This window comes from Apostichopus japonicus, chromosome 16 (assembly GCF_037975245.1).
Source record: "Apostichopus japonicus isolate 1M-3 chromosome 16, ASM3797524v1, whole genome shotgun sequence".
NCBI lineage: Eukaryota > Metazoa > Echinodermata > Holothuroidea > Aspidochirotida > Stichopodidae > Apostichopus > Apostichopus japonicus.
The window spans coordinates 21,734,101-22,709,150 of NC_092576.1; the positions used below are offsets into that span (position 1 = coordinate 21,734,101).

Consider the following 975,050-nt stretch of genomic DNA (forward strand, 5'->3'; position numbering starts at 1 on the left):
TCAGTGGTATGTAATACAGTTCTCGCTGAGAGCAGTACGGAAGCCAATATATTCTGACGTTTGTTACAATCAATGAGTTATATAAAAATATTTCATATAGGTTAAGCGGGTTGGCATGCATCCATCATATTTTTGATGGTCATTTCATTTCTAGTTTTATTTGGCATGAATTATGCTTTCTGTTACAAGTTTTCCGAGGGTGAAGACCAATTTACTCTTAATTCCCAATTGCTCAATCATTCCTGTATGGCTTTGATTGTGTCAAGTAAAGTGGACACTTGATTGAAATTAGATTACTCCACCCCTGCTTCTCTGACTCTATCTTAGACTATATATTCCTATATAGAACCCATTGGCTATTTTATTCATTACTTGATACACACTGTATTAAATGTGTATATAGAAGCTCCAAAAAGACATCTTTCACTACTGATACTCAGGGCGATGAGCGCTTGGCAATGTTTCATGTCGTGGTCCAGATTTCCTTTTTAATTGGCTGCTCAGTGTATATAGGAGGTGAAAGTTTTATTGAGACATATTTGGGTTGGTGGTTGATTGACGTGTAAAACATTCTGAACGGGGTAACACATGCAAGCTATCGATCACTGTGTTGTAATTTCATCGGCATGTGCTCTCCATTGATAAATGAAGCAAAATGTTCATCTCTGATACAAATGAACACAGTGACCTACCATGCATGGAAGCACACAGCATACTCTCCCCACTGGTGGTGGTTATGTGTGGGGGAATTTCTCTGCTCTGCGGACTGAAGCGACATTATATGAATGGTGTTGGAGGTATGGGTAGATGAGAGGGTGGGGGTGTTGAGAAAGAGGGAAAAGCAAGTCCCTCTTGAGGTTATAAAATGCAGTGCGGCGTGCTGTAAAGATGGAGAGGACTTTGGAATGTCCTAGTGATGATGTTATAGTTGTTGGACGCTTCCAGCTCAATGGATGGCTGACGACATTTTTGCTTAACGGTATTGCGGTTTTGAACAATTTTAAAAGACCCATCAAAGATTACTCAATATGAGATAGCTATCGTTCGAAGTAGGACACACTTTAAAAAAACAATCATCATACATGCAGGTCAGCAAGGAGAATAATAAAGGAAAATTGATTCGATTCTCAAGTCCATTCGGTCGCCCGATAACTTCCTAAAACACCAGTTAGGCCCGTAAAGAACCAATTCGGACCTGTGTGCGATTATGTCAAATGTCCTCCTTTATGACGTTATCAGTCCCTTGGCTGTGTTAGAGTTCCTTCAGTATAAAGGATCTCTAGGCTGTATTCCCCTGACCCGCCCACACACGCACCCATCCGCTTACATGACTACATAGGTTACTATTATCATCGAAACCAAAAACCTCTTTAAGACAAAGCCTTATGATAGCAAGGTCTGAAGTTTCGTATGGCTGTTTCATCGCAGTGTAAAATGGAGACGTTATAAGGGACATTCCGTTAACACACATGACAAAACACATGACAAAACGAACATGACAAAACGTTAACATTTAAATATGATTGATCTGAGCAAACTATTTTGTACTGTACGTGAGACATGCAGGATTTGTAAGTTTAGATTCATATGTGTTTAGGTCTTGAGTATACACATTTGAAGGTTAATCAATGTCAAGGATATGATACTCTTCTCACGAGACTTTAGATAGACTTACATTTGACAATTAATAAATTGCTAAAAATATATAGTATATGACAGGGTTGTTTACTCTCAACGTACACTGTTTGCATTCAGCCGGGAAGAATGGGCCACTACTACAGGTTTCTTTCAGCCAACAACACATTATTTATGAGAAACAACTTCGATTTAAGGTGACTTATATATTCCCATAGAAATTGAACTAGGAAGAAAGCTGACACAGTGTATCGCCGTGTGTTAAAGCAGCGTAGCCTTGAAAAAAGTGAGGGCGCTTTGCATTGTACATATTTGTGCATGCATGTTTTCAGTTTAAAGTTGCAAAGTAGGTAGTAACCTATTTTTCTAGTATTAAATTGTTAGTGATAAGCCCAGGACATTATAACCGTCATCCCGTATTATTCTGACATGTCCATATCATTAGGCAGGGGCGGATGCAGGATTTGTGACGGAGGGGGGGGGGTCTGACTGGTCCAGCCGCGCCTGAAAGTAAGACTATCTGAGCGGAGCGCCAACATCGGTTGGCCCGGAGCACACCAGAAAATCTTTGGCTTTACAAACTCCCCCCCCCCCCGATGGCCGGAAACTGTACTTCCCGAGTTTTCTATGCTGCATGTACCTAGCCTGAAAATATGGATCTCATGTCTGCAATTTCTCAATTGATAAGAAAAAACCAATCTATGAAATAAGGTAATTCATATCAGATGAGTTGATATGATACAAAAATCATAATGCCTATAGCCCCCAATCCCCCTCCCGTTCCGTCACCACTGTTTGATGCAGGGCCGGATCCAGGATTCTGGAAGGGTGAGAGGTTTGGCCTCCAGTGATCCTAGGGTCTAAGGGGAGTGGGTTTCCCTCTATCCATTGTGAAATTCTTGGATATTTAAGTACAACAGGAAACCCCCTTCAATTTAGCCATGCAAAGCACCTACAAAAACTCACTCGAATGTATCTGCATCAGTACGAGTTAGCTAGTTTTAGGAGTGTTATAATACGTGTTCATGAGAACAAGAGCTGTGAGACGTTCCTCGCCCATTGTTGATCGGAGAACAGTTTTATGCCTTCTCGCCGCAGAAAACGATCTCTCATGAAGAATTCGTTGGCCCATCCTATGCAGTCTACCGCTCTGCCACCTCACCTCCCAAAAAATTCAAACACCTCAATTTTGAAACTTTTCGGTCTGATTTTTAGGCATTTTTGGCACGTGTGCACACTATATAGTTCATTTGACGGAAAAGACACACCTGGCTGAATTGTAAGGATAACTGCCCTTCTGACGTCCTTCATGTTTAAAATTGGCGTTTAATTTAAATTATTTTTTTCTCTCTTTTTTTGTTTGTTTTTTGGCCAAGAGCAGGGGGAGGGGGGGTCCGGACCCCCCTCTGGATCCGCTCCTGTTAGGGTTACAGTTTTAAGTAAAATGAGGTGGTAATAATTTTTGTCATTAGGCTTTAGATGATTACACACCGGTACTGTCTTTGCCATACAAGCAGAACGCCACCAGTAGAATGGGTAATTTCAGTATATGTCGCATGACGTCATTCTTCCTACTTCAATGTCTATGTATAATTGTATATACCTAATCTATAGTCTAAGTATGCCATAGACTGCACCATTTGAAGTCTATTTCTTTTAATTCAGGGGAGACATTTTTGAATTTAATATTTTTATTGACACAACCTTCCGTTTAGAGCTACTTATAACGACCTAAACAAAAGTCTAAATATATCTCAGAATGCACCATTAGATGTCTTTATTTTGGGGGATGGGGGATCCCTAGCCCCCTTCACACGGGATCGGTTTCAATGACCCCATGGGAACACCCGTCCTTTATAAAATCCTTCATGCAATTCTGTCGGGGAGAATTTGGAAATCCTCTCCCCACCTTTGAAATTCTAAGCTCGCCACTGGCTCAGTATAACAAGTTCGTTTCTAGAACTTGAAACAGAGTTCATTATGTTAGACATAGATAACAAAGATAATACTGTTGACAACATAACATTGGTTAGTTTTCTTTTAATTTTCTTCCCATGACATTATACATGACCAATACATGTAAAATGCTACATATTTCATGATATTAGGTAGTTATCATATATCATAGCATTACTTGAAGAGAGTGATGAACAAGCTACACTGATCTGTCAATAAAGGTAAGGGATGCCTTAGGACTAGTTGTTTCTTTAGTTGACGAAATGATATACACTTATGCGCAATCAGAGAAAAGTCCTAACCAAACCGCAAACAAATTGATTATTCACTTCCTTGAAAGTAAATGTTATACTTTAAAGAGATCTTGTAGCTCAGTGATTTAATGCCGTTATCTTTGTGGTAATTATTTCCAGTAAATATTGTCAGCTTTTATGTTATATTCATTTAGCGTGGAGGCTGCGTGTGAGGGGTGCAACATACATAAACAACACTGTATAATTATACCAGATTAACTTAAGGAAGGAAAGAAAAGCTGAATTACAATAAACAGATCAAGAATGAGTTATTATTCATTTAAAAAAATATAAAGATATAAAATGAAAAGTATAACAAACCAAAAGAGATCGTTGAAATTGAGGTTAAATAAACGCATATAATATACCTGCCTTCATTATTAGCATATTATAATCATATTGATTACGTAATAGCCACGTCATGTGATTGTCTTCATAGCGGGTATAAATGGAATTAATAGAACTTAACTCCATTAAGCAGTACGATAGTCAAACAACTATAGAATCATGTACAACACGTAATAAAACAATAATGAAAATAATGAAAATATACAGAGCTTTGAAATTGAAGCTTACTTAATTTTATGAACAGGATATTACCTTCATTATTGTACATCTTATCATCATATACATTAAGTAACATCCACCACCATATGATTTATCATCATAGAAGGTGTACTAGGAACGATCATAATGGAATTAATATTACAAGAATTAAAAGTGCATGAATTGAACCCATGTAGAATCGTTTATAACACAAAACAGTAATAAAATGATGAAATGAAGAAAACAATAGTAAAAGAAGCAAAACGTTGAAATGAAATGAAACACAAACCAAACTATTATCTTTGGCTCATATGACAGAAATATGAGTGAAGAAAAAGTATCTCTCAAAATGGAATGATATAATTTACAGAAATTAAAAGAATAATTCTGGTAAAAAAAAAAAGTGTTTGGATGATGAAAGAGAAACATTTTCTGATCATCGTGCTGAAATTTCAATGCATTTCCTTAGCAAAGTATTTCTCTTCATCTACGCAAATAACATAATCTTTGTTACATATTAATATTAAATATAAAAACTACTGCACATTGAGATTAATTCCCATTCTACAAATTAGAGTTCTAGTGGTGGTGCAAATGTGTAATATAACATATACTTGGTCACCATTGTGCTGGGTAAGTCATCTATTTCCTTCAACATCACCTCCCCTCCCCACACCACACCTCCCCTCTCCACACCCCGCCCCTCCAATTACACACGAAGAGTACGATCGGGATTGTGTTCTCATTCTTCCCTCTCTCAATAGTTGACATCCAATTAACAGACAAAATAGACTCATATACTGATGACGTATTGGATGATGGATGACATCATTAGAAGATTGATTGGCTCTTTGCAAGTTGGAAACGAATTTAGAGTTAGTAAAGAAAGTATATGTGGACAGTAATGTTACTAATAAAACGTAAGAAGTTATTTCGTGTACACTCTACAATAAAATATAAAGTAACCTATATAAACATGTAACATAACCAGAAAAGCTAAAGAACCATTAATAACAATCCTTTTTTTTGGACTTTAACATCTGAAGACTAAAATTCCACCTAAGGTCATCCTTTAACACAAAATGTAACTTGAACAGTCATCTTTCAAATTTCACTTCTATGTATTATATGGAGTTATTAGTATTATTGCACAACCTGATCACTCTACAATATCCTTTCAAAGTGAATGTGTTGATCAAGTCATCATGTCATTGTCTTGAGAATATAGGCATTTGATGACTTCACAATCATACTAGACTAGTTGCATGTGTATTATACTGGAGGTCTATCTAGCAATGTTTGTAGTATTTGGGAGATATTAACAGTTTACAACCTAATCTCTTAAGTAGATCCTTTCCCAATGAAATTAGCGGCATCATTTGAGAATAGATTGAATGACGTTACAGTCCTGCTGGTGATTGGTCAAGCCAGATTAACATGCATTTTGCATTGCTGTAATAGAAAGATAAAATGATATATATTTGGTGAAATTGTTGTTAGAATAATGGGTCGAGAAAAATACTCATTTGTAGAACAATGGGAAGGTAACACCAATACAACCCCCATTCTAACCCAACCCGCCCCCTGGAAAAACTTCAACGAGAGATTTAATTTGCTCTTAAAGCATACTTTACTCTCGTAATTATTGGTTTTATGCAAAAGAGATTATTTGTTACAGAAGACGAATTTTAAGGAAACAGAAATTGAACAAGATGATGTTCTTTAACATGTTTGTGTTTAGAAACAGTATCGTAACCTGCTGACCTTGACATCCCTATGTTAATTCATAAATCTGTATTCATTTCTCCTCTTCCTGATCTCACCTCACTTCATTTAAAAATGAAATTGTATGTCCCTAATTAGGTCACATATGACAAAGAGCTGACGAGCCATTACCATGCTCAGATATAACTTGCTTATATTTAACTCTCTTCTTTTCCACATGTTATATTATTTCCTGTGTGTCGTCTAATTGAGTGACGTCACCATATCGCACATTGTCGTTTCCTTATTAATCTTCAAATGTTTACTGACAGTTTTTGACCTGTTAGTATTAAGGGAAGACTCGTGATAATCTCTCATTTTTGCCGATAAATTAATAATATGATGAGGAAAGGTGGAATTTTACTAACCGTTATCATATCCGTTTTAGTGATAACACACATGTTAGCAAATAAAAAAATTTATCACTTTTTAAGCAATGCCTTTCTTATGCTAGGATAGTCGTGGATCCAACATTATTTTAATAATAAACAGATACCTTTGTTTCTGTCAAAGAAATGAACTTATCACTAATTTTGAGACATTTAATCAGGGATCAGCTTTGCTAATATAACATATAAAAAAATCAATTGAAGTTGAAGCAGTTGCAAAAGTGACCACATAAGAGTAGAAAATCTCAGATATAGGGATAACAAATCGGGTTAATATGGAGATTTTTGTAATATATTGAGATTTTACAATTATAAATAACATGCATAATGAATTTCAACAAATTATAAATGCTAAAGAAGAGTGTAATCAGCTGTATTGACTTACAGTTAATGGAACCTTGTCAGGCTTCTCTAGTAACTAATCTCATCGAATCCCTAAACAAGAGGGAAAAGAATCAGTTAAAGATATGTATAAGATAACACAACCAGAATGCAAAATGCATTGAGGTTTCGATGACTTCAATGCACTAGACTTCTGCTTGTTAGTATAACCAGAACTAGCTGTTACAATAACACTATGGCATGCTAATACAGGTCAGTCTATACGTGGTTATACACACCTCCATCAAAAACAGTAGGGTTATTGTACTCAATGTTATGAATCTGCACACCAAGTATTACAAACCAAACCAAATCTCTAATAACTTCACACATCAAGGTTGCAGAGGAGTCCACTTATGGACAATTTAGATTGGAATATGCCCACGAAACTTGAATCAACTTGAAAGAAGCTAATACAGGTCTGGAGGTCAACCTGAGGTCAAAGGTCACCCAAATGCAGGTCTACTATTGTATTACAATAGTGTAACTCCCAACCTTGATGGACATTTGGTTCTAAAGTTATTGCAAAAATACTAGTTTTTGACCCCTGATTGACCTTTGTTGACATTGGATCACATGACTGTCATGTTTTGAAACAATCCCTTACCCCATTATTCACAACTAGTCCCAAAATATCAAACTTGTCAGACCCTGTCAATGGTAGTTTCACAAATTATTGAGAAAAACTAGGCCAACATTACAGCCAACTCCATGAAGTGAAAGCAAATCTCAAGTTCACAGGTGCTTGACCTAGTTTCTCTTTGGCAGCTGGCCAAAAAATGTTTTGAAATTCGTGGTACCTGTGCAACTTACATCCAACCAGAACTACCAATGATCTACAAATATTTTCTAGAGAAGGCATGCTTCGCCATTCAAGTGCACTATTCCATCGAAATCACACCAACTCTTTAGCAAAATATCCATACGGATGCGTGACAAGTGTTGCAGAAGCTCTAGCACTTTTATATATCTATGGTCTGCAAGCAAGCCTTGGAAGACACTGTAACACACACACACATGTATGTAGCTATGTACATAGCAATTCAGGACTTCTAGCGACACAGTTAAGTCAATGGGGTTATTGTCGCGAGTTCAGATTCAAATCTACGGATGCCCGTAAGATCATTTTCAATTGTCAATAGGCTCTCCTATTCTTATCAGGCGAATCGCCCATGTCATCTACTTATAGGCTGGACGATGGGAGATACCGTATATTATGAAAAGGTTTTTACAAGTTGACCCCAGGTGACCCTAAATGACCTTCGACATCCACAAAAAATGATAGGCTTTTTGTACTTTATGTGGTCAACTACATACCATTGCATTGAAATCAATCCAAGCTTTGTTTCTTGAGATATCATGTTTACAAGCTTTTCACTATTTGACCCCTGGTGACCTTAAATGACCTCTGACCTACACCAAAAACAATAGGCTTCTTGTACTCAATAAGGTACTCCTATGTACCAAATATGAGAACTGTCCAAGCTTCCCTTCTTGAGATATCGTGTTTACAAGCTGGGCGTCACAAACGCACACACACACACATACACACACGCATGATTACAAAGGTTACGATTATCATCGAAACCAAAAACAAAGACAATGAAGTTTATTTAAATGTTGTAAATATTTATCATATGCAGCCACATAAGAAGTGTTATCTCAGAGAGAATCGATTTAGGTTACAACGAAATTCATTTTCACTTCTTTTTAATTTATAGACCTTTGTTTCAGTTTTACATTTTAGCAACCAATGCAAGGGTTACCCCACCGGTACATCCTGTGGTAGGTATTGAACATGACATACACATGAAGGCTAAATCCATGAATCCATGGTCACTAATGCTGTGGTCCCTTTGATATCATGGAATTGGAAGGACACATTTGTGGAGGTTGGATTTTGGTTAAAGCTTAATTTTTTATTATTGTCATCTTTAATGAGGGTAGTCCTTCTCAGTGCAGCACTGTTTTCCAGAGGAGCCCTCAGTTATATTTGAAATTTGAAAATTTGTATAAATATAACAGCACCGAATAATATGTGTGAACAATTATTTATCAGTCACAATATTGATTCATAGCCATTTTACCTTTTTATGTTGATGTGCACAGCACAATGATATAATCCTCTCCCTATCTATCAAAGTGACTTGTGTGTAAAACAGGATTACTGTACAAGAATCAGTTCACTAATCTCTACACTCCATCGTCTTCCCTGCCGGTAACCATCAAATGACCTATCCAGGGAATTTCCCCGGCATTTCACTATGAACCAATATAACCCAATGCGCTATCACATTGGGACCATGCAGTTCGTGGAATGTTCCGACCTGTTTTAACACTGAAGCGATTCACACAGAGTTAACAGTAAAACAATGTAAATCTTTAAGCTTTGTCCCTGAGTGAAAGCTGAATCATGCTGATAAATCGGTAGCATGTACTCTCAGGATTGTAATCCTCCCCAAAATAAGCTGGATTTGTTGGGATTAAACATATCTTCAGTTCTCACTGACATCCTAATAGTACATGCTACTGATTTATAGCACGATCCAGTTATTACTGTGGTACAAAAGATTTACAGTAGTTACTGTGTTGTCTGTTAATGTAGAGTGTAACACTGGTCTCGTCAACTGGAGTCGCCATTTTTAATTGAGCTGCAAGGTTTAACATTCTAATCATTATAATAAGTCATCATTCGTGACATATAATGGGATAGTTATTTTAGTTGGTTCTCTTGACCATGCTAGACCGGGTTTGACCCTTGTGTTTTGTTATGTCGGAACATGTGTTATCATTAGCTAGCTGTAAGTGTAAGGTAGCTAACATTTAAGAGCGCTGCAGTAATTTAGATATAACATGCCTTAAAACAGCTCCTGTGTTTATTCTGGAAAACTTAGACATTATTCAATACTAACACATACTGACTCTAGGGATATTGCTTATTAGCTTGACTAGTCCGGTGTCATTACATATGATGACACAAATAAAAAAATATGTTGTTAATATTTTAGGCAAAATATTGAAGCATAACGTTTACACTGAATATTTCAATTGTTATTTTTTAAATATGACTACCTTATTGAATAAAATCGGTCATCGATTGCACGGTTAAATTCTAACAGTATCAGATTTTTTCTACAACATTCTTCTCTATTGTGTTTCTATTTCTCTCGATCTGGCCGGACACATCAAAACTGAGGGAAGCATTTGCCCAATTACAGTGTTTTATTTTCTTTTCTCTTTTTGTTGGATATGTTGAGGAGTCACCTCACATCCCCGTAGGTTCATCTTCATTTAATACCTACACCGTTGTAATCATGTCAGTTTTGTCTAAAGGGACCCTCATTGTAACTTAACTGGTGCATGTGATCCCTTAGATTCTAACACATTTACTGTTTATATTGTTTCTATACTTTTCTTATAACCAAGGGCGTAGGAACCGGGGGGGCGGAAGTATCATTCCGCCCCCCCCGCTCAGCAAGTCAGAAAACCCCTTTTTCATTTCCAAATCAGAAAAAAATCTCATTTGGAGCACCAAATTGCATCTAAGGCCAGGTGAAAATGCAAAATTATTTACAAAATGGAGTGGGTGTTGAAGTGTGCTATATTGCACCAAATTGCATCTGAGGCCACCTGGAAATGCAAAAAAATCCAAAGGGGAGGGGGACACCCCCTCCCCCAGGCCGGCCATCAGTCTTCAGCCCCCCCACTCAAAAGTACCTTCCTATGCCACTGCTTATAACAACAGCTTGGTATGCTCACATTACGAAGTGAATGGCTTCTACTCCAAGTTAGTCATGTTATGACAATAGTGGACGCTCTCACTATGAATAATAATGATGCTATAACTCAACGGATATCCTCACAACAAAGTACATCATATTGTTCCTATATATCCACTCATACTCACATTACCAACAGAGCGGACCAGTTTATCTCTTCAATTTCAATAATTAATATCTCCCATAATTACCGGTTATGTGTGTCCCCAACCTCATGCAGAGAATGATTTTAATAATTAAATATCGAAAATACCGGTGATGAGAGGGGGGAGGGGTGTTGAAGCCTGATATTTTTTTAAACAATATTCCAATTTTCTGTGAGTGAGTGTGTTGGCTTGTAATTTTTCATAACATCTGACTAAACCTTGTTGTAATTAAATATATATCTGTTTCTTTGATTAGCATTTCTGTGACTCTGTTTACGGAAGAAAGATTATATAAGCCGTATCTTAAATTAATATTGAAACAGTGATATCATTACGAGATATAACTTGTTACTGGTTTGTCTTTATTCCCTGTTCTTTTCATGTCGGTTATCAATCTTTCCTCCCTGATGAGAAACAAGGTATCATAATCTTTTGTCTTATTTCTTTGTTCCGCAGTAATAAACACCTCCTTGCCTGCCACTAAATTACTGTTACTAATTAACAGGAACATGAATCTGTGTCTCTCTTACCTCTTCTCCTGGTAGTATACCGTAATAGTCACAGGCCTGAAAGGAAGAAAAATAATATTTTCATGATAAGTTGAAACTGTGTTCAGGAAAATATAATAGGGCGAGGCAAAAAATACATAAGTTATAATTTTATGTCTTCACAAATATCAAAGTAACCTATTCCTGACAAGTAAACGCACATCTGCATTGAGCACACTAAAGTCAATAAAGGAGACGGACTCGTCAAGTACTGTTAGATGAACGAACTTGATAGCATGAATACCTGATATAATATATCAGATTTATAGAGAAGACAACATTAGTTTTAGACTCGTCATCTAACACTGAGCGACGTCATTAAACAATGAGTGACGTCATAATGGTGAACTTCTCACTGAGATGATTGGATGGATACCAAGGACGACAGAGAAGATGACGAGAAGGGTATAAAAGAGGGCAGTATTCAAAGATAGAATTATTTATACAATCCTCGTGGTTGAATCGATGGAATGTACAAACAATGGAAACTTCAAATATCCCATGAACAGTAAATTGGTTACTCCCGCCCATACCCCCTTCCCCCAACTCCATCTTATATGATATGTTGATATCGTTTAGCTAACCCTTAACGATATCCATGAAAGTTTGGGTGATATACAGTTGAAATATAAAATCTCAAAATGGAGTAACAAGGAAAGAAAACGAAAATTCAAGTTAACAAGTGTAGATATATTATTGTTGACAAATTTCATGAAATATCATTAAATTGTATTATGCCTTCAATAGTGTATTTCTTCTAAATTTACCGTGTCACGCGCGTATTTGTATTTGAAATTTGTAGAAAATTATGTTATTTTTAGTTACCCTGGGCATTTGTCGGTTGCGACCTCAACTGGAAGGTTTGTAGTAAGTTATATTCCCTTACTTTGGAAAGACTTGTCTTGAGACCTCCGCAACGTGTGAAGCTTTACTCACAGCTTGCATTCACTGTTTAAGTCATTAGCTATTCTAGTACATTTGTACCGCATAGAACTTCGGCGGTTTTATCTTTATTATCGGGCATTGCCCTGCGTGCATGTTGACTACTGCTCTGCGAGCTCTTTTAGTAGACTCGGTTGTTTAATCTTTCACCATCGGTCCATGCAGCTTCGCAGGTTATTCAGTTGATTATATTAATGTAGCCTAGCACAGCAGCTGTTTTTTAAGTAAGCCAGGCGTCCTACCAATACCAACACAGTATACTACTACTACTGATATATTGTTTTACACTATACTGATCTGAACTTTCCACTACGGCTTGGCGTAATTTTCTAATGCCACTGATCAGAACTGAGATTGGTCTGCAGTGTTATCATTACATTTTCGTATTGGAGGACAGCTTACTATTTCTTATTGCAGGATTCTTTACTGCTAGTACTAATACTATTATGATTACCAACTTAATGCTGACCTGTAGTGTAACACAAGACGAACATATCAAGAATGCAAGATCAGAGGTGAGTGTATTGATTTCGTAACACTATCTCTGATTGATTACTGATTACTGATTACTGATTGATTACTCTGTGATTCCGCAACACAGAGGGGGGTACTTTGCCTATCCAACTATGGTTTTTTTATTATAGTATTACCTCGTGTTCAGATAGTATTGCGTTTCATCCAGGGGTAACCTAATGGTCCCAATTTAGAACGTGTGGTTTTTGGGCATATTGTTCGTATATTTATGGACCTTAATTTGGCAACGCGTTAATGCACGTTGTGGAACCGGAAGCTAATCCAGGCATTATCCCGTATTGTTGAGGTGTTATTATTTACATTGCATTAGCCCAATAATTTACATGATTTTAATTCATGGAAGTTATTTATGCATATAAATTTTGAATATCTAGCCATAATGAGGGTGTTATAAAGTGTAAACGGTCATTTTTAATGTACATTAAGATGGTGACGTAAAAAGCATTATATGCTAAGTACATCTCCTTAAGTGAAGACAATTTGATAAAGATATTTGTTAATCTCATTGATTTCATTATTCCTTTTCTAAAAGACTTACAGCTTAGTTTCTTTTCAGAAGAATGACACAATTGTTTTAGTAATATGTAATGTTATGTTTGAGACGTTAAGCAACGTTGCGGATATGTCAATTATGTTGTCTCAAAGTCATACTCGTTAAGTTTGTAGTAAATGTAAAGTACGTTATGCTCGGTTTTGATATATCATACCGATACTCTTGAATTATTAACAGACTTTTATCTAGTGCATGTCATTTTAGTAAAAAGATATATATTTTTGTTTACATACTGGTGTATTTTTTAAAGTTTCTACGTTTGTAATAAACGTGGGTACACTAAAAATTAATATTTTGTCTTTGTTTCTTTATTATTTTGTGCACTCAGATCTTAACATCTGCGACAATAACAATAAGGAATGATGAAGATGGAAGGCCCAAACGTTGCAATATATTATCCTCTAACTTATTATATAATCACATAATTATCAATAAATAATACATATGACAATTAGCGGATGATCAATTAACAATAAAATGCATTACCAGTTACCGACTGTACCGTAGTCAGTAAAACCCCACCCCATCCCAGGCGGCAATTTTTTTTCCCAAACAGGTTTGCAGTTATGGAGTTTTCAGCCAATCAGTTTGCTTGTGACGTCAGCATCAATAATAACCATCGCTTGGAAGTTCGAAGACATATACTGAGTTTCACATTGACACTTGATTAGGTCTAGTTAAGGGTTTCCCTTCAAATGCCCTTACTTTACTTTTAATGCTTGGATTACATGTTGACCTCACTTATGATACATACGCTACATTCTATTTGGTTCGTGTTTACGTTATCCACAATTCGTGAGCCGTTCTATTGAAATCAGAATTCATTTCGTGGAATGGGTAGGCCTACATTAAAAGCAACTTCACGACGCGAGTTCACGAGTCTGGAGTGAATATACGCAAAACAGTGTAGTGTATAGTATGATATGTGTACAGAGTTATAATACATATAGGCCTACAGCGCATGTGTGATTTACCCAGTACGAAACTTTCACTGTGCGATGATATTGATTAATGCCTTCACAGAAAGCTTCGATCAAAGTAGATCATACAATACTTGTGTGCTAAATATGTCTAAACCAATTCCAAACATATCTAAATATGTACGAAAAGCTACGGGTAATTTTGAACGGGTATATCTTCGTTGCAACAAATGGGTGTAGAACCTCGAAATGAAGGTTTCTATGGTGATGACGTAACTTTTCCGACCAATCATGAACAACTATTTACGCACACTTGCAAACCTGTTTGGGTAAAAAAATCGCCCCCCGGGCACAAATATATTTTCTAAAACTGAACTGACACTGAAATTATTTCCTCGATTCCGATTGGCTAGCAGCCAATAAGTTTCCGTATAGGTTTCACAGACACAGAAATATAGTCAAAAGCAATACTTCAGTCCACCAAAATCCCACAAGGGAAGATTACAGTAATTTTTTTTTAACAAAAGAAATAATACTAAATTCGTGGTACACAAATTGTTTTAATTTGATTAAAAGACAAATAATTCACTAATCAGGGTTGTCATGTGATTGTAACAACAAATTTAGATCTCTTAGCTTGTTGCAAGAAATCAAATAATTCTGGGAATATTACACGATTTGGTCAAATTAAAAAAATATTACGTAATAGGCAGTTTTATTTCATTTCAATAAAAACGTTCAACCAGTGACTCAATTGTCACCTTTATTTGTTTAATCATAACCCAACTTATTTACTTATAATAAGGGCAGCTATACGGGGCAGCTATACAGGGACAGCAATACGAGCAGCAATACGGTGGCAGCTGAACAGGGCAGCTATACAGTGCACCCATATATGGGGGAGCTATACGGGTAGCTATACGGGGACAGTAATACGGGGCAACTCGACGGGGCAACAACACCAGTGAAAATATGCGGGGCAGCTATACAGAAGACAGCTATACAGGGGCAGCTATAGGGTTAGCTATCCGAAGCCATCTGCAGTAATTTATGTTGTATGTGCTATGGTTAATAAATTAAATGAACATAAAAACACCTGACATTGTTCATGACATTCTATGCGGTCATTGAAATCCATACTGGAAGCTCATTTGATGTACATTTACAACCCACATTACTAGAAACATGGCATTTATATCAAAATATTACAAAATATGTAACAAACTTGCAGTCTAAAGGAATTCCTTTCATCAATATAAGCCTATCCTTACAATTCTTGTTATACCAACGGTGTCACTGGTATGGAAGTGATACGGGTGTGTCAGTATACAGCTAAGTGTTGTTAGCACTGAATGATACTCACTCAGGGAAACAATGCTCTCAATACCCAACCCCCTGGGTGCTCTTTTACAGCTCCCACCCTCACATTTCTCATCCTTTCAGGCACAATGATTTGAATCTTGCGAAAGACATCGTTGCATCATTACAAGTTGAAACTACTAGAATCGAGTATCATTAACTCATAACTGTGTCTTTGCATGCAGTGCAGCTGCCACGAAATAAGTTGAAGAGTTTGATTTTTTTTAGAAATCATCAACAATATAACAGTTTTAATGTGACGTTATGGAGGAGTAAAGCTAAATACACGATTATATTGATTGTGTTTCTTATAATTTAATCTTAACTCAATATTTTACATTTTTATTAGATGCACTTGGGGAGAATTGTTTGAATTATAAAGTAGTTGTTTGAGTTATGAGAGAAACACGGGGCTACTCTCAGGGTCAAAAAGGAAGGAAATTAGACCGAAGTTCTGCAGTAGAAGCAAGAGGAAGTGATGTGGAAGTCATGTTGTGTTAAACATTTTTGATTTTATACAGAATACAACCCCAGGCCCCCACCCACCCATTATAATACTACAGCAATCAAATACATTTAACCAAAAAATGTTATCACTATAGTGATATTAATAATTAATTTGTATGAAAATTAGATGGCGGACATTATCAGCAGTAGCTGCCATAAAAGTAAAGTATCTCTTACCTGCCATAGACCGGTCTGCAAATTCAGACGACGATCAGGGATTCTAAAATTCCAAACTGTATGAATAAAATGAAAGAGACTAATGTAAAGTATCAGTGCATAGTTAAGTTTTATTGGTCTGGATTGAAATTGTAAACATTATATTGTACGGCTCTATATTAGCTCTCGATGATAACTTCACATCAGCTGAGTAATCAATCTAGTTGATTACTTAAATTTGATCTTATCATTTTACTATCATTATCATCTCAGTTATATAGCTGATCAGTTTACAATCCTTATATCTCAGTAAGATTACCGATCGGTTTACCATCATTATCATCTCAGTAATATAGCTGATCAGTTTATAATCCTTATATCTCAGTAAGATTACCGATCAGTTTAAGATTATAAGCATCATCAAAGATCATGAAATCTACTATGATAATAGAAAAGAAAACTAGAAGTATTTGTCATTACTTTAATATAGAGTAAAATTATGGAGCTACAAGACTAGACAAAACATGTCATAATCACGTGATCACATTTACGATGTCCTATGAGTATGTCAGTTTCATAAACTAAGGTGCATATGTTTTTTCCAGCCACTTTCTTAGGTATGTATAATCTAACATCGTGTGATTATGACTTAACATGCACAATTATAACATTCAACGATGACACATTCAACATTTCTAAGAAATTTCAAGTCAAGAAACCTACGTTAAATGGTGGTACCTCCCCCTCCTTTGTATGTCTGTGAAATCGCAATCTCAATTGATCATAAGGTAATTCTATTTTCCTGTTTACAAATACAGCTTAAGTGTAAGCAAAGATCTCTTTCAGTATCATATTAGTCTCACTATGCGTTCACGCTTAACTTAACGATTTCCAAAATAATTTCAAATATATAATTAAATTTCTGTGATAATTTAATTCAGTTTCTGCTTTGTTTCCATGACAACTATGTGGACAAAGAAAAAGATGCCCGTTGTGGAACAGTTAAAGAGTGACACATGACACACCCCTTATAAAGTTCGTGTTTGATTTCCTCTATAGAAGTGTAAAAATAAATAAAATATGGTTGTTAGATTCACATGTATTTGTTATGCTTTCCCTAATATCATTACCCACTTTTTATTTATACTAATATTTTTGCAAGGCAAATCATTCATGGATGTTAATGTTTGCCAATACATTCAGATTGCACTCTTTTCAAGCGACGACCAAGGAAGTAATGGGGTTCCGCCCCTTCAACCCCCCCCCCCCTTACCAACACCACACATTTCAAACAAACCCATAGTTATAGCACAACGTTGCGTTTAGCCTAATAATTAAGATATCAGACATAATATATATCAAACTATCCCTCAGAAAGTATCATTGAAGTCTAAAGTATATATTTTTCTAAGGAAGGACCACCTACACTACCCCCCTCCCTACACATGCACACATATCATGTTGGTTTTACTGACCCCATGTACAAAATAGAATGAGTGTCTTATCATTACGTTGATAAAGTCTTTGGTGTTATAATACTAAGCTAATGTTACAAGTCAACAGTCATTCACATAGTTGGTAAAGCCTTTAAATAAATGTACGAAATTAAAGCGTGTCCATTATGACGTCATTATGACAATACCTTTCACGTCTCTTGACTTCAAGGATGATGGAATGAATCCAACCGGAATAGTGTCTGGCAGATTGTACCAACTAACCCTATGGAGAGAAGCAGAGTAATCATTGTGTAAGATGTAGAAGAGGTAGAGGAATGTCCTCCTAGTAAGGTTTAATGTTTACCAAAACAATAAAAATAAGCAAAAAACAACAAATAACAAGGAAATAATCACACTTGATTGATCTTTCTGAGTCTTGTGTTTCAACGATTGCACAAAAAATATATTAGAATGGGTATATTAATGTAGATAATAAATGGTGATAGTTGGAACTGCTGTATGTAAATTGTGATTGATAGTAATTGTGACATGTATAGTTGTTCACATTATCAGAATTAGCTAATTGTGCGTATCGTTGCGTTCCGAGGGGTCCTTAACACGGCCAAGAATACTGCCAAAAGATCTGTATGGAGAAATCATTGCTAACCTGAGTATCGGTTAACCACCACAGGAGAGCAACTAGAGACTAGGCCAGGTTTCAAACACACAACAAAAATGACTCTGCGCACAAGACTTTAGAGTGTGTGAGTGCCAGTTCTTCAGAAAAGAACAATTTAGCACGCATTTTTGAGACAGTCTCACTCTGGTCCATATACCACGCAATATAACAGTACAACATGTCAAGTACAATCCCTTTAACTATTTAATTAACAACAATAACATTATGCCCCCAAACATGTGCAGACATGTCGTAGACATTTAACTTAATGATAATGTTGGTTCACTAAATCAATAACTCTCTTAATTAGTCTATAAAACACAGCAATTAACATTTAACCCCCTAAAATTACATCCTAATAGATTATGAATATTCATGACATGGCTGGCTATGAAGCTAAGTACAGTTTACTACAGATGAGTATAAAGGCCATTCACGTTACAATATGTTTTACTTTACAATTAATTTAAAGTTGTTTAGACATGTGGAATACAACAGTGTACACAACAAATGGAGTAATACAGATTCCTTGTAACAACTGCATGCCCTTTCCCGAACGGATCACGTGATTTACATCGTGTGTTATTTTTGGTATATTTATTGACTATATTGTTCATCTTTGTGACTCCATCTTACTTTAAATGAGAACTAAATTGTTTGAGATTGGTCGAGTTTACTGGTAAAATTTGAAATCTAGAAATACTGAATATAAAAGCTGAAATATTGTTTCTTAATCTTAAAGTAGTTTAAGATGCAACAAAGTTTTTCAACGCTATAGCGGGATGGCAAACCTGCAAAAACTTGCACTAAAACGGAAGAGGAATGGAAGGGAGAGGAGTAGGTCGAGGACATAGCAACATTCTTTACTGGGAGCAACAACTGATCCTCTCGGGTTATTTCAAGAAAAGTATAAACAAAAAATGTAAAATTACATACAAACAAGCAGAAATATTAATGTTACTTAATATTTAAGTATTTATTCAATATCAACCTTTTTATCACACTGTATTCGTTGTTATTTCATTATTGATTCATATCCAATTTAACAATAGTATAACTAATTTAATAACTCAGTTAATTTTCTGTCCCCATTTTCAGGAGGGGGTATAAGGCGATGTCCACCTCCCATTTTGAAAATTGTTGTTTTTCGAAAAAGGCTTAGATGCAAAATGGTGCTATCATTTCCATTTTATTAAGTACATTCTTAAATTTTCCCTTTTTTTGGTACAAAAACTTTAGCAATTTTGGGTGAAAACACGAAAAAATAATGTGCACGCTTGCGAAAACCATCCGGCCATATCACATATGAAAAAACAGAAACAATGTGAATACAAATATATGGCCACTCAGAGAAACACTGCAACCGCGCGCGTAGCGCATTCATTTTTGAGGTGACTGTTCATTACATCCTTTTTCGTGGTTGACCCCCTTCCCTCCGCAAGTTGCCCACATGTTCTTGAGGTGGCTTTTCATTACTTTCTCTTTAGTAGTTGATCCCCCCAGCCCTCCCCCATAATCCATGTTGCAGGAACAAGGGCGGCGGAACTGGGGGGCACGCGCCCCCCCCACACTGAATCCTCGGGTTAAAAATGTGCCCTTTTTTTACATAAAAATTGAGGTGTCTCAAGTTAGCAAGAGGCCAGGGAACCAGAATGAACACTCGGGAAGGGCCGTTTCCGGCTATCTGAGTGGTTTGTAAAACCAAAAATTTTCTTGTACGCTCCGCGCCAACCGATGGTGGCGCTCCGCTCAGATAGTCGTGCATACAACTTTGCAAATCCTGGCTACGCCCCTGACTTTTAATGAATTTCTGCGGGTCAAACTCAGAGCTATTTCGAATGGAAAAAATTTGTTAAGATAAAACAAGAAATAAACTCTTAATTTGGAAGATTCCTACATTAGCAACTAGCATGATTTCACCTCATTTTGTCTCAAAAGAAAACTTGTTCATTGTTTCCCAATTTGCACATTGGATATTGCAGTGCTAGTATGCATATTTTCCTTGGGGGGGGGGGTGTTGATGGAGTGATGTGTATACGCAAATAAGATAATACAATAAGAGTTATAAAGGGTACTAAATATAAGGCTGCATCAGTCCAATCGAATTTTTGCAAAGTGCCCTTTGATGTCGGTGCCCCCCAGATTAAAAGTGCTTCCGCCGCCCTTGTGCAGGAAACATAAAGAGAAATAGGAATGAAATGACAAGAAATGCAACGGCGTTGTCCCTTGGCTTGGAATATACTCATCCATTGACGTAGGCCTGATGCTGAAATAATATGGTTGCAGTTTTTTAGATTCAGATCTGTGTAGAGAACCTTGCGAATTGGCGTATATCCATTTACAAAAGTGTGGGGTCCGAACCAGCCAAGACTGTACTGTGTGAAAATGTTAAAGTCAATGGGAACATGCATCTTAAATAGTGTAGGGGAATGACCACCCCCCCCCCCCCTCATGGGTTCTATGCCCATGCTTTGACCTAATTGATTGGTTGGTATCACTTTATAAATAATAATAATATACAAAATATACGATTAATCCATATGGTACTGTAATAATAGTATCATTTGTTTTCTGTATCTTTGTGATGACTGGGGGAAATAGGCGCTTTTTGAATATTTCATTTATCTTTTTATACAATGTAACGGTTACAGTGGACATTCATTCATTTTTTTTTTCATTTCATTATTCCAGTATAAATTTACAGAGAAATTTATAAATAGAATAAAAATATAACAATATACAAAACATCAAAATACAGGTTAAGACATATAAAAGTTTATGAGACTAAGTTAATAGTGAGACATAAAAAGCGTTACAAAAGTTATCAAAATTATCAAGACGCTACAACAAAGGATCTAAGAAGCTGTCTTTACCAGTTTACAAGAAGGGGCTGCTCTGTAAATAAAACAAGTTCTTAAAGAGAAAAAAATTCTAAAACATTTTCAAAAAGCTACAATAAAGGATCTAAGGAGCCGTTTTGTACAAATAGGGCTGCTCTGTAAATAAACAAGTTCTTAAAGAGTATACTTCTAAAAGATGGCGTGATATTTGGATTTCTCAAATTATAATTTGTTTTATTGTACAGAGAGTTGAGCTTGGAATGTAGAGGATGTTCGTTAGAAGTTTGAATATTTTTGACAAGTCGTATAAATTCATTCATAGCAGATTCATTGACTCTATGTACAAGATTCTCATAATTAAACCTGAACATTTTTGAACAAAATTTAAGAAAACTTTTTATTCTTCTCTTATCTTTAACGTGTACAAAATGATACCACACTGGAACCGCATATACTAGGATCGGCAAGACAGACGCCGCGATCACCCTTTCTACTTTATCACTGGAAAAGTATGGGACAGTGAATGCTAATGTTGAAACAATATAATAAACTTTAGCTAACAATTTCGAGATATGATTTGTAAAAGTTTAACTTATCGTCAATGAACACTCCTAGATATACAGTGCAAGAGGTATGTTCAACGCACGAGCCCTGAATTATAGTTCTCTGTTCTTTAACATTCATTAAACCTTTGTGCTTAACATTTATATTTTCAAACAAGATTTCTTTTGATTTCTTTGGATTCAAAATGAGATTTTTCTGCTCACACAAGCTAACAATTCTAGAAATAAAGTTCTGATATTCATCTTGATCTTTACTGTGTGTGCTTTTACTGATTTTGCAGGAAACAGCAGTATCATCTGCATATTTAATAACATTGCAGTTGGAACCTGAGCGTAGCTCATCCGTGTAAATGGTGAAAAGTAGAGCCGATAAAGGACCCCCTTGAGGAACGCCAATTTTAATATTCGATTTAGAAGAAAATCCCTTCTGTAATTTCACTTGCTTAGACCAGCCTTGTACAAAGTTTGCAAGCCAATGAATAAGCCATGGTTCTTCAATAAAGCTACATAGATCTTGAGATCTTCTATTAAAAATAAATGCAAAAATACTTGACAGTTCGTCAGAACAATATTTGAAAACCAACCACGAGATGTTGTCGAAACCTGAGGCAATTCCACTTTTAACCAGGCTAAAATATTTTTTAACTTCATTCTTTACGAATACTACAGGTATATCATTAGTTCTTTCTGGAAAGATCAAATTTACATCCTTAATAACAGCACTGTTAAAACGTCCAAAATGTTTATTTTAATTCAACTCCAAGTTCACTAGATATCAAGTTTTTGTGATGGTCACCCAAGGGCGGCGGAACCGGGGGGCACAGCGGGCACGTGCCCCCCACTTTTCCTCAGGTTAAAAATGTGCCCTTTTTCTACATAAAAATTTCTAAATAAAAAAAGAGTTTTCAAAGCGAAACCACGTCGAATGAAATATTTCGGGAAGTTTTAAATGTTTACTACCATAGGCGTAGGCAATTTGATTGGGGGGGGGGGGCTGTAACGACTTGCCCGAAAAGTATAACCAAAATTGTTTGCGCGCTCCGCGCGCATTCAACATATTAAGGTGCATATTCTATAGCCATGCATCCGTTATTACATTGCATGCCAATAACATACAATCATTTGCCGTGTTATTACCCTTCCATATTGGTTAGAATTATTGGGAAAGTCGTTACAATAATAATGATCATAATAATATCAGTTTAACCATTGAAAAACACATAGCAAATTATTTTTCTTTCAGTAGGTGCCCGAAAAATTCTCAGCATATTTCCTGAATTTTCACCAAAAAAATTGGTTGCCCCCCCCCCCGGCCTCCTACGCTTATGTTTACTACCACAAGGCTTCTAACATTCTGGTGAGTGCCATTATGCATATTCAATTTGCTAAAAAAATCCTAATGCATTTCCAAAAATGCATTGCTATATTACATTGACTTTATAATAAGCAGAAGCCATTTATAGCCTACTATGAATAATGAGTATAGTTTTAATATCCCATAACCTACCCCATCCTTTCGTACTTTGACATATTTCATTTGCTTTCATGCATGTATCGATCGCGTACGTATGCAGGGACTTAGACTTTATAATGATTTCATCTCATTTTGTCTCGAAAGAAAACTTGTTTCCCAATTTGCACATTAGATATTGCAGTGCTAGTATGCATTGTTTCCTTGAGGGGGGGGGGGGGTGTTGATGGAGTTATGTGGAAATGCAAATAAGATAATACAATAAGAGTTATAAAGGGTACTAAATATCAGGCTGCATCAGTCCAATCGAATTTCTGCAAAGTGCCCTTCGACGTTGGTGCCCCACCAGAATAAAAATGCTTCCGCCACCCTTGTGGTCACCGGGTTTGCTTACAGATTTTAGCAGGCTCCACAGAGAATTAGAATTTGATGTCACTTTCTCAAAATAAAAAGATCTATTTTTGTGTACGTGCTTATTGATTTTTCTTTGTAAGCTGTTTCTCTTTGTAGTATCACCAGTTTCGATTGCTTTCATCTTCTCCTTTTCTAATTTCTTTATTGTCTCATCCGCTGGTAATCTCTTCATCATCTCCGAGGCAGGTATAATCTTATGTAGGATGCATATATCACTAGTGAAGTTAATGTAACATGAAACCACTTCAGTTAGCTCATGCAAGGTATTGCAGTTTTCTGTAAAAATACTCCAGTCAGGTGAGTCCAACATTTCTCTTAAGTTTTCGATATTGTTCATACTAATGTCCCTCTCCCTTCTTCTAGTCTTCTTTTGGAACAGGCGATGTTTCTCTGTGTACTTTGGTATGACGCATATGCTGATATGGTCAGATGTGGCTATGGAATGTAGTTTCCTAGCATGGTAATTATCGTCTTTAACATACATAGCATTCAGAGTAGCCTGTGATCTCGGACGTGTGATGAAGTTGACAAGGATTTTGTAGCCCATAGTCTCAAGGAGAGGAACTCTGTTTCTGTTGATGTCCCCTAAAATGAGGACGTTAGATCGTGGGTTGTTTTTCAAAATTTTTGTTAGTGGCTTCTTCATCTCTGCATCAGCAACTGGAAAATTTGATGTAGGAGGGGTATAAATGTTGACAATGATGATACTGATTGTACCACTCGGCAAAAAACGGGGACACGCACTCACAGCCAGTAGCTCAATGTCAGGCGTTGATAAGGTTATAGATACTTTGGGGCGGCAAATAGCCCATTCTTTAGAAACATTTAAATTTTGGACCTCCACCATTTGCCGAGAACTCCCTGTCATAGCGAAACATATAGAAATTCTCCAGTTGTAAGGCCTCATCGGTGACCAAGTGTTGTGGGATCTCGTGGTTCCATGACTGACATCCGTATTTTTGAATCTTTGTTTCCTGTAGGGCTATGAAACAAAAGTTTGGCATATTTACGATAGTCTGTTCTAAGTGTGTAAACTTGCCCTGAATACTGTTTATGTTGGAGGAGAATCCATAAGGAAAACTGAAGTTAGCAGGCTTCGTTTGTCTTATTCTCTTCTGTATACCAGCTCGTTTGCCTCTCCTTCGACGAACAATAGATAGTTCTTTCAATTTGTTCAGCACCCGTGGCTCCAACAAAAACTCTGTCATGTGGGCTTTAATGCTGTATAACGTACATGCTCCATACTGTACAAGGTTTGGATTAGATCCATTCTCCATGGACTTGTAAAGGTATAGTCTGTGCATAGGCCTAACAGTTAGGTTTATAGCAAAGTTGAGATAGAGTTAACACAATGAGTAGATGTTAAGATACAGCTTCATCCTCGAAAAAATACGTTCAAACAGACTGATTAGTTAGTTGTTAGTTCTTTAAACAGCAAATCCCTCCACAATTAAATACGTAAAACAGGCAAGACAGCAGCTAAAAAAAATGAGAAAATTCAGCTAGTGAAGAAACTATGCAGGCAGCTCAGTAGGAAGCGCCCTCATAACATGCTGTCACCAAGAACCGTGTTTGTCATGTTTCCTTATTTATTTCTTAGCATATGAGTAAAGAGGAAGGAAGGTAAGCGATTCGGACTGGTTTATTTTATTAATTTTGTTCTATCATTCTTACGTCAAGAGGTGTACCAGCCTAATCTTGGTTCTGATTTGATACTGTGTTGGTATCGACCACTGATTTTAACTGTCAATTAAAGTGTTTATTCTGATTGTTAACTTGTAGGGTCATTTTCATTGTACACCGGGGTCAGAAATGTGTACTACAGTATGTTAGCGTGTGTTATTACTATGATGTAAACTATGTGGAAGAAAGTCTGAAAGGGATGATGACAGCCTTCTCAGTCTTTCTAATTTCGTTACCTACAATTAAGTTGTAAATTTGAAAGCGATTTCTAATTGTCGTTGTCCATTACCAGTTTTAAACTTCGATGGAAAATTTAATCCACTTTCACCTGTTCTGTGCAGCTAAAAATAGTACAGTATAAAATTCAATGTTTAAAGATTGAAGAGATATAAGATTTCATTAAACAAATCTTACAGGATCTCCTATGCTTGGCTTTCTTGTTCGTGTTGTTGTTTCTTTGTTTATGTCAGAGAAATGTTGCAAAATATATCAAATTCATATATTTCTTGGTTAGTAGAACAATATGTCATATTTCCCAAATCGGCATGAACCTTTGTGTTATTTGTTTTACCAATATTACATTTCAATTCTCCCAAAGTGTATTATTTCGAGTGATATTTTTTCTCCGTGGTTACAGTTATTCCTGGAATGGCGGTACTGCACATATAACATAGGTTACGTAGCTATCGTTTCTGAGGTATACTTTCAATACGATTTAACTATAGTATTATTCGTTGTAATGGCAAAACCTTAAAACAACCGATATCGATTACAAAATTGACACTATAAAACACCGGGTGCTCACACTTTTCATCGTAGGTGTCAAAGAAGCTTAAGAGTAACTTGATATTACGTTTTCAAGAACAAAACAATCGACAGGGCTGGCTAACGTTATTAGAAATCACAACATTCTGTTCTCATATTAAATGGTTTATCAGTTGAAGGGTAACCCTTTTCCTTTTAAGGACCGACAAATGATAGCACAATTTGTTAGCTTTATACACCAAAAGGGAATTATAAAAAAAATATTGAATAAACTTCAAAGATTTTTAAAGTGAAATTCATTCTACTTTATTGAACAGAAATGTTCTTCATAGAACTAGGCAATTAAGAACCCGCACTATTTGTAGTTACATGTAAGTAACACTGAGGGATATTTAAATATGAGTTAATTAGGCAAACTTCCTTATACCAACTAGAAGTACATTAGGGGGAAAAACAAAGAAAGGGAAATAAAAAACATTCCTCCTATCAAATTGGGAGAGGAGCAAGTGAGGGAACTATCAAGGAAATCAAGTTTGCTCATGTAAAATATATGAACAGATAAATAACCAAATTATGAGAATACGTTGTAATATCATTGCATATGACATATCACTGAATGGCTATTAGATATGTCCAGCTGGTATAAAATAAAATAATGCATTATTTCCAGCCACTGCTAGACACAAACTGACCTTCTTAACATCGGTTTCCATGGTCACTTTATATGACAATTTTAGTTAGAACATTCCAGGTGTACAATAGACCTGTGGCTCGTTTATATTTCTATATTCATTAGCTTTAACTGGCTCGTGTCATCTATTATTATGCTAAGTAGGTATTTATGGGAGTTCCAGGCGTGTCATCTTTTCTGTTAACTAATTTACTTTCGATAACTATTGTTTGAGTCAATCATCTGTATAGTGTAAGCTCTGACTGTATTTGTACAGAAAGCAACTGTAGAAGCAGAGTAGGCCTACTCTGTGTACTAAAACGGTTATGATGTTATCGGGTAGAATCATGGAATGAATTTGACAGACTCTCTGAAAACTATCAAAGTACAAAGGGGGATGGCGAAGGGAGGGGTGATGGTACGTAAATTTAAGGTGTCTGAAGGGGAGTGGATCAGAGGTGGCTTGACTAACTTACTTCAGACTGAGATTGGGGTAAAATATTAGTCCAGATAGGGAATAAACACTCTGTGTTACATTTAGTTTTATAGTAAGACCAACAAAACTCCCAAAGTGTATTATTTCCAGTGATATTGTTCTCCGTGGTTACAGTTATTCCTGGAATGGCGATACTGCACATATAATATATGTTAAGTAGCTTTCATTTCTGAGGTATAATACTACACATTATTCTTAGTAGGCCTATGTAAAGGAAACAATGGACATGAAGAAACAAAGAAAACACGATTAATTGATAATGGAGCTAGAGATAAAACAAACCACTGGGTTACAGGAACAAAGGGGTGATGATAGGGTTAGGATGGGAGGAGGGTAAATGTGAATCGAAAAGGGAAAGGCGAAGAACCAAGATGGTATTGAGGATTTGTTGAAGGGGGAAAGTATGGTAACAATGGATTGCTAGAAAGGAGGTGTTGTGAATGTATTGAGTGAAACCTGTATAAGAATGACTTATGAGTGAATGTTGGGTTGGGTGTAATTAGGGTGTAATGAGGAGGGTTGGGTGTAATTAAACAACATTATTTATTTTAGGACAATGCAGGGATTTTATGATGGATTCAAGTATGAAGTAATATTAAGTACGATTATAAATATTAAACAATGGGAATATTTTAATCAAGTCTTTTTGTATGAATTTAAATGTCCCAGCTTTGTTTTCTTATTCTTTAAAATATTGAGTGAAATAAATTATAAATTCAATTGATTTGGTAAGACATATATTTCAAAATATACAGCAGACGTTAATGTGTTTCTGAGTGGATTACATTTTTACCGCTGGAATTTAGAAGATGCAGATTAGCCTTAAATTATTTTTAAATAATTAAAAGCAATACAATTATTTTTTATAAATAAATTAGTTACAATTACTCTATTTATCTTTTCGCTTTGATATTGATTTATTTACTTATATTTATTAACTATTTTTGAAACTGCAACAACTAAAACTGTTATATTGGTTGTTTGTTTGGTATACATTTTTAGTTTTGTTAGAGTAGTATAATTTAATTGGTGGGTTTTGAACAATACATTTATATGTTTTTGCTATTTTTTATTGCCATCATTCACTATTTTACTATTAACAATGTTAAACATATTTTGTAAATAAAATTTACATGATTAGACACATTTTTTGGAGGTTTTAATTTCAAAGGTAATATCTATCACTTATAAAACTCAAAATTTCTATTTTAAAATATTGATTATACTCACTAGAATTATTAAAATCCAAATACCTTGTTTATATAACTCTTGTTTGATCTTAATAAACATTACTATCATTCTAAAATCCATGTCTGAGTTAAACTGTAACAACAATCCAAACAAAGAACGTTTTAAACAACCCCCACCCACCCCTTCAACCCTCTCTACCAACCCCTCTCTAAAATAATTGCCTATTATACTCTCACACTCAAACCACAGTTCATAAACTGTTCTTTGAAATCGCTGAAATAAAATTCACGGATCAAATTAACAGTTAAAGGAAACTTGAAAGTATTCGAAACACCGAAAGATGAAACATGGCGGAAACGATGTCACAGCAGAATGTAGCACCGAGAAGCTTAGGCTTCGCAGAACTGTCTGATTGTAAACGTTAGAGTAGCCTATATGCGAACATTCTTCGCGCTGGAGCTGGATAGCGCGATGTATAAACAACGAAGAGTCTGCTGTTAAAACTTATCTTGTGTTACACATAGACAACCACATCTACTACATATATGGCGGATTAAGGAGTTTTTGAAATAATATCTAATTTATAAGTAGTTTCACCGAAAATTAAGGAAGAAATTAATCTGTATGCAAACAAGGTTTTGTTGTGATTACTGTAGGTACTGTATGGAGCGTGGGTTATGACGCAATCTTCTATAGCATAGTTGATGTCACGTTATGTACTGTTCAAATCATATTGGAAGTGTCCATCCTTAACGATTAAAAAATCATACTTTGACAACATGTTTTGAAAATTAATTTTTAAGGTAACTACTTTGGGCCACCAGACAATCCTTTTAATCATAGGCGTACGAGGCAGGGGGGGGGGGCAGACTGCCCCCCCAAATTTCCAGAGGACAAGAAATTCGGGCAAAACTCCTGAAAAATTCGGGCAGCCTAAAGAGGAAAATAAAATATATATATATATATATATATATAGGTATAAATAATGTACACTCGTACAAAGTTTGTGCTATTACTCGAGTTTCATGCTTCTTCGCAATCGTCAGATAGCTAATGATCATTAGTGTACATTATTTATACCTATCCAGCTCTATACCCAGGTATACTGAGCACTCTTCACCTGGAATTAATGCCATCTATCATATATATATATATATATATATATATATATATATATATATAACACCACCGTAAGCGCAGCTCATCTGGGCTACCACGCTTTTTGCACTATCAACATTTTTTCGAACTAGTCAACTGTATACCTGGACATCCCCGACATGAGTGTACATAAGAAACGCTTTCTTGTTCATGGATGGGGGGGGGGGGGATAGTGCCTACAAGCCTAGAAGTACAGGTTTATCATATTCTTTGTTACATTTTATACTGTTTTGTGAGACAAATTGCAGTCTCACCCGACACAGCGACATTATCCCGCCTACGTGTCGTTGAACAATGTATGTTTTTCTGGAGGTAGCTGAGTACTGTGTTAAAATAATAAATACGGTAACTAAATAGGAGCTTAAAAAATATACTGTCCTATTTTTCCCCTTCAAAGTGATGTTACCATTTTTCTTCTTCTAATTTACCAAATAGTGTAAAGTGTAAATTTCTAAAATGTGAGATTATAAAATAAAGAATGTTTAGATGCAACTTGCAAGGCCTCAGAAGTGCCATTTCCAGCAATCTGAGAGGCATTTTTGCCCAAAAAAAATTCTTGTACGATACGCGCCAACCGATGGTGGCGCTCCGCTTAGATAGTGTCACGTGAACTTTCGGGCACAAAAAGTTCTGCCCCCCCAAACTGAAATGGTCCCGTACGCCTATGCTTTTAATCCATTATATTTTGTTTTCTTTATCTTAAACCCTACAGAATTCCTATCACGATGGCCTACTTTATTAAAATAAATCCACATAAACTAGTTAAATCCAATCTTTGACATAAAAATACAGCAGAGTTTACATTCTCTGTTGTTAGTTTAATATTGATAACTATTATAAATTACATTAATTCTCTGTTTAACTTAATTATGATTCTAACATCTACACCGGAATACTTACTTCAGCTCCTTCAAGCTTGTACACTGTGAGGAGTAAGACAAGATGGCCGCCAAATCTTCATTAGTTAGTGTCCTGTGGTCGTCAAAGATCACCAGCTTCTGGAGAGAACTCAGGATAGGGAGAGAGAGACCAGACTTAAGGATAAGGTTCAGACCAGACTCATCAACTCTAGGAGAGCAGCTTCCTAGATACACACAGGAGATAGGAATCTAGAATGAAAGAATAGAGTTACTGATAATAGAGTAGATAGAGATAAATATATTGGATTTGGTAAGGATTAGAGTACTTATTATATCATAAATAATAAAAAATAACAACATAAAAATAAAGGAAAGTAAAGCGATAAACAAGGACAATTAGGTTATGTTTATTTGTAAAAAGGAATACATTGTTGGAACGGAAATAAGGGGTTGATTTTAGGGGGAATTGAATACAGACAGAAATAAATGGTTTAGATTGGAGAAAATAGATTGGTTATGTAGGATTATAGGATTATTTGTTATTGTTTAACGATAAATGATTAATTAAAGGATTATTGCTTGTAAGGTTTAATAAAATAAGAATGCAAGGATACAAATGAACAGACTCAGAGTAAAGCAATTTTAAGTTATTAATTAATAGGAAACACATCTCAAAGACGGGATGAGAAGGTTACAAAATTGGGTAATCAAGAATTGAGATTATTCTATCTTTTGAAGAAATATATTGATCACATTTATTTAATTGTGTTTTTAATTTTGAACTTTCAGAAGTAAAATGTAATTTAAAATGTAAATTGTAGTCACTTATGTAATTGGAATCATGAAAAGGAAACCTCAACTTTAACCAATGCAACGGTTTTATAAGGTTGAAATATTTTTGGAAGAATTAATGGTTAAATTACTTAATCATTGAACCAAATCCCTCGATTCAACGTGAGTTGTAATCATTTCCAGTTTTTTTTCTTCATTTGGAACGGGAATCCTGACAAAGTTAAGAGACTTACTATGTATAACCTAGTTGAAAAGGGAGGTTTAAAAATAATAATAAATGTTCATAGCTTTGTGGAAGCTCTTAAAACCTCATGGGTCAAGCGTTATTGTAATAATGCCAACACTGGGTATTGGAAGCTCTTTTTTCATTCCTCTCTTTCACCGTTCGATAAAGAGTTGCTTTTCAAAAATAATTTTCATGTGGAGGATATTTCCTGATATCAAAAATATCTTTATTAAGCAAATTTGCATGACTTGGAGTAAAGTCACCTTTAAGAATCCTTCAGATCACTTTGGTGATCAAATCCTTTGTAATAATCATTTTATTAGACTTGATAATACCATTGTATATGACAAAAAACTTCACGTTGCCGGTTTACTGTTTATTAAAGATATATTTTTGCCAGATAGGAAGCCATTGTCCTTCAATGTCCTTCAAATTAGCTGTTACTGATAATTAAGATATAATAGAGAAGCAGATGTAGATCAACTTCATGCTTCAAAAGAGAACGGTTGATAAGGCTCGAACTAGTATTTTAATTAACAAATTATTTAATTATTTGACCAAATCCTACGATTCAACGTGAATTTTAATTATTTCCAGTTAATAAGATTTGTTTAAATGATGACGTCTATCTCTGTTTAGTTCTTCAGCTATTAGAAGCTAATTAATTTTATTTAATTACCATCACATGGAATTTACCGATTGTCCTGACTTCATTCCTAGGTTTGAGTGTGACTTAACTTCTAGTGAATTTTTCGAAATGTAACATATGCTTTCTTCCTTTGTGTTTGTAGACATTCCTAATGGCGGTAATGCCTATGATCTTAACTTTCTAAAAGGTATCGTTTCTTCCAATTAAATAACACCAACCGCTTTTTAAATCTATTTCATTGAACGTAATGTTATGATAACATAATGTTATCATCTAGAAATGCATGTATCTTATCCCTGAGCGCTTAATTAATTACTACTTTTCAGTTTAATCGGGTTGATCAGGTCTTCATTGTAATATCTTCTGTTACAATGTGAACATTTAGCGGACAAATGTAAATTAACAAACAAGAGATAAATCGGTTAATTACAAGTTAAATGTGAGGATGTCGCCCTTTTAAAGCAAACATCTGTTTTCGATTGATACAAGTTGAAATTAGTGGCGCACTTTCAATTTTAAAAACGTTTTTGCGTTTTAAACTGGGATGATGTACATGGACATATCTCTGGTTGCTTGAAAATGACGTACGACTTTTAAAATGACTAAGACCAAAACAAGATGTAACTGAAGGCGGAATACAACGTTCGAATAACTACCAGAAAGACTTAAACGACAGTTTTGCTTTTAAATAATTATCTTTTTATAATCATTTTGTAATATAATTTGACTTAAATTAATATATTGGTGTACAGGTTTTAAAGCTCTCTATTAAACAAACTATATTTCACATTTAGTGTCAGGTATATCGGCAGGAGTTCGGTCATTCAACTTATAATTATTTAATAAATAACATTATTTCAGACAGTCTGCTTTGTAAAATGAAACTGTGGGCTTTTTATATAACTTGCTGTAACTTCAGACCACGAAGATTGAATAATTTAGGTCCTTACAATGATCATTGTGGATTGCTATATATTGACTTGTAGGAAGGCCTAGACGACAGAGTTATGTAAGAACGAGTTGGACCAATTTTTGTGATTTACTTTTTTTTAAAGAAAACAAGGTTTCTACAGTTTGTTTATGTATATTTTTTTAGCTAGAATAAGTAATTGTTCGCGAAATAAAAGTCGATTTACATCTGTCAGTCGAGAATTTTAATGACTAGTTTTAGATTCACTTAAGTTATAAGCTTTAAAGCAAACTCAGTGATCCAACTGTATTTTATTGCAAATTGTCAATTCCTTGTTAGGTTAGATATGCTTTAACTGGGCCTTTTGTGATAATCAGTCAAGAACTCCGGGTAATATTTTTTATTTATTCATGATTTAGAATTTCCAAGAAAACTGTCTTCTTTCTAAAGGTATGCCTGCTATGGTGATATTTTACTGAATGTTTAAGACTTCTAAGGTAACCATAGCCTATATTAGTTTTGTTCATTGCTAATTAGGCTGTGGCCTGGTCAATATAACAATTCTAGCCTAGGCCTCTATACCATACCGTCAAATTATGTCACTGATCAATATTACTGTTTTAGCTATTACTATTAGCAGCAGTTTCCTCTCCAAAAAATAATCCAACCTTAAAATCCAGTCGACAGGTCAATTGTAACAAACAACTGAATGAAACAAGCAACATCTGCAACCTCCACCAATATAACACTAAACCATTCATTGTCAGTGATAGATGTACACAGGTATTCAATAGCATGAGTCACCGATTTCAAATACAGGTGTTTCTTACATCGGTCTAGACATTTTGGCGCCAATAAAGAAAATCAGCATTGTTGGAGAGACTCAACGTTGTACATGCCCGGTGAAAACAGACAGTTTAAAGAAATGATGTCAATTGGGTATATAGTAAGAAAAGAGTCGAGGCTCTGATGAAATTGATTAACCCGATGATTGAAGACTAATTTCCGTAGTTGTTTCTTGTGAACCTTTTTCTGATTTTCATGTTGATGCCAAGTAAGAAATTAATTAAATGATTTCCCATGTCCCATCTGGGTCACGGTAACATAAAGTGGATGTTTGCCCCTACAACTCTTAATTTTCTCTCCTGTAGGTTATTACAGTGTTCTTCTCGCTTAGACAATGAAGATTGTATCATATTTAACTTCATTACATTAGGGCGAAACCCTTTCAATTCGAGAGGCATTGAAGACTCGCCCCAAACCGCGTGTGGCCATCTGAAAAAGTTAACTTTCCGTGGCTTGCAAGTGATGTTTGTTTGTGTCGCTACAAAATGCAGACAGTACAGTAATGAAACGTGATACCTTGTTATCTTTAGCTGGACCTGAGATGTCCATCGCTGTATTGTTTGTACACTGTGCTGTGGGTATTGACCGCAGCTGTATGTACTGACTGTACACTAGTGTCTAATTACCGATGGTAGCAAGCTGTGTGTGTATTTTCTGGGATCGATGGTGGTGTTTAACACTTCTGTTACACCTCATTCGAAACTAGGTCAAATTACCGGCATTAGACGTTTCTTTGTACGCGGGTCTTCACACCCTTTAACAGTGTACGTACACCAAGAAATCACAAGGAAAACAGTCATATGTTACGATACGGTAAGTTGCAAAACATTGGTAACATAGTGTAATTTGGTTGTTTAGTCAGTTTCCTTTGGGTTCACCCTATTCTTAATATTATTATATCAAGCTTTATAGCCGGTCTACCACTGTGTGGAGATTGTTTTAGCAAATCGTTGTTATCTTGAGATTCTTATCTATTTATTTTTTCTATCTTTAAATTTTTTCTTCTCTTTCAGTCTCGTTTGATTATAAAATAAAACAGAAAGAGGTTAGTTGTATGATAGTCTAAATTTACTTCATGTTGGTCTGTTTATTTGTTTAGAATGTTTCATCTCCATATCTTTCAGTCTATCTGTAATGCACTATATTCTTATTATTGTTCCTTTACATATTTTTCTTATCTGTTTGTCTCTTGTTTCATCGTTGTATTTTTTGCCCAAATGGCCGCCCATACAGGCGTGGACTGGGATGTAACTACAGAAGGAAGCACATTATTTGGCCAATTTGTGTATATTTCTTGTGAAGTATGAATTCATGGAGGAGTTTGTCGGTAAGCTTGCCCCTCCATTCCTAAAAACGGATCGATTTCACGAGATTTATCAATTGACCAATATATGAGAGGGGATTTTTCTGTTGGCAGATGGAAACGACTTTGAGAAGTCTCAAGTCAATTACGCAATCGAAAACAAAACAGCCAAGTATTTGAATCTGCTTTTGAAGAACTGCTGTAACTTCCCTGTCTGTTTGGTGATTACCCGTCCATATATATAATAGTTGGTTGAATAAATCAAATTACTTTAGGTTGATTGTTTATTAAAAAGACCGAATTTGTGGATTTTGCAAGACTAGGTACAGTAGTGTGAAAGTAAAGGAAATATACATTGCATATAGGCCTACAGTGCACCCACAATAATGTGCTCTTTCCGCCATACAAAATGCCTTTCCCCCATGGTGGTAACATTGTGGAATGACACTTTTTCTATGGCAGAATGAACCGATGGCAGCATGACACGGTCCCCGGTGTACTCTAGTCTTATCTATAGAGAGCAATGTAACTCTGGCCTAGTCCAAGGACTTCAATAGCAATACTCAATGATCCAACGCCAGCAGGAAGAAAAAACATGACATCAGGGACAGCGATTTGTTTCAAATATTGAGGGGGGGGGGACATTTGCTGCGATGCAGGTGCGTAGCAACTTTCATCCCCAAATTGTTTGTGCGCTTCGTGATTTATGTATATGTATATATATATATATATTTATATATATAAATATATATACTTATATATATATATAAATATATATGAGAACCAAGTTTTTCCCAATAGTTTTTTTTTCATCCATAACCTTTATCAAGATTGTCACCAGTCACACGTCATGTTCGACTTCATTGCATCTCCTGTGGATCGATGCTTTTGTAGGTAATACTACGTAAGGGCCCACGATACCTGTCAGCCCCACTTTTCAAGGATTTAAGCCCATTATTTGTTCAGAATTTGAACAATAAAGTCACTTCAAAACATACCCATAATGCACAAAATTCATCTATGGATAACCAATAAAGAAAAACCCCCTTCAACCCCTAACAGACCGGTCAAAATTGCATGAGTAGAGGAAAGTATGATGAGGAATGTTGGTCAGGGAATTTTTGAAAATTCACACACAGTTAATTTATTGGTGTACAAATATTAAAACCTCTTATAGCGGCTACTATAAAACTTCGATATCATAAAAAACTAGAGCAATGGTGCAGAAGCTCATACCTTTATGGCCCACCAAATTTCAGGCCATTTTTCAGATTCCAACAATTTTGGGCCAAGGAGGCCAAACATTTTAGGTTCAAAGACAAATTTATACCCCTAGTTCAAAACTGCAATAACCCCCCCCCCCCCTACTCCGTTAGCAGAATCCTGGCCACACCACTGGCTATAATTCCTATTTTCCCCCTTTAAATCCTATTTTACCCACTCTCTCAAACAATACCACTGACTTACCCTATTACACTTTCTCCCCTCTACCTGAGCAGACATAACTTGTTCACAAGCACACCTTCCCAAAATGTTGGCTGGCTGCCTACATACCTCAGGCTCAAAGACTTCTAAGAATCGGCAAGTGCTGATTGGCTATAGGGCTCTCACGCTTACAGTTCAACAGTTAATAACAACTTCCAGTCCTGCTTTAATTCCACTAACAGCCTCTGCAGAGCTTAACCACAAATGTAAACAAACACTGCAGAGACTGGGAGACAAATTAAAGGAGCCTTGGCAAAAAGGTGAAGGCTCAGATTTTTTTAAACAATGGGGATTAATTGTAATTAATTAACTTTTGACCAAAAATTATTAGGCAACACCTTATTCATACACAATCCAACTATCATCAGTTCAACTTTGAATATGATCCATCAAAATCTTGAGGAGATTGAGATATTTGAAAATATTACAAAGAATGACCCCCAGTGACCCCCTAAATGACATTTGACCTCAATTTTCCAAACACCCCTCGTAACCCTCATCCCGAGGAACTTGTGACCAAGTTTCATTATAACTGGCTAAACACTGTACGAACGGAAGCAATTTGAAAATATAGGGCCGGGGCCCAGGCCACTAAACACCCCTAGTTGATCTTTGATCTCAAATTCATGAACACCCTGAAGGTAAAACTTCCATAGTACTATCGTGACAAACCCTCAACATTGTACCATGGAATCTGTAGGAGAAGAAGCATTTTGCATATTTCCACAAAATGGCCCATTACGGCCCACACGTGACCTTTGACCCCAAATTTTGGACCATCTCTGATGGCCCTATACCCAATGGTCCTTGTGTCCAAGTTTCATTAAATTCCATTACACACTGTTCGAGTGGGAGCGGTTTTACCAATTGTTGACGGATAGAGTGATAGAGTGATAGACGCCGCACTGCAACAATAGCTCACACCAGCATGCTGGTATGAGCTAAAAATATGCTCCAGTGGGGGCGGTCGCCCCCTTCGTTCCCCCCACCCTTGGCTACGCGCATCGATAGAAATCTTGCAGGAAACAGGCCAAATGGAAACCCAGTGAACCCATATCGATGTGGATCATATATATGATTGTACATACTTACACTCATACACAAGAGATGTACAGACATTATTTTAATAATCATGAGTGACAACATGCTATACGGTCACAGAAAGGACCACGAGGAGAAATACACCTCATGCAGCATATGTAAGTTGAAGTTTTAGCCACCGTCAAATTTGATTTGAATAAATAATCTCACGCATTATTTTCAATTTATAGCCACAAAAAAAAAAATATGCAACCAAATATTGGGGGGATATTACATACTATATCCCCCCAACCTAAAACATGGGGGGGACATGTTCACCCTGTCCCCCCATGATCCAATTTAAATTGGAATCCTAGTACTCTTCAAGTACTCTGGAGTTATATCCTGTTCTGGAATATTGTGGATAAATTCCAACTTGAGAATAGCAAAGGTTAAATGAAATTCATAGTTTCCCAGCTCTAGAATGAGATTCAACATGTGAGTGTGTTGGCGACATGTGTTAGCAACATGTGATTGTTAGCAACAGGGAGTGTTAGCTCAGTGGTTAATGCCGGTGCCTTTCAATCATAAGGTCCAGAGTTTGAGTCACTTCAAGATTAATTTATGTTGTCCAGTTACAGAGTTGTTGACAATTGACAATCCATAATCATGGACATTAAAATATGAATGTAAGAGACTGACTTCCGTCAGCTTGATGGCTTCTTCGCGATTTCCTGCTTGCAGGAGGACCTAAAATACAACATACAACATTCCATCATAGATGTGTTATATTGTACAGTAGTTGTGTCACCCAAGCTACTGCAGCATTATACAACACCCTTTCTTGTTCAAGGCATCCAATGCAACAAATCCATAATTTCCAGGGTAACGCTCAATAACCTGCAAATGCACCTTTAGCTTAAATATCACAATTTGTATATGCACATTTTAAGTATTTTACGGACAATAAGCACAGGGTTTTTGAGATGGCAACTATTAACATGTTAAGAGGATCACTCACAATGACCCCTGTAGTGCTATTTTGCTATCTTGATACAAAAGATCCATAGAAATGTTTTTCTAGAGTCATTTGCCAGTGAATATATCTGAATAATTAATTTGATTATGTTATTGTTTCACTTTTGTTTTAAAAGTCACTGAGGCTCTAACGGCTCCATGATGTAATAATTCAACCATATTAAGAAACCCTCTAGTGAAGATGAAGACAGAGACTGTACTGGATAGAAGAGGTCAGGACCTACGAACCTATCAAGCTTCTTTCAGTATCCTTTACTTCTTGACGCACAGAATGACATAGGAATGGTAAGGAAGTTTGCTTGTTTGTTGTGACTGGATTTACCAAACTGCCTTAATAGTGGGTATTGATTTGATTCATTGCAGGAATCTGAAAGTCAACTTTAAAGTACCATTCCAAATATTTGTCTCAAATACTGCACTTTCTTCCTCCCCCGGCCCCCCCATCCCTTCCAAACCAGTATTGGTATTGGATCCTCCCTGCCAATAAGACAAAAAGTGGCCCTCTACATGAAGTAACTTTTGTCTCGTAGCCCTACGAATAAAGAATGCTATTATGGAACGTGGAAAGGGTCAACGTGAGGCGCCGTCCACGCAGGAATGGTCGTTGGCTCAGAAACCGTCCACTTAGAGATCGCCGCTGAAATACGGCAGCCATCCATTTTGAAATCACCGTTTAACGTGAGGTGCCGTCCATTCGGAAATGGACGTTGACTTAGAAACCGTCGCGACTGAGAAATGGTCGTGATTCAGAAATCGTCCATTCAGAGATCGTTCACTCAGAGATCGTCGTCTCAGAGATTGTCCATTTGAGTGACAGTCAAACTTGCATATTAATATCGTGGGCGGGGCGTGAACTTTTCAATCACAGAGTCCCACTCATACTGTACTCTTTCATTGAATTTTAAATCAAAACTTAAAATAGATCAAAAAGATGATATACAACTTGAGGAATTTGTGAAAATCGGTTTCAACAACAGAAGAACAGCAGATTTGTTTCATTGCAGTGAATCAACTGTTATAAAAGGAGGCGTGCTTCTAGGTTTCTGGAAAAAAGATGGATCTTTCGCAATACAAACCTAAGGTTAGTATGATGAGTGTATGAGTACGGTGCTGGTATTCCTCAGCTTGCGGCCAATCACTAATACTATAGACTTGACCCCCATACTCGGTTGTTTTGATCCATTTCATTCAGTATCAGTTCGTATACTCAATCTTCGGGAGTTTGTGCATGTTGGGACGACATACAATTAAGCCCATTAGATTTTTTAATTAATAATTCGTGATTACCAGTGGTAATTTTCCCCAAAAATTATTGATTTGTTAGTATGAATTATAATTTTGCTGTAATGAAATACTTGTATGTTTTAATGAAACATAACTTGTTAAAAATGAGTTATTACTTCATAATGATGAATAATTAATTTGTAACAATTAATGTCGTATTAAGAAGTACCACACATGAAGAATTTTTAACATGCAATTATATACAAATTTTAATTTCATTCAAATTTTAATTTCTTTAAATGATTATTGATTTGTTAATACAATTTATTTATTTTAATGATATACTATCAAATTTGTCATGAAACGTTACTTGGTAACACTGAATTGACTAATTCATACTAAGGTATCATTAAGTGTTTACGATGTTTTGTAAATTTGTAACAGCTAGTGGAATTACTTTGTGTAATGCCCATAGTATTTCATAGTAACAATTTATTAATTCATTATTGTAAATTAGAATTAAATGTTAACATTTGTAGTTACCAGGGTGAACAGCTATGATCATCTATGGTCATCGTGATACACATCACATTTGATGCTCAGTTTTATACCGAAGCATACATGTTCAGTCATCACTTCCTATTATTTTGACAAATGCTGAGCACATGGAAGGTCAAATCTCAGTCAAATTGTTTAGACCAATGAAAAAAATCTGGGCCTAGCGACGGATGTTACTACTTTCCAAATTAGTTATCCCTGTTTGTCTATGAGTTGCCAGTTCCCTTTTGAAGTTACGGGAAACTTCTTCGGCATTTTCGACCCCCAACGTGTGGATTATTTCTTCCATCTTAATTATTTTGGATTCTGGAAACCTTCATTGCATGTGGTCTTGGGTGTACCGAGACTAAATTACTCTCCTGAAAAAGGGAGGGGCGCCGTAGGGACGACTTGAATGAGGCGGGAACAAGAGCGTTCTACTGTAACAGCTCGGTGTACGTTACTGGGCGGGAGCACAGTTGGTACATAGCCATTGTGAAGGGAGGACGAATTCTAATAGGTGCGGCTCAGCATCGACCGGCGATTTGTAAGTGGACGATTCCTGAGTCAACAGCCATTTCTGTACTTCAACGGCGATTTCAAAATGGGCGGCTGTTTCATTTGAGCAATGATCTCTGAGTGGACGGTCTCTGAGTGAACGGCCATCTCTGAGTGGACGGCGCCTCACAATGACCCTTTCCTCGTTCCATATGCTATAATTGTTCCCTTTCTTTGAATTGATTTAACATTCATAATCTGATTATTGCCTTACATAATGCTCTATGGGGTGCCAATTGGTTGAACCCATATAAAGTAAGTGAGGGTAATATGCAAACAATATGTCCAGAAGATTACAACTACAGCAATCAATTTAAGACAGAAAGTTAAAGAAATTAATCTTAATGCTTTCTTGTGTGCCTTAGGTGTGTGTGCTTTGCTATACCGTTGCTGAATGAAGAGAGGTAGGCAGCTGGGAGTGAAGGGGGCAAGCATGGTTGAGGAGGTTAAATTACCTGTCTCGCTTTATCCATAAGAGTCGAGGGTAGTGAGCAGCACTTGCCTCCACCCCCCTCAATGGAAAATTAAAATAGGAAGAAAAAACAACTCCCGCTGAGGTTCTTAATTCCAGTGAAATGTTATTCCTTTTAGTCCTTGGTAAAGACATTAAAATGATTGGATTCTTGCTGGATTTATCCAGTACTTGGTATACCAAGTACTAGATAAATTTAGAACAGTGAAAAAACTTCCAACTAGGCTATGTTCGAAACCGTTAAGGAAGGTCGTAATACCACTGTAGGCGTTTGTCACCTGTATCGAACAATACTAGTTCTGTTTTTGGTGACATATTTGCCTTACTCTAGAGATCAAACATGATTCTAACCAATTTGAAGTCATTTGTGATTCCTAAAGCCGGATCTCGAAAGAGATACTTTCAACAGACTTTTGTTAATGAAACGGGGGTAAACAACAAAGGCAAATTAATATATATATAAACATAATGATACATACGAATCACATAATGTGATTCAAAGAAAGTGAATACGCACAATCAACCCACATTCATATTCAGATAGAAGAAAATGGTGTCATACAAGAATAAAAGTAATACATTTAAGGACGTGGATTGACTTACGTCATGATATGATGCGGTCTGTACGGATATGATGGTTAAACATTGTTTGAAATAGTGATCATTTTCTTCGATAACGACCTTTCCGGAACAAAGCTGACGCAGCGATTCCTTGTCTTTAAGCTGGTAACGTAATGAATCAATACATTTATAAGTACTGTAATGTCAGTGTTGAAATAAAGAAAAAGGGTTAATGAGAAATAGGGTCATCATGTAGAAATGAATGCTTAAATTGTTTACTACAATTATAAATACCACAGACAATACATACCATGAACTTTTAATTTCTATTAAAATTTTAATGTTAAGTTTAAATACTATCAGCTACTAACTCCCATAGATGGAAGCTACAGTAGCATAGGAAAAGAAATAAATACAAGCCAGAAAAAGAAGTATTGCCAATAACCAACTGTTTATCAAGAATAACAATGATAGTATTTATAAATATGACAACTGGTTTCTGCGTACACTTACCTCCCACTGGCCAGATTGAACATTTAGTAGAACTTCACTGTCTAATAGACTCCAACAGACTACATTGAAAAGAATGTACATATCCATCAGTACTCATAGACATAATATTAATGTGAGATGAGTTCTTTGGGTAACATATTAACTTAGAAGTATTTACAGTATTTCACATTCACCTTAGTGAATATTTAATCTATGAGTTATTTCCACATAATGCTCTTTTTTGAGTTAATCAGCTTACCACTTCCATCAACCGATACACAATGCCTTTAGAATGTTAAAGACGTTTATATGTTGACAACTCTACTTTAATAATTTCAATAACTGCTTGCAATCTGCAACATTTTAGTATGTGTTTATGACGGTAAGTTTAATAGTATTTTACTTAATAATATGACTTTATTGCAAACATGGACAATTAATTTTAGAATCTACCAAACACATTACCTTGATACATTTAGGAAAAAAATGATAATTTTCTTTCATTTAAATTATCACACATATTTAGAAGTCCACATGATTTCAAAGGTCAAACCACAGTCGTATGGATCTTTGGCAATGGAAGTCAAAATACTCAACACTGTTACATGGAAATCCATGTTAGTCTATTGTTACTAACTCGAGATATGCCTATATATGTCATTAAATGTAACCTATGTTGACTGGACGAGTCTTCATGTATTATATGTATGTGCTCAATTGAGTGCTCTAGAAAGTGGTCTTCGCAAGCTAACTAAGGGAAGCCTCGCAAATCTAACCGCCATGTCCGGGCCGGTGGATTTTTCCGCGGCTATAATGAGCACAGCCACAAGCAGATAATGAGTCACACTTGAGTGCACACTCTCTCCAAACCACCCTCCACGCTATACAGTTACATTCACAGCCGCGGTCAAGTTTTTACTAAGCCGATTTGAACACAATAGTGAGTTGAACAAAACATCATAGCTAAGTCTCAAGGTATTCAAACGTTTCAAAAAGATAGTAGGCCTATGTTTATACGCCGTATTTTATCCTACTGCAGAAGCAAAACTTCTGTGAAAAATAAGTAAGGAAATGTGAATTTACACTGCAGGAATCTAAAATGCTATCTTTCTTATTTTCCCAGTCGGCCAAGTAGGAACAAAAAGTTTCGTTGCCTTTTTGCAAGGACATTAAGTTTCCTGAATTTTTAAGATTTAAAAATCTAAAACTCTAAAAAACTGAAATCACAATCTCACTTCTTGTACACGTGCACATAAGCGTGAACCAGAGCCTAACATACGGGATGACTTTAGAATAATCCTACTAAGTTGTATAGAACAGGACCTAAACTACCTAGCTAGGTGGAAAAAAAATCGGTTTACTGTAGGGAATTTTTCGCACTAGAGCGAAGCTGTACTTTTTTTATTAGCCAGCTAGATCGTAGAAATGAGGATTGAACAAATGACGATAATTTCTTGTGAAAGAAATTTGAATTAAATGTGGAAAAATGCGATTATCCTTTCTCCGTTTTAAGTGTAAATGTTATTCTAGCATTCCATGGTTAAGAAAGTTGAAAGAAATAAAGTTTATCAACTTATTTTACTGACTTTTGAACTTCGTAAAAAAAAACCGTCCTTTACTACTCTAAAAATCAGTACAGAAATTAGCAATTGTGTACGAACAGTAAGTTGGTACACCTTTCAAATTTTACGAGAGATCGAGCAAAATACTTTCGAAAAATTCATGCGAAACTGGCATATCGTGCTAAATGCAACTAATGTCATGTAGACAAGGCTCTAGTACACCCATTTATGAATAAACTATACGACCACATCTGGCGGGGGGAAAAGAAAGTATTTTCTAGAATTTCCACAAAAAAAATGGAAAAATAATATCCTACCATAGTTAAGTGTATAGTAAATAGCCTAACCACTTCGCCGGTTACGGATCTCACGTAACAACAAAAACACAACTAATTGTATTTTGCGAAGTTGACGTTTTCTACAAGGACATGGAAACAATATTTAGCATTCAGTTAATCATGCCAAGTGGCCTAAAACATGGGATTAAAAGGTTTACTTTCATAAAGATAGCCATACTGTAGCTATTGGGGCCTTGATATCGTGATATCCGGACGGAATTCATCCACGTATTCTGTATGAGCTACGCGAGGAGGTTGCACCAGCGCTTGCTAAAATTTTTAAGATGTCATTGAGTAATCATTCCTTACCCAGTGACTGGAAGGTTGCATATGTTGCACCGCTGTTCAAGAAAGGCAGTAGGTCATCACCAGCTAACTATCGCCCTGTAAGTCTTACGTCAGTTGTTTGCAAAGTTTGTGAGTCGTTGTTGAGGGACAGTGTTGTGGCACATATGAACAGGAATAATTTGTTTTCTACGGGGCAATATGGTTTTATATCTGGCAAATCATGTGTCACACAACTCATTGATGTTTTGGATGATTGGACCAAATCCCTGGATGATGGCAGCGGTATTGATGTTGTTTACACAGACTTTATGAAAGCATTCGACAAGGTCCCACATGAGCGATTGCTGGCGAAGGTGAGGTCATATGGAATTACAGGTGATTTGCTACAGTGGATTAGACAATTTTTATATAGGCGTAAACAAAGAGTGTGCGTTGAAGGGAGTCTTTCCGACTGGGCTGACATTACAAGTGGAATCCCTCAGGGTAGTGTACTTGGCCCTATCCTGTTCCTTCTGTATATTAATGATCTGCCATCAAGCATAGCTGGGTGTAGTGTGAAAATTTTTGCAGATGATACCAAACTATATAAAGCTGTGCACTCGTTAAGGGACTGTGATGTTCTGCAAAATAACATTGATAATATGTACAACTGGTCGGTGACTTGGCAACTTCACTTTCACCCGGATAAATGTCATGTTCTTCGAGTCGGTTGTTCTTATCTGGAATATCATTACACTATGCCAAAGTATGATGGAGGAAGCCAAAGTTTAGAAGTCGTGAATTCAGAGCGGGCCCTTGGTGTGGTTGTTGACAATGGCCTTAATTTTAGGGAGCATGTTGCGTCAATTGTTTCCAAAGCCAACAGCATTCTAGGAATAATCAGACGGACCTTTAGGTATTTAGATAGAGACACCGTGTTGCTTCTTTATAAGGCCTTAGTGAGACCAGTTTTGGAGTATGGTCAGCCAGCTTGGTCACCTATTTATCGTCGGGAATCAGAGGCTATAGAATCTGTGCAACGCAGAGCAACTACATTAGTGCCAGGATTATGTAGTCTACCCTATGAACAGAGACTCCGAGAACTGAACCTTTTTTCCTTGTCACATAGACGTCTGAGAGGTGATATGGTGTTTGTATATAAGTATCTGAATGGATTGATAATTTCTACCCATGACCTGTTTATAAGATCACATGGATCAGTTACGAGGGGTCACTCCTACAAGTTAGTTAAACCTAGAGTGAACACTTCGCTTCGTCAAAAGAACTTTACGCAGAGATCTATTAGTTATTGGAATTCTTTGCCAGAACATGTTGTTAATTCTCCCTCTTTGAACTGTTTTAAATCGAGGCTTGATTCATTCTGGAAGGATAAACCTGAAGTGTTTGATTTTCAACAGTACCTTCTGGAGTTTAATTTATGGAGTTTTTTTTTTTTTCTGTGGAGCGATGAAATGGCCTTTGGCCAACAGCATCGAATTTGATGATGATGATGATGATGATGATATGTCTGTATGGTATAGACTGTGCCTCGAGTGTATCATGGGGAATAGAATGTTTTGTTCATGCGGAGGAGTCGGTTGGCTTGAGGTGTGTTTTACTTACCTTAATGTTACGGGGATATATACTTTTCTTGAACGTCTAAGATAATATTTCGCATAACTTTACCGATCCTTTACTGACTTACCTAATTAATTCTAGAGTGGAGCCAAAATAGTTTACTCCATGAAAAGTTTTTTTGAAACGTGCCAAAAATGTTAACAAACAAGTGTTAGACAGGTGTTCGCAGCCCATGTACAGTATGCCTACGATGATATTTAAGTAGGGGTAAACACTGCAGTTGTAAACTGATGTACGTATAGTAAAATTTTCACCGAATAGTAACTTATATCTCTAACCACATGGCAGCCTAACACACTAAGTCAATGGGAAAATCAAGTCTAAACCATCTGTTTATTCGTTGAATTTGTGTCGCAGTTAGCTTCAGAGATCAACGTTACGGTCGATGTTCTCTCTTTAACATACATAGGTGGCATAGCTTAACCATTGTTTTGTTTAAATTCTGGTTTGTCAATATGGGTTTTCTGAAGTTCTTGGGGGGCATATATTTAATGCAATGGCTGATTCATTTTTTAATTCATAGTTACGTACCACTCGTTGAACAAGGCTCATAATGTATAGGCCCAGGTAAAGGCTGCTTTTATTGAACTTTCGAGTAGCGGAGTTTCACAATTGTTCATAAGAGACCCAAGAAATTTTATTTGTGAGGTTTGATAACGTGGAAGATTTGCAAGAATTATATAAAGTACTGAATCTCGGACATTTGGTAGTGGCGGATTTTAGTGTATAAGTCACTTTGCAACATAAACTACTGCTCTATTGACTGTCAAAACCGCAAAAGTTAATCCGGTCACTTGGCCAAGTTTGCTCATTGTTTGTGAAGAATAACCAGCCTTATGTTGCCAGGACGCTGTGCTCATTACTCCGGCTGGCAACCAGCGTGTGTGCATTCAACCATGGGACCAATATGCACATGCATAATGAGCAAGGGGTGCGAGATTTCCGCCGGCCCGGAACCGGCGGTTAGATTTGCGAGGCTTCCCTAAGGCGATCATAATCTTCTTGATAATTAGTCCTTAAAATCTGATACACATGATTAGCTTGAAATTAGAAATAAAGTCATTCACTACATTATTGTCAGATTTACAAAGTATCACCGAATGAAATAAAAAGAAAAGGAACACATGCATTTACTATACGGAATGCTATAATGACGTATTTGGAACATATACAACAGTTTGAACAATTTTGGAAATTTAACAACTCTAGCCACCAGAAAGATATATTGGTATTTGATTGTAAAATAGTGCAAATATTCTGAAGCAAGTTTGTAATTAAACGTTACGTTGAATTAAACTGAAAGGAAAATTGTTCTTTTGGGGGAAGAAATCTATTTCAAATGCTTATTATGGTAAAATCAAATCATTAGAGGCAGATGGATAAGTGTACTTGTTTAATATTCATCACTGAATGGAAAAGGATAACTAAATATTATGATTCACTTCCTTATCAACTGCATTACAATCAATGCTGATTTACCTTTAATGTCCCTTGACCTCATGTCTATAGGAAGTAACTCCGATGAGAAGGAGAGAGGCAACAAGCAACCTGCGAACCTTTTGAGTAGAAGTGAAGATATAAGTTTAGCTATCGAACAGAAAGAACAATAAGTGTTTCAATTTTATAAAGACACCATTAACCTTACAACTACTTGCGAATGCCCGGAGACTCTGTTTGGTAAGACACAGGGTTTACACTAGCCTAATAGAATAGAATATGCGTCACTTGACTGTTATGAAGAAAGATGTATGTTATAAGGGCATTATAAAATGCGCCATGAAGCAAGGATTACACACGCGTTCAGGTAGAATTATATATTTATCTCAACCCTATACTGCTGACAGGTGCCCTTACATGTTATTGTTACTATTTTTACTTTATCTGCCTATATCGTAAGTCCCATGCACTTTCACCAAGGGAAAAACCACGATAAACTTCCAACAAGGGAAAAATAAAACTATAACTGTTGTTCATGTGATAATATACTAGACATCTATGATAATAAAAGGTATAACTAATAAAAAAGCATACTGCGATGATCCTTTGCATCTATGTAGCTGCATCATTTCCTTTTAGAAAAATGCATGTTTAAATACTTAACCGAAAGATTCTATATATATAGAGATATGCGTGTGTGTGTGTATGTATATTCAGCGACTAGTTGAACACGCTGATTGTTATTGACCAGCATCAGTTTGAAAAGAAGTAATATTCTTCGAAACTAGTCTCGCAAGGATCGAAACTCTTCTCAAGGCTCTACATTAATTATTTGTATACTTTTTCCATTGCTATTCCGTAACACGTATAACATACATATACAATGTTTAGAGTTCTAAGACGTTGCGTTAATAAATCAAACGAACATTCTAACGTTAACCAAAGTCACGTTAACCAAAGTTATACTCACGAAAGCTCCTTTAAATGTTCTGAACGTAGCCCATAACTTAACATCTCCATAACGTCTTCCTCTGTAAGTATCCTAGGCTCCCCATTTACTTGATCTGTCTCTATGTGTATCTTCTCTGCTGTCAACCATCGATGCAATCTGAGTCCAGAGTGAAGTACAATAACATCTTTCTCACACTCCTTGAAAGATATTAAATATAGGAGAACATGTTGGCAATTGGAAAGTATTGCTCAAGGGCATACGTAAATATTAATCAAGGAATCTCGAACAAATCTTCATTGACTTAAGTGTGTCGCTAATACATTGTTTCTCCAGACAGTTCTTGAAGATAAACCGTACTATTGTAATATAGTCGTGTTACATACTTTATTAAATTTTACTTTCAAAGAGTGTTTGTCATTAAAGCATTAACAGGAAGGATATAAGTGATGTTTGAATGTTTGATAATGTAAATTCAAAGGATTATACCAAATGATTAGTTAGAACAATCAGTATGGTTCATAGCCTCACAGTACTGTAGCTTGTAACTCCATGTCGGGGACAGGGTGGAGTGAAGACGTCAAATGTAAAATACCTCCACAGTGAATCGACCATGAATATCTTCAAACGATGGTAGTATTCGGTGGACTGGGATTGTTGGTTACTTATTAATTGTCGGTCACATTACACTCTTGTCACTGTGTTTCATGTAATACATACCAATGTAACAGCTACAATTATTAAAAACTACCTTATTGGTGAGTAATGGTTAATACCGATCTAGGTGTAATGCTTTAGAAATACTTTTCTCCACTAGCATGTCACTGCAAACAGGTTTCGTGTGTTTATTGAATTTGCCCTATCACTGCGTATATACTGCATTAAAATTAAAATTATATTTGGTTCTTGTATCAGCATGAGTACATATGTGCTGCTAAAATCAACAGCAGATTGAACTTAAAGAAAATGTTAGAGCTGGCTGGCGAGAGTCAGTTTAAAATGTAATAGAGTAGAAAAACACAATATTATAAGTATGATTTAAGTCGGGTTAAGAAGCTGAACGGGATTGCCATTGACCAAGATCTGTATGAATAAAATGAAAGAGCCTAATGACATTATCAGTGTAGATTTAATCTTTATTGGTCTGGATTGAAATCGTAAACATTATATTCCCTCTATGATAACTTCACATCAGCTGAGTAATCAATCTAGTTGATTCTTAAAATTGGTCTTATCAGTTTACTATCATAATAATCTTTGTAATATAGCTGATCAGTTTACAATCCTTATATCTCAGTAAGATTACTGACCAGTTTACTATCATTATTATCTCGGTTTAAACCTAATCAGTTAACAACCATTATCCTCTAAATTATATAACCAATCAGTTTAGCATTGTCAGTGGCGGAGCGTCCATACAGTCAGGGGAGCAGATGCCCCCCTCAAATGGACTGCTGGCGCCCTTTTCAGCTTTTCACCGCTTTTTAATTATTCGCGATTATTGACTTTTTGGCGAAGACACCTATTTATTCTTTGTTTATCTGCAAATTAGCAAGGCCCGGTAAGGGTCATTTCCGGCAACCTAGGGAGTATCTTTTCTCAAAATATTTCTGTACCATCGCGCCAACCTGTGGTGGCATCCGTTTAGATAGTGTCGAAAGCGCCCCGCTACATACCATTCTGCCCCTCTGACCAATACCTCTAGCTCCGCCACTGAGCATTGTTATCATCTCATTAATATAACAGATCAGTTGTACCTTCATCCTACATACAACATGTGAAACAACTCAAATAGGAACGAATGGTGGACTACGTTAAGAAACCAAATATTGATAGTCGAGTATTCCATGCTCAGATAATAATCCATGAGACGATGAACTGATCAGAGAACACTCAACATCAGTGACATCATCAAAGATCATGAAATCTACGATGATAATAGAAAAGAAAACTAGAAGTATTTGTAATTACTGTAATATAGAGTAAAATTATGGAGCTACAAGACTAGACAAATCATCGTCATAATCACGTGATCACATTTATGATGTCGTAATAGTATGTCAGTTTCATAAATTAAGGTTTATATGTGTTGTTTCCAGCCTCTATCTTAGGAATGTTATTGTTTTCAACTATATGAAGACTAAAGACATCAATCTCTCTACTTGTACATTATGGAGGAGGAAGGTACAGTATGTAAATTGTAACACCGTTTTATTATGACTAGACATACACAATTAAACATTTAACAATAACTTTGTCCAAGTTTCTAATGAATTTCAAGAAACCTACGTTTAAGTCTGTGACACCCGACACCCGATTTTGCATGCCTATGAAATCGAGTTCTCACTTGATAATCGATGTTAATGTTTGCCAATACATTCAGGTGGGTGATGGGGTCCCCCCCCCAACCACCATCACCATGCATTTTAAACTAACACAGCATTGTAAAGAAGTTATAACTCAATGTTGTGTTAAGACTCAAATATTAGACATAACATAAGTCAACTATGCTTCAGAAGGTATCATTGAAGTCTTAAAAGTGAACCCTTTTCTGGAGAAGGCCCACAGACCCCCTCCCCGCCCCAAAAGCATGTTGGTTTTACCAATTCCCTGTAAAAAAAAGAAAATGTGTCTTATCTTTGCGTTGATAACGTCTTTGATGTTATCATACTGAGCTAATATTACCCATTAGGATATTTCAGGTACGGTACATCTAGTCCCTACGGTTCTTTTACATATTTGGTCTCTGTTTAGTGTTAGCTTATTTTTCAGTTTAATCAACTTAAGCCCGCCCACTAATCAATATGCATAATCTCAACTCGAAAATATATCACCATGTAACCTCTTTGTACCAACATATCAAAGTATAAATTAGTTCTGGGTTTTGGTTGCGGAGTTATTAGCATTTGAAGATGTTTACGTTGCCCCCGTGACCTCATCATTATTCATAAAATGAGCACCAAAATCATTCGGGTTCATATACTTTGTATGGCGCATCTATGTACCAAGTATGACTTAATTCCAGGTTGCCTTTGTTGAGTTATTGTGTTTACGAGCCAAGGGCGTCACACACACACACACACATACATACATACACACACACACACGCCAACCTGACTGCATAGGTTCCTTTTGCTAAAGCAAGGAACCAAAAATGGCTGCCGTATATGAAAATATTTTAACATTTTGACAGTTTAATGACGTTTTATAAAAGTCCATGGGAGAGGTGTGGGGATATACCTCTTCAGTTAATTTTGGATCACATATATTATATTTAAATACCTTATTCAAACCTCCCTCCCTCGGCCTTCAAATGATGTAACTACAAGCCGGTAGTTTTCTGCCTTGTATTGTGACCAAGCATACCGAGTTTCGTTATTACCACTACGTCTTAATGATCCTAGCTGTACGTGTGAGCTAACTATACTTTAAAAAGGCCTCAGTAATTTAGATATAACATGCTTTGAAACAGCTCTTGTGTTAATTCTGGAAAAAAGAAGACACCATTTGATACTAACACATACATACACTAAGAATGTTGTTTGTTATCTAGACTAGTCAGGTGTCATTACATATGATGACACAAATTTAAAAAGAAAGAAAAAAACCCCTTCTGATTGGCGTAACATGCGCCGTCTGTTTGTAAATGTTTTAGGCAAAGTTGTTTGAGGTTAATATTTACACTAAATATTTCTAAACATTAAATTTCATTTATTAGAAAATGAAATATAATGATGTCCTATATCTCTAATTGACAAGTTTTTTATTAGTTTGGTATTTTTTATTGTTATTAAATGGCTACCTCATTAATAACTGGTCATTGATTGCACGGTTGAATACTAACAGTATCAGGTTTTGCTCAAAATTTTTCTACAACATTCTTCTCTAAAGTGTTTCTATTTCTCTCCGCTCTTGCCTGACACATCAAAACTGAGGGAAGCCTATTGCTTAATCACTGTGTTTATCATTTTGACTTTTGTTGGAAATGTTGAGGAGTCACCTCACATCCACGTAGGTCATCTTCATTTAATACATACACTGTTGTTATCATGTAAGTTTTGTCTAAAGGGACCCTCATTGTAACTTACCTGAAGAATGTGATCCCTCAGGTACTAAAACATTTACTGTTTATATTGTATCCATAGTTTCCTTATATTTGGTAATTCAACAGCTTGGTATGCTCACATTCAACAGTGAATGGTTTCTACTTTAGCATAGTCATGTTATGTTACAGTAGACGCTTGTATCACAATTAATAATATTTACGCTATAACCCAACAGAAATAAAATACTCATTAAGCATAATGTCGAGATGGGAAGTTGGGGGGGGGGGGGGTGAGGGGGTTGAAGGCTGATATTTGTAATGCAATATTCAAATTTTTGTGTGAGTGAGTGTGTTGGCTTGTAATGCTCCATAACATCTGACTCTACATTGTAGTATTTAAATATATATTAGTTCTTTGATTAGCATTTTGTGACTGCGTGGCAGGAAGGAATATTATTAAAGCCGTATCTTAACTTGACATTGAGAACAGTGATATTATCATTATCACAAGATATAACTTGTTACTGGTTTGTCTCTGTTCCGTGTTCTTTTCACCGATTATCAATCTTTCCTCCCTGATGAGAAACAAGGTATAATACTCTTTTGTCTTATTTCTTTGTTCCGCAGTAATAAACACCTCCTTGCCTGCCACTAAATTACCGTTACTAATTAACAGGAACATGAATCTGTGTCTCTCTTACCTCTTCTCCTGGTAGATTACCGTAATAATCACAGGTCTGAAAGGAAAAAAATATTAATTATTATGATATGTTGAAACTGTGTTCAGGAAAATATAATAGGGCGAGGCAAAAAATACATAAGTTATAATTATATATCTTCACAAATATCGTAGTATCCTATTCCTGACAGGTAAACCCACATCTGCATTGAGCACACTAAAGTCAATATAGGAGACAGACTCGTCATTCCCTGTTAGATGAACAGACTTGATAATATGAATACCTGATATAATATATCAGCTTTATAGGAAGACAACATTAGGTTTAGACTCGTCATCTAACACTGAGTGACGTCATTAAACAATGAGTGACGTCATTAAACAATGAGTGATGTCATCTAACACTGAGTGACGTCATAATGGTGAACTTCTCACTGAGATGATTGGATGGATACCATTGACGACAGAGAAGATGACGAGAAGGGTAAAGAGGGCAGTATTCAAAGATAGAACTGTTTATACAATCCTCGTGGTTGCATCGATGGAATGTACAAACAATGTAAACTTTTCAAATATCCCATGAAGCAGTAAATTGGTTACTCCCTCCCATACCCCCTTCGCCCAATTCCATCTTATATGATATGTTGATATTGTTTAGCTAACCCTTAATCGTTAATAACGATATCCATGAAAGTTTGGGAGAAACAGTTGAAAAAAAATCTCAAAAGGGAGTAACAAGGAAAGAAAACGATAATTAAAGTAAACAAGTGTAGATCTTTTATTGTTCACAAATTTCATGAAATATCATAAAATATTATTATCCTATCAATGGTGTATTTCTTCAACAGTTGCCGTGTTATGTGCGTATTTATATTTGAAATTTGTAGAAAACTATTTCATTAATAAAATATTTCTATCCTTGCTTTGATCCTATAGTCATTTGAAACATTGCAGTACAAACACAGTACGCATTGCAATTATTTTATTCAATAAAAAATATGTACGTTATTTTCCCAATACATTGCCTTATATTAAACTGAGTTTGTTAAAATACAATACATTTACACTACACAAAACTATTATATGTAGTTTGCATGTCACTAGACATTCTTAAACAGATGCATTTTTAAGTTGTATCGTTTCCCTATTTTTTGTTACCCTTGGCATTTGTCGGTTGCAACCTCAGCTCGAGGTTTGTAGCAAGTTATATTCACTTGCACCAAAAGTCTGAAGTTTTTTTGTAGTGGGTTGCCAGATAGCTGAATCGTTTCAATACCTCTAACTTACTTTGTGAGGACTTGTCTTGAGACCTCAACGTGTGAAACTTTACTCACAGCTTACATTCACTGTACAAGTCATTTAGCTATTCTAGTACATTTGTACTGCGTAGAACTTCAGCGCTTTTATCTTTATTTGTTCGGGCATTGCCCCGCATGCGTTGACTACTGCACTGTGAGTTTTTTACTAGACTCGGTTCTTTAATCTTTCACCTTCGGTCCATGCAGCTCTGTGGGTTATTCAGTTGATTATATTAATGTAGCCTAGCGCAGCAGCTGTTTGTAAGTTAGTAAGCCTAGGCGTCCTACCAATACCAACACAGTACTACTACTACTACTGACATTTTATTCGACACTACTGATCGGAACTTTCCACTACGGCTTGGCGTAATATTCGAACGCCACCGATCGGAACTGAGATTGGTCAGCAGTGTTTTTATTACCTTTTCGTATTGGACAGCTTACTTTTTCTTATTGGAGGACTCTTTACTGCTAGTACTAATGTAAGGTGGTCAGCTCTTACATAAAGTTTCTTTTGTACCATAGTTTTACTTGTTTATTAGTACACTGTACAGTGCTCACTGTACAGAGGGCTATAAATTTGTACAGTATATTTGCATGTTGTCTTGTGGCAGTAAAAGGGGAAATTAAGACGACTCTCTTCTGGGTTGCTATCTTGTTCTTCCTGGAAATTAGCCCTCAAAAAGAGTACACCATCATTCTGATAAAGTGAAGGTGAGAGGGGCACTCTGACTGCATCGATAGTCTCCATCTGGAAGGGGGCATCCAAGATGAAATGGCCTGGAGTAGCATGGTAAAAAGTAGTTTGCATCACCACCTACTCCCCAAAGACGTAAATCCCAGCTCATTGCTCAAAATTGCAAATATATGCCCGGCAAACCATGAATACATGATTTATTAGAAATAAATTTTACTCCAAACTTTCACGAAAAGTAGCACCAGATTGCACCGAGGACCTCCGTATTTTGTGAAATTTTCCAAAGGGGAGGGGGCACCCACTCCCCTTAGACCCCTCCCCCAGGACAACGATTAGGCATTTCCCATCTGGGCCCCCCCTTCGGCGAAATCCTGGATCCGCCACTGCTGTCAACAGTATGGTGGACGTGCACAGGAAAACAGGATCCAAGAGTAAGTATAGAATACATTATTTTTGTTGTATACCTTTATTCATTGCTCTGACCTGCTGTTGAAAGATGTAACGATACAGAGGGTGTATTCATAGTTTAGTTTTGTTTCGTTGTGAAAGGAATAACATTAAGATATAGATTTGATCAAGAAAATTTGTGCACCATGTTCAAAACCTGCTTCTGATTAGGTCATTTTGTCCAAAAACTGGTGTAATGCCCTTGAGGTTAACCCTTATCATGCTGACTGACATAGTCATTAACACTGAGCCATGGAACCAAATGCCACACAAAAAATGTCCACCATGCTTGTGCACGATCCATTTACAAATTTTATTCCCCGAGATACAATGATCAGTTTGTATAAATGGCATAGCTAGGCTTACTTTAGGGGAGGCAGATTTAGGGGCCAAGCAAATTCTGGAAATCATATAGAAATTTATTTTAAAACTGACGTCCCCAGATGGCTACCAAGCTTTTGTGTGTCTTCATCTTTTATAGCTGGTTTTCATATGATTATTTTACAGGAAATACAGACACACAGCATACAGACAACTTGCACGGATGAGCTAGCAGTTTTTAGGGAAGGAGATTTGTGTTGTTCTCCCATCCTATGCAGTAAGGAGGATTAGAGAAGCTTTACCATCTGAACAGTATGAAGGATTTAAATTATCAAGACTGTGAGAATGTGGACTGTTTATGCCAAGTCATAGTATCATTTCTGCAAAGTTTTATAGAAACAGGGTTCAGTCCTGTCTGTTTTGTGGCTGAATGGTGAACATTTTGGAATTCCAGCTTACATTTTTCTGGTTCATGGTATTAACTACAATCTTGGATGAAATTTTACATTTTCAGGTTTGGGAAGTACATAACAGTAATAAATAATAAAAATTCAAGTTAATTTTTTGTATGTATTCTCTCTTGTAAGCAAAGCTGTCACTTCTAGTAGCCTGCCAACAAAATCTGGATGATTGAAATCTCAAATATACTAGGTTAACATAGAAGAATAGTTTGAATAAAGTACCCTAAACCACTATGTCAATGGGATCTGGAGAGCTTAGGCTTTCATTTTAATAAAAGTGTAATGAGAATCAATCTGAAATTGTTCATTAATCCATGGAATATCAAGGTTACTTGATCATAAATAAGATAAAAAAATCACATTTTATCCCATGCGGGGAACAAACAGCAAATTTCTGTCAATTCTTTTCGAGAAAAACAAAAATTGGCAACATGTTTGGAACACCAAAGTTGCATACAAATAGTAAGTCAGCATGAAATTTATATTTATGAAGTCTAAGCTCTCTAGAAAGGAATACTTGTCATTGGAACTTTTTTTAATATGTTATCATTACTAATAGTTAGTTACAATGGAAACCAGATGTAAGTAAAACTTGAATGTAAAACTTAAGCAACTTCCCTAAAGGCTGGTAGCGACCTGTTAACACTGCTCTGCAGCTGTGCCATACACCATGTGAACAGACGATTCACAGAGTCGATTGCTCCCCACTACAATGAAACAAAATTAGAACTTGGGAGGCCATCAACTACAGTACTTCAGCAAAGCTTTTGAAATCTGCTTCGGTGTTGTTTTATGGCATCCTCATTGTTCGGATGAACATAGGAGCTTGCAAGGGGTGGGGGCTCTTTTCTGACAGGAACAGGACACTCCTCTCCCAGAGTTCCACTTCTGCAGAAGTTGTTGCAAGCAGTCAAGAAGTTCCCATACATAATCTGTAGAATAGTAAAGATATGAAGAATAATATCATAATAGTTCATAAAAACATACCATTTAGATAGACGCATTCCAATCACTCCATTTCGGTCAATAGGCATGGCACAGTTGTCGGTCAAGTCTTTGGATGCCCAACTAAGGCGACAGCTGAGTACACCTCAATTGGTGTGGATACATGGGTCAGGTTTTACCTGACAACTTGTGCCTGAACAATTCCAATATATTTTTACTGATTACAACAAAAACCCTACACCTGTTTGTGCACCTAATATTATGGATTATGTAATCTTCAACAGGATGTGTGGTCATTGTCTCAGTAGCTTAACCACCGTTTATGTAGTAAAGTAAACATGTGGACAGAGTAACATCCTGTCCCATCCCCTTGTAATCCATGGTAAAAGAGTGTATAAGATGCAACTTTCACCATTTGTATTCAGTAGCAGATATCCAGCCAAGTGAAGATATAATATACTCTGTTAAATCCAACTACTTGTTTGTGCCTTTATTTCCTTGTTCACATACCGCTGTGACAACTCTACGAGATACAGTATGTATGCGCTAATTGAAGTAAAGACTGATGGCCTCACCACACATTCCAGACTGCCCCACAGTGTTGGTGTCAAAATTAATAATGATCCTCTTTCCAGAAAGTTATGGCACCAATTGATTTTCCAGACTAATCTACTATCAATCTTGAAAATTACCTTGAAGGGTCATCTTTGTCATGTTCAGATGAGTTAACTGATGGAGTGTAGTCCGGACTACCTGGCGGTGTTTCGGTGTATCCCGATGTGGATGCCACAGCAGCAGACGGACCATCATCGCCACTGTGAGATGGCCCTGGTTGCTTTGTTGGTGTTCTTGTCTCTGTTGGTCCAGTCAGCAACTTCAATGGTGGTAGGGGGACCAGTGAACACTGGACTTCTACATGTGTTAAATTCACTGAAAATTAGAATAAACGCTTATTATACCACGCACATACAGTAGGCTGCTCTTGGACAGGGGTCAGCTGCCTAGATGGTTCACTTATCTTTTCTGAAGGAGAGCATATCCTCCTGCTTTACGTGGCTGCAAAAATATGGGCCGCTCACACCATGAGCATTGCAAATGACTTCAGCTTGGTTTCATATAGTATAACTACAATGTAATCTCCCTTCTCTCAGTAACTATAGCTGTAGCCTTTATATTTTCCTGTGAAGCCATCAGGTATAGCCTCCTCAACCACTCTCGTTAGCAGGCGCGTAGCAGGGGGGGGGGGGCAAAGGGGGCAGCCGCCCCCCCTTGAGCATATTTTTTACATACATACATACATATTAATTTTTTTAAGGTTTTTATGATATCGCTAGTATTTTCGAAAGAGAAAATGCTAAGATGCAACTAACAAGGCATGGGAAGTGCCATTTCCGGCGATCTGGGAGGCATTTACAGCCAAAATTTTCTTGTACGCTTCGCGCCAACCATGGTGGCGCTACGCTTAGATAGTTTGCAATGCCGAATCTACAGTTTCGCCCCTCCCTTGGCAAATTCCTGGCTACGCGCCTGCTTGTCAGGCAGGCGTATATGATGGATAAAATACAATGTATATTATCCCCTAGTCAGCCTACCCGATGTGCAGTTTTAATTTCTATTTTGCTTTCAACGAGTACTGTTTCTAAAATTTTGGCCCCTGTACTCACTTCTGCTATAGAATACTCTATAGATGTATGAAAGTTTTCCATTCTTCCTTGTATTACCCTACCTTACACTTCTCTACCACAATTTCTCCCCCCAACCCCCCTGCCTCCTTTTTGTCTGGTAGCTTGCCCCCCAATATACATGCCTCAATGTTTTACTGGTGGAGATTCCTTGTATCCCGTTCAAAACTGACTACTTAAATCTTTAATGCCTGTCACCACCCTCCCCTCCCACATTTCCCAACTGTTTTTCGGTAATATCAAGCACATGTCTATGTAAGATGGTCAGCTCTTACATAAAGTTTTCTTTTGTATCATAGTTTTACTTGTTTTTTTTGTACACTGTACAGTGCTCACTGTACAGAGGGCTATGCATTTGTACAGTGTGTGTATTTATATGTTGCTTGTGGTGGTAAAAGGAGGGGGATTAAGATTTCTCCTTCTGGGTTGCTAAGCAACTATCTTTGTTCTTCCTGGAAATTAGCCCTCACAGGAAATGGGGTCTGAGTATACTGTATATATTATAGGAACAAAGGAGTTTTGTGAGGGTATAGGGAGTCAGGCAGTTGGCCATAAGTATTAGAGCAAGACAGTTGTAAAAGAGAAGATATATATAGTTTTAATGCTGGATAGTTTGTTTTAAATCTTAATTTACAAATCAAGTTACTGTAGTCCTTATTATTTTATGGAAGGAGTCATATTCACCTGACAGTCTGGGACACTATTTACTATAAGGAATATTATTTACTTAGAGGATATAATTTTACCATAAAGGATAGGCCGGGACACCATTTGTTATAACTGACATTATTTTACCACAAAGGATATACACATTATTTTACTGGAGGATAGCCTGGGACTCTATCGCTTATTAATTAAAGGATACTATTTCGTTGGGATCAGACATTAAACCATTTATCTGTTCAACTCTATCTGATGTCGTGGAAGACCTGTACCTGATGTCACCAGCACGCAAACTCACCAGAACAGCTTTATAAATTAAGTGTATTTACTTTACTTTTGGGTGCGCACCTCACTACTGTAAGTTGTTTTATTTAATTCTTTGACTGGGCCCAGATCAGCTGTACTGTATATTGCTTGTTATTCATAATTATAATTTCTTTTGATCCAATCCAGTTGAGTTTTCTATTTTTTTTTATGTGTCTTGCTCTGTGTTTGGTCTTCACACCAAACCCAGAGTTCTCTGATCAAGAAAAACATTTATTTTCAGTGGCAAACACCCTTACATATATAAGATCATGCTACCTTTAGATGGAGATGTACATTCTGCAGAATCCTGCCTTTATTTTCACTGCAGTTGGTTGGGGAACAGCTTCTAGATTAATCTAAGTATTGAAAATTGGGATAGAAAATAACAAGGAAGTTATGAAAGTTCATTTAAGAAAGCAGTTTGATATGTTTGAAAGTACCTGTCACAAGCGTTTTTTCTTGCAACAAAAATTGCAGCCCTACCAACAAAAATGGCAAAATATAAGGATGTCATTTACTGTGAAACATATGAGCTATGACTCTGAGTATATAGATAGGTGGGAGCACATTATAATATTGGGCAAAATGACATGTAAACATCTTATGCTTGTTATTCTGGATTTTTCATGATGTACCACAAATGAAAGTTAATATAGCCCTAGCCTACGCCTAACTTTATCGTCGCCGTACCTAATTAAGGGCCTAACTAACTGAACGAAATTATAAGAATTAGCCTACTGTAAGATAGTAATAATACCAAGTTAGTCATTGTTGTAGTAGGCCTAGGCCAGAAAATACACTTACTCTTTTCCGATCCAGCTTCGCAACTACTGGTCTACTTGTTTCTATATCTCCTCGAGATTTGAAGATACTTTCTCCAAATAGAGAAGGAACGGCATTGTCTTGTAGACGGCGAGCTGTTGGTGTTCCAAGTCCATGTTGCGCGGATAGGCAATAGTAATCGAAACTTTAACTGGTGAAGGGCGCACTGCACACATAAGATTCGCTCGAAGGTCCAAGCCAATCTTTACTTATAGGCAGCTAGGCGGGTACCGTTGTTTTCCGCACACGTTACTTTCCGCTGAAACAAAACGGTGTTTTCCGCAAACAAATTTGTCAGCGGAAAACAACGTTTTTTTCAGCGGAAAGTAACGTTTTCTTTTTGGAGGAACAGAATAACTTACTGAATTGATTAGGCACATGGAATGATTTAGGAAGGTGGAGAAGATAGGATTTAACTGTAACAGGATAAATCGGCCATGATTTTAGATTTAACTCGTAAGAAAGGTGGTGCAAAATGCGTGTTCGGCTATTAAAACAGCTCCCTTACTTATACAGCCATTTCCAGCGAAAATCAAAGATACCGCCTTTTACAACTTTTTTTTTAAACTATCATTACGCGGACCGCACTTTTAATACTTTATTAGATAGTCAATCCTTCATAACGCGGGTGTCCCTTTGCCCTTTTATCGGCCGACCACCACATACTTCTTTAATAATCCCTAATTACACACCCCCAAGCCTCCTCTGTATTATATGCAGCTTAACTTTTCTGACATGAACTCAGTCTAACCATCCTTTATCGACGTTCTTTGATACTTTCTCATGTTATTTTAATCATCCTGCCTGAACTTGGTATCCTAAAATTGCGGAAAATATAGTATACAGGAAGGTGAAAAAAAAGGTGTTTTCCGCAGAAGAATTTTTTCAGCGGAAAGTAATCAGCGGAAAGTAACGTATGCGGAAAACAACTGAAACCCAGCTAGGCTGGCTGAGTGCACTGGTACTAAGCTATCGCTGTATACAGTGTTTGACGAACACGAAACTTTCTTGTACTGTTGTGCACCCATTCTCAACTGATATTTTGTTTACTGTTCGTAACGTATTGTTTACGGCTTTGATCTCGGTTAGCATATTAGGCATACTTAGTTTTGGTAACATTGGCGGTTCCCCCCGTGACGTCATTATCTTTCGGAATTAGCTTGGTTATTAACTTAATTAAAACAGCAAAGAAACAATTGTGGAACTCCAAATTTGGAGTATGGGGTTTTGATATGTAGTTTCTCAATTTGTGTAAGTTTGAAGGAAATCTGTTACGTGTCACGTGACCTTTAAGTTAGTCTTGTCATCCAACCATTGCTTGAAACGGATCATCCAGCTTTTCCAAAGGAAAGTTAACTGCACATCTAAGATGATTTTAACAAAATGCACAAAACAGTAAACGGCAAAGGCTTAGAACTTTATATCCGTGACGCAGAATCTTGAAAAATTCAGATTCATGTGCGGGATTTTTCATTAACATTGTGTTGTATAAAGCGTCACAAAATACGTGTCTAGTTCTTTGGTTACCATGTTTCATATACAACAGAACTGCAGAAGGATAATCGCCTGGCCTCCCACAGACTGACTGGTATTATGGTATGTTGTGTAAATGTGCGTAGAAAGTGATTTAATCACAGCCCCACCGAATCATCGGTAATGCTTTACTCCACAGAGTGAATCTGGTGCCACTAAAAAATGCTTGCACTATCTTCTAAAGTTTATTCCAAATAACCAATATAACAAATATACAAATTTCGAAATAGTATTCATTTTGTTTTCAATATATCAATAAACGCAGCAACTCTTCCTTCATTTATATCAATCGCCAAAAATGTCCAGCATAAAGACTCTAGAAACGGTGAATCTGATGTTTACAAGCAATATCGTTGATCTATACACTCCACACACAATTGATGAGGCAATGAGAACCAGTTTCTGATATGATATTAAAACCATACAAAGGAAACCTTGTTGAATCGCCCTACTTTGCATAGGTCACCAGGTCATCCTCATTTCTAACCTTGAAAGTCTATGTTGTTAATGTCATATGTGCAGTAGTGTAGCTGGAACCGTCGCTAAAACATTTACCTTGATAAATAAATGTTTAAACAATAAGTATCCTTCAAATCCCTTGAAGCTATTAGAAAGAACAGTGTTATATTATGAGCAAAATTTAATTCAGTTGTACGTCAGTCATGTTTATACTAATCTGGATAATAGCTGATAACTATAGTTATCATTCAAACCCCTTAACACTTTTAGAGATAACCGAGTTCATATTTGAGTTAGATTGAACTTAAAGGGAAGAGAAGCAATAATTGATTTTTTCAAGTTCTGTATTTTGTGCTGTTTGTTACAGTCTGCTGGTAGCTTACTTGACTGTTAACGGAAAGAGTAGAAAACATAATTTTACTTCAGTCCAAAAAAGTCCCACCAGGAAAGATTATAGTAATTTTTTTAACACACGAATATCCCTGACACTTAGACTGTATCTGTGCAAGCAGTGCAGCTGTCATGAAATGAGTTTTAGAGTGTGCACACAAATTATAAATCATCAACAAAATAACAGTTTTAATGTGACGTTATGGAAGAGTGGAGCTAAACACACGATTAGATTGATTTTGTTCCTTATACTTCAATCTTACTCAATATAATTCAATGTTATTGATAAGTACTTGAGGAGAATTGTTAATATTTAAAAGTAGGTATATGAGTAATGAGAGCAACACAGGGCTACATTCAGGGTCAGAAGAAAGTAAATTGGACGGAAGTTCTGCAGTAGAATCAAGAGGAAGAGATCTGAAAGTCATGTTGTATTAAAGATTTTAGATTTTATACAGACTGCATCCCCTCCCCTATCTCCCCCTGTACTACTAAGTAATTAAGTACATTCAACCGACGATATTAATAATGGTGCACGTGCCCCCCACTTTTCCTCAGGTTAAAAATGTGCCCTTTTTCTCCATAAAAAATTGAGGTGTCTCAAGTTAGCAAGAGGCCAGGGAACCAGAATGAACACTAGGGAAGGGCCGTTTCCGGCCATCTGAGGGGTTTGTAAAACCAAAAATGTTCTTGTACGCTCCGCGCCAACCGATGGTGGCGCTCCGCTCAGATAGTCATGAAAACAAATTTGCAAATCCTGGCTATGTCCTTGAATTTTAATGAATTTCTGTGGGTCAAACTAGTAGCTAGTATGCATCTTTTCCTTGAGGGGGGGGGGGGCTGGGGGGAAGAGGCGTTGATGGAGTGATGTGTATACGCAAGTAGGATAATACACAATAAGAGTTAGAAAGGGTGCTAAATATAAGGCTGCTTCAGTCTAATCGAATTTCTGCAAAGTGCCCTTTGATCTCGGTGCCCCCCCCCCCCAAATTAAAAGTGCTTCCGCCACCCTTGAGAATGAATGTAAATGAAATAACAGAGGTCGGACTTGTATTATCAGCAGTAGCTGCCATAAATAAAGGTGAATTATCTCTTACCTGCCATCGACCGGTCTGTAAATTCAGATGATGAGAAGAAGAGAACCACTTCCAAACTGTAAGAATAAAACCAAAAAGAGCTATGTTAGCATCAGTGCATACTTTATATTTATTGGTCTGGAAAGAAATTGTAAACATTATGATAACTGGATTAATATTGTCTCTTGATGATAATTTTCACATCAGCTGACTAATCAATCTAGTTGATTCCTGAAAGTTAATCTTATCAGTCTACTATCATTATAATCTCAGTAATATAGCTGATCAGTTTATAATCCTTATATCTCAGTAAGATTACCGATCAGTTTACTATCATTATCATCTCGGTTTTATACCTGATCAGTTTAAAAACATTATCCTCTAGTTATATAACCAATCAGTTTAGCATTGTTATCATCTCATTAATATAACAGACCAGTTGTACACTCATCCCACATACAACATGTGAAACAACTCAAATAGGAACGAATGGTGGACTCTGTTAAGAAATTAAATCATGATAGTCGAGTATTCGATGCTCAGATCAAGATGTAATAATCCATGAGACGATGAACTGATCAGAGAACACTCAACATCAGTGACGTCATCAAAGATCATGAAATCTACTATGATAATAGAATAAAAACTAAAAAGTATTTGTCATTACTCTAATATGGAGTGAAATTATGGAGCTACAAGACAATCCAGTGATCACATTTATGATGTCGTAAGAGTACGTCAGTTTTGTAAACTAAGGTTTATATGTGTTGTTTTCAGCCACTTTCTAAGGTATGTTTGTTTTCAACTGTATGAAGACTACTTTTCCTTTGTGAAAGAGGAAAGTATTTATGTTCTAACATATTGTTTATATGACTTGACATACACAATTATTATATTGAATAATAACACTGTCCAAATTTATAAGAAATTTCAAGGAGCCTATGTTAAAGTGTGGTACATCCCCCACCCCCCCCCCCCCCCCCCCGTTAGTATGCCTGTGAAATCGCAATCACAATTGATCATAAGGAAATTCTATTTTCCTATTTACAAACACAGCTTAAGTGTAAGCAAAGATCTCTTTCAGTATCATATTAGTCTCACTACGCATTCACTCTTAACTTAACGATTTCCAAAATAATTTCATACACGATAAGGAAAATATATAATTAAATTTCTGTTGATAATTTAATTCAATTTCTACTTAGTTGTCATGGAAACTATGTGAACAAAGAAATAGATGCCCATTGTGGAACAGCTAATGAGTGACACACCCCTTACATACCTCTGTGACTTATTTCCTCTATAGAAGTGTTCAAAGAAATAAAATATGGTTGTAAAAAGAAAACATCTCCAATTAGCTGTATCTAAAATGGAGTCATGCATTCAGGAAGTCAGGATATATGGATGTCCAATAACTATCTTAAGTTAAACGATGAAAACAACGGAGGTAATTGTTTTCCGAAGTAGGTATTATGATGTATGGGATCAAATCAGGTCCCTTTAAGAATTGGTGACAAGGTCATAACCTCTGTTCCGGTAGTCCGCAATCTCGGTGTGTATATGAACACTTACCTTGCTATGGATCAGCAAATTAACTACATATGTAAGCCTACAATGTTTCATGTTAGGCGGGTCGGGCAACTAAGATAATATCTCGATAGGCCTGCTACTGAAAAACTTATTCATGCTGTTAACTCAAGAAGGCTGGATTATGGCAATACTCTTCTATTGGTGTAGCAACATCCCAACTATCAAGATTGCAAAGGATCCAAAACACGGCTGCTCGAATAATCCATAGGGCGAACAGGTTTACCCCCATCCCTCCTTATACTGGAAGAACTACACTTGTTACCAATAAGACTCTGTATTGACTACAACATGCTCATTCTATTTTTCGCGCCATTTAAACTGGTATCCTAACCACCTTAATGTTCTTTAACATCAGCAAGCTAAATGTAGACCAATACGTTCGCAATATCAATTACAACTTCAGGTTCTAATGTCACGTACAAGATCTTTCGGTGACCGTAGCTTTCTTAATGCTGCACCACTTTTATGGAACTCTCTAGGTAGAAATAAAGTCTTTAGATTCTATTATTCTATGCAAGCGCTGTCTTAAAACTTTTCTGTTCTCTCAACTCTATTAGCGTTTGTACTGTCAGCACTCGTAAAGCACATCGAACAACTTTTGTTGGAATCTGCGCTATATAAGACTAGTTAATATTATTATTATTAAAGCACATATATTTCTAATGCTTTCCCTAATATCATTAACCACTTTTTATTCATACTATTATTTTTTCAAGGCAAATCATTCATGGAAGTTAATGTTTGCAAATACATTCAGATTGTACTCTTTTCAAGCACCGACCAAGAGGGTGGTGGGGTGTCCTCCTACCACCACTATCACGCATTTCAAACTTACATAGCATTTCAAAGTAGTTATATCACAATGTTGCGTTTAGCCTTACATATTAGACATAATATAAGTCAACTATGCCTCAGAAGGTAATATTTGGTGTATAAAGTTTCCCTTTTTCTGGGAAAGGACCACAGACCACCCAGCCCCACATATCATATCGGTTTTACCGACCTGTAAAATCAGAACGAGTATCTATTCTTTGCGTTGATAACGTCTTTGATGTTATCATACTGAGCTAATATTACCAATTAGGATATTTCAAGTACTGTACATCTAGTCCCTACGGTTCTGTTACATATTTGGTTTCTGTCTAGTTTTCGCTTATTTTTCTTCGTCGCTATACACGGCCAGTAATATCCGCTGATACAGATGTTGCTTTATTTTTAATGTTTTCAGAGACTGCTGTTTACAAAGGGATCACGGAAGAGAACTAGAATAATACAGTAGGCCTATACCTTTCTCCGAGATTTTATATATCACTTATCCTGAGTTATACCAGTCCCCTTGCTGTAGTACGCATAATTTACATCAATACCGCTGTGTAAGTAAATATATTTAGGAATGTGTCAAGTATTGTGTTGATCTCACAACATTCAACTTAGAAATGCGTCTCACAAATTTCAGATAATCAAAAACTTTGATGCTAAGTTATATTTCGCTGCTTTATTCTGTAATTCAGATTGATAGAATAGTTTAAAGGGTGTGAAGACTCGCGCAAAAAGAAATGTCAAATGCCGGTAATCTGACCTAGTTTCGAATGAGGTGTAACAGAAGTGTTAATCACCACCATCGATCCCAGAAAATACACACACAGCTTGTTACCGTCGGTAATTAGACACTAATGCACAGTCAGTACATACAGCTGCGGTCAATACCCACAGCACAGTATACAAACTATACAGCGATGGACATCTCAGGTCCAGCTAAAGATAACAAGGTATCACGTTTCATTACTGTCTGCATTTTGTAGCAACACAAACAAAACGTCACTTGCAAGCAACAGAAAGTTAACTTTTTCAGATGGCCGCATGCGGTTTGGGGCGAGTCTTCAATGCCTTTAAGCGTATATTTTGATATGTTTTATATGTAGGTGGGTGTGTGTGTTGGGGGGGGGGGGGAACGATTTGGCAGACTCTTATTGGTATTGGAAGGGGGAAGCACAACAAAACCTTCCAAAACCCTAAACAATCATTGTCGCAGTGTAATTAAGTTGCCCAATGTGTATGATAACATTACATTTGGGAAAGCGATTTAATGCATCAATTGATGTGATCGCCACTCATAGAAACATATTATAGGGCAGTGATCGAGAAAGAGCGAAATCAAAGGAATAAATTGTTGAGTGTTAAGTGTTGTTAAATATATATTATTCGGTTTGTTGTTTTAGAAGACCCTGTTTTGGGTGTCTCCTACTTACAAATGGGCAGAAATGTGTTGCTGATTCATTACTCTCTTGTATGTGAATCAACAACAATCAACAAGTCAGCAGACTTGCACATAGTTGGTTTTAAGCCTTTTAATAAATGAACGAAATTTGAAATATGTCCATTATGACGTCATTATGACAATACCTTTCACATTTCTTGACTTCAAGGATGATGGAATGGATTCAACCGGAATAGTGTCTGGCAGATCGTACCAACTAAACCTATGGAGAGAAGCAGAGTAATCATCGTGTAAGATGTAGAACACGTAGAGGAATGTCCTCCTAGTAACGTTTAATGTTTACCAAATCAATGAAGATAAATAAAGTAAACAACAAATAACAAGGAAATAACCACACCTGATTGATCATTATCAGCCTTGTGTTTCAACGTTTGCACGAATATTAAACCAGAATGGGTATAGTAATGTAGATAATAAAGATGATGTATGTAAATTGTATGTGATTGATAGTAATTCCAGCCGTCCAAATTATCAGAATTGGCTAAATTGTGCATATGTTTAACTTTACAATTAATTTTAAAGTTGTTCAGCCATGTAGAACAGGCGCGTATCCAGGATTTTCTAACCCGGGGGCGCAAATTACTATCTAAGCGGAGCGCCACCATCGGTTGGCGCGCAGCGTACAAGAAAATTTCTGGTTTTGATACCCCCCAGATCACCGGAAATGGCACTTCTCGGGCTTGAAAATGACCAACCAGATGTACACTTTTACCTGGGAACCAAGTATTTCCCAATAGTTTTCTTTCCATCCATAACCTTTTTGAAGATTTTCATCAGTCACACATCATGTTCGACCTCATCGCATCTCCTGTGGATCATTGCTTTTGTAGGTGATTCTACGTCGCGGTCCACAATACCCGACAGCCCCACTTTTCAAGGTTTTCAGCCCATTATTTGTTCAAAATTTGAAAATTCACATTTCTCGTGAATAAACTCACTTCAAAACATACCCATAATGTTGCCAAAAAATGTCATCTATGGACAACCAATATAGAAAAACCTCCTTGAACCCGTAACAGACCGGTCAAAATTACACGAGTAGAGGGAAGTATGATGAAGAATGTTGGTCAGGAAATTTTCGAAAATTCAGACACACTAATTTATTGGTGTAGAAATATTAAAACCTCTTATAACGGCTATTATAAAACTTGGTTGAAGGAAATGAAAAAATACCAGATATTTCCTTCAACCGAACACTACACACATAGGCGTAGGAGGCAAGGGCTCCTACGGAAAGAAAAATAAATTGCAATGATGTAGCTAAAGGAAATGACCAGTTTAAAAAATATCTCCTTGATAATTTAAAGAAAGTTGTAAGCTTGGCCGACTAATTCGACATTACTAATGTAAAAGAGAATTTGACATAATTGGACCTCCATGCTTTTTCTCCATCTACATAAGACATTTCGTTATTTACAGCATCCCGCGGTATACTGCGCAATTTCCATGAACCGTACTATACACGATGGCATGCGATGTAATAACTGATGCTTACTTATATATTGATATCAACGTGTTAAACGCGCGCGGAGCGCGCGAAAAATTTAGGTTATATTTTTTGGGTAAAGTCGTTAGAGTCCCCAAAATCAAATGGGTTACTATGACTACACACATCGACAGTTTTGAGGCTGTTCATCCTGGAACCTCGATTTTCATGCTCACTGATATATGATGTGATATCTGCTGTGTGGTTTACAAATTCGAACAGGCGCGTAGCGAATACTTTGCCAAGGGAGGGGCGAAGCCTGTAGGCAAACTATCTAAGCGTAGCGCCACCACAGATTGGCGCGAACGTACAAGAAAATTTTGGCCGAAAATGCCTCCCAGATCGCTGGATATGACACTTCCACTGCCTTGTAAGTTGCATCTAAGCATTTTCTATTTTGAATTTACTAGCGATATCATAAAAAAAATATGCTCGGGGGCGGTCGCCCCCTTCCCGAAATGCGTCATGTTCTCCGACGACTCCGACCAGCCACAATTGGTTTCATAGCACAATGGTTTAAGGCGTCCATACACACACACACACACGCGTAATGGTAGACCATATGTAGTATATATATAGATACATTAGTGAGAGAGGAAAAATGGAAACGTCAAAAATGGAGTTGTCGGTGATAGGGGAAGGGTGATGCGCCCGCCCCTTCCGACATCCTAGATCCGTCACTGGCTACCCTGTGTATATATTAGCGATCAGTGCTGTAATGATGTCACTGTTCTTCTTTCTCTTCCAGGTGTCTTGGCATATTTATTCTACTCCCTCCTCTTTTTTCACTCCTTCTTTTTCCCTTCCTTCCTCCTCCTCTTTTTACCCTCTTTTTTCCTTTTGTTCTTCTCTTTTTTTCCTCTCCTCTTTTTCTTACCCGGGGGGCGCGCGCCCCCAACACCCCCCCCTGGATACGCACCTGTAGAATACAACAGTATACACAACAAACGGATTAATACTGACTCCTTGTAACAACTGCATGTACTTTCCCCTCGGATCACATGATTTGCATCGTGTGCTATTTTGGGTAGATTTATTGATTCTTTAGTTCATCTTCGTGACTCCATCTCACTTTAAATGAGAACTAAAATGTCTGAGATTGGCTGAGTTCACTGCATGGTAAAATATGAAATCTAGAAATAATGATTCTTAAAGCTGAAAAATTGTTTCTTAATCTTAAAAAGTAAGTTTTTCAACGCTATAGGGGGGATGGCAAACCTGCAAAAACTTGCACTAAAGAGGAGGATGGGGGAAGGGAGAGGGGTAGGAGGGTCAAGGACATAGCAACATTCTTTACTGGGCGAAACAACTGGTCCTCTAGGGTTATTTCAGGAAAAGGATAAACACAAAATGTAAAATTGCATACACAAAAAGCAGATACACCAATGTTCCTTATTATTTAAGTATTTAGTAAATATCAACCTTTTAGAATTGTATCACATTGCAACTCGTTGTTATTCCGTCATTGATCTATATCCAATTTTACAAAATTATAACATATATATTTGTGCAGTTAATATGAGTTTCCTTATCCATGGTACATTGAAGAGGGTCGGTATGGTAACGGTGGATTGGTAAATGGAATAACGTGGATTGGTGTCGGGAATGTATTGAGTGAAACCGGTTTTCGAATGACCTATGAGTGAAGGGGCGTGGGAGTGGGGTGTGAGGGGGTGGTCAACAACATTAAATTGTTTAGGGCAAAGCATGGATTTCATAGTCAATACTGAAGAATGAAGAAATATTAAACGCGAGTATTACAATTTTAAACAACAGAATGTTTTAATGACATTTTTGTATGAAGTTATCATCTTTAAAAAAATGAAGCTCACTATGTCCCAGCTTTTTTTCTTATTCTTTAAGATAATGAGTGAAATAAAATATTATTTTAACTGATTTGACATGAAATTGTATTCCACAATATACAGAAGGCGTTGATGCAATTCTGAGTGGATTACATATCACAGTATTTATGAGATTTGCCTTACATGATTTTTATTTTAATAAAAAGAAAATACTTCAAAAACTTAGTTACAATTACTTTATTTTTATTTTCGTTTTTATATGTATTTATTAACATATTTTGATTAACTAGTTTTGAAACTGCGACAACTAAAACTGTTTTATTTGTTGCTTTTTTGGTATACATTTCATGTTTTGCTAGAGTAGTATAATTTATTTCTTGGGTTTTGAACAATAAATTTATATGTTTTTGCTATTTTTTATTGCCATCATTCACTAATTTATATAATATTATTAAACATATTTTTAAAATAAAATTTACATAATTCATCACATTTTTTGAAGTTTTCAATTTCAAAAGTAACATTTCTTACTTATAAAACTCAGAAACTCTATTTTAGAATATTCATTATATTCAATTAGAATTATTAAAATCCAATACCTTGTGTGTATTAACTCTTTGTTTTGTCCTAATTAACATTACTGCCATTCTTAAACACATTTCTGAGTTAAACTGTAACAATATTCCAATCAAAGAACATCTTAAACAACCCACAACCCACCCCTTCAACCCTCTCTACCAACCCCATTCTTAAAATATTACAAATGCAACCATTATATTTCGTTTTATTTATCTTAACATCCTACAGAATTCCTTTCACGATGGCCAAATTTATTCAAATAAATCCACTTAAACTAATTAAATCCAATCCTTGACATTAAAATACAGCAGAGTTTACATTAAATATTGTTAGTTTAATATTGATAACTATTATTAATTACATTAATTCTCTATTTAGCTGTTATGATGATTCTAACATCTACACCGGAATACTTACCTCAGCTCCTTCAAGCTTGTACACTGTGAGGAGTAAGACAAGATGGCCGCCAACTTTTTGTTAGTTAGTTTCCTGCAGTCGTCATAGATCTCCAGCTTCTGAAGAGAACTCAAGATAGAGAGAGAGAGACCAGACTGAAGGATAAGGTTCAGACCAGACTCATCAACTCTAGGAGAACAGAGGCATAGATACACACCGGAGATAGGAATCTAGAATGAAAGAATAGAGTTACTGATAATCGAGTAGATAAAAATAAAGGAAAGTAAAGCGATAAACAAGGACAATTAGGTTGTATTAGCTGTAAAATGGAATAAATTTATGAAACGGAAATAAGGGGTTGATGTAAGAGGAATCAAATACAAACAGAAATAAATGGTTTATATTGGAGGAAATGGATCGGTTATGTAGGATTAAAGGATTATTTTGTATAGTTTAACGATAAAATGATTAATTAAAGGATTATTGCTGGTAAGGTTTAATAAAATAAGAATGCAATTAAGGATACAAATGCACAGAGTAAAGCAATTTTAAGTTATTAATTAAGAGGAAACACATCTCAAAGATGGGATGAGAAGGTTACAAAGATTGGGTAATCAAGAATTGAAATTATTCTATCTTTTGAAGAAAAATATTGATCACATGAATTTAATTGTGTATCTAATTTTGAACTTTCAGAATTAAAATGTAATTGAAAATGTAAATTGCTGTCACTACAGGTAGTGTAATTGGAATCATGAAAAGAAAACCTCAACTTCACCCAATGCAACGGTTTTATAAAGTTTAAAGATGCTTGGAAGAATATTTAGTTAAATAAATCAGTTGTTACTGATAATTAAGATGTATTTTAGAGAAGCAGATGTAGATCAATTTCATGCTTCAAGAGAAAACGGTTGATGAGGCTTGAAAATAATCATAAATATAATATAATAATAATTTAATTAACAAATTACTTAATTGTTGAACCAAATCCGTACGATTCAACATGAGTTTTAATTATTTCCGTTTAATAAGATTTGTTTAAATGATGACGTCTATCTCTGTTTAGTTCTTCAACTATTAAAAGCTAATTAATTTTATTTAATTACCATCACATGGAATTTACCGATAGCCCTGACTTCATTCCTAGGTTTGAGTGTGATTTAACTTCTAGTGAATTTTTCGAAATGTAACATTTGCTTTCTTCCTTTGTGTTTGTAGACATTCCTAATAGGGGTAATGCCTATGATCTTAACTTTCTAAAAGTTATCGTTTCTTCCAATTAAATGGCACCATCCGCTTTTTAAAATTTACTTCATTAAGCATAATGTTATGTCATGATCTTGAAATACATCATATCCTTGAGTGTTAAATTAAATAAATTCATTACTGCTTTTCAGTTTAATCAGGTTGATTGGGTCTTCATTGTAATATCTTCTGTTACTATGTTAACAGTTAGCGGACAAACGTAAATTAACAAACACGAGATGAATCAGTTTATTACAAGTTGAATGGGAGGATGGCGCCCTTTTCAAGCAAACATATGATATTGATTGATACAAGTTGAAATTAGTGGCGCACTTTCAATTTTAAAAACGTTTTACGTTTTAAATTTGGATGATGTGGACATTGTTATAATATGGACTACCGCCCTCAAGCACGGGGAGTTGGTCAGAACATAAAGACAGATCGCAACCAATAACTCACAGTCAAATCAATCTTCGTCTATGCGTGCCATTATTACAGACATATCTCTGGTAGCTTGGAAATGACGTACGACTAAAATTAATTAGACAAAATAGAGAGAAAAAGAAGTGTAACTGTAGGCGGAACAGAACGTTCGAATTACTGCCAGAAAGACATTAAAAAAGTTTTGCGGTTTAATAATTTTTTGACATGAGGGAAGTAAATAACATAAAGTAACTGGGTGGACAACTGTGCCATCACCAAGCAAATTAGTTTGCCCACCCAGTAATTATAAGCATGCATTATCATCATTCCTATGAATTTTGTCAAGTTACCATAACATGCAATTAATATTAATGTTAACCAACTGTTGCTAATGTGTCAGGGGCGTCGACCCTATGCGGAAGAGGGATTTGTGTCCCCTCGCCAACGGTTAAACTCAGGGCAAAAGTATGACCCCGTCCCCCTCCATGCCTAGTAATTAGTAGAAGCTGAATTGAACTAACAATCAGGAATGTTTGAATCTGTTGAAAATGATTTAAAGAAGTACGTGTTTAATGATACTAAAACACCTGCATGGAATAGACACCCTTGTTTACAAGTCATAGGCTACACATCATGCTGACAAGCGGTGCTGTGACAAGTTACATTGTTTTTTACAAATAAATATTTGATCATATTCATAAAATCATTGCAAAAGTGCAATGACACGAGTAATCCCCCCCCCCCCCCGACTCAAACACGTTTTAACTAATACCACTCCATTTCAGTGCTGGATCATTCATCTGGATCTTTGCATCATCGAACAGAGAGCCAGGCAAGCAAACGTTAATGGTATTTTTTTCTTCACATAGGCCTATCTCATAGGTCCTAGTTTCGATATCAAAATGTTGCCGCAAAGCAACTAAAATGTTTTTGCGTCAAGTCCTTTCTTTTCCCAAAGTTTTACTTCATATATACTACCATTCTAATCAAGAAGGTTAATATTTTTTGATAAAATAGTTATTATGAGATGAAAAGGTAGGAATTTATGTATATATATATATGATGGCAGTTTCAATAGAATGTTGAAGAAGAAAATAGTTTCAGTTTTAGGGTAAAAAGGTAGAAATTCACAGAACTTTGGGAATAAAAGCGAACTGTTTAGATAGAGTACTCAATATTTGAGATGAAAAGGTTGAAATTTCCTATTTCCCATCTGAGTCATGGTAACATGTACAAAGTAGATGATTTGCACCCCCCCCCCCCACCACAACTCTTCATTTTCTCTCCTCAATTCGAGGGCGCTCTTCGCAATCACTTTCAGAGCCGTATATCTGTGTACGTCTCTGATCATTTTGATACACTACAGTATTATGGACGGCCGTTTGGGCAAAAATACAACGATGAAATAAATAAACAAGAATACAAATGAAAAAGAACAAATTCGCAGACAAACATGTTTAATACCAATTAAGAAATTGTAAAAGGCACACTTTAAAAGATAAATAAATTATTGAAGGGAATCAATTGCAACAAATTGAATAGAAGGAATCTGAAAACTTAACAGTGTACGTACACCAAGAAATCACAAGGGAAACAGTCATATGTTACGATACGGTAAGTTGCAAAACATTGGTAACATAGTGTAATTTGGTTGTTTAGTCAGTTTCCTTTGGGTTCACCTTATTCTTATTATTATTATATCGAGCTTTATAGCCGGTCTATCACTGTGTGGAGATTGTTTTAGCAAATCATTGTTATCTTGAGATTCTTATCTATTTGTTTTTTCCATCTTGACATTTTGTCTTCTCTTTGAGTTTTGTTTAAATACAAAAAGAAATCAGGCTAGTGTATAGTAATGTTAATTTCCTTCATTTTCATCTGTTTATTTCTCCTTTTCTTGTTTAGAATGTTTCATCTCTATATCTTTCAATCTATCTGTAATGCACTATATTCTTATTATTGTTCCTTTACAATTTTTTCCTTATCTGTTTGTTCTTGTTCCATCGTTGTATTTTTTGCCCAAATGGCTGCCCATACAGTAAATTGGAAGTAAATTGTTTGGCCAATTTTTGTATATTTCTTGTTAAGTATGAATTCATGGAGGAGCTGTATCGGTAAGTTTGCCCCTCCATTCCTGAAAACGGATCGACCCTGACGAGATTTATCAATTGACCAATATATCAGAGGGGATTTTTCTGTTGGCGATTGGAAACGACTCAAGTCAATTACGCAATCGAAAACAAAACAGCAAAGCGTTTGAATCCGCTTTCGAAGAAATGCTGTACTTCCCTGTTTGTTTGGCGTGATTCCCCACAGCTTACAGTTCTGACTTACGAGATAAGAAGACAATGCAGCCTTTGCCAGATGTTGAACATGATACAGAAAGAAACTCGTGTCTATCGCAAGTCTAACTCTAAATCGTCTAAATCTAAGTCTAACCCTAACTCTAAATCGAAACTCGAGTCTATCTCGAGTCTATCGCAACTGTCAATGCAAAAAATCCTTGTATCGCATCGGCCTATGTTCCTTTCACAGGCTTAACGAAACGTTAGGTTATGCACAGACAATGGCAGGGGTTATCATAACTTTGAAGTTGAGGCTTGTGGCATGCTCCTATTATAGTCTATATCCATCCGCTGGATTGTTCTCCTTCAGGAAAAGTGCCCAAAAGCAGCAGGAGAACATCTTTTGACCAGTTATCAATCATGATCTAGTTTTTATGTGGCTTGCGTGTTGAAGAGCATGAATGGAAGTACATGTGGCAAGAAAATTGGGTCAATTGAGGCAATTTAGACCCCTTTAGGCCTCCCAGGAACACCATAGGAAAATTGTTCACCACTGAGTGAAGAGGTTTGTTTACAACTGACGAAAACTTCCGGCTCGGATAGCAAAAAATCATGGTCATGATACGGAAAAGTGATAGTGCCATGAAAGGCCAACTTGTCAGCAATCGAGAGGGGGTTATAGCGCTCACGAGGGTTAAATCTCTGCAAATATAAATTAAGTCTGAGATCTGTGTAGTGCATTAGTATCATTGCAAATTCAAATTGACTTTGTGTTAGAAAACTAGAGCACCAATGGTGCAGAAGCTCATACCTTTTCAAGCTTAAAAATGTAGGGCCCACAAAACTTTATGGCCCACCAAATTTCAGGCCATTCTTCAGATTCCACCAATTTTGGGCCCATGAGGGATTACCCCCCCCCCCCCTCTGTTAGCAGACACTGGCTATAATTGCTATTTTCCCCCTTTAAATCCTATATTACCCACTCTCTCAAACAATACCACTGACCTACCCTATTAAACTTTCTCCCCTCTACCAGAGCAGACCTGAAGCACTCCTTGCCAAAATTTTGGCTGGCTGCCTACATACCTCAGGCTCAAAGACTAAGAATCGGCAAGTGCTGATTGGCTATAGGGCTCTCATGCTTACAGTTCAACAGTTAATAACAACTCCCAGTCCTGCTTTAATTCCACTAACAGCCTCTGCAGAGCTTAACCACAAATGTAAACAAACACTGCAGAGACTGGGAGACAAATTAAAGGAGCTTTGGCAAACGGTGAAGGCTCAGATTTTTTTAAACAATGGGAATTAATAGTAATTAATTAACTTTTGACCAAAAATTATTAGGCATCACCTTATTCATACACAATCCAACAATCATCAGTTCAACTTTGAATATGATCCATCAAAATCTTGAGGAGATTGAGATATTTGAAAATATTACAAAGAATGACCCCCCGATGACCCCCTAAATGACATTTGACCTCAATTTTCCGAACACCCCTCGTAACTCTCATCCCGAGGAACATTGTGACCAAGTTTCATTATAACTGGCCATACACTGTACGAACAGGAGCAATTTGAAAATATAGGGCCGCGGCCCGAGCCACAAAAGACCCCTAGTTGATTTTTTATCTCAAATTCATGAACACCCTGAAGGTAAAACTTCCATAGTACTATTGTGACAAGCCTCAACATTGTACCATGGAATCTGTAGGAGAAGAAGCATTTTGCGTATTTCCACAAAATGGCCCATTACGGCCCACAAGTGACCTTTGACCCCAAATTTCGGACCATCTCTGATGGCCCTATACCCAATGGTCCTCGTGTCCAAGTTTCATGAAATTCCATCAAGTGGGAGCGAGTGGGAGCGGTTTTACCAATTGTTGACGGATAGAGTGATAGACGCTGCACTGTAACAATAGCTCACACCAGCATGCTGGTATGAGCTAAAAATGAAACAGCTCTCATTGACTTAGCTCCGTGGGGTGTTGCAAATGTTCAAAGCCCCCAGTCCCAAGCCCCCCATGGTATGGTACTCAAACTTATGAACACCTAGCTGGTACATACGAATTTCGGGTCAGGACTTAGTTTGGGTCATATTTTTCTTTTCCATGGCGGATAATCTAATTCTATAACAACATTTTTAACAACTCCTGAATCTTACGCCAACTATTTTTACTTGATTATTTCTGTATCGTACGGAAGCGTAGAAAGGACATTGCATTGACTTGCACACTTAATAAAATATGTCAATACACAAACTTTTGAAAACCGCGTTTTGCACACTTCGTACAACTTGTCAAAACTAAGAGGCTGGATGACAAAATATACAAGAGACAAATACAAGCACAGAGTACACACAGTTCAAACATAATTTTCCACTGTGAGATTACATAACACATGTATCTGCCAAAGTTCTGTCCTAGTTTGTTCACAGAAAGTATTGATGTTACAGTCATGGAAAGAAATCGGATGGTGATCGCATCGAAAAAGCCTTTCCAACTATTTCGTAATTACGAACAGCAAAACAGTGTTAATATAGTGATATTGGTAATATGTTAAGTACATTTCTTCGTTCTATCCTTCAAATCCTCTTTCACCTTACTCTTTTGTGTTCTCCCTACTCATTAACCTGTCTGTACTCTGTGCTTGGATTTGTCCCTTATTTTGTCCTTCAGCCTCTGAAGAAGATCCTGGTAGGATCGAAATGTCGGGCCCTTAACTTTTACTCATTGTACTTAACATAGGCGCGTATCCAGGGGGGCGTTGGAGGCGCACGCCCACCAGTTGGAGAAGAGGAGGGAAAAAAAGAGAGAAGAAAAAATGGGAAAAAAGAGGGAGAAAAAAAAGAAAAGGAAGGAAGGGAAAACAAAAACAAGAAAGAGAAAAGGAGTGAACAGAAGTAAAACACAAAGACACCACGAAGGGAAAGAGGAACAGTGACATAATTACAGCGCTGATCCCTATGATATACATAGGGTAGCCAGTGACTGATCGAGGATTTCGGAAGGGGCATGCCCCTCAGCCTACCCCTTACACCGACAACTCCATTTTTGACGTTTCCATTTTCCTCTCTCACTAATGTCTGTCTGTCTGTCTGTCTATCTATCTATATATGAGTGAAAACGTAATGAGAAGGAAAATCCACAGTGAAAAAACGTCCAGCCTCCACCAGGATTCGAACCCAAGCCTTCCGCTTTGTACGCGGACATCCTAACCAACTAGGCTATGGATGCTGATTGTATGTCCAGAGGTTCGAAACCGGTAAGGAAGGTTGTGTTCTCACTGTAGGCGTTTGACACCTGTATCGAACAATACTAGTTCTGTTTTTGGTGACATATTTTGCCTTACTATAGAGATCAAACATGATGCTAACCAACTCGAAAATCATTTGTGATTCCTAAATCCGGATCTCAAAAGAGATACTTTGAACAGACTTTATGTTAATGGCATGGAGGTAAACAACAAAGGCAAATGAATATATATCAATGAAAACGTAATGAGAAGGAAAATCCAGAAGAGTGAAAAAACTTCCAGCCTCCACCGGGATTCGAACCCGGGCCTTCTGCTCTGTACTCGGACACCCTAACCAACTAGGCCATGGACGCTGATTGTATGTCCAGAGGTTCGAAACCGGTAAGGAAGGTCGTAATTTCACTGTAGGCGTTTAATATATATATATATATAGTATATCATGACGCGTGTGTGAGTATGGACGCCTTAAACAATTGTAAAATCGTGCTATGAAACCAACTGTGGTTGGTCTTGAACTCGACAGAGTCATCGGGGAACATGACGCATTTCGGAATTAGACCAGGATCTATATGCGAACATCACTAGACATATGTACTTCGGTGCAACACTGCCATCCAGAGATAAAATGTTATACAACGCAAACTGAATGCTAATTGTTACCCCACCCCTAGTACCGTAACTCATACAATGAATCTAAAAATAAATTCCGCATGTGATTTGAGAATTGAGCACATTTCCTGTGAATATAATGTAGTGGATCCAAAGGCGTATCATTGCCGAGGGGGGGGGCGGACGTGCCCATCCCTTCTTAAGATTATTCTCATTTGCATGAAAACGCTCGCCCCACAACCCTACGCCCACCCGTCTAATCGCTTCCTGATGAGTTACGAGACCTTCGCCCGTTGTACCAAGACCTTGGTAAAATCCGGCAACACACCACTTCATCGATAAACAAGTGATCGGGGTTGTGTATTAGTGATGACTAGAGGTCGTGTGCTGACCTACATGGAGTGTGACCACTCCCGATTTGCAATTTCCCAAGATCAGGCCCCGAAAAATCCCAAAGACGCTGTACTGGTATGGATATCTAGCAAAATTTAGCGATATATACTGTATATATAGGTATGTAAATCCCAAGATCTTCCCTAAATCGAAGGCAAATAGAGAATCGAAGCCTTCAGTGTGTAATGAAATTGAAACTGTGCGTCTTTCAACATGAAAAGAATGTGGGGTATTGCCTATAAACATATATATATATATATATATATACATATATATATATATATATATATATATATACATATATAATATATATATATATATATATATATATATACATATATAATATATGTATATATATATATATATATATATATATATATATATATTTTTTTTTTATCTCCTTTCACTTATTTGAATTTGTAAATCAAACAGCAGATATCACACCATATCAGTGAACATGAAAAAGGCATTCCAGGATGATCAGCCTCCAAACTGTCTTTGTGTGTAGTGTTCGGTTTCGGAAATATCTGGTATTTTTGCATTTTCTTCAACAAAGTTTTATAGTAGTAAGAAGTTTTAATATTTGTACACCAATACATGGGCGCAGATCATTGCGGGGACAGCGGGACGCGTCCCAACCAACTTTTTCAGTGGTAGGGACATGATATACCGCGTCCCCACCAATTTGTCCCCCATTTGCAGCAGTCTATAATTATTTTCCGGGATAGGACCCCAGACCCATCGTATACAAACGTCTACTTGGATTATGTTCTGCATTTTTTTCTGATTTTTTTCTGCAGAAACCCATGCATTTCCCAAAAATAAATTTCTAAGCCATGAGATTTAAAACTAAAGGAGGTTTGTGAGCATCACTGGGTCTGGGAAGTGTTATTTCCGGGGATCAGTGAGGTATATTTGCCAACAATTTCTTGTGCGCTTGTGTGAACCCATGGTCGCGCTCCGCTTAGATAGTATCAGAGAACAGATACCCATCCCCACCATTATCCAAGACTGATCCGCGCCCATGCACCAATAAATTAACTGTGTCTACATTTTCAAAATTTCCGTGACCAACATTCCTAAACATACTTCCCTCTACTCGTGCAATTTTGACCCGTCTGTTAGGGGTTGAAGGAGGGTTCTCTGTATCATTTGGTTGTCTATAGATTAAATTTTGTGCAACATTATGGGTATGCTTTGAAGTGAATTTATTTTCAAATTCCGAACAAATAATGGGCTTAAATCCTTGAAAAGTGGGGCTGACGGGTAATGTAGGCTGCGACGTAGAATCATATAAATGACATTGACGGAGATATTTTGTGTACAGCTAAGAAGTTTGCTAATGACACCAAATGGTATTCTGAGGTCTCTTCCAAAAGCAATTCTGAGAAGTTTCAAACGGACTTTGATGAGGGTTTCTCCTGGTCTTAGGGATGGCAAATGCTTTTCAATATTGATAAATGCAAGGTAATGCACATCGGTAGTAGTAACCAAAAGTATACCTACAATCTTAATGGTGTGGAGTTACAGGAGGTCTCTGTTGAAAGAGACCTAGGTATCTACATTGACTCATCTCTGAAACCTTCTAAACATTGTCTTGAAGCTGCTATAAGAGGTAATAGGGTTTTAGGTATGATCAAGAGGAACTTCAGTTTTCTGAAAGAGGACATCGTAGTTAGGCTTTATAAGCAGTTGGTTAGGCCTCATCTGGAGTATGCTGTGCAAACTTGGAACCCATTTTTTGCTAAGGATGAGGAAGTACTTGGAAAGATCCAGAGGAGGGCTACTAGGATGATTAGTTCCTTAAAGACTGTTCCTTATCATAGGCGGTTTAATACAACTGTTGAATCTCACCACACTGGAGCTTAGGAGGTTACGTGGGGACTTGATTCAGGTATTCAAGATTGTGTATGGTTTTGAACATTTATCCTTATCGACTTTTTCATGTCCAGAGGTCATTTTTTTAAACTCCAAAAGTCACAAAGTAGGATTAATATCCGGCATAACTTTTTTTTTTCTAATAGGGTTGTGAATGAGTGGAATGGTTTGCTGAGAAAGTTGTACTTGCAGGTAGTGTCAATGGGTTTAAGAATGCCTTGGACAAGCACTTTAAGCATTGTAATTGATAAGGGAATCAGGTCTGAGTGTTTGTGCCTTCAGTTTTTTTTCTCTCTCCTATAGGGTCCTTGATGGGGACTTGAGTGTCCCTCCTGATCCTTTTTGTCTACTTAACTAAACTATCACATACAAAAGCAATGATCTACCGGAGATGCAATGAGGTCCAAGATGATGTGTGACTGGTGACAATCTTCAAAGGTTATGGATGAAAAAAAAATATTGGGAAAATACTTGGTTCTCAGGCAAAGTGAACATCTAGTTGGTCATTTGCAAGCCCGAGATCTGCCATTTCCGGTGATCTGGGGTGGGGGGTGTCAAAACCAGAAATTTTCTTGTACGCTGCGCGCCAACCGATGGTGGCTCTCTGCTTATAGAGTAATTCGTGCCCCCGGGTTAGAAAATCCTGGATACGCCCCTTGTTACATATTACCAATATCACTTCAATAACACTGTTCTGCTGTTCGTAATTACGAAATAGTTTGAAAGGCTTTTTCGATGCGATCACCGTCCGATTTCTTTCCATGACTGTAACATCAATATTTTCTGTGAACAAACTAGGACAGAACTTTGGCAGATCTATACATGTGTTATGTAATCTCACATTGGAAAATTATGTTTCTGTGCAGCATGATATTTAAATTTCATTTACACCACAACTAAGTGATTAACAAAGCCGTAAAACATGTCGCAGAATCACAAATAGGCAAAATATTTAATGAAAATTATTAGAATAATAATTTGTAAAGTAAAACGAAGACAAATGCAGCTTGGCCATCTTTGTGCAATTGCAATTTCCCCCCTCATTTAAGCTATATAATTCCTTCCCACCTTAATACATGGCCAGACCCTCACCCCTCCCCAGGTTCGAGCTAGCCGCAGGTTTCCCACAATTTGATTTCAAATCCTGCATGTCAAAATTTATCAAGACGGGATTTCCCGCAATAAATTTCAGCGTTCAAGTTCAATGAAACAGATATTTGGAATGTGTAGCGATTAATGGCTAAACGATTGTATTTGGAAAGAATGTATAGGAAAAGCCACTTGCTTTTATTCTTATTTAGTTATTCTGTTTATTATCCATCTTATCATCATCATGCACGTAAATTTCCTTGTGAGTATTTCCTTCTATGAAATAAACGAATGAGAAAGAATACTTGTGCGAATTCTTTCAATGTTTACGTTCATTCGTCATACATATGTTTTTAGAGAAACACCTTATTGTCAAGGGCCATAGTGCCAGAAGGGTGCATGAAGCCATTCAGAGAGTCTGCTCCCTATCCAGACCATCTACATCAATTGGCAGTGAAGGTCAATAAAGGAGGAGACTGCGACGATAAGTTCCCCCTGGTTGTGACTTTCCACCAAAATCTTCCTCCTCTTAAACAAATCAGCTCAAACAACCACTACATTCTCCTCACTTCAGACAGGCTCCAAGGAGCATTTCCTAAAGAACCCAGTGTTGCCTACAGACGTCCACGCAACATACAGGACCTTCATGTGCGTGCTGCTGTTCCATCCCTTACTTCTAACCCTACACCCATTCAGCAAGTCAATGCAATGTCCTTTCTACGCTTCCGTACGATACAAAAATAATGAAGTAAAAATAGTTAGCGTAAGATTCAGGAGTTGTTAAAAATGTTGTTATAGAATTAGATTATCTGCCATGGGAAAGAAGAATTTGATCCAAACTAAGTCCTGACCCGAAATTCGTATGTACCAGCTAGGTGTTCATAAGTTTGAGTACCATACCATGGGGGGCTTGGGACTGGGGGCTTTGAACATTTGCAACCCCTCACTGAGCTTGTTGACTGAATATGGTGGTGTATCAATATCACAAACTTTATTTTATTTGAGATCTCATTCCTGTGCAAAACCAATTGGCACGGAGAACTCAGAGAATATTTCTGTGTGTGTGCATCGTGTTGCAAACTTGTGATTTTGGACTAGTCAGGATTTAGCCACCTTGGTCAGAGATTTAATCCGTGTAAGCGCTATAACCTCTTCTGCAGAAATCCGGTCATGGTAGCGTTTAGCTAGTGAAAGCTTCTATCTAGACTTAGAGACCACATTACTTTTGTGATTTAGTGTGTACGTCAATGGGGCTTTTAATGGGCGTATGCTACCTTGTATTGTAGGTCTCCTCGGTTCCAGTGCCATTCCGCCAAAGCTGAAACCTATGGCGGAAAGGTATAATTTAGGAATGGATTTTTTTTTTCAGGAAAGTATCGATGAAACTTTCTTTGGTTCGCGTGGAAGGATATGTACACAGTCTTCAAACGTGACGGTTCGCTGAATAGACTGAATTGTAGTTAAGACAATATTGGAGATTAGATACAGTCTTCGATAGACGTGTTGAATAGTCTTAATTGGAAGTCCTGAGTGTCAATACACTGTATTCAAATATATAAGAGTTGATTGAATAAATCAAATAACTTTAGGTTGATTGTTTATTAAAAAGATCGAATTTGTGGATTTTGCAGTCCTAGTTACAGTAGTGTGAAGCGAAGTAATATACATTGCATATAGGCCTACAGTGCACCCACAATAATGTGCTCTTTCTGCCATACAAAATGCCTTTCCCCCATGGTGGTAACATTGTGGAATGACACTTTTTCTATGGCAGAATGAACCGATGGCAGCATGACATGGTCCCGGTGTACTCTAGTCCTATCTATAGAGAGCAATGTAACTCTGGCCTAGTCCAAGGACTTCAATAGCAATACTCAATGATCCAACGCCAGCAGGAAGTAAAAACATTTCATACTGTATGCTCAACCTAAGCATGTTAGGTCTAGGCCTATAGTAGCTGAAGTGTGGCATTAGGCCTAGCCAATGACTTTCAAATATACTTTGATCAAATATAGTAATTGAAATCCTAGTACTCTTTAAGTACTCTGGAGTTATATCCTGTTCTGGAATATTGTGGATACATTCCCTCATACAAATTAAAGCATGCAAATTGCATGTAAATTGTATGTATCTTGTATGAAAAGGCTAAAACATGCAATTTGCATGCATGTACATGCTCTACACATGCAAGCAGGACACTTCGCCCAACAACCATTTCGCCCAACTGCCATTTCGCCCAACCTTACCATTTCGCCCAACCAGCCTGGTCATTTCGCCCAACCATCATGGTCATTTCGCCCAACCAGCATGGTCATTTCGCCCAACCTTATTTTTTACTAATATTCAGTTAGAATAATATTACTTTTTTCTATTCCACTAGTTCAATTTGATTTATTTTGGGTTAGGTTACTTCGTAATAGGTAAATAAAAAAGTCAGGTCCGCTCGATATCGATCGGAGTAGCTGAGCAGTTATTTCGGGTATATATGGGAGGATTACACTACTTTAGGCGAAGTTACGCATACAATGGAAGTTATATTATTATACAAACACAGGGGAATCGGTCTTCATAAAAACCTATCAAACCTAACCCCTAAAACACTGATCCATTCTACTGACTAACAATTCCCGAACGTTTCCTTATTAAATTGAAACAAAAATAAAACCCGTCCGTAATATTGAATTACTATATTTAATCAATGTAATCACTTTATCAATGTAACCACATATGTAATCACATATGTTATCAATTTAACCACGACTTCAAGTTTCCTTAATACTCGGTTTGTATCCCGTAACGTTAACATTTCCCGAACGTTTACTATATCAAACCTATCAAACCTAACCCCTAAAACACTGATCCATCCTCAAGATTCCTTAATATTCGGTTCGTATCCTGTAACGTTAACAATTCACGAACGTTTCCTTTTGAAATATCATATTTAATCAAGGTTGGGAAATGACCATGATGGTTGGGCGAAATGACCATGCTGGTTGGGCGAAATGACCAGGCTGGTTGGGCGAAATGACCAGGCTGGTTGGGCGAAATGACCAGGCTGGTTGGGCGAAATGACCAGGCTGGTTGGGCGAAATGGCAGTTGGGCGAAATGGTTGTTGGGCGAAGTGACTAGAAAGCCTACACATGCTGTTTTCATACAATTTACATGCATGCATCCAGGAAGCATGTATTTATGCCTGCATGTATTCGAATACATGCGTGTAATCCTTACACTAAGCATGTATCGCAGCAATATAAGTGTCTATTGGGCATGTAACTTGGTGTATGCATGCATTTAACCAAACTGTCAAACATGTATTTGGACTTAGTTGTTTTATGAATGCTTGTGAAGCATGTATTTTGGACTTTGTCATATTCATAGTGCATGTATTCAAATTTACAGTGCATGTATTTTGGACTTTGATCAATTTACAATTGCACACATGCAATTAGTCAATTTGGATGTAATTTTATGGTATACTGTATATAGGATGATTATATCATATTTTATCACAATAAGTTTTGGTAGGAATGAAGAGTTTGATTATTTTTCTTTTCCAGATGAGCTCTTGACATCTTAAGATGCAAACAAGCATTTTTTCGAATTTCAGCTAGCTGGTTGTAACCTCATGCATTGGTGATATATGTTATTAAATGAAGCACCCTGAAATATAAAGCATTGATTTGGTAATCTCCCATGAGTTATAAGGAAATGCCATTGTGTATTTAGCTACTGTACATGCTTCATAATGTGCCTTGATTCCAACTTTACATACTGTGATGACAGAAATTTAAAAACTTTAAAAATATACAGGATGATGCGGTATGACTTTTTGAAGTTTATATTTGGTATTGCCTGCACTCTCAAAATAATTATTTTACCTCTTATACATTCACTAATGTTCACTAATGCATTACTACAATAAGTTGGTGAAAGTAAAGTGGACTAGTACTCTATGTTACACCCCTGGTAGTCAAATTGGGGTCACAACCCTTGTTATGGTCACCAAATGTTTTTTGGGTGGCCAAATGTAAACAGTCAATTGGAAAAATGTCAGCCAGTGTTTTTAGTTTACTAGGATTTCAAAACGCGCGTTCCAGGGACGCATCTGCCCGAAAAAGTTTCCATTCCGCAGATAAAAACTTATGTCCCCCAAGACAAACCTGTGTTAAAAGCACAAGCCAAGCTATGACCTTTACGTTCTTTTGAAGTCAAGTATAAACATCCCTAGATCACAATTGCTTGCACTTTGAGACTAAATAGTATGGTTGAGGCCTATATATACACATAAACGAATTAAAAAAGATAAAGTTAGTTACAGTACATTTCAAGAAAATGTACAAATTTGAATGTTCACCAAAGCTTGATGTTTTTCCTGTTCTGGTAGACTTAGCCTAAGCTAAGTTTAACATGCACAGTATGACTTCCTTGAGTACTGTAGACAAAAAAAAAAACTATATTTGGCATTACTTTACATCGTGACTAACAGCAAAAAAGTCTTTGGATTGTTCTTTGCAAAATAACTTCTGTCATCCACCTCTACCCCCCCCCCCCCCCCAAGAAAAAAAAATAGAACGGCAACGTAAGTGTAATTGTTCTTCCTTCTGAGCACTGAACACGAGCCCTTCAATCTAATTATTCAGGTAACTCTTGCGCCGTAGAATAAAGCGGTAAAGGTTTGACAAATTTCCAAAGAGATACGCAATGCCCTCTTGAGTCAAAAGTGAACGACAGCCATTAAGACAGAAAGAAAGATGAGAGGCTTACCACAGCAAGTTACAACAAATACTTTTCAAATTGATTTAACCTACTGTACAATGAAGAATAACATTCAGATTACTATGAAATTCCTTACATATAGGAAATGCTTGTTGAAATTATTGTTTCACAACAAAAAGGTCATAACATGACCTAACCTTATGGATTTTGTGTACAAACATATTGCAGCTTATAAATAGAATATATATAAACGATTGGTGTCTTCACACAGTAAAAAACAAAAACCACAAACAGCTCATTCACTTGAGCCTAAAATGACTGACTCTTCTAACTCATTGGGGTTAATTACATTCAAAATTTTGCAATTTTATGATAGGCAAATATTAAAAAGGTGGTACATGTAAACAAAAGTCTAGTATACCCATAGATATTGTTTTACATAGCCAGTGGTATTTTGAGAGAGTTGTCAGAGCTGGTAAATATTGGGTCTCCATGCAAGCAAAAAACCTTTGACTACCATACCATTTACTGTACTCATGTTTATACAGTACTTATATTATGCATCTCTTCGACTGGTATGTACCGTTCAATGAACACAATTAGTATATATAAAAATTAAATAACTATCAATAGAGTTTGAAAATCAATTTTTCTGCATTGTACTGAATTCACAATTTTATTCATATAGTCATTTATATCTACAGTGTTCCTGTTGTGTTAATTTCTTTCTTTCTCCAAACAATACTGATCAGAATCAGCTATCCAATAAAAAGATTATGTTATACGTAACTTAAACAGGGCCCCCTGTTTCAATCACTTTTAATCAGATTGGGAACCTCAGCAATGTAACTAATATTCTTTGCATCAGTGAAATCCATGCACACACAAACAGCAACCAAAATCATACACAGAAATAAAATATCTTTGGTTAGGTGGTGCAACGTCAAGATTAATATGTGTTAATTTATTGTTGGATACATCATCCTTCGTCAGAGAAATTGGCAGTTTTTCCACGTTACACACAAGCGCTACATACTGTACCTGCTACTGCATAAACAAAACTTCTGCTTTACAATGTGACTCACAGCAAAGAAGTCTTTAGCTTGTTCTTTGCCAAACAACTTGTTTTCCACCCCTACTCCTCCCCTCCCCCCAAGAAAAAAATAATAGAATGGCAACTTAAGTGTAATTGTTCTTCCTTCTGAGCACTGAACACGAGCCCTTCAATCTAAGTATTCAGGTAACTCTTGCGGAGAGTGAAGTTAAGAACAGGTTCACTGTCTTACGAGAAATACGTGGAAAGTCCATTGTGATTGCGGTACACTCCGCACAATGACGTCACAGAGTGACCTGTACGTTCATGTGCTTTTTGCACCACGTTTCTGGTCAGTTCGAATCTGTAACTTTGATATCAAATAATGTCTCTTTGGACTAAACGGGAACCACGGTATTGTTTGTGTACTATTTTCTACTAAAATACTTTAGACTAGTATGATCTAGCCCCCCAATTTTTTTTTTTCCGCCTCCAGCTATGCATTTTAAGGGCAGTTCCATGCTCCTAACTTTAAAGAAGCTTAATTGTATACCCTGCACATGTAATTTTGGTGGACTAGGCTACAGGGCTAAGATAAGGTATGGACCAAGACAGTAATAGTAATACAAATAAGATATACTGTAGCCTAGGCCTATTCAAAATATTACCCTACTAATAAAAAGTACTAGGTTTTCTGTAGGCAGCCTATAGCATTACCAATACCACAGGCTGTATACCTTTTTGTTCATGGTGGGAAAAAGTTCCATCATAACTGAATTAAAAAAGTCATTTTAACAACCTTTCAGCTCCATTTCCTTCATTGATTCCTTCTGTTGGGAGTTGAGTGGTACCAACGTTAGTAGTATTCAGACTAGTCGTATAACTAGTACTAGCTGGGCTAACGGCAGCACTAACATGAGTAGTGTCACTAATATTGGGCCTAACGTAAGGCATCTCATCACCATTGTCTAAATCATCTCACTGAGATGAGCTTAGTCGCCACCATGTGGTTCGTGGCACACATTTAAACGGGTTGCTTGTCCTGAAATAGTCTCTATATTTAGAAGGCATTGTAGGCCTCAATATTGATCAACAAAAGTTCCGGAATTTTCTTAGAGCATATATAGAAGTAACGTCGTCCGTACTTACTCTAAAAGTCTAAGGACAAGGTCTATACATATCGCACAATATGCACACAGTAGCCTACAGTAGTAGGCCTAGTAGTAAGTTGAGTCTCGTGTATCCGACATGCTCAGTGATTAACCTCCGCCATGTATCATGATCTTGCGCAAGGTTTATTGCTTCTTCGAAATTGTTAATATTAACGTCCTTAAATTGCGACTTTATTTTTCCAAGCAAGGTAGTCACAGGCCTTCCTACTGGTTTAGTACAGTACAATATACTATTTTACGTTGGTCGAAGTTAAGTTAACATTGCTGTCGACAACATGAATATGCATAATGACCGACCGTACCGCAGACGGCATGCACGGTACGTTTATTCATTATTTTTTAATTTTGTCTGGTCTTCTAAAGCGGAGAAAAAGGATACCAAAAAAAAGGAACCCACAATTTCTACATAAATTTATTTTAATTAATTACACCTGTCCTGTTTCACCCACGAAACACGAACCAAATAGATTCGTTTCGTGTTAAATGTATTACAGTTCACATTTACAAGGAACATTACTCGGGACTCTATCAATTTCGGCGGTAAAACTTATACACTTTCAAAGATAGTTACAGTATATATAGATATCGGAAGACATCAGTGGCGTGTTGTCGGTATCATCTTTCTTCTGAAATTTGCTTGTTTTTTACTCACTTTAGTGAACACCTCCTGTCGCGTTCACTCTAGTATCAAGGTTTATTGTTTCTGTCAACGGATCTAGTGTTTAAAGCAGTTTGGATTCATTATTTCCAGTGATTTAGTTGAGTGCATTTTTCGAATTTCAACTTTTCGGTCATGTTGTAGTAGCCTATACTATAGCCTACCACTTGCATTATACCACTTGCATTGTACGTGGTTCAGTACGTTAGTCGTTTACCAGCAAGAGAAGAAGTGCAAATATGTTGGAAGCTTGCTGGGAACCGAAGAAGATGAGCTCAGGAGAGAGTTACAACGGTATCAACGTATGCCCCAACCAAAATTACCATGTAAGTAATGTTTTTGCATGCTCTCATAATGTTTAAATTTTTTTCTTTATTTTAATTAGGCCTAGGCCTACTTTGGTTTTTTTTGTACTTATCCTGAAAAACTAAAAGACGTGCAATGTAAGATTAGAAGCTACATCATTCATTGGAAGGATCATGCATCACGGAAGGTCAAATTGATAATATATTGTTTCTGAAATTGTTTGGTCCAAATATGAACTGCAAATGCTCCATTGATAATTGTGATGCATTAAGATAAACCTTCAATTTTGTTGTTCTGGTTACACGCATCATTTCAGCTGTGTCACCTCTTCTGTCTTACAATTGTTTTCTTTGATATATGGACATATTTTGACAGAATAAAGCTAGTTTTAACAAACATTTTCAATTTATGTCAAGAAGATTTCACAGAACCTTTGCTCTTTCCTTACAGCAGTCACTTGTGAGGAACTGCATTTCTTGAAATGCTTGACAGGTGCATTGGAATGCCAACAAGCCTTCCTTGGCAACAAGAAACAGGTTAGATTTTTGTAGTATTTTATAAATATGCATCCTGCAAAGATTTCCAAAAAACTGCCTCATCAGTAGCAATTTCAACCAGAAATTTCTTTAATCAGCAAAAAGAAACGGTTTGTGTTTGAAAGTCAATGTCCAAGTTTAAAGGAAATTCAAATATAAACCACTGTACAGAGAGTAATGTAAAATGTCATTATTGTTCATATTTAAACTTAAAGTAGTAGAGGTGTTGGGGAAGTGATGTTGATATACCATGTAAATTGTACCATCTTTGCTTTGTTTCTCTTTTTGCTTTTGTTTTTATATGCTGCAAGGGCTTGAATCAGAACAATTGATAGAACTCTTTGAATAATACTCCCTCATTTAAAGGGAAGAATGACACTCCACAGCCATGTATCCATCATCTTTCCTCTAGGCCTGAGGTTGCTTATAACTTTAATAAAAGTTGTTCATACTTTTTCTTACAGACAAGTTTTTCAGACCCAGAATTTTCATTTTTGGATGGCATTGCATTTGCACCATCAGAGACATCGGTTGAAGAAGACAGTTTTGTCCAAGAATGCGAGAGTAGTGAAACTTTTGAGGTATGTCACATATAGTCATCCAATTATGCTGGCATTTTTTGCCATTTGAAAAGGATTGTCCAGCCAAAAGTTATATCAAAGAGTACTATAATCTGAACATTCTGGTGAAACTTACATTCAAATCTACTGCTACGTTCTCGAATATTGACATTTGAAGTTTTCAAATTTTGTACCAAGAATAGACTTGAAGCATACAGGTGTGATATCATAGCCTAGGTGCACACTCAGGAATAAGTTTTTTGTTCACTTCACAAACAAATTTCTATGCCAAAATTTGAATCATTCATAATGTAAATGCATCACATGTATGCATTGGCATTTAATTCCCATCTCCATTGGGCAAACAATCAAGTTTGCTTCGATTTCAATTTGGTAGGCCCAATTCGACCAGGGTAGGATACATGACTAAGCTTCAGCTGAACTTACTCGTTTTAATATCCAAAGTACATACACAGGAAAAAATATCCTAGCATATATATATATATATATGTAAAATATTATTAGACAAAACCAGAGAACTACAATATGATTCATAATTGACAAATAGGGAGTAATGTTTTAGAAAATACTATTTCCTAAAACACTACTTATTTGTCAGTTATGAGTCATATCTTATTTCTCTGGTTTTCTCTAATAATATTTTTCTTTGGAGTATAAACGTGAATTTTCTCTATAATAAATATCTATAGCATATATGTTTGTTTCTGTTCTTTTCAGATTTCTGTCATGGAATTGCCCCACGCCTTGATGCCTACAACAGTAGAATACCGGCTGCAAACAGCATAATTCATACTGTAGGGTCTGCAAGCAGCATGGGGTCACGTTTGTCAAGTGGTGTAGCGGGCGCATTTTCAGTGCAGACGGTACAATGCACCGAGAAATGTTTGCCATGTATGTACAAACTTTACAAAAAGTGTCAACTCTGATAACTGAGAAATACTGTAGCTTATAAACATAATATCTGACATATACTGCATGTGGGGCTTGGGGAAATGTATGATCCCTATTGTTTTGGGTCATATGAATATTTACAAAATATGCCTTAATCTTGATATGCCAATATCTTTGCAAGTGTAAATGTAGAGTTTAATTAATATGAACTTTGTTTGTATGTGAGTTATGTGAAGCAGATATTCCCTATTTGCCCTGGGAGAAGTTCACAGAAATTGATGAGTTGCATGTGCTGTAAAAATCTTGAAAAGCTAGTGTTTGGCTTATAGGTACCTGCTAGAAAGTTTTCTACTCTGTTCTTAATTTGCTATTCGGCTCCACAATTTACCAAGCCTATAGGAATAGAAGTCAGCAATGGACCAAGTTAGTAATTTGTTTTATGTTTTACACCAAATTTAATGCTTTTAGAATGTTCACATATTTTTGATGAAGCTTAACTATATTAATGTTGCTCATGTTTTCTTTTTGCCTCAATTTTATGACAAATATATATTCTATATATGTGCCTTATAGCATACAGAGTGGCCATTCTGTGATGCAACATTCTGTAAGCTTCCAATGCATTCTTTAATTGGATAAACATTGCCAAATTTTATGACTTGATCAGTGTTTTGAGTATCCAGATCTTATCTTTCAACATGATTCATTCATTACTACCTTTACAACAGTATACTTGTATACTATACTATAATACTATAACACTACACATCTATAGTGAGGAAAATGTAGTCACAATTAAGGATGCCCCATGGGCATATGTAACGTTTTGATATACCATTTTTATTACACTTGTATAATTGCATTTAAGGTGCTTTCTCTCTTAGCTCATCTGCATTATATTTTTTATCAGCTATATTCCAGTTCATAATTATATCTACCGTTCATTATCTACATGTGACCAACTCCTTATTTTTCAGTTTTGCATATACTTTTTTAGCTTGCCAGGATAACTCTAATTTGCCTTTCTCTCTACACTTCAACATAAATAAAACTTTGATTTCCATGTTCGGTGCTTTCAGTCCAGATTTTGCATTTCATCATTTGTTTCTTAAGAAGTCTATTCTTCACATTTCTTGTAAGTAGTCTATTCTTAACCAGTATTTTATTTAATGTTACCTTATTTCTAAGCATTGCCTCATTTGCAAATACTTTCATGCATGTATTTCCATGGAATACATGCATGTATATTTCCTTTGCATTAGTGCATGCAATGGATTTAAAAACATGCTTAAAGCATGAATTGTTTCAAATCCGATGCAAAAAACATGCTTTAAGCATGTACATGTATGAAACATTGAGTAATACCTGCTTTAAACATGTATTTGCTGGAGCATGTAATGTAGCTCATTTACATGCATGTAATTTTTTCAAATACATGCTTCACGCATGCCATAGTGCATGTAAGGAGGGCATTTTCATACATGTATTGTTTCAAACCCCGCGCAAAAAACATGCTCAAGAAATACGCATGCATGTAAAGGGTACTAGAAATTTGTGTAAGGGTTCTAACTTGAGAATAGCAAATGTCAAATGAAATTCATGGTTTCCCAGCTCTAGAATGAGATTCAACATGTGAGTGTTAGCGACATGTGTTAGCGACATGTGAGTGTTAGCAACAGGGAGTGTGAGCTCAGTGGTTAACGCCGGTGCCTTTCAATCATGAGGTCCCAAGTTTGAGTCACTCCAAGATTAATGTATGTCGTCCAATGACAGAGTTGTTGACAATTGACAATTCATAATCATGGACGTTAAAATATGAATGTAAGAGACTGACTTCCGTCAGCTTGATGGCTTCTTCGCGATTTCCTGCTTGCAGGAGGACCTAAAATACAAACATACAACATTCCATCATAGATGTGTTATTGTACAGTAGTTGTGTCACCCAAACTACTGCAGCATTATACAACACTCTTTCTAAAGACTAGTTCAAGACATCCTGTTATTGTAACAAATCCATAATTTCCAGGGTAACGCTCATTAACCTGCAATGTACCTTCAGCTTTTTGCACATTTTATGTAATTTATGGACAATATGCACAGGGTTTTTAAGATGGCCACTAATAACATGTTAAGAAGATCATTCACAATGACCCCTGTAGTGCTTTCTTGTTATCTGAATACAGAAGTTCCATAGAACTTTCAAAATTGCTGCCATGGGTATCTTTGCTGTTTTTAACTTTTTTTTTCTAGAGTCATTTGCCAGTGAATATATCTGAATAATTAATTTGATATTGTTATTGTTTCACTTTTGTTTTAGAAGTCACTGAGGCTCGAACGGCTCCATGATGTAATAATTCAACCATAGGAGGAACCATCTAGTAAAGATGAAGACAGAGACTGTACTGGATAGATGAGATCAGGACCTACGAACCTATCAAGCTTCTTTCAGTATCCTACACTTATTGACGCACATAATGACACAGGAATGGTAGGAGGTTTGCTTGTTTGTTGTGACTGGATTTACCAAACTGCCTTATAGTGGGTATTTATTTGATTCATTGCAAAAATCTGAGAGTGAACTTGAATTACCATTCTAAATATTTGTCTCAAATACTGCACTTTCTTCCTCCCCGCCCCCCCCACATCCCTTCCAAACCATTATTCGTATCGGATCCTCCCTGCAAATAAGAAAAAAGTGGCCTCTACAGGAAGTAACTTTTGTCTCGTAGCCCTACCAATAACGTATGACAGATAACAAATTTCCTGCTATAGTTGTTCCCTTTGTTTGAATTGAATTAACATTCATAACCTGATCGTTTATTGCCTTACATAATGATGAACTCTAGGGATGCACCGGATCCAAATTTTTGGATCTGGCCGGAAGCGGATTTTGCCGGATAGTACATGAAATCCAGCCGGACCGGATTTTTTCATTACACAAAAGAAAATCATTAATAAGAAGTAGAAGTATGAAACAAGGACCAAATTTAGGTGAGGTATACACATATTATAAAGAAGGGGAAATTAAGACCCCATTTAGTGGGTCAGACCATTGAGAAAATTAAATTAAACATGTTAAACCTAATTTTTCCTTACTTTGAATGTTTTTATTAATTTTTGGAAATAGTTTACATTGATTTAAGTTAATACCAACACCTTTTTAAGGAATAATTCAGGCCAGATTTTGAAAAAGATCCGGCCGTATTTTGAAAAATATCCGGCCGGAACCAGAACATTGCTCCCTATCCGGCCGGATAGTCCGGTGCATCCGTAATGAACTCTGTATTGTTTAATGCTCTATGTGGTGCCAATTGGTTGAACCCATATACAGTAAGTGAGGATAAAATGCAAACAATAGGTCCAGAATATTAGTATAGTACAGCAATCAATGTAAGACAGAAATTTAAGAAATTAATCTTAATACTTTCTCGTGTGCCTTAGGTGTGTGTTCTTTTATACCGTGGGTGGGCAGCTGGGAGTGAAGGGGGCAAGCATGGTTGAGGAGGTTAAATTTCCTCGCTTTATCCATAAGGGTAGGGGGGTATTGAGCAGCACTTGCCTCCACCCCCTCAATGGAAAAATAAAATAGGAAGAAAAAACAACTCCCGTTGAGGTTTTTACTTCCAGTGAAATGTTATTCCTTTGAGATGTATTTTGTGCAGCAAAATCACTATCAGAGAACATTAAATATCTGAAAGGTGAAAATGTGTCAGTTGAAGTCCACAGGACTCCAACCAGGGATTAGAAAATACTTTTTAAATATTTAATTTCTCCATCTGACATGTATTACATGCTTAAACTTAGTACAAGAGGACAAGAATCCCCCTGGACCCCGCTAGGGCTCAGATATATATTCCACAGAGTAAAATAAGAGTATTTCTATTACTGACATGTCCTGGTGTGCTCAAAATGGGTGTTACTAAAACCAATGACAATTGCGTTACACATAACGAATGACAATATGTTGTACACACTAAAAAAATTGCGTTGACCAAAACGAATGACAGTGAATGACAGCACAGGGCGCCCACTGGCGGAAATTTTCCCCAAAAATATATATCAGTTTCAAACATACCAATTAGCCAGCACCTAACCATTACTTCAGTTATCTTTCTATATAAATCTACAGAGGTAAATGTCAAAAGCACAGCACTCAAGCGCATTCTCACACAAAAACTTTCCCTGTGGTTTAGGCTATCCGTAAATTACACCAAAACCTTGCAACCACGTAACATGCGATTTTCCTCAAATCATTTTTGCGCAGAAAACCAATAAACGCATTTACTTCACTCCATTAATCATTCTATCTCCACTCACCACCGTCCTTCGTTGTCATTCGCTGTCATTCGCTGTCATTCGCTGTCATTCGCGAATGATAATTAACCCTGTACAAAGTCAATTGTCATTCGGTCATTCGCTGTCATTCGTTTTAGTTTGTCCCCTCAAAATGGCTAGCAGGTATCAAACACTATGTGAAAGTACTAAAGCTTTGGAGATATTGGCAGTACCTGTGTAGGCCAGCCAATACAAACAGAGAACACAATTGGAAGTACTTCCTACTTATCTCAGTATAAAGTACAGAGCTGAATAACAAATAAATTGTCACTTGTGCTTGTTTAATTTAAAACATTGCTCAGCCAGTCACTGGGGTTGGTCTCCAAAAAGCTATTCGGTCTCAAAATTGATCTAATGTTCACCGAACTGACAGCAGTGGCGGAGCTAGGGGTATTGGTCAGAGGGGGCGAGAATGGTCTGTAGGGGCGCTTTCGACAATATCCAAGCAGAGCGCCACCATGGGTTGGCGCGGAGCATACAGAATTTTTTTGAGTAAAAATACTCCCTATATAGATCGCCTGAAATGACCCTTTCCGGGCCTTGATAATTTGCAGATAACGTGACAAATGTCAATAGGAAGATGGGAGCACAATAAAAAAGGCAATAATCGCGAATAAGCAAAAATGGTAAAAAGCTGAAAAGGGCGCCAGCAGTCCATGTGAGTCCGTCAGGGGGGGGCATCCCCCCCTGACTGTATAGACGCTCCGCCACTGCCTGACAGGCGATCTGCAAAGGTTTAAACTGGTTTCATCTGTCAAAATTTGTGAAAAGTACATTCCATATTGCTCTATTGATCAGCTGGACACAGTACTCTGTAAACCTTTGGTGATCTAAAATCTGGAGAGATACCCCTAGAGAGTGGTTTAACTAGGTCAATGTAGCCAATGCGGTCTCCAGTGGCCTGGTGTCAATAAACACAGAAAAATAATTTAAAAAGACCCATCCACCAAAGCTGACCCATTAAAATAGATAAAATTATCAAAAGCAATCCTGTCCTCAACAGTGAAAGAGAGGTGCAACTTCTAAAATATCAAGCCCAAACCATCGCTGTGTAAAGCTGAACACTCCTTTGGGAGCTCATTTATGTTGTTGTATCACATCTTTCTATGCCAATTCCCCAGACACTAGACAATCTTGTTTATCTTTGATGGTTTACTGGAAAATTTATTTGACACTTACCTGGTTATTGAAATTTGAAGTGTACAGTACTTTCAAGGATGTCCATGTATACAGTGTATTTATCCAGAGACATGCTGTACACATACTGTAACTATTTACGAATGACATTCTCAATACTTACAATCATAACAACCTAATTCTCATCCACATCACTTTCTTTCTCTTCATTAGGTTAATTGCATTATCTTGAAGCCAGCTTTTAGGGTATCACCTACTCAACCTGTAGTTACCATTTTGGACGGAAGTGTTCAATGTGTGCTGACAAAAACAATGATTGTTCAACATCTGATATTTCCTCAATGTGATGGTAATCACATTAATGGTTAGTGTAGAACACTGATGGTAATGTTTCAACAACATGTGGTAAATTTTTAGGATAGCATTGCAGATGAGGGAATTCTCTTTTATCACCATCTTTTTCACTAAGAGAATTCTGTAAAAAGTTTCAACTCATCCGCTCTAACTATACCTGACAGAATTAGTCCTTGGTAAAGACATTAAAATGATTGGATACTTTAAACAGACTTTTTTTAATTAAATGGGGTTAAATGACAAAGGCAAATGAATATATATAAACGTAATGAGTTGGAAAATTTAGAACAGTGAAAAAACTTCCAGCCTCCACCGGTATTCGAACCCGGGCCTCCCCCTTTATATGCGGACACCCTAATCAACTAGGCTATGGACGCGATTGTATATCCAGAGGTTCGAAACCGTTAAGTAAGGTCGTATTTCCACTGTAGGCTTTTGTCACCTGTATCGAATAATACTAGTTCTGTTTTTGGTGACATATTTGGCTTACTCTAGGAGATCAAACATGATTCTAACCAACTCCAAGTCATTTGTGATTCCTAAGGCCGGATCTCGAAAGAGATACTTTAAACAGTCTTTTGTTAATGAAATGGGGGTAAACGTCAATGGCAAAATGAATATATATAAATGTAATGAGTTGGAATATTTAGAACGGTGAAAAAACTTCCAGCCTCCACCGGGATTCGAACCACCGGGATTCGAACCCGGGCCTCCTGCTTTATATGCGGACACCCTAACCAACTAGGCTATGGACGCTGATTGTTTGCCCAGAGGTTCGAAACTGTTAAGGAAGGTCGTAATTCCACTGTAGGCTGTGAATGTGTGAATTCGAGTTACATACGAATCACATAATGTTATTCAAAGAAAGAGAATACGCACAATCAACCCACATAAATATTCAGATAGAAGGAAATGGTGTCAAACAAGAATAAAAGTAATACATTTAAGGACGTTGATCGACTTACGTTATGATATGATGCGGTCTGTATGGATATGATGGTTAAACATTGTTGTAAATAGTGATCCCTGTCTTCGATAACGACTTTTCCGGAACAAAGTTGACACAGCGATTCCTTGTCTTTAACCTGGTAACGTAATGAATCAATAAATTTATAAGTACTGTAATGTCAGTGTTGAAATAAAGGAAAAAGGTTAATGAGAAATAGGGTCATCCTGTAGAAATGAACGCTAAAATTGTTTACTACAATTATAAATGCCACGGACAATACATAACATGAACTTTAAATTTCTATTAAAATTTTAATAGTAAGTTTAAATACTATCAGCTACTAACTCCCATAGATGGAAGCTACGGTAGCATAGGATAAGAAATAAATACAAACCAGAAAAAGAAGTATTGATACAATTTTGCCAATAACCAACTCTTTATCAAGAATAACGATGATAGTATTTATAAATTATGACAACCAGTTCCTGAGTACACTTACCTCCCACTGGCCAGATTGAACATTTAGTAGAACTTCACTGTCTAATAGACTCCAACAGACTACATGGAAAAGAATGTACATGTCCATCAGTACTCATAGACATAATATTAATGTGAAATGAGTTCTTTGGGTAACATATTAACTTTGAAGTATTTACAGTTTTTCACATTCACCTTAGTGAATATTTAATCTATGGGTTACTTCCGCATAATGCTCTTTTTTGAGTTAATCAGCTTACCACTTCCATCAACCGATACACAATGCCTTTAGAATGCCTAAGACTTTTATATGTTTACAACTCTACTTTAATAATTTCAATAACTGCTGCAATCTGCAACATTTTAGTATGTGTTTATGACGATAAGTTTAATAGTATTTTACTTAATAATATGACTTTATTGCAAACATGGACAATTAATATTAGAATCTACCAAACACATTACCTTGATACATTCAGGGAAAAAATGATAATTTTCTTTCATTTAAATTATCACACATATTTAGAAGTCCACATGATTTCAAAGGTCAAACCACAGTCGAATGGATTTTTGTGTGATAGGCAATGGAAGTCAAAATACTCAACACTGTTACATTGAAATCCATGTTAGTCTATTGTTACTAACTCGAGAGATATGCCTATACATTTCATTAAATGTAACATGTATTGACTGGATGAGTCTTCATGCATTATATTAAAGTATGGACTGAAGGGAGTGCTCTGGAAATGGTCTTCGAAAGCTTACTAAGGCTATCATAATCTTCTTGATAATTAGTCCTTAAAGCAGCATTTTGCGTTTGGTCGCCGTTTTCTACTTTTTTGACATGTCCATCGATATTGTTACATATGTCAATTACAAAACAGCAAACTAAGATATTAGCCAAGTTTTTCCCTGTAAAACAACGTTAATTGGCGAGTAATTAAGGATATTTACAGATAATGAGAAGGGTGTCCTCAACAAATTCCACAGTTAAAATTAATCGCATACAGTTCCGCCAAACCCACTAGTTTGAATTCAACCAATCAGAGATGCAGGTTTAGTTATGAGCCGTTGCTAAAAGTAGATTCAAGATTTTGCGTTGGTTTAACCGGAGCTATAAACAGTTTATAGCTCCATGGTACAACCAGGGAGATGTAATGGAACTCCCTGGTAACAACTGCCATATAGACTGTACACAAATCAAGCTTGGTGTTGGATTATGTATTGGTCAATGACGTTCGTAGTGTTTAAATATTCATATTATGGGCGAGGTTTATTGGGTTCTAACGGTAAATATCTTGGAGAAAAACAAAGTTGATAGTTGCAAATTTTTCGACTTTTATGCAACCATTTTGTAGTGAGTTGAAAATAGGTCCTTAGTACAGTAATGTTATTATTCTACTGTATTTGGCTGGCTCATGAATTATTCATGGCTTGGTCAACATGGGCAGCATGTGGTCAACAGCATCTCTTTGTCTATAACCTCACTTTCCCTTATGTTAATGTAGATACATCTTTTAGCTAAAGTAGCGCGCTGCTTAAATTTCATCCTGTAAGTCTGTTTTACTATTGATTCTTACTTTTCTTATGTAAACATGTTTAAAATTACTTATAATTTGGTGCTATAGTCAATTCTCTGAAGTAATACGGGGTTTGGATGTAATTATTAAGAATATCCATGCGCTTCTTATCCTGAGTTTATGCTAATGCACCCTGCTGGCTTGGCATGGGTAAGAGTTGCATGTGGGAATTTCAAGGAGCATGGTCTTTATTAGAATCAGAGAAGAAAAATTTGTCCGTTTCCAGTATTAAACGATGATAAAGAGTTAATTTTGGTTCTGTTTGGTGAGTAAAGTTTACTATTGTCACAACTGGTTCTTTAGTTGTTATTTTGGTTTAGAATGAGGCTATTAGATATAGATTAAATTTATGTATAATCACGATATTGTTTAAGTGCAAATTGGTCACTTAAATAGTGTGTGGGTATCAGTTCCACGAAATTTATCGTTACTAAGTTCGGTGATAAGAGTTTCTATTTGTATAGAATTTTGATGTGATTTATTCAGCTTCATATTACAGCATGTGAGCATTCAATTTATATCTTATGTAAGCTTAATTTTATATTTTAATCATCCATATTCCATGTTACAAATTCAGTATGTGTAATTGATAATTTCACCAATTCTTGGAGGGCCTAGGTTACACTTTTTGGCAAGAATCAGAGGGTTAAGCCTAGACTGTTCACATTGTGGTTATTTAGGCATGGTAGGGAATAATTGTACTGATCATTCAGCAGTGTTTCTTTCTGTGTTATTAATATTTTACTGTTAATATGTTGAACCTCAGTAAAAGAATAATGTAAGATTAAGATGATTGTCACAATATGTATTAAAGGATCAGTGCATATTACAATTCTGTTTAGCGACATAACACTGGTTATAAGGATTTTGCAGTGGTTTATATCTTTTTAGTTAAATGTTCTCTTGTTCATTGTTTGTTGTTTATATGATTAAAGTGATAAGGTTTACAATGGTCAGTAACTCATTGTTCACCATTTTTTTAATTGTGTTTTATGAACAATATATCATTTTCTGTATGTTGATTTTATTAATTCAGGCTACTCGGTTGTGCGATGGTGAAGGTCTGTCTATGAGGACACAACTTGAAATTGACATATTTGGCTCGGTGAGTAGGTATAGAGAGTCAAGCAGTTTGTACCGTTAAAGGAGTTGTTGTTATTTTGTTCCATTTTAATGTTGATATTTTGTTTTCTGATTTGATTTGGTTGTCTTATTCCACCTAGAGCTGGTTTTAACGAGAGAGATTATCATTCCATAATTCACCTTCTGTATTAAAGAGTATCTGTTGGGAATGTACTTCAGCTTTTAATAGTAGCTTGTTATCCTTTATTAGTTGGTGTTGTTGAGATATTAGATTTCTGAGATTATGCGAGGTTGGTAAAATGTCATTTAGACTACGAGTTTCAGTTCACTACGAATGTGTTCCTGTTTTATATTTATCTCTGTAACACTAAGATGGTCGTTGTGTTGTCATAGTTGATTACATTGATTACTTTTCTTTTTGATTTTATAAGCAAACATCACCGTAGGGTTGTGTGAATTGTGCTGTTTTCTGAGGATATGTATGCGTTATTTAATCGAGTTATATCTCATACCATTGTATTATAGTGTTTTCAACTTATGGTAACTGCCAGTGTTCCATATTGTATTGTATGTCGTAACTTTTATTGTTCAGTTATTTTGTATTTTGTCACTTTGATATTGCAGGGGCTGCTTTCTATGCTTTCCTGTTCTCTACGTTTTCTGTTTTCTACACTGAATAAATTGGTGAAATCGTATACTGCTGTCTCTGAATCTGGTCTTAACGAGCAGGCTGACCCTTCCTTCGACTTCCCCTCCGCGTCCCTTCAATATGAAGTAAGATTTAAATGGATAAGCTAGTTATGTATGTCGTTATGGCATAGTGGAGTCAGTGAGGTTGAGAAAAATCATAGAAAAGGACGCAAAATGCTGCTTTAAAACCTGATACACGTGATTAGCTTGAAATTAGAAATAAAGTCATTCACTACGTTATTGTCAGATTTACAAAGTATCACCGAATTAAACAAAAAGAAAAGGAACACATGCATTTACTATAGGGAATGCTATAATGACGTATTTTGAACATGTACAACAGTTTGAACAATTTTGGAAAACTAACAACTCTAGCCACCAGAAAGATATATTGGTATTTGATTGTAAAATAGCGCAAACAATCTGAAGCAAGTTTGTTATTAAACGTTACGTCAAATTAAACTGGTAGGAAAATTGTTCTTTTGGGGGAAGAAATCTCCTTCATATGCCTATTATGGTAAAATCAAATCATTAGAGGCAGATGGATAAGTGAACTTGTTTAATATTCATCACTGAATGTGAAGAATAACTAAATATTATGATTCACTTCCTTATAAACTGCATTACACACAATGCTGATTTACCTTTAATGTCCCTTGACCTCATGTCTCTAGGAAGTGACTCCGATGAGAAGGAGAAAGGCAACCTGCATCCTGCAAACCTTTTGAGTAGAAGTGAAGATATGAGTTTAGCTATCGAACAGAAGAAACATAAGTGTTTCAATTTTATAAAGACACCATTAACCTTCCAACTACTTGGGAATCCCCGGTGATTCTGTTTGGTAAGACACAAGTTTTGCACTAGCCTATTAGAATAGAATATGCGTTACTTGACTGTTATGAAGAATGATGTATGTTATATATCGTAGAATTATATATTTATCTCAACCCTATACTGCTGACAGGTGCCCTTACATGTTATTGTTAATATTTTCCTGTGTAACCCACACGCAGAAACATCTTTATCTGCCTATATCGTAAGTCCCATGCATGTTGACCTAGATAATAACGACGATAAACTTCCAACAAGGGAAAATTAAAACTATAACTGTTGTTCATGTGATAATATACTAGGCACCTATGATAATAAAAGGTATAACTAATAAAAAAGCATACTGCGATGATTCTTTGCATCTATGCAGCTGCATCATTTCATTTTAATAAAATGCATGTTTAAATACTAAACCGAACGATGCTACAATATTTAATGGAAAGCTGATGTGATTATGTCGGTTGAGTCGTGTGCGAAAGTTATCAACGACTTCCTTTCAAACTTGTAGTAGATTCCAGTGAGGATGCTGTTGTTGGAGTATTATTTCAAGAGAGTGACAAAGCTAATAAAAACCTTGTTTGTTTATTGTTCAAAGAAATTCAAAAACATTAAACAATAAGTTGGAGTTTAAGTCTGCAAAAGTATAGCAAGGAGATAAAGCATAATTCGAAATGTTATTGTTGATACCATTTAACGAGTTGCTTACGTTTCATTAATGTCAGTTATTCTATACAACTATGTTGATGCACTAAGTTAAAACAGTACAATGAATGTAAAATAGGAAAGGAAGTTCTCATTACACCCAAACTTTCTTCTTTTAAGGAGGGTGAGTGTTAGAATACATTAAAATGTGTATTTTTCAAACTTCACGTTTCCTGAAAATTCCCAGAATGATCCCGCATTCCAATAACAGTCCAGAAAGAATCCAAATTTTCTACAACTTTCACCGCACTGTATATTAGTGAATAACTACTGCGAAGATGCAAGAAACATGCAGAATGTGTGTTTTCATTTTTATAAATCGTTAAACGAGAATATGCCAGAAACATCCAGACCAGGCAGAACTGGTATTAATGCTTTGATCTTCTGGGCAAGCAAATAGAGATTAATATCACCGCCAGAAAACCGTCTCGTTGCTTTCCTGTGTTCAGAAACCTACATTGTAGTTCAGATAAGCCTCATATATAGGGTTGTCCATTGTTAATAGATATACACATCAGACCTCGACAAATACGGTCGCCACCTCGCCAATGGCGAGTAGAATTTTGCGACTGGTGAGCAAAAAATGCACTACACTCTACATTTTGGCGAGTGGCTCATTCGTTCACTGACTTTATAAGATAGGCGTACTATATTAACTTGTGAGCCAATCAAGAAAGGTCTATTGCCTAATGTTACAAATCACATTAGTATTATATTATATATTAGCACCAAGTGCATTGTTACAAGTAGGTCCTAAGGAACAGCTCTGTTCACCAGCTCGAAACTAACTTCATACTAATCGCTCAAATTAAAGATGCACGATAGGTGTAACCAAAATGGAAAACAACAAACTTAATTATTTGCGTTACGACAACTCAAACAGGAGAACCATGTGTGTACGATCGGTACAAACAAAAACAGTGTTGTCAGTAGGTTAACCGCAATCGCGCGATAAGGCCTACCTGACATGTCAATAAGTTAAACATTGCATCCCAATTCAAAAGTCATAGGCATAGCTTCGGCTTTTGTCGACAAAATTTTAATTCTGTTTCAAATTGTTGACCCTTATTATGGCCAGCAAGAAAAGACGAAGCTTTGAATTCATCAGGTGTTGAAGAACTTGGGAGGGTGGCTGATCATTGTAGTACTTTGCTGCTACATGATCAGAACAACCCAGATGGCTTGAAGAAATAAAGGAGGAAATTCAAAAAGAGTGGGCTCAACTAAAGTCTCAAGTCAGTGGCAAGAATATTCCATTTGGTTCTCTACCCCAGCTTGTAATCCAGGAAGGTGCAACTATCCTCTGAATTATTTAAAGTAATGGTGGTTCTGCCAGTGAGTTCTGCAGCTTGTGAAAGGAGATTCTCAACTGTCAATAGAATCAAACCTTCCCACAGAACTTCTCTTGCCCCAGACTCTAAAGGATTTAACGCAAATTTCTGAGGATGGCCCGTCTGTAACATTTCAACCCTACCACATCAAATGACAGGAGGTGATTTACCAGCAAAGGGCGACGTCACACCGACGGATAACGATCCCCAAACACAACACCAAAACGCAAATCACCACCAACAAGCAACTCATCATATGAAGAACTAGTTTGCCAACCACCCCCCCATCCGTATCTTCGAATGATTCAACTTCATTCAGCACCATCATTTATTCATTTTTCCAAGATAAGTAAGCAGTATTCACGGGAAGTTTAGCAGAAACAGAATGTGTTCCCCCCCCAAAAAATGAAAAAAAAAAACCCTCATATTTTCACAAAAAGTTTTTCAAGTAACTGCTATCTAAGCTTTGTGGTTTCTTCCTTCATCAACAACAGTAAATGTATATATTCCTATGAGAAAGTTTATTGCAGTGAACTTGAAGCAAGTCCAAATCGCATTTTTGTTCAACGACCAATGTAAATGGAAGATAACTGTGTGAAATCGCTTACTATTGTTTACGTACATTATGTATGGAGATTTTTCAGGTGCAGTGACTTTTTACGAAGTGTAGTGATACAAACTGAACTTTCAAGGGAACAAACGTAAAATAACAATTTTGCCGAAATAACATTACATATCTCGAAATGAACAATAGGAAGTTTATTGCATTAATTTTTAGTCAAAAAAAATTGATAATTCACAAGACCTGACCAATGAAAGCTGTAAGTCCAACACTCAGTAATACATCTATCATAATAAAAATTGTCAGTGCCAATACCTAAACTTATTTACGATATTAACACATGTATACATTGATACAGGAGTCTGATGTCATGTCAAGTGAAGTTAGAGATTGTCAGCCGTGCCATTGCTAATTTTTGTGAGTGCAAGGAGTGGAAGCTAGTGTTTACCTCTATATTTATTTAGTGTTATCAGATATCGCACTTATGTTTGTAAGGTTTAAATCTGGTGTAAAGAACCAAAATTAAGCAATTGATATAGGAGGCAGCTCCAAATGTGCTTCTATATGGCAGTGGTGGGTGGAGCGGGTGGGGGGGGGGGTTGGGAGTAAGGGTGTTGGCTGGACACCAAGGGAAAGTGTAGTGGAGTGTTGAAACAGTACAGTATATAAAGGCAAAGCTATTGTAGTGAAATTTCCTGGAATACTAACTTTGATGCAATGCAGGACACCATGTCCCATTAACTGCGTGCAAAACAAAGGTAAATTATTCAGTCCTTACAAATGGGGTGTATGTTAAGCTATATATATAAATGCTCATTACGATTTTCATTTATATATATATATATATGTATATATATATGTATATAAATATATATATATAAATATATTTATATATGTAAATATATATTAATATATTTAAATATATATATATATATATGTAAATATATATATTAATATATTTAAATATATATATATATATATAAATATATATATATATATATACATATATATATATATATATATATATATATACATATATATATATATATATATACATATATTTAAATATATATATTTAAGAATATATATATATATATATATATATATATATATATATATATATATATATATATATATAGGAATAATGGAAAAACTGTTAAACAACTATGCTGCATTTAGAGAAAGGCTAGATCTCGAGTGAGATACAATAATTGAATTAGGTAAGTGATTGGAAGTAAAACAGCCAATGTTTGATTTTTGCAGAGCTTTCGAGCAAAACTAGCTCTTCTTCAGTGCATGATCACCGAAAGTGACAAGGAGTAGCAGGAATTGAAACTATTTTGTAGAGAAGATGTCGGCATGGTTGTAAAGGCAAAGCGACTTACTGATTTCTGCTGAATTGAGCAGAAGTTTTAGAAATTCGGACTATTTTAATCCGCGTCGGATTATTTTAATCCGATTCCGTTGTAATTGTAAAGGAATTGTTTTGGTTTATCTGGGACGGCAAATCGTATATATATATATATATATATATGTTCGATACAGGTGACAAACGCCTACAGTGGAATTACGACCTTCCTTACCGGTTTCGAACCTCTGGACATACAATCAGCGTCTATAGCCTAGTGGTTAGGGTGTCCGCGTACAGAGCGGAAGGCCCGTGGTTCGAATCCCGGTGGAGACTGAAAGTTTTTTCATTGTTCTTGATTTTCCAACTCATTACGATTTTCATTTATATATACAGTACCGCTTTTAAGTGAATTGGAAAACCGCGCTCTTAATTGCGCTCTGTGCATTTTAACCGCGCTCTATCTTTTGTTAAACCCGCATTAAAATGCAGTTAATTGCGGGGAACTGTTTATCAGAGCGCAAATTCCGTCGGAAGGCTTCCCTAATTCTATTCATGCCAGCTAAAAGTGTGAAGTTCATTGTTACCGTCAGACGGTCAATGGCTGTAATCCTACTTAATTCCTTCCAATCCGGTAACAAAAGAATATCGATCGTCGCCGGTAGAAAGAAGACCGAAGGTTTATACTCGGTCAAGGGAAGGGATAGTGTATAAGCACGTATCTTACACTGTTTAAATTCAACGTACAATACAAATGTTCAAGTGGGAGCAAAACAGTTGGTTTGATGAGTGAAACGTTAGCAAACAAAATTCCCGCGATTGCTGCGAACAATAAAAATTGCCGTTTAATATTCAAACAGTTCTCAACGTCCGTTCGGAAATAACAATATTCCTGAAAATTATTCAGGAATCATGATTTTTCCTACCACAGATTAAGTGAGAAAGCCGAATTGATCATTTCCCGGGGCTAGAACAGTACAGTATACTGTTCTTGCAAGTAATACGGGCTATTCGCGCACATGTTACATTACGGAACTGAGTTGGTACTCAGTTGTATACTGCACTGAGACATTGCACGTTGTCACTGCCCTTGGAATTCTCAAAGTATACAGCTTCACGGGCACTGTTCAAAACAACACTTGAAACGTTTTTGCATGTTCTCATTTAGTATGCATGGGCCGATCCTACCTCTAAGCCTACATCGAAAGTTACGCCGTATACACCTCGCAAGAAAACCACGATAACCTTAAATGAAAAAACAATATTTTGCACTTGAAGATCTCACTTCCCTCAAAATGCAATGATAAGGTCTACCCCCAGTACTTCTTGATACATTGAGTTTCCAATTACTAGTCAAAAATATTTTCTGAAAAAAGTACGATATTTTTCACAAAAATTGATGATTAGATAAGTGCTTCCTCACAATCAACGAGCCGCCCCGACTTCGCTCCGCTTACGTAAAACTTCTATATTTATTGCACGTGGAAAACCCGAGTTTTTACACACATAATTCCCATTGACATTGGTCACGGAACATAAGTAGGTCATGGACATTCGAACTTGGCAACTTGCCAAAGTTCATGCATCATGGGAACGACACAACAAATTGTACATGATTGTACATTTTCTGAAAACGTACGATATTTTTCACAAAAATTGATGATTAGATAAGTGCTTCCTCACAATCAACGAGCCGCCCTGAATTCGTTCCGCTTACGTAAAACTTCTATATATATTGCACGTGGAAAACCCGAGTTTTTACACACAGAATTCCCATTGACATTGGTCACGGAACATAAGTAGGTCATCGACATTCGAACTTGGCAACTTGCCCAAGTTCATTGCACCATGGCAACGACACAACAAATTGTACATGATTGTACATTTTCCCGCCATCTGGACGCCAAGTTATAACTTTTGGTGTAATATGCAAATTATGAATGGTAGTGTACTGCGCGGTTAAAACTTAAACTATTGCGACACACACAAATTCTGTGTTTTGTAACTTTAGTAACTTTTGTATCAAATGTAAAGTACTGTATGGTAGGCCTACTATAATTTATAAAACACGGTTTTCCTCAGGCGATAGGGAAAAGGGGTGTTTCGGTGAACTCGATCTCTTTGTATAGTACTTGGATACTTAAAATGACCATGTACATGCAGTTTCTATTTCTCTTTAGTAAGCTCTGATCATCATTTTTATCCTTTGCGGATCTTTATTGGAATAAATTCGAAATGTATTGTTTGACGCCAGTATTTAACGGTAAGCATTTCTTAAATTGTTGACTGAGCTTCAAAATCCATTTTCAAACAAGTCTGTTAATTTTCATGAAGGTTTTATAAAAAATCCACATACAGCTAGGGAAAGAAAGCTGTTCTATAGTATCCAAATAAAATACATGTTTCTGGTACTGAGATCTGAAAAAAACGGGCGGCCATTTTTCTTCTTTTCATGCGCTGCTACTAGTTTGGAATATGTTCCAACCTTTACAAAATAATTTTTAAGGATAGTTTAGATTTCTTGTAACCCTAAAAGAAACTCGGGAATCAGGAAAAAGGAGGCCCATCAATTGCGCGGACGAGAAACATGTTTTGAATTTAACCGGCCCTGCTTCAAATTTGTTGGGTGGAAGTTCTTTTTTTCTTTTCATTCTGCTGGAACCAATGGTAATTTATATAAAAAATTCACACAAGAAACGCTTAGTAACACTTTATTATTTCTTCAAAATGTTGCCAACTATTTAAAGTAAACTTATCCTCCGTCATAACAGAAATAAGACCTGAAGTTGTGCTGTCGTCTCTTTCTGAACAGGGAGATCCATGTGGTCTTGCCAGATATTTAATGCGTAAAATATTTACACCATATGAGCTTTTAAATTGTAATGTTAATGGGATTAAGAAAAATGCACTTGATAAGGATAGGGTATTTGCAATTAGGAAATGTATTATGGAGCAGTTTCATGTACCACTTCACATTCAGAAAAGAGTTTGGGGACAGTGCATTAAAAAGATGGACACAGCCAACAGAAATGCTAAGAGATACTTAGCAATGGCAGTCAAATCTTGAAGTACAGTATTTTTTGGTATATTCCATTTTCCTCTATTTTTTGTCATCATATATTTAACTTATTCTTGATGTGAAACCTTTGAAGACTGTAGTCAAAAAGAACTACATGTTTATTTTGATCCCGTGCATGGTAATTTTAATATTTTACTTATTGTATTTTTCAATGTTGTTGCCTTTGTAAGTGCAATGTTTCCTAGTCTAATAGACAGTGTGTTGCTTTTAGTTTGCTTTTCTAAGCGTGACACTGTTGTACTGTTTTCTTTTATATTATTAATTTATTTGCTTTGTGAGTGCAAAGCTTCCTAGCCTAATGTGTGCCTAACTTTTCTTTTAGAATTTTTAAAAGATTTACATTATGTTTGTTTCTTTTTAGTTTGCATTTCTAAGCTTTAACACTGTTGCACGATTATTCTTATTTTATAATAATTTGCTTTTTTTTTAAAACAAGCATTTGTGCTTAGAATTCTTTTTCATTTTGGTTTCCAGGATATAACTACAATTATTCTCTTTACAACTCCTTTCAGTTAGTGACAACCTTCGTATTCGTAAGCCTATGAACAGAACTCTATAAAAAATAAAATAAAATCAGTGCAACGTTTCCTGGCCTAATGTGCCTAAAGTTCACACAAAACGCGGGGCCTAATGTTACTACTAAAAATGATATGTTACCCCAAAAGGATAAGGCACGAAGTTTCCTTCTTGCTTTTTATTACTTCTGGTAACCATAACATATCGGGGAATAAAATAAAAACGTATAAAAAAGGTTTTGCCCTTCAATACGAAACTATTCTCGTTTAAAACTTTCAGTCGAAGTCGTGAACTTCGTACTCGTACACTGGCCTAATGTGCCTAAACTCAACACAAAACGCGAGGCCTAATGTTACTACAAAAAATGGTCCGTTAATGTTACGGCGAAAGGATAAGACACAAAGTTTCCTTCTTGCTTTTTATTACTTCTGGTTACCAGAACATATCGGGGAATAAAATAAACACGTATAAAAAGGTTTAGCCCTTCAACACACAACTATTCTCGATTAAAACTTTCTTTCAGTCAAAGTTGGTAAACTTCGTTTACAATTGTGATGTTTATTACGGGTGTTGGTTTACAAGCGATAGGTTTACACTACCTCCACGCTATGAATAGCGTTGTATCGATCGGTTCACTCCCATTGTGTCGGTGGTGAATAGCGAGCGAGGGGAATTCGCGTTCCTTTTTTTGGAACGCGGGGAAAGTCGCGTTCCTTTATTTGGAGCGCGGTTAAGTACAGTTAAGCTGCGTTTTGTGCTGAATCGCGCTTATCCTTTCCAATTTACTTATAAGCGGTACTGTATTCATTTGCCTTTGTCGTTTACCTCCATTGCATTAACATAAAGTCTGTTAAAAGTATCTCTTTTGAGATCCGGCTTTAGGAATCACAAATGATTTCGAGTTGGTTAGCATCTTGTTTGATCTCTAGAGTAAGGCAAAATATGTCACCAAAAACAGAACTAGTATTGTTCGATACAGGTGACAAACACCTACAGTGGAATTACGACCTTCCTTACCGGTTTTGAACCTCTGGACATACAATCAGCGTCAATAGCCCAGTGGTTAGGGTGTTCGCATACAGAGCTGAAGGCCTGTGGTTTGAATCCCGGTGGAGGCTGAAAGTTTTTTCACTGTTCTTGATTTTCCAACTCATTACGATTTTCATTTATATATATATATATATATATATATATATATATTTATGCGTGTTTGTGGGTGTATGTATGTATATATTCAGTGACTAGTTGGACACAGTGATTTTTATTGACCAGCATCAGTTTGAAAGAAGTAATATTCGTGGAAACTCATCTCGCGAGGATCTCAACTCTTCTCAAGGCTCTATATTAATTATTTGTATACTTTTTCTGTTGCTATTCCGTAACACTTAAAACATAGTATACCACATTTACACATTTAGAGTTCTAAGACGTTGCGTATATAAATCAAACAAACATTCTAACCTTAACCAAAGTCACGTTAACCAAAGTCACGTTAACCAAAGTTATACTCACGACAGCTCATTGAAATGTTCAGAACGTAGCCCATAACTTAACATCTTTGTAACGTCTTCCTCTGTTATTATCCTAGGCTCCCCATTTACTTGCTCTGTCTCTATGTGTATCTTCTCTGCCGTCAATAATTGGTTCAATCTGAGTCCAGAGTGAAGTACAATAACATCTTCCTCACACTCCTTGAAAGATATTAAATATAGGAGAACATGTTGGCAATTGGAAAGTATTGCTCAAGGGCATACGTAAATATTAATCAAGGAATCTCGAACAAATCTTCATTGACTTAAGTGTGTCGCTAATACATTGTTTCTCCAGACAGTTCTTGAAGATAAACCGTACTATTGTAATATAGTCGTGTTACATACTTTATTAAATTATACTTTCAAAGAGTGTTTGTCATTAAAGCATTAACAGGAAGGATATAAGTGATGTTCTAATGTTTGATAACGTAAATTCAAAGGATTATACCAAATGATTAGTTAGAACAATCAGTATGGTTCATAGCCTCACAGTACTGTAGCTTGTAACTCCATGTCGGGGACAGGGTGGAGTGAAGACGTCAAATGTAAAATACCTCCACCGTGAATCGACCATGAATATCTTCAAACGATGGTAGTATTTGGTGGACTGGGATTGTTGGTTACTTATTAATTGTCGGTCATATTACACTTTTGTCACTGTGTTTCATGTAATACATACCAATGTAACAGCTACAATTATTAAAACTACCTTATGGTGAGTAATGGTTAATTACGATCTAGGTGTAATGCTTTTGAAATACCTTTCTCCACTGCAAACAGGTTTCGTGTGTTTATTGAATTTGCCCTATCACTGCGTATATACTGCATTAAAATTAAAATTATATTTGGTTCTTGTATCAGCATGAGTACATATGTGCTGCTAAAATCAACAGCAGATTGAACTTAAAGAAAATGTTGCTGGCTGGCGAGAGTCAGTTTAAAATGTAATAGAGTAGAATAACACAATATTATAAGAATGATTTAAGTAGGGTTAAGAAGCTGAACGGGATTGCCATTTACCATGATCTGTATGAATAAAGTGAAAGAGACTAATGACATTATCAGTGTAGATTTAATCTTTATTATTATTATTATTCATTGAATTTCATATAGCGCAACCCCAACAAAGTTTTCGGTTGCGCTTTACAACAAAATACTAAGAAAGAATAAACCATTCAAAAGAAAATAAGATCTCAAATGGCGTAGAAAAATACTGTATACTAGATGAATGTACAAAAATAAACAATTTCTAAGAAAAACAAAGAGAAAAATAGAAAATGCAAAATGTTATAAAAAATCTAAAAGAAAATTAAAAAAATATGAAATAGAATGAATACAAATATTAAAAAATTGAAAAATTGAGTATAAAAGTTATTAGCTAGGAAATAAATATGTTTTGAGTTTTCTTTTAGAAATTGCAAGATTCTCAGATTGTTTGACATGGTTAGGTAATTTATTCCATTGCTCGGCGCCAAATACACTTATTGCTCTTGAAGCAAAAGTGACCCTCTATGTTCGTGGAATGATCAGTTTATAAAGAATATTATTTGAACGTAGAGACCTACTTGATTGTGGAGCTAAAGTGAATCTAGATATAAGATATTGAGGAGCAGATTTATCAACAACGCATTTAAAGACCAGTGTTAATATTTTGTGCAGAATTATTGGTCTGGATTGAAATCGTAAACATATATTCCCTCGATGATAACTTCACATCAGCAGAGTAATCAATCTAGTTGATTATTTAAAGTTGGTCTTATCAGTTTACTATCATTATTATCTCAGTAATATAGCTGATCAGTTTATAATCCTTACATCTCAGTAAAATTACCGATCGGTTTACCATCATTATCATCTCAGTAATATAGCTGATTAGTTTATAATCCTTATATCTCAGTAAGATTACCGATCGGTTTACTATCATTATCATCTCAGTAATATAGCTGATCAGTTTATAATCCTTATATCTCAGTAAAATTACCGATCAGTTTACTATCATTATCATCTCAGTAATATAGCTAATCAGTTTATAATCCTTATATCTGAGTAAGATTACCGATCGGTTTACCATCATTATCATCTCAGTAATATAGCTGATTAGTTTATAATCCTTATATCTCAGTAAGATTACCGATCAGTTTACTATCATCATTATCTCAGTAATATAGCTGATCAGTTTATAATCCTTATATCTGAGAAAGATTACCAATATAATATAACAGGTCTGTTGTACACTCATCCTACATACAACATGTGAAACAACTCATATAGGAAGGAATGGTGGACTACGTTAGGAAACCAAATCATGATAGTCGAGTATTCGATGCTCAGATAATAATTCATGAGACGATGAACTGATCAGAGAACACTCAACATCAGTAACATCATCAAAGATCATGAAATCTACTATGATAATAGAAAAGAAAACGAAGTATTTGTCATTACTTTAATACAGAGTAAAATTATGGAGCTACAAGACTAGACAAATCATCGTCATAATCATGTGATCACATTTCCGATGTCGTAAGAGTATGTTAGTTTTATTTATATGTGTTGTTTCCAGCCACTTTCTTAGGAATGTTATTGTTTTCAACTATATGAAGACTAAAGACATCAATTTCTCTACTTGTACATTATGGAGGAGGAAGGTACAGTATGTATATTCTAACACCGTTTTATTATGACTAGACATACACAATTATAACATTGGACAATAACTCTGTCCAAGTTTCTAAGAAATTTCAAGAAACCTCTGCGCCTATGAAATCGAGTTCTAACTTGATAATCAATGTTAATGTATGCCAATACATTCAGGTGGGGTGATGGTGTCCCCCCCCCAAACCACCACCACCACGCATTTTAAACTAACACAGCATTGTAAAGAAATTATAGCTCAATGTTGTGTTAAGGCTCAGACATTAGACATAACATAAGTCAAACTATGCTTCAGAAGGTATCATTGAAGTCTAAAGTGAACCCTTTTCTGGAGAAGGCCCACAGACCCCCTCCCTGCCCCTGAAAGCATGTTGGTTTTACAGTACCGCCCAGATTAAATCGGCCGTGGCATCGTGTATCGTGATGCCCTTATCTTTTTCTATCGTTTTCTATCGTGAAGCCTGACTACTGTAAATTTTTTGTACACACTACAACGATATAACGATATACCACGATCACACGCTATATCGTGATACCAAGCCTTCACGATAGCAAACATGACTGCTACATTCACGCTAACACGTTATATCGTGAGATCGTGATTTCAAGCCGAGTGCGTCATGATTCGTAACTTCGTTTGGGCTTTGGATTTTTATTATTCACGCTATTTCGTTAGGTCGTAATATCGTGTATCAGGAAGTTCCTACTCTACTGTGCGAAAATTGATCTTTACAGGAGTTCCGCCTTGAAAACTTTTTGAAGTCAGCTCACAACTTTACATGTTTAACTTTTTATTTAACAACAGTAACGTTACGTACGCGCCTTTTCTGTTACTAGTGTTAGTTGTAGATTTTATGTTCCATGTTACTTTGAATAGTTGGCAACATTTTGAAGAATAATAAAGTACTACTAAGCCTTTCTTGTGTTAAGTTTTTGTATAATTTATCGTTGGTTCCAACAGAATGAAAAGGAAAAAAAATCCACCCAACAACTTTGAAGCAGTGCCGGTTAAAAACAAAACATGTTTATCTTCCGTGCAAGGCGGGCCTCCCTTTTCCTGATTCCCGAGTCTCTATTCGGATTCAAGAAATCTAACTAAACTTAAAAATTATTTTGTTAAGGTTGCCACATATTCCAAACTAGTATTAGCGCATGAAAAGAAGAAAAACGTCAGCCTGTTTTTTTTTTTTTCAGATCTCAGTACGAGAAACATGTATTTTATTTGGATAATAGAAAAACTTTCTTTAATGTGGTTAATTAATATTTTCCTACCCTAGCTATATTTTATAAAACCTTCATGAAATCCGACTTTTTAGAAAATGGATTTTGAAGCTCAGTCAACAATTTAAAAAATGCTTACCGTTAAATACTGGCGTCAAAAAAATACATTTCGTATTTATTCCAATAAAGATCCACAAAGGATAAAAATGCGAAGTACAGCTTAAAAATAGAATTGAAACTGCATGTACAGTACATGGTCATTTTAAGTATCCAAATACTATACAAAGAGATCGAGTTCACCGAAACACCCCTTTTCCTACCACCTGAGGAAAAGCGTCTTTTATAAATTATAGTACCATACAGTACTTTACATTTGATACAAAAGTAACATCTACAACAACTTCCCAAAATTTGTATGTGTCGCAATAGGTTAAGTTTTAACTGCACAGTACCATTAATAATTTGCATATTACATCAAAAGTTACATTCGGGCGTCCAGATGGCGGGAAAATGTACAATCATGTACAATTTGTTGTGTCGTTCCCACGGTGCAATGAACTTGGGCAAGTTGCCAAGTTCGAATGTCGTTGACCTACTTATGTTCCGTAAACAATGTCAATGGGAATTATGTGTGTAAAAACTCATTTTTTTCCACGTGTTATATATATAGAAGTTTTACGTAAGCGGAGTGAATTTCAGGGCGGCTCGTTGATTGTGAGGAAGCACTTATCTAAGCATCAATATTTGTGAAATATATTGTATGGTTTTTCTTCAGAAAATTTTTTTGACTAGTAATTTCTCAATGTATTAAGAAGGGTGACATACCCTATGTTCCGACGTCTCTATGTTCCGACGTCTCTATGTTCCGACGTCTCTTTAAGTTCCGACAATTTTTTGGACTCTAATTTTTTGAACCCATTTTTTTTCTGGGGGGGGGGGGCTCAATTTTGTTAGATCCAAATTCTGTCTGACTAATTTTTTGGGGGAATTCAATTTTTTCGGACCGAATTTTTTTGGGGGACTCATTTTTTTTGAACCAATTTTGTCTGGCTTAAGTTATTTTTGGGGTGGGGACTCAATTTTTTTGGACCCAAATTTTCTTTGTGGAATCAATTTTGTTAGACCCAAATTTTGTCTCACTAACTATTTATTAGGAGGGACTCAATTTTTTTCGGACCCAAATTTTTTCTGGCCTAATTTTTTTGGGGGGGACTCAATTTTATTTGGACCCAATTTTTTTTTTTGTGGAATCAACTTTTTTGGACCCACAATTTTTCTGACCTGATTTGTTTGGGGGACTCTTTTTTTTTGGACGCGCCGATTTTTTTTTTACGAAACAAAAAGTAAAAGGGCCCAAAGTTTTTTAGGACCCAAATAGTGCTTGTCCGAAACAAATATGGTCATAAAATTTTTAGAGTAAAAAAAATTTGTGTCATCAAAATATTTGTCCAAAAAAATATGGGTCTTAAAAAAATTTGGTCCGAAAACATATTGGTATAAAATATTGGTCAAAAGAACTTCAGAGTCAAAAACAATTGTCCCAACGTAGACACGCCGGAAACCATAAAATATACTGGGTCTACCCCTAATCATTGAATTTTGGGCGAATGTGTATTTAACTACGTTACATGATGCTTAAACACATGTTTGAACAAAATGAAAAATTCAAGTATTACCAAATAAATATTCAAAAAATATACTTTTCTTGCATGGTATGGAGGATTTGGTGAAACCAAACATGTCTGGACTGGTTTGAAAATTCTACGAGGTTCGTGATCAACTTGACCGTATCTAGTATTTTCAGAAAATAAGGTTGCCACCATACAAAACTGTCCGGCCAAAAGCAATTAAATGACTTTATGACATTTAAATAAAAAAAAGCTTCTAACAGAAGTTATGACCTATTTTGTATAATTTTTAATGTGCGCGTCAATACGGGTTGCCATCAGGATCATATCGATTACCGATGCTATGCAAAAGAAACTGCTTATTTGAGCATATTATATGGTGCGGAAAAACATTCTTCAAGCAAACAATTTTCTCGAAAATCTTGCAAAATTCGACCGTGAAAACAATGTTCAAACATACTAAAGTATGCCACCCTATGCATCCCGGACGGTGAAAAAGCTACTGTAGGCCTATATTCAGCGTTACAATGCTTATTAACCCTATCGTAACATTTGGGACGAATTGCTAGTGCAATTAGAGCCTAGGCTGATATTCTTGCATACAAGAAGTTCAGAACGAATGTTTTGTTCGAATAGAAAATATTTTGCGACCGCTGTTTTTTTTTAAAAGAAGGGGTTTGTATGAAGGAGTTTGGATGAGTAGGCCTACAGTGTGTTCATTAGGCCTATCGTACTAGTTTTGCGATTATGAAACTTGTATGTCGATTGACACTTAATTTTGGTGACAAACCGAACTTTTTGATCAGAATTTGCAATAAATCTAATGCACATTGCGTTGAATTGATGATTTCATCTACTGCGGGAAGAAGCCTACCCCAATTCTTTCAAATCACGATGAAACGATCGATCGTTCTGCAACGTGATTCACGCTATAACGATAACATTACAATAGTATAAAGTGCCAGTGAAATGATGAACACACTATCAGGATATTACGACCACGATGCGACGCACGATATCACGTTAGGTACTTGCTATAGGCGTAATGGAAACGATATCACGATAGACTCCTCGAGTCTCCTCATATTTTGTCACGATACACGATGCCACGGCCGATTTAATCTGGGCGGTACTGTACCAATTCCCTGTACAAAAGAATGAGTGTTTTATCTTTGCGTTGATAACTCTTTGATGCTATCATGCTGAGCTAATATTACCATTAGCATATTTGGATATTTTGTTATATAGCATGTTATCATATTTCAAGTACGGTACATCTAGTCCCTACGATTCTGTTACATTTTTGATCTCTGTCCAGTGTTCCCTTTTTTCTTCATCGTGATAATACACAGCCAGTGATATCTGCTGATACAGATGATGCTTTATTTTTAATGTATTCAGAGACTGCGGACGAGAACTAAAAAACAGCCTGGTCTTTTCGCCCAACCAGCCTGGTCATTTCATAACTATATATATATATATATATATATATATATATATATATAACCTATGTTAAGTTCATTAAAGTGTATTGTACCATTGCATGATATTGAGAGATAGTGTTTCATCTATGACATTTAAGCTCGAGGTTATAGTCTTATTGTTATATGAGGTGGAATATGTAATTTGGATTTATGTTGTGACTTTACCATAATACTATCATCCATGTTTAAAGATACTTTCAGTTGTGACATGAGAATGTGATTTTGATGTTCTTGTTGATGTTCCTATTTGATACTATTCATTTTGCGGGTATTCATTCTTAAACTGTATTTGTGTTACTTTTATTGATATTTCATAGATCAATGGTTATTGTCTAATAGGATGCTGTGTCAGATTGAGTATTTATGTCAAGTATTAATATCATATTACATTATAGTACCTGTTCTTTAGCCTATTCTCATGTATATTTATTTCACCTATTTCAGAAGCTGTTTTTCCTCCCTTACTAGATACAAAGAAGACGTTAACGTTAATACCAGAGTGTCGCCTTTATTATGGTAAATTATTATGGTTTATTCTGGTAAACCTAAGACATAATTTGATACTAACACATACTGACTCTAGGGATATTGTGTTTTAGCTGGACTGCATATGATGACACAAATTTAAAAAAAAAATATGTTTGTTAATATTTCAGGCAAAATGTTGAAGAATAACGTTTACACTGAATATTTCAAAATATTTTTTTTTAAATATGACTACCTTATTAATAAATCGGTTATCGACTGCACGGTTAAATACAAACAGTATCAGGTTTTGCTCAAAATCAATCAATTTTTCTACGACATTCTTTTCTAAAGTGTTTCTATTTCTCTCCGATCTGTCCTGACACATCAAAACTGAGGGAAGCATATTGCCCAAGAACTGTGTTTATTATTTTTACTATTTGTTGGAAATGTTGAGGAGTCACCTCACATCATCGTAGGTTCATCTTCATTTAATACCTACACCGTTGTTATCATGTCAGTTTTGTCTAAAGAGGCCCTCCTTGTAACTTGTGATGAGAGGGGGGGGGGGGGGATGGGGTGTTGAAGCCTGATATTTCTTTAAACAATATTCCAATTTTGTGTGAGTGAGTGTGTTGGCTTGTAATGCTCCATTACATCAGTCTAAGCCTGGTAATATTAAAATATATATTAGTTCTTTGATTAGCATTTTGTGACTGTGTGCTAGGAAGAAAGATTATTTACACCGTATCTTAACTTGACATTGAGAACAGTGATATTATCATTATCACAAGATATAACTTGTTACTGGTTTGTCTGTTCCCTGTTCTTTTCAAGTCGGTTATCAATCTTTCCTCCCAGATGAGAAACAAGGTATAATACTCTTTTGCCTTATTTCTTTGTTCCGCAGTAATAAACACCTCCTTGCCTGCCACTAAATTACCGTTACTAATTAACAGGAACATGAATCTGTGTCTCTCTTACCTCTTCTCCTGGTAGATAACCGTAATAGTCACAGGCCTGAAAGGAAGAAAAATAATATTTTCATGATAAGTTGAAACTGTGTTCAGGAAAATATAATAGGGCGAGGCAAAATATACATCAGTTTCAATTATATATCTTCACAAATATCAAAGTAACCTATTCCTGACAGGTAAACGCACATGTGCATTAAGCACACTAAAGTCAATATAGGAGACAGACTCGTCATTCCCTGTTAGATGAACAGACTTGATAATATGAATACCTGATATAATATATCAGCTTTATAGGAAGACAACATTAGGTTTAGACTCGTCATCTAACACTGAGTGACGTCATTAAACAATGAGTGACGTCATAATGGTGAACTTCTCACTGAGATGATTGGATGGATGCCAAGGACGACAGAAAAGATGACGAGAAGGAAAAGAGGGCAGTATTCAAAGATAGAACTGTTTATACAATCCTTGTGGATGAATCGATGGAATGTACAAACAATGGAAACTTTTCAAATATCCCATGAATAGTAAATTGGTTACTCCCACCCATACCCCCTTACCCCAACGCCCAACTCCATCTTATATGATATGTTGATATCGTTTAGCTAACCCTTAACGATATCCATGAAGCTTGGGAGATGCAGTTGGTAGAAAAAATCTCAAAATGGAGTAACAAGGAAAGAAAACGAAAATTAAAGTAAACAAGTGCAGATATATTATTGTTGACAAATTTCATGAAATATCATAAAATTGTATTATCTCCTCAATAGTGTATTTCTTCTAAATTTACCATGTCAGGCGCGTATATGTATTAGAAGTCTACACAATTATTTCATGAATAAATATTTCTATCCTTGCTTTGATCCTATAGTCAATTGAAACATTGTGTCACGAGCGACTGTATTCAGAGTACGTGTATTCAGTATATGCTGGTCAGGGTGATAAGTAGGTCACTCGTCGTGACTGACAACTTGTGCGTTTTTTCTGGAAGCGACGAGAAATGATGGCGCTATTCGGTATTAGCGAGTACAAAATTCCAGAACATACGGGAATTAATTTTTAGCAGGTGACCGGATATCGTCGACCAACGAACAATGCACTATCAGTCGTATCTTCAAGACATGGATGATTCTCGATGTTTTTCCGTCAGGATTCCTGGAAAAGAACTTTCGGGAGATTAAACCCGGCTATAGAAGAAGAGATATTTTTGGTGAGGAGGAGTTTAGTTTTCCGATCTGTTGTGAGAAGAAATTCATCTGAGATAAAAGATTAATTATCGAGGGGACGGACGGAGGAACCGGTGGACTGTTTGTTTATTAGATTGGTGCGTCGTTTAACCGGGACAGGCATGACTTCGGCAGAGTTTTTCGGAGTTCACCCAGGAGGAAGCCATCCTTGGGATACAAACGTTGAGTCGAATTGGACCAGCGGGGAACGGTTTTGCTCCTGACCAAGTCACGGGATACCAGCCTACGAGGGAGAATCCTGATATCGTTGTTTGTGACGCAAGGAGGTCAGAACAGCTACGAAAGGAACTGAGAGCCGGCACGCGCCGCGTAAGATAAGTTAAGTAATCTTTTAAAAATTTAACGGCCGTATAATATTGTAAAATCTGTGTGTAATATTCCAAATTTCTAGTACCAATAATCCTTGTACAAATCAGTAGAGATCGTATCATTGTAAATATATCGTTTTTGTTAACTTTCAGAAACCTCTCAGTCTTTTGGTCCTTTGAGTTTACTTCCCTGAATCTATCTAAAATTTTATTTTTATCGGCTTTGAAGGCCAAAGGAAAAACCCGGGGTCGCAACAGAGGGGGCGCTAGAAGGTGCCATTTTGTTTTATCCCACGGAAGTTGTGACACATTGCAATATGAACACAGTACGCATTGCAAGTATTTCTTCAATACAAAATACGTACGATATTTTCCCAATACATGGCCTTAAATTGAAATGAGTTTGTTAAAATACAATACATTATACACTACATGAGACTATTATATGTAGTTTGCATGTCACTAGACATTCTTAAACAGATGCATTTTTAAGTTGTATCGTTTCCCTATTTTTTGTTACCCTGGGCATTTGTCGGTTGCGACCTCAGCTCGAGGTTTGTAGCAAGCTAATTCACTTGCACCAAAAGTCTGGAAGTTTCTTTGTAACGGGTTGCCAGTTAGCTAAATAGTTTCAGGGACTCTAACTTACTTTAGAAGGACTTGTCCTGGGATCTCCGCAACGTGTGAAACTTTACTCGCAGCTCACATTAAATGTTTTAGTCATTTAGCTATTCTAGTACATGTTTACCGCATAGAACTTTGGCGCTTTTATCTTTATTTGTTCGGGCATTGCCCTGCGTGCGTTGACTACTGCTCTGCGAAATCTTTTTACTAGACTCGGTTATTTAATCTTTCACCTTCGGTCCATGCAGCTCTGTGGGTTATTCAGTTGATTATATTAATGTAGCCTACCTAGCACAACAGCTGTTCGTAAGTTAATAAGCCTAGGCGTCCTACCAATACCAACCAGTACTACTACTACTGACATTTTATTCAACACTACTGATCGGAACTTTCCACTACGGCTTGGCGTAATATTCTAACGCCACCGATCGGAACTGAAATTGGTCAGCAGTGTTTTCATTACCTTTTCGTATTGGACAGCTTACTTTTTCTTATTGGAGGACTCTTTACTGCTAGTACTAATACTAAATGAAATAAAACTGTTAGCAAACTGCTTATCCACTAGAGAGCCTGTGTAATAGAATGTGTAAAAGTAAGTTGGCCTGACGTTTCGATCCTAGCAGGATCTTCTTCAGAGGCTAAATGACAAGTTACAGTTCTTGGACAAGCATTACCTTCAAAGACACGGGACTGCCATGGGAACCAGGATGGCTCCTTCCTTTGCATGTCTGTTTATGTCTAGCCTTGAAGAATGCATGCTCAGTACGGCTCCCTGCCGTCCCCTTATCTGGTGGCGCTACATTGATGACATCTTCTTCATTTGGACCAGTGATGAGGATAGCCTGCTCACCTTCATCAATCACATCAATTCTTTCCACAGCACCATCAAATTCACCTCTGATTACTCTCACCAACAGGTTAACTTTCTCGATGTGACTGTTCGCAAGGAACACGGTTCTCTCTCTACAGACTTATACACCAAGCCCACAGACACACACCAGTATCTCCATTCTTCAAGCTGCCATCCCCGTCACTGCAAGTCTGGAATTGCCTACAGTCAAGCACTTCGTCTTCGTCGCATTTGCTCTAACAATTCCTCTTTCATTCGCCATACAGATGCTTTGGAAAAACACCTTATTGCCAGGGGCCATAGTGCCAGAAGGGTGCGTGAAGCCATTCAGAGAGTCCGCTCCCTTTCCAGATCATCTACTTTGGCAGTGAAGGACAAAAAGGGACGAGATTGCGACAACAAGCTGCCCCTGGTTGTTACTTTCCACCCAAATCTTCCTCCCCTTCAGAAAATCACCTCTAACAACCACAACATTCTCCTCACTTCAGATAGACTCCAACGAGCCGTCCCTGAAAAACCCATCATCGCCTACAGACGACCACGCAACCTACGAGACCTTCTTGTACGTGCTGCTGTCCCACCTCTAACTTCTAACCCCACACCCATTCAGCATGGTACCTTCAAATGTGATCGCACTTCGAGATGCATCGTCTGCAGCCACCACATTGTTGAATCCAATTCCATCACCAGCCACAGCATGCAACTCACACACAAGACTAAGGGTCACATCACTTGCACTACCACCAATGTCATCTATCTGATCTCTTGTAGAGTTTGCGGCATCCAGTATGTTGGCGAAACCAAAACCGCCCTCAAGAAGCGATTCTATGGTCACAGATCCACAGTCAACACCATGAAGACTGAGACCCCAGTGGGAGAACATTTTAACCTTCCCAACCATACCATTAACGACATGTCCCTACAGGGGATTGAATCCTTAGGTAGCCGTCCTGACCTAGTACGAATCAGCAGAGAGAGGCTCTGGATGCAACGCCTTCGTACCATTCAACCTTATGGGCTGAACATTCAGGAAGGACATGACTAACTTTCCTCTGTCCCCTACTCCTTCTCCCCTTTCTCCCTCCCGCCCCCCTTTCACTCTTCCTCTCACAGCTCTCTTCCCCTCCATTTTTCTTCACACCTTTCTGTCTTTGTCCCTCTCTAGTTTATTCCTTACCCTGTGCCTTTAATCCTCTCTTTGTCCCTCCACAGTTTATCTCCTTCCTCTCCTCTTCTCCTGTTGCTTTCTACTTATAATCCCCTTTCATCCATCTCATTGTGTTCACCGTGCTCATTAACCTGTCTGTATTCTGTGGTGTTTTTGTCCCCTCTGTAACTTGTCATTTAGCCACAGTACTAATACTATTATGATTACCGACCTGTAGTGTAACACAAGGCGAACATATCAAGAATGCAAGATCAGAGGTGAGTGTATTGATTTCGTAATACTACCTCTGATTGAGAAAACATCAGCTCTAAAGGTCAATATATAACCTGAGATGCAAATTAGGGGAGTGGCCAATACATGTCGTATATTTACAGAGTAAAGTCATATTACTCCTTGTTCCTGCAACACAGAAGGGGGTACTTTGCCTATCCAAATATCAGTTTTGTAAAGTATTACATCGTGTTCAGATAGTATAGCGTTTCATCCAGGGGTTACTTTATGGTCCCAATTTAGAATGTGTGGTGTTTTGGCATATTGGTCGTATATTTATGGACGTTTAATTTGGCAACGTGTTAATGCACGTTGCGGAACCGGGAGCTAATCCAGGCATTATCCTGTATTGTTGAGGTCTTATTATGAGCCCAATAATTACATAATTTTAATTCCCGGAAGTGATTTATGCATATAAGTTTTGAATATCTAGCCATAATGAGATGTTATGGCTAGATATATGTAAATTGGCATACTTAATGTACATCGAGATGGTGACGTAAAAAGTGTAATATGCTAAGTACATCTCCTTAAGTGAAGACAATTTGATTAAGATATTTGTTAATCTCATTGATTTCATTATTCCTTTTCTAAAAGACTTACAGCTTATTTTCTTTTCAGAAGAATACTACAATTTTTTTAGTTATATGTAATGTTATGTTTGAGACGTTAAATTAAGCAATGTCACAGTTATGGTAATTATGTTGTCTCAAAGTCATAGATGTTATGTTTGTAGTAAATGTAAAACAACTTTGTGCTCAGTTTTGATTTATCATACCGATGCTCTTGAATTATTAACAGACTTTTATCCAGTGCATGTCATGTTAGTAAAAATATATATATTTATGTTTACATACTGGTGTATATTTTAAAGTTTCTACGTTTGTAATAAACGTGGGTACACCAAAAATTAAGATTTTATCTTTGTTTCTGTATTATTTGGCACACTCAGATCTCCAAAACATCTGCGACAATAACAATAAGGAATGATGAGGATGGAAGGCCCGAACGTTGCAATTCTAAATGACGTTCCATGTGAGGTTATCAATTTCAACTACGATAGCCCGCATCAACTTTCTTTTACGATCATTTGTCATCTTGGGTGTTCTGCGAGCTCTTAATTTAACAACACTTCCAAGATAGACATGAAACTTGAAACATGTGTGATGATTAAAGAATCTTGAAGGAACCTTTTATGAATTTCAACGCTCTTCGTTATCATTTACAGCAATACGGAAGTAGCTATAAAGGTGCAGAATACGGGGGCAGTAGACAGGGCAGCTATACGTGGGCAGAAATACTGTAACGTGGGCAGAAATACTGTACGTGGGCAGAAATACTGTACGTGGGCAGATATACGGGAGGGCTATACAGGGGCAGCTACACAGGGCAGATATAAAGGGGCATTAATTCGGGGGTAGCTATTCGGGGCATATATACAGAAGGCAGCTATACAGGGGCAGCTGTAGGGTTAGCTATACCAAGGCAGCTACAACAATGTACAGGGTCGGTTAAGAATATTGTTTTACGTCTGTTACATCTGTTGTATGTGTGATATGGCTAATATTTCACTGAAATTAAATGAACATAATAACACCTGATATGTTCATGACACTCTATACGGTCTTTGGAAACCAAACTTGAAGATCAATATATGTACATTCACAACCCACAAAAATAGAAACACAGCATATACATCAAAATATTGCACAATATGTAACAAACCTGCAGTTTAAAGGTATGTATGCTAACTATATAGGCCTATATTTACAATAGGGATTCGGGTGTATCAGTATAAGATTAGTGTTGTTAGCGCTGGATGATATTCAGGAAAACAACGCTCCCGCCCATAACTCTATATTTTGTATTGTTATAATATGCACTTGGGGAGAATTGTTTGAATTTTAAGTAGTTGTTTGAGTTATGAGAGAAACACTGGGCTACTCTCAGGGTCAAAAAGGAAGGAAATTGGACCGACGTTCTGCAGTAGAAGTAAGAGGAAGGGATCTGGAAGTCATGTTGTATTAAACATTTTATATTTTATGCAGGCTACACCCCCTATCTTGATATTAATAATGAATGTGAATGAACAAAACAGAGGGCGTACTTTGATATCAGCAGTAGCTGCCATAAAGGTGAATTATCTCTTACCTGCCATCGACCGGTCTGTAAATTCAGACGACGAGAAGATGATGAATAGATACCCTCATTCCAAACTGTAAGAATAAAATGAAAGAGACTAATGACAGTATCAGTGCTTACTTAATTTTTATTGGTCTGTATTGAAACCGTAAACATTGTATTCACCGGTTTATGTTTTCCCTCGATGATAACTTCACATCAGCTGAGTAATCAATCTAGTTGATTCCTTAAAAATGATCTTATCAGTTTACCATCATTATCATCTCAGTAATATAGCTGATTAGTTTATAATCCTTATATCTCAGTAAGATTACCGATCGGTTTACCATCATTATCATCTCAGTAATATAGCTGATTAGTTTATAATCCTTATATCTCAGTAAGATTACCGATCGGTTTACCATCATTATCATCTCAGTAATATAGCTGATCAGTTTATAATCCTTATATCTCAGTAAGATTACCGATCGGTTTACCATCATTATCATCTCAGTAATATAGCTGATTAGTTTATAATCCTTATATCTGAGAAAGATTACCGATCGGTTTACTATCATTATCATCTCAGTAATATAGCTGATCAGTTTATAATCCTTATATCTCAGTAAAATTACCGATCAGTTTACTATCATTATTATCTCAGTAATATAGCTAATCAGTTTATAATCCTTATATCTGAGTAAGATTACCCATCGGTTTACCATCATTATCATCTCAGTAATATAGCTGATCAGTTTATAATCCTTATATCTGAGTAAGATTACCGACCGGTTTACCATCATTATCATCTCAGTAATATAGCTGATCAGTTTATAATTCTTATATCTGAGTAAGTTTACCGATCGGTTTACCATCATTATCATCTCAGTAATATAGCTGATCAGTTTATAATCCTTATATCTGAGAAAGATTACCGATCAGTTTACCATCATTATCATCTCAGTAATATAGCTGATCAGTTTATAATTCTTATATCTCAGTAAGATTACCGATCAGTTTACCATCATTATCATCTCAGTAATATAGCTGATCAGTTTATAATCCTTATATCTGAGAAAGATTACCAATATAATATAACAGGTCTGTTGTACACTCATCCTACATACAACATGTGAAACAACTCAAATAGGAAGGAATGGTGGACTACGTTAGGAAACCAAATCATGATAGTCGAGTATTCGATGCTCAGATAATAATTCATGAGACGATGAACTGATCAGAGAACACTCAACATCAGTGACGTCATCAAAGATCATGAAATCTACGATGATAATAGAAAAGAAAACTAGAAGTATTTGTCATTACTTTAATATAGAGTAAAATTATGGAGCTACAAGACTAGACAAATCATCGTCATAATCATGTGATCACATTTCCGATGTCGTAAGAGTATGTCAGTATTTATATGTGTTGTTTCCAGCCACTTTCTTAGGTATGTTTGTTTTTAACTGTATGAAGACTAAAGACATCAATCTCTTTACAAAAATATTGTGGAGGAGGAAGGTATCTATATTCTATTCAAACATGGTGTTATTATTACTCGACAAACACAATGATAACATTTCCTAAGAAATTTTAAGAAACCTACGTTAAATAAAGGTAAAATATAGGTTGTTAAATTCACATATATTTCTTATGCTTTCCCTAATATTATTTCCCAATTTTTATTTATACTAATATTTTTTGCAAGGCAAATCATTCATGGAAGTTAATGTTTGCCAATACCTTCATATTGTACTTTTTTCAAGCGTCGACCAAGAGGGTGGTGGGGATCCCCCTACCACCACCATCACGCATTTCAAACTTACATAGCAGTTCAAAGTTGTTATATCACAATGTTGCGTTTAGCCTTACATATTAGACATAATATAAGTCAACTATGCCTCAGAAGGTATCATTTGAAGTCTTAAGTTTCCTTTTTTCTGGAAAAGGACTACAGACCCACTCCCCCCCCCCCACCCCCTACACTTTTCATGCTGGTTTTACCAACCTTCTGTACCAAACATAACGAATGTTTATTCTTTGCGTTGATAACATCTTTGATGTGGTAAAGTCTTTGATGTTATCATACTGAGCTAATATTACCCATAGGGTACTTGAAGTACTGTACATGTAGTCCCTACGGTTCTGTTACATTTTTGGTCTCTGTATAGTGTTCGCTTATTTTTTTTTTCCGTCATTATACACGGCCAGTGATATCCGCTGATACAGATGTTGCTTTTATTTTCAATGTATTCAGAGACTGCAGTTTATAAAGGGATCACAGACGAGAACTAAAATAATACAGTAGGCCTATACCTTTCTCCGAGATTTATATATCACTAATCCTGAGTTATACCAGTCTCCTTGCTGTAGTACTCATAATTTACATCACTATCGTTGTGTAAGTAAATATAATTAGGAATGTGTCAGGTATTGTGTTGATCTCACAACATTCAACTTAGAAATGCGTCTCACAAATTTCAGATAAACAAAGTACAAAATACTTTAGGACATTTAATGTAATATATAGCATGCTTAACGTGGGAGCCAATACGCCTTCACTCACCCAATGACTTCGATAAACATTAAGTTCATTGCTATGTTAGATTTTGCGGCTTTATTCTGTAATTCAGATTGATAGAATAGTTTAAGCGTAGATGTGGATATGTTTTATGTGTGGGTGGGTGTTTGTGTTGGGGGGGGGGTTGGCAGACTCCCAGGGGTATTAAAACTTTCATTGGAAGGGGAAAGCACAACAAAACCTTACACGATCATTGTCGCAGTGTAATTTAGTTGCCCAAAGTGTATGATACAATTACATTTGGGAAAGAGAGTTAAAGCATAGATTGATGTGATGGCTACTCACAAAACTTTATGATAGGGCAGTGATTGTGAAAGAGCGAAATCAAAGGAATATGTTGTTAAGTGTACAGTGTTGTTAGGTATATATTATTCGGTTCGTTGTTACCATCACAAGATTCTGTTTGGGTGTCTTCTACCTACAAATGGGCAGAAATGTGCTGTTGATTCATTACTCTCTTGTATGTGAATCAACAACAAACAACAAGTCAACAGACCTTCACATAGTTGGTTAAGCCTTTAAATAAATGTGCGAAATTTGAAATGTGTCCATTATGACGCCATCGTGACAATACCTTTCACATTTCTTGACTTCAAGGATGATGGAATGGATCCAACCGGAATAGTGTCTGGCAGATCGTGAAACCAAAACCTATGGAGAGAAGTAGAATAATCATCGTGTAAGACGTAGAAGAATGTCCTCCTAGTAAGGTTTAATGTTTACCAAATCAATAAAAATAAGCAAAGTTAACAACAAATAACAAGGAAATAATCACACCTGATTGATCATTATGAGCCTTGTGTTTCAACGTTTGCACAAAAAATAAATTAGAATGGGTATATTAATGTAGATAATAATGATGGTAGTTGGAACTGCTGTATGCAAATATATGTGGTTGATAGTAGTTGTGAAATGTATAGCCGTCCACATTATCAGAATTAGCTAATTGTGCGTATGTTTTACGCTAAGTTGTTCAGACATGTATAAATACAACAGTGTACACAACAAACGGAGTAATACAGGTTCCTTGTAACAACCGCATGCCCTTTCCGCTAGGATCACATGATCGTGTGCTATTTTCGATAAATGTATTGATTTTATATGTTCGTCTTCGTGACTCCTTCTCACTTTAAATGAGATTGGTCAAGTTCACTGTTAAAATATGAAATTTAGAAATAATGAATCTTAAAGCTGAAATATTGTTTCTTAAACTTAAAACTTAACAAGAGCCCAAGGGCACTGTGGTTCCTTGCATAGGGGTATATAACAACAGACATAATATTATCATAGTAAGATTGGGCTCAAATAGTCCAAGTAATTGTGGTCCTACATGTACTAATAAAGTAACCAACACTATAGCCAACACTTTTGTGATCACAAATTGTGATCAGATTTTTGAAGGCACTTTTGAGATCTGAATATGGCGTAGAAAATGTAAGAAATATAAGGTCACCTACAAGCAGGTCAACAGATATTGGCGACCTCAGATCACCAGATCCCAATATATAAACGGTGTCACACTTTGGCACTGGGAGTTATTACATTAAATGTCTGAAAATTAACTTTGATATTGTATAACTTCACACACAAAGGTCACCTGGGGTCAACCCATTGACATTTTTGATCGGAAGGTACCTTTGATATCCAAATCTAGCATCAAAACGAAACATTTTCTTGTTTGCCCGTTTTCTCCCAAAATAAGCACATTTTTTCTAATGTGACCTTTGACCTTTTGACCTTGGTTTTAGATGTAGTTTAATCTCCTGATTCCAAAAATCAACACTACAAGTCTGTACAGCCATCCTAACTCCGACCGAAAACTTTGACCCCATATAACTTCACACACAAAGGTCACACGGGGTCAACCTATTGACATTTATGATCAGAAGGAACCTTTGACATTTGAAAATAGCATCAAAACTGTAAAAATTCCCAAAACACTTAAAGGTCACCAGAGGTAAAATTGAGGTCAAGGGTAACCCAGATGCGGGTCGACAATTGGATTACATTGAAGCAATTCCCAACCCTAACAGACATTTCGTTCTCAAGTTATCGCAAAAATACTTGTTTTTTAGCATTAATTGACCTTAATTATGTTGGATAACATGAACATTAAGTTTCAAAATGTTCCCCTAACCAGTTCACAACTTGTCCCAAAATATCTACCTTGTCGCACATTGGCACTGGGAGTTATTGCAATTTTAATATTTTGGGTGTTTGGACTCTAACTGACCTTTGGTGACCTTCACATACACCAAAAACAATAGGGCACACGTTCATACTATGGCAAATCTATATACCAAGTTTCAGTTAAGTCCAACTTTCCCTTGTTGAGTTACGGCGTACCCAAGCAAGTGTCACAGACGCACACACACACACGCATACACGCACACACACGCCAACCTGAATACATAGGTTCCTTTGCTTTTAGCAAGGAACCAAAAACAGGGAAACGTCGGCAAAAGTTCCCTACAAACAAGTTTTGGAGCATGTGCAAAAAAGGCTTGCACAACTGTGTTTCAGCCTGATTTGGACATAAATCGGTGAAAAAGTCATAGAATGAGATACAATTCTGGAATAAAAAATAGTAACTATTGTTGGCCTATATGATATATGCTTGCTCTGGAAGTTCCAGAGAAAAAGAATTTTGTATGAAGACGCTGAAACTTTTTTAAGAGAAGAGAGAGTCCCACTTACTGTTACAATATCTCTATACATGTAATGTATTGAGATAACATGGAGGTGTATAAGTTAATGGGCGGGTTGGGTGTAATTAAACAACATTATTTATTTAGAACAATGCAGGGATTTTATGATGGACTCAAGTATGAAGTAATATTAAGTAAGATTATAAACATTAAACAACAGGATTTTTTAATAAAGTTTTTTGGTATGAATTTATAATTTTATAAAAAAGATGATATTCATGATGTCCCAGCTTTGTTTTCTTATTCTTTAAAATATTGAGTGAAATAATTTATAAATTTAACTGATATGGTATTACGTTACATTTCAAAATATACAGAAGATGTTGATGTATTTCTGAGTTGATTAAATTCAAGGGATGCAGATTTGCCTTAAATTATTTTTATTGTAAATAAAAAACAATACAATTATTCTTAATAAATAAGTTACAATTACTTTATTTTATTTACGTTTTAATATTAATTTATTAACTTAATTTGATTGAGTATTTTTGAAACTGCGACAACTAAAACCATTTACTTGGTTGCTTGTTTGGTATACGTTTTAGTTTTCTTAGAGTAGTATAATTTATTTGTTGGGTTTTGAACAATAAATTTATATGTTTTTGCTATTTTTTATATTCATTATTAAACACATATTTTGGAGGTTTTAATTTCAAAGGTAACATTTAGTACGTATTAAACTCAATACACTCTATTTTAGAATATTCATTATACTCACTAGAATTTAAAAATCCAAGTACCTTGTTTATATAACTCTTATTTTATCTTAATAAACATTACTGTCATTATAAAGCAATTTCTGATTTAAACTGTAACAACAATCCAAACAAAGAACAATTAAACAACCCACAACCCACCCCTTCAACCCTCTCTACCAACCCCTCTCTAAAATAATAACCTATTAATCCATTATATTTTGTTTTATTTATATTAACACCCAACAGAATTCTTTTAATGATGGCCTAATTTATTCAAATAAATCCAGTTAAACTAATTAAATCCAATCCTTGACATTAAAATACAGCAGAGCTTACATTAAATATTGTTAGTTTAATATTGATAACTATTATTAATTACATTAATTCTCTATTTAGCTGTTATGATGATTCTAACATCTACACCGGAATACTTACCTCAGCTCCTTCAAGCTTGTACACTGTGAGGAGTAAGACAAGATGGCCGCCAAATTTTTGTTAGTTAGTTTCCTGTAGTAGTCATAGATCTCCAGCTTCTGAAGAGAACTCAAGATAGAGAGAGAGAGACCAGACTGAAGGATAAGGTTCAGACCAGACTCATCAACTCTAGGAGAGCATCGGTCTAAATACACACAGGAGATAGGAATCTAGAATGAAAGAATAGAGTTACTGATAGTAGAGCAGATAGAGATAAATATATTGAATTCGGTTAGTATGAGAATAATTATTATGATATTATAAATAATAAAATATAACGACATAAAAATAAAGGAAAGTAAAGCGATAAACAAGGACAATTATGTTGTGTTAGCTGTAAAAAGTAATATATTTATGGAATGGAAATAAGGTTTTTTTTTTAGGGGGAATCAAATAGACAGAAATAAATGGTTTAGATTGGAGAAAATAGATCGGTTATGTAGGATTCAAGGAATATTTGTTATTGTTTAACGATAAAATGATTAATTAAAGGCTAGTAGCTTGTAAGGTTTAATAAAATAAGAATGCAATTAAGGATACAAATGAATAGAGTGAAGCAATTTTAATTAATTAATTAATTAATTAATTAATAGGAAACACAGCTCAAAGATGGGATGAGAAGGTTACAAAGATCGGGTAAACAAGAATTGAAATTATTGTATTTATTGAAGAAAAATATTAATCACATTTATTTCATTGTGTTTTTAATTACTCAAATCGGCTTGTTCAAGCATTTTCATACATATGAACTACGTGATTTTCGCAATTTTTGAGTCGTAAATTTGAGTAGAGAACACAAAATTCACAACCTTTTTGACTTGAGTTTTTACAAAAAGGGTCAATACACTCCTGAAAAATGGTATTTAAAGAAAAATTGAAATTTACCCACAGGCCCAAATTGGACCCCCAATTAGGGCCAGAAGTGTGATTACTTAAGTTTGAGGGCGCTGTTCGTAAAACATACGACCCGCATGACTTTTTTTTCACACTTTTCCCGTACAACTACCACTGGAAAAGGATCCTATGCAAATTAAAACTCAAACATGCCTCTGCTTGTGAATTTAGAGCACACTCAAAGTAGGGCCAGAATAGGCCCCTATCTCATTTTCTGCCATTTTAATTACTTGTTACGAAAAATTGAGACCGTAAATTTTCCTCAAAATTAGCTAAATTCGAAGACTGGTCACGTCTTCCACAATATCTGCAATATCAGACATAAAATACTTTACATTTATGCAAAAGATGCCTCCAAACTTGACACAAATTTAGGGCTCTGCAATTGGTTGCTAGGCGTGGCCGTATCCTAGCAACCAAAAAGTTTTCAGAAGTTTTTTTGCCCAATTTCATCCTTTAAGACATATAGCAAGACACTATATCAATTTCAGGAGATTCTGAGAGGGTTGACGTGGATGCTACTGTTGATTTGGCATGTATTGACCCATAAGCTTTGAAGCAAACTCAGTGATCTGACTGTATTTTATTGTAACTTAAATTCCTTGTTATGTTAGATATGCTTTAACTGGAGCATTTGTGATAATCAGTCAAGAACTCGATCAGGCTAATATTTTTTTTTTATTAATGATTTAGAATTTCCAAGAATGTCTCCTTTTAGACCGGGAGCCCAGAGGGTTTGGTTAGCGGGGAAGGTAACCAATTGCCTTGTACATCACAACGTTCACAGTGCATTCCTGTATATGAAACCAGACGACTGGCAAACCGACTGTGGTGGGTGTGGCTGGGAGAGCAATTTTAAAGTCACCTAAAAGCTAACCTAGATCAGCTTTCATGGTAACCACATCAAAGTAAGTACAATGTGTCAGGTATGGCCCCAAGAGCAACAAATGGCCATTGCCAGTAATTATTGGTGGTGGGGTACCCCTGTCAGTCATCAATAATTGACCCCTCACGGCTGACCTAGGTCAGCTCATGAGGTAACCACTTGAAACCTACTGGAAAATGATGGTTAGGACTTCAGATAAAAGGGATGGGCATTGCCAGTTATTTATATTGGTGGTGGGGTACCCCTGCCAGTAGACCCCCGAAATGCCTATCTCCCTCCTTGACCTAGGTGAGCTCATGATGTAATCAGTTGAAACCTACTTGAAAATTATAGGTATCACTTCATATGTAAGGAATGGCCATTTCCAGTAATTTATATTAGTGGGGTACCCCTGCCAGTAGACCCCCAAAATGCCTTAAAATCCAGTCAACAGGTCAATTGTAACAAACAACTGAATGAAACAAGCAACATCTGCAACCTCCACCAATATAACACTAAACCATTCATTGTCAGTGATAGATGTACACAGGTATTCAATAGCATGAGTCACCGATATCAAATACAGGTGTTTCTTACATCGGTCTACACATTTTGGCGCCAATAAAAGAAAATCATCATTGTTGGAGAGACTCAATGTTGTGCATACCCGGTGAAAACAGACAGTTTAAAAGATGATTTGGGTACATGGTAAGAAAAGAGTCGAAGCTCCCAAGAAATTTATTAACCCGATGTTTGAAAACTAATTTCCGTGGTTGTTTCTTGTGAACCTTTTTCTGAATTTCATGTTGATGCCAAGTGAGAAATAAATGATGAGATTATACATTTTTGCTATCTTGCAAGCCTGAAACTAAAACTGAATTAGAACACATGCGGTGCAGAAAATAGAAACTTCAATTAAATTACTAGTTTGCAGCAAGAACAAGTACAGTAAATACAATCGATTACTAAAAGAAAATGAATAATAGGAATAATAACAAGAATCATAATAATTCTCTATTTTAGCCTTGAGCAGCTGGGATGGTGTTTGTAGCTGTATTTCTTACACATGGGTCATTCCATATCAAATCACCAAATTTTGGGGAATGTTGTAGTTCAACATCTTTGAAAAATTCCCAAATTTATTGTATGATTAGACCACCATAAAATAAGCATATTCTGAAAATGTCAGTTGCATTGCTTTACAATTGGCCGATTTATCACACTTTGAAATTCCGCAATTTGTCGCCACCATGGCATTTTGGCATTTTCTTGACATTTGAGGTCTCATTTCTCAGCAATTAAACATCCCTTTTTATTACAGATGCCTATAGAGTCTATGCCATAGAACAGGAAAATAAAAAATTAGGCTACAAAAATATTGTCTAGTGGAGTTAGGTCAGCTTAAAAGTGTCAAAATATTCGATTTTTGTACTCTTCACTAAAAAATATGCTATTTTTAGTGATGAATTGCTCCTAAACCATTGCTTCAGGGTACTCGATTCTTTCAGAGGTTATTATGTCTAGTATAAACATTACAAAATCATGATTACAATGCTTTCCTATAATATGTTTGCAAGTTGTGCAACTCTAAAGTTGCTATTTCATGCTGCTATTCAGTATGAGGTAGGGGTTTTGATGCCATTTTTTACCAAAGTCACCATGTTAGAGCTGTCAGGGTTTTATACTTTAATTATTAGTATAAAGTTCTTACACCTTAACATATTTCAGGGTTCTAGCTGTTTTCAATATTAATTTATGAAGATGTTAAGATTTTTTTCAACATGCCGCGTTTTGAGTTATTGGCTGTCAAGGACGACCTCTTTTGTACATCAGAGCAACTGATAATTTTTTCTGGAAGAGATATAGTATCACCCTGTTTGTACAAAAAATTTCAGGAGGGTGTTTTGCCTTATTTTGAAATGAAAAGTCCTCAAAGTTTGGGATTTTTACAAAAAACGTTTTAGCCTGTTTTGATGTTCCATGTGTTTCGAGTCTGGGTATTGTACTGTACTTCAAGGTCATTCAATTCAATATGGTGCAGTTTTTAATTTCATATAAAAAAAATACTCTTTAATTATAATTCATTTATTTGTTTGCCACAAAGTACAAAGTGGAGGAAGTCTTCCATAAAGCTTAAAAGCTTAACAATGTGGAAGACTCCCTGAAGAAAAGAAAAGACAAGACAAGACAAAACAAAATATATATATGTGTATGAATACATACATAGATATAAGTACAAATTAAATGTTCAATATATATATATAGTAATTACATACAGGTATAATTTAGTTTTAGTCAGTAACTAGCTATTATTTCCTTACAAAACCACTTCTTAAAGGATGTGACTGACTTTTTACTCTTTAAATCGTTCATTAGAAGATTCCATGTTTTTGTTGCACGGTTTTGTAGGCTTAAAGTTCCAAGTTTGGTATTGTAGAGATTATAGTGGGCATGATTAGCATGCCTCGTGTTATGATTATGTACATCTCTGTTACTGGTTAAAAAATTGTCAAAGGCAGCTGGTAGTAATCCATTCCAGGTCTTGTAGGCAAATAATGCAAGCTTAACTTTAATGAGATCGTGCAATTTTAGTAAGTTGAGTTTCTTAAATATGGGACTGGTGTGCTCACGTGGGGCTGAGTGTGTTATGTGGCGAATGGCTGCCTTTTGGAGTATTATAAGATTGTTAAGGTTGGTGTTGTATGTACCAGACCAAATAATGGAACAATAAGTGAGATGCGGGACAACCAGGGTCTGGTATAGTGTTCTGAGTATGTTTTCCGATAGATAATATTTCAACTTAGATAATATGCCAACATTCCGTGCAATTATACTACAAATAGTTGAAATATGGTTGCGCCAGCTAAGTTTACAATCAATATTTACACCTAAAAACTTAGTAGTATAAACTTGCTTAATTATTTTACCATCCATACATATATCTTTATTCCAAATAAGTGTATTACGAGTATTAAAGACAATGTAATTACTTTTTTGTACATTTAGTGATAATTTGTTGGCTGAAAACCAATTACAGAATTTATTTAATTCATTTGACACGTTGGAAGATAATGTGATTATGTCGTCGCTCTCGAAGAAAATACTGGTGTCATCAGCAAAGAGAATGATTTTGGCTAGTTTGGAGACATGACAAATATCGTTAATATATAGAATAAATAACAAAGGACCTAAGACTGAACCCTGTGGAACGCCACAACGAATTTTAGCAAGATCGGATCTAGAGTTTTTATACAAGGTATACTGATATCTGTTCGAAATATAGCTTTCAAGCCAGTTGAGAGTAGTTCCTCTAATGCCGTATGAAAATAATTTATTGATAAGGATAGTATGATGGATCGTGTCAAACGCCTTCGAAAGGTCGAGGAATACACCAATGCAATTTTTGCCATTATTAAGACTAGTATGTAAACTGTTAAGTGCATCTGCCAAAGCCAGTTCAGTAGAATGTTCGGGTCGAAAGCCGTACTGTTCTTTACAGAGAATATTATATTGGTTAAGAAAATTAAATATGCGATTGAACATAAGTCGTTCTATGATTTTAGAAAAACAGGAAAGCAATGAAATCGGTCGATAATTCTCATATACATTTGAATCTCCCTTTTTATAGATTGGTATAACCTTTGCCATTTTAAGTTTATCTGGGAATACGCCAGTGTTAAATGATAAATTACATATATGGGTCAAAGGCTTAGCAATAAAAGGAATAACATTTTTTATAATACCAGGTTTGAAATCATCATATCCTGCTGCTTTATTGGGTTTTAAGTTGGAAGTTGCAATTTTAATTAGTTCTTCTTCAGTGACTGGGAATGTGAATATTGAATGACTATTGTTATCACAGATGGTTTCATGTGATTTACCTTTTTTTATTTTACTAGCAAGCGATGGTCCAAGATTTACATAGAAATTGTTGAAGTTATTCGCAATGATATTTTGTTTATTTTCATCACTGGTTTCTTGGTCACCATCTTTGAAAACAGCAGGATATGATGATTCGTTACGGTTATTGTGCAACATTTCATTAATAGTACGCCATGTATGATTTGTGTTATTTCTGCTCTCATTAAATTTATTGTCAAAATAGAGCTTTTTCGAAAGTCTGATTACTTGATTAAGCTTATTACGATACGTTGTATACATAGACTTGTACATAACTGTAGGAGAGTTTAACTGACGTCTGTAAAGTTTGTGCTTCCTTTTAATGGAAGTCAAAATACCATTCGTAATCCATGGGGGTTTCTTTCTACGACGCTGTTTATGATTGATTTGGCGAATAGGAAAACAATTATTATAAGTTTTAGGAAAACAATTATTATAAGAATTGCAATGTACTTGTCTGCTCCTGGTTGAATTCATTTAATTAGAAGACTTTAAAAATGAATTTCAACCAGTACATACATGTATGTACAGTGTGTACAGTACATACACTGCACTGGGTGTATATGTACGGAGTGCCATGAGTGCCAGAAGACTATGTTAAAACCTAACACTAATATACACACTGTACATATGCAAATGGTTGAATTAGAACACTTTACTATAAAATGAATTTCAACCAGTACATACATCTATGTACAGTGTGTACAGTACATACACTGTACTGGGTGTATATATGCAGATCAGGGAATTCTCTTTTATCTCCATCTTTTTCACATTTTTACAATTTAAAACAGTGAAAAAACATCAACAAGGCTATGGGTGCGATTGTATGTCCAGACATTTGAAACCGTTAAGGAAGGTCGTAATACCACTGTAGGCGTTTGTCACCTGTATCGAATAATTATACTAGTTCTGTTTTTGGTGACATATTTGGCTTACTCTAGGAGATCAAACATGATTGTAACCAACTCGAAGTCATTTGTGATTCCTAAAGCCAGATCTCGAAAGAGATACTTTAAACAGACTTTTGTTAATGAAATGGAGGTAAACGACAAAGGCAAATGAATATATATTAATGTAATGAGTTGGAAAATTTAGAACAGTGAAAAAACTTCCAGCCTCCACCAGGATTCGAACCACCGGGATTTCAACCCGGGCCTCCTGCTTTATATGCAGACACCCTAACCAACTAGGCTATGGACGCTGATTGTTTGCCCAGAGGTTTGAAACTGTTAAGGAAGGTCGTAATTCCACTTTAGGCTGTGAATGTGTGAATTCGAGTTACATACGAATAACATAATGTGATTCAAAGAAAGTGAATACGCACAATCAACCCACATTTATATTCAGATACAAGGAAATGGTGTGAAACAAGAATAAAAGTAATAAATTTAAGGACGTGGATTGACTTACGTTATGATATGATGCGGTCTGTATGGATATGATGGTTAAACATTGTTTGAAATAGTGATACCTGTCTTCGATAACGACCTTCTCTGAACAAAGTTGACACAGCGATTCCTTGTCTTTAAGCTGGTAACGTAATGAATCAATACATTTATAAGTACTGTAATGTCAGTGTTGAAATAAAGGAAAAAAGGTTAACGAGAAATAGGGTCATCATGTAGAAATGAACGCTTAAATTGTTTACTACAACTATAAGTACATGGACAATACATAACATGAACTTTTAATTTCTATTAAAATTTTAATATTTAGTTTAAATACTATCAGCTACCAACTCGCATAGATGGAAGCTACGGTAGCATAGGATAAGAAATAAATACAAACCAGAAAAAGAAGTATTGATACAATTTTGCCAATAACCAACTCTTTATCAAGAATAATGATCATAGTATTTATAAATTATGACAACCAGTTCCTGAGTACACTTACCTCCCACTGGCCAGATTGAACATTTAGTAGAACTTCACTGTCTAATAGACTCCAACAGACTACATGGAAAAGAATGTACATGTCCATCAGTACTCATAGACATAATATTAATGTGAAATGAGTTCTTTGGGTAACATATTAACTTTGAAGTATTTACAGTTTTTCACATTCACCTTAGTGAATATTTAATCTATGGGTTACTTCCGCATAATGCTCTTTTTTGAGTTAATCAGCTTACCACTTCCATCAACCGATACACAATGCCTTTAGAATGTTTAAGACGTTTATATGTTTACAACTCTACTTTAATAATTTCAATAATTGCTTGCAATCTGCAACATTTTAGTATGTGTTTATGACAGTAAGTTTAATAGTATTTTAATAGTTGATGGAAGTGGTAAGCTGATTAATAATATGACTTTATTGCAAGCATGGACAATTAATTTTAGAATCTACCAAACACATTACCTTGATACATTCAGGGAAAAAATGTAATTTTCTTTCATTTAAATTATCACACATATTTAGAAGTCCACATGATTTCAAAGGTCAAACCACAGTCGTATGGATTTTTGTGTGATAGGCAATGGAAGTCAAAATACTCAACACTGTTACATTGAAATCCATGTTAGTCTATTGTTACTAACTCGAGATCATAGGCGTAGGAGGCGGGGGGCTGCAGCCCTCCCAACCGTATTTTTTGGTGAAAATTCGGGCAATATGCTGAGAATTTTTCGGACACCTACCAGTGGCGGAGCGTCCATACAGTCAGAGGAGGCGGATGCCCCCTGACGGACTCAAATGGACTGCTGGCGCCCTTTTCAGCTTTTTACAACTCTTTACTTATTCGCGATTATTGACTTTTTTATTGCGCTCTCAAATACCTATTGACATTTGTCACATTTTGTTGGTGTAATTTTCTGACAAATGGCGATGACACCATCTGCAAATTAGCAAGGCCAAGAAAGGGTCTTTCCGGCGATCTAGGGAGTATCTTTACTCAAAAAATTTCTGTACACTCCGCGCCAACCTGTGGTGGCGCTCCGCTTAGATAGTGTCAAAAGTGCCCCTACAGACCATTCTCTCCCCCCCTGACCAATACCCCTATAGCTCTGCCACTGGCACCTACTGAAAGAAGAAGAATTTGTTATGTGTTTTTCAATGGTTAAACTTATATTATTATCATTCTTGTTGTAACGACTTCCCCAATAATTATAACCAATATGGAAGGGTAAAAACACGGAAAATGATTGTATGTTATTGGCATGTGATGTAATAACCCAAGAATGCCTATATGATAAGCACATTAACATGTGGAACGCGCGCGGAGCACGCGAAAAACTTTGGTTATATTTTTCGGGCAAGTCGTTACAGCCCCCCCAGATCAAATGAGGCTCCTACGCCTTTGCTCGAGATATGACTATATATACAAACATATATTTCATTAAATGTAACCTATGTTGACTGAATGAGTCTTCATGCATTATATTAAAGTACGTGCTCAAATGAGTGCTCTGGAAATGGTCTTCGAAAGCTTACTAAGGTTATCATAATGTTCTTGATAATTAGTCTTTAAAATCTGACACATGATTAGCTTGAAATTAGAAATAAAGTCATTCACTACGTTATTGTCAAATTTACAAAGTATCACCGAATTATATAAAAAGAAAAGGAACACATGCATTTACTATAGGGAATGCTATAATGACGTATTTGGAACATGTACAACAGTTTGAACAATTTTGGAAAACTAACAACTCTAGCCACCAGAAAGATATATTGGTATTTGATTGTAAAATAGCGCAAACAATCTGAAGCAAGTTTGTTATTAAACGTTACGTCAAATTAAACTGGTAGGAAAATTGTTCTTTTGGGAGAAGAAATCTCCTTCATATGCCTATTATGGTAAAATCAAATCATTAGAGGCAGATGGATAAGTGCACTTGTTTAATGTCCATCACTGAATGTGAAGAATAACTAAATATTATGATTCACTTCCTTATAAACTGCATTACACACAATGCTGATTTACCTTTAATGTCCCATGACCTCATTTCTCTAGGAAGTAACTCCAATGAGAAGGAGAGAGGCAACGTGCAACCGGCGAACCTTTTGAGTAGAAATGAAGATATGAGTTAAGCTATCGAACAGAAGAACAATAAGTGTTTCAATTTTATAAAGACACCATTAACCTTCCAACTACTTGGGAATCCCCGGAGACTCCGTTTGGTAAGACACAATGTTTACACTAGCCTACTAGAATAGAATATGCGTCACTTGACTGTTATGATGAATGATATATGTTAAAAGGGCATTATAAATCCAGAGCGATGAAGCAGGGATTACACACACGTTCAGGTAGAATTATATACTTATCACAACCTTATACTGCTGACAAGTGCCCTTACATGTTATTGTTAATATTTTTCCTGTGTAACCAATGGCCAATGGCGATTAGAATTTTGCAACTGGTGGGCAAAAAATGCATTACACTCTATATTTTGGCGAGTGGCTCATTCGTTCACTGACTTTATACGATAGGCTTACTATTAACTTGTGAGCCAATCAAGAAAGGCCTATTGCCTAATGTTACACATCACATCACATTAGTATTATATTATATATTAGCACCAAGTGCATTGTTACAAGTAGGTCCTAAGGAACAGCTCTGTTCAACAGCTTGAAACTAATTTGATACTAATCCCTCAAACTAAAGATGCACGATACGTGTAACCAAAATGGAAAACAACAAACTTAAATATTTGCGTTACGACAACTCAAACAGGAGAACCATGTGTGTACGATCGGTACAAATAAAAACAGTGTTGTCAGTAGGTTAACCGAAATCGCGCGATAAGGCCTACCTGACATGTCAATAAGTTAAACATTGCATCCCAATTCAAAAGTCATAGGCATAGCTTCGGCTTTTGTCGACAAAATTTTAATTCTGTTCCAAATTGTTGACCCTTATTATGGCCAGCAAGAAAAGACGAAGCTTTGAATTCATCAGGTGTTGAAGAACTTGGGAGGGTGGCTGATCATTGTAGTACTTTGCTGCTAAATGATCAGAACAACCCAGATGGCTTGAAGAAATAAAGGAGGAAATTCAAAAAGAGTGGGCTCAACTAAAGTCTCAAGTCAGTCGCAAGAATATTCCATTTGGTTCTCTACCCCAGCTTGTAATCCAGGAAGGTGCAACTATCCTCTGTTGTCTGAATTATTTAAAGTAATGGTGGTTCTGCCAGTGAGTTCTGCAGCTTGTGAAAGGAGATTCTCAACTTTCAATAGAATCAAACCTTCCCACAGAACTTCTCTTGCCCCAGACTCTAAAGGATTTAACGCAAATTTCTGAGAATGGCCCGTCCGTAACATTTCAACCCTACCACATCAAATGACCGGAGGTGATTTACCAGCAAAGGGCGACGTCACACCGACGGATAACGATCCCCAAACACAACATCAAAACGAAAATCACCACCAACAAGCAACTCATCATATGAAGAACTAGTTTGCCAACCACCCCCCCATCCGTATCTTCGAACGATTCAACTTAGTTCATCACCATCATTTATTCATTTTCCCAAAGACAAGTATTCGCGGGAAGTTTAGCAGAAACAGAATGTGTGCCCCCCCCAAAAAAAGAAAAAAAAAAGCCCTCATATTTTCACAAAAAGTTTTTCAAGTACCAAAATGTACCTGCTATCTAAACTTTGTGGTTTCTTCTTTCATCAACAACAGTAAATGTATAAATTTCTATAAGGAAGTTTATTGCAGTGAACTTGAAGCAAGTCCAAATCGCATTTTTGTTCAACGACCAATGTCAATGGGAGATAACTGTATGAAATCGCTTACTATTTTTACATAGATTATGTACGGAGATTTTTCAGGTGCGGTGACTTTTTACGAAGTGTAGTGATACAAACTGAACTTTCAAGGGAACAAACGTAAAATAACAAATTTGCCGAAATAACATTACATATCTCGAAATGAACAACAGGAAGTTTATTGGATTAATTTTTAGTAAAAAAAAATGATAATTCACAAGACCTGACCAATGAAAGTTGTAAATGCGACACTCAGTAATACATCGATAATAATAAAAATTGTCAGTGCCAATACCTAAACTTATTTACGATATTAACACATGTATACATTGATACAGGAGTCTGATGTCATGTCAAGTGAAGTTAGAGATTGTCAGCCATGCCATTGCTAATTTTTGTGTCCTAAACAATGAATATGTTTGACCGTTTTATATTTTGATATTCGACAACTCAAAGAGATGTGCGTGTGAAGCAGTGGAAGGTGATTGGGGGGAGGTGAGTGCAAGGAGTGGAAGTGTTAACCTCTATATTTATTTAGTGTTATCAGATATCGCACTTATGTTTGTAAGGTTTAAATCTGGTGTAATGAAACAAAATTATGTAATCGATATAGGAGGCAGCTCCAAATGTGCTTCTACATGGCAGTGGTGGGTGGAGTGGGGGGGGGTTGGGGGGGGTTGGGAGTAGGGGTGTTGACTGGACACAAAGGGAACGTGTAGTGGAGTGTTGAAACAGTACAGTATATAAAGGCAAAGCTATTGTAGTGAAATTTCCTGGAATACTAACTTTGATGCAATGCAGGACACCATGTCCCATTAAATGCGTGCAAAACAAAGGTAAATTATTCAGTCCTTACAAATGGGGTGTATGTTAAGCTATATATACATATATAAATGCTCATTACGATTTTCATTATATATATATGTATATATATATATATATATATATATATATATATATATATATATATGTATGTATATATGTATATATATATATATATATATATATAGGTATGTATATATGTATATATATATATATATATAAATATATATATATATATATATATATATATATATGTTAATATATTTAAATAAATATATATATATATATTTACATTTACATATATATATATATATACATATATATATATATATATATATATATATATATAGGAATAATGGAAAAACTCTTAAACAATTATGCTGCATTTAGAGAAAGGCTGGATCTCGAGTGAGATACAATAATTGAATTAGGTAAGTGATTGGAAGTAAAACAGCCAATGTTTGGTTTTTCAGCGCTTTCTAGCAAAACTAGCTCTTCTTCAGTTGCATGATCACCGAAAGTGACAAGGAGTAGCAGGAATTGAAACTATTTTATAGAGAAGATGTCGGCATGGTTGTAAAGGCAAAGCGACTTACTGATTTCTGCTGAATTGAGCAGAAGTTTTAGAAATTCAGATTATTTTAATCCGCGTCGGATTATTTTAATCCGATTCCGTCGAAATTGTAAAGGAATTGTTTTGGTTTATCTGGGATGGCAAATCGTATGTATACATATATATATATATATATATATATATATATATATCAGGTGCGTATCCAGGGGGGGGCGTTGGGGGCGCGTGTGCCCCGGGTAAGAAAAAGAGGAGAGAAAAAAAGAGAAGAAAAAAGGGAAAAGGAGGGGGAAAAAAGAAAAAGAGGAGAGAAAGGAAGGGAAAAGAAGAAGAAAAAAGAGAGAAAAAGGAGAAAGGGAGGGAGTAGAAGATAGCCAAGACTTCGGGAAGAGAAAGAGGAACAGTCATAGTTAAAGCGCTGATCCCTATTATATACACAGGGTAGCCAGTGACAGATCAAGGATTACGGAGGGGGTGTGCGCCTCACCCTACCCCTTACACCAACAACTCCATTTTTGACGTTTTTTCCCTCTCTCACTAATGTATCTATATAAATACTATATATGGTCTATCATAACGCGTGTGTGTGTATGGACGCCTTAAGCAATTGTACAATTGTGCTATATGGAACCAACTGTGGCTGGTCTTGAACTCGACGGGGTCGTCGGGAACATGACGCATTTCGGGAAGGGGGCGACCGCCCCCCACGAGCAAATTTTCTTTATGACATCGCTGGTAATTTCAAAATAGACAATGCTTAGGTGCAACTTACAAGGCCTGGGAAGTGTCATTTCCAGCAATCTGGGAGGCATTTTCGGCCAAAATTTTGCTTGTACGCTTCGCGCCAACTCATGGTGGCGCTTCGCTTAGATAGTTTGCATATAGGCTTCGCCCCTCCCTTGGCAATTACTCGCTACACGCCTGTTCGAATTTGTAAAGCAAAGAGCAGATATAACATCATATCAGTGAGCACTGAAATGCCTGTTCCACGATGAACAGCCTCAAAAACTGTCTATGTGTGTAGTCGAAGGCGTAGCCCAATTGGATTGGGGCTGTAACGACTTGCCCGAAAAAAAGCCAAAATTTTTCGCGCGCTTAGCGCGCGTTCAACATATCGATGCCAATATCATATAAGCAAGCATCGGTCATTACATTGCATGGCATCGTGTACCGCACGGTCCGTCAAAGTAGCACAGTATACCGCCGGATGCTAATGTAAACAACCAAATGTCTTATGTAGATGGAGAAAAAGCATACAGATCCATTTATGTCAAACTCTCTTTTACAGTAGTAATGTCGGCCAATCTTAGAACTTTATTTTAATTACCAAGGAGATAATTTTTAAGCTATTCATTGCTATTTATTTTTCTCTCAGTAGGTGCCCGAAAAAAATGGGAGAAAAATTGGTTGCCGGGCGGGGGGTGGGGGCTGCAGCCCCGCCTCCTACGGGACCTACGCCTATGTGTGTAGTGTTCGGTTTCGATATACCTGATATCGGAAATATCTGCTATTTTCATTTCCTTCAACGAAGTTTTATAATAGCCATAGAGGTTTTAATATTTGTACACCAATAAATTAACTGTGTCTGAATTTTTGAAAATTTCCTGACCAACATTCTTCATCATACTTTCCTCTACTCGTGCAATTTGTACCTGTCTATTAGGGGTTGAAGGAGGTTTATCCCTATTGGTTGTCCATAGATTGAATTTTGTGCAACATTATGGGTATGTTTTGAAGTGATTTTTATTCACGAGAAATGTGAATTTTCAAATTCTCAACAAATAATCGGCTTAAAACCTTGAAAAGTGGGGCTTTCGGATATTGTGGGCCGTGACGTAGAATTGCCTACAAAAGCAATGATCCATAGGACATGCAATGAGGTCGAACATGATGTGTGACTGGTGACAATTTTCAAAAAGGTTATGGATGGAAAAAAAATTGAGAAATACTTGGTTCTCAGGCAAAAGTGTACATTTGGTTGGTCATTTTCAAGCCCGGGAAGTGTCATTTCCGGTGATCTGGGGGGTATCAAAACCAGAATTTTTTTTGTACGCTCCGCGCCAACCGATGGTGGCGCTCCGCTTAGATAGTAATTCGCGCACCCCGGGTTAGAAAATCCTGGATACGCGCCTGTATATATATTTATGCGTGTGTGTGGGTGTATGTATGTATGTATATATTCAATGACTAGTTGAACACGCTGATTTTTATTGATCAGCATCAGTTTGAAAAGAAGTAATATTCGTCAAAACTCGTCTCGCGAGGATCTCACCTCTTCTCAAGGCTCTACATTAAATTATTTGTATACTTTTTCTGTTGCTATTCTGTAACACTTATTACATAGTATACCTCGTTCAGAGTTCTAAGATGTTGCATTAATAAATCAAACGAACATTCTAACCTTAACCAAAGTCTTGTTAACCAAAGGTATACTCACGACAGCTTTAAGTGTTCAGAACGTAGCCCATAACTTATCATCTCCATAACGTCTTCCTCTGTTAGTATCCTAGGCTCCCCATTTACTTGTCTCTCTGTCTCTATGTGTATCTTCTCTGCCGTCAACCATCGATGCAATCTGAGTCCAGAGTGAAGTACAATAACATCTTCTTCACACTCCTTGAAAGATATTAAATATAGGAGAACATGTTGGCAATTGGAAAGTATTGCTCAAGGGCATACGTAAATATGAATAAAGGAGTCTCAAACAAAACTCTATTGACTTAAGTGTATCGCTAATACATTGTTTCTCCAGACAGTTCTTGAAGATAAACCGTACTATTGTAATATAGTCGTGTTACATACTTTATTAAATTATACTTTCAAAGAGTGTTTGTCATTAAAGCATTAACAGGAAGGATATAAGTGATGTTTGAATGTTTGATAATGTAAATTCAAAGGATTATACCAAATGATTAGTTAGAACAATCAGTATGGTTCATAGCCTCAAAGTACTGTAGCTTGTAACTCCATGTCAGGGACAGGGTGGATTGAAGACATCAAATGTTAAATACCTCCACCGTGAATCGACCATGAATATCATCAAATGATGGTAGTATTCGGTGGACTGGGATTGTTGGTTACTTACTGGTCAGTTATATTACCCTCTTGTCGCTGTGCTTCATGTAATACATGCCAATATAACAGCTAGAATTATTAAAAACTACGTTATGGTGAGTAATGGTTAATACCGATCTAGGTGTAATGCTTTTGAAACACCTTTCTCCACTAGCGTGTCACTGCAAAACAGTTGCGTGTGTTTATTGAATTTGCCTTATCACTGTGTATATACTGCATTAAAATTAAAATTATATTTGGTTCTTGTATCAGCATGAGTACATATGGGCTGCTTAAATCAACAGCAGATTGAACTTAAAGAAAATGTTAGAGCTGGCTGGCAAGAGTCAGTTTAAAATGTAATAGAGTAGAATAACACAATATTATAAGAATGATTTAAGAGAGTAGAATAACACAATATTATAAGAATGATTTAAGTAGGGTTAAGAAGCTGAACGGGATTGCCATTGACCAAGATCTGTATGAATAAAATGAAAGAGCCTAATGACATTATCAGTGTAGATTTAATCTTTATTGATCTGGATTGAAACCGTAAACATTATATTCACCGGATTATGTTTCCCTTGATGATAACTTCACATCAGCCAAGTAATTAATCTGGTTGATTCCTTAAAGTTGGTCTTATCAGTTTACTATCATTATCATCTCAGTAATATAGCTGATACTTTATAATCCTTATATCTCAGTAAGACTGACCAGTTTACTATCTTATCATCTCGGTTTTAAACCTAATCAGTTAACAACCATTATCCTCTAAGTTATATAACCAATCAGTTTAGACTTGTTATCATCTCATTAATATAACAGGTCAGTTGTACACTCATCCTACATACAACATGTGAAACAACTCATATAGGAACGAATGATGGACTCTGTTAAGAATTCAAATCATGATAGTCGAGTATTCGATGCTCAGATCAAGATGTAATAATCCATGAGACGATGAACTGATCAGAGAACACTCAACATCAGTGACGTCATCAAAGATCATGAAATCTACGGTGATAATAGAAAAGAAAACTAGAAGTATTTGTCATTACTTTAATATGGAGTAAAATTATGGAGCTACAAGACTAGATTGTCATAATCAAGTGATCACATTTATGATGTCGTAAGAGTATGTCAGTTTCATAAACTAAGGTTTATATGTGTTGTTTCCAGCCTCTATCTTAGGAATGTTATTGTTTTCAACTATATGAAGACTAAAGACATCAATCTCTCTACTTGTACATTATGGAGGAAGAAGGTACAGTATGTAAATTGTAACACCGTTTTATTATGACTAGACATACACAATTAAACATTTAACAATAACTCTGTCCAAGTTACTAATAAATTTCAAGAAACCTACGTTTAAGTCTGTGACACCCGACACCCGCTTTTGCATGCCTATGAAATCGAGTTCTCACTTGATAATCGATGTTAATGTTTGCCAATACATTCAGGTGGGGTGATGGGGTCACCCCCAACAACACCACCACCATGCATTTTAAACTAACACAGCATTGTAAAGAAGTTATAGCTCAATGTTGTGTTAAGACTCAGATATTAGACATAACATAAGTCAAACTATGCTTCCAGGGGCGTAGCCAGTATGTAGCACTGTAGGCCCGGGCCTACAGGGCGTAGCCAGTATGTAGCACTGTAGGCCCGGGCCTACATTTTTTTTGGCCAAGTTATCTTTTTTTTTTAAAACACCAATAATTCAAATCCATAAGCTTGCTGGACGAGTTTAAGAGTCAAGACAAGAAAAACTATTGAAATGAACGTAGCAAGAATATGGCTAAATTAGGTGACCTATTCTTCTGTCATCTAGGCTGTAATTTCTATCGCGTGCCGTTTCATTCAACACTCTACCCGCCGAAAAAGACTAGGATCCGATCTTGTCAGGTCTTTAACATCTACTGTAACTAAGACTAACCATGATTAACCATGCCAATAGCTTCGGCAACTGCTGAAAGGTCTTTCAGCGCAATGCGCAGAATAAAAAACTACATGCGTTCTATAATGAATGAAGAGAGACTCAGCGGCTTGGCACTCATGCAAATCCACCAGTGGCGTAGCCAAGGGGGAGTGGTGTGGGGAGACAGCCCCCATGAAAGCTTGTCGCCCCCAGTCGCCCTCCCACTGGGATTTTGGGTGTTGAAAAAAAATTACATGTGCGAAAAATATATCATTGGTCTGAATGGTCTCGAATCTCCATGATGACCACTCATGAACGACTCTTCGACCGCAGTCGCACATGCAGTCGCAGGGATAGCTTCCTTCGCCTGTAGTATGTCCGGGGACTTTTTGTGGCATCGTTCCTATAGGCCTATATCTGAGGCACTAGGGGTCATTCCTTGACCGACTTGGTGCAATATAATGTGCTCATTTCGAAGTAAATTTATTCACAGATTGCTAGTTGTCATGGGTTTGAACAAATGAGGGGTATTCTATCCAAACATAGGGCAAAATGGGGCTGGGGTTTCCAGTTCTCCGCATCATTTGTCAACTTGTACTGGGTTCTAATGTTGATGTCAATTGGAATCGCTAATAACAGAAATAATCCACCAAAAAATAAGGCTGCATGAACTTTATTGCAGATTTCTTGAGTGACGAATTTGAAATTTTCTCCCGAAATCACGCAAATAGATGGCTGCTATCCAGCCTGGCAAGTGCCATCTCCAGCGATCTGGCAGATATTGAAATCTGAAATTTTCTTGGTACGCTGCGCGCCAACCGATGGTGGCGCTCCGCTTAGATAGTAACAAGACGCCCTCCCAGGAAATGGTCAAGCCCCCTAGCGCTCCCCCCCCTGAAAAAATCCTGGCTACTCCACTGACATCCACAGAGACTTTGCAATGATGCTGTGCTGAAGAAATTTGCATCAGATGGCAATCGTCTGATAGCTCTCGCCTTCTCTTATTAGGCTAACTTACACATTTACTAGTTACAGTTGTATCAAAGACATTTACTAGCTACAGTTGTATCAAAGAAAATTACTGGTTATATAGTTGTATCAAAGACAATTCTGGCCTTTCTTTGTATCTACAAGTATCAGAATTTGAAAAGTAAGACTACTCTGTACATGTACCTTGCTAATTTTAAATACATTATGTAGTATACAAATAATGAATGGTTTCCATTCGTGCAATAGTGCAAATATTTCATTAGTTGAAAGATGTAATGTTCCATTCAACTCGGCTGCGCCTCGTTGAATGGAACAAATTACATCTTTCAACTCATGAAATATTTGCACGATTGCACGAATGGAAACCATTCAATATTTGTTTCATACAACATATTATATTAAGATGGGTAAAATGCACTCATGCAACAGATTGTTTTGAACAGACAGGTTTCTCTGATCTTACAATTGAAAAAAGTGCTACCAAAAAAGTATAAACCATGGTTCTATTTCATAGAGTGGAATAGAGCGGATTTTGCATGCAATCAACGAGCAATTGACCAATCAAATGACCAGAATACAATTAGGTGTTGTATAATATTGCATTACGTACTATTTTAACTCGTTTGTTTTTGGGTTTAAAAGAGATATTGAAAGAGGTGTCTCAAGTTAGCATGAGGCCAGGGAACCAGAATGAACACTCGGGAAGGGCCGTTTCCGGCCATCTGGGGGGTTTGTAAAACCAAAAAATTTCTTGTGCGCTCCGCGCCAACCGATGGTGGCGCTCCGCTCAGATAGTGGTGCCTACAACTTTGAAAATCCTGGCTACGCCCCTGGCTTCTGAAGGTTTCATTGAAGTCTAAAGTGAACCCTTTTCTGGAGAAGGCCCACAGACCCCCTCCCTGCCCCCGAAAGCATGTTGGTTTTACCAATTCCCTGTACAAAAAAGAAAATGTGTCTTATCTTTGCGTTGATAACGTCTTTGATGTTATCATACTGAGCTAATATTACCCATTAGGATATTTCAGGTACGGTACATCTAGTCCCTACGGTTCTGTTTCATATTTGGTCTCTGTTAAGTGTTAGCTTATTTTTCAGTTAAATCAACTTAAGCCCGCCCACTAATCAATATGCATAATATCAACTCGAAAATATATCACCATGTAACCTCTTTCTACCAACATATCAATACTAAGTATAAATTAGTTCTGGGCTTTGGTTGCGGAGTTATTAGCATTTGAAGATGTTTACGTTTGACCCCGTGACCTCATCATTATTCATAAAATGAGCACCAAAATCATTCGGGTTCATCTACTTTGTATGGCGCATCTATGTACCAAGTATGACTTCAATCCAGGTTGCCTTTGTTGAGTTATTGTGTTTACGAGCCAAGGGCGTCACACACACACACGCACACGCAATCACCATCGCATAGAATACTTGAGCCTTCGGGCAAGGAATCAAAAAGTGACTTCTGTGTAAAACAGGATTACTGTACAATTGAAGAATTGTTCACTTATTTCCGTACCCCATCGTCTTCCCTGCTGGTTACCATCAAATGTTCAAACCCAGGGGATTTCATCTTCATATCATTATGACTGAACCAATATACCACAATGCACTATCACATCGGTACCATGCAGTAAAATGTTCCAACATGTTTTAACATTGCACCGATTCACACAGAGTTTACAGTAACCAATGTAAATCTTTAAGCTTTGTCCCAGAGTGAAATCTGAATCATGCTGATAAATCGGTAGCATATACTCTTAGGATTGTAATCCCCCAAAAATAAGCTGGATTTGTTGGGATTACACATATTGTCAGTTCTCAATGTAATGTTAATAGCACATGCTACTGATTTATAGCACGATCCAGTTATTACTGTGGTACAAATGATTTACAGTAGTTACTGTGTTATCTGTTTATGTAGAGTGTAACACTGGTCTTGTCAACTGGAGTCGCCATTCAATTGAGCTGCAAGGTTTAACATTATAATCATTATAATTAGTCATCAGTTCGTGACATCTAATGGGATAGTTATTTTAGTTGATTCTCTTTTGCATGCTAGACAGGGTTCTACCCTTGTGTTTTCTTATGGCGGAACCTTTGTTATTATTAGCAGCTTTTATATTCGGTGGAGGAGTATTAACTGTTTAGGCGTTAATTATAAATGCATATCATAATACGAGGGACAGAGTTTTTTTTGCTAGCGTTACCGGACGCTGAAGGGTAAAAATGGCTGCCGTATATGAAAATATTTTAACATTTTGACAGTTTAATGACGTTTTATAAACGTCCATGGAAGAGGTGTAGGGATATACCTCTTCAGTTAATTTTGAATAACATATATTATATTTAAATACCTTATTCAAACCTCCCTCCCTCGGCCTTCAAACGATGGAACTACAAGCCGGTGGTTTTCTGCCTTGTATTGTGACCAAGCATACCGAGTTTCGTTATTACCACTACGTCTTAATGATCCTAGCTGTACGTGTGAGCTAACTATACTTTAAAAGGGCCTCAGTAATTAAGATATAACATGCTTTGAAACAGCTCTTGTGTTAATTCTGGAAAAAAGAAGACACCATTTGATACTAACACATACTTACACTAAGAATGTTGTTTGTTATCTAGACTAGTCAGGTGTCATTACATATGATGACACAAATTTAAAAAGAAAGAAACAAACCCCTTCTGATTGGCGTAACATACGCTGTCTGTTTGTAAATGTTTTAGGCAAAGTTGTTTGAGGTTAATATTTACACTAAATATTTCTAAACATTAAATTTCATTTATTAGAAAATGAAATATAATGATGTCCTATATCTCTAATTGACAAGTTTTATATTGGTTTGGTATTTTTTATTGTTATTAAATGGCTACCTCATTAATAATTGGTCATCGATTGCACGGTCAAATACAAACAGTATCAGGTTTTGCTCAAAATCCATCAATTTTTCTACAACATTCTTCTCTAAAGTGTTTCTATTTCTCTCCGATCTGGCCTGACACATCAAAACTGAGGGAAGCATATTGCCCAATAACTGTGTTTATCATTTTGACTTTTGTTGGAAATGTTGAGCAGTCACCTCACATCCTCGTAGGTTCATCTTCATTTAATACCTACACCGTTGTAATCATGTCAGTTGTGTCTAAATGGATCCTCATTGTAACTTAACTGGTGCATGTGATCCCTCAGGTACTAAAACATTTACTGTTTATATTGTATCCATAGTTTCCTAATATATTTGGTATTGCAACAGCTTGGTATGCTCACATTCAACAGTGAATGGTTTCTACTTTAGCATAGTCATGTTATGTTACAGTCGACGCTTGTATCACAATTAATAATATTGATGCTATAACCCAACGGAAATCAAATACCCATTAAGCATAATGTCGAGAGGGGAAGGGGGGGGGTGAGGGGGTTCAAGGCTGATATTTGTAATGCAATATTCAAATTTTTGTGTGAGTGAGTGTGTTGGCTTGTAATGCTCCATAACATCTGACTAAACATTGTAGTATTTAAATATATATTAGTTCTTTGATTAGCATTTTGTGACTGCGTGGCAGGAAGGAAGATTATTAAAACCATATCTTAACTTGACATTGAGAACGGTGATATAATCATCACAAGATATAACTTATTACTGGTTATCAATCTTTCCTCCCTGATGAGAAACAAGGTATAATACTCTTTTGTCTTATTTCTTTGTTCCGCAGTAATTAACACCTCCTTGCCTGCTACTAAATTACCGTTACTAATAAACAGGAACATGAATCTGTGTCTCTTTTACCTCTTCTCCTGGTAGATTACCATCATAAAACAAGGTTAAATAATCTTTTGTCTTATTTCTTTGTTCCGCAGTAATAAACACCTCCTTGCCTGCCACTAAATTACTGTTACTAATTAACAGGAACATGAATCTGTGTCTCTCTTACCTCTTCTTCTGGTAGATTACCATCATCGTCACAGGCCTGAAAGGAAGAGAAATATTAATTATTATGATATGTTGAAACTGTGTTCAGGAAAATGTAGTAGGGCGAGGCAAAAATTATATAAGTTATGATTATATATCTTCACAAATATCGAAGTAACCTATTCCTGACAGGTGAACGCACATCTGCATTGAGCACACTAAAGTCAATATAGGAGACAGACTCGTCATTCACTGTTAGATGCACAGACTTAATAACATGAATACATATATCAGCTATATAGGGAAGACAACATTAGTTTTAAAACACGTCATATAACACTGAGTGATGTCATTAAACAATGAGTGACGTCATAATGGTGAACTTCTCTATGAGATGATTGGATGGATACCAAGGACGACAGAGAAGATGACGAGAAGGGTATAAAAGAGGGCAGTATTCAAAGATAGAACTGTTTATACAATCCTCGTGGTTGAATCGATGGAATGTACAAACAATGGAAACTTTTCAAATATCCCATGAAGCAGTAAATTGGTTACTCCCGCCCATACCCCCTTCCCCCACCGCCCCAACTCCATCTTATATGATATGTTGATATCGTTTAGCTAACCCTTAACGGTATCCATGAAAGTTTGGGAGATGCAATTGGTAGTAAAAATCTCAAAATGGAGTAACAAGGAAAGAAAACGAAAATTAAAGTAAACAAGTGTAGATCTTTTAATGTTGACAAATTTCATGAAATATCATAACATTGTCTTATCCCCTCAATAGAGTATTTCTTCTAAATTTGCCGTGTCACTTGCGTATTTGTATTTAAAGTCTGTAGAAAATTATGTTATGAATAAATATTTCTATCCTTGTTTTGATTCATAGTCAATTGAAACATTGCAATATGAACACAGTACGCATTGCAAGTATTTCTTCAATACAAAATCCGTACGCCTTTTTCCCAATACTTTGCCTTAAATTGAAATGAGTTTGTTGAAATACTATACATTATACACTACACAAAACTATTATATGTAGTTTGCATATCACTAGACAAACTTAAACAGATGCATTTTAAGTTGTATTGTTTCCCTATTTTTAGTTACCCTAGGTATTTGTCAGTTGTGACCTCAACTGGGAGGTTTGTAGTAAGTTATATTCGCTTACTTTGGAAAGACTTGTCTTGAGACCTCCGCAACGTGTGAAGCTTTACTCACAGCTTACATTCACTGTTTAAGTCAGTTAGCTATTCTAGTACATTTGTACCGCATAGAACTTCGGCGGTTTTAACTTTATATTTCGGGCATTGCCCTGCGTGCGTTGACTACTGCTCTGCGAGCTCTTTTAGTAGACTCGGTTGTTTAATCTTTCACCTTCGGTCCATGCAGCTTTGCGGGTTATTCAGTTGATTATTTTAATGTAGCCTACCTAGCGCAGCAGCTGTTGTAAGTTAATAAGCCTAGACGTCCTACCAATACCAATACAGTATACTACTACTACTGATATATTGTTCGACACTATACTGTTGGGAACTTTCCACTATGGCTTGGCGTAATATTCTAATGCCACCGATAATATATTATCCTCTAACTTATTATATAATCACATAATTATCAATAAATATTAAATATGACAATTAGCCGATGATCAATTAACACGCATAAAACGCATTACCAGTTACCGACTATACCATAGTCAGTAAATCCCCTCCACACCCCACCCCGGGCCCTGAATACTTCGAGATCCTCTAATGCTTTCAAAACACGCTGGGAGTAACACAAATCTTTTGAAACCTTTTTTTTTAGTTCAGACAGCTTCAGTATTTTACCTTTTTGAATATTTCTCATAATACTGCCCTCTATTCATAGTGCTGAGAGTACAAACAGTGTTACCCAAAGGTTTCTTGAAACTTCAATGAAAACCTCAAATGTGACCCTTAAGTTGAGCTTTGACTTTATAAATAATTTTAAGGTTACTTTTCCTAACATGTTAAAGTGCACACATCGATAGAAATAACCTCAATATACAAAATAAGGCATAGTCATATTTGTCTAGTGATTGCATACGTTTGGTTGCTATGGTATCCATACAACAGAACAACGAAGGGGTTATTAGAGCTACACATACTACTACAGTGCTTCTTTCTATTTTATAATGTATTTCCATTTAACACTAATACAATAACCGTCCCCCACACCAGCCACCCCCCAATGAAAAACAATTGGTCAGAACCCTTGAAATGGAGTAATAAAAACAGCGCCTCTTTCTTTCATATGTGCAAATGACCAAAATCATGACCAGCATTACCACCCCCTTTTCATTCCCCAGTGAATGAGGTTGCCAGGAGGAAAATCCTGTGGCGACTAGATCTTTATTTTTCCCAAATTCTGGTCGCCCAGAAAGAAAATGTGATCGCCACTTTGATATGCTAAATATTAGTACAAAAAACACTAGGTCTAGGCTCATCATCGAGTAGCACTACTGTCAGTACTGACTACACTAACGTTAAACTTTAAAGCTAGTAGTTAGTACTGATAACAGTGGCTAGTAGTACATTTTTATTTTAAAATAATGACATAGGATAACGTATATTATTTTCTAACAAAATGAGTACGGTGAAAAATATCTTTATGTTATCATGTTCAAATACGTAGGTGTAATATAAGGTATAAATATCCTCAATAATTTCTATTTGCTTTTGTACCTTTCATTAACTTGTTAATAACTTCATATAATTAACATTACTTCATACATAACACTGCCGCCGTTGATTATGCTTGCTCTCCACGTAGTATTGGATCAGACCATATAAATATCCAAATTAGCTCTTGAACAGTTATTACTACTTCCTTCTTTGAAATAAACGAATGAATAAATAATAACGTCTTCCACATGGTAGCCTAACACCACACTAAGTCCATGGAAATCTAGCTAAGCCTCACCATCTGTTTATTTGCTGAAATTGTGAAGCAGTTATAAGATATCCATGGAATACTTTCATTATTGCTGTTACGTTCGACCACATGGTTGCCTAGCATCACACTAAGTCAATGGGGTAACCTAGCCTAGCCGTCTGTTTATTAGCTGAAATTGTGATGCAGTTATAAGATATCCATGGAATACTTTTGTTATTGCTGTTATCTTCGACCACACGGTAGCCTAACACCACACTAAGTCCATGGGAAATCTGCCTTACCATCGGTTTGCAAAACCGCATCGGGAGGGTACCTTCATTATTATTGTAAAGCATTGGTGGAAATTTCAGCTGCAAAAACTGACCGCCACAGTATTATAGGGCGGCGACTAGCATTAATTTTTCCAGAAAGTTTTATCGCCAGCCAAGAATGGTCATCGCCAATGCGACCGTAATGAAAAAGGGTTGAGCATTACCATGCTGAAGAATAAAACAGTTTTGTGGTTTCACCTAAAAACAAGATCTGTCTTTTCATTATATAAGCCTGCTTCTTAACCTTTTCCTTTCTTATCTTTATGTTCATATTGATGCACATATTTGTATATTTCTTAGTCTTTGATTCTCCTGTTTATAAATATTTTATACTTGTACTGGTAATAACGGAAGTGTATGAACAATATATGCAACTTTTTAATAGATTCGAGCTAGATATTTCTTACGGAAGAAAGTGTAATTGTATTTGTTCAACGATGTAGCAATATTGTAGTACGAACTATGAATTTGACCGCTTGTAATTAGCATCAGCAGGCGATGAGAATAGAAACAACTCCAGCCCCAATTATTACATGTATAAGAAGGTGAACTTACAATATGCACATATGTTATGAACTATGTGATAGGTCTGATTTAAGTTCCGATGCTGGTTAAAAAGCGACAGATTTCTCATGAGTTCAAGCATCTAGATGCGAGTTTAACTTTTGAGTGCTATTGGATGGCGATCAAGTTGATACCGTAAGCGAAACCAGCTATGTTAATGCTACATTCGTTAAGTTAGTCTTGTCATCCAACCATTGCTTTAAACGAATCATCCAGCTTCTCCAAAGGAGAGTTTACTGTACATCAAAATGCAGAAAGCAATATACTGTACGGTAAAGGCTTAGAATCAATAAATCCGTGATGCAGTATCTTGAAAAAAAAATCAGATACATGTGCGTGATATTTTTTAACATTGTGTTCGTATACAGCGTCACAAAATATGTGTCTAGTTCTCAATGTTTAAACAGTAGATATCCTTCAAATCTCATGAAGCTTTTAGTAAGAACACTGTTAATTTATTAGCAAAATGTAATTCAATTGTACCTCACTCATGTTTACACTCATCTGGATAAATAATAACTTAAATTATAGTTACCATTCAAACCCCTTGAAACTATAAGAGACAACCGAGTTCATAATTGAGTAAGATTGAACTTAGAAGAAAGGGTAGCAATAATGGATTTTTACAAGTTATGTATTCTGTGCTGTTTCTGTTATAATCTGCTGGTAACAAATTTGACCGTTAACGAAAGGAGGAAACATAATGCTACTTCAGTCCACATAAATCCCACCAGGGAAAATTAAAGTAATTGTTTTAACAAACGAATATCCGTGACACTAAATTCGTGGTACACAAATTGTTTAAATTAGGTTAACAACGAATTTACATAGCTGGTAACAACGAATCTAGATCACTTAGCTTGTTGCGGGTATCAAATAATCCTGTGAATATTACATGGTTTGGTCAATTTGTACAAAATATTACGTAATCGGTAGTTTTATTTTATTTTAATAAAAAAGTGAAACTAGTGACTCAATTGTCACCTTTATTTGTCTTAATCATAACCCAACTTATTTACTTATGCAAAAAGGGCAGCTACACGAGGGCATCTATACGGGGCAGCTATACAGGGCAGCAATACGGAAGTAGCTATAAAGGGGCAGTAATACGGGGGCATGGCTACACAGGGCAGCTATACGTGGGCAGATAATGGGGCAGATATACGGGAGGACTATATGGGGTCATGAATATGGGGGCAGCTATACAGGGCAGATATAAAGGGGCATTAATACGGGGGTAGCTATACAGGGCAGATATACAGGGGCAACTATACAGGGACAGCTATATAGGGGCAGCTACACGGGGCAGCTATACCTGGACAGAAATACGGGACATATTTACAGAAGGCAGCTATACAGGAGCAGCTATAGGGTTAGCTATACAAAGGCAGCTACAATAATGTACAGGGTCGGTTAAGAATAATGTTTTACGATTGTTGTATGTAGGCTTGCACGGTAAACCGGTTTTAGTATCGAAACCGGTTTTTTCGGACCGAATTTCGGTACTATATTTTATTTTAAGAAAACCGAAAAAACCGAAATGTGAATTGCAAATACTGGAAAAAACAAAGTTTATTGACTTTGGTTTCTCCTATTTACTGTTCTTTTTGCATTATGAAAGTAAATTGCAACAAGAGAAAGCTTTCTGCTAGATGACATTGTCAGCTACGATCGGCACACGCCATAACCAGTGCTTGAGGGTGGATAGCTAGGCCTAACATTAGGCTATGCAGCCCTTATATGCGTGCATCAGTTAGGTACCTTGTAGTATTGAACTGACCTTGGTGGCCAACGTTAGTAGTTGTGAGAAGTACACACTCAAATGACGGGATGCAGTTCAAAATAAATTGTTATATCCAACATGTTTGTCCTCTTTGTGTTGTTCTTATTATTTAACTTCAATTTAATAGTAGAGGAGGAGAAAATCTTTTCAAACACATTGATCACAGTTTGTGTTCAAAAAATGAACGTTAAAACTTGAAAGGTACATTGCGCAATCCACAATACCATACGACATGTACAGTCACAGGGGGGGGGGGCTCTGTGAGTTTAACAACTAAGATGCAACAAGTAACAATAGGACAATCACGGGGGGGTCTCTGAGTTTAACAACTAAGATGCAACAAGTAACATTAGAACAATCACAGTCCATTATTCACAAGAGACACCTGGCGTCAGGCTTGAATCAAGGAATATTAAAGGAGTAAAAATGTTGCATACATGGCTGGAAATTACAGATATTGCTGTTGGGACAATTCTCCTTTGTACGCTAATAGATTTTATTTTCTTTGTAAGTTTCCTTTAAACATTTCTTCTTATCAGTTATCAGACAAGGCGTCTCTCAGTTGGTTTTTCGTTTACGTTGAAGAACACGTTTCCAACTTAAACGTTAACAATTTATATTTTTTGCCGACCTAATCCCCGCTTTTGCCAGCGATATTTTTCAACTTGTACTTGAAAGTGTAGACAGTAAATTCTCTTCACTCCTTGTAGAGAAATTTATTTTACCGCCAAGATACCACCCGGGAACATGGCTAGAGCCTCGTGCAATTTGGTACTGTACCTTCATTGGACCAATCATATTGTAAGGCATTTTTTTTACGATCTCAAATTGGTCATAATGGGGTGTACGCTCGGCCCTCATCTCCGAAAATAAAATATGTAATTTAACATGACCGTTAAATTTTTTTCTGAACACGAATTTGAACTTTGTGAAGTACAGTAAACACAAGACAAACGATAGTGTACGTAATGTTAAAACTTTAAGAAAATATTTCACAAACACATTTCTTTTCGACATATTTACTTCAGTTTAGTTAACGTGGGTTATAAAATGAGAGTCATGAAAGCAGTAACATTTCTTGAATTTATTCTTCTTATTTTCAAACAATTTACTGCTAACGAACAGACTTGAACTCGCTGTTGGTAAAGCTTCAAAAATACGCATCTTAGCGATCGAGATTTGGATATTTTCAATGTAATTTGGGAGGGGGAAAAAAACCGGTTTTTGAGCCAGATTCGGTTTTTTGCTAGAGAAAAACCGGTTTTAAGTTTTTACGAAACCGTGCAAGCTTAGTTGTATGTGATATGGCTAATATTTCACTGAAATTAAATGAACATAAAAACACCTGATATGTTCATAACACTCTATACGGTCTTTGAAGATCAATATATGTACATTCACAACCCACACAAATAGAAACACGGACAATACATACAAATATTGCACAATTTGTAGCAAACCTGCAGTTTAAACGTATGCATTTTAACTATATAGGTCTATATTTTCAATACTTGTAATATCAACAGCGTCACTGATATGGAAGTGATACAGGTGTATCAGTATAAAATTAGTGTTGTTAGCGCTGAATGATATTCAGGGAAACAGTGCTCCCGCCCATAACTCTATATTTTGTATTGTTATAATATGCACTTGGGAAGAACTGTTTGAATTTGAAGTAGTTGTTTGAGTTATGAGAGAAACACGGGGCTACTCCCAGGGTCAAAAAGGAAGGTTATTGGACCGACGTTCTGCATTAGAAGTAGGAGGAAGGGGTCTGGAAGTCATGTTGTGTTAAACATTTCATATTTTATGAAGGCTTCACCCCCCTCCTATGTTTATATTAATAATGAATGTGAATGTAGTGAAGTGAAATTTTGTTGTTCGCACCTTTTGAATATTTATGTGTGTTACGTAATAGTCAGTTTTTAGCGTTAGTTGTGTTCATAGCTTTTGCACGTGGGTTTTGGTTAGTTCTGTACACGCTGTTATCATGGCCAGCAGCGTCTCTGCAGAGCTCCGGGGTTCGCCTCGTCAACCCCTTAGTATTTCATAATTTTATTAATCTCGGGTCGTTAATTGCACAGAGTTATTTATATCTGGAGTCAGTGAGGAGATGTCCCCTTCTTAGAGGCAGGATGCCTCAGTATTTTTTGGTTTTCGACTTCAGGCTCGAAGCCACTGGTATCCAAGATGGCGGTCCTACCACATGCAGCGAGCTGGCGAGAGATGGAGTCTCGATGTCCGCGTTCTCGATGTCCGCGAGCGTAGAGAGTTATTCTTTTCCGCGAGCGAGCTGTACTCATTTAAGTAAGAGATTAAGTCATAAATATTGTTCGTAAATGCTGTACGTACCCTATCGTTAATTAATTAAATTTTAGTTTTAAGTGTTTGGCTAGGCTGTGCTTTACTGTACAAAGTACATATGTTAGGTTGTGTTTTTGGACCTTGGTCCTACGGGTTCGTAGCGTGTCTTTATCGTTAAGCACGTGGGTGTTAGTATTGCGTATTATTATACTGTAATTGACAGTGAAGTGTATTGATTATTGTACCTGTTGAGTATTGTACTGCTCGTTGTTTAATGAGTGTATTCGTATTTTGTATTCTGAACAGTATTTGTTTACCGTTGTTTATTAAAGTTATTGTCTCAGAGATTGTCCTTGAATCTTAGCCATTGTGGACAGCTATAGAGTGACAAGACTCTTGAGATTTTGTGGGTTCAGGAGGTGAAAATTCCTACTGTCTAGGAACAGTTAGGTGGAAATTCCTACAATGGTTGCAGCTGGCATGGGTTGCCCTGACCATTATTGAGGTGCTCAAAGTCCTCGCCTGTTGGCAAACGTGTATTGTATTATCTTCAAGTGCAGATCATTTCATTATGTTCATTATACATTTCGTACAGTATTGCGGGTATTGATTCTTTAATTATATTTGTTGTTGAATTTAGTTTCACTGAATATCCTTGGTGAGTTATTGTGACATGGATATTTCATAGATTGAGTATAGTTTTTCCCCGAGTTAGAACAGTTTTAATTAGGTTAAAGAGTTTATTAAGCCATTTATATTGTCATGTATCATTTTTTTTTTTCATATGGATTATATCATTTTGTAGAGTTTGTAATAAATCGTCAGCCGTTGTTTCAACGCAAGAACACTCTTGCATCCTCATTCATCACTTCTGAGTTCGAAGCGAAGGACCCTAAATTCGGTAATTCCCCCGCCATCTCGGGTTCGCTTCATGAATGAAAAAACAGAAAGCCGACTTTTATATCAGCAGTAGCTGCCGTAAAGGTGAATTATCTCTTACCTGCCTTCGACCGGTCTGTAAATTCAGACGGCAAGAAGTTGATGAATAGAAGCCCTCATTCCAAACTGTAAGAATAAAATGAAAGAGAGTTCTGTAAAGTATCAGTGCTTACTTAATTTTTATTGGTCTGTATTGAAATTGTAAACATTATGATAACCGGATTAGCTGAGTAATCAATCTAGTTGATTCCTTAAATATGATCTTATCAGTTCACTATCATTATCATCTCAGTAATATAGCTTATTAGTTTATAATCATAATATCTCAGTAAGATTACCGATCGGTTTACCATCATTATCATCTCAGTAATATAGCTGATCAGTTTATAATCCTTATATCTCAGTAAGAATACCGATCGGTTTACTATCATCATCATCTCGGTTTTGCCCTTGTAGTTAAATAACCTTTCAGTTTAGACTAGTTATCATCACTTTAATATAACTGAACAACTGTAGACTTATCCTAAATAACACATGTAAAACTTCACTACGACAAGAAATCGAACATTGATAGTCAAGTATTCGATGCTCAGATGAAGAATAATAATCCATGAGACGATGAACTGATCAGAGAACACTCAACATCAGTGATGTTATCACAGATCATGAAATCTACTATGATAATAGAAAATAAAACTAAAAGTATTTGTTATTACTTTAATATGGAGTAAAATTATGGAGCTACAAGACTAGACAAATTATAGTCATAATCATATGATCACATTTACGATGTCCTGAGAGTATGTCAGTTTTGTAAACTAAGTTGTATCTGTGTTGTTTCCAGCCACTTTCTTAGGTATGTTTGTTTTTAACTGCATGAAGACTAAAGACATCACTCTCTATACAAAAACATTATGGAGGAGGAAGGTATCTATATTCTAACATCGTGTTATTATGACTCGACATACACAATGATAACATTTTCTAAGAAATTTTAAGAAACCTACGTTAAATAAAGGTAAACTAAAATATGGTTGTTAAATTCACATATTTCCAATGCTTTCCCTAATATCATTCCCACCTTTTATTTATACTTATATTTTTGCAAGGCAAATCATTCATGGAAGTTAATATTTGCCAATACATTCATATTGTACTCTTTTCAAGCGCCGACCAAGAGGGTGGTGGGGTGCCCCTACCACCACCACCATCACGCATTTCAAACTTACACAGCATTTCAAAGTAGTTATATCACAATGTTGCGTTTAGCCTTACATTTTAGACATAATATAAGTCAACTATGCCTCAGAAGGAATCATTTGGTGTATAAAGTTCCCTTTTTTCTGGAAAAGGACAACAGATCCACCCCTCCTCCACACTTTTCATTTGGGTTTTACCGACCTTCTGTACAAAACATAACGATTGTCTATTCTTTGCGTTGATAACGTCTTTGATGCGATAACGTCTTTCATGATATCATACTGAGCTAATATTACCCATTAGGATATTTCAAGTACGGTACATCTAGTCCCTACGGTTCTGTTACATATTTGGTCTCCGTCTAGTGTTCGCTTATTTTTCTTCGTCGTTATACTTGACCAGTGATTTCTTCTGATACAGATGTTGCTTTATTTTTAATGTGTTCAGAGACTGCGAACGAGAACTAAATAATACAGTAAGCCTATACCTTTATCCAAGATTTCATATATCACTAATCCTGGGTTATACCAGTCCCCTTGCTGTAGTACGCATAATTTACATCACTATCGTTGTGTTAGTAAATATAATTAGGAATGTGTCAAGTATTGTGTTGATCTCATATCATTCAACCTAGAAATGCGTCTCACAAATTTCAGATAAACAATAAGTTTGTTGCTATGTTAGATTTTGCGGCTTTATTCTGTAATTCAGATTGATAGAATAGTTTAAGCGTAGATGTGGATATGTTTTATGTGTGGGTGGGTGTTTGTGTAGGGGGGGGGTTGGCAGACTCCCAGGGGTATTAAAACTTTCATTGGAAGGGGAAAGCACAACAAAACCTTACACGATCATTGTCGCAGTGTAATTTAGTTGCCCAAAGTGCATGATACCATTACATATGGGAAAGAGATTTAAAGCATAGATTGATATGATGGCTACTCACAAAACTTTATGATAGGGCAGTGATCGTGAAAGAGCGAAATCAAAGGAATATGTTGTTAAGTGTTCAGTGTTGTTAAATATATATTATTCGGTTCGTTGTTACCATCACAAGATTCTGTTTTGGGTGTCTCCATCATACAAATTCATTACTCTCTTGTATGTGAATCAACAAGTCAACAGACTTTCACATAGTTGGTTAAGCCTTTAAATAAATGTACGAAATTTGAAATGTGTCCATTATGACGTCAGACAATACCCTTCACATTTCTTGTTTCCAAGGATGATGGAATGATTCCAACCGGAATAGTGTCTGGCAGAACGTATACGCCAAACCTATGGATAGAAGCAGAGTAATCATCGTGTAAGGTGTAGAAGACGTAGAGGAATATCCTCTTAGTATGGTTTAATGTTTACCAAATCAATTAAAATAAGCAAAGTTAACAACAATAACAAGGAAATAATCACACTTGATTGATCATTCTGAGTCTTGTGTTTCAACGATTGCACAAAAAATAAATTAGAATGGGTATATTAATGTAGATAACAATGATGATAGTTGGAACTGCTGTATGTACATTGTATGTGATTGATAGTAATTGTGAAATGTATCGCCGTCCACATTATCAGAATTAGCTAAATTGTGCATATGTTTAACTGAACAAGTAATATAAAGTTGTTCAGACATGTATAAATACAACAGTGTACACAACAAACAGAGAAACACAGGTTCCTTGTAACAACCGCATGCCCTTCCGCTCGGATCACATGATTTGCCTCGTGTGTTAGTTTGGGTAAATTTATTGAATCTTTAGTTCATATTCGTGACTCCTTCTCACTTTAAATGAGAACTAATATGTCTGAGATTGGTTGAGTTCACTGGTAAAATATGAAATCTAGAAATAATGAATCTTAAAGCTGAAATATTGTTTCTTAATCTTAAAAAGTAAATTTTTCAACGCTATAGGGGGGATGGCAAACCTGCAAAAACTTGCACTAAAGAGGAGGATGGAGGGAAGGGAGAGGGATAGGAGGGTCAAGGACATAGCAACATTCTTTACTGGGCGAAACAACTGGTCCTCTAGGGTTATTCCAGGAAAAGGATCAACACAAAATGTAAAATTACATACAAAAGAGCAGATATACCAATGTTTCTTATTATTTAAGTTAATAGTAAATATCAACCTTTAATAATTTTATCACATTGCACTCGTTGTTATTTCATCATTGATTCATATCCAACTTTACAGAATTATAACATATTTTTGGAGTTGATATGAGTTTTCTTATCCATTACACAATCAATTTTTCGTATCCAACTATGTTCTCAATGAATAGCTGCATCTGTCCTAAATATACGACTTCGTCCATACCAAGGAGTTGTTACAACTTCCTGTTCATACGCAATTGCGATCTTCGTTGATTTGTAAAACGAAAGTCTTATTGAAAGCTGGAGGCGTACACACTGAGGTAGAGTGGAGCATGTGACTTTGATTTTACGCAAGAAACCATTTAACTGCCAAATTATCTGAAACCTCTCAAAATAAATACTCTGCAGGGGCGTAGCCAGGTTTTTGGTTTGAGGGAGCGGGAGGGGGCGGGGCAAACTTAATTTTTTGTCCCCATTTTCAGGCAGATAGCTGTGGATCCTATGGGAGGGATATAATGAGAGGAGATGTCCCCCTCCTATTTTGAAAATGTTTCCTTTCGAAAAGGGCTTAGATGCAAAATGGTGCTATCATTTCCATATTAGAAACTACATTCTTAAATTTTCCTTTTTTTTTGGTACAAAAACTTTAGCAATTTTGGCTGAAAAAACAAGAAACAAATGTGGGGGTCTGCGCGCTCGAAAACCATCCAGTTATTACACAAATTATGAAAAACAAACCATGTGAATACAAATATATGGCCACTCGGAGAGACACTGCAACCGCGCACATATTATTTAGGTGACCGCTCATTACATTATATTTCATGTAGCGAACATATTCTTGAGATGACTTCTCATTACATTTTCCTTAGTCCCCCAAGCCCATGCCCATGATACGTGCTGCAGGAAACCTATAGAGAATTAGGAATGAAATGACAAGAAAGTCAACGGCATTGTTCCTTGGCTTAGAATATACTTATCCACTGCCATAGGTCTGCAGCTGAAATAACATGGTCGCAGTTTTTAAAGATTCAGATCTGTGTAGACAACATAGCGCATGGGCGTAGATCCGTTTTCAAAAGTTATATATTGGACTCTCTTTGATTTTTCACTGTCGCCCATCGCGTCCACAACAATTTCTGTGAGGGGAAATCTTTTTACGGCTCCGTCGCCCCTGACATGGTCAATGGACGGTTACATCGCAAACATGTGTGGGGTCTGCCCGATATTCATAAGGTCCGCTATTTATAAGGGTCATTGTTCATAAGGTTCGGTATTCATAACATGCTTTTTTTGTACAAAAAGGTTCGATATTCATAATGGGCAAAACTGTTCCTTATCCATAATGGACAAAAAGGTTCGTTATTCATAATAGGAAAAAAGATTCAATATTCATAATGGAGCGAAGGGTCTGTTATTTATAATGGGAAAAAGGTTTTTTTTTTATAAAAGGAGAAAGGGTCCAATATTTATAATCGATCAAAGGGTTCGTATTCCATAATGTGAAAAAAGGTTCGTTATTCATAATAGGAGAGAAGTGCGTCATACAAGTGCAAAAGACGTCCTCCATTTTCGCAGATGTTACAGTGTTCAACCAGTGGCCTCAACAGACATTTTATTCGGGGGGGGCACAACAGTCCTACGGAGGGGGGCACCACCAGATGGCGGGCCGATGCATAATTTTGCAGAGAATATGAACCACACAATATCAAGACCATGCTTCATCCTACCCCCTGCAGAAAAAAACCTACATTTTCGACATATTAACGGTATAAACTTGTACGTTTCCTAAAGGGGGTCCTTTTCCTCATTGTGAATGATACACGAACCGTTTTGGCTAGGCCTATTAGGAATAACGGACCCTTTGTTCCATTATGAATATCGAACCTTTCCTCCTATTATGAATAACAAACCTTTTTGTCAATATATTATGGATTACAAACCCTTTGCTCTATTATGAATATCGAATCCTTCGTCCTATTATGAATAACGAGCCTTTTTCACCATTATGAATATCAAACCCTTTTACCAATTATGAACAACGAACCTTTTACACCATTATGAATATCGAACCTTTTTCCAATTATGAACAACGAACCCATTTTTCATTATGAATAATGAACCTTATGAACAATGAACCTTATGGATCATGAACCTTATAGTCAATGAACCTTATGAATATAATATATATCCAACATTTATAGTGTTAATATACCAAATATATATATATGGAGCTTGACGTGACATGTGGGGAGTTTACAACACTCGTCTCTACTACTTTATAAGCAATACACTTTTTTCATACAAGCATACATATTACTATTTACAGGCAAAAGCCATTAAAGATCGACCACACACAAATCTTACATTGGGCCCATATGAATTAACCGTAGCATATGATTATTCATTATGATTGCTATGATTTTGGTGAAATTCGTTATAACACTATGCTCCAATTCCAATATGGGGATTCATCAAGGCAAGCAGTATTTCCGTCTGTATCAACAAACCCAAATGGAGACCTTAGTAATAAAACCAGGATGTATTCTTTGAAAAGAATATTTGGCAGCCCTGCTTATATGTTGTTCACTTCAAAATCTAAGGGAAGGATAATGTGCACATATAAACCTATTGTCTGTGAGATTCCTTATTACAACAGGTTGAGTTTTTTGATATATGTTCGAGTCTAGCACAGTATCATCCTAAATTATACCTGCATTGCCCAGCTCTATGAAAAGCATCACTCTGCGCAATGGAAAGAAAATATAGGTCACGTACCTCGTATCTAATTAGCATAATAAACGTATATTTACTGAACTGTTGCAATTTATGTTTTCATGTAAACAGTTTTTCTTTACCATCGTTTGTTTCCTGTATCTATTTGTTGACAGGTGAAAAGAGGCGCTGTGGAATCTTTTATATAATGTAACAATTACAGTGCACATGACAATTCAAAGTACACATGTATATATAATGGAAATAGTCTTGCACGTTTTTTTTTTTTTTCATAAGATGGGCCTTCCCTCAATAATTAAATTACATGAGTTACTGAGTGTTCTATGATATTTTGTATGTTTGATAGGTTCCGAGTTACACATATTTGGTACTATTTCCTTGAGTTTGATTCGGACTCGGACGTCAAATAAAGGAGATAAATCGAGGGTGCCTTATTATAATTTCAATGACTATATTTAATGTTGCAGATTATATTGGAGGCTATTCAGCACTCTCTTTTTTTAAGGGTTTTCTCCTGAGCTCCCACAATGTTTTAACCAAAAAAATTAAAACGATTTTAAACCGTCCTATTATTATTGTTTAGCTCTTTGTACGACACGCATAATATTTCTTCTCAATACATACTTAATGACACATTAGATAAAATTCAACTGTGAAACTATTAGTGTTCGACCGATAATCGGTTAGATCATCGGCATAGGGCCGATTATCAGACAATCGGTAAATAACCGGCATCGGCAAAATCCATAGCGCTACCGATTATGCGGAACCGATTATTACGTTCCACATAAAGGATTGTAATTTTCCGCGCTTTTGATTCACCACAACCACACCGGGAGAAGAATGTAGATTATTCGATGCAACGCTATTGAAAGCCGGGAAGGAAACGGTATCGCAAGTCCCTCACGCGAAAGTGTACTAATGCTCTTCGATGTACTACAGTAGCCAGTTTTGGCAGTTAACATCAAACATTATGCCCGCAATAAGCTTAGGAGGACGACCTTATTATTATTTTTATTACTTAGATTCTTCATCTAACAAAACCTCTTGTTATCCATCTTTAACAATTGATAAGAAAGATATATTGTCTTGACTAAATATAAAAACAAAACAATATACTTTTTAACCACTTTGGCCGTTTCACCGTACGTGAAAACTGGAAAGTGAAAACAATAACATTAGGCTTTGCTCATTGTGAACTATATGTACATTAGGCTAGTCTGAAGAAAACAGTTGAGCTTCATAACTGTTCAAATTGCAAATGCTCCCAAGTATTTACAAATGCGATAAAATGATGAAATCAAGGCGCCAAATATATCCTTTAAAAGCTGGATCGGAAAAGAGTAAGTGTATTTTCTGGCCTAGGCCTACTACAAGGACTAACTTAGTATTATTACTAACTTCCAGTAGCCTAATTCTTATAATTTCGTTCAGTTAGTTAGGCCCTAAATTAGGTATGGCAACGATAAAGTTAGGCGTAGGCTAGGGCTAACTAAACTTTTATCAGTGGTACATCATGAAAAATCCTGAATAACATGCATCAGATGTTTACATGTCATTTTGTCCAATAATGTGCTCCCACCTATCTTCATATTCAGAGTCATAGCTCATATGTTGCACAGTCAATGACATCCTTACATTTTGCCATTTTTGGTGGTAGGGCTGCAATTTTTGTTACAAGAGAAAATGCTTGTGACAGGTGCTTTCAAACAAACAAACTGCTTTCTTAAATGAACTTTCATAACTTCCTTGTTATTTTCTTTCCCAATTTTCAATACTTAGATTAATCTAGAAGCTGTTCTCTAACCAACTGCAGTGAAAATAAAGGCAAGATTCTGCAGAATGTACATCTCCATCTAAAGGTAGCATGATCTTATAGACATGTGCTTGATATTACCGAAAAACAGTTGGGAAATGGGGGAGGGGAGGGTGGTGACAGGCATTACAGATTTAAGTAGTCAGTTTTGAACGGGATACAAGGAATCTCCACCAGTAGGAACATCGAGGTATGTAAATGGGGGGCAAGCTACCAGACAAAAAGGAGGCAGCAGTATTACAGCCGAAAGGTCCCCATAAATAGGCATAAATAGAGTGATGGATTGGGGGGGGTGGGGCGGAAATGCGGTGGACAAGTGTAAGCTAGGATACTACAGGAAGAATGGAAAACTTTCATACATCTATAGAGTATTGTATAGCAGAAGTGAGTACAGGGGCCAAAATTTTAGAAAGAGTTCTCGTTGAAAGCAAAACAGCAATTAAAATTGCACATCGGGGCAGGCTGACTAGGGGATAACATACATTGTATTTTATCCATCATATCCGCCTGCCTGACGAGAGTGGTTAAGGAGGCTATACCTGATGGCTTCAGAGGAAAATATATAGGCTACATCTATAGTTACTGAGAGAAGGGAGATTACTATAGTTATACTATATGAAACCAAGCTGAAGTCATTTGCAATGCTCATGGTGTGAGTGGCCAATATTTTTGCAGCCACATAAAGTAGGAGGATATGCTCTCTTTGAGCAAAGATAAGTGAACCATCTAGGCAGCTGACCCTTGTCCAAGAGTAGCCTACTGTATGTGTGTGGTATAATAAGCATTTCTAATTTTCAGTGAATGTAACACATGTAGAAGTCCAGTGTTCACTGGTCCCCCTACCACCATTGAAGTTGCTGACTGGACCAATAGAGACAAGAATACCATCAAAGCAACCAGGGCCATCTCACAGTGGCGATGATGGTCTGTCTGCTGTTGTGGCATCCTCATAGGGATACACCGAAAAACCGCCAGGTAGTCCGGAATACACTCCATCAGTTCACTCATCTGATGAATCTGAACATGACAAAGATGACGCTTCAAGGTAATTTTCAAGATTGATAGTAGATTATTCTGGAAAATCAATTGGTGCTATCACTTTCTGGAAAGAGGATCATTATTAATTTGACACCAACACTGTGGGGCAGTCTGGAATGTGTGGTGAGGCCATCAGTCTTTACTTCAATTAGCGCATACATACTGTATCTCGTAGAGTTGTCACAGCGGTATGTGAACAAGAAATAAAGGCACAAACAAGTAGTTGGATTTAACAGAGTATATTATATCTTCACTTGGCTGGATATCTGCTACTGAATACAAATGGTGAAAGTTGCATCTTATACACTCTTTTACCATGGATTACAAGGGGATGGGACAGGATGTTACTCTGTCCACATGTTTACTTTACTACATAAACAGTGGTTAAGCTACTGAGACAATGACCACACATCCTGCTGAAGATTACATAATCCATAATATTAGGTGCACAAACAGGTGTAGGGTTTTTGTTGTAATCAGTAAAAAATATATTGGAATTGTTCAGGCACAAGTTGTCAGGTAAAACATGACCCATGTATCCACACCAATCGAGGTGTATCAGCTGTTGCCTTAGTTGGGCATCCAAAGACTCGACTGACAACTGTGCATTGTGCCAGGACTATTGACTGAAATGGAGTGATTAGTATGTCTCTATCTAAATGGTATGTTTTCATGAACTGTTATTATATTATTCTTCATATCTTTACTATTCTACAGATTATGTATGGGAACTGTTTGACTGCTTGCACCACTTCTGCAGAAGTGGAACTCTGGGAGAGGAGTGTCCTGTTCCTGTCAGAAAAGAGCCACCACCACTTGCAAGCTCCTATGTTCATCCGAACAATGATGCCATAAAACAACACCGAAGCAGATTTCAAAAGCTTTGCTGAAGTGGTTGATGGCCTCCCACATTCTAACTTTGTTTCATTGTAGTGGAGAGCAATCGACTCTGTGAATCGTCTGTTCACATGGTGTATGGCACAGCTGCAGAGCAGTGTTAATTAACAGGTTGCTACCAGCCTTTAGGGAAGTTGCTTAAGTTTTACATTAAAGTTTTACTTATATCTGGTTTCCATTGTAACTAACTAAATGATAACATTATATTTAAACAAAAGTCCCAATGACAAGAATTCCTCTCTAGAGAGCTTAGACTTCATAAATATCAATTTCATGATGACTTAATATTTGTATGCAAATTTGGTGTTCCAAACATGTTGCCAACTTTTTGTTTTTCTTGTAATGAATTGACAGAAAGTTGCTAATTGTTCCCGCATGGGATAAAATGTGATTTTATTATCCCATTTATGATCAAGTAACCTTGATATTCCATGGATTAATGAACAATTTCAGATTGATTTTCATTACACTTTTATTAAAATGAAAGCCTAAGCTCTCCAGATCCCATTGACATAGTGGTTTAGGCTACTTTATTCAAACTGATCTTCTATTTTAACCTAGAATATTTGAGATTTCAATCATCCAGATTTTGTTGGCAGGCTACTAGAAGTGACAGCTTTGCTTACAAGAGATAATACATACAAAAAATTAACTTGAGTTTTTATTATTTATTACTGTTATGTACTTCCCAAACTTGAAAATGTAAAATTTCATCCAAGATTGTAGTTAATACCATGAACCAGAAAAATGTAGGCTGGAATTCCAAAATGTTCACCATTCAGCCACAAAACAGACAGGACTGAAATGATACTATATGACTTGGCATAAACAGTCCACATTCTCACAGTCTTGATAATTTAAATCCTTCATACTGTTCAGATGGTAAAGCTTCTCTAATCCTCCTTACTGCATAGGATGGGAGAACAACACAAACCTCCTTCCCTAAAAACTGTCAGCTCATCCTTACAAGTTGAACCATATGCTGTGTGTCTGTATTTCCTGTAAAATAATCATGAAAACCAGCTAAGAAAGATGAAGACACACAAAAGCTTGGTAGCCATCTGGGGACCTCAATTTTAAAATAAATCTCTACATGATTTCCAGAATTTGCTTGGCCCCTAAATCTGCCTCCCCTAAAGTTAGCCTAACTATGCCATTTATACAAACTGATCATTGTATCTCAGGGACTAAAATTTGTAAATGGATCATGCCCAAGCATGGTGGACATTTTTTGTGTGGCATTTGGTTTCATGGCTTAGTGTAAATGACTACTATGTCAGTCAGCATGATAAGGGTTAACCTCAAGGACATTACACCAGTTTTTGGACAAAATGACCTAATCAGAAGCAGGTTTTGAATATGGTCCACAAATTTTCTTGATTGAATCTATATCTTAATGTTATTCCTTTGACAACGAAACAAAACTATGAATACACCCTCTGTATTAATACATCTTTCAACAGCAGGTCAGAGCAATGAATAAAGGTATACAACAAAAATAATGTATTCTATACTTACTCTTGGATGCTGTTTTCCTGTGCACGTCCACCATACTGTTGACGGTACACGTAGTAGGATGTCTGTAGCACCGATGGGTTCAGGCACACAGCTTCAAAACCTGGGTGTAAGGTGATGCATGCAGCACCTTCTTCATCCATCACAGTCCTTACTTTATCTATTTCGCTGCAGTATCTACAGTACACTCCCTTGCTGTAGGCATCACAGCACACTGGCCACAATGACACCTGTAAACAAAACAATCCAGCTCAAATTATAAAGAGCCAATTTTCAATCAATTCATACCGGCCTCAATTATTGGGGCATACTTACATGTCAAAATAGAAAAGGGGCACCTCTGAAAGGCAATATACCATTGAAGCACCTTACAAGTGACATAACTAGCAAGGAGGGGGTAGCCTCTTCTTAGAATTCTTGCCTCTGTTGGGACAATGCTGCAAAGGAAAATAAAACAGGCCTATGTTGCCTTGTTTCCAACTCCTTTTTCCACTTCTGAATCCATTCCCTAGATTCAGAAAATCTTTTTATGCCACTAGCTTAAGCGGAAATGACGAAAAGCTGGTGTAAGGTACCACCTTCTCCCCCCCCCCCCTATCTTATATGTGGTATCTTTACTAATTTGCCACTACTGCTAGGAAGATTAATAACAGACCACCTCTGAATTTGTTGTGCAATCTTCCAATTGGCTCTTTCATTAACAAATTTAGGAAACATTTATCGGTTCTAGGCCTAACTAGTGACACAACTACCCTATACTAAGTAGTAGGCTAGGTTTAACGTTACGTACCATTGTGTTCCGTCAAGACGATCAATTTGGACATCGCTGTCCAATCCCGCTTCAATCTTCGCTGTTCTCTGGTTCGAACATGTAGGGAAAAACTTCCCCACGATCGTCCACCATGTCCTCCATTTCCCTTACTTCTTCGCCTTTGCTATCTAAATACTGTGTGTCAATGCCATTGGCAGCCATTTCGCGATATGTATAAGCTATGCTATGCTGTGCTGTGTATATATGCGTACTACAGTGCGTGTATAGAAACTGTATGTGGTACTGGTAGCAATAAGCAGTTCCAAGCGATGATATCATGCACTTTCGACTTGGTAAACAAATGACGTCAGTTGTTTTCGGCTTTCCCTGAACGAGTCAATCTAGCCGATTTTTGCGGAGTTATATATCGTAATTTCCAAGTCTGGAGATAAACAATGGGAATAATAACACATACATATTTTTTATTTAAATATACTTCCACTGCCTTCTACCTATAGTTAAATTGTGGAGTACACACTAAATTGTTATCTAGTCAGATTCCTACCAACGAGAAGTCCAACTTGAATTCAAGAAGAGAAACTGAACATAACAAGAATCATTCCTTCTTTTAAACTGTATTCATAACTGTGTGTTGTCTTTAAACCCTCTTCTATTCAAGTTTTCTCCGATCAGTTTGCATGGGAGCTTGTAGGGATACATTAAACAACAAGGAAAGCAATTTGCAAAACTAAAAAATAATAACCAACAATAAAAGGTGCAACGTATCCATTAACAAGGCGAATAACCTCGTAATAGTATGTTGTTCGGAAGAATTCCACAATGGATGATTCGTAGTCACTGATGTACACCCACTGACCTACTTAATGTATGTTTCCATGGTTACTTTGACACGTTCACTGACATTATTTGAGGGTTACAATGGACACGTGGCTCGTTGACCTGTTTCTATTAATTGCTTTAACTGGCTCCAGTCACATATTATAATGCTAATGTAGTACGTACGGGAGTTACAGGTGTGTCTTTCTTACTATTGACTTGCTTTAGATAATAATTGATTAAATCAATCGTCTGTATAGTGTAAGCTATGTGTGTATTTGTACAGAAAACTATTGTAGAAGCAGGTAGGCCTACTGTGTGTATTAAAACGGTTATGATGTTATCGGGTAGAAACGTGAAATGAATTTGATGGGCTCTCTATTAACATACAGATGCATCTCTCTGAAGGAGATGGAGAAGGGTGGGTCGGTGGTGGGAATAGTCAGGGCATCTGGAGGGTGGATGAGGTTAGACTAACATTAATAAAGAGCAACTGAACACATGGATTGGGATAGAGCATGGAAAGGGTAGAAAGAGAATAATCATAGATCTGTATCACCTTTTTATGTAATATCCGTCCAAGCAATACTGCCAATGTATATGTAGTACATCGCACAGGGAGCCATGTGTTGGTTGTTCATTTGTCCTTTTCGGCGTTCGTTGTTGTACCCATTACACATTATCATTACTACGAACACCAGACAAATTAATGCTCTGTAGAAATGTAGAGTTTATTGCCGAAGATGTCGTTTTTTAAGACGTAATTGAGGAAAGTTACCTGAAGGTGCTGCACCGTCCTTTTTGTTTATGTAGTCCTTTAAAATTATCTCGAACATGCTATGTGAGAGAAGAAGTAATAAACCCATTGGCCACCAGAGCAAGTGGTGGTAGAAATCAGCACTCTCTCCTGACTATTTATTACCTGTGTGTCCTCACAAATGGTGTCAGAAGTGGAATACATGCAGAACAAATAAGGCATCAACAAGATACAGGACAGTGGCAGTATGTCGTCCAGGGGGCACAGATCCTTGTGCCCCAAACCTGAAACTGCCATCAACGGATTGATAGATGGAGTGCTGCGACGGGAATTGAAGAGGCTCATGAAAGAAGATCCAGGCAAATCCTTTATTAAGTGACTGGGCGCTGGATTTGGCTGAAGAGGAATGCGATTTCGTCCCGAGGCGTACTCAACGAGCAGCTGTTAACAGTTTGGAAGCTGCTACTCACCAACTTTCTGTTGTAGTGGAGAAACTTGCCAGCACTGTCCAGACCCAGGCAGATATCATGGAAGCCGTAAGGGTGCAGCAAGGAGAGATCGTTTCACAGCTAGAAAGATTGGAGAGAGAGGGTCAACGATTTAAAGGTAGGGGGCGGCCCAGACCTGATAAGAAAGAAATAGAATGTAGACGTTGTCACCAGATAGGGCATTATGCATCATATTGCTCAGCCCAACTCCCATTAATGTGCAATCGGGAAACTAAGCTCGCCCAGTTCCGTGAGCCATGTACTGGGTGGTCCAGTTCAAGAGCAACAGGGCTCACAGGGTGTGGAGATTGTAAGTGCATGCCAAACCACGACAGTGTTTGTAAATGGAAAGACGGTCAAAGCAGTTCTGGATACAGGCTCTGAGGTAACCATCCTATTAAAGAAGTGTTTTTACAATCTGTTTGACCAGACGTCATTAGAACACATCAATTTGCTCAAGATCAGTGCTGCCGATGACATTGAAATGCCCTACTTAAGCTATTTTGAAGCTGACATTCAGCTTGGGAAAGAAATCATAGTTGGCAGGGGAATTCTGGTTCTGGCAGCGGACAGAGACCCGCCCATGCTGGTTGGCCTACAGTAAATGTCATTAAGGATATGGACCCAGCTTATCTTGTTCAGGAGTTAGGTCTCTCGGCAGATTCACCAAAAGCCAAACCCCAACCAAATATTCAAGGACTGGTGAGAGTCTGCGGGACTAGAGTTATCGTGCCACCTGAGTCCGTTAAAGTGATCTCAGTCTCCTGTCCTGTTGTGCAGGGTTCTGATGAGGTTGAGTTGGAACCACTAACCTAATTGCCTAGGGGTATATTTGTTGGATCAACGTTAAACCGGACTGGTAGGAAATTGAATCTGCAGGTACTGAACCTCACTAAAGAGAATGTTGTTTTACAGCCCCGAACGCCTCTGGGAAAGCTGGAAGTCCCATCTGTTATTCATGATGACTCACAATCTGTCAAAAAAGTAAAGTCGAGTGTGCAGCATGTACATGTTTCAGTCGATACTGCACAGAGAGAGCCCTGCTGGAAAGTTCCTCTCCCTGATAGCCTGACAGAAGATCAAAGAAACAAAGCTGTTGACCTTCTATGGAGAAATGCTGAGATATTTGCTACATCAGATGATGACCTTGGCAGTGCAGAAGGTGTCTCCCACAAGATACCTCTCAGCCATGAAAAACCTGTCAAACAACCATTCCGTCACATTCCGCCGTCCCAATGGGAAGAAGTAAGGGAACACATCCGGAAATTAGACTAAGCCCTTATGCTTCTCTGATTGTTATGGTACGGAAAACAGATGGCAGCCTTCGAATGTGTGTTGACTACCGGAAACTCAATCAGAAAACAATTAAAGACGCCTATTCCATCCCAAGGATAGAGGATTCAATCGACGCACTGCATGGGTCTCAGTGGTTTTCTGCGATTGACCTCCTTTCCGGGTACCATCAGATTGCCATGGCAGAGACAGACAGACATAAGACAGGTTTCATTACGCCGTTCAGCTTATACGAATTCAACCGCATGCCGTTTGGATTGTCAAATGCCCCAGGTACGTTTCACCGCCTCATGCAGACTTGCCTTCATGACCAGTTTTTCCAATCTGTATTATGTTATCTGGATGACATATTAGTGTATTCCAAGACCTTTGAAGATCACTTGACCAATCTGCAGAGGGTGTTTGATAGATGGGAACAACAAGGTCTGAGATCAAGCCCTCCAAATGTACATTTTTCCAGAGTGAAGTGACCTATCTTGGTCACAAAGTAACCCGTGCTGGGGTGATGCCAAGTCCAGACAAGATCCAGGCAGTTAAAGACTGGCCTGCACCGCGGAATGTAAAGAGCTTCGGCCTTTTTTAGGATTCTGTTCTTTCTACAGGAAGTTTGTGTATAATTTCTCACAAATGGCAAAACCGCTTCACACTTTGATCTCTACCTGCCTGCATCAACAGAGAGTACTAAGACTGTTCCTTTTATGTGGTCCGTCGAACACCGAGAGGCTTTCAAAATTCTGAAGCAGAGCAGAAATTATGTGAGAATGTTGTTGAGGAGAGGAGCAAGTTAACCCCAGAGCAGAAATTAATGTTTCCATGGTTACGTTGTATGACAATTTTAGTTAGAATATTCCATGTGTATAATAGACGCGTGGCTCATTTATACTTCTATGCATTAGCTTTAACTGGCTCGTGTCATCTATTAATATGCTAATTAGGTATTTATGGGAGTTCCAGGTGTGTCATCTTTTCTGTTTACTGAATTTACTTTCGATAATTATTGTTTGAGTCAATCATCTGTATAGTGTAAGCTCTGACTGTATTTGTACAGAAAACAATTTAAAAAGCAGAGTAGGCCTACTGTGTGTACTAAAACGGTGATGTTGTTATCGGGTAGAATCATGGAATGGATTTGATGGGCTCTCTAAAAACTATTAGTGCAAAAGGGGACCGGGAAGGGTAGGGTGATGGTGGGTAAATTTAAGGTATCTGAAGTATCTGTATGGAATGGATTTGATGGGCTCTCTAAAAACTATTAGTGCAAAAGGGGATCGAGAAGGGTAGGGTGATGGTGGGTAAATTTAAGCTATCTGAAAGGGAATGGATCAGAGCGGACTAGACTGACTTACTGCAGGGCAGACTGAGATTGGGGTAAAATATTAGTCTAGATAGGAAATAAACACTCTATGTTACATTTGTTTTTATAGTCAGACCAACAAAACTCCCAAAGTGTATTATTTCCTGTGATATTATTCTCCGTGTTTACAGTTATTCCTGGAATGGCGGTATTGCACATATAACATAGGTTAGTAGCTTTCATTTCTGAGGTATACTACTACACATTATTCTTAGTACATCTATGTAAAGGAAACAATGGACATGAAGAAACAAAGAAAACACAAGTAATTGATAATGGAGCTAGATATAATAATAACAAACCACTCTGTGACGGGAACAAAGGGGGTGATGATAGGGTTAGGATGGAAGGAGGGTAAATATGAATTGAAAAGGGAAAGTGCAAAGAACCAAGATGGTATTGATGGTTAGTTGAAGGGGGTAAGTATGGTAACAATGTATTCCTAAAAGGAGGTGTTGTGAATGTATTGAGTGAAATCGGTGTCAGAATGATATATCAGTCAAGGGGCGGGTTGGGTGTAAACAACATTATTTTTGTTTAAGACAATGCAGAGATTTTATGATCGATTCAAGTTTGAACTTATATTACGTACGATTATAAACATTACACAATGGAAAATTTACAATAAATTTTTTTTGTTTGTATGAATTTATAATTTTATTAAAAAGATGAAAACCACGATGTCCAAGCTTTGTTTTCTTATTCTTTAAAATATTGAGTGAAGTATATGATAAATTCAACTGATGTGGCATGACATTATATTTCAAAATATACAAGAGACGGTGATGTATTTCTGAGAAGATTACATTTTTACTGCTGGAATTTAGGAGACACAGATTTGCCTTAAATTATTTTTATTGTAATAAAAAACAATACAATTAAACTTTATAAGATACTTGTTTACAATTACTTTAATTTTCTTTTCTTTTTAATATTTATTTATTAACTTATGTTGATTAACTATTTTTGAAACTGCGACAACTATAACTGTTTTATTTGTCGCTTGTTTTGTAAACATTTCAGTTTAGTTTGTAAAGTATAATTTATTTGTATGTTTTCGCTTATTTTTTATTGCCATCATTTACTACTTTAATATGCACAATGTTAAAGATATTTGTTAAATACAATTTAAATAAAATAAAATTTAATCAAAATAAAATTTAATCACATTTGTTGTGGAGGTTTCAATATCAAATGTAGCATTTAGTACTTATAAAGCTCAAAAACTATATTTATGAAAATACATTATACTCACTAGAATTATTAGAATCAAAATACCTTGTGTATATAACTCTTGTTTTATCCTAATAAACATTACTGTTATTCTAAAATCCATTTCTGAGTTAAATTGTAACAATAATCCAAACAAAGAATATTAAACAACCCCACCTACCCCCTCAACTCTCTACCAACCCATCTCTAAAAATATTACCTATTGATCCATTATATTTCGTTTTATTCATCTTAAAACCCTAAAGAATTCCTTTCACGATGGCCTAATTTATTCAAATAAATCCACTTAAACTAATTAAATCCAATCCTTGTCATTAAAATACAACAGACTTTACATTCTCTATTGTTAGTTTAGTATTGATAACTATTATTAATTACATTAATTCTCTGTTTAACTGTTATGATGATTCTAACATCTACACCGGAATACTTACCTCAGCTCCTTCAAAATTGTACACTGTGAAGAGTAAGACAAGATGGCCGCCAACTCTTCATTAGTTAGTCTCCTGTCGTAGTCATAGATCTCCAGCTTCTGGAGAGAACTCAGGATAGAGAGAGAGAGACCAGACTGAAGGATAAGGTTCAGACCAGTCTCATCAACTCTAGGAGAGCAGTCTAATAGATGCACACAGGAGATAGGAATCTAGAATGAAAGAATAGAGTTACTGATAATAGAGTAGATAGATATAAAGATATTGGATTTTGATACGACTTGAATAATCGTTATGGTATTACAAATATTAAAAATAACGACATAAAAATTAAGGAAAGTAAAGCAATAAACTAGGACAGTTAAGTTGTGTTTATTTGAAAAAAAAGGAATAAATTAATGGAATGAAAAAAAGGATTGATTTTAACGAAAAGCAAAAACAAACAGAAATAAATGGATAAGATTAGAGGAAATAGATCGGTAATGTAGGATTATAGGATAATTTTTATTGTTTAATGATAAATAATTAAAGGTTTACAGTTTGTAAGGTTTAATCAAATAAAATTGCAAGGATACAAATGAACAGAGTAAAGCAATTTTAATTTTTTATTTGATCAGAAACACATCTTTAAGACGGGATGAGAAGGTTACAAAGATCGGGTAAAAAATTAAGATTATTCTATCTTTTGAAGAAAAAAAAAACAATGATCAAATATATTTAATTATGTTCTTGGTTTAAACTTTCAGAAGGAAAATATAATTTAAAATGTAAATTGTAGTCACTAATGTAATTGAAATCATGAAAAGGAAACCTCAACGTAAACCAATGAAACTGTTTAATGAAGTGTAAAGATATTTGGAAGAATTTATGGTTAAATAAATAAGTTGTTACTGATAGTTAAGATATATTTTAGAGAAGCAGATGTAGATCAACTTCATGCTTCAAGAGAAGACGGTTGATGAGGCTTGAATATCATAATATATATAAGTAGAATATAATAATATTTCAATTAACAAATTATTTAATTATTGAACCAATTTTAATTATTTCCAGTTAATAAGATTTGTTTAAATCATGATATCTATCTCTGTTTAGTTCTTCAACCACTACAAGCTAATTAATTTTATTTACATACCAATTTATGGAATTAACCGATAGTCCTGAAATATCAACTTAATTCCTAAGTTACAGTACCGGTTTGAGTGTGACTTATAACTTCTAGTGAATTTCTTCGAAATGTAACATTTGTCTTTCTTCCTTTGTGGTTTTAGATGTTCCTAATGGGGGTAATGCTTATGATCTTAACTTTCTAAACGTTATCGTTTCTTCCAATTAAAAAACACCATCCGCTTTTTAAAATATATTTCATTAAACATAATGTTATGTTATGAAATACCTCATATCCTTGAGTGCTTCATTAAATTAATTAATTACTACTTTTCAGTTTAATCAGGTTGATCGGGTCTTCATTGGGTAGTGTATAGACCCAATATAGGACGTCAAGTGGGACCCAATATAGGACGTATTGTCATGTGGGACCCAATATAGGACGTATTGTCATGTGGGACCTATAATAGGACGTTTGTCATGTGGGACCCGATATAGGACGTGGGTGGGATCTACTATAGGACGTTTGTCATGTGGGACCCCATATAGGATACTTTAGCATTTGTGACATATGATCGGACAAACGTTGACCATTAGACAAGTGTGTAAAACAAAAGGTCAAAATGAGAACAAAAGCAATGTGTGCACAGTTTTTTTTCTATTCGAGAGCAACACAGCATCACATCAACCAAGAAACTACAGGTGAATAACAATGATACGTTGAATGCATCACTACTTTGGTTATCGTTTTACCATAACGGTGAGGAGACGGTCGGTAAACCCGTTCCGACGAAATTCATTTCGGATACTAGCACTTCATCCTATCATTATTGAACAACAAAACCAAAAAATTGGTAAACACATAAAATCATGCATGATTATGTTTAGAACAACAACTTGGTAAACACATGAAATAGTGAACATTGAAATGATCAATCGTTAAAGATATGGATTGATGAAATAATATACATCTTGGTCATTACGGTGAACGTCATCGATAAACCTTTCAACGATATCCGCCATACGTTGTCCACGGCACCGATGTAATAGATAATACAAACAGTTATGTCCACACACATGAGAGCTCAGCAATTATAACTGGCGTGTGTTGAAACGAACAACTTCGTTTCGAAGAAACCGTGCACTGCCTGGTACCGTTGTGGGTTGTCGGCCAAATGAATCAAAATATTCCACGACGGTGCAGCCTTGTTGCACAAACCAGCACGCCTAGGTGTTTTGTGATGCTATACGATACAAAGACTTTGTTATTTCTTTCTTCAGATCGATTGTATGAGTCACCCACGTCTCTTTGACAACTTACACCTCGTTGTCATCGTCCTCCTCATCATCACTTTCGTATTTGTTCTTCAGGCCATGGCGTAAAACCTTCGTTATGGCCTTATTGAGTTGGATCAAAGTCATCCAAGTTTCTACCGCATCGTACACATTATCACTTTCCTTCTCCTTGTCACTTTCGTCTTTGTTCTTCAGTCCATGATGTAATATCTTAGACATTGCCTTATTGAGTTCGAGCAAGTGCATCCAAGTCTCCACAGCATCATAGGTGCGTTCACCATCCTCGTCATCTTGATCGTCACCACCAGCATTCTCACTACCACTACTGCCAGTACCGTCTGATGTTTCCATCGGCTCATCCGAACTATTACGTTCATTACTTCCCTCAGTATCCACCAGGTCATCGTCCTCTTCACTGAGGTCGTCAATCGAATCACTTTCAGGATGTTTGTATTTCACGCTGACACGACGCGTATTCACATAACGCTCTTTACCATTCACACTGTCAGTGTCATCCTCGCTTTTAGTTACCATCGCCGCCTTTTGAATACTAGCTTGAATGATGGATTCGTGTCGACAAACATTGAAATGACGGTTAAATGCATATTTTACAACAAAATCTAATCTTGAGAGGGTGTACTTGTTTGTGTCATTCGACGCAATGAGAAGTATTAAGCAAAAATGTGAATGATACACTTTTTGAATATATCAATATGAGCACATGCTCAATTGCTCATTTAAATGACTCTCTTTTGCTCACGATGTGCTCTTTTGCTCTTTGAGTCACTCATTTTGTACCCGCGTGCTCATCACATGAACCACATCATGCGTTTTTGTTTTGTTGCTAATTCTAATATGAGCACATGTTCAATTGCTCATCTAAACGACTCTCTTTTGCTCACGATGTGCTCTTTTGCTCTTTGAGTCACTCATTTTGTACTCGCGTGCTCATCACATGAACCACATCATGCATTTTTGTTTTGTTGCTAATTCTAATATGAGCACATGCTCAATTGCTCATCTAAAGGACTCTCTTTGCTCACGATGTGCTCTTTTGCTCTTTGAGTCACTCATTTTGTGCTCATATTTTAAAAATGATATAATCCACAGTAAAGGTTCCAGTGAAAAAACTATCGTATGAATCAGAGGAACTTGCTCCGGAGGTCCGACAAAGGGAAGAGAGAAAGTATCCCGGTAAATGAATTCGATTGGTCTATGTGTATTAAGTTTTATGTCATGTATATGGCACAGGCGAAAGATCCTTAGGTATATGGGACCAATCAAGCCTGCTCGTGCAATGTATCAGCCAAAAACGCAATCGACTTGGTTACTTTTCAGCCATGACGCACTTTTCCCGCAATGCAGAGGATATCATGGCGTTAGAAAACAGTAGTCGAAGGTTTTCAAAGCCACCATTACCATTGTGCTGGAGAGAAAGGTGTGAACACGATCGAAAGTTGGCATAAAGTGAGACTGTCCTACCAAAACCATTGTTTGAATACCCCCAATACTTTATCAAGTTCTATTGGAGCGCACCACCTCCCTGAAGACTTTTTGACCTTCTGCCCCCTTTCCCCCTCTTTGAAAACGATGGATCAGGACCATTGTCTGCCACCAGCCTAAGACTCCAACACACAATATGTCCTATAATAGGTCGACAATACGTCCTATATCGGGTCCCACTTGACGTCCTATATCGGGTCCCACATGACAATACGTCCTATAATAGGTCCCACATGACAATACATCCTATAATTGGTCCCACATGACAATACGTCCTATATCGGGTCCCACATGACAAACGTCCTATAATAGGTCCCAATTGACAATGCGTCCTATAATAGGTCCCACATGACAATGCGTCCTATAATAGGTCCAACTTGACAATACGTCCTATATTGGGTCCCACTTGACGTCCTATATTGGGTCTATACACTACTTCACTGTAATATCTTCTGTTACTATGTGAACAGTTAGCGGACAAACATTAATTAATAAACACAAGATAAATCAGTTAATTACAAGATCAATCGATAATAAAAGTTTGCTTTTATAGCAAACTTTTATTATCGATTGATGCAAGTTTAAATCAGTGGCGCACTTTCAATTTTAAAACGTTTTGCTTTTTAGACTGAGATGTACATGGACATATCTCTGGTAGCTAGAAAATGACTTAACACTTTTAAAATTAATTAGACAAAAAAAAAGAGAAAACGAGATGTAACTGTAGGTGGAACACAATGTTCGAATTACTGCCAGAAAGACTTAAACGACAGTTTTGCTTTAAATAAATATATTATGTTTTAGTCATTTTGTAATTTAATTTGACTTAATTAGAATATTGTTGTACAGAGGGTGAAAGCATTATATTCACATATACATTCACATTTTCACATAGTATCAGGTATATTGGCAGGAGTTAGTTCTCTCAATTTATAATCAGACAGCCTGCTTGGTAAAATGAAACTGTGGGCTTTTTATATAACTTGCAGTAACTTCAGAATCACGAAGATTGAATAATTTAGGTCCTTACAATGATCATTGTGGATTGCTATATATTGACTTGTATGAAGGCCTTGACGACAGAGTTATGTAAGAACGAGTTGGACCAATTTTCGTTATTGTAGATTTTTTTTAAAGAAAACAAGGTTTCTACAGTACTGTGTTTATGTATATTTTCTTAGCTAGAATAAATAATTGTTCCCGAAATAAAACTCCTTTTACTTCTGCCAGTCGAGAATTTTAATGACTAGTTTTAGATTCACTTAAGTATATAAGCTTTAATGCAATCTCAGTGATCCAACTGTATTTGATTGTAAATTGTCAATTCCTTGTTAGGTTAGATATGCTTTAACTGGGACATATGTGATACTCAGTCAACAACTCGGTCTAATATATATTTTTTTAATGATTTAGAATTTCCAAGAATGTCTTCTTTCTAAAGGTATGCCTACTATGGTGATGTTTGACTGAATGTTTAAGACTTCTAAGGTAACCATAGCCTATATTAGTTTTGTTCATTGCTAATTAGGCTATGGCTTGGTCAATATAACAATTATAGCCTAGGCCACTATACCGTACCGTCAAATTATGTCACTGATCAATATTACTGTTTAAGCTATTACTATTAGCAGTAGTTTCCTCTCCAAAAAATAATCCAACCTTAAAATCCAGTCAACAGGTCAATTGTAACAAACAACTGAATGAAACAAGCAACATCTGCAACCTCCACCAATATAACACTAAGCCATTCATTGTCAGTGATAGATGTACACAGGTATTCAACAGCATGAGTCACCGATATCAAATACAGGTGTTTCTTACATCGGCCTACACATTTTGGCGCCAATAAAGAAAATCATCATTGTTGGAGAGACTCAACATTGTGCATGCCCGGTGAAAACAGACAGTTTAAGAAAGATGTTAATTGGGTATTTGGTAAGAAAAGAGTCAAGGCTCCCATGAAATTTATTAACCCGATGTTTGAAGACTAATTTGCATGGTTGTTTCTTGCGAACCTTTTTCTGAATTTCATGTTGATGCCAAGTAAGAAATTAATTATGAGATTAAACAGTTAAGCTATCTTTGCAAGCCTGAAACTAAAAATGCATTAGAACACATGCGGTAAGGAAATAGAAACTTCAATTAAATTACTAGTTTTCAGCAAGAACAAGTACAGTAAATACAATCGAATACTAACAAAATGAATAAAGGAATAATAACAAGAATCATAATAATTCTCTATTTTAGCCTCGAGCAGCTGGGACGGTGTTTGTAGCTTTATTTCTTACACATATATACACTGTTGAACTGAAACTACTTGAAATTTCCCATGTCCCATCTGGGTCACGGTAACATAAAGTGGATGTTTGCCCCTACAACTCTTCTTTTTCTCCCCTGTAGGTTATTACAGTGTTCTTCTCGCTTAGACAATGAAGATTGTATCATATTTAACTTCATTACATTAGGGCACAATCCTTTCAATTCGAGAGGCATTGAAGACTCGCCCCAAACTGCGTGTGGCCATCTGAAAAAGTTAACTTTCCGTGGCTTGCAAGTGACGTTTTGTTTGTGTCGCTACAAAATGCAGACAGTACAGTAATGAAACATGATACCTTGTTATCTTTAGCTGGACCTGAGATGTCCATCGCTGTATTGTTTGTATACTGTGCTGTGGGTATTGACTACAGCTGTATGTACTGACTGTACATTAGTGTCTAATTACCGATGGTAGCAAGCTGTATGTGTATTTTCTGGGGTCGATGGTGGTGTTTAACACTTATGTTACACCTCATTGGAAACTAGGTCAACTTACCAGCATTAGACGTTTCTTTTTGCGCGAGTCTTCACACCCTTTAACAGTGCACGTACACCAAGAAATCACAAGGAAAACAGTCATATGTTACGATACGGTCAGTTGCAAAACATTGGTAACATAGTGTAATTTGGTTTTTTAGTCAGTTTCCATTGGGTTCACCTTATTCGTATTATTATGATATCGAGCTTTATAGCCGGTCTACCACTGTGTGGAGATTGTTTTAGCAAATCGTTGTTATCTTGAGATTCTTATCTATTTTTATTTGACATCTTTACTTTTTTTCTTCTCTTTGAGTCTTGTTTAAATACAAAAAGAAATCAGGCTAGTGTATAGTAATGTTAATTTACATCATGTCGGTCTGTTTATTTGTTCTTTTCTTGTTTAGAATGTTTCTACATCCTTTCAGTCTTTCTGTAATGCACTATATTCTTATTATTGTTCCTTTTTATCATTTTTCTTATCTGTTTGTCTCTTGTTTCATTGTTGTATTTTTTGCCCAAATGGCCGCCCATACAGGCGTGGACTGGGATGTAACTACAGAAGGAAGCACATTATTTGGCCAATTTGTGTATATTTCTTGTGAAGTATGAATTCATGGAGGAGTTTGTCGGTAAGCTTGCCCCTCCATTCCTAAAAACGGATCGAGTTCACGAGATTTATCAATTGACCAATATATGAGAGGGGATTTTTCTGTTGGCATATGGAAACGACTTTGAGAAGTCTCAAGTCAATTACGCAATCGAAAACAAAACAGCCAAGTATTTGAATCTGCTTTTGAAGAACTGCTGTAACTTCCCTGTCTGTTTGGTGATTACCCGCCCATATATATATAATAGTTGGTTGAATAAATCAAATTACTTTAGGTTGATTGTTTATTAAAAAGACCGAATTTGTGGATTTTGCAAGACTAGGTACAGTAGTGTGAAAGTAAAGGAAATATACATTGCATATAGGCCTACAGTGCACCCACAATAATGTGCTCTTTCCGCCATACAAAATGCCTTTCCCCCATGGTGGTAACATTGTGGAATGGCACTTTTTCTAGGGCAGAATGAACCGATGGCAGCATGACACGGTCCCCGGTGTACTCTAGTCCTATCTATAGAGAGCAATGTAACTCTGGCCTAGTCCAAGGACTTCAATAGCAATACTCAATGATCCAATGCCAGCAGGAAGAAAAAACATGACATCAGGGACAGCGATTTGTTTCAAATATTGAGGGGGGGGGGGACATTTGCTGCGATGCAGGTGCGTAGCAACTTTCATCCCCAAATTGTTTGTGCGCTTCGTGATTTATGTATATGTATATATATATATATATTTATATATATAAATATATATACTTATATATATATATAAATATATATGAGAACCAAGTTTTTCCCAATAGTTTTTTTTTCATCCATAACCTTTATCAAGATTGTCACCAGTCACACGTCATGTTCGACTTCATTGCATCTCCTGTGGATCGATGCTTTTGTAGGTAATACTACGTAAGGGCCCACGATACCTGTCAGCCCCACTTTTCAAGGATTTAAGCCCATTATTTGTTCAGAATTTGAACAATAAAGTCACTTCAAAACATACCCATAATGCACAAAATTCATCTATGGATAACCAATAAAGAAAAACCCCCTTCAACCCCTAACAGACCGGTCAAAATTGCATGAGTAGAGGAAAGTATGATGAGGAATGTTGGTCAGGGAATTTTTGAAAATTCACACACAGTTAATTTATTGGTGTACAAATATTAAAACCTCTTATAGCGGCTACTATAAAACTTCGATATCATAAAAAACTAGAGCAATGGTGCAGAAGCTCATACCTTTATGGCCCACCAAATTTCAGGCCATTTTTCAGATTCCAACAATTTTGGGCCAAGGAGGCCAAACATTTTAGGTTCAAAGACAAATTTATACCCCTAGTTCAAAACTGCAATAACCCCTCCCCCCCTACTCCGTTAGCAGAATCCTGGCCACACCACTGGCTATAATTCCTATTTTTCCCCTTTAAATCCTATTTTACCCACTCTCTCAAACAATACCACTGACTTACCCTATTACACTTTCTCCCCTCTACCTGAGCAGACATAACTTGTTCACAAGCACACCTTCCCAAAATGTTGGCTGGCTGCCTACATACCTCAGGCTCAAAGACTTCTAAGAATCGGCAAGTGCTGATTGGCTATAGGGCTCTCACGCTTACAGTTCAACAGTTAATAACAACTTCCAGTCCTGCTTTAATTCCACTAACAGCCTCTGCAGAGCTTAACCACAAATGTAAACAAACACTGCAGAGACTGGGAGACAAATTAAAGGAGCCTTGGCAAAAAGGTGAAGGCTCAGATTTTTTTAAACAATGGGGATTAATTGTAATTAATTAACTTTTGACCAAAAATTATTAGGCAACACCTTATTCATACACAATCCAACTATCATCAGTTCAACTTTGAATATGATCCATCAAAATCTTGAGGAGATTGAGATATTTGAAAATATTACAAAGAATGACCCCCAGTGACCCCCTAAATGACATTTGACCTCAATTTTCCAAACACCCCTCGTAACCCTCATCCCGAGGAACTTGTGACCAAGTTTCATTATAACTGGCTAAACACTGTACGAACGGAAGCAATTTGAAAATATAGGGCCGGGGCCCAGGCCACTAAACACCCCTAGTTGATCTTTGATCTCAAATTCATGAACACCCTGAAGGTAAAACTTCCATAGTACTATCGTGACAAACCCTCAACATTGTACCATGGAATCTGTAGGAGAAGAAGCATTTTGCATATTTCCACAAAATGGCCCATTACGGCCCACACGTGACCTTTGACCCCAAATTTTGGACCATCTCTGATGGCCCTATACCCAATGGTCCTTGTGTCCAAGTTTCATTAAATTCCATTACACACTGTTCGAGTGGGAGCGGTTTTACCAATTGTTGACGGATAGAGTGATAGAGTGATAGACGCCGCACTGCAACAATAGCTCACACCAGCATGCTGGTATGAGCTAAAAATATGCTCCAGTGGGGGCGGTCGCCCCCTTCGTTCCCCCCACCCTTGGCTACGCGCATCGATAGAAATCTTGCAGGAAACAGGCCAAATGGAAACCCAGTGAACCCATATCGATGTGGATCATATATATGATTGTACATACTTACACTCATACACAAGAGATGTAGAGACATTATTTTAATAATCATGAGTGACAACATGCTATACGGTCACAGAAAGGACCACGAGGAGAAATACACCTCATGCAGCATATGTAAGTTGAAGTTTTAGCCACCGTCAAATTTGATTTGAATAAATAATCTCACGCATTATTTTCAATTTATAGCCACAAAAAAAAAAATATGCAACCAAATATTGGGGGGATATTACATACTATATCCCCCCAACCTAAAACATGGGGGGGACATGTTCACCCTGTCCCCCCATGATCCAATTTAAATTGGAATCCTAGTACTCTTCAAGTACTCTGGAGTTATATCCTGTTCTGGAATATTGTGGATAAATTCCAACTTGAGAATAGCAAAGGTTAAATGAAATTCATAGTTTCCCAGCTCTAGAATGAGATTCAACATGTGAGTGTGTTGGCGACATGTGTTAGCAACATGTGATTGTTAGCAACAGGGAGTGTTAGCTCAGTGGTTAATGCCAGTGCCTTTCAATCATAAGGTCCAGAGTTTGAGTCACTTCAAGATTAATTTATGTTGTCCAGTTACAGAGTTGTTGACAATTGACAATCCATAATCATGGACATTAAAATATGAATGTAAGAGACTGACTTCCGTCAGCTTGATGGCTTCTTCGCGATTTCCTGCTTGCAGGAGGACCTAAAATACAACATACAACATTCCATCATAGATGTGTTATATTGTACAGTAGTTGTGTCACCCAAGCTACTGCAGCATTATACAACACCCTTTCTTGTTCAAGGCATCCAATGCAACAAATCCATAATTTCCAGGGTAACGCTCATTAACCTGCAAATGCACCTTTAGCTTAAATATCACAATTTGTATATGCACATTTTAAGTATTTTACGGACAATAAGCACAGGGTTTTTGAGATGGCAACTATTAACATGTTAAGAGGATCACTCACAATGACCCCTGTAGTGCTATTTTGCTATCTTGATACAAAAGATCCATAGAAATGTTTTTCTAGAGTCATTTGCCAGTGAATATATCTGAATAATTAATTTGATTATGTTATTGTTTCACTTTTGTTTTAAAAGTCACTGAGGCTCTAACGGCTCCATGATGTAATAATTCAACCATATTAAGAAACCCTCTAGTGAAGATGAAGACAGAGACTGTACTGGATAGAAGAGGTCAGGACCTACGAACCTATCAAGCTTCTTTCAGTATCCTTTACTTCTTGACGCACAGAATGACATAGGAATGGTAAGGAAGTTTGCTTGTTTGTTGTGACTGGATTTACCAAACTGCCTTAATAGTGGGTATTGATTTGATTCATTGCAGGAATCTGAAAGTCAACTTTAAAGTACCATTCCAAATATTTGTCTCAAATACTGCACTTTCTTCCTCCCCCGGCCCCCCCATCCCTTCCAAACCAGTATTGGTATTGGATCCTCCCTGCCAATAAGACAAAAAGTGGCCCTCTACATGAAGTAACTTTTGTCTCGTAGCCCTACGAATAAAGAATGCTATTATGGAACGTGGAAAGGGTCAACGTGAGGCGCCGTCCACGCAGGAATGGTCGTTGGCTCAGAAACCGTCCACTTAGAGATCGCCGCTGAAATACGGCAGCCATCCATTTTGAAATCACCGTTTAACGTGAGGTGCCGTCCATTCGGAAATGGACGTTGACTTAGAAACCGTCGCGACTGAGAAATGGTCGTGATTCAGAAATCGTCCATTCAGAGATCGTTCACTCAGAGATCGTCGTCTCAGAGATTGTCCATTTGAGTGACAGTCAAACTTGCATATTAATATCGTGGGCGGGGCGTGAACTTTTCAATCACAGAGTCCCACTCATACTGTACTCTTTCATTGAATTTTAAATCAAAAATTAAAATAGATCAAAAAGATGATATACAACTTGAGGAATTTGTGAAAATCGGTTTCAACAACAGAAGAACAGCAGATTTGTTTCATTGCAGTGAATCAACTGTTATAAAAGGAGGCGTGCTTCTAGGTTTCTGGAAAAAGATGGATCTTTCGCAATACAAACCTAAGGTTAGTATGATGAGTGTATGAGTACGGTGCTGGTATTCCTCAGCTTGCGGCCAATCACTAATACTATAGACTTGACCCCCATACTCGGTTGTTTTGATCCATTTCATTCAGTATCAGTTCGTATACTCAATCTTCGGGAGTTTGTGCATGTTGGGACGACATACAATTAAGCCCATTAGATTTTTTAATTAATAATTCGTGATTACCAGTGGTAATTTTCCCCAAAAATTATTGATTTGTTAGTATGAATTATAATTTTGCTGTAATGAAATACTTGTATGTTTTAATGAAACATAACTTGTTAAAAATGAGTTATTACTTCATAATGATGAATAATTAATTTGTAACAATTAATGTCGTATTAAGAAGTACCACACATGAAGAATTTTTAACATGCAATTATATACAAATTTTAATTTCATTCAAATTTTAATTTCTTTAAATGATTATTGATTTGTTAATACAATTTATTTATTTTAATGATATACTATCAAATTTGTCATGAAACGTTACTTGGTAACACTGAATTGACTAATTCATACTACGGTATCATTAAGTGTTTACAATGTTTTGTAAATTTGTAACAGCTAGTGGAATTACTTTGTGTAATGCCTATAGTATTTCATAGTAACAATTTATTAATTCATTATTGTAAATTAGAATTAAATGTTAACATTTGTAGTTACCAGGGTGAACAGCTATGATCATCTATGGTCATCGTGATACACATCACATTTGACGCTCAGTTTTATACCGAAGCATACATGTTCAGTCATCACTTCCTATTATTTTGACAAATGCTGAGCACATGGAAGGTCAAATCTCAGTCAAATTGTTTAGACCAATGAAAAAAATCTGGGCCTAGCGACGGATGTTACTACTTTCCAAATTAGTTATCCCTGTTTGTCTATGAGTTGCCAGTTCCCTTTTGAAGTTACGGGAAACTTCTTCGGCATTTTCGACCCCCAACGTGTGGATTATTTCTTCCATCTTAATTATTTTGGATTCTGGAAACCTTCATTGCATGTGGTCTTGGGTGTACCGAGACTAAATTACTCTCCTGAAAAAGGGAGGGGCGCCGTAGGGACGACTTGAATGAGGCGGGAACAAGAGCGTTCTACTGTAACAGCTCGGTGTACGTTACTGGGCGGGAGCACAGTTGGTACATAGCCATTGTGAAGGGAGGACGAATTCTAATAGGTGCGGCTCAGCATCGACCGGCGATTTGTAAGTGGACGATTCCTGAGTCAACAGCCATTTCTGTACTTCAACGGCGATTTCAAAATGGGCGGCTGTTTCATTTGAGCAATGATCTCTGAGTGGACGGTCTCTGAGTGAACGGCCATCTCTGAGTGGACGGCGCCTCACAATGACCCTTTCCTCGTTCCATATGCTATAATTGTTCCCTTTCTTTGAATTGATTTAACATTCATAATCTGATTATTGCCTTACATAATGCTCTATGGGGTGCCAATTGGTTGAACCCATATAAAGTAAGTGAGGGTAATATGCAAACAATATGTTCAGAAGATTACAACTACAGCAATCAATTTAAGACAGAAAGTTAAAGAAATTAATCTTAATGCTTTCTTGTGGGCCTTAGGTGTGTGTGCTTTGCTATACCGTTGCTGATTGAAGAGGGGTAGGCAGCTGGGAGTGAAGGGGGCAAGCATGGTTGAGGAGGTTAAATTACCTGTCTCGCTTTATCCATAAGGGTGGGGGTAGTGAGCAGCACTTGCCTCCACCCCCCTCAATGGAAAATTAAAATAGGAAGAAAAAAACAACTCCCGCTGAGGTTTTTAATTCCAGTGAAATGTTATTCCTTTTAGTCCTTGGTAAAGACATTAAAATGATTGGATTCTTGCTGGATTTATCCAGTACTTGGTATACCAAGTACTAGATAAATTTAGAACAGTGAAAAAACTTCCAACTAGGCTATGTTCGAAACCGTTAAGGAAGGTCGTAATACCACTGTAGGCGTTTGTCACCTGTATCGAACAATACTAGTTCTGTTTTTGGTGACATATTTGCCTTACTCTAGAGATCAAACATGATTCTAACCAATTTGAAGTCATTTGTGATTCCTAAAGCCGGATCTCGAAAGAGATACTTTCAACAGACTTTTGTTAATGAAACGGGGGTAAACAACAAAGGCAAATTAATATATATATAAACATAATGATACATACGAATCACATAATGTGATTCAAAGAAAGTGAATACGCACAATCAACCCACATTCATATTCAGATAGAAGAAAATGGTGTCATACAAGAATAAAAGTAATACATTTAAGGACGTGGATTGACTTACGTCATGATATGATGCGGTCTGTACGGATATGATGGTTAAACATTGTTTGAAATAGTGATCATTTTCTTCGATAACGACCTTTCCGGAACAAAGCTGACGCAGCGATTCCTTGTCTTTAAGCTGGTAACGTAATGAATCAATACATTTATAAGTACTGTAATATCAGTGTTGAAATAAAGAAAAAGGGTTAATGAGAAATAGGGTCATCATGTAGAAATGAATGCTTAAATTGTTTACTACAATTATAAATACCACGGACAATACATACCATGAACTTTTAATTTCTATTAAAATTTTAATGTTAAGTTTAAATACTATCAGCTACTAACTCCCATAGATGGAAGCTACCGTAGCATAGGAAAAGAAATAAATACAAGCCAGAAAAAGAAGTATTGCCAATAACCAACTGTTTATCAAGAATAACAATGATAGTATTTATAAATATGACAACTGGTTTCTGCGTACACTTACCTCCCACTGGCCAGATTGAACATTTAGTAGAACTTCACTGTCTAATAGACTCCAACAGACTACATTGAAAAGAATGTACATATCCATCAGTACTCATAGACATAATATTAATGTGAGATGAGTTCTTTGGGTAACATATTAACTTAGAAGTATTTACAGTATTTCACATTCACCTTAGTGAATATTTAATCTATGAGTTATTTCCACATAATGCTCTTTTTTGAGTTAATCAGCTTACCACTTCCATCAACCGATACACAATGCCTTTAGAATGTTAAAGACGTTTATATGTTGACAACTCTACTTTAATAATTTCAATAACTGCTTGCAATCTGCAACATTTTAGTATGTGTTTATGACGGTAAGTTTAATTAGTATTTTACTTAATAATATGACTTTATTGCAAACATGGACAATTAATTTTAGAATCTACCAAACACATTACCTTGATACATTTAGGAAAAAAATGATAATTTTCTTTCATTTAAATTATCACACATATTTAGAAGTCCACATGATTTCAAAGGTCAAACCACAGTCGTATGGATCTTTGGCAATGGAAGTCAAAATACTCAACACTGTTACATGGAAATCCATGTTAGTCTATTGTTACTAACTCGAGATATGCCTATATATGTCATTAAATGTAACCTATGTTGACTGGACGAGTCTTCATGTATTATATGTATGTGCTCAATTGAGTGCTCTAGAAAGTGGTCTTCGCAAGCTAACTAAGGGAAGCCTCGCAAATCTAACCGCCATGTCCGGGCCGGTGGATTTTTCCGCGGCTATAATGAGCACAGCCACAAGCAGATAATGAGTCACACTTGAGTGCACACTCTCTCCAAACCACCCTCCACGCTATACAGTTACATTCACAGCCGCGGTCAAGTTTTTACTAAGCCGATTTGAACACAATAGTGAGTTGAACAAAACATCATAGCTAAGTCTCAAGGTATTCAAACGTTTCAAAAAGATAGTAGGCCTATGTTTATACGCCATATTTTATCCTACTGCAGAAGCAAAACTTCTGTGAAAAATAAGTAAGGAAATGTGAATTTACACTGCAGGAATCTAAAATGCTATCTTTCTTATTTTCCCAGTCGGCCAAGTAGGAACAAAAAGTTTCGTTGCCTTTTTGCAAGGACATTAAGTTTCCTGAATTTTTAAGATTTAAAAATCTAAAACTCTAAAAAACTGAAATCACAATCTCACTTCTTGTACACGTGCACATAAGCGTGAACCAGAGCCTAACATACGGGATGACTTTAGAATAATCCTACTAAGTTGTATAGAACAGGACCTAAACTACCTAGCTAGGTGGAAAAAAAATCGGTTTACTGTAGGGAATTTTTCGCACTAGAGCGAAGCTGTACTTTTTTTATTAGCCAGCTAGATCGTAGAAATGAGGATTGAACAAATGACGATAATTTCTTGTGAAAGAAATTTGAATTAAATGTGGAAAAATGCGATTATCCTTTCTCCGTTTTAAGTGTAAATGTTATTCTAGCATTCCATGGTTAAGAAAGTTGAAAGAAATAAAGTTTATCAACTTATTTTACTGACTTTTGAACTTCGTAAAAAAAAACCGTCCTTTACTACTCTAAAAATCAGTACAGAAATTAGCAATTGTGTACGAACAGTAAGTTGGTACACCTTTCAAATTTTACGAGAGATCGAGCAAAATACTTTCGAAAAATTCATGCGAAACTGGCATATCGTGCTAAATGCAACTAATGTCATGTAGACAAGGCTCTAGTACACCCATTTATGAATAAACTATACGACCACATCTGGCGGGGGGAAAAGAAAGTATTTTCTAGAATTTCCACAAAAAAAATGGAAAAATAATATCCTACCATAGTTAAGTGTATAGTAAATAGCCTAACCACTTCGCCGGTTACGGATCTCACGTAACAACAAAAACACAACTAATTGTATTTTGCGAAGTTGACGTTTTCTACAAGGACATGGAAACAATATTTAGCATTCAGTTAATCATGCCAAGTGGCCTAAAACATGGGATTAAAAGGTTTACTTTCATAAAGATAGCCATACTGTAGCTATTGGGGCCTTGATATCGTGATATCCGGACGGAATTCATCCACGTATTCTGTATGAGCTACGCGAGGAGGTTGCACCAGCGCTTGCTAAAATTTTTAAGATGTCATTGAGTAATCATTCCTTACCCAGTGACTGGAAGGTTGCATATGTTGCACCGCTGTTCAAGAAAGGCAGTAGGTCATCACCAGCTAACTATCGCCCTGTAAGTCTTACGTCAGTTGTTTGCAAAGTTTGTGAGTCGTTGTTGAGGGACAGTGTTGTGGCACATATGAACAGGAATAATTTGTTTTCTACGGGGCAATATGGTTTTATATCTGGCAAATCATGTGTCACACAACTCATTGATGTTTTGGATGATTGGACCAAATCCCTGGATGATGGCAGCGGTATTGATGTTGTTTACACAGACTTTATGAAAGCATTCGACAAGGTCCCACATGAGCGATTGCTGGCGAAGGTGAGGTCATATGGAATTACAGGTGATTTGCTACAGTGGATTAGACAATTTTTATATAGGCGTAAACAAAGAGTGTGCGTTGAAGGGAGTCTTTCCGACTGGGCTGACATTACAAGTGGAATCCCTCAGGGTAGTGTACTTGGCCCTATCCTGTTCCTTCTGTATATTAATGATCTGCCATCAAGCATAGCTGGGTGTAGTGTGAAAATTTTTGCAGATGATACCAAACTATATAAAGCTGTGCACTCGTTAAGGGACTGTGATGTTCTGCAAAATAACATTGATAATATGTACAACTGGTCGGTGACTTGGCAACTTCACTTTCACCCGGATAAATGTCATGTTCTTCGAGTCGGTTGTTCTTATCTGGAATATCATTACACTATGCCAAAGTATGATGGAGGAAGCCAAAGTTTAGAAGTCGTGAATTCAGAGCGGGCCCTTGGTGTGGTTGTTGACAATGGCCTTAATTTTAGGGAGCATGTTGCGTCAATTGTTTCCAAAGCCAACAGCATTCTAGGAATAATCAGACGGACCTTTAGGTATTTAGATAGAGACACCGTGTTGCTTCTTTATAAGGCCTTAGTGAGACCAGTTTTGGAGTATGGTCAGCCAGCTTGGTCACCTATTTATCGTCGGGAATCAGAGGCTATAGAATCTGTGCAACGCAGAGCAACTAAATTAATGCCAGGATTATGTAGTCTACCCTATGAACAGAGACTCCGAGAACTGAACCTTTTTTCCTTGTCACATAGACGTCTGAGAGGTGATATGGTGTTTGTATATAAGTATCTGAATGGATTGATAATTTCTACCCATGACCTGTTTATAAGATCACATGGATCAGTTACGAGGGGTCACTCCTACAAGTTAGTTAAACCTAGAGTGAACACTTCGCTTCGTCAAAAGAACTTTACGCAGAGATCTATTAGTTATTGGAATTCTTTGCCAGAACATGTTGTTAATTCTCCCTCTTTGAACTGTTTTAAATCGAGGCTTGATTCATTCTGGAAGGATAAACCTGAAGTGTTTGATTTTCAACAGTAACTTCTGGAGTTTAATTTATGGAGTTTTTTTTTTTTTCTGTGGAGCGATGAAATGGCCTTTGGCCAACAGCATCGAATTTGATGATGATGATGATGATGATGATATGTCTGTATGGTATAGACTGTGCCTCGAGTGTATCATGGGGAATAGAATGTTTTGTTCATGCGGAGGAGTCGGTTGGCTTGAGGTGTGTTTTACTTACCTTAATGTTACGGGGATATATACTTTTCTTGAACGTCTAAGATAATATTTCGCATAACTTTACCGATCCTTTACTGACTTACCTAATTAATTCTAGAGTGGAGCCAAAATAGTTTACTCCATGAAAAGTTTTTTTGAAACGTGCCAAAAATGTTAACAAACAAGTGTTAGACAGGTGTTCGCAGCCCATGTACAGTATGCCTACGATGATATTTAAGTAGGGGTAAACACTGCAGTTGTAAACTGATGTACGTATAGTAAAATTTTCACCGAATAGTAACTTATATCTCTAACCACATGGCAGCCTAACACACTAAGTCAATGGGAAAATCAAGTCTAAACCATCTGTTTATTCGTTGAATTTGTGTCGCAGTTAGCTTCAGAGATCAACGTTACGGTCGATGTTCTCTCTTTAACATACATAGGTGGCATAGCTTAACCATTGTTTTGTTTAAATTCTGGTTTGTCAATATGGGTTTTCTGAAGTTCTTGGGGGGCATATATTTAATGCAATGGCTGATTCATTTTTTAATTCATAGTTACGTACCACTCGTTGAACAAGGCTCATAATGTATAGGCCCAGGTAAAGGCTGCTTTTATTGAACTTTCGAGTAGCGGAGTTTCACAATTGTTCATAAGAGACCCAAGAAATTTTATTTGTGAGGTTTGATAACGTGGAAGATTTGCAAGAATTATATAAAGTACTGAATCTCGGACATTTGGTAGTGGCGGATTTTAGTGTATAAGTCACTTTGCAACATAAACTACTGCTCTATTGACTGTCAAAACCGCAAAAGTTAATCCGGTCACTTGGCCAAGTTTGCTCATTGTTTGTGAAGAATAACCAGCCTTATGTTGCCAGGACGCTGTGCTCATTACTCCGGCTGGCAACCAGCGTGTGTGCATTCAACCATGGGACCAATATGCACATGCATAATGAGCAAGGGGTGCGAGATTTCCGCCGGCCCGGAACCGGCGGTTAGATTTGCGAGGCTTCCCTAAGGCGATCATAATCTTCTTGATAATTAGTCCTTAAAATCTGATACACTTGATTAGCTTGAAATTAGAAATAAAGTCATTCACTACATTATTGTCAGATTTACAAAGTATCACCGAATGAAATAAAAAGAAAAGGAACACATGCATTTACTATAGGGAATGCTATAATGACGTATTTGGAACATATACAACAGTTTGAACAATTTTGGAAATTTAACAACTCTAGCCACCAGAAAGATATATTGGTATTTGATTGTAAAATAGTGCAAATATTCTGAAGCAAGTTTGTAATTAAACGTTACGTTGAATTAAACTGAAAGGAAAATTGTTCTTTTGGGGGAAGAAATCTATTTCAAATGCTTATTATGGTAAAATCAAATCATTAGAGGCAGATAGATAAGTGTACTTGTTTAATATTCATCACTGAATGGAAAAGGATAACTAAATATTATGATTCACTTCCTTATCAACTGCGTTACAATCAATGCTGATTTACCTTTAATGTCCCTTGACCTCATGTCTATAGGAAGTAACTCCGATGAGAAGGAGAGAGGCAACAAGCAACCTGCGAACCTTTTGAGTAGAAATGAAGATATGAGTTAAGCTATCGAACAGAAAGAACAATAAGTGTTTCAATTTTATCAAGACACCATTAACCTTACAACTATTTGCGAATGCCCGGAGACTCTGTTTGGTAAGACACAGGGTTTACACTAGCCTATTAGAATAGAATATGCGTCACTTGACTGCTATGAAGAATGATATATGTTATATCAGGGCATTATAAATTGCGCCATGAAGCAAGGATTACACACACGTTCAGGTAGAATTATATATTTATCTCAACCCTATACTGCTGACAGGTGCCCTTACATGTTATTGTTACTATTTTTACTTTATCTGCCTATATCGTAAGTCCCATGCACTTTCACCAAGGGAAAAACGACGATAAACTTCTAACAAGGGAAAATTAAAACTATAACTGTTGTTCATATGATAATATACTAGGCACCTATGATAATAAAAGGTATAACTAATAAAAAAGCATACTGCGATGATCCTTTGCATCTATGTAGCTGCATCATTTCCTTTTAGAAAAATGCATGTTTAAATACTTAACCGAAAGATTCTATATATATAGAGATATGCGTGTGTGTGTGTATGTATATATTTAGCGACTAGTTGAACACGCTGATTTTTATTGGCCAGCATCAGTTTGAAAAGAAGTAATATTCGTCGAAACTAGTCTCGCAAGGATCGAAACTCTTCTCAAGGCTCTACATTAATTATTTGTATACTTTTTCCATTGCTATTCCGTAACACGTATAACATACATATACAATGTTTAGAGTTCTAAGACGTTGCGTTAATAAATCAAACGAACATTCTAACGTTAACCAAAGTCACGTTAACCAAAGTTATACTCACGACAGCTCCTTTAAGTGTTCTGAACGTAGCCCATAACTTAACATCTCCATAACGTCTTCCTCTGTAAGTATCCTAGGCTCCCCATTTACTTGCTCTGTCTCTATGTGTATCTTCTCTGCCGTCAACCATCGATGCAATCTGAGTCCAGAGTGAAGTACAATAACATCTTTCTCACACTCCTTGAAAGATATTAAATATAGGAGAACATGTTGGCAATTGGAAAGTATTGCTGAAGGGCATACGTAAATATTTATCAAGGAATCTCAAACAAATCTCTATTGACTTAAGTGTGTCGCTAATACATTGTTTCTCCAGACAGTTCTTGAAGATAAACCGTACTATTGTAATATAGTCGTGTTACATACTTTATTAAATTATACTTTCAAAGAGTGTTTGCGCATGTCATTAAAGCATTAACAGGAAGGATATAAGTGATGTTCTAATGTTTGATAACGTAAATTCAAAGGATTATACCAAATGATTAGTTAGAACAATCAGTATGGTTCATAGCCTCACAGTACTGTAGCTTGTAACTCCATGTCGGGGGTGGGGTGGAGTGAAGACGTCAAATGTTAAATACCTCCACCGTGAATCGACCATGAATATCATCAAATGATGGTAGTATTCGGTGGACTGGGATTGTTGGTTACTTACTGGTCAGTTATATTACACTCTTGTCGCTGTGTTTCATGTAATACATACCAATATAACAGCTAGAATTATTAAAAACTACGTTATGGTGAGTAATGGTTAATACCGATCTAGGTGCAATGCTTTTGAAATACCTTTCTCCACTAGCGTGTCACTGCAAAACAGTTGCGTGTGTTTATTGAATTTGCCCTATCACTGCGTATATACTGCATTAAAATTAAAATTATATTTGGTTCTTGTATCAGCATGAGTACATATGGGCTGCTTAAATCAACAGCAGATTGAACTTAAAGAAAATGTTAGAGCTGGCTGGCAAGAGTCAGTTTAAAATGTAATAGAGTAGAATAACACAATATTATAAGAATGATTTAAGTAGGGTTAAGAAGCTGAACGGGATTGCCATTGACCAAGATCTGTATGAATAAAATGAAAGAGCCTAATGACATTATCAGTGTAGATTTAATCTTTATTGATCTGGATTGAAACCGTAAACATTATATTCACCGGATTATGTTTCCCTTGATGATAACTTCACATCAGCAGAGTAATCAATCTAGTTGATTATTTAAAGTTGGTCTTATCAGTTTACTATCATTATTATCTCAGTAATATAGCTGATCAGTTTATAATCCTTACATCTCAGTAAAATTACCGATCGGTTTACCATCATTATCATCTCAGTAATATAGCTGATTAGTTTATAATCCTTATATCTCAGTAAGATTACCGATCGGTTTACCATCATTATCATCTCAGTAATATAGCTGATCAGTTTATAATCCTTATATCTGAGTAAGATTACCGATCGGTTTACCATCATTATCATCTCAGTAATATAGCTGATACTTTATAATCCTTATATCTGAGTAAGATTACCGATCGGTTTACCATCATTATCATCTCAGTAATATAGCTGATCAGTTTATAATCCTTATATCTCAGTAAGATTACCGATCGGTTTACCATCATTATCATCTCAGTAATATAGCTGATCAGTTTATAATCCTTATATCTCAGTAAGATTACCGATCGGTTTACCATCATTATCATCTCAGTAATATAGCTGATCAGTTTATAATCCTTATATCTCAGTAAGACTGACCAGTTTACTATCTTATCATCTCGGTTTAAAACCTAATCAGTTAACAACCATTATCCTCTAAATTATATAACCAATCAGTTTAGCATTGTTATCATCTCATTAATATAACAGGTCAGTTGTACACTCATCCTACATTCAACATGTGAAACAACTCAAATAGGAGCAAATGGTGGACTACGTTAAGAAACCAAATCATGTTAGTCGAGTATTCGATGCTCAGATCAAGTTGTAATAATTCATGAGACGATGAACTGATCAGAGAACACTCAACATCAGTGACGTCATCAAAGATCATGAAATCTACTATGATAATAAAAAAGAAAACTAGAAGTATTTGTCATTACTTTAATATAGAGTAAAATTATGGAGCTACAAGACTAGATTGTCATAATCAAGTGATCACATTTCCGATGTCGTAAGAGTATGTCAGTTTGTAAACTAAGGTTTTATATGTCTGTTTTCAGCCACTTTCTTAGGTATGTTTGTTTAAAACTGTATTAAACATTACATTACTTTAAAATGGAGTAAAATTATGGAGCTACAAGACTAGACAAATTATCGTCATAATCACGTGATCACATTTCCGATGTCGTAAGAGTATGTCAGTTTGTAAACTAAGGTTTTATATGTCTGTTTTCAGCCACTTTCTTAGGTATGTTAGTTTTTAACTGTATGAAGACTAAAGACATCACTCTCTACACAAAAACATTGTGGAGGAGGAAGGTACAGTATGTATATTCCTAACACTGTTTTATTATGACTAGACATACACAATTATAACATTTAACAATAAATCTGTCCAAGTTTCTAAGCAATTTCAAGAAACCTACGTTTAAGTCTGTGACACCCGACACCCGCTTTTGCATGCCTATGAAATCGAGTTCTCACTTGATAATCGATGTTAATGTTTGCCAATACATTCAGGTGGGGTGATGGGGTCACCCCCCCCAACCACCACCATTTAGCATTTCAAACTAACACAGCATTGTAAAGAAGTTAAAGCTCAATGTTGTGTTAAGACTCAGATATTAGACATAACATAAGTCAAACTACAGTATGCTTCTGAAGGTATCATTGAAGTCTAAAGTGAACCCTTTTCTGGAGAAGGCCCACAGACCCCCTCCCTGCCCCCGAAAGCATGTAGTTTTTACCAACCCCCTGTACAAAAAGAACGAGTGTCTTATCTTTGCGTTGATAACGTCTTTGATGTGATAACTTCTTTGATGTTATCATATTGAGCTAATATTACCAATTAGGATATTTCAAGTACGGTACATCTAGTCCCTATGGTTCTTTTACATTTTTGGTCTCTGTCTAGTGTTCGCTTATTTTTCTTCGTTGTTAGACACGACCAGTGATATCCGCTGATACAGATGTTGCTTTATTTTTAATGTATTCAGAGACTGCGGACGAGAACTAAATAATACAGTAAACCTATACCTTTATCAGAGATTTCATATATCACTAATCCTGGGTTATACCAGTCCCCTTGCTGTAGTACGCATAATTTACATCAATACCATTGTTTAAATAAATATTAATCACTACGGCCCATGTATGTACCATGTATGACTTCAATCCAATTTGTCGTTGTTCAGTTACCGTGTTTACAAGCTACAGTATTTTAGTTAAATCAACTTAAGCCCGCCCACTAATTAATATGCATAATATCATGTCGAAATATATCACCATGTACCCGCTTTCTATCAACATATGAATACCAAGTATAAATTAATTCTGAGTTTTGGTTGCGGAGTTCTTAGCATTTGAAGATGTTTACGTTTGACCCCGTGACCTCCTCATTATTCATGAAATGAGCACCAAAATCATTAGGGTTCATCTACAGTGTATGGCGCATCTATGTACCAAGTATGACTTCAATCCAGGTTGCCTTTGTTGAGTTATCGTGTTTACGAGCCAAGGGCATCACACACACACACGCAATCACCATCGCATAGATTCCTTGAGCCTTCGGGCAAGGACTCAAAAAGTGATTTCTGTGTAAAACAGGATTACTGAAAATTGAAGAATTGTTCACTTATCTCCGTACCCCATCGTCTTCCCTGCTGGTAACCATCAAATGTTCAATCCCAGGGGATTTCATCTTCATATCATTATGACTGAACCAATATACCACAATGCACTATCACATTGGTACCATGCAGTAAAATGTTCCAACATGTTTTAACACTGCACGGATTCACACAGAGTTTACAGTAAAACAATGTAAATCTTTAAGCTTTGTTCCAGAGTGAAAGCTGAATCATGCTGATAAATCGGTAGCATGTACTCTTAGGATTGTAATCCCAAAAAATAAGCTGGATTTGTTGGGATTAAACATATCTTCAGTTCTCACTGACATCCTAATAGTACATGCTACTGATTTATAGCACGATCTACTTGTTACTGTGGTACAAATGATTTACAGTAGTTACTGTGTTGTCTGTTAATGTAGAGTGTAACACTGGTCTCGTCAACTGGAGTCGCCATTTTCAATTGAGCTGCAAGGTTTCACATTCTAATCATTATAATAAGTCATCATTCTTGACATCTATGGGATAGTTATTTTAGTTGGTTCTCTTGACCATGCTAGACCGGGTTCGACCCTTGTGTATTGTTATGGCAGAACTTGTGTTTTCATTAGCTAGCTGTAAGTGTAAGGTAGCTAACATTTAAGAGCGCTGCAGTAATTTAGATAAAACATGCCTTAAAACAGCTCCTGTGTTTATTCTGGAAAACTAAGACATTATTCAATACTGACACATACTGACTCTAGGGATATTGTTTGTTAATAGCTAGACTAGTCAGGTGTCATGACATATGATGACACAAATTTAAATAAAAAGAAAGAAAAAACCCCTTCTGATTGGGGTAACATGTGCCATCTGTTTGTAAATATTTTAGGCAAAGTTGTTTGAGGTTAATATTTACACTAAATATTTCTAAAAATTAAATTTCATTTATTAGAAAATGAAATATAATGATGTCCTATATCTCTAATTGACAAGTTTTATATTAGTTTGGTATTTTTATTGTTATTAAATGGCTACGATTGCACGGTTAAATACTAACAGTATCAGATTTTGCTCAAAATCAATCAATTTTTCTAAACATTCTTCTATAAATTGTTTCTTATATCTCTCCGATCTGGCCTGACACATCAAAACTGGGGTAAGCATTTTGCCCAATTACAGTGTTTGTTTTTTTTTCACTTTTGTTGGAAATGTTGAGGAGTCACCTCACATCCTCGTAGGTTCATCTTCATTTAATACCTACACCTTTGCTATCATGTCAGTTTTGTCTAAAGTGATCCTCATTGTAACTTAACTGGTGCATGTGATCCCTCAGGTACTAAAACATTTACTGTTTATATTGTATCCATAGTTTCCTAATATATTTGGTATTGCAACAGCTTGGTATGCTCACATTCAACAGTGAATGGTTTCTACTTTAGCATAGTCATGTTATGTTACAGTCCACGCTCGTATCACAATTAATAATATTGATGCTATAACCCAACAGAAATCAAATACTCGTTAAGCATAATGTCGAGAGGGGAAGTGGGGGGAGGGGGCTGAGGGGGTTGAAGGTTGATATTTGTAATGCAATATTCAAATTTTTGTGTGAGTGAGTGTGTTGGCTTGTAATGCTCCATAACATCTGACTAAACATTGTAGTATTTAAATATATATTAGTTCTTTGATTAGCATTTTGTGACTGTGTGCCAGGAAGGAAGATTATTAAAACCCTATCTTAACTTGACATTGAGAACAGTGATATAATCATCACAAGATATAACTTATTACTGGTTATCAATCTTTCCTCCCTGATGAGAAACAAGGTATAATACTCTTTTGTCTTATTTCTTTGTTCCGTAGTAATAAACACCTCCTTGCCTGCTACTAAATTACCGTTACAAATTAACAGGAACATGAATCTGTGTCTCTCTTACCTCTTCTTCTGGTAGATTACCATCATCGTCACACTGCTGAAAGGAAGAAAAATATTAATTATTATGATATGTTGAAACTGTGTTCAGGAAAATATAGTAGGGCGAGGCAAAAATTATATAAGTTATGATTATATATCTTCACAAATATCGAAGTAACCTATTCCTGACAGGTGAACGCACATCTGCATTGAGCACACTAAAGTCAATATAGGAGACAGACTTGTCCTGCACTGTTAGATGCACTGACTTAATAATATGAATACATATAATATATCAGCTTTATAGGGAAGACAACATTAGTTTTAAAACCCGTCATATAACACTGAGTGACGTCATTAAACAATGAGTGACGTCAAAATGGTGAACTTCTCACTGAGATGATTGGATGGATACCATTGATGACAGAGAAGATGACGAGAAGTGTAAAGAGGGCAGTATTCAAAGATAGAACTGTTTATACAATCCTCGTGGTTGAATCGATGGAATGTACAAACAATGGAAACTTTTCAAATATCCCATGAAGCAGTAAATTGGTTACTCCCGCCCATACCCCCTTCCCCCACCGCCCCAACTCCATCTTATATGATATGTTGTTATCGTTTAGCTAACCCTTAACGGTATCCATGAAAGTTTGGGAGGTGCAATTGGTAGAAAAAATCTCAAAATGGAATAACAAGGAAAGAAAACGAAAATTAAAGTAAACAAGTGTAGATCTTTTAATGTTGACAAATTTCATGAAATATCATAACATTGTCTTATCCCCTCAATAGAGTATTTCTTCTAAATTTGCCGTGTCACGTGCGTATTTGTATTTAAAGTCTGTAGAAAATTATGTTATGAATAAATATTTCTATCCTTGTTTTGATTCATAGTCAATTGAAACATTGCAATATGAACACAGTACGCATTGCAAGTATTTCTTCAATACAAAATCCGTACGCCTTTTTCCCAATACTTTGCCTTAAATTTAAATGAGTTTGTTGAAATACTATACATTATACACTACATGAGACTATTATATGTAGTTTGCATATCACTAGACAAACTTAAACAGATGCATTTTAAGTTGTATCGTTTCCCTATTTTTAGTTACCCTGGGCATTTGTCAGTTGTGACCTCAACTGGGAGGTTTGTAGTAAGTTATATTCCCTTACTTTGGAAAGACTTGTCTTGAGACCTCCGCAACGTGTGAAGCTTTACTCACAGCTTTCATTCACTGTTTAAGTCATTAGCTATTCTAGTACATTTGTACCGCATAGAACTTCGGCGCTTTTATCTTGATATTTCGGGCATTGCCCTGCGTGCATGTTGACTACTGCTCTGCGAGCTCTTTTAGTAGACTCGGTTGTTTAATCTTTCACCATCGGTCCATGCAGCTTTGCGGGTTATTCAGTTGATTATATTAATGTAGCCTACCTAGCGCAGCAGCTGTTGTAAGTTAATAAGCCTAGACGTCCTACCAATACCAATACAGTATACTACTACTAGTGATATATTGTTCGACACTATACTGTTGGGAACTTTCCACTATGGCTTGGCGTAATATTCTAATGCCACCGATAATATATTATCCTCTAACTTATTATATAATCACATAATTATCAATAAATATTGAATATGACAATTAGCTGATGATCAATTAACAATAAAACGCATTACCAGTTACCGACTATACCATAGTCAGTAAACCCCCTCCACACCCCACCCCGGGCCCTGAATACTTCGAGATCCTCTAATGCATTCAAAACACGCTGGGAGTAACACAAATCTTTTGAAACCTTTTTTTTTTAGTTCAGACAGCTTCAGTATTTTGCCTTTTTGAATATTTCTCATAATACTGCCCTCTATTCATAGTGCTGAGAGTACAAACAGTGTTACCCAAAGGTTTCTTGAAACTTCAATGAAAACCTCAAATGTGACCCTTAAGTTGAGCTTTGACTTTATAAATAATTTTAAGGTTACTTTTCCTAACATGTTAAAGTGCATCACATCGATAGAAATAACCTCAATATACAAAAATACGGTATAGTCATATTTGTCTAGTGATTGCATACGTTTGGTTGCTATGGTATCCGTACAACAGAACAACGAAGCGGGTTAGTAGAGCAACACATACTACTACAGTGCTTCTTTCTATTTTATAATGTATTCCCATTTAACACTAATACAATAACCGTCCCCCACACCACCCCCCTCCCCCAAAGAAAAAAAATATGATCGGAACCCTTGAAATGGAGTAATAAAAACAGTGTCTCTTTCTTTCATATGTGCAAATGACCAAAATCATGACCAGCATTACCACCCCCTTTTCATTCCCAAGTAAATGAGGTCGCCAGGAGGAAAATCCTTTGGCGACTAGATCTTTATTTTTCCCAAATTCTGGTTGCCCAGAGAGAAAATGTGATCGCCACTTTGATATGCTAAATATTAGTACAAACAAGAGCCCAAGGGCACTGTGGTTCCTTGCTTGGGGTATATGACAATACACATAATATTATCAAGCAAGATTGGGCTCAAATAGTCCAAGTAATAGTGGTGCTACATGTACCCATAAAGTAACCAACACTATAGCCAACACTTTTGTGATCACAATATGTGATCGGATTTTTGATCAAAAGGCACTTTTGAGATGTAAATGTGGCGTCGAAAATGTAAGAATAAGGTCACCTACAAGCAGGTCAACAGATATGATAACACTGGTGACCTCAAATGACATGAACTTTAAGTTTGAAAATGTTCCACCACCCTATTCACAACTTGTCCCAAAATATCAACCGTGTCACACCTTGGTATTGGGATTTAATTGCATTAAATGTCTAAAAATTAACTTTGAACTTGCATACGTAACTTCAGACACAAAGGTCACACGTAGGTCAACCCATTGACATTTTTGATCGGTGAGACCTAAATAGAGCATCAAATCTGTAAAAATTGACACATTTTTTCTTTGACCAATTTCTCCCCACAAAATACTAGTTTTTTTTTAGCATTAGCTGACCTTTGATGACCTTGGATCACATGACCGCTAAGTTTGAAAATATTCCCCTACACCATTCACAACTTGTCCAAAAAAATCAACCTTGTCACACCTTGGCATTGGGAGTTATTGCATTAAATGTCTGAAAATTAACTTTGACCTCGTATAACTTCACACACAAAGCTCACCCGGGGGTCAACGTATTGACATTTATAATCAGAAGGTACCTTTAACATCTGAAAATAGCATCGAAACTGTAAAAATCCACAAAACACGAAAAGGTCACCAGAGGTCAAATTGAGGTCAAGGGTCACCCAGATGCGGGTCGACAATTGGATTACATTGAAGCAACCCCCTACCCAAACTGACAATTCGTCCTCAAGTTATCGCAAAAATACTAGTTTTTTATCATTAATTGACCTTTGGTGACCTCAGATCACATGACCATTAAGTTTGAAAATATTCCCCTGTACCATTTGCAACTTGTTCAAAAAAATCAACCGTGTCACACCTTGCAACTGGGAGTTATTGCATTAAATGTCTGAAAATTAACTTTGACCTCGTATAACTTCGCACATGAAGGTCACACGGGGATCAAACCATTGACATTTATGATCAGAAGGTACCTTTGACATCTGAAAATAGCATCCAAACTGTAAAAATCCACAAAACACGAAAAGGTCACCAGAGGTCAAATTGAGGTCAAGGGTCACCCAGATGCAGGTCGACAATTGGATTACATTGAAGCAACTCCCAACCCTAACGGACAATTTGTTCTCAAGTTATCGCAAAAATACTTGTTTTTTATCATTTATTGACCTTTGGTGACCTCGGATCACATGACCGTTAAGTTTGGAAATATTTCCCTATACCATTTGCAATGAGTTCCAAAATATCAACTGTGTAACACCTTGGCACTGGGAGTTATTACACTAAATGTCTGAAAATTAACTTTGACCTCATATAATTAACATACAAAGGTCACCTTGGGTCAACTTATTGACATTTTTGATCGGTGAGACCTAAATAGAGCATCAAACTATACAAATTCAAACATTTTTTTCTTTGCCCATTTTCTCCTCCCAAAATACTAGTTTTTTAACATTTATTGACCTTTGGTGACCTCGGATCACATGACCGTTAAGTTTGAAAATATTCCCCTATACCATTTGCAAACTTGTCCAAAAATATCAACCATGTCACACCTTGGAACTGGGAGTTATTGCATTAAATGTCTGAAAATTAACTTTGATCTCATATAACTTCGCACACGAAGGTCACACGGGTGTCAACCATTGACATTTTTGATCGGAAGGTACCTTTGGTATCCAAATCTAGCATCAAAACCAAACGCTTTCTTTTTTGCTTGTTTCCTCCCAAAATAAGCACAATTTTTTCTAATGTGACCTTTTAACTTTGGTTTCAGATGTAGTTTAATCTCATGATTCCAAAAAACAAAACGATAAGTCTGTACAACCGTCCTAACTCAGACCGAAAAACTTTGACCCCATATAACTTCGCACATAAAGGTCACCTGGTGTCAACCTATTGATATTTATGATCAGAAGGTACCTTTGACATCTGAAAATAGCATCAAAACTGTAAAAATCCCCCAAAACTTGTACAGGTCACCAGAGGTCAAATTGAGGTCAAGGGTCACCCAGATGCGGGTTAACAATTGGATTACATTGAAGCAACTCCCAACCCTAACGGACAATTTGTTCTCAAGTTATCGCCAAAATACTTGTTTTTTAACATTAATTGACCTTTGGTGACCTCAGATCACATGACAGTTAATTTCAAAATGTTCCCCTAACCAGTTCACAACTTGTCCCAAAATATAAACCATCTCGCACATTGGCAACGGGAGTTATTGCTGTTTTTAATATATTGGTTTTTGGCATCTAACTGACCTTTGGTGACCTTTGTGGGCACCAAAAACAATAGGGATCTTCCTCTCACTAAGGGCTATCCACCCACCAAGTTTCATCATGATACATCTTTTCCTTATTGAGATATCGTGTACACAAGCCAAGCGTCACATACACACACACACCCATACATACACACACACGCCAAGTTGAATGCATAGGTTCCTTGCTTTGCAAAAAGCAAGAAACCAAAAACACTAGGCCTAGGCTCATCATCGAGTAGCACTACTGTCAGTACTGACTACACTAACGTTAAACTTTAAAGCTAGTAGTTAGTACTGATAACAGTGGCTAGTAGTACATTTTTATTTTAAAATAATGACATAGGATAACGTATATTATTTTCTAACAAAATGAGTACGGTGAAAAATATCTTTATGTTATCATGTTCAAATACGTAGGTGTAATATAAGGTATAAATATCCTCAATAATTTCTATTTGCTTTTGTTCCTTTCATTAACTTGTTAATAACTTCATATAATTAACATTACTTCTTTCATAACACTGCCGCCGCTGATTATGCTTGCTCTCCACGTAGTATTGGATCAGATCATATAAATATCCAAATTAGCTCTTAAACAGTTATTACTACTTCCTTCTTTGAAATAAAGGAATGAATAAATAATAACGTCTTCCACATGGTAGCCTAACACCACACTAAGTCCATGGAAATCTAGCTAAGCCTCACCATCTGTTTATTTGCTGAAATTGTGAAGCAGTTATAAGATATCCATGGAATACTTTCATTATTGCTGCTACGTTCGACCACATGGTTGCCTAGCATCACACTTAGTCAATGGGGTAACCTAGCCTATCCATCTGTTAATTAGCTGAAATTGTGACGCAGTTATTTAAGATATCCATGGAATACTTTTGTTATTGCTGTTATCTTCGACCACACGGTAGCCTGACACCACACTAAGTTCATGGGAAATCCGCCTAACCATCGGTTTGCAAAAACCGCATCGGGAGGGTACCTTCGTTATTATTGTAAAGCATTGGTGGAAATTTCAGCTGCAAAAACTGATCGCCACAGTATTATAGGGCTGGCGACTAGCATTAATTTTTCCAGAAAGTTTTATCGCCAGCCAAGAATGGTCATCGCCAATGCGACTGTAATGTCAGTCACGTATACACTAATATATAATCCCCTGAAGCTTTTCAAGGAACAATGTTAAATTATTAGCAAGATTTCAAAATCAAATGTGATGTTTCAGTTAACTTAGCATTGCTTGTACCATTTTGCTCGCGAGGGATAATTCGATCATCAAAAGCGGTGCATCAAAAAGATAAATACAGATTAATAGTTCTCTTCTAGGCTAGAGCCTCGTGCAATTTGGTACTGTACCTTCATTGGACCAATCATATTGTAAGGCATTTTTTTTACGATCTCAAATTGGTCATAATGGGGTGTACGCTCGGCCCTCATCTCCGAAAATAAAATATGTAATTTAACATGACCGTTAAATTTTTTTCTGAACACGAATTTGAACTTTGTGAAGTACAGTAAACACAAGACAAACGATAGTGTACGTAATGTTAAAACTTTAAGAAAATATTTCACAAACACATTTCTTTTCGACATATTTACTTCAGTTTAGTTAATGTGGGTTATAAAATGAGAGTCATGAAAGCAGTAACATTTCTTGAATTTATTCTTCTTATTTTCAAACAATTTACTGCTAACGAACAGACTTGAACTCGCTGTTGGTAAAGCTTCAAAAATACGCATCTTAGCGATCGAGATTTGGATATTTTCAATGTAATTTGTTTATATTAATAATGAATGTGAATGTAGTGAAGTGAAATTTTGTTGTTCGCACCTTTTGAATATTTATGTGTGTTACGTAATAGTCAGTTTTTAGCGTTAGTTGTGTTCATAGCTTTTGCACGTGGGTTTTGGTTAGTTCTGTACACGCTGTTATCATGGCCAGCAGCGTCTCTGCAGAGCTCCGGGGTTCGCCTCGTCAACCCCTTAGTATTTCATAATTTTATTAATCTCGGGTCGTTAATTGCACAGAGTTATTTATATCTGGAGTCAGTGAGGAGATGTCCCCTTCTTAGAGGCAGGATGCCTCAGTTTTTTTTGGTTTTCGACTTCAGGCTCGAAGCCACTGGTATCCAAGATGGCGGTCCTACCACATGCAGCGAGCTGGCGAGAGATGGAGTCTCGATGTCCGCGTTCTCGATGTCCGCGAGCGTAGAGAGTTATTCTTTTCCGCGAGCGAGCTGTACTCATTTAAGTAAGAGATTAAGTCATAAATATTGTTCGTAAATGCTGTACGTACCCTATCGTTAATTAATTAAATTTTAGTTTTAAGTGTTTGGCTAGGCTGTGCTTTACTGTACAAAGTACATATGTTAGGTTGTGTTTTTGGACCTTGGTCCTACGGGTTCGTAGCGTGTCTTTATCGTTAAGCACGTGGGTGTTAGTATTGCGTATTATTATACTGTAATTGACAGTGAAGTGTATTGATTATTGTACCTGTTGAGTATTGTACTGCTCGTTGTTTAATGAGTGTATTCGTATTTTGTATTCTGAACAGTATTTGTTTACCGTTGTTTATTAAAGTTATTGTCTCAGAGATTGTCCTTGAATCTTAGCCATTGTGGACAGCTATAGAGTGACAAGACTCTTGAGATTTTGTGGGTTCAGGAGGTGAAAATTCCTACTGTCTAGGAACAGTTAGGTGGAAATTCCTACAATGGTTGCAGCTGGCATGGGTTGCCCTGACCATTATTGAGGTGCTCAAAGTCCTCGCCTGTTGGCAAACGTGTATTGTATTATCTTCAAGTGCAGATCATTTCATTATGTTCATTATACATTTCGTACAGTATTGCGGGTATTGATTCTTTAATTATATTTGTTGTTGAATTTAGTTTCACTGAATATCCTTGGTAAGTTATTGTGACATGGATATTTCATAGATTGAGTATAGTTTTTCCCCGAGTTAGAACAGTTTTAATTAGGTTAAAGAGTTTATTAAGCCATTTATATTGTCATGTATCATTTTTTTTTTTCATATGGATTATATCATTTTGTAGAGTTTGTAATAAATCGTCAGCCGTTGTTTCAACGCAAGAACACTCTTGCATCCTCATTCATCACTTCTGAGTTCGAAGCGAAGGACCCTAAGTTCGGTAATTCCCCCGCCATCTCGGGTTCGCTTCATGAATGAAAAAACAGAAAGCCGACTTTTATATCAGCAGTAGCTGCCGTAAAGGTGAATTATCTCTTACCTGCCATCGACCGGTCTGTAAATTCAGACGGCGAGAAGATGATGAATAGATGCCCTCATACCAAACTGTAAGAATAAAATGAAAGAGAGTTCTGTAAAGTATCAGTGCTTACTTAATTTTTATTGGTCTGTATTGAAATTGTAATTATGATAACCGGATTAGCTGAGTAATCAATCTAGTTGATTCCTTAAATATGATCTTATCAGTTCACTATCATTATCATCTCAGTAATATAGCTTATTAGTTTATAATCATAATATCTCAGTAAGATTACCGATCGGTTTACCATCATTATCATCTCAGTAATATAGCTGATCAGTTTATAATCCTTATATCTCAGTAAGAATACCGATCGGTTTACTATCATCATCATCTCGGTTTTGCCCTTGTAGTTAAATAACCTTTCAGTTTAGACTGGTTATCATCACTTTAATATAACTGAACAACTGTAGACTTATCCTAAATAACACATGTAAAACTTCACTACGACAAGAAATCCAACATTGATAGTCAAGTATTCGATGCTCAGATGAAGAATAATAATCCATGAGACGATGAACTGATCAGAGAACACTCAACATCAGTGATGTTATCACAGATCATGAAATCTACTATGATAATAGAAAATAAAACTAAAAGTATTTGTTATTACTTTAATATGGAGTAAAATTACGGAGCTACAAGACTAGACAAATTATCGTCATAATCACATGATCGCATTTACGATGTCCTGAGAGTATGTCAGTTTTGTAAACTAAGTTGTATTTGTGTTGTTTCCAGCCACTTTCTTAGGTATGTTTGTTTTTAACTGCATGAAGACTAAAGACATCACTCTCTATACAAAAACATTATGGAGGAGGAAGGTAGCTATATTCTAACATAGTGTTATTATGACTCGACATACACAATGATAACATTTTCTAAGAAATTTTAAGAAACCTACGTTAAATAAAGGTAAACTAAAATATGGTTGTTAAATTCACATATTTCCAATGCTTTCCCTAATATCATTCCCACCTTTTATTTATACTTATATTTTTGCAAGGCAAATCATTCATGGAAGTTAATATTTGCCAATACATTCATATTGTACTCTTTTCAAGCGCCGACCAAGAGGGTGGTGGGGTGCCCCTACCACCACCACCATCACGCATTTCAAACTTACACAGCATTTCAAAGTAGTTATATCACAATGTTGCGTTTAGCCTTACATTTTAGACATAATATAAGTCAACTATGCCTCAGAAGGAATCATTTGGTGTATAGTTCCCTTTTTTCTGGAAAAGGAAAACAGATCCACCCCTCCTCCACACTTTTCATTTGGGTTTTACCGACCTTTTGTACAAAACATAACGATTGTCTATTCTTTGCGTTGATAACGTCTTTGATGCGATAACGTCTTTCATGATATCATACTGAGCTAATATTACCCATTAGGATATTTCAAGTACGGTCCATCTAGTCCCTACGGTTCTGTTACATATTTGGTCTCCGTCTAGTGTTCGCTTATTTTTCTTCGTCGTTATACTTGACCAGTGATTTCTTCTGATACAGATGTTGCTTTATTTTTAATGTGTTCAGAGACTGCGAACGAGAACTAAATAATACAGTAAGCCTATACCTTTATCCGAGATTTCATCTATCACTAATCCTGGGTTATACCAGTCCCCTTGCTGTAGTACGCATAATTAACATCACTATCGTTGTGTAAGTAAATATAATTAGGAATGTGTCAAGTATTGTGTTGATCTCATATCATTCAACCTAGAAATGCGTCTCACAAATTTCAGATAAACAATAAGTTTGTTGCTATGTTAGATTTTGCGGCTTTATTCTGTAATTCAGATTGATAGAATAGTTTAAGCGTAGATGTGGATATGTTTTATGTGTGGGTGGGTGTTTGTGTAGGGGGGGGTTGGCAGACTCCCAGGGGTATTAAAACTTTCATTGGAAGGGGAAAGCACAACAAAACCTTACACGATCATTGTCGCAGTGTAATTTAGTTGCCCAAAGTGCATGATACCATTACATATGGGAAAGAGATTTAAAGCATAGATTGATATGATGGCTACTCACAAAACTTTATGATAGGGCAGTGATCGTGAAAGAGCGAAATCAAAGGAATATGTTGTTAAGTGTTCAGTGTTGTTAAATATATATTATTCGGTTCGTTGTTACCATCACAAGATTCTGTTTTGGGTGTCTCCATCATACAAATTCATTACTCTCTTGTATGTGAATCAACAAGTCAACAGACTTTCACATAGTTGGTTAAGCCTTTAAATAAATGTACGAAATTTGAAATGTGTCCATTATGACGTCAGACAATACCCTTCACATTTCTTGTTTCCAAGGATGATGGAATGATTCCAACCGGAATAGTGTCTGGCAGAACGTACCAACTAAACCTATGGAGAGAAGTAGAATAATCATCGTGTAAGATGTAGAAGAATGTCCTCCCAGTATGGTTTATTGTTTACCAAATCAATAAAAATAAGCAAAGTTAACAACAATAACAAGGAAATAATCACACCTGATTGATCATTATGACCCTTGTGTTTCAACTAAAAATAAATTAGAATGGGTATATTAATGTAGATAACAATGATGATAGTTGGAACTGCTGTATGTACATTGTATGTGATTGATAGTAATTCCAGCCGTCCACATTATCAGAATTAGCTATATTGTGCTTATGTTTTACTTTACAATTAATTTAAAGTTGTTCAGACATGTAGAATACAACAGTGAACACAGCAATCGGAGTAATACAGGTTCCTTATAACAACTACATGCACTTTCCCGATCGGATCACATGATTTACATCGTGTGTTACTTTCGGTAAATTTATTGATTTTATATTCGTCTTCCTGACTCCTCACTTTAAATGAGATCTAAATTGTCTGAGATTGGTCAAGTTTACTGGTAAAATATGAAATCTAGGAATAATGAATCTTAAAGCTGAGATATTGTTTCTTAATCTTAAAGTAGATTAAGATGCTACAAAGTTTTTCAACGCTATGTTAGGATGACAAACCTGCACTGAAACGTAGGAAGAATGGAAGGGAGAGGGGTAGGAGATCAAGAACATAGCAACATTCTTTACTGGGCGCAACAACTGATCCTCTCGGGTTATTTCAGGAAAAGTATAAACACAAAATGTTACAATTACATACAAAAAAGCAGATATATCAATGTTCCTTAATATTGAAGTATTTATTCAATATCAACCTTTTTATCACACTGCATTAGTTGTTATTTCGTTATTGATTCATAACCAATTTTACAATAGTAAAACTAATTTAATAACTAAGTTAATTTTCTGTCCCCATTTTCAGGAAGATAGCGGTGGATTGCCATCCTGGGGGAGGGGGTATAAGGGGATGTCCTCCTCCCATTTTGAAAATTGTTGATTTTCGAAAAGGGCTTAGATGAAAAATGGTGCTATCATTTCCATTTTATAAAGTATATACATTCTTAAATTTACCCGTTTTTTGGTACAAAAACTTTAGCAATTACGGTCATTACATTCATTTTCGTGGTTGACCCCCACCCCCCTTCCCTCCGCAAGTTGCGCACATGTTCTGGAGGTGGCTTTTCTTTACTTTCTCTTTAGTAGTTGACCCCCCAGCCCCTCCCCCATAATCCATGCTGCAGGAAAACTATAGAAAATCAGGAATGAAATAACAAGGAAGTCAATGGCATTGTTCCCTGGCTTAGAATATACGTATCCACTGACGTAGATCTGATGCTGAAATAATATGGTTGCAGTTTAACAGTGTTAGTTCTTTGTAGAGAACATTGCGCATGGGCGTAGATCCGTTTTCAAAGTGTGGGGTCACCACTTTACTAGCAAAACTGTGCTGTGTGAACATTTTAAAATCAATGGGAGCATGCTTTTTCTAAAGGTTAGGGGAAAACGATGTCCCCACCCCCTCCCCATGGGTTCTATGCCCATGATTTGACCTAATTGATAGGTATCACCGTGTAAATATCAGTAATATATAAAACATAAGATTAACCATTTGGTACTGCTGAGATAATGTAGTTTCGAGGTTTCTACATGGTGCCATGTTGACCTCAAATAACTTTCAAACTTCCCAAATCATAATAATCTACTCAGTATTGACAGTATTCTGCCACGTATGAAATTAATCCACTCCTATTAAATATAGGCGATGACGAATCGGGAAAATTCGAACCTGATACCGTTAGGTCGCAACACAATCATTTCCTCTTTATTTTTTATCACTCTCTCCAAATACTGCCACCCTCCCCATCATCGGCCCCATCCCCAGGTTCTAGTATATATATATATATATATATATATATATATATTAATATATATATTTGGCTCCCTTTCATTTTTCACCCTCGCCCATTGCGTCCCCAACAATTTCTGTGAGGGGGACTCTTCCATTAAAAAACGGAAGCCAATTTTCAGGGTAATCAGAAGAGTAAAGAAGTATGTGCCCAACCCCCCCCCCCAACCTCACCCACCATTTGTATACGGCTCCGTCGCCCCTGACACAGTAAATGGACGGTTACATCGCAAACATTTATAGTGTCTTTATACTAGTAACTACAAGTAAATAGACCAAATATATATTGATCTTGATGTGACATGTGGGGAATTTACAACACTCGTCTCTACCTCTTTTTAAGAAATCTGCTTCTTTCATACCTGCATACATATTACTATTTACAGGCAAAAGCCATTAAAGATCGACCAAACAACTATCTTGCATTGGGCCGGTATGAATTGACCGAACCGGTGGTAGGGGTAGAGGGGGGGGGGTGTAAAACCTTGAACATCTGTGGTGGCATATGATTATGATTGCTATGATTTTGATGAAATGCGTTATAATACCACGCTCGCCTTCCAATATGGGGACTCATCAAGCCAAGCAGTATTTCAGTCTGTATCAACAACCCAAATGCCGAGACCTTCATAATAAAACCAGGATGTATTCTTTGAAAAGAATATTTGACAGCTCTGCTTATATGTTGTTCCCTTCAAAATCTATGAGAAGGATGATGTGCATATGTAAACCTATTGTCTGAGAGCTTCCTCATTACAGCAAGTTGAGTTACCTAGCATGGAATGAAATTATCTGGATTAATCAGTAACAGATAGTGCATCATATCCAATTAAAATATTCAAGTCTAGCTCAGTATCGTCCTACATTATACCTGCATTGCCCAGCTCTATGAAAAGCACCAATCCGCTCAATGAAAAGAAAATATGTAGGTTACGTACCTCGTATCTAATTAGCATCATAAACGTATATTTACCGATCTGTTGCAAATTTTGTTTCATGTGAAAGCTTTTTATTTACAATTGTTTCTTTTCTGTATCTATGTAATGACTTGGAAAAGAGGCGCTTTTGAATATTTCATGTATCTTTTATACAATGTGACGGCTACAGTGGACATAACAACGTATGTACACATGTAGGCTATATAATGTCAATATTGTTGAACTTTCAATAGTTTATATTGTATCAAACAAACCGTTCTTTGGTCAACCTCTCCGTTGCTACAGTATTGAAAATTATTAATTTAAGTTGTGTTCATAAAAGGGGTCTCCCCGCTTAAGACCCCCTCTCAACGGACTCAAGCCATATTTTCACCCCCCCCCCTCCTCCAATTTTCAGAGTAGACACTTTATGGACTAGTGAAAAGTCATGTCAATGTAAGCCTTAACCAATTCATTTCTCTGACTCTTAAGACGAGGACAAAAGATGAGGCTTACCCCTCACACTAATGAGGTTGGTCACGTCCCTGGTTGAATATCAATAAATTCAAACCTAAATGATGTCAATGCTTTATACAGTAAATGCGTAAGTATAAAACTTGGGAGAAACAACCAATATCGGTAAGAAATATTGGGAATTTGTTTAATCTTTGTATCAATGTTGAGAGAACTCTAGACATTTTACAAAAGATTACTATTTTTGCATAGTTCTCATTCAGTTTCTTTTCTGTTTCTGTTTTATTTTCTGTTTCTTTGTTTTTACTTGGCGACCACGTGGCTACCGCATTATACTGATATGAACGTTTTAATCATGAGTAATGTAACACAAACGCAATGAACTCAGTGCTTAAACAGGTGAATAACTGTCTTGTTTTGATCTCAGCAACAAACAATTTATGAGCAGGCGTTCATGAACTGCATCGACTTTATTTTTGAGAGGATGGGGATTAAAGAAGGAGGGGGTGGGGATTGGAGGGGGGTATTAAAGATTTCAATATCTAGTAGCTTTGCTGAGACGGATATTGTATTGTCATTGTAAGCAGAGCATGTGGTAATGTTATTATAACTTCATCAACTGTACATTCAAAGGTACATTGGAAGGTATTCCTGGTTACTGTTATTTGATGGGTCATGCGGTCACCAAGAACCGCGTGTGTCATGTCTCCTTATTTATTTCTTAGCATGTTAGTAGAGAGGAAGGGATGTGAGCGATGGGTAGGTTCATAGGTGAACCAGCTAATCTTGGTCCTGATTTGGTATTGACTTCTGATTTTAACTGTCAGTGGCCATACTTACGACCTGGATATGACGCTGGCAGTTGTTAAAGTGTTTATTCTGATTGTTAACTTGTAGGGTCATTTTCATTGTAAACCGGGGATGTAAATGTGAACTTCATTATGTTAGCGTGTGTTATTACTATAATGTAAACTATGTGGAAGAAAGTCTGAAGGGGATGATGACAGCCTTCTCAGCCTTTCTAAATTCGCTACCTACGGTTAAAATGTAAATTTGAAGGCAATTTCTAATTGTCGTTGTCCATTATCAGTTTTAAACTTCGATGGAAAAATTTAATCCACTTTCACCTGAGATGCAGATTTGCCTTAAATTATTTATATCGTAATTAAAAACAATACAATTATTCTTTATAAATAAATAAGTTACAATTACTTTATTTTTTTTCCGCTTTAATATTTATTTATTTATTAACTTAATTTGATTGAGTATTTTTGAAACTGCGACAACTAAAACTGTTTTATTGGTTGTTTGTTTGGTATACATTTCAGTTTTGTTAGAGTAGTATAATTTATTTGTTGGGTTTTGAACAATAAATTTATGTTTTTGCTATTTTGTATTGCCATCATTCACTACTTTAATATTAACAATGTTAAACATATTTGTTAAATTAAAGTTACATAATTAAACACATATTTTGGAGGTTTTAATTTCAAAGGTAACAATTTAGTATGTATTAAACTCAATACACTCTATTTTAGAATATTCATTATACTCACTAGAATTTAAAAATCCAAGTACCTTGTGTATATAACTCTTATTTTATCCTAATAAACACTACTGTCATTCTAAAATCCATTTCTGAGTTAAACTGTAACAATCATCCAAACAAAGAACATTTTTACAACCTCTACCCACCCCTCAGACCCTCTCTCACCAATAAACTCTAAAAATATTACCTATTAATCCATTATATTTCGTTACATTTATATTAACACCCTACAGAATTCCTTTAACGATGGCCTAATTTATTCAAATAAATCCACTTAAACTAATTATTGACATTAAAATACAGCAGACTTTACATTCTCTAATGTTAGTTTAATATTGATAACTTTTAACAATTACATTAAGTCTCTGTTTAACTGTTATGACGATTCTAACATCTACACCAGAATACTTACTTCAGCTCCTTCAAGCTTTTACACTTTGAGCAGTAAGACAAGATGGCCGCCAACTCTTCATTTGTTAGTTTCCTGTAGTCGTCATAGATATCCAGCTTCTGGAGAGAACTCAGGATAGAGAGCGATAGACCAGACTGAAGGATAAGGTTCAGACCAGACTCATCAACTCTAGGAGAGCAGTTATCTAGAACCACACAAGAGATAGGAATCTAGAATGAAAGAATAGAGTTACTGATAATAGAGATAAATATATTGGATTTGGTTAGGATTAAAATATTTATTATGATATTATGAATAGGAAAAAAAACGACTTCAACATAAAGGAAAGTAAAGCGATAAACAAGGACAATTAGGTTGTGTTAGTTGTAAAAAGGAATACATTGTTGGAACGGAAATAAGGGGTTGATTTTAGGGGGAATCGAATACAAATAGGAATAAATGGTTTAGATTGGAGAAAATAGATTAGGTTATGTAGGATTCAAGGATTATTTGTTATTGTTTAACGATAAAGTGATTAATTAAAGGCTAATATCTTGTAAGGTTTAATAAAATAGGAATGCAAGGATACAAATGAACAGAGTAAAGAAATGATAAGTTATTAATTAATAGGAATCGAATCTCAAAGACGGGATGAGAAGGTTACAAAGATTGGGTAATCAAGAATTGAAATTATTCTATCTTTTGAAGAAAAATATTGATCACATTTATTTAATTGTGTTTTTAATTCTGAACTTTCAGAAGTAAAATGTAATTTCAAATTTAAATTGTAGTCACTAATGTAATTGGAATCATGAAAAGGAAACCTCAACTTTAACCAATGCAACGGTTTTATAAAGTTTAAAGATTTTTGGAAGAATTTATATTTAAATAAATTAGCTGTTACTTATAATTAAGATTCAATTTAGGGAAGCAGCTGTAGATCAACTTCATGCTTCAAGAGAGAACGGTTGATAAGGCTTGAACTAATATTTCAATTAACAAATTATTTAATTATTGGACCAAATCCTACGATTCAACGTGAATTTTCATTATTTCTAGTTAATAAGATTTGTTTAAATGATGACGTCTATCTCTGTTAAGTTCTTCAACTATTAAAAGCTAATTAATTTTATTTAATTACCATCAAATGGAATTTACCGATAGTCCTGACTTCATTCCTAGGTTTGAGTGTGACTTAACTTCTAGTGAATTTTTCGAAATGTTACATATGCTTTCTTCCTTTGTGTTTGTAGACATTCCTAATGGGGGTAATGCCTATGATCTTAACTTTCTAAAAGTTATCGTTTCTTCCAATTAAATAACACCAACCGCTTTTTAAATCTATTTCACTGAACATAATGTTATGATAACATAATGTTATGATCTAGTAATGCATGTATCTTATCCCTGAGCGCTTAATTAAATTAATTAATTACTACTTTTCAGTTTAATCGGGTTGACCGGGTCTTCATTGTAATAACTTCTGTTACTATGTGAACATTTAGCGGACAAACGTAAATTAACAAACAAGAGATAAATCAGGTAATTACAAGTTAAATGTGAGGATGGCGCCCTTTTAAAGCAAACATCTGTTTTCGATTGATACAATTTGAAATTAGTAGCGCACTTTCAATTTTAAAAACGTTTTAGCATTTTAAACTGGGATGATGTACATGGACATATCTCTGGTTGCTTGAAAATGACGTACGACTTTTAAAATGACTAAGACCAAAACAAGAAAACAAGATGTAACTGTAGGCGGAACACAACGTTCGAATAACTGTCAGAAAGACTTAAACGACAGTTTTGCTTTTAAATAATTATCTTTTTATAATCATTTTGTAATATAATTTGACTTAAATTAATATATTGGTGTACAGAGTTTTGAAAGCTCTCTATTAAACAGATTATATTTCACATTTAGTGTCAGGTATATCAATTGGCAGGAGTTAGGTCATTCAACTTATAATTATTTAATAAATAACATTATTTCAGACAGTCTGCTTGGTAAAATGAAACTGCAGGCTTTTTATATGTAAGATGGTCAGCTCTTACATAAAGTTTTCTTTTGTACCATAGTTTTACTTGTTTACCTGTGCAGTGCTCACTGTACAGAGGTCTATACATTTGTACAGTATATTTGTATGTTGTCTTGTGGTAGTGAAAAGGGGGATTAAGATTTCTCCTTCTGGGTTGCTAAGTAACTATCTTTGTTCTTCCTGGAAATTAGCCCTCACAGGAAATGGGGTCTGTGTATACTGTATATATTATAGGAACAAAGGAGTTTTGTGAGGGTATAGGGAGTCAGGGAGTTGGCCATAAGTATTAGAGCAAGACAGTTGCACAAGAGGAGATATATATAGTTTTAATGCTGGATAGTTTGTTTTAAACCTTAATTTACAAGTTCAATTTACTGTAGTCCTTATTATTTTATGGAAGGAGTCATATTCACCTGACAGTCTGGGACACTATTTACTATAAAGAATATTATTTACTTAGATATAATTTTACCATAAAGGATAGGCCGGGACACCATTTGTTATAACTGACATTATTTTACCACAAAGGATATACACATTATTTTACTGGAGGATAGCCTGGGACTCTATCGCTTATTAATTAAAGGATACTATTTCGTTGGGATCAGACATTAAACCATTTATCTGTTCAACTCTATCTGATGTCGTGGAAGACCTGTACCTGATGTCACCAGCATGCAAACTCACCAGAACAGCTTTATAAATTAAGTGTATTTACTTTACTTTTGGGTGCGCACCTCACTACTGAAAGTTGTTTTATTTAATTCTTTGACTGGGCCCAGATCAGCTGTACTGTATATTGCTTGTTATTCATAATTATAATTTCTTTTGATCCAATCCAGTTGAGTTTTCTATTTTTTTTTATGTGTCTTGCTCTGTGTTTGGTCTTCACACCAAACCCAGAGTTCTCTGATCAAGAAAAACATTTATTTTCAGTGGCAAACACCCTTACATATATAACTTGCTGTAACTTCAGATCACGAAGATTGAATAATTTAGGTCCTTACTATGATCAGTGTGGATTGCTATATATTGACTTGTGTGAAGGCCTAGACGACAAAGTTATGTAAGAACGAGTTGGACCAATTTTTGAGATTTAGGATTTTTTTTAAAGAAAACAAGGTTTCTACAGTACTGTGTTTATGTATATTTTCTTAGCTAGAATAAACAATTGTTCGCGAAATAAAACTCATTTTACATCTGCCAGTCGAGAATTTTAATGACTAGTTTTAGATTCACTTTAGTTGTAAGCTTTAATGCAAACTCAGTGATCCGACTGTATTTTATTGCAAATTGTCAAATCCTTGTTAAGTTAGATATGCTTTAACTGGGCCTTTTGTGATACTCCGTCAACAACTCGGTCTAATATATTTTTTTTTTAATGATTTAGAATTTCCAAGAATGTCTTCTTTCTAAAGGTATGCCTACTATGGTGATGTTTGACTGAATGTTTAAGACTTCTAAGGTAACCATAGCCTATGTTAGTTTTGTTCATTGCTAATTAGGCTATGGCTTGGTCAATATAACAATTCTAGCCTAGGCCTCTATACCATACCGTCAAATTATGTCACTGATCAATGTTACAGTTTTAGCTATTACTATTAGCAGCGGTTTCCTCTCCAAAAAATAATCCAACCTTAAAATCCAGTCAACAGGTCAATTGTAACAAACAACTGAATGAAACAAGCAACATCTGCAACCTCCACCCAATATAACACTAAACCATTCATTGCTAGTGATAGATGAACACAGGTATTCAATAGCATGAGTCACCGATATCAAATACAGGTGTTTCTTACATCGGTCTACACATTTTGGCGCCAATAAAGAAAATCATCATTGTTGGAGATACTCAACGTTGTGCATGCCTGGTGAAAACAGACAGTTTAAGAAAGATGTTAATTGGGTATTTGGTAAGAAAAGAGTCGAGGCTCCCATGAAATTTATTAACCCGATGTTTGAAGACTAATTTGCGTGGTTGTTTCTTGTGAACCTTTTTCTGAATTTCATGTTGATGCCAAGTAAGAAATTATGAGATTAAACAGTTAAGCTATCTTTGCAAGCCTGAAACTAAAAATGCATTAGAACACATGCGGTAAGGAAAATAGAAACTTCAATTAAATTACTAGTTTTCAGCAAGAACAAGTACAGTAAATACAATCGAATACTAACAAAATGAATAAAGGAATAATAACAAGAATCATAATAATTCTCTATTTTAGCCTTGAGCAACTGGGACGGTGTTTGTAGCTTTATTTCTTACACATATATGCACTGTTGAACTGAAACTACTTGAAATTTCCCATGTCCCATCTGGGTCACGGTAACATATACAAAAGTGGATGTTTGCCCCTACAACTCTTCATTTTCTCTCCTGTAGGTAATTACAGTGTTCTTCTCGCTTAGACAATGAAGATTGTATCATATTTAACTTCATTACATTAGGGCGAAACCCTTTCAATTCGAGAGGCATTGAAGACTCGCCCCAAACTGCGTGCGGCCATCTGAAAAAGTTAACTTTCCGTGGCTTGCAAGTGACGTTTTGTTTGTGTCGCTACAAAATGCAGACAGTACAGTAATGAAACGTGATACCTTGTTATCTTTAGCTGGACCTGAGATGTCCATCGCTGTATGGTTTGTATACTGTGCTGTGGGTATTGACTACAGCTGTATGTACTGACTGTACATTAGTGTCTAATTACCGATGGTAGCAAGCTGTATGTGTATTTTCTGGGGTCGATGGTGGTGTTTAACACTTATGTTACACCTCATTGGAAACTAGGTCAACTTACCAGCATTAGACGTTTCTTTTTGCGCGAGTCTTCACACCCTTTAACAGTGCACGTACACCAAGAAATCACAAGGAAAACAGTCATATGTTACGATACGGTAAGTTGCAAAACATTGGTAACATAGTGTAATTTGGTTGTTTAGTCAGTTTCCTTTGGGTTCACCCTATTCTTAATATTATTATATCAAGCTTTATAGCCGGTCTATCACAGTGTGGAGATTGTTTTAGCAAATCGTTGTTATCTCGAGATTCTTATCTATTTGTATTTTACATCTTTACTTTTTTTCTTCTCTTTGAGTCTTGTTTAAATACAAAAAGGAATCAGGCTAGTGTATAGTAATGTTAATTTACATCATGCTGGTCTGTTTATTTGTTCTTTTCTTGTTTAGAATGTTTCTACATCCTTTCAGTCTTTCTGTAATGCACTATATTCTTATTATTGTTCCTTTTTATCATTTTTCTTATCTGTTTGTCTCTTGTTTCATTGTTGTATTTTTTGCCCAAATGGCCGCCCATACAGGCGTGGACTGGGATGTAACTACAGAAGGAAGCACATTATTTGGCCAATTTGTGTATATTTCTTGTGAAGTATGAATTCATGGAGGAGTTTGTCGGTAAGCTTGCCCCTCCATTCCTAAAAACGGATCGAGTTCACGAGATTTATCAATTGACCAATATATGAGAGGGGATTTTTCTGTTGGCATATGGAAACGACTTTGAGAAGTCTCAAGTCAATTACGCAATCGAAAACAAAACAGCCAAGTATTTGAATCTGCTTTTGAAGAACTGCTGTAACTTCCCTGTCTGTTTGGTGATTACCCGCCCATATATATAATAGTTGGTTGAATAAATCAAATTACTTTAGGTTGATTGTTTATTAAAAAGACCGAATTTGTGGATTTTGCAAGACTAGGTACAGTAGTGTGAAGTAAAGTAATAAACATTGCATATAGGCCTACAGTGCGCCCTCAATAATGTGCTCTTTCCGCCATGGTGGTAACATTGTGGAATGACACTTTTTCTATGGCAGAATGAACCGATGGCAGCATGACACGGTCCCCGGTGTACTCTAGTCTTATCTATAGAGAGCAATGTAACTCTGGCCTAGTCCAAGGACTTCAATAGCAATACTCAATGATCCAACGCCAGCAGGAAGAAAAAACATGACATCAGGGACAGCGATTTGTTTCAAATATTGAGGGGGGGGGGGGGACATTTGCTGCGATGCAGGTGCGTAGCAACTTTCATCCCCAAATTGTTTGTGCGCTTCGTGATTTATGTATATGTATATATATATATATATTTATATATATAAATATATATACTTATATATATATATAAATATATATGAGAACCAAGTTTTTCCCAATAGTTTTTTTTTCATCCATAACCTTTATCAAGATTGTCACCAGTCACACGTCATGTTCGACTTCATTGCATCTCCTGTGGATCGATGCTTTTGTAGGTAATACTACGTAAGGGCCCACGATACCTGTCAGCCCCACTTTTCAAGGATTTAAGCCCATTATTTGTTCAGAATTTGAACAATAAAGTCACTTCAAAACATACCCATAATGCACAAAATTCATCTATGGATAACCAATAAAGAAAAACCCCCTTCAACCCCTAACAGACCGGTCAAAATTGCATGAGTAGAGGAAAGTATGATGAGGAATGTTGGTCAGGGAATTTTTGAAAATTCACACACAGTTAATTTATTGGTGTACAAATATTAAAACCTCTTATAGCGGCTACTATAAAACTTCGATATCATAAAAAACTAGAGCAATGGTGCAGAAGCTCATACCTTTATGGCCCACCAAATTTCAGGCCATTTTTCAGATTCCAACAATTTTGGGCCAAGGAGGCCAAACATTTTAGGTTCAAAGACAAATTTATACCCCTAGTTCAAAACTGCAATAACCCCCCCCCCCTACTCCGTTAGCAGAATCCTGGCCACACCACTGGCTATAATTCCTATTTTCCCCCTTTAAATCCTATTTTACCCACTCTCTCAAACAATACCACTGACTTACCCTATTACACTTTCTCCCCTCTACCTGAGCAGACATAACTTGTTCACAAGCACACCTTCCCAAAATGTTGGCTGGCTGCCTACATACCTCAGGCTCAAAGACTTCTAAGAATCGGCAAGTGCTGATTGGCTATAGGGCTCTCACGCTTACAGTTCAACAGTTAATAACAACTTCCAGTCCTGCTTTAATTCCACTAACAGCCTCTGCAGAGCTTAACCACAAATGTAAACAAACACTGCAGAGACTGGGAGACAAATTAAAGGAGCCTTGGCAAAAAGGTGAAGGCTCAGATTTTTTTAAACAATGGGGATTAATTGTAATTAATTAACTTTTGACCAAAAATTATTAGGCAACACCTTATTCATACACAATCCAACTATCATCAGTTCAACTTTGAATATGATCCATCAAAATCTTGAGGAGATTGAGATATTTGAAAATATTACAAAGAATGACCCCCAATGACCCCCTAAATGACATTTGACCTCAATTTTCCAAACACCCCTCGTAACCCTCATCCCGAGGAACTTGTGACCAAGTTTCATTATAACTGGCTAAACACTGTACGAACGGAAGCAATTTGAAAATATAGGGCCGGGGCCCAGGCCACTAAAGACCCCTAGTTGATCTTTGATCTCAAATTCATGAACACCCTGAAGGTAAAACTTCCATAGTACTATCGTGACAAACCCTCAACATTGTACCATGGAATCTGTAGGAGAAGAAGCATTTTGCATATTTCCACAAAATGGCCCATTACGGCCCACAGGTGACCTTTGACCCCAAATTTTGGACCATCTCTGATGGCCCTATACCCAATGGTCCTTGTGTCCAAGTTTCATTAAATTCCATTACACACTGTTCGAGTGGGAGCGGTTTTACCAATTGTTGACGGATAGAGTGATAGAGTGATAGACGCCGCACTGCAACAATAGCTCACACCAGCATGCTGGTATGAGCTAAAAATATGCTCCAGTGGGGGCGGTCGCCCCCTTCGCTCCCCCCACCCTTGGCTACGCGCATCGATAGAAATCTTGCAGGAAACAGGCCAAATGGAAACCCAGTGAACCCATATCGATGTGGATCATATATATGATTGTACATACTTACACTCATACACAAGAGATGTACAGACATTATGATAATAATCATGAGTGACAACATGCTATAGGGTCACAGAAAGGACCACGAGGAGAAATACACCTCATGCAGCATATGTAAGTTGAAGTTTTTGCCACCGTCAAATTTGATTTGAATAAATAATCTCACGCATTATTTTCAATTTATAGCCACAAAAAAAAAAATATGCCACCAAATATTGGGGGGATATTACATACTATATCCCCCCAACCTAAAACATGGGGGGGGGGACATGTTCACCCTGTCCCCCCATGATCCAATTTAAATTGGAATCCTAGTACTCTTCAAGTACTCTGGAGTTATATCCTGTTCTGGAATATTGTGGATAAATTCCAACTTGAGAATAGCAAAGGTTAAATGAAATTCATAGTTTCCCAGCTCTAGAATGAGATTCAACATGTGAGTGTGTTGGCGACATGTGTTAGCAACATGTGATTGTTAGCAACAGGGAGTGTTAGCTCAGTGGTTAATGCCGGTGCCTTTCAATCATAAGGTCCAGAGTTTGAGTCACTTCAAGATTAATTTATGTTGTCCAGTTACAGAGTTGTTGACAATTGACAATCCATAATCATGGACATTAAAATATGAATGTAAGAGACTGACTTCCGTCAGCTTGATGGCTTCTTCGCGATTTCCTGCTTGCAGGAGGACCTAAAATACAACATACAACATTCCATCATAGATGTGTTATATTGTACAGTAGTTGTGTCACCCAAGCTACTGCAGCATTATACAACACCCTTTCTTGTTCAAGGCATCCAATGCAACAAATCCATAATTTCCAGGGTAACGCTCATTAACCTGCAAATGCACCTTTAGCTTAAATATCACAATTTGTATATGCACATTTTAAGTATTTTACGGACAATAAGCACAGGGTTTTTGAGATGGCAACTATTGACATGTTAAGAGGATCACTCACAATGACCCCTGTAGTGCTATTTTGCTATCTTGATACAAAAGATCCATAGAAATGTTTTTCTAGAGTCATTTGCCAGTGAATATATCTGAATAATTAATTTGATTATGTTATTGTTTCACTTTTGTTTTAAAAGTCACTGAGGCTCTAACGGCTCCATGATGTAATAATTCAACCATATTAAGAAACCCTCTAGTGAAGATGAAGACAGAGACTGTACTGGATAGAAGAGGTCAGGACCTACGAACCTATCAAGCTTCTTTCAGTATCCTTTACTTCTTGACGCACAGAATGACATAGGAATGGTAAGGAAGTTTGCTTGTTTGTTGTGACTGGATTTACCAAACTGCCTTAATAGTGGGTATTGATTTGATTCATTGCAGGAATCTGAAAGTCAACTTTAAAGTACCATTCCAAATATTTGTCTCAAATACTGCACTTTCTTCCTCCCCCGGCCCCCCCATCCCTTCCAAACCAGTATTGGTATTGGATCCTCCCTGCCAATAAGACAAAAAGTGGCCCTCTACATGAAGTAACTTTTGTCTCGTAGCCCTACGAATAAAGAATGCTATTATGGAACGTGGAAAGGGTCAACGTGAGGCGCCGTCCACGCAGGAATGGTCGTTGGCTCAGAAACCGTCCACTTAGAGATCGCCGCTGAAATACAGCAGCCATCCATTTTGAAATCACCGTTTAACGTGAGGTGCCGTCCATTCAGAAATGGACGTTGACTTAGAAACCGTCGCGACTGAGAAATGGTCGTGATTCAGAAATCGTCCATTCAGAGATCGTTCACTCAGAGATCGTCGTCTCAGAGATTGTCCATTTGAGTGACAGTCAAACTTGCATATTAATATCGTGGGCGGGGCGTGAACTTTTCAATCACAGAGTCCCACTCATACTGTACTCTTTCATTGAATTTTAAATCAAAAATTAAAATAGATCAAAAAGATGATATACAACTTGAGGAATTTGTGAAAATCGGTTTCAACAACAGAAGAACAGCAGATTTGTTTCATTGCAGTGAATCAACTGTTATAAAAGGAGGCGTGCTTCTAGGTTTCTGGAAAAAGATGGATCTTTCGCAATACAAACCTAAGGTTAGTATGATGAGTGTATGAGTACGGTGCTGGTATTCCTCAGCTTGCGGCCAATCACTAATACTATAGACTTGACCCCCATACTCGGTTGTTTTGATCCATTTCATTCAGTATCAGTTCGTATACTCAATCTTCGGGAGTTTGTGCATGTTGGGACGACATACAATTAAGCCCATTAGATTTTTTAATTAATAATTCGTGATTACCAGTGGTAATTTTCCCAAAAAATTATTGATTTGTTAGTATGAATTATAATTTTGCTGTAATGAAATACTTGTATGTTTTAATGAAACATAACTTGTTAAAAATGAGTTATTACTTCATAATGATGAATAATTAATTTGTAACAATTAATGTCGTATTAAGAAGTACCACACATGAAGAATTTTTAACATGCAATTATATACAAATTTTAATTTCATTCAAATTTTAATTTCTTTAAATGATTATTGATTTGTTAATACAATTTATTTATTTTAATGATATACTATTAAATTTGTCATGAAACGTTACTTGGTAACACTGAATTGACTAATTCATACTAAGGTATCATTAAGTGTTTACGATGTTTTGTAAATTTGTAACAGCTAGTGGAATTACTTTGTGTAATGCCTATAGTATTTCATAGTAACAATTTATTAATTCATTATTGTAAATTAGAATTAAATGTTAACATTTGTAGTTACCAGGGTGAACAGCTATGATCATCTATGGTCATCGTGATACACATCACATTTGACGCTCAGTTTTATACCGAAGCATACATGTTCAGTCATCACTTCCTATTATTTTGACAAATGCTGAGCACATGGAAGGTCAAATCTCGGTCAAATTGTTTAGACCAATGAAAAAAATCTGGGCCTAGCGACGGATGTTACTACTTTCCAAATTAGTTATCCCTGTTTGTCTATGAGTTGCCAGTTCCCTTTTGAAGTTACGGGAAACTTCTTCGGCATTTTCGACCCCCAACGTGTGGATTATTTCTTCCATCTTAATTATTTTGGATTCTGGAAACCTTCATTGCATGTGGTCTTGGGTGTACCGAGACTTGAATGAGGCGGGAACAAGAGCGTTCTACTGTAACAGCTCGGTGTACGTTACTGGGCGGGAGCACAGTTGGTACATAGCCATTGTGAAGGGAGGACGAATTCTAGTAGGCGCGGCTCAGCATCGACCGGCGATTTGTAAGTGGACGATTTCTGAGTCAACAGCCATTTCTGTACTTCAACGGCGATTTCAAAATGTGCGGCTGTTTCATTTGAGCAATGATCTCTGAGTGGACGGTCTCTGAGTGAACGGCCATCTCTGAGTGGACGGTGCCTCATGTTGACCTTTTCCGCATTCCATATGCTATAATTGTTCCCTTTCTTTGAATTGATTTAAAATTCATAATCTGATTACTGCCTTACATAATGCTCTATGGGGTGCCAATTGGTTGAACCCATATAAAGTAAGTGAGGGTAATATGCAACAATATGTCCAGAAGATTACAACTACAGCAATCAATTTAAGACAGAAAGTTAAAGAAATTAATCTTAATGCTTTCTTGTGGGCCTTAGGTGTGTGTGCTTTGCTATACCGTTGCTGATTGAAGAGGGGTAGGCAGCTGGGAGTGAAGGGGGCAAGCATGGTTGAGGAGGTTAAATTACCTGTCTCGCTTTATCCATCAGGGATGTAAGTGCAGCCCCCAAAAAAAACCGGAAAACTATTTGGAGACCCCAGGTGAATGCCATCCTAACACATCCTACTCCTAGCTCTGACTACTTACACACTATCATTACTGTATGTTAGGCTAGCTTAGAAGTATTAGCGCTAACACATCCTACCCCTAGTTCTTACTACTTACACACTATCATTATGTTAGGCTACCTCAAAGTTACGAATACGTCGCAGTGAACTACGGAATAAAAAACAGTCTCACATTCGAATGCGATCACAAATATCGACTTTCATATGCGTATCCCGTAGATTTCCGCCGCTCACAAATATCACAAGCGTTAATTCCAAAACTTATGTCGAGCACCAGCAGTTACGAAGATATTAATTAGCAGTCCAATCAACATGAATTAGGCAAGGTTTTTCAACGACAGAAATGAGCTATAGCGATTTGAAGTTCGCACGTACGCAACGATATTCACATGGCACAATGTTGTACAGTGCAATGCGATGATGCGAAACTGGAAATGGTATTTTGAGTGATCGATCAATGAAAATTAAAGTTAGCTTGCTGCAACGGGCCAGGCATTTTTGCCGCGTTGTGTCTTTGATATTCGAACAATTTTGTGGAACTTTATTGGAATTAAAAAAAAAAACGGATTTCTGTAAAAATACGGAAGACTTATTGGAATTAAAAAAAAAACGGATTTCCTTAAAAATACGGAAGACTTACATCCCTGATCCATAAGAGTGGGGGGTAGTGAGCAGCACTTGCCTCCACCCCCCTCAATGGAAAATTAAATCAGGAAGAAAAAACAACTCCCGCTGAGGTTTTTAATTCCAGTGAAATGTTATTCCTTTGAGATGTATTTTGTTCTGTAAAAAGTTTCAACTCATCCACTCTAACTATACCTGACAGAATTAGTCCTTGGTAAAGACACTAAAATGATTGGATTCTTGCTGGATTTATCCATTGCTTGGTATACCAAATACTAGATAAATTTAAAACAGTGAAAAAACATCAACAAGGCTGTGGGCGCGATTGTATGTCCAGACGTTCGAAACCATTAAGGAAGGTCGTAATACCACTGTAGGCGTTTGTCACCTGTATCGAACAATACTAGTTCTGTTTTTGGTGACATATTTGCCTTACTCTAGAGATCAAACATGATTCTAACCAATTTGAAGTCATTTGTGATTCCTAAAGCCGAATCTCGAAAGAGATACTTTAAACAGACTTTTGTTAATGAAATGGGGGTAAACGACAAAGGCAAATGAATATATATAAACATAATGAGTTGGAAAATTTAGAAAAATGAAAAAACTTCCAGCTTCCACCGGGATTCGAACCAGGGCCACCTGCTTTATATGCAGACATCCTAACCAACTAGGCTATGAACGCTGATTGTATGTCCAGAGGTTTAAACCATTAAGGAAGGTCGTAATTCCACTGTAAGCTGTGAATGTGTGAATTCGAGTTACATACGAATCACATAATGTGATTCAAAGAAAGTGAATATGCACAATCAAACCAAATTTATATTCAGATAGAAAAAAATGGTGTCAAACAAGAATAAAAGTAATACATTTAAGGACGTGGATCGACTTACGTTATGATATGATGCGGTCTGTACGGATATGATGGTTAAACATTGTTGTAAACAGTAATCCCTGTCTTCAATAACGACCATTACGGAACAAAGTTGATGCAGCGATTCCTTGTCTTCAAGCTGGAAATGTAATGAATCAATAAAGTTATAAGAACTGCAATGTCAGTGTTGAAAAAAAAGGAAAAAGGGTTAATGAGAAATAGGGTCATCATGTAGAAATGAATGCTTAAATTGTTTACTACAATTATAAATACCACAGACAATACATACCATGAACTTTTAATTTCTATTAAAATTTTAATATTAAGTTTAAATACTATCAGCTACTAACTCCCATAGATGGAAGCTACAGTAGCATAGGAAAAGAAATAAATACAAGCCAGAAAAAGAAGTATTGCCAATAACCAACTGTTTATCAAGAATAACAATGATAGTATTTATAAATATGACAACTGGTTTCTGCGTACACTTACCTCCCACTGGCCAGATTGAACATTTAGTAGAACTTCACTGTCTAATAGACTCCAACAGACTACATTGAAAAGAATGTACATATCCATCAGTACTCATAGACATAATATTAATGTGAGATGAGTTCTTTGGGTAACATATTAACTTAGAAGTATTTACAGTATTTCACATTCACCTTAGTGAATATTTAATCTATGAGTTATTTCCACATAATGCTCTTTTTTGAGTTAATCAGCTTACCACTTCCATCAACCGATACACAATGCCTTTAGAATGTTAAAGACGTTTATATGTTGACAACTCTACTTTAATAATTTCAATAACTGCTTGCAATCTGCAACATTTTAGTATGTGTTTATGACGGTAAGTTTAATTAGTATTTTACTTAATAATATGACTTTATTGCAAACATGGACAATTAATTTTAGAATCTACCAAACACATTACCTTGATACATTTAGGAAAAAAATGATAATTTTCTTTCATTTAAATTATCACACATATTTAGAAGTCCACATGATTTCAAAGGTCAAACCACAGTCGTATGGATCTTTGGCAATGGAAGTCAAAATACTCAACACTGTTACATGGAAATCCATGTTAGTCTACATTACTAACTCGAGATATGCCTATATATGTCATTAAATGTAACCTATGTTGACTGGACGAGTCTTCATGTATTATATGTATGTGCTCAATTGAGTGCTCTAGAAAGTGGTCTTCGCAAGCTAACTAAGGGAAGCCTCGCAAATCTAACCGCCATGTCCGGGCCGGTGGATTTTTCCGCGGCTATAATGAGCACAGCCACAAGCAGATAATGAGTCACACTTGAGTGCACACTCTCTCCAAACCACCCTCCACGCTATACAGTTACATTCACAGCCGCGGTCAAGTTTTTACTAAGCCGATTTGAACACAATAGTGAGTTGAACAAAACATCATAGCTAAGTCTCAAGGTATTCAAACGTTTCAAAAAGATAGTAGGCCTATGTTTATACGCCGTATTTTATCCTACTGCAGAAGGAAAACTTCTGTGAAAAATAAGTAAGGAAATGTGAATTTACACTGCAGGAATCTAAAATGCTATCTTTCTTATTTTCCCAGTCGGCCAAGTAGGAACAAAAAGTTTCGTTGCCTTTTTGCAAGGACATTAAGTTTCCTGAATTTTTAAGATTTAAAAATCTAAAACTCTAAAAAACTGAAATCACAATCTCACTTCTTGTACACGTGCACATAAGCGTGAACCAGAGCCTAACATACGGGATGACTTTAGAATAATCCTACTAAGTTGTATAGAACAGGACCTAAACTACCTAGCTAGGTGGAAAAAAAATCGGTTTACTGTAGGGAATTTTTCGCACTAGAGCGAAGCTGTACTTTTTTTATTAGCCAGCTAGATCGTAGAAATGAGGATTGAACAAATGACGATAATTTCTTGTGAAAGAAATTTGAATTAAATGTGGAAAAATGCGATTATCCTTTCTCCGTTTTAAGTGTAAATGTTATTCTAGCATTCCATGGTTAAGAAAGTTGAAAGAAATAAAGTTTATCAACTTTTTTTACTGACTTTTGAACTTCGTAAAAAAAAACCGTCCTTTACTACTCTAAAAATCAGTACAGAAATTAGCAATTGTGTACGAACAGTAAGTTGGTACACCTTTCAAATTTTACGAGAGATCGAGCAAAATACTTTCGAAAAATTCATGCGAAACTGGCATATCGTGCTAAATGCAACTAATGTCATGTAGACAAGGCTCTAGTACACCCATTTATGAATAAACCATACGACCACATCTGGCGGGGGGAAAAGAAAGTATTTTCTAGAATTTCCACAAAAAAAATGGAAAAATAATATCCTACCATAGTTAAGTGTATAGTAAATAGCCTAACCACTCCGCCGGTTACGGATCTCACGTAACAACAAAAACACAACTAATTGTATTTTGCGAAGTTGACGTTTTCTACAAGGACATGGAAACAATATTTAGCATTCAGTTAATCATGCCAAGTGGCCTAAAACATGGGATTAAAAGGTTTACTTTCATAAAGATAGCCATACTGTAGCTATTGGGGCCTTGATATCGTGATATCCGGACGGAATTCATCCACGTATTCTGTATGAGCTACGCGAGGTTGCACCAGCGCTTGCTAAAATTTTTAAGATGTCATTGAGTAATCATTCCTTACCCAGTGACTGGAAGGTTGCATATGTTGCACCGCTGTTCAAGAAAGGCAGTAGGTCATCACCAGCTAACTATCGCCCTGTAAGTCTTACGTCAGTTGTTTGCAAAGTTTGTGAGTCGTTGTTGAGGGACAGTGTTGTGGCACATATGAACAGGAATAATTTGTTTTCTACTGGGCAATATGGTTTTATATCTGGCAAATCATGTGTCACACAACTCATTGATGTTTTGGATGATTGGACCAAATCCCTGGATGATGGCAGCGGTATTGATGTTGTTTACACAGACTTTATGAAAGCATTCGACAAGGTCCCACATGAGCGATTGCTGGCGAAGGTGAGGTCATATGGAATTACAGGTGATTTGCTACAGTGGATTAGACAATTTTTATATAGGCGTAAACAAAGAGTGTGCGTTGAAGGGAGTCTTTCCGACTGGGCTGACATTACAAGTGGAATCCCTCAGGGTAGTGTACTTGGCCCTATCCTGTTCCTTCTGTATATTAATGATCTGCCATCAAGCATAGCTGGGTGTAGTGTGAAAATTTTTGCAGATGATACCAAACTATATAAAGCTGTGCACTCGTTAAGGGACTGTGATGTTCTGCAAAATAACATTGATAATATGTACAACTGGTCGGTGACTTGGCAACTTCACTTTCACCCGGATAAATGTCATGTTCTTCGAGTCGGTTGTTCTTATCTGGAATATCATTACACTATGCCAAAGTATGATGGAGGAAGCCAAAGTTTAGAAGTCGTGAATTCAGAGCGGGCCCTTGGTGTGGTTGTTGACAATGGCCTTAATTTTAGGGAGCATGTTGCGTCAATTGTTTCCAAAGCCAACAGCATTCTAGGAATAATCAGACGGACCTTTAGGTATTTAGATAGAGACACCGTGTTGCTTCTTTATAAGGCCTTAGTGAGACCAGTTTTGGAGTATGGTCAGCCAGCTTGGTCACCTATTTATCGTCGGGAATCAGAGGCTATAGAATCTGTGCAACGCAGAGCAACTAAATTAGTGCCAGGATTATGTAGTCTACCCTATGAACAGAGACTCCGAGAACTGAACCTTTTTTCCTTGTCACATAGACGTCTGAGAGGTGATATGGTGTTTGTATATAAGTATCTGAATGGATTGATAATTTCTACCCATGACCTGTTTATAAGATCACATGGATCAGTTACGAGGGGTCACTCCTACAAGTTAGTTAAACCTAGAGTGAACACTTCGCTTCGTCAAAAGAACTTTACGCAGAGATCTATTAGTTATTGGAATTCTTTGCCAGAACATGTTGTTAATTCTCCCTCTTTGAACTGTTTTAAATCGAGGCTTGATTCATTCTGGAAGGATAAACCTGAAGTGTTTGATTTTCAACAGTAACTTCTGGAGTTTAATTTATGGAGTTTTTTTTTTTCTGTGGAGCGATGAAATGGCCTTTGGCCAACAGCATCGAATTTGATGATGATGATGATGATGATATGTCTGTATGGTATAGACTCGTGTATCATGGGGAATAGAATGTTTTGTTCATGCGGAGGAGTCGGTTGGCTTGAGGTGTGTTTTACTTACCTTAATGTTACGGGGATATATACTTTTCTTGAACGTCTAAGATAATATTTCGCATAACTTTACCGATCCTTTACTGACTTACCTAATTAATTCTAGAGTGGAGCCAAAATAGTTTACTCCATGAAAAGTTTTTTTGAAACGTGCCAAAAATGTTAACAAACAAGTGTTAGACAGGTGTTCGCAGCCCATGTACAGTATGCCTACGATGATATTTAAGTAGGGGTAAACACTGCAGTTGTAAACTGATGTACGTATAGTAAAATTTTCACCGAATAGTAACTTATATCTCTAACCACATGGCAGCCTAACACACTAAGTCAATGGGAAAATCAAGTCTAAACCATCTGTTTATTCGTTGAATTTGTGTCGCAGTTAGCTTCAGAGATCAACGTTACGGTCGATGTTCTCTCTTTAACATACATAGGTGGCATAGCTTAACCATTGTTTTGTTTAAATTCTGGTTTGTCAATATGGGTTTTCTGAAGTTCTTGGGGGGCATATATTTAATGCAATGGCTGATTCATTTTTTAATTCATAGTTACGTACCACTCGTTGAACAAGGCTCATAATGTATAGGCCCAGGTAAAGGCTGCTTTTATTGAACTTTCGAGTAGCGGAGTTTCACAATTGTTCATAAGAGACCCAAGAAATTTTATTTGTGAGGTTTGATAACGTGGAAGATTTGCAAGAATTATATAAAGTACTGAATCTCGGACATTTGGTAGTGGCGGATTTTAGTGTATAAGTCACTTTGCAACATAAACTACTGCTCTATTGACTGTCAAAACCGCAAAAGTTAATCCGGTCACTTGGCCAAGTTTGCTCATTGTTTGTGAAGAATAACCAGCCTTATGTTGTCAGGACGCTGTGCTCATTACTCCGGCTGGCAACCAGCGTGTGTGCATTCAACCATGGGACCAATATGCACATGCATAATGAGCAAGGGGTGCGAGATTTCCGCCGGCCCGGAACCGGCGGTTAGATTTGCGAGGCTTCCCTAAGGCGATCATAATCTTCTTGATAATTAGTCCTTAAAATCTGATACACTTGATTAGCTTGAAATTAGAAATAAAGTCATTCACTACATTATTGTCAGATTTACAAAGTATCACCGAATGAAATAAAAAGAAAAGGAACACATGCATTTACTATACGGAATGCTATAATGACTTGTTTTGAACATGTACAACTGTTTGAACAAGTTTGGAAAACTAGCAACTCTAGCCACCAGAAAGATATATTGGTATTTGATTGTAAAATAGTGCAAACAATCTGAAGCAAGTTTGTAATTAAACGTTACATTGAATTAACTGAAAGGAAAATTGTTCTTTTGGGGGAAGAAATCTATTTCAAATGCTTATTATGGTAAAATCAAATCATTAGAGGCAGATGGATAGGTGTACTTGTTTAATATTCATCACTGAATGGAAAAGGATAACTAAATATTATGATTCACTTCCTTATAAACTGCATTACACACAATGCTGATTTACCTTTAATGTCCCTTGACCTCATGTCTATCGGAAGTGACTCCGATGAGAAGGAGAGAGGCAACGTGCAACCGGCAAACCTTTTGAGTAGAATTGAAGATATGAGTTTAACTATCGAACAGAAGAAACGTAAGTGTTTCAATTTTATCAAGACACCATTAACCTTACAACTACTTGCCAATCTCCGGAGACTCCGTTATGGTAAGACACACGTTTTGCACTAGCCTATTAGAATAGAATATGCGTCACTTGACTGTTATGAAGAAAGATGTATGTTATTAAGATTAAGATTATTAAGATTCTATATATATATATATATATATGGATATGCGTGTGTGTGTATGTATATATTCAGCGACTAGTTGAACACGCTGATTTTTATTGACCAGCATCAGTTTGAATAGATGTAATATTCATCGAAACTAGTCTCGCAAGGATCGCAACTCTTCTCAAGGCTCTACATTAATTATTTGTATACTTTTTCCATTGCTATTCGGTAACACGTATAACATACATATACCACGTTTAGAGTTCTAAGACGTTGCGTTAATAAATCAAACGAACTTTCTAACGTTAACCAAAGTCACGTTAACCGAAGTTATACTCACGACAGCTCCTTTAAGTGTTCTGAACGTAGCCCATAACTTAACATCTTTGTAACGTCTTCCTCTGTAAGTATCCTAGGCTCCCCATTTACTTGCTGTGTCTCTATGTGTATCTTCTCTGCCGTCAACCATCGATGCAATCTGAGTCCAGAGTGAAGTACAATAACATCTTTCTCACACTCCTTGAAAGATATTAAATATAGGAGAACATGTTGGCAATTGGAAAGTATTGCTCAAGGGCATACGTAAATATTAATCATGGAATCTCGAACAAATCTTCATTGACTTAAGTGTGTCGCTAATACATTGTTTCTCCAGACAGTTCTTGAAGATAAACCGTACTATTGTATTATAGTCGTGTTACATACTTTATTAAATTATACTTTCAAAGAGTGTTTGTCATTAAAGCATTAACAGGAAGGATATAAGTGATGTTCTAATGTTTGATAATGTAAATTCAAAGGATTATACCAAATGATTAGTTAGAACAATCAGTATGGTTCATAGCCTCACAGTACTGTAGCTTGTAACTCCATGTCGAGGACAGGGTGGATTGAAGACGTCAAATGTTAAATACCTCCACCGTGAATCGACCATGAATATCATCAAACGATGGTAGTATTCGGTGGACTGGGATTGTTGGTTACTTACTGGTCAGCTATATTACACTCTTGTCGCTGTGTTTCATGTAATGCATGCCAATATAACAGCTAGAATTATTAAAAACTACGTTATGGTGAGTAATGGTTAATACCGATCTAGGTGTAATGCTTTTGAAATACCTTTCTCCACTAGCGTGTCACTGCAAAACAGTTGCGTGTGTTTATTGAATTTGCCTTATCACTGCGTATATACTGCATTAAAATTAAAATTATATTTGGTTCTTGTAACAGCGTGAGTACATATGTGCTGCTAAAATCAACAGCAGATCGAACTTAAAGAAAATGTATGAGCTTGCTGGCGGAACAAACAACAATATACACAAAAGTCAGTTTAAAATGTAATAGAGTAGAATAATACAATATTATAAGAATGACTTAGGGTTAAGAAGCTGTACGGGATTGCCATTGACCAAGATCTGTTTGAATAAAATGAAAGAGACTAATGACATTATCAGTGCAGATTTAATTGGTCTGGATTGAAATTGTAAACATTATATTCCCTCGATGATAACTTCACATCAGCCGAGTAATCAATCTAGTCGATTCCTTAAAGTTGGTCTTATCAGTTTACCATCATTATCATCTCAGTAATATAGCTGATACTTTATAATCCTTATATCTCAGTAAGACTGACCAGTTTACTATCTTATCATCTCGGTTTTATACCTGATCAGTTAACAACCACTATCCTCTAAGTTATATAACCAATCAGTTTAGACTTGTTATCATCTCATTAATATAACAGATCAGTTGTACACTCATCCTACATACAACATGTGAAACGACTCATATAGGAAGGAATGGTGGACTCTGTTAAGAAACCAAATATTGATAGTCAAGTATTCGATGCTCAGATCAAGATGTATTAATCCATGAGACAATGAACTGATCAGAGAACACTCAACATCAGTGACGTCATCAAAGATCATGAAATCTACGGTGATAATAGAAAAGAAAATTAGAAGTATTTGTCATTACTTTAATATAGAGTCCCTTACCGAAATGACAGATCTGGCTTTACATCTGGTTTAATCTGGCCAGATCAAGTTTTATCTGGCCATATAAAGCCAGATATAACTGGATATAGAGTCAATCCATATATGCAGATAAAGTTTTATCTGTCAATATAAAGTCAGGTAATACTGGATAAACATCATGTTTATCCAGTTATACCTGACTTTATATTGACAGATAAAACTTTAAGACTGTATGCTCTTACATAGTGTATTTTCATAGAGATTTACATTGCACTATATTGTGGTACTGCACTATGCATATATATTTCAATAGTAAATCACTTACAGTTTACACTAAGTCAAAGGGGGGAATTACTATCTCTATCTGGGTTGCTAGGCAACCACAGGGTCTTAGCTTGAAACAGGATGACTCAGAAGTTGATTAAGTGTGAAGGCCGCTTTTGAACAATGGACATATGTGTTTTGATACTCTAGGAGTGAGATAGGAAAGGGAGCTAATTGCACACTAGTGTCCACATGGTAGGAGTAAAGAGCAGAAGGAAGTTTAACAGAAAGGATTGGTACATTAAGAAAAGGTGATGGAGATTCATAAATAATATCCTATTGATGTCAGGACATTGGCAAAGGTTTCTATAGTGAACTGAACAGTCAGAAGTAAGGAAGAAGTTTTTGGAACGGATGGCAACAAGGAATATATTTTGGACTGAACTTCGATACTGAATGGAACATATATCGCCCTCCTGGAACTTATTTATTAAAGCAAATATATTAAATAAAAGAATAGCACAACGCAATTTAGAATCAACATCTACAGGACCACAGAAGAATAAAGAACTCAACCTTCAAGTATTATTTTTAAGTGTACTAGTGGTACGTACTGCGCAATGCCAGTTTTTTAAAGTAAGTAATATGATTTACCTGGGCGAAAAATTTGAATGTACATGTATTAATATCAGTTTGCAAATGTTTGGTAAGGTATAGTAAAAATGTGTAATGTGCATGCACATTACATATTTCCACTCTGTTCCAATCCAGTTGAGTTCTAGAACACAGCTGTGTTTATATTTTGTGTGTGTCTTGCTCTTTGGGCACGTGCCCCCCACTTGCCTCAGGATAAAAATGTGCCCTTTCTCTATGAAAATTGTACTCTTGATTACCTTATTAGGTCAGCGATATTTCAGTAAGAGATCTAATCCTAATTTAGAAGTATTAATGAATTTCTGTGGGTCAAACTCAAATGTTTACTACCACAAGGCTTCCAACATTCTGGTGAGTGCTTTTAGGCATATTCAATGTGTCAAAAAAATAATCCTAATACATTTCCAAAAATACATTGCTATATATTACATTGTGACTTTGTAATCAGCAGAAGCCATTTATAGCCTACTGTGAAAAATGAGTTTAGTATTTATATCCCTTAACCTATACCCCATCCTTCCTTATTTTGACATGTTTCATGCATGTATCGATCGCGTGTGTATGGACTTGGACTTTATAATGTTTTCACCTCATTTTGTCTCATCGAAAGAAAACTTGTTCCTTGTTTCCAATGTGCACATTGGATATTGCAGGCCTAGTATGCATTTTTTCCTTTGAGGGGTGGGGCGGTGGCGGAGCGCCCATACAGTCAGAGGGGGTGGATGCCCCCCCCCTGACGGACTCAAATTGACTGCTGGTGCCCTTTTCAGCTTTTTACCACTTTTTACTTATTTGCGATTATTGACTATTTTATTGCGGTCTCAAATACCTATTGAAATTGTCACATTTTGTTGGTGTAATTTTCTGAGAAAATGGCGATGACACCTATTTATTCTTCGTTTATCTGCAATAAGCAAGGCCCGGAAAGGGTCATTACCGCCAATCTAGGGAGTAGCCTATCTTTACTCAAAAAAATTATGTACGCTCCGCGCCAACCTGTGGTGGCGCTTCGCTTAGATAAACCTGGCCTACAAACCATTCTCGCCCCCTGACCATTAAGCCAAGCTCCGCCACTGAGGGGGGGGGGTCGTTGATGGAGTGATGTGTATACGCAAATAAGATAATCAATAAGAGTTATAAAGGGTACTTAATATCAGGCTGCATCAGTCCAATCGAATTTCTGCAAGGTGCCCTTCGATGTCGGTGCCCCCCCCCATCCCCAGATTAAAAGTGCTTCCGCCGCCCTTGAACAAAGGTGGAGTGTTCTAGACCTACAAAGCCTAGTCGATGAGGCGAATGTTCGTAAAAGCACACCAAAACCAATACGTTCACTTCGAATACTGCGAACTCTGTATAGGAAAGTAATAACATGAAATGTGCCACCGTAAAGCATTTAGTCTACACGCCATTACTTCTTTGATGCAATACTTGCAAAGTACACTGCAGTGGAATTTCTTGTTGGCAACTTGCCAAGAAAGGTTTTTACATCTATGTCAAGTTCAACGGTACAGTATAAACAGGTGCGGACATCGAGCCCAGCCCAACCATTTTGTGTTAGGGGTTACATATTTCTTTTGGGTAAAGTGTGCAAACAGATTTTTTCCCAGAATTGTTGGAACAATTGTACACACACAAAGTCGGCATATCTGCTAAATATAATTGATATGATTATATTTAGGTTTTCCATTTTATTTTATTTTCATTTGGAATCTATGAGAGATTTGTTTTACTTAACCCCCGCGAAAAGTCGTACCACTCAAAATATTGCGCTTCAGATAGGAACAATGATTTCCCTGCCCAGTGCACATTGACTTTTTCAAAGATAGTAAACGTTGGCCGTATCGGGAAAGCCCCGGTAGAAAATAGCGTGTGTGCGCTGCTTGGATGATATATACCCCTCGCGAAAAGACTCACTGCATAGCTGTCGATCGCTGCTCATATTCTCTATTGTAATAACCAGGTTCGGACGTTTTCCAAGGTTTTCCAAGCCTGCCGCTATGCCCAGAGTTAACTCGTTGAAATGCGGGTTCAAATTGCAGGGCTTATCTGCGGTTACAGTTTTTGCTCCACCTATCCTTGCTTGAAGCAAGACCGCGTTCGTGGGAACGGGGTATTAGGTTACTCCAAGGTTACGCTAAGCTAGTGATAATTTATCTGTCATTCCCTACATTAACAGACCAGGCCTTGTTTTATTCCCCCTTAAGTGTAGTTAGTGTTTTCACGCTCTCTGTAATCTCTGGTGGAGTAAGTTAAAGATGTGGGAAGACAGTTTATCTACTTCCTGGAGTATTGGTAGCCAGTCTAAGTAATATCTTGTCTGGTAGGGTGGGACAACAACCTTCCCTTTGTTCAAAGAATGGCTTAAAACAGCTAAGTTTGCAAGCAACTCTACCATTCACCAAGACACCCCAAGCTGCCATGCACCTGGCTGTGCTAAACTGTTCCAGTCTTCATTAGAAATTAATTTCATTAATTTCTACACAAATAAGAGTTCATCTTTTGACTTTGCCCCAGACCCTTCAGTAGCTTGTTCATTTTCATTGTGCATACATAGTGTATTTTACTTGCAAATGTATTCATGTTAGTTCTGTGCTTGCAATGTGCACACAGAATATTTAGCAGCCCTCATTGAGTGTAATCGTGTTGTATTTACTATTTACTATATTTTACCCTGTGATTGCTAAATACTCACAGACTGTGTTTATTATTTTGATCCTGTGATGGCTACATGCACACAGACTGTAATTATTAGTTGTACTTAGTTTCCGCTATTCGAGCTATGTTTAGATCCCATGATGCAATGCTACACTTTTACTAATTGCCATGATGATAGGGGTAGCCGAACTTCTGTAACCTTTATATTGGAAAGAGTTGTATCAGTATGTTAGTAGGCATATTGACTATTTCGTGAACCGAGACACTTTTGTTGTTGTTTATTAGAATATTAGCATGTATTTAGCCCTGTGAGTCACCCTTCACTGGTACAGACTCCATCTGACCAGATATTTACAGCAGATAAGCTAGGTGACATAGTCTCCATTTTATAGCCTGCTCTTAGTCCCAAGTGACGCTTAGGTACCTGCAGCCCAACAAAAGGTGTCAGTTGCCATGGCAACCTGTGGTCTAAGTTAGTAGAGGTGCATGGGTTGAATCACATAGTTAGTATGCTACTGTTAGTAGCTGAGGGATTTCCCCAGTAGTACATATTTTATACTTGTAGACTTCACGTAAGTCATAGAGGTTATATTGATTTTACAGTTAATAACTCGCCTCTATTTGGATATGTTCGTAAGTGGAATTAGAGCAACCAGCTTCTAGTTATATATTAACCTACGACATTCCAAGATTATACTGCTATACCGGATAGGGATAGACAGTTTCACTTATTTATGGAGCACTGTGTTATTGCTGTATGAGTAACATAGGCAAGTAGTCGTACGTTTAGCATCCAGTTGCGTATTAGTGTCTACATCTCGTAAGGTTCACTTTATTTTAATACTTTATAGTTTACTTGTTGTCATGCCGACCATTTCACTTTTTATTAGGTGATCAGATTGACATTTGCTTATACTATTTCATTATGGTTGTGTCACCCTTACTGATTATCTTTGTGGTACATTATCGCATATTTTCATACTTATTTTAGTTGCTTAGTAATTGTTTGTTTACTGTGGGAGATTGTTAATCCCCTTGCCCTTTAGAGTGTTATTTTAGTTGCTTAGTAATTGTTTGTTTACTGTGGGAGATTGTTAATCCCCTTGCCCTTTGTTTAGTTTATTTTTATTGTGTTGGCAATGCATGGTGACCATTCACCAAGACGCCCCAAGCTGCCATGCACCTGGCTGTGCCAAACTGTACCAGTTTTCATTAGAAATTAATTTATATTAATTTCTACACAGCTTTTATACATGTAGTTGATGTAGTTTTCACCTATCGAGGGACCGTATTTATAGATGTCTTTGTAGACGGCTATCTTAGACGCCGGAACCCCCACTCCTGGTCTGGGTAACCAAGGACGCATGATGCACCCCCACTAATAGACGTTATTCGTGGACTGAGGGGCCAACAATTATACTATAATATACTAGACGAGATGGGCTACTCCAGAGTTATTAGTTTAGTAGGCCATTAGAGTGTTATTTTAGTTGCTTAGTAATTGTTTGTTTACTGTGGGAGATTGTTAATCCCCTTGCCCTTTGTTTAGTTTATTTTTATTGTGTTGGCAATGCATGGTGACCATTCACCAAGACGCCCCAAGCTGCCATGCACCTGGCTGTGCCAAACTGTACCAGTTTTCATTAGAAATTAATTTATATTAATTTCTACACAGCTTTTATACATGTAGTTGATGTAGTTTTCACCTATCGAGGGACCGTATTTATAGATGTCTTTGTAGACGGCTATCTTAGACGCCGGAACCCCCACTCCTGGTCTGGGTAACCAAGGACGCATGATGCACCCCCACTAATAGACGTTATTCGTGGACTGAGGGGCCAACAATTATACTATAATATACTAGACGAGATGGGCGACTCCAGAGTTATTAGTTTAGTAGGCCATTAGAGTGTTAGGCCATGATGAATGTCATGTTTTAATTATGTTTTAACTTCATTTGTATTTTATATATTTTCATTTTGCATATCGTAATTCTCTTTTACCGTATGGTGAATATATATTTACCCTGCGGATTACGATAGAACATTGCGTTTATCCTCATTTTAATATACTGTGTTATAATATCTTCTCAAAGGCAGGCGACTCATCACAGATTTGAACCCCGCTTCCCTTGATCTTATGTATCTCGTGGTTGCGTAACCAGCACATATTTAGTCTTAAAGCTAAGTGCTACAGGCTCATCTCACACATGGTTATGAGAACAACTAATCAAAGTTCTGTAATCATAAAAAAAAATTACGATAATTTGCATAACGATGGAATGCGGTCATTCCAAAATACAGGTAGCACACTCCTAATGTGGTGGGACAGAATTTTAGAAAAATGAAGGAACAAAGTTGAAGTTTTCTGTTTTTGACATTATAAATGGCCATTAATGAGGATACTTTATGCACTATAAAATGTATCAATAGCAGTTCTTGAATGAAGAATAAAATAAATGAAAGTGTTCAATTCCATCCCACCACATTTCTGAACATATTTTTTTAATTTCCAAGGGGGAAAAAAAATGATATTTTTTTTAAACTCTCCAAACTATCAACTATGTATGCAACTAACACCTCTGAGTGGAGAAAAAAAAAAATTTCATTCTGAATAGACAGGGGGGTACTCCAACATTTTAGTGGTGGGACGGAAACAAGTTGTGGTGGGACGGAATTTTAAATGGAGGGCATCTTCAAACAGCATGTCCGGTCCAAAATTTTTCTCTGTCACTCAAGATTACAAACTTATTCAGACTCCTTAAACACCCGACCTAATAACAATGTAATCAATTGATTATACTTCAAAATGTTACGTATCTGGATATTCCATACATACTGTACACATCACATCAGTTTTGAACCTCATGTGTCAAAACAATACATATTTTGGAAAATTGAGATTGGGTTTTTTATCATGCATAAAAAATCCCATCACTATAGAAATAGTCCTAGTTGTTCACCCCAGGTTTCTTTTTGGCCCTCTTGGCTTTCCTAAACTATCCATTCTAGAACATGTGCTTTTGAATTGATATTATCTGCTGATGAGCAACAATCCACGTGCACAAGAAAAGTCAAGTTATTACTGTATAATGGTACTCACGTGAATCATACAAGATAGAAGAGCTAGATTGCAAGAATTAAGGTAAGAATTCATTCTGCTTCTCAATAGTAATAATTAATTTACCTCCAGTTTATTGTTATAGGCAATTCAGACAATTTGGTAGTGATAATTATGATTTAGCCTAAGCTGTTGCCTAACAGACTGTGTTATGCAGTAAAGGTTTAAAACAAAACTTATACTATACTCAGGCCAGGAAAAAAGAGGTAACACGGGAAACTGGTTCCCGGGAAATTTTAGTCACTCGCGGGAAGTTTTGGAGCAGAGATAAAAAAAAAAAAAATTTTCGTCACTTGCGGGAAATTTTGGAGCAGAGATAAAAAAAATTTAAAAAACAAACAGCAAAAACATGAAGAGGGAGGAACAAAGAAAGATGGAAAGGGAAAAATGAAAAGAAATAAGATGTGTCCGACAATAAAACATCATATATGAACCATTAAATTAGCACATTAAACTCTGTTATTACCGATTTACCGTCAGTCACTATCTGCTGGTCAATATAGGCCTACGTGCACTACGTGACCTAGGCTACACCAAATATCGAACGTTACTTGGGCTCAGCATGTTACGGGACTTCAAAGTTATTCTTAAATTTTCGTTATTTATTTTTCCTTCAAACGATGATTGTGAAGGTTCCCATGTACAAAATCTTACCCTTATGCATTTCACCTCATTTTGTTGTAATGTAGTAAAGTGGACTTTCTAGAGTATGCTCTTGTTTTGGTCCCCCATGTCGCTTTAACTTAAACAGATCTCACCAAGGTTATCCAGGGTAGACATGACTTGTTCCCTGTCAGTTGTTCACTCTGATATTAGTGGGCATCATACAATTTAGTGCCTGTATATTTTCTCTTAATGGGTTGAGGATCTTAGTATTTCTATAAATTTAACTTTCATTTATATCTAAATGATTGTTTCCTACCTTATATTAAATGTTTTCCCCGTAAATTTTCTTGTTACTGGTAAAAATTGATAGTTACGCCATGTGATACGTCTAGATGCTCACATGCGGTGCTTGTGAGTTAATTGCTCTTTGTTCTTGCGCTTGTCACTCACCGATCACTGAAGCGAGACGTCCGATATCCGTGCAGTATATTGTTAGCCAAGAAGTGACTGTTTATCAAGTGATTTTTCTTGTAGTCCTGAATAAGTGGGTGAGTTTAATAAGTATTTTTGTACATGCGTGCAAGTATAGATGAAGACTTAATGTCTATTTGAGACCAAAATGATCTTTATTTTGTTGAAGTTAAGTTCCATTACGAAGTATTTTAAGTAGCGTGTATCGTAACCTGTTATACTAGTTTTGCGGATGTATTAGTTACGAACATTCCTTCACCTCGATTGTCAACTTTGGATCTTGTGATTTGAAGATGATAATTTTTAATATGAATAACTATGTTAAGCTCATCTCTACTTGTGACTAGCGGTCATTATCGATGTTGATTATTTCATATTTTTAGAAGTAACGATTATGAAATGTATTGTACTTTTCAAGCTAAGGTACCACAGTGAGTGTACATATATGTGAGAGATGGACACACTCGAGGATTTTACGGAAAGAGGGAAACATTCTGATATGTATTATGAATGTTGATAATATGACATACTATGAGAAAATAAGGTTATTTGGTGATGAAGTATGATATTATTCCAATGTGAAAGTGGATTTCGTTATTTAGTGTTTTCTATTGTCGTATGTTGGTTGGTTATCACATCGTTTCAACTCCTAATTCTTTATTGATTATTTGATGTCAAAGTACATTTAGTTGCCAGGGTAACGAAGAGTCTTAGTAAAGAGTGAATTCAGCAATGAAGGTAGTTGAATTTATTAAATGTTTACAAAAGAACTAATATTTTATTAGGATGGGTTCAGATTTATAAGGTATGGGTATGATGGGATATACATTCCATTGTGGATGCATATCTTTGGTCTTTTGATTGTATTCTTGTTACATAATGTACATACAGTAGTGTCATTAGATAAAAAAGGGTCAAGATTGTTGTGTTGAGACAGTGTCACCTGAGCTCTATTGATATTGGGAGAATTAACCTGATAGTATCGCTGGAATGTGTGATTATGACAGCATTGAGTGTTCGTAACATGAGTTGATTTCATTCTTTGGTATTTCCAGACATAACACTGTAGCAGGGTTCATATCAACATTTCAATGGTTGAACTATGGGAATGGGGTGTCTTGATTATTTTATGTTGTAGTGACCAATGTTATATGATTTTTGGTTGGCACATCTCTATTACCTGTTATATTTATTTTTTTAGGTAACTGTCCTTGAAGGTGTAAAACTATCTTTGTGAGGGTATATTTCTACTGGGTATCTGGATGGTGAGTCATGGTGTTTGGTAGTGATGATTATCTTATTTTTCAGCACAGTTCTGCTAAATTACTGCAAGGATATGTATTGGTATCATCTGAACACAATTTTATTGTTTTTCTGGAAACTGAATGTTTTAGAAACAGTTTTGTTTATAACTTTATATTTGGACAACACCCTCTACAGAATTTATGCTTCATTTTTTATGGCGTGCACTTACGGAGAGAATTTAGTAAACAATTTCAGTAGAAGAGGTGACTATGGTAAAGATGATCAAGTACCTAAAATTGGCAACATGGGCTGTGACTTGCTTTAATTTAAGTTTTCTCTAATCAACTATCTCGATTATTAAGGTTATGTTCCAGGTTGGAGATTTTCTATGCTTGATAAAATTTGTTTAACTTGCATGAGTTTTATACAGAAATCCAATGTTGATTGTTTATGATGAAGCATGGAGCATAATTATATTTTTTCCTTTATTTATCCAAGTCATTTGAAACATGCTGTTGTGTGAATGCAAACTTTATTTTATCGTTTATTTACTTTGGTTTGTAACTTGTGAATTCCATGTTTCAGGAGCTGTTTATCCAGTATTGACAATATTTACCGACAGACCATATACTTCCTGGTTGTGTGATTCTTTCCCGAGGCTTACTACCTCAAATTTGCGTTTTTCTTCAGTAATATTTATAACGATTTAATACATTTTGAGCCAAAACCGCAGGGTGTATATCCAGTTTATATCCATCTTCGCACGGGACTGTATATTATTATAGCCTAGGGTACGGTACTGGCACACACTGCTGTGCGGTACTTGAGAGTTGATGCTGTAATGAAATGGATTCGTTTATTATCTCAATACATTACATGTATAGAGATATTGTAACAGTAAGTGGGACTCTCTCTTCTCTTAAAATTTTTTCAGCGTCTTCATATAAAGTTCTTTTCCTCTGGAATTTTCAGAGCAAGCATATATCATATAGGCCAACAAAAGTTACTATTTTTTATTCGAGAATTTCATCTCATTCTATGACTTTTTCACCGATTTATGTCCAAATCGGGCCAATTTGGACTGAAATACAGTTGAAACAACCTCATTTTGCACACGCTCCGAAACTTGTGTTATTGCGCAATCGTTAAACACTTCGCAAAAGCGGTGAAATGCATTGTGGGAGCTAAGCCCATCACTATATTTTAGTACACTGCGGCTTGGATATCGTCTGAAAATCCGTTTTAATACATATTCATAAAGCAGCAATCGAATTGCTTCAAGCAAAACTTTGAACAAAAGAAGTTGAATATTCATTAAATATCTGTTTGCGACGATGTCGGACTCACAATGTGGATGAAATTCGGATTTTTTTTTTGCCTCGGCATGAAAAATAAAAACGAAACGTAAGTAAAATCCTTTCATCTTTCAAATTGCATATTTTCCATTTTAAAGAAAGTACCACCTCCAACATCCGGCCGCGATCCGGTCGATTGTTTAAAACAAGTTAAACAATGATTTGAGGCTAAATTCGGAGTTTTTCCAGCATTCTGGGTTGAATTATAGTGACATTTTTAAGGTTGCACTTGTGAACGGGCATCAACGTATCCTATCGTGGTTAATTGCATATGTACATGTATATGCACGTTACCATAGTGTGTAGCCTAGGGTTGTAGTTTTAAGTATTCTATAGTGCAGTGTATTCATATTACGGGACCGTGTGTTTATGAATTATGAATATGATGTTTGCCATCAAGACATTGTTTACGAATACAATGTCGTTGCCTTTAATTTTGGAGGACTTAAGCACTTAGTAGTAGGGTAGTGATAGTACAACTACACAATACTAAGCCTATGCTGGTATTATTAGTTTACTACTGACTAGAACTGTCACTGGTGGTTTTCAGCACTGGCAATACCTTCATGCCCAGTACATATAATAGTACTTGAAAATTAAATAAGCTTATATTAAAAAAAGTACTGCCTTGGTCGGCTCTGGTTAGTACTAAGTATAGTTTTACCCTTGTGTGATTTTATCCGGTGTACCCAGATACATAGGCCCACCTGCTAATTTTGGATGAAGTCACTGTAGGCTACATTACAGGTTGGTTGAGTCAGTGACAAGTTAACATTGGTTCTCTACTTTGCCCAATGGATAAGTGTGCACTGAATTTTTGAACACTGTTTTATTCTTTTGTTTGTGAATTCATATAGCAGTTAATTTTTTTTAGTTTTTGGTTGTGCATGTGCCTATTTCACTTTGTTTCGAAGTTCTTCACCCTGTAATGCTGTATGTTTCTGTCATTTTCAGAGAGAAAATGCATTTACAAGTTCCACTACAACGTGTTATGTAGTGTTTACACGGGTCCAAAAATCGGGAACAGGGTACCCGAGAGCCGTTACCCATCGGGTATCTGGGTACCCGGAAAAAAAATTGTTTACCCTCGTGTATCACGATTTTCAAGAAATTACATATTGGATGCTATAATAAATGAATTATATTCTCTACTGACAATGTTTTCATGTTCAAAAACGTATGTGTAAGGTAAGGTATAAAACCTTCCTCAATAATTTCTATTTGCTTTTTTTCTGTCATAAAACTTGTTAATTACTTAATATAATTAATATTACTCTGTTTTACCTCCATGCTAACATCGCACTGCCGCCGCTGCTTATGCTTGCTCTCCACGTCTATTGGATCAGACCATAAAATATCCCTTTAGCTCAGTTGTTACTACTACTATCTATTATGCAGGCCCAGGGTTCGCATTAGCCGCGAGATAACGCGATTCGCGCAATTTGATCGCATTTGGAATACACGATTAGTAAAAAGCCACTTTCAATTATTACTTTTTAGTTATCCCGTCTATAATCCATAAACATGTCGTAAAATTCCTTGTCAGCCTTTCCTTCTATGAAATAAACGAATGAATAAATAATAATTTCTTCCACATGGTAGCCTAACACCACACTAAGTCAATGCATGAGAAATCTAGCTACAGTAAGCATAGCCATTTCTTATTAGCTGAAATTGTGACGCAGAACTAAGATATCCATGGAATACTTTCGTTATTGCTGTTATCTTCAACCACATGGTAGCCTAACACCACACTTATTCAATGGGAAATCTGCCTAACCATCGGTTTGCATTTTTTTTTTACATCACACTTTGCGTAGGATTCGAGTTATAAATTAGGAACCGGGTGGTATCGCGTTGGGCGGGTCACTTCGTTATTGCTGTTATCTTCGACCATATATATTAGCCTAACACCACACCAAGTCAATGGGAAATTTGCCTAACTGTAGGTTTGCAATTTTTTTTTTTTTAAATCATACTTTGCGTAGGATTCGGGTAATAAATTAGGAACCGGATAGTATTGCGTCGGGCGGGTACCCGGATAACCCGTGCAAACACTAGTTGGGCTTGTTGCATTTAAAAGCAATGTGAAGTCATTCGTCATGTGACTTTACATATTGTCTCCTATTATCCAACGTTCTGTGTTTATTTTTGTTTTCTTTCATTTTCAGGACTCTTTCTGCATCTGCAGGTTGGATTCTCCTATGTGGGCACTTGGGATATTGTAACTTTTTGGACTTCTTAATTTAATTCAGTACTTTTCACGCCATTTCATTCATTGCCTTGATTCAATAAACTTTGATTAACCTTGAAAAAACACATTCCTGTTATATTTTTTTGCACTAAATCGTACATTCATATTCACCAGTGTGAAGAAAAATTAACGAGAAGTTACTACATAAGATGAACATTTCACGTATCCAAAAATACTTTTCAATTCATCATGAAGATGAGCTGATTGATGTCTAGGAACCTGATACATCATAAACTATATGACCAAAAAGTCCAACAGAGACTGACCCAAGATGAAGGATATCACATAAAAAACAAGTTCTTAAATATTCTATGACATTAATAAACCTTGCAACGCCGTTCTCTCGACAAACAGGCAATGGGCGCTAAAGGCAACACTCGCAGGATGAAGTGTAACCTGCAGAGACTTTTCGTTGCAAAGTAGCATAAATGCAAGTTCTGTATTTGTTGTACCATGATTGATATTGGTAACTGTAGAGACAGAGCAAAGATATGAAACTAGGAATCGAAATTAGAACTTCCAGTATTGAGATACTGCGTCATTGATGCTCTTGTTAATTTATACAAACACGTGGTGACTTGTTGATAGTTTATAGAAACTTTTCATTGTGAACTTTTGAACTTGAAGGGGTTGCCCTATTCCAATATCATGGAATAGTGGGGAACTCCCAATTTCTTTTTGTGTACGGATTAGTGTTCAAACGATTAACTGAATCGGAATCGGTACGATTATTGCATAATCGGAACATAATCGGAATCGGTAAAAATTACGTGGAATACCAGTTATGTCATACCAATTATTCAAGTAAATATGGAAGTTGAAAATATCAACTGATGTATTAGGTTTGTTCTTTTACTACAAAATATTAAAATAATGACACCCTCTATACGTCTTTCACAATGTAATTTCATCAAATTAAGCTGCCAGGGTCGCCGATTTTGCTTCCCTCGTGGTTAGTGACTTCATATTTCTCGGCATAGTAAGCATGCTTGGTAACAATACCAATTTCGTGAATTAACGAAAGTGCTGGACAGGGTCGGAAATAAGCGGGGTCGACAGGCAATTCGCCCTCGCAAGTGCTAAGAAAGCCCTCCTAAAGCACAATTACGAGTGAGAAAAAGAAAAGAGAACTACAGTATAAGAAAATCGCCCTCGTTATATCAGGTGTCTGTGTAAAATTAATTGTGACATGCGTTTGCTTTAGCAGCGCGATTAGTTCTCACAATCCCGCATCAAATTTGAAGCAGTGCGGGGAGGGTCGCGCACAATCACCGAGAACTTCCTGCAAAGTCACTGGCAAATTACAGCTTCCACGAAGCAATTTCAGTACCAGCGACAATTACCTAAAATCCACACAAATCTCCGAACACATGGTAGCCTTACTTCACACTAAGTCAACATGGAAATCTAACCTAGCCATCTGTTTATTCGCTCTAGTTGTGTCGCAAATAAAAAATAAAAATATCCATGGAAACTGCAATCTTCGACCACATGTTAGCCTAACAACCACACTAAGTCAATGGGAAATGTAGCCCAACCATCGTTTTGCAAAAAAAATAAAATAAAAAAAATACTTTGCTTAGCTTGCTGCTATCGTCGCGCATGGTACCCGAACACCACACTAAGTCAAAGGGAAAATCTAGCCTTAGCATCTCTTGATTCGCTGAAATTGTGACGCAGTTAGCTAGAACTAAAATATCCATTAAATACTGCAACCTTCGACCACATGTTAGCCTAACAACCACACTAAGTCAATGGGAAATGTAGCCTAACCATCGGTTTGCAAAAAAAAAAAAAAAATGCGTAGCTTAGTTTACAACTTTCAATTTGCTGGAAATTGGCATTTGTTTGGAAGGTATGTGCTATGTCTTAAAGAGGGAATATTGTATTTAATATTGGAGTAGCTTCTAGTTGTTATTATTTCTTTACATCAATCTGGTAACATTCTAGAATAATTTTAAACAAGTTACGATGGTACAATTTGCTTTTCAGTTTGATTGGCTTGAGCATACATTTTCTAATTGAACTTGAATGGAGTTAAATAGGTAACGAATAGGTATGTTTAACTTCAAGTTCGTAACATTTCTATTTGTTCATAAACGGTATACTACTGAAAATAAATACAAAATAATGTCGGAATGTAGGCAATATGTAATTAAAATTCACACTTTGGTAAAGACTGAAGATGGATGGTTTGTCTGAGATGCTTCTTGAGATGGATATTTTGAGTAACTATTCTTAGCCCATATCAAGCCATTAACAGGTGACGTACACGTCGAGGTGGTTAGGCCATTCGCTTAGCACAGTGCTGACTAGGTAGGATGTCATATTTTCGTATTTGGAAATTTGTAAAAAAAAAAAAAATTCTTCTCGAGAAACTCCAGAGGTAATTTGGTACAAACAAAAGGATACCTACATAATCGTTTGAACCAGCTAGTACGGATTACTAGTTTAATCCATGTGCGAACATGATAATCTAATATCGTACGTCGAGTATGAATGAAGGATGGTGTAGGTTCCTTTTTTCCAAGGTTTGTGCTTTTCTTTTGGAAGTGTATGTTAAAAAACAAAGGCCCTAATATAGCATGTTATTTTTTATATTTTTTATAACCGTGCGTGTAAGAGTATGTACATACTGTAGGCTATGCATATTGAATGTACGACATTGACAGTCTCGGAACTAAGTGCTTTGAACCATAGATGAAAGTTGAGGAAAATACCGGTTGTAGTTACGATACCGGGATTCATGTTGCAACAAAACGTCTCATGTGCTACTGTAACATGGTTTAACACATGTGTAGTACACTGGCAATCACTGTAAAAATGGGCCACCAAATCGCGCCAATTGGGTCTTCAATTTTCAAAAAGCTTCAGCTTCTGAGGGGGGAACAGCCCCCTCAGACACCCTCTACACTGTGTTCCGCGGCGGGAAATCCGACTTAGTCGGATTTATGTTCCAGGGAACAAAACATTTTTTCTGACCGCGTGACTATACTGAGAGGTAGAAATGTGTAGCCTACAGTAGTAATGCAAGGAAGCAAATCTGTTAGATGAATATTACATATTTTGCATGAGTTGTCTAGCCTAGCAAATTTATGTTTTAGCCTAAGCTGTTGCCTAACACAATATGGGATGATGCCTAAGCTGTTGCCGGCTAACATTACTGTAAGTTGGATTTTGAAACATGAGCCTACGATGCAGAAAAAGTGAACCGAAACACCATGTAGGCTAGTTGAAATATATTGTGCAGGAAATGTATAAATACTGTCTATGCCAGCAATTATTCAGCCTGTTCGTAACTGCACATTATTAGGCAACTCTCATGACATATTGCATTTGTAATACACAATTCACAGGATGGTGAAGCCAACTTATTCTTTCTTTCTATTCACATGTCGGCATATGGGGAAACACCATGATTGCTTCCTGGTTCCCCAACTTCTGAATAATTAAGCCAGAGATGTGTGTGGCTATACCCCCAACCCCCAGTCCCCTTTTCATGCATCCCGCTGGTAAGAATGACCTTTTATCTCTCTTTGCAAAACAGATCAATATGGAGAATCCTGAGCCTCAAAATGTGTCTGCTAGCAGATACATACTTATAAGAAGAAAAAGGAGAGAATGAGTGCTGAGGCATTTCGAGAATGGGAGCGCAGTAGGAAGAAAAGGCAAAGGGCCAACCAGAATGCAAATAATTCAGCAGCGTACAAAGCATCCATAACAAATGTTCGAAATAACTTCCTGACTGAATTAGTCCAAGATATCATCGAGCATATTAAAAAATCATTTCACTTCAGGATAAATTTCATTGTTGCTTATGAACTTCTTGTGAGAGAAACATAATTGTTTAATGTTTTCGTACCTAATCAACAGCCTTTACATTGGAAAAAATTCCATCCCACCACATTCCGTCCCACCACATTGACACACTTTCGGTAAAATTAATGCAATTCTTATGCGTGAAGTATAATTTCTGCCATTGTTTCTCTAATGGTAGAAGAATAGTTCACCTCCATTTCAGTGTTAATAATTACTATTATATTGTACTACTTTTGATAATAATTACATAAAGGTTACATGTTCATGATTTCATGAGATTTATCATTCCGTCCCACCACGTCAATATGTTTGTGTTACCATGGCAACATCTTCAAATTTGTGTCTGTTTTTTAGCTCAGACCAGCATGCTGGTGTGAGCTATTGTTACAGTGCGGCGTATATCACTCTATCCGTCAACAATTGGTAAAACCGCTCCCACTCGCACAGTGTTTGGTGGAATTTCATGAAACTTGGACACAAGGACCATTGGGTATAGGGCCATCAGAGATGGTCCGAAATTTGGGGTCAAAGGTCACCTGTGGGCCGTAATGGGCCATTTTGTGGAAATACGCAAAATGCTTCTCCTCCTACAGATTACATGGTACAATGTTGAGGGTTTGTCACGATAGTACTATGGAAGTTTTACCTTCAGGGTGTTTATGAATTTGAGATCAAAGATCAACTAGGGGTCTTTTGTGGCCCGGGCCGCGGCCCTATATTTTCAAATTGCTTCTGTTCGTACAGTGTATGGCCAGTTATAATGACACTTGGTCACAACGTTTCTCGGGAGGAGGGTTACGAGGGGTGTTCGGAAAATTGAGGTCAAATGTCATTTAGGGGGTCATCGGGGGTCATTCTTTGTAATATTTTCAAATATCTCTATCTCCTCAAGATTTTGATGGATCATATTCAAAGTTGAACTGATGATTGTTGGATTGTGTATGAATAAGGTGATGCCTAATAATTTTTGGTCAAAAGTTAATTAATTACAATTAATCCCCATTGTTTAAAAAAATCTGAGCCTTCACCTTTTGCCAAAGCTCCTTTAATTTGTCTCCCAGTCTCTGCAGTGTTTGTTTACATTTGTGGTTAAGCTCTGCAGAGGCTGTTAGTGGAATTAAAGCAGGATTGGGAGTTGTTATTAACTGTTGAACTGTAAGCATGAGAGCCCTATAGCCAATCAGCACTTGCCGATTCTTAGAAGTCTTTGAGCCTGAGGTATGTAGGCAGCCAGCCAAACTTTTGGGAAGGAGTGCTTGTGAAGTTATGTCTGCTCAGGTAGAGGGGAGAAAGTTTAATAGGGAAGGTCAGTGGTATTGTTTGAGAGAGTGGATAAAATAGGATTTAAAGGGGGAAAATAGGAATTTGGTGGGCCATAAAGTTTTGTGAGCCCTACATTTTTAAGCTTGAAAAGGTATGAGCTTCTGCACCATTGGTGCTCTAGTTTTTGTGTCTGGTTGCAGTCTGTGATTGACATGTTGATGTGGATATCCTGATTCCTTCATATATGCTACATATAAAGAGGTATCATTCAAAAGGTCTATCAATTTCCATCCCACCACAATACAGTAATTTTGACTTTGGCCCTTTGTTAAAATACTATACATTATACACTACACAAAACTATGATATGTAGTTTGCATATCACTAGACAATTTTAAACATGAATTTTGAAGTTGTATCGTTTCCCTATTTTTAGTTACCCTGGGCATTTGTCGGTTGCGACCTCAACTGGAAGGTTTGTAGCAAGTTATATTCAATTGCACCAAAAGTCTGGAAGTTTCTTTGTAACAGGTTGCCAGTTAGCCAAATAGTTTCAGGGACTCTAATTTACTTTAGGTCTTGTGCTGAGACCTCCGCAATGTGTGAAACTTTAATCGCAGCTTACATTCACTTTTTTTCTAGACTCGGTTGTTTAATCTTTCACCTTCGGTCCATGCAGCTCTGTGGGTTATTCAGTTGATTATATTAATGTAGCCTAGCGCAGCAGCTGTTGTAAGTTAATAAGCCTAGACGTCCTACCAATACCAATACAGTACTACTACTACTACTGACATTTTATTCGACACTATACTGATGCACTATACTGATCGGAACTTTCCACTACGGCTTGGCGTACTATTCTAACGCCACCGATCGGAACTGAGATTGGTCTGCAGTGTTATTATTATATTTTCGTATTGGAGGACAGCTTACTTTTTCAGCTTACTATTTCGTATTGCAGGACTCTTTACTGCTAGTACTAATACTATTATGATTACCAACTTAATGCTGACCTGTAGTGTAACACAAGACGAACATATCAAGAATGCAAGATCAGAGGTGAGTGTATTGATTTCGTAACACTACCTCTGATTGAGAAAACATCAGCTCTAAAGGTCAATATATAACCTGAGATGCAAATTAGGGGAGTGGCCAATATACGTGATATATTTACATAGTAAAGTCATATTACTCTGTGTTCCCGCAACACAGAAGGGGGTACTTTGCCTATCCAAATAACGGTTTTGTAAAGTATTACCTCGTGTTCGGATAGTATAGCGTTTCATCCAGGGGTTATTTCATGGTCCCAATTTAGAATGTGTGGAGTTTTGGCATAATGGTTGTATATTCAAGGATGTTAATTTGGCAACGCGTTAATGCACGTTGTGGAACAGGGAGCTAATCCGGGCATTATCCCGTATTGTTGAGGTCTTATTATTTACATTGTATGAGCCCAATAATTTACATGATTTTAAATCCCGGAAGTTATTTATGCATATAAGTTTTGAATATCTAGCCATAATGAGTTGTTATAATGTGTAAATGGTCATACTTAATGTACATCGAGATGGTGACGTTAAAAGCATAATATGCTAAGTACATCTCTTTAAGGGAAGACAATTTGATTAAGATATTTGTTAATCTCATTGACTTCATTATTCCTTTTCTAAAGACCTACAGCTTATTTTCTTTTCAGAAGAATGACACAATTGTTTTAGTAATATGTAATGTTATGTTTGCGACGTTAAGCAACGTTGCGGATATGTCAATTATGTTGTCTCAAAGTCATACATGTTGTATAGTAAATGTTAAAACGTTATGCTCGGTTTTGATTTATCATACCGATACTCTTTAGTTATTAACAGACTTTTATCTAGTGCATGTCATTTTAGTAAAAATATATATATTTCTGTTTACATACTGGTGTATTTTTTAAAGTTTCTACGTTTGTAATAAACGTGGGTACACCAAAAATTAGGATTTTGTCTTTGTTTCTGTATTATTTGGCACACTCAGATCTCCACGACATCTGCGACAATAACAATAAGGAATGATCAGGATGGAAGGCCCGAACGTTGCAATATATTATCCTCTAGCTTATTATATAATCACATATTTATCAATATATAACACATATGACAATTAGTCGATGATCAATTAACAATAAAACGCATTACCAGTTACCGACTATAACCGCAGTCAGTAAGCCCCCTCCACACCCCACCCGGGCCCTGAATACTTTGAGATCATCTAATGCATGCACATTGGTGTCTATTTAAAACAAGTGGGAAGTAACACGAATATCTTGAAACCCTTTTTTTTTAGTTCAGACAGCTTCAGTATTTTGCCTTTTTGAATATTGATCATAATACTGCCCTCTATTAATGGTGCTGAGAGTACAGACAGTGTTACCCAAAGGTTTCTTGAAACTTCAATGAAAACATTAAACATGACCCTTAAGTTGACCTTTGACTTTAAACATCATTTTTATGGTTACTTTTCTTAACATGTTAAAGTGCATCACATTGATAGAAATAATCTCAATATACAAAATACTGCATAGTCATATTTTGTCTAGTGATTGCATACGTTTTGGTTGCCATGGTATCCGTACAACAGAACAACGAAGCGTTTAGCAGAGCAACACATGCTTATACAATTGTTTCTTTCTATTTTATAATGTATTCCCATTTAACACTTATACAATAACCCACCCCACACCACCGCAACCCACCCCCCCCAAAAGAAAAAGATGATTTTAACCCTTGAAATGGAGTAATAAGAGCAGCTCCTCTTTCTTTCATGTGTGCAAATGACTAAATCATAGCCAGCATTACCACGCTGAAGAACAGCTGAAGAATAAACCAGTTTCATGTTTTAACCATAAAACAAGATCTGTCCTTTCATAATATATAAGCCTGCTTAGTTTTGGTTACCATGGTATCCGTACAACAGAACAACAAAGCGGGTTAGTAGAGCTACACATACTACTACAGATTTTCTTTCTATTTTATATTTTATTCCCATTTACCACTAAAACAATAACCCCCACCCCCCCCCCCCAAGAAACAAATTAGATCGGTTCCCTTAAAATGGAGTAATAAAAGCAGCTCCGCTTGTTTCAATATGTGCAAATGACCAAAATCATGCAACATTATTGCGCTGAAAAACAGCTGAACAATAAACCAGTTTCATGGTTTCACCTAAAAACAAGATCTGTCCTTACATTATATCTAAGCCTGCTTAGACTCACACACTTATGTTAGTCACGTATACACTATTAAAGATACATAAAAATGTATGCAAGTGATCCTTCAACACCCCTGAAGTATTTTCAGGAACAATGGTAATTTATTAGCAAGATTTAATTCAAATGGAGGTTACCACAATTGAAATGTCTAGTTTCAGATTTAAAATCAAGGTGATGTTTCAGTCATAGCGTTGCTTGGACCATTTTGATCGCGAGGGATAATTCTAACTTCAATAACGGTGTATCAAAAAGAAAAAATCCGATTAAAAATTCTCAAAATTGTATTCTGCAACATATTTACAGCTCTTTCGTTAACTAATTATTCCTTTAAGCGTTTTCATTGGACAATTCCTAGAGTATAAAGAAGACATGACTATTCGTATGGAGCACCTACTGTAGCCCGTAATTATTGATATTTAAGTTAAATCCAACAGAAATTCCCATAATCCTCATATCTTGCCAAAAAAAGAATGGAAAAAAGCCATTTATAAATTATTTTCTTTGCATTGCTGTAAAGTTTATTAAAAAACAATCACGTGAACCCTTTTCGGATTATTTTCAGTAACTTTAGCTTTCAATTATTTATTAATCTTTTCCTCTCTTATATTTATGTTCGTATTGATGTACATAGTTTTATATTCTCAGTCTTTGGTTCTCCTATTTATAAATATTTTTATATTTTAACTGGTGATAACGGAAATGAATGAACAATATATGCGACTTTTTTTTACAAATTCGAGTTAGATATTTCTTACAGAAGAAAGTGTACATGTAATTTGTGCAACGGTATGGCAATATTGTAGTATGAAATATGAATCTGAACACTTTTAATTAGCATCAGCAGGCGATGAGAATAGAAACAACTTCAGCCCCAAGTATCACATGTATAAGAAGGTGAAGCTAGTATATGTACGTATGTTATGAACTATGTCATAGGTCTGATTTAGTTCCGATGCTGGGTAAAAAGCAACAGATTTCTCATGAGTTCAAGCATCTATCCGAGTTTAACTTTTGAGTGCTATTGGATGGCGAATAAGTTGATACTGTAAGCGGAACCAGCTATTGTTAATGCTACATTCGTTAAGTTAGTCTTGTCATCCAACCATTGCTTGAAACGAATCATCCAGCTTCTCCAAAGGAGAGTTTACTGTACATCTATAAGATGCTTTTTAACAAAATGCAGAAAGCGATATACGGCAAAGGCTTAGAATCATTAACTCTGTGATGCAGTATCTTGAAAAAAAAATCAGATTCATGTGCGTGATATTTTTGAACATTGGGTTCGTATACAGCGACACAAAATACGTGTCTAGTTCTTTGGTTACCATGGTATCTATACAACGGAACTGCAGAAGGAAAAGTGACCCCACATACTGGATGGCGGAGAACGGTGAGTCTGATGTTTACAAGAATTTATTTTACATATGCACTCCACACACAGATGATAGGTAATGAAAACCAATTTCTGATATGATATTAAAACCATACAAAGGAAACCATGGTTGAATCACCCTGCTTCGCATAGGTCAGGTCCTCCTCATTTTAACCTTGAAACTCTTTGTTGTTAATGTCATATATACAGTAGTGTACCTGGAACCGTTGCAAAAACATTTACCTTGATAAATAAATGTTTAAACAACAAATATCATTTAAATCTCATGAAGCTATTAGTAAGAACACTTTTAATTTATTAGCAAAATGTAATTCAATTGTACCTCACTCATGTTTACACTCATCTGGGTAAATAATAACTTAAATTATAGTTACCATTCAAACCCCTTGAAACTATAAGAGACAACCGAGTTCATAATTGAGTAAGATAGAACATAGAAGAAAGGGTAGCAATAATGGATTTTTACAAGTTATGTATTCTGTGCTGTTTCTGTTATAATCTGCTGGTAACAAATTTGACCCTTAACGAAAGGAGAAGGAAACATAATGCTACTTCAGTCCACAAAAATCCCACCAGGGCAAATTAAAGTAATTTTTTTAACAAACAAATATCTGTGACACTAAATTCGTGGTACACAAATTGTTTAAATTTGGTTAAACAACAAATAATTCCCTAATCAGGGTAATCACGTGATTGTAACAACGAATGTAGATCGCTTAGCTTGTTGCGGGTATCAAATAATCCTGTGAATATTACATGGTTTCGTCAAATTGTACAAAATATTACGTAATCGGTAGTTCTTATTTTATTTTAGTAAAAAAGTTCATCTAGGGACTCAATTGTCACCTTTATTGTTTTTAATCATAACCCAACTTATTTACTTATAATAAGGGCAGCTATACGGGGGCATCTGTACGGGGCAGCTATATTGGGGCTGCTATACAGGGCAGCAATACGGAAGTAGCTATAAAGGGGCAGTAATACGAGGGCAGATAGACAGGGCAGCTATACATGGGCAGATATAAAGGGGCATTAATTCAGGGGCAGCTATACAGAGACAGCTATATAGGTGCAGCTCGACGCGGCAACTACACCGATGCAAATATACGGGGCAGCTATACAAGGGTAGCTATACGGTGGCAGCAATACGGAGGAAGCTATATGGGGCAGCTACACGGGGCAGCTATACCTGGACAGAAATACGGGACATATTTACAGAAGGCAGCTATACAGGGGCAGCTATAGGGTTAGCTATACAAAGAAAGCTACAATAATGTACAGGGTCGGTTAAGAATATTGTTTTACAACTGTTGTATGGGATATGGCTAATATGTCACTGAAATTAAATTAACGTAAAATCAGCTGACATGTTCATGACACTCTATACGGTCATTGGAAACCAAACTTGAAGATCAATATATGTACATTCACAACCCACACAAATAGAAACACAACATAAACATCAAAATATTGCACAATATGTAACAAACCTGCAGTTTAAAGGTATGTATTTTAACTATATAGGCCTATATTTACAATACTTGTAATATCAACAGCGTCACTGATATGGAAGTGATACAGGTGTCCCAGTATAAGATTAGTGTTGTTAGCGCTGAATGATATTCAGGAAAACAAGGCTCCCGCCCATCACTCTATATTTTATGCAGGCTACACCCAGCCCCTCCCCACCATCTTGATATTAATAATGAATGTGAATGAAAAAAATAAGAGGGTGGACTTTTATATCAGCAGTAGCTGACATAAAGGTGAATTATCTCTTACCTGCCATCGACCGGTCTGTAAATTCAGATGGCTAGAAGAATTAGAATAGATGTCCTCATTCCAAACTGTAGGAATAAAATGAAAGAGAGTTCTGTAAAGTATCAGTGCTTACTTAATTTTTATTGGTCTGTTTTGAAATCGTAAACATTATGATAACCGGATTAGCTGAGTAATCAATCTAGTTGATTCCTTAAATATGATCTTATCAGTTTCCTACCATTATCATCTCAGTAATATATCTGATCAACTTATCATCCTTATATCTCAGTAAGATTACCGATCGGTTTACTATCATTATCATCTCAGTAATATAGCTAATCAGTTTATAATCCTTATATCTCAGTAAGATTACCGATCGGTTTACTATCATTATCATCTCAGTAATATAGCTGATCAGTTTATAATCCTTATATCTGAGTAAGATTACCGATCTGTTTACCATCATTATCATCTCAGTAATATAGCTGATCAGTTTATAATCCTTATATCTCAATAAGATTACCGATCGATTTACTGTCAATATCATCTCAGTAATATAGCTGATCAGTTTATAATCCGTATATCTGAGTAAGATTACCGATCGGTTTACTATCATTATAATCTCAGTAATATAGCTGATCAGTTTATAATACTTATATCTCAGTAAGATCACCGATCGGTTACCATCATTATCATCTCAGTAATATAGCTAATCAGTTTATAATCCTTATATCTGAGTAAGATTACCGATCGGTTTACTATCATTATCATCTCAGTAATATAGCTGATCAGTTTATAATCCTTATATCTCAGTAAGATTACCGATCGGTTTACCATCATTATCATCTCAATAACATAGCTGATCAGTTTATAATCCTTATATCTGAGTAAGATTACCGATCAGTTTACTATCATTATAATCTCAGTAATATAGCTGATCAGTTTATAATCCTTATATCTCAGTAAGATTGCCGATCGGTTACCATCATTATCATCTCAGTAATATAGCTGATCAGTTTATAATCCTTATATCTCAGTAAGATTGCCGATCGGTTACCATCATTATCATCTCAGTAATATAGCTGATCAGTTTATAATCCTTATATCTTAGTAAGATTACCGATCAGTTTACCATCATTATCATCTCAGTAATATAGCTGATCATTTTATAACCCTCATATCTCAGTAAGATTACCGATCGGTTTACCATCATTATCATCTCAGTAATATAGCTGATCAGTTTATAATCCTTATATCTCAGTAAGATTACCGATCTGTTTACCATCATTATCATCTCAGTAATATAGCTAATCAGTTTATAATCCTTATATCTGAGTAAGATTACCGATCAGTTTACCATCATTATCATCTCAGTAATATAGCTGATCAGTTTATAATCCTTATATCTCAGTAAGATTACCGATCTGTTTACCATCATTATCATCTCGGTAATATAGCTGATCAGTTTATAATCCTTATATCTCAGTAAGATTACCGATCGGTTTACTATCATTATCATCTCAGTAATATAGCTAATCAGTTTATAATCCTTATATCTGAGTAAGATTACCGATCGGTTTACTATCATTATAATCTCAGTAATATAGCTGATCAGTTTGTAATCCTTATATCTCAGTAAGATTACCGATCGGTTTACCATCATTATCATCTCAGTAATATAGCTAATCAGTTTATAATCCTTATATCTCAGTAAGATTACCGATCGGTTTACTATCATTATCATCTCGGTTTTCTACTTGATTACTTTACAACCATTGTCCTCTTAGTTATATAACATATCAGTTTAGACTGGTTATCATCACTTTAAAACAACTGATCAACTGTAGACTTATCCTAATTAACACATGTAAATCTTCACTACGACAAGAAATCGAATATTGATAGTCGAGTATTCGATGCTCAGATCAAAATGTAAGAATCCAAGAGATGATGAACTGATCAAAGAACACTCAACATCAGTGATGTCATCAAAGATCATGAAATCTACTATGATAATAAAAAAGAAAACTAGAAGTATTTGTAATTACTGTAATATGGAGTAAAATTATGGAGCTACAAGACTAGACATTCATCGTCATAATCACATTTCCGATGTCCTATGAGTATGTCAGTTGTATAAACTCATGTGTGTATATCTTGTTTCCAGCCACTTTCTTAGGTATGTTTGTTTTTAACTGTATGAAGCCTAAAGACATCACTCTCTATACACAAACATTGTGGAGGAGGAATATATCTATATTCTAACATCGTGTTATTATGACTCGACATACACAATGATATTCCAAAACTTACTGGTTTGGATATTTACGAGTGACGAGCTTACCTGTCTCCTCACAACCTTAGCACCTCATTCTACCGTGCCTATAAAGTCCTGGTAAATAAATAACACTGTGCGCCCTCTATGACCGGACCCCCCTTCCGGTCCCTCCTCCTTTCTCATGAGACCATTCCTAAAGAGTGGCCTCACGGACACGGGAGTGGGGGTGGCAAGGTCTGGCCACCCCCAACGACCCCCGTCGAGTTAACTTCCCAAAGTGAACCCCTAACAAAAAATTCACTGACGCCTTCTTAGCAGGGGGGAGTGTAACCCTCCCCGGCGCAGCGGGAAGGGGGGACACTCTCCTGAACCCTGCAGGCGGAACTACCCCTTACACTAACAAGGAGCCTAAAGATTTACGGTCCGCCACTTGTTACCCTTAGATCAACTTAGGTGAGAACGTAAGTGGAAGACTATGTACGCAAACGCATACGGAAACACATAGGTACACTCACCGATAGACATAGTCGATGGCTCTCTGGTGGATGGTGGTTCTGTCTATCTGGTGTGAAGCAAGGAGTCATGAGTCAAGTCGAGCGACCGCTCCTCCGTCCGGCTGTGTCCCACCACCCTCTCGGGGGAGGGAGGCGGGAATGGAGACAGGTAAGCTCGTCACTCGTAAATATCCAAACCAGTAAGTTTTGGAATATTTACTTCGCTCCTCGCTTACCTGTCTCCTCACAACCTTAGCACCGAGTGGCACTGCCCGATGGTGGGAGGCCCGAGGGGTGGGACCTGTTACCCACCGGACCTCGCATCACCGCGCTACCAAATGCCGCTTCGGCATGTAAAGGGTCGGTCAAGTAGCAGGCGACGAACGTAGTTGGAGTTTTCCACGCTGCTGCTTTGAGTATGTCCTCTACCGGGATTCCGGCGAATAGGGCTGTAGAGGCCGCGACCCCTCTGACGTCGTGAGCCCTTGGTCGGGAGGTCCCTGATGTGAACGGGCGTATGATCTCTACTAGCCACCTGGATAGAGTGTCTTTGGAGGCCGCTGCGTAGGGTGGTCGTGGTATGATGAAGAGAGAAGTTGATTGTCTTAACTTCTCTGTCTTGTTCAGGTACCACTTCAGTGCCCTGACTGGACACCATCGTTTGTCCTCGGCTACTGATGACATGGTCTTAATTTCCGGGATGAAAATGTCTCCTGGCAAGAAGGTCAAGGTCTGGTTCTTTGCAATAAATGACGGGTCTGGAACCATCCTCACCCCGTGGCCCTCAAATCTGATGTGATTCTGCTTGGTGGATAGGGCGTGGAGGCAACTCCTCCTTCTTGCTGACGCAACTGCGACGAGGAAGAGTGTCTTTTTTGTGAGGGCAGCCAGGGAGGCGTTAGCCATTGGTTCGTATGGTGGTCCTGCCAGGGCATGTAACACTGCTGAGAGTCCCCAGGAGGGGGCCAGCCGTCTGATCTGTGGGCGACGATTCGCCATGCCTTTGATGAGTTGTGCAATGTACGGGTTATTGCTCAGTGTGGAGCCATCTGGGAAGCCCTGGTGGATGGCAGCGATGGCCGACCTGTAATTCCTGATAGTGGAGACTTGTTTCCCTTCTCCGAAGAGTGAGAGGAGGAACTCGGCTATCTGTGTCACAGAGGCAGCAGGCAGCAGTATCTGTCTCGGTCGGCACCATTGGTCGAACTTCCGCAGACGGGAATCGTAAGTCGCTGCGGTCGTTCCCCTTCTAGCGTCGGCTGCCATCGCGGCAGCTGCTTCTGAAAAGCCTCTCTGTCGTAGGGAAGACCGGACAGCCTCCAGGCAACTAATTGTAACCCCTTGATGTCTGGGTGGGAGAGAGTTCCCTGTCTCTGGGACAGTAGGTGGGGCTTGTCCGGTAGACTCACTGGGGCGTCCATGAGGAGTTGGGGGATCTCGGCGAACCAGGGTCTGCGAGGCCAGAACGGGGCTATTAGTGTGAACCTGCCCTTGGAGTTCCGAATTTTCCTGAGGACTTGTCCGATCATACATAGCGGCGGGAAGATGTACGCATCCATGTGGTCCCAGGAGAGGGACATTGCGTCCGTGTGGTAGGCCAGGGGGTGGAATCGTCTGGAACAGAAGGTCTGGAGTTTGTTGTTCTTGTGTGTTGCGAACAGGTCTATCGTGGGCCTGCCGAAGATCGAAAAGATTCTGTCGCAAGTCTCCTGTTCCAGAGACCATTCGTTGGGGTCTATATGCCCCCTGGATAGGGCGTCCGCCATCACGTTGAGCTTGCCTGCGATGTGGGAAGCCCTTAGGATCGTGCCGGAGTCCTCGGCCGCTGTTATCACCTCCCACGCGAGTCGGCACAGTCTCTCTGAGCGGGTGCCCCCCTGCCGATTGATGTAGGCCACCACTGTCGTGTTGTCGGTGAAGATTGTGGTTATCGTTCCCTGTACGTGGTCGTTGAAAGCTTCCAGGGCTCTTTTGACCGCCATCATCTCCAGGATGTTGATGTGGAGAGATGTTTCTGTTTGGGACCACGTCCCCCATGCTGTGCGATTGCTCCAGTGAGCTCCCCATCCGGACAGTGACGCGTCCGTCGTTATCGATGTCATTGGTAGCTGTATCGCAAAGGGTACCCCTGAACTCCAGTTGTTTGGGTCGAGCCACCATCGAAAGTGTTGTGTGACCTCCTCTGACCTGTAGATGAGCGTTGTTTTGTCTGGGTCTGTAGGGTCTGCGGACCTCAGCAGGTGCAGTTGCAGAGGTCGCATGTGTAGCCTGCACAGTCTCACTATATCGACGAGGCTGGCCATGAGTCCCAGGGCCCGGAGCCATGTCCCCGTTGGTGACCCCCGGTGTGCCAAGATCTGTTGTGTGGTCGCCTTGACTGCCGCGACTCTTTCTTCTGAGGGTCGGGCTACCCCGGTGGTGAAGTCCAGTATGGCCCCGAGGAACTGGATCGTCTGGGAGGGTGATAGCCGTGATTTCTTCTGGTTCACGATCCAGCCCAGTTCTTGAAGGGTCTGGAGCGTTTTGTGGACGTTGTTGGTTGCTTCCGATAGACTGTTCCCTACTACCAACCAGTCGTCTAGATATACGTAGAGGGTGACCCCTCTTTTTCTGAGGTAGGCGACTACTGCTCCCGCGACTCTCGTGAAGGTTCTGGGAGCCGTGGCTAGGCCGAATGGGAGCGCCCGGAACTGGTAGTCTTGTTCTGCGTACCGGAACGCTAGGAATCGTCGGTGTTCTTTGTGTATCAAGATGTGCAGGTAGGCGTCCCGTAAGTCTACGGTCGCCGCCCACATGCCCTTTCTGAGTAGGGGTAATATTAAGTTTAAGGTCTCCATGCGGAAGTGTTTTGGTCTGATGTGTTTTGTGTTCAGGGGTTTTAGGTTTAGAATGGGACGCCAGGTGCCGTCCCGTTTTTTGGTCAGAAAAAAGGAGGACCGGAAGAGTGGTCCCGTCTCTTCCGGAACTCTTGTAATTGCCTGCTTGGCCAGCAGGGCCAGAATTTCCCCTTCTAGGGCTAAGCGTTTGACGGGGTCCGTGGGTGTGAGTGTCTGCCTTCCTCCGCCCCCGAAAGGTGGGCTGGAGGAGAATTCTATTTTGTACCCATGTTTGACTGTGTCCAACACCCACTTGTCCCCGCCAATAAATTCCCATTGCTGGGAGAAGTTTGTTAGTCTCCCCCCCACCGGCGGAATGGCCGCGGTGAGGTGGGCACCCCTAGGGCTGGGCGGCGAACGCTGGTCGATTGGAGGAGCGGTCACTGTCCCGTCTGGTCGACGTGGAGCCTCTGCCTCCTCTGGGGGCCCAGGGGCGGGTTGGACGGAAGGCTGCCCCCCGGCTTCGGCCTCTGAGAGCTCCTCTGCTCATAGATTTGGCGGGTGCTGCTCTCGTTCCCCTAGGTGCTCTGCTCTCCCTCGGGCGGAAGGGTCTGGTTCTCTGGGTAGGTGGGGGTCGGAATTCTGATTTGGCCAGAGTCTCCCTTCGGGCTACCTCTTCCTGGAGTTTCTTTTGGAAGCAGCCCGCAAAAAGGTCTTCCCCGAGGATTGGTAGTTCCAGCATACTGTCCTTCGCCTCCGTCGAAGGCCAATGGATGGCGGAGACGATGTTTTGTCTACGGGCCTTAACGGACCTGGTAGCGACCCTTGCAAATTGATCGTACGCGAGTCTGACGAGGGGGCCCAGCAGCAGGAGGAGCTGGCCCGCTTCGTCCCTGGATACTTGGCTGCTGTCCTCAGGGAGCTGTTGGTGGTGTCGCATAAGGACTTCGGCTGATAGCATTAGTACCGATGCGAACTTCATGCCCGAACGGGCTGCCATGTCCACCTCTACCAAAAGCTCTTCTAGCTTCCTCTGGTCCGGGGTCTTGAACACGTGTGTGGATGAGGCCCCTTGTTCGGCTTTTAATCTCTCCTTGGCCTCCTGGGGAATGGTTGGGCATCTGAATAGATCCTTCCATGCCTCGTCAGGTACCCTGACCGCTCTATCTGCCCTGGCCGGGAAGGCCGTCCACTTGGTCTTGTTGGCAATGGCCTCAAATCTGTCATAACAGGTTGCGTCTACTGGTATGGTAGTTTTGGGCTTATATGACGCTTCGCCGGTCGCCGTCAATTTTGATACCCGGCCCGCCTTCTGCGGTTGCGTCTCGGGTTCCTCGAACCCCAGGTGTCGTCTGAATATGTCTGCCGCCCGTGTTATTAGCTCCTGTGGGAGGGCTCCTCCTGTCACGGGTGCTTCCTCCGGTTCGTAATTGTGACCAAAGCTGTCCTCCATAGGATCGTAGTCGAGAGGATCTGGATCTATGGGCTCCCCTTCGTCCTCCAAGCCGGAAAGATTCACCGACGCTCTGCAATCCAGAGCGTCCGGGTCCGGGGCCGGTTGCGGGGCCATGGTCGATACGGGGCTGGTAGGGCCCGGTGCCACGTCGGCTACCGTGGGCGTCCTTTGCTCCAGCAGGGGCCGTAGCAGGCCGGTGAGTTTGGAAAGCCAAGCTGGTTCCTCTTCCTGACGCCGTCTCGGGGACCGGCGCCTCCTCTTGGATCTTCTGTATCCATCGTCGGAAGAGTCCGAGGACTCGTCGGAGATTGGAGAGTATCTCTTCCTCTCTCTACGTCTTGGGGATCTTGTATGCGACCCCGATCTCTCCCTTCTGGGTCGGCGGGAGGACTCTCTCTCCCTACTTTCTCGGGCCGGGATCTCCGTCGGAACCCGCCTCTCCGGCTCCCTGTCCGGCTCCCTGGATCGGGACCGGCTCCGTCTCCGCGTCCCCTCGGTTGCTCTCTCTTTAGGACCCGAGCCTCCCACGGCCGGGGGGCCGCGCTCTGTGGGTCTGTTTAGCTGCGGCCCGGACTGAGACGGAGTCTCCAGCTCGGCCGAGCTGTGCCTCTGCTTTGGAGGTCTTTTCCTGGCAGGAGCCTTGCCTTTGCTCCTGCCCTTCCCTCTGGCCGTAACTGATCCGGACGTAGCCGGGGCCGTTAGGGGAATTCTTTCTCTTTCTCTTTCCTCTCTCTCTACCTCTTTCTCTCCTTCGGCCCTCTCCTGGCCACTCTCCTCCACCTCTCTCTCTACTACTCCCTCCTCCTCTCTATCTCCCGTTATTCCTGGAACCTCCGGCGCCCCGATTGCGCTCGGGATCGAGTCCAGCCTTCCCTGGAGCTTGCTACGTAAGCCCTCAAGCCACAGGTCGATGTCCTGCCACTGAGCTGGTGTAAACTTAATACACACCAGGCAGGGGTCTCGTCGAGTGCAGGATCTGCATTTTGGACAAAGGTCGTGTTCGTCCCAGGCTCTGCCTGGGCGAAACATAGAGCAGTTGATGCACTTCAATGGATTGCGTGACATGCTGAATAACCGGATTAAGGAAGATTACTTCTTAGTGATAAATGAACAACAATAGAAGCTTAACGTAAGAGGGGAGAACTAGGGAGGGAATTAGGCTTAGGTGGAGCGTAGCGTAACCTAGCAACGGTAAACAAGGTAACGCTACGGGGTGGCCTAACATGAAAATGCAAGCTGAAACAAAAATGAGAGAGCGAGAAATACATACGAAAAAGAGTGAATATAAGTGAGCAATATGAATCCCCAAAAGGGGGACGAGAGAAACTAATTGGGGGAAGAAGCTAGTAAACAAGCTAAGAAAACACAATAACAACAACACGCTTTAGCGTGGGGAGGAATAGGGCGGGAACCTAGGCAGTTTCGCGGAACTGCTAACCCCGCCGCAAACCAACCCGAGGAGGAAACGCACTACGAAAACAGTCCCCAAAACCCTCCCTTTTTGATAAAAAGGATACTTATCGGTCAGGAAAGGACTGTCAAACTTCTAAAGATCCGAAGCTAAAAAACTTCCGGCGATCGTCGAAGAAAACCAAGACAATTTTCCAAGGAAACTATCCACAAGAAAAATATGCGTGTAGGCACTTGGAATGGTAGAATGAAAAAGGAGGAGGGACCGGAAGGGGGGTCCGGTCATAGAGGGCGCACAGTGTTATTTATTTACCAGGACTTTATAGGCACGGTAGAATGAGGTGCTAAGGTTGTGAGGAGACAGGTAAGCGAGGAGCGAAGTAAATAATAGTTTCTAAGAAATTTTAAGAAACCTACGTTAAATAAAGGTTGTTAAATTCACATATTTTTCTTATGCTTTCCCTAATATCATTTCCCACTTTTTATTATACTAATATTTTTGCAAGGCAAATCATTCATGGAAGTTAATGTTTGCCAATACATTCAGATTGTACTCTTTTCAAGCGCCGACCAAGAGGGTGGTGGCGGTCCCCTTACCCCCACCATCACGCATTTTAAACTTACATAGCATTTCAAAGTTGTTATATCACAATGTTGCGTTAAGCCTTACAATGACATAATATAAGTCAACTATGCCTCAGAAGTTATCATTTGAAGTCTTAAGTTTCCTTTTTTCTGGAAAAGGACTATAGACCCACCCCCCCCACACTTTTCATGCTGGTTTTACTGACCTTCTGTACAAAACATAACGATTGTCTATTCTTTGCGTTGATAATGTCTTTGATGTGATAACGTCTTTGATGTCATCATACTGAGCTAATATTACCCATAGGATATTTCAAGTACGGTACATCTAGTCCCTACGATTCTGTTACACTTTTGGTCTGTCTAGTGTTCGCTTATCATCTCGCCGTTATACACGGCCAGTGATATCCGCTGATACAGATGTTGCTTTTATTTTCAATGTATTCAGAGACTGCATGTGGACGAGAACTAAATAATACAGTAGGCCTATACCTTTCTCCAAGATTTCATATATCACTAATCCTGAGTTATACTAGTCCCCTTGCTGTAGTACGCATAATTTACATCACTATCGTTGTGTAAGTAAATATAATTAGGAATGTGTCAAGTATTGTGTTGATCTCATAACATTCAACCTAGAAATGCGTCTCACAAATTCCAGATAAACAATAAGTTTGTTGCTATGTTAGATTTTGCGGCGTTATTCTGTAATTCAGATTGATAGAATAGTTTAAGCGTAGATGTGGTTATGTTTTATATGTGGGTAGGTGTTTGTGTGGGGGGGGGGCTTTGACAGACTCCCAGGGGTATTAAAACTTTCATTGGAAGGGGAAAGCACAACAAAACCTTACACGATCATTGTCGCAGTGTAATTTAGTTGCCCAAAGTGTATGATACAATTACATTTGGGAAAGAGATTTAAAGCATAGATTGATGTGATGGCTACTCACAAAACTTTATGATAGGGCAGTGATTGCAAAAGAGCTAAATGAAAGGAATATGTTGTTAAGTGTTCAGTGTTGTTAGGTATATATTATTTGGTTCGTTGTTACCATCCCAAGACTCTGTTTTGGGTGTCTCCATCATACAAATTCATTACTCTCTTGTATGTGAATCAACAAGTCAACAGACTTTCACATAGTTGGTTAAGCCTTTAAATAAATGTACGAAATTTGAAATGTGTCCATTATGACGTCAGACAATACCCTTCACATTTCTTGTTTCCAAGGATGATGGAATGATTCCAACCGGAATAGTGTCTGGCAGAACGTATACGCCAAACCTATGGATAGAAGCAGAGTAATCATCGTGTAAGATGTAGAAGACGTAGAGGAATGTCCTCTTAGTATGGTTTAATGTTTACCAAATCAATTAAAATAAGCAAAGTTAACAACAATAACAAGGAAATAATCACACCTGATTGATCATTATGACCCTTGTGTTTTAACCATTGCACGAAAAATATATTAGAATGGGTATATTACTGTAGATAATAACGATTAAAGTTGGAACTGCTGTATGTAAATGTATGTGATTGATAGTACTTCCAGATCACGTGATTTATATCGTATGTTATTTTCCGTAAATTTATTTAAATGAGAACTAAAATGTCTGAGATTGGTCACTGTTAAAATATGAAATTTAGAAATCATGAATCTTAAAGCTGAAAAATTGTTTCTTAAACTTAAAAAGTAAGTTTTTTTCAACGCTATGGCGGATGGCAAACCTGCAAAAACTTGCACTAAAACGGAGGATGAATGGAAGGGAGAGGGGTAGGAGGGTCGAGGACATAGCAACATTCTTTACTGGGCGCAACAACTGGTCCTCTCGGGTTATTCAAGAACAAGATAAACACAAAATGTCATATTACATACAAACAAGCAGATACACTGATGTTCCTAATCATTTAAGTGTTTATTAAATATCAACCTTTACAATTTTATCACATTGCACTCATTAGTTCGTCATTGATTCATATACAATTTAAAAAAATTTTAAAACATTTTTGTGGAGTTGGTATGAGTTTCCTTAACCATAACAAAATCAATTTCGTATCTAACTATGTTCTCAATAAAGAGATGCATGTGTCCAAAATATCCGACTTCATTCATACCAAGGAGTTGTTACAACTTCCTGTTTATACTTTATTAAGAGCCACACTAATGCGACCTTCGTTGATTCGCGAAGGAAAGTCTTATTGGAAAGTGCAGGCACAAGCAGTGAGGTACAGTGGAGTATGTGACTTCGATTTTACGCAAGAAACCATTAAACTGTCAAATTATCTGTAACCTCTCAAAATGTATACTCTGCAGGGGCATAGCCAAGTTTTTGATGTGTGGGTGGGGGCAAAGTAAATTTTCTGCCACAATTTTCAGGCAGATAGCGGTGGATTCTATGGGAGGGGTATAAGGAGAGGGGATATCCCCGTACCATTTTTAAATTTTTTGCTATGTTCTCCATAAAGAGATGCATGTGTCCAAAATATCTGACTTCATTCATACCAAGGTGTTTTTACAACTTCCTGTTTATACTTTATTAAGAGCCACACTAATCACCTTGTAAATATCAGTAATATATTAAACATAAGATTAACCATTTGGTACTGCTGAGAGTAAAGTAGTTTTGATGTCACAAAGTGCTGTGCCTCGATGGGCTCAAATTACTTTCAAACTTTCGAATTTGAAGATAAGTCACTCACTATCGACAGTATTCTACCAAGTATGAAATTAATCCACTCCTATTAAATTTAGGCAATGACGAATCGGAAAATTCAAACCTGGTAACGTTAAGTCGCAACACAATCACTTTCTCATTATTTTTAGCACTCTCTCCAAATACCCCCCCCTCACCCATCATCGGCCACATGCCCAGGTTCTAGTATATATATATATATATATATATATATGTATATATATGTTTGGCTCCCTTTCATTTTTCATTTTTGAGTTAAACTGTAACAACAATCCAAACAAAGAACGTTTTAAACAACCTCCACACAACCCTCAGACCCTCTCTCACCAATAAACTCTAAAAAATATTACCTATTAATCCATTATATTTCGTTACATTTATATTAACACCCTACAGAATTCCTTTGACGATGGCCTAATTTACTCAAATAAATCTACTTAAACTAATTAAGTCCAGTTCTAATTGACATTAAAATACAGCAGACTTTACAGTCTCTAATGTTAGTTTAATATTGATAACTTTTATTAATTTAATTAATTCCCTGTTTAACTATTATGATGATTCTAACATCTACACCAGAATACTTACCCCAGCTCCTTCAAGCTCGTACACTGTGAGGAGTAAGACAAGATGGCCGAAAACTCTTCATTAGTTAGTGTCCTGTAATTGTCCCTGATCCACAGCTTCTGGAGAGAACTCAGGATAGAGAGAGAGAGACCAGACTGAAGGATAAGGTTCAGACCAGACTCATCAACTCTAGGAGAGCAGTCTAATAGACGCACACAGGAGATAGGAATCTAGAATGAAAGAATAGAGTTACTGATAATAGAGATAAATATATTGGATTTGGTTAGGATTAAAATATTTATTATGATATTATAAATAGGAGAAAAAAAGACTTCAATATAAAGGAAAGTAAGGCGATAAACAAGGACAATTAGGTCGTGTTAGTTTAAAAAGAAATACATTGTTGGAACGGAAATAAGGGGTTGATTTTAGGGGGAATCGAATACAAATAGGAATAAATGGTTTAGATTGGAGAAAATAGATTAGGTTATGTAGGATTCAAGGATTATTTGTTATTGTTTAACGATGAAATGATTAATTAAAGGCTAGTAGCTTGTAAGGTTTAATAAAATAAGAATGCAATTAAGGATACAAATGAATAGAGTGAAGCAATTTTAATTAATTAATTAATTAATTAATAGGAAACACAGCTCAAAGACGGGGTGAGAAGGTTACAAAGATTGGGTAATCAAGAATTGAAATTATTCTATCTTTTGAAGAACAAGAGCCCAAGGGCACTGTGGTTCCTTGAATAGGGGTATATGACAATACACACATAAATATTATCAAGCAAGATTGGGCTGAAAGAGTCCAAGGAATTGTGGTCCTACATGTACCCATAAAGTAACCAACACTATAGCCAACACTTTTGTGATCACAAATTGTTATCAGATTTTTGATCGGAAGGCACTTTTGAGATCTGAATATGGCGTCGAAAATGTAAGAAATATTAGGTCACCTACAAGCGGGTCAACAGATATGATAACATTGGTGACCTTAAATCCCATGACGGTTAAGTTTTAAAAATGTTCCAGCACATTCACAACTTGTCCCAAAATATAAACCATGTCACACCTTGGCATTGGGAGTTAATTGCATTATATGTCTAAAAATTAACTGTGAACTTGTATACATACATAACTTCACACACATAGGTCACCTGGGGGTCATCTCATTGACATTTTTGATCGGTGAGACCTAACTAGAGCATCAAAACTGTAAAAATTCAAACATTTTTTATTGCCCATTTTCTCCCCCCAAAATACTATATTTTTAACATTAATTGACCTTTGGTGACCTCGGATCACATGACCATTAAGTTTGAAAATATTCCCCTTTACCATTTGCAACTTGTCCTAAAATATCAACTGTGTCACACATTGGCACTGGGAGTTATTGCACTAAATGTCTGAAAATTAAGTTTGACCTCATATAACTTCATGCACAAAGGTCACCTGGGGTCAACCAGTTGACATTTTTGATCGGTGAGACGTGAATATACCATCAAGACTATAAAAATTCAAACATTTTTTCTTTGCCCATTTTCTCACCCAAAATACTAGTTTTTTAACATTAAATGACCTTTGGTGACCTCGGATCACATGACCATTATGTTTGAAAATATACCCCTATACCATTTGCAACTTGTCCCAAAATATCAACTGTGTCACACTTTGGCACTGGGAGTTACTGCATTAAATGTCTGAAAATTAACTTTGACCTCATATAACTTCACACACAAAGCTCACCTGGGTGTCAACTCATTGACATTTTTGATCGGAAGGTACCTTTGATATCCAAATCTAGCATCAAAACCAAACATTTTCTTTTTCGCCAGTTTCCTCCCAAATTAAGCACATTTTTTCTAATGTGACCTTTCACCTTTTGATCTTGGTTTCAGATGTAGTTTGATCTCCTGATTCCAAAAAACAACAGGACAAGTCTGTACAGCCATCCTAACTCCGACCGAAAAACTTTGACCCCATATAACTTCGCACATGAAGGTCACACGGGGTCAACCTATTGACATTTATGATCAGAAGGTACCTTTGACATCTGAAAATAGCATCGAAACTGTAAAAATCTCCAAAACACTTAAAGGTCACCAGAGGTCAAATTGAGGTCAAGGGTCACCCAGATGAGGTCGACAATTGGATTACATTGAAGCAACTCCCAACCCTAACAAACAATTCGTTTCAAGTTATCGCAAAAATACTAGTTTTTTAACATTGATTGACCTTTGGTGACCTTGGATTGCATGAATGTTAAATTTCAAAATGTTCCCCTAACCAGTTCACAACTTGTCCCAAAATATCAACCTTGTCACACATTGGCAATGGGAGTTATTGCAGTTTTAATATTTTCGTTTTTTGGACCATAACTGACCTTTGTGGGCACCAAAAACAATAGGGCACACCTTCTCCATATGGGGAATCTATAGTCCAAGTTTGGCCTCAATCCAACTTTTACTTATTGAGATAGAGCGTATCCAAGCGTCACAGATGCACACACAGACATACACACACGCGCATGCACGCATACATACATACACACACGCCAAGTTGAACGCATAGGTTCCTTGCTTTGCAAAAAGCAAGGAACCAAAAACACAAAATCGCTTATAACTCGAAAACGGAAGGAGACATCGACTTTTGTCGACTGTATAGGGATTTCCTAAACCGAATTTTGATGCGCTCTATCCACCTGTGTCATTTATGAGCTTTTCTGACGTAAGCTGCAGTACGTAATTTCTCTATACCAGTTCCGCGAAATTTATTTACGCAGTAAACATCGTTCAGTAGGTTTTCTTTCACAACGAATATTCAAAGTTGTGCTCCACACGCTTCACAGATATTGTTTTATGTCGTTCATTTTCAATTCTACTTTAAAATTACATTTTCGAACGATGCATTGCATGCCTTATCAAGCATTCCTGATTAGTAAAACTAAGGAAGGATATTCAAATATATATTATTTTCATTTGACATGATTTTATGAGTTGTTCCACTTGAAAAACGATGATAAAACCGAAAAACAAAACATTTACTTCTCATGTGACGCATACCGGGAGACTCATAAAAACTCCCCCTACTCATTAAAATAAACTTATACATGCCGTCAGGCCAGTTGAAAGCCGTCAGGCCAGTTGAAAGCCCTCCCCAGTAATGTTTGATCAGCTCTTCCCAATATACAATACTCAAATAAGCAATGAAAATATATTCATTTTCCACAGAAATCTACCCAACGTGGGCCCCAAGTCACTGCTTTATTTTCTTAGTAGTCATGGAAACAATTGTTTGCAACTCTCTTGCTGGCCAGGTGTTTTCAAGTTTTATTAATAGCACGACTTTTGATTGGTTCATTCAAGATAAACTTTCTATCCCTGCTGGATTGTTCTACTTATATATATATATATGAATGAATATTTGGTTTTCAATTAACTAAGTAACAGATAACATCCATTCCATTACGAACAGTAGGGGTAAAATAATGTTTGCTTCTAGAGGCAGCCAGCCATGAAGGTTCTGCACTGCTAAACCCCCCACGAAGATAAATACTATGCTAATTAACATAAGGTAGGCGTGAATTTGACAAAGCCAAGTTTATGATTGGACTAAGCCTTTCAAAAAAGTTTGGTGGTGGAGATATCCAGGGTAGGGAATGCACATGTAAGCAGCATACTATAGGTAGCCCAGACCCAGGCTGCGACCTTACCAGGGCAGTCCATCTGCTTTCGCGGGCAACTTACAGTAACGGGTTAGGGGGAAAATAACAGTTTTTTTTTTTTTTTTTTTTTTTGCGTGCATTGAAGTCGGGGAGATTTTTTGGACGGAATGCGCTCTCTGAAAAGTTTGAAAGTGAGTGCGGTTCTGTAGTAAACGGTACTGTAGTACGTCAAGTAACACAGGAATTTATTGGAAATAAAGATCTCTTTGATATCCAGCTACGACTGTTTCATTGTTGATATTTTTTTCTTGTTTTTTTCTGACACTGCGTTCCTTGGTGAGTTAACTTATACTTATCGTAGTTTAATACTAGCCTATAACTTAAGAGTCATAGAATGTGCTTGTTACGATCAACCAAGACTAGATTTTATTATCCTAGCCAAATCATTTTTCAAACACCTAGTACAGAACTTACTCCGTCTTATATACAATCAAACTTTTGCAACGTTTGTAATATTCCTCGGCAACTTCTGGTAGAGTCTGAAAACGGCTGTAGTTACACTAAGGATTCAACGCAAGTCACAACCTTGATATGTCTAGAATTGCCTTTGCGGTTTTTGATCGCGATAACTTTCGTGGAAATTTCGTTGAAACTTCATTGACAACCGTGCCCGCAGTAGTCTAAATCTTGTCAACGAAATTAACCGATTTTCAACTTTTTTTATCGATTTTTAACTTTTGTTATCGATCGTGGATTTTTTTTCAACGGGAGTTAAGCGAAATCAGTACTGTACTTCGAGTGTGCTCTATATTCACTAACAAGCATGTTTGAAGGCATGTTTGATATTCAATTTGCATGTGATCCTTGTCCAGTGGTAGTTGTACAGGATAAGTGAAAAACCAGAATGAAAACATTTCATGATTCCTTGCTGCTGTTCATTAGTTCCATTCATAGGGAAATTTCTAAGAAAGCCCTAATTCAACAATAGCATTTCATACACACACACTTTTGTTACCAAAGCAATGCTAAGCCCTGCCCTTTCATAAATTTGTATCATATCAATTGCAACATACAGCATGTGTATAGGCTATCTGCCAATATCATCATATCAAGTTTGATGAAATTCCGACTAATACAGTACCGCCCAGATTAAATCGGCCATGGCATCGTGTATCGTGATGCCTTTATCTTTTTCTATCAATTTCTATCGTGAAACTTGACTACTGTAAATTTTTTGTACACGCTACAACGATATAACGATATACCACGATCACACGCTATATCGTGATACCAGACCTTCACGATAGCAAGCATGACTGCTACATTCACGCTAACACGTTATATCGTAGATCGTGATTTCAAGCCGAGTGCGTCACAATTCGTAACTTCGTTTGGGCTTTGGATTTCTATTATTCACGCTATTTTGTTAAGACGTAATATCGTGTATCAGGAAGTTCCTACTCTACTGTGCGAAAATGGATCTTTACAGGAGTTCCGACTTGAAAACTTTTTGAAGTCAGCTCACAACTTTACATGTTTAACTTTTTATTTAACAACAGTAACGTTACGTACGGATAGCGACTTTTCTGTTACTAGTGTTAGTTGTACATTTTATGTTCCACGTTACTTTGAATAGTTGGCAACATTTTGAAGAATAATAAAGTACTACAAAGCCTTTCTTGTGTTAAGTTTTCATATAAATTATCGTTGGTTCCAACAGAATGAAAAGGAAAAAAATCCACCCAACAACTTTGAAGCAGGGCCGGTTAAAAACAAAACATGTTTATCATCCGCGCAAGGGGCCTCCCTTTTCCTGATTCCCGAATCTCTATTCAGATTCAAGAAATCTAACTAACCTTAAAAATTATTTTGTTAAGGTTGCCACATATTCCAAACTAGTATTAGCGCATGAAAAGAAGAAAAACGTCAGCCTGTTTTTTTTTTCAGATCTCAGTACGAGAAACATGTATTTTATTTGGATAATAGAAAAACTTTCTTTAATGTGGTTAATTAATATTTTCCTACCTAGCTGTATTTAATAAAACCTTCATGAAAACAGACTTTTTAGAAAATGGATTTTGAAGCTCAGTCAACAATTTAAAAAATGCTTACCGTTAAATACTGGCGTCAAAAAATACATTTCGTATTTATTCCAATAAAGATGCACAAAGGATAAAAATGCGAAGTACAGCTTACTAAATAGAATTGAAACTGCATGTACAGTACATGGTCATTTTAAGTATCCAAATACTATACAAAGAGATCGAGTTCATCGAAACACCCCTTTTCCCTACCACCCGAGGAAAAGCGTCTTTTATAAATTATAGTACCACACAGTACTTTACATTTGATACATAAGTAACATCTATAACAACTTCCCAAAATTTGTATGTGTCGCAATAGGTTAAGTTATAACCGCACAGTACCATTAATAATTTGCATATTACATCAAATATTACACTCAGGCGTCCAGATGGCGGGAAAATGTACAATCATGTACAATTTGTTGTGTCGTTCCCACGGTGCAATGAACTTGGGCAAGTTGCCAAGTTCGAATGTCGTTGACCTACTTATGTTCCGTAAACAATGTCAATGGGAATTATGTGTGTAAAAACTTGTTGTTTTTCCACGTGTTATATACTGAATGTTGGTCACGTGAATACTTGTCTACTTTAAATCTTTTTCTCGGTTGGATGTGGTAGAAATTCAACCATCTTAGCCTTGTAAACTATAAATTTGCCAAATCATGTGACAATAGTAATACATGAATTACTTACCTTGCTTTTAGCTGCAATGTCAAGAATCTGTATTGTTGACCTTTGAAGGAGTTTACTATCAGTGGATGTGATCGTCACGCCTCCTGTTAATAAATTTTTCACAATGGCAACTACGTCATCAGCCTCACCAACTTGTTCAAAGAAACAAAGTGATGCGAAAGATTGCCCGCCTTCCATTCCTTTCAGATACTTGATGATTCTTGATGAAGCTTTCTCATTGAGTCCACAAGCAAATCTAAAGACAAACTGTAGATCAACAGGGTTTATTTTCTTGAACTTATTCCGGAGCAAAAGAGGCAACATGCTCCCTGCACACTTTGAAAGATAGTTGGCTGCGTACCATTCAGCAAATAGTTTGTGATAAAATCTGACAACAGTTGTTCGCTGGATAACAGAAACTGCCGCCATCCCTGGTTTATAATTGACCTTAATAATGTCGTCTTCAATTAGGATTCCTATTGTGATGAGTTCATTGTAACATTCATCGCCAACATTGTTCTGGAAAATGTCTTTCTGCCAAACAATCTGCTGATTCTTTCCAGTAAGAGCATCAAATAATAGTTTGTTAAGCTTTGGATAATCTGGAATGATAGAACTGTCATTTGGTTTTCTATCATGTTCCCATTTGTTCCTCATATGCTCATAAAAGCATGTTAGAATGTAATTAAAAAAACTGGTAACAGACGCGAACGATACCACGCTTTCTTCTTCGTAAGAGATATGTACAAACATCACACAGAAGAGCGGTACTTGACAAATGTCGCCTAGCACAGGACTTTTAGTGAGAAGATCATTGATTCTCCTAGCCGCTTGATTATCATTAACAGCAACAGCTCTTCGGATGTACTCATCCCTTGCATTATCATCAAAACCTGTCAAACGAACATTGACCGTCTCTACATCAAAATTATCGGGTAAATAAGCTGACCTAGTGCATGTTATTACCTTAAAGTTCGCAAACATATTACCAGCGATGATTTTCATAAATTCTGATTTACCAAAGTTATCTTTGTCCGGATACTCATCATACCCATCTAAAATCATCACTACGCCCGGGCTGTTTAACAGAATTTCCATAATTTCTTCCTCTGTTAGTTTTGATTCAACTGGCATCAGCACCAGTTTGATCGCTTGACAAACCGACGATATGCTGCCGAGGAGTCTTAGTGGAAGCAAGATAAAGATAGATACATCTTTCAATGGAGATGAATCAGCTGCAGTGCACCAGTCATAAGCAGCTTGTAATGTAAAAGTTGATTTACCATAACCAGGATCGCCCTCTAACAGTATTCGCTTTGAAGATATTTTGTCATCATTAAATACATCGCGGTATGATTTTAGTTTTACTGCTTCCATTCTTTTTCCTTCCAACGGACGTTCGCTTCCTGTATTTTGTCTTCCCTGTATTTCAATACCCCCTTCTACAAATATGTCGTTCACATGAAACACCTTTTCGCGGATGTAAGGTATTGGATGGATCTTGCTGTAAAGTTGTTTGTAAAATGTCTTGAGGTATTGTACAAACTGGCATGTCTTATCTGTTCTCAAAATGATAAAAACATATGTAGCTTTTACAACAGTATATAAGGCTTTGTTATGTTCTGTGTTACTTACTTGCAATTGGTTCATAATCATGATCATGATGACGATGACGATAATTATAATATTAAAAATAATAATAGTAAAAATTATTTAACAACTATTAAAGTGTCATATCATCTCTGAAAAGACGTTACGTACGTAAAATATGGTAAGTATACTTAATATATAGCTTACATTTAGCTGACAAACGTTTGTAATTATTATCCTAAATAAATCAAGTTAAACAATGTTTGCAAGTTATGAACTAACCTGCTGTGATATTTACGCAACCGTTTTTTTTGTGTTGTGTTTGACAATGACTTGGTAATAATGAGAAATATTTATTTGTTAACACATAACGTATTTTAATAATATAACAGACTAGCCTACAGTTTACCCTGTAAGCAGGCATTGTATTCCGTCATTTATTTGGTCGTACATGTGTCAGTCTCTAGTCAGATATATATCGTACTACACCTTACCTTCGGATCCAGGGATAATATCCTGCAGGGTTCTAAGTAAACCATGAAGTTCCAATTTATCAAGAGCAGTTAACAAGGGTGAGATGTCATTAGGCTGTATTTGACCCCTTTCTTCCATTACGGAGACCATGAGCAGCCCGGGGCTCTTTTTCTCATGTCGTAACTCGTAAATTTTAGCAGGAGGAAACATGAAGAACGTTGCAAGACTGAGTATGATTTCAGTTGTGAGGAGCTCGGCTAGTCGTGCCTTGAACCTGCCAAAATCTGTGAAGAGAATTTAACGAACATGAACCGTCTTGACTGAGTATGATTAGACAATTCTTCTTTACTCCATATTCTTCCACACCAACATTGACAAGTTATGTCAATCAGTACCGGAACAAGTAGCGACCAAGGTAGAAGAACATCTTTGGGAACATTCTACACTTTACCTAAAGTCCACAAACTTCCTAAATTGATAGCCGACGCTCAACAGGAACTACCCGTAGTGACCCTTATCCGTCATTCAAACATTTGAAAACTAGCCAGGACACTAAAAGCAATTCCCTCCTTGCCGACCTATTATTTCAGGAATTGGTACTCTTACTGAGCATCTTTCAGGATACATAAGACTCCATAGTCAACCTATCATTAAACCATATTCCTTCTTATAAACAGGATACTACACATTGTTTTGAGAATCCTTAGTAATAATCAGACAATTACCGACTAATTTCTTACTTGTAACTATGGACGTATCCTCTTTATACACCAATATCCCTCATAATGAGGGAGTTATTGCTTGACACTTGTCATAATTTTCATTGTATGCCACCAACCCCACTTAAGCTGATGATCCTGGTCCTATTTTACGTTTCATTTTAAGTAAAAATTAATTCTCTTTCAATGGGATTATCTCCTAATCAATAGTACCGCTATGGGCACTAAGATGGCACCATGTTACGCCAACATATCAATGCACGAATTGGAACAGAAATGGTATCCACTTATCCTCTTAAGCCATCACATTATCATAGATACATTGACGATATAGTTATTGTCTGGCCACATGGTGAAGAATCTCTTAAGTCGTACTTTGAACATGTTCATTTTTTATCATGACAGCATTACATTTTCTGTCAAATTTCTAAACATCAAATATAATTTTTTGGATGGCAATTCTTTAACCACTTCGGTCTATTATAAGCCGGCTATTCATATGTATTTACACTTTCATAGTTTTCACCTACATAATCTCAAGAGTTCTACTGTTACAGCTAATGCCTTAGACTTAAACGCATTATGCAATATTCGTACCGATTCCGATTAGGTTAATCGGTTGAACACTAGTTACAGCTAATGCCTTAGACTTTTGCCTTTTTGCTCCCACCCACCCGAGTTTGAACACCAGGTATCCATTTTAACTGGTTATTTCTTGAACGTCGGATACTCACTTAATTTAATTAGACAGGGTTTTTCCAGGGCAGAAAAGTTGAGCCATGAGGACTTATTAAAATACAAGCCTAAAAGTCCTAACAAACGCATTCCGTTTGTTACCAATTACAACCCACTTTTCAAATCCTTTACAGTATGAGCTCTATCAAACAGAAATTTGCTGCTTTCCAAGTCGATCAGTCTGTAGGAGAATCGTTTAAGGTAGCCCGCATATTAGCAGTTCGTAAAGCCCAACACCTTAGGTTTCTACTCTCTCCCTCCCTTACTCAGTTTCCACATCCGCAGGCTATTTTCTATGTGGTAAATCTCGATGCCATATGCGCCCATATAACCCCAGGCCCCGAGGTTAAAATTCCCAATGTTGACTATAGTCTAAGACCCCCTTCTCTCTCTTGTGATTTTATTAATGTTATTTACATTTTCTACTGTGTACTTTGTAAAGAGGGCAATTATGTAGGTAAAGCAGGTTCCTGGTTCTGCTTACGTTTTGATAATCACAAAAAAATCTTATTCGTGATAATTTTGCAGTATTCCCCATTTCCAAAAATTTCAATCTCCCTAGTCATTCTTTCAAAAACCTAAAATGTATTTTAATTGCCTCAAACCTCAAATCCTCTACTGAACGTAAACATAAATAAATCGATTGGATCTTTCGTATTAAGTCTCACATCACCGGCCTCAACAAAGACTTGGAACCTCTTAAAAACTATCAGTTCTACAAACATATGTAATCCGTTCTTTGCTCCTTAATCCGCTTCCTGTATAGTCATGGTTTCTCTGGTTCTGGTTCCATTCATGCAACTTACACTTATCTAGCGTCATAGTTTCATTGTGTTACATTTTATACTTTTCATTCGACTGTCAAGTATTGCTGACAAAGGTCCCATGGGGACCATTCAGTTTATGATGATGTACAGAACATTTCTATTATTATTAATGTTAATATTTTTTTCCTCATCTCTTTATTAACTTGTATACAAATAGACATGATAATTTAATGAGTTCTTCAGTATTACAATACAACTCAATCATTGACCAATAGTTTTTCTTTCATGGCGATCATGAAAATCTTACTAACAAGAGCCCAAGTGCACTATGGTTCCTAGCTTGTAAGGAATATTTACAAGGGAGCAACACTGTCCTAAACGTGTTATGTGGTCCGATGTACACACACAATATTATTGCCAAAAATATCACAAATCAACCGTTGGTCCTTTTGAGAAACTTTTGGGACCAGGTGTCTGATATGAGCATGAGTTGGCTTTTGGTACAGAAATCACAGAATCATCCTAACTGTGCTTATTCAGAATTTTAACAAACATCAAAACCTTGATCTTTAATAACTTTGCACACAAAGGTTGCAGAGGAGTCAACTTATGGACAATTTAGATCGGAATATTTCCACGAGAACTCAAATAACCAACTGGAAAGAAACAAATATATGTCACTGGAGGTCAGCCTGAGGTCAAAGGTCACCCAATTTCAGGTCGACTATTGGATTACGTAATTCCCAACCTTGATGGACTTTTGGTTCTCAAGTTATTGCAAAAGTACTAGTTTTTGACCCCTTATTGACCTTTGTTGACCTTGGATCACATGACTGTTACGTTTTGAAAGGATCCCTTACCCCATTCACAACTAGTCCACAATTATCAACCATGTCGGGCCCTGTAATGGTAGTTTCACAAGTTTTTACGAAAAACAACATTTCGACCAATAATTGACCTTTGGTGACCTTGGATTACATAACTGTTGTTATGGAAAATGTACCCCTTATTCATTCACAATGGTATGTCCCAATATCAGCCATGTCATACTTCATGACTAGAAGTTGTTGCAAAAATTTGCATAGGTTGGCAGTTTTTTGCATATAAGCAACCTTGAATGACCTTGGATGACCTGATAGTTTTTATCAAAATGTTCCCCTCAATGATGTGCACTCTGTCCTAAAATTGTTTATGTGCTTCAATGTACACACACACACAGTGTTAATGCTGATAAGGTATCAAAACCAACCTTTGGACTCACATAACTTGAGAACTGGGTGTCCAATTGAACCAGGAGTTGGTCTCCTTTATAGAGCACATAGAACTCTAATATATCAAAATATTGACAAACTTTTTTTGTTTTCGCCCCATATCTCCTGAGGGCATATTTTGCAAGATTTGACCTCGAAGTCAAATGTAGTTTGACAGACAGATTCCAAAATGCAACATGACAAGTCTGGTCACACTTGGTGACCCCCCCCCTTGAGAATCGCTGCTGAAATATTTTAACTTTTACCATTGCATGCGTTGCTATGGCAATTGAGACCAACGAACTGCAGTATTTTATCCTCTTTATAGGCAGTGATGAAACAAAAATGAGTGTCTGTTAACCACGGATTCGTGGTTGAAGCAATTCGGATTCGTGGATGAAGCTAATCTATAGACAATTTATTCATCTGAAAGTAGAAAGAACTTACTCATTTTGGTGTTATCCGATAAATTTTCGGTAGCGGGAGATGCATTAGCCATTCTGTTTGGTTTTGTCGTCTTATCCTGTCTGAAAAATGAAAAGGCAATCAAACAATTATATTTTTTGAAACATTAGGATATTAATGAATTAATAATGTTGGTGTTGTATTAACAATGCTGATGTAAATGGAGATAGCGGTGGCTATGAAGATTTAATGATGATATTCATCCAATGATGATGACAAATACGATTGCGATATTATGTTATTATTGTGTGAGTCAGAGCTACTATGAAAATGTCAAATCTACCAGGGAAAAATATAATTCCCTCAACTTAAGGTCAATAATTGTATTGTGGTGCAGCGTGAACACACCTTAATTGTTACTTAGGTTTTGTGGACAAAACAAAAGGTTCATAGCACAGTTTCTACACGAACAGTAACATCATATGTTACATGATATGATAAGTTTATTGCAAAATGAAGGGACTTAACTAGCCGATTGATCCAATTGTACCAATTACAAGTTAGACGGTAGTGAATCTACTCACCAGCTAGTGGGATTTACATGTTAAACGGTAGTGAAATTACTCACTGGCTAGTAAATTTACATGTTAGACGGTAGTGAATCTACTCACTAGCTAGTGAATTTACATGTTAGACGGTAGTGAATCTACTCACTAGCTAGTGAATTTACACATTAGTATACACTTTCACTCGTTTGCATTTTGTCCCTGTTTTCACTGGCCGAACCAGTTTATGTACACCTTTAAAGGTGTAGGTTTACAAGCTATTCCCTTTACTAAGCTTGTAGTATTACATGTCTCAAATTGACACAAACTAGTTCAAACAAAGTAACCAAAAACATATTTGATGCTTTTACAGAATATATTCTAAAGCACAAAACATATCATGCAGATAATAAGATTATCTACCAGTTAAGGATATTGAAACATGAAAAACAAGTACTTTCTGTAAACACTTGGCATAAAAAGACTTTTTCAAATTCAGTTTGAGTTTTTCAAATTTAAGGCACATTTGGAAAAGACATGAAACTTGGTTGACATACTCGATGACAATTGGCTCATGTATCTGAATACTCAATCACACATGTATTACATACAATTTTATAGCGCAGCGCTTGGTAATGATCACATAAAAGTGAACGAAAGGAATTTTAAAGAGCAAAATGAACTTTATTAAAGTTTGTGCAAAACAAGTTAAATTTTACAAAACAAGCATTATGGAAACTTTGGTACTGGAAAATTGAAAAAAAAAACTATTTGTAAGTTCTGACTTTTCTTGATCCCAGATCACGCATTTAATTCTAACTATGTTAAGAAAGTTTTAGAATAACAAGCACACAACTGTGCATTGTGATACCTTGCCACAATTATTGTATTGCATGCTGATTGTATAAATAGGCTACAGTATATGGCACTGACTGAGCAATTGGAATGGGGCACAGGGGGGGGGGGGTCCTCTTGTACATGCCACTGCAAACAGTGGATATGTGGTGATCAAGTTTCTAACCTTGTCTCGGTTCTACCATGTGTGGGTATTATTTTGTATTGTTCACGTTTGAATCTGCTTTGAACCTGACCTTAACGTCTCTCAACCAACCATAGAAAGTTGCCCATGAAATGTGTGTTGAGGTATAACCCTGTGAACTTATTAACTACGTAATATATATTAAACTATTAATTTACACCATGGACTAACAGACAAGCAACACATTAATGACCATACCAGACTGAAACTGTGAACTTCAAACAGGCAATTACAAACATATTGGATCAAAACAGTGGTTTACCACTGTTGATCTCAGATCACCTTTGACTGCTACCAAAATCAACAGGGACCATGTAACATCTATGACAATTACCCGCAACACATACCAAGTATGAACTCAAATGAAGTATGAACTCAAGTTATGGTGGATACATGGTTTTAGACCTCTGTTGAGTTCGGAGATAACCTTTGACCTCTATCAAAAACAATAGGGATATTGTACTATCTATGACAAACACCCATACCAAGTAAATATAGCTCAATTGAAATTCCCCCAATCAAGTTTTGGTCCGGGGTCGAAATTTACGCTATTCGGCTTTCCCGAGAATAGTAAAATCATGAGCGGAATACCAAATTGCTTGGGTTCACTATTCCGTATGGATAGTGCTAAAAGTGATAGCTAACAACAAACTATGACAAATCCATCTAAATTTTAGTTGCCTGTCACTAGTCAGGGAACCATTTTTTTTTTTATTTGTTTCCCGGGCTTAAAAACTTGCCCAGAAATACAAAAGCATCTCTCTTAACACGTGAGTTGCAGTTACGTACAGTGCAGTACATACATGTCCCGTAGCCAACTGCACAGTGCATATCAAGCTTTGCATTTTCCTCCGATTTACTGCACTTTACACATTCCGTATACCATCGCGTCTGTAGGGCAAATTATCACCTCTTGAATGCTGAAAATGAGTTTTACAGGTCTTCATACTCAGTCATACATTTGACAACTGTCCTGGGAAGTTTCTTGGGTTTTACTCCAATGAGGAAGCTCATGAAAGTCAGAGTGTTTTTACTCCTAGGTGGATATGTCATATTGAAGGCATAATAAGATGCCACTAAACATCGAAATCCTTAAGCAAGGTAGTCATCTTGCAAACCACATTAACTTCAATTTGTAGTGAGATACTTGTCAAGTTGAAGAAATCACAGCTCAAAAGCCAGAAACTACAAATGGGTTTCTTTTGACAGTGTCTTAAATATTAGGAGTGCAACAGAACCAACATCCTGGGTGAGGATTAATGTCTGACCTAGGCCAGCACTTATGAACCAGGGTCCATGTGGACCCCCAGTCAATGGCGTAGATCCTTGGATGGCTGGGGTGTCATCCGCTCCCCCTTCCCATATTTTTTAACAAACTCCTATTGACTCTAACATTTTCACACAGCAATTGTTTTGCCAGATATGACCCACCCCTTCAAATTATGAACAAACTGTCAAGACTGTGCTATAATTACTGTACATAGAGAACCCCAAATCCTTGAACACCCCCAATGGAGCACTAGAAAAGTATCAACATGACAACAATCAAGATTGTGCCATAAACTAGAGCACCAATGATGCAGATCTCACACATGGATAAGTTAAACTAATGACCCGTCATCCAATATTCTTTGTCAATTTTTTTAATCAAAATCCTTCACAGTATGATATCAGTTTAACCATTAAAATTCACAGACACTTTAATTTGACCCCAAAGGACCCCTTGCTGACCACTGACCAATTGTAACATGTATGCATAGGATAAAATGACCCAAAATGACCACTACTTAGATGTCCATTGACCTAACAGTGAAGTACCACCAAAGTATCTTTGTGACAATTACTTAAGACTATCCCACAAAAACTGAAGAAAAAGAAGCGTTTTCATAAAATGACCCCTGATGACCACTGACCTCAAATCCCTGAACACCCCCAATGAAGCACTACAAAAGTATCATTATGATAAACGAACAACCAATGACCACTACTGTATGTGACCAATGACCCCAAATCCCTGAACGAAGCACTACCGAATATCATTATGACAAAAACTCAAGACTGTGCCACAAAACCTCTGTACTAAAAGTCACATTTTCAGTGTTTTCCTAAAATGACCACTGACCACAAAACTCTGAACACTGCTTATGCCACATTACGACATCAATTAAGACTGTGCCATAACAACCGGAGAAGAAGCATCTACCCCAAATTCCTGATTAAACACTCTGAATCAAGCAATACTCAAGTATCATTATGACAAAAACTCAAGACTGTGCAATTGAATCTGTAGTAGAAACATTATTTTTATATTTTCATTGAATGATCAAAAATGACCACTGCCCACAAACCTCTGACCACCACTGATGACTCATTACCCATCCATCATTGTGTCCAAGTTTCATCAAAACCTGTCAAAGCATGTACAGGTATACATTGGGTAACGCTCAAACATTGTTGAGAATGAAAGATAGATGAATAAATAGAGTGATAGACACAGCACGATCAGAATATTGCTAAAATTATGATCAATTGAAGTTTGCCTCATCAAGATACACACATATTGGACCGTCTGCACTATAAACACTCACTATGTCAACAGACTGTTGTCGAATAACAGCATAGATTCTCTTCCTTTGTATTGATTACAATGAACTGTTTATATTTCTATAATGTTTTCAATAGCTCAGATTATTATTGACACACACTGACATCCCCTCCCCCTCAAGCCATGCCTGCAAATTAGCAAATATTACCCAGGTACCATATTTATCTACCTTCAAAGCTCTATTTGGTAAATGTAACTGTTGCCTACTGTGTATTTGAACTCTATCACACTGGGATTAGGTTGGGCAACTTACATTGGTTGCTTCATGTGTCTTATTAGGCCAATGTTTGACCATGACTCCAGTGAGACAGATTTAACCAGATTTCGAGCCAGCGACATAAGACACACACACACATACATACGCCGCCTGACCGCATAGACTCCTCTAGCAAGGAACCATAAAGTACATGGCTGGGCTCAAATAATGGAAGCAGAGCTAATTGGGCTAGAGACCGCCACCTCCCCCCCCCCCCCAATCTCTTCTTTTCTGCTGAAACATCCAACAAGTTGAAAATGAATAGAACAAGTAGATATCACTCCTAAATAACCCCAGTTTGAGTGCTGCTCCGACCGAAATTTTCTAGGCCCTCAAATTGGCCCCATGACTCAATTCCATCTCTGGAATACATCACATGCCACGAAATAAAAATGCCCAACTTTTCTGTGGCCCTTTACCATACCTCTGGCTTAATTGCATGCATGCTTGTGATTGTGAGTTAATGTGCCATTTTGGCCGGAATGGCACCCTTCCAAATATCCTGACCAGGAGTGTTGCACATTACTCCATCTCTAAATCAAATCATGTTCATACCGTGTCTTGTGTCTTCCCTGGCCAGCATAGGTATATTCTTCAATCAGAAGTGTCAGGATCTGTAACAACAGAAAAGAAAGATCTGCCTGAGACAATAAATTTGTGTAAGGCATGATGCAAAGCATAATGATGATAATACAGTTTGTAGTTAAGATTAACACATTGTGATTTGTTGTGTAAGTCCTGCCAATACGCCTAAATGATGTGTTAACTTGATGTGTTGAAAAGTCAACGCATGGTGAAGTTGATGTAGAATAGCGTATAATTTTATGGTGCCTGAGCAAGTAAATACTGCTCTGTTGAAGGCCTGTTGTAGTTGAGGTGCTAACCACTGGAAGGGTTACTGATAATAAAGATATACATAATATGCAGTGACAACATAACGGGAGGGGGGGGGGCGAGGGGGGCTTGCTGGGCTCATCTTTGTTGTGATTAAGAAGACATTCCAATTCTGCTCGCCTCATCAGCGTTCATTCTTTTTTGTATGAGGGGGCTAAAAAGGTATGTTTCGCTCCCTCATTATTTGCAGAGAATACTTTACGAACAAACATGGTGTATCTGTGTAGTGTTAAGCATCTTCGTTGTGATTAAGGGGATTCGAAACATTCCAATATCAATTTTGTTTTATTTTTTGTGCGCCTCACTAGCGTTCATCCTTATTTGTATTTGCCTATGTCTTGCCGCTAATTTTCTCAGATAATCACATCGTGGAATCACTTTAGACCCCAATGATTTCATTCATACATTCACCACTGCGCCCTCCTCCATTATGCTGAGGTACTATGACCAGCCTTTTAGTTCTAACGTAGGCCTATACTAGGCTGTCACCCCTGTTCAGTGTTTCCTCTCAGTAAGGTATATTCCATGTTGCATAGGCGGGGCAGTAACCAAGTAAAGTGACGTATGACACAAGTAAGCCCATTAAAACAAGGTTTTTCCAGTACATACAGTGTGTAAGAAAATTAAACTAGCCTAGTACTAACTTTTTTTTAATGAATACCTGGGTGCCTCAACATTAACTTATGACACAAATGTAGTTGACAAATTAAATAAGTGCCTAAAACTTGCAATCGGAAACTGAACAAAATATCTCGGGTGTGCAGTTGTGCATAGGCCTACTGGCAGGTTTCTATATTAAAAACATACCCAATTCTTTTTTAGGCCTAGCTAGCTTACCCTAGGGCCCGGGGGCCTAGCAGGGATGAGTTTAGTGGTGCCGGAACCAGGCGCCATTTCATAAAAACAGTGTGAGTTAGTGTGTAATATTTCAATGTCAATGGGAATGTTCACTACGACTGGGGGGCCTGGAGCCCTGCCAAAATCACCCCTGGGGCCTAGGCCTTGCCTAAAGTTGTTTTCACTGTCATGCACATAAAAAAGTGACGTCATAATCAAAGTGACGTCAGCTAGCCTGTCCCCGCCCATAGAGGGTTGCATCGACATCACAAACACCACAATGCAGCGATTGTGCGTAGATGCATTCTTGCAACCTAGCCTAGCTCTGTACAGTAACACTTAAGTAACACTGTAGTGTACGCCTAGCCTAGACAAATTGGTGCGGCTACATCGTCATTTGCACGGTTGGGGCTTCAAGGTTCAAATTTTTGTGCCAGGAATAAATCCCCCGCGCACCACAAACTTTCCAATCTGGGGGATACGCTAGATGTCAACAAACCAATACTCCCCTGGGACCAGGCTGTATTTCATGTTATAATCACACCGAAGGTACACTGTGAATTTATTTTTTCTTTGCCACGAAAAAATCTAGACCACTTGCATTGAAACGGCACAGTTACTGTACTCTAAGAGTACTATTAATTACATACTCCGAACTGAAAAATTTAAATTGTAGAGCCAAACAGACATGTAATATTACTAATATGTAACGCTCGCAATTGAATTTGATGGCAGTTAACAAGTTCTGGTGTGCAATTTTGCTTGCTGCAATCCTGTACACATTTTTCGCTTGTGCCAAGGAAGATGTTTGAATTCTACACCGGTATGCCAAGTATATAATATTCATTTTCTTATTTGCCGCCATACGCCAAGGCCTAAAGTAAGTTCCACGCTAAAGATCATCAATTCAGAGTGCACGAAATGCAGACTGGCCTTGGGACTGGGACTCTGGGAGGGCACTATTTTCTCTGGGTGACCTGATGAGCAAGACGTACCTCGATTTGTTAGTTGTCTAGATTTGCTTTTGGTGTTACTTTGTTCTTCATCACTTTGCATTTCTGTGTGGTTTTTGACGTCATTTCATTGCAAAGTGTAGGCCTATCCTATTTAAGCTCAGGCTAGGCCTAGTATTGTAGTAACAAACAGTATGGGCCTAAGGCATACTAAGTCCCAACTCATAATGCAGTAAGTCATAACGTTAGGCTATTTTGTTAATGCCCTGTACGAGACCATACTGGATATACAGTAGGCTAGGCTACTAACAATTTATCGATTTAAGCCTGAATTAACATAGGCTATATTCTTTCTTGTTATCACTAAGTACCAGAATATTATGTCAACACAACACCTTTCCCGTTGCACTTCAGAAAATCTGCCTGCTTGTGTTACAGAAAACCACCTCTAAAGTTCTCTTCTGGTCATCGTGAATGTGAGTGTACGGCGTGTACATGTGCTGTGCAGGCGTGCTTAATGATTTTGCATGCACACATATGTACTACTACGAGTTGGGTACTGTTCATACAAGGTGGTACGTCAAGTTACTCACCAGGGTAGGTATACTAACTTTAAAGTTACAATCTACCAGGATGATATGCTAGAAGCACGATCGTTCAAGTTGTAAATATACTCGAAACTAGTAGTTGTTTGAATAAAATCGTGTAAAACAACGAGTGAACTCGTACAGTAAAATGTTATGTAGGAAACTCACCCCATCCCGTTCCAATATACTCGCTACATTTTGCCACCCTTTCACGATACGAACAGCTTAGTAAAGTCAGCACTTCATCAGAAACTAAACATGTACGTTTACCACCGGTGTGAAGTTAGATACTTATTCCTCGTTCGACATTCGCGAATGAGTAACTGCTACCTACCCAGTTACTTATTCGACAATGGTATGGACGTAACACATAGGGCAAGACGAATGCTTTCTTACAAGATGTTCAACATTTGGTCGTGGAAATAGGTTTATATGTGGGTCATACATAGGCGTAGGAGGCGGGGGGGCTGGGGGGACTGCAGCCCCCCCAACCAATTTTTTTGGTGAAAATTCGGGCAATATGCTTAGAATTTTTCGGGCACCTACTGGAAGGATAATAATTTGCAATGTGTTTTTCATTTTTTTTGGTGAAAATTCGGCAATATGCTGAGAATTATTCGGGCATCTACTGAAAGAATAATAATTTGCAATGTGTTTTTCAATGGTTAAACTTATATTATTATTATTATCATTATTGTTGTAACGACTTCCCCAATAATTCTAACCAATATGGAAGGGTAATAACACGGAAAATGATTTTATGTTATTGGCAGGTGATGTAATAACTGATGGATGCCTATATGATATGCACATTAACATGTGGAACGCGCGCAGAGCGCGCGAAAAAAATTTGGTTATATTTTTCGGGGAAGTCGTTACAGCCCCCCCAAATCAAATGAGGCTCCTACGCCTATGGGGTCATATGAACTCTAATGACAATGTAGAAGAGTACCATAATGCATCTTGCCCGGTCCAAAAAGTTCTTGACCAATTAAAATGACCACTACTTCATCATTTATTAAATTGATGTAAAGGGACCTGAAAAAAATCCCTTTAGGTCCTAATCAAGACCAGCACGCCTTGGACCGCCTAACCAATGGGTCATATGAACTCTAATGACAATGTATAAGAGTACCATAATGCGACTTGCCAGGGCTAAAGAGTGCTTGACCAATTAAACAGACCACTGAATCATCATGTTTTTAAATGAATGTTACATGACCTGAAAAAAACATTTAGGCCCCAATAACAACAAGAACGCCTTGGACCACCTAACCAATGGGTCATATGAACTCTAATGACAATATAGAAGAGGACAAGTATGCGTCTTGCCCTGTCCAAAGTATGCTTGACCAATTAAAATGGCTACTACATCATCACTTCTTAAATTAATGTAACCGGACCTGAAAAACACCGTAAGGCCCTAATCAAAACCAGCACGCCTTGGACCACCAAACCAATGGGTCATATGAACTCAAAAGACATTGTAGAAGTGTACAATAATGCGTCTTGCCCGCTCCAAAGAATGCTTGACCAATTAAAATGACCACTAAATCATCACTACTTATTAATTTGATGTAAAGGGACCTGAAAAAGTCCCTTTAGATCCTAATCAAGACCAGCACGCTTTGAACCACCCAAACAATGGGTCATATGAACTCTAATAACAATGTAGAAGATTACCATAATGCGTCTTGCCTGGTCCAAAGAGTGCTTGACCAATTAAAATGACCACTACATCATCACTTCTTAAAGTCTGAAGCTAAAAAAAAGCTTTTAGTGATGTTATTAACCACACTCAACCATTAAAGATGAACGATAGTGATTTTTCAGCATCGACGAAAAATACGATTTTATTCAAGAGTATTCTAGTTGGTTTCCATATTACACATGTGAAAATTCAATTCAATCCGATGTTGGGAAAGGCTTAAAAAAAAAAATCCTAAACTCGTTGATTTTTTAAACAAAAATTGGGCTTTTCGCGAACAGCGATATGATGATCACGTGATCTACAGTGATATGTGACGTCATAATGATGATAACAAAGTGAGCTCGGCGTAGTGTACTTCAGCGGTGTGCACTAAGTGTGTAAGTTTAGTTGCAACCTAATCTATATTGGACTCGACAAACAGCCTAAACCAGAGAGGAGATTTGATACACTGCGTGGGACATTTAAATGGTCTAATTTTAATAAGGTGTTATTGTTCCTGCTTTTTCTTGTCGTTTTAGTGAAGCCAACTGCCCCAATGTATATTACGGAATAATCGGTCATAGAGCCATCTCGGGCCCAATTGAAATTTGCGTGTGGCAAGGTCACTAAAGTAAAAAAAAGTTTGAAAGATTGATGCTTTTATGCCGTATTATTTATATATATCCCGATAAATGCAACAGTAAGTGTTGGAACTGGAAGACATGTCAGACGTGAACAACCTAATGACTATGTGAGGAGAGAATCCACTTTCAAATTTCAATTGGGGCATGGACGTCGCTTAGGCAGAGTTTTTTTGGGCAGAGATGTGTTAATACCCTCCAAACCACTTTAAGTGTAATACGAATAGGAAATGTGTGTATGCTCGAGCGAAACAAAACATCGTGTAAGTATTACTTACGGTAGCGCACACTGTCACTTATGTTTGCACAGTGTGAAAGTACCGTTTGCGGACCTACGTGAAGTTGGGCTAGAATACGATTCCTCCTGAAGCCCAAACCACGAGGCATGCATGTGAATAAACGCAATAGGCATTGCATGTAGTGAGAAAATTGTTCGAGCTAGACTAACAACTGGATTGAGTTCGAATGCGGTTGTATTTCAAGCTCAATGAAACCTTTCTGTTGGATTTAATGACGCACGGAACAAGGAACGTTTATGTTTTACAGTAGGCCTAGTGCATACAAGCGAATCTACTTTGTTCAGAACTTTCTTTCGGATGTTATACTAAACTGCGTTTGAGACTATCATCACTATTGTTATTGTGCCAGTTTGACTGGTAAGTGAGCACATTCATACATCACTCTGTATAAAACCCGCCAAAAACGTGATCTTGAGATTTACGTTACTTTGGGTCAGCTTGCGAGTTACCTCTTCAGATATTGGGAAATCGTTGCGAAATCGTAAATTTCGTAAAAAAAAAACTGGCAAACACGTGGTGAAGAAATCAAGAAACACCATGATATTCATTATCTATTTATGTCTTGAACATTACGCCGGAAAATAACAGTTATGCTGACACGGAATGCACGTACAGCTCCGTACTGAACAGTCTGTTCACAACAGAAAAGATCATCACAGTGACGTCATTCACTGACCTGAGGGCTGTTCAAGGTCGTTGCAGTGTTTGCAAATTCCTAAATTATGGAGACGAAAAAACGCCGTTTTAATTCCCTTTTTATAACTTTCCGGTGTGCTATTTGGAAAATTAAAAAAATATGTTGCTTGGTAACATATAAACTACATTATATATGAAAATGAGAGATTTTTCTTCTGTCACTATCGTTCTACTTTAAGTAACACCTAATTTACTACGTTCGTATATGGCGGCTTATAAACAATCGCACTCTGTATTTAATTTTGTGCAAAAATTTGATGTAACCTGAATGTTAATGTTTATGATAATATCCATCGGTATAAAAAGGAACTTTACTTTGATTTCAGTGTGCAATGTTCGAGGAACCTCTATATGAATTGATATTAACCTTCCCATAGTTGAAAAATTGTTCTTCTTGCAAACATTTTTCTTTTTTTGTGTACCTCATTGTATCTTACGGAAGGACTTTTATGATAATCTTGATAAACCCAGCCCTAGAAAATAGGAGATTAATGACAATACAGAAACTTACCTTCACTGATGTAGTTTGTCAGAATATCCTTTGATAAAAGTTATTAGACACTGGCTAGATGTGAATATTTTTTTCAATGTTGTTGATCCACGGTTGCGTTAAGATGCAGGTATTGTAACATATATCGAGTCAGTGTATGAGAAATACCGAAGTCTGTAACAATCAAACTGACGTTGACGAATTTCAATCGGAACATATAGTTCATGTATTCCGTTTCAATAATATATTTAATATTGAATATTCACAACCACAGTATATAAACTACTCGTATCGGCTGATAAAGATATTCCGCTGAATTCCCGTCGTCGATTTTTTCTTTAAATTACATCAAACAGTGTCTTAAATACTGTTATACTTACATCTCCCGAAGAAACAAAAATCGTTTGTCACCGTGTACACAATTAGATAATTATGCAAAGCAAGACGAAAGCGATCACAAATGAGTGTTTACAAGTAGACTCACGAAGTTTCCAAAACTTTCCAAACGTAAAACAACTAATGAAGTTTGTTGAGGTATAGATCACTTGAGGAATATATGTGACCGAACGTATAGAGAGTTCTAAACAAGTAGTGACTTACCTCCGCTAACTGTCTTTCCGTTAATAAGTTTCCTTCTAGTCCTACAACGCTTTTAATTCTGAGCACTACGAAAAAAACTATGGTCGTGTCGGGTCATGATTGGCTACTGATAATATGCAAATTATTGTTGATATGCAATGGCGTGTAACAATTAGAAACAAAGGGATATTTCGTATTGCTCAGTCTTATGACGCATATTGAATCTACCATTTTCGTTTAGGGCATGTTAACATTCTGGTCGAATATTTCTACGAATTACGATTACGGATCGGTTCCCTATGATTATATATAAATATCATGAAATGCAGCACGTGCGACCTCCAACAGGGATGTACTCATTTCTTTGACCACACAGCAAACAGTTTAAAATTAAATTATTACTCCACCTTTACTCGGCCATTTGCAAATGGTGAGAACTGATTGAAACTATGCAGACCGGTCAATCGTGGTTTTTGCTCTTTGTTAAGCCTCGCACGACTCTGTAGAAAGAAATACTAAAGCCAGTTTTATGTTTACCAGTGTCAACGCACAATCCTCACGTATTCCATTTGCTTCTGAAACTATAGCAATCCGAAATTAAACACTTCTTGTCACTTATTTCCACAGGGTGTTTGATCCGAGGTATACCATGCCATATATCCCATGTGTTTACTAGCACATACAGATGATCAGTTATTGTACACTGGTGCAAAAAAAGAAAACAAAATGCGTCTATTATAGATATAGTGAACGTACAACAAACTATGCAACTTGCAATAATCCAATACTTCGCTACCAACCCTGCCTCCTCCCACACCTGCAATTGTCACTTTAAATTAAAAACCAGAAAGTTGCTATCGATTTGAAGTAACAATGTTACCCAATCGTTTTCTGTTTATTGTGGGTACAGCGTTAAGGTGAAAGAGAAAACAAAGTTTCAAGGAGGCTGGAAAACATCTAATCAAACCAGGGTAAGATAAAAATACATATGAAACTTGTCTTTGCAAGTACGAACTTTTGATGCTAGACATTATGTAAACAAACTTCACATGTGCAAATTTAATTGTTTTATCTACAGTGTACTCTTACGACACACACATAGATGTTCATTGTACTCGCAATTACACGATCCGAGAGAATAGTACCATATCGGGGAGGGAACTGAAATTAAAACATTTAAGAATATATTTTGGTGTGAACTAGATAGCAGCTTAGGAAAATCAACACAACAGATACAAATCTTGAAATTTCTATTTGTAAGTAAACATGTATAAAGAAGAGTCCAAATGTTTTCAAATTGATATAAGGATTACAATATTCTCTTTGTTTGAATGATTCCTAATTTCTAATTACTGCCGGGCAATTACTGACTTCGCCTAAATCTAGTCAAGCGTGAGGTATTACGTAACGTGTAATGGTACAAAGACTGGCATAATGTAGGAAAGTTGCAACAAACACAACATTTAGCATCGACTAACTAATGTTTGTAGCGTAAAAGGTACGTAGGTCGGTCGCTTTGTTCAACGAAGACAACATCAACGTATGATGACAGTATTAAGTCACCATATTTTATGTTCAAACAATGTTTACACAGCACGTAACATCTTCTACCATGTTCATTCATTTTAATTGGTTGGTCGATGATTACGGTAAATTCACGACTGACACGAATCACATATAGACCGATGCAGAACGGTAAAAGTGCTCTATTCAAAACTTGTACTAGCTAAATAGGGCTCCTAGAGTAAGTGGAATTCTAAACTCAACATTCATATGTATATCCACGGTTAATCAGTGATGTTTTACAGTAAAGTGTAGGAATATGTTAGGATGGCATGTCTTCCTAGCTTGTTATATATCGATGGAAGCGATGCTATCATCTCTTGACAAAAGCCTTAACTAATGTATCTGTTTAGTAATCCATTGCATAGTTCTGGTATATATTCATAAATAGCTTGAATAGCAGCCAACGGGGAAAACAGGTTTTCAGAAATGTAAACATTAAAATTGTAATTAAAAACTAATACTGATTACATCCAACGTTCATCTCTACCCTCCATATTCATTTGAACTTCCTCTTTTAGTCCATACTTTTTTAACTTTTGTGAACTGCGAAAATTGTACAATCCTGCTAACCACGAACGATTCCTTCATAGTGCGTGCAGTCTGTCTTAGCCAATGAAGTGTGACGGTAGCGAACAACAATTTTAGTTAAGTATTATTCCAAACCGGTTAGATATAAACAAACCAGCACTGGTATTCATCGCCAAGGGTAACGGAGACAATCGCATAGAATTTTTACGTTATAATTATTCAATCAGTCGTGGCGTTTTGGTAGATTGTACGTCGTCTGAAATGGTTCCAGAAAAGTCTTGTGCGTTATAAAAAAACAAATTATTTTACGTATATATATGTATTGGAAATCGATATACACATATAGTACACACACCAAACGTTGTGTGCTTCCATAATATATGTATACCGATACGATTACATCAAAGTAAACGATATTCACTATGACGGGTATGACGGATATTCACTATGAGTGGCATATCACACAATAATCTAGGGAATCTATAGAAGGCAAAGTTGCAAAGACAGTTATCTGTACCTGTTGTATCATTTTTATTTTGTCTTCAATAGAGGAACACTTTAAAGTTTTGGGTTATATGCTTTTAGGAAATACAAACAACCTTACTTATCATCGTAATAACTATGTCCGACATTAAATATTAATATAATATACTGTAGCTATCATTTCGTTTTTTATTAATTGAGGACTGAAATCACAAACTTCCCCTAAAGTGCACAGTGAAGTGATAGTCCTAGCTGTAACCTACGTAAAATTCAGTGACGTGGTGAGCTACACCATATCAATTAAGTTTACATGCATTTAAAATGTGCAGGAAGTGTAAAAAGGCTTCTTATACATCGTAACATTGTGTAAATGTCACGTAAGCAGTTCCTTCTCTGGTCAGTTTGATGTCCTGCGAGTAATTGATAATAAACTCTACTAGAGATATTCTTCACGGTGCATTGTATAATCGTTTCATTTATATCTATTGTTTAAGGAGGTTAGAATCACCATGTCTCGGGTTAAATATCATTTCCACTGTTATTGGAAGGTTGTGCTAGCAAATACTAAATTATTTATGTTGTTGAAAGTAGAGTTATATACACATACCAGTGATCATATACTTCTCATGTGAAGTTAACCGCCACCCTGTCCCTTACCTACCATTGCTAGTCGGGGCATGTCATTCCGCACGTTGGTGCCACATGGCCCACACGGTAAACGCAACAAGGCTGATAGTAACATACATGTAAAAGCCTGCTATCCAGTGCCCGCCCAATTGTCATATTTCAAACAGACTTCTTGTGGTAATATAATTGACTAATTGTATCTGTTATATGGATATATACTGTCAGTTTTACGACAACTGCTGTTTCTATTGTGTAAATAATATGCCAAGGTTGTGAGTGGGGGGGGGGGTATCAACTCAAATTCGGTCTTTAATAAGGTGTGTTAGTTGGGTTGTCAGTCGTCTTCGCCAATAACCTGCTATATAATACGTCACTCAGAGTAATCTCCATTCTGTAAAACAAGTTATAAATATAATATACATCTACAAGTGGTTGCGTCATTCGACTACACTATTATGTAGAGTTAGATGTATAGTCCAGAAGTCTACCTATATAATAATTAGCTAATGATTGGTATTCTGTGACTTGAGTTGACTTGAGCTGACTTAATTAAGTTGACCTGATTGTTTACCAAATGTAGACACCTTTCATGAAAACTTTACCCATGAGGGAATGAAAGTAGATTGAAGATCTGTGGATTTCTGATAGAATACTGTAGGAAATCTGTAGGAAATTTAACGTGAACACTGTGGTAGCTGGTATTACTTACAAGTTACAAACAAAACTGGTTAGGCAACACGTATTTCAGTCATATTATGTGGTATTAAATAATCGTATCCACCAGTAACATTGCATGATATAAGTAACATGATGCCCCTATAGGTTAATATTAACTGTAGAACGTAACTCAATCATTTTTAAAAGCAGTATTCGATACTACCACCATGCATGTTTGTTGCAATGTGCTTGAATGCCTTCTGGTGCTATATCGGCCATTACCCACATAGGTGTCATAATTGTAAACATAGCAATATGTTCCATATTTAAGAAATTGATGATGACTTAGTTTTACAGGACAATATAAATATATTGTTAACACTTAAAGAGTAGTAATTGTCTGAAAGTTGTTAAATCAGACGAAAGACTGAACACGATGACGAATCAGTTCAATTTATGTAGTATTCTGTATTAAAGATGGCTTCGCAGTCTGACATGAAATGTCATTGTAGGTATGTACGTGTTACAATAGCTTTGAAGAGTGCTCATTCATTTAGTTCATCAACAATTACATTTCCCATATGTCTATTCTCATGCCTGTAGCTACTTATGTTAACAATATATGAGTTGAAGAAGAGGAGTTATTAAGAGAAAGGTAAAGGTGCAATATTTTGAGTCAAAGTATGAAACAATTATAGTCAAAGTATGAAACAATTTGACGTTTTCACATGTGGTTGTAATAAATCCGAGTTATTCATTGAGGGGTTCCACTGGTGATTAGACACACAGTAGTCTGTGAAAATAAGTTAATATATGTTTCACAACTTGTAGTCGTGGCAACCAGTTTGTGTGTTTGTCGTTTCCATAACTGTACACTATTCTGGAATCTCGAACAACCCTAACAATATATTTGTACTTGAGCGTGTAGCAAAGGTTCAGCAAACCATTATGAACGAATCCTTCTTCTTTGTATTGGTTTCTTTCATTTTTCTAAGTACTATGAATTTCTATTATTGTGTAATGATGATGCAGTTCAGTAGCCACACATAGTAAAACGTTAACGGTTATGACTACGGGTTTCTCGTTATTGATTATACATGCACAGTCTGCTGTTTTCAAACGTCGAACGGATAGTGTTACACCTTAGCCATGTTTTCTGTTTACTACCACTCTTTTTAAGATCAAACCATTTTGAAAACTAAATCACACCAAAAAAGCTAACTTAATGCATTGAATACGTTCAAATCAGTTACAAATACCTTTCATTTACCGAAGATGAAACATGTTAAGAGACGTTGTGATCATTTTTTAAATTCCCGATACGAGTGATCTGTAACTGGCAATGTAGTACAAAATGGCCGCACAAATAGTAGCATTGTATCATAGTCTCTAGTTTATGAAATACATTGCAACAATGTAAGTATGTTGCGAATGCAACCGTTAATCAAAACAAAACGTCAATTCCAAATTCAGCATGTTGTAGTGATTTTTAGGTTAACGCGTAAAATACGTAATTCAGATATATTAAAATAAATATTACCGCATTACTGTTATGCTTTACAAAGTCGTTATTGTATTTTTTTCGTAAGAAAACCGTTAACAATTCTATTTTTGTCGTAGTTTCTGATAAATCTTTATTGAATTTGGAGCCTTTTTCATGGCTCCAAAAAGTGCCGTTAAATTTGTAGAAGAAAATGCACATTTTTAGTAAAATTGGTTAGATGAGACTTTTCCTTTTTCATTGATACCAAATTCGCGATTGGAAATGCACTAGTCTTGTCAATAATCAACGTATTAACTTACGGCAAAACACAGCGTTATGTAATGCAGGTGATAGGACTTTGTATTGGCTCTGCGTGTACATGTAATGATCGATGTACATTGCTTTAGTTTGTGGAAAACGCCCATGTCAAACTGTAGTGTACACACCTCATACTTTATAGTCATTATATTAATATCTCCCTGGAATAAAAACACAACTTTTCCATTGTAAACTGTGATACAATACCGCAATTTGAATGGGTTATATAGTCCTATGGATGCGGTTTACCACAGTTTTTCCATTGTACCATACTAACATTCTACCATGGTTATATCACTTTCTATTTCATCTTCACCGTGGTTCTATCTCAAATTTACCCTATTTGAACTATGGCATTACCATAGTTTTACCCTAATTAACCACAATGTTTACCATATCTGTACTAAAGTTTTACCCTAATTGTTTCAAACTTTTACCCTAATTGTACCAAAGTTTTACTCTAATTGGACCACAGTTTTACCCTAAATTCACCAGTTTTATCTCAATTGCACAACAGTTTTCCATACGTGTCTTAATTATAATCGGTATACACCACAAATGACTTTAAATTTCACCCATTGGTGGATTGTATCATAATTGGGCTAATTGAAACATACAAAAAGCAACTCATACTGTAGTCATGATGTCCTATGCATATTACGGCAAACTATTTGATATGCACCAGATTTGGTAAATATGCTGCAGTCAAAACATGCACGACAACAATATAAAGGTTTCACAGTTTTACAGTATATGGTATGTACAGTTTTTGTTAAGTCAAATAACTATGTACCATAATTTTATTCTGTATGGTTTCTGTGGCAAATTTACCATGTTTTACCCCAATTTAACCATAGTTCACCGCTGTAAGACTAGGGTACATTTTTGAGGATGGGAGCATATATGACATTTATCTTTTATTTTATATAGGGTGATATTTTCATGTACTTTTTAAATGTTCGACCACACTTTCTTTCAATTCCTTGCCTTTCATTTAAACATTCCTTCTGCTGCTTTATTTCAAGTTTTTCCATAGTGTTTAAAAGCCATGTTTTGTTGTCGTATTACTATTTTCTTAAAGTTTTACGTCTCAAAGTTTATTGTAATATGAACGAGAAATAAAGAGACGTACAAAATGTGTTGTAATTTAACAACCATTATAGGAGGTCCCTGGGGAAAATATTTATAAATCTTAGGTACTAAAAAACCCAGTCACTTTTGGCAATAGGAACCCAGGAATTGTTGGAAAAGTATTGGATGAGGTTTCCAAAAATGTCTTTGTTTTTCAGAATTGAGCTAATTATGTACGCAAATATGCAAATGAGGTCGTTATATATAAACTTTACTTTGCTTTTCCTATTTGAAATAATTTTGATGAAATCTTTTGGATTTTTGATAGGGTATGTTATTTATTAACTAAAACATAAGTTGACGTTTAAATGTGAGGGATATGACCGATTTTGACGTTTTGTGTAATTTTCATTCGCGAATAAAATATAATATTTTACAGGCTACCAAATTTAAGGTTTATATAAAAGTCGTGGTCTCCATGCTGGTCAAAGGCTCTTCTGGGGTTATAAGTACAGGTTGTTGTGCCTACACAGCATCTTGGGCATCTCAGTTGTTGCTCTATATGGAACAAGGGTCTCATAAAAGGCTAATTAGTGTGCACAAAATTTAAAACTTGTATACACAATACACAAAAAATGAGAAACAAATTGCTTTTGACTTCAAACGTCTTATTTAAACTTCTTATTTATTATTTAAGCCATTCAAACCATCCCCTTCCCTCAATGATATCTACTACTAGGTTGTCACCCTCCCTAATACCCCAACTCCACCCCCACCCACACTTATCCATTCCCCTAGCAACATCTATGTAATGTAAAGGCATATGCTTATTGTAAGTAGATGTATAACCACTAGTCCCAAGCAAGGTTACGATAGTAACGTAGGACAATATTCAACCAAATTTACCCCCTCCCTTCTAGTACTCTGCATTATACCACCCACTCCCCACCCCTGTACTGCACAGTATAATCACCAGTCCCTCTATCAAGGTTGTGACAGTCTCTTGGGGGTGCTGAGTGTTCTTCACAGTAGTGCCAACATCTGCTACCGGGGGGGGGGGGGGGGGTCGAAGAATGGGCAGGTCTTCCTGTTGTTCTACAGTGATATTCTGTAACCATGAAAAAAACACAAAAAAAGGTAAGCTATAACACAATACATATTTACTATAAGAGGAGAGATGAGTTGATTTAGCTATGGGCGTCCTTTTTTATACAATTCCCATTTTTCTCACGAATGTATGCCTTGTAAATTAGGAGGAGTACACAATGCCTATGGGGGCGAAGAGCCTGTAGACTGCAGCACTAGTTTGTATTTTTATGCATTAGGTGGAATGAAACACAAATTGCTTTTTTCCCTTCAGTTGCAACAGAGAACCAACCCAATAAACTTGATGATCCTAACTTTTTCAAGTTTATTTATCTTATCAATTACCCACTAAACTACTTGAATCAGTACATGTAATGCAATGATTCAGTCCTTCATAACGATGAGTCATATAGCCTAAACCTATTGTACTATGCTACTGTGCAGTATTTATGTATTGTGGCCTACAAGGAAGATCTGCCAAGGCGACATCGCTGATTTCTTCATTAACAGAACCTTCATCAGAATCAGTGATGTCTTCATTCTCAATCCCCAACGGCTGAATAGTCAAAATGTCCATAAAAAGGAGATCTAGAGCATCGCCCAGAGTAATTTTTTTGCATAATCTGGCCATGTTTGTTGCTGAGTGTCATTGAGTGACTTTTTAAGCGTACCCATGCGATCTCAACTGTGATTTACCGTAATTCGATACCGTGAAATGCTTGTGGTGAATTGCCTGGGATTACTCAATAAAGGGTGGCGCTATTGCTAATTCGTTCGTTTTGGTCGTAGAGTTTTTTTTTTTTTTTTTTTGTGTGACGGCTCTAGAGATGTAAAAATCTTGCGGGTAGGTTGAAGCATTCGGTAGAAATTTTATTTTCAAATGAGACCGTATTAACGTGACATTTTGACAGAAAAATTCCATTGCAACAACTGCAGAATGTCGGCATTGCGTTAGTATAGTAGGCTCCGCATATAACTTGAGATTGTCCAACTTTGACAAGTGATAATTTCTTATGTTTCACTGTTTTCTCTGTATAAGTTTCACTTGTAATTAATACAGTTTATTAGAATTGTGGGAAATACCACATTGGTATTTTCACATTGTTGGATCATGGCAGGCCAAAATGACTAATATAATTGTATTTGGTTGCTAAGTTTAAACACGGCGACATCAGCATATGACCAATTTCGTTAAAGTAGACTGAAAAACAATCGAGATAATACAAACAAATTATAAATGTTTTGTAATAATTAGATGCTCCTTACATTAACTAGAAATTAAATTAACTACTAAAGGTAAGTATTGCTTTGCACACGTCGAATTCCATAGCTAGACGGTCATTTATGTAGCCAAAACATTAACGTATAATTGAACTAAATAAGTTACTAATAGCATGCATTGTAAACGCTTTACAGATTTGCTTTCATGATGTCCCGTAGATGCACACGTAGTCGCCTTTATGTTGCAGGTTTAACCTGCTAACTATTAGAGACCCAACAGCAAAAAAGGATATAATCTGCTCGATTTACAACAAGTAATTCATTCATTACATATGCTATGGTTGCATACACCATGTTGGTACTTTTTTCCATATCAAAAACGGTGGTGGTGTACAGGAGCACGTGAACACAATTTTCGTTTCAAACTGATCGTCTTCCAACTCACCAAATACCCATTGGTAGCGTAATCCCGACACTTCAATTATTACCATTGCTGTTCCATTGCCTTTATCAGGCGCATGGTTATATGATTTGAAAAGGAGTAGTTCATATATGTTGTAACCAGCAAACGTCACAACAGTCTCAGCAACAGTGGAAAATGTTAGTTCAATGGTAGTATTAACAGCTGATGAAATTAAAGGAGTCTCGTTGTTAAGCGCAGTACATGATATTTGAGGTGCTGTTCCGAAACAACTTTGGCAAATTAATTGAGAATTAATAGTTAGATAGACATTAAGATGGTAAACTATACAAGAATACAATGCAAAATTGATATAAGTCACGTGACAAGTTTGTGTGACTCTCGATACGACATTATAAGACGTACATGGTTTATTGACCACGCAGTCATCCCAACAGGTATCCCAATCACTACGCTAGTAATCCTCATCACAAAGATGCATAAGACAAGCAAAACATGTGAAAGTGGAATTACATTTGAGAAACCTTTTCAGCCTTAACTAAATTTACATTAACAAGTCCATTTCTTTCTCTTTCATCAGCATTCGTAATTGGATTCACGCTGTAGAAAACGCGAGCAGCACACAACCCCTGCTGACCTTTCAATTATGTAATGCAATTTAAATATATGTTATGAATGCTATGTTAGAGCATTGGAAACGATAATGCTTAGCATAAAAGATGCATCGAATTCAAATCCTGGTCAACTAACGTGAAGATGAATTTCGGTGGATGAATAATTAGTTATTTGCCGAATCCAAATCTAAGCGCTATACTATTACACGACTCGCACATAGAGTCTATCAAACATTTTTCGTATTGAATTCAAGTTTTCATTTTACCTTCCATTCTGTGTAATATTGCACGAATAGACGAAATGAAGAAACTATACACTTTAACAAATCACCTACAAGAAAGAATAATAGAAGCAACAATAAAGAATAATAGAAGCAACAATTGTTTTCGCTGTTACTTCATACAGTTGTTCGTGATTCACTGATGTCAACTTGATCTGTAGAGATCCATTACTAGTAATGTTAAATTCTCCCGATCGATAACTACGACCATCTCGATAAGCATCTTGATATGATACAAGCCGGTCATCGGTTGTTGTGTCACTTTCATCGTACCAGTATATGCCACAGTACTCATCGGGTAGCGTACATGCGATAACCGCGTCCCTTGCCCCTCTCTCTAAGAACTGCGGAGTAGGACAGCCGTGGTACTAACAATCTCATTATGTAGAAAAGCAAAGGAAACCTTAATCGATATGATGCAAAAGTTGTGTGACACTATAATGAAGTTTAACACTCAATGCTGGAAATATTAAGCAACTGAATTGGCAATTTAGAAACATATCAATGTAGGGCGTTTCCTTTATATGTTTAGTGATGACTTTCTTTATATCTTACTCTTTATACTGTCTCTTCTGTACTTTGACAAAAGTCAGTCACATCTAATGTCAGTTTAATCAAAACAGTAAAACATCGAATAAATGTACACAACACTATTATAACAAAATAGCAACGGTTTTGTTCACAGTCATGTCTAAAAGAATACATATAGGTTTTATGAAAGAGTGTGTCAAAAAATAGTTTGTGCAATATTTGTTTTAGCACCTTTGAAAGATTGAATGAACTTCATTGGTGGGTTAGGAGGAGAAATGTCGGTGTTAAAATACTAAAGTAATTAGCATGTACAGGGCTAAAGTGCTCAATTCTAGCGACTGCATGGTGTACAAGAATTTTAAACTAACGGAATGAATCTGTCAGTTATAAACGTCTGAGCTTTCAGCAAATGTTAATTAGTTCGTATATGGAATGTTACGTAAGAGCCGCTAAGGTTTTGTGCAAAGCTGTTATAGTTCTCTACAATAAAGCACATTGCTTATACCATTTATGTAACGATAGATATTACTGCACTGTTGTAAATGTCATATATTTGATGACGCATTACACATTGTTATCCACCCATACCTTCATATAAGAACAAACTGTATGTTTAACGCCAACCTCTTTAACTGAATGATCCACACAATACATATAAATAGAATGCGACTAGTTGTATCGTTTGTAACGATGTAAGAGCACAACAGTTATATACGTTAATGTAACTCATACATCAGACAATCCGTATGTTATGCATGAAACCGATCCACACCGTAATGGTCACCGACTAATGTATCCGACAATCCATATATAATGAATGATACCGTTCCACACCGTGAGGGCCACCGACTAATATAATAGACAATCCGTATATAATGCGAGATACCGATCCACACCGTGATGGTCAGCGACTAATATAATAGACAATCCGTATATAATGCGAGATACCGATCCACACCGTGATGGTCAGCGACTAATATAATAGACAATCCGTATATAATGCGAGATACCGATCCACACCGTGATGGCCACCGACTAATATAATAGACAATCCGTATATAATGCGAGATACCGATCCACACCGTGATGGTCAGCGACTAATATAATAGACAATCCGTATATAATGCGAGATACCGATCCACACCGTGATGGTCAGCGACTAATATAATAGACAATCCGTATATAATGCGAGATACCGTTCCACACCGTGATGGTCAGCGACTAATATATCAGACAATCCATATATTATACATAATACCGATCCACACAGTGATGGTCACTGACTAATATATCAGACAATCCGTATATAATGAATGATATCGATCCACAACGTAATGATCAATGAATAATATATTAGACAATTCGTTCATTATGCATGATACCGATCCACACCGTGATGGTCACAGACTAATATATCAGACAATCCGTACATTATGCGAGATACCGATCTACACCGTAACGGTTATTAATACATCAATCTGTATATTATGCATGATACCGATTCACCCCGTAATGGTTCACGACTAATATATCAGACAATCCGTATATAATGCATAAAACCGATCCACATCGTAATGTTATCGACTAATATATCAGACAATCCATATATTATACATAATACCGATCCACACCGTGATGGTCACTGACTAATATATCAGACAATCCGTATAACATGTATTCTCATCTCAGAATGTTACATTTAAATAAAACGTGCCTTGAATGTGTGGAAATGATCACATACAGTCTAACAGTGTACATGAAGGATATTGATAGCGAGAAGACGCCACTAGTCAATATGTGCTAAGATGACTCCATCGTTTTGCAACAAATCAAGTTATCTTCATAAAACAAGATTTTATATTTTGTTATAACTTGTAATAAATAAACCTGTCTGTTCATGGAGTAAGGTATTAGATCACACAGCCTGAGAAAGAAATCAGTCGTTCGAGTAAGCTAGTCCTATGCGTTCTACTACCGTGACAGCTCTTAGCCTTTCTCGATTCTTCAACAATGAAGTTGCCTTTAAAGAATTCCGAGAGGTGAAGGAAAGATTGAGCTTCAACCTGTCCTAGGATTATCCTCTTAACGGATTGTCATAATGGGGCTTTAGATTATGTAAATACATCAGTTATTTTCCGCTTGAACTTGTATTAATGTGGGGCCTATTTCTAAGCAAGATTTTCGGCAACTGATTGTTGCTAGAGGTAAATACCGTATGCTTCTTCATTTCAAATGAAAACCAAATGAAAAGAATAATGAATTATACTGTCTTCTCCAAAAAATGAAATGGCCTTACCTGTTAATTTGATAACCTTCGGTAACTGTTTAACCTCCTAGTGGCAATATGACATTACACGCAAAAATAAAGTAAATTAAAGCCTTAGTATGACGTACAAGGTTTTAAACGAGTATTTCCTATAAACGAGGCTGGTTTATTTCAACACTAGAATCTCTATCATATCAAGTAAAGATAGAGGCCAACGTTAGGCTCTGCTTTAAAAAGAAAAGAAATGTCAAGAAAATATATGACCTTCCGTCCTTTGAATAGATATAAGGAAGAATATATATAAAAAAAACGTTCTACCATCATGATCAATGAATATCAACGGCATCATCATGTTGACATTGATAACTTCAAATATCTAGGGCAACTGTTATAAATATCATTGTAATGTAAGAATAATGCACTAGCAATGAAACATATGAAATGCTGTCCGTGTGATTTTACTGTACGTTAGAATTTATACACAGCATGTATCCTAAATCTTAAAAGAAAAGCATTTGAAAGCCATTAAAACGCAACTTTGATTTTAATTAATTCTGAAGTTAGCTGACTTTTAAAATGGATTTTTAATAGTAAGTATCATTTAGAATTTTCGCAGTCAATCCTGCGATGTGAAACAATTGGCGAGAAATATGTAGGTAACATTACCATTTGAAAGTGGCGATGAGCACAAACTAACAGAAATATGTATGGTGGTGGAAAAATCAAACACTCTATTTACTTGAAGTAAACCATGCATGTGGACGATAACTAGCGTTTAAAGCCTACGAAGGTATATAGTAAGGAATGTTAGTTACATACTAGTTGATAGCTACTCCACTGACACAGAGCACTAACGCAAAATATCGTGTAAATGCTCATTTAGTTTAGTGTTTCATTTCTCTCCAAATATTAACAAATACTTTGCATTATAAGCGCAAATGCTTATGTAACATTGCCGTTTGATGACGCATTACTGATGTTACAATAGCTAATCAGAGATTTGATATTACATTTTCCAAGCTTAGGAGTTGGATTGAACTTACTTTGGTTTCTAACACTCAGATACAGGATATGTCTGTCCGACAAAGCAGTACTTCAAAAGAGGAGCAGAAGATGCTGTTATAGAAATACCACTTACCTCTAGATTACTACAGTATTAACTGATATGCCATCAGTGATTCACAGAAGCGTGTTCAGCTCGTCTCTCGTCAGATTGGTGTGCATGACTATCAGTTTGACGACTTCAACATCACCAGCAATGGATCACTACGGATCAAGGTCGTTACAGTGGATCATTACCATGAGTACAAAATGCTGATTATTAGTACTGATCACACCAAAGAATTGGTATTCAAAATTAATGTTACCGTTTACGGTAAGTTGTACATCTATATTTAGTACAAATATTTAAAAAAAAAACATGCAATAAACTTTCACGGAAAATATAACTTGATTTGCTCTTTGTTCTTTCATACAGAACAACCACGGCAGAAGTACCCTGTGATCAATTTATGCAATGGTAAACTAAACTGCATAGTAACTGTTCGAAACAAAACGCTCATGTCATGTTCGGTGGAAGATGTAAGACCAGCGAGTTTTGTGGGATGGTTTAACAAGACTGGTTCTAACCAACAGTCACTTGTAGTAGACTATATACATTACTCGTGTGTAAATCATTCAATCAAGCGCCATCTATGAACAACGGTACCGCAATATGTTTATTAGAATCTCAACACCAGCCATGGATAGGGAACAAGTCAGAGTACAAGCTATTAACAAAGAGGACTGTCTTGAGTTGCTCCACTTCAAAACAAACGGTTCTAATCTGGAAAAGAAGAACCATATTTCGCATGCTGGGATATATCCTATCAGTGTTAATGTTATTATAAAATTTTCTATAGCAATACTAAATTAAAAAAAAACTGGTGTCATTTGGAATGGTAGCTTTCATTTTTCCTTGTGCCTTTGAATGATTATGATCATTTCAGCTTAGAAAATATGTTGCATATTTGTCTTGATGTAAAAAAAACGATTTTCTCACGAACCTAACAGTTTATTTTGCATGTATTGATATTTAACTTTGGAATAACATTCTTTTATTTGTTTATGTATCATGTGTAATTGTTAAATATATAATCACCTGACACTTTATTTTGTTTAAATGTCTACGGACACCAATTGCCCCATATTCATGCCCCATAGTCATTTTGCGCACAGCTCTTGTCGTTGCCAGACTATACACATCTGAAGTTTTGATAAATCTATGGAAACTCAATAAATATGTGCACAATATGACGTAGAGTACTGCCTTCACCACAATTTCTTATTTGATCCCCAAATAGGTAAATCCGTAATTACAAGCCCACGTAGGCCCCCCCCCCCCACCTTAGCTCCTTATTTGTGTATCTGTTTTGAGACTTGCACGCAATCACCTGTCCGTGAAGAATGTTTCAATCAAATGGATTTACTAATACGATTAAAACAGTTATTCTGCCATCTGAATCTCGCATGCAGTATAAAACTAGGGAGTAGTCTTCGTAACCCAGTCGTTGCGCATTTTCACCTATCGGACTTGTAGTTCTACGTGTAACAGCTTTGCAGTAATTACTGTGCCACCTGTAACACATGTTATCATGTTGCGAACACAGCACAGTACTGATGCACGGTTGTGGAACATGAACAGTAGTTACTGTACTAGCTATGAGTATCGGGTGAGGATGACGATATGGCTGCGAGCCGAAATGCATTTTAGTTTGAATAGTTTGGCATGCCAGGTTTTTTCTATAACAATTATATCTGCATATTTGTAGATAAAGCCAGATGTGTAACAAGCTATTTTACATACGTTTCGGGGGCAGATGACTGGAAGCAAAGTCAGCAGGCAAAACGTAGGATTAACGGTATTGTTCATTTTTACATATTATGACAAATTGATACGACAAGCCTTTCATCTCTGAGTATGTGTTTGTAATATAGTAATAGCCTATATTTTGCTACTCTGTCAGAAATATCAGTAGCATTGCTTTCAATGAGATATTGCTATCATTGTGTAAGTAATATTACTATTCTGTCATGAATTAAACTATCTTTGTTTAAGAATATTGATTGGGACGAATCATTTGCATTTTATATAATTTTAATTCGTAACTTTATGCAAAGTTACGTACGAATAAAAAGTATGAGCAAGGTTGATCCGTTAATGCAAGGCAGTGCTTTTTATCTTATACAAATTTAAGTAGTTACTTTTAAAAGAAATGGTAACCTTTTCGAATTACTTTGAATGTTTTTAACAGAGACGTGTGTTTAACGTATCGTTATCGATTTAAGTGTTTCTTAAATACAAACAAAGTGGGAGAGAGATTTAGCTCCACGTCCATCAATTTGCAGGTATCAATGTGTGGATGTAGATGTTGAATGCTAATATTGTTGATTTATTGCATATTCAGAAGTCAGACTTGACGAAGAATAAACATGCGTTCACTGTCTAACACAAATAACGTATAGCAGAACAATCTCACGTAGAAAATCAAATGCGCGCTATGCGTGAGTGGGTACGAAGATTATGTTTGTGACAGCCAGGAAACTGCTTACGAAATGAACGGAAAATTGTAAACGATGCTATACAAAAAGATTACCTACCCCATCCCACCCCGAGCCCCTCCCATCATTAATCATTGCTACATTAACGCCAAAACTCGCATGTTTAATCAACTAATTCCATAAACAGGAAGTTGTTTTCAGTTTTTCAATACACAGTAAAAACCAGGTGTAAAAGTTAAGAGACGGGGTAAAAGTGGGGGTGGGGGATAAAGAGTTGTAAATGGTAAACAGAAAAATTACCTACCCCATCCCATTCCCGAGCCACTCCCATCGTTGATCATTGTTACATAAACGTCAAAACTTGCATGATTACTTAACTAATTATATATAAAGCAAGTTGTTGAGTAAACATATAATACCCTTTAAGTTTTCTGTTTTCTCGATACACAGTAATAACAAGGTGTAGAAGTTAAGAGGGAGGTGGGTAAAAATGGGGTTGGGGATATAGAGTTGTGCAATTTTTACACAACGCTAAGTAACACATGCATATCCTTCGATACAAACACAGGTGTAATGATATACAAATGTGTATTGAATAAAATTTGGACCCGCTTGTCAGTTTCTACCGATAAAACAAAATACTGGTGTAATTTTTTACACAGCCCTGTGTAAAATACATTCGTACTTTGATGCGTAAACCCGCTTTCATACTGCGCGCTGCTTGCAGAACGGCAACATGGAAGCCACTAAAAGTTCAAGAGTTGTTTTACAATTTCTTGAATACATCGGTCCAGCGGAATGGAAGCCACAATTCGATGGTAGGATGATGTACTTCGTGAATCAGTATTATCCTTCAGTTTTATGCGGAAAGAACAATATTTGAGTAAGTCTTGAATTACAATTTCATCGCTGAATGCTAAACGGAAACTGTTGTGCGGCATCTACATTTCGCCTAAGCCTCATCATGGTTAACCTTACGACTAACTGTTAGTGTAAGGTCTAACGATAGGCTAAGCTATTTCTAATAGTAAAGCGCCACGCCTACATCATGTAGCCTACAACTCGTGGATTCCTCTCTCCATTTTCACTTCATGTTCAGAGAAACAGGGTAGTGCACATTACCATTTTGTTCGTACTAAAGTATTGCTCATTCAATAACTTTTGAGAATAACTTAGGTTAGATCTAACGTTAGCCTAAATTAACCATCCTAGTTTAAATGGTTAGAGGCTTAAAGGCCAAGACCAATTATACTTGTATGTTTCACAGGATACCTTACCCAACACTTCCATGTAGGCAAGCGGCATAGCCTATGCTAGCATTACTTGTCAATTATTAGTTTGTAAGGCATGTTTTTTTGGCTTAGCCAGCTTGGTGCAGAACTTTCACTTGCAGAAAAGATTACAGATCGTTGGCTTATTATGGAGGGGGCGAGGGGGTTGCATACGAACTGTGACCTTGTTCCAAGGTGACTTAATATAATCATGTAAGTGTTTTACCTGTAAACGTAATAGAACGTATGTACGGTTAACGAGTGGGCTAAGCAGTAAGCACATTGTAAAATAAATTAAAATCAGTATCTCTACATTTTTTTATTATTTCACAACTAAACGTTTTCATCATCTAGTTGTTTTTGATGCCAAGAACGATATATGATGATTGAGATATCCAGCAATGTTCATGTTACGTATGAATTTTTCAAAATGTACAACATGTTATTTGTCATTATTGTTATTAAGCTTTACAACAGTGTTAATTGAAAAAAATTTGTCCTAAACTTTCCACGGTAGGTTTAATGTTGAAGTATTTGAGTTACTGGATAACGAGAGCATAACATATAATCCCTAATCTCGGTCTTCGTTAAAAGTTTATATATCAAATCAACCTAAGACACAACTTTCTTGTGAGTTTCATTTGAGCACTATGTAGACTTGTTACGGGTGATTGGAGGAGTTTAGCGATCTTCAGCTGCTATGGAAACATTTCAGTTTGCAAGATGAAATACACACAAAATTTAGAACTAAAATTATATGCAGCCAGTTGACTTGTAAACAGATTTACTATCATAAGTAAATATACAAAAGGCACTTATTTACCGAACATGCAATATTCGCGGATCCATCTGAAAACGAGCAAGAAGAACCAAGTCCGGCAGTTGACCAAATTCCTGTGAGGCCTCTTTTGTTTGATGAACATCTTACACAACAACTACAGGATATGGAAGGTAGAGAAAAAGATAATTGGGATGGAGAAGTGGATAACCCTAAACACCTGAACAATAGACACAGGAAGAGGAAAGTGCTGCTACATGGTATGTTGCTAGTCTTAAGAATACAACATTACCCTCTATCATGTTTCTTCCCATGTAGATATTGTTCTTGTGTTTTCAAACTTGCGTTGTAGTTTTTCTATTATTGTAAATGTGCTTTATAATATCACAGCTTATGTAATCATTTACGAGACTTTAGGTCTCCAGCATGGTTTATTCAACAGCTGTGATAAGATATGGGATTGACACTATATTGAAACATCCAGAGCATACATGCAAGTTTATTATTTACACAGGTGTGTGTAGAAGTAACCCCAAAAGATTTGCTAATATTACGCAATTGTTTTACAAAAAGGCAACACAACTGTGGAGTAAAACCAGTGCCACGCTTGACGTTGGTAAAATTTACACACAGTGGGTACAAAAGGGAGCATGGTCATTGTTGTGCAAATGTTACACAATGTTACTTTGGTAAAATAATTGACACATTGTGTGGTAAAATATCACCACAAAGGTAGGTAAAACTTTCCAATTAAAGCATAAATGTGTAAAGTGTTACACATATGTTGACCATGTTCCTTTATTTACACCATGCATATGTTTCCTTTTACCCCATGTTAAGCAGTAATTTTTAGTGCGTACGAACATTACTCATTTAAAAGAATTAAAACAAAAGAAAATCGTCAGTTGTACTCTTTCCCGAAACTATTCCGGGAACCTGAATAAAGTTGCGGCTATTCGAAAATCCCTAACATATGCTCGTTTAACCTCGGTACACTAAAATACCTGTTAAACTCAGCCATTGTATACAGGCTGGTGTACGTACAATCTCGCTGACAAGCATGACAATGGTAAAACGGTGGCTCATAAAGTAAACAACATCGACAAGTTCCTAAACGCACTGATATATTTTCAGTATCACTTCAAGGAGTGATCAAATTTGAAACAACATATGGAAGACTTACTCGATCCAACTTTTCCTCCGCAATTAAAGTAACATATTTCAAGTATGTTGGGGTTACTACGTAAGTCCTGTTATTCTCTACACAGCACCTCGTGGAAGCCTTTGTTGTACATGGGGATAAGATAAGACTGTGGAATTCATGTTGGCTAAAGAGTGTCTTCGGCTTCTCAATAGACAACAAGACCAATACGTGAAATTTGACGTTTTATATACTTTTACTTTCATACTGCCCTAAGGACAGGGAGCGAGGGAGGGGGGGTATAAGTCTTCATTCGTTTTCGAGGTTACCAAGGCACCACGGATTGGATCATGTAATTTGTAAGTGTAACACTCTATATTATACTACTACTCATCATTTCGCTCGCTCAAAGCTATGGTACCCCCCCCCCCCTCCCATCTGCTTCTTAGCAGCCTGAATATTTGTTCCGACCTACAAACGTGTAAGGTACTTTGCCAGATTCCATGGTATTATATTTTTGGTTTCACGTAGTTATATAATGTACGGCAGATTTATTTCCAGTTGAGATCTAGTTGCATATCTGGGATAATTTCAAACTAATTATGGCTCGACTTTTCATGTCAACCAGATCAAATTTCGGGATTGCAGTTTGCTAGAGGTCGATCCCAGCGGATGTTCACCCTTACAGAGTCCAGGGTTCAACATTGACAATCAAATTAACTTTAAGGTTAAATATAATATGAATCAAATAGGTCCAGAAACACACTTATAACATTCTCATATTTATTTTACAATTTCATGCATATATGTGTGCTGTATACAATATTTGTATTGCTTGGAAAACGCTTTATTATTTAAACGTTTTATATTTAAAATAGAAGAACAGAAAATCAAGTAAATAAATTAATGATGTAAAACAGGAGTACCACTGGCAGTGGTGCTGTCAGATGGGTGATATCATCTTTGTGATAATTGATTCATTAATTATTTTCTCTACAAAGAGGGATTTACAGGGTTAGTGGAAAGTATTTGTTGAACTAAAAATAAACAAGACATCAACATATAGGGTGCGAGAGGAAAGGATTGTGTAGTGATGTGCAAGAAGTCGTACTTCTGTAGTCTTCATCCAGTAAATATGTTCAGGTTTGTCCTGTTTGTATTACTGGAGAACAATATTCATTATATACTTGTCTTCGATGATATTCCCTGTGTACAGAACAGACAAAGGGAGAACAGGACCCTGGTTGCATGATTGGCTTCTGACGATTACAACTAATAATATTTGTTAACGTCTATGAGCAATGAGTTAGCCCCGAAATATTATCAATTGCACTATTTACGGATTCCTGCGGTCTTGTACAAACAACGACAAAATGACTAAAATATTTGGACGAAAGGGTAAAACAAACTTATTAACGTAATCCAAAAATATAATTATAAAACATTTAATGAAGTAGTCCTTTCTGTTACAGAAAGGTTATTTAGCAGACCAACGACAACAGTAACAAGCGCAATGATCAGATGAACAGCTAAAGCGTTATACAATGTGTAAAGAAAATAAAAACGAAAATACCAACTATTATAACTAAAACTAACCGATTTTCAAAAGTCTATTAAAGTAGCAAGGCATTTGATAAAAATCCCATTCCAAAATCAATTCCAATGGTATATATCATCTAAAATTGAAATGACAACAGCGACATTCGATTCGTGAACAAGATATTAAAGAAAAAGAGCGTCCTTACATCCATTTAATATTCATGACCAAACAACTTCCAACATATACAAGGTGATTGACTGACTCCATCAGGTGTCTAATTAAGATGTCCTTTTGGTAAGCATCATCGTGTCTGTTATGAATATTCAATACATTTAATTTAAATTAATAACTAACGTAGTCTACTTGAGGTGAATTGATGATTCACTAAGGTTTACCACTGAAAGACAATGTTATTTCCTTCTATGAATGTAAATATTAACAATACAGTATCAGATCATGAATTTAATGTATATACATATAATACTGATCAATCGATATGTTTTACCCGAGCTTTTATATACTTTACCTTTATATTTCTTGACTTTAGTATTGAAGCAATAGACTCAGCAAGAATAGACTTGGATAACAAACAATGGTAGAACCTACGAAATGGAGAACAAAAATGATCCGGTCAATCATTATTAGATCAAATTCAATCATTAAAAAACTTTTTTTTCTTCAACTGGCTGCAACAAACTTTCAATTTCAACACAAAATAAAATAATTATTTCCTATACTGACTACATCAGCGTGATAACAGCGCTTCGGGCATTACGTTAACTTCTTTGTTATTCCGTTCGAGAAATCCAACAACAATGCTGTCCATTACATGGACTAGTCAAGCGTCATTTAAAGGACTGGCAAGTTTCCGATAAGAAAGTAGATCGATGGAATAATATTTAATATACAAATTCAGCAAAATATCTAAATATGTAACCATTTTCCAAACTAACACTGCACAATTTTCACTTTCAAATTCAATCGATTGAAACAGACATATTGGCTATTTCAAATACCTGCTCACTTTGGTTTGCTAATTGTTATCCAACGTTTGTTCAAAGCTAAATGTAGTGTCTACCATATGTCTACCATACATTGTGTCAATTGTGTTAAAGAAATTTTACTATGATCGGAAAGATAAGGCTGCGTACATATTTTCCTTTAGCTATATCAGATGCGATTATGCAAAATCCATTTATATTTTATCGATAAATTTCGTTATGGAAGGAATTCCTAAGTGCTGACTATATTACTGATAAACAATAAATATATGAAACTGAGCTCAGCTGTAAACTAGATCTCCACTCTTCGTGAAGTGTAAGCCATTCGATAGTTCACACCCGATGTGAAACTGTTTATAGTTGTAAATTAACAGTCTCCAAAGTACATTAAATTAATGCGGAATAATATTTGGTAAGAAAAGGAGAGTCATTCTTTGAACTACCGTCAATCCATTTTAAAAAGGGAAGGACACCACCCTTTTATTGGTAATGCGGTTAAACGTGATAACTATACATATCTGTTTCATACTTTAAGGGACGTTGTGAAATCTGAGACAATTAACTAAAGTGAGAATAGACAAGTATCTTACTTTGAATTCTTATTTATTTTATTGTTTTGTGTTTATGTTATTTTTGTCAATGGCATTATGTTTGAAATCACCTAGTGTAATGTGAATTCTGGCTGATATACTTTATACATTATATTAATAAACAGATTATGCAATGTATTGATGTTGTTTATAATTCGAGAAAGAACATCTACTAATATCAATACTATATTTATTGGTATAGTTCAGTTTTATTCAATATAACTGATTAATGTTTAATCAGATCATCAGTTAAGTTTAGACGTTTACAGTACCGTACAATCAGCAAAGGAATGTTGTAACGGATTCTCAGGACTAACGTTGCACGGATTTCACTTTTCGCGAAGACCGTCAGTTTTGGCAAGAAAAGCGGTTTAAAATAAAGAACAGAACAAAACAAAACATAGCTGATATATCATTTACATTAATTTCAACCACGTTTAATTAACCCCTTCCGTCCATCGTTATTTCATAGAGATTTTCAGGTTTGGATAATAATTGTGTTTGGGATATACATTCTCAGTGTCAGAAAAGGCTTTGTCTGCATGGAAAAGGTAATTATTAAAACTACAGGTCATTAATAGTATCGAGTGTGGGACAAAGATTCTTGTGTTTGTAAAAGGAACAAAGGATCCTGTCATCTGCTATTGCCTAATTTAAACGATCAATCCGAGATTCATTGCCTTCGTAAATAAGTTTAAATATTAATAACAGCTTACTTTACATATATTTTCTTATCACGTGGTATACAGTGCGCTGTTTTATTGCGTTGACTGGTGGGCGGAAATGCATGTAGAGAAAATTAAAAAAAAAATGCTTACATAATACTACATTATTATACAAGCGAGTCGTGTGTTCGGCGAGAATCAGCCGACTCTGGCCTCATGCTATCAATGTTTACCGATGTTAAGCTTAATTCGCTTAAAAGAGAGACTACTCTCTCCATATACATATACATGGATCTGGATAAGGGCTTTTATTCTGCTACAAGCCGACATAATCCTGATATTTTTTACAATCGTTAGGTTCCTTCGCTGATTTTTATTGTATGGACCTCTAACTTCCTGTTGTTTTTATCGTCATTGTTATCTTTTATATTCTTTGGTTTATGTTGATGTTTATCATGCACGCTACTTATTTTTATTTTTAGTGCGGGCATGGATTTACACTTTAAGAAATACAACATAGCTGAAATCAAATTATTTCTACCTAGATTGTAAACAGTCTGAATTACTGCTTTAGTTCCATCTGTAGTTCTGTTGTTTGACATAAAACCAAGTTAATTAGGGGATAAATACGAGGGGAACCGGTCTTAAATTTGATTTGAGACCGATAATTACGTCATCGAGGAGGCTGAGCCGACCGAGGCGAGAGGTCTCAAATCAAATTTAAGACCGGGTACCCTCGTTTTTATCCCCATTCATAAATGACCCTCACAAATGTTAGAAAACGGCATTTTTTCACTTATTTTTGCTGATCTGTATTTAATTCTCCTAATGCCTCCCTTGATCTTTTTCCTGAATGACGTAATAGTAACCTCATTGTAAAACAGCATTTTCTTCCGACGAACATTAAGAGTGAAAAAATACGAATGAAGCAGTGTCGTTTGGTCTTAAATTTTTGTACTCTAATCAATTCAAACACTAAAAAATGGAGGCAAATGCAAATTAAATAAACACAGATGAACAAATTTCTAAAGATAACATTTTAAAACGTTTTTTTTGACCTACCAGGTCAAATTGCGCAATAAACAGATGCTGAGTTGTGTGTTGTGGAAAGTCCGTAAACGCTACAACACAGTTAGGATAGCAACGTTGCTTGTTGCTAACATTCTTTTGAGTAGAACTCGTCTATCCCTGGTCGGTAGATGAACCTTTCAACTAAACGTTTACTGGGCCTGAGTATGAGCAGTTTTTGAAGAGGCTCCGAGCTCCATTGTTCGAGAGGTGTTCTTGTAGTAATCGCAGTGTTATTGCGAGTCTGAAAGATCGCTAGGCCTAGTCCCTGGTCAGTCATGTCGTTACTGCTAGTAGTAGTAGTAGTAGTGCTAACGTTATTGTTAGGCTTAGCGACAAGGTTTCTACTGTTACTAGTGTCAACATTGGACGCTTTACGCTTCGGTTCTTCGTTGAAGCACCTCGATAAGGGTGCTGACATTGACTCTAGCCCAAAATTAAGCTCAAAATTAATCCCTAAGTCATTCATGTTACTCGACGTATTTAGCTGGATGATTTAAGAAGTACGTACAGTGTGTATTGAGACTCTGTGTGTGTGAAAACATATAGAGTACTACTGCTGTAACTGATTGAAAGTAGGCTATATAAACTGTACAGTGTTCTTTGCAATTTGGAAAATTTCTTTGCCCATAAACATATTTGCATATACTCATGGCATGTCTTCATTTCTTTTAATTATGACTTCATGATTGCCACGGCAACAAACCAGTGTTTGTCTAACATTTCGATCCTGAAGCAATTCTCCTCTCTATACACTCGACCAGTCTCGAATCGCATTCGAGACTGGTCCAGTATACATAAAGTTGGTTTAGACATTTATGAATACAAGTTAACAATCGATTAGCGTGCAGTTAACTGATTACCACTACGCCTTCGTATTAATAATAGAATGAATTATTTCTAACTACTCCATTTTCTGACATTGTTGTTAAAAAGTAATGTTTATCATAATACTTGTGTATAAACGCAATATATCATCGCTCCTATATAAAGAGTCAATTCGATATTGTAATTGGTTGGTCATCGGGAGCTATTATTTTGATTGTCTCAGTTGCCATAAGAATAAAATTCATGACACTTGAGCTGGGAGAATGGGTTATGGAAAGTTCGGGACCCTGTGTTGAGATAAGCAAAATATTTTGTCTGGCAAAATTGCTTACACCCTACAGTTACGCACCTACGGTCCCCACCCCCTCCCCCAAAAAATAATTACAGGCACAACACAACAATGTCGTGTTTGTCAACACTTTGCTTTGCAAATATTATTAAAGTCTTTCGCACGCAATTGTCCCTATTAAACGATTTGAATATCTAGTATACATCATAGATCATATGTATACCATGGAGACATTAATCACACTCTATTTACTGTAATACAAGTATCTATGTATGATTCATTATCTCTTTGATTTGTAAACATTTTGCCGGTATAACACTGTCTAAACACCGTAGCTCAAACACTACGAATACACAAAACCTGATAGTAACCGGGCTAAACGTCTATGAAAAGACTGAGATAATGCGTACATAATTATCGTTACAATATTCAATGATTTTTTCGTGAAGTTTCGTGTACGATTGTAAGGATACTACACTCTCTATGAATGTGTTGCACAGAAACGTAATAATACTTTACGTATATGCAATACTTTTTCTAGCTGTTGTAGTAGTGACTGTTGTACAACCATCTATATGTCTGCAACCTCTGTCATTTCTCTTCCTTCCTCTGTATCTATTACTTTCTGCTTTACTGATACAGACCACGACAAATGTAACCCTGCATGGAGGATGACTTTAACAGCATCAATCTTATTTTAAGAATCGTACAGATACAGACAGTAGATGGGAATATAATGGAAGAGAAGACAATTAACAGAATTATTAAAGTAATTATTGCAGGATATTCGATTGAGTATTATACACTGATCGATAACCACCCCGGCGATCTGAAATTTCTCCTTCAGTAACGACATGTTATAAATTATTATGTTTTAATTGAAACTGTTGGAAAAGAGGGCAACATAATTGTAACTTAGACTATAAACATTTTTAGAAAGCACAAAGCACGCGATTAAAAACCTTTAAGATTAAAATACTAAAAAATAGTATACACGAGGAGTATATACGATTATGCAGGTGTTCACATACCCTATAATTTTTGTTTCAATGATATTAATTTACTCATTAATTTAGTTTCCTCCCCTAAATCACAGAGGAGGAAAGTAACGTTTGTAGGGGAGAAAAACTTACGTTTTTCAGTGAGTAACTAACGGGTCCGGAAGCTAACGGGAGTCGTAAAAAGCACATGCTGCAACATAAACAAGTAGTGTTTTGGGAATTGAGATCAGTATTGTACTACTACTAGTTATAATGGTGTGCTACGTATATGTTAGCCATTCACCAGGCATTAAACTACGTTTACTCCATCACATAAAATACCGACAGTGCGCCTTTATATACCTTTGCTAATTTTGTTTGCTATGATTCATAAACAAATCACATGAATTTTTAGCCACCTGACAAGATCAATACAATTACATATGAGATCAAAATTGGACAAGTAAGTTGTCACCATTAATTTCGAGTGTTCCCTGACGTATTCACCCTAGATCTGCCCCCTCCCATTCACACTTAATTTCGTGGCCCGACATAGCATATCGATCCTAGCGGTATAGTTCAATGAAGACGTATCCTATAGCACAAACAAGATACTTGATATAAGTTAGGCATTATGACTCATGTACACAGTCCTTTAGGCCAAGTAGGACTCCTACCTACTAACGCCAAAACGCCTTGCTATTTGAGCAGACGTTAATCCGATTTTAAGTACCATACTGCATCCATGGGAAAGCCCTTGCTAACAAGACGCCCACGACCTTGATGTACCTCTTCATCATCAATCCCCGCCATTGTAAGGTCGATGATTAGAGAGTACTTCAAGAATTTTTGGGCTGATTTCTAAGATATTCTCCTAACCTTTGCATTCAACTAAACAACTGAGCAGTGTTGTCTTGAACAGCGCCGCCGCAGGGCATGAAAAATGTCCGTTTTGGCGAGTGCTTTAGTCATTCCGCTGCAGTAAATGTTGCGGCATAACGAGTACGTAAACGAAGTCGTTATGTCGTAGTAAAGGCTGTCGCATAATGAGTAAGATTTACGTTAGTCCTTATATGACAATAACATTGCCGCATAATTATTATTTTTTCTTCCTTAGTCAGTATGTGACTGTAAATATTGCCGCATAATGACTACGATATTTCTTGAAGTCATTATGAGGCAGTTAAAACTGCATAATAAAGACAATATAATTTTGAAATTCCGAAAGGGCGACCTTTCATTGGCAGCTGACAGACTGCCCAATAAAAATTGCTCATTATGCTGCGTAAAAGGAACCTCGCATAGTGACTTTTTATTGTTTTTCTAATTATGTGATACAACATTCCTTTCTTTAGAAGGAGTAAAAGCTGCATAAAAAGTTACTGAATAATACTGTCCGTTTTGGAGTTTCATACTGATTTGCTGTCTTGGAATTGGTGCTTATTGCAAGGACGAAATACCTTAATCGTTTAGTTAATTTGATGGAACATTCTTCTAGTTTAGAGGATTAGATTTAAACCATGTCTATTCTCGTCTCTGTCATACTCAGTCATAGTTATCATAATATTCGTCATAACCGGCTTGTTAGCATGTTACTGTTTTGAGTACAATCTGTATCGTATTTATTTCAGTGATTAGTTTCGTAATGTTTGATTATTGTTATGTATCATTTATCTTGTTTTACAGTTGTACCGCACACACACAAGCGAGGAATACATTCAGAAGGTAACGCCTGCCTTTTGTCATTCATGGTTAGCTGGTTGGCTAGCGGCGCATATCCGACGCACAGTGAGTGCGGTAGCACATGAACTATTAGTGAATACTTGTAATGCCATTTTTTACATATATTTTTACATATATTTTAATATATTATATACTAGGCCTATTTTGTATCATATGTTCAGTACAATCATCCAAAAATGTTCGCATCTAACCAGGCGATGCTACTGAGACGTTAACGGGACAATTTGTAAAAAAAACCCCGATTCATCAGATCTGAGCAATCGAAAGGAAAAAGTTGGCGCAATACACAAAAGTAATAGAAATAAAATTAAACAACATTATAACAACAGTAGTTAATTGCTTTGTTGCTATTTATTGTTTGAGTTGATGGTTCTATTTTAATTTGAGTTCATAAATACATGAACCTTGATTTATTGTTAGTATGGCACTTACAGTGTGTTAACAAGTTTAATTTGTATTGGTTAATACATGCATTCGATAAATCACTTTCAGATTTACTTACGTCATGATCGGATGCTTCCACTAGGAACTCTATGAATATAGGCCATATTTATTACGGTTCGAATATATAATTCCCCGTATCCAGAACTGTAATCTATTAATACAGGCCATCTTTATTACGGTTCGAATATTTCATTTCACGTAGGCCAGAAATTTCTAAAGCAGTATAAATCAGAAAAACTACGTATAGAGACAGTGATTGATTGCGCACCGTTACTTTGCTGTCAAATGTGCTTTAGTTCTTAGTGGAGAGAGGAAAATAAAGAATGGCTAAGTGATAGCACCAACTTTCATAGTTCCCGGATTAAAACAAAATAGACATTTTAAATTCAATTAATTATTTGATGAGCCTGACAAAAATCATTAACGCAAGTAATCCGATGTTTAGATATATGTCAACATACTGAAACAAGCTGTCATACGTCTGTTTCACGTACTTGCAACAAGGTTATATTTAAACTCGATTCCGGTGTTAAACAGAGAAATGATTAACATTGTTGATCTGCCACATATGGTACTGTTTGGTGCATAAGTGTTCGGTGCACGCCCTAAACTGTGTGATTCACCCTGTGATTAACTGAGCACCTTGTGCATAGGCATATTACTAAATCAGAAGCATTGCATTCACCATTGAACAGTGTAAACCTTTTTTGTTTCAATTTTTATAAGTCTCATTCTTATATCTTACAAAATAGCCTCGTCAATTGTAAGTTAAAAAAGAAGTGATTCTTTGATTATTCTATTAGAAACACAGATCGTACTGTTTATTTCCGCCCATACCAACCAAGAAAACTGGTAGAACTCTTGTCCTTTTTCATTGGTCAAATCATTTCAAGTGGCTTAATAATTTACATATCTGTCCCTAAAACATTTATATATTCATTTTGTATTGGACCGGAAAACCCTCGTCATTTTGACATCGAATTGGATATAGGCTAATAAATCTTGAACCCTCTTTTTTGTTTCTTTGTTTGGGGAACACGTGATACATCATCCGCATGCCCAGTAACAATGTTGTTTTGCCGCTACAAACGTAACATGCATTTTCCGATACTCTGCTACGTTGTGTCAACCTATAATATCATTGTTAACGCTGTTTTAATAAAAATCTCTTTTACTCAATTAGCTTCATTTTAAAACAGGAAAAGTTGATATCAAACACTTGTTGACATGGTTTTAAATCAGTGTAATGTCAACACTACTTTGGTCCAGGGAACCTAAAGTTGGAGACGGTGACTCGTACACATATCACTTGGCATTTGCGAGAGTGAATTTTTGTTTGAAATTTCCAATTCTATCTCCAGTTCGTAAATTTTTCAGGACAAATTTGGCAAGGCAGTTAATATTTGATAACGAACATTTTGAAACAAAATACCATAATTCTTCCCGGTATTATAATGGAATGTGCAACATCTTTGTTTTACGTGAGTTGCAACAAGAACGAACATGTTTGTGTACGCAAGATTACCTCAACCTCGCCAATCCACAGACCGATTCCACGAAAAATCCTGCTATGCGCGTCTTAGAGGTCAACCTTCCCATATATGGTCTGTCCAAGTGACTTATAATACACTCAGCATGCGTACGGTATCTTGGTCTACATCATTCACCTTACACAACATCTGCCTTTAAGTATTATTGTAACTGTAGTCAATATTCGCTAATATAAGCAGTAAATCCTCCTGTATGTCACAAAGCATAACGACCTACACACGTACGTACGCGCACGCACCCAGCATCACTATATAGGTTACGATGACCATCAATAACAAAAACCTCTCTACGACAAACTAAACCTTATGATAGTAAGGCCTGAAGTTTCGTATGGCTGTTTCATCGCTGTGTAATAGGAAAACGTTATAAGGGACATTCCATCAACGACCTACACACATGACAAAACAGTAAACATTTGAAAATGATCGTTCTGAGCAAAATATTGTAATAGTTAGTAAGTTTAGATTCATATGTGTGTTTAGGTCTTCAGTGTACACATTTAAAAATTTATCTATTTCATAGGATATGATACTCTTCTCACGAATATTGGTTAGACTTATATTTGACAATTATGAATTGCTAAAAATATATAGTATATGACAGAGTTGTTCACTCTCAACGTACAATGTTTACATTCAGCCGGGAAGAATGGACCACTACTACGGGTTCACTCCCCCAGCCGCCTTTTTGCAGCCTAAAACATAGTATTCATGAGCAACAACATGTATGTAAGGTGACTTATATATACCCATAGAAATTGAACAAGGAAGAAAGATGACACAGTGTTTCGCCGTGTGTTAAAGCAGCGTAGCTTTGAAAAAAGTGAGGGCGCTTTGCGTTGTACGGCAAAAATCCAGATCATTTGTAAGTCTTCATATATACACTGTGCATTCGACTTTGAAACTGAATTTGATCGTACTCGCTATTTCGAAGGGTAGGTGTACTTTGCACAACTTTGCACAACAGAGACATGTTATGATGGCCATGCAGAGTGGTAAGTACTTTACTCCTGACTTTAGAACCAACTTTGACAACGTTTCTTTTCGCCTCAAATGACTCCAGTTAGTGGAGTGTTTTTTGCAACATTTAATGTCCGTCATTTCCTGTATCGATCTGAGAGGCACATGGCAAACATTTTTCTTGCTTGTACTATTTTAGTACTCCACTCAAATAGTAGCATAATTTTCCCTCCAAAATGCCGTGAAAAGCAACCTCCTCCCCCCCCCCCCCCCATCACCTTCCCACACACTCCTACCTTTTTATGTAATACTTCCATATTAGTCTGTGCATGCATGTTTTTAGATTAATGTTGCAAAGTGGGTAGTAGCCTATTTTCTAGTATTAAATTGTAAGTGATTAGCTCAGGATATCATAACCGTCATCCCGTGTTATTCTGACATGTGCATATATATCGTTAGGTTTACAGTTTTAAGTAAAATGAGGTGGTAATCATTTTTGTCATGAGGCTTTAGACGTATTACGCACCGGTACTGTCTTGCCGTACAAGGAGAGGGCCACCAATAGAATGGGTAACTTCACTATATGTCGCATGACGCCATTCTTCCAACTTCAATGTCTATGTATAATTGTATATACCTAATATATAGTCTGAGTATGCCATATACTGCACCATTTGAAGTCTATTTCTTTTAATTCAGGGGAGAAATTTTTGACTTTAATATCAAATTGAATATCAATATTGCAGTTAGTAAAGAGCTTGTTCTGTTTGGAAATTAATGGTACAAAGACTATATGTTTAATAACATCCTTCTGGTTCTGATATTCTGTGTTGACAAAAGTAAGGTTAAAGAAAGAGAAACCTTCATTTAGCTATGGTAAAATTGATCTAAAGAATTTTTATTTAAAAGAATAGTTTATGTATCAAACTAATTGTAAGCAAAATGCATTTGATATCAGATGGCATAACTGGAAATCTTTATTTGAAGTTTAATGATTTATTGGTTGTTGTGGATCATATTGACTAATGGTCATAAAATATATGTTATTAAGAACTGTAAATTGTTTGGATACTTGATGGAATGTTAATGGAAATAAAAAAAAGTTAAAAAATAAAAACATTGAATTTAATATTTTTATTGACACAACCTTCCAGTCAGAGCTACTTATAACGACCTAAAGAAATGTCTAAATATACCTCAGAACGCACCATTAGACGTCCTTATTTTTGGGGATGGGGGATCCCTAGCCCCCTTCACACGGGATCAGTTTCAATGACCCCATGGGAACACCCGTCCTTTATAAAATCCTTCATGCAATTCTGTCGGGGAGAATTTGGAAATCATGTGCTCGCCACTGGTTAAGTATAACGAGTTCGTTTCTAGAACATGAAACAGAGTTCATTATGTTAGACATAGATAACAAAGATAATACTGTTGACAACATAACATTGGTTAGTTTTCTTTTAAGTTTCTTCCCATGACATTATACATGATCAATACATATAAAATGTTATATATTTCATGATATTGGTAGTTATCCCACATAGCATTACTTGAAGAGAGTGATGAACAAGCTGCACTGATCTGTCAATGGGATACCTCAGGACTAGTTGTTTCTTTAGTTGATTACAGGATTATATACACGCATGCACAATTAGAGAAAAGTCCTTACGAAACCGCAAAGGAATTGATTATTCACTTCCTTGAAAGTAAATGTTATACCTTCTTCAAGAGATCTTGTAGCTCAGTGATTTACTGTCGGTATCTTTGTGGTAATTATTTCCAGTAAATATTGTCAGTTTTTATGTTATATTCATCTAGCGTGGAAGCTGCGTGTGAGGGGTGCAACATACATAAACAAACACTGTATAATTATACCAGATTAACTTAAGGAAAAAAAGAAAAGCTGAATTACAATAAACAGATCAAGAATGAGTTTATATTCATTTAAAAAAATATAAAGATATAAAATGAAAAGTATAACAAACCAAAAGAGATCGTTGAAATTGAGGTTAAATAAACGCATATAATATGCCTTTCTTCATTATTAGCATATTAGAATCATATGGATTACGTAATAGCCATATGATTGTCACCAAAGAGGATGCTTAAGGGTGTAAATGGAATTAATATAACTTAACACCATTAAGCAGTACAATAGTCAAACAACTATAGAATCATGTACACGTAATAAAACAGTAATAAACAATGAAAATGAAAAAAATATAACAAAGGGAGCAGAGCTTTGAAATGAAAGCTTAATTTTATGCACAGGATATTACTTGAAGAGAGTGATGAACAAGCTGTACTGATCTGTCAATAAAGATTATTATACATTATTATACATCTTATAATCATATTCATTAAGTAACATCCACCACCATATGATTTATCATCATAGAAGGTGTACTAGGAACAGTGATTATGGAATTAATATTACAAGAATTAAAAGTACATGAATTGAACGCATGTAAAATCGTTTATAACACAAAGTAAAACAATAATAAAATGATAAAATGAAGAAAACAATAGTTAAAGAAGCAAAGCGTTGAAAGGAATCACAAACCGAACCATTATCTTTGGCTCATATGACAGAAATATGTGTGAAGAAAAAGTATCTCTCAAACTGAGATGGTATAATTTACAGGTCACCAATGTGGTGGGTACTTCATTTATCCCTTCAACATCGGCCTCCCCCTTCCCACACCCCTCTCCTCCACTTACACACGAAGAGTCAGATCGGGGTAATGCTCTCGTTCTTCCCTCTTTCAATAATTGACATCCAATTAACAGACATATAACAGCCATATACTGATGACGTAGTGGTTAATAGATAACGTCATTAGGGGCTTGATTGGCTCTTTGCAAGTTGAATTTGGCTTGAAGACCAAACAGATTTAGAGTTAGAAAAGAAAGTAAATGTGGACAGTAATGTTACTAATAAAACTTAAGAATTTACTTTGTATACACTATACATACAATAACATATTAAGTAGCCTATATGAACATGTAATCTAACCAGAAAAGCTAAAGAACCATTGATAACAATCCTTTTTTGTTGTTGGACTTTAATATCTAAAGACTGAAATTCCGCCTAAAGTCATCCTGTAACACAACATGTAAATTGAACAGGTATCTTTCAAATTTCACTTCTTTGAATTATATGGAGTATTATTTACAACCTGATCCCTCTACAATATCCTTTCACAATGAATCTGTTGATCAAGTCATCATGCCGTTGTCTTGAGAATACAGGCATTTTGATGACGTCACAATCATACAAGACTAATTGCATGTGTATTATACTGGAGGTCTATCTGGCAATGTTTGTAGTATTTGGGAAATATTAACAGTTTACAACCTAATCTCTTAAGTTGATCATTTCCCAATGAAATTCCTGCCTTCGTTTTGAGAATAGAATGAATGACGTCACAGTTCTGCTGATGATTGGTCAAGCCAGATTAACATGCATTTGCATTGCTGTAATAGAAAGATAAAATTATATATAATTGGTGAAATTGTTGTTAGAATAAATGGGTCTAGAAAAATACTCATTTGTAGAACAATGGGGAGGTAACACCAATACAACCCCCATTCTAACCCAACCCGCCCCCTAGTAAAACTTCAACGAGAGACTTAATTTGCTCTCAAAGCATACTTTAAGCTCTCTTATTTATTGGTTTTATGCAAATGAGATTATTTGTTACACAAGACGAATTTTGAGGAAACAGAAATTGCACAAGATAATGCTCTTTAACATGTTTGTGTTTAGAAAACAGTATCTTGACCTGCTGACCTTGACATCCCTATGTTAATTCAAAAATCTGTATTCATTTCTCCTCTTCCTAATCTCACCTCACTTCATTTAAAAATGAAATTGTATGTCCCTAATTAGGTTACATATGACAAAGAGCTGACGAGCCATTACCATGCTCAGATATACCTTGCTTATATTAAACTCTCTTCTTTTCCACATGTTATATTATTTTTTGTGTGTCGTCTAATTGACGTGTGACATCACCATATCGCACATAGTCGTTTCCTTATTAAACTATTAAACAAATGTTTACTGACAGTTTTTGTCCTGTTAGTATTAAGGGAAGACTAGTGATAATCTCTCATTTTTGCTGATAAATTAATAATATGATGAGGAAAGGTGGAATTTTACTAACCATTATCATATCCGTTTTAGTGATAACACACATGTTAGCAGATAAAGAAACATATCACTTTTTAAGCAATGCCTTTCTTATGCTTAAACAGCGGAAAGGATAGTCGTGGATCCAACATTATTTTAATAATAAACAGATACCTTTGTTTCTGTCAAAGAAATGAACTTATCACTAATTTTGAGACATTTAATCAGGGATCAGCTTTGCTAATATAACATATAAAAAAAATAATTGAAGTTGAAGCAGTTGCAAAAGTGACCACATAAGATTCGAAAATCTCAGATATAGGGATAAAAATCGGGTTAATATGGAGATTTTTGTAATATATTGAGATTTTATAATTATAAATAACATGCATAATGAATTTCAACAAATTATAAATGCTAAAGAAGAGTGTATTCAACTGTATTGACTTACAGTTAATGGAACCTTGCCCGGTTTCTACGGTAACTACTCACATCGAATCCCTAAACAAAAGGGAAAAGTATCAGTTAAATATATGTATAAGATAACACAGAAACAAAGACAATGAAGTGCATTTAAATGTTGTAAATATTCATCATATGCAGCCATATAAGAATTGTTATATCAGAGAGAATCGATTAAGGTTACAACGAAATTAATTTTCACTTCTTTTTAATTTATAGACCTTTGTTTCAGTGTTTTATTTTAGCAACCATTGCCGGGGTTTCCCACTAGTACATCCTGTGTATATTTATGTACTGAACATGATATACACATGAAGGCTAAATCTATAAAACCATGGTCAATAATGCTAGGGTCGCTTTGATATCATGGAATTGGAAGGACACATTTGTGGAGGTTGGATTTTGGTTAAAGCTTAATTTTTTATTATTGTCATCTTTAATGAGGGAAGTCCTTCTCAGTGCAGAAGCACTGTTTACCAGAGGAGCCCTCAGTAATATTTGAAATTTGAAAATATGTATAAATATAGCAGCACTGAATAATATGTGTGAACAATTATTTATCAATCATAATATTGAATCATAGCCATTTTACCTTTTTTATGTTGATGTGCACAGCACAATGATATAATCCTCTCCCTATCTATCAAAGTGACTTGTGTGTAAACAGGATTACTGTACAAGAATCAGTTCACTAATCTCTACACTCCATCATCTTCCCAGCCGGTAACCATCGAAAACCTATACAGGGAATTTTCCCGGCATATCACTATGACTGCACCAATATAACCCAATATACCATCGCATTGGTACCATGCAGTAAAATGTTCCGACCTGTCTTAACACTGAACCAATTCACACAGAGTTTACAGTAACTAATGTAAATCTTTAAACTTTGTCCCAGAGTGAAAGCTGAATCATGCTGATAAAGCGTAGCATGTACTCTTAGGATTGTAATCCCCAAAAAAGAAAACTGGATTTGTTGGGATTACACATATTGTCAGTTCTCACTGTAATCCTAATAGCACATGCTACCGATTAATAGCACGATCCAATTGCTATCATGTCAGTTTTGTCTAAATGGACCCTCATTGTAACTTACCAGGTGCACTTGATCCCTCAGATACTAAAAAATTTACTTTTTATATTGTTTCTATAGTTTCTACAGCTTGGTATGCTCACATTACCCAGTGAATGGCCTCTACTCCGAGTTAGTCATGTAATGCCACAGTGGACGCTCTCACAATGAATAATAATGATGCTATAACTCAACGGATACCCTCACAACACAGTACATCATATTGCTCTTATATATTCACTCATAGTCGCATTACCAACAGAGTGGATCAGTTTATCTCTTCAATTTCAATAATTAACATCGTCCACGATTACCAGTTAAATGACAACGTATATACGTATATGCGTCCTCACACATCCCGAACCCGTCCCCAACCCCATGCAGAGAATGATTTTAATAATTAAATATCAAGAATACCGGTGATGAGGGGGGGGGGGGGGGTGTTGAAGCCTGATATTTTTTTAAACAATATTCCAATTTTGTGTGAGTGAGTGTAATGGAACTTGTAATGCTCCATAACATCTGACTAAAACCATGTAGTATTTAAATATCATTATTATATTATCATTACGAGATATAACTTGTTACTGGTTTGTCTGTTCCGTGTTCTTTTCACGTCGGTTATCAATCTTTCCTCCCTGATGAGAAACAAGGTATAATACTCTGTTGTCTTATTTCTTTGTTCCGTGGTAACTATAACACCTCCTTGCCTGTACTAAATTACAATTACTAATTAACAGGAACATGAGTATATGTCTCTCTTACCTCTTCTCCTGGTAGATTACCGTAATAGTCACAGGCCTGGAAGGAAGAAATATATTAATTATTATGATATGTTGAAACTGTGTTCAGGAAAATATAATAGGGCGAGGCAAAAAATACATAAGTTATAATTATATATCTTCACAAATATCGAAGTAACCTATTCCTGACAGGTAAACTCACATCTGCATTGAGCACACTAAAGTCCATATAGGAGACAGACTCGTCATGTACTGTTAGATGCACAGACTTAATAATATGAATACCTGATATAATATATCAGATTTATAGGGAAGACAACATTAGTTTTAGACCCGTCATATAACACTGAGTGACGTCACTAAACAATGAGTGACGTCATAATGGTGAACTTCTCACTGAGATGATTGGATGGATACCATGGACGACAGAGAAGATGAAGAGAAGGGTATTAAAGAGGGCAGTATTCAAAGATAGAATTATTTATACAATCCTCGTGGATGAATCAATGGAATGTACAAACAATGGAAACTTTTCAAATATCCCATGAACAGTAAATTGGTTACTCCCGCCCATACCCCCCTTCCCCACCACCCAACTCCATCTTATATGATATGTTGATATCATTTAGCTAACCCTTAAAGATATCCATGAAAGCTTGGGAGATGCAGTTGAAAAATAAAATCTCAAAATGGAGTAACAAAGAAGGAAACCGATAATTCAAGTAAACAAGTGTAGATATATTATTGTTGACAAATTTCATGGAATATCATTAAATTGTATTATCCCCTCAATAGTGTATTTCTTCTAAATTTACCGTGTCACGTGCGTATTTGTATTTGAAATTTATATAAAATTATGTTATCGATAAATATTTCTATCCTAGCTTTGATTATGTAGTCAATTGAAATATTGCAGTATAAACACCGTACGCATTGCAAGTATTTCTTCAATGAAAAATACGTACATTATTTTCCCAATACATATTGCCTTAAATTGAAATGAGTTTGTTAAAATACAATACATTATACACTACATGAGACTATTACATGTAGTTTGCATATCACTAGACAAACTTAAACAGATGCATTTTGAAGTTGTATCGTTTCCCTATTTTTAGTTACCCTTGGCATTTGTCTGTTGCGACTTCAACTGGAAGGTTTGTAGCAAGTTATATTCAATTGCAACAAAAGTCTGGAAGTTTCTTTGTAACAGGTTGCCAGTTAGCTAAATAGTTTCAGGGACTCTAACTTACTTTAGAAGGACTTGTCCTGGGACCTCCGCAACGTGTGAAACTTTACTCGCAGCTCACATTAACTGTTTTAGTCATTTAGATATTCTAGTACATTTGTACCGCATAGAACTTTGGCGCTTTTATTTTTATTTATCGGGCATTGCCCAGCGCGTGCATTAGCTACTGCTCTGCGAGCTCTAATTATTAGACTCGGTTGTTTAATCTTTCACCATCGGTCCATGCAGCTTCGCGGGTTATTCAGTTGATTATTTTAATGTAGCCAGTGGTGTAGGAAGGTAATTTTGAGTGGGGGGGCTGAAGACTGATAGCCGGCCTGGGGGAGGGTCTAAGGGGAGGGGGTGTCCCCCTCCCGTTTGGAAATTTTTTGCATTTCCAGGTGGACTCAGATGCAATTTGGTGCAATATAGCACACTTCAACACCCACTCTTTTTTGTAAATAATTTTGCATTTTCACCTGGCCTTAAATGCAATTTGGTGCTCCAAATGAGGTTTTTTTTCCCAGGTTCCTACGCCCTTGAATGTAGCCTAGCTCAGCAGCTGTTCGTAAGTTTATAAGCATAGACGTCCTACCAATACCAATACAGTATACTACTACTAATGACATTTTATTCGACACTATACTGATCTGAACTTTCCACTACGGCTTGGCGTACATATTCTAACGCCACCGATTGGAACTGAGAGTGGTCTGCAGTGTTATTATTACCTTTTCATATTGGAAGACAGCTTACTTTTTCTTATTGAAGGACTGTTTACTGCTAGTTCTAGTACTATTTTGAACACAAACCTAATGCTGACCTGTAGTCAGTGGCGGACTGGCCACACGGGCAATGCCAGGTGTGGGCTGTGGAGCCTGGTAAAAATTACAGCCAATTTTCACAGTAGTTAATAGAATACAGACGGCCAGTGTAGAAATAAATGTTTAAACTGTGGGAATCAGCCCATGAAATCACCATGTTCGTTAGTCTTTTAGTTCGTAACAAAAGAACATGCTATTGGCAACCCGTCCGTGACCAATGCATTCTGACACATAAACATAGCATTGGCAGAGAATACAGATTTTATTAATCTGCACCTCGTCCTCCAGAAAACGAAGTAAAAAAAAGGTAAAATCTGATTAGATTATTTGGATATCACTCAGTAGCTAATTCCTGAGAGATTATGTATGAATAAAACTGACCCACATCAGTAGGGTGTTTGGTTATCAAAATTAGACGAATGTTAATCGTCGACGAACATCTTGAGGCGTTCATGTTGATGTCTGTGGAAAAAAGGACCTTGGCCAAACTTGACACTAAAAATATCATTGATGGTGTGGCTGCCAGAAGCAGCGAACTGCGTAGGCTCCTACTCTCTTAGACATGACATGTGCTTGTGTTATTGAACATATATCCTTTAGTGGATTTTATTTAGGTTGTTTTCCATTCTTAGAAGCATGTTGTAACAAAATGCTTGAAAAATAAATAAAATCCAGTCTAAGACATATATTTTTATCTATTTTTGTTTACGTTTTTGACTTTCCTCAGTTTAATCAAGTGTTGCTTCTGGAAAATTATATTTATCGCACCATTGTGCATCTAGGCATTCCTTAACTTAAAAAAAACCCTCCCCTTAGACCCCCCCCCCCCCCCAGGAAGGCGATCAGTATGTAAGTACCATATCAATAAACAATGGCTCGGTCTAGGTAAAAAATGCCTGGGCCGGTTTAAAGACTCAGTCCGCCCCTGCCTGTAATGTAACACAAGACGAACATATCAAGAATGCAAGATCAGAGGTGAGTGTATTGATTTCGTAATACTAACTCTGATTGAGTAAACATCAGCTCTAAAGGTCAATATATAACCTGAGATGCAAATTAGGGGAGTGGCCAATACATGTGATATATTTACATAGTAAAGTCATATTACTCTGTGTTCCTGCAACATACTCTTGAATTATTAACAGACTTTTATGTAGTGCATGTCATTTTAGTAAAAAGATATATATTTATGTTTACATACTGGTGTATTTTTTAAAGTTTCTACGTTTGTAATAAACGTGGGTACACTAAAAATGAATATTTTGTCTTTGTTTCTGTATTATTTGGTGCACTCAGATCTCCACAACATCTGCGACAATAACAATAAGGAATGAAGAGGATGGAAGGCACGAACGTTGCAATATATTATCCTCTAACTTATTGTCAAATCACATAGTTATAAATAAATAATAAATTTGACAATTAGCCGATGATCAATTACCAATAAAACGCATTACCAGTTACTGACTATACCGTAGTCAGTAAACCCCCTCCACACCCCACCCCGGGCCCTGCATATTGGTGTCTATATAAAACAAGCGGGAAGTAACACAAATATTTTGAAACCCTTTTTTTTAGTTCAGACAGCTTCAGTATATAGTCTTCTTGAATATTTCTCATAATACTGCCCTCTATTCATAGTGCTGAGAGTACAAACAGTGTTACCCAAAGGTTTCTTGAAACTTCAATGAAAACATTAAACATGACCCTTAAGTTGAGCTTTGACTTTATAAATAATTTTAAGGTTACTTTTCCTAACATGATAAAGTGCACACATCGATAGAAATAACCTCAATATACAAAAATACGGCATAGTCATATTTGTCTAGTGATTGCATACGTTTGGTTGCTATGGTATCCGTACAACAGAACAACGAAGCGGGTTAGTAGAGCAACACATACTACTACAGTGCTTCTTTCTATTTTATAATGTATTCCCATTTAACACTAATAGGAGGAAAATCCTGTGGCGACTAGATCTTTATTTTTCCCAAATTCTGGTCGCCCAGAAAGAAAATGTGATCGCCACTTTGATATGCTAAATATTAGTACAAACAAGAGCCCAAGGGCACTGTGGTTCCTTGCTTGGGGTATATGACAATACACATAATATTATCAAGCAAGATTGGGCTCAAATAGTCCAAGTAATTGTGGTCCTACATGTACCCATAAAGTAACCAACACTATAGCCAACACTTTTGTGATCACAAAATGTGATTGGATTTTTTATGAAAAGGCACTTTTGAGATCTAAATGTGGCGTCAAAAATGTAAGAATAAGGTCACCTTCAAGCAGGTCAACAGATATGATAACATTGGTGACCTCAAATGAAATGACCTTTAAGTTTGAAAATGTTCCACCACCCCATTCACAACTTGTCCCAAAATATCAACCGTGTCACCACCTTGGTATTGGGATTTAATTGCATTAAATGTCTAAAAATTAACTTTGAACTTGCATACGTAACTTCACACACAAAGGTCACACGTAGGTCAACCCATTGACATTTTTGATTGGTGAGACCTAAATAGAGCATCAAAACTGTAAAAATTCACACATTTTTTCTTTGACCATTTTCTCCCCACAAAATACTAGTTTTTTAGCATTAGCTGACCTTTGATGACCTTGGATCACATGACCGCTAAGTTTGAAAATATTCCCCTACACCATTCACAACTTGTCCAAAAAAATCAACCTTGTCACACCTTGACATTGGGAGTTATTGCATTAAATGTCTGAAAATTAACTTTGACCTTGTATAACTTCACACACAAAGCTCACCCGGGGGTCAACCCATTGACATTTATAATCAGAAGGTACCTTTAACATCTGAAAATAGCATCGAAACTGTAAAAATCCCCCAAACACGAAAAGGTCACCAGAGGTCAAATTGAGGTCAAGGGTCACCCAGATGCGGGTCGACAATTGGATTACATTGAAGCAACCCCCTACCCAAACTGACAATTCGTCCTCAAGTTATCGCAAAAATACTAGTTTTTTATTATTAATTGACCTTTGGTGACCTCAGATCACATGACCAACTACTCCAAAAATATCAACCGTGTCACACCTTGGAACTGGGAGTTATTGCATTAAATGTCTGAAAATTAACTTTGATCTCATATAACTTCGCACACGAAGGTCACACGGGTGTCAACCCATTGACATTTTTGAGCGGAAGGTACCTTTGGTATCCAAATCTAGCATCAAAACCAAACATTTTCTTTTTTGCTCGTTTCCTCCCAAAATAAGCACAATTTTTTTCTAATGTGACCTTTGACCTTTTAACCTTGGTTTCAGATGTAGTTTAATCTCCTGATTCCAAAAAAACAAAACGATAAGTCTGTACAACCATCCTAACTCTGACCGAAAAACTTTGACCCCATATAACTTCACACATAAAGGTCACCTGGTGTAAACCTATTGACATTTATGATCAGAAGGTACCTTTGGCATCTGAAAATAGCATCAAAACTGTAAAAATCCCTCAAAACACGTAAAGGTCACCAGAGGTCAAATTGAGGTCAAGGGTCACCCAGATGCGGGTCAACAATTGGATTACATTGAAGCAACTCCCAACCCTGTTCTCAAGTTATCGCCAAAATACTCGTTTTTTAACATTAATTGACCTTTGGTGACCTCAGATCACATGACCGTTAATTTCAAAATGTTCCCCTAACCAGTTCACAACTTGTCCCAAAATATAAACCATGTCGCACATTGGCAACGGGAGTTATTGCTGTTTTTAATATATTGGTTTTTGGCATCTAACCGACCTTTGGTGACCTTTGTGGGCACCAAAAACAATAGGGATCTTCCTCTTACTATGTGCTATCCACCCACCAAATTTGATCATGATACATCTTTTCCTTATTGAGATATCGTGTACACAAGCCAAGCGTCACATACACACACACATACACGCCATCACTCTCGCATATATTCCTTTTGCCTTTGATAAGGAATCAACATTTGTATGCAATAAACTAAACATTTTGCTGTCAGTGTGCAACTAAGACATCACACCTGTTTGCTTCAAGTTCACTTTTGGTACATTCTGTTACAATTTCAGCTATCGATATCTCCAAAACGCAATGTAGGAATTGGATACACATTTCACCAGGATGCTTAGTATATGATTCTCTTTAATAAGTCTAATGTACATTTTCCTCTTTCCTCTTTAAGATAATCAACGTTACAGTCTCATTTGAGTCAAATATAACGAACACTTCAACAGACAGTTTTCAAAATGTAGCAACAATTTAAAGTAAGCAATTTAATAATAACAATATGATATCCATTAAAGCCTTAAAAAATGGGAACCTGTCAAGCTCATTAATTTCTTTATTAATGTTAAAAATCCTATATCGACGTTATGTTATCATACCTGAAGAGATTGAACTAATTGCGCACGATCAAAGCATCCTTAGCTTGACTGTTACTAATGAAATGTTAGGGTTAACACTAATAGAAATGTTTATATCTTTTGTTTGTCGGTGAACTATTATATGTTATATTCTTCGTCCGCTGATGGGATCAGTTAATACTTCAAATATGATATGCCGTAAAGTTGATACTAATAAAGTAAAATGATGATATGAAATGCAGAGATAATAAATCAATAAAAACAAATATAAAGCGAAGCTTAAAATGTTAATAAAAGAATGAATGAAAATTATTGATCGATGAAGTTATTGAAGTCTCAGTTACTTAATATACAGAATATACATTTGTTATTTAAAATCACATAATATGACGTAGCAATGACGTCATCTTATTGTCTACGTGTTAAGAACGATAATACAAAGGAACAGAGAGAAATGAAGAAATGCAGACCTAGCACAAACAGTAAAAGGAAGTACGAAGAAAAAGTTGAATCACGCACTCCTATTTACCGAGTGTACGTGGATACAGTATGTACAGATTTGAACCAAAGTAGGCTATTCCAAAAATGTCTGCTTAAAAATAGTTTAAAGCTATTGACACAATTAGGAGTTTAATTATTGTTCTGAGTAGTAAAGCGTTTGACAGGGTGGGTGGGGGGGGGGGTAGTGTGAAAGGGATCTGGATTTGGCATGAATCATATCATTACAAACAATTGGACCAATGAAGGATGTTGCTATACCCTGCACCTAGGAGTGAGTGGAGGCTGAGAGCAGGTCACCAACAATACCTGACCAGGGACACACGAGTAGGTGGAACAAACCATTCTTTTATTTATACATGTAACGAAGACTTTGTTTCATATTGGGGGGGGGGGGGATGGGAAATTAAATTATAAAAAATACTGCACATTACCGTTTAATTCCAATTCTACGAATTAGCGTTCTGGTGGTGGTGCAAATAACTACTATAACATCTACTTGGTCACCAATGTGGTGGGTACGTCTAACCCCTCTAACACCCCTACCCCCACCCCCTCTTCACATACACACTAAGAGTAAGATAGGGATTGTGCTCTCTTTCTTCCCTCTCTCAATAGTTGACATCCAAGAGATATATAGTCTCCTATACTGATGACGAAGTGGGTGATGGATGACGTCATTAGTAGTTTAATTGGCTCTTAGCAAATTTGACTTTGGCTTGAATTTAGAGTTAGGAAAGAAAGTATTTTTGTGGACAGAAATGTGGGTAATAAAACGTAAGAAATGACTTGTTGTACACTTTACAACAAAATAAGTAGCTAGTATGATCATGTAAGATATCAAATCTTTGTTTGGAGTTCTTTGTAGTATTTGGAGTTATTTACAGTTTACAAACCTAATCTCTTGATAGGATGGAGAAGGAATCCACTAGACACCCCATCCCTTCTCCGAAAAGAAAAGGAAACGCTAGCATCACATTTAAATTATGTATGCTACCTGTGGTTAAACCCGCCTAATAGGTGGGTAATATATCTTAATCAATAGTGGACGCGTTTCTAATAGTGACTAATTCTCTGTAACATCTACTACTCTGTTATCGTTTCGTTTTAAATTTCATGGAGTTAAATTCAAGAGACACAAATAGTAAATGTGTTGGTTGTCATTTCTTCAACTTGGTAATTAGTGACGTCACCATACTATTTCAGTTGGTGGCGAAATTGAGGTTGATGACTCTCAATAGAAGATAGTGTACAGTCACTACAAACCTTAGCAGCGTATACGTCAGATTCAGACATGGTCACAACATAACATTTAGTTTCCCATCAGAAAACCCCTCTAGTACCCCAAACGACAGCAATGTGACTAACAAAACCTAACAAATTACATTTTAACACTTAAGCGCACACAATTAAGTAGTTGAAGATGTAACATATTAAATAATGACTTTAATCACAACATTAATGTTGTTATGTTGTAGACCACTGGCTTTTATTCTAGGCTGCTTTTACTTTAACATTTTGTTTAATTTTGAGACATGTTACTTTAAACAGCTGAGTTCATCAGTAAAAGTGACTGGACTATGTAATCTAATACCTGAGACAGTTATTTCAGTTCCTCAATACAACACAAAGCTCTACACAATTTACACTGACATATGGTGTGATATTCGTCTTTGAATGTGAAGTAAAATATTTTATCATCTTTGTGGAGTAACAATAAAATTTATGAAACAATAGCTTAACATTGAATTTTAGGCCTGCACTGATAAGCCTATGTCACAGTCAAATTAGCATTAAAGAGGCATTCAGCATATTTTAAAGTTGAATATCTGAAGAAAGTCAGAACATTTGTAGACAAATTAATAACATGACTTTTGTTCATAGACTTTAAAACTTGAAATTAAATTTCTGCTGAAAGTAATCCTTCAAAACACACAACTGCCTTCAAATTTCACTTCTTTGTATTATTTGGAGTTATCAGTGTTCATCAAGTTAACCTTTAATGAAGACAGAAATATGATGGCGTCACAATCTTACTAGACTAGTTGGATGTGTATTATACTAGAGCTCTATATCTTGCGATGTTTGTAGTATTTGGGAGATATTAACAGTTTACAACCTAAACTCTTTATCAGATCCTTTCCCACTGAAATGACTGCCATCGTTTTGAGAATAGAGTGAATGACGTCACAGTCCTGCTGATGATTGGCAGCTCAGATGATCATGCATTTTACAATGAGCTGTAATATAAAGATAAAATGATATTTTTTAGTTAATATTGTTATCTTAATTAATGAATCGAGCAAAATACTCATTAGCAGAACAAAGAAAAGTAATACCTGCACAGAAGCCTCCCAACCCCCCCCCCACTCCCCGGAAAAAAGCGCCAGTAGTACTACGAGCCAAAAAGTAATTAAACCAGCCAGCTAAACAAAACACCGCGACTTGTGATACAAGCAACCGACCGGAATGACCATGCCCTCTTTGGTCATACAATCAATGGGGCAACCTCTCCAATGCCTTTCCTCGTAGGTAGGTCTACACATGAATTGCGCATTAACATTCTTCTACACTTCAACGAAGGAATTTATTTGTTCTGTTAGTATACTGTACTCCCCTAATTATTGGTTTTATGGAAAAGGAGATAATTTGTTACACAAGACAAATTTGGAGGTAACAAATGGAACAAGATAATGCTTTTTATGTTTTAGAAAACAGTATATTGTGACCCGCTGACCTTGATAGTATATTGTGACCTAGCTGACCTCGACATCCTTAATAATCTGTATTTCATTTCTCTCATTCCTGATTCCACCTCACCATGACCTTGCTCAGATTTAGCTCTCTTTTTTTTCCAGTATAATCTATTATTTTCTGTGTGTCATCAATTGAGTTACATCATCATACCACACATAGTCGTTTCGTTATTAAACTTTAAAATGTTTACTGACAGTTTTGTCCCTGCTAGTATTAAAGGAGGGCTCACGATAATCTCTCATTTTACCGGTAAAATTAATAATATAATGAGGAAGGGTGGGATTATACTAATCGTTAGCAGATAAATAAATGTATCTTTTTGAAGTTACGCCTTCTTACGCCTAAGCAGCGGAAATGAAGGTTGTGTACATCTAACATTATCGCAATAATGAACAGATACACTTATTTTTGTTATTGGAAGGAACTGATCACTCATCTTCATGTATTTAATCAGGGATCAGCGTGGTTATTACAAAATATAATAAAACCAATTACAGTTGAAGCAGATAATATTAGTGACCATATAAGATTAGAAAATCACAGATATAGTAATAAAAATCTGATTACTGATGGACATTTTTAACTAAGATTTTAAGATTTTACAATTAAAAGTAGCAGACAATTACTGTTAACAAATATAATTGTAAATACTTAGGTAGAGAGTATTCAGCTGTATTGACTTACAGTAAGTTGAACGTTGCCAGGCATTCCTGATAACTCCTCTCATCGAATCCCTAAATAAGAAGAAAAAGTATAGGTAATGAATATGAATGAGGTAACACAGAAACAAAGTTAAGTGTTGTAAATATTCATCATATGCATCCGTATTAAAAGTGTTATTTCAGATAAATCGATTCATGTTACATTAAACCGCTTTGCATGTTTTCAAATGTCGTGAAAATTGTTGTCCTGTTTATCATTATTATTTCAGTTCTTCAGTTCTTTCAGTTCTTATTTTAGGGATTTCTAACGAGTACGTCCTGCGAATATTTTAGTACTGAACATGATATACACATGAAGGCTAAACCCATGAAACCATGGTCACTATAATGCTGTGGTCGCTTTGATTCCATGTTTGATAGGACTGATTTGTTAAGGTTGGATTCTATAGGAAAGTTCTACTGTTTGCTTGAAATATTGAAAATAAGTTTATAAGTAACAAAAATGAATAGGTTATGTTAACAATTATTGACTCATAACTCAAGGATCTAATCATTTCCCAATCTGTAAAAGTGATTTCTGTGTAAAATAGGATTACTGAACAAGAATCAGTTCCCTTATCTCCACACCCCATCCTCTTCCCTGCCGGTAACCATCAAATGACCTATTCAGGGGATTTCCCCTTGATATCACGATGACTCAATCAATGCAACTCAATGTACTATTACACATTGGTGCGATGCAGGGAAATGTTCCGTCTTGTTTATACTGTAGGCTGATCATTATTATTATTATTATACAAAATTTCTATAGCGCCTTATCCAATCAGAAATTGCTCTAAGGCGCTTTACAGTAAAATACAAACAATCATGATATACAAATATATAAATCGATAATGTAAGGTATAAAAAGGGTAGAACATTTGTCAACCTGAGTAGCCATCCCGTCAACCTGAGTAGCCATTTTCAATTTAGCTGCAGGGTTTATCATTCTAATCATTATGAAAGTTCGACAATTCCTTCAAACATTAATTTAATAGTTACAGAAGCATACCCAGGTCACTCATCTCTCATTCTGGGCTTTTCTTAAAGAATTTACAAATGTAGGAGACAAATCAAATTGGACATTGACTCATGTGATTATGCAATAGAAAGGTAAAAGTTCAAGTGTTGGTGAAGGTTGCAGCATTCGTTTGGGGTTTAAATGACCAGTGTACTTCATTCTGAAGGTAAACTGAGTTTGTTCCATAAAAGTGGTTAACATATTCCCAGCTGGACCCACCCCTGTCCCTTCTTCCTCTAGAACTTTGAAACCAATCGAATCATTTCTGTGAAAGTAAAGTAAACTGTTGGGTAGTCCGTGTCACTATCTGACGTTCATACTGTTTTACCTTTAATAATTTGATCATTATTGAAATCTAATGGGATAGTAATTTTAGTTGGTTCTCTTGACCATGCCAGACCGGGATCTGCTTTATATTTTGTTTTGACGGAACTTGTGTTATTATTAGTTTTATCTTCAGTGGCAAGCTATTAACAGTTTAGGCGTTAATTATAAATGCATATTATAGTGTGAAAGACTATTAACAGTTTAAGCGTTAAATGCGAAAGACAGAGTCTTTTTGGCTAGCGTTGCCTTATTTTCCCTAACTATAATCAAATCATCGATAAATCGTTAATACCCAAGGTCAGTGGTCTATTTGGAACCGGGCTACTGGAGACATATTGCCTACGAAGTCTAAATACTCCTGAAATTAAGTTTGAAAAGTATCTGATGCATCCCAGGTCCTCAATGAGAAAATATACACAACTCTAGTGACAGAAAATTACTGTTCCGAAAAATGATTCGCGATCATAATTAACTCCTGTCCCCTTCACGTTGCACCCGGGCATCTCTTGTTACCATAGAACTATTGTATTGGAACCTGTTAGTTTGCTGGTAATAGGCATAAAGTAACAGTAAGACTTGATCTCGTTTTGTTTTTTAAAAGAGATGGGAGAGATTGGAGAAATTGAAGAGATTATAATAGTGAGTGAAGAACAGACAAATATTTTGTTTTGTTTGGACTAAGAGGATCAAAATGAAAATTGTTTTGACTTTACAATAAACGTGAATCCAACGTTAACCATATGAGTCGCATAATTAATGAAAATGAATGTCTCGTAAAACATGAATTACCTACTTTTATTTCTTACTATATTGTTAGTTTCTCTGTTCAGTGTCAGTATAGCGTTCCATAATTCAAAATGAAAGGCAATCCGGACGTTGAAGGGTGAAACTGAACGCTGTTTATGAAAATATTTTAGAAGTTTTTGAGGGTTTAATGCTCGACATCCAAGGGCAATTTGCTTCCTTTATCATTAACATGAAAATAGCTTTAGATCTAAGTATATTTAATATTGTTTTTGTATCTCCATGGTTACACCTTACAGTCTTGTCCAAGATGTCTACAGACGTAATATATCAAGATGTACAGTATGACAACTATTAAACTATGAGTGACTTCTAAAACTCCGCCGAAGAAAGTTGGTGGACCAAAGACTTGAAGAGGGATGAGGTGGGGTTTACTTAAATGTTTTATCTTACTTTTGGGTAACATATACTCTAGTTTTAAACAATTTAGTCGGACTTATCCTTCCTCCCTCCGCCTAAAAACAATGGAACTAAGAGCCGCTAGTTTTCTGCCTTTCAGGAGAAATACTTCATCACGTCAACGTATCCGTTGCCTGCATAGTATGTACACACCCAATTCCATAAGTAGAATTTCGTATATATAACATGCTAATGTAGCATTTATACGTTCTAGCTACACGTGTAAGCTACCGTCGTATTTGAGAAAAATGTGCCATAGGAAGGCAGATAGGACGTGCATTGAAATCAGCTCTTATATGAATTATGGATCAACGTTGACATTATTCGATACAAAAAGCTGCATAAGAACATTATTTGGTCGCTGAATGAGCCAGGTTTTCACAACATATAATGTAAAAACAAAGAAAGAAGCAAAATGTAACCTGCTTAGTTGGCGTTATATGTGTCATCTGTTTGTAAATGTGTTTCGACTAGATTAATGTTTCATCTCAAATCATCTTAGATCATTAGCTACCTACGCCGTTGCTGGCATGTCATTTATATAAAGGGACACGAACTGGAACTTACTTGATGCACCCCTCCTCCATTTAATCCACTCTGTAAGGGATTACGGTATGACGTCATCACTCAGTCACTAAAACATCTACTGTTCATTTTGTTCTAGTTTCCTTATATCTCATATAACAACAGTTCGCTCCGAGGTAGTAATTTTATGCCACAGTGGATGCTCTTGTATCACAATAAATAATAATGATGCTATACCCCAACAGATACCCTCACAACCCAGAAAATCATATTGCTCCTAGACTCACTCATTCTCACATTACCAACAGTGAGGACCAGTTGATCTCTCCAATGTCAGTATTTAATGTACTTAACTAACCCCCATCCCTCCCCGACCACATAGAAAGATTCTAATGATTTTATATCCTCAAAGAATACCGTAGTAGAGATTTATGGGAGATTTGAGATTTATGGGAGATTTGAGTATGGACTTCTAAAATTAGCCCTTTTTGTGTAGAGAAAAATTGTTACACTTTACAGTATCACTGTTGAATCGTCATCTGAAAATTAATGTATTACTTTTTTAATGTAACAATAAAAGTGACTCTTAATTTGTTTCAGTTCCTTTCACAGTTGAAAACCTGTAAACATTTTGTGAAGAAATGAATAAACAAAGGATTTACTGTAAGAAATATAAAAATATCATCTACGAATTATGATCTACACATCAGCAGAATGAAATAAAATAATCCTTATGCATCTGTCGGGGGGGGGGGGGGTGCAACACACCATAACACCGACTAAACCTTGTAGTATTTAAAAGTCTATCTGTTTCTTCGTTTAGCATTTCTTTGACTGTGTGTGCGGAAGGAAGATTATTTAGGTCGTATCTAAACTTGACATTGAGAACAGTGCTATCATCATTACGAGATATAAACTTGTAACTGGCCTATCTAAGTTCCCTGTTCGATACCCGTCAATTATAAATCTTTCCTCCCTGATGAGAAAAATGTCTAATACTCTTTTATCATATTTCTTTGTTCCACTGTCATTAACACCCTTTTTTAAATGTTAATAAATTACCGTTTCTAATTAACATGAACATTAATCTATGTCTCTCTTACCTCTTCTCTTGGTAGATTACCCTCATCGTCACCGGCCTGAAAGGAAGAAAATATTATGTTCATGAGATTTTAAATTTAATTGCAAGAAAATATAATAACTTGAAGGCGAAGCCACAAATATATATAAGTTAGAAGGATATATCTTCACAAATATCACAGTAAACTACTCCTGGCAGGTAAACACACATCTGTATTGAACACACTAAAGTCAATGTAGGAGACAGACTCGTCACTGTATACCGAAACACGGACTTAATAATATGAATATTAACATCAGCTTTATAGGAAAGACGATGTTAGTTTAAACCCGTCATCAAACACTGAGTGACGTCAACAAACACTGAGTGACGTCATAATGCTGAGCTTCTCACTGAAATGGTCAGGTGGTTATATGGACGACAGAAAAGATGACGAGAAGGGGAAAAGAGGGCAGTATTCATATATATAATTATTTATAAAATTCTTGTTGTTGAATCGATGGGATGTACAAACAATGCAAAACCTTGAATTTCACATGAAGCAGTATATTGGTCACTCTCCCTAAGCCCACCCCAGTCCATCTTATATGATCAGAAAAAGAATAGATACGATAAATGAAATATCCATGAACCTTTGGGAGATGCAGTCGGAAGATAAAATTTCAAAGAGCAGTAACAAGGAAATATAACGATAGTTTAAATACAGATCTGTGTAGATATGTTATCGTTGACAAATTTCATGAAATATCATAAAACTTGATTAACCTCTCAATAGTATAATTTCTTCTAAATTTGCTGTGCCACGTGCGTAATTGTTTGTGAAGTTTGCAGAAATTATTTCATGAATAAATATTTCTACCCTTGCTTTGATCCTTTAGCCAATATGAAAATTGCAGTATAAATACAGTACACATTGCAATTTGTTCTCAATACATTGAGTTACATTGAAAGGATTTTGTTCAAATTTTAAACATTATACCCTACCTTAAACTATTATACCCATAACGGTATACATGTATCAACAAGACAATGCCTTGTAAAATGGTAAACGTATGTTAAAATTTCCCTATAGGGCATATTCAAACTTTGCCTCACTCTATGTTTCATCTTAGACAAACATATAACAAATAACAAATATATGACAATTAGCCAATGATAAATTATAAACAATAAACGCATTACCATGTACCAACTATACCGTAGTAAGAACACCCCTCCACACCACACCCCTTCCCTCCACACCCCACCCCCGGGCCCTGAGTCCTTCGAGATCCTCTAATGTATGTATATTGGTGTCTATTCCAACAGCAGGAAGTAACAGGAACACGAATGTTTGGACACCTTTTGTCAGTTCAGACAGCTTCTTTTTTTTGCCTTTTTGAATATTTCTCATAACACTGCCCTCTATTCATAGTGCTGTCAGTGCACATTGTGGTACCGAAAAGGTTTCTTGAAAGTTCAGTGGAAACCTTAAATGCGATCCTTCAGTTGACCTTTGACTTTATACGTCATTTTTATGGTAACTTTTCTTAACATTAAGTGCATCAAATTTATGGAAATTACCTCAAATTACAAAAAATACTGCATATGTTTTGGTTACCATGGTATCCGTACAACAGAACAACCAAGCTGGTTAGTAGAGCTACACAGTATACTACAGAGTTTCTTTCTATTTTCTAATTTATTCTTATATACACAAATACAATATTCCCCCCCCCCCCCCCGCCCTAAAGAAAAAATAAATGAAATAACATAAAACCCATAAAATGCCAGTAATAAAACAGTGCCCCTTTTTTCATATGAACAAATGACCAAAATCATGTGTGAAAACCAGATCCGTCCTTTCATTATATCTAAGCCTGCTTAAACCGACACACTTATGTCAGTCACGTATACACTAATATGGATAAATAATCATTTAAGCAAGTGATCCTTCAAATTGCCTGGAGGAACAAAGGTAATATATTAGCAACATTTAACTCAAAAGGAGATCACCACATCACACATTTCTAGTTTCTGTATTTTTGTTTTGTTTTTGCTACAATCTGCTGGTAACAAACTTGGCCGTAAAAGGAAAGATAAGGACTTAGAAAACAAAGTGATACTTTATTTCACCAAAATCACACCGGGAAAGATGAGAGTAGGCAGAACATTTAGAGGTTTGGAAACAAACAAATAAAACATGACAATTAATTTGTGGGACACAGTATTGTCTGAATCTGATTAAACGATAAATACCTGACTAGTATAAATAACAGTCATGTGCTTGAAACAACATACCTAGATCTCTTAATTAGTTGCAGGAGTATCCAGTTATGTTTGTATATCAAATGGATTGGTCAAAGATATAACCTATTACGTAACATGAAGCTTTATTTAATTTTATTAAAACGTCTACCCAGTGACTTAATTCTCCACTTTTTTTGAGTTAAACAATGCGAGAGTATAGAAACCAACTTACAATAAGTTTTTAGCGTCAAATTTCCCATGATACATCTGTTCCTATTACTAACTTCCTAATTTTCTCATCACCATTCTGTGCATTTGAACAATATTATTTGCTAAATACCATAGAAGTAGTTAAATTAAATTTGATTAGTAATTACTTGAAACAAGACCAACAATTTAAAGTTATATATCTGTAAGTGTTATCATCATGCATGGAAGACCCACGTCACACACCAACCGAAACATCTAAAAACCTAACTATGACCAGTTAAAACCAGGGAGCTGCTACAGTAAGATACATGGTTAGTTAATAAACGGACTGTAACGACTGCTGCATGTGTTATGATGAACAAATAAAAATAACAAGAAACTTAACAAGACCTGTTCAACATGACGGTTTCATCTCAGAATAAACGTGAAGTTTATTCGATGCAAATTCACAACCTCGAATATTAATAAAACGGCATATGTCAAACGATTGTACAATACATAGCAAGCCTGTCCAAAAGTCAATCTTTAAGATATCTATATGTTTACAAAATCAACGGTCTCAAACTGACATGGACATTGTACGGGTGTGTCAATATAGAACTAAGCGTTGTAAGGCGCTGAATGAGATTCATTTAGACAATGTCCGCACGCAAGATTCCATCCGCCCTCTCAACACTCCCCCCCCCCCACCCCTTGGAAGTAGGAGCGGGAAGATGTCTGAAAGTTCTTTCTTTACATCGGAACTTCTAATATTACCAGCAACACGTAAACTTCACAGATAATGTATCACTTTATTGATTTATTTACACTTATTGGGGACTGAAAACAGTGCTAGGGCAGCATAACGTAAACAAGCTGATCAGACTTGCATTATGAGCAATAGCTGAATGAAAGGTGAACAATCTCTTTACCTGCCATTGACCGGTTTGTAGATTCAGACGACGATACAGGAAAACGCCGATACGATTCCAAACTGATGAAGACCACAAAAGAGAGATATGTTAATGATAAATGCATTCTTAATCTTTATTGGTCTAGAATGAAACCATCAATATATTCACCGGCCTTATGTTGGCTCTCGATGATAACTTCATATCAGCTGAGTAATCAATCTGGTTGATTCCTTAATTTTGATCTTATCAGTTTAATATCATTAGCATCTCAGTAATATAGCTGATCAGTTTCTAATCATGATATCTCAGTATGATTACCGATCAGTTTACTATCATTATCATCTCGGTTTTATACCTGATCAGTTTACAACCATTATCATCTTAGTTACATAACCAATCAGGTTAGAATGTTTATCTTCTCATTAATATAACTGATCAATTATACAATATTCATTCATACTTAGTAAAGATTCCTAAATCCTATTGGTCCATTCAGGTCAGCTGACCGTGGTTAATCCTGTGAGTAACGCACGGTAAAATTACGGGGCATCACTTTAATAAGTCTTTAGTTATATGTAACCAAAAATGTTTTGTTTTATGATTTTCCCCCACATAAACGGTAGTGTATGAATGAACGGGGTTAATCAACGGTCTAGCGTGCGTTACTCACATGATTAATGCACTCCGGGTGTTAATTCTATCGCTGGATGCACTCGGGCTCCGCCCTCGTGCATCGCTTGCATTATCCCCCGATTATGCATTAATCCTGTGAGTAACGCACGCTAGACCGTTGATTAACCCCTTAATCCTACATGAAACATGTGAAACAACTAAAATAGGAACGAATATTGATTTGATATTGAAATTAAGAAATCAATTCATGATAGTTGAGTATTCGATTCTCAGATCAAGAATGATAATCCATGAGATGATGAACTGATCAGAGAATACCCAACATCAGTGACGTCATCACCCATCACGAAATTCATAATTAAACACTGTTTAACAAAAATTGAAAAAAAAAGAAGTAAAAGGTTTTTTTTTGTTTAAATAGCCTAATTAAGTTAAATTGTGTAATTAAAAAAAAAAAAAAAACATTTTCATAACCACGTAACCAGTCTCCATTTAAGAGGACTGCTGGATCTAAGAGCATTCCAATTCGGTTAAGGAAGGTTGTTTGTTTAACGCTCAGATTTGTTTTGTTTAATGTTCTTTAAACTCTACTAAGAATCAATCATAGGTGTAGGAACACGGTGTAGGTGACAGCTGATACCTCGCTTTGAAAAGTGGAGAGAGTGGTGGGGGGGGGGCAGGAATAAATTATGAGAGTGTCCGAAAATGAAATTATAAATTAAAGTTTTATTCACTTAGTGACTTGTCCAAATATCAACGTTTTCGAACATTCTAAATAATGCAAAAACTTATGTGACTTTGACTACATATTCTCTGAATCTCTCTCTAAGCTGTTCCTCACAAGATAATTTAGTAGCTATTAAACACACATCTGTCTAATATAACCACACATTCACTCTATGTGGGCAAATGTGTTGTTTACACTAACTACTTCTGTCTTTGAGGTTGAGCAATGATGACATCATCAGCAGTGACGTCACTCCACCATTAATAATGGGAATCTCGGTGTGTCTTTTAAACACAGAACAATGAAAGAGGGTACAATGTGTACGAGTTTGAGAAATAATGTTGAGGGATGGAGATAGAGGGGTTTGTATGTATTTACATTACTCTTCATTAATTTAAATAATTAATTTAGGTATAATCTTAGTATAGATATGTTATTATTCAGGGAAATGAAACATTTTATTGCTTGTGATGTTTATAAAGCTATCCCGGTTTTCAAGATATTCAGATTTACAATATGTTAAATCTCTGCTTTATAAGGTAAATTAAATGATGACGTTAAATGTTATCCACAGTTTTTAAAATTATTATGACTCAACTTTAACATAATTTTTGTTAATAGCTGACATACAATATCATTTGTCAATGACAAATTTGTAATAGTTTGATATGTCATTCGACGTCATAGGTATTGTTTTACTTAATTATTGTGTTCTGTGGTGCATCTGTATAAGGTGACCTAATAACCTGTGTCAGACTAAGTGGTCCAGTTGCTTAACGAGCCTCTAGTAATTAAATGAGAATTTATTGAATTTAACATTGTATAAAAATGCAACCTGGACTTATAGCAGTGACTTTATCGATCTAATAAAATATATCAAAATTAAACTTCTACTTTTATTTACATACAAATTAACTGCAGTGTTTTTTATGCTATTTTATTACTAATCGGTAAAGTATTGATCATTAAGATATCACTGGATATAACGACAAGCAAACATAATTCTTAGATGAAAACATTTGTAATAAACAAACAATGGAGCAATTTGTGACATTCTTGAAAGTTGATCCTACTTGGCAACCTATCTTATAGTAAATAATCAGAGATGAAAAAATGCATGAAAAATCAGTGACGTACTTCGTGAAATATTTTAAGGAATCTGATATCAGAGGATAACCCTCTACAAAGTTCCACAGATCTCTCTTTATAGGACATTGAATAACCATTGAAGTTAACTAACACGATAAGGCTAAGGTATTAATTATTATGACTCAAAATCATCATACAAAGTTTGACATACATCCAAACTTTCCTGAGAATTTGTGTTTAACAATGTTAAAGTTAAAGTGAAGGTTTATAGTCTTGTATGAGGCTAATGCCACCTCGCATGACTTTACAACTTAACCCTTGGTCATTGGTAACTTGTCACACCCACACACCAAAGTGTGCACAATTCAATCAGTCTCTCCTGGGACACCACAGTGCACCACATCCACGTGTCCCCTGAAGGACTTCCCATAGGGTGCAGCCACAAGCCGGCGCACACAACTATATTTACAAGTTACCTTACAAGTACCCATTCATACACCTGGGTGAAGAGAGGCAATGGAGATAAAGTGCCTTGCCCAAGGACACAACGCAATGATCTGGCCAGGACTCGAATCTGCAATCCTTAGATCACAAGTCCACTGCCTTAACCACTTGACCACAACGTATATTTTGAAGTTTTCTTAAATAACTAGTGTCATGCTTCTACACGTTTTATGCATACATTTGCTAACACAGTATCTGGAATATTAGTCTGTTCACTAACTCATGTTGGCAGACTTTGACCTCTGCTAATCTCAAATGACCGTTAAACTTTAAATAAGTTTTAAATAACATCTTCGCTGCTCAGTTTGGTTACTAAAGTATTTTGAGTCAGATGTAAGATTTCCTCAAAAGGTCCATGAAGTAATTTAGAACAACAGTACTTAAAACAAAACCCAGTCTGAGAGTTGATGTGGATGTGTCCCTATATAGGCTTACCTCAGTATGAATATATTTGACTTGGTGGTGCAGCTTGTTGTGCGCATGTCTGTTCGAGAACTTACTGTGACGCTTATTATGCGTTTATCTGTTCAGGTATTGATGACGCAAGACAGGATCCAATAAAATGTTATTATATCGATTTACTTGAAAACTAAGGAAAACCTGTGATAAATGTTGCTTAATTAGCATATAAGCACTTACTTAATTTGTTGTTGAATAATCATGGTAAGACTACCAACTATTACTGTAACTTTCATGTAAGCAGACGTACTTCATAACATTCATATACAAATCATTGCACTAATTACTTGATCCTATTTCACTCATAATAAATAAAATACAACCATGGATGACTTAAATATCCCTAACATGTTACGTTAATTAAAGGAGATTTATACGAGTGGAATATCCTTAGTATATTTTGAAGTTTTTCTTAAATAACTGGTTTCATGCTTCTACACGTTTTATGTATACATTTGCTAACACAGTATCTGGAATATTAGTATGTTCATTGTCTCTTACACACAACATACGGAGTAATTTCAAGTCCTGATTGCCTACCTACTTTGTGATTTTTTTTTTTGATAGCTTGCTCTTAATGCATTATTCGGAAATGTAGGACTATAATAATTTGAATTTTTTAGAAGAGAGCATATTCCAGATATGCTCCATATAGTGTAAATTTATATTATTTGTAACAACCTACTTTCCAAGCGTCCATGTATTAATATTATATGACCATACTTTTAATGTACTGACGTAATTGTCCCCATTTAACGTTTCCTTCTTGTAAAAATCTGGCTTTCAAAGTCACCAGTTTCTCACCAAAAGCACCTTTATTCGAACGCATCAATTAGGTTGACGTCAATCATTGAATGACGTAGTGCTTGCAGATAGGCAAAACGAGCGACTTGAAGTTAGCACTCCCATTTACGCAGAAATACACTCTCGTTGGTACATGCACAGGTGATTGCCTATATATTACGTACACATCGCGAACGTACGTATACAACCTACCATGCCCAGTTGGTACGTACATATAGCGTTGCTCATAATTACTCTCACACTCAAATCACAGTTCATAAACCGTTCTTTGATATTGCTGAAACAAAATTCACAGATCAACTTGACAGTAATAGGAAGCTTGAAAAGTATTTAGAATATCGAAAGATGAAACTTGGCGGAATCGATGTCAGAGCAGAAAATAGTACCAAGAAGCTTAGGCTTCGCAGAACAGTCCGATTAGTGTAAACATGAGAGTAGCCTGATGTGAACATGCTTTGCATTGGAGCTGGTCAGCACGATGTATAAACAACAATATCATCGATGCACTACATATATGACGGCTCAACGATTTCCTTTAAAACATGTACTTTATAAGAAATTTTACAGAAAATTAAGGAAGAAATTAATCTGTATTCAAACACGGTTTTTTTTTTGTTATGGTTACTGTAGGAACTGTATGGAGCGTGGGTTATGTCGTAATCTGCATTTGCAAAGATGGCGTCATGTTCTGCACTGTTGAAAGTATATTTGAAATATCCATCCTAGAAGATTACAAAATCGTTTCTCTGCCAAACACAACATTAGCTTTCTCATATTTGGAAAACATTTTTTGAAAATGATTTATCGGTTTTTAAGGTAACTTCTAAGGGCTAGCAGACAATTGTTTTAAAGCTATTTATGACATAAAACATGTGTAGGCTTGATCATAGAAATGCTCCTTTCAAGGGGAATAACTTGCATATGGATTTTGTATGATTTCTTCGCACAGTTCTACCATAGCGCTATAAGAAGTAAACGTTTACAGCTGCTTGCTAAAGGTCAATCTGCAGATTACTTTGCTGCTCATTCTTCCATGCAAAATTACATTAACTCTATTGCAGAACAAGTAGGTTTTCCATAAATAATGTTAATTCTTCTTTCTACAGGCTAATTTCCCTTTCATATTGTATTTGGCCATGGAATGTAGAATATATATAGTGTAAGTACAAAGCAAGACAAACATAATCTCCTTTAATGAAATCATTTTTTCTTGTCTTTGACTTACCTGAAATTGTTCCAAATTTTCCAAATTTAAGAAAATTATCGTGCAGGTCCTGTTGTCCAGCTACTCTGAGAGCGTCTATCAGTGCTTTGTTTGTTGCTGCCATCCCACGTTTCTGTTTCCATAGTAACAACATCTGGTAAACCACTTCCCTTTGTCCCTTATATCTGTTATCTGCCTCTATGTTGTAAAGATCTGTCTCTTTAAGCTTCAGTTTTCTTCCCACATCCCGCCATTCTTTGGAAAGGTTTCCTGACAAGTCCTTGAAATAACCACAAAAAAAATGTTTCATCATATCGTTCTGACGCTATTTCATGATGCCAATTGAAATTGAGCTAATCCATATAAGAACCTTAGCAGACGGTCAAAAGCTAGAACACTAATGAGGCAAATGCTCATATCAAATACTTTTAATGAATGTGAGTTGTGTACTAGACAGTTAAATGGGCTAATGTAATCGTTTCATTTTGCCCCACCAATTCATTAATAAGCTTGACAAAAGCTATCATTATTCATAGACACAGCAGCAATTATGTGTGCAAAGTGTGACTGTCACAAATAGACGCAGATTTGCCACACATTTGTCACACAGGTGTTTACTAGAAAAAGAGTGGACACTTAGATGAGTGGTCGACACAGGAAACTGTAAGAATGCAGAAAATGCTGCAGAATCTCAATACTACCGATGTGCTTGTAGTTGCTACGTTGATGTTATTTGGTATATCTGTTAAGAAATGTATTTTCAAGGTATTTCAGGTGGAAATTAATTGATGCATTTAGGTTGACAGACATTTTCCCACCAGAGCATATGTTGCATAATCCAAAATATCACAGATTCATGTAGATAACGCCATTATAACATTAAAGTGAATCCCAACAAACCAAACATAGTTCCTCGCATAACTGTGAAACATGCTGTGATTCTATTATTGTGTTATATGTTTTGTGGGACAACAAACTATAGCAACATTCTTCTTTTCAAGAGTACAATCCAAGCTGTCTAAACCGTTGCAGTTCCATGGTAAAATGAAGCATTTAATGCCAGGTACAGCATATACCAATACCACTGTCACATTAGCAGTCTGTTACACAATTGCTCAGTTTAGTATGTCAGTGGCTCCTGCGGTACTACACATGGTAATTGATAATACGCCAGATGCACAACGTCCTTCTTTACACCTTCAGTACAATGCTAAGATCAGCAACCATGTAAGGTACTTACTGCAAGACTGTGGTTGACATTTAGGTGTAACCTTATGTGAGTGTTTGAGGCAAATGAGGCACAATAAGAATATAACAAGATAACAAACATGTACGTGGCCATGTTAATATTTTTACAATATGCCTCACCTACTAATTAATATGCATGATATTACTTCTTAAAACAATAGGAAGCATAAAGGGCAGTTATTTATGCATACTTTTGATAATGTGTGGGATGTTTTGATTGTTAAATTGGAAACAACATGCAAACCGAATTTAGCAATTATAACTTTCAGTAATGTCAAAATGTCGGCCTTAAATCACGTAGTGAAAAAAGGAAGTCATCATCTCAAGACTCTTTCAATTTAGGAACCAGTCTGTATCAGTCGGAAATCACAGATTTAGAGAGATATTGGTCAAAATCATGAATCATACTTGGAAGTTCTCACCAGTAAAGTTGCTTCTGTTACTTGGTCGCTATCATTTGTCATTGCTTGAGCTCCTGCTGAATTCCCTCCAGCTTCCCCTCTAATTGCTTCATGAGATGGCACAGAAGGTTTCTGCAAGAAAGAAATTGCAACGGAGTTGAGAACCAGAAAACTCATATGGTTCATGCCAAGGGTAAATGTTTAGCTGGTTGATTGAACATTATTTTTGTATATAATGTCACTGAGTATGTAGTCATCATGCAATGTTAAGGAATTTTCCAGCATAATAATGTATTACTATGTAGATAACCACTTGAAGTCCTTGTCATCTTCAAAAAAAGGCCTAACTTATGAGCCAAATAAAATGTATAAATGTGCTTACATATGCTAGTTTGCTTCATCATTAAATGTTAACGAACGTGCCAGGTAATAGACAGACATATCAACATGCATTCTAATGGTATTTGGATATTTTCATCGCCCAATTGAGCCACTGTAACAAAATAATTCTTCCATAATTTCATCACACAATTATGGGGATATTCAGCGAACACACAATGTGCAACTTTATCTATCTAAAAACATATTCTAAAATGTTGGCAAAATATCTCATCTCAAAATCATATCTCTCACTTGAGATAGGGTTGATAGTATGTCATCTATTTTGACCGGCTAACCTCATGTCATCATGGCAGATTTCCTGCAAAAGCTTAACATTTTGCATTATATAATCTTGTTGATTTATCCTTGAATTGTGATACCTTTGTAATGTTTGCTTCTGTATGTTTATAATTTTCCCAGAAGGCAGCTCTGTCCATAAATAATTTGAGTATTATAAGGCAAAACACAATCATCTACAGCTCAATTATCATCTACAGCTCAATTATCATCATGACATCATTTGCTCTGCTGTTTCCAGATGATTCACAACATATCATCACATTTGAACAATTCATATCCTTGTCATCAAAAATGCTATGAGGATGTGGCTAAGTCCTGAATTTTCCAGCCACCAAAATATATGTTTAATCAATACAGGACAATTGTTACTAACTAAACATGTTAGGTGTAGGACAGTTATAGAAAATGGTAAACATAGGGAGTACTACAGCTGGACAGTAGGGTACAAATATATAATGATGGTGTAACTACAAACATCACATCGGTTGACACAACATATCAAATACATTTACACCATCTGGAAGATTGAGATTTGGGATTTCGCTGATTGGTATTTTGTGTACATTTGGAATTTACTACTAGTCCTATAATGTAACTTTACTCCTCTTGATGTATTTGCATTGAAATACTTTGATTATTAATTTTGGTTGATTTCTAATTGATCATTTACAAAATTTGGAAGTCTTCACATTACATTCTGTCACTGTTTTACATTTGGATATAACTTACACAACCCACACAGTTTAACAAAACTATTAGTGTCAGTTACCATAACACAACAATAAACACTGGATGACAACCACTGCCAATACAATGTCTGCAGTATCAAAATTTAAAATGAAATTAACATTTTTATAGACATTTGATCAACTGAGGCTGAGTAAGATAAACTTCATGTTGTAGACTCCTTTAACAGCCCATGTACTTGGCTTTATGTTTTTTTCCTCACAATTCTCAATTCTGATTCTTTCATGATCTATACCATTTCTCTGTAAGAAAAGTTTTCAAATGATCGAGCCTTTTTTCTTTAATAATTTTGTTCATTTCATTCAAAAATTGTTTCTGTTATATTAACTTCTATTTATTTTCAATCGCTTCCACTCACATGCAAGTTGATGGTCAAACAATCATCATATTGTTTCACCTTAGCTCCTCCATCCATAATTCTTACATTCAAGTTCACACAGAGTAATGCAAGAGGCAGAGCATGGATATGCTAAAGTGCACCATTGCTTGACTAACCATTAGTGAGCAAGTTTATAATAAAACACAATATGCTTGCTATTAATGCTAAAACACATGGTAACAGTGTATAAAGGTCTTATCTGCATGGTAGCATATGAAAAAAATGAGTATAACATGACATTTACTTGACTTGTCTCTGACAGACTTGTAGTGTTCTCATACTCAGCTCTGTTCTGGCATAGTTATGTGTTCTCATACTCAACTCTGCTGTAGCATAGTTATGTGTTCTCATACTCAGCTCTGTTCTGGCATAGTTATGTGTTCTCATACTCAACTCTGTTGTAGAATAGTTATGTGTTCTCATACTCAGCTCTGTTCTGGCATAGTTATGTGTTCTCATACTCAGCTCTGTTCTGGCATAGTTATGTGTTCTCATACTCAACTCTGTTGTAGCATAGTTATGTGTTCTCATACTCAGCTCTGTTCTGGCATAGTTATGTGTTCTCATACTCAACTCTGTTGTAGCATAGTTATGTGTGCTCATGCTCAGCTCTGTTCTGGCATAGTTATGTGTTCTCATACTCAGCTCTGTTCTGGCATAGTTATGTGTTCTCATACTCAGCTCTGTTCTAGCATAGTTATGTGTTCTCATACTCAGCTCTGTTCTGGCATAGTTATGTGTTCTCATACTCAGCTCTGTTCTAGCATAGTTATGTGTTCTCATACTCAGCTCTGTCCTGGCATAGTTTTGTGTTCTCATACTCAGCTCTGTTGTAGCATAGTTATGTGTTCTCATACTCAACTCTGTTGTAGCATAGTTATGTGTGCTCATACTCAGCTCTGTTCTGGCATAGTTATGTGTTCTCATACTCAGCTCTGTTCTGGCATAGTTATGTGTTCTCATACTCAGCTCTGTTCTGGCATAGTTATGTGTTCTCATACTCAGCTCTGTCCTGGCATATTTTTGTGTTCTCATATTCAGCTCTGTTCTGGCATAGTTATGTGTTCTCATATTTAGCTCTGTTCTGGCATAATTATGTGTTCTCATACTCAGCTCTGTCCTGGCATATTTTTGTGTTCTCATATTCAGCTCTGTTCTGGCATAGTTATGTGTTCTCATATTTAGCTCTGTTCTGGCATTGTTTTGTGTTCTCATAGTCAGCTCTGTTCTGGCATAGTTATGTGTTCTCATACTCAACTCTGTTGTAGCATAGTTATGTGTGCTCATACTCAGCTCTGTTCTGGCATAGTTATGTGTTCTCATACTCAGCTCTGGCATAGTTATGTGTTCTCATATTCAGCTCTGTTCTGGCATAGTCATGTGTTCTCATACTCAGTTCTGTTCTGGCATAGTTATGTGTTATCATACTCAGCTCTGTTGTAGCATAGTTATGTGTGCTCATACTCAACTCTCTTCTAGCATAGCTATGTGTTCTCATACTCAGCTCTGTTCTGGCATAGTTATGTGTTCTCATACTCAGTTCTGTTCTAGCATAGTTATGTGTTCTCATACTCAACTCTGTTGTAGCATAGTTATGTGTGCTCATACTCAGCTCTGTTCTGGCATTGTTATGTGTTCTCATACTCAGCTCTGTTCTGGCATTGTTATGTGTTCTCATACTCAGCTCTGTTCTGGCATAGTTATGTGTTCTCATACTCAGCTCTGTTCTGGCATTGTTATGTGTTCTCATACTCAGCTCTGTTCTGGCATTGTTTTGTGTTCTCATAGTCAGCTCTGTTGTAGCATAGTTATGTGTTCTCATACTCAACTCTGTTGTAGCATAGTTATGTGTGCTCATACTCAGCTCTGTTCTGGCATAGTTATGTGTTCTCATACTCAGCTCTGGCATAGTTATGTGTTCTCATATTCAGCTCTGTTCTGGCATAGTCATGTGTTCTCATACTCAGTTCTGTTCTGGCATAGTTATGTGTTCTCATACTCAACTCTGTTGTAGCATAGTTATGTGTGCTCATACTCAACTCTCTTCTAACATAGCTATGTGTTCTCATACTCAGCTCTGTTCTGGCATAGTTATGTGTTCTCATACTCAGTTCTGTTCTAGCATAGTTATGTGCTCTCATACTCAGCTCTGTTGTAGCATAGTTATGTGTTTTCATTCTCAGCTCTGTGTTAGCATAGTTATGTTCTCTCATAGTCAGCTCTGTTCTGGCATAGTTATGTGTTCTTATACTCAGCTCTGGCATAGTTATGTGTTCTCATATTCAGCTCTGTTCTGGCATAGTTATGTGTTCTCATACTCAGTTCTGTTCTGGCATAGTTATGTGTTCTCATACTCAACTCTGTTGTAGCATAGTTATGTGTGCTCATACTCAACTCTCTTCTAACATAGCTATGTGTTCTAATACTCAGCTCTGTTCTGGCATAGTTATGTGTTCTCATACTCAGTTCTGTTCTAGCATAGTTATGTGTTCTCATACTCAACTCTGTTGTAGCATAGTTATGTGTGCTCATACTCAGCTCTGTTGTAGCATTGTTATGTGTTCTCATACTCAGCTCTGTTCTGGCATTGTTATGTGTTCTCATACTCAGCTCTGTTCTGGCATAGTTATGTGTTCTCATACTCAGCTCTGTTCTGGCATAGTTATGTGTTCTCATACTCAGCTCTGTTCTGGCATAGTTATGTGTTCTCATACTCAGCTCTGTTCTGGCATTGTTTTGTGTTCTCATAGTCAGCTCTGTTCTGGCATAGTTATGTGTTCTCATACTCAACTCTGTTGTAGCATAGTTATGTGTGCTCATACTCAGCTCTGTTCTGGCATAGTTATGTGTTCTCATACTCAGCTCTGGCATAGTTATGTGTTCTCATATTCAGCTCTGTTCTGGCATAGTCATGTGTTCTCATACTCAGTTCTGTTCTGGCATAGTTATGTGTTCTCATACCCAACTCTGTTGTAGCATAGTTATGTGTGCTCATACTCAACTCTCTTCTAGCATAGCTATGTGTTCTCATACTCAGCTCTGTTCTGGCATAGTTATGTGTTCTCATACTCAGTTCTGTTCTAGCATAGTTATGTGCTCTCATACTCAGCTCTGTTGTAGCATAGTTATGTGTTTTCATTCTCAGCTCTGTGTTAGCATAGTTATGTGCTCTCATAGTCAGCTCTGTTCTTGCATAGTTATGTGTTCTCGTACTCAGCTCTGTTCTAGCATAGTTATGTGTTCTCCTACTCAGCTCTGTTCTGGCATAGTTATGTGTTCTCATAGTCAGCTCTGTTCTGGCATAGTTATGTGTTCTCATAGTCAGCTCTGTTCTAACATAGTTATGTGTGCTCATACTCAGCTCTGTTCTAGACATTTAATGATTTTTTGGAGGCACTACATGGACCAAGTCCGCAGTTCATGAATAATGATTTTTATGACTCACAAAATCTAAACCCACAAGTTCCTGTAGGTCTTTGTAGCTACTTTGACATTGGTTCCTTCAATCAACTCACTGGTAAACCTCATGTATTCTCTGTTTCATGCAAACAGTCGTAGCCTAAACAAAAACTTCAACTCAATAATTGACTTTCTTTCCCTTCTTAATCATGAGTTCTCAATAATTGGCTTCAGTGAGACGTGGTTAAGTGACCAAATATCACCTTTGTTACAAATAGATCAATATACTTTTATAGAAAGTCACAGGGATAGCAAGAGAGGTGGTGGTGTTGGTCTTTTATATCGAATAATTATACGTTTGTAAAAAGGACTGACATATCTTTTTCAATGAGGCGATAGAAAGCATTTTCATAGAAATAGCAATGAATAAGAATAATATAATCGTTGGAGTAGTCTATAGACCTCCACAGGGTTTGACATCTACATTCAATGAATATATAAATATTATACTCAATTTAATATCTAGTGAGAACAAACATGGTTATATCATGGGGGATTTAATATTGATTTACTAAAAAATGGAACTTCTGACTTCATAAACACAGCTGTGTTTTCAAACAATTTTTCCCTACAATTTCCAAGCCTACTCGAGTAAGTGGAACCGTGGCCTCACTTATTGACAATATATTCACCAACAATATTACTGATATCACGCCTGGCATACTACTAACGAATATAAGTGACCACTTCCCCGTTTTCATTCAAACTTCAGTAGAGCAGAGTAAATCTGATTCTGGCTACTACACTAAGAACTACTCCGACAAGAATACTACGTATCTTAATAATTTAATACATAATACCGACTGGAATTTCATATGTTCTATTGAGGACGTGAACGTAGCTTATTACAATTTCATTACAGTTTTTCAAAATATTTATGATGAATGCTTTCCATATATTTATATCAGTAACTCAAAGCGTCGTAAAAAGCGTCATCCTTGGATAACGACTGGTATTTTACAATCAATCAAACGTAGAAATAAACTCTATCGCAAGATGTTGAAAACCCCCAATATTGACAATTCTGACAAGTTTCGTACTTACCGTAATAAATTGACCCACATTATTCGTATTTCGAAAACTCGGTATTACTCTGATAAGTTCAATAGTTGCAGTGGCAATTCTAAACGTACTTGGGCAATAATCAATGATGTACATAATAGAAAAAGTAAGTCGTCTATTCCCGACACGATGAAAGTCGGCAATGGTAAAACCAATGATCCTAAGCAGATTACAAACGCATTCAATGATTTCTTTATAAATGTTGGGCCCACCTTAGCGTCAGATATTCATAGTGACACTAATCCAAATCATTACTTAAGAAATTCAAATCCTTCAACCCATTAAAAAACCATTTAAAGTTGCACTTGCTTGTTTGAAACCAGATAAATCTGGCGGCTTCGAAGGCATAAAGCCTTCAATACTAAGAAAGGTGTTACATTACGTTGTTCACCCTCTTACTCACATTATAAATTTATCCTTAGCAACTGGTACAGTCCCAGATCATATAAAAATTGCTAAAGTTATCCCTGTTTACAAAAAAGGGGATCACGATGTTATAGGTAATTATTGCCCAGTTTCTGTACTAACAGGCTTCTCTAAAATCTTTGAAAGAATAGTTCATAATAGTATTTATAATTTTATCAGTAAACATGATATTATGTTCAAAAATCAATATGGGTATCGGCCAGGACACTCACTCACTCGAACTTGCTTTGACTGAGGCCTTGGAGGTACCTGTATTGTATGATGCCATAGATAATAAAAGGATTTCCGTCGGTGTATTCTTGGACTTGTCCAAAGCGTTTAATACAATTGATCACCATATTTTGTTTATGAAATTGTCACATTATGGCATAAGAGGCACAGGACTAGACTGGGGTATAAGCTATTTATCAAACAGAAAACAATTTACAAATTGTCTTCATACGGATTCTGATTGCATGAATGTTGTTTGTGGGGTCCCACAAGGATCTATATTGGGGCCCTTGCTTTTTATAATATATGTAAATGATATTTGTCATGTGTCAGATAATTGTACTATCATATCATTCGCTGATGATACTCATATTTTTTTTCTCTGGCTTGGATCCTGTGGAAATGAGGGCTAGAATTTGTCATGTGCTTGATGAATTTCATGCTTGGTTTTCAGCTAACAATCTTTCTTTAAATGTAGGTAAGACAAAATGTGTTGTTTACAATGAAGGTAGGAATAGGAATATTCTGTCTGACATACAGATGCATGGTAGTAGTCTAAAAAAGTGTGTTTTACCACTTTTCTAGGGGTAACTATTGATTCTGGTCTGAGATGGCGTGATCACATAAATACAATATCATCAAATATTTCTCGAGGCGTTGGGATTCTTTCCAAATTGAAGCACTACTTACCAAAACATATTCTTCGTTCTTTATATTTTACTTTAATTTATCCTCACCTTACTTATTGCATTACAGTATGGTCTGGCACGGCTGCTTATAACATTAAGAAACTTTTTGTACTTCAAAAAAGGGCTATTCGACATATATCTTCTGCCGACTATAACAATCATACTAGTAAATTATTTGCCTCACTTAAGCTACTGAAATTACCGGACCTTGTGAAAGTTCATCTTGCTACATTCGCTTATCGCTCTATTAATGGGTATAATCTGCCCACATGTAAAAATGTATTCACTGTTAATAAGGAAATCCATGATTATAATACAAGACAGGCTGGTCACATACATAGACTTTTTCCCATAGTAACCTGGGTAAACAGAGTATACGTTATCGGGCAAACACTTGCTGGAATTATCTACTTCATCATGATCATATACAAAATGATTCTCAGTCACCACGTTCCTTTAAACGTCAATTAAGCGAGGTTTACATAAGTGATTATTGATCCATAATACTTTTTAGAAATCTTAGTTTGTTTATATCGTTAACACTGATAACTTAATTATTTTCCTTCTTTAGGGAGTGGCTCTACTCGATAAGCCTTTCAGGTTTTTAGATCACTTCCTTTCTCTTTATACTCAATTGCATATCTGTAAACGTTTGTATGACATACAATGTACCGTATATTGAGGAAAAACAAATAAATGAAATGAAATGAAATATTTATGTGTACTCATATTCGGTCCTGTTCTAGCATAGTTGTGTGTAATCATAGTCAGCCCTGTTGGTGTCTACTTATACTTTCAACTAATACAAAATTATGTTCTTGAACTTGTGCTTAACACCTTATAATTGTTTTACTTGGATTCAAAACTTTTTGGGTACAAAATGTATACTCTTTATTACCTTACAATTTTTAAATGGAAAAGCTAAAGAGTCTGTGCTCTATCAGTGTATTTCTTTCTTGCCTCGAAGATGCTATATAACAAATTTGGCTTACTTTCTCAAGCCCCAACTCAAATCTCAGTTTACTCTGACTGTTCCTGAAGTTAGAGAAAACGTATGTAATATTTACAAGTATTCATCAGTTTTATTCAGGATCTCTTACCTGCTTTCAGTGCATAACAGGAAAATAGGGTTTCTTCTGCCAGTTTCAAAGTTAAGGGTAGGTTTTGACTTCTGTTAACCTTAAATGAGCATTCACCTATAGCACATTGTGGAGCAATTTTATTTATCATTTGGTAATGCATCATGCATTATTCTTCTCTTTCGTAAGCAAAGTTCTCAAGATACAGAACTTTGGGACCTCAGCTGACCCAAAATGACCTTTGACCTTCACTCAAAATAGAAGGGTTCTTGAAGTCAGTATATGACAGACACATGTTACATATGAGAGCCAACAACGTATCCCATCAGAAGATATCGTTTTTACAAAGATTTCCAGTTTTGACTCTCGTTACCTTTAAATGAACTGTGACTTCTCCAAATTCTCTAAAAACTTTTCACTACAAACGGATATCCTACCATGTATGCATAAGTTTCTTTAATGTTCATGTTCTGGAGATTTGAGATTTTCACATTTTGCCCTTTGCTGACCTGAAATGACAGTTGACCTCCCTCAAAAACATTGCCGATCTTGTACTTATTATGGGGAAGACGTGCATAATATGATAACTACAGAAGTTACGTACCTTGACAAATCATGTTTCCAAACTAGGATGTCACATACACACATGCACACACACATGCACATGTCAACCTGACAGAATAGGTTTCTTTGCTTCCAGGAAGGAACCAAAAAGGTTGATAAGGTACAATATCTCATTGCCAGGATACTATGTGTAGGGATGATATATCAATATGTGCCATGTTTCAAGCATGCATAGATCATAGCATAATAACTAGACAAAACATAAGAGCTTCAATGGCTTACTAAATGAAACTATATGATGTTTTTCATGTATGTGCATGCACTGAGGTAGAACATATTCAATAGTTTTATATTGAAGTAAGTTCATCTTTACCAAAATAGTCACTGAGTTCAAGTGATAACTTAGCAGCCATGCAAGATGAATATATAAACTGTTCACAAACCTTGAAGTTGACAACCAACTGTATTGGATCTTCCTGAGCAGCTTCGAAGACTAAAAAACAAGCTTCTTCTCCAACCTTCTCGAAGAAAAATGAATGTCGATAGGCCACAGGGGCTGCTACGTTTAAAAAAGGTATTGTCTGCAGCAAAGTGAAATTCATTTTTAGTCATCTGATAAGGACAGGTTTCTTTTTTTTAAAATATGCAATACTCAAGCATTTATTATTCTAAAGTGACAGTTTTGCTTTTGTTGCCCTCAACAAACAATGCTTCTTTGATTTTGGCAAAGTGACTAAATGTTACAAACTATGAAGTTTCAAACACCATGTTCTCTTTGTGTAAACATATAACAAACCAAGTTGATATACTACTGTTTGTCCCCTTTCAGATTATGGGAGCCTTTCTGCAAACTATCAAAGTAAATACAGTCCTTTGGAGATAAAATGGTTAATTTGAGAAATATGACCATAGTCCCATTCCCCACCTCGAAAGACTCCAAATATGTGCAGACAATTGTTGATTGACAGAAACTATCCACTGCATTACAATAAACTCATAATGAAGATCAACTTAGTCACTGACTGAACCAGGTCCATTCTCAAGAAATAGTTTTGACAATTAACATAACCTTGAAAACAAATTTCCATTTAACAAACAATAAACCAGGAAATAGTTTGACCACTTAACTTATCTACCTACAATGCTTTGGTACAATGTGAATAATGTTGACCCTGAGGGAAATTATGAACTGTAACCAACTTCATGTCTTCTTTCTGTAACATGCACAAAATAAGCCCTGAAATATTCTGCTGTACTAAATATTGTGCCACCTTCCAGTGGCATTCAAATGGGGGTGGAGGGGTGGTTGCTTTCCCCACCTATGTTGATAGTCTGGGAAAGATCACTGTCAGGGGATATCACTCAGTCAGTGAATAACCATGTATCTTCATTAGCTGTTATTTCAATTAGGACATCGCCCAATACGTTTCTGTGTAAATTCAGTATCTCATACTGTATACTCATGCCACCCCCTCCCTCCTTCAAGGGTAAAACACAAAAATGCCCCATCCTTCTTGTTTCTATATTTCATGTAAGCAATTAAGTCTATGTCTCAAAGTGAGTCATGTTTTTCCTTCATGAATTTATGAATAATCTGTAAAAATTATATGCCTAGCTAGTTTTCCAAGTGAAACACTTTCCAAAGTGGAAGGACACCCCTCACGTCAGACACAATCCCATATCAGTCAGTAGAGTCTGCCCCCCCCCCTCCCACCTTCCAAATCCGACGCATGCCACTGCCACTGAACTGCTTGAATCAAGGTTGCTGAAAATCTGAACAACACTTCAGTGCCAACTCATCAACCGACCACTCCAAGTCATCAACCGACCACTCCATAAACTTTCATCCTGAAGAAATTTAAAGGTTTTTATCTTTGGGCCTGCCTTGACCCCAAATGACCTTTGACACACTATACTTTAGGTGTAAGGTTTATGGAGCCCCTGGCAGGGGAAACAACTTGGACATCTTCACAGAATGGTGCTTGAGAATGCAGGCATTCCAAAGCACACATGAATCCTAAACCTGGGTTAATTGGTCAACAGCAAGAAATCAAAGACCATTACCTTCACTTTTTCCTCTCCTGTATATTGCCAGGACATTGGCTGTGCCTCTTTAAATATTATCTTCAAAGGCAAGTTTCCCTCTTTCCGGAATAGGAACGGAATTTCTTCCAAAATTTGCAAATTATTCTTGATGGAAAACAAACAAAGTATTGATAAAAACAGATATAATCAAAACATCCATATGAAATTAACAGGCTTAGACCTAGTACTTGTAATTCAATCTCTATTACATGTCATCCCTACTTGATATTATTATGAATTGATGCTGGTTGACAAGTTTGTCTATGTTATGAGTTAAAAGCAGATTTGCCCATATAACTTGAGGCCTTTCTATATAGGTAAGCAAGTAGGACAGAGGTATTCTATATTGTATCAGATTATTATGTTTGACAACAAAAATGTTTACATTATCATCATGTAACAGACTTATATTCCCGGAGTTTGTATACATAGATGAGTACATTTTGCAGTCCTCCTATTCCGCACTTTTCTCACTACTCGTTACTAATGACTTGTTACTCATGATTTTTTAGTCAAACACACATTTCTATTTCCATTTTGATTATGACTGCAATTATGACCCTAATCCTGTTTGGATGCATTTGCTGCATATATTTTTCTTCAAACAACTTCACAATATGTTGCATACAGTGAGTGTACACTTTATTATGGAACTTCATGATCATTATGGTTATCTGTATCATTATGATTGATTTTTATCATAACAGTATGAAGTGAAATCCAAAATCTTGTTAAAATATGCACTATGGCATCTCTTAAACACTGCTCAAGTGTTAAATCTTGTTATCTACCTGGAGGAAAGTTCTTTAATATTGAGATGTTTTGCATGCACATACTGTTGCTAATTTCATCATTAAAGATGTTTCTCTTACAGGTAATCAAAAGAGCTTCCCCCTCTCCCCAGCCAGCACAAACACACACTCTTTGAATAAAATCTACTCCCTCTCTTTCCCAGACATATATCTATATTTATACCAACTGTACTGTAGTGTAGCTATTGATTGATCCTCTACCACTCATTACTTAATTAAAGTTTTTGATGTTTTCTATAAAGGTACTGATATAGGTAATACTGTAGGGTGGCTTGTGGTGGCTGACTTTACTAAAACATTTGATTGCGTAGACCACCTTAGCTATCAAAAGATTGTATGAGTTAGGTGTTTGAGGCGAAGTTGTATCTTGGATAGATGATTTTCTCACCTCTCGTCGGCAAAGGGTAAAATACAATTCTGCCATCTCAATATGGGAACATTATAATGTGGTGTACCATAGGGAACAAAATTGGGACCACTGATATTCGTTGGTATAATAAATAATGCTTTGGACAAGGCTAGTTCCTGTATGTCGATAATGACCAGTTACTCAGTCGAGCCAGATTGGTCAGGATGTTCACAATCTTGATATATGGGCTACTAATAATCACTGAGCTCAATCCATCGAAATGTAAGCTCATGCAAATTTGTTTTAAAAGGCAGCCTCCTATAATACATACGCTTATGATTGGCGGTTTGTAGATTATATGTGTTAAATAGGTTAAAACGATTTGATGGCATTACTGCTGTTCAGGCCAACCGTCTGAGGCGTATCCAGAAATGAGCTATAGGTGACAACTACAACTCGTACACCGAGGCTTTGGAACTCATCGATCTCAAGTGGCCGGCAATTAGGCTAGTTGAACTTTGTACCAATTTCGCCATTGGACGTACTAAGTCCAAAAGATATGCCAAGCTCTTCCCTGCAACCCATACAACCTTAGCATGTCCTTAAGAAACCCCAAACCAAACGAGGAAATTAAGTTTAAGACGAACATTTACAGAAATAGCTCAATACCATTTTTGGGAAGACTTAATAACGAATGATTTTGGTGTGTTTTTACATGGTTAGTCGTATTGTTTTGCTATTTAACCAAGAGGGGGGGGGGGGTGGTATTACTATCTTCCTTTAGTGTTATTGAGTTACTACATTCCTGTATTTATTTTATTTTTTCCATTGCTACTCTTATGTAATTTGGTCTGCCACGATATGAGATGCAATAAAGTCCTACTACTACTGTTATCGTCTTTGTAATATTTTAGGTGTCATTAACTAAAGATGGTGTATAATTTTCCAATTACTTGTTCCGCTGTGTTACTCGCCTATTATTAAATTGCATATTCTTACATGATTTTTGCAACATTAATACTATAAAACTTTTAATTGGTGTTATATCTTGTTTGGACAACAAATTTGAGAGCACTGCTCTCAGAACCTCCTCTCATGGTGTCCCTGCTGGTTCCCTTCTGCAATTTCTCTCCAAATGAAAAATCAATCTTGATAATGTACAAAAAGATCTAGTGATTTCCATCAATTTCTGACAAACTAGAACAAGTTTCCTTTGCAAAATTCTGACCAAGGAGATTAAACATCACACATGATTATGAGTATTAGCTAGATCACTTAAATCAGAACAACAATTTTATCTATACTCATGTACATTTCCTGTACTCATATACTTGCACTTGGGTATCATAATCTTACTCATGCAAATTGATATTCGCACTATAAGTGTGGTATGTACTGAAAGTTGGTTTGTGTTTATCAAAATACCATTGCAAATAAATTGAACCACGTGTTAGTGGCTTTGTTGTATCACTGTTTAATTACACTTAATAACATCATTACATTACAACAGATGTATCTAATAATGTATTGCATCAATGTAATCATTTACTTTGACTCACTGGTTTTTCACCTGGCAGCTTAAGGTAGAAGCCAACATGTATTGGTATTATTTCAGGAGGTGGATCCAGGTTACGAGCAGCATAGACTTGGATCCGTTTAAATTCAACAATTTTGCCATCAATCTCACATGTCTCCCAGGAAAAGCTTTCAATCCAGATTACACAGTTTGTCTCATTCAGCTGATACGAAACATTCGGTTTTGGTCTCCACATTGGCTTAGAACCTGTATCAAAACAAAATATAGCAGGAGCCTAAAAAGTTGATACTGCCATTTTTTATTGTTCCTTTCTTTCAAGCACACATAGATAATGCAGAAGTACATGAGTAACTTCCAAGAATCATTTTTTGCTTGCAACCCAGTGGTATTTGCAGTGAGTTAACAGCTGCTTAGGACAGAAATTCATGCTATGCGAGACATGCTTAGGTGGTCATTAGGACAGTTATATTAACATCTTTACCTACTAAGTAATATTGTGATGAAATGTTATATTCGTATTATTTCTGAAAGTCAACTTTATACCATGTAAGGAATAATGACAGCTGTATTAGTTAGCAACAATAAAATATGTACTGCTTATCTTTGCTGTAAGAATTTGTACAATCATTTAGCAAGCAAATATTTCTTCATGTGAAGACTGCTGCATACATCAAGGGTATGAAACCTAACACAGTCAATTATCTGTTGTGTGTGTTGACAACACTAAAGGTAACATAGACACCAATATAGTCTTGGTAGGTGTGACAGATGCTGCATACCAGGAATGAACAATACATCCAGTATACATGTACTGTAGGGTGTGGTGTCTATTCCATGTCTGCTTACACTACGCTACACTACACTGAAATGAAAAGTACCTTTAGCATGGTGACTGCTGTACACCATGGCTTTGCGTTCACCAGTTTTCTTCAACTGCAGACAATGAGGCAGGGTGAGTTTTGCTGATTGATGTAACTTCAGATTATCAGGTAGAAGTTCCACTACTACTGTTGAGTTGCTGGTAAATGATGATTTAGAATCTTCTCGAAAACTGATTGGTATGATTCTCATCTGGATCAAGCGTTCGTTTTTAATAGCACCAGAAGGAATCTCTAGTCTTACGCCAGTCCCTGGTATCTCTAGAATCCCTCCTTCCTGGTTAACCAAAGATTGTATGCTAAGAGATGTGTCAAAGTCTATATCTTTTAACGAGTGTAAAGAAAATATCATGAATAGTACCACAAATTAGTTAGAAAACAAACATGCCAATAATCTCCAATTATATAGTTTTAACATCAATCAGTGGAGTCTAGTATCACTGTTGCTTCAAAAAAAGTATGTTTATTTGTTCTCTAAAGTGTGTCATTATATATAGCTCCATGGTCATTACAACTCCGTATTGAGCCATTGACCTTACCATTAATATAATGCATTGGCTTTCATATAGATTATGCAAATTCAAGTTCATAAACTTGCTGAGTATTACAGTTAGATATAGATTCACCAGCTGTGCACCTTTTGTATGGTTCTGTATGAGACCCACATATCTGTATGTTAAGGCATCATCAAAGATATCATAAAGCAATGTTTAACAACTGGTAAAGAGGGTATCATATCTGTCAGTACACAGTGCTGTACATGCATGTTAATGGCCAGCTTATGCAATATGAACAATCTCAACTGCTTATGTTAGGTAACTCAGAGCATGATAGAAGTGTGAAATATAGCAGGAAAAGTCACGCATTTCACATTCCCTTTCCCCTTCGATACAACTAAATTGTCATGTGCTTGCTTGCTTGAATCTAATGAATCACACTGTTTATGGTGTTACCACACATAGACTATCACTGTTCTGATTTACTTTACCAGCTCAAGCGTGTTCTCTACATGTGACTCTGTGAGTGTGAAAATGCATCATAAGACCTTTTTCATTTTCGTCCTGGATAGTACTACACTAAGGTCAGAAGAAGGCTTTGAAGATTGCCTTATCTCAGCCTATTTACTAAACTGTATACTATTCAAAGGCTAGTGCTGCCATTGTTATTCACTTTATTCCATCATTCATCAGTGCTATTACATCTTCAATTATATTTTATAAAATGTCTACCATGAAAAACTCTTCTATATTTTATTATGATTCCTTTTCTAAGAAAGAGTTATTCCACTAACCATATCCTTGGTACTGTGAATCATAAAGTTTAAAATAAATAAGTTTAAGCTAGACACACCTTTAACTGCTTTTGTTGCTGATGGTTCATTATAGTTCCTACTGTGTAGTCTAACCTCCATCTGGATGAAAAAATAATTCCAGATAAATACAATAGCAACAATTATCAATTTACAATTGCTGGTAACTGACAGAACTTCTCGAAAGCAACAATCAAACAAATATATGATGGAACCAGAAAGTCACGTGACTTAGCGATTCCTTGCCAATATGAGAAGAAACTTTGAATACAAGATTTTCTAACGAGCTGAAATGTTGAGCAAAAATGGCAAGTATTGCAGAAATTGAGTAATGCGTACTTATGCAAAGAGGGTCAAAGGTCAAACAAACTTTCACTTCTGCATAATTAGATTAATTCTGACTGTAACCAACAACTGACATCCAGCGACCTTTGACCTACTGAAAAACAATAGGGAACATCTGCTCACCAAGGGCTATCAACATACAAAGTTCAATGTTGAAGCAACGTTGCTTCTTCAGATGTAGTGTTTACCAGGTTTTCAGCCTTTGACCTATGGTGACCTCAAATGACCTTTAACCTCCATGAAAAACAATAGGGATTATCTGCTCACCAAGGGCTATCAACAAACCAAGTTCAAAGTTCAAGCAACCTTTACTTCTTGGGATATCGTGTTTACAAGGTTTTCAGCCTTTGACCTCTGGTGACATCAAATGACCTTTGACCTCCATGAAAAAAGATAGAGATCTAATCCCTAAGAGCTGCCAACATACTAATTTCATAGTTCAAGCAACTTTCACTTCTTAAGATATCGTGTTTACATGGTCGTCAGCCTTTGCCCTCTGGTGACTCTAAATGACCTTTGAACTCCATGGAAAACAATAGGGATCATCCCCTCACCTAGGTCTATCCGACTCACTCTATCCACAGTTGAAGTTTAAAGTTCAAGCATCCTTTACTTCTTGAGATATTATGTTGACAAGGTTTTCAGCATTTGACCTCTGGTGACCTTTGACCGTCATGGAAACAATAGGAATCATTTGCTTACCAATGGCTATCAAGATACAAAGTTTAAAGTTCAAGCAACGTTCACTTCTTTGCGATATCTTGTTTACATCCTTTTTAGCCTTTGACTTCTGGTGACCCCAAATGACCTTTGACCTCCATAAAAAACAAATGGATAATCTGTTAACCTACGTCAATTTACAGTCCAAGTTTAATGTTCAAGCATCTTTTATTTCTTGAAACACCAATTTACAAGTTTTTCTGCCTTAAGTAGATCTCTGGTGATCTCTCAAATGACCCTTGAACGCCATGAAAAACAAAAGGGATCATCTACTTACTAAGGACTATCAACACACCAAGTTTAAAGTTCATCCAACTTTAACTTCCTGAGATATCATGTTTACGAGCCAACGTGTCACATACACACACGCACGCATACACACACACGCCAAGTTGAATGCATAGGTTCCTTGCTTTGCAAAATGCAAGAAACCAAAAACACTAGGCCTAGGCTCATCATCGAGTAGCACTACTGTCAGTACTGACTACACTAACGTTAAACTTTAAAGCTAGTAGTTAGTACTGATAACAGTGGCTAGTAGTACATTTTTATTTTAAAATAATGACATAGGATAATGTATATTATTTTCTAACAAAATGAGTACGGTGAAAAATATCTTTATGTTATCATGTTCAAATACGTAGGTGTAATATAAGGTATAAATATCCTCAATAATTTCTATTTGCTTTTGTACCTTTCATTAACTTGTTCATAACTTCATATAATTAACATTCCTTCTTTCATAACACTGCCGCCGCTGATTATGCTTGCTCTCCACGTAGTATTGGACCAGACCATATAAATATCCAAATTAGCTCTTAAACAGTTATTACTACTTCCTTCTTTGAAATAAACGAATGAATAAATAATAACGTCTTCCACATGGTAGCCTAACACCACACTAAGTCCATGGAAATCTAGCTAAGCCTCACCATCTGTTTATTTGCTGAAATTGTGAAGCAGTTATAAGATATGCATGGAATACTTTCATTATTGCTGTTACGTTCGACCACATGGTTGCCTAGCATCACACTAAGTCAATGGGGTAACCTAGCCTATCCGTCTGTTAATTAGCTGAAATTGTGACGCAGTTATAAGATATCCATGGAATACTTTTGTTATTGTTGTTATCTTCGACCACACGGTAGCCTAACACCACACTAAGTCCATGGGAAATCTGCCTAACCATCGGTTTGCAAAAACCGCATCGGGAGGGTACCTTCGTTATTATTGTAAAGCATTGGTGGAAATTTCAGCTGCAAAAACTGATCGCCACAGTATTATAGGGCTGGCGACTAGCATTAATTTTTCCAGAAAGTTTTATCGCCAGCCAAGAATGGTCATCGCCAATGCGACCGTAATGTCAGTCACGTATACACTAATAGATAATCCCCTAAAGCTTTTCAAGGAACAGTGTTAAATTATTAGCAAGATTTCAAAATCAAATGTGATGTTTCAGTTAAAGCATTGCTTGTACCATTTTGCTCGCGAGGGATAATTCGATCATCAAAAGCGGTGCATCAAAAAGATAAAATCAGATTAATAGTTCTCAAAATTGTAATCTGCAATATTTACGTTAACTAATCATTCCTTTAAGCGTCTTCATTGGACAATTCCTGTTGTTTTGAGAAGACATGAACTATTCGTATGGAGCACCCACTGTAGCCCCCACTAAAGAATATTATAGTTAAATCCAATAGAAGTTTACATAATCCTCATATCTTGCCAACAAAATGGAATAAAATCATTCAGAAATTATTTTATTTGCATTGCTTTACAGGTTATTAACCTTTTCTTCTCTTATCTTTATGTTAGTATTGATGTACATATTTGTATATTTCTTAGTCTTTGATTCTCCTGCTTATAAATATTTTATACTTATACTGGTAATAACGGAAGTGTATGAACGATATATGCAACTTTTTAATAGATTCAAGTTAGATATTTCTTACGGAAGAACCTGTACATGGTATTTGTTCAACGGTATAGCAATATTGTAGTTCGAACTATGAATCTGAACGCTTTTAATTAGCCCCAGCAGGCGATGAGAATAGAAACAACTTCAGCCGCAAGTATTACATGTATAAGAAGGTGAACTTACAATATGCACATATGTTATGAACTATGTGATAGGTCTGATTTAAGTTCCGATGCTGGTTAAAAGGCAACAGATTTCTCATGAGTTCAAGCATCTATAGAAGTTTAACTTTAGAGTGCTATTTGATTGCGATCAAGTTGATATTGTATGTGAAACCAGCTATGTTAATGCTACATTCGTTAAGTTAGTCTTGTCATCCAACCATTGCTTTAAACGAATCATCCGGCTTCTCCAAAGGAGCGTTTACTGTACATTTACTGGCTTAGAATCAATAAATCCGTGATGCAGTATCTTGAAAAAAAAATCAGATTCATTTGCGTGATATTTTTTAACATTGTGTTCGTATACAGCAACACAAAATACGTGTCTAGTTCTCAATGTTTAAACAGTAGATATCATTCAAATCTCATGAAGCTATTAGTAAGAACACTGTTAATTTATTGGCAAATATTAATTCAATTGTACCTCACTCATGTTTACACTCATCTGGATAAATAATAACTTAAATTATAGTTACCATTCAAACCCCTTGAAACTATAAGAGACAACCGAGTTCATAATTGAGTAAGATTGAACTTAGAAGAAAGGGTAGCAATAATGGATTTTTACAAGTTATGCATTCTGTGCTGTTTCTGTTATAATCTGCTGGCAACAAACTTGACCGTTAACGAAAGGAGGAAACATAATGCCACTTCAGTCCACAAAAATCCCACAAGGGAAAATTAAAGTAATTGTTTTAACAAACGAATATCCGTGACACTAAATTCGTGGTACACAAATTGTTTAAATTAGGTTAACAACGAATTTACATAGCTGGTAACAACGAATCTAGATCGCTTAGCTTGTTGCGGGTATCAAATAATCCTGTGAGTATTACATGGTTTGGTCAATTTGTACAAAATATTACGTAATCGGTAGTTTTATTTTATTTTAATAAACAAGTGAAACTAGTGACTCAATTGTCACCTTTATTTGTCTTTAATCATAACCCAACTTATTTACTTATGCAAAAAGGGCAGCTACACGAGGGCATCTATACGGGGCAGCTATACAGGGCAGCAATACGGAAGTAGCTATAAAGGGGCAGTAATACAGGGGCATGGCTACACAGGGCAGCTATACGTGGGCAGATAATGGGGCAGATATACGGGAGGACTATATGGGGTCATGAAAATGGGGGCAGCTATACAGGGCAGATATACAGGGGCAACTATACAGGGACAGCTATATATTGGCAGCTACACGGGGCAGCTATACCTGGACAGAAATACGGGACATATTTACAGAAGGCAGCTATACAGGGGCAGCTATTGGGTTAGCTATACAAAGGCAGCTACAATAATGTACAGGGTCGGTTAAGAATAATGTTTTACGATTGTTGTATGTGATATGGCTAATATTTCACTAAAATTAAATGAACATAAAAACACCTGACATGTTCATGACACTCTATACGGTCATCGGAAACCAAACTTGAAGGTCAATATATGTACATTCACAACCCACAAAAATAGAAACACAGCATATACATCAAAATATTGCACAATATGTAACAAACCTGCAGTTTAAAGGTATGTATGTTAACTAAGCCTATATTTACAATACTTGTAATATCAACAGCGTCACTGATATGGAAGTGATACAGGTGTCCCAGTATAAGATTAGTGTTGTTAGCGCTGAATGATATTCAGGAAAACAGTGCTCCCGCCCATAACACTATATTTTGTATTGTTGAAATATGTACTTGGGGAGAATTGCTTGAATTTAAAGTAGTTGTTTGAGTTATGAGAGAAACACGGGGCTACTCTCAGGGTCAAAAAGGAAGGAAATTGGACCCATGTTCTGCAGTAGAAGTAAAAGGAAGGGATCTGGAAGTCGTGTTGTATTAAACATTTTATATTTTATGCAGGCTACAACCCCCCCCCCCCTATGTTCATATTAATAATGAATGTGAATGAAAAAACCAGAAGGCAGACTTTTATATCAGCAGTAGCTGACATAACGGTGAATTATCTCATACCTGCCATCGACTGGTCTGTAAATTCAGACGGCTAAAAGAATCAGAATACGAGCCCTCATTCCAAACTGTAAGAATAAAATGAAAGAGAGTTCTGTAAAGTATCAGTGCTTACTTAATTTTTATTGGTCTGTATTGAAATCGTAAACATTATGATAACCGGATAAGCTAAATAATCAATCTAGTTGATTCCTTAAATATGATCTTATCAGTTCATTATCATCATCATCTCAGTGATATGGCTGATCAGTTTATAATCCTTATATCTCAGTAAGATTACCGATCGGTTTACTATCATTATCATCTCAGTAATATAGCTGATCAGTTTATAATCCTTATATCTCAGTAAGATTACCGATCGGTTTACCATCATTATCATCTCAGTAATATAGCTGATCAGTTTATAATCCTTATATCTCAGTAAGATTACCGATCGGTTTACTATCATTATCATCTCAGTAATATAGCTGATCAGTTTATAATCCTTATATCTCAGTAAGATTACCGATCGGTTTACTATCATTATCATCTCAGTATATAGCTGATCAGTTTATAATCCTTATATCTCAGTAAGATTACCGATCGGTTTACTATCATTATCATCTCAGTAATATAGCTGATCAGTTTATAATCCTTATATCTCAGTATGATTACCGATCGGTTTACTATCATTATCATCTCAGTAATATAGCTGATCAGTTTATAATCCTTATATCTCAGTAAGATTACCGATCGGTTTACTATCATTATCATCTCAGTAATATGGCTGATCAGTTCATAATCCTTATATCTCAGTAAGATTACCGATCGGTTTACTATCATTATCATCTCAGTATATAGCTGATCAGTTTATAATCCTTATTCTCAGTAAGATTACCGATCTGTTTACTATCATTATCATCTCAGTAATATAGCTGATCAGTTTATAATCTTTATATCTCAGTAAGATTACCGATCGGTTTACTATCATTATCATCTCAGTAATATAGCTGATCAGTTTATAATCCTTATATCTCAGTAAGATTACCGATCGGTTTACTATCATTATCATCTCAGTAATATGGCTGATCAGTTTATAATCCTTATATCTCAGTAAGATTACCGATCGGTTTACTATCATTATCATCTCAGTAATATAGCTGATCAGTTTATAATCCTTATATCTCAGTAAGATTACCGATCGGTTTACTATCATTATCATCTCAGTAATATAGCTGATCAGTTTATAATCCTTATATCTCAGTAAGATTACCGATCGGTAACTATCATTATCATCTCAGTAATATGGCTGATCAGTTTATAATCCTTATATCTCAGTAAGATTACCGATCGGTTTACTATCATTATCATCTCAGTAATATAGCTGATCAGTTTATAATCCTTATATCTCAGTAAGATTACCGATCGGTTTACTATCATTATCATCTCAGTAATCTGGCTGATCAGTTTATAATCCTTATATCTCAGTAAGATTACCGATCGGTTTACTATCATTATCATCTCAGTAATATGGCTGATCAGTTTATAATCCTTATATCTCAGTAAGATTACCGATCGGTTTACTATCATTATCATCTCAGTAATATAGCTGATCAGTTTATAATCCTTATATCTCAGTAAGATTACCGATCGGTTTACTATCATTATCATCTCAGTAATATGGCTGATCAGTTTATAATCTTTATATCTCAGTAAGATTACCGATCGGTTTACTATCATTATCATCTCAGTAATATAGCTGATCAGTTTATAATCCTTATATCTCAGTAAGATTACCGATCGGTTTACTATCATTATCATCTCAGTAATATGGCTGATCAGTTTATAATCCTTATATCTCAGTAAGATTACCGATCGGTTAACTATCATTATCATCTCAGTAATATAGCTGATCAGTTTATAATCATTATATCTCAGTAAGATTACCGATCGGTTTACTATCATTATCATCTCAGTAATATTGCTGATCAGTTTATAATCCTTATATCTCAGTAAGATTACCGATCGGTTTACTATCATTATCATCTCAGTAATATTGCTGATCAGTTTATAATCCTTATATATCAGTAAGATTACCGATCGGTTTACTATCATTATCATCTCAGTATATAGCTGATCAGTTTATAATCTTTATATCTCAGTAAGATTACCGATCGGTTTACTATCATTATCAAAGGAATCAGAATACGAGCCCTCATTCCAAACTGTAAGAATAAAATGAAAGAGAGTTCTGTAAAGTATCAGTGCTTACTTAATTTTTATTGGTCTGTATTGAAATCGTAAACATTATGATAACCGGATAAGCAAAATAATCAATCTAGTTCATTCCTTAAATATGATCTTATCAGTTCATTATCATCATCATCTCAGTGATATAGCTGATCAGTTTATAATCCTTATATCTCAGTAAGATTAATGATCTGTTTACTATCATTATCATCTCAGTAATATAGCTGATCAGTTTATAATCCTTATATCTCAGTAAGATTACCGATCGGTTTACTATCATTATCATCTCAGTAATATAGCTGATCAGTTTATAATCCTTATATCTCAGTAAGATTACCGATCGGTTTACTATCATTATCATCTCAGTAATATAGCTGATCAGTTTATAATCCTTATATCTCAGTAAGATTACCGATCGGTTTACTATCATTATCATCTCAGTAATATGGCTGATCAGTTTATAATCCTTATATCTCAGTAAGATTACCGATCGGTTAACTATCATTATCATCTCAGTAATATAGCTGATCAGTTTATAATCTTTATATCTCAGTAAGATTAACGATCGGTTTACTATCATTATCATCTCAGTAATATAGCTGATCAGTTTATAATCCTTATATCTCAGTAAGATTACCGATCGGTTTACTATCATTATCATCTCAGTAATATGGCTGATCAGTTTATAATCCTTATATCTCAGTAAGATTACCGATCGGTTTACTATCATTATCATCTCAGTAATATAGCTGATCAGTTCATAATCTTTATATCTCAGTAAGATTACCGATCGGTTTACTATCATTATCAAAGGAATCAGAATACGCGCCCTCATTCCAAACTGTAAGAATAAAATGAAAGAGAGTTCTGTAAAGTATCAGTGCTTACTTAATTTTTATTGGTCTGTATTGAAATCGTAAACATTATGATAACCGGATAAGCAAAATAATCAATCTAGTTGATTCCTTAAATATGATCTTATCAGTTCATTATCATCATCATCTCAGTGATATAGCTGATCAGTTTATAATCCTTATATCTCAGTAAGATTAATGATCTGTTTACTATCATTATCATCTCAGTAATATAGCTGATCAGTTTATAATCCTTATATCTCAGTAAGATTACCGATCGGTTTACTATCATTATCATCTCAGTAATATAGCTGATCAGTTTATAATCCTTATATCTCAGTAAGATTACCGATCGGTTTACTATCATTATCATCTCAGTAATATAGCTGATCAGTTTATAATCCTTATATCTCAGTAAGATTACCGATCGGTTTACTATCATTATCATCTCAGTAATATGGCTGATCAGTTTATAATCCTTATATCTCAGGAAGATTACCGATCGGTTAACTATCATTATCATCTCAGTAATATAGCTGATCAGTTTATAATCCTTATATCTCAGTAAGATTACCGATCGGTTTACTATCATTATCATCTCAGTAATATGGCTGATCAGTTTATAATCCTTATATCTCAGTAAATTTACCGATCGGTTTACTATCATTATCATCTCAGTAATATTGCTGATCAGTTTATAATCCTTATATATCAGTAAGATTACCGATCGGTTTACTATCATTATCATCTCAGTATATAGCTGATCAGTTTATAATCTTTATATCTCAGTAAGATTACCGATCGGTTTACTATCATTATCAAAGGAATCAGAATACGAGCCCTCATTCCAAACTGTAAGAATAAAATGAAAGAGAGTTCTGTAAAGTATCAGTGCTTACTTAATTTTTATTGGTCTGTATTGAAATCGTAAACATTATGATAACCGGATAAGCTAAATATTCAATCTAGTTGATTCCTTAAATATGATCTTATCAGTTCATTATCATCATCATCTCAGTGATATAGCTGATCAGTTTATAATCCTTATATCTCAATAAGATTACCGATCGGTTTACTATCATTATCATCTCAGTAATATAGCTGATCAGTTTATAACCCTTATATCTCAGTAAGATTACCGATCGGTTTACTATCATTATCATCTCAGTAATATAGCTGATCAGTTTATAATCCTTATATCTCAGTAAGATTACCGATCGGTTTACTATCATTATCATCTCAGTAATATAGCTGATCAGTTTATAATCTTTATATCTCAATAAGATTACCGATCGGTTTACCATCATTATCATCTCAGTAATATAGCTGATCAGTTTATAATCCTTATATCTCAGTAAGATTACCGATCGGTTTACTATCATTATCATCTCAGTAATATAGCTGATCAGTTTATAATCCTTATATGTGAGTAAGATTACCGATCTGTTTACTATCATTATCATCTCAGTAATATAGCTGATCAGTTTATAATCCTTATATCTCAGTAAGGTTACCGATCGGTTTACTATCATTATCATCTCAGTAATATGGCTGATCAGTTCATAATCCTTATATCTCAGTAAGATTACCGATCGGTTTACTATCATTATCATCTCAGTAATATAGCTGATCAGTTTATAATCCTTATATCTGAGTAAGATTACCGATCGGTTTACTATCATTATTATCTCAGTTATATAGCTGATCAGTTTATCTCAGTAAGATTACCGATCGGTTTACTATCATTATCATCTCAGTAATATTGCTGAACAGTTTGTAATCCTTATATGTGAGTAAGATTACCGATCTGTTTACCATCATTATCATCTCAGTAATATAGCTGATCAGTTTGTAATCCTTATATCTCAGTAAGATTACCGATCGGTTTACTATCATTATAATCTCAGTAATATAGCTGATCAGTTTATAACCCCTATATTTCAGTAAGATTTCCGATCTGTTTACTATCATTATAATCTCAGTAATATAGCTGATCAGTTATAATCCTTATATCTGAGTAAGATTACTGATCGGTTTACTATCATCATCATCTCAGTAATATAGCTGATCAGTTTATAATCTTTATATCTCAGTAAGATTACCGATCTGTTTACCATCATTATCATCTCAGTAATATAGCTAATCAGTTTATAATTCTTATATCTCAGTAAGATTACCGATCGGTTTACTATCATTATCATCTCAGTATATAGCTGATCAGTTTATAATCCTTATATCTCAGTAAGATTACCGATCGGTTTACTATCATTATCATCTCAGTAATATAGCTGATCAGTTTATAATACTTATATCTGAGTAAGATTACCGATCGGTTTACTATCATTATCATCTCAGTAATATAGCTGATCAGTTTGTAATCCTTATATCTCAGTAAGATTACCGATCTGTTTACCATCATCATCATCTCAGTAATATGGCTGATCAGTTTGTAATCCTTATATCTCAGTAAGATTACCGATCTGTTTACTATCATAATAATCTCAGTAATATAGCTGATCAGTTTATAACTCTTATATCTCAGTAAGATTACCGATCTGTTTACTATCATTATAATCTCAGTAATATAGCTGATCAGTTATAATCCTTATATCTGAGTAAGATTACTGATCGGTTTACTATCATTATCATCTCAGTAATATAGCTGATCAGTTTATAATCCTTATATCTCAGTAAGATTACCGATCGGTTCACCATCATTATCATCTCAGTAATATAGCTGATTAGTTTATAATCCTTATATCTGAGTAAGATTACCGATCTGTTTACTATCATTATCATCTCAGTAATATAGCTGATCAGTTTATAATCCCTATATCTGAGTAAGATTACTGATCGGTTTACTATCATTATCATCTCAGTAATATAGCTGATTAGTTTATAATCCTTATATCTGAGTAAGATTACCGATCTGTTTACTATCATTATCATCTCAGTAATATAGCTGAACAGTTTATAATCCTTATATCTGAGTAAGATTACCGATCTGTTTACTATCATTATCATCTCAGTAATATAGCTGAACAGTTTATAATCCCTATATCTGAGTAAGATTACAGATCGGTTTACTATCATCATCATCTCGTTTTTGTACCCGATTACTTTACAACCATTGTCCTCTTAGTTATATAACCTATCAGTTTAGACTGGCTATCATCACTTTAATGTAACTGATCAACTGTAAACTTATCCTAAATAACAGATGTAAAACTTCACTACGACGAGAAACCAAATATTGATAGTCGAGTATACGATGCTCAAATCAAGAATAATAATCCATGAGATGATGAACTGATCAGAGAACACTCAACATCAGTGACGCCATCAAAAATCATGAAATCTACTATGATAATAGAAAAGAAAACTAGAGGTATTTGTCATTACTTTAATATGGAGTAAAATTATATAGCTACAAGACTAGACAAATCATCGTCATAATCACGTGATCACATTTCCGATGTCCTATGAGTATGTCAGTTGTATAAACTCATGTGTTGTTTCCAGCCACTTTCTTAGGTACGTTAGTTTTAAACTGTATGAAGACTAAAGACATCAATATCTCTGCTTGTACATTATGGAGGAGGAAGGTAGAGTATGTATATTCTAACACCGTTTTATTATGACTAGACATACACAATTATAACATTTTCTAAGAAGTTTCAAGAAACCTACGTTAACATATGGTTGTTAAAATCACATATATTTCATATGCTTTCCCTAATATCATTACCCACTTTTATTTATACTAATATTTTTGCAAGGCAAATCATCCATGGAAGTTAATGTTTGCCAAAACATTCAGATTGTACTCTTTTCAAGCGCCGACCATGGGGGTGGTGGGGTGTCCCCCTACCACCACCATCACGCATTTCAAACTTACATAGCATTTCAAAGTAGTTATATCACAATGTTGCATTTAGCCTTACATATTAGACATAATATAAGTCAACTATGTCTCAGAAGGTATCATTTGAAGTCTAAAGTTTTTCTGGGAAAGGATCACAGCCCCCCCCCCCAACATTTCATGTCGGTTTTACTGACCTTCTGTATACAACATAACGAGTATCTATTCCTGCGTTGATAACGTCTTTGATGTTATCATACTGAGCTAATGTTACCCATTAGGATATTTCAGGTACGGTACATCTAGTCCCTACGGTTCTGTTACATTTTTGGTCTGTCTAGTGTTTGCTTATTTTTCTCGTCATTATACACGGCCAGTGATATCCGCTGATACAGATGTTGCTTTTATTTTTAATGTATTCAGAGACTGCTGTTTACAAAGAGATCGTGGATGAGAACTAGAAAAATACAGTATAGGCCTTTACCTTTATCCGAAATTTCAAGTATCACTAATCCTGAGTTATACCAGTCCCCTTGCTGTAGTTCGCATAATTTACATCAATACCATTGTGTAAATAAATATACTTAGGAATGTGTCTAGAATTGTGTTGACCTCACAACGTTCAACCTAGAAATGCTTAGGGGTAGTAGAACTTGCATTGGATGGGGGAAGCACAACAAAATCATCCAAAACCTTACACAATCATTGCCGAATGTAATTTAGTTGCCCAAAGTGTATGATACCATTACATTTGGGAAGCGATTTAATGCATCAATTGATGTGATGGCTACTCATAAAAACATATTAAAGGGCAGTGATCGCGAAAGAGCGAAATCAAAGGAATATGTTGTTAAGTGTTGTTAAATGTATTATTTGGTTCGTTGTTTATCATCACAAGACTCTGTTTTGGTTGTCTCCTACTTACAAATATGGGCAGAAATGTGTTGCTGATTCATTACGCTCTTGTATGTGAATCAACAACAATCAACAAGTCAACAGACTTTCACATAGTTGGTTAAGCCTTTCAATAAATGTACGAAATTTGAAGTATGTCCATAATGACGTCATTGTGATAATACCTTTCACATTTCTTGACTTCAAGGATGATGGAATGGATCCAACCGGAATAGTGCCTGACAGACTGTATTCCTGAAACCTATGAAGAGAAGTAAAGTAATCATCGTGTAAGATGTAGAAGACGTAGAGGAATGTCCTCCGAGTAAGGTTTAATGTTTACCAAATCAATGAAAATAAGCAAAGTGAACAACAATAACAAGGAAATTATCACACTTTATTGATCATTATGAGCCTTGTGTTTCAAAGATTGCACAAAATATAAATTAGAATGGGTATATTAATGTAGATAATAATGATGGTAGTTGGAACTGTTGTATGCAAATGTATGTATGGAAGCGTAGAAGGGACATTGCACTGACGTGTTACCAACTTGACAAAACGACAATTTTCTGCAAATTGACGAGATGCACAATTACTACGTATACCATCTTGACAAGATGACAAAATTCAGAAAATTGATGCATTGACGAGATCCGTTATCACGTCAAAACGTCAATTTTCTGAATTTTGTCATCTTGTCGAGATGGTAGTAAGTGTGCAACTCGTCAATTTGCAGAAAATTGTTGCATTGACGAGATCCGTTATCTCGTCAAAACGTCAATTTCTGAATTTTGTCATCTTGTCGAGATGGTAGTAAGTGTGCAACTCGTCAATTTGCAGAAAATTGTTGCATTGACGAGATCCGTTATCTTGTCAAAACGTCAATTTTCTGAATTTTGTCATCTTGTCGAGATGGTAGTAAGTGTGCAACTTGTCAATTTGCAGAAAATTGTTGCATTGACGAGATCCGTTATCTCGTCAAAACGTCAATTTCTGAATTTTGTCATCTTGTCGAGATGGTAGTAAGTGTGCAACTCGTCAATTTGCAGAAAATTGCTGCATTGACGAGATCCGTTATCTTGTCAAAACGTCAATTTTCTGAATTTTGTCATCTTGTCGAGATGGTAGTAAGTGTGCAACTTGTCAATTTGCAGAAAATTGTTGCATTGACGAGATCCGTTATCTCGTCAAAACGTCAATTTTCTGAATTTTGTCACGTTACTATCTCGTCAACTCGTAAATTTGCAGATAATTGTCGTTTTGCCAAGGTAACTCGTCAATGCAATGTTCCTTCTACGCTTCCGTATGTATGTGGTTGATAGTAATTGTGAAATGTAAAGCCGTCCACATTATCAGAATTAGCTAAATTGTGCATATGTTTTACTTTACAATTAATTTAAAGTTGTTCAGACATGTAGAATACAACAGTGAACACAGCAATTGGAGTACTACAGGTTCCTTGTAACAACCGCATGCCCTTTCCTGCTCGGATCACGTGATTTACATCGTGTGTTACTTTCGGTAAATTTATTGATTTTATATTCGTCTTCCTGACTCCTCACTTTAAATGAGATCTAAATTGCCTGAGATTGGTCGAGTTTACTGTTTAAATATGAAATCTAGAAATACTGAATGTTAAAGCTGAAATATTGTTTCTTAATCTTAAAGTAGATTAAGATGCAACAAAGTTTTTCAACGCTATATTGGGATGACAAACCTGCACTGAAACGTAGGAAGAATGGAAGGGAGAGGGGTAGGAGTGTCCAGAACATAGCAACATTCTGTACTGGGCGCAACAACTGATCCTCTCGGGTTATTTCAGGTAAAGTAGAAACACAAAATGTTACAATTACATACAAAAAAGCAGATATATCAATGTTCCTTAATATTGAAGTATTTATTCAATATCAACCTTTTTATCACACTGCATTAGTTGTTATTTCGTTATTGATTCATAACCAATTTTACAATAGTAAAACTAATTTAATAACTAAGTTAATTTTCTGTCCCCATTTTCAGGAAGATAGCGGTGGATCGCCATCCTGGGGGAGGGGGTATAAGGGGATGTCCCCCTCCCATTTTGAAAATTGTTAATTTTCGAAAAGGGCTTAGGTGCAAAATGGTGCTATCATTTCCATTTTATGAAGTATATACATTCTTAAATTTTCCCGTTTTTTGGTACAAAAACTTTAGCAATTACGGTCATTACATTCTTTTTCGTGGTTGACCCCCACCCCCCTTCCCTCCGCAAGTTGCGCACATGTTCTTGAGGTGGCTTTTCTTTACTTTCTCTTTAGTAGTTGACCCCCCAGCCCCTTCCCCATAATCCATGCTGCAGGAAAACTATAGAAAATCAGGAATGAAATAACAAGGAAGTTAATGGCATTGTTCCTTGGCTTAGAATATACGTATCCACTGACGTAGACCTGATGCTGAAATAATATGGTTGCAGTTTAACAGTGTTAGTTCTTTGTAGAGAACTTTGCGCATGGGCATAGATCCGTTTTCAAAGTGTGGGGTCACCACTTTACTGGCAAAACTGTGCTGTGTGAACATTTTAAAGTCAAATGGGAGCATGCTTTTTCCAAAGGTTAGGGGGAAACGATGTCACCACCCCCTCCCCATGGGTTCTATGCCTATGATTTGACCTAATTGATAGGTATCACCTTGTAAATATCAGTAATATATAAAACATAAGATTAACCATTTGGTACTGCTGAGATAATGTAGTTTCGAGGTTTCTACATGGTACCATGTTGACCTCAAATAACTTTCAAACTTCCCAAATCATAATAATCTACTCAGTATTGACAGTATTCTGCCAAGTATGAAATTAATCCACTCCTATTAAATATAGGCGATGACGAATCGGGAAAATTCGAACCTGATACCGTTAGGTTGCAACACAATCATTTCCTCTTTATTTTTTAGCACTCTCTCCAAGTACTGTCCCCTCCCCATCATCGGCCCCATCCCCAGGTTCTAGTATATATATATATATATATATATATATATATATATATATAAATATATATATTTGGTTCCCTTTCATTTTTCACGGTCGCCCATTGCGTCCCCAACAATTTCTGTGAGGGGGACTCTTCCATTAAAAAACGGAAGCCAATTTTCAGGGTAATCAAAAGAGTAAAGAAGTATGTGCCCACCCCCCCACCTCACCCATCATTTGTATACGGCTCCGTCGCCCCTGACACGGTAAATGGACGGTTACATCGCAAATATTTATAGTGTCTTTATACTTGTAACTACAAGTAAATAGACCACATATATATTGATCTTGATGTGACATGTGGGGAATTTACAACACTCGTCTCTACCTCTTTTTAAGAAATCTGCTTCTTTCATACCTGCATACATATTACTATTTACAGGCAAAAGCCATTAAAGATTGACCACACACATATCTTGCATTTGGCCGATATGAATTGACCGAACCGGTGGTAGGGGTAGAGGGGGGGGGGGGTGAAACCTTGAACATCTGTGGTGGCATATGATTATGATTGTTATGATTGCTATGATTTTGATGAAATGCGTTATAATACCACGCTCGCCTTCCAATATGGGGACTCATCAAGCCAAGCAGTATTTCAGTCTGTATCAACAAACGCAAATGCCGAGACCTTCATAATAAAACCAGGATGTATTCTTTGAAAAGAATATTTGACAGCCCTGCTTATATGTTGTTCCCTTCAAAATCTAAGAGAAGGATGATGTGCATATATAAACCTATTGTCTGAGAGCTTCCTCATTACAGCAAGTTGAGTTACCTAGCATGGAATGAAATTATCTGGATTAACCAGTAACAGATAGTGCATCATATCCAATTAAAATATTCAAGTCTAGCTCAGTATCGTCCTACATTATACCTGCATTGCCCAGCTCTATGAAAAGCACCAATCCGCTCAATGAAAAGAAAATATGTAGGTTACGTACCTCGTATCTAATTAGCATCATAAACGTATATTTACCAATCTGTTGCAAATTTTGTTTCATGTGAAAGCTTTTTATTTACAATTGTTTCTTTTCTGTATCTATGTAATGACTTGGAAAAGAGGCGCTTTTGAATATTTCATTTATCTTTTATACAATGTAACGGCTACAGTGAACATAACAACGTATGTACACATGTAGGCTATATAATGTCGATATTGTTGAACTTTCAATAGTTTAGATTGTATCAAACAAACCGTTCTTTGGTCAACCTCTCCGTTGCTACAGTATTGAAAATTATTAATTTAAGTTGTGTTCATAAAAGGGGTCTCCCCGCTAAAGACCCCCTCTCAACGGACTCAAGCCATATTTTCACCCCCCCCCCCTCCAATTTTCAGAGTAGACACTTTATGGACTAGTGAAAAGTCATGTCAATGTAAGCCTTAACCAATTCATTTCTCTGACTCTTAAGACGAGGACAAAAGATGAGGCTTACCACTCACACTAATGAGGTTGGTCACGTCCCTGGCTGAATATCAATAAATTCAAACCTAAATGATGTCAATGCTTTATACAGTAAATGCGTAAGTATAAAACTTGGGAGAAACAACCAATATCGATAAGAAATATTGGGAATTTGTTTTAATCTTTGTATCAATTTCGAGAGAACTCTAGACATTTTACAAAAGATTACTATTTTTGCATAGTTCTCATTCAGTTTCTTTTCTGTTTTATTTTCTGTTTCTTTGTTTTTACTTGGCGACCACGTGGCTACCACAATATACTGATATGAACGTTTTAATCATGAGTAATATAACACAAACGCAATGAACTCAGTGCTTAAACAGGTGAATAACTGTCTTGTTTTGATCTCAGCAACAAACAATTTATGAGCAGGCGTTCATGAACTGCATCGACTTTATTTTTGAGAGGATGGGGATTAAAGAAGGAGGGGGTGGGGATTGGAGGGGGGTATTAAAGATTTCGATATCTAGTAGCTTTGCTGAGACGGATACTGTATTTTCATTGAAAGCAGAGCATGCGGTAATGTTATTATAACTTCATCAACTATACATTCAAAGGTACATTGAAAGGTATTCCTGGTTACTGTTATTTGATGGGTCATGCGGTCACCAAGAACCGCATTTGTCATGTCTCCTTATTTATTTCTTAATGTTTATTCTGATTGTTAACTTGTAGGGTCATTTTCATTGTAAACCGGGGATGTAAATGTGTACTACAGTATGTTAGCATGTGTAATTACTATAATGTAAACTATGTGGAAGAAAGTCTGAAGGGGATGATGACAGCCTTCTCAGCCTTTCTAACTTCGCTACCTACGGTTAAAATGTAAATTTGAAAGCGATTTCTAATTGTTGTTGTCCATTATCAGTTTAAACTTTGATGAACAAATTTAATCCATTTTCACCTGAGATGCAGATTTGCCTTAAATTATTTATATTGTAATTAAAAACAATACAATTATTCTTTATAAATAAATAAGTTACAATTACTTTATTTTTTTTTCGTTTTAAAATTGATTTATTAACTTAATTTGATTGAGTATTTTCGAAACTGCGACAACTAAAACTGTTTTATTGGTTGTTTGTTTGGTATACATTTCAGTTTTGTTAGAGTAGTATAATTTATTTGTTGGGTTTTGAACAATAAATTTATGTTTTTGCTATTTTGTATTGCCATCATTCACTACTTTAATATTAACAATGTTAAACATATTTGTTAAATTAAAGTTACATAATAAAACACATATTTTGGAGGTTTTAATTTCAAAGGTAACATTTAGTACGTATTAAACTCAATACACTCTATTTTAGAATATTCATTATACTCACTAGAATTTAAAAATCCAAGTACCTTGTGTATATAACTCTTGTTTGATCCTAATAAACATTACTGTCATTCTAAAATCCATGTCTGAGTTAAATTGTAACAATCATCCAAACAAAGAACATTTTAAACAACCTCCACCCACCCCTTCAACCCTCTCTACAAACCCATCTCTAAAAATATTACCTATTAATCCATTATATTTCGTTACATTTATATTAACACCCTATAGAATTCCTTTTACGATGGCCTAATTTATTCAAATAAATCCACTTAAACTAATTAAGTCCAGTCCTTAACATTAAAATACAGCAGACTTTACATTCTCTATTGTCAGTTTAATATTGATAAATATTATTAATTACATTAATTCCCTGTTTAACTGTTATGATGATTCTAACATCTACAACAGAATACTTACTTCAGCTCCTTCAAGCTTGTACACTGTGAGGAGTAAGACAAGATGGCCGCCAACTCTTCATTAGTTAGTGTCCTGTAGTCGTCATAGATCCACAGCTTCTGGAGAGAACTCAGGATAGAGAGAGAGAGACCCGACTGAAGGATAAGGTTCAGACCAGACTCATCAACTCTAGGAGAGCATCGGAATAGCTCCACACAGGAGATAGGAATCTAGAATGAAAGAATAGAGTTACTGAAAATAGAGATAAATATATTGGATTTGGTTAGGATTAATATAATTAAATAAAAAAAAAACTGACATAGAGATACAGGAAAGTAAAGCGATAAACAAGGACAATTAGGTTGTGTTAGTTGTCAAAAGGAATATATTTATGGAACGGAAATAAGGGGTTGATTTTAGGGGGAATTGAATACAGACGGAAATAAATGGTTTAGATTGGAGAAAATAAATCGGTTATGTAGGATTCAAGGAATATTTGTTATTGTTTAACGATAAAATGATTAATTAAAGGATTATTGCTTGTAAGTATGATAAAATAAGAATGCAAGGATACAAATGAACAGAGTGAAGCAATTTTAATTTATTAATCAATAGGAAACACAGCTCAAAGACGGGATGTGAAGGTTACAAAGTTTGGGTAATCAAGAACTGAGATTATTCTATCTTTTGAAGACAAATATTGATCACGTTTATTTAATTGTGTTTTTAATTTTGAACTTTCAGAAGTAAAATGTTATTTAAAATTTAAATTGTAGTCATTAATGTAATTGGAATCATAAAAAGGAAACCTCTACTTCAACCAATACAACGGTTTTATAAAGTTTCAAGATTTTTGGAAGAATTTATTTTTAAATAAATTAGCTGTTACTGATAATTAAGATGCAATTAAGAGAAGCAGATGTAGATCAACTTCATGCTTCAAGAGAGAACGGTTGATAAGGCTTGAACTAATATTTTAATTAACACATTTTTAAATTATTAGACCTAATCCTATTGTAATGAAGTGAAATTTTGTTGCTTTCACGCTTTGACTATTTATATGTGTTATGTAATAGCCAGTTTGTAGCGTTAGCTTTTGCACGTGTTTCTTTAGTTCTGTATACGCTGACATCATGGCTAGCAGCGTCTCTGCAGAGCTCCGGGTTCGCCTCGTTATCCCTTTCGTATTTTGTTAATTTTTATTACTCTGGATCTTTAATTGCCCAGAGTTACCCATATCTGGACTCTCTGGTGGCCAGGAAGGAGACGTCTCCCTTCTTAGAGGCAGGATGCCTCAGGTTTTGGACGGTTATCGGCTTCAGGCTCGAGGCCACTGGTATCCAAGATGGCGGTCCTTCCAACTTACAGCGAGCTGGCGTTGACGGAGTTTCTAGATGTCCGCGATCTTACGCGCCGCGAGCATCTTCTTCTTCTTTTCTTTTCTCGTCTCAGTTTAGTATTAAATCATAAATATTGGTTCATAAATGCTGTACGTACCCTTATTGTTATTTAATTAAATTGTAGTTTTTAAGTGTTTGGCTAGGCTGTATTTTACTGTACAAAGTACATGTTAGGTTGTATTTTTGGACCTTGGCCCTACGGGTTCGTAGTGTGTGTTTATCGTTAAGCATGTGGGTGCTATTCATTTATTGCGTACTATTATACTGCTGTGTAATTGACAGTAAAGTTGTACTGATTATTATTTATTGTACCTGTATTTTAGTATTGTACTGCTTGTTGTTTAAAGAGTATTACATATTTTGTATTCTGAACATTATTTGTTACTGTTGTTTATTAAAGTTATTGTCTCAGAGATTGTCCTTGAATCTTAGCCATTCTGGACAGCTATAGAGCGACAAGACTCTTGAGAGTTTGTGGGTTCAGGAGGTGAAAATTCCTACTGTCTAGGAACAGTTAGGTGAAAATTCCTATAATGGGTTGTAGCTGGCATGTGTTGCCCTGACCATTATTGAGGTGCTAAAAGTCCTCGCCTGTTGGCAAACATATTGTATTATTTCAAAGTGCAGATTATTTCATAATGTTCATTTTACATTGTTCATTATACATTCGTACAGTATTGCGGTTATTCATTCTTTATTCGGATTCATGTTATCGATATTGCGTAGTATTGAGTATAGGTTTTCCCCGAGTTTTAATTAGGTTAAAGAGTTCATTAAGCCATTTAAGTTCATTAAGCCATTTATTGTTCAAATGTATATTTATCATTTTGTAGAGTTTGCAATAAATTGTCAGCCTTTGTTTCAACGCAAGAACACTCTTGCATCCCCATTTATCACTGGTGAGTTCGAAGCGAAAGACCCTAAATCTGGTAATTTTCCCCCGCCATCCGCGGTTCGCTTCACTGTGATTGAACATGAATTTTAATTATTTCCAGTTAATAAGATTGTTTAAATGATGACGTCTATCGCTGTTTAGTTCTTCAACTATTAAAAGCTATTTAATTTTATTTAATTACCATCACATGGAATTTACCGATAGTACTGACTTCATTCCTAGGTTTGAGTGTGACTTAACTTCTAGAGAATTTTTCGAAATGTAACATATGCTTTCTTCCTTTGTGTTTGTAGACATTCCTAATGGGGGTCATGCCTATGATCTTAACTTTCTAAAAGTTATCGTTTCTTCCAATTAAATAACACCAACCGCTTTTTAAATCTATTTCATTGAACATAATGTTATGATAACATAATGTTATGATCTAGAAATGCATGTATCTTATCCCTGAGCGCTTAATTAAATTAATTAATTACTACTTTTCAGTTTAATCGGTTTGACCGAGTCTTCATTGTAATATCTTCTGTTACTATGTGAACATTTAGCGGACAAACGTAATTAACAAACAAGAGATAAATCAGGTAATTACAAGTTAAATGTGAGGATGGCGCCCTTTTAAAGCAAACATCTGTTTTCGATTGATACAATTTGAAATTAGTGGCGCACTTTCAATTTTAAAAACGTTTTTGCGTTTTAAACTGGGATGATGTACATGGACATATCTCTGGTTGCTTGAAAATGACGTACGACTTTTAAAATGACTAAGACCAAAACAAGAAAACAAGATGTAACTGAAGGCGGAATACAACGTTCGAATAACTACCAGAAAGACTTAAACGACAGTTTTGCTTTTAAATAATTATCTTTTTATAATCATTTTGTAATATAATTTGACTTCAATTAGTATATTGGTGTACAGAGTTTTGAAAGCTCTCTATTAAACAAATTATATTTCCCATTTAGTGTCAGGTATATTGGCAGGAGTTAGGTCATTCAACTTATAATTATTTAATAAATAACATTATTTCAGACAGTCTGCTTGGTAAAATGAAACTGTGGGCTTTTTATATAACTTGCTGTAACTTCAGATCACGAAGATTGAATAATTTAGGTCCTTACAATGATCATTGTGGATTGCTATATATTGGCTTGTATGAAGGCCAAGACGACAGAGTTATGTAAGAACGAGTTGGACCAATTTTTGTGATTTAGGATTTTTTTTTAAAGAAAACAAGGTTTCTACAGTACTGTGTTTATGTATATTTTCTTAGCTAGAATAAACAATTGTTCGCGAAATAAAACTCATTTTACATCTGCCAGTCGAGAATTTTGATGACCAGTTTTAGATTCACTTAAGTTATAAGCTTTAATGCAAACTCAGTGATCCGACTGTATTTTATTGTAAATTGTCAAATCCTTGTTAGGTTAGATATGCTTTAACTGGGCCTTTTGTGATAATCAGTCAACAACTCGGTATAATATATTTTTTGTAATGATTTAGAATTTTCAAGAATGTCTTCTTTCTAAAGGTATGCCTACTATGGTGATATTTGAATGTTTAAGACTTCTAAGGTAACCATAGCCTATGTTAGTTTTGTTCATTGCTAATTAGGCTATGGCTTGGTCAATATAACAATTCTAGCCTAGGCCTCTATACCATACCGTCAAATTATGTCACTGATCAATGTTACTGTTTTAGCTATTACTATTAGTAGCGGTTTCCTCTCCAAAAAATAATCCAACCTTAAAATCCAGTCAACAGGTCAATTGTAACAAACAACTGAATGTAACAAGCAACATCTGCAACCTCCACCAATATAACACTAAACCATTCATTGTCAGTGATAGATGTACACAGGTATTCAATAGCATGAGTCACCAATATCAAATACAGGTGTTTCTTACATCGGTCTACACATTTGGGCGCCAATAAAGAAAATCATCATTGTTGGAGAGACTCAACATTGTGCATGCCTGGTGAAAACAGACAGTTTAAGAAAGATGTTAATTGGGTATTTGGTAAGAAAAGAGTCGAGGCTCCCATGAAATTTATTAACCCGATGTTTGAAGACTAATTTGCGTGGTTGTTTCTTGTGAACCTTTTTCTGAATTTCATGTTGATGCCAAGTAAGAAATTAATTATGAGATTAAACAGTTAAGTTATCTTTGCAAGCCTGAAACTAAAAATGCATTAGAACACATGCGGTAAGGAAATAGAAACTTCAATTAAGTTAGCTTATAATCGTTATAATCGTTATTAAATCGTTGTTATCTTGAGATTCTTATCTATTTTTATTTTACATCTTTACTTTTTTTCTTCTCTTTGAGTCTTGTTTAAATACAAAAAGAAATCAGGCTAGTGTATGGTAATGTTAATTTTCTTTATTTCCGTCTGTTTAATTGTTCTTTCCTTGTTTAGAATGTTTCATTTCTACATCCTTTCAATCTATCTGTAATGCACTATATTCTTATTATAGTTCCTTTTCATTATTTTTCTTATCTGTTTGTCTCTTGTTTCATCGTTGTATTTTTTGCCCAAATGGCCGCCCATACAGACGTGGACTGGGATGTAACTATAGAAGGAAGCAAATTGTTTGGCCAATTTGTGTATATTTCTTGTGAAGTATGAATTCATGGAGGAGTTTGTCGGTAAGCTTGCCCCTCCATTCCTAAAAACGGATCGAGTTCACAAGATTTATCACCTGACCAATATATGAGAGGGGATTTTTCTGTTGGCAATTGGAAACGACTTTGAGAAGTCTCAAGTCAATAACGCAATCGAAATCAAAACAGCCAAGTATTCGAATCCGCTTTTGAAGAACTGCTGTAACTTCCCTGTTTGTTTGGCGTGATTCCACACAGCTAACAGTTCTGACTTACGAGATAAGAAGACAATGCAGCCTTTGCCAGATGTTGAACATGATAAGAGAGAATCTCGGGTCTATCGCAAGTCTAACTCTAAATCGTCTAAATCTAAGTCTAACCCTAAATCTAAATCGAAACTCGGATCTACCTTGAGTCTATCGCAACTGTCAACGCAAAAAACTCTTGTATCGCATAGGCCTATGTTCCTTTCACAGGCTTAACGAAACGTTAGACTATGCACAGACAATGGCAGGGGTTATCATAATGTTGCATTTGAAGTCGAAGCTTGTACTGTGGGTCTCATCAGTTACAGTGCCATTCCGCCATAGGTTTTGATCCTTTCCGCCATGGTAGAAAAGCTGGAAAACTATGGCCGAAAAGGTACAACTTAGGAATGGATTTTACTCAGGAAAGTATCGGTGAAACTTTCTTTGGTTCGCATGGAAGGATATGTACACGGTCTTCATATGTGATGGTTCGCTGGATAGACTGAATTGTAGTTAAGACAAGGTTGGAGATTAGATAGTCTTTGATATACGTGTTGAATGAATAGTTTTAATTGTAAGTCCATAGGCCCATATATATAATAGTTGGTTGAATAAATCAAATTACTTTAGGTTGATTGTTTATTAAAAAGACCAAATTTTTGGATTTTGCAGGACTAGGTACAGTAGTGTGAAGTGAAGTAATATACATTGCATATAGTGCACCCACAATAATGTGCTCTTTCCTCCATGGTGGTTACATTGTGGAATGGCACTTTTTCTATGGCAGAATGAACCGATGGCAGCATGACACGGTCCACGGTGTACTCTAGTCCTATCTATAGAGAGCTATGTAACTCTGGCCTAGTCCAAGGACTTCAACAGCATTACTTAATGATCCAATGCCAGCAGGAAGAAACAAGAGCATCAATGATGCAGTATCTCAATACTGGAAGTTTTAATTTTGATTCCTAATTTCAAATCTTTGCTCTGTCTCTACAATTATCAATATCAATCATGGTACAACAAATATATAACTTGCAATTTTGCTACTTGGCCACGAATAGTCTCTGCAGGTTACACTTTATCCTGCTGGTCTTGCCTTTAGCGCTCATTGCCTGTTAGTCGAAAGAACGACGTTTGCAAGGTTTAGTAATGTCATAGAATATTTAAGAACTTGTTTTTTATGTGGTATCCTTCATCTTAGGTCAGTCTGTGTTGGACTTTTTGGTCATATAGTTTGACGTCAATGACAACAGCCAAATTAGAAGAGGCGAACAACTCGACCATATTCTTGATGCCTGCCTTGAGAGCTAGGCCTATTGACCTACTGTATGTTACTGTAGACTGTAGTGGTGACTACCATCAAAACTGTGTCCACTTCTAGATATCAAAACAACCCACGTTTTTCCATCTCAATTTTTCGGACATGAAGATTTCATGGATTTATGACTTGGAAAAAATAATGTAAAAGAAGATTACAAGTTTTTATATGCAAGTGATGGGTGGCCTCCTCTTCCCCTAATAGCCACCTCAGTTCCTCTCCATTTTGTTATTTTATTTTAATTCTTTGTACATTTGATGTCAAACATTACAGGTTCAAAAGAAAGCTAAACATACTTCTTATAACCTTATACATCTTATATCCTTATAAATAAAACATAACCTTATACAATTTTTATAGTCTTATCAAAGTTGTGATGCTATGGCCGGCTCCTCTTTTATACGAACCCATCAAACAAACTTACCCTGGTCCTTCCTAGGAAAAGCTGTCTGAACACCAGTACAATGCTAATGTGGCTATCACTGAAAGCCTAATAGGCCTAGGGGCCTAGGCCTATATATATATATATTTTTAAATGCACTAGGCCTACAGTAAGTAGCCTTCAGAAATACAAGAATGTGTATACGTAATTATACAAAATACATGAAGGGCAATCAAACAAACTTATCATGGCCCTTGCTCTGAAAAGCTACCTGAACACCAGTACTATCCTTAAATGGATGTTACAAAAACGAAGGCCTAATATAAATTAAATGCACTACGTAGAATTCAGCAGTACAGAATGTAATTAGCATGCAATACACTAACACCTCGCGTACCTAACTACAGAACAGAAAATTGTTCGCGAGGGTAGCCATTTTCGTATATCTAACATGTAGCTGTTATGAGTCATAGCCAATCTGCTACAAAACAGACTTGGGGGCGGGGCTTAATCATCAAAAACGGACCTTTTTAATAAAAGGAGGGGCGGCAGCTCAGTGTTGTTTTAAGAAAGAAAAATCATTTAAACATCAAATAAAGCAAATAAAAGCCATTAAATGTCATATACATGTAGTAAAATACTTATTAATACCTACCTGTAAACAACAATGAAAGTTTAAAATTTTAATAAACTATATAATACATAGGACCCTTTCTTAGACAATACCACTGTTGAAAGACAGTTCTATTCTATTCTCTTTCATAAAACATAAGTTTTGGAGCGTGTGCAAAACAGGTCTGCCAAAGTGTGTTTTCAGTCCAAATTGGCCCGATTTGGACATAAATCGGTGAAAAAGTCACAGAATGAGATACAATTCTGGAATAAAAAATAGTAACTTTTTTTGGTCTATATGATATATTCTTGCTCTGGAAATTCCAGAGAAAAAGAACTTTGTTTGAAGACGCTGAAAAATTTTTAAGAGAAGAGAAAGTCCCACTTACTGTTACAATATCTCTATACATGTAATGTATTGAGATAAAAACATGACATCAGGGACAGCGATTTGTTTGAAATATTGAGGGGGGGGGGGACATTTGCTGCGATGCAGGTGCGTAGCAACTTTCATCCCCAAATTGTTCGTGCGCTTCGTGATTTATGTATCCATAACCTTTATCAAGATTGTCACCAGTCACACGTCATGTTCGACCTAATCGCATCTCCTGTGAATCATTGCTTTTGTAGCTAATACTACGTAAGGGCCCACAATACCCGTCACCCCCACTTTTTCAAGGGTTTAAGCCCATTATTTGTTCAGAATTTGAATAATAAATTCACTTCAAAACATACCCAATATGTTGCACAAAATTAATGTATGGACAACTAATATAGAAAAACCCCCTTCAACCCCTAACAGACCGGTCAAAATTGCATGAGTAGAGGGAAGTATGATGAATGTTGGTCAGGGAATTTCCTCTTGAAGTATCATATTTAATCAAGGTTGGGGCGAAATGACCAGGCTGATTGGGCGAAATGACCAGGCTGGTTGGGCGAAATGACCAGGCTGCTTGGGCGAAATGACCAGGCTGGTTGGGCGAAATGACCAGGCTGGTTGGGCGAAATGGTAAGGTTGGGGAAATGACAGTTGGGCGAAATGGTTGTTGGGCGAAGTGTCCTGCTTCCATTCATACATGTAAAACAAGTACGTTTTATTTTATAGATTTATATATATACCTTCATGGAATTGCGCTAACTGATAGCCCACTAATTATTGGTAAAGTAGAACCAGTTTAGATTTGTAAGGAAATTAAGGAAACTGAACAATTTATTTAATGAGGTGTCAGCCGGAAGCAATAGGACTTTGCAAAGCATGGCAAAAAAATTGTTTAAAACAAAGAGAAAATTGCTTTGACAGAGAGCTTTCAGTGCTTCTACCTTCATTTACTTTAAAATGACAACAACAACAATTGTTGCACCAGTATCACACCGGACCCTTTGGTTTGACTGTAGGCTTATTGCTTCAAATAACACGTTTGACTCATTTTGCTCCAAGCGACTATGAAATGCACATTTACACATTTGACCTTCGCCTATAATGCATATGGTATGTCCAGTTCACAAACACAGGCTATGTGTACTAAAATCTCCATTTTCTTGTCCGCGAAAACATCAGAGCAAACAACCGTGAAGATTTTTTCGTGATCTTTTATTGGCTGCCAACACAGCTATAAAAGACAGGCTAATGCAATTTATTCTTTTTCTACAACTGAAACTGATAAAAATGGAAGCAGGTCATTTCGCCCAACAACCATTTCGCCCAACTGCCATTTCGCCCAACCTTACCATTTCGCCCAACCAGCCTGGTCATTTCGCCCTACCTTGATTAAATATTATACTTAAAAAGGAAACGTTCGGGAATTGTTAACATTACAGGATTCGAACCGAATATCAAGGAAACTTGAGGATGGATCAGTGTTTTAGGGGTTAGGTTTAATAGTAAACGTTCGAATATTGAGGAATATTAAGGAAACGTGAGGTCCTTTAGTTTGTATAACTTTAGTAAGAAAACGTTCGGGAATTGTTAACGATATCGAACGGACATCACTTTATTTACCTACCAATAATATAACCCAAAATAAATCAAATTGAACTAGTGAAATAGAAATGGTGATATTATTCCACACCGATTTCCCTTTGTTTGTATAAAAATATAACTTCGATTGTAAGCGTAACCGCCTAAAGTAGTGTAATACTACAACCCAACATAAATCAAATTGAACTAGTGAAATAGAAATGGTGATATTATTCTGATTGAATATTAGTAAAAAGAGGTTGGGCGAAATTACAAGGCCGGTTGGGCGAAATGACTATGCTGGTTGGGCGAAATGATCAGGCTGGTTGGACGAAATGACCAGGCTGGTTGGGCGAAATGGCAGTTGGGCGAAATGGTCGTTGGGCGAAGTGACCAGCAAGCATAAAAATAAAGTTTTCAAAAAAGTTTGGCACAAACTAGTAGACTGAAAGAAAGCGATTAATCTTTTTCATTCTAGTTCGTTAACACACCATTAATACTGTAATTGCTCCATTCCTTTCCTAGACTGGTACAAACTGGAGAAGACAAAAAAGAGAAATTAAGAGAGGCTACCAAGTAACACAGTTTTGCAGTAATAGAAGGATGTCTTTGGCTTGGATCATGCACAGCAAGAATGTGATTGTAGCTGTTTATGAGAAACAATAACATTTTTTTGCATTTCAATTCATCTCTCTGTCCACAATTGATAGGACCTGCTTTACAACTTCAATGGAAACTTGCAAAGAGATGACCTGTGATGAAGAGACATGTAGAATTGCTCAGGATTTTATGTCAAAAGTCATTTAGGGGTCGGTTTAGTTAATTGCTTGGAAACGTATAATTATGGTCATTCAGGGGGGAGTTTCGGAAATTTCATGTTCAATGACACTTCGGTCTATTCTTTGACTATTTAAACTGTTAGTTCACAATCTTTTCAAATTAATCTTTCCTTTAATTATAATAAGCTAAAATTACCACTTTCTATTGGAGTTTCCTGTAGGTCTTTACTCTCCTATTGTTCTCAGACATTTTTAAGGAACACACAAGATGACTGAATGTCCCAGTGAGGAAAATATTTTATTATGGTTGTAATAAAAACAGTTAAGAATTCTGACCAAAAGTGACCATATTTGAATATCTAGCATATTTTGGGCTAATACAGCACACCTCCTTTAACGCATGGGGGGTTGGGCACACACTTAGGATTTGGGGAACTTATCTTGTTAGGGCTGGTTTATAAAGGTTAGGGACAACTTCTCTATTAGGAAGTTGATTTAGATCAATAGAGAACAAAATTTGAAATTGATAATTTTATAAAAATTGCAAATTATATGCAAATTATAATATGCAAATTGATATTCAAATTGTATGATACAGGTTCTTCTGGGGTTGCTCTTTCAGATGATACCTTATTTTTTGAAATCGGTTGAGGATTGACAGAGTTATGACTGATTTCATTTAGTACAAATGTTGTTTACTTTGTTTACTTTCTACAATTACAGCCTAAAGTTGGCATAACGTTAGGCCTATCCTAGCCATTTTTGTAAAAAACGCTGTTGAACTTACAATTTCTGGGTCCTCAAAGGACCGAACCTTGATAAACTGGTTCTACCAGAAGGTCCTGGACCTTATCATGGTATCTGACCAATCGTCCCACATCTTTAGGGCCTATTGGGCCGTAACTTGGGACGCTGTGTGCAGCCCAGCCCTATTTGAAAGTGAACGTCCATTGAGCTGTACAGTAAATACTCAGTGTCACAGAATTGCGCAAGATCGGCGGTTGCTATCAACTTACAAAGGAATGCGAGGGCGCTATGCCATAACTATCAATTACAAATGTTGCAATGGCCTAAATATCTCAAATAAGAAAAAAATTCCACGTACGTAGGTTGAAGCGTTCGGGAACGAGATTTTTTTCAAAAATGAACGGATTTGGACGATTTTGGTGTCAAATTACAGGAAATTTCAAGGTCATTTGCATTTTTCAGAGCTCTCTATAGATGTATTCCTGAAATGCTCAGAATATGTTCAAAACATGTTAGGGTTTATACCAAATATAATGGAGGGGTTTGTTCAACTCTTATTTTCTGTCACGATTTTTATGAAGCGAACATCGATTTTTAGCCAAATTACGTCATTTTCAGATTGACCTTTGAGCCCCACCCACTAAAAATATTTCACAATTACCCCCCTTGTATTTGTTTTATACACAAACGTATGGTCTTAGCTACATTTCAATACCTTAATGAATGTTGTAGGATGTAAGGTGGCTGAGTACTATTTTTTTTTTAAATTCAATGATTATTTGGGTCGATATCGACCCACCAATAACTAGGAAAGAAGCTTCTTGACACAGGGCTGAATTTTGTTGTAACAAAGGTTATTGAGAGAGAGGTTTTGATCAACTTTTTTTAAGAGACAGGTCCATTTCTTGTTCTGTAGTGAAAACTGTTCAAGTGATTTTCAAGTTGTATCCTTGTGCACAAGTGCTGATCAAGGTCTTGGTATCCCTGTTACATTTAACAGTTAATGTCGAGCAATTAGAGCTTCAACATGTGACGATGGTTATATTTTGTAAATATGTCCTCAAAATTTGATTTCAGTATTGCATTTCCTATAGAAATTCATCATATACATATTTAAGGAATTAATTAAACTATATTGCGAAAGTTCATTTAGTACTCAAAAGTAATGGAGATGCAAATAAAGTTAGCTATCAGTAGCATTGATGATGTTGTTTTATAATTTATGTTTGCTTTTTCTCAATTTGAATGCTTTGCAACTTAAATGGAGAATAAGGTGGCATACCCAATAAAATTATCAACGAGAGGGGTGATTTAACCAGGGTTGAGGTGTAATTATTTATTATTAACCAGGATAATGGTGACATCAACCAGGAAATGTTGTTTAATTTAACCAGAAAGGGGTGGAACATTCTGTGAATTTAACCAGGATAGTGTGAGCACCAACCAGGAAAAGTGGTTAATTTGACCAGGAAGGAGGTGGAACATTTTATGATATTAACCAGGATAGTTTTAGCAACAACCAGGAAATATTGGTTGATTCAACCAGAAAGGGGTGTAATACTTTTGATATTTAACCAGGATAGTAGTCACATCAACCAGGAAATGTTGGTTAGTTTAACCAGGAATGTAGTGAATACCCATTGATATTTACCAGGATAGTGGTAAACTCTCACCAGAAAATTTAACCAGGATTTCCTGGTTTTTCCTACCAGGATTTTGTTAACATATCATTCACCAGGATACGTGGTGAAAACAACCAGGATATGGAAGGTGGCTTGTAAACGCAACTTCTGGTGAAAATGTCACCAGGTTCCTGGTGAAATTACACCAGGGTGTTTTTAGAGTGTACAATAACACATTTAAATTCCAGTCCATCGACTGTACATTCATTCATACCGTGTTCGAACCTACAAACCATCCATTTGCTTTTATTTTAATCTCGTAACTTAATTGCAAATTAATGAGAAATACAGACAACAGTTACATTTGACTTATTTAGTGCCCTGTTTGAAACTAATCGGAAATTGTTTTAGTAATGTATGGGGATATACTTTTATTTTAATCCCCTCCCCCACCCCCTCCCCCAAAATATAAACAAGAAAAGAAGGGAAAGTAACTTCATAATAGGTGAAATATTTGATCGTTACGAGTTGCAAAATGTTCATTATATACTACATTAATACATACTAAATGATGAGATAACCAATGCCTAAACCAACTTTCTGTATACTGGACCAGTCTCGAATGCGATTCGAGACTGGTCGAGCGTATACAGAGGAGAATTGCTTCAGGATCGAAATGTTAGACAAACACTGGTTTGTTGCAGTGGCAATCATGAAGTCATAATTAAAAGAAACGAAGACATGGTATAACGCTGCCATGAGTACATGCAAATATGTTTGTGGGCAAAGAAATGTTTCAAATTGCAAAAGAATACTGTACATATATATATATATATGTATATATATATATATGTATATATATATATATAGCCTACTTGCAGTTAGTTACAGCAGTAGTACTGTATATGTTTTCACACACACCGAGTGTCATATACACACTGTACATACTTCTTAATTCATCCAGCTAAATCCAGCTAAATCCAGCTAAATACTTTGAGTAACATGAATGACTTAGGGATTAATTTTGAGCTTAATTTTGAGCTAGAGTCATTGTCAACAACCTTATCGAGGTGCTTCAAAGAAGAACCGAGGCGTAAAGCGTCCAATGTTGACACTATAACAGAAGAAACCTTGTCGCTAAGCCTAGCAATAACGTAAGCACTAGGCCTACTACTTCTGCTAGCAGTAACGACATGACTGACCAGGGACTAGGCCTAGCGATCTTTCAGACTCGCAATAACACTGCGGTCCAAACCTGTCAAACAATCATACAATGGGGCTTGGAACCTCTTCAAAAACTGCTCATTCTCAGGCCCAGTAAACGTTTATTTGAACGGTTCATCTACCGACCAGGGATAGACGAGTTATATTCAAAAGAAGGTTAGCAACAGGCAACGTTGCATAACTATTGTAGCGTTTACGGACTTTCCAGAACACACACAACTAAGCATCTGTTTATTGCGCAATTTGACCTGGTCGGTAAAAAAAAAGTTTCAAAATGTTATCTTTAGAAATTTGTTCATTTGTTTTTATTTAATTGTTTTTTCCCTCCATATTTAAGACCAAACGATACTGCTTCGTTCGTATTTTTTCACTCTTAATGTTCGTCGGAAGAAAATGCTGTTTTACATGAGGTGACTATTACGTCATTCAGGAAAAAGATCAAGAGAGGCATAGCAAAATTAGCGAAAAAATGCCGTTTTCTTATATTTGTGATGGTCATTTATGAATGGGGATAAAAACGAGGGTACCCGGTCTTAAATTTGATTTGAGACCTCTGATGACGTCATCGAGAAGGGCGGCGGACCTCGGCTATCGCCTCGGTCCGCTCAGACTCCTCGATGACGTCATGATCGATCTCAAATCAAGTTTAAGCTGGTTCCCCTCGTATTTATCCCCTAATTAATACATACTAAATGATGAGATAACGCTGTGTGAATTCGATGGACATAGAAATTACATAACATGTGATTAAAAGAAAGTGAATACGCACAATCAACCCACATTCACATTCAGATAGCAAAAAAATGGTGTCCCACGAGAATAAAAGTAATACATTTAAGGACGTGGATCGACTTACGTCATGATATGATGCGGTCTGTACGGATATGATGGTTAAACATTGTTTGAAATAGTGATCATTTTCTTCGATAACAACCTTTCCGGAACAAAGTTGACGCAGAGATTCCTTGTCTTTAAGCTGGTAACGTAATGAATCAATACATTTATAAGTACTGTAATGTCAGTGTTGAAATAAAGAAAAAGGGTTAATGAGAAATAGGGTCATCATGTAGAAATGAACGCTTAAATTGTTTACTACAATTATAAATACCACGGACAATACATAACATGAACTTTTAATTTCTATTAAAATGTTAATATTAAGTTTAAATACTATCAGCTACTAACTCCCATAGATGGAAGCTATGGTAGCATAGGAAAAGAAATAAATACAAGCCAGAAAAAGAAGTATTGCCAATAACCAACTATTTATCAAGAATAACAATGATAGTATTTATAAATATGACAACTGGTTTCTGCGTACACTTACCTCCCACTGGCCAGATTGAACATTTAGTAGAACTTCACTGCCAAATAAACTCCAACAGACTACATGGAAAAGAATGTACATAGTCTATCAGTGCTCATAGACATATTTGTTATTGTTCATGATCAACTAAGTAAATGTTTAATGGATGAGTCGTTTTCCGCACAATTCTCTCTCTTTGGAGTTAATCCGCTTACCACTTCTGTCAACCGATACACTTTATTTTTAGAATGTTTAAGACGTTGATATGTTCACAACTCTAACTTTAATAATTGCAATAATTGCCTGTAATCTGCAACATTTTTAGAATGTGTTTATGACGGTAAGCTTGATCGTTATTTACTTAATATTAAAACTTTACTGCAAACAAATACAGTTAATTTAAGATCGACCCAACACATTGCCTTGATGCATTTAGGAATAAATTGATATTTTTCTAGGTATCACATATATCTAGAAGTCCACACACTGTCAATAGGTCAAACCACAGTCGTATGGACTTTTGGATGATAGGCAATGGAAGTCAAAATAATCCACACTGTTACATGGAAATCCATGTCAGTCTATTGTTACTAACTCGAGATATGCCTATATATTTCATTAAATGTAACCTATGTAGACTGAATGAGTCTTCATGCATTATATTAAAGTATCTGCTCAAATGAGTGCTCTGTAAAATGGTCTTCGAAAGCTAACTAAGGCTATCATAATCTTCTTGATAATAAGTCCTTAAAATCTGATACACGTGATTAGCTTGAAATTAGAAATAAAGTCATTCACTACATTATTGTCAGATTTACAAAGTATCACAGAATTAAATAAAAAGAAAAGGAACACATGCATTTACTATATACAGAATGCTATAATGACGTATTTTGAACACGTACAACAGGTTGAACAATTTTGGAAATCTAACAACTCTAGCCACCAGAAAGATATATTGGTGTTTGATTGTAAAATAGTGCAAATATTCTGAAGCAAGTTTATAAATAAACGTTACGTCGAATTAAACTTATAGGAAAATTGTTCTTTTTGGGGAAGAAATCTCCTTAATATGCTCATCATGATGAAATCAAATTATCAAAGGTAGATGGATAAGTGTACTTGTTTAATATCCATCACAGAATGGGAAAGAATAACTAAATATTATGATTCACTTCCTTATAAACTGCTTTAGAAACAATGCTGATTTACCTTTAATGTCCCTTGACCTCATGTCTAAAGGAAGTGACTCCAATGAGAAGGAGAGAGGCAACGTGCAACCGGCAAACCTTTTGAGTAGAAATCAGGTTATGAGTTTAGCTATCGAACAGAAGAACAATAAGTGTTTCATTTTATAAAGACACCATTAACCTTCCAACTACTTGGGAATCCCCGGAGACTCCGTTGGGTAAGTCACAAGTATTGCACTAGCCCATTTGAATAGAATATGCGTCACTTGACTGTTATGAAGAATGGTGTATGTTATATTAAGGGATTATATATTATGTAAACATTATACTTCTGACGAGCGGGTGCCCTTACATGTTATTGTTAATTTTTTTTCCTGTGTAACCCGCTTACGCGCGTTAAACACACAGAAACACCTTTTTCTGTCTATATTGTAAGCCACATGCACGTTGACCTACATAATAACGACGATAAACTTCCCAACCAGGGAAAAAATAAAACTATAACTGTTCTTCATGTGATAATATACTAGACATCTATGATAATAAAAGGTATAACTAATAAAAACACATATTGCGATGATCCTGTGCATCTATGCAGCTGCATCTTTTCATTTTAATAAAACGCATGTTCAAATACTAAACCGAACAATGCTACCATATTTAATGGAAAGCTGATGTGAGTATTTCGGTTGAGTCGTGTACGAAAGTTATCAACAACTTCCGTTCAAACTTTTAGTAGATTCTAGTGAGGATGCTGCTGTTGGAGTATTATTTCAAGAGAGTGACTAAGATCATAAAAACCCAGTTTGTTTCTGGTTCAAAGAAATTCAACAAACATGAAACAATAACTCTACTTGTTGAATATGAAGAGTGTAGACTTAAATGTAGTCAAGTAACTGATTACTGTGTACAATGATTATATTGGATTAACATTCATCAATGTTGAAATGGAGTTTATATACACACACACACATATATATATATATATATATATTAGATATATATATATATATTTATAAATATATATATATATATATATATATTTATAAATATGCGTGTGTGTATGTATATATTCAGCGACTAATTGGACACGCTGATTGTTGTTGGCCAGCATCAGTTTGAAAAGAAGTAATATTCGTCGAAACTCGTCTCGCAAGGATCTCACCTCTTTTCAAATCTCTTCATTGATTATTTGTATACTCTTTTTCTGTTGCTATTCCGTAACACTTATTAAATACATATACAATGTTTAGAGTTCTAAGACGTTACGTATATAAATCAAACGAACATTCTAAAGTTAACCAAAGTTATACTCACGACATATCCTTTAAATGTTCTGAACGTAGCCCATAACGGATTACCATCGTAACGTCTTCCTCTGTTAGTATCCTAGGCTCCCCATTTACTTGCTCTGTCTCTATGTGTATCTTCTCTACCGTCAATAATTGGTTCAATCTGAGTCCAGAGTGAAGTACAATAACATCTTTCTCACACTCCTTCAAAGATTTGTTAAGGCATACACTGGTGATGGGAATCTGACGGAAAACGAAACGAATTATTAGTTTTAGCATCGATATAAATCATGACAATGTTAACTCTCTGGTTAAAGTATGTTCGTAGTACCCTTGATCAAGTAGTTATTGCGGTTTGCGGCTGCTTTCAGTTTGATTGCTCAGGGTAAGATGGCGCGTATAAATACAGTATTTGTCGAATTGAAAGGGAAAAAGGAGGAGGGGCTGAAAAAGCTTAAGAAAAGGGGGAAAGAGTGAACGTATGACGAGTGTAAGAACTCTGATGAAATGTAACCCATAAGTTTAAGAGTGTCACCGAAACACATTGTTCTAAAGATAACGATGATATGATTTATTTAAAGTAATTTATGCAAAAGATTAGTTATGAAAACAAATAATAGTTGATTTCTGTACTCATCATTACTCCGTTAAAGGCACAAAATACATTATTTAATTAACTTGGCATCAAATGCTTCCTGCCACTATGCTATACATTCTTTTACTGGAGAATCGGACAATTTATCCTTTTGTAACTCAAATATCCTATAAAGTCATTTAAATGGAGAGAAACATCTTAACAGTATATACCATTCCATGAACGGAGAGCATAATAGTACCTATTGTGCTTAAACAACAGAAGAGAGAAAGCTCATACTCGTTTATCTTGAAATAAGACTATACCAACTTAGAATAGGACGAAGAGATCATCGACTCTCTGGAAGCGGAAAGGAATCCAGTTAATTCAATATGTACCATGATATCATATTGTCACATACACTGTGTTTGCTTACATTTATCTTTGTTTTGTGTATCAACTCCTTGTTATGATTCGGGCATAGTCACATATACTGTATGCATGTTTGAATTCTCGTCTCTGTCATACTCAGTCATAGTAATCATATATGCCTCATAACCGGCTTGTTAGCATGTCACTGTTCTGAATACAGTCTTTATCGTATTTAATGCAGTAATTAATTTATCAATGTCTTAGTATTGTTATGTATCATTATCTAGGTTTACAGTGGTACCGCACAAATACGAGCAAGGAATAAAATCAGAAAGGTTACACTGTCTCATTTATGGCTGGCTGGTTGTCAAGTGGCACATATACAACGCACAGTGAGGGCAGCACAACAATTACCCGTTACATGCAATTTAATACTAACGGTAGTAGCAGACGCCCATTAAAAACCACATTGACTTAAACACTAACTAACAAAAGTACCATGGTCTTTAAGTCTAGATAGTAGTTCTCACTGGCTAAACGTTACCCGTCACTGTTTAGCATACCCAGGTGGCCATTTGTGGCACAATCAATTTTCCGTATCATGAACATGTATATTTTTTGCTATCAGAGCCTGACATTTTCTTAACTTGTAAGCAAACCTTAGAGGAATTGGGACTATCGTTAATTAATATCTTAAGATGCAAAATTATTTTTGGAATTTCTCATAAAACTTGACGAGAACAAAAAACAGCGGTAAATCACAACATTGAAAATAAGAACGATAACAACGATTCAGAGGATACAATTCTATTGATGAGTTGAATGAAGCAAGAACCAAGTTTGTGAGGAGTCGCGTTACATTATAATCTCTTGCCACTGTATTTTCTTTAGCAATGTTATTTTCATTAGTTCTTTTCCTCAATAGATATTAAACCGAAAAAGCGGCTTGGTTTATTTGCTCTTTGAAAATGGATAATGGTATACACTAGCATATCTGTTATCATCCGTTAACGCATAGATATGATTAAGATTTATAGGCATAGGCGTAGGAGGCAGGCAGCGAGGGGACTGTTTTATCATCTTCGTTTCTTCCACCGACCAGCCTATTAGAAAACATGCATATGGGCGCTATGCCTCATTCAAAATAGGAAAAGATGTTGGCAATTATTGCTTAAGGGCATACGTAAATATTAATCAAGGAATCTCGAACAAATCTCTATTGACTTAAGTGAATCGCTAACACATTGTTTTTCCAGACAGTTCTTGATGATGAACCGTACTATTGTATTGTTTTAAGCGTGTTACATACTTTATTAAATTATACTTTCAAAGAGTGTTTGCGCATATAATTAAAGTATTAACCGGAAGGATATAAGTTATGTTCTAATGTTTGATAACGTTAATTCAAAGGACTACCAATGATTAGAAAGAACAGTTAGAATGAATCATAATCTCACAGTAATGTAGCTTGTAACTCCATGTCGGGGGTGGGGTGGATTGAATACGTCAAATGTTTAATACCTACAGAGTGAATCGACCATGAATATCATCAAATGATGGTAGTATTCGGTGGACTGGGATTGTTGGTTACTTACTGGTCAGTTATATTACACTCTTGTCACTGTGTTTCATGTAATACATGCCAATGTATCAGCTAGAATTATTAAAAACTACGTTATGGTCGTAATATTCAGAGTAATGGTTAATACCGACCTAGGTGCAATGTTTTTGAAATACCTTTCTCCACTAACGTGTCACTGCATTCATGTGTTTATTGAATTTGCCCTCAACTGCATTACATTAAATTATATTTGGTTCTTGTAACAGCGTGAGTGCATATGCACTGCTAAATTCAACACCAGATTGAACTTAAAGAAAATACAAGAACTGGCTGGCGGAACAAACAACAGGATACACAAGAGTCAGTTTAAAATGTAATAGAGTAGAATAATATAATATGTTAAGAATGATTTAAGTCAAGTTAAGAAGCTGTATGGGATTGCCATTAGCGATTACATTTTATAACGGAGAGCTAGTGCCCCAGGGTCATTGAAACAGTTTCCTATGTAGGGGTAATAAGAGGTAATTCCACAGAAGAAATGAGATGTCGAATGTTTAATTCTTACTCAAACTTAGAATATGCACTCCTTTTATATAAGTATCCCTAACACATGGTTGTGTTCGTAAATACTTTATGCGGTTGCCAAAGGGGATAGGGGCACCCATAGTAGTTGTCCAATTCTACCCCGGCTGAATGCCCCCCCCCCCCCAAAAAAAATGTTTCCCCTGACTGACGATGCGAGGCTGAGGATTAAGCCCCTTATATTTTTGCACGGCACTGTCTTTTATTGTAGGGGGAGGGGGGGGGGGGGTTGAGGTGTAGTAAAACATGATATTTTCGTTAGTACCATATCATTAATATCCTCAATCATATAAATACGTTATAACTGAAAGTTGGTCGCACGAATACCTAAACTCCCCCATAACTGCGTTGTAAAGTATAATGAAGCTAAATCATGTGACAATGGTAAGATATGAATTACTTACGTTGCTTTTAACTGCAATGTCAAGAATCTGTATTGTTGACCTTTGAAGGAGTCTACTATCAGTGGCTCTGATCGTCGCGCCTCCTGTTAATAAATCTTCCACAATGGCCACTACGTCATCAGCCTCACCAACTTGTTCAAAGAAACACAGTAATGCGAAAGATTGGCCGCCCTCCATTCCTTTCAGATACTTGATGATTCTTGATGAAGATTTCTTACTGAGTCCACAAGCAAATCTAAAGACAAACTGTAAATCAACAGGGTTTATTTTCTTGAACTTATTCTGGAGCCAAAGAGGAAACCAGCTCCCTGCACACTTTGAAAGATAATTGGCTGCATACCATTCAGCAAATAGTTTGTGATAAAATCTGACAACAGTTGTTTGCTGAAAAACAGAAACCGCCGCCATCCCTGGTTTATAATTCACCTTAACAATGTCGTCTTCAATTAGGATTCCTATTGTGATGAGTTCATTGTAACATTCATCGCTAACATTGTTCTTAAACATGTCTTTCTGCCAAACAATCTGCTGATTCTTTCCAGTAAGAGCATTAAATAATAGTTTGTTAAGCTTTGGATAATCTGGAATGATAGCAGGGTCATTTGGTTTTCTAGCGTGACCCGTTTTGGTCCGCATATGCTCATAAAAGCATGTTAGAATGTAACTAAAAAAACTGGTAACAGACGCGAACGATACCACGCTTTCTTCTTCGTAAGAGATATGTACAAACATCACACAGAAGAGAGGTACTTGGCAAATGTCGCTTAACACAGGACTTCTAGTGAGAAGATCATTGATTCTCCTAGCCGCTTGATCATCGTTAACAGCAACAGCTCTTCTGATGTAGTCATCCCTTGCATTATCATCAAAACCCGTCAAACGAACATTGACCGTCTCTACATCGAGATTATCGGGTAAATAAGCTGACCTAGTACATGTTATTACCTTAAAGTTCGCAAACATATTACCAGCGATGATGTTCATAATTTCTGATTGATCACTGATATCTTTGTCCGGATATTCATCATACCCATCTAAAATCAGCACAACGCACCGGCTGTTTAACAGAATTTCCATAATGTCTCCCTCTGTTAGTTTTGATTCACGTGGCATCAATATCAGTTTGATCGCCAGACAAATCGACAATATGCTGCCAAGGAGTCTTAGTGGAAGCAAAATAAAGATATCTACATCTTTCAATGGAGATGAATCAGCTGCAGTGCACCAGTCATAAGCAGCTTGTAATGTAAACGTTGTTTTACCATAACCAGGATCGCCCTCTAACAGTATTCGCTTTGAAGATATTATGTCATCATTAAATACATCGCGATATGAATTTAGTTTTACAGGTTCCATTCTATTTCCTTCCAATGGACGTTCGCTTCCTTTATTGTTTCTTCTGTACATTTCAATACCACCTTCTACAAATACTTCATTCACACGAAACACCTTTTCGCGGATATAAGGTATTGGATGGATCTTGCTGTAACATTGTTTGTAAAATGTCTTGAGGTATCGTACAAACAGGCATGTCTTATCTGTTCTCAAAATAATAAAAACATATGTAGCTTTTACAACAGTATATCAGGCTTTGTTATGTTATGTGTTACTTACTTGCAATTGGTTCATGATGATGATCATGGTCATGATGACGATGACAATAATAATAATAATAATAATAATAATAATAATAATAATAATAATAATAATAATAATAATAATAATAATAATAATAATAATAATAATAATAATAATAATTCTTTAACGAATTATATAGTGTCATATTATCACCGAGAAAACGTTACATACATTTAATATGGTAAGTTTACTGAATATAAAGCTTACATTTAGCTGACAAACGTTTGTAATTATAATCCTAATAAATCAAAGTTAAAAAATGTTTTCAAGCTATGAACTTAACTGCTGTGATATTTACGCAAGCTAACTTGCAATAGTCGTTTTTATTTGTGTTGGGTTTGACAATGACTTGATAATAGTAAGAAATCATTAGTTGTTAACACATTAACGTAGTTTAATATTATAATAGACTACCCTATAATATACTAGATTTACCCTGTATGCAGGCATTGTATTCCGTCATTTATTTGGTCGTACATGTGTCAGTCTCTAGTCAGATATATATCGTACTACACCTTACCTTCGGATCCAGGGATAATATCCTGCAGGGTGCTAAGTAAACCATGAAGTTTCAATTTATCAAGAGCAGTTAACAAGGGTGAGATGTCATTAGGCTTTATTTGACCCCGAACTTCCATTAAGAAGACCATGATTAGCCCGGGGCTGTTCTCATGTCGTAACACGTCAATCTCAGCAGGAGTAAACATGAAGAGCGTTGCAAGTTTGAGTATGATTTCAGTTGTGAGGAGCTCGGCTAGTCGTACCTTAAAGCTGCCAAAATCTGTAAAGAGAAGTTTACGAACATGAACGGTCTTGACTGAGTATGATTGGAAAATTCTTCTTTACTCCAGATTCTTCCACCCCAAAATTGAAGAGTTATATCAATCAGTACCGGAACACGTAGCGAACAAGGTAGTATAACTCACACCTGAGCACCCATCGTTGGGGACATTCTACACTTTACCTAAAGTCCACAAACGTTCTAAATTGATAGCCGACGCTCAACAAGCACTACCTGGAGTAACCCTTTCTGACCCTCAGAAAATCCGCCGTTCAGACATTTGTAAACTAGTCAGGACGCTTAATCTATTTCCTCCTTGCCGACCTATTATTTCAGGAATTGGTTATCTAACTAAGCATCTTTCAGAATACATAGACTCCATTCTCAACCTTTCGTTAAACCATATTCCTTCTTATCTACGGGACACAACAAATTGGTTTGATAATACTTAATAATATTGAAACAATTACCGAATAATTCCTTACTTGTAACTATGGACAATTATCACCAATATCCCTCATAATGGGGAATTATCGCTTGTCAACATTTTTCATCGTATGCCACCAACCCTACTTTAGCTGATGTTCTTGATCCTAGTTTACGTTTTATTTTAAGTAAAACTTAGTTCTCTTTAAATGTGATTATCTCCAAATCAATGGTACCGCTATGGGCACTAAGATAGCACCATGTTACGCCAACATATTTATGCACGAATTGGAACAGGAAATGGTATCCACTTCTCCTCAAAAGCCATCACATTATCATAGATACATTGACGATAGATTTATTGTCTGGCCTCATGGTGAAGAATCTCTTAAGTCTTTCTCTGAGAATGTTACTTTTCTCTCCAAGTTTCTAAACACCAAATGTCATTTTTTGGATAGCAAATTTTTAACCACTTCGGTTTATTATAAGCCGGCTATTCATATGTAATTTACACGACCCACATAATCTCAAGAGTTCTATCGTTTACAGTCTAATGCCTTAGACTTGATTGTTTGTTCCCACCCACTTGATTTTGAATACAGGTATCCATTTTAAATGGTTATTTCATGAACGTCGGATACTCCCTTCACTTAAGTAGACAGGGCAGTCCCAAGGCAGACAAATTGAACCGTGAGGCTTATTAAAATACAAGTCTAAAAGTCCTTACACACGCATTCCGTTTGTTATCAATTACAAACCCCTAATCAAACCCTTTATGAGCTCTATCAAACAGAAATTTGCTGTATTCCAAGGCGATCAGTCTGTAGGAGAATCGTTTACGGTACCCCGCATATAGTCCATCGGGGCAGGCTCGATATCGTTCACTGTCATTGCACATATTTATTACCAAGGTTTGACCACATATTCTGGTGTGTTTTCATATGCTAATTACATTTCTCGATGTTGAATGGTTGGGGAAGTGTTATTTTAAGAGTAAACATCAGTTTAAGACTTGATTTGTTGCAGATGAAAGTGCAGGCCATCGCCCAAAGAAAAGAATATGTGCGGTGCCTCCTCTCTATAGATTTCTCTGGCACAAAACCTTGTAGAAAATCAGGACTCAAGTTTACGAAAAGATGAAGATCTGGTACCTGGCACACAGAATAGCTGTCTCAGTGTCTGACACGAGATGCTGAAAAATGGCTCAAAGAAGCTGCTGCACAGAGATGTGATGAAAGAATGAAAATGCTATTGCGCATGATATTCTGTTTACACATCATAGAGGAAGACTACTTCTTCCTAAGCAAGCGACATTGGGTGTTTGTCATGTTGACAGTGGCGAGGAAGTCGTATTACTCAGAAAGGATTGTTTGTGTAACCAAAGCATAACCTGGTTAATGTTTTGTTGTTTATGGTTATCCTTTTCTATCATTTTCTATTGTTTTGTTTATTCTTTGAACTTTTCCTTTCCCTTTCCTATTTTGCTTTATTCATTTGATAATGAATAACTTACTTTGGTAGAATGAGGATTTCCTTAAGTTTCACTCTTTTGCTAACTACTACAGGGCAACAGTTTGTCAGGTGGCCCTGTGTGACCTTTGTCTTTTTTAAACAAAGTAATGGTTTTGTGTGGTCCTTGTTTTCTAGGAATACATGTGCTGGCTCCAAGCCTCTATCATTTTTTAGAACTGTCGAAGAAATAGACAGATCAATAGCTATTTCGTTTTGGTAGGAATTTTCTTGGTAATGAATGTGTATATTCAAACTTATTTAAGGGCATTGATGAGACCCATTTATAAGTTTGTGATTCGAGGGAGGCAAACCTAATCCAGAGATTTCCCCCAACAGAGTAAACCTGCCCAGGAAGTAACCCAAGTAAGCAATTATATTTCGCGACTTAGTAGTTGTTTACCCGCGCCGCGATTGTGTTCTTATGTCGTTACGACTTTTAAGCATTTACTTTCCAATGACTTCAGTGGATTTCGTGTTAGACGTAACAGCTCTGATAAGATTTGTAAGTTACTCATTTATATCATTTACAATTTTGTTTTAGATTAAGCGACCCCATAGTTTTTCATACAAGATTCATGTGCATAGTAAACCTACTATTTTCCTTAATATGTTTATTTTTGTGTGAGAGTTACGCCTTTTCAAGTTGTCCCCACGGCCCTACCGGCCCTACTCTCATTGGAAGGTGCGACTTGTAATTTTCCCAAACCTTAAAATATATATGTTTGCTTGGTCACTGCTTTTTTGACTAGCTGCATTTGCGTTAAAGGTGAGTCTGGAGGCAGCCTACTTCAGGAGACGGACAGTTTTTAAAAATGCAGTTATTCAAATTATGTTTATCACAACATAATTTTGTTGCTTTCTTCGAAAAATAACACTGCCAAGAAGAATCCAACAACTCTTAAAATATTCTTCGGACATTCCTCTATTACTTCAGCCAACACGTACTGTATTTAATTATGTTATCATCTTGCTGTGACAAGGAACTGAGGTTTGTTTTAATTGTCGTACAGTTCAACGTATAAGAGTGACGTTATTTGTTTATTGTTTACTCTTTATATAACACCTTTCTTAGTACCCAACACCCAACTGTTAAAATATTCTTCAGACGGTCCTATATAGCTTTCAGCCAACATTACCTGGTTCTAAATACTGTTAGTGCAAGAATATTTGAATTATGCTATCATCTTGCTGTGACAAGAAACTGCTCTATTTTCATTATCGTACAACGTATAAGAGTGACGTCATATTTATATTGTTTACCCGTAAAATAACCTCTCCTAGCACCCAACAACTCTTTAAATATCAGTTTGATATCCCTCTATTACTTTCAACAAGCACATCCTGTTTCTAAATGATTGAAAGAACATTTAAATCATGTCGTTTCCATGTTGCTGTTACAAGGAACTCCTGAGTTTTAATTGTCGTCCAACCTATTACAGTGACGTCAAATGTTTATTGTTTACTCGTAACGTTTTACCTCTTTTAGCATCATAAAACTCTTCAAGTGTTCTTAGGACATTTCTTTACATCACCCAATAAACAAACTTTGGTTCTAAATCGGTTTAGTAACATTTAAAACTATTACCATGTTGCTGTTAATAGTCGTTGCTGAGTTTTAACTTAGCCCACACTTCGTAGTTATATAGGTCATTTGTTGATTACACGTACGATAACATCTCTCCAAGCATCCAACAACTCCTAAGATAATCTCAGGACATCCCTGTAAAACTGTCAACAAAAACAGCTAGGTTCTAATAAGTTCAAGAGCATTTAAATGCAATTTTTATGTAATGGCAAGAAACTGCTTTGTTGTCATTGTCGAACACCGTATAACAGTGACGTCATGTTTTTTGTTTACTCGAAAAATAACACCTCTCCAATAATACAACATCGCAAAAAATGTTCCCAGGACATCCCTCTATTACTTCAGCCAACACACCTTGGTACTAAGTATGTGCAACGAAACTCATTTTGAAGCCTGCCCCGATGGACTAATAATAGCAGTTCGTAAACCCAAAACCTGAGATTTCTACTCTCTTCCTCCAGACTCCCTTATTCAGTTTCCACCTCCGCAGGCAATTTCCTTTGCAGTAAACCTGGATACCATATGTGCGCCCATATTACCCCAGGCACCGAGGTTAAAATTCCCAATGTTGACTATATTCTAAGACCCCTTTCCCTCTCTTGTGATTCTAATATTGTTACTTACATATTCTACTGTGTACTTTGTAAAGAGGGAAATTACGTAGGTGGAGCAGCTTCCTGGTCCGCTTGCTTACGTTTTAATTATCACAAAACTAACTATTCGTGATAATTTTGAGGATTCCCCGTTTCCGAACATTTCAATCTCCATAGTCATACTCTCAAAAACCTAATATGTATTTTAATGCCTCAAACTTCAAATCCTGTAATGAACATAAACGTAAAGAAATCGATTGGATCTTTCGTACTAAGTGTCAAATCACCCTCCATAAAAAAGATTTGGGACCCCTTAACAACCATATGTAATCCGTTCTTTGCTCCTTAATCCGCTTCTTGTATAGTCATGGTTTATTTGGTTCTAATTCCATCAATTCAACTTACACTTATCTAGCGTCATACTTTCATTGTGTTACGTATTGTACTTTTCATTGACTGCCAAGTATTGCTGACGATTTCAGTATTACAATACAAGCATTGTGTTGTTCCTTTCATGACACTAACTGAAAATGAAACCCTTCTTACTAAATATAGTCGTGAAGAGAAATCGAAAAAAAGATACTTTTGTCAACTTGTAAGTAGATCTTTAATTTTGTTGATATATGAAGTATTTCGCATGAAAATGAGAAAGTTATAAAGACGTTTGAGAGTAAGCTTATAACCAAAGAAAATGTCTTGTTTAGAAAACAGAACTGATATTAGTTAGTGTTTCAACTCAGTTACCATGGCAATCACATATTTTGATACTACCTGACATGCCAAATACATCTGTGAAAATTCTAATCAAATTCAATGCTTACCCATAAAGCTGTGGCAGGGAAAGTCCCTGTTTGCTTACTTTAAATATATCCTTTAGTTGAGACAGCAAAATGACCTGTGAGACACAAGTCTCCATCGTGGATATGTCGCAGCTTTACTCCAAAAATGTTTATTTGTCTTTCAAACCCTAGGTCTTTACCAAGGTTATGAATACTGCATATCTATCAAATATAACCACTTGTAGTTTTTACTTAATTTAAAAAAAAAATCGTTTGGGGTATTCAAGACACATGTTCTCATCGTTGTGAACCTTCCTATCAATTTCAACATAGCCGTTTTGAAGGAGTTTTAGATAAAAAAGTGCAAATGTTAAACGCATAAACATCCACATGCACAGACAGGGGGCGTTTTATCCCTTCGCATTCATAAGGAGTTCTGGTCACACTCGGCCACCTCACCATGGGTGACCCCGAGAATCGCTGCAGAAATATATTACCTTTTACCACTGCATGCGTTGCTATGGCAACTAAGACCAACGAACTGCGGTATTTTATTCTCCTTATAGGCAGCGATGAAACCCAAAAATATGAAAATGTGTCTGTTAACAACGGATTCGTGGATGAAGCAATTCGGATTTGTGGATGAAGCTAATCTATAGACAATTTATTCATCAGGAAGTAGAAAGAACTTACTCATTATGGTGTCATCCGATAAATTTTCGGTAGCTGGAGATGCATTAGCCATTCTGTTTGGTTTTGTCTTCTTATCTTGTCTGAAAAATAAAAAGGCAATAAACTATCAAACACTTATATATAATTTTAATTAGCATAGTAATGAGATAATGTTGGTGATGTATCAATGATGCTAATGGTGATGTTGATAGCGGCTATAAAGATTTAATGATGATAATCATTCAATAATGATGACCATCACGATTGCGATATTAGATTATTTTTGTGTGAGTCAGAGCCACTATGAAAATGATAAATCTGGCAGGGGAAATATATAATTCCCTCAACTTAAGGTCAATAATTGTATTGTGGTGCAGCGTGAACACACCTTAATAGTTACTTGGGTTCTGTGGACGAAACAACAGGTTCATAGCAAAGTTTCTACACGAACAATAACATCATGTGTTTCATGATATGATAAGTTTATTGTCAAATGAATGGCCTTTACTAGCCGATTGATCTAATTGTACCAATTACCAGTCCAAAGCTAAGAAAACACAGTTTCCCTGTTACGATTCCATCCTCAAAATCAGAATTAAAGAAGCAAATATTCTTTACACATCAGCCTAAATTATGGTCAGTTTTGTTGAGAATTCTTGTTACAAAAAAGCTTTAGATGAAGGTAGTGAATTACTAAAAGCAGTCATCACTGATGATGTAAACAATGAATATTCCGTTTATTTAAAATCACTGTTATGTTTGCAAGATATTATAAATCAAGCTCTGGAAGAGGAACCAAGCTCCGAGTTGTCTCAACCTCAGTATTGTATGTGTCACGAATGAGAGAAATTTACCTGAACTAAATTGAAAATTATAAAATTTGAAAAGTACAATGAACTAAATTCATTATTAAAATCTTTAGTTCATTATGTCTCTACTTCTTTGCTTGAACATTATCAATGCAGTACTGTTGTGCTCTGCATTGTTTGAGTTTCCACAGGTGTGACTCTGTTAGTGTTATATGATATAGGTAAGACCAAAATCAATTCATCCAAGACCTAAGTTTACTTAAACTTTGTTATGTGTCCAATGAGCTTTCACGTTAAGTTCTTTAATCCCTGTTTTGTTGGAATATCTGCACTGCTATGAATTAAACGGGTTTGAATGTATTGAGTAATGCCAGCTGTGAACTGAAACACCTCCAATCCGACAATCCGACAATCCCAATTGACAATAACCCATATGCGTGGGATGATTGGTAGGTGAAAAAGGACGCCAAGTCAGTTTGACTGTATTTTCTTTTAACTTTTAAACTGGGAAATTATCATCTTCAAACAGATTAGAATTACCAATGCATGACAAAAGCACTTGCCCCTGCCTAAATGCACCTGCATCGATAAAAGTGCTAAAAACTTTTGTGCCGATTTTTGTGTATGTCGAAAGTGAAAGACACCGTGTTGAGAAGAAAACCAGCAACAGGATCATATTCTATTAAGATATTCAATGTTGTTTTCAACATTTGTGAACACAGCCCTTCGGTTAAAAGAACAAACATTATAACAAATTGTAACACACTGCCAACACAACATTGTTTTAGCCTGATGTTGTCATAGTATACGTGGATCCAATATATACGAGATGCTATTCAGGATCCACTATACAGCATCCACTTTAAACAATCTACTTTGCAAGATCCTCTATGACGATTCAAAAACCTGATACACTATACAGGATCATATATGTAATAATCACTATCCACTATGCAATATGCGCGATCCATTATTAACGATCCACTATGCACGATCCATTATTAACGCAAGATGCACTATGCAAGATGTACTATGTCGGATCCGCTATGCTGGATCCACTATGCTGGATCAAATATGCAGGATTCACTACATTTCATCCACTATGCTAGATCCACTATGCAAGATCCACTATATATGATCTTATTTCCTAAACAAGATTCAATATGTACGATCCACTACAGATGACCCAATTACATATAGGATCAACTATGTATGATTCACTTTACATGGTCACTACACTGGATCTACTATACGTGATGCACTATGCGTAATCCACAATATCGATACGTTATGCTGGATTTCTAAATTGACCACTTTAAACGATCAGCTATACATGGTCCACTATGCACCATTCGCTATGTAGGATCCGATATGCAGGATCCGACATGTATGATCCACTACACATGATCTGCTATACACGATCCAATGTACAGTATCCACTATGCAGTATCCAGTTTTCACGATAAACTATAAAGGATCGACATGTTTACGTTCTTGACGATATTTGCAACGGGAAAGTAAAACTGTGATATCTTTTAAATAATAACAATTAGTTTATCTGGTAATACCGTTCATTAACATTATCTCATGGTTAAATATACCGACTATATTTGGGTGGACTTAGTCTTGGCCAAGTCGTTTGTAATACTCTTTTTCTCGCGTGCAAACTGTGCATGCCTCAGAGTCCGTTTCTGTCTACCACGAATGTGCTTGCCTATTGTATTTTACATGGCCGGGGATCTGTCCGATATAAATGTCTTGGACATTTCTCCAAAGAGGGGCGTGAACTTATGCAAACCAGAAAATCTGTATTTATATTATTGTTACGAAATCGTATGTCATGTGAAATCATGTTTCTTTCACAGCAATAAGCGTCTCGCAGTGTCCAACCAATCTAAGGCCAAGTGATTGTTCACAGCGGAAAGCAGGGCTTGAATAAACATTTTTTGGGGGAAGGTTAACTAAAATGTTAATTGATTTTCATGTTAAATAAGATCACTAAAACATTTAAGTAAAATTTACTCAACTGCTGTGTTGTAAAGTTGTACATGATCAGCATGTAACGCAACTACAAAATTACCATGTAAACTTTTGCAAGCGATTTCTAGCACCCATTCTGTAAGCGTTTTACATATGTTTTAGTTTAATTATGAAAAGCAGCTTGATGCACTTTTGTTTATTAAGTCGATCACAACAGAAAGGCACATTTAAGAGACATCAACAAGGAATGACAACACAAATAATTCAGAATATTTGATGAATCCAGCCTTTTATTTCAACACTTAAGAGGGCATCCTGTACATCTACAATGATGCATGAATAGTAAACTACAGCCATGATATTTTAACTTTTGTTTCCAGTTATGGATTAAAGTTTGCATCATATACATTAGGCGGTCGCAACCATATTGATAGCATACTTCCAAACGGTTGAAATCTTTCAGCAATGTAAATCTCACTTTAACCAATAATAAAAATAAAACAAATTACAAAAAAACTCAAACAAAAGTTAATAACAAAAACATGAACACATCTTAAAGGTGCATGCTAACGAACATTTAAATGATTTATTATTTTAGTTTCTGAGATGCATGTACGAAAAGCATTTGGTCGACTCAGGAATTTTCAACCAACTCCCTCGACATGTAGTAAGATATTTGAAAGCTCACCAAAATTAACATAATCAACTGTCTGATTGTAAAATTTGACAAAGATACAACTCTACCTTCAGCATTAGGTAAAATTTCTTGCATAGATACATAAAAGTATCTGTTCATAGTTACTTTAGGTTCAATTACAAAGCATCAACCCATGAACATTCCAAGAAAACATAATCTTCTATGTCATTTGAGCTTTGCAGCTTAAACATGCTGGTATATAATTGAACACTGTAGTACTGTTTCAACAAGTTTAACTTACTATCAGCTCTTTGACAGGATTATGATGTAATACTATTTAGCACAATGGATCAATACTTATACATCCTCAAGTAAGAGGAAGGATCTTGAATATTTGGTGGTAGCCAGTTAACACTAAAACTATTTTGCCTTCACTTTTCACATCAATACCCCACCTCTTCAACGTTTATAGTAAATATAACTTTACAGCTAACATTAATTCATAATCAAATGTTGGCCATGAAGACAATTACAAAGATAAAACTTTTCCTGTAGTCACCCATTCATAAGCAGTATTTTCATAATCTGCTACAGATAATAGTTTAATTTCAATTAAGAGTCAACAATCAACCAGTACCAAATAAAGAATGAAATGAACCGATATCATCTTCTTGAAAGACAATGGAACAACAGTGAACTTGTGACATGAAACATATTTGCATTAAACTGACCATTAGCATTCTTGAATGCTATGACACTATATCAATTTCATGTTACTGTTTGTGTATCATTTTTTTTTTAAAGTACAATGTTAAACACACAATCATCACATTGTATGGATATATTATTGTACTGCTGAGTATTAAGCACAATATCTCTAAACACTCTTACAATAACAACAATCCCTCAAGTCATCCGATGTGACGGATATGAAAATGTTGTGACAAAGAAAAAACTCTTCCTAAAGTCAATTTAAACAAGCAACAACTTTAGATACACAATTGATTTGTTCATTATTAGTTTAATTCGAATTAGCATGCAAACCAATCAAACCAAGTAGTGTAATGAACCAACTGATCACCAAATATTTATTAAATGTCATGTATAGCTACTTGGAAATTGCCTGCTTAAGTTTTTCACATTAAGCATCTAGTGTGCCAACTGCATACAGCTACAGCTTAATTTAAATTTAACCCTTAAGTACAGGTAGGCATGGTGGCAACCACATTAACATATATCTGGCTTGCTTCGATTTTCAAAGTGGTAAACATTCAAAATTGTTAACTCTTTGTAAACTCATGAGATGATAATGCAATCTTGGGGGGGGGGGGTGTTTCTTTTAATGTAATTTAGAATATAAGAATGACTTAGAATATTTTGTACTGGAACATATATATATATATATATATATATGGACATGCGAGAAGTTCAGAATTTCATGTCACATGACTTTTATGCAATTTGAGCTCATTCTGTATGCAAATATGCAATGTAGGTCCCAACATGGCATCTCTTCTGTCTATGAGCAGTTAACTAGAACTCAATGAATTGGATTGTCATCTGGTTTTGTGTTAGTTTATGATTTTTCTATAACATTTCCTTTCTACTGATACCAATAGTAGTGAAATTGGATAAACAATGGCAGAGATATGAGTTGTTTTTCTTTCTTTCAGGAGAGTGTAGTCAGTGTATGTATAGTATGTATATATTCAGTACTGTTATCAGGAATTTGATGGATATTGACAAATATAATAGGAATTTTGGGGAAATCATAGTCATCATTTCTGCCACACTAAATAGACCTATGCTCTTCAATCTTTGTAATGAAGCTTCTTCAGAGAGATTAATGAGGCTGCTGGGCTGATCTAAATTTCAGTTGATTTTTAGAAAGAATGAATAGGTCAAAGGTGAAATTCCTAAGCATTTTAAACGTAAACAAACTTACAAATGAATTGTTCTGAAAAATGTTAAATATAAACCTCAACGCCCCCCCTCAATCATTGGTAAGATCGTTTTCTGGGCTTCATTTTGGTTCTTAAACAGAGTATGCAAGATAAAGTATTGGGAAGATACAATGCTTTAGAAACGATCACTCCAACTCTCTACAATTGCATACACTGCTATGATAAGGGCTAGATCACTACCATATTATACCCTTAGTTAGGTCTTTCGGTATCACCAATCCACATCAGCCTTAGTCTACTTGCTACCTGCTAAAATGGCAAATCAGTTATTATAAATTGCATCACATGAATACGTTTGCTCTAAAAACAATGGTATAAGCGTTAGGATAGGCCAATGCTCAAGCCCTGTTTAAAATATACTGCCTAGTATAGCCTAAGTATAAGCCCTACTATGTAAAAAGGACTAGAAGGATACATTTAGCTAGGATTAGGCGTAACTGAACTAACGAACGAATAAAATACACTAAGTAACAATATAAATCATACGTTCGTCCGTGATTCTCTGACAAGTATGAGTTGACCATGACAAACAGCAGCTAGCCTATTATATAACTTAATGTATAACTTTAACATTAGGTCTACGTAACGCAAGCGAATCAAAATCAGTCTTCTATTTAATTTAGTCGTGAGTCTAGAAGCATTTCTCAGTATTGTCACGTTCAATTACAGAATAACTAAACTTACATTGGAATTTGTCAATCAACTCTTCAAGGCCCCAGTCCTTTAACGTGATTTTCCATGCCAATGTAGCTCGAGTGCTCGCGAACTGAATGTGGCTTGCGCGTATATGGCCGTGGATGATTAGTTCATTTAGTAACGATAAAATACTTAACTTGACAAACTGGTACAAGTTAGGTTGCATGATCTAATTATTCATCCGTTGAATAACACTTTAGCAAAAGTTACTTGTAATCATTTAAATTACTAAGTGGACTTTTACTACAGTTTTCGGCAATCCTCCATCGTATGCATACGTATACTTTGACTGAATGTTGTGTAGTATTTACAAAATGCCTTTTTTTTACAACCCGTGATTTACATAACATTATTTTACATATAGTTTTCTTTGTGTAGGCTGTACATTCTAGGTTCGTAACAAGACTAGGGTGGAATATGAATTCATAAACCATGTGAGAATCCGCCCTTTAGTAGCACGGACGTTCACTGATGGACACTGGCCGTCTCTGCACCATTCAAGGTTATTAGTTTGGAAAGTGAGCTTGTATATTACGTAACTATTTCCCTCTCAAGTAGTGTGATTCACCTTAGCCATGCACGCAAATTAAACATAATTTTTACGTTTGATGATTGTTTTAATATTTTAAGAGCCTTAGCTGGATCATTTATACCATATTTAGTGGTCGAATTAACCAATTTGATGCAGTATTCATCAAAATAGGTCAGTTTGAGAAGTTTAATTCTGATCTGAACGTTCAAATTGTGCCGATCTCTCAGCGTGCACCCTCCCTAGAAGAAAAACCCGCGTATTTCAGTTCCGGCGCGACCAGCGAAGCCCGGCGATCGTGAATCTGATGCACTACAGCGTTGTAAACACTTTGCCTTGGTCTAAAGATTTGGTCGATATCAAGTTAAAATTAGAATTAAATGCCCTTATTTGTGTCTCGGCCCTTTGATCAAGTAGAATGGTACAGAAAAGACTTTGATTGAAGAGGTGAGTACTACGCTATGTAGCCTACAACTTCTAGTTAGAACTATGCTACGCTATCTAGCCTAGGCCACAGTCACTCGTAACGTTATGTAGGTGTATAGTATATAAACACGGAGATTATATACTATACACCAGTGGCGGAGAAACAGGGGGGTTGGGGGGGGGGGGTTTAACCCCCCAGTTTTTGAAGAGGGGGGTTGGCCCACACAATCAACCCCCCCTAGTTTTTGCCAGTATTGTTCTGTTATAGCCTATGTTATGTACTCCAAATGGCATAATAAATCAAATTATTAAATTTGAAATTGTTAAAGTCATTTCAACCTTTTACCTGGTAGGCTACATCAACAATTAACGACCGAAAACCGAGTTAGAATTGACCCACACATTATTTCTAGCCCCTTTCCCCAACCTTGCGCATTGGAACTTGTAGCTCATATCGCTAACTTCACCCCACAACAGACATACACAAAATAAAGTTTTGTTGCTGTTGAATAGCTTTGGAACTGTATACACTTGCCAACTTCAACGAGGTGAAGGAAGGAAAAGAAAAAGAAGAAAGAGAGAAAAGGAGAAAAGGATGGAGTAGAAAATACGGCAAGAAAACGGGAAGAGAAAGAGGAACAGTGACAAAATTATTCGAATTTGTAAAGCAAACAGAAGATATCACATCATATCAGTGAGCATGAAAATGGCGCCGGTTCCACGATAAACAGCCTCCAAACCATGGGCGCAGATCCTGGTGAGGACAGCGGGACGCGTCCCCACCAACTTTTTCAGTAGTGGGGACATGATATACCGTGTCCCCACCAATTTGTCTTGACCAATAGCTGCATTTCAAGTTCCCCTGTATTAAACTTTGGCGCAGTTTGATCCCGCATTGTGCAAATGACATGCAGCAGTTCTCATTTTATTGTATTTTATCCATAGTTGTTAAATATAGGACGGAAATTGCATTTGCGGCAGTCTATATTTGTTTTCTGAAAGAGGACCCCAGACCCATCGTATATACAAAAGTCTACTTGGATTATTTGTCCCCTGATTTTCTTTCTGCAGACGCCCATGTATTTCTCCAAACTAAATTTCTAGGCCATGAGATCTAAAACTTAAGGAGATTTAGGAGCATCATTAGGTCTGGGAAGTGTTATTTCCGGCGATCTGGGAGGTATATTTGCCCCAAAAAATCGTACGCTACGCGCGAACCCATGGTCGCGCTCCGCTTAGATAGTGTCATAGAACAGACACGCGTCACCACCATTATCCAAGACTGATCTACGCCCATGCTCAAAACTGTCGATGTGTGTAGTGTTCGGTTTCGGAAATATCTGGTATATTTTTATTTCCTTCAACGAAATTTTTTAGTAGCCGTCTGAATTTTCGAAAATTCCCTAACCAACATTGTTCATCATACTTCATCATACTCGTGCAATTTTGACCAGTCTGTTAGGGTTTGAAGGAGGTTTTTCTATATCGGTTGTCCATAGATGATATTTTGTGCAACATTATGGGTATGTTTTGAAGTGAATTTATTGACGAGAATTGAGAATTTTCAAATTCTGAACAGTGTGGGCCGCGATGAAGAATCACCTACAAAAGCAATGATCCACAGGATATGTGATGAAGTCGAACATGATGTGTGACTGGTGACAATCTTCTAAAAGGTTATAGATGAGTAAAAAAGTATTTGGAAAAAAACTTGGTTCTCAGGCAAAAGTGTACATATGGTTGGTCTGTTTCAAGCCCGAGAAGTGCCATTTCCGGTGATCTGGGGGTACCAAAACCAGAAATTTGCTTGTACGCTGCGCGCCAACCAATGGTGGCGCTCCGCTTGGATAGTAATACGCGCCTCCCGGGTTAGAAAATCCTACATACGCCCCTGGTTAAATGCAGCTTTTCAAGGCCTGGGCAGTGCCATTTACTGCAGTCTGGGAGGCAATATTTGCCAAAAAATTCTTGTGCACTTCGTGCCAACTTATGGTGCTTATGGTGCTCCACTTAGATAGTGAGCCAGCAGTTATGACTTTTTATTTCATCAATGGCCTGCAACCCCCCCCCCCCCCCACTTCTGACAAGAAATCTCCGCCACTGCTATACACTTACATAACGTTACGAGTGCCTGTGGCCAAGGCTTGCCCTGTATCACATTCACATCACTCCAATCCTTGTTTCGTTTCAGGTTTGACAAACTTACTAATACTAGGCGAAGCATAATCGGAACGTTAGTTAAGATTATCTAAAATGTTAGGCCTAAACGATTCAAATGCTAAGGAAGCTTAGATATAGGCTAGGTTCTATGCCTTTGTTTATGTTTTGCATCCGCGAAATTTGTAGCCATGCGCATCACAGTATTTTTTTGGGGTGTATTATAGCATAGGCCTAGCCTAATACTAATAGTAATACTACTGAGAACACTAGCCGAGGCCTACTTGTAGTTGTATTGCAATAACTACAGTACAAGCTTAGTCTAGAACTACAAGTAGTGTGAATGAGTTAAACAATGTTTGGACAAGTTTATACTTTAAGCATTAGGCCTATAATCGGTTCTGATCTTTTGTGCCTTCAGGTTTTTTCTCTGCCATAGGGTTATTGATGTGTATTTGACTGTCCCTCCTGATGCTTTCTTTTCTACTATTATTAGTTTATTACAAGTTATACAAAAATGTAACTTATCTAAACTTACGAGGCTAGGCCGGGTCTTACTAGCTGTGACCTAGCCAAGGTGGAGCCTAATTAAAATCAGTATTCACTTAAAATCCGGTACTTTCCAAAATTTGTTCTCAGTTATTATCAATGAACAATCAAGGTGACTGATGTCTAGAGCTGAGGTAAATTGACCAAAGGTGACCATATTTGAATATCTGGCATATATAGGGCCAATGCCATTTTGATGCATGCACAAAATGAGTGCATCCATCCTAGTAAACTCTAGGCTCTGACTAGGCTTAGCCTAGTTCCATGTGCCAGGTCAGTTTTTAGTCTTTATGGCTTGTAAGACCGGTTGTATAGACCTACAGGAAAAAAGCACTTTGCTTATCATAAGAGTTTCAAGTTGGGCTGACATATTTTTTACCTAACGATAATTAGTAGTTGTTCTGAAGCCACATTGCAGATAAACTCATTGTTCTGTTTAATAACAAAATACCAAGATCTCTCGCTTTATGGCAAGAGGCAAAATTCTCAAGAGTAAACAGCCACCAACAAGTTTTTAACAAATGAGCTAAATGATCAATTTACAGGAGTGACTACCACTGCACTCTATTGTACCGTATATATAATTTTAAATTTTGGGCTCAAATCCCTTTCAATTAATGCATGACGTCGCACACTCCGCCTCTCCATTCTCCACTTTTGAAAAAGGATTGTATCTTGTGACCATAATGCAGCAGGACAGTTCGATTGCAAGGGGGGGGGGGGATATTTCAATGAAAACATGGGCAATGTATTGTTATCTCTGGTAGGGTCAAATAGAACCCATTCATTAATGAGACACCATATTGACTTTTACTTTTCACATGGCACAGTTGAGAACTATACAGTTGGCACAGTTGAGTTGAGTACCACAAAAATCTTCAGACAAATCATTACAACCCCACCCCTACCAGCCTAATTGAATTGGGCCCACACAAAAGAAAACTTTGAAACTAAAAGCCAAGTCACAGATTATGATCTTTACCCACTGTTCATTTATTGCTTGTTTTTCTTGTAGAACTAACTGTTGGCCTTGAGAGGAATAGAGGAGAAAGTAAAAAAGGAGCAAAGCTAAGCAAATCCAGAAACAAAGTAGACGCTCCGCTTCTGAAGAAGTGAGTTGTGACAGAAAAGTTCTGTTATGGATGGCAGAAAACTACTTGGAAAATGTCCTGTCGTTCTCCATTTCCCGGTAGTAGCCAGAGCTTGAAAGGCTAACAAAGTGGTTGGAAGGCTTCAACTACCAGCGCATAAACTGCCTGACAAAAGTACAGGTGATGGCACTCCTTCAAATATAAGGTGCAGATGTAATGTTAAAAAACAAAACAACATTGAGGATAAACTTTTGGATGGGTTTATGGAGTCGAGGAAACTAATATTTGCATGTGACCCATTTGATTGAGACAATGAAGATAGTACCTACCATCTCGTGCAGTGTGAGGATCATGGCTTTCATTTTATTTGCCAGCAGTCAACCGCCAACACCTTCCTTTCTTCTTAAGTTTAAATACCCTAAGAATAGGCTGCTTTAGTGTTATTGGATTATACAACTATTGGCAGGACTATCCAACAAATAGTCTAATATAAAATTCGAATGTTGTTTGCATAAGGAGACTGTTATGTGTGAGAGCTTTGAGGCAGCACAAACCACATGGTCACATGCTTTTCGTTTTTGCAGTCAATCGCTGAATACTGTATCATTGTGAAGTAGGTCTGGTTGCCCTTTTTGGTTCCTTGCTGAAAGCAAAGGAACCTATGTATTCAGGTTGGCGTGTGTGTGTGTGTGTGTGTGTATGTGTGTGTGTGTGTGTGTGTGTGTGTGACGCTTAAGCTTGTATGCACGATAACTCAACAAGGGATTGACTGATCATGATCAAACTTGGTGGGTGGGTGGCCCATAGTGAGTAGATGAACCCTATTGTTTTTGGTGCCCACAAAGGTCACCAAAGGTCAGTTATGGTCCAAAAACCCAAAATACTAAAACTGCAATAACTCCCAGTGCCAATGTGCGACAAGGTTGATATTTTGGGACAAGTTGTGAACTGGTTAGGGCAATATTTTGAAACTTAACGGTCATGTGATCTGAGGTCACCAAAGGTCAATTAATGTTAAAAAACTAGTATTTTTGCGATAACTTGAGAACGAATTGTCCGTTAGGGTTGGGAGTTGCTTCAGTGTAATCCAATTGTCGACCCACATCTGGGTGACCCTTGACCTCAATTTGACCTCTGGTGACCTTTTCATGTTTTGGGGATTTTTACAGTTTCGATGCTATTTTCAGATGTCAAAGGTACCTTCCGATCATAAATATCGATAGGTTGACCCCCGTGTGACCTTTGTGTGCGAACTTATATGGGGTCAAAGTTTTCGGTCAGAGTTAGGATGGCTGTACAGACTTATCGTGTTGATTTTTGGAATCAGCAGATCAAACTACATTTGAAACCAAGGTCAAAAGGTCAAAGGTCACATTAGAAAAAATGTGCTTAGTTTGGGAGAAAACGGGCGAAAAAGAAAATGTTTGGTTTTGATGCTAGATTTGGATATCAAAGGTACCTTCCGATCAAAAATGTCAATGGGTTGACACCCGGGTGACCTTTGTGTGTAAAGTTATACAAGGTCAAAGTTAATTTTCAGACATTTAATGCAATAACTCCCAGGGCCAAGGTGTAACAAGGTTGATATTTTGGGACAAGTTGCAAATGGTATAGAGGAATATTTTCAAACTTAACGGTCATGTGATCCGAGGTCATCAAAGGTCAATTAATGTTAAAAAACTAGTATTTTCGGTGAGAAAATGGGCAAAGAAAAAAATGTTTGAATTCTTACAGTTTTGATGCTATATTCACGTCTCAACAATCAAAAATGTCAATAGGTTTACCCCAGGTGACCTTTGTGTGTGAAGTTATATGAGGTCAAAGTAAATTTTCAGACATTTAGTGCAATAATTCCCAGTTCCAAGGTGTGACACGGTTGATATTTAGGGACAAGTTGCAAATGGTATAGGGGAATATTTTCAAATTTAACGGTCATGTGATCCGAGGTCACCAAAGGTCAATTAATGATAAAAAAATAGTATTTTTGCGATAACTTGAGAATGAATTGTCCGTTAGGGTTGGGAGTTGCTTCAATTTAATCCAATTGTCGACCCGCATCTGGGTGACCCTTGACCTCAATTTGACCTCTGGTGACCTTTTCATGTTTTGGGGATTTTTACAGTTTCGATGCTATTTTCAGATGTCAAAAGTACCTTCTGATCATAAATGTCAATGGGTTGACCCCCCTGTGACCTTCGTGTGCGGAGTTATACGAGGTCAAAGTTAATTTTCAGACATTTAATGCAATAACTCTCAGTTCCAAGGTGTGACACGGTTGATATTTTGGGACAAGTTGCAAATGGTATAGGGGAATATTTTCAAACTTAACGGTTATGTGATCCGAGGTCACCAAAGGTCAATTAATGATAAAAAACTAGTATTTTTGCGATAACTTGAGAACGAATTGTCCATTAGGGTTGGGAGTTGCTTCAATTTAATCCAATTGTCGACCCGCATCTGGGTGACCCTTGACCTCAATTTGACCTCTGGTGACCTTTTCATGTTTTGGGGATTTTTACAGTTTCGATGCTATTTCAGATGTCAAAGGTACCTTCTGATCATAAATGTCAATGGGTTGACCCCCGTGTGACCTTCGTGTGCGGAGTTATACGAGGTCAAAGTTAATTTTCAGACATTTAATGCAATAACTCTCAGTTCCAAGGTGTGACACGGTTGATATTTTGGGACAAGTTGCAAATGGTAAAGGGGAATATTTTCAAACTTAACGGTCATGTGATCCGAGGTCACCAAAAATGTCAAAGGTACCTTCTGATCATAAATGTCAATAGGTTGACCCCCGTGTGACCTTCGTGTGCGAAGTTATACGAGGTCAAAGTTAAAAAATATTAATGAGGTCACGGGTCAAGCGTGAAAAACTCCCAAGTTGCAATAACTTGGCTACTATTTATTGGAATTTTGTCAAACTAGGTATGATGATATTGGTAGATAGTCTCCACACACTGATGTGTGTTGCAATTGATATCATGCATGTTTATAATGGGGGGGGGGGGGCCTAGCATTATTTCGTTATGAAAAGTTTGTATGCACAATAACTCAACAAGGGAATGACCAATCATTACCATACTTGGTGAGTGGGTGGCCAATAGTAAGTAGATTAACCCTGTTGATTTTGGTGCTCATATCATGAATATTAATGAGGTCATGGGGTCAAACGTGAAATACTCCAAATTGCAATTACTTGGCTACTATTACTAATGGGAATTTCGTCAAACTTGGTATGATGATAATGGTAGATAGTCTTCACACACTGATGTGTGTTGCAATTGATATCAGGGCTTAGCATTACTTTGGCAACAAAAGTTTGTGAGCATAAATTACTGTTGTTGTATTAGGGCTTTGTTAGAAATTTCCCTATGAATGGAACTAATGAACAGCAGCAAGGAACCATGAAATGTTTTCATTCTGGTTCACACTGAAGGTATGGCAATTCTCCAAGTCAAGTCAATTTGCCCCGACCCTCCCCAAACCCAAAAACCCATACAGTAGCTACAGTACAAGTATGTTATCAAGACTAGTCTACAGTGAATCTCATTGAATGACACTAATATCTGTAGGTTTATCCCAAGATAGGTCTATGTATGTATAGTAGTTAAGTTAATATGGTTTGCCTAAGGTATTGTCAGGCAACTGGAATAAGTGAGAGTGTGAAGGCAGCACACACCATATTGATTGGTGTGAAGCTTTGCCAAATACTCTTTACTGTTTCTGTTAGTGGCTTAATAATACTTTGTAATACCTAAGGTCTACACTGGGGGCATATATCTAATAGATCAGTAGACTATATATGATAGGCAATTGGCCTAAGGTATTGTCATGCAACTGGAATAAGTGAGAGTGTGAAGGCAGCACACACCATATTGCTTGGTGTGAAGCTTTGCCACATACTCTTTACTGTTTCTGCTTGTGGCTTAATAATACTTTGTAATACCTAAGGTCTACACTGGGGGCATATATCTAATAGATCAGTAGACTATACTGTATATGATAGGCAATTGGCCTAAGGTATTGTCATGCAACTGGAATAAGTGAGAGTGTGAAGGCAGCACACACCATATTGCTTGGTGTGAAGCTTTGCCACATACTCTTTACTGTTTCTGTTAGTGGCTTAATGAAACTTTGTAATACTTAAGGTTTACACTGGGGGCATATATCTAATAGATCAGTAGACTATACTGTATATGATGGGCGGTTGGCCTAAGGTATTGTCATGCAACTGGAATAAGTGAGAGTGTGAAGGCAGCACACACCATATTGCCTGGTGTGAAGCTTTGCCACATACTCTTTACTGTTTCTGTTAGTGGCTTAATAATACTTTGTAATACTTAAGGTCTACACTGGGGGCATATATCTAATAGATCAGTAGACTATACTGTATGTGATAGGCAATTGGCCTAAGGTATTGTCATTCAACTGGAATAAGTGAGAGTGTGAAGGCAGCACACACCATATTGCTTGGTGTGAAGCTTTGCCACATACTCTTTCTGTTAGTGGCTTAAGGATACCTTGTAATACCTAAGGTATACACTGGGGGCATATATCTAATAGATCAGTAGACTATACTGTATATGATAGGTGGTTGGCCCTAAGGTATTGTCAGGCAACTGGAATAAGTGAGAGTGTGAAGGCAGCACACACCATATTGCTTGGTGTGAAGCTTGCCACATACTCTTTACTGTTTCTGTTAGTGGCTTAATAATACTTTGTAATACCTAAGGTCTACACTGGGGGCATATATCTAATAGATCAGTAGACTATACTGTATGTGATAGGCAATTGGCCTAAGGTATTGTCATGCAACTGGAATAAGTGAGAGTGTGAAGGCAGCACACACCATATTGATTGGTGTGAAGCTTTGCCACATACTCTTTACTGTTTCTGTTAGTGGCTTAATAATACTTTGTAATACTTAAGGTCTACACTGGGGGCATATATCTAATAGATCAGTAGACTATATATGATAGGCAATTGGCCTAAGGTATTGTCATGCAACTGGAATAAGTGAGTATGTGAAGGCAGCACACACCATATTGCTTGGTGTGAAGCTTTGCCACATACTCTTTACTGTTTCTGTTAGTGGCTTAATAATACTTTGTAATACTTAAGGTTTACACTGGAGCATATATCCAATAGATCAGTAGACTATACTGTATATGATAGGCGGTTGGCCTAAGGTATTGTCATGCAACTGGAATAAGTGAGAGTGTGAAGGCAGCACACACCAGATTGCTTGGTGTGAAGCTTTGCCACATACTCTTTACTGTTTCTGTTAGTGGCTTAATAATACTTTGTAATACTTAAGGTCTACACTGGGGGCATATATCTAATAGATCAGTAGACTATACTGTATGTGATAGGCAATTGGCCTAAGGTATTGTCATTCAACTGGAATAAGTGAGAGTGTGAAGGCAGCACACACCATATTGCTTGTTGTGAAGCTTTGCCACATACTCTTTCTGTTAGTGGCTTAAGGATACCTTGTAATACCTAAGGTCTACACTGGGGGCATATATCTAATAGATCAGTAGACTATACTGTATATGATAGGTGGTTGGCCCTAAGGTATTGTCAGGAAACTGGAATAAGTGAGAGTGTGAAGGCAGCACACACCATATTGCTTGGTGTGAAGCTTGCCACATACTCTTTACTGTTTCTGTTAGTGGCTTAATATTACTTTGTAATACCTAAGGTCTACACTGGGGGCATATATCTAATAGATCAGTAGACTATACTGTATATGATAGGCAATTGGCCTAAGGTATTGTCATGCAACTGGAATAAGTGAGAGTGTGAAGGCAGCACACATTTGCTTGGTATGAAGCTTTGCCACATACTCTTTACTGTTTCTCTGAGTGGCTTAATAAAACTTTGTAATACTTAAGGTTTACACTGGGGGCATATATCCAATAGATCAGTAGACTATACTGTATATGATAGGCGGTTGGCCTAAGGTATTGTCATTCAACTGGAATAAGTGAGAGTGTGAAGGCAGCACACACCAGATTGCTTGGTGTGAAGCTTTGCCACATACTCTTTCTGTTAGTGGCTTAAGGATACCTTGTAATACCTAAGGTCTACACTGGGGGCATATATCTAATAGATCAGTAGACTATACTGTATATGATAGGTGGTTGGCCCTAAGGTATTGTCAGGAAACTGGAATAAGTGAGAGTGTGAAGGCAGCACACACCATATTGCTTGGTGTGAAGCTTGCCACATACTCTTTACTGTTTCTGTTAGTGGCTTAATATTACTTTGTAATACCTAAGGTCTACACTGGGGGCATATATCTAATAGATCAGTAGACTATACTGTATATGATAGGCAATTGGCCTAAGGTATTTTCATGCAACTGGAATAAGTGAGAGTGTGAAGGCAGCACACATTTGCTTGGTATTAAGCTTTGCCACATACTCTTTACTGTTTCTCTGAGTGGCTTAATAAAACTTTGTAATACTTAAGGTTTACACTGGGGGCATATATCCAATAGATCAGTAGACTATACTGTATATGATAGGCGGTTGGCCTAAGGTATTGTCATGCAACTGGAATAAGTGAGAGTGTGAAGGCAGCACACACCATATTGCTTGGTGTGAAGCTTTTCCAAATACTCTTTACTGTTTCTGTTAGTGGCTTAATAATACTTTGTAATACTTAAGGTCTACACTGGGGGCATATATCTAATATATCAGTAGACTATATATGATAGGCAATTGGTCTAAGGTATTGTCATGCAACTGGAATAAGTGAGAGTGTGAAGGCAGCACACACCATATTGCCTGGTGTGAAGCTTTGCCACATACTCTTTACTGTTTCTGTTTGTGGCTTAATAATACTTTGTAATACCTAAGGTCTACACTGGGGGCATATATCTAATAGATCAGTAGACTATACTGTATATGATAGGCGGTTGGCTTAAGGTATTGTCATGCAACTGGAATAAGTGAGAGTGTGAAGGCAGCACACACCATATTGATTGGTGTGAAGCTTTGCCACATACTCTTTACTGTTTCTGTTAGTGGCTTAATAATACTTTGTAATACTTAAGGTCTACACTAGGGGCATATATCCAATAGATCAGTAGACTATACTGTATATGAAAGGCAATTGGCCTAAGGTATTGTCATGAAACCGGAATAAGTGAGAGTGTGAAGGCAGCACACACCATATTGTTTGGTGTGAAGCTTTGCCACATACTCTTTACTGTTAGTGGCTTAATGATACCTTGTAATACCTAAGGTCTACACTGGGGGCATATATCTAATAGATCAGTAGACTATACTGTATATGATAGGTGGTTGGCCCTAAGGTATTGTCAGGCAACTGGAATAAGTGAGAGTGTGAAGGCAGCACACACCATATTGCTTGGTGTGAAGCTTGCCACATACTCTTTACTGTTTCTCTGAGTGGCTTAATAATACTTTGTAATACCTAAGATCTACACTGGGGGCATATATCTAATAGATCAGTAGACGATACTGTATATGATAGGCAATTGGCCTAAGGTATTGTCATTCAACTGGAATAAGTGAGAGTGTGAAGGCAGCACACACCATATTGCTTGGTGTGAAGCTTTGCCACATACTCTTTACTGTTTCTCTGAGTGGCTTAATAATACTTTGTAATACCTAAGGTCTACACTGGGGGCATATATCCAATAGATCAGTAGACTATACTGTATATGATAGGCAATTGGCCTAAGGTATTGTCATGCAACTGGAATAAGTGAGAGTGTGAAGGCAGCACACCATATTGCTTGGTGTGAAGCTTTGCCACATACTCTTTACTGTTTCTGTTAGTGGCTTAATAAAACTTTTTAATACTTAAGGTTTACACTGGGGGCATATATCCAATAGATCAGTAGACTATACTGTATATGATAGGCAATTGGCCTAAGGTATTGTCATGCAACTGGAATAAGTGAGAGTGTGAAGGCAGCACACACCATATTGATTGGTGTGAAGCTTTGCCACATACTCTTTACTGTTTCTGTTAGTGGCTTAATAAAACTTTGTAATACTTAAGGTTTACACTGGGGGCATATATCCCATAGATCAGTAGACTATACTGTATATGATAGGCAATTGGCCTAAGGTATTGTCAGGCAACTGGAATACGTTAGAGTGTGAAGGCAGCACACACCATATTGCTTGGTGTGAAGCTTTGCCAAATACTGTTTCTGTTAGTGGCTTAACAATACTTTGTAATACCTAAGGTCTACACTGGGGGCATATATCTAATAGATGAGTAGACTATACTGTATATGATAGGCGGTTGGCCTAAGGTATTGTCATGCAACTGGAATAAGTGAGAGTGTGAAGGCAGCACACACTATATTGATTGGTGTGAAGCTTTGCCACATACTGTTTACTGTTTCTGTTTGTGGCTTAATAATACTTTGTAATACTTAAGGTCTACACTGGGGGCATATATCCAATAGATCAGTAGACTATACTGTATATGATAGGCAATTGGCCTAAGGTATTGTCATGCAACTGGAATAAGTGAGAGTGTGAAGGCAGCACACACCATATTGATTGGTGTGAAGCTTTGCCAAATACTCTTTACTGTTTCTGTTAGTGGCTTAATAATACTTTGTAATACTTAAGGTCTACACTGGGGGCATATATCTAATATATCAGTAGACTATATATGATAGGCAATTGGTCTAAGGTATTGTCATGCAACTGGAATAAGTGAGAGTGTGAAGGCAGCACACACCATATTGCCTGGTGTGAAGCTTTGCCACATACTCTTTACTGTTTCTGCTTGTGGCTTAATAATACTTTGTGATACCTAAGGTCTACACTGGGGGCATATATCTAATAGATCAGTAGACTATACTGTATATGATAGGCGGTTGGCTTAGGTATTGTCATGCAACTGGAATAAGTGAGAGTGTGAAGGCAGCACACACCATATTGATTGGTGTGAAGCTTTGCCAAATACTCTTTACTGTTTCTGTTAGTGGCTTAATAATACTTTGTAATACTTAAGGTCTACACTGGGGGCATATATCTAATATATCAGTAGACTATATATGATAGGCAATTGGTCTAAGGTATTGTCATGCAACTGGAATAAGTGAGAGTGTGAAGGCAGCACACACCATATTGATTGGTGTGAAGCTTTGCCAAATACTCTTTACTGTTTCTGTTAGTGGCTTAATAATACTTTGTAATACTTAAGGTCTACACTGGGGGCATATATCTAATATATCAGTAGACTATATATGATAGGCAATTGGTCTAAGGTATTGTCATGCAACTGGAATAAGTGAGAGTGTGAAGGCAGCACACACCATATTGCCTGGTGTGAAGCTTTGCCACATACTCTTTACTGTTTCTGTTTGTGGCTTAATAATACTTTGTAATACCTAAGGTCTACACTGGGGGCATATATCTAATAGATCAGTAGACTATACTGTATATGATAGGCGGTTGGCTTAAGGTATTGTCATGCAACTGGAATAAGTGAGAGTGTGAAGGCAGCACACACCATATTGATTGGTGTGAAGCTTTGCCACATACTCTTTACTGTTTCTGTTAGTGGCTTAATAATACTTTGTAATACTTAAGGTCTACACTAGGGGCATATATCCAATAGATCAGTAGACTATACTGTATATGAAAGGCAATTGGCCTAAGGTATTGTCATGAAACCGGAATAAGTGAGAGTGTGAAGGCAGCACACACCATATTGTTTGGTGTGAAGCTTTGCCACATACTCTTTACTGTTAGTGGCTTAATGATACCTTGTAATACCTAAGGTCTACACTGGGGGCATATATCTAATAGATCAGTAGACTATACTGTATATGATAGGTGGTTGGCCCTAAGGTATTGTCAGGCAACTGGAATAAGTGAGAGTGTGAAGGCAGCACACACCATATTGCTTGGTGTGAAGCTTGCCACATACTCTTTACTGTTTCTCTGAGTGGCTTAATAATACTTTGTAATACCTAAGATCTACACTGGGGGCATATATCTAATAGATCAGTAGACGATACTGTATATGATAGGCAATTGGCCTAAGGTATTGTCATTCAACTGGAATAAGTGAGAGTGTGAAGGCAGCACACACCATATTGCTTGGTGTGAAGCTTTGCCACATACTCTTTACTGTTTCTGTTAGTGGCTTAATAATACTTTGTAATACCTAAGGTCTACACTGGGGGCATATATCCAATAGATCAGTAGACTATACTGTATATGATAGGCAATTGGCCTAAGGTATTGTCATGCAACTGGAATAAGTGAGAGTGTGAAGGCAGCACACACCATATTGCTTGGTGTGAAGCTTTGCCACATACTCTTTACTGTTTCTGTTAGTGGCTTAATAAAACTTTTTAATACTTAAGGTTTACACTGGGGGCATATATCCAATAGATCAGTAGACTATACTGTATATGATAGGCGGTTGGCCTAAGGTATTGTCATGCAACTGGAATAAGTGAGAGTGTGAAGGCAGCACACACCATATTGATTGGTGTGAAGCTTTGCCACATACTCTTTACTGTTTCTGTTAGTGGCTTAATAAAACTTTGTAATACTTAAGGTTTACACTGGGGGCATATATCCCATAGATCAGTAGACTATACTGTATATGATAGGCAATTGGCCTAAGGTATTGTCAGGCAACTGGAATACGTTAGAGTGTGAAGGCAGCACACACCATATTGCTTGGTGTGAAGCTTTGCCAAATACTGTTTCTGTTAGTGGCTTAACAATACTTTGTAATACCTAAGGTCTACACTGGGGGCATATATCTAATAGATGAGTAGACTATACTGTATATGATAGGCGGTTGGCCTAAGGTATTGTCATGCAACTGGAATAAGTGAGAGTGTGAAGGCAGCACACACTATATTGATTGGTGTGAAGCTTTGCCACATACTGTTTACTGTTTCTGTTTGTGGCTTAATAATACTTTGTAATACTTAAGGTCTACACTGGGGGCATATATCCAATAGATCAGTAGACTATACTGTATATGATAGGCAATTGGCCTAAGGTATTGTCATGCAACTGGAATAAGTGAGAGTGTGAAGGCAGCACACACCATATTGATTGGTGTGAAGCTTTGCCAAATACTCTTTACTGTTTCTGTTAGTGGCTTAATAATACTTTGTAATACTTAAGGTCTACACTGGGGGCATATATCTAATATATCAGTAGACTATATATGATAGGCAATTGGTCTAAGGTATTGTCATGCAACTGGAATAAGTGAGAGTGTGAAGGCAGCACACACCATATTGCCTGGTGTGAAGCTTTGCCACATACTCTTTACTGTTTCTGCTTGTGGCTTAATAATACTTTGTGATACCTAAGGTCTACACTGGGGGCATATATCTAATAGATCAGTAGACTATACTGTATATGATAGGCGGTTGGCTTAGGTATTGTCATGCAACTGGAATAAGTGAGAGTGTGAAGGCAGCACACACCATATTGATTGGTGTGAAGCTTTGCCAAATACTCTTTACTGTTTCTGTTAGTGGCTTAATAATACTTTGTAATACTTAAGGTCTACACTGGGGGCATATATCTAATATATCAGTAGACTATATATGATAGGCAATTGGTCTAAGGTATTGTCATGCAACTGGAATAAGTGAGAGTGTGAAGGCAGCACACACCATATTGATTGGTGTGAAGCTTTGCCAAATACTCTTTACTGTTTCTGTTAGTGGCTTAATAATACTTTGTAATACTTAAGGTCTACACTGGGGGCATATATCTAATATATCAGTAGACTATATATGATAGGCAATTGGTCTAAGGTATTGTCATGCAACTGGAATAAGTGAGAGTGTGAAGGCAGCACACACCATATTGCCTGGTGTGAAGCTTTGCCACATACTCTTTACTGTTTCTGCTTGTGGCTTAATAATACTTTGTGATACCTAAGGTCTACACTGGGGGCATATATCTAATAGATCAGTAGACTATACTGTATATGATAGGCGGTTGGCTTAGGTATTGTCATGCAACTGGAATAAGTGAGAGTGTGAAGGCAGCACACACCATATTGATTGGTGTGAAGCTTTGCCAAATACTCTTTACTGTTTCTGTTAGTGGCTTAATAATACTTTGTAATACTTAAGGTCTACACTGGGGGCATATATCTAATATATCAGTAGACTATATATGATAGGCAATTGGTCTAAGGTATTGTCATGCAACTGGAATAAGTGAGAGTGTGAAGGCAGCACACACCATATTGCCTGGTGTGAAGCTTTGCCACATACTCTTTACTGTTTCTGCTTGTGGCTTAATAATACTTTGTAATACCTAAGGTCTACACTGGGGGCATATATCTAATAGATCAGTAGACTATACTGTATATGATAGGCGGTTGGCTTAAGGTATTGTCATGCAACTGGAATAAGTGAGAGTGTGAAGGCAGCACACACCATATTGATTGGTGTGAAGCTTTGCCACATACTCTTTACTGTTTCTGTTAGTGGCTTAATAATACTTTGTAATACTTAAGGTCTACACTAGGGGCATATATCCAATAGATCAGTAGACTATACTGTATATGAAAGGCAATTGGCCTAAGGTATTGTCATGAAACCGGAATAAGTGAGAGTGTGAAGGCAGCACACACCATATTGTTTGGTGTGAAGCTTTGCCACATACTCTTTACTGTTAGTGGCTTAATGATACCTTGTAATACCTAAGGTCTACACTGGGGGCATATATCTAATAGATCAGTAGACTATACTGTATATGATAGGTGGTTGGCCCTAAGGTATTGTCAGGCAACTGGAATAAGTGAGAGTGTGAAGGCAGCACACACCATATTGCTTGGTGTGAAGCTTGCCACATACTCTTTACTGTTTCTCTGAGTGGCTTAATAATACTTTGTAATACCTAAGATCTACACTGGGGGCATATATCTAATAGATCAGTAGACGATACTGTATATGATAGGCAATTGGCCTAAGGTATTGTCATTCAACTGGAATAAGTGAGAGTGTGAAGGCAGCACACACCATATTGATTGGTGTGAAGCTTTGCCACATACTCTTTACTGTTTCTGTTAGTGGCTTAATAATACTTTGTAATACCTAAGGTCTACACTGGGGGCATATATCCAATAGATCAGTAGACTATACTGTATATGATAGGCAATTGGCCTAAGGTATTGTCATGCAACTGGAATAAGTGAGAGTGTGAAGGCAGCACACCATATTGATTGGTGTGAAGCTTTGCCACATACTCTTTACTGTTTCTGTTAGTGGCTTAATAAAACTTTTTAATACTTAAGGTTTACACTGGGGGCATATATCCAATAGATCAGTAGACTATACTGTATATGATAGGCGGTTGGCCTAAGGTATTGTCATGCAACTGGAATAAGTGAGAGTGTGAAGGCAGCACACACCATATTGATTGGTGTGAAGCTTTGCCACATAATCTTTACTGTTTCTGTTAGTGGCTTAATAAAACTTTGTAATACTTAAGGTTTACACTGGGGGCATATATCTAATAGATCAGTAGACTATATATGATAGGCAATTGGCCTAAGGTATTGTCATGCAACTGGAATAAGTGAGAGTGTGAAGGCAGCACACACCATATTGCTTGGTGTGAAGCTTTGCCACATACTCTTTACTGTTTCTGCTTGTGGCTTAATAATACTTTGTAATACCTAAGGTCTACACTGGGGGCATATATCTAATAGATCAGTAGACTATACTGTATATGATAGGCAATTGGCCTAAGGTATTGTCATGCAACTGGAATACGTGAGAGTGTGAAGGCAGCACACACCATATTGCTTGGTGTGAAGCTTTGCCACATACTCTTTACTGTTTCTGTTAGTGGCTTAATGAAACTTTGTAATACTTAAGGTTTACACTGGGGGCATATATCTAATAGATCAGTAGACTATACTGTATATGATAGGCAATTGGCCTAAGGTATTGTCATGCAACTGGAATACGTGAGAGTGTGAAGGCAGCACACACCATATTGCTTGGTGTGAAGCTTTGCCACATACTCTTTACTGTTTCTGTTAGTGGCTTAATGAAACTTTGTAATACTTAAGGTTTACACTGGGGGCATATATCTAATAGATCAGTAGACTATACTGTATATGATGGGCGGTTGGCCTAAGGTATTGTCATGCAACTGGAATAAGTGAGAGTGTGAAGGCAGCACACACCATATTGCCTGGTGTGAAGCTTTGCCACATACTCTTTACTGTTTCTGTTAGTGGCTTAATAATACTTTGTAATACTTAAGGTCTACACTGGGGGCATATATCTAATAGATCAGTAGACTATACTGTATGTGATAGGCAATTGGCCTAAGGTATTGTCATTCAACTGGAATAAGTGAGAGTGTGAAGGCAGCACACACCATATTGCTTGGTGTGAAGCTTTGCCACATACTCTTTCTGTTAGTGGCTTAATGATACCTTGTAATACCTAAGGTATACACTGGGGACATATATCTAATAGATCAGTAGACTATACTGTATATGATAGGGTGGTTGGCCCTAAGGTATTGTCAGGCAACTGGAATAAGTGAGAGTGTGAAGGCAGCACACACCATATTGCTTGGTGTGAAGCTTGCCACATACTCTTTACTGTTTCTGTTAGTGGCTTAATAATACTTTGTAATACCTAAGGTCTACACTGGGGGCATATATCTAATAGATCAGTAGACTATACTGTATGTGATAGGCAATTGGTCTAAGGTAATCATGCAACTGGAATAAGTGAGAGTGTGAAGGCAGCACACACCATATTGATTGGTGTGAAGCTTTGCCACATACTCTTTACTGTTTCTGTTAGTGGCTTAATAATACTTTGTAATACTTAAGGTCTACACTGGGGGCATATATCTAATAGATCAGTAGACTATATATGATAGGCAATTGGCCTAAGGTATTGTCATGCAACTGGAATAAGTGAGTATGTGAAGGCAGCACACACCATATTGCTTGGTGTGAAGCTTTGCCACATACTCTTTACTGTTTCTGTTAGTGGCTTAATGAAACTTTGTAATACTTAAGGTTTACACTGGGGGCATATATCTAATAGATCAGTAGACTATACTGTATATGATGGGCGGTTGGCCTAAGGTATTGTCATGCAACTGGAATAAGTGAGAGTGTGAAGGCAGCACACACCATATTGCCTGGTGTGAAGCTTTGCCACATACTCTTTACTGTTTCTGTTAGTGGCTTAATAATACTTTGTAATACTTAAGGTCTACACTGGGGGCATATATCTAATAGATCAGTAGACTATACTGTATGTGATAGGCAATTGGCCTAAGGTATTGTCATTCAACTGGAATAAGTGAGAGTGTGAAGGCAGCACACACCATATTGCTTGGTGTGAAGCTTTGCCACATACTCTTTCTGTTAGTGGCTTAATGATACCTTGTAATACCTAAGGTATACACTGGGGACATATATCTAATAGATCAGTAGACTATACTGTATATGATAGGGTGGTTGGCCCTAAGGTATTGTCAGGCAACTGGAATAAGTGAGAGTGTGAAGGCAGCACACACCATATTGCTTGGTGTGAAGCTTGCCACATACTCTTTACTGTTTCTGTTAGTGGCTTAATAATACTTTGTAATACCTAAGGTCTACACTGGGGGCATATATCTAATAGATCAGTAGACTATACTGTATGTGATAGGCAATTGGTCTAAGGTAATCATGCAACTGGAATAAGTGAGAGTGTGAAGGCAGCACACACCATATTGATTGGTGTGAAGCTTTGCCACATACTCTTTACTGTTTCTGTTAGTGGCTTAATAATACTTTGTAATACTTAAGGTCTACACTGGGGGCATATATCTAATAGATCAGTAGACTATATATGATAGGCAATTGGCCTAAGGTATTGTCATGCAACTGGAATAAGTGAGTATGTGAAGGCAGCACACACCATATTGCTTGGTGTGAAGCTTTGCCACATACTCTTTACTGTTTCTGTTAGTGGCTTAATAATACTTTGTAATACTTAAGGTTTACACTGGAGCATATATCCAATAGATCAGTAGACTATACTGTATATGATAGGCGGTTGGCCTAAGGTATTGTCATGCAACTGGAATAAGTGAGAGTGTGAAGGCAGCACACACCAGATTGCTTGGTGTGAAGCTTTGCCACATACTCTTTACTGTTTCTGTTAGTGGCTTAATAATACTTTGTAATACTTAAGGTCTACACTGGGGGCATATATCTAATAGATCAGTAGACTATACTGTATGTGATAGGCAATTGGCCTAAGGTATTGTCATTCAACTGGAATAAGTGAGAGTGTGAAGGCAGCACACACCATATTGCTTGTTGTGAAGCTTTGCCACATACTCTTTCTGTTAGTGGCTTAAGGATACCTTGTAATACCTAAGGTCTACACTGGGGACATATATCTAATAGATCAGTAGACTATACTGTATATGATAGGTGGTTGGCCCTAAGGTATTGTCAGGAAACTGGAATAAGTGAGAGTGTGAAGGCAGCACACACCATATTGCTTGGTGTGAAGCTTGCCACATACTCTTTACTGTTTCTGTTAGTGGCTTAATATTACTTTGTAATACCTAAGGTCTACACTGGGGGCATATATCTAATAGATCAGTAGACTATACTGTATATGATAGGCAATTGGCCTAAGGTATTGTCATGCAACTGGAATAAGTGAGAGTGTGAAGGCAGCACACATTTGCTTGGTATGAAGCTTTGCCACATACTCTTTACTGTTTCTCTGAGTGGCTTAATAAAACTTTGTAATACTTAAGGTTTACACTGGGGGCATATATCCAATAGATCAGTAGACTATACTGTATATGATAGGCGGTTGGCCTAAGGTATTGTCATTCAACTGGAATAAGTGAGAGTGTGAAGGCAGCACACACCAGATTGCTTGGTGTGAAGCTTTGCCACATACTCTTTCTGTTAGTGGCTTAAGGATACCTTGTAATACCTAAGGTCTACACTGGGGGCATATATCTAATAGATCAGTAGACTATACTGTATATGATAGGTGGTTGGCCCTAAGGTATTGTCAGGAAACTGGAATAAGTGAGAGTGTGAAGGCAGCACACACCATATTGCTTGGTGTGAAGCTTGCCACATACTCTTTACTGTTTCTGTTAGTGGCTTAATATTACTTTGTAATACCTAAGGTCTACACTGGGGGCATATATCTAATAGATCAGTAGACTATACTGTATATGATAGGCAATTGGCCTAAGGTATTGTCATGCAACTGGAATAAGTGAGAGTGTGAAGGCAGCACACATTTGCTTGGTATTAAGCTTTGCCACATACTCTTTACTGTTTCTCTGAGTGGCTTAATAAAACTTTGTAATACTTAAGGTTTACACTGGGGGCATATATCCAATAGATCAGTAGACTATACTGTATATGATAGGCGGTTGGCCTAAGGTATTGTCATGCAACTGGAATAAGTGAGAGTGTGAAGGCAGCACACACCATATTGATTGGTGTGAAGCTTTTCCAAATACTCTTTACTGTTTCTGTTAGTGGCTTAATAATACTTTGTAATACTTAAGGTCTACACTGGGGGCATATATGTAATAGATCAGTAGACTATACTGTATGTGATAGGCAATTGGCCTAAGGTATTGTCATTCAACTGGAATAAGTGAGAGTGTGAAGGCAGCACACACCATATTGCTTGGTGTGAAGCTTTGCCACATACTCTTTCTGTTAGTGGCTTAATGATACCTTGTAATACCTAAGGTCTACACTGGGGGCATATATCTTTTAGATCAGTAGACTATACTGTATATGATAGGTGGTTGGCCCTAAGGTATTGTCATTCAACTGGAATAAGTGAGAGTGTGAAGGCAGCACACACCATATTGATTGGTGTGAAGCTTGCCACATACTGTTTCTGTTAGTGGCTTAATATTACTTTGTAATACCTAAGGTCTACACTGGGGGCATATATCTAATAGATCAGTAGACGATACTGTATATGATAGGCAATTGGCCTAAGGTATTGTCATGTAACTGGAATAAATGAGAGTGTGAAGGCAGCACACACCATATTGCTTGGTGTGAAGCTTTGCCACATACTCTTTACTGTTAGTGGCTTAATGATACCTTGTAATACCTAAGGTCTACACTGGGGGCATATATCGAATAGATCAGTAGACTTTACTGTATATGATAGGCAATTGGCCTAAGGTATTGTCATGCAACTGGAATAAGTGAGAGTGTGAAGGCAGCACACACCATATTGCTTGGTGTGAAGCTTGCCACATACTCTTGACTGTTTCTGTTAGTGGCTTAATAAAACTTTGTAATACTTAAGGTTTACACTGGGGGCATATATCCAATAGATCAGTAGACTATACTGTATATGATAGGCGGTTGGCCTAAGGTATTGTCATGCAACTGGAATAAGTGAGAGTGTGAAGGCAGCACACACCATATTGATTGGTGTGAAGCTTTGCCAAATACTCTTTACTGTTTCTGTTAGTGGCTTAATAATACTTTGTAATACTTAAGGTCTACACTGGGGGCATATATCTAATATATCAGTAGACTATATATGATAGGCAATTGGTCTAAGGTATTGTCATGCAACTGAAATAAGTGAGAGTGTGAAGGCAGCACACACCATATTGCCTGGTGTGAAGCTTTGCCACATACTCTTTACTGTTTCTGTTTGTGGCTTTATAATACTTTGTAATACCTAAGGTCTACACTGGGGGCATATATCTAATAGATCAGTAGACTATACTGTATATGATAGGCGGTTGGCTTAAGGTATTGTCATGCAACTGGAATAAGTGAGAGTGTGAAGGCAGCACACACCATATTGATTGGTGTGAAGCTTTGCCACATACTCTTTACTGTTTCTGTTAGTGGCTTAATAATACTTTGTAATACTTAAGGTCTACACTAGGGGCATATATCCAATAGATCAGTAGACTATACTGTATATGAAAGGCAATTGGCCTAAGGTATTGTCATGAAACCGGAATAAGTGAGAGTGTGAAGGCAGCACACACCATATTGTTTGGTGTGAAGCTTTGCCACATACTCTTTACTGTTAGTGGCTTAATGATACCTTGTAATACCTAAGGTCTACACTGGGGGCATATATCTAATAGATCAGTAGACTATACTGTATATGATAGGTGGTTGGCCCTAAGGTATTGTCAGGCAACTGGAATAAGTGAGAGTGTGAAGGCAGCACACACCATATTGCTTGGTGTGAAGCTTGCCACATACTCTTTACTGTTTCTCTGAGTGGCTTAATAATACTTTGTAATACCTAAGATCTACACTGGGGGCATATATCTAATAGATCAGTAGACGATACTGTATATGATAGGCAATTGGCCTAAGGTATTGTCATTCAACTGGAATAAGTGAGAGTGTGAAGGCAGCACACACCATATTGCTTGGTGTGAAGCTTTGCCACATACTCTTTACTGTTTCTGTTAGTGGCTTAATAATACTTTGTAATACCTAAGGTCTACACTGGGGGCATATATCCAATAGATCAGTAGACTATACTGTATATGATAGGCAATTGGCCTAAGGTATTGTCATGCAACTGGAATAAGTGAGAGTGTGAAGGCAGCACACACCATATTGATTGGTGTGAAGCTTTGCCACATACTCTTTACTGTTTCTGTTAGTGGCTTAATAAAACTTTTTAATACTTAAGGTTTACACTGGGGGCATATATCCAATAGATCAGTAGACTATACTGTATATGATAGGCGGTTGGCCTAAGGTATTGTCATGCAACTGGAATAAGTGAGAGTGTGAAGGCAGCACACACCATATTGATTGGTGTGAAGCTTTGCCACATACTCTTTACTGTTTCTGTTAGTGGCTTAATAAAACTTTGTAATACTTAAGGTTTACACTGGGGGCATATATCCCATAGATCAGTAGACTATACTGTATATGATAGGCAATTGGCCTAAGGTATTGTCAGGCAACTGGAATACGTTAGAGTGTGAAGGCAGCACACACCATATTGCTTGGTGTGAAGCTTTGCCAAATACTGTTTCTGTTAGTGGCTTAACAATACTTTGTAATACCTAAGGTCTACACTGGGGGCATATATCTAATAGATGAGTAGACTATACTGTATATGATAGGCGGTTGGCCTAAGGTATTGTCATGCAACTGGAATAAGTGAGAGTGTGAAGGCAGCACACACTATATTGATTGGTGTGAAGCTTTGCCACATACTGTTTACTGTTTCTGTTTGTGGCTTAATAATACTTTGTAATACTTAAGGTCTACACTGGGGGCATATATCCAATAGATCAGTAGACTATACTGTATATGATAGGCAATTGGCCTAAGGTATTGTCATGCAACTGGAATAAGTGAGAGTGTGAAGGCAGCACACACCATATTGATTGGTGTGAAGCTTTGCCAAATACTCTTTACTGTTTCTGTTAGTGGCTTAATAATACTTTGTAATACTTAAGGTCTACACTGGGGGCATATATCTAATATATCAGTAGACTATATATGATAGGCAATTGGTCTAAGGTATTGTCATGCAACTGGAATAAGTGAGAGTGTGAAGGCAGCACACACCATATTGCCTGGTGTGAAGCTTTGCCACATACTCTTTACTGTTTCTGTTAGTGGCTTAATATTACTTTGTAATACCTAAGGTCTACACTGGGGGCATATATCTAATAGATCAGTAGACGATACTGTATATGATAGGCAATTGGCCTAAGGTATTGTCATGTAACTGGAATAAATGAGAGTGTGAAGGCAGCACACACCATATTGCTTGGTGTGAAGCTTTGCCACATACTCTTTACTGTTAGTGGCTTAATGATACCTTGTAATACCTAAGGTCTACACTGGGGGCATATATCGAATAGATCAGTAGACTTTACTGTATATGATAGGCAATTGGCCTAAGGTATTGTCATGCAACTGGAATAAGTGAGAGTGTGAAGGCAGCACACACCATATTGCTTGGTGTGAAGCTTGCCACATACTCTTGACTGTTTCTGTTAGTGGCTTAATAAAACTTTGTAATACTTAAGGTTTACACTGGGGGCATATATCCAATAGATCAGTAGACTATACTGTATATGATAGGCGGTTGGCCTAAGGTATTGTCATGCAACTGGAATAAGTGAGAGTGTGAAGGCAGCACACACCATATTGATTGGTGTGAAGCTTTGCCAAATACTCTTTACTGTTTCTGTTAGTGGCTTAATAATACTTTGTAATACTTAAGGTCTACACTGGGGGCATATATCTAATATATCAGTAGACTATATATGATAGGCAATTGGTCTAAGGTATTGTCATGCAACTGGAATAAGTGAGAGTGTGAAGGCAGCACACACCATATTGCCTGGTGTGAAGCTTTGCCACATACTCTTTACTGTTTCTGTTTGTGGCTTAATAATACTTTGTAATACCTAAGGTCTACACTGGGGGCATATATCTAATAGATCAGTAGACTATACTGTATATGATAGGCGGTTGGCTTAAGGTATTGTCATGCAACTGGAATAAGTGAGAGTGTGAAGGCAGCACACACCATATTGATTGTTGTGAAGCTTTGCCACATACTCTTTACTGTTTCTGTTAGTGGCTTAATAATACTTTGTAATACTTAAGGTCTACACTAGGGGCATATATCCAATAGATCAGTAGACTATACTGTATATGAAAGGCAATTGGCCTAAGGTATTGTCATGAAACCGGAATAAGTGAGAGTGTGAAGGCAGCACACACCATATTGTTTGGTGTGAAGCTTTGCCACATACTCTTTACTGTTAGTGGCTTAATGATACCTTGTAATACCTAAGGTCTACACTGGGGGCATATATCTAATAGATCAGTAGACGATACTGTATATGATAGGCAATTGGCCTAAGGTATTGTCATTCAACTGGAATAAGTGAGAGTGTGAAGGCAGCACACACCATATTGCTTGGTGTGAAGCTTTGCCACATACTCTTTACTGTTTCTGTTAGTGGCTTAATAAAACTTTTTAATACTTAAGGTTTACACTGGGGGCATATATCCAATAGATCAGTAGACTATACTGTATATGATAGGCGGTTGGCCTAAGGTATTGTCATGCAACTGGAATAAGTGAGAGTGTGAAGGCAGCACACACCATATTGATTGGTGTGAAGCTTTGCCACATACTCTTTACTGTTTCTGTTAGTGGCTTAATAAAACTTTGTAATACTTAAGGTTTACACTGGGGGCATATATCCCATAGATCAGTAGACTATACTGTATATGATAGGCAATTGGCCTAAGGTATTGTCAGGCAACTGGAATACGTTAGAGTGTGAAGGCAGCACACACCATATTGCTTGGTGTGAAGCTTTGCCAAATACTGTTTCTGTTAGTGGCTTAACAATACTTTGTAATACCTAAGGTCTACACTGGGGGCATATATCTAATAGATGAGTAGACTATACTGTATATGATAGGCGGTTGGCCTAAGGTATTGTCATGCAACTGGAATAAGTGAGAGTGTGAAGGCAGCACACACTATATTGATTGGTGTGAAGCTTTGCCACATACTGTTTACTGTTTCTGTTTGTGGCTTAATAATACTTTGTAATACTTAAGGTCTACACTGGGGGCATATATCCAATAGATCAGTAGACTATACTGTATATGATAGGCAATTGGCCTAAGGTATTGTCATGCAACTGGAATAAGTGAGAGTGTGAAGGCAGCACACACCATATTGATTGGTGTGAAGCTTTGCCAAATACTCTTTACTGTTTCTGTTAGTGGCTTAATAATACTTTGTAATACTTAAGGTCTACACTGGGGGCATATATCTAATATATCAGTAGACTATATATGATAGGCAATTGGTCTAAGGTATTGTCATGCAACTGGAATAAGTGAGAGTGTGAAGGCAGCACACACCATATTGCCTGGTGTGAAGCTTTGCCACATACTCTTTACTGTTTCTGCTTGTGGCTTAATAATACTTTGTGATACCTAAGGTCTACACTGGGGGCATATATCTAATAGATCAGTAGACTATACTGTATATGATAGGCAATTGGCCTAAGGTATTGTCATGCAACTGGAATAAGTGAGAGTGTGAAGGCAGCACACCTTTGCTTGGTATTAAGCTTTGCCACATACTCTTTACTGTTTCTCTGAGTGGCTTAATAAAACTTTGTAATACTTAAGGTTTACACTGGGGGCATATATCCAATAGATCAGTAGACTATACTGTATATGATAGGCGGTTGGCCTAAGGTATTGTCATGCAACTGGAATAAGTGAGAGTGTGAAGGCAGCACACACCATATTGCTTGGTGTGAAGCTTTTCCAAATACTCTTTACTGTTTCTGTTAGTGGCTTAATAATACTTTGTAATACTTAAGGTCTACACTGGGGGCATATATCTAATAGATCAGTAGACTATACTGTATGTGATAGGCAATTGGCCTAAGGTATTGTCATTCAACTGGAATAAGTGAGAGTGTGAAGGCAGCACACACCATATTGCTTGGTGTGAAGCTTTGCCACATACTCTTTCTGTTAGTGGCTTAATGATACCTTGTAATACCTAAGGTCTACACTGGGGGCATATATCTTTTAGATCAGTAGACTATACTGTATATGATAGGTGGTTGGCCCTAAGGTATTGTCATTCAACTGGAATAAGTGAGAGTGTGAAGGCAGCACACACCATATTGCTTGGTGTGAAGCTTGCCACATACTGTTTCTGTTAGTGGCTTAATATTACTTTGTAATACCTAAGGTCTACACTGGGGGCATATATCTAATAGATCAGTAGACGATACTGTATATGATAGGCAATTGGCCTAAGGTATTGTCATGTAACTGGAATAAATGAGAGTGTGAAGGCAGCACACACCATATTGCTTGGTGTGAAGCTTTGCCACATACTCTTTACTGTTAGTGGCTTAATGATACCTTGTAATACCTAAGGTCTACACTGGGGGCATATATCGAATAGATCAGTAGACTTTACTGTATATGATAGGCAATTGGCCTAAGGTATTGTCATGCAACTGGAATAAGTGAGAGTGTGAAGGCAGCACACACCATATTGATTGGTGTGAAGCTTGCCACATACTCTTGACTGTTTCTGTTAGTGGCTTAATAAAACTTTGTAATACTTAAGGTTTACACTGGGGGCATATATCCAATAGATCAGTAGACTATACTGTATATGATAGGCGGTTGGCCTAAGGTATTGTCATGCAACTGGAATAAGTGAGAGTGTGAAGGCAGCACACACCATATTGATTGGTGTGAAGCTTTGCCAAATACTCTTTACTGTTTCTGTTAGTGGCTTAATAATACTTTGTAATACTTAAGGTCTACACTGGGGGCATATATCTAATATATCAGTAGACTATATATGATAGGCAATTGGTCTAAGGTATTGTCATGCAACTGGAATAAGTGAGAGTGTGAAGGCAGCACACACCATATTGCCTGGTGTGAAGCTTTGCCACATACTCTTTACTGTTTCTGTTTGTGGCTTAATAATACTTTGTAATACCTAAGGTCTACACTGGGGGCATATATCTAATAGATCAGTAGACTATACTGTATATGATAGGCGGTTGGCTTAAGGTATTGTCATGCAACTGGAATAAGTGAGAGTGTGAAGGCAGCACACACCATATTGATTGTTGTGAAGCTTTGCCACATACTCTTTACTGTTTCTGTTAGTGGCTTAATAATACTTTGTAATACTTAAGGTCTACACTAGGGGCATATATCCAATAGATCAGTAGACTATACTGTATATGAAAGGCAATTGGCCTAAGGCATTGTCATGAAACCGGAATAAGTGAGAGTGTGAAGGCAGCACACACCATATTGTTTGGTGTGAAGCTTTGCCACATACTCTTTACTGTTAGTGGCTTCATGATACCTTGTAATACCTAAGGTCTACACTGGGGGCATATATCTAATAGATCAGTAGACTATACTGTATATGATAGGTGGTTGGCCCTAAGGTATTGTCAGGCAACTGGAATAAGTGAGAGTGTGAAGGCAGCACACACCATATTGCTTGGTGTGAAGCTTGCCACATACTCTTTACTGTTTCTCTGAGTGGCTTAATAATACTTTGTAATACCTAAGATCTACACTGGGGGCATATATCTAATAGATCAGTAGACGATACTGTATATGATAGGCAATTGGCCTAAGGTATTGTCATTCAACTGGAATAAGTGAGAGTGTGAAGGCAGCACACACCATATTGCTTGGTGTGAAGCTTTGCCACATACTCTTTACTGTTTCTGTTAGTGGCTTAATAATACTTTGTAATACCTAAGGTCTACACTGGGGGCATATATCCAATAGATCAGTAGACTATACTGTATATGATAGGCAATTGGCCTAAGGTATTGTCATGCAACTGGAATAAGTGAGAGTGTGAAGGCAGCACACACCATATTGCTTGGTGTGAAGCTTTGCCACATACTCTTTACTGTTTCTGTTAGTGGCTTAATAAAACTTTTTAATACTTAAGGTTTACACTGGGGGCATATATCCAATAGATCAGTAGACTATACTGTATATGATAGGCGGTTGGCCTAAGGTATTGTCATGCAACTGGAATAAGTGAGAGTGTGAAGGCAGCACACACCATATTGATTGGTGTGAAGCTTTGCCACATACTCTTTACTGTTTCTGTTAGTGGCTTAATAAAACTTTGTAATACTTAAGGTTTACACTGGGGGCATATATCCCATAGATCAGTAGACTATACTGTATATGATAGGCAATTGGCCTAAGGTATTGTCAGGCAACTGGAATACGTTAGAGTGTGAAGGCAGCACACACCATATTGCTTGGTGTGAAGCTTTGCCAAATACTGTTTCTGTTAGTGGCTTAACAATACTTTGTAATACCTAAGGTCTACACTGGGGGCATATATCTAATAGATGAGTAGACTATACTGTATATGATAGGCGGTTGGCCTAAGGTATTGTCATGCAACTGGAATAAGTGAGAGTGTGAAGGCAGCACACACTATATTGATTGGTGTGAAGCTTTGCCACATACTGTTTACTGTTTCTGTTTGTGGCTTAATAATACTTTGTAATACTTAAGGTCTACACTGGGGGCATATATCCAATAGATCAGTAGACTATACTGTATATGATAGGCAATTGGCCTAAGGTATTGTCATGCAACTGGAATAAGTGAGAGTGTGAAGGCAGCACACACCATATTGATTGGTGTGAAGCTTTGCCAAATACTCTTTACTGTTTCTGTTAGTGGCTTAATAATACTTTGTAATACTTAAGGTCTACACTGGGGGCATATATCTAATATATCAGTAGACTATATATGATAGGCAATTGGTCTAAGGTATTGTCATGCAACTGGAATAAGTGAGAGTGTGAAGGCAGCACACACCATATTGCCTGGTGTGAAGCTTTGCCACATACTCTTTACTGTTTCTGCTTGTGGCTTAATAATACTTTGTGATACCTAAGGTCTACACTGGGGGCATATATCTAATAGATCAGTAGACTATACTGTATATGATAGGCGGTTGGCTTAGGTATTGTCATGCAACTGGAATAAGTGAGAGTGTGAAGGCAGCACACACCATATTGATTGGTGTGAAGCTTTGCCAAATACTCTTTACTGTTTCTGTTAGTGGCTTAATAATACTTTGTAATACTTAAGGTCTACACTGGGGGCATATATCTAATATATCAGTAGACTATATATGATAGGCAATTGGTCTAAGGTATTGTCATGCAACTGGAATAAGTGAGAGTGTGAAGGCAGCACACACCATATTGCCTGGTGTGAAGCTTTGCCACATACTCTTTACTGTTTCTGCTTGTGGCTTAATAATACTTTGTAATACCTAAGGTCTACACTGGGGGCATATATCTAATAGATCAGTAGACTATACTGTATATGATAGGCGGTTGGCTTAAGGTATTGTCATGCAACTGGAATAAGTGAGAGTGTGAAGGCAGCACACACCATATTGATTGGTGTGAAGCTTTGCCACATACTCTTTACTGTTTCTGTTAGTGGCTTAATAATACTTTGTAATACTTAAGGTCTACACTAGGGGCATATATCCAATAGATCAGTAGACTATACTGTATATGAAAGGCAATTGGCCTAAGGTATTGTCATGAAACCGGAATAAGTGAGAGTGTGAAGGCAGCACACACCATATTGTTTGGTGTGAAGCTTTGCCACATACTCTTTACTGTTAGTGGCTTAATGATACCTTGTAATACCTAAGGTCTACACTGGGGGCATATATCTAATAGATCAGTAGACTATACTGTATATGATAGGTGGTTGGCCCTAAGGTATTGTCAGGCAACTGGAATAAGTGAGAGTGTGAAGGCAGCACACACCATATTGCTTGGTGTGAAGCTTGCCACATACTCTTTACTGTTTCTCTGAGTGGCTTAATAATACTTTGTAATACCTAAGATCTACACTGGGGGCATATATCTAATAGATCAGTAGACGATACTGTATATGATAGGCAATTGGCCTAAGGTATTGTCATTCAACTGGAATAAGTGAGAGTGTGAAGGCAGCACACACCATATTGCTTGGTGTGAAGCTTTGCCACATACTCTTTACTGTTTCTCTGAGTGGCTTAATAATACTTTGTAATACCTAAGGTCTACACTGGGGGCATATATCCAATAGATCAGTAGACTATACTGTATATGATAGGCAATTGGCCTAAGGTATTGTCATGCAACTGGAATAAGTGAGAGTGTGAAGGCAGCACACCATATTGCTTGGTGTGAAGCTTTGCCACATACTCTTTACTGTTTCTGTTAGTGGCTTAATAAAACTTTTTAATACTTAAGGTTTACACTGGGGGCATATATCCAATAGATCAGTAGACTATACTGTATATGATAGGCGGTTGGCCTAAGGTATTGTCATGCAACTGGAATAAGTGAGAGTGTGAAGGCAGCACACACCATATTGATTGGTGTGAAGCTTTGCCACATACTCTTTACTGTTTCTGTTAGTGGCTTAATAAAACTTTGTAATACTTAAGGTTTACACTGGGGGCATATATCCCATAGATCAGTAGACTATACTGTATATGATAGGCGGTTGGCCTAAGGTATTGTCATGCAACTGGAATAAGTGAGAGTGTGAAGGCAGCACACACCATATTGCTTGGTGTGAAGCTTTGCCACATACTCTTTACTGTTTCTGTTAGTGGCTTAATAAAACTTTTTAATACTTAAGGTTTACACTGGGGGCATATATCCAATAGATCAGTAGACTATACTGTATATGATAGGCGGTTGGCCTAAGGTATTGTCATGCAACTGGAATAAGTGAGAGTGTGAAGGCAGCACACACCATATTGATTGGTGTGAAGCTTTGCCACATACTCTTTACTGTTTCTGTTAGTGGCTTAATAAAACTTTGTAATACTTAAGGTTTACACTGGGGGCATATATCCCATAGATCAGTAGACTATACTGTATATGATAGGCAATTGGCCTAAGGTATTGTCAGGCAACTGGAATACGTTAGAGTGTGAAGGCAGCACACACCATATTGCTTGGTGTGAAGCTTTGCCAAATACTGTTTCTGTTAGTGGCTTAACAATACTTTGTAATACCTAAGGTCTACACTGGGGGCATATATCTAATAGATGAGTAGACTATACTGTATATGATAGGCGGTTGGCCTAAGGTATTGTCATGCAACTGGAATAAGTGAGAGTGTGAAGGCAGCACACACTATATTGATTGGTGTGAAGCTTTGCCACATACTGTTTACTGTTTCTGTTTGTGGCTTAATAATACTTTGTAATACTTAAGGTCTACACTGGGGGCATATATCCAATAGATCAGTAGACTATACTGTATATGATAGGCAATTGGCCTAAGGTATTGTCATGCAACTGGAATAAGTGAGAGTGTGAAGGCAGCACACACCATATTGATTGGTGTGAAGCTTTGCCAAATACTCTTTACTGTTTCTGTTAGTGGCTTAATAATACTTTGTAATACTTAAGGTCTACACTGGGGGCATATATCTAATATATCAGTAGACTATATATGATAGGCAATTGGTCTAAGGTATTGTCATGCAACTGGAATAAGTGAGAGTGTGAAGGCAGCACACACCATATTGCCTGGTGTGAAGCTTTGCCACATACTCTTTACTGTTTCTGCTTGTGGCTTAATAATACTTTGTGATACCTAAGGTCTACACTGGGGGCATATATCTAATAGATCAGTAGACTATACTGTATATGATAGGCGGTTGGCTTAGGTATTGTCATGCAACTGGAATAAGTGAGAGTGTGAAGGCAGCACACACCATATTGATTGGTGTGAAGCTTTGCCAAATACTCTTTACTGTTTCTGTTAGTGGCTTAATAATACTTTGTAATACTTAAGGTCTACACTGGGGGCATATATCTAATATATCAGTAGACTATATATGATAGGCAATTGGTCTAAGGTATTGTCATGCAACTGGAATAAGTGAGAGTGTGAAGGCAGCACACACCATATTGCCTGGTGTGAAGCTTTGCCACATACTCTTTACTGTTTCTGCTTGTGGCTTAATAATACTTTGTAATACCTAAGGTCTACACTGGGGGCATATATCTAATAGATCAGTAGACTATACTGTATATGATAGGCGGTTGGCTTAAGGTATTGTCATGCAACTGGAATAAGTGAGAGTGTGAAGGCAGCACACACCATATTGATTGGTGTGAAGCTTTGCCACATACTCTTTACTGTTTCTGTTAGTGGCTTAATAATACTTTGTAATACTTAAGGTCTACACTAGGGGCATATATCCAATAGATCAGTAGACTATACTGTATATGAAAGGCAATTGGCCTAAGGTATTGTCATGAAACCGGAATAAGTGAGAGTGTGAAGGCAGCACACACCATATTGTTTGGTGTGAAGCTTTGCCACATACTCTTTACTGTTAGTGGCTTAATGATACCTTGTAATACCTAAGGTCTACACTGGGGGCATATATCTAATAGATCAGTAGACTATACTGTATATGATAGGTGGTTGGCCCTAAGGTATTGTCAGGCAACTGGAATAAGTGAGAGTGTGAAGGCAGCACACACCATATTGCTTGGTGTGAAGCTTGCCACATACTCTTTACTGTTTCTCTGAGTGGCTTAATAATACTTTGTAATACCTAAGATCTACACTGGGGGCATATATCTAATAGATCAGTAGACGATACTGTATATGATAGGCAATTGGCCTAAGGTATTGTCATTCAACTGGAATAAGTGAGAGTGTGAAGGCAGCACACCATATTGCTTGGTGTGAAGCTTTGCCACATACTCTTTACTGTTTCTGTTAGTGGCTTAATAAAACTTTTTAATACTTAAGGTTTACACTGGGGGCATATATCCAATAGATCAGTAGACTATACTGTATATGATAGGCGGTTGGCCTAAGGTATTGTCATGCAACTGGAATAAGTGAGAGTGTGAAGGCAGCACACACCATATTGATTGGTGTGAAGCTTTGCCACATACTCTTTACTGTTTCTGTTAGTGGCTTAATAAAACTTTGTAATACTTAAGGTTTACACTGGGGGCATATATCCCATAGATCAGTAGACTATACTGTATATGATAGGCGGTTGGCCTAAGGTATTGTCATGCAACTGGAATAAGTGAGAGTGTGAAGGCAGCACACACTATATTGATTGGTGTGAAGCTTTGCCACATACTGTTTACTGTTTCTGTTTGTGGCTTAATAATACTTTGTAATACTTAAGGTCTACACTGGGGGCATATATCCAATAGATCAGTAGACTATACTGTATATGATAGGCAATTGGCCTAAGGTATTGTCATGCAACTGGAATAAGTGAGAGTGTGAAGGCAGCACACACCATATTGCCTGGTGTGAAGCTTTGCCACATACTCTTTACTGTTTCTGCTTGTGGCTTAATAATGCTTTGTGATACCTAAGGTCTACACTGGGGGCATATATCTAATAGATCAGTAGACTATACTGTATATGATAGGCGGTTGGCTTAGGTATTGTCATGCAACTGGAATAAGTGAGAGTGTGAAGGCAGCACACACAATATTGATTGGTGTGAAGCTTTGCCACATACTCTTTACTGTTTCTGTTAGTGGCTTAATAAAACTTTGTAATACTTAAGGTCTACACTGGGGGCATATATCCAATAGATCAGTAGACTATACTGTATATGATAGGCAATTGGCCTAAGGTATTGTCATGAAACTGGAATAAGTGAGAGTGTGAAGGCAGCACACACCATATTGTTTGGTGTGAAGCTTTGCCACATACTCTTTACTGTTAGTGGCTTAATGATACCTTGTAATACCTAAGGTCTACACTGGGGGCATATATCTAATAGATCAGTAGACTATACAGTATATTATAGGCAATTGGCCTAAGGTATTGTCATGCAACTGGAATAAGTGAGAGTGTGAAGGCAGCACACACCATATTGCTTGGTGTGAAGCTTTGCCACATGCTCATTACTGTTTCTGTTAGTGGCTTAATAAAACTTTGTAATACTTAAAGTTTACACTGGGGGCATATATCCAATAGATCAGTAGACTATACTGTATATGATAGGCAATTGGTCTAAGGTATTGTCATGCAACTGGAATAAGTGAGAGTGTGAAGGCAGCACACACCATATTGCCTGGTGTGAAGCTTTGCCACATACTCTTTACTGTTTCTGCTTGTGGCTTAATAATACTTTGTAATACCTAAGGTCTACACTGGGGACATATATCTAATAGATCAGTAGACTATACTGTATATGATAGGCGGTTGGCTTAAGGTATTGTCATGCAACTGGAATAAGTGAGAGTGTGAAGGCAGCACACACCATATTGATTGGTGTGAAGCTTTGCCACATACTCTTTACTGTTTCTGTTAGTTGCTTAATAATACTTTGTAATACTTAAGGTCTACACTGGGGGCATATATCCAATAGATCAGTAGACTATACTGTATATGATAGGCAATTGGCCTAAGGTATTGTCATTCAACTGGAATAAGTGAGAGTGTGAAGGCAGCACACACCATATTGTTTGGTGTGAAGCTTTGCCACATACTCTTTACTGTTAGTGGCTTAATGATACCTTGTAATACCTAAGGTCTACACTGGGGGCATATATCTAATAGATCAGTAGACTTTACTGTATATGATAGGCAATTGGCCTAAGGTATTGTCATGCAACTGGAATAAGTGAGAGTGTGAAGGCAGCACACACCATATTGCTTGGTGTGAAGCTTTGCCACATACTCTTTACTGTTTCTGTTAGTGGCTTAATAAAACTTTTTAATACTTAAGGTTTACACTGGGGGCATATATCCAATAGATCAGTAGACTATACTGTATATGATAGGCGGTTGGCCTAAGGTATTGTCATGCAACTGGAATAAGTGAGAGTGTGAAGGCAGCACACACCATATTGATTGGTGTGAAGCTTTGCCACATACTCTTTACTGTTTCTGTTAGTGGCTTAATAAAACTTTGTAATACTTAAGGTTTACACTGGGGGCATATATCCCATAGATCAGTAGACTATACTGTATATGATAGGCGGTTGGCCTAAGGTATTGTCATGCAACTGGAATAAGTGAGAGTGTGAAGGCAGCACACACTATATTGATTGGTGTGAAGCTTTGCCACATACTGTTTACTGTTTCTGTTTGTGGCTTAATAATACTTTGTAATACTTAAGGTCTACACTGGGGGCATATATCCAATAGATCAGTAGACTATACTGTATATGATAGGCAATTGGCCTAAGGTATTGTCATGCAACTGGAATAAGTGAGAGTGTGAAGGCAGCACACACCATATTGATTGGTGTGAAGCTTTGCCAAATACTCTTTACTGTTTCTGTTAGTGGCTTAATAATACTTTGTAATACTTAAGGTCTACACTGGGGGCATATATCTAATATATCAGTAGACTATATATGATAGGCAATTGGTCTAAGGTATTGTCATGCAACTGGAATAAGTGAGAGTGTGAAGGCAGCACACACCATATTGCCTGGTGTGAAGCTTTGCCACATACTCTTTACTGTTTCTGCTTGTGGCTTAATAATACTTTGTGATACCTAAGGTCTACACTGGGGGCATATATCTAATAGATCAGTAGACTATACTGTATATGATAGGCGGTTGGCTTAGGTATTGTCATGCAACTGGAATAAGTGAGAGTGTGAAGGCAGCACACACAATATTGATTGGTGTGAAGCTTTGCCACATACTCTTTACTGTTTCTGTTAGTGGCTTAATAAAACTTTGTAATACTTAAGGTCTACACTGGGGGCATATATCCAATAGATCAGTAGACTATACTGTATATGATAGGCAATTGGCCTAAGGTATTGTCATGAAACTGGAATAAGTGAGAGTGTGAAGGCAGCACACACCATATTGTTTGGTGTGAAGCTTTGCCACATACTCTTTACTGTTAGTGGCTTAATGATACCTTGTAATACCTAAGGTCTACACTGGGGGCATATATCTAATAGATCAGTAGACTATACAGTATATTATAGGCAATTGGCCTAAGGTATTGTCATGCAACTGGAATAAGTGAGAGTGTGAAGGCAGCACACACCATATTGCTTGGTGTGAAGCTTTGCCACATGCTCATTACTGTTTCTGTTAGTGGCTTAATAAAACTTTTTAATACTTAAGGTTTACACTGGGGGCATATATCCAATAGATCAGTAGACTATACTGTATATGATAGGCAATTGGTCTAAGGTATTGTCATGCAACTGGAATAAGTGAGAGTGTGAAGGCAGCACACACCATATTGCCTGGTGTGAAGCTTTGCCACATACTCTTTACTGTTTCTGCTTGTGGCTTAATAATACTTTGTAATACCTAAGGTCTACACTGGGGACATATATCCAATAGATCAGTAGACTATACTGTATATGATAGGCGGTTGGCTTAAGGTATTGTCATGCAACTGGAATAAGTGAGAGTGTGAAGGCAGCACACACCATATTGATTGGTGTGAAGCTTTGCCACATACTCTTTACTGTTTCTGTTAGTTGCTTAATAATACTTTGTAATACTTAAGGTCTACACTGGGGGCATATATCCAATAGATCAGTAGACTATACTGTATATGATAGGCAATTGGCCTAAGGTATTGTCATTCAACTGGAATAAGTGAGAGTGTGAAGGCAGCACACACCATATTGTTTGTTGTGAAGCTTTGCCACATACTCTTTACTGTTAGTGGCTTAATGATACCTTGTAATACCTAAGGTCTACACTGGGGGCATATATCTAATAGATCAGTAGACTTTACTGTATATGATAGGCAATTGGCCTAAGGTATTGTCATGCAACTGGAATAAGTGAGAGTGTGAAGGCAGCACACACCATATTGCTTGGTGTGAAGCTTTGCCACATACTCTTGACTGTTTCTGTTAGTGGCTTAATAAAACTTTGTAATACTTAAGGTTTACACTGGGGGCATATATCCAATAGATCAGTAGACTATACTGTATATGATAGGCGGTTGGCCTAAGGTATTGTCATGCAACTGGAATAAGTGAGAGTGTGAAGGCAGCTCACACCATAATGATTGGTGTGAAGCTTTGCCAAATACTCTTTACTGTTTCTGTTAGTGGCTTAATAATACTTTGTAATACCTAAGATCTTCACTGGGGGCATATATCTCATAGATCAGTAGACGATACTGTATATGATAGGCAATTGGCCTAAGGTATTGTCATTCAACTGGAATAAGTGAGAGTGTGAAGGCAGCACACACCATATTGATTGGTGTGTAGCTTTGCCACATACTCTTTACTGTTTCTGTTAGTGGCTTAATAATACTTTGTAATACTTAAGGTCTACACTGGGGGCATATATCTAATAGATCAGTAGACTATATATGATAGGCAATTGGCCTAAGGTATTGTCATGCAACTAGAATAAGTGAGAGTGTGAAGCCAGCAGACATATTGCCTGTAATACTTAAGGTCTACACTGGGGGCATATATCTAATAGATCAGTAGACTATATATGATAGGCAATTGGCCTAAGGTATTGTCAGGCAACTGGAATAAGTGAGAGTGTGAAGCCAGCACACACCATATTGCTTGGTGTGAAGCTTTGCCACATACTCTTTCTGTTAATGGCTTAATGATACTTTGTAATACCTAAGGTCTACACTGGGGGCATATATCTTTTAGATCAGTAGACTATATAAAATAGGCAATTGGCCTAAGGTATTGTCATGCAACTGGAATAAGTGAGAGTGTGAAGCCAGCACACACCATATTGCTTGGTGTGAAGCTTTGCAACATACTCTTTCTGTTAGTGGCTTAATGATACTTTGTAATACCTAAGGTCTACACTGGGGGCATATATCTTTTAGATCAGTAGACTATACTGTATATGATAGGTGGTTAGCCCTAAGGTATTGTCATGCAACTGGAATAAGTGAGAGTGTGAAGGCAGCACACACCATATTGATTGGTGTGAAGCTTTGCCACATACTCTTTCTGTTAATGGCTTAATGATACTTTGTAATACCTAAGGTCTACACTGGGGGCATATATCTTTTAGATCAGTAGACTATATAAAATAGGCAATTGGCCTAAGGTATTGTCATGCAACTGGAATAAGTGAGAGTGTGAAGCCAGCACACACCATATTGCTTGGTGTGAAGCTTTGCAACATACTCTTTCTGTTAGTGGCTTAATGATACTTTGTAATACCTAAGGTCTACACTGGGGGCATATATCTAATAGATTAGTAGACTATACTGTATATGATAGGTGGTTGGCCTAAGGTATTGTCATGCAACTGGAATAAGTGAGAGTGTGAAGCCAGCACACACCATATTGCTTGGTGTGAAGCTTTGCCACATACTCTTTCTGTTAGTGGCTTAATGATACTTTGTAATACCTAAGGTCTACTCTGGGGGCATATATCTTTTAGATCAGTAGACTATACTGTATATGATAGGTGGTTGGCCCTAAGGTATTGTCAGGCAACAGGAATACGTGAGAGTGTGAAGGCAGCACACACCATATTGCCTGTAATACTTAAGGTCTACACTGGGGGCATATATCTAATAGATCAGTAGACTATATATGATAGGCAATTGGCCTAAGGTATTGTCAGGCAACTGGAATAAGTGAGAGTGTGAAGCCAGCACACACCATATTGCTTGGTGTGAAGCTTTGCCACATACTCTTTCTGTTAATGGCTTAATGATACTTTGTAATACCTAAGGTCTACACTGGGGGCATATATCTTTTAGATCAGTAGACTATATAAAATAGGCAATTGGCCTAAGGTATTGTCATGCAACTGGAATAAGTGAGAGTGTGAAGCCAGCACACACCATATTGCTTGGTGTGAAGCTTTGCAACATACTCTTTCTGTTAGTGGCTTAATGATACTTTGTAATACCTAAGGTCTACACTGGGGGCATATATCTTTTAGATCAGTAGACTATACTGTATATGATAGGTGGTTGGCCCTAAGGTATTGTCATGCAACTGGAATAAGTGAGAGTGTGAAGGCAGCACACACCATATTGATTGGTGTGAAGCTTTGCCACATACTGTTTCTGTTAGTGGCTTAATAATACTTTGTAATACCTAAGGTCTACACTGGGGGCATATATCTAATAGATTAGTAGACTATACTGTATATGATAGGCGGTTGGCCTAAGGTATTGTCATGCAACTGGAATAAGTGAGAGTGTGAAGCCAGCACACACCATATTGCTTGGTGTGAAGCTTTGCCACATACTCTTTCTGTTAGTGGCTTAATGATACTTTGTAATACCTAAGGTCTACTCTGGGGGCATATATCTTTTAGATCAGTAGACTATACTGTATATGATAGGTGGTTGGCCCTAAGGTATTGTCAGGCAACAGGAATACGTGAGAGTGTGAAGGCAGCACACACCATATTGCTTGGTGTGAAGCTTTGCCACATACTGTTTCTGTTAGTGGCTTAATAATACTTTGTAATACCTAAGGTCTACACTGGGGGCATATATCTAATAGATTAGTAGACTATACTGTATATGATAGGCGGTTGGCCTAAGGTATTGTCATGCAACTGGAATAAGTGAGAGTGTGAAGCCAGCACACACCATATTGCTTGGTGTGAAGCTTTGCCACATACTCTTTCTGTTAGTGGCTTAATGATACTTTGTAATACCTAAGGTCTACTCTGGGGGCATATATCTTTTAGATCAGTAGACTATACTGTATATGATAGGTGGTTGGCCCTAAGGTATTGTCAGGCAACAGGAATACGTGAGAGTGTGAAGGCAGCACACACCATATTGCTTGGTGTGAAGCTTTGCCACATACTGTTTCTGTTAGTGGCTTAATAATACTTTGTAATACCTAAGGTCTACACTGGGGGCATATATCTAATAGATTAGTAGACTATACTGTATATGATAGGCGGTTGGCCTAAGGTATTGTCATGCAACTGGAATAAGTGAGAGTGTGAAGGCAGCACACATCATATTTATTGGTGTGAAGCTTTTCCACATACTGTTTACTGTTTCTGTTTGTGGCTTAATAATACTTTGTAATACTTAAGGTCTACACTGGGGGCATATATCCAATAGATCAGTAGACTATACTGTATATGATAGGCAATTGGCCTAAGGTATTGTCATGCAACTGGAATAAGTGAGAGTGTGAAGGCAGCACACACCATATTGCTTGGTGTGAAGCGTTGCCACATACTGTTTACTGTTTCTGTTAGTGGTTTAATAATACTTTGTAATACTTAAGGTCTACACTGTGGGCATATATCCAATAGATCAGTAGACGATACTGTATATGATAGGCAATTGGCCTAAGGTATTGTCATGTAACTGGAATAAGTGAGAGTGTGAAGGCAGCACACACCATATTGCTTGGTGTGAAGCTTTGCCACATACTCTTTACTGTTAGTGGCTTAATGATACCTTGTAATACCTAAGGTCTACACTGGGGGCATATATCTAATAGATCAGTAGACTTTACTGTATATGATAGGCACTTGGCCTAAGGTATTGTCATGCAACTGGAATAAGTGAGAGTGTGAAGGCAGCACACACCATATTGCTTGGTGTGAAGCTTGCCACATACTCTTTACTGTTTCTGTTAGTGGCTTAATAAAACTTTGTAATACCTAAGGTCTACACTGGGGGCATATATCCAATAGATCAGTAGACTATACTGTATATGATAGGCGGTTGGCCTAAGGTATTGTCATGCAACTGGAATAAGTGAGAGTGTGAAGGCAGCACACACCATATTGATTGGTGTGAAGCTTTGCCAAATACTCTTTACTGTTTCTGTTAGTGGCTTAATAATACTTTGTAATACTTAAGGTCTACACTGGGGGCATATATCTATTATATCAGTAGACTATATATGATAGGCAATTGGTCTAAGGTATTGTCATGCAACTGGAATAAGTGAGAGTGTGAAGGCAGCACACACCATATTGATTGGTGTGAAGCTTTGCCACATACTCTTTACTGTTTCTGTTTGTGGCTTAATAATACTTTGTAATACTTAAGGTCTACACTGGGGGCATATATCTTTTAGATCAGTAGACTATACTGTATATGATAGGCAATTGGCCTAAGGTATTGTCATGCAACTGGAATAAGTGAGAGTGTGAAGGCAGCACACACCATATTGCTTGGTGTGAAGCTTTGCCACATATTGTTTACTGTTTCTGTTTGTGGCTTAATAATACTTTGTAATACTTAAGGTCTACACTGTGGGCATATATCCAATAGATCAGTAGACTATACTGTATATGATAGGCAATTGGCCTAAGGTATTGTCATGTAACTGGAATAAGTGAGAGTGTGAAGGCAGCACACACCATATTGATTGGTGTGAAGCTTTGCCAAATACTCTTTACTGTTTCTGTTAGTGGCTTAATAATACTTTGTAATACTTAAGGTCTACACTGGGGGCATATATCTAATATATCAGTAGACTATATATGATAGGCAATTGGTCTAAGGTATTGTCATGCAACTGGAATAAGTGAGAGTGTGAAGGCAGCACACACCATATTGCCTGGTGTGAAGCTTTGCCACATACTCTTTACTGTTTCTGCTTGTGGCTTAATAATACTTTGTAATACATAAGGTCTACACTGGGGGCATATATCTAATAGATCAGTACACTATACTGTATATGATAGGCGGTTGGCTTAAGGTATTGTCATGCAACTGGAATAAGTGAGAGTGTGAAGGCAGCACACACCATATTGATTGGTGTGAAGCTTTGCCACATTCTTTTTACTGTTTCTGTTAGTGGCTTAATAATACTTTGTAATACTCAAGGTCTACACTGGGGGCATATATCCAATAGATCAGTAGACTATACTGTATATGATAGGCAATTGGCCTAAGGTATTGTCATGCAACTGGAATAAGTGAGAGTGTGAAGGCAGCACACACCATATTGTTTGGTGTGAAGCTTTGCCACATACTCTTTACTGTTAGTGGCTTAATGATACCTTGTAATACCTAAGGTCTACACTGGGGGCATATATCTAATAGATCAGTAGACTATACTGTATATGATAGGTGGTTGGCCCTAAGGTATTGTCAGGCAACTGGAATAAGTGAGAGTGTGAAGGCAGCACAAACCATATTGCTTGGTGTGAAGCTTGCCACATACTCTTTACTGTTTCTCTGAGTGGCTTAATAATACTTTGTAATACCTAAGATCTACACTGGGGGCATATATCTAATAGATCAGTAAACGATACTGTATATGATAGGCAATTGGCCTAAGGTATTGTCATTCAACTGGAATAAGTGAGAGTGTGAAGGCAGCACACACCATATTGCTTGGTGTGAAGCTCTGCCAAATACTCTTTACTGTTTCTGTTAGTGGCTTAATAAAACTTTTTAATACTTAAGGTTTACACTGGGGGCATATATCCAATAGATCAGTAGACTATACTGTATATGATAGGCGGTTGGCCTAAGGTATTGTCATGCAACTGGAATAAGTGAGAGTGTGAAGGCAGCACACACTATATTGATTGGTGTGAAGCTTTGCCACATATATCTTTACTGTTTCTGTTAGTGGCTTAATAAAACTTTGTAATACTTAAGGTTTACACTGGGGGCATATATCCCATAGATCAGTAGACTATACTGTATATGATAGGCAATTGGCCTAAGGTATTGTCAGGCAACTGGAATAAGTGAGAGTGTGAAGGCAGCACACACCATATTGCTTGGTGTGAAGCTTTGCCACATACTGTTTACTGTTTCTGTTTGTGGCTTAATAATACTTTGTAATACTTAAGGTCTACACTGTGGGCATATATCCAATAGATCAGTAGACTAAACTGTATATGATAGGCAATTGGCCTAAGGTATTGTCATGTAACTGGAATAAGTGAGAGTGTGAAGGCAGCACACACCATATTGCTTGGTGTGAAGCTTTGCCACTTACTCTTTACTGTTAGTGGCTTAATGATACCTTGTAATACCTAAGGTCTACACTGGGGGCATATATCTAATAGATCAGTAGACTTTACTGTATATGATAGGCAATTGGCCTAAGGTATTGTCAGGCAACTGGAATAAGTGAGAGTGTGAAGGCAGCACACACCATATTGATTGGTGTGAAGCTTGCCACATACTCTTTACTGTTTCTGTTAGTGGCTTAATAAAACTTTGTAATACTTAAGGTTTACACTGGGGGCATATATCCAACAGATCAGTAGACGATACTGTATATGATAGGCGGTTGGCCTAAGGTATTGTCATGCAACTGGAATAAGTGAGAATGTGAAGGCAGCACACACCATATTGCTTGGTGTGAAGCTTGCCACATACTCTTTACTGTTTCTGTTAGTGGCTTAATAAAACTTTGTAATACCTAAGGTCTAGACTGGGGGCATATATCCAAAAGATCAGTAGACTATACTGTATATGATAGGCGGTTGGCCTAAGGTATTGTCATGCAACTGGAATAAGTGAGAGTGTGAAGGCAGCACACACCATATTGATTGGTGTGAAGCTTTGCCACATACTCTTTACTGTTTCTGTTAGTGGCTTAATAATACTTTGTAATACTTAAGGTCTACACTGGGGGCATATATCTAATATATCAGTATACTATATATGATAGGCAATTGGTCTAAGGTATTGTCATGCAACTGGAATAAGTGAGAGTGTGAAGGCAGCACACACCATATTGTTTGGTGTGAAGCTTTGCCACATACTCTTTACTGTTAGTGGCTTAATGATACCTTGTAATACCTAAGGTCTACACTGGGGGCATATATCTAATAGATCAGTAGACTATACTGTATATGATAGGCAATTGGCCTAAGGTATTGTCATGCAACTGGAATAAGTGAGAGTGTGAAGGCAGCACACACCATATTGCTTGGTGTGAAGCTTTGCCACATACTCTTTACTGTTTCTGTTAGTGGCTTAATAAAACTTTTTAATACTTAAGGTTTACACTGGGGGCATATATCCAATAGATCAGTAGACTATACTGTATATGATAGGCGGTTGGCCTAAGGTATTGTCATGCAACTGGAATAAGGGAGAGTGTAAGGGCAGCACACACCATAATGATTGGTGTGAAGCTTTGCCATATACTCTTTACTGTTTCTCTGAGTGGCTTAATAATACTTTGTAATACCTAAGATCTACACTGGGGGCATATATCTAATAGATCAGTAGACGATAATGTATATGATAGGCAATTGGCCTAAGGCATTGTCATTCAACTGGAATAAGTGAGAGTGTGAAGGCAGCACACACCATATTGATTGGTGTGTAGCTTTGCCACATACTCTTTACGGTTTCTGTTAGTGGCTTAATAATACTTTGTAATACTTAAGGTCTACACTGTGGGCATATATCTAATAGATCAGTAGACTATATATGATAGGCAATTGGCCTAAGGTATTGTCATGCAACTGGAATAAGTGAGAGTCTGAAGCCAGCAGACATATTGCCTGTAATACTTAAGGTCTACACTGGGGGCATATATCTAATAGATCAGTAGACTATATCTGATAGGCAATTGGCCTAAGGTATTGTCATGCAACTGGAATAAGTGAGAGTGTGAAGCCAGCACACACCATATTGCTTGGTGTGAAGCTTTGCCACATACTCTTTCTGTTAGTGGCTTAATGATACTTTGTAATACCTAAGGTCTACACTGGGGGCATATATCTTTTAGATCAGTAGACTATACTGTATATGATAGGTGGTTGGCCCTAAGGTATTGTCATGCAACTGGAATACGTGAGAGTGTGAAGGCAGCACACACCATATTGATTGGTGTGAAGCTTTGCCACATACTCTTTACTGTTTCTGCTTGTGGCTTAATAATACTTTGTAATACTTAAGGTCTACACTGGGGGCATATATCCAATAGATCAGTAGACTATACTGTATATGATAGGCAATTGGCCTAAGGTATTGTCATTCAACTGGAATAAGTGAGAGTGTGAAGGCAGCACACACCATATTGCTTGGTGTGAAGCTTTGCCACATACTCTTTACTGTTTCTGTTAGTGGCTTAATAAAACTTTTTAATACTTAAGGTTTACACTGGGGGCATATATCCAATAGATCAGTAGACTATACTGTATATGATAGGCGGTTGGCCTAAGGTATTGTCATGCAACTGGAATAAGTGAGAGTGTGAAGGCAGCACACACCATAATGATTGGTGTGAAGCTTTGCCAAATACTCTTTACTGTTTCTGTTAGTGGCTTAATAATACTTTGTAATACCTAAGATCTACACTGGGGGCATATATCTAATAGATCAGTAGACGATACTGTATATGATAGGCAATTGGCCTAAGGTATTGTCATTCAACTGGAATAAGTGAGAGTGTGAAGGCAGCACACACCATATTGATTGGTGTGTAGCTTTGCCACATACTCTTTACTGTTAGTGGCTTAATGATACCTTGTAATACCTACACTGGGGGCATATATCTAATAGATCAGTAGACTATATATGATAGGCAATTGGCCTAAGGTATTGTCATGCAACTGGAATAAGTGAGAGTGTGAAGGCAGCACACACCATATTGCTTGGTGTGAAGCTTTGCCACATACTCTTTCTGTTGGTGGCTTAATGATACTTTGTAATACCTAAGGTCTACACTGGGGGCATATATGTATTAGATCAGTAGACTATACTGTATATGATAGGTGGTTGGCCATAAGGTATTGTCAGGCAACTGGAATAAGTGAGAGTGTGAAGGCAGCACACACCATAATGCTTGGTGTGAAGCTTTGCCACATACTGTTTCTGTTAGTGGCTTAATAATACTTTGTAATACCTAAGGTCTATACTGGGGGCATATATCTAATAGATCAGTGGACGATACTGTATATGATAGGCAATTGGCCTAAGGTATTGTCATTCAACTGGAATAAGTGAGAGTGTGAAGGCAGCACACACCATATTGCTTGGTGTGAAACTTGCCACATACTCTTTACTGTTAGTGGCTTAATGATTCCTTGTAATACCTACACTGGGGGCATATATCTAATAGATCAGTAGACTATATATGATAGGCAATTGGCCTAAGGTATTGTCATGCAACTGGAATAAGTGAGAGTGTGAAGGCAGCACACACCATAATGCTTGGTGTGAAGCTTTGCCACATACTGTTTCTGTTAGTGGCCTAATAATACTTTGTAATACCTAAGGTCTACACTGGGGGCATATATCTAATAGATCAGTGGACGATACTGTATATGATAGGCAATTGGCCTAAGGTATTGTCATTCAACTGGAATAAGTGAGAGTGTGAAGGCAGCACACACCATATTGCTTGGTGTGAAGCTTGCCACATACTCTTTACTGTTAGTGGCTTAATGATACCTTGTAATACCTACACTGGGGGCATATATCTAATAGATCAGTAGACTATATATGATAGGCAATTGGCCTAAGGTATTGTCATGCAACTGGAATAAGTGAGAGTGTGAAGGCAGCACACACCATATTGCTTGGTTTGAAGCTTTGCCACATACTGTTTCTCTGAGTGGCTTAATAATACTTTGTAATACCTAAGGTCTACACTGGGGGCATATATCTAATAGATCAGTAGACGATACTGTATATGATAGGCAATTGGCCTAAGGTATTGTCATGTAACTGGAATAAGTGAGAGTGTGAAGGCAGCACACACAATATTGATTGGTGTGAAGCTTTGCCACATACTGTTTACTGTTTCTGTTTGTGGCTTAATAATACTTTGTAATTCTTAAGGTCTACACTGGGGGCATATATCCAATAGATCAGTAGACTATACTGTTTATGATAGGCAATTGGCCTAAGGTATTGTCATGCAACTGGAATAAGTGAGAGTGTGCAAGCAGCACACACCATATTGCGTGGTGTGAATCTTTGCCAGATACTCTTTACTGTTTCTGTTAGTGGCTGAATAGTACTTTGTAATACTTAAGGTCTACACTGGGGGCATATATTTAATAGATCAGTAGACTATACTTGATATGATATGTATATTATACAATATAGGTTTCTCTTAGTTATGAGAGTGTTAGTATATTTGAAGATATCACTAGTGTGTAGAGTAAGCAATAAACCACCCATCCCACCCCCCCCCCAACCCAGAACTGGCTATAGAACAGTAGGTTCATCAAATGGTACAAATGTCAGCAGGCCTACACAAAGAATAGCATAGGACATTTTAATGTGGTGTGCAATATCAGGCGACTCGATTTAAAGCAAAAGAAGGTACAAATTTTCATGCACTTAATCAACAGTCTTTCTCCAACATGGAGAAGATTGTAATGAACTTGGTTCCTTGCTGTGGAAATTTTCTCTTCAGGTAAGTGTGTGACTTGTCTTTCTCTTTTTTCTTAATAAGCTGTACAGGTTTTTCCTCACAGAAACTACTCATTCTCTGCAATTGTGTTAACAAGGCAATGGTCATCTGATGTCAGTAGAATGTGATTTCAAATCCATGTGAACAACATGATGTTATTAACTGGACTGGATTTTTTTTTTCATTTGAACATTCTTGTCAGAATCAATACATGAAATCATAACAAAAGGTGAAAGTATATTTCTGAACAAGAAATGCTGCTAGTGAATATTGTTTACTCTGTGAGCCTATAATATGCAGTTTTTAGTAGTTGTCATTGTTAAACATAGATTTCCCAAAATCGTGTAAAATAGATTTCAAAACAATTCAGAACTTTATTTACTGTACATACGTGCAGTGAATGTGTTTACATCTAGAGGCTCTCACACAGAGCTTCAATTTGAGTTCCAGTGACCTATCAAATGGAAAGTTTTAAAAAGCGCTACAAAAGATGTCAATGATGCCATCTGTGATCTTTCAAAGCAACGCTATAGTCAATCAGACCCCCACCCCCATAAACGTTGTGCCCCTCCCATGAAAAAATCCTACCCAAAGGAAGCTTGATGTTTATGCTGAAAACCTTTATACCTTGCCTTCTTCTGCTGTTCACTGTGACAGGACACAATAAAAAGAACATAGCAATGATAAAATCTTGTTTGTTATCCTTTTCTTTGTGCTTTTCATTATTTTGCCTGTACCAAACAGTGTCCCTCTCCACCCCACCCTGACTGCATGTAAGAGGGAACTAATGACACTGTTAAGGTTCATCACATACTACTAGTCAGAGCCTGACAATGTTCCACTCTCCCACACCCACACCCCCGCCCCACCCCCATGTTTCATGTCGGACTTATTAATTGTGTATATAGATAATTTTTGACCTTTCACATGACATTTCCAGTCACAGGCCCTTTTAATTTTTTCCATTGTCTCCCTTCTCCTACTCAAACAAAGACCAGATGTGCTTTTGTAATCGACTTCTACAAGCTTCCTAGGAGACAATAGTAAATAATTTGAAAAAAAAAACACTCATAGAAGCAACAATACCCCTCCCCAAGCTGGTATTTAAAAATCCAGTGAACCCACTTACTAACAAAGAATACGTTTTGGGTAAAATCAATTGCTGATTTCTACATATTTATTTGACATTATTACAGTACAGTCATGGTGAGATTGAATATCTGGGATGATGGCCTAAAGAAAAAATGCATGATGGGCGATGTATGGATAAAATGATTGTTGCTGTACATAATAATATGATCATTTAAGCAAGCAAACCCTCTTATTGTAGCATCATATTATTAAATCTATGGCTGATGCTATAATATTACTAGTGACTTAGTTCAAGCAAAGTTTCTGTACAACTAGCCTATTATGATAATTTAGGAAAAAATGCAACATCAAGCATCCACTTAAGCTATATATTAAATGATAGAAGTTTCGCCTTTGAGCCACACTTCGCAAATCACGATAGGGGTATATCGTTGCACAGTATGGTATGATTCATGGATAGGTATGGGTTCCACTATTTCTGCTAACGCAAGTTAGCTCTATACATTTTCCCCGCTGACGCACGAAAGTTCTGTACAATACGATGTAACATTTACTTTGGCATGTTCGATGTTGATAAACGATGGGGGAGAGTGGTTTTTAGATAATCCTTTTATTAACTGTAATGCGTTTAAATCATTACATAAATTAATGTCAATCACTTATAAATCATTATTAATAATTAAAAAAGGGGAGCTTAGAATCATACCAATCTCTTCAATGGCTTTGTCATATTTCAATTAATAACAATGTATATTCTCAACACCAAAAGATAATGGTACAGTCCAAGTTGAAACGGACGAGATTCAAGCCAAAATAAAGATGGGGAAGAAGTTTGCCGTGAGGAATATCTGTTTTGAATTGTAAACCGGATTACAAGTTTTCGTGAAAAATGCTTTATAGACGACTATTTTTTCGTTTTAATGGTGCAATTTCGTACTAAATCGTTCGAGCATTTCAAATTTTGGCATCCTTGCATGTTTCAATCCGTCATTACATGTAATCGAAACGTTTTGTAGGTGCATCTGACAACATCAACATTAGTAACATTAGCTATGTTAATATTCGATTATATCACATTTCATCGAAAAAGTAAATTACAAATTTTGAAACATAATGGTACATACTTTGCAATTTCATTAACGATTACTACATGGGATACCAAATGGTTTCTGTCAAAACTAACTCAACCACAACCAGCGCAAGATACTGAGGTTTAACATAAGAATGGTATACATTGTTATGTTTTAGTCTTCGTGTGCCACCATCTGCCATCACATTATTTAATTCAATGATAATAGTCTCAAACATGAGTGACACTGTAAAATTGCACATAACTAATTTCAAATTTGTCACTTTGTGATTTTTTATTTCAATGATCATAAACTGTAATATTCATAATCACTTCCGATACCATTCCTATAAAAAAAATGGACATGTTTGTGCTTAAAAAGGAATCATTGGAGATGTTTGGACTGATAATGTTCTTACTTACACAGCACAAGAAGTCTGAAGTTAGAAAAAAAAACAACTAAATAACTAATAGAGGTTAACTCTGTGAGTGATTATATTAAACACAACCAACCATCCAACAACACCTAATTTACTACGTTTGTATATGGCGGCTTATAAACAATCGGACTCTGTATTTCATTGTATGCAAATATCTGTTTTTAACCTGAATGTTAATGTTTATGATATATCTATTGGTATAAAAAGGAATTTTACTTTGATTTCAGTGTGCAATGTTCGAGGAAGCTCTATGATGAATTGATATCAGCCTTGCCATAGTTGAAAAAATGTTCTTTCTGCAAACATTTTTCCTGATTTGTTTACCTCATTGGATCTTACGCGAGGACTTTTGTGACAATCTTGATATACCCAGCCCTAGAAAATAGGAAATTAATTACAATACAGAAACTTACCTTCTCTGATGTTATTTGTCAGAATATCCTTTGAAAAAAGTTATTAGACACTGGCTAGATGTGATTTTTCTTTCAATGTTGTTGATCCACGGTCGCGTTAAGATGCAGGTATTGTAACATATAACGAATAAGTGTATGTGAAATACCGAAGTTTGTAAAAATCAAACTGACGTTGACGAATTTCAATTGGCACATATAGTTCATATAATCCGTTTTCAATAATGTCTTGTATATTGGATATTCACTACCACAATATATAAACTACTCGAAACGGCTCATAAAGACATTCCACTGAATTCCCGTCGTCGATTTTTTTCTTCAAATTACATCAAACATTGTCTCAAATACCGTTACACTTACATCTCTCGAAGAAAAATCATCGTTTGTCAACGTGTACACAATTAGATAATTAGGCAAAGCAAGACAAAAGCGACCACAAATGAGTGTTTACAAATAGGCTCACAAAACTGTCCAAAACTTTTCCAAACGTAGAACAACTAATGAGGTTTGTTGAGGTATAGATCACTTGAGGATATACATGTGACCGAACGTGGTTACTAAATAGTTCCAAACAAGTAGTGACTTACCTCCGCATACTGTCTTTCCGTTAATAAGTTTCCTTCTAGTCCTACAACGCCTTAAATTCTGAGCACTAAGAAAAAAAACTATGGTCGCGTCGGGTCATGATTGGCTACTGATAATATGCAAATTATTGTTGATATGTAATGGCTTGTAACAATTTAAAAAGGGGATGTTTTGTATTGCTCAGTCGTATGATGCATATGGAATCTACCATTTTTCGTTAAGGGCATGTTAATATTCTGGTCGAATATTTCTACGAATTATGATTGCGGATCGGTTCCCTATGATTATATATAAGTATCATGAAAGGCAACAGGTGCGACTTCCAACAGGGATGACTCATTTCTCTGACCACACAGCAAACAGTTTAAAATTAAGTTGGTAATGCCCCTTTACTCGATCATTTGCAAATTGTGAAAAAGATTGAAACTATGCAAGAACCAGTGAATCGTGGTTTTTGCTCTTTGTTTAACCTCGCTGGTCTGTAGAAAGAAATACAAAAGCCAGCTGTATGTTTACCAGTGACAACGCACAATTCTCACGTATTGCATTTGCTTCTGAAACTAGCAACCATGAAACGCTTATTGTCATTTTTTTCCACAAGGTGCTTGATCCGAGGTATATCATGCCATATATCCCATATGTTTACTAGCACATACAGATGATAAGTTATTGTACACTGGTGCAAAACACAACAAAAACAAACGCGTCTATTAGATATAGTGAACGTACAACAAACTATGAAACTTGCAAGAATCTAATACTTTCAAACCGGGTTAGATAAAAAACCAGCACTGGCATTCATCGCCCAGGGTAACGGCGAAAATCGCATAGAAATGTTATGTTGTAATTATTCAATCAGTCTTGGCGTTTTGGTAGATTGTACATCGTCTGAAATGGTTCCAGACTTGTGCGTTATAAACAGCAAAGTATTAAACGTATATATATATATATTGGAAATCGAAATACACATATACTACACACACTACACGTTGTCTGCCTCCAATTTATATGTAATCCGATACGATTACATCAAAGATAACGATATTCACTATTGCTGGTAGTGACATATCACACAATAATCTAGGGAATCTATAGAAGGCAAAGTTGCAAAGACAGTTATCTGTACCTGTTGTATCATTTTTATTTTGTCTTCAATAGAGGAACACTTTAACGTTTTGGGTTATATGCGTTTAGGAAACACAAAACAACTTTACTTATCGTCATAATTACAATGTCCAACATCAAGTATTAATATAATATACTGTAGATATCATTTCGTTTTTATTAATTGAGGACTGAAATCACAAACTTCCCCTAAATTGCACAGTGCAGTGATAGTCCTAGCTGTAACCTCCGTAAAATTCAGTGACGTGGTGAGCTACACCATATCAATTAAGTTTACATGCATTTAAAATGTGCAGGAAGTGTAAAAAGGCTTCTTATACCTCGTAACATTGTGTAAATGTCACGTTAGCAGTTCCTTCTCTGGTCAGTTTAATGTCCTACGGGTGATTGATAAAAAACTCTACTAGAGATATTCTTCACGGTGCATTATATAATCGTTTTTTTTTCTTCTAGCTATTGTTTAAGGGGGTTAGATTCATCACGTCTGGGTTTAAATATAATGTCCATTGTTAGTGGAAGGTTTTGCTAGCAAATACTAAATTATTTATGTTGTTGAAAGTAGAGTTGTATACACATACCAGTGATCATATACTTCCCATGTGAAGTTAACCGCCACCCTGTTCTTTGACATGACCTACCATCGCTAGTCGGGGCATGTCATTCGGCACGTTGTTTACACATGGCCCACACGGTAAACGGAACAAGGCTCATTGTAACACACAGGTAAAAGCCTGCTATCCAGTGCCCGCCCGATTGTCATATTTCAAACAAACTTATTGTGGTAATATAATGGACTAATTTTATCTGATATATGGATATATACTGTCAGTTATTTGACAACTGTTATTTTGATAGTGTAAATAAAATGCAAAGGTTGAGGGTGTCAATGGATTAAAATCAACTCAAATTATGTCTTTAATAAGGTGTGTTAATTGGGTTGCCAGTCGTCTTCGCCAATAGCCTGCTATATAATACGTCACTCAGCTGAGTACTCTCCATTCTGTAAAACAAGTTATAAATATAATATACATCTACAAGTGGTTGCGTCATTCGCCTACCCTATTATGTAGTGTTAGATGTATAGTCCAGAAATAAGACCTTTTAGGTGGCCATGGATAGACCGAGTCAGGTTATTCTTAACATGAATCATAATATAACCTGGAATACATTTGGTTGCACTATCCTTAAAACCAACTGTCTACCTATATAATAATTAGCTAATGATTGGTACTGAGTGACTTGAGTTGACTTGAGTTGACTTTATTAAGTTGACCTGATGTTTTACCATATGTAAACACCTTTCATGAAAACTTTTACATTTGAGAGAATGAAAGTAGATTGAAGATCTGTGGATACATGATAGAATACTGTAGGAAATCTGTAGAAATCTAACGTGAACACTGGAGTGGCTGTTATTACTTTACGAGCCAAGTTACAAACAAAACTGGTTGGGCAACACGTATTTCAGTCATTGATTATGTGGTATTAAATAATCGTATCCATCAGTTACATTGCATGATATAAGTAACATGTTTCCCTTTAGGTTAATATTAACTGAAGAACGTAACTCAATATTTTTTAAAGCAGTATTTGATACTACCACCGTGCATGTTTGTTGCAAATTTATGAAATGTGCTTGAATGCCTTCTGGTGCTATATCGGTCATTACCCACATAGGTATCAGAACTGTAAACAATTGTAAGAAATTAATGATGACATAGTTTTACAGGACAATATAAATATATTGTAAACACTTAAAGAGTAGTAATTGTCTGACGAATCAGTTCCATTTGTTTAGTATTCTGTATATTAAAGATGGCTTCGCCGTCTGACATGAAATGTCATTGTAGGTATGTACATGTTACAATAGCTTCGAAGAGTGCTCATTCATTTAGTTCATCAACAATTACATTTCCCATATATCTATTCTCATGCCTGTAGCTACTTATATTAACAATACATGAGTTGAAGAAGAGGAGTTATTAAGAGACAGGTAAAGGTACAATATTTTGAGTCAAAGTATGAAACAATTAGAGAGTCAAAGTAAGAAACAATTTGACGTTTTCACATGTGGTTGTAATAAATCCGAGTTATTCATTGAGGGGATTATTCAGGAGAAGGAATTGTTCCACTGGTGATTGGACACTCAGTAGACTGTGAAAATAAGTTAATATATGTTTCACAACATGTAGTCGTGGCAAACTATTGGTGTGTTTGTCGTTACCATAATTGTACACTATTCTGGAATTTCGAACAACCCTAGCGATATCTTTGTACTTGAGCGTGTAACAAAGGTTTAGCAAAACCATTATGAGCGAATCCTTCTTTGTCTTGGTTTCTTTCATATTTCTCAGTACTATGAATTCCTATTATTGTGTAATGATGATGCAGTTCAGTAGCCACACATAGTAAAACGTTAACGGTTATGACTACGGGTTTCTCGTTATTGATTATACATTATTATACACAGTCTGCTGTTTTCAAACGTCCAACGGATAGTGTTACACCTTAGCCACGTTTTCTGTTTACTACCACTCTTTTTAAGATCAAACCATTTTGAAAACTAAATCACACCCAAAAAGCTAACTTAATGCATTGAATACGTTCAAATCCTTTACAAATACCTTTCATTTACCGAAGATGAAACATGTTAAAAGACGTTGTGATCATTTTTTAAATTCCCGATACGAGTTATCTGTAACTTGGAATGTAGTAAAAAAAGGCCGCACAAATAGTAGTATTGTATCCTAGTCACTAGTTTATGAAATACATTGCAACAATGTAAGTATTTTGCGAATGCAACGAAATCAAAACAAAACGTCAATTCCAAATTCAGCATGTTGTAGTGATTGTTAGGTTAACACGTAAAATACGTAATTCAGATATATTAAAATAAATATTACCGCATTACTGTTATGCTTTACAAAGTCGTTATTGTATTTTTTTTCGTAAGAAAACCGTTAACAATTCTATTTTTGTCGTAGTTTCTGTTTCTGATAGTCATTATATTAATATCTCCCTGGCATAAAAATACATTTTTTTCCATTGTAAACTGTGGTACAATACCGCAATTTGAATGGGTTATTTTGGTCCAATGGATGCGGTTTACCACAGTTTTTCCATTGTACCATACTACAATTTTACCATGGTTTTAATCACTTTCTATTTCATCTTCACCGTGGTTCTATCTCAAATTTACCCTATTTGAACTATGGCATTACCATAGTTTTACCCTAATTAACCACAACGTTTACACTATCTGTACTAAAGTTTTACCCTAATTGTTTCAAACTTTTACCCTAATTGTACCAAAGTTTTACTCTAATTGTACCACAGTTTTACCCTAAATTCACCAGTTTTATCTCAATTGCACAACAGTTTTCCATACGTGTCTTAATTATAATCGGTATACACCACAAATGACTTTAAATTTCACCCATTGCTGGATTGTATCATAATTGGGCTAATTGAAACATACAGAAAAAGCAACTCATACTGTATGCCATGATGTCGTATGTATATTATGGCAAAATATTTGTTATGCACCAGATTTGGTAAATATGCTGCAGTCAAAACATGCATGACAACAATATAAAGGTTAAACAGTTTTACAGTATATGGTATGCACAGTTTTTGTAAAGTCAAATAAATATGTACCATCATTTTATTCCGTAGGGCTACTGTGGCAAATTTACCATGTCTTACCCCAATTTAACCATAGTTCACCGCTGTAAGACTTTTTTAATTTTGGGGGCTGAGAGCATATATGACATTTTTATTTTATTTTATAAAGAGTGATATTTTCATGTATTTTTTAAATGTTCGACCACACTTTCTTGCCATTCCTTGCCTTTCATTTAAACATTCCTTCTGCTGCTTTATTTCAAGTCTTTCAAAGTGTTTGAAAGCCATGTTTTGCAACTTGTCTTGATACTATTTTCTTACAGCTTTACGTCTCAAAGTATAATGTAATATGAACGAAAAATAAAGAGATGTAAAAAATGTGTTGTCATTTAACAACCATTATAGGAAGTCCTTAAGGAAAATATTTACAAATCTAAGTTAATAAACAAATCCAGTCATCTTGGCAATAGGAACCCAGGTATTGTTGGAAAGGTATTGAATAAGGTTTCCAAAAATGTCTTTGTTTTTCAGAATTGAGCCAATTATGTACGCAAATATGCAAATGATGTCATTATATAGAAATTTTACTTTGCTTTACCCATTTGAAATAATTTTGATGAAATCTTTTGGACTTTTGATAGTTTGATGAGTTCAAGATATGTTATTTATTAATTAAAACGTAAGTTGACGTTTAAATGTGAGGGATATGACCGATTTTTTGACGTTTTGTGCAATTTTCATTTGCGAATAAAATATAATATTTTACAGGCTACCAAATTTAAGGTTTTTATCAAAGTCATGGTCTCTCCATGCTGGTCAAGGGCTCTTCTGGAGTGATAAGTACAGGTTGTTGTGCCTACCCAGCATCTTGGACATCTAAGTTGTTGCTATAACTGGAACAAGGGTCTCATAAAAGGCTAATTAGTATGCACAAAATTTAAAACTTGTATACACAATACACAAAAAATGAGAAACAAATTGCTTTTGACTTCAAACGTCTTATTAAACTTCTTATTTATTATTTAAGCCATTCAAACCATCCCCTTCCCTCAATGATATCTACTACTAGGTTGTCACCCTCCCTAATACCCCAACTCCTCCCCCACCCACACTTATCCGTTCCCATAGCAACATACATGTAATGTACAAATATATGCTTATTGTAAGTAGATGTATAATCACTAGTCCCAATCAAGGTTAAGACAGTAACGTAGGACAATGTTCAACCAAATGTACCCCCCCTACTAGTACTCTGCATTATACCACCCACTCCCCACCCCTGCACTGCACAGTTTAATCACCAGTCCCTCCATCAAGGTTGTGAGAATCTCTTGGGGTGCTGGTTGTTCTACACCAGTAGTACCAACATCTGCTAGGGGGGAGGTGGAAGAATGGGTAGGTGTTCCTGTTGCTCTACAGAGATATTCTGTAACCATGAGAAGAAAAATTTTTTTTAAAAAGGTGAGCTATAACAGTACAACACATATTTACTATACAAGGGGGAGATGAATTGGTTAAGATATGGGCATCCTTTTTTTTTACAATTCCCATTTTTCTCATAGATGTACGAATTGTATCTAAATTAGGAAGAGTACACAAGGCCTTTGGACGTGAAGAGCCTGTAGACTGCAGCACCAGTTTGTATTTTTATGCATTAGGTGGACTGAAACACCAATTGCTCTTTTCAATTCAGTTGCAACAGGGAACCAACCCAATAAACTTGATTATCCTAACGTTTTCAAGTATATTTATCTCATCAATTACCCACTAAACTACTTGACCTTCCTGTAATACAATGGTTCAGTCCTCCGTAACGATGAGTCATATAGCCTAAACCTATTGTACTATACTACTGTGCAGTATTTATGTATTGTGTCCTACCAGGAAGATCTGCTAAGGCGACATCGCTGATTTCTTCATTATCAGAACCTTCTCAAGAATAAGGGATGTCTTCATTCTCCATTTCCAACGGCTGGATAGTCAAATTTTCCATAAGAAAGGAGATCTAGATCATCGTCCAGAGTTGATCTTTCAAATAATCTGGCCATGTTTGTGGTGGCATACTCCTATTAGAGTCTATATCAATCCGCTCGATTGTTCTCCTTCAGGAAAAGTGCCGAAAAGCAGCGGGAGAACATCTTTTGTGACCTGTTATCAATCATAATCTAGTTTTTTGTGGCTTGCATGTTGAAAAGCATGAATGGAAGTACATGTGGTGAGAAAATTGGGTCAATTGAAGCAATTTTACACCCCTTTAGGCCTCCCGGGAGCAGCGTAGGAAATTTGTTTACCACTGAGTGAAGAGGTTTGTTTACAAGTGACGAAAACTTCCGGCTCGGATAGCAAAAAATCTACATGTTCATGGTACAGAAAATTGATGGTGCCATGAAAGGCCAACTTGTCAGCTATCCGGTGATGGGTAGCGTTTAGCTAGTGAAAACTTCTATCTAGACTTAGAGACCACATTACTTTTGTGATTTAGTGTCTAAGTCAATGGGGCTTTTAATGGGCGTATGCTACCTTGTTCTGAGTGGTTATTTTTGCCTACCTACGCGATCTCAACTGTGATTTACCGTAATTCGATACCGTGAAAATGCTTGTGTTGAATTGCTAAGGATCACTCAATAAAGGGTGGCGCAATTGCAAATTCGTTCGTTCTACGGTTCTAGAGATGTAAAAATATTGCGGGTAGGTTGAGGCATTAGGTAGAATTTTATTTGTCAAATGAGACCGTATTTTTGCGAAATTTTGACTGAAAAATTGATTGAAAATTTCGTTATTGCGTTAGTATAGTAGGCTCCACATATACCTTGTGATTATCCAACTTTGACAAGTGATCAATTCTTATGCTTCACTGTTTTCTCTGTATAGGTTTGACTTGTAAGTAATACAGTTTATTAGAATAGTGAGTAAAATGACATTGGTATATTCACATTGTTGGATCATGGCAGGCAAAAATAACTAATATATTTGTATTTGGTTTTGTAAGTTAAAACACGGCGACACCAGCATATTAGTTTCGTTAAAGTAGACTGAAAAACAAACGAGATAAAACAACAAATTATAGAATATTTGTAATCATTAGATGCTCCTTACATTAACTAGAAATTAAATTAATTACTAAAGGTAAGTATTGCTTTGCACTTTGACGATAAAGCACATTGCTTATCCCATTTACGTAATAATTTATATTATTGTACTGTTTGTACATGCCATATATTTGATGACGCATTACACATTGTTATACACCCATACCTTCATTTAAGAATAAACTGTATGTTTAACGCCAACCTCTTTAACTGAATGATCCACACAATACATATAAATAGTATTCGACTAGTTGCAACGTTTGTAACGATGTAAGAGCACAACAGTTATATACGTTAATGTAACTCATATATCAGACAATCCGTATATTATGCATGAAACCGATCCACACCGTAATGGTCAGCGACTAATATATCCGACAATCCATATATAATGAATGAAACCGATTCACACCGTAATGGTCACCGACTAATATATCCGACAATCCATATATAATGAATGATACCGTTCCGCACCGTGATGGCCACCGACTAATATAATAGACAATCCGTATATAATGCGAGATACCGATCCACACCGTGATGGTCAGCGACTAATATATCAGACAATCTGTATATTATGCATGATACCGATCCACACCGTGATGGTCAGCGACTAATATATCAGACAATCCGTATATTATGCATGATACCAATCCACACCGTAATGGTCAATGAATAACATATCAGACAATCCATATATTATACATAATACCGATCCACAACGTGATGGTCACCGACTATTATATCAGAAAATCCGTATATAATGAATGATATCGATCCACAACGTAATGGTCAATGAATAATATATTACACAATTCGTTCATTATGCATGATACCGATCCACACCGTGATGGTCACCGACTAATATATCAGACAATCCGTATATTATGCATGAAACCGATCCACACCGTAATGTTATCGACTAATATATCAGACAATCCATATATTATACATAATAACGATCCACTCCGTGATGGTCACTGACTAATATATCAGACAATCCGTATAACATGTATTCTCATCTCAGAATGTTACATTTAAATAAAATGTGTTTTGAATGTTTGGAAATGATCACATACAGTCTAACAGTGTACATGAAGGATATTGATAGCGAGAAGACGCCACTAGTCAATATGTGCTAAGATGACTCCATCGTTTTGCAACAAATCAAGTTATCTTCATAAAACAAGATTTTATATTTTGTTATAACTTGTAATAAATAAACTTGTCTGTTCATGGAGTTAGGTATTAGATCACACATTCTGAGAAAGATATCAGTCGTACGAGTAAAGCTAGTCCTATGCGTTCTACTACCGTGACAGCTCTTAGCCTTTCTTGATTCTTCAGAAATGATGTTGCCTTCAAAGAATTCCGAGAGGTGAAGGAAAGATTGAGCTTCAACCTGTCCTTGGATTATCCTCTTAACGGATTGTCATAATGGGGCTTTAGATTAGGTAAATACATCAGTTATTTTCCGCTTGAACTTGTATTAATGTGGGGCCTATTTCTAAGCAAGATTTTCGGCAACTGATTGTTGCTAGAGGTAAATATGCTTCTTCATTTCAAATGGAAACCAAAGAATAATGAATTATACTGTCTTCTCCAAAAAATGAATGGGCCTTACCTATTAATTTGATAACCTTCGGTAACTGTTTACCTTCCTAGTGGCACTATGACATTATACGCAAACATAAAGCAAATTAAAGCCTTAGTATGACGTACAGGGTTTTAAACGAGTATTTCCTATAAACGAAGCTGGTTTATTTCAACACTAGAATCTCTTTCATATCAAGTAAAGATAGACGCCAACGTTAGGCTCTGCTTTAAAAGAAAAGAAATGTCAAGAAAATATATGACCTTCCGTCCTTTGAATAGATATAAGGAAGAATATATAAAAAAGCGTTCTACTATCATGATCAATGAATATCAACGGCATCATCATGTTGACATTGATAACTTCAAATATCTAAGACAACTGTTATAAATATCATTGTAATGTAAGAATAATGCACTAGCAATGAAACATATGAAATGCTGTCCGTGTGATTTAACTGTACGTTATAGAATTTACACACAGCATGTATCCTAAATCTTAAAAGATAAGCAGTTGAAAGCCATTAAAATGCAACTTTGATTTTAATTAATTCTGAAGTTAGCTGACTTTGAAAATGGATTTTTAATAGTAAGTATCATATAGAATTTTCGCAGTCAATCCTGCGATGTGAAACAATTGGCGAGAAATATGTAGGTAACATTACCATTTGAAAGTGGCGATGAGCACAAACTAACAGAAATATGTATGGTGGTTGAAAAATCAAACACTCTATTTACTTGAAGTAAACCATACATGTGGACGATAACTAGCGTTTAAAGCCTACGAAGATATAGAGTAAGGAATGTTACTAACATATATGTAACTAACATTATGTTAGTAACATATTAGTTGATAGCTACTCCACTGACACAGAGCACTAACGCACGTACAAATAACTCAGTGTTCAGAAATATCGTGTAAATGCTCATTTAGTTTTGTTTTTTATTTCTCTCCAAATATTAACAAATACTTTGCATTATAAGCGCAAATGCTTATGTAACATTGCCGTTTGATGACGCATTACTGATGTTACAATAGCTAATCAGAGATTTGATATTATATTTTCCAAGCTTAGGAGTTGGATTGAACTTACTTTGGTTTCTCACACTCAGATACAGGATATGTCTGTCCGACAACTCAGTACTTCAAACGAGGAGCAGGAGATGCTGTTATAGAAATGCCACTTACCTCTAGATTACTACAGTATTACTGATATGCCATTAGTGATTCACAGAAGCGTGTTCAGCTCGTCTCTCGTCAGATTGGTGTGCCTGACTATCAGTTTGACGACTTCAACATCACCAGCAATGGATCACTACGGATCAAGGTCGTTACAGTGGATCATGACCATGAGTACAAAATGCTGATTATTAGTACTGATCACACCGAAGAATTGGTATTCAAAATTAATGTTACCGTTTACGGTAAGTTGTACATCTATATTTAGTACAAATATTTAAAAAAAAACATGCAATAAACTTTCACGGAAGATATAACTTGAGTTGCTCTTTGTTCTTTCATACAGAACAACCACGGCAGAAGTACCCTGTGATTGATTTATGCAATGGTAAACTAAACTGCATAGTAACTGTTCGAAACAAAACGCTCATGTCATGTTCGGTGGAAGATGTAAGACCAGCGGGGATGGTTTAACAAGACTGGTTCCAGCAACACTCTGTTAAATTCATCTAGGAATACAATGTCAAACGGAGCAACGTTTTCATTTTTCGCTAAAATAAATATAACGGTCACTTGTAGTAGACTATATACATTACTCGTGTGTAAATCATTCAATCAAGCGCCCTCTATGAACAACGGTACCGCAATATGTTTATTAGAATCTCAACACCAGCCATGGATATTTAACAAGTCAGAGTGCAGGCTATTAACAAAGAGGACTGTCTTGAGTTGCTCCACTTCAAAACAAACGGTTCTAATCTGGAAAAGAAGAACCATATTTCGCATGCTGGGATATATCCTATCAGTGTTAATGTTATTATAAAATTTTCTATAGCAATACTGAATAAAAAAACTGGTGTCATTTGGAATGGTAGCTTTCATTTTCCTTGTGCCTTTGAATGAATGTGATCATTTCAGCTTAGAAAATATGTTGCATACTTGTCTTGATGTAAAAAAAAAAACGATTTTCTCACGAACCTAACAATTTATTTTGCATGTATTGATATTTAACTTTGGAATAACATTCTTTTATTTGTTTATGTATCATGTGTAATTGTTAAATATATAATCACCTGACACTTTATTTTGTTTAAATGTCTACGGACACCAATTGCTCCATATTCATGCCCCACAGTCATTTTGCGCACAGCTCTTGTCGTTTCCAGACTATACACATCTGAAGTTTTGATAAATCTATGGAAACTCAATAAATATGTGCACAATATGACGTAGAGTACTGCCTTCACCACAATTTCTTCTTTGAGCCCCAAATAGGTAAATCCGTAATTACAAGCCCACGTAGCCCCCCCCCCCCCACCTTAACTCCTTATTTGTGTATCTGTTTTGAGACTTGCACACAATCACCTGTCCGTAAAGAATATTTCAATCAGATGGATTTACTAATACGATTAAAACAGTTATTCTGCCATCTGAATCTCGCATGCAGTATAAAACTAGGGAGTAGTTTTCATAACCCAGTCCCCGCGCATTTTCACCTATCGGACTTGTAGTTCAACGTGTAACAGCTTTGCAGTAATTACTGTGCCACCTGAAACAAGTGTTATCGTGTTGTGAACACAGCGCAGTAGTTACTGATGCACGGTTGTGGAACGTGAACAGTAGTTACTGTACTAGCTATGAGTATAGGGTGAAGATGACGATACGGCTGCGAGGCGAAATGCATTATAGTTTGAATAGTTTGGCATGCCAGGTTTTTTCTATAACAATTATATCTGCATATTTGTAGATAAAGCCAGATGTGTAACAAGCTATTTTACATACGTTTCGGGGGTAGAAGATTGGAAGCAAATTTAACAGGCAACACGTAGGATTAACGATATTGTTAATTTTTACATAATATGACAAATTGATACGACAAGCCTTTCATCTCTGAGTATGTGTTTGTAACAAGGGCGTAGGAACCGGGGGGCTGGGGGCGCCAGCCCCCAGTGAAAAATGTGGAGGGGCGGAAGTATCATTCCGCCCCCCCCCGGTTCGTAAGTCAGAAAACCCCTTTTTCATTTCCAAATGAGAAAAAAATCTCATTTGGAGCACCAAATTGCATCTAAGGCCAGGTGAAAATACAAAATTAAGTTTACAAAATGGAGTGGGTGTTGAAGTGTGCTATATTGCACCAAATTGCATCTGAGGCCACCTGGAAATACAAAATATTCCAAAGGGGAGGAGGACACCCCCTCCCCTTAGACCCCTCCCCCAGGCCAGCCATCAGTCTTCAGCCCCCCCCCCCACTCAAAAGTACCTTCCTACGCCACTGGTTTGTAATGTAGTAATAGCCTGTATTTTGCTACACTGTCAGGAATATCAGTAGCATTGTTTTCGATGAGATATTGCTACCATTGTGTAAGTAATATTACTATTCTGTCATGAATTAAACTATCTTGTTTAAGAATATTGGGACGAATCATTTGCATTTTTTATAATTTTATTCGTAACTTTATGCAAAGTTACGTACGAATAAAAAGTATGAGCAAAGTTGATCCGTTAATGTAAGGCAGTGCTTTTATCTTATAAAAATTTAAGTAGTTACTTTTAAAAGAAATGGTAAACTTTTCGAATTACTTTGAATTTTTATAACAGAGACGCGTGTTTAACGTATCGTTATCGATTTAAGTGTTTCTTAAATACAAACAAAGTGAGAGAGAGATTTAGCTCCACGTCCACCAATCTGCAGGTATCAATGTGTGGATATCGATGTTGAATGCTAATATTGTTGATTTATTGCATATTCAGAAGTCAGACTTGACGAAGAATAAACATGCGTTCACTGTCCAACACAAATAACGTATAGCAGAACAATCTCACGTAGAAAATCAAATGCGCGTTATGCGTGAGTGAGTACGAAGATTATGTTTGTGACAGCCAGAAAACTGCTTACGAAATGAACGGAAAATGGTAAACGAGATACAGAAAGATTAGCTACCCAATCCCATTCCCGAGCCACTCCCATCGTTGATCATTGTTACATTAACGCCAAAACTTGCATGTTTACGTAACTAATTATATAAAAAGGAAGTTGTTGAGTAAACATATAATACCCTTTAAGTTTTCTGTTTTCTCGATACACAGTAAAAACAAGGTGTAGAAGTTAAGAGGGAGGTGGGTAAAAATTGGGTTGGGGATATAGAGTTGTGCAATTTTTACACAACGCTAAGTAACACATGCATATCCTGCGACACAAACACAGGTGTAATGATATATAAATGTGTATTGAATAAACTTTGGACCCGCTTTTCAGTTTCTACCGATAAAACAAAATACTGGTGTAATTTTTACACAGCTCTGTGTAACATACATTCATACTTTGATGCGTAAACCCGCTTTCATACTGCACGCTGCTTGCAGAGCGACAACATTATATTATATGTAAATTTGTTGTAAAATATCACAGCTTATGTAATCATTTACGAGACTTTAGGTCTCCAGCATGGTTTATTCAACAGCTGTGATAAGATATGGGATTGACACTATATTGAAACATCCAGAGCATACATGCAAGTTTATTATTTACACAGGTGTGTGTAGAAGTAACCCCAAAAGATTTGCTATATTACGCAACTGTTTTACAATAAGACAACACAACTGTGGAGTAAAACCAGTGCCCTGCTTGACGTTGGTAAAATTTACACACAGTGGGGTACAAAAGGGAGCATGGTCATTGGTGTGCAAATGTTACACAATGTTACTTTGGTAAAATAATTGACACATTGTGTGGTAAAATATCACCACAAAGGTAGGTAAAACTTTGCAATTAAAGCATAAATGTGTAAAGTGTTACACATATGTTGACCATGTTCCTTTATTTACACCATGCATGTGTTCCCTTTTACCCCATGTTAAGCAGTAATTTTTAGTGCGTTCGAACATTACTCATTTATAAGAATAAAAACAAAAGAAAATCGTCAGTTGTACTCTTTCTCGAAACTATTCCGGGAACCTTAATAATAGTTGCAACTATTCGAAAATCCCTAGCATATGCTCGTTTAACCGCGGTACATTAAAATACCTGTTAAACTCAGCCATTGTTTAGAGGCTGGTGTACGAACAATCTCGCTAACAAGCATGACAATGGTAAAACGGTGGCTCATAAAGTAAACAACATCAACAAGTTCCTAAACGTTCTGATACATTTTCGGTATCACTTCAAGGAGTGATCAAATTTGAAACAACATATGGTATACTTATTCGATCCAACTTTTCCTCCGCAATTAAAGTAACATATTTCAAGTATGTTGGGGTTACTACGTAAGTCCTGTTATTCTCTCTACACAGCACAGACGCAACCTCGTGGAAGCCTTTGTTGTACATGGGGATAAGATAAGACTGTGGAATTCATGTCGGCTAAAGAGTGTCTTCGGCTTCTCAATAGACAACAAGACCAATACGTGAAATTTGACGTTTTATATACTTTTACATTCATACTGCCCTAAGGACAGGGAGCGGGAGGGGTATAAGTCTTCATTCGTTTTTGAGGTTACCAAGGCACCACGGATTGGATCATGTTATTTGTAAGTGTAACACTCTATATTATACTACTACTCATCATTTCGCTCGCTCAAAGCTATGTTACCCCCCCCCCCCCCCATCTGCTTCTTAGCAGCCTGAATATTTGTTCCGATCTACAAACGTGTAGGGTACTTTGCCAGATTCCATGTGTATTATATGTTTGGTTTCACGTAGTTATACAATGTACGGCAGATTTAATTCGAGTTGAGATCTAGTTGCATATCTGGGATAATTTCAAACTAATTATGGCTCGACTTTTCATGTCAACCGGATCAAATTTCGGGATTGCAGTTTGCTAGAGGTCGATCCCAGCGGATGGTTAAATATAAAATAGATCAAATAGGTCCAGAAACACACTTATAATATTCTCATATTAATTTTACAATTTAATGCATATATGTGTCATGTATGCCATATTTGTATTGCTTGAAAAGCGTTTTATTTATTTAAACGTTTTATATTTAATAGAGAACAAAAGAAAATTAATTAATTAATATGAAGAATATGTGAAACAGGAGTACCACTGGTAGTGGTGCTGTCAGGTGGGTGAAATCATCTTTGTGATAATTGATTTATTAATTATTTTCTCTACAAAGAGGTATTCACATGGATAGTGGAAACTATTTATTATACAAACAAATTAACAAGACATCAGCATATTGGGTCCGAGAGGAATGGAGTGTGAAGTGATGTGTAAGAAGTCGTACTTCTGTAATCTTCAGCCAGTAAATATGTTCAGGTCTGTCTTGTTTGTATTACTGGAGTAACAGATTCATTATATACTTGTCTTCGATGATATTCCCTGTGTCCAAAAGAGAAAAAAAAAGGAGAACGGGACCCTGTTTGCATGATTGGCTTCTGACGATTACCACTGATAATATTTGTTAACGTCTATGAGCAATGAGTTAGCCTCGGCATATTAGCAATTGCACTTATAACAGTTTCCTGCGGTCTTGTATATACAACGACAGAGTTAATAATGTAATTCAAAATTAAATTATAAAACATTTAATGAATTAGTCCTCTCTGTTACAGAAAGATTTTTGTGTAAACCAACTGCAGCAGCAACAAGCGCAATGATCAGATGAACAGCTAAAGCGTTATACAATATGTAAATAAAATAAAAACGAAAACACCAACTATTATAACTAAAACTAACCGATTTTCAAAAGTCTATTAAAAGTAGCAAGGCATTTGATAAAAATCCCATTCCGAAATCAATTCCAATGGTATATATCATCTAAAATTGAAATGACATCAGCGACTTTCGATTCGTGAACAAGATATTAAAGAAAAAAGAGCGTCCTTACATTAATTTAATATTCATGACCAAACAACATCCAACATATACAATGTGATTGGCTGACTCCATCTGGTGTCTACTTAAGATATCCTATTGATGAGCATCATCGTGTCTGTTATGAATATTCGATACATTGATTTACATTAATAACTAATATAGTCTAATGGAGGTGAACTGATCATTCACTTAGGTTTACCACTGAAAGATATGCTATTTACTTCAATGAATGTATTAAAATGAAATATCTGATCATGAAGTTAATGTTTACACATGATAATGCTGATCAATCGATATGTTTTACCCGAGCTATTATATACACTGTAAACATTAGTTAGTCACGAATGGCAAAAATCTAGTCACAGTGACTAGAGTTAGCTAGTTATTACCAATTCGTTAGTAGCAGACCAATTTGCATGGTCGTTCGACTAACATAAATTAGTCACATAAATTTGTATGAAATTTTTTGACACTCACTAAGCATGTCATGTATGTAAGCGTGACGAGAATGTTCTAGTCTTCTGTTTGTTTACTTTCTATAACCTTCAGCTTTGACCAATGACGTCATTATTTTTATCCAATCATCGTACCGTAGAATACCGTGTGCTCAGCTGATCAGAGATCAAAAATTCAGACGACGGCCGGCCGGCGATTACATATATACTGTATGCACGTACGTGGTACGTGGTACGTCGTACTTGCGGCCATTGCCTAACTGCAGATAGAACAGGGCTATCAACAAAATGAGAAGATTCTTAATCATTTAGCAAACTGTCAGAAACAGTTTCAAAATGTCGTCAGTTACGTAAGTTCAATCACAACTGAAATTCTGATAAATAATAATTGACACAATTGACATAATGTTCAAGGAAGGTTTGAATATCCGCGATATGTTTGGCTGGAAAGTATGGGTAAAATTATAACGTTAGGCCTTAGTAAGCAAAACTGTTGCTAACGCTAGGACGAAGCTAGGCTAGGAGTTTAGTCTACCTGGTGTAGCCCACATGCGCTCGTAGATGTATAGTACTATAGTAGCAGTAATACACACTTCTATGACATATTTTATATAAATGTGTATTATTAGCTAGTATACTAGGCCTATATTTTTAGTATAATGTTAAGAGCGCCTGTGGCGTAGGCTAGCATACGTCAAGTTTCTAGACACTTCGTCGACCACCAACCCCGTCTGCATTTCGTGCACTCTGAACTGAAGATCTTCGGAGTGGGACTTACCTTCTGCTCTTGTACATGGTACAAAGTACATGGTACTCATATTTTAGGATATTTTTGCTAAACTTGGAAGAACCTGGTGTTTAACTAAGGACAAAAACTCAGTTTCAATGCATGAAATACCCATAATGTTGTTAGCTTAGGCCTAGGCCTCAGGTTCATAGTGGCGCTATGTTAGTATCCTACTTCCTACTCCTAGACCAAGTCTACACCAGCTGTAGCAATGTTGTAGGGTTCTGTATCCTAAGTGGAGTGGCTGCTGAGTGCTAATACCCTGGACAGAGAATGTTTTGAGTCTTATTTAGCAAATATTCCACAAAGGTATGCATTTTCTGCTCCTGCATATGTGCATCAAGGGGTTTTGAGCCTACTCAGCCTATCATTAATTTTCTGTTGTTTGTCTATTTGCAGAGAAAGTTGATGTGCCAAGTCCTCAGCATTCACAGCTATATACTTTGAATGGCTGTGGTATCAATGGACTCAACTGGTTAGATGAGGTAACAACAAATTCCAAACAACTCTGACAGCAGAAATAGATATCCTGATACTTCCATGGGAGATCTACTGTAGTAACTATAGGCACCAGTGCTTGCCACCCATGGAGATTAAGGTAATTTGACGAGCAACAAATTTGAATCTTTTATCACAAATTATGCCCCCTCTCTATCTCTTGTCCCCTATACCTGTCTTTAATACAGTGTAACAACCTATATGCATAAACCTTTAAATGGACTGGATATGTTATTGAGGTGAACTGTGTACCTAGATAGCATTTCAGTAAGTTTTCCTTTAGACTAAGTACATACTGTTATAGTTAGGCTGTGGTTTACAAATCCCAATGATCCAGTTTTGGCAAAGAACACCTTCAATTTTATTCTCTTATTCTGAGTAACTTAACAGTTGCACTGGAGTGACAGGCATCAGTTTAACATGTTCCAAACAGATCAGGAATACATTGGGGTATGTCCTGTAGGTCAGTTTGGGAGGAATCAGCTTAGCTAAACAAAAGTAGTTTTCATCACATTTCAGAGCCAGAGACGAAAAAGCCCTCCCCGCTGACCCTTCTCTGGATGATGTTTCTGCAGTATGGCAAGCCAGACCAAGTGGACTGTGATCCGGATACCAATAAAACCTGCAAGAATCATAAATGCACCCAACTTGGTCAAGCTTATCAAAATTGGTGACTAGAAATGTTGCTGCAGACGTAGACCTGGTTAATGCTTACACAGTATTGCTCATATGTGTATTTACACACTGCACAGTGCATACTGAAATCTCCGAAAAGACATCTTTATGGACAAAAAATGATAATTGCAGAGAATTCTGTTGTGGTTTATATTGTAAAGACTATAAAAAGTATCATTTTGGTATGAAAAAAATTCATCTCTCACTTAAGGTTGCATACTCCTATTAGAGTCTATATCCATTCCCTCGATTGTTCTCCTTCAGGAAAAGTGCCAAAAAGCAGCGGGAGAACATCTTTTTTTGACCTGTTATTAATCATAATTTAGTTTTTTGTGGCTTGCATGTTGAAGAGCATATATGGAAGTACATATGGTGGGTACATTGGGTCAATTGAGGCAGTTTTAGACCCCTTTAGGCTTCACAGGAGCAGCGTAGGAAAATTGTTTACCACTGAGTGAAGAGGTTTGTTTACAAGTGACAAAAACTTCCGGGTCGAATAACAAAATATCTACATGGTCATGATACAGAAAATTGTAAGGGCCTTGAAAGGCTAACTTGTCAGCTATCCGGTGATAGGTAGCATTCAGCTAGTGAAAACTTCTATCTAGACTTAGAGACCACATTACTTTTGTGATTTAGTGTGTAAGTCAATGGGGCTTGTAATAGGCGTATGCTACCTTAAATATAAGGAACAATCTGTGATATACAGTGCGCATTATGCAATCAGTGAAATAACCACAGTACGTAAAGACATAGAGAAGTTGTGACGGAATGGTTGGGGCACTGAACACGTGATTCCATGATCGTGGGTTCATGTACCAACCTGGTCCATAAGTATGTATCTGTAATGAAGACACTTAATCTCAATTGCCTCTGTTTACCCAGGTGTATAGGGTACCCTGGGAGGTATAACATTTGCACCGCTTTATGGCTGCAATGATATGGGATGTCCCCTGGGGAACATGTAGATGTATCTCAGCATAGTGAGCATAATGTCTGATATGTGTTACCAAGGACCATAGATAGTGTTCCGTAAATACTGTGCTAATGTTGCAATATAAATGGCTAATTTACATTACATTTACAGAGTGCGGCTAGCACAAATGTTACATACTTAACCAAATGTCTTTAGGCCTTTGTTACTTTGCCAAAACTGTATGTCAAAAGTGAAAAAGGAAGGATATTTTTTTGTGTAATGCAAAGAGATAGTTCACTTGAGTATTCATCAATGATTTATAGAAAAACTGTGGTGAGTCATAAACCAAACTTATGACAAATAATTTCTCAGCAGAAATTGTAACATATACGTACACATAATACTGCACACCGGTTATATTAAATAATGTACACCGGTCATACTACTAGTATGCTATATATATTGCATGCCTAAGCCCCACATAAGTGTAGTGTATAAGATCATTGTTTGTGTACTTGCGCACACCTTGGGGATCAAGCAAAGTTCAGATTATCAGCAAATGATGTTCGATATATCGGGCAAGTCTTTAACATGGACTTCAGTGTACTTGGCAAAAATTACAATCATTACATTAAATGAGGTTAGTGTGATTGAATGTGGGGACCTCATTTAAAATGTACCCCAAAAATTGACCTAAAAGGTAAGTTTCTACCATTCAAGACATAGCTTATAGTTTGTGAAAAAGTACTTCTAGAAATATTTTAACTACTTTGTTTTCTGTTCCACCCTAATGTTGCTTCAAGGATAATAACATATTCAACTTACATGTATTATTTTTATAAATAAATTTATAAATATGATATATTATTTTGTGTATATTAAATATATGTTATGTATATTTATATTTAAATATTAATTAAGATAATTTATTTAGCTAAACTTCTATTTTTGTATTTGAGCTGTGTACTTGCATTTTTTCCCTTTTTCTGTCAGTCCACATCTCTTCCATGCTGCTATTTTGATGAAACTGATGGAGCCCATAATGATGCATGGTCAGTGGACAATGAGGGTCTTTAAGAAATTGTATAGGTATAGGTCATCAGGGGTTCTAATTGTTTGAAAACTGTTGAACACTTCCAACTTAATGGCTTATGAGCATTTCAAAGTAATACCATAAGTATTCTCAAGATGTTTTGTCAGAAAAGATTTTGACAATTTTGTAAAAAAAAAGTTTTCCCAATTGTCCCATAAACATTTATTTTAGTTTTAACTGTTCTTTAACCTTTAGTGTTTTTTATTGTTCTTTATGAAATGACTTTTAAATGAAATGCTTATTTGTCACATTTTGCATTAATACTGAATGTTAATAAAAATTACCATGAAACTTACAATGTGTGTCACTATCTCATTTCTTAACTAAAAAGTACTTAATCTTAAACTAGTCTTGTGACTTAAATAAGTAGTCACAGTTGCAATGACTAATATTTTTGGTCACTGGACTAAGCTTTGGTCGATAGAGGCATCGTAGAAGGACTAATTTTAATTAGTCAGAAAACTCAATTTAATAAGTCACAAAACTAAGGTTATATAGTCAAATGACTAGAAGAAACTGGTCGATAGAGACATCGTTGTGACTAATTTTTTTTAGTCATATTGACTAACTATTGTTTACAGTGTACTTTACCTTTCATATTCCTTAGTATTGACAAACTAGACTCAGCAAGAATAAACTGGGAAAACAAACATTAGTAGAACCTACGAAATGGAGAACAAAAATGATCCGGTCAGGCAGTATTAAATCTAATGAAATCATTATAAAACTGTTTTTTCTTCAACTGGCTTCAACAAACTCTCAATTTCGACACAAAAAAAACAAATGATAACAGCGCTTCAGGCATGACGTTAACTTCTTTGTTATTCCGTTCGAGGAATCCAACAACAATGATGTCCATTACATGGACTAGTCAAGCGTCATTTAAAGGACTGGCAAGTTCTCGATAAGAAAGGAGACCGATGGATTAATATTTAATATACAAAATCAGCAAAATATCTGAATATGTAACCAGTTTCCAAACTAACACTACACAATTTTCACTTTCAAATTCAATCGATTGAAACAAACATATTGGCCATTCAAAATACCTGCTCACTTTAGTTTGCTAATTGTTATCCAACGTTTGTTCAAAGCTAAATGTAATGTCTACCATATGTGGCTTCATTGTATGGCTGATACATTGTGTCAATCGTGTTCAAAGAAATTTTACAATGATCGGAAAGAAAAGGCTGCGTACATATTCCTCTTTAGCTATATCAGATGCGAGTACGCAAAATGCATTTATATTTTATCGAGAAATTTCGTTATGAAAGGATTTCCTTAGTGCTGATTATATTACTGACAAACAATAACTATATCAAAACGAACTCAGCCCTAAACTGGATCTCCACTCTTCGTGAAGTGTAAGCCATTCGATAGTTCACACCCAATGTGAAACTGCAGATAATTGTAAATTAACAGTCTCCAAAGTACATTAAATTAATGCGGAATTATATTTGGTAAGAAAAGGAGAGTCATTCTTTAAACTACCGTCAATCCATTCTAAATAGGGAAGGACGCCACCCTTTTATTGGTAATGCGGTTAAATGTGATAACTATACATATCTGTTTCATACTTTAAGGGATGTTGTGAAATCTGAGACAATTAACTAAAGTGATAATAGACAAGTATCTTACTTTAAATTCTTATTTATTTTATTGTTTTGTGTTTATGTTATTTTTGTCAATGGCATTATGTTTGAAATCACATAGTGTAACGTGAATTCTGGCTGATATACTTTATACGTTATATTAATAAACAGATTATGCAATGTATTGATGGTGTTTATAATTCGAGAAACAACATCTACTAATATCGATACTATCTTTATTGGTATAGTTCAGTTTTATTCAATATAACTGATTAATGTTTAATCAGATCATAAGTTTAGACCAGGGTTGTCCAACCTACGGCCCGCGGGCCACAGTCCGGCCCGCCGCAGGGTTGCGTCCGGCCCGCCAGAGATGCTCGACGGTGCGAAATTTTAGTGATCAGATTTATTGATAACAATTTGAAGCTATATAATCAATCATTCGAACCTTCTGGGTCCAAGAAAACTGCATCATACAGGTCAGTTTGTGTGATACTCTCTCAGCGGAGGGGGGGGGGGGGCGGCTGGACTTTATTCATCTGTTTTATCAAGAAGGAACATTAATCAGTGCGCTCCGCGCGCAGTGCTCACATTTTGTTGCCTTGGGCTTCGGGCAAAAAAATCGAAAAAACGAGCGTAGGGTTCATGCGGCCCCCTCCTTCATAATAATCATCCATGTGGCCCTCCTCTGCAAAAGGTTGGACAACCCTGGTTTAGACGTTTACAGTACCGTACAATCAGCAAAGGAATGTTGTAACGGATTCTCAGGACTAACGTTAACCGTCAGTTTTGGCAAGAAAAGCGGTTTAAAATAAAGAACAGAAAAAGCAAAACATAGCTGATATATCATTTACATTAATTTCAACCACGTTTAATTAACCCCTTTTCGTCCATCGTTATTTCATAGAGATTTTCAGGTTTGGATAATAATTGTGTTTGGGATATACATTCTCAGTGTCAGAAAAGGCTTTGTCTGCATGGAAAAGGTAATTATTAAAACTACAGGTCATTAATAGTATCGAGTGTGGGACAAGGATTCTTGTGTTTGTAAAAGGAACAAAGGATCCTGTCGTCCGCTATTGCCTAATTAAAACGATCAATCCGAGATTCATTGCCTTCGTAAATTAATTAAGTTTTAATATTAATAACAGCTTACTTTACATATATTTTCCTATCACGTGGTATACAGTGCGCTGTTTTATTGCGTTGACTGGTGGGCGGAAATGCATGTAGAGAAAAAAAAATGCTTACATTATTATACTACGTCATTACACAAGCGAGTCGTGTGTTCGGCGAGAATCAGCCGACTCTGGCCTCATGCTATCAATGTTTACCGATGTTAAGCTTAATTCCTTTAACAGAGAGACTATACTCTCTCCATATACATATACATGGATCTGGATAAGGGCTGTTATTCTGCTACAAGCCGACATAATCCTGTTATTTTTTTTACAATCGTTAGGTTCCTTCGCTGTTTGTTATTGTGTGGACCTTTAACTACCTGGTGTTTTAATGGTCATTTTTATCTTTTATATTCTTTGGTTTATGTTGATGTTTTTCATGCACACCACACTATTTCTTTTTCTTTTTAGTGCGAGCAGGTATTTACACTATTACTAGCAATACAATATAACTGAAATCAAATTATTTCTACCTAGATTGTGTACAGTCTGATTTACTGCTTTCGTTTCATCTGCAGTTCCGTTGTTTGACATAAAACCAAGTAAACACAAGTTAACCAGCGATGAGCGTGCAGTTTACTGATTACCATTACGCCTATGTATTAATAATATAATGAATTATTTCTACCTACTCTATTTACTGACATAGCTGTTAAAGAGTTATGTTTATCATTATAATTATGTATTAACTTAATATATCATCGTTCCTATATAAAGAGTCAATTCGATATTGTAATCAGTTGGTCATCGGGAGCTATTATTATTGTCTCAGTTGCCATAAGAATGGTTGTCTTGGTAAATTTTGAAGAAAGAATATAATTCACTTTGAGGCGATGTATAGCTCGTTATGTGGCATTTTATTACAAAATCTTGACACAATAACTGATATTCTTTTAGTATTGTATAATACTTTGACGTTTCGACTGGTTATAATAGTAACGAAAAGTACTTGAAAGTTTATTTGTTCATAGAACGTTTTAACATCCATGACACTTGAGCTAGGAGAATGGCTTATGGAAAGTTCTTGACCCTGTGTTGAGATAAACAAAGCATTTTGTCTGACAAAAGTGCCTGCACCCTACAGTCACGCACCCACGGTCCCCCACCCCCCCATTAATAAAATGACAGGCTCAACACAATAATGTCGTGTATGTCAACACTTTGCTTTGTAACGATTAACTCTTTCACACGCATTTGCCCCTATTAAACGATTTGAATATCTAGTATACTTCATAGATCAGATGTATACTAGACATTAATCACACTTTCTTTACTGTAACACAAGTATCTTTGCATTATTCATTATCTCTTTGATTTGCAAACATTTTGCCGGTATAACACTGTCTAAACATCGTAGCTCAAACACTACAAATACACGAAACCGGATAGTAACCGGGCTAAACGTCTGTGAACAGACTAGATAATGCGTACATAATTATCGTTACGTTATTCAATGATTTTTCGTGAAGTTTTGTGTACGATTGTAAGGATACTTTACTCTCTATGAATGTGTTGCACAGAAGCGTATTAATACTTTACTCATTGTAATACTTAGTCTTGTTGCTCCAACATTCGTTATTGTTGTACAACCATCAATATGTCTGCAACCTCTGTCATTTCTCTTCCTTCCTCTGTATCTCTGTAACCCTGCATGGAGGATGACGTTATCAGCATCAATCTTAATAAACGAATCGCACAGATACATACAGTAGATGGAAATTTAATGGAAGGGAAGACAATTAACAGAATTATTATGGTATTGATTGCAGGATATTCGATTGAGTACTATACACTGATCGATAACCACCCCGGCGATCTGAAATTTCTCCTTCAGTAACGACATGTTATAAATTATTATGTTTTAATTGACACTGTTAGAAAAGAGGGCAACATAATTGCAACTTAGACTAAAACATTATAAGAAAGCACAAACCACACGAATAACAGTCCTTAATTAAGATTAACATACTAAAGAGTAGTATACACGAGGAGTATATACGATTATGCAGGTTTTCACATACCCTGTAATTTTTGTTTCAATTATATTAATTTACTCATTAATTTAGTTTCCTCCCCTAAATCATAGAGGAGGAAAGTAACGTTTGTAGGGGAGAAAAATTTACGTTTTTCAGTGAGGAAACTAACGGGTCCGGAAACTAACGGGAGTCGTAAAAAGCACATGCTGCAACATTAACAAGTAGTGTGTTTGGTATTGAGATCAGTATTGTACTACTACTAGTAATAATGGTGTGGTACGTATATGTTAGCCATTCACCAGGCTTTAAACTACGTTTTCTCCATCACATAAAATACCGACAGTGCGCCAGCCCTTTATATACCTTTGCTAATTTTGTTTGCTATGATTCATAAACAAATCACATATATGTTTAGCCCACTGACAAGATCAATAAAATTACATATGAGATCAAAATTGGACAAGTAAGTTGTCACCATTAATTTCGAGTGTTCCCTGACGTATTCTCTCTAGATCTGCCCCCTCCCATTCACACTTAATTTCGTGGCCCGACATAGCATATCGATCCTAGCGGTATAGTTCAGTGAAGACGTATACCCTATAGCAAAAAACAAGATACTTGATATAAGTTAGGCCTTATGACTCATGTACACTGTCCTTTAGGCCAAGTAGGACGCCTACCTACTAACGCCAAAACGCCTTGCTATTTGAGCAGACGTTAATCCGATTTTAAGTACCATACTGCATCCATGGGAAAGCCATTACTAACAGCACGCCCACGACCTTGGTGGACCTCTTCATCATCAATCCCCGCCATTGTAAGGTCGATGATTAGAGAGTACTTCAAGAATTTGTGGGCTGATTTCTAAGATATTCTCCTAACCTTTGCATTCAACTAAACAACTGAGCAGTGTTGTCTTGAACAGCACCGCCGCACCGCATAAAAAAATGTCCGTTTTGGCGAGTGCTTTAGTCATTCCGCTGCAGTAAATGTTGCGGCATAACGAGTACGTAAACGAAGTCGTTATGTCGTAGTAAAGGCTGCATAATAAAGACAATATAATTTTGAAATTCGGAAAGGGCGACCTTTCATTAGCAGCTGACAGACTGCCCAATAAAAATTGCTCATTATGCTGCGTTGAAAGAACCTCGCATAGTGACTTTTTATTGTTTTTCTAATTATGTGACACAACATTCCTTTCTTTATAAGGAGTAAAAGCTGCATAAAAAGTTACTGAATAATAATGATTCTTCTAATTTAGAGGATTAGATTTAAACCATGTCTATTCTCGTCTCTGTCATACTCAGTCATAGTTATCATATATGCCTCATAACCGGCTTGTTAGCATGTCACTGTTCTGAGTACCATCTTTATCGTATTTATTTCAATGATTAGTTTCGTAATGTCTTAGTATTGTTATGTACCATTTATCTTGTTTTACAGTTGTACCGCACACATACAAGCGAGGAATACATTCAGAAGGTTACGCCTGTCATTGTCTCCTTCGTGGTTAGCTGGTTGGCTAGCGGCGCATATCCGACGCACAGTGAGTGTAGCACATTAACTATTTGTGAATACTTGTGATGCCTTTTTTTAACAAATAATTATTTACTGATATATTAATATATGATATACTAGGTCTATTTTGTATCATATGTTCAGTACAATCATCCGAAAAATGTTCGCATCTAACCAGGCGATGCTACTGAGACGTTAACGGGACAAATCGTAAAAAACACCGATTTATCAGATCTGAGCAATCGAAAGGAAAAAGTTGGCGCAATACACAAAAGTAATAGAAATAAAATTAAACAACATTATAACAACAGTAGTTTATTACTACATTGATATTTATTGTTTGAGTTGATGGTTCTATTTTAATTTGAGTTTATAAATACATGAACCTTGATTTATTGTTAGTATGGCACTTACAGTGTGTTAACAAGTTTAATTTGTATTGGTTAATACATGCATTCGATAAATCACTTTCAGGTTACTTACCCCGGATGCTTCCCCCAGGAACTCTATGAATAATGGCCATATTTATTACGGTTCGAATATTTCATTTCCCGTATCCAGAAATTTCTAAAGCAGTATAAATCAGACAAAACTACATATAGAGACAGTGATTGAATGCCCACCGCTACTTTGCTGTAAAATGTGCTTTAGTTCTTAGTGGAGGGAGGAAAATAAAGAATAGCTCAGTGATAGCAACAACTTTCATAGTTCTCGGATTTAAACAAAATAGACATTTTAAATTTAATTATTTTATGAGCCTGACAAAAATCATTAACGCAAGTAATCCGATGTTTAGATATATGTCAACATACTGAAACAAGCTTTCATATGTGTGTTTCACGTACTTGCAACAAGGTTATATTGAAACTCGATTCCGGTGTTAAACAGAGATATGATTAACATTCGTTGATCTGCCACATATGGTAATGTTTGGTGCATAAGTGTTTGGTGCACGCCCTTAACTGTGTGATTCACTCTGTGATTAACTGAGCACCTTGTGCCTAAGCATGTAACTAAATCAAAAGCATTTCATTCACCATTGAACAGTGTAAACCTTATTTTTCAATTGTTATAAGTCTCATTCTTATATCTTGCAAAAAAAGCCTCGTCAATTTTAAGTTAAAAAGAAGTGATTCTATGATTATCGTATTAGAAACACTGATCGTACTGTTTATTTCCGCCCGTACCAACCAAGAAAACTGGTAGAACTCTTGTCCTTTTTCATTGGTCAAATCATTTCAAGTGATTTAATAATTTACATATCTCTCCCTAAAACATATGTATATTCATTTTGTATTGGACCGGAAAACCCTCGTCATTTTGACATCGAATTGGATATGGCTATGAAATCTTGAACCCTCGTTTTAAAGTTGGGGATCACGTAATACATCATCCGCATGCCCAGTAACAATGTTGTTTGGTCTCTCCAAACGTAACATGCATTTTCCCCATACTCTGCTACGTTGTGTCAACCTATAATATCATTGTTAACGCTGTTTTAATAAAAATCTCTTTTACTCAATTAGTTTCATTTTAAAACAGGAAAAGTTGATATCAAACACTTGCTGGCATGGTTTTAAATCAGTGTACTGTCAACACTTCTTTGGTCCAGGGAACTTAAAGTTGGAGACGGTGACTCGTACACATATCACTTGGCATTTTCGAGAGTGAAATTTTGTTTGAAATTTCCAATTCTATCTCCACTTCGTGAATTTTTCAGGACAAATTTGGCAAGGCAGTTAATATTTGATAACGAACATTTTAAACAAAAACTACCATAATTCTTCCCGGTATTAAAATGGAATTGTCCAACATCTTTGTTTTACGTGAGTTGCAACAAGAACGAACATGTTTGTGTACGCAAGATTACCTCAACCTCGCCAATCCACAGACCGATTCCACGAAAAATCCCGCTATGCGCGTCTTAGAGGTAAACCTTCCCATATATTGTCTGTCCAAGTGACTTATAATACACTCAGCATGCGTACGGTATCTTGGTCTACATCATTCACCTTACACAACATCTGCTGTTAAGTATTATTGTAACTGTAGTCAATATTCGCTAATATAAGCAGTAAATCCTCTTGTATGTCACAAAGCATAACGACCTACACACCTACGTACGCGCACGCACCCTGCATCACTATATAGGTTACGATGATCATCGATAACAAAAACCTCTCTACGAAAAACTAAGCCTTATGATAGTAAGGTCTGAAGTTTCGTATGGCTGTTTCATCGCTGTGTAATAGGAAAACGTTATAAGGGACATTCCATTAACGACCTACACACATGACAAAACAGTAAACATTTAAAAATGATCGTTCTGAGCAAAATATTGTAATAGTTAGTGAGTTTAGATTCATATGTGTGTTTAGGTCTTCAGTATACACATTTAAAGGTTAATCTATTTCTAGGATATGATACTCTTCTCACGAATATTGGTTAGACTTATATTTGACAATTATGAATTGCTAAAAATATATAGTATATGACAGGGTTGTTTACTCTCAACGTACAATGTTTACATTCAGCCGGGAAGAATGGACCACTACTACTGGTTCACTCCCCCAGAAAGCTGACACAGTGTATCGCCGTGTGTTAAAGCAGTGAAGCCTACGGCAAAAACCAGATCATTTGTAAGTCTTCATATAGACATTTTACATTCGACTTTAAAACTTAATTTGATTTTACCCGCGTTTTTTCGAAAAAGGAAGTGTACTTTGCACAACAGAGACATGTTATGGTGACTATAGTGGTAAGTACTATACTCCTGACTTAAGAACCAACTTTGAAAACGTCTCTTTTCGCCTCTAATGACTCGAGTAAGTGGAGTGTTTTGTCCAACTTTTAATGTCTGGAAAGTGTCATTTCCGGTATCTGAGAGGCATGTGGCAAACACTTTTCTTGCTTGTAGTATTTTAGTGCTCCAACCAAATAGTGTCATAGTTGTACCTGAACAATGCCGTGAAAGAGCAAACCTCCTTCCTCCTCTGACCACCTTTCCCACACACACCTACCTTTGTGTAATATTAATTTTAATACCCAATTGCGGCACACCAATATCACCATTTCGAGTGATTTATGTCAAATGTATTACTTTAGTTATGTTAAAGACGTAGTGTTTGTATTGCTAGCCAGTAATGGGCTTGTCGTACAAGCAAAGCGCCACCAGCATGTTGGGGGGCTTCATTATATGTCGCATGACGTCATTCTTACTACTTCAATGTCTATGTATATACCTAGTCTATAGTGTAAGTATGCAATAGACTGCAACATTTGAAGTACATGTCTTTCAAGCCAGGGGAGGAAATTTGGAATTTTTTATTTTTATTGACACAACCTTCCGTTTAGAGCTATTTCTTACGGCCTCAATTACAGTCGAAATATTCCTCAGAATGCACCATTAGACATCTTTATTTATTTATGATTTTTGGAGGAGGACCTTAGCTTCCGTCTTTTATAAAATCCTTCATGCCCATTCCGTAGGGAAGAATATTGAATGCCTATCTCACACCTTTTGAAATCCTCTGCTCGCCGCTAGTTAATTAACGAGTTAGTCCCTAGAAAATGAAACAGACTACAATATTTTAGACACAGATAACAAAAATAAAACTATTGACAACATAACATTGGTTATTTTTCTTTTAATTTCTTCCCGTGTCATTATACAGATCAATACATATCAAATGTTATATATTCCACGATATGAATTAGTTATCATAACATAGCATTAATCAAAGGGTGTGATGAACAAGTTGCACTGATCAATAAAGTCAATAAGTCAATAAAGAGTAAGGGATGCCTTAGGACTAGTTGTTTCTTTAGTTGATGAAATGATTATACACACGCACGCGCAATTAGAGAAATGTCCTAACAAAACCGCAAACGAATTGATTATTCACTTCCTTGAAAGTAAATGTTATACTTTAAAGAGATCTTGTAGCTCAGTGATTTACTGCCGTTATCTTTGTGGTAAATTATTTGCAGTAAACAATGTCAGCTTTTATGTTATATTCATTTAGCGTGGAGGCTGCGTGTGAGGGGTGCAACATACATAAACAAACTGTATAATTATACCAGATTAACTTAAGGAAGGAAAGAAAAGCTGAATTACAATAAACAGATCAAGAATGAGTTTATATTTATTCAAAACAAAATAAAGATTTAAAATGAAAAGTATAATAAACCAAAAATGATCGTTGAAATTGAGGTTAAATAAACGCATATAATATGCCTTCCTTCATTATTAGCATATTATAATCGTATTTATTACGTAATAGCCACGTCATGTGATTGTCTTTATAGCGGGTATAAATGGAATTAATAGAACTTAACTCCATTAAGCAGTACATTAGTCAAGCAACTATAGAATCATGTACAACACGTAATAAAACAATAATAAAAAATAAAATGAAAATATACAGAGCTTTGAAATTAAAGCTTACTTAATTTTATGAACAGGATATTACCTTCCTTCATTATTGTACATCTTATAATCATATTCATTAAGTAATATCCACCACCATATTATTTATCATCATATACGGTGTACTAGGAACGGTGATTATGGAATTAATATTACAAGAATTAAAAGTGAATGAATTTAACGCATGTAGAATCGTTTATAACACAAAACAGTAATAAAATGATGAAATGAAGAAAACAATAGTAAAAGAAGCAAAGCGTTGAAAGGAAACACAAACCAAACCATTACCTTTGGCTCATATGACAGAAATATGAGTGAAGAAAAAGTATCTCTCAAAATGGAATGATATAATTTACAGAAATTAAAAGAATAATTCCGATGAAAACGAGAGAGAAACATATTCTGATCATCCTGATGAAATTTCCATTTAATTCCTTTGAATCGTTTTTCTCTTCATTTAGTACGCAAATAACGAAGACTGTTCCATATTGGGGAAAAATAAAATAAAGACTGTACATTACCGTTTAATTCCCATTCTACAAGAGTTTCTGGTGGGTAGTGCAATGATTACTATAACATCTACTTTGTCACCAAAGTGGTGGGTCATCACCTAGCCCCTCCGACACCCCACTCCCCACTCCCCGCCTTTACACATACACACGAAGAGTAAGATCCCTCTCTCAAAAGTTGACATCCAAGAGAAGAAAGTCTCTTATACTGATGACCTAGTAGTTGATGGATGACGTCATAAGAGCTCGATTGGCTCTAAGCAATTTGAATTTGGTTTGAAGAGCAAAGCAATTTAAAAGTTAGAAAAGAAAGTATATGTGGACAGTAACGTTACTAAAAAAGCGTATGGAATTACTTGTTGTATACTTTACAAAAAAAAAATACTAAGTAGCCCGAACATGTAATATATTGAATCTTTGTTTTGAGTTTTTTGTAGTATTTGGAGTTATTAACAGTTTACAAAGCTAATCTCTGGACAAGATGGAGAAGGAATCACCCCCCCCCTTCATCCCCTTCTCCGCAAAAATTCGACACCGAAAAATGGTGTTGAAAATCATTCAAATATGCTATGTTTCAAGAAAAAAGTTACAAAATTTGATTTTGTTGAGTTATTAAAATGTATATATCTCAGTATTAACATGGATATTTAGGCCTGCACCAAGAGGCTGACGTCATCAATTTAGCCTTAAATGAGTATTCCAGACATTTATCATATTTTAAAGGTGAATATCTTACAAAACCAGGAAAGCTGAAGAAACGTTAATAACACTCCGTTTTTTGGACTAAAACATTTAAAGACTGAAATCCGCCTAAAGTCATTAATTTAACAAAAATGTAACTTGAACAGTTATCTTTCAAATTTCACTTCTTTGAATTATATGGAGTTCTTAGTATCATTGTACAACCTGATCCCTCTACAGACTACAATATCCTTTCAAAGTGAATGTGTTCATCCAGTCATCATGCCATTGTCTTGAGAATATAGGCATTTGATGACTTCACAATCATACTAAACTAGTTGCATGTGTATTATACTGGAGGTCTATCTGACAATGTTTGTAGTATTTGGGAGATATTAACAGTTTACAACCTAATCTCTTAAGTAGATCCTTTCCCAATGAAATTCCTGCCTTCGTTTTGAGAACAGAATGAATAACGTCACAGTTCTGCTGATGATTGGTCAAGTCAGATTGACATGCATTTTGCATTGCTGTAATAGAAAGATAAAATGATATATATTTGGTGAAATTGTTGTTAGAATAAATGGGTCGAGAAAAATACTCATTTGTAGAACAATGGGGAGGTAACACCAATACAACCCCCATTCTAACCCACCCTGCCCCCCGGAAAACTTCAACGAGAGACTTAATTTGCTCTTAAAGCATACTTTACTCTCTTAATTATTGGTTTTATGCAAAAGAGATTATTTGTTGCTCAAGACGAATTTTGAGGAACCAGAAATTGAATAAGATAATGTTTTTTTAACATGTTTGTGTTTCAGAAAACAGTATCGTGACCTGCTGACCTTGACATCCCTATGTTAATTCATAAATCTGAATTCATTTCTCCTCTTCCTGATCTCACCTCACGTCATTTAAAAATGAAATTGCATGTCCCTAATTAGGTCACATATGCAAAGAGCTGACGAGCCATTACCATGCTCAGATATACCTTGCTTATATTTAACTCTCTTCTTTTCCACATATTATATTATTTTCTGAGAATAGAGTGACGTCACCATATCGCACATAGTCGTTTCCTTATTAAACTTTCAAATTTTATTGAGTTTTTGTCTCTGTTAGTATTAAGGGAAGACAAGTGATAATCTCTCATTTTTGCCGATAAATTAATAATATGATGAGGAAAGGTGGAATTTACTAACCGTTATAATACCCGTTTTAGTGATAACACACATGTTAGCAGATACAGAAATATATCACATTTTAAACAATGCCTTTCTTATGCTTAAACAGCGGAAAGGATAGTCGTAGATCCAACATTATTCTAATAATAAACAGATACCTTTGTTTCTGTCAAAGGAATGAACTTATCACTTATTTTGATACAATTAATCAGGGAGCAGCTTTGCTAATATAACATATAAAAAAATCAATTGAAGTTGAAGCAGTTGCATTAGTGACCACATAAGAGTAGAAAATCCCAGATATAGGGATAACAAATCGGGTTAATATGGAGATTTTTGTAATATATTAAAATTTTACAATTCAAAATAACATGCATAGTGAATTTCAACAAATTATAAATGCTAAAGTAGAGTGAATTCAGCTGTATTGACTTACAGTTAATGGAACCTTGTCAGGCTTCTCTTGTAACTACTCTGATCGAATCCCTAAACAAGAGGGAAAAGTATCAGTAATGAATATGTATAAGATAACACAGAAACAAAGACAATGAATATATGTTTAAGATTTAAATGTTGTAAATATTAATCATATGCAGCCACATAAGAAGTGTTATCTTATAGAGAATCGATTTAGGTTACAACGAAATTCATTTTCACTTCTTTTTAATTTATAGACCTTTGTTTCAGTGTTTTATTTTAGCAACCATTGCAGGGGTTTCCCACTAGTACATCCTGTGTATATTTTGGCTAAAGCTTAATTTTCTAATTTTTTATAATTGTCACCTTCAATGAGGGTAGTCCGTCTTAGTGCAGAAGCACTGTTTTCCAGAAGAGCCCTCAGTAATATTTGAAATTTGAAACTATGTATAAATATAGCAGCACCGAGTAATATGTGTGAACAATTATTTATCAGTCATAATATTCATTCATAGCCATTTTACCTTTTTCTTATGTTGATGTGCACAGCACAATGATATAATCCTCTCCCTATCTATAAAAGTGACTTGTGTGTAAAACGGGATTACTGTACAAGCAGCAGTTCACTTATCTCCACACTCCATTGTCTTCCCTGCCGGTAACCATCAAATAGACTATCCAGGGAATTTCCCCGGCATATCACTATGACTGAACCAATATAACCCAATGTACTATCACACTGGGACCATGCATTGGAATGTTCCGACCTGTTTAACATTGCACCGATTCACACAGAGTTAACAGTAACCAATGTAAATCTTTAAGCTTTGTCCCTGAGTGAAAGCTGAATCATGCTGATAAAGAGGTAGCATGTACTCTTAGGATTGTAATCCCCCAAAAAGAAACTGGATTTGTTGGGATTACACATATCGTCAGTTCTCACTGTAATCCTAATGGCACATGCTACCGATTTATAGCACGATCCAGTTGTTACGGTAGTACAAAGGATTTACAGTAGTGACTGCAAGGGCGGCGGAAGCACTTTTAATCTGGGGGGGGGGGCACCGACATCAAAGGGCACTTTGCAGAAATTCGATTAGACTGATGCAGCCTTATGTTTAGTACCCTTTATAACTCTTATTGTATTATCTTATTTGCGTATACACATCACTCCATCAACACCCCCCCCCCCTCAAGGAAAATATGCATACTAGCACTGCAATATCCAATGTGCAAATTGGGAAACAAGGAACAAGTTTTGAGACAAAATGAGGTGAAATCATGCTAGTTGCTAATGTAGGAATCTTCCGAATTAGAGTTTATTTCTTGTTGATATCTTAACAATTTTTTTCCATTCGAAATAGCTTTGAGTTTGACCCACAGAAATTCATTAAAAGTCAGGGGCGTAACCAGGATTTGCATAGTTGTATGCACGACTATCTGAGCGGAGCGCCACCATCAGTTGGCGCGGAGCGAACAAGAAAATTTTTGGTTTTACAAACCCCTCAGATGGCCGGAAACGGCCCTTCCCGAGTGTTCATTCTGGTTCCCTGGCCTCTTGCTAACTTGAGACACATTTTTAACCTGAGGAAAAGTGGGGGGGGGGGCACGTGCCCCCTGTGCCCCCCGGTTCCGCCGCCCTTGAGTGACTGTGTAATCTGTTTATATAGAGTGTAACGCTGGTTTCGTCAACTGGAGTCGTCATTTTCAATTGAGCTGCAAGGTTTAACATTATAATCATTATAATAAGTCATCATTCGTGACATATAATGGGATAGTTATTTTAGTTGGTTCTCTTGACCATGCTAGACCAGGTTCGACCCTTGTGTTTTGTTATGGCAGAACTTGTGTTTTCATTAGCTAGCTGTACGTGTAAGCTAGCTAACATTTAAAAGCGCTTCAGTAATTTAGATATAACATGCCTTAAAACAGCTCCTGTGTTAATTCTGGAAACCTAAGACATTATTCAATACTGACACATACTGACTCTAGGGATATTGCTTGTTAGCTTGACTAGTCCGGTGTCATTTCATATAATGACAAAAATAAAAAAATAAAAAAAATTTGTTGTTTATATTTTAGGCAAAATATTGAAGCATAACGTTTACACTTAACATTTAGTAGTAATCGATCGGTTAAATACTAAAGTATATCAGGTTGGGCTCAAAATCAATCAATTTTGTGACATGAATCTTCTCTAAATTGTTTCTATTTCTCTCCGCTCTTGCCTGACACATCAAAACTATAGGGGAAGCATTTTGCCCAATTACGCTGTTTTTTTTTCTTTTCATTTTTTGTGTGGAAATGTTGAGGAGTCACCTCACATCCACGTAGATTCATCTTCATTTAATACCCACATCGTTGCTATCATGTCAGTTTTGTCTAAAGAGACCCTCATTGTAACCTACGTGATGCACGTGATCCCCCAGGTACATGTACTAAAACATTTACTTTTTATATTGTTTCTATACTTTTCTTAAAACAACAGCTTGGTATGCTCACATTACGAAGTGAATGGTTTCTACTCCAAGTTAGTCATGTTATGACAATAGTGGACGCTCTCACAATGAATAATAATGATGTTATAACTCATCGGATATCCTCACAACAAAGTACATCATATTGTTCCTATATATCCACTCATACTCACATTACCAACAGAGAGGACCAGTTTGTCTCTTCAATTTCAATAATTAATATCTTCCATAATTACCAGTTATGTGATGACGTATATACGCATATGCGTCCTCACACATCCCGAACCCATCCCCAACCCCATGCAGAGAATGATTTTAATAATTTTATATCAAGAATACCGGTGATGAGAGGGGGGTGTTGAAGCCTGATATTATTTTAAACAATATTCCAATTTTGTGTTGGCTTGTAATGCTCCATAACATCTGACTAAACATTGTAGTATTTAAATATATATCCGTTTCTTTGATTAGCATTTCTGTGACTGTGTTTACGGAAGAAAGATTATATAAACCGTATCTTAAATTGATATTGAAAACAGTGATATCATCATTACGAGATATAAACTTGTTACTGGTTTTTCTTTTTTCCCTGTTCTTTGACGTTGGTTATCAATCTTTCCTCCCTGATGAGAAACAAGGTATGATACTCTTTTGTCTTATTTCTTTGTTCCGCAGTAATAAACACCTCCTTGCCTGCTACTAAATTACCGTTACAAATTAACAGGAACATGAATCTGTGTCTCTCTTACCTCTTCTCCTGGTAGTCTACCGAGTATGTCACAGGCCTGAAAGGAAGAAAATATTACTTTCATGATAAGTTGAAACTGTGGTCAGGAAAATAGAATAGGGCGATGCAAAAACTACATAAGTTATAATTTTATATCTTCACAAATATCGAAGTAATATATTCCTGGCAAGTAAACGTACATCTGCATTGAGCACACTAAAGTCAATGTAGGATACAGACTCGTTACGTACTGTTAGATGCGAAGACTTAATAACATGAATACCTGATATAATATATCAGATTTTTGGAATAGAGAAGACAACATTAGTTTTAGTCTCGTCATCTAACACTGAGTGACGTCATCTAACAATGAGTGACGTCATAATGGGGAACTTCACACTGAGATGATTGGATGGATACCATTGACTACAGAGAAGATGACGAGAATGGAAAAGAGGGCAGTATTCAAAGATAGAATTATTTATACAACTTTTCGTAAGTTTATAAGCATAGGCGTCTTACCGATACCAATACAGTATACTACTACTGACATTTTATTCTACACTATACTGATCAGAACTTTCCACTACGGCTTGGCTTAATATTCTGACGCCACCAATCGGAACTGAGATTGGTCTGCAGTGTTATTATTACCTTTCGTATTGGAGGACAGCTTACTATTTCTTATTGCAGGACTCTTTACTGCTAGTACTAATACTATTTTGAACACCAACCTAATGCTGACCTGTAGTCAGTGGCGGACTGGCCACACGGGCATTTGGGCAATGCCAGGTGTGGCCGGTGAGCCTGTAATATTTACAGCCAATTTTAACAGTAGTTAATAGAATACAGACGGCCTGTGTAGAAATAAATTTTTAAACTGTGGGAATCAGCCCATGAAATCACCATGTTAGTTAGTCTGTTTGTTCGTAACAAAAGAACGTGCTATTGGCAACCCGTCCGTGACCAATGCATTCTGACACATATACAAAGCATTAGCAGAGAATACAGATTTTATTAATCTGCACCTCGTCCTCCAGAAAACGAAGTAAAAAAAGGTAAAACCTGATTAGATTATTTGGATATCACTCAGTAGCTAATTCCTGAGAGATTATGTATGAATAAAAATGACCCACGTACAGTAAGGTGTTTTGGTTATCAAAATTAGACAAATGTTAGTCGTCGACAAACATCTTGAGGCGTTTGTGTGGAAAAAAAGGCTCTTGGCCAAACTTGACACTAAAATATCATTGATGGTGTGGCTGCCAGAAGCAGCGTACTGCATAGGCTCCTACTCGCGTAGACATGACATGTGCTCGCGTTATTGAACATATATTTTTTGGGATTTTATTTAGGTTTTTTTTCATTCTTTGAAGCATGTTGTCACAAAATGCTTGAAAAACTAAATAAAATCTAGTCTAAGACATATATTTTTATCTATTTTTGTTAACGTTTCTGACTTTCCTCAGTTTAACCAAGTGTTGCATCTGGAAAATTATATTTATCACACCATTTTGGATCTAGGAATTCCTTAACTTAAAAAATCCCCCCTTAGACCCCCCCTCCCCAGAAAGGCGATCACTATGTAAGTACCATATCAATAAACAATGGCCCGGTCTAGGTAAAAAATGCCCGGGCCGGTTTAAAGACCCAGTGCGCCCCTGCCTGTAGTGTAACACAAGACGAACATATCAAGAATGCAGGATCAGAGGTGAGTGTATTGATTTTGTAATACTACCTCTGATTGAGAAAACATCAGCTCTAAAGGTCAATATATATCTTGAGATGCAAATTAGGGGAGTGGCCAATACATGTGATATATTTACAGAGTAAAGTCATATTACTCCGTGTTCCCGCAACATACTCTTGAACTATTAACAGACTTTTATCTAGTGCATGTTACTTTAGTGAAAAGATATATATTTCTGTTTACATACTGGTGTATTTTTTAAAGTTTCTACGTTTGTAATAAACGTGGGTACACCAAAAATTAAGATTTTGTCTTTGTTTCTGTATTATTTTGCGCACTCAGATCTCCACAACATCTGCAAAAATAACAATAAGGAATGATGAGGATGGAATGCCCGAACGTTGCAATATATTATCTTCTAATTTATTGTAAAATCACATAATTATCAATAAATAATAAATATGACAATTAGCAGATTATCAATTAACAATAAAACGCATTACCAGTTACCGACTATACCGTAGTCATTAGACCCCCTCCACACCCCACCCGGGCCCTGAATACTTTGAGACCCTCTAATGCATGTATATTAGTGTCTATTCAAATCACGCGGGAAGTAACACAAATATTTTGAAATCCTTTTTTTTTTAAGTTTAGACAGCTTCAGTATTTTGCCTTTTTGAATATTTCTCATAATGCTGCCTTCTATTCATAGTGCTGTGAGTACAGAGAATGGTACCGAAAGGTTTCTTGAAACTAAAAAACCTAAAATGTGACCCTTTAGTTGACCCTTGACTTTATACATCATGTTTATGGTTACTTTTCCTAACATGTTCAAGTGCATCACATTGATAGAAATAACCTCAATATACAAAAATACTGCAGTCATATTTGTCTAGTGATTGCATATGTTTGGTTGCTATGGTATCCGTACAACAGAACAACGAAGCGGGTTAGTAGAGCAACACATATACTTCTAAAGAGTTTCTTTCTATTTTATAATGTATTCCCATTTAACACTAATACAATAACCGCCGTCACACCCCCCCCCTCCCAAAGAAAAAAATGATTGGAACCCTTGAAATGGAGTAATAAGAGCAACGCCTCTTTCTTTCATATATGCAAATGACTAAATCATAGCCAGCATTACCACTTTGAAGAACAGCTGACGAATAAACCAGTTTCATGGTTTCACCTAAAGACAAGATCTGTCCTTTCATTATATAAGCCTGCTTAGACTCACACACTTATGTCAGTCACGTATACCCTAATATGGATAAATGATATGTATCCTAATATGGATAATTTAAGCAAGTGATTATTCAAATCCCCTGAAGCTTTTCGAGGAACAATGTTAATTTATTAGCAAGATTTAATTCAAATGGATATCACCACAATTTACAATTCTAGTTACAGATTCAAAATCAAATGTGATGTTTCTGTTAAAGCATTGCTTGTACCATTTTGATCGCGAGGGATAATTCGATCATCAAAAGCGGTGTATCAAAAGATAAATCAGATTACTAGTTCTCAAAATTGTAATCTGCAATATTTACAGTTCTTTCGTTAACCAATCATTCCTTTAAGCGTTTTCATTGGACAATTCCTGTTGTTTTGAGAAGACATGAACTATTCGTATGGAGCACCCACTGTAGCCTGCACGTAAGGAAATTTTAGTTAAAATCCATCAGATGTTCACATAATCCTCATATCTTGCCACGAAAGAATGGAATAAAGCCATTCAGATATTATTTTCTCTGCATTGCTTTAAAGTTTATTAAAACACAATCACGTGATCCCATGTCGAGGCGATGGGAATAGAAACCACTGCAGCCCCAATCCTTACTTGTATAAGTAGGTGGAGATATTATATGTAAGTATGTTATGAACAAAGGGATAGGTATGATTTAAGCTCCGATGATGGTTCTAAAGCAACCAAGTTTCTCTTGAATTCAAGCAACTATCCGGGTTTCACATTTTTTATGGCGATTAAGTTTATAGGCTTCTGTAAGAAACACCAGGCTTCTGTAAGAAACACCAGCTATGTTAATGCTGCATTCGTTAAATCAGTCTTGTCATCTAACCATTGCTTTTAAACGGGTCATCCAGCTTTTCCAAAGGAGAGTTTACCGTACATATATAAGTTGCTTTTAACAAAATTCAGAATGCAATATCCGGCAAAGGCTGAGAATCTTTATATCCGTGACACAGTATCTTAAAAAAATAAATTAGATTCATGTTGGTGATCTTTTGTGTTGGTATACAGCGTCACAAAAAAAAGTGTCTAGTTAGAATTGGATAATTGCTCCACCCCCCCCCCCCACACACACACATACTGCCCGTTATTATGATCTTGTTGTGTAAATGTGCGTGGAAAGTGATTTAGCCACAGCTCCACCGAATCATCGACAATGATTTACTCGATAAAGCAAATCTATTGTTAGTAACAAATTAGATTCCATTTTTCTTTCATGTTTTCAAGTACCATTTGAACTCCTCCATCATTTATATCAATCGCAAAAATATACGTGGCAGCTCGACGGGGCAACTACACCGGTACAAATATCCGGGCAGCTATACAGGAGCAGCTGCACAAGGGTATAGCTATACGTGTACAGCAATACAGGGAAAGCTAGAAAGGGCAGCTATACGGGGGTAGTTATACTGGGGCAGCTTTACGGGGCAGCAATACAGGGGAAGCTATACCAGGGAAGCTATACAAATTGCCAAAGTGTCTGCATCCATTCGTTGCAACAAAGATATACCTGTTAAATATTACCCGAAGCTTTTCGTAAAGATATGTAGATGTGTGTGGAACTGTTTAAGACATGTTTAGTACACTAGTTTGTTATGATCGTATGATCTACTTTTGATCGAAGTTTTCTGTGAAGGCATTAATCAATAACATTGCAGAGAGACAAAGTTTCGTACAGGATGCATCACACATATGCGCCGTAGACCTATATGTATTATAACTATGTACACATTGCAGTGACGGAAAAATATCATACTGTACACTATACTGTTTTGCGTATGTTCATACACGACTGGTGAACTCGCGTCGTGAAGTTGATTTTAGTGTAGGCCTACCCATTCCACGAAACGAATTCCGATTTCAACAGAACGTTCACGAATCTTGGATAACGTAAACACGAACTCAATAGAACGTAGCGTATGTATCATAAATAAGTCAACATATCAGGCGCGTATCCAGGGGTAAGAAAAAGAGGAGAGAAAAAAAGAGAAGAAAAAAGAGAAAAAAGAGGGGGAAAAAGAGGAGGAGGAGAGGAAGGAAGGAAGGGAAAAGAAAAAGAAGAAAGAGAGAAAAAGGAGAAAAGGAGGAGTAAAAGAAAAACGCCAAGACACCTGGAAGAGAAGAAGAAACAGTGACATCATTACAGCGCTGATCCCTATTATATACACAGGGTAGCCAGTGACGGATCAATGATTTCGGAAGGGTCATGCGCCTCACCCTACCCCTAACATCGTCAACTCCATTTTTGACGTTTCCATTTTGTCCTCTCTCAATAATGTATATGTACATATATACTATATATGGTCTTTCATAACGCGTGTGTGTGTATATGAAACCTGCTATGAAACCAACTGTGGCTGGTCTCGAACTCGACCGTGTCGTCGGGGAACATGACGCATTTTGGGAAGGGGGCGACTGCCTCACCCCACCCTCCACCCTTTGAGCATATTTATTTTATGATATCGTTATTAATTTCAAAATAAAAAATGCTTAGATGCAACTTACAAGGCCGGGGTAGTACCATTTCCAGCGATCTGGGAGGCATTTTCGGCCAAAAATTTTCTTGTACGCTTGGTGGCGCTACGCTTAGATAGTTTGCCAACAGTCTTCGCCCCTCACTTGGCAAACTCCTCGCTACGCGCCTGCTCGAACTTGTAAAGCAAACAGCAGATATCACCTTATATCAATGAGCATGAAAATGGTGTTCCAAGATGAACAGCCTCAAAACTGTCTATGCGTGAAGTCATGGGCGTAGGAGCCCAATTTGACTTGGGGCTGTAACGACTTGCCCGAAAAAAAATAACCAAAAATATTTGCGCGCTCCGCGCGCGTTCAACATGTTACTGTCAATATCATATAAGCCAGCATCGGTTATTACATCTTATGCCATCGTGTACCTTGCGATCCGTGAAAGTTGCGTAGTATCCCGCGGGATGCTAATGTAAACAACAAAATGTCTTATGTAGATGGGGATGACCTTAAAAAGTGGGGCAGACAGGTATTGTGCTGCGACGTAGAAACACCTACAAAAGCAATGATCCACAATATGCGATGAGGTCGAACATGATTTGTGACTGGTGACAATCTTAAAAAAGGTTATGGATATAAAAAAAAAAACTATTGGGAAATACTTGGTTCTCAGGCAAAAGTGTACATTTGGTTGGTCATTTTTAAGCCTGAGAAGTGCCATTTCCGGTGATCTAGGGGGTATCAAAACCAGAAAATTTTCTTGTACGCTGCGCGCCAACCGATGGTGGCGCTCCTCCTAGATAGTAATTGGCACCCCCCGGGTCAGAAAATCCTGGATACGTCACTGCATATGATCCAAGCATGAATAGTAAGGTCAGGGAATTTGAAGGGAAACACCTAACTAGACTTATTCAGTATCTGTGTGTTATTCAGGGTATGTCTTCGAAATTCCATGCGATGATCATTATTGATGCTGACGTTACGTGCAATCTAATTGGCTGAAAACCCTGTAATTGAAAACCTATTTGGGTAAAAAAATGGCATGCGGGACCGATATACGGCAGCAGATATACAGGGGCAGCAATAAAGGGGCAGCTATACTGGGACAGTTATACTGGGGCAGTAATACAGGTTCAGATATACATGTCAGCTTTACAGAGTCAGCTATACAGGGACAGCTGCACAAGGGCAACGATACGGGGCAGCTCGACGGTGCAACTACACAGGGGCAGCTTTACAAGGGAAGCTATGCGGGGCAGCAAAACGAGGGAAACTAGACGGGCAGCTATACGTTGACAGCTATACGGGGGTAGCTATATTGTGGCAGCTTTACAAGGCAGCTATACAGGGGCGGCTATACAGGGGCAGTAATACAGGGGCAGCTATACAGGGGCAGCTTTAGGGGTAGCTATACGAAGGCAGCTACATTAATATACAGGACAGCTATACAGGGGCAGCTATACAGGGGCAGCTATACAGGGGCAGCCATCCAGGGACGCTATGCAGGGGCAGCTATACAGGGGCAGCTACATTAATCTACAGGTTCGGTTAAATTGAGTGTTATACGATTGTTACAACTGTTCTATGTGCTGTGGTTAATATATCACCGAAAAAAAACACCTAACATTGTCAATGAAATTCTACGGTCATCGGAATCCGTACTTGAAGCTTGTTGGATGTACATAGACAACCCACACAAATAGAAACACAGCACATACATCAACATATTGCACAATATGTAACAAACCTGTAGTATAAAGGTATAACTTTTAGTTATATAGGCCTAAGTGTACAATACTCGTAAATCAACGGCGTTATTGATATGGAAGTGATACAGGTGTGTGAATATTAAACTAAGTGTTGTTAGCACTGAATGATATTCCGGAAACAATGCCCTCAACATCCGCCCCATCTGTTCTCTTTTACAGCCCCGATCCTTCCATATTCTCATCCTTTCTGGCACAGCGATTTGAATTCCGCTTTTCTACGAAAGTATCTTTGCATGCATTACAGCAGCCACGAAATGAGTTTTAGAGTTTATAGAAATGATAAATCATCAACAATATAACATTTTTTATCGAACGTTATGGCGGAGTGAAGCTAAGAACAGGATTATATTGATTGTGTTCCTTATGCTTTAATCTTAATATCCTACTCAATAGTTTGCATTGTTATTAGTATGTACTTGATGAGAATTGTTTCAATAATTAAATAGTTATTTGAGTAATGAGGGAAACACGGGCTACATTCAGGATCAGAAGGAAGTAAATTAGACCGAAGTTCTGCAATAGAAGCAAGAGGAAGGGATCTAGAAGTCACGTTATATTAAAAATATTAGATTGCAACCCCTCCTTCCTCCCCCCCTTATATTTCTTACATCAATCAATTACATTTAACCTACCCATGTTATTAAGTACTATATTAATACTAATAATCAATGAAGAAACAGAGGGCGGACATGTATCATCAGCATTACCTGCCATAAAGGTTAATTTTATCTTACCTGCCATAGACCGGTCTGAAAATTTAGACGGCGATGAGGGATAACATTCCAAACTGTATAAATAAAACGAAAGAGGCTAATGTCAAGTATCAGTGCATACTTACATTTCATTGGTCTGGAATGTAATCGTAAACATTATGATAACCGGATTGATGTGGCCCTCGATAAAAACTTTACATCAGCTGAGTATCAATCTAGTTGACTCCTTAAATCTGATCTTATCAGTTCACTATCATTATCATCTCAGTAATAGGGCTGATCAGTTTGTAATCCTTATATCTCAGTAAGATTACCGATCAGTTTACTATCATTATCATCTCGGTTTTAAACCTAATCAGTTAACAACAATTATCCTCTGAGTTATATAACCAATCAGTTTAGCATTGTTATCATCTCATGAATATAACAGATCAATTGTCATCTTATCCAAAATAACACATGTGAAACAAGTCAAATAGGAACGAATTTTGGACTACGTTAAGAAACCAAATAGTCAAGTATTCGATGCTCAGATCAAGATGTAATAATCCATGAGACGATGAACTGATCAGAGAGCACTCAATATCATGAAATCCACTATAACAATAGAAAAAAAACTTAAAATTATTTGTAATTACTTTATTGAGTAAAAGGAAAGGATGGAGCTACAAGACTAGACACATCATGTCATAATCACGTGATCACCTTTCAATGCCGTAAGAGTATGTCGGTTGTATAAACTAAGGTGCATATATCTTTTTTTTTTAGCCATTTTCTTAGGTATGTTTGTTTTCAACAGTATTAAGACATCAATATTTCTACTTGTACATTATGGAGGGGAGGGAGGCGGGGGGAAGTGTAATCTAACATCGTGTTACTTAGATTGACATACGCAAATATAACATTGAACAATAACACTGTCCAAATGTATAAGACGTTTCAAGAAACGTTTACGTTAAAGTTTGTGACACGCCACTCCCCCGTTTGCATGCATTTAAACTCGCGTTCTCAAATAATGATAGGAAAATTATATTTCTTGTATACAAATACCGTGTTAGTGAAGGCAAATATCTCTTTTACTATCAAATTAGTCCAGGGCTTGACTTGAGCCTCAAAAAGGGCATTGCAAAAGTGCCATTGGTAGTTTCCAATTGTGAAGGGCATGACGGCAAAAATGAATCTGAGTAAGGGCACCGACGGCATTTATGGTCTATGCAAGTTTTACGCATTAAAAGTGTCTAATCAGGCCGGAATAGTGAATCGGAATTGCCAAAAATGTTAAATCTTCACGTGGTTGATATTTAGTTTAAAGGGCAGCGCGAAGCACTTTTACCCATAAGTACAAATAAGTCATCAATCACCGAGTGGCATGATACAAGGGACACCATCGTGTAACAAATGCATTGAACGTTGAATCATTTTACGGATGAACAAAATACGTTTCGTCCTTTTGTAAAAAAAAATGTTTTGATTTTTTTTTTAGCACTACAATTCGCATCTGGGGGGGGGGAGGGGCAGCTGGGGGCGAAAATTTATCACAATTAACGTCAAGCCACCTCATATATGAGGAAAACCCAGAACCCATCACTTGCAATAGAAAACACAGATTTGCTTACTTTTAATCACGTATTGTTTCGTGTAAACACCGAAAACGAAAATATTATACCGATAATAGGCACTCGAAGATGGGGGTGGGGGGAGGGGCACGTGCCCTCCCAACAATTTCGTAACCCCTCCAGATGCCCCACTCTACCCCTCCCCCAGATGCGAATTGTAGTGTTCAAAACAGAACTAAAACAACAACAATTTTTACAAAGAACGAACGTATTATGTTCATCAGTAAACTTTTTTTCCACCGACCATGACAATAACCAGTTGTTTTCTCACTAACAAGGTCACAGAGGCCCAGGCGTGAACCGCTAGAGTTTAAACTTTACATCCACCATGCATGAATTTAAATTTCATATTTTCACCACTCTTATTTAAAACATTATCAAAGCATCTTGAACATAAAGTTACTTCAAGTTGCAAAATCTAGCACCAGATTACATCGAAGGACCCACAATTAATCAAACATTTCTAAAGGGGAGGGGATTCCCACTCCCCTTAGACCCATCCCCGGAAAGCATTCACAAACACCCCCCTCCCCCCAATCAGGTTGAATTGTCTGACGAAGACACTGGTGCTTTGCTCTCACAGTTATAGTTGCTGTATACGTTCGTGATTCAAGCGTAAATATTGAAAGAATTCTCACAATTATTTTTCTTTTCATTTGTTTATATTATAGAAGATAAGACTGGCAAGGGAAATTACGGGATGTAATATTGACGGGGTATATAACCAAAAGAATTAATCGACGGTGGTTATTATGCGATCGTGCAGCGGTTAGTAGCTCTACAGGATACGCAACTATCTTTACAACTTACTGTCGACCTAAATCGACTTAAAAAGTGGAGTACACTATTTCTACTGGTGTTCTCGTGTTAACATTCCCGCCATAGAAATTGAAGTTCTATTTCTATGATTCCCGCCCAGTGTATAGCCGAATACATGTAGGAACCTAAATTGACTAAAGCAAGTCCAAATTTCAGGCTACAAAATCAATGGGATTTTACTGTGAGATTTCCCTTGCACACTTAACTCAATGGAGAAGTCCCATTGACTTACTGTGGAAGTAAAAAAAAACGTCGAATAGTTAAGTCCTTGCGAAGAAAGCTTAAAGAACGATATCAACGACATTTATGTTTGAACTGTATGTATGATATATACAGGTGGCCGCCGAAATTCATGAGAAAGTGAAAAAATAGGCTACTGCATTGCGAAGGATGAATCAAACAAAATCTCAGCAAGTATTTTGGGTTACTCTATAGGGTAACTTAGTGTACTACTCGCAATGACGCAATGCACAGGGCACCGACGGCAAAACATAAAGGGCATGACGGAATACAGCTAGGGCACGGCGGCTTTTTGCCCTGTGAGTCTCACTATGCGTACACTCGTAACTTAACGAATACCAAAAGATGTGCGTACGATAAGGAAAATAAATAATTATATTTCTGTTGATAATTTAACTCAGTTTCTGCTTCGTTGCCATGACAAATATATGAAACAAAATTAATAGGTGCCCGTTCTACCACCACCACGAATTTCAAGCTAACACAGCATTGTAAAGAAGTTATGGCACAATGTTGCGTTTCGGCTCAGATATTAGCCATAACATAAGTCAAACTATGCTTCAGAAGGTATCATTGAAGTCTAAAGTGAACCCTTTTCTGGAGAAGGCCCACAGACCCCCTCCCCGCCCCGAAAGCATGTTGGTTTTATCAATTCCCTGTACAAAAAAAGAACGAGTGTCTTATCTTTGCATTGATAACGTCTTCGATGTTATCATACTGAGCTAATGTTACCCATTAGGATATTTCAATTCAATTCAACGTACGGACATCTATAGTCCGTACGGCTCTGTTACATTATTGGTCTATGTCTAGTGTTTGCTTATACTTTTACAAAGGGATCACGGACGAGAACTAAATAATACAGTAAGCCTATACTTTTCTCCGAGATTTCATATATCACTAATCCTGGGTTATACCAGTCCCCTTGCTTTAGTACGCATAATTTAAATCAATACTATCTTGTATGTGAATCAACAACAATCAACAAGTCAAAAGACTTTCACATAGTTGGTTAAGCCTTTAAATAAATGTAAACAGTTTGAAACGTGTCCATATGACGTCATTGTGACAATACCTTTCACATGTCTTGATTTCAAGGATGATGGAATGGATCCAACCGGAATAGTGTTTGGCAGATTGTATTCCTGAAACCTATGGAGAGAAGTAAAGTAATCATCGTGTAAGATGTAGAAGACGTAGAGGAATGTCCTCCTAGTCAGGTTTAATGTTTACCAAATCAATAAAAATAAGCAAAGTTAACAACAAATAAGAAGGAAATAATCACACCTGATTGATAATAATGAGCATTGTTTCAACGATTGCACGAAAAATAAATTAGAATGGGTATATTAATGTAGATAATAATGATGATAATTGGAACTGCTGTTTGTATATGTAAATTATGATTGATAGTAATAGTGACATGTACAGTGTTTTTTTTTATCGTTCAGACACGTATAAATACAATAGTGTACACAACAAACGTAGTATTACAAGTTCCTGGTAACAACCGCATGCCCTATTTCGTTCTGATCACGTGATTTACATCGTGTTCTATTTTTTGGTAAATTTATTGATTTTATATATCGTCTTCGTGACTCATCACTTAAACGTCTGAGATTGGTCGAGAATACTGGTAAAAATATGAAATGTAGAATAAAAATCTTAATGCTGAAATAATATTTTGTAATCTTAAAATAGTTTAAAAAGCTACAAAGTAAGTTTTCAGCGCTATGGAGGGATGACAAACCTGCAAAAACTTACACTGAAACGGAGGAAGAATGGCAGGGACAGGAGGGTCGAGAACATAGCAACATTCTTTACTGGGCGCAATAACTGGTCCTTTCGGGTTATTTTAGTAGAAAGTTAAATTCAAACTGTTAGAATTCCATTGCAAAGCAGATATACCCAATGTCCCTAATTATTTAAGTATTTATTTAATATCACACTTTTATAATGTTATCACATTGCATTCGTTTTTTTGTTGTCATTGATCCAAATCCAATTTTACAAAGTTAAAACATTTTTGTTGAGTTGATATGAGTTTCCCTGACCACTACACTATCATATTTTCTTATCCAACTATGTTCTCAATGAATAGCCGCATGTGCCCAAAATATCCGACGTCCTTCAAACCAAGGAGTTGTCACAACTTCCTATTCATACTTTATTAAAAGCCACACTAATGCGATATTCGTTGATTTTTAAAAGAAAGTCCTATTGGAAGGTAGAGGCACAAATGCTGAAGTTCAGTGGAGCATGTGACTTTGATTTGACGAAAGAAACCATTTAACCGTCAAATTATCTGAAACCTCTCAAAATAAAACTCTGCAGGGACGTAGTCAGGCTTTTGGTGTGTTGGGGGGGGGGGGGGGAGTCAACTTTCTGTCCCCATTTGCAGGCAGATAGCGTTGGATAGCCATCCTGGGGGAGGAGATGTGATAGGAGGGGAAGCCCCCCTCCCATTTTGAAAAATTTTGTTTCTCGAAAAGGGCTTAGATGCCAAATGGTGCTATCATTTGCATTGTTTGAAGTACAATCGCAACCTTAAATTAACTATTTTTGGTACAAAAGCTTTAGCAAGTTAAGGAGATAAAAAAGAAAAAAGAAACAATTGGGAATACAAATATATGGTCACTCAGAGTGACACTGCTAACGCGAGCGTAGTTTTTAGGAATACCGATCAATACATTTTACTTCGTGGTTGCCCCCTCCCCCCCTCCCTCGCAAGTAGCGCACATATTCGTGAGGTGACTTTTCATTTCGTTCTCTTTAGTAGTTGCCTACCCCCCCCCCCCCACAAAAAAAGAAGAAAAACATGATGAATGCTGCAGGAAACCTATAGAGAATTAGGTATGGAATGACAAGAAAGTCAACGGCATTGTTCCTTGGCTTGGAATATACTCATCCACTGACGTAGACCTGATGCTGAAATAATATAGTTGCATTTTTTTCAGTGTCAGATCTGTGTAGAGAACATTGCGCATGGGCGTAGATCCGTTTCAAACGTGTAGGGTCCGAACCAGCTAAAACTGTGCTGTGTGAAAATTTTAAATTCAATTGGAACATGCATCTTCAAAAGTGAAGGGGAAACGACCACTCCCCAACCCCCCCCCCCTCATGGGTTCTACGCCCATGCTTTGACCTAATTGATAGGTGTCACCTTGTTAATATCAATACTATACTAAATAAAAGATTAATCCATTTGGTACTGCTGAGAAAATGTAGTTTCGAGCTTTCTACTTGTTGTGCCCTGTTGACCTCAAATAACTTTTAAACTTCCCAAATAAAGATAATCTACTCACTATTGACAGTATTCTACCAAGTATGAAATTAATCCACTCCTATTAAATATAGGAGATGACGAATCGAAAAAATTCGAACCTGATAACGTTAAGTCGCAAAGCAGGTCGTTTTCTCTTTATTTTAAGCGCTATCTCCAAAGACTGCTCCTTCTCTCATCATTGGCCCATGACCTAGGTTCGAGCGTATTAATACATATAATTTTTCTACCCCTGCGCCCTGCCCACACCCCACGCGCTACGCCACTGTTACTATTTGCATTCCTTTCCACAAATTGAAACATTTGAATATTTTCAACAAAGTTTACTTTACACCGGTACTTATGAAGTACATGTTTTATCTTTTTTAATTATTTTTTAGCCAAATAGCAATTTTTAGACATGAAGGCACTTGTTACAAGAACACAACAACAAGAAGGCACTTATAATTACAAAGTTAGGAACTGGTACTTCCCATTAACAAACGGAGGCCAATTTTCAGGGTGATCAGAAGAGTGGAGAAGTATGTGCCCAAATCAACCCTCCCAGTTTTTTCACGGCTCCGTCGCACCGGACACGGTAAATGGACGGTTACATTGCAAACATTTGCAGTGAAGTCTACATTCTACTGGTAGCTACAGGGTTAATCGAACAAATATATATGGATCTTGGTGTGACATGTGGGGAGTTTACAATACTCTTCTTTACCTCTTTTCAGCAATCCGCTGGGGTCATACCTGAACAAATATTACTATTTACAAGCAAAAGCATTCAAAGATCGACTCCACACATATCTTACATTGGGCCGATATAAATTAACCGAGCCGGTGGTAAGGACAGAGGGAGGGTTTGAAACTTTGTACTTTTGTGATATCATATGATTTTCATTTTGATTGCTATTAGTTTGCTGAAATATTGTCAAGTGAGAAATTTGTTACAATACCACGCTCCCCTTCCAATATTGCGACTCATCAAGCCAAGCAGTATTTCAGTCTGTCTAAGCTAACCTGTGCCGAGACCTTAATCATAAATCCAGTATGTATTATGTGAAAAGAATATTTGACAGCCCTGCTAGAATGTTGTTCCCTTCAAAATCTAAGAGAAGTATGATGTGCATATATAAACATATTGTCTGTGGTATTCCTTAGTACAACAAGTTTAGTATGGCGAGCACGAAATGAAATTATCTGGATTAACTGTTAACAGATAGTGAATAATATCCAATTAATATGTTCAAGTCTAGCTCAGTATTTTCTTACAGTATACCTGCATTGCCAAGCTCTATGAAAAGCACCACTTCGCCCAATGGAAAGAAAATATGTAGGTAACGTACCTTGTATCTAATTAGCATAATAAACGTATATTAACCAAACTGATGCAAGTTTTGCTTCGTGTAATAGTTCTTTCTTTACAATCGTTTCTTTTCTGTATCTATGTATAATGGCTGGGGAAAAGAGGCCCTTTTGAATGTTTCATTATACAATTTAACGGCCACAGCGGACATAACAATGTAATGTACACTTGTAAGCTATATCATTTATATATTGTTGAACTTTTAATAATTTATATTGTATCGAACAAACCGTTCATTGGTCAACCTCTCCGCTGCTACAGCATTGAAAATATTAACTTAAGTTTATTTGTTCATACAATGGGTCCCACCGTTTAGACCTCTCCCAGCGGACGCAAGCCATATTTTGAGCCCCCCCCCCACTTTTCGGAAAAATAGTCATGTCAATGTAAGCCTTAACAAAATTAATTTATCTGACTCTCAGACGACGAAAAAAAGACGATAATTTCCCCACACACTACTGAGGCTGGTCACGTGCCTGGTTGAAATATCAATACAGTTAAATCTAAATGATGTCAATGTTTTATACTGTAAATGCGTAAGTATCAAACTTGAGAGAAACAATCAATATCGATGAGAAGAATATTACAAAGTGTTGGGAATTTGTTTCAATCTCGGTATCAATGTCGAGAGAACACTATACATTTTACTATAAAGTACTTTTTTCGAATAGTTTTTGTTAAAGATAGAAATCTATGTTCGATACAGTATGTACACAACTTTCTCTGGCATATAGTATGCCTAGATTGTCTATGCGTAAGGAAAATCCCGGATGTGCGACCGACTGGATGTAATAACCCACATATCTCTACTTCCTGTATTCCCAGTAACACAACACATCTCATTCGGTTTCTTTTCTGTTTTTGTTTTACTTTCCTATTTTTTTTACTTGGCGACCACGTGACTATCACAATATACTAATATAACGTGTTAATCAGCATACCAACATGATTCACTTAAAACATCGCAAATCATGACGCAATGAACTCATTTAAACATGACCTTACTCTCTTGTTTTAATCTCAGTATCAAACAGTTCGTGAACCGTATCGACTTTACTTTTGAGTGGGTGGGGATTGGAGGGGGGTATTAAAGAATTCGATATCTAGTAGCTTTGCTGAGACGGATATTGTATTGTCATTGTAAGCAGAGTATGTGCTAATGTTATTATAACTTCATCAACTATACATTCAAAGATACATTAGAAGGTATTCCTGGATACTGTTATTAGATGGGTCATGCAGTCACCAAGAGCCGCGTTTGTCATGTCTCCTTATTTATTTCTTAGCATGTTAGTGGAGAGGCAGGAAGGTGAGCGATGTTTGACTGGTTTATTTTATGAATTTATGTTCTAACATTCTTACGACAAGAGGTGAACCAGGCTACACTCAGTACCGATTTGATACTGTGTTGGTATCAACCGCTGATTTTTACTGTAAATAAAAGTGTTTATTCTGATTGTTAACTTGTAGGGTCATTTTGTAATTTTGTGTATCGGTGATAGAAATGTGTACTACATTTTGTTAGCGTGTGTTACTATAATGTAAACTATGTGGAAGAAAGTCTGAAAGGGATGATGACAGCCCTCTCAGCCTTTCTAATTCGCTATCTACGGTTAAGTTGTAAATTTGAAAGCAATTTATCAAATTCATAGATTTCTTGGTTAGTAGGACAATATGTCATATTTCGTAAGGCGGCATGAACCTTCGTGTTATTTGTTTTTCCAATATTACACCTTCATCTGGCATATTCAATACGATTTAACCAGACTATTATTCGTTGTAATAGCAAAACCTTAAATCAATCGATATTGATTACAAAAAAGGCACTTTAAAACACATGGTGCTTACACTTTTCATCGTAAGTGTCAAATAAGTTTAACAGTAACTTGATATTACGTTTTCAAGAATAAAAAAAAAATTGACAGGGCTGCCTAACTTTATTAGAAATCACAATATTTTGTTTTTCTCATACTAAATGGTTTATCAGTTGAAGAGTAACCCTTTTCCTTTTAAGGACAAATGATAGCATAATTTGTTAGCTGTATGCACCAAATTGGAATTATAAAAAAAACTGAATAAACTTCAAAGATTTTTAAAGTGAAATTCATTCTACTTTATTGAACAGAAATGTTCTTCATAGAACTAGGCAATATAGAACCTGCAATATTTGTAGTTACATAGTAGATATGTAAGTTACATTGAGGGATATTTAAATATGAGTTAATTAGGCAAACTTCCCTATACAAACTAGAAGTACATAATGGGAAAAACGAAGAAAGGGAACTAAAACATTCCTTCTATTCAATTTGGGAGAGGAGCAAGTGAGGGAACTATCAAGGAAATCAAGTTTGTTCATTTAAAATATATGAACAGAGAAATAACCAAACAATAACAATACGTTATAAAATAATAGCATGTGACATATCACTGAATGGCTATCAGATATGTCTAACCAGTATTAAATAAAAACGGGAATTTTTTAATAAAGTTTTTTTGGTATGAATTTATAATTTTATAAAAAAAAGATGAAAACCATGAATGTCCCAGCTTTGTTTTCTTATTCTTTAAAATATTGAGTGAAATAAATGATAAATTTAACTGATATGGTATTGCATTATTTTTCAAAATATACGTAAGACGTTGATGTATTTCTGAGTGGATTTCATTGTTACCGCTGGAATTTAGGAGATGCAAATTTGCCTTAAATTATTTTTATTGTAATTAAAAACAATACAATTATTCTTTATAAATAACTTAGTTACAATTACTTTATTTTTTTCGTTTTAATATTTATTTATTCACTTATTTTGATTAACTATTTTTGAAACTGCGACAACTAAAACTGTTTATTGGTTGCTGGTTTGGTATACATTACAGTTTTGCTAGATTAGTATAATTTATTTATGTTTTTGCTATTTTTCATTGCCATCATTCACTACTTTAATATTAAATAACATTTACATAATCAAACAAATTTTTGTTTTAGGTTTCAATTTCAAAAGTAACATTTAGTACTTATAAAACTTAAAAACTCTCTTTTGGAATATTCATTATACTCCTTAGACCGATTAAAATCCAAATAACTTGTGTGTATAACTCTTGTTTGATCCTAATAAACATTACTGTCATTCTAAAATCCATTTCTGAGCTAAACTGTAACAATAATCCAAACAGAGAACGTTTTAAACAACCCCCATCCACCCCTCTCTATAACCCCTCACTTAAAATATTACCTATTAATCCATTATATTTCGTTTTATTTGTCTTAAAACCTTACAGAATTCCTTTCACGATGGCCTAATTTATTCAAATAAATCCACTTATACTAATTACATCGAATCCTTGACATTAACATACAGCAGACTATACATTATCTATTGTTAGTTTAATATTGCTAACTTTAAATTAAATTAGTTCCCTGTTTAACTGTTGTGATGATTCTAACATCTACACCGGAATACTTACTGCAGCTCCTTCAAGCGTGTACACTGTGAGGAGTAAGACAAGATGGCCGCCAACTCTTCATTAGTTAGTGTCCTGTGTCTGTCATCGATCACCAGCTTCTTGAGAGAACTCAGGATAGAGAGACAGAGACCAGACTTAAGGATAAGGTTCAGACCAGACTCATCAACTCTTGGAGAGCATTCCTCTAGATCCACACAGGAGATAGGAATCTAGAATGAAAGAACAGAGTTTACTGATAATAGAGTAAATAGAGTCTAGAGATAATATATTGGATTTGGTTAGGATAAGGAATAGAATAGTTAGGTGCGGAAAATAGAAAACTTCATCTAAATTACTAGTTTTCAGCAAGAACAAGTACAGTAAGAACAATACGAATACTAAGAATAATAGTCATTATAACAAGAATCATAATAATTCTCTATTTTAGCCTTGAGCAGCCGGGACGGTGTTTGTAGCTTTATCTCTTACACCTATATACACTGTTGAACTGAATCTAATTTACTTTAATTTGTTGTAATACATTTATTTATGATAAAATATGCTTACAAGAGTGCGAGCCTACAAAGTCTGAAGCTTCTCGAAATAAACATCAATACTCAAAGCCGTATTATCTAACAATCCGGTGCGACCATCCTCCACCGGTAAAGAAAAACTAAACTTAAGATGTCAGTTTTGTCCACGGACATGATCCCCTGAATTTTGAAATTTCACAAAAGCATGCAATGATATTCATGAGAGTAAAGTACAGTATGAGGCTACATGACTATAACTAGGACCGTACAAATTTGTGTTTGGTCACACAAATCTGTACGTTAGATTAAGGTGTATACAGTAATGTGTAACATACATGACTTGGTCAGAACCTGACACCAGGGAAGTAAATGACACACTAACTGGGTGGACAACTGTGCCATCCCCCGGCAAATTATAGTTTGCCCACCCAGTAATTATAAGCATGCATTATAATCATTCCTATGCATTTTGTCAAGTTACCATAACATATAATTAATATCAACCAACTGTTGATAAGGTGTCAGGGGCGTCGACCCTATGCCGAAGAAGGACTTTTGTCCCCTCCCCAGCGGTTAAAGTCGGGGCAAACGTATGATCCCGTCCCCCTCTTTGCCCAGTAATTGATAGAAGATGCATTGAAAAAACAACCAATTATGAATGTTTGAATACTCTGTTTAAAATGATTTTAGGCAGGACGTGTCTAATGATATGAAAACACCTTCATGGAATAGACAACCTTGTTTACAAGTCATATCCTACAAATCGTGCAGATAAGGGTGCTGTGACAAGTTAGTTTCTTTTAACAAATAAATATTTGATCGTATTAATAAATTCATTGGAAAAAATGCGATGACACAAGTAGTCCCCCCCCCCGCCCCAAAACGTTTGTTACTAATACCACTTCATTTCAGTGCTGGATCATTCATCTGGATATTTGCATCATCGAACAGATAGCCAGGCAAGCACACGTTAATGTTTTTTTTCTTCACTTAGGCCTATCTCATAGGTCCAAGTTTCGATATCTAAAGTAAAAATGTTGCCGCAAAGCAATTAAAATGTTTGTGTGTCCTTTCTTTACCCAAGTTACACTTCATATACGACCATTTTAAGCAAGAAAAGTTAACAATTTTTGATAAAATAGTTCACCATGGTGCAGGGTTCGCAGGTTTCTTCCGGTGGTGGAAAAAACCGCGGAATAAACCGCGGTTTTTTCCACTCGGAAGAAATAAGTTTCTTCCAGTTTCTTCCGGACAAAATGGAAGAAACTCATTCTTTGGGGAAAAACTGTTGATAAAGTATTAAAACAACCTGCAATGATTTCTAACTATGTAATAAATGGACAAGAAGCACTATAGTGTCATCTACTGTAGGTAGTCTATATCTAGGTTTGGAGCACATGACCTGCTTCCAGCATATACTGTACACAATATAGTACTAGGCTACTAGCATCGGACAATTCAGGGAACAACGATGGGCAAGCAATATTTTGCAGACCAGAATGGTCCTGATTATAGCCCAGTTCTTAGTTAAAAACTAGTTTCTGAGTAGAGGGACAAGTGTTCCCTGGAAACTAGTGTAGGCCTACTACAATGCACACTCATTACTACGATTACATTGACCACTATGACCATATTTTGTGGAGATTGAACTCAAGACATGAGGTTTACAGATTCGACTGGAAGTTGTAGTGTGAAATGAGGCTGGCTCGTGGCCAGCTGTGTTTAATTGTGGAAGTTTGTTCTTTTTGCTGTTGGGATGACAAGTCCTCCTAACTACAAGTTGTAATTTAGGGAGTTGCAGAAATTACACTGTTGCCTAAATCTAACAGATATTGTTTGGCTATTTTCTTGGTGTTCATTGTATTAAATCCTCAGTGCATGGGCCAATCCAGGTTAATCATTCATACAGTATGGCCAGTTATGCAATTCTGGTTGATGGGGGGATCGCGAGATGATAAGTAGTCCTTCAATATTGTGATTTATAAAAACAACCCAAAATTATAATCAAAACAAAAATATCATATTTTGATGGTTTCAATGGTATGCATTTCAGTCAGATGGTGGTAAACTATTTGTCTCTTTATCATGTATGTGGGCTGTGCTGCGTATATGCCAATTTTCACAGTTTCTTCCAGTTTCTTTCGGTATCTTCCAGTTTCTTCCGGAAGAAACTGGAAGAAACCCGGAAGAAACAGGTTTCTTCCAGTTTCTTCCACGTCCCCGGAAGAAATAGGTTTCTTCCGGAAGAAACCGAACCCTGCCATGGTGGGATGAAAGGTAGGGATTTATTTATATTTATATGATGGCAGTTTCAATAGACTGTTGAAGAAGAAAAGAGTTTCAGTTTTTGGGTAAAAATTGTCAAAATTCACAGAACTTTGGGAATAAACGCGAACTGTTGAGATAGAGTATTCAATATTATGAGATGAAAAGGTTGAAATTTCCTATGTCCCATCTGGGTGACAGTAACATACACAAAGTGGATGTTTTGCCCCCCCCCCCCCAACAACTCTTCATTATCTCTCCTGTAGGTAATTATAGTACTATTCTCGCTTAGACAATGAAGATTGTATCATATTTAACTTCATTTATATTAAGGCACAACCTTTTCAATTCGAGAGCGTTCGTCGCAATCACTTCCAGAGCCGTATATCTGTGAACGTCTCTGATCACTTTGATACACTACAGTATTATGGGTGGCCTTGGGGCAAAAATACAACGATGAAACAAACAAGAATAAAAATGAAAAAGAAGAAATTCGCAGAATGAAACAAACATACGTAATACTAATTAAAACATTGTGAAGGCACCCTTAAAAATAAAATAAAAATGTTTTTGTAAACAACTCACTCTAAAAAACGTCTTCGCAACTGCTCAGTAATCATGTGTAGGCTTGCCATAGGCTACACACACTACACAAACTGTGTACATCTGTCTATATAAACAACAGTACTGTAACGGAGAAACTCACTGCTAGACTTTCCACTTAACCTCGTTGCGAACAGGTTGTGAACTAATGCGCATTCCCACAGTGCGTTATACCGTACGCCACTTGACAGTAAAATCTAGCTTGATCTACCAGTTCATCGATGACTTATGAGTTAAGATTGGAACTTTTACCACATCTCATCAATGAAATACGTCTACCGTGCCAGCTGTTATGAAGGAAATCTAGGTGGTTAGACCACACCAACTGAGGGACTGATTGAGGAAGACCATCCAGGATTTCATGGGATTAGTACTGTATGTCACAGTTTTTCATACCGAACAGGATCTTAACTAGCCAACTCGGACAAAAGTGCCATGCTGTGTTGTTTTACCGTATATGATTATAAACACTGTACAACGTTATACATTTGCCTATATTGTACTGGTACAGTACTGTGGAACACAAACAGTAATAATACTGTTATTTTACATGTGTTTTCATTGGAAATGTGACTATATGAACCTACCGTCGTCTAGTACAATTGTAATCGTTGACATTTTTATGACTCACATCGAATGCCAATCGAAGTACCTAGGCCTATATTTCTCGTGGTGATAAATAGGCAGTGTATTCTCGAACAATCCTCGACATAGACCTAAGATAGGTCTGCCCAGGCTATTTTACATAGGCTACCAGGAAATATCAACACAATTGGCTATATATTCCCTAGGTGTATAATTATTTAGTTCTCCAGTCTGTGGATCGGTACACCACATCATGGCAATATTTCCTGATATGAACTGGTCTGCCACTGATGTAGGAGAAGAATGCTTTCTTGATCACGGCATAACTGATACTGTAAAACAGGCTACCAAAATAAAGATAGTGGTTGGAAACAATGGCCTCGAATCCACAGGCTGGAATTAATGAGACATAAACAACAAGATAAAGAAACGTTGGATGAATTTGTTAACCGTTAACGACATAAAGCTAAAGAATGTAATTTTACTAACACTGAATTGTCAGAGAGAGTCATTGAGTTAGTTATAGCTTCTGCCAAATGCGAGGCATTTCAAAGAGATCTGCTAGACAAACCTAAAGGGTATGAACTTGACAAAGTCCTAACTGAGGGGAGGAAGTATGAAGCCATAATAGCGGGTAAACAATGTCTGCAAAACCCTAGATTCTGGGGCTTCAATTAATTTGGTTAATTCTACCAGAAAATGTGGAAATTGTGGGCCTTCCCATCCATCAATACAATGCCCAGCATACAATGATACTAGCAAGAAATGCGACGCCAAGGGTCATAGGGCTAGAATGTGTCGTAAATCAAAACGCAGGGAAAGGGACAACAGGGTGACAAACATTTCACAAAAAAAAAAAAAAAAAAAACACCATCCGACAGCCACAAAAGATGGTAGAAAGTCAGCACAATATCATGAGGTTAGGGAACAAGATGACCAGTCTGCACCAGACGAAACCTATGATAGCGATGATCAATCCTTTGGAAAGGAATTTAACTCTGTTATAGTATCTGGTATGTGCTTAGATGCTATAAGCCATTACCAAAGAGCCGAGGCGTTTACCACACTTGACGTTATGTGCCCCAGCCTAAGAGGGCGACACCACCTTAAACTTAAAATTGACACAGGTGCCAACGGTAATGCTTTACCTCTGCGAACAATCAAACAGATGTACGGAGACACCCAGTGGAGATCACATGTAAAGCCAGTCAATATCAAACTTTCTGCCTACAATGGTACTAGGATATCATGTCACGGATCCATAAGCATAACATGTCGTTACAACGGATCCCCCTGGTTAAAGCACACATTCTACGTGGTAGATGTTCCTGGGCCAGCAGTAGCAGGATTGCCAATATGTGACGCGCTCACAATCGTTACCATCCATGCCAGCACTGCTGAAATGAAAGCCAAGATCAATACTGTAGATGATCTTGTCAACACTTTTCCACACTGATTTGATACCATTGGTAGTTTCAAGACACCTGCAAGACTGATTCTCAAAGAAGATGCAACACCGTCAATAGATCCACCTAGAAAGTGTAGCATACACTTGAAGGACAACTCAACGCGGAGCTCAACAAGATGGAGACTGACGGCATCATAAAAAAGGTAAAACATCACACTCACTGGTGTAGTTCACTCACCACAGTTATTGAGAAGGATAGATCCTTAAGACTATGTCTGGACCCAGAGAGGCTCAACCAAAACCTGAAGCAGTGCCCACAGAAATTTCCAATGTTAGAAGAACTTAACCCAGCATTTGCCAAGGCAAAATATTTCTCAAAGTTGGATGCAAAGGCAAGTTATTGGTCTGTCCACCTAGCTAGAGACTCACAAGAGCTGACAACCTTCCGAACACCATTCGGGAGATACTGCTTTCTCAAGCTTCCCTTTGGATTGGCCACAAGTCAGGATATTTTCCAGCAGCAAATGGATGACATCATCAGTCAAGTGCCTGGCTGCGTGGGGATTGCTGACGATATTGTCGTGTTTGGTCTAACAGAAGAGGAGCATGACTCCAATCTGCTTGCTCTTTTTACCGTTGCCCGTGAAGAGGGTCTGGTGTTCCAAATGTCTGATCAAAACCAATGAAATTAATTTCTTTGGATCAACAAACTCCAGCCTAGGAATCCATCCAGATCCTAGTAAGATAGAGGATGTAATTGCTATGCCTACTCCACAGGACAAAGAAGACTTACAGAAATTCTTAGGGTTAATGAACTTCCTGTCCGCTTACATTCCTTCATTCTCGGAAAAGGCTGCACCACTCAGAGATCTTCTCAAGAAAGATACGCCCTTTCTCTGGCATGCAGACCATCAAGCTGTTTTTGAATCCCTGAAAAGGTCTGTCTCAGCCAAATCATGTCTGCAGTACTTTCATTATCACTTGGAAACTGTACTAGAAGTGGATGCATCACAAAAAGGATGTGGAGCCTCCCTCCTGCAGAATGGGAAACAATCACTTTCGCCTCAAAGAGCTTATCTCCAGCGCATTCCAACTACTCCAACATCGAGAGAGAAACTATAGCACTTGTTTTTGGCATTACTCGATTCCACACATACCTATTTAGGAGGGCGTTGTGGTCAAGTGGTTAAGGCAGTGGACTTGTGATCTAAGGATTACAGGTTCGAGCCCTGGCCAGATCATTGCGTTGTGTCCTTGGGCAAGGCGCTTTATCCCCATTGCCTCTCTTCACCCAGGTGTATAAATGGGGACCTGCGAGGTAACTTGTAAATATAGTTGCGTGCGCCGGTTTGTGGCTGCACCCTATGGGAAGTCCCCCCGGGGGACACGTGGTTGTGGTGCACTGTGGTGCCCCAGGAGAGATTGATTGAATTGTGCACACTTTGGTGTGTGGGTGTGACAAGTTACCAATGACCAGGGGTTAATAATCAGCGCACTGAGACTTTAGTGTGTATTAGCGCTTTATAAGAACTGCGTATTATTATTATTATTATTTGGAATACATTTCACCGTGTATACGGATCACAAACCCCTTGAAATGATATGAAAGAAACCCCTAGTCAGAGCACCACCTCGTCTGCAGAGGCTTCTCATCAAGATACAAGGGTATCAGTTAGACCTGATCTACAAACCAGGAAGTACCATGGTTATATCAGATACACTAAGTCGACTTCCAAATCCAAAAAAGGATGATGACATACCTCTTGATCTTCGTGTAGAAGACATCAAAATCACAGAGGCAGATGAAGAGCCCAACATTGATCTCATCAATTTTGGTACCAGTAAGCAAGAAGCTCTTCGAAGTACAACCTTCCAAGATCCAACTTTGAGAGCCCTGTGTCAAATAATCAACACTGGATGGCCAGAATCTATTAAAGAGTTGCCAACAGACCTACGTCCATACTGGGCATATCCAGACGAGCTTGGAATATCAAATGGTGTTATTTTCAAGGGCAGACAAGTACTGATTCCTAAACCCCTAAAAGCTGATATTCTTAACCAGTTACATACTGGTCACATGGGCATCGAAAAAACAAGACGTCTGGCTCGTGATTCTGTATACTGGCCCAAAATCAATCGTGACATTGAACACCTCGTCAAGTCTTGTAGCATCTGCCAAGAAATGCAGCCACGTCAAAAGAAAGAGCCACTAGAACCACATGAGATTCCTTCCACACCATGGACCAAACTGGCCACTGACTTGTTCACAATCGAGAATGAAGACTTTCTGCTCATCACAGATTACCATAATTCCAAATATCCAGTTGTGTACAAACTAAACAACACCTTAAGTGCAACCGTGGCTCACCTAACTGCTGAGACATTTAGCCGTATAGGAGTCCCAACCGAGATTGTCTCAGACAATGGTCCTCAATTCGTTGGAAAACCGTATCAAGACATGTGTACACAATGGGGTGTGACACATACTACATCATCTGACTTAGTAGCCGGTACTACCTCACTAACTGATGTCGCGCTGTGCCTTTATGCATCCCTTTTAGCATCTTTGGAAGGCCTTGCATTGAAACGAGTTTAATAGAAGTGTTTCATATTATGATGTTTTTGTACACACTGTAAGATATGTTAAATTTCAAGATCTTTTATTGAAGGGGATATTGTGATATTAGTTATGTACGTTCTTCTTGCTACAGTCGATTCATTCGTTACGATCACCATATTCTTGTAAACAACTCACTGTAATAAACACTGCTACGAATCAACCAATATTCTCTGTGTACTATTACTTCAGACCCAACGCCAGACTAAAGATACAACATGACATAGGATCAGCCTAAGCATCTTTAGGTCTAGGCCTACAGTAGCTAAAGTGTGGTATTAGGCCTAGCCAATGACTTTCAAATATACTTTGATCAAATTTACTAATTTACTATAGTACCATATAGTACTAATTCAAATACTCTGGAGTTGTTTCCTGTTCTGGAATATTGTGGATAAATTCTAACTTGAGTAAAGCAAATTAGGTCAAATGCTCTAAAATGAAATTCAACATTCCATCAAACATGTGTTATTGTACAGTAGTTGTGTCACCCAAACTACTGCAGCATTTTACAACACCCTTTCTTGTTCAAGGCATCCTGTTATTTTAACAAATCCATAATTTCCAGGGTAACGCTCATTAACCTGCAAATGCACCTATAGCTTTAATATCACAAATTGTATATGCACATTTTATGTAATTTACGGACAATTAGTCCTGGATTTTTGAGATGGCCACTAGTAACATGTTAAGATGATCATTCACAATGACCCCTTGTAGTGCTATTTTGCTATCTGGATACAGAAGTTCCATAGAACTTTCAAAATTGATGTGTGTAACCTTTTTTTCTAGAGTCATTTGCCAGTGGATATATCTGAATAATTAATTTGATTATGTTATTGTTTCACTTTTGTTTTAGAAGTCACTGAGGCTCGAATGGCTCCATGATGTAATAATTCAACAATAGGAAGTAACCCTCTATTAAATATGAAGAAGGGACTGCTGGATAGAGGAGATCAGGACCTAGATATGAACCTATCAAGCTTCTTTCAGTATCCTACACTTCTTGACGCACAGAATGACACAGGAATGGTAAGGATGTTTGCTTGTTTGTTGTGACTGGACTTACCAATTAAACCGCCTTATAGTGGGTTAATATATTGAATCATACCCTGGTGGAAATTCCAGTTGAACTTTTGAACTGGGTTCAACTGGAATTTTCTATACGGAAATTGGCCCAAATTTGAACTAGGTTGAACTGGGGTTCCCAACTGGTTCAACTATGTTTTACTGGGTCCAACTGGTTTAAGTTCAACTATGTTTTACTGGGTCCAACTATGTTTACTGGGTCCAACTGGTTCAACTATTTTTACTGGGATCAACTGGTTCAACTATGTTTTACTGGGTCCAACTGGTTCAACTATGTTTTACTGGGTCCAACTGGTTTAAGTTCAACTATGTTTTACTGGGTCCAACTGGTTCAACTATGTTTACTGGGTCCAACTGGTTGAACTATTTTTACTGGGACCAACTGGTTCAACTATGTTTTACTGGGTCCAACTGGTTCAACTATGTTTTACTGGGTCCAAATGGTTCAACTATGTTTTACTGGGTCAACTATGTTTTACTGGGTTCAACTGGGTCAACTATGTTTTGCTGGGTTAAACTGGGTGAACTATGTTTTACTTCTTATATTTAATAGTTTGAACTGGGATTCTCAACTGGTGTTATCTACACTTATATAACACCACACTATAAGAAGTTTTCATTTTCAACAGTAGATCTATACTGTAAGTATTAAGGGTGTTAGCCACTGAAAATCAATGTTTGTTCTTGATCAGAGAACTCTGGGTTTGGTGTGATGACCTAACACAGAGCAAGACACATATAAAAATGGAAAACTCAACTGGATTGGATCAAAAGAAATTATAATTATGCATTACAAACAATTTACAGCTGGTCAAAGAATTAAATGAACAACTTACAGTCGTGAGGTGCCCACCCAAAATATAAAGAAAAACACTTAATTTAAAAGTCTGTTCTGGTGAGTTGGCCTGCTGGTGACATCAAGTATTCTACGACCTCAGACCTTCCACGCCATCAGATATTCTACGACATCAGTATAGTTGAACCCAATAAATGGTATTATGAATGTGCAATCCCAACAAAAAAGTATCCTTTAATTTATGAAATAGTGTTCCAGGGTATCCTTTCAGTAAAATAATGTCAATATCCTTTGTAGTAAAATAATGTCCTTTATAAGTGATGGTGTCCTGGAATTTCCTTTATTGTAAAACAATATCCTTTATAGTAAATAGTATCCTTTATAATAAATAGTGTCCCAGACTCTCAGTTGAATATCACAACTTCCATAAAATAATAAGGTCTACAGTGACTTGAACTATGTAAATTAAGGTTTTAAGCAAACTATCCAGCCATTAAACTATCTTTCTCTTCTTTTACAACTGCCTTGCTCAGATACTCATAGCCAATTGCCAACTCCCTATACTGTACCCTCACAAAACTCCTTTGTTCCTAAAATATTTACACACAGACCCCATTTCCCGTGAGGGCTAATTTCCAGGAAGAACAAGATAGTTGCCTAGCAACCCAGAGGAGAGAGAGTTGTTAATCAACCCTTTTGCTGCCACAAGACAACATACAAAATGTACTGTACAAATGTATAGCCCTCTGTACAGTGAGCACTGCACAGTGCACTAATAAACAAGTAAAACTATGGTACAAAACCAAAATTAGATTTTCGATTGATAGTTTAATCATATGTTCATAATGTATAGTGTAGAGCATCCTCACATTTGTAGCATATACGTGTATGCTGTACACGTCACTAGGTTAATGACTTTTGCAAAGTATGTTTTTATGCCGGCAATAGGACACTTCATGTTTGAAACATAAATCAAGGCAATTGCGTAAATTATGAAAATTGCTAGTATTATGTTTGCTAGTTGACAATAACTTTCCTTAAATCATGCGGCTAAATATAGGTGTTAACTTGATTATAACTAGCATAGGTCAGGCCCCTATAAGCTAGGCAACTATAACGTTAGGATATGTCTAACGTTAGTAATTGTACCATGTGGTATACCTAGTAGGGAACCGGTTTGTTAGGCCTAGCCTATACTATAGTCCTAAGTCACTAGCCTATATTTAAAGTTTCTGTTCAATTCAAATATTTATGATAAAGAGCACGTTTAAAATCAATTATAATGTTACAAGTATGTGTCAATAATATAAAGATACTGCAAGATCACAAAGGAGGGAACTTAGCCGCGGAAATAATTTAAAATTGTTAGCAAAATCGGTTACAAATGCGATTATTCTGCGAAGCTTCTGTTGGCGTATATGGTTTGCGGATTCGGAATTTATAAATTTAGCGCTAACGCAAGGGACAAATGTCAAAGTTCAAATTTAGTCGGATCATACTATTTTGCACTAGGAAGGCATTTTGCCTACCAATTGTTCATATCGAAGAAAAAAGTATAACATATTTTTTAAAAAATTCATTATATAGGAAATATTTCATATTTTTAATCATTGCGGTACAAAAATGTAATCGTTTAATCATAACTGTGATAAATATGACAAAGATTTATTTTACACCCCTCATAAGTTGGCTAATTAAGCATTTTCAATATATTACGATACGGTTACTGCTTACGAACTTACATTATAATATTCTTGATAATTACGCCTAAAAATAAAAGCAGTCAACATAGTCCAAACCCAGTTGGGCCAGTGTGAAACCTAGTTCAACCCCAACAGGGCAAGTTCACCAGTCAACATAGTTCAAACCCACTTGGGCTAGTGTAAAAACCAGTGAAACCTAGTTGAAGCCCAACTGGATCAGTTCAAACATAGTTCAAACTCAGTTGGGCCTGAAAAAACCCAGTTGAACATTGTGTAAACCCAGTTGAACCTAGCTCATGTTCAGCATTGCCTAGTTGGAACCCAGTAAGACCCAGCTAAACACAGTTAAAAAGCAGTTGAACATAGTAGGCCCTAGTAGAACCTAATTGATTTTTTAACTGGGTTCTACTGGAATTTCTACCAGGGATTGCAAAAATATGAAAGTGAACTTAAAGTACCATTCCAAATATTTGTCTCAAACACTGCACTTTCTTCTCTGCAAATAAGACAAATATGGAAAACCGGATCGGACTATGGAGGGGGAGGGAACTAAGAGAACTCTTTAAAAAGTTTCATCTGCTCTAACTATACCTGACAGAATTAGTCCTTGGTAAAGACATTAAAATGATTGGATACTTTAAACAGACTTTTTTTAATTAAATGGGGTTAATTGACAAAGGCAAATGAATATATATTAACTTAATGAGTTGGAAAATTTAGAACAGTGAAAAAACTTTCAGCCTCCACCAGTATTCGAACCTGGGCCTCCAGCTTTATATGCGGACACCCTAATCAACTAGGCTATGGACGCGATTGTATTTCCAGAGGTTCGAAACCGTTAAGTAAGTTCGTAATTCCACTGTAGGCGTTTGTCACCTGTATCGAATAATACTAGTTCTGTTTTTGGTGACATATTTGGCCTACTCTAGGAGATCAAACATGATTCTAGCCAACTCGAAGTCATTTATGATTCCTAAGGCCAGATCTCGAAAGAGACACTTTAAACAGTCTTTTGTTAATGAAATGCGGGTAAACGACAACGGCAAAGTGAATATATATAAATGTAATGAGTTGGAATATTTAGAACAGTGAAAAAACTTCCAGCCTCCACCGGGATTCGAACCACCGGTATTCCAACCCGGGCCTCCTGCTTTATATGTGGACACCCTAACCAAATAGGCTATGGACGCTGATTGTATGCCCAGAAACCGTAAAGGAAGGTCGTAATTCCACTGTAGGCTGTGAATGTGTGAATTCGAGTTACATACGAATCACATAATGTGATTCAAAGAAAGTGAATACGCACAATCTACCCACATAAATATTCAGATAGAAGGAAATGGTGTCAACCAAGAATAAAAGTAATTCATTTAAGGACGTGGATCGACTTACTTTATGATATGATGCGGTCTGTACGGATATGATGGTTAAACATTGTTGCAAATAGTGATCCATGTCTTTGATAACGACTTTTCCGGAACAAAGTTGACGCAGCGATTCCTTGTCTTTAACCTGGTAACGTAATGAATCAATAAATTTATAAGTACTGTAATGTCAGTGTTGAAATAAAGGAAAAAGGTTAATGAGAAATAGGGTCATCCTGTAGAAATGAACGCTTAAATTGTTTACTACAATTATAAATACCATGGACAATACATAACATGAACTTTTAATTTCTATTAAAATTTTAATATTTAGTTTAAATACTATCAGCTACCAACTCCCATAGATGGAAGCTACGGTAGCATAGGATAAGAAATAAATACAAGCCAGAAAAAGAAGTATCGATACAATTTTGCCAATAACCAACTGTTTATCAAGAATAACGATAAATAGTATTTATAAATTATGACAACTAGTTCCTGAGTACACTTACCTCCCACTGGCCAGATTGAACATTTAGTAGAACTTCACTGTCTAATAGACTCCAACAGACTACATTGAAAAGAATGTACATGTCCATCAGTATTCATAGACATAATATTAAATGAGATGAGTTCTTTGGGTAACAGATTAACTTAGAAGTATTTACAGTTTTTCACATTCACCTTAGTGAATATTTAATCTATGAGTCATTTCCACATAATGCTCTTTTTTGAGTTAATCAGCTTACCACTTCCATCAACCGATACACAATGCCTTTAGAATGCTTAAGACATTTATATGTTGACAACTCTACTTTAATAATTTCAATAATTGCTTGCAATCTGCAACATTTTAGTATGTGTTTATGACGGTAAGTTTAACAGTATTTTAATTAATAATATGACTTTATTGCAAGCATGGACAATTAATTTTAGAATCTACCAAACACATTACCTTGATACATTTAGGAAAAAAATGATAATTTTCTTTCATTTAAATTATCACACATATTTAGAAATTATCACACATGATTTCAAAGGTCAAACCACAGTCGTATGGATCTTTGGCAATGGAAGTCAAAATACTCAACACTGTTACATGGAAATCCATGTTAGTCTATTGTTACTAACTCGAGATATGCCTATATATGTCATTAAATGTAACCTATGTTGACTGGATGAGTCTTCATGTATTATATGTATGTGCTCAATTGAGTGCTCTGGAAAGTGGTCTTCGCAAGCTAACTAAGGCTATCATAATCTTCTTGATAATTAGTCCTTAAAATCTGATACACTTGATTAGCTTGAAATTAGAAATAAAGTCATTCACTATGTTATTGTCAGATTTACAAACTATCACCGAATGAAATAAAAAGAAAAGGAACACATGCATTTACTATTCGGAATGCTATAATGACTTGTTTAGAACATGTACAACTGTTTGAACAAGTTTGGAAAACTAGCAACTCTAGCCACCAGAAAGATATATTGGTATTTGATTGTAAAATAGTGCAAATATTCTGAAGCAAGTTTGTAATTAAACGTTACGTTGAATTAAACTGAAAGGAAAATTGTTCTTTTGGGGGAAGAAATCTATTTCAAATGCTTCTTATGGTGAAATCAAATCATTAGAGGCAGATGGATAAGTGTACTTGTTTAATATTCATCACTGCATGGAAAAGGATAACTAAATATTATGATTCACTTCCTTATCAACTGCATTACACACAATGCTGATTTACCTTTAATGTCCCTTGACCTCATGTCTCTAGGAAGTGACTCCAATGAGAAGGAGAGAGGCAATGTGCAACCGGCAAACCTTTTGAGTAGAAATGAAGATATGAGTTTAACTATCGAACAGAAGAAACATAAGTGTTTCAATTTTATCAAGACACCATTAACCTTACAACTACTTGCCAATCCCCGGAGACTCCGTTATGGTAAGACACACGTTTGGCACTAGCCTATTAGAATAGAATATGCGTCACTTGACTGTTATGAAGAAAGATGTATGTTATAAGGGCATTATAAAATGCGCCATGAAGCAAGGATTACACACGCCTTCAGGTAGAATTATATATTTTTCTCAACCCTATACCGCTGACAGGTGCCCTTACATGTTATTGTTACTATTTTTACTTTATCTGCCTATATCGTAAGTCCCATGCACTTTCACCAAGGGAAAAACGACGATAAACTTCCAACAAGGGAAAATTAAAACTATGACTGTTGTTCATGTGATAATATACTAGACACCTATGATAATAAAAGGTATAACTAATAAAAAAGCATACTGCGATGATCCTTTGCATCTATGTAGCTGCATCATTTCCTTTTAGAAAAATGCATGTTTAAATACTTAACCGAAAGATTCTATATATATATATATATATATAGATATGCGTGTGTGTATGTATGTATATATTCAGCGACTAGTTGAACACGATGATTGTTATTGGCCAGCATCAGTTTGTAAAGAAGTAATATTCTTCGAAACTAGTCTCGCAAGGATCGAAACTCTTCTCAAGGCTCTACATTAATTATTTGTATACTTTTTCCATTGCTATTCCGTAACACGTATAACATACATATACAATGTTTAGATGTCTAAGACGTTGCGTAAATAAATCAAACGAACATTCTAACGTTAACCAAAGTAACGTTAACCAAAGTTATACTCACGACAGCTCCTTTAAGTGTTCTGAACGTAGCCTATAACTTAACATCTCCATAACGTCTTCCTCTGTTATTATCCTAGGCTCCCCATTTACTTGCTCTGTCTCTATGTGTATCTTCTCTGCCGTCAACCATCGATGCAATCTGAGTCCAGAGTGAAGTACAATAACATCTTTCTCACACTCCTTGAAAGATATTAAATATAGGAGAACATGTTGGCAATTGGAAAGTATTGCTCAAGGGCATACGTAAATATTAATCATGGAATCTCGAACAAATCTTCATTGACTTAAGTGTGTCGCTAATACATTGTTTTTCCATACAGTTCTTGAAGATAAACCCTACTATTGTATTATAGTCGTGTTACATACTTTAATAAATTATACTTTCAAAGAGTGTTTGCGCATGTCATTAAAGCATTAACAGGAAGGATATCAGTGATGTTCTAATGTTTGATAATGTAAATTAATATGATTAGTTAGAACAATCAGTATGGTTCATAACCTCACAGTACTGTAGCTTGTAACTCCATGTCGGGGACAGGGTGGATTGAAGACGTCAAATGTTAAATACCTCCACCATGAATCGACCATGAATATCATCAAATGATGGTAGTATTCGGTGGACTGGGATTGTTGGTTACTTACTGGTCAGTTATATGACACTCTTGTCGCTGTGTTTCATGTAATACATGCCAATATAACTGCTAGAATTATTAAAAACTACGTTATGGTGAGTAATGGTTAATACCGATCTAGGTGTAATGCTTTTGAAATACCTTTCTCCACTAGCGTGTCACTGCAAAACAGTTGCGTGTGTTTATTGAATTTGCCTTACCACTGCGTATATACTGCATTAAACTTAAAATTATATTTGGTTCTTGTATCAGCATGAGTACATATGGGCTGCTTAAATCAACAGCAGATTGAACTTAAAGAAAATGTTAGAGCTGGCTGGCGAGAGTCAGTTTAAAATGTCATAGAGTAGAATAGCACAATATTATAAGAATGATTTATGTAGGGTTAAGAAGCTGTACAGAATTACCATTGACCATGATCTGTATGAATAAAATGGAAGAGACTAATGACATTATCAGTGTAGATTTAATCTTTATTGGTCTGGATTGAAATTGTAAACATTACATTCCCTCGATGATAACTTCACATCAGCCGAGTAATCAATCTAGTCGATTCCTTAAAGTTGGTCTTATCAGTCTACTATCATTATCATCTCAGTAATATAGCTGATCAGTTTATAATCCTTATATCTGAGTAATATTACCGATCGGTTTACTATCATTATCATCTCAGTAATATAGCTGATTAGTTTATGATCATTCTATCTCAGTAATATTACCGATCTGTTTACCATCATTATCATCTCAGTAATATAGCTGATCAGTTTATGATCCTTATATCTGAGTAAGATTACCGATCGGTTTACCATCATCATCATCTCAGTAATATAGCTGATTAGTTTATAATCCTTATATCTGAGTAAGATTACCGATCGGTTTACCATCATTATCATCTCAGTAATATAGCTGATTAGTTTATAATCCTTATATCTGAGTAAGATTACCGATCGGTTTACCATCATTATCATCTCAGTAATATAGCTGATCAGTTTATAATCCTTATATCTGAGTAAGATTGCCAATATAATATAACAGGTCTGTTGTACACTCATCCTACATACAACATGTGAAACAACTCAAATAGGAACGAATGGTGGACTACGTTAAGAAACCAAATCATGATAGTCGAGTATTCAATGCTCAGATAATAATTCATGAGACGATGAACTGATCAGAGAACACTCAACATCAGTGACGTCATCAAAGATCATGAAATCTACGATGATAATAGAAAAGAAAACTAGAAGTATTTGTAATTACTTTAATATAGAGTAAAATTATGGAGCTACAAGACTAGATTGTCATAACCACGTGATCACATTTACGATGTCCTATGAGTATGTCAGTTTTTGTAAACTAAGGTTTTATATGTCTGTTTTCAGCCACTTTCTTAGGTATGTTAGTTTTTAACTGTATGAAGACTAAAGATCACTCTCTATACAAAAACATTGTGGAGGAGGAAGGTACAGTATCTATATTCTAACACCGTTTATTATGACTAGACATACACAATTATAACATTTAACAATAAATCTGTCCAAGTTTCTAAGAAATTTCAAGAATCCTTCGTTTAAGTCTGTGACACCCGACACCCGCTTTTGCATGCTCATGAAATCGAGTTCTCACTTGATAATCGATGTTAATGTTTGCCAATACATTCAGGTGGGTGATGGGGTCCCCCCCCAACAACACCACCACCATGCATTTCAAACTAACACAGCATTGTAAAGAAGTTATAGCTCAATGTTGTGTTAAGACTCAGATATTAGACATAAGTCAAACTATGCTTCTGAAGGTATCATTGAAGTCTTAAGTGAACCCTTTCTGGAGAAGGCCCACAGACCCTCTTCCCACCCCTGAAAGCATGTTGGTTTTACCAATTCCCTGTACAAAAAAAGAACGAGTGTCTTATCTTTGGGTTGATAACGTCTTTGATGTTATCATACTGAGCTAATATTACCCATTAGGATATTTGGATATTTTGTTATATAGCATGTTATCATATTTCAAGTAGGGTACATCTAGTCCCTACGGTTCTGTTACATTTTTGGTCTCTGACTAGTGTTAGCTTATATTTTCTTCGTTGTTATAATACACGGCCAGTGATATCCGCTGATACAGATGTTGCTTTATTTTTAATGTATTCAGAGACTGCATGCGGACGAAAATTAAATAATACAGTAAACCTATACCTTTATCCGAGGGATTTCATATATCACTAATCCTGGGTTATACCAGTCCCCTTGCTGTAGTACGCATAATTTACATCAAAACCATTGTTTAAATAAGTTTTAATCACTACGGCGCATGTATGTACCATGTATGACTTCAATTCAATTTGTCGTTGTTCAGTTACCGTGTTTACAAGCTACAGTATTTTAGTTAAATCAACTTAAGCCCGCCCACTAATTAATATGCATAATATCATGTTGAAATATATCACCATGTACCCGCTTTCTATCAACTTATGAATACCAAGTATAAATTAATTCTGAGTTTTGGTTGCAGAGTTCTTAGCATTAAAAGATGTTTATGTTTGACCCTGTGATCTCCTCATTATTCATGAAATGAGCACCAAAATCATTACTTCAATCCAGGTTGCCTTTGTTGAGTTATCGTGTTTACGAGCCAAGGGCATCACACACACACACACACGCAATCACCATCGCATAGATTCCTTGAGCCTTCGGGCAAGGAATCAAAAGGTGACTTCTGTGTAAAACAGGATTACTGAAAATTGAAGAATTGTTCACTTATCTCCGTACCCCATCCTCTTCCCTGCTGGTAACCATCAAATGTTCAATCCCAGGGGAATTCATCTTCATATCACTATGACTGAACCAATATACCACAATGCACTATCACATTGGTACCATGCAGTAAAATGTTCCAACATGTTTTAACACTGCACGGATTCACACAGAGTTTACAGTAAAACAATGTAAATCTTTAAGTTTTGTTCCAGAGTGAAAGCTGAATCATGCCTCATCATGCTGATAAATCGGTAGCATGTACTCTTAGGATTGTAATCCCACAAAAATAAGCTGGATTTGTTGGGATTAAACATATCTTCAGTTCTCCTTGACATCCTAATAGTACAGGCTACTGATTTATAGCACGATCTAGTTGTTATTGTGGTACAAATGATTTACAGTAGTTACTGTGTCGTCTGTTTATGTAGAGTGTAACCCTGGTCTCGTCAACTGGAGTCGCCATTTTCAATTGAGCTGCAAGGTTTCACATTCTAATCATTATAATAAGTCATCATTCTTGACATCTATGGGATAGTTATTTTAGTTGATTCTCTTGACCTTGCTAGACGTGGGCCCTATTTCATAAAAGTTAAGAACATTCTTATCTAGGACTTAAGAAGAATAATCATTCTTAAGTCTGTAATTGTTCTTAACTTTAAGAACATTCTTATCTTCTATTTCATAAAGCAACTTAAGAAGAATTCATTCTTATCTTTGTCCTGAAATTGTTCTTAACTTTTAGAATGATCAGGATCATTCTTAAGTATGTTCTTAAGTGTCACATGTCAGTTAGGCGGGAAATTTCAATCAAAACACATCATTGCTTATTTAGGTGTTTAATATGGATGCCAATGATGGCTATGTATATGGCTTTTGGGCTGCTTGAAAGAGAAAACCAACAAGCTCTACGAAGGGAAAGGGTATTTAGGGACAGAACCAACCCACTAAATCAATGGACAGACCGACAGATGCATTCGAAGTACCGGTTCAGTAGACTAGCGTGCATCAACATCATTGATATGCTTCAAGCTGATATTTCTTTAAGCATTTGCCATACTTAATATATAATAGGCTATAATAGTGGTGGGGCCTTGGGGTGTGATGGGATGGCAATCCCAGCTACTATAACAGGGGTAACTATAGAAATGTTCATTTCTGACTGGGGTGGGAGGGAGGGGGAAGGGTAGAACTACTTGCCACAAGGTTGGGGAGGGGGCAGGACCGTTATTGACGGAAAGTCGAACTGTTGCCCGACTTCAGACTGCCTTCCTGGGGGAGGGGTCTAATGGGGTATCCCCTCCCCTTTGAAAATTGTGTTTATATATGGGGGATTATATGCAAAATGGTGCTGTCATTTGCCCTAATTTGCACAGATTATTTGCCCGTATCTTAGGTGTTCAGAATTTTTTTGGGGGGGGGGGGGAAGACACCCCCACCTCGTATGCCTATGTTCGGTACGTTTGTGGTTTTGTTGATACATTTGTGCCCATTACCCTCCCTTCACAAACTAACTCATAGCTGTTTCGGCAACTAATTATAACTTGAACTACAAAAAAAATGCAGGGGCTGATCAAGATTTTTTTGGCAGCAGGAGGTTTAGGGTTATTTGTGATACTGTCCTGGGGGAGGGATCTAAGAGTAGGGGTGTTCCCGGAACGGTTTGCAATGACTTTGTATATATAAAACTCATTTGAAGCGAGTGAACATGGTCGACCCACTCAATAATAAAATCGTACACAAAACGCAGAATTGAAGCTGGCAACAGTGTAATTCATCTTTAAAATCATACCAAGTTTTGTACGGTGGAGTATAAGAATTGCAAGATACAATTAGTTAAAGTTGACAAGTGAAACGTGGTATCTCTGCATGATTTTCAGTCAATTAACTGAAACTTGCAAATACTTAGGTTATTCACAGGAATATACGAATAGTCCTAGTTGGAAAATTAGGAAATTCCGCACAACGATTTTTCAATTAAAAAAAAACATTGGGGACTCCTCTAAAAATTATACAAAAATGTTTTGTGTGCTTCACCCTCTATATAGATAGATTTTATACATAAAAATATCTAAACATTTTTTTCCTTTTTATAAACTTTTTTCCCCCCTGGTGGGGCTTCCCCCTCCCCCCCCCCGGCTGCCTCTGTCAGATTATTTGTATATTATTTTCTACATTTTTTATTTTGCAAGAAAATTTACAAATTTATATAGGATACTGGAATAGAAATTTTAAAGTGAATTTTAAAACTGTTCAATTATAATGAATATGAACTGACTTTTACAATAGCATTCACGGCAAAAGATATTAAAGGGCAATTCCTCTCTTCCCATATAAGACTCAAATAAACATAGAATGTGGCAATGTGGAATGCTTGGGTTATTACAGTTATTATACTTCTGAAGAGACTCAGATTGCACGGCTGAAGTCCATGCGATGAATGGGCAGGCAATATAGGATGATTTGTTTTCAGCATAGAATTTTGCAGTCTCGAGGGTGATGTGAGAGCTATGTCCTTCAACTAGAAGGATGATACGGAAGGTTATGTCCTCTCTCTTAACGCTCGGTCAAAACAAATTGGCGATCCATTCATAAAAACATGTTTTAATATAACCGTTTGAGGATTGTCATACACACTATTCCTCTGGAGCACCCTATCGGGGGTCCTAACAGAAGCGGCTGTTCGGGAAGATTAACATAGGCTCCAAGAAAAACCCTGTATTGTTCATACAGGCCAGGACGGTGATTTGCCTTTTGTCTGTGTTGCTCAAATGGTATATGTTCTTTGTCTCTCTTGGGACCATCACTTTCTCCTTGCTTCCTGCCGGTGGAAACCCACTTTTGTCACAGTTGAAAATGCGACTACCATCATTAAGAATGTCCTCCCAGTTTTCCACCGCCTCTGCACTGATATACACGTTATAGTCTCTGAACCATTTTTTCTAGTCGCTCGACTGTAAACATAGCTCTTTCTTTTCCCAGACAGGACCCAGAGTGTCCCTAAATCTCTCCACTACAATCGGGTTTCTCTTCAGAAAGTCCCTAAACCATTGTGCTCCTGAAAAAAAGATAACAACATTCTAAGTTCCATACATTTTTGTTCCTCATATATCTATGTTATTGTTAAAACTGGGGTGGCACCATGATTTCCCCGACACAGGGGCTAAGGTCTCAGACACGGGGGGGGGGGGGCTAAGATCTCCGCAAAAAAAATCTGGGTGCCCAAAATATCATATATATATAAACAGTAAAAGAATTAGCCTAGCCTAACTTACTGATGATAATTTATAGGCCTAGCTCTAGCCAAATTGTTCAAACTTTTTGTTCAAACGGTTTGCCTCAGAAAGTTGTACTTGCAAGTAGTGTGAATGGGTTTAGGGTGAATGGGTAGTTTGATAGGGCCCTTGATAGGGACTTGAGTGAACGTCCCTCCTGTTCCTTTTTTCTACTAAACTGATCGTCCAACATTGGTTACCTCATTAGGCCTAGCCTAGTCAACTCTAACAACAGTGTTACTGAGTTAGCCTAGGCTAGGGCCTATATAATTACGATTCACACATCCTATTTTGTTCTCGTTGTGAAGTCAAGGTGGTTTAAACATTTCCACTATAGGACTAATTTAGAGATCACGAGTGTCAACTGTCAAGTCGTGATTACGGTGTTCATTTCGTCAGTGGTGCGCAGCATTACTTAGGCCCAAGCCTACCTAACATTAGGCCTAGCCTATTTGTTACCATAAGTACAATGACCCTATGCGTAACCTCTATTATAATTAATATGTAGCCCTAAGTTAACACTACAGTAGACATAGTCTATCAGTAACACTACAGTAGTACTAGTAGAGTCTACACACAGTTACCGTGTGGATGCTTCACTCGAGCAGTTTTAGTACAACTTTCTGCTCTAGAAAAACACTTTTTTGATGGTATTTAATAAGAACAAAACTACCCGTGAACAGTTTTATTGGGTATTTCATTACGTTGGATAAAAAACTGCAAAGACGGAAAGCTTTAGTCAGTTACTTACCATTTTCGTTTTTCCTTTTGTGGGCAAGAATGCGCGTTTACGAGAAAAAGTTTCAGACAAAGTTGGCGCGGCAGGTCAAAGGTCACATTCAGCCTCTTTCAAAGTTATAAAAGATACAAACTTTTAATAAATTCTTAAATAATCGTTCGTAACTTAAGAAGATTAATCGTTCGTAAGATACGAACTATTACTTGTTAAAACTTCTTAAGTGACTTACGAAGAATTATTTAAGAAGATTCGTAAGTAATCTTTATGAAATAGGGCCCTGGTTAGACCCTTGTGTATTGTTATGGCAGAACTTGTGTTTCATTAGCTAGCTGTAAGTGTAAGGTAGCTAACATTTAAGAGCGCTGCAGTAATTTAGATATAACATGCCTTAAAACAGCTCCTGTGTTTATTCTGGAAAACTAAGACATTATTCAATACTGACACATACTGACTCTAGGGATATTGTTTGTTAATAGCTGGACTAGTCAGGTGTCATATGATGACACAAATTTAAATAAAAAGAAAGAAAAAAACCTTCTGATTGGGGTAACATGCGCTGTCTGTTTGTAAATATTTTAGGCAAAGTTGTTTGAGGTTAATATTTACACTAAATATTTCTAAAAATTAAATTTCATTTATTAGAAAATGAAATATAATGATGTTCTATATCTCTAATTGACTAGTTTTATATTAGTTTGGTATTTTTATTGTTATTAAATGGCGACCTCATTAATAATTGGTCATCGATTGCACAGTTAAATACTAACAGTATCAGGTTTTGCTCAAAATCAATCAATTTTTCTACAACATTCTTCTATAAATTGTTTCTCTTATCTCTCCGATCTGGCCTGACACATCAAAACTGGGGTAAGCATTTTGCCCAATTACAGTGTTTGTTTTTTTTCACTTTTGTTGGAAATGTTGAGGAGTCACCTCACACCCTGGTAGGTTCATCTTCATTTAATACCTACACCGTTGCTATCATGTCAGTTTTGTCTAAAGGGACCCTCATTGTAACTTAACTGGTGCATGTGATCCCTCAGATACTAAAACATTTACTGTTTATATTGTATCCATAGTTTCCTTATATTTGGTATTGCAACAGCTTGGTATGCTCACATTCAACAGTGAATGGTTTCTACTTTAGCATAGTCATGTTATGTTACAGTCGACGCTTGTATCACAATTAATAATATTGATGCTATAACCCAACGAAAATCAAATACTCATTAAGCATAATGTTGAGAGGGGAAGGGGGGGGGGTAAGGGGGTTCAAGGCTGATATTTGTAATGCAATATTCAAATTTTTGTGTGAGTGAGTGTGTTGGCTTGTAATGCTCCATAACATCTGACTAAACATTGTAGTATTTAAATATATATTAGTTCTTTGATTAGCATTTTGTGACTGCGTGGCAGGAAGGAAGATTATTAAAACCATATCTTAACTTGACATTGAGATCATTGATATAATCATCACAAGATATAACTTGTTACTGGTTTGTCTTTGTTCCCCGTTCTTTCAACGTCGGTTATCAATCTTTCCTCCTTGATGAGAAACAAGGTTAAATAATCTTTTGTCTTATTTCTTTGTTCCGCAGTAATAAACACCTCCTTGCCTGCCACTAAATTACCGTTACTAATTAACAGGAACATGAATCTGTGTCTCTCTTACCTCTTCTCCTGGTAGATTACCGTAATAGTCACAGGCCTGAAAGGAAAAACAATATAAAGTATTATGATATGTTGAAACTGTGTTCAGGAAAATATAATAGGGCGAGGCAAAAAATACATAAGTTATAATTATATATCTTCACAAATATCAAAGTAACCTATTCCTGACAGGTAAACCCACATCTGCATTGAGCACACTAAAGTCAATATAGGAGACAGACTCGTCATGTACTGTAAGATGAACGAACTTGATAGCATGAATATCTGATATAATATATCAGATTTATAGAGAAGACAACATTAGTTTTAGACTCGTCATATAACACTGACTGACGTCATTAAACAATGAGTGACGTCATAATGGTGAACTTCTCACTGAGATGATTGGATGGATACCATAGACGACAGAGAAGATGACGAGGAGGGTATAAAAGAGGGCAGTATTCAAAGATAGAATTATTTATACAATCCTCGTGGATGAATCGATGGAATGTACAAACAATGGAAACTTTTCAAACATCCCATGAAGCAGTAAATTGGTTACTCCCGCCAATACCCCCTTCCCCCATCGCCCAACTCCATCTTATATGATATGTTGATATCGTTTAGCTAACCCTTAACGGTATCCATGAAAGCTTGGGAGATGCAATTGGTAGAAAAAATCTCAAAATGGAGTAACAAGGAAAGAAAACGAAAATTAAAGGAAACAAGTGTAGATCTTTTAATGTTGACAAATTTCATGAAAAATCATTAAATATTATTATCCTATCAATGGTGTATTTCAGTACGCATTGCAACTATTGTTTTAATAAAAAATATGTAAGTTCTTTTCCCAATACATTGCCTTAAATTAAAATGAGTTTGTTAAAATACAATACATTATACACTACACAAAACTGTTATATGTAGTTGCATATCACTAGACAAACTTAAACAGATGCATTTTGAAGTTGTATCATTTCCCTATTTTTAGTTACCCTGGGCATTTGTCGGTTGCGACCTCAACTGGAAGGTTTGTAGCAAGTTATATTCACTTGCAACAAAAGTCTGGAAGTTTCTTTGTAACAGGTTGCCAGTTAGCCAAATAGTTTCAGGGACTCTAACTTACTTTAGGACTTATCCTGAGACCTCCGCAACGTGTGAAACTTTCCTCACAGCTTACATTAACTGTTTTTGTCATTTAGCTATTCTAGTACATTTGTACCGCATAGAATTTCGGCACTTTTATTTTTATTTATCGGGCATTGCCCCGCATGCGATGACTACTGCACTGTGAGCTATTATTACCAGACTCTTTCACCATCAGTCCATGCAGCTTCGCGGTTTATTCAAGTGATTATTTTAATGTAGCCTAGCACAGCAGCTGTTTGTAAGTTAATAAGCCTAGGCGTCCTACCAATACCAATACAGTACTACTACTACTACTGACATATTGTTCGACACTATACTGATCAGAACTTTCCACTTCGGCTTGGCGTAAATATTCTAACGCCACCGATTGGAACTGATATTGGTCTGCAGTGTTATTATTAACTTTTCATATTGGAAGACAGCTTACGTTTTCTTATTGAAGGACTGTTTACTGCTAGTACTAATACTATTTTGAACACCAACCTAATGCTGACCTGTAGTCAGTGGTGGACTGGCCACACGGGCATATGGGCAATGCCAGGTGTGGGCTGTGGAGCCTGGTAAAAATTACAGTAGTTAATAGAATACAGATGGCCTGTGTAGAAATAAATTTTTAAACTGTGGGAATCAGCCCATGAAATCACCATGTTAGTTAGTCTTTTAGTCCGTAATAAAAGAACGTGCTATTGGCAACCCGTCCGTGACCAATGCATTCTGACACATATACATAGCATTGGCAGAGAATACAGATTTTATTAATCTGCACCTCGTCCTCCAGAAAACGAAGTAAAAAAAAGGTAAAATCTGATTAGATTATTTGGATATCACTCAGTAGAGCTTATTCCTGAGAGATTATGTATGAATAAAACTGACCCAAATCAGTAGGGTGTTTGGTTATCAAAATTAGACGAATGTTAGTCGTCGAAAAACATCTTGAGGCATTCATGTTGATGTCTGATGAAAAAAGGCTCTTGGCCAAACTTGACACTAAAATATCATTGATGGTGTGGCTGCCAGAAGCAGCGTACTGCGTAGGCTCCTACTCGCGTAGATGTGACATGTGCTCGTGTTCTTGAACATATATCCTTTAGTGGATTTTATTTAGGTTGTTTTCCATTCTTAGAAGCATGTTGTCACAAAATGCTTGAAAAATAAATAAAATCCAGTCTAAGACATATATTTTTATCTATTTTTGTTAACGTTTTTGACTTTCCTCAGTTTAACCAAGCGTTGCATCTGGAAAATTATATTTATCGCACCATTTTGCATTTAGGCATTCCTTAACTTAAAAAAATCCCTCCCCTTAGAACCCCCCCAGGAAGGCGATCACTATGTAAGTACCATATCAATAAACAATTGCCCGGTCTAGGTAAAAAATGCCCGGGCCAGTTTAAAGACTCAGTCCGCCCCTGCCTGTAGTGTAACACAAAACGAACATATCAAGAATGCAAGATCAGAGGTGAGTGTATTGGTTTCGTAATACTATCTCTGATTGAGAAAACATCAGCTCTAAAGGTCAATATTTAACCTGAGATGTAAATTATGGGAGTGGTCAATACTTGTGATATGTTAACATAGTATAGTCATATTACTCCGTGTTCCCGCACCATACTCTTGAATTATTAACAGACTTTTATCTAGTGCATGTCATTTTAGTAAAAATATATATATTTATGTTTACATACTGGTGTATTTTTTAAAGTTTCTACGTTTGTAATAAACGTGGGTACACCAAAAATTCAGATTTTTTCTTTGTTTCTGTATTATTTGGCGCACTCAGATCTCCAAAACATCTGCGACAATAACAATAAGGAATGATGAAGATGGAAGGCCCAAACGTTGCAATATATTATCCTCTAACTTATTATATAATCACATAATTATCAATATATAATAAATATGACAATTAGCTGATGATCAATGAACAATAAAATGCATTACCAGTTACCGACTATACCGTAGTCAGTAAACCTCCTCCACACCCCACCCCGGGCCCTGAATACTTCGAGACCCTCTAATGCATGTATATTGGTGTCTATTCAAAACACGTGGGACGTAACACAAATATTTTTAAACCCTTTTTTTTAGTTCAGACAGCTTCCGTATTTTGCCTTTTTGAATTTTTCTCATAATGCTGCCATCTATAGTGATGTGAGTACAGAGAGTGGTACCGAAAGGTTTCTTGAAAGTTCAGTGAAAACCTAAAATGTGTACCTTTAGTTGACCTTTGATTTTATACATCATTTTATAGGTTACTTTTCCTAACATGTTAAAGTGCATCACATTGATAGAAATAACCTCAATATACAAAAATTCTGCATGGTCATATTTTGTCTAGTGATTGCATATGTTTTGGTTGCTATGGTATATGTACAACAGAACAAGGAAGCAGGTTAGTAGAGCATTTAGTATTTCCATTTAACACTAATACAATAACTGTCCCCCACACCACCCCCACCCCAGTCCCCAATGGAAAAAACTGATCGGAACCCTTGAAAATGGAGTAATAAAAACAGCCCCTCTTTCTTTCATATGTGCAAATGACCAAAATCATGACCAGCATTACCACGCTATTTTATTATATTGTCATTTTATGATGAATATCAATAAATTTTACTTTTTACTTTACTTTAAGAACAGTTGAAGAATAAACCAGTTTCATGGTTCACCTAAAGACAAGATCCGTCCTCTCAATCTCTAAGCCTGCTTAGATTCACACACTTATGTCAGCATACACTAATATGGATAAATGATAATTTAAGCAAGTGATTATTCAAATCCCCTGAAGCTTTTCAAGGAACAATGTTAAATTATTAGCAAGATTTAATTCAAATGGATATCACCACAATTGACAATTCTAGTTACAGATTCAAAATCATGATGTTTTGTGATGTTTCAGTTAAAGCAATGCTTGTACCATTTTGATCGCAAGGGATAATTCGATCATCAAAAACGGTGTATCAAAAAGATAAAATCAGATTAATAGTTCTCAAAATTGTAATCTGCAATATTTACAGTTCTTTCGTTTACTAATTATTCCTTTAAGCGTTTTCATTGGACAATTCCTATTGCATTGAGAAGACATGAACTATTCGTATGGAGCACCCACTGTAGCCCGCACTAAAGGACTAAATTATAGTTAAATCCAACAGAAGTTTACATGATCCTCATATCTTGCCAACAAAATGGAATAAAGTTATTCAGAAATTATTTTATTTGCATTGCTTTAAAGTTTATTAACCTTTTCCTTTCTTATCTTTATGTTCGTATTGATGTACATATTTGTATATTTCTTAGTCTTTGGATCTCCTGTTTATAAATATTTTATACTTATACTTGTAATAACGGAAGTGAACGAACAATATATGCAACTTTTTAATAGATTCAAGTTAGATATTTCTTAAGGAAGAACCTGTACATGGTATTTGTTCAACGGTATAGCAATATTGTAGTTTGAAATATGAATTTGACCGCTTTTAATTAGCCCCAGCAGGCGATGAGAATAGAAACAACTTCAGCCGCAATTATTACAGGTATAAGAAGGTGGAGCTAGTTTGTACATATGTTATGAACCATGTCATATGTCTAATTTAAGTTCTGATGCTGGTTAAAAAGCAACAGATTTCTCATGAGTTCAAGCATCTATCTGAGTTTAACTTTTGAGTGCTATGTGATGGCGATTAAGTTGATATTGTATGTGAAACCAGCTATGTTAATGCTACATTCGTTAAGTTAGTCTTGTCATCCAACCATTGCTTGAAACGGATCATCCAGCTTTTCCAAAGGAAAGTTTACTGCACATCTAAGATGATTTTAACAAAATGCACAAAACAGTAAACGGCAAAAGCTTAGAACTTTATATCCGTGACGCAGAATCTTGAAAAATTCAGATTCATGTCCGGGATTTTTCATTAACATTGTGTTGTATAAAGCGTCACAAAATACGTGTATAGTTCTTTGGTTACCATGTTTCATATACAACAGAACTGCAGAAGGATAATTGCCTGGCCTCCCACAGACTGACTGGTATTAGGTATGTTGTGTAAATGTGCGTAGAAAGTGATTTAATCACAACTCCACCGAATCATCGGTAATGCTTTACTCCACAGAGTGAATCTGGTGCCACTAAAAAATGCTTGCACGATCTTCTAAAGTTTATTCCAAATAACCAATATAACAAACATACGAATTTCGAAATAGTATTCATTTTGTTTTCAATATATCAATAAACGCAGCAACTCTTCCGTCATTTTATCAATCGCCAAAAATGTCCAGCATAAAGACTCTAGAAACAGTGAATCTGATGTTTACAAGCAATTTCGTTGATCTATACACTACACACACAATTGATGAGGCAATGAGAACCAGTTTCTGATATGATATTAAAACCATACAAAGGAAACCAAGGTTGAATCGCCCTACTTTGCATAGGTCACCAGGTCATCCTCATTTCTAACCTTGAAAGTCTATGTTGTTAATGTCATATGTACAGTAGTGTACCTGGAACCGTCGCTAAAACATTTACCTTGATAAATAAATGTTTAAACAATAAGTATCCTTCAAATCCCTTGAAGCTATTAGAAAGAACAGTGTTATATTATGAGCAAAATTTAATTCAGTTGTACGTCAGTCATGTTTATACTAATCTGGATGATAGCTGATAGAGATAACCGAGTTCATATTTGACTTAGATTGAACTTAAAGGGAAGAGTAGCAATAATTGATTTTTTCAAGTTCTATATATTGTGCTGTTTTGTTACAGTCTGCTGGTAGCTAACTTGACTGTTAATGGAAAGAGTAGAAAACATAATGTTACTGCAGTCCACAAAAGTCCCACCAGGAAAGATTATAGTATTTTTTTTAACACACGAATATCCCTGACACTTAGACTGTATCTGTGCAAGCAGTGCAGCTGTCATGAAATGAGTTTTAGAGTTTGAACACAAATTATAAATCATCAACAAAATAACAGTTTTAATGTGACGTTATGGAAGAGTGGAGCTAAACACACGATTAGATTGATTTTGTTCCTTATACTTCAATCTAACTCAATATAATTCAATGTTATTGATAAGTACTTGAGGAGAATTGTTTGAATTTTAAGGTAGGTATGTGAGTAATGAGAGCAACACAGAGCTACATTCAGGGTCAGAAGGAAGTAAATTGGACGGAAGTTCTGCAGTAGAGGCAAGAGATCTGAAAGTCATGTTGTATTAAACATTTTAGATTTTATACAGACTACATCCCCTCCCCTATCTCCCCCTATACTACTAAGTAATTAAGTACATTCAACCGACGGTATTAATAATGAATTAATAAAGGGCGGCGGAACCGGGGGGCACAGGGGGCACGTGCCCCCCATTTTTCCTCAGGTTAAAAATGTGCCCTTTTTCTACATAAAAATTGAGGTGTCTCAAGTTAGCAAGAGGCCAGGGAACCAGAATGAACACTCCTGAAGGGCTGTTTCCGTCCATCTGAGGGGTTTGTAATACCCAAAATTTTTTCGTATGCTCCGCGCCAACCGATGATGGCGCTCCGCTCAGATAGTCATGCATACAACTTTGCAAATCCTGGCTACGCCCTTGACTTTTAATGAATTTCTGTGGGTCAAACTAGTAGCAAGTATGCATATTTTCCTTGAGGGTGGGGGGGGGGGGGGAGGGGCGTTGATGGAGTGATGTGTATACGCAAATAGGATAATACACAATAAGAGTTATAAAGGGTACTAAATATAAGGCTGCATCAGTCAAATCGAATTTCTGCAAAGTGTCCTTTGATGTCGGTCCCCCCCCCAAATTAAAAGTGCTTCCGCCGCCCTTGAGAATGAATGTAAATGAAATAACAGAGGTCGGACTTGTAGTATCAGCAGTAGCTGCCATAAAGGTGAATTATCTCTTACCTGCCATCGACCGGTCTGTAAATTCAGACGAAGAGAAGAAGAGAACCACTTCCAAACTGTATGAATAAAACGAAAAAGAGTTATGTTAGCATCAGTGCATACTTTATATTTATTGGTCTGGAAAGAAATTGTAAACATTATGATAACTGGATTAATATTGTCTCTTGATGATAATTTTCACATCAGCTGACTAATCAATCTAGTTGATTCCTGAAAGTTGGCTTTACCAGTTTACTACTATTATCATCTCAGTAATATAGCTAATCAGTTTATAATCCTTATATCTCAGTTAGATTACCGATCGGTTTACCATCATTATCATCTCAGTTTTATACCTGATCAGTTTAAAAACATTATCCTCTAAGTCATATAACCGATCAGTTTAGCATTGTTATCATCTCATTAATGTAACAGACCAGTTGTACACTCATCCTACATACAACATGTGAAACAACTCAAATAGGAACGAATGGTGGACTACATTAAGAAATCAAATCATGATAGTCGAGTATTCGATGCTCAGATCAAGATGTAATAATCCATGAGACGATGAACTGATCAGAGAACACTCAACATCAGTGACATCATCAAAGATCATGAAATCTACGATGATAATAGAAAAGAAAACTAGAAGTATTTGTAATTACTTTAATATAGAGTAAAATTATGGAGCTACAAGACTAGACAAAACATGTCATAATCACGTGATCACATTTACGTTGTCCTATGAGTATGTCAGTTGTATAAACTGAGGTTTATATGTGTTGTTTCCAGCCTCTTTCTTAGGAATGTTATTGTTTTCAACTATATGAAGACTAAAGACATCAATATCTCTACTTGTACATTATGGAGGAGGAAGGTACAGTATGTATAATCTAACATCGTTTTATTATGACTAGACATACACATTTATATTTAACAATTACTCTGTCCAAGTTTCTAAGAAATTTCAAGAAACCTACGTTTAAGTCTGTGACACCCGACACCCACTTTTGCATGCCTATGAAATCGAGTTCTCACTTGATAATCGATGTTAATGTTTGCCAATACATTCAGGTGGGGTGATGGGGTCCCCCCCAACCACCACCACCATGCATTTTAAACTAACACAGCATTGTAAAGAAGTTATAGCTCAATGTTGTGTTAAGACTCAGATATTAGACATAAGTCAAACTATGCTTCTGAAGGTATCATTGAAGTCTAAAGTGAACCCTTTTCTGGAGAAGGCCCACAGACCCTCTTCCCACCCCTGAAAGCATGTTGGTTTTACCAATTCCCTTTAAAAAAAAGAACGAGTGTCTTATCTTTGCGTTGATAACATCTTTGATGTTATCATACTGAGCTAATATTACCAATTAGGATATTTGGATATTTTGTTATATAGCATGTTATCATATTTCAAGTAGGGTACATCTAGTCCCTACGGTTCTGTTACATTTTTAGTCTCTGCCTATATCTTTATCCGAAATTTCATGCATCACTAATCCTGAGTTATACTAGTCTCCTTGCTGTAGTACGCATAATTTACATCAATTTTGTTGTGTAAGCAAATATAATTAGGAATGTGTCAAGTATTGTGTTGATCTCACAACAGATGAACGAAACCTTCGTTTACTTGGAAAAGAATTAAGTTAGACTTTGCTGTTTTATTCTGCAATTCAGATTGAAAGAATAGTTTAAGCGTATAGATATGGATATCATTTTATATGTGTGTAGGTGTAGGGGGGGGGGGGGTGAAAACTTCAAGGGATAGTTGAACATGTACTTTCATTGGAAGAGCAAAGCACAACATTACTTCAAGACCTTACCAATCATTGTTGCAGTGTAATTTAGTTACCCAAGCCCCAAAGTGTATGATATGATACCATTACACTTGAGAAAGAAATTTAAAGCATTAATTGATGTGATGACTACTCACAAAACACATCTTATAGGGCAGTGATCGCGAAAGAGCGATTTGAAAGTAACATACTTAACTCTTAAATCAACTAAGCTTACCAATAGTAAGTGTTGTTAAATATATATTATTGGGTTTGTTGTTTACTATCACAAGACTCTGTTTTAAGTGTCCCCTTCATACAAAACAGCAGTTATTTGTTTCTGATCTATTACTCTCTTGTACGTGAATCCACAACAATCATGAAGTCAACATACATCCACATAGTTGGTTAAGCCTTTAAATAAATGTAAAGAATTTGAAATATGTCCATTATGACGTCATTGTGACAATACCTTTCACATTTCTTGATTTCAAGGATGATGGAATGGATTCAACCGGAATAGTGTCTGGCAAAACGTATAAACCAAACCTATAGAGAGAAGTAGAGTAATAATCGTGTATGATGTAGAAGACGTAGAGGAATGTCCTCCTAGTCAGGTTTAATGTTTACCAAATCAATAAAAATAAGCAAAGTTAACAACAAATAAGAAGGAAATAATCACACCTGATTGATCATTATGAGCATTGTTTCAACGATTGCACGAAAAATAAATTAGAATGGGTATATTAATGTAGATAATAACGATTAAGAATTGGTATAGTTATGTACCGCCTGCACTTTCCCACTCGGATCATGTGATTTATATCGTGTGTTATTTTCGGTAAATTAATTGATGTTGTAGTTTGTCGTCGTGACTTCTTCTCACTTTAAATGAGAACTAAAATGTCTGAGATTGGTAGAGTTTACTGGTAAAATATGAAATCTAGAAATACTGAATATTAAAGCTGAAATATTGTCTCTTAATCTCAAAAAGTAAGTTTTTTCAACGCTATGGCGGGATGGCAAACCTGCAAAAGCTTGCACTAAAACGGAGGAGGAATGGAAGAGAGAGGAGTAGGAGGGTCGAGGACATAGCAACATTCTTTACTGGGCGCAACAACTGGTCCTCTCGGGTTATTCAAGAAGAGGATAAACACAAAATGTCATATTACATACAAACAAGCAGATACACTGATCTTCCTTATTATTTAAGTATTTATTAAATATCAACCTTTTATAATTTTATCACATTGCACTCGTTAGTTTGTCATTGATCTATATCCAATTTTGTCCCCATTTTCAGGCAGATACCAACGAGAAGTTCATAAGGGGAAAAGCGAAGAGAGGGAAATAAAACATTCATTCTATCAAATTTAGGAGAGGAGCAAGTGAGGGAACTATCAAGGAAATCAAGTTTGTTCATTTCAAATATATGAACAGATAAATAACCAAATTATGAGAATACATTGTAATATCATTGCATATGACATATCACTGAATGGATATTAGATATGTCTAACCAGTATTAAATAAAATGATTCATTATATCCCAGCCACTGCTAGACACAAACTGACCTACTTAACGTCGGTTTCCATGGTTACTTTGTATGACAATTTTAATTAGCACATTCCAGGTGTACAATAGACCTGTGGCTCGTTTATAATTCTATATTCATTAGCTTTAACTGGCTTGTGTCATCTATTATTATGCTAATTAGGTATTTATGGGAGTTCCAGGTGTGTCATCTTTTCTGTTAACTGAATTTACTTTCGATAATTATTGTTTGAGTCAATCATCTGTATAGTGTAAGCTCTGACTGTTTTTGTACAGAAAGCTACTGTAGAAGCATAGTAGGCCTACTGTGTGTACTAAAACGGTGATGATGTTATTGGGTAGAATCATGGAATGGATTTGATGGATTCTCTTAAAACGATTATGTACAAAGAGGGATGGCGAAGGTAGGGGAATGGCGAAGGGAGGGGGATGGCGAAAGGAGGGGGGGGGGGGGGTGGTGGGTACATTTATATTGTCTGAAGGGGAGTGGATCAGAGATGGCTTGACTAACTTACTGCAGAGCAGACTGAGATTGGGGTAAAATATTAGTCTAGATAGGGAATAAACACTCTATGTTACATTTAGTTTTATAGTAAGACCAAACAAAACTCCCAAACTGTATTATTTCCAGTGATATTGCTCTCCGTGTTTACAGTTATTCCTGGAATGGCGGTACTGCACCAAGGACGGCGGAACCGGGGGGGCACAGGGGGCACGTGCCCCCCCACTTTTCCTCAGGTTAAAAATGTGCCCTTTTTCTACAGAAAAATTGAGGTGTATCAAGTTAGCAAGAGGCCAGGGAACCAGAATGAACACTCGGGAAGGGCATTTCCGGCCATCTGAGGGGTTTGTAAAACCAAAATTTTATTGTACGCTCCGTGCCAACCGATGGTGGCGCTCCGCTCAGATAGTCGTGCATACAACTTTGCAAATCCTGGCTACGCCCCTGACTTTAATGAATTCCTGTGGGTCAAACCCAAAGCTATCTCGACTGGAAAAAATTGTTAAGATATTAACAAGAAATAAACTCTTATTCGGAAGATTCCTTCATTAGCAACTAGCATGATTTCACCTCATTTTGTCTCAAAAGAAAACTTGTTCCTTGTTTCCCAATTTGCACATTGGACATTGCAGTGCTAGTATGCATATTTTCCTTGAAGGGAGGGGGGAGGGGGGCGTTGATGGAGTGATGTGTATACGCAAATAAGATAATACAATGAGTTATAAAGGGTACTAAATATAAGGCTGCATTAGTCCAATCGAATTTCTGCAAAGTGCCCTTTGATGTCGGTGCCCCTCAGATTAAAAGTGCTTCCGCCGCCCTTGTACTGCACATATAACATATGTTAAGTAGCTTTCATTTCTGAGGTATAACACTACATATTATTCTTAGTAGGCCTATGTAAAGGAAACAATGGACATGAAGAAACAAATAAAACATGATTAATTTTTAATGGAGCTAGAGATAAAACAAACCACTCGGTTACAGGAACATAGGGGGTGATGATAGGGTTAGGATGGGAGGAGGGTAAATATGAATTGAAAAGGGAAAATGCAAAGAACCAAGATGGTATTGATGGCACGTTGAATGGGGCAAGTATGGTAACATCGGATTGCTAGAAAGGAGGTGTTGTGAATGTATTGAGTGAAACCCGTGTTAGAATGATATATGAGTGGAGAGGCAGGTTGGGTGTAATTAACATTATTTTATTTAGGACAATGCAGGGATTTTATGACCGATTCAACAATGAAGTAATATTAAGTACGATATAATCATTTATACAACAGGATTTTTTTAATGAATTTTTTTTATAGTATGAATGTCTAATTTTATAAAAAAAAAGATGAAATCCAGGATGTCCCAGCTTTGTTTTATTATTCTTTAAAATTTGGAGTGAAATAATTTATAAATTTAACTGATATGGTATCACATTACATTTCAATATATACAGAAGCAGTGATGTATTTCTGAGTGGATTAAAGACATGAAATGCAGAATAAATAAATAAATAAATTAGTTACAATTACTTTATTTTTCTTTTCGTTTTATTATTTATTTATTTACTTCATTTGATTAAGTATTTTTGAAACTGCGACAACTAAAACTGTTTTAATGGTTTCTGGTTTGGTATACAATTCAGTTCTGCTAGAGTAGTATAATTTATTTGTTGCATTTTCAACAATAAATTTATGCTTTTGCTATTTTTAATTGCCATCATTCACTACTTTAATATTAACAATGGTAAACATATTTGTTAAATTAAAGTTTCATAAGTAAACACATATTTTGGAGGTTTCAATTTAAAAGTAATATGTATTACTTATCAAACTGAAAACTATATTTTTGAATATTCAGTATACTAACTAGAGTTATTAAAATCCAATACCTTGTGTGTATAACTCTTGTTTGATCCTAATAAACATTACTTTCATTCTAAAATCCATTTCTGAGTTAAACTGTAACAATCATCCAAACAAAGAACATTTTAAACAACATCCACACACCCCTCAGACCCTCTCTCACCAATAAACTCTAAAAATATTACCTATTAATCCATTGTATTTTGTTTCATTTATATGAACACCCTACAAAATTCCTTTAACGATGGCCTAATTTATTGATTTAAATCCACTTAAACTAATTATTGACATTAAAATACAGCAGACTTTACATTATCTAATGTTAGTTTAATATTGATAACTTTTATTAATTAAATTAATTCCCTGTTTACTGTTATGATGATTCTAACATCAACACCGGAATACTTACCCCAGCTCCTTCAAGCTTGTACACTGTGAGGAGTAAGACAAGATGGCCGCAAACTCTTCATTAGTTAGTGTCCTGTAATTGTCCCTGATCCACAGCTTCTGGAGAGAACTCAGGATAGAGAGAGAGAGACCAGACTGAAGGATAAGGTTCAGACCAGACTCATCAACTCTAGGAGAGCACTTGAATAGACACACACAGGAGATAGGAATCTAGAATGAGAGAATAGAGTTACTGATGATAGAGTAGATAGAGATAAATATATTGGATTTGGTTAGGATTAATAGTTATTATGATAGTATAAATAATAAAAACTATTGACATACAAATAAAGGAAAGTAAAGCGATAAACAAGGTTGTGTTTATTTGTAAAAAATGAGTAAATTAATGGAACAGAAATAAGGGATTGATTTTAGAGGGAAGCAAATACAAACAGAAGTAAATGGTTTAGATTGAAGGAAATATATCTTTAATGTAGGACTAAAGGATTACTTTTATTGTTTAACGATAAAATGATTAATTAAAGGCTAATAGCTTGTACGGTTTAATCAAATAAGAATGCAAGGATAAAAATAAACAGAGTAAAGCAATTTTAATTTATTAATTAATAGGAAACAGATCTCAAAGACGGGATGAGAAGGTAACAATGATCTGGTAATCAAAAATTGAGATAATTCTTTCTTTTGAAGAAATATATTGATCAAATTTATTTAATCATGTTTTAATTTAGAACTTTCAGAAAGAAAAAAATTATTTTAAATTTAAATTAGTCACTAATGTAATATGAATCATTAAAAGAAAACCTCTACTTATACTAATGCAAGGATCTCATAATAAAGTTTTAAGAATTTTCTGAAAGAATTTATATTTAAATTAATAAGTTGTTACTGATGACTAAGATGTATTATAGAGAAGCAGATGTAGAACAATGTCATGCTTTAAGAGAGAACGGTTGATGATGCTTGAAGTAATATTTTACTTAACAAATGATTTAAATATTGAACCACATCCTACGACTCAACGTAAATTTTAATGATTTCCAGTTTATAAGATTTGTTTAAATGATGATTTATATCTCTGTTTAGTTCTTCAACCACTAATAGCTAATTAATTTTAATTAAATACCATCACGTGGAATTTATCGATAGTCCTGAATTAAAACAGTCACCCTTAAGTTACCGGTTTGAGTGTGACTTAACTTCTAGTGGATTTCTACGAAATGTAACATTTTTCTTTCTTCTTTGTGTTTGTAGGTAACGCTTATGATCATAAATTTCTAAAACTTATCGTTTCTTCCAATTAAATAACACCATCCGCTTTGTAAAATATATTTCTGTAAACATGTTATGTTACGATATTGAAATAATTTGTATCCTTGCGTGTTTACTTAAATTAATTAATTACTACTTTTCAGTTTCATCGGGTTGATTGGGTCTTCATTGTATATCTTCTATTATGTTACTATGTTACTATGTGAACAGTTAGCTGACGAACGTAAATAACAAACACAAGATAAAACAAGTTGAATGTGAGGATGACACCCTTTTAGGGCAAACATCTGTTACTGATTGATACAAGTTGAAATTAGTGGTGCACTTTCAATTTTAAAAACGTTTTAAGCTTGGATGATGTGGACATATCTCTGGTAACTTGGAAATGAAGTACGACTAAAATTAATTAGACAAAATAAAGAGAAAACGAGATGTAACTGTAGGCAGAACACGACGTTCGAAATAATGCCAGAAAGACATTAACAAAAGTTTTGGTTTTTTATTTAAAAAAATTAAAATCCTTTGTATATTATTTGACTTAAAGGGTGTGAAGACTCGCACACAAAGAAACGTCTCATGCCTGTAATCTAACCTAGTTTCGAATGAGGTGTAACAGAAGTGTTAGACACCACCATCGATCCCAGAAAATACACACACAGCTGCTACCGTCGGTAATTAGACACTAGTGTACAGTCAATACATTCAGCTACGGTCAATTCCCACATCACAGTGTACATAGCAGCGATGGACATCTCAGGTCTAGATAAAAGATAACAAGGTATCACGTTTCATAACTGTCTGCATTTTGTAGCACAAGAAAAAAAGCGTCATTTTCAAGCAACAGAAAGTTAACTTTTTCAGGGCGCGGCACAGGGTTTGGGGAGAGTCTTCAATGCCTTTAAATAAGAATAATGTTGTACAGAGGTTGAATGCCCTATATTGAACAAAACTATATTTCACATTAGTGTCCGGTATATTGGCAGGAGTTAGGTCATTAAACTTATAATCATTTAATAAATAATATTATTTCAGACAGCCTGCTTGGTAAAATGAAACTATGGGCTTTTTATATAACTTGATGTAACTTCAGACCACGAAGTTTGAATAATTTATTTCCTTACAATGATCATTGTGGATTGCTATATATTGACTTGTGTGAAGGCCTAGACGACAGAGTTATGTAAGAACGAGTTGGACCAATTCTCGTTATTTTAGATTTTTTTTTGAAAGAAAAAAAGTTTTCTACAGTTTGTTTATGTATATTTTCTTAGCTAGAATAAGTTATTGTTCGCGAAATAAAAGTTATTTTACATCTGCCAGTCTGAGAATTTTAATTACTAGTTTTATTATATGCCTAATTATATATAAGCTTTAAAGCAAACTGTATTTTATTGCAAATTGCCAATCCCTTATTAGGTTAAGCCCGGGTCACATCTGCGCGATTCAACACGCGATTCAACTCGCAATACAATTGAAGGTTGAATCGCGTAGTTAGACACGGGTATCAACTTGTTGCGCAATAAAAGTTGCGCCGTCGATTTGCAATAGAGCAATGTCCTAATCAGCGCAACTTCTTTGAAGCAACTTTTCTGATTCGCGTGATTTTAGTTGCGAGTTGAATCGCGTGTTGAATCGCGCAGATGTGACCCGGGCTTTAGATATGCTTTAACTGGGACATATGTGATAATCAGTCAACAACTAAGGCGAATATTTTTTATAATTAATGATGTGGATTTTCCAAGAATGTCTTCTTTCTAAAGGTATGCCTACTATGGTGATATTTGACTGAATGTTTAAGACTTCTAAGGTAACCATAGCCTATATTAATTTTGTTCATTGCTAATTAGGCTATGGCTTGGTCAATATAACAATTATAGCCTAGGCCTCTATACCATACCGTCAAATTATGTCACTGATCAATATTACTGTTTTAGCTATTACTATTAGCAGCGGCTTCCTCTCCAAAAAATAATCCAACCTTAAAATCCAGTCAACAGGTCAATTGTAACAAACAACTGAATGAAACAAGCAACATCTGCAACCTCCACCGATATAACACTAAACCATTCATTGTCAGTGATAGATGTACACAGGTATTCAATAGCATGAGTCACCGATATCAAATACATGTGAGGACGCGCAGGTATTAAATAGGCAGGAGGGAGTACTAATTTCTACCACCGCTTGTTCTGGTGGCCAGTAAGTATTTTATTTCTTCTTTCATATAGCATGTTCGAGATTATTCTAAATGACTACATAAACAAAAAGGATGGTGCAGCACCTTCAGGTGGTTTTCCGGAAAGATAATAAAAACAAAACAAAACATAAAAATAAAGTCACTTAAATTGTGTACCAGACTAACCCTACTTTCTGTGACCCAATTACTCTGGTTTCTACACTGTCTGTACAACTACAATGACAAGGGTAGAACTGGGAGCACCACTAGACTTAACACATAATAGTAATAATGAGATTGCGACATTTAAATCTCGGTACGTCTGCCTTACAATCTCTCTGTCCATTTATGGGCAGGGCATTACACTTATAAAACAATAACACAACTAATCTAGTCAATTACATCTCAACCAGTTCCCCATACACAGAACGTGTAACTTATTAAAGAATACATCGTTTAACAACTTTGTGGTGACCACAGCAGCGAGAGGCATTTTGTCCAAAACCAATATCAACAGAGGTGAATTTAATCTTAATCAGTGCTGGATAACACATAAAGTGGTGAATATAGAAAGAAAATACCTTAATGAATAATTAGATAATGTTACACAGGCTCACTCGGGTAGCTTGCCTATAACACAAACAAATATTCAACGATAACATGGGCGCAGCCATCTTGTTTGTTATGAGAGGGCGCTCTATCGGAATATAATACAAAATACTTGATACACACTTAGCAATTCACCGTAAGGCACGCTTAGCCTAGACAATGAACACACCAATAATACGATTCCCTCGAATACACAATAACAAGGCATGTGAACTTATAATAATATATTTTAAGAGTACAAAACTTAACTAAGCCCTAGAAAATACTCAAAATGAACTTGAATACCATCGTGCTGCATTCTCGAAAACAATAAACCTAGGCCTACCACACGATATCACGATAGGCTAACCCACGCTGAGACTGGGTCAACGTTGTACAAACAAAAGTACCAATTGTGAGTCACAAACTCATTAATACTTCCCTATCCTAACATGAGCCAAAACTTAAATATAATATACAACAAGAGCCCAAGGGCACTGTGGTTCCTTGCTTGGGGTATATTACAATACACATAATATTATCAAGCAAGATTGGGCTCAAATAGTCCAAGTAATTGTGGTCCTACATGTTCCCATAAAGTAACCAACACTATAGCCAACACTTTTGTGATCACAAAATGTGATCAGATTTTTGATCAAACGGCACTTTTGAGATCTAAATATGGCGTCGAAAATGTAAGAAGTATAAGAGACCTACAAGCGTGTCAACAGATATGATAACATTGGTGACCTCAGATGACATGACCTTTAAGTTTCAAAATGTTCCACCACCCCATTCACAACTTGTCCCAAAATATCAACCATGTCACACCTTGGCATTGAGATTTAATTGCATTAAATGTCAAAAAATTACTAGTTTTCTTTTAACATTAATTGACCTTTGGTGGCCTTGTATCACATGACCGTTATGTTGGAAAATATTCCCCTATACCATTTGCAACTACTCCAAAAATATAAAGCTTGTCACACCTTGGAACTGGGAGTTATTGCATTAAATGTCTGAAAATTAACTTTGACCTCATATAACTTCACACACGAAGGTCACACGGGGGTCAACCCATCAACATTTATGATCAGAAGGTACCTTTAACATCTGAAAATAGCATCGAAACTGTTAAAATCCACAAAACACGAAAAGGTCACCAGAGGTCAAATTGAGGTCAAGGGTCACCCAGATGCAGGTCGACAATTGGATTACATTGAAGCAACTCCCAACCCTATCGGACAATTTGTTCTCAAGTTATCGCAAAAATACCAGGTTTTTATCATAAATTGACCTTTGGTGACCTTGTACCACATGACCGTTAAGTTTGAAAATATTCCCTTATACCATTTGCAACTACTCCAAAAATATCAACCTTGTCGCACATTGGCACTGGGAGTTATTGCAGTTTTAATATTTTCGGTTTTTGGACCATAACTGACCTTTGTGGGCACCAGAAACAATAGGGCACACCTTCTCCATATGGCGGATCTATAGTCCAAGTTTGGCCTCAATCCAACATTCCCTTATTGAGATAGAGCGTACCCAAGCAAGTGTCACAGACACACACACACACACATACACACACACACACGCCAACCTGACTGCATAGGTTCCTTTTGCTAAAGCAAGGAACCAATAATTACCTCAATTACATCTTAAAATGCAACATCTTCGGCAATAAACTACATTTCTACAGAGCGTTAATTTGTTTGGTGTTCGTAGTAATGATAATGTGTCAATGGGTACAGCAACGAATGCCGAAAGGGACAGATGTGCAATCAACACATGGTTCCCTGTGCGATGCACTACATACAGGTGTTTCTTACATCGGTCTAGACATTTGGTGCCATGAAATAAAATCATCATTGTTGGAGAGACTCAACGTTGTGCATGGCCGGTGAAAACAGACAGTTTAATAAATGATTTCAATTGGGTACATGGTTAGAAAAGAGTCAAAGCTCCCATGAAATTTATTAACCCGATGTTTGAAGACTAATGTGTGTGGTTGTTTCTGTGAACCTTTTTTTGAATTTCATGTTTGATGCCAAGTAAGAAATTAATTTTGAGATTATACATTTTTGCTATCTTTGCAAGCCGGAAACTAAAACTGAATTAGAACACATGTGGTGCATAAATTAAAAATTTCATCTAACTTATAGTTTTCAGCAAGTACAAGTACAGTAAAATACAATCAAATACTCCAGAAAATGAATCATAGGAATAATAACAAGAATCATAATAATTATCTATTTTAGCCTTGAGCAGCTGGGATGGTGTTTGTAGCTTTATTTCTGACACATATATTCACTGTTGAACTGAAACTACTTCGCATTCACTTCAAGAGCCTATGTCTATGGGTACTATGAGTGGCCGTTTGAGCAAAACTAAAACAATGAATCAAATAAACAAGAATAAAAATACAAAAGAAGAAACTCGCAGACAAACATTTTTAATACCAATTAAAAAATTGTGAAAGGCACACTTAAAAAGATAAATAAAAATAATGAAGGGAATCAATTGCAACAAATTGAATAGAAGGGATCTGAAAACTTAACAGTGTACGTACACCAATAATTCACAAGGAAAACAGTCATATGCTACGATACGGTCGGTCGCAAAATATTGGTAGCATAGTTTAATTTGGTTGTTAAGTCAGTTTCCTTTGGGTTCACCTTATTCTTATTATTATTATGTCGAGCTTTATAGCCGGTCTATCACTGTGTGGAGATTTTGTTAGCAAATTGTTGTTCTCTTGAGATTCTTATCTATTTGTTTTTTCCATCTTGACATTTTGTCTTCTCTTGTAGTCTTCTTTCAATATAAAAGGGTAATCAGGTTAGTTGTATAATAATGTTAATTTACATCATGTTTGTCTGTTTATTTCTTCTTTTCTTGTTTAGAATGTTTCATTTCTATGTCCTTTCAATCTATCTGTAATGCACTATATTCTTATTAATGTTCCTTTTCATCATTTTTCTTTATCTGTTTGTCTCTTGTTTCATCGTTGTATTTTTTGCCCAAATGGCCGCCCATACAGTACGTGGACTAGGATGTAACCATAGAAGGAAGTAAATTGTTTGGCCAATTTGTGTATATTTCTTGTTAAGTATGCATTCATAGAGGAGTTGTATCGGTAAGTTTGCCCCTCCATTCCTGAACACGGATCGACTTTGACGAGATTTATCAATTGACCAATATATCAGAGGGGATATTTCTGTTGGCGATAACGACTCAAGTCAATTACGCAATCGAAAACAAAACAGCGAAGCATTTGAATCTGCTTTTGAAGAACTGCTGTACTTCCCTGTTTGTTTGGCGTGATTCTCCACAGCTTTACAGTTCTGGCTTACGAAATAAGAAGACAATGCAGCCTTTGCCAGATGTTGAACATGATACAGAAAGAAACTCGGGTCTATCGCAAGTCTAACTCTAAATCGTCTAAATCTAAGTCTTAACCTAAAGAGTCTATCGCAACTGTCGACGTAAAAAATCCTTGTATCGCATAGGCCTATGTTCCTTTCACAGGCTTAACGAAACGGTAGGCTATGCACAGACAATGGCAGGGGTTATCATAACTTTGAAGTTGAGGCTTGTGGTGGCATACTCCTATTAGAGTCAATATCCATCCGCTTGATTGTTCTCCTTCGGGAAAAGTGCCAAAAAGCAGCAGGAGAACATCTTTTGTGACCTGTTATCAATCATGATCTATTTTTTTTGTGGCTAGCATGTTGAAGAGCATGAATGGTAGTACATGTGGCAAGAAAATTGGGCCAACTGAGGCAATTTTAGACCCTTTTAGGCCTCCCAGGTGCAGCATAGGAAATTTTTTTTACCACCGAGAGAAGAGGTTTGTTTACAAGTGACGAAAACTTCCGGCTCGGATAGCAAAAAATCTACATGGTCATGAGACAAAAACTTGATAGTGGAAAAGCCAACTTGTCAGCAATCCGATCATGGTAGCGTTTATCTAGTGAAAGCTTCTATCTAGACTTAGAGACCACATTACTTTTGTGATTTAGTGTGTTTAGTCAATGGGGCTTTTAATGGGCGTATGCTACCTTGTATTGTACGTCTCCTCGTACACCTTCCGCCAAAGCTGGAAACCTATGGCGGAAAGGTACAATTTAGGAATGGATTTTTTTTTCAGGAAAGTATCGGTGAAACTTTCTTAGGTTCGCGTGGAAGGATATGTATACAGTCTTCAAACGTGACGGTTCGCTGGATAGACTGAATTGTAGATAAGATACAGTCTTTGATAGACAAGTTGATTGAATAGTTTTAATTGTAAGTCCATAGGCCTAAGTGTCCGGCAATGCACTGTATTCAAGTATATAATAGTTGGTTGAATAAATCAAATTACTTTAGGTTGATTGTTTATTAAAAAGATCGAATTTGTGGATTTTGCAGGACTAGGTACAGTAGTGTGAAGCGAAGTAATAAACATTGCATATAGGCCTACAGTGCATCCACATTAATGTGCTCTTTCCCCGCGAACCATACAAAAGGGCATTACTGCCATAGGGGAAACATTGCGAATGGCACTTTTTCTATGGTGGAATGTACCGATGGCAGCATGACACGGTCCCCGGTGTACTCTAGTCTTATCTATAGAGAGCAATGTAACTCTGGCCTAGTCCAAGGACTTCAATAGCAATACTCAATGATCCAATTCCAGCAGGAAGAAAAAACATTACATACTGTAGGCTCAGCCTAAGCATGTTTAGGTCTAGGCCTACAGTAGCTGAAGTGTAGCATTTGGCCTAGCCAATGACTTTCAAATATACTTTGATCAAATATAGTAATTGAAATCCTAGTACTCTTCAAGTACTCTGGAGTTATATCCTGTTCTGGATTATTGTGGATACATTCTAACTTGAGAATAGCAAATGTCAAATGAAATTCATGGTTTCCAACTCTAGAATGAGATTCAACATGCGAGTGTTAGTGTTAGCGACATGTCTTAGCAACATGTGAGTGTTAGCAACAGGGAGTGTTAGCTCAGTGGTTACGCCGGCGCCTTTCAATCATATGGTCCCGAGTTTGAGTCACTCCAAGATTAATGTATGTCGTCCAGTTACAGAGTTGTTGACAATTCATAATCATGGACATTAAAATATGAATCTAAGAGACTGACTTCCGTCAGCTTGATGGCTTCTTCGCGATTTCCTGCTTCCAGGAGGACCTAAAATACAAACATACAACATTCCATCATAGATGTGTTATCTTGTACAGTAGTTGTGTCACCCAAACTACTACAGCATTACACAACACCCTTTCTTGTTCAAGGCATCCATTGTAACAAATCCATAATTTCCAGGGTAACGCTCATTAACCTGCAAATGCACCTTTAGCTTAAATATCACAATTCGTATATGCACATTTTATGTATTTTACGGACAATAAGCACAGGGTTTTTGAGATGGCCACTATTAACATGTTAAGAGGATCACTCACAATGACCCCTGTAGTGCTGTTTAGCTATCTGGATACAGGAGTTCCATAGAAATGTTTTTCTAGAGTCATTTGCCAGTGAATATATCTGAATAATTAATTTGATTATGTTATTGTTTCACTTTTGTTTTAGAATTACAGAGGCTCGAACGGTTCCATGATGTAATAATTCAACCATAGTAAGAAACCCTCTAGTGAAGATGAAGACAGAGACTGTACTGGATAGAGGAGATCAGTACCTACGAACCTATCAAGCTTCTTTCAGTATCCTTCACTTCTTGACCCACAGAATGGCACAGGAATGGTAAGGAAGTTGCTTGTTTGTTGTGACTGGATTTACCAATCTGCCTTATAGTGAGTATTTATTTGATTCATTGCAGGAATCTGAAAGTCAACTTTAAAGTACCATTCCAAATATTTGTCTCAAATACTACACTTTCTTCCTCCCCCGCCCCCCCCCCCCATCCCTTCCAAACCAGTATTGGTATTGGATCCTCCCTGCAAATAAGAAAAAAAGTGGCCCTCTACATGAAGTAACTATTGTCTCGTAGCTCTACGAGTAAAGAATGCTATTATGGAACGCGGAAAGGGTAAACCTGAGGCGCCGTCCACTCAGGAATGGTCATTTGCTCAGAAACCGTCCACTTATCGCCGCTCAAATACAGCAGCCGTCCATAGCCGTTTACAGTACTCTGTAAAACTTTGGTGATCTAAAATCTGGAAAGATACCCCCAGAGAGTGGTTTAATTATGTCAATGTGGTCTCCTCCCAGCAAAAAATGTACCCTAATTTTACCGCGGTAAACTATGGTAAATGTGTGGTAAATAGGGTAAATGTGTGGTAAAATTGTGGTAAAATCAACCGTGGTACATTTACCGCAGTTTTACCATGGTATTACCGCGGTAAAAGTATGGTAAAAGTGCGGTACATTTACCGCGGTAAATTTACCGCAGTTTTACCATGATATAACCGCGGTATAAGTAGGGTAAAAGTGCGGTACATTTACTGCGGTAAATTTACCGCAGTTTTACCATGGTATTACCGCGGTAATAGTAGGGTAAAAGTGTGGTACATTTACCGCGGTAAATTTACCGCAGTTTTACCATGATATTACTGCGGTATAAGTAGGGTAAAAGTGCGGTACATTTACTACGGTAAATTAACCACAGTTTTACCATGGTATTACCGCGGTAAAAGTAGGGTAAAAGCGTGGTACATTTACTACGGTAAATTTACCATAGTTTTACCATGATAGTGAAAGTAGGGTTAGTTTATATGGTACATAAACTACATATGTGAAATTCCTACAATTGTGCCATGATTAACCACAGTAAAAATAGGGTAAAACTATACGGTGCAATTATACTATGGTAAATTTACCATAATTGTACCATGATTTTACCACAGTAGAACATATATGGGTCACACTATGAAACATGATGGTACATTTACAGCAATTTTCCATGATTTTGTCCCATATTTTTGCAATACTGATATGACAAACTGCTATTCTTATATGTTATAGTATGCATCTCTTTTCCTAAAAAAAAACAAGCAGAGGATAGATACATAGAGAATTCCTTCATGGAATCCCTGATATATTTGAGAGGAGACACCAATTAATTCTTTTTTCATTATTAGGGAGAACCTAAAAGCCTTTAAAATGAAAAAAAGAACTATATAAACTAGCACACATAAGGCATAGCTTCTGTGCCTCAACACTGTGGCACACAAAAATTGACCAATCAGTGTCCTCAGATTTGGGTATTCTCTGTCAGGTCCATTAAATGACTTGACAAGTCTATGTATCTATGATCAGAGTACTCTTTCCATTTAAAACAAGTCTTTGAGGACAATAAGAGATCAAAATCCAATCTGGACTACCAATTAAGTCAAAAGAAGAGAGTCAGGAATCATACCATCTAGGGTAATTGAAATTCAACAAAGCTTTCTCATGTGTGAAACCTCCATGGATTTGATGAATTAAAAACTGTTGCATGCTACAACTGTGGACTTACATGTCAGGCATACAACCATTACAATATGGGTAAAGGCATATAGCCAAATTATGATACAGTACACTGATGGGTGAAATTCAAAGAAATATATGGTATTATACATGCTGATTGAAGTTAGGACAAAATCATGTTCAATGTTAGGTAAAACTGTCCTACAATTAGTGTAAAATCATGGTAAATTGAGGTAAAACTAAGGTAAAAGCGTAGTAAATCTACGGTAAAATTGGGGTAAAAGTATGGTAAATTGAGGTAAAACTAAGGTAAAAGCGTGGTATATCTACGGTAAAATTGGGATAAAAGAACGGTAAAACTGTGGTAAATTTAGGGTAAAAGTGTAGAAAATGCGTGGTCAATCTAGGGTAAAATTGGGGTAAAAGAACGGTAAACTGTGGTAAAAGCGTGGTAAAATATGGTAAATTGAGGTAAAACTAAGGAAAAAGCGTGGTAAATATACGGTAAAATTGGGGTAAAAGAACGGTAAAACTGTGGTAAATTTGGGGTAAAAGCGTAGTAAAAGTGTAGTAAAAGTGCGGTAAAAGTATGGTAACACCGTGGTAAATTGCGGTAAAATTGGGGTAAAAGTGAGGTAAAACCATGGTAAATTTGTGGTAATTTACTGCGGTAAGCCGCGGTTTACCGCGTCCATAGGGCCAAAACACCGCGGTAATGTACAACAAATTTACCGCGTTTTTACCCCGGTTTTACCGGGGTAAAAGTGTGGTATGTTACCGCGGTAAATTTGAGGTAAATTTTTTCCTGGGCTGTGGCCTAGTGCCATTGAATACAGAAAAGTATATAAAAATACCCATTCAACAAAGCTGACTCATTAAAATAGATAACATTATCAAAAGAAATCCTGTCTTCAACAGTGAAAGAGAGGTGCAACTTCTAAAATATCAAGCCCAAACCATGGTTGTGTAAAGTTGAACACTCCTTTGGGAGCTCATTTATGTTGTTGTATCACACCTTTCTATGCCAATTCCCCAGACACCAGACAATCTTGTTCATCTTTGATGGTATACTGGAAAATTTATTTGACACTTACCTGGTTATTGAAATTTGAAGTGTACAGTACTTTCAAGGATGTCCATGTATACAGTGTATTTATCCAGAGACATACTGTAACTATTTACGACTGACATTCTCAATACTTACAATCATAACAACCTAATTCTCATCCACATCACTTTCTTTCTCTTCATTAGGTTAATTGCATTATCTTGAAGACAGCTATTAGGGTATCACCTACTCAACCTGTAGTTACCATTTTCGACGGAAGTGTTCAATGTTTGCTGACAAAAACAATGATTGTTCAACATCTGATATTTACTCCATGTGATGGTAATCACATTAATGGTTAGTGTAGAACAGTGATGGTAATGTTCTAACAACATGTGGAAGATTGGATAGCACTGCAGATCAGGGAATTCTCTTTTATTTCCATCTTTTTCACTTTATTACACTGTCGGCGTTTGTCACCTATATCGAATAATACTAGTTCTGTATTTGGTGACATATTTGGCTTACTCTAACTAACTCGGCTATGGACGCTGATTGTATGCCCAGAGGTTCGAAACCGTTAAGGAAGGTCGTAATTCCACCGTAGGCTGTGAATGTGTGAATTTGAGTTACATACGAATCACATAATGTGATTCAAAGATAGTGAATACGCACAATCAACCCAAATTTATATTCAGATAGAAAAAAATGGTGTGAAACAAGAATAAAAGTAATAAGTTTAAGAACGTTGAACGACTTACGTTATGATATGATGCGGTCTGTACGGATATGATGTTTAAACATTGTTGTAAATAGTGATCCCTATCTGTGATAACGACCTCTTCTGAACAAAGTTGATGCAGCGATTCCTTGTCTTTAAGCTGGTAACGTAATGAATCAATAAATTTATAAGAACTGTAATGTCAGTGTTGAAAAAAAAGGAAAAAGGGTTAATGAGAAATACGGTCATCCTGTAGCAATGAACACTAAAATTGTTTACTACATCTATAAGTACATGGACAATACATAACATGAACTTTATATTTCTATTAAAATTTTAATATTAAGTTTAAATACTATCAGAGCTACCAACTCCCATAATGGAAGCTACGGTAGCATAGGATAAGAAATAAATACAAGCCAGAAAAAGAGGTATCGATACAACTTTGCCAATAACCAACTCTTTATCAAGAATAACGATGATAGTATTTATAAATTATGACAACCAGTTCCTGAGTACACTTACCTCCCACTGGCCAGATTGAACATTTAGTAGAACTTCACTGTCAAATAGACTCCAACAGACTACATTGAAAAGAATGTACATATCCATCAGTACTCATAGACATAATATTAATGTGAGATGAGTTCTTTGAGTAACATATTAACTTAGAAGTATTTACAGTATTTCACATTCACCTTAGTGAATATTTAATCTATGAGTCATTTCCTTTGCCTTTAGAATGTTTAAGACGTTTATATGTTGACAACTCTACTTTAATAATTTCAATAATTGCTTGCAATCTGCAACATTTTAGTATGTGTTTATGACGGTAAGTTTAATAGTATTTTAATTAATAATATGACTTTATTGCAAGCATGGACAATTAATTTTAGAATCTACCAAACACATTACCTTGATACATTTAGGAAAAAAATCATTATTTTCTTTCATTTAAATTATCACACATATTTAGAAGTCCACATGATTTCAAAGGTCAAACCACAGTCGTATGGATTTTTGGGTGATAGGCAATGGAAGTCAAAATAATCCACACTGTTACATGGAAATCCATGTCAGTCTATTGTTACTAACTCGAGATATGACTATATATTTCATTAAATGTATCCTATGTTGACTGAATGAGTCTTCATGCATTATATTAAAGTATGTGCTCAATTGAGTGCTCTGGAAAGTGGTCTTCGCAAGCTAACTAAGGCTATCATAATCTTCTTGATAATTAGTCCTTAAAACCTGATACATGATTAGCTTGAAATTAGAAATAAAGTCATTCACTACGTTATTGTCAGATTTACAAAGTATCACCGAATTAAATAAAAAGAAAAGGAACACATGCATTTACTATACGGAATGCTATAATGACATATCTTGAACATGTACAACAGTTTGAACAATTTTGGAAATTTAACAACTCTAGCCACCAGAAAGATATATTGGTATTTGATTGTAAAATAGTGCAAATATTCTGAAGCAAGTTTGTAATTAAACGTTACGTTGAATTAAACTGAAAGGAAAATTGTTCTTTTGGGGGAAGAAATCTATTTCAAATGCTTATTATGGTAAAATTGAATCATTGCAGATGGATAAGTGTACTTGTTTAATATTCATCACTGAGTGGAAAAGGATAACTAAATATTATGATTCACTTCCTTATAAACTGCATTACACACAATGTTGATTTACCTTTAATGTCCCTTGACCTCATGTCTATAGGAAGTGACTCCGATGAGAAGGAGAGAGGCAATGTGCAACCTGCAAACCTTTTGAGTAGAAATGAAGATATGAGTTTAACTATCGAACAGAAGACCAATAAGTGTTTCAATTTTATCAAGACACCATTAACCTTACAACTACTTGCCAATCCCCGGAGACTCCGTTATGGTAAGATACACGTTTTGCACTAGCCTATTAGAATAGGATATGCGTCACTTGACTGTTATGAAGAAAGATGTATGTTATAAGGGCATTATAAAATGCGCCATGAAGCAAGGATTACACACGCGTTCAGGTAGAATTATATATTTAACTCAACCCTATACTGCTGACAGGTGCCCTTACATGTTATTGTTACTATTTTTACTTTATCTGCCTATATCGTAAGTCCCATGCACTTCCACCAAGGGAAAAACGACGATAAACTTCTAACAAGGGAAAATTAAAACTATAACTGTTGTTCATGTGATAATATACTAGACATCTATGATAATAAAAGGTATAACTAATAAAAAAGCATACTGCGATGATCCTTTGCATCTATGTAGCTGCATCATTTCCTTTTAGAAAAATGCATGTTTAAATACTTAACCAAAAGATTCTATATATGTAGAGATATGCGTGTGTGTGTGTATGTATATATTTAGCGACTAGATGAACACGCTGATTGTTATTGGCCAGCATCAGTTTGAAAAGAAGTAATATTCGTCGAAACTAGTCTCGCAAGGATCGAAACTCTTCTCAAGGCTCTACATTAATTATTTGTATACTTTTTCTATTGCTATTCTGTAACACTTATAACATACATATACCACGTTTAGAGTTCTAAGACGTTGCGTTTATAAATCAAACGAACATTCTAACGTTAACCAAAGTCACGTCAACCAAAGTTATACTCACGACAGCTCCTTTAAATGTACAGAATGTAGCCCATAACTTAACATCATCGTAACGTCTTCCTCTGTAAGTATCCTAGGCTCCTCATTTACTTGATCTGTCTCTATGTGTTTCTTCTCTGCCGTCAACCATTGATGCAATCTGAGTCCAGAGTGACGTACATTAACATTTTCCTCACAATCCTTGAAAGATATTAAATATAGGAGAACATGTTGGCAATTGGAAAGTATTGCTCAAGGGCATACGTAAATATTTATCATGGAATCTCGAACAAATCTTCATTGACTTAAGTGTGTCGCTAATACATTGTTTCTCCAGACAGTTCTTGAAGATAAACTGTGCTATTGTATTATAGTCGTGTTACATACTTTATTAAATTATACTTTCAAAGAGTGTTTGCGCATGTCATTAAAGCATTAACAGGAAGGATATAAGTGATGTTCTAATGTTTGGTAATGTAAATTCAAAGGATTATACCAAATGATTAGTTAGAACAATCAGTATGGTTAATAGCCTCACAGTACTGTAGCTTGTAACTCCATGTCAGGGACAGGGTGGATTGAAGACGTCAAATGTTAAATACCTCCACCGTGAATCGACCATGAATATCATCAAATGATGGTAGTATTCGGTGGACTGGGATTGTTGGTTACTTACTGGTCGGTCATATTACACTCTTGTCGCTGTGTTTCATATAATACATGCCAATATAACAGCTAGAATTATTAAAAACTACGTTATGGTGAGTAATGGTTAATACCGATCTAGGTGCAATGCTTTTGAAATACCTTTCTCCACTAGCGTGTCACTGCAAAACAGTTGCGTGTGTTTATTGAATTTGCCCTATCACTGCGTATATACTGCATTAAAATTAAAATTATATTTGGTTCTTGTATCAGCATGAGTACATATGGGCTGCTTAAATCAACAGCAGATTGAACTTAAAGAAAATGTTAGAGCTGGCTGGCAAGAGTCAGTTTAAAATGTAATAGAGTAGAATAACACAATATTATAAGAATGATTTAAGTAGGGTTAAGAAGCTGAACGGGATTGCCATTGACCAAGATCTGTATGAATAAAATGAAAGAGCCTAATGACATTATCAGTGTAGATTTAATCTTTATTGATCTGGATTGAAACCGTAAACATTATATTCACCGGATTATGTTTCCCTTGATGATAACTTCACATCAGCCAAGTAATCAATCTAGTTGATTCCTTAAAGTTGGTCTTATCAGTTTACCATCATTATCATCTCAGTAATATAGCTGATACTTTATAATCCTTATATCTCAGTAAGACTGACCAGTTTACTATCTTATCATCTCGGTTTAAAACCTAATCAGTTAACAACCATTATCCTCTAAGTTATATAACCAATCAGTTTAGCATTGTTATCATCTCATTAATATAACAGGTCAGTTGTACACTCATCCTACATACAACATGTGAAACAACTCAAATAGGAGCAAATGGTGGACTACGTTAAGAAACCAAATCATGTTAGTCGAGTATTCGATGCTCAGATCAAGTTGTAATAATTCATGAGACGATGAACTGATCAGAGAACACTCAACATCAGTGACGTCATCAAAGATCATGAAATCTACGATGATAATAGAAAAGAAAACTAGAAGTATTTGTCATTACTTTAATATAGAGTAAAATTATGGAGCTACAAGACTAGATTGTCATAATCAAGTGATCACATTTCCGATGTCGTAAGAGTATGTCAGTTTGTAAACTAAGGTTTTATATGTCTGTTTTCAGCCACTTTCTTAGGTATGTTTGTTTAAAACTGTATTAAACATTACATTACTTTAAAATGGAGTAAAATTATGGAGCTACAAGACTAGACAAATTATCGTCATAATCACGTGATCACATTTCCGATGTCGTAAGAGTATGTCAGTTTGTAAACTAAGGTTTTATATGTCTGTTTTCAGCCACTTTCTTAGGTATGTTAGTTTTTAACTGTATGAAGACTAAAGACATCACTCTCTATACAAAAACATTGTGGAGGAGGAAGGTACAGTATGTATATTCCTAACACTGTTTTATTATGACTAGACATACACAATTATAACATTTAACAATAAATCTGTCCAAGTTTCTAAGCAATTTCAAGAAACCTACGTTTTAGTCTGTGACACCCGACACCCGCTTTTGCATGCCTATGAAATCGAGTTCTCACTTGATAATCGATGTTAATGTTTGCCAATACATTCAGGTGGGGTGATGGGGTCACCCCCCCAACCACCACCATTTAGCATTTCAAACTAACACAGCATTGTAAAGAAGTTAAAGCTCAATGTTGTGTTAAGACTCAGATATTAGACATAACATAAGTCAAACTACAGTATGCTTCTGAAGGTATCATTGAAGTCTAAAGTGAACCCTTTTCTGGAGAAGGCCCACAGACCCCCTCCCTGCCCCCGAAAGCATGTAGTTTTTACCAACCCCCTGTACAAAAAGAACGAGTGTCTTATCTTTGCGTTGATAACGTCTTTGATGTGATAACTTCTTTGATGTTATCATATTGAGCTAATATTACCAATTAGGATATTTCAAGTACGGTACATCTAGTCCCTATGGTTCTTTTACATTTTTGGTCTCTGTCTAGTGTTCGCTTATTTTTCTTCGTTGTTAGACACGACCAGTGATATCCGCTGATACAGATGTTGCTTTATTTTTAATGTATTCAGAGACTGCGGACGAGAACTAAATAATACAGTAAACCTATACCTTTATCAGAGATTTCATATATCACTAATCCTGGGTTATACCAGTCCCCTTGCTGTAGTACGCATAATTTACATCAATACCATTGTTTAAATAAATATTAATCACTACGGCCCATGTATGTACCATGTATGACTTCAATCCAATTTGTCGTTGTTCAGTTACCGTGTTTACAAGCTACAGTATTTTAGTTAAATCAACTTAAGCCCGCCCACTAATTAATATGCATAATATCATGTCGAAATATATCACCATGTACCCGCTTTCTATCAACATATGAATACCAAGTATAAATTAATTCTGAGTTTTGGTTGCGGAGTTCTTAGCATTTGAAGATGTTTACGTTTGACCCCGTGACCTCCTCATTATTCATGAAATGAGCACCAAAATCATTAGGGTTCATCTACAGTGTATGGCGCATCTATGTACCAAGTATGACTTCAATCCAGGTTGCCTTTGTTGAGTTATCGTGTTTACGAGCCAAGGGCATCACACACACACACGCAATCACCATCGCATAGATTCCTTGAGCCTTCGGGCAAGGAATCAAAAAGTGATTTCTGTGTAAAACAGGATTACTGAAAATTGAAGAATTGTTCACTTATCTCCGTGCCCCATCGTCTTCCCTGCTGGTAACCATCAAATGTTCAATCCCAGGGGATTTCATCTTCATATCATTATGACTGAACCAATATACCACAATGCACTATCACATTGGTACCATGCAGTAAAATGTTCCAACATGTTTTAACACTGCACGGATTCACACAGAGTTTACAGTAAAACAATGTAGATCTTTAAGCTTTGTTCCAGAGTGAAAGCTGAATCATGCTGATAAATCGGTAGCATGTACTCTTAGGATTGTAATCCCAAAAAATAAGCTGGATTTGTTGGGATTAAACATATCTTCAGTTCTCACTGACATCCTAATAGTACATGCTACTGATTTATAGCACGATCTAGTTGTTACTGTGGTTCAAATGATTTACAGTAGTTACTGTGTTGTCTGTTAATGTAGAGTGTAACACTGGTCTCGTCAACTGGAGTCGCCATTTTCAATTGAGCTGCAAGGTTTCACATTCTAATCATTATAATAAGTCATCATTCTTGACATCTATGGGATAGTTATTTTAGTTGGTTCTCTTGACCATGCTAGACCGGGTTCGACCCTTGTGTATTGTTATGGCAGAACTTGTGTTTTCATTAGCTAGCTGTAAGTGTAAGGTAGCTAACATTTAAGAGCGCTGCAGTAATTTAGATATAACATGCCTTAAAACAGCTCCTGTGTTTATTCTGGAAAACTAAGACATTATTCAATACTGACACATACTGACTCTAGGGATATTGTTTGTTAATAGCTAGACTAGTCAGGTGTCATGACATATGATGACACAAATTTAAATAAAAAGAAAGAAAAAAAACCTTCTGATTGGAGTAACATGCGCTGTCTGTTTGTAAATATTTTAGGCAAAGTTGTTTGAGGTTAATATTTACACTAAATATTTCTAAAAATTAAATTTCATTTATTAGAAAATGAAATATAATGATGTCCTATATCTCTAATTGACAAGTTTTATATTAGTTTGGTATTTTTATTGTTATTAAATGGCTACGATTGCACGGTTAAATACTAACAGTATCAGATTTTGCTCAAAATCAATCAATTTTTCTAAACATTCTTCTATAAATTGTTTCTTATATCTCTCCGATCTGGCCTGACACATCAAAACTGGGGTAAGCATTTTGCCCAATTACAGTGTTTGTTTTTTTTTCACTTTTGTTGGAAATGTTGAGGAGTCACCTCACATCCTCGTAGGTTCATCTTCATTTAATACCTACACCTTTGCTATCATGTCAGTTTTGTCTAAAGGGATCCTCATTGTAACTTAGCTGGTGCATGTGATCCCTCAGGTACTAAAACATTTACTGTTTATATTGTATCCATAGTTTCCTAATATATTTGGTATTGCAACAGCTTGGTATGCTCACATTCAACAGTGAATGGTTTCTACTTTAGCATAGTCATGTTATGTTACAGTCCACGCTCGTATCACAATTAATAATATTGATGCTATAACCCAACAGAAATCAAATACTCGTTAAGCATAATGTCGAGAGGGGAAGTGGGGGGAGGGGGCTGAGGGGGTTGAAGGTTGATATTTGTAATGCAATATTCAAATTTTTGTGTGAGTGAGTGTGTTGGCTTGTAATGCTCCATAACATCTGACTAAACATTGTAGTATTTAAATATATATTAGTTCTTTGATTAGCATTTTGTGACTGTGTGCCAGGAAGGAAGATTATTAAAACCCTATCTTAACTTGACATTGAGTACAGTGATATAATCATCACAAGATATAACTTGTTACTGGTTTGTCTTTGTTCCCCGTTCTTTCAACGTTGGTTATCAATCTTTCCTCCCTGATGAGAAACAAGGTATAATACTCTTTTGTCTTATTTCTTTGTTCCGTAGTAATAAACACCTCCTTGCCTGCTACTAAATTACCGTTACAAATTAACAGGAACATGAATCTGTGTCTCTCTTACCTCTTCTTCTGGTAGATTACCATCATCATCACACTGCTGAAAGGAAGAAAAATATTAATTATTATGATATGTTGAAACTGTGTTCAGGAAAATATAGTAGGGCGAGGCAAAAATTATATAAGTTATGATTATATATCTTCACAAATATCGAAGTAACCTATTCCTGACAGGTGAACGCACATCTGCATTGAGCACACTAAAGTCAATATAGGAGACAGACTTGTCCTGCACTGTTAGATGCACAGACTTGATACATGAATACATACATCAGCTTTATAGGAAGACAACATTAGTTTTAAAACCTTTCATCTAACACTGAGTGACGTCATTAAACAATGAGTGACGTCATAATGGGGAACTTCACACTGAGATGATTGGATGGATGCCAAGGACGACAGAGAAGATGACGAGAAGGGTAAAGAGGGCAGTATTCAAAGATAGAACTGTTTATACAATCCTCGTGGTTGAATCGATGGAATGTACAAACAATGGAAACTTTTCAAATATCCCATGAAGCAGTAAATTGGTTACTCCCGCCCATACCCCCTTCCCCACCGCCCCAACTCCATCTTATGTGATATGTTGATATCGTTTAGCTAACCCTTAACGGTATCCATGAAAGTTTGGGAGATGCAATTGGTAGAAAAAATCTCAAAATGGAGTAACAAGGAAAGAAAACGAAAATTAAAGTAAACAAGTGTAGATCTTTTAATGTTGACAAATTTCATGAAATATCATAACATTGTCTTATCCCCTCAATAGAGTATTTCTTCTAAATTTGCCGTGTCACTTGCGTATTTGTATTTAAAGTCTGTAGAAAATTATGTTATGAATAAATATTTCTATCCTTGTTTTGATTCATAGTCAATTGAAACATTGCAATATGAACACAGTACGCATTGCAAGTATTTCTTCAATACAAAATCCGTACGCCTTTTTCCCAATACTTTGCCTTAAATTTAAATGAGTTTGTTGAAATACTATACATTATACACTACATGAGACTATTATATGTAGTTTGCATATCACGAGACAAACTTAAACAGATGCATTTTAAGTTGTATCGTTTCCCTATTTTTAGTTACCCTGGGCATTTGTCAGTTGCGACCTCAACTGGGAGGTTTGTAGTAAGTTATATTCCCTTACTTTGGAAAGACTTGTCTTGAGACCTCCGCAACGTGTGAAGCTTTACTCACAGCTTGCATTCACTGTTTAAGTCACTTAGCTATTCTAGTACATTTTTACCGCATAGAACTTCGGTGGTTTTATCTTTATATTTCGGGCATTGCCCTGCGTGCACGTTGACTACTGCTCTGCGAGCTCTTTTAGTAGACTCGGTTGTTTAATCTTTCACCATCGGTCCATGCAGCTTTGCGGGTTATTCAGTTGATTATATTAATGTAGCCTACCTAGCGCAGCAGCTGTTGTAAGTTAATAAGCCTAGACGTCCTACCAATACCAATACAGTATACTACTACTAGTGATATATTGTTCGACACTATACTGTTGGGAACTTTCCACTATGGCTTGGCGTAATATTCTAATGCCACCGATAATATATTATCCTCTAACTTATTATATAATCACATAATTATCAATAAATATTGAATATGACAATTAGCTGATGATCAATTAACAATAAAACGCATTACCAGTTACCGACTATACCATAGTCAGTAAACCCCCTCCACACCCCACCCCCTGAATACTTCGAGATCCTCTAATGCATTCAAAACACGCTGGGAGTAACACAAATCTTTTGAAACCTTTTTTTTTAGTTCAGACAGCTTCAGTATTTTGCCTTTTTGAATATTTCTCATAATACTGCCCTCTATTCATAGTGCTGAGAGTACAAACAGTGTTACCCAAAGGTTTCTTGAAACTTCAATGAAAACCTCAGATGTGACCCTTAAGTTGAGCTTTGACTTTATAAATAATTTTAAGGTTACTTTTCCTAACATGTTAAAGTGCACATATTGATAGAAATAACCTCAATATACAAAAATACGGTATAGTCATATTTGTCTAGTGATTGCATACGTTTGGTTGCTATGGTATCTGTACAACAGAACAACGAAGCGGGTTAGTAGAGCAACACATACTACTACAGTGCTTCTTTCTATTTTATAATGTATTCCCATTTAACACTAATACAATAACCGTCCCCCACACCACCCCCCTCCCCCAAAGAAAAAAAATATGATCGGAACCCTTGAAATGGAGTAATAAAAACAGTGTCTCTTTCTTTCATATGTGCAAATGACCAAAATCATGACCAGCATTACCACCCCCTTTTCATTCCCAAGTAAATGAGGTCGCCAGGAGGAAAATCCTTTGGCGACTAGATCTCTATTTTTCCCAAATTCTGGTTGCCCAGAGAGAAAATGTGATCGCCACTTTGATATGCTAAATATTAGTACAAACAAGAGCCCAAGGGCACTGTGGTTCCTTGCTTGGGGTATATGACAATACACATAATATTATCAAGCAAGATTGGGCTCAAATAGTCCAAGTAATAGTGGTGCTACATGTACCCATAAAGTAACCAACACTATAGCCAACACTTTTGTGATCACAATATGTGATCGGATTTTTGATCAAAAGGCACTTTTGAGATCTAAATGTGGCGTCGAAAATGTAAGAATAAGGTCACCTACAAGCAGGTCAACAGATATGATAACACTGGTGACCTCAAATGACATGAACTTTAAGTTTGAAAATGTTCCACCACCCTATTCACAACTTGTCCCAAAATATCAACCGTGTCACACCTTGGTATTGGGATTTAATTGCATTAAATGTCTAAAACTTAACTTTGAACTTGCATACGTAACTTCAGACACAAAGGTCACACGTAGGTCAACCCATTGACATTTTTGATCGGTGAGAGCTAAATAGAGCATCAAATCTGTAAAAATTGACACATTTTTTCTTTGACCAATTTCTCCCCACAAAATACTAGTTTTTTTTTAGCATTAGCTGACCTTTGATGACCTTGGATCACATGACCGCTAAGTTTGAAAATATCCCCCTACACCATTCACAACTTGTCCAAAAAAATCAACCTTGTCACACCTTGGCATTGGGAGTTATTGCATTAATGTCTGAAAATTAACTTTGACCTCGTATAACTTCACACACAAAGCTCACCCGGGGGTCAACCTATTGACATTTATAATCAGAAGGTACCTTTAACATCTGAAAATAGCATCGAAACTGTAAAAATCCCAAAAACACGAAAAGGTCACCAGAGGTCAAATTGAGGTCAAGGGTCACCCAGATGCGGGTCGACAATTGGATTACATTGAAGCAACCCCCTACCCAAACTGACAATTCGTCCTCAAGTTATCGCAAAAATACTAGTTTTTTATCATTAATTGACCTTTGGTGACCTCAGATCACATGACCATTAAGTTTGAAAATATTCCCCTGTACCATTTGCAACTTGTTCAAGAAAATCAACCGTGTCACACCTTGCAACTGGGAGTTATTGCATTAAATGTCTGAAAATTAACTTTGACCTCGTACAACTTCGCACATGAAGGTCACACGGGGCTCAACCCATTGACATTTATGATCAGAAGGTACCTTTGACGTCTGAAAATAGCATCCAAACTGTAAAAATCCACAAAACACGAAAAGGTCACCAGAGGTCAAATTGAGGTCAAGGGTCACCCAGATGCAGGTCGACAATTGGATTACATTGAAGCAACTCCCAACCCTAACGGACAATTTGTTCTCAAGTTATCGCAAAAATACTTGTTTTTTTATCATTTATTGACCTTTGGTGACCTCGGATCACATGACCGTTAAGTTTGGAAATATTTCCCTATACCATTTGCAATGAGTTCCAAAATATCAACTGTGTAACACCTTGGCACTGGGAGTTATTACACTAAATGTCTGAAAATTAACTTTGACCTCATATAATTAACATACAAAGGTCACCTTGGGTCAACTTATTGACATTTTTGATCGGTGAGACCTAAATAGAGCATCAAACTATACAAATTCAAACATTTTTTTCTTTGCCCATTTTCTCCTCCCAAAATACTAGTTTTTTAACATTTATTGACCTTTGGTGACCTCGGATCACATGACCGTTAAGTTTGAAAATATTCCCCTATACCATTTGCAACTTGTCCAAAAATATCAACCATGTCACACCTTGGAACTGGGAGTTATTGCATTAAATGTCTGAAAATTAACTTTGATCTCATATAACTTCGCACACGAAGGTCACACGGGTGTCAACCATTGACATTTTTGATCGGAAGGTACCTTTGGTATCCAAATCTAGCATCAAAACCAAACGCTTTCTTTTTTGTTTGTTTCCTCCCAAAATAAGCACAATTTTTTCTAATGTGACCTTTTAACTTTGGTTTCAGATGTAGTTTAATCTCATGATTCAAAAAAACAAAACGATAAGTCTGTACAACCGTCCTAACTCAGACCGAAAAACTTTGACCCCATATAACTTCGCACATAAAGGTCACCTGGTGTCAACCTATTGATATTTATGATCAGAAGGTACCTTTGGCATCTGAAAATAGCATCAAAACTGTAAAAATCCCCCAAAACACGTACAGGTCACCAGAGGTCAAATTGAGGTCAAGGGTCACCCAGATGCGGGTTAACAATTGGATTACATTGAAGCAACTCCCAACCCTAACGGACAATTTGTTCTCAAGTTATCGCCAAAATACTTGTTTTTTAACATTAATTGACCTTTGGTGACCTCAGATCACATGACAGTTAATTTCAAAATGTTCCCCTAACCAGTTCACAACTTGTCCCAAAATATAAACCATCTCGCACATTGGCAACGGGAGTTATTGCTGTTTTTAATATATTGGTTTTTGGCATCTAACTGACCTTTGTGGGCACCAAAAACAATAGGGATCTTCCTCTTACTATTTGCTATCCACCCACCAAATTTGATCATGATACATCTTTTCCTTATTGAGATATCGTGTACACAAGCCAAGCGTCACATACACACACACACACGCACACACACACGCATACACACACACGCCAAGTTGAATGCATAGGTTCCTTGCTTTGCAAAAAGCAAGAAACCAAAAACACTAGGCCTAGGCTCATCATCGAGTAGCACTACTGTCAGTACTGACTACACTAACGTTAAACTTTAAAGCTAGTAGTTAGTACTGATAACAGTGGCTTGTAGTACATTTTTATTTTAAAATAATGACATAGGATAACGTATATTATTTTCTAACAAAATGAGTACGGTGAAAAATATCTTTATGTTATCATGTTCAAATACGTAGGTGTAATATAAGGTATAAATATCCTCAATAATTTCTATTTGCTTTTGTTCCTTTCATTAACTTGTTAATAACTTCATATAATTAACATTACTTCTTTCATAACACTGCCGCCGCTGATTATGCTTGCTCTCCACGTAGTATTGGATCAGATCATATAAATATCCAAATTAGCTCTTAAACAGTTATTACTACTTCCTTCTTTGAAATAAAGGAATGAATAAATAATAACGTCTTCCACATGGTAGCCTAACACCACACTAAGTCCATGGAAATCTAGCTAAGCCTCACCATCTGTTTATTTGCTGAAATTGTGAAGCAGTTATAAGATAACCATGGAATACTTTCATTATTGCTGCTACGTTCGACCACATGGTTGCCTAGCATCACACTTAGTCAATGGGGTAACCTAGCCTATCCATCTGTTAATTAGCTGAAATTGTGACGCAGTTATTTAAGATATCCATGGAATACTTTTGTTATTGCTGTTATCTTCGACCACACGGTAGCCTAACACCACACTAAGTTCATGGGAAATCCGCCTAACCATCGGTTTGCAAAAACCGCATCGGGAGGGTACCTTCGTTATTATTGTAAAGCATTGGTGGAAATTTCAGCTGCAAAAACTGATCGCCACAGTATTATAGGGCTGGCGACTAGCATTAATTTTTCCAGAAAGTTTTATCGCCAGCCAAGAATGGTCATCGCCAATGCGACTGTAATGTCAGTCACGTATACACTAATATATAATCCCCTGAAGCTTTTCAAGGAACAATGTTAAATTATTAGCAAGATTTCAAAATCAAATGTGATGTTTCAGTTAAGCATTGCTTGTACCATTTTGCTCGCGAGGGATAATTCGAAAGCGGTGCATCAAAAAGATAAATACAGATTAATAGTTCTCAAAATTGTAATCTGCAATATTTACAGTTCTTTCGTTAACTAATCATTCCTTTAAGCGTCTTCATTGGACAATTCCTGTTGTTTTGAGAAGACATGAACTATTCGTATGGAGCACCCACTGTAGCCCCCACTAAAGGATATTATAGTTAAATCCAATAGAAGTTTACATAATCCTCATATCTTGCCAACAAAATGGAATAAAATCATTCAGAAATTATTTTATTTGCATTGCTTTACAGGTTATTAACCTTTTCTTCTCTTATCTTTATGTTAGTATTGATGTACATATTTGTATATTTCTTAGTCTTTGATTCTCCTGTTTATAAATATTGTATACTTTTACTGGTAATAACGGAAGTGAACGAACAATATATGCAACTTTTTAATAGATTCAAGTTAGATATTTCTTACGGAAGAACCTGTACATGGTATTTGTTCAACGATATAGCAATATTGTAGTACGAGCTATGAATTTGACCGATTGTAATTAGCATCAGCAGGCGATGAGAATAGAAACAACTTCAGCCGCAAGTATTACATGTATAAGTAGGTGAAGCTAGTACATGTACGTATGTTATGAACTATGTGATAGGTCTGATTTAAGTTCCGATGCTGGTTAAAAAGCAACAGATTTCTCATGAGTTCAAGCATCTAGATGCGAGTTTAACTTTAGAGTGCTATTGGATGGCGAATAAGTTGATACTGTAAGCGAAACCAGCTATGTTAATGCTATATTCGTTAAGTTAGTCTTGTCATCCAACCATTGCTTTTAACGAATCATCCAGCTTCTCCGAAGGAGAGTTTACTGTACATCAAAATGCATAAAGCAATATACGGCAAAGGCTTAGAATCATTAAATCCGTGATGCAGTATCTTGAAAAAAAAATCAGATACATGTGCGTGATATTTTTTAACATTGTGTTCGTATACAGCGTCACAAAATATGTGTCTAGTTCTCAATGTTTAAACAGTAGATATCCTTCAAATCTCATGAAGCTTTTAGTAAGAACACTGTTAATTTATTAGCTAAATGTAATTCAATTGTACCTCACTCATGTTTACACTCATCTGGATAAATAATAACTTAAATTATAGTTACCATTCAAACCCCTTGAAACTATAAGAGACAACCGAGTTCATAATTGAGTAAGATTGAACTTAGAAGAAAGGGTAGCAATAATGGATTTTTACAAGTTATGTATTCTGTGCTGTTTCTGTTATAATCTGCTGGTAACAAATTTGACCGTTAACGAAAGGAGGAAACATAATGCTACTTCAGTCCACATAAATCCCACCAGGGAAAATTAAAGTAATTGTTTTAACAAACGAATATCCGTGACACTAAATTCGTGGTACACAAATTGTTTAAATTAGGTTAACAACGAATTTACATAGCTGGTAACAACGAATCTAGATCACTTAGCTTGTTGCGGGTATCAAATAATCCTGTGAATATTACATGGTTTGGTCAATTTGTACAAAATATTACGTAATCGGTAGTTTTATTTTATTTTAATAAAAAAGTGAAACTAGTGACTCAATTGTCACCTTTATTTGTCTTAATCATAACCCAACTTATTTACTTATGCAAAAAGGGCAGCTACACGAGGGCATCTATACGGGGCAGCTATACAGGGCAGCAATACGGAAGTAGCTATAAAGGGGCAGTAATACGGGGGCATGGCTACACAGGGCAGCTATACGTGGGCAGATAATGGGGCAGATATACGGGAGGACTATATGGGGTCATGAATATGGGGGCAGCTATACAGGGCAGATATAAAGGGGCATTAATACGGGGGTAGCTATACAGGGGCAACTATACAGGGACAGCTATATAGGGGCAGCTACACGGGGCAGCTATACCTGGACAGAAATACGGGACATATTTACAGAAGGCAGCTATACAGGAGCAGCTATAGGGTTAGCTATACAAAGGCAGCTACAATAATGTACAGGGTCGGTTAAGAATATTGTTTTACGACTGTTACAACTGTTGTATGTGATATGGCTAATATTTCACTGAAATTAAATGAACATAAAAACACCTGATATGTTCATGACACTCTATACGGTCTTTGAAGATCAATATATGTACATTCACAACCCACACAAATAGAAACACGAACAATACATACAAATATTGCACAATTTGTAGCAAACCTGCAGTTTAAAGGTATGCATTTTAACTATATAGGTCTATATTTTCAATACTTGTAATATCAACAGCGTCACTGATATGGAAGTGATACAGGTGTATCAGTATAAGATTAGTGTTGTTAGCGCTGAATGATATTCAGGGAAACAGTGCTCCCGCCCATAACTCTATATTTTGTATTGTTATAATATGCACTTGGGAAGAACTGTTTGAATTTGAAGTAGTTGTTTGAGTTATGAGAGAAACACGGGGCTACTCCCAGGGTCAAAAAGGAAGGTTATTGGACCGACGTTCTGCATTAGAAGTAGGAGGAAGGGGTCTGGAAGTCATGTTGTGTTAAACATTTCATATTTTATGAAGGCTACACCCCCCTCCTATGTTTATATTAATAATGAATGTGAATGTAGTGAAGTGAAATTTTGTTGTTCGCACCTTTTGAATATTTATGTGTGTTACGTAATAGTCAGTTTTTAGCGTTAGTTGTGTTCATAGCTTTTGCACGTGGGTTTTGGTTAGTTCTGTACACGCTGTTATCATGGCCAGCAGCGTCTCTGCAGAGCTCCGGGGTTCGCCTCGTCAACCCCTTAGTATTTCATAATTTTATTAATCTCGGGTCGTTAATTGCACAGAGTTATTTATATCTGGAGTCAGTGAGGAGATGTCCCCTTCTTAGAGGCAGGATGCCTCAGTTTTTTTTGGTTTTCGACTTCAGGCTCGAAGCCACTGGTATCCAAGATGGCGGTCCTACCACATGCAGCGAGCTGGCGAGAGATGGAGTCTCGATGTCCGCGTTCTCGATGTCCGCGAGCGTAGAGAGTTATTCTTTTCCGCGAGCGAGCTGTACTCATTTAAGTAAGAGATTAAGTCATAAATATTGTTCGTAAATGCTGTACGTACCCTATCGTTAATTAATTAAATTTTAGTTTTAAGTGTTTTAAGTGTTTGGCTAGGCTGTGCTTTACTGTACAAAGTACATATGTTAGGTTGTGTTTTTGGACCTTGGTCCTACGGGTTCGTAGCGTGTCTTTATCGTTAAGCACGTGGGTGTTAGTATTGCGTATACTGTAATTGACAGTGAAGTGTATTGATTATTGTACCTGTTGAGTATTGTACTGCTCGTTGTTTAATGAGTGTATTCGTATTTTGTATTCTGAACAGTATTTGTTTACCGTTGTTTATTAAAGTTATTGTCTCAGAGATTGTCCTTGAATCTTAGCCATTGTGGACAGCTATAGAGTGACAAGACTCTTGAGATTTTGTGGGTTCAGGAGGTGAAAATTCCTACTGTCTAGGAACAGTTAGGTGGAAATTCCTACAATGGTTGCAGCTGGCATGGGTTGCCCTGACCATTATTGAGGTGCTCAAAGTCCTCGCCTGTTGGCAAACGTGTATTGTATTATCTTCAAGTGCAGATCATTTCATTATGTTCATTATACATTTCGTACAGTATTGCGGGTATTGATTCTTTAATTATATTTGTTGTTGAATTTAGTTTCACTGAATATCCTTGGTAAGTTATTGTGACATGGATATTTCATAGATTGAGTATAGTTTTTCCCCGAGTTAGAACAGTTTTAATTAGGTTAAAGAGTTTATTAAGCCATTTATATTGTCATGTATCATTTTTTTTTTCATATGGATTATATCATTTTGTAGAGTTTGTAATAAATCGTCAGCCGTTGTTTCAACGCAAGAACACTCTTGCATCCTCATTCATCACTTCTGAGTTCGAAGCGAAGGACCCTAAGTTCGGTAATTCCCCCGCCATCTCGGGTTCGCTTCATGAATGAACAAACAGAAAGCCGACTTTTATATCAGCAGTAGCTGCCGTAAAGGTGAATTATCTCTTACCTGCCATCGACCGGTCTGTAAATTCAGACGGCGAGAAGATGATAAATAGATGCCCTCATTCCAAACTGTAAGAATAAAATGAAAGAGAGTTCTGTAAAGTATCAGTGCTTACTTAATTTTTATTGGTCAGTATTGAAATTGTAATTATGATAACCGGATTAGCTGAGTAATCAATCTAGTTGATTCCTTAAATATGATCTTATCAGTTCACTATCATTATCATCTCAGTACTATAGCTTATTAGTTTATAATCATAATATCTCAGTAAGATTACCGATCGTTTTACCATCATTATCATCTCAGTAATATAGCTGATCAGTTTATAATCCTTATATCTCAGTAAGAATACCGATCGGTTTACTATCATCATCATCTCGGTTTTGCCCTTGTAGTTAAATAACCTTTCAGTTTAGACTGGTTATCATCACTTTAATATAACTGAACAACTGTAGACTTATCCTAAATAACACATGTAAAACTTCACTACGACAAGAAATCGAACATTGATAGTCAAGTATTCGATGCTCAGATGAAGAATAATAATCCATGAGACGATGAACTGATCAGAGAACACTCAACATCAGTGATGTTATCACAGATCATGAAATCTACTATGATAATAGAAAATAAAACTAAAAGTATTTGTTATTACTTTAATATGGAGTAAAATTATGGAGCTACAAGACTAGACAAATTATCGTCATAATAACATGATCGCATTTACGATGTCCTGAGAGTATGTCAGTTTTGTAAACTAAGTTGTATTTGTGTTGTTTCCAGCCACTTTCTTAGGTATGTTTGTTTTTAACTGCATGAAGACTAAAGACATCACTCTCTATACAAAAACATTATGGAGGAGGAAGGTATCTATATTCTAACATAGTGTTATTATGACTCGACATACACAATGATAACATTTTCTAAGAAATTTTAAGAAACCTACGTTAAATAAAGGTAAACTAAAATATGGTTGTTAAATTCACATATTTCCAATGCTTTCCCTAATATCATTCCCACCTTTTATTTATACTTATATTTTTGCAAGGCAAATCATTCATGGAAGTTAATATTTGCCAATACATTCATATTGTACTCTTTTCAAGCGCCGACCAAAGTTTTTCAACGCTATGTTAGGATGACAAACCTGCACAAACCTGCACTGAAACGTAGGAAGAATGGAAGGGAGAGGGGTAGGAGATCAAGAACATAGCAACATTCTTTACTGGGCGCAACAACTGATCCTCTCGGGTTATTTCAGGAAAAGTATAAACACAAAATGTTACAATTACATACAAAAAAGCAGATATATCAATGTTCTTAGGTATGTATAATCTAACATCGTGTGATTATGACTTAACATGCACAATTATAACATTCAACGATGACACATTCAACATTTCTAAGAAATTTCAAGTCAAGAAACCTACGTTAAATGGTGGTACCTCCCCCTCCTTTGTATGTCTGTGAAATCGCAATCTCAATTGATCATAAGGTAATTCTATTTTCCTGTTTACAAATACAGCTTAAGTGTAAGCAAAGATCTCTTTCAGTATCATATTAGTCTCACTATGCGTTCACGCTTAACTTAACGATTTCCAAAATAATTTCAAATATATAATTAAATTTCTGTGATAATTTAATTCAGTTTCTGCTTGGTTTCCATGACAACTATGTGGACAAAGAAAAAGATGCCCGTTGTGGAACAGTTAATGAGTGACACACGACACCCCCCTTATAAAGTTAGTGTTTGATTTCCTCTATAGAAGTGTAAAACTAAATAAAATATGGTTGTTAGATTCACATATATTTCTTATGCTTTCCCTAATGTCATTACCCACTTTTTATTTATACTAATATTTTTGCAAGGCAAATCATTCATGGATGTTAATGTTTGCCAATACATTCAGATTGCACTCTTTTCAAGCGACGACCAAGGAAGTAATGGGGTTCCGCCCCTTCAACCCCCCCCCCCCCCCCCTTACCAACACCACACATTTCAAACAAACCCATAGTTATAGCACAACGTTGCGTTTAGCCTAATAATTAAGATATCAGACATAATATATATCAAACTATCCCTCAGAAAGTATCATTGAAGTCTAAAGTATATATTTTTCTGGGGAAGGACCACCTACACTACCCCCCTCCCTACACATGCACACATATCATGTTGGTTTTACTGACCCCATGTACAAAATAGAATGAGTGTCTTATCATTACGTTGATAAAGTCTTTGGTGTTATAATACTAAGCTAATGTTACAAGTCAACAGTCATTCACATAGTTGGTAAAGCCTTTAAATAAATGTACGAAATTAAAGCGTGTCCATTATGACGTCATTATGACAATACCTTTCACGTCTCTTGACTTCAAGGATGATGGAATGAATCCAACCGGAATAGTGTCTGGCAGATTGTACCAACTAACCCTATGGAGAGAAGCAGAGTAATCATTGTGTAAGATGTAGAAGAGGTAGAGGAATGTCCTCCTAGTAAGGTTTAATGTTTACCAAAACAATAAAAATAAGCAAAAGTAAACAACAAATAACAAGGAAATAATCACACTTGATTGATCTTTCTGAGTCTTGTGTTTCAACGATTGCACAAAAAATATATTAGAATGGGTATATTAATGTAGATAATAAATGGTGATAGTTGGAACTGCTGTATGTAAATTGTGATTGATAGTAATTGTGACATACTTTTTAAGAAAAAGTCACCCAGGAAAGAACCTGGGCACGAAAACCAAACTACCAAACGACTGATCCGCTCTCAGCCCCAGTCCCCTTGCATCGGGACTGTGACTGTGTGATCATCGTCAGGTGTGTATCACCATTCCCTAAGGGAACAGATACTACACATGATCTTAGCCAAAAGGCCGAGAAGCGATTGTGTAATTGTGACATGTATAGTTGTTCACATTATCAGAATTAGCTAATTGTGCATATTGTTGCGTTCCGAGGGGTCCTTAACACGGCCAAGAATACTGCCAAAAGATCTGTATGGAGAAATCGTTGCTAACCTGAGTATCAGTTAACCACCACAGGAGAGCAACTAGAGACCAGGCCAGGTTACAAACACACAACAAAAATGACTCTGCGCACAAGACTTTAGAGTGTGTGAGTGCCAGTTCTTCAGAAAAGAACAATTTTGCACGCGTTTCTTTGACCGTCTCACTCTGGTCCATATACCACGCAATATAACAGTACAACATGTCAAATACAATCCCTTTAACTATTTAATTAACAACAATAACATTATGCCCCCAAACATGTCGTAGACATTTAACTTAATGATAATGTTGGTTCACTAAATCAATAACTCTCTTAATTAGTCTATAAAACACAGCAATTAACATTTAACCCCCTAAAATTACATCCTAATAGATTATGAATATTCATGACATGGCTGGCTATGAAGCTAAGTGCAGTTTACTACAGATGAGTATAAAGGCCATTCACGTTACAATATGTTTTACTTTACAATTAATTTAAAGTTGTTTAGACATGTGGAATACAACAGTGTACACAACAAATGGAGTAATACAGATTCCTTGTAACAACTGCATGCCCTTTCCCGAACGGATCACGTGATTTACATCGTGTGTTATTTTTGGTATATTTATTGACTATATTGTTCATCTTCGTGACTCCATCTTACTTTAAATGAGAACTAAATTGTTTGAGATTGGTCGAGTTTACTGGTAAAATTTGAAATCTAGAAATACTGAATATAAAAGCTGAAATATTGTTTCTTAATCTTAAAGTAGTTTAAGATGCAACAAAGTTTTTCAGCGCTATAGCGGGATGGCAAACCTGCAAAAACTTGCACTAAAACGGAAGAGGAATGGAAGGGAGAGGAGTAGGTCGAGGACATAGCAACATTCTTTACTGGGAGCAACAACTGATCCTCTCGGGTTATTTCAAGAAAAGTATAAACAAAAAATGTAAAATTACATACAAACAAGCAGATATATTAATGTTACTTAATATTGAAGTATTTATTCAATATCAACCTTTTTATCACACTGCATTAGTTGTTATTTCGTTATTGATTCATAACCAATTTTACAATAGTAAAACTAATTTAATAACTAAGTTAATTTTCTGTCCCCATTTTCAGGAAGATAGCGGTGGATTGCCATCCTGGGGGAGGGGGTATAAGGGGATGTCCTCCTCCCATTTTGAAAATTGTTGATTTTCGAAAAGGGCTTAGATGAAAAATGGTGCTATCATTTCCATTTTATAAAGTATATACATTCTTAAATTTTCCCGTTTTTTGGTACAAAAACTTTAGCAATTACGGTCATTACATTCATTTTCGTGGTTGACCCCCACCCCCTTCCCTCCGCAAGTTGCGCACATGTTCTTGAGGTGGCTTTTCTTTACTTTCTCTTTAGTAGTTGACCCCCCAGCCCCTCCCCCATAATCCATGCTGCAGGAAAACTATAGAAAATCAGGAATGAAATAACAAGGAAGTCAATGGCATTGTTCCTTGGCTTAGAATATACGTATCCACTGACGTAGACCTGATGCTGAAATAATATGGTTGCAGTTTAACAGTGTTAGTTCTTTGTAGAGAACATTGCGCATGGGCGTAGATCCGTTTTCAAAGTGTGGGGTCACCACTTTACTAGCAAAACTGTGCTGTGTGAACATTTTAAAATCAATGGGAGCATGCTTTTTCTAAAGGTTAGGGGAAAACGATGTCCCCACCCCCTCCCCATGGGTTCTATACCCATGATTTGACCTAATTGATAGGTATCACCGTGTAAATATCAGTAATATATAAAACATAAGATTAACTATTTGGTACTGCTGAGATAATGTAGTTTCGAGGTTTCTACATGGTGCCATGTTGACCTCAAATAACTTTCAAACTTCCCAAATCATAATAATCTACTCAGTATTGACAGTATTCTGCCAAGTATGAAATTAATCCACTCCTATTAAATATAGGCGATGACGAATCGGGAAAATTCGAACCTGATACCGTTAGGTCGCAACACAATCATTTCCTCTTTATTTTTTATCACTCTCTCCAAATACTGCCACCCTCCCCATCATCGGCCCCATCCCCAGGTTCTAGTATATATATATATATATATATATATATATATATATATCAATATATATATTTGGCTCCCTTTCATTTTTCACCCTCGCCCATTGCGTCCCCAACAATTTCTGTGAGGGGGACTCTTCCATTAAAAAACGGAAGCCAATTTTCAGGGTAATCAGAAGAGTAAAGAAGTATGTGCCCAACCCCCCCCCCCCCAACCTCACCCACCATTTGTATACGGCTCCGTCGCCCCTGACACGGTAAATGGACGGTTACATCGCAAACATTTATAGTGTCTTTATACTAGTAACTACAAGTAAATAGACCAAATATATATTGATCTTGATGTGACATGTGGGGAATTTACAACACTCGTCTCTACCTCTTTTTAAGAAATCTGCTTCTTTCATACCTGCATACATATTACTATTTACAGGCAAAAGCCATTAAAGATCGACCAAACAACTATCTTGCATTGGGCCGGTATGAATTGACCGAACCGGTGGTAGGGGTAGAGGGGGGGGGGTGTAAAACCTTGAACATCTGTGGTGGCATATGATTATGATTGCTATGATTTTGATGAAATGCGTTATAATACCACGCTCGCCTTCCAATATGGGGACTCATCAAGCCAAGCAGTATTTCAGTCTGTATCAACAACCCAAATGCCGAGACCTTCATAATAAAACCAGGATGTATTCTTTGAAAAGAATATTTGACAGCTCTGCTTATATGTTGTTCCCTTCAAAATCTAAGAGAAGGATGATGTGCATATGTAAACCTATTGTCTGAGAGCTTCCTCATTACAGCAAGTTGAGTTACCTAGCATGGAATGAAATTATCTGGATTAACCAGTAACAGATAGTGCATCATATCCAATTAAAATATTCAAGTCTAGCTCAGTATCGTCCTACATTATACCTGCATTGCCCAGCTCTATGAAAAGCACCAATCCGCTCAATGAAAAGAAAATATGTAGGTTACGTACCTCGTATCTAATTAGCATCATAAACGTATATTTACCGATCTGTTGCAAATTTTGTTTCATGTGAAAGCTTTTTATTTACAATTGTTTCTTTTCTGTATCTATGTAATGACTTGGAAAAGAGGCGCTTTTGAATATTTCATGTATCTTTTATACAATGTGACGGCTACAGTGGACATAACAACGTATGTACACATGTAGGCTATATAATGTCAATATTGTTGAACTTTCAATAGTTTATATTGTATCAAACAAACCGTTCTTTGGTCAACCTCTCCGTTGCTACAGTATTGAAAATTATTAATTTAAGTTGTGTTCATAAAAGGGGTCTCCCCGCTTAAGACCCCCTCTCAACGGACTCAAGCCATATTTTCACCCCCCCCCCCCTCCTCCAATTTTCAGAGTAGACATTTTATGGACTAGTGAAAAGTCATGTCAATGTAAGCCTTAACCAATTCATTTCTCTGACTCTTAAGACGAGGACAAAAGATGAGGCTTACCCCTCACACTAATGAGGTTGGTCACGTCCCTGGTTGAATATCAATAAATTCAAACCTAAATGATGTCAATGCTTTATACAGTAAATGCGTAAGTATAAAACTTGGGAGAAACAACCAATATCGGTAAGAAATATTGGGAATTTGTTTAATCTTTGTATCAATGTTGAGAGAACTCTAGACATTTTACAAAAGATTACTATTTTTGCATAGTTCTCATTCAGTTTCTTTTCTGTTTTATTTTCTGTTTCTTTGTTTTTACTTGGCGACCACGTGGCTACCGCATTATACTGATAAGAACGTTTTAATCATGAGTAATGTAACACAAACGCAATGAACTCAGTGCTTAAACAGGTGAATAACTGTCTTGTTTTGATCTCAGCAACAAACAATTTATGAGCAGGCGTTCATGAACTGCATCGACTTTATTTTTGAGAGGATGGGGATTAAAGAAGGAGGGGGTGGGGATTGGAGGGGGGTATTAAAGATTTCAATATCTAGTAGCTTTGCTGAGACGGATATTGTATTGTCATTGTAAGCAGAGCATGCGGTAATGTTATTATAACTTCATCAACTGTACATTCAAAGGTACATTGAAAGGTATTCCTGGTTACTGTTATTTGATGGGTCATGCGGTCACCAAGAACCGCATTTGTCATGTCTCCTTATTTATTTCTTAATGTTTATTCTAATTGTTAACTTGTAGGGTCATTTTCATTGTTTACCGGGGATGTAAATGTGTACTACATTATGTTAGCGTGTGTTATTACTATCATGTAAACTATGTGGAAGAAAGTCTGAAGGGGATGATGACAGCCTTCTCAGCCTTTCTAAATTCGCTATCTACGGTTAAAATGTAAATTTGAAAGCGATTTCTAATTGTCGTTGTCCATTATCAGTTTTAAACTTTGATGAAAAAATTTAATCCACTTTCACCTGAGATGCAGATTTGCCTTAAATTATTTATATTGTAATTAAAAACAATACAATTATTCTTTATAAATAAATAAGTTACAATTACTTTATTTTTTTTCCGTTTTAATATTTATTTATTAATTTAATTTGATTGAGTATTTTTGAAACTGCGACAACTAAAACTGTTTTATTGGTTGTTTGTTTGGTATACATTTCAGTTTTGTTAGAGTAGTATAATTTATTTGTTGGGTTTTGAACAATAAATTTATGTTTTTGCTATTTTGTATTGCCATTATTCACTACTTTAATATTAACAATGTTAAACATATTTATTAAATTAAAGTTACATAATTAAACACATATTTTGGAGGTTTTAATTTCAAAGGTAACAATTTAGTACGTATTAAACTCAATACACTCTATTTTAGAATATTCATTTTACTCACTAGAATTTAAAAATCCAAGTACCTTGTGTATATAACTCTTGTTTGATCCTAATAAACATTACTGTCATTCTAAATTCCATGTCTGAGTTAAATTGTAACAATCATCCAAACAAAGAACATTTTAAACAACCTCCACCCACCCCTTCAACCCTCTCTACAAACCCATCTCTAAAAATATTACCTATTAATCCATTATATTTTGTTTCATTTATATTAACACCCTATAGAATTCCTTTTACAATGGCCTAATTTATTCAAATAAATCCACTTAAACTAATTAAGTCCAGTCCTTAACATTAAAATACAGCAGACTTTACATTCTCTATTGTTAGTTTAATATTGATAAATATTATTAATTACATTAATTCCCTGTTTAACTGTTATGATGATTCTAACATCTACAACAGAATACTTACTTCAGCTGCTTCAAGCTTGTACACTGTGAGGAGTAAGACAAGATGGCCGCCAACTCTTCATTAGTTAGTGTCCTGTAATTGTCCCTGATCCACAGCTTCTGGAGAGAACTCAGGATAGAGAGAGAGAGACCAGACTGAAGGATAAGGTTCAGACCAGACTCATCAACTCTAGGAGAGCATCGGAATAGCTCCACACAGGAGATAGGAATCTAGAATGAAAGAATAGAGTTACTGATAATAGAGATAAATATATTGGATTTGGTTAGGATGACTAAAATTAAATAAGAAAACAAAATGACATAAAGATACAGGAAAGTAAAGCGATAAACAAGGACAATTAGGTTGTGTTAGTTGTCAAAAGTATATATTTATGGAACGGAAATACGGGGTTGAATTTAGGGGGAATCGAATACAGACAGAAATAAATGGTTTAGATTGGAGAAAATAGATCGGTTATGTAGGATTCAAGGAATATTTGTTATTGTTTAACGATAAAATGATTAATTAAAAGATTATTGCTTGTAAGTATGATAAAATAAGAATGCAAGGATACAAATGAACAGAGTGAAGCAATTTTAATTTATTAATCAATAGGAAACACAGCTCAAAGACGGGATGTGAAGGTTACAAAGTTTGGGTAATCAAGAATTGAGATTATTCTATCTTTTGAAGACAAATATTGATCACGTTTATTTAATTGTGTTTTTAATTCTGAACTTTCAGAAGTAAAATGTTATTTAAAATTTAAATTGTAGTCATTAATGTAATTGGAATCATAAAAAGGAAACCTCTACTTCAACCAATACAATGGTTTTATAAAGTTGAAAGATTTTTGGAAGAATTTATTTTTAAATAAATTAGCTGTTACTGATAATTAAGATGCAATTAAGAGAAGCAGATGTAGATCAACTTCATGCTTCAAGAGAGAACGGTTGATAAGGCTTGAACTAATATTTTAATTAACACATTTTTTAATTATTAGACCTAATCCTATTGTAGTGAAGTGAAATTTTGTTGCTTTCACGCTTTGAATATTTATATGTGTTATGTAATAGTCAGTTTGTAGCGTTAGCTTTTGCACGTGTTTCTTTAGTTCTGTATACGCTGTCATCATGGCTAGCAGCGTCTCTGCAGAGCTCCGGGGTTCGCCTCGTTATCCCTTTGGTATTTTGTTAATTTTTATTACTCTGGATCTTTAATTGCCCAGAGTTACCCATATCTGGACTGTCTGGTGGTCAGGAAGGAGATGTCCCCCTTCTTAGAGGCAGGATGCCTCAGGTTTTGGACGGTTATCGGCTTCAGGCTCGAGGCCACTGGTATCCAAGATGGCGGTCCTTATAACTTACAGCGAGCTGGCGTTGACGGAGTTTCTAGATGTCTACGATCTTACGCGCCGCGAGCATCTTCTTCTTTACTTTTCTCGTCTCAGTTTAGTATTAAATCATAAATATTGGTTCATAAATGCTGTACGTACCCTTATTGTTATTTAATTAAATTGTAGTTTTTAAGTGTTTGGCTAGGCTGTACTTTACGGTACAAAGTACATGTTAGGTTGTATTTTTGGACCCTGGCCCTACGGGTTCGTAGTGTGTGTTTATCGTTAAGCATGTGGGTGCTATTCATTTCATTTCATTTATTGCGTACTATTATACTCATAGGCGTAGGAGCCTCATTTGATTTGGGGGGGCTGTAACGACTTGCCCGAAAAATATAACCAAAATTTGTTCGCGCGCTCCGCGCGCATTCTACATGTTAATGTGCATATCATATAGGCATCCATCAGTTATTACATCACCTGCCAATAACATAAAATCATTTTCCGTGTTATTACCCTTCTATATTGGTTAGAATTATTGGGGAAGTCGTTACAATAATAATGATAATAATATAAGTTTAACCATTGAAAAACACATTGCAATATATTCTTCTTTCAGTAGGTGCCAGTGGCGGAGCTAGGGGTATTGGTCGGGGGGGGGGGAAGAGAATGGTCTGTAGGGGCGCTTTTGACACTATCTAAGCGGAGCGCCACCACTGGTTGGCGCGGAGCGTACAGAAATTTTTGAGTAAAGATACTCCTTAGATCGCCGGAAATGACCCTTTCCGGGCCTTGCTAATTTGCAGATAAATGAAGAAGAAATAGGTGTCATCGCCATTTGTCAGAAAATTGCACCAACAAAATGTGAAAAATGTCAATAGGTATTTGAGAGCCCAATAAAAAAGTCAATAATCGCGAATAAGTAAAAAGTGGTAAAAAGCTGAAAAGGGCGCCAGCAGTCCATTTGAGTCCGTCAGGGGTCATCGCCCCTTTGACTGTATGGACGTTCTGCCACTCAGCATATTGCCCGATATTTCACCAAAATATTTGAAAAACACATTGCAAATTATTCTTCTTTCAGTAGGTGCTGGAAAAATTCTCAGCATAGGCCTATTGCGCGAATTTTCACCAAAAAATTGAAAAACACATTGCAAATTATTATTCTTTCAGTAAATGCCCGAATAATTCTCAGCATATTGCCGAATTTTTACCAAAAAAAACCCCAGAAAAACACATTGCATATTATTATTCTTCCAGTAGGTGCCCGAAATATTCTCAGCATATTGCCCGAATTTTCACCCCAAAAAATTGTTGGGGGGGCTGCAGCCCCCCAGCCCCCCCGTCTCCTACGCCTATGATTATACTGTAGTGTAATTGACAGTTAAGTTGTACTGATTATTATTTATTGTACCTGTATTTTAGTATTGTACTGCTCGTTGTTTAAAGAGTATTACATATTTTGTATTCTGAACATTATTTGTTACTGTTGTTTATTAAAGTTATTGTCTCAGAGATTGTCCTTGAATCTTAGCCATTCTGGACAGCTATAGAGCGACAAGACTCTTGAGAGTTTGTGGGTTCAGGAGGTGAAAATTCCTACTGTCTAGGAACAGTTAGGTGAAAATTCCTATAATGGGTTGTAGCTGGCATGTGTTGCCCTGACCATTATTGAGGTGCTAAAAGTCCTCGCCTGTTGGCAAACATATTGTATTATTTCAAAGTGCAGATTATTTCATAATGTTCATTTTACATTGTTCATTATACATTCGTACAGTATTGCGGTTATTCATTCTTTATTCGGATTCATGTTATTGATATTGCGTAGTATTGAGTATAGGTTTTCCCCGAGTTTTAATTAGGTTAAAGAGTTCATTAAGCCATTTAAGTTCATTAAGCCATTTATTGTTCATATGTATATTTATCATTTTATAGAGTTTGCAATAAATTGTCAGCGGTTGTTTCAACGCAAGAACACTCTTGCATCCTCATTTATCACTGGTGAGTTCGAAGCGAAGGACCCTAAATCCGGTAATTTTCCCCCGCCATCCGCGGTTCGCTTCACTATGATTTAACATGAATTTTAATTATTTCCAGTTAATAAGATTTGTTTAAATGATGACGTCTATCTCTGTTTAGTTCTTCAACTATTAAAAGCTATTTAATTTTATTTAATTACCATCACATGGAATTTACCGATAGTCCTGACTTCATTCCTAGGTTTGAGTGTGACTTAACTTCTAGTGAATTTTTCGAAATAAAACATATGCTCTCTTCCTTTGTGTTTGTAGACATTCCTAATGGGGGTAATGCCTATGATCTTAACTTTCTAAAAGTTATCGTTTCTTCCAATTAAATAACACCAATCGCTTTATAAATCTATTTCATTGAACATAATGTAATGATAACATAATGTTATGATCTAGAAATACATTGTATCCTTGAGTGCTTAATTAAATTAATTAATTACTACTTTTCAGTTTAATCGGGTTGACCGGGTCTTCATTGTAATATCTTCTGTTACTATGTGAACAGCTAGCGGACAAACCTAAATTAACAAACACGAGATAAATCAGTTAATTACAAGTTAAATGTGAGGATGGCGCCCTTTTAAAGCAAACATCTGTTTTCGATTGATACAATTTGAAATTAGTGGAGCACTTTCAATTTTAAAAACGTTTTGCGTTTTAAACTGGGATCATGTACATGGACATATCTCTGGTTGCTTGAAAATGACGTACGACTTTTAAAATGACTAAGACCAAAACAAGAAAACAAGATGTAACTGAAGGCGGAATACAACGTTCGAATAACTACCAGAAAGACTTTAACAACAGTTTTGCTTTTAAATAATTATCTTTTTATAATCATTTTGTCATATAATTTGACTTAAATTAATATATTGGTGTACAGTTTTTAAAGCTCTCTATTAAACAAACTATATTTCACATTTAGTGTCAGGTATATTGGCAGGAGTTAGGTCATTCAACTTATAATTATTTAATAAATAACATTATTTCAGACAGTCTGCTTGGTAAAATGAAACTGTGGGCTTTTTATATAACTTGCTGTAACTTCAGATCACGAAGATTGAATAATTTAGGTCCTTACAATGATCATTGTGGATTGCTATATATTGGCTTGTATGAAGGCCTAGACGACAGAGTTATGTAAGAACGAGTTGGACCAATTTTTGTGATTTAGGATTTTTTTTAAAGAAAACAAGGTTTCTACAGTACTGTGTTTATGTATATTTTCTTAGCTAGAATAAACAATTGTTCGCGAAATAAAACTCATTTTACATCTGCCAGTAGAGAATTTTAATGACTAGTTTTAGATTCACTTAAGTTATAAGCTTTAATGCAAACTCAGTGATCCGACTGTATTTTATTGTAAATTGTCAAATCCTTGTTAGGTTAGATATGCTTTAACTGGGACATATGTGATAATCAGTCAACAACTCGGGCTAATATATTTTTTTTAATGATTTAGATTTTCCAAGAATGTCTTCTTTCTAAAGGTATGCCTACTATGGTGATGTTTGACTGAATGTTTAAGACTTCTAAGGTAACCATAGCCTATATTAATTTTGTTCATTGCTAATTAGGCTATGGCTTGGTCAATATAACAATTCTAGCCTAGGCCTCTATACCATACCGTCAAATTATGTCACTGATCAATATTACTGTTTTAGCTATTACTATTAGCAGTGGTTTCCTCTCCAAAAAATAATCCAACCTTAAAATCCAGTCAACAGGTCAATTGTAACAAACAACTGAATGAACAAGCAATATCTTCAACCTCCATCAATATAACACTAAACCATTCATTGTCAGTGATAGATGTACACAGGTATTCAATAGCATGAGTCACCAATATCAAATACAGGTGTTTCTTACATCGGTCTACACATTTTGGCGCCAATAAAGAAAATCATCATTGTTGGACAGACTCAACATTGTGCATGCCCGGTGAAAACAGACAGTTTAAGAAAGATGTTAATTGGGTATTTGGTAAGAAAAGAGTCGAGGCTCCCATGAAATTTATTAACCCGATGTTTGAAGACTAATTTGCGTGGTTGTTTCTTGTGAACCTTTTTCTGAATTTCATGTTGATGCCAAGTAAGAAATTAATTATGAGATTAAACAGTTAAGCTATCTTTGCAAGCCTGAAACTAAAAATGCATTAGAACACATGCGGTGCAGAAAATAGAAACTTCAATTAAATTACTAGTTTTCAGCAAGAACAAGTACAGTATATACAATCGAATACTAAGAAAATGAATAAAGGAATAATAACAAGAATCCTAATAATTCTCTATTTTAGCCTTGAGCAGCTGGGACGGTGTTTGTAGCTTTATTTCTTACACATATAAACACTGTTGAACTGAAACTACTTGAAATTTCCCATGTCCTATCTGGGCCACGGTTACATATACAAAAGTGGATGTTTGCCCCTACAACTCTTCTTTTTCTCCCCTGTAGGTTATTACAGTGTTCTTCTCGCTTAGACAATGAAGATTGTATCATATTTAACTTCATTACATTAGGGCGAAACCCTTTCAATTCGAGAGGCATTGAAGACTCGCCCCAAACTGAGTGCGGCCATCTGAAAAAGTTAACTTTCCGTGGCTTGCAAGTGACGTTTTGTTTGTGTCGCTACAAAATGCAGACAGTACAGTAATGAAACATGATACCTTGTTATCTTTAGCTGGACCTGAGATGTCGATCTCTGTATCGTTTGTACACTGTGCTGTGGGTATTGACTACAGCTGTATATACTGACTGTACATTAGTGTCTAATTACCGATGGTAGCAAGCTGTATGTGTATTTTCTGGGATTGATGGTGGTGTTTAACACTTATGTTACACCTCATTGGAAACTAGGTCAACTTACCGGCATTAGACGTTTCTTTTTGCGTGAGTCTTCACACACTTTAACAGTGTACGTACACCAAGAAATCACAAGGAAAACAGTCATATGTTACGATACGGTAAGTTGCAAAACATTGGTAACATAGTTTAATTTGGTTGTTTAGTCAGTTTCCATTGGGTTCACCTTATTCGTATTATTATTATATCAAGCTTTATAGCCGGTCTATCACAGTGTGGAGATTGTTTTAGCAAATCGTTGTTATCTTGAGATTCTTATCTATTTTTATTTTACATCTTTACTTTTTTCCTTCTCTTTGAGTCTTGTTTAAATACAAAAAGAAATCAGGCTAGTATATGGTCATGTTAATTTTCTTTATTTTAGTCTGTTTAATTCTTCTTTTCTTGTTTAGAATGTTTCTTTTCTATGTCCTTTCAATATATCTGTAATGCACTGTATTCTTATTATTGTTCCTTTTCATCATTTTTCTTATCTGTTTGTCTCTTGTTTCATTGTTGTATTTTTTGCCCAAATGGCCGCCCATACAGGCGTGGACTGGGATGTAAGTACAGAAGGAAGCAAATTGTTTGGCCAATTTGTGTATATTTCTTGTGAAGTATGAATTCATGGAGGAGTTTGTCGGTAAGCTTGCCCCTCCATTCCTGAAAACCGATCGACTTCACAAGATTTATCAATTGACCAATATATCAGAGGGGATTTTTCTGTTGGCGATTGGAAACGACATTGACAAGTCTCAATTACGCAATCGAAAACAAAACAGCCAAGTATTTGAATCTGCTTTTGAAGAACTGCTGTAACTTCCCTGTTTGTTTGGCGTGATTCCCCACAGATTACACACAGTTCTGACTTGCGAGATAAGAAGACAATGCAGCCTTTGCCAGATGTTGAACATGATACAGAGAGAATCTCGGGTCTATCGCAACTCTAACTCTTATTCGTCGAAATCTAAGTCTAACCCTAACTCTAAATCGAAACTCGGATCTACCTCGAGTCTATTGCAACTGTCAACGCAAAAAACTCTTGTATTGCATAGGCCTATGTTCCTTTCACAGGCTTAACGAAACGTTAGGCTATGCACAGACAATGGCAGGGGTTAACATATAGTTGCATTTGAAGTTGAAGCTTGTATTGTGGGTCTCATCGGTTCCAGTGCCATTCCGCCATAGGTTTTGATCCTTTCCGCCATGGTAGAAAAGCTGGAAAACTATGGCGGAAAAGGTACAACTTAGGAATGGATTTTACTCAGGAAAGTATCGGTGAAACTTTCTTTGGTTCCCGTGGAAGGATATGTACACGGTCTTCATATGTGATGGTTCGCTGAATAGACTGAATTGTAGTTAAGACAAGGTTGGAGATTAGATAGTCTTTGATATACGTGTTGAATGAATAGTTTTAATTGTAAGTCCATAGGCCCATATATATAATAGTTGGTTGAATAAATCAAATTACTTTAGGTTGATTGTTTATTAAAAAGACCAAATTTTTGGATTTTGCAGGACTAGGTACAGTAGTGTGAAGCGAAGTAATATACATTGCATATAGTGCACCCACAAAAATGTGCTCTTTCCGCCATACTAGAGGGCATTACCGCCATGGTGGTTACATTGTGGAATGACACTTTTTCTATGGCAGAATGAACCGATGGCAGCATGACATGGTCCCGGTGTACTCTAGTCCTATCTATAGAGAGCAATGTAACTCTGGCCTAGTCCAAGGACTTCAATAGCAATACACAATGATCCAATGCCAGCAGGAAGAAAAAACATGACATCAGGGACGGCGATTTGTTTCAAATATTGAGGGGGGGGGGGGACATTTGCTGCGATGCAGGTGCGTAGCAACTTTCATCCCCAAATTGTTTATATATTTTTATATATATAAATATATATACTTATATATATATATATAAATATATATGAGAACCAAGTTTTTCCCAATAGTTTTTTTTTTCATCCATAACCTTTATCAAGATTGTCACCAGTCACACGTCATGTTCGACTTCATTGCATCTCCTGTGGATCATTGCTTTTGTAGGTAATACTACGTAAGGGCCCACAATACCTGTCAGCCCCACTTTTCAAGGATTTAAGCCCATTATTTGTTCAGAATTTGAATAATAAAGTCACTTCAAAACATACCCATAATGTTGCACAAAATTCATCTATGGATAACCAATAAAGAAAAACCCCCTTCAACCCCTAACAGACCGGTCAAAATTGCATGAGTAGAGGAAAGTATGATGAGGAATGTTGGTCAGGGAATTTTTGAAAATTCACACACAGTTAATTTATTGGTGTACAAATATTAAAACCTCTTATAGCGGCTACTATAAAACTTCGATATCATAAAAAACTAGAGCACCAATGGTGCAGAAGCTCATACCTTTTTGAGTCTCAAAACTGTAGGGCCCACAAAACTTTATGGCCCACCAAATTTCAGGCCATTTTTTAGATTCCAACAATTTTGGGCCAAGGAGGCCAAACATTTTAGGTTCAAAGACAAATTTATACCCCTAGTTCAAAACTGCAATAACCCCCCCCCCCTACTCCGTTAGCAGAATCCTGGCCACACCACTGGCTATAATTCCTATTTTCCCCCTTTAAATCCTATTTTACCCACTCTCTCAAACAATACCACTGACTTACCCTATTACACTTTCTCCCCTCTACCTGAGCAGACATAACTTGTTCACAAGCACACCTTCCCAAAATTTTGGCTGGCTGCCTACATACCTCAGGCTCAAAGACTTCTAAGAATCGGCAAGTGCTGATTGGCTATAGGGCTCTCACGCTTACAGTTCAACAGTTAATAACAACTTCCAGTCCTGCTTTAATTCCACTAACAGCCTCTGCAGAGCTTAACCACAAACGTAAACAAACACTGCAGAGACTGGGAGACAAATTAAAGGAGCCTTGGCAAAAAGGTGAAGGCTCAGATTTTTTTAAACAATGGGGATTAATTGTAATTAATTAACTTTTGACCAAAAAATATTAGGCAACACCTTATTCATACACAGTCCAACTATCATCAGTTCAACTTTGAATATGATCCATCAAAATCTTGAGGAGATTGAGATATTTGAAAATATTACAAAGAATGACCCCCAATGACCCCCTAAATGAAATTTGACCTCAATTTTCCAAACACCCCTCGTAACCCTCATCCCGAGGAACATTGTCACCAAGTTTCATTATAACTGGCCATACACTGTACGAACGGAAGCAATTTGAAAATATAGGGCCGCGGCCCAGGCCACAAAAGACCCCTAGTTGATCTTTGATCTCAAATTCATGAACACCCTGAAGGTAAAACTTCCATAGTACTATCATGACAAACCCTCAACATTGTACCATGGAATCTGTAGGAGAAGAAGCATTTTGCGTATTTCCACAAAATGGCCCATTACGGCCCACAGGTGACCTTTGACCCCAAATTTTGGACCATCTCTGATGGCCCTATACCCAATGGTCCTTGTGTCCAAGTTTCATTAAATTCCATTACACACTGTTCGAGTGGGAGCGGTTTTACCAATTGTTGATGGATAGAGTGATAGACGCCGCACTGTAACAATAGCTCACACCAGCATGCTGGTATGAGCTAAAAATACAAAAAATATGCTCCAGTGGGGGCGGTCGCCCCCTTAGCCCCCCCACCCTTGGCTACGCGCATGGATAGAAATCTTGCAGGAAACAGGCCAAATGGAAACCCAGTGAACCCATATCGATGTGGATCATATGGATGATTGTACATACTTACACTCATACACAAGAGATGTACAGACATTATGATAATAATCATGAGTGACAACATGCTATACGGTCACAGGTCACAGAAAGGACCACGAAGAGAAATATACCTCATGCAGCATATGTAGGTTGAAGTTTTAGCCACCGTCAAATTTGATTTGGATAAATAATCTCACGCATTATTTTCAATTTATAGCCACAAAAAAAAAAATATGCCACCAAATATTGGGGGGATATTATATACTATATCCCCCAACCTAAAATATGGGGGGGGACATGTTCACCCTGTCCCCCCATGATTGCGGCCCATGCATGACATAGGTTCAGCCTTAGCATGTTTAGGTCTAGGCCTACAGTAGCTGAAGTGTGGCATTAGGCCTAGCCAATGACTTTCAAATATACTTTGATCAAATTCAGTAATTGAAATCCTAGTACTCTTCAAGTACTCTGGAGTTATATCCTGTTTCTGGAATATTGTGGATAAATTCCAACTTGAGAATAGCAAAGGTTAAATGAAATTCATGGTTTCCCAGCTCTAGAATGAGATTCAACATGTGAGTGTGTTGGCGACATGTGTTAGCAACATGTGATTGTTAGCAACAGGGAGTGTTAGCTCAGTGGTTAATGCCGGTGCCTTTCAATCATAAGGTCCAGAGTTTGAGTCACTCCAAGATTAATTTATGTTGTCCAGTTACAGAGTTGTTGACAATTCATAATCATGGACATTAAAATATGAATGTAAGAGACCGACTTCCGTCAGCTTGATGGCTTCTTCGCGATTTCCTGCTTGCAGGAGGACCTAAAATACAAACATACAACATTCCGTCATAGATGTGTTATATTGTACAGCAGTTGTGTTACCCAAGCTACTGCAGCATTATACAACACCCTTTCTTGTTCAAGGCATCCAATGTAACAAATCCATAATTTCCAGGGTAACGTTCATTAACCTGCAAATGCATCTTTAGCTTTAATATCACAATTCGTATATGCACATTTTATGTATTTTACGGACAATAAGCACAGGGTTTTTGAGATGGCCACTATTAACATGTTAAGAGGATCACGCACAATGACCCCTGTAGTGCTGTTTTGCTATCTGGATACAGGAGTTCCATAGAAATGTTTTTCTAGAGTCATTTGCCAGTGAATATATCTAAATAATTAATTTTATTATGTTATTGTTTCACTATTTGTTTTAGAAGTCACTGAGGCTCGAACGGTTCCATGATGTAATAATTCAACCATAGTAAGAAACCCTGTAGTGAAGATGAAGACAGAGACCATACTGGATAGAGGAGATCAGTACCTACGAACCTATCAAGCTTCTTTCAGTATCCTTTACTTCTTGACGCACAGAATGACATAGGAATGGTAAGGAAGTTGCTTGTTTGTTGTGACTGGATTTACCAAACTGACTTAATAGTGGGTATTGATTTGATTCATTGCAACATTCTGAAAGTGAACTTTAAAGTACCATTCCATATATTTGTCTCAAATACTGCACTTTCTTCCTCCCCCGGCCCCCCATCCCTTCCAAACCAGTATTGGTATTGGATCCTCCCTGCCAATAAGACAAAAAGTGGCCCTCTACATGAAGTAACTTTTGTCTCGTAGCCCTACGAATAAAGAATGCTATTATGGAACGTGGAAAGGGTCAACGTGAGGCGCCGTCCACGCAGGAATGTTCGTTGGCTCAGAAACAGTCCACTTGGAGATCGCCGCTGAAATACAGCAGCCATCCATTTTGAAATCACCGTTTAACGTGAGGTGCCGTCCATTCAGAAATGGACGTTGACTTAGAAACCATCGCGACTGAGAAATGGTCGTGATTCAGAAATCGTCCATTCAGAGATCGTTCACTCAGAGATCGTCGTCTCAGAGATTGTCCATTTGAGTGACAGCCAAACTTGCATATTAATATCGTGGGCGGGGCGTGAACTTTTCAATCACAGAGTCCCACTCATACTGCACTCTTTCATTGAATTTTCAATCAAAAATTAAAATGGATCAAAAAGATGATATACAACTTGAGGAATTTGTGAAAATCGGTTTCAACAACAGAAGAACAGCATATTTGTTTCATTGCAGTGAATCAACTGTTATAAAAGGAGGCGTGCTTCTAGGTTTCTGGAAAAAAAGATGGATCTTTCGCAATACAAACCTAAGGTTAGTATGATGAGTGTATGAGTACGGTGCTGGTATTCCTCAGCTTGCGGCCAATCACTAATACTATAGACTTGACCCCCATACTCGGTTGTTTTGATCCATTTCATTCAGTATCAGTTCGTATGCTCAATCTTCGGGAGTTTGTGCATGTTGAGATGACATACAATTAAGCCCATTAGTTTTTTTAATTAATAATTCGTGATTACCAGTGGTAATTTTCCCAAAAAATTATTGATTTGTTAGTATGAATTATAATTTTGCTGTAATGAAATACTTGTACGTTTTAATGAAACATAATTTGTTAAAAATGAGTTATTACTTCATAATGATGAATTATTAATTTGTAACAATTAATGTCGTATTAAGAAGTACCACACATGAAGAATTTTTAACATGCAATTATATACAAATTTTAATTTCATTCAAATTTTAATTTCTTTAAATGATTATTGATTTGTTAATACAATTTATTTATTTTAATGATATACTATTAAATTTGTCATGAAACGTTACTTGGTAACACTGAATTGACTAATTCATACTAAGGTATCATTAAGTGTTTACGATGTTTTGTAAATTCGTAACAGCTAGTGGAATTACTTTGTGTAATGCCTATAGTATTTCATAGTAACAATTTATTAATTCATTATTGTAAATTAAAATGAAATGTTAACATTTGTAGTTACCAGGGTGAACAGCTATGATCATCTATGGTCATCGTGATACACATCACATTTGATGCTCAGTTTTGTACCGAAGCATACATGTTAAGTCATCACTTCCTATTATTTTGACAAATGCTGAGCACATGGAAGGTCAAATCTCGGTCAAATTGTTTAGACCAATGAAAAAAATCTGGGCCTAGCGACGGATGTTACTACTTTCCAAATTAGTTATCCCTGTTTGTCTATGAGTTGCCAGTTCCCTTTTGAAGTTACAGGAAACTTCTTCGGAATTTTCGACCCCCAACGTGTGGATTATTTCTTCCATCTTAATTATTTTAGATTCTGGAAACCTTCATTGCATGTGGTCTTGGGTGTACCGAGACTAAATTACTCTCCTGAAAAAGGGAGGGGCGCCGCAGGGACGACTTGAATGAGGCGGGAACAAGAGTGTTCTACTGTAACAGCTCGGTGTACGTTACTGGGCGGGAGCACAGTTGGTACATAGCCATTGTGAAGGGAGGACGAATTCTAGTAGGCGCGGCTCAGCATCGACCGGCAATTTGTAAGTGGACGATTTCTGAGTCAACAGCCATTTCTGTACTTCAACGGCGATTTCAAAATGGGCGGCTGTTTCATTTGAGCAATGATCTCTGAGTGGACGGTCTCTGAGTGAACGGCCATCTCTGAGTGGACGGTGCCTCACGTTGACCCTTTCCGCATTCCATATGCTATAATTGTTCCCTTTCTTTGAATTGATTTAACATTCATAATCTGATTATTGCCTTACATAATGCTCTATGGGGTGCCAATTGGTTGAACCCATATAAAGTAAGTGAGGGTAATATGCAAACAATATGTCCAGAAGATTACAACTACAGCAATCAATTTAAGACAGAAAGTTAAAGAAATTAATCTTAATGCTTTCTTGTGTGCCTTAGGTGTGTGTGCTTTGCTATACCGTTGCTGAATGAAGAGGGGTAGGCAGCTGGGAGTGAAGGGGGCAAGCATGGTTGAGGAGGTTAAATTACCTGTCTCGCTTTATCCATAAGAGTGGGGGGTAGTGAGCAGCACTTGCCTCCACCCCCCTCAATGGAAAATTAAAATAGGAAGAAAACACAACTCCCGCTGAGGTTCTTAATTCCAGTGAAATGTTATTCCTTTTAGTCCTTGGTAAAGACATTAAAATGATTGGATTCTTGCTGGATTTATCCAGTACTTGGTATACCAAGTACTAGATAAATTTAGAACAGTGAAAAAACTTCCAACTAGGCTATGCTCGAAACCGTTAAGGAAGGTCGTAATACCACTGTAGGCGTTTGTCACCTGTATCGAACAATACTAGTTCTGTTTTTGGTGACATATTTGCCTTACTCTAGAGATCAAACATGATTCTTACCAATTTGAAGTCATTTGTGATTCCTAAAGCCGGATCTCGAAAGAGATACTTTAAACAGACTTTTGTTAATGAAATGGGGGTAAACGACAAAGGCAAATTAATATATATATAAACATAATGATACATACGAATCACATGATGTGATTCAAAGAAAGTGAATACGCACAATCAACCCACATTCATATTCAGATAGAAGCAAATGGCGTGAAACAAGAATAAAAGTAATAAATTTAAGGACGTGGATCGACTTACTTTATGATATGATGCGGTCTGTACAGATATGATGGTTAAACATTGTTGTAAATAGTGATCCCTGTCTTCGATAACGACCATTTCCGAACAAAGTTGATGCAGCGATTCCTTGTCTTTAAGCTGGTAACGTAATGAATCAATACATTTATAAGTACTGTAATGTCAGTGTTGAAATAAAGAAAAAGGGTTAATGAGAAATAGGGTCATCATGTAGAAATGAACGCTTAAATTGTTTACTACAATTATAAATACCATGGACAATACATAACAGGAACTTTTAATTTCTATTAAAATTTTAATATTTAGTTTAAATACTATCAGCTACTAACTCCCATAGATGGAAGCTACGGTAGCATAGGAAAAGAAATAAATGCAAGCCAGAAAAAGAGGTATCGATACAATTTTGCCAATAACCAACTCTTTATCAAGAATAACAGTGATAGTATTTATAAATATGACAACTGGTTTCTGCGTACACTTACCTCCCACTGGCCAGATTGAACATTTAGTAGAACTTCACTGTCTAATAGACTCCAACAGACTACATTGAAAAGAATGTACATATCCATCAGTATTCATAGACATAATATTAATGTGAGATGAGTTCTTTGGGTAACATATTAACTTAGAAGTATTTACAGTTTTTCACATTCACCTAATTGAATATTTAATCTATGAGTCATTTCCACATAATGTTATTTTTTGAGTTAATCAGCTTACCACTTCCATCAACCGATACACAATGCCTTTAGAATGTTTAAGACGTTTATATGTTGACAACTCTACTTTAATAATTTCAATAATTGCTTGCAATCTGCAACATTTTAGTATGTGTTTATGACAGTAAGTTTAATAGTATTTTAATTAATAATATGACTTTATTGCAAACATGGACAATTAATTTTAGAATCTACCAAACACATTACCTTGATACATTTAGGAAAAAAATCATTATTTTCTTTCATTTAAATTATCACACATATTTAGAAGTCCACATGATTTCAAAGGTCAAACCACAGTCGTATTGATTTTTGGGTGATAGGCAATGGAAGTCAACATAATCCACACTGTTACACGGAAATCCATGTTAGTCAATTGTTACTAACTCGAGATATGCCTATATATTTCATTAAATGTAACATGTATTGACTGGATGAGTCTTCATGCATTATATTAAAGTATGTGCTCAAATGAGTGCTCTGGAAAGTGGTCTTTGCAAGCTAACTAAGGCTATCATAATCTTCTTGATAATTAGTCCTTAAAATCTGATACACTTGATTAGCTTGAAATTAGAAATAAAGTCATTCACTACGTTATTGTCAGATTTACAAAATATCACTGAATTAAATAAAAAGAAAAGGAACACATGCATTTACTATATACAGAATGCTATAATGACGTATTTTGAACATGTACAACAGTTTGAACAATTTTGGAAAACTAACAACTCTAGCCACCAGAAAGATATATTGGTATTTGATTGTAAAATAGTGCAAATATTCTGAAGCAAGTTTGTAATTAAACGTTACGCTGAATTAACTGAAAGGAAAATTGTGCTATTGGGGGAAGAAATCTATTTCAAATGCTTATTATGGTAAAATCAAATCATTAGAGGCAGATGGATATGTGTACTTGTTTAATATTCATCACTGAATGTGAAGAATAACTAAATATTATGATTCACTTCCTTATCAACTGCATTAAACACAATGCTGATTTACCTTTAATGTCCCTTGACCTCATGTCTATAGGAAGTAACTCCGATGAGAAGGAGAGAGGCAACGTGCAACCGGCGAACCTTTTGAGCAGAAATGAAGATATGAGTTAAGCTATCGAACAGAAGAACAATAAGTGTTTCAATTTTATCAAGACACCATTAACCTTACAACTACTTGCCAATCCCCGGAGACTCCGTTATGGTAAGACACACGTTTTGCACTAGCCTATTAGAATAGAATATGCGTCACTTGACTGTTATGAAGAAAGATGTATGTTATAAGGGCAATATAAAATGCGCCATGAAGCAAGGATTACACACAAGTTCAGGTAGAATTATATATTTATCTCAACCCTATACTGCTGACAGGTGCCCTTACATGTTATTGTTACTATTTTTACTTTATCTGCCTATATCGTAAGTCCCATGCACTTTCACCAAGGGAAAAACGACGATAAACTTCCAACAAGGGAAAATTAAAACTATAACTGTTGTTCATGTGATAATATACTAGACATCTATGATAATAAAAGGTATAACTAATAAAAAAGCATATTGCGATGATTTTTTGCATCTATGCAGCTGCATCTTTTCATTTTAATAAAATGCATTTTTAAATATTAAACCAAACGATGCTACAATATTTAATGGACAGCTGATGTGAGTATGTAGGTTGAGTCATGTGCGAAAGTTATCAACAACTTCCGTTCGAACTTGTAGTAAATTCCAGTGAGGATGCTGCAGTTGGAGTATTATTTCAAGAGAGTGACTAAGATAATAAAAACCCGTTCTGGTTCAAATTAATTCAACAAACATGAAACAATTACTCTACGTGTTGAAAAGAAAGAATGTAGACTTAAATGTAGTCAAGTTACTGATTATTTTGTACAATGATTATGAAAGAGTAACATTCATTAATGTTGAGATGGAGTTTAAGTTTGCAAAGTATAGCTTGGAGATAAAGTATAATTCGAAATGATATTGCTGATGCCATTTCAATACAACTATGTAGATTTACTAAGTTAAAACAGTACGATGAATGTAAAATAGGAAAGAAAGTTAGCATCACACCCAAACTTTCTTCTTTTAAGGAGGGTGAGTGTTAGAATACATTAAAATGTGTATTTTTCAAACTTCACGTTTCCTGAAAATTCCTAGAAAGATCCTGCGTTCCAATAACACTCCAGAATGAATCTGAATTTTGTACAACTTTCACCGCACTGTATATTAGTGAATAACTACTGCGAAGATGCAAGAAACATGCAGAATGTGTGTTTTCATTTTTATGAATCCTTAAACGAAAGTATGCCAGAAACATCCAGAACAAAGTTGAACTGGTATTAATGCTTTGATCTTCGGGGCAAGCAAATAGATATTAATATCACCGCCAGAAACTCATCGCCAGTCTCATTGCTTTCCTGTGTTCAGCCTACATTGTAGTTCAGATAAGCCTCATATATAGGGTTGTCCATTGTTAATATATATATATATATATATACAGGGTTATAGCTAGGAGATTGTGAGTGCTGGTTAAATAAATTTGCGAAGCGTAGCGAGCGAAGCTCTCGCATCTCACGGCCGGGGGTCCTGGTGGGGTCCAGGGCAACGCCCCGGTGGGGATCGAGGGTATTTTGGTATATAACAGAAAAAGGTGACGTTATTATCATGTTTTACGGCAAGGGAAAGATAAATTTGTTACTTTTGTTGTATTTCACAAGCATTTTACTATTTTTTTGTGCCGGCCGGTGGACTGTTTATTCACCTGCAATGCCGGCCAGCAGGCGTGAGTGGCGGTTACCACCTGCCGCCGCCGCCGGCTGGCTATAACCCTGTATATATATATATGTATGTATATATATGAATGTATATATATGTACATATATATATATATATATATATATAAATAAAAATATATATATATATCAGGCCTCGACAAATACAGTCGCCACCTCGCCAATGGCAAGTAGAATTTTGCATCTGGCAAGCAAAAAATGCACTACACTCTACATTTTGGCGAGTGGCTCATTCGTTCACTGACTTTATAAGATAGGCGTACTATATGAACTTGTGAGCCAATCAAGAAAGGTCTATTGCCTAATGTTACACATCACATCACATTAGTATTATATTATATATTAGCACCAAGTGCATTTTTACAAGTAGGTCCTAAGTAACAGCTCTGTTCACCAGCTTGAAACTAATTTCATACTAATCGCTCAAACTAAAGATGCACGATAGGTGTAACCAAAATGGAAAACAACAAACTTAAAGGCACACTCTCAGCTAGGAAATTGCTAATCTTGTCTCAACGTATTCCCCGATTAAAAAATAAAAACAATGCTGCCCTCTTCTCACAGCGGCAACATATTTATTTCTTTAATATGGCATTCTCATCCTTAGCTATAAACAGTATACGCAAATGGGTACCCTTACCGCGAAGGTATCAGGTTTCCGAGATTCTAATCCGCCGCTCAGTGTTGCGTAACCTATAGGCATACTGTGTAATTGTACTGTGTGCTAGCTATGCGAGTTTCTTGTTATGTATGCAATTTTTCGATTGGCTATATGGAACAGTGCATATTGTACTGCTGGGAAAAAGCTATAACAGCTCGTAGGAGCAGGTAGTTGTAACGGAAGGAGTCATATGGGCCGTATGATCTCGTGCTGCCGATTTTTGTTAGAGAAATTGCTGAAGAAATAAAATGCGAATAGTTTCGTCGTGTAATTCTCTATAAATATGTGACTGAATATGTGCTGCTTATGTACTTTTATTTGACAAAACGACTTGCTTCTGGCCTAACGTTCTTCCATACTTGAGTTCAAAATAAAATAAAACTGTGAGCAAACAGCTTATCCACTAGAGAGCCTGTGTAGAAAAAACACGCACATAATACAGACAGGTTAATGAGCATGGTGAACAGAAAGAGATAGATGTAAGGGGATTAGTAGACAAGGGATGGAGAGAAGAATGAAAGATAAAAACCAACAGGGAAAGAGGAGAGGTAGGAGATAAACAGTGGAGGGACAAAGAGAGGATTAAGGGAAGGGGTAGGGAATAAACTGGAGAAGGACAAAGACAGAAAGGTGTGGAGAAAGAAAGGTGTGGAGGAAAAAAGGGGTGGAAAAAGCTATGAGAAGAGGAGTAATGGGGGGGGGGCAAGGAGGGGAAAAGAAGAAAAGTTAGTCATGTCCTTCCTGAAAGTTGAGCCCATGAGGTTGAATGGTGCGAAGGCGTAGCATCCTCAACCTCTCTCTGCTGATTCGCACTACCTCAGGACGGCTACCTAAGGATTTAATCCCCTATAGAAACATGTCGTTAATGGTATGTTTGCATAGCTCCCAACTCTTGAGAAGGCAAATGCTGGTCCATGCCACGAATTGCATCCTGGGGGAGGGGTATATGGGGAGGGGTGTCCCCCTCCCCTTTTGATTTTTTTTGGAATCCTGGTGATGCCTACATGTAAAATGGTGGCACCTAGAAAGGCTTTTGTCACCCAAAATTTTCTGAGAAATATGCATTTTTTTGTGTGTAACATCAATAAAGTGAATAGTAGGTGATAATTCATTCTTGTTGTTCGCTGCTCGCCCCAATGAAATGATATATAGCCTAATTTGAGGTTCAAATGATGCTGTAAAGGAGGTTTTATACTCCATTATGCTAATTGCTAAAGAAATGATGGTTGCCAAGTCAAAATTAGATGCAATTTTTTTTATGTATACTTGTCAATTACAACGCAGGTTTTTGGGACCCTTGCGCGGGTCAGCGGGTTTGGGTGTACGAATGCGGGTCCAACCCGCCAATTGCAGGTCAATTGGGAGGTCTGTGGTTGGGAAGGTTAAAGTGTTCTCCAAAAAAACCCCAAAAGATGAATGACCTTCGGCACAGGGGTAAACTGGAATCCTCCAGCTGCCTTTACTACATTTTACTGCATTACTACAAACATATGGTGGCTTCCACGGCAACTCTCGACCAGAGTATGCTGTATTGGCCCCAAATAAACCAGATATTCAAATGGTCAAAGTTTTAAAACTGGTTTTATTACCACCTTGAGGAAATTTACCTCACTGGGACATTCAGGCATCTTATGCTTTCAATTACAATGCATTAGAACAATTTGGAAAGTAAAGACCTCTAGGAACATATTAAATATTCTAGCAATTATAGCATGCTAAATTGGGGCCAATACTACATAGCCCACCTTGAAAATATCCTGTAACCTACTCTGGATAAACACTATCTAATATGGAAGCAATGCTTTGGTTAAAGTATGAATATTGTCACTTAAAGGAAATGCAAGAGAGATAGTGGTTCGTTTTCCCTGCTCATGGTTATTGTAGTTGAACTCAATGTATAGAACTGTACAGGTGCAATCAATGTGTTAAAAATAAAAACATGTTACAATACTGACTTACCTAACTTTAGAATAAGCAATACAAACAATAGTAGGGCAGTGTTCCACATATGGAATGCAAGAACATATACCCAAATAAGGCTAGGAGACGCCATGCCTCCATTGTGGAACTTCTCCATGATAAGTATAGCAGCTTTACATGCAAAAGAAACTTTGCCAAAACTTCAAAAGACCCTATAATGTCCCAGGCTGCATTTCAAACATCTCCATCTGCCACTATCTCCATCTGCCACTGGGGTTATCATGAGAGCACTGAATGAACTGTTTTATCACTACTAGCTGCAAGTTAGAGTACCTCTTCAACACTCTATGACATCACAATATATATTATGTTAAATTGATCTCACACAATACAAAATAAAGACAAGTTATTCTGTACCAACAATAAATAACCCAAGATCAATGTCACATTAGAACTACTGGTATGACTGAACAAACTACAGTAAGTCAACAGATCAGATATTGCTATCATGGAAAGCCAACTAGTGTACAATAAAGTATGTAGTGAAACCAATATTCAATCATTTAGTTAATTAATATGACACAGTTGTAACTTTGATGACATCAATTATGTAGTTTACTTACACTATGAATGAACATGCAAATCAATGCTAAATACTACAGAAAGGAGAAGGATACATAACGCACTGAATGCAACAATCAATGTTTGACACCATGGAGAAGATAAATTCTTATGATACATTGCACTAGCTTAATAACTTCTTAATAACTTTACTGAGACACCATGTTTGTTGTTGTCCGTCAGGGATGCCAACCTCTGAACTCAGAAAACTGTACTCACAGACCCAAAAAACATTTTGCCATACAATACTGTATTTTTTAATACGATGCCTAATTTGACTTGTAACTCTAAACCGAGCGTTTAAATTGACTTGTTTTTAAGTTTATGAGTTAAAAAATCTGTTATGCAGAATTGATACATCATGATTATAACATCTTATAAAGTGTACAATTGATGAAACTTACAAACATAGTGTTGTAATATACTTAATACTTCTCTTATTATATTCCATTGTGGCCTTTTTGCACTTCTGCAGGAGTTCCCGATTTAGTTCCCGTTTGTAACAGGGAACCCCTGGGTCTTAGGCTCTTAGGTATCCTTTTGTAGGCCTATGTACCAAATTACCTCTGGAGTTTCTCGGAAAGAAAACTTTTTTTTTTTACAAATTTCCAAAATACGAAAATATGACATCCTACCTAGTCAGCACTGTGAAAAGCGAATGGCCTAGCCTCCTCGACGTGTATGTCACCTGTTCATGGCTTGAAATTGGCTATGAATAGTTACTCAAAATATCCATCTCAAAAAGCATCTCAGACAAACCATCCATCTTCAATCTTTACCAAAGTGTAAACTTTAATTACATATTGCCTACATTCCGACATTATTGTGTACTTATTTTCAGTATTATACCGTTTATGAACAAATAGAAATGTTACGAACTTGAGGTTAAACATACCTATTCGTTACCTATTTAACTCCATTCAAGTTCAATTAGAAAATGTAAGCTGAGGCCAATCAAACTGAAAAGCAAATTGTACCATCATAACTTGTTTAAAATTACTCTAGAATGTTACCAAATTAATGTAAAGAATTAATAACAACTAGAAACTACTCCAATATAAAATACAACATTCCCTCTTTCAGACATAGCACATACCTTCCAAACAAATGCCGATATCCAGCAAACTGAAAGTTGTAAACTACGCTACACCTTTTTTGTTTTTTTGTTTTTGGCAAACCGATGGTTAGGCTACATTTCCCATTGACTTAGTGTGGTTGTTAAGCTAACATGTGGTCGAAGGTTGCAGTTTCCATGGATATTTTAATTTTTTATTTGCGACACAACTAGAGCGAATAAACAGATGGCTAGGTTAGATTTCCATGTTGACTTAGTGTGAAGTAAGGCTACCATGTGGTCGGAGATTTGTGGGGATTCTAGGTTATTGTCCCGGTGATTGACCCTCTCGCACTGCTTCAAACTTGTTGCAGGATTGTGAGAACTGTTTGCGCGATTCGCGCTGCAACCGCAAACCTAGGTAGCTAAAGCAAACGCATGTCACAATTAATTTTACACAGACACCTGATATAACGAGGGCGATTTTCTTATATTTCTCTTCTCTTTTTCGCACTCGTAATTATGCTTTAAGAGTGCTTTTTTAGCACTTGCGAGGGCGAATCGCCCGTCGCCACCCGCTTATTTCCAACCCTGTCCAGCACATTCATTAATTCGCGAAATTGGTATTGTTACCATGCTTACTGTGCCCAGAAATATGAAGTCACTAACCACGAGGGAAGCAAACTTGGCGACCCTGGCAGCCTAATTTGATGAAATTACATCGTGAAAGACGTATAGAGGGTGTCATTATTTTAATATTTCGTACTAAAAGAACAAACCTTATACATCAATTGATATTTTCAACTTCCATATGTTTTTGAATAATGATATTTTCACCCTTTCATATGTTTTTGAATAATCGGTATGACATAACTGGTATTCCACGTAATTGTTCCGATTATGCAATAATCGTACCCATTCCGATTCTGATTCAGTTAATCGTTTGAACACGAATTATAACCCTAAGATTGGCCTTAGTCTCATTTAGCAGCCGCCAGTCGTTTATTTTTTGTACTTATTTTTGATAATGGAAAATCGCATTTTTGATAATGGAAAATCGTATTTTTTGAGAACAAAACGTAAAATCGTATTTTTGACAATTTTCCGTACAAAATACGGCAAAATCGTACTAGTTGGCATCCCTGGTCCGTTATGGTACGGTTTGTTCAATTGTCTTGAAGCCTTGTGATATCTACATTCTGGATACTTGTTACTCCCATTGTCCACTCTTGTGTCCTTGCTGTATGGTATTGAAATAAGCTGAGAAACTGCTTTGACATCAGCTATTTCAAAATTGTCCGTATCCATGTTAACAACGTTCACTATGCAAATCCATAGCTTTCACTGGAGAACAAGAAATATGACAATCATCTTACGTAAAGTAGAGAAGCACACATTAATTAATGAAACAATCCAACACAAATACTTCCAGTTCCAACCCTTATATCTGCTTGCAAAACATCCATCATGCCATAACGCTATGCTGTGCTGTACTGTTCCTCTAAAGGATGTTCTGTACATCTGTAATGTGAAATGAAAATGGAAATAAGACATATTTATGGCATTGTGTGAGGACAGAAGTGTCACAAAGATATACCTGTTCAAATGATTTTCCAAGATATGATTCATTTGATTTTAATTGCAAAAGAGACATTCAGGCTCATAGCCAAGTAACTGGGTTGGAGCCAGCAAAAATATTATGTTTGTTTATTTACTGAGATTGTAACTTGCACTCATTGTAATAACTTAAAATTATTGTTCAAATCTGGGTGAACGAAGGCCCCTTAATGATTCCCCTAACATGTTAAACTAGAAATATCGCTCACACTCAAAATTTGCCAAAAATGTCAATGTCTTTGCTGATATGAAACTATACGCACATGACAACCTGATCAGATGACAACTACAGTATAGGCAGTTAAGAGTAACTGTCTTTAAGCAGTGCAAGTACTGTATGTACAAATGAGGCAACATCATCATGAAACATAAAAAGAAAACATAAAGAGAAAAGAATAAATGTGCAATTTTTGAACACAAACTGCTTCAGACAGGTAGGTAGCACATTCTACAAGATTGGTAAATGTCTTTATACTTTTATCATTAACTTGTGGGGTTTGAACATATTTGGGTCCCTCACATTAGCACCATATTTAGCACTATATGTCTATGTCATTAATATAACATAATACAATAAATGAATAAATGTGTCCAATGTCCTAAATCTGGTTAGTCATATACACTCCTACAGTAGTAGACTGCAGACCTAGTTAAAATGTAGACTTATTTACAGCATGGAATGGTTAGAGTATGTACATCAAAAAATTTACCAGTCTCCACTGGGGTATACAGTAGCTGCTGGAGTGCATTGCTGCATCAGCCTCTGTTGGGCATAGCCTTTTGTTGAGGAAGTGGTGTTATCTTTTCTGGTTGATCAGTTTGGATACCAACCTCTCGAGTTTCTTCAACTGAAAAAGACAATTAAAACCGGGATGTGCAAAGTTAATAATATATCAGAATGCATACTGTACACATAGCAGGGAAGTGCTCATGAATATTTGAGTGCCAGGCAGATTGGGCGGTAGTGTGATCCACATCTTGGGAGAGGGATTTCATGGGTACCCCCCCCCCCCTAAATGGACAAATTTTGCACATGAAGTATGCTTAGGTGGTGCTATATTCCTATTCTGTGCCATATATTCTCCCAGATTTTGGTTATGGTAAAACTTATTAAATTATCATCAAAAAGTGCTGGACGAAAAAGGTTAAATACTGTTTGTGCGGGGCGGCATTCAGAACTGCTGGGCGCAGCTGCCCAGTGTGAGCAAATCCCTGACATAGTGAATTATATAACTTCCAACATATATTACTGAATACCGCATTTCACTAAATAGTCAACAATTCAAATCAATTTTGCAAACACAGAACAGTAATTTCACTACTAGTTACAGAAGTTTGCTATTGGCAGCATAAATTCATCACATCTGCTTTATGATTTACAGTACATGTATAGTGTCAACTCTGCAAGTATTCAGGAATGGTTCATTTACTAATCTAGTGCAAACCTAAACTAGTGATGTGCAACAATTTCTATTATATTTCTTATTTCTATGTTAGTAGTATATACCTGCAGTATTATAACTCATCTACTAATACCTTACATACAAAATGTCATAACGTTTGATGTTACAATGGCAATGTCCCAGTAGGCTTGCTCATACACTAATATGTCACCAAATTTCATCATGTTCAGAGATGCATAATTGCTTTCAAAATATAGCTAGGCTTTGCTTATTTCCAAGACTAAAAATTATGGAATATTCTATAGGTGTGCCCTAAACAATGAAGTGTTTAAAAGATACTACAGAAACATGATATGGTATATTATGGGCAACCATTCTAGTTCTCTCACAAATCAGTAGTATCATTTTCATTTTGTATAAGTTTTAGAACTGCATGATCAGATTATGTGTAGAGCTATGAAGCCTATGATGTTGTTATATTTTGGCAAATGTCTTTAATTTCTATATCATGATGAAATTATCAATTATTGTAAGACGGACTCAACGACCCACCCCCCCCCCCCCGGAATGGTGCATCATGTCCGATGAAGCGCATATTTAGTGCGCTATTACAACTAAAATATGTGCGTCAATGTGCCATGCATGGTGTATCCTTTAAATTAAATGTGATAAATTTTGTCGAACATAAAATGGTGGCATTCACAATTATTGGTGACATTGACTTGTTTCTGTTGTCCTTGATTTTATGATTAAACAACGATGATCGCAAACTATCATGTTTTGAATGCATAAATATGTGAACAGTATCTAGTATCCTTCACTAATTCAACAAAGGAGCCTGTAGAGCTAGTGTAGCTTCTTTCTGAGAAGGCTTTTGAGTTTTGAATTATTTTGGAAAACTTAGTTATATCACATTACACTACAGTTACCAGGAAAAGCCGCTACCATTTTTTTAAGTAACTATACCAATTTGGGAGTATTATAGGCAATACTCTAATTTGGGATAGAATGACTTTAAATTAATGCGTACATTTTTTCTTTGCAAGTGGAGCATCATCCACAGCTAGAGTGGCTATGCGGATTGACAAACAAGTTAAGCAAAGTAAATACCCTAGCCTATGCATATTAGACTTAAAAAAAGTAAAAGAACCCAATGCCTTAGTAACTTAATTCATCTTGGAGTTGCTCAGCAGATTCGAGGTTATTTCACCACTTAAGAACCCATTCTCAGACAACAAAACAAGACAAAACTGAAATGGCTACACAAATTAGTAGTCTATAACTGAGAATGACCATGCATGCAAATATGCAGTAAATTTTCAAGTTGTCCTACTAATTTATTTGTTGCTAGGAACTCTATAATTGTGCTGGTAAACTAGAGTAGGAAATGAAAACAGTTACTTCTGCGTATAGGCCTCTGTCCCTAACGTACCTCATTGCACACTAGACTTACAGTTACAAAATAAATTCTGTATGCCCATATCAAAAATGCTCTTGACAAGAATAACCACCAAATTGAGGTAGGCCCTCCATGGTGCATAATTTTATAAATCTGGGCCTGGAGCTAGGCTACAGTAGTCCTACTTTTGCTATTGCTCCGCTCATGAGAACTTGCATTTCTTTCAAGTTTAACTTTCTTGTGGGGAGATCTCCCTACCAAATCCATATTACACTAATGTAGGCTAAGTCCTATTCATATTTGCAAAGCTACCGAATCATAAACCAAACACATGATACCGCACGCTTCCATACTGATCATGCTTAGTAGGCGAATATAAGTAGAAAAGCATAAATAACACTTCATGAAATGTTCGGCCTAGGCTAGGCTGCAGTTTGTACAGCAGCCTGCACTGCAGTAGCATGGACACTGCAGAGTTTGGACACCTAAGCCTTAAAACACCCCAAAACTATATCTCATGGTAAAAATCACCTGAAACTATACATGATATGGTTGGGTCATTTTGGAGAGAAAATAACTGTAGCTTCGTAGTTTTTCGTGCAATTGGCTCTTGCTGTAGGTTGTCTCATCGTGAAATCGTGTATTTCTTAGGGGTGCCGAACTTCGCAGTGTTCCAAACTTCGCAAAACTGACTATACTACTACTGTACTAGCCTATGTCTCTCGGTGTATTAGTTGCCTTAGTTTGTAGTACTCGTAGTAGTAGGCCTAGCTAGCATGATCTATTGAACAATATAACAAGGAAGCCTACGGTAGACCAAACACTTCGGCCGGAAAACAGTATACTGTATCCTAAATAGTAAATATATAACGTTAGTCGTTAGCATAATTTGCTGCCTACCTTCTCGTAAGATCTGCCATGCCAGTAAATGCTCCGCGAAGGTAGCATTGGTCATTTTGTCGATCCCCGATCTCTGTTCCAGTAGATCGTTTTTGGAGACCCAGTTCACGTACGTAGCACCAGCTCAAGTACACCTTTCATTTCATGTCCGTTTTGTCGCTCACTGCTTTTGGCATCGGGACCCTCAATAAAGCAACCTGTGCCTTCCACCTAAACAGCGCTGCGACGCGGCCGCAATATACACGTTACGTGTGTTATGTTACCACTGCATGAAACTGTGCTATACATAACGTATATTTACATACAGGATTTACACTGTACAGTGGCAGTATACTACAAATACCGTGTCACGTGAGTAACGGTGAACCATCTAAACTTATGAAATTGGCCCGCCCTCTAAAAATTTCCTCGCTGGGAGTATGCTTTTAATTATTTGCGTTACGACAACTCAAACAGGAGAACCATGTGTGTACGATCGGTACAAATAAAAACAGTGTTGTAAGTAGGTTAACCACAATCGCGGGATAAGGCCTACCTGACATGTCAATAAGTTAAACATTGCATCCCAATTCACAAGTCATAGGCATAGCTTCGGCATTTGTCGACAAACTTTTAGTTTTGTTTCAAATTGTTGACCCTCATTATGGCCAGCAAGAAAAGACGAAACTTTGAATTCATCGGGGGTGTTGAAGAAATTGGGAGGGTGGCTGATCATTGTAGTACTTTGCTGCTAAATGATCAGAACAACCCAGATGGCTTGAAGAAATAAAGGAGGAAATTCAAAAAGAGTGGGCTCAACTCAAGTCTCAAGTCAGTGGCTAAAAACTAATTCCATTTGGTCCCTTATCCCAGCTTGTAATCCAGGAAGGCTGCAACGATCCTCAGTTGTCTGAATTATTTAAAGTAATGGTGGTTCTGCCAGTGAGTTCTGCAGCTTGTGAAAGGGGATTCTTAACCATCAGTAGAATCAAACCTTCCCACAGAACTTCTCTTGCCCCAGACTCTAAAGAATTTAACGCAAATTTCTGAGAATGACCCGTCTGTAACATTTCAACCCTACCACATCAAATGACAGGAGATGATTTACCAGCAAAGGGCGACGTCACACCGACAGATAACGATCCCCAAACACAACATCAAAACACAAATCACCACCAACAAGCGACTCATCAGATGAAGAACTAGTTTGCCAATCCCCCCATCCGTATCTTCGAACGATTCAACTTAGTTGAACACCATCATTTATTCATTTTCCCAAAGATAAGTAAGCAGTATTCGCGCTAAGTTTAGCAGAAACAGAATGTGTGCAAACAAAAAAAAATGGAAAAAAAAGCCCTCATATTTTCACAAAAAGTTTTTCAAGTACCATATTGTAACTGCTATGTGGTTTCTTCCTTCATCAACAACAGTAAATGTATAAATTCCTATAAGAAAGTTTATTGCAGTGAACTTGAAGCAAGTCCAAATCGCTTTTTTGGTCAACGACCAATGTCAATGGGAGATAACTGTGTGAAATCGCTTAGTGTAGTGATACAAAGTGAACTTTCAAGGGAACAAACGTAAAATAACAATTTTGCCGAAATAACATTACATATCTCGAAATGAACAACAGGAAGTTTATTGGATTAATTTTTAGTCAAAAAAAATTGATAATTCACAAGACCTGACCAATGAAAGCTGTAAGTCCGACACTCAGTAATACATCGATAATAATAAAAATTGTCAGTGCCAATCGTTACCTTAACTTAACTTGTTAACGATCCTAACACATGTATACACTGATACAGTAGTCTGATGTCATGTAAAGTGAAAGTTACAGATGGTCAGCCATGTCATTGCTAAGTTTTGTGTCCTAAACAATGCTAACAATGTTTCACCGTTTTATATTTTGATATTCGACAACTCAAAGGGATGTGCGTGTGAGGCAGTGGAAGGTGATTGGGGGGAGGTGAGTGCAAGCTAGAGTGGAAGTGTTTACCTCTATATTTATTTAGTGTTATCAGATATAGCACTTATGTTTGTAAGGCTTAAATCTGGTGAAAAGAAACAAAATTATGCAATCGATATAGGAGGCAGCTCCAAATGTGCTTCTGTATGGCAGTGGTGGGTGGAGCGGGTGGGGGGGGGGGAGTAAGGGTGTTGACTGGACACAAAGGGGAAAGTGTAGTGGAGTGTTGAAACAGTACAGTATATAAAGGCAAAGCTATTGTAGTAAAATTTTCTGGAATACTAACTTTGATGCAATGCAGGACACCATGTCCCATTAACTGCGTGCAAAACAAAGGTAAATTATTCAGTCCTTACAAATGGGGTGTATGTTAATATATATATATATATATATATATATATATATATATATATATATATATATATATATATATATATATATATATAGCATAGTTGTTTAACAGTCTTTCCGTTATTCCTATCTATATCTTTCACTGTTTGTATCTAATTGATCCACCTTTGAAACTTTGAAAACGCTTCGACGCCTTTCCGAAAAACGGGTTAGGTATCGGCATCATCTTTCCAACTACAGACTATACTGTAAAAACAAAACGGTACCAAAAGGACTTAAAATCAAGGTCCGTGCTGGTTTACCACTTCTGATAGCGACAGATTTGCCAATTGGAAAGGAATCCTTAAGAATGCTTTGCTTGAATTAATGGCTGTGCAAATAAGTATTTGTCGCAAAACCATTCACAAAGTTAGCCAGCAAATTGATTCCAAAACCAGAAAACTGCAAAAAGAACTCCCCAAGAACGAGTTCGAAAGAAAGCTTGACTCCATCTCCAAAATTTGTTTGAACCTCTCACATACCCTAGCTTCAAGACAATATCACAAATTGAAGAGGGATAATGTCACGCAAAGAGTTAAGTCTTCTGGTGAAACCCAACTTGAAACCTCAAAAAGAACCAGGTCTCGCAGATTCCGTGGGAAAGAGATACAGACCGCATGCAACACCACCAAAAGTGCAGTTGTTACCATTGATTGCCAACTCTCGGCAGGAGAAACAAACCTACTCTCCAAAGGTCTAAATTTTTGCCCTAAACCACGGCAATTTAACGCTCAGAAACTTTCTCTTGACCTCAATCTGTTCTATCGACGCTTCTGTGAATTTTTTGCTGACGAAAATGGCAATAACACCACGCAACAAACCAATGACTTGCATTCCAATTTTAAGCCAAAAAGCTTGTGGAATCCACCCAAGGCCCATTGTGCGCCTCTTGAATAATTTATTTCGGCCATTGAAGAGGATGTCAAAACACAGACCTCCGCCCCAGACTTCCGCGACAATCTCAACAAAACTGAGAGACAGGCGATTCATGAACCCCGGAAGCGCGATGACATTGTCATCAAGCCAGCCGACAAGGGTTCTGCAATTGTCGCTATGGGCAAACAATTCTACAGAGAGGAAGCCAACAGACTACTCGGCAACCCTCAACACTACAAACTCCTAGATTCTGATCCTACTGAAGAAATCACACAAAACGTGAGAGTCATCCAAAAGATAGCCTCTAACGGTTCCATTGACCGCAAGTTAGGCCAAAACCTCCTGGAAAACGACCCAAAACCTGGTTGCTTTTATTTTCTGCCTAAAATTCACAAAGAAGGCAATCCCGGGAGGCCCATAATATCGGGTAATGGTACAGCGACTGAAAAAATTTCCAAATTCGTGGATCTCCTCATCCAACCTCTTGTTTCGGCCCTACCGTCCTATGTGCAGGACACTACGGATTTCATCCGGAAAATTGGGGAAATAAAAAATCTTCCCTTATCTACTCTGTTAGTTACCTTGGATGTGTCTTCGTTATACACAAATATCCCTAACGAAGAGGGCATTTCGGCCTGCACAAAAGCATTCAAACCGAAACGTGGCAAAACCCCCACGAAGAAAGAATTGGCCGAATTAATGCAACTTATCTTGACCAACAATAATCTGGTATTTGGCAACAAACATTACCTCCAAATTCATGGCACCGCAATGGGTACCAAACTGGCACCATCTTTTACCAACATCTTTATGGGAAACCTCGAGAAAGAATTTCTATCTCGACAAAACTTGAAACCACACACGTGGTTACGTTACATTGACGATATCTTTATGATATGGACCCATGGTGAGGCAAATCTAAAACTCTTCATTGATGACATAAACTCGTTTCATCACACTATCAAATTCACTGCTGATTTTTCTGGACATGGCGTTCACTTCCTGGACACCACTGTGACCCTACAAAATGGTTCACTCAAAACAGACTTGTTCAATAAACCCACGAACAAGCACAACTACCTCTTACCAAGCAGTTGCCATCCACGTCACTGTACCAGAAATATTCCGAACAGTCAAGCGTTGCGCATTCGACGCATTTGCTCCTCTGAAGTCGATTTTGATTCACGCACTAAAGAACTGTCACAACACCTCCTAAACAGACAGTATTTTCGGGGTACTATTGAAAATGCCATCAAAAAGGCTAAAAGCAAACCCCGTACCGAAACATTGACGTACAAAACTTGTCAAACCAGTTCCAAAAGGGTACCATTGGTTACTGAATTCCACCCTGGTCTCCTACCACTGGCTAATATTATTTAGAAGAATTTTCACCTTCAAGGCATCGAACGCCTGAAATCAGTTTTCCCAGAATTACCTGTCATCGCTTTTAAAAGACCCAACAACCTACGGGATATCTTAGTTCGGGCATCCTTTCGGGATGACACCCCATTAGGGGAAAGCCAAACAGAAACTACAGGATCATCGCCCTGTACACAAAATTGCAAAACGTGCTTACTTGTCGATTCGACCGGGCCCTTTCAGAGCAACCAAACCAAACGCACGTTCCAAATTCGGCACAAAATTAACTGCCTATCCAAAAATGTCATTTACCTCATCTACTGCAATATTTGCAACTTACAATACATTGGAGAGTCAAAAAACACTCTTAGAATGAGAATGACACAACATAGATTGGCGATCAAAACAAAAAAGATCTACCAACCTTTTGCAAATCACTTCAATCTCCAAACTCATTCAATTGAGAATTTGCGTGTTATTACCATTGACCAGAACGATTCTTGGACAGATAAATCTAGGAAAGCAAAAGAAATTTCTGGGAACTAAACCTAAAGACCACGGCACCATTTGGTTTAAACATCAAAAACGATTTGCCGTCCCAGACAAACCAAAACAATTCCTTTACAATTACGACGGAATCGGATTAAAATAATCCGACGCGGATTAAAATAATCCGAATTTCTAAAACTTCTGCTCAATTCAGCAGAAATCAGTAAGTCGCTTTGCCTTTACAACCATGCCGACATCTTCTCTATAAAATAGTTTCATTTCCTGCTACTCCTTGTCACTTTCGGTGATCATGCACTGAAGAAGAGCTAGTTTTGCTTGAAAGCTCTGCAAAAACCAAACATTGGCTGTTTTACTTCCAATCACTTAGCTAATTCAATTATTGTATCTCACTCGAGATCCAGCCTTTGTCTAAATGCAGCATAGTTGTTTAACACTTTTTTCGTTATTCCTATATGCGTGTGTGTGTATGTATGTACATATTCAGTGACTAGTTGGACACGATGATTGTTATTGGCCAGCATCAGTTTGAAAAGAAGTAACATTCGTCGAAACTCTTCTGGCAAGGATCGAAACTCTTCTCAAGGCTCTACATTAACTATTTGTATACTTTTTCTGTTGCTATTCTGTAACACTTATAACATACATATACCAGGTTTAGAGTTCTAAGACGTTGCGTGTATAAATCAATCGAACTCTCTAACGTTAACCAAAGTCACGTTAAACAAAGTTATACTCACGACAGCTCCTGTAAATGTTTAGAACGTAGCATCTTCCTAACGTCTCCCTCTGTTATTATCCTAGGCTCCCCATTTACTTGCTCTGTCTCTATGTGTATCTTCTTTGCTGTCAACCATCGATGCAATCTGAGTCCAGAGTGAAGTACAATAACATCTTTCTCACACTCCTTGAAAGATATTAAATATAGGAGAACATGTTGGCAATTGGAAAGTATTGCTCAAGGGCATACGTAAATATGAATAAAGGAGTCTCGAACAAAACTCTATTGACTTAAGTGTATCGCTAACACATTGTTTCTCCAGACAGTTCTTAAGGTGATAAACCGTACTATTGTATTATAGTCGTGTTACATACTTTAATAAATTATACTTTCAAAGAGTGTTTGCGCATGTCATTAAAGCATTAACAGGAAGGATATAAGTGAGGTTCTAATGTTTGGTAATGTAAATTCAAAGGATTATACCAAATGATTAGTTAGAACAATCAGTATGGTTCATAGCCTCACAGTACTGTAGCTTGTAACTCCCATGTCGGGGACAGGGTGGATTGAAGACGTCAAATGTTAAATACCTCCACCGTGAATCGACCATGAATATCATCAAATGATGGTAGTATTCGGTGGACTGGGATTGTTGGTTACTTACTGGTCAGTTATATGACACTCTTGTCGCTGTGTGTCATGTAATACATGCCAATATAACAGCTACAATTATTAAAAACTACGTTATGGTCTTAATATTCAGAGTAACTGTTAATACCGATCTAGGTGCAATGCTTTTGAAATACCTTTCTCCACTAGCGTGTCACTGCAAACAGGTTTCATGTGTTTATTGAATTTGCCCTATCACTGCGTATATACTGCATTAAAATTAAAATTATGTTTGGTTCTTATATCAGCTTGAGAACATATTTGCTGCTAAAATCAACAGCAGATTGAACTTAAAGAAAATGCAATAGCTGGCTGGCGAGAGTCAGTTTAAATGTAATAGAGTAGAATAACACAATATTATAAGAATGATTTAAGTAGGGTTAAGAAGCTGTACAGAATTACCATTGACCAAGATCTGTATGAATAAATGAAAGAGACTAATGACATTATCAGTGTAGATTTAATCTTTATTGGTCTGGATTGAAATCGTAAACACTGGTCTGGTCAACTGGAGTCGCCATTTTCAATTGAGCTGCAAGGTTTAACATTATAATCATTATAAGTCATCATTCTTGACATCTAATGGGATAGTTATTTTAGTTGATTCTCTTTTGCATGCTAGACAGGGTTCTACCCTTGTGTTTTCTTATGGCGGAACCTTTGTTATTATTAGCAACTTTTATATTCGGTGGAGGAGTATTAACTGTTTAGGCGTTAATTATAAATGCATATCATAATACGAGGGACAGAGTTTTTTTGCTAGCGTTACCGGACGCTGAAGGGTAAAAATGGCTGGCGTATATGAAAATATTTTAACATTTTGACAGTTTAATGACGTTTTATAAACGTCCATGGGAGAGGTGTAGGGATATACCTCTTCAGTTAATTTTGGATCACATATATTATATTTAAATACCTTATTCAAACCTCCTTCCCTCGGCCTTCAAATGATGGAACTACAAGCCAGTGGTTTTCTGCCTTGTATTGTGACCAAGCATACCGAGTTTCGTTATTACCACTACGTCTTAATGATCCTAGCTGTACGTGTGAGCTAACTATACTTTAAAAGGGCCTCAGTAATTAAGATATAACATGCTTTGAAACAGCTCTTCTGTTAATTCTGGAAAAAAGAAGACACCATTTGATACTAACACATACTTACACTAAGAATGTTGTTTGTTATCTACACTAGTCAGGTGTCATTACATATGATGACACAAATTTAAAAAGAAAGAAAAAAGACCCTTCTGATTGGAGTAACATGCGCCGTCTGTTTGTAAATGTTTTAGGCAAAGTTGTTTGAGGTTAATATTTACACTAAATATTTCTAAACATTAAATTTCATTTATTAGAAAATGAAATATAATGATGTCCTATATCTCTAATTGACAAGTTTTATATTGGTTTGGTATTTTTTATTGTTATTAAATGGCGTCATCATTAATAATTGGTCATCGATTGCACGGTTAAATACTAACAGTATCAGGTTTTGCTCAAAATCAATCAATTTTTCTACAACATTCTTCTCTAAAGTGTTTCTATTTCTATATGGCCTGACACATCAAAACTGAGGGAAGCATATAGCTCAATTACTGTGTTTATCATTTTGACTTTTGTTGGAAATGTTGAGGAGTCACCTCACATCCTCGTAGGTTCATCTTCATTTAATACCTACACCGTTGTTATCATGTCAGTTTTGTCTAAAGGGACCCTCATTGTAACTTGTGATGAGAGGGGGGGGGGCGGGGATGGGGTGTTGAAGCCTGATATTTTTTTAAACAATATTCCAATTTTGTGTGAGTGAGTGTGTTGGCTTGTAATGCTCCATAACATCTGACTAAACCTTGTAGTATTTAAATATATATTAGTTCTTTGATTAGCATTTCTGTGACTGTGTATACGTGTAGAGCCATGCCCTTTTGGCATAGCTGGCCTGCCTTAGATTTTAGACACCGGAACTGGCCAAACCCTTCCGTTGAGATTCGGAGACCCTTCAAGGTGTGGGGTAGCCTTCAAATCCATTGTTCTGTACACTTCGATACTTTCACTAGTAATATCAACAACCTACAAGAATTCTATTTACCTTTAAGCTATGTTATGTCTGCTTTTGCAGCCTTTGAAGTGGTTTCTATAATAGCTCTATGAGGTTATTATATAATTTCTCTTCTTTAATATCTTTTAAGCAAGCAAAGAGTTCTGTGATTCGTATTATATCGATTAGATTTTCTTATACTCTCAACCAAGTTCAGAGTCATGGTTGGCCCTATTTGTACTGTTAACACTATTACAATGGTAGGCTACTGCCTGAGTAGTGTAGCCTAGGCTTAACTTTTCTGCATATATCTTAGCTTTTCAATCCAATATAACTGTAAAATGCTGAGTTAAGAGTTCGTAAATAATAGTATTACTGATTTTCCAGAACCTTTAATTAACCCTTATCATAATTGTATGTCTTCATACTTAATTCATTCAGTGGTTCCTAAGATCGTAATTTACGTATGCACATGAACAAATTGTATTGTAACCTTGAAGCAGCATTTTTCGTTGGGTCGCTTTTTTCCACCTTTTTAACGTGTGCATCGATTTTTTTAGATGTATCAATCATAAAACAGCAAACTAAGATACCATCCAAGTTTTACCCTGCCAGGAGCGTTAATTAGCGAGTAATTAATGATTTATGTCGATAACGAGTAAAAGTGTCCTCGACAAAGTTTTCATATCTCCAAATCCACTAGTTTGAATTCCACCAATCAGTGAATAGTATGTTTATTCATGAGCATTTTGCGTTTGGTCGCCGTTTTCTACTTTTTTGACATGTCCATCGAGTTTTTTACATACATCAAATCACAAAAAAGCAAATTAAGTTATTAGCCAAGTTTTTCCCTGCCAAAAACGTTAATTGGCGAGTATTCCACATACAAAATTAATCGCATTCAGTTCCCAAACCCACTAGTTTAAATTCAACCAATCAGAGATGCAGGTATAGTTATGAGCCGTTGCTAAAAATAGATTCAAGACTTTGCGTTGGTACAACCACATATGCAACTCTCTGGTACAACTGCCATTTAGACTGTACACAAATCAAGCGTGGTGTTATATTACGTATCTATCAATGACGTTCGTAGTGTTTAAATATTCATATTATGGGCGAGGCTTATTGGGTTCCCAACGGAAAATATCTTGGAGAACAACAAAGTTCAAAGTTGCAATTTTTTCGACTTTTATGCCACCATTTGAAGTAAAATATAAATAGATAAGCTAGTTATGTATGTCGTTATGGCATAGTGGAGTCAGAGAGGTTGAGAAAAATCATAGAAAAGGACGCAAAATGCTGCTTTAACAGGGGACCTTACGTCATAGTAAACTTATATTTGTGCATAGCGCCCTCATTTAGTGAAGTACTTGTATTTCAGATGGCCGCACCCATGGTCGTTAGATGTAATAGTCTTTACTCATGTTCGTTATGTTAATGTGAACTTTAGGCCAATTGTTTTTATTGACATGTTATTAATGTGTACAGAGAGGTTGTTTTAACTAAATGTTGCATACTTCTCTTGGGTTTTCATAGAGATTAATTTCTTGTTTGTAAAATATGTACAACTTTTTAATAATAACTTTGGAAAGTTAGCTAATAGGCAACCATTGTTATAGAGCCATTTTGATAGGTTACAAGTTGAGGTTAAATGGTTATAAGGTGAATAACCGACGGCAAATCATTATTAGGTGAATAACAGGTATTTGTATTTTTGCTTTGCCGTAATTTAGTTTTCTAGTTATTTCCTAATCAGAATTGTGAACTTAAATAATGTTCACTCTGTTCATGGTCACATGACCACACGTAGCTAAAGGAGCCGTCCCTGTATTTAATTATTAAAGGAGTATTCAAGATCACTAATTAACTTTTATAGGAGTATTCTTATTTCAGTGTAACTGCCCTTAAGTTTTACTTTCATTTATTTAAGTGTCTTACTTAATTATTTGCCGGGCATCTCCTTATTCTTGTAATATTAAGATTTTCACTTTTATCTTATTTGTAAAAGACTTTTACTTAGGATACATTGTTTTCCTTTCCTTTTACTTAGAGCTCGCTAGTCGGTGTCGGAGTACACGCTAGCTAGTACAATACATGGACAAGTAACTATAAAACCAACGTGTCAAATATTTCTTGTCGTCATCGGCAGAGACCCCCGGAGCTCCCATTACCCCACCCCCCAGTGATGTCACCACCGAACATCCTTTCCCCCGGCTTTACATACGGAAGAAAGATTATTAAAACCGTATCTTAACTTGACATTGAGAACAGTGATATAATCATCACAAGATATAACTTGTTACTGGTTTGTCTGTTCCCTGTTCTTTTGATGTCGGTTATCAATCTTTCCTCCCTGATGAGAAACAAGGTATAATACTCCTTTGTCTTATTTCTTTGTTCCGCAGTTATTTACACCTTGCCTGCCACTAAATTACCGTTACTAATTAACAGGAACATGAATCTGTGTCTCTCTTACCTCTTCTCCTGGTAGATTACCATCATCATCACACCGCTGAAAGGAAACGAAATATTATTTTCATGATAAGTTGAAACTGTGTTCAGGAAAGTATAGTAGGGCGAGGCAAAAATGATATAAGTTATAATTATATATCTTCACAAATATCGAAGTAACCTATTCCTGGCAGGTAAACTCACATCTGCATTGAGCACACTAAAGTAGGAGACAGGCTCGTCATTCACTGTTAGATGCACAGACTTGATACATGAATACATACATCAGCTTTATAGGAAGACAACATTAGTTTTAAAACCTTTCATCTAACACTGAGTGACGTCATTAAACAATGAGTGACGTCATAATGATGAACTTCTCACTGAGATGATTGGATGGATGCCAAGGACGACAGAAAAGATGACGAGAAGGGAAAAGAAGGCAGTATTCAAAGATAGAACTGTTTATACAATCCTCGTGGTTGAATCGATGGAATGTACAAACAATGGAAACTTTTCAAATATCCCATGAAGCAGTAAATTGGTTACTCCCGCCCATACCCCCTTCCCCCACCGCCCCAACTCCATCTTATGTGATATGTTGATATCGTTTAGCTAACCCTTAACGGTATCCATGAAAGTTTGGGAGATGCAATTGGTAGAAAAAATCTCAAAATGGAGTAACAAGGAAAGAAAACGAAAATTAAAGTAAACAAGTGTAGATCTTTTAATGTTGACAAATTTCATGAAATATCATAACATTGTCTTATCCCCTCAATAGAGTATTTCTTCTAAATTTGCCGTGTCACTTGCGTATTTGTATTTAAAGTCTGTAGAAAATTATGTTATGAATAAATATTTCTATCCTTGTTTTGATTCATAGTCAATTGAAACATTGCAATATGAACACAGTACGCATTGCAAGTATTTCTTCAATACAAAATCCGTACGCCTTTTTCCCAATACTTTGCCTTAAATTTAAATGAGTTTGTTGAAATACTATACATTATACACTACATGAGACTATTATATGTAGTTTGCATATCACTAGACAAACTTAAACAGATGCATTTTAAGTTGTATCGTTTCCCTATTTTTAGTTACCCTGGGCATTTGTCAGTTGCGACCTCAACTGGGAGGTTTGTAGTAAGTTATATTCCCTTACTTTGGAAAGACTTGTCTTGAGACCTCCGCAACGTGTGAAGCTTTACTCACAGCTTGCATTCACTGTTTAAGTCACTTAGCTATTCTAGTACATTTGTACCGCATAGAACTTCGGCGGTTTTATCTTTATATTTCGGGCATTGCCCTGCGTGCATGTTGACTACTGCTCTGCGAGCTCTTTTAGTAGACTCGGTTGTTTAATCTTTCACCATCGGTCCATGCAGCTTTGCGGGTTATTCAGTTGATTATATTAATGTAGCCTACCTAGCGCAGCAGCTGTTGTAAGTTAATAAGCCTAGACGTCCTACCAATACCAATACAGTATACTACTACTAGTGATATATTGTTCGACACTATACTGTTGGGAACTTTCCACTATGGCTTGGCGTAATATTCTAATGCCACCGATAATATATTATCCTCTAACTTATTATATAATCACATAATTATCAATAAATATTGAATATGACAATTAGCTGATGATCAATTAACAATAAAACGCATTACCAGTTACCGACTATACCATAGTCAGTAAACCCCCTCCACACCCCACCCCCTGAATACTTCGAGATCCTCTAATGCATTCAAAACACGCTGGGAGTAACACAAATCTTTTGAAACCTTTTTTTTAGTTCAGACAGCTTCAGTATTTTGCCTTATTGAATATTTCTCATAATACTGCCCTCTATTCATAGTGCTGAGAGTACAAACAGTGTTACCCAAAGGTTTCTTGAAACTTCAATGAAAACCTCAAATGTGACCCTTAAGTTGAGCTTTGACTTTATAAATAATTTTAAGGTTACTTTTCCTAACATGTTAAAGTGCACATATTGATAGAAATAACCTCAATATACAAAAATACGGTATAGTCATATTTGTCTAGTGATTGCATTCGTTTGGTTGCTATGGTATCTGTACAACAGAACAACGAAGCGGGTTAGTAGAGCAACACATACTACTACAGTGCTTCTTTCTATTTTATAATGTATTCCCATTTAACACTAATACAATAACCGTCCCCCACACCACCCCCCTCCCCCAAAGAAAAAAAATATGATCGGAACCCTTGAAATGGAGTAATAAAAACAGTGTCTCTTTCTTTCATATGTGCAAATGACCAAAATCATGACCAGCATTACCACCCCCTTTTCATTCCCAAGTAAATGAGGTCGCCAGGAGGAAAATCCTTTGGCGACTAGATCTCTATTTTTTCCAAATTCTGGTTGCCCAGAGAGAAAATGTGATCGCCACTTTGATATGCTAAATATTAGTACAAACAAGAGCCCAAGGGCACTGTGGTTCCTTGCTTGGGGTATATGACAATACACATAATATTATCAAGCAAGATTGGGCTCAAATAGTCCAAGTAATAGTGGTGCTACATGTACCCATAAAGTAACCAACACTATAGCCAACACTTTTGTGATCACAATATGTGATCGGATTTTTGATCAAAAGGCACTTTTGAGATCTAAATGTGGCGTCGAAAATGTAAGAATAAGGTCACCTACAAGCAGGTCAACAGATATGATAACACTGGTGACCTCAAATGACATGAACTTTAAGTTTGAAAATGTTCCACCACCCTACCCCTGTCGAAAAAAGGCCCTTGCCGCGACCAGTTGCAGCGACTTCGCAGCAACTAGTTGCAGCGCAGTCGCTGCGACTTCACTTTTCACATGCAAATGAGGCTTGTGGCGACTTCGCCGGAAAGGGGGTTGCGGTGACTTCGCCGGAAAGGGGCCTGCGGCGACTTCGCAGGAAAGGGGCTTGCAGCGACTTCGCAGGAAAGGGGCTTGCGGCGACTTCGCCGGAGAGAGGCTTGCAGCGACCTCGCCGCGACTTCACTTTTCACATGCAAATGAGGCTTGTGGCGACTTCGCCGGAAAGGGGGTTGCGGTGACTTCGCCGGAAAGGGGCCTGCGGCGACTTCGCAAGGAAGGGGCTTGCGGCGACTTCGCAGGAAAGGGGCTTGTGGCGACTTCGCCGGAAAGGGGGTTGCGGTGACTTCGCCGGAAAGGGGCTTGCGGCGACTTCGCAGGAAAGGGGCTTGTGGCGACTTCGCAGGAAAGGGGCTTGCGGCGACTTCGCCGGAGAGAGGCTTGCAGCGACCTCGCCGCGACTTCACTTTTCACATGCAAATGAGGCTTGTGGCGACTTCGCCGGAGAGGGGGTTGCAGTGACTTCGCTGGAAAGGGGCCTGCGGGGACTTCGCAGGAGAGGGGCTTGTGGCGACTTCGCAGGAAAGGGGGTTGTGGCTACTTCGCAGGAAAGGAGCTTGCTGCGACTTCGCAAGGAAAGGGGCTTGCGGCGACTTTCCTGGAGAGGTGCCTGCAACAAAAATAAAACAGAAGAACTTTGTAGGTCTAAACTACTTTATTTTTAGTTCTATACTGTTAATTGTAAAACTTCTTATATTATTACTGTCTACTCTAATTTACCTCTACCCCGCCCCCCCTCCCATTATCCCCAACATGTCAGCATCACTTCAGTTTCTTCATCAGTCTCCTGGCTCTGCTGCACTTGCTGTTGATTGCCTATGTGACATCAGCATAGATCTTCAGTACATTGCCACCATACACTGGAGAAGAAAGGCAAATTTCCCTCAGGTTAATGACAAATACCAATAAGTATCCTCTTCAATTTATCATTTTTCAATACTCATGGAATTGCTGAATTTTTTCATTGTGGATATGAAATTTGAGAGTAATTATAAGTCTTTTCTCTATGCTTAGCCATTACTCTCCAGATCCTTCCAAGCAAGGAAACTGAAGTGCCAGTTTCACATGAAATATTTGCATTATGTATATTTACAGCTGATTTGGGAGGAAGCTGTACAGAATTTATGTCAAATGTTTTTTTTTTTCAACTACCTAACCTCCTTTAAAATATGTGGGAATTCTGCTAACTTACATCTAATAGCTTCCATCTGCAGGGGAAACAGCTTTACCACAGATGAATTGTTCCCCTCCAACATATCTTGTGGCTCAAAGAAACCATCCATCATTTTCTTTACACGAAAAGCCTTAGATTTGAGACTTGGAGAGAAGGGTACCATGCCAAGCAGCTGGTATGGCAACATTGCAGTTGCCAAGTCTCTCCAAATGTGGTGACGCATCCTCCCTATCACTCAAAATGACCTAAAAGAAAGAAAAAAATAACAACAAACTGATTAGAAGCAATCTGGATCTCTGCAAATTAAACATATTATTCATGGCCTTTTTTTTATACCACTTCTGGACACTTAAACACGCCTCAACCCTAACACTCATCAACCCAAGTTCTGTTAAGAAATATAGCAAAAGAATTCTGAGCAGAATCTGTTGATCTGTTCTCACTGATATCTATGTCAGTTTTTAGCTTGATCAAACTCAAGTGCCAGCCTTCCCTTAAATATGGAGTGATCCTGAGGGTGGGTACTCCATGCATACAGGTCATTCTAGTTTCAGATATCAACAATTGGGACTTTCACATTTGGTGCTGTTGACTCATTTATATGCAAGATAATAAATACGCCAAACTTGTGTTTGGCTTATAACTGGCTATTCAAGGAAGATCGGCGAAGATTGAATGGCTATTCAAAGAAGATGTTGAGAGAAAATTTGCGCACTTTGCGGATATCAAGAAACCACTGAAGAACTTTCTCTTTCTGTGAGATATTTTCATTTACATTTTAAGAAAACTCAAGTGCTCAGTTTGCAAACTCTAATTTAACTTAAAAAAAATGTATTGGATCTAGTATCATGAATCATACTATCTTTATTTAATCACTCTCTAGGGTCCACCACAACAGAAACACAGGCAATATCTTCACATCATTCTTAGAGGAACACACAGTTTCAATATTTGGCATAGCATATTTATCCCATTTCACATCTGTCATATAAAGACAGTACAGACTCAATTGTTTTGTGCTATATCTGTGGTTGAACCATTGTTCCAATTAAAAAGTTCACTGGCTGGTATGTTTGGAACTGGAACTTAGATTGATAGCGAATTTAATCAACTAGTTACAGTAGCTTAGTTATACCCCTTTAGACATGGGCAAATTACATTCCAAGCAGACATGCTATAGGCTTTAACATTTAAAGTTAACTTCAGGATTCTTTGCACTGAAATACTGTAAAAGAGTCCCTGAAGTGATAATAGTGATGCATGCCGCCTAGGCCTAGCCTACTCTGTGTTCTGCTAAAATATGCTTAACTATACTGCCTAGGCTTAGCAAGGCTATAGTCGATTTATATCCTTTAGCTTACTGGAACTTACCACCATAAGCAAACGATGCATCATACGTTTCTGAAGCTGTATGAAATGCCCAGAATTTTCCCCCAAAGGCCATTGAGATTTGTCCCTCGTCATCCATTGGCTACACCAAATTGACTGTCTATCAACCAGAAAAGGCAGATATGCTAGCAATCACCTCCAAGCGAAGATGGCAGCCCAAGATCCCTAGCAATTGTATCCACTTCGTCTTTTGAAAATTGCATTTTTTTCGACGTTAAGAGTTATGCAAAAGCAAGAAGGCTGGATTAGGTTTGCTTCGTTACTAACACCAATACTAATAGTAACCTACGCACTAAGTTTTAAGTTAGGCTACTCAGTCAGGTAACGTGAAAACCTAGCAAAGTAAAAACGTTAACAAAGTCACAGAAAATCTCTATTTCTGTTCAACAATATAAATATATTCCAAAGAACAATGGTCCAAAGTATTGAGTATTTCGTAAAGAATTTTAATAAAGAATTCATGTAAGAAACCTAAAAGTCGAGATAGCTAGAGAATCAGAATGTCGATACAGCCGGTATTGTATTTGAAAGATGGATTGTTACGCAATCGAAAGCCTTCGCAGTTTCTGATTGGCCAATCATCTTAATAGACAACATCTGACTCAATTTGTACATTTTTACGTTGTTGGTTTTGATGTAAATTCAATCGTGTGGGTGAAAAATGAATGAAATGGAGTATAAATTTTCAAAGGAATCACGCATCCAGACATTAAAACCAACTCAATTCAGTATCTCTTTGTCAAACTGTACGAGATGTTGTAAGTATACCACCTTTTATCAGATCCTTTCTAGCAACTTGTTACTGCGTACTTAAACCTGGTTGAAACCAGCCAACCTATATGATTGTATGGACAAAAAAAAAACAGTAACCTGTTGTGTAGACTTGTTTACTTCAAATTTACACAACAGTCGTCGAAGTTCCCGTGCTGGTAAGTATCATGAGCAGTTGCACGAGACGTGAAAAATAATTTTACACTCACTATACTACAGTAGTAGTACAGTCACTACTCGGTCTATATTTATTTTACTATCATTCCCGGCAGGCTGCAGCATATCGATTGATATACATGATGGAGTAAGTGGTTAATCATTTTTTATTTGGAGATGCCAAGCCAAGTAATAACGATCCCATCGAACTACTTGAATACTAATTCTAGTAACGCTCAATCTAGGCTAGTGTGGTAGTACTACTAGTGAGCAGGGGGGCTTATGAGTAAGGCTTCTATATGCCTTCATGCACAGTCAGTGTAGGAGAGTATATCGATACAGAAATAGCCTATAGGCTAGGAGGGTCAAGTCTATGTTATGCTACAGTAAGGGCGAGGCCTAGTAGTGGTACTACAATGCTTGTAAGTAGTAGCCTAGATCTAAGAGTATTTTACTAACTCTAATAATTAAAGATTAAAGTAGTATCCATTGGCTGCATATGCTGATTACTTATGTCTGTGCCTACACCTACAGTGTCATTGAACCCTTTTTTCCCTGTAGATCTACTCTCAAAAATCAACAACTCGGAATGAACTTACAGCAAACTATTTCCACCAAACAAATAATATACAAAGCCTAGTCAGCAATTGAAATTAGCCTGTTGGTGGGTCAATGGCCACAGCAAGTCGGAATGATAATCACGCCTGGCCAGTCAGCAGCCCCCCCCCCCCCGCAGACATGACGTGCTAGATTAAACAGCATGATTTCACAACCTTAGCCCTGGCTTTATGTCTCAGTCAATAAACTCTGCGTCTTAATCACAACATGTGGTGCCTGCTATTAGGCCTAATGCACCTATCAACTGTATGATGCACCTCAGATCCCCAGGATATTTGCGTCATGTCAAAATTAAGCTGAACATTGACACTTCATTACGAATATAATATGACACCCCATTGCATTATTTAAATTTGACAGGTATTAACTTCATTTCATATATTATTTTCAGAGCCCAGTGTTACTCCTGATTCAGAGTGAACTCGTGAGGCCAACTTAGGCCTACTTGGTACAACCAACCACGTAGAAGAGAAATACCAGCTTCATTCAATGTTCAGTCAGTAGCTTTTACTCCAGCCTTATCTGAATTTTATATGGCTGGCCATACTGAAGGTGGCTCATCATCCTTTGTAGAGAGCTTGCAGCCAGATTATCAGTGCACTGAGGAAAGTCCCACAACAATTATCCAACCATCATCTATACCTTTAGCAGTGGAAGTAAGTGAACTAATGAACATTACAAACTGACGGGCAACTCTTGACCAAGATGGTCACATTTCTGATAAGTGGGAGTATACGTTGGGTGAGCCCGATGATACCTGTGATGCTTCACCTTTGGAAGATGATGAAGACATACATCTATAGAGGACATTGGATAACAGTAGAAACAAGTCTTCTCCTGATACTCACATTTGCAACTACGCATTCCATCACAGATGTCCAGCTGTCTGATATGCTAGCACTAATTAGTCTCCATTGTATGGAAACTCACTCTGCCCTTGGTAGTCTTTATAAGTTTAAGAACTATTTTGAAAAGGCAGATTCACCAGTGCAAAAGTATTATTACTGTGGGTCCTGTTTTAGCTCTGTTGAAGATGGCCAGACCAACGTACTGTAATATATGCAGGATGACAATTGACTTTGAGAAGAACAAATTCCTCAATGTAACACTAGAGCCTCAAATTCAAAACTTGTTTCAGCATCCTGGTTTTGTAGATAAAATTCAGCATAGATTTAAGGGAAGTATGGATTGTTTCCCAGTGACTTTCCAAATTTTAAGAACCTGATTAACATTTTAAACCTATTAACTGAAACCTATTAATTGATTAACAGAAACTACAGTGAAGTTTGGTAGAATTATGAATAAGAATCTTCCTGAGTTTTGTTCTCAGAGTTTTGAGATTACTTTTAAGATTCTAAAGATTTAATAATTTGCATTGCTTAGTGTTATTTGTGGGTTTCCTGTACGAATTAATAGAAATGAAAAGATCAGTAATTTTTTAATTGCTGATCTATAAGCCTTGATGTTACAGTAACCTATTTGAATTAAAGTACAGAAATCATAATCTCTAATGTGCCTCTCCTCATGTTGTAACCATTACAGTTTGTTCAGTGGTACCACATATTTTCTATTCCTACAGGAAAAGTTAAAATATTTAAAAAATGATGGCTCTTTAATTGAAACCAATAAAAAGAAATCCTAAAAAATGTATGATATCTGTTTGGTTTGTGTAGAGTTTGAGTCTGTAAGATTGTATGTAAGTTTCTCCTTGTTGTAAAGATAAGTTAACTGCAGAACCCCTGCACTATGAGCTTCATTATGCTGCACTATGAAAGCTTTCTCACTGTGTAGTAAATACAGCTAATTGCAGAAGGGAAACCTGCCCGTGAATCATGATCATGCAGTAATAACTTGAGTTCCCACAACTAGTTGCAGGAATGGTACCTTTCTGTAAAGTGATTATTTCTTGACGTAAAGTATCTGCGACTGGTTGCAACAAGAAGGCCTGTCCTGCAAAGTAACTTTCCTTGCCGCGAAGTAGCTGCGACTGGTTGCAACAAGAAGGCCTTTCCTGCGAAGTAACTTTCCTTGCCGCGAAGGAGCTGCGACTGGTTGCAACAAGAGGGCCTTTCCTGCAAAGTAATTTTCCTTGCCGCGAAGTAGCTGCGACTGGTTGCAACAAGAAGGCCTCTCCTGCGAAGTAACTTTCCTTGCCGCGAAGTAGCTGCGACCAGTTACAACAAGATGGGCCTCCTGCGAAGTCATATTCCTTTGCTGCGATGTTGCTGCGACTAGTCGCAGGAGCAAAACCCTGCGGCGAAGTAATATTTCTGCTGTCGCGAAGTTACGGCAAAGTCACAGTAAAAGTGAAGTACTGCGAAGTCTTGTAGCGAAGGAATTCCTTCGCAGCGAAGTCGCAGCGACTGCGCAGCGAAGTAACCCTTTTGGTAGGGGTATTCACAACTTGTCCCAAAATATCAACCGTGTCACACCTTGGTATTGGGATTTAATTGCATTAAATGTCTAAAACTTAACTTTGAACTTGCATACGTAACTTCAGACACAAAGGTCACACGTAGGTCAACCCATTGACATTTTTGATCGGTGAGACCTAAATAGAGCATCAAATCTGTAAAAATTGACACATTTTTTCTTTGACCAATTTCTCCCCACAAAATACTAGTTTTTTTTTAGCATTAGCTGACCTTTGATGACCTTGGATCACATGACCGTTAAGTTTGAAAATATTCCCCTACACCATTCACAACTTGTCCAAAAAAATCAACCTTGTCACACCTTGGCATTGGGAGTTATTGCATTAAATGTCTGAAAATTAACTTTGACCTCGTATAACTTCACACACAAAGCTCACCCGGGGGTCAACCTATTGACATTTATAATCAGAAGGTACCTTTAACATCTGAAAATAGCATCGAAACTGTAAAAATCCCCAAAACACGAAAAGGTCACCAGAGGTCAAATTGAGGTCAAGGGTCACCCAGATGCGGGTCGACAATTGGATTACATTGAAGCAACCCCCTACCCAAACTGACAATTCGTCCTCAAGTTATCGCAAAAATACTAGTTTTTTATCATTAATTGACCTTTGGTGACCTCAGATCACATGACCATTAAGTTTGAAAATATTCCCCTGTACCATTTGCAACTTGTTCAAGAAAATCAACCGTGTCACACCTTGCAACTGGGAGTTATTGCATTAAATGTCTGAAAATTAACTTTGACCTCGTATAACTTCGCACATGAAGGTCACACGGGGGTCAACCCATTGACATTTATGATCAGAAGGTACCTTTGACGTCTGAAAATAGCATCCAAACTGTAAAAATCCACAAAACACGAAAAGGTCACCAGAGGTCAAATTGAGGTCAAGGGTCACCCAGATGCAGGTCGACAATTGGATTACATTGAAGCAACTCCCAACCCTAACGGACAATTTGTTCTCAAGTTATCGCAAAAATACTTGTTTTTTATCATTTATTGACCTTTGGTGACCTCGGATCACATGACCGTTAAGTTTGGAAATATTTCCCTATACCATTTGCAATGAGTTCCAAAATATCGACTGTGTAACACCTTGGCACTGGGAGTTATTACACTAAATGTCTGAAAATTAACTTTGACCTCATATAATTAACATACAAAGGTCACCTTGGGTCAACTTATTGACATTTTTGATCGGTGAGACCTAAATAGAGCATCAAACTATACAAATTCAAACATTTTTTTCTTTGCCCATTTTCTCCTCCCAAAATACTAGTTTTTTAACATTTATTGACCTTTGGTGACCTCGGATCACATGACCGTTAAGTTTGAAAATATTCCCCTATACCATTTGCAACTTGTCCAAAAATATCAACCATGTCACACCTTGGAACTGGGAGTTATTGCATTAAATGTCTGAAAATTAACTTTGATCTCATATAACTTCGCACACGAAGGTCACACGGGTGTCAACCATTGACATTTTTGATCGGAAGGTACCTTTGGTATCCAAATCTAGCATCAAAACCAAACGCTTTCTTTTTTGTTTGTTTCCTCCCAAAATAAGCACAATTTTTTCTAATGTGACCTTTTAACTTTGGTTTCAGATGTAGTTTAATCTCATGATTCAAAAAAACAAAACGATAAGTCTGTACAACCGTCCTAACTCAGACCGAAAAACTTTGACCCCATATAACTTCGCACATAAAGGTCACCTGGTGTCAACCTATTGATATTTATGATCAGAAGGTACCTTTGGCATCTGAAAATAGCATCAAAACTGTAAAAATCCCCCAAAACACGTACAGGTCACCAGAGGTCAAATTGAGGTCAAGGGTCACCCAGATGCGGGTTAACAATTGGATTACATTGAAGCAACTCCCAACCCTAACGGACAATTTGTTCTCAAGTTATCGCCAAAATACTTGTTTTTTAACATTAATTGACCTTTGGTGACCTCAGATCACATGACAGTTAATTTCAAAATGTTCCCCTAACCAGTTCACAACTTGTCCCAAAATATAAACCATCTCGCACATTGGCAACGGGAGTTATTGCTGTTTTTAATATATTGGTTTTTGGCATCTAACTGACCTTTGTGGGCACCAAAAACAATAGGGATCTTCCTCTTACTATTTGCTATCCACCCACCAAATTTGATCATGATACATCTTTTCCTTATTGAGATATCGTGTACACAAGCCAAGCGTCACATACACACACACACACGCACACACACACGCATACACACACACGCCAAGTTGAATGCATAGGTTCCTTGCTTTGCAAAAAGCAAGAAACCAAAAACACTAGGCCTAGGCTCATCATCGAGTAGCACTACTGTCAGTACTGACTACACTAACGTTAAACTTTAAAGCTAGTAGTTAGTACTGATAACAGTGGCTAGTAGTACATTTTTATTTTAAAATAATGACATAGGATAACGTATATTATTTTCTAACAAAATGAGTACGGTGAAAAATATCTTTATGTTATCATGTTCAAATACGTAGGTGTAATATAAAGGTATAAATATCCTCAATAATTTCTATTTGCTTTTGTTCCTTTCATTAACTTGTTAATAACTTCATATAATTAACATTACTTCTTTCATAACACTGCCGCCGCTGATTATGCTTGCTCTCCACGTAGTATTGGATCAGATCATATAAATATCCAAATTAGCTCTTAAACAGTTATTACTACTTCCTTCTTTGAAATAAAGGAATGAATAAATAATAACGTCTTCCACATGGTAGCCTAACACCACACTAAGTCCATGGAAATCTAGCTAAGCCTCACCATCTGTTTATTTGCTGAAATTGTGAAGCAGTTATAAGATATCCATGGAATACTTTCATTATTGCTGCTACGTTCGACCACATGGTTGCCTAGCATCACACTTAGTCAATGGGGTAACCTAGCCTATCCATCTGTTAATTAGCTGAAATTGTGACGCAGTTATTTAAGATATCCATGGAATACTTTTGTTATTGCTGTTATCTTCGACCACACGGTAGCCTAACACCACACTAAGTTCATGGGAAATCCGCCTAACCATCGGTTTGCAAAAACCGCATCGGGAGGGTACCTTCGTTATTATTGTAAAGCATTGGTGGAAATTTCAGCTGCAAAAACTGATCGCCACAGTATTATAGGGCTGGCGACTAGCATTAATTTTTCCAGAAAGTTTTATCGCCAGCCAAGAATGGTCATCGCCAATGCGACTGTAATGTCAGTCACGTATACACTAATATATAATCCCCTGAAGCTTTTCAAGGAACAATGTTAAATTATTAGCAAGATTTCAAAATCAAATGTGATGTTTCAGTTAACTTGCATTGCTTGTACCATTTTGCTCGCGAGGGATAATTCGATCATCAAAAGCGGTGCATCAAAAAGATAAATACAGATTAATAGTTCTCAAAATTGTAATCTGCAATATTTACAGTTCTTTCGTTAACTAATCATTCCTTTAAGCGTCTTCATTGGACAATTCCTGTTGTTTTGAGAAGACATGAACTATTCGTATGGAGCACCCACTGTAGCCCCCACTAAAGGATATTATAGTTAAATCCAATAGAAGTTTACATAATCCTCATATCTTGCCAACAAAATGGAATAAAATCATTCAGAAATTATTTTATTTGCATTGCTTTACAGGTTATTAACCTTTTCTTCTCTTATCTTTATGTTAGTATTGATGTACATATTTGTATATTTCTTAGTCTTTGATTCTCCTGTTTATAAATATTGTATACTTTTACTGGTAATAACGGAAGTGTATGAACAATATATGCAACTTTTTAATAGATTCAAGTTAGATATTTCTTACGGAAGAACCTGTACATGGTATTTGTTCAACGATATAGCAATATTGTAGTACGAGCTATGAATTTGACCGATTGTAATTAGCATCAGCAGGCGATGAGAATAGAAACAATTTCAGCCGCAAGTATTACATGTATAAGTAGGTGAAGCTAGTACATGTACGTATGTTATGAACTATGTGATAGGTCTGATTTAAGTTCCGATGCTGGTTAAAAAGCAACAGATTTCTCATGAGTTCAAGCATCTAGATGCGAGTTTAACTTTAGAGTGCTATTGGATGGCGAATAAGTTGATACTGTAAGCGAAACCAGCTATGTTAATGCTATATTCGTTAAGTTAGTCTTGTCATCCAACCATTGCTTTTAACGAATCATCCAGCTTCTCCAAAGGAGAGTTTACTGTACATCAAAATGCATAAAGCAATATACGGCAAAGGCTTAGAATCATTAAATCCGTGATGCAGTATCTTGAAAAAAAAATCAGATACATGTGCGTGATATTTTTTAACATTGTGTTCGTATACAGCGTCACAAAATATGTGTCTAGTTCTCAATGTTTAAACAGTAGATATCCTTCAAATCTCATGAAGCTTTTAGTAAGAACACTGTTAATTTATTAGCTAAATGTAATTCAATTGTACCTCACTCATGTTTACACTCATCTGGATAAATAATAACTTAAATTATAGTTACCATTCAAACCCCTTGAAACTATAAGAGACAACCGAGTTCATAATTGAGTAAGATTGAACTTAGAAGAAAGGGTAGCAATAATGGATTTTTACAAGTTATGTATTCTGTGCTGTTTCTGTTATAATCTGCTGGTAACAAATTTGACCGTTAACGAAAGGAGGAAACATAATGCTACTTCAGTCCACATAAATCCCACCAGGGAAAATTAAAGTAATTGTTTTAACAAACGAATATCCGTGACACTAAATTCGTGGTACACAAATTGTTTAAATTAGGTTAACAACGAATTTACATAGCTGGTAACAACGAATCTAGATCACTTAGCTTGTTGCGGGTATCAAATAATCCTGTGAATATTACATGGTTTGGTCAATTTGTACAAAATATTACGTAATCGGTAGTTTTATTTTATTTTAATAAAAAAGTGAAACTAGTGACTCAATTGTCACCTTTATTTGTCTTAATCATAACCCAACTTATTTACTTATGCAAAAAGGGCAGCTACACGAGGGCATCTATACGGGGCAGCTATACAGGGCAGCAATACGGAAGTAGCTATAAAGGGGCAGTAATACGGGGGCATGGCTACACAGGGCAGCTATACGTGGGCAGATAATGGGGCAGATATACGGGAGGACTATATGGGGTCATGAATATGGGGGCAGCTATACAGGGCAGATATAAAGGGGCATTAATACGGGGGTAGCTATACAGGGGCAACTATACAGGGACAGCTATATAGGGGCAGCTACACGGGGCAGCTATACCTGGACAGAAATACGGGACATATTTACAGAAGGCAGCTATACAGGAGCAGCTATAGGGTTAGCTATACAAAGGCAGCTACAATAATGTACAGGGTCGGTTAAGAATAATGTTTTACGATTGTTGTATCATTGTATGTGATATGGCTAATATTTCACTGAAATTAAATGAACATAAAAACACCTAACATGTTCATGACACTCTATACGGTCTTTGAAGATCAATATATGTACATTCACAACCCACACAAATAGAAACACGGACAATACATACAAATATTGCACAATTTGTAGCAAACCTGCAGTTTAAAGGTATGCATTTTAACTATATAGGTCTATATTTTCAATACTTGTAATATCAACAGCGTCACTGATATGGAAGTGATACAGGTGTATCAGTATAAGATTAGTGTTGTTAGCGCTGAATGATATTCAGGGAAACAGTGCTCCCGCCCATAACTCTATATTTTGTATTGTTATAATATGCACTTGGGAAGAACTGTTTGAATTTGAAGTAGTTGTTTGAGTTATGAGAGAAACACGGGGCTACTCCCAGGGTCAAAAAGGAAGGTTATTGGACCGACGTTCTGCATTAGAAGTAGGAGGAAGGGGTCTGGAAGTCATGTTGTGTTAAACATTTCATATTTTATGAAGGCTACACCCCCCTCCTATGTTTATATTAATAATGAATGTGAATGTAGTGAAGTGAAATTTTGTTGTTCGCACCTTTTGAATATTTATGTGTGTTACGTAATAGTCAGTTTTTAGCGTTAGTTGTGTTCATAGCTTTTGCACGTGGGTTTTGGTTAGTTCTGTACACGCTGTTATCATGGCCAGCAGCGTCTCTGCAGAGCTCCGGGGTTCGCCTCGTCAACCCCTTAGTATTTCATAATTTTATTAATCTCGGGTCGTTAATTGCACAGAGTTATTTATATCTGGAGTCAGTGAGGAGATGTCCCCTTCTTAGAGGCAGGATGCCTCAGTTTTTTTTGGTTTTCGACTTCAGGCTCGAAGCCACTGGTATCCAAGATGGCGGTCCTACCACATGCAGCGAGCTGGCGAGAGATGGAGTCTCGATGTCCGCGTTCTCGATGTCCGCGAGCGTAGAGAGTTATTCTTTTCCGCGAGCGAGCTGTACTCATTTAAGTAAGAGATTAAGTCATAAATATTGTTCGTAAATGCTGTACGTACCCTATCGTTAATTAATTAAATTTTAGTTTTAAGTGTTTGGCTAGGCTGTGCTTTACTGTACAAAGTACATATGTTAGGTTGTGTTTTTGGACCTTGGTCCTACGGGTTCGTAGCGTGTCTTTATCGTTAAGCACGTGGGTGTTAGTATTGCGTATTATTATACTGTAATTGACAGTGAAGTGTATTGATTATTGTACCTGTTGAGTATTGTACTGCTCGTTGTTTAATGAGTGTATTCGTATTTTGTATTCTGAACAGTATTTGTTTACCGTTGTTTATTAAAGTTATTGTCCTTGAAGTTATTGTCCTTGAAGTTATTGTCCTTGTTTGTCCTTGTTTATTAAAGTTATTGTCCTTGAAGTTATTGTCCTTGAAAGAGATTGTCCTTGAATCTTAGCCATTGTGGACAGCTATAGAGTGACAAGACTCTTGAGATTTTGTGGGTTCAGGAGGTGAAAATTCCTACTGTCTAGGAACAGTTAGGTGGAAATTCCTACAATGGTTGCAGCTGGCATGGGTTGCCCTGACCATTATTGAGGTGCTCAAAGTCCTCGCCTGTTGGCAAACGTGTATTGTATTATCTTCAAGTGCAGATCATTTCATTATGTTCATTATACATTTCGTACAGTATTGCGGGTATTGATTCTTTAATTATATTTGTTGTTGAATTTAGTTTCACTGAATATCCTTGGTAAGTTATTGTGACATGGATATTTCATAGATTGAGTATAGTTTTTCCCCGAGTTAGAACAGTTTTAATTAGGTTAAAGAGTTTATTAAGCCATTTATATTGTCATGTATCATTTTTTTTTTCATATGGATTATATCATTTTGTAGAGTTTGTAATAAATCGTCAGCCGTTGTTTCAACGCAAGAACACTCTTGCATCCTCATTCATCACTTCTGAGTTCGAAGCGAAGGACCCTAAGTTCGGTAATTCCCCCGCCATCTCAGGTTCGCTTCATGAATGAACAAACAGAAAGCCGACTTTTATATCAGCAGTAGCTGCCGTAAAGGTGAATTATCTCTTACCTGCCATCGACCGGTCTGTAAATTCAGACGGCGAGAAGATGATAAATAGATGCCCTCATTCCAAACTGTAAGAATAAAATGAAAGAGAGTTCTGTAAAGTATCAGTGCTTACTTAATTTTTATTGGTCAGTATTGAAATTGTAATTATGATAACCGGATTAGCTGAGTAATCAATCTAGTTGATTCCTTAAATATGATCTTATCAGTTCACTATCATTATCATCTCAGTACTATAGCTTATTAGTTTATAATCATAATATCTCAGTAAGATTACCGATCGGTTTACCATCATTATCATCTCAGTAATATAGCTGATCAGTTTATAATCCTTATATCTCAGTAAGAATACCGATCGGTTTACTATCATCATCATCTCGGTTTTGCCCTTGTAGTTAAATAACCTTTCAGTTTAGACTGGTTATCATCACTTTAATATAACTGAACAACTGTAGACTTATCCTAAATAACACATGTAAAACTTCACTACGACAAGAAATCGAACATTGATAGTCAAGTATTCGATGCTCAGATGAAGAATAATAATCCATGAGACGATGAACTGATCAGAGAACACTCAACATCAGTGATGTTATCACAGATTATGAAATCTACTATGATAATAGAAAATAAAACTAAAAGTATTTGTTATTACTTTAATATGGAGTAAAATTATGGAGCTACAAGACTAGACAAATTATCGTCATAATCACATGATCGCATTTACGATGTCCTGAGAGTATGTCAGTTTTGTAAACTAAGTTGTATTTGTGTTGTTTCCAGCCACTTTCTTAGGTATGTTTGTTTTTAACTGCATGAAGACTAAAGACATCACTCTCTATACAAAAACATTATGGAGGAGGAAGGTATCTATATTCTAACATAGTGTTATTATGACTCGACATACACAATGATAACATTTTCTAAGAAATTTTAAGAAACCTACGTTAAATAAAGGTAAACTAAAATATGGTTGTTAAATTCACATATTTCCAATGCTTTCCCTAATATCATTCCCACCTTTTATTTATACTTATATTTTTGCAAGGCAAATCATTCATGGAAGTTAATATTTGCCAATACATTCATATTGTACTCTTTTCAAGCGCCGACCAAAGTTTTTCAACGCTATGTTAGGATGACAAACCTGCACAAACCTGCACTGAAACGTAGGAAGAATGGAAGGGAGAGGGGTAGGAGATCAAGAACATAGCAACATTCTTTACTGGGCGCAACAACTGATCCTCTCGGGTTATTTCAGGAAAAGTATAAACACAAAATGTTACAATTACATACAAAAAAGCAGATATATCAATGTTCTTAGGTATGTATAATCTAACATCGTGTGATTATGACTTAACATGCACAATTATAACATTCAACGATGACACATTCAACATTTCTAAGAAATTTCAAGTCAAGAAACCTACGTTAAATGGTGGTACCTCCCCCTCCTTTGTATGTCTGTGAAATCGCAATCTCAATTGATCATAAGGTAATTCTATTTTCCTGTTTACAAATACAGCTTAAGTGTAAGCAAAGATCTCTTTCAGTATCATATTAGTCTCACTATGCGTTCACGCTTAACTTAACGATTTCCAAAATAATTTCAAATATATAATTAAATTTCTGTGATAATTTAATTCAGTTTCTGCTTGGTTTCCATGACAACTATGTGGACAAAGAAAAAGATGCCCGTTGTGGAACAGTTAATGAGTGACACACGACACCCCCCTTATAAAGTTAGTGTTTGATTTCCTCTATAGAAGTGTAAAACTAAATAAAATATGGTTGTTAGATTCACATATATTTCTTATGCTTTCCCTAATGTCATTACCCACTTTTTATTTATACTAATATTTTTGCAAGGCAAATCATTCATGGATGTTAATGTTTGCCAATACATTCAGATTGCACTCTTTTCAAGCGACGACCAAGGAAGTAATGGGGTTCCGCCCCTTCAACCCCCCCCCCCCTTACCAACACCACACATTTCAAACAAACCCATAGTTATAGCACAACGTTGCGTTTAGCCTAATAATTAAGATATCAGACATAATATATATCAAACTATCCCTCAGAAAGTATCATTGAAGTCTAAAGTATATATTTTTCTGGGGAAGGACCACCTACACTACCCCCCTCCCTACACATGCACACATATCATGTTGGTTTTACTGACCCCATGTACAAAATAGAATGAGTGTCTTATCATTACGTTGATAAAGTCTTTGGTGTTATAATACTAAGCTAATGTTACAAGTCAACAGTCATTCACATAGTTGGTAAAGCCTTTAAATAAATGTACGAAATTAAAGCGTGTCCATTATGACGTCATTATGACAATACCTTTCACGTCTCTTGACTTCAAGGATGATGGAATGAATCCAACCGGAATAGTGTCTGGCAGATTGTACCAACTAACCCTATGGAGAGAAGCAGAGTAATCATTGTGTAAGATGTAGAAGAGGTAGAGGAATGTCCTCCTAGTAAGGTTTAATGTTTACCAAAACAATAAAAATAAGCAAAAGTAAACAACAAATAACAAGGAAATAATCACACTTGATTGATCTTTCTGAGTCTTGTGTTTCAACGATTGCACAAAAAATATATTAGAATGGGTATATTAATGTAGATAATAAATGGTGATAGTTGGAACTGCTGTATGTAAATTGTGATTGATAGTAATTGTGACATGTATAGTTGTTCACATTATCAGAATTAGCTAATTGTGCATATTGTTGCGTTCCGAGGGGTCCTTAACACGGCCAAGAATACTGCCAAAAGATCTGTATGGAGAAATCGTTGCTAACCTGAGTATCAGTTAACCACCACAGGAGAGCAACTAGAGACCAGGCCAGGTTACAAACACACAACAAAAATGACTCTGCGCACAAGACTTTAGAGTGTGTGAGTGCCAGTTCTTCAGAAAAGAACAATTTTGCACGCGTTTCTTTGACCGTCTCACTCTGGTCCATATACCACGCAATATAACAGTACAACATGTCAAGTACAATCCCTTTAACTATTTAATTAACAACAATAACATTATGCCCCCAAACATGTCGTAGACATTTAACTTAATGATAATGTTGGTTCACTAAATCAATAACTCTCTTAATTAGTCTATAAAACACAGCAATTAACATTTAACCCCCTAAAATTACATCCTAATAGATTATGAATATTCATGACATGGCTGGCTATGAAGCTAAGTGCAGTTTACTACAGATGAGTATAAAGGCCATTCACGTTACAATATGTTTTACTTTACAATTAATTTAAAGTTGTTTAGACATGTGGAATACAACAGTGTACACAACAAATGGAGTAATACAGATTCCTTGTAACAACTGCATGCCCTTTCCCGAACGGATCACGTGATTTACATCGTGTGTTATTTTTGGTATATTTATTGACTATATTGTTCATCTTCGTGACTCCATCTTACTTTAAATGAGAACTAAATTGTTTGAGATTGGTCGAGTTTACTGGTAAAATTTGAAATCTAGAAATACTGAATATAAAAGCTGAAATATTGTTTCTTAATCTTAAAGTAGTTTAAGATGCAACAAAGTTTTTCAACGCTATAGCGGGATGGCAAACCTGCAAAAACTTGCACTAAAACGGAAGAGGAATGGAAGGGAGAGGAGTAGGTCGAGGACATAGCAACATTCTTTACTGGGAGCAACAACTGATCCTCTCGGGTTATTTCAAGAAAAGTATAAACAAAAAATGTAAAATTACATACAAACAAGCAGATATATTAATGTTACTTAATATTGAAGTATTTATTCAATATCAACCTTTTTATCACACTGCATTAGTTGTTATTTCGTTATTGATTCATAACCAATTTTACAATAGTAAAACTAATTTAATAACTAAGTTAATTTTCTGTCCCCATTTTCAGGAAGATAGCGGTGGATTGCCATCCTGGGGGAGGGGGTATAAGGGGATGTCCTCCTCCCATTTTGAAAATTGTTGATTTTCGAAAAGGGCTTAGATGAAAAATGGTGCTATCATTTCCATTTTATAAAGTATATACATTCTTAAATTTTCCCGTTTTTTGGTACAAAAACTTTAGCAATTACGGTCATTACATTCATTTTCGTGGTTGACCCCCACCCCCTTCCCTCCGCAAGTTGCGCACATGTTCTTGAGGTGGCTTTTCTTTACTTTCTCTTTAGTAGTTGACCCCCCAGCCCCTCCCCCATAATCCATGCTGCAGGAAAACTATAGAAAATCAGGAATGAAATAACAAGGAAGTCAATGGCATTGTTCCTTGGCTTAGAATATACGTATCCACTGACGTAGACCTGATGCTGAAATAATATGGTTGCAGTTTAACAGTGTTAGTTCTTTGTAGAGAACATTGCGCATGGGCGTAGATCCGTTTTCAAAGTGTGGGGTCACCACTTTACTAGCAAAACTGTGCTGTGTGAACATTTTAAAATCAATGGGAGCATGCTTTTTCTAAAGGTTAGGGGAAAACGATGTCCCCACCCCCTCCCCATGGGTTCTATGCCCATGATTTGACCTAATTGATAGGTATCACCGTGTAAATATCAGTAATATATAAAACATAAGATTAACCATTTGGTACTGCTGAGATAATGTAGTTTCGAGGTTTCTACATGGTGCCATGTTGACCTCAAATAACTTTCAAACTTCCCAAATCATAATAATCTACTTAGTATTGACAGTATTCTGCCAAGTATGAAATTAATCCACTCCTATTAAATATAGGCGATGACGAATCGGGAAAATTCGAACCTGATACCGTTAGGTCGCAACACAATCATTTCCTCTTTATTTTTTATCACTCTCTCCAAATACTGCCACCCTCCCCATCATCGGCCCCATCCCCAGGTTCTAGTATATATATATATATATATATATATATATATATATATATATATATATATATATATATATATATATATATATATATATATATCAATATATATATTTGGCTCCCTTTCATTTTTCACCCTCGCCCATTGCGTCCCCAACAATTTCTGTGAGGGGGACTCTTCCATTAAAAAACGGAAGCCAATTTTCAGGGTAATCAGAAGAGTAAAGAAGTATGTGCCCAACCCCCCCCCCCCCCCAACCTCACCCACCATTTGTATACGGCTCCGTCGCCCCTGACACGGTAAATGGACGGTTACATCGCAAACATTTATAGTGTCTTTATACTAGTAACTACAAGTAAATAGACCAAATATATATTGATCTTGATGTGACATGTGGGGAATTTACAACACTCGTCTCTACCTCTTTTTAAGAAATCTGCTTCTTTCATACCTGCATACATATTACTATTTACAGGCAAAAGCCATTAAAGATCGACCAAACAACTATCTTGCATTGGGCCGGTATGAATTGACCGAACCGGTGGTAGGGGTAGAGGGGGGGGGGGGGTGTAAAACCTTGAACATCTGTGGTGGCATATGATTATGATTGCTATGATTTTGATGAAATGCGTTATAATACCACGCTCGCCTTCCAATATGGGGACTCATCAAGCCAAGCAGTATTTCAGTCTGTATCAACAACCCAAATGCCGAGACCTTCATAATAAAACCAGGATGTATTCTTTGAAAAGAATATTTGACAGCTCTGCTTATATGTTGTTCCCTTCAAAATCTAAGAGAAGGATGATGTGCATATGTAAACCTATTGTCTGAGAGCTTCCTCATTACAGCAAGTTGAGTTACCTAGCATGGAATGAAATTATCTGGATTAACCAGTAACAGATAGTGCATCATATCCAATTAAAATATTCAAGTCTAGCTCAGTATCGTCCTACATTATACCTGCATTGCCCAGCTCTATGAAAAGCACCAATCCGCTCAATGAAAAGAAAATATGTAGGTTACGTACCTCGTATCTAATTAGCATCATAAACGTATATTTACCGATCTGTTGCAAATTTTGTTTCATGTGAAAGCTTTTTATTTACAATTGTTTCTTTTCTGTATCTATGTAATGACTTGGAAAAGAGGCGCTTTTGAATATTTCATGTATCTTTTATACAATGTGACGGCTACAGTGGACATAACAACGTATGTACACATGTAGGCTATATAATGTCAATATTGTTGAACTTTCAATAGTTTATATTGTATCAAACAAACCGTTCTTTGGTCAACCTCTCCGTTGCTACAGTATTGAAAATTATTAATTTAAGTTGTGTTCATAAAAGGGGTCTCCCCGCTTAAGACCCCCTCTCAACGGACTCAAGCCATATTTTCACCCCCCCCCCCCTGCTCCAATTTTCAGAGTAGACACTTTATGGACTAGTGAAAAGTCATGTCAATGTAAGCCTTAACCAATTCATTTCTCTGACTCTTAAGACGAGGACAAAAGATGAGGCTTACCCCTCACACTAATGAGGTTGGTCACGTCCCTGGTTGAATATCAATAAATTCAAACCTAAATGATGTCAATGCTTTATACAGTAAATGCGTAAGTATAAAACTTGGGAGAAACAACCAATATCGGTAAGAAATATTGGGAATTTGTTTAATCTTTGTATCAATGTTGAGAGAACTCTAGACATTTTACAAAAGATTACTATTTTTGCATAGTTCTCATTCAGTTTCTTTTCTGTTTTATTTTCTGTTTCTTTGTTTTTACTTGGCGACCACGTGGCTACCGCATTATACTGATAAGAACGTTTTAATCATGAGTAATGTAACACAAACGCAATGAACTCAGTGCTTAAACAGGTGAATAACTGTCTTGTTTTGATCTCAGCAACAAACAATTTATGAGCAGGCGTTCATGAACTGCATCGACTTTATTTTTGAGAGGATGGGGATTAAAGAAGGAGGGGGTGGGGATTGGAGGGGGGTATTAAAGATTTCAATATCTAGTAGCTTTGCTGAGACGGATATTGTATTGTCATTGTAAGCAGAGCATGCGGTAATGTTATTATAACTTCATCAACTGTACATTCAAAGGTACATTGAAAGGTATTCTTGGTTACTGTTATTTGATGGGTCATGCAGTCACCAAGAACCGCGTGTGTCATGTCTCCTTATTTATTTCTTAGCATGTTAGTAGAGAGGAAGGGATGTGAGCGATGGGTAGGTTCATAGGTGAACCAGCTAATCTTGGTCCTGATTTGGTATTGACTTCTGATTTTAACTGTCAGTGGCCATACTTACGACCTGGATATGACGCTGGCAGTTGTTAAAGTGTTTATTCTGATTGTTAACTTGTAGGGTCATTTTCATTGTAAACCGGGGATGTAAATGTGAACTTCATTATGTTAGCGTGTGTTATTACTATAATGTAAACTATGTGGAAGAAAGTCTGAAGGGGATGATGACAGCCTTCTCAGCCTTTCTAAATTCGCTACCTACGGTTAAAATGTAAATTTGAAGGCAATTTCTAATTGTCGTTGTCCATTATCAGTTTTAAACTTCGATGGAAAAATTTAATCCACTTTCACCTGAGATGCAGATTTGCCTTAAATTATTGATATCGTAATTAAAAACAATACAATTATTCTTTATAAATAAATAAGTTACAATTACTTTATTTTTTTTCCGCTTTAATATTTATTTATTTATTAACTTAATTTGATTGAGTATTTTTGAAACTGCGACAACTAAAACTGTTTTATTGGTTGTTTGTTTGGTATACATTTCAGTTTTGTTAGAGTAGTATAATTTATTTGTTGGGTTTTGAACAATAAATTTATGTTTTTGCTATTTTGTATTGCCATCATTCACTACTTTAATATTAACAATGTTAAACATATTTGTTAAATTAAAGTTACATAATTAAACACATATTTTGGAGGTTTTAATTTCAAAGGTAACAATTTAGTATGTATTAAACTCAATACACTCTATTTTAGAATATTCATTATACTCACTAGAATTTAAAAATCCAAGTACCTTGTGTATATAACTCTTGTTTGATCCTAATAAACATTACTGTCATTCTAAAATCCATGTCTGAGTTAAATTGTAACAATCATCCAAACAAAGAACATTTTAAACAACATCCACACACCCTTCAGACCCTCTCTCACCAATAAACTCTAAAAATGTTACCTATTAATCCATTCTATTTTGTTTCATTTATATTAACACCCTATAGAATTCCTTTTATAATCGCCTAATTTATTCAAATAAATCCACTTAAACTAATTAAGTCCAGTCCTTAACATTAAAATACAGCAGACTTTACATTCCCTATTGTTAGTTTAATATTGATAAATATTATTAATTACATTAATTCCCTGTTTAACTGTTATGATGATTCTAACATCTACAACAGCATACTTACTTCAGCTGCTTCAAGCTTGTACACTGTGAGGAGTAAGACAAGATGGCCGCCAACTCTTCATTAGTTAGTCTCCTGTAGTCGTCATAGATCCACAGCTTCTGGAGAGAACTCAGGATAGAGAGAGATAGACCAGACTGAAGGATAAGGTTCAGACCAGACTCATCAACTCTAGGAGAGCATCGGAATAGCTCCACACAGGAGATAGGAATCTAGAATGAAAGAATAGAGTTACTGATAATAGAGATAAATATATTGGATTTGGTTAGGATTAAAATATTTATTATGATATTATGAATAGGAAAAAAAAACGACTTAAATATAAAGTAAAAGTAAAGCGATAAAGAAGGACAATTATGTTGTGTTAGTTGTCAAAAGGAATATATTTATGGAACGGAAATAAGGGGTTGATTTTAGGGGGAATCGAATACAGACAGAAATAAATGGTTTAGATTGGAGAAAATAGATCGGTTATGTAGGATTCAAGGAATATTTGTTATTGTTTTTTTTACGATAAAATGATTAATTAAAAGATTATTGCTTGTAAGTATGATAAAAAAAAAGAATGCAAGGATACAAATGAACAGAGTGAAGCAATTTTAATTTATTAATCTATAGGAAACACAGCTCAAAGACGGGATGAGAAGTTTACAAAGATTGGGTAATCAAGAATTGAGATTATTCTATATTTTGAAGAAAAATATTGACCACATTTATTTTATTGTGTTTTTAATTCTGAACTTTCAGACGAAAAATGTAATTTCAAATTTAAATTGTAGTCACTCATGTAATTGGAATAATGAAAAGGAAACTTCAACTTTAACCAATGCAACGGTTTTATAAAGTTTAAGGATTTATGGAAGAATTTATTTCTAAATAAATTAGCTGTTACTGATAATTAAGATGCAATTAAGAGAAGCAGATGTAGATCAACTTCATGCTTCAAGAGAGAACGGTTGATAAGGCTTGAACTAATATTTTAATTAACACATTATTTAATTATTAGACATAACCCTATTGCAGTGAAGTAAAATTTTGTTGCTTTCACGCTTTGAATATTTATGTGTTATGTAATAGTCAGTTTGTAGCGTTAGCTTTTGCACGTGTTTCTTTAGTTCTGTATACGCTGTCATCATGGCCAGCAGCGTCTCTGCAGAGCTCCGGGGTTCGCTTCATTATCCCTTTGGTATTTTGTTAATTTTTATTACTCTGGATCTTTAACTGCCCAGAGTTACCCATATCTGGACTGTCTGGTGGTCAGGAAGGAGATGTCCCCCTTCTTAGAGGCAGGATGCCTCAGGTTTTGGACGGTTATCGGCTTCAGGCTCGAGGCCACTGGTATCCAAGATGGCGTTCCAACTTACAGCGAGCTGGCGTTGAAGGAGTTTCTAGATGTCCGCGATCTTACGCGCCGCGAGCATCTTCTTCTTCTTCTTTTCTTTTCTCGTCTCAGTTTAGTATTAAATCATAAATATTGGTTCATAAATGCTGTACGTACCCTTATTGTTATTTAATTAAATTGTAGTTTTTAAGTGTTTGGCTAGGCTGTACTTTACTGTACAAAGTACATGTTAGGTTGTATTTTTGGACCTTGGCCCTATGGGTTCGTAGTGTGTGTTTATCGTTAAGCATGTGGGTGCTATTCATTTCATTTCATTTATTGCGTACTATTATACTGTTGTGTAATTGACAGTAAAGTTGTACTGATTATTTATTGTACCTGTATTTTAGTATTGTACTGCTCGTTGTTTAAAGAGTATTACATATTTTGTATTCTGAACATTATTTGTTACTGTTGTTTATTAAAGTTATTGTCTCAGAGATTGTCCTTGAATCTTAGCCATTCTGGACAGCTATAGAGCGACAAGACTCTTGAGAGTTTGTGGGTTCAGGAGGTGAAAATTCCTACTGTCTAGGAACAGTTAGGTGAAAATTCCTATAATGGGTTGTAGCTGGCATGTGTTGCCCTGACCATTATTGAGGTGCTAAAAGTCCTCACCTGTTGGCAAACATATTGTATTATTTCAAAGTGCAGATTATTTCATAATGTTCATTTTACATTGTTCATTATACATTCGTACAGTATTGCGGTTATTCATTCTTTATTCGGATTCATGTTATTGATATTGCGTAGTATTGAGTATAGGTTTTCCCCGAGTTTTAATTAGGTTAAAGAGTTCATTAAGCCATTTAAGTTCATTAAGCCATTTATTGTTCATATGTATATTTATCATTTTATAGAGTTTGCAATAAATTGTCAGCCGTTGTTTCAACGCAAGAACACTCTTGCATCCTCATTTATCACTGGTGAGTTCGAAGCGAAGGACCCTAAATCTGGTATTTTTCCCCCGCCATCCGCGGCTTGCTTCACTTTGATTGAACATGAATTTTAATTATTTCCAGTTAATAAGATTTGTTTAAATGATGACGTCTATCTCTGTTTAGTTCTTCAACTATTAAAAGCTCATTAATTTTATTTAATTACCATCTCATGGAATTTACCGATAGTACTGACTTCATTCCTAGGTTTGAGTGTGACTTAACTTCTAGTGAATTTTTCGAAATGTAACATATGCTTTCTTCCTTTGTGTTTGTAGACATTCCTAATGGGGGTAATGCCTATGATCTTAACTTTCTAAAAGTTATCGTTTCTTCCAATTAAATAACACCAACCGCTTTTTAAATCTATTTCATTGAACATAATGTTATGATAACATAATGTTATGATCTAGTAATGCATGTATCTTATCCCTGAGCGCTTAATTAAATTAATTAATTACTACTTTTCAGTTTAATCGGGTTGACCGGGTCTTCATTGTAATAACTTCTGTTACTATGTGAACATTTAGCGGACAAACGTAAATTAACAAACAAGAGATAAATCAGGTAATTACAAGTTAAATGTGAGGATGGCGCCCTTTTAAAGCAAACATCTGTTTTCGATTGATACAATTTGAAATTAGTGGCGCACTTTCAATTTTAAAAACGTTTTAGCATTTTAAACTGGGATGATGTACATGGACATATCTCTGGTTGCTTGAAAATGACGTACGACTTTTAAAATGACTAAGACCAAAACAAGAAAACAAGATGTAACTGTAGGCGGAACACAACGTTCGAATAACTGTCAGAAAGACTTAAACGACAGTTTTGCTTTTAAATAATTATCTTTTTATAATCATTTTGTAATATAATTTGACTTAAATTAATATATTGGTGTACAGAGTTTTGAAAGCTCTCTATTAAACAGATTATATTTCACATTTAGTGTCAGGTATATCAATTGGCAGGAGTTAGGTCATTCAACTTATAATTATTTAATAAATAACATTATTTCAGACAGTCTGCCTGGTAAAATGAAACTGCAGGCTTTTTATATGTAAGATGGTCAGCTCTTACATAAAGTTTTCTTTTGTACCATAGTTTTACTTGTTTACCTGTGCAGTGCTCACTGTACAGAGGTCTATACATTTGTACAGTATATTTGTATGTTGTCTTGTGGTAGTGAAAAGGGGGATTAAGATTTCTCCTTCTGGTTGCTAAGTAACTATCTTTGTTCTTCCTGGAAATTAGCCCTCACAGGAAATGGGGTCTGTGTATACTGTATATATTATAGGAACAAAGGAGTTTTGTGAGGGTATAGGGAGTCAGGGAGTTGGCCATAAGTATTAGAGCAACACAGTTGCACAAGAGGAGATCTATATAGTTTTAATGCTGGATAGTTTGTTGTAAACCTTAATTTACAAGTTCAATTTACTGTAGTCCTTATTATTTTATGGAAGGAGTCATATTCACCTGACAGTCTGGGACACTATTTACTATAAAGAATATTATTTACTTAGAGGATATAATTTTACCATAAAGGATAGGCCGGGACACCATTTGTTATAACTGACATTATTTTACCACAAAGGATATACACATTATTTTACTGGAGGATAGCCTGGGACTCTATCGCTTATTAATTAAAGGACACTATTTCGTTGGGATCAGACATTAAACCATTTATCTGTTCAACTCTATCTGATGTCGTGGAAGACCTGTACCTGATGTCACCAGCATGCAAACTCACCAGAACAGCTTTATAAATTAAGTGTATTTACTTTACTTTTGGGTGCGCACCTCACTACTGAAAGTTGTTTTATTTAATTCTTTGACTGGGCCCAGATCAGCTGTACTGTATATTGCTTGTTATTCATAATTATAATTTCTTTTGATCCAATCCAGTTGAGTTTTCTATTTTTTTTTATGTGTCTTGCTCTGTGTTTGGTCTTCACACCAAACCCAGAGTTCTCTGATCAAGAAAAACATTTATTTTCAGTGGCAAACACCCTTACATATATAACTTGCTGTAACTTCAGATCACGAAGATTGAATAATTTAGGTCCTTACTATGATCAGTGTGGATTGCTATATATTGACTTGTGTGAAGGCCTAGACGACAAAGTTATGTAAGAACGAGTTGGACCAATTTTTGTGATTTAGGATTTTTTTAAAGAAAACAAGGTTTCTACAGTACTGTGTTTATGTATATTTTCTTAGCTAGAATAAACAATTGTTCGCGAAATAAAACTCATTTTACATCTGCCAGTCGAGAATTTTAATGACTAGTTTTAGATTCACTTTAGTTGAAAGCTTTAATGCAAACTCAGTGATCCGACTGTATTTTATTGCAAATTGTCAAATCCTTGTTAGGTTAGATATGCTTTAACTGGGCCTTTTGTGATACTCCGTCAACAACTCGGTCTAATATATTTTTTTTTAATGATTTAGAATTTCCAAGAATGTCTTCTTTCTAAAGGTATGCCTACTATGGTGATATTTGAATGTTTAAGACTTCTAAGGTAACCATAGCCTATGTTAGTTTTGTTCATTGCTAATTAGGCTATGGCTTGGTCAATATAACAATTCTAGCCTAGGCCTCTATACCATACCGTCAAATTATGTCACTGATCAATGTTACAGTTTTAGCTATTACTATTAGCAGCGGTTTCCTCTCCAAAAAATAATCCAACCTTAAAATCCAGTCAACAGGTCAATTGTAACAAACAACTGAATGAAACAAGCAACATCTGCAACCTCCACCCAATATAACACTAAACCATTCATTGCTAGTGATAGATGAACACAGGTATTCAATAGCATGAGTCACCGATATCAAATACAGGTGTTTCTTACATCGGTCTACACATTTTGGCGCCAATAAAGAAAATCATCATTGTTGGAGATACTCAACGTTGTGCATGCCTGGTGAAAACAGACAGTTTAAGAAAGATGTTAATTGGGTATTTGGTAAGAAAAGAGTCGAGGCTCCCATGAAATTTATTAACCCGATGTTTGAAGACTAATTTGCGTGGTTGTTTCTTGTGAACCTTTTTCTGAATTTCATGTTGATGCCAAGTAAGAAATTAATTATGAGATTAAACAGTTAAGCTATCTTTGCAAGCCTGAAACTAAAAATGCATTAGAACACATGCGGTAAGGAAAATAGAAACTTCAATTAAATTACTAGTTTTCAGCAAGAACAAGTACAGTAAATACAATCGAATACTAACAAAATGAATAAAGGAATAATAACAAGAATCATAATAATTCTCTATTTTAGCCTTGAGCAACTGGGACGGTGTTTGTAGCTTTATTTCTTACACATATATGCACTGTTGAACTGAAACTACTTGAAATTTCCCATGTCCCATCTGGGTCACGGTAACATATACAAAAGTGGATGTTTGCCCCTACAACTCTTCATTTTCTCTCCTGTAGGTAATTACAGTGTTCTTCTCGCTTAGACAATGAAGATTGTATCATATTTAACTTCATTACATTAGGGCGAAACCCTTTCAATTCGAGAGGCATTGAAGACTCGCCCCAAACTGCGTGCGGCCATCTGAAAAAGTTAACTTTCCGTGGCTTGCAAGTGACGTTTTTTTTGTGTCGCTACAAAATGCAGACAGTACAGTAATGAAACGTGATACCTTGTTATCTTTAGCTGGACCTGAGATGTCCATCGCTGTATGGTTTGTATACTGTGCTGTGGGTATTGACTACAGCTGTATGTACTGACTGTACATTAGTGTCTAATTACCGATGGTAGCAAGCTGTATGTGTATTTTCTGGGGTCGATGGTGGTGTTTAACACTTATGTTACACCTCATTGGAAACTAGGTCAACTTACCAGCATTAGACGTTTCTTTTTGCGCGAGTCTTCACACCCTTTAACAGTGCACGTACACCAAGAAATCACAAGGAAAACAGTCATATGTTACGATACGGTAAGTTGCAAAACATTGGTAACATAGTGTAATTTGGTTGTTTAGTCAGTTTCCTTTGGGTTCACCCTATTCTTAATATTATTATATCGAGCTTTATAGCTGGTCTATCACAGTGTGGAGATTGTTTTAGCAAATCACTGTTATCTTTAGATTCTTATCTATTTTTATTTTACATCTTTACTTTTTTTCTTCTCTTTGAGTCTTGTTTAAATACAAAAAGAAATCAGGTTAGTTGTATGATAATATTAATTTACTTCATTTTAAACTGTTTATTTGTTCTTTTCTTGTTTAGAATGTTTCATATCTATATCTTTCAGTCTATCTGTAATGCACTATATTCTTATTATAGTTCCTTTTCATCATTTTTCTTATCTATTTGTCTCTTGTTTCATCGTTGTATTTTTTGCCCAAATGGCCGCCCATACAGACGTGGACTTGGATGTAACTATAGAAGGAAGTAAATTGTTTGGCCAATTTGTTTTATCGGTAAGTTTGCTCCTACATTCCTGAAAACATATCGAGTTCACAAGATTTATCAATTGACCAATATATCAGAGGGGATTTTTCTGTTGGCGATTGGAAACTACTTTGACAAGTCTCAATTACGCAATCGAAAACAAACAGCCAAGTATTTGAATCTGCTTTTGAAGAACTACTGTACTTCCCTGTTTGTTTGGCGTGATTCCCCACAGATTACACACAGTTCTGGCTTACGAAATAAGAAGACAATGCAGCCTTTGACAGATGTTGAACATGATACAGAGAGAATCTCGGGTCTATCGCAAGTCTAACTCTAAATCCTCTAAATCTAAGTCTAACCCTAAATCTAAATCGAAACTCGGATCTACCTCGAGTCTATCGCAACTGTCAACGCAAAAAACTCTTGTATCACATAGGCCTATGTTCCTTTCACATGCTTAACGAAACGTTAGGCTATGGACAGACAATGGCAGGGGTTATCATAACGTTGCATTTGAAGTTGAAGCTTGTATTGTGGGTCTCATCAGTTACAGTGCCATTCCGCCATAGGTTTTGATCCTTTCCGCCATGGTAGAAAAGCTGGAAAACTATGGCGGAAAAGGTAAACTTAGGAATGGATTTTACTCAGGAAAATATCGGTGAAACTTTCTTTGGTTCGCGTTGAAGGATATGTACACGGTCTTCATATGTGATGGTTCGCTGGATAGACTGAATTGTAGTTAAGACAAGGTTGGAGATTAGATAGTCTTTGCTATACGTGTTGAATGAATAGTTTTAATTGTAAGTCCATAGGCCCATATATATAATAGTTGGTTGAATAAATCAAATTACTTTAGGTTGATTGTTTATTAAAAAGACCAAATTTGTGTATTTTGCAGGACTAGGTACAGTAGTGTGAGGCGAAGTAATAAACATTGCATATAGGCCTACAGTGCACCCACAATAATGTGCTCTTTCCGCCATGGTGGTTACATTGTGGAATGGCACTTTTTCTATGGTGGAATGTACCGATGGCAGCATGACACGGTCCCCGGTGTACTCTAGTCCTATCTATAGAGAGCAATGTAACTCTGGCCTAGTCCAAGGACTTCAATAGCAATACTCAATGATCCAACGCCAGCAGGAAGAAAAAACATGACATCAGGGACGGCGATTTGTTTCAAATATTGGGGGGGGGGGGAGGTTTGCTCGGATGCAGGCGCGTAGCAACTTTCATCCCCAAATTGTTCGTGCGCTTCGTGATTTATGTATATGTATATATATATATATATATTTATATATATAAATATATATGAGAACCAAGTTTTTCCCAATAGTTTTTTTTTCATCCATAACCTTTATCAAGATTGTCACCAGTCACACGTCATGTTCGACTTCATTGCATCTCATGTGGATCATTGCTTTTGTAGGTAATACTACGTAAGGGCCCACAATACCTGTCAGCCCCACTTTTCAAGGATTTAAGCCCATTATTTGTTCAGAATTTGAATAATAAAGTCACTTCAAAACATACACATAATGTTGCACAAAATTCATCTATGGATAACCAATAAAGAAAAACCCCCTTCAACCCCTAACAGACCGGTCAAAATTGCATGAGTAGAGGAAAGTATGATGAGGAATGTTGGTCAGGGAATTTTTGAAAACACACAGTTAATTTATTGGTGTACAAATATTAAAACCTCTTATAGCGGCTACTATAAAACTTCGATATCATAAAAAAAAATACAAAAAATATGCTCCAGTGGGGGCGGTCGCCCCCTTAGCCCCCCCTACCGTTGGTTACGCGCCTGGATAGAAATCTTGCAGGAAACAGACTAAATGGAAACCCAGTGAACCCATATCGATGTGGATCATACGTATGATTGTACGTACTTACACTCATACACAAGATATGTACGGACATTATGATAATAATCATGAGTGACAACATGCTATATGGTCACAGGTCACAGAAACGACCACGAAGAGACATATACCTCATGCAGCATATGTAGGTTGAAGTTTTAGCCACCGTCAAATTTGATTTGGATAAATAATCTCACGCATTTTCAATTTATAGCCACAAAAAAAAAATATGCCACCAAATATTGGGGGGATATTATATACTATATCCCCCCAAAATAAAATATGGGGGGGACATGTTCATCCCATCCCCCCATGATTGCGGCCCATGCATGACATAGGCTCAGCCTTAGCATGTTTAGGTCTAGGCCTACAGTAGCTGAAGTGTGGCATTAGGCCTAGCCAATGACTTTCAAATATACTTTGATCAAATTCAGTAATTGAAATCCTAGTACTCTTCATGTACTCTGGAGTTATATTCTGTTCTGGAATATTGTGGATAAATTCCAACTTGAGAATAGCAAAGGTCAAATGAAATTCATGGTTTCCCAGCTCTAGAATGAGATTCAACATGTGAGTGTGTTAGCGACATGTGTTAGCAACATGTGATTGTTAGCAACAGGGAGTGTTAGCTCAGTAGTTAACGCCGGTGCCTTTCAATCATAAGGTCCAGAGTTTGAGTCACTCCAAGATTAATTTATGTTGTCCAGTTACAGAGTTGTTGACAATTGACAATTCATAATCATGGACATTAAAATATGAATGTAAGAGACTGAATTCCGTCAGCTTGATGGCTTCTTCGCGATTTCCTGCTTGCAGGAGGACCTAAAATACAAACATACAACATTCCATCATAGATGTGTTATATTGTACAGTAGTTGTGTCACCCAAGCTACTGCAGCATTATACAACACCCTTTCTTGTTCAAGGCATCCAATGTAACAAATCCATAATTTCCAGGGTAACGCTCATTAACCTGCAAATGCACCTTTAGCTTAAATATCACAATTCGTATATGCACATTTTAAGTATTTTACGAACAATAAGCACAGGGTTTTTGAGATGGCAACTATTAACATGTTAAGAGGATCACTCACAATGACCCCTGTAGTGCTATATTGCTATCTGGATACAAAAGATCCATAGAACTTTTTTTCTAGAGTCATTTCATTTGCCAGTGAATATATCTGAATAATTAATTTGATTATGTTATTGTTTCACTTTTGTTTTAAAAGTCACTGAGGCTCTAACGGCTCCATGATGTAATAATTCAACCATATTAAGAAACCCTGTAGTGAAGATGAAGACAGAGACTGTACTGGATGGAGGAGATCAGTACCTACGAACCTATCAAGCTTCTTTCAGTATCCTTTACTTCTTGACGCACAGAATGACATAGGAATGGTAAGGAAGTTTGCTTGTTTGTTGTGACTGGATTTACCAAACTGCCTTAATAGTGGGTATTGATTTGATTCATTGCAGGAATCTGAAAGTCAACTTTAAAGTACCATTCCAAATATTTGTCTCAAATACTGCACTTTCTTCCTCCCCTGGCCCCCCCATCCCTTCCAAACCAGTATTGGTATTGGATCCTCCCTGCCAATAAGACAAAAAGTGGCCCTCTACATGAAGTAACTTTTGTCTCGTAGCCCTACGAATAAAGAATGCTATTATGGAACGTGGAAAGGGTCAACGTGAGGCGCCGTCCACTCAGGAATGGTCGTTGGCTCAGAAACCGTCCACTTAGAGATCGCCGCTGAAATACAGCAGCCATCCATTTTGAAATCACCGTTTAACGTGAGGTGCCGTCCATTCAGAAATGGACGTTGACTTAGAAACCGTCGCGACTGAGAAATGGTCGTGATTCAGAAATCGTCCATTCAGAGATCGTTCACTCAGAGATCGTCGTCTCAGAGATTGTCCATTTGAGTGACAGCCAAACTTGCATATTAATATCGTGGGCGGGGCGTGAACTTTTCAATCACAGAGTCCCACTCATACTGTACTCTTTCATTGAATTTTCAATCAAAAATTAAAATAGATCAAAAAGATGATATACAACTTGAGGAATTTGTGAAAATCGGTTTCAACAACAGAAGAACAGCAGATTTGTTTCATTGCAGTGAATCAACTGTTATAAAAGGAGGCGTGCTTCTAGGTTTCTGGAAAAAAGATGGATCTTTCGCAATACAAACCTAAGGTTAGTATGATGAGTGTATGAGTACGGTGCTGGTATTCCTCAGCTTGCGGCCAATCACTAATACTATAGACTTGACCCTCATACTCGGTTGTTTTGATCCATTTCATTCAGTATCAGTTCGTATACTCAATCTTCGGGAGTTTGTGCATGTTGAGACGACATACAATTAAGCCCATTAGTTTTTTTAATTAATAATTCGTGATTACCAGTGGTAATTTTTCCAAAAAATTATTGATTTGTTAGTATGAATTATAATTTTGCTGAAATGAAATACTTGTATGTTTTAATGAAACATTATTTGTAACAATTAATGTCGTATTAAGAAGTACCACACATGAAGAATTTTTAACATGCAATTATATACAAATTTTAATTTCATACAAATTTTAATTTCTTTAAAGGATTATTGATTTGTTAATACAATTTATTTATTTTAATGATATACTATTAAATTTGTCATGAAACGTTACTTGGTAACACTGAATTGACTAATTCATACTAAGGTATCATTAAGTGTTTACAATGTTTTGTAAATTTGTAACAGCTAGTGGAATTACTTTGTGTAATGCCTATAGTATTTCATAGTAACAATTTATTAATTCATTATTGTAAATTAAAATTAAATGTTAACATTTGTAGTTACCAGGGTTAACAGCTATGATCATCTATGGTCATCGTGATACACATCACATTTGACGCTCAGTTTTATACCGAAGCATACATGTTATGTCATCACTTCCTATTATTTTGACAAATGCTGAGCACATCGTCAAATCTCGGTCAAATTGATTAGACCAATGAAAAAAATCTGGGCCTAGCGACGGATGTTACTACTTTCCAAATTAGTTATCCCTGTTTGTCTATGAGTTGCCAGTTCCCTATAGAAGTTACGGGAAACTTCTTCGGAATTTTCGACCCCCAACGTGTGGATTATTTCTTCCATCTTAATTATTTTGGATTCTGGAAACCTTCATTGCATGTGGTCTTGGGTGTACCGAGACTAAATTACTCTACTGAAAAAGGGAGGGGCGCCGCAGGGACGACTTGAATGAGGCGGGAACAAGAGCGTTCTACTGTAACAGCTCGGTGTATGTTACTGGGCGGGAGCACAGTTGGTACATAGCCATTGTGAAGGGAGGACGAATTCTAGTAGGCGCGGCTCAGCATCGACCAGCGATTTGTAAGTGGACGATTTCTGAGTCAACAGCCATTTCTGTACTTCAACGGCGATTTCAAAATGGGCGGCTGTTTCATTTGAGCAATGATCTCTGAGTGAACGGTCTCTGAGTGAACGGCGCCTCACGTTGACCCTTTCCGCATTCCATATGCTATAATTGTTCCCTTTCTTTGAATTGATTGGTTGAACCCATATAAGGGAAGCCTCGGAAATCTAGCCACCATGTCCGGGCCGGTGGATTTTTCTTCGGCTATAATGAGCACAGCCACAAGCAGATAATGAGTCACACTTGAGTGCACACTCTCTCCAAACCACCCTCCACGCTATACAGTTACATTCACAGCCGCGGTCAAGTTTTTACTAAGCCGATTTGAACACAATAGTGAGTTGAACAAAACATCATAGCTAAGTCTCAAGGTATTCAAACATTTCAAAAAGATAGTGTGTTTATACGCCATATTTTATCCTACTACAGAAGCAAAACTTCTGTGAATAATAAGTAAGGAAATGTGAATTTACACTGCAGGAATCTAAAATGCCATCTTTCTTATTTTCCCAGTCGGCCAAGTAGGAACAAAAACTTTCGTTGCCTTTTTGCAAGGACAAGTTTCCTGAATTTTTAAGATTTAAAAATCTAAAAAACTGAAATCACAATCTCACTTCTTGTACACGTGCACATAAGCGTCAACCAGAGCCTAACATACGGGAAGACTTTAGAATAATCCTACTAAGTTGTATAGAACAGGACCTAAACTACCTAGCTAGGTGAAAAAAAATCGGTTGACTGTAGGGAATTTTTCGCACTCCAGCGAAGCTGTATCTTTTTTTAGCCAGCTAGATCGTAGACATCATGACGATTGAACAAATGGCGATAATTTCTTGTGAAAGAAATTTGAAATAAATGTGGAAAAAATGAGATTATCCTTTCTCCGTTTTAAGTGTAAATCTTATTCTAGCAATCCATGGTTAAGAAAGTTGAGAGAAATAAAGTTTATCAACTTCATTTACTTACTTTTGAACTTTGTAAAAAAAAAAAGCGTCCTTTACAACTCTGAAAATCAGTAGAGAAACTAGCAATTGTGTACGAACAGTAAGTTGCTACACCTTTCAAATTTTACGAAAGATCGAGCAAAATACTTTTGAAAAATTCACTCGAAACTGGCATATCGTGCTAAATGCAACTAATGTCATGTAGACAAGGATCTAGTACACCCATTTATGAATAAACCATACGACCACATCTGGCGGGGGGAAAAGAAAGTATTTTCTAGAATTTCCACCAAAAAAAAGGAAAAATTAATATCCTACCATAGTTAAGTGTATAGTTAATAGCCTAACCACTTCGCCGGTTACGGATCTCACGTAACAACAAAAACACAACTAATTGTATTTTGCGAAGTTGACGTTTTCTACAAGGACATGGAAACAATATTTAGCATTCAGTTAATCATGCCAAATGGCCTAAAGCATGGGATTAAAAGATTTACTTTCATAAAGATAGCCATACTGTAGCTATTGGGGCCTTGATATCGTGCTATGTCTGTATGGTATAGACTGTGCCTCGAGTGTATCATGGGGAATAGATTGTTTTGTTCATGCGGAGGAGTCGGTTGGCTTGAGGTGTGTTTTAATTACCTTAATGTTACGGGGATATATATACTTTTCTTGAACGTCTAAGATAATATTTCGCATAACTTTACCGATCCTTTACTGACTTACCTAATTAATTCTAGAGTGGAGCCAAAATAGTTTACTCCATGAAAAGTTTTTGGGAAACGTGCCAAAAATGTTAACAAACAGGTGTTAGACAGGGGGGTTGTTTGGCAAGGTACCTGGGAAAATTCGCAGCCCATGTACAGTATGCCTACCATGATATTTAAGTAGGGGTAAACACTTCAGTTGTAAACTGATGTACGTATAGTACACGCTGTTCATTGTAAGGCAGTCTCGAAACGAGGCTTTGCCGAACGTAGTTTGTTTCATAATATCGACAGTTTTGTAAGTTAAACTTTTTAAAGATTGTAAGACAGATCAAATCTCTTTTCATTTTATCACTAGTATAGCAACTCTCACTTGTCATTTTCAAATTTTCATTAGTTTCGTGACAATTTAAATTCAAAATGTTGTCAGTATTTTGAATCCTCAACTGCGAATTTTTTATCGCCAGACACGCAAAAATACTAAAAATTTCCGGGGCCTTTGCCCCTGGACCCCACACAAGGGGGTTCCACCCTGGACCCCACGCCATTATGCTCGCACGCAACAGGGGTTGGTGGGAAATCGGCAGTTGTTTTTCGCGAACACACTAAAAACAACAAGGATAAATTATCCTATGGTCAATTCCATGATAAGGTCAACATGACCTTTAAAATCATTGTACATTAAAATTGTATAAGTTTCCAATAAATAGAATACTTGTAGTTACTAAAAATAATTTTTTCACCCCCGAAACGTCATTTGTTTGATTATGGGGTTGGTAATAACAAGTGGTTCCCGTAGAAACTAAATTATGAAAAATACAGTGAAATTTCATTTTGTGCAGATTTGTACATAGTAATCATAGGTATCATCAGTTTTTTGGACTAATTATATTTGCTATAGCATAGTGCTCACTTAACAGCTTCAATTTTTTTTCGACATCAAGGCATTAGACAATAGTGGTGAATTGAAAACACCCTCGATTTACTGTCACGCGAGTCACAAAATTTACTGTTTTTGTTTTTTTTCTCCTTGCCTGAACAATAGTTTTACTCCAAATAATGAATATCAAGTCTTCACCTAGATACCAAAAGGATTACTGAATTTTCCTTTCCAGAAGATATTCAAATTTTGCGGAAAATCACCCTTTACGAATGTCACGCGAGTCACGTCACGCGAGTCACGTCAATTCAAGATAGTGTTTCTACCTATTAACTGTGTGTTTGACTAATTATATTTGCTATATAGTATAGTGCTCACTTAATAGCTTCAATTTTACTTTGACATCAAGGCTTCAAACAACAGTGGTAAATTGAAAACAGTAAACACCCTCGATTTACTGTCACGTGAGTCAAAAAATTGACTGTTTTTGTTTTTTTCTCCTTGCCTGCACAAAAGTTTTACTCCAAATAATGAATATCAAGTCTTCACATAGATACCAAAAGGATAACTGAATTTTCCTTTTCAGGAGATATTCAAATTTTGCGGAAAATCACCCTTTACGAATGTCATGCGAGTTACGTCACGCGAGTCACGACAGTGTTTCTACCTATTTACTGTGTGAAAATTACAGGGATGTTATAGGATGATGAATGAATCACTGATTAAAGATATCATATATGCATTCCCCTTTAGTTCTAGGCAACTTGAATAATATGGGCACACATAATTAAACTAATTATAATAATTTCATTTGAAATATCAGAATTTAAAATCTGAATATTTATTTGCAATATAATGCCTATTTTATCACCACATTTGGAATGTTAGCACCTGTCATTGATTTTTTAGTAATATACAAAAACATAATCTATATTTGTATCTGGCAATGCCATGTGCTATGACTTGACAACTTTAAGCTTTTAACTGCTCAATCATTCCCAAAATCCTATGAGCAACTGCATCTTCTCAAATATTACACTTTTGGTTTATTCAAATATGACAAATGAGATAGGTAATTTGAATCACATTTTGATAGATCTGTTTCTGCTATAACTTTCAAATGAGTGACTTCAACAGACTAAATATTGTTATAAATATTAGTTGACAAGATATATTGCCTGAACAACTGTACAGCCCGTACAGTATATTACCTACTGTCTGCAGTCATGAAGGTAACTCGGGGACATGAATATCATCTGGACATTCCCAAGGGAAGTACCTCTAGGACACTTTCTAGACCAATGAATGTTATATTTCACTATGCAAGATCTATACCTTCGATTCACTACTGCATTTGGTCTAGAACTATCCGAAAAGTGAACTTGTCACGCGAGTCACGTTTTCTTGTCACGCGAGTCACAATACATCTTCATCCTTATTTTCATGCGTTACTACATTTTTTCCAAGTTGCATAGCAATTGAGGTAGAGGTGTTTTTCAACTTCGTTATGATTATAAAAAGTTATTGGAAACATTTTAATAAGACATAAGAAATCGAACATTTGTGTGTGCATTCTGATTTTTGCTAATAGTAACTGTCACGCGAGTCACGTTTAGTTTTTTGCCAATTTCACCCCCAATACTTGAGGTATAAATATTTTTTCTCTACTGTTGTAAGCATTAAGGCTACCTTCACTGACTACATGAATGCTGTTCTCCCAGGTAATTTCTTTATATGTTTAATGATATCAAATAGAGAGAGATTTTAGTAAAAATGTCACGCGAGTCACCATGGAATTGACCCTATAATTATCGAAATATCACGATAATCTTTGAACTATTTATCGTGACGTTAAAAAGCAAATATCGCCCAACCCTAGTAGGGTGTACGTTTCTGGAAAATTTTGTCGAGTAGCCTACACATGTCATTATCAAACCGGGGTTGAGCTATACAGCAGCTTGAAGCTTCTCTGCTTGAAACAATGCAATACAATGTGGAGAAATAAACTGAAACTGTATCGCAAATTAGCTTGCATTAAAATTTTCACCGAATAGTAACTTATATCTCTAACCACATGGCAGCCTAACACACTAAGTCAATGGGAAAATCAAGCCTAAACCATCTGTTTATTCGTTGAATTTGTGTCGCAGTTAGCTTCAGCGATCAACATTACGGTCGATGTTCTCTCTTTAACATACATATGTGGCATAGCTTAACTATTGTTTTGCTTAAATTCTGGTTTGTCAATATGGGTTTTCTGAAGTTCTTGGGGGCATAGATTTTATGCAATGGCTGATTCAGTGTTTAATTCATAGTTACGTACCACTCCTTGAACAAGGCTCATAATGTATAGGCCCAGGTAAAGGCTGCTTTTATCGAACTTTCGAGTAGCGGAGTTTCACAATTGTTCATAAGAGACCCAAGAAATTTTATTTGTGAGGTTTGATAACGTGGAAGATTCGCAAGAATTATATAAAGTACTGAATCGCGGACATTTGGTAGTGGCGGATTTTAGTGTATAAGTCACTTTGCAACATAAACTACCACTCCATTGACTGTCAAAACCGCAAAAGGTAATCCGGTCACATGGTCAAGTTTGCTCATTGTTTGTGGAGAATAACCAGCCTTGTGTTGTCAGGACACTGTGCTCATTACTCCGGCTGGCAACCAGCTTGTGTGCATTCACCCATGGGACCAATATGCACATGCATAATGAGCAAGGGGTGCGAGATTTCCGCCGGCCCGGAACCGGCGGTTAGATTTGCGAGGCTTCCCTAAAGTAAGTGAGGGTAATATGCAAACAATATGTCCAGAAGATTACAACTACAGCAATCAATTTAAGACAGAAAGTTAAAGAAATTAATCTTAATGCTTTCTTGTGTGCCTTAGGTGTGTGTGCTTTGCTATACCGTTGCTGAATGAAGAGGGGTTGGCAGCTGGGAGTGAAGGGGGCAAGCATGGTTGAGGAGGTTAAATTACCTGTCTCGCTTTATCCATAAGAGTGGGGGGTAGTGAGCAGCACTTGCCTCCACCCCCCTCAATGGAAAATTAAAATAGGAAGAAAAAACAACTCCCGCTGAGGTTTTTAATTCCAGTGAATTGTTATTCCTTTGAGATGTATTTTGTTCTGTAAAAAGTTTCAACTCATCCGCTCTAACTATACCTGACAGAATTAGTCCTTGGTAAAGACATTAAAATGATTGGATTCTTGCTGGATTTATCCAGTACTTGGTATACCAACTACTAGATAAATTTAAAACAGTGAAAAAACATCAACAAGGCTATGGGCGCGATTGTATGTCCAGACGTTCGAAACCGTTAAGGAAGGTCGTAATTCTACTGTAAGCGTTTGTCACCTGTATGGAACAATACTAGTTCTGTTTTTGGTGACATCTTTTCCTTACTCTAGAGATCAAACATGATGCTAACCAACTCGAAGTCATTTGTGATTCCTAAAGCCAGATCTTCGTTGAAAGGATAATGAACACAGGTTTGTGTCCAAATGCGATTTTTTTTTTATTTTATTGTTTTTCTCCTTATTCAAATTACACATGTGGGCTTGTAATTAGATGTTAATTTTGTGAAGACTAAACTAGGAAAATTTGACGAGCGCAGCACTCCACGTCATAATTTTTACATGTCTAATTTGTTTCCTAGATTTTTATCAAAACTATATATCTTGGAAACGAAAAGGGCGTTCGAAAAATGTCAACAGATTTTGAATGAAATTATCACACGCGAATTAGCTAGGTGTCCGTAGTAATTTTAATTGCAATATTGATTGCTAAGGAATATTTTGTTGGACAAATAAATGCAATGTATGGATATTATATATGTTTATACTATATATTATAATATTTTTTCTAATCGTAACTTTTCTCAAATCAGTCAGGTCCAATCTTAATGATAAATATGTGATTAAAGAAAGTGTAATTGGCACATGGGCATATTCACCAAAACGATTTTGAGTTGTATTCAGCACTATGTAAGGATAATGTTGAATGTAATTTTTCGAAGTATAGATCATACTTGTAATAGTTGTACTATGATCAAACTGCTTGATATTTGTTCCATGTAAAATGTTATTTGAGATAGGTACTAACCTATAGGATACAATATTGACCACTTGCCTTGGTCTCATTTATTTCAATTATTTCTTTATGATACAAATTCGATAGACTTGGAGACATGTAAACATGGTTTAACGTACTTACTTGTTTAAACTTTGTACTGACAAATCCCGCTAAAATATTATACAGTTTTAGTCATTTCTTGTCTAGGAAAGAGTGATTCGTAGGTATCAGTATTATATCTAATTTTAAAAAAAACCCTTCAGACAAGCGTTTGAAAGCAACGAATGTAACGTTTAACTGCACTCCTTACGTGTCGAGGATGTAGGCTACCTGCTTGATCGTCAAGGTTAGGATGATGCATTGTTGTATTATACTTTCTCCAAGTTGGGTGAATTGACAAACTAACTTAAAGAAAGGAAAATGACAAACACTGGACCACAAAATGTGACAATAAGATTGTATATTGTCATCGTCGCATATGTCATTGAATGTATATCTGTTTAGTCTGTCTTGATTTACTTGATTTACAATATCCACCATGTTAAATTACAATATCATATGAAGTGTGTAGAAGAACCTTATTATTACAACAAGAGCCCAAGGGCACTGTGGTTCCTTGTGTAGGGGTATATGACAATACACATAATATTATCATAGCAAGATTGGTCTCAAATAGTCCAAGTAATTGTGGTCATACATGTACCCATTAAGTAACCAACATTATAGCCAACACTTTTGTGATCACAAATTGTGATCGGAGATTTGATCGGAAGGCACTTTTGAGATCTGAATATGGTGTCGAAAATGTAAGAAATATAAGGTCACCTACAAGCGGGTCAAGAGATATGATAACATTGGTGACCTCAGATCACATGACCGTTAAGTTTGAAAATGTTCCACCACCCCATTCACAACTTGTCCCAAAATATCAATCATGTCAGACCTTGGCACTGGGAGTTAATTGCATTAAATGTCTAAACATTAACTTTGACCTTGTATAACTTCACACACAAAGGTCACCTGGGGTCAACCCATTGACATTTTTGATCGGTGAGACATGAATATAGCATTAAAACTGTAAAAATTCAAACATATTTTCTTTGCCCATTTTCTCACCCCAAAATACTAGTTTTTTAACATTAATTGAGCTTTGGTGACCTTGGATCACATAACCATTAGGTTTGAAAATATTCCCCTATACCATTTGCAAATTGTCCCAAAATATCAACCGTGTCACACTTTGGCACTGGGAGTTATTGCATTAAATATCTGAAAATTAACTTTGACCTCATATAACTTCACACACAAAGGTCACCTGGGGTCAACCCATTGACATTTTTGATCGGTGAGACGTGAATATAGCATCAAAACTATAAAAATTCAAACATTTTTTTCTTTGCCCATTTTCTCCCTCCAAAATACTAGTTTTTTTAACATTAATTGAGCTTTGGTGACCTCGGATCACATGACCGTTAAGTTTGAAAATATTCCCATATACCATTTGCAACTTGTCCCAAGATATCAACCGTGTCACAACTTGGCACTGAGGGTTATTGCATTAAAAGTCTGAAAATTAACTTTGACCTTGTATAACTTCACACACAAAGCTCACCCGGGTGTCAACCCATTGACATTTTTGATCGGAAGGTACCTTTGATATCCAAATCTAGCATCAAAACCAAAAAATTCCTTTTCGCCCGTTTTCTCCCAAAATAAGCACATATTTTTCTAATGTGACCTTTGACCTTTAGACCTTAGTTTCAGATATAGTTTGATCTCCTGATTCCAAAATCAACACGACAAGTCTGTAAAGCCATCCTAACTCCGACCGAAAACTTTGACCGCATTATAACTTCACACACAAAGGTCACACGGGGTCAACCTATTGACATTTATGATCAGAAGGTACCTTTGACATCTGAAAATAGCATCGGAACTGTAAAAATCCCCAAAACACTGAAAGGTCACCAGAGGTCAAGTTGAGGTCAAGGGTCACTCAGATGCGGGTCGACAATTGGATTACATTGAAGCAACTCCCAACCCTAACGGACAATTCGTTCTCAAGTTATCGCAAAAATACTTGTTTTTTTAACATTAATTGACCTTTGGTGACCTCGGATCACATGAATGTTAAATTTCAAAATGTTCCCCTAACCAGTTCACAACTTGTCCCGAAATATCAACCTTGTCGCACCTTGGCACTGGGAGTTATTGCAGTTTCAATATTTTGGGTTGTTGGCCTCTAACTGACCTTTGGTGACCTTCACAGGCACCAAAAACAATAGGGCACACCTTCTCACTATGGCGGATCTATATACCAAGTTTGAGTTAGGTCCAACTTTCCCTTGTTGAGATACAGTGTACCCAAGCAAGTGTCACAGACGCACACACAGACACACACACACGCACGCCCACCTGACTACATAGGTTCCTTTTCCTAAAGCAAGGAACCAAAAACCCTATTGTTTTTGGTTGAGGTCAAAGGTCATTTGAGGTCACCAGAGTTCAAATTGTGAAAACTTTGTAAAGACGATATCTGAAGAAACTAAGCTTGGACAGATCTCAAATTAGCTATATGTATATGAAGTACATAAAGCTTATAAGTTTCGTGAAGGTCAAAGGTCATTTGAGGTCACCAGAGGTCACTTTGTGTCCCACAAGAATAAAAGTATTTAATATAAGAACATGGATCGACTTACGTCATGATTTGATGCGATTTGTACAGATATGATGGTTAACCATTGTTTTAAATATTGACCCCTGTTTTTCATGATGACCTTTTCGGAACAAAGTTGACGCAGCGATTCCATGTCTTCAACCTGGTAACGTAATGAATCAATATGTATATAAGTAATGTCAGTGTTGAAATAAAGGAATAAGGGTTTAATGAGACAGTCGGAAAGCTGACCTCGCGACCCTCAATATTTTCAAAGATTTGTTACGTCACGATTTTTTAAATATTTAAATTTTACCCGCGAAATGCTGTACACAGAGAACAGAGTGCGAGTGTAAAATTCTCAAAGTTTCTTAACTGTTCTTTGCTAAATAAATATTAAATATGACGGGGAATGACTTACCTTTCCATATATGAAAGTTAGAGAAGGTTTTATCGAAAACAGAAGGGTGAGACTTACCGTAAATTTACACCTACGTCAAGGGCCCTTCACCACGCACTGATAAAATTTGCTCGTGTAAACTGTTTACTCCGTGAACATAAATAAAAATACCAACAAAAGTTTCCTTATGTAATTGTTATCCATTAGAGCACTGTTTCCGAGATCAAAATTATCTGGGACGGCCAGTCACAGATCTTTTGTCAACGACAGTACTACATCGTTCGCATCGCGGCCATCTTGTCACTTACTCTCAGGCAGCACAGCTCAAAGATCACCCTCAGTACCCTTTGACCATAGCCAATGCGTGTTTCTGTAGCTTGGCATGGATTCGCTGAAATGGGACCCATTGCTGTTGTATAAATCTATCGCCTCAAGGCAGTCGTATTTTAGCTGTCTTTTCAACGAAGTTTATTTCACTTATAGACTTTTTCTTTGAATACTTGGGGTTGAGTCACGTATGCAATAGCTTTCTTGAAGGTGATCTTGCTGAATTCCATTTGAAACAGAGGTTACTGCAAATACAATAACTTTCATGAATCATCCCTGCATTTTACTCCCAAATAGCAGAGTACTTCCCATCCTCATCAGCTTGAAAAAGAGAAACTTTTAAGGTACTTGTTTGGCTCACAGACATATACATATATGTGTGAAAGTGGACATAAGTGGGGTGGGGGTTGGGGTGAGTTGGGATGGGGGGTAGCAGGAACTTGAGTTTCTTATAGTGTGGCATTTTAGGTAGGAGCAAAACCTTATATGTTATTTTTGAACAGATATGTAGGGCCAAAAATACTTTACATTTAAACCTATTTTATTCTTTGAAGTTCTTTATACTTAAGAATAAACACAATTGTGAGAAAAGCAATGTTCGGAATAACACAATTTGGGATTCTATGATGAATATCTTTAAAATAAAAACACAGACTAAAAAATGAAAAAGAGAACCTGTGTATTAGCATTTCATTTGTCAGTGTAATCTTCTCAGAAAAAAAAAAAAACATGTTAAAATGTATATTTAAATGACTTTAATATGGAACACACAGCCATGTAGACATACTGGCATGACCTTATAATACAGCAAAGCATGGTAATGAAGGCTGGATGGCAAGAATATATTACTATGAAAGCATATTTTTAAATGACTTTAATATGGATAAACTTTGTTGGCAGACTGATGGATGGATAAACACACAGACATGTAGACATAATAGCATGACCTTATAATACAGCAAAGCATGGTAATGAAGGCTGCATGGCAAGAATAAATTACTATGAAAGCATATTTTTAAATGACTTTAATATGGATAAACTTTGTTGGCAGACTGATGGATGGATAAACACACAGACATGTAGACATACTAGCATGACCTTATAATACAGCAAAGCATGGTAATGAAGGCTGGATGGCAAGAATATATTACTATGAAAGCATATTTTTAAATGACTTTAATATGGATAAACTTTGTTGGCAGACTGATGGATGGATAGACACACAGACATCTAGACATAATAGCATGACCTTATAATACAGCAAAGCATGGTAATGAAGGCTGGATGGCAAGAATATATTAAGTACTATGAAAGCATATTTTTAAATGACTTTAATATGGATAAACTTTGTTGGCAGACTGATGGATGGATAAACACACAGCCATGTAGACATACTAGCATGACCTTATAATACAGCAAAACATGGTAATGAAGGCTGGATGGCAAGAATACATTACTATGAAAGCGTTTGAAGAGTATGTTAATCATTAAAAAAAGAAAGAATGAATAAATGAGGCAGACTGGCATCAATGTAACAGCAACCATTACTGCACGAGCATGTCAAGAGTAATTAGTCAATAATGTGATCTCTTTATAATGCACTAAACACTTAGGTAAAACATTTTCTGCACTTGTCATACACACTTCGCACAATATTATAAGTTCAAAAGTGAAGAAGATACTGGTATAATAAAGAGCACACGTTGAAAGTTTTGGAAAGAAATTGTAGTGAATGGATGGCATTTAGTTAGTACTTAGACGAGGCAAAATGAAAATTTGAAGACATGCAAGTATAAAATAGAGATCTCTTACCGTAATACATGAAACACTCAAAAAAGTGAATTTACACTTGTCAACAACTCACATAGCTATTTCCCTTTTCTATGGGAGCAATGAAAATACAGTTGACTAAAAAGTAACAACAAGTTGAAAGTCTTTGGTAAGGAATAGATGGCAAGTAAGATACTTCTACTGAAAGTTCTTGTAGAATGTAAAAAAAAAATGCTCTTTAATGATTTACTGTACACTATGGCATATCACACGTTTTAATTTCTTACACAGCAAAGTGTAACATAAATTCACTTCTCTGTTTAATGGAGTTGTAAATAAAGAAGAAACCTTGGCAGAAAATGTAGTAATGTACAAAGAAAAAACATAACAAAACCAGAATACATAAATGCATTCGGGTTTCGATGAAGCAGTTTTGGTAAAGAATCAGTCATACTGTATGACAGTTGTGTCACACATTTAACATTCTCAAGCTTCAGGGTTAGGAAGGTTTCACACTTGCTTTTTGTTAAGCTCAACTAACCTCTGATATCAATGAAAAATAAAAGGCATCATATAGAGACAAACATAACAAGTTTTACACACAAGCATGGTATGTACACAGGTACATACATACATACATACACACACGCGTACACACACTTACATAAATACGTACATAAACATTGTGCTATGCATTCACAGTTGGCATACCGCTCTCTGGTTAACTTGTGATCATTACCAAACAAGATTACACTACTCGGAGGCTGACAAGAGATAAATCCTACAATGAGCAATCTGCTTATGAATATCAGTTACATTTTTGGAGGCTTTCAAATTGGGTAAGATATTTCAAATTTGTATTTTGGAAGGGACAAGGAATTCAATGCTATAGGCAAATCTTACAAGAAGACAAGTGTTTCCTAATAATTAACAATAATTTGCTGCTAATGACATTTTCCAAATTGGTGACAGCACCTGTGAAATAAATGGAAAAATATATAGAAATTGAACGGATCTGTTTCATCAATACACGGTATCTCTAAATCAAGAGGCGAATCAAAACTGTCACTAGTGCTGTAACCATCAAAGGTAACATTTCCAGGATCAACTACAGAGTTTTGATCTGATTCACATGATGTTTCATCGGAATAATCAGAGCATGAATCACTACCACTTGATGTTTGTGGTAAAGTTGATTGACTGGAAGTGCTTTCTTCAAGTGACACATTGTGACAGTTTTTACACATACAAAATAGAGAACATGATTTTGAACCCTTCTTACATTTGCACCAGTTTTGCAAGCAGCCTTTGGTACACTTGCAACCCCCCTTGAGCATTCTTTGATTTGAATCCACCTTGGAAATATTTTCATCTGTGTCCCATACAAAACTAATTGTGTCTCTTGATATAAGCCACCCATGGGATGTAACAAGGGGAACAATAACATTGCTATTGCAAGCTTCAGCCCACAACCGAGCCACCCAGCAGCACCTTTGCCAATGCAGTTTCAATGCAGATGTCGATGGCAACCATTCCGATTCATCAGAAATTCTGTGAAAGTGACCTTCACGAATCTTTTCTAGGAATGCTATCTGCCCATCCACAGAGCTGTGATTAGGGCAAATCTTTCTGAATAACTCAACAGGAGCTTCTTCTTGGAAAGCACTACTGAATTTTCTAAAGTAGACAGAACCAATTAGTCTGTAAAATGACAGTAGTCCTTTTTCCCAAGAATCAGCACAGTAGTTGTGAAGGCTACCCCCTCCCTCCAAAGCTGCAATAAATTCACAGTCTCTGTAGAATGTCTGTAAAAAACTACGTTTGGAGTGGCCCCTAAAGAAAGATGTGAAGTCACAGCCACTTACAATATACAGCAACTGTATTAAAGTAGGAATATAACAAATCATATCAGCCCCAATCTTTTGCAGTTGTAAATCCTTTGTCAAAGCATCATAAAATAAATTCATGTGAAGAAACAGGTCATCAGCTTTTGCTGCACGCAACTGCACAATGATTACCTTATTAACAATTAGTGACATGAGTGGCAACCCAACATGAAATGTGTCTCGGTCAGGGGAATAAATCACTACATTTCTACTTGTGACTTTAGCATGAAACCAAACACGGGAATCGCCTTCCTCGTGATTTGACATCAGACTTGGTACAACTTCAATATCACCTGCGTTATGGGCAACAAAAGCTTGGTCTTTGTTTCCTTCATCAAAACCCCCTGCAGTATATAGTGCAGTAGAAGAAACATTCAGACTTGCACAACTTTGAACGTGCAACTGCAACAATTCTGATGACAAAAAGTTTACCAGGAGTCTTTTCTGAAGTGGATCTGACAAGAACTCTTTCCATTTATGACCAGGGCATACAGTATCCTTACAAATAGATGTGAAAGCATCACAATCAGTAACCTCCACCCTTCTCCTCTTTCTTTCAACATCTTTGGGACTGATACCATGTCTATGAGGATGATCAAAAACAATGTGGATTTCCTTTGCCTTAAACAACTTAATAGAGCGTTGAACCCATCGCCTGTACAAAAATTGAGCATACTCACCAAAAGTAGTGTGAACTCTGAGTGGAGGGCAATTAATTAAAAACATTCCCTCAATAATGTAACAGTTATTCTCATTGTGTTCAAAACTTACTTCAGAGAGAAAACAATGAGGGTAGCGGCTCTGGAATTCCTTTGCTGAGAGAGCCTTAGATGCCTTGACAGGCAATTCATCAGCAGTGCAGATTGCACGTGGTAAACACAGAAACTGCATCAGTGACTGCACTGGCTGCTGTGATGATTTGGAGAAAGCTATCTGTCGTCTTAATGAAGCAATTTGTAATCTGTGATCCTTGAGCTCCTGTTTTTGCTTAAATACTGTTTTTTTTTTACAGTAAAGGTACGAATGTTTCTGCGTGACCTTCTGGGTTTTTTTTCCCCACAAGTGTTCAAAAGGACGCAATTTATAAATGATGTCACATCTTCTTCTCCCTTCTGATAAAAATTCTGAAGATCACTAGATACGTAAGGAGAAGCCACTTCTCCTGTGAATATGTGGCTTATGAGAGTTGATTTAGTTGTTGCAGAGAACAGATTTACTGCCTCTTTCAACTTCTCTATGTAATTTGACACATTGGTTTCAGTCATACGATAAAATGAATGTGACTCAAGTGCATGGCCAGTAGTTTGCGGAGGCAGCAACTCTGATTTCAGATTTTTTAGAAGTTGGGAGCGATATGGCAGATAGTGTAGGAGACGTGTGAGACTTCCCATCCCAGTGGTAGTCATAGCCATTTTCACTTCCTTGTTTATGATCATCTCATGTGATTCATCCAAAGCAACACAGCAGCCAGGTGCACCAGAAATACTAACAGCAAATGCACCACTTTCAAGATGTTTAAGAATTTCTGGAGGATACTGCTTAACACTCGCCATGTGAAAAGGAACAAGTTTGAGATAAGTGGGACGGTCCATGGCATGGAAAATAGGAGCAAGCCTCCTTACTGACACAGTGCACAAATGAAACTGTCTTAGTCTAATGGCTAAAAACAAACAGGTATAATGGAACATGTCCCTATGTGTAAAGTCTATCCAAAATTGTGATGTAGCATCTGTCTGACCCATGCAATGACAAAACCGAAAAGAATTCCTCATAAAAGGTACCAGACAACTGAAGTTCATGCTGTAAGTGCTTGAATATATCTGATCTATGGGACCTAAGTTTTGATGCAATACATGAATATAACTTCTGAAATTGCCCTGCACCTGTTGAATGCACATGGGAATTAAATATTTGCATCTGGTGTCTGTACATAGCTTCCCATGACTGCATGAGGAATTTGTGGGTTTTCCTGAACCCTGATGCAGTTGCAACAGCTGTAAGAGTACTACCCTTGTGAAATAACCCAAGCAATTGCTTCAGACCAGCATCAAGATAAATTTTCATGAAGGGTCCCTGTGTATTTTTTTAGCAGATGCCATTCCCCGAGATAAGGCAAGAGCCAATTTAAGTCATCCCCATACAACCTCTTTGCCTCAAGAAGGTATTCATATGTCTTTGCATCTCCAGCAACAATGAGATACTGTGTCCCATTGCCAATTGAATGTTTCTCATGTAGGATATCAAGGACATGCCTGATGGTTTCAGCATTATCTGCTGGTTCTGACAGAATGCATGTAAACTGAATGGTAGACTTTACTGGATCTGTTGCATAAAATTGAGAAACTGCATTCTTTAGGTCGGGAATTGACAAATTTAGGTTTTCGGAGTGACACACAAATTTTGTAAACATATACATGAAAACTGAATGCTTCATTTTTGATAGAGCTAATGATTCTGCTACTGTATCAGAAAAAGAATCTGCTGATAGGAATTGGTTTGGCTTTGACCAAATTGGCACCATTGCAGGCTGGGGGGGAAGAGATGATGAACCTCTGTGGTACTCATCTAGTATGTCTTTGTCTACTTGTGTTTGGCTGGAAGATGGAATATCATGGCAACTGGTATGACCAATGTCATCTACAGCACTTGGTAAAGGTTGTACAGCTTGCACAGAAGTACCATGGAACCCTCTATTACAATTTGAAGCAGAGACTGCTGCATAACTGGAACTTCTATCAATATTATCAACAGATGCAATGGAGAAACCTTTGCATAGTAGAAAAGGCTTTCTAGACATTTCTTCCACTGCAACAGCTGTCTGGAATCTTTGGAGAGTGGTTTTACTGACAGTGATACCAAAAGCAGACAAAAACTGAAAACAAGATGATGATGAACTAGAAAAGCGGTCAACAACATCAGACAGAGCCATATGGAGGGGTGTATAACATGATCATTACAGGTGCTCAGGAAAGAAGTACAAATAAACAAACGCTTCAATCGTTTTTTGTGGTGGACAGTCTCTGAAGGATGAAGCTGCTGCAAAAAGTGTCTGGTCCATTCTATTTGATAGCTTGCTAGCTGTTTTGTTCAGCATCTGAGAGGGTGCTACATCAAACAAAATTCCACAAAAGAGGTGGTATCTTTGATATCTCACTGTCAACAGAGAAATTACACAATGCTACAGAAGGTTTGTTGTCAATGAAGTACTTGGAGCAATTAACTGATGCAGTCTGCAGATCACTTGATACAAGACAATGATTAAAGTAATCACTTCTTTCAGCTGATGACTGGCTCATTTGCAAACTCTCTACTGAAGCCTGTAATATCTTTCTTTCTCTAGTGAACGAAAACAGAAGTTTATGCAATGAAGAAATGACATCACTTCCACAACGTCTCAACATTGTTCCAAGTCTTCTTTCATTAGTAACATGTGAACAAACAATACAGTCACCAATTGCAGCTTTTAGGTAGGATAGTAATTGAACAGGATTTTTCTTTTGGGATATAATATTGCCTATAGATGCCGTAGGAGAAAACTGATCAAAAGCAGATTCATAGTATTTATACACTGTTTCCAGTAGAACTGGTTCATCCTTTAATAGACGACCACCAACAAACTGAATTGTGTTTGATAGAGCACGTGCATTGCTATCAGTGTGTTCAAAATAGCAACATGACTCAATTGAGTCTGAAAGATGTTCCTTAGACGATCTTACTCTGTCACTGTACTCTCTACTTTTACTGAATCTTATTACAGCTTGATAACATGTGTTACAAAGACTGTTCACATTTTCATTGTACTCTGCTTGCATTCTTTCGGCAACAAAATGTTTAATGGTACTTGTATCAGTAAAGTTTCTCAAAGTACATGTGAAAGATGTTGAGCACACAGTGCACCTATTCCAAGTTCTGGTTACCAAGTTGTAGTGGCTGTGGCAAAGAAATATACCTGACTGACTGCTGCAAATGTCAACAGCAACTTGCTTTTCCAAACTGAACAGTTCTTGCAATTTTTCCGGTTTAATTATCTTGGCAGTTTGATGCACTCTTTCTTCTTTGTTACAACAATTAGGAATCTGGCAAAAATTTGAGGCTTTCCGTTTATTTGCTGCAAATTCACTTGATTTCATCAATCTCTTTTGACATGCATAACATATACATGAGTGATCAGATATGTCTCTTTCTCCTAATATGATGAGTAATTTAGTGTGCTTTGGCATTGCCTGTTCAGCATGCCAATAGCGAGTTTTTGATTCATGGCAAACAGCACAGGGACCTGTAGCCCTATCAGGGTGGTATAAACTACAAGAACTGTCCTTTGGCATGGAAGCTGACAAAATAGTACTTACCTGTTACAAAACTAGAATGTCAAAACTTATTTATGCCTTCGTTATAAATTTCCGTTAAAAGTTATGTTACAAAAAGAATGAATGATTGCAATGCACTCTACCATAAATATATGCACTAAGTACACTTACAAGGAGATGTAATAGTTATTGTAAGATGGTCAGCTCTTACATAAAGTTTTCTTTTGCACTATAGTTTTACTTGTTTATTAGTATTAGTGTACAGTGCTCACTGTACAGAGGGCTATGCATTTGTACAGTGTGTGTATTTAGATGTTGCTCGTGGTGGTAAAAGGAGGGGGATTAAGATTTCTCCTTCTGGGTTGCTAAGCAACTATCTTTGTTCTTCCTGGAAATTAGCCCTCACAGGAAATGGGGTCTGAGTATAGTGTATATATTATAGGAACAAAGGAGTTTTGTGAGGGTATAGGGAGTCAGGCAGTTGGCCATAAGTATTGGAGCAAGACAGTTGCACAAGAGGAGATATATATAGTTTTAATGCTGGATAGTTTGTTTTAAACCTTAATTTACAAGTTCAATTTACTGCAGTCCTTATCATTTTATGGAAGGAGTCATACTCTACTGACAGTCTGGGACATTATTTACTATAAAGAATATTATTTACTTAGAGGATATAATTTTACCATAAAGGATATTCCGGGACACCATTTGTTATAACTGACATTATTTTACCACAAGGATATACACATTATTTTACTGGAGGATAGCCTGGGACTCTATTGCTAATTAATTAAAGGATACTATTTTGTTGGGATCAGACATTATACCATTTATCTGTTCAACTCTTTACCGATGTCGTGGAATACTGTATCTGATGTCGTGGAAGACCTGTACCTGATGTCACCAGCACGCAGACTCACCAGAACAGCTTTATAAATTAAGTGTATTTACTTTACTTTTGGGTGTGCACCTCACTACTGTAAGTTGTTTTATTTAATTCTTTGACTGGGCCCAGGTCATCTGTATTGTATATTGTTTGTTATTCATAATTATAATTTCTTTTGATCCAATCCAGTTGAGTTTTCTATTTTTTATGTGTCTTGCTCTGTGTTTGGTCCCCACACCAAACCCAGAGTTCTCTGATCAAGAAAAACATTTATTTTCAGTGGCAAACACCCTTACATTATGATGGTGAGAATGGCTTACTGAATGATTGTTTGAGCAGCCAATTACAAAAACTGTTCTCTATACGGACTCGCACATCAACTTAACACAATGTATGAATAGTACAAGTTATTGTCCTGACATACAAACCCATACACTATAATTAGGACTTCAGAACATACTAGGCTACTACTAGGCTAGAACTTGTGCTACAAAGCTACCAGGAGCCTGCAGTATGCATAACACTATTAACAGCAATGTTTGCCTAAGCATTAGCCTCTTACTTCTAAGGTTTTAAGAAGGCATCCAGATTTGTAGCATCTGCTACACTAGTAGAAATAAATCTAAAAATAAATCTAAGTCCACAATGCCATTAATGCCACTTTTAAAAATGTTGCACATTAAAAATGTTGCACATAAAAATGTTGCACCTAGTCTTATACGAAGCTCAATACAGTAGGCATAGGCCTAGGTCTTCAGAAAGAAAAAAGGACCTGGGTCAGCCAGGCCACAGTGGTACGAATACGATTAGAACTAACATATAGCCTACGTTTAACAAGTGCATGAAATTAAAAAAAAAATATGCAGTCACAACTAAATTTTATCTAGAGTTGGGAATGTACTACTAGTTTTGGTTTTAAGGTGCCGAACGCGTCTGATGAGTTACAGTTCAGTCTAGCCTAGGCTAAGCCTAGTCAAGAGTAAGAGTACTAGAATTTGCTATGGCCAACCATTTTGTAATACTTTCGGTCGGTAAGTTATGCTGTGGTAAAGCTTGACAACACTGTGCTAAGGTTAATTAATAAATGCATTCAGTTGTCAATCAGTTTTAGTTTGACGAGAATCAAACAGTCCAACTATTACAAAGTTGTAGATCTGAAGACTGAAGTTTTCTTACCAATACCAGCGACAATTCGACTAGCCTAGGCCTACGCAAGATTACATTAGGCCTAAGTTGAGTTAATTTTAACACTAGGCTTGTGCTTCATGTACGTACAGTAAATAACCTAACGTGTACACGTACGGCAAATAAGCTACAGAAAAGCAGTCACCAGGGCCATTAAATTAGCTGAACGATTTGACACAATTACTATTGGTGAACAAACATGAAACCTCTCCCTGTAACTAAAATACGTCTTATGAGTATGCCTACATGTTTAAATGCGCATTTTGACTTATGGGACGCAAATGGCACAGATCCAAAGCACGATATACCTACCTTACTCGCCTCCACTAGTGGCTCGGTAGATGCGGAGAGAAATTGTTCCTTCTCAATATTCATATACTTATCTCAGGTGATTGACGTTTCTCCGCCTTCGTAAGTCTATTTAGGGCGGTACCTCACCAAATTTGGTTACATCAACCTATTATATATACAATTTGACATGAATAAACAAACCAGACGACCCCTTAGCAACGCTCGCTTATGTTTCACGGGTTACGAGGATGAAGTACATCCGGGTCTACTTTGGCGAGTTGAAAATTGCGCAATAACGGTCGTATTTTGAGGTCAGCTCTCCGACTGGAGAAATAGGGTTATCATGTAGAAATGAAGGCTAATTTGTTTGACTACAACTATATATACCATGGACAATACATCACGTGAATTTTTAATTTCTATTAAAATGTTAATATTAAGTTTAAAAAATATCAGCGACCAACTCGCATAGATGGAAGCTGTACGGTAGCCTAGAAGAAGAAACAAATACAAGCCAGAAAAAGAAGTATCTTTACAATTTTGCCAATATCCAACTGTATATCAAGAAGAAAAAACTAAATAGTGTTTATAAATTATGACAACCACTTCCTGAGTGCACTTACCTCAAAGTTGCCAGATTGAACGTTCAGTAGAAATTCACGGTCAAATAGACTCCAACAGACTACATGGAAAATAATGAACATGGTCCATTAGTACTCATATAGGCCTACATAATATTTATGTTATTGTTCACGATCACCTAAGTGAATGTTTAATGGTTGAGTCGTTTTCCGCACAATTCTCTCTCTATTGAGTTACTCCGCTTACCACTTCTGTCAACGGATACACATTGCCTTCAGAATGTTTAAGACGTTGATATGTTCACAACTCTAACTTTAATAATTGCTTGCAATCTGCAACATTTTAAGAATGTGTTTATGACTTTAAGCTTGATCGTATTTTACTTAATAATACGACTTTGCTGCAAACATGGACAGTTAATTTAAGAAAGACCAAACACATTGCTTTGATATATTTAGGGGAAAAAAAAGATAATTTTCTTGTAATATCACACATATTTAGAAGTCCACATCATTCCGAAGTTCAAACCACAGTCGAAGGAGTTTTGGGTGATAGGCAATGGAAGTCAAAATTATCCATTCTGTTACATGGAAATCAATCTCAGTCTATTGTTACTAACTCGAGAGATGCCGTTACATTTCATCAAATTTAAAATATATTGACTGAATGAGTCTTTATGCATTATATTAAGGTATGTGCTAAAATGAGTGCTCTGGATATGGTCTTCGAACTAAGGCTATCATAATCTTCTTGATTATTAGTCTTTAAAATCTGATACACTTGATTAGTTTGAAATTAGAAATAAAGTCATTCACTACGTTATTGTCAGAGTTGCAAAGTATCACTGAATTAAATAAAAAGAAAAGGAACACATGCATTTACTATACGGAATGCTATAATGACTTGTTTTGAACATGCTCAACAATTTCAACAATATTGGAAAACTAACAACTCTAGCCACCAGAAAGACACATTGGTATTCGGTTGTAAAATAGCGCAAAGATTCTGAAGCCATTTAATTAAACAATTTACAGGACATCGTTCTTTGTGGGGAAGAAATCTCCTTCATTCTCCTATTACAATGAAATCAAATTATTAAATGTAGATAAATAACGTTTACTTGTTTAATGTCCATCACTGAATGTGAAGAATAACTAAATATTATGATTCACTTCCTTATAAACTGCATTACACACAATGCTGATTTACCTTTAATGTTCCTTGACCTCATGTCTATAGGAAGTGACTCCGATGAGAAGGAGAGAGGCAACGTGCAACCTGCGAACCTTTTGAGTAGAAATGAAGATATGAGTTTAGCTATCGAACAGAAGAAAAATAAGTGTTTCAATTTTATCAAGACACCATAAACCTTCCAACTACTTGGAAGCCCGATGACTCTGTTTGGTAAAACACAAGTTTTGCACTAGCCCATTAGAATAGAATATGTGTCACTTGACTGTTATGAAGAGTGTTATATGTTATATAAGGGAATTATATATTATCTAAACATTATACTTCTGACAGGCGGGTGCCCTTACATGTTATTGTTAATGTTGTCCTGTGTAACCCGCTTACGCGCGTTACACGCGCAGAAACACCTTTATCTGTTTATATCGTAAGCCCCATGCACCTTGACCTAGAGAAAAATGACGATAAACTTCCAAAGAGGGAAAAATTAAACTATAAGTTTTCCAAGTTTTTTATTGAGCTGTTATTGAAATGTAGTGATAATAGACTAGGCAACTGTGATAAAAGAGTAGAACTTATGAAAGAGCATATTTTGCATTTATGCAGCTGCATAATTTAGTTTTTAATAAAACGCCTGTTTAAATACTACACCGAACTATGCTACAGTATTTAATGGGAAGCTGATGATGTGAGTAAGTCGGTTGAGTCGTGTGGCGGAAGTTATCCACCATGTACGTTCAAACTTGCAGTAGATGCCAGTGATGATGCTGCTCGTGGAGTATTACTTCAAGAGACGGATTAAGTAAATAACCACCCAGTTTGACAACAGAAAAATAATTTTACGGTTGAAAAAGAAACGTTAGCATCACTATTGACTTTATACGGTATTTTGATGTAGACTTAAATGTAGTCAAGTTTCCGATGATTGTGTGCAATGATGATAATGGATTAACATTCATCAATGTTGAGATGGAGTTTCAGTTTGCAAGAGTATAGTTTGGAGATGAAGCATTTTCGAAATGTTATTGCTGATGCCATTTAATGAGTTGCTTACGTTTCGTTAATGTCAGTTACTCTATACAACTATGTCGATGTACTAAGTTAAAACAGTACGATAACTGTCAAAAAAAAGAGAAAGTTCTCATCACACTCTAACTTTCTTCTTGTAATAGGGGGAGTTTTATGATACAGTCAAATATGTATTTTGAAATCTTTACGTTCCCTGAAAGTTCCCACAATTTTCTTACGTTCCAATAACTCTCGAGAATGAATCTGAATTTTCTGTAATTTTCACCGCACTGTATATTAGTGATTAAGTCTACATACAGAATGTGTGTTTCCATTTTGATGAATCGTTAAATGAGAGTACGCCAGAAACATTTACAACATAGCTGAACTGGTATGCTTGAATCTTTGCGCAAGCAAGATAGAGATTAATATCACCGCCAGAAAACCGTCTCATTGCTTTTATTGTGTTCGGAAGCCATTATTGTAGTTGCTCAGCCTAAGCCTCATATCAACGGTTGTCAGTGTTCATCAAGTTATAAAGTATATAAAGTTTGGCAGTAAATCTAAAAGAAAAATATTAATGGTATTAAAATTAATCAGGTTCATATATCCGAAAGCAATTGTATTAATTTTCTGGGAGTCTGGCTTGATACTGAAGTATCTTTTCACAAACATATAAGTGAAAAATGTAGAAAAGCCGTGCACACTTTGTATCGCTTAGGGAAGGCTCGCAAATTTAACCGGCGATGATCGAAGGCCCAGCCAGCAGCACACCACTGCTCATTATGCAGCCTGCATATCACTCACGCTTGAGTGCACACACCCACGGTAACTCCGTGAAAGTAATGAGCATTGAGCTCCCAACACAGAAGCGCTGCTATTGTTTGTTAACAAAAGCGGTACTTGCCTTTTCCTGGTCTGTGGTTTTTACGTAACAATGGCACTCTGACCACAGTAGGAGATTTATTTCAAGAACGAGTTGAAATCTTCATGAACTATTTTCGTATCGAATGTTTCAAAATACTTTCAGACTTCTTTTCCTGTACAAAGTATTTTCATTCACTAACACTGATCCATCTCTCTTTTCTCTACTCGAACAGTAAGTTGGTACACCTTTCAAATTTTACGAAAGATCGAGCAAAATACTTTCGAAAAATTCACGCGAAACTGGCATAACGTGCTAAATGCAACAAATGTCATGTAAACAAGGCTCTAGTACACCCATTTATGAATAAACCATACGACCACATCTGCTGTTAAGCGGGGGAAAAAGAAAGTATTTTCTAGAATTTCCACACAAAAAAAAAGAAAAAATAATTATCCTACCATAGTTAAGAGTATAGTACATAGCCTAACCACTTCGTCAGTTACGGATCTCACGTAACAACAAAAACACAACTAATTGTATTTTGCGAAGTTGACGTTTTCTACAAGGACATGGAAACAATAATGAGCATAGAGAAATTACCAATTGTGTACGAACAGTAAGTTGGTACACCTTTCCAAATTTTACGAAAGAACAGGCAAAATACTTTCGAAAAATTCACGCGAAACTGGCATATCGTGCTAAAAGCAACAAATGTCATGTAAACAAGGCTCTAGTACACCCATTTATGAATAAACTATACGACCACATCTGCTGTTAAGCGGAGGAAAAAGAAAGTATTTTCTAGAATTTCCACACAAAAAAGGAAAAATAATTATCCTACCATAGTTAAGAGTATAGTACATAGCCTAACCACTTCGTCGGTTACGGATCTCACGTAACAACAAAAACACAACTTATTGTATTTTGCGAAGTTGACGTTTTCTACAAGGACATGGAAAAAATATTGAGCATTTAGTTAATCATGCCAAGTGGCCTAAAACATGGGATTGCAAGGTTTACTTTGATAAAGATGGCCATACTGTAGCTATTGGGGCCTTGATATCTTGCTATGTATGTATGGTATAGACTGTGCCTCGTGTATCATGGGGAACAGATTGTTTTGTTCATGCGGATGAGTCGGTTAGCTTGAGGTGTGTTTTATATACATCCATGGTTTTACTTTGTTACGGGGATATAAATTTTCTTGAACGTCTAAGATAATATTTCGCATAACTTTACCGATCCTTTACTGACTGACCTAATTAATTCTAGAGTGGAGTCAAAATAGTTTACTCCATGAAAAGTTTTTTGGAAACGTGCCAAAAAATGTTAACAAACAGGTGTTAGACAGGGCATTTTTTTGGCATAATATAGCTACTCTAACTTGTCTCTAACAGCAGACTGTTATTTTTGCCTGGCTCTGATGAAATACTACTATCTCAAGTAACGTTGGCAAGTTGCCAAGAAATAAATGTCACGCAATGTGATACAAAAAGTCATATTACCCATTCATGAAGGCTTCAAACGCAAGTTTTCAAACATTGGTTCAGTGTATAGTACAATTACAGCTAGTCATATCGTTGTAGTCTAAACCGAATTTATGCTTTATGCTAAACGATCTGAACAAACGTAATTTCTCAAACTAAATTAAAATTATATCATTCGTGACTTCGTTACAACTAAAGCCAAGTAAGTCTACTATGAATAAGAATTATTTGGTTTCTTTATTAGCCATTCCATTTCGTAAAGCGCCATGCAATAACAATTTTTCTTGCACAAGTCGCGAACTGTTCAGGTTTTTTACAACCCGAAAGCAGCTGCGCAACGTGAAAGTAAGATCACGCACATGTCTTAGCCTACTGTCTGACTGCATGACTCACGTGGAAGTGATTCTGCATATAGATACGTACGAGAGTTTTAATGGTTAGGCTATATATTTACTGTCATTTCAATAAACTGTTTATAGTACGAACGAAAGAAAAGTCCCCACAGGTTTGAGAGATTGTCTAGAGCATTGATGATGTAGGTTTTTGTGTATTAAGGGATTCAAGACCAAACGGAGTGTCTCCGTTAGTTCAATTGCAAAACACGAAAGAAAAAATAGCGATGAAAGCGCCACGTAAAATTCATGTTACGAGCACAAACCGTCAGCAAAGTACACACAACTGTGTAGTAACTCAATGCAGTTACAGTAGCCTATATGTAGTAGCTTTATTGATAAACAATTCTCCAACCTGCAGAGAAAATTCTATAACCCTTTTGTGTACATCCTGGACCAAAGTGACCAGTTCATTGTCTGGTCTTCTTTTGTGCATAAGAGGCTTAATTTGTGGTCTCATAGTCAAGTGCATACAACTGTCCACTGACTCCTGGAAGGCAGGAAATGTGTGCGTTCAAGCATGACTCATTACCAGCTGGTTGCTGTGCTCATTACACTGGATAGCAACGGCTGGGCCTTCGATCATCGCCGGTTAAATTTGCGAGCCTTCCCTTAAAGGTTTTAAGCAGTTATTTAGACAGACCATCTCTATGGCAGTTGGTATATGCGTTAGTGATCCCGCAATTGGATTATTGTAGCACATTATTATTTGGCTTACCAAACGCCTCTATCATCAAATAACAAAGGGTGCAAAATTTTGCCGCTAAGCTTATCTCATCCAAAAGGAAGTATGATAGTGCAACATATTGTTTAAAGGAGCTACATTGGCTTCCAATGAAATTTAGGATTCATTTCAGAGTACTTTGTATGTCATATAAATGCATTAACGGTTTAGCTCCGAGCTACTTGGTAACCTACTTTGTTGAGAAATAATCTTGATATACACTAAGGTCTGGTGTTGTGCCGGTGTATTATGTGCCCATAACGAAGAGAAAGACATTTGGGGACTGCGTTTTATCTATAGTAGGACCTAAAGAGTGGAACAAGCTGCCTCTTATCTTAAAGTAAAAACTTGTAGTGCGTCTAACATTTTTAAGACGAAACTTAAAACATCTGTTCCACTAGGCATTTCAGTGTTGTGTATATACTGTATATATATAAACTTTATATATATATGTATACTTTTTTTCTGTTGCTGTTCCGTAACACTTATAACATAGTATACCACGTTTAGAGTTCTAAGACGTTGCGTTTATAAATCAAACAAACATTCTAACCTTAACCAAAGTCACGTTAACCAAAGTGATACTCACGACAGCTCCTTTAAATGTTCAGAACGTAGCCCATAACGTAACATTGACGTAACGTCTTTCTCTGTTAGTATTCTAGGCTCCTCATTTACTTGCTCTGTCTCTATGTGTATTTTCTCTGCCGTCAACAATTGATTCAATCTGAGTCCTGAGTGAAGTACAATAACATCTTCTTCACATTCCTTGAAAGATTTGTTAAGGCATACACTGGTGATGGGAATCTGACGAAAAAAGAAACAAACTATTAGTTTTAGCATCGATATAAATCAGGGCAATATTAACTCTCTGGTTAAAGTATGTTCGCAGTACCCTTGATCAAGCAGTTGTCTCGGTTTGCGGCTGCTTTCTATTTGATTGCTTAGGGTAAGATGGCGCATATAAATACAGTATTTGTCCAATTGAAAGGTAAAAATGAGGAGGGGCTGAAGAAGCTTAGGAAAAGCGGGACAGAGTACAAGTAGGGCAACTTTAATAATTCTGATGACATGTAACCCACACTTTTCAGAGTGTCATGGAAATGCATTGTTCTAAATATAACAATGACATGATTTATTTAGGTAATTTATATAAAATATTAATTATGCCAACAAATAATACTGGATTTCTGTACTCATCATTACTCAAAATCTATTATTTAAATAACTTGGCATCAAATTCTTACTGCCACTATGCTATACATTCTTTTACATGAGAATTGGAACAATCCATTCCAAATCAACAAAGGCCTACACGTCGACCCTCTTAGAATCGCCTGAATTGATGGTGTCTTGCCATATGTCTCAAAGGATGAAAATGAGCAAGAAAACTTTTAAAAAGTTCTTGGTTGCTAGGATACGGCCACGCCTACCAACCAAATCCGGGTTGTATTTTAGGAGCCCTAAATTTTCCCTCAAGGTTGGAGGCATGGTTTGCATAAATGTATCATATTTAATGTTTGATATGGCAGATATTGTGAAAGACATGTAACCAGTCTTCGAATTTAGCTAATTTTGAGGAAAATTTACGGTCTGAATTTTCCGTAACAAGTAATTAAAATGACAGAAAAGGAGATAGGGGTCTTTTCTGACCCTACTTCAAGTGTGCTCTATATTCACAAAGGCATGTTTGAGATTCAATTTGCATGTGATCCTTGTCCAGTGGTAGTTGTACAGGAAAAGTGTAAAACCAGAATGAAAACATTTCATGGTTCCTTGCTGCTGTTCATTAGTTCCATTCATAGAGTAATTTCTAAGAAAGCCCTAATACAACAACAGCATTTCATACACACAAACTTTTGTTACCAAAGCAATGCTTAGCCCTGCCCTTTCATAAATTTGTATCATGATAAATGGGCCATTCTCGGTCACGTGTGTGACAGAAAAATGGGGAGATTTGCACTTTACCACTAAGTAACTACTTTTAGGTAAAGAAAGTTAGGTTGATTGTAGTACTTAAGTATGCACTAGGGGACTCTTTCACAAAACCATATAGCTTAGCCAAATTCAGAACATTCATGTGCTGGCAGAGGTCATATAAAGGTCGGTCACGTGTGTGACGTGAAATGAAACTGGCTTTTTTGCACAAAAAAACATTGGCAAATTCCTCAGTTTCTAACAGAGCTGGATAACCCTAATTTCTCATGTTTCTACCTTAATGTGTTTCCATTCTAACAAGACATTTCACCTAAATATTTCACTTCTTAAAATTAGCATAATACTACATAAGCTAAAAAAATCCAGTCACGTGTGTGACATTGTTGGGTCACGTGTGTCACATTCTGAATTTTCAGTCCATAGTATGCAATTTTTGCAGTGCAAATGTGACTCTAGTAATGACCAAAGAACAGCACTGATGTTGATATTCCATAGGAATTACTTTAAAACAGTTTTACTGCCATGATTTGGAGGGTCACGTGTGTGACATTTTTTGGTCACGTGTGTGACATTCTGCATTTCAATGGATAAATGTCACACACGTGACCATTGGTCACGTGTGTGACGACTAATAAGAGGCTATTAATTAATCGTAGGAATAATTATTTGACTGGATATTTTGCAGAACTAACAGTCTGTACCAAGAACGGTTGCATATCAAGTGTGGACATCAAAAGGCACATCAGTTACTTTTTACGAAAACTTTTGTGTTATTTTGGTCACGTGTGTGACATCAAAATTATGCTAATTAGCACCCATTATTAACGAAGAATTTAAGATCACGAACCTCTGCTTTAGGAATGAAATAAATGAACCCATGTATAACTGCCTCCATGTGATAGTTGATAACTGAAATATAATTTCTAGATACTCATGTAAAAAAACAAATATACAGTTATAAACTACAAATTTTGGCTACAACTTACAATAATGCAAATTTATGCAAATTAGTATGTTATGGTTGTAATTTTAATGAAAAAAATATGAAACAGAAAACTTGAGGAATCCCTCTAAAACAAAAAGTATAGCATTTGGCCCTCAATCAATTGCAACATACAGCATGTGTATAGGCTATCTGCCAATATCATCATATCAAGTTTGATGAAATTCTGACTAATAGTAGCCAAGTTATTGCAATTTGGAGTTTTTCACGTTGGACCCCGTGACCTCATTAATATTCATGATATGAGCACCAAAATCAATAGGGTTCATCTACTCACTATGGGCCACCCACCCACTAGGTATGGTAACGATTGGTCATTCCCTTGTTGAGTTATCATGTTTACAAACTTTTCATACCCAAATATTGCTTAGCCCGCCCCCTCATAATATGCATGATATCACTTGAAACACACATCAGTGTGTGAAGTCTATCTACCAATATCATCACACCAAGCTTGATGAAATTCCAACTAATAGTAGCCAAGTTTTTGCAATTTGGAGTTTGTCACGGTTGACCCCATGACCCCATAATATTCATGATATGAGCACCAAAATCAATAGGGCTCATCTACTCACTATGGGCCATCCACCCACTAAGTATGGTAATGATCGGTCATTCCCTTCTTGAGTTATCGTGCATACAAGCTAAAGCGTCACACACACACACACCCACGCGCACACCCGTTTGTATTACATTCAGACCGAGGACCCCATTGTATTTTCCATTGTTCAAATCCACGTACCGTAACCTTAACAATACCCCATACAATAGAATTCTTCCGAGGACGCGTACACACCAACCTGAATACATAGGTTCCTTTGCTTTTAGCAAGGAACTAAAAAGTCAAGCGGGTCGTACGTTTTACGAACAGCGCCCTTAAACTTAAGAAATCTCACTTCTGGCCCTAATTGTGGATCCAATTTGGGCCTGTGGGTAAACTTCAATTTTTCTTTAAGCACCATTTTTCAGGAGTGTATTGACCTTATTTTTAAAAACTCAAGTCAAAAGTTTGTGTATTTTATACCTTCAGAGTGAATCGACCATGAATATCTTCAAACGATGGTAGTATTCGGTGGACTGGGATTGTTGGTTACTTACTGGTCAGTTATATTACACTCTTGTCGCTGTGCTTAATTTAATACATAACAATGTAATAGCTACAATTATTAAAAACTACGTACTGATCGTAATTTCAGAGTAACGGTCAATAGCGATCAAGGTGCAATGCTTTTAAAACACCTTTCTAGCGTGTCACTGCAAAAAGGTTTCGTGTGTTTATTGAATTTTGCCTTATCACTGCGTATATACTGCAATAAAATGTAATTGGATTTGGTTCTTGTAACAGCGTTAGTGTATATGTGCTGCAAAAATCAACAGCAGTTTAAACTTAAAGAATATACAAGAGCGGACTGGCGAAACAAACATCAAGATACACAAGACTTAGTTTAAAATGCAATATAATAGAAAATACAATATTTTTAGATTTAAGTAGGGTTACGAACCTTTGTGGGATTCCCATTGGCGATTACATTTTATAACGGAGAGCTAGTGCCACAGGTTCATTAAAACAGTTTCATATGTAGGGGTAATTAGAGGTAATTCCACAGAAAACAAATTGATATGTTGAATGCTTAATTCTTAGTCAAACTGAGAATACGCATTCCTTTTGTATAAGTATCCATAACACATGATTGTGTTAATACATAATATATGCGATTGTCATAGGGAGAAGGGGGCACCCATAGTAGTTGTCCAATTTTAAACCGGCTGAATGCAAACATACACACACACACACGACTGACGATGATATATTCGTTAGTATCATATCATCAATATCCTTAATCATATAACTACATTTAAACTGAATGTTGGTCACACAAATACTTCTCTACTTTAAATCTTTTTCTCGGTTGGATGTGGTAGAAATTCAACCATCTGAGCCTTGTAAAATATAATTTTGCCAAATCATGTGACAGTAGTAATATATGAAATACTTACATCGCTTTTAGTTGCAATGTCAAGAATCTGTATTGTTGACCTTTGAAGGAGTTTACTATCAGTGGATCCGATCGTCACGCCTCCTGTTAATAAATCTTTCACAATGGAAACTACGTCATCAGCCTCACCAACTTGTTCAAAGAAACAAAGTGATGCAAAAGATTGCCCGCCTTCCATTCCTTTCAGATACTTGATGATTCTTGATGAAGCTTTCTCATTGAGTCCACAAGCAAATCTAAATACAAACTGTAGATCAACAGGGTTTATTTTCTCGAACTTATTCCGGAGCAAAACAGGGAACTTGCTCCCTGCTAACTTTGAAAGATAGTTGGCTGCGTACCATTCAGCAAATAGTTTGTGATAAAATCTGACAACAGCTGTTCGCTGGATAACAGAAACCGCCGCCATCCCTGGTTTATAATTGACCTTAACAATGTCGTCTTCAATTAGAATTCCTATTGTGATGAGTTCATTGTAACATTCATCGCCAACATTGTTCTTGAAAATGTCTTTCTGCCAAACAATCTGCTGATTCTTTCCAGTAAGAGCATCAAATAATAGTTTGTTAAGCTTTGGATAATCTGGAATGATAGCAGGGTCATTTGGTTTTCTAGCGTGTTCCCTTTTGTTCCTCATATGCTCATAAAAGCATGTTAGAATGTAACTAAAAAAACTGGTAACGGACGCGAACGATACCACACTTTCTACTTCGTAAGAGATATGTACAAACATCACACAGAAGAGAGGTACTTGACAAATGTCGCTTAACACAGGACTTATAGTGAGAAGATCATTGATTCTCCTAGCCGCTTGATTATCATTAACGGCAACAGCTCTTCTGATGTAGTCATCCCTTGCATTATCATCAAAACCTGTCAAACGAACATACACTGTCCCTACATCGAGAATATCGGGTAAATAAGCTGATCTAGTACATGTTATTACCTTAAAATTCGCAAACATATTACCAGCGATGATTTTCATAATTTCTGATTTACCAAAGTTATCTTTGTCCGGATACTCATCATACCCATCTAAAATCATCACTACGCACCGGCTGTTTAACAGAATTTCCATAATGTCTTCCTCTGTTAGTTTTGATTCACCTGGCATCAGCATCAGTTTGATCGCTTGACAAACCGACAATATACTGCCGAGGAGTCTTAGTGGAAGCAAGATAAAGATAGCTACATCTTTCAATGGAGATGAATCAGCTGCAATGCACCAGTCATATGCAGCTTGTAATGTTAACGTTGATTTACCATAACCAGGATCGCCCTCTAACAGTATTCGCTTTGAAGATATTATGTCATCATTAAATACATCGCGGTATGAGTTCAGTTTTAAGGCTTCCATTCTATTTCCTTCCAACGGACGTTCGCTTCCTTTATTGTCTCTTCCGTGCATTTCAATACCACCTTCTACAAATACGTCATTCACACAATAAACCTTTTCACGGATATAAGGTATTGGATGGATCTTGCTGTACAGTTGTCTGTAAAATGTCTTGAGGTATCGCACAAACAGGCATGTCTTATCTGTTCTCAAAATAATAGAAACATTTGTAGTCTTTATAACAATATGTTATATTGTATTTTACTTACAATTGATTCATAATAATATGATTGGTAATAATATTGGTTTCAAATAATAACAATTCATTGAGAACTAGTATCAAGTCATGTTATCACTAAGAAAATGTGACATTCATAAAGTATATATATATATATATAAATAAATATATATATATATATGTATGTATATATATATATATATATATATATATATATATATATATATATATACTGTTCTTGATTTTCCAACTCATTACGATTTTTATATATATACATATACATATATATATACAGTGGTGTTCCGTCGAGATTGACACAAAAATCCGGACGCGAAGTTTTCAGAGGTTTCCAGACACTTTAGGACGTTTTCTGACACCTCCGGACGGTCGGACGCTTTTGTACATTTCACTCCAACAAAATTCACTTTTAATCCGGACGGAACATGTGGTTTACTGCCTACTTTTTCATACCAGATTAAATCGATCTTCTCAGTTTGTTACAATAGAAGTTACAATAGTGATATGTCCGATTCTGTCCGATACTCCGGATGTTTTTAGCCCGACACAAAGCAGTAAGGATTACAGAGGCAACAACCCTTTCATTTCAGAAAAGCGTCATGTGTCCGATAATCCGGACGCTTAAAGCTAAACTATGTTTCTATTCAAAAGCGATTTTAGGGGCAGTTCTAATATCAGCTCGCAAAACGTCTGAATCCGTCCGATAATCCGGACGGAATAAACTATCAGCACCGGGTAGTATTTCTGCTACGAACAAAATCAAAGGTGGTACAACTTGGAACACAAACTTGCTGCGAAGAAATATATTGAAGTAACGTCATGTTTTGACAAAAGCATGCAATGTACAACAACTATTTACTAACCTTTTGAAACAAAAATTCAAGCAGAAGGGGTGGGGAGCAGTAACAAGAAATAAGAGAAATATTGACATATTGATGATAATGTCCGTCGGTTTCGGGTGACAACCAACCATTCCCACTATATCTTATCCTGGTTCTGAGTGGCTTCCGTTCAACAAAAACATTGTTTTACCTAGGCTCAAAACATCGGTCAAAACAATTTCAAAACACAGTACACATGAAGTAATCCAATAAATCCCAGACTGAATAACAAATATAAATACACTACAGCATCGTTACTTTATTGTTTTCCTCCTGCCGACACAACCGAAAATGTTTAATGTTTAATATGTAACACGGAGATACGTATTGAACTTTTTTTCTAAATAATTTTAATTTTTTAACATGTCACTCCTTAAAAGTTGCTAAGCTTTTTATTGATAACGCCGAACGTACCGCCATTACCAGACACACAAGGCGCCATGAAATGTAACACTGTTTAAAAAGTCAGAAACATCTGAAAGTACTAGTAATATGCAATGTTACGAAAGTTTTACCCCTACATTAAGTGTATTTTTTATGTACGGTTCAATCGTCCCATTATTGTCCCTTTTTTTATTCAAAGGTTATCAAAGTTTGTTTTTTGACAATGAGGAAATGTTATTCTCAAAGTTTGAACATTTTGAGAAACAAACCCCAGGGCGTAAAATCTTGCACACATACTTGTACTTCCAGGGTTAAGCTCGTTGCTGCAAAGGTTGAGCTCACACGCGCTAAGCAAGGTACCTGGGAGACTGCTTGGGCCACCCCTCTTCTCTTACAAGACCGGTTAATATAGTGCTGCTCGTTTTCTTGGCAGTTTGCCAGGGGTTTAACAACTCCTTGTTAGGTCAGAATGGAATGCAAATTAACAGGTGTCAGGTGCTTGTGAGCAGAAACCAGGACATGACCTAGATTTCCAGGGTAGTCAATTCTGCGCGCACCTTTAGTTGGGATATTTGGTGATCACGTTTTTGTACGCATGACATTGGAAAACGAAAACCTCAAATGAAACTTACTGTTGGAATACGTGGATTTTACTCTTCTGATGTTTGATTACAACTGGTTCTTGTAATGTCAAGTTGAATGGAGCTGGTGAGCTGGTATATTGTGCTCGAACACTTTTGTCATGGCCAATCAGTCTGTGGATCCTAAATGTTTTTCATTTGGCAAACGGACATTCAAGGATAAAAGTCATGCAATTGAATTTTTTTCCTACATTCTAAGAAGTATAAGTTTTTTTACGTAACACCTCTTTTTTGTTCAAAGTTTTGTTTTAGCATAAGCCAACTCCAATAAACTGAGGGAGAACAGGATGTTCAATGAAGGTTTGAACTGTCGGAAAATGTCAATAATACATATTTTCATATGAAAGGTCCGCCGTTTTGCGGAATTCTCTGCCTCTTTCGATACATATTTTCTAATATAATAACACACTTCTTGCGACAAAGAATTAACATACGTTTCTTAATTGTAGATAATATTCCACTCTGAATGTTTAGGACAAGATCGAATTTATCATCGATTGTGAACTTTCATTATATCAATAAAGTTCCAGGTTTTGCACGATGAAATTTATTTCATCACCTTATATTGCAGCTTCAATTTCGTTAAACTGTATCCTAGTAACCTTTAAAATCTCAATTAAAGCACAGAGCTTCGTCCGTGTCTCATTTCAAAATGGACGAGACAGTACTGTACCACCTCGCGGGGGAATCGAACTTTGAACTTAGCACGCTTCTAATAATATTTATCTTGTAAACGAAAAGTGCTGTATGTATTTAGCGATATTATATTGTCGTATCCATCTGACAGGAAAAAATGTTCCTTGTTAGCTGTTAGTTTCAAAATAGTAAATGACAGTGAGTAAATATTTCTGCACAGAGTTTTGTCATGAACTTGTAATCCTTACAGACTATTGTTATCACGCTGAGGAATCGTCGTGGTCGTGTGACCGCAAACGCTCTAGATAAACACTGTACTCTTTTGTTACTACTGGGCTAGTAAACTTTATATCGGACATTTTCGGACACTTTTGGTTTTGAGTACTGGGTATGACGTTTTTTTTTCTAACCGGACGCTTGGACGGAACCAGACAGTTCCGGACACTTGCAGACATTTTCGGACGTTTTGAAATCGGACAACTAGGTCAACCTCGACGGAACACCACTGTATATATACATACATATATATATATATATATATGTATGTATGTATGTATGTATATATATATATATATATATATATATATATATATAAATAGCTTATATTTAGCTAACACACGTGTGTAGTTACAGTCCTAATAAACTATTATGAACTAAACTGTTGTGATATTTACACAGCTAACTTGCAGCAGTCGTTTTGTTTGTGTTGTGCTTGACAATGACTTGGTAATATTGAGAAATATTTAGTTGTAAAAACATAAACATATTTTAATAATATAACAGACTAGCCTACGTTTTACCCTGTATGCAGGCATTGTATTCCGTCATTTGTTAAGTCGTACATGTGTCAGTCTCTAGTCAGATATATATTTTACTACACCTTACCTTCGGATCCCTGGAAAATACCATGCAGGGTGGTTCGTAAACCATGAAGTTTCAATTTATCAAGAGCAGTTAACAAGGGTGAGATGTTATTAGGCTGTATTTGACCCCTTTCTTCCATCATGGAGACCATGAGTAGCCCGGGGCTCTTTTTCTCATGTCGTAGCTCGTCAATCTCAGCAGGAGGAAACATGAAGAGCGTTGCAAGTTTGAGTATGATTTCAGTTGTGAGGAGCTCGGCTAGGCGTACCTTAAAGCTGCCAAAATCTGTAAAGAGAATTTTACGAAACATGAACTGTCTTGAATGAATATGATTGGACAATTCTTCTTTACTTCAGATTCTTCCACACCAACATTGACAAGTTATGTCAATCAGTACCGGAACATGTAGCGTCCAAGATAGTAGAACTCACACCTACTGTAAGCAACCATCGTTGGGTACGTTCTACACTTCACCGAAAGTTCACAAACTTCCTAAGGGAAGCCTTGCAAATCTAACCGCCATGTCCGGGCCGGTGGATTTTTCCGCGGCTATAATGAGCACAGCCACAAGCAGATAATGAGTCACACTTGAGTGCACATTCTCTCCAAACCACCCTCCACGCAATACAGTTACATTCACAGCCGCGGTCAAATTTTTACTAAGCCGATTTGAACACAATAGTGAGTTGAACAAAACATCATAGCTAAGTCTCAAGGTATTCAAACGTTTCAAAAAGATAGTATGTTTATACGCCGTATTTTATCCTACTGCAGAAGCAAAACTTCTGTGAAAAATAAGTAAGGAAATGTGAATTTACACTGCAGGAATCTAAAATGCTATCTTTCTTATTTTCCCAGTCGGCCAAGTAGGAACAAAAAGTTTCGTTGCCTTTTTGCAAGGACATTAAGTTTCCTGAATTTTTAAGATTTAAAAATCTAAAAAACTGGAATCACAATCTCACTTCTTATACACGTGCACATAAGCGTGAACCAGAGCCTAACATACGGGATGACTTTAGAATAATCCTACTAAGTTGTATAGAACAGGACCTAAACTACCTAGCTAGGTGAAAAAAATCGGTTGACTGTAGGGAATTTTTCGCACTCCAGCGAAGCTGTACTCTTTTTTTAGCCAGCTAGATCATAGACATCATGAGGATTGAACAAATGACGATAATTTCTTGTGAAAGAAATTTGAAATAAATGTGGAAAAAATGCGATTATCCTTTCTCCGTTTTAAGTGTAAATGTTATTCTAGCATTCCATGGTTAAGAAAGTTGAAAGAAATTAAGTTTATCAACTTCATTTACTGACTTTTGAACTTCGAAAAAAAAAACGTCCTTTACTACTCTGAAAATCAGTAGAGAAATTAGCAATTGTGTACGAACAGTAAGTTGGTACACCTTTCAAATTTAACGAAAGTTCGAGCAAAATACTTTCGAAAAATTCACGCGAAACTGGCATATCGTGCTAAATGCAACTTAATGTCATGTAGACAAGGCTCTAGTACACCCATTTATGAATAAACCATACGACCACATCTGGCGGGGGGAAAAGAAAGTATTTTCTAGAATTTCCACACAAAAAAAGGAAAAATTAATATCCTACCATAGTTAAGTGTATAGTAAATGGCCTAACCACTTCGCCGGTTACGGATCTCACGTAACAACAAAAACACAACTAATTGTATTCTGCGAAGTTGACGTTTTCTACAAGGACATGGAAACAATATTTAGCATTCAGTTAATCATGCCAAGTGGCCTAAAACTTGGGATTAAAAGGTTTACTTTCATAAAGATAGCCATACTGTAGCTATCGGGGCCTTGATATGGTGCTATGTCTGTATGGTATAGACTCGTGTATCATGGGGAATAGAATGTTTTGTTCATGCGGAGGAGTCGGTTGGCTTGAGGTGTGTTTTACTTACCTTAATGTTACGGGTATATATACTTTTCTTGAACGTCTAAGATAATATTTCGCATAACTTTACCGATCCTTTACTGACTTACCTAATTAATTTTAGAGTGGAGCCAAAATAGTTTACTCCATGAAAAGTTTTTTGGAAACGTGCCATAAATGTTAACAAACAGGTGTTAGACAGGGGGGTTGTTTGGAAGGTACCTGGGAAAATTCGCAGCCCATGTACAGTATGCCTACGATGATATTTAAGTAGGGGTAAACACTGCAGTTGTAAACTGATGTACGTATAGTAAAATTTTCACCGAATAGTAACTTATATCTCTAACCACATGGCAGCCTAACACACTAAGTCAATGGGAAAATCAAGCATTTAAACCATCTGTTTATTCGTTGAATTTGTGTCGCAGTTAGTTTCAGAGATCAACGTTACGGTCGATGTTCTCTCTTTAACATACATATGTGGCATAGCTTAACTATTGTTTTGTTTAAATTCTGGTTTGTCAATATGGGTTTTCTGAAGTTCCTGGGGGCATATATTTAATGCAATGGCTGATTCAGTTTTTAATTCATAGTTACGTACCACTCGTTGAACAAGGCTCATAATGTATAGGCCCAGGTAAAGGCTGCTTTTATCGAACTTTCGAGTAGCGGAGTTTCACAATTGTTCATAAGAGACCCAAGAAATTTTATTTGCGAGGTTTGATAACGTGGAAGATTTGCAAGAATTACAGTATATAAAGTACTGAATCTCGGACATTTGGTAGTGGCGGATTTTAGTGTATAAGTCCTTTTGCAACATAAACTACCGCTCTATTGACTGTCAAAACCGCAAAAGTTAATCCGGTCACTTGGCCAAGTTTGCTCATTGTTTGTGAAGAATAACCAGCCATGTGTTGTCAGGACGCTGTGCTCATTACTCCGGCTGGCAACCAGCGTGTGTGCATTCAACCATGGGACCAATATGCACATGCATAATGAGCAAGGGGTGCGAGATTTCCGCCGGCCCAGAACCGGCGGTTAGATTTGCGAGGCTTCCCTAAATTGATAGCCGACGCTCAACAAGCACTTCCCGGAGTGACCCCTTCTGACCCTGACAAAATCCATGGTTCAGACATTTGTAAACTAGCCAGGACACAAAAGCTATTCCCTCCTTGTCGACCTATTATTTCAGGAATTGGTACTCTTACTGAGCATCTTTCAGGATACATGGGCTCCATACTCAACCCATCGTTTAACCATATTCCTTCTTAGTTTACAGGACATTACACATTGTTTTGAGCATCTTTAATAACATTCAGACAATTACCGACTAATTCCTTATTTGTAACTATGGATGTATAATCTTTGTACACCAATATCTCTCATAATGAGGGAATTATCGCTTGTCAACATTTTCTTCGTATGCCAACAACCCCACTTTAGCTGATGATCTTGGTCCTATTTTACGTTTCATTTTAAGTAAAACTTATTTCTTTTTTACTGGGATTATCTCCAAATCAATGGTACCGCTATGGGCAATAACATAGTACCATGTTACGCCAACATATTTATGCACGAATTGGAACAGAAAATGGTATCTGCTTTTCCCCTAAAGCCATCATATTATCATAGATACATTGACAATATTTTTCTGTCTGGCCACATGGTGAAGAATCTGTAAAGTCTATCTTTGAATGTGTGAATTCTTTTTCATGACGTTACATTTTCTGTCAAAGTAACTGAACAACATTTTTTGTGTAGTAAAGTGAAATTTTGTTGTATGCACCCGTTCAGTATTTACATGTATTATGTAATAGTTCGTAACAGTCAGTTGTTAGCGTTAGTTGTTTGCACGTGTGAATTTTCTTCAGTTCTGTATACGTTGTTTTAATGGAAGCATCGTCCCTGCAGAGCTCCGGGTTCGCCTCGTAAACCCATTATTATTTCATCATATTTATTTATCTCGGGTCGTCAATAGCAGAGAATTTATCCATATCTTTACTATCTGGAGTCCGTGAGGAGATGTCACCCTTCTCAGAGGTAGGATGCCTAAGGTTTTGGATGGTTCGGCTTCTGGCTCGAAGCCACTGGTTTCCAAGATGGTGGATCCATTACTAGTACTACTATATTGCGAGCTAGCGTTGATGGAGTCTCGATGTCCGCAATCTCCTTTACCGCGAGCGTAGAGTCCTCTTCTTCTTTATCGCGAGCGAGCTCACTTCAGTATAGTAAGAGATTAAGTAATACATATTAATATTGTTTTTAGGCATCCTGCCTCTAAAAAGGTGACATCTACTCAAGGACTCCAGATAGTAAAGATTAGAGTAAATCTGGGCTATTGACGACCCAAGATTAATGAATATTACAAATATGAAAGGGATAACGAGGCAAACCCCGGAGCTCTGCAGGGACGATGCTGCCATTAAAACGACGTATACAGAACTGAAGAAATGCACGTGCAAATAACTAACGCTAAAAACTGACTGTTACGAACTATTTCATAATACATGTAAATACTAAACGGGTGCATACAACAAAATTTCACTTCACTACATTTGGATAGCAATTCTTTAACCACTTCGGTCTATTACAAGCCGGCTATTCATATGAATTTACACTTTGAAGGTTTTCACCCACATATCTCTCAAGAGTTCTATTGTTTACAGCTAATGCGTACTTTGTAAAGAGGGCAATAATATAGGTGAAACAGGCTCCCGGTTCCGCTTACGTTTTAATAATCACAAGAAATCTATTCGTGATAATTTTTGCAGAATTCCCCCGTTTCCGAACATTTTAATCTTCATAGTCATTCTCTCAAAAACCTTGAATGTATTTTAAGTGCCTGAGACTTCAAATCCGCTACTGATCGTTAACGTAGAGAAATCGATTGGATCTTTCGTATTTAGTCTCACATCACCGGCCTCAACAAAGACTTTGAACCCCACTCCATCGATAACAAGAGTAGTGATCAGGTCATGTATTAGTGACTTCTAGAGGTCGTACACTGACCTAAATGGAGTGTGACCACTCCCGATTTTGCAATTCCCCAAGATCAGGCCCCGAAAAATCCCAAGGACACTGTACTGTATGGATATCTACAGTAGCAATAACCGGCGATATCTAGGGATGAAAATCCCAAGATCTTCCCTAAACTGAAGGCAGAATCAAAGCCTTCAGTGTGTACTGAACTTTAAACTATGCGTCTTTCAAAATGAAAAGAATGTGGGGCATTGCACAATAAACAGATCAAAGTTATTTACTTCAGTCTCATTTCAATTATTCGAATTTGTAAAGCAACCAGCAGATATCACATCATATCAGTGAGCATGAAAATGGCGTTTTGGGATGAACAGCCTCCAAACCATGGGCGCAGATCACTGGTGGGGACAGCAGGACGCGTCCCCACCAACTTTTTCAGTAATGTGGACATGATATACCGTGTCCCCACCAATTTTTCTTGACCAATAGCTGCATTTCAAGTTCCCCTGTATTGAACTTTGGTGCAGTTTGATCCATTGTGCAAATATCATGCAGCAGTTATTATCCACAGTTGTTAAATATAGAACGGATATCTCATTTGCAGCAGTCTATAATTGTTTTCTGGGTGAGGACCCCAGATCCATCGTATACAAAAGTCTACTTGGATTATTTGTCCCCTGATTTTTTTTCTGCAGACGCCCATGTATTTCTCCCAGCTAAATTTCTAAGCCATGAAATCTAAAACTTAAGGTTTGGGAGCATCATTAGGTCTGGGAAGTGTTATTTTTGGCGACCTGGCAGGGTATATTTGCCCAAAAAAATCGTACGCTACGCGCGAACCCATGGTCGCGCTCCGCTTAGATAGTGTTAGAGAACAGACACGCGTCCCCACAATTATTCAAGACTGATCTGATCGGTTTCTGAAAAATGTGGTATTTTTTTATTTCCTTCAACAAAGTTTTATAGTAGCCGTCTGAGTTTTCAAAAATTCCCTTACCAACATTCTTCATCATACTTCCCTCTACTCGTGCAATTTTGACCGGTCTGTTAGGGCTTGAAGGAGGTTTTTCTATATTGGTTGTCCATAGATGAAATTTTGTGCAACATTAGGGGTATTTTTTTCAGTGAATTTTCAAATTCTGAACAAATAATGGGCTTAAAACCTTGAGAGGTGGGGCTGACGGGTATTGTGGGCCCAACGTAGAATCACCTACAAAAACAAATGATCCACAGGATATGTGATGAGGTGGAACATGATGTGTGGCTGGTGACAATCTTCGAAAAGGTTATACTTTTTGGAAATACTTGGTTCTCAGGCAAAAGTGTACATCTGGTTGGTCAGTTTCAAGCCCGAGAAGTGCCATTTCCGATGATCTGGGGGTATCAAAACCAGAAATTTTCTTGTACGCTGCCCGCCAACCGATGGTGGCGTTCCGCTTAGATAGTAATATGCGCCCCTGGGGTTAGAAAATCCTGGATACGCCCCTGTTCTGTGTTACTTACTTGCAATTGGTTCATAATCATGGTGATGATGACATTGATGATAATAATGATGTTAATAATAATACTATTAATAATAATATTAGCACTAATGACTAATATCATGTCATATTATCACTGAGAAAATATGACGTGCGTAAAATATGGTAAGTACAGTATATATGCTTACATTTAGATGACAAATGTTTGAAATTATAATCCTAATAAATCAAAGTTAAAAAATGTTTCCAAGTTATGAACTAAACTGTTGTGACATTTACACAAGCTAACTTGCAGCAGTCCTTTTGTTTGTGTTGTGCTTGACAATGACGAGAAATATTATGTTGTTAGACTAGCCTACAGTTGACCCTGTATGCAGGCATTGTATTCCGTCATTTGTTTAGTCGTACATGTGTCAGTCTCTAGTCAGATATATATTGTACTACACCTTACCTTCGGATCCCTGGAAAATACGATGCAGGGTGGTTCGTAAACCATGAAGTTTCAATTTATCAAGAGCAGTTAACAAGGGTGAGATGTCATTAGGCTTTATTTGACCCTTTTCTTCCATTAAGGAGACCATACGTTGCTCAGGACTGTTTTTCTCATTTCGTAACTTGTCAATCTTAGCAGGAGTAAACATGAAGAACGTTGCAAGACTGAGTATGATTTCAGTTGTAAGGAGCTCGGCTAGTCGTACCTTAAACCTGCCAAAATCTGTAAAGAGAATTTTACGAAAGATGAACAGTCTTGACTGAGTATGATTGGAAAATTCCTCTTTACTCCAGATTCTTCCACACCAAATTTTAAGTAAAACTTATTTCTCTTTCAATGGGATTAATCCAAATCAATGGTACAGCTATGGGCACTAAGATAGCACCATTACCCCAACATATTTATGCACGAATTGGAACAGAAATGGTATCCACTTTTCCTCTAAAGCCTAGTCCACAACTATCAACCATGTCGGGCCCTGTCAATGGTAGCTTCACAAGTTGTTACGAAAAACAACATTTTGACCAATAATTGACCTTTGGTGACCTTGGATTACATAACTGTTGTTATGGAAAATGTACCCCTTATTCATTCACAATGTGTCCCAATATCAGCCATGTCAGACTTCATGACTAGAAGTTGTTGCCAAAATTAGCATAAGTTGGCATTTTTTTGCATATATAAGCAACCTTGAATGACCTTGGATGACCTGATAGTTTTAATTAAAAATGTTCCCCTCAATGATGTGCACTCTGTCCTAAAATTGTTTATGTGCTTCAATGTACACACACAATGTTAATGCTGATAAGGTATCAAAACCAACCTTTGGCCCCACATAACTTGAGAACTGGATATCCAATTGAACCAGAAGTTGGTTTCCTTTATAGAGCACATAGAACTCTAATATATCAAAATATTGACAAACTTTTTTTGTTTTCGCCCCATATCTCCTGAGGGCATATTTTGCAAGATTTGACCTTTGACCTCGAAGTCAAATGTAGTTTGACAGACAGATTCCAAAATGCAACATGACAAGTCTGGTCACACTTGGTGACCCCCCCCTTGAGAATCGCTGCTGAAATATTTTAACTTTTACCATTGCATGCGTTGCTATGGCAATTGAGACCAACGAACTGCAGTATTTTATCCTCTTTATAGGCAGTGATGAAACAAAAATGAGTGTCTGTTAACCACGGATTCGTGGTTGAAGCAATTCGGATTCGTGGATGAAGCTAATCTATAGACAATTTATTCATCTGAAAGTAGAAAGAACTTACTCATTTTGGTGTTATCCGATAAATTTTCGGTAGCGGGAGATGCATTAGCCATTCTGTTTGGTTTTGTCGTCTTATCCTGTCTGAAAAATGAAAAGGCAATCAAACAATTATATTTTTTGAAACATTAGGATATTAATGAATTAATAATGTTGGTGTTGTATTAACAATGCTGATGTAAATGGAGATAGCGGTGGCTATGAAGATTTAATGATGATATTCATCCAATGATGATGACAAATACGATTGCGATATTATGTTATTATTGTGTGAGTCAGAGCCACTATGAAAATGTCAAATCTACCAGGGAAAAATATAATTCCCTCAACTTAAGGTCAATAATTGTATTGTGGTGCAGCGTGAACACACCTTAATTGTTACTTAGGTTTTGTGGACAAAACAAAAGGTTCATAGCACAGTTTCTACACGAACAGTAACATCATATGTTACATGATATGATAAGTTTATTGCAAAATGAAGGGACTTAACTAGCCGATTGATCCAATTGTACCAATTACAAGTTAGACGGTAGTGAATCTACTCACCAGCTTGTGGGATTTACATGTTAAACGGTAGTGAAATTACTCACTGGCTAGTAAATTTACATGTTAGACGGTAGTGAATCTACTCACTAGCTAGTGAATTTACACATTAGTATACACTTTCACTCGTTTGCATTTTGTCCCTGTTTTCACTAGCCGAACCAGTTTATGTACACCTTTAAAGGTGTAGGTTTACAAGCTATTCCCTTTACTAAGCTTGTAGTATTACATGTCTCAAATTGACACAAACTAGTTCAAACAAAGTAACCAAAAACATATTTGATGCTTTTACAGAATATATTCTAAAGCACAAAACATATCATGCAGATAATAAGATTATTTACCAGTTAAGGATATTAAAACATGAAAAACAAGTACTTTCTGTAAACACTTGGCATATAAAGACTTTTTCAAATTCAGTTTGTGTTTTTCAAATTTAAGACACATTTGGAAAAGACATGAAACTTGGTTGACATACTCGATGACAATTGGCCCATGTATCTGAATACTCAATCACACATGTATTACATACAATTTTATAGCGCAGCGCTTGGTAATGATCACATAAAAGTGAACGAAAGGAATTTTAAAGAGCAAAATGAACTTTATTAAAGTTTGTGCAAAACAAGTTAAATTTTACAAAACAAGCATTATGGAAACTTTGGTACTGGAAAATTGAAAAAAAAAACTATTTGTAAGTTCTGACTTTTCTTGATCCCAGATCACGCATTTAATTCTAACTATGTTAAGAAAGTTTTAGAATAACAAGCACACAACTGTGCATTGTGATACCTTGCCACAATTATTGTATTGCATGCTGATTGTATAAATAGGCTACAGTATATGGCACTGACTGAGCAATTGGAATGGGGCACAGGGGGGGGGGGGATCCTCTTGTACATGCCACTGCAAACAGTGGATATGTGGTGATCAAGTTTCTAACCTTGTCTCGGTTCTACCATGTGTGGGTATTATTTTGTATTGTTCACGTTTGAATCTGCTTTGAACCTGACCTTAACGTCTCTCAACCAACCATAGAAAGTTGCCCACGAAATGTGTGTTGAGGTATAACCCTGTGAACTTATTAACTACGTAATATATATTAAACTATTAATTTACACCATGGACTAACAGACAAGCAACACATTAATGACCATACCAGACTGAAACTGTGAACTTCAAACAGGCAATTACAAACATATTGGATCAAAACAGTGGTTTACCACTGTTGATCTCAGATCACCTTTGACTGCTACCAAACTCAACAGGGACCATGTAACATCTATGACCGTGGTTTTCAACCTTGGGCTCGCGGGCCCATTTGGGCCCGCGAAGCCGATTTTGTGGGCTCGCGAGCATTGCCCCAGTAATGATTAAAAATTGTGGCATTTTGGGGGGCTGGTGGCGAAGGCACATGATGATGTTTCTTAGGAAGCCTCTTCGATGAAACCTTGTACAACAGGTAAAATTTACTCAACCCTAACCCTATAAGACTAGTATAAGAGAATTCTGTGACTCCCACCAACCACTGCACACTACGTATTACGTATTTACCAAGGTTATGATGTGTGGAAGCCTTGCTCAATCGAACCCAGCTCTTCCCAGTGCACGCAGCAAATATTCTATCAGTTCTCCCGTTCTATTGTCAATACACAAAGTATTATTACGTTCTCTTTATTTGTTAATTTGTTTTCAATAAATAGAAATTACCTCACCGATTCGAAATATATCTCCTTTAATACTACTGGGCCTCATATGCACACGTCAATCGGTTTTGCTGCTTTTTTATTACATTGTTCATCTCCATTTTTCTGCATTATTCTGATAGTGATAACGGTCACACATTTCTTATGAAACCAGTGTACCATTAAGGGTTGCAAGAAATCTTTGAGATAGGCTCTAATTGGGCAGTACCTGTCATCTGATCACGGAGGAACATACATAGCTCTGATTGAGTCCCCGGGTCACTTGTGTCAAGAATACACTAATAAACGCTGTGAAATTGATTTTATGAAGTTGATAACTTTGCAGGGTAGGGTATGGGCTCAAGAGGACGGCTCGGAAGACGAATTGGGCTCGTGATCGAAAAAAGGTTGAAAATCAAGGATCTATGACAATTACCCGCAACACATACCAAGTATGAACTCAAATGAAGTATGAACTCAAGTTATGGTGGATACATGGTTTTAGACCTCTGTTGAGTTCGGAGATAACCTTTGACCTCTATCAAAAACAATAGGGATATTGTACTATCTATGACAAACACCCATACCAAGTAAATATAGCTCAATTGAAATTCCCCCAATCAAGTTTTGGTCCGGGGTCGAAATTTACGCTATTCGGCTTTCCCGAGAATAGTAAAATCATGAACGGAATACCAAATTGCTTGGGTTCACTATTCCGTATGGATAGTGCTAAAAGTGATAGCTAACAACAAACTATGACAAATCCATCTAAATTTTAGTTGCCTGTCACTAGTCAGGGAACCATTTTTTTTTTTATTTGTTTCCCGGGCTTAAAAACTTGCCCAGAAATACAAAAGCATCTCTCTTAACACGTGAGTTGCAGTTACGTACAGTGCAGTACATACATGTTCCATAGCCAACTGCACAGTGCATATCAAGCTTTGCATTTTCCTCCGATTTGCTTCACTTTACACATTCCGTATACCATCGCGTCTGTAGGGCAAATTATCACCTCGTGGCTAACAGGAAGTATGTGTTCCCACAGTAAGCTTCCTGCCGCGTATGTTGGGTAAATTATCTCAACGTGTTAAGCGAAAATGAGGAACACTGTTGAGTGTGATTTTTAAATGGTCTCTGGGGCTTTTTATCACTTTTTCCCTGAAATTTTTGCTTTTAAAGCTGATAAATCTGTATGCCCTTACTTTTACAATGGTTGGATATATTCTCCTGAGTTTTGCAGGGGTTAAGTTCCACGTGTGAACATCGGGGAAAAAAGGTTACTCGCAGCTAACCTACTTGCCCGTACCTCCCGCAGGCTTGTTTGTCTACATTACTGCTGCCTTTCCTTCAAATTTCCCTTATCTCTCTCGCCACACATAAGCTTGCATGGTTTAGTGAAAACCAAAACCGGTTTTATCTAGCCAAAACACCGAATCTGGCTCAAAAACCTTTTTTTCCCTCCCGCATTTCATTGGAAACATCCAAATCTCTGACGGAGGTGTCGCAATCGCTAAGCGGTCCAAGTCTAGTTCGCAGTAAAGGGTAAAAAATAAGGAGAATAAATTCAAGAAATGTTACTGTATTCATGACTCTCTTTTTAATACCCACCTTAACTAAACTGAAGTAAAAATGTTGAAAAGAAATGTGTTAGTGAAATGTTTTCTTAAAGTTTTAAGATTACGTACACGTATCGTTTGTCTTGTGTATACTGTACTTCACAAAGTTCAAGTTCGGTCTCGTCAGCTAGAAAACTACTCTGATAATGACAGTACAAGTAAACTTTTACCTACTATCGTCTAAGAATTTCTGGTAACTAAGGAAGGGTTTACTCAGAATAATGGTGTTTACAAGGTTTTCAGTGTTTTACCTCAATTGACATGACCTTTGACCTCAACCAAAAACAACAGGGATTATGTACCAACTATGACAAAGACACATTATCAAAGACACATTATCACAGTAAGACACATTATAACATTATGGTGGTTACAGGGTTTTCACCGTTTCACCTCTGTTGACTTTATATGACCTATGACCTCCACTAAAACCATAGGGGACAGGTAGTAACTTTGATGAACACTTGGGATGTAATCAATTGAACTTTTTGCCTATCAAATGTTGATGGTTGCAGGTTTTTAGTGATTAACCTCTGTTGACCTATCTTGAGTTTTCAGCATTTTACCTCATCTGACCTGAAACGTCATTCTACTTCTATCACCATTACCTTCGTTTATCTTATGTGGGGCAATCAAAATATCAAAAATCATCATTTCTAAAACTACATTAGATGGGTTAGCCTCCGTTGACCTAATATGACATATTGCCTTTACAATCATTGACAACTTTCATTTAAACACATCTAGTGCAGCTACATACCAAGTTTGAGATTCATGTATGTTGGCAATGCTATGTAAGCCTACTTTTCATTTCTTGACCTCTGTTATAGTTTGACCAACAATTTAGTTAGCAATGTACAGTATGTATAGCACACATATATTACATTGAGCCCTCGGCAAGGAATCGGTAGGAAATTTTCAAATACTCAAATACAATGACTTAATATAAAACAAGATGAGCTATCTGTACAAAGTAAGTTCTAGATAAACATGACTCTTTCATGACACTAAATGTGAGAAATTGTAAATATGCAAATGCATGCATGTGGTTTTGTGATGAAAGAACAAATAAACTTGAGGAATTTGTTCAGTCAAATGAATAATGGTATTTTGAGGAGGTTCTGGAGCTTGAAAAACATGAGTCAAAGTGACTAAAACAGATAAAGCAGTAGTAAGACCATAATAAATCAATGTCACTAAACAGCAGTTTGTAAGATAGACTTGCCTAAATTGATTTCATTGTATGTTCATATGTGTGTCCATTAAACCAGATGGATGTGTGGTCGATGATAATGAAGAACTTCATTATGTTATCCCTGAGAATAAAGGTATAACTCTAATCAAAATAAAAGGAGAAACAAATGATGACTCAATAAGATCCAAATTGCTAAATATGTTTGCTCCAGGTGATGCGGCTGCACAAGATGTTATCCTCTTTCTTTAATTTGTCTTGCCCGAAATGACAACAGAATGCAATAAAAATTCATTTAGGCAAGCCTACATTGTATCTCACAAAATAGCACTAGACACATCACTTGAATGCTGAAAATGAGTTTTACAGGTCTTCATACTCAGTCATACATTTGACAACTGTCCTGGGAAGTTTCTTGGGTTTTACTCCAATGAGGAAGCTCATGAAAGTCAGAGTGTTTTTACTCCTAGGTGGATATGTCATATTGAAGGCATAATAAGATGCCACTAAACATCGAAATCCTTAAGCAAGGTAGTCATCTTGCAAACCACATTAACTTCAATTTGTAGTGAGATACTTGTCAAGTTGAAGAAATCACAGCTCAAAAGCCAGAAACTACAAATGGGTTTCTTTTGACAGTGTCTTAAATATTAGGAGTGCAACAGAACCAACATCCTGGGTGAGGATTAATGTCAGACCTAGGCCAGCACTTATGAACCAGGGTCCATGTGGACCCCCAGTCAATGGCGTAGATCCTTGGATGGCTGGGGTGTCATCCGCTCCCCCTTCCCATATTTTTTAACAAACTCCTATTGACTCTAACATTTTCACACAGCAATTGTTTTGCCAGATATGACCCACCCCTTCAAATTATGAACAAACTGTCAAGACTGTGCTATAATTACTGTACATAGAGAACCCCAAATCCTTGAACACCCCCAATGGAGCACTAGAAAAGTATCAACATGACAACAATCAAGATTGTGCCATAAACAATGATGCAGATCTCACACATGGATAAGTTAAACTAATGACCCGTCATCCAATATTCTTTGTCAATTTTTTTCATCAAAATCCTTCACAGTATGATATCAGTTTAACCATTAAAATTCACAGACACTTTAATTTGACCCCAAAGGACCCCTTGCTGACCACTGACCAATTGTAACATGTATGCATAGGATAAAATGACCCAAAATGACCACTACTTAGATGTCCATTGACCTAACAGTGAAGTACCACCAAAGTATCTTTGTGACAATTACTTAAGACTATCCCACAAAAACTGAAGAAAAAGAAGCGTTTTCATAAAATGACCCCTGATGACCACTGACCTCAAATCCCTGAACACCCCCCAATGAAGCACTACAAAAGTATCATTATGATAAACGAACAACCAATGACCACTACTGTATGTGACCAATGACCCCAAATCCCTGAACGAAGCACTACCGAATATCATTATGACAAAAACTCAAGACTGTGCCACAAAACCTCTGTACTAAAAGTCACATTTTCAGTGTTTTCCTAAAATGACCACTGACCACAAAACTCTGAACACTGCTTATGCCACATTACGACAAACAATTAAGACTGTGCCATAACAACCGGAGAAGAAGCATCTACCCCAAATTCCTGATTAAACACTCTGAATCAAGCAATACTCAAGTATCATTATGACAAAAACTCAAGACTGTGCAATTGAATCTGTAGTAGAAACATTATTTTTATATTTTCATTGAATGATCAAAAATGACCACTGCCCACAAACCTCTGACCACCACTGATGACTCATTACCCATCCATCATTGTGTCCAAGTTTCATCAAAACCTGTCAAAGCATGTACAGGTATACATTGGGTAACGCTCAAACATTGTTGAGAATGAAAGATAGATGAATAAATAGAGTGATAGACACAGCACTTTCGAATGAGCTAAAATTATGATCAATTGAAGTTTGCCTCATCAAGATACACACATATTGGACCGTCTGCACTATAAACACTCACTATGTCGAAAGACTGCTGTCGAATAACAGCATAGATTCTCTTCCTTTGTATTGATTACAATGAACTGTTTATATTTCTATAATGTTTTCAATAGCTCAGATTATTATTGACACACACTGACATCCCCTCCCCCAATCAAGCCATGCCTGCAAATTAGCAAATATTACCCAGGTACCATATTTATCTACCTTCAAAGCTCTATTTGGTAAATGTAACTGTTGCCTACTGTGTATTTGAACTCTATCACACTGGGATTAGGTTGGGCAACTTACATTGGTTGCTTCATGTGTCTTATTAGGCCAATGTTTGACCATGACTCCAGTGAGACAGATTTAACCAGATTTCGAGCCAGCGACATAGACACACACACACATACATACGCCGCCTGACCGCATAGACTCCTCTAGCAAGGAACCATAAAGTACATGGCTGGGCTCAAATAATGGAAGCAGAGCTAATTGGGCTAGAGACCGCCACCTCCCCCCCCCCAATCTCTTCTTTTCTGCTGAAACATCCAACAAGTTGAAAATGAATAGAACAAGTAGATATCACTCCTAAATAACCCCAGTTTGAGTGCTGCTCCGACCGAAATTTTCTAGGCCCTCAAATTGGCCCCATGACTCAATTCCATCTCTGGAATACATCACATGCCACGAAATAAAAATGCCCAACTTTTCTGTGGCCCTTTACCATACCTCTGGCTTAATTGCATGCATGCTTGTGATTGTGAGTTAATGTGCCATTTTGGCCGGAATGGCACCCTTCCAAATATCCTGACCAGGAGTGTTGCGCATTACTCCATCTCTAAATCAAATCATGTTCATACCGTGTCTTGTGTCTTCCCTGGCCAGCATAGGTATATTCTTCAATCAGAAGTGTCAGGATCTGTAACAACAGAAAAGAAAGATCTGCCTGAGACAATAAATTTGTGTAAGGCATGATGCAAAGCATAATGATGATAATACAGTTTGTAGTTAAGATTAACACATTGTGATTTGTTGTGTAAGTCCTGCCAATACGCCTAAATGATGTGTTAACTTGATGTGTTGAAAAGTCAACGCATGGTGAAGTTGATGTAGAATAGCGTATAATTTTATGGTGCCTGAGCAAGTAAATACTGCTCTGTTGAAGGCCTGTTGTAGTTGAGGTGCTAACCACTGGAAGGGTTACTGATAATAACGATATACATAATATGCAGTGACAACATAACGGGGGGGGGGGGGCGAGGGGGGCTTGCTGGGCTCATCTTTGTTGTGATTAAGAAGACATTCCAATTCTGCTCGCCTCATCAGCGTTCATTCTTTTTTGTATGAGGGGGCTAAAAAGGTATGTTTCGCTCCCTCATTATTTGCAGAGAATACTTTACGAACAAACATGGTGTATCTGTGTAGTGTTAAGCATCTTCGTTGTGATTAAGGGGATTCGAAACATTCCAATATCAATTTTGTTTTATTTTTTGTGCGCCTCACTGGCGTTCATCCTTATTTGTATTTGCCTATGTCTTGCCGCTAATTTTCTCAGATAATCACATCGTGGAATCACTTTAGACCCCAATGATTTCATTCATACATTCACCACTGCGCCCTCCTCCATTATGCTGAGGTACTATGACCAGCCTTTTAGTTCTAACGTAGGCCTATACTAGGCTGTCACCCCTGTTCAGTGTTTCCTCTCAGTAAGGTATATTCCATGTTGCATAGGCGGGGCAGTAACCAAGTAAAGTGACGTATGACACAAGTAAGCCCATTAAAACAAGGTTTTTCCAGTACATACAGTGTGTAAGAAAATTAAACTAGCCTAGTACTAACTTTTTTTTAATGAATACCTGGGTGCCTCAACATTAACTTATGACACAAATGTAGTTGACAAATTAAATAAGTGCCTAAAACTTGCAATCGGAAACTGAACAAAATATCTCGGGTGTGCAGTTGCCATAGGCCTACTGGCAGGTTTCTATATTAAAAACATACCCAATTCTTTTTTAGGCCTAGCTAGCTTACCCTAGGGCCCGGGGGCCTAGCAGGGATGAGTTTAGTGGTGCCGGAACCAGGCGCCATTTCATAAAAACAGTGTGAGTTAGTGTGTAATATTTCAATGTCAATGGGAATGTTCACTACGACTGGGGGGCCTGGAGCCCTGCCAAAATCACCCCTGGGGCCTAGGCCTTGCCTAAAGTTGTTTTCACTGTCATGCACATAAAAAAGTGACGTCATAATCAAAGTGACGTCAGCTAGCCTGTCCCCGCCCATAGAGGGTTGCATCGACATCACAAACACCACAATGCAGCGATTGTGCATAGATGCATTCTTGCAACCTAGCCTAGCTCTGTACAGTAACACTTAAGTAACACTGTAGTGTACGCCTAGCCTAGACAAATTGGTGCGGCTACATCGTCATTTGCACGGTTGGGGCTTCAAGGTTCAAATTTTTGTGCCAGGAATAAATCCCCCGCGCACCACAAACTTTCCAATCTGGGGGATACGCTAGATGTCAACAAACCAATACTCCCCTGGGACCAGGCTGTATTTCATGTTATAATCACGCCGAAGGTACACTGTGAATTTATTTTTTCTTTGCCACGAAAATATCTAGACCACTTGCATTGAAACGGCACAGTAGAGTTCTATTACAGTAGAGTACTATTAATTACATACTCCGAACTGAAAAATTTAAATTGTAGAGCCAAACAGACATGTAATATTACTAATATGTAACGCTCGCAATTGAATTTGATGGCAGTTAACAAGTTCTGGTGTGCAATTTTGCTTGCTGCAATCCTGTACACATTTTTCGCTTGTGCCAAGGAAGATGTTTGAATTCTACGCCGGTATGCCAGGTAATATTCATTTTCTTATTTGCCGCCATACGCCAAGGCCTAAAGTAAGTTCCACGCTAAAGATCATCAATTCAGAGTGCACGAAATGCAGACTGGCCTTGGGACTGGGACTCTGGGAGGGCACTATTTTCTCTGGGTGACCTGAGGAGCAAGACGTACTGTCTCGATTTGTTAGTTGTCTAGATTTGCTTTTGGTGTTACTTTGTTCTTCATCACTTTGCATTTCTGTGTGGTTTTTGACGTCATTTCATTGCAAAGTGTAGGCCTATCCTATTTAAGCTCGGGCTAGGCCTAGTATTGTAGTAACAAACAGTATGGGCCTAAGGCATACTAAGTCCCAACTCATAATGCAGTAAGTCATAACGTTAGGCTATTTTATTAATGCCCTGTACGAGACCATACTGGATATACAGTAGGCTAGGCTACTAACAATTTATCGATTTAAGCCTGAATTAACATAGGCTATATTCTTTCTTGTTATCACTAAGTACCAGAATATTATGTCAACACAACACCTTTCCCGTTGCACTTCAGAAAATCTGCCTGCTTGTGTTACAGAAAACCACCTCTAAAGTTCTCTTCTGGTCATCGTGAATGTGAGTGTACGGCGTGTACATGTGCTGTGCAGGCGTGCTTAATGATTTTGCATGCACACATATGTACTACTACGAGTTGGGTACTGTTCATACAAGGTGGTACGTCAAGTTACTCACCAGGGTAGGTTTACTAACTTTAAAGTTACAATCTACCAGGATGATATGCTAGAAGCACGATCGTTCAAGTTGTAAATATACTCGAAACTAGTAGTTGTTTGAATAAAATCGTGTAAAACAACGAGTGAACTCGTACAGTAAAATGTTATGTAGTAAACTCACCCCATCCCGTTCCAATATACTCGCTACATTTTGCCACCCTGTCACGATACGAACAGCTTAGTAAAGTCAGCACTTCATCAGAAACTAAACATGTACGTTTACCACCGGTGTGAAGTTAGATACTTATTCCTCGTTCGACATTCGCGAATTCGTAACTGCTACCTACCCAGTTACTTATTCGACAATGGTATGGACGTAACACATAGGGCAAGACGAATGCTTTCTTACAAGATGTTCAACATTTGGTCGTGGAAATAGGTTTATATGTGGGTCATATGAACTCTAATGACAATGTAGAAGAGTACCATAATGCATCTTGCCCGGTCCAAAAGTTCTTGACCAATTAAAATGACCACTACTTCATCATTTATTAAATTGATGTAAAGGGACCTGAAAAAATCCCTTTAGGTCCTAATCAAGACCAGCACGCCTTGGACCGCCTAACCAATGGGTCATATGAACTCTAATGACAATGTATAAGAGTACCATAATGCGACTTGCCAGGGCTAAAGAGTGCTTGACCAATTAAACAGACCACTGAATCATCATGTTTTTAAATGAATGTTACATGACCTGAAAAAAAACATTTAGGGCCCAATAACAACAAGAACGCCTTGGACCACCTAACCAATGGGTCATATGAACTCTAATGACAATATAGAAGAGGACAAGTATGCGTCTTGCCCTGTCCAAAGTGTGCTTGACCAATTAAAATGGCTACTACATCATCACTTCTTAAATTAATGTAACCGGACCTGAAAAACACCGTAAGGCCCTAATCAAAACCAGCACGCCTTGGACCACCAAACCAATGGGTCATATGAACTCAAAAGACATTGTAGAAGTGTACAATAATGCGTCTTGCCCGCTCCAAAGAATGCTTGACCAATTAAAATGACCACTAAATCATCACTACTTATTAATTTGATGTAAAGGGACCTGAAAAAGTCCCTTTAGATCCTAATCAAGACCAGCACGCTTTGAACCACCCAAACAATGGGTCATATGAACTCTAATAACAATGTAGAAGATTACCATAATGCGTCTTGCCTGGTCCAAAGAGTGCTTGACCAATTAAAATGACCACTACATCATCACGTCTTAAAGTCTGAAGCTAAAAAAAAAGCTTTTAGTGATGTTATTAACCACACTCAACCATTAGAGATGAACGATAGTGATTTTTCAGCATCGACGAAAAATACGATTTTATTCAAGAGTATTCTAGTTGGTTTCCATATTACACATGTGAAAATTCAATTCAATCCGATGTTGGGAAAGGCTTAAAAAAAAAAATCCTAAAGTCGTTGATTTTTTAAACAAAAATTGGGCTTTTCGCGAACAGCGATATGATGATCACGTGATCTACAGTGATATGTGACGTCATAATGATGATAACAAAGTGAGCTCGGCGTAGTGTACTTCAGCGGTGTGCACTAAGTGTGTAAGTTTAGTTGCAACCTACTCTATATTGGACTCGACAAACAGCCTAAACCAGAGAGGAGATTTGATACACTGCGTGGGACATTTAAATGGTCTAATTTTAATAAGGTGTTATTGTTCCTGCTTTTTCTTGTCGTTTTAGTGAAGCCGACTGCCCCAATGTATATTACGGAATAATCGGTCATAGAGCCATCTCGGGCCCAATTGAAATTTGCGTGTGGCAAGGTCACTAAAGTAAAAAAAAGTTTGAAAGATTGATGCTTTTATGCCGTATTATTTATATATATCCCGATAAATGCAACAGTAAGTGTTGGAACTGGAAGACATGTCAGACGTGAACAACCTAATGACTATGTGAGGAGAGAATCCACGTTCAAATTTCAATTGGGGCATGGACGTCGCTTAGGCAGAGTTTTTTTGGGCAGAGATGTGTTAATACCCTCCAAACCACTTTAAGTGTAATACGTATAGGAAATGTGTGTATGCTCGAGCGAAACAAAACATCGTGTAAGTATTACTTACGGTAGCGCACACTGTCACTTATGTTTGCACAGTGTGAAAGTACCGTTTGCGGACCTACGTGAAGTTGGGCTAGAATACGATTCCTCCTGAAGCCCAAACCACGAGGCATGCATGTGAATAAACGCAATAGGCATTGCATGTAGTGAGAACATTTTTCGAGCTAGACTAACTACTCGATTGAGTTCAAATGCGGTTGTATTTCAAGCTCAATGAAACCTTTCTGTTGGATTTAATGACGCACGGAACAAGGAACGTTTATGTTTTACAGTAGGCCTAGTGCATACAAGCGAATCTACTTTGTTTAGAACTTTGGATTTTCTTTCGGATGTTATACTAAACTGCGTTTGAGACTATCATCACTATTGTTATTGTGCCAGTTTGACTGGTAAGTGAGCACATTCATACATCACTCTGTATAAAACCCGCCAAAAACGTGATCTTGAGATTTACGTTACTTTGGGTCAGCTTGCGAGTTACCTCTTCAGATATTGGGAAATCGTTGCGAAATCGTAAATTTCGTAAAAAAAAACTGGCAAACACGTGGTGAAGAAATCAAGAAACACCATGATATTCATTATCTATTTATGTCTTGAACATTACGCCGGAAAATAACAGTTATGCTGACACGGAATGCACGTACAGCTCCGTACTGAACAGTCTGTTCACAACAGAAAAGATCATCACAGTGACGTCATTCACTGACCTGAGGGCTGTTCAAGGTCGTTGCAGTGTTTGCAAATTCCTAAATTATGGAGACGAAAAAACGCCGTTTTAATTCCCTTTTTATAACTTTCCGGTGTGCTATTTGGAAAATTAAAAAAATATGTTGCTTGGTAACATATAAACTACATTACATATGAAAATGAGAGATTTTTTTTCTGTCACTATCGTTCTACTTTAAGTAACACCTAATTTACTACGTTCGTATATGGCGGCTTATAAACAATCGCACTCTGTATTTAATTTTGTGCAAAAATTTGATGTAACCTGAATGTTAATGTTTATGATAATATCCATCGGTATAAAAAGGAACTTTACTTTGATTTCAGTGTGCAATGTTCGAGGAACCTCTTTATGAATTGATATTAACCTTGCCATAGTTGAAAAATTGTTCTTTTTGCAAACATTTTTCTTTTTTTGTGTACCTCATTGTATCTTACGGAAGGACTTTTATGATAATCTTGATAAACCCAGCCCTAGAAAATAGGATATTAATGACAATACAGAAACTTACCTTCACTGATGTAATTTGTCAGAATATCCTTTGATAAAAGTTATTAGACACTGGCTAGATGTGAATTTTTTTTTCAATGTTGTTGATCCACGGTTGCGTTAAGATGCAGGTATTGTAACATATATCGAGTCAGTGTATGAGAAATACCGAAGTCTGTAACAATCAAACTGACGTTGACGAATTTCAATCGGAACATATAGTTCATGTATTCCGTTTCAATAATATATTTAATATTGAATATTCACAACCACAGTATATAAACTACTCGTATCGGCTGATAAAGATATTCCGCTGAATTCCCGTCGTCGATTTTTTCTTTAAATTACATCAAACAGTGTCTTAAATACTGTTATACTTACATCTCCCGAAGAAACAAAAATCGTTTGTCACCGTGTACACAATTAGATAATTATGCAAAGCAAGACGAAAGCGATCACAAATGAGTGTTTACAAGTAGACTCACGAAGTTTCCAAAACTTTCCAAACGTAAAACAACTAATGAAGTTTGTTGAGGTATAGATCACTTGAGGAATATATGTGACCGAACGTATAGAGAGTAGTGACTTACATCCGCTAACTGTCTTTCCGTTAATAAGTTTCCTTCTAGTCCTACAACGCTTTTAATTCTGAGCACTACGAAAAAACTATGGTCGTGTCGGGTCATGATTGGCTACTGATAATATGCAAATTATTGTTGATATGCAATGGCGTGTAACAATTAGAAACAAAGGGATATTTCGTATTGCTCAGTCTTATGACGCATATTGAATCTACCATTTTCGTTTAGGGCATGTTAACATTCTGGTTGAATATTTCTACGAATTACGATTACGGATCGGTTCCCTATGATTATATATAAATATCATGAAATGCAGCACGTGCGACCTCCAACAGGGATGTACTCATTTCTTTGACCACACAGCAAACAGTTTAAAATTAAATTATTAATCCACCTTTACTCGGCCATTTGCAAATGGTGAGAACTGATTGAAACTATGCAGACCAGTCAATCGTGGTTTTTGCTCTTTGTTAAGCCTCGCACGACTCTGTAGAAAGAAATACTAAAGCCAGTTTTATGTTTACCAGTGTCAACGCACAATCCTCACGTATTCCATTTGCTTCTGAAACTATAGCAATCCGAAATTAAACGCTTCTTGTCACTTATTTCCACAGGGTGTTTGATCCGAGGTATACCATGCCATATATCCCATGTGTTTACTAGCACATACAGATGATCAGTTATTGTACACTGGTGCAAAAAAGAAAACAAAATGCGTCTATTATAGATATAGTGAACGTACAATAAACTATGCAACTTGCAATAATCCAATACTTCGCTTAGGCTACCAACCCTGCCTCCTCCCACACCTGCAATTGTCACTTTAAATTAAAAACCAGAAAGTTGCTATCGATTTGAAGTAACAATGTTACCCAATCGTTTTCTGTTTATTGTGGGTACAGCGTTAAGGTGAAAGAGAAAACAAAGTTTCAAGGAGGCTGGAAAACATCTAATCAAACCAGGGTAAGATAAAAATACATATGAAACTTGTCTTTGCAAGTACGAACTTTTGATGCTAGACATTATGTAAACAAACTTCACATGTGCAAATTTAATTGTTTTATCTACAGTGTACTCTTACGACACACACATAGATGTTCATTGTACTTGCAATTACACGATCCGAGAGAATAGTTCTATGTCGGAGAGGGAACTGAAATTAAAACATTTAAGAATATATTTTGGTGTGAACTAGATAGCATCTTAGGAAAATCAACACAACAGATACAAATCTTGAAATTTCTATTTGTAAGTGAACATGTATAAAGAAGAGTCCAAATATTTTCAAATTGAAATAAGGATTACACTATTCTCTTTGTTTGAATGATTCCTAATTTCTAATTACTGCCGGACAATTACTGACTTCGCCTAAATCCAGTCAAGCGTGAAGTATTACGTAACGTGTAATGGTACCAAGCCTGGTAGAATGTGAAAAGGTTGCAACAAACACAACATTTAGCATCGACTAACTACTGTTTATAGCGTGAAGGGTACGTAGGTTGGTCGCTTTGTTCAACGAAGACAACATCAACGTATGATGACAGTATTAAGTCACCATAGTTTATATTCAAACAATGTTTACACAGCACGTAACATCTGCTACCATGTTCATTCATTTTAACTGGTAGGTCGATGATTACAGTAAATTCCCGACTGACACGAATCACATATTACGTCCGTAGACCGAGGCAGAACGGTAAAAGTGCTCTATTCAAAACTTCCACCAGCTAAATAGGGTTCATAGAGTAAATGGAATCCTAACCTCAACCTTCATATGTATATCCCACGGTTAATCAGTGATGTTTTACAGTAAAGTGTAGGAATATGTTAGGATGGCATGTCTTCCTAGCTTGGTAAATGTCGATGGAAGCGATGCTATCATCTCTTGACAAAAGCCTTAACTAATGTATCTGTTTAGTAATCCAGTACATAGTTCTGTTATATTTGTAAATAGCTTGAATAGCAGCCAACGAGAAAAACAGTTTTCAGAAATGTGAACATTAAAAGTGTAATTTAAGGCTAATACTGATTAAATCAAACGTTCACCTCTACCCTCCATAGTCATTTGAACTTCCTCTTTTAGTTCATACCGTTAGCATTTACTTTTGTGAACCGTGAGCAATTGTACAATCCTGCTAACCACGAACGATTCCTTCAAATTGCGTGCAGCCTGTCTTACCAATAAAGTGTGACGGTAGCGAACAACAGTTTTAGTTAGGTGTTATTCCAAACCGGTTAGATAAACAAACCGGCACTGGTATTCATCGCCAAGGGTAACGGAGACAATCGCATAGAATTTTATGTTATAATTATTCAATCAGTCGTGGCGTTTTGGTAGATTGTATATCGTCTGAAATGGTTCCAGAAAAGTCTTGTGCGTTATAAAAAAACAAATTATTTAACGTATATATATATATATATATATATATATATATATATATATATATATATATATATATATATATATATATATATATATATATATATATATATATATATATATATATATATTGGAAATCGATATACACATATAGTACACACACTACACGTTGTGTGCTTCCATAATATATGTATACCGATACGATTACATCAAAGTAAACGATATTCACTATGACGGGTAGTGGCATATCACACAATAATCTAGGGAATCTATAGAAGGCAAAGTTGCAAAGACAGTTATCTGTACCTGTTGTATCATTTTTATTTTGTCTTCAATAGAGGAACACTTTAAAGTTTTGGGTTATATGCTTTTAGGAAATACAAACAACCTTACTTATCGTCGTAATAACTATGTCCGACATTAAATTTTAATATAATATACTGTAGCTATCATTTCGTTTTTATTAATTGAGGACTGAAATCACAAACTTCCCCTAAATTGCAGTGAAGTGATAGTCCTAGCTGTAACCTTCGTAAAATTCAGTGACGTGGTGAGCTACACCATATCAATTAAGTTTACATGCATTTAAATGTGCAGGAAGTGTAAAAAGGCTTCTTATACATCGTAACATTGTGTAAATGTCACGTTAGCAGTTCCTTCTCTGGTCAGTTTGATGTCCTGCGAGTAATTGATAATAAACTCTACTAGAGATATTCTTCACGGTGCATTGTATAACCGTTTCATTTATACCTATTGTTTAAGGGGGTTAAAATCACCATGTCTCGGGTTAAATATCATTTCCACTGTTATTGGAAGGTTGTGCTAGCAAATACTAAATTATTTATGTTGTTGAAAGTAGAGTTGTATACACATACCAGTGATCATATACTTCTCATGTGAAGTTAACCGCCACCCTGTTCCTTACCTACCATTGCTAGTCGGGCATGTCATTCCGCACGTTGGTGCCACATGGCCCACACGTTAAACGCAACAAGGCTCATAGTAACATACATGTAAAAGCCTGCTATCCAGTGCCCGCCCAATTGTCATATTTCAAACAGACTTCTTGTGGTAATATAATGGACTAATTGTATCTGGTATATGGATATATACTGTCAGTTTTACGACAACTGCTGTTTCTATTGTGTAAATAATATGCCAAGGTTGTGAGTGGGGGGGGGGGTATCAACTCAAATTCGGTCTTTAATAAGGTGTGTTAGTTGGGTTGTCAGTCGTCTTCGCCAATAACCTGCTATATAATACGTCACTCAGAGTAATCTCCATTCTGTAAAACAAGTTATAAATATAATATACATCTACAAGTGGTTGCGTCATTCGACTACACTATTATGTAGAGTTAGATGTATAGTCCAGAAGTCTACCTATATAATAATTAGCTAATGATTGGTATTCTGTGACTTGAGTTGACTTGAGCTGACTTAATTAAGTTGACCTGATTGTTTACCAAATGTAGACACCTTTCATGAAAACTTTACCCATGAGGGAATGAAAGTAGATTGAAGATCTGTGGATTTCTGATAGAATACTGTAGGAAATCTGTAGGAAATTTAACGTGAACACTGTGGTAGCTGGTATTACTTACAAGTTACAAACAAAACTGGTTGGGCAACACGTATTTCAGTCATATTATGTGGTATTAAATAATCGTATCCACCAGTAACATTGCATGATATAAGTAACATGATGCCCCTATAGGTTAATATTAACTGTAGAACGTAACTCAATCATTTTTAAAAGCAGTATTCGATACTACCACCATGCATGTTTGTTGCAATGTGCTTGAATGCCTTCTGGTGCTATATCGGCCATTACCCACATAGGTATCATAATTGTAAACATAGCAATATGTTCCATATTTAAGAAATTGATGATGACTTAGTTTTACAGGACAATATAAATATATTGTTAACACTTAAAGAGTAGTAATTGTCTGAAAGTTGTTAAATCAGACGAAAGACTGAACACGATGACGAATCAGTTCAATTTATGTAGTATTCTGTATTAAAGATGGCTTCGCAGTCTGACATGAAATGTCATTGTAGGTATGTACGTGTTACAATAGCTTTGAAGAGTGCTCATTCATTTAGTTCATCAACAATTACATTTCCCATATGTCTATTCTCATGCCTGTAGCTACTTATGTTAACAATATATGAGTTGAAGAAGAGGAGTTATTAAGAGAAAGGTAAAGGTGCAATATTTTGAGTCAAAGTATGAAACAATTTGACGTTTTCACATGTGGTTGTAATAAATCCGAGTTATTCATTGAGGGGTTCCACTGGTGATTAGACACACAGTAGTCTGTGAAAATAAGTTAATATATGTTTCACAACTTGTAGTCGTGGCAACCAGTTTGTGTGTTTGTCGTTTCCATAACTGTACACTATTCTGGAATCTCGAACAACCCTAACAATATATTTGTACTTGAGCGTGTAGCAAAGGTTCAGCAAACCATTATGAACGAATCCTTCTTCTTTGTATTGGTTTCTTTCATTTTTCTAAGTACTATGAATTTCTATTATTGTGTAATGATGATGCAGTTCAGTAGCCACACATAGTAAAACGTTAACGGTTATGACTACGGGTTTCTCGTTATTGATTATACATGCACAGTCTGCTGTTTTCAAACGTCGAACGGATAGTGTTACACCTTAGCCACGTTTTCTGTTTACTACCACTCTTTTTAAGATCAAACCATTTTGAAAACTAAATCACACCAAAAAAGCTAACTTAATGCATTGAATACGTTCAAATCAGTTACAAATACCTTTCATTTACCGAAGATGAAACATGTTAAGAGACGTTGTGATCATTTTTTAAATTCCCGATACGAGTGATCTGTAACTGGCAATGTAGTACAAAATGGCCGCACAAATAGTAGCATTGTATCATAGTCTCTAGTTTATGAAATACATTGCAACAATGTAAGTATGTTGCGAATGCAACCGTTAATCAAAACAAAACGTCAATTCCAAATTCAGCATGTTGTAGTGATTTTTAGGTTAACGCGTAAAATACGTAATTCAGATATATTAAAATAAATATTACCGCATTACTGTTATGCTTTACAAAGTCGTTATTGTATTTTTTTCGTAAGAAAACCGTTAACAATTCTATTTTTGTCGTAGTTTCTGATAAATCTCCATTGAATTTGGAGCCTTTTTCATGGCTCCAAAAAGTGCCGTTAAATTTGTAGAAGAAAATGCACATTTTTAGTAAAATTGGTTAGATGAGACTTTTCCTTTTTCATTGATACCAAATTCGCGATTGGAAATGCACTAGTCTTGTCAATAATCAACGTATTAACTTACGGCAAAACACAGCGTTATGTAATGCAGGTGATAGGACTTTGTATTGGCTCTGCGTGTACATGTAATGATCGATGTACATTGCTTTAGTTTGTGGAAAACGCCCATGTCAAACTGTACTGTACACACCTCATACTTTATAGTCATTATATTAATATCTCCCTGGAATAAAAATACAACTTTTCCATTGTACACTGTGGTACAATACCGCAATTTGAATGGGTTATATAGTCCTATGGATGCGGTTTACCACAGTTTTTCCATTGTACCATACTAACATTCTACCATGGTTATATCACTTTCTATTTCATCTTCACCGTGGTTCTATCTCAAATTTACCCTATTTGAACTATGGCATTACCATAGTTTTACCCTAATTAACCACAATGTTTACCATATCTGTACTAAAGTTTTACCCTAATTGTTTCAAACTTTTACCCTAATTGTACCAAAGTTTTACTCTAATTGTACCACAGTTTTACCCTAAATTCACCAGTTTTATCTCAATTGCACAACAGTTTTCCATACGTGTCTTAATTATAATCGGTATATACCACAAATGACTTTAAATTTCACCCATTGGTGGATTGTATCATAATTGGGCTAATTGAAACATACAAAAAGCAACTCATACTGTAGTCATGATGTCCTATGCATATTACGGCAAACTATTTAATATGCACCAGATTTGGTAAATATGCTGCAGTCAAAACATGCACGACAACAATATAAAGTCAAATAAATATGTACCATAATTTTATTCTGTATGGTTTCTGTGGCAAATTTACCATGTTTTACCCCAATTTAACCATAGTTCACCGCTGTAAGACTAGGGTACATTTTTGAGGATGGGAGCATATATGACATTTATCTTTTATTTTATATAGGGTGATATTTTCATGTACTTTTTAAATGTTCGACCACACTTTCTTTCCATTCCTTGCCTTTCATTTAAACATTCCTTCTGCTGCTTTATTTCAAGTTTTTCCATAGTGTTTAAAAGCCATGTTTTGTTGTCGTATTACTATTTTCTTAAAGTTTTACGTCTCAAAGTTTAATGTAATATGAACGAGAAATAAAGAGACGTACAAAATGTGTTGTCATTTAACAACCATTATAGGAGGTCCCTGGGGAAAATATTTACAAATCTTAGGTACTAAAAAATCCAGTCACTTTTGGCAATAGGAACCCAGGAATTGTTGGAAAAGTATTGGATGAGGTTTCCAAAAATGTCTTTGTTTTTCAGAATTGAGCTAATTATGTACGCAAATATGCAAATGAGGTCGTTATATATAAACTTTACTTTGCTTTTCCTATTTGAAATAATTTTGATGAAATCTTTTGGACTTTTGATAGGGTATGTTATTTATTAACTAAAACATAAGTTGACGTTTAAATGTGAGGGATATGACCGATTTTGACGTTTTGTGTAATTTTCATTCGCGAATAAAATATAATATTTTACAGGCTACCAAATTTAAGGTTTATATAAAAGTCGTGATCTCCATGCTGGTCAAAGGCTCTTCTGGGGTTATAAGTACAGGTTGTTGTGCCTACACAGCATCTTGGGCATCTCAGTTGTTGCTCTATATGGAACAAGGGTCTCATAAAAGGCTAATTAGTATGCACAAAATTTAAAACTTGTATACACAATACACAAAAAAATGAGAAACAAATTGCTTTTGACTTCAAACGTCTTATTTAAACTTCTTATTTATTATTCAAGCCATTCAAACCATCCCCTTCCCTCAATGATATCTACTACTAGGTTGTCACCCTCCCTAATACCCCAACTCCTCCCCCACCCACACTTATCCATTCCCATAGCAACATACATGTAATGTAAAAATATATGCTTATTGTAAGTAGATGTATAATCACTAGTCCCAATCAAGGTTAAGACAGTAACGTAGGACAATGTTCAACCAAATTTACCCCCCCTACTCTACTCTGCATTATACCACCCACTCCCCACCCCTGCACTGCACAGTTTAATCACCAGTCCCTCCATCAAGGTTGTGAGAATCTCTTGGGGTGCTGGTTGTTCTTCACCAGTAGTGCCAACATCTGCTAGGGGGAGGTGTAAGAATGGGTAGTTGTTTCTGTTGTTCCACAGTGATATTCTGTAACCATTAAAAAAAAAAGGTAAGCTGTAATAGTACAACACATATTTACTATACAAGGGGGAGATGAATTGGTTAAGATATGGGCATCCTTTTTTTTACAATTCCCATTTTTCTCATAGATGTACGAATTGTATCTAAATTAGGAAGAGTACACAATGCCTATGGGGGTGAAGAGCCTGTAGACTGCAGCACTAGTTTGTATTTTTATGCATTAGGTGGACAGAAACACCAATTGCTCTTTTCCCTTCAGTTGCAACAGGAAACCAACCCAATGAACTTGATTATCCTAACGTTTTCAAGTTGATTTATCTTATCAATTACCCACTAAACTACTTGACCTTCCTGTAATACAATGGTTCAGTCCTCCGTAACGTCATATAGCCTAAACCTATTGTACTATACTACTGTGCAGTATTTATGTATTGTGTCCTACCAGGAAGATCTGCTAAGGCGACATCGCTGATTTCTTCATTATCAGAACCTTCTCAAGAATAAGGGATGTCTTCATTCTCCATTTCCAACGGCTGGATAGTCAAATTTTCCATAAAAAAGGAGATCTAGATCATCGTCCAGAGTTGATCTTTCAAATAATCTGGCCATGTTTGTTGCTGAGTGGTTATTTTTTGCCTGCCTACGCGATCTCAACTGTGATTTACCGTAATTCGATACCATGAAAATGCTCGTGTTGAATTGCTAGGGATCACTCAATAAAGGGTGGCGTAATTGCTAATTCGTTCGTTCTACGGTTCTAGAGATGTAAAAATATTGCGGGTAGGTTGAGGCATTAGGTAGAATTTTATTTGTCAAATGAGACCGTATTTTTGCGAAATTTTGACTGAAAAATTGATTGAAAATGTCGTTATTGCGGTATTATAGTAGGTTCCACATATACCTCGTGATTATCCAACTTTGACAAGTGATCAATTCTTATGCCTCACTGTTTTCTCTGTATAGGTTTGACTTGTAAGTAATACAGTTTATTAGAATCGTGAGTAATATGACATTGGTATATTCACATTGTTGTATCATGGCAGGCAAAAGTGACTAATATATTTGTATTTGGTTTTGCAAGTTAAAACACGGCGACACCAGTATATTAGTTTCGTTAAAGTAGACTGAAAAACAAACGAGATAATACAACAAATTATAGAATATTTGTAATCATTAGATGCTCCTTACATTAACTAGACATTACAACAATACATATAGGTGTTATAAAAGAGTGTGTCAAAAATAGTTTGTGAAATATTTGTTTTAGCACCTTTTAAGGATTGAATGAACTTCATTGGTGGGTTAGGAGGAGAAATGTCGGTGTTAAAATACTAAAGTAATTAGCATGTACAGGGCTAAAGTACTCAATTCTAGCAACTGAATGGTGTACAAGAATATTAAACTAACGGAATGAATCTGTCAGTTACAAACGTCTGAGCCTTCAGCAAATGTCAATTAGTTCGTATATGGAATGTTACGTAAGAGCCGCTAAGGTTTTGTGCAAAGCTGTCATAGTTCTCATTCCACGATAAAGCACATTGCTTGTACCATTTATGTAACGATAGATATTACTGCACTGTTGTAAATGTCCATATATTTGATGACGCATTACACATTGTTATACACTCATACCTTCATTTAAGATCAAACTGTATGTTTAACGCCAACCTCTTTAACTGAATGATCCACACAATACATATAAATAGAATGCGACTAGTTGCAACGTTTGTAACGATGTAAGAGCACAACAGTTATATACGTTAATGTAACTCATATATCAGACAATCCGTATATTATGCATGAAACCGATCCACACCGTAATGGTCACCGACTAATACACCATACAATCCATATATAATGAATGATACCGTTCCACACAGTAATGGCCACCGACTAATATAATAGACAATCCGTATATAATGCATGAAACCGATCCACACCGTAATGGTCACCAACTAATATATCCGACAATCCATATATAATGAATGATACCGTTCCACACAGTGATGGCCACCGACTAATATAATAGACAATCCGTATATAATGCGAGATACCGATCCACACCGTGGTGGTCAGCGACTAATATATCAGAAAATCTGTATATTATGCGAGATACCGATCCACCCCGTAATGGTTCACGACTAATATATCAGACAATACGTATATAATGCATGAAACTGATCCACACCATAATGGTTATCGACTAATATTTCAGACAATCCATATATTATACATAATACCGATCCACACCGTGTTGGTCACTGACTTATATATCAGACAATCCGTATAACATGTATTCTCATCTCAGAATGTTACATCATAAAATGTGTTTTGAATGTGTGGAAATGATCACATACAGACTAACAGTGTACATGAAGGATATTGATAGCGAGAAGACGCCACTAGTCAATATGTGCTAAGATGACTCCATCGTTTTGCAACAAATAAGTTATCTTCATAAAGCAAGATTTTGTATTTTGTTTTAACTTGTAATAAATAAACCTGTCTGTTCATGGAGTTAGGTATTAGATCACACATCCTGAGAAAGAATCAGTCGTTCGAGTAAAGCTAGTCCTATGCGTTCTACTACCGTGACAGCTCTTAGCCTTTCTCGATTCTTAGAAATGAAGTTGCCTTCAAAGAATTCCCAGAGGTGAGGGGATGATTGAGCTTCAACCTGTCCTAGGATTATCCTCTTAACGGATTGTCATAATGGGGCTTTAGATTAGGTAAATACATCAGTTATTTCCGCTTGAACTTGTATTAATGTGGGGCCTATCACTTAGCAAGATTTTCGGCAACTGATTGTTGCTAGAGGTAAATACCGTATGCTTCTTCATTTCAAATGAAAACAAATGAAAAGAATAATGAATTATACTGTCTTCTCCAAAAAATTAATGGGCCTTACCTGTTAATTTGATAACCTTCGGTAACTGTTTAACCTCCTAGTGGCACTATGACATTACACGCAAAAATAAGCAAATTAAAGCCTTAGTATGACGTACAGGGTTTTAAACGAGTATTTCCTATAAACGAAGCTGGTTTATTTCAACACTAGAATATCTATCATACCAAGTAAAGATAGACGCCAACGTTAGGCTCTGCTTTAAAAAGAAAAGAAATGTCAAGAAAATATATGACCTTCCGTCCTTTGAATAGATATTAGGAAGAATATATAAAAAAGCGTTCTACTATCATGATCAATGAATATCAACGGCATCATCATGTTGACATCGATAACTTCAAATATCTAGGGCAACTGTTATAAATATCATTGTAATGTAAGAATAATGCACTAGCAATGAAATATATGAAATGCTGTCCGTGTGGTTATACCGTACGTTAGAATTTATACACAACATTTATCCTAAATCATAAAAGAAAAACATTTGAAAAGCAATGAAATGCAACTTTGATTTTAATTAATTCTGAACTTAGCTGACTTTGAAAATGGATTTTTGATAACAAGTATCATATAGAATGTTTGCAGTCAACCCTGCGATGTGAAACAATTGGCGAGTAATATGTAGGTGACATTTACCATATTAACAAACACTTTGCATTATAAGCGCAAATGCTGATGTAATATTGCCGTTTGATGACGCATTTCTGATGTTACAAATAGCCAATCAGAGATTTGATATGATATTTTCCAAGCTTAGGAGTTGGATTGACCTTACTTTGGTTTCTCACACTCAGATACAGGATATGGTTGACCGACAATGCAGTACTTTAAAAGAGGAGCAGAAGATGCAGTTATAGAATGCCACTTACCTCTATATTACTACAGTATTAACTGGTATGCTATGAGTGATTCACTAAAGCGTGTTCAGCTCGTCTCTCGTCAGATTGGTTTGCATGACTATCAGTCTGAAGACTTCCACATCACCAGCAATGGATCACTACGGATCAAGGTCGTTACAGTTGATCATGAACATGAGTACGAAGTGCTGATTATTAGTACTGATCACACCGGAGGATTGGTATTCAAAATTAATGTTACCGTTTACGGTAAGTTGTACATCTATATTTAGTACAAATATTAAAATACCATGCAATAAACTTTCACGGAAGATATAACGTGATATAAATTGAATTGTTCTTTGTTCTTTCATACAGAACAACCACGACAAAAGTACCCTGTGATCGATTTATGCAAGGGTCAAATAAATTGCATAATAACTGTTCGAAACAAAACGCTCATGTCATGTTCGGTGAAAGATGTAAGACCAGCGAGTTTTGTGAGATGGTTTAACAAGACTGGTTCCAGCGAGACTCTGTTAAATTCATTTAGGGATACAATGTCAAATGGAGCAACGTTTTCATGTTTCGCTAAAATAAATATAACGGTCACTCGTAATAGGTTATATAAATTACTCGTGTGTAAATCATTCAATCAAGCGCCCTCTATCAACAACGGTACCGCAATGGTTTTATTAGAACCTCAACACCAGCCATGGATATTTAACAAGTCAGAGTACAGGCTATTAACAAATATGACTGTATTGAGTTGCTCCACTTCAAAGCAAACGGTTTTAATCTGGAAAAGAAGAACCGAGGGTATGAAATATGAAACAGTAGCATACAGAATGTATAATCATGCATTTGAAAACGATGCGTCTTATCGGCTTTCTACTGATGGATCCCTAATTATCTCCAGTTTTAGTTTGGAAAAAGAAGGAAACTACGTTTGCATCTATGGACATCAGAGGAAAAAGCTATTCACTAATCACTCTACACGTTATAAGTAAGTCTATGTGTTATTCCTTAAAAATACATTATTTGTGAGGATTAAATTTGAATATATCTTTAATTCGATTTCTATCAATTTTGTATTTGAACTAAATGTACCTTAAACATGTTTAACAATTAAAACGTCTCATACGACTCGAATGTGGATTTAATGCAATAAAGTATTTTTTTTACAAGTAACAATACCTTCACTGTATGAATATAAGCAAATATGGGCCATGGTATCAGCGTGTCGAGCATATACCGATATACTCGTTTAGCATGGAGATTCAGCAAACAAAACACATGTTAGGAAAGTACTTACCTGCAATAAAGTAGAACTTAACAGAAAATGACAGGATAAACTCTCTCCAGAGGAATTTATGATTATTTAACACAATGTGTAAACACGAAAAAGACTGATTACATGACCTAACAATATTATATGCTTAGCCATATCGAAAGGTGATTCAATCTTTCTTTGCAGTTTTATCTTCTACAAACCTTCTAGGTTGTGATTCTCCAGTACCATGTGTTCTGGAAGTTCAAATTGGCAATTATATCGAGTGTTCTTTTAAAGTTGTGCGCCGTGAAGTAAACTTACAGTATATATATCCAGACAGTGGTACGCCATCACCAATAGCTCTCGTAAGCCAGAAAAGGAAATAGGAAAGGAATGGCCATCAAATTTTACTATCAAATCGACACAATAAGATGAAACGTCAATGTATGATAATGTTTGACGAATTTATACCAAATGACGTAACTTGTATGCTTATGCAGTTTACATATTCTTCATAGATTGTTAGCTAAATTAATATTATGTAAATGGTTTTACGTCCGTAGCTGATCAAGAATCATCAAAGTCTACAACATTGCTCATCATCAGACTTTTCCTCGATATATTTTGCCTCATGCCTTTGGTCGCGGTTGCTATGAATTTCTTAGCCTTTAAAGCGACGTAAGTAACTTCATCTATATTTTAATACGTAAGACATGCGAAATTCATAGCACATAGCTCTGAATTATTGTTTTACCCCATGGATAGTTCAATATCTGGTTAATAGCTTATCGTTATATTAGATCGGATAAACTCTTGTTGTATGGCTGTTGTGTAAGAATGAGGCAGAGTGAAAGAGGGTATGAAGTCAAATACATCGGGTTTCTTTCTGAATTGAAATTTACTTTTGTGTTACAGAGGCCATGGAATGTTTGTTTTCAAGACGGTAATAGAAATGTTACACATCATTGCTGAAATTTGTAAATGATCGGGTTGAAGGTTTGAATTGAAACATGTTTTTGTCAAAAATGTAATATCAATATATCGAATTTAATGAAATAGAAGGAAAGTATTTAGTTTGAATATCAGTCTGCTGCTAATGTCGTTGACAGTAAGCATGACATATGCAATGCAACATTTATACCTGATTTCTTCCTAATCTCAGGTACGACTGGAGTATCAAATCAACACGTCAAATTCGAAGTACTTAGTTGATTCAGGTGACCAGAAACGAGGAAAACAAATTACATGTTGCAACTGAAATAAAAAATCTGTAACAGCCACATGGTGTACTTACCTTAGGAGCAAAAATTATCATTCTTCTGAATAACAAAATAAAATCCTATAAATGGGATGGCGTTCTAGTGGAAGATTTTACTGACGAAAGTGGAAAATTGCAAACCATTTGCAGGAGCTGTGTTTGAGGAGAAGTTATACGTAACAGATAAAACTAGTAAATGTAAGGAGGAATTTTGGACAAGATCATCTTAACAGACCAAGGGGTATAACTTTTTGTGAAGAGAAAGGCCTCTTACTGGTTCTTTATGGAAGAGGTGAGGCAGATGCGGTAATATCTGCTTTCAAACCTAATTGCAAATATGTAATCGAAATTGGGCAAATTCGTTTAGAGGATCCGTGGTACATTAAATGTAATGACACGGATGACATTTCCGACAATGGAAGCAGAGAAGTAAACATTTTCAATATCGATGACTATAAACTGGTAGATAGATTCTCTGCAGATCAAAATGACGGAACACTAATGTACTGCAGGGGAAGAGATATTGATCAGGACAATAACATATGCGTGACTGTACGAGTACCGGGATATCAGGATCAGAGGGATTGCCATTTGGCATAGGGCGTCATGTGGACAGCATTCTAGAAGATAATATCTTATTATTTCATCTAAATGCTAGTAAAACAATATATTATGCTAGAGGAATGCAAATTGTTAGGCGATTTAATGAGGAATATCTAATAGTGGTCGATTCTAATAACAAACGAGTTAAAATAACTAATCTCCACGAATGAGACCTATTTATCAATAACAGTTAACAGCTTAAACATTAATCGCATATGTTATAAATCGACTGGTGATTGGCAGGTTGTGCAAAGATGCTACAAAATGTTTCTTTACAAAAAAAACTTACATATTTGTCAACTATACAATGATTCTCCTGTCTTGAATATGTTTACAACATATAACGTATGTGGTGTGGAAAGTGCAGTAATTACGATGCTTATACGTGAAGAAGTGTTTCTAATTCGAAAGATACATCGATTGTTTGATTACTGTTATACATAGTTTATAACGATCATAGTGCGGTCGTAATGTTAGATTAAAGACAAATGGGAACGGGATGGGAAGCCGAAAGGTGGAAATGTAGCCTGACATTTGAACTTGCAAACCTAAAGAGAGCTTGGAATTTTGTAATTAGGCATCTAGAAAGAAGTTTAATATCCCAAGTAATATCGCCAAAGATTTTATAGAGTAAATAATTACTGGTTAAGTTATATTACTAAGGTTACGACAACATGAAATCTAGTGCATTTAAAAACAAAAATAATTGAAAAGTTTTGAGTAAACTTTGTGCCTAAAAATGTTATTGAGATCGCTATAAGAGATATATATTGAAAATTAAATACATTCTTTACTTACGTATGGTACATACGTATGTTTTTATTTATATCTTATAATTCAACAAAACTTAAAATTATTTTTAAAAGTTTTCTTTACTTCCTATGTCTTCAAACCGTTTATGTTTGATATTTCTTAGTTTAATTCACATTTTTATTTTCATGAAGTCCTCGTCAATAACACCCGCAGTGAAAGCCAGATTCTTATCTTTAAGAACTGATTGTAGAACGTTTATTATTCTCATAAATTAATTGACAAGATTATGAAATATTGTAGTTTCTTTTATGTTATATTATAGTCTATCGTAGTCTCTCAGAGTGGGACTCCTCGATGCTACCTATTCCCACATCTTCAAAGGAAAGATAGGTGCAACGTTATCATATCGCATCTTTATATCCATTCATTTTTCATTTCATTTAGACTGAGTCCGTGAGGTTCTCGGGTAATTTACCCGGTTCCATTTTTAGTGAATACGTGTCTTCATAAAACACCAAAAAAGGTAACTATAAAAAACAAATATTAAGTGTTAGAGCATAACGAAAGGTTCTTGAAGCATGAAAATAAAAACCTTTCTTCCTCAACTTTGAACGCCAAATTTACGTTTGTGTTTCGGACTAGATTGGATTGTTGGAATTTGAGGATAATTAGTGGGAAACATGTCTAAATATTTCACCAACATATTCCAAAATACCTCTCCTAGCAGACAATGTACCGTATAAACAATTGGGCAAGCAAGAACTCCGAATAAACAAACCTAATATTAAAACGGACAAATGGGAATGGAAATTACGAGTTTGTCTTTTCACAATATAAAAAATAAAAAATAAAGAAACTATGAACGTCTGTTCATTGAAGATGGTTAAAATAGTACTTTTGGATGAAACAACACGATTCGTTTGCATGAAAACAAAATCCATGAATTCGATTTTTGAACATTATATGTAAAATTTTATATTTGAGTTTCCAATATTTCACATTGCAGTGTTATGACTGGGCCATACCATATACATATTTGTATATTCATATGATGATTTAATTCATAAAAAAAGTGTAACTCCTGCGAATGTACACTTCATCTTTTTTAGTAAAAGGATGTGACTATTTATCCAAAGAAAAAATCTAGCTTGAAGCTTAAATACACAAATTAAAACATATTGTTTATTTCCATTTACATAACGAATTTAAAATTCCCGTAAGTACACAAGAATTATTTACCAGTTAGACATTCTTAAAGCTACAGTCTAAAACAAATTCCAAAACATTGGGAAATGTCAATTGTTGACTTCACCACAGAAAGTACAAGAGTGCAATAAATTTGCTTTAAATGAATATCTCTTTAAATCGATTTTACAATATCTTAAATTAAATGTACCTTGTTCTCTTTTTAAGATTTTTGATCAGTTTGTAATGACATTATTCCTATTTCTCTGCAGCGATACAGAATTGCAGAAGGCGAGAGTAGCTTCAGGGGAAAGTGATCAATCAAGTAAGGTAACAGCAAAATCATTAATTACTTTAGTAAAACATCCGGAGACCAATATTGTTTATTTTTTCTCCCACCATGTAATCAAGCACGTCTATGAAATTGCACCTGTAGCGATCGTAAAACACTTGCTACGCTGTTGATTGAAGAATAAAACCAGAACTCTTGCTTTGCAATAGAAAAAATGAAATAGAGTTTGTCATAATGATAATGGAAATCAATTGTGTCAAAACAAGTACAAATCTACGTTATAGGTATGAGTTTACTACTAGTAGTAGAACGACCCATCTGACCTCTAAACAATGTTTAGTAATACCTCCCAAGAGTCGTTGAAGCTTCACAATTTAGAGTATCATTAGATAGCCACTCGGTACAAACAATATTTAGAAGTGATGGGCTTAGTCGAAACAAATTATGATTACGTTGGCCTTAACATTAAACAACTGGATTGTTAAATATACGGTGTGCTACATGCAGATAGGTTATGTAGATATTCTTGGATTGAGAATTTTCAGGTGCGAAGATTTTTTTCACATTTCTGCTTATCCTTGATTTTTGTGCTGTAAGGGTACAACTCTCAATGCTTCATTCATCGTAGTTTCCGTCCATTGAAGCGCCTTGAAATGATTTGCTTCTATTGCGCCCCCTATTGTGTTCCCTTGTTACTTTATTACATATTTTTACGCTATTTAATAAACCAGATTAGAACAATCTTATAAGGATATTTAAAAAAAAATAGAAAGAGAAACGTTGGTATCACTATGTAAATAACCAACAGTAGTTCATGTTTCAATTGTGTTATTTTAGGCAAAATACACTAATAGTATCATTTACCTCTGTTATGCATACTTCGCATACAGGGATTTTTGTCCTATGAGTGTAAATGTTATTATAAAATTATCTATAGCAATACTAAATAAAAAAGACTGATGTCATTCGGTATGGTAGCTTTCATTATTCCTTATGCCTTCAAATGATATGATAATTTCAGCTTAGAAAATTTGTTGCATATTTGTCATACTTTATTTTGCATGTATTGATTATTTAACTTTGGAATAGCATTATTTCCAACAATTCAAAAACAATCATCACGATAACTGTAAAATAGTGAATAGAAGATTTTCCTGTAATAACAACACGGTTCTTTTATTCTATGAATCATGTGTAATTGGTAATTATATACTTTATCTTGTTTAAATGTCTACGGACACCAATGCAATTTGCCCCATATTCATGTTCCATAGTAATTTTGTGTACAGATCTGAAGTTTTGAAAAATCTAGGGAAACTCATAAAATAAGTGCACAATATGACGCAGAGTGTCGCCTTCCCCAAAATTTCCTATTTAGCCTTTAATAGGTAAACCCGTAATTACAAGCCCATGTATATTATTGAATGATGTGATGTTCCTCTTTCAAAGAAGACAAAACATTTTTTTTAAATAGTCTTAGGCCACACACCTATGGCCAGTGTCCTTGAAACAAATGTTGTAAAAACAAACGAGTAACATAACACAAAATTAGGCAATCAGTCACTCCCTTTACACCATGGATGTACATAACTTGCTAATACCTATTCATAAATGAAACTACAATTAAGAAAATACCGTTTAATGGTCAATCTTCTATGGATTTTGACGGCAGTTGGAGCTATTTCATGATTTTTAATGCCTACTAGAGTGACAAGGCAAATGCTGTTCATAGGTGTCCGTAAACTTTTAAACAGTCCGTTTATTCATGTGGGCGATTTTGTTGTTTTTATTTTATATTTGGAAAAGTTAATTATAAATAACATTTACGCCGACTATTGCGTTTCATTACGAAAAGCATTATGACATACATAGTCATAGATATCAATACCATGTTTATAATTCCACTAACGGTTTGATTTTGAAGGGAGGTAACCAAAATGCCATCATACTAGGTATGATCACAATCGATGGGCAATGTCACGGTCATCATTTTTGTTTCTTATTGTACTTTTAAGTCTTGTCTTATGTATTTGCATTACATTTTGATGAATGTCCCTAAATTATATATGATGAACATTAAATTAATCAACGTTATCATCGATAGTAAATTATTGATCTTTAATGTGTTCTCGATTCTCTTTTACTAATCATAATTTTTCAAGGAATAAAACTACAAAAGTAATATAATAGGATTAAATTATTGTCCAAAAACTATAAAAAATGAATGCGTTTGGAAAATAGGTAACTATTTAATCTATGAGAGAAATATACGATATGTGTCTTCAAATGGGTTGAATACCAAAAAACGTGCTTTATGTTCTAACAAAATGACACAATGATCATATTGAGAAATGTTTTCTAATAATATCTCATGTTATGCATGTTAACCATGACATTACTTTCGCTAGTATATGCCACCTTGCTTTATATCCTGGAGGAAGAAATAAGCTTCAATTCACAAAGATGACGATAGGGTTGCGAGGCGAAAAGTAATTACTTTTAGCATATTAGTTTGAATAGTTTGGCATGTCAGGTTTGGTCTATAACAATTATATTTACATAGCTGTATATAGATAAGGCCAGATGTGTAACAAGCTATTTGACATACGGTTAGGGGGCAGAATATTGGAAGCAAAATTAGCAGGCAACATGTAGGATATTAATATATAATATATAACAAGTTGATACGACAAGACTCTCATCTCTGAGTATGTGTTTGTAATCTAGTAATAGCCTATATTTTGCTACTCTCTCAGGAATATCAGTAGCATTGCTTTCGATGAGATATTGCTACCATTCTGTAAGTAATATTACTAGTCTGTAATGACTAAAAATATTTTTGTTCACGAAGATTGGGATGAACCATTTGCATTTTTTATAATTTTAATTCGTCACTTTATGCAAAATTCCGTACGAATAGAAAGTATAAGCAAAGTTGAACCGTTAAGGTAAAAGGCAGTGCTTTTTATTTAATTGCAATTTAAGTAGTTAATATTGAAAGAAATCATAACCATTTCGAATGACTTTGAATTTTTATAACAGAGACGTGTGTTTAACGTATCGTTATCGATTAAAGTGTTTCTTAAATGCAAAACAAAAGTGAGAGAGAGATTTAGCTCCACGTCCACCAATTCGCAGGTATCGATATATAGATATAAGTGTTGAATGCTAATATTGTTGATTTATTGCATATTCACAAGTCATACCTGACGAAGAATAAACATGCGTTCCCTGTCTAACACAAAGTACGTATAGCAGAACAACCGCACGTAGAAAATCAAATGCGCGTTATGCGTGAGTGAGTATGAAGAGTATGTTTGTGACAGCTAGGACACTGCTTACGAAATGAACGGAAAATTATAAACGATGCTATACAGAAAGATTACCTACCCCATCCCACCCCGAGCCCCTCCCGTCATTAATCATTGCTACATTAACGCCAAAACTCGCATGTTTAATCAACTAATTCCATAAACAGGAAGTTGTTTTCAGTTTTTCAATACACAGTAAAAAACAGGTGTAAAAATTAAGAGACGGGGTAAAAGTGGGGTGGGGGATAAAGAGTTGTGCAATTTTTACACAACGGTGAGTAATACCTGCATATCCTGCGACACAAAGACATGTGTAATGATATACAAATGTGTATTGAATAAATTTTGGACCCGCTTTTCAGTTTCTACCGGTTAAACAAATTACTGCTGTAATTTTTTACACAGCCCTCTGTAAAATACATTCGTACTTTGATGCGTAAACCCGCTTTCATACTGCGCGCTGCTTGCAGAACGACAACATGGAAGCCACTAAAAGTTCAAGAGTTGTTTTACAATTTCTGGAATACATCGGTCCAGCGGAATGGAAACCACAATTCGATTGTAGGATGATGTACTTCGTGAATCAGTATTATCCTTCAGTTTTATGCGGAAAGAACAATATTTGAGTAAGTCTTGAATTACAAATTCATCGTTGAATGCTAAACGGAAACTGTTGTGCGGCATCTACATTTCGCCTAAGCCTCATCATGGTTAACCTTACGACTCACTGTTAGTGTAAGGTCTAACGATAGGCTAAGCTATTTCTAATAGTAAAGCGCCACGCCTACATCATGTAGCCTACAACTCGTTGGTTCCTCTCTCCATTTTCACTTCATGTTCAGAGAAACAGGGTAGTGCACATTACCATTTTGTTCGTACTAAAGTATTGCTAATTCAATAACTTTTGAGAATAACTTAGGTTAGGTCTAACGTTAGCCTAAATTAAATATACTAGCTTAAAGGCTAAGAAGCTTAAAGGTCAAGACCAATTACACTTGTATGTTTCACAGGATACCTTACCCAACACTTCCATGTAGGCAAGCGTCATAGCCTAGGCTAGCATTGCTTGTCAATTATTAGTTTGTAAGGTATGTTTTTTTGGCTTAGCCAGCTTGGTGCAGAACTTTCACTTGCAGAAAAGATTACAGATCGTTGGCTTATTATGGAGTGGGCGAGGGGGTTGCATACGAACTGTGACCTTGGTCCAAGGTGACTAAAATGACGATGTAAGTGTTTTACCTTTAAACGTAGTAGAACATATGAACGGTTAACGAGTGGGCTAAGCAGTAAGCACATTGTAAAATAAATTAAAATCAGTATCCCTACATTTTTTTGTTATTATTTCACAACTAAACGTTTTCATCATCTAGTTGTTTTTGATGCCAAGAACGATATATGATGATTGAGATATCCAGCAATGTTCATGTTACGTATCAATTTTCAAAATGTACAACATGTTATTTGTCATTATTGTTATTAAGCTTTACAACAGTGTTAATTGAAAAATATTTGTCCTAAACTTTCCACAGCAGTTTTAATGTTGAAGTATTTGAGTTACTGGATAACGAGAGCATAACATATAATCCCTAATCTCGGTCTTCGTTAAAAGTTTATATATCAAATCAACCTAAGACACAACTTTCTTGTGAGTTCCATTTGAGCACTATGTAGACTTGTTACGGGTGATTGGAGGAGTTTAGAGATCTTCAGCTGCTATGGAAACATTTCAGTTTGCAAGATGGAATACACACAAAATCTAGAACTAAATCATATGCAGCCAGTTGACTTGTAAACAGATTTATTATCATAGGTAAACATACAAATGGCACTCATTTACCGAACATGCAATATTGGCTGATCCAACTGAAAACGAGCAAGAAGAACCAAGTCCGGCAGTTGACTAAATTCCTATGAGGCCTCTTTTATGTTTGATGAACATCATACACAACACGTACAGGATATGAAAGCTGGAGAAAATCATAATTGTGATAGAGAAATGGATAAGCCTAAAACACCCGAACAATATACACAGGAAATCGAAAGTGCTGCTGCAAAGTGTGTTGCTAGTCTCAAGAATACAACATTACCCTCTTTTATGTTTCCTGTTATTATATGTTATGATTTTTGTTAAGTATCACAGCTTATGTAAATATTCACAGCGCTTAATATCTCCAGTATGGTTATTCAACAGCTGTGATAACATGTAAAGTGATAAGTTGAGTTTCCTACTATATATATATTTTCTGGTGTTTTCAAAGTATTGTTGCATTCTTTCTATTATATGCAATAGCTTTTGTGAAATATCACAGCTTATGTGATTATTTACAGGGCATTAGGTCGCCAATATGGTTTGTTCAACAGCTATTATAACATATAAAGTGATAAATTTAGTTTCCTGATATTCAGACGTTGTAATGGTGTTTTCAAACTTGTTTTGTAGTCTCTCTATTATATGTTATGACTTTTGTGAATTATTGCAGTCAAAATCGTCTTTCACCTGAACTTGGATTTATATTATATGCACGCCCGAAGCCATTGGGGGTCATGGAACGTCGCCCACCTAGATAATGCTCCCCCTCCCCAACCAAATTAAAGAACGAGAAAATCGAAAAAAGATTAGTACATATCATTATGGAAAGGCTTCCCTACCAAAATATTTTGGCTACCTGAAAAATATTATAGCCTTTAAACCTATTTGGCTGCATTGCTGCTAATATGTAGTAGTATTCACTTCTACGATTTTCATATTATTTCAATGTAACAAAGAAAATGCTTGTTTCTCCTGATTAGCTGAAAGTTATTCAAAATGGTCTCAATACATGTTCATTTTGATGTAACAAGTGTTTTGTTTGCTTTCTCTGAGAGCATGGGCTTTCTTGTCATAAAAGATAATGTTGTTTTCCACGTTGGGGTCATATATGCCTTGAAATTGGTATACCTGTTGCAACCTTGTGTTACACTCAATGATATGCGTATGGGATTGACACAATATTGAAACATCCAGAGCATACATGCAAGTTTATTATTTACACAGGTGTGTGTGTAGAAGTAACCCCAAAAGATTTGCTAATATTACGCAACTGTTTTACAAAAAGACAACACAACTGTGGAGTAAAACCAGTGCCCTGCTTGACGTTGGTAAAATTTACACACAGTGAGGTACAAAAGGGAGCATGGTCATTGTTGTGCAAATGTTACACAATGTTACTTTGGTAAAATAATTGACACATTGTGTGGTAAAATATCACCACAAAGGTAGGTAAAACTTTGCAATTAAAGCATAAATGTGTAAAGTGTTACACATATGTTGACCATGTTCCTTTATTTATACCATGCATGTGTTCCCTCTTACCCCAAGTTAAGCATTAATTTTTAGTGCGTACGAACATTACTCATTTAAAAGAATTAAAACAAAAGAATATCGTCAGTTGTACTCTTTCTCGAAACTATTCCTAAACGCACTGATATATTTTCAGTATCACTTCAAGGAGTGATCAAATTTCAAACAACATATGGAAGACTTACTCGATCGAACTTTTCCTTCGCAATTAAAGTAACATATTTCAAGTATGATGGGGTTACTACGTAAGTCCTGTTATTCTCTACACAGCACCTCGTGGAAGCCTTTGTTGTACATGGGGATAAGATAAGACTGTGGAATTCATGTTGGCTAAAGAGTGTCTTCGGCTTCTCAATAGACAACAAGACCAATACGTGAAATTTGACGTTTTATATACTTTTACTTTCATACTGCCCTAAGGACAGGGAGCGGGGGAGGGGGGGGGGGTATAAGTCTTCATTCGTTTTCGAGGTTACCAAGGCACCACGGATTTGATCATGTTATTTGTAAGTGTAACACTCTATATTATATTACTACTCATCATTTCGCTCGCTCAAAGCTACGTTACCCCCCCCCCCCCCCATCTGCTTCTTAGCAGCCTTAATATTTGTTCCGATCTACAAACGTGTAAGGTACTTTGCCAGATTCCATGGTATTGTATTTTTGGTTTCACGTAATTATACAACGTACGGCAGATTTATTTCGAGTTGAGATCTAGTTGCATATCTGGGATAATTTCAAACTAATTATGGCTCGACTTTTCAACTGAACCGGATCAAATTTCGGGATTGCAGTTTGCTAGAGGTCGATCCCAGCGGATGGTTAGATATAAAATAAATCAAATAGGTCCAGAAACACACTTATAATATTCTCATATTTATTTTACAATTTAATGCATATATGTGTCATGTATGCCATATTTGTATTGCTTGAAAAGCGTTTTATTATTTAAACGCTTATATATTTAATAGAGAAGGAAAGAAAATTAATTAATTAATATGTAGAATATGTGAAACAGGAGTACCACTGGCAGTGGTGCTGTCAGGTGGGTGAAATCATCTTTGTGATAATTGATTTATTAATTATTTTCTCTACAAAGAGGTATTCACATGGATAGTGGAAACTAATTATTGTACAAAAAAATTAACAAGACATCAGCATATTGGGTCCGAGAGGAATGAAGTGTGTAGTGATGTGTAAGAAGTCGTACTTCTGTAGTCTTCAGCCATTAAATATGTTCAGGTCTGTCTTGTTTGTATTACTGGAGTACCAGATTCATTATATACTTGTCTTCGATGATATTCCCTGTGTACAGAACAGAAAAAAGGAGAAAAGGACCCTGGTTGCATGATTGGCTTCTGACGATTACCACTGATAATATTTGTTAACGTCTATGAGCAATAAGTTAGCCTCGGCATATTAGCAATTGCACTTATAACAGATTCCTGCGGTCTTGTATATACAACGACAGAGTTAATAATGTAATCCAAAATTAAATTATAAAACATTTAATGAATTAGTCCTCTCTGTTACAGAAAGATTTTTGTGTAAACCAACAGCAGCAGCAACAAGCGCAATGATCAGATGAACAGCTAAAGCGTTTTACAATGTGTAAATAAAATAAAAACGAAAACACCAACTATTATAACTAAAACTAACCGATTTTCAAAAGTCTATTTAAAGTACCAAGGCAATTGATAAAATTCAAATTTCGAAATCAATTCCAATGGTATATATCATCTAAAATTGAATGACATCAGCGACTTTCGATTCGTGAACAAGATATTAAAGAAAAAAGAGCGTCCTTACATTAATTTAATAGTCTTGACCAAAACAACATCCAACATATACAATGTGATTGGCTGTCTCCATCTGGTGTCTACTTAAGATGTCCTATTGATGAGCATCATCGTGTCTGTTATGAATATTCGATACATTGATTTAGATTAATAACTAAAATAGTCTAATGGAGGGGAACTGATCATTCACTTAGGTTTACCACTGAAAGATATGTTATTTACTTCAATGAATGTATTAACAATGAAATATCAGATCATGAAGTTAATGTATACACATGATAATGCTGATCAATCGATATGTTTTACCCGAGCTTTTATATACTTTACCTTTCCTATTCCTTGATTCTTAGTATTGACAAAATAGACTCAGCAAGAATAGACTGGGAAAACAAACAATATTAGAACCTACGAAATGGAGAAAAAAATGATCCGGTCAGTCAGTATTAAATCAAATGAAATCATTAAAAAACTGTTTTTTTTTCAACTGGCTTCAACATACTCTCAATTTCAACACAAAATAAAACAAATGATAACAGCGCTTCAGGCATGACGTTAACTTCTTTGTTATTCCGTTAGAGAAATCCAACAACAATGATGTCCATTTCATGGACTAGTCAAGCGTCATTTAAAGGACTGGCAAGTTCTCGATAAGAAAGGAGACCGATGGATTAATATTTAAAATACAAAATCAGCAAAATATCTGAATATGTAACCGTTTTCCAAACTAACACTGCACAATTTTCACTTTCAAAATCAATCGATTGAAACAGACATATTGGCTATTACAAATACCTGCTCACTTTGGTTTGCTAATTGTTATCCAACGTTTGTTCAAAGCTAAATGAAGTGTCTACCATATGTGGCTTCATTGTATGGCTGATACATTGTGTCAATTGTGTTAAAGAAATTTTACTATGATCGGAAAGATAAGGCTGCGTACATATTCCTCTTCAGCTATATCAGATGTGATTATGCAAAATGCATTAAATTTTATCGAGAATTTCGTTATGGGAGGATTTGCTGATTATATTACTGATAAACAATAAATATATCAAAACGAACTCAGCTATAAACTGGATCTCCACTCTTCGTGAAGTGTAAGCCATTCGATAGTTCACACCCGATGTGAAACTGTTTATAGTTGTAAATTAACAGTCTCCAAAGTACATTAAATTAATGCGGAATAATATTTGGTAAGAAAAGGAGAGTCATTCTTTGAACTACCGTCAATCCATTCTAATAGGGAAGGACACCACCCTTTTATTGGTAATGCGGTTAAATGTGATAACTATACATATCTGTTTCATGCTTTGAGGGACTTTGTGAAATTTGAGACAATTGAAAAAAGTGATAATAGAGAAGTATCTTATTTTTAGCTCTTTAAGCTCTTATTGTTTTGTGTTTATGTCATTTTTGTCAATGGCATTATGTTTGAAATCACATAGTGTAATGTGAATTCTGGCTGATATACTTTATACATTATATTGATAAAAGATTTGTTTGTTCTGTTTTTCAGTTTATGTAATGTATTGATGTTGTTTAAATAGTACTCCATATAATTCGAGAAAAAATATTAAAATCTACTAATATTAATACTATCTTTATTGGTATAGTTCAATTTTATTCAATATAACTGATTAATGTTTAATCAGATCATCAGTTAAGTTTAGACGTTTACAGTACCGTACATTCAGCAAAGGAATGTTGTAACGAATTCTCAGAACTAACGTTGCACGGATTTCACTTTTCGCGAAGACCGTCAGTTTTGGCAAGAAAAGCGGTTGAAAATAAAGAACAGAAAAAACAAAACATGGCTGATATATCATGTACATTAATTTCAAACACGGTTAACCCTTCCCGTCCGTCGTTATTTCATAATGATTTCTAGGTTTGGATAATAATTGTGTTTGGGATATACATTCTCAGTGTCAGAAAAGGCTTTGTCTGCATGGACAAGGTCACCATTAAAACTACAGGTCAATATATATATTGAGTATCGAGTGTGGGACAAGGCTTATTGTGTTTGTAAAGGAACAGCGGATCCTGTCGTCCGCTCTTGCCTAAATGAAACGATCAATCCGAGATTGTATTGCCTTCGTAAATTAATTAAGTTTTAATTTTAATAACAGCTTACTTTACATTTATTTTCTAATCACGTGATATACATTGTGCTGTTTTATTGCGTTGACTGGTGGGCGGAAATGCATGTTAAATTTTTTGAAATGCTAACATTATACTACGTCATTACACAAGCGAGTCGTGTGTTCGGCGAGAATCAGCCGACTCTGGCCTCATGCTATCAATGTTTACCGATGTTAAGCTTAATTCCTTTAACAGAGAGACTATACTCTCTCCATATACATATACATGGATCTGGATAAGGGCTGTTATTCTGCTACAAGCCGACATAATCCTGTTATTTTTTTTACAATCGTTAGGTTCCTTCGCTGTTTGTTATTGTGTGGACCTTTAACTACCTGGTGTTTTAATGGTCATTTTTATCTTTTATATTCTTTGGTTTATGTTGATGTTTTTCATGCACACCACACTATTTCTTTTTCTTTTTAGTGCGAGCAGGTATTTACACTATTACTAGCAATACAATATAACTGAAATCAAATTATTTCTACCTAGATTGTGTACAGTCTGATTTACTGCTTTCGTTTCATCTGCAGTTCCGTTGTTTGACATAAAACCAAGTAAACACAAGTTAACCAGCGATGAGCGTGCAGTTTACTGATTACCATTACGCCTATGTATTAATAATATAATGAATTATTTCTACCTACTCTATTTACTGACATAGCTGTTAAAGAGTTATGTTTATCATTATAATTATGTATTAACTTAATATATCATCGTTCCTATATAAAGAGTCAATTCGATATTGTAATCAGTTGGTCATCGGGAGCTATTATTATTGTCTCAGTTGCCATAAGAATGGTTGTCTTGGTAAATTTTGAAGAAAGAATATAATTCACTTTGAGGCGATGTATAGCTCGTTATGTGGCATTTTATTACAAAATCTTGACACAATAACTGATATTCTTTTAGTATTGTATAATACTTTGACGTTTCGACTGGTTATAATAGTAACGAAAAGTACTTGAAAGTTTATTTGTTCATAGAACGTTTTAACATCCATGACACTTGAGCTAGGAGAATGGCTTATGGAAAGTTCTTGACCCTGTGTTGAGATAAACAAAGCATTTTGTCTGACAAAAGTGCCTGCACCCTACAGTCACGCACCCACGGTCCCCCACCCCCCCATTAATAAAATGACAGGCTCAACACAATAATGTCGTGTATGTCAACACTTTGCTTTGTAACGATTAACTCTTTCACACGCATTTGCCCCTATTAAACGATTTGAATATCTAGTATACTTCATAGATCAGATGTATACTAGACATTAATCACACTTTCTTTACTGTAACACAAGTATCTTTGCATTATTCATTATCTCTTTGATTTGCAAACATTTTGCCGGTATAACACTGTCTAAACATCGTAGCTCAAACACTACAAATACACGAAACCGGATAGTAACCGGGCTAAACGTCTGTGAACAGACTAGATAATGCGTACATAATTATCGTTACGTTATTCAATGATTTTTCGTGAAGTTTTGTGTACGATTGTAAGGATACTTTACTCTCTATGAATGTGTTGCACAGAAGCGTATTAATACTTTACTCATTGTAATACTTAGTCTTGTTGCTCCAACATTCGTTATTGTTGTACAACCATCAATATGTCTGCAACCTCTGTCATTTCTCTTCCTTCCTCTGTATCTCTGTAACCCTGCATGGAGGATGACGTTATCAGCATCAATCTTAATAAACGAATCGCACAGATACATACAGTAGATGGAAATTTAATGGAAGGGAAGACAATTAACAGAATTATTATGGTATTGATTGCAGGATATTCGATTGAGTACTATACACTGATCGATAACCACCCCGGCGATCTGAAATTTCTCCTTCAGTAACGACATGTTATAAATTATTATGTTTTAATTGACACTGTTAGAAAAGAGGGCAACATAATTGCAACTTAGACTAAAACATTATAAGAAAGCACAAACCACACGAATAACAGTCCTTAATTAAGATTAACATACTAAAGAGTAGTATACACGAGGAGTATATACGATTATGCAGGTTTTCACATACCCTGTAATTTTTGTTTCAATTATATTAATTTACTCATTAATTTAGTTTCCTCCCCTAAATCATAGAGGAGGAAAGTAACGTTTGTAGGGGAGAAAAATTTACGTTTTTCAGTGAGGAAACTAACGGGTCCGGAAACTAACGGGAGTCGTAAAAAGCACATGCTGCAACATTAACAAGTAGTGTGTTTGGTATTGAGATCAGTATTGTACTACTAATAGTAATAATGGTGTGGTACGTACATGTTAGCCATTCACCAGGCATTAAACTACGTTTACTCCATCACATAAAATACCGACAGTGCGCCAGCCCTTTATATACCTTTGCTAATTTTGTTTGCTATGATTCATAAACAAATCACATATATGTTTAGCCCACTGACAAGATCAATAAAATTACATATGAGATCAAAATTGGACAAGTAAGTTGTCACCATTAATTTCGAGTGTTCCCTGACGTATTCTCCCTAGATCTGCCCCCTCCCATTCACACTTAATTTCGTGGCCCGACATAGCATATCGATCCTAGCGGTATAGTTCAGTGAATACGTATCCTATAGCAAAAAACAAGATACTTGATATAAGTTAGGCATTATGACTCATGTACACAGTCCTTTAGGCCAAGTAGGACGCCTACCTACTAACGCCAAAACGCCTTGCTATTTGAGCAGACGTTAATCCGATTTTAAGTACCATACTGCATCCATGGGAAAGCCATTACTAACAGCACGCCCACGACCTTGGTGGACCTCTTCATCATCAATCCCCGCCATTGTAAGGTCGATGATTAGAGAGTACTTCAAGAATTTGTGGGCTGATTTCTAAGATATTCTCCTAACCTTTGCATTCAACTAAACAACTGAGCAGTGTTGTCTTGAACAGCACCGCCGCACCGCATAAAAAAATGTCCGTTTTGGCGAGTGCTTTAGTCATTCCGCTGCAGTAAATGTTGCGGCATAACGAGTACGTAAACGAAGTCGTTATGTCGTAGTAAAGGCTGCATAATAAAGACAATATAATTTTGAAATTCGGAAAGGGCGACCTTTCATTAGCAGCTGACAGACTGCCCAATAAAAATTGCTCATTATGCTGCGTTGAAAGAACCTCGCATAGTGACTTTTTATTGTTTTTCTAATTATGTGACACAACATTCCTTTCTTTATAAGGAGTAAAAGCTGCATAAAAAGTTACTGAATAATAATGATTCTTCTAATTTAGAGGATTAGATTTAAACCATGTCTATTCTCGTCTCTGTCATACTCAGTCATAGTTATCATATATGCCTCATAACCGGCTTGTTAGCATGTCACTGTTCTGAGTACCATCTTTATCGTATTTATTTCAATGATTAGTTTCGTAATGTCTTAGTATTGTTATGTACCATTTATCTTGTTTTACAGTTGTACCGCACACATACAAGCGAGGAATACATTCAGAAGGTTACGCCTGTCATTGTCTCCTTCGTGGTTAGCTGGTTGGCTAGCGGCGCATATCCGACGCACAGTGAGTGTAGCACATTAACTATTTGTGAATACTAGTGATGCCTTTTTTTAACAAATAATTATTTACTGATATATTAATATATGATATACTAGGTCTATTTTGTATCATATGTTCAGTACAATCATCCGAAAAATGTTCGCATCTAACCAGGCGATGCTACTGAGACGTTAACGGGACAAATCGTAAAAAACACCGATTTATCAGATCTGAGCAATCGAAAGGAAAAAGTTGGCGCAATACACAAAAGTAATAGAAATAAAATTAAACAACATTATAACAACAGTAGTTTATTACTACATTGATATTTATTGTTTGAGTTGATGGTTCTATTTTAATTTGAGTTTATAAATACATGAACCTTGATTTATTGTTAGTATGGCACTTACAGTGTGTTAACAAGTTTAATTTGTATTGGTTAATACATGCATTCGATAAATCACTTTCAGGTTTCTTACCCCGGATGCTTCCCCCAGGAACTCTATGAATAATGGCCATATTTATTACGGTTCGAATATTTCATTTCCCGTATCCAGAAATTTCTAAAGCAGTATAAATCAGACAAAACTACATATAGAGACAGTGATTGAATGCCCACCGCTACTTTGCTGTAAAATGTGCTTTAGTTCTTAGTGGAGGGAGGAAAATAAAGAATAGCTCAGTGATAGCAACAACTTTCATAGTTCTCGGATTTAAACAAAATAGACATTTTAAATTTAATTATTTTATGAGCCTGACAAAAATCATTAACGCAAGTAATCCGATGTTTAGATATATGTCAATATATACTGAAACAAGCTGTCATATGTCTGTTTCACGTACTTGCAACAAGGTTATATTGAAACTCGATTCCGGTGTTAAACAGAGATATGATTAACATTCGTTGATCTGCCACATATGGTAATGTTTGGTGCATAAGTGTTTGGTGCACGCCCTTAACTGTGTGATTCACTCTGTGATTAACTGAGCACCTTGTGCCTAAGCATGTAACTAAATCAAAAGCATTTCATTCACCATTGAACAGTGTAAACCTTATTTTTCAATTGTTATAAGTCTCATTCTTATATCTTGCAAAAAAAGCCTCGTCAATTTTAAGTTAAAAAGAAGTGATTCTATGATTATCGTATTAGAAACACTGATCGTACTGTTTATTTCCGCCCGTACCAACCAAGAAAACTGGTAGAACTCTTGTCCTTTTTCATTGGTCAAATCATTTCAAGTGATTTAATAATTTACATATCTCTCCCTAAAACATATGTATATTCATTTTGTATTGGACCGGAAAACCCTCGTCATTTTGACATCGAATTGGATATGGCTATGAAATCTTGAACCCTCGTTTTAAAGTTGGGGATCACGTAATACATCATCCGCATGCCCAGTAACAATGTTGTTTGGTCTCTCCAAACGTAACATGCATTTTCCCCATACTCTGCTACGTTGTGTCAACCTATAATATCATTGTTAACGCTGTTTTAATAAAAATCTCTTTTGCTCAATTAGTTTCATTTTAAAACAGGAAAAGTTGATATCAAACACTTGCTGGCATGGTTTTAAATCAGTGTACTGTCAACACTTCTTTGGTCCAGGGAACTTAAAGTTGGAGACGGTGACTCGTACACATATCACTTGGCATTTTCGAGAGTGAAATTTTGTTTGAAATTTCCAATTCTATCTCCACTTCGTGAATTTTTCAGGACAAATTTGGCAAGGCAGTTAATATTTGATAACGAACATTTTAAACAAAAACTACCATAATTCTTCCCGGTATTAAAATGGAATTGTCCAACATCTTTGTTTTACGTGAGTTGCAACAAGAACGAACATGTTTGTGTACGCAAGATTACCTCAACCTCGCCAATCCACAGACCGATTCCACGAAAAATCCCGCTATGCGCGTCTTAGAGGTAAACCTTCCCATATATTGTCTGTCCAAGTGACTTATAATACACTCAGCATGCGTACGGTATCTTGGTCTACATCATTCACCTTACACAACATCTGCTGTTAAGTATTATTGTAACTGTAGTCAATATTCGCTAATATAAGCAGTAAATCCTCTTGTATGTCACAAAGCATAACGACCTACACACCTACGTACGCGCACGCACCCTGCATCACTATATAGGTTACGATGATCATCGATAACAAAAACCTCTCTACGCAAAACTAAGCCTTATGATAGTAAGGTCTGAAGTTTCGTATGGCTGTTTCATCGCTGTGTAATAGGAAAACGTTATAAGGGACATTCCATTAACGACCTACACACATGACAAAACAGTAAACATTTAAAAATGATCGTTCTGAGCAAAATATTGTAATAGTTAGTAAGTTTAGATTCATATGTGTGTTTAGGTCTTCAGTATACACATTTAAAGGTTAATCTATTTCTAGGATATGATACTCTTCTCACGAATATTGGTTAGACTTATATTTGACAATTATGAATTGCTAAAAATATATAGTATATGACAGGGTTGTTTACTCTCAACGTACAATGTTTACATTCAGCCGGGAAGAATGGACCACTACTACTGGTTCACTCCCCCAGAAAGCTGACACAGTGTATCGCCGTGTGTTAAAGCAGTGAAGCCTACGGCAAAAACCAGATCATTTGTAAGTCTTCATATAGACATTTTACATTCGACTTTAAAACTTAATTTGATTTTACCCGCGTTTTTTCGAAAAAGGAAGTGTACTTTGCACAACAGAGACATGTTATGGTGACTATAGTGGTAAGTACTATACTCCTGACTTAAGAACCAACTTTGAAAACGTCTCTTTTCGCCTCTAATGACTCGAGTAAGTGGAGTGTTTTGTCCAACTTTTAATGTCTGGAAAGTGTCATTTCCGGTATCTGAGAGGCATGTGGCAAACACTTTTCTTGCTTGTAGTATTTTAGTGCTCCAACCAAATAGTGTCATAGTTGTACCTGAACAATGCCGTGAAAGAGCAAACCTCCTTCCTCCTCTGACCACCTTTCCCACACACACCTACCTTTGTGTAATATTAATTTTAATACCCAATTGCGGCACACCAATATCACCATTTCGAGTGATTTATGTCAAATGTATTACTTTAGTTATGTTAAAGACGTAGTGTTTGTATTGCTAGCCAGTAATGGGCTTGTCGTACAAGCAAAGCGCCACCAGCATGTTGGGGGGCTTCATTATATGTCGCATGACGTCATTCTTACTACTTCAATGTCTATGTATATACCTAGTCTATAGTGTAAGTATGCAATAGACTGCAACATTTGAAGTACATGTCTTTCAAGCCAGGGGAGGAAATTTGGAATTTTTTATTTTTATTGACACAACCTTCCGTTTAGAGCTATTTCTTACGGCCTCAATTACAGTCGAAATATTCCTCAGAATGCACCATTAGACATCTTTATTTATTTATGATTTTTGGAGGAGGACCTTAGCTTCCGTCTTTTATAAAATCCTTCATGCCCATTCCGTAGGGAAGAATATTGAATGCCTATCTCACACCTTTTGAAATCCTCTGCTCGCCGCTAGTTAATTAACGAGTTAGTCCCTAGAAAATGAAACAGACTACAATATTTTAGACACAGATAACAAAAATAAAACTATTGACAACATAACATTGGTTATTTTTCTTTTAATTTCTTCCCGTGTCATTATACAGATCAATACATATCAAATGTTATATATTCCACGATATGAATTAGTTATCATAACATAGCATTAATCAAAGGGTGTGATGAACAAGTTGCACTGATCAATAAAGTCAATAAGTCAATAAAGAGTAAGGGATGCCTTAGGACTAGTTGTTTCTTTAGTTGATGAAATGATTATACACACGCACGCGCAATTAGAGAAATGTCCTAACAAAACCGCAAACGAATTGATTATTCACTTCCTTGAAAGTAAATGTTATACTTTAAAGAGATCTTGTAGCTCAGTGATTTACTGCCGTTATCTTTGTGGTAAATTATTTGCAGTAAACAATGTCAGCTTTTATGTTATATTCATTTAGCGTGGAGGCTGCGTGTGAGGGGTGCAACATACATAAACAAACTGTATAATTATACCAGATTAACTTAAGGAAGGAAAGAAAAGCTGAATTACAATAAACAGATCAAGAATGAGTTTATATTTATTCAAAACAAAATAAAGATTTAAAATGAAAAGTATAATAAACCAAAAATGATCGTTGAAATTGAGGTTAAATAAACGCATATAATATGCCTTCCTTCATTATTAGCATATTATAATCGTATTTATTACGTAATAGCCACGTCATGTGATTGTCTTTATAGCGGGTATAAATGGAATTAATAGAACTTAACTCCATTAAGCAGTACATTAGTCAAGCAACTATAGAATCATGTACAACACGTAATAAAACAATAATAAAAAATAAAATGAAAATATACAGAGCTTTGAAATTAAAGCTTACTTAATTTTATGAACAGGATATTACCTTCCTTCATTATTGTACATCTTATAATCATATTCATTAAGTAATATCCACCACCATATTATTTATCATCATATACGGTGTACTAGGAACGGTGATTATGGAATTAATATTACAAGAATTAAAAGTGAATGAATTTAACGCATGTAGAATCGTTTATAACACAAAACAGTAATAAAATGATGAAATGAAGAAAACAATAGTAAAAGAAGCAAAGCGTTGAAAGGAAACACAAACCAAACCATTACCTTTGGCTCATATGACAGAAATATGAGTGAAGAAAAAGTATCTCTCAAAATGGAATGATATAATTTACAGAAATTAAAAGAATAATTCCGATGAAAACGAGAGAGAAACATATTCTGATCATCCTGATGAAATTTCCATTAATTCCTTTGAATCGTTTTTCTCTTCATTTAGTACGCAAATAACGAAGACTGTTACATATTGGGGGAAAATAAAATAAAAACTGTACATTACCGTTTAATTCCCATTCTACAAGAGTTTCTGGTGGGTAGTGCAATGATTACTATAACATCTACTTTGTCACCAAAGTGGTGGGTCATCACCTAGCCCCTCCGACACCCCACTCCCCACTCCCCGCCTTTACACATTCACACGAAGAGTAAGATCCCTCTCTCAAAAGTTGACATCCAAGAGAAGAAAGTCTCTTATACTGATGACCTAGTAGTTGATGGATGACGTCATAAGAGTTCGATTGGCTCTAAGCAATTTGAATTTGGCTTGAAGAGCAAAGGAATTTAAAAGTTAGAAAAGAAAGTATATGTGGACAGTAACGTTACTAAAAAAGCGTATGGAATTACTTGTATACTTTACAGAAAAATACTAAGTAGCCCGAACATGTAATATATCGAATCTTTGTTTTGATTTTTTTGTAGTATTTGGAGTTATTAACGGTTTACAAACCTAATCTCTGGAAAGGATGGAGAAGGAATCACCCCCCCCCCTTCATCCCCTTCTCCGCAAAAAGGAATAAAACACTTGCAATCAATGTAAATTATGTGTGCTACCTGTGGTGAAACCCTCCTAAAAGGTGGGTCATATATCTCAACTAATAATGGACGAGTTTCTCATAATTTACTTATTCTTTCTCACTTCTCTGTGCTTCTATGTTTTGATTTGGTTTGAATTTCAACAAGCTAATTTCAGTAGACACAAGTAGTAATATTTGTTAATCAGTGACGTCACTAGAATATTTAAGAATGACTTTAACCACAACATTAATGTTGTTATGTTGTAGATCACTGGTTTTCAGTCTAGGTTGTTTTTCTATAACAATGTTGACACATGTTACTTTAAAAGTTGAGGTCATAGAATATGAGTGACTTGACTATATATTCAAATACGGAGACAATTATGTAATTTCCTTAATGTAACACAAAACTCAACGAGATAAGAAGACGTATATGGCCTGAAGTAACATGTTAACACTGAAGTACAAATTCGATACTGAAAAATGGTGTTGAAAATTATCCAAATATGCTATGTTTTAAGAACAAAGTAACAAAACTTGATTTTGTTGAGTTATTAAAATGTATACATCTCAGAATTAACATGGCCTGCACTAAAGGGCCAACGTCATCAATTTAGCCTTAAATGAGTATTTCAGACATTTATCATATTTTAAAGGTGAATATCTTACAAAACCAGAAAAATCTGAAGAAACATTAATAACACTCCGTTTTTTTGACTATAACATTTAAAGACTGAAATCCGCCTTAAGTCATTATTTAACAAAAATGGAACTTGAACAGTTATCTTTCAAATTTCATTTCTTTTTATTATATGGAGTTATTAGTATTATTGCACAACCTGATCCCTCTACAATATCCTTTCCTAATGAATGTGTTCATCAAGTCATCATGTCATTGTCTTGAGAATATAGGCATTTGATGACGTCACATTCATACTAGACTAATTGCATGTGTATTATACTGGAGGTCTATCTGGCAATGTTTGTAGTATTTGGGAAATATTAACAGTTTACAACCTAATCTCTTAAGTAGATCCTTTCCCAATGAAATTCCTGCCTTCGTTTTGAGAATAGAATGTTCTGCTGATGATTGGTCAAGCCAGATTAACATGCATTTTGTATTGCTGTAATAGAAAGATAAAATGATATATATTTGGTGAAATTGTTGTCAGAATAAATGGGTTGAGAAAAATCTCATTTGTAGAACAATGGGGAGGTAACACCAATACAACCCCCATTCTAACCAACCCCACCCCCGGAGAAACTTCAACGAGAGACTTAATTTGCTCTTAAAGTATACTTTACTCTCTCAATTATTGGTTTTATGCAAAAGAGATTATTTGTTACACAAGACGAATTTTGAGGAAACAGTAATTGCACAAGATAATGCTCTTTAACATGTTTGTGTTTCAGAAAACAGTATCGTAACCTGCTGACCTTGACATCACTATGTTAATTCATAAATCTGTATTCATTTCTCCTCTTCCTGATCTCACCTCACTTCATTTAAAAATGAAATTGTATGTCCCTTATTAGGTCACATATGCCAAAGAGCTGACGAGCCACTACCATGCTCAGATATAACTTGCTTATATTTAACTCTCTTCTTTTCCACATATTATATTATTTTCTGTGTGTCGTCTAATTGAGTGACGTCACCATATCGCACATAGTCGTTTCCTTATTAAACTTTCAAATTTTATTGAGTTTTTGTCTCTGTTAGTATTAAGGGAAGACAAGTGATAATCTCTCATTTTTGCCAATAAATTAAAAATATGATGAGAAAGGAGGAATTTTACTAACCGTTATAATAACCGTGTTAGTGATAAAACACATGTTAGCAGATAAAGAAATATATCACTTTTTAAGCAATGCCCTTCTTATGCTTAAACAGCGGAAAAGGATGGTTGTGGATCCATCATTATTGTAATAATATACAGATACCTTTGTTTCTGTTAATGGAATGAACTTGTCACTCATTTCGATACATTTAATCAGGGATCAGCTTTGCTAATATAAAATATAACAAAATCAATTGAAGTTGAAGCAGTTGCATTAGTGACCACATAAGATTAGAAAATCTCAGATATAGGGATAAAACATCGGGTCAATATGGAGATTTTTGTAATATATTGAGATTTTACAATTATAAATAACATGCATAATGAATTCAACAAATTATAAATACTAAAGAAGAGTGTATTCAGCTGTATTGACTTACAGTTAATGGAACCTTGTCAGGCTTCTCTAGTAACTAATCTCATCGAATCCCTAAACAAGAGTGAAAAGAATCAGTTAAATATATGTATAAGATTTAAATGTTGAAAATATTCATCATATGCAGCCACATAAGAAGTGTTATCTCAAAGAGAATCGATTTAGGTTACAACGAAATTCATTTTCACTTCTTTTTAAGTTATAGACCTTTGTTTCAGTTTTACATTTTAGCAACCAATGCAAGGGTTACCTCCTGTGGTAAGTACTGAACATGATATACACATGAAGGCTAAATCCATGAGACCATGGTCACTAATGCTATGGTCGCTTTGATATCATGGAATTGGAAGGACACACTTGTGGAGGTTGGACTTTGGTTAAAGCTTAATTTTTTAATTTGTTATTATTGTCATCTTTAATGAGGGTAGTCCTTCTCAGTGCAGAAACACTGTTTTCCAGAGGAGCCCTTCGTGGAATGTTCCGACCTGTTTTAACACTGAAGCGATTCACACAGAGTTAACAGTAAAACAATGTAAATCTTTAAGCTTTGTCCCACAGTGAAAGCTGAATCATGCTGATAAATCTGTTAAATCGGTAGCATGTACTCTTAGGATTGTAATCCTCCCCAAAAATAAGCTGGATTTGTTGGGATTAAACATATCTCAGTTCTCACTGACATCCTAATAGCTCATGCTACTGATTCATAGCACGATCTAGTTGTTACTGTGGTACGAATGATTTACAGTAGTTACTGTGTTATCTGTTTATATCGGTGTAACACTGGTCTCATCAACTGGAGTCGCCATTTTCAATTGAGCTGCAAGGTTTAACATTCTAATCATTATAATAAGTCATCATTCTTGACATCTAATGGGATAGTTATTTTAGTTGATTCTCTTGACCATGCTAGACCTGGTTAGACCCTTGTGTATTGTTATGGCAGAACTTGTGTTATCATTAGCTAGCTGTACGTGTAAGCTAGCTAACATTTAAAAGCGCTTCAGTAATTTAGATATAACATGCCTTAAACAGCTCCTGTATTAATTCTGGAAAACTAAGACATTATTCATACTGACTCTAGGGATATTGCTTGTTAGCTTGACTGGTACAGTGTCATTACATATGATGACACAAATAAAAAAATATGTTGTTAATATTTTAGGCAAAATGTTGAAGCATAACGTTTACACTGAATATTTCAATTGTTTTTAAAAGTATGACTGCCTTATTGAATGAAATCGGTCATCGATTGCACGGTTAAATTCTAACAGTATCAGATTTTGCTCAAAATCAATCAATTTTTCTACAACATTCTTCTCTATTGTGTTTCTATTCCTCTCCGATCTGGCCTGACACATCAAAACTGAGGGAAGCATATTGCTCAATTACTGTGTTCATCATTTTGACTTTTTGTTGGAAATGTTGAGGAGTCACCTCACATCCTCGTAGGTTCATCTTCATTTAATACCTACACCGTTGCTATCATGTCAGTTTTGTCTAAAGGGACCCTCATTGTAACTTACCTGATACACGTGATCCCTTAGATTCTAACATATTTACTTTTTATATTGTTTCTATACTTTTCTTATAACAACAGCTTGGTATGCTCACATTACGAAGTGAATGGTTTCTACTCCAAGTTAGTCATGTTATGCCACAGTGGACTCTCTCACTATGTATAATAATGATGCTATAACTCAACGGATATCCTCACAACAAAGTACATCATATTGTTCCTATATATGCACTCATACTCACATTACCAACAGAGCGGACCAGTTTATCTCTTCAATTTCAGTAATTAATATCTCCAATAATTACCGGTTATGTGCGTCCCCAACCTCATGCAGAGAATGATTTTAATAATTAAATATCAAGAATACCGGTGATGAGAGGGGGGAGGGGTGTTGAAGCCTGATATTTTTTTAAACAATATTCCAATTTTCTGTGAGTGAGTGTGTTGGCTTGTAATTTTTCATAACATCTGACTAAACCTTGTTGTAATTAAATATATATCTGATTCTTTGATTAGCATTTCTGTGACTATGTTTACGGAAGAAAGATTATATAAGCCGTATTTTAAATTAATATTGAAAACAGTGATATCATTATTACGAGATATAAACTTGTTACTGGTTTGTCTGTTCCCTGTTCTTTTCACGTCGGTTATCAATCTTTCCTCCTTGATGAGGAACAAGGTATAATACTCTTTTGTCTTATTTCTTTGTTCCGCAGTAATAAACACCTCCTTGCCTGCCACTAAATTACCGTTACTAATTAACAGGAACATGAATATGTGTCTCTCTTACCTCTTCTCCTGGTAGATTACCATCATCGTCACAGGCCTGAAAGGAAGAGAAATAATATTTTCATGATAAGTTGAAACTGTGTTTCAGGAAAATATAATAGGGCGAGGCAAAAAATACATGTTATAATTATATATCTTCACAAGTAACCTATTCCTGTCAGGTGAATGCACATCTGCATTGAGCACACTAAAGACAATGTAGGAGACAGACTCGTCATGCACTGTTAGATGCACAGACTTGATAACATGAATACATATATCAGCTATATAGGAAGACAACATTAGTTTTAAAACCCGCCATATAACACTGAGTGACGTCATTAAACAACGAGTGACGTCATCATGATGAATGTTTCACTGCGATGATTGGATGGATACCATTGACGACAGAGAAGATGACGAGAAGGGAAAAGATGGGAAAGATAGAATTATTTATACAATCCTCGTGGTTGAATCGATGGAATGTACAATGGACACTTTTCAAATATCCCATGAAGCAGTAAATTGGTTACTCCCGCCCGTACCCAATTCCCCCACCGCCCAACTCCATCTTATGTGGTATGTTGATATCGTTTAGCTAACCCTTAACGATATCCATGAAAGTTTGGGAGATTCAGTTGAAAAATAAAATCTCAAAATGGAGTAACAAGGAAAGAAAACGATATTTAAAGTAAACAAGTGTAGATGTATTATTGTTGACAAATTTCATGAAATATCATAAATTGTATTATCCCCTCAAATAGTGTATTTCTTCTAAATTTGCCGTGTCACGTGCGTATTTGTATTTGAAATTTGTAGAAAATTATGTTATGAATAAATATTTCTATCCTTGCTTTGATCCTATAGTCAATTGAAACATTGCAGTATTAACACAGTACGCATTGCAATTATTTCTTTAATAAAAAAATACTTAGTACGTTATTTTCCCAATACATTGCCTTAAATTAAAATGAGTTTGTTGAAATACTATACATTATACACTACACAAAACTATTATATGTAGTTTGCATATGGTCAATTCCATGGTGACTCGCATGACATTTTTACTCAAATTCCTCTCTATTTGATATCATTTAACAAATAAAGAAATTACCTGGGAGAAAAGCATTAATGTAGCAGTGAATGTACACCTTAATGCTTACAACAGTAGAGAAAAAATATTTATACCTCAAGTATTGGGGGTGAAATTGGCGAAAAACTAAACGTGACTCGCGTGACAGTTACTATTAGCAAAAATCAGAATGCACACACAAATGTTCGATTTCTTATATCTTATTAAAAATTTTCCAATCACTTTTTATAATCACACCGAAGTTGAAAAATACCTCTACCTCAATTGCTATGCAACTTTGAAAAAAAGTTGTAACGCATGAAAATAACGATGAAGATGTATTGTGACTCGCGTGACAAGAAAACGTGACTCGTGTGACAAGTTCACTTTTCGGATAGTTCTAGACCAAATGCAGTAGTAAATTGAAGGTACAGATCTTGCATAGTGATATATAACATTCATTGGTCTAGAAAGTGTCCAAAGGTACTTCCCTTGGGAATGTCCAGATAATATTAATGTCCCCGAGTTACCTTCATGACTGCAGACAGTAGGTAATATACTGTACGGTTAGTACAGTTGTTCAGGCAATATATTTTGTCAATTAATATTTATAACAATATTTAGTCTGTTGAAGTCACTCCTTTGAAAATTATAGAAGAAACAGATCTATCAAACTGTGATTCAAATTACCATTCTCATTTGTCGTATTTGAATAAACCAAAAGTGTAATACTTGAGAAGATACATCCGCTAATAGGATTTTGGGAATGATTGAGCAGTTAAGACCTTAAGGTTGTCAAGTCATAGCACATGGTATTGCCAGATACAAATATAGATTATGTTTTAGTATAATACTAAAAAATCAATGACATGTGCTAACTTTCCAAATGTGGTGATTAAATAGGCATTATATTGCGAATAAATATTCATGATTTTAAATTCTGATATTTCAAATGAAATTATGATGATTAGTTGCATTATGTGTGCCCATATTATTCAAGTTGCCTAATTAAAGGTGAATGCATATATGATATCTTTAATCAGTGATTCATTCATCAAACTAGATAACATCCCTGTAATTTTCACACAGTAAATAGGTAGAAACACTTTTTTGATTTGACGTGACTCGCGTGACGTGACTCGCGTGACATTCGTTAAGGGTGATTTTCTGCAAAATTTGAATATCTTCTGAAAAGGAAAATTCAGTAATCCTTTTGGTATCTATGTGAAGACTTGATATTCATTATTTTGGAGTAAAACTATTGTGCAGGCAAGGAGAAAAAAACAACAAAAACAGTCAATTTTGTGACTCCGTAACAGTAAATCGAGGGTGTTTACTGTTTTCTATTTACCACTGTTGTCTAATGCCTTGATATCAACATAAAATTGAAGCTATTAAGTGAGCACTATGCTATAGCAAATATAATTAGTCCAACACACAGTAAATAGGTAGAAACACTATCTTGATTTGACGTGACTCGCGTGACGTGACTCGCGTGACATTCATGAAGGGTGATTTTCCGCAAAATTTGAATATCTTCTGAAAAGGAAAATTCAGTAATCCTTTTGGTATCTATGTGAAGACTTGATATTCATTGTTTGGAGTAAAACTATTGTGCAGGCAAGGAGAAAAAAAAAATTTTGTGACTCGCGTGACAGTAAATCGAGGGTGTTTTCAAATCACCACTTTTGTCTAATGCATTGATGTCGAAACAAAATTGAAGCTATTAAGTGAGCACTATGCTATAGCAAATATAATTAGTCCAAAAAACTGATGATATCTATGATTACTATGTACAAATCTGCACAAAATGAAATTTCACTGTATTTTTCATAATTTAGTTACAACGGGAACCATTTGTTATAACCGACCTCATAATCAAACAAATTATGTTTCGGGGGTGAAAACATTATTTTTTAGTAACTACAAGTATTCTATTTATTGGAAACTGGTACAATTTTAATGAACAATGATTTAAAATTTTTTGGTATGATGTTGACCTTATCATGGAATTGACCATATCACTAGACAAACTTAAACAGATGCATTTTGTTAGTTGTATCGTTTCCCTATTTTTAGTTACCCTGGGCATTTGTCTGTTGCGACCTCAACTGAAAGGCTTGTAGCAAGTTATATTCAATTGCACCAAAAGTCTGGAAGTTTCTTTGTAACAGGTTGCCAGTTAACCAAATAGTTTCAGGGACTCTAACTTACTTTAGAAGGACTTGTCCTGAGACCTCCGCAACGTGTGAAACTTTAATCGCAGCTTACATTTACTTTTTTTCTAGACTCGGTCGTTTAATCTTTCACCTTCGGTCCATGCAGCTTCGCGGGTTATTCAGTTGATTATATTAATGTAGCCTAGCACAGCAGCTGTTTGTAAGTTAATAAGCCTAGGCGTCCTACCAATACCAACACAGTACTACTACTACTGACATATTGTTCGACACTATACTGATCGGAACTTTTCACTACGGCTTGGCGTAAATATTCTAACGCCACCGATTGGAACTGAGATTGGTCTGCAGTGTTATTATCACCTTTTCGTATTGGAGGACAGCTTACCTTGTCAGCTTACTATTTCTTATTGCAGCACTCTTTACTGCTAGTACTAATACTATTATGATTACCAACTTAATGCCCACCTGTAGTGTAACACAAGACGAACATATCAAGAATACAAGATCAGAGGTGAGTGTATTGATTTCGTAATACTACCTCTGATTGAGAAAACATCATCTCTAAAGGTCAATATATAACCTTAGATGCAAATTAGGGGAGTAGCCAATACATGTGATATATTTACATAGTAAAGTCATTTTACTCTGTGTTCCCGCAACACAGAAGGGGGTACTTTGCCTATTCAAATAACGGTTATTAAGTATTACCTCGTGTTTAGATAGTATAGCGTTTCATCCAGGGGTTACTTATGGTCCCAATTTAGAATGTGTGGCTTTTTTGCATATTGGTCGTACATTTATGGACTTTAATTTGGCAACGCGTTAATGCACGTTGTGGAACCGGAAGCTAATCCAGGCATTATCCCGTATTGTTGAGGTCTTATTATTTACATTGCATTAGCCAAATAATTTACATTATTTTAATTCCAGGAAGTTATTTATGCATATAAATTTTGAATATCTAGCCATAATGAGGGTGTTATAAAGTGTAAACGGTCATTTTTAAAGTACATCGAGATGGTGACGTAAAAAGCATAATATGCTAAGTACATCTCCTTAAGTGAAGATAATTTGATTAAGATATTTGTTAATCTCATTGATTTCATTATTCCTTTTCTAAAAGACTTACAGCTCATTTTCTTTTCAGAAGAATAATACAATTGTTTTAGTAATATGTAATGTTATGTTTGAGACATTAAGCAATTTCGCGGTTATGTCAATTATATTGTCTCAAAGTCATACTTTTAAAATATTTATAAAACAAAGTTGGGATCATCTTTCTCAAGAAATTTTATTTCTCATAGGTTATAAATTTCTTACAACCAGCCTGTAACTGCAAAATTGTGTTAAACTGTAAATCCTCATGCTCATACATTTACATAGCTCCCAACTCTTGAGAAGGCAAATGCTGGTCCATGCCACGAATCGCCGTCCTGGGGGACAGGCGCGGCGGAACGGAAAAATTATTAAGGGGGGGGGGGGGGTAATGTATGGAGACTATCTAAGCGGAGCGCCACCATCGGTTGGCGCGGAGCGTACAAGAAAATTTTGGGTTTTTTCAAACCCCCAGATGGCAGGAAACGGCACTTCCCGAGTGTTTTATGCTGCGAATACCTTGCTTAAAATATGGGTCTCAAGTCTGCAGATTGCACGTAAAAGTCTGTAAAAACATTGTAATTTTGTATATTCGATGGTGTTTTAAGAGAGTTGAGTGTAGTAAGGGCAGTGGCGGAGCTTGGGGTTTTGGTCAGGGGGGGGGGCAAGAATGGTCTGTAGGGCGCTTTCAACACTATCTAAGCGGAGCGCCACCACAGGTTGGCGCGGAGCTTACAGAAAAATTTTGGATAAAGATACTCCCTAGATTGCAGGAAATGACCCTTTCCGGGCCTTGCTAATTTGCAGATAAACGGAGAATAAATAGGTGTCGTCGCCATTTTGTCGGAAAATTACACCAACAGAATATGACAAATGTCAATAGGTATATGAGAGCGCAATAAAATAGTCAAAAATCGCGAATAAGTAAAAAGTAGTGAAAAGCTGAAAAGGGCGCCAGCAGTCCATGTGAGTCCGTCCGTCCGGGGGGGGGGGGCATCCGCCCCCTGACTGTGTATATATACGCTCCGCCGCTAAGTAAGGGGATGCTGGAGAACTGGCTGAAATGAGGCAAGTCATTGGCCTAAGACGAAGTTGTGCTACGCTTACCGGTACCCACACTCACTGCTTCCACTTTTCACGGGGCGTGAAGACGCGGTTGGGGTGACAATGTGGTCTATAGCCAGGGGACGGGCCGAGGGTCCCCCAGCAATTACTAAAATTATTACACCTATATAGTATACGTGTGCATCGGACAGATCGACAAGTATGCATTGAAAAATGGGCAGGTGCACGTTTCGGAGCCTTGGTAAATATTGGGGGGCTTATCATGCATTTGCCCCTCAACTTTTTCATTGGGGGGCTGGCCCCCAAGCCCCCCCGGTTCCGCCGCCACTGCTGGGGGAGGGGTATAAGGGGAGGGGGTGTCCCCTCCCCTTTTGATTTTTTTGGAATCCTGGTGATGCCTATACATGTAAAATGGTGGCACTTAGAAAGGCTTTTGTCACCCAAAATTTTCTGACAAATATGCATTTTTTTTTGTGTAACATCAATAAATTGAATAGTAGGTGATAATTCATTCTTTCCCCTGGCATGAAAATGTTCGCTGCTCACCCCAATGAAAAGAATTATATAATTTGAGGTTCAAATGATGCTGTAAAGGAGGTTTTATACTCTATTATGCTAAATGCTAAAGAAATGATGGTTGCTAAGTCAAAATTTGATGCCAATATTTTTATGTATACTTGACAATTACAATGCGGTTTTTTCGGACGCTTGTGCGGGTCAGCGGATTTGGGTGTTAGGATGCGGGTCTAATTCCCGCGAATTGCGGGTCAGTTGGGAGCTCTGCATTTAATTTTAAACCAGAAAACGAAAAGGTTAAGACTAGTCTACCACTGCTATCCTCTCGATTTTTTTTTAAATTTCCAATCATATGATTTAGCGGATGCTCGGAAACACTTTTTGGCTCACCTTTGGGGGGGGGGCCATGGCCCCCCTTGGCCCCCCTTGGCCCCCCTTGGATCCGCCAGTGCCTTCACAGAAAACTTCGATCAAAGTAGATCATACAATTCCTGTGTGCTAAATATGTCTAAACCAATTCCAAACATATCTAAATATGTACGAAAAGCTACGGGTAATTTTGAACGGGTATATCTTCGCTGCAACAAATGGGTGTAGAACCTCGAAATGAAGGTTTCTATGGTGATTACGTAACTTTTCCGACCAATCATGAACGACTATTTACGCACACTTGCAAACCTGTTTGGGTAAAAAAATCGCCCTAGGGCACAAATATTTTTTTCTAAAACTGAACTGACACTGAAATTATTTCCTCGATTCCGATTGGCTAGCAGCCAATAAGTTTCCGTATAGGTTTTACAGACACAGACATATAGTCAAAAGCAATACTTCAGTCCACCAAAATCCCACAAGGGAAGATTACAGTAATTTTTTTTAACAAAAGAAATAATACTAAATTCGTGGTACACAAATTGTTTTAATTTGATTAAACGACAAATAATTCACTAATCAGGGTTGTCACGTGATTGTAACAACAAATTTAGATCTCTTAGCTTGTTGTAAGGAATCAAATAATTCTGGGAATATTACACGATTTGGTCAAATTAAAAAAATATTACGTAATAGGCAGTTTTATTTCATTTCAATAAAAACGTTCAACCAGTGACTCAATTGTCACCTTTATTTGTTTTAATCATAACCCAACTTATTTACTTATAATAAGGGCAGCTATACGAGGGCATCTATACGGGGCAGCTATACAGGGACAGCAATACGAGCAGCAATACGGTGGCAGCTGAACAGGGCAGCTATACGGTGCAGCCATATACGGGGGAGCTATACGGGGTAGCTATACGGGGACAGTAATACGGGGCAGCTCGACGGGGCAACAACACCAGTGAAAATATACGGGGCAGCTATACAGAAGACAGCTATACAGGGGCAGCTATAGGGTTAGCTATCCGAAGGCATCTGCAGTAATTTATGTTGTATGTGCTATGGTTAATATTTCACTGAAATTAAATGAACATAAAAACACCTGACATTGTTCATGACATTCTATACGGTCATTGAAATCCAAGCTTGAAGCTCATTTGATGTACATTTACAACCCACATTACTAGAAACATGGCATTTATATCAAAATATTACAAAATATGTAACAAACCTGCAGTCTAAAGGAATACCTTTCATCAATATAAGCCTATCCTTACAATACTTGTAATACCAACGGTGTCACTGATATGGAAGTGATACGGGTGTGTCAGTATAAGATTAGTGTTGTTAGCGCTGAATGATATTCAGGAAAACAATGCTCTCAACACCCAACCCCCTCGTTACTCTTTTACAGCTCCCACCCTCACGTTTCTCATCCTTTCAGGCACAATTATTTGAATCTTGCGAAAGACATCGTTGCATCATTACAAGTTGAAACTACTAGAATCGAGTATCATTAACTCATAACTGTGTCTTTGCATGCAGTGCAGCTGCCACGAAATAAGTTGAAGAGTTTTTTTTTTTTTTTAGAAATCATCAACAATATAACAGTTTTAATGTGACGTTATGGAGGAGTAAAGCTAAATACGCGATTATATTGATTGTGTTTCTTATAATTTAATCTAACTCAATATTTTACATTTTTATTATATGCACTTTGGGAGAATTGTTTGAATTATAAAGTAGTTGTTTGAGTTATGAGAGAAACACGGGGCTACTCTCAGGGTCAAAAAGGAAGAAAACTAGACCAAAGTTCTGCAGTAGAAGCAAGAGGAAGTGATGTGGAAGTCATGTTGTGTTCAACATTTTTGATTTTATACAGAATACAACCCCAGCCCCCCACCCACCCATTATAATACTACAGCAATCAAATACATTTAACCAAAAATTTTTATCACCATAGTGATATTAATAATTAATTTGTATGAAAATTAGATGGCGGACATTATCAGCAGGAGCTGCCATAAAAGTAAAGTATCTCTTACCTGCCATAGACCGGTCTGCAAATTCAGACGACGATCATGGATACTAGAATTCCAAACTGTATGAATAAAATGAAAGAGACTAATGTAAAGTATCAGTGTATAGTTAAGTTTTATTGGTCTGTATTGAAATTGTAAACATTATATTGTACTGCTCTATATTAGGTCTCGATGATAACTTCACATCAGCTGAGTAATCAATCTAGTTGATTCCTTAAATTTGATCTTATCAATTTACTATCATTATCATCTTAGTAATACAACTGATCAGTTTACAATCCTTATATCTCAGTAAGATTACCAATCAGTTTAAGATTATTAGCATCATGAAAGATCATTAAATCTACGATGATAATAGAAAAGAAAACTAAAAAGTATTTGGAATTAAATTAATTTATAAAATTACGGAGCTGCAAGACGACACAAATCATGTCATAATCACATGATCACGATGTCCTGAGAGTATGTCAGTTGTATAAACTCATGTGTTTATTCCAGCCACTTTCTTAGGTATGTTTCTTTTCAACTGTATTAAGACTAATGACATCAATCTCTATACGTAAACATTATGGAGGAGGAAGTTATCTATAATCTAACACCGTGTGATTATGACCTAACATGCACAATTATAACATTCAACGATGACACAGTCAACATTTCTAAGAAATTTCAAGTCAAGAAACCTACGTTAAATGGTGGTACCTCCCCCTCCTTTCGCCCGTTTGTATGCCTGTGAAATCACAATCTCAATTGATCATAAGGAAATTCTATTTTCCTGTTTACAAATACAGCGTGAGTGTAAGCAAAGATCTCTTTCAGTATCATATTAGTCTCACTATGCGTTCACGCTTAACTTAACGATTTTCAAAATAATTTCAAATATATAATTAAATTTCTGTGATAATTTAATTCAGTTTCTGCTTGGTTTCCATGACAACTATGTGGACAAAGAAAAAGATGCCCGTTGTGGAACAGTTAATGAGTGACACATGACACACCCCTTATAAAATTAGTGTTTGATTTCCTCTATAGAAGTGTAAAAATAAATAAAATATGGTTGTTAGATTCACATGTATTTGTTATGATTTCCCTAATGTCATTACCCACTTTTCATTTATACTAACATTTTTGCAAGGCAAATCATTCATGGCTGTTAATGTTTGCCAATTCTGATTGCAGTATTTTCAAGCGACGACCAAGGAAGTAATGGGGTTCCCCCTTCAACCCCCCCCCCCTACCAACACCACACATTTCAAACAAACCCATAGTTATAGCACAATGTTGCGTTTAGCCTAATAACTAAGATATCAGACATAATATATATCAAACTATCCCTCAGAAAGTATCATTGAAGTCAAAAGTATATATTTTTCTGGGGAAGGACCACCTACACTACCCCCTCCCTAAACACGCGCACATATCATGTTGGTTTTACTGACCCCATGTACAAAATAGAAAGAGTGTCTTATCATTACGTTGATAAAGTCTTTGGTGTTATAATACTGAGCTAATGTTACAAGTCAACAGTCATTCACATAGTTGGTAAAGCCTTAAATAAATGTACGAAATTTGAAACGTGTCCATTGTGACGTCATTGTGACAATACCTTTCACGTCTTTCGACTTCAAGGATGATGGAATGGATCCAACCGGAATAGTGTCTGGCAGATTGTACCAACTAAACCTATGGAGAGAAGCAGAGTAATCATTGTGTAAGATGTAGAAGACGTAGAGGAATGTCCTCCTAGTAAGGTTTAATGTTTACCAAATCAATGAAAATAAGCAAAAGTAAACAACAAATAACAAGGAAATAATCACACTTGATTGATCTTTCTGAGTCTTGTGTTTCAACGATTGCACAAAAAAATAAATTAGAATTGGTATATTAATGTAGATAATAATGATGGTAGTTGGAACTGCTGTATGTAAATTGTGATTGATAGTAATTGTGACATGTATAGTCGTTCACATTATCAGTATTAGCTAATTGTGCATATGTTTTACTTTACAATTAATTTAAAGTTGTTCAGACATATGGAATACAACAGTGTACATAACAAATGGAGTAATACAGATTCCTTGTAAAACTACATGCACTTTCCCGATCGGATCACGTGATTTACATCGTGTGTTAATTTTGGTAAATTTATTGACTTTATAGTTCATCTTCGTGACTCCATCTTACTTTAAATGAGAACTAAATTGTTTGAGATTGGTCGAGTTTACTGGTAAAATTTGAAATCTAGAAATACTGAATATAAAAGCTGAAATATTGGTTTTTAATCTTAAAGTAGTTAATATGCAACAAAGTTTTCAACGCTATAGCGGGATGACAAACCTGCACAAACTTGCACTGAAACGTAGGAAGAATGGAAGAGAGAGGGGTAGGAGTGTCGAGAACATAACAACATTCTTTACTGGGCGCAGCAACTGATCCTCTCGGGTTATTTCAGGTAAAGTATAAACAAAAAATGTTACATACAAACAAGCAGTAATATTAATGTTACTTAATATTTAAGTATTTATTCAATATCAACCTTTTTATCACACTGTATTCGTTGTTATATCGTTTTTGATTCATATCCAATTTTACAATAGTATAACTAATTTAATAACTCAGTTAATTTTCTGTCCCCATTTACAGGAGGGGGTATAAGGGGATGTCCACCTCCCATTTTGAAAATTGTTGTTTTTTGAAAGGCTTAGATGCAAAATAGTGCTATCATTTCCATTTTATTAAGTACATTCTTAAATTTTCCCTTTTTTTGGTACAAAAACTTTAGCAATTTTGGGTAAAAACACGAAAAAGTAATGAGCAAGCACGGCCATATCACATATGAAAAAACAGAAACAATGTTAATACAAATATATGGCCACTCAGAGAAACACTGCAACCGCGCTCGTAGCGCATTCATTTTTGAGATGACCGGTCATTACATTCTTTTTCGTGGTTGACCCCCACCCCCCTTCCCTACGCAAGTTGCGCACATATTCTTGAGGTGGCTTTTCATTACTTTCTCTTTAATAGTTCCCCCCAGCCCTTCCCCATAATCCATGTTGCAGGAACAAGGGCGGCGGAATCGGGGGGCACGTGCCCCCCACTTTTCCTCGGGTTAAAAATGTGCCCTTTTTCTACATACAAATTGAGGTGTCTCAAGTTAGCAAGAGGCCAGGGAACCAGAATGAACACTCGGGAAGGGCCGTTTCCGGCCATCTGAGTGGTTTGTAAAACCAGGAATTTTCTTGTACGCTCCGCGCCAACCGATGGTGGCGCTCCGCTCAGATAGGCGTGCATACAACTTTGCAAATCCTGGCTACGCCCCTGACTTTTAATGAATTTCTGTGGGTCAAACTCAGAGCTATTTCGAATGGAAAAACATTTGTTAACATATAAAGAAGAAATAAACTCTCAATCGAAAGATTCCCACACTAGCATGATTTCACCTCATTTTGTCTCAAAAGAAAACTTGTTCCTTGTTTCCCAATTTGCACATTGGATATTGCAGTGCTAGTATGCATATTTTCCTTGAAGGGGGGGGGGGCGTTGATGGAGTGATGTGTATACGCAAATAAGATAATACAATAAGAGTTATAAAGGGTACTAAATATAAGGCTGCATCAGTCCAATCGAATTTTTGCAAAGTGCCCTTTGATGTCGGTGCCCCCCCCCCCAAATTAAAAGTGCTTCCGCCGCCCTTGTGCAGGAAACATAAAGAGAATAAGGAATGAAATGACAAGAAATGCAACGGCGTTGTCCCTTGGCTTGGAATATACTCATCCATTGACGTAGGCCTGCTGCTGAAATAATATGGTTGCAATTTTTTTAGATTCAGATCTGTGTAGAGAACCTTGCGAATGGGCGTATATCCATTTACAAAAGTGTGGGGTCCGAACCAGCCAAGACTGTACTGTGTGAAAATGTTAAAGTCAATGGGAACATGCATCTTAAATAGTGTAGGGGAATGACCACCCCCTCCCCTCATGGGTTCTATGCCCATGCTTTGACCTAATTGATTGGTTGGTATCACTTTAGAAATATTAATAATATACAAAATATAGGATTAATCCATATGGTACTGTAATAATAGAATCATTTGTTTTCTGTATCTTTGTGATGACTGGGGGAAAAGAGGCGCTTTTTGATTATTTCATTTATCTTTTTATACAATGTAACGGCTACAGTGGACATTTCATTCATTTTTTTTTCATTTCTTTATTCCAGTAAAAATTACAGAGAAATTTATAAATAGGATAAAAATATAACAATATACAAAACATCAAAATACAGGTTAAGACATATAAAAGTTTATGAGACTAGGTTAATAGTGAAACATAAAAAGCGTACAAAAGTTATCAAAATTATCAAGAATCTACAACAAAGGATCTAAGAAGCTGTCTTTACCAGTTTACAAGAAGGGGCTGCTCTGTAAATAAAACAAGTTCTTAAAGAGAAAAAAAAAATCTAAAACATTTTCAAAAAGCTACAATAAAGGATCTAAGGAGCCGTTTTGTACAAAAAGGGCTCCTCTGTAAATAAACAGGTTCTTAAAGAGTATACTTCTAAAAGATGGCGTGATATTTGGATTTCTCAAATTATAATTTGTTTTATTGTACAGAGAGTTGAGCTTGGAATGTAGAGGATGTTCGTTAGAAGTTTAAATATTTTTGACAAGTCGTATAAATTCATTCATAGCAGATTCATTGACTTTATGTACAAGATTCTCATAACTAAGCCTGAACATTTTTGAACAAAATTTAAGAAAACTTTTTATTCTTCTCTTATCTTTAACGTGTACAAAATGATACCATACTGGAACCGCATATACTGTACTAGGATCGGCAAGACAGACGCCGCGAACACCCTTTCTACTGTATCACTGGAAAAGTATGGGACAGTGAATGCTAATGTCGAAACAATATAATACACTTTAGCTAACAATTTTGAGATATGATTTGTAAAAGTTAACTTATCGTCATTGAACACTCCTAGATACATAGTGCAAGAGGTATGTTCAACGCATGAGCCCTGAATTATAGTTCTCTGTTCTTTAACATTCATTAAACCTTTGTGCTTAAAGAGGCCATGACACGAAAAATCCAACTCATCGAGAGTAACTTCCTCTAAATCTATGAGAAAATCTATGTTCAAAACTATCCTCAACACCTTGAAAACCTCGAGGACTAATTAGTAATTAACGTTTTAATATTCGCATCCGAAAATAGATATCTGAGAATGCGATTTCACAACAAGACAATGATGACGTCATGTTAGGAACACACGTGCAAAGCCCAGGCATGTATCGGATGCGCGACGATCATACCGTTCCATATACAGTACACGCACATTTACACTGAGAGAACAACCACTGTATTACGCTATATCGTTAGAAATTTCAAGTTTGTTTTACAACTGTTGTAAACTATCCGAGAGAAATGCCGGTCCGTTGTGTTGTTGGGGGCTGCATAAATATCATTACCCATGCAATTAGCTTTCATCCATGGCTGAAGGACGAAAAAAACACGGCGATTATGACCAAGTTAGTGCACAACACCAGCGCCGATTTCACTGGGCCTAGCCAGTATGCAGCTCCGAATGAAGCGAACACTTCACGGAAGCATACCACGATCCCTCCTTTTTGTTATGAAATAAAACAAATGGAATTTAACGGTTCGACATAAAAGAGTCATTCTTCTGTCAAGTAATCCACAAAAAACTACTCTGAAGACCAGATCGGGGAACAGGAAACCAGGGGCAAGTGGCGATCCTTAGGAGGTAGCGCGCCGAGCACTAGTAGTACTATAGTATTAGCGTTACTACACTGAAGTCGCAATAGACGAAGAGATTTTACTGTATCATCTAAATTAACACCCCCTTCATTGCTCTATTGTATACTAATAAGCTATGAGGTTAGCTTCAGAAGCGATGGGTTACATCTTCTTGTGAACAAATCTCAGTGCCACAATTTATTTCTGGAATATGCTGGATCAGTTAGTTATAGCAATAATTTCTTATTCCTATTCCAGGAAAACCATTTTTTATGTTGTGGAGGGAGTGGGGGTAATGGGGATGGGTCAAAATAGGTAGGTAAAAGATTTTATTCCAAAGGGTGTTTAATTAAATCTCAAAGCGATTTATTTTAAAGTCACAGAGCCAAAAATTCACACAACATAGTTCAAGTGTTAAATCATTGAACACAATTTATTCAATATCAGTTCTAGACAGTCATTCTGGACAATCCGAACTAACAGTAACAACAATCATTGTATTATATGACATAAAAGTAAAACTGTACTTTCCATAAACTTAAAAAAATAATATCATTCTTAAATTACACTAATGTAATTTGTGACATCAAAGGAGGTTAAAAGAAAACAAATTACATGAATTTTTGGGCTTTAAGCCTACAAAGCAGTTGCATGTCCATCGCTATCAATCGTTGTTGTGACAAATTAATTAGAATAATCCAGAAGCAAATACAATAAAGGGCTATTTAAACCAAGAAACACTGCACGAAGTAACTCACATGCAAAAATGTTACACAAGCAAGACGACACGTACAACACTGATGGGCAATGTGAAACACAGCATCACACGCATTAAAACAATCGAAGACCATTAACAGGGTGTACTGCTGAATTTTTGAAGAAAGACTACAAAACAAACCAACTGCTGCTGAAGAAACAAAGTCTTAACATTCAAGAGTTCTGCTGCCTCCATTGGTCTTTATTATGACTTTTCTGTCAAATATCATTGGTGATATGGATATTTTGGCTTCCAGATTAAAGGGTACGAATCAAACGTCTGGGAGGTAAATGCCCCTAAAAAGGTCAATGCCCGTTCCCTTATGCACATATTATATGACATCACGGTCACGCCAATACTTGTGTCCAAATGCTTCAAAACATGCCTTTTCTTTCATTGTTGATGTTGGGTCTGGAAAATAACCTTTTCATCCTGAATTAAAAGTCTTGAATTTCAATATATCAACACTGAGGGAACCCTGACGGATTGATAATCCAACACAATCGTAGTTTAGAAAAGGTGTTTCTGGAGGAATTTCTCAACCAAGGCTTCCTATACAATGAGTTTTCTCCTGGCAATTTGAATCCAGTGTAATGACCATTGGCTGGAAAATCACTTCTGATCCTTTGGACTGCACATGATGGTAGCACAACCCTGACGTGTCTTGCTAGGAACCCCAAGTATCATTGAACCTGTTGACCGTAGGCTATGTATCTGTACTGCCTGGGAAAAAAATTATGAAAGTTCAAAATGTATTAATGTTGGCCATGATGTCCACAATAACAAGCAGGCATACAATGTACAGTTATGGTTACATTTGTTGTGATTTTACACCTTCCATGTATCATGAAACATTCTTTTGTTTCAGAAAATTGATTTGCAAAACTTCAGGCCAAAGTACTAGTCAAGTAATAATGAGTATGAAATAACACATATGCCTACCTAGCATGGCTGCATAATGCAACTTACATCCCCGAGCCAAACTTTCAGAATGCAACCAACCCCACTAGTACTACACACTCTACATATGGGTTGTAAGTTACCGTAACACAACGCAAAATACGGTTTAGGGTGTTCCGCGAATTCCAACAACACATGCACAAAATGGACTGGATTTTGTTTTTAAATGCTTCGTTAATAAATTCTTACCACGTTGTATGTTCCTTGCAATGGTTTCGAACGGATTTCTTCTTCGATATGTTGTGGAGCTTCAATTTCGGCTCGTTTAACAGGCTCGAACTGATACGGTTCTAACACCTCCGCTCCACCCTCAACGTTCGGTTCAATATTTGAATGATCATCGCCTTCACTCTCTGCTTCGAATATGAGAAAGGGCACTGTAATTATAGCCCAATTTCACTGCCTAGTGAAGAACCATTATCACTTTGAACTTCGGTTGCCGCAATTGGTTCTGGATCCGCCGTTTCACAGGAAATTTTGATTTGATATCGCACTTGTGATCGGTGTTTTGTTTAGTAACTACTAGTGGTATGTGTACTTGTCTACTGTGTACGTGAATGGTATGTTCGGAGGATCGTAAGCAGCGACAACAAATGTGTTCAAAACGTGACGTCACATGACGTCATGCGAATCGGAAAATTTTCGAGTAAACAAAGTTTCAAACGCCGAAAAGGGTAAATTCATTCTCAATTTTCGACTTGAAAAATCAAGTTTTAAACTGGCAGATTGGTTGATACATGTTCTAGAGAACATTCTTTGATGGTTCCCAAAACTATAGGACTTTGAAATTTTCGTGTCATGGCCACTTTAACATTTATATTTTCAAACAAGATATCTTTGGATTCAAAATGAGATTTTCCTGCTCACACAAGCTAACAATTCTAGAAATAAAGTACTGATAATCATCTTGATCTTTACTGTGTGTGCTTTTACTGATTCTGCAGGAAACAGCAGTATCATCTGCATACTTAATAACATTGCAGTTGGAACCTGAGCGTATCTCCCCTGTGTAAATGGTGAAAAGTAGAGCCGATAAAGGACCCCCTTGAGGAACGCCAATTTTAATATCCGATTTAGAAGAGAATCCCTTCTGTAATTTCACTTGCCTAGACCAGCCTTGTACAAAGTTTGCAAGCCAATGAATAGCCATGGTTCTTCAATAAAGCTACATAGATCTTGAATTAGGCGATTAGGCAATACCGTATTAAATGCACTTGAAAAATCTAAGAAAAGGACTTTTGACACTGTTGTGTCTGTCTGATTTAGCCCCGAAACAATGTCATGTGCAAGAGTAAGTATGGCATCAGTGCATGAAACTCCCTTTTTGTAGGCAAATTGATTTTTGTCTCCATGTTCAATGATAGACTGCATTATGTATGGGAGTAGAATTTTCTGCATGCAGTTAAATCCAATACTTGAAATATCTATTGGTCTATAGTCTTTAAATGAAATGGGATTACCTGTTTTAGGAACAGGTGACGTTTTAGCATGTTTCCACGAAGATGGAATCAGACTTTCATTAATACTTCTATTAAAAATAAATGCAAAAATACTTGACAGTTCGTCAGAACAATATTTGAAAACCTACCACGAGATGTTGTCGAAACCTGAGGCAATTCCACTTTTAACCAGGCTAAAATATGTTTTAACTTCATTCTTTACGAATACTACAGGAATATCATTAGTTCTTTCTGGCAAAGTCAAATTAGCATCCTTAATAACAGCACTGTTGAAACGTCTAAAATGTTCATTTATCAACTCCAAGTTCACTAGATATGAAGTTTTTGTGATGGTCACCGGGTTTGCTTATAGATTTTAGCAGGCTCCACAGAGAAGTAGAATTTGATGTAACTTTCTCAAAATAAATAGATCTATTTTTATGTACGTGCTTATTGATTTTTCTTTGTAAGCTGTTTCTCTTTGCAGAATCACCAGTTTCGATTGCTTTCATCTTCCCCTTTTCTAATTTCTTTATTGTCTCATCCGCTGGTAATCTCTTCATCATCTCCGAGGCAGATATAATCTTATGTGGGTTGCAGTTAATGTAGTATGAAACCACTTCAGTTAGCTCATGCAAGGTATTACAGTTTTCTGTAAATATACTCTAGTCAGTTGAGTCCAACATTTCTCTTAAGTTCTCGATATTGTTCATACTAATGTCCCTCTCCCTTCTTCTCGTCTTCTTTTGGAACAGGCGATGTTTCTCTGTGTACTTTGGTATGACGCATATGCTGATATGGTCAGATGTGGCTATGGGATGTAGTTTCCTAGCATGGTAATTATCGTCTTTAACATACATAGCATTCAGAGTAGCCTGTGATCTCGGACGTGTGATGAAGTTGACAAGGATTTTGTAGCCCATAGTCTCAAGGAGAGGAACTCTGTTTCTGTTGATGTCTCCTAAAATGACGACGTTAGATCGTGGGTTGTTTTTCAAATTTTTTGTTAGTGGCTTCTTCATCTCTGCATCAGCAACTGGAAAATTTGATGTAGGACGGGTATAAATGTTGACAATGATGGTACTGATTGTACCACTCGGCAAAAAACGGGGACGGGCACTCACAGTCCGTAGCTCAATGTCCGGCGTTGATAAGGTTATAGATACTTTGGGGCGGCAAATAGCCCATTCTTTAGAAACATAAGTTATTAGACCTCCACCATTTGCCGAGTACTCCCTGTTATAGCGAAACATATAGACATTTTCCAGTTGTAAGGCCTCATCTGTGACCAAGTGCTGTGGGATCTCGTCGACCCATGACTGATATCCGAATTTTTGAATCTTTGTTTCCTGTAGGGCTATGAAACAAAGGTTTGGCATATTTACGATAGTCTGGTCTAAGTGTGTAAACTTGCCCTGAATACTGTTTATGTTGGAGGAAAATCTATAAGAAAAGCTGAAGTTAGCAGGCTTCGTTTGTCTTATTCTCTTCTGTATACCAGCTCGCTTGCCTCTCCTTCGACGAACAATAGATAGTTCTTTCAATTTGTTCAGCACCCGTGGCTCCAACAAAAACTCTGTCATGTGGGCTTTAATGCTGTATAACGTACATGCGTCATACTGTACTAGGTTTGGACTAGATCCGTTCTCCATGGACTTGTAAAGGTATAGTCTTTGCATAGGCCTAACAGTTAGGTTTATAGCAAAGTTGAGATAGAGTTAACACAATGAGTAGATGTTAAGATACAGCTTCATTCTCAAAAAATACCTTCAAACAGACTGATTAGTTAGTTGTTAGTTCTTTAAACAGCATATCCCTCCACAATTAAATACGTAAAACAGGCAAGACAGTAGCTTAAAAAATACGAGAAAATTCAGCTAGTGAAGAAACTATGCAGGCAGCTCAGTAGGAAGCGCCCTCATAACATGCTGTCACCAAGAACAGTGTTTATCATGTTTCTTTATTTATTTCTTAGCATATGAGTAAAGAGGCAGGAAGGTAAGCGATTCGGACTGGTTTCTTTTATTAATTTTGTTCTATCATTCTTACGTCAAGAGGTGCACCAGCCTAATCTTGGTTCTGATTTGATACTGTGTTGGTATCGACCACTGATTTTAACTGTCTATTAAAGTTTTATTCTGATTGTTAACTTGTAGGGTCGTTTTCATTGTAAACCGGGGATAGAAATATGAACTACGTTATTTTAGCGTGTGTAATTACTGTAATGTAAACTATCTGGAAGAAAGTCTGAAGGGGATGATGACAGCCTTCTCAGCCTTTCTAATTCGCTACCTACGGTTAAAATGTAAATTTGAAAGCGATATCTAATTGTCGTTGTCCATTATCAGTTTTAAACTTCGACGGAAAAATTTAATCCACTTTCACCTGTTCTGTGCAGCTAAAAATAGTACAGCATAAAATTCAATGTTTAAAGATTGTAGAGATATAAGATTTCATTAAACAAATCTTACAGGATCTCCTATGCTTTGCTTTCTTGTTCGTGTTGTTGTTTCTTTGTTTATGTCAGAGAAATATATCAAATTCATATATTTCGTGGTTAGTAGAACAATATGTCATATTTCCCAAATCGGCATGAACCTTTGTGTTATTTGTTTTACCAATATTACATTTCAATTCTCCCAAAGTGTATTATTTCGAGTGATATTTTTTCTCCGTGGTTACAGTTATTCCTGGAATGGCGGTACTGCACATATAACATAGGTTAAGTAGCTATCGTTTCTGAGGTATACTTTTAATACGATTTAACTATAGTACTATTCGTTGTAATGGCAAAACCTTAAAACAACCGATATCGATTACAAAATTGCCACTATAAAACACCCGGTGCTCACAATTTTCATCGTAAGTGTCAAAGAAGCTTAACAGTAACTTGATATTACGTTTTCAAGAACAAAAAAATCGACAGGGCTGGCTAACTTTATTAGAAATCACAACATTCTGTTCTCATATTAATGGTTTATCAGTTGAAGAGTAACCCTTTTCCTTTTAAGGCCGACAAATGATAGCATCATTTGTTAGCATAATTTGTTAGCATTACACGCCAAATGGAATTATAAAACAAAAATTGAATAAACTTCAAAGATTTTTAAAGTGAAATTCATTCTACTTTATTGAACAGAAATGTTCTTCATAGAACTAGGCAATTAAGAACCCGCACTATTGGTAGTTACATAATAAATATGTAAGTAACACTGAGGGATATTTAAATATGAGTTAATTAGGCAAACTTTCTTATACCAACTAGAAGTACATAAGGGGAAAAACAAATGAGGGAAATAAAGCATTCCTCATATCAAATTGGGAGAGGAGCAAGTGAGGGAACTATCAAGGAAATCAAGTTTGTTCATTTAAAATAAATGAACAGATAAATAACCAAACAATGAGAATACGTTGTAATATCATTGCATGTGACATATCACTGAATGGCTATTAGATATGTCTAGCTGGTACAAAATAAAATAATGCATTATTCCCAGCCACTGCTAGACACAAACTGACGTTCTGAACATCGGTTTCCACGGTCACTTTATATGACAATTTTAGTTAGAACATTCCAGGTGTACAATAGACCTGTGGCTCGTTTATATTTCTATATTCATTAGCTTTAACTGGCTCGTGGCATCTATTATTATGCTAATTAGGTATTTATGGGAGTTCCAGGTGTGTCATCTTTTCTGTTAACTGAATTTCCTTTCGATAATTATTGTTTGAGTCAATCATCTGTATAGTGTAAGCTCTGACTGTATTTGTACAGAGAGCAACTGTAGAAGCAGAGTAGGCCTACTGTGTGTACTAAAACGGTTATGATGTTATCGGTTAGAATCATGGAATGGATTTGACAGACTCTCTGAAAACTATCAAAGTACAAAGGGGGATGGCGAAGGGAGGGATGATGGTGGGTAAATTTAAGGTGTCTGAAGGGGAGTGGATCAGAGATGGCTTGACTAAGTTACTGCAGACTGAGATCGGGGTAAAATATTAGTCTAGATAGGGAATAAACACTCTGTGTTACATTTAGTTTTATAGTATGACCAACAAAACTCCCAAACTGTATTATTTCCAGTGATACAGTTATCCGTGGTTACACTTATTCCTGGAATGGCGGTACTGCACATATAACATATGTTAAGTAGCTTTCATTTCTGAGGTATACTAGTACACATTATTCTTAGTAGGCCTATGTAAAGGAAACAATGGACATGAAGAAACAAGAAAACACGGTTAATTTTTAATGGAGCTAGAGATAATAAAAACCACTCGGTTACAGGAACAAAGGGGGAGGGGGGGGGGATGATAGGGTTAGGATGGGAGGAAGGTAATTATGAATTGAAAAGGGAAAATGCAAAATGTATTGCTGATTCGTTGAAGGGGGAAAGTATGGTAACAGTGGATTGCTAAAAAGGAAGTGTTTTGAATGTATTGAGTGAAACCTGTGTTAGAATGACTTATAAGTTAAGGGGCGGGTTGGCTGTAATTAAACAACATTATTTATTTTAGGACAATGCAGGCATTTTTATGATGGATTCAAGTATGAAGTAATATTAAGTACGATTATAAACATTAAACAATGGGAATATTTTAATCAAGTTTTTTTGTATTAATTTGAATACCCCGGCTTTGTTTTCTTATTCTTTAAAATATTGAGTGAAATAAATTATAAATTCAATTGATTTGGTATGACATATATATCAAAATATACAGCAGACGTTAATGCGTTTCTGAGTGGAATTTAGAAGATGCAGATTAACCTTAAATTAGTTTTAAATAATTAAACGCAATACAATTATTTTTGATCAATAAATTAGTTACAATTACTCTATTTATCTTTTCGTTTTGATATTGATTTATTTACTTATTTTCATTAACTATTTTTGAAACTGCGACAACTAAAACTGTTTTATTGGTTATTTGTTTGGTATACATTTTTAGTTTTGTTAGAGCAGTATAATTTATTTGTTGGGTTTTGAACAATACATTTATATGTTTTTGCTATTTTTTATTGCCATCATTCACTGCTTTAATATAAACAATGTTAAAAATATTTTGTAAATAAAATTTACATGATTAAACACTTTCTTGGAGGTTTTAATTTCAAAGGTAATATGTATCACTTATAAAACTCAAAATTTCTATTTTAAAATATTCATTAAACTAACTACAATTATTAAAATCCAAATACCTTGTTTATATAACTTTTGTTTGATCTTAATAAACATTACTGTCATTCAAAACCAATTCTGATTTAAACTGTAACAACAATCCAAACAAAGAACGTTTTAAACAACCCCCACCCACCCCTTCAACCCGCTCTACCAACCCCTCTCTAAAATAATTGCCTATTAAAGGAATTGTCTGGTGTAAGATTTTGATACATTGTCCTTGTAGTTATTATTTTTCTCTTAAACTCATGTAAAAATTGTCCCCATTCGACGTTTTCTTCTTTCTTTCTTCTAGAAATCTGGTTTTCAAATTCACCAGTTTCTCACCAAAAGTACCGTTTGTTCGTACGCTTCAATATGGTGATTGACGTAGTGCTGGCAAATAGGCAAAACAAGCGACTTGAAGTTAGCACTACAATTTCCGCAGCAATACACTCTCACGTTAAACGCACATGTGATTGCCTAATATATAACATGCATATCGCAAGTGTATATCCTACTGTACCATGCCCATTTGGTATACGTATAGCGTTGCACAAAATATACTCTCACACTCAAATCACAGTTCATAAACTGTTCTTAGAAATCGCTGAAATTCACGGATTAAATTTACAGTACAAAGAAACTTGAAAAGCAATCGGAACACCGAAAGATGACTCTTGGCGGAATCGATGTCTGAGCAGAATGTAGTACAGAGAAGCTTAGGCTTCGCAGAACTGTCTGATTGTAAACGTTAGAGTAGCCTACATATGCGAATATTCTTCGCGCTGGAGCTGGATAGCGCGATGTATAAACAACAAAGAGTCTGCTGTTAAAACTTATCTTGTGTTACACAAAGACAACGCAACCACTGATCTACTACATATATGGCGGATTAAGGAGTTTTTGAAATAATATCTAATTGATAAGTAGTTTCACCGAAAATTAAGGAAGAAATGAATCTGTATGCAAACAAGGTTTTGTTGTGATTACTGTAGGTACGACGCAATCTGCATTAGCGTTGTTGATGTCACGTTATGTACTGTTCAAATCATATTGGAAGTGTCCATCCTTAACGATTAAAAAATCATACTTTGACAACATGTTTGGAAAATTATTTTTTAAGGAACTTCTTTGGGCCACCAGAAAATCCTTTTAATCCATTACATTTTGTTTTCTTTATCTTAAAACCCTACAGAATTCCTATCACGATGGCCTACTTTATTAAAATAAATCCACATAAACTAGTTAAATCCAATCTTTGACATAAAAATACAGCAGACTTTACATTCTCTATTGTTAGTTTAATATTAACAACTATTTATTACATTAATTCTCTGTTTAAGTTAATTATGATTCTAACATCTAAACCGGAATACTTACTTCAGCTCCTTCAAGTTTGTACACTGTGAGGAGTAAGACAAGAAGGCTGCCAAATCTTCATTAGTTTGTGGCCTGTGGTCGTCAAAGATCACCAGCTTCTCAAGAGAACCCAGGATAGAGAGAGAGAGACCAGACTTAAGGATAAGGTTCAGACCAGACTCATCAACTCTAGGAGAGCAGCTTCCTAGATACACACAGGAGATAGGAATCTAGAATGAAAGAACAGAGTTACTGAAAATAAGTAGATCTAGATAAATAGATTGGATTTGGTAAGGAATAGAGTATTTATTATATCATAAATAATAAAAATAAAGGAAAGTAAAGCGATAAACAAGGACAATAAGGTTATGTTTATTTGTAAAAAGGAATACATTTATGGATCAGAAATAAGGGGTTGGTTTTAGAGGGAATCAAATAGAGACAGAAATAAATGGTTTAGATTGGAGAAAATAGATTGGTTATGTAGGATTCAAGGATTATTTGTTATTGTTTAACGATAAAATGATTAATTAAAGGATTATTGCTTGTAAGGTTTAATAAAATAAGAATGCAATTAAGGATACAAATGAATAGAGTGAAGCAATTTTTATTTATTAATTAATAGGAAACACAGCTCAAAGACGGGATGAGAAGGTTACAAAGATTTGGTAATCAAGAATTGAGATTATTCTATCTTTTGAAGAAAAATATTGATCACATTTATTTACTTGTGTTTTTAATTTTGAACTTTCAGAGGTAAAGTGTAATTTAAAATGTAAATTGTAGTCACTTATGTAATTGGAATCATGAAAAGGAAACCTCAACTTTAACCAATGCAACGGTTTTATAAAGTTTAAAGATTTTTGGAGGAATTTATGGTTTAAATTACTTAATTATTGAACCAAATCCCTCAATTCAACGTGAATTGTAATTATTTCCAGTTTTTTTCTTCATTTGGAACAGGAATCCTGACAAAGTTAAGAGACTTACTATGCATAACCCAATTGAAAAGGGAGGTTTGAAAATAATACATGTTCACAGCTTTGTGGAAGCTCTTAAAACCTCACGGGTCAAGCATTATCGTAATAATGCCAACACTGGATATTGGAAGCTCTTTTTTTCATTCCTCTCTTTCACGGTTCGGTAAAGAGTTGCTTTTCAAATGTAATTTCATGTCGAGGATATTTCCTGATATCAAAAATATCTTTATTAAGCAAATTTGCATGACTTGGAGTAAAGTTACCTTTAAGAATCCTTCAGATCACTTTGGTGATCAAATCCTTTGTAATAATCATTTCATTAGAATTGATAATACCATTGTTTATGACAAAAAACTTCACGTTGCCGGTTTACTGTTTGTTAAAGATATATTTTTGTCAGATGGGAAGCCATTGTCCTTCAATATCCTTCAAATTAGCTGTTACTGATAATTAAGATGCAATTTAGAGAAGCAGCTGTAGATCAACTTCATGCTTCAAGAGAGAACGGTTTATAAGGCTTGAACTAAAATTTCAATTAACAAATTATTTAATTATTGGAACAAATCCTACGATTCAACGTGAATTTTAATTATTTCCAGTAAATAAGATTTGTTTAAATGATGACGTCTATCTCTGTTTATTTCTTCAACTATTAATAGCTTATTCATTTTATTTAATTACCATCACATGGAATTTACCGATAGTCCTGACTTCATTCCTAGGTTTGAGTGTGACTTAACTTCTAGTGAATTTTTCGAAACGCAACATATGCTTTCTTCCTTTGTGTTTGTAGACATTCCTAATGGGGGTGATGCCTATGATCTTAACTTTCTAAAAGTTATCGTTTCTTCCAATTAAATAACACCAACCGCTTTTTAAAATATATTTCATTAAACATAATGTTATGTTATGATCTTGAAATACATCGTCTCCTTGAGTGCTTAATTAAATTAATTAATTACTACTTTTCAGTTTAATCGGGTTGACCGGGTCTTCATTGTAATATCTTCTGTTACTATGTGAACAGTTAGCGGACAAACGTAAATTAACAAACAAGAGAAATATCAGGTAATTACAAGTTAAATGTGAGGATGGCGCCCTTTTAAAGCAAACATCTGTTTTCGATTTATACAATTTGAAATTAGTGGCGCACTTTCAATTTTAAAACGATTTAGCATTTTAAACTGGGATGATGTACATGGACATATCTCTGGTTGCTTGAAAATGACGTACGACTTTTAAAATGACTAAGACCAAAACAAGAAAACAAGATGTAACTGTAGGTGGAACACAACGTTCGAATAACTGTCAGAAAGACTTAAACGACAGTTTTGCTTTTAAATAATTATTTTTTTATAATCACTTTGTAATATAATTTGACTTTAAATTAATATATTGGTGTACAGAGTTTTGAAAGCTCTCTATTAAACAAATTATATTTCACATTTAGTGTCAGGTATATTGGCAGGAGTTAGGTCATTCAACTTATAATTATTTGATAAATAACATTATTTCAGACAGTCTGCTTGGTAAAATGAAGCTGCGGGCTTTTTATATAACTTGCTGTTACTTCAGATCACGAAGATTGAATAATTTAGGTCCTTACTATGAACAGTGTGGATTGCTATATATTGACTTGTATGAAGGCCTAGACGACAGAGTTATGTAAGAACGAGTTGGACCAATTTTCGTGATTTAGGATTTTTTTTAAAGAAAACAAGGTTTCTACAGTACTGTGTTTATGTATATTTTCTTAGCTAGAATAAACAATTGTTCGCGACATAAAACTCATTTTACATCTGCCAGTCGAGAATTTTAATGACTAGTTTAGATTCACTTAATTTATAAGCTTTAATGCAAACTCAGTGATCCGACTGTATTTTATTGCAAATTGTCAAATCCTTGTTAGGTTAGATATGCTTTAACTGGGCCTTTTGTGATACTCAGTCAACAACTCGGTGTAATATTTTTTTTAATGATTTAGAATTTCCAAGAATGTCTTCTTTCTAAAGATATGCCTACTATGGTGATATTTGAATGTTTAAGACTTCTAAGGTAACCATAGCCTATGTTAGTTTTGTTCATTGCTAATTAGGCTATGGCTTGGTCAATATAACAATTCTAGCCTAGGCCTCTATACCATACCGTCAAATTATGTCACTGATCAATATTACTGTTTTAGCTATTACTATTAGCAGCGGTTTCCTCTCCAAAAAATAATCCAACCTTAAAATCCAGTCAACAGGTCAATTGTAACAAACAACTGAATGAAACAAGGAACATCTGCAACCTCCACCAATATAACACTAAACCATTCATTGTCATTGATAGATGTACCCAGGTATTCAATAGCATGAGTCACCGATATCAATCTTACATCGGTCCACACATTTTGGAGCCAATAAAAGAAAATCAGCGTTGTTGGAGAGACTCAACGTTGTGCATGCCCGGTGAAAACAGACAGTTTAAGAAAGATGTTAATTGGGTATTTGGTAAGAAAAGAGTCGAGGCTCCCATGAAATATATTAACCCGATGTTTGAAGACTAATTTGCGTGGTTGTTTCTTGTGAACATTTTTCTGAATTTCATGTTGATGCCAAGTAAGAAATCAATTATGAGATAATACAGTTAAGCTATCTTTGCAAGCCTGAAACTAAAAATGCATTAGAACACATGCGGTAAGGAAAATAGAAACTTCAATTAAATTACTAGTTTTCAGCAAGAACAAGTACAGTAAATTCAATCGAATACTAACAAAATGAATAAAGGAATAATAACAAGAATCATAATAATTCTCTATTTTAGCCTTGAGCAGCTGGGACGGTGTTTGTAGCTTTATTTCTTTACACATAGAAACACTGTTGAACTGAAACTACTTGAAATTTCACATGTCCCATCTGGGTCACGGTAACATATACAAAAGTGGATGTTTGCCCCTACAACTCTTCTTTTTCTCCCCTGTAGGTTATTACAGTGTTCTTCTCGCTTAGACAGAAGATTGTATCATATTTTAACTTCATTACATTACGGCGAAACCCTTTCAATTCGCGAGGCATTGAAGACTCGCCCCAAACCGCGTGCGGCCATCTAAAAAAGTTAACTTTCCGTGGCTTGCAAGTGACGTTTTGTTCATGTCGCTACAAAATGCAGACAGCACAGTAATGAAACGTGATACCTTGTTACCTTTAGCTGGACCTGAGATGTCCATCGCTGTATGGTTTGTAAACTGTGCTGTGGGTACTGACTACAGCTGTATGTACTGACTGTACATTAGTGTCTAATTACCGATGGTAGCAAGCTGTATGTGCATTTTCTGGGATCGATAGTGGTGTTTAACACTTATCTTACACCTCATTGGAAACTAGGTCAACTTACCGGCATTAGACGTTTCTTTTTGCGTGGGTCTTCAAACCATTTAACAGTGTACGTACTTCAAGAAATCACAAGGAAAACAGTCATATGTTACGATACGGTAAGTTGCAAAACTTTGGTAACATAGTATAAGTTGGTTGTTTAGTCAGTTTCCTTTGGGTTCACCTTATTCTTCTTCTTCTTCTTATTATTATTATATCGAGCTTAATAGCCGGTCTATCACAGTTTGGAGATTGTGTTAGCAAATCATTGTTATCTTGAGATTCTTATTTATTTGTATTTTCCATCTTTACTTTTTTTCTTCTCTTTGAGCCTTGTTTAAATACAAAAAGAAATCAGGCTAGTTGTATGATAATATTAATTTTCTTTATTTTGGTCTGTTTAATTGTTCTTTTCTTGTTTAGAATGTTTCATTTCTACATCCTTTCAGTCTTTCTGTAATGCACTATATTCTTATTATTGTTCCTTTTCATCATTTTTCTTATCTGTTTGTCTCTTGTTTTATCGTTTTATTTTTTGCCCAAATGGCCGCCCATACAGGCGTGAACTGGGATGTAACTACAGAAGGAAGCAAATTGTTTGGCCAATTTGTGTATATTTCTTGTGAAGTGTGAATTCATGGAGGAGTTTGTCGGTGAGATTGCCCCTCCATTCCTAAAAACCGATCGAGTTCACAAGATTTATCACCTGGCCAATATATGAGAGGGGATTTTTCTGTTGGCAATTGGAAACGACTTTGAGAAGTCTCAAGTCAATAACGCAATCGAAATCAAAACAGCCAAGTATTCGAATCCGCTTTTGAAGAACTGCTGTTACTTCCCTGTTTGTTTGGCGTGATTCCACACAGCTCAAGGGCGTAGGGACCGGGGGGCTGGGGGGGGGGGCGCCAGCCCCCCAGTGAAAAATATGGGGGCGGAAGTATCATTCCGTCCCCCGCTCAGCAAGTCAGAAAACCCCTTTTTCATTTCCAAATCAGAAAAAAATCTTATTTGGAGCACCAAATTGCATCTAAGGCCAGGTGAAAATGCAAATTCACAAAATGGAGTGGGTGTTGAAGTGTGCTATATTGCACCAAATTGCATCTGAGGCCACCTGGAAATGCAAAAAAAATCCAGGGGGACACCCCCTCCCCTTAGACCCCTCCCCCAGGCCGGCCATCAGTCTTCAGCCCCCCACTCAAAAGTACCTTCCTACGCCACTGACACAGCTTACACACAGTTCTGGCTTACGAGATAAGAAGACAATGCAGCCTTTGCTAGATGTTGAACATGATACAGAGAGAATCTCGGGTCTATCGCAAGTCTAACTCTTATTCGTCGAAATCTAAGTGTAACCCTAACTCTAAATCGAAACTCGGATCTACCTCGAGTCTATCGCAACTGTCAACGCATAAAACTCTTGTATCGCATAGGCCTATGTTCCTTTCACATGCTTAACGAAACGTTAGGCTATGCACAGACAATGGCAGGGGTTATCATAACGTTGCATTTGAAGTTGAAGCTTGTATTGTGGGTCTCATCGGTTACAGTGCCATTCCGCCATAGGGTTTGATCCTTTCCGCCATGGTAGAAAAGCTGGAAACCTATGGTGGAAAAGGTACAACTTAGGAATGGATTTTACTCAGGAAAGTATCGGTGAAACTTTCTTTGGTTCGCGTGGAAGGATATGTACACGGTCTTCAAATGTGACGGTTCTCTGGATAGACTGAATTGTAGTTAAGACAAGGTTGGAGATTAGATACAGTCTTTGATCTAAACGTGTTGATTGAATAGTTTTAATTGTAAGTCCATAGGCCTAAGTTTCAAGGCACTGTATTCAAGTATATAATAGTTGGTTGAATAAATAAAATTACTCTAAAATATGAATCTAAGAGACTGACTTCCGTCAGCGTGATGGTTCTACGCGATTTCCTGCTTCCAGGAGGACCTAAAATACAAACATACAACATTCCATCATAGATATGTTATATTGTACAGTAGTTGTGTTACCCAAGCTACTGCAGCATTTTACATGATATAACACCCTTTCTTGTTCAAGGCATCCATTGTATCAAATCCATAATTTCCAGGGTAACGCTCATTAACCTGCAAATGCACATTTAGCTTTAATATCACAATTCGTTTATGCACATTTTATGTATTTTACGGACAATAAGGACAGGGTTTTGAGATGGCCACTATTAACATGTTAAGAGGATCACTCACAATGAACCCTGTAGTGCTATTTTGCTATCTTGATACAGGAGTTCCATAGAACTGTTTTTCTAGAGTCATTTACCAGTGAATATATCTGAATAATTATTTTGATTATGTTATTGTTTCACTTTTGTTTTAGAAGTCACTGAGGCTGTAATAATTCAACCATAGGGAGAAACGCTCTAGTGAAGATGAAGACAGAGACTGTACTGGATAGAGGAGGTCAGGACCTATGAACATATCAAGCTACTTTCAGTATCCTACACTTCTTGACGCACAGAATGACATAGGAATGCTAGGAAGTTTGCTTGTTTGTTGTGACTGGATTTATCAAACTGCCTTATAGTGAGTATTTATTTGATTCATTGCAAGAATCTGAAAGTGAACTTAAAGTAGCAATCCAAATATTTGTCTCAAATACTGCACTTTCTTCCTCCCCGCCCCCCCCCCCCATCCCTTCCAAACCAGTATTGGTATCAGATCCTCCCTGCAAATAAGAAAAAAAGTGGCCCTCTACATGAAGTAACTTTTGTCTCGTAGCCCTACGAATAAAGAATGCTATTATGGAACGCGGAAAGGGTCAACGTGAGGCACCGTCCACTCAGGAATGGTCGTTCGCTCAGAAACAGTCCACTTAGAGATCACCGCTCAAATACAGCAGCCGTCCATAACCGTTTACAGTACTCTGTAAACCTTTGGTGATCTAAATTCTGGAAAGATACCCCCAGAGAGTGGTTTAATTACGTCAATGTGGTCTCCCGTGGCCTAGTGCCATTGAATACAGAAAAGTATATAAAAATACCCATTCAACAAAGCTGACTCATTAAAATAGTTAAATTATCAAAGGAAATCCTGTCCTCAACAGTGAAAGAGAGGTGCAACTTCTAAAAAATCAAGCCCAAACCATCGTTGTGTAAAGTTGAACACTCCTTTGGGAGCTCATTTATGTAGTTGTATCATACCTTTCTATGCCAATTCCCCAAACACCAGACAATCTTGTTCATCCTTGATGGTATACTGGAAAATTAATTTGACACTTACCTGATTATTGAAATTTGAAGTGTACAGTTCTTTCATGGATGTCCATGAATACAGTGTATTTCTCCAAAGACATACACATACTGTAACTATTTACGACTGACATTCTCAATATTTACTATCATAAGAAGCTAATTCTCATCCACATCACTTTCTTTCTCTTCATTAGGTTAATTGAAATATCTTGAAGCCAGCTATAAGGGTATCACCTACTCAACCTGTAGTTACCATTTTCGACGGAAGTCTTCAATGTTTGCTGACAAAAACAATGATTGTTCAACATCTGATATTTACTCCATGTGATGGTAATCACATTAATGGTTAGTGTAGAACACTGATGGTAATGTTCTAACAACATGTGGTAGATTGGATAGCACTGCAGATCAGGGAATTCTCTTTTATTTCCATCTTTTTCACTTTCTTACACTGTCGGCGTTTGTCACCTGTATAGAATAATGATACTAGTTCTGTTTTTGGTGACATATTTGGCTAACTCTAGGAGATCAAACATGATTCTAACCAACTCAGTCATTTGTGATTCCTAAAGCCGAATCTCGAAAGAGACACTTTAAACAGTCTTTTGTTCATGAAATGGGGCTAAACGACAAAGGCAAATGAATATATATAAATGTAATGAGTTGGACAATTTAGAACAGTGAAAAAACCTCCAGCCTCCACCGAGATTCGAACCACCGGGATTCCAACCCGGGCCTTCTGCTTTATATGCGGACACCCTAACCAACTAGGCTATGGACGCTGATTGTATGTCCAGAGGTTCGAAACCGTTAAGAAAGGTCGTAATTCCACTGTAGGCTGTGAATGTGTGAATACGAATCACATGATGTGATTCAAAGAAAGTGAATACGCACAATCAACCCACATACATAATCAGATAGAAGCAAATGGTGTGAAACAAGAATAAAAGTAATAAATTTAAGGACGTGGATCGACTTACGTTATGATATGATGCGGTCTGTAAGGATATGATGGTTAAACATTGTTTGAAATAGTGATCCCTGTCTTCGATAACGACCTTTCCGGAACAAAGTTGGTGCAGCGATTCCTCGTCTTTAAGCTGGTAACGTAATGAATCAATAAATTTATAAGAACTGCAATGTCAGTGTTGAAAAAAAGGAAAAAAGGTTAATGAGAAATAGGGTCATCCTGTAGAAATGAACGCTAAAATTGTTTACTACAATTATAAATGCCACGGACAATACATAACACGAACTTTAAATTTTTATTAAAATTTTAATATTTAGTTTAAATACTATCAGCTACTAACTCCCATAGATGGAAGCTACGGTAGCATAGGATAAGAAATAAATACCAGCCAGAAAAAGAATTATCGATACAATTTTGCCAATAACCAACTCTTTATCAAGAATAACGAAAAATAGTATTTATAAATTATGACAACCAGTTCCTGAGTACACTTACCTCCCACTGGCCAGATTCAACATTTAGTAGCACTTCACTGTCAAATAGACTCCAACAGACTACATGGAAAAGAATGTACATGTCCATCAGTACTCATAGACATAATATTAAATTAGATGAGTTCCTTGGGTAACATATTAACTTAGAAGTATTTACAGTTTTTCACATTCACCTTAGTAAATATTTAATCTATGAGTTATTTCCTCATCATGCTCTTTCTTGAGTTAATCAGCTTACCACTTCCATCAACCGATACACAATGCCTTTAGAATGCTTAAGACGTTTCTATAATTATATAATTTCAATGGTTGCTTGCAATCTGCAACATTTTTAGAATGTGTTTATGACGGTAAGTTTAATAGTATTTTAATTAATAATATGACTTAATTGCAAACATGGACATTTAATTTTAGAATCTACCAAACACATTGCCTTGATACATTTAGGGCAAAAATCATAATTTTCTTTCATTTAAATTATCACACATATTTAGAAGTCCACATGTTTTCAAAGGTCAAACCACAGCAGTAAGGATTTTTGTGTGATAGGCAATGGAAGTCAACATAATCAACACTGGTACATGGAAATCCATGTCAGTCTATTGTTACTAACTCGAGATATGCCTATATATGTCATTAAATGTAACCTATGCTGACTGCATGAGTCTTCATGCATTATATTAAAGTACGTGCTTAAATGAGTGCTCTGGAAAATGGTCTTCGAAAGCTTACTAAGGCTATCATAATCTTCTTGATAATTAGTCATTAAAATCTGATACACATGATTAGCTAGAAATTAGAAATAAAGTCATTCACTACGTTATTGTCAGATTTACAAAGTATCACCGAATTAAATAAAAAGAAAAGGAACACATGCATTTATTATATACGGAATGCTATAATGACTTGTTTTGAACACGTACAACAGTTTGAACAAGTTTGGAAAACTAACAACTCTAGCCACCAGAGAGATATATTGGTATTTGATTGTAAAATAGTGCAAACATTCTGAAGCAAGATTGTAATTAAACGTTACGTTGAATTAAACTGAAAGGAAAATTGTTCCTTTGGGGGAAGAAATCTATTTCAAATGATTATTATGGTAAAATCGAATCATTAGAGGCAGATGGATAAGTGTACTTGTTTAATATTCATCACTAAGTGCAAAAGGATAACTAAATATTATGATTCACTTCCTTATAAACTGCATTACACACAATGCTGATTTACTTTTAATGTCCCTTGACCTCATGTCTCTAGGAAGTAACTCCGATGAGAAGGAGAGAGGCAACGTGCAACCGGCAAACCTTTTGAGTAGAAATGAAGATATGAGTTAAGCTATCGAACAGAAGAACAATAAGTGTTTCAATTTGATCAAGACACCATTAACCTTCCAACTACTTGGGAATCCCCGGAGACTCCGTTTGGTAAGACATAAGTTTCGCACTAGCCTATTAGAATAGAATATGCGTCACTTGACTGTTATGAAGAATGATGTATGTTATATAAGGGCATTATAAATTGCGCAATGAAGCAAGGATTACACACGCGTTCAGGTAGAATTATATATTTATCTCAACCCTATACTGCTGACAGGTGCCCTTACATGTTATTGTTACTATTTTTACTTTATCTGCCTATATCGTAAGTCCCATGCACTTTTACCAAGGGAAAAACGACGATAAACTTCCAACAAGGGAAAATTAAAACTATAACTGTTGTTCATGTGGTAATATACTAGGCACCTATGATAATAAAAGGTATAAATGATAAAAAAAAAAGCATATTGCGATGATCCTTTGCATCTATGTGGCTGCATCATTTCCCTTTAGAAAAATGCATGTTTAAATACTTAACCGAAAGATGCTAAATATATATATATATATATATATATATATTTATATATATATATATATATATACATATATATATATATATATATATATATATATATATATATGTGTGTGTGTGTGTGTGTGTGTGTATGTATATATTCAGCGACTAGTTGAACACGCTGATTGTTATTGGCCAGCATCAGTTTGAAAAAAAAAAAAATATTCGTCGAAACTCGTCTCGCAAGGATTTCAACTCTTCTCAAGGCTCTACATTAATTATCTGTATACTTTTCTGTTGTTATTACGTAACACTTATAACATACATAAAGCACGTTTAGAGTTCCAAGACGTTGCGTTAATAAATCAAATGAACATTCTAACGTTAACCAAAGTCATGTTAACCAAAGTTACTCACGACAGCTCCTTTAAGTGTTCTGAACGTAGCCCATAACTTAACATCTTCGTAACGTCTTCCTCTGTTATTATCCTAGGCTCATTTACTTGTTCTGTCTCTATGTGTATCTTCTCTACCGTCAACAATTGATTCAATCTGAGTCCAGAGTGAAGTACAATAACATCTTCCTCACACTCCTTGAAAGATATTAAATATAGGAGAACATGTTGGCAATTGGAAAGTATTGCTCAAGGGCATATGTAAATATTAATCAAGGAATCTCGAACAAATCTTCATTGACTTAAGTGTGTCGCTAATACATTGTTTCTCCAGACAGTTCTTGAAGATAAACCGTACTATTGTATTATAGTCGTGTTACATACTTTAATAAATTATACTTTCAAAGAGTGTTTGCGCATGTCATTAAAGCATTAACAGGAAGGATATAAGTGATGTTCGAATGTTTTGATAATGTAAATTCAAAGGATTATACCATATGATTCGTTAGAACAATCAGTATGGTTGATAATCTCACAGTACTGTAGCTTGTAACTCCATGTCGGGGACAGGGTGGATTGAAGACGTCAAATGTTAAATAACTCCACCGTGAATCGACCATGAATATCATCAAACGATAGTAGTATTCGGTGGACTGGGATTGTTGGTTACTTACTGGTCAGTTATATTACACTCTTGTCGCTGTGTTTCATGTAATACATGCCAATATAACAGCTAGAATTATTAAAAACTACGTTATGGTGAGTAATGGTTAATACCAATCTAGGAGCAATGCTTTTGAAATACCTTTCTCCATTAGCGTGTCACTGCAAAACAGTTACATGTGTTTATTGAATTTGCCCAGTCACTGCATATATACTGCATTAAATTTAAAATTATATTTGGTTCTTGTAACAGCGTGAGTACATATGGGCTGCTAAAATCAACAGCAGATTGAACTTAAAGAATATGTAAGAGCTGGCTGGCGAGAGTCAGTTTAAAATGTAATAGGGTAGAATAGCACAATATTATAAGAATGATTTAAGTAGGGTTAAGAAGCTGAATGGGATTGCCATTGACCAAGATCTGTATGAATAAAATGAAAGAGACTAATGACATTATCAGTGTAGATTTCATCTTTATTGGTCTGGATTGAAATCGTAAACATTATATTCCCTCGATGATAACTTCACATCAGCCGAGTAATCAATCTAGTTGATTCTTTAAAGTTGGTCTTATCAGTTTGCTATCATCTCAGTCTCAGTAATATAGCTGATCAGTTTATAATCCTTATATCTCAATAAGATTACCGATCGGTTTACTATCATTATCATCTCAGTAATATAGCTGATCAGTTTATAATCCTTATATCTCAGTAAGATTACCGATCGGTTTACCATCATTATCATCTCAGTAATATAGCTGATTAGTTTATAATCCTTATATCTGAGTAAGATTACCGATATAATAAAACAGGTCTGTTGTACACTCATCCTACATACAACATGTGAAACAACTCAAATAGGAAGGAATGGTGGACTACGTTAGAGAAATCAAATCATGATAGTCGAGTATTCGATGCTCAGATAATAATTCATGAGACGATGAACTGATCAGAGAACACTCAACATCAGTGACATCATCAAAGATCATGAAATCTACTATGATAATAGAAAAGAAACCTAGAAGTATTTGTCATTACTTTAATATGGAGTAAATTTATGGAGCTACAAGACTAGACAAATTATCGTCATAATCACGTGATTACATTTACGATGTCCTATGAGTATGTCAGTTGTATAAACTCATGTGTTGTTTCCAGCCACTTTCTTAGGTTTGTTAGTTTTTAACTGTATAAAGACTAAAGACATCAATCCCTCTACTTGTACATTATGGAGGAGGAAGGTACAGTATGTATATTCTAACACCGTTTTATTATGACTAGACATACACAATTATAACATTTAACAATAATTCTGTCCAAGTTTCTAAGAAAATCAAGAAACCTACGTTTAAGTCTGTGACACCCGACACCCGCTTTTGCATGCTTATGAAATCGAGTTCTCACTTGATAATCGATGTTAATGTTTGCCAATACATTCAGGTGGGTGATGGGGTCCCCCAAAACACCACCACGCATTTAAAACTAACACAGCATTGTAAAGAAGTTATAGCTCAATGTTGTGTTAAGACTCAGATATTAGACATAACATAAGTCAAACTATGCTTCTGAAGGTATCATTGAAGTCTTAAGTGAACCCTTTTCTGGAGAAGGCCCACAGACCCCCTCCCTGCCCCCGAAAGCATGTTGGTTTTACCAATTCCCTGTACAAAAAGAACGAGTGTCTTATCTTTGCGTTGATAACGTCTTTGGTGTTATCATACTGAGCTAATATTACTAATTAGGATATTTCAAGTACGGTACATCTAGTCCCTACGGTTCTGTTACATTGTTGGTCTCTGTCTAGTGTTCCCTTATTTTTCTTCGTCGTTATAATACACGGCCAGTGATATCCGCTGATACAGATGTTGCATTATTTTTAATGTATTCAGAGACTGCGGACGAGAACTAAATAATACAGTAAGCCTATACCTTTATCCGAGATTTCATATATCACTAATCCTGGGTTATACCAGTCCCCTTGCTGTAGTACGCATAATTTACATCAATACCATTGTTTAAATAAATATTAATCACTGCGGGGCATGTATGTACCATGTATGACTTCAATCCAATTTGTCGTTGTTCAGTTACCGTGTTTACAAGCTACAGTATTTTAGTTAAATCAAGTTAAGCCAGCCCACTAATTAATATGTATTATATCAAGTCGAAAATATATCACCATTTCTATCAACATATGAATACCAAGTATAAATTAATTCTGAGTTTTGGTTGCGGAGTTCTTAGCATTAAAAGATGTTTATGTTTGACCCTGTGACCTCCTCATTATTCATGAAATGAGCATCAAAATCATTAGGGTTTATATACTTAGTATGGCGCATCTATATACCAAGTATGACTTCATTCCAGGTTGCCTTTGTTGAGTTATCGTGTTTACGAGCCAAGGGCATCACACACATTCACGCAATCACCATCACATAGATTCCTTGAGCCTTCGGGCAAGGAATCAAAAAGTGACTTCTGTGTGAAACAGGATTACTGTACAATTGAAGAATTGTTCACTCCATACCCCATTGTCTTCCCTGCTGGTAACCATCAAATGTTCAATCCCAGGGGATTTCATCATCGTATCATTATGACTGAACCAATATACCACAATTCACTATCACATTGGTACCATGCGGTAAAATGTTCCAACCTGTTTTAACACTAAACCTATTCACACAGTGCTGACAGTAACTAAAGCAATTGTTTGAGATTTGTCCCAGACTAAAAGCCTCATCATGCTGATAAATCGGTAGCATGGACTCTTAGGATTGTAATCCCCCCAAAAATAAGCTGGATTTGTTGGGATTACACATATTGTCAGTTCTCAATGTAATTGTAATAGCAAATGCTACTGATTTATAGCACGATCCAGTTATTACTGTGGTACAAATGATTTACAGCAGTTACTGTGTTATCTGTTTATGTAGAGTGTAACACTGGTCTTGTCAACTGGAGTCGCCATTTTCAATTGAGCTGCAAGGTTTAACATTATAATCATTATAAGTCATCATTCTTGACATCTAATGGGATAGTTATTTTAGTTGATTCTCTTTTGCATGCTAGACAGGGTTCTACCCTTGTGTTTTCTTATGGCGGAACCTTTGTTATTATTAGCAACTTTTATATTCGGTGGAGGAGTATTAACTGTTTAGGCGTTAATTATAAATGCATATCATAATACGAGGGACAGAGTTTTTTTGCTAGCGTTACCGGACGCTGAAGGGTAAAAATGGCTGGCGTATATGAAAATATTTTAACATTTTGACAGTTTAATGACGTTTTATAAACGTCCATGGGAGAGGTGTAGGGATATACCTCTTCAGTTAATTTTGGATCACATATATTATATTTAAATACCTTATTCAAACCTCCTTCCCTCGGCCTTCAAATGATGGAACTACAAGCCGGTAGTTTTCTGCCTTGTATTGTGACCAAGCATACCGAGTTTCGTTATTACCACTACGTCTTAATGATCCTAGCTGTACGTGTGAGCTAACTATACTTTAATTTACTATACTTTACTATACTTTAACTATACTTTAATTTAAGGCCTCAGTAATTAAGATATAACATGCTTTGAAACAGCTCTTCTGTTAATTCTGGAAAAAAGAAGACACCATTTGATACTAACACATACATACACTAAGAATGTTGTTTGTTATCTAGACTAGTCAGGTGTCATTACATATGATGACACAAATTTAAAAAGAAAGAAAAAAACCCCTTCTGATTGGCGTAACATGCGCCGTCTGTTTGTAAATGTTTTAGGCAAAGTTGTTTGAGGTTAATATTTACACTAAATATTTCTAAACATTAAATTTCATTTATTAGAAAATGAAATATAATGATGTCCTATATCTCTAATTGACAAGTTTTATATTGGTTTGGTATTTTTTATTGTTATTAAATGGCGTCATCATTAATAATTGGTCATCGATTGCACGGTTAAATACTAACAGTATCAGGTTTTGCTCAAAATCAATCAATTTTTCTACAACATTCTTCTCTAAAGTGTTTCTATTTCTATATGGCCTGACACATCAAAACTGGGGGAAAGCATATTGCTCAATTACTGTGTTTATCATTTTGACTTTTGTTGGAAATTTTGAGGAGTCACCTCACATCCCCGTAGGTTCATCTTCATTTAATACCTACACCGTTGTTATCATGTCAGTTTTGTCTAAAGGGACCCTCATTGTAACTTAACTGGTGCATGTGATCCCTCAGATACTAAAACATTTACTGTTTATATTGTATCCATAGTTTCCTTATATTTGGTATTGCAACAGCTTGGTATGCTCACATTCAACAGTGAATGGTTTCTACTTTACCATAGTCATTTTATGTTACAGTGGACGCTCGTATCACAATTATTAATTAAAATCATGCTATAACCCAACGGAAATAAAATACTCATTAAGCATAATGTTGAGAGGGGAAGTGGGGAAGGGGGGGGGGGGGGTGAGTGGGTTCAAGGCTGATATTTGTAATGAAATATTCAAATTTTTGTGTAAGTGAGTGTGTTGGCTTGTAATGCTCCATAACATCTGACTAGACATTGTAGTATTTAAATATATATCCGTTTAGTAACGATATCCGTTTTTTGATTAGCATTTCTGTGACTGTGTTTACGGAAGAAAGATTATATAAACCGTATCTTAAATTAATATTAAAAACAGTGATAATATCATCACAAAATATAACTTGTTACTGGTTTGTCTGTTCCCTGTTCTTTTCACCGTGACGTCGGTTATCAATCTTTCCTCCCTGATGAGAAACAAGGTATAATACTCTTTTGTCTTATTTCTTTGTTCCGCAGTAATAAACACCTCCTTGCCTGTTACTAAATTACCGTTACTAATTAACAATAACATGAATCTGTGTCTCTCTTACCATTTCTCCTGGTAGATTACCCTTCTGGTCACAGTCCTGAAAGGAAGTGAAATATCATTTTCATGATAAGTTGAAACTGTTTTTCAGGAAAATATAATAGGGCGAGGCAAAAAATACATAAGTTATAATTATATATCTTCACAAGTAACCTATTCCTGTCAGGTGAATGCACATCTGCATTGAGCACACTAAAGACAATGTAGGAGACAGACTCGTCATGCACTGTTAGATGCACAGACTTGATACATGAATACATATATCAGCATTACAGGGAAGACAGCATTAGTTTTAGACTCGTCATCTAACACTGAATGACGTCATTAAACACTGAGTGACGTCATAATGATGAATGTTTCACTGCGATCATTGGATGGATACCATGGACGACAGAGAAGATGACGAGAAGGGAAAAGAGGGAAAGATAAAACTATTTATACAATCCTCGTGGTTGAATCGATGGATTGTACAAACAATGGAAACTTTTCAAATATCCCATGAAGCAGTAAATTGGTTACTCCCGCCCATACCCCCTTCCCCCACCGCCCAACTCCATCTTATATGATATGTTGATATCGTTTAGCTAACCCTTAACGATATCCATGAAAGTTTGGGAGATGCAGTTGAAAAATAAAATCTCAAAATGGAGTAACAAGGAAAGAAAACGATAATTAAAGTAAACAAGTGTAGATATATTATTGTTGACAAATTTCATGAAATATCATAAAATTGTATTATCCCCTCAAATAGTGTATTTCTTCTAAATTTGCCGTGTCACGTGCATATTTGTATTTGAAATTTGTAGAAAATTATGTTATAATATTTCTATCCTTGCTTTGATCCTATAGTCAATTGAAACATTGCAGTATTAACACAGTACGCATTGCAATTATTTCTTTAATAAAAAAATACTTAGTACGTTATTTTCCCAATACATTGCCTTAAATTAAAATGAGTTTGTTGAAATACTATACATTATACACTACACAAAACTATTAAATGTAGTTTGCATATCACTAGACAAACTTAAGCAGATGCATTTTTAAGTTGTATCGTTTCCCTATTTTTAGTTACCCTGGGCATTTGTCGGTTGCGACCTCAACTGGAAGGTTTGTAGCAAGTTATATTCAATTGCACCAAAAGTCTGGAAGTTTCTTTGTAACAGGTTGCCAGTTAACCAAATAGTTTCAGGGACTCTAACTTACTTTAGAAGGACTTGTCCTGAGACCTCCGCAACGTGTGAAACTTTCCTCGCAGCTTACATTCACTTTTTTTTCTAGACTCGGTTGTTTAATCTTTCACCTTCGGTCCATGCAGCTTCGCGGTTTATTCAGTTGATTATATTAATGTAGCCTAGCACAGCAGCTGTTTGTAAGTTAATAAGCCTAGGCGTCCTACCAATACCAACACAGTACTACTACTACTACTGACATATTGTTCGACACTATACTGATCGGAACTTTCCACTAGGGCTGGCGTAAATATTCTAACGCCACCGATTGGAACTGAGATTGGTCTGCAGTGTTATTATCACCTTTTCGTATTGGAGGACAGCTTACCTTTTCAGCTTACTATTTCTCATTGCAGCACTCTTTACTGCCAGTACTAATACTATTATGATTACCAACTTAATGCTGACCTGTAGTGTAACACAAGACGAACATATCAAGAATACAAGATCAGAGGTGAGTGTATTGATTTCGTAATACTACCTCTGATTGAGAAAACATCATCTCTAAAGGTCAATATATAACCTGAGATGCAAATTAGGGGAGTGGCCAATACATGTGGTATATTTACATAGTAAAGTCATATTACTCCTTGTTCCCGCAACACAGAAGGGGGTACTTTGCCTATCCAAATAATGGTTTTGTAAAGTATTATCTCGTGTTCAGATAGTATAGCGTTTCATCCAGGGGTTACTTTATGGTCCCAATTTAGAATGTGTGGCTTTTTTGCATATTGGTCGTATATTTATGGACGTTAATTTGGCATCGCGTTAATGCACTTTGCGGCACCGGGAGCTAATCCAGGCTTTATCCCGTATTGTTGAGGTCTTATTATTTACATTGTATTAGCCCAATAATTTACATGATTTTAAATCCCGGAAGTTATTTATGCATATAAGTTTTGAATATCTAGCCATAATGAGGGTGTTATAATTTGTAAACGGTCAAACTTAATGTACATCGAGATGGTGACGTAAAAAGCGTAATGTGATAGGTACAGCTCCTTAAGTGAAGACAATTTGATTAAGATATCTGTTAATCTCATTGATTTCATTATTCCTTTTCTAAAAGACTTACAGCTTATTTTCTTTTCAGAAGAATAATACAATTGTTTTAGTAATATGTAATGTTATGTTTGAGACGTTAAGCAATGTCGCGGTTATATCAATTATGTTGTCTCAAAGTCATACTCGTTAAGTTTGTAGTAAATGTTAAAACGTTATGCTCGGTTTTGATTTATCATACCGATACTCTTGAATTATTAACAGACTTTTATCTAGTGCCTGTCATTTTAGTAAAAATATAAATATTTCTGTTTACATTCTAGTGTATTTTTTAAAGTTTCTACGTTTGTAATAAACGAGGGTACACCAAAAATTAAGATTTTGTCTTTGTTTCTGTATTATTTGGCGCACTCAGATCTCCACAACATCTGCGACGATAACAATAAGGAATGATGAGGATGGAAGGCCCGAACATTGCAACATATTATCGTGTACCTTTTTATATAATCACATAATTATTAATATATAATAAATATGACAATTAGCCGATGATCGATGAACAATAAAATGCATTACCAGTTACCGACTATACCGTAGTCAGTAAACCCCCTCCACACCCCACCCCGGGCCCTGAATACTTCGAGATCATCTAATGCATGCATATTGGTGTCTATTTAAAACAAGCGGGAAGTAACACAAATATTTTTAAACCCTTTTTTTTAGTTCAGACAGCTTCAGTATTTTGCCTTTTTGAATATTTCTCATAATGCTGCCCTCTATTCATAGTGCTGTGAGTACAGACAGTGATACCCAAAGGTTTCTTGAAACTTCAATGAAAACATTAAACATGACCCTTAAGTTGACCTTTGACTTTAAACATCATTTTTATAGGTTTCTTTTCCTAACATGTTAAAGTGCATCACATTGATAGAAATAACCTCAATATACAAAATACTGCATAGTCATATTTTGTCTAGTGATTGCATACGTTTTGGTTGCCATGGTATCCGTACAACAGAACAACGAAGCGGGTTAGTAGAGCAACACATACTCCTACAGTGTTTCTTTCTATTTTATAATGTATTCCCATTTAACACTAATACAATAACCCACCCCCACACCATCCCCCCTCCCCAAAGAAAAAAAACTGATTGGTACCCTTGAAATGGAGTAATGAAAACAGCCCCTCTTTCTTTTATATGTGCAAATGACCAAAAATCATGACCAGCATTACCACGCTGAAGAACAGCTGAAGAATAAACCAAATTCATGGTTTCACCTAAAATGAAGATCTGTCCTTTCATTATATCTAAGCCTGCTTAGACTCACACACTTATGTCAGTCACGTATACACTAATATGGATAGATGATAGTTTAAGCAAGTGATTATTCAAATCCCCTGATGCTTTTCAAGGAACAATGTTAAATTATTAGCAAGATTTAATTCAAATGGATATCACCACAATTGACAATTCTAGTTACAGATTCAAAATCAAATGTGATGTTTCAGTTAAAGCATTGCTTGTACCATTTTGATCGCGAGGGATAATCCGATCATCAAAAACGGTATATCAAAAAGATAAAATCAGATTAATAGTTCTCAAAATTGTCCAAAGGAGAGCTTTTATCAAAATGCAAAAAGCAATATACTGCAAAGTCATAGAATTTTGAAATACGTGACATAGTATCTTGAAAACAATCAGGTTCATGTGCGTGGTCGGTTTGAACACTGTGTTCGTATACAGCGTCACAAAATACATGTCTAGTTCTTTGGTTACCATGGACTCTAGACAACACAACGAAGCAGTTGAATAATTGAATAATTCCCCTCTCCCAATCTCTCCCCCCACATAGTGACTGGTATCATGGTTTTGTTGTGTAAATGTGCATGGGAAAAGATTTAATCACAGCTTCACTGAATCATTGGGTAATGATTTACTCCAAGGAGCGAACTTGGTGCCACTAACAAAATATTCGCACGATCTTCAAAAGTTATTCGAAATAACAAATATAATAAATTCACAAATTTCAAAATAGTCTTCAATTTGTTTTTATGTTAGCAATAAACATATCAACTCTTCCTTCATTTATATCAATCCCCAAAATATCCAGTATTTGCACTCTGGAAAACGGAGAGTCTGATGTTCACAAGAATTTTGTTTATCTATGCACTCCACACACAAATGAAAGGCAATGAAATCCAGTTCTGATATGATTTTTAAACCATACAAAGAAAAACAAAGTTGAATCGCCCTGCTTTGCATCGGTCACCAAGTCATCCTCATTTCTCACCTAGAAACTCCATGTTTTTAATGTCCTATATACCAAATGTAATGGGTCAAATGCAATACCGTTGAAAATTGATTGTAATCACTCTAAGTCAATGACGGAAAGTTGGTATTTACCATACTTGGGTGGTGGACTACCCATACTGAGCAGATGGTCCCTATTGTTTGTGGTGTTGATATCATTAATATTCATGAGTGGGCGAGGCTTCGAACAACTTCTTTAAATGCTTCAGTGTGGACACACCAACAATATGAAAAAATGAAATCTCTTGTTGCAGTTAGTTGTAGATTCAATCCCATTTTAACTGGACTAATAGCCTAAACCCCGACTACAGCAGCTGTCAATCAATCGTCGAAATTTCCGAGGAGGGGGATTGTCCGGGTGGAAATTGTCATGGTTGTGAATTGTCCAGAGTGAGAATATTACGGGGGAAATTGTCATGGTTGGCAATTGTCCGGGTGGGAATTGTCTCGGGGGCAATTGTCAGGATTGGGAATTCTCCGCGTGGGATTGTCCGAGGGGGGAATCGTCCGGTAGGTAATCGTCGGGGAGTTGCCCGGAACCAACTTGACCGTTAACGGAAAGAATAGAAAACATAATGTTACTTCAGTCCACCAAAATCCCACAAGGAAAGATTAAAGTAATTTTTTTACAAAAGAAATATCTGTGACACTAAATTCGTGGTACACAAATTGTTTAAATTTGGTTAAACGACAAATAATTCACTAATCAGGGTAGTCATGTGATTGTTACAACGAATTTAGATCTCTTAGCTTGTTGCAAGGAATCAAGTAAGTCTGCGAATATTACATGGTTTCGTCAAATTTAAAAAAAAAATATTACGTAATCTAGGCAGTTTTATTTAATTTCAATAAAAACGTTCAACCAGTCACTCAATTGTCACCTTTATTTGTCTTTAATCTTAACCTTACTTATTTACTTACACAAAAAGGGCATCTATACGGGGCAGCGATATTGGGGCAGCTATACAAAGGCAGCTACAATAATGTACAGGGTCGGTTAGGAATATTGTTTTACGACTGTTACAACTGTTGTATGTGATATGGCTAATATTTCATTGAAATTAAATGAACATAAAAACACCTGATATGTTCATGACACTCTATACGGTCTTTGAAGATCAATATATGTACATTCACAACCCACACAAATAGAAACACGGACAATACATACAAATATTGCACAATTTGTAGCAAACCTGCAGTTTAAAGGTATGCATTTTAAATATATAGGTATATATTAACAATACTTTTAATATCAACGGCGTCACTGATATGGAAGTGATACAGGTGTATCAGTATAAGATTAGTGTTGTTAGCGCTGAATGATATTCAGGGAAACAGTGCTCCCGCCCATAACTCTATATTTTGTATTGTTATAATATGCACTTAAATTTTAGTTTTAAGTGTTTGGCTAGGCTGTGCTTTACTGTACAAAGTACATATGTTAGGTTGTGTTTTTGGACCGTGGTCCTACGGGTTCGTAGCGTGTCTTTATCGTTAAGCACGTGGGTGTTAGTATTGCGTATTATTATACTGTAATTGACAGTGAAGTGTATTGATTATTGTACCTGTTGAGTATTGTACTGCTCGTTGTTTAAAGAGTGTATTCGTATTTTGTATTCTGAACAGTATTTGTTTACTGTTGTTTATTAAAGTTATTGTCTCAGAGATTGTCCTTGAATCTTAGCCATTGTGGACAGCTATAGAGTGACAAGACTCTTGAGATTTTGTGGGTTCAGGAGGTGAAAATTCCGCTTTCTAGTCACTTCGCCCAACAACCATTTCGCCCAACTGCCATTTCGCCCAACTGCCATTTCGCCCAACCAGCCTGGTCATTTCGCCCAACCAGCCTGGTCATTTCGCCCAACCAGCATGGTCATTTCGCCCAACCATCATAGTCATTTCGCCCAACCAGCATGGTCATTTCGCCCAACCGTGTTGGTCATTTCGCCCAACCTTATTTTTACTAATATTCAGTCAGAATAATATTACTTTTTCTATTCCACTAGTTCAATTTGATTTATTTTAGGTTAGGTTACTTCGTAATAGGTAAATAAAAAAGTGAGGTCCGCTCGATAGCGATCGGAGTCTGAGCAGTTATTTCGGGTATAATGGGAGGATTACACTACTTTAGGCGTTTACGCATACAATGGAAGTTATATTATTATACAAACACAGGGGAATCGGTCTTCATAAAAACCTATCAAACCTAACCCCTAAAACACTGATCCATCCTACTGACTAACAATTCCCGAACGTTTCCTTATTAAATTGAAAAAAATAATATAAAACCCGTTCGTAATATTGAATTACTATATTTAATCAATGTAACCACTTTATCAATGTAACCACATATGTAATCACATATGTAATCAATTTAACCACGACTCATATCAATTCCTTTCTTTCTAAAATGCACACTAAACATGCTTCAAAATAGCCCTCTTACTGACCAACGCGTATGACTCATCACCTTGACCGAAAATCCTGTGGCTCTGTGCGGACAAGTTGTTTGGACTATTCCATTCATCAGGGGGGTCTTAAACGGTGTTTCTATAATTATAGGATTGCATTAGAAAAATTAATTGGTACTTACTTGCTTCAATATTTATGATGCATATTCCACGGTCATTTTCTTTGAAATAATATTAAGTTCAATAAAATATGACGTTTTGAGATGTAGGTGAGCACTGTGCATTGCGTAGCTGTACCCTATTGCAGAGTACAGGATACACATATTACGTAACGGCGTGCCCACCGAAGAAAGCGAAACTTGCATTTTTCTTAGAAGACATTCCATTGGATTGTACTTGGTCCGATTGAAGACAGTGACCAATGAAAATGAATTTAACATCAATGTAAAGTTAAGGAAAAATCCTTTCCAAAACCGTTTGAACTAAATTTGTCAATGAATATTCAAGAGGATGGTTACGCAAACAAAGTACGGCTATCAAATGGTGATTTTCTTCAGTATTTACTGTGTGTTTTCAATGAGGGTTTTGAGTTCGATATTTATTACCCTTACATCGTAAATCACCGAAGTCCGGTGGAATTTTGAACTGTATTGTTAAGAAAATAACAGAACTTTAGAGACAACACATTTATCTGTTTATTGCCGTTTGAACTAAGTTATTTCGGTATTAACTTTTCACGCTATGGCTGTAGGAAAATGGTCTATATGGTAAAGTCATAGGCCTAAAACTGCGGCGGTCGAACTCAGTTCGCGTGCCGCACAAGGAATGGCGCTAAGGAATTGATATGTCAATTTTCCTTAATACTCGGTTCGTATCCCGTAACGTTAACAATTCCCGAACGTTTACTATATCAAACCTATCAAACCTAACCCCTAAAACACTGATCCATCCTCAAGATTCCTTAATATTCGGTTCGTATCCTGTAACGTTAAAAATTCCCGAACGTTTCCTTACTAAAGTTATACAAAGTAAAGGAATTCAAGTTTCCTTAATATTCCTTAATATTCGAACGTTTACTATCAAACCTAACCCCTAACACACTGATCAATCCTCAAGTTTCCTTAATATTCGGTTCGTATCCTGTAACGTTAACAATTCCCGAACGTTTCCTTTTGAAATATCATATTTAATCAAGGTTGGGCGAAATGACCAGACTGGTTGGGCGAAATGACCAGGCTGGTTGGGCGAAATGACCAGGCTGGTTGGGCGAAATGACCAGGCTGGTTGGGCGAAATGACCAGGCTGGTTGGGCGAAATGGTAAGGTTGGGCGAAATGGCAGTTGGGCGAAATGGTTGTTGGGCGAAGTGTCCTGCTTCCAAAATTCCTACTGTCTAGGAACAGTTAGGTGGAAATTCCTATAATGGTTGCAGCTGGCATGGGTTGCCCTGACCATTATTGAGGTGCTCAAAGTCCTCGCCTGTTGGCAAACGTATTTTATTATCTTCAAGTGCAGATCATTTCATTATGTTCATTATACATTTCGTACAGTATTGCGGGTATTGATTCTTTAATTATATTTGTTGTTGAATTTAGTTTCACTGAATATCCTTGGTGAGTTATTGTGACATGGATATTTCATAGATTGAGTATAGTTTTTCCCCGAGTTAGAACAGTTTTAATTAGGTTAAAGAGTTTATTAAGCCATTTATATTGTCATGTATCATGATTTTTTCATATGGATTATATCATTTTGTAGAGTTTGTAATAAATCGTCAGCCGTTGTTTCAACGCAAGAACACTCTTGCATCCTCATTCATCACTTATGAATTCGAAGCGAAGGACCCTAAATTCGGTAATTTCCCCGCCATCTCGGGTTCGCTTCATGAATGAAAAAACAGAAGGCCGACTTTTATATCAGCAGTAGCTGACATAAAGGTGAATTATCTCTTACCTGCCATCGATCGGTCTGTAAATTTAGACGGCGAGAAGATGATGAATAGATACCCTCATTCCAAACTGTAAGAATAAAATGAAAGAGAGTTCTGGAAAGTATCAGTGCTTACTTAATGTTTATTGGTCTGTATTGAAATTGTAAACATTATGATAACCGGATTTATATTGTCTCTTGATGATAACTTCACATCAGCTGAGTAATCAATCCAGTTGATTCCTTAAATATGATCTTATCAGTTCACTATCATTATCATCTCAGTAATATAGCTTATTAGTTTATAATCATAATATCTCAGTAAGATTACCGATCGGTTTACTATCATCATCATCTCGGTTTTCTACTTGATTACTTTACAACCATTGTCCTCGTAGTTAAATAACCTATCAGTTTAGACTGGTTATCATCACTTTAATATAAATGAACAACTGTAGACTTATCCTAAATGACACATGTAAAACTTCACTACGACAAGAAATCGAACATTGATAGACAAGTATTCGATGCTCAGATGAAGAATAATAATCCATGAGACGATGAACTGATCAGAGAACACTCAACATCAGTGATGTTATCACAGATCATGAAATCTACTATGATAACAGAAAAGAAAACTAAATGTATTTGTAATTACTTTAATATGGAGTAAAATTATGGAGCTACAAGACTAGACAAATTATCGTCAAAATCACATGATCACATTTACGATGTCCTGAGAGTTTGTCAGTTTTGTAAACTAAGTTGTATTTGTGTTGTTTCCAGCCACTCTCTTAGGTATGTTTGTTTTTAACTGTATGAAGACCAAAGACATCACTCTCTATACAAAAACATTGTGGAAGAGGAAGGTATCTATATTCTAACATCGTGTTATTATGACTCAACATACACAATGATAACATTTTCTAAGAAGTTTTAAGAAACCTACGTTAAATAAAGGTAAACTAAAATATGGTTGTTAAATTCACATATTTCCAGTGCTTTCCCTAATATCATTCCCACCTTTTATTTATACTTACATTTTTGCAAGGCAAATCATTCATGGAAGTTAATATTTGCCAATACATTCATATTGTACTCTTTTCAAGCGCCGACCAAGAGGGTGGTGGGGTGCCCCTACCACCACCACCATCACGCATTTCTAACTTACACAGCATTTCAAAGTAGTTATATCACAATGTTGCATTTAGCCTTACATATTAGACATAATATAAGTCAACTATGCCTCAGAAGGTATCATTTGGTGTATAAAGTTCCCTTTTTTCTGGAAAAGGACAACAGATCCACCCCTCCTCCACACTTTTCATTTGGGTTTTACCGACCTTCTGTACAAAACATAACGATTGTCTATTCTTTGTGTTGATAGCGTCTTTGATGCGATAACGTCTTTGATGTTATCATACTGAGCTAATATTACCCATAGGATATTTTAGTACGGTCCATCTAGTCCCTACGGTTCTGTTACATATTTGGTCTCCGTCTAGTGTTCGCTTATTTTCCTTCGTCGTTATACACGGCCAGTGATATCCGTTGATACAAATGTTGCTTTATTTTTAATGTATTCAGAGACTGCGGACGAGAACTAAATAATACAGTAAGCCTATACCTTTATCCAAGATTTCATCTATCACTAATCCTGGGTTATACCAGTCCCCTTGCTGTAGTACGCATAATTTACATCACTATCGTTGTGTTAGTAAATATAATTAGGAATGTGTCAAGTATTGTGTTGATCTCACAACATTCAACCTAGTAATGCGTCTCACAAATTTCAGATAAACAATAAGTTTGTTGCTATGTTAGATTTTGCGGCTTTATTCTGTAATTTAGATTGATAGAATAGTTTAAGCGTATATGTGGCTATGTTTTATGTGTGGGTGGGTGTTTGTGTAGGGGGGGGGGGGGTTGGCAGACTCCCAGGGGTATTAAAACTTTCATTGGAAGGGGAAAGCACAATAAAACCTTACACGATCATTCTCGCAGTGTAATTTAGTTGCCCAAAGTGTGTGATACCATTACATATGGGAAAGCGATTTAAAAATCGATTTAAGCGATTTTACTCACAAAACTTTATGATAGGGCAGTGATCGCGAAAGAGCGAAATCAAAGGAATATGTTGTTAAGTGTTCAGTGTTGTTAAATATGTATTATTCGGTTCGTTGTTACAATCACAAGACTCTGTTTTGGGTGTCTCCATCATACAAATTATTAATCTCTTGTATGTGAATCAACAACAATCAACAAGTCAACAGACTTTCACATAGTTGGTTAAGCCTTTAAATAAATGTAAAAAAATTGAAATGTGTCTATTATGACGTCAGACAATACCTTTTACATTTCTTGGTTTCAAGGATGATGGAATGGATCCAACCGGAATAGTGTCTGGCAGATCGTAAAACCAAAACCTATGGAGAGAAGTAGAATAATCATCGTGTAACGTGTAGAAGACGTAGAGGAATGTCCTCCTAGTAAGGTTTAATGTTTACCAAATCAATAAAAATAGGCAAAAGTAAACAACAATAACAAGGAAATAATTACACTTGATTGATCATTATGACCCTTGTGTTTCAACGAAAAATAAATTAGAATGGGTATATTAATGTAGATAACAATGATGACAGTTGGAACTGCTGTATGTACATTGTATGTGATTGATAGTAAATCCAGCCGTCCACATTATCAGGATTGGCTAAATTGTGCGTATGTTTAACTTTACAATTAATTTAAAGTTGTTCAGACATGTATAAATACAACAGTGTACACAACAAACAGAGAAACACAGGTTACTTGTAACAACCGCATGCCCTTTCCGCTCGGATCAAGTGATTTACATCGTGGGTTATTTTCGATAAATGTGTAGATTTTATGTTCGTCTTCGTGACTCCTTCTCACTTTAAATGAAAACTAAAATGTCTGAGATTGGTCAAGTTCACTGTTAAAATATGAAATTATGAATTTATGAATTTTAAAATATGAAATAATGAATCTTAAAGCTGAAAAATTGTTTCTTAAACTTAAAAAGTAGTTTGTTTCAACGCCATGGCGGATGGCAAACCTGCAAAAACTTGCACTAAAACGGAGGAGGAATGGAAGGGAGAGGGGTAGGAGAGTCGAGGACATAGCAACATTCTTTACTGGGCGCAACAAATGGTCCTCTCGGGTTATTCAAGAACAAGATAAACACAAAATGTCAACTTACATACAAACAAGCAGATACACTGATTTTCCTTATCATTTAAGTGTTTATTAAATATAAACCTTTACAATTTTATCGCATTGCACTCGTTAGTTTGTCATTGATTCATATCCAACTTTACAAAATTAAAACATTTTTGTGGAGTTGATATGAGTTTCCTTAACCATAACACAATCAATTTCGTATCTAACTATGTTCTCAATAAAGAGATGCATGTGTTCAAAATATCCGACTTCCTTCATACCAAGGAGTTTTTACAACTTCCTGTTTCTACTTTATTAAGAGCCACACTAATGCGATCTTCGTTGATTCGCAAAGGAACGTTTTATTGGAAGGTTGATGCACAAATACTGAGGTACCGTAGAGTATGTGACTTAGATTTTACGCAAGAAACTATTAAACTGCCAAATTATCTGTAACCTCTCAAAATGAATACTCTGCAGGGGCGTAGCCAAGTTTTTGGTGTGTGGGTGGGGTCAGAGTCAATTTTCTGTCCCAATTTTCAGACAGATAGCGGTGGATCCGATGGGAGGGGTATAAGGAGAGGGGATGTCCCCGTCCCATTTTTAAATTTTTGTTTTTCGAAAAGGGCTTAGATGCAAAATGGTGCTATCATTTCCATTTTTTAAACTACATTCGTCACTTAAATTCACTTTAGCAAGTTTGGTCGAAAACCATCCAGTTATATCACATATAGAAAAAACAAAAACAAATGTGAATACAAATATACGGTCACTCAGAGAGACACTGCAACCACGCGCGCAGCGCATTCATTTTTGAGGTGACCGATCATTACATTCCATTTCGTGGTTGCCTGAGGTGACTTTTTGTTACACTTTCTTGAGTATTTGACACCCCCCCACCCCATGATGCGTGCTGCAGGAAACTTATAGAGAATTACGAATGAAATAACAAGAAAGTCAACGGCATTGTTCCTTGGCTTAGAATATACTCATCCACTGACGTAGACCTGATGCTGAAATAATATGGTTGCAGTATTTCAGTGTCAGATCTGTGTATAGAACATTGCGCATGGGCGTAGATCCGTTTCAAAAGTGAGGGGTCCGAACTAGGCGAAACTGCACTGTGTGAAAATGTTAAAGTCAATGGGAACATGCATCTTCAATCGTGTAAGGGGAACGACCACCCCCATGGGTTCTACGCCCATGCTTTGACCTTACTGATAGGTATCACCTTGTAAATATCAATAATATATTAAACATAAGATTAACCATTTGGTACTGCTGAGAGTAATGTAGTTTCGATGATACTAAGTGCTGTGCCCCGTTGCCTCAAATTACTTTCAAACTTTCGAAATAAAGATAAGTTACGCACTATCGACAGTATTCTACCAAGTATGAAATTAATCCACTCCTATTAAATATAGTTGATGACGAGTCGGAAAATTCAAACCTGGTAACGTTAAGTCGCAACACAATCACTTTCTCATTATTTTTAGCACTCTCTCCAAATACTGCCCCCCCCCACCCATCATCGGCCACATCCCCAGGTTCTAGTATATATATATATATATATATATATATATATATATATATATATATATATATATATATATACATATATATATATATATATATATGGCTCCCTTTTGGCTCCCTTTCATTTTTCACCGCCGCCCATCGCGTCCCCAACAATTAGTAAACATACGGTTACATCGCAAACATTTACAGTCAAAGCCATTAAAGATCGACCACACATATCTTGCATTGGGCCGATATGAATTGACCGAGCCGGTTGTAGGGGTAGAGGGACGGTGTGAAACCTTGAATCTCTGTGGTGGCATATAATTATTCATTATGATTGTTATAATTGCTATGGTTTTGGTGAACATTTTAGAATATTCATTATACTCACTAGAATTTAAAAATCCAAATACCTTGTGCATATAACTCTTATTTTATCCTAATAAACATTATTGTCATTGTAAAATCCATGTCTGAGTTAAACTGTAACAATCATCCAAGCAAAGAACATTTTAAACAACCTCCACACACCCCTCAGACCCTCTCTCACCAATAAACTCTAAAAATATTACCTATTAATCCATTATATTTCGTTTCATTTTTATTAACACCCTACAGAATTCCTTTAACGATGGCCTAATTTATTCAAATAAATCCACTTAAACTAATAATTGACATTAAAATACAGCACTTTACATACTTTACATTCTCTAATGTTAGTTTAATATTGATAACTTTTATTGATTACATTAATTCTCTGTTTAACTGTTATGACGATTCTAACATCTACACCAGAATACTTACTTCAGCTCCTTCAAGCTTTTACACTTTGAGCAGTAAGACAAGATGGCCGCCAACTCTTTATTTGTTAGTTTCCTGTAGTCGTCATAGATATCCAGCTTCTGGGGAGAACTCAGGATAGAGAGAGATAGACCAGACTTAAGGATAAGGTTCAGACCAGACTCATCAACTCTAGGAGAGCAGCTATGTAGAACCACACGAGAGATAGGAATCTAGAGTGAAAGAATAGAGTTACTGATAGTAGAGATAAATATATTGGATTTGGTTAGGATTAAAATATTTATTATGATATTATGAATAGGAAAAAAAAACGACTTCAATAAAAGGAAAGAAAAGCGATAAACAAGGACAATTAGGTTGCGTTAGTTGTAAAAAGGAATACATTGTTGGAACGGAAATAAGGGGTTGGTTTTAGGGGGAATCAAGTACAAATAGGAATAAATGGTTTAGATTGGAGAAAATAGATTAGGTTATGTAGGATTCAAGGATTATTTGTTATTGTTTAACGATAAAGTGATTAATTAAAGGCTAATATCTTGTAAGGTTTAATAAAATAGAAATGCAAGGATACAAATGAGCAGAGTAAAGCAATTATAAGTTATTAATTAATAGGAATCGAATCTCAAAGACGGGATGAGAGGGTTACAAAGATTGGGTAATCAGGAATTGAAATTATTCTATCTATTGAAGAAAAATATTGATCACATTTATTTAATTGTGTTTTTAATTCTGAACTTTCAGAAGTAAAATGTAACTTCAAATATAAATTGTAGTCACTAATGTAAGTGGAATCATGGAAAGGAAACCTCAACTTTAACCAATGCAACGGTTTTATAAAGTTTAAAGATTTTTGGAAGAATTTATATTTATTAGCTGTTACTGATAATTAAGATGCATTTTAGAGAAGCAGCTGTAGATCAACTTCATGCTTCAAGAGAGAACGGTTGATAAGGCTTGAACTAATATTTCAAGTAACAAATTATTTAATTATTGGACCAAATCCTACGATTCAACGTGAATTTTAAATTTTTCTAGTTAATAAGATTTGTTTAAATGATGACGTCTGTCTCTGTTTAGTTCTTCAACTATTAAAAGCTAATTAATTTTATTTAATTACCATCAAATGGAATTTACCGATAGTCCTGACTTCATTCCTAGGTTTGAGTGTGACTTAACTTCTAGTGAATTTTTCGAAATGTTACATATGCTTTCTTCCTTTGTGTTTGTAGACATTCCTAATGAGGGTAATGCCTATGATCTTAACTTTCTAAAATTTATCATCTTCCAATTAAATAACACCATTTGCTTTTTAAAATCTATATCATTGAACATAATGTTATGATAACATAATGTTATGATCTAGAAATGCATGTATCTTATCCCTGAGCGCTTAATTAAATTAATTAATTACTACTTTTCAGTTTAATCGGGTTGACCGGGTCTTCATTGTAATATCTTCTGTTACTATGTGAACATTTAGCGGACAAACGTAAATTAACAAACAAGAGATAAATCAGGTAATTACAAGTTAAATGTGAGGATGGCGCACTTTTAAAGCAAACATCTGTTTTCGATTTATACAATTTGAAATTAGTGGCGCACTTTCAATTTTAAAAACGTTTTAGCATTTTAAACTGGGATGATGTACATGGACATATCTCTGGTTGCTTGAAAATGACGTACGACTTTTAAAATGACTAAGACCAAAACAAGAAAACAAGATGTAACTGTAGGTGGAACACAACGTTCGAATAACTGTCAGAAAGACTTAAACGACAGTTTTGCTTTTAAATAATTATCTTTTTATAATCATTTTGTAATATAATTTGACTTCAATTAATATACTGGTGTACAGAGTTTTGAAAGCTCTCAATTAAACAAATTATATTTCACATTTAGTGTCAGGTATATTGGCAGGAGTTAGGTCATTCAACTTATAATTATTTAATAAATGACATTATTTCAGACAGTCTGCTTGGTAAAATGAAGCTGCGGGCTTTTTATATAACTTGCTGTAACTTCAGATCACGAAGATTGAATAATTTAGGTCCTTACTATGATCAGTGTGGATTGCTATATATTGACTTGTATGAAGGCCTAGACGACCAAGTTATGTAAGAACGAGTTGAACCAATTTTCGTGATTTAGGATTTTTTTATAAAGAAAACAAGTTTTCTACAGTACTGTGTTTATGTATATTTTCTTAGCTAGAATAAACAATTGTTCGCGAAATAAAACTCATTTTACATCTGCCAGTCGAGAATTTTAATGACTAGTTTTAAATTCACTTAAGTTATAAGCTTTAATGCAAACTCAGTGATTCGACTGGATTTGACTGCAAATTGTCAAATCCATGTTAGGTTAGATATGCTTTAACTGGGCCTTTCGTGATACTCAGTCAACAACTCGTTCTAATATATTTTTTGAATGATTTAGAATTTCCAAGAATGTCTTCTTTCTAAAGGTATGCCTACTATGGTGATATTTGAATGTTCAAGACTTCTAAGGTAACCATAGCCTATGTTAATTTTGTTCATTGCTAATTAGGCTATGGCTTGGTCAATATAACAATTCTAGCCTAGGCCTCTATACCATACCGTCAAATTATGTCACTGATCAATGTTACTGTTTTAGCTATTACTATTAGCAGCGGTTTCTTCTCCAAAAAATAATCCAACCTTAAAATCCAGTCAACAGGTCAATTGTAACAAACAACTGAATGAAACAAGCAACATCTGCAACCTCCACCAATATAACACTAAACCATTCATGTTTAGTGATAGATGTACACAGGTATTCAATAGCATTAGTCACCGATATCAAATACAGGTGTTTCTTACATCGGTCTACACATTTTGGCGCCAAAAAAGAAAATTATCATTGTTGGAGAGACTCAGTGTTGTGCATGTCCGGTGAAAACAGACAGTTTAAGAAAGATGTTAATTGGGTATTTGGTAAGAAATGAGTCGAGGCTCCCATGAAATGTATTAACCCGATGTTTGAAGACTAATTTGCGTGGTTGTTTCTTGTGAACCTTTTTCTGAATTTCATGTTGATGCCAAGTAAGAAATTAATTATGAGATTATACAGTTAAGCTATCTTTGCAAGCCTGAAACTAAAAATGCATTAGAACACATGCGGTAAGGAAAATAGAAACTTCAATTAAATTACTAGTTTTCAGCAAGAACAAGTACAATAAATACAATCGAATACTAACAAAATGAATAAAGGAATAATAACAAGAATCATAATAATTCTCTATTTTAGCCTTGAGCAGCTAGAACGGTGTTTGTAGCTTTATTTCTTTACACATATAAACACTTTTGAACTGAAACTACTTGAAATTTCACATGTCCCATCTGGGTCACGGTAACATATACAAAAGTGGATGTTTGCCCCTGCAACTCTTCATTTTCTCACCTTAGGTAATTACAGTTTTCATCTCGCTTAGACAATGAAGATTGTATCATATTTAACTTCATTACATTAGGGCACAACCCTTTCAATTTGAGAGCGCTCTTCGCATTCACTTCCAGAGCCGTATATCTGTATATGTCGATGGGTGCTATGGGCGGCCGTTTGAGCAAAAATACAACGATGAAATAAATAAACAAGAATACAAATGAAAAAGAAGAAAATCGCATTGAAGACTCGCCCCAAACCGCGTGCGGCCATCTGAAAAAGTTACACCTCATTCAAAACTAGGTCAAATTACAGGCATTAGACGTTTCTTTTTGAGCGATTCTTCACATCCTTTAATTAATACTGGGGATCTATATATTATACTATATCGTTGGTATTACAACCAAATCAGTTTGTTGATGAAACGTCTTTGTGTATTTGTCTGTGGCTACCACATTCGGTGTACGTATATGAGGAACTATTTCCCTTCATGTGTCAGTTTGTGTTAGCAGGCTGACTAAGCAATTTGTGTGGAGTAATTATAATGAAGGTAAACAACCAATTTATTTTTATTTCCAAATTACACTTAATTAACGTAAACCTCCTCATTAGCTTCGCAAACTTACAGATGCTATGATGCTATTTCCTCATGGTCAATGTACATGTTAGTTTAGTTGAGTTTATTTATTTCTACCATTTCACACCATGCAAAGAAAGTTTCTTTACAATTTTGCATACGTGCATAGATAGGATAGGATTAACAAAACAGATACTGTGATGGTACCGGAACCAGAATAAGCATAATCTTTTCTAGTCTGCCCCCTCCCCCGCCTCCCTCAAATAATCATAAAAAAAACATGATGGCAAGAATAGCTATATAAGGAGAACTAAATGACGTTCACTGGTGAAGTTTGAGTGTGGTAGCGTTTCAGTGACATTTTAAAATGACACAAGGATGTTGTATCTTTTAAATTGCATGGGAATGAGTCCCAGAGGATGACACCACGATTACGAATTTGCAAATGGTTTAGTTTTATCCTTGAGTAAACTACATGCAAAGAGTTTTTTGAGCGAGCTATAAGTGAAAAAGGAGTCAAAGCTTTTTGGTAAAAGTCCCTGATGAAACTTTTACATACAAATTCCAACTTGGCAGCCATAGAAAATCGAAAACATTTAAAATGTTCGAGTCTTTAAACAGAAGAGTGCTATGAGAATAGTATGGACATCGTAGATAATTCTGATAATATTTTTCTGTAAGAGGCGTTGTAACGCCAAATGTGTACTGACACACAGCCCGCTCTTCCCTCTGTAAATTCCTTGTAAATGTACTTCCTTACATGTTACCGCTCCTCATTTTTTTCCATTTTGTGCAAACATGTTAGATCGTTGAGCTACGCAGGCGATATTTATTATTTCATACCAGAGGGTCATTATAAGACCCCATATTATTACTAATAATAATAACAACCAATTTGTATTGCGCAATACACGATGGCTTGAAAGCGCTCTACAAAACCTCCATAAAATAAATAAAAACAACAATATTAGCAAGAAAAACAAGAATAATATCCAAATATAAGAAAACAAGGGAATGAAAATATTCCAAGGAAATGTCTAAAATACAATACAACAACAATTAAAAAGGTTTCCTAAAATAAAAGAGAACAAAATAATAAATCAGGTTAAACCAACAACAAATATTACAAAGGAACCCAATTACAATATCTCTGGTGTCGCAACAATCACCAATTAATAAGTAGACCAGATATGTTCAACCCTCACAGAAATGCAGCTAGAAATAGTGAGTCTTTAGTTAGGATATGAAAATATCCAGAGATGGTGCATGATAAAAAAACAAAACCACACACACAAAATGAAATACATGTCACAGTTACTGACTTACGTCATGGTAAGATGCTTTATCCAGAAGCTGTATAGTACATCTCTGTAGTAACTCACTGTCATAGTAGCTAATACATACATTCTTTGTACATAGTTTCCTGATTACATCTTCATTATCAACCTGATAATATAATTCAAAAATAATGTTAGTTGAAATAAATGACAATTATACTATAATACGTAGTATTTTGCTAAGTTTACATCCTTAGTTCGAATGAATCAGAAAACATCTAATATCTCCCACAGACATCCTCTCAGAGACACTTGCCAAGTTAAGGTTAACAGAAAATATTCAGTAGTTTGATGGAACTTTTATTTAAGACCCATTATGTTTAGATATTTGTTATACTTTTAGAGCCGATTTTGATTATTATATCACGTAATAGTAACAGTTACAATGCCAAAATTCACTTTAAGGAATTTAAAACGCAATGCATGCCATACCACAGCTCTGATGTTAGTTATATCAGTACTTCCTTTCCCCTGAATTCTTTAAATCGGTAATCTTGTATTTAAAATCAGCTCTTCCCTTTTGCCAATCTAATCTTTTTTAAATGACGATGTTTTTACAGAGGATGAGGTCATGACAAACTTAATTGATAATTCCCTCTAACTCAACGAATTGTATATTTTTCAGTTAGGGAAACGACGTCAACAATTCCAAATAACATTAGTATGTATTGAAGCCCACAGCTGAATAAGGTGTCCATACGTACGTGTTTATGATGCATGCTTCGAGTAATTCCCGTTATTTCTGCAATATGTGGTACACATTATAACAATCGATGTTACTTGCTAATGTGATGTTTTTCTGTCTATACGGTTATAGATGAATGTGTGTTATTCTACGACAAGTTTAAGAATGTCAACCTTTCAAAAATTCGTTCGTCATTAATTATATTATCTGCAATGGCTTCAAATGTTTACGGCAGCTCGTCAGATTCCAAAATATTCAATGTCGGCATCCACATTACATCTGTATTCCAGAGGATAATTTCCATCGGAATCTGAGCATGGTATACTGCAAATATTTGCATCGTGTATGTATGTTAATGGCTTTTCTGTAATACCAATATCCAATGTTCTGGTGTTCTGTTCGAGTGTGGGGTCAAGTTACTATGAATGGAATCTTTTTTGTTACTCTTTGTACTAACTTTGCGTGTAAAGTGGTAGTTAGTTATTGCTAAAGTTGACTGAGTAGAATCCAGGGCTCTTACATGTGCTACATCATTGCATTATTCCACACGGTCATGAAAATCAGAAGGGGATTGATGATATTGTAACGACTCTCACGTCCGCGGTATGTCGGGGGACAGAGGCAAAGGCTTGTAAAAAGTTTGATAATATATTTGACAGTCTCGAAATACTACCGTACGTATTTACACACTGCCTAGGAGTATGGCATTCCTTACAGTCGCGCACTGCCTTGGGTCGGATTGCACAGGTATCGGGCACTGCCTGTGTACCTGGCACTGCTCGGGTGGCAGGCATTGCGCAGGAATAGTGGACTGCTCAGGTGTCGGGCACTACACAGGGGTCGGGCACTGCGCAGGAGGTTGAGCACGCCGAACATATAAATGCAAACAATGGCTTTACTCTTTCAACACAGGACATGGCTTAAGGCAGGCAGATTTAACTTATAAAAACAAGTTTGCTTTACAAGAAGAAGATATGTAGGTTCTCCCTTCAATCCACCCGATCACCCCTGCTAAATGAACGACGTCTTATTAAGTACCCCGAAACAAAATCCACGTGGTACTAGCTAGTGTTGTGCCGATATCGCCAATATCGGTTCTGGCCGATTACCGATATAACAATCCCCATATTGGTCCTATAACAAGACCGATATTTTAAACATCCACAGTCAAGGTCAAATCGCACTTTAAGTCATGCATTAATATATAAAGTATGAACATTGGATGGAACTGATTTCATGTAGAAAAGATATTAGCGCATCTTTGCTAAGAATTGTTACTACCCCTTGTGTTTACCAGAATCAAAAAAAAAAAAAAAAATTATACTTCATTGTATTTACGTGAAAACTTATATCCTACCATTAGCCGGCTATACTGAAACTAAGCCTAGCAAATAAATAGCAAGTGCTTTGTGTTCGAAATATTTCGTAAACCAATAGTTAAAAAAATGTGATATGTTATCCTGATTCTCAAAATGCAATATTTGCATCAGTCTTTGAGGTTTTATCAAACTGCATCAATATTACACTTTGCAGATTTTAAAAGATACGCACTTTGTGGAATGATTAAGCATGGTTTTTCATCGTGTTATTACGGAGCCTCAGAAGCACTGTGGATGCTACTAGTTATAAACCTAGTTTTATCAAATGTTTTTCAACGTCACGTAGGTTACTACTGAAGTTGTGTTTCACCGCCGTGCATTGTTTGTAGGTCTGAATTTGCCATGTTTACAACTTTGAATGTGTAAACAGTTGATAGGATCCTTGCCAAGAATATTTGCACGGGCATAACAGGTGTCAGCGGGTTTGTTCAGATTTAATTATGTTGTGTTCACTTGTAAAATATAGCGACCAGACTGGTGAAACTACTATGTATGTACAGTGATATGGCCTGATTGATCTCTTTACAGATTGTTATCGGTAAATATTTTTCAGAACTTCAGCCTTGTTTCAAATTGGTATATTGACCACTGGTTATAAATCGAAATAGAAACTGAAAGAAATGGTTTGTTTTAGTACAGATTAATAAATCATCGCAAGTAACAAGAAGTTGCATTGTTGTGAATGAAGTCTGTTCGATATCAATTATTCGTTATCGGCAACGAGGCTAAATTTTACCGATAATGATATGTTTAACGGAAGGTGGCCTCTAAAAGTAGCTTACGTAACAACCTAACCGAAAAGTCAGGCGATTCCCTCTACAGTATGTAATTGACTATATTGACAATATGTATATGACCGTCAATGGCAATCTTCTGAGCTTGCATGTCGTGTTGCTTTTTAATGTCTGACATTTAAAGATCGCAACATTACACTTTGCATAAGAAAGAAGATAAATATTTCTGAATTTAATCAACAATACATCCCAATTTCAAATTAAATATTTGAGATGCCACCATTCTCTCAGTGGGCGCGATAAATTGAGGTTGACAACTTGGAAGCAAGTATTCATTTAATATTCAAATGGTTCATACACAACAAGGTGAATGCAAGAATAAACCACGATGACATTATAAGCAAATCATACCTCCCAAACACCGGATTGAAGATTCAGACTGTAACCGTAGTTATTCCAGCTCACTAAGATGACAGAAATGAAAAAGTGTGTAAAAGATTGAACAATGGGACGACATTGATTCTACTGGTGTGAATGTGTTTTGATGGCTTTGTGTAACTGTAAATTTCAGCGTTTTACCCAAGTGTTATGAGTACACCGAGTTAACCACTGGTGCTTCTTAATATGTCAAGGAACACATGATTAGCCATTTTTATAGGCAAGCCAAGTCGTATTAATGGAATGAATGTGGTGGCAATTTTTGTTTAACTTACTACCATCCCTAATCTGGTCATTCTTAGAAACGTGTGTTTAAAGAAAATAATATGGTCAATTAGTAACAGTTTAACCAAAACAGGATATTTTTCTCTGATGACAAGAACGAATGCGATGAGACCTGATTAACCTACATTTTAAATAAACACTGATTAGATGTGACGATATAGACATACCTTTAATGTCTCTAGATTGCATCTCTGCAGGAATAGACTCCGAAGAGAAGGTAAGAGGCAGCAGACAGCCATCAAACCTTTGTAGTAGAAATGAAGAATAACGAGCAAAATGTTACAAGTTAACACTGTAATCTAGCAGGAAAACTATCATCACAATAAAGTTTAAATGTTCATGTTACATACATATAAGAATAGCTTTACACTAAATCATGTTTATTATGAACCGTTAAGGGAATACCATGGAATATATGCTTAGGTGGTTCCTTACAAACTACAAGATAGCATTACACAGGGTCTTACCAGTGCAATTAGTGATCAGTATACATGTATGCTTATCCTAGACCGAAGTAAGATTAATAAGCTTTCTAAAGGGATACTGGATTGTATATCTCATACCTTACTAAATTACACATGTTAAGCGAACAAAACTATGTCCAATAGCTTCCATCGGTTTCTGAGTAAGAGTTTGAACCAGCACCAAATAAATAACGCACACTGAAGCCCTGGAGTCGGTAAAAGCTTCCATTTGGTGAGGGGTAATGCTATATTTAATACCTACAGTAAATGTATTCAAAGAGAGCAACATCGAACAGTTTTGGTTACTTGTCATGCGCACTTCATTTCGTGAAAAGGTATCGTATTATAAATTGTCATAATACACATTTACTTCTCTCTGTTCTTAACAGTAGTCCTGCCTTTCCATTCACGAGGAACGTTAAAGAAGTAGACTTGAGGTTACGTAAACAACAGAACGATACTATAACATGCATCATGTTATAGTAAGTTTGAAAATGCTTTCTTAGATAATTATGTTTTTAAGACGTCCTTTGTGTCTGAATTGACCACAGCTAGTCAGTGCATTTTAGAATGAATATCGATATCATTGGTATAATGTTATATTTTTGTTATCTGTTGTACGACAAAAATAAGAATCACTGAACATACTGCCTGCTCTTATCTATCTAGTTAAGAGCATCAAACCGATATTGTATTAGTATTGTATTCTTACATTCAATACATGTAATATTAATAGTCGTATACTTTATTTGTGCTTAATAATTCAGTGATATGCAGGTGGTTGTATGCTTTGTTCTAGGGTGGGAATGCCGGTGGTATATATTTTAATCGTGTTGATTACGCTACAATATCGCACAATGTAGTCGTGTTTAAAAGAGAATCAGCCTACGGTGGCCGCATCTCACCCATTTCCTGTGCTGCGAAGCTTATTTCTGCCCTCAGATAATTTAATCACTCCATATTTATGGATCTGGCCATGGCAATACTCCTTTGTAATGGTCTATCAAGGCTACCGTACACTGCTATTTACCACTTCTTTTATACAGCAGTGTATTACAGATGTTCACAATTGTTTAGACACTCTTCTGTTTTTGCATTGGTTTTCACCTTTCTAATGTTTAAGTCTTCATTTTTATGTTTTATTTTCACTCGTATATTCTTATTTTTTCAAGTTTCGTATTTAAATATTTACTCTCTAAGGTAGAAAGGAAGTTGAAACCATTGTATTTATATGTACAATGTGTACAGTGCGAAATATTGCTTGCGTTTGCTCATTTGAAGATCAAAATTGGAGTGGATAATGTTGTTAAACATTGATGAATCCATCACTTAACTGAGGTTCCGGGTTCCCTTTGGTATTACATAATAACTGTGACAGATAAACGATTGTTACATCAGATATGGATACAATAGTACGGTTAAAGTTAAGCAAGTAAAGCACGCCATACGATCATAAAAAGGCAGTTACGGTTTCCTTCTTGTTCAGTTTGCTCCTAATTAACATAATCGTTCTCAGCCTCGGCTTTATGTTCAAAACCCTGCTATTCAGTGAAAAGTCACCACCTGTCTTTCTGCTCTTCTCGAAGGCGAGTCGGTTGACATGCTGCAGTTCTCATCTTTCAAATCCGAACATGTTGCATATTATTAAGAGAGTAGCCATTTAACGGAAACCGAAGATTTACAACAGCGGTTAATCGTGTATCCATATTGTTACGAGGGCCCATTGTAGCCTAACGCTAGTTACTGCTAGTGAGAAACCTAATGTTATAATGTGGAGAGTAATTGAAATTGCCTACGTGATAAATCAGTATTTGAGAAATTAGGTCGGGTTACCGTGTCACAATGTTATAATACACGATTGTTCTGGTATATTCCTTATGTTGACGCGCTGGTCTCGGGTTGACGTCGGTTTACGTGAGATCGCGTGTAAGCTTGCTGTACACCGATTCTCTGGAACGTTCGCAAGAGATGCAAAGGACTTCCAAGAATAGAAAAACTGGGTCAGGTGTATCGAGAAAGCTCTGGAGGATTCTTGACATGGCGAATCGTATATAAACCCGCCCAGATCGGAGAGTTTCTCAGTTTCTGTACGAATACAAGCGACGACACATATTATACCATTCTACTATATATCGTCAGTGCTCAACTGCCAGTATTTTCTGAAGGATTGAGATATCAATACCAAGATTGATTCTACACTTCCATTCAGAAGTTTGAAGAGGACTTTACTGTGATACTACAGTTTTCAGTCGTTATTGCGGAGAAGGTGAAGAATTTCTGTCTCCGTTGAGGAAGTTCGTTACGCCAGGAGTTAGTGGCTATAAAGCTGATTTTGGACTGACTCTGGTAATATTTAGTCGGCGAGAAGTTCGACTTGTGCTTCACTCTATTGTGGCTGGAAGTCCGTCTTCTATTTTGGAGCATCGCCGGAAAGAAGGTGATTGCTGTTTCTGGGATCGCGAGAAACTTCGTCGAGGACCAGTCAATTTCGCGGTACAACGGACCGAGAATCGTCGTCATCGAGGTCGTGGCCGCTGAGGGATATCGCCGTTGGAAGAGACCAGCGTGTTTTAAAGTGTATCCTATCTTGTTAAGTTTGTGAGTAATTTTCTATATATTTGTTATTACCACTTGTTGTTGTTGGTTCGGAATCCATTGTTCAATATAGTTTACGTTCTCATTTAAAATCTCTAGACTCGTCAATTTGTCTGTGTTCCTTACGGAAACGAACCCAGGCTTGTGTCTCGTTAAAAATTAGTTATCGAGACCTCTCGCACATTCCAACGTAACAAAATTGGGGGCCTATCCGGGAAAGACTTACAACATTTGTGACCTATCCGTTTTGGAATTCCTGTCGATGAGTTCCAATGTCCATACAGTAGTATTCATTACACAATATAGATAATGCACCGGTTAATACGTTTTGTTTTCTTAAGTCATAACATTTCACATAAACAGTCTTCAACGTGGAATATCCTTGTGTTTTCTGTGTCATATTCCTAGTAATTTAATTCTGACTTAGGTTTAAAGTAATCATTTTAATTTCATTTGGATAAATGATATCGTTATTCATTCTGGACTAAACCGTTTAATCAAACTTATTCCAAAATCCTTAATCAGATATAATGCTGTCATTAACCTACAATGATGATGATGAAAAGTCTTACTAATTGACATGAAAAGTCAATATAAAACTTCATATAAAAAAGAAGAGCGTTTTTAAAAGAATCCAACTGGTGGAATTCACACTACGGGTGTGTTCACCAAACTTACCTGGAATTTAAAACTACAAAAGAAAATCATCAAAAATAAAAGCACCAAGTAATCCAGTTTCGGTAAAAGGTGATATTTTCGACACAGTTAAAGTTTGAAAATGAAAATAAATAAAAAAATAAAAATATCAGTCAACATTTTGTGCCCCCCCCCCAAAAAAAAAATCCAGTGAATATCGTCCAGGTTTTCCATCCCGTCGCTTTTAATAGTGCTTTTCTACGCCACTGACAATATCTCACACAAGATGGGAAAACGAAACCGGATTGTAACCGGAAGAACCATCTGCGCAGGGACCCTATACCGCACCCTTAAAATGTGCACCCGACACACAGAGAACACATTAACTACTGTAAATGTTTAAGTCTTGTACTAGAGTAAAAACTGCATCGTGCTATCAATCGGTAGCATAAAGGTTTAAAGAAAGAAATGAGAATATGTGTAATTCCTGAAAATCAAGTTGTAGGGATTTGTTGAGATTACACCTATCCTCAGTTCTTACTGCAATCCTATAATAGCACATGCTACCGATTTATCAGATTTATCAGCAAGATCCAGTAGTTATTGTGGTGCAAAGCTTTAAGATTTACAGTAGTTACTGCTATCTTTGTGGGAATCAGATGAAATATGACAAGCAAATTGCATTGTATTCCTCTGCAGTGACATTTTGTTGGGAATATGACATAAACTCTATCACAAGCGTTTGTCACCAATGGTCAAATATTTTACATCATCTTACACATGTGCGAGTCGAAATCTGGACCGTAGCTCAAATTCTTCGAATAAACGAAAATGGGTAGAAACCGGAGGAAAAGAATGTGAAATGACTAGACAACGTGTAGATATTTAATGTGACCAAACTCCGTAGTATTACTCAAGGTGTTATCTGTACCATTGGAAGGATACTAAACTCTCAAAACGAATGTTTTTTACTTGTGTGTTTTTTTTTATTATAGTTTTTGTTATACGTGTTGATTTGGTACTCACTTCAGCTTCTCCAACCGGTGTGACTGTTGTACAAACATCATTATGTCAAAACATTCTGTCTCTGTCATTTCTCTTCTTTCCTTTGTATGTATTACCACCTGTTTTACTGAAGCAGGACATGGCAGACGTAGCCCTGAATGGAGGATGATGTTACCAGCATCAATCTTAATGAATGACCTTTCCAGATACAGACGGGAGATGGGAATCTGAAGGAAGGGAAGACAATTAATGGAATTAATGTAGTGATGATTCCAGGATATTCAATTCAGTATTATAAACTGATCGTTAAGCACTCCGAATGGCTAACATTTCTTCTCTCAGTAGTGATCTTTCATATATATTATTATTATTTCTTAATTAAAACTTTTTGTAGAGAGGGCAGCATAGTTTAACTAAGACCAAACTTTTAAGAACTTTTAATCGTAAGCAAAGCTACGACTAACAGTTCTTAAGAGTATCACACTAAAGCCTTTATCCCGCAGTGCAATTCCACCAAATGACTTTAGTTTTTAATGCAAACCAATTGTAAAGCAGATTTTTCTGATGCAATATTCCATAACCGGGTAACACTAAGAAATATATACTGTCATCCGTTTGATGAACTAAGATCATTGCAACGACCAAATATTTAAGAACTATATCGCTTTATGTGTTGTTTCAGTTAACACAAAGTTGGAGGGAAAAGGGTATAAGCATACACTAGAACAATGTTACCGTGACAGTAGTGAATGATGTACCTTAGGGATAAGTGTGTTATAATCGATTAAAGTAATAAAACAAACACTAAACAATCTTGGAAACCCAATATGGCTGAAATTATAATTTTTATTGAGACTGAAATATATAACTGAAATTAGCACTGATAATACATCCATTAACAATTTATAAGCAAACTCGTGGGATACAGTATATAGTGCTGCTGTTGTTTTGCTGGTGATGACCGAAACCAAATTTAGAAAGTACAGAGAGATTGTTCAGTGGACGGTTGTAGCATGAATCATTTGTTTCTATTTTGTATTAAGCAATAATACACATGTTACAATATATTACAACTCAAACCATTCCTACTTTCTTAAAGAAAATACGCAACGAGTATCCGTGATGCCGGTTTCATATCCGTTTAAATAAATTTTGAATAATATTTTATTTATACAATTATTTATATAAATTGCGTAAGTCCTGACAGATAATTTACGTTACTCAATCAAGCTGAAGTATCCACGTTTCACATCAATAACTAATCGAGTACGTCTCGCTCTTTGAAACGATCTATTACATTTACACATTCAAATTGATTAATTAAACGAGAGTCCATAGACTGTAAATTCATTATAACAAGTTCGAACTTACAAAACCATCCATTTTCTTTTATTTTAATCTCGTAACTTAATTGCAAATCATTGAGAAGAAAATAGACAACAGTAACATTTAGTGCCTTGTTTGAAACTAACCGGAAACTGATTAAGTAATGTATGAGGATGTTTTTATTCTACCCCCCCCCCCCCCAAAAAATAATAAACAACAAGTTACTCATAATTAGTTGAAATATTTGATCGTTACGAGTTGCAAAATGTTCATTAAATACTGCATTAAGACAGATTAAATGATGAGGACGTTGATTGACTTACGTCAAGATATGATGCGTTCTGTACGGATATGATGGTTAAACATTGTTTGAAATAGTGATCATTTTCTTCGATAACGACCTTTCCGGAACGAAGTTGACGCAGAGAGTCCTTGTCTTTAAGCTGGTAACGTAATGAATCAATATGTTAATGAATAATGTCAGTGTTGAAATAAAGGAAAAGGGGTTTAATAAGAAATAGGGAAATAATGTAAAAATGGAACGCTAAATGTTATACTTTGTATTCCTATCTAATTCAAATATTTAGTTTAAAGACTATCAGCTACCAACTCGCATAGATTGAAGCTATACGGTAGCCTAGAAGAATAAATAAATACCAGCGAGTCTATACAATTTTGCCAATATCCAACTGTATATAAACAAATCCCCCCCCCCCAAAAAAAAAAACTAGTATTCATCAATTATGGCAACAAGTTTCTGAGTGCACTTACCTCCCACTGGCCAGATTCAACATTTAGTAGAACTTCACTGTCTAATAGACTCCAACAGACTACATGGAAAAGAATGTACATGGTCCATCAGTACATATAGACATAATATTTATGTTATTGTTCATGATCAACTAAGTAAATGTTTAATGGATGAGTCATTTCCGCATAATTCTCTCTCTTTGGAGTTACTCCGCTTACCACTTCTGTCAACCGATACACTTTATCTTTAGAATGATTAAGACGTTGATATGTTCAAAACTCTAACTTTAATAATTGCAATATTTGCTAGGAATAAATTGATAATTTACTAGGTATCACACATATCTAGAAGTCCACATACTGTCAAAAGGTCAAACCACAGTCGTATGGATTTTTGTGTGATAGACAATGGAAGTCAAAATAATCAACACTGTTACATGGAAATCCATGTCAGTCTATTGTTACTAACTCGAGATATGACTATATATTTCATTAAATGTAACATATGTTGACTGAATGAGTCTTCCTGCATTATATTAAAGTATGTGCTCAAATGAGTAATTTTTTCTTTCATTTAAATTATCACACATATTTAGAAGGTCAAACCACAGTCGTGTGGATTTTTGTGATAGACAATGGAAGTCAACATAATCAACACTGTTACATGGAATCCATGTCAGTCTATTGTTACTAACTCGAGATATGCCTATATGTTTCATTAAATGTAACATATGTTGACTGAATGAGTCTTCATGCATTATATTAAAGTATGTGCTCAAATGAGTGCTCTGGAAAATGGTCTTTGAAAGCTTACTAAGGCTATCATAATCTTCTTGATATTTAGTTCTTAAAATCTGACACATGATTAGTTTGAAATTAGAAATAAAGTCATTCACTACGTTATTGTCAGATTACAAAATATCACCGAATTAAATAAAAGGAAAAATGAACACACGTATTCACTAAACGGAATGCTATAATGGCGTGTTTTGAACATGGTCAACAAATTAAACCAAACAGATATATTTGTATTCGATTGTAAATAGCGCAAAGATTCTGAAGTCAGTTTGTTATTAAACATTACGTCCAATTAAACAATTTACAGGACATTGTTCTTTGTGGGGAAGAAATCTCCTTCATACTCTCATTACAATGAAATCAAATTATTAAATACAGATATATAGCGTTGGGAAAGGATAACTAAATATTATGATTCACTTCCTTATTAACTGCATGACAAACAATGCTGATTTACCTTTAATGTCCCTTGACCTCATGTCTCCAGGAAGTGGCTCCAATGAGAAGGAGAGAGGCAACGAGCAACCGGCGAACCTTTTGAGTAGAAATGAAGATATGAGTTTAGCTATCGAATAGAAGAAACAATAAGTGTTTCAATTTTATGAAGACACCATAAACCTTCCAACTACTTGGAAATCCCAGGAGACTCCGTTTGGTAAGACACAAGTTTCGCATTAGCCCATTAGAATAGTATATGCGTCACTTGACTGTTATACAGAGTGATACATGTTATATAAGTGCATTATAAATTGCATGTACTTTTTAAAAAAAAAAATGCCTGTTTAAATACTAAACTGAACGATTCTACTGATGTGAGTATGTCGGTTGACTCGTGTGGCGAAAGTTATCAACAACTTCTGTTCGAACTTGCAGTATATACCAGTGATGATGCTACTCGTGGAGTATTATTTCAAGTGAGAGTGACTAAGCTAATAACCACCCATGTAAATGTGTTTATTGTTCAAAGAAATTCAACAAAACACGAATGAAATAACTATACAAAAAAAAAAGGTTATCCTTACTATTGGCTTTACGGCATTTTGATGTAGACTTAAATGTAGTCAATTTTTAAGTTATTGTGTACTACACTGGTTATAATCATTTAATATGTTATCAACAATATTGAAAATGCTAACCAAAGGTTGTTGAGATAGAGTTTAAGTTTACAAAAGTATACTTTTGATAGTATATTCGAAATGTTATTGCTGCTGCTATTTAATGAGTTGCTTTAGTTTCGTTAATTTCAATTACTGTAAACAAATATGTTGATGTACAAAGTTAAATCAGTATAACAAGTTTAAAATTAAGATAATATTATTTGATGTACAAAGTTAATGCAGTATGATGACGTTAAAGGCGATATCGCTCATAGACTTTATTTTGAGGGCGCTGGCATTACCGAGGTTTCAGCGAAGTTTACTGGGACCCCGATTAATCACGTGACCTCGGTGGCAAATTTAGATCAGTGAATAGCACAGGCAATCGTATGCGTAACAAGCCCGTACCCATGCACACATAATGTTATAACACAGCATTTCAGTTTACTGTACTGTTTACCGCATAGGATTTTCGACCTCGATAGTTTGCTGTTTGTGTGCCTTTTGAGTACGAATACTGTACGATTTTCGTCCAAATACATTCCATTAGAGTATTGTGACAATCATGGAAAGAGGATCAAGGAGAATCGGGCGAAAGAAAACGGCCTTATCATAGACGAGCGCAGGTTCAAGTGGAGGAAGGCCTTTGTTGCATTGAGTAGACCTGACAAAACAACAGTGCAAAGGAACAACTGCGACGAAGAGATGCCACGAAGATCTATCTTCTACGTTCCTATGTAAGCTGGCAAATGGAGAAAGAACTCTACAAACAAGTCCAAGATTTGAATTCTGTGAGCAACGCAGATTTCGCCGAACAATTGCTCCAGGATCACACAAAAAGGTAATGATTTGCTAAGCTAGGCTAAAACTGTACAGAGTAGTACTAGTACAGGGCATTGTCCTAGCCTACATGTATAGCCTAGTCAGTATTGCGAAGTTCAGAATACTGCGATGTTAGGACACCCCTAAGAAATACACGAAATACGAAGCTACAGTTATTTCCTCTCCAAAATGACCCGTGTGCAAGTATGTACGTACATATTTGTCAATAAAATAAAGTTATAGTTTTGGGGTATTTTAAGGCTTAGGTGTCTGAACTTCGCATTGTCCATGCTATTGTATTTGTAACATACATGATTTGATAAGGCCTAAGCCAAGGCTATGTAACTAGGCCTATCATTCATTATTTTTCATCTGGACCTAGCTTATGCTCACCTTATCATACTTATCCTAGCAAAAAATAGCATTAAGTTGTATTACTGAGCTACTGTATCATCATCACTGTTCGTGAATGCTTGTCACGAAGATACTGTATACAGTTAAAAATTAATATATCCTTCCTAAAGAAGACTGGCAGGGACTGGGGGTTCTTAGTTTCACTCCTCATATTTATGCCATAGAAAAAAGTAAACTGTTTTTGCCTCAACAAATTGATGGAAATATATTGTTAACCCACTAGGCCTAGGTGATCTGTTCATCCACCCCCCCCCCCTCCAGGTTATAACTTGTTATCATCTGTTCTTTTTTGAAGAAGATATTCTTGTGAATGAGCATTTGAAGTACAGAAAGAAGTATCAAGCCTCATCTTTGCCCAGTCATAATTAACTAGGGCATATAACGCAGGACTAAGGCCTATAGTAATAAGTATCTGAATTTAGTGTTCATAGTAACTGTATTCCCTAATTTTGTAATATACACCAGTGAGGAAGGCCTACTGTGCTGTACATGTACAACCACATGGACCTGCAGTTTTTTCCTATCCAAATAATGCATCTACATAAATACTTTAGAATCACTCCTAACTGATTCACATGTTTTCACACCGCTACGTTTGCAGCTAGAATTTAGGTTTTTCTATGGTCAGCCACAGCCAGCATATAAGCAATCAAGTTTTAATGGTTCATTTGGGCAACGGTGTGTATACTGTTATCTACTGACTGTCTGTCCAATATTCCAGCAATCATGTGCACATTTCTGTGTTTGGGATTTTTGAAGGAACCCAACTGCTATGCAAGAAATTAGGTAAATTAGCCTCACAAATTGAGGGACCATATTAGTACACATAGTTGCACCTATATAAACCTTTATATAGCCCTGCCTGTAGGTAAAAAAGTACCAGTTTTATTGTAGGCCTGATGCTCATACTTTACGATGCTGTGATAAGTTATCATATTTTAATACTGTATATGTCAGTACTATGCTTGATTTTGTTCAGCTTCTTGTGAATGATCTGATGTTTAGTGTTCAAACTGTCCCTACAAATTATAATATCCATTAAATTTTGGTGACCGAAACTATCTCTTGTGGAGAGTAATCTAGCGTTTCTTGTAGTCTGAAATCAAGCAATTCATGTAAACAGGAATTGTTCACAGTGGTGGGCTTATGTCATGGAGTAAGCTAGCATCTCACTCGTGAAACCAACTGCTCACATAAACAGGAAGTTTACACAGTAGGTAAATAATGAGTGTACATCAAACTTTGATCAAAAGACCAAACATCTATCTTAGTGATATGAAACCAATCAGTTCACCTAGACAAGAAGTTACATAGTAAATTGAACATTGACATGCAAGCTCAAGTTGTTGGGCAAGCAGTTAGGGAAAACAGAATTATTCTCACAATTTTCTTGAAAGGTAACACGGTTTATGGATATGTTGAAGAAGAGTATGAAAGAATATCTCATCCTTATCTGGGTTTAAATCAATGTGGGTTAACAATATGTTATTTTTGAAATATGCCTAAGTGTTTGTTTGTTACTTTTCTCGTTCATATTTTTTCTTGGGTAGGTATGATAAAAAACATGTTTGTTTGTAATGATTTGGTCATTACCAGATTCATCACGCATACAATTAAGCTTGTGGTGTACAGTAAAATTACTATTTCAGTAATATTTATTTTTGTTTGTTTCATTTGTTTGTTTCATTTGAACAGGTGTCAAATGCATCATTTCCAGAAAGATACCGAAACTCAAACAGATGCATTCTCAGCAGCTGTCACCACAGAAAGATCAGTTGAGACTCAGAAAGGAGAAGGTAAATTTATATGTTTATCCTTGCACGAATTACAGACTGGAAGAGCAGTGCCAATCTTATATCTGATCTGATGTGATCAGAAAAATAATACAATTTCATTCTCATTAAATTCCAAAGAAAAGAAAAAAAAATGGTAGCAAATTGCTCATCCACTAAAGGCATACATGTGTATTAGAATTTATAAAAGTAAGTGGGCCTGATATTATCAGGATCTTCTTTAGAGGCAAACTGACTAGTAACAGGAAATTCAAGAGACACAATAGAGCCTGGAACAGAGAGGACATGGTGAACACAAAGAAAGAAGTTAATGGTTTATTGAACAAAAGGAGTCAGGGAAAGCAGAGGTAAAAGATAAACTGTGGAGTACAAAGCGAGTAAGGAGAGAGGGCGAATAAACTATGGCAGAATACAGAGATGGAGCAGGATAAAGTTAGTCATGTCCTTCCTGTATATTGAGCCCATTCAGTTAGATTAGCAGCTATTGATACATCTGCATCTCCAGATTGAGATAAATTGCTTTCGTCCATTTTGTTCGATAGTAGCTATGACTGTGAATCAGGAGCTTGGTCACCCTCTAAGGCAAGGTTGGGGAAATTCGATCAAGGAGTAACAATCATAGAATGGTCAGCTTTGTATTATTGTATATAGGCCTACACGCAGAGCGGGTTTATTTATACTGGTGTTCATTTCCGTTGCCAGGAAGGGATATGATTTGAACGTGGGGGAGGGTGTGTGTTGGGGGGGGGGTCCCCGTTGAAGTGTTGTATCACATGTATATTAAACACCCCTATCGACACGATCAGTCAGTCCTGTCTCTCACCTCCTCTCTTGCACTGGTGTATTTATTTCCTGGGAATATAACAGTTAGACATAGTAAGGGTCAGAGGTCATCACAACTTAAAGAGCTGTGTGAGTCCCTGTGGTCTTTTACATCTTGGTAGCAGTAGAGAGAAGAAGCCTAATAGATCAGAGACCATAATCATCTTCTGTTGTGTCTTATTTTCCATCATTCTTGAAACATTATATCCTTCCCCTTTGATTTTGTGATGTCAAAAAGCTGTATTTATGTGGTGCAATATTTAATTCCAGTATTTAGATTGTATATTCTTTTTGTGTATTTGACAGTAATTGCCCAGTGATCGCAATTTTTCTGCCATTGGTTTTTTTCTCTGTATTTCATATCATATCTATCTCTACCCCTAGCCTCCACCTCCACATTTTCTTCACTTTCTTCCTCTATACCTTCATTTGTCTTTCACTCTTTCTTTTTTCACCTCTTTCCTTCCCTTTGTTTACCCTGTATTTTTTCAGTTTGCCGACTCCCCTCCCCCCTACATCACCTCCAAAATGTTCACAAGGTTGACAAGTCTCCATGGCTAGTAGTCCCAAGCTATACACCCTTGTTGTGGTGACCGGTCACTATACTTGCCGATCAAGACGGAAAGCTACCCACTCATCCCCCCACCCCTTACTTCCCAGTTTCAGGAATCGGCAAATGAAAGATTATTCGGAGTTTCCCCCAAGAGCTAAAAAAAATAGTTGTTCGTGATGGTTCAATGATCTTATAGTCAGGCATAGGCCTATATGGTTCTCTTTGTCCTTCCTTGCCGTCAAAGTTTGAAATGAATTAATCGTGCTAGGAACTTCCGGGCAATTTTGAATTTTCTGTGGCAAGAAAAATAGCTTCCCAGTGTCCCTCCTGGTTGACTAAAGCTCGTACGCCTATACGGTCACACAATAGTATAGAGTATGATCCATGCAGACAGCAGTACTATTATCATTTTTAATTCATCCAATTTCAGTTCAAGTTTCGAAGGACATTTTTGGTTGATTAGTATCAAGTTAACAGTTGTAATTCGAGGCAGTCGTGATGAGGTTCCCCATGGTGGGGCTCTGTAAATCCCCCAACCCCGTTGCCGACTTTGGCATTTCGTTGGGAGCCTTTCGGAACAAGAAGCAGGATAATCAATTCTGGAGAACAGTACTCTGAAAAGCAATAAACTCAAGTGATTTAGAAAAAAAGTTTTTTGCTTTGACGGCCGTTGTTCAGCGAGTCATTTTTCAATGGAAATAAGCATATTTTATTGTTCATTTCTTAATCCCTTTTTGCCAATACTTTCTGAAGAGGGTGGAGCCGCCCCTATGGTAACATCTTTTCCTCCCCCTTTTCCGTTCAAGTTTCGTTATTTTTAGTTCGGGTCACTGGGGTGCAAGGACAGGGTTTACGTGCACCGGTTAGGAGGATGTGGTGCAGCTAGGGCAAGTGCTCTGTGATCGCCTAAAGGGCCCGTCGCCATGAGCCCATAAATAATAAATATTTATCTATATGGTATATGACATAAAATGCTTTGTCTTTCCCTCCTGACCTGACATATAACTAAAATGTATATATAAAATAAAATACAAAGTAAGTTGTGACTGTGTCTATATATAATTCATAACTAAATTGGCAGAAATACCAATTGTTCACAAATGACGGACTCGACCATACGTTTGATACTCAATGTTGTAATCACTTCAGTCAATTTTTTCACTCATTCGCGTTTGTATTTTGGTGAAACGAGTCAGTGTGTATCAGACATATTCACTAGTAGTTTCTTGAGCTGTAAAAGAATGTCGACTCGCGACTTCGGTTACAATATTTCAAATACTTTACTCCAGTTAGTACAAGACTGGTGCATCTGTAAAAGTTTGAAATACACTGGTTTCTTACAGTAAAATAGCATTATGTTACTGTACTATTCGATACAGCATAAATCATGCAGAGCTTTCCTAATGAGTGAATCAACTACGAAACCAGGGCACTCGAACAGTTCTGACTTCGACTGCTGACCACGTAGGCCTGAAAATAGTCAAACCAGGGAGCTGCTAGAGTAGCAGCTCCCTGGTCAAACTAAATGCCTACGCTTGATGCAAAGTTCGACCGTAACCTATACTGTACAGCCCACTGACGTGACAAGTTCTGAACGTAAAAACAAACCACAGAGTTTTGTATCACACTACACACACTAAAAAGCGGCGTAATAATTTACCGCATACTACTGACCACTGCCATAGACAAGAAGCTATGCAGGAATTTCGTCAAGGCCACCGCTCTAGTAACCCAAACCCGTTTATTGCTTACTAGCCGTAAATACGGGATTGCTAATAGAAATTACGAGACAACAGCGACGAACCAGTAGAGGGCAGTATTAATATTATTTTTTGAATCGGGTGGTGTGAAGGACCATGGAGGTACAGAATTTGCGAGCGATCCCACCTTTAAGTGAAATATACATAAGAAAGTTCTCATTACATTCCAAATTTCTTCTTTAAGAGGGGACGTGTTATGATACATATGTATTATTTCCGCGGTCCCTGGGCATTCCCAGAATAAGCTCGCGTTCCAATTAATCTACACGATAAACCCTAAGTCTCTGGAACTTTCACTACCCTGTATATAAGTGAATAACTCTTATGAAGATGCAAGAAACATTCAGAACGTGTGTTTCTATATTTACAAAACGTTCAACGAGAGTATGCCAGGAACAGCCTGAACAAGTGTATATACACTACACTTATTCCTGCATATATATTTAGAGACTAGTTGAACACACTGATTGTGGTTGTCCAGCATCGATTTGAACGGAAGTAACACTGGTCGAAACTCGGCTTGCAAGGATGTCAAGTCTTCGCAATGCGCTACTAGAAGATCTACCGACCGACCCCCCCCCCCTGATATCAGTAAGATAATTTATTATATAACGTATCTTGTAACTAAGTTAAAGTAAAGTATCAAACTAATTACAGTAATCTATGTTACAGTAAACAATTATAATTGTACACTTTGTTAAACAAGATGATTGAACGAGAATTAAATTGTTCGAAACATAAAACAACGCTATCTTTCCATTTATTGTCCATCTGGATGCAAACATTATTTGTATGCTATTTCTGTTATCATTTCGTAACATTGTAACCCTACAAACACCACGATTAGAGTTTCTAAGAGGTCGCGTATATAAATCAAAACGAACAGTCTAATGTTAACCAAAGCCACAGAACACGGGCGAACAATAAATATATAAACCGTTACGTGTATATGTGAGAAAACAAATTACCTTTGACTTTTTTTAAAGTAGATATAACAAAGGTAAAGTGAAAATTAAATTGATAATTACTGATTTTATTAGTTAATGTTGTTAACAAATCTACTGAAAGCTAAACTATCGCCATTCAGAACTGGGAAATTGTAACCTTTACATTATACTCACGACAAGTCCTTTAACTGTTCAGAACGAAGACCATAACGTAATATCATCGTAACGTCTTCCTCTGTTAGTATCCTAGGCTCCATATTTACTTGCTCTGTCTCTATGTGTATCTTCTCCAACGTCAATAATTTGTTCAATCTGAGTCCAGAGTGAAGTACAATAACATCTCCCTCACACTCCTTGAAAGATTTGTTAAGGCACACACTGGTGATGGGAATCTAGCGGAGAACAGAACACATATATTATCACCCTTACTTAAGTTAGTGAAAGCATTGAGTTAAAGTATGGGTGCAGAGCCTTTCAAGAGTGTAAGCAAAATAAATTGTTACAAACAAATCATATATTTTTTATTAAAAGATTAATTGAACAGCGAAACAACAGTGAATATAAATTCAGTGCAACTTGGATCATGGCAGAAAATCAAAGATGATTAAATTATTTTGCACTGAATGCACATAACTGCTAGAGAAATAGTGGTTACTTCGTACTAAAGGTTAACAGACACCAATGAACAATATCTTCCCAATCACTCTAATAGGCATTAGAAATCATGAAAATAGCTGCAACTCCCATCAAAGGAATTGACTATTTTACAAGTCTATTCTCAAGTTTAGTTTCATTTATGCACATTTTATGATGCAAAAAGAGTAACTCCTTCATTTTCTTTTGTGTTTGTCATTTTCTTTTCACAACCTTCGTTGCAAAGATAATAAACAAAGGTTTGTGGCAAAATGCGATTTAAAAAAAAAAAATTATTGTCTTCTTTGAAAAAAGGAACGTCTCCTTATTCAAATTACACATGCGGGCTTGTAATTAGATGTTAATTTATTAAAGGCTAAATTAGGAAAATTTGACAAGCGCAGCACTCCACGTTCATAATTTTTACATGTTTAATTTGTTCCTAGATTTTTATCAAAACTATATATATCTTGGAAACGAAAAGGGCGTTTCGAAAAATGTCAACAGATTTTGAATGAAATTATCACACGCAAATTAGCTAGGTGTCCGTAGTACTTTTAATGGCAATATTGATTGCTAAGGAATATTTGGTTGGACAAATAAATGCAGTGTATGGATATTATATATGTTTATACTATGACAATTAACAATTCATAAGACAACAATTCATAATCATGGACGTTAAATATGAATGTAAGAGACTGACTTCGGTCAGCTTACGGCTTTGATAAGCCAACGAGGCTTCTTTGCAAGTTCCTGCTTGCAGGAGGATCTAAAATACAATACAATACATGTTCAATTACAAGTACACAGTAAGCTAGACGTTATATGAAAAATCGTACTATAGAAAACTACGGAGTATCTGTTTCGTCTTTTCTATTCTCGATAAAGCAAAATAAAGTTTACAATGCAATACGTACCTCTTTTTTTGACGCAAACTCCAAAATTTGCGTGACTGATCTTTGTAATAACTTGCTATCATTAACATTAACCGTAACACCATTAGAAACCAACTCTGTTACAGATTCCAGCAGTTCGTCGTTGTCACCTTCTTGTTCCAAAATGCACAGCATGGCAAATTTCTGGCCTTCATTGGTTTTTTGTAAATGTTTGATAATGATTTGCGCAGCAGCTTTGTTTAGTCCACATGCAAATCGATAAACATATTGTAGATCAAATGGATCTAAATTAGCCAACATTGCTGACGAAATCGAAAGACGTTTTGTAACTTTCATAGCTAAATGATGAGCAGCATACCACTCACAGAATAATTTATGGTAGAAACGAACTTCTACAGTACTTCGCATGTTACCCATTGCATCAGGCATGCTAAACATGTCAAGAACTTCTTCCTCTACCAAAATGCCTATTCTGACGTATTGATTATAAAAAGCTTCACCGAGGGCTTTGCAAATATTTTGTTTCTTCCAAACAATCCGTTGATTCTTTCGACTTAAAGCTTTAAACGCGATTTCATCCAACTTAGAATGATTTGACTCGAACAGTTTGAAAGTTGTAACATTTTCGTCTTTCATTTTGTTTAACATGTGATTATGAAAGCATGAAATCATGTATCGAAAAAAACCTGTCACAGAATGAAATGTTTGTAACTCTTTGTTCTCGTGAGTAATGTGAGCAAACATAACAAAGAAAAGCGGAACTTCGCAAAGATATCCAAGGACGGGATTTTCTTGAAGTTTTCGCTTTATTTCATCTACAGCTTCATCATCATCATCTCCCGTGACTGCTTTGCGAATGTATTTGTCTCGAGCTAGATCGTCAAATCCTGTTAGTCGTGCTCGATCTGTTTGTGGTGAGCGGTAGTTTGGTAGATATGAAGATCTGGTTGTCAAAATGACTTTTATTTCTCGGAATATATCATTTTTAATGATTTTATATACATCTGATTTAGTCTTGTCTTGATCGGGATATTCATCGTATCCATCCATTACCAACATGACTGATGAGCATTTCTTTATAATTGATTTTACCTCATCATCAGTAAAATTCGAATCCCCTGGTAAAATAAATCTTCTTACAGCTTCAAAGATGGAGTTAACCCCTCCTAACTGCCTAAGACGAAGTAATATCAGTATTTTAATTTGCTTCAATGGAGAATGTGGCACACCCTTGCACCAATCGTAGACTAGCTGGAGGGTTAGTGTTGACTTCCCGTAGCCTGGTTCCCCTTCTAATATCTTGCGAGTAGAGCTTATCCTAGTTCCATCCATTAATTCATCGTATGATTTCATTTGTTTCCATTCTTTACCATGTTTAGCAACCGTTGTTTTGTCAAGATATTCCATGCCGCCCTCAACAAATACTTTGTCCACGCAGTACATTCGGTCTTTGATGTAAGGTATAGGCTGTACGGCGTCATAAAGAATTTCATACTTTCTTTTTAACTGATCGATAAATAACTCCTCTTTGTTTTCATCTGAAAGAAAGACCGAAGAACCGCACACGGAAATTAATATAAGTTTAAAATTCTTGAAATGTAATGAATTAATGTGCGTCGTAATTAGTTACAATAGTCATATCCAAACCACCGTTTTCAGTTGTGTAATATATATTTGATTAGTTAGTTATTATTTTAAGTACACATTGTTAAAGGAAAATTGACCATAGTACCCACGAGATACCGTGATGTCCAAAATTGAAGAGAATATTGCGGAATTAATATAACAAATGCTTACGTAATTATGATACTTTTACACAATAAAAGAAAAAATTGCAAAAATATGATCAACTAACGGTTTTAAAGATGCGTTGTAAAAGATACTTCCTACCCGTAACTCCTTTCATTTTTTGGGGCATATATTTTACATATTATCTTTCAATCACACATACCATAGCGCTGTTGGCTGTTATCGTTGACAACTTTCATCATTGGAGTGGCCTGTGAAGCAAGCAATGTAGCTTTGATTAATAAATTAGTTAGTACTAATTTGTTACTGCAATACAATTGTTACTACCGTCAATTTTGTTTTGAGATAAGGAGAGAGCGCTTAAAACCTGTCAAAAATATATTGTGATGTTCTATAAATGTAATAAATGTTGGTGATCATCATTAAAAATAGTCCTAATTTCTGAGTAATGAACATTTTAGCTTGTACCAACCCAGTCTCGTTCCAGAGAAAACTCTCCATTTCAAAGATAGTATTGTATGTTATTCATAGTAGAACATACGTGTCTGAGGGATATTGTCAGTGAATCCCCCGTCTCATTTATTGAGCCGTTTCGAGAAACAATATCAACCGAACAAAGAAAATATATTGGATATTGAGAAATCTTTGATATTTACCTCTTCTGTTGCATTTTCTTGGACATTATTCGTGTCTCTACTTCTTCTTCTTCTTCTTTTTACTACAATAGAAAAGGAAATATGACTTTATCTCAGTTATTCTAAGTTTGTAATCTAACGTGATGTATCGCTTAATGCTTCCCAAGAGTCCAAAAATTTCATAAATATAAGTAGTCAGTTAGTTTATTTGAATGTATCTTAAAGTTTTGATTTAAATGATTCATTATGAAACATCCATTCGCCACTGGAAAGCATTTGAAACCGTCTCACCTTTCCGTATCATGAGAAATAAAGTAGCTAAGAAGAGTGCAATGATGACCAATGTTGACACTATCACGGTTGGTATTAGAACATTCGAAGTGGTTGGGTCGATTGTTGTGCGAACTGTAATTATGAAATAGAAAACAAATATTGTACGGAAGGAAATATTACCGTTTGAATTTGTTACTACATATATATATCATGTACACCACATGTTTCGTAACTATGCTAACATTATTTCAGTTAATGCATCATACATGAATCGTATCCGACGTACCAGTTTCATAAAACAAGTCAATTGTCGTCGTGAGATCAAACTGGTGGTTGTTTGATTCCGTTATCCTACATACCGCCGTTACCCTATTGCTAGACGCAGAGGAAATCGTGGACGTGATGACTACGTCATACGTGTCTTCTCTCTGTTTTACTGTATGGGTTTGGTCTGAAAACGAAATTCCACCGTCAGCGGGAAAAGTTTTCCATTCAAGTTTAACTTCAGGACGAATACCGTGAACACTGCATGTCAATACATCACCCTGCTTTACATGCAGCACACAGTATTGTTGATGACTACATCCATCTACCACAGGATATGCTGGTACGGGATTAACTATAAGAGAAAATGAATTTCATCGCATGTTATATAAATATATATATATATATATATATATATATATATATATATATATATATATCCTACGCTGACTAGCTGACTATAGTCTGCTGCTATTATTTGTCTGTCCATTTATTATGTTTTGCTGCCCTACCTTTTAAGTCGGAGGTATGTGATTACATTGGCAATCAATTGCCGAGTGCTTATTCCTAACTTTGTATAGTATTATATAATTATTGTTCATGTTATCATTATTGAATAATGGATAAATTTATGTCCAGACTTAACATTTATTATGTTTTGCTGCCCTACCTCTTAAGTCGGAGGTATGTGATCATGTTATCATTATCATTATTGACTAATGGATAAATTATATCGATAAAACTGGGAAGTACAAGCGAGATTAATTTACCGTAGATCTGTACGTCATATAACACAACAGCTTCATCCGAATCTTTGTTATGAATACAAACGTACATTCCCTCGTGCCAGCTTTCACTTTTTGTTATAAATAGCCTGCCATCCTCATCCAACTCAAATTCAGATGAATACGATTCCGTGACAGAGTTGGGCGGCGGTATGAAGAAGAGTATGTTAGACCAGTACCTTTGTCCAGACGGTCGCTGTCTCCAAACAAACATTCCACCGTTAGTGTCCGTACAAGCTAATTTCATTAAAGAATGTTTAGCGAAATGCTTCTTAGTTGGGATTGAAACGGCGGTGTAGTTGACAATCTTGTCTATCAATACAAATGACTCTTTTTCCTGCATTAAATCCGGTGGCAGACCGGATGCTTGACATACGAATAAAGTCAGCAAATGCCACTGTGTCAATAAAAATATTACTGCAGCACTTGACGTGTAAGTCACATTGTCTTGTGTAATAACATTATACCTCGACGCCAATGTTTGATTTCGTTCTAAAGATCTTGACATCCAAGTTAGGTTGACGGGAGGACGTGTCTTCTCAATTGAACAATCCAATGTGGTATCTGAGTCCAGTGACTTTAGACATGCTTTGTGAGAGTCAGGGCACACACCAATGATCGGATATGTAGTATTTGGTCTCACTGTATATAAAACAAGCAATATCAACACTCATCAATTGCTTTTTAAACGAAATGGTACTCGTTGAATGACACTGGCGTCCACACTGTGGCAAATATTTGTTACATGTAATAAGAATCTTAAAGGAGTCGTCATTCTATTGTTTATGTTCATGATCGAAAAAATAACGATGTTATTGGTGTATTTTGTTTTTAATTATCTTAATAAATATCACTTGTTTGGTTTCCCGTGTTCAATTGAAGTATGTGAATTAATATCGTCTACATGTAATTTTTAGAAACAAATTCTTTAAATATCAAATATACATGTGTTCTTTCTGGCACGACGAAAAACACCAGAAAGTAATTTATGATCGTCACGGTAAAAGTTTGATATTTCTTTCTAATGATGTTTCTTTGAACCACATTTATTAAGTGGGGGCAATTAACTAAAAAATGAGTTGAATAGATCAGCGAAACGTTGTTAGTATATTAATATAACTTGTTGGAGTATGTAGCACACATAACGAAAAAAATACATATGAGAAGAAGAATGGGTGAGCAAGCGGATTAATGATCAAGTAAACGTCTTTCGAAACTCCTCATGCATTGGATCGTCTATATCACAGTCAGTTTATATTCAAAAAAGAAAATATAATACAGAGAAGGGAGAAAAATATTATGTTACTAACAATTTACCGGTAGCAATCTAATGAAACGCGAGTTGACCCATGTCAGGGATATCTAAATGTGTTTCCTGAATGTATATTGTTATATTTAGGCTATTAAAAATTCGTGTCTACATACCGACAGTCTTTACTTGAATTTCATAGGAAACAGTTTCTTCTGTGAGTGTTATAACTTTGGTAACTCTCAAGAGGGTTTCGTGCTCTAAGTTAACATCTCGTATAAAGAGCGATCCATTCGGAAAGATGTCGTAGTTGCCGCTGGTATACCCATCGCCACCTTTATCTCCATTTTTGGAAAACAGTATTAACTTATCTTCCTCAGGATGATACCAAGACACAGCGTAATATTCTTCGAATAAACACTGTATCGTTCCGTTACTGCCAATACTGATGTATTGGAGGAGTTCACACTCATTGGTAGGCGCAAGTTCTGTAAGGATTGGGGAAAAATTACACTTAGAGGGGTAACCCGTTACTGTTGAGAATTATTGGAATGTTTCATTAGTGTGGTAAGTACTAAATTTGCCTAATATGCTCTGCTGACAGATCGAAAATGCTTTATCAGTTGCAAATAATGACATTTCAATAAAGAAAATAATCACATTACAAGTATGTACAAATTTGATGTAACTTTCAATGAAAGTTATGCTCACCAGATTGAGATGTAAATAGAACCACCGGAAATATCAATATGTTGATTAATTTCATCATCCCGTCTGTTGTTCAGTCTGCGAATTGGAATATATTGTGACATAATAAAACATCAAATTAGCAATATCCAACGCTTTTCACATAAACATAACTAACAGTTAGATGACATGATAATTAAGCTTATAAATTGATCATATTTTAATTTTTTTTAAAGGGAAAATGCAAAGAAAATACAAGATATTTCAGTGAATGTCCCTCTCTTGACAGTACCATTTAACCATCACAGCGTCTTTATCAGTAACGTTCGGTTAGAAATGCAAAGCAAGCAAACTAAGAGAGCAAAATTAGATTAAAAAATGCCTTAGCTACTATTCAAGACAGGATGACGTGTTGACGCTCATGCGCAATGATACTTGATGGATATAGCAACATGAAACTTCTTTAAATTGGCATTACAGGCATCCGTACGCGATGATCACCTCTTGTTTCTGCTTAAAGACACCTTACAGTACATGTCTAGTCATTTGATGACAAGAACAGTACGATCTTTTTGGCAATCTTAAATATTTTTTTAACTGGCACAATGAAGACTGGGAATTTTATATCTGTTTCGTTCATACTTGTTTGTTATAAAGCTAGAGTTGCTACTTGCTTAGATACTGTGGTTATTTCACATACCGTCAATACCTTTGACTCAGTGCTCTTAGAGGGTTGTCACGAGAAAGGAGCCAAAAGCGAGTGGAAATTAGACGATGCTTTGTTGGTTCTCGACAATATCTGGTTTAATCCAACTGGTATAGATGGCATTACTCTTCTACCAAATATCTCTTTATTTATCGAGAATGTGTCGTTAAATCATGCCGGGACCTATAGTTGTAAAAGTGCTCCAAAAATGATTGTTCGTCATCTGCTCAACATTGAAGGTGTGTGTTTTCGTCAAATGGAACCGTTATTGGATTCCAACTGAGTTAAATATTGTTGTACGTGTTTTTAAGCTGCAATAATATTAAATACATTTTTAAATGGTTAATTTAGATATATCGTTATCATACAAATTAAAGAACGAAAGTTAACTGTCCTTTGATATCAATGTGATGAGAAAGTTGGTAGATTCATGTTGCTACATATTTGCATAAATACTTATTGATATGTTTTCGTAAGCTTACATTATAGTTGTCTGGATAAGCTTCTTTCATTTTTCTTGGCTGCTTTATTTATCTTTCCGACTGGAATTGTTTTCAATGATCATGAATGCAATTAGGGTATCTCTTGATGTTAGTGTTTTATACAGCCGGTTTTATCATACTACAGCGCATGTGTCTTCAGAAATATAAACAAATGATCAAGCAACCATTCTAATGTCGGGAGGGAAATATGTAACTGCCAGATGTGTATAACTAGGGTCTATATGTTCTATCAATGTTGTAATGATGTGTAATGACGTTTTATGATTGAACAGTTGGAATTGTGCTTACTTAAGTTGAACGTACTCTTTCCCTAGCTCCACCTCGACTTTCCATTGCTGCAAACGACTACACATACAGTACTAGTGGAGCCGTTATTTATCTTCCTTTCTGTCAAGTAACATCGATAACATGCTTTGCTAATACAAGTCATCCGGAAGTCAACATAACATTGTTTTTTAATAACGTAGTCAAAGCAACTTCGAATTTTACAGTAATACAAGGAGTCGGAAGAAACAAAACATTTGATACCTTAGCAACAGCATGTATCCAAGTGAATAATGCCAGCGGAAATATCTCTTGCACAAGTCACGGACTTGGAACATTTGGTATGAAAGAATTACATTTAAGATACGATCCGTACGGTAAGTTTTGCGTTCACTTCTGTCCCATTATGTCATTGACTTGTATAAAACTCTCAACGTGCTTAGAGTCTAGAAAACGAGTTTTCTATTATTGAAAGTAGAACTGTCGTATAATAAAAGGTATCAATTTGCGAAATTTACGAAAACCGTCGTATAAGCGAATATATCAACCCTAAGCGCCAAAAAATGTGGCTTGGATATTATTTACGTAATGACTTAATTGTATACCAACGATATCGTGTGAGGTAAGAAAATGATAATAATAATAATATTAATAATAACTTCCAGCTTGCACACATTTACAATGTGAATGTTTGCGAATGTTAGGGAATATAATGTAAAAGAGGAAAAGATTACCATAAATAGCATACCTATGTAGGAGTTCTAAATTAAATAATGCTCACACAACTGAAAACGTGATCATATTAATTCAACAACACAGCAGTGACAAACGTACGAAACGAATTCAGGAACACACCAATTACTGTAGACCAACATGGAGTACTTGATTTTTAAATAATCGTTATAATATATATATATATATATATATATATATATATATATATATATATATATATATATATATATATATATATATATATATATATAATTATATATTTATATTTATATATACATATATATATTTATTTACTTATATATATTTATATCTTCAACATTCAACAGTAATCTCGAACATGCGATCGCCCACAGTTTTGCGTAACCTCGTGCAACGGAATCAAATATCAAGGACGTGAGCGTAAGGGTTTACATACAATATTGAATGCTGATTTTAATTGATGCTGATTTTAATAAATACATCGATCGTTCAAATGATTAGTTACCAATACAAATGTATGTCTTATTTGAGATATCTCATTGATACCTAAAACCGATATAAACAGGTCAACTCCATCCTTTACCTTGAACAAAAAGTTAGTCTAACTATAGACTTATACTGCTAAAATGACATAAACATAGCATTAAAGCACAGTGCCACTATAGCCATTAGGAATGTAACATATCCATTCGAAACAAATAAACAGATTAAAGCAGAGGAGAGCAGAATATGTCGTTTTTATATAAAACAAAAATCAATTATGTTTTATATGTGATTAACTTTCTTTTAAAGTGCTTTTCATACAACACCGGTTCAACAAAATCAAATACGCATTAAAGTGTTCTTTTCTGCTGATCATTCGAACCTTGTAGCTAAATTTGTGATCCTCTAACGCATAGGCGTAGGAGCCTTATTTGCATGCCCCCCCCCCCCCCCGCGTTCTACGCCTATGCCCTAACGATATGACCACCAGGTTCATACACTAACAACGAACGTTAATTCATACTTTCTACTAAATAGCTAATAAAAACACGTTTTGCAAAAAAAATATCACATTTGATAAGATTTCTAATTTGTTAGTGACGTCACATGTAACCATCAAAGAAAAGGATAGAACATGACCTAGTCCCATGATTGTATTCATCTTACTAAACATAAGATATTCATCAATATGAGAAAAACTCGTCATTTTAAAATCTTGTTTTATTCCGATCATGATTTTATAAGATGTTAATAACAAAATAATGGACTTTGTAGCTTGAGTTTTTTTCTAAACTTTGAAACGTCATTACCACGCACTGATTAATAAAACTAGAACTCCCCACCCCCCCCCCCCATTATATTAGCAACTATTATTCACAAATATTTTTTCTGTGTTCGTTTAAAGGACATTAAAACATAAAATAGCAAAAATACTTGAACATGCAATCTAGAGAACCAGAATGTTATAATGTTGTTACCTGTATTACAGATTTGAACATGTAAATATATTCATTTTTTCATATCAGCAATATCTACATTGGTAATATGTCTTACAGCAAATGTTATACAAAGGTGTTATGTAGTCTACATAATAAACGCCAGTCCTGTACTGCTACATTCAGTGCTACCGTATGCCTTCCTACATATATCCTTTCCACTAAAATGAAACCAAACACTTATTCGAACATCTGGTCAAGTATGTCTTATCCTTGAATTCTTTGTAGAAGTAAGAACTTAAGCAATATTTTTCTTCGAAACTCTGACAAACACTTGAGTAAACTGAAATTAAGCACAAACGACATTGTCTGATAAGAGATGATGAATACAAAAGTATGAATAAGCAGGGAACAATAAGTATAGATGTTAACACCTATCAGTTTCAGTTCGATACAAAAATCACGGAATTCTTCAGCGAAAACAGACTTAAAATGATCAATAATTAACCACATTCAGCAAAAGCAATTTAAAAATAGGCAATGAAAGAGTGAATTATGTAAACGTCAGTGATTCGATACAGCGTCTCGGTGATGTAATTATCGCTCCCATTTTCTTTACACAAAATACACGTGTACTCGCTGTTTGCGTTTCATAGTGTCCCATGTTTCAAAAGAGGCGGGCTAATGTTTTTATTTTATTTTGCCTTTGTACACATAAGCAGCTACACCTTGAGTATCAAAAACAATAGCTCGCGCACAATCGCTGGGTCACTAATTTATGTTTAGTGCGGAATGTAATGGTGTAGTCAATGGTAGATGTAAATGCAAAAAAGTTGTAACTTCAGATGGAACGAAATCGTTACATAAAGTACTTATGTAATGGTAGAATAAATCGCTGGCCTGTTTGAAATAGATGTTGATCAATTTTTATAACACGATTTCAATCCGGATTTATATCTGAACAGATTCTAGTCTTCAGCGAATGTCTTTCTTTTTGTCTAGTGATGTTCATATCTCAATTATTAAATAAGGGGTTATCAGCTAACGCATCACACACATTCCAACTTTCAAAATTTAGGTTAGTAGTATGTTTCAAATATTTGCTACACTCATTAAGATCGTTGGTCTCTTTTTATTAGCAAAAGTAGTTCCAGGCAATATAATGATCGTCTTTCGTTTCATATCAATCCAGATTGGTTTAATTAAACCCTTTCCTGGTAGTATCTCCAAAGCGTAGTTTTGGCTATGGTAGTGCAATAACCTACAACCAACTGATACCATTGCCAACACTTTGACGTTCTCTTACATGTTGCGTAATAATGAGGTTATTAATTCCGTTACTAACCTAGAAATCAGAATTAAAACACTACATTACTCATTATTTGATGGACGTTTGTTGAAATAAGACAAACTCCCCTTTGTGTTGAATGAGCCTTTACTCGTAGCCACCAGTAAGTTGGCTTAAAGTTGGTGGATAAGCCGAAAGTTTCCATAGTTAACTTCTTAATCAAAATGCACCCATCAATAGTTCGGAACAATATCCCATGAAATTAGTCTCCACCGAGTCTCTAATTTGAATGATCGTTAACGGCCACAGTCGCAAAATATGAAATAAGTAATCGACTGGGGATGGTATCATAAAGACTTTTATTAACTAACAGCTGTTTATATTTTTTTAATTATTCATCAGTATTCCACGGGAGCTAAACAAGGGCGTATACTGGATGATCATGACTACCAAAACTCTCGCAAATTTTAAAACCCTCGTGATCCTTAATTTAAATTAAACTGACCAAATTCTGTGATTTCCAAACGAACAGTTCCCGTGTAAATCATGTCTATTTCTAACATGAGTTTACTTTAAAATTCGTTCAATTTCATTGAAAGAAGAAATGGTCGAATCAATACCGGAGACCACACATCCGTCAAAGCAAATAGTATTTACTAAGTTTAATGATTATTTGAATATTTGTTATAACATCGATTTGGAAGAGCTTAACAAAGTATTCACAAATATAACATACAATATTAGTATTCACAAATATAATACAAATACAGCAGATGTGGATGAAATCCTTAATTCTTCTTTTTATGCAACAAAGACATGGATAGAAACATGCAGTAAGTCATTAATTAACCATGGACAACTATATCATTTTACTTAAAAAATAACAAAGCTATGAATTGGTGACATATTTGATTCCATTCTCCCAGCGAGGGGGGGGGGGGGATCGTGGCATCACCTCTTCACGTATAATGGGTAAACAAATTTGTCATTAATACTTTTTAGATTGTTTAAATGAAGTTGAAAGTTGACACACATCTTGCTAGAAATAGATAGTGTTACAATCCTTTAACTGATAGTCCATATGTTAGCTACTATACAACAACTTCAGATATCTACTAGATCTCATTATAACCGTCGGCCAGTAGCAATTACTTAATTCATCAGAACTAAACTGAATGCATTATCGAACCCTAAGTTAATTATTCATTATCCATGGTCTTAAAGTTAATGTATTTGCAACTTCGATAAATCCTTCCACAAAACGAAAATAAAACACAAAGGATTTTGTTAACATTAGACAACAACTCAAAGTATGAAACAGAAAGGGCGCAATCATCTCATATTGAAAAATTTTGTTTCGTTCTGACAAGTTAAAAAATTCAACGACGAATTCAACGAGTGAAATCAAATATACAAATTTGTTCAGTGAAAATAATTTTAGACATCTTTGGAAGTTATACTGGTATTATGTATATACCAGGGAGTTGATTGAATATCATGAGTGGTATATGAATCTAAATAATTTATAACTTATGAATTTTGATAGACAGCAGATATATTCTTATTTACAATATATCAACACCCTGTCTCCTTAATCGTTAGAGCAGTAAACCCACCCTTGCAATAATCTTGTGAACAAGATCAATACTATAAACTACTCATGTGTTTACGGTTGCTGTGTCGCCATAGCAACCGTAAACACACACGCCTGAAGCCGAGATAGCCTATGTTGTTCAGTTGCCTGATGATCGGTGCGCGAGCCGTACCCGTGAAACTCCGAGTAGCAGTATGATGATAGTTTAGTTAGGTATATTATGTGATATTCTAGCTCCGCCTTGGCATAGAGCACTCTTTGTGAATATTGGCTACCATTATATGTGATATTATTGGACTCCCTGATTCCAGGTCGAGCACTCTTGAACAATATTTACTCAGAATACTAACCGTATATGATCATGGACTCGTTCAACATGGACTACTCGAGTAAGAACATACCGTTGCCCTCGTGTAGGGAATATACGAAACGGCTCTTGGAGAAAGTTGAAAGTGTGATAAAAACGTATGCGATGGAAAGCTTTCTTCTTCCCGAACTCAGACACCGACACAGATGACACTAGCAGTAGAGACGAACCCAACAGTGAAGATTTTTATGGATTTAAGTCCAAGCGAGCACCCCCACAAATTGAAGAAGTGATAGGATTCGAACGAGACATGCTGGACATAGTGGAAAACATCAAGTTTCCAAAAGTAAACGACGACTTCCAAGCAACGCTCACAGTGGACGTGAAGAAAATCAACTCCTCCAAAAGAATCTTCATCCCAGCAGACAAGACAAGGAACTTCTACGAGATGGACAAACCGAAATATGAGAAGTTACTCTCGGAGAACATAACCCAAAAAGACAAGACCACGGACAGCAAAACAGTCCAAGACATTAAGCAAGAATGCGCAAACATCTCTGAGAAACTGCACAGTAGCGACAGAATACCCAACACAGCCGTACGACCTGCCTTTGTCACTGTCAAGGACCACAAAGAGAACTTCCCGAACAGTGTAACATGTAGACTCATCAACCCCACGAAAGCCGAAATAGGGAGAGCAAGCAAGAAAATCCTTGACAGGGTAAATACCGACATCCGACGTAAAACAGAATTGAACCAATGGAGAAACACCTCATCTGTCCTCAAATTGTTCACAGAGCTCCCAGAAAATCCATTGTTTGTTTTCCTTGTTTTCGACATAGTGGACTTCTACCCCTCAATCACTGAAGATCTCCTCAACAAATCTCTAGCCTGGGCCAAGAAGTACAGCCCCATCCGCAAAATTGACCACGAAACAATAATTCATGCGATAAGATCAGTACTGTACGACCATGATGGCAAACCCTGGGTGAAGAGAGATACCACAAAGGAATTTGACGTAACTATGGGGGCTTACGACGGCGCAGAAATATGTGAGTTGGTAGGCCTTCACATACTACACCAACTAGAAGCGAAGTTAGAGATGGCCAGCGTCGGTCTTTACAGAGATGACGGCCTAGCCGTCATGCGAGGTTACTCTGGCAGACAGGCAGACCGCACCCGCAAAGAGCTAGTCAAGATTTTCCAGGCACATGGACTTAACATCACGTCCCAGACGAACCTAAAGTCGACGAACTTCCTTGACACAACCCTGGACCTAGAATCTGGAACCCACAAACCATACAGGAAGCCCAACGATGAGCCGCTATACATACATGTCAAATCTAACCACCCACCATCACCAAACACATCCCTACAGCCATTGAAAAGAGGATCAGGGAACTCTCGTCGAATGAGAGAGTATTCAGCATGGCAGCACCGCCTTACAACGCAGCGCTACAGAAAAGCGGATACGAACGGACCATCTCATACGACGACGGGGGCGCACCAACAACACCCAAGAAAAAAAGAAAGAACCGCCAGAGGAAGATCACGTGGTTCAACCCACCGTTTAGTAGGAACGTGGAAACCAACGTGGGGTCACAGTTCCTCAAGCTCATAGATAGGCACTTTCCACGTGAGAGCAAGCTGAGGAAGATCTTCAACAGAAACACCATGAAAGTGAGCTACTGTTGCATGAAAAACGTGGATTCCATCATCAAGTCCCACAACGCCAGAATAATGCGGCAAAACAACACAACAACAAACGCCACCAAAACTAGCAACTGTAGGGATAAAGGAGCCTGCCCCCTGCATGGAGAGTGCTTAGCCGACTCAATTGTGTACGAAGCTACCGTCACTTCCGGTTCCGACTCGCGGTAATACGTTGGGCTCACCGGGGGTGACTTTAAATATAGGTACCGCAACCACACGAAGTCGTTTCGCAACAAAAAATATGAAAAGGAGACAGAACTATCCAAGCATATCTGAGCACTGAAAAGCAAGGGGAGAGACTACACTATTGAATGGAACATATTGAAGAAATCCGACACACACCAACGCGAATCAGGATCATGCAATCTATGCATGGAAGAGAAGCTGGCCATAATACAATCGAAAGACAGATGCATCAACAAAAGAACAGAGCTGTTATCGCACTGTCGCCATAGCAACCGTAAACACACACGCCTCCACGACCGGTTTCGTCCTTTTGGGACTCCTCAGGCGAAGGTGGGAATCGAACCCCGGATCTGGTGTGTTATTCTTTATTGATATATATATATATATATATATATATATATATACATTAAACACTAAATCCTACCTTCGACATCTGTAAAAGTTAATATTTGGTGGATATATATATATATATATATATATATATATATATATATATATATATATATATATACATATACATATATCTATATATATAAATATATATATATATATATATATATATATATATATATATATATATATAAGCGCATGGTGACATAAAAAACATCCACTACTTACAGGACACTCATACTTGTAACGGAATTAATGAAATATAACTATGAATAAAGAATACTTTTGTTACCGCGTCAGCATATATAGATCGCAATGTACTTATTTAATGCATATCAAAGCGTGGGTCTATAACAAGTCATTTTTCATATGTATTTGCGTGAGTTAAAGTCGTTATTATTATCAGACCGAATGTATTCAAGCTTTATGTGCAGGTTCCAAGTCAACAATCAATTGTACGAAACGAAAGTAAACACAACTAATCATATACGATACCAAATGCAAAGAAGGAATATGAACAAGTCAGATATAGGGATAGATAATGAGCTGCTAGCAGTTTTCAATTCGGTCAAATTTCTTTGAGTAGAGAATAATGCTGTTAAACATGCTCACCAACTTTTGTAGATCGAAAAGATTACAGCGATACTGTCGTCAACCAAGTATACGGTTGCTTAGTTACCTCTGATTCTGAGTGTTGTTGAACGACTGGACTTCAATGGCACCATTACCGAAAAAAAAGGAAGAAAAAGAGTAAAAGATCAACCATCCATTTGAGAGCAATACCCCCGTATTTAATTATATTTATATTTAGGTTTACAGTTTTGTTCAGGGCCAAGGCCCTCTCACACGACTTCACAACTTAACCCTGGTCATTGGTAACTTTTCACACCTACACACCAAAGTGTGCACAATTCAATCAATGTCTCCTGGGGCACCACAGTGCACCACAACCACGTGTTCCCACGGGGGACTTCCCATATGGTGCAGCCACAAACCGACGCACGCAACTATATTTACAAGTTACTCCGCAAGTCCCCATTTATATACCTGGGTGAAGAGAGGCAATGGAGATGAAGCGCCTTGCCTAAGGACAAAATTCAAAAATATGGTAAGAAAAGTATGTTATACTAAGCAACATTACGATATCTAGATATCTAATTACATTTTCGCTTTATACTAACTTTAGTTTTATGATAATGGCGTTCCTTGGCTTTACATGTGTCATTGAAGCATGCTGAATTTTGTGTTATGTTACAATGTAAACTCTGTGTATATTACATATGTCTAACTAAATTTGTCATCTACAGCGTCTCCTAATTTGTCGTTAGATAATGAAGATCATCAGTACAAGGGCACCGACCGAAGAAACAATACACATGAATAATGACAAACATTTTCTCTAACTTGTTTTGCAAATAGTAGAACAGTTGTAAAAATGTTCATTACTTGATACCAAAGTAAGTTGAATAAATCGAAGAACTTCTTTGCATTGAACTCTCTCATATTTAAGCTCCAGTGCGAACAAATATCATACATATACAAAAAGATATACGGTTAGCTAACATGGTTAGTGAGACATCGTATCATAGGTATTTGAAAATTAGATATGTAAATAACCACCAAAAATGAACTTAATAATGGTATATCGAAAAGACCAATGTAAAAGTGCCCAAGATCCCAAGTTGAAAAACAGAAGCAAACATAAAAACATGACTGCTACATCACACTGTTTGTATTCGGTTTATTACCTTTGTTATTGCTTAATTTGGCATTTCAAATGGTATACAAATAAACGTAAACCGTTGTGTTACCAAGCACGATTTGCTTCCTGTGATTTGTTTCAAAATGAATTAGTCTATTAAGGACCACGTGTTAAGGAATAGGGAGTTGTTGCTTTCACGAGATGATCTTGTCTTCCGGATGCCAAACATGGAGTCCTGATATCTAACATAATGATTTGATGACGTTTGTATTGAAATATTTCTATCCAGATGAGAAAATAAGTGGGCATGTCTATGTCATCCGGCCGAGTAGCCGTTCTTTTTTAGCGCTAAACACAACACATCGGTGTGCAACTGAGACCCTGAGTTGATATTAAAGGCTTGGTAGTGTAAAAACGGTTCTAATATATTTTAATTAATTGATTTCCTAAAGCTAAAACAACAACGATCAAAATGAATAGCGTTGCTGTTTGTGTTGCCATGTATTTATTTCATCTTATTTATGTATATGTAACAACATATTTAGATAAGTAAACGACAATGTTGTCACCGCTAATGGAATATCAGTTTAAAAGCTAACTTATCGTCTTCTGTAAAGCTAATGTGTTAATATGTCGCTGAGCTAAAACCATACCTTGATCGTATATAACATAACTAAATACTAACAAAGGGAAAGTTGTTTCCAGTTTACATTACATATTACACGTTATAGTTATAGAAAACTTAATAAAACGAAACTATGTGACACAAAGTGTACGTGTACTGGCGCATGAATTCGTATTCAATTGGTCAGTCCATGAAACTGCTTTACGTTTTATTTATTTTACATTTTAAAATAGTGAAGGTTAAAAATGAGACTCATTTCTAGTAAAAACATGATATTCTGGTATAAAATCGTCGTTACCTTTTAGCTTGTAATCAAAGCTAAGAATATAAGTATATAGCCTAAGTAACCTCATATATTAAAAGCAATACAATCAGCATGGTTGGATTACAGGTATGTGCTGCGATAATAAAGTCACTCCGTCAATAATATGTGTAGTAGAAAATACACACAATTTTCATTTGCACACTTCACGACAAACGTATTTAAGACAAAACTCTGTTTTCCCAACAACTAAGCGCCGTAATTGTAATTGTGTTCAGATCTAAAGAAGATTCAGCATTTGTAAAATATGCTTTCTTCTAAAATGCTGACATTTGACATTGATACAATTGCTGCTGACTATTATTCAATCATAAAATAACTTTAGAACGAGATATTCGAAAAATGTTAGTTTTAGTTAATATCGACACACTCTCAGAAGAGGTATCATAGCCTGATACATGGTATTTACAGTATCTTAGTATAAGACTAACGTAATTGATAATACATCAAATTACATAATACTATTGTAATGAAACAGTAGTACAGAATAGGATACCAGTGACAGATTGTTATACTAAATTTAAAGGAGACTATCTAAAGTTTTCATTATTGAAATGTAGGATACATTTAGTGAATATTTGGAATGTATTTTTACATTACAAGAGTAATATCGGTCTAAAATAGCTTTTTTCTTCCTATTTCAAATAACCCAGGCTTACCTAAAATACTTTTACCTTAACAGTCTAATGAAAACTAGAAATGTCATTGTCGTAAATTGGTCTTAAAAATATCATAAGAAAAAAACCTTTGTAATAATCTATGCTAACAAATATTTACAAAACTTACACCAGAGATGAATTCCCCATATAGTGCATGTATTATTTTCGTGAGTTCCTCATAAATCGAAATTCCAGGTATTTTTCTTAAATCTTAATTTTTTACCTCAACTAAGAGTGAACAGTTGCGAAAGCTGCTCAACACAGAATATCGCTCAGCAGTAGAATATTACAGGATGAATTAATTGGACAAACAATAGTCTGATGACAGATCTAACTGGAGAAAAAGATTATCTGACTTGATTAAACAAATTATAAAGTCACACAATCCTAGATCAAACTGTGAACTAGCAGCTTTGGTAAATCGATTATTTTTATCATAAAATTTGTTGGTAAACATTCTCCTTTCCTTTTTTTCTGGGGGGGGGGGGGGTTTGTTCTCCTTATTTTCCTTTGACATTTTTAAGTTAAAGTTAAATCAAGCTATAATAGTTTTCTTTCGATTTAATAAATATGCAACTTTGTTTTTCGTGATAAATATTTTGGAAGTAGTATACGGGCAATCAACATCATATACAGTGACAATCAGACTGTATGAAGTAAAATATGTGGGTAATACAATAAAGCATCCAATAACCTAAACTCACGTTTGCATAAGTATTTGCTTAAAAATTAATTCTTCTAATCAGTCTCCATCGAAGTATCTTTTCTGTGCACACATTAATGTAATTCATCTAATATGTCTGCATTTCAGCAGCATTGTGACTGATGACATATTGTTGACTTTCTGCCTAAGTAGGCCTAGGCAATACATATGATAATGAAAGGTTGTGATTGATTTTCGTCACTCTTATGGCTGCCTCTTTCGTTTTAGCAGTTTATTGCCAAGTATTAATGTAATACCACAACACACATTGCATTGAAAACCAAGGTCAAAGTCCTGCTTTGACGATTGCAGTACAGTCATTAGGGAAATATTCAACCCATATTAATCAGTGACAAGATAAAACTTCTGATATGGAGGTTGTAGCATCCAGAATTAGATGAAATATCATTTAAAAACCAGTGTAAGTGTATTTCCATTCTGAAATACATTTTATACATACTGAATCTTAAATTTTATTTTCTAAGAACAACATGAAGGCATGTTATACAGTGACCGAAATAGCGCACAGCAGTTACGAACACCTATCAATACTAGAATTCTTAACAGTTCACGTTTCCATATTATTTAATTACAGAATATTTCTTTTAAGTCAGTTAGTCTGTTAGTCAAAGTCATTATTGTCTACACATGAAAGTAACCCCACAGATATGTTACGTTACCTCAGCAAGATAACACACGTAATTTTTCATTATATGAAATATATAAACACACAAATATAAAGAAATACTAATTTGCCTTTTTTTTTCGTTATTTCCATTTCATTTAGCAGAGTCTGTTCAAAGTATCTAATTCGAGATCCGGCGTTAGTATTAACAATTGATATAAATTTGGTTAGCATCTTGTTTAACTTCTTTCATGAGGCCAAATCTGTCACCAAAGCAGAACTAGCATTGTTCAATATATGTGGCAGGTGCTTACCAGCTTAATAAACCCATTTGATCGTTTCCTTTGAACAGAGCAAAATATGCCGTATAATATATGTTGTCAGGATGAAACATTTGACAATGTCTATCACGAGAGAAAGGTTAGCATCCTATGTCTATTAGTTTCTTTCATATTCATTTTAAGAAAACGGTGACTTGCTTCCCTTCTTATAAGAATTTCAATACTAAACAAAATTCTCTGAGTTAGGTTTCTTTGGTAATAACAACAGACGCCACATACATATTCCCATTTACTCAATACGCACTGCACATACACGTTAGAATAGTTTATCAGCAGCTTGTATGTTAACGAAGGAGAATAGAAAGAACACGATGAAAATTTTATCAGAGGTCTAGGTTGAGTTAAGCCAACATTAAATTCGTTGCTTATATTAGAAGTTTATTGTCATTGAGCAAATAGGTTTACCACTTATTCTTATAATGAAGGTGAAAGTCCACATCTGCGATTAATACTGTGTGTACGTATACGTGACACGTTTAATTTCACAATCTGCAACACAAAACTCAAACTGGTAAATCACATGACTAGAAGGTCTACACTACAACTATCATATAAACTCATTTTTTTGTTTCTTCTTAGCACACGGTACTAGACGTAAATTGCCATATATGTGGCCTGAAAATATTACAGATTAAGGGGGTACTATGGGTCGATGACAGAAGAAATTCTCTGTGAAAAGAGCGGAGCTCTTAGAATGGTTTTCACCAATACAATGAAGAATATTAAACGCATTGTATCTCTCCCGCTGAAGGTGTTCGACGGTAAGCGGTCGTCAGTAAAAGAAGGAGAGGTACTTGAGATATATATCGTATAAACTTCTGTTTAATCCACTCCCGTTAAGCTGACTAAACTCCCCGAATCTTGCATGGCCAGCTCTAATGTTAATCATGTTCATTCATAACATGCAGTAAAAGTTAATTTCAACTGCAGTTAATATAAGTAAAAAGAGAAAAGGGGTGTGTTGATACCGGAGCCTACCCATCCGTCAAAACAAATCACGTTTATGTACTTTATTTTTGTTAATTATTGTTCTCACAGTAATTGAGAATAACGTGCAGCGTTTAAAAGGAAAGTGTAATCAACGAGGGCGGCTACGAAGATTGGATCAAAGTAGGGGTGGAGTCGTGTCGTCACCTCCTAAAGTTTAATCCGTGAACCATTATTGTTTACTTATCTTTTAGACGTGTAAATGAAATTAAAAACTGTGGCAAACAATGTATGTCATGTAACCAGGATAGTACAACATTTCAAGATATGTTAATCGTATCTTATTGGATGTTAGCGACCGACTGCAGTAACTTTGTTGTGCTTTTGTAAGGGTGAGAGGCAAACTATAATTTCGTTTTGGAATTACTGACATGTTCTATAGTAGTCATTAATACAGGCCTTAGTAGCTGCAATCTTGAAGTATGGCATAGGGCGCTGTTGTATGTTCCATGATCAGTGCTGGACAATACATATCATAATATAGGGCGCTGTTGCACTAAAAGAACAGCTGGTCAACATGTTGGTTGATATGAGCAGTGGCGTCGCCAAGGGGGTGCTAGGGGAGCACGTGCCCCCCTGGAAAACCTAGTGCCCCCCCGAGTGTCCCCATCTGAGATTTGGGTTGGTAAAAAAAATATATATTTTGTTATATTCAACTCCCATCATCTGAGTTGGTTTTTCATAAGGACAAAGAAGCACAGTAATTCGTATTTTCTTCAAATGAGCTGCGAAAAAAAATGAAAAAGTTTATCCTTGGACCGTCGGGTATCGAAGTCGTAACCCGCGCCATCACAACGGGTGTCGATATTTACATTGGATGTGTCAGTGCTCACGCCATACCAGCAGCTATACACGTACGCTTCGCGAGCTACATGACTCATCGTTCAAAACAATGAATTTCCCTGTTCTGGCTGTGCTGCAGCCATGTTTTTAATTCCTAGGAAGTAGGACGAATATTCAGAAAATCACTAGGTGCAGTCCGATCAAATTCCTGAAAAGTAGGCCACCCCTACTATCCAGAGAACACTATTTCTGGACCTTTCTCATGATTCTGACATCAGAACATGAAAGAACGCGCTTTATTTTTTCTGTACCGATGAGTAGTATCGTTGCTCTGAACCCTAACCTTGATTTCGAACCAAATTTGAGAATCCCGGAAAAATTGATTAACCCTTATCCGTCCTAGGAAATAAAAGTTTGCGTGCTGCAGAATGTCGCGTTGCCGAATGTGGTGTAGCCTACGTACTAGCGATTTCGATGCGACTGTTTTGTCTTTTATTCTCCGAGTAAGGACCCAGTCATACGGAGTTGATTAGAAAATATGCGCAATATATGCAAAAAAGTTGTATAAACCATTAGGGTGAGTTTATGATTTTTTTAGCGATACTACCTTCAACTACGATGGTTGAAAATCCTACTTTGAACATTAACACATTAACCTACACATTAATTCAACAAATGTAGGTTCTATTGATAGGGTTAGGCATAATATCGACAGCATGTGGTTCATATCCTCTGCAAAATTCTGCGCGTTGTTAAAGTCATTACCTCAAAAATAACAATTTCTGGAGATATCTTCAGATCGAATTTAGCATCAAATGTGGCACCATTTTGCATCTAGCCCATCCTCCGTATGCGAAAATTTTCCCCTTAGACCCCTCCCCCAGGACGGCCATCCGTATCCACCTAAGTGCCCCCATCAAATGCTGGTCCCCCCCCCTGTGCGCCCCAGACTGAAAAGTCTGGTGACGCCACTGGATATGAGTATGTTACAACTCACTTCATTATAACCGCCATGTCAGCAGCAATTCTTAACATTAAAACGAAACTAAAAGGCGTGTTAAAAAACCCAGGTTAGCTATTTATCTTTCGTTTCATCAGTAATCTATTTGCAACCAAAAAAACACTTCAGCAAAACGAAAGTAAACACAAAGGAAGCTGTTAACAATAGACAACGTTCAAAGTACGAACCAGAAAAGGGCGCATTCATCCACATGTTGAACAGTTTTCATTTTGATCTGATAGTAAAAAATAAAATGACTCCGCAAAGCGAAAGGAAACGGACAAATGTATGTGGCGAAGTTAGGCCACGGTTGTTGGGGAATTCACTTGTAATTTGCATATAATATTTATTTACCTGTAGTCTGCATATACGGAATCCGCATAAAATCAGTATGCTATAAAGTATGTGTGGTACATGAATCCAAATAAGTTGGCTATATGCTTAATTGTTTAATACTGCCACTTAACTGTGTTTATTTTAGTTTGATGTGTTGCAGATGGGAATTCTTAGTTATATTATACAACTAGTTGTTAGGTACAGAGATACTCATACTCTAAGGCTCTTAGACATCGTACGTTCGTTGTTATATTTCTAATATGGATACAGCGCCCAGGCAAGTTAGGATTGGCACTCAGCGCCAAAGTTACAGAGTTACAGTTTCAGTTACAGTTACAGAGAACCATGTAAAGTGACCGGGTAGCATGCAGTTCTCAGGTTATCAATAATGGAAATAGTTTATTCTTACTTAATGTGTCTTCCTGATTGTGATTTAAGGGCCAACTTTCTGTTACGTAACTCGTTTGCTTGACTTGACTTAAGTATGACTGGGTTACAAGCTAACCTTACAATATGACATATCATAGTTTGACATTTACAAGCAAATAACGTCGTTTCTCTTGCTACCTTTCCTTTCATGATACAAGTGTATATGCAACAAGCCGCGCAGTGTTTACACGAGTACTATATGTATACCTGTATGCGTGGTATTCTTGTCAATAGCCCGCGTGGTAAGATACACTTCTTGTCTAGTTCGTAAACATAACATGATGGTCACAATGTTATTTCCGTTAAACATTTTTCAGGCATAAAATAAAGTGAAAGTAATAAATTTGAAAAGAACTGAATATTTCTTCGCTAAATTCGAATTCCAGTCAAAGTCCTCTGGATTAAAATGTCTGTACTGTAATAACAAAGCTTTGCGGATCATAGTTTCTCTCGATCAATATACAAATACCGTAGTTGTGGTCGCAGCCAAGGAAAATAGTAAAATAGAACCAAAACTTGTTCCATCTCTTCATAAAAAGTATCCCTATATCTCTTACGGGTTACTGATCAAATATATTCATACGTTTATCTAATTGTATGACAACCTAAATGTTCAACACATAAATAAACCGTATAACCGCTATTAGCTGATCAAGGATTGAATGTTTATTACCGATAAACATTTAAACGCTTAAATAGATCCAAATACCTCCGAATTTGATTTGGCTGGGGTAGATGTTTAAGCTAGGATTGGTTATGGTTGATATGAGTCATGTGAGCATCAAATGGCGCCATACCGTTGTGAGCAATCCCCTATCTATTTACATTATGAGTGGTACCAAATATTATGTTTGCTTTGTTATTGATGAATTGATATCAATAGTAGGTTATCTCTTTTATTGGAACACCAGTGCACTACAAAGTATATTGATCGGTTACTGACATATTGAATGATAAATAGCTTTACTGTGTTATCCTCCTAACTGTTACTCTTCTTTAACGCACACAAGTATGCAGCATTTGTCATATTTCTACTTATGTCTCTCCATATTTGATGATAATATGTACTCCAAGAGTATGAACACTATGTATGAGTACTCTACTTTCTTTGTAAACTGTTGGGTTGCTAACCAAAGTTTACAGTTGCTTTTCATTGAAATACTCCCAACTTCAGTTTCTATACAGTATAGAAGTACATTTAATGATAAAATACTTCTATTGAGTGTTTCTTTTCCTGCTATCATGTTTTCTTCTTCAATGCATCTTATCATGTTGCCAACTGTTATAATATCCTCATTATCTTATCACGGTTTCGAAGAGTATATTTTCCATACGTTGTTAACTTATGAACAAACTTCCATTCAAAAGCTTAATAAAACTAGTTTATGTACTACGTCAACCACTCATTTCATATCTACTAATATCGGGTGTAAGATTCACATGCACATTTATCATGTAGGGTCTTGCTACAGGCATCTTACATACATATTTCTAACCCACGCCATTTGGTTTGCGTAAAGTAGCATATAAATGACTTCATGACGTCATCGCCTTGTACAGTACGGCTGTATCTGTGCTGAGTGCGATGAAATCTCTAAATACAATATAAATTAGATTTATAAAGCGCCTTACAATGTAAAACAAACTCAAGGCGCTGTACATATAATCTAAATCTAATATAAATCAATTAACCGAAACAATAAAATAGTAAACCTTAAAACAGTGAAAAAAATAGCAGGAATCACTAAACAAGCGGAAACGCCCTAACAAGCGGAAACGCCCTATCAATGTTAATACACAATAAAACAGGATGAGAACTAGTATAACAGGCCAAAAACAAGGAAAATTATTATCAACATCTACTAAACATATGAGTTTTCAAGTTTTTCTTGAAAGTATTCATGTTAGTTATTTCACGTATATGAGATGGCAATATATCAAATAAAGTCTTAACATTTGAGTGCGATGTGCGTTGTCATTTCTAACTGATACAATGCTGTAGATCAGTATAAAAAGTTCAATAAAGTCCGTCCTACATGAATGAAATAAATATCCGTGTTAAATATTAACTTATCAGATAAGAAAAGTAAATGAATGCAGTTCTCTTACATTTTCGCTTTACCCTGTATCTTGTCTTTCTATTATGTGTGACATGCAGTACTGGAAACACAATATCTGAAATATATATATATATATATATATATATATATATATATATATATATATATATATATATATATATATATATATATATTTCAGATATTGTGTTTCCAGTTGCATTAAAAAAAACCCGTCTGTCTTACACTTAGGTGCAGTAAAGTTTTCTCACAAGTAGAACTTCATACTTTTTCAGTCCTACCTAACGCCACTATACAATGTGTTTAATGACTTGATACTTTTTTTGTTCTTATTCATACATATATTTCATGTTGGTAGAGGCGTTGCTACAATGTTTCGTTCAATATCTTTAGAGTATATGTAAGCGCCCCCCCCCCCCCTCCATTGTCGTTTGTGCTGGTTTTTGTCCCAAAACAATCCACAATCCCAACAGATTGAACGGAATGTTACAATTTCAAGTATTACATCTTCACGTCATTTATAAGACCACAAATATGAAGGGAAGACTCCAAAGATATCAAAGCGAAGCTGTGGGAGTATAGTGTATGATAAGCAGAATGGGAAATCAAATATTTTACTATTCCAGTCAAGGCCGTACAATATGGGATAATCCAACAACATAATGATATCACTTTGATGGAAATTTAATGTCAACTTATTTTTTGAAGTAGACCAGATACTACATAGAACGAACAAAGCATACCTCTTGGTTTTTGCCTTACTATTACTTTAAATATGAAATACAACTACGACCAAGTTATTATAACATTGTAAGTGGAATATAACAATGATAAGCAAAGGCTGCTTTTCTTACTTGTTCTTTCTGATTGGTCAATGAATCACGCATTTTGTAAACCATTTAACACAGGTTAAAACAGGAACTTTATGCTTTACACGGTTGTCCAACCTCCACATATAGTAGAAAATTATGAAAAATACTGCATGACAATTAAATATGACATGTTACCGCGGTAGTCATATATAGAAACAATAACCGATCAGCGCACTGGATACAATTTACAGCAATCCCTTCCTTGCAAAGAATCCTAAGTTAGCAGGACTGTAGGAAACGTCGTTCTTACAGTTTAAGATAGTCTAGATTTAATCCACCAAAAATATACAAATTAAATCGTCAATAACAGCATAGAATAACAGGTCTTGCACAAGTATGCCAAGTCAAAAGAAAATGGCGCCGTTTGGTATTCAGTTGAGTATTGTCAACATATCTGATGAGTTCCAGAGTTCATGTTTGCTTTCGCAGCAAGGTTTTATGGATATAAAGAGATGTTATCATATTATAGTATGTGATAAATTTGCTTATTGCTTTTTCTAGCGAGAGAACAAATACCTATTGAATGGTAATGAGCATTCATGAACCTTTCCTCACTTTAATCCCTTCTAAAAGCACCCAACTATCTAGCCAGCTTCAGAAGCTTTAGCCGTGAGTGGGCATATTGCTCTTTTTTCTCTTAGTAACGTTATGAATTCATTTATGTAGTGCGTGAAAACACATGAACACCAAACGGTTGTTCCAGAAATACTTTTATACTATTATTTATTTCATAAATAAACCTAGCAAAGGGAACGACCACTTAGCCATGGTGAAGAGGAACCTAAGCCCAAACTCAAAGGTTATCGGGTTTATTGTGATGGCAAGGTTATGGACATTGAATTGTGTAGTTTTGCTTACGAATGGTTACTGGATTCCACAAAAATATGTTGTTACGTCTAATTTGTTTCAATATTAACAGCGGTATGCCGTAGTTATAGAGAACGATTGTGTGTCATTCTGGTTATTTCTGATTGGTCAATATTGTGATACAACTTATGTGATACAAAATTCTCTTTGTCCCTCCACTACTTATCCTCTACATCTTCTCTTCCCCTGTTGGTGTCTTTCTTTCTTCTCTCCATCCCTTGTCTACTAATCCCCTTACATCTATCTCATTGTGTTCACCATGCTCATAAACCTGTCTGCATCATGTACGTGTGTTATCCCTTCTGTTTCTGTTACATGTCATTTAGCCTCTGAAGAAGATCCTGCTAGGATCAAAACGTCAGGCCAACATACGTTTACACATTCTCTTACACAGGTTCCCTAATGGATGAACAGTTTGCTAACAGTTTCACTCTAATGTAAAGTCTTAGTGATGTCAGCAATGGAACTAGTATGGCATAATGATAAAGAAGGATGGCTGTAGTAATGTTGTCTCTTTGTGATCGCAACATTTTGTCTTTTAGTCGACACACAAGCACAAAAAGTCCAGATTAGAATAAAGCGGCGGCATCTTCATTTAGTTATTAGAGTCATTAAAACATAATGCTAAGTCTCTACACGGTTACACAAAATTAAAGTAACATAAACGTATGGTAAATATCATCTTAAACTTAAGCAACAAGTGTCACTGCTGGACTTCATGACAGACATTACGGTTTGTCTTCCTTACAACAGCATACAAAACTTGTTTTGATCCAAGTAGTTTAATAGACATCATTTATTCAGTTTCGTTTCTGAGTTTAAAGAAACACGATCATTAATTCATATACGTGAGGGTGGTGGCGGTACTCTGTATCATTCCATGATATTAATAAGGAACAAATTAAGGCATTGGCACCATCAGCATTTCCAAAGTAGGGTTGGAGTAGTGGCATACCCTCCTCACATTTAATCAGTGAATTATTATTTAAATGTTAACATGAAATTAAAACCTGTACCAAAACGTTCATTCTATGTGACCAGGATCGTACAATGTTTCAAGAGAGATGTTGCTCGTTTCATATTGGCTTTCTTATTCAACCAACTTCAGTTACTTTGTCGTGCATTATGATGCCTAGAAGCAAACAATACCTACATTATGGAGTTACTGACATGTCTTTTCGTAGTCACTAAAGCAGAACTAGGACACTTAGTAGATATAATCTCGAAGTATGGTACATGTCACCGTTTTATATACCATCTGCACTGCGTAACAAAACATACAATAATGTAGGGTGCTGTATGCACTAAATGGGCAGCCGGTCAACATTTTGAATGATTTGAGTATAATAAAACACCAGATATCTAATAGACTTCATTATAATTGCCATCTCAGCAGCAATTCGTAACATTAAAGCGAAACTAAACGCTTGTTCTCAAACCCAGGTTAGCTATTTATCTATCGTGTTATCAGTGATCCATTTGCAACTTCGATAAACACTTCAGTGAAACGAAAGTTAATACAAAGGAAGCTGTTAACAATAGACAACGAATTCAAAGTACGAATCAGAGAAGTACACATTCATCAAATATTAATAAATTTTCATTTTGATCTGAGAGTGAAAAAATATAATGACTCCACAAAACGAAAGCAAATATATTTGGCGACGTTAAGCCGCGATTTTTATGGAATTTACTTGTAATCTGTGTATACCATTAATTAACTTGTAGTTTGCATATCCGCAATCCGCATATAGTAAGTTTTCTATTAAGTCTGTATGGTACACGAATCCAAATAATTTTAGCCTGCTCATTTGTTTGATCTTGTCACTCAACGGTTTTTATATTTTATTTTGATGTGATGCAGATGGAAATTTTTAGTTACATTATACGTTGCTAGGTAAACTCATACTCTTAGACATCGTACGTTCGTTTTTATATTACTAATTTGGATATAGCCCCCACTGTGCAGGCAAGCTAGGTGCCAACGTAACAGAGTTGAACCATGTAAAATGACCGGGTAGTATGCAGTTCTCAAGTTATAGATAATACAAATAGTTTATTTTTACTAAATTTCTCTTTGTGTTCCTGCTTGTAAATTGAAGCCATCAACGTCTCCTTGTTACTTTAACATGTTTGCTTAACTTTGCAAAAGTAACACTGGGTTTACAATATTACCTTACATTATAACATATTATAGCCTGAAATTTACAAGCAAATAACGTCGTTTCTCTTGCTACCTTTACTTTTCATGATAAGAAATGAATATGCAACAACTTCCATGCAGTGTTCTCACGAGTACTATATGTATACATGTAGGCGTAGAATTCTTAAGCCCTTCGTGTGTGTCACTAGCCGGCGTGTTAAGATACACTACGTGTCTAGTCCTCAAACTAAACATGATGATCACATTGTTATTTCCGTTAAACATTTTTCAAGCATAAAATAAAGTAAATATAGTAATTTGAAAAGAACTGAATATTTCTTCCCTAAAAAGTCTCATTCCGGTCAAAGCTCTTGGGATTTAAAAGGTCTGTCCTCTAAAGACAGATCTTTGCAGCTCATAGTTTCTCGCGATCAATAAATAAATATCAAAGTTGTGGTCCCAGCAGAGGAAAGTATTAAAATAGAATCAAAAAATTGTTCCGTATCTTTTAAAAAAAATATCCCTATATTTTAACTGGTTACTGATCAAATCTATTAATACATATACATTATTGTATGGCATGCTAAATGTTCAATTCATCAATAAACCGTATAACCGCTTTTAGAGCATCAATGATTAAATGTTTATTACCGATAAACATTTACACGCTTAAAAAGACCCAGATATCTCCGAATTTGATTTGGCTAGGGTTGCTGTTAAAGTTAGGATTGGTTATGGTCGCTGTGAGTCATGTGAGCATCAAATGCCGCCATGCCGTTTTGAGCAATCCACTATCTACATACATTGTAGGTGGTACCAAAGATCATGTTGGCTTTTTTATTGATGAATTGATATCAAGAGTATGTTATCTCTTTTGTTGGCACACCAGTGCACTATGGGTGGCAAACCAAAGTTTACATTTGCATTTCAGTCATCTTACAATAAAAGTGTATCGTGTCACATGAATTAGAGCCATTATCATTGATAAACTATACCACGGTTGCATTGTTTTCCTACAATTCTGATTCAAAATGAAACTTCCCGATTTCATTTACTGATAACGTATTAATTTAAAGAAGAAAAACTCACTGTTCTTAGTAGAGTGGTCAAGTACATTCACTTTTCTATTATTGTTTCTCATTTTGGATCTGTTACTTCAAAGTAATGCTTTGAATTTATGTGTCAGTACTCTGTGCACTCATTTGTTAAAGTCAATGGTTCTTATACAATACATCAAATTAAGTACTTTGTTCTAATGGTTAATAGATTTGTATTCGGTTTCTTTAATTTTAATTTCGCTGTTAAAATTGCGTTTTGTCTCTTAGTTATTAATACAAGTTTCTCGGAAGCTAAGAATATATATTATCAATTGGCTTTCAAATAACTAGTTTAATAGGCCCATATTATACTGCTCAATTTCACTTTATGAGTTGTTAATCGACTACTGTAGTCTTAACGTTTGAGTGTGATGTCCGTTTTTCTAACTGATACAATGCGGTAGATCAGTATAAAAAGTTCAATAAAGTCAAAGTTCGTCCTACATAAATGGAATTAAATATCCGTGTTAAATATTAACTTATCAGATAAGAAAAGTAAACAAATGCATTTATCTTTCAGTTTCGTTTTACTCTGTTTCTTGTCTTGTATTTCTAGTATGTGTGACATGCAGCAGCTTTTTGGTAGATACAACTATTTCATGGCCTTCATAAAATTATGGCCATGGTTCAAACTGTGTCCAATAATACATTTGCCTGCCGTTTCAATATAGTACGGCACTTAACAGTACGGTATGTATTATGGGACAGGACCACCCCACCCAACAATTAGAGACCCACATATGTTCACTTTAAAATCGACGTCATATATTCTTGACTATTTTCGAATTTGTTTGGGTTTTTAGTGTGTTCTTTTTATTTTTTTTATTCATTGTTTTGTATGTAAAAGAACCACAATGGAAATAAGTCTGCTGTACAAACGTTTCTGTGTTATCCCTACACAAGTGTTTTGTTTAACCCCTGTATTTATTTCACACAAGTTATGTCCTGGTTATCATTGACTTATACTTTGGAATTTAGAAAAGTCGAAGTAACGTCAGCAATAGAATTAGTATGTCATAATGATAAAAAAGAATGGTTGTAGTAATGTTGTCTCTTGTGATCACAAAATGTTGTCTTCTACTCGACACACAAGCACAAACAGTCCAGATCAGAAGAAGGCTGCGGCATCCTCATTTAGTTAGAGTCATTGGAACATAAATCTCCACACGTTTACAACAAATTTAAGTCACATTTGGTTTCAGAGTTTTCTAGTTAGACCTTAAAGTGTTTGCTATAAAAAATATATATATTTTGATAATTATGTTAATTTTTCCTTACCACTCTACTCCACCGTTCACACAAAATTTAAGCAGCTCAGAAGTTGAAAATGGCTTTAAATGTAGTATGTTTTGTGGGTAATTTTCTATATTTTATTATTTTATTTCTTGGAATAGTAATGGCTCTTTATATCTCCTTTTTCATAAAATACTTCTTGGTTTCTAATATTGATATAATCAATTAGCTTAACTCATTCTCTTTTGTTTAATTGTTCTCATTTCTAGAATGTGTTCCTTTGGGGCTTTATTAGTCTTAACCTTTGCTTTCGTAGGTACTAATGACTTATTGAATCTCATAAGATACATTGTTTCAAGTTAAACTGTTCAGTGATAATGCAGTTCATCTGATATATAGTGAATACATTACTGCGTTAATTATTGACTCCACAGATAAGAAGAGTAAATAAGCAAAGTTCTCTCCCGGGTTTCTTTTACGAAGTACTCACCTCGTCCATTGTGTACTTATGTCAAATAAAGTCTTCTTTGCGCGGGGCCAAAGTAACAATCTTGTAAGAGAGCCATGTGTCTTACACGGGCTTTTAAATATGTCTATCCTACGCTTTGGGATATATTTTAATTATTTTCTTTTAGATTTACAGACTGATAAATCATGGTTGAGCAAGTTTGGGTTTAGTCAATTTCGCAAACATTTATTTCATTTGAGCTGTATCCTTGTTCTATCACTGTTGAGATTTATTCGTTATGAAGGCCTTCCAAATCAATTACACTTACTGCAGTATGTGAGTTAATTGGATTGAGTTTGGTGATCAAACAACTTGCGGATTAACTAATCCGTGCTGTTTTACTCATTGCATTAAATGTTGTATAGAACCGTGGCTACAAAGACTAGGTTATGTATATGAGATTAAAATATCAATATCATTTTTGTCTTTATGACTCTCTCTTACAATCCCTGGATACATTCCAGATTTAGTCCTCCAGCTTGAAGTGGTATAAACAAGTCATAATGTGTACGATGATAGCTTTCCTTCGTATACACGACTGAGAAGTGTACACTGCAAAAACAAATTGGTTAATTTCATAACCAATTCCATTGTTTGGAATGTAATTGGTCAAGCCAACCATTATATTGTTTACTTGTAACCAACGTACACCAATTTAGTAGGTAGTCCTGAACATTAGCAATAGGTTAACTACACCAACAATAATTGGTTCTAAGTACGTCATTATATGAGTCATATCCGTGACTTTGTTCTCTGCATGCTTTGGCTCGCCACGCGCGTATGGAAAGCCATTTTAACATTTAATCGGGAATTTTAGATATCTGAAATTGTTTCTTATTTCAGATATCTGAAATTGAATTCGAGATATCTAAAACAGATTTCGAGATATCTGAAATTCTAATTCAGATATCTGAAATTGAATTCGAGATATCTGAAATTGAATTCGAGATATCTAAAATAGATTTCGAGATATCTGAAATTCTAATTCAGATATCTGAAATTGAAATCGAGATATCTGAAATTGAATTCGAGATATCCGAAATTGAATTCGAGATATCTGAAATTCTATTTCAGATATCTTAAATTTAATTCGAGATATCTGAAATTGAATTCGAGATATCTGAAATAAAATTCAAGATATCTACAATTCTAATTCGAGATATCTGAAATTGAATTCGAGATATCTGCAATTGAATTCGAGATATCTGAAATGCATATGCATAAATTCCCGATTAAATGTTAAAATGGCACGTATGGAAAGCCATTTTAACATTTAATCGGTAATTTTCATATATCTCTAATTGAATTCGAGATATCTGAAATTGAATTCGAGATATCTAAAATTCTATTTCAGATATCTGAAATTGAATTCGAGATATCTGAAATTGAATTCGAGATATCTGAAAATGAATTCGAGATATCTGAAATTTTATTTCAGATATCTGAAATTGAATTCAAGATATCTGAAATTGAATTCGAGATATCCAAAATTCTATTTCAGATATCTGAAATTGAATTCGAGATATCTGAAATTGAATTCGAGATATCTGAAATTGAATTCGAGATATCTCGAATTCAATCTCATATATCTGAAATTCCCTGGTATTTCGAGATATCTGAAATTGATTTTAAGATATCTGCAAATATTTGTAGATATCTTAAATAAATTGGAGATATCTGTAATTTAATTTGAGATATCTGAAATTATTTCGAGATATCTGAAATTCGTTATTAAATGTTAAAACGTCTTTCCATACGCGCGGGAAACCGCTCTCCGTTTAATTGTGTACGTCCACCACTAGCACTGCACTGCAATTTATTGTGTTAACCACCCAGTTACGTACGTACACAACACTGATGAGTGCACTCCAGGCACAACGGCAAGGTGTACCAGGTAAACTAAGCTAATTCCGCTCATTTTAATCGACATGGACCATTACGTGAAGAACATTCTAACAGAATGGAACCTAGAAATGCTTCACGAAGTCTTAGAAGGTAAGAAGATTATGTAAATTGTGCAGTAATAATCAATGTATTGGCATTACTGTAGGCTAATGTTATACGGCCTAGCCTACCAATGCAACTTTAGTGACATGACAAGCGACGTTCGCCTAGTGTTACCACTAAATGTTAAGCCTAACATTATGATATAATAGCGCTGTAGGCCTAGGCCTCCTACAGTGCTGCGTACACTACTGTACCTGCAGGCTGAGGTCTGTCCTAAGCTAGCACTGGACTAGTGTTATACTTGCTTAGTGCTAGACCTAGGTCCCAGGCTACTTTTTTTTAAATTTTGTTTCTCTGGAACTTGGAGGGTAGCTATCCAGTCAAAATGTCCCCAGACCAAAACATCCCTGCATTTTTAGCAACCAAAATGTCCCCACTTTTTACCAAAATGTACATGGTATTGTAATGGCCTATTGCCAGTATTGGGTACAAAAATGTCCCAGCAGCTAGGAAATGTGAGAGGAATTTGAAAACTGAGTGTAAGGACGGAATTAGGAATGCTGAATTTTTTTCATTAACACGTTTTTATAATGTTAGGCCTGGGCTACTTGCTCAAGAAGAGGGATCGAATAATGAAGAAAAGTATACTTAGGGCCGTCAACCACTTCAATCCTTCGCATATGGGCTGTATGGTAGTACATTGCACCACGTACTAGCCTATATACTAGCCTAGTCACTCATTGTAGCCTATACTAGATGCACGTAACCCAAGCACTCATTGTGTTGCAAGTACTGCAGTAGGCTAGCACTCTTCAATTTTCCAGAAAACTACTGTGCCTTATCAGTCACACCATCAACTGTGTTTTATTTTAGTTATTTTGCATTAACAAGACTCAGAGATTAAGTAGCATGCTAAATCATGTTTCAAGAGTGGAGTATATCACACAATTTTAGAAAGGAATAGATGAGACAGTTCTTAAAGGGCTGTTTGCTCGGTGAGGGTGGGTTTAGTGGCATGTCACATGTCCCCCTAAAAATTATCGCTGCCCCCAAGTACCCCCATTCTGTTTACTTTTCATATTTAAGATTGAAGAAGATTTCCAGAAATTGCATGAAGGGTCCCAAAGAGGTTTTTCAAGACAAGTAGTCAGCCGTGTTGCTCTAGACGTGAAGGATCCTGCCATAAAACGGACTTTAGCACTTATGGATAAGGAACCAGAATTACCCCAAGGTAGAGTGTGTCTTCGGTATTCAGTGTAGAAGTTGTGTTGGAGAATTCCCCTGGCTCATTATTGTAATGTTCTCTGAGTTGCTATGTTAATAAGAACTGTGTTGGTTGCTAAATATAATACTGGTCAGATGACAAACACCAAGAAAAGTTCACACATAAAATCACTTGCAATATGTTTAAGAGGAATGCATTCTAAGTGATTTGGTGAAAATTTGAGTAAATGTACTGTAGGTGCGTGGATTGAAAGTTCCTATTCTTTAAAAATTTTCAGCTTTGTCCCATGTAGTGAACTGTAGCAAATAGGTGTGACATCATCTTCAATATCCTCAATGACACTATCATATATTCCAAAAAGAACCCATAGCTCTTAATTTTAATTATGTATAATACTTTATAACATCCTCTTCAGTGTACAGTTCTAGGTCATAATTCAGGGTAAAAAACTAAGGCTGTACAAAACAAAGAACTTCTGGTAGTATTAAGGAGGTGATTTCATAAAGCTTCAAGGTCTTGTCTAACATCAGCTGTCATTTGTAGGCTACATGTGTTTTCATCCCATATCTTGTACTGAGTCAAACACACCCAAAATTTTCTAAACAGCTTAACTAAGGGCACTCCCATCTGGCGACACTGCAGAACCCCCAGAGGTTATTCCCCAAATTTATACAGGGGAAACATATCAGTAGTAATTCAAAACTGTTGTTTGTACTGACAGCTTTCAGAGTATCATGCTTTGGAGAGGCTAAATGGTTACACATCTCCCCCAACCCCCACATTTTCAAAGCACTTGTAGGCACAATCCTCCATTCAGATTACCCCCCCCCCCCCCAAAAAAATACTTCTCTTGTTCAGATATTATCACAGCTTCACATATTTTCCAATTTCTAGTTCAAGTTTCTGTTCCTTTCTTATAGATACCTATGGGGCTGCTTCCTTGTATTTGATGCCAAGTCTGTTTACACCTGGCAGTGTTGCCATCAAGAAGGGAAGCCAGAAGAGATGGAAGCCAACCATATCGGAGAGCATGAGGGCTTTCATTGCAGTGCTACCAGTTAGTATTTTGCTTAGAGTATTATTGGTTCCTTGCTTTAGCAAAAGGAACCTATGCAGTCAGGTTGGCGTGTGTGTGTGTGTGTGTATGTGTGTGTGTGTGTGCGTCTGTGACACTTGCTTGGGTACGCTCTATCTCAATAAGGGAATGTTGGATTGAGGCCAAACTTGGACTATAGATCTGCCATATGGAGAAGGTGTGCCCTATTGTTTTTGGTGCCCACAAAGGTCACCAAAGGTCAGTTATGGTACAAAAACCGAAAATATTAAAACTGCAATAACTCCCAGTGCCAATGTGTGACAAGGTTGATATTTTGGGACAAGTTGTGAACTGGTTAGGGGAATATTTTCAAACTTAACGGTCATGTGATCCGAGGTCACCAAAGGTCAATTAATGATAAAAAACTAGTATTTTTGCGATAACTTGAGAACGAATTGTCCGTTTGGGTTGGGAGTTGCCTCAATGTCATCCAATTGTCGACCCGCATCTGGGTGACCCTTGACCTCAATTTGACCTCTGGTGACCTTTACGTGTTTTTTGGATTTTTACAGTTTCGATGCTATTTTCAGATGTCAAAGGTACCTTCTGATCATAAATGTCAATAGGTTGACCCCGTGTGACCTTTATGCGCGAAGTTATATGGGGTCAAAGTTTTTCGGTCGGAGTTAGGATGGTTGTACAGACTTTTCGTTTTGTTTTTTGGAATCAGGAGATTAAACTACATCTGAAACCAAGGTCAAAAGGTCAAAGGTCACATTAGAAAAAATGTGCTTATTTTGGGAGGAAACGAGCAAAAAAGAAAATGTTTGGTTTTGATGCTAGATTTGGATATCAAAGGTACCTTCCGATCAAAAATGTCAATTGGTTGACACCCGTGTGACCTTCGTGTGCGAAGTTATACAAGGTCAAAGTTAATTTTCAGACATTTAATGCAACAACTCCCAGTTCCAAGGTGTGACATGGTTGATATTTTTGGACAAGTTGCAAATGGTATAGGGGAATATTTTCAAACTTAACGGTCATGTGATCCGAGGTCACCAAAGGTCAATTAATGTCAAAAAACTACTATTTTGGGGGTAGAAAATGGGCAAAGAAAAAATGTTTGAATTTTTATAGTTTGATGCTCTAATTTAGGTCTCATCAATCAAAAATGTCAATAAGTTGACCCAAGGTGACCTTTGTATGTTAAGTTATATGAGGTCAAAGTTAATTTTCAGACATTTAGTGTAATAACTCCCAGTGCCAAGGTGTTACACAGTTGATATTTTGAGACAAGTTGCAAATGGTAAGGGGATTTTTTTCAAACTTAACAGTCATGTGATCCGAGGTCACCAAAGGTCAATTAATGATGAAAAACTAGTATTTTTGCGATAACTTGAGAACCAATTGTCCGTTAGGGTTGGGAGTTGCTTCAATGTAATCCAATTGTCGACCCGCATGTGGGTGACCCTTGACCTCAATTTGACCTCTGGTGACCTTTTTAGTGTTTTGTGGATTTTTACAGTTTCGATGCTACTTTCAGATGTTAAAGGTAATTTCTGATCATAAATGTCAATGGGTTGACCCCTGTGTGACCTTCGTGTGCGAAGCTATATGAGGTCAAAGTTAATTTTCAGACATTTAATGCAATAACTCCCAGTTCCAAGGTGTGACAAGGTTGATATTTTTGGAGTAGTTGCAAATGGTATAGGGGAATATTTTCGAACTTAACGGTTATGTGATACAAGGTCACCAAAGGTCAATTAATGATAAAAAACTAGTATTTTTGCGATAACTTGAGAACAAATTGTCCGTTAGAGTTGGGAGTTGCTTCAATGAAATCCAATTGTGGACCCGCATCTGGGTGACCCTTGACCTCAATTTGACCTCTGGTGACCTTTTCGTGTTTTGTGGATTTTTTACAGTTTCGATGCTATTTTCAGATGTTAAAGGTACCTTCTGATCATAAATGTCAATAGGTTGACCCCTGTGTGACCTTCGTGTGCGAAGTTATATGAGGTCAAAGTTAATTTTCAGACATTTAATGCAATAACTCCCAGTTCCAAGGTATGACATGGTTGATATTTTTGGAGTAGTTGCAAATGGTATAGGGGAATATTTTCAAACTTAACGGTCATGTGATCCGAGGTCACCAAAGGTCAATTAATGATAAGAAACTAGTATTTTTGCGATAACTTGAGAACAAATTGTCCGTTAGGGTTGGGAGTTGCTTCAATGTAATCCAATTGTCGACCCGCATGTGGGTGACCCTTGACCTCAATTTGACCTCTGGTGACCTTTTTAGTGTTTTGTGGATTTTTACAGTTTCGATGCTACTTTCAGATGTTAAAGGTAATTTCTGATCATAAATGTCAATGGGTTGACCCCCGTGTGACCTTCGTGTGCGAAGCTATATGAGGTCAAAGTTAATTTTCAGACATTTAATGCAATAACTCCCAGTTCCAAGGTGTGACAAGGTTGATATTTTTGGAGTAGTTGCAAATGGTATAGGGGAATATTTTCGAACTTAACGGTTATGTGATACAAGGTCACCAAAGGTCAATTAATGATAAAAAACTAGTATTTTTGCGATAACTTGAGAACAAATTGTCCGTTAGAGTTGGGAGTTGCTTCAATGAAATCCAATTGTGGACCCGCATCTGGGTGACCCTTGACCTCAATTTGACCTCTGGTGACCTTTTCGTGTTTTGTGGATTTTTTACAGTTTCGATGCTATTTTCAGATGTTAAAGGTACCTTCTGATCATAAATGTCAATAGGTTGACCCCTGTGTGACCTTCGTGTGCGAAGTTATATGAGGTCAAAGTTAATTTTCAGACATTTAATGCAATAACTCCCAGTTCCAAGGTATGACATGGTTGATATTTTTGGAGTAGTTGCAAATGGTATAGGGGAATATTTTCAAACTTAACGGTCATGTGATCCGAGGTCACCAAAGGTCAATTAATGATAAGAAACTAGTATTTTTGCGATAACTTGAGAACAAATTGTCCGTTAGGGTTGGGAGTTGCTTCAATGTAATCCAATTGTCGACCCGCATGTGGGTGACCCTTGACCTCAATTTGACCTCTGGTGACCTTTTTAGTGTTTTGTGGATTTTTACAGTTTCGATGCTACTTTCAGATGTTAAAGGTAATTTCTGATCATAAATGTCAATGGGTTGACCCCCGTGTGACCTTCGTGTGCGAAGCTATATGAGGTCAAAGTTAATTTTCAGACATTTAATGCAATAACTCCCAGTTCCAAGGTGTGACAAGGTTGATATTTTTGGAGTAGTTGCAAATGGTATAGGGGAATATTTTCGAACTTAACGGTCATGTGATCCTTGTAGGTCTCTTATATTTCTTACATTTTCGACGCCATATTTAGATCTCAAAAGTGCCTTTTGATAAAAAATCCGATCACATTTTGTGATCACAAAAGTGTTGGCTATAGTGTTGGTTACTTTATGGGAACATGTAGGACCACAATTACTTGGACTTTTTCAGCCCAATCTTGCTTGATAATATTATGTGTATTGTCATATACCCCAAGCAAGGAACCACAGTGCCCTTGGGCTCTTGTTGCATGTTGTGGACGGTAGCAGTCATGAGTGCAGAGTTTACTGCTTCAGCATTTTAAAGAAACTGTTATTTCATGGTATACACGAAGAAACTTTGTTTCAAAACATTTTGTAAATAATTGGTTGTAAGTTAAAAAAATTGTTTAGAACTTTGTGCTAGAAATGAAAGTTGTAAAAAGACTGATAGAATGGTTTGGTTAAAGTGATAATTAAGCAGCCTAAATGTGTTTTAACTACCTGGTCAAAACACAGCATCACAAATGCTAAGGAATAGGACATGCAGGGAGGCTGGTGTAGTTGTAACCCATTTAACTATACCTTACTTTCTTATTTCTTTTAAATGCCTTTCAGTTCCAGTACCATTTTGATTATGATGGTTTGTTTCTTACATATCTTGTTCCCAATTGTGAACAGCTCATTTCAGTAACACATTTACTCATTTACATTGCAGGTTGGAGCGGACTTGGAGAAATTCAAGGAAGAAAGACACACAGAATGCCGAAACCATTCTGTTACCTGGCAGCCGCAGGTCGTAGTAATTGGCACTTCTGTTCTGGATGTTCAGCAAGTCTTCGTATTTTTGAACAACATTGTATATTCCGTGCCCTCGGTTGTTAAAGGCATAGATGTCTGCTTTAAAACTTTTCAGGTCTTCAATATTGAATATCCATTGGAGTGTAAGTCTCCGTGGACCTTTCTGCAGAGAGGCATTTATAATATTGAAACACAGTATGATTCTGTAACACCACGGGTAAGAGAACTGCTGTCGATCCTGAGACCGGACTCTGACTAAACTTTGGTGGACATGTGCAAGGCTTCTGCTTGGCCATTAAATGGGCTTACTGAGTTGATATTGATTATTTTTTGACAAGTCTGAAAAGAGATCATTGCATGACAATATTTGTAATTAGCCTCCTTATTCATGTATCACTTCCTGTAGTTACTGAAAATGTTGGAAATTGGTGTTTTTGTGGACGGGTTGCATAAGATTAATACTTGCAATACCAGGGAGGGGGAGGGGGTTACATGTCCCTTTTGGTAAATTTTGTAAATTTTTATGGAATAAAAAAACAGGCAAAGTTAACATGTTACAATGTGACTAAATTTAAGTCTGATGTAATGCATACCGTGAAAGTATGTCACCAACTTTTTGTGGCATGCAGTTTTAGAGTATGAATTTCTGACCCTTGATATCTGTTTATTATAACCATGTTTGTACTCCTTAAGTATCATTTGTTTTATTACTTGAAGATACTAAACATCCACCTGAGTTATATGATAAGGTTTCAGTGGAGTAAGGGTTAAATTCTTTCATTCATTTGTCCATCCACTAATTTTGGTTATGTTGTTACTCAAACTGATGAAGTTTTCTGAATATTAAAGCTTGGGAATGTTTGTTTTTGAAGCTTTTCTTCAAATTGAACAGCTATAGTTTTCCTTATATTTAGCAACATGAATTTTTGGGGAATGTTTTATCTATCCGTCCTTATTGCAACTTTTATGATACTGTTTTTATGATTTCAAGTGTAAACATTCAACTAAGTGTGCTATAAAACTAAAGCCATTTTACCAAGTGGTTTCTCTGATCAGTATTATGAATTCTACCATTAAAATTGTCTTGACAGCAGTTTCCCTTTTCTGATAGGCTATTGTGCTCATTATAAAACTATGCACAATATTGCTGTTTACTTTCTTCAGAAAGGTTGGAATGGCAAATGTTTTAACAATGCAGATTCCGTCCATAGTGCTTGCCTGCCCTTTATTTAATAAAAGCTCCATTTCCTGTTATTTTTTCTTTATTTGCACACGCACAGTCGGCACAGAAAATTGTAAAATCTTATATGCATTGTTGCATCGATATTGTTTCTTTGCAAATGAACTAACCTTGACTGTATACCTCATATCATCCTTGCCATATCATTTTATGTAAATTGCATGCTGTTGTAGAGTTCCAAGAGCAATACATGATTGTGTTAAAGCTATAATACCATAAAAAAATGTTGTTCGATTCATTTTTGGCCTACGCTGGAGAGCTGCAGTGCTGGACGCTGGAACAGATGAGGGAGAGCTGACTGAAGTCAACAACCAATAACCAATTAATTGGTTAAGGAACAGGATTGGTTATGTCAACCACATAAATTGGTTGCATAATTGGTGGACTTAACCAATTTTATTGGTTAATGTAACCAATTTTCATTGTTTAATGACTTAACCAATTGATGTTGGTTATGGTAGCCAATTTATTGGTGGGACTCACAACAAGTGATCAAATTGGTTGAAATTAACCATTTTTTTGGTTGCATTCAACCAATTTGTTTTTGCAGTGTACATGAACATGGCAAAACAAACTCTAAAGTGTCAGCGGGCAGCCATTTCATTCATCTTTTTTCTTGGTTGCTCGTTTATATGGTTGCAAACCAAAAATACAAAAAGCACATATGCTTTCGATGACATTTACAACGTTGATGCTGTGAAAGTTCCATTTTAGATTTTCACAGTTTATTAATTGGTATGAAGTGATCACACAATTAACAACAAAACCTTTAATGTCGATTATTAGAACCCTGAAGCAGAGTAAGAGATCTATCCAAGTATCAAAGTATCCATTCTTGACATAACGTGTTCAGTAATAAGTCACATGCATAAATTAACATACATAAACATATCATTAAACATACGTTTATTATTTTCCTGGAAACGAAAGCTTCGTCTGAGTAATTTCGAAGCAATGTGTTACAAATATCTAAATAGAATATTATAATGAGGAATATGCCAACCTTGTGTATGGAAAGGTTATAGTTTGGGGAAAGAAGAGATACTCCGCAGAGAGAATAAAGCATTAATTTGCGCACGTTACTTATGTTGTGAAATGATTTCAGTGTTGAAAGCATACACGAATGTTTGTGAAGTTAACTCTTTCGGATCGGTTAATATACCACCTTCTGTCTTTAATTCCGCTAACGACGAAATACGAACAAGTTTAAAAGGATTCCGAATTGTTTCATGTTTCAATTACGTACATGAGACACATTCTTGACACCATATTGAAAGAAAATTTTGAATAGAACCATATTGCATCAAGCGCGAATTGTGACTACCGTAATTGTATGATAGCATTAACCATGTCCCGCATTTTTGAAGAACGTACTGCAAATCCTCCATTAAAACACTGGCCATTTAAATAAGCAGAAATATTAGAGAGAAAAAGAAAACACCAAGAAACGTACTTACCGTAGAAATAAGACTAATCAACCGGCATTGTCATATGTAGAAGAAACCCTGTAAAACGTATAGAATTCCAAGTTTATATGACAAAGAGTCTGCAATATTGATATACAATGGCGCAGATGTGCTGTGAGTAGGCCCATTTCAATGTCTACATACATTATGGAAGATATCAAAGTTCATATTTACTCTGCACTTGAAGGTATAATATCCACTGATATATCGAATACGTTATCACCTGTGTTAGCGCATCGTTATGCTAACGTACATAAAATGCTATTCTGCTTTTGTATTAGAGCACCGAATTGTGTGGTACTGAATGTGATTGTCCGTCTTTGCATGTGTCTTTACTTTTATGGTGATACGTTTCACTCCAATAAAGGTACAAACAAAAATGTTTGTAAAAATAAATATTTTCCATCATTAGAATCATATAGCAGTAGTAGACTGCCTTGTAATAATAAAATCTGATAATCTCGACGAAATAGTATTAGATTTCTGTTTGGACATGAGGTAATAACTACAGACTACTTTTACCCTTGTCCCGTAATATATACTCCCTATTTCACATTTTCTTTTCAATTTGTATATGTTTAAAGATATCACTCTGTGGTCTGCTACACTAACACAACCACTTTCTTTTCTTTGCAGATATATTATTGGAACACCCGATTCTCCCCAATCAAATGCTTTGATGTGACATATGATGACATGCGGTAATGTAAACTAAGCAGTTCTTTGATTTTTGATCGTTGAATATTAAGGAGAAAGCTGGCTGAAATTAAAGAGCGATACTCGAGCATTTTAGCAGAGTGCAGTATTTACGTTACATATATTTTAGAACCAACGCAAACATCTCGTAAAGTCTACAGTAAGGTGCCTGATCTTAACAAACTTGTCAGAGTATTGTGTAGTGGGATTTCTGTCTAAAAAGAATGTTACTGGACTGGGGTGAGGGAAATTATTAACGAACTGTAGACTGACTAACATACTTTAAACATGTAAAGCATGACAACGTTGTTTAAAGTATGATACATAAATGAGTGTCTCCTTTACACGGATTAAACCTGATATGTTAGTAACCGCTTGTGTATAACCTATGAATTTGTTATGTTAGTTCATATAAGGTTACTGTCAAGAAGTGTTAGCTCAGTGGTTAACGCCGGTGCGTTTCAATCATAAGGTCCCCGGTTCAAGTCACTCCAAGATTAATGTATATCGTCCAGTTTCAGAGTTGTAGACAATTGACAAGTCATAATCATAGACGATTAAATATGAATCTAAGAGACTGACTTCGGTCAAAGTTGCGGCTTTGATAAGCCAATGATGGCTTTTTCGAGAGTTCCTGCTTGCAGAAGGATCTAAATTCATACTCTAAATTTGTTAAATACGTAACATGCAAAACGTAGACCTATAAACTACACAACAAACATGTTACCAGTAGATTAACAGTTCGGAATGTTCCATTCTATAAAAGTATGTATTGTAACTAAATGATTACCTTATTCTGTTGTCTTTTACTTTAGAATAATTATATTTTTCTCCTTTCTCCCCTTAATCTCGTAAAGCGGGGACGCCGCCTTCAAAAGTAGGAGTTCCATTCGGGGAAGGTCCCCCCTGGTTGGATCTCCCACCATTGTAGTAGTCTCACTCCGTGCAATGTATATGAGACGGGTGAGACAGTTGTGATGTTTAATACACCATTAGTTACTGTCTTGTGTATATATGAACGAAAACACGTCCCAGTCTGTCCCCTCTTGCACGTGAAGGTCCCTGTTTTCATCTACTACGAACCTCTGGGGGCTGAGCAGCATTGGCAGAATGTTAACATACGAGACAAAGCTTGCAGATGGAAAATCACAGCTGCTGACAACGTAAAGTGTACTTTGCGTATATCGTTATCAGCATTTAGGCATCGTATTCATTAGATGCAATCTGCCTCCACCACTGCTTCTCTGGATACGTCATTGATTAACGTGTCATTTAAATAGTCCTTACTTTGGTTTTGATGATAATCGTAACCTCTTTAGTCACGCAGTCGGATAAGTGTGTGCAGGTGCGTTGCCATAGCTATCAACCTCGAGTACTTGTGTTCTGGTACACACCTTTGCTTTGAGGAAATTTGATGTGTGACCGCCATTTTGAGGACGTCCTCAAATTGTAAAATTGGGTAATGGACTCAAAGTGACCTCAGAAGGCTCCTGTATTAGTATGGAGGAGTTCCTCAAATTGTCACTATCAGACACAAATTTGGCTGAACAGTGTTTATGGTAGAAACCATGCTACAAAGAGCACCTTCCTAAGTCCTCGAATTGACTTCCTCGAATTGACGTCCTCAAAATTAGGTCCTCAACTTGTTTATGTCGTTAACGTGTGCAGTGAATGTCAGCAATGTTGGAATGCCAGGAAGAAGCTTTAGTAAATAGATTTAGTTCCCATAGGCATTTAGTTCCCATAGGCATTCATCCCGTGCTTTAAAATTTGTCCTAGCCTCCCCTTAAAATTGTCCTTTCATGAAACTGTATGCATTGTCTTTTATTTGGCTGTTGTATTTATCCTTAGTACTGTTATCGAAGGAGCAGTACTTTCAAATTAGTACCCTACATGTATTTTAACATTTCATCCATCTAAGGATTTATTTATTCATTATAGGATTTCATTATAGGATTTTCAAAAAATTGCAATGATTTCATTTTCATTTTCTGTATTGAATGAAAAGTGATTGCTATCTGCAAAACAAATTCAAAACCAGTTACCTTGTTTTCATCCCTACGGCCATTCTATTTAGTATTCCGGGAAAATATTTAGTCTGATTTTTTCTATTTAATATTCCGGGATAGTATTTAGTCCGAGTTTTCTCATAGAATCTGGCATTTTATCCCTACATCTATGATATTTATTATTCTGGGATATTATTTTGTCTGAGGTTTCTCATAGACTCTAGCATTGCTTCACGAACTAACAGATGAGTAAAATATCTTCAAACCCAGAATATTTATAGAAATGTTATCTACACTTACATCTTATATTTGTGTTGGGATTTGGGATACCGATCTAAAAATAGTAACCGAACTCTTCCTAAAGTTATATCTTTATAAATTTATATATATAGATTTATTATATTATATATTTATTTATATGTTGAGTTCAATACGATATTTGGTGAGAGGGGGTTGATAATAAGCTGACGAGCCCAATTGTATTGGTGCTCACACAAAAAAATATTAATGAGGTCACAGGACCAAACGTTAAAATCTTTAACTTTACTAGACAATCATAAGTTACAGTTTCATCAAACGTGAGTGTGTTATTGGTAGGTAACCTATACAAGGCGATGTGTGTTTCAATTTATAACATGTACATTTATGAGGAGGTTTTGTTACAAGTTTGTTTGATTAATATGATCATTGCCATTTTTAGTGAGTAGATGAATATGATTGTTTTTGGTGCTTATGATATAAGTAATTATGAGTTTAAGGGTGATGGATTATATGACAATGGCAGTTATACAAATCCAATTTATACCCACTCACACACCAGTGAATCACTGTGGTCGAGTGGTACGGACTTCGGTCTGTGACACATGATCCGGGGGTTCGATTCCTACCTTCGCCTGATGAGTCCCAAAAGGACGAAACCGGTCGTGAAGGGGAACTTTCTGGTGTGTTGTTCTTTACCTATTTACTATATATCTGTCATACTAATTGCTACATATTCATTTCTTATTTAAGGCTTGGCTTGCCTATAAAGAGTGGTTATTCTGTGTTAATTGTCAGATTCATAGCACCAGTGGTGCACTCTGTACCTTCATAACACTTGGGTCATACGCCCTCAATGAGTACAACAATCAATACAAGTCCATTGGGTCGACCGAAAGGAATTGGTTGTTCTTCAGGCTGTCAAGATAGAGTAGAACCCAGGCAAGATAGAGTAGAGTCCAGGCAAGATAAAATATAATCTAGGCTATACTTTCTACAAAGTTCCGAATTTGAGGTCCAAAAGGAATGAGGAATTTAGTAAACTCCCAAAAGGACAACAATGGGGGGGGGGGGGGGCAATATATAAAGGCGAAGCAAAGTTAGTGACCTCTAATTAGATTGTTAATAAATCCTTCCATGTGGTGGCAATGGAGAGTGAACATATTAAAATAGTGTTGAAGAGTGCCTGTAATAGCCGAGAGCTAGGCTGCTGTGGAGACTCCGATGGTGGTCCGTATCAGAGATAATTATGTTATCGACAATTTATGACCCTAGTCACGGACTTAGGGACGTAATCCTTACAAGGGATATGTAGACCTTAGCAACCCACATTACATGGTGTGTCCGAGAAGTGAAATGCAAAACAAGCTAAAAAAAAAACAGTCATCCTCATTAATAGGAGGGTTCTAACCCAAATGGAGCCCGTTTTTCACACCATTTTCACAATGTTTAGACAATTTGCTTGCTTGTGAGTGGAAGTGTGATTGACTAATTATATCAGGCCCGGTTTTGTGGTACTACAGCCCCCCACCCCCACTGATCAGTGTAGTCCTCTTATTCCAATTATGTAAGCTCTTGCAATTGGGCTGTTCTCATTTCTAAATAGTGTTATGATATTGCACGCCCTAAAATATTTGCCAAAAATACTTGAAACTGGACTCGAGACTAACCTTCTTGTGAATTGACATAAGATGTGCTTAAATATATGCTCAAAGACTTTGGAATTGACTTAAGACTTGCTATCATAGACTCTGCTTGCAACTTGTCTGACCAACGCTGGTCTGAACAAACTACATGACTAATTATCAGCTATCAAGTTCATATCACTAATCAATCTCAAAGTTTCTTAGTAGAAACGACAGTTCTGCATGCTTATTTTGTATCTAAACTTGTCTGCAATGATTATACGTTGGACTTCAATCGCTGTTACTTCCTTAAATTGTAATCCCTGCTCTCCCATTTTACGGTTGTCTCATATGTGGACCATGTTTTTAGAAAATCATTACTCGAGACAGGAATGCACTAGAGAGCTCCTCATAGCTTTATTTTGCACATAAGACAGCCTGCATCAATAAAAAACCTTTTCCCGAGGGGGTCACATGGACCGTTTTTGTTTTGTCTTAAAAGATTTGTTTACATTAAAAAAAAACGGTCGTTTTGACCTTTTTTCAAAAAAATCGTGAGAACAGTGAAAAATTTCAATAAACTATAACCCTTTCCGATACAACTAGCTATGACATACAAGGAATCAAATCAGGAGCCTCACAGGCATATGTAGAGAGATGGCTCTGTTTTGGGGGAAAATATGTCAAAAATGACGTTTTTCGGTCTAAGTCAATTTTTGGATAATATTTCTCCAGAATGCCTCACCCTACAGAGTAGATTTTTAGCTCTCCAGAAGCGCCACACTGAAACGCCACGCTACATAGAAACAAGTTAGCAATAGCGCCTCCACTTTGTGAGTAAATCTTAGCAATTCAAGTCGAGCATTTTTATGGTATAGAATTTCGGTCAACCACAGTTGAAACGCTTCGTGTAGTATGTGGTCAACGATACACTCACGTAATTGAAACGGTATTTACTTAGCACATATTATCATGGCTAAATACTACTAAGAGGCGTTAGACCTTCTTTTTATGGGCAATTTGACCATCCAGCCGTTGGGGGATGACGACATCGCTGAATCTGTAGAAGATTATGACGATGAAATCCTAATATTGTAAGCCACACTGTATGTATTCTGTATACATGTACTGTAGTAGCGCAATAGGCCTAAATGACCCATCGTTACGCTTGACTACCATTGTCTTACATGTAGGTCAAGTAGTTTGGAGGGAGGGGGGGTTATTAGGGGGGTTGGCAACCTGGTAGTAGATATTATTGATGGGAGGGGAATGAACCGTTTTTTTAAAGTTTGAATAAGAAATTCCAAAAGTCAAAGCAATTTGTTTGCAGTTTTTGTGTATTGTTTGTACAAATTTTGTAATTATGCGCATACTTATTAGCCTTTTATTAGACCCTTGCTCCAGTTACAGCAACAACTGAGGTGCCAAATATGATGTGGATAAACAACAGCCCATACTTATCACTCCAGAAGAGCCCTTGACCAGCACAGAGACCATAACTTTGATATAAACCCTTTATTTGGTAGCCTGTAAAATAAATAATTTACTCGCAAATGAAAATATAACAAAACGCCAAAAAATCAGTCATATTCCTTACATTCAAACATCAAATTTTATTTAACTTATAAAGTTACATGTCTTGAACTAATCAAACTATCAAAAGTCCAGCAAATTTCAAAATAATTTTAAGTGGGCAAAGGGAAGTACAGTGTATGTATCATGACCTCATTTGCATATTTACATATCTAATTAGCTCAATTTTAATTTTTTTTTGTAAAAACCAAACCTCATTTAAATACCTATCTGTCAATACTTGGGTCCCTATTGACAAAAATGAACAAACTTTAAGTAATTACAATGTGTAAATAGTTTCCCGCAGGAACAATGATATGACGTTGAAATCTGTAGAATAGGAGAGGTCACACTAATTTGACATTGAAAAGGTAGTATTGCTTGATTGTGGTGAAATATGCTTGCATAGTCTTGGAACAAAGCTTCAATTTATTCAATGAAAATTAATTTAAACATAAAATAGAAACAGCAATGATAGTTGTTCACACAAACTGGCCAATTAAAACATATCTAGGACTTCCACTACCTCTACATAGTCACTTAAGGATTAGTGTACAAGGTAATGTGCTTTGAATTTGGCAAACATGCAATTTCTTTATTTGGTTAAATAATACAAGAAACACCTTACAAGTTGTGTATCATTTTTGAGAGCATTCTGCCTGGCATCAGATCCTGATTGTTTTTAAAGAGTGTTAAAAGAGTTTACAAACACCTCTTTTAAAACATAATGTAAAACACATACTGTGCGACTGTATCAAATCGAGGTAATCTGATGCTTCCTTACTGACAAATGACATTTCACACCATATCAGCCTGAGTTAATACTCAAATGGAAATCCGTGGTTATATGCGATTAATATGCAAAGCATTTTTACAGAACCTACTCTGACGAATTTCAGAAGTTGTTTTACATAATATTTCATGATACTACACAAACTTAAGAGGATATATTACACCAAGTGGCAATCAATTAATGAATATACTGATTTTCTAAATGTTGTCGTTTACAGTCCAAATGTTACCACTGGTAGGTTAGTAGCTAGTGGTAACATCCTCCAGACTTCCATTCTTTATTAAGTTGTCTGATGTTTGGTGCTATTATGTAATGTTGGCATGCTAACAGCTGGTCTTTGTAACCAAAGCTTCAGGATATGACAAAATATTGCTCTCATAGTTCCATTGAGTCCTATTAGGCATCTAGCAAACTTGTGGTAACCTAAACTATTTAACAGGCCCTAGTCCCAAATAATTAACTTACAATGATGGTATTTTTCAGAGTCCTTGTGGCTTTCTGAAATGTCATCCTTGACTGACATAAATAGCAAAGTTTCAACATTTTCATAATTAAAAACAAAGAACAAAAGTTGTCCCAGATCTACTGAGCTAAATACTGTGAGTGCTTTAATAAGGGACAACGTGCTGTTATAGGGGAGGGGGGCTTGGGGCAATTCTATGATTTGCAATTTAAAACTTATTTATAACTTTGGATCCTGTGAGTGCTTTCCATTTTAGAGCTTTGTTCAACAAGCTGGATGACTTTTACAGATATTTTGTACCAATGATATCAGTGAAGATTATTTCAGGTACTCTTGTCCTAATCTTTTTTATTATATATGCAGACTATTTTACAGATTGTTCATTCATTTAAAAATGTTGGTTTTGTAGAAGTAACATCATTTTAATTCTAATCTGGCATACATTGGTAGGGTAAAAGATGGGGTGGTGTGCCGGGAGGTAAGCTACAGTACAATGCTTCTGGTTTATAGTGAAACATATATAGCTCAACTTCAAAATAAGTTTTCCTAATCAGAATATGAAAGTTTTACTACCTTTAAAGTGAATTTCTACTTTTCACTGTTGTTTATTTGTTATTCTTAAAAACTTATCACATGTCCCCCATGTGAGAATGGTTATTGGAGCTGCAACAGTAACAGTATTGTTCTTACCATTCATGGTATATGTAAGGCAATGCAGTTCATCTGTTGTAATACTTTACATGCAGGAACATTAATTAGGTACTGTGAATCCTCATGTGCAACAGAGTCTTGTACCTGCTGTAAAATATTTATTAACCCATAACTGAACCTAGCTTAGTAATGTGATGGTTTACAAACATCTCGAAACATATTACATCGGCTACCTTGGAGAGTGAACATCATAAGGCAGTAGCTGACCAATATCAACTTTGATTTCCCGTCTAAGGTGAAGTCTCTAGGGAGATCAATCCAGTGGTCTCACACTTGACAAAGTATTTGGAAGTACCTCTTTCGGTTGTTCAATGTAAAGCTATATGCAAGGAAAAGAACACACATCGTACTTGTAATTTCACACAGTGTAATTTAATACAATGCATAAAATTCCGTTTGAGTCATGATGACAAGATTAATTTATATCCAGTAATATAAATGTGAGTTGATGTATAATTTTTCACTGTTTGTAAATAAATAGCCTAGGCAAAGCTAGTACACTGAATTTAGTGACTATACATAAATCCTCTTTTAACTTCCCGATCCATTTAGATAAGAGTTGACTATGAATTCAACAAACCTTATCAAACCAATTGAAAGCAGGTACTTCCATTACGTTTAAACTTGGCTAACTTAATTCTGTTCACTCTAATGTGCTCCTTGAAATCTGCGTTGGAAAAAAAAGAAGTGAAAATAAGATAAACCATGGCGCATGCATATGAATATTATTATGTGAAGCATTACTGAATAATAAAATAGGGTGACCCTAGTGAAGTATCAGGACATGCATCCATGACCCTAGCCTATACAGCTATATGAGCCTATATATGTTGCCACTTAAACATAACCAAGGCGATGCCCTGACTAACGGTCTAACCGCTTTAACTTTGGTAACCACAACCTCGAAAGTTTCGCCTATTTCGAAGTTCATTTTCCGGCCGTGACGGCTAAAAATTGCCAAGACCTCGACCGAACGCGGTGTTTCCGTCATAATTTGGTTCAGTGAAGGTTGTCAAAGAATATCATATCTCAGTGTACAGTAGGCCTAGCGACTGCGGACCCGGCTTGATGTTCAAGCTGAGTATTAAGTGTGCAAAACGCACAATTTAAGAAGTTTTACCTTTTGACAAGCTTTCAGGAAGTGCGCAAAACGGCAATTTTCAAGATTGTTGGCGTTTTGACGAGTTGAAATGAAGTGTTCAAAATGACAATTTTACAGAATGATGACGTTTTGTCGGGTTGTAAAAAGTGTTAAAAACGGTAACTTTTATTTTTTGACGTATTGTTGAGTTTTACTAACTGCGAAGAAAGGTAATTTTCAGAATTTTGACGTTTCGACAAGTTTTATTAAGTGTGCAAGTCTAAAGTGCAATGTCCCCTCTTCGTTTCCGTATGATATTGTAACGATTACCGCGGATGTACGTACACAGCAATGGTCTTGGCCAAGTCGTATGGTCTTGGCCAAGTCGTTTGTAATACTATATTGCTAGCGTGAAAACTGTTCATGCCTCTGAGTCCGTTTCTGCCTTCCACGAATGTGCTTGCCAAGTGTATTTTGCATGCCGGAGGATCTGTCCGATACAAAACGTCTTGAACATTTCTCCAAAGAGGGGTGAGAAACCACAAAATCTTTATTCATATTATCATTACGAAATTTCGTGTCATGTGAGATCATGTTTCTTCCACACACTCTAACAAATAGTGCTAATGTATTAACGCCTAAATTAATACATTTTCGTAACACTTAATGAATGCGTTTTAGTTTTAATCGGATAAGGTATTAACACGTTTATGTTTACGTTTACGTTTACGCGTCTTCAGCCATGTAACACTTAATTAACGCGAATAAGCGTCTATAAAAAAAATTGTGTTTTAAAGCACTAGGTGTTGAAACAGGGATTAATACTTTAGCAAGCATGGTGTTCATTTTGGTTTTAACCCTTTGTTCCAAAATGACCTAAGATGACACGGGAAAGTCTGGGAACCAGCTTGGTAAAACATGTAAACCAGGTAAAACATGTAAAACATATTACATGTAAAACATGTAAAACCAGGTAAAACATGTAAACCAGGGCTAAGCAGCCTTTGCTAGAACTAAGGTAAAATCCCAGTTTTTATATATACAAAGTTGACTGGGTTAATTTCTCAATCTGGAAATGAATGAGCACTGAAACAAAAGGAAACAGATTATTGAATATGCACTTTTTATTAACATTCACTACTTTATTGAATCCAAAAAGCAACAACACCTGTCAACTCCAAAACAATCATTATTCTGTTAATTCACATTGTTGTCATTCATATAAAAGGTTTTGAATAACGAACACAAAATTTAAATATTTAAGCAAATGATGACCAAGTTAATATAGTTGGTTTTACAGGAATAACAAAATTCTTTAAATTTGTTTTTCTATTTCAATTCATTTTTGGTTTATTGTAGGAATCAAAGCAACAAAAGGACTAACCACAAAAGTCGATATTTTGAAATATAAGTCTGTGGCTTCTTTCTTTCAGAGCGAGATGAATGTGCAGAGATCGGAAGCAACCAGTGTGAACATATCTGTGTTGACACAGTCACCAACTTCAAGTGTATGTGCCGTGATGGTACCAATTGGATGATAATTTGTTGTTTGGTTTTTGGTAGTTTGGTTTTCGTGCCCAGGTTCTTTCCTGGGTGACTTTTTCTTAAAAGTACCAATTGGATGATAATGGCCTAACATTTGCAGGTTGGTATTTCTTTCGTCATTCTGAGGAATGTATGTGCTAATTACTCTTAGACACAGGGGCATAGAGGGGTATTTCTGAATTGGCGGTATGCTGTCATTTGCTGGGAGGCAGAGCCCTACTTGTGAGGAATCAATCTGTTTTCAGATATTACCCATTCTGTCCTTCCTTCTGTATTTTCAATCACAAAAATATATGTGAAAGGAATAACTACTTTGGAATGTACCTCTATTCTTCTCCTCATTATTTTAGCAGATCATTCATTGTAGGATTAATTGCCCTGAACCCAGTTCATGTGCCTCTAAGACGATAAGGGTTGTGGTGAATTAACCTGGGCAACAAACCATCCTGGCTTGAGGTTGCAACGACAACAAGCCTAGAGCATAAGAGAGGCTACTCTTGACAAAACCTTATGTAATAGGGGGAAAAAAGACTCAGAAAATAAAAATAAGAACTGCAAAATTCCCCTCCTGAAATATAACACTGGATAGTCTGGGAAGGAACAGGAAGATGGATAATAGAGAAGATATCAAAAAAAAATATATCAAAAGAAAGAAACTTAAGGAATACAGGGTGAAATTTTTTCAAACTTGGTTGGAGTTGAGTAGGCAAAACAAATCATATCAGAAAGGACAATCATCATTTTCCTCCTGCCCAAGTCACATGATAAGAGTAAGAATGACCTGCAGGTAGCTAACTTTGGGTTGGGTTAGTTACCATCAGCGAGGCTGGCTTTGTAATACCCTTGCAAAGATGAAATTTTTATCAGTTGAGCAACCTCAGTGTATAAAACTGCTCTGGTAAATATCCCCATAAAATATTTCAGACCGTGTCGTTATTTATTATTATTATTACTATTGTTCAATTCTTGAAAAGAATTAAATAAATCTATCAGACTTTGGGAGCTTTTAGTTCGAATAGATTCTAAGTGTAGTGTCAGAATTGGAAAAAAATGTCTTCTCCGAATCCTCAAAAGTTGGAATCCTTTTTTGTTTGTTTCTGCACCCTTTATCAACAGATAGGGATGAATGCCAAGTTACACCCTCTGTCTGTAATTACGTTTTTGAAAATTAGCCTGAGTCGCATCAATGCAAGTGTGCTGAAGGGTATACCAGAGTGGAACCACTGCTGAATGCAAACGTGACACAAGTAAGATTCGATGGACAATGTTAAATGTAAAATATTACTTTACTAAACTTTAGTCCATTCAACTCTGCTGACAGTAATTTCTAATTTGTTTATTTCCATTTCACGTTTATTTAATACTTATATATATTTTGGGAGGGGGTGGGGGTCAATAGGGTGGGGGTGCAAACTTGGTAACTCTGAAGTAATTGATTCAACCATTTAGGGAAAGCTTTTTGTGCCAATCTTCAGTCATTATTGTTCGTTGGCGGGATACTACTTTTCAACTTTTATTGACTTCTTCAGCCGAGGTACCTTACCTTTACTTCACAAACCAACATTACATCAGGAAGTTGGCTTTGGATGGATCTGAGTACACTCTAGTGGAAGATGGGTTTCAATTGGCTGTCGCGTTTGATGAAGATATCGTAGAGGAGAAACTGTATGTGTTGGATGTTACGGCAGAGGTGATCTACAAAATGAACCTAGATGGATCTAACCAGGAGGTCATCATCAATGACTTTGTTACGGATGGTGAAGATTTAGCAATCGATCGTGTCGGCAGGTAACTGTTACTTACCAGCAACAACAAAAATAATAAATACTTATAATAAAGAATTTAATTATGAAGAAGTTCTTCAGTAATTGATGACAAAACAAGCCGTGAAGGTATTTATATTTTACTACATTATGTTAATCAGCTGACTAAGGCGTTGGCCCTGACCATCAAAATCAATACAGCTTTCGTAGCATATTTAACTGCCCTACGCTAATGCACACGTCCAACCCAACATATATGACTGAGCAGTCAGGTCCAAACATGTTAGATACACTGTCTGAATGTTTGTCGCCCACCTAGCCTAGCTAACTCGATCCACCCTCTTTCTTCATGATTTCACATTCGGTTTGGCCTGTGTGTACATTCCAATGCAAGGCACCAAGATCCTTGGCCTTGTTCACATTAAGAACGCAAGGGCGGTTATTGATATTAAGCCCCGCGAGGAGAATTATCAATTGAGAACATGACGCGTTCACATTTAAGAACGAGTGAGTTTCGTTTTAAGTCCGCTTGCGAGATTAATATACTGCGCAGGCGTGAAAACGTCACATCAGCTTGTTACATTTCTCTGTGGTTTGCCGTTGCCACGTGTGTTTGTACTAATTTGGTACGTACTACTCCGTACACCACTGCGTCGGAATGTTCAGTCATTGCACTTAAACAGTTTACTGTATTCAAATTTCAAAGTAATCCGTACCAGTATATACCATTACACATTAACCCAGGCTTTACTGCTAATGTTGTATTTGAGGCTTATCCAACATCGAAGGCCTGAAGACCTTATAAGGTGTATGGGTAGGCTGATATAACTTTAATATAGGCTAGACCATACGTAATAGCTTTAGCCTTTTAGTTACTGCCGTAGCAACCGGTTCCAAAATCATCCATTTCGAAATAAACATAAAATTACTGATTTTGGCCTCTTCAAAAACCTGGGAGTTTGACGTACAATGAATTATAGTTTATTAGATATAAGTGGACTCTGTCAGTTTGGTTTAGTCTCACAAGCAAAGAACAATGAAATGGGTTCACGCACGTCGTTTGGTAGTGTTTCTGTTAAGAAGGGCAACAGTCTGATGATTTCACAAACAAACACTATGTAGGTATGGATATAGCGAATATTATAACTGAACCACCATAAGTCCGCGACCGTTCACATTACATTTACTATAAAGGCAAGAGAGAATGAAAAAGAAACCTGAAAGGAGGATTATCCTTAAGCACGCACGCGGAGTACGAGTACGCGAGTGTTCACACTAAGGGAATTAATCGCCCTTGCGGACTTGAAGTATGTATGCGTTCTTAAGTGTGAACAAGGCCTTTGTGAGTTGCACAATTAAGCTTTACAATTTATGTAAACCTCATTGATTCCACACAATAGATCCAAGCAGATGTAGCTGGAGATATGATCTTGTGGTCAGCAGGGAGAAAAAAATCATGTAACTAAATGCAACCGGTCAGCTGCCAGAGTGGGAGATATGAGGACTATTGATGTCACCTAGATTGGCTAACATTTGCCTCAGATTTCCTGGGGGGGGGGGGCGAAAATGAGCTATGTTGTCTATTGGGGAGTAAATCTCTTTTAACTCTTCACTCTATGTTGTTTCGTTTGATGAACAGAAAGGTCTACTGAGTTGATCGTGTTAAAAACGTAATGGAAGTTGCTGAGCTGGATGGCAGTCTACGTAAAACGTTACTACACGGAGGACTCTTCCAGCCACGTGGTTTGGTGGTGGATCCTCGGGAAGGGTTAGAAGTAGAAATTCCCTTTCACAATCTGTAGCCATGATACCTAATATCAGCTTGACATTACTCTTCTGATCGCAGGTATGTCTTCTGGACAGAGTTTGGACTCGATCCTTACATCTGGCGCAATGGCATGGATGGTAAAGGAGAGACCATTGAAATTCACGGAGAGAAGATCATATTTCCTTTAGGATTGAGTATCGATTACGTCAGTAACAAACTCTTCTGGTTCGATGCTCACCTTGATTACATTGGGTATGAATAAAACAAAGCTGACTTTTGTATTAAATTTCACTTTATTTTATAAACAGGAATTGTTTAATGAAGGACAATGAAATAGACAATAAACCTGAATAATAAAAAAGTACTCCCTTAATTTATTGTTTTTTTTTATGAAAAATTGTTATAAAACAGACCAACATCTACTACTGTCTTCTTCACTGTTGAATTTACAAAGATGTATGGAGCTCTTAGGAGTACTTGGGTATCCTATGAAGAGCACTGCTGATGTTTATAGAGCATGCATGTGGGTGTTTTTTTTTGGGGGGGGGGAGAATTTCCTAACAAGACACGATCGCTCACAACAGTAACAAGTCAAGAAAATTATTGCAACCTTAGGATGAATAATGGAGTCCAATGTAGGTAGGTCAAATAGCAAAACTAGAATGGTTTATGCCAAACTTGTATTTCTTTTGCAGTTACTCTGACTTTGACGGTGAATATTTTCATATAATTCCATCTCAAGAGGGGGAGACTTACTTTAGACCATTTGCCGTCACCGTCTTTGAGGAGTTTATTTATTCGACGGAATGGAGCGTAATGACCGTCTTCCGTTCTAATAAATTCACTGGTGAGAACAGAACCAAACTGGTTCAGTTGAATTGTCACAGACCTTACGATGTGCACGTTTATCACTCATTAGTACAGCTTCTTGGTGAATGCAGAAATAATCAATCTTCTTGGAGGGGTGGGAGGTGGTTGGAGGGGGTATAAACTGTGATATTGAAGAAGAAAACTTGGAAAAGTTACCATCTATTCAAATATTATAGTTCCTGATTGAAAGCATTTTACTTACTGCAGTTAAGTTATGTTGTGATGGGATGTCAGTGTTTAAATTCAACACGTGTACATCTTCATGTTCAATAGTTGGCTTGGCACCTACCAGTGCAACTGTATCTCATTATCAGTGGTTCCGTTAGTTGAAGGAGACAAGGGGTCGTTTAATCAACCAATAGAGAGCATCAAAACGAGAAAGATAAGCAGGAAGTTTCCTTTTGGGTTTCTGATGAAAAACAATATTTGAGACTAATCAGTGATAAAAAAAACAATTGGGAGAAGAAAGTAAGAGAACCAGGAAAAACTGAATCTAAAAAAGGTAAAGATTAGCCCCCTTTCAACACCCCCGACTCCCATCCCATGTCAAACAATGCATCGACCAAGTACCCCCTATAAGCCCACACTAACCCCTGCCGGTATTATCTGCCCTCTCTAAATGATGGAGATATCTGTACCAACAAATCTGCAATCATCAAGAAAGTTTTGAAAAGCATTCCAAACAAGTAAGAGAGAATTTGGAGTATGTATTCAGATTAAATTTTTGAAACTTTTCAAACCAATTGTAATATTTATACTATAAACACTGTGGATGCTGAGGGGGCTGCAGCTTCCTTCAGCTAGGCTGCATAGCATGAAATCTGCGCAGTTTCACTCAATAGGCACTTCTGCATTGCCAAGATAATCTTTATTCTTCCATAAATATTGTTTAAGCCTTAATTACTGCAAGGGGACCTTTATAGCTGCTGCAGCTGTTCTGTATGACACAGAGGCTTACTATAAAGGAGGTAAGACTTCTTGTGAAATTACTGCAAGAGAGCAGCCTTGCAACTACAACGTGTGCATAGCACTGATAACTTGTTGCTCTGTATCAACGATTAACTACATTTCTCCTCTGCAGATATCCCCAACCCTTGTTCTGGGAATAATGGTGGCTGCAGTCACCTGTGTCTCCTGTCAGAAGAAGGAGGTTATTCGTGCGCCTACCCTGATGGATTTGATCTCAAGTCTGATGGACTATTGTGTCCACCAAATTGTGGGGCTTATCAGTTTGTATGTGAAGAACATACCAAGTGCATTCCGTCTTATTTTGAATGTGATGGTACAGTAGATTGTGCAGATTCCTCGGACGAACATGAAGGCTGCTGTAATTCAAGTAACCCACAACTGAAGATGTGGCATGTATTTTCTTATGAAATTTCATTGGACTTCCGTGTGCAAATGATATACAGTATTGTGTTAGCATTTCATATGTTGGGTAAAAGAGAGCATTTCATGAAATGTTACTTTTCATATCTTCATAACATTAATCCACAGTATACAGAGACATCGCATGTGACCTGCTGTAGGACAATGCTTATTGTTAATACTGCAGGATATTAATATTGACCTTGGATCTTTAGCTTTCAAAAATTCTGGAAAGTCACAATGACCATTTCTTACTTGTAAATACAATTTACAAATTTTTACGATAATGCTGCTTAAAGGGTTTTGTTGCCATGACAATTTTTTTGCTTTTGAACAGTTCATTGGTGTGTGGTTATTGCAATGTTTTGTCTATTTGATGTTGCCAGTTGCTATTGCCTTTTTGCTTATCAGCAGATCCCTTTTCCAGTGAAATTAACATACAACAATCCTGTTTCTATTAAATGACATTAGTTGCCGTGGCAGTTTTGCTCTTCAACACAACTGACAAGGGGAGAATGATGTTATTTCTATTTATTGATCTTTGTTGCAACATGGCATTTTGCTGCTGGACAAAGCTGATATGTTGAGAGTAATGTATACATAGGATATTACTTATATGACCATGGCAACTAATAAATGGTGAGACTATTTCTATGCGATGACCAGACATTACTTTCATATACAATTCAGTTTTCATCCATATTTTAAGTAGAAAACCTTGAATAATAATAATATTAATTTTAAGGAGAAAACCTTGAAACCAGAATAGTTATAAAAACATTCCTGATACTCAAATAATTCTTTTTTGCTTGGACGATGATATATTTAGACTAGAACATTTGCCAAACATCAGCCTTTTTTATACTGATGTAGTTTCCTTACGTCTTTTTATTAAAATTCTAAATGAAAATATTTTAAATTTTTATGTGGGGATGCTAACTTTGTGAAATGTTTAAATATTTCAAAGTTGATAGCCACTACGACGGCCTTTATAATTGCCAGTTTTCACTACACTGGCAACTTACACACTTTTTCCCAAGGTCATGCATGAATGCAATTTCTTCCGGGGAGCCAAGCATTTTCATGTTCAACATCGTTTTTTAACTTTTTTTTATTTCTTCAGCCAAAAAAATGAAACACAGGTTAATATGTGCTAAATTTTAGTTGAGGGCTATAGTTAGTTCCAGCTTTCCTTCACTACAATATACCATCAATAGGGATATATCTTTTATCCTACAGTGATGTTACAGTTTTGTAACTGTTTTACTGGGGGGGGGGGATACTACCAATAGGTCTCTCCTGATCCCCCCAAACCATTATTGCCCCTGTTATGTGGAATGATGAGGTAACAGAGCTATTGCTTTCCTCGGCTTTTCTTCCGTTTATCAGCAAGCAATCCATGTGAGGGAGCACCCTGCACAAGCCTGTGCCTTGTGTCACCATCGAATCCTGTCAACGGTGGCTTGACATATGTGTGCGCGTGTGAAGATGGGGACTACTTCTTGGATACAGAGCGAACTATCTGTAATAAAAGGAGGATCATGTGGACTTCTCATTTCTCCAAGTGAAGAATAAAGAAAGAAATTATAAGGAAAAATATAATTTTATAATTTCATGACAAGTAGCTTAATTGTGCAGTACTTTGAATATGTGTATGCAACTTGCAGTGTAATGATTTTCTCTTTATGATCTCATTTTTCCCGATCACCTCAGCTGCTGATGTTCCCATCCTATCTCCCACCCCACTGTTGACACCATGTAATTGCGAATGTACTTCGGATGGAGTGTGTGATAATAATAATAATAATAATAATAATAACTGTTATTTATATGGCGCAGGTATCCAGAGCACAAGGCAATGTTCAAATGCGCTCCCATATAAAGGGTCTAACTGTGATATTTCTCAAAAAGGATAGTTTTTAACTGTTTTCTTTTAGATCCGTCTTACTGGATGGGGAAATAGGTGCCTCTTGTTTGGCTATGAGATTGTTCCACAGTCGTGGGGCCATCACGGAGAAAGCTCGCTCGCCAAAGTTAGTTGAATGAAATGATGGCTCCGCAAGCAAATATTTATTTTGGGACTTTAGCGATCTTGGTGGAATGTAACGATGGACTAATTCTGCTAAGTACAATGGAGCTTCCCCGTTGAGTGCCATAAAGGTGAGATTGTGAGGTGAGACAAAATTTTAAATTCTATTCTTGCACGTACAGATAACCAGTGAAGTTCACGAAGTACAGGTGTTATATGGGCTCGCTTGGGAGTTTTCGCAACTAGGCGAGCAGCATTGTCTTGAAGCATTTGTAATTTATTCATCAACTCATTGGTGATCCCGTACAGAAGGCCATACATATCCTTAATAGATGTGACATGTATCCTAACATACTAACAAAAAAGTTGTCTATTCGCCCTTTTCCCTTGTCAAGGGTTTGCTTGACGATACAATGATGTCAATGCAAAGACTGAAATATGCTAGAAAAGATACTGAAAAATGCTAAAGTTTGAGCCACGGATACAATAAAAGACATGCGGGGTACAATTCTGCCGAACTGACATAAGGACGGTAGATGTTTTTGATGGGCTCCTTTAATAGGTTGTTCTCAGTCTCTATATATGCACCACCTTTTTTCAATGGTCCTCACTTTTCAATGTAAAATATTTACTTGCCACTTAAGTAGGTGTAAGAGAAACAAGTTGCACAAATATGTACCGGAAAAATAAACTGCAGTTGTAAATAATTCTAAACACGAAGACAAGCAGTTGCGACTATGATTGTCTCATTTTGAAGAAGACAAATTTGTGAAGAAATGGTCATTTTATGTTAATAATATTTGACTGTTAACATTTTTTGTCCACAATCCCTATTAATTTGTTAAACGGTTTATTCCATTATTTACGCAGATGCTTCCATGAATTCACTGGTGAGTTCTGTGAATCAGTCCTAGGTAAGATATTTCATTTGTTTCTTGGAGTTTTTATATAAATATACAAATCTAGACTTGTCTTGATAAGATCATTTTTTGAAGTGTATCTCCTACAGTACATGTTGTAGTTCTAATTTTGTTAAAATCATGTTGTGTGTACCTAATACAAATTGTAAAGCTAGGCTCTTTAATCTGCATTCGGATGTTTATCTCATAAATACTGTATTTTAGTGCTAGTTTTGTGTAAATCATGATGTCCGATGTGTATCTGATACAAACTGTAATGCTGGGCTGTTTTGATTAAACATACATAATGTAGTGCTAGGATGTGATACTCATGCTGTCTGATGAGTATCTACAGTAATACATGATAAAAGTTAGTTTTGGGTTAAGCATGAAAAGTGATGTGGTGATACATTTGTGATGTGACTGTAAACTAACAGAAGCTAAAGAGAGCTTCAAGAAATTTCTATCATATTACCTGCTGCTTCTGTGCAGGCTATTCTTTTCATTACAATTAAATAGGAATAGAGGGCAGTTGGAGAAGGACAGTGAAGGTGAGGTGGGGGACTCTGGGTGGGTGATAATCCACAGGAGCAGTATTCAAGAAAACATCAGCATTGCCATCAATTTATGATCTTAAATTTGTTTTTCCTTAGTTCCAACCGTTTATTGTAGTGGTAATGGCATTCTGGACTCAGACATCAAGAAATGCTTGTAAGTATAGTGATAAATATAATTACTTTGGGTAATTATTTAGCCGATTAAAGTTTACAATGTGAGTATTTCTGATTGGTGTCTGCCTCAGTGCACCAAAGTATTTTAGCCTAATATATTGTCTGTTTTTTCCACAATTTTTTCACAATGTAAACTTGGTCACAACATTGATTAAGGCTGTATGTATGTGTTACTGGCATGAAAGTATGATGGACAACAATCAAAAACTTGATTTCTCATTTGGATTAATAAAGAAACCTTACCAATGTATGCCCATGGTATTTGATATGTATATTTGAGATGTATACTGTACTTGATTGCAAGTAGAGTAACTTATGTGGTACTTGTTTTCAGGTGGTGTAACTTGAATAGAAGGCTACTTCACTTAAGTGACAGCATTGTATTATTCATATATATTAACTGACTGGAGACAGTTTTACAATTGATTAAAAAGTCGGGTACTTTTCTCTATATCCTGTTGAGAATAATCTCCATGAATCTATTTGGTTTTGTAAAAACAATTTGTGCTTAAGTATCTTACCAGTAATTGAGAAGCGTTTGTGATGATAATTGAACGGGATATGTAGTCAAAGTATGGATTAGCCCCGCTAAGTTTGTGTTGATGTTTGCGCTGAATGTGTGGTCAAAGTCTGGATTAGAACCAGCAGCTTTTGACATCATTGTTACATGATCACATAAAGAAAAGATCCATAAAATGAGTTGCAGAGGAGCATATAGGGATTTCCAATGTTCAATTTAGGCAGGTTTTTTACCCAAGTGTTGAATTTTGGTGTAGTTAGTAGTGAGTTGTTAATATTCTATTGAAGAAAGTCGACCAAGATAAAGCTTAGGTACACAAATTAAACCTCTCAACCACTTTTAAACCCAATCCCCTTTACATTGAGACTATAACCATATGATCATGACACTGTTATATGTGTTGTCTAATGAAGTATCAAGAGTTTCTTCGAAAGGAAATAGATACTGCATGTGATCTTCTTTATTAATAACACTCCGGGTTTCATCGGATAATACATCGGTGTGATCCCTGGTGACATGGTATACAAGATACTGCGGCTTCTGCCTGATGCTTCTAGCATCAAAATGGCACTATAAGAATCGCCACTTGACCAACTAAGCACTGTAAAGCTCAGTTGGTAGAGAACGGGTTTGTAAACTAGAGGTCACTGTTTCGAAACTGGTGCTAGCCATAAACTTCTTTGCTCTTTTAAATGTTTATAACTTACATCGGGAAATCCTTATCTTCTGGACAAATTACTTATGCATTTTCCCGCGCTATCGGCGCTCAACTCACAAAAAAAGTACCACCAACTATACCGTAGCCTGCCAAAGGCAGCCGGTCTAGCCAGCTCTATCTGGCCAGATCCGGTGCCTTGGTCTGGTCATTCCTTTCCTGTGACTTGCACTGTGAACAGTTGCAAGTCTGCATCGAGGGTTTTGATGAAAGAATTTCATCCGCCCAGCTCACTTTAAGACTTTGTTTCTCACGTTTTGGTGAGTTCGCTCCTGTTTAGTAACTTTTGGACCCCTTTTTCTACCCGGATACGTCGGGAAACGGTTTTTCCTTCGTTTCGTGCTCGGCAGTAGCGTAGCTACCTTCGACGAGTTCCCTCCATATTGTTTTGTGTGGGGATTCGTCGGCCTTACCTCGGGAACGAGGTGTGCTTTTGGTTGCCTCCTTCCTGCTCGGGAATAGGTGGGCTCTTCGAGCATCTTTTGGCCTAGTTCCCTCCGCGGAACTTTAGCGGTCACGTTCGGCCCTTTTTGGGCTTCGGGTCAGGCTTATTGTTTTCCTAGGCCCGCTCGTCAGACCCTTGGGTCCGTGGTTTTTGCTCTCAGCTATGGGGCTCTGGGTCACGTGACCATAGTTCGCGCGCTCCAGAGCTCCGACCATGTGTTTTGGTCACGTAGTCCATTGTTTACTACGGAAGCCTTGGGGAATCTTAGGATTCCCCCTTTTCCTCATTGTTTTTAGTTACACATATATGGGGAAGATACCGATGACCTTTCGGGTTCCGGTTTGGTTATGAGGTTACCCTAGTGTGGCCCTCTAGATAGGCTTCATCTGGAGTCTCTTGGCCTCTCCCCTCGGTCTAGGAGGGGGACCCAAGTTTAGCACGAGGTAGGGAGGTAGCTAGGTAGGGGGTCTCCGAGGTAGGGAGGCCCTTCAGCTCCTCCGCCAGGAGGCGCAGAGGGTCCTTTTTTGGCGGTTTGCCTCACGTTATTAAAGTGATATGCCATTACCGTTTTATAATAACGTTTTTATTTTGTTCTTTCAGATCGTGGTGTTCTAATGCTCCACTGGAATGTCTGGATCCGTGTCTGGATCCGAACGTTCTTCGCCTCCTCCTCCTCCCCGCCTCTACCGGTAGCACCCTCGCAGATACTAGCGACGGGAGCGTCTAGTAGAGAGACTCCGACGACGACGGCCACGCTGGCCGTACTGGAGCGGTTTCCCCGTGTAGATATAAGCCCAGGCGGGCTTGGTATCACAAAAGCCCCTTGTGTCGACCCATGCGGGCCCCACTACACCGGACCCGTTTTGGAGGAAACCAGAGGATGTACCGTCAAATTAGCCGTTACCGGGGCCGTCCAGTTCGACGCCCGATGGGGCGGACACCCGCTCGCTTCCAGAGCCCAGATCCTTTCCAGACACCTACCGAATCTAGGGCCGGTCACCTACTAGAAGGCAGAAGACAACCAGAAAACGGAGGCGGACGTCCTCTTCTGAGTCGTCTTCTGAAGAACGGGAGTCCCGTCGTAGACGGAAGCGCTCCTCCCGTCACCACTCTACAGTGCGGCTGGAGGACCCCTCGGTGGTTTCTCTCCTCACGGCCTTGAAAGAGTCGGTCGATTCCCTTCGCTGGGGCCATCAGGCGGACTCTGCTTCTTTGCAGTTAGTATCACGTCCGCCGGCTGAATCGAATCCGCCCAATCGGACCCTACTAGTGATCCCGTTGCTCCTCCGGGAACCGGAAATTGACATCCATCCGTCGGACTCGTTTACAGATACGGATAGCGTACTTTATTCCAGACATGACGACTACCCCCCCCCCCCCCCACGTCTATTCCCGGAGTCCCCCGTGAGGAGACAGTTAAAAGTGATTTAAATCACTCGGACGTGGATTGTTTTGCCTCTCCGGGCCCGGACGTCGACCCGTCTGGGGACGTCCTCTCGGAGGAGGACTACGGACGTTTGGTCCGTCAGCTACATCTAACCTTTGGTGGTACAGATCCACCCGTCGTAGCTCAGCCCGCCAGGGATTGTCGGACACTGCCTCCGGTGTTCTGATGGGCGCCCCTTTCCGGATCAGAAGTCCTCGGAGGGTCGTTTCAACAGGTCTCCGAGCAGGACGTAGTGAGAACTGACAAGCTTCGTAAGACCACGGAACCTTCTCACTTGTCTCCCTTTCGCGGGAGATCCGAGAAACCTGCTGTTAGCCGTCAAGCCTCTCGTTTGGCCTTTTCTAACCGCCGTAAGGGCGCTCGTCGCGCGTAATGCGAAAAATCCAGCTCCTCCTAGTTCCGGCAGAGGTCGGGGAGGGGTCGTCCATTTCGCAAGTGACTGCTCGACGGGCCCGGACTTCCTTATGCCGGCCCCCCTGGTGAGAGGGGAGGCTCCGGGCGTTTGCCGGCGAGTGGAGCAGGGTCACAAGGGACCGTTGGATCCTAACAACGATCCAGGAGGGGTACCGTCTAGAGTTTACCTCCCGACCACCGCTTCCGGCTCCTCCGATTCCGTCAGATCCGGCCAGAGCCAAGGCCCTGCACGACGACGTTCAGGTCCTTCGGAAAGGCGCCAAAGTCCCTATGTCGAGCGAGACTCTACCCTTGTTCTCAACGACCTTCTTCCTTACTCCGAAGAAGGACGGCCGTTGGAGACCCATTCTCAATCTACGGCCGCTTAACCACTTCATCCGCCCTCTGCGGTTTCGGATGGAGACGCTCCCCTTGATCCTGAACAGGTTGTTCCCCCGCCTGTGGGCCTACTCAGTCGATCTTCAGGACGCTTATCTTCATGTCCCGATCTTCGTCGATCACAGCCCCTTCTTGACCTTCCGTTACAACGGGGCTTCTTACCGATTCACGGCACTTCCTTTCGGCCTGTCCACGGCTCCACAGACCTCCACCAGATTGGTTTGCGCGTGAGCGGCCTTTTTTCAGAAAGCTGGGAGACAAGATTTTTTGTCTATCTAGACGATTGGTTCACTGTGGCGGAGTCACAGGAAGACCGTGTTTCCGATATTAGGGGGGTCTTGGACGTGACGTCATCATTAAGGTGGTTGATCAACAAAGAAAAGTCTTCGTTAATCCCTTCACAGAAAGTGACTTTTCCGGGAGCAGACATAGATCTCTACCGGGGTCGGGCCTTTCCGACCCAGGAGAGAGAGCAGGCGGTTCGGAGAGGTCTGTTCATCCTTCGCCGGCTCCGCCCAGTACCTGCCCGTGCGTGGCTGGTTCTGTTGGGCTACCTGTTGAGCCTGGTGGACTTGGTTCTACATTGCCGCTTGTACATGAGGCCTCTCCAGTTCCACCTCCTCGCCTTTTACAGCCCGTCGTCACGGGACCTAACAGTCCTAGTACCTCCGACTCCGCACTTGGACCAGATCTTTCAGTAGTGGTGCGACGAAGACAACATGTACAAGGGCGTGACGTTCCCGACCGGCTCCCCCGCTTTCACGCTCACAACAGACGCGTCCCCTATTTATATATAGACCTATTCGCGTCCGCCCTCAATTTCCAGCTGCCCCGCTTTGTGGCTCGTGTCCCAAGCCCCGGGGCTTGGGCCGTGGACGCGCTGGCCCTCGACTGGACAAATTTTCACTGGTACGCCTCCCCCCCCCCCGTTTGCTCTGGTGGGGAAGGAACTGGAGAAGGCTCGGGTGCCCGGCTGTCGGGTAACTCTGATCGCGCCTTTATGGCGCTCTTAACTGTGGTTCCGCCCTCTGTTGGGCCTTCTGGCGGAGATTACGAGAATCCTTCCCGCCTCTTCGTCTCTTCCGACCCTTCCGGGCAGGAACAAGTTTCAAGTGGTACCTCGTTCGTTTGATCAGATGCATTTTTTTAGGGGCCCTTCTTGGGCGTCTGGCGGGCCCTTTGCAGCAGAAAATTTGTCTGGCATGGGCCATTCAGTACTATGTGGCATTCATGCATTAAGTTGACATTGGTTTCGAGTGGTACCTCGTTCGTTTGATCAGATGCATTTTTGGGCCCCCTTTAACCGGCCCCAGGGGCCACATGCAGCAGAGCGACCACGACAGACATCCACTTTTGGATATACTGGGTTTTTCCACAAATGTTCCAATACTCAGATATTGGTACCTCGTTCGTTTGATCAAAGTGCTCTGGGCTGCCGGTCTATAAGTCGTTCCCTCGTAAGCAGCTTCACTAATCAAGTGGGGATAATTTCAGTCAGTTTCCGTTGTTCATTTACTTCTATGATAATAATATGATCCCTCCCTCCCTCCCTCCCTCCCTCCCTCCCTCCCTCCCTCCCTCCCTCCCTCCCTCCCTCCCTCCCTCCCTCCCTCCCTCCCTCCCTCCCTCCCTCCCTCCCTCCCTCCCTCCCTCCCTCCCTCCCTCCCTCCCTCCCTCCCTCCCTCCCTCCCTCCCTCCCTCCCTCCCTCCCTCCCTCCCTCCCTCCCTCCCTCCCTCCCTCCCTCCCTCCCTCCCTCCCTCCCTCCCTCCCTCCCTCCCTCCCTCCCTCCCTCCCTCCCTCCCTCCCTCCCTCCCTCCCTCCCTCCCTCCCTCCCTCCCTCCCTCCCTCCCTCCCTCCCTCCCTCCCTCCCTCCCTCCCTCCCTCCTTTCATTCATTTATCTATCTATCTATCCATCCATCCATCCATCCATCTATCTATATATCTTTATTAATAATGTTTAATATAGTAGAGAATAAAAAATTTTGGTTAGAAAGCAATAAAGTTAATTTAAAACCAGTAGCATCTTTCTGTAACAGAATTTTTTATAGGGGGGCTCTAAGTCAAGCATACATTATACGTGTATGTGTGTTTGTATGGTATATGCGTATTTTTATGTATGTTTGCTTTTATGTATAATTTCTGCCCCCCCCCCCAATCTACCGTGACTATACATTGACGCCCCTGAGTAGGCGGACTGATTCCTGCGAAATGCAATGATCGAACACATGCACATCTAAGGCCACAACACCAATAGTGTTTTAGTGACCGGAATGATGGAGCTTGTAGCCTACATGCGCGCCGGTAATCGCGCATATTTTTCACAACATGACTTTTTACAAAGGGGTTCTGACTTTTCAAGGAAGCAAACTAGTATGGGTACGCGCGCGTTCATTTGTGACTTGGATAGTAGTTTCATGCAGAGACATGTTACAATGCTATCCAAAATCTTTGGTTTAATAAAGCTAGTATCCGTACGTTTGTAACAAAATATGAGGCTGGACACAATGGTGGAATGTTCCGTGTAGCTTGCCTTCTTTGTTAAGCATAACAACTATGACACGGCAAACAAAATGCACATTACGACTTCACTTTGAGTAAGATGTCAATTGTCCATAGCGCCTTGGCGCTTTGCCACGTAATAACTGGGTTATACGCATAAACTAGTCTTCTTCTTTGTTTTATCTGGTTATACGCTTTGGTGCTAAGCAGTATCTTTCCGGTTTGGCGCATGGCAATGCGTACTCATTGTGCGCGTACGCAGATATAATCAATTGCTCAACCAGAAAGCTGTAACAGCTCCAGAAGCGCGACAAACTGAGAACTCTACGTGTTTTGCCACGCTTGCGTATCAACCCCCTCGTGACGCCAGTGGTTGCGTTGTTTCACAATTTGAAAGTAACTTCTTTAGACAGATTATGTGAGCCCGGTGCAGTCCAACCAAAACAAAATGCAAATACAAATCACCAATTTATTGTTTATAATTAGCAATTTCGTTACAAAACAAATTGTACCATGCATATGATGTTAGTTGGTAATTTCATAGTAATATGCTGGTCCATTATGGTCATCGACGGATCTGATCTAAGAATGATGTCAGGCAGCAATGTTCGGTTCTTGCCTCCTGTTTCTAACTACTCAAAGGAAATTGCAAAACCAGCTGCAGGACGGAAGGTTTATTCGGGAAGGAGGTAAGTACATGGTAGTAGCCTTTATGCCTACGGTAATGTAACATGTTTACTAAGTTCGTTAAGGTCCAACTGTGTTATACGTAGCTGCACTGTGATGGACACTTCCTGTGTTTCAATGTCAAATTGGACTAGCAGTATATAAACACTGTTTCGAAAGCAACTACACAACACCAAACGGCTACAGCGCAAAAAAGCCAATTTCCTACTCTGGAAGATGGAGCACTTTCATGAATTATAGTAGGCCTAGGGCGGCCTATCTTATGGAGTGATCTTGAATGCATGCGCAATATTAGAGACGTTTCTCCTTGCTTAGCGACTTTAACTCCAAAAATAAGTTTAATATTATTCTTGCGGCATCTGATAAACTGTTGAAATTACGAAGTTGAAGGATAACAATTATTTTCAATAATAACATTTAGGCTTATGTTACTTTATAGCATGATGAAGTAGCGGCGCAACCCCAAAGTATTATTTATTAACCTAGGCCTAGCCTTGTTCCTTGTGTTTATGGGTGTACACTCAAAGTGATGCCTCGTTGTCATATCACGTTTATTATCGATTAAGGGAGCTCGTCGAAGATAAATGAGATTGCTGTGTGTTTCTTTACATCAGTGTCGTTCATCATGCATATATGTTAAATGGTACCTTAAAGTTATTTTTAAGATGTTTATTCTTATTTACAAGTTGGAAGAACACGGAAAAAGAAATGAGACAGAAAAGATGTTACTTTAAATTTGGTCGTTGGTGGGGATCCAAAAAAGACTGTGAAAAGAGGATGGCAGAACGAAAACCTCCGACGAAACTATCTTGGAATGTAACTAATGAAGTTTTAAATCATGGTAATTGTCCAACTATAACATCCTCAGAGCTTGAAAAAATATCTGACATAAATCGCTTTTATTGCTGCTGACGAAGTGAGCTGTTGTATTATTGATATCAGGTGCGTATCCAGGGGGGGGGGGCGTTGGGGGCGCGCGCCCCCCGGGTAAGAAAAAGAGGAGAGAAAAAAAAGAGAAGAAAAAAAGGAAAAAAGAGGGGAAAAAAGAGGAGGAAGGAGAGGAAGGAAGGGAAAAGAAAAAGAAGAAAGAAGAAAGAGAGAAAAAGGAGAAAAGGAGGGAGCAAAAGAAAAACGCGAAGACACCGGGAAGAGAAAGAGGAACAGTGACATCATTACAGCGCTGAAGGGTAGCCAGTGACGGATCAATGATTTCGTAAAAGTGTGACTTACCAAACCCCTTACACCGACAACTCCATTTTTTGACGTTTCCATTTTCCTCTCTCACTAATGATCTATATATATATACTATATATGGTCTATCATAACGCGTGTGTAGAATTGTGCTATGAAACCAACTGTGGCTGGTCTCGAACTCTACCGTGTAGTCGGGGAACATGACGCATTTTTGGATTGGGGCGACTGCCAGCCCCCCCCCCCCATTCAGCATTTTTTTTAAATGATATCGCTAAGTAATTTCAAAATGGAAAGTGCTTAGAGGCAACTTACAAGGCCTGGGAAGTGTCATTTCCAGCGATCTGGGAGACATTTTCGGCCAAAATTTTCTTGTACGCTTCACGCCAACCTATGGTGGCGCTACGCTTAGATAATTTGCCTACAGGCTTTGCCCCTCCCTTGGCAAATTCCTCGCTACGCGACTGTTCGAAATTGTAACGCAAACAGCAGATATCACATCATATTAGTGAGCATGAAAATGGCGTTCCTGGATGAAAAGCCTCAAAGTTGTCCGACTTGCCTGAAAAAATAACCAACAGTTTTCGCGCGCTTCGCGCGCGTTCAACCTGTTCATGTTATTAAACCTATAAGCAAGCATCGTTTATTAAATCGCATGCCATCGTGTACCGTACGGTCCGTTAAAATTGCGCAGTATACCGCGGGATGCTAATGTAAACAACGACATGTCTCATGTAGATGTATAAAAAGCATGGAGGTCCAATTATGTCAAAACTCTCTTTTACATTAGTAATGGCGAATTAGGGGCTGCACCCCCGCCGCGCAGTGGCGGAGCGTCCATACGGTCAGGGGGCGGATGCCCCCCCCCCTGACGGACTCAAATGGACTGCTGGCGCCTTTTTCAGCTCTTTACCACTTTTTACTTGTTCGTGATTATTGACTTTTTTATTGCGCTCTCATCTACTTATTGACATTTGTCACATTTTGTTGGTGTAATTTGGCGATGACACCTTATTCTTCGTCTATCTGCAAATTAGCCAGGCCCGGAAAGGGTCATTTCCGGCGATCTAGGGAGTATCTTGACCCCAAAATTTTCTGTACGCTACGCGCCAACCAGTGGTGGCGCTCCGCTTAGATAGTGTCGAAAGCGCCCCTACAGACCATTCTCGCCACTCCTGACCAATACCCCTAGCTCCGCCACTGCCACCGCGCCTCCTACGCCTATGTGTGTAGTGTTCGCTTTCGGAAATATCTGCTATTTTTTCATTTCCTTCAACCAAGTTTTATAATAGCCGTTATAAGAGGTTTTAATATTTCTACATCAATAAATTAACTGCGTCTGAATTTTAGAAAATTTCTGACCAACATTCTGCATCACACTTCCCTCTACTCGTGCAATTTTGACCGGTCTGTTAGGGGTTGAAAGAAGTTTTTCTATATTGGTTGTCCAACATTATGGGTATGTTTTGAAGTGAGTTTATTCACGAGAAATGTGAATTTTCAAATTCTGAACAAATATGGGGCTTATAAAACCTTGAAAAGTGGGGTTGACGGGTATTGTGGGCCGCGACGTAGAATCACCTACAAAAGCAAAGACCCACAGGAGATGCGATCAGGTCGAACATGATGTGTGCAGGGTTGACAATCTTCAAAAAAGTTATGGATGGAAAAAAAAACTATTAGGAAATACTTGGTTCTCAGGCAAAAAGTGTACATCTGGTTGGTCATTTCAAGCCCGAGAAGTGCCGTTTCCGGTGATCTGGGGGGTTTCAAAACAAGAAATTTTCTTGTACGCTGCGCGCCAACCGATGGTGGCGCTCCGCTTAGATAGTAATTCGCGCCCCCCCGGGTTTGAAAATCCTGGATACGCGCCTGGATATTACATTACAAATAGAGATATAGGCCTCTACTAATTCAATGTAACAATTATATGTTTGTCTGAGATAATACATCAACTAAAGTTTTGTTATTTAACTGGCCATGGGATCCTTTGCAACGATTTTTATGCATTTTGAATATGGCAGAGTACACGTGGTATTTTTCTATGCTATTTCACTACGGATTATCGGTAAGCTATAAACTGCGTTACTCGAAAAAGTGCTTGGTCTAAGTGCCAGCTCTGTGAACAATTTGAACGAAAGAATCCACGACTATTGCATGTAACAATAAGTCCTGACTTGTCTGCATATATTAGGTGTGATTACACAATTATTTTACAAATATAAGTATCGCACGGTAATAGAACAAACACTAGAGCTTACATGATTCTCAATATCACTCAATAGCTTCTTATATGATGTGACGCAATTTGATAGAACAATCAACCGTAGGTATAACCTGTATCTTTTTTTCTTGTAGAACATATTGTTCCTTCATCTGTACATCTTTCGGCCCGAAAGACTCCCAGGTCGCAGGGTCTGCTTCAACTACTGAAATCGAAACAGGAACTTCTTGATCTTGTGACAGGTATAATAATATGTTTGATCTCACCATGAATCATATAACCTAGCACGATGCCTCTTCATTGATCTAAAAAATGTGCTAACTTATTACGTTTGGATGTTTCCAGCAGATGATCAGAGTAAATGAAGTATAGACTGGGAGAATTGTCTTTGTCTTTAGATTTTAACCGTCTACAGCGTGTTTTTTTCTCTCCGTATAAAGTTTATAATATGTGATTGCTTGTTCCACTGATACTAACTCTTTCATCTTTCATCTTAGATATGAAATCTAAAAGACGAAAACCTACGGGCAACGTGAAGCCTTATCCTGGCACTAAGAAACGTCATCAGAGAAAAAAGAAGAACACGTGGAAGAAAAAGCCTTCATTAAACTCATGGAGGAAATACAAGTCAAACATCCCAGATTAGACCTATATATATTAATCTCATTAAGACATGCTTCACTGAATGTTGTCTCATATCTGTCGTGCACGATCCAGTGCGGTTTGATACACATTTATCGCGAACAAAAATCATTCGTAATTAACCTTCAAATTGTTGTTAATTGAACTGTTCTCGCAATTTGATTAAAAACATATTTGAACTGAAGTATTATGGAGAAGAATGATGGTGTTTTCCAGGGAAATGATTTTTTTCCTATTCTCTACATATTTCTTTAATATTGCTTTACATAATTTTACATGCTGACACATTTCATCTCTTGCTGGAAGAACGATGCATCCATCTTCTTGTATACTCTGTGACAGAAACTTCGTAAATATATTATAAATTTTCTCAACTTTCATTGGTCTATTCTTCATTTTAAGTTTTCCTCTTCTTTGTTGTACACACACGCACACACATACATACACACACACACACATATATATATATATATATATATATATATATATATATTGGGATATTTCAAAATTCCAGGACATTTTGTCGAATTGGAGAAATTTTCGGGGACACTTGTTCATCCGGGGACGGCACATTGGAATCGCCGCCTGTCCCCGAAAAATGTCATGTTAAAGATACTTTCAGCTGTAACGTGGGCAAATGTTATTTCGATGCTCACTTTGATATTCATATTTGGCGTTATTCATGTTGCAGGTATTCGTACTTACATTAGGTGTTTGTTGCTGTAATTAATATTTCATGGATTTATGGTTCATGATAGTTAAATAGAATGCTATTTCAGATTGGATAATGGGGTATTCCATTGCATAGCAAATAGTCTGTGGTGATCACATGACAAATGTTTAAGGGCGGTATTTGATGTGATACACTTTTCTTTCATTCTACATGCATTAGTTCATGGGTTTGAACCAGTGTTTTAATCTTGTGAGTTAAGATGTACTCCTACCCAAGATGCAGTGATCGGTTAAATATCGACGATTCAGTGATTGATAATTATGAATGGTTATGGGATGGTCATTTTGGATAATTATTTCATATATTAGTTGTTAACCCCTTGTAAATGGATATAGAGGTGTTAATCTAGTGCCCGTGCATTTTGGTATTTCCAATAATTTTACTCAGACTCATGTTTTGGGGTGCAGGGACAAATAACTAAAGTTATGCACCTGACCAAGTCTTCTGACTGTGTGACATAAACATGTATCTGTGCTCAGGTATTTATTACAAGCACTAAGGTTATATTGTTGTACATTTTTCTAATCCTGCTCTCATGTATATTTATTTTACATAATTCAGAGGTTGTTGTTTCTTGGTTAATAAATTGACAGTTACTCTAGTCTCTCGTGTCGCCCTTGTTGCTGTAACCGATTCTAATCGACAGACTTACTTATCTTGTCCTCGTCCTTCCTCGGTTCACGTCCTTTTACATATATTTCCAGCATTTGAAATATTGCTGTATTTGGATACATTGCTGAGAAATACCTAGAGTTTATTTCTGCTTAAAACATTATTGCTCGGGTATTATGTATTAGTTTAGCATGATAGTTTAGGTATTAGGTATTTGTTTAATATTATTGCTCAAGTATTATGAATTAGTTTGGTATTATTGCTCAGATATTATGTATTAGTTGAGTATTATTGCTCAGGTAGTATGTATTAGTTAAGTATTATTGCTCAGGTATTATGCATTAGTTTAGTATTATTGCTCAGGTATTATGCATTAGTTTAGAATTATAGCTGATGTAATATGAGGTTAGCCCAAATCTGCAGGTGATTTTAAAATTACTTTACGCATATTTAACAGACTTTGAAATATATTCCAAAGAACTTTGAGAGAAGATTCCTCATCTTACATTGTTCTTGAAATCCGTATGAGGCAGCATATCGTTAGCCAAGAGGCTCTGTCACTTTTCGATACCATGCACTCCCATTCAATAACAGTGCACTTTATCGGAAACATCCTCCTATATCCCAGCTCTCGTAATAATATCATCAGAGGTTTTTTTTTTAAATTAAATCCATTGACTTGTACTTGTAAATTCTTGAAAAAGTCCCTGCTGTTTTGGGCCACTGTATAGCATAAACAAAACTTATGATATATGGCATCTGTCCGGACGTTTCTAAATTTGAACGCTGTTTACAGATCTCCAAGGATTTTGTATAGCGTTGTAACATATCTTAGCTAAGCGCTACTTTATAAAAATATGATTTAAAAGATCTCGTCATCAAAACCTTCGAAAATAATCAGGATATGCACAGGTTCTTTGCCCAGAAGTGTCTGTCAGAGATTCCTTAAAGGAATTCTCAGGGATTTCAGAGACTTTAGCTGCTTGTCAAGTTTCCCGGAGTTAGGAAGGGCCCAGAGCCATTTGTCTATGTACGGCTATGAACGGGCCAGAGCCGTTTGTCTATGTACGGCTGTGAAAGGACCCAGAGCCGTTTGTCTTTGTATGGCTCTGAAATGACCCAGAGCCGTTTGTCTATGTATGGCTGTGAAAGGACCCAGAGCGGTTTGTTTATGTATGGCTGTGAAAGGACCCAGAGCGGTTTGTTTATGTATGGCTCTGAAATGACCCAGAGCCGTTTGTCTGTGTACGGCTGTGAAAGGACCCAGGGCCGTTTGTCTATGTACGGCTGTGAAAGGACCCAGAGCCGTCTGTCTGTGTACGGCTGTGAAAGGACCCAAAGCCGTTTGTCTTTGAACGGCTGTGAAATGACCCAGAGCCGTTTGTCTATGTATGGCTATAAAAGGATCCAGAGCCGTTTGTCTGTGTACGGCTACGGAAGGACCGATTAAACAGCGACCTCTGTTAATTTGGGGTGTGACTCGAGAGCCCAATTACTTCATATGATCCTCACCGCCTCACGCGAGCGGAAGTAGCGTCTAAAGTAGTACGGCAGTTCACGGAAATTAAAACATAGGAGCCATATCACACCTGCTGATAACAGTACGCTTTGCATGCTATTTGAAGATCACTCGCGCCATCTTGATACACCCAAATCAATGACTTGCGCGAAGGGTGCGTTATAGTAACGACGTTTCGAGACAAAAATTATCGGGAAAATATCTTTCCTTTTCACATAAAAAAGACTTGATGGACTACATTAGATTAAATTTTGTGTTAAAAACATACTGTTTAAAAGAATGACATCTCTCAAGTATGCAGCAGCTGCTTACAAACTGTTCTTTTTGATTAAAAAAAAAACATCCTAACAGGTTCACAAATGATGTACAATATAACGTTTGGCCCTTAACTAGATAGATAGGGCACAAAGCCTAACCGCAGTCTCTATCGTTCATTATATTAATTTTGTTGAGACCGAAATGTTGGGGAGATGGCTTTACAGTAATGTGTGAGCCCCTGGGAGCAGGTACTCCGAGTTGGCGGGGCATTGACAAATCATGGAGGGGCAACAAAAACTTAAAAGTATAGGCACAATACTGAGGTGCTGTTACTTGTGAAGCTTGTTCATATGATGGTGGGACAACTTAGTGGGTGGGGTAGGAGAACACTATTCTGAACGTAGAGGTCATGCCCCCTGGGCCCAACTTGGTAACCAGACTGCTGGGGAGAAATTCATACCCAAATGGAGTCATATAGCCACCGTACAAAAATGCTCATAAATGACTGATTTTACACTTCAAGTCATGTTGAGGTAAAACATTTTTTTTGAAAATGTTTATGACAATTTAAGTCTACAAAAGCTGAAACTCATTGAAAGATCTTCGAAAACTTGTTGCATTTTTTGAACTGAGTGGTACCTCACTGAGTAATGAAACAACCAAGATGCCATCAATTGCTATATATAAGTTGACGATGCAGGTGCTTGGAAAATAAGTCAACACGCAAAACGCATAACTTCCCAAACTTTATATCACGTCTATTTTCAGTGGATGTATCAGATTGTCCAAGTGGAAACGGGTACAGTATATAAACATACTTGCAAAATTAAACTCAACATGGTAAAAGCAATATAAAACCTCTCCAAATATATCAAACTACCCCCCCCCCCCAACACAATATAAAATGGTTATATGCTTTGTAAGATAACTCTCTTAACATTTGATTGACATACTGTTATTAAATTTATTAAAGCTAACATGGAACGATGCACCATCACCGCATAGCATTTTTAGATGTCTGACACAGTACACAGTGTCTACTTACAAGTAATAACTTGTATAGTATTATATCGTTTTCATGTTGTAAGTGTATCCATATGTAACTCTCAAAATGCCTTCGGTGATGCATAGTGACTCACATGTGCATACTTTGTTGTCAAGAAATGCAATTTATCACTACATAGGCCGTACCTATGAAATTGTCGTTCTGCCAAAAACGATAAAGGTATTTTTAGATTTATTGAAATAAACAGTGATAAAAGTTTGAAATAAATATGGAGGTCAATAGACTGTGAATACTTAAAATGCAGAGCTGCCTTTATGGTGTATTTGAACCCGAATGCAAACTTGTATTGAGGTTTAGTGGATGACTTTATCGTAACAGGGTATATGAACCAATGTAATCCTTATAAGATATCTTATAAAGTTTGTTTGTATGAGTTCTGCAGATACTGTTGACCCCTTGATGAATTTTGAGCCCCTTGTTCGTCCCGACAAAGTTCCCGATATCGTCGTATTCCGGGAATTTTCCTTCAAAGTGGAAACATTATCAGGAACTTATTTGATTATTACTAGGGATAAATATGCCCCCATTGCAAAAACAAAGAATCAACAGTATAGGCCCCTCGTAGTTTTCATTCATTTAATGATAGAACGAAGCATAAGATAGTATTCCTCTGCTAAATCTGCTAAAATGTTGTGGATATCACGTTTCAATTATGGTAACCCAAATTGCTCACGAAATTTGCACCCATGCAATAATAGAACGACCTGCAACTTGTTTACAATCGATGTATCACAGCGAAATATTCAAGAGCTTAACTCGGAATGGGCTCCAACATTATAGGCTATTATCATATGTAGTATTCTATACACAAACTGTTAAAAACTTCAAATTGCAAATCTGCCTAGTAGTCCTTTTACAGAGAATGACATCGAACTACAAAAGCAAGCCTGAATAACAAGTATGTGTATATTAGATCCTCCTGCAAGCAGGAACTCGCGAGTAAACATATTGTAACGTTGACCTCGGTCCACTGCATACAAGCACAGTCAACCAAAATGATGAAGAGAACTTTCTGTGTTGTTTCTTGAAAATCACTTTATTTCTCAAATTTTTACAAATGATTATTCTTAATTGGTGAGTCGAAGAACAGCAAGACGGATTTACAGTGTGTCAGTGTATAAAACGGTTTCAAACTTGAGTAATTGCTCAAGAGTAACACTGAGCCTGGAAACTAGCAATGACCTATGATGAGCATGTAATAATAACGTATACCTGAGTAAATACATTCACTGGTATCTGAGAAAGTGTCTCACCGGCACAGCTACTCGCGAGTAAGTAGAGTATACTAGATAACAATAAGCAGTGTTCTCCCCAGTTCATATACCACAGTTGCTCTTGAGAAAGTATCCTATGAGCAGGTTTCTAGTATGCAGCTAAACATTGAGAAGACAACTGAGCAAACGTCTCAGGAGTAGATTTCTCATAAGTGAGAAATCATAATTTGAGTAGTTATCTCATGAGTAGGTAAACGATGAGAAAATATATTTGAGTCGTTATCTCACGAGTAGATGACCAGTGAGTAGATTTCTCATGAGTAGGTAAACGATGAGAAAATATATTTGAGTAGTTATCTCACGAGTAGATGACCGGTGAGTAGATTTCTCATGAGTAGGTGACCAGTGAGTAGATTTCTCATGAGTAGGTAAACGATGAGAAAATATATTTGAGTAGTTATCTCACGAGTAGATGACCAGTGAGTAGATTTCTCATGAGTAGGTAAACGATGAGAAAATATATTTGAGTATATGGCTGGCTAACTATTGAAAAGGTATTTGGCGAGTAAATCAATCGCCAGAGAGACGTCCTTTCACGTGGTACATAATGTAAGGAATTTGATTAAAAGTATTCCAAGTTCGCTAGATCGTAAATTAACAGTCTTTCCCAAAATCTAACAGACAAATAACTACCAAATCATGGCTAACGATCGCTTTAAAATTGACAACCAACATGTATCATCATGAACTTGTTTACTATATACCCCACTTGCGTTCAATGGCTACGTGACTCTCAGTGGCCTATAACACAATAACGGGTCAACATATCGTTCCTTATTTTCTTAATTAACACTTTGGTCCCTACATATATTCTGACCCAAATTACTTGATACAGAAATAATTACTAATAACACATTTCTTAGCTCGCTACGTTACGACAAAGCGCTGCCTCGAACACAGTACCTAACGTTGCAGTATATCAACCAGCCTATCGAACCTAGCCCTTCGTTAAATTCTTGAACTAAGTTTACTCTGAATAACACAACCGTTTCGTGTCCTAAACTAATTTACGGATCATTGCAACAATTTGTAAGCAATAGGTCATTAATTTTACAGCTAAACGTGTCCCTGTTCAAGTAATTAAACTTATATAAGGCCAAATTTACCCACAATTCCGACAACTTACATGTATACGTCTAAACCGCTTGCGTTCTTTCGTTCGACTCCCTAACACATGTGTAAAATCAATACAGGTATGTACGGTAATTTTCCATGGAATTTCCAACGTTATAACAATACACAGGAAGCAACGGGTGATGCAATCAGCTGTTCAGTGATTGGTTAGAAGCCTCTCGCACGACTATATGCAAATATGGAGGTCAATAAACTTTGCCTAAGAAGTTCACCGGCTTATTCCGGTATAAGATAAAGATAAAAACAGAGAAATAATAAACGAACATAGTGAATATAAATTTTCGCTACACCACCCCCCTCTCAACAGGATGAATGCTTCCACGCATTCGTTGTCTATTCGAGGTGTTCTTCTCTCACTCTCCGGAAGTAGAACCCGTCCTTCACTGCAGTCTCCGTCGTAACCACATATGTCTTCCTTTCCGTCATCTTGACGATTCTCCACTCACAGGACGTTTTTCCTGCTGGCATCGTTCGAGCCTCCTCCCTGGCTTTCTCCATTGTTTTGGCGATCTCCGTCATACCCTCATCCTGGAATGCCTCTTTCTGGAACAGTCTCGGGTCCGGCGCACTTATCTCATTGGCTGGCTCGCAAGAGATCTCTTTCGGTACTTCGGTGTTTCTCTGTTCCATACTCTCATTGGGGCTCTGGGGAGTTGTGGCCATCTTCTTCACAATTCGCCTGGGCTCCAGAGGACTGCAAGCAAGTAGGTCTGTCAGATTCGGCGCGTACTGTGGAAGCACCTCCCTCTGTACCTTGGGTATTCTGTAGGCATCAGACTTGGTTGCCTTTATGGGGTTACTTTTCTTCTTTTCTGTTGCTTCTCCTTTCTTTGGTGTATGGCTGCTTTCAGAGGACGCTTGGCTCTTATTTGTCGACTGATGGGATGTCTCCACATGTCGGATCAGGTTCCCCTTTCTATCGGAGCTATACTTGCATTTCTGGCAGGCGAATCTTGCGGCCTGGTGCTTTGTCTGCAGGTGGTTTCGCAGTTGGGCCACGGTCTTGTACCTGTCTTTGCACACACGGCACCGATATTCTTTTGAAAGCTCCAGCTCCCTCTCGTCTTGTGTATCTGTAAATTCCATTTCTGTTCGATCTGCAAGAACAAATGATAACGACAAATATTACATAAAATAGTCCATAGGCACAGTTAGATTAAATTACATAATCTTCATGCCACTGTGGACGTTTTCTTGTTCTTCGGGTCGGGCTCTGAGTGGTGACTGGATCTTGTGCTGTAGGCTGCCTTCCTGGAGATGGTGCCGATTCTGTTATTATTCCGTCGGTTCGGGCACCAGACGAAGATAACTCTGTGCTTTGAACAGTCGACTTATTTGACGAGTCTGGTGACTCAACTAATTTAAGTCGGTTATGGTGAACAACCCTCTTTTTCCCTGTGTTCGTTCTCTTAATCCTGAACGTCACATCACTGAGCTTTTCAATCACGTTCCATGGTCCATCCCAGAACCTCATAAGTTTCGGACTTAAACCTTTCTTCTTGGTGGGGTTGTACAACAGTACTTCATCTCCAACCTTCAGATTATGTTCTGTGGAATTCCTATCATAGTTTCGTTTTTGCCTGTTCCCAGCCGTGTCCATGTTGCCTCGAGCATATTCGTGGATTTGCCTCAGTCTTTCATGAAGATCGACCACATATTGACTCTTTTGGATCCCATCCTCTTTATCCTCGGTGGACATACCAGAATCAATGAGCAGGTCAATTGGAAGTGTTACATCCCTCCCAAACATCATTTCATTCGGTGAACATCCCGTCGTCTCGTGTCTTGACGAACGATAGGCCATAAGCACCAAAGGTAAACATTTGTCCCAATCTTTTTGGTTCTGGTCCACTACTTTAGATAACATTTCCTCGAAAGTCCTGTTCAGCCTCTCCACCATGCCGTCGCTCTGGGGGTGAAAGGCAGTGGTTCTGGTCTTCTTAATCTGAAGCAGTTGGCAAACTTCTGAGAAAACGCGTGATTCGAAGTTCCGTCCCTGGTCTGTATGAATGCGCTCGGGAACTCCAAATCTAGCAATAAATTCATTAACTAACACGCTAGCCACTGTCTCAGCCTCTTGATTCGGGATCGAGTAAGCCTCTGCCCACTTCGAAAAATAATCGGCGACGACCATAATGTGTCTGTTCCCTCTTTCAGTCTGTGGTAATGGTCCTAATATGTCTATAGCTATTCTCTCCAGTGGGGCTCCTACATGCTCAACTCGCATCTTAGCTTTTGGCTTGAACTTGGGCTGCTTTCTCTCCTGGCAAGGTACACAAGCCTTGGTCCATAATTCTACTTGCCGTCTCCATCCATGCCAATAGAATCGGCGTTGGACTCTTTCCAGGGTTCGCTTCACTCCCATATGTCCGGCCGTTGGCTTGTCATGAAGATGTCTAATGACCTGCTCTCTCATCCCTCTGGGTGTTACGAGCTGATACGTAACTTTGTTCCCATCATGACTTTCCCATCTGCGATACAAGACTCCGTCCTTTATCTCTAGTCTTTCCCATTGTGTCCAATAATTCTTTAGCTCAAGGTTCTCTTTTGAGATGGAGTCAATCCCAGGCCGGTTGCTTTCTTTTTCTTTCCAGTCAATGATCGACTTGGTCTCTGTGTCTTTCATTTGTTCTGTTCTTATATCCTTTTTGGACCATTCTTGTAGCCACGGCAAGTCACCATCATTGGTTGCCACCTTCGAAATGGTAGCTACCTTTGAGCCTGCCATCTCGTCATCAACTACTTCGACGTCGGGTCGCTTGGCCCTTTTCCTTTGACCTGGGATGTAAAGCTCATTCCTGTTCTGTTCCTCTTCTGTAATTTCCTTTCTTTTACAATGTGAACAATCGTCACCACATGGTCGTCTAGACAGTCCGTCTGCATTGGAGTGACACTTTCCAGGTCGGTGTTGAATCTCAAACTGGTAAGTGCTCAATAGTTCCAACCAACGGGCAATTTGACCTTCTGGGTTCTTGAAGGTCATGAGCCAACGAAGAGCTGCGTGATCCGTTCTTACCAGGAACGTTGCTCCATAAAGGTAGTGGTGGAACTGCTTTACCGCCTTCACAACAGCCAACAGTTCTTTCCTGGTAACGCAATACCTCTTTTCCTGCTTTGTCATGGTCTTACTGAAATAACTAATTACTCTCTCTTCTCCATCTTGAACTTGAGACAGGACGGCACCAACTCCAAAATCACAAGCATCTGTGTCGACGATAAACTGTATCCTCGGATCTGGATATGCTAATATTGGTGCAGAGGTCAGAGCGGCCTTTAATCTCCGAAATGCTGTCTCGCAATCTTTGTTCCAATCGAACTTTTGCTTCTTTTCAGTTAGCTTAAAGAGAGGAGCGGCTATCTCTGCAAAACCTTGGACAAATCTGCGGTAGTATCCACACAGCCCCAAGAAACTTCGCACATGCGTCAATTTTTGAGGTTGTGGCCACTCTCTGACAGCCTTCAGTTTCTCTGGGTCTGTTGACACTCCGGTCCCTGATACCACATAACCCAAGTACGAGACACTTTGTTGGAAGAGATGGCACTTCTGGGGACTCAATTTCAGGTTCGCCTTCCGCAGTCTTTCGAGTACTACCCGCAGTCTATTCAAGCTTTCTCCAAACGTGGATCCGTATACTATAACATCGTCTAGATAAACTAAACATGTCTGCCAATGAAGACCTGAGAGAACTCGATCCATGAGTCTCTCAAAGGTTGCCGGGGCGTTGCACAATCCGAAAGGCATTGTGCGGAATTGGAACAGTCCATCTCCTGTTGAGAATGCAGTCTTTTCCTTGTCTTTGTCTGCCATACCTACTTGCCAGTACCCGCTTGCTAAGTCAAGGGTACTAAACCAGCATGATCCGTTGAGGGCGTCAAGAGATTCGGTAATACGAGGAATAGGGTATGAATCTTTGACTGTAACGCCATTAACTTTTCTGTAGTCGACACAGAACCTGGTTTTACCATTCTTCTTTTTAACAAGAACAACGGGAGAGGACCATGCGCTAGATGATGGTTCCACAACTTCTGCGTCGAGCATTTCCTGCAGTAAGATGCTTACGGTCTCTCGTTGGTGCATAGGCACCTTTCGTGCAGGTTGCTTGATGGGCTTGGCTGTTCCTGTGTCAATCGTGTGCTGAACTATCATAGTTCTACCAAGGTCGTCTGGAGACTTTGAGAATACGTCCTCGTACTTTAGTAAGAGTTCCTTCAACTGCTCCTGTTGGCAACCATCTAGTCCGCCACACGTTTCCATCAGTTCGATCAGATGACTCGGGATATCTGTAGAACCTTTCGTTGTACAATTCACTACTCGTATTGGGGTCGTTGGGTTAGCGTCGGAGCTTTCACCTACACCAACTACCTCCTCGACTTCCTCCAATACACCGATCACTGTACCTTTGTAGACTCTAACAGGTTCATGACTTGGGTTAAACAATCTCACAGGTAACACTTCTTGTCCAGGATCCACCAGCAACTTCGCAACAAGCAATCCATGCTTATTCACAAATTTCTCCGCTGGCTCCACAAGAGCTTCTCTACCTTGGAATTCTCCAGAGATTTCTCCTTCTAATAATGACTCGGCACCAGGAGCAATCACCACCGTTTCACAGAGTACAAGCCTACAAAGCTCCTCTGACGGCTCAGACGACGGCTTCTCGCTATCGACTTGCTTCAATACACATGCCTCGTCCCATGATAAGGTCCCTCTTATCACATCTAAGGAGCACCGATGCCTCCGCAGGAACTCTATCCCTAGTATGGCATCAACATCAATCTCCGCTACCCATACCTCATGGTCCACAGACTTCGATCCTATTCGAATCTGAAATATCCCTCGCCCTTTGAAAGGAAATGGTCTCCCATCGGCAAGACGCAAATCCACAGCAGCTGGCCTCAGTATTGGTCTGGAATTTTCAGGAATGGATTCATACACACTTGGACTGAGGATGGTCACATTCGCCCCGGTGTCAACTAGAAAGTTGACGGCTGTGCCTTGAACATAACCTTTTACTCTAATCTCAAAGTTAGAATCTGTCCCAACCTCTCGGACACTGTACTGCATAGGCCTTCGGTCATTTTCTACTCCAGTCGGGCTTTGGCCTGCAAGTCCGACTCTTTGTAGTTTTCCTGGTTGTGTCTATTGGGTTGTTGTCTATCTTCTTTTGGCGGGTCAGGACAATTTCTCTTAATGTGTCCCACTCTACCGCAGTTCCAACATTTAGGCGGTGGACGCCTATCTTCCCGCCAATTGCTGTTCTGTACCCACTGGTTACCATACCTAGTACCAGTTGTACTTTGCGCAGTCGATTGCCTTAGTCTATCATCATATAGAGCCAATTTAGAGTCAATCTTGTTAACACAACTTTCGAAACCTTTTGTCAGCGTTTCCACAAGTTGCCGCAGGCGGTCTTCCACTTTGTTCGTTGTATCTTCTGTCATGACAGCTCTGGCAGTCGGTCTACGCAGGTTTCCCTTCTTTGTCTCTGCCAAGTGGAACGCCTCCAACTCCACTGCCACTACAACGGCGTCAGACAAGCTGGCAGGTCTCGACTGATATACTCTCCACTTGGTATCTGTATCCTGCAATGCATCAATGAAATGATCCTTCGCCAGCGTTTCTATCATCTCGTATGGTGCTTCAGGGTATGCCTGCAAAGCTAGTCTCTTGATATCCTGGGCTAATTCTGCTGGACTCTCGCTTGGTTGGCGATTTCTGTTCTTCAACATGGCCCGAAATAATTGGGTCTGATTGGCAGGGCTAAAACGACGGCTCAATGCAGCGGTTAGCTCTCGGTAGTCTCTTCGTCGTCTGTGGTCTAGGTCATTCAGGATTGCCCTTGCCTGCCCCTTTAAGCTGGCTGCTAAATATAAAGATTTCTTATCATCTGACCAGTTGTTCAGCTCTGAAATGAGCTCAAATTGCACCATATAGTCATCCCAGTTCGATAAACCATCAAACGGAGAGGGCAGAACATGTGGTCTTTGTTCAAATTTCGGACGTGAGTCATTTTCAAACGGCACACGCTTTTCAACACGCCATTTTCCCCATTCAGAACTGAAAGGGTTAGATGGCTCTCTGGCGCACTCATCTTGGTGGTTCCGTTCTGGATCACGGGTCTGCC

At 36.6% G+C, this 975,050-nt stretch overlaps 9 protein-coding genes, 10 long non-coding RNA genes and 2 pseudogenes across 34 annotated transcripts; 8 read left to right on the forward strand and 13 right to left on the reverse strand.

Moving 5' to 3' along the window:
• Positions 1–3,660: 3,660 nt before the first annotated feature.
• LOC139982813 (uncharacterized) lies at positions 3,661–893,660 on the reverse strand. The gene is made up of 87 exons (XM_071995913.1): positions 893,586–893,660; positions 893,051–893,362; positions 891,611–892,267; positions 890,863–891,195; positions 890,595–890,708; positions 890,325–890,386; positions 889,871–889,919; positions 887,941–889,457; positions 733,801–734,018; positions 728,754–728,830; positions 727,586–727,644; positions 715,954–716,073; positions 694,631–694,839; positions 688,670–688,746; positions 686,324–686,388; positions 669,404–669,439; positions 664,246–664,412; positions 647,062–647,138; positions 645,823–645,881; positions 645,341–645,460; positions 630,908–631,116; positions 624,940–625,016; positions 622,589–622,653; positions 612,386–612,421; positions 607,100–607,278; positions 606,170–606,246; positions 604,991–605,049; positions 604,506–604,625; positions 591,239–591,447; positions 587,386–587,462; positions 585,154–585,209; positions 578,125–578,160; positions 569,058–569,236; positions 568,118–568,194; positions 566,888–566,946; positions 566,404–566,523; positions 426,406–426,623; positions 425,111–425,187; positions 423,920–423,978; positions 423,449–423,568; positions 408,823–409,031; positions 402,788–402,864; positions 394,767–394,831; positions 348,408–348,443; positions 247,911–248,089; positions 247,306–247,382; positions 242,060–242,118; positions 241,587–241,706; positions 228,317–228,525; positions 222,974–223,050; positions 220,643–220,707; positions 212,494–212,529; positions 206,789–206,967; positions 205,857–205,933; positions 200,593–200,651; positions 200,122–200,241; positions 185,880–186,088; positions 181,548–181,646; positions 169,840–169,916; positions 167,503–167,567; positions 158,641–158,676; positions 151,168–151,346; positions 145,546–145,622; positions 143,514–143,572; positions 143,031–143,150; positions 135,920–136,128; positions 132,653–132,729; positions 129,525–129,589; positions 122,911–122,946; positions 114,454–114,632; positions 105,217–105,293; positions 101,242–101,300; positions 100,759–100,878; positions 72,918–73,126; positions 68,756–68,832; positions 64,784–64,839; positions 53,685–53,720; positions 48,960–49,138; positions 48,032–48,108; positions 42,769–42,827; positions 42,298–42,417; positions 30,675–30,883; positions 18,051–18,127; positions 16,430–16,485; positions 11,420–11,455; positions 6,969–7,018; positions 3,661–5,882 (listed from the first exon to the last, which is right to left on the reverse strand). The coding sequence occupies exons 1-86, from the start codon at positions 893,641–893,643 to the stop codon at positions 6,995–6,997; spliced, it is 11,097 nt and encodes a 3,698-aa protein (XP_071852014.1). The 5' UTR covers positions 893,644–893,660; the 3' UTR covers positions 3,661–5,882; positions 6,969–6,994.
• Positions 18,146–42,291, forward strand: LOC139982833 (uncharacterized). Its single transcript, XR_011798389.1, has 4 exons — positions 18,146–23,283; positions 23,998–25,434; positions 35,071–35,102; positions 39,020–42,291. It is a non-coding gene; the product is annotated as an uncharacterized lncRNA (long non-coding RNA).
• Positions 57,678–62,267, reverse strand: LOC139982831 (uncharacterized). The gene is made up of 3 exons (XR_011798387.1): positions 60,759–62,267; positions 58,524–58,761; positions 57,678–57,818 (listed from the first exon to the last, which is right to left on the reverse strand). It is a non-coding gene; the product is annotated as an uncharacterized lncRNA (long non-coding RNA).
• Positions 101,339–268,961, forward strand: LOC139982817 (uncharacterized). 13 transcript variants are annotated; one of them, XR_011798376.1, is made up of 7 exons: positions 101,345–103,064; positions 103,836–103,904; positions 104,507–104,656; positions 105,247–105,413; positions 175,249–175,328; positions 176,081–176,327; positions 177,038–179,513. XR_011798376.1 is itself a non-coding variant. In XM_071995922.1 (6 exons), the coding sequence occupies exon 6, from the start codon at positions 125,781–125,783 to the stop codon at positions 126,978–126,980; it is 1,200 nt and encodes a 399-aa protein (XP_071852023.1). In that variant the 5' UTR covers positions 102,746–103,064; positions 103,836–103,904; positions 104,507–104,656; positions 105,247–105,413; positions 121,906–121,977; positions 123,778–125,780; the 3' UTR covers positions 126,981–128,287. The 13 variants fall into 13 exon arrangements, 6 of the variants coding, with proteins under 6 accessions (XP_071852023.1, XP_071852024.1, XP_071852022.1 ...); XR_011798381.1 differs by lacking the exons at positions 105,247–105,413; positions 175,249–175,328; positions 176,081–176,327; positions 177,038–179,513 and adding exons at positions 196,845–197,013; positions 237,357–237,525; positions 265,718–268,961 and having other exon boundaries at positions 101,339–103,064; XR_011798380.1 differs by lacking the exon at positions 105,247–105,413 and having other exon boundaries at positions 101,346–103,064.
• On the reverse strand, positions 186,524–195,736 carry LOC139982825 (uncharacterized). The gene is made up of 2 exons (XM_071995935.1): positions 191,442–195,736; positions 186,524–189,705 (listed from the first exon to the last, which is right to left on the reverse strand). Exon 2 carries the CDS (start codon positions 188,811–188,813, stop codon positions 188,301–188,303), a length of 513 nt encoding a protein of 170 aa, XP_071852036.1. The 5' UTR covers positions 188,814–189,705; positions 191,442–195,736; the 3' UTR covers positions 186,524–188,300.
• On the forward strand, positions 305,817–510,792 carry LOC139982835 (uncharacterized). 2 transcript variants are annotated; one of them, XR_011798393.1, is made up of 4 exons: positions 305,817–306,041; positions 506,399–506,505; positions 507,758–508,069; positions 508,171–510,792. It is a non-coding gene; the product is annotated as an uncharacterized lncRNA (long non-coding RNA). The 2 variants fall into 2 exon arrangements; XR_011798392.1 differs by lacking the exon at positions 305,817–306,041 and having other exon boundaries at positions 506,305–506,505.
• LOC139982836 (uncharacterized) lies at positions 351,928–363,314 on the reverse strand. The gene is made up of 3 exons (XR_011798394.1): positions 362,939–363,314; positions 358,743–358,792; positions 351,928–357,541 (listed from the first exon to the last, which is right to left on the reverse strand). It is a non-coding gene; the product is annotated as an uncharacterized lncRNA (long non-coding RNA).
• LOC139983444 (uncharacterized) lies at positions 449,368–452,134 on the reverse strand. The gene is made up of 2 exons (XR_011798687.1): positions 451,420–452,134; positions 449,368–451,020 (listed from the first exon to the last, which is right to left on the reverse strand). It is a non-coding gene; the product is annotated as an uncharacterized lncRNA (long non-coding RNA).
• LOC139982832 (uncharacterized) lies at positions 513,971–517,803 on the forward strand. The gene is made up of 3 exons (XR_011798388.1): positions 513,971–514,453; positions 515,290–515,488; positions 515,908–517,803. It is a non-coding gene; the product is annotated as an uncharacterized lncRNA (long non-coding RNA).
• Positions 625,405–625,477, reverse strand: LOC139983909 (U2 spliceosomal RNA; annotated as a pseudogene).
• Positions 653,919–655,568, reverse strand: LOC139982798 (uncharacterized). The gene is made up of 2 exons (XR_011798356.1): positions 655,434–655,568; positions 653,919–654,627 (listed from the first exon to the last, which is right to left on the reverse strand). It is a non-coding gene; the product is annotated as an uncharacterized lncRNA (long non-coding RNA).
• On the reverse strand, positions 672,132–676,023 carry LOC139982830 (uncharacterized). The gene is made up of 3 exons (XR_011798386.1): positions 674,809–676,023; positions 673,456–673,682; positions 672,132–673,123 (listed from the first exon to the last, which is right to left on the reverse strand). It is a non-coding gene; the product is annotated as an uncharacterized lncRNA (long non-coding RNA).
• LOC139982815 (uncharacterized) lies at positions 717,761–721,332 on the reverse strand. The gene has a single exon (XM_071995920.1). It carries the CDS (start codon positions 721,182–721,184, stop codon positions 719,352–719,354), a length of 1,833 nt encoding a protein of 610 aa, XP_071852021.1. The 5' UTR covers positions 721,185–721,332; the 3' UTR covers positions 717,761–719,351.
• On the reverse strand, positions 721,828–727,562 carry LOC139982816 (uncharacterized; annotated as a pseudogene).
• On the reverse strand, positions 801,916–807,069 carry LOC139982834 (uncharacterized). The gene is made up of 3 exons (XR_011798391.1): positions 806,805–807,069; positions 804,500–804,549; positions 801,916–803,402 (listed from the first exon to the last, which is right to left on the reverse strand). It is a non-coding gene; the product is annotated as an uncharacterized lncRNA (long non-coding RNA).
• Positions 876,996–878,713, reverse strand: LOC139982837 (uncharacterized). The gene is made up of 3 exons (XR_011798395.1): positions 878,637–878,713; positions 877,403–877,461; positions 876,996–877,074 (listed from the first exon to the last, which is right to left on the reverse strand). It is a non-coding gene; the product is annotated as an uncharacterized lncRNA (long non-coding RNA).
• A 28,093-nt stretch (positions 893,661–921,753) lies between the features above and the next one.
• LOC139982826 (uncharacterized) lies at positions 921,754–930,071 on the forward strand. The gene is made up of 4 exons (XM_071995936.1): positions 921,754–921,949; positions 922,988–923,132; positions 924,047–924,183; positions 928,196–930,071. The coding sequence occupies exons 2-4, from the start codon at positions 923,105–923,107 to the stop codon at positions 928,535–928,537; spliced, it is 507 nt and encodes a 168-aa protein (XP_071852037.1). The 5' UTR covers positions 921,754–921,949; positions 922,988–923,104; the 3' UTR covers positions 928,538–930,071.
• Positions 930,072–941,802: 11,731 nt separating this feature from the next.
• Positions 941,803–949,293, forward strand: LOC139982819 (low-density lipoprotein receptor-related protein 2-like). Of its 3 annotated transcripts, XR_011798383.1 has the most exons (7): positions 941,803–941,837; positions 942,854–942,984; positions 943,267–943,525; positions 945,347–945,520; positions 945,964–946,115; positions 947,220–948,145; positions 948,896–949,293. XR_011798383.1 is itself a non-coding variant. In XM_071995928.1 (6 exons), exons 3-6 carry the CDS (start codon positions 943,440–943,442, stop codon positions 947,699–947,701), a joined length of 894 nt encoding a protein of 297 aa, XP_071852029.1. In that variant the 5' UTR covers positions 941,803–941,837; positions 942,854–942,984; positions 943,267–943,439; the 3' UTR covers positions 947,702–948,833. The 3 variants fall into 3 exon arrangements, 2 of the variants coding, with proteins under 2 accessions (XP_071852029.1, XP_071852030.1); XM_071995928.1 differs by lacking the exon at positions 948,896–949,293 and having other exon boundaries at positions 947,220–948,833; XM_071995929.1 differs by lacking the exon at positions 948,896–949,293 and having other exon boundaries at positions 941,814–941,837; positions 942,858–942,984; positions 947,220–948,833.
• Positions 949,294–950,243: 950 nt separating this feature from the next.
• On the forward strand, positions 950,244–956,189 carry LOC139982828 (uncharacterized). The gene is made up of 3 exons (XM_071995939.1): positions 950,244–950,449; positions 951,088–951,145; positions 953,446–956,189. Exons 2-3 carry the CDS (start codon positions 951,112–951,114, stop codon positions 953,850–953,852), a joined length of 441 nt encoding a protein of 146 aa, XP_071852040.1. The 5' UTR covers positions 950,244–950,449; positions 951,088–951,111; the 3' UTR covers positions 953,853–956,189.
• A 1,686-nt stretch (positions 956,190–957,875) lies between these two features.
• LOC139982823 (uncharacterized) lies at positions 957,876–962,543 on the forward strand. The gene is made up of 4 exons (XM_071995934.1): positions 957,876–958,274; positions 958,959–959,113; positions 961,822–961,929; positions 962,185–962,543. The coding sequence occupies exons 1-4, from the start codon at positions 958,099–958,101 to the stop codon at positions 962,331–962,333; spliced, it is 588 nt and encodes a 195-aa protein (XP_071852035.1). The 5' UTR covers positions 957,876–958,098; the 3' UTR covers positions 962,334–962,543.
• A 6,525-nt stretch (positions 962,544–969,068) lies between these two features.
• LOC139982822 (uncharacterized) lies at positions 969,069–970,011 on the reverse strand. Its single transcript, XM_071995933.1, has one exon. It carries the CDS (start codon positions 970,009–970,011, stop codon positions 969,259–969,261), a length of 753 nt encoding a protein of 250 aa, XP_071852034.1. The 3' UTR covers positions 969,069–969,258.
• Positions 970,012–975,050: the final 5,039 nt, after the last annotated feature.

Excerpts from the sequence above, each read along its gene's own strand:
- LOC139982823 (XM_071995934.1), top strand. The coding sequence starts at position 958,099 with ATGCATATGATGTTAGTTGGTAATTTCATAGTAATATGCTGGTCCATT. Across the intron at positions 958,275-958,958 it reads AAGGTTTATTCGGGAAGGAG|TTGGAAGAACACGGAAAAAG; the intron begins GTAAGTACATGG and ends CTTATTTACAAG. Across the intron at positions 959,114-961,821 it reads TAATGAAGTTTTAAATCATG|AACATATTGTTCCTTCATCT; the intron begins GTAATTGTCCAA and ends TTTTTCTTGTAG.
- LOC139982826 (XM_071995936.1), top strand. The coding sequence starts at position 923,105 with ATGGATAAGGAACCAGAATTACCCCAAG. Across the intron at positions 923,133-924,046 it reads GGAACCAGAATTACCCCAAG|ATACCTATGGGGCTGCTTCC; the intron begins GTAGAGTGTGTC and ends CCTTTCTTATAG. Across the intron at positions 924,184-928,195 it reads CTTTCATTGCAGTGCTACCA|GTTGGAGCGGACTTGGAGAA; the intron begins GTTAGTATTTTG and ends TTTACATTGCAG.
- LOC139982817 (XM_071995922.1), top strand. The coding sequence starts at position 125,781 with ATGGGAACCAGGATGGCTCCTTCCTTTGCATGTCTGTTTATGTCTAGC.
- LOC139982819 (XM_071995928.1), top strand. The coding sequence starts at position 943,440 with ATGAACCTAGATGGATCTAACCAGGAGGTCATCATCAATGACTTTGTT. Across the intron at positions 945,521-945,963 it reads GCTCACCTTGATTACATTGG|TTACTCTGACTTTGACGGTG; the intron begins GTATGAATAAAA and ends TTTCTTTTGCAG. Across the intron at positions 946,116-947,219 it reads CCGTTCTAATAAATTCACTG|ATATCCCCAACCCTTGTTCT; the intron begins GTGAGAACAGAA and ends TCTCCTCTGCAG.
- LOC139982822 (XM_071995933.1), bottom strand. The coding sequence starts at position 970,011 with ATGGAATTTACAGATACACAAGACGAGAGGGAGCTGGAGCTTTCAAAA.
- LOC139982828 (XM_071995939.1), top strand. The coding sequence starts at position 951,112 with ATGGCATTCTGGACTCAGACATCAAGAAATGCTT. Across the intron at positions 951,146-953,445 it reads TCAGACATCAAGAAATGCTT|ATCGTGGTGTTCTAATGCTC; the intron begins GTAAGTATAGTG and ends TTGTTCTTTCAG.
- LOC139982825 (XM_071995935.1), bottom strand. The coding sequence starts at position 188,813 with ATGGTAACTAAAAGCGAGGATGACACTGACAGTGTGAATGGTAAAGAG.
- LOC139982815 (XM_071995920.1), bottom strand. The coding sequence starts at position 721,184 with ATGCAGTTTCTGTGTTTACCACGTGCAATCTGCACTGCTGATGAATTG.
- LOC139982813 (XM_071995913.1), bottom strand. The coding sequence starts at position 893,643 with ATGATGAAATTAATCAACATATTGATATTTCCGGTGGTTCTATTTACA. Across the intron at positions 426,624-566,403 it reads AGACCGCATCATATCATAAA|ATTCCCATCACCAGTGTATG; the intron begins GTAAGTCGATCC and ends GTTTTCCGTCAG. Across the intron at positions 145,623-151,167 it reads TCTGAACACTTAAAGCTGTC|GTTCGCCGGTTGCACGTTGC; the intron begins GTGAGTATACCT and ends TCTACTCAAAAG.